This window comes from Dermacentor albipictus, chromosome 2 (genome assembly GCF_038994185.2).
Source record: "Dermacentor albipictus isolate Rhodes 1998 colony chromosome 2, USDA_Dalb.pri_finalv2, whole genome shotgun sequence".
NCBI classification, from domain to species: domain Eukaryota; kingdom Metazoa; phylum Arthropoda; class Arachnida; order Ixodida; family Ixodidae; genus Dermacentor; species Dermacentor albipictus.
This window is the reverse complement of record NC_091822.1, coordinates 167,802,038-168,955,470: the sequence shown is the minus strand read 5'-3', so window position 1 is coordinate 168,955,470 and position 1,153,433 is coordinate 167,802,038. Positions and strand designations below refer to the sequence as shown.

Genomic DNA, 1,153,433 nt, shown 5'->3' with positions numbered 1-1,153,433 from the left:
TGATCATCCATACGGGAGCACACAGGAATCACGGGCACCTCCATACACGTATATTCATTGAATACTTTTGATGGCCTGCCTATACAAGAACCAGGCTGGTCGAAAATCAGCCACTGATAGGAAACGGTATGACCACTGTCGAAGGAACTCCTCTTCCCCAAGAAGGAAGAACTCCTCTGATAGAAACGACAGTAGCTCAAAGTGGAGCCCCTCCAGAACTGGAAATAGAGCGCGGCGACGATGTCCTGCGACAACTGCTTCGCACCGGTTACGCCACAAACAAAATGTCCCTGCAGCAATTAAAGGTCGCGCGAAGCGGCCACGTGAGCAGCGACCATATGTAATAAAGCGGTTAGCTCCAAGGCCACGAAAACCAGCATGCACGGCCCTCCAAAATACCCTAGCAACGACGCATTGCAATAGCACATGCTGGTGTGTTTAGAGGAAGTATATTTCAACAAGAGGCGATACGAACACCGAGTCACAATCACGGCACAATTCCCCCAGGAGGATAACATAGGCAAAAAGCGAAGCATTGTATACACGTCACGTTGTCTAAGTAGTACATTACAGCTCATCTACTGTCCCTGAAGCCAACCGTGGCGGCAAGGCCACGAGATACCACTTTGTATAACCTACATAGTTTCTCAAGGTATCTGCGCAGGTTATTTTACAACGTTCTTTTAAATCTAATCATTTTTCAAAAAAATTACACGGCCCAATGGAATTGTATACGCAGCATAAACCTTTTATCTAAACTACGCTTGACAGAGAATATGAACTGTCTGTTGCTAATACAAAATACAATAAAGGTCAGCCAGCCGCTACCGGCAACCACCGTCGAATCATTACGCTTTCATTTGTGCGTTAGGTCGTATAAAGCGCTTATTTGTTTCTTTACGCGCAAGCGTAAATGACCCGCCTGTGAAATCGACGAGGTTACGTTTGAAGCCGCAAGCGAGCGCCGGAGGAGGGAGGCGCCTGTAGTTGGAGAAGAGAATCGCCGCGTTCGCGCCCTTGCCGTTTGTGCTTCGACGCCGCGGTGCATTCCCTACCCCCTGTGCAGCGCGGTTGAGGTGTCCTCTGCTGAGAGACAGTTACTGCGCTGCACTTTACCCCAACCTTTCCTTCCCATCATCAAGAATCTCCTTCTCTCTCTGCATGTTCGCGGCGTCGCTTCTTTGCATGTGTAGCAATATGCGCTTTCCCTGTAGCACACCAGGCGTTGAACCGTGGAGATCGATGTAGCGACCGCGTTCGCGCCCTTTCCATTTGTGGCTTCGACGCCGAGTTGACAAAGTGGGCAAATCAATCGAAAGCTACAGTGACGTTTCACTTCGTGAACGCGGGTTACGCGAAAGCGTACGGACGCCGCTAACATGCACATCGAGCACCGCGGCGTCGAAGCACCAACGGAAATGGCGCGGACGCGGTTATGACGCGGTCGTGGACGCTACGTTGATGTCGACGGTGCGACGCCTGGTGGGCCACAAGGGAAGCGCAAGTGCAAGCACAACATGCAGAGAAGGAGATTCTTGATGATGGGTTAGAAAGGTTGGGGTAAAGTGCAGCGCAGTAACTGTCTCTCAGCAGAGGACACCACCTCAACCGCGCTGCACAGGGGGTAGGAAATGAAATTAGAGGGAGATAAAGAGCACCAGGAACAGCAGCACGCCGCGGAAATGTGATGGAGCTAAAGGCGGTCGGCGAAGCCGACAGCCTCGGCGAATGTCAGGAGCGCACGTAGTAGTGTCCTGTGTCGTGAAGGGCAGCCCGAGGGGTGCAGGAGTTCAGTCACAGTGTCGCACGGCAGGCCGTGCCCACGGTAAACAGGCAACGCGCACATGCAGAGCGAGAGAAAGAGAGTGTGTGTGATTGTGAAGTGGAATAGCGCAACTTCCTCTCCTGGTCCTCGTTTGTTCGGGAGAGCGCGAGACAAAAGAGTAACGCAAAATGGCGCCGTCAAAGGCGACCAGCAGAAGGCTGTACTTTTCGACGGCCTAGGATTTGGCATTCCTGCGTGAAGTGAACGCTCAGAAGCCGTTCCCGGATCCTGCATGCTGGGAATGCATAGCCAAATATAGAAAGTGTTCCGTGTGCGCTGTTTACGCGAAAGGCTCGACCTCCTGTTAGAGCTGTTTCTCGCTAATGACCGTGCCAGCCTCAGAAAGCGAGTACTCGGTTTTTATTTTTCTCCATATGATTCGTGTATTCCATCCGTATTAAATGTAGTCCTTTAAAGGCCTCAACATAGTTCGACGTAGCGTGAACGCGCGCACACGTTACATCACGTTGGCCATATCAACAGCGTTTTTAGTTCGACCGATGGTTCGACGCACTGGCGGACGCTGCCAACGCGCTCCGATGCGCGTGGCGTCTAACAACGCTCGCCCTCTTACGTACGTAGGCATTTACCAGTGCTAAAATCCCTGACGTGACACGCGCTCCTGCGTTCCGCAAAGCGCTTGCGTGCTGCGTATACGTATCGTTATCGCGCAGTACAAAAACTGTCTAATAAGGCTGACACCGGGCTCCGTTGCGGAGGTCCGGCACTGCGGCACCGAACTGTAGCCTACCATACTGCAAGCCTCCAAAGGCAGCCACTACCTATTATAGTACTTTCAAATGTTGTCAAGCAGACACCTAAGTCGTTAAAGCCTCACCACTTAATCAGAACCGCAGCGCAGGCGGGACATTAAACTTTCGTTTTCAGCTCGCTTCGGCGCTTCCGAAGCAGCCGACGCGGCCGCTGTGTCCACGTGATCCCTCATGCACGTCACGCCGACGGTGGCGCCAGCTTTTCCAGTGGTGGAGCTCGCCCTCAACACTCTTCTCCGCTTTCCTCCTCGCGCTCTCTTCGCTATCGCAAGCTTTCATCCCCGCTGCGCTCCGCGTTCGCTCAATGCGTTGGCGGGCTAGTTGGAGCGAATCCATAAACACTTTGTTTAGCGCAAAACAACGGACACAAAAAAGAAGGCACGACAAGCGAAGGACGCTCTTTCATCCTTCGTTGTGCTCGTTCGCTCGGTTACGCCACGGGACGCCGACGCTTAACGCAGGGACTAGCACGTCATGTCATGCTAAGTGTGTCGGTGCCCGTCAGATCACCGAAACTCTAAGGAGCTCTATATGACCAGTGTTGCGACTGGGTGTCCGAAGACGTGGAATGTACTTTGCTCGTGGAAGAGTAAGGGAACGTGGAGCTGGGCCCGATATCCGGGACGTTTTACACACAAGCTTGTATTACATATCTACAGGAAAATTCAAAGTAGTACTGAAAGAGTTCATGAAGTTGTAGCAGCCGATCACTCCCGCCGTCCATCGCTCTTTTTATCCCCTGCATAATCATTGTTCAGTCGCTTCCCACAATCCGGCGTCAAGAGACCAATGACGTACCTCAGGTCCCACCAATCCGGAGTTCTGTTGCCCTTTACCCCCGAAGGGAGCTTTGTCGGAAACACACGTACAGGCGCCCAAATCTTTAACTGGCGTGCGGGAGCGGCGACTTTTCCGGGCGTCAGCACCATATGACGGGGCGAGGCTGGAAACAGCCTAGCAGACGATGGGCCCAGCTGAGCGCGCTTTGTCCGCATGCGCTTAGCCTCAGACTGTTTCCAGCCTCGCCCCGTCATACGTCGCTGACGCATGGAAAAGTCGCCGCTCCCGCACGCCAGTTAAAGATTTGGGCGCCTGTACATCACTAGGCGCAAACAGGGGATGGGGGGTAGTATACTGACCCCGTCTCCGGCGTGGACGTGCCAATTTGGGCGGCTGACAGGTGAAGGGCCGTAGCCTTGCACTGAACCCTTCTCCGGCGTGGACGTGTCAATTTGGGCGGCTGACAGATGAAAGACCGTATCCTTGTTAAATGCCCAAACCTCTACTGACCGAGGTACTCCAGTGGTGGTCATACAACATCACATTTGAGAACTGCCTTGACGGGGCTGTCAGCCCGTTTCCCATGATCGCGTTATCCGTGACCGGAGGTTGTCTTGGTGTGAACGACAGATCACAACACCGGTCTGCCCGAAGAAGGTACATATCACGTGGGCGCGCCAAGTGCTGACGGCTGTCTCGCTGCCAGAAATAACACTGACCTGCGTTATTTACTTGTTTATTCTAACAACTATAACAAAATACTTCGCGCTTACCCGTTTATTCTCGCTGAAATTTCGCAACAAGATGGCGTATTTTTTCTTTAGAATCGAATAGCTTTCTTTGGCTCTTTCCCTCCTTTTCATGGTCAGCGGCCGTAATTTCTCCGCTGATCAAATGAGAAAGTACCGCCGTGGGAAGGCGGAGAGAGTTGCAGTGGAGGCGGAGCCAGGGGACAGGAAGTAGGTTACCGAGGGAGAAAGAAAGGCGCCGGTGTTTCCAGACCTCGCTGGTTGGTCGGACAGGCGCTGGCGTCACGCCAGAGGTTAATGAACCTTGTGAGTCGGCGAAGCAGCGACCCAGCGTGATGCTGCGATGACTGGGGCAAAGAAGGATCACAAGTTGGAAAAGCCAGCCAGGTTCGGAGACAACGTGGGAGGCCACCATGACCGCCTAGGAACGAGAAGAAAACGCTGCGCAAATGATTTTTACAGATAATTCAGCGGATTCGCAAACGTATATTACTTTGAGAATCGGTCTACGTGGTTCCTGCATAATTTTCTCTTTTTTTTCGTTCGTGACCTTCAGTAACACACCTATCATGACTGTTTGCCTGCAGGTTCTCCATTACATTTAACTGCCCAACGGTGGCAAGACCGGCCCGTGTCTCAGTATACAGCATCTCACTTTTGCAATGGCGAAGTGTATTACATGCAAGAGTGGTTTGTCTTTTCTTTTTTCGGAAGAACGAGGATGTTTAGAATGCAACTGTTGAACGATGAAGACACCCCACACTATAAACAAACTCAGTGTTCTTGTGAAATGTGAGCGACTGCAAAGCAGCGGCGAGCAAGAAAAAAATATTATTTCAGCGTTGTCAAAATAAAAGCGCACGCCACTTTCAGTTCTGGTGCTCTTCTTGCGTGAGAAAGTTACGATGTATCCGCTAGCAGGGTGTTATTCCTTTTCCACGCAAGCGAATATATTAAAGAGAAGCTTTCTTTGGCTAGTCCCCCCCTCCTCCCTCCCCTCCTCCGCTTTATGTCGACGGCTCTTTGGCCAAGAAAGCTGCAGGGCCAATCCCAGAGACTGAGTAATAAAATCTGGGCCAATCCGACAGAGATCGTGTAATCGAAGGTAGCGACTGGTGGGCCAATCCTGATACCAGTGAACTATAAGCATGCTCACGATGGTGTTCAGTGTCGTTCGAAACGGGGGCCGATGCTAGAGGCAGTGCAACATCACAGGCGCCACACGCCTCGTGAGTCAATAACATTCAAGGGACACTAAATAGAAAAAATAATTTGAGCACGTATTGCAAGATTACGCTTATGTAATACCTTTAGAGCTGCTCTTACCATGACAGCAACCATACGCAATTTCTTTTACCGTTATAGATGGGCTACACTGTATTCTAAAGAAGCCGGCAACTGAACTTGTTCAAATTTCAAATAACTTTTGCTGAGCCAGAATTATAGCCCAAATGAAAGAAAGATTCTTTGAAACGAGTGACGTCACACTGACGTACCGGATCGAAGTCCAACTGAACTTTGACCTTCGCTTTCTCTTCTAATAATCAGCCTACTAGCGCGACACTAACGAAATATTTACTATATATTTATCAGTCCAAACTGGGTCGTGACTTTGAAGCGAATTCGTAGCGACGCCTTCTCCGATGTCATTGCTTTTCGGCGTTCGTCAGTCGTCAGAGCGACGCTGCGCCCGCGTTGTCGACAGGATCAACCGGCCCCTGAACAGTGAATGATAGTGGCACAGAATCGAGAGGAAGGCATCGCTACATTATACCGACACTGATATACTGTCTCGTTAGTGTTCCGTTAAAACAACAAAGCTAGCGAATAAGTGTCCCCATCAGCACATATATCTGAGCAGTTCTGCCGCGGAAAACTGTCACTTGACTTTCTCAATCATGTTCCCATGTTCTCTGCCCGATTTTCGGTGAGCTTCGAGTCTTAATTTAGCCGCGCACACATGTCGCTCGCAGGTGACCATCGCCAGCACAGTGGTGCAGGCCCTGGAAGAGTCCTATGGCCGCTTCATCAAACAGAGGTTCCAGGGTCACGGCCTCTTCCTGCTCTTCATCTGCGTCGCCTGCTTCATCACCAGCATCGTCTACATCACGCAGGCAAGAGGCACACGATGTGCTTCCCGTTGCATTTATGTGTCACTAACTTAGCATTAATAACTTAGCGATAACTTAGCCATTATCCCTCAAGAGAAAAGTGTATAACAGCTGTGTCTTACCAGTACTCACGTACGGGGCAGAAACCTGGAGGCTTACAAAAAGCGTTCTACATAAATTGAGGACGACGCAACGAGCTATGGAAAAAAGAATGATGGGTGTAACGTTAAGGGACAAGAAAAGAGCAGATTGGGTGAGGGAACAAACGCGAGTTAATGACATCTTAGTTGAAATCAAGAAAAAGAAATGGGCATGGGCAGGACATGTAATGAGGAGGGATGATAACCGATGGTCATTAAGGGTTACGGACTGGATTCCAAGGGAAGGGAAGCGCAGCAGGGGGCGGCAGAAAGTTAGGTGGGCGGATGAGATTAAGAAGTTTGCAGGGACGACATGGCCACAATTAGTACATGACTGGGGTGGTTGGAGAAGTATGGGAGAGGCCTTTGCCCTGCAGTGGGCGTAACCAGGCTGATGATGATGATGAAGTTAGCGTTAGCCCTCGCGCAACGCGGTTCGTATTCTTGCACACTAATGTATTTATCACCCCCTTTCCCCCACAAAAAAAAATGACATCGATTTCACGGGCGAACAAAACCTCGATGTAGTGGCGTTCCCGGGGGTGGGGGGGAGGGGTTCGGCGGCACGTGCGCCCCCCCCCCCCCCCTGCAATATTTCTCTGCACCAGGACGCTGCCTGCCCAGCACCACCCTCACCCCTGTCCACAGTCAAGGGATTACACCCCCCCCCCTCAAAAAAAAAACCTGGCTACGCCACTGCTAGACCAGGTTTGGAGTGCCCATAACGTATATCAATAAGCAAGTAATTTTTTCCGGTAGACTCTCCATGTCAAGCGGCTTTATGGGACTCCCATTCGAGACGGCAGCCTCATGAGAAAAACATTTTGTCAAAATTGTCAAGTGTCTTCTGTTTAGTTCAGCTCTTCTTCAATTTAATCCCGCAAGGTTCACCTGCTACTGGACTATGGACAAAAATTACTGACTGAATTTTCGTAATATGTACGCCCGTGCCGCTATACAGCTAATCAGTGAACAGGGATGTAACGACATGCATCGAAACTGCGGTATAGACATTATAGTTGATGTCGATTTCTTCGCCATCAACTCTTGCTGCGGGAAGATCCCTTTTTTGTTTTTCTTTTGCTACTTAATCGCAGAAGAGAGAGAGAGAAAGAGGGCCAGAATTAAAGGACAAGGGCGAGAACTCCCCGAATGAGGTCCAGAACGAAAGTGTCGAGAGAAGCTTCGTGATGGTTGCGCGCAAGCGGTAAATTCGTTGGCTGTGACTGTGTGCTCGCAGGGTGGCATCTACTACTTCCAAATGACAGACTACTACGTGGCGGCGCTCTCGCTCATACTCATCGCCTTCCTCGAGCTCTGCGCGCTCGGATGGTTCTACGGTGAGCGACCGTTACTTCAACCATACGGCATTGCGCACGGACCGCCGTGCACTACGACGCGTACGTGCGCAGTTGAAGTGGACATATATGCGATGCTGTTACATTTAAATCAACACAACATACTAATAACGCTGTTGTAATTAGCCTGAAGTGGTGGTGGCGTAGTCTCTAAAGGCCCTATCTCATTTGTCCGGCGGGAAAAAGAAAGCCTTTTGCTTTAGAGAAGGAAACAGAAACCAAAGCTTCCTAAATTTCGCGCCTTTACCGAAGCGTTACTAGATTTTAATGATTAAACGTGATCCCTCTTTGCCGATAAACAACAACTGGCAAACTTTGTTATAACCAGGGTCCTTCAATAACTATTGAAGAACCCTGTTATAACGTAGTCGCATCGGACTTAAATATACCTTGGTTATATCTGATATTCGTTATAAGCATGCACACAGGTGTCGACGAAAAGAAGAAACGGTTGCAATCCAGTCAGTGCGAAAGCACTTCAATCGTGGTGCCTCCCGTGGACCAGCATAAAGACCTACTGCCGATTACTGTCAACATCCTGGCGTGCCGATACGGGGCACGGGATGCAATAAATTAGATGCGTGCGCTCTGCACCGCCTCGAATGCGCAACGGTGCTATCGCGCTAGCTCACCACGTTGACTTGCCGATCGCGGCCAAACCAAGGCGAGCCAGTGGCCAAAACGCGCACGTCGATGAAAAATTTTGTGAGCACGGCACGGAGGAAGGAAACTAAGGAGAGGCCCTGCTCCCTCCGCGCGCTAGAAGAAAAGTGTGGCGGAAATGACGTATAGGCTCTCATTTTGTTTGCTGCTTTTTTATTTTTATTGTTGCATGGCCACGCCTTTTGGGCCACAATGGCGGCGTTGTTCTGATTTTTTGAGCGCTCACACGTGTTGCTCTGGTAGGTTTCGTGCCGTAGCAAAGGCGCTGTGCGGGCGGGTTTGCGTTAGTCACCGTGTCTTGTTGCGCTGTGTTACCTGCACCGTGCTCTGCCGTATGTTGCGCGAGCGCGCGCGCTCCGCGCGCGAAACCACGCGCAGCGCGGCGTGGTTTCGCGAAAGATGTAAACAAGAGAGGAGGGTGGCACAAAAGGCGGAGCATCGCCATGAGCAACGCCAACTTCCGGCTTCACTTTTGCTTCACAAAGAGTGACGTCAGGGCCTTTCCTTCCTGCGTGGAGCGCGGAGAGGTCCGCATGTGGGTCCGTACTTCACTGCTGCGGCCGCCAGTCTCACCTGTGCCGTGCGATATCACACGCTCGATCACATGATGTCTTCGAGTGCGAATATGTTGACGGCGAGATTGCCGCGACTGCTTGTCGCCAGTCACTTCGCCGGCCTCACTGCATGCTTAAGCTGCTAGGCCTAATCGGTGCAGCTTCGTCGGCAATCAAAGTTGCGTTTGCGTGCCAGCCGATATAGCGGCAACTTTGTTCACGGTCGCCATGTCTGCGGCGTCGCACGCGTGGTCCATGCCCGACAGGCCGTGCGGTGTCCCAAATTTCGGTTATTGATGGTATGCATTGGTTACAGGGGCACATGGTGGTGCCGCAGGAATAGTGAAGGTCCGAAATATCAGGCGCCTTGAAAACCGGTCGGCGACTGTGCTTAACATTTTTGCTATCAGATACACTTTTCGGCGCTCGAGCAAATATTTGCTTCGCTAAAACCGATACCGCATTTTTCATTTCATAGCCGAAGAATACTCCATTAAAGTAAAGCCTGACCAACCAAATTTTATGTTTACCTTGCAATATCCGACAATCGTCATATTTGTGTTTGTTATATCTAGGTTTGATTGCAACTAATACCAAACAGCGACTGTCGGTTTCAAGCTTCATAAAACCAGCCCTTGAGGAAATTGCTCGTATCTTCAGAAATTTTGTTTTACAGAGATGCCCCAGTAAACTACACGTCTCTATGTACATATTAGTTCCTAATGCCCAAGTCCAAGAATGACATCTGCTAGATGTCACAGAGAGGTGCGTTTTCACCAGAGAAATTCAGGACAACTAGAATATGTTGCTCTGCCTTAAGAGACTTCCAATAAATTTTAATCATATGAACTCTAGAGTATGCTTTAACAATTTGACATATAAACCTTTTTTTTGGTCCACACATAAATAGCCGTCCTCCCAGAGGCTTTATTTCCTGGTTTCCCAATGACAAAATTATTTTTTCTCATTTGTTTAATTTACAATTTGAAACTATCACGTCTGCTGCTCATATGTGTACACCAACTTTTCGTATTTCCTTTATATAGGAGCGAACTGGTACCGTTCATATTCTAAAACTCCCTGCATTCTTGAGCACAAAGCACTGTAACAGCATTTATCAAGGCGCTATCTGGTGCTTCTCTAAGATAGCCAGCTAATGGTTAATGGGCCCTTTATATACCTTATATCTAAGCTTCATATGTAAGACTGTGCGACAAGCTTCCCTAAGCTCTACACTATCACAGATCTGCAAATAGTCTAGTTAAAACTAACCATTCTAAAGCCGTACGTCGGCTACAGGAACCACAAACTAGCAAGGGGCATCGCACGTTTGATGAACTGAACAAAGGGCTGCCAAGGCCATGTAGCTTCACTGCATGGCAGAACTGTCTACAGGGAAAGTCAGCAGATCGAGGAGCAGCATCACCCTTCCTCACCCATCCACCCCCAATGCCAGTAAAGCATATCCCACTGATTCGCTATCAAAGCCGGCATGCAGTTAGACCAGTTTCGACATTCTTTACAAATAAGGATTGCTCAGCATGACATTAACGATCAAATTCCAAACCTACTCATTTATATGCTGCCAGCTGTGGTAAAAAAAATGTGAACACACAGTTTTCAAACTTCTCTTTCTTTTGTAGGTGGCCACAACCTACTGAGTGGTCAGACTGAAATCATGCATCATGTGCCATACATCTATCTCAGGATCTGCTGGGGACTCATCACGCCTCTGGTCTTTGTGGTGAGTATAACACCAGTTTGGAAATGATAAGTCTGTCTCACATACTGCAAATTTTCTGCAATTCCATCTGCAGTGGTGGAACTTGTATTTAGTGGAGATGTTCATAGCAACACTGCATCTGACCAACGAAAATGTGGCAGCAAGGTGCAATGAATACCCTGACGTGTCATGTCAGCAGTAGCCGATTAACACACTCGCCACTGGAACACCGCCAGAAAAGTTGGAACATGTGAAACATAGCTGGCGACGATTGTTGGAGCGCTTCACATTGCAGAATCGCAGGATGCAAAGCAGACTATGCGGTGAGCTGCATTGGCTGAACCATGGCCTCCGTGATGGGAGGCGTATCTGAGCAGCCCTCTGTCGTACATGCCATGCAATCTCGAAAGTGTGAGCAGTGGATGCCCATTGCAATTTCTGTACACATGAAGCAGCATCCAGTCATGCAACAACACAGTGATTTTGCAGACACACAGAGCATGGCCAGGTACGACCATTGTGTTGAGTCATGATATGCCAACTGCACTAACTAAAAAGCTGCTGTGTTATTATGAAGGTGGGTGTGTCTTCAGGTCCCAGACAGCAACAGCTTACGAATTGGCACGACATGGAGGCTCTCTGCACTGGCCAGAGGATGCTGCGACTGTTTCATTCATCCTACCAGTGTCACCAACTCCAGCCACTAGGGCTGTGAAAAAAACGAAATGAAACAACCTTCCAAATGCCAACAAGTGCTTGTCTTAATGTTGAATGCTGTGCACTGCAAAGCCCAAGCTTGGTAATGCCACATTCGAGTGCAACTTTTGCCTCACAATAAGCGCTCCGAAGTGTCATCACGAATCTGAAACATGGCTTTTCCAATTTTTTTTCTTCTTTAGCTCGCTAGGCTGAGTGTTCCGGAACAAATTTTTACTGCGGAAAACTTCAGTGCAAGGTGCCTTGCACATAGACACCTGCCTGACGATTCACATAGCACTCCCCTAACATTTTTTTGTGTTGCTGCTATGAAAGGACTTTTGTTATTCACACTTTATTATATACAAGAATAAAAATGTATAATGAGCAATGTCTGCAAAAGCACGCATAGGCCTTAGCAAAATAGCTTTCTCGGTGCACCGGTGACAACTTTAGCCATAAATACTGTGGCTAAAGAGGGCAGTGCCCTATATAGTGAATTGGTTGCCCATTTGCACAGTGTGCATCTGCTTTACGTAAGGCTTGGCACAATATAGCCATAACACGCTCTAAGGGATAAGTTACAATCCTTCGTATATGTACAGTAATAATTATTTTTTACTGTGACCAATACGATCTCCAACTACTCTGGTGGGACAACCTTAAAGGAAAGTGGAGCCGATTTCTCGCCCCACTGAAATGTGCTGCACAACTACGCATATGGCAAATCAGTGGCCGCATTATGTAACGATTCTCTACATTTTCCACTCTTTTTGCCCTTTGTCATTGGCTGGCAGGATGCTATGCCCACGTTGTCGCTGGTGCCAGCTACTCGTTGAGATGAACAATAAGAATAGAATTGTTGGAAATTTATGCTTAGACAATACGGCCCAGCTCCTATACTGCCAACATCTGGATAGTGGTGGAAGATTCAGGAAAGGAAGTTAGGTGGTGGATACTTTTTTCCTTTCACCGCTTGGCATAGTAGGTATACTGGGAGGTCCAATTTCAAAACATTGCGTGGAAGGAGTAGTTTTCTTATTAATGCATTTATTTAAGGCCATGCATACAATCACAGATGCCCGTATGCTAAAGAAAAGTTAAGCATAATAGTCTATCCCTATCATCAGTCATTCTAAGTCCACTGCAGGAAAAAGCTATCTTGTGGTTCTCACCTATATCACACATCAGCCGATGCCATCTCTGCTTTCAAATTACGTAATCCTTTTGCTCCATCTAATCTGGTGCCAACTTTGATTGTATTTCTTTTGCCTTGACACCCATTTTAACTGAACAGACACAGCAGTTATCTATTTTATGCATTCTATTACCCTCTCAACCTCAATAGTTGCAACAGCCAAATTCTGGTTGTACTGTAGCCAGGAGTTGTCCAGGTGTCACAGCATCATGGGAAATTATTTAACACTACAACTTGCTTACAAGCAGACTACAAATACCACCAAACTAAAATCCTGGCTCTGGTTTTCAGAGCCAGGCTTTTCGCAATTGCACATGCTGCAGCTAAATGTGCATGTGTGACCAATCGCTTTGGCCTGCAGGCCATCATGGTATGCGGCGGCATGTCCCTGACACGTCTGCGCTACCGCAACAAGCAGCACTTCCCCATGTGGGTGGACATCGTGGGATGGGTGCTGTTCGGCCTCATCGCCAGCATTGTGCCCGTGTTCGCCGTAAAGGCCCTCCACAAGACGCAAGCATCGGGCCTTATTGAGGTCAGTCACTCCTGCCTCTGCTATTCTCACTTGATCGAGCTGTCGGGCAAGAGCCTGCAAATTTTCTACACATTTAATAGCTCAGTGATGTTGAATCATGAATTTGCATTTTCTTTTTTTGTTTGCCACTGCACGCGATTACCGCTTTGGCCAAACTAACATACGAAACATAGTATGGGCTGCAGAACATCGCTGATAGATTTCCGAGCGCAATGGAGAGAGAAAATGGGATGAGTTGAATGTGTATGAAATGCACAAACAAGAAAATTGTATGAACCACGATTGCATCAGAGATATTATTCTGCAGGATGCCTTTAATCACAGTGCATAATTTTGTTCCTGTCACCACAGGTATGTGTGGGTCCTAACTTTGAAGTTAAGATGCAATCTGAAATGCCTCACATTCTGTTGTGCAGAAGGTGCGGGAAGCACTGGAGCCTCAGATGGAGTTGGAGACGCCGAGCGACTACTACTGGGAGCCCAAGCCCCTGGTGGTCATCAACAAGGGCAATAGCAGCAATGGCCAAGTGGGAGGGTCCACCACCACCAAGCCTCGCAAGACGTATGGCAGAAACGGCGAGACTGGCGTGTGATGTGCACTGGAACAGCTATGACGATACCGCTGCAGTTGCGCCCAGTATAAACAGAGGCGAAGACGCACAAGACCAACAGTGACCATGCCTCAAAACTCAAGTTGCCTCGCACTATAGACAGACTTCAGACTCCAAACTGAACTTGAAGATTTGTGTGCAACCAAACTTTGTCTGTGCTTTAGTGAGAGTGCTTGTTGTTCAAGTGCCTCTATCTTTAACTCTACTAGTGCACAGAGATAAAAAGAAGTGCAGCATAGACTTCTATAGATGGTGATCCGCACCACAGACCTCCAAGACAACTTCACTATCTATGCTTCCTGTGCATTTTTTTTTTCCTCGCTGGGACATTCCCCAACACATCTTTTCTTTTTATGTGTGCCTTTCATACAGTGCTCAACTTTCCCTGTGCGTCATGTACGAATCTGCAAAGGTCAACGACCACATTCACCCTTGCTCAGGCCACAGGCAAAGCCAACAGATTACGAGGCATTTTGCCACTGAATGGAACATTGCACAAAGTGGACTAGGTCGCATGCCAGTCCAGGTTGTGACTTTGCCAAATTGCGACTGTTGTCAATGGACTGTTAGTGAAAGATTAAACAGTATTCCAAGGGTTGCTTGTGATTGCTGCGAGTGTATGAATGCATTTGTAGACATTCAGCAAACTAAGGTTTGTTCAGTTACTACAAGACGTGGTTAGTGTAAAGTAAGAAACTGAAGCATATATTCAAAAGCAGAGAAGTACAGACAAGTACACTATGCTACCACACAGAATGCACAAGAATAAAGTAAAATAAAAAAAGAGAATGGAATGTAAACTCTTTCAGGTTCAAAGTTTTGCAGCTGGTTACATAAGCATCAATACAAAATAATATTGTTAAAAATTTGGGTAGAGCCACAACTTCACAAACCCAAAGCCACTGCATGCAACAAAGGATCTGTAAGCTTAAATATAATTTCAATAACTGAACAGACTGGCGTGAACAAAATTGTCAAGTTTGTGCCTATGAGTCATGTCGCAACCATTATGTATACGAAAGGTAATTGAACACGCAATAACATCATGAGTTAGTTGACAGCGAATCCATGTTAACAAATTTGTTAGTGGTTCAGAGCATGGAGCAAGGGAACCATAATGTGTGAAGCAATGAACGTCATATAAAATGTGTAAATTTTATTTCGGCTAGTGTTTCATGTCGTACCTAATCATGTTTCACGCCTAATCGCCAGGATAGCAAGTTCACTTCACGGTCTTTTGCTGCCTCAGAGAATGTGCCTTGCCTGAAAAGGCAGAAAACTCGTCTTTAGTCTTGCCCTAAAGAGGAAGAAACAAACACAAAGAAAGACAACAGGATTAATGCTTTTGTCAAAGATGCACTATACCAACACTGCCCGTTACATAACACCATTGCTACGTAAGTACAAACATTACAAAACTTTTCCATCAATATGTATAAAATAGCAACATACCGTGTGTGCAAGATATTGGAGGACACGGCTTCAAATTACCATAAACATTAACATTCTCCTTCTATATGATTAGGCACTTAACTTCGTCTTACCCGATCCCTGTCACCTACAAAGCATATTTGTTCTAAGTTTGTGTCAGCTCCCAATCTGACACAAGAGATAAAGCCATAGGATGTCCTAGCTGCCTTACATGCCTATCACAGTGATTGGGAGATTGTCACTTTCTCGAATGTCGCCAAATATTTTGGGGTTAGACAACAGTCTATGGCTAATAATCACCTGAAACAAACAAAAATAAGCACTGTAGTTACATGCCATTCAGGCAGTTGAGTTTTTTCAGCAAGTGGAGACCACGATGAGCCCAAGCCCTGAAAGGACGATTGGGGCCAGAGCAGAGCACTTCAAGTGGCAGAGTCAACAGTCAAGGTTTCCATGCAGGATATCATTATGCATCACTTCTAAGTAATGTAGGACGTTCTTGAGAGCTAGTCGGTTCATATGTGAAGGAAGGTTAAAACTGCGTGAAAAAAATGACCACGTGCACAGCACTCTGGTGTGTTGTGTGTTCCTTCTGCTTGTCCTTGTTTTTCCGTTTTTTTTTTTTGCAGTTTTAACTAAGTAATGTATTTGTGTGCTCCCACAAGGGCTGCATAATCCCAGGGTGGCTGGCTATAAACTTGTGTGAATATGTCACCTTCACTGCGACATCCTAGTTGATAATTCAGGCTGAAGATGGTTTTATTCAACAGACTTGGAAAACAGTGGTAAAAGAAACAAAGTGCAATATTTATAACAAATATTTCAGTTCTTGCTTGAAATATTGTTGCTGTTCATAAAGTCGTCATTATGTCCTCAAATATCTTGCTCACCAGGAATGTGGTATATATGTCATTTTAATAGGTGTCTCTAAAAAACAGACACACACATTTTCTGGAGAACCTTACAATTCAACTTAAACAATACAGCCACAAGCAGCCATTGCTAGCAAATATTGACAAAAAGAACCCTAGGAACAAGCAAACAGACAGTTGTGCAATTTGAAACAAAGGAGACAATCTTAGCAACTCCTATACGCACTGTTTGATTAGAAGGTCACGCTTCGACACTGCATGGCCATTGCTTTCAAATTGTTACGATTCACAATTGTGATTACCTCGCTTCACCTCGATGTATACTATTACCCTGTAGTGACAGTGAAAAAATGGACCCGCCAGAAGCACGAGTTGAACATTTACCTCTTTACTGGGTGAACCTGTGCCCAGCAAAACAAGCAGTGCCCCAACACAAGGACAGGAAAGCGCTGTTGTCATTCGTCGAAATCTGATCTCACCGATCAAGTGCGTTCACTATTTACGCATGACTCATCATACATCCTAAAGCAACCGCTGATGTTCGCCTACATTCAAGAAAGTACAAGAGCATTCACATCACCCACAATCTGATTAGACAAAGCTCTTTTGCTATAGGACCTACAACAGCATTCAAAAATTTCAAATACAGTAGGTGCATTTCTCTGCAAGCAATAACTGATAATCTGTTGAAAAATGGTCACCGGCAAAGAGCAATGTAATGTATGCGTGAGAATATTGATACAACTAACTCTCAGGCATTGTCTTCAAAGGACTACAGAACTGACTGATGTGCCTTTCTCTTCGTCAGAAATTTATGTATATTTGACTTCGTCATCATCTAATCACATGATCGTGGTCATTACAGAAGAGATACCATGATCATATTTTGTGGCAGTAATCTATATTACCAAAACTTGCAGTGGCGCCCATGTTGCCAGAAAATGTTACACAACGATTACTGTAAAATGCTGTCGACTCACTTCCGTATCCTCTACAGTCGGCCGAGCTGTCCGGATGAAGCGGAGAGTGCCAATGGTGTAATCGTAGTCTGGAATGCCTCTGAAAAGTTTAGGGATGAGGAGACTACATCAAGAGGTGCATCACTGTTGAGCTTATGTTAACTGAAAGTGTTAAAAATGGTGGCAAATTAGGACAGTTTCATGACTGTTTCAAGTTTTTATTGAGCAAATAATTCCCGCTGAAGTCTGCAAGCAGGAGAAAGTTTCACAAGAGGAAAGAAGCATCATTCACCTAAAGGTAGCACAATGCTACAAGGGAACTAATACAGATTCTTGAGAAGGAAAACTTTCAAGCTGAGATAGATCTGTCCTGGAGCGATATTCTCGCGCAATCACTGCTGGAGACATAATCACTTCCGCAAGATTTCATGCGGCCCGGCATCAAACATGTCGGCATATGTGGCTGATGGCGTTCCTGGCACCGTGTCAAGCTCACAGAGTTCTCAAAGTGCCAGGAACACTGTCGGTCGAATGCTTCAATGGGTTCAGTGCAAAGTTACGCTAAATTTCACTAAAGTGAGTGATGGTATCCCCAAAAGTGATTGTACAAGAATATCGCCCCTGGTCACAGAAACAGAATACTAGTACTGTAAAACCCGATTATGAGAAAATGAAATCAAAGGAGGTAGCACTAGGAGCAAGCAATGATGGTCACATTTGTTACAGTAGCAGACACAAATTAATGGCACAACACTGCAAGAGGCTTCCAAATGAAAATGCTGCAGCCTTGCAATAGTTCAATGTTATGGCAGGCCCACTAATTTTCCGTGCATGTTTTCCTGCAGACATTTTGTGTAGCACACACCTCTCAAAACTGGCCCTAGTCACAGGATTGCTCGCAAGTAGATGTGCTTTGCATGCGTACTGACCGGCTTCAATTTTGCATTTGTGACATGCCCCCAAAGTGCTCACTTTAGCTGACTGACCCACCCACTACTGATTAGCAGATGAGTTAGTAGATCGCAACATCCATTGATGCAAGTGATGTGCTGCCTAGAAATATTGTCTGTTAAGGTCTTGTTCTATGTTTAAAAATCACCAAGTTTCCCCTGCAAAAAAAAAAAAAGCGATTGTGCAAATGATACGTTACATGCAACAAATCTAGTGTGGCAACAGTCACACTGGTGAGCACGAAATCAGGGGTTAAAATCCCAACCTCATTGGTATTGGACTAAATTGCAATAGCACCGACTGGTTTCTTCTCATTTATATTCGTCGTCCACTATGGGAAACTGAAGTCTAGGCGAACAATTACCATACTCTTAACTGAATGAAAACACAGAGTCTTACCAGAAATATGAAAAGCACCCAAAACAAAGGAATTGAAAAGCGACAACAGACAAAGTTCCTCGAACCTTTTGGGAATTGACTTGACAGTACTGTTTGCGGCTCCTTCTTGAGAACGAACCTTGCCATCGAGTCTGTTCCCAGTGCCACTGAATGCCTGTAACAAAGGAGTAACGATGTACTTTTGCAAAAGTGATCGAACAAGCATAATCTCTCGGGTAGAGTGATCAGATATTGAATGCTATGAAGCAGGAAGGCAGTGGGAGTGTTCAGGTAAGGCCAGGGATCAGACAATGTAATGAGCGGTTGGCTAGCTTGTCAACTCGGCATAGAATTTTTGTGTCACTTTCTCTTTCACCATCAAGATAAGACAACTTGCAGCTTGAAACACTGGATTGCAGGGCCTGATAAACACTTCGGAAGAGCTGCGTCAGCGCATTTGTACAGACATGCATTATATTTCCTTCCAGCGTAGAATGAGTCTATAGGCACTCCATTTTTGAAATGATGACACAACTGGCACAAGATAAGACTGCACGTCACATAAACATACTTCGAATGGGTGCTTCGCAGCTTATTGCACACTCTATGCAGGTGCATTTTATCAATCTACTGGTGGCACATTTGGTTGGGGCATTAATTTGCAGAAGTGAAGGTTCTAGGCCTTCATCAAGTGGTTACATGTTTTGTTAGAGGGAAAAGAGAGGTACAGATACAGGTCCGCCTTGAGTAGGTCATAATACTAATTTATAATGATCGGTCAATAGAATGATGATACAGGAAAGAAAAGGCTCCACTTGGTTTAGTATGATCCATCAAAAATTTGATGACCAGAACAAAACTACAAGAGCGTCCCCACTTCAATGTGTTTAATTTTATCATCAGTATAACAACAACTTGATCATGACTGTTACTAGAAGATGCTACAATCTATGACAAAAACCCACAACAAGAATCTACTATAATGACATATTGTGACATTGCAAGTGGACCTGTAAAGTCCCTATATAACAGTTATTGCTGTAAGAATCAACCCTGTTGTGTAGTTTCTGGAGTTGTAAAGGCAGAGCTGTAATTATAGACATTATTCCGGTACTGCATAGGCTGTGATTGTCAGCCACCAAAACAGACACACGAAAATATGGGGAATGGAGCTGTTAGTATGCAACCCTATTATATATATAAAAAAAGAAAACACTACGTGAGAGAAAACTCACCACAAAGCCAGCGGGCTCTGTCTCAAAGGCAGCATAGTCCATCTGAAAGAAGGCAGCAACAGTAGCAACAGGAAACAGCAAACTCAACAAAACAAGAGCAAACTAAAGTTACAATTCGTTTCCACGGCTGTAGCCAATGCGTGAAAAGTAAAAGAAGTTAAACAAACACTACAGAGAAAGACTTACTGTATTTAACCGATTCTAACGCACCCCAGAATCTAATGCGCATCAATTTTTGCAGGTTTAAAGAAAATATAAGTGCACCTGAAGGTAAAATGCCCCCGATTTATAAAAAAATAACATAACACGCACCCAAGGTTTGCAATCAGAAAGAAACAAGATATGCAAAATTTACCTTCCCAGAAGGGAACTTTCTTCAAATTACTTTTCATAATGAAAGCGGCGCATCGTCATCACTGGCACTTCATTGGCCATGGATAACATGCTGGCGCATTCTCAAGTGATCACTTTTAGGGATACTAGTATCACTCGTGATATTTTTGGTGACCCTGCCGCTGACTTGCTGATGTATGTGGCCGACAGTATTCATGTCACTGTACGCATATGGCGAGCTTGGCACAACACCAGAAACACTGGTGGCCATACCAGCTAACACATCCGGGGCGAAGTCACACAAAATCTTGTAAAAGTGATACTATTTCCAAGAGCGATTGATCGAGGGAACCCCTACAACCGTAGTCGAGAACAAAATGAACCCACTGCATGGCCCACAGAAAACTTCACAATAACGTGTTCGGTCGTCATTTGGCCATGATGCTGCATCTGACGGAAGGTTGTTGCTGGTGCCATGAATGTGGTTTTGGCTTGATATCCAGCTGTAACATACAGGCAATTTTCGGACCCATTTTGTTGAGAAAAAGGTGCATGTTAGATTCAGGTAAATACGGTAATCAGTTAAGACTGATGAAGTATCCTTTCAAAACTTTTTGTTAATTTCGTAGTAAGTGGTCGATTATCAAAAGAGAAAATGAAGCCCAAACAGAATGCTTTAATTAGGCGGTGAAACCGCGGCATCATGTCATAGTGACGTCAGGGATTCTAAGTATTTTTTCATACCTAGGCCTTTGTGGAGCAGTAAGAGTGCTCGAAACAAAAGTAACTGAAACAGTCTATGGCTCCTTTGGTGTACAATGTAGTCCATCTTTACCAATGACAAAACAGCTAGGCCCCGGCAGACAGTGTCAAACTCCACAACAACATGGCAAGATTACGTAAACTTTAGATGGCCATTGCCATCTGTCTTTTGTTCGTAAGTCTCTTTTTGGCTTACCAAGCCTCCTCTGATGGTAAGAGCAGCTTTCTTGCTATTGTACAGGGTAATTTACAAATACACACCCACTTATTTTTATCTTCAGAGTCCCTTTAATGCATACTGTTACGCATATTTCACAGACTCCTAAATGCTGAGGTGCTTGATGGTGTCCAGCCTTGCACATGCACTGTACTGCACGCCTTGTAAAAGCGCGTAATGCACTCAACATCTTATAAATGATCCTCATGAAAATTGGGGTCCTTAATCATGTCCAACCTCTCACGTTCACTGTACTGCTCACAGTTTGTAGAAGCACATATTGCACACAACATCTTAAAAATGATCCTCATGCAAGGAGAACCATAGCTATTCTTTCACATATCCGATGACCAGTCCAGAATACATTTGCAAAAGAAAATCATGCAGGATGATCTCTGTCTCTCTCTGGACCCTGATAAATCAGACTGAAACAGAAAACCAGCGAAAATCGCAATATGCAGGGAGATGATGGGATGAAGCTGGGTGAAGCTGCCTTTTTGGTAGGGCATGCTGTATTTTTGTCCACTTTTTCACTTACAACAATGTACCAACTGGCCCAGCTGTTGATTTTGTTGCTAATAAATAAGTACTGCTACAATCAGCAAGGAATGACAGAATTAGTTGCCCATTTCAAAGCATCCTACCTCTGCCTCTTTCTCTTGCTTCTTTGGAGCGTTCCTAGGTTCTGGCTCCTTGTACCCAACCGGGGGAGCAAACTCCACCTGTGATAGGGATTGGTCAAAGCATTAAGGCCAGAAAACATGCGCTATCACAGCAAAAGATCTCCACATCGTATAACATATGTGCATTCACACTCTGATAGGGCATGCATCTTGATACTTGACTTTACAGGTCTCATGTCCAAACAGCCATCGAGCACTACTGATGATCTGGTACTTTATTAAAGGAAACCTGCAACACCTCTTCTTCAAAAGTGAGAATACGTTGCAACAGGAACAGCAACAGGAATATGCAAACGTTTGCATATTCTTGCAAACGTTTTTTTGGAACGTACCTAATAATAATGGAGATATACTAAACAGTGCAATGCTCACTTTGTCCACTCATCCTCGACTTCTCTCAGTTAGGACAGCACTGATAGCAATGCCCTACCTATTGCCCCTTTCTTACTTTTTCTTCTTTTTGGTAATCTTGTGGTAACCTTTCCAGGTTTGCATCTGACAAAGGTGCCAGAGAGTGAGAAAGGAGTGGTAACAGGACAGGTGGAACACTTTTACACCTGTCGTTAGCAACCGCCGCTTTCACGTTTTCTCGTTTGCTAGAAGATTGAAGGGGTGTGAAAGTGTGCACAAGTTTTCATTCAAGAGTAACTCATGGTCATGTACGATCGCCCAATAGTTGGTGCCCACGGGTAGTCCTTCGGGGGTCTGTGACATAGGCGGTACATAGTAGAAGGGGCTTTGAAAGTGCGCAATATATTATGCAAGACTGTGGGCTCCCTACTGCGTACATTTGAATAACATTTAACTTGCACGTTCGTGGCAGCACTGTCTCAGACTGCAAGTGTACCTCCAACACCACACCGTCAACATGAGGCAGTGAGGCGTCTACTTACATTCATGTCACATTCTATGATGGACACTGCCTTGCCTGGCTTCGTCTCGAGGACACACAGTTCGTAAGTCTAGGTGAGAGGACAAAAGAAAGAGAGAAGGGTCAGAGCCAGAATTATGACCCACAGTGTTTTAACTTACCTTGTTGTTGTACTCAATCGCAATGATGTCGCCAGTCGACAGGCAAGCAAAGTTTCTCAATGCATTTTCCAAGCTGAGTGGCATCTGCTCAGGAAAGCAGGTTGTGCCACAAACACCATCTGCCTCCCAGTATACTGAACAGTACGCCCTCCAAAATACAACGCCACAAACAAATAGTGACATTTTCATGGGTTTGATGCGTTTCCAATGCATTTCAAAACCAATTAATCCATAAAGGCAGTCACTGATTTTAGTTCCTTCAAATTTTTTGGCTAGATGCTATGTATGCAAGCATGTAATGTGCATATACATTCGTATGACAAACGAGCCTTGCCATATCCCTGCTCAAACACAACTGTGGCATCATCATCATCGTCGTCGTCATTTATGAAAATTAAATTCTGGGGTTTTACGTGCAAAGGCAATGACATGATTATGAAGCATGCCATAGAGGGAGACTCTGGACTAATTTTAGCCACGTGGGGTTTCTTAACGTGCATCTAAACCTAAGTACCACGAGCATATTTGCATTTTGCCCCTACTGAAATGTGGTCACTGCAATATGCTAAGCAATGTTCTACCACTCACTTGGGCAACTTTTCTCCTCGTCATGATTTCATTCAAATCGGTTCATCAGTTTCGAAACAGAGAGCACTTTCCCATTTCTGATGTATATTAATAAAGGATTCAGGGGTGACCCCAGCCTAAATATTCTTGTTCATTTATCACAAGTTGTTTTTGGGCAAGTCAGTTTATAATTAAAGCAATACCCATAGCATTTATGAAACAGACACAAGAAAGGTGACATGACGAATTCTACACTCACAACTCTTTCTTTTTTTTCAGGAGCAGAGACAACTGAGCAATGTAAGCAGACCTACAATGGCTCAAGCACAAACTGAACAGCAGTCTGTTATGAAGTCCACTGCAATATTATGATTTATCATGAAAAAAAAATTGTCTCTTCAGAAAACGAGATCGGTCTGTCACCAATATAAACAACACTGCATTTTTTAATGAGTCCATGCACAATCGCAGTCTTGCTTCTACCCAATATCTTCAATATTAAGTTGGCGCAAGACCATTTTTATAAGAACTTACATTGCTGTATCCCTTCCCAAAATACACCAATCATGAGTGCCGCCTTCATCCTGTCACCTTTCTTGTATCCGATTTGTAAACGCTATGGTTACTGCTTCTTGTTGAACGAGTACTTGATTCACAAGGATACACGGCTTTGGGATTCGTGATGTCCAGGAAGTCCACTGAAAGGGGCTGGAACTTGGAAAATGTGGCTACAGGAAGAGTAGCACTCTCTACTTGGACCAGATCGCCTTCGTCTAGCAGCAAGTTCCTCTGCATCTGCAAGGAAGAAAAATAAAAGTCCCAATAAGAGCTTTTCAAACTTTTCCCTTCCCCGTGTGCTGATTTCAACTAAGTGAATAAGGTAATGGTAAACATACATGTGTGCTCAAATGTATGCATATGCAAATGTACGTGCTCACATATGTACACAAATGCATAATCGGGGAGTACGTCTGTAGGTAAGTAGTAATGTAGCCAAGAAAAGAAACAGTGCAACCCAAAAGGAGAAAGAATAAATACATATAACCATCTGCTTTTTCTCTCGATCTGTTCAATTGTGGCGTTTCATTTTTTTGTCACACGTGCAATTTACCACCTTTATATAGTTGCAGGAGCCCAAACCCTCTAACAACAAAACCTCATTGTTCCCTCTAAGGCCTCTGAAACACCGAAATTAACTGGTCGATTGGCCACAGACTGGTCAGGAGATCACGTTAACCCTTCTGCACTGGGAAAAAACCAAGACAAAAACACATTGCCAACATCCACTTTTTGCAAGCTTTGCTGTTATCATTGTCAACATGGTCCAGAAAAAAATTCTTGTAAACATACCTTGCGGTAAAGTATAAGTTATGTACTATAGAAACATAGCAAAGTAATTATTTAGCTCGTAATAATTGTTGTGAGAAATGCATTTTGCATAATGAGAAGCAAATCCTGTAACTGGCTGCACTGATTGTTGGACAACAATATGGAAAGTGTTGAAATTTCTCAGTAGGCTAATCAATCGCCCCATTCAATGGCAGCTTCAGCACTACATTTTAAAATACACCAGAGTGACTACTTCTTTTCTTTCTTGTCTGTATGCAAGGGAATCAGTGACACTGAGATGTTTTACGTTATCAAGGTCAAAAACGATCAACTATTGATAGAAGGAGGACATCTTTACCCAGTATGGCAGGTACACCTTGCCTTCATCAGCAACGAATTCAAGAACACCGCAGTGGGTTTCTCGGTTTGACTTCTTGTTAGTGAGCTTGAACAACATTGGGTAGACAATGTTGAGCCGTGCTAGAAGAAAAAGAAATGAAAATATGTCAAAAATTTCTGCTGCAAAACACAGCGCACATAAGTTAAACTGACAGGCTGGTTATAAACATGTTTTTGTACAGACATCCCGTCCCATAGTAGAAGCAAATAAAAAAGAATGGTGCTTGGGGTAGAAGTATTTTAATCATCTGGTGTATACACATGGCATTTATTTAAAACAATGTAATTAGAGCATGCGATATCATTATAATTATCTTAATTACGGCAAGGCATTAAAATCGATAACCACACTTCACCAAAAACGTAAAAAAAGCTATTTAATAAAGTGTAAATGAAGCCAAGCAGGTGTACCAGTGTCTAGTAAGGTGAACTTCAAGAATAGAGAATGGTAATTCAATCGACATACAGCATGCTTTTGGAACATACCACACCATATACTCACTTAAATGATCCAGAGCAGATGGGGGCATTATAACTGGAATGCAATACACAGAACGCTTAGCATTAGGTTACCGAATGCAAAACAGCCATAAAAACACGTTTATGCAGGTTTGCAGTTTTACACAGCTGTGGCACAAAAGCGCTTACGTATAATAAGCCGCGGTGTAACAGACGCACTTTCATTATGCATAAAGCACGAGCTTAGAAATGACATTACTCGGAGGCACAGACTGACACGGTACTTACTCTTGCCTCCTCGTTCCACGTCTTGCCGTTCATTCCCAGGAAGCATTGACACGGAGTACGATCTGTACTGAGTGTTAAACGGCCGGGCGAGGTGATCGTGAAACATGTTGAACGGAAACTGAAAACAAGAAACGACGAACAATGTTTACGAAGGCAGAATGAGATGGTCGTCAAAGGACCGTACGCAGTCTGCTGCCAACTTTCTAGCAGAACAATGTGTGGTTGCTATGTCCATCTATTGAAATGCTGCTGTAGTACGGAGGCTTGGCCTAGTTGGCTTGACGACATTAGGAACGGTAAAGAAGCACGAAAGGGGTGGACAGAGGGCAAATAGCGTGGTTGTGGCATGCGTATTTTTACCTGTCCATATATCTCGCGCAGCCAACGTAGTAGTACTTTGCAAACACGCTATGTCCCCTTACGTGACATTCAACGACTTCTGTCAGTTCGTGGGCTTGTACCACGTATGTATATTTTGAACGAATACTCCAACAACACTGAGGTAGATCATGAAAATTTACTGGTAAGCGCTCCGAGACGCAGAGGTCGAGGACGCAGCAGAACAAGTTTAAATTTCCTTAACCCAAGGCTCTCGTTCCTTCGGCAGTGCACCGACCGATATCCCGACAATGTATTTCTTCCCACCACCTCCCTTTAAACGGACGCGCGCACCTCCTCTTGTTTTACCTTTCAGCAGGCCGATAGCTTGACAGCGAACTCAAATACGTCAAGCTCGCTAGTACACGGCCGCACTTAACAGCGATTTGCCAACGGCACGACCAAAGGAGCACTTCTTCCCCAGCAGAGACGAGAAAATTGTTTCATATGTAGATATAACGGATGTTTAAGTCGAGTGCGAACTCTGTAAGAAGTGATTTTCTCGTTGAGACCGTCGTTGTTTACACACAGTACTTTTCGCAACAAGCGCGCCAAACAAAACATTATAACAATACACGGTGTAACCATGTTCGTGTGACACCTTTCTGTGCATTTTTGGACGAATTATTGGCTAGTAACGCAGTAAATAACGCTGACTCATACCATTTTGAAAGTGATGACAATTCCACGGGAGCGGCCATTCACTAAAACCGAAACAGCTGAGTACAGTGTTGCCTAACGAGATTCAGTTTGAGCCACATTGCCACCGATTGTATCATATGGTCGACTGTGTCGTACGCTTGTTGCGGCAGCTGTAGTGATGAGCTTTCTTTCTACGCTGAGTGTATGGTATTGCCGACTCTACTGCACACTCTAAAGCAAAATTACACTCTTAAAACGGTTGCACCCTTTGGGGTGTATATTTGTCCCACAACAATAATCGTCATCTGCCCTGCTTGCGTTTCCTTTCCTGAAAACTCGGCGCTCGCTACTTTCCTGTCGAGAATGCTGCGTCACACTGATAACGCGCATGCCATTCGTGACTGGAAAGTACCGGGCTCGCAGCGTTAAAGAAAGGAAACGCGGGCAAGACAGATGACGATTATTGTTGTGGGACAAGATAAGCCCCAAAGGGTGTAAATTTTTCTAAGAGTGTAGAGTGTAAAAAAAGTTCACACCCTTTGGGTTGTATTGTGTCCCCAAACGATAATCGTCATCCGTCTTGCCCGCATTACCTTTCTTTAACGCTGCGAGCCCGGTACTTCCTAGTCACGAACCGATTGCGCGTTATCAGCTTGACACAGCATTCTCGACAGGAGTTTTCAAGAGAGGGAATGCTAGCAAGGCAGATGGCGATTATCGTTTGGGGACAAGATAAGGCCTAAAGGGTGTAAAGTTTTTTTTAGAGAGCAGCCCACTGTAGAAAACAGTACGAATGCACAAGGGGTCACCAAGGAGGTCGGCGGGCTGTCTTGCGACCTTCGATACCACTGCGCGGTTACTTCGATACACATGCAAGGCTGCGCAGAAACTGAACAATCGGTGGGACAGTTCTCGCAAAGAGGCCAGAATTATTGAAAATTTGATCCAAGCGCCGAATTAACGATGTTCCACACAACATGCAAAGAGACCCACGGCAACAAATGTGTCGCTCTTAGTAAACCGACGGGTTAAATAAACGAGAAACACCCAAGCAACGGCAGCTTTTACTTCTCGAAGGTCTTCCCAGGTTTTTATTTTACGTGTCGTAGACTGCGACCTGCTTTCTCAATTAGTGCTCCGCGTTTTTTTTTGTTTTTTTCCCTGAAGTCGGGCACATCACTCTTTCTTTCGAGGCCCCAGAGTCGATTGCGGCCAAGCGTCGCCTGTGGGAAGAAGAAACTTCGTCGAAAAGCTTCGAAAGACGAGTCGCCGATTAGACGCCGAGACCGCGTCTACCCGGTGTCGGGTCGAGCCGATGTGTGTGTCGAACCGCGCGGCGGCCAGCGTTTCGGACGGCGTGTCCGCGGCTTGGTGGTCATTCGACGCTGACGCGCTTCTTGCCGAGCGTGTTGATGACAAGGATGATGCTGATGAGGGCCACCAGGGCGACCAGCGCGTACGTCAGCACCTGCTTCTCCTGGGCTGGGATTCGCAGTCGGTACGCCCTGTCGCCATGGGCCACGGAGAGACGTCCAGAACGTTAAACATCATCAGTCATAAAGAGCATAGCATGGGCTTACGTTAAAACGAACTAAGAACCTGTCCCGGCGCACGCGGTATGCAATAGTAAACAATGGAGTACTGGCAACATGCAGTTATGCATCTGAACGATATTTACCTTCCCTAAAGAAGCGTTTGGCGAATTAACACAGTGCCTCCGAAACTGCGCGAAGGAATGGCTGAAAGATAAACCCAGGACTCCACTACAGTACAGAAATGTTACTGCTTGGATGTACAACAACCAACACCTTGGGTGTTGTAAACAAACTACTCGATGGAGCATAGTACATTTTCATTCTACTCTGGAACAAAGAGTGAACTTGGTACACGAACAGCAAAACATTGAGTTTAATACAGTATTGTATGCATCTACACCAACAATGAATTTTTATCAGGATCCCTTTTTGTTGGAGAATTTAAAGTTGGGGCGCCGTCGTCGGGCCGCAAGATGGCACGATGATGATGGATAATTTCTAACGACATCCTACTTGAAACGGGCGGCGAAAATTTTCCCCTAGCGTGCTTGAGTGAACGCAATAGCGCCAAGGGCCCGCCCCGCGTCGAAAAAAAAAGACGAAAAAAAAAGCTGGTGTTGGGGTTGGATGTCGTTTCGCGAAAAATAGTTCCTAACCCCAACCACGCAGGCCGGCCCTCCGCGTGGCGCAGAGGCGTGCCAGTCGAATTCCTCAAAGTAAAATGCATAAGAAAAAATCGCAAAGCACCACCCAAACACAACCTACAGACATGATAGCGTCGGAGTGCAATGTGAATCTACAAGAAATCATATTTCTGTCGCGCGGAAAGCACAAACCCCTTTTCTAGCCTTTCTACCATTCATACAGAGCGACGCGACCCGCTCGGTTCCTTGCAACACCACCGCGGCCAGACGGAGCCCGCCTACGCAGATTCGCAAGAAAGCTACGGTTACCGGAAGGCGTGAAAAGCAGTCGGGCATATTTGAATGCTGTCGGCGTTCCACTCTTAAAGGCGAAGCTTGAGCGTCCTCGAATCTGTTGTAGTCTAATGTTTTACCTATCGCTACTTTTGTGTTTTTGCTCGTCATTACGACTTCTGCTTCCACATTGGAAAAGTTACAACGACGCTGGCTCCATACCTTCCCTGCTTTTCGATTTCCGCCAATAGTTGCGAACGCTTGTTACCGTTTGTAGAAGGCTCTCTTTTTGTCCCCGTGGCAGGAGCTGGTGGGCGTCATGCGGGGCGGACTCGACGAGTCCCGCTCGATGTTGCGCATGACGACGCTCGAGAGCTGCTCTTGGCGCTGTTGCTGTTGCTGTTGCATCATGGTGATCTTGGAGCGGCTTCCGGACAGCCCCGGAGAGAGACGCGAGCCGCCGCACGCGGCAGCAGCAGCAGTCACTCGGCTCGGCTGACCGGTCACCTGCAGCTGGATGGGCAGGATGTACCGAGCCTGCGGGCTCTGCCTGCCACACAGAGGGCTGCCGCGTGACTGCAAGTGCTGCGGCTGCTGCAAGTTGCGGCTCACGGCGGACATCGTGGCGGACCGCCTCGGCGGTCCGTTGATGCTCACGCCGCCTTGGCGGTAGCCGCCTCCCGAGTAGCGTTGCGGGAGACTCTGGCTCAATGAGGACGTGACGCCAGCAGCTGCCGTGCCGTAGCGGGACACCTTGTTCTCTGCCACGAGGCGGCTGCCTTGCGCGTTGCTCAGTCGCTCCAGGGACTGCTGGGACCTGACGGTGTAGCGACCGCTGGTCGAGTACATGTTTCTGTTCTCGTAGCGGGTCGTCTCCTCGTCCCTGCGGAACGGCGACTGTCGGTTCTGAGACCGGCGGGGCTGGAGAATCTGTTGTTGGTACTGCTGCTGTTGCTGCTGTTGCTGCTGCTGCTGCTGTTGTTGCTGCTGCTGAAGCTGCTGAAGCTGGTGGTGGTGCTGTCGAGCGCTCGCGATCATGTTCTGCACCACGGACGCTTGTCCGCTTCGCTGTTTCTCCTGCATGGGTTCCTTCTGGCGGGCGGCGATGATCTGCGGCGCGATCTGCTGCGCAATCTGCTTGGCGATCCGTTCGGCTTCCATGTAGCTGGCGTTGCGGTTGGGACTCTGGTAGCGAGCTTCCCCGGCCGCCTGGAACATGGACGAGACGGACATGGGCGGCTTGCACACCATCCCGCCTTTGTCGCGGCCACCGCGAGCCGATGGAGGTCTCTCTCTGCTCTGGCGCCTCGTCATCTCGAGCGGCGAGGGCGCTCGGTTCTCCGCGCGCGGGCTGAAGCGGGAGCTTTCGGGGCGCTCGTTGTAGATGCGTTCCATCCACACCTTGTTCGACTTGGGCTTGACATCGGCCGGCAGCTCGGGAACGCCGTGCATAGACCGGGCTGTAAGGTTCGTGTCCGACGCCACAACGGTGCAGCGAGTCGATACGTGCATCAAGTCGTCGCCCTGCGGAGCGTACCTACGAGGCGGAAGGCGGGAGTGCGGCCTCGTCGGAGAGGCGTCGGCGTAGGCCCTCGCGGTGCAGCTTATTGCGTCGGGATTCGAAGCCGGGCCGATGATGGACACTTTTGCCTCGCTACTGGCGCTGCACGAGCTGATGCTGTTGGCGGCGGCCCCTTTCCAGCGCCTCGAGCGACGCTGGCCCTGCACGGGAGTTTCGCTCCGTGCTGGCCCTGCACTGCGGCGACTGTGTCCCGGCGAGCGGCTGCGGCTCGTGGTGGAGCTGGTGCGGCCGACCGATATGGTCAGACTACGCGGATAGGCGCCGTCCGAACGGGCGCGCTTCGCCCGCCTCTTGGAGCGCGACCTGTGCTTCGACCTGGATCTGCCGTTTTCCGAGCTGCTCGACGATTCTTGGACTTCCGTGACGTTCTCGTCGTCGGACTGCGTGACGCGGAAAGCTTTGGTCGTTCGCACTCGCTTTCCGTTAATCTGGCGCTCTTGAGTGTTGTACGAGGCCATAATCACGCGCTCTCCTTCGCCGCCGTCGGTGTCGAACGACTTGGCCCCCTTAGCGCCCTTCTTGCCGTCTGTCTGAATACTTCTGTTCGTGGGTTGCTTGCCAGTCTGGATGCTCTTTTCCTCCTTGACGACTTGCGCTCGCTGCGGTATCAGGTAGACAAGCTTGTACGGGGAGTCTGGCCGCGCGACTAGTATCTTGGTGTCTTCGTCACTAATCTTTACCTCCAGGTTCTCGTTCACTATGTTGGCGATATCCTCTTCAATGTTCCTCTTCAGGTCTTCGAAGGGCACGTCCTCGCAGCAAGACTTGAGCTGCGCGCACTCCTCGCACGGCGGCGGTGGCGGCGGGTCGGGGATAGGCGGAGGAGGCGGTGGCTGCTGGGGCATGCACATGGCACCCATCATGAAAGGATTCATCATGCCCGGCGGAAACATGAACGGCATGCCGGCGCCCGGAACGAACGGTGACGTGCCGAATGTCTGCGTGTCCGCCACTCTTTCGGGATTTCGGCTCCTCTGTGTGGTCGCGTCGTCTGTGTCGACCCTTGCTTCGATACTCTTTGAATCCTTCGTTGGCCTTTCCGTCTGCGATGTCGTAGATACCGGGTCATTACGCGCCGTCTGGACAGCGGCTGATTTTTTTCCCGTGTCTTCAGAATCCGTCGTGGTTGACTTTTCAGTCCTGATCTTCACGCGTTGCTCCACGCGGACACTAGAAGCGGTTTGGTTAAGTTCATCTACGTCACAGGGCAGCTCCATTGCGTACTGTTTGGTCCATTTTACGTTGACGTCAGTGTCAGAGGAGCTGACTTCTATATGATCTTTCTGGTTGATGACAATGTTCTGCGGCTGCTGGGCGTAGCCGTACTGCTGAGCTGGCATGGCTTGCATCATGGGCGGCTGCATCATGGGCTGACCCATCTGAGGCATCATAGTGGGTCCCATCTGTTGCATCATGGATTGTCCCATCGGTTGCATCATCGGCTGTCCCATCTGCTGCATCACGGGTGGCGCCATCATTGACTGCATCATCGCTTGTCCCATCATGGGCTGCATCATTGGCTGCATCATTGGTTGACCCATGGGCTGACGATACATCATGGGATTACCTTGGCCACCCTGGTACATCATGTCATCCATGTAAAGAACGTCCTCTGTCTCCTCTTCGTACATGTCCCCTTCGTCGGCGTAGTCGGCGTCGCCTTCATCGACGTACATCATGCGACCTCCGCCGCCGATTACCAGCTCGTCCTGAAACATGACGTCGAAATCTTCCTCTGCCGGGTACACTGGGCGTCGGGGCTTGCGACGCTTCCCACTCGGGTACATAACTCGGCCTTCTTCGGGCTTGTTCACAGCCTCGGTCGCTCTGATTAAGTACGGGTCGTAGTCGTCCTCTTCCACTTCCATGTCTAACATGGGCGGCCTGTACGGACGCCTCGGTCGCGGTCCGTAGATCTTTTCCATGCCGCTGTCGATGACCCGCTGAACACTCTCAGGCATCAGCCAGCAGGTCATGCGAGGCGGCTGCTCCTCCGATGTCGACGACTCTTCGTCCTTAGTGTAGATGGTGGCCGCTATGACCTTCTGGCCGCCTGGCGAAGCTAAGCTGCCGCCTCGAGAACCTGCGATCAGGCCTCCGCCCGGCGCATGCGCTCCCTGTTGCATCGAAGCACGTCCTGGCAACGACTCTCTCGGCCGCGTGGTGGTAGGGGACCCCTGACCCTGTTGCATCGAAGCACGTCCTGGCAACGACTCTCTCGGCCGCGTGGTGGTAGGGGGCCCCTGACCCTGTTGCATCGAAGCACGTCCTGGTAACGATTCTCTCGGCCGCGTGGCGGTAGGGAGCCCCTGACGCTCCCTTAGGAGCTGGTCCCGAGCGTAGCTCTCTTCTTCGCGCATCAATTCTTTCTGCGCGGTCTTACTGAGCTCGTGCAGGCGCGACCGGTGGTCGGTGATGTTGGCCGCCATGTCCGTCTTTGGATAGTTGCCATCCGTGGCGTAAGACGTGCCGGTCGCCTTTCCCGCGGCGATTCTCCCCTGAGAAGGACGCTTCATCGGCGATCCGCCGCCAGCCCCTTGCTCCTTTGGCGGACCAACGTCCATCGCGGGTCCCCTGACGTCGTCGGACATGCGCATGTTCATGTCGGTCTTGATGTTGGTCCCCGACGCGAATTCTGACTCCGCCTTCAGGGTGGTCTGCTCACGCAGCTTTTGGTCCAGTATGTCTGGCTTGTCGAGGTGCTGGCCGATTTTCTGCAGCCGGGCCTCCTCGCGTTGTAGGAGGTTCGTCATCTCGTGCTTGTCGCCGACGGACTCCTCGGCCTTCTTTGGGGGGCCAACATCTTTGCCTAGAATGTCGCGCTGGTAGGCAGCCTCCTCGTCGCGCAAGTTTTCAGATACCTTGGTCGGTCGGTCTGGGACCCCTCCCTTGTTGTCCGTGATGATAGCCGCCATGTCCGTCTTGGGCCCGCCCTCTCGGTTGGCCATGGTGGCTTTGGTCTGAAAAAATGGAGAAGCGTGCACGCAGAGCGGCTCGCAATTAGTATATGTGCGGGAGGAAGGCGTTCACGTCCGTTTAACAAGTCATTCCCCGCAGCAGGCAGCAAACCAAATCATCAGACACGTGCACCTTTCACACATTCAGCACTGTAAGTCAACACATGTGAACACAGATTCAGGCTTATTTTACATTTCCTACGTGCGAAATTTGCGGACTGAGAAGGACTTTATACAGACAGTAGTAAATATGCTAAGGCTTCGGTGCATACAACAGCGAGTATTGAAGAGATGGATATTATTGCTACCTAGCATTTTGTTAAGAAAGAAGACGTTCAGAGGATGATTATACCCCTTATGTACGCATATTTGAAGACGTTTCCACACGATCTGTACAATTTATAGACAACGGTAGGCGGCGCATGCGCGCCTTGGAGTGCTTTATATGCTTCCACGTATAAGCCTAAATTCCCCTGCGAACGTAACGGAACTGCTTTTCCGGAACTGCTGCCAGTGGAGCGCATAAGCGCATATACTATAGTAACTGTACTGACCAAATATGACCACATTATATCGTCACTACGCCATAACTCATCTCTGAGCCTTTCAACCCTCGAGCACCGCAGCAAAACGGCAAGCTTGTACGTACCCCTTTTACAAGTGTTATCACTCGCAGACCGACATCGCGCCTGCGCATCGCACTTCATCCCGCCATGTTCAAAGGCTGTTTATCCTCCACCGGCTCGCGCCGGCGCTCATCTCAACTCCTTCTTCGTTCGTATATACAGCGAAAGACTGGAATCATCTTCCTGCTGCAGCGGTGCGCCCCTCCATTCATTCATCTTTCAAGCCATTCACCGAAAATATAACCTACTAGATATGCACACCCCTCATGTATTTGAGGTATGAATATATGAGTGAATAAGTATGCTGACCGAACATGAGGATTACCCATATGAGACATCGAACAGAGAAAAACCTGGAGTACATATTACAGGAGTACATTCCAGAACGCAAATGGAGCTAAAGATAGAGACATTATGACGTATGTTCCACTTATACCACTAACCAAGCTACTGGCGCAGACGTGTCGGCAGCAGAAGTCACGGATAAGCTTCTAAAGCGTGTACTTTCTTTGGAAACTAACCGCGATTTCTCCATGCCTAAGAGCTTTCGTGGGTCACAGATCCCGAAGATAATGGAGACTAACACAGCGGTAAAAGCCGCACCGTGGTACGGTGTCGCCGTGCGTGGATGCCGTACCACCGTGCGGTACCACCCTGCGCCCCTCTTACCACCAGGAGGGGTAAAGAGGGGCGCGGTAGGAGGGGCGTATGGAATGGCGTTCTCGCATTCTTCCCTCGCGACAGCTAGCCTTTTGAGAAGCTGCCGTTTGAGGCGCAGTGCATATGGTCGAAGCGCCTGCGGCCAGAGGCGGTCGCAAGACAGTGCATGGCGTTCCGAACTGGTCCTGGAGGAACGGGCACTCTATAGGTAACGGTTGGCGCCCGCGTAAGGATAAGGCGCGGTGGCATGGGCAGCGCCACGCAGAACGCACAAATAATGCGACACTGTCGCAAACAACCAGCTCCGTCCAAAGAGCAATTGACGGAACGTGTCGCGATATAGTACGTGCATGATCCGACGTTTATACAGCTGAAAAGCGAGAAGCAGCTGCAGCAGCAGCTGGTCCCTTTCGAGGAGCGCCGCAGTGACCAGCAGGGCCGTTATGGCGACAATGTTGCGACGTCGGCGTGCACCGCCGCGCGATTCGCAGTGGGCGAGGCAAGCGGGCAGAAATAAAGAAGGCGCTCGGCGCGGCCCTCGAGGCGAGACTTACTGTGGTTGCCTACCCCGTCGGAACCATGGCACAAACACAAAAACCCAGAATGGGAGCACTTGCAATCGCGGCCGCCGCTCGAGACGGCACCCTCGAGCGCGAGCTTTCGACGCGCGACAGCCACAGCTTTTTCGTCGTCTGCTCACTGCGAATCACACAGATGGCCACCGTGGTCTCTAATGTCTTTCAAGCCGTACTGTTATTAAAAAAAAGACACCTGCGAGTATACAGTTGCGTCGCGAACTGCCAGTGGCGATAGCCAACCAAATCGAGACGCTGAACGGCTGATCAATTATTTACCGTCCACGCTCGGCCTTTGCAAAAAGAAGTCAGTCATGAGGTTGGAGCAGTGGGTATGAACCAATGTGGTACGAAAGCATGACAGCGACTACAACTGCACGCTTCCCTGTTCGATGATCCGTTGCAGTGGGTGTGTGCCACTGCACCTTCCTGAGCTGATCGCTGCATGGCCGCATGCGAGACCCTGAATGCATTCAGGACATTGACACATACCGCCATATTGTCCTGATCGCAATCTTGTCAGCTCTGATTGGCCCAGAGGGCTGCTACGGCCTCTCTGATTGGCTCAAAAGGCCGCCATTACGGTCGGAGCAGTGGGTATGAACCAACGTGGTACGAAAGCATGACAGCGACTACAACTGCACGCTTCCCTGTTCGATGATCCGTTGCAGTGGGTGTGTGCCACTGCACCTTCCTGAGCTGATCATCGCTGCATGGCCGCATGCGAATCCCTGAATGCTATACATTCAGGACATTGACACATTCTGCCATATCGTCCTGCGCAATCTTGTCAGCTCTGATTGGCCCAGAAGGCTGTTACGGCCTCTCTGATTGGCTCAAAATGCCGCCATTACCAAATTTGACAATATGGTGGTCCACAGTATCGCTCTATGGACGATGTCAAATTCCGCCTTGTCAGCTCAAATTGCCCCGCGGTGATCTCCTAGACGGCTTCTGATTGCCTCAAAATGCCGAATTTGCAGAATCTTGACGATATGGCGAATTTTGACAATGTCCATAACAGTGTATCGCGGAATAGCTCCCAGCGAATAGCGCAAAGCTTGGCTTGTCGAATTGCAAACTAACGACATCGACGCGAACATCGTGCTAGTTTCAGCGAGCTTTTATATACTTCGCCGGTCAGCGGCTACCAGTTCATTTTTGTGAGCACTGATTTCTTTTAGTTTTCCTTTTTCAATATTTATGTTTTTTTAACGCGAACAAACCATTGATTATCCAAGCATTTTGTATCAGCTACGAGGAGAGGAGAGGAGTATCCGTATACTGAGTCCTTCAGGTAAGGAATGTACCTGTATTTATGTTTCACGAATTAATCATATGCTGTTATCTTCGTTTGACTTGTATCGCTGAGATGTGCTTCCTTCTAACATCGCCCCCTGGCTGTATGTCATTAACACTTCTATCGTTTTGTTTGCAGGTGAGACTTGTAGCCCAGGTAACAGCGGAGATAACTGTTGTTTTCCAGCCAGATCTAGTGAGGGCACAGCCACGGCTACGTACGGAAGAGGGCTGGCACTATTTTTCAAGTCGCCTATCCCCCAGTCGCGCTTTCGGCGTTGTCGGCATGCTATTTTATTCTAGATTTAAAAATACAGGAAGGAAGCTTTGCGCTATAAGTTCGCTAGTATAATACGGTGCAAGCTTCACTCACCTTCGTTGACCTGTTGTCCGGCTTCTTTGAAGAGTTGTTTGGAAGGAATTCGCGCTCATGGTACACTGTATTCACCACGCGACGCATATTCTTGCTTGATCACACCTCGGGAATTGATGAGGCAGACAGTCCGAAGTAGGGTTGCTTCCTGTTTCGAAGCCTTTGTGAAAATTACGACATCCGTATAGTTCGCAGTAAAATAAGGGCCAGTATAGCTCCGAGATATTTGAAAGCGTCGTGTCTTCCGACACCCGTCTATTCTGAAAACTGCCGAGTCATTTAGTTAGGATGGGCTCTCCGCAGCAATTAAGCAGCGCGTGTTACGACGGGGTAAGGGAGCCTCAGCTCTAGGCGATTGACCACAACCGCCTGGTGATTGACCACAACCGTCTGGACGCGACGTTGTCCCTATGTCCGTAATTATCCGTCAACTTCGTTCCTGACGCCTTTCAGGCGAGTCCGCCTCCCATATCCTCGTATCCGTCACCCCACTCCCCTTCTTGAAATTATTTTCCGTTACTCATTGTCTCACTCTTTAACGCTCATCGGCTTGTAGAGAGGCGAGGCGGCTCCTAACATTCCTATGCATATTTCTGTTTCTGCACGGACTTCGAGGCCACTCACCTTCCAGCCCTCCCACCTGTTTGTTGTGGAGGCTTCTTAGCTTCCAAGGCCCAGTAGCACCACCCTCGATATATTTTGCCGTGCACAAATCAACGTTCTGTAGGTCTTTCTTTCTTGTCCTGTTTTCATTCTTAACAGCGTGTACAAACTAGCCTAACAGCAAGCTGTTCTCAAGTTTATGAACGTAATGAAAGCCAGATACGAGGAAAAGAAGAAGAAGGAAATAAAAAGAGAGGATGGGGGGGTGTGCTTATGCGTTTCCTAGACAAGCAAGTCGCATTATTTCCGTGCAGCGTGGTCGACGATTCGGTCAAGTATCAGAAATGCGAAGCTCTGTGTGATATCGGGAACGAACAATAGGAAGAACACGGAAGCAATATTCTTTGTAACTTGTTTGAGCAGTAACTAGCGCATATGTAATGCGTTCCTGTACAAAGGGTTGGAGGCCAGAGACCGCTTTCCTTTTTTTAAGTTTTGACTGGTTGCCCGGATGATCTCGTTTTGTTTTCGCAACTTGCCCGGATAACAGCTCTGGCTTTTGGCTGAAGGTCACTTGAAGGTCGCCAACAACGGAAGCCAAAAGCGTTTAATGCTTAAAATACGAAGAACAATTTCTCCACTTATCTACAGCCATGTAAAAGCACCACGAGAGATATAACAAACCAATATATAAATGAAGACGTTGGTCGCACCGTATAGTCATGAATTGCATGTAGAAGGTGTGTTAGGTCTTTACAAAAAGGTGGCTGAAAATGTTTCTTGAGCGAGTAATCAGTGGTGAATAATACGCAGTCGCATCACACGAGAGACCGTTCGTAATGTATACACAACGAAGTGCGATTGGCAAAGCGTCTCGCTGGATGCTTTTCTCGAAGCGTGCCGCATGAGCTCGATGCAGTCAGGCACGTACCCAGGAGGGCGCCCCCCCCAGATATTATTAATTAATAATAATAATTAATTCTTAATTACTTATATAATTAAAAACTTATTAGGAGTGTTTTCCTAATTTTCTGCGCTAGGCGCAGTACGTCTAGAAACGCAGCGCCCTGCGCTACAGGCGGCTGTACGGGACTGGCGGCCACGCATCGTTACGCAACTTTCCATATAACAATACGAGTCAGTTTTGGCACTTAGCTATAGAGCAGTAAACGAGGGATCCAAAAGAACTGTGATTGTTCCGCAAATATATATTTCGCTATAATTCTTCCAGAGCTAAGAAACGCTACTGGAAATCTTTATTACAGCGAAGCTGCATACCTCTACCGTCCCAAGGAAATTTTAATGTCGTTGTTGGCGTGGTAAGCAAAGAACTCCACATACGTGGGCCGATACCGGTGATAGTGTGCCGGGCCGACCCGCGGCGGAGTTGAAGCAGGCGTTAAGCACTCCCCATACCTTGGCCGATCCCGAAGATAGTGCAATGCCGGCCCGACCCGTGGTGGAGGCCCACATTACACAGCTGCGATGGTCATCCTTCTTCGCAGAGTGGAATGGCACTGAGTTTTTTTCTTCAATTTCGCTTGTTTACTTGTTCTTCCAGCGCCTCTTTCCTGCGCAAGTCCATGTGATGTGGTTCCTTGTTTGTCAAGGAGAGGTGTATCACATTGGCGTACCTGTTAGGTACACCTTATTTCATTTCCGTTTTCCAGGTTTACGTTTCTTTATGGCGAATCGTGGGCAATATTTACATTTGTACTAGTAAAGGTACCTTCCCTCATTTACATAAAAAAGTTACCTTGGGTTGCGCCCCCCCCCCCCCCCGCCCGAAAAAAAATCTTGGTACATGCCTGATGCAGATATTCTTTTTCAACAGTAACACGCATTTGTGAACTGATATGCATATTAAAGATGCTTTTTCTCAAGCCTTTTCTTTATTTTTTTTTTCGTGGAACTACAAATGCAACCGAATCCTCCGCCTATTCCGCGGCCGCCTATAGTTGTGACGCCTGGTTCTCGAACCTCGACCGGCGTTACTATTGGGTAGCGTGGCGTCGTCGGCGGGCTGCAGGCGTCCGGTATACCATGGCGACCAGGCAAGGACGAGACGATTTCTAGTGTGAAATTGCACTGTTTATGCAATGGTTGGTAAAGGATAAGAAGAAGAGAATGAATGAATTGAAATCGAAGGCGGGATCTTGCTCACGTCAACGTCACGTGACGTGCACTGAGTCATTTCGGTGCTTGGCGGCTGCTCCCACTTTCCTAAGCGACGTTGCACTTGCTTGCCTCCGCTGGCGGAAACCTGCGGGTAGGGGATCGTAGGCGGCTGACCCTTTCTTCTAGGCGACGTTGGTTCGCGGAAAGGGCCTCTCCTAGAGTCGGTCATTTCGCGGAAAGGGTCTCTCCTAGAGTTGCGCAGTTTGTGAAAAGGGTTCTCCCCTTGGTCACACACACACAAAGGGGCCTGTAAACACTGCGAAGCGCCCGCCAGACCGGCAACCACTAGAGACAACCATAGCAAATTAGGAATCCACCCTCCGTTTCTGTTGAGCAGGGTCTTTGAGCATCCTTTTTGCCCGGGGTGTTACACGTCTACCGTAACACTACGCTGGGGACGCGCCATGGAGAAAGGAATCGAAGTTAGGAGGGAATATCGCGCAACGCAATTGAAGCCAAAGCTGTTGGTTTTAGTGTCCCCCCACCGCAGGCATAGCCATGGCAGGGCAGCTTAACAAGCGCGCACCGGATAAAAAATTATGGCTATGAGCCATTCATTCCAATTTGTGAAGGTGGATAACCAGCGAAGCTGTCTTTTGCCTCTACCAATATGGCCGCTGCGGCTTCACTTGCTCCCTTAGGCGGCTGAAAGCATCGAGTTTCACACAATAATTTATATTGTACGACCAATGAACTGCCACTCCAAAAGGAAATATATATATAACCTCCTTGGCCTACTGCTTGGTCCTGCACGAGTGATTTCGAACTCTTTGATTTGAAGTTGAAAAGTTGCAGAACTGTGAGGCACGTGAAGCTGTAAGTTACGGGTACAAAAAACGAATTTCGCGCCAAGCGTCGCTCGTTGCTCTGCCTAATGTTTTCTCCCATGACAGCGAAAATCGTACTTTTCGTTGGCAACACTGCTCCATATATTCGAAACTACAAAACTACGGTTATTCTAGCACAGTGTATACAAAACTCTACAAATGTAAAATAGGGCAGCGGTAATCCGTTTTCAGCCTGCCTCACTTCTTGAGCCTCCGAAACAAACCGTCGTGCCGTTAATGTGTTATAGGGGGTAGCATCGGAGAACTTCCGTCTGACAGGGGGAAAAGTCTTCATCCGCGCATAGAGAGCGCTGTGGACAGTGGAGGCTCTCGGTGCTGCCATATCGCACATTTCCGGCACTCTGCAGCGACTGGTTGCAGTCGCGCTTCGCACCTTTCTTTTAACCTGCGCGCAACCCTGTGGACGGAGCGTCTCACTATATAGGTGTTCTCTGTTCTGTGGACTGCTGCTGTTGCTGCTTCGTTCTTTCCGTGATGGCATTCGGTAAGGGCGACGAATATTTGCTACTTCAGCGAGAATATGTATGTATACCACACTAGAACAACCTGGCCTTGCGCCACAGGGCACTGTGCTTTGAGAGTTTAATTTTTTAGCTATACACTCGTTCTTTAAATCTACTTTCGCGCTGGCGCGCGGTGAAGCTGGCTTCCCCTGTGCGCTCTAAGTTGTTCCGCGGCGAATCAACCAAACTCTTGTACCTTTGAACTGTTCCTTTGACCGGCGAGCACGCGTTATTTCTTTATTTTTATTTTGAACTGACCTGCTTGGCAACAAATAACCTTGAATGTAAGTCGCGAGTAGCGTAATTGGTTTTAATTCAGTTTTTTTATTTCATTTCTGTTGCTCGCTTTGACTTGGCAGCTGGTACACCCTGAAAATAGCACACATGCACAAAAATATATGTATAATAAAACTGAACTGCGCAGGACTGTTCAGTTTTCGCCAGGTGCAGCATTGTTATTTTACGTGATTTCCGTTCTCATTGCAAGTTGCAGATCATTCCTATATAATGTTGAAAAGGCAACTTTATATTGCCACCCCAAGGAATATATTTTGCACTGACAACTTCAGCTGAATGTGGCATTATTTCAGGCCACTGGGCCCTTTTCATTCATTAGGCCAGGCAAAATTTTGAAGAAACAGCAAATATTTATTTTATGTTGCTCTTTTCATTGCCATAGTTCTGTTGCTGTTATGAGCCAGCCTATTAGCAAGTGCAGAGTTGCAGAACAGACTTCTTGTAATGTTTAATGTGTTTTTGTCTATGTACTGACAACTTGGATTGACTGTTTAGCCGTGCATTCACGTGTGGGCTTATGTTCTTAGTAAGCCTACCACTAGACTTATTATTGTGGCATTAAATTTCATATGGTGATATAGGATCTGAACATTAATCACTCAGTACCCTCGTCAAAGTGTTCCTCCTCTTTGTGGAAAGCTTTCGTTGAGCATCACACATCTTAGTAACCCTACCGTGTTGATGTATCGCAAGTAGCTGGGATGCTAGCTAACCTTGATTCAATCCTTGAAGGGAAGTAAAGTTTAACAAAACTAAATAGCATTGTGTTTAAGAAAGCATACAAGTCACTTGCACTAAAAGTGCTAACTATTATGTTTATCGCAGACATCTTGAGGCTGTTTCATCATATTACGCTGTGTGTCAGTAAAGCATTATATTGAATGTAATTAACCAACCTCTAGACCATGTTATCCTTAAGGAGCACCAAAGGTCAGTGGAGGCTAAATGTTTCAGTGAAGAGCATAGAACATTCAGATAATGCAAAAAGGGTGTACAGAGTACACGTGACGGCAGATAACATTGACAAAGTCTGTTTCCTGCTGATATGTTTACATCTGGTGTAGTATTTGTGGCTGCCAGTCAGCACAGAAAGATTGAGCTGTGATGATAGTGCACTGAAGTGGCTTGCCATAGGCACACTGACTTTGAGGCTGCTAAGTGTTCCTATTAAATAGGAACAAAACAGACTCCAAATGACAGATACCATGAAAAAGCTTTCAGGTGGAGAGAATATATAATGTGAAATATGTGTCGAAATTTCATATTTTGAAAGGAAGAAGCAAGGCCAAACTTAATGCATTGGACAGTCGCATGCAGAAATCAGTGTCAAGCAAAGCTCCAGATAATGAAGCATGACCAGCATGTCATTGTCTACACTATTGCTGTTTTACACCGGCCAATAAACTTATTCTTCCACAAAAGCAAACTATAGGAGGCGGGCAGGAAAAAAAAAATTATAGACTGATCCCAAACACTGCGGGCTGGATTGAAAAAACAGTGAAGTTTCACATCATATACCACATTTTGAGTATGCTTCCTGAAGATGACCTCTATTGAGACAAGTTCTCTGATTACATAAGAGGTTAGGAAGTGTTTAGTTCCTTGTAGATTCAGTGCACTTGTTGCTGAACTTCCCAGGATTGTTAAACTTGCAAAACTGTGCTGTGAACATGACACACGCAACAACATACAAGTAGCATTATGAAACATCATTCCAGCGCACAATTGAACACGGACGAGAAAAGAAAGACAACACGAACGCCGGACTTCAGCTGAATTTTATTCATGGAAAACGGCTTTATGTACTCAGGGGGAGGGAGGGGGGGCTGCTAGTGCGCAGGACCACCCAAATATATTTCCTTGGTCCAGGCAACAGTTATCAGAAGCGTCGAAACCAAAAGAAGGGAATAAAAGCAAAAAGGTGAAAAAACCTTTCTTTCTCTTTTTTCTTCCCCTCTTTTTCACATCCCTCAGTACAATCTTACTTATCTCCCGCCCTACCTAGCTGCTTCGACACACACGTTTGCCCCTGAGATAATCAAGTTCTTTTTTCCCCTGAGTACAACAGAAGGAGCACTGACACAGTAATCGTTTTCATTGGAAATACAAAAGGCATCGAAAATTTCCCAGTTTTTCTGATTGCTAAATTTGCGCAACACACGTGTTCGAAAAACGCCTTGCATGCTGGCTTATGTGAGCGACGGCGAATGTGATCGGCTAAATGACCAGTGCCACTTAGTGAAGTAGCATTCCTGCGATGCTCTAGCAGGCATTCATTCAGACAGCGCCCGGTTTGGCCAATATAGCATTTCCCACAGGCGAGGGGCATACTATACACAACACCAATGTCACATTCAACGAGGGCTTTGGTGTGCTTTATTTTGCAGGCTCTGGATTCATTTAGCCGACCACATTCGCCGTTGCTCGCACAAGCCAGCATGCAAGGCGTTTTTCTAACGAACACGTGTGTTGCGCAAATTTAGCAATCAGAAAAACTGGGAAATTTTTGAAGCCTTTTGTATCTCCAATGAAAACGATTACTGTGTCAGTGCTCCTTCTGTTGTACTCGGGGAAAAAAGAACTTGATTATCTCAGGGCAAACGTGTGTGTCGAAGCAGCTAGGTAGGGCGGGAGATAAGCAACATTGTGCTGAGCGATGTGAAAGAGAAGAGAGAAAGAAAGGTTCTTTCACCTTTTTTCACTTTTTGCTTTTATTCCTTTCTACTTTTGGTTTCAACGCTTCTGATGACTGTTGCCTGCACCAAGGAAATATTTTTGGGTGGTCCTGTGCTCTAGAAGCGCCCCCCCCCCTCTCCCCTGTGTACATAAAGCTCTGTTTTCCATGAATAAAATTCAGCTGAAGTCCGGCATCTGTGTTGTCTTTCTCTTCTCGTCCATGTTCAATTCTGCACTGGAACGATGTTTCATAATGCTAATCACAGCCAACTAGCCCAGCTGTCCATACTTAACGTACAAGTAACATGACGCCGCTTTCATCAGGTGTCTATCCGAAGATTAGCAGGCATGTGTGCAAGTTTGATATGAATTACAAACATGGCACAGTTCGCACTTTGATAAGGTAAGACATATTGAGATCAATTTTTTTTTCATAGTCGTTTTACACCATTGTGGTGGCTTAGTAGCCATGGCATTCTGCTGCTCAGCAAGAGGTCACTGGTTCAGTTCACAGCCACCGCAGCCCATTTCCAATGGAAGAAAGAAATGCAAGAGCACCTGTGTATTTAGAGCTTAGTACTGTAAATGAAACTCGAATGGGAAAATAAATTTGGAGCAAATGCTTCATTAATGCACCTCTCACAGGTTCTGAGCAGCCTTGGCACATAAAATTCCGTCAATTAAGTCTGCTTCAAAGGGAAGTCTTCTGAAGCTTTCTGGGTGGATGAGTATGTTAGCAACCTCCAAGCAGCCTACAATATTTTTGTTGTCTTATTATTTAACATATTATTTAATTATTAACTTCATTGTCACAGTGTGTTGATATGAGGTTTGCAGAGCACATTTGAAAACATCACTTTCAGTTGTTCACAATGAGCAACCTTTTGTCCAACCTTTTGAAAACAAAGTTCAGAGTCATCGTAGCACAATCTGAAAGCTTTAGTGGCGCTCGCAATCCCCCACCACTCGCTGAGCCGTGGTGATTTGCCTGCGATGATGGTACTAAAGAGAAGGTCTTATAGAACTAAGCTTGGTGCATGTGTGAAAGTGCAACTAACATGAGGAGGGGGAGCCTCATGTGCTCGGAAGCTGTATACTCGCGCGACTATGTACTTTAGTATTATAATTTTTATTTAACTGTGCTGTGAGCCTTTCACACGAGCCCGCACAGGAAGTTGGTTAAACGTGAGTACCAAACGACATCACGTAACTCCTAAAATGCTTGAAACAAGAAAGTGTAAAAAAAGAAAAATGTTTTTAATGTGCTACGAAGTATTCCCGCAACTAGCTCGCCTTGAGCACTTTATGCAAAATACAAAACAAAATCAACAGCAGTCTTACTGACGGCATATAACAAAGGCATTTCATTATCAACATTATATAAGATAAACAACAAGATCAAAGGCAAAAATAGATCTCTATCTCATGCTGAACAGAAATATGACTCCTATTTTGCAACAAAGGGTGGTATCCACATAATCTAGCTCCAACAATTTCTGTGCATGGAGGCGTGCCTTATGTTGTCAACTTTCTGGGTAATGTTTCTACACATGTCGATAAGCCAACAGAAGTTGATGTGAAAAAAAAGAAGAAAAAAAGGAATGTCGCATCTCGCCAGTAAAGCATAACTTTTATGTTGTAACTGGCGGCTCTCTATACGAGATGTCTATCAACTGCAAGGGTCCCAGAAAACTGAAAGAATGCAAGCATTATACTAATCTACAGAAAGGGAGACATTAAAGAACTGAAAAATTATAGGCCTATTAGCTTACTCCCAGTATTCTACAAAATATTTACCACGGTAATCTCGAATAGGCTAAGGGCAACACTGGACTTTAGTCAACTAAGGGAACAGGCAGGCCTCAGGAACTGATTCTCTACAGTGGATCACATCCATGTTATTAATCAGGTTATCGAGAAATCCGCAGAGTACAATAAACCTCTCTGTATGGCTTTCATAGATTACGAAAAAGCATTTGATTCAGTAGAGATACCAGCAGTCATAGAGGCATTGCGTAATCAAGGAGCACAGAGCGCTTACATAAATACCTTGGAAAATATCTACAGAGATTCCACAGCCACCTTAATTCTACATAAGTAAAGTAGAAAGGCACCTATAAAGAAAGGAGTCAGACATGAAGGCACAATCTCTCCAATGCTATTCATTCCATGCTTGGAACAAATATTCAAGCTATTAAACTGGTTAGGTTTAGGAGTAAGGATCGACGGCGAATACCTGAGCAACCTTCGGTTTGCTGATGACATTGCTCTATTCAGCAACACTGCAGGCGAGTTACAACAAATGATTCAGGACCTTAACAGAGAGAGCGTAGGAGTGCGACTGAAGAGTAATATGCAGAAGGCAAAGATAATGCGAATAGCTGGGCAAAGGAACAAGAGTTCAGTATAGCCAGTCATCCTCTAGAGTCTGTTAAAGAGTGTGTTTACCTAGGTCAACTAATCACAGGGAACCCTGACCATGAGAAGAAAATTCACAGAATAAAAATGGGCTGGATCGCATACTGCAGATACCGTGAGCTCCTGACTGAAAGCTTACCGTTATGATTGAAAAGGAAGGTATACAATCAGTGCATTTTACCGGTGCTGATATATGGGGCAGAGACTTGGAGACGGACAAAGAAACTTGAGAACAAGTTAAGGACTGCGCAGAGCGATGGAATGAAGAATGCTAGGCATAACTTTAAGAGACAAAAAAAGAGCGGTTTGGATCAGAGAACAAACTAGTATAGGCGACATTCTAATTGACATAAAGAGAAAAAAAAAGACGGCGCTGGGCAAGTCATGTAATACGCAGATTAGATAACCGTTGGACCATTGGGGTGACAGAATGGGTACCAAGAGAAGGGAAGCGCAGTAGAGGACGACAGGAGACTAGGTGGTGCGATAAAATTAGGAAATTTGCTGGTGCTCGTTGGAGTTGGGTTGTGCTAGACAGGGGTAATTGGAGATCATGGGGAGAGGCCTTCATCCTGCAGTGTACATAAAATAGGACGATGATGATGATGATGATGATCATCATCATCATCATCACTCAGACTAGCAATATGACATAATCTACTTTTGTTTTCGCATTAATAAAAGGTCCAAAATGTGGCCCAAAGCCTTGTAGAGTCTAAATCTTAGACAACGTGCTGGCAAGCATAAGAATACCGTAAATGATGTGCTGGAATACTTGATTATATGAACCGGTTGTACACAGAAGGTGGACGTCATAACCTCATGATGCATTCATTTGCTTTGTTCCTGCTATCACTGCGACAGCCACATACAAGCAGAGCCAAAAGTATGCACAGCATTCTTGTTTAATTTTTAACAGTAAAATTTCCTGCCTATTTTTATTGCTGCGTAACATCTACAACTTTTGATCTATGTCATGACATCATGATGATATCAATGGCGCCAGGTGTGGCATTTCGAGGCCAACTTTAACATCAAATTATAATGCCTTTTAAGTAATTCCCAACCATCATACTTGCCATGTGCCATGTTTTTATAAACAAAAAGTGTCTACTTAAGTTTCTACTACTTTAAAAATATGTATCAGTATACTTCTCGAAGTACACTGATGAGGCGTCTTCGCTCCAGTATCGAATGTCACGCTGGAGGAGTGAAGTTGTCCCTAAAAGTCCAAATGCTCATGCAACATACCTACCTAGTGTTCTTGCATGTATGCGTATGCTGTCCTCAAGCGTCATCTGGTCTTGTATGTCCTTCTTATTCAGAGTGCAGGCCAAGTGCGTGTGTGCCTTCACTGGATTCTTTATTAGCCGAAGTTGCATTTGACAGGTGTGTGCACGGATCGATGATTAATTGTGGTTTCCTTTTTTACCCTTGCAGCTTTGCGTCGAGAAACTCTAGAAAAGTTCCAGAAGGAATTTGAAAAGGAACCTAGGAACCGGCTTGCGCAAAATGTCTGCACCAAGGTCGACATCAAAGACCTGTGCCAGAAACGCACAACTCAACTTAATCATGTGGTTTCACACAAGGCAAGTAGATACTGCACATGTCTGAGTGTTCATGGCAAGCTTGCCTTCTTGTCACTCAGCTTACTGGCCACTGCATAATAGTTTGAGAATAACCTTAAGACATCTGTGCAGATGGGAGAGGTGGAATGGTGTGTTAGAGCTTCGAGGAAGCCAGAATTAGCTTTAAAGAGACACTAAGGCCTACAGTGGTAGGTTAATCTTCTGTAATTTTTTATATGCCAACTTTTCCATGAACAGAATTATGGGTTGTTGGGAAGGAAGCACGAAACGAGATAAACAAGATTAGTTGTGAAGCTGCTATGAAATACCTGTACCAGGTCTCTGTAGAAGCTGCACTCTTGCCTCGTGCACAGGGTCCTGTACCATCATGGATAAATAAAGCATGAACAATAAATAACAAAGTAACAAAGTAATAAATAACAATAACAAATAACACCTTTCACAATTGTTAACAGTAGCTCTAGAGCAATTTTGCACCACTACTTATCCATTCGTTGAAGATGTTATAGGCCTCACACTTAGAATACAAGCTGTAGTTATTTTGATATTCCACATACTGATACGAAAGCAGAAACGAAAGGATTCGTTTTTGTTAGCCCTCACTTGTTCGTATTTCACTTGTCCACAATAGTATGTACCATTCCTTTTTCCACTTGTTGTATTGAGATGAGAAAGGGAATCATTGTCCTGGGATCCACCCAAGCCTAAAATGACGACGTGCATGGATTTTGTGCTTTTTTTGGACAGGTGGATGTCGAAGGGCGACCACCCTCGAACCAGAAGGTGACTGGGCGATGCTGGCTCTTTGCCTGCCTGAATGCGATTCGGGTACCACTCATGAGGCACTTCCAGCTGGAGGAGCTTGAACTCAGCTCCGCATACCTGTTCTTTTGGGACAAGGTGAGAGCCATATTTTGCTTTTTATTGTACGTAAAAGAGTAATTGTATGACATTTTTCAGATTTTCTTTTTCCACATTACATGAAGGCTCAAGCCCTCTAAACCTTAGCAAATTAGTGGCAATCATCAGAGCACCCAGAATAGTTGACTATATTAAAACCACTTTGCAGCCTGTACTCGGGAGTGTATGTGTCTTGACATCCTTGCACCTATAAAACTCTATTAGTCATAATCATCGCACACCATAAAAAACTGGCTCGCTGCATTCCTGCAGTTGCTGCGACAGCCACAGAGGAGCTTAGCCAAAAGAAACAAGGACGGAACACTTATCTTTAAGGAGTGGCTTTCTTTGCCAACCCTCCAAATCTTTGCTGACCAAGGCTGCAACAACCGACTGCTGCTGTCACCGCCACCTTATATCTCACGCATAGCTCGCAACACTCGTAGCTCACGGCACTCATAGGAAAGCACTCAATAGGCCAGCACTCGTATAACAAATCGCCCTATATTTAGCCACCTGTACCGCCCCTGCAGATGAAACAACAAACAGTGCCACTTCTGCTTTGTTGGTTTTTTCTTGAGTAATGTGGGCAGATCTTGGATATAGTGCAGTACGATAAATTAGGCTGAATGTAATTCGGGGTCACATGATGAACGGGGATCGCCTGTTACGGGTCTCCACATTTTGCTGGACAGGCATGTCTTTAAGATGCTACAAAACACAGTGCACAATTTTAACAGTTTTATAGCAATTTGAGTAGCCCCTTCACAAAAGCTTTGCTTGATGTAGATTCCAACATTTGCAGTGGGTCTGCATTATTTTTTTAATGAGCAATGTCATCATGCATAATCTTATTGCTCCACAATTTGCGATTTTGTGGATTTTGCTGCTGTTACGTTAATGTCGATAATGCCAGGCCCTGAATTTGGAGACCAACTTTCGTATCAGATTAAGAGATCATGTATCTTACTAGTGTTTCCCAGTATTCTTGCTTGCTGAGTGATATCCTTTTGCACAGAAGCATGTATTAGTGATTCTTTGGTACGGTATTTAAAATGTCTGCAAGTACTCCTTTTACTTGTACCTTATTGCGAAATGTGAAAACACCCGTGTGCTTAGATTTAGGTGCACGTTAAAGAACCCCAGGTGGTCAAAATTTCCGGAGTCCTCCACTACGGTGTGCCTCATAATCAGAAAGTGGTTTTGGCACCTTGTACCTTATTGTACCTTGTACTTGTACCTTATTGAAATAGCAAATATATGCCAAGAAGGCATGCACATGCCATGAGGGGATGAGGGACCACTGCTTCTTCCAGCTGTTTACGTCAGGACAGTGTCATGAAATATGTACATCATGTTCACTACTGTGTATACAGCTGAGCTGATTAGAAGGGAAAAATGAAATCTATAAGAATGACAGTAGCTCAAATAAAGAAAGAAGAAAGGTTATGTTCATGCATATCTCCAGAAGTCGCATATCTGTAATGTAAAGAAATAGAAAGGTCACTGAGAGAGCCCATGCTTTTTCTTTCGTTCTTCCTCTTTGTTTCTTGAAATAGCATCTTGTGTTTGCACTGTTGACAGTTTCAAGCACCGTGTGCTGTTGCGGGTGCATGGCAGCTGAATGGGGAAATTCAAACCAGTATATTTTCACCAAACAGGAGGATTGTTCTTGGGGTTGGGAACATTCTTCATTCTGTATGGAGGGGAAAAAAATTAATTGCATTGTTGCATGAGATCCGTCAACAGAATTCTTGCTGCGCCTTTGTGTAGGTGTGTTTGAACTGTTTTTATTGAACTGTTGCATTTGATTTGCACATGAGCAAGTCACTTGAACGCTTCCTAATTCATGCCAACCGTCGTCGCTACAGATGTGATGCTGCAGTGATTTGTATGCATTTCAAAGGGCCTGCTTCATGTACTAAATGTGAACCCTGTTGGCACTCATCGATGCGCTGTACTTATTACCCCGATGTGGCTTTGAGACGAAAAACTGAATCAGCCAATCAACTAATAGAGTGAGAACAATAAGAGCAAATTAAGGAGCTCAACTTTGCTCAGTCCAATTATGTGAAGCCAACAAACAATGAAACCAAGAAAACCACAGGGAGAAATTGACTGTTCTTCGTTAATTGAGAATGTAGAAGTGCTAATGAGGAAAAGGGATAGAAAAGTGGTAAAAAAAGGCAGCTCGCTGTTAGCGGCTGCCGCGACGTGGCGGCTGCAGTAGCTCAACAGTGGAACATTGCATGCACAATGCGGAAGATGCGACTGTGGCTCCCACTTGTGGCAAGTTGCCTTTCTATCCTCCTTAATTTCCCATTTTCAAGTTATTTATACGTGAGCTATGTATTACTTGTTCAAATATGCTTTCCTTGGCGTTGTATGATTGTAACAGTAAACTAAAATGTTGTGTAAACATTGCCAGTTTTCCGCCAACTTTGCTGTCATATTTGTTTACATCTTCCTTGTGCAACCGCAGGTGGAGCGGAGCAATTACTTCCTCAACAACGTGGTCGAAATGTGGCGACGGGGAGAGACCGTCGAGGGCCGTCTGTTCAGTTTCCTACTCCGCGAACCCCTTGAAGACGGCGGCCAATGGCACATGGTACACAACCTCGTGGCCAAGCATGGACTCGTGCCCAAACAGTGCTATCCGGAGTCAGTCACCTCCGAGTCATCGCGTCGCTTCAACCAGCTCCTCACCAGCAAGGTTGTTCTCTCCTACTTGGTTTGACCATTCTATCTACTCCGGTGCTTGCTGTTCCCAGGCAGCATATGCCCCTGTGGGCTTCCTGTATGGCTGTTTCGAATCGGACGTACAGCACCTTGTGGCGAGTGCCATTGAGGAATCTGTGTTCCCTGCTCGCTGCCGTTCAGGGATGAGGATGGCCTCTAGCAACAGGAACTTTGTAAGCAGCTAAAAAAAAATCAACCTGTGCCTACTGTTTTGTCTAATGTATAGATGTCACAATGGTTATAAAAACACTGCCTGGAAGCTAGGGAAGGTGGAATTTTATTGATTTCCTTGGAAATCGTAAATTGTATGAAGGCTCATTGCAGCGGCATGGCTTTTTTTTTTTCATCGATTTTTGTTGATGTGAATAGCTTTTTCTTGGATTTTTGTTATTAATGCGAATAAGTAAGGAAATGGTGTGGGAATATGGTGCTGGTGACATGTAGCACATATTTTCACACACATTCTTTCTTCGCACACATTCTTACGCTTGCTCTCCAATACATTACTAGTACATAGTCACGCCCCGTGTTTTCATTTATTTTAGGGTCGGCGAATACTTGTAGTTTCAAATACGAACAGAATATTACAAACTAATATTCATATTTGAAGAACAATTACTTATTCGGTATCTCCCGAAATTAACCAATTTTTTTCACGATACCCAATTGACTGCTAAAGCCTTGTTATTGTTCTGTCTGCTAAACAGTGTATCTCAAGTTAATAGAAGTGAAACGATGAATGTTGTCGAAGGAATGCAAAAAAAAAATGTATGATGGAAGTCTTGTTTGAGATTTTGTGGTGGTAGCATACACGACGTGCGAGTATTGCTTGTACTAATCTGTCATTTTCAGCAGTCTAGCCATGTAGCATTTTTATCTTTGACGCTACAGGCTGGGACGTTGTTCTTTCAACTACCTCTTTTACATGTCGTTGCAGCACTCAAGTCTTTCAGCAGCTTTCTTTCTTCTGCAGCTTCTGATTATTCCTTTAAAGGCTGCTCACAATGCGGCTCTAATAGATATGTTGAGGCGCTACTTGCGTAGTTTTTAATAAAAAGTATTAATTGTTCTCAAGACTGAATCTTTGTAATCAATAGACTGCTTTTCTTTCTTGTCAGTACTGGCATACCGAAATATGCATGCAGAAGTAAATATTCCTGCGGTAAATTTCTATTGTATCGGCATTTGACTATTCATATTTGATTCATATACGAAAAATGTGACATTCACCCACCTTTATTTATTATTGTTGGTGAATGTGTAACGTGTTGAAGCTCGAGCCACTTCATGCAGGTGCACCGAGAAAAAAGTGGAAAGCTCAATTTGTTGCATCTGCCTTCGTTGATGGCCTGATCTGAAGGCACGAGCTTGCTTTTAAGCTGGGCCAGAGTACACAAAGTCTTGCGCTACACTTGCTCGTAAGAGAAAATTACAGCCTATCGTGACGCCTGACATATTAATAGCTACGGCAGCCTGCTGATGGCAAAGAGCACTTGCAAACGAAAAGATTTGTGAATTCAGGCCAGGACCAGCTGGCAGCCCCTAGTTTCTGGTTCATTGTCAGGCTGGATTGGCTCTCTTTCGGCAAGTGTCAAGCCCGGGCTGGGCTGCCAAACTGCAGCATGCGCACATCTGTAGTTTGCTCCCAGTGCATGCTAGCCGATGTGTGTCACGCTTGGACCAAGCTGGCATCTGAATGTAGCTTCCTAAAATGCAAGCACTGCAAAGCAGGTGTTACGATAATTATTGGAATGCGCAGCAAGAAAGGTGTGCTCACACATATAAGCGCACATTGTACTCCACGCCTTTTTTATTCATGCCACCTGCTTTCCGAAGATTTCGGACGGCACTGCCGATTTGTTCTCTTGCACGACCTAGGATTAGCGGTGTACAAGACAGCAGCACGAACCAAACAGCTTTGTTTCAAGAACTCGTCAACGTTGCTTATCCTTATTTTTCAATGCCATTATTGCATGCCAGCAGCCCCCTCGTTTGGGCAATGTGCCTGAAACAGAACATAGAGAATGTGCTTGACCTGGCCGTAGTAGCACTGTTGCTGGTGCTGCCATATGACCACACGGGCCCTGTGTCTCCTATTCATTATAAACTGTTGTCTGGGCCCTCTGTGCTTCAGAGCAGCCAGTTGATTTCGTTGGTATAGGTTCGTGGCAATTGAATAATGCATAAGATGCATGAAATTAAAGTTTTAGTGTGCAGACATCAGTCTGCCCATGTATTACATCTTTTTGGAGGTTGTTGTGTGCATTATTGCTTAAGATGCCTCTGTGTGAGAAGAGCAAGGAAATCTGAGGGGCTCGATCCTCAATTGCTCACAAGCATATGAGGAAATGGGCAATGAAGCAAGAGAAAGCACAGGATAAATTACTTGTAAATTACTTGGTATGTTTAATTGAAATATAGAAATAATAAGGTAAGGGGGATTAAAAGTGAACAAAAAGATGTCTTGTTGCAGGTGGGAGCCAAACCCACAGTTGTGTATTATGCTTGTGGTGCTTTGCCAATTAAGCTATTGTGGCAGCCAACGTCTTGTCCAATTTCTTAAATATTTATGCATATGTGTATGTACTAGATTAACACTGCGGGAGTTGGTAAGCACCATCTATGACCATGGCAGCAGATGCAGGACATTGTGTTAATCTGTTTCTGGCTCTTACATTTTCATTAAACATAATTAATTTCCTGTATGCTTTCTATAGCTCCATTTTTCGTTTTTTTTTCTTATGGCTGTTATTAAGGTGGCTATGTAATACATGTGCATGAATACCTTTTTTCTTCCCAGCTTCGAGAATTTGCCCTGCATTTGTACACCCTGTTGGCGAAAGGCTGCTCTGATGCCGACGTCCAGTCCACCATAGAGCAGATGATGGAAACTGTAAGTTATGTGTTTACTACAACATCCCTGATTATAGTGAGTTCCTACCAGAAGTGTGTGCAACAAACGTTTTGTGTGTGTTTGCACAATGAAATAGTAAGACGATGCCAACCTGCTTAAGAATAAGCGCTATGAATAGTGGTATGCGAATGAAGATGCTCCTTCCACGTGAGCACCGTCAAGTCTTCGACAGGCTCATCAACCTTCAGCAATTTTCAATTGCTTATTGCACAAATGTTCACTGCCACAAGTGCAGGTTGAAAGCTATGTGCATGATGAAATTTTGGTCTAGAATGAAGATCCATGCAAGTTGGTGGCAAAAGCATGGTGCCCACTTCTGGCTTGGTTTGCAGAGACGCCTGGCAATACCAGACACCAGTGTGTCCAGTGGGCATCTTTTTTCCATGTCTGAAGGAATTGCGACATGCAGGAGTGTGGTCTCTGCTGCAGGAACATGTCGAGCAGCTATTGTTCCTTCGTGACATCACATAACTGCAGTTATGATGCTGTCAAGGAAAAATGTTGTACTTAGAGAATTCTGTTGATCACAAAGCATAGTTTTTCTGCATGCTATTTGCTGTGCAATAAACTTGATTTTTTATTTTCGATTCGCACTTGGTTTTAGTTATTTGAGTTCACTTCTATATCAAAAATTTGATATTTGGGGACGTATTCTGAAACGTTCGCCGCGGCGAACTTTTCGCACTGGCCACGCCTCCGCCGTAGCGGCGCGCGCTGAATGGCTGCTTTGACAAAACCGGAAATGCACTTGCGCCACCTGAATTTCCGGTTTTGTCAAAGCATCCATTCAGAGCGCGCCGCTACGGCGGAGGCGTGGCCAGTGCGAAAAGTTCGCCGCGGCGAACGTTTCAGAATACGTCCCTTGCTCACCCCTAGTTTTGAGCATTGCTCGGTAGTCAGCCTACCGTACTAATGCTGAGCTGATGCACTACATAGAACATGAACTTCACAATATGATGCAATTACAACTTACACTATGTTAAAGAATTAGCTGTATACAACAGACATCATGAAAAACCACAAATGATGATGCTGAGCAGCTGATACCAATATTGGAAGGGTTATAAAAGCTTAGGTGCTTCCGAAACCTCAAAATGATAGTACTTTCAACAATCAAAAGGGAGACATTCTTAATATACATTGTTTGTTCTCAGAAAGAACTGCCTCCTTAAATTTTTCATTAGAGAGCTTTACCTTCCTTTTAATAAAGATAAAGCTTCTACCAGTAGTAAAGGGGTGTTGTACTCATTCGTGTATAAGATATATTGCTCTGCCATGACAGAGGCACTTATAGCTGATTTCTTTTCTTTCATACTTTCTTCTTGTACAGGTGTACCGCATTGTGTCAATCTGTCTCGGAACGCCCCCGGCCACTTTCACCTGGGAGTACTACGACAAAAACAAGACGTACAAACGGCTGGGCCCCATCACTCCATTAGAGTTTTACGAGAAGCACGTGAAGCCACTTTTCAACTTTGACGACAAGGTGCGGTGACGCCTCTTACAGAGTAGAACACAGTGGCTTAACTACGCACAATTAGGTTAATCTCACCTTACTTTCTTTTGCATGAAAGTTATGTTTTGCTGTTTTAGGTTCTCGTAAATAGATTGTGAGATTGAGGATGGAGGAAGAACAGCGGCATCAGCAGCCAGATTGGCCATTAATGTTAACCATGCTATGCGACGGCAAATGGATGGCCGGTTGCTGAGAGTGAATAAGCTTTCACAGACATTGCATCTGTTCTGAATTCAGCACACACAGACACCTCAAACTACTGCTCCGTGGTGGAAGAGTACTTGCACAGTTGGTATCCCCAAATAATCTCTAATTTCACATGACTGATTGAGCTCAGTGTCTTACGAAATCTGATATTACGAGACCCAGCACACTCTTTGACCACAACATGGCTGACTCTGTAGATTTGATGCCAACAGCCATTGAGCAGCAGTGGCATCACCGTGCAAGCTGTTACAGTGAACAGCTGCCTCTGTTTCACTCAACACAGGTCCAGCCTGCTTTCCATCAGTTTACCAATAACTTTCTCCTTACACTTTTTCTACTACGCTCAGCAAGGTATGAGGCCCTTGCCATCTTTACAGATGAATAATGGTGCATTGAACTGGCTGCCTTCACACTCTCTGGCAGCATGTTTTACTTTCAGCCAGTCACAAATGAGTTCTTTGAATACATTCGCCTGGTCCATCTAGAGTGCTTGAGAGACAAGCACTCCGTGCTTACGTTTTGTCTGTGTCTAGTTATGTTGCCCTTGTTTTGCATTATTTTCACCTTGCAGGTGTGCCTGGTGAATGACACTCGGCCCTCTAATCCCTTTGGTGATGCCTACACAGTGGACTGCCTTGGCAATGTCGTTGGAGGCATCCCGACAGTCTACAACAACCAGCCCATGGAAGTGCTTATGCAGTCCATTGTTGACTCAGTCAAGGCCAATGAGGTGTGTTCTTGATTTTGCTTCAGGAATGCTGTGCTCATTTCCTAAAGGACAAATCTCTAACAGTGCTATCAAAAAACCATCAAGCCAATAGCCAGAGTTGGCTGACATGAGAGTCGATTTTGACTATGTTTGTATCAGCACTCTTTGAAGCCATAAAATGTTTTCCCAGAAGTGTTTTAAAGTGCTTTTCGTAAAGTGGTGCCATTACGGTAGAGGTGGAAGAAAACAGTGTCACACGAATTTCTCGCAGTGGCACAATGTGTGAACAAACCTCTTTCTTAGCATTCGGGATGTCAAGGTTGGAGTGGGTTGGATACCAGAAACAAACAAGACTTTTGCAGCACACTGGTGTTAGTGAGCTGAAGTGTGTACAGAATATTTTAGTAGGTTTGCACTTGACACATAGTCACCGTTGTTCTTCATCTGAAGAAAAAAAAAAATGCAGGCAGTCTTTATACATGTGAAAAAGCTCATATTCGCACATGTGACGGTGTTTTCATGTTGAGTCGCATATAGTATAGTTCGACATATGTAGCCTGATGGCATTCCCACAATATTTGAGCATGCAGTCGAAACCACTTATGACAACATTCAAGTGGCAAGGAAATTTCATTGCCATAACCGATAATTGTTGTAACTTGGACACATGAAAAAAAGCAGAGGGGACTGACATCAAAACAATTTACATTGACAGAAGGAAGTACAGTCAAATCCACTTATAGCTGGTGCTTTCTGCACCAACAACAAGTCTGGCAATCTTTAACCACGAGCAATATACTCTAATTTGAATTAATCTGTTCAGCATTCACCATTGAAAATAAAAAACATTTATTTTTCCCTTTCGTTTTGCCGTATAAAACTACAGGTACGTTTCATGATGTGCACATACAGCACCGCTAACTATTAGTTGCTTGCAACAAATAGTGATGTTGTTACCATGTGGTGCAGTTCACGGCGCCAGAGCTCAATAACCGCAAGATTACAACTAATGTCAATTCGTTCTTAGCAGACATTGCATATCGTTCTAAATCAAGTACAAAGCAACAGTACGAGAAACATATTGGTGACCTACTATTTACTGGGTGACGTGGCTTTGCGTCAGTGTGCCTATTTTATGCTTTGTGACAGTGAACCTCGGATCCCTGCAAACTGTGTTCCGTGAAGCCACTGAAGTGCATTATCATGAGCTAGGAACATGGTTGTCAATGGACTCAGTGATGCTGGTTGATGCTGTGGCAAAAAATGTGACTGGAACAGGTTTTTTGTGGTTGCTGCTTTAGTGTGCCTGTAGAGTGGTGGTCTCAAACACAGGCCTTGTAGAGCTCTCTTACGTAGCCCATACAGGCATTCTCTCATACAGGCATACATACATACAGGCATACATTCATACAGGCATACAAGTAGTGTTGTAGGGCAGAGCCTGCTGGGAGCAGTGCGTCACGTTTGTGACTCCATGCCTGATGCAACACCACTGCTGTAGAGGCATTTCAGCGCTGTATGAGAAGCAATGTGGTCGTTCTTAAAGGTGCTAGCTTTATTCGGTGCTGCATGTAGTAGTCATCTTTGGTAAAGTTCTTTTTCCCCATGCGCATTCGTCTTCTAGCCCGTGTGGTTTGGCTGTGAAGTTCTCAAGAGGTGCGACTTGAAGCGAGGACTCTTCGACACAGACGTGTAAGTGTGTGCAGAGTGCTAACGACATAGAAGCCGTGCCGTTCGCTGACTCTGCTTACACCTCCATGTGGCGACAGGCACCGATGCAAAGTTCGCATCTGTGAAAATAGTCACTAACTCTGGGAGAACGCAGGTTTCTTGCTTTCTTTTCCTTACTCCCTAATCTTAGTTTCACGTAGCACCACGTGTCTTTTTCCTGCAAAAACTTTTTTTTCAGTTTCTATTTAATGAAGTCCATGTGCATGTACTTTAGAGCTTTTGTGAGAAGTGAACAAAAAGAAAAATTTCATTCAACAATTAATTCATCATTTGCATGCATACTTTCCGGGCTCCCAAACGTGCCAGTGACCAGTTAAAACAGGAAAACATCAACAGGAAGATAATTCATTAGCCGCCTCAGCTCAATACACTCCCTTCTTTCGTAAAGCACTTCTATCATAAGGGTTGTAAGTAAACAATAAACAAAACACCTGCTTTCTCCTGCATCATTGTGCCATGTTGTTATTGCAAAAGACATTATTATAATCTCTGTTTCGAACCTCACTACACAGTCGTAAACAGACAAAATGGCAGTCTAGAGTCTATGGGTATACATGATGAAGGTACAGGTGTATGCATGGCCCCATGTGATGGCAGGTGCTAGCTATCTCCCATCAGCAGATTTGTAATGATGGAAGATATAAAGTTGTGTACTTACTCTTGTAAGACCTGAACTTCCGCTTTCAAAGTAAAAAAATCTTGGGGGGGGGGGGGGGATTCATCGTTGTTGCTTGTCTGTGCACACATCTCCATAACGACCTTGGTTGGGAATGTACTGATAAAGTAGTAAACGCAGGTGACAAGGTAAGCAACATGGACTCTGGGTCAAGCAGTGATGAACCAAGCATAACCTGAGCAGTGGTGCAGAAAATTGTGTGCGTAGCCAGAGTCTTGATTATTCTGCATGTCACTCGCAATGTTGTGGTTCTACTAGGCAGTCTTATGCCCGACTCATGTAAGAACTGCACCAGCCCTGCTGATAATCTGAAAAGGACAACAGTGTACGCCTTACACGAGTTGGTACAGTATTATAAGTGTCACCTCTGCACTGATGTTAAAAACTTTTCTGTGTAGGCAGCAACTGCTTGGCATTGTTTCTTGTCAACAAATGCAGTTTTTTTTTTCCCTTCCTTCCAGCTTTGACTATGAAGCACTTTTTGGGACTACCTTCACGTTAGGGATGTCGAGAGCAGATCGCCTCATCTACGGCGAATCCTGCATGGGCCATGCCATGCTCTTCACTGGAGTGTCCCTCGATGTGAGTGAACAATCTGAGCTTTTACAGACGGTGTTTAGCTGCTGACGCCTGGTTGCAGTGTCTGGTTTATCTTCGTTGGTTGCAAATTGTGAATTGCTGTCGTATTGAGTGCACTTTCAGATTCTAGTGCATCATGGTACGGATGTAACACAAAAAAAATATATCGGCCAATCAAATGCCTTACTTTGAAAGCTTGTATTCGAGTCCACACTTGGCACTCGTAGCACAAATATTTGTAGAATTTGTCGCACTGTTGCAAAGGTGAATCACAGGGAACTGGGTTGTTTGAGTATATAATTTAATACTGTGTCGTGCTTCTTTTGTTGCATGTTTATTTCAACAGCTCCTTACTTATACCACCTCTATCCGCATTTCACCAGTCGCCATACATGTCACTTTCTTTACACAGCACTTCTACACTAAGCCTTAGGTGATTTTCACATGTTTGTATAGCCCCATGGTCTCTAAGCACCTAACATCATCCTTCATGTATAGCCATGTCTATTTTCATGCATGATTGACTCCACTTCCAGTGCTGTAATTGGCTATAAATCTATTCGGGTAGTGTTGTAGCTTTGTGATACAGTGAGGCTGTGAAACTTTGCTTGTTGCCCTGAGGAATTCAGACTTGTTTTCACATGTTACATTGAGGCTACAATGACCTTTGACATTATGGATATTTGTTCAAACAGCATGTCTCGCTGAGTTCAATCATCTCAGTACACACTGTTTTGCAAACATTGCTACTCCAGCCATGTGTGAATTAAATAATTAATTATTTGGCCCATACATCTATGTCTGTGCCTGCTAACAGCTCAACTCGTTTAAGGTGTTGATTTATTGGTGTTGGCCTCAGCATACAAATAATAAAAATTAAGACGCAAGTAATACTTGGTAGCGTGGTGCTGTGGTGTTCAGTGACAGCTGGTGGTCCTAACTTTTTTTTTATGCCCGATTCCTCAGTCCGATGGCAATCCAGTGAAGTTCCGTGTGGAAAACTCCTGGGGCGATGACACGGGAGAGAAAGGTATGCTGTTTCATTTTCATGCTCTCTATTCAAACATTGTGTCTTCAGTAGACATTTCTGTAGAGGTTTATTGCACATTTATGGGTATAACTCGCATTAAAAAAGATTTTTACATTTTAAAGAGTATGGACACATATTTCCCCAATTTGTAGAAACTCTACAACATGCTTCTTGCGCATGAAAGGATCACACTTAGCATGTGAAGGTTGGGTTTATAGTAGATTATTTAAAGCACTCCTGTATATTTCAGTACTGTTCCTAATGTATATACCATTTGGATCTTCATCTAATGCAAAAAGAATAACAAGTCAGAAACTAGTAGTGTACAAACATTTCTTGTCAAGCTCGTCTTCACAACAAAATGCTCATGATTGTTGTGAAGCCACGTTATGATTCAGCAGAGCGCAACCGTGAAAGCGGGGATGAGTGTACAATTCAAAGGTGTGTAAATATGGCAAGTTTGGACTATGAATTGAACGTTAGTTTTCTGAATGGAGGTATTTGAGAATAACTCGATATTTGTTGTTTTCAAATACAGTTAAACCATATAACAAACTTCAGTATAAGTAAATTGTCGATATAACGAAGTATTTAACTTTTCATAACGTCTTGTCCGTAGAGCACCATGTATTTAGAGCCTCAATATTAAGAAGTGTGTACGATTTCAATATAACGAAATTTCACTTCTGCAGCAAAGGAATGCCGAGACAATAAGTGGAAACTTCCGCAGACACAGATGGTCAAATGATTGAATTACAAATCGCGGCTTGCAACCGCATCTCTCAAATCATGAGTGTGGTGCGACACGAGCGACTGCCGAAGTGAAGCCGCATCATGTTCCCTATAAAGTCGGAAGTGCGATAGGATCCTATCACACCCCACGCACTTTGTGCTTTAGGTGCGAGTTGTGTGTGCGAGGGTGAGGAAGAAAGATTGTGGCTTCACGATTGCCACGTCCCCGCGCGAGCAAAGGGAAAGTGAGGGAGGGGTGCGAGCTGAAGGTAACGTGATCAAGCGCGTACAAGGGGAGTTGGCATGCGTCGCAATTGATGGCGTGCGTCTCGGCCGTGTCTGCGCATGTCTGTAAAGCACGGCTGAGCACATACACAGGCACACCCTGCTTTAGAGGTAATCTGCCGCGTGTGCAAAGAGGCCGTGCCAAGACGGGGCATCATGTAAGCCGTCTTCTTGTGCGTTTAGCATTGAAGGTTGCGTCATTCGCTCCCCACTGCCGGCGCTTTTAATGATAGCGTCGTCCCAGTCCTGGCGACGCTATCAGCCTCGGGGGCGGAGTGCACACGAAAGCGTGGCTGGCTTCATTTAATTCGTACCGCCGATGTGAAGATGTCAACGTGGCATGAAACCGTATCATTTGTCGCCGACCCGCAGTGTATCAAAATGAATTGTTTTCTCATTCAAATTTACTTTTTTCATTTGCTCGATTATTCGCAAAATTCTGCGGCCCCTTTTCGTACAGGTAAATTTGATCGGCGACTGCTTATTTCCATGAAAGGTCAATACAACACTTCAATACAACAACATTTCGACATAACGAGGCAAATTGCCGATTTTATCTATTTCGTTGTATCGAGATTTAACTGTGAGTATGGGCAAGTACAGGCATATGTGAGGTTAATTCAGTTATTCAAGCCTGCCTTCACATAAAGGAGAGAGAAATTTAAAAGGGACACTAAAAGCAAATATTCAGTGAAGCTAAGTGATTGATTAGTGCTCGAGAATCTCTAATGCATTAATGCTATCCTGAACTGCGCCTTGGTAATTGAGAAATTGAGGTAAATGCAGGACACGATTAGAGACTCCCCCGGGACATTCAAGTACTTATCTGTTGACGAAGGCACTCCTCATTTAAATTGTGTCATTAGTACTCAACCGCTCATTATAAAAACATCATTGCATTGGATTATAGGTTGAAAGAAAGTGTTACTTGCACAGTTCTATTTCATTTCTAGAAAAAAAAAACTGACATTACCCTTGACAACGACGGGAGCGGTCGAAAGGTTTTGTTTTTGCTCGGCTCTGCTCCACCCGTGCTTTCTTGTTTCAGTAGTTTTGTTGTCGCATAATGCTGCGCTGGTTTGCTGGCTCGTGAAACTCGCACTAACTACAAGTGGCAGAGAAATGCACTTCCACGTGATGTCGCAGGATGCCCGACCAATCCATGCCACTTGACCAAAAGCAGCTGCAGCAGCGAACTCACCGCTCTGTCGTGGCTCGGTTTCTCTTTTCACAAAGCGTTTGCGCATTGTGAAAAACACCGTACCGCCGTCTGTCAGGTGCCATTTTGCTCACTGACAGCCACAAAGCACGGTGATGGCATGTGCAATGGTACCACTCCTTGCTTGGGTAGTGGGAGATTTGAATTGCGATAGAGGTACTTGGACCCTTCACACACAATTTCCTCATAAGCTAAGTGTTTTCTTGGCACGAAAAAAAGTGCTTCGAGGTTTCCTGGAATTGTATTTAAACAGTCTATGTTGGGTTAGTATTTGTCTTTAGTGTCCCTTTAAGCTCAGTGGGACATTTTTCGAGGAGTCTGTGTAAGAGAACTGAAAAATGTGGTGGTGCTTCACTTTTTCCTTATTTAGAAGTTGTCCACTTGAACAGACTTGCAAATAGCAATGCTTGTCTTGAATGAAAAAATCAACTTGAATTTTTTTTTGCCACATTTTCTATCCATCTAAACAAACCAGTTTCACAAGAAAATTAGTGATCAGCACTGTTCTACTGTTAAGGGCAGAAAAAACATCAATTTTCAAATGACCTTTGAAGCTCAGATGTCGAATACTTGCGTTCGATTTGAAATCGCGCCATTTAAACACACCTACTGAAGACACAAAGCAAGATTGCTTCTCCAGGAGAGTTGGGTTGAAAATTTATGTTGCATGCAGTGATTTGTGTAGATTTTTCTTTTTGGCTCTTTCTTCAAAGAGCTGCAATTGAAAGCACGCAGTATTAGATACAAGTGTTGTTATTAAGTGCAAAATTACAGTAATATCGTGCTTTGTGCTAACCATAGTGAACTTCTGCCATGAAACCCAATTTAACTAAGTAACCATCGAGAAATGCACCTACGACTTATACTTTCATGTCCTAGCCTTCCTGCATCTGACTTTAGCTAATGAACATCTATTTATGCTGTTTCTTTGTTTGCAACCAGTTCTACACTTATTCACTTAATTTAAGTGTGTTACAGGCCTCCAGGGAGGCAATTGGCGAACAGTATTGAAATGACTAAATCTCAGCATAACTGTTAGAATCAACAGCCGTTGACATAATTTTGTGTTTGTACATTGCTTCAGGTTTTACGATGTTGAATATCCAGTTTATAAATAGCTGCATGTAAGAGTGGCTCGATATAACCTAGCAGCTTGGCAACCTAACCTAACCACACACTACACACTTTCCAACCACTTTAATTTATTACCCCGATCACACAGGGCACTGCCAATTGCAGCTGAGTCTGTTATCAGGATTGAATTTCTGTATTTGCCCCTTTCCATAACTTGTGCAAAGAAAAATCACGAAGGAGAAATTTGGTACCAGTCGTGATCAAAAATGCCCATGTGATACCGATATAAGAAGTTAGCTGCAAACTAGGAAAGGTTTTGTTTGGTGTGAACAGCGATCACTTCCCCTTTGCCCTGACTTCTACAGTGCCCGTTTTATGTTCATTTCCTTTTGCTTAAGTTGAAGGACTTTCTCCTTAACCTTTCTTAACAGGTTTCTTCATGATGACCCGAGACTGGTTCAAGGAATTTGTGTTCGAAGTGGTTGTAGACAAAAAGTACCTGCCTGCAGATGTGATAGCTGCAAACTTGAAGGAGCCCAAGGTGCTGCCTGCTTGGGATCCCATGGGTGCTCTTGCTCACTGACATCTTCACCACTTTGTGTTCAGAAACCTAATAAAAGAAGCTGATGCGTTTCTTTCTAATGCGTTGAACGTGTGCGCTTCTTCCTGAAATTCGTCACCTTTCGCTCTCTCTCTCTCTCTCTCTCTCTATGCTTGCAGCAGTATTTGCATCAGTGGCCTTCACAGGAAATGCAGGTGGAGAACAAATAAGAGAAAGTTACAGCTCTTAAAGCATTTCATACTATCGAGTTGCATTTCGACTCCTGGTAACACCATGAATATATTACAACGCTGAGATCTGCTGAAAACAAAACCTTTAAGCTTGCCAAGGTACTTCCCTATGGCCTGAATCATCCTATGAAACCATCTCATGCACTGGCAGCTCTGTTTTCTCTTGCCTCCAACTTTATTGAGCATTAATTTACGTCTTAGTAAACCAGCAGCCTGCATTGCCAAAAAGTTTTCTTTCCCGACCTTTGCTGCGAAGCTCTTGCCCTCCCTATAGACTTGCACCATGTTCTAATCGCTGATTGCAGGTAACCTGACATGGCACATCTTCATTTCCAGGCGTTGCGCCATCCAATGCCTTCTGCCTCCAGACTCTAGAACCAAGATGGCAGCCAGTGCACCCTATTCTCGGATTTTGATAGACGTGTTTTCTCTCTATTCCTACCACATTGCTCAAGTCTTCCGAACTCGGGACAAACCTTCCATACTCACTCTCTCCTCTTTAAAACTGGGAAAAAACAATTAAATTGCCTGATTGCCTTACAAAAAGATGCACACTGTTCATGGACAATTTCCAATTTGGCTGCATGCCTTCCTGTGCTCTGCTGTGTGCAACTTGTGCATTGCCAGGCACCTATGAACGACTGAATCAGTGACGTAGCCAGGGGAGGGGGACTACTGGGCTTCAGACCAGCCCAAAAACCCGTCCCAGACAAGCACAGCGTGGTACACGCCTTTAGGCCAACCGAGAGCCTGCTGAAGGTAGTAGTTGTAGTATTATGCACCGAGCACGGGAAACTTAGCATGGAATACTGGAACCTTAGCCCCCACCCTCGAAAAAATCCTGGCAACGCGCCTGGATGCTCTGCAAGAGGCCCATTTTACTTGCATATGTTTGACTGTAGTTTGTGCCGCTCATACGTGTAGCTGTAGTGATAACGGGGACAGCACTCGTGCAATCTAGCCAATTAATGAACGAGCCGATGCTTCCCGAAGGACTGCAGTGAAGTTGTAGACACTGATTTATTATCGTTTTCCATGTTGTGCTCTGGCTTAAAGAGTGGTTTCATGACTGCATTGAGAACTGCTCAATCAGTTCATTCTGTTCAGCTTCTTCTCTCTTCATTGCATTCAGCTGTATTCTCAATCTGAAAGCAATCAAGGAAGGACAATAAAAATGTAGCAATGTGTGGCGTGTTACAAAATGAGAAAAATATCTGAGCTATGGTCAGCACCACTTTAAACGCTAAGTGTGCTTCGAAGCTGCGTCACTGTTTGCATCAGGCGACCAAATTAAACTGCGCAGTACTGATACTATAGATAGTCCGCTCACATTTTGACTGATTGGCGATGTAATTTGCCGTAAATGGAAGGGTCTGGGTTTATTTTCTCTTTAGCGGGACACGCCGTCTGGAATCGATCCCCTGACCTCTATCGTGGTCAGCATCGTCCACTAGCGCGCAAATTCAGGTCACGTGATTTCAGCTGGCGCAGTCATACAGATGCAAAATTGGCAACCCGTGTGTAATTTATTTGCTCCATGTTATCCACGACAATCGCCTAAGAGGAATAATACAGTTAATGAGTCCAAGCGGCAGGTGGGCTGAGCGCACGCGACCGACGACCCTAGGCACCCGTTCAACGCAATAAAAGAGGGCTGCCGCGCACGTGTTTACATCATCGTCTGCAGTGTATACATAAGTTTACGCTCAAACCTTTCTAGCTCTATTTTCTTCTCCAGCACGAGCGCTTGAAGCTGCTGCTGTTGCGTTTCGCGGTCTTTCACGACAGACTTCAGCAGGTTTCGGGACCCAATGGCCTGCAACGCGGAAGGCATAACATAATACCTCACTCTTTCCAACAGCGCGAGCTCTCACCTTCAGTTTTTCTTGTTCGACTTCCGCTGCCAGTTTATCCGATATTGTGATGTACTTATCCACGACGGACTGAAATTCGGTCATTCCTGGAGCGAGAGAGATCGATTATGTGTCAACGTACCAGTCGATTTAAATCTACGAGTCGATTAAAAAAATCGATATCAGATAAACGTCTCACTCTCAATGAATTTGTGGCAGTCATCCTTGAGCTCCTGCGTTTCTCTGATAGCATCTGGATCCGCGATGCGAATTTTGTTGAGTTCGTCAACGTAAAGACCTGCTCGCGAGAACACCTCGTTAGCCATTTGTAAACAGTACGGTTACCGTGGTAACAGGTGTATTCGATAATTTTATCGAATTTTGACCGGGGTTTGTCGCAAGCTATCTGTGAAAATTGTAAGTTTGTAGTTTAACTTACGAACAATAAAAACCTGTTTTTTAAATCCTACTGAGTCTTTTACTTTTTCTCAAGAATTTGCGTTAGCGTTAATTATCTGCGGTGACGTCACAGAACTTACTTTCGCACTTTCGGGACATTTCGAATAGGCCATGGACTTGCGATCTTTCTAAACATGGCGGTTGATCGCAACTTCGTAACTTTTGTCTTACGATCATTCGCGATGAAGTCCCTTAGTTCGTCAGGAACTTTGCGAGCTGCTGGCTTGTGGTCATCAACTGTCCGCGCCAGTATGTGCATGTGAATAGGATCAATGAAGAATATTGGCCGACGAAAGAGACTGGATATTCGAAATACACAACCATCGGCGAAGCGAAAATGTCTGCGCTGGGACAGCTGGGTGTTACGCAGTTGTTGGTTGTCACCGATCCCCGAGCGAGGCGAAAGGCGAACTTCAGCCGCGCCGAAATCGACGCGTTGGTATCGGGATACAAGACGTACAGACCTCTGATTGAGCGGCGATGTACAGGCGGCTCCAAAGACAGAAATCAGGCTTGGGACTTGATAACCAAGTCCCTGTTTGCTGTTTCTGGTGTTCGCCGGACAGCGGCAGAAGTCAGAAAGAAATGGGCGGACTTGAAGTCATTAAGCAAGAAAGGTAAGATATTTCTGATTTTTGGCAGAGAAGTGTGCGCGCGGAAAGTACGCTTACCCGATCTCATAGTTTCCTATCTATGAACAAACCGCGCGCGCGTCGTCTGTTGACAGGGCGGCTTTTTTTTTTCTTTCTTCTTTTTTCAGGAGCAATGTCAGTTGTTAAGTCATTTCAAGTTTCAGTTAAGCCAGGTAAACGAGCACGTACCAAAAGGCGCATGCATGTGGTGGTTGTCAGAACACGTATGTTTATTGAGCAAGATTAGTACGCAGTCGAATAAGATTGCCTCAAATCAATTTGTCAAACAGTGTCAGCTAACATTTGCTATTATATATATATATATATATATATATATATATATATATATATATATATATATATATATATATATATATATATTAGTGCTGGTTGAAATGTACTATTTGTTGTCTTGAGCAAGAGCAATAATTTACAGATTAGTTTTTATCGCGTATGCAGTGCACTCAAGGGTAATTGGTGAAAGCGTGTGGACCAAGTGCAGTCACTGTTCTCACGCAGTTGTGATTGCAATTTGATACCTTGTTTTTTTTTTCGTGGAAGGCATAAAAAGTCTAATGCATCAGTTTTTCATACCCAGCTGATCCCTGTGCCTTCTTTCCTTAATAGGAAACTGTCAACCCCGTAAATACCGTGTGAATCCTCATGTGCCCTTGTGCGCAACTGACATATCTTTTAGGCAGGCAGTTTGATTTTCACTCTGTGTGCAGCTTTTAAATGATATGCCTATGCCATTTGGTGATTGTTTTATCACAAATCACTAATGTTAATGCATGTAGATTCAGGTGCACTCGAAAGAAAAACTTAAAGGATGCTTAAGCTTCGCCTTTAAGAGTGGAACATGATAGCATTCAAAGATACCCGACTGCGTCTCACGCTTCCCAGCAACTGCAGCTTATGTAACCGTAATGTTTACCAAGAATGCTGGCGGCAAACACTATGCATGAGGGCGAGCTTTCAGGAAGAAACGCGGCCTCTTGCGTGGGCCGATCCCAGAGGTTGTGCACAGCTGCCCCAAAAAGTTGCATTATTTTCAGTTTTCTGTTATTGTTTCACACTGTTAATATTTAAGTCTTAGAAGATTTAACATAAAAGGCATGTGCTGTCGGTGTTTTGTTTTGTGACATTTGTTTGTGGGCTGTCATTCTCAAAATTCCAAGGAGTAACATTGTCGAGAATGTAAGACAAGGTATGAGCAACTTAAGTGATAGAATGGTGTGTCAATATAACCTGTATATGCTGAATGTCACATGGCAAGGCATGGCATATACATATAGTACTCTGCTGACCCTGACACAGGATTTTCTGCGCCACCGGGCCCCGTAACGGAAGTTGGTCAGTATTTATCCGTAGCCTTCCATTGCAGTGCTCCTCATAGCCAGTGTGCATTGAATGCAGAAAACCGAACTGTGCTCATTATTTTCCTTCTTAGAGGTGTTCTTTCACTGAATTTGCAGGCGCCAACTGTGGTGTTACTGCTGGGAACCTTCTTGCTGAGGCTTCGTTATTCAATAATCTCAACGAATTTGTAATAGGGATGCCCATCGAAGATTGCTTGCTCGGCAGCAGCACAGAAGCCCCAAGTAGCACAGGTGCTCTTTCTTGATCATCTCATTGCCCGCCCAACTCGAGAAAACATGTAGAGCTTTCCTTTGACATTGTGGCCGATATTGCTGCTGATTTTCGCTGATATTATACTTGTGAACAGCCAAGTAGCCCAGAGGAAATACTGTCACAATTTATGACGACGGCTGGACTCATTTGAGAATTTCGAGGTAGATTTGCTACCCATCTTTCATTTCTGTAGTCTTTCTGGTTTCCCACCCGTATCAAGATTGGCCTGTTTACAATTCCATTAATGTAACCTACCAATATGACTTATGCATAATTTCTCTTCGGTGTCTGTTTAACAAACACTTTTTTAAAATATTTCATTCATGGGTTTTAAAATCGGGAGGCGGGTGGGGACAAACACACTCACAGGTTCTATTGATAGGGGCACTGCCCTCTCCTTTGTGCATCTTGGGGAGACAGTAGAATGCTGGAGCCGACCCGTTGCCTTTGAAGAAACCGAAATTCTAACAACCGAGACCAACCAGTAATAACTACTGTTACAGTCATGGTACATACAAAACACCAGAAACAGCTTGAACCGTTTCGAATGAAACCTGCCATCAGTTTATATTCACAATTTAAGCACAGCCAAAGAAATGAAAGTGTCAACCACCTTGGACCGTGCCTCCGCCCCCTCCTACCCACCTCGACCATGAAAGCTTAAAAGAATGATCTCTAGACAGCGAAACCCCCTAGCTGAACTCTCAGAACGGACTGTGAAATTCCTTAGAAGAAACTTAAGTTCTAATGACCGAGACCAATCAACAAAACAGACCGACCGTGCCCAGCCTCCTCCCCACCCCCACCCAGCCCCTCTTCACCACCTCAACCATGAAAGCTTAGAATGTTGCACCTCAACATCACCACCATCACTCCCTCTGAAGAAAAAAACTGAGTTCGTTCTGAAATATTGGGAAAATAAACTTATTTTTTGGTTGTAGCCACTTGAAAGTCATGATATAGTTGTGCTGGTTGAAGTTTTTCCCATGCTTTTCCTCCTTACTTTTGCTGTTTGACAGCCTCTATTTTATTACATTGGTTTCAAGTGTCACAGATGAATGCAGGTGACAAAGTTGCTCAAATTGGGCCTTTTGTCATTGCCAGTGCTGCGCTGACAATGGCAAAAGGGCCAATCTGAGCAACTTTGTCAACTGCATTCACCTGTGACACTTGAAAGCGCTGATAGTTTCTAGGTGTGAATTTTTGCCTAATGTATTCTGTTGCAGTTAGTTCTTTTTGTCTTTCCTGCAGGAACTGAAGAGCCAAGCGATAACTTGAATTCTAATGCAGATGTCAAGGCAGGTAGGCACTTTTGCGTTACCATTACACAAAAGACTTTGATGTCTCTTGTGTTATTACAAGAAACAGATAAATTATGTAGAACAAAACTGCACGTAATATCAGTACAATGCACTTATGACAATTCCAGCAGGAGTTGAAGGCCTTCATCATAAGGTGAAGTTACATCTGAACTGTCATAATGACTGCTCTACATGAATGTGTGTACACTTGAATAAGAGTTGTGTTCTTTTCTTTTTTTCTCTGCTATGCTTACAAGTGACTTTGTGAATAAGAATGTCTTATAATGAGGCTAAGTTTAAGCACTATGTAGGTGAACCTTCACCCTAGCATTGAGTAATCCATGTAAAGTTCACCTGTGAACAGTAAAAGCTTGATTTTAGCTTTTAAGCAAAATATAAGTGAAGTGGTATCTTATGAACTAGCACACTAAATCAGTCTAAAGAATTCACATACTTGCACCTGGTTCTTCTGCAGATAGAACTTGATGATTATGTTGTGAAGCACACCCAGTCACTTCATGAGTGCTAAAAGCAGTACAAATTTCTTCTGTATGTAATCATGTCACAGTTCAATGAGTACTTGAACCAATCTGACTTCAATGAATGTCACATGCAGGCATTGTTTGTCTGACATTGTTTGACAATTCGATAATTAGATGAAAAGTGTCAATGAGAAATTGTAGAGCAACATTAAAAACTCCTGATACAGCTTTCTGTTGCTCGATACGGTAAAAGCATTTTTCAGAGCTTGAAAGAAGCCTGTGATTACACACAAAGTTTTTCGAATGGCCAGTTGTGCGGCAATGTTTTCCAAAGTCGCGCCGAGTTTTCCGAAGGGGGCTCGGGTACCGTAGCCCCCCCCATAGTCGGTGCCTGTGGTTCTACCCACACAGTATAAGCTAAAGTGCCTGATTGTTCTGGTAGCATATCATTACATCTGTTATTATGAGTAGAAAAGAATGATACTGTTCGTAACAGGGCAGGATAGTAGGATGCACGCAGTCTTGACTGGGTAAAATAAATGCAAGCCTGCCATGTTTTACATATCCCCTATTGCATTTCCTTCCCAGTTGCAGTGTTTGTGATTTTACATCAGTGAAAAGTTGCACCTGTTAAAGGGGTCCTGAGACACTTTTTGGACATTAGAAGGAAATGTCGCCGATGTGTAGATGAGGCTTTTGTGAGTACACTCTCATGTCAAAAACAGTGAAAGATCACTTGCCCTCTCCTTCGCAATGTCATCAGCAGCTACGTCGTGAGCAGCCAGGCATGCCCAACAGGTATTGGCATATCTTGTGACTGGGAGAATGTTCTCTGTAATATTATATGTAATTGCTAATCTTGAGTTAAATAAATGAAAAGTATGTGTCTGTGATCTCAAAAAGAAAAAAGAAAAGGTATTTTGTCTTTGCACTTCCAGGCGTCTACACATGCCAGTTGCGTGTAGTTGTGTCTGCTGTGTGTGGTCTTGGAGATCACACTAGCATGCTGGATAGGGTTTAGGGATAGGTTAGGATAGGATAGGGTAGGGATACGAGATCACACTGGCATGCTGGATAGCATAGGTACAGTGGCAGCTATGGGGTGCTGCGATGAGCCCTTTTTTTGGCAAGACGCTCTGACAACCATATGCCCTGATTGGCCTCTGTAAGTGATGTAGCTGCAAGTGCCCAAGCGCCCACCTCATGCCTGAATTGGTAGTAGCATTGTAAAGAAAAAAAAGATGCCTGATTTCAGGCAGGGCGTTGCCCACTTGCCATCCCCCCTGTGCCACTTCCAGCACCCCTTTTAATAGTGAGGCCATTCTATGATTAATTAGAAAAGTGTTTCAGGGCCCCTTTAATGTAAAGGCACCTTATTTTGGTGTGGCGAATCGAATGTGCTGGTTTGTTGTTTCAAGGTCCTCGGTGATGAACATGTTGCCGATAGGCTCAAGAAGCCGATTCACTTGGGGTTCTACAGTGACTACAAAACTTTTTGTGGTGACTGTAGTTCTTCTGTTTGCTTCTTTGTTTTTTATTTCTTTCCTTCTTTCTTTAGAGCCTCCCAGCTCCCCAGGAGAGGTGTCCTGTGATAACAAGTAGGCATGCATTTTGCACATTGCACACTGGGCAAGCAAAGGGCCTTTTGACAATCTTGTGGTCTAACTTAGCGTTGCAACTTTTCAGATCAAATGATCCAGAGCCAGAACATGAAGGTAATGCTTTGCTTAGATTTGTTTTACCATTGTTCACACTTTTACTGGACCGAACGTTTCCCTCTCCGAATCATTTCATGGCTTCTTGTGTACTATGTGCCATGAATTTATAGACTGTTGTAGCAGTGGGGGTGGCCGATTGTCAATCTACTGGAAAAGATTAGGATATTTGACCAGGGTCCACAACTCCATTCCTAAGCAAGTTCCAACTTTCCATTGACGCAGTGCAGCATAACTTTTGCCATGATCGTTGTACACTGTGAAGAATGTTAAAGTGAATACCACATCTGCTAGTATTTCCATTTGCTGCTACTATTTGGTGAAAGTTAGGGAAAACACGGGGAAGGCTGGAGATGGAAATTCAAGACGATGAGCAAAACGAGAACAAAGTGAAAGCGGAAGCCAACGTTTCGACAAGTGGCCTTGAAGAAGACAAGTCCACTTGTCGAAATGTTGGCTCCTGCTTTCACCTTGTTCTTGTTTTGCTGATCTATTTGGTGAAAAGGTACTCAGACACCACACGAGAATTGGCAGCCGGTCAGGTCTGGCTACCAGATTCGTTCCGTTCCATGTCTTGTCTTATAGGGGCCCTGAACCACTATTTATCGAAGTCAAGATATGCACTTGAAGTTAAAATAGACAATTTCAGAAATACTTTGCTGCGAAAAGTACTTCAATGCATTCCGCAGAAGCGGGCCTTGTGGCAGTCAAATATCCCCTACGCAGTGCTTCCTCTCCTTTTTCGATGACTTGCACTGCGGAAGCTGTGATAGAGCGGGGCATGCCGACAAAGCTCCACCTACTGAACGTGACTGTGGCGCTATTGTCAGCTGTTGACCAATAGCAGCCGCGTATTAGAATCTGCAATATTATGAAATTAAGCATCCAGAAAAGAGTGAGGAGCAGGCTTCTGTTGAAAAGAGAGTATTTGAGAGAAAGGTGACTTTGCGCTCCACTTGCGAGCACCATGCACTGTGCGTGGCTGCAAGATTTGGCTGAGATATTCACAGCAGCGTATGCTATCTGTGGACAATGTTTTTTTTCACCAAGCCCGAGGTGTGGCTCGGATGCCTTTAAACCTTTCATGTAGCTGTAGTCAGTGTCTGTTTTCCAGTGAATGAATTCTTTATTTTGCCTATTAAAATGCGTCTATTGCTTGCGGGATATATGAGTAACATTTCTAGTATGAGCTGTATTAAGTTTTTATACTGAGCAATCTTGAAAACTTTATTCTTACAGATGAAGTTCCATGCAATAGCAGGTGAGTTCTCTCACTGTAATTTTTGCTACCCTTTTTCTGATGAAGCAAACAAGCACTCCCAGCTTCTGTTACTTCACTTGAACAGGTTGCTTGCAGTTTCATGCTCTCAGAATAAAATGGCAACACTGCCTGCAACTTGGCCAATTTCATGCAAAAGTTTTGGTTTAGTGCCACAGATATTTTAAGAACTGATTAACAGTTCTGATTTCTTGTTGCTGTACTGGGCAGGGCAACACTCCACATTTGTGAATGGTTTGCACTTTGCTGAAAATATGAAATTAAATGTTCTCACACTGAGTCTCACTGATTGGTGACTATTAGGCATCCTCACAGATTTGCTGCACAGATTCAGTCATAAACACGAGCTGTACATGGTGAACACTGTTATTCTGAAGAGAACAAACACAAGTTTAACCAAGGTATGAAACTGTAATACACTACTGAGGAATGTGAAGCATATTATTATCATTGTGATCACTTCATTTATGTCCACTGCAGGATGAAGGCTGCAGTGGATATAGTATACACAGAACAGTAGAGGATGTGAAAGGCTAGATGTCAAAGGTAATAAGGAACACAACTAATGAAAATCTGGTTGTTGTTTTGCATAACTAGGAGAGTAACAAGTCAATTGTCAAAGCCACTTCCCATATGGAAGAGAAGCATGTATGACAGTGCTGGTATCGCCTTGTGTCAGAACAAGAGCATGACAGTCGGATATCAAGCAGATGTAGTTGATGTTGTAGCTAGCTAGTTGATGTAGTGGTGACAGAAAGGGCTTATTTATTGTAACCTAATTGTTGACCTTTCATGGTCCTTCACTGTTTTAACAAAACATGCCAAGCTGTATGCCACACCTCTCAGACAGGCACTGTTTCGTGTCCACTCTTCCTAGTTTGCACGCCCACCTTCAAACAATCGCTTGCTTTTGCTTGCTTGAGTGACTTGAGTTCATCCAGAGATGGTTTGGAGTGGTGACTTTAGCAGCTGTTGTGACTTGTGCCTACAGAATGGCAGGCGTGTCACACACTGGAGAGAAAAAGCACAAGGAATAAACACAGAAACAGAACTCCTTACTTTTGTACATCTGCTGTGTCCCTCCAGTTTGTGCCAGACGTGCCTGTCATTCAAGGTCAACTTGCCCGACTTGACATCCTGTTGAGCAGTTCACCTGAATGAAGGGAAGGAGGGTGTGCATTATACTGCACTTGCTTGATGAGGGTGGGGTAATATTATTCCCATTCACTGCTGTTCAAGCTGTCACACTGCATTGTTGTTTCAGGTCAACCCAGACAACTGAGCCAAGCTCACCGAGTGAAAGTGAGTCACGAGTGTGTTTATGCCTGCCTTCTTTTATGCATTAGCATTTATCAGATCACCCACTGGGTCCGAAATTCAGGATGTCAATGTGTTTAGAGCAGTGAATGAGGAGTTGGGCTCGCAGCTTTAGGGAGGAGGAAAAAAAATGACTTTAGGGGTCATGTGATGGGGCGGAGTCAATGCTGAAGAGGGTGAGCAGAGCGGATTAATGGGAACAGGAAGAGAAGGTGCTACGGTAGTGCAGTGGAACAACAAACAGCCATCAAATTATGGGTATGCGGTAGTGCTAAATGAAGCATTACAGTTGCTCAGGTGTAGCAAAAAGAGCTTGCAAATTTTTCTGTAGAACTGTTACTCGTGCAACAATGCCTGCGTCCCTGCATTTGGGGCATGTTAAAGGGGCAGACAACCACTCAGAACATGAATCGAGATAACCCTGCTGATGGAATGATTCTTTATCGTAGTCGCTAAAACGAGCCATGTTTCTCATGAAATGTGGATTTATATTTTTGATTCATCACTAAAAGTAGTGAAAAATGACCTTTGGTGCCCCACGTGGCAAAAACATGAAGCTGCATACAAGGTTCACCACATGACCTTTTACAAGTGTACACGGTTCCTGGTCTTTCTATTGCTATTGTAATGTAGTATACTTTTTGTTACTGTAAGTTTTTCCTGACTTACAATGTGCAGATAAGCCTTCGTTTGTAGTGAGCAGGAAAGTGGTGCTGCCTTCACCTTTGTTTTCGATTAGTTGGCTAGACTTGTCTATCAACAGAACAACAACGACGGGGGACAGCCAGCCATGACGTAGGCATTTACTTGGGGAATAAAAATGCAGTACAAATATAAGAATGTCTGTACAACAACGCGAACTTATTGCACCAGCTTTTTATTTTCGAAAGTGGTTGAAAAGGTCAAAATGTAGGTGGTTAACCACAGTTACACTCACTCCTGTGAAAGCAGGACGGGTGACTTTCACAATTTGCGAGGCGGGCTTATCGACATTGCTCTTACTTCTCAGTGTTGCTGAAGGAGGGACTCTTACTTTTTTAAAGGCTGCTCAGATCGAAAAATTCTGCGTACTAAATATCCACACGCTTTTGTGAGTAACTGCTGCAGATGTAAACACTACCGAGGGTGAGCTTTGCATTGTGCCATAAAAAAATAGGTCCTTAAAAATCAGTTGTCAGTCCCTTTAAAGGTCACCTGGTGATCAAAATTAATCTGAAGCCCCCCGCTACGACGTGCCTCATAATCTAATCATGGTTTTGACACATAATACCCCAGAATACAATTAAATTATGTGTGCGTGCAACCATTCAAGGTGCCACACTAGAAAATGCTTTCTCCTAGAAATACAGGTAGGTGACTCACCAAAAAGTGTTTGCACCTGATGATTCATAAAAGTAATTTAGTAAGGGTAAATCAAAAAATAAATCCTATATTATGACCTTCCTTCAGTTTGTGCTTTTTTCCTTTGCTTTGTTGAGAAAGAAGCCACGACAAAACACAGAACGCAGATGTATAAGTCGGCTCCAATATCAACAGAGCTTGTCGTGTACACAGCTCTGCTGTGCACACGACAAGCTCTGTTGATATTGGAGTACACGACAAGCTCTGTTGATATTGGAGCCAACTTATACATCTGTGTTCAAAAATGATAGTAACCCAATAGACCGAATGGTTTTGACCTGGTGAATGAAGTGTAAGGGATGGTTAGCGGAAGTATGTCGCTGCGAATAAGTTTTGTCCAGTGTTGCACAGGCTCTGTCAACTTTAGTAGTCATAAAATAGAGCAATAACAAGCTTAGTATAGTTGTGTTTGTACATCTTTCTGCTAACCACATCTTCCAACGCTTCGGTATTTTGTGCTGCATTCACACCATAAGCTTAGTATACTTGCGTCTTGTATGTATTGTGAGTACTGTCTGACAATGTATAAATGTTTGGACATTTCTTTCTGTTTTATGGCTGGTACTGATGCGGTGGTATGCCTCATTGTGATAGGAGTTTGGACTATTTGAATGTCGCGGCCGAATGCGCGTGATTGCTGTGCGGCGGCGACGGACGAGGAAGAAGAGAAGGACCGGTGTCTGGGCGGAGACGGCAGCCATGCGATCTGCCTGAGCTGCCTGGGCTGGCTTTCCGTACGAGCCGAGCAGTCATCTACCTAAGGCCGGTGTTCCTGGGTGTGCTGGCAGAACAGGCCGGGCTGTCCTTGGTCTTCAACCGGCCTGCTCCACTGCTGGGCGAGCATCCGACAGCGGCATGTTCCGGTGCAGCTAAGCCTCACGAACGATCTACCCTGTGGCGGGCCGACGTCCCGACCCTGCTGTCGCGCGAGTGGCTCGTCGTGTGCCGGGCACCCGCCCCGGCCTCCAACACCTGCGCCACTCGCCGCTCGAGATTCATCTCTGCGCCTCTTCGTGCCGTGAGTGTGTGAGACCGACGCGCTATCGGACGCCTTCCGACATTGACGCTGAGCGCGACGATACTTACGCGACAGACATTTATGTAAAGAACTCTGTGTGTGTTATCGTGTACGTTATCCTAGTCCCGTCCCCGTGTCATTAAAGCCTCTCTGTGTTCATTGTGCCATCCCTGTGTGCTTGAGGCCTGGGCCCACATCCTCCTATCACAAATTTTGGCGAGCCTGCCAGGATATTCAAACGCACAGGAGGAGCGATGGAGATCGAGAGGTTGTACGCCATAGGGAAAGAGCTAGGAATGACAGGAGCGGAGTTAAAGCGTTGGATTGATACAGAAATCGTGAGGGAACGCAACCAGCGCGCCCAACATCGGGAAGACGCGAAAGCGCAGGCGCTAGAGGCCGAAGCGCAGGCAGAACAAGAGCGTCTACGACTAGAAGCGGAAGAACGAGTGCTAAAGCTCAAGATCGAGCTCCAGGAAAAGACTACTGGCGTACAAAGCGCACAGAGAGACAGCACTACGGAACGGTCGGTTACCAGGGCGGCTCCTGAGCTATTCAGTCCTCATAAGTTGATCCCGCCCTTTAACGAAGCTCGGGATGATTTAGACGCTTACTTGCAACGTTTTGAGCGAGTGGCAACAAGTCAGGAATGGCCCCGCGCAAAATGGGCGCTCTCCCTCAGCCTCTGCCTGACAGGAGAAGCGTTGACGGTCATAGGACGGCTTGATTCTAATGCAGCCCTAGACTACGACCAGCTGAAGGCTACTCTCCTTCAGCGCTTTCGGTGCACTGCTGAGGGATACCGAGAAAAGTTTCGAAACGCAAGGCCCGAAGACAATGAGACTGGCCTACAATATGCAGGTAGAATATCGGGCTACTTTGACCACTGGCTTGAAATGTCCCAAATTGAGAGGACCTTCGACTCCCTCAGGGACACCATGATTGCTGAACAGTTCTTGAGAAGATGTTCTGCGTCACTGCGAGTGTTCCTGAAAGAAAGGAACTGTAAGACCCTCGCTATGTTGTCAAAGAATGCCGATTGTTTTATAGAGGCCCAAAACTTAACCAATCTAGGTAGAGAAAAGTTATCCAAGGAGGTCGTGTTAGACTCTGCTCGCAAGAATGAACCTCCAACAGCTATGCCACGTGCAACTAATCGGTGCTTCCTTTGTGATAAAGCGGGACATCGAGCTTCGGAGTGCTGGTCCCCGACTAAAGAGAACTCTACAGGTCGCGGATGGTCCGGCAGAAAGGGACAAGGAGGTGAAACCTCAAGAAGGAAAAATCAAGGACAAGCTTCGTGTATTCTGGCTCCGTCGCAAGCCGGAAAGCCGACAGAAGAGAGTGGCGGATACGTAGTGCTTCAAGGTGGCGAAACCGTCCCAATAGTCAACATGACGCTAATGCGACAAGGTCCCAGATGTGACAGTGGAAATCTGCCAGTGAGAAGAGGCTTTCTCGAATCACAACCGGTGTCTGTCTTACGAGACACTGGCTGCAATACCGTGGTCGTGCGACTCTCTTTGATACCTGAGGACAAAATGACAGGAACAAAAAGTCCAGTGTTCTTGCTAGACCGTACAATCCACTACTTACCGGAAGCCATAGTATACTTAGACAGTCCGTTCTTTACCGGCGTCGCACGAGTTAAATGTATGCAAGATCCCCTGTATGATGTGGTACTGGGAAACATTGAAGGTGCCCGTGCACCTGATGACCCGGCCAATTCATGGTCTCCGCTGAAACATAACAGCGACAAGACAAGTTACCCTGCCAACCGGATGTCATCCACCGCTCAAGCAGAGCTACCAGACGTAGAGGGCCAAACGTTGACCACAGCAGCTAAAAACGCAGCCGGATCCTCGAGACATAAAGAAGACTACGAATCTGGTACCGAGCTCGTTGCTGTGACAAAAGAAACGCAGATACGGTCCCTGCCTACACTGCCTGTCCCGCAACTCGCAGTTACTGGGATAGAACAAGGCAAACTAAAAGCTTTACAGAGAGACGATGGGTCTCTGAGGACATGCTTCGAAAAGGTCGGCAAGATGATGGTCGCGGATGGCCGCGCAAGCGAATATTACTTAAAGGATGAAATTTTATACAGAAAGCACACAGTGTCAGGTGGGAAGATACTAGACCAGCTAGTGGTGCCAAAAGACCTCAGGGAGATGGTGATGAAGTTGGCTCATGAAGGGATCCTCGCCGGTCACCAGGGTATGACGAGAACGGTGGATCGAATTGTTGCTGAATTTTACTGGCCAGGGGTCCAGTCGGAGACGAAACGGTTTGTTAAGTCATGCGATGTCTGTCAACGAACGGTGCCGCGCCATTTAGTCGGACGCGCTCCACTGGGTACGATGCCTGTAATTGAGACTCCCTTTGCTCGCGTAGGCATCGATATTATTGGTCCTTTATCCCCAACTTCAGATAAAGGCAACCGTTACATCCTCACTATGGTTGACTTCGCCACCAGATACCCTGACGCTGTCGCCCTGCCATCAACCGAGTCGAGAACTGTTGCGGAAGGACTCGTCGAAATGTTTTCCCGAGTGGGCTTACCGCGGGAGATTGTCAGCGACCGCGGATCCTATTTCATGTCAGCTGTGATGAAGGAGTTCAGTCGTCTCTTGTCAATTAAGCAATTGCCTACCACGCCGTACCACCCCATGGCAAATGGATTAGTGGAACGATTTAACGGCACGCTAAAGCGCGCGCTCGGACGGATGTGCCAAGAGCGACCTAAATGTTGGGACCGCTATCTCGGCCCGCTACTCTTCGCGTACCGAGAAGTGCCACAGAGCAGCATCGGTTACTCGCCATTTGAACTGTTGTATGGGCGCTATATCCGTGGTCCGATGGCTGTGCTAAAGGAATTGTGGACAAATCCCCGTTTGGATAACGACACGAAATATTCTTACGAATACATCATGGAACTGCGTCACCGGCTAGAGCGCACGTGCGCCATCGCCATGCAAGAGCTCACGAAAGCGAAAGAGCAACAGAAAACGTATTATGACAGGAAAGCCAAGATGCGAGAGCTCAATCCGGGAGACAAAGTACTTGTTCTCCTGCCTGGTGAAAGGAATAAATTGATACTTATGTGGAAGGGACCTTTCAACGTTGTAGAAAGGAAAAGTCCGTTGGACTATGCTGTTGACCTTGGGAGCAGAACAACGGTTTTTCATATAAATATGCTAAAAAAATACGAAGAGCGACCCAACAGCGAATTGCTTCAGGTAACAGCGACAACGGTGGGTACAGATGACGCAACAGGGCTAGAGCTTGAAGAGACGACGCCGCCTTACCCGTCACTTATCCGAACACAGACATCAAAAGACGTCATCATTTCAAACCAACTGACTATGGATCAGCGACGCCAAGTTGAAGCTGTCCTTACAAGCTACGACGATATATTCTCCGATCTACCTGGAAAGACTGATGTCCTGCAATGCCATTTGGAATTGACTACTACCGCACCCGTACAAGTCCGGCAGTACCCCATGCCATTTGCTGTCAGAAATGCCGTGGAAAAAGAAGTCCAGGACATGCTGAAGTTAGGTATAATAGAAAAATCAAAGTCAGCATATCAGGCACCCATTGTGGTGGTCAAAAAGAAAGACGGCACAGTGCGCCTCTGCATAGACTTTCGAAAACTTAATCAAATTCTAGTTCCCGACTGTGAGCCCATTCCTAGAGCAGAGATGATGTTTGCCAGGCTCACTGGAAGTCATTATTTTTCTAAATTTGATTTCACAAAAGGGTACTGGCAAGTACCCATGGCCCCTGAGTCCAAAGAAGCCACTGCATTTTCATGCGACTCTGGACTATACCAATTTAAGTACATGCCTTTTGGCATTAAGACAGCACCTGCTGTCTTCAACCGATTGATGAGGGAGGTTGTCGGAGACATACCTCACGTCTACCATTACTTCGACGACGTTCTTGTGGCAACAAAAACATGGCAAGAGCATTTAGAGACTTTAAATTGCTTGTTCCATAGAGTGCGCACAGCCAAACTAACCATAAAACCCAACAAAAGTGAAATCGGCTGCCCAACAACATGCTTCTTAGGCCATCTGGTAGGGCAAGGCGTTTTACAGCCCTTGAAAGACACCGCCAACAAGATCAGCACTGCCAAACGACCTGGAACGAAGAAGGAGCTCAGGGCCTTTTTAGGACTAACGGGATATTACCGGGACTTTGTTCCGAACTACGCTGAGCTTGCCCATCCACTCACCGACCTTACGAAGAAGGGCTCTCCGAACCGGCTGAATTGGCAGACACCACACGAAGAGGCATTTATGCGATTAAAGGAGCTGTTGTCACAGCAGCCTATATTAAAAGCTCCCGACTTGAGCAGACACTTTGTGCTACGCACAGACGCCTCTTTGAGAAGTCTCGGAGCAGTTCTTTTGCAAGAACACGACGGCCGTTTGCATCCCGTGTCCTACGCTAGCCGGAAGCTTTTGCCACGTGAAGCTGCCTACTCCACAATTGAGAGGGAGTGCCTGGCCATAGTGTGGGCTGTACAGAAATTTCATGTGTACCTTTATGGTAAACCGTTCATCCTGCAGTCCGACCACCAACCACTGCGATACCTCAATTCGGCAAAGCACGTGAACAGTCGCGTGCTACGTTGGAGTTTACTCCTCATGGATTATGACTTTCATGTGGAGTATATTCGTGGATGTGATAACGTTGGTGCAGACTATCTAAGTAGAATAGCTACGGACACGGACTAATCTGTCATGAGGGTAATAATTTGAACTGTGTCACTTGTGATACCCCGTAGTGCTACCCTCCTCGACTTCTTGAACTTGGGGGGAAATGTGATAGGAGTTTGGACTATTTGAATGTCGCGGCCGAATGCGCGTGATTGCTGTGCGGCGGCGACGGACGAGGAAGAAGAGAAGGACCGGTGTCTGGGCGGAGACGGCAGCCATGCGATCTGCCTGAGCTGCCTGGGCTGGCTTTCCGTACGAGCCGAGCAGTCATCTACCTAAGGCCGGTGTTCCTGGGTGTGCTGGCAGAACAGGCCGGGCTGTCCTTGGTCTTCAACCGGCCTGCTCCACTGCTGGGCGAGCATCCGACAGCGGCATGTTCCGGTGCAGCTAAGCCTCACGAACGATCTACCCTGTGGCGGGCCGACGTCCCGACCCTGCTGTCGCGCGAGTGGCTCGTCGTGTGCCGGGCACCCGCCCCGGCCTCCAACACCTGCGCCACTCGCCGCTCGAGATTCATCTCTGCGCCTCTTCGTGCCGTGAGTGTGTGAGACCGACGCGCTATCGGACGCCTTCCGACATTGACGCTGAGCGCGACGATACTTACGCGACAGACATTTATGTAAAGAACTCTGTGTGTGTTATCGTGTACGTTATCCTAGTCCCGTCCCCGTGTCATTAAAGCCTCTCTGTGTTCATTGTGCCATCCCTGTGTGCTTGAGGCCTGGGCCCACATCCTCCTATCACACTCATTATATTGTTTCTTTAAGGACAACTATTTGAAGTATCTGGAAGTCCCGACATGAAGAAGATGCAAGTGGGTCTGTACCTAATTCAGTTACGAATTTAGCTGTGCAAGTGCTTTTTTTTACAAACTATAATTTTTGTTGTTAGCTTCCTTTCTTTCTTTCTTTTGGTAAATGTGCTCCTTATAAAGCAAAAAAGATGTAAGGACGATGTGCATACGATGAAGTACAAATATACCCGGGTCTGAAGTTGTAAAACTTGGTTCGTTCATATCTTGCATGTGAAATTAGTAAATAAAATGAGTTGTGCAGACACACAACCTTTTATTACCTCAAAGTGAACTTGATACGTTATGTCACCAGCCTTATGAATGGAGATGTAAAATGTCAAATTATTCAAGAATGAAATTATCTGTGTGCACAGGAAGTGGTGTTCTGGCATCCTTAACATCTGATAACATTGAAGCTGCAGCTCAAACTGATTACCTGAATTCGCACTCGTCAATAGAAAAATGATGGGCTATGAAACAGAACAGGATCGTGCAGAATGAAGTCGATGTTCTGAGGAACTAGGCAGGTAACCCTGGTCGAAGTTGCATTCACTCATGCATTTTGTTTTCCTTAATGACAATGTCGTAATTTGGTAAGTTTGCATCCCAACGACGATGCTTCTTGGAGTTTGCTAATTTTCAGTCACACCCAATTTTCGCTGACGTAGCTTGGAGAAACCTAGAATGATGTGAACACCAGTTTGCTAGGCACTGTGCACAACTATCGCGATTGATGTACTTAGCAAGGATCTGCTGGCAGTCTAGTTGATTCGACATGATTGCTTATGTGCACATTGGTAGGAGAGGATTTGACCTGTGTTTCTTTTTAACGTTTGTCCATTCGTATATTCTGTACAAGTTACGCAGAAGTATTGTAAAAATATGCCTAGGCAGAGTGGCACTTCGATTTGTGTCCGTGCCTGTCTGCCTTACAGGTGGTGGAGAAGAAGAAACGAGCGAGTTGCTGAAAACACAAAAGGAGATACTTCATGTGCTCAAGCGGCTTGCTAAAGCGCAAGAAAGGCTCGTTCAACTGAAAGCCTGGAAGCACGGTGTGAAACTGACTGAAGATGGTATTTCTTATGAGCACCAGAATGCAGAACACAGCAGGAAAAATGGTCTTCAAGGGGCAACACCAGCTTCAACATCGTGACCTCCTTCTCGGTTTTTTTCTTTAATTCTTTGACTTCTAGCTCCCATGGTACAAAGTTTGACTGTGCTTCATAGCGTAACATGATCTCATCTGTTGTGTGGTGGCATGTATAGTAAATGTGCAAAGGCTGTAGTCGCCCATTTTAGTGATATCGCCTTTAGCAAATGCTGATTGGCTAAACAAGTGGGCGGTGGGCTTGTTAGCTCCAGTTAGGTGTTGCTCTGAATGCTCTCGTCAGGAAAAAAAGTCTTGAAAGTGATCGCTCATGTATACGAGTTCAGTTTCTTACATAAACTGCTGCCTGCATGAAGTGTGACATGTTTGCAGCCTTTACAAACTTCACAATGGAACATATAATTGTGGGTCTGACCAAAAGTAAAGTGAAATCTGTTACGGCACCATCTGTATTATTCAAAAAGAGACACTTTTCTTTCACTTTTTGTGCTAGTAAATGACATTTCCCTGGCTGAAAAATCTATCTGCTGTGAGCATGAGGTTGCGAGCTCGATTCCCAGGTGCATTCTAATGGAGACAAAACGCAGGAATGCTCATGTACCTAGCATTTTGCACTATTCTGTCTATCATACTGTGTGTTGCCTTAGATATTGAATACCATTAGTCAGTCATTGTAGGCAAGAAATGTAGATAGCCAGAGTTTCGAGAAGGTAATCTACCAAACTAGGTTGATTTCGTGCTTCTCATTAGTTTCCCTTTTAAGATTCAACATCTGATTATTGCATTTGATATGTGCCAGATTAATATACCCTCATTATGTGTTGTTTATTTCTGTGTAAAGCAAATATAAAGTTAATTATCCTAAAGAGGCTAAGCTTTATGTGCAGTATTTCATGTTGTGGTATTGCTACCAGTGGGCTGTAGCTAGTATGCAAATCGTACAGCTTCGGTCTGGATCATCACAGAGTACATTAGTCACTGCTAAGACTTGCATTGTTGTATAAGTGCCGGATTTTGTGAGACTTGGTTACAAAGCATGTTGGTTGTTCTTTTGCCTCTGAAAAGTGTTATCTTGTTCTTTAATCTCTTGTGTTTGAGTTGAAAGCAGCATGCCTTATGTATCTGATCGTGTGCCTAAACTCTGCATAAGTAGGCATGCAAATTCATATTCAATGCAATTTTGTCTTCTGTCTAGTTGGGTCTCTCATGCTTTACAACGAAGGAAATTTCGCGCACCGTGGAATGGAAGCCAGCATGATTATTGTATTGTTCTGCAGCACACACAGCATAGGGGACTTGTTGTGATGACTCAGTGCCTATGTAAATCTGCTGCTAAGCATGAAGTCACTCATTCGATCCCCGGCCGCGGTGATTGCATTCCAGTTGAGGCAGAATGCAAAAATACACGTTTCGGTGTGCACTAAGGAATCCCAAGAGGTCAAAATTAATCCAGAGCTCGTCACTACACTGTGACTTCAAGTCATTACATCTAAAAAAGTAATTTTTAATCTTTATTTAACACAAGGTCACAAAGTGCAGCCACAGATCCGCATAGAGAGTGGCAAGTCAGCTGTCCAATTGGCAAAGCAGATTTCACCCGATGTCGAAGTGTATCCAGCAATACTTGAGGATACCTGTATGACGTTTCCACTTGTCTCTTGTATCATTCAGCACTATGCAAGTTGTAGACATTCCAATCCTGATCCCCTGTATGCAGATAAATGACAGTTGTCTCACTGTGTTATGACCCACAATGAACACTGAGTTGCACTTTTTGCACTGTTACCTCTTTCATTTGAGACATCCTCTGTGGACAAGTCATTTGGTGGCCTATACTGCAACACTAATGGCTGCGATGCGGCAGTGGCCACTTGTTTAATGTGACATTTGGATGCAGCTGTCCGAGTGTGACTTGGCTTTCTGTTCAAAGTCTGTCCTTTGAAAGAAACTGTATGATATAAATGTCTAAAATGTACAGGTTTAAAAGGACATAAGGGGCACAAGTGTGTCCGAAACAAAGCCGCAATGAAACAGTATGAAAAAAAAAAAGCCTGCAATAGGTGTAATAGCACATGGCCAATGAGACTTCATTCATCAAGGGCCCAATGGAAGAAAAACCAGTTACAGCACAGTTACAGCACATATATGTTAAGTGATAGTGCAGTATGCATAATTACTTCTTCCACCAGGCTTTCCCATTCTAGTGGTATGAATTCCTTGCTGAAAAGTCTCCGAAACTCAACTGTTACTCATCGCAATATTTGCATATAAGTGTTCTACAAGATGCATTAAGGACTCTAGTAAATGCTATCTGCCAGCATTAACTTATGGGGCTGCAATTTGGAGGATAGCTAAGAAACTTGAATGCAAGGCGTGCATACTGTGTGCATGAGGCACGAGCATGAACAACTGCAAAAAAAAGTGTTGACCCTTAGTAAGCTGCTAAAGCACGATAAGCATTGTCATTGTCATGCTCAAATTTGCACTTTGTCATTGACATGTTAGATGAGATTAGTTGTGACAAATTACAGCACCATTTGCACAAGGGATAAGACTTGTGGGAAGAGGTTTGTGCAAGAACTTGCTGTCTGCTTGTCCCAGATTTTACCTTTGTAATTTACATTTTAGTTCTGCAGCCATGGCATGGACAGTGACTGCGTAACTTTACTAGTCCAGTGTTGGCTTGTGATACTTTTTGATGTTGGTAGAGTTGTGTGTGTGTACCAAACATTTTTTTTTCTCTGTTGCATCCTCATATAAGCTGTGCACATAGTTTACGTGCACACCCTTCACTTTCATCCCATTATAACACCTATTTATGCAGCATATTTTAATGTCCATGCATGTTACGTCTATAGATCATGTATACAAATTTAAATATGGAAATAAAAGAATAGTTCTCCTCATTTCATTTACTTGGCTCTTCCAAGAATACCATGTTGCATGCATGCTTTATGTATATGCCACTGTACAAGTTCAATTTTACAATTACCATGTCTACCTACCAAACATGGCAAAACAGTTCGGTTGTTGTCTATAAATAAATATTGATTTATTTATTGAGATACTACAGCATTAAATAAATTTGTTTGATGCAAAAGCTCAGCTCAGAAAATTATATAGTTCCTTGCTCTATTGGGGAAAGCGAGGACTGGCAGTAGATGAGGTGTGATGACGCTGTGCAGACAGTGTGGTAACGTTCGACTACTGAGAATTGCATCTTCAGTGGGCACATTTACAACAGGTCCAGGTATATCGCACTGCACTCATGTTAATGCATTTACTGAACTGCTGAAGAATAGACAGCTGGGCTAGTTGGTAGATTTTCATACTGCTGAAGTGCAAAAAGAGACACAAACAATGGCCAAGACAGGATGAGTGCTTTTGAAAGCTTAATTTTTCATTCAAAGCATAGAATAGGTATACAGGAGGTATACCAAGTGTTTAGTGAACCATGTGTTGCTCAATGTGCATGTTTCGCATTTTTTTCTTGAACCCTAGTGAAAGTTCCGCAGTATTTTGTAAAAAAAGTTATAAATAGCAATAACCGAATTCTGCGACAGCACATCTCACAAGTGCAATTGCAGAATACATGTGGGTGTGTCTGCGCAACAAAGAATAGCATTTGTGCGTGGGAATGACTCCAATAAGCAGTGTATCGGGCCAAAGGTAGCGAGTGTATTTTGCACCATGCACACATCAGTGTCAGATGAGGTTGAGTTATACCACTACGTGCCTGTTAAGCAACATGTTATCGCATTTAAAACACTAATGCGGAGTATTCAGTAAAATAGAGGTTCATACGAAAGTAGTGGCTTGAAGCGAGTCAGAGATCTAGTATTGCGCACGCAAAGGGCTTCGGGTACACAAATACGTTTTAGTGCGCTGTTTTTCACGAACCACATCGCCGTTTTTCACCGGTCCAGACGCATGTCGTGGCGCGAGGCCACAGGCAGTTTCGGTTTCGGCCTCGGTCGCACTACCTGACGCAGCGGAAGCTACAACAGTGGCCGTGAGCAAGAAGGCAATTTCTGGGTCACGTGAGCTCCGCGCGAGCGATTGTGGCTGCGCGCGTTGTCAGAAATCGGAGATTCGGGGAGTGCGGTCGGGAGCGTTGTGTTTTCCTCGCGCCGCTGGCTCCCATCTTGGCCCGTCGCACTGACGCGTTTTCCTAGGGGCCAACACGCGGCAACCATAGACGCGCTGTGCGCTTCGACGCTGCCGCCGCCGCAAGGGCCGACAGCCGAGGAGGCCAGGACCATGTCCGGCGATCACCGGACTGTCATCAACGGGAGCCCGAGCCAGTACGTGAAGCTAAACGTAGGCGGGTCCCTCCATTACACGACCATCGGCACTCTCACCAAACATGACAGCATGCTCAGGGCCATGTTCAGCGGCCGCATGGAGGTGCTCACCGACTCGGAAGGTGAGTGATCCCCGCGGGCCACTGCCGGTTTCGTTGATCCGTCAGGCCGTGCCGTTTATGCCACTCCCATCACGAGCCATTGCCGACGAGGGCTCGTCATGTTACTGCGCCCGGTTTCGTTTTCATCTCGTAAACTGTGTTGGCTTTGTCGCTGTAAGCGAGATGGGGGAAATGAACGTTGTGATCATTATTTCCGCGTCTGGTGTCGTATTTGCAGAGCGGACGCTCACGCTCCGCGTGGTTAATGTAACCGTGCGATACTGACTACATGCACTCTGTACTTATTATGTACTCATTGTTATGTCTTTATTTCCGTGGTCGTTTTTCTTAGGTTGGATCCTCATAGACAGATGCGGGAAACACTTCGGAACCATCCTGAACTTTCTGCGAGACGGTTCGGTGCCGCTTCCAGAGTCGACGAGGGAGATTGCGGAGCTATTGGCCGAAGCCAAATACTACCTCATCCAGGCGCTCGTCGAAAGTTGCGAAGCCGCCCTGCAGAAGAAAGAGAGCCCACAAGAGCCGATTTGCAGAGTCCCACTTATCACAAACGAAAAAGAAGGAAACCTACTAATAAGCACTTCGACTAAGGTGAGCCTCGAACTTTACATTAGGATGCCATGCGTGTATGATTTACGGCGCATCGCGTATGAATGCATATTGTTTACTGTTAGCGCACCTGCTTGCTTTCATTTTAATAGCATGAGGCTTAGTTTACATTTGAGAACCTTTGGAAAGCTTCACTCGAGTTTTCAAGAATTGATGCATGTGAAATGTGTTTTGAATTACTTATTGTTTATATGCTGTTTCAGCCTTTGGTCAAGCTGCTTATCAACAGACATAACAACAAGTATTCCTATACCAGGTACGGCCTTATCTTTCTGTCAGCAGTTAGATGGCAATGATAAGATAAAATTGTGTCTATACAACACAGCACAAAGGGTTCTTTTGCAACTTCCTGTGTTTAATGAGCCCAGTCACGTATTCCATGTAAACAACTTCTCACGAGTGGGTACCCATTGCAACAAGTGTACGGGTCTTTGCACAAGCTTTGGTGCATTTTGCAACTGCTACAGGTGACTCAATGCTAACTTGGTGTGAGGGTTTAGGTGATCTTATAAAAACTTGCATCCTTAGAATGTAAATTTATCGATGCTGAAAGTGAAATTGTGCCATTTCCGTCTTTTATATAACCTTGTCTAGTTAAGGTTCTATGATCTGTTTTCAATAGACAAGTGACTAAAAACTTTGTTCGCAGAAAGCTATTACATTTGATGTTTTGATTTATAGCATTACACACACTTCAACAGTACCCACTGGTAGCCTTACATCGAGATCAGCGCATAACAAAAGAATAGTGTGCTTTTGCTCTAATCTGGACAAGACCGTTATGCATGTGAATTCATGCAACTACATTGGATCCATTTCTAGCTGTTTGTCAAATTACAATTTCCAAACTTGGCATGCAACTACTTTCTTAGTAAAAAGCAAAGTGGCACTCGGGTGTACATATAGGGTCCTTCGTTTTCGTATTATACGCTTTGAAATTTCCCGTGGAAAAATTGGAGGTTTTGTTGTCTGGCACAAAAACCAGGGCGAAATGGGGGTTTTGTTGCCTAGCAGTCCAATGTTCGGGTATTTTCTGTTTAGGTTTCAAGGAAAACACGAGCAATGGTCTTTCTTTGGACACAAACATTCTATCTGAACAAGCAAAATCACTCACATGAACATGTAATGGCAAAGAGAGCTGCTCACGAATTATGCGATGGAACTCGCCTACAAATCCTTGTCGTCAGGCAATTATTAAAATATTTTAAGGAAGCCAGATTAACAAAAACAACAAATAGACATGGGTTTAGTAATCTGTTTTTCACAGTTTCTCTGCAATTTTTTAATTAACACAGAAAAAAAGTACAAGTACTACACAAGGGCATGCTTCGTAGGAGGTGTGACGTTTTTTCTTATATTGCAAGCACTTGTTGGCTTAGATATATGTCACATGCATTGGGAGCATTTCTGTGTCCATCCTAGACCTGTTGGAGTTGTTGTGCTTGTCTGTTGTCATCCTGTTTTAGTGTGCCTCGATACACTCTCTTGCAACAAATTAATGGATTATGAACTGGACAAATCAGTCGCATCTCTTTGAACATAAAGTAGTTGAGTGAACACAGTCTCAATGTCACAGCTACCATTCGCAACGAAAAGCAATCTCAGTGCTGCATTAATTTGCTTCCTAGCACATTACCACTGTTTACATTATGCGATGTGTGGGAAATGCAATGTAATGTGCCATTGTCGTATTCGTATAGACGTCCTTATTAAAAAGGCAACAAGCTTTCATTCACTAAAGGCCGGCACACGTTGAATATATTATGCCTTTATATGTGCCAGTTTTTGCTTGAGTGATAAGTGAGAACAAGGCATATATGCCATGTTCGTGGAAGACGGTAGCAGTAATTACCGTATAGGTAGACTCATATAAGAGCCGCACCTCCAGCTTGGGAGCCGAAAATTTTGAAAGAAAGAGAAAAAAAATTTCATTGCAGAAGCAATCGCGTTCGGTGTGCCGATGCTGTATGTGAGCATCAGCGAATATTCGCGCCCTGCATGCTTTCGCGTGCCGCTACTAGATGCTGAAAGCTGCACATTGACCTTTGATTGGTGCTATAGAGATCCAGTGCTAGAGTCCCATCAGGCAGGGCACATCTGCCTTTTGCCCATCTATCCGAGACGTTGCTGTCTGAAATAAACAACTGAACTGATGCAATGGTACATGCGGGGTGTGCAGTAGTCGCCGGCTGCATAGGCACTATTTTGAGCTAGAGGTTTGGTCCCGTGTACGTAAGGGCCGCACTTCGTCAAAATTTTTGGAAAAGAAAAATGCGGCCCTTGCATGAGTCTATACAGTAACGATAATAATACGATATACCTTGGCGACCTGTTCACAATAATTGGCCGGTGATTAGTGTTGCAATATCTCCATTTATTATTATCCTTTCTGAAAGGGCCAAATTTGGGGAGAAATCAAGCTCAACCAATATTCATGAATTTTGTCTGGGGTGCAAAAAATTTGAAATTAGCTGGTTTTACGCGAAAACAAAGGACCTTATGTATGTAGCACACCTTTCTTTATGTGGTGACTTTTATGGCTATAGCATGACTGTTAGAGCAGGGCATTACTCATGGGGCTAAATGAATAAATGTAGTAGTTATGTTGCAGTGAGGGCTTCGAATGCCAATGCTATACTCCATTTTAAAAGCCAGCTACAACAAAATTTCATTTTTGATGAATAAGTTAAAAGTGATGCTTAATGCAGGAGCAATCTTGGCAAAGCTTCAGAGCTGGTAATTGTTTAATTTTCTTATTAACAGCTTTTAAATAGCACCTAAACAGATGACATAAGCTCTTTGGTAGCCAGTGAATATGACACAATTCCTAACTCTTGGCCTCTAAAGACTTTTAGCGCATTATGGGCACTGCCTAATCTCAAAGGTGATGCTCAGGTGCTAAGCCTTTTCCCAACTATGCAGGTTCTGCATCATTTCCAGCAGGTGGTAATGGTGCCATGTTTTGAGTTTTTGGTATTTCAAAACAAGCAATTTTACAGGGGCCCCTACCCTGTCTGCGCTATCTTTCTACACTGTCCAATATCTTGTTTCAGTTGACCTTTAAGCAAAAAGTATCAAGAATTAATGCTTCTCAGTACCATCTCAGAGTTGTTTTGTAAATTCATCGGTTATTGCTGTTGTCTCAGTCAGCTGCAAAGCTTTGCTGCTGCAAAGTATGGGTGTCAAACAGTGCACCTTTGATCACAATCGAGCCCAATTGGCATCAAAGTTCTTGGTTGTATTTGGCTACATTGCGCAAGCTGTGGAAGGGAGCCAATCAGAATAGAAAAACTCAATCTGGATTGGCCTCCATCGCGATCAAAAAAGGGCATTTGACACCAGGGTAAAACAGTTTTGCCTGTGTTGTGTTTGCTTAACAAAGTCGGCACAGTGAATAATACTGGCAGTGCCATTTCAGGCACTGTCCAAAACTCGGACTGAAAAATCGTGCAGAAGTTCTTGCTCAGAGAGCGCAGGCGTATTCGACCTAGCTGCTGGGTACAGTGTGTTGGCTATAGAGCTATTCACAAATGTGTCCTTACCCTATGGGTTCACATGACCACTGCCTCAAACCTGATCTGAGCTGTTCTGCTGTTCGCTCCCTCGGTCTTTGCAGCACGTCGGACGACAATCTCCTCAAGAATGTGGAAATGTTTGACCGGCTGTCGCTGCGGTTCTGCAGCCGTGTCCTGTTTATAAAGGATGTGATAGGTAGCAATGAGATCTGCTGCTGGACATTCTATGGCCATGGCAAAAAAGTTGCCGAGGTCTGCTGCACATCCATAGTCTACGCAACAGACAAGAAGCACACCAAAGTAAGCTGCGTTCCAGTGTTTGTTTGTACCTTGTTTTGTTTTGAAATATGGTTGATGTTATGGATGTCCACAGTGGTTGGGGTTATCTGTCCACTTCAGCCACTGATTCGCAAAGAAGTTTCAAATCGTGAATGGTAGGAAGACAAATATGATGAAATGCTGCAATCATGTTGCAAAATGTTATTTAACTCCTAGTAATCGCTACCCATGTTTGGTACGTTAATATCGCCGCCCTCCCCCGGTAAAATGTTCTGTGGATTCCCATTCTGGACTTGCATTAATTCAAACTCTTGAAGACTGCACATGTTCACTTAAGGAATGTGAAGCTGAACAAGATATGGGGCACAATAGGTGATATGCAAACATATCAGAGTACATGATTGATTAAGTGGCCAATTCTCAGTGGAGAGGATAGTCCCTAGGGGCACACACCTGGGACGCCAGAGATGGGAACATACAATATGGTGGGGTTGGGTAAGCATTGCCATCTTTTAGTGGTGCACATCAACTTACAAAGTAGTCGAGAAAATCGAACATCAACATGTTCTGACCGCTCTTACATTACAAATGTCTTTTTGTATAAGCTGCTATTGGCCGTATTGCTCTGCCCTGGGAAGCCAAAAAGATTTGAACAAATAGAAATCCTCTAACTTAAGCAGCTTCTAATACCATAGTTCCACAAGTCTAACCTGCACTTATAAAAAATAAAAAGCGCATTTAAATTCATGTTGTTCATGAAACAGCGCTGAAAAAGTTCAGGTGGTGCTGGTGTTGTGCAAATGCCATTCAGATGGTGCAAGTGCAGCGTGCTTGTAAGTGCTATCCAGCCTTTCTTTTTTTTTCTCAATCGGGCGCATAGGTGCAAGCTTGTTGTCTGCCATATCTCCATTGTGTCTACTCGTACTTTCTGTGCTGTTTGCATGCCTTTGTACATGACCTTCTGTTACCATGCGTGCACTTCTTTACACCGTTATGGAACTCATCAACTCTGACAGCGAAGATGAAGAGAACAACATGCTGTTGTGCCAAGTTGGAGTCCATCTCGTTCGTAGCGACCAAAACAGGATTTCCTAACTATTACGAGAATGTTGTTGGTCACTACTACGAATTTAAAATTGGGAGGCTGTTTCGTATTTCCAGGGACACTTTCAAAAGCTTCGCAAGAAGGTTTGGAAGTTCAAATTTTTCCTGTTGGCTTGCAGATGACACCTGCAAATTCCGGCAGGGAAGGCATGCCTAATAGCACTGAGCTATTAGGGTCCTCAGAATAGCATGTACAAAATTGCCGACACGTTTGACGGGTCTGAATCATTCGTGTCACTGTGTCTGATCAGGTGTTTTAATTGTTCATCGTAAGCGCTGAAGTCATATTGTGGCCAATAGGAGCAGGGCATGAAGCATGCAAAGTAGGCTTCTTGTCAAGGAGTCGGGGCAAGGGTCCTGTTAATACTATGGAATGTCTGGACGACAGTCATATTGAAATATTGAAACCGATGCAGTCAATGTCATCGTACTTCAACAGGAAAAAATTTCCTTAAGTGATACTGCAAAGCATTTCTGACGCAAGGAGCCGCTTCATTGATGTGTTCGTGGGCTTTCGAGGGTTGTCCCATGAAGCCTGTGTCTTGAGACACAGCCCTTCTTTTAAGGATGCTGAAGTAAAGTGCGATGGGGATTACATTCTTGGCGATGCAGCTTACCCGCCGCTGCCTTGGTTGTTGACCCCCTACGAAGAGTGTGGGCCCGCATTTCAACCTTTCAAGTAACGCTTCAACAGAAGGCACAGCCAGCAAAGTGTGGCCATTAAACATGCCTTTGGCATATTAAAACAGCGGTTCCAAAGGTTGTACTTCATTGAGGCTGGCACAGTAAACCCCTCTTGCCTCATCATCCTTGGAGCGTGTGTGCTGCACAACATTTGCTGTGAAAGTATAGATGACCTCAATTAAATTTCGGTCAGTTACAGCAATGGTTCGATAAACAATGAGGACGATTTTTTCCATCGCAAGCAGCACCATCATCTGCGAGGGATGCAGTGCTAAATAGACATTATGGTTGCGTTTCTTCTGTGGAGATTGTTTCTCTTTCACAGTTTGGTGGAGATAGACATCACGGTTGCGTTTCTTCTGTGGAGTTTGTTTCTCCTCCACACTTTGGTGGAGATAGACATCACGGTTGCGTTTCTTCTGTGGAGTTTGTTTCTCCTCCACACTTGGTGAAAACGTTCGGGGACACAATGAAAAATAAATATGCTTGCCCATTTATTGTTTTGTTTCACAAGCGTAAACTAGCCACTCCAGCAGCTGTATTTTTTTTGTCTAGTTGTCTAGTTTATTAAAAGTTTGGCTAATGCCGAGCTGTCTTTCTTCTTGGGGGGCCTTCTGGGCTTCGCTGCAGTGGAAAGACCCTGCTCCATCAATGCCCATGGGCTCGGGCTCCCGTTCCACAGGTTCTGGTTGCCTACAACAAAACATAGCATAGCCTAGTAGTTCACCTATAATTTTACCTGACATGCTCTAAGTGTTGCACTGAAAAGTTCTTCTATCAGCGTTCAAATGCAAGCAAAGGTTTCATTGCACTCGTCTGTATGTGTGTAAATTTTACTCGAGCAAGTAATTTTGAGTGGACTACAATTGTTTGTGAACACCAAATGGGCTACCACTGCATTCACATGGTACTTGCATCTCTTTGCCTTCATGCATGATCCTCTGCCCGGCACTGTAAAGCACAATGGGGTCTATGTGGTGCTCCCACACCAGTACTTCTGCCGGCTCCCTGGGGATCAAACAATAGTGTGAAAAAAATGCAGATCTATCGCCACTGCAAATAGCATCTAGCTTGTAGGATGACAACTAGGAAGCATCACTGCAGCTCTGTGACATGCTTATTTCAAGCTGAAGGAAACTCTTTTATCAAGTGCCAGAAAACTGAAGGGCTCTTCATACAGCATTTCCGAACACTAATCTCCAGCCACTCGGATGGCCCGTAAGCAACTACTCGAGTTTGCACGAGCACAGGGCAAACCCTTGCTAAAGCTATGCTACAACAAGCTAAGCATTGCAATCTCAATGTTCTTGTATGACCACGCTTCTCGGAAAGTTGTTGCTAGTCGCCCACTAAAGGCCATCACTCGTGCAAGAAAACAACCTAACTCTGTGCCTTTCCTTTACACTAATGTTTAGTGTATATTACGGAAGCTTGATCCTTTGCGTAACACAATTGACACTGTAGAAGCAAAATAACTGCATTAACCGAAACATGGTTGCACCCTTCCATTGACGATTCCAAAATCGCTTCTTGTTTGCCAGGCTTTGATATCTTTCAGCACGACTGTATTAACAGGTGAGGTAGGGGCAGCCTAATTTCAACTCACCACAGCTTACGCTGCTATCAACTTGTTAACCATAGTGATCTAGAAACCATTTTCGTACGTTTGCAAGTTTTCCACCCACCTCTGGTTATCGGCATGTGTTGCCGACCTCCGGATGCTGACTGTCCCTTCGTCAACGAATTCCATGATGTGATACATTCTCTGCTTGCATTGCACCCCCACGCAGCGTTACTCTTACTTTGCAATTTCAATTTTCCTTCAATAAGGTGGAACAATCTTGCCCATACGGCTTCGAAACGTTCCATCGAAAGTGATTTTATTAACACATGCCTCACCTTTAACGTATCTCAGCTTGTCATGAAGATTACAAGAGAAATTGCATGTTCACCCAGCATACTAGACCTCGAGCTCGCAACCCATCCCGATCACATTCCACCGCTCACACACTTACCTGGTCTCAGTGATCATGCAGTACTTCACGGTACATATTTTGGGACCAAACATGCATTAAAAGCAAACAAAGACTTTTCTATAGATTTTGTCAATGACTTTTCCCAACATTCAGTCGAGTCGTACTGGTCCCTGTACAAAAATAAAATGAAAAAATTTGTTGACTTATATGTCCCCATCATCACTGTAACAGAACGTCCAGCTTCGCCATGGTTTAACAATGCGTTAAAGCGACTGAAAAACTAGAATAAAAGACAATTTAGTTTGGCAAAACAATCTGACTTTCCAGATGGAGTAGGTATCACATCACTAAGTATCAGTAGGTGTCACAACCAAAACAAAACGTTCCTTCCTATCATCCACATTACTGGCTATGCTACGAAACAATAGTGAACAATTCTGGCAAGTTATCAACCCTAAACCTTGTCCGCCTATATCACTCTGTGATGACCTCAACTTTCCTGTGCAAAACGAGAGGATGTCGCTGACTCCACCTTCTCTTCAGTGCATTTGAAGCTAATGGAATAATAAAAATAATCGAATGCCTGAAACTAACATCGTCAGTTGGAATCGATTGCATCAATGCAAAGATACTAAAATATACAAAATACATTTCCGGTGCTCTTGTATTGCAGGTTTTCCAGCAATTCCTCGTGATTGGCATTGTACCTCATGACTGGATGGTTGGCAAAATAATTCCTCTGCACAAAAATGGCCCCAAATCATTGTGAAAAAACTATTGCCCTATATTGATTACAAGTGTCCGTTCAAAAATAATTAAGCACATAATTTATTCACACATTATGAAATTTCTAATACCTGTCAATTTTTTTCAGCCCTGCCAAGATGGATTTCTAAAAGATCACTCATGCTCTACCCTACTAGCCCTGTTCATTAATGATATCAGCTCCAGCCTAGACGTTTACGTACCCGTCGACGCACACTTTTTAGATTTTAAGAAAGCTTTTGACACTTTTGTTTACCAACGCCTTCTACTTAAACTCCCGCATTTAAACCTTAAGCTCCTTGTCCTAAACTGGGTGCGCGACTTCCTCCTCCTCCTCCTCATCATCATCAACCTGGTTATGTCCACTGCAGGACAAAGGCCTCTCCCATACTTCACCAACTGCCCCAGTCATGTACTAATTGTGGCCATGTTGTCCCTGCAAACTTCGTGACTTCCTCACTAATCGTCAACAGTTTGTGTGGGCTAACAACCGTGCGTCTCGTAACGCACCGGTTGTCATGGGCGTGCCCCAGGGCATGATTCTGGGTCCTTTGCTTCCCCTAATTTATATAAATGATCTGCCCAATAATATCTTTCTTAATGTTCGATTGTTCGCCGACGACTGTTATCTACCGCAGCATCAACAACAAACTTCGACTCCACCAAGCTCCAAAATGATCAGCATGACGTTGAAAAATGGTGTGACATGTGGTTGATGTCCCTCAACACAAATAAAACTACACTCGCTCCCTTCCACCATCGGTCATTGTATTCCAAAACATGGTACACAATTTACAGTTCCCATATATCTTCCCTAGACTCATATAAATATCTTGACATCTGCATATCTGGTGGTCTTACATGGTCGTCTCACATAATTAACATCACAAATGATGCTAACCGCACCCTCGCTTATTTACGTCGGAACTTGCAACACACCCTGTCCTCTGTGAAAATGCTTGCTTACCAAATGCTGGTAGAACCTAAACTCAATTATGCCAGCCCAGTTTGGGCTCCTCATCAGATTAACCTTTCAAACATGTTGGAATTGGCCCAAAGTCTCGCTGCAAGGTTAATTTATTCAGATTACTCTTATCTAACTAGCATCACAGAACTAAAATCCTGGGCCAACCTTCTCAGTCTTGAATGCTGGTGCAAAATTTCGAGGCTTCCCACTTTTCACAAATTTTATCGCTTGTCGATTAACCCTGCCATCATCACTCCCGCTCATCAACTCTCACTTCGCATAAGTCACCAGAAAGCTGTTAATCCCTCACATGCCCATACTTCTGCGCATATGACTTCATTTTTTATCCAAACAGCAAAAGATTAGAACAAGTTACTCATAGATGCTGTAAACATTACCGACCCACATAAATTTAAAGCGGTTCTGGCTGATATTATTAAATAGTGTTATGCATTGCTTGCTCTGTCCAGGTTGTAAGAAGCTGCATTGAATTCTTTATATGTATACATCAAGTGAACAAATATTTATTTAATGTGCAATATATTACACGTCTACATTTATTTATTTTACTACTAGCTGTGTTGTATTTACTACTCGTTTGTATTTATTATTCATAGTTTTGCATTCTTGTATTTAGTGTTTCTTTCCTGTTGTTTTGTTTCTATGTACAGTGAACCATTCCACATGTAAAACCCTGCAACAGGGGTATATTGAGGTACATAAATAAAAAAAAATAGAGATATCTGGAAATACCAACTAAATGGGATGCATGAAGATCTGGTTGGCTTGATTCTGCAGTTGTCACACACCTTTTCACATAATTACAAGTTTATGAACCCATCTTAGTAAAAGCTAATCAGTCATTTTCGCACCATCCCTAGTGTCTGTCAGCACTATTGAATACTGCTGCACTCCTTTTATGAATGATAATAATAGCCCAAACTGTAGCACGCAACATGGTTAGTGAGAACAGCATAAGCACTCACTTGCAACTGACTTTTATTTCGCAAAAATTGTGTTGTCGTTCCCATCTGTGTCCTACAGTTCAAGCTCTTGTTATTACGGTGAACGCAATACAGATAGACCAAGTGGAACTTAATTCCTTGGATCCACTTAATGACAAATGAAGCACCCTGTCCATATTGTGTGATTGTTCGTTGTCTTCTGCACTTCTTACCCGCCTCGGTAGCGATGTCATTGCGTTGCTGACAGGAGGTTGTGATTTCGATACCAACCATGGCAATGGCATTCTGGTCGCAGCGGAATGCAAAAATGCTCGTGTACCATGCCTTGGGTGCATGCTAGAGAACCCCAGGTGGACAAATCATTTCGGAGCCCTCCACTATGGTGCCTGTCCTCTTACCCCCCGAGCAGTTTCGCGATGTAAAACCCCACAAATTTAATTTAATTAACTTCTGCACTTCTCTCACCAGGTTGAGTTCCCCGAAGCTCGCATATATGAGGAGACCCTCAACATCCTTCTCTACGAAAACCGCAATGGCCCAGACCCGGAACTGATGCAGGCAACGAGCACACGAGGCGCCGTCGCCCGCGCCACCACCTGCTACACGAGCGACGACGAGGACGAGCGGCGCGCGCCAGTAGGCTCCTGCAGCGGCTGCGCCAGTGCGCGCGATTCCCGGGAGTCGTGCCACCTGGGCCGTATACGAAGCACCAAGCAGAGTAGCTGAGGTAGCCTCTGTGTCGCTGCCTTACTCCTTCGCGGAATCTCGCCGGCGGGGGCAAGGTACCGGCAGCTGTCATGCGGTCGCTGCAAGCCGAGCTTGGCTTCTTTCTGCTGTCCCTACATGGACCTTGCTTAGCACAGAAAGAGATGATTCACATGGCGTTTGTTTGTGGGTGACCACCCAGTAGGTACAGGGCACAGATGATCCTGTATCCATCTCCATTCGTGCCTGTGCCCTGTTTCGTCTGGCCTTCAATATTGAGCGGTTAATGATGCTGGCTCTGTTTCCACAGAGGCGAGTTCTGCCCCCAAGAGTTGTTTGTGGCCACCTTTTAGTGAAGGATGCGAGTGGCTAGTAATTCTTGTGCCATGTGAGCATGTGATCAGTGGAAGCTGTATTGTGTGCCGGGCGCACTTGTTTGTGGTTTTGCTCTTGTTGGAAGTTTGTGCGAGTTATCAAGTGAGTAGTACATGTAAGAGGACTGCGTAAGTTCCGAAGTTTCTTGAACAACACACCTCCCTCCCCAGCACCTCTATTCAGCTACCACCAAAGCCAAGTTGTTCAGAAACAATATTGTATACATAGAGCTGGGTGCCCACCTGCTCAGTTTTCATCAACATTTGTGCTGGACATCACTACGAAAATTGCTAAACCACTACGTATGTAACCTTGTGGTGTACTAAAGACAGGAGACAAGTTGAATCTCGGTTTTAGGGGGCGGACCTTTGGTGAGCTGGTGCGGTTTGGTATTTGTTGTTCCTTTTGCTACAGTTTTGTCTTCTGGAGCTGGCATGTTTTTTTTTTTTTTTTCCCCTTTGGGTCTTTGGATCTGTCTGCAACATGTGGGCAAGAATCGAGTGGACTTAGGAAGAATTGCGAGGTGGTATGTCTCGACTTCAAACTGGATTTTGTGCTGCGCAAAACTCTGCTTGGGAACCAGAGGGCAGAGGTGTCATCTACAGCAAGAGCCACTGTTGAAGGGAATGTGCATGGCTCACACTTTCAGAAGCACTGTCAAAGCTTTCGCAGTGCTTAGACAGTGCTGCCTACAGTGCCTAGCAGAAGCACTGTCAAAGCGCTGCACAGATCATTGTACAAGAACCAGCGACACTTATTGCGAGTCGTTTGTGCCAAAGCTGGCCACTTCCAGACTTGCCAAAGAGGGAAATTTGCTCATTCCCCATGCTCCCATGTTCCCTTCAGCAATGGACTGCACTGTAAATGTTTTGTGATTCACTAAATGAGCATTCTCAATAGTTTTGTGAAACTGTAATGCGATACAAAGTGTGGTCAGTGTGTGTCTACCTGCAGGTGGTCGGAATGAATATTGTCAACATGTAGCTGTTCAGAAACCGGTATGTGTGACAGCAAAGTTGTTGCTGCAAGAAAGGACTGTGTGTTGGTGGTGGTGCCGTACTGTGTTACTTTACACATTATGTATGATCAGAAGAATAATTGAAGCTGTCTTCCTGGATATCTTAGTCACCTAGTTATGCACGAAAAGGCTGTTTAGACTCCTCTGTTTCTGTTTCAACCACTTTGTCAAATGTGCACAAATTGTTTGTGTTGGCGTAGTTGGCAGATGCAGCTTACACTGTTGTAGTTAGAGTGAATTTTTATTGAACTTTACTATTTATTTCTCCTTGCATTATCTAAATTCATTGCACTCAAGTGACAAATCCTCTTATAATAATGTAAGACCCTGTTGATGCGACTGTCATCAAAAAAAATTGACGCTTTATTCCATGTACATGGCACTGAGTTGCTGAAAGGTTGCTGAAACAGTCGCTGAAAGGTTGCGCTTCTTGCTGGATTGTCATTGTTAAAGCACAAATGCTGAAAATGTTAGTACATGCTGCATCACACTTGTCTGGAGCACATGGACAGTATACTTCTGCATGCATCACTGGTGCTCAGCAGCGACTTTGGGCACCAGACATGATGTCACTAAGCATGCAGTGCCATTGGAAAAATGTTTCACTCCTTACTTTTTTTCATAAAGCTATCACAAGCTCAGAAAGTGCTGGTAAATGTGTCCATCTCACCCCAAAGCGCTCCAGTCACATTGTCTAGGCAGGAGTCCATAGCACTTGAGTTGTGCTTCAATCAGCTACAGGCTTATTCTTTACTTTTTGAGGCAAAAGTGCCCAATATGATATATAACGCCATCATCTAGTACTAACAAAAAAATTTATCTGCAGGCTTTCAAGCACACAGCGAGCTGCTGTGAGCACTGCTTTCCCCCTGTAAGCTGATGACCCTGTAGAATAGTCAACCATTGTAGCCTGCCCGGTTGTGGAACTCCTCTATGACAAGTGATGCTTGTATTGGGCCCACGGTCCGATTAATTTATGCATGCCTTATTGCACTGGTCAAGTGCGGCAGCTGAGTTAATACAGTTTCAATCGAGGAAGCAGGTACATTGAGCCTGCAACATTTGAGCCTAAACAATTTGTTCTTTCAATGACTGGCAGCAGGGAAGGCTTTCAAGGTCATCTGTTAGTTTTACTTTGCCTTTTTTCTGTGTGTGTGGTATGCTGAATGGTAATGCAAGCTCCAATCAAGGCTTTGATTTCACACAACCATACCCTTTCAACTCTTTACATTTCAGTTTGAACACCTGTTTAAGAGTTGCAGCAGAAGCTGGCTCTCTTGTAGAGTTTTTTGAGCAAGTGCTTGCATGCCTGCACCAGCTCAGCAAGCACTATTGAGACATATGTGGAGCTCATGTTCAAAAGATGTATAGAAGTGTCGTGATGTGGCCTGGGGCTTGCATCTCATTGTGGCATTTGTGTTGTGTGTATTGAAGTGTGTGATCAATGATGCTGTTGGCTGCGTGAAATGAAATGTAATGCTCATACTTGCTTCTGGAAGTGCAGTTCTTCCTGTACATTGCTGTACTAGTTAATTCTCTATGTGTCCTCCGCCCCCCCCCCCCCCCCCCCCTGCTGTACTAGTGGTAAGCATGGATTGTGTTTCAGTATAGTGAAATGTTGGCTTTGGCTCCACAGCGGTCGTCCTTTTATGTAGCTTTATATGTCGGGTTGGCGTTTATTTCGGAGATACTTCCGCCACTTGCGCATGCTATATTCCAAGCGAGCAGACTTGGCATCTCCCTGGATTAAAAGAAAAATGGAAGTTGTGGTGGTTGCCTTGTCACACAGTTGTTTGGGGTGGTTGTATGTTGTCGAAGTGTGGTTATCCTTCAAGGTCCCTTTCGGTGCATCGGTTTTTGTTCTTATGCAAGTGCGTAAGCTTGGATGTATGTATGATCTACAGAATGAAGGTTGCCGTGCTGAGCAAGTTTCTGTGAAAGTAGGTCAGCACACCATAGTCATCGAATGGCCATGTGGTTGACCCATACCTGCCAAACTGAGAACTTAAAATTCGTAAAAGCCACATGGACTGGGAAGGGGCATGCATTTTTGTAATCTTCTACCCTTAGAAGACACTTTTCTGGCGTACATACGGACTTTATTAGTAATATTCTAACTTTGAAAGCAGGACACAAGCAGTGACAAACTGGGAACAGCAGACTGTACTATACTAAACTGGCTTGAAGCAAGTACTGTTGCACCGCCCTATCTTTAAACACCTTAAAGAAAGCATTCTTGTGAACAGAATTTACTTTTCACAATATAGGACGCAGCATTTGTGAAATCTTAAAACGAAGCCAAAAACCTGTATGCTTCACAGAAAAATTGGTGCAGTTGGCAGGTATGTTTGGCCTACATGTATGCTGACCTAAGGTACAGCGCAATGTGTTGTAGTTTACAGACAGTATTCTCGTGGTGTATTGTGTGAAGCCAAACTGTAACCTGTTCTGCGCATGTGTTTTAAGCCTAACGATTGTGCTGACGGCTGTAAGGAACATCTAGTCCTATCAACGTATGGCTATTTGTCAACTGTCAATTAAAGAAAAAAAATGTTGAATCTGTAAAGGGCTTGGAGGTGCCACCATAGTATGTCGTTACCGGCAGTAAAGCAGGAAGGTTTCCTGCCAAAGGTAGCTGTGCAGGCTTGCTGCACTATCTGAATGTTGCGTGTTCACATGCATACTCTATATTGTGATGCCACTGACATGCTCAGTATTTACAGCCAGGAGCAGGCAAGGAGCATGCATTCTTTAAGTTGGAAGTTCTCTTGCAACTGCCACTAACTATTCTTAACCTCTGGGACTCGTCTTCAAGTAATTGGTGCTGTTGGAACTGGCCCTGAGGCTGTCTTTTCTTGTGCCATCAGTTTGGACCACTGGTAGATGTTATCTTTGTCTCGAAGCAGAAACTTTTAATCAATTTGACATTTTTTACTATAAGAAAAATCACTCAGTTTCGAAGTTCAAAATGCTTGTTGTACAACAGGCATTCAACTTAATGCCCATCTGTTTGTATTAGCTCTATTGGTGCATTTTCTGTGTTCATATTTTGTTTTAATTTCTCTGAACAGCAGCTTCCACACATCCAAGGCATGGAGACAGTATTAAAGGCCTTCCCAACACACCAGTAAAGTTGCTCACATGTCATTTCTCTTGGTTGCAACTTGAGTGTTCGGTGTTGAGTGCACCTGTACATTACACTTGACATGTATAACACACGTATCTGCCAGAGTTTAGCTGGGTGAAATAAAAGCCCTATGGTATTATCTTGCTGCACTGTCCAATTTTTACTTTCACATTGCAACAGACAGCTTAGCTTGTTTGCAATGGGACCTTGTGCAGTCAGAATCGCCTGTCTAGTGTGGTCGGCTGCTGTGGTAGCAGCAGTAGCATCCACTGCTGCTACCTAATGGTAGCTGTTAGGTTACTCGTATATTTGTCTTATGGCATGGACCAATCATGCAGTAAGGCCATGCATGACCTTTAAACGGTATCGGCCTGTTTTTTGCAAACACTGTGGCCTAATCATCCAGCTGACTTTTCTAGACACGCGTGATTCAGGCTGTACATGGCAAAGAAAATGTTATGGCTGTAGGGTTCAGGCGCTGGACTATGAACCGTTTTATACTTGCCTGCTACATATGAGCAAAGTTATATAGTACATACTCGAATTTTGCCCGTAGTATAGCGTCGGTGCTTATGGGATGCCGCCTTGCAGCATTCGTGTGTACTGCCCGTGAAAGCCATGTGCAGCGTGGCGTAGAAATGGACCCAGCAATTTATCTTCAATAGAAGGCCATCGAAAGGCCCGCTTTATCGAATCTTGAAAAGTAACAAACAGTACACAGCGAAACGCAAACCAGTTTAAATACTCCCCACAAGTACGGTTTACACATCAAACAAACTTGCGGTGCTGTCACCGACCATTCGTTCCACTTTGGGAGGTTCTGCTTCACTCGCGGTGCTGTCAGCGGGTTTTCGGTCAGCTACGGAAGGCTTAGTTGCGCCGCTCACAGCCTGCATCCTGGCAAGTGTTGTGAGAATTCTGCGCTTTGAGCGTTCGGCACCTTCGAGAAGCATGTCGTCATGACGCTGTCGAGCAACAGGAATTTTAGCCTCGTCGTCTTCCACCAACGGCGCTCCCGGTTCACAATGGACGTCCTCCGCCAGCAACTCGTTCCACCGTTTGCACTCTGCGACATTCGATTTCAACTGATTGTGATGATTGGTGGCAATGGCAGCTGGCACAACGTCGGTGGTATCGGTCTTCGAAGTCGCCAGTTTCAACAGCGTGTCTAAACTGTCATCGTCTTCGCTACTGTCGAACAGCGACATACCTTCAACTAACAGCTTCCGATGAAGGTCTTCGAAGCCATCCAAATTCTCGGACATAGTGGACAGCGCACGCTTGAAGCAGAGCCGAAAGAGTATGCGTAGGCGGTCCTCTTCTGGAATGCCCACTGGCAAGTCTTTGACGAAGTGGTCCTGCGATGGGAGCAGGGAAATGCCCCGACTGCTCCGCCGCCGACTCGTAGACATCGACGGTCGCGTCGCCATTGGCGGGAGGTACCCACGTACACGAATGGTAAAAGAAGTGCTTCCCTTTGCGCCACGCGCGTTGTACGTTACGCGATAACGATATGAGTAGTGCGACTACACCGTGTAAAAGGCGCCAATTTCACGTCTTCAAACAGCCGCGCAACGTCGTATTCGACACTTGAAATCGCCGCACCCAGTTCGTTAACTAGACTGGCTAATACAAAAGCTTCGGCACATTTAGCACGGTAGCGCTGCGGGCGCTGCTCGTATAGGTAGCGCTACCTTTTATATAACTGATGATAAGTGGTGTCCAAAACCCGATGTTTGGTGGAAAAAAAGTAGGGAGACAGCAAACAACGAAGGTGACAAAGAACTAAGTTCCCAATAATGCTTCATGAAGTTTGACACTTCAAATGTTCTGTCCGTGAAAAAGAAAAGAACGATAGCTTAAGAAATTAAACAAAATAACGAACCCATTTCCCCGTTTCAGGTTGCTTTAATGCATAGAGTTTCCCATAGAGTTTCCTACAAAATTTTTGTAGGAAACTTTATGCTTTAACGCCATTCTGGGCATGCAGTTTCACTTCTGAGCATGGCTTCCTGGCATAAAGTTTCTCGCTATAACACCTAGAGGGAAACCTGGCGCCACTGTCTATGGGAGTTTCCTAAGCGGCGCTGTGTCGTCATGGCAATGATGGTTAGAATTATAGTGCCTAGAATACTTATTCTAGACACTGTAGCTCATAGCTGTAGTTAGAACACCATGGCCTAGAATATACTGGCTAGTGCGCCGTGCACCTGCTCTTTTCAATGGACGAGCGTGGCGCCGCTTGCAATGAATGCCCACGATAGCCGGCAGTGGTCGCTGTCATACGGATGGGTGCAGACTGCACGTGTCGTCTGTTTCGCATGTCAGTTTCGCAGCGGTTGCGTTGGTTTATATGTTTTCGTTTTTAGTGTTCTAACAGCCTTGCGTGTTTGTTCTTGGTGTTGTCAAAGAGTGAGTGCGTGGCTGCTGTGTTCGTGTGCCTGTCATTACGAGAACTATGCGGCGGCGGTGAAAAAATGCCGAAGACAGTGCAAGGAGAGGACCTGCTTTGTGCCGTTGTGTAGAAGCGATTACCGCTCGAACAAAGGGCGTGTATCCTTGTTCACTCCACCACCTGATACGAAGTGGTATCAGAATGAGCAAGAATGATCAGGAGAACGGACAGAAGGCTGGCACCAACTGCTACGGTTTGTGAAAAACATTAAGAAAACAGTTTAGTCGAGCGCGCGTTCTCTATCACCGTGAACGACGTTGTCCACGTGATTCACTGCGATAAACCACGTCTGAAACCCTACGCTATACCCACGATATTTTCTGAATATCCTAAGCATGCACCTTATTTTTTGTGAGTGCCAGGGCAAAAAATAAGAAAAAAGGAGCAGTAGTGCTTTGATCTACTATACTGCAGGTTATGTTGTACGAACGATCATTGCCGAAAATTCTTGACCACAGCGTGCGGGCTTCCTTTGCATAAGTAAAGCTCAAGCTAGTTCCGACGCTGCTTCATATTACACTACGCATTTTAACAATGGAGGCTTTGTCTATCTCAGTCAGACCTTCTCAACCGCTGTGAAGTCGCTTTTACTGTGTTCTTTAGCAAAAACAAGTTACATTTAGCGGGTCTAGCTGATTTTGCAGGTCAGCTGCAGACACTGGCCTTTCCACAACTAGGGTGCCCAGAGCATGAAAAAATTGGAGGACGCTTAAGCTTCGCCTTCAAGAGTGGGACGCGACAGCGTTCCCGTCGACCCGCCAAGGGGTATAAGACAATGCGCTACGGCACAGCGATCACTTACGATGCGCCCCGCATCGGACTTAGCGCCCACCTATCACGCGGTGAGCGTCGAGCAACGCAGCGTTCGCCGCGGCAACGAAACGTGCGCCTGAGCGAAAGAAACGAACCAAAGAACTCGGTGTCTCGGAGGGGCCAAACGTCGTATCAGCCAAACGTCGTGATCGGCACGGGCAGAGAGATAGATAGTAATCTAAAGCGGGAGCACGGCGAAGCGTCGTCAGGGGAGAGGGAGTCCCGCGACGCGCCTGGCAGCGGTCCCAATGCGCGCGCGGCGCGCCTCCTGTCGGGGCAGCGCCGTACATTGAGAGGAGGGGGTCTTCTGTGTTTGCCGCAAGATGGCTCTGCGTGTGCGGAAAGCGCAGAAGAAATGCAGCGGAAACGCACTTCGCAACTCGTGTAATTGTGACTTCTGTACGTTACATGTTCATAATTACCGATATACACCGCAGTATAACTTTCCACGGCTCGTTTCGAAGGCAACACCGCATTCACTAGAGGCGCGTTTGCACCGCTTGGAAGCATCGAACTCGTGGCTGAGTGGTAGCGTCTCCGTCTCACACTCCGGAGACCTGGGTTCGATTCCCACCGGGCCAATCTTGGAAATTGCTTTTTATTTATGAAGCGCCTGCCGTGATTTATCGCTCACGGTCAACGCCGCCGACGCCGACGCCGACGACACCGGCTTTTCTGCGACACGAGCTCCTTAACGCTATCGCGTTAAAACCAGCTTTGACAGCGCTTGTAAAGTTCTATGTTTTCTTGAGGTTTCGGTTTTTTGTAAAAGCACTAACAAAGAGAGGGACGCGCAAAGGCAACGGCAGAAGCTCCTTAAACTGCGTCACTGCCACTAGATTTATCTTCTTCATGTATGCGTGCCTTAATTTTTTATGTCATCTAGTGCTGTCTTGTGCCTGCGCTTGACTGTTGTATACGCTTAAATGAAAGATCTGTTTCCCATTTTTTTCTCGCATATCAGACATAAAAAGATATAAAAAAATGTATAGTACCCGGAACACCGCAGTCCATTTTACAGGCTAATTCTTTTACTTATTATCGCACCCGCGGGACCCAATGGGCATTATGAGGAGATGGGTGCATGATTTACAAATATAAACCAATCAAAAATATTCAAACCTATGAGGACAACAATAAGATATAATAGGCAGAAACAGCAGCAAATAAAATAAAAAGAAAGAACAGTGAAATTCAAGCCATTTCAAAAGATGACCGGTTACAGCGATCTTGAATGGGTACGCATTAAGATGACATTAATAGGACAGAAACGTAACCTTAGAATTCTTTTACTTTATTAGAATAAAAGATGTAACCTAAAACTTACCCTTAAAAAATTACGCTGCCATCATCGCTAGAATTTAAAAAAAAAAGTGTCCTTGGCTATCGCCTAAGAAACGCAAAGGCGAACGCCTCTAAAGCCTACTGTAATTCACCTTAATCCACCTTAATCCTCCTTAATCCACCTTAATCCTCCTTCATCCACCCTAATCCGCCTTAATCCAATCACTAATGAATAATTAAATGTGTTAATCATTAATAATCTCTTACACACGGCTGGACATGCTTTGGTTCGCTTCTGGCCTTCCTTGGATCGTGCGATACTTTCTGTACTTCACAACACGACCTTCAAACATGGAGATCTAAGGCATTTGCCTGAGATCTCCATGTTTTCTATACACCCAGAGAAAGGGTGTATAGTGATTCGAAAGTGGCGTCAGGGCATTCCAGAAAGGCCAGGTAGCCCGGCAGGTAATTCAAATTCTGAAAGGCGATGAACAACGGCGACACCTCCATATACTCCATCCTTTGGTTCCCTGCCCACGTCGGGGCAATTGGAGGGGGGGGGGGGGGGTAGGGTTCCTCTGAACCTCAACGAGTCTGCCCACGAGGCTGCGCGTGGCTTTACCGACCGCGCTGCCCTCGGATCGGGCGACTCTCTCCCCGAGCACAGAGACGCCCCTATCACGCACAATGAACTTACTAAATTCTTTTACTTAGAGAGAAGTGTTTTCCCGCCGCCTCACTCCAAGCTGAGCAGGCCGCAGGCGGTCACGGTCAGAGTCTTGCAAATGAACTCCTACCCAAATCCGGCGTCCCTTAACAGCATATATCCCGATATTTATCCCAATTGTTCTTGCGTGGCCTGTGGTGCGGTTGCTACTTTGCCTCATGTGCTCCGGGAGTGCGGGTCGCTGGGCCCGAAGTTCACCAAGGAAGAGTGGGACGCGCTCCTGCGACGCCCCGTCTTTGAGAACTAAATCGTGGCCGTCTAGCGCGCCCGCGATCGGGCCGGCAGACAAGATCTGTCAGTCCCGTCGTGGGATTAGCCGGGTGCGCGTTTTATCGCGTTTTGCTGGACCCAAATAAAAGTTTATTCACTCACTCACGCTGTGCTCAGCATCGTGTCGCAGAAGACAAAGAAGCTGTCAATTCTATCGCGCGCGGCCCGTGCCTCCACGCAACGACGGTTTCTCGAGTCAGCTGCGGCTGCCACGTGCTGTGAAGAACATAGCCGGCGAGTGGTCGCGTTGGGGCGGTGTTTTCGGTCGTCTTCAAAGCGTCGCACTTGGTCTCTGGTGAAGCGACCACCATGGCTTGCTACTGCGAGTACGTACTGACGGCCAGCGGGATCCTGAAGCTGTTCCAGATGGTCGTTGGCGCCGGCATCGTGTTCCTGCTGAGCGAAGGCCGCCTGGATGAAAACTGCTACTTGTCCATGCGCCTGGACGCATTAATCCTCTTCATCGCGTCCATCGTCTTCTTCTTCAACGCGCTACTCATACTCGTCTGCGTGCTGGTCGGTAAGTCGCTCGCCCTTTGTAGGCGTCCGCAAAACTCCTAAAACCAACCGTGGCCTCCGCGACCAGGTCCGGCGGCGCGTGAGCTGATCGCGGAGGCCACGGAGCTGATCGCGGAGGCCACGAACCAACGCCTCATTCACCTATCCATCAAACGCGCTCGAAGGTTAAGTGGGAAAGGCACTTGTACTTGGTTGGCGTATAGCCTCCGAGATATGCAGCGTGCGCGCACCCATCCAATCTCGCAGTGATGTATCGCCAACTTCATCGTCATCTTCATCGTGCCTTCATCGGCACTGCCATGGTCATCATCACACGTCAGCATCGGAACACACGGACGCAGGCTGCAATAAAGCTGCGGTGCTTGCGGCGTTATGTCTGACTGATGTCAGTGTTTTAAGCCTATTGCGATATATCAGTGGCGACGAGGCCTAGCGTCGCTAGGTGAGAAGACCCGCGTCAGCATGAGTGCTGGACGGCCACCGGAATTTGCCGATGCAGAAGGTACGTGGCCTACGTATCGCGTTCGCCTGGAGGCGTACTTTGAGGCTCATAGCATCGTGGACCCAACGAAGAAGCGAGCGCTGCTCATCGCTTCGCTCACGGACAGTGCAGTGCGTGTGGTGCAGGGCCGGTGTCAACCAAAAAAGGTGAATGAACTGAGCTATGAGGAAGTCGTCGGCTATCTGGAAGATCACTATGCTCCGGAAGTCAACGAGATCGCTGCAAGTTATGCTTTCTTCATGCGTTCGCAACAAGACGGGGAAGCTGCTCAGGACTTCATTGCGGACATTCGACGCCTAGCTGAGAAGTGTAACTTCGGCACGTCATTGGAGCGCATGTTGAGGGATCGAATCGTTTGCGGAGTGCTGGATGAAGACGTTCGGCGCCATCTACTGACGCGACGGAAGCTCACCTTAGAAGAGGCTGAAGACTTTGCTGTCTCGGCACAGAGAGCTGTTGAAAATGCCAGGAGCATGAACTCGGCGCACTCAGAAGTACATTTTGCCCGACAAAAGAGCCATTCCTCGAAGCGACGTCCCAACCCGGAACAACGCGACGTGTGTGGAAGGTGTGGAGAATCGCATGCTGAGGACGAATGCAAACACCTCCGCGCGGTGTGCCACCGGTGTGGAAAACGAGGACATCTACGTCGGATGTGCCTGTCTAGCACAAATGGTGACCGTCGGCAGGGATCTTATCCAGTAAGACAACGGCGCCAGGGTTCGTACGCCATGGCAGCCGGAGAGGACACAAGTTCGGACGACAACGACGCCTTGCACACGATTACAGCGGTTCTCCATCACGCAGCCAGTATCCGCAAGGTTAGGCCTATTTACAAGGACATCAGTTGGAATAACGTTCCGCTCACTATGTTGGTGGACACGGGGTCACCTGTAAGCGTCATTTCCGTAACGGTGTTCCGCAAGTACAAGCGGCTCTGGCCTCCGTTGGAGAGTTCACAGCTCAAGCTCTCTTGTCTCTTGGGAGAACTTCCAGTTGTCGGCCAGCTTAGCATGACCGCTACGTGCGACGGGAAAGATATTCCTGGTACTGTCATAGTGGTCGACCGCTCCGGACCATCTTTGTGCGGCAGAGACACCATCAAGGCTTTTAATGAAGTTGGAGTGGCAATGTTGTCGAATGTGGTAGCGAATCTGCAACTGGCTGGAATACAGGCTGCCAGCACAGGTCTGCAACAGCTGCTTGACGAATATGCCGACGTGTTTGCTCCGGGACTCGGCCTGTGCAAAGGACCACCGGTCACATTTCAATTGAAAGAAAACGCGTGTCCACGGTTCTTTAAGGCCCGTACTGTGCCCTATGCTCTCAGAGATAAGGTGTCTGAGTCATTGGATCAGCTGGTCGCGGAAGGCGTTTTGACGCCGGTAAAAACCGCTGAATGGGCAACCCCTGTGGTACCCGTTTTGAAGGGCGATGGGTCCCTCCGACTGTGTGGAGACTTCCGTATGACTGTGAATGCGGCCACTGTGGTAGAACAATACCCGTTGCCTCGAGTGGACGACATTTTTGCTAGGTTAAACGGTGGCGAGGTATTCACGACCTTGGATTTGCGTCAAGCCTACAACCAGTTGCCATTGGATGAGGAAGCAAGGAAGATAACAGTCCTCAACACCCAGAAGGGTCTCTTTTGTTTTAACAGATTACCGTTTGGCGTAAGTTCTGCTCCAGCCATATTCCAAAGGCGAATGGACGGACTGCTGGGGGATATTCCTGGAGTGCAGGTGTACCTGGATGACATTATCATCGCCGAGAAAAAACATGATTCCTCTAGGCTCAAAGCCGTGCTGCAGCGGCTGCGGGAGTATGGTCTCCGACTGAACAAGGGAAAGTGCAAGTTTCGGCAAGACGAAGTCACATTTCTCGGTCATCGTATCGACGCGAAGGGTCTGCGACCGAAGGACGACAATATCAAAGCCGTTGTTGAAGTCCCAAAGCCCACCTCGGTGAGTGAGCTGAAAGCTTTTCTCGGTCTCATAAATTACTATGGGAAGTTCCTGCCCAATCTGGCCACCATGCTAGCTCCGCTACATGCTCTCTTATCCAAAGGAGTCAAGTGGCAATGGAGCCAGGAACAGGAGAAAGCATTTCAGCAAGTTAAGCAGGCAATTGTGGCTTCCAAGTTTTTGGCTCACTTCGACCCGGATAAGCCACTGCGGCTGGAGTGTGATGCATCACCAGTAGGCATTGGGGCCGTTTTGTCGCACCGCGTGAATGGTGTTGATTACCCCATCGGATTCCGGTCCAGGACACTTACCAAGAGCGAGCGCAATTACTCGCAGCTAGAAAAGGAAGCTTTGGCACTGGTATTCGGCGTCGCCCGGTTTAAAGACTACCTGTACGGACATCAGTTCGTCTTAGTAACAGACCACAAGCCTCTTACTGGTTTATTCAATCCAGGTAAAGCCATACCACCGATGGCGGCCGCAAGAATACAGCGTTGGGCCTTGTTTCTTGGCAACTACAACTACACATTGCAGTACCGGAAGGGCAGCGACCATTCCAATGCTGATGCCCTCAGTCGGTTGCCCTTGCCAGTAATGGAGGAGCCGCGGGACTGTGCTGCCGACGAGTACGTTTTGTATGCCCACTCTCTTGAGGAAACAGCGCTTTGCGCCCGCGAGGTTGAACATCTGACTAATCGAGACACCAGCCTTCTGCAGGTTAAAAAATGGATTTCCCAGGGATGGCCGGCATATCTTCCGCAGGGCCATGAGCATCTCCGGCCGTACTTCAACAGAAGGACAGAGCTTACAGTCAGCCATAATTTGGTGTACTGGGGACATCGCATTGTTCTACCCCTGGCGGCGGCAAGGCGTGTGTTGCGTCTTTTGCACGAGACACACCCCGGCATGACAGCCATGAAAACCACAGCGAGAACGTTGTTTTGGTATCCGGGACTGGATTCCGACATAGAGCGACTGGTGAACTCATGTTCCACATGTGCGCAGGCTTCAGCGATGCCACCAGCACAGATACCTTTGGCCTGGCCAGCCACCGGGGAAAGGTGGAGCCGGCTGCACGCAGATTTCGCAGGCCCGTTGGACGGACAAATGGTCTTAGTCGTCGTTGACTCGGAAACGAAATGGATGGAAGCCATTCCAATGAAAACTGCGACTTCGCAAACCACAGCTAACGCGCTAAGATCAATATTTGCACGGTTCGGCCTTCCAAAAACCTTTGTTTCTGATAACGGACCACAATTTGTGGGCAAAGTTTTTCGTGAGTTTCTGGCACGGAACAATGTGCAACAACTCACAACAGCCCCTTATCATCCACAGTCGAATGGGTTAGCCGAACGAGCTGTGCGTACGCTCAAGGAAGGACTAAAGAAGAACCCCGGAATAGACCTCAAAATACGCATAGCGCGGGTTTTATGTCGATATCGCCGAACGCCCGTCAAGGATGGAAAGTCGCCGGCGGAACTCTTATTGGGGTACCAAATAAGAACAAAGCTGGACTGTATCGCTCCCGATGAAAGGTCACCAGAAATCCAACCACGAGTTGGAGGGTCTCCAGTTCAGGCAGGTGACCCAGTCTGGATGCGCGATTTCCGAACAAGTCGTCGCAGGTGGATACCAGGAGTAGTGCGAGATCAACTGGGGTCCAGAATGGTCACTGTTGATTCCGGGAAAGGAATTCAGCGGCGACACTTGGACCAGGTGAGACGTCGAACTGTCTCAGACTCTTTCTCGACACAGAGGGTAGCCGTAAACCCTGCAGATAGCACTCCAATCACGTTGCGACATAGTCCGGAAGTGGCCCAGACGGATAGCCCGCCACCATTACGAAGATCGACCCGACAGCGACGGCCTCCTGAACGCTTGGACCTGTAAGAGGGGGAGAAGTGATGTATCGCCAACTTCATCGTCATCTTCATCGTGCCTTCATCGGCACTGCCATGGTCATCATCACACGTCAGCATCGGAACACACGGACGCAGGCTGCAATAAAGCTGCGGTGCTTGCGGCGTTATGTCTGACTGATGTCAGTGTTTTAAGCCTATTGCGATATATCACGCAGGACATCTTTAGCGTTAATGAAAGGTAAAATTGTCATTCACCTGACTGCAGCACGAAGCTACAGAGGAAAACCGTACGGCTTTCTCAGAAATAAGCTTCGTATAGTAGAAGAAAAATTCGTCCTGGTCCAGTGATTGAATCCGGGACCAACGCCTTTCCGGGCGATCGCTCTACCATCCTCGGATAGGTGGTATAGATCAGACGCGACTGCTCCAGAAAGGTGCTGGGTTCAATCCCCGGACCGGAGCAAATGTTTTTCTTCACTTACGAAGCTTTCCGAGAAACCTCTACTGGTTTCCTTGGTAGCTTCACGCTACAGTCAGGTGGATGACACTTTTTTTCTTTCATGAACCGTCCTCCGCCTTACGGGTTTCCGCAGGACTGATTTTCCATGCTTAGCGTTCCTTTATAACGAAGGAAAATAAAATTAACTTGATTAAGTCGAGAGGAACGCTTTCATCGTATAAGCGACTGCTCGTGTGAATTACGATTCCAAGATACGAAGGCTGTGAAGAACTGCGCGCGAGCTGATGGAGCCTGTCGTATTCTTCAACAAGAAAAATTAAAACTGCACCTTTGAAATATCCGTCATGCTGTACCATTCAGAAGAACGCTGCATAGCCATTGATTATAGGGGCTATATTTGTACGTTTTTCTAACGTTGCGCTCGCATATCGCCTCTTAGTTTAGGGCACATAACGCTGGGTTAACTGTGTCCTGAATAAACGTGTTGGAAGTTACCGCCTGTGACACTTTGTGTTTCTTGCTGTGTGTGCATCCCTCTAGCGGTAGATACATGTACTTACGTGGGAAAGTTCGTTTGGACACACGCCACGATCAACTTTATCGGCCGTTCGTACATAATTATGCTGTGCCTCACTCCCGTGTTCATAATTTCATATATACATACACTTCGACGCCAACATGACTTTTCCGCGGAGCTTCAGATACTCTATGGATCGGCGAATGAAATGCCATTTGTTGGGCGTGTTGGTAAATTGAAAGCATATTTAGCGCCAGCAAACAAGGACGGAAGGGAGACGACAACACAATGCAAGTGGAAAACGAGGAGGTCTACAGAAATGGGCCTTGTTGCCTTGAAGAGTATATATGGAGAGGGAAAAATAGTCCTTTCAGTTTTCTGTCTGAAGCCTGCTACATACTGAAAGACTCGTGGCTCATACCATAATCCTATATACGGTCATAAAGGTTGATAGGGAATTATATATATATATATATATATATATATATATATATATATATATATATATATATATATATATATATCCGGAGCCTTCCACTGTGGCCTCAAACGGCAATTCGCGGGATTCTGCTTTCAGCACCTATGCAGAGTGCTGCAACCACAGGCTTGTGTTCACACTCACGACCTTGTGCGAAAGAGGTATAAGCTGGTTTTTTCTCTGCTTCTTCTTTTCCTTCTTCTGAATTTTTTTCCCCACATACCCTGAGCCACGCAGGCATTGAGGCAGTGTGTTGACTGTCTGTTATCCATAATACATCCTTCTAGAACGTCTTGCTTGAGCTTGGGCTCCCTGCGCATCTTTCCCGTGTGTATACGCGGCCATCTCGATCGGTTGCCCGGTCAGCGCCAACAGGCTGTGAACTGCGCCGCGTACGTCTGTCTGCACGCAGGCGCCCTGGAGATTCCCGGCTCGACGGTGTACCGGATGAACTACTTCCTGGCCACCTTCATCCACGTGCCGACCAGCATCGCGTACCTGTGCATCGAGACGCGCACGGGCGTCTACGTCCAGGGCTCCATCGCCGGCGCGCTGGGCATCCTCAACAGCCTCATGTTCCTCGCGAACGCCGTCATGGCCTACCACCCGCGCGTCGTCTGAGAATAATAAAACGCCCGCCGCGGGCGCGTATCGCCGACCGAGCGTAAATGAGCCACGTGACGAATCTGTCATCTCTCTATATAGGCGTAGTAATAGTATACCAATACACAACTTTAATTAAACGTTGCGTTCCGCATCCCTTTAGGTGTCCTTTACTTCACGTGCGGTAAGGCTTCCAGGGTGCACCCAAAAGGTGTTGCGAAAGTGCACGATGCCGTCTTTAGCACGATAGATGATTTTGTCATTGTTTGGGGACAAGATAAGTTCTGGGTTTTTACGTGCTAAAACCCCACTATGATTATGAGGCACGCCGTGTGGGGAACTCCGGAATAATTTGGTCAACTGGGGTCCTTGAACGTGCACCAAATGCACCGTACATGGGCGTTTTTTTTTTGCATTTTGCCCTTATCGAAATGCAGCAGCCGCGGCCGGGATATGTGATCCCGTGACCTCGTGCTTATCAGTGCAGCGCCAAAGTCACGCGACCATGGCGGGTCAAGATAATTTTCAAAAGGGTGCACATTATTTCCTGGAGTGCACGTGTTTGATAGCCACCCCGCTACCGCAAGAATGCAGGCAGTACATTCGGCCATTCAGACGAGGACGAGGTAGGTTTTCTTAATCGTATCTTTGATGCAAAGGCTATGCACAGCTAGGATAAAGCAACCAGTTTAGAGCGTTTCTCCGTTCTGGGGCGATAAATTATACCAAGCACCGATCATCATTCGCGCTAATGGATAACGAGAGCGAGAGAGTTAAAAAATTTGTCCAGAACAGCACGCGATCGAAGTGAGCGTCGGGAAGTTCATCCGCCCTGCAGTGGGCAAGGGGTCCTCTCAGTCCAGCATTCCAGCGACCTTAGCTGTCCTCCTCACTCGGTCGACCCGTTCGAGACGGTCAAACGAGTCGGAGGTGGACACCGCTGCCTTCCATCTTCTGTCTGGCGGGGTGCGTTAATTAATGGCGGCACAACCTCCGATCAGCCGGTCGGAGCACGGCCCTGCGATAGCTCCCCGTGAGCAAAGCGTCTCGCGCAAGTTCGAGGCCGAGCACGCGCGGCTGGTGAGACGAAGAAGATGAAGAAGGGGCACCATGGCGGTGCACAACATCCCGGCGGTGCTGGCCATGCTGTTGTATTTCCTCGTCATCGTGTGCGTGGGCGTGTGGTCGGGCTGCAAGCTGCACGTCTTCAAGGAGGATGGCCAGGTCTCGACGACGGACATGCGCCGCAGGCGGCCGCACCAGAACCGCTTCCTGCACCGGCTGTTCCTGGCCGACAGGAACATGTCGCTGACACTCGGCATCAGCTCCATGACAGGTGAGCCGCGTCCGCCCTTCTACAAAGCAGGGAACAGACTTGAGAGCTTCGATCGATCAACCAATAAATAAATAAATAAATAAATAAATAAATAAATAAATAAATAAATAAATAAATAAATAAATAAATAAATCGAAATTATGTTTATTTAAACAATTCAAGAAATGCGTGCAATGTACTTGGACCAATAGTCTATGTGGCTAGTAGGTGGTCCAATATAGAAAACAGTTATATAGTTCAACAAGGCTGATTATTGGGCTAGTTGGTACGGTTTACTCATAATGGCAACGCCTTTAGCGCAATTCAGAAGGACAGGGACGTGACAGAGGCACAAGACAGCGCTGTCCTGTGTCTCTGTCACTTCCCTGTCTTTTTGAATTGCGCTCAAGACTTTGCCATTATGAGTAGTTATATAGATCGATCGTGCAGTAGCGTAGCCAGTAATATTTCCCCCCGGGGGAGGGGGGCGAGGTGGTTTTGAGCGATGCACCCACTTGATCGGGGCGGGAAGGGGGGGCGGCAGCATACTAACACAAAAATTTCGAGGACGGGCACGGCGTGCCCGGTGTTCCACCCCCTGTCTGTGCCACTGCAACCATGGACACGCTTGCTAAAGAGAACGGGCATTAACCTCACTGAAGAAGAGTTGTGACATTTGATTAGACTAGTAGAAGCGCTTACATGCAAGGTGAAAGTATCTTAGAACGACAGAAAGCTGAGCTAGTTGGTAAGGATTCATTATGCAAAAAAGAGGTGAAGCGTGAAGACAGGACACAAGAGTAGAGAAGTGGACAACACGAACGCCGGCTATCAACTGAAGAGAGCACTGAGGCGAAAAAAGAAAGAAGACACAGAACTCATCTGCGCAAGCTCAGGAATGGTATCACCATGTGTCAGTCGGGTACATGTGTCGGTCTACGTCAGAGATAACTGCTAAGGCACCTAATCTCTTCCTTGTGTAAAGTACTCGAAGGCTGACTCACGCACGCACTTATACCGTTATAGATATGCCATGCCTCTACCATAAGACACATATATTCATTCTTATGCCTGTACAATATCGCGCATTCATCTCATTCAACTAACTCTGGCGTGCAGTTACAATCTTAGCAATGCAGGGAAAGAATAGAAGGTGATCCATCGGTTATTTAAAGGCCTTTTATGTTCCATTAGCCCCTGATAGATACACCACCCCGTTTGCCCCACGTAGAACTGGCCACAGCTAAGGGGAATTTTATAAACCCCAACCATGCGACAGCATTGCTAGCATTAAACAATCAAATTCTCATTTTAAGGCGTCTGACCCTGTCCGACCGTTAGTTAGTTACCTTGTGGAGCATAAACTTAGACCAGTAATATCTGACAAGAAAGGTTATTTCGTAATTATGCCAGATGACATGTTTTCAGAAAAAGCGATTTCAGCCATAGAAAAGAATTTACAGCCAGTAAAACTTAAGCATTAGGCAGTTAAGCAACGTGCGGTTGACCTCCTATCGAGACATAAGCTTGGCATATAGCACCAATTACGGTATTCATCCTTAAGATGCGCTACAATATACAGTACGAGCGAGAAGGAGACAGGCGCCCCGGCCAGTCACCTTTTCGCTCGCACAGCTGCAGCCAATGAGCGGCCGCCGAAATGGACAGTCCACTAGGTGGACACTTACAGAATAGCCCCTCTCCCCCATGCTCTTGCAAACAGTACTAGCGTAAGAACTTTTCTTCTTCCTTACACGAATACGAGTCCTGTTTACGAAAGGGTTAAATGTGTGGTGCCGGTTTCGTCAACAGCCACATGGGTTGGAGGCGGCTACCTGAACGGCACTGCCGAGGCTGTCTACACAGACGGCGTCCTCTACTGCCACGCTCCGATCGGTTACGCTATCAGCCTCATACTAGGTGAGTGAAGATCACGGCATTTTAGGCCTCTGAAACTTGGATTCGATCACGTGGTACGTCTGCGCATGATATGGGGCCCTATAACGTAAAACTATTCCAATGTGTTTTTATTCCAATCTCCTGACGTCAAATTTGCGCAGCCGCCGACGCAAGCATCGGGCGATGACCCGCAGCGTTGCCTCAACACCCCAGTCAAACGCCCTCTGATAGGTCACTTTGGTTTCGAAAAGAATAACATTACCTACGCTGAGCGGCTTGTCTTATCTAACTGGCTGACAAGGGGCGAGGAGCACGCTCAAGTGTAGAGGGTTTCGATGGGGCAGAGCCAGCGCATTGAATATATTTAACCGGCCGAGGAGAGTGGTGGCGGCGCCTGCGATTGGTCCGCTTCCCCTTACTTAACTTGCGGTGGCTGGTCGAAAATTGCGGCGGCGTGCAACGGAAGGTTAAGAATGCCGCTAAAATGGATCCTCAGCAAGGAAGAGTTGGCAGAGCGAGGTCATAAACGAGTCGAAAGTGCTCAAAGATGTTACACGGTCACGCAAAAAAGTTTTTTATAGGCAAATAAACCCACGAATGCTCTCCGGCAGGTACGAGTAGGCAGGTCTGAGCAATATTTTATTCATTTCGGAACGGGGCAGCCTGCTGCGATTCAGAAAAAAATTGTTTTGTTCGGCATATTAATGCATCTTTAACACGTACACGTCACTTTGAGAGGGTGTTTTCGCGGTTTTGTGACGTCGCGTGACAGGCAGGTGAAGTGGGTGCAGCCTGAAAACTTTCGACCAATAGCTGACGGCTAATGGCGAAAAGGCGTCGAATGAGAAATAACTATTTTTCTTTTATTCAGTCCAATCAAGCATAATCGGTCTGTACAGGCCATATCACATGGGGAGCTATCGCGGTTTTCGTGACGTCGCGTGACTGACAGGCGAAGTGGGGGTGATCGAAAAAAGTTTTTGACCAATTGCGGAGGACTGATTGCAGAATTGGAACAGAAAAGTTTGGAACAGCTTTTAGCACACCTGGTCCATTATTGCGCTCAAAAGGCTTCCAGGATGAATCTTCAACTTTCAATGGCGATGTAACCACGAATTACAAACAATAACTGAATACAGCCGAACGCTGGCGAAATTCATGACATCACGAATAAGTGTGCCGGAGTGATGTGATTCCATTCCGATGCCATTCCTTTTCGCGCTTCATCAGTGGTGTAAGTGGCGCTCCGCCCGCATTATCGACGTAATCATCCTCGACCGTTAACGGTAGGCGATTAGAGTGGTGTAGAATCTATAGCGGAAGGGAACGCCACGTCATACTGCGTCACCATGTACCGGCTCTGGCGAAGGAATTCAAAATGGCGTCACTGCCGCCTGTGATTGGTGCCTTCCAATCACGATAAGATCGGCCTGTTGGTAGTTTCAGAAGTGCGAATCATTATTCCGGATTAGTGCAGACATCCCTTAAATCTGACTCTACAAGAAACAATGACAAAAAAGAAAACGAGAGGTCTCACCGAGACTCGAACTCGGATCGCTGGATTCAAAGTCCAGAGTGCTGACCATTACACCATGAGACCGCAACCCCTCTTCCGACAGCGGGAATCGAACCGAGGGCTCGTGGGTGAAAGCCAGGTGTCCTAGCCACTAGACCACGCCGGAATACGCCCGCATTGTGAGAAGCAAACTTGATACATACCTCGCGACTGCCGCTGGGATCACGCGCGCCAGGCTACTTTATACGTCACTTGATTCAGCGGATGCCGTTCATGAATGAGATTCCTGCTGGGCATGCGACAAAATACATACACGCATATCGCTGCCGGGTGGACGAGACAAGACTCCACCGGCGCGACGTTATAATACAGCTCACGCATGACGACCGTGACGTGCTGTCAGCAAGCGCGAGCACTTAGTAGTTAGCAGTGGTTAACTTTGGGGACCATATATCTTGTGACGATCCGTTCCATTTCATATTGTTTTTGCCCTTCGCCATGGGTTCGGGCGTGGAACGAGCGCATGCAGCCGCACCGCCGTTATCATTCGTATCGGCCACTCGGTGCTATGGCATGATAAGAAGGATAACGTGATATGCAGCGTCGCAAAACACGGTGCTCGCGCCATCCTGTCGCACTTTCTATTGTTCTTTTCTTATCGGGACCTGTATTTTCTTGCGTCCCATTTCCCTGCCGATTCCTTGGTTATTAGGGCGTGTATTCCGTATGTATACGACCAATCCTATCAGGAGTGGCGCCGGGCGATCCGATCGGTACCGGTGACGCGGCGACGTTTAAGCAAACGTCCGAGCCAATGAGGGAGAATGAAAAATAAGCGGATCGTACCAAGATACGCCGCCTGCAACCCGAACCTTGCTGTGTCGCGTGTCATTTTTCCATTCTTCTGATTACACGGTGCACCGATCGGCCGATCGCAGCGATAACGCCGGAGTGGCGTCGTTACACGAGTCATGCCAATGGAAAAAAAAACGAAATTGAACGTTAGAAAATACGGCTTGGTTGCAACTCCACTTTTCGTGGCCACGCAGTCAAAAAGTTTTTGGTCAAGGTAAAGCTCACGAGCGCGACACCGGACACAGAAAAAGAAAAACGGCAAGGATACAGCAGATGGAGTAGTACAACCGAATTAACTGTCTCGCTGGCGCCTCGAACGTATGGTATCGAGACGCAGCGCCGTTGCCTGGGTGGTGCGGCAGCCGCCGTCTGCCTTTCATGCTCGTTCCTTCGGCGAATGACGCGGTGAATAAATGCCTTTGTGTAACCGTTCGTACCAAGGTCACGGATTGCTGTTTTTATGCGAAGCGTACTAGCCGCACAACCACGCTTTTCTTTGCTTCGCCGCGCGCCGCCGCGTAGCTACCATATGACGTCATAACAGCTGCAAAAGCGGAGGCTCAACTCGTGCGCTCGCTTGCGGCCGCGTAGCTACATAGCCGGGTCTCAGATCGTGCGCTCGCCTGCATGAGTTGTTTCTTCGTCTAGCCGAACCAAATATAGCCAAGCAACAGCAGTTCACCAGGCTAAACAGTGGTTCAACAACTAAAATAAAGGCTAGTATGCTTCGCATCCTGGGCTTAACCTTAGCTAAGCCACAGCCATTTTTTTTTCTCTCTTTTCTTCCTTCTGGAAGTGCGAGGACGAACACTTTCAGGCCTTTCGACATGAGGCTTCGCACTACAAACAAACTGTGGAAAACCGAACGCTTCCGGAAGCAGCTTAAGACGTGTGGATTCTTTGATTGCGTCATTGAAACACAGCTGAAAGGCCGAAATGCTCTCGTTAGACCACACTAAACGAATTTTGATTGAATTTGTTGTAGCGCAGGCACAACGACGCGGACATGTATAAGACACATGAGACAACACACAGCGCTGTGTCTTGGTTGTCTCGCGTTCCTTCTAACTGTCCGTGTCGTTGTGACTGCGCTACAACAAATTCGAAGGTGGCCTACGAACAAGCCCATACAGCTGCCTTATCGAATTTATCTCTATGGCAATTGTCGCATATGGGAGGGAAAAGTCAATTCAGCCAACTGCAAGAAGCATTTAGAACTCTGATTTATGATCTGAAAGCCTCTTTTTTTTTTCACAATATCACCAAAAGTTGCTTGGCGCCAGAAGCGTATGGACTCTTCCATATTTATCATGTTGTTCTTGTCTAGACATTCATGTAATATCATGCATTAGTTTCAGCCACCAGACCATGAACGGCTCGTGGTCTTACGATTCATGCCATGACATGCATGTCACAAACCATGTCATTCCTGTTATGTCATGCATCATGATGTCGTTTCATGCATGCATGCCATAAAAAGTCATTAATATCATGTCATGCATGCATGTCATGTAATGTAATGTAATTAAGTGTCATGTCATGCATGTCACATCATGACATGCCGTTCATATACCATGTCATGCTTGTTAAGCGGCGAATTCCGATGTTGACGCCACTGATGGAAACGAAAAGTTAGCGTCGGGTCCGCGAAGTTGGCTTCTCCGCAACACAGCGGAACATTTGACGTCATTTTAGACCACGTGTTGAGAGTCGGTGAATAGCGGCACGAGCGGCGCACGGAAAACAGAGGTGTAACTCTGGCTTACTTCGAGGCATGCTGTGTGTCGCAGCTAACGTTAGACAAGTCGCTCAAAAAAATATAAAATAAATAAAAAGGATAAAAGATGAAAAAAATCACGGTGCAACAAACGATTATAAGACTTCGGTGTTCGGTCTTACGAAGTCTCACTACCGAACACCGTAAGACTTAAAATTGCGCTTTGCGCCATGTTTATTGAAGCTTTTCTTTTTCTTTGACCAGCTTCGCTAACGTCAGCTGCGACACCCTATATATGGAGGGACTACGCCCTCCTTCAACGCAGCTCTTCATTCAGCATACTTTATTGACGTAATCTGCATTCTTTCGCAAAATTGTTGCACGACAATGATAAGCGTCATATTGTCCTCTGATTTCTACCGTCATACTATATTCAAGACATTGCAAATGAAAATAATTGTTTACATATAAATAAAAAAAAATATTTACTCGTCGTGCAAGGCGCCAACGCTTCTGTGCGGAATGTGTGCCAAGACTGTCACGTGCGTGGCCATCGGAGAGCAACACTACGACCTTGCACGTTTTTTTAACCACGGACTTAAAAAATAAATACGCAGCGGGGTGCTTTGGACGCCCGAATGTCATCTTGCAGAAAATCAAGCCCCTCATATCATCACATTATTTTCGCTCATCCAGATCTAGCGACCCGCTTATGAATAGTGTCGAGGTTCACTTATACGCTGGTATTTATGAGCTGAAAATGAAGAGGAAGCTTTAGTTCGGAACCTCCTATCTAAATGCATGGGAAAGGAGAAATTGTTTTGTTCGGCGACCACTGCACCAAATTTGATGAGGTTTGTTGCATCTAAAAGAAAAAGTTAAAATCTAGTGACCATTGATAGCGAATTTTCTATTTATGTCGTGTATTTTTTATATATCGAAATATATAACATATCGACAATATCGATGTTATACATGGCTTTCAAATAGACCATTAAACTGTAAGCAGAATTTTTGCTAAACTCTTGTAAATAATGTAACAAACTCGCGTAAGATATGACTTGACATGTAAAATTTGTCCTCTTTGAATGTTCTAATGGATGGATTTGACAGGTTTGCGATTTCTGTTCTAGGTGCAGAGCTACGAATTGGTTAACTTCGCGCTTCTATTTTTTTTTTATCTTACCAATATTTGAAAATTCCATTAAAAAAAGGAACTCAGGCCCTAAATCGAAATTCCGCTTCCGACAGTCACTAGAATTTAGCTTTCTCTCTCAATTGCAACAAATTTAAAATCGCCCTAAAGGTTATCACAGAAAAAGCGTATCTGCGTTTTATACGTACTTGAATAGGAGACATCGGAGTTGTGCCCGAGCTAAAGCTTCCTCTCAAGCGGAGTGTGTTTCTTTTTTAACAAAGCCCAGATAGACGAACCTTATTACCAGGCCATGGGGATGCGATTTTGGACTCGAAATTCCACCACAATGTCAAATTCACCATCTTGCTTAGCTCTGATTGGTTGACAGGACGGCTATGCCCTCTGATCGGCTCAGAACGCCAACATGGTGGAATTCAACAGTATGGCGAAATTCGACCGCGTGCATAATAGCCTCCATGAATACATCGATGCCATCATTAGAAAGAAAGAAAGAAAGAAAGAAAGAAAGAAAGAAAGAAAGAAAGAAAGAAAGAAAGAAAGAAAGAAAGAAAGAAAGAAAGAGGGGGCACAACACAAAACAAACGAATCTGAGGTAGGTCGAGAAAAGGTCAAAGAAAGATAATCATAAGACGTGAATATTGAAAACATACGCTTCGGTCACGCCGCGCGATTAAAGCTCACGTGAACGCAACAACAAAAAAGAGGAACACTCAGGTCTCACCGAGACTCGAACTCGGATCGCTGGATTCAAAGTCCAGAGTGCTGACCATTACACCATGAGACCGCAACCTCTTCCGACGCCGGGAATCGAACCCGGGCCTTCTGGGTGAAAGCCAGATATCCTAGCCACTAGACCACGCCGGAACTGCGAGCGGAGAAGGCATACGGCGCACGCTTTCGGCAGATTTACGGACGCGCATATATATATATATATATATATATATATATATATATATATATATATATATATATATATATATATATATATATATATATATATATATATATATATATACACACACACGACGTACGCCTTACGTCATGCCAGCCGAGGCACGCACTCGACATGTCTTTTCCAGCTGTTGGGAGTGCGTCAGTCGGGAGCGAAGCGAAGACGTCAACGCGGCGTGCTGCTGGCTTTGCGAAGGTTCCGCGTGCAGATCGCGTACCGTCTGGTGACATTTCTCGCCGACACCCAAGAGGCAGAAAGAACATGAAATAACGCAAAAAAAGCGAGTAAGGAATTAGTTCATTGTATATGTTGGAAGGCCTAATACTCAAGCCTAAAAAGAAAGATTGAAAAAGAGAAAAAGGTAGGAGGTAACAGCGAACGGAAGAAAAGGGAGGAAAAAAAAAGAAGAGAAAACTAAATGACTGAAAAATAAATTCTCTTAAAATATAAGGGCGAAAGAGAAATGAGAAAATGGAAAGGAAAGTCAAAGAATAGCGGACAGACAAAGCAGCATGTCTTTCTTTTTTTTTTCTGTGCGTAAAGCTTTAGCCCAGAAATCTTGACATTTCTTGATGCTCTTACTCGCGCCCTGCTCTCGCATTCACCTACCTTGTCGTTGAATTCAATCGGCCAGGGATATATCGTACTTCGTTAACCTCCCTGCCTTCTTCTTATCTCTTTCCCTCCCTGGATATCGGAAGTATGGCGCAGTAGCGTCTGAAGTTGTTATAATCAGCTGAGGAGAAAAAAATAAGGGGGCGAAGTACTGTAACCGAGTGTAAGAGCAATATACGGTGGATAGATAGTGAGAAAGTGTGTATAAGCAACCAAATACGTAATTGATTACTCAGTGCGCGTTCCTGGGCTTCGAGTTTTTTAGTAGTCCGTCCTCGCCCCACCAGATGTGCTGAACACCCAGTTGGTGAAGTCATGCATTGTAGCCCAATTAAACAAAAAGAGCGATACGTTTAGCGGCCGTGGTGTCAGGTCCTCTGTTCTTTTTGTTTGTTCTAACTGCTCTATACAATGGCTTCACCGAGTATAAGCTAACTTGCCTAAGAAGAATTCATGCTAAGCACCTAATTATCTCAGCTGGCCGAGTCACCGTCCCGGAAAAGCGGTAGTGCGGAGTTCAACTGCAATACCAGGACGAAATCTTCAATTTCAAATGTTCTTTGTTACTTTTTTTTTCATCACGAACACGTAGGGGTCGCTACGTAAAAAAAAAAAAGAATTGTGACCTTCGTGTAAATTGCAATATGGATGCCGAGTTTTCGTCTATACCGTCGGCCGCACATGCGCGCCTTGTAATAATCGCAGGCGGCTTCTTCTTCGCGCAAAAGATGAGGACGGCGAACGCGGTGACGATGCTGGACCCCTTCCAGGAGCATTACGGCCGCTGGATGGGGCTGCTGCTGTGCCTGCCGGCCCTGTGCGGCGAGGTACTCTGGACGGCCGCCGTGTTGGCCGCGCTGGGTGAGCGGGGACGTTGATCGGGGGTCTGGACTCCGCACGCACCGGTGTTCAACATCGTTGGGCTCGACAGTTGTAGCTTGTCCGTATGCGTGTTCACGAAACACGCGTGACGATGGCGACGTGTGGTTTTTTGAGCGCAGCTCCTATGCGACCCGTTCTTACGACGAGCGTCGGCGTAACCGAGTGAGCGAGCACAGCAGCGAAAGATGAAAGCGAACGCGGAGCGCAGCAGGGGATGAAAGACGCGAGGAGGAAAGCGGAGGAGGAGGGTATGGCGAAACCGTGAGGAGAAAAGCTTATTGCGCGGTGACGACGGCTACGAGATGGCGCCAGAGTAGCGAGCGTCGTCTGGGACAGGGTGTCAGAACGATACGTTTTTTCGTTACTGTTCAAATTTGTTCCACTGAAAAATGTTCCACTCCGGTCCTGCTCTGGAACGAAAAAAAAAAAAAGGAATGATCCGTAACGGTTCATAACGCTTTTTGTTTGGCTTGCAAAAAAATCTTCGAATCAAAGTACCGATAAAAACGTGGTATTTATTTTTTCGCTATAAGTGAATAATTAATTCTGAGATCATGCACAGTGCCTTGACTCGAGGTGCCGAGCATGATCTCAGAAGCAGCAGGTCATCGAGTGTACTCGCCGAAATGCGAGACCATTGTTCCCATAAAACGAACTTAGACGAACGATAAAGCTTCGGTAAGAAATCGTTGCACCCGCAGAAAACGAAACTATAGGCTCTTCAGCACCCTATCCTTGGGTTTCGCTACGATGCCGATCTGCTATTGCACCGAGTGGCAGGCTAAGTTTAGTGGAGTGCTCGCTCGGCTACCACTTGCACTGTCCCTGCACGAGATACGCGCTTAGGCGGACCCTCGAGATACGCGCCAAATCGGACGTTACCTGACGTCGGTTTTTTTCGGATTGCCGACTTTCCCCTTGAACCGAAAACCGACAAAGAATATTTCGATTTCACTGTGAAACAAAATTATAAATAACGTTTTGGTTACGCTTTCGTTTCGGTCAAAAATGTAATTTTGTTTTTTCGCTTTTCGTTTTTGTTTTCGTTCCGCTCCGACACACTGGTCTGGGAGGTCTGTCGACGGCGGCTGCTGTGAATCGCGCCCACGCGTCGCCCACTCGCTGCCTCTCGCAATTTCCCGACTAGCGAGGCAGTCGCGCCACACTTCACTCCATTTGCAACGTATCGCGCGAGACAGATTATCCGCGCCAGTCAACATATCGCGAAATGAAAACACGTATACAGCTGCGCTCAAATTTCGCCTTAGGGAGTATCGTTATCGTCGGTGGATTTTTTTTTTTGTGTGTGAGTGTGTGTGCAAGGGTCAGGGATGCCCAGAAGTGTTGAATGGGTAAATGGAAATTTACCCTTTGCAAAACATTCCTAATAGTAGGGAAAACACGGGGAATACGGAGATAGATAGATGTAACTTTGTTACGCTGCAATGCAAATACGTTTCTAACGCGTTGCGATTCAGGAAAGTACTATACTACAACATGCGGCGCTACCAGCGCTGCGTCTCCTGATTCCATAACGCTCGAAACTTTTGACCCTCCCTTACGAAGACTATTGTTGTTTCTATCCTGATTTCGCTTTGTCTTCTTAGGTTGTTACTCATAGCAGATTTCTTTTCCATTGCCACCAACCATGAGATCGTCCAGCCTCTCTGACTTTGCGTTCGATGTTCTTTGTTGCCATGCTGCTGCCTATACCGGTCGCATACTTGCTGGTAAGCTTCATTGTTCTTTTCCTCTACTGCGAGTCAATGTTTTTCCTACAAATGTACCTGAGCACTCTCGCAACCCATTTATTTTCTTTCATATTCCTCAGTCGTTCTTCATAATCAATTTTACTCTGAGCTTCCCTCACTTCAAAACTTGTCCAGCCCATGTCCTGCACAGCTTCATATGTAGTGTTCCCGTGAGTGCACTACGCTAGGCGTCCCACTGGCCTTTGGTTGCCATTGAGTCCTTATTGTACCCCTGACTTCAAGCAGAGAAACGCATTTCCAAATGTAAGTCCTGTAATCATTACACATTTCCACATACCCCGGATCACCTCGTACTTACGAATAATGAATTCCCATAGCGCTCTGTGTTTCGTTATGGCCGCATTTCTCTTCCCCTTTGCTATTATTGTTACTTCCTGTGTTTCCATATATTTATAGCCTTTGTTTATCCATATGTCAAGGTATTTGTATTCTTTTACCTGAGATATTTCCTGGCCCTGTGTGGCACTGTCTACTCACACTTTTTATTGAATACCATAAAACCTGATTTTCTAACGCTATATTTCGATGCTAAATTATCACGTTCCTATCCCCGAATCTCATCCAGATGTTGCGCATAACTTTGCCTGTTACCAGGCAACACAGTGTCGTCACCATAAAACAAACCTGGAAGCTGCTGCTGTACTACTGACTATAACTGCCTGTTTGTATGAGATATTAAACCCGATATTCTCTCTAGCACCCTTTTCCTCCTCCCCATGACATCATAAACAGCAGTGGGGATAAAGGGCACCCCTGCCTCAGTCCTTTGTTGATATGAGCTTTATTCTCGCTCCTCATCCCTTCCAATTCAACGCAAACTGTATTTTCTAGTTAAATCTCTCTCAAAGGCTATAACAGTCGTTGCCCACGCCTTCTTCGAGAATATCCCATAATATTGTTACGTAGGATGACGCAGACGAAAAGCTATGTACAAATATATTTACAAGGAAAATACGCTGCGCTAGGCCAAGAGGCAACAACCCGCGCTAGCATCTAATCGTCGTCGTCGTCTTCACACTGCTGGCCTTTCGTGATCGCACATATTGTGCCGTAGCACTACCCCCGGCTGCAAAAGCGCCGTCCCGGAGCGACTAAAGATCGGACTCGGAAGCAGTGTAGTAGGCCTTGAGCCTACTGACGTGTACGACATCACTAGATGCCACAGAAGAGGACGAGGTTGAGCCCACAGGAGCAATTTCGTAAGTCACAGGCGTCACCTGGCGCAGCACGCGGTAGGGCCCTGTGTATCGCGAAAGAAGTTTCTCTGAAAGTCCGACGTGACGAGAGGGCGACCACAGGAGCACGAGCGCACCAGGTGAAAACTGTACGTCACGATGGCGGGCGTTGTACTGACACTGCTGAGTGGTCTGTGAGGCCGTAAATCGAGCACGGGCAAGCTGGCGTGCATGGTCGGCGAGGGCGATGGCGTCGCGCGCATACTCGCTTGTTGAGACCGCAGCAGGAGGAAGTGCCGTGTCTAGGGGCAAGGTAGGTTCGCGACCGTACAGGAGATAAAAGGGAGAAAATCCGGCGGTGTCGTGCCGGGAAGAATTGTACGCAAATGTTACGTAAGGAAGGGCAATGTCCCAGTCGTGGTGGTCCTTGGAAACGTACTTGGCCAGCATATCGGTAAGAGTACGGTTTAACCGCTCTGTCAGGCCATTGGTTTGAGGATGGTATGAAGTAGTCAGTTTGTGTTGAATGGAGCAGGAACGCACAATGTCAGCGATAACTTTCGAGAGGAAGTTTCGACCACGGTCAGTAAGCAGCTGTCGCGGGGCGCCATGAAGCAAGATAATGTCACGCAAGAGAAAGTCCGCGGCGTCAGTGGCGCAGCTGGTAGGGAGAGCCCGAGTGATAGCGTATCGGGTGGCGTAATCAGTCGCGACGGCTACCCATTTGTTCCCAGAGGATGACGTGGGAAAGGGACCGAGCAGGTCTAATCCAACACGAAAGAACGGTTCCACAGGGACGGTGATCGGCTGGAGATGACCGGCAGGTAGCACCTGAGGTGTCTTCCGACGCTGGCAGGGATCACAGGCAGCAACATAGCGTCGAACGGAGCGAGCGAGACCAGGCCAATAGAAGCGGCGGCGGACGCGGTCGTACGTGCGGGTTACCCCAAGATGTCCTGCAGTGGGGGCGTCATGCATCTCAAAGAGCACAGCCTGTCGTAGATGTTTTGGCACGACAAGAAGAAGATCAGGGCCATCAGGGAGAAAGCTCCTTCGGTACAGAATGCCGCCCTGGAGGACATATCGGCGAACGGATGCGTCGGTAGGTGTAGAGCGCAGACGCTCGATGAGTACTCGCAGCGATAGGTCTCGGTACTGCTCATCGGCGATGTTAGCGAAGGCAGACACAGAGAAAATGCCGTCGGCGGTACTACTGTCGGCGTCGTCAGGCTCGTCTACCGGGTAGCGAGACAGGCAGTCAGCGTCCTTGTGTAGTCGGCCAGATTTGTAGGTGACAGAGAACGAATATTCTTGGAGGCGTAAGGCCCAGCGACCAAGTCTTCCGGAAGGGTCTTTCAATGAGCATAACCAACAAAGCGCGTGATGGTCTGTGACAACGGAAAAGGATCGGCCATATAAGTATGGGCGGAATTTCGCAACCGCCCAAACTAGGGCCAGACACTCACGCTCAGTGATGGAATAGTTGCGCTCCGCGGGTGAGAGGAGCCTGCTGGCGTAAGCGATAACACGGTCGTGGCCACGCTGGCGTTGTGCTAGTACTGCTCCAATTCCGTGACCGCTGACATCAGTACGGACTTCGGTAGGCGCAGAAGGATCGAAATGGGCCAGAACGGGAGGCGTTGTGAGAATGTCGATTAGATGAGAGAATGCAGAGGCCTCGTTATCGCCCCACTGGAAAGGAGAGTCTTTTTTCAAAAGGTCGGTTAGTGGTCGTGCTATGGCGGCGAAATTTCTGCTGGCCTTTCGTGATCGCACATATTGTGCCGTAGCACTATGTTGTGGGTTGCTGCCCTGTTTTAAGTTTCCTGGAAGACGTTGGGGTCTACGTTGTCATATGCTCCAATAATGTCTAAAAAACTCGCATTTAAAGGTCTCATTTCTCCTCCGGATATTTCAATACAGGGAGTAAGAACAAATACGTAATCATCCGGACGCCTACCGATTCTGAAGCCATTCTGAAGTTCTCCCAATGTGCCACTTATGTTCAGCCCGCCCTTGCTGCAGCTTTAATGTAATCGCTTGCATTGCTAACCTGTATATTACCCATGAAATGTCATTGGCATGTATGAGTGAATTCTATATTTTCCCCCTTTACCTTTATAAATTAAATTCGTTCTTCTGAATACGGAAAGGTGGCGCCATCTGTAACCGCTATCGTGAAATGCGATGTTAATCGACAATTTATTTACAAAGCGTCTCCGCAGACGACGCACACTTCAGGTCTCGATTTGGCTGCACTTTCTCCACTAGTTCGGGGGTGCAGCACTCTAGCACTCGATTTGCCAGTACAGCTAGCGCCACCTGCACTTCGGCACTCGATTTGACGTCGTGCTGCACGAGTTCATGTACACTTTGGCACTAGACTCTCCGCAAGTTCTTTTCTCGTGCACGTAGTGCAAGGCTCTTGATAGCAGACGACACATGCGGTTCCGTGGCCATGCGGGTGTTGGTAGACGGGTGGCGCCCGTTATTAGTAACGAAGCACGGATGCCAGTTTTCTTCAGGATGTGTACGCAGCATCTTGTTAAGGGCGCTTTCCGGTTTCAGCTGCTGCTAAGTGCACTGAAGGCCGGGATTTCACCCACAGGTTACAGTCGTTCGTATTAATTTTCACGAGCTTACCGCTACCTCGACGTTAAGTTTACGCGAAACCACATCGGTCCATCGTTTGAAACGTTGTGCCATATATGATTCAGAAAGGCGTGGAAACCGTGCTTGGCAATGCTTTCTGAATAATGATGCCGAAGTTCAACTAATTTCCCGGTACTAATATATAAGTTCTTTCCACAGGACCAAAAAGGCCATTGCGCACACGTTCACGCTCGCAGCACACAGCAACAAAAGAAAAGCCACAGCCGCCCAGTCGCAGCAGACGACGGCCTGTACGCTTACAACGAAGGCGCGAAATAAAACAACGGCCGAAGGAAGGAGACACGAGACAACCACGTAGGCGCACTAACAACTGAGCATTTTATTTCTTGACGCAGAAATAAATACCTGCTGCCAAGGTTTCTGCACTTTTGTCCTCGATTTGACCGCTGCACCGAAAGCGCTAGTGTCGCGCTACACTCACACTTCAAGAACTGGCGCTGCACTGGCACGACACTTTTCTGAACTAGTGCAAAAAGTGCAGCCAAATCGAGACCTCAAATTGGTTTCTATTGCGATCAAAAACGCAAGTAATGGTTGCAACCGGTCGTAATAAACTGAACCCTCTGCGAAATACTACATTTTGTAACAAATGTGAGCGGTAATCGGCTATCGGTTTAGCTTGAAGTGTCACGCATACCTGCCGCTCCTATTTTATGCAACACTCAGTAATACCGCAGCGTATGCGTGTTCAGTCCTCGGATAACGCCGACGCTATTCGCCAGACTAAAAACGAAAACAAATATCAAAGGTTAGGGCTTCGAGCAACCATTGCTGACTATTGTGAGGTTTACACGCTAAAGTATCGCCTGTGTGCGTGACACTGCGTAATGGTACGTAACCTCACGTGTTCGGCGCCGCAGGTGACACGGCAGGCGCCGTGATGGAAGTGGACTCGCACATCTTCATCATCATTGCCGCGACGACCATATTATTTTACACCGCGCTGGGAGGCCACTACTCCGTCGTCTACACTGACGTCTTCCAGATATGCACCACGGCTGTATTCCTGGTAAAGAATAATGTCTTTTTCACGGTGCGTTGGTGACAAATGCATAGCAGACCATTTGAGCTCAAGTCGTTCGCGGTAATCAATGAATGCATGGGCTCGCTTTGAAAAAGTACTTCTAAAGTCACGAAAAGCAGAGAACATGCCGTTAGAAGCGTTTGTACACATAGTTAAGGGAGATCTTTAACGCTCACGGTATACTCAAATTAATTAGGTAAACGTGATAAAGAAAAAAAAAATCCGCCGCCGTTTCACCCCGTGATAGCGGATGTACAGCGAGGCTATTGCCGACGTTAGACAAGCACAACCGACGTTAGACAAGTACCACCACCCCAACTGACCTTAGACGAGATTACATGCTCGGCCCCATGCACACGTATAGTTCCTCGGGTCTGGCAGCACGCCGCTGCTTGTAGGGCTCACGCTGCTGTTCGGCAAACCTACGTATACGAGGCCTACCTATCTGCCATTGGGTTGCTCCGAGTGACGTCAATCCACACGCCACCAAGGGCAGGTGCGCTGTGTAGTGGCGTCATCCCCCCTACCCTCTTTTTCTAGCTTCTAGCTGCCTTTCGAGGGCTGTCTGAGTGGGCGCGGTCGCTAGGTGGCGGCACTCTTTCTGGACAGTGTTTGCCACAATGTCGATTACCGTGCAGCACACGCTGTGCGACAGATGCAACGTACAGAGCGGCCACGCTTCAAGGACACGTACACTGTGCGCAATCACACGTCACGCGCGCACGCACGTGTGCGGAAGTGTAGCATATACCCTCATTCTTATAGGCTCTCCGCCAAGCGCAAGTGCCTTACTGAACTTATTGAGATTTTCAACGTACATTGCGTCAGAAAATTTGTGACGTACGACTTAAGCACAAGCTGCAGACGTGATGGCCTCGGTTTGTAATTTGAATATACGAGAAAATATAAATCTCTTACGCGGGAACTCATAGATAAAGCCATTTTCCAGCTGCCGTTTAAGATTTGTCTGAGTGGTCGTAGTCGCTAGGTTTGGCTGAGCACGAGTCGACAAGAAATCCCGACCAACTATAGAAGCTAACAGCTTCGCTGTAAAGGAAATGATATAATGACCACTGACATGATTTTACATGCGTGCCGTTGTGTCTACTGATGCCGCAGTGGGTGTGCGTGCCGTTCGTCCTGAAAAGCCGCGGCGTGGGAACTGTGTCCGGTCCCCAGACCGACTGGCTCGGCCACATTCCGATGGCGAACGTCGGCCAGCTGCTCGACGCCTTTCTTATGACCGCTCTCGGAGGCATCCCGTGGCAGGTGGGTAAGGAGGGAGCTAAAGGCTAAATCGCACTAAAGATTGCGAAGTCAGTGGCAAGTCAGGGATGCAGAATAGGCGTCTCTCAAAAGAAGCGTAATGCGCCTGGCCCGCCATCCCTCCCAACCCGAAGAAGTGTGTTGTTCACTTTACCGATCCAACAGGCATGAATGGGCGATGTCACAGGTGTCGAGAAACAATGAGTACTTCATGTACGCCGCACACGATAAACAAGAACAAAGAAGGGAGGAAGAAGGACACGTGAGCTTCAACAAGAACTTGAAGAATTTGAATTCATGGGCATGGAATGGGAATGCGGTGAGGATGCGCGGCGACCGTATATCCCAGATAAAATATGTAGTGAGGTATACGATAATAAAAGATCACTTGAAAGTCAACGCTACGTCTATACCCCATTTCTCCCTCCCTCTTTTTTTCTTTTGTCCTTGTTTATCGCACGCTAACCATATGAACGCAAGAACTCGCTCAAACAGCTGCACAATTGTGAACAATGAGCAAGCAGCGCTTATGCACCATACCCACCGACTGGAAACATCGCCAGCTTGTATGAACAAAAGGAAAAACAGCTTGCAACATAAGCGGGAAGCTTGAAAAAGAATAGGGAGAGGGATGTGTCTCTCCTAAGGGAACGTTAGGAAACGCACTGCTCTCCTGTCAGCTTCGCAGCATAAGCGCTCCGGGCAAAATATGAGAACTGTATGTCCACACCGTTCGCTAGAATTCTGTTGTGAAGAGACACGCGGATCCTGCGCCCTCGGTCAGTGATGCCGATCTCCGGAGCAGGGCTCACCTGTGCCTCGGAGCTGACTCGATCCTTTGGCTGCCTCCGCTTGGCTCTTTGGCACGAACGGCGAAGGTCATTGCACGTTCAAGCGAGTGGTCCGAAAGACCAACTATATGTTCTGTTTGTAATTCTTAAAGCAGTTTTATCATCTTTCATTGAGATAGCAATTATATGGACACTCAAGGTGCATTCCGCCGTCGGCGTCGGCGTGATGTTCCGTGTAAAGTCCAACTGCGATAGCACTGTTGCCTCGCGCCGTATAGTGTAGTGAAAAAGTGCGAGAGTCCAGAATGGCGACACGATCTCTCGCTCGCAGAGGAGGGATGGTACGTTCACACTGAGGAATCCGGCGTCTACAGCGAATGGAATTCTCCTGCCGCCGAAAATCGCGTAGTTCACACTGCTTGCGGACCGCGCCGCCGGAAAGACATACAGCGCCATCTGTCCCATAAAGTGCTAACCTCCAATCAAGCGTGGGATATCCCGGATGTTAGCGCGGCTCGAAATTGCGCAGTTGTCTCCGCTCGCATCGAGTTCGTATGTTTATGTTGCGCGTCTCCACCATTGCTTGGAAAGACAATGATGAACCCCGAGCAAGAAGAGGCAGTACTGCTCGGCCTGTTGGCAAGCACCTTTCTGGCGATGCATGACGCGCAGAAGCATTCGCCGAAGAGACGGCGGCAGCGGCGTTGGTGGGTTCGCCCACCAATCTCGCGACCGATCTTGTGCCACAAGTCGTCCTTCAGCACGTTGTCTTTGTGCTTCAAGTGGCGCTTATCGTAGAGGACTGGGTGGTTGCGCACCAGTTCGATGAGCATTTCGGATGTGGATGTCGCGGCGGACTTTGATGACTGCGACGACTGCGACATGACGTGAGACTCGGCCGCCATCTTTGGAAGTTGTGTTTCGCGCTCCCCGATTGGTCAGCGCCGCGCGGCGGCGAGGCAATCCGGCGGCAGCTGCCGCAAAAATCGGTACGGGAGCGATCGGCGTGGAAGGGGCTATTCCGACGGATCTCGCCGCCGCCGAACTGGGTTCCGCCGAACTGGGCGCCGCTCCAGACGCCGAATGTCTCAGTGTGAACGGGGCAGGAGGCGGGGAGGAAGCACGCCGTCTTCCACCACGTGCGAAGCATATGGAAGGGGGAAGGGTGTACTCCTGCTGCGGCTACATATAGCGCGGCTCAGCCTGGCCGCACGGGTCCTATCTTGAAACCAATATGCGACGAGGGCTGAGTATAGGTGGGCCGAGGGCTGATACCTTCGTGTGCGCTGTGTACTTACCGCATAATTCGCGTTGAAGCGAGAGGCAGCACGAAGGTCAATTCGCTCGCTGCTGCTGCCGCTCTTCCTCACGCCAGCGTTTTAACACCGAGTGTCCGCGCTCATCGAGGGAGATGTGTTTATGTTTGCCTGTGCGCGCATGACACGATGCTTGTGAATTTAGTTAGTAAGCGAATGTTTACGAATCTATACGGCCGGTAAAACTACTATAATTATTTCGCATAACTGTCCACCAATTTTCTATAGCAATTGATCCTTCGCCTCTCGGGCGAAACTGAGACTTCTTTAAATGAACCGCTTCTAAAGTTTTCTCTGGCCTATTTGCTAACAAATTTACAAAAACTTCATTGCGCAACATTGAAACAGAAACAATAGTTTCTTCCGCTGACAAGGGATTCTTTCTCGTCTAATAAATGTAGAAACAGAATTCTCAAAGTGCACTGGACAGTGTACATACATGGATTTGGCAGCTCTCTTCAGCACACCTTCACGCCTCACAATTTTGACATGACGGTCTCGCCCGGACAGGTCTATTTTCAATGCATACTGGGCTGCAAGAGCGACTTCGCCGCCCAGGTGCTTTCCTATGTGGCCGCCATAGGATGCGTCTTCATGGCCTTGCCACCGATGATCATCGGAGCAGCAGCTAAGACGACAAGTACGCAGTAATTGCTGATAGCAGATGGAGAGGGCTGTTTATACCGCAGTGACTGTTTCGTGTACGCTTCGTCTTCTTTGTCGCGTTTTTTTAGAGCTGTTATTGGCGCGAGTATATGCGGTGAGTCCGTTACTCTAAAATGTGTGCGCATGCGGCAGCGCTAACACTGCGCACGACGCAGAAGCGCGGAAGTGGGGATGACCACAGCGCGCAGGGTGTCTGAATGCGGCGGCGTTGACTTGGGTCGCCTTGAGTTGCTTCGAACAGTGGGAGAAAAGCTCGGACAAGTGTGTTGACGCCGATCGATGTTGTTTTGAAAGGAACTAGCTTTTTTTTGCTAAGTACAAACATTTTCTTTCGGAAACAGTTTCTTTTTTAGGGGGTAGGATTTTCCCCTCGTATTAGCGAAGTTTTGTTGGTATTTTTGTTATGTTGATGTTTTGTTTTATTACGCCGAGTTGAGGGAGCGGGAGGCCGAAGCAATCTGTCACCGTTACCTGTGGGTTACTTACCCGTGATGAAGGTCGGGTGTACTGGTGCCAAGAAAAGGTGCACTCGCCAAGGATAAAAGAAAAATAAAGAACAGACATTTCGGGCCCCGTACGGGTCCCTTAATCATAATGAAGATATAAGCATGGAACTCGTATACGGGGCCCATGCAAGGGACCCGTATACGGGTCCATATAAACAAGAGACCCGTACGGGGCCCGAAACGTCTATTTTTTTATTTTATTCTTGGCGAGTGCACGTTTTCTTGGCACCAATTCGTTTCCTTGCCAGGCGAGTTTTCGTCGAACACTTCACTTGGTCAGGTGTACGCAAGGAAAGCTTCGCTTACCCCCTTTTTTCGGTAGCGGAAGGGTTGGTCTTTCTTTTTTCAGTATATAGCAGATCGAGTAGTAAATTACTAACGCAGCTCAAGTATACTTTCTCCTTTAGTGTCCCATTAGGGAGCTTGCAGGTAGCGAATTCTACGCCTACTCACGATGGTATGCGCGCGCACGCATGCTCTGGCGCAGACTTCACGGCAGCGGGCTACCCGGGCCCGTGGCAGCTGAGCGACAAGTCCAGCGTGTTGCCGCAGTCGATCCGCTACCTGACTACGCCCGTGGTCTCCATCATGGGCATGCTGGGCATCACGGCGGCCGTCATGTCGTCCGCCGACTCGTCCATGTTCAGCGCCTCCGCCATGGTCACCAAGAACGTCTACCACGTGCTCATACGGCCGGACGTGAGTTGTTCAATTCTACAGCTGCGCCACGTCCCGCTCGCATCTTGTGTTCAATCAATCAATCAATCAATCAATCAATCAATCAATCAATCAATCAATCAATCAATCAATCAATCAATCAATCAATCAATCAATCAATCAATCAATCAATCAATCAATCAATCGTTCGGTCGGTTATGCAGCCAATTTTACGTGAGTCTTGCGAATGAGCAGGATTCACCCGACAGACAGAATGCCGCGGACGTAGACCAGCTGCTGACGCCCGTGTCACGCTCGTCTGCAGACTCGAGCACATACGAAGTCAACACGTCAACAGACAATTCCACATTTGTGGAATGTAGAATGTGCACGTAACAGTTCTGCGGAAGCCCGCAAGGTGGAGAGAAGTAATTAATAAAGGGAAAATCAGACATCCACCCAAACGTAGCAGTTGCTACAAAGGAAACCCATACGGGTTCCTCGAAAGAAAAGCCTCATAGTTGAAGAAAAATTCATCCAGGTCTGGGTCTCGAACCCGGGACCACCGCCTTTACGGGGCAGCCGCTCTACCATCTGAGCTAACCAGGCGGCTAGCAGATGGCAGTGCCAAGTCGAATTTGTCAAAACTCGAAGCAAGGGCGAGTGTTTGACCTAACAGTTCTGCGGAAACCCGCAAGGTGGAGAGAAGTAGTCAATGAAGGGAAACTGAGACATCCACCCGAACGTAACTAAGTGCTACAAAAAAAAAAGAAAGAAAAAACCCAGTGGGTTCTGTATGGGTTTCCTTTGTAGCACTTAGCTAAGTTTGGGCGGATGTCTCATTTTCCCTTCATATAATTTCGCCTAGAAGGACTCTGGTACAAACGTTGATGCCATATAAACTCTCTGTCGCATGCTGAATGCTTTCTGACGCTACCGTGGGTCGGGCAACGCTTCGCTTACCAAGTTCAAGCATGCCATGAAACGGGCGCGCGTCAGTTGCCGTTTAGTGTCGTCTCATTTCCATCGAAGTCCAAGCGGCTGGCGTGGACAGCTAGCACTCGTAGGAAGCTGAAACAGCCTCGACGCCACCTGGCCAATGCGCGTTGCTGATGCAGGTCGCCATCTGGAGTATTTTGCCCACGCCCGTCGTGAACTGTGCGGTGTTCCTACTTCGTGCAGGCGTCCGAGACGGAGGTGGCCGTGATTTTGCGAATCGCGATCTGCTTGATCGGCTCCACGGCCACCTTCCTGGCACTGTCGGTGCATTCGGTGTTCGAACTGTGGACACTGTGCTCGGACGTGGTGTACGTGCTCCTCTTCCCGCAGTTCGTGTGCATCTTCTACCTCAAGGACTCCAACACCTATGGCTCTATCATAGGTAAAAGACTATGTGAAAAAAAATGGCTGTGGCTTAGCTAAGGTTAAGCCCAGGATGCGAAGCATACTAGCCTTTATTTTAACGCGACAGCGTTAAGGAGCTCGTGTCGCAGAAAAGCCGGTGTCGTCGGCGTCGGCTCAGGCGTGCGGCGCTTGCTCAGGCGCACATTTCGTTGTCGCGCCGAACGCTGCGTTGCTCGACGCGCACCGCGTCCGATGCGGGGCGCGACGCCGCGAGCGACGGCGGGAGTTGGAGCGCCGGTTCTCCTCTGTCGTGACGTCACGGTGTCACGTGATTTCATGGTCACCGCCGCGCCTGAGGAGCTGGGTTGAGCCCTCGTAATATGCTTCGCATAACGTCGGCTCAGGCGTGCGGCGCTTGCTCAGGCGCACATTTCGTTGTCGCGCCGATCGCTGCGTTGCTCGACGCGCACCGCGTCCGATGCGGGGCGCGACGCCGCGAGCGACGGCGGGAGTTGGAGCGCCGGTTCTCCTCTGTCGTGACGTCACGGTGTCACGTGATTTCATGGTCACCGCCGCGCCTGAGGAGCTGGGTTGAGCCCTCGTAATATGCTTCGCATAAAAAATCCTTTATTGAGGCTGCAGCCTCTGTGACACTGCCTGCATGGCCTCCAAGATTGCGCGCAAATCTCAGAAGCCGTGCTGCATGTTCCACATGTGCCGCCATGGCCGTAAGTGGTGCTAGGTGACACTAACTTCTGAAACAAAACGAAGCATATGCCTGCTGCAACAAAAGTCCCGAGACAACTCAGCAAACTGTAATGGGATGCCAAGATATTCATCGAGTGAGCCCCGTATAGAAGCGCTGCGATTTAAAGCTGATGGTTATCTGGATTGCTGTACAGTTAACGCTCCGTGAACTGGTCAGCGGTCGAGATTAGCAACTTGCAAGAGCCACTTTAAATAATCGTCGGAAAAGAAAACTCGCAGTTTCGCCCGAAAGACGAAGCGTCGATTGCGATAGCAAATTGGTAGGCAGCTACACGAAGTAAGGGTAGTGGATTTATCGGCTGTACAAACTTGTAAACATTCGCTTACTAACTAAATTAACAAGCACGGTGTCACGCGCGCACAGGTTAACACGAACACGCCTCACTCGATGACTGCGGCAACTCGTTGTCCAAACGCTGGAGTGCAACAAGCGCGGTAGCAGTAGCGAGCGGATTGAGCTTCGTGCTCCGTCTCGTTTCAACGCGAACTAAGCGTCGAAAGCACAGCGCATACGAAGCTACCAACGCTCGGCGCACTTTGTCCACATCGCACAACACTTTCAAGATACGGGTGCCCGCGCGCCGCGCCGTACGCAGCGGCCGCCGGAGTAGAACGCCCCTCCCGCTCCCGTCTTGCCCTCTCGCCCGGTGCCTCGCGCGCGACGGAAGCCGGCGCGCTTCCTCCCCGATTCCTCTCTCTTGCGCGCGAGATTGAGCCGCTATCGTCGGCTGACCCTCGCAAGCTTTCACTCGCGCATACAGCATACGGAGCGCGGCGACGGTGTTATCGCCCTTGACCTTTTTACGGAACATTACGGCAACGCCGATGGCAAAATTGCACCTGGAGTGTCCATATAATTGAAAGCTGGGAAGAAATTAAGTCGGGGCCAGGCATAGTTAACTGTACATTAAGAGATAGGTGATTTAATCAAGAGAGAGAATATAAACTAGAGATATGCAAAATGCTGGACTTTAATAGATGCAGTAAAATATGGTGAGCTCAGACGGACTAGTGATAGTGGTCGCGCTAAATCGTTCCGCGCGAACGGATAAGTTACTAGTAATCAAAGAACACGTTCCAGAACAACCAGTGTAAAATTCTACCTTCGTCGGCTGCGCGTTCTTCAATATGCTTCACTACGTCTATACTGATAGCTATAGCTCAGTGGTAGAAATGTGTCATTTGGGTGAATTGGTAGAGATGTACGGCGGAAAAACAACGCAACTTCATACAGACGCTGAAAGACATACATCCGCGTTTAGCTAGCGAGTGTCAGCCACCTTATGATGATGATCTTTTGTTGGAATCACCTGTGTTCAGTCGGCGTCACACTTGTGTAGAGCGCTGGAACGGCGGCTGCCGGAGCGCTCAGGAGCCAGCCAATGACGTCTAACAGCAGTTGCTGGGCCAAAACGTGCCCAGCAGCTAGCGTTGGACGTCGCTGGCTGCCTCAGGAGGGCCCCGGAGGCCGCCGTTCCAGCGCTCTACACAAGTGTGACGCCGACTGAACACAGGTGATTCCAACAAAAGATCATCATCATAAGGTGGCTGACACTCGCTAGCTAAACGCCGGTGTATGTCCTTTCTTTCAGCGTCCGTATGAAGGCGCGTTGTTTTTCGCCGTACATGTGTACCAACTCACCCAAATGGCACCTTTTTATCACTGAGCTAGCTATCTTAGTATATAAACGTAGTGAAGCGTGGTGAATGCGGAACGCGGAGCGGACGAAGATAAAATTTCCCACTGGTTGGTGGTTCTCTGACATATTCTTTGAATACTACTATCTTCTCCGAACGGGGGGCACGAGTTAGCGAGGCCAAATTTCATCAGCGTATGTATGAAAGCGGTGCAGACAAGATGTCATATGTGGCACGAAGACAGGAATGCGACAGAGAGCAGTGATTCGACAAAGAAGCGTTCCCTTGTGTTGAAGCGTTGCAGCAATCATTTGCTCGTTTCACCGATTGGCCGCACTGAGTCATCCACGTCACTGCTTGCGTCAGCGCGGAAATTTCGAAGTTTCAAAAGAGGGCCTCCGAGGTCCGGAGGCGCTCGTTCGCCATCCGATCTCGGAGGCCATGTTTCGACATGAACGGTCGTTCGGGGCGGCCTCCCGCAGCGTTCGTGCTGGGTGCCTACTCGCGCTGGTTGTGCGGCGAGCCGACCGCGGGCTCGACGACGTCGACACGCGTGCAACCGCACGAGCCCGAGCGGGTCCAGCAGTTTCCTTTCCGGCTGGCCTGCATGGTGCTAAGCCTCGCCGCGCTCGTCATCGGCTCGCTGGTGTCCGCCATGGCGTTCGAGAAGCACTGGCTGCCGCCGCACTGCGACGTGTTCGGCTGCTTCCGCGCGCCGCAACACGGAGAGGGTTCAAGCCGACGCGACGGCAAGCTCTGGACCAGACCCGTACGTATAGCGAGTAACAAGAAATCGCGTTTTAACGAGAACGGCTAGCTCTCTATATAGCGCGTTAGCATCATTTTGTTTTTGTTGCGAACGTGGCTGTGCGCATTATGTCAGGCGCGAGTTGCCGAGCATAAGTTACATCCCTATCCAATGTATACTCGAACATGGGTCTGCCTCGGTATTCAGCGAAACTAATAACCCCGTTCCATAAAGCTCCGCACAAATTGATGTAGCTAGCTGCCACATCAACTCCGAAACTTTCGGCGGGGTGCGTTGCTGCACATCGGAGATATCGGAGGCCCGTGCCTGTACTTCTGAGTCAGCCGCATGTCACCGCGATCCACGTGTCACATGCACTTCAGACGGCCGAGCAGAAAAGCGTTTAAGGGGCAGATCGTCGTCGTGGCTGCGAATTTAGTAACAGCTTTAGAAATAAAGGATCGAGGTGAAGTAAAGCCAAGGAAAAAGAAATTCAACGTAGTTACTCGATCTATTTTATGTCCTGCTACACATCACTCTTATCGAGGTAGCGTTTTTTGAAGTCGAAATATATTTATTTTCAAATGGATGAGACTAGAGTTCCTATAAAACGAGATCATTAGGGCAACTTCGTGACGTATTGACGTTCTATTATTATTATTATTATTATTATTATTATTATTATTATTATTATTATTATTATTATTATTATTATTATACAGGCTCAGGAGCAACTCGACATTGCTATTCGTACTCGACTTTGCTATCAATATTTTTCTACTCGAGTACAAGCCGTCAAAATGTGCGCTGAGCATTGGTTCTCAGATGAAGCCTTTCTCCCATATGTCCCTGCGGATTTCTTTGAAACCGCTCGCGGAGTCCACAGGGCCCGCGAACCATGTATACCCTACGAAGAACTATACGTTTGCAGAGGTGGTCTGGTGCGTTATTTACTGGAGGAGACACATATATAAGCAAGCGAACAGATGTATTTGTTTAGATTAAGAGAGAGTAGCACCGCATTGTGGTAGTCGTCTACGTCTGGGTGCAGACAGACGTAGCCTCGTAGCCGGTGCCCTGTACACAGGATTCTCGTAGTTGTTACACGCGGCACATCACGGGATGTCGGTCGAGCTGTCCATGAGAATTGCACGTTGCATGACATGCTATGTATGAGAAAAAGGCCGTAGGCACCGAATACCCGAAACCATGCAGGAAGTCACCGAGTACGAGCAGACCATCAAGACAGGTGCGGAGAGCGTCAGGTCGGAGCTGAGCGAGCACTCGCAGATGCCTGCCGGGAGGTCGCGCGCGACGAGCGAGGCCGTCTTAGAGACGTCCGGCAAGAGCGATCGCAGCCAGAGAACGACGGGCTCGAAGAGGTCGGGCTCGAGGAGACGACGCAAGTCTAGGGCTGCTGCGGCTTCCGCAAGGACGCCCGAGACGAGCAACAGGGGTGGCCACGTCGGCAAGCATCGGCAGCACCACGCCAAGAAGGCAATCAACGAAACGCACATGACCGTCAAGGAGGCGGAGATATCCGGCTCCTCTCGGAGGGGGCGCCATGGCAGCAGGCTCCGGCACAAATAGTGCCTGCGGGGGAGCGAACGAGCGGGCGCGGTTTCTTCCTGGACTATACGGTTCCTCGATGCCAGCGCGGTAGCACATCCCCCGTCCTGGACCGGGACCATGCTGCGCCGCCTGCACCGCAGTACCAAGGACGGTCGCACCCGGTCCTGGGGCGAAATCGTGCTTAACCGCAGCATGGCATCAGGACCAAGGAAGGCCTCGCTCGCCGTTGAGCTTCGCCGTCTTCTTCTTAATATGTGTTTGTGTGTGCGAGAAGCCGGATGTGTGTGTGTGTTGCGCCGGGTAACCGGGGTAGTAAATCGACAGCGAGTTCATAGCGAAGACACTGGCGACGCGCTTGCCACAAGTGCGGAGGACACTGACGATGGTTCGGCGAACCAAAGTACGGTCGCCAGGCACATTCGTCTGGTGGAAACGTTAGTTCAGCGAGAACTCCCGTATGTCTGGGACGACGACGGCCTGGGCAGGACGCTTTCTTCCAGCACGCATTCGGTGGTGCAAACGTGGCTACCAAGATCGCGCATGCGCACCTCTGAGGCCACGGTACAAGCTGCCAGGGAGGCTTGCCCTTTGTGCCGACTTGGCTGGTTAAGGGGAAGAATGGGCCGCGTGACTGGAAGCCAGGACGTCAATCAATTGAGCTAAATTAGCTGTAAACTTGGCATGCTGAACTGTGCAGGTTTCTGCAGGCACGGGACAGCCAAACGCTGTGCCTGTTTTATATATGGTCAACGTTAATAATTGCGTGTTATTTGAAATGAATACCTAAGCGAAAAGTCTAGTCTTCTAGTTACTAAACTTTCGCTTAAAGCATGGTCCCAATTGGGGCGCCTGAAAAACATCGGCTCGGTTATTCACAAGGCTGTTTCAAACATTGGAAAATCACTTTGTACATGCATAGGAGTCGCCTCATCCAGCTGTCTGGCTTGGTATATAGATGAAGTGGTCCAACGCAAAAAAAAAAAGCAATGAGTATCTGGCGACTCTTTTATACATTACTCATATTAGAGTGGAGTGCGGTTACAATCATCTCGCACGTGTAATTGCACAAACGTATTATCGCTAATTCGCTCCCCTATCGTCATTGTACAAATGTTTACCATTGCAAACGTACTACAACGGGATGTGCGAGAATCCTTAAAACTGGAGTTTAGGGGACCGCCAATTATCGCCCGCACAAAGGAGCTGCTGGCACTCTATTGCTTGTAGGCTTAGGCGGACGTGTAATGCGCTGCAATATACGTTTCTGCTCTTTTCTCCCGCAAACCACAAATAGACAACGTAAGACGTCGCTTCATATTTCTACGCGTCTGTCCAAACGGATATACCTGCTGGTGAGTTCTTCAGTATAAGGCCGCTGACCTAGCAGCACATGCTGCTGTGCATGCAGATCAGCAGGTGAGCTGCTCAGGTGCCTTAACATTTTCAACGTGCCCGATGCATCTGCGGTCTCTACTCGTGTGCTCCCTCCGTCTGAAGGTCTAACCGGTGAAGCAATAAAATGTTGCAGCATGCCACGAGGCGATCGACGAACAAACTTATTTGTGCTCGTCGTCGGAGCTATGTGTGTGCGTTTGTGCAGTCCTTGCATTGGCTTGCACGTGCTTCACCGCGAATTACTTTCGCTGGAGGAGTTCATGTTTTCTACAGTGTAGGCACAGTGCGCGGTGCTTTACTTCGCGGTGAATAAAATGCCCCTTTGGTTACGGTATTCGAAAATGCGAAGCGCGTATAAAAACGAAGGCCATAAACTTCGCAACCAATTCGCAGACGAAGGCCGCAGCCGTATGGGAAACTCTGGCGCCAGGGAGCGCGACCGGCACCGAGACGCTACCACGCACTCTCTTGATAGAGCTTTGTTTAGTCGGGTACTTCAGTCTGACCCCTTTATAATAATTTAGTATATCTAAATTATTATAAAGGGGTCAGGCTGAAGTACCCGTACCCACCCCCGGATAAGGATCTAAGCAGAGAGGATGCTGTTGCATGGCGACAACTGCAGACGGGTACTTTCCCGAATCTAAACCTTCTGAATAAAATTTTCCCCACACAATATGAGGCTAAGCGCCCATGGTGCGGAGAGAAACCAGATCTGTACCACATATCATGGGCCTGTCAAAATATTGAGTCCCCAACTATATATAAAATTAAAAACCCGAGTGCGGAACAGTGGGAGAGTATGCTTTCCAGCGTAAGCTTGAACGGCCAAAAGCGCCTATAGTAGAGCGAGCTCGCGGGTTGGCCATACTCAGTGGAGCCTTGGACTAGGGCACCAACCCTGTGATTGCAGACAGAAGAATCCATCAGAAGATGGAAGACGCCGTCTGAAGCCGCGAATATCTCTTTTCTAGAGCCCAATAAATGTTTTCCGATCCGATCCGATGTTTAGTCGGGTCTTTGTGCGCGCGACAAGTGATCAGCTACACTACACTGAAATCCAGTGCACTCTACGCTTACTATATTTATGCGGACTGGGGGCAATGATGATGACAACAACAACGATAAGAGCATTTGCTGTGCGGACGTAGAACGATGCCACAGAGGAAGATGAAAATGACTTGCTGTGCGTTGCTCTGCGATTGCTTGGACCTTCAAGCAATACTGCGCGATTTGTCTACTGCGTTGATTTTCAACTCCTTTATTGGGTCTTATTTATTCGTTTAAGCTTATATTATTTTAAATATGCCGTGCGCGTCTTGGCCAATCCCTCGTGGAGCATCCCTCGTGGCCGTACATAGTATGAAAGTCATCATCAGCTTATATGGATCTGATGACGGCATTCAATACAGTTCACGCGTCCTGCTTTCGCAAACATGTGCAATCTATCTCCACTAAGAAGAAGTCGAAAGAAAGATAATAAAGTATTCTGCTAGAGGCATACGCCGTCTTCATCGTTGACTCCAATTCCAGGCTCACTTGATGCGCTACGGTACGCACCTCGAAGCCCGTATACTGCGGTCTTTCGGCTACTGTATACTGCGTATACAGTAGCCGAAAAGGTTGCACTCGCGCTGCCTGTGCTCGGTGGTCGCAGAGAGGCAGTTTATAGCGATCCCAAGGCAGACATTAAGGCCTATTAGCCCCGAGAACGAACACGAGCGGCGCTGCGAGCGCCGCTCGCGTGACGTCAGGGCACGGACTCGCGCCTGTCGTCTGCTACAGTTCGTGCGTTGTCCGGGCGCTTTCTGCTGTGTTTTCGTTTGTTCGCCCTCGTTCTCTCTGCTTGTATACTTATGGTGGTCGTCTCAAATATATTTTTATGACGTCTTCCTTTGCGAACATTTATTCAAAGAGCTAATTTCTTAGACAACAATGCAGCTCTCGAAGGCAACGCTACAGTACCAGCCGAAGCGACGCAGACCAGCCCATTACGGGTTTTTCATACGCGGATAGACAATCGCAAAAGCATAGCCTATAGGAATCCAGTTATGATACCATACCTGCCGCGGTGCAACAAGTATGTCACAAAGCCGGCTATATATGACTTCTACAGCAGTTACGTTGATTTTATTCCGCTAAAACAGGTTTGCTCACGACGAGTAGTTCATGGTATAATATCGAATTTTTGCATTTCCTCACAGAAACGCTCGGCAGTAGCACGGTGACTTAACTAATACTGGAGCTTAGATTCTACACGCCTCACTTGCTTCTTTAACTGCCTGTCAACATTAGGTGGTTCTTCACGTGTTTATTTTTTTTAAGCGGCGGAAACTTGAAGTAAAGTTAATGAAGGCTTACAGCTATTTACAGAGTACAAATAGGAATGTACCAATATATATTCCCTTTTCCGTGCTACACGTTCAACTCACCTCTTTAGAGCGCGTTTGTTAATGATTAATAATGCATGTTATGGTCCTCTTTTTCTGTCTATGTTACCAAGTGTATATCATTTATTTATTTCAATGCCGCAGTGTGTTTTGCATTGTTATCGTGGAAATATTTCACTGTGCTTTCATATATTGTATAACTGCAATGTTTTATGGCCACTATATAAATGTAATTTATATGGCGCTTGATGTGTTACCCCATGCAGCCATATTGTACCTAAGAGGGTGAGATTACCTCAAGCCGCGTCTGTGCGGCTTTTTTCCCTCATCCACCTCCATTTACAACTCCTCTGTACATGTGTGTGTGTAAATGAAAATTAATAAATCAAATCAAATCAAACTCACTTGAGAAATTTACTGGTGCTTGTTGCTTGAGGAATATACATGACGAATCTGTTTGGCAAACTGACACAGGCTGCTCGGCCCAATTTTTTTAGTGAAGTATGCCTGCTGGACCGCATAGCTGCAGCCAGAAAGCAGTCGAAGCGTCAATGACTAGTAGTATGGGACATATTGAAGATATCGAAATTCCCCCTGTGGAGGGTCAGAAATCAAGTGAAAGTATATGCAAGGCTTGTGGTGCTTTCTTTATGAATGTTTGCGATTGGATTGGAGCAAACTTAAATTAGCCTGCAAGGTTCTCTTTTAAGTAACGACGAAGCGAATAGTTATCCGTTTGTATAATTAAATAACGCTGGATCGAGACATGGTGAGACAAAAGGTGCTTGAATTTTCCTTTTGTAGGCAATCTAAGCTGCGTAGTAGTAGCTCGAGAGTACTTTAGCCATTCCAGTTGGCGCTGTAAAAAAATGCTTTATGGTTTTAATTCGAAGTTGAAGTGAACTGATGGGTTTCGCGAACATAGCGTGCCTCGCCATACGGACAGTCGATTGCTACCGTTACGTGATCAGGGGTGTGCCATATTGTCGATAAAGGCTACTGAGGGCCACTATGATACATTTCATCACTTTCAATTGAGTGGCTGTTGATCTGAACAACGAAACTTTTCTCTCAAGTGATTGCTACTATGGTGTTTGTGAATTAACTATGTAAATACTCTACATGACACGCCGTCGTGTTAGCAGCCATGAGCAATTCGTTTTTTGGAGTCCTGTTTCAGAGGGGGATGAAAGTAGCAGCAAACATTTTCATAAGAAATGCGCGCCTAACTATTTTTTTACGCATTAATGAATGGCCATATTTGAATAGAACAACACACCAGAGTAATAGGAATCATGATGACAGCTTCGCTGGGCAGTGTCTTTCTAACATCGGATAACATGTTGACGCCAAGTACCAAATTTTTCTTCCACGTAAAATGCAATACCTCTCATAGCTAAATACTAAAGGAATGTTAAGTGTTTAGCGAAGCATCATACACAACTTCGCGCGTTGAATTTGCAGATATTCTTTTTTTAGTCAAAATTTACCGATAGACACGGCGCATATATGCATTGCAAAAACTTGTAGACCCCTTTAACGCTACTTAGCTTGCGATATCCAAGTCGCAAAGTTTCTCGACTCACACGCTTTTGAAGAAGAAACTGTGGTTAAGGTATTACAGCTGAAAGAAGCCGACTTATTCATCAATACGTACGGCTCGAGCCACCTATACCACAAGCATACACGAAGGGAACGAGCGCGCGCGGCAGCCGAGCGAGCCGGAGCGAGCGGCGTCCTGGCCGTGACGTCACTCGCGAGAGGGCGCCATTCCTCTTTCTCGGGGCTAATACCAAACCGGGATGGTCTCCCTTCAGGCCCTCCGCATTCTCCAAGGCGCCGAAAGTATCTCTCCCCATTTTAACGCCACAGCGTTAAGGAGCTCGTGTCGCAGAAAAGCCGGTGTCGTCGGCGTCGGTGTTTGCGGCGTTGACCGTGAGCGATAAATCACGGCAGGTGCTTCATAAATAAAAAGCAACATGCAAGATTGGCCCGGTGGGAATCGAACCAGGGTCTCCGGAGTGTGAGACGGAGACGCTACCACTCAGCCACGAGTTCGATGCTTCCAAGCGGTGCAAACGCGCCTCTAGTGAATGCGGTGTTGCCTTCGAAACGAGCCGTGGAAAGTTATACTGAGGTGTATATCGGTAATTATGAACATGTAACGTACAGAAGTCACAATTACACGAGTTGCGAAGTGCGTTTCCGCGGCATTTCTTCTGCGCTTTCCGCACACGCAGAGCCATCTTGCGGCAAACACAGAAGACCCCCTCCTCTCAATGTACGGCGCTGCCCCGACAGGAGGCGCGCCGCGCGCGCATTGGGACCGCTGCCAGGCGCGTCGCGGGACTCCCTCTCCCCTGACGACGCTTCGCCGTGCTCCCGGTCCTTTCTTTAGATTACTATCTATCTCTCTGCCCGTGCCGATCACGACATTTGGCTGGCGTAGATCGTTTCCCCTCCGAGACACCGAGTTCTTTGGTTCGTTCCGTTCGCCCAGGCGCACGTTTCGTTGCCGCGCCGAACGCTGCGTTGCTCGACGCTCACCGCGTGATAGGCGGGCGCTAAGTCCGATGCGGGGCGCATCGTAAGTGATCGCTGTGCCGTAGCGCATTGTCTTATACCCCTTGGCGGGTCGACGGGAACGCTGTCGCGTCCCACTCTTGAAGGCGAAGCTTAAGCGTCCTCCAATTTTTCTCACTTGGTTTCCCGCTCACTTGGGGTCGACTGAGGGCACTCCTTCTAACGCTAGCGACGGCGCGCACGAGGCCGCGCGAGGACTCGCTGACTGCGCCGCCTCCGCAGTCCCCCTGCCCCGCGGGGAACCCTCGCTCACGTTCAATGAGATCATGGTGCGGGAGGGGTATTCCCCTCCCGCACCATGCCTTATGCGGGGCGCGGGTGGTGACCCTTCGACTTTTACAAGCCCGTGCGTATCCTAACCTTGCGGTCCTACATGCAACATATCATGAAAGGTATCACAGTGCGGACTGCCCTGCCTGTGTACTAACGGCAACATCGCATCGTGTGTTGTGAGAGTGTGAAGCCATCGGCTCCTCCTTCAGCGAGGATAGGTGGGCTGCGCTCTTGGGCAGCCCCGAACTCGACGACCAAGCCCTGGCCGTCCAGAGTGCCCGCGATCGGGCTGTCAAGCTCGGCTTGGCGGTCCCTACGTGGGACTAGCTGGCTGGCGCGGGGTCTCCCCTGCGTCTTCTCTGGACCTAATAAAGTTCACTCACTCACTCACTCACTCACTCACTCACTCACTCACTCACTCACTCACTCACTCACTCACTCACTCACTCACTCACTCACTCACTCACTCACTCACTCACTCACTCACTCACTCACTCACTCACTCACTCACTCACTCACTCACTCACTCACTCACTCACTCACTCACTCACTCACTCACTCACTCGCGTGGTTTGCCGGTGAGAGGGCTTCCCTTAGAGTAATCGCACAACGAGACGAACGACTGTGATTGATTTGTGGAGTTTACTAGGGGCCTGCGAATGTTCGAAACTTTGAAATAAAATCTAAACTTTGCAAGAGAAAATGCAATGTGAAAAGTATGCAGGCAGAGAGGTTAACCAGGTTAAATGCCCGTTTGGCTACTCTGCACCGGATGAAAGAGAAAGCGTACAAAAGAAAGATAACTAAAGAAAAGAAGATACTGAAATAGCAACGGTGTACAAAAAAAGCCAGTGATCAAATACCAATAAATTTTCACCTAAACGTTTAGGTGAAATGTCCTGTCTGTTAAGATATTTTTTGATCAATCAACTGACTATAAACCTATTTAGTAATTCTGACATATCTCATAATGTTTGGCGGACATTTCATTCGTTGGTCCCTCTCCACTTACGGCTAGTCCACGTAAGAATGTCGCCGAATCACAGTAGACTATATTTAAATGAATTAGCATATTCGCTCGCCAGAGTGTCCCATGAATGATCCTGTAGTTTCCACTTTACCCGTTACGACAAAGCTGTCCCCGGACAGATAACGAAAATTCTGCCTAAATCAGTGTGTGAGGGGGGGGGGGAGGTGATATTCTGTAAGTGTCCACCTAGTGGACATGATATTTAGTCTGCTGCTAAAATTTTGATTGGCCGGGCTGGTATACGCGTCAGAAGGAGACATGCTCTCCCAACCAATCAGCACTTTAGCAGCAGACAAAATGGACACGTCCACTAAGTGGACACTTACAGAATACTCCCACAGGATTCCGCAAAGCAAGCTGTATTGTCGAATTTTGACTTCCAGCTTCTAATTTGTAGTAACGCAGCCACAACGACACGGACAAGGAAGGCGCGTGAGACTACACACAGCGCTAACTTCCAGCAACAAAACCAACAGATAGCCCACCAACAAGCCTATGTAGCTAACCTTATTCACTTCAGGCATTTTAAGTTTCCTTCATCATGATCATCATCATCAGCCTATTTATGCCCACTGCAGGACGAAGGCCTTTCCCTGCAATCTCGAATTACCCCTGTCCTGCGCCAACCGATACCAACTTGCGCCGGTAAATTTCCTAATTTCGTCACCCCACCTAGTTTTCTGCCGTCCTCGATTGCGTTTCCCTTCTTTTGGCACTCGTTCTATAACTCCAATGGTCCACCCTTATATAGTTTCCTTATAAATAGAATTCCAACTGATGGGCATAAAGTTGTATATAGAAGATTGCTATGCCGTATTCCATGGTTAAATTAATGTCGAACACATCACGCCACATTGTCTCGTTTGGACGACAGATCCCTTTCGGAGCAGAAGACTCTGGGGCTGTGGAACAGCAGGTAAAGTGCACTGCGAGCAATAATAGCAATCTGGACATTTTTAACGAGGAGCTGCCTTACCTCCAGGCTCTATGGCTAGACGTACATGGCAGACGCCTGAGCGTTGTGTCGTGGGTGAGGCGTGCATGTCGGCCCATACATGTCCATCACACGTGCACAGGCAGTTCAGTGCGCACTATCAACATCATCCTCACTCTCTCCTTACCTTCCTCCCTCTCTCCTACGCGCAGCAGCATGCCAGGGAGAAAGCTCCTCCTGCCGACCTATATCTGCTTTTCTCGTCACAAAGCGTTCTCTCTCTCATCCTCCACTTTGTGGGTATGTGCCAATGTCCGCAATCATCATCATTATCAACGTACGAGCATCACGCGCCGTTGCACGAGCTTCAACACGCGCGATCCGTGCAAAGAAGAAGAAGCTGCTGCACGAGCATCGTGGCTGAGCACGCGGCATATACCTCGCGTTCGATCCTACGTCGCAGAGCTCGTCCCGACATTCCCGCGGTGAAGATGGCCCTGAACCCCTTGGCCGTGCTGCTGATGGTCTTCTACTACTGCGCCGTGGTGTCCGTGGGCGTGTGGGCGGGCCGCAAGATGAACGCGGGCAGCAGCCTGCAGGCGTCGCGCCTCAGCTTCGAAACTCGCCGCAAGCAGGACGCGGCGCACGTCCTCATGAAGCTGTTCATAGCCAACCGCAACTTGCCGCTCTGGATGGGCGTCGGCTCCATGACCGGTGAGCGACATTCGCAGCTTCCTATATATACCCGAGGTCCCGCGTCGTGGCCTCCGAGATCGGGTGGCACGGCGGAGAGTCGCCGCCAGCGCCGCACAATCTCGGAGGTCATATTCGTAAGTAAGTAAGTGTTTTATGCGAAGCATATTACTAGAGCTCAACACAGCTGCTCAGGCGCGGCGGTGTCGCCTTCAATACCACGTGACACAGTGACGTCAGGACAGAGGAGAAACGGGGCTCCAACTCGCGCCGTCACTCGCGGCGTCGCCTTCAAGGCTAATCACGTGACTCCGTGACGTCACGACAGAGGAGAAACAGGGCTCCAACTCGCGCCGTCGCTCGCGGCGTCGCGGCGGTATATAAGCAGCTGCGCTTGCCTCTGCTAGACACTCACGAAGTGAGATGCCTCCTGGGGTCAGAGCTGTTCGTTGGAATGAGAAGCGAAGGTTGCGGCGTGCTACAGAGACATTTTCTAGGTGGCTTTGCTACGGCGCAGCGACTACGCGCCCCGCATCGGACGCGGTGAGCGTCGAGCAACGCAGCGTTCGGCGCGACAACGAAATGTGCGCCTGAGCAAGCGCCGCACGCCTGAGCCGACGCCGACAACACCGGCTTTTCTGCGACACGAGCTCCTTAACGTTGTCGCGTTAAAATAAAGGCTAGTATGCTTCGCATCCTGGGCTTAACCTTAGGTAAGCCACAGCCAGTTTTTTTTAATTTACAGTAAGCAATATACAAAGCTCACTGCAGGGGCAGGGGCTAAAAGTAATCAAGCCTGACAAAGGTCACCTGTCCCTCCGCAGTTCGTGGCAGCTGACACGCTTCGAGTTCAACAGAGTAAAAAAAAAAAAACATTGCAGTACATCAGTTTCAGGAAAATGGACCACTAGCAACTTGCAAGAGTACACATAACAAATCACATAAACAAGGGAAAAATTTACATACCATCTTTAAATAATCTTACAGAAGAGGTACAACAGAGCATCCTTGTGCTATAGCACCTGGCTACGTACGCCTTTTCAAACACAACTCTACGAGGACTAGCGAGACTTCACCTTGCTTGTATTCGCGATTAAAGAATAATGTGCAGTATATATAAAAGAAAGTGCGTGGGGGGGGGGGCATGTAGATTTTCGTCATTAAATTTGATGCAACAAGAAGTCTTACACTTCTACGTCATAAGATATGACGTAATGATTAATATAGAAGCTGTCGCGGATCTTAACATATTTGCCACCGAATAAGCGGAGTGGCGTGTTTCTGCGACCAGTGGTCACAGCGTGCCGTCTGCGCTCGCCACCAATTAATTAGTCGCATAACGGCCGGACGCACAAAAGTGTACATGTAACACGTGATTTGACGCAGCCTTACTTTCACAAGCTGTAATCGTAAATCTTCAAATGTCAAATACAATTGCGCTGCGAAACCGCGCGTCTATGACCACTTCAAGGGGAGTATGGTAGCGCGATTCAAAGACGGGACAAGAGAAGACACAAAGGGACACACACAGCGCTGTGTGTGTCCCTTTGTGTCTTCTCTTGTCCCGTCTTTGAATCGCGCTACCATACTCCCCTTGAAGATGCATTACCAACAAGCCCACATTGCAACCCTCTATGACCACGCTATACAGGGTGTCCCACATACCTTGAGCCAATAATTTAAATATGAAAGGCGCGCCGGAAGCGAATTGAACCCAACGCATACTATTCGCAATAGCCTATAGGTAACTCGCACAATTTTTTTTGTTTTCCCATAACTCACTAAATAGTTAAGTTTATATTTACTCAACTTTTTGATTATTGGCTGAGGACCCCAAGTATAATACGCAGATTCGTAGCGCACCTCCAGAAACCACCGATCGAGTTGTTTCCTTTACGATACGTCTCACGTAGTGCTTTTTTCCGGGTTGCAAAGAAAGCCCGAGAAATATGAAAAAAAATTGGCAGTGGCTCAGCTCGGCTGTGCCAGGATATACGTAGCGAAAGCTAAGGTTAGCCTTGGTTAATCATGATTGCAAGTCCAGGTTAGTCTGGTTGTCTAGCTATGTTACGGCGTTTATCCAGTCGTTCGGTGCCCTCTTCGTCTGTTTCATGGGCAATTCGTTTCCTCTTCATCTCGTTCCCATGTCGATTCTAGGCCTAATCTTGCTTATCAGAATTGTCGCCGTTTATACTGCCACCTCAATTGTGGTTGCGGCGCACGCGAGCTCTCGTTTTCAATCCTCCCACATGTTATCAGACATGCGACATGTTGTGTCGGCAGCGGCAGGCAAGCGGGGGCCCGCGCCCAGCGAACGCGCGGCGAGCGCCGACGCAGAGAGGGAGACACGGAGCCAACTGCTCCTGATGAAAACCGGACAAGGACTGAGCCGGCTCGCGGCCGTTTATTACCAAACAGGACTTCACACGCCAAATGACACCTCCTGATTGGTCCAAGCTCGTCACATGACAGAAGGGAGGTGCGCCATCTAGCTAAACTAATACAAAACATCAATGTATGATAACACGGAGATCTGGCAGGGGGCGACACTATACCACTATATCTGGCGAAGCGAGCGGAGGCGAGGCAACGACGAGGAACGCGGTGTGACGTCATGTGCCTCCTCGGAGCACGGCCACAGCGAGATCGCAAGTTCGTGGGCCGTAAAGCTTTCGCTTTAAAACAACCACGTGACGGAGCGCTTGCGCAGTGGTATCGTGCTGCTCTCAAGCGTGCGTTCGGTGAACACGATCGGCTCCCGTCGGATGAAGCCGAAACTGTATTGCTGCTGGCAGAGCGCTGCCGATGAGTTAAAGAATGCCCTGCCGCTCCTTCGTCGCCAGTCACGATGCAGCCGACCTTGTTCACCGAACGCACACTTGAGAGCAGCACAATAGCACTGCGCAAACGCTGTCACGTGGCTTTTTTCATATTTCGCGGGCTTTGCAACCCGGAAAAGACTACGTGAGACGTATCGTAAAGGAAACAACTCGATCGGAGGTTTGTGAAGCTGCTCTACAAATCTGCGTATATCATACTCGGGGTCCTCAGACAATAAGTAAAACGTTGGGTAATTAAACTTAATTATTTAGTCAAGGATGGGCAAAACAAAAAATTGTCTGAGTTACTATAGGCTACACTTTTAAAAAATGTACACCCTTTGGGGTTTATCGTGTCCCACAACAATAATCGTCATCTGTCTTGCCTGCGTTTCCTTTCTTTAACACGGTGATCCCGGTACTTCCCAGTCACGAACGGTTTGCGCGTTATCATGCAGTGTGACCATTCTCGACAGGAAAGTAGAGAGCGCTGAGTCTTCAAGAAAGGAAACGCAAGCAAGGCAGATGACGATTATCGTTGTGGGACAAGTATACACCCCAAGGGTGCAACCGTTTTAACAGTGCACTCTAAAAAATGTTTACACCCTTTGGGGCGTATACCAGCCACACAACTATAATCGTCATCTGCCTTGATGCGTTTCCTTTCTTGAAAACGTACACAGTTTACACTACTTTTCTGTAGGGAATACTATGTCATGCTGATAACGTGCATCCCGTTCGTTACTGGAAAGTATCGGGCTCGCAACGTTAAAGAAAGGAAGCGCATCAAGGTAGATTGCTATGGTGTTGGGCTGCTGAGCACGAGGTCGCGGGATCGAATCCCGGGCACGGCGGCCGCATTTCGTTGGGGGCGAAATGCGAAAACACCCGTGTACTTAGATTTAGGTGCACGTTAAAGAACCCCAGGTGGTCGAAATTTCTGGAGTCCTCCACTACGGCGTGCCTCATAATCAGAAAGTGGTTTTGGCACGTAAAACCCCATAATTTAATTTTTCTAATCAAGGCAGATGACAATTATCGTTGTGTGGCAGATTTTCAAGCAACAGATGGTGGGTTTTTGCACTCTCTTCTACATCAGGATCGGTTCAGTGTGCTTGAGGTCAAGTGATCTGCTGTGCGGGTGAGGAGGAGAGGGAGAGGGCGACCGCGAAGAGTAGGCACGATGCCTTGATGCGCGCTGTGTATGACGTCACGTGATCTGCAGAGTTCGAGGCGCGGCACAGTAAGAGGAGCGGCAGCACGGAACGTTCGCACTGGAACAAACGCGTGCGCTTCCCGTTGCCGACGCTCTTCACGACACCAGTGCCTTGACCGCGAGAGCTGGTGCCGGTGGTGATGTGTACTAAACTTCGTTCGTGTGTGCGTTCAGGGCGCGTGGTGCCAGGCGCGTTTAGTTATTAAGCCTGAAACTTACTCTGCCCATAAGACTGCGACCCTTACGTGGTGTAATGACCTAATACCTCGTTACCGCTGTCAATGCTTCGGCCTTTCACGCCAAACTGCGACTTCCTTAAAGAGGAGGAAGCACATCAACTGCTAGATGAGCAGAAGCGCTGGATATCTGGCTGTATCTCCGACTTCCTTTTCAGCGACCTGGGTGGGCGGCGGCTACCTGAACGGAACAGCGGAGGCTGTCTACAGGCACGGAATCCTGCGCTGCCACGCCCCTCTGGGCTACGCGGTCAGCCTGGTTTTAGGTGAGCCACAGATTAGCGCAAGCCCTGCTCACTAAACCGCACTGCGTGTAGGCGCAGTTTGAGGGCACTGATGTCACTGCGCGCAAGCACTGGTCATATAGTACTTCTCCAGATTTCGCGCTTTTTTTTTTTTGAGACCGGAAAAAGCAAGACCACAGCAGCTAACTTCATCGAAAGAAATCACTTGCACATTTCTCAATGCAATCTACAACGTTGTCACTGAAATTAAGTATTGCGCTTAAGGGAATACTTTTACATCTTTTTTTAAATTTACACTGGAGCTGTATATGGCTTGCGTGCCATAATATTTTCGTGTGCGCACACAAAATTGACATCATCAATGGCTCATATGCCCCCGTAAGCGATGGCCCATATGGCTACGTAAGGTTCATGATCACTCGATTTGCGTTTTTTAGTTGCGATGACACTGCCCCTGTGGTCGTCGGTGATTTCATTGCGGATGTGTCGGGACCGAAAAGGGAGCGCTTTTACGCGTTCCGCGTTGCAGACATATCCCTCGCGATGTCACACCGATCCGGCCCAACCGACCACCCAGCGGCGTACGTGCATCGATCTGACGTTATCAGAGAACGTATTTGCAGTTGTGAGTGTGCCGATCAGTGTATATCGCAGCGACCACAAAGCCATTGTGACCGTCGTTATTGAGAATGATCGAGTGATGCGAGTAAAATCACAAGGTTTCTTACCTCAATGTTTACAGCTCCTCTGGTCATCCGCCACCGCAAGGCGGTATGGCCTTGACTTTTTAATATGTCTTGAGCTCGTGTAAAAGATATTTTGAGTTCCTGAAGAGGAGAGTCACATACCCAGCTGGTCGCATTCGCGTGTACCGCTCATTAGTTTTTCACGGCTTCGCGCTACTTCCTTTATACTTCGGGGAACAATAGAAAATGAAACGAATAAAGTTACCCAAGCATGCCGCAAGAAAACGCGGAGGGAGCACTAGAAGTGAGTCTTACCCCCACATTCAGAAATGCATCTTAATTTGAAGCTCATGCTCGACTTGACATAAATGACGCCTGGTGCGAAAGCGCCAAAGACACCAATTGCGTTTATTTTGGTGCGTTGACGACAGGCGTCGTTTAAATCAAGTCAAGCATGGGCTTCAAATTAAGATGCATTTCTGAATGCGGGGGTAACAAGCCTTCGAACGCCAACTGTCCATCATATCACCGTGAAGATGTCCCCTTCGCCCATTCTCTCTCATAAAGTCGGCACAACGCGCGACCCTGCTCATCGGGCTCGTGCCATGTGTGCTTGGTTCGCGGCGGATTTTGATTGACGCTTGCTCATTCGCATCCTTTGCCAACCGCTCTCTGCATGTTTTCTCCCGATGTGGTTGTGCAACTCCGGTCGATAATTGCAACGAAAACACTTGTCGTCCTCATCGCAATGCGAGTGCGGCAGCCAGCGGCGTAGCCAAAAAATCTTTTCGGGGTGGGGGGTGGGGGGTGGGGGGAAGGCACGTACTTTTCCGGGGACTGTAAAAAATGTGGTGGCCAGATAACGCCCCAAATTTAGCTGACACCCGCTGGCATTCGTGAATATTATTTTTCTGGTCTTCACTAACGTCCAGCCTCGTTCACGGAAACTCGCGAAGACTCACAATCACGTATTAAATATGAGTGCACTCGTTAGCGAATAGGCTGAACAATGAGTGGGGTTTAAGTATGTTACGTAATAATGCTCCATGGGCTAAATGTTTCGTCACGAGCCACAATGCAAGCGAGTGACGAACAATATTACGTCCTTTCTGTGAGCTACTATACAAAACTTCAAAGCACGGATGTTTTAGGCTCAAAGCGCGGTGTAAGCAAATCTGGCGCAACTGACACGTTCGTGAGGGATTACATAGAAAATAAGTACTGATCGCACCGAAAAACGTTAACCGAACAAAAACATTACAACCGGTGGCTTCCAAGCCCATTGACAGTAAATCACACACACAAAAAAAGATGTGTGAATGACAGTAATACTGACGTAATACAGCTGCTAAAAATATGCGTACCACCCTGTCTTGCAAAGCTATTTCTAGCCCTGCATTCCGGTACGCGTACCGCACGGCAAAGCTAGCGCACCATTTTACGAGGCATAACAAGCTCGGAAGGATGGATGTGCGACATTTACATGTATTCTGAAGTTTCGTGTCATTCACGCCATTGCTGTCCGCGACAAACGCCGAAAGAGCGGCTGAGGCAAGCGATGGATGCGTCACCAGGAGCACAAACATGGCGGCGCGCACGGGAGAGCGGTGAAAAGCGTCTGTACAGTTTGTTTGCGGATGTTGGCCATGGCGTCATGATCTCGCGTAGCTCCTCCGTAGCTGTCCGCAGTAGTAATCTCTCGCGCGGTGTCACAGACGCCGTACAATCATGTCCTGTCATTTCGCAACGCTTCAGGAGATAACGCTGTGCAACTATCGTATACTAGCCGTGCAACATGACAGCTTTGACGATGTGGGCGCACGTCACCGATCGCAGGCGGCACTTTCTTCTCGAGCAAGATGCGCGCGACCAAACCGTTGACCATGCTGGACCCGTTCCAGCACCGCTACGGCCGGTGGATGGCGCTACTGCTCTGCTTCCCAGCAGTTATCGGCGAAGTCTTCTGGACTGCCGCCATCTTGGCAGCGCTTGGTGCGTCTGGCTAGTCTGGCCACCTGCGTTAAAAATGTATTGCGTAACGTAAGGGAGACAGATATAAATATCTATTTCGGCTGAAGCGCTCCCCGATTCGGCTATGTTGCCGTGATAACGTGCGAGATGACCCTGCGATCAGCGCTTCTTATGTTACGGCCACAAAACACTCTGGCCACCCGCACGAGCGAGCGGTTATGACTGCACTTTCTCACGATTCATTTAAACACTACCCCACATTACGGTAAAAGCCAGCACTCCCAGAATAGCCTCCGAGATCAGACAGCGAGAGGCGCGCTGTCCGACTGATAGGCACGTCATGCTTTAAGGCTTCGCGAATGTAATTAATGTAGATTCCTTTTTCTGGCGCAAATGCGGACTTAGAAATATCGTACGTCAAGCCGTTACCCTATGAGTGAGAAATGTGATGTTTGTGCCCGGAACGAAAGGTACACACTGACGCAAGGTTACTTATCGACAGTGGCAGTTAAAAGTGAGTTCTAACATCAAAATTCCTTTTCTTCACCACGACTTCGTCTATAGCCCGCTGTGGGGGCCGTATCGTTACGCAAAGCCTCGCCAGACGCATCGAATCGACAGCTCATTCCATACACAATGCTTAACAGTGGCGCTCCCGTAGTCTCGTGAGGGTCTGCAACCTAAATTTTGGTCTATGTATAGCTTCCATGTCTAAGTGCCGGTGGAGACGCAAAATCTTTTTCTTTCAGGTGACACCGCCGGCGCTATCATAGAGGTGGACACACGCTTCTTCATACTGGCCTCCGCTCTGGTGGTGTTCTTCTACACCTCGCTGGGCGGCGTCTACGTGGTCACACACACCGACGTCTTCCAGATTGTCAGCATGGCCGTCTGCCTGGCAAGTGAAGCGGCGTATCTGGCTGCAGCCCTTTAGATTGCAAAGCGAAGCTTTCTTCGTGGGTTTCGTGGACTATCAGATACTTTATAAAAAACTCCGTTACGATTACTCCCCATTATCCTCTGAGAATGTCTAGGTGTACTTCGGGCATGTGCCAGCGCTTTGGTGATTACCGAGTCTCGCCAGCCACCTTTGCATACAGTTAAGGTTTGTTGAAGCATGTTGCCGCTATTTTCGTTCGGCCACTCAACATGCCAATATTCCTCTTTGTCAAGCCACTCATAATCGACACGTGGCCCACTGCCGCGAAGTACATTGCAGAAACTTTCTGCCAGTTTATGAATGATTGGCCTGTAACTGTTTCGCATCCGCGATGCCTACTCCCAATTGCAGATATCGCTATTACCGTTCCCGATCTAACCTGCAATTGCGATCAAACGATTAACGTTGTGGCACCTGTACACCCGAGATCGTATTCAAGTATACACACAGATGGTTCATGCAAGAATGGAAGCTTTAAAGGCCGGTGTATCGGCACATCAAAAGCGAATAACATTTAGGTTGTACCACATAAAGAGACCCTGAAACGATTTTGTAGAAACGTACTCAGTCGTTAGGGTAAGTCCTACTGATAATTAAATGACACATTTAAGCGGTCCGCGTAGAGCGCGTAATTTATTATAAGGTCTTCAAAATGTACATCTCTACCAATCGCCGCGACGCCGCTCCCCAGACTTCATCCGCCCCGTTACCACGTATACGTAGCGGGTGCACGTGACGTCTCTCGGACGAACTATCCGATAGGCTACCCACGTCGCGTTGGTTGGTTATTCATTTCTGTAAAAACTATAATGAAGGAAATACACAGGAACAATATAACGTTGCAGCTCAAGCACTTCCGGCCCACAGCCAGTGGCGTCTGTTTGCATTACAACGTGCTCCGTGTTGATGCGAGCGGTGCTATCAGCATTGGTTTCGAGGTTTCGTTTCGCGGGGATCTTAAGTCGCCCTTGTTGCCTTGTGGGCTGCAAATCTATAGCGATGTCAAGCTGCGGCATCGTGTCCCTCTGGAAGGCAACATGCGAGCGGAGCGGCTGCAGCCCATCGGCTGTCGGTATCGTATCGGCGCCAGCATTTGCGCGTTTGCGGCCGTCACTTCACGCCGGAGTATTACTTACACAATAGAGAGTTCTACTTCGTCCAGAATTCCGGTAAATGCAGGTGGACTAAGCGTTTTGCCGGATGGGTGGAGGCGCGAACGTGAGCGGTTTGTAGGGTGCAGCCGCCCGGTGACGCAGTGGCAGAGCTCAACCAGACAAACGCAAAGTTAATATAGCAATAACTAAGTGTATGCTACTTTGTTGCTGTAAATTTTCGGCAGCAGCATAATCGTGGACTCGTTCTCTTTTTAAATGTTTAAATTTTTTTACATTTGGTTACAGCAATGTTAGCTCTGTGTTTGACTGGTTAAGTTATGCGCCACCAGCTGGCTGCACTGTGCAGGCCGCTCTTAGGCAGCTCACAATTAGGCCTCCACCCATACGTCAGAACACCCAGCTCGCATGCGTTTACCCCGACAGGACACTCGCAACGCGTGGTGCTTGGATAGCTCTCGCTGGGGATCGAAGACCATGTGCCAGCGGAGAGGTTGGAGAGGCTTCGCGCGCTGGCTTGAACACACCGGGAGTAGGCTACACAGCGTCATATCATGACGAAGAGCCAGAGAAGGCGGAGCTTTGCCCTGGTCGGTCGGTGAACGACTTCAGGAGGAAAATCATGGCTATGGAGGAGGATAACTTGTAACAGCGCGTAGCTCTCTTAATGTGAGACGGTTTGCTTAAAATTGTGGCACGTATATTTTACTGTAGCTGTACCTTACGCGCCAAAAGAATGTTCAGACCATTTCATGAACCCTTTAATATCTACGACGGCACAGCTCAACACAGTACGCTTCATATGTTGACAGCCGGGATCATTTTGAGGATTAATTCTGACGATTCGCAAGCTTCATTGTTGTGCATAAAATAAATGAGCTTGGTTATACTAAGCAAAACGTTAATACAGGAAATACAAGAGGCTTAGATTACGGCAAAGGCTCTTCATGACATATTGCGATGGATTCCAAGCCATTGCGACATTACAGGAAATGGCGCCATTGTCACGCGCAGCACGCCAGAGTCGTTTACTATCGCTACTATTGTGTACGTTGTTTTTAAAACGAACTCTATGTCCGAATGACCAAGAAAGCTTCGTTCACATATGGTGCGGAAAGCTCTAAATTATATAGATAGACCTTGACATGCAATTCTCTACACCAACGAAAACCAGACGCTCAATTGAAACAGCAATTTATAGACTTCGGATACAAGCTTATAAAATATAGAGAAAACTGATAGCGTCGTGTACTCTTGTGAAGAGGCTGAAGAAGACAGAACATATACTGCGAAAATTGATACTCACCGTTAGGGGCTTTCCGCGAATATACTGTAACAAGCATGTGACGCCCCCTCGGGCATAATCTCTGCCTGCCAGGCTCTGTGGCCTGCCAGGCTGGGTAGGCAACATTGGTCACCGCACCGCAATAAACACCGACGAGCACAGCTGCTCGCCGGTCAGTCATCGTTCATCACCACCACGTTGCGGAGCGCCCGTCTAAAGGAGGGTGCCTCGAGCCCTCCCTTGTTCAGGAACCCGGGCGGATCGTGACACTGGCGACGAGTACCCACGCATCGTTCCACGCCGCCTTGAGCTGCAAAACACCGCCCCCCGAAGCTGCCGCCATGCCGCTGTACGGAAGGCTCGAGCCATTCGAGGGAGATGGGTCCGCCTGGCCAATTTGCGAGGAACAAGTCCACGTGTTCTTCCGGGCTAACAACACACCCAAGGCCAAACAGCGGGACATTTTCCTGGCCAGCTGCGGGACACACGTCTTCAATCTCCTGCTCGATCTTCCCAAGCCAGCCACGCCGCATGTTAAGACGCTGGGTGAGCTGCTCGCCACACTGCACTCGCATTTCAACCCAGCACCGTCCACACTAATGGAGCGTTTCCGCTTCAACAACCGGAGCCGCCGGGAAGGAGAGACCTTCGGGCAGTTCGTCGCTGCTCTACGAGGGTTAGCGAGTTGCGTTTTCGGGGACCAGCTGGACTCGCTGCTGCGGGACCGTTTCGTCTGCGGCATCAACAACCCCGCCATGCAGACACGACTCCTGGAGTTTCCTGACCCCTCAGTGGACAACGCCGTTAAGGCAGAACTGGCAATGGAAGCTGCTGCGAAGGACGCCGGCGAGATTGCCTGAGCGACTGGCTCACCGTCGGCGGAAGCGGCGGTCAACAAGTTGGCGACAGAGGGCAGTACTTTCGGTCACTGTGGTGGTGCCTACTCCCCCTTACAGTGCCAGTTCTCTCAAGCACAATGATTCAAGTGCGGGAACACTGGGCACCTCACACGGGTATGCCGAAGGGGGAGGACGAACAGCAAACAGCAGCAGCAGCCTGGTTCAAGCCCAGGTACCACACAAGCCCGCCGCCAGGGTAGCCGTCGCAAGGGTACGCGGCGGGGGCGTGCGGCAACAGGCTCAAGTTCTTCCGCGGCCAAGCTCCACGTCGTGGCCGAGGACCCGGCGATTTTCGACATGTGGCACACAGGCTTTGTACCGTCATGCGTGCCGCCGTACATGCTGACCATCGATGTGTGCGGGCACCCCATTTCTGTGGAGCTGGACACGGGGGCAAGCGTGTCGGTCATGGCCGGGTAACTCTTCAGGCGTGTCCGTCGAGGCTTCGGGCGTGATGCTGCGCAGCTACTCCGGGCAGCTCTCCTATGTCCAGGGTCAGGCACAAGTCAGCGTTCGCTCTGGCAACAGGAAGGCAACCCTTCCCTTTTACTTAACCAAGGGGTCGTCGACGACGCTGCTGGGCCGAAACTGGATTCATGCACTGGGCGTTCGTCTGCCAGAGTACCAGGAAGCCAGCCTGCACGTGGTAAAGGACGTCCGCAGCCTCCTGACCGAGTCCCTGTTCCAGCCAGGGGTGGGCACATTCGCCGGCACGATGGCTGGCATCTATGTACCTGAGGGGAGCCCGGCCGCGTTTTTTCAAGCCTCGAGCACTGCCGTTCGCCCTGAAGGACGGGGTCACCCAGGATCTGCAACGGTTACAGCGAGGGGGCATCCTGGTGCCCGTCAAGACGTCTGAATGGGCCGCTCCCATCGTACCAGTGCTCAAGCAAGACTGCAGTGTCAGGATCTGTGGGGATTTCAAGGTTACTATCAACCCCGTCGTTACCGTCGAGAAGTACCCGTTGCCCGGATTGAAGATCTCTGGTCAGCGTTGTCCGGTGGACAGAAGTTTAACAAGCTAGTCCTCAGAGATGCTTACCAGCAGCTGGTGCTCCAGGATGCCTCCCGGAAATATGTTACAATATCGACAACTTTGGGCCTCTTACAGTACACGCCCTTACAGTTTGGCGTGGCCTCAGCTCCAGCCATATTTCACAGGGAGATGGAAAACCCCTTCAGGGGCATGAGACACGTAGCTGTGTACTTTGATGACTTCCTGGTTACTGGCAGCGACGACGGGGACCACCTGCAAAACCTGCACAACGTTCTGGCACGACTGCTGGACGCCGGTCGGAAGCTCAAGCTGGAAAAGTGCATTTTCCTCGCCCCCAGTGTTGAGTACTTGGGACATGTCATTTCCCAGGCTAGCCTAGCCCCGGCTCCACGAAAAGGTGATGCTGTGCTCAAGGCGTCTAAACCCCATAACAAGGAGCTTCAGAGCTACCTCGGCCTCATCCAACTTCTACGGCAGCTTCCTGCCGAACCTGTCGGAGCATCTACAGCCGCTTCATCTTCTGCTTCGGAGGTCTGGAAGACGGAGCAAGACCGGGCCTTGCAGCGCAGCAAGGAGCTAATCACTAAGGCTCCAGTGCTAGTACACTTCGACACTGCCAAGCCTGCCGTCCTGACCGTATATGCGTTGCCGTACGGCGTGGGAGCCGTCCTGGCGCACCGGGACAAGGATGGCCAGGAACGCCATGTCGTTTGCTTATCGTCGGCTTCATGCTGCAGAGCAACATTACAGCCAGCTGGACAATGAAGGCCTGGCCCTCATGTTCGGTGTCGAACGCTTCCACCAGTATCTGTGGGGGCGGAAGTTCGAGGCGGTCACGGACTACAAGCCGCTATTGGGGCTGCTGGGGCCTGACAAGGCAGTTCCTGTGCAGGCATCACCTCGAGTGGTACGCTGGGCCTTAAGGCTGGCAGCGTCTAGTTACTAGCTTGGTTTACCGTCCGGGAAAGAACCCTGGACCTGCTGAGGCCCTGAGCCACCTGCACCTGCCAGAGGTGACTGATGCTGTTCCGGAACCTGCTGAAGTGTTCATGCTGGAGCACGCGTACCCGGAGGTGCTCTCAAGATCTGTAGTATCGCAAGCGATCAGCCGGGACCCAGTCCTGTCTCAGGTGGTCAAGGCGGTGCCCCAAGGGGAGGAATTGTTTCAGCAGGTCTATAGCCACAGGGTCGCTGAGCTGAGCTTGCAGCAGGGCTGCCTACTGTGGAGTTCCAGGGTGGTGATCCCACAAAGCCCCCGGTTCAGGGTCCTGCAGTTACTGCACGCGGGTCATCCTGCCATGGAAAAGACTAAGATGGTGGCCAGGTCCCATGTATGGTGGCTTGGCCTGGACCAGGACATCGCTCACATGGTGCAGAGCTGCCAAATCTGCCAGGAGCATCAGTGGGCCTCACGACACGTGGAAATAACGCCCTGGCCGTTCCCACAGAGACCCTGGTCCCGCCTGCATGTGTATTTTGGGGGGCCCTTCAAAGGCCATTACTTCCTGGTGGTGGTGGATGCCTTTTCGAAGCCACCCCCCCCACCCCCCGTTGGAGGCTCCACCTGTCACCACTCTATCGGCAGGCACGACCATTGCAGCGCTACGACAGGTCTTCGCCGCCCAGGGGTTACCGGACGTCATCGTGTCTTACAATGGTCCTGCTTTGGCTAGCACAACGCCTGGTCTGACTGACGAACGGATACCGCCGGATGATGGTTCCGCCGTACCACCCTGCTTCAAACGGTGCAGCCGAGCGGGTGGTGCAAACCATGGACACGCTCAAGAAGAGCCAGAGTGGGGATTTCCGGACGCATATTGCCCGGATACTGCTTCAGTACCGGACCACGCCTCACGATGTTACTGGCTGTGCCTCCTGTGAGCTCCTGCTGGGTCGGATGGTCAAGACATCCTTGGACGTCTTGCATCTGGACATCCGATCCACAGTACTCCCGAAGCAGCTAAAGCAGAAGCTGGCTGCTGACCGAAGGTGCCGTCCCGGACCTTTGCCGGAATCGGGAGCACCAGTTTTCGCCTAGAACTTCCGTCCTGGCTCACCCTGTTCCGGCGAACAGGTGGTGTCTCCTGCCAGCGCCTCATCGCTGCTCGTTCGCATCCCAGACGGGGCCACGTGGCACAGACACGCGGACCATGTCAGGCCTCGCCTTGGGACCTGGCCAGCACCCTCGACATCCACTTCAGAGTTCCAGCCCACAGGAGGACTAGCCGCAACACCAGTCGCTTCCAGCGGAGCACCGCCCACCTCGGAGGCGGCAAGCGTATCCAGTGGTGCTGCGCCCGTTGGGCCGGTGTCAAGTCCGGCACCATTCACACGGCCGACCACTGCGGACCCTCCGATTGGAGCGAGACTGACTCAGGCAGCGTCCGGCGTTGCCACGCCCGGCCTCTGAACACCGGCGCCCAGGCGGAGTACTCAGCGGTGGAGGCCACCGGATCGTTACTCGCCTGGGTAGCAGGCACCGTCGACCCGGCTAGAACGGGGGCAAAGCCTCGTACATTGAACTTTGAAGTTTTTCTGTTGTCGACAAACAAACTGGGAGTAAGGGGGTGTAACCAGCATGTGACGCCCCCTCAGGCATAATCTTTGTTAGCCTGCCAGGCTCGGTGCCCTGCCAGGCTCGGCAGGCAACATTGGTCACCGCGCATGTGACGCCCCCTCGGGCATAATGTTTGTCAGCCTGCCAGGCTCAGTAGGCAACATTGGTCCCCGCGCCGCCACAAACACCGATGAGCATAGCTGCTCGGCGGTCAGTCATCGTTCGTCACCACCACGCTGCGGAGCGCCCGTATAAAGGAAGGCGCCTCGAGCCCGCCCTTGTTCGCACGAACCCGGGCAGATCGTGACAGATACATGCTCTGCATAGGAGGCCAAAATCACCACTATAGGTGAAATACTGGGTGCATTACCATCATAAAAACATTCAACACAGTGCAGCACGCGCATTAGTGCAGTTTTTTGAAGAATCTACAATGTATCAGTTACTTAATCACATTGTTGTAACTTTCATCACGCGAAAACGTTTTATTTCTAGATGCATTTCTTTTTCTGTATTTGCACATATTGGTGTTTTCATAATCCTTTAATTTTTTCTTACCGCGTTCCCGCGGCTCTTGTGCGCGTGTTAGCGTGTGCTGCGTTTGCCACCAACAAGTGGCGTAATTTGTGTATTTTTATGAACACTTGGATTTTGGGAACTGCTCGGGAACGTTTGTTTCTGCGTATCTGTATATGTTGTGTGTGTTTGTCATCTTTAGAACTGTTGTTATTGTATTCTTTTTCTCTATTTTTCGTTTTAGGCTTCTACCTAGTTGGGAGCGCCTACAGGCCCCATCGTCTCCTCGTCTTGCACACTTTTTCTCACGAGTGAACGCTTTTCGTGCAGTGGATTTGCGTGCCCTTCTGCTTACGCAACCACGCTGTTGGACTGATGGGGCCTCCGCACAGCGACTGGCTCGGCACCATCGCGTCTGGCGACGTGAGCCAGCTTTTCGACGGCTTCCTGATGACCGCACTCGGAGGTATTCCGTGGCAGGTAATTAAAAGCTCCAAAACCACCGGGAAACGTGTTTTGAGGCTATTGCTTTCTGCGGTGCTAGAGCAATCGATGCAAACGAGTGATAAAAACTGGACTCGCTGTGCAGAAAGGTGCACTCGACATTCTCTTAGCAGATCTGCAAGCCCTATTGCTAGCATCACGAACCGATTTTGCATAAACGTATGCATGTACTCCATTTCGCAAGTCGTTTGCCGCATTGTGGAAGCTGCAGGACTTCTTAGCCAATAGGAAGGCCGAATGCCCCTCTCGACATGTGTTCATCCGCGCCACATCGTCTGCTCGGCTGCTGCGGAATTCGTGGTACACAACGCGCACGCGCAATGGTCCTAGCATGTCACGTAACGCCGCAATGCATCGTGTACTAAGCAAAAACTAATTCTTTAATACTGCCATTAATTAGACAGTTACACCCGGAACTACATCCCGCTGCGCAAGCATATTGCCTGGGTGCATCTCGTACCTTCGACAGCCTGCAAATGTCTTGTGAGATGGACGCCAGATTCCTGCAGTGGCTCGAGATCTAATGCCCAGAGCACCGCGCCTGAGAGAAGTACTGACACATTTTTCGAACCTGTAGAAACTGTGCCACCCTCTTTTCGCAAGTCAAATGATCGCAGTCAGCTTGCATGAACGATCGGAGACACTCGCGAGTTATCCTAATTTGATGCTGAAGTCTTCTCGTAGCGTCAGACCTGACGTCATTGACTTTTCATTGTACTTCTCGCCTCTTTGGTGTACGTGCTTTGTTATTCGCGTGCTTTTTTAAAGTGTTTTCTTTTGCAAACCCTCTCCCCGGACTTTAGCTTACCACATAGCTGCTACTTTCTTGCCCGAATAGGTCGCATGCGGAAAAATGAGAATAACTAAGTGTACGATCGTTGGATCGAACCTCAGTTTCTCCCAGGGCAAGATCTTGACGCTATAACCACTAGTCAACCGCACCACCACATTTTTCCGCGTCGCACTTCTCTCTGCATGTATACACCTCTGCTCACCTTTTTTTTCTTCTCGACAAACATCAAACATGATGTTTTCGTGACATCACTGCGTGGGCTTCTCACAGAGCATTCGCACGAACTGCTGTTTCCATTCCGGCTTGGATTGTGAACGGCGTACGTAGCCCATAAACACGAGACGTCACGTGACGTAGATCGGTGACCTGTGCGGTGCATAAACATTGCGTAGGATTACCCGGGTACAGATAACAATAAAGAAACTTGTGCGCGTCGAATTTGGTAAACCGTTTCAAGCAAGCTTCCTTTGCACGAAAAAAAAACAAAATATAAGAAATTAGTCGCTGCCGCTGATAGACTTGTTGGTCACGGCTGAGTTATTCTTTTCTCTATTTGGTTCGTTTTAGATATGGGCGTATTTCATCACTCCCAATCCCCCGTACACCACAGTTATTCTTTGAAAACCCCAATTTTACGACCACAATGCCCTTTAAAATGAGGTCTGTGGTAAAATAATGGTTCTATAGCTTCTCTAACATCTCTAACATCTAGCATCTCCAAGCACTATGTACAATCCTTCAGTGGGTGTCTGAAGAGAAACGCCGAGGAAACATTTCGGCCGCAAAGGCTGTATGCAGCCTTCGAGGCCGGGCTTCGAAACCCGTCCACTGCGACATACTCGAGCAACGTCCCCCCCCATCTCCTCCTTTCCCCCTCCCCATCTCGAGGTGATAAGAACTCCTCCCTCCGTACGTTCGGTCACGTATTTGTTTGTTTGTTAGTTTACTTGTTTGTTTGTGGGGTGCGCAAAGTGAATTTAGCCCTAAGCAGTACTTGGCCTTGTCTCACGGGCTTTGGTACTATATAGTTGAGGGTTTAGCAGATTAACAAACTGACGCTCCACCGAAACTGATGCGCACAAGCACTGCGCAAGGCCTCGGCCGAGCGTCAGTCCGTGTGCACGATGTTACGTTTCGCCTACGACGCGCGGTATAGCCGGCGCGGATGCAACGGACGCCGGGCTTCGTTCAAAGCGGCGGACATTTTTGCCCGTTCAGCGCTGCCGCAACGCCTCCCCGCCAAGCGCGTCCAGGATGTTTCAATGCCACGTGTCTTCGTGTGTGCGTGTGTGTGTGTGTGCATGTTGGCGCGGGTGCCCACGCTTGTCAAAGCGCGGCAGCCGGGGAGAGGAGCTCCCCAAGTGTGAAGCGAGGAGGTCTGACCGGCGCCGGCCCGGCGGATGCGTCACTTCTTGTGTCAACGTGTCCGTGCCCCGCCGTCACGGGTGCCTCTCTCAAGCCGTTCCTTCTTGCCCTCGACTCCGAGAGTATAAAAGCAGCTGCCCCCGGACGCCGAGAGAGGTTCCGATTTCTTCCGTCGAGTAACGTGCTCGCCGATCTCTCCACTTCGGTCGACCTGACCGGCCGCTCTTTTGCGATGCTAGAATAAACAAGTTGTTCTGTTAGCAGTCGACTCATGCGCTGCCAAGACCTTCGGATGCTTCCAGTTGTGCCCCAGGCCGCCAGGCCAACGCTACCCTTGGGGCTTGCGACCCAGATGCAACAACGAGTGCAAATGCAACGGGGATAACTCGCGCAACTATGTTTGACGCAGGTGTACTTCCAGCGCGTGCTAAGCTGCGGGAGCGACTACGATGCCCGGATGCTCTCGTACTTGTCCGCCGTGGGTTGCATCGCGCTGGCCGTCCCACCTGCAGTGATCGGTGCAGTGGCCAAAAGCGCGAGTAAGTGCAGCTTGACTTGCAGCTGGTATTGATGCACATGAAACCAAGCGTGCGCATGCTGTGCAGCTCTCCGGCCTAGCCGTGCAGTAACTTTAGGTATGGTAGTCAAAAGCTGATATATAAGCAACATTTACGACTGACAGTCTGTGACCTAGTTTCCAATACCCCCCCCCCCCCCCCCACACACACACACACCCCATAGTCGCTATAGGTTCAACACGAATCTATTTCGAATAGTTTTCGAATACTTCTTATTGCCAGCTGTGTGTGCGATCGATTACGAAACTAAAGCAAAAATAAAACAAATTTCACCCCTGTCCCACGTGGACGTAAGGAAAGGGAACCTACGTGACCACGCTGCGTCGCGAGCGGCCAAACTTTCCCAGCTAAACTGCAATCATTAGCGCTCACATTTCGCTCGTGCATGACATTCAGCAATGGGTATTGTATGGTACTATCTATACGTGCGACAACCGTGTGTTTTCTTTTTGGATTTTCTCTCTGAATAGTGGCGCCATCCACAGCGACATCTGTAACTATAGAGAACAATTTTTTTCCCTCTCTGCCATCGCTGCAGTCAGCGCGCGTTCTTAAGGTCTAACCTGCTCATGACTGCCTCTTAATCTTATTATTTCATCATAATTCCCCACTCGTGCTTTTGATAAAGCGTATACTCATAATGTGAAATGTAATGACAGGAACTTGCTAACATAACGAATACTGGGACGTTAACATTGTTTTACATTGTTACGCGTATGAAGCACTGATGACACGGAAGGCTGTACACAGTGTATTTACACAGCGGATTGCAACTCTGGCCAGTCTAGCTAACAGCGTGCGCATCTGCTTCGTGGACGTCTTCGTCGAGACGACTGCGTTCCGGCCATTTCAATGAACGTGCGTATCAATATTATTGGAGAAAAGGGCATTAGTCGAAAACTTTTCGAAAAGTATTTGAGATTCGATTTTGTCCAATTCGCTATTGGCAGTGTTTGATTTGGTCGTGTAGCGGCAACGACGTCGAGGGAGGTGAGGAGGAGGGCGGCTAGCTAGGAACAGGAAGCTAAGCGGGCACGTGGCTCGGATTTCTCGCTGCCGGCGCGAGGTGGCCTAGAGATTTGTTAACTATCATAACTGTTCTTGTACAGGGGGTGCCGATACAGTCTTTGACTATGGGACCTCCTTCTGCATACTAAATACTTGTGATGTGACCTAAGTCCCAATAATAAGTTCGATTAATCAATGAATAAAGTAATCAATCAGGTAAGTGTTTGATTGATTGATTGATCGATTGATTGATTGATCCGCCGAGGAATGACCGTCAGCTATAGCGGTCTTCTGCTCACTAAAAACGTACTCCCGTCTATTGTGGCTCATAGTTGGTCGGTGCTCGTACTCAATATTTTTCGAAGCACGGCGAAGGAGAGAGAGAGAGAGAGAAAGAGAGAGAAGGGTATGGAACATGTTCTATCTTCCTGTCTCTGTCGTCGCGCAGAAAAAAAAAAGCATCTTACCAACAGTTTTAGCGTTAATCTTTTACGTGTATGTGGACCCAGGGAACGCGCTTTTTTTTTTTCCCTTCGCCCTTTCAGACTTTACGGCGGCCGGCTATCCGGGTCCGTACTATTTGCGCGACAAGGACGTCGTGAGGGTGCTGCCGTATTCCATGCGCTACCTGACCACCAACTTTGTCTCCATGGTGGGCCTGGTCGGCATCATAGCTGCGATCATGTCGTCGGCGGACTCTTCCATGCTCAGTGCCTCCTCCATGGTCACCAAGAACGTCTACCAATCCCTCATTCGACCCATGGTATCGTATGCGGCTCTAGAAATACTTCGCTTAAAATGGCACTAAATCAGTTTCGCTCGTATCACTAGGCAATTAGCTTAGACCCAAGAAATTGTTTTCTAACCTTCTTGGCGTATATACACTATTCCACCATAACTCCACTTATGTTTTCACGCTAAGAGATTGAGTTGGACGAACAAGTGAAGGCTGCAGTTCCGTTTCTTGCATTTGGGACCAAAACCGAAGGTACGGCAGTGCGACGTTGTGGATTTAATTTAATTGTAGACTGAAAAGGGCCTGAAGGAAGGAAAACAAGAGGTGAAAGGCAGCGAGGTTAACTAGATTAAGGGCCCGGTTGGCTACTCCACACAGGAGGATGGCGTAAGGAGCAGAAAAGATAAAGCAAGAGAAGCTTAAAAAATAAAAAAGGAAAATATTCAGTTTGCACATACTGTAGTTTTTCAATGAGTCATGTTTCCTTTAAAAAAGCACATTATAGCGCTTTTAAAGAAGTTCGTTCCGACGTCATCTGAGACCAGGGTCCAAGAATTTGCCTTACGTAAGGGGACGGTTGTCAATCCTGTCTAGCGTGGTGCTGAGGACTCGTATTTGTGCTCTGAAACGACACCAATCACACATAAGGTGCGCTATCGTCCCTTTGGCAAACTTCACAATCTGGAGATGCGGCCATTCCGATGAGGTAAGAGTACGCATTGGTAAAAGATACCCCAAGCCATAGGCGACAGACGAGAGTTATACCTCCCGTTGGTGGTAAGCCATGTGGAATTCGGAGCTTCAGATCAGGATCTAGGGAAGAAAGGCGCTGGTTTCTAACGCCTGCCGAATTCGATGGGGCCAAGGTAAGCTCGCGAGCAAGAGCACGGAGATTTCCCGCTGCGTTTCTTCTTGACAGCGGGATAGCAACGCAATAGGCACTGGCATGTGAAGATCGAGTGGCCGTGTCTGCCTGCTCGTTTTCACTGACCGAGGGTAAATTTCTCCTGTGTCCGCGACAAGTCGCTCGTTCTTTGTTTCTTTCGTTTCTTCATACATGTTCAGCCATTGCATCTTTGCTTGCTTACGGGGGTATGAAGGATTCCTGATGATGAAAGTTTCGTTTCTCTCGCCCGACTAGTCGCCAATTTTTTCCGGTATGAGCCATTGCAACGACCCACTTAATAAGAGCTCTGCAAGCACGTATAATCGTTACTGATTGCAGCGGCTCCGCTGGCGCGTGGGTCCGGGGCGTAATGGTTTCACTGTCGGGCTTCTGTGCTAGAGGTTCGAATCCAGCCGTCGAATAATTTTATTAGTGTTTATTTATTTATGAAGGTGTACTTCCTTAAGAAAGATCACTTTACAAAGTCACGAAGCCGTTTAACGCTATAAGGTCGAAGTTTAGGCAAATCCACTCACTATCCATCATTGCCAAGCCGGCTGAACTAGCTTGCCCTGCTTGCAGTAGCCGTGGACATTAGCGCCACAGTTTCATCTAGTAATTGTCTGAGACTCTGTGATATGCAAGCTGTAAGAGCACATCAGGTGCCACACGTGTAACTGTGTTGTGGCGTCGCGGCACAGCATGTGGTCACGTGGGAGCAGAGCATTGCGACGTTTTGACACTTTTGACACTGAGAAAGAAAAGCCTGACAGGCTTTTCTTTCGAGGAGCCCTTATGGGTTTCCTTTGTAGCAATTGCTACGATTGGGCGGATGTCTCATTTCCCCTTTATTATTAACACCATTGTTACGAGCTTAAATGAGGCATTGCACCTTAAACCGTCGACGTCTCACACCAAGCTCGCAAGATTTGAGCGCATTCGGAGTAGTATAAAAGTCGTATTCGAACCGTACAGAGTGGTGATGAATTAAACCGAAGCCCCAGAAACGTTTGCCTCGTGTTGTAACGGAAGCCGATCTCAAAGGCCACGCTTTTGTATACTGCAAGCACCAGAAGCGATTGCAGGAACTGGAAATGCGTCGTAGCCTTCATATGCGCCATTTTGTTAAATGGTTCGTGGCGGTCTACTGCTGCTTTTTTACCACGCGAGCGCAGGAATTGCGGGCACACTTCAACGGCGACGCCCTTGCTGCGCCATCGCGTGCCAGAGCATGCGGAACAAAGCGTCTGTCTCGGAACTGTTTCGGAGCACACAACACAAAGCGGCGGCCCCACTTCCTGACGTCACGCAACTGATGCTAAAATGGCGGTCGCTGCCCGTGGGAACTTGGCGCTTGGATGCAACGATTTCAAATTCAGATTTCTCGTTAAAGTGCGCGCTGAGAGCTAAGTTCTTTGAGTACTCACATTGGGCCCTCTACTTTCAGTTACACTGAAAAAAAACTGGCTGTGGCTTAGCTAAGGTTAAGCCCAGGAAGCGAAGCATACTAGCCTTTATTTTAACGCGACAGCGTTAAGGAGCTCGTGTCGCAGAAAAGCCGCTGTCGTCGGCGTCGGCTCAGGCGTGCGGCGCTTGCTCAGGCGCACATTTCGTTGTCGCGCCGAACGCTGCGTTGCTCGACGCTCACCGCGTCCGATGCGGGGCGCGTAGTCGCTGCGCCGTAGCAAAGCCACCTAGAAACAGTCTCTGTAGCACGCCGCAACCTTCGCTTCTCATTCCAACGAGCAGCTCTGTCTCCAGGAGGCATCTCACATCGTGAGTGTCTAGCAGAGGCAAGCGCAGCTGCTTATATACCGCCGCGACGCCGCGAGCGACGGCGCGAGTTGGAGCCCCGTTTCTCCTCTGTCGTGACGTCACGGTGTCACGTGGTATTGAAGGCGACACCGCCGCGCCTGAGGAGCTGGGTTGAGCTCTAGTAAGGCTGGAACCGCATGGCGCGTTTTTCGCGAGCGAAAAACGCGACGGGCGGCAAACGCCCGCGTTGCCGCCGACGCGCGAGCACCCGTACGAAAAAAAGGAGCGGCGCGTTCGCGCCGCGTTTCCCGGGTTGCCAGACAACATAACTCTCAACGACATGTATTTTGTTTGTTACCGCATATATAATATGCCCTTAAACTTACAGAACACTACAATAAAAATAATCTGAGTGTAATTAGACAGCGACGTTTCTTTCCGAAGTGTATTTATCAAGCTTAATTTCAAGCAGCAATATTGTGTTCGAAACTGCGACTATGTACCTTCCGCATGCTGAGAAGCCGCTGCTTGTTTACAACTTCACATATAAAAAGGAGGGTCGGCCGCTTACTACCGATCAGAAGAGGCGATTGCTACTATTAAGGGGGATGCTGATACTGAAGCAAGAAAGAATGCGGGTCAGGAGGTACTACATGTGGGTGCGGCCTGCCTGTTTGAGAAGAGAGCGAGCACCATACACTGGTAATATTATTATCAAATTGTCTTGCCAGTATTATTAGCGATGAGACGCGACGCTTCTCCACTTTAGTTATTAGGGCCTCGTTGAAGGTTGCTTTGTTCATTTTAGGTGAACACGATGCGCGAACCAACACGATGCGCGAACTAAATCACGGTAGCACATGTTTACTTCGACGCGCGCGCCAGTTCTGCCGAGAAAAAAAAATTCCGCCAAGGAGGTTCCGTCGAGATGCGTAAAGCCCCTGGAACTTCGTAAAGTAGTGCCACTCTCCTCCTCCGCCTTCACTCCTCCTCGTTTCTCCTCTCTTTCACGATCCCTCCTCGACCATGGCACCGCCTACTTGCTCGAGCGCAGCAGACGACCTTTCGCATAGTGAATGCACGCATAGCAAGGCAGTGCTCTTTAGGCGTTCACGTTGGCTTTCCAGCTCCGCGTAACTTCATGTACAGCATAGAATCTTTAGTCGGATGCTTATACAAATTCGGTAACGGCAGCTTTTGTTTCATTTTATGATAACTATTTCTTAAAAAAGTATCTGACGGAGTGTTAACGCTGTGCGTTGACGACTGCGAATGTATCGCGTGCCCGACAGTTAGGTACGCAACATTTGTCAAGGGCGTGTCGCAAGATATTGTTGCGAATGGTTGTAAATAACACGTTTACCATCGAATAACAACCTCTTGGCTTCCAGCAAGCCCTCAGCCTAAAGAATCCGCGCTGCCCTTACCATGTGAATTCGCGGCGCGTATCAGCTATGACGTACAAAAGGCTGACGGAGATCACTGCTCTGGAGGCTCGAAAGTGTATTACAAGCTACAGTGCCGCCAACCTGCGTGCTTGCCAATCTAAGCGCGCGCAAAGCCTCAGAGGTGGGCGCTGGTGCTATTATGTTTCTCGTGTCTCAACGCCGACAGAAATACCGCGGCCGATCATCGAGTCGGGACTGTGCGTACACAAGAAAATAAAATGAGTTTTTAGCATTCGTGCGCGAAGCGGGAGCGCGATAACAATGCTTGACCGAATCTCAAACGAGACTACTGTGGCCTTCAGTAATTTTTTGAGGTTAATGACTTATCACGAATAACACTTCATCGTGCGTTGGTTCGTCCGTTTACTAAGTGACGTACTTGTCGCGAACCGAGTTGCACTGAGGTGCATGCATTGAGGACGGTTGCACTCCCTTCGAAGTAACATTTGCGAAATATGACTTTATTAGTGAAGTCATGATCGCGCAAAGAATCCCCCCGCCATGACGCGGCCGAAATTGCGGCAAGTGAAATGGTTTTATCCACAGGTTAAAATGATATGAAACGGCATTCTAGTTGCAAGTTAACAGTTTATTTTCACATAGATGCATTACAGATTTGCCTTTGCAGTCACAAGTCCGTGTGCACCATTTATTGTCTCATTGCGTAAATAAACGCACCAGCCTAAGAGTCCTACAGCAAGCGCGTCTCAATAAGGCATAGTGACTGTAGACACTAATAGTAGCATAGACGAGCAAGCGAACGACTATATGAGCGCGCGAACTAACGAGCGAGCAAACGACTAAACGAGCGTGCGAACGAACGAGCAAACGACTAAGCACGAACGACGACTAAACCAGCCAGGGAACGGGCGGGCGACCGCACGTTTTCTTTGCGAGTGCTCCACCGCCGCATCTTAAGCTTCGCACACTTTAAAGCTCACGCGAATTAGCACATACGTCTCAATTACCTATGACGCGGTCGCTCGACGACGAACGCACCGCGTAACACGGTTTCGGGAGAGCACGCACGCTTTTCATCGGTGCCTCTGTATCGCAAATCCACCGGGCGACCGCCAACGAGGAACACGAACAAATGTGGCAAACAAAGCTAGTCTATCTAAAGAAGGCTAGTAAGTAACGACAAAAAGCAGAGAGTTGCTCTCCTGAGGCGCTTTCATGATCGAGACTGAAATTTTATCAAAAGGACTGCGCTGAATCTTAAAAATTTCGTAATCACGTTATCGCACGCAACCTCGCGAGCCCGCGAACTCAAGCCGGTTGGCGTTCCAAACGATTAAGCGCACCAAATATGACTAACACGACCACATAGTGCGCATATAAGCAAAGCAGACGTTGTGTAAAAATCATATTAAAGCGTGCGTACAAATGACAACATGCACAGTGAACTGTGCAATATCTACTACGTTATTGCCCGCAGCACAATACGCAAGCCTGGCACATACAATACTCTGAGAGAGTCACAACTTACATCACATAGTCGCGCGGAGGAAGTTGGTCGGAAGTTCTCCCTCCCGATTCGGTGAAGCCATGTCTTTCTTCTTAACCCGTTGCGCTTACCGGACGGTATGGCGAACATATTCTTGCCTTTGCTAAAACTATATTGGCATCCAAATGCGCAGCAGGTCATGGTAACAGAAAATGACGTGAAGCGACGTCGCAGTTGCCACAAAACATCCTTCAAGGCGTTCACAAGATCAAAACAACACAGAATAGGAACGGAACGAATGCCGCCAACAAGCGCCGCTTCTCGAGCAAAGATGGCACTGAAGCGCGACTGTAAACAAACGAAGCCGGCGCAAGGGGCCACGTGATGCCATTAGGCCAATAGCGACGCGGTGTCGGCTTCGGCCAGAGCGCTGGAGGAGGAGGCGGCATTCTTCAAAGCGTGGCACTACTTTACGAAGTTTAAGGGGCTTTAGAGATGCGCAGAGAGTAGGGCCATCTGGTGGCAAAAAAAGAACCAAAATGCCACGTGACCAAATGCCACGTGACTTACCTGAACTCTGATTGGTGGACGCGCGCGCGCGACGCGTTTTTTTCTACTCCGAGCAGCAACACGCGGCGGCGCGATTTCGTGATGGATCCTGCTGGGCACGCGTCAAAATGACGCGCGCGTCCCACCATCCGCGCGTCAATCGCGCCTGAAATCGCGCCATGCGGTTCCGCCTTAATATGCTTCGCATAAAAACTGAGAATAGTCAAACGTCCTTAGTCATGGCCCCTTTAAGGTGCGCGCAAGGCACGCCACACGTTTTTTTTTTTCTTTCCGCCTTCACCGGGAGAGTTGGTATAGGTTCATGGCTGCAACAGCGCCAGTAAAGATAAGTCAAGACACAGTCAAGGACAAGGTACGTCGAAGAGCGCACTCTGGTGTCCGTTCCGAGAGTATCCAACTGCTTTCTGCAGGCTGCCGACATCGAGGTGTCCCTGGTGTTGCGAATCATGGTGTTCGCCATCGGGTCCTGGGCCACCTACCTGGCGCTGTCCGTGAATTCCGTGTTCGAGCTGTGGTTCCTCTGCTCGGATATAGTCTACGTGCTGCTGTTCCCGCAGCTGATCTGCGTCCTCTATTTCGAAGATAGCAACACGTACGGCGCCGTCTTGGGTGAGTCGGAAATTGTATGATGGAATGTGGACAAATGTGTTGGCGTAACGTAAATTTTATTATGAGGATCTCTGGAGGAGATTCGATCGAGGAAAAAATTAAAGGTAGCGCATATAGATGATGCTTTGTACATTCTCTAGCGATTATCTCGTGACCGCGAAGTAAGTAAATTTTGACTTATGCACAACTGCGTGCCATTCGTGTCACGACCTAAAGCAATATCGGGAGGTGGCCCTGAGAACCGATAGCGAACGCTATAACCTGCCACACCAAGATGACCGCTACGTCGGAAGCGTGCAGGAAGCTGTTGGGTATACTAGGAACTGAGATGCCAGTGTGCTCTCCAAAATACCGTGTTTACACGAGAAAAAGACACGCCGTCGTGTGGGACCAGTACCCCGCAATGTCACTATTTTTTATAACGGCGGTTTCACCCGAAGGCGAACAATTGAAAGCGATAGCTAGTTTTATCACCGCGCTCGAGTTGCTCACACAGGTAAGCCAAGCCTGTATCTTCTCATTTTTCTTGAATAAGTGTTTTATTTATTCCCCTCAAATATGATGGCTAACTTCGGACGGTCTCTTGACGATACATGTAGGCGACGTGTCTGCGCGACGCCACACTAGAAGCAACCTGTTGCAGTAACATCGCCCCTGGCAGATAACCAGGCGTCTCACAACGCTCACGCGCGATGAGCAACGCCGGCAGCAGGTGGTGGTGGTACAAACTTTATGATGCCGCCGTTCCATGGGTGGCCTTCAGGCTGCCGGTCTTGGCCACCAGATCATGCCTGGCGGCGACTTCCGCTGCCCAGATCGTTAGCCGTAGTTGGACATCCGGCTCCGAGCTGGCCAAAGCAGCCTCCCACAGCAGCGGACTAGATACATGCCAAGAGGCAGGGGTAGAGTGTTTCGGACATGAATAGAGAATATGAGCATAGTCTGCTTGTGGGTGTCTGCAGAGCATGCATTCGGGTGAGAAGGCACCAGGGTGAATAAAAGAAAGTCGGGCAGGAGAAGGGAAAGTGTGAGCCTACAAATGGCTCACAATGGCCGCAATGCTCTGTTGGAGCTTAGACAGGGATTTGTGAGGGGGAGGGAAGGATAGGCGAGAGTTGCCGTAATGAAGGATGATGTCATGGAAGGTGAAGAGGGACTCACGCGTGTCCACCCCGGAGTGGAGTGGGCCAGCTCGGTCTGTCATCTCGCGAGCGATGGAATTTGTCGCCTCGTTGCCAGGGTGCCCCGCGTGAGCCGGAATCCAGAGGAGTTGGATACGACGAGAAGGGGGAGGGGGTGCTCAAGAATACTGAGAGCAGAGGAGGAGATGCGACCCTCCGCAAAGTTGTGGACTGCAGATTTGGAGTCGCTGACTTCTCTAAACTTCCAAGAGGGAAATTTAGAGAAGTCAGAGGCCTGAATGAGATCTCAGCCATGCGACGGGCAAGGAATGCCGTGATATAACCGCGGAAACGAGGACCCACGTTAAGGGTGGAAAGAGCATCTAGGATGGCGGAATGGAGGACGTTGTCATGTCCAGCCATGCTTTCGTCATGTCCAGTGCCAAGACTGCACGAGTGTGCTTGGCGTGAAGAGGGTGAAGAACCTCTTCAGAGAGCTGGAGCATGACGTCATGGGTTGAACGGGAAGGACAAAAGCCGAACATCGAATCGGGGAAAAGGTGGATGTCGTCTAGAAAGTTCTGCAAGCGGTCGAGAACAACGTGCTCCAAGAGCTTACCGAGACAGGAAGTGAGGGAAATGGGGCGGAGGTTTTGGATGTCCATTGGTTTGCCAGGTTTGGGGATGAAAGTTACCTTAGCGTGGGTCCACTCGGAAGGAAGAGTGCTTTCATGCAAATGTTTGTTATAGAGTTCAGTGATGACCTCGAGGGATGGAGTGTCCATATTACGGAGGGCATTGTTAAAGATTTGGTCGGCCCCCGGAGGTGGTGCTGAGCTTATGCAGCGCGGCACGAACCTCGCCCAGGCTGATATCGGCGTCGAGCGCAGAATTAGGGTTGCTGGTTTAGGCTGGGAGAGAGGAAGGGGGGTTAGTGCAGAGATAGCGATCACGAAGAGCAAGAAGAAAGTCGGAATCAGAGTGGAGATGAGTGAAGAAGGTGCGTCACGTCCTTGCGGCGCGTAGCTTTGGAATGCGATGGGTCAAGGAGGGCACGTAGGAGAGCCCACGTATCCCTAGCCCGAGGTTACCAGCCATGCGCTCACAGGTCTGGCCCCAGTGCTGTCTGGTAAGAGAGGAGCAGTGCTCCTCCATGTCCATTGTCAGGCGACCAAGGCGCATGCGCAGCGAGCGGTTGTGTTTCTGGGAAAGTCAGCGGCGGTGCAGGGAGTGATACGCCTCCCAGAGGTGCAGGAGGCGACTATCAGCCGTGTATGAGTGAGGAGGGGTGGGGACGGTGGAGGTGGCAGAGGAAACATACTGAAGCAAGTTGGTGGTCCACTCAGAAAGGTCTGAGATGGAGGTAGAGGCTTGTTGCCGCGACTGGTGGAAGCGATCCCAGTCCACCACCCGAACCAGGCGCTTGCAGGAGGAAGATAGGGTGGGAAAGGAGAAAGAGATGGACAGAATATAGTGGTCGCTACCGAGAGAGACCCAGGTGTTCGACCACACCGCGTCAGGGATATTTTTGCAGATCGAAAGGTCCGGATTAGTGTTCCGTTGTGCGATGGAGCCAATGCGGATGGGTTCCGAGAAATCGTTAAGGACGGTCAGTTGTTCGCTATGCACGAAGGTCCATAGCGCCAGGCCCTTCCTGCAGTTCTTGGGGTAGCCGCAACTTACGTTATGAGCGTTGAAATCCCCAAAAATTAGGAGCGCATTCCGGCTCGCGCGTGAGATGGTGTTGCGGAAAAGGTGGAGGAGGGGAGCTGCAGGTGTGCGGGGAGGGCTGTATACATTAAGGACAAAAAGGCTGGCATCTTGCCGCCGCCAGGGAAGGAGTTCTAAGAAGAGGCGAGTGCACTCCGGAACGTCGAGCAGATGCTCGATTGCCATGTAGATGCGATGATGTAGCGTGGCAACGTTCGGAGGTGAAGAGGAAGCAGGGTGGAAAGCTGTGTACAGTCACGTAGCTTTACTGGGTTTTATGGGGAGAAGGTTCCTTGAAGGGCGATGATAGCGGGGAGGTCGGAGGGAGGGATGTTCTGGAGGTGGAGCTGAAGCGTGTTCTGCTTTGCGCGGAAGCCGCGACAGTTCCACTGCCTGAAATTAAGGCATGAGGGGTGTCTGGCCATCTTGAGGCCGGGGGGCCCCTGCTGGTGCAGGGTGCTTGGGAGATGAGGATGAGGGGAGAAGGGATGAGACATTAATGGTTGTCTGGGCAAGATCGGCCTCGAGGGAACCCTGGCGGGTCTCAATTTTGGCCACGCGGTTGTTAATTTATTTGAGCCATCCAGATCTGCGTGTCCGTACGCAGAGCTGTAATGGCGGCCATGAGGCGTCGATCGTTCATGTGCCTCGAGGAACGAGGCCGTGTGGCGGATGACAGCCTCCATTTCCGGGGTAGGGGCAGGTTCGGTAGAGGAGCGCCTCTTATGTGGAGGGCTGCGGGAGGGGGAGGCGGCCCGAGAAGTCACGGCCAAAAGGAGGCGGACATAGGGGCGGGAGAGTGATGGGTTGTGAGGGTTTGTGAGGGGAAGATGTGGGGTGATGGGGGCGCGCGAGCAGCGCCTGCAGCTGTTCTTTTAGTAGGGCAATCTAGTTGCTCTGGGCTGCAATTTCAGCATTGAGCTTTACTTGTTCGGGTTCGGGTGTGGGAGGCTGCGATCACCAGCTCACCTGGGAAGCAGCTGATGGGGTGTCTACGGGAGTTGGATGAGCGGGAGTCCTTGGCGGATGGTATTCACTGCGCTGAATTGGATGGTGTCGACTTGGGGCTGGATGTGAGTGGGGAGGGACCACCTCGTCCGAATCGGAGCTTACACGGGTGGGATACTGTGTGAGGTGCGCCACTGCACAAGATGCGCTTAGGAGTGCAGGCAGGGGGGTCCCGCGCCGCGTGCACAGCTCCGCAGCGTGGGCGGCGTTCGGACCTGGGCTTGATACATACGTCGGAGCGGTGACGATGGCTCCAACAATTGACACAAGCTTCAGCCTTGGGCCGCAAGAGGTAACAGATGAACAGGCCGCAGTTGAACACCACGGTGCGAGGGAGTTCTTTCGTGCCGACGAAGGTGATCAGGATGGACCGGGTGGGACCCGTCTGCCTTGCGTCAGCGATGGCGTAAGTGCTGCTGGGATTCATAGCATGCAGGTCCTCGATTATCTCCTCTTGATTTTGATTGTCTACGGCGTTGTAGATTATGCCGCGGAGGCCGTTGTCGGGTGCGACCATATAAGGGCGCAGTGGGTACAGCTGGGTGGCGAGACGCAACTCAGAGGTATGGGCATATTGCCGGATGCGTTGCCCCGAGGGCGTACTGGCGGTGAAAGAGTTGTTCTATGGGTTTCTGCGTACGCGGTCCTCGTCACGGGCGGTGGCGTGCTCAACGCTGGCGCTAGAACAGAATGAGGCAAGGCGGGCCCCATTTGTGGTCGTGCGGAGATCGAGGCCACCTCCAGGGCGGAAGGCGATCTTGTCGTCTTCCGCTGGAAGTCGAGGCAGCGGGACGTGGCGGCGTAGGTGGTGAGTCATCAGCGATGGCGGGGGTGCCATGGCGGACTTGAGGTGGGCGTTCGTGGCTGAAACGGCTTCCTTTGGATAGGCCGCTTGGAGCATTCGGGACCAGCGCGTGTCGTCATCAAATTCTTGTTGGGAGATGAGTGTATCGTCGACTATACATTTCATATCGGCGGCTTCGAGGCAACGCGAGCGATTGTCGGCGCAGCGGTCGCCGGTGCAACGCTAGGTGCAGCTGCGCGCTGCGGGCGAGGTGGCGTTGCGCCGAGTGTTAGGCTTAGCTCGGCGGCCTCGTGGCTGGTCAAAGATGAGGCCCTGGTGAAACAGTGGTCGGCAGGTCCGGGCAAATGAGGTGTCAGGAAGGTCCTTACACCTTCGCGTGCTCGGTAGCAGAAACTGGAGGATATCCCGGACGAGATGCCAAAGTCAGGAGAAGAAATCGCGGAGCCCATGCGAGGCACGTCCGAAGAACGCCGGGCGTGGCTTGCGTCTGCGCTGGCAGCAGCGTCGCAAGCGTCGCACCTCGATGGTTGCGCGAGACTGAGAGACCGACTGAAAATCGTTTGGCGTTTGTCCGCATCCATGAAACGGATTGGATACATTTAGCTAGAGCATTATCGTCAGTCACGCTCGGACTACGATGTGGTGTGGAAGCATGTGCTCTGCAGGCACACCAACCCGTTTCGCACAAAGTTTCATCCCAGCAGCGGAAGGCAGAACGGCTCAGCTGACCTGGCTGCAGTTGCAGAGCCCCGATTGAGCGGGTCGTGAGGTTGCGTCCACTTGCTTTCACCGTTTTTTTGCTTGCAAACGCAGTGCGAGTCTCTAAACTGTTGCAGGATAAATGACGTCGATTTAACGACGAAGGCGGTGTGGCATGTATTGCGACGAAGGCACGACGACAATTCGACATGAGTTCTGCGCCACCAGTGGCATTGTGGCCCTGGTTGACATCCCTTTGTTAAAGGGCTCGTAGGTCAGGGCGCAAACTCAGCAGAAAGTGTGTTTCTGAAATGACGACGATGGTACGACGACAGCGTGATGATGAAGCACGACAAGGGACGACGGCGAAGGCGTGACGACAGCCGAGAGTCGGATGACGAATCTTGGATGAGGACGATGTGACGACCACGAGTACATACCTAGTGACCCAAGCTATAGTAGACAACTTGGTGCACCTGTTGGGAAAACGGTTAGGGGCAGGCGCAGACATAACTACCGGAAAGTATGCGAAGTATCTTAAGAATGATAGTAGCAGTAATATGAACATTAACAAAAGCCACGAAGAAAAAAAAGTCTAGGAGAGAGCGTGCATCGTAAGGCATCTAGCCTTTGCAAGGCCACCTCCTCTAACGCCTTTCTCTCTTCCTGTGGAATCGTGGGAAATGTGCAAATCGCGCGTTGAATCCTGGGAAGCACGACGTGCGGCTTGGTTCGTGGTAGGTTTTACTGCCGCTGGCCGCCGTTGTCGCCGCCGCATTCTCCATACCGTGCCGCTCGCTCCCTGCTAGCAGCATTCGGTGAGATTGGTCCTCGGCCCAGATACCAGAAAACGTGGTTGCCGTTGCAATGGCAACACTACCACCGGTGTATCCGCAAGATTATCCGCTTGTTGCAAATTCCGATGGCTGCAGCCGTAATAACAGTTGGGGAATCCAGTGCAGTCCCTCTGAATGACTAGAAAAAACTGCTTGCCTTCATGCGCTTGGTTTCTGTTTTCATGATTCCCTTTTTTCTTCTCACGACTAGCTTTCAATGTGATCACCTGACGCTACCTCCTAGATTTTCTTCTTTCCTCTATGACAAAAGCGGCCCATTTCGTTACAGTGACGCGTCAGAACCTCATTCTGCTAAGTCGAGGCAAGAAAGGGCTTCTCGAAACCGAGCCTACGTGCTATATAACACGCGTTGTGTGCACGTGCGTGTGTATGCATGTATGTACGCGCAAGCGCTTTCCGGTGCTACGACGCGCATATTTATTCAATCCTAGCCAGTAATGAGATCGTGCACTATCGTTAATTGACGAACCTTCCAGGCGTGCAGTACCGTTCAGTTCATGTCGTAATTACCATGCAATTGCATAACGCGCGTGAGTTCTGGACACATCTAGTGGTTGCCAATGGACATATACCGCTAAGCTCAGTACGCGCTCAGGAACAGTGCAGACCCATCCTGAGCCTGACGCGCGCACTCGCAGCTTTCTTCGTCAGCGTCGTCTTCCGCGGGTTGTGCGGCGAGCCGTCGATGAACGTGCCGGTGACCATCAGGCTCCCGATGTACGACGAGGAGCTGGGCCAGCAGTTTCCCTTCCGGCTCACCTGCATGCTGCTCGGCCTTCTCACCCACCTGCTGGGCTCGTACGGCGCCACCTTGGCCTTCCGCAGTGGCTGGCTGCCGCAGAGCTTCGACGTCTTCAAATGCTTCGCCTCGCCTCGCCACTCCGAATCGAGGCAAGCGACCAAGCACAGCGACCATAGCGCCGGTGCGTCAGCCACCGGCACCGTTGCGCCGCAGCTGGGCGGCGAATCGAGCCTCAAGAACGAAGTCGGGGAACCGTCGTTGGCCCAGGACGACGACGTTTACAGGCACTGGAGAGCGTTCATCGTCAACCCTTTAAAGAAGGGGAAGCCCAGCTCCGTCGACGCTTCACCGAAAGCCAAGAAAGCGAGCACCTCCGACGCTTCCCCGAAGGCCACCGACGACGTGCAACCGTCGACGTTGCACGTCGACGTTTTTTCGAGGGACAAAAGGAAATGGAGCGGCAAGGTTGCGAAAAGAACCGATACGGCGACGGACATCGCGATCGAGCCGGAGAACCTCGTAGCGCACGGCGCGTTTGAGAGGAAGGCGCGTTCCAGCACGGACAGCGCCAAGTCCACGAGCTCCGCCAAGTTGGACTCGTCGAGCGACTCGAAGGCGTCGGAGAGCAAGCCGGAGGGCAGTCAGGTCACCGAGCCGACCAAGGCGCCCCCCGTCAAAGTGCGCCGTTCCAGGAGCCGCGCCAAGATCGAGGCGGCTCTGTCGGCGGCGGGCGGCGTCTCCAAGACCGACGGCGAGCCGCCCCAAGACGGGGAATCGCGAGAACAGCAACGTTGAGGAGCGTCCCGATGCTTTTTTTTTCTTGTGCTTTTTTTTCTTTTTTTTTTCTTTGTGCTTACGTATTTTAGTGTAGCTGTAACTCAGAAGGACGAAGTGGCTGCTGCGAGGGCGGCCCGTTACCCGCATTCTGCACGACGGCTTTGAGCGGACGATGCCGGGCTCACGTCTAAGAGGCGGGGTTCGTGTACGCGTGGCCATCGCCGATATTTCGCGTCAAAAAAAGAATGTTGTCTGCTGACCGATTCGGCGAACATATGCATGGTTATTTATCACTCCTGGATGAAATGGCATCCAGTGGTTTTCCCCACTGGATGTCATTCGAACTGGCCAGTACTGCTACTAAGGAATAGGGGAACACTCCAGTGAATTCACTGCTAATTCCAGATTCTTTTTTTTTTGCTTAGTGTAGTTCAATTTCCATGTGATGCAGCGGGTAGGTGAACCTTTTGAGGCGGGATTCAGCATTTTTCCAGCTGGCAATGAGTGCTTTTACCAGCTGGAAACCATTGCAATTGCCAGCTGAAAGATTATTTTAGATGAGAAAAGTTACAGCTGGCAGATATTCCTGCCTAGTAATCCAGCAGTGACTAGAAACATTTCAGCTGGTGCAGCATATACGACGGGCTTCATTGCTGCTGTTAATGTGAGAAAGGTGGGTGAGAGAGCACTGGCACAGTGTTTGGCCTCTCAGTATTTTTTGTTCAGCGTAGACAACTTCGTTAATGTGCCCTGAAGCGAATAATGAAAAAAGTCAATTATTGAATCTGTTCAACTAGCTATCTGAACATCGCTGTTTATTATGCAGGTTATTTCTGCCTCTTTTTGAAACCCATCTGAGAAGGTTGAACACAACTGTCTGTCTCAAAGGTAATCTACAGAAAAAGACTGTTGGAACAGGTAGCATGCAATATCTCCTTCAGCCACCGATTCTATTCAATGGAAAATCGCGAAAAATAGAGGATGTGGACTCCATGCGCAAACTGTCTGCGGGAACGTCAGATACATCAAATATTTAAAGTCTAGCATACCTAGAAAGCAACAGTACAGCTACTCGATACTGATATCGAGAGTACACACCTGGTTGTCTACATTTAAATTCGATTTACCAAAGAGAAACTTTACGCACATTATCCAGACTTGCAGTGTAGGTCCAATGAGAAGTGTTCCCAAGATGTTTGCAGCACAATCATTTTCATCAGGGATTTCGCGTTTCATGCACTATCTTGATGCGCACGGTCGTGCACACAGGACTGGCTTAGGGGATACAAACAGGGCTTTTTTTAATGTTTTATGTTGTAGTAAGTGTGGGGGTTTGCTCGATTTAGAACACATGCTTTGGCGCTGCTTGGCGTTGGTCGGTGATGGTTCTCGAGGTGAACAGTGGTGGCAGCGGATGCTGCACAATGAAGTGCTGGCGGACCAACTCAGGGCTGTCCAGAGGGCCCGTGTGACGGCAGAGGGGCTCGGCCTCTCTGTACCGACGTGGGAGCGGCCCGCATCAGTCCCAGACTGATTCCTCAGAACCTAAATAAAGTTGTTCATACCATACCATATCTGATAATGTTTGGCGGACATTTCATTCGTTGGTCCCTCTCCACTTACGGCTAGTCCACGTAAGAATGTCGCCGAATCACAGTAGACTATATTTGAATGAATTGGCAAATTCGCTCGCCAGAGTGTCCCATGAATGATCCTGTAGTTTCCACTTTACCCGTTACGGCAAAGTTGTCCCCGGACCGATAACGAAAATTCTGCCTAGATCAGTGTGTGAGGGGGGGGGGGTGATATTCTGTAAGTGTCCATCTAGTGGACATGCCATTTCGTCTGCTGCTGAAGTTTTGATTGGCAGGGCTGGGATATGCGTCAGAAGGAGACATGCTCTCCCAACCAATCAGCGCTTCAGCAGCAAACAAAATGGACACGTCTACTAAGTGGACACTTACAGAATACTCCCACAGGATTCCGCAAGTGAGTGAGTTAGAACTTTATTTAGGTCCTGAGGGGAAATCAATCCGGCAGCTCCACCCAGGTAGGGGCCGGTAGACAGAGTCCTTCGGCGACGGCCCGGGCCCTCTGGACAGCCTTGAGCTGAGCGATGAGCTCAGCTCAAGATTCCGCAAAGCAAGCTGTATTGTCGAATTTTGACTTCCAGCTTCTAATTTGTAGTAACGCAGGCACAACGACACGGACAAGGAAGGCGCGTGAGACTACACACAGCGCTAACTTCCAGCAACAAAACCAACAGACAGCCTGCCAACAAGCCTATGTAGCTAACCTTATTGACTTCAGGCATTTTAAGTTTCCTTCATCATGATGATCATCATCATCATCCCATTTACGTCCCCTGCAGGACGAAGGCCTCTCCCTGCAATCTCCAATTACCCCTGTCCTGCGCCAACCGATACCAACTTGCGCCGGTAAATTTCCTAATTTCATCACCCCACTTAGTTTTCTGCAGTCCTCGATTGCGCTTCCCTTCTTTTGGCACGCATTCAGTAACTCCACTGGTGCACCCTTATATAGTTTCCTTACATATAGAATTCCAACTGATGACCATAAAGTTGTATACAGAAGATTGCCATGCCGTATTCCATGGTTAAATTAATGTCGAACACATCATGCCACATTGTCTCGTTTGGACGACAGATCTCTTTCGGAGCAGAACACTCTGGGACTGTGGAACAGCAGGTAAAGTGCACTGCGAGCAATAATATATCACTCTAGACATTTTTAACGAGGAGCTGCCTTATCTTCAGGCTCTATAGCTAGACGTACACGGCAGACGCCTGAGCGTTGTGTCGTGGGTGAGGCGTGCATGTCGGCACATGCATGTCCATCGTACGTGTACGGGTAGTTCAGTGCACACTATAAACATCATCCTCACTCTCTTCTTACCTTCCTCCCTCTCTCCTACGCGGAGTAGCATGCCAGAGATTGGATTGGATTGTAAAACTTTATTTGTCCAACAGATGTAGGGAAGGCTTTAAGTCTTCCCACCTAGACGAAAGCCAGGAGTCCTTGGACCCTAGCGGCGATTTCGGCCAGTTGGACGGTCTTCAGTTGAATCTCCGGATCGGAGCTGAGTAATAAGGTCTCCCACTGTTCTAAAGACATTATTCTTCCCTCAGAGGGAGCCTGTGGGCATTCCCACAGAATGTGATTAAGATTAGCCCTGGCTTTACATAGCTTACACTGGCTAGAGTACTGACCCGGGTAGTAGAGGCTGCACGACACCGGGCTTGGAAACGAGTTGGTTTGCAGGCGACGCCAAGTGGAGGCCTGGCTCTTGTTTAAGCATACCAGAGAGAAAGCTCCTGCTGCCGACCTATGTCTGCTTTTCTCGTCACAAAGTGTTTCACAAAGCGTCACAAAGCGTCTCATCCTCCACTTTGTGGGTATGTGCCAATGTCCGCAATCATCATCATTATCAACGTACGAGCATCACGCGCCGTTGCACAAGCTTCAACACGCGCGATCCGTGCAAAGAAGAAGAAGCTGCTGCACGAGCATCGTGGCTGAGCACGCGGCATATACCTCGCGTTCGATCCTACGTCGCAGAGCCCGTTCCGACGTTCCCGCGGTGAAGATGGCCCTGAACCCCTTGGCCGTGCTGCTGATGGTCTTCTACTACTGCGCCGTGGTGTCCGTGGGCGTGTGGGCGGGCCGCAAGATGAACGCGGACAGCAGCCTGCAGGCGCCGCGCCTCTGCGTCGAGACTCGCCGCAAGCAGGACGCGGCGCACGTCCTCATGAAGCTGTTCATAGCCAACCGCAACTTGCCGCTCTGGATAGGCGTCGGCTCCATGACCGGTGAGCGACGGCTTCGTACCCGCGCTCCCGCGTCGTAGCCTCCGAGATCGGGTGGCACGGCGGAGAGTTGCCGCCAGCATAGAGTTTCTCACTATAACACCTAGAGGGTAATCTGGCGCCACCGTCTATGGGAGTTTCTTAAGGGGCACCGTGCCGTCATGGGAATGACGGGATATGTGTCTGCGAGGCTCGTGTTGGCTGGTGTTGTAAGAGGCTTCGTCTAAAACGTGGATTTGGCTTCACAAATAACGCGTTTTCACAGTAAAATCTTCATAAAATGTTTCTATTCACGCATATTACATCTTTACTCACCCACACTGCATGACCAAGCGAAGAAAAGCAGGAACAGACGACAAACTGTTTCAAAGCGAGCGCGAACCTTGTCGTCTGTCTTCCAACTTTAGCGGCCCGCTGATACTTTTTACGTACCATATAACCGTACACGCAATAACAAGTTCTCATAGTTAAACAAAACATGTTTTTGAGTAGTAATAAAACTAAAACAGCTTTTCACGTGCTGTTCTAGTAGAAAATGAATCATTGCGACAGACGGAATGGTACTTGCCAAGCGTGTCTTTAAGGTGTCCTGTCTCTACGAAAACGATGCCAATCCGAATCCACAATATACCGGCATTCCCATGCATACCACAGCGCAGCAGCGCCAGATTTCCCTCTAGGTAATGTAGTGAGAAACTCTATAGCCGCCAGCGCCGCACAATCTCGGAGGTCATATCCGTAAGTAAGTAAGTGTTTTATTTACAGTAAGCAATATACAAAGCTCACTGCAGGGGCAGGGGCTAAAGGCAATCAAGCCTGACAAAGGTCACCTGTCCCTCCGCAGTTCGTGGCAGCTAGCTCACACGCTTCGAGTTCAACAGAGTAAAAAAAAAAAAAAGATTGCAGTACATCAGTTTCACGAAAATGGACAACTAGCAACTTGCAAGAGTTCACATAACAAATCACATAAACAAGAGAAAAATTTACATACCATCTTTAAATAATCGTACAGAAGAGGTACAACAGACCATCCTTGTGCTAGCACCTGGCTACGTACGCCTGTTCAAACACAACTGTACGAGGACTAGCGAGACTTCACCTTGCTTGTATTCGCGATTAAAGAATAATGTGCAGTATATATGAAAGAAAGTGCGTGGGGGGGGGGGGGCATGTAGATTTTCGTCATTAAATTTGATGCAACAAGAAGTCTTACACTTCTACGTCGCAAGATATGACGTAATTATTAATATGGAAGCTGTCGCGGATCCTAAAATGTTTGCCACCGAATAAGCGGAGTGGCGCGCTTGTGCGACCAGTGGTCACAGCGCGCCGTCTGCGCTCGCCACCAATTAATTAGTCGCATAATGGCCGGACGCACAAAAGTGTACATATAGCACGTGATTTGGCGCAGCCTTACTTTCACAAGCTGCAATCGTAAATCTTCACATGTCAAATACTATTGCGCTGCGAAACCGTGCTTCTATGACCACGCTATACAGGGTGTCCCACATACCTTAGCCAATAATTTAAATATGAAAGGCGCGCCGGAAGCGAATTGAACCGAACGCATACTATTCGCAACAGCCTATAGGTAACTCGGACAATTTTTGTTTGTTTTCCCATAACTCGCTAAATAGTTAAGTTTAATAATAAATAATAATGATAATAATAATAATGTTTATTTCCCATCAAGCAAGATGGAGGAGGCTGCAGGTAAAAGCTGCACTACAGTGCCTATTCTAGCCACTGTAGCTGCACGAACAAACGGCAGCTTGGCAGGAGCCCGCAGCCCCCTCTACCAGGCGGCAGTAAAAGGGTTACAGAAAAGAACATCGGAAACATACATAGGCACAGAAATGGACACTGGGAATGAACACAAAAATTATACAATGAGAAAGATTAGCTACCTTATACATAGTGTTGTCTTTTGAATTGATTATTATTTAACTTTTTAATTATTGGCTGAGGACCCCAAGTATAATACGCAGATTCGTAGCGCACCTCCAGAAACCACCGATCGAGTTGTTTCCTTTACGATACGTCTCACGTAGTCCTTCTTTCCGGGTTGAGAAGAAAGCCCGAGAAATATGAAAAATGCCACATTAGCGACGAAATCGCTAATGTGGCAACGCTAGTTCGGCGAGGTCAACTGCAATGTATCTATGAAGCGCAGAGATGCTCCTCTCCTGAGACAACCGCTGAACCAATTTTAATTAGATTTCATGCATTTAAGAGAGAAAAATTACTCTGCAAACAGCTAAAAGAACAACCGTCATTTGCGGCGGAAAGAAAGTTTTATGAGATAGGCCCAAAATCGATAAATATCAAAAGAGTTGAACAACCACGCCCACAACTCCGCTTACAACTGTTGACAAGGCATTGAAGAGTGGGAATATTCTCGGAATCTCTTCAATCTTCTTACCTAACTGTTTTTTTTTTCGGATACTGTTCACAGAATTGAAGTACTAGAATTCTGTAAACAGTATTCAAGCGCTTAACATTGACAAACCTTGTGTAATAAATTACAGCTGTGTAGAGTTACCTTTCTCGTGGAAGTATGTTGAAAATCCGTATTCGCCAATTATTGTTAAACTTAAGGGCAATTTTAATGCACCGAATTTCACCACATTGGTTGTTCAATATAATCCAGCTTAAAGAAAGTGTTTATGTCTGCTTCTTTGTTTTCAGAGTTCCAAACTACAACATTAATTTTTTTAAATTTCCATTTATGGCTGTTTTGTAGAATAATTGAAGTGAAGTCGCAAGTACTTGGGTGTACAAGAGCTATACAGAATTTTCAAGCAACTGTTGGTGGGTTTTTACACTCTCTTCTACATCGAGATCGGTTCAGTGTGCTTGAGGTCAAGTGATCTGCTGCGCGGGTGAGGACGAGAGGGAGAGGGCGACCGTGAGGAGTAGGCACGATGCCTTCATGCGCGCTGTCTATCGGCACGCCCAGTGTAGGAGGTCACGTGATCTGCAGAGTTCGAGGCGCGGCACAGTAAGGGGAGCGGCAGCACGGAACGTTCGCAATGGAACGAACGCGTCCGCTTACCGTTGCCGGCGCTCTTCACGACACCAGTGCCTTGACCGCGAGAACTAGTGCCGGTGGTGATGTACTAAACTTCGTTCGCGCGTGCGTTCAGGGCGCGTTGTGCCAGGCGCGTTTAGTTATTAAGCCTGAAATTTACTCTGCCCATAAGACTACGAGCCTTGGTGTAATGTCCAAATACCTCGTTATCGCTGTCAATGCTTCGGCCTTTCGGGCCATACTGCGACTTCCTTAAAGAGGAAGAAGCGCATGAACTGCTAGATAAGCAGAAGCGCTGGATATCTGGCTGTATCTCCGACTTCCTTTTCAGCGACCTGGGTGGGCGGCGGCTACCTGAACGGAACAGCGGAGGCTGTCTACAGGCACGGAATCCTGCGCTGCCACGCCCCTCTGGGCTACGCGGTCAGCCTGGTTTTAGGTGAGCCACACATTAGCGCAAGCTCTGTCCACTAAACCGCACTGCGTGTAGGCGCAGTTTGAGGGCACTGATGTCACTGCGCGCAAGCACTGGTCATATAGTACTTCTCCAGATTTCGCGCTTTTTTTTTGAGACCGGAAAAAGCAAGACCACAGCAGCTAACTTCATCGAAAGAAATCACTTGCACATTTCTCAATACAATCTACAACTTCGTCATTGAAATTAAGTATTGCGCTTTAGCAAACACATTTAACATTTCGTTAATTTTACAGTGGAGCTGTATATATGGCTTGCGTGCCATAATATTTTCGTATCCGCACACAACATTGTCATCATCAATGACTCATATGCCCCCGTAAGCGATGACTCATAGCCACGTAAGGTTCATGGCCGCTCGCTTTGCGTTTCTTAGTTGCGATGACATTGCCCCTGTGGTCGTCGGGGATTTCAGTGTGGATGTGTCAGTACTGAAAAGGGAGCGGTTTACGCGTTCCGTGTTGCAGACATAACCCTACGATGCCACATTGATCCGGCCCAACCGGCCACCCAGCGGCGTACGTGCATCGATTTGACGTTATCAGAGAACGTATTTGCAGTTGCGAGTATGCCGATCAGTGTATATCACAGCGACCACAAAACCATTGTGACCGTCGTTATTGAGAATGAGTGATGCCAGTAAAGTCTTAATCACATGGTTTCTTACCTCGATGTTTACAGCTCCTCTGGTCATCCTCCACCGCAGGGTGGAATGGCCTTGACTTTTTGATGTAATTTCTTAAGCTCATGTAATAGATAGTTTGAGTTGCTGAAGAGGAGAGTCAAATACCCATCTGGTCGCATTCGCGTATACCGCTCATTAGTTTTTCACGGCTTGGCGCAACTTCCTTTACGTTTCGGGGAAGAAAAGAAAAAAAAACGAATAAGGTTGCCCAAGCATACCGTAGACCCGCCGTGGTTGCTCAGTGGCTAAGGTGTTAGGCTGCTGAGCACGAGGTCGCGGGATCGAATCCCGGCCACGGCGGCCGCATTTCGTTGGGCGCGAAATGCGAAAACACCCGTGTACTTAGATTTAGGTGCACGTTAAAGAACCCCAGGTGGCCAAACTTCCGGAGTCCCCCACTACAGCGTGCCTCATAATCAAAAAGTGGTTTTGGCACGTAAAACCCCATATATTATTATTATTATTAAGCATACCGTAGGAAAACGCGGAGGGAGCACTAGGAGTGAGCCTTAATCAAGCCTTCGAAAGCCAACTATCCGTCGTATATATCTCCGTGAAGATATCCCCTTCGCCTATTCTCTCTCATAAAGTCGGCGCAACACCCGACCCTGCTCATCGGACTCGGGCCATGTATGCATGGTTCGCGGCAGATTTTAGTCGACGCCTGCTTATTCACGTCCTTTGCCAACCGCTCTCTGCGTGTTTTCTCCCGATGTGGTTGTGCAACTCCGGTCGTTTATTGCAACGAAAACACTTGTCCTCATCGCAATGCGAGTGCGGCAGCCAGCGGCGTAGCCAGAAATTATTTTCGGGGTGGGGAGCGGGGGGGGGGGGGAAGGCAAGTATTTTTCCGGGGACTGTAAAAAATATGGTGGCCAGATAACGCCCCAAATTTAGCTGACACTCGCTCGCACTCGTGAATATTATTTTTCTGGTCTTCACTAACGTCCAGCCTCGTTCACGGAAATTCACCGAGACTCACAATCACGTATTAAATACGAGTGCACTCGTTAGAGAATAGGCCGAACAATGAGTGGGGTTTAAGTATGTTACGTAAGAATGCTCCATGAGTTAAGGGTTTCTTCACGAGCCACAACGCAAGCGAGTGACGAACAATATTGTGTCTTTTCGGAAAGCTACAATACAGAACTTCGAAGCATGGATGTTTTGAGGTCAAAGCGCGGTGTAAGCAAATCTAGCGCAGATGACACGTTCATGAGGGATTGCATAGAAAATAAATGCTGATCGCGCCGAGAAACGTTAACTGAACCAAAAACATTACATCCTGTGGCTTCCAAGCCCATTGACAGTAAATAAATAAAAACGATGTGTGAATGACAGTAATACTGACGTAATACGGCTGCGGAAAGTATGTGTACCACTCTGTCTTAGAAAACTATTTCTAGTCCTGCATTCTGGCACACGTACCGCACTGTAAAGCTAGCGCACCATTTTACGAGGCATATAACGAGCTCAGAAGGATGGATATGCGACATTTACATGTCTTCTGAAGTTTCGTGTCATTCACGCAGTCGTCCGCGACAAACGCTGAAAGAGCGACTTGCTGCGCCGCAACGGCGTCGTGCGCTGCGGTTGCCAACGTATAGGCAGCGGAGGCAGGCTGAGGCAAGCGCTGGATGCGTCACCACGTGCACAAACATGGCGGCGCGCACGGGAGCGTGGCGAAAAGCGTCTGTATAAGTTGGTTTGCATAGGTTGGCCATGACGTCATGATCTCGCGTGGCTCCTCCGTAGTTGTACGCAGTAGTAATCTCTCGTGCGGTGTCACAGACGCCGTACAACCATGCCCTGTCATTTAGTGATGCTTCTGGAGATGACGCTGTGCAACTACCGTATACTAGCCGTGCAACATGACGACAGTTTTGACGATGTGGGCGCACGTCACCGATCGCAGGCGGCACATTCTTCTCGAACAAGATGCGCGCGACCAAGCCGATGACCATGCTGGACCCGTTCCAGCACCGCTACGGCCGGTGGATGGCGCTACTGCTCTGCTTCCCAGCAGTTGTCGGCGAAGTCTTCTGGACTGCCGCCACCTTGGCAGCGCTTGGTGCGTCTGGCTCGTCTGGCCACGTGCGTTAAAAATGTATTGCGCAACGTAAGGGAGCCAGATATAAGTATCTATTTCGGCCAAAGCGCTCCCTGATTCGGCTATGTTGCCGTGATAACGTGCGAGATGACCGTACGATCAGCGCCTCTTATGTTACGGCCCCAAAACACTCTGGCCACCCGCGCGAGCGAGCGGTTATGACTGCACTCTCTCATGATTCATTTAAACACTACCCCAGATCACGATAAAAGGCTTCGCGAATGTAATTAATGTAGATTCCTTTTTTCTGGCGCAAATGCGAACATAGAAATATCGTACGCCAAGCCGTTACCCTATGAGTGAGAAATGTGATGTTTATGCCCGGAACGAAAGGTACACACTGACGCAAGGTTACTTATCGATAGTGGCAGTTAAAAACTGAGTTCTAACATCAAAATTCCTTTTCTTCACCACGACTTCGTCTAGCCCGCTGTGGATGCCGTATCGTTACGCAGAGCCTCGCCAGACGCATCGAATCGACAGCTCATTCCATACACAATGCTTGACAGTGGCGCTCCCGTAGTCTCGTGAGGGTCTGCAACCTAAATTTTGGTCTATGTAGCTTCCATTGTTGCATTTGGAGGCGATCCCACCACTGCCACCAGTTGTAAGAGTTGAGGAGGACGTCGGGATGAAAAACTTGGGAGGTTTATTTACATTATTTACAGTGAGAGTCAATTAAGTCTTAGAGTCATTACGGGCCGGCAGCAACTCGGACGCTGCGGCCCGTGGCAAGAAGCTCGAAAGGGTTGAATCAAGGAATGCTCTCGGAATGCTCAAAAATAAAACAAAACAGCACTTTTTCTTCTACGGAAGCTCTCTTGGCCTCCCGTTCCATACGCTTACGTCTGACTCATACTTTGAGCCGTATCCGAGGTGGTCGCGGTCCGAAAGCTACTCTGGCTACCGAGGAACAACAAAAGGGCCGACTCACTATCAGCTCCCCCAAGACGTTACAGTCCCCTGCCAATTTGCGTCCTGGCGCCTCGCTTTCATCGCGACCTCGATTGACCGCGTCGCTACTCCCCACCTGGTCTCGTCTTGCCACCTTGCGCTCCCTCGCTCTACACGCTGAGCTTCGAAAAGAACGGCGGACCGACATGGAACCTAACTGCCCCGTGCCCTTTGTCCGCGTCCTTGCAGAACATACTTCTCGGTCACTTTTTGACCGGTGGCCCGAACGTGCTTGATGCGCACTTGTCAACGACGATCGCACCCTTCTTTTCGTCGCACCCGTCGCCGTTTTTGGCTTCGCTACATTAGCCACCGCATTCCGACCTTTACGGCGCTTCTTTCTGCGGCGCTTTCTCTTGCAATTCCCTTTTATGCCGTCCTCTGGCGTCTCGTGCTGGCCGGTACACATCTCGTCGGCCCGGATCGGTCTCTTACCCGCACAGTCTGAGTGATTTTCATTTAAATCTACTCTCTCTTGGCTACCTAGACTGGCGGAGAGCTGCACCGATCCCTGAACCATGCAGTTGTCTTCTCTTGAGCTACGGAGCTCGCAATCCTGCGAACTGCCCTCAATTGCATCGTTCAGCTGGCACTTCCCATCGGCACGCAGATCTGGCTCGACATGGGTGCTCGCGTCTGTCGGGTCAACAGTACCCTGTACCTTGCTAACGACCTCGATACCATGAGATGCCACGCACACGCGCGGTAACTGTGCCAATTTGTTCGCAGCTGGCTTAGCTGTCTCTACAGTCCTCTGTTGGCACAGCACCTCGTCGCTCTCACTCTGGCCTTTGACGGCCTCTGTTGCCACTAAAGCATCGTTAGCAGCTAGCCCTTTCCCTTCACCTATGAATGTGCAGCCAATCTCACAGGCACTACTCTTCTCATCGGATTTTGGCGAAAATACGCTTGACACTTCCTCATTGTTGTGCTCTGCACTACCTACAGAATTTTCAGACAGCCTTTGTCTCTGTGCCTTTAACTGCTCAAAATACTGCAGCTCTTTTATCAATGCTGCCTTCTCTCTCGTACTTTTGCTCACGCTCACGCTTACGTTCTTGATACGCAAGTTCACGTTCATTCTCACGTTCTTGACGCTCACACCTAAGAGTAAGTTCTTGAAGCTCACGCTTCCGTTCATGCTCGCGTTCTTGACGCTTACGCTCACTCTTACGTTCACAACGCTCACGCTCCCGTGGTTCTTGTATCACTTCCCAAGCAAGCTCAATGCTTTTATCATCATTACCACTATCTTTAATCGCCTTTATGATAGCCAAGCTTTTCATCTCAAAGTCCTCAACTCTTACACCATGTCTAAGTGCCAGCGGAGACACAAAATGTTTTGTTTCAGGTGACACCGCCGGCGCTATGATAGAGGTGGACACACGCTTCGTCATATTGGCCTCCGCTCTGGTGGTGTTCTTCTACACATCGCTGGGCGGCGTCTACGTGGTTACACACACCGACGTATTCCAGATTGTCAGCATGGCCATCTGCCTGGCAAGTGAAGCGGCGTATCTGGCTGTAGCCCTTTATATTGTAGCCGAAAAAAAAATCATGCGAATATGCTAAGAGCGGGAGTTTAAAGCGAAGCTTTCTTCGTCGGTTTCGTGGACTATCAGATGGCTGCACCGTGCAGGCCGCTCTTAGGCAGCTCACGTTTAGGCCTCCACCCATACGTCAAAACATCCAGCTCGCCCGCATTTACCGCGACAGGACGCTCGCAACGCGTGGTGCTTGGATAGCTCTCGCTGGGGATCGACGGCCATTCGCTAGCGGAGAGGTTGGAGAGGCTTCGTGCGCTGGCTTCAACACACCGGGAGCAGGCGACACAGCGTCATGTCATGACGGAAAACCAGAGAACGCGGAGCTTAGCCCTGATAGATCGATGAACGAGTTCAGGAGGAAAATCATGGCTAGGGAGGAGGATAACTTGTAATAGTCAGTAGCTCTCTTAATGTGATACGGTTCGCCTAAAATTGTGGCACGAATATTTTACTGCAGCTGTAACTTACGTGCCTAAAAAATGTTCAGACCATTTCATGAACCCTTTACTATATGCGACGGCACAGCTCAACACAGTACGCTTCATATGTTGACAGCCTGGATCATTTCGAGGATTATTTCTGACGATTCGCAAGCTTCATTGTTGTGCATAAAATAAATGAGCTTGGTTATACAAACCAACCGTTAATACAGGAAATACAAAAAGCTTAGATTAGGGCAAAGGCTCTTCATGACATATTGCAATGGATTCCAAGGCATTGCGACATTATAGGAAATGTCGCCATTGGCACGCGCAGCTCGCCATAGTCGTTTACTATCGCTACTATTATGTACGCTGTTTTTAAAACCAACTGCATGTCCGAATCTCCAAGAAAGCTTCGTGCACATGTGGTGCGGAAAGCTCCAAATTATATAGATAGACCTTGACATGCAATTCACTACACCAACGAAAACCAGACGCTCAATTGAAACAGCAGTTTATAGACTTCGGATACAAGCTTCTAAAATATAGATAAAACTGATAGCGTCGTGTACTCTTGTGAAGAGGCTGAAAAAGACATAGAACATCTACACCGTTAGGGGCTTTCCGCGAAGATACTGTAACAAGCATGTGACGCCCCCTCGGGCATAATCTTTGCCTGAAAGGCTCGGTGGCCTGCCAGGATCGGAAGGCAGCATTGGTCACCGCACCGCAATCAACACCGACGAGCACAGCTGCTCGGCGGTCAGTCATCGTTCATCACCACCATGCTGTGGAGCGCCCGTCTAAAGGAGGGTGCCTCGAGCCCTCCCGTGTTCACGAACCCAGGCGGATCGTAACACTGGCGACGAGTACCCACGGATCGTCCCACGCCGCCTTGAGCGGCGAAACACCGGCCCCCGTTGCTGCCGCCATGCCGCTGTACGGAAGGCTCGAGCCGTTCGAGGGAGATGGGTCCGCCTGGCCAATTTACGAGGAACAAGTCCATGTGTTCTTCCGGGCTAACGACACACCCGCGGCTAAACGGCGGGACATTTTCCTTGCCAGTTGCGGGACCCACGTCTTCAATCTCCTGCTCGACCTTCTCAAGCCAGCCACGCCGCATGTTAAGACGCTGGGTGAGCTGCTCGTCATACTGCGCTCGCATTTCAACCCAGCACTGTCCACACTAATAGAGCGTTTCCGCTTCAGCAACCGGAATCGCCGGGAAGGAGAGACCCTTGCTCAGTTCGTCACTGCTCTACGAGGGTTAGCGAGTGTCTGCGTTTTTGGGGACCAGCTGGACTCGCTGCTGCGGGACCGTTTCGTCTGCGGCATCAACAACCCCGCCATGCAGACACGATTCCTGGAGTTTCCCGACCACTTGCTGGACGATGCCGTTAAGGCAGCGCTGGCAATGGAAGCTGCTGCCAAGGACGCCGGCGAGATCGCCCGAGCGACTGGCTCACCGTGGGCGGAAGCGGCGGTGGCGACAAAGTTGGCGACAAAGGGCAGTACCTGCGGTCGCTGTGGTGGTGCGCACTCCCCCTCACACTGCCAGTTCTCTCAAGCACAATGCTTCACGTGCGGGAACACTGGGCACCTGACACGGGTATGCCGAAGGGGGAGGACGAACAGCAAACAGCAGCAGCAGCAGCCTTGTTCGACCCCAGATACCAGACAAGCCCCCCGCCAGGTTAGCCGTCGTAAGGGTACGCGGCGGGGGCGTGCGGCAGCAGGCTCAAGTTCTTCCGCGGCCAGGCTCCACGTGGTGGCCGAGAACCCGGCGATTTTCGACATGTGGCACACAGGCCTTGTACCGTCGTCTGTGCCGCCGTACGTTCTGACCGTCGAAACCTGCGGGCACCCCGTTTCCGTGGAGCTGGACACAGGGGTCAGCGTGTCGGTCATGGCCGGGAAACTCTTCAGGCGTACTTTCCCAGGCGTGTCCGTCGAGGCTTCGGGCGTGATGCTGCGCAGCTACTCCGGGCAGCTCTTTCAGGTCCAGGGTCAGGCACACCTCAGCGTTCGTTTTGGCAACAGGGAGGCAACCCTTCCCCTTTACTTAACCAAGGGGTCGTCGCCAACGCGGCTGGGCTGAAACTGGATTCATGCACTGGGTGTTCGTCTGCCAGAGTACCAGGAAGCCAGCCTGTATGTGGTAAAAGACGTCCCCAGCCTCCTGACCGAGTTCAAGTCCCGGTTCCAGCCAGGGGTGGGCACATTCGCCGGCACGACGACTGTCATCTATGTACCTGAGGGGAGCCCGGCCACGTTTTTTCAAGCCTCGCCCACTGCCGTTCGCCCTGAAGGAAGGGTCACCCAGGAGCTGCAACGGTTACAGCGAGAGAGCATCCTGGTGCCCGTCAGGACATCTGAATGAGCCGCTCCCATCGTACCGGTCCTCAAGCAAAACGGCACTGTTACCATCAACCCCGATACCGTCGGGAAGTACCTGTTGCCCTGGATTGATGATCTCTGGTCAACATTGTGCGGTGGACAGAAGTTTACCAAGCTCGACCTCAGAGATGCTTACCAGCAGCTGGTGCTCCAGGATGCCCCCCGAAAGTATGTTGTAATATCGACAACATTGGGTGTCTTACAGTACACGCGCTTGCCGTTTGGCGTGGCCTCTGCCCCAGCCATACTTCTGTGGGAGATGGACAACCTCTTCAGGGGCATGAGGCACGTGGCTGTGTACTTGGATGACATCCTGGTTACTGGCAGAGACCACGGGGACCACCTGCAAAACCTGCAGGATGCCGGTCTGAAGCTCAAGCTGGAAAAGTGCATTTTCCTCGCCCCCAGTGTTGAGTACTTGGGACATGTCATTTTCCAGGCTGGGCTAGCCCCGCTCCATGCTACGTTGATGCTGTGCTCAAGGCGCCTAAGCCCCATAACAAGGAGCTTCAGAGCTACCTCGGCCTCATCAACTTCTACAGGAGTTTCCTTTCGAACCTGTCGGAGCACCTACAGCCGCTCCATCTTCTGCTTCGAGATAGTCAGCAATGGGTCTGGAAGGAGGAGCAGGACTGGGCCTTCCAGCGCAGCAAGGAGCTAATAACTAAGGCTCCAATGCTAGTACACTTCGACCCTGCCAAGCCTGTCGTCCTGACCGTAGATGCATCGCCATTCGGCGTGGGAGCCGTCTTGGCGCACCGGGACAAGGATGGCCAGGAACGCCATGTCGGTTGCTTCTCGCCGGCTTCATGCTGCAGAGCAACGCTACAGCCAGCTGGATAATGAAGGCCTGGCCCTCATGTTCGGTGTCGAACGCTTCCACCAGTATCTGTAGGGCCGGAAGTTCGAGGCGGTCACGGACCACAAGCCGCTATTGGGGCTGCTGGGGCCTGACAAGGCAGTTCCTGTGCAGGCATCACCTCGAGTGTTACGCTGGGTCTTGAGGCTGGCAGCTTGCAGTTACCAGCTTGGTTTACCATCCCGCAAAGAACCTGGCACCTGCTGCGGTCCTTAGCCGCCTGCCCCTGCCAGAGGTGCCTGATCCTGTTCCGGAACCTGCTGAAGTGTTCATGCTGGAGCACGCGTACCCGGAGGTGCTCTCCGGATCTGTAGTATCGCAAGTGATCAGCCGGGACCCAGTCCTGTCTCAGGTCGAGGCCCGACCATGCCAGGCCTCGCCTTGGGACCTGGCCAGCACCCTCGACATCCACTTCAGAGTTCCAGCCCGCAGGAGGACTAGCCGCAACACCAGTCGCTTCCAACGGAGCACCGCCCACCTCGGAGGCGGCAAGCGTGTCCAGTCGTACGGCGCTCGTTGTGCCGGTGTCAAGTCCGGCACCATTTACAAGGTCGACCACTGCGGACCCTCCGGATGGAGCGAGATTGCTCAGGCATCACCCGGCGTTGCCAGGCCCGGCCCCTCAACACAGGCGTCCAGGCGGAGTACTCGACGGCGGAAGGCCACGGGATCGTTACTAGCCTGGGCAGCAGGCACCGTCGACCCGGCTAGAACGGAGGCAGAGCCTCGTACATTGAACTTGGAAGTTTTTCTATTGTCGAAAAACAAACTGGGGGTAAGTGGGTGTGACAAGCATGTGACGCCCCCTCGGGCACAAACTTTGTTTGCCTGCCACGCTCGGTGGCCTGCCAGGCTCGGGAGGCAACATTGGTCACCGCGCCGCAATAAACACCGATGAGCACAGCTCTAGTACACTCCAGTACACTCTAGCACAGCTGCTCGGCGGTCAGTCATCGTTCCACCACGCTGCGGAGCGTCCGTCTAAAGGAGGGTGCCTCGAGCCCGCCCTTGTTCATGAACCCCGGCGGATCGTGACAGATACATGCTCCGGATAGGAGGCCAAAATCACCCATATAGGTGAAATACTTGGTGCAAGACCACCAAAAAAAAGCAACACAGTGCAGCACGCGCATTAATGCAATTTTTTGAAGAATCTACAATGTATCAGTTACTTAATCACATTGTTGTAGCTTTCATCACGCGAAAACGTTTTATTTATAGATGCATTTCTTTTTGTATTTGCACATATTGGTGTTTTCATAATCCTTTAATTTTTTGTTACCGCGTTCCCGCGGCTCTTGTGCGCGTGTTAGCGTGTGCTGCGTTTGCCACCAACTAGTGGCGTAATTTGCGTATTTTAATGAACACTTGGATTTTGGGAACTGCGCGGGAACGTTTGTTTCTGCGTATCTATAAATGTTGTGTGTGTTTGTCATCCTTAGAACTGTTGTTATTGTATTCTTTTTCTCTATTTTTCGTTTTAGGCTTCTACCTAGTTGGGAGCGCCTACAGGCCCCACCATCTCCTCGTCTTGCACACTTTTTCTCACGAGTGAACGCTTTTCGTGCAGTGGATTTGCGTGCCCTTCTGCTTACGCAACCACGCCGTTGGACTGATGGGGCCCCCGCACAGCGACTGGATCGGCACCATCGAGTCTAGCGACATGAGCCAGCTTTTCGACGCCTTCCTGATGACCGCACTCGGAGGTATTCCGTGGCAGGTAAATAAAGCTCCAAGACCACCGGGAAACGTGTTTTGAGGCTATTGCTTTCTGTGGTGCTTGAGCAATCAATGCGAACAAGTGATAAAAACTGGACTCGCTGTGCAGAAAGGTGCACTCGACATTTTCTTACCAGATCTGCAAGCCCGATCGCTAGCATGACGAACCGATTTTGCGTAAACGTATGCATGTACTCCATCTCGCAAGTCGTTTGCGGCATTGTGGAAGCTGCAGGACTTATTAGCCAATAGGAAGGCCGAATGTCCCCCTCGACATGTGTTCATCCGCGCCACGTCGTCTGCTCAGCTGCTGCGGAATTCGCGGCACACAACGTGCGCGCGCAACGTTCCTAACGTGTCACGTAACGCCGCAATGCATCATGTACTAAGCAAAAGCTAATTCTTTAGTACTGCCATTAATTAGACAGTTACAACCGGAACTACATCCCGCTGCGCAAGGATATTGCCTGGGTGCATCTCGTACCTTCGACAGCCTGCAAACGTCTTGTGAGTTGGACGCCAGATTCCTGCAGTGGCTCGAGATCTAATGCCCAGAGCACCGCGCCTGAGAGAAGTACTGACACATTTTTCGGAGCTGTAGAAACTCTGCCACCCTCTTTTCGCAAGTCAGAGGATCGCAGTCAGCTTGCACGAACGTTTGGAGACACTCGTGAGGTATCCTAATTTGATGCTGAAGTCTTCTCGTAGCGTCAGACCTGACGTCATTGACGTTTCGTTGTACTTGTCGCCTCTTTGGTGTACGTGCTTTGTTATTCGCGTGCTTTTTTAAAGTGTTTTCTTTTGCAAACCCTCTCCCCGGACTTTAGCTTACCACATAGCTGCTACTTTCTTGCCCGAATACGTCGCATGCGGAAAATTGAGAATAACTAAGCGTACGATCGTTGGATCGAACTTCGGTTTCTCCCAGGGCAAGATCTTGACGCTATAACCACTAGTCAACCGCACCGCCACATTTTTTCGCGGCGCACTTCTCTCTGCGTGTATACACCTCTGCTCACCTTTTTGTTTTTTCTTCTCGACAAACATCAAACATGATGTTCTCGTGACATCACTGCGTGGACTTCTTACAGAGCATTCGCACGAACTGCTGTTTCCATTCCGGCTTGGATTGTGAACGGCGTACGTAGTCCATAAACACGAGACCTCACGTGACGTAGATCGGTGACCTGTGCGGTGCATAAACATTGCGTAGGATTACCCGGTGTACAGATAACAATAAAGAAACTTGTGCGCATCGAATTTAGTAAACCGTTTCAAGAAAGCTTCCTTTGCACGAAAAAAAAATATAAAAAAATAGTCGCTGCGGCTGATAGACTTGTTGGTCACGGCTGAGTTATTCTTTTCTCTATTTGGTTCGTGTTAGATATGGGTGTATTTCATCACTCCCGATCTCGCGTACGCCACCGTTATTCTTTGAAAACCCCAATTTTACGACCACAATGCCCCTTAAAATGAGGTCAGTGGTAAAATAATGGTTCTAGCTTCTCTAACGTTAATCTCTAACATCGAGCATCTCTAAGCACTATGTACAATCCTTCAGTGGGTGTCTGGAGAGAAACGCGGAGGAAACATTTCGTCCCCAAAGGCTGTATGCAGCCTTCGAGGCCGGGCTTCGAAACCCGTCCACTGCGACATACTCGAGCAACGTCCCCCCCCCATCTCCTCCTTTCCCCCCTCCCCATCTCGAGGTGATTCAATAGAACTCCTCCCTCCGTACGTTCGGTCACGTATTTGTTTGTTTGTTTGTTTGTTTACTTGTTTGTTTGTGGGCTGCGCAAAGTGAACTTAGCCCTAAGCAGTATTTGGCCTTGTCTCACGGGCTTTAGTACTACGTAGTTGAGGGTTTAGCAGATTAACAAATTGACGCTCCTCCAAAGCTGATGCGCAAGCACTTCGCAAGGCCTCGGCCGAGCGTCAGTCCGTGCGCACGAGTGCAAATGCGACAGGGATAACTCGCGCAACTATCTTCGACGCAGGTGTACTTCCAGCGCGTGCTAAGCTGCGAGAGCGACTTCGACGCCCGGATGCTCTCGTACTTGGCCGCCGTGGGTTGCATCGCGCTGGCCGTCCCGCCTGCAGCGATCGGCGCATTGGCCAAAAGCGCGAGTACGTGCAGCTTGACGCCCAGGTGGTGTCGATGCGCATGAAACCAAGCGTGCGCATGCTCTGCAGCTCTCCGGCCTAGCCGTGCAGTAACATTAGGTATGGTAGTCAAAAGCGGATACATAAGCAACATTTCCGAGTGACAGTCTGTGACCTAGTTTCCAATACCTCCCCCCCCCCTCCCCACACACCCCATAGTCGCTATAGGTTAAACACGAATCTATTTCGAATAGTTTTCGAACACTTCTTTTTGCCAGCTGTGTGTGTGATCGATTACGAAACTGAAGCAAAAATAAAACAAGTTTCACCCCTGTCCCACGTGGACGTAAGGAAAGGGAACCTACGTGACCACGCTGCGTCGCGAGCGGCCAAACTTTCCCAGCTAAACCGCAATCATTAGCGCTCACATTTCGCTCATGCATGACATTCGGCAATGGGTATTGTTTGGTACTCTTTATCCGTGCGACAACCGTGTGTTTCCCTTTTGGATTTTCTCTCTCAAAACTGGCACCATCCGCAGCCACAGTAAATATAGAAAAATTTTTGTTTCTCTCTCTGCCATCGGTGCAGTCAGCGCGCATTTCTCTTAAGGTCTAACGCATCAGTATTTATTTATTTATTTATTTATTTATTTATTTATTTATTCATTCATTCATTCATACAAAATACCTTACAGGCCCAAACAATGGGCATTGAGTAAGGGAAGCTTCAAAAATTTTACACAGTATAAAGATCGAACAATTATACAGAACATCAAGTGCTGTGTTAATAGTAATACTACGAAGAGTCAAGTTTACACAAGCTCTAAAATTCTCAGATCGAAAAAAAGAAAAAGTATACAAGCAACGCGGACAAGAAGTTTTCTTCTTTTAAAGTAAGAAATGAACGTTTATGTCGTGAAGGATTTTTTCTTTAGCTTACGCTACCAGCTACCGTTCCACAAGCGGATGATACATGGAAGCGCAGATGTGTTAAAAGCATCTGTTTTAACATATATGCGCGTGAAAGAAAGATGACTATGCAATCTTCGTTAGGTGAATGGAGAAACTTGCAGAGCTATTGGTGATGGCCTTGGTCCATGAACGTACCTGTGAAACAACAATAGAAGTGCTACATCACGACGAGTTTTCAAAGAAGTAATTGATAAATTGTTTTTAATTTGCATTATACTTTCGTTGCAGTTGTAATTTTGTGAGATGAATCGAGCGGCTCTGTTCTGAACTGATTCTAACATAGTGGTTAAATAAATGTAATGATGGGACCATAGAAAAGAAGCAAATTCAAGTTTAGGGCGAACAAATGTATGATAGGCTAATTTGCGGACATTTGTCGGCGTCATACGGAGGTTCCGGCATAAGTATCCCAAGGATCGGGAGGCATTTCTGCAGATGTTGTTGATATGTGTAGTCCAGGAAAGGTTTGATGTCAGGGTTACGCCTAGGTATCTGAAAGAAGCAAAAATGATTGTTATTAATATAGTATAAAAAGTCGGAAAGGAAATTTTTGCGAGTGAGAGACATTACATTTATCTGTATAAGCGACATTAGCCAGGTGCTACACCAACTGCTAATAAGGTCAAGATCATTTTGAATTTTTGCGTGGTCATCAGTACTAGCGATTTCTCGGTAAATTATACAATCGTCAGCAAAAATCCACACATGAGAAGATATGTTGTTCGGTGAGTCGTTAATATATATCAAGAAAAGTAGTGGACCGAGGACACTGCCCTGTGGCACACCCGAGGAAACGCAAGAGAGCGGGAAGGAAAAATTGTTCACCACGGTGAAGTGCTGCCGATTGGTGAGAAAGTTCCGAATCCGAAATAGCGTTAGTGAATCTAAGGATAAAGAAGACAGTTTAGAAATTACTCGGCAGTGAACTACGCCATCAAAGGCTTTTGAAAAATCTAAAAACATGCAGTCAGTTTGTAGCTTTTTGTCCAGATTCAAATGTAATGCAGTCGTGAACTGAAGTAGTTGCGTGACGCACGATAAACCCTTCCTAAATCCATGTTGGCTTGCGAAGAAAAACTTATTATTATTATTCTCTAAATGATTGTAAATATGGGAGGTGATTATATGCTCTAACATCTTACAGCAGATGGAAGTAAGTTAAATGGGTCTGTAGTTTAGTGGTGAATTCATATTGCCACATTTAAAGATGGGAATGACCTTCGCGATTTTCCAGTCTTGGGGAAGCATTCCTGTCGATAGGGATTGCCTGAATATGTGAGATCATGTTTTACTCGAGACTGATATCGTGTTTTTAGTATCTTTGAGTTTATGTCGTTAACGCCTGCTGATGTGGACATTTTCAGATTATTTATAATGAATGCGATGCCGTCTACAGTAATGTCGATGGGCTGTAAAAAAGGGTACTAGTCAAGATCAGCTACTTCAGGCACGTTTGAATGGTCTTCTATGGTATACTGTGTGCGGATGCGTGACTCTCACGCCTCCCCTGAGATCTAGTTTTCCCGCATAGCTCGTCTCCTGCAGGGCGGCTTCGCCCGTCGCGTGGCCTGGCGCCCGCGGCGGTCGGAGTGGTTGAAGCGTGTTGCGAGAGATGGCGCAAGTGTCGTGCCACTGCGGGGGTTACTTGGGAGCCGGGAGACAAGGCGCTTCCTCTTTCCCGGCGGGTCGGCGCACGGCGTGGACGTCCCGCGCGCGCGCGGCGACCCATGCTTCTGCGAGACCGCCTCGTTTGGCCGCCTTCGAACGCACGACCGTTGGCGTGACCAAACACGCGAACGACCAGGCGTTGGGATCCAGCATGGGGCGAACATATTCGCTCGTTTTCCGGTCGCGGTGAGTCGGACTTCTAGATTTGTCGCGCGCCCATCGGCATGTTTTGTGGATAGCAACTCGGCTAGCAGGCATTGATCTATGAAAGGTGCAATAAATGCCCTTGTGACTGTTTGCACTACTGTGTTGTAGTTCCTTTGTCCCAAGAGTACGGTGGAGAACCCCACATCTGGCGCCCAACGTGGGGCTCTTGGGGCATCGGACGATAGATTTAAGTTTTGCTTCGTTCGAGACCTTTGTTTGAACCGAAGCGTAGGGCTAGCGTGGATTTTGATTGCTAGCGTTGGCGGCGTGCTTTCTTCAGCGAGGCGACGGTGGCTGTAGTGTGTTTGAACATGTCAACATGCTAAGCCTTTTCGCAAGTGTTTTCTTTAATGGCATTCTTCGGTACGAGAGCCACGTGGTCTGCGTCCTGGGAGAGCGAGGCTTAGCGCCCGCGGAGCATTGCCAAGCCTGAAGCGAGTGAGTACGGAAGCCTCGTGGGCGGTCCGAATTGGGCGGTCCGAATGTAAATAGCTTCTTCTATCTCTTTGACTCGGATGAAGTCGCGGCTCTGGGAGCCGGGTGGCCGCGGGCCACGGGTGCCGCTACGGGCTGACTGGTATTGCGGCCTGGCACCGGGCGCTCCGACACCGTCTGGGACGGTGGGCGCCGTCAACTCGGATGCTGTGTGCACCGAGCGGAGTAGGACCACCTCACAGAGCTGACGTCTCCTCGCGGCTGCCTGTTTTGCGCTCATTTTGGGTGTCGTTTTTGGATGCCGGTTGTTGTCAGGGTAGCGACGCTTTAGGCCTAAGGCTTTACGAAGCTGCCTGTCGCACGTGGAGGGACACAACCTGGTGGACCGTGGCGTTGAGGTGTTGCAAGTTGCTTCCCTCATTCTATTTAGCCTCGCGCGAATTGAAATTACTCATTCGACTCAAGGAAGCGAGCTTCGTTCACGTGAACTTAGCATCTGAGTAGCTGCCCGATCTTTTGCTAGCCGAGTTGAACATCGTACCACGTGGGCGATGCGCATGCAGACTTCCTCTCCCTTGCACTCTGTAGTGTTCGCCGAGTGTGTTGAGTGTATGCAGCGTGAGCGGAGTCACCCCTAGCTGGTTTGCTGTCACCTGCACATCCTCTGCGCTGCTGCCCCGGACTACGATCGAGCCACCCCGGGCGATGGTGATGCTGTGGCCAGTTCGACGCAGCGACTTCGTCGACCTCCTGTATCCAGCTCGCAACCCTCGGCGGCGGACAAAAGAGCCGGCGGTCACCGACAGCTACGGCGTCTCTTCCCTGTTGCATGTACTATCTTGTTCGCGAAGCACGGTTTGATGTTAGACCGTGTCACATGTGTCGCCGGAATATGTAGTGATTTAAGGTTGGGGGGATGTGGGAATGCGTGACTCTCACGCCTCCCCTGAGATCTAGTTTTCCCGCATAGCTCGTCTCCTGCAGGGCGGCTTCGCCCGTCGCGTGGCCTGGCGCCCGCGGCGGTCGGAGTGGTTGAAGCGTGGTGCGAGAGATGGCGCGAGTGTCGCGCCGCTGCGGGGGGCTACTTGGGCGCCGGGAGACAAGGCGCTTCCTCTTTCCCGGCGGGTCGGCGCACTGCGTGGACGTCCCGCGCGCGCGCGGCGACCCATGCTTCTGCGAGACCGTCTCGCGTGGCTGCCTTCGAACGCACGACCGTTGGCGTGACCGAACATGCGAACGACAAGGCGTTGGGATCCAGCATGGGGCGAACATATTCGCTCGTTTTCCGGTCGCGGTGAGTCGGACTTCTAGCTTTGTCGCGCGCCCATCGGCATCTTTTGTGGATAGCAACTCGGCTAGCAGGCATTGATCTATGAAAGGTGCAATAAATGCCCTTGTGACTGTTTGTACTACTGTGCTGTCGTTCCTTTGTCCCAAGAGTACGGTGGAGAACCCCACAACTGATGAAAGGAATGAATTGAACGCGTTTGGACAGTCGTGGTCTGGAATTGGAATGTGGTCGTTATCATGCGAGATAATGTTGCTGTTCTGTCGCTCTTGACCAGCCCCACCTAGATAGCACAGGGCCTGTTCACTCCTATCCATGACGCCATGCTACCTGGCCCGACTGCCACAGAATCTAATGGGGATGCTCCCGAGTAAGAAACAGTGACTTTGACGTCGCCGCTTTCGTCACGCCAGCCTTGGCAATAGAAATTTCAGGCCAAGTAGCATGACGTCATGGAGCGTAGTGAACAGGCCTTGTGCTATCTAGGTGGTGTTGTCTGGACACACTGATTCCCAATTTTTTTTGTTAGTTGTGAGCAGGGATGGCACATCATGCAAAAAGTACTTATCTCGGGCAGCGCGGATACTCTAGAGCAGTAGCTTTTCAAGAAGTCGCTGTACTTTTTCTGAGGTATTGGAGTGGACGCGCGTTTTGCGGCCGCGTAATATCGCTTCTTTTTATTTCTCAGTTTGTTAACTGAGTTAGTGAACCAAGGGTTGCGTTTATCATTTGTTATCTTGATTAACGGAACATGTTAACTAACCAGCATTATTAACTTGTTTTTGTTATCCTAACTTGTTATCCCAGTTATCTTGAACTGTTCGGTTACTGAAACAAGGAAGTTATGCACTAACAAGAAATGTTTCAAGTTCAGCGTTAATAACACTGTAATTTCCTCTATTAAAGTCACGAATGATCTTAGTTGTGGCACCAGAAAAACGGGATGGGACATTAAGGTTTACTTGCATTAATTTATGGTCACTGAAACCATCTAAATATGTTTTTTTCAACAGTATTGGGGACCGTTGTCAATACTAGATCTAGTATATTAGAATCACGAGTGGGCTGATTTAGGATCTGTGACTGGTTGAAATCCAATGTTAAGGCAATGAATTCTGAAGAGAGGTGGCAGGTCGATGACAACTGCTTCCCGTTTATGGAGGGAAGATTAAAGTCGCCCAAGAGAAAAATACTTTCAGCCGGACAAGCCCTAACGGCGTGAGTTATGATGTTTCGCAGGTCGCTAACAAACAACACACTTCAGTCAGAAGGACAATAACAGCAACCTAACAACAATTTTTCAGAACGAATCATGCACGCAACCCAGACAATCTCTAGGTTAATGTCGGAATCAATTAAATAAGATGTTACCGTCTTCCTAACGCCTATGAGTACGCCTCCACCTCGTTTACTAGTGCGATCACATCGGTAAATTTTATACGTGGTATGTATGGGACTTATTTCATTGTCTGAAATGTCAGGATTGAGACATGTTTCCGTGAAGGTGATAATGTCAGAACCTGTATCGCCTAGGAAAGAAGAGACTTCATCGAGCTTGTGCACAAGGCTTCGAATATTAGTAAATGATATTGATAGTGACGGTATGATCCGAGGTTCTGGTGCCTGCTGGCAGTCATGGGTTCGAGTGCTACGCTTCAGCTATCTGCTCAGCTGCACTACTGTGCTAGTGACGCCGTCGTACACGTATGTTGTGTCACCTATGCGCTTTCTGTCGACGCTGAGCTTGAAATTTTCGCCTTCGCGAATTCGATCAGTTTTTTTCTTGCTTCTCGTGTAGCTGGGGAGAATTCTTCTCGTATCGGAAACCCGGAGCCCTTAAGCTTTCTCACAACTGTCAAGTTGCGTTCTTTATCCTTATAAAAAGTCAAATTCGCTATGATGGGTCTCTTTTTGTTGTCGGCGTGCTTGCCTAATATACGCACCCTTTCGAAGTTTGTGCCTGATAGGCTTAAGTCAAGTTTTTCAGCACAGAAATCAATTTTCTGGTCGGACGCAGCCCAGCCCTCTTTTTCGTCGTCCGCTATGTTAAAGAAGAGCAGGTTTGAGCGTCGCATTCTATTCTCAGTCTCATCGCACCATGAAGAAATTGTGGCCAATCGATCAGATGCACCACGAATGATATCATCACCTGCTTTTGTAACTGCCGAGCTTGAGTTATGCGGGAGTATCGACAAGCGCGGCGACCTTGGCGTTCAGCAGCTTGATTTCACCTTCAGCGGCCTCCTGCTTTTGTTTCGAAATTTTTAGTTGAGCGAGTAGTGTTAGGTGCTCGTTTTCTAGCTTTTGAAACTTGTTACTAGTATTACTAGCCGTATTACTGGCTTTAACACTAGTTAGTCGAGAAAGCAAGTGTGAGTGCGCTGCTTCTAATTTCTTAATAGCCTCTGGTGCAGCAGCAAAAGCTTCTTCTTGAGCCTTAGTCATTGGTCCAGGATTTGTTTCAACGTCTCCCGACAGCGTCAAGGTTATTGCAGACAAGGCATAGCACATTTTCACACGCAAGAGCCAAAAACTGTTTCAACACATCATTCAGGTCACGTGGGCACGACATCACCAACAAGCAATTGGTAAGAATTTTATTTGGAGTCCTGCAGAGCTTTCGCCGACGGGGCCTTAGGTCTCCCACGTGGGTACGTCCAGGTGTTGCCTCACCGCCGCCTCGCGGGCCTGCTAGACGGCCCAGGGTTGCTCGCCGAGTCTGGGGCTGCGCAAGGCAGCGGCCCACCGCGGCGGAAGGGTTCCGGAGTTAGCACCGAGCGGGCTTTTGTTACAGTCCCATAGCATGTAAGTTAAAGTGGCTATATCGGTGTGGCAGACCTTGCATATATTCGTCGGGTATGTGCCGGGGTAGAGCCTATGGTATTGTGCCGGGTTAGGGTACGTGACCGTCTGCAGTTGTCTGAGGGCCACCCCCGGCGCCCTGTCCAGCTTGTCGCTGGGTGTAGGGAAGGTGCGGCGGGCCAGGCAGAGGGCCTTGGTAATTTCATTGTAGCTGGTCAAGCAGTCTTTGGTGCTGTCCCATGGACGACGGTCGCCGGCGCGGTTCGCGAGCTCGCGCCCGTTGGCGTGTGCCGTCTCGTTTCGGTTGCGATGTGTATCCGATACTTCTCCCATGTGCGCCGGGAATCACTGGATTCTGGTTTGAAAATCTACCTCCCGCTGAACTTGCCGATTGCTCAGGACTCGGGCCGCGCTCCGTGAGATCCATCCTTTGGCAAAGTTACTGACCGTTTGTCGCGAGTCGCAGAGAACCGTGGTGCATGTCGGATCTGTAAGGGCGAGTGCAACCGCCGCTTCCTCCGCTTCCTGTGCGCGCTCGTACGCTGCACTTGCCGTTATGCGCGTTTTGCCACTCGAATTGACGACCGCAACCGCGAATCGCGAGCGTTCTGCCTATTTTGCGGCGTCAACGAACCGTGTCCCCGTTTCGTCTCCGTGGCTGTGTAGGAGAGCTCTGGCCCGGGCCACTCTTCTTCCCCGGTTGTGTTCCGGCTGGACGTTCCGTGTAATCGGGTCGACTTTTAGCGTTTGCCTGATCGCGCCCGAAACGGCGACTTTCTGGCCTTGCTGTGCGTGGTAACGGATGCCGAGACTTTCCATGATCTGGCGTCCCGCTCTCGCGCCCGCTAATCTGTCTAGTTGTGAAGCGCGCTGCGCCTCGGCGATTTCGCTAAGCGTGTTGTGAAGCCCGAGCCCAGTGCTATCTTGTACTCGGGTAGGCCCAGTGCTATCTTGTACTCGGGTAGGCCCAGTGCTATCTTGTACACCCTGCGGATGAGGACGTTAATCTCGGCTTCATCTCCCTTGTACCAGTTGTGGAATGCCGCGACGTACGCAATATGGCACATGACGAAAGAGCGTATGAGTCGTGTGAGACTCGCCTCCCTCATTCCGTTTCTTCGGCCGGTGACCCTCTTGAGAATTCTCATGGCGTTAGCCGTCTTGTGCTTTAATTTAGTAATTGTTTCGCCGTTGACACCGTTTGCCTCGATTATCATGCCGAGGACCCTAATTCTCTGCACTATCGGAATGGTTGCTCCAGTTCTCGTGCGTAGTTTGATCTCGTCGTATTCTCGCCTGGTCGTCGCCGCATTCCAACCTCACCCGGGTGGTCTGCCCCTCTGTGTGGGGCAGTAGAGTGGGAGTTCCGACTTTTTTGGTGAACATCGTAACCCCGTACTCACAAGGTATTCCTCTATTGTCTCAATTGCTAGTTGCAGTACAGTTTCGATGTGACCGTCGCTGCCTTCGTGCACCTAGTGGGTTATGTCTTCGCCGTATATGGTGTGCCGGACGTCTTTGAGTTCTTGTAGCTCTTCTGCTAGCCCGATCATGACCAGGTTGAAGAGCGTGGGCGAGATGACGGAGCCCTGCGGGGTGCCGGTGCTTCCCAGCGATTATGAAGGCAGCCGGTCGCGTCCGCCGTAGTCGTGCCACAGAACACCTATACAAACTTAGAGAAGGGAAACTGTACCTTCCACAGTGCTACGGAAATAAGCGTAGCGGTGGCGTCGTGAACTAAACTATGCGACCACAGGTGGCGCTGTACAACCGGAAACGGAAACGGGGTTTCGCACAGTATGGCCGCTTTACCAGGTGTTCTGTGGCTTTACTGGGCTTCTGGCTGCTGCGCCTCGATCGTGCTCCCGCCAGTTTAGTTGCTATGTGGCAAACGTAGCGCCTACATATATATGTAGGCGCTATGTTTGCCACACAGCAACCAAACTGGCGGGAGCACGATCGAGGCACAGCAGAATACATGTAGCGATGAGTCAAATCGAGTTAAGGCACACTCTGAACTGACTTTTAAGGGCATCCCGAGCGGTTTTTCGTGTATTACGCCGCCGTTACCCCGAGTTGTGACGCCGCGCTCCAGCTGTTGCATTTCGTGTAGGGCTACTGACATAATGCGGTTTCCAGGTGGCACGATGGCCTCGACTGGAATAAACGCACACGACACCAAAGATTGAGTAAGCCTGAAAATATTTTACTTTCATTTTACAAGTACAACAAAAAGCACACGTCTACGCATCCACACAAACGCGGTTACATAGTCAAGAACATAGTCAAGAAATGGCTCATTAATAAGGGTACCACAAACGCACAAGAAAGAAGACCAAAGCTACAAAACGTATGGTCGGCTGCTAAGTATAATGATTTCCCTGTCACCGCGTGTCACTTTTATACAGCATCTTTACAGCACTGCCAGGCCGGGTAGTTTGGCGGAAAGAATGCAACAGCTTACGGCCGTCAGCTGCCTCTTCCTTACGGGTGTCATAATTATCCTAATCTCCGCATCAACGTCGTGCAAGTCCGCATACAGGTATCTGTATCTGAACCATATGTGCCAGCTTAATACATGTGTAGTGAAATTATGATAACCACTGCGTCTTATCAAACGTATTGGTTTTGCAAATGCGCATTACAGCTGACGGAACGACACACTGTAAGTGAAGCACAAGAAAACAAGGACAAAAGGAGGATACAACACTTGAAGAAGTAATGAAGAATTAGTAGGCGTACAGCAAACAAGCGATGATGGAGAACACACAATGATGCATCGGATGTTCCGTGACATCGGTTTGCGTAGTTGCGGTGTTATGGAGATCAACGGCATAAAAACGTACCTTCAAGCGTACTCCCTCAACCTCCGCCGCATTCATTATGATAATCAACGCCTAAACAAAATGAGGCACTATTTTTTACCAAGAGTAGACCTCTTTACAGCAAGTCTTTGTAATGACTCGCAGACGAAACCAGCATGCTTTCGAAAATGTTTTACCGCCGTAGTATTCGAACGCCAACGGCCAGGAAACACATCGATACCATAGGCTGTCGGCTGTCGGTGGTTAATCAAGTACAAAAACCTTGACGCTATGACTAAAAGGCAGCTTAAACAATCAACTTAAAAAAAATCAACTGCCTATTTGCCTGAGGTAAAAAAACATCCTTAGACAGCTCGATTGTTTATGTCAATGGTTTGTGTAAATAAAAAATTCAGCATGTTGAGCGCCCCTAGCAGAAAAAGCACAAATTAAAGTATTCGACCAAATTACAGTAGCTCCACTTGCGCGCTTACGCTGAAACACGCCTCGATTGATTTTTCGCCCTCTGTGGCCATTTGTTGAACTTGAGAGTGCGCGGGGCCTGGTCGTGCTGGATCCGTGTTGCCAGAGGAGCTGGCTGGTTGTATCCAAGCTTAGCGTCCTGCGCAACCATGGCGGCCGTGCTGGACGCGAATCCTCTGCAGCAACATGGCACGAACTGAGCACTCCGGAACACACGACCCAGGTGAACGTGACCTGAAAAGGCAACGGACGTAAGCCTGCCATTCTGAAAGTGGTGTCGTGCCCCTTGATTATTTCTTCATAATGCTCCACTCGTGCTTTTGATAGAGCGTATACTCATAACGTGACATGTAATGAGAGGAACTTGCTAATATAACGAATACTGGAACGTTAACATTTTTTTTTACATTGTTACGCGTATGAAGCACTGATGACACGGAAGGCTGTACACAGTGTATTTACACAGCGGACTGCAACTCTGGCCAGTCTAGCCAACAGCGTGCGCGTCTTCTTCGTCGACGTCTTCGTCGAGACGACTGCGTTCCGACCATTTCAATGAACGTGCGTATCAATATTATTGCAGAAAAGGGCATTAGTCGAAAACTTTTCGAAAAGTATTTGAGATTCGATTTGATCCGATTTGCTATTGGCAGTGTTTGATTTGGTCTTGTAGCGGCATCGACGTCGAGCTAGGTGAAAAGGACGGCGGCTAGCTGGGGACAGAAAGCTAAGCGGGCACGTGGCTCGGATTTCTTCCTGCCGGCGCGAGGTGGCCTAGAGATTTGTTAACTATCATAACTGTTCTTGTACAGGAGGTGCCGATACAGTCTTTGACTATGGGGCCTCCTTCTGCATACTAAATACTTGTGATGTGACCCAAGTCCCCAAAATAAGTTCTGATTAATCAATTAATCAATGAATAAAGTAATCAATCAAGTAAGTGATTGATTGATTGATTGATTGATTGATTGATTGATTGATTGATTGATCCGCCGAGGAATGACCGTCAGCGATAGCGGTCTTCTGCTCACTAAAAACGCACTCCCGTCTATTGTGGCTCATCGTCACCACTGATTTTGCGTGCCACGGTATAAAAAAAAAATACCATTCACACACACCCACTATATTTGGTCGGTGCTCGTGCTCAATATTTTTCGAAGCACGGCGAAGGAGAGAGAGAGAGAGAAGGGTATGGAACATAATCTATCTTCCTGTCTCTGTCGTCGCGCATAAAAAAAAAAAAGCATCTTACCAACAGTTTTAGCGTTAATCTTTTACGTGTATGTGGACCCAGGGAACGCGCTTTTTTTTTCCCTTCGCCCTTTCAGACTTTACGGCGGCCGGCTATCAGGGTCCGTACTATTTGCGCGACAAGGACGTCGTGAGAGTGCTGCCGTATTCCATGCGCTACCTGACCACCAACTTTGTCTCCATGGTGGGCCTGGTCGGCATCATAGCTGCGATCATGTCGTCGGCGGACTCTTCCATGCTCAGTGCCTCCTCCATGGTCACCAAGAACGTCTACCAATCCATCATTCGACCCATGGTATCGTATGCGGCTCTACAAATACTTCGCTTAAAATGGCACTAAATCAGTTTCGCTCGTATCACTAGACAATTAGCTTAGACCCAAGAAATTGTTTTCTAACCTTCTTGGCGTATATACACTATTCCACCATTACTCTACTTATATTTTCACGCTAAGAGATTGAGTTGGACGAACAAGTGAAGGCTGCAGTTCCGTTTCTTGCATTTGGTACCAAAACCGAAGGTACGGCAGTGCGACGTTGTGGATTTAGTTTAATTGTAGACTGAAAATGGCCTGAAGGAAGGAAAACAAGAGGCCAAAGGCAGCGAGGTTAACTAGATTAAGGGCCCGGTTGGCTACTCCACGCAGGAGGATGGCGTAAGGAGCAGAAAAGATAAAGCAAGAGAAGCTTAAAAAATAAAAAAAGGAAAGATTCAGTTTGCACATACTGTAGTTTTTCAATGAGTCATGTTTCCTTTAAAAAAGCACATTATAGCGCTTTTAAAGAAGTTCGTTCCGACGTCATCTGGGACCAGGGTCCAAGAATTTGCCTTACGTAAGGGGACGGTTGTCAATCCTGTCGATCGTGGTGCCGAGGACTCGTATTTGTGCTCTGAAACGACACCAATCACACATAAGGTGCGCTATCGTCCCTTTGCTCCCGCAAACTTCACAATCTGGAGATGCGGCCATTCCGATGAGGTAAGAGTACGCATTGGTAAAAGATACCCCAAGCCATTGGCGACAGACGAGAGTTATACCTCCCGTTGGCGGTAAGCCATGTGGAATTCGGAGCTTCCGATCAGGATCTAGGGAAGAAAGGCGCTGGTTTCTAACGCCTGCCGAATTCCATTGGGCCAAGGTAAGCTCGCGATCAAGCGCACGGAGATTTCCCGCTGCGTCTGTTCTTGACAGCGGGATAGCAACGCAATCGGCACTGGCATGTGAAGATCGAGTGGCCGTGTCTGCCTGCTCGTTTTCAAGGATGCCACAATGACTTGACACCTACTGAAATACGATGTCATGTCCTGTCTTGTCTCTACTGACCGAGGGTAAATTTCTCCTGTGTCCGCGACAAGTCGCTCGTTCTTTGTTTCTTTCGTTTCTTCATTCATGTTCAGCCATTGCATCTTTGCTTGCTTACGGGGGTATGAAGGATTCCTGATGATGAAAGTTTCGTTTCTCTCGCCCGACTAGTCGCCAATTTTTTCCGGTATGAGCCATTGCAACGACCCACTTAATAAGAGCTCTGCAAGCACGTATAAGCGTTACTGATTGCAGCGACTCCGCTGGTGCGTGGGTCCATGGCGTAGTGGTTTCACTGTCGGGCTTCTGTGTTAGAGGTCCTGTGTTCGAATCCAGCCGTCGAATATTTTTATTAGTGTTTATTTATTTATTTATGACGCTGTACTTCCTTAAGAAAGATCACTTGCAAAGTCACGAAGCCGTTTAAAGCTAGAAGGTCGAAGTTTAGGCAAATCCACTCACTACCTATCATTGCCAAGGTGGCTGAACTAGCTTGCCCTGCTTGCAGTAGCCGTGGACATTAGCGCCACAGTTTCATCTAGTAATTGTCTGAGACTCTGTGATATGCAAGCTGTAAGAGCACATCAGGTGCCACACGTGTAACTGTGTTGTGGCGTCGCGGCACAGCATGAGGTCCCGTGGGAGCAGAGTATTGCGACGTTTTGACACTTTTGACACTGAAAAAGAAAAGCCTGACAGGCTTTTCTTTCGAGGAGCCCTTATGGGTTTCCTTTGTAGCAATTGCTACGATCGGGCGGATGTCTCATTTCCCCTTTATTATTAACACCATTGTTACGAGCTTAAATTATGCATTGCACCTTAAACAGTAGACGTCTCACACCAAGCTCGCAAGATTTGAGCGCATTCGGAGTAATATAAAAGTCGTATTCGAACCGTACAGAGTGGTGATGAATTAAACCGAAGCCCCAGAAACGTCTGCCTCGTGTTGTAACGGAAGCCGATCTCAAAGGCCACGCTTTTGTATACTGGAAGCACCAGAAGCGATTGAAGGAACTGGAAATGCCTCGTAGCCTTCATATGCGCCATTTTGTTAAATGGTTCGTGGCGGTCCACTGCTGCTTTTTTACCACGCGAGCGCAGGAATTGCGGGCACGGTCTTGCTGCTTGCGCAGGAATTGCGGGCACGGCGACGGCCTTGCTGCGCCATCGCGTGCCAGAGCATGCGGAACAAAGCGTCTCTTTCGGAACTGTTTCGGAGCACACAACACAAAGCGGTGGCCCCACACTTCCTGACGTCACGCAATTGATGCTAAAATGGCGGTCGCTGTCCGTGCGAGCTTGGCGCTCGAAAAAAAAAGAAACTGAAAATAGTCGGACGTCCGTAGTCATGGCCCCTTAAAGGTGAGCGCAAGACACGCCACACGTTTTTTTTTTCCCCGCCTTCACCGGGAGAGTTGGTATAAGTTCATGGCTGCAACAGCGCCACTAAAGATAAGTCAAGAGAAAGTCGAGGGCAAGGTACGTCGAAGAGCGCACTCTGGTGTCCGTTCCGAAAGTATCTAACTGGTTTCTGCAGGCTTCCGACATCGAGGTGTCCCTGGTGTTGCGAATTATGGTGTTCGCCATCGGGTCCTGCGCCACCTACTTGGCGCTGTCCGTGAATTCCGTGTTCCAGCTCTGGCTGCTCTGCTCGGACATAGTCTATGTGGTGCTGTTCCCGCAGCTGATCTGCGTCCTCTTCTTCGAAGATAGCAACACGTACGGCGCCTTCTTGGGTGAGTCAGAAATTGTATCATGGACTACCGACAAATGTGTTGGCGTAACGTAAATTTTATTATGAAGTGCTTTGGAGGAGACTCGATCGGGGAAAAAATTAAAGGTAGTGCATATAGATGATGCTCTTTACATTCTCTAGCGATTATCTTGTGCCCGCGAAGTAAGTAAATTTTGACTTATGCACAACTGCGTGCCACAAGTCGTGTGTGCCATTCGTGTCACGACCTAAATCAAAAGTGCCTGTCGGGATTTATCGCTCACGGCCAACGCCGCGGACGCCGACGACACCGGCTTTTCTGGGACACGAGCTCCTAAACGCTGTCGCGTTAATATCAGGAGGTGGCCCCGAGACCCGATAGCGAACGCTATAACCTGCCACACCAAAATGACCCCTACGTCGGAAGCGCACAGGAAGCTGTTGGGTATACTAGGAACTGAGATGCCAGTGTGCTCTCCAAAATACCGTGTTTATACGAGAAAAAGACCCGCCGTCGTGTGGGACCAGTACCCCGCCATGTCATTATTTTTTATAACGGCGCTTTCACCCGAAGGCGAACAATTGAATGCGATAGCTAGTTTTATCACCGCGCTCGAGTTCCTCACACACGTAAGCCAAGCCTGTATCTTCTCATTTTTCTTGAATAAGTGTTTTATTTATTCTCCCTCGGATATGATGGCTAACCTCGGAGACGGTGTCTTGGCAATACAAGGAGACGACATGTCGGCGCGACGCCGCACTAGAAGCAACCTGTTGCAGTAACATCACCCCTGGAAGGTAACCAGGCGTCTCACAACGCTCACGCGCGATGAGGAACGCCGGCAGCAGGTGGTGGTGGTACAAACTTTATTTAGTGAAGGCCAAAAAACGAAAAGAAAATTAAGATGCCGCCGTTCCGTGGGTTGCCTTCAGGCTGCCGGTCGTGGCCACCAGATCATGCCTGGCGGCGACTTCCGCTGCCCAGATCGTTAGCCGTAGTTGGACATCCGGCTCCGAGCTGGCCAAAGCAGCCTCCCACAGCTGCGGACTAGATACATGCGAAGAGGCGGGCGGAGAGTGTTTCGGGCATGAATAGAGAATATGAGCATAGTCTGCTTGTGGGTGTCTGCAGAGCGTGCATTCGGGTGAGAAGGCACCGGGGTGAATAAGGGCAAGTCGGGCAGGAGAGAGGAAAGTGTGAACCTTCAAATGGCTCACAATGGCTGTATGCACTGTTGGAGCTTAGACAGGGATTTATGAGGGGGAGGGAGGGATAGGTGAGAGTTGCTGTAATGAAGGGCGATGTCAGGGAAGGTGAAGAGGGACTCACGCGTGTCCACCCCGGAGTGGAGGGGGCCAGCTCGGTCTGTCATCTCGCAAGCGATGGAATTTGCCGCCTCGTTGCCAGGGTGCCCCGCGTGAGCCGGAACCCAGAGGAGCTGGATACGACGAGAAGGGGAAGGGGAGTGCTCAAGAATACTGAGAGCAGAGGAGGAGATGCGACCCTTCGCAAAGTTGTGGACGGCAGCTTTGGAGTCGCTGAATATGAAACGGGCCGTGGTAGTGGCAATGGCGAGCGCAATAGCTGCTTCCTCGGCGGCAGTGGAGGTGGTGGCAGGTGTAGTGGCAACGGTCAGGGGGGAAAGTGTATGGGAAGTGGGGGCAAGGGCTTAGGCGGGGAAATGCATGGCGCCGCATCGACATACACAGCATTAGACTGTGTGCCGTACTGGCACCAGAGGGTAAAGCGCGGGCAGAGCGGCGGGAGGTGTGATGCTCAGGGTGCATGTTCCTGGGGAGAGGGTTGACAGTGAGCGTGGAAGATACAGAGGAGGGTAAGGGGTGGGTTACACTGGCAGGGGACACAGGGATCAAGCGGAGGGAAGAGAAAGGGCTCTACCGGAGGGAGTGCCAGAAAGGCGGTCGATTTGTGCTCTGCGGTGGGCCTCCACAAGGTCTGAAAGAGTATTGTGGACGTCCATCACCAGCAGACGAGAAGTTGGGCGTAGGTAGGGAGCGCAAGGGCCGACTTGTAGGCCTGGCGAATGAGACAGTTCACCCCCTCTTCCTCGGCGCGAGAGAAAAAGAGATAGGGGAGGGAGCAGACAAAGCGGCTGAGAACGAAGGCCTGGACAAGACGATGGAGGTCGTGCTCATGCATGCCGTGGTGCCGGTTAACGACACGTCGAATAAGTCGGACGGTCTGGTGGACGGTGGCAATTAGGCGGGAAAGGACGGCAGTGTGTTTGCCATTGGATTGGAGAAGGGAGACCCAGAATGCGGAGGCAGGAGACAGAAGGGACGAGGTGCACGTCAATAATGATGCTAAGGGTGGGGGACGAGGTGGGGGCCGTGCCTCGAGCCGGGAGGAGCAGAAGCTCCGACTTTGACGGTGAGCAGGCCGGCCTGACTGCGCGAGCATGGCCCGCAATCAGGTCCGCGCCCGCCTGGAGGACGGCCTCCATCTCTCCAATATTTCCGGTGGTCACCCAGAGGGTGATATCATCGGCGTAGAAAGCATGGGACAGTTAAGGAATGGTAGAGAGAGTGCGTGCCATGGGAGAAAAGAGTGATGTTGAAGAGAAGGGGGGAGGGGACGGAACCCTGGGGGGTGCCCTGATTTCCAAGAGGGAAATTTAGAGACGACAGGGGGCTGAATGAAATCTCAGCGGTGCGTTGCGCAAGGAAAGCCGTGATGTAACCAAGGATATGAGGACCCACGTTAAGGGTGGTAAGAGCATCTAGGATGGCGAAATGGAGGACGTTGTCATGTCCAGCCATGCTTTCGTCATGTCCAGTGCCAAGACCGAACGACTGTGCTTGCCGTGAAAAGGGTGAAGAACCTCTTCAGAAAGCTGGAGCATGACGTCATGGGTAGAAAGGGAAGGACAAAAGGCGAACATCGAATCGGGGAAAAGGTGGATGTCTTCTAGAAAGTTCTGCAAGCGGTCGAGAAGAACGTGTTCCAAGAGCTTACCGAGACAGGAGGTGAGAGAAATGAGGCGCAGATTTTTTATGTCTATTGGTTTACCAGGTTTGGGGATGAAAGTTACCTTACCGTGGGTCCACTCGGAAGGAAGAGTGCTTTCATGGAAATGTTTGTTATAGAGTTCAGTGAAGACCTCGAGGGATGGAGTGTACATATTACGGAGGGCATTGTTAAAGATTTCGTCGGCCCCCGGAGGTGGTGCGGAGCTTATGCAGCGCGGCACGAACCTCGCCCGTCGAGTGCAGAATCAGGGTTGCCGGTGTAGGCTGGCAGAGAGGAAGGGGGGTTAGTGCAGAGATAGCGATCACGAAGAGCAAGAAGAAAGTCGGAATCAGAGAGTTGAGATGAGTGAAGGAGGTGCGTCACGTCCCTGCCGTGCGTGGCCTTGGAATGCGATGGGTCAAGGAGGACACGCAGGAGAGCCCACATATCCCTCAGCCCGAGGTTACCAGCCATGCGCTCGCAGGTCTGGCCCCACTGCTGTCTGGTGAGACAGCAGCAGTGCTCCTCTATGTTCATTGCCTGGCGACCAAGGCGCAGGCGCAGCGAGCGGTTGTGTTTCTGGGAAAGCCAGCAGCGGTGCAGGGAGTGATACGCCTCCCAGAGGTGCAGGAGGCGACTATCAGCCGTGTATGAGTGAGGAGGGGTGGGGACAGTGGAGGTGGCAGAGGAAACATCCTAATGCAAGTTGGTGGTCCACTCAGTAAGGTCTGATATGGAGGTAGAGGCTTGCTGCCGCGACTGGTGGAAGCGATCCCAGTCCACTTCCCCAACCAGGCGCTTGCGGGAGGAAGATAGGGTGGTAAAGGAGAAAGAGATGGACAGAATATAGTGGTCGCTACCGAGAGAGACCCAGGTGTTCTTCCACACCGCGTCCGGGATATTTTTGCAGATGGAAAGGTCCGGATTAGTGTTCCGCTGTGCGATGGAGCCAATGCGGGTGGATTCCGAGAAATCGTTAAGGACGGTCAATTGTTCGCTCTGCATGAAGGTCCACAGCGCCAGGCCCTTCCTGCAGTTCTTGGGGTAGCCCCAACTTACGTGATGAGCGTTGAAATCCCCAAGAATTAGGAGCGCGTTCCGACTCGCGCGTGAGATGGCGTTGCGGAGAAGGAGGAGGTGGAGAGCTGCAGTTGTGCGGGGAGGGCTGTATACATTAAGGACAAAAAGGCTGGCATCTTGCCGCCGCCAGGAAAGGAGTTTCAAGAAGAGGTCAGTGCACTCCAGAACGTCGAGCGGATGCTCGATTGCCATGTAGGTGCGATGAAGTAGCGTGGCAACGTTCGGAGGTGAAGAGGAAGCAGGGTGGAAAGCTGTGTAGTCACGTAGTTTTACTGGGTTTTATGGGGAGAAGGTTCCTTGAAGGGCGATGATAGCGGGGAGGTCGGAGGGAGGGATGTTCTAGAGGTGGAGCTGCAGCGTGTTCTGCTTTGCGCGGAAGCCGCGACAGTTCCACTGCCTGAAATTAAGGCACGGGGGGTGTCTGGCCATCTTGAGGCTGGGGTGCCCCTGCTGGTGCAGGGTGCTTGGGAGATGAGGATGAGGGGAGAAGGGATGAGACATTAATGGTTGTCTGGGCAAGATCGGCCTCGAGGGAACTCTGGCGGGCCTCCATTTTGGCCACGCGGTTGTTCATTTATTTGAGCCATCCAGATCTGCGTGTCCGTACGCAGAGCTGTAATGGCGGCCCTGAGGCGTCGTTCCTGTGCCTCCAGAAACGAGGCCGTGTGGCGGATGACAGCCTCAATTTCCGGGGTAGGGGCAGGTTCGGTAGAGGAGCGGCTCTTATGTGGAGGGCTGCGGGAGGGGGAGGCGGCACGAGAAGTCGCGGCCAAAAGGAGGTGGACATAGGGGCGGGAGAGTGATGGTTTGTGTGGTTTGGTGAGGGGAAGATGTGGGGTGGTGGGGGCGCGCGAGCAGCACCTGCAGCTGTTCTTTTAGTGGGGCAATCTCTTTGCTCTGGGCTGCGATTTGAGCTTTGAGCTTTTCTTTTTCAGGTTCGGGTGTGGTAGGCTGCGATCGCCAGGTCACCTGGGAAGCAGTTGATGGGGTGTCAACGGGGGCTGGATGAGCGGGAGTCCTTGGCGGATGGTGTTGACTGCGCTGAATTGGATGGCGTCGACTTGGGACTGGATGTGAATGGGGAGGGACCACCTCGTTCAAATCGGAGCTTACACGGGTGGGACCCTGTGAGGTGTGTGCCACTGCACAAGATGCACTTAGGAGTGCAGTCAGGGGGGTCCCGCGCCGCGTGCACAGCTCCGCAGCGTGGGCGGCGTCCGGACCTGGGCTTGGTACATACGTCGGAGCGGTGACCATGGCTCCAACAATTGACACAAGCTTCAGCCTTGGGGCGGAAGAGGTAACAGATGAACAGGCCGCAGTTGAACACCGCGGTGTGAGCGAGTTCTTTCGTGCCGACGAAGGTGATCAGGATGGACCGGGTGGGACCCGTCTGCCTTGCGTCAGCGATGGCGTAAGTGCTGCTGGGATTCATAGCATGCAGGTCCTCGATTATCTCCTCTTGGTTTTGATTGTCCACGGCGTTGTAGATTATGCCGCGGAGGCGGTTGTCGGGTGCGGCCACATAAGCGCGCAGTGGGTACAGCTGGGTGGCGAGACGCAACGTAGAGGTATGGGCATACTGCCGGGTGCGTTGCCCCGAGGGCGTACTGACGGTGAAAGAGTGGTTGTATGGGTTTATGCGTACGTTGTCCTCGGCACGGGCGGTGGCGTGCTCAACGCTGGCGCTAGAACAGAATGAGGCAAGGAGGGCCCCATTGGTGGTCATGCGGAGATCGAGGCCACCTCCAGGGCGGAAGGCGATCTTGTCGTCTTCCGCTGGAAGTCGAGGCAGCGGGACGTGGCGGCGTAGGTGGTGAGTCATCAGCGATGGCGGGGGTGCCATGGCGGACTTGAGGTGGCCGTTCGTGGCTGAAACGGCTTCCTGTGGATAGGCCGCTTGGAGCATTGGGGACCAGCGCGTGTCGTCATCTAATTCTTGTTGGGAGAAGAGTGTACCGTCGGCTATACATTTCATATCGGCGGCTTCGAGGCAACGCGAGCAAGTGTCGGCGCAGCGGACGCCGGTGCAACGCTAGGTGCAGCTGCGCGCTGCGGGCGAGGTGGCGTTGCGCCGAGTGTTAGGCTTAGCTCGGCGGCCTCGTGGCTGGTCAAAGATGAGGCCCTGGTGAAACAGTGGTCGGCGGGTCCGGACAAATGAGGTGTCAGGAAGGTCCTTACATCTTCGCGTGCTCGGTAGCAGAAACTGGAGGACATCCCGGGCGAGATGCCAAAACCAGGAGAAGAAATCGCGGAGCCCATGCGAGGCACGTACGAAGAACGCCGGGCGTGGCTTGCGTCTGCGTCGGCGGCAGCGTCGGCAGCGTCGCACTGCGATGGTGCGCGAGACTGGGAGACCGACGCAAAATCGTTTGGCGTTTGTCCGCACCCATTAAACAGATTGGATACATTTAGCTAGAGCATTACCGTCAGTTACGCTCGAACCACGATGTGGTGTGGAAGCATGTGCTCTCCAGGCACACCAACCCGTTTCGCACAACGTTTTATCCCAGCAGCGGAAGGCAGAACGGCTCAGCTGACCTGGCTGCTGTTGCAGAGCGGCGATTGAGCGGGTCGTGACGTTGCGTGCACATGCTTCCGCCGTTTTTTTTTTTGCTTGCAAACGCAGTGCGAGTCTCTAAACTGTTGCAGCATAAATGACGTCGATTTAACTACGAAGGCGGTGTGGCATGTACGACGACGATGGCATATGACGACAATTTGACATGAGTTCTGCGCCACCAGTGGCACTGTGGCCCTGGTTAACATCCCTTTGTTAAAGTCTTGTAGGTCAGGGCGCAAACGCACCAGAAAGTGTGTTTCTGAAACGATCACGATGGTACGACGACAGCGTGACGATGAAGCACGAGAAGGGACGACGGCGAAGGCGTGACGACAGCCGAGAGTCGGATGACGAAGCTTGGATGAGGACGATGTGACGACCACGAGTACATACCTAGTGACCCAAGCTATTAGACAACTTGGGTCACCGGTTGGGAAAACGGTTAGGGGCAGGCGCAGACATAACTGCCGGAAAGTATATGCGAATTATCTTAAGAATGATAATCGCAGTAATATGAACATTAACAATAACCACGAAGAAAAAACAAGTCTATGAGAGAGCATGCATCGTAAGGCATCTAGCCTTTGCAAGGCAACCTCCTCTGACGCCTTTCTCTCTTCCTGTGGAATCATGGGAAATGTGCACATCGCGCGTTGAATCTTGGGAAGCACGCCGCGCGGCTTGGTTCGAGGTACGTTTGATTGCCGCTGGCCGCCGTTGTACCGTGCCGCTCGCTAGCAGCATTCGGTGCGATTGGTTCTCGGCCCAGATACCAGAAAACGTGATCGCCGTTGCAATGGCAACACTACCTCCGGTGAATCCGCACGATTATCCGCTTGTTACAAATTACGATGGTTGCAGCAGTAATAGCAGTTGAGGAATCCAGCACAGTCCCTCTGAGTGACTAGAAAAAACTGCTTGCCTTCATGCGCTTGGTTTCTGTTTTCATTATTTTCTTTTTCATTTTACTTTTCAGGACTAGCTTTCAAGATTTTCACGTGACGCTACCTCCTAGATTATTTTCTTTCCACTATGACAAAAGCAGCCCATTTCGTTACAGTTGTGCGTGAGAACCTCATTCTGCTAAGTCGAGGCAAGAAAGGGCTTCTCGAAACCGAGCCTACGTGCTAACACGCGTTGTGAGCACGTGCGTGTGTATGCATGTATGTGCTCGCATGTGTTTTCCGATACTACGACGTGCATATTTATTCAATCCTTGCCAGTTATGGGATTATGCACTATCGTTAATTGACGCACCTTCCAGGCATGCAGTACCGTTCACTTCATGTCGTATTTACCATGCAATTGCATAACGCGCGTGAGTTCTGGACACATCTAGTGGATACCAATGGACATATACCGCTAAGCTCTGTACGCGCTCAGGAACAGTGCAGATCCATCCTGAGCCTGACGCGCGCACTCGCAGCTTTCTTCGTCAGCGTCGTCTTCCGCTGGTTGTGCGGCGAGCCGTCGATGAACGTGCCGGTGACCATCAGGCTCCCGATGTACGACGAGGAGCTGGGCCAGCAGTTTCCCTTCCGGCTCACCTGCATGCTGCTCGGCCTGCTCACCCACCTGCTGGGCTCGTACGGCGCCTCCTTGGCCTTCCGCAGTGGCTGGCTGCCGCAGAGCTTCGACGTCTTCAAATGCTTCGCCTCGCTGCGCCACTCCGAATCGAGGCAAGCGACCAAGCACAGCGACCATAGCATCGGTGCGTCAGCCACCGGCACCGTTGCGCCGCAGCTGGGCGGCGAATCGAACGTGAAGAACGAAGTCGGGGAACCGTCGTTGGCCAAGGACGACGACGTTTACAGGCACTGGAGAACGATCATCGTCAACCCTTTAATGAAGGGGAAGCCCGGCTCCGTCGTCGCTTCACCGATCACCAAGAAATCGAGCAGCAAGCTTGCGAGAAGAGCCGATACGGCGACGGGCGTCGCGATCCAGCCGGAGAACCTCGTATCTCCCGTCGCGTTTGAGGCGAAGGCGCCGTCGAGAACGGACAGCGCCAAGTTCCCGAGCTCCGCCAAGTTGGACTCGTCGAGCGACTCGAAGGCGTCGGAGAGCAAGCCAGAAGGCAATCAGGCCACCCAGCCGACCAAGGCGCCCCCCCTCAAAGTGCGCCGTTCCAAGAGCCGGACCAAGATCGAGGCGGCGACGTCGGCGGCGGGCAGCGTCTCCAAGAGCGACAGCGAGCCGCCCCAAGACGGGGGATCGCGAGAACAGCAACGTTGAGGAGCATCCCGCAGCCCTTACCAACGATGCTTGCTCCGAAGCGTCCTTTCTTCTCATCGGTGGTCGCGCTATTTTTTTTTCTTTGTGCTTACGTATTTTAGAGTAGCTGTGACTCAGAAGGACGAAGCGGCCGCTGCGAGGGCGACACGTTACCCGCATTCTGCACGACGGCTTTGAGCGGACGATGCCGGGCTCACGTCTAAGAGGCGGGGTTCGTGTACGCGTGGCCATCGCCAATATTTCGCGTTAAAAAAAGAATGCTGTGTGCTGACCGATTCGGCGAACATATGCATGGTTATCACTCCTGGATGAAATGGCATCCAGTGGTTTTCGCCACTGGATGTCATTCGAACTGGCCAGTACTGCTACTAAGGAATAGGGGAACACTCCAGTGGATTCACTGCTAATTCCAGATTCTTTTTTTGCTTAGTGTAGTTCAATTTCCATGTGATGCAGCGGGTAGGTGAACCTTTTTGAGGCGGGATTCAGCATTTTTCCAGCTGGCAATGAGTGCTTTTAACAGCTGGAAACCATTGCGATTGCCAGCTGAAAGATTATTTTAGATGAGAAAAGTTACAGCTGGCAGATATTCCTACCTAGTAATCCAGCAGTGACTGGAAACATTTCAGCTGGTGCAGCATATATGACGGGCTTCATTGCTGCTGTAAATGTGAGAAAGATGGGTGAGAGAGCACTGGCACAGTGTTTGGCCTCTCAGTATTTTCTGTTCAGCGTAGACAACTTCGTTAATGTGCCCTGAAGCGAATAATGAAAAAAGTCAATTATTTAATCTGTTCAAATAGCTATCTGAACATCACTGTTTATTATGCAGGTTATTTCTGCCTCTTTCTGTAACCCATCTGAGAAGGCTGAACAGAACTGTCTGTCTCAAAGGTAATCTACAGAAAAAGACTGTTGGTACAGGTAGCATGCAATATCCCGTTCAGCCACCGATTCCATTCAATGAAAAATCGCGAGAAATACAGAATGTGGACTCCATGCGCAAACTCTCTGCGGGAACGTCAGATACATCAAATATTTAAAGTCTAGCATACCTAGAAAGCAACAGTACAGCTACTTGATACTGATATCGAGAGTACACACCTGGTTGTCTACATTTAAATTCGATTTACCAAAAAGAAACTTTACGTACATTATCCAGACTTGCGGTGCAGGTCCAATGAGAAGTGTTCCAAGATGTTTGCAGCACAATCATTTTCATCAGGGATTTTGCGTTTCATGCACTCTCTTGATGCGCACGGTCATGCACACAGGACTGCCTTAGGGGATACAAACAGGGCTTTTTTTTTATTATGTCTCGGCAGCGACAGACACGGCGCATGCTACAAAAAATTGAAACCGTATTCACTCGAAAATAGGTCAAACATAAAGATAGGTCGACCTCTGTATATCAACTCGCCGAGAAATAAATACAAAAAATTGAAACCGTATTCACTCGAAAATAGGTCAAACATAAAGATAGGTCGACCTCTGTATATCAACTCGCCGAGAAATAAATATATATTCGAATTATATATATATATATATATATATATATATATATATATATATATATATTCATTTCTAGACCCCTGCATTTTTCGAAAAGCCAAAAAAAAAGACCCTAAGAAAAAAGACCGTAAGCTCCTCTGCCAAAACTCGCTAGTCGATGCCACAAGCTGCATCCTCGTCGGGAATGTCCAGAGAAGTCGTCCTCTCCGGGTGCTCCGTAGAAGGCGCCCTCGACCTCCTACGAGACGTCGTCCTCTGTGTCGTCGAGCGCGTTCGGTATGTATCATTTCTTACGGCCAGAGTCTGGACGATCTGCAGACTGGCTTTGCGACGGGCGCGACGGAGGAACTCCGTTAGTTCGGCACTTTGCTAGCTTTGTTCCATGGTCACAAATATAGGTCGATAGCTCATTATAGGTAAGCTTAAAAGAAGAAAAAAGAAAACTAGACCTATATTTTAATGAATACGCAGATGGAAAGCTAATGCTAATGTTTCTGTAGACATTTTGGCAACTGGGCATGTGTGAGTGGGTACGTGCCGCTCCTCAAGGAACCGATTTTTTTTTTTCAATTAATAAACTTCTTTTTTTCTCTTTCTCTCTAACACTAACTTGGGTCACTGGGTGGGTATGTACCACAAGATATGTGCTGCCCTTGGGTCTCTGGGTATGCGCCCCTGGGTAAGTTGCACTCATCAATGAACGTATTTTACAACTTGGCGCCTCTCGGTATATGTACGTCTCTGGGTGTGTGCCGCTCTTCAATGAATCGCTTTGATTAGAACTTTGGTCACTTGGTGTGTGCCACTAAATATGAACCGCGGCTCAATGATGAAGAAGTTATTTAAATTTCTTTCGCGCTGGGCGGAGTCTAACTCGCGTCATGCATATTCGGACAACCTTGCCTGAATGGGTATATATTCACAAACGCGCCTCTCGGGAACTTCGCTGCGGCGGCGCCAGATGGCGCAGCGTGCGCAAAGGTACGCGCGAAAGAAGGGGGCCCCTCTTCCTGCATACACGCCTCACACGTGACGCGTTTGGGCGGTCGCACTACGGTGTGTCGATGCAGTGCGTCACTGCAAATCTCGTTAACGCCGTCATTCGTCGTGAGATGGGTTCTGCCGGATTTTCCTTCTTCCACAGTGGTCGGGAGAGCATGGAGGGGGAGCTACCAATATCTATACTATGAGCTGAACACCGCCAGGAGAGTCCGGCAACCGTGTGCAGGACACCTTCCAAAGCGACATCGCACTGATGGCGTCCGAATGGACGGGCAGGGGCGGCGTCAAAGCTAGATTGCCTCGCCGAGGCCAGCTGCCCGATACGCCGTGCTCTCTTCTATAGTTTCTCTCTTCACAATTTCGAATAGCCGATTGGATGCCCCTGGCGTGACGTCAGTGCCACGTGCACGGATAACAAGGTGGGTGGATGAAGTTTCACTGAGAAGACACAAAGCCGACCGCGTTCAGTCCCACAGAAGAGGGGGAAGAAGAAAAGCCGCGTGGGCTTACGGTGGCGCCCGCTTCTCGCTTTCGCACCACTGGGTTTTCTGTGCAAGCGAACCGCGTTACAGCCCCGCATCCGAGCCACTCATCGAAACATGTCACCTGTCGAATACTTCGGGCACGTGCAAAGTGGTGTCGAATACTTCGGTCGCGTGCAAAGTGGAAGCGGAGAAGACAACCACGCTGCCCAAAGGTGAGCCCGCTCCAGGCGTCGTTTCGTGGAGATGTAGCCGTTATCAACGAAAAGTGCCAATGTTTTCATCCTTGTGAGACGTCCCTGCTTCAGGTATGCGGGCTTTGTTTTATGCGGGGAGCATCGCGCGGCAGAATAGTGTCACGTGCGTTAGGGAACATTCCCGCGAGGTTATGGACGCCATGGTGGGCTACCACAGTTTCCACAGTGCCGTTGATGACAAGCGGATCGGCATATCGCCCGCAGCTTTTCCAGTATTCTAGCTGAAGAATGTTGCGGAAAGTGCGGTCAGACAATTGAATAGAGCCAAGCGATGGGTGGTGTTCCTTCCGTGTTGTCAAAATAATTGCTGATTGTTTGTAAAGTGCGAGCCAACAAGCTCACCTGACAACCATCGTACACTGAGTTCGGATTCATGTGAATTGGACGCAGAACTTGAAATCGCATTGAATCAATGACGTTCTGATTTCCCGTTGTTTCTGTAGACATTGTTCATTACTTACCATAGCGTAGAGCATAAATTTACGGACAGGAGAGACAAAAAAACGAAGGAACACGACACGTGGCTGTGTTGTGAGACGTCGATCACTTGTGCCATTTGTCGCGTCACATCTTCTTTGCTTTGTCTGTAAGCTTAAGCTCTGTACGCTGCAGTAACCCTGCGCCAACTAGCTCAGACGAAACCGTTTTTGTTCATGCTCAGCTGGCCACGCAGGTTCCAGCCGGACCTGGAGCTTGTTAACGCCACCGTGACGCGCGCCCGGGGCACAGTACCCGGGGACCGCTCCAGGTCTGCACGTCAACACGATGTCATCCTGCACAAACTCGCTCCGCCGTCCCGACGCGACAACTCGTCGCGCGTTGTCTCATCCGAGAAGGCGACGTTTTCGGGCGTTCGTCGCTCGAGCCAGGACGAGGAAGGTCGGTCCTCGCGTGCTACAAGAAAGTACAAGGCTCTTCCACTGCGTCCTGCTGATGATGTCCTGGTGGTAGCCGAATGCCACGTTCGACGCCGTCCTGGCTTTCTCGCTGATCGTGTCTTTCAACGATCACCCGGAATCGCCACTGGGAAAGCACTCGGTGCCTCCGGCTACCTCTGCGCGTTATGTGCGGGTCACGTGTGCGTGCTAAGCACCATTCGAATAGGCTTGCATTGCATGACCTAAGCCGTACGGGCATATTTAATGAAAATATACACTCTCTTATATCAAAAAATATTGCAGTTGCTCCTTCTTGTCTCTAGTGCGGGGCCTATACTGTTCGACAGAACACTTGAGCTTAGGCCGCGCGCGAACTTTTCCTTCTGACAAGTGGAATTGCCCGGCCTTGCATCAAGCGACTGGCGGTTGGTGGCGCTGGCGCCTTTCTAAAAACATTTTCCTATGCATCATAGCATTGGAGGTGGGCGAAAACCGAATGGTTCGAATTCGAATCAAATACGAATAGTACGTATCTAATATCGGATCGGATACCGAATATTCAAACGCAGACGCACAAATTTACCACAGGAACATTTGCCCCCATATAATTAGATATCACGCTTGTACTCACTAGTGAAAAAGAAAAGACCGCTACCTATCAGGTACAATTAGGATCAGTTCTAAACACAAGATTAGTACTTACCAATGAAAATAGCTGCAGGAATAGTCTCCCAACGTCCTTAAAGTGTGGTTGCAAACAAGCTATAAGCTTTAAAAGAATGAATGGCTGTTGTACGTACATACATGCATACATGCATACATACATACATACATACATGGTGTCCCAGCTACCTTTAGCCAGAGTTTCAAAATATACGAGTGCTACGAGTAGTACATCCTCCTTATTCCCCACCCTACAGCGGAGCAGTGGGAGATCCAGCTCACCAGCTTAAAATCCCGACGACCAGCGTCAGCTGGTGAACAGGACAAAAAACGGGGTCAGGTCACATGGCTTCCTGGAGCGAGGAAGCCACCCGCAAGGAAGGCGACCAATCAACTACTACTGCTCTAAATAAAGTTGGACCATCATCATCGTCATCATACCTACTCGTTCCTGGCCTTTCCCGCAAGCACAAAGCATTAATAAAGGGAAAATGAAACATCCACCCAAATGTAGCCAATTGCTACAAAGGAAACCCATACGGGTTCTTCGAAAGAAAAAGCCTCGTAGCTAAGAACAATTCGTCCTGGTCCGGGACTCGAACCCGGGACCACCGCTTTTCCGGGGCAGCAGCTCTATCATCTGAGCTAACCAGGTGGCTAGCAGACGGCAGTCGAATCCATCAACAACTCGAAGCAACTACGAGGCTTTTTGTTTCGAGGAATCCGTATGGGTATCCTTTGTAGCAATTTGCCACATGTGGGTGGATGTCTCATATTCCCTTTATTAATTACTTCTCTCCATCTTGCTGGTTTCCGCGTAACTATTACATCAAGGAAGGAAGGAAGCAAATAAACTTTATTCGATGTGCTGCAGGCCACGAGCTTTGTGCTCTCATGGAGTGGGCGTCTCCCACGACGGAACCAGGAGGTTCCGTCGGGAGGCTGTTCTCTTTGAGGCCCCTGCCTTTGAGTAAAATTTTCCTAAAGATCCCCGTGACCTGCGCCGCGTATTCTTCTAGCTTTTTGATCGCATTTGGCGACGCCTCCAGGGAAACAATTATACATCACCACACTGGATCTACTTACCACAGACGAGGGACTATAACGACGCCCTCTGCAAAATTTGTAAGCAAGAAGGTACGCTAGACCATATAATATGGAAGTGTGCTGGCTCCCCAGGGGCCAAGGAAAACATTGACAGTAGAGAAGCCTGGGAGGCCTTGCTCCAGAGCGAGGCTGAAGACGACCAGCGTCGAGCAATCCGCCTGGCCGTTGAGGCCGTGAAGACTCACCGTCCTCAACGCGCGGGGACTGCTTCGTCCTCCCCCCCTACCTGTATGTAGGTTAAGAGGCGGGCACCCCAGCTCGGTGGAACAATAAAGTTTTCAATCAACCAATCAATCCGTCGGGAGGTTTGCGTCATTGTTGAAGGAATCATCATCGTCGTAAAGCACGCTCTTCGCGCGCCTCGTTCTCACCGCGTGCCGGCCGTCACGGGAGTCGTTCACGCTCGCTCGCTGCCAGCGCAGATCGGCTCATCCGAACATTCTGACTTGATTCCGCTTCGCTGCCAGCGCAACTGCCATGGGAAGGAGGATCAGCAGAGACGCCAGGCGCATCTCTCTCAGCGGTGAGATCACGCCCTGACGCGACTCGGAAACCGCCGTTACGGCCCCTTCGAATGGTCATTGCAGATAGATCTATACGTTCGCGTCGCGGTCGCTCATGTAACGCGGTTTTTCACGTCTTAACTGCGAGCTGTGCGGGAGCTCGTAGGGTTATAGTCTGGCTCTATCATTCCTACTGACGCACAGTTAGCCCCGTGGTAAAATTATGTGACGCATTTCACTGGTCCTTCCCGAGTCGATCCTGCGAAGCCTCACAGGCCATTTCGTGCATCCATACCGCGACAGTATAAGGACGCTCACATAGCGTGAACAATGTCACAATAATGCTACTTAAGTGATCTGAATATGCGAGGCAGTTGCACTGTGGTCTTGCACGACCGCCAGGGTGCTCCGAAATGACCAAACGAAGATGCAACTGAACGTACTACTCGTAGCACGGGACGTGGTGTGCTCTTTATGGAGTCGTCAGCAGAGTTGATACGTATGCTATTTATTTTTAACCGTGAGGTGCCAGCGCCGTTTTGGAAACAAAAGCTGACGGGAGCAGTGGCCTGCCACCTTCGCGGATATGTCCTAGGTCGCGATCGGTTGTCATCTGCTCCTGCGAATAACCTTTAGCGTTATAGCTTTTTTTTCCCCCTGAATATTGGCACTTATCTTTTGAACCACCGTCGTCGGCCGCCATCGGCTGTGCAGAGCTGGCAAAGCGATGGAGCTGGAGCCGGGCAGACACATCGAAGCGTGACACGTCGGGTATGCTCAGCTACCTGATGCCGTTCTACCTGTGCCCCGTGCTCTACCCCGGCACCAAGGTTCGTTACCACGTGATAGTAGAAGCTGGTATTACTCAATTAGGTGCGTTAGTCTGTTGGCTGTTGGCTGTAGGTAAGCGGGGGAATAGGTATTAGTGTATCGCTATTGTAAGAATGGCGTATTGAAATCGTAAAACGGGTGTGTGTGTGTTTCTTTCGTGTCCTTTGGCTCGTTTCGGTGCCGTCTGCTTTGCGTATACTTGTCGCGTGTCTGCAACAAACGTTCAGCTGAAATACAGCGATCCTTACCGTGCGGTCTGTTCCTGTCTGTGTCTGTTCTTGGCGCCGCGCTATACACCACAAATGTGTGGAACTGGGCGATGCAGGAAAGCAAGTGCTTCTACTGCGTCCTGCTGATGATGTCCTGGTGGCAAGTTCGCCCCATTCCCAGGCCAGTCCTGGCCTTGCTGCCGGCTATCGCCTTGCCCCTGCTCGGCATCATGGGACACGAGCAAGTCGCCACCAATTATTTCTCGGTGCGTTGAGAGATCGAAGGACGAACACAACGTAACGCTGCGTCAAGACATCACGTTGACAGGTGTACGGTGATCTATAAATGTGCGTTAAAATGACGAACAGATGATAATCGGAGAAGGGGTGTTGGACGAGGCATAGGTAATGCGTCGAACAGATAACGGGTGATGTATACTAGGGAGAGACAGAACGGATATCTGCGTCCACAACTTGTACTCGTCTAGCAAGTTACCAATGCGTTATTTGTGTACGTTTTTTTTTCACAAAGCGCAAGTGCATCTGTAACTTAAGTATTCTCGTTAAACTTGATTGTGCAAACTCTCAATCGCGTAAGAAGCCATCTTTCCGACGCATCGTCCTTCCGATCACTACAAACGTGACATGAAATCGGATGGCTACAGTGGGCTCACCTAAAACACCTGGCACGATGCTGCATACAACGTGCTAGTCGCACCGACAACCATGTCCAGCACGTTGCGTCGCACGTCATATCGGACTCCACGCTGCAGGATGTGCCTCCTGCAGGCATGTGCGCCAAAGTCGTACGATCCGTCGGACGATGTGTCAGGAATATTGGCTGTGCTTCCACTACTGGGCCCCTTTGATGATTTCTCCCTGGTAGACCCTGACCACGGTGTCCCTGACATCCCGAGGTGGTGCTTTCAGCCAATCAGCGTTGCGTATGCAGCGTCTCGGTCAACCCTGGACAGTCCGGGACGACAAATCAAAGAGGTCCACTGTTGAAGCACGTTAGGAAACGTTTGAACTCCAATGCGTCGTGTTGTGGTCTCCTTGACTGTAAAACTGGTACAGTGCAACATAGAAAGGAAGAAACAAGCCGAGCCGACGAGATGAAAGAATACGGCGCCCTATTCTTTCATCTGGCCGGCTCGGTTTGTTTCTTCATTTCTATGTTAGGCTGTACCAATTTTAGAATACAATGCCAACTCGCCCAATCCTCAACCCTAGTGAACTCCTTCATATTGGGCGGCGCGTCCTTTTGTCTTTTTGCTTCTCGCGGTCAGGTGGACGTTCTGACGGCCCTGCTCCTGCTTTGGCTCGTGCTGGTGAGCGACGAAACGTCGACCGTCGGTCGGCTCAGCTACGCACTCGTGGGCCGCTTCGGAAGCCGCGCCGGGCCGGTGCTCGTGCTGCTGACGGCCTCGACGTTCGTGGCCTCGCTGGTGCTGCCGCAGAGCCTCGTGACCGTGTTGGTCACGTGCCTCGCGGAGCGCCTCTGCAACTTCGTGCGCAAGGAAGGCCTGCAGGACGCGCAGCGCTGCCTCGACCGCGCCGTCGCCGAAGACACCACGGGCCGACCGTGCGATGTGCGTGCGTGGCTCGGAGAGCAGCTATAGTTTGCCGATTTCTTCCAAACGATGCACCGACAAACAAAAATACATGCAAACGAATTAATTAATTAATTAATTAATTAATACATGGATTAATGAATGACTGGATGAATGAATGAATGAATGGGTGAATGAATGAATGAATGAATGAATGAATGAATTTATTTCCATAAATATACAAGTTTATGGAGGATATCAGGAAAGAAGTTGCAAAAGAGCAATTTGACTAGTCCCCAAACCTTCTCGTGACAGCAGCAGCAGAAAACAAACAGATGGCAAAAAGGGGGGGTAAGAGAGAAAGAACAAAACAAAAACAATAAACGTTATCATACAAGTGTTCATACAGCAGATAGCAATAAAAAATACATAACTCAATAAAAAGAAGCCTACTTATACAGAGATTAAAGGCTAATAGGCACCAAAGTAAATTATTAACTCGTTCTTACTGCAAGAAAAAAACATCAATACCATCGTTTATTAACTTATTTAATAAATGCGGTAAAGTGTATGAAAGCTTTTGTTTCGCATCGTTGGTACGTGGGTATGGCACAAACCAATATTCCGGAAATCTTGTAGCATAATAGCTTCTATTTCGTGTCAAGTTGGCTATAGACCTGGTGTGGTTAATGTTTTTCTGGCACTCCTTACAAACACCGGCGCTTCTCCTAAATAGCAATGATTTGGTGAGAGAAACCGCACACGTTGTACTCGTAAAGGTACGAGCGCGCATGCGTTTACAATACAGCACCTAAAAAGAATGTGCAGCCTTCGTCAAAAGTATGCGGCCTACTCAGCGCTTTCACCACACAAATGTCATTGGGATGCGAGGTGCAGTTCCCGTGGCGCTCCTGCCACTGCGGACGTATGGATGGCGAGCGCGCGAGTAAAGCTAGAAATTGGGCTAGTTAGTGTTCGTCAATCTTGTATTGCGCTGAGTACAACTGAGTAAAACTGGTAACCAGGACGGGAGACCACAGAAAAAGGCGACAAAGCGCAATCTACGAACTGGTCTATTGTCAATGAAATCTGGCCTATATACCTGTTCTTTTGACTCCCCTGGGTGTTGGAGCTTGCATGGCGTACCCCCAAAACACCATTCAACAGCCTGTATAGTCAGCCTGCGGTCGCAGGCAACGTATTGAATTTACTTTTGACATGAAGTGTACCTTTTGCGCAGTTGTACCTTTCTCGCTGTATACCCTCGGGCTTTTATTATTTTGTTCTTTTTTTTTAGTGCAATGTGTTGCGAGAAGCGCGAGTTCCAAGGCCCTTCTCTGTTAAATATTGAACACGTATGACTAATATGTAGGCAATTAAAGCTCAAAGTGTGTGGGTTAATTGTGGCCTTCGCAATGAATTGCGAGCGTATGCAAGTGCTCCGGAGTGTTAGGAGTGTTTTACGAGCGGCGCGCAATTTAGGTCACTGCCCTGGCATGGCGTTTTGTTCTGACGATGCACACGCAACTCGGCCCAAACTTCGCTTTTAAAAAAAAATGCGTAAGCATTTCCATGCTTACCCAACAAGAAAAACCACCCGTCCGTCCGTCACCCAAGGCGATAGCTTTCAAGATAAGAGCCCGCAGCAGCGAGAGTCTTTACCTTCGTGCTGCCTGTCGCTTCAACGTGAACGAAGTGGCGGGAACTAACGAGAACTAGGCGCTCACGAAGCTCTCCGCACACGCCGCACCCTGACCCTTTCGCAGATCGCTTTCGAGATAACGGGCCCGCGAACGCAAAGCGGCGAAAGCACAGCGCGCGAAGCTATCAGCAGTCGGTACTCTCTGTCCGCATCGCAGATCACTTTCAAGATTCGGTCAGCGTGGCTGTGCCACACGCAGCCGCAGCCGCCGGAGTACGTTTGCTCACGGTTCATAGTGGTTCGACGCGGACGGACAAAAGGCGCTGAAGAGCGATAACGGCTTATTATGACCGGAACGTCATCAGCGCACCCGGCGCCTCCCCCTGCAGTACTTGCGTTATCAGTGCACCTTGCGGCGCCGCCCGCATCAGTTCGTCGCGCCGCAGCGCTGTCGTTTTTTATCGGCACGATCAAGATCAGATGTGTGTTTCTTCTTTGTCCTCCGTCATTTTAGCACCTTCACTTCAGATCAAGTTTCGTAACATCGATAATGACACTGGATTGCGTGGAGATGAGCAGGCGACACAATGCTTACGCATACTTATACAACTCCCAGAGGAGTTTCTGCGTGAATTTTTTCATCGCTTATTACAGATTTTTGTTGTGCAGAGACGAAGGGCGATACTCGCAACTCACGGTAGCGAAACTACAAGTGCAAACACAGTGTCGAATTGTACGTACCATTTCATTGTTTTTCGTGAGTTGCCTCAGTGCCAGTCTGCAGCGGAACAGCTTGCTTTGCCAGCAAATCGAATTATCAACGTCAAATTATTCTGTGAGCAGACCAACGCGAAATGCTGGCCGAGCGCATAATACAGTATAAGGTGTTGGATGCGCACAAAGACATGTGAAACAAAGGATGTGACGCGAGTCCTTTAGAGATCAAATTTATTCACTATGAGGCAAATCTGAGTGTAGGTCTAGCTGAGATAAAGAATGATGAATTCAGTGGGTTTGGGCAAGTCGCATAGTGTGTAGAAGAGAGAATAAATTTTTATTAAAGTTCAGCGTCTGTAGTCCGGAGTGCTTGCTTCGAAATTGATTTTGCCTATAAGGTGCACAAACTAAAACCAAATTCTGGGCTTCTACGTGCCACAGTCACGACCTGATTATGAAGCATGGCGCAAATATTAATTTTCACCACCAAGTATCACCAGATCTTACAGCGCATTACGGACGTACTCAGCTAGAGCTCGGAGTAAGAGATAAATGTACAGTTAAGAATTAGCTGCGAATGCAGAGGTGAAATGCAGTTCTATGTGGCATAGTATTAATATCATCGTTTTAATTGCCAACAGTTCTCGTAAACCAACCCGTCCATGAAGGAGTTGCAAGAGTACCAGACGCGTAGATGCTACCGGCTGAAGTTTGTCCTGAATTTTGAAGTTTGGCCTAAAATGCAGCACATATGATAATACGTTCTAGGAGGTCTCAATTCACTCTTTGACTATGGGACCTCCTCCTGTATACCTTGACCTGTGAAATATGTTGTGGAACAATACATTGATTGATTGATTGATTGATTGATTGATTGATTGATTGATTGATTGATTGATTGATTGAAGCACATGACAGCATAAAAGCATCAGTGCGCTCGCGTATGTGCAAAAAGGAAGCATCGCAGCTCGCACAGCGGTTTAATCGCATTTGGATATTTTTTTTTACAAATAACTTTTTTTAGACTTCTTAGTTTTTAGTTTTTTAGTTTTTAGTCCTTTATCAAGTTTTTTTTTAGACTTTTAGTCGCGCCCTGTTTGCTCGCGTCTTTTGTAGCTTTCGCCAGCAATCTGTTAATCGATACCGTGCGATGGCCAGCACAGGCACGGGCGTATACGCTGTAAGATAATTTACAAACTTTTAAAGTAACTAAGGTGTAAATAGATTTGTAACTCTCGCTCTTACATTCAAGAAGTTATAGGCTCATTTATACCCTTATTCACTCTGGACGGTGTAAATTATCTAACAGCGTAAGGCCAGTTTTCAGAGGAGTGTCTGGTGCTACTAGTGCCACACGGCACTGCCTCTATGTTTTAATAACTGCGACAGTTGTGCCATCAACTCGTATATATAGCCCCAAATGCCACGATTAAAAGTCATGTCGGCAGGACAGAGCTGGTTCTGTGATAGAGAGCGCAATTCTCGCCGAATTTCATGACAGGTTGCTGTCGTAACGTGGGACACCCTTCGTCTCATCAGCAATGTCTGTTGCGTGGTCTGGGTGTTCCCGTCCGCGGGACACCGTTGGCTCTCTGCCAACGACAGCCATTCATGCCGTTCGGTATACATGGTGGCTTGCCGGATCACCGATGTATGGTGTACTAAATTTCCTCGAAGGCCGGGCTTGGTCATCTAAAGCAAACATGGCGGAATCCGAAAACGTCACTATATATATCACTATATCACTATATATATCATATATCACTATATATAAGTTTGGGAAACACGGGGACTTGTCGAAACGTTGGCTCCCGCTTTTGCCTTGTCCTCGTTTTGCTCATCGTATATATAAGTTAGACATCTAGTTGCAGCCAATCGCAGCCGAAGCTTGTATTCGTATTCTGCAGGCGTACTCCAGCCGTAGCTAATACTCGCACATGCAAGAGTGGCCCATATCGGCATACTCGGAGAGAAGAATCAAATGCTGCCAGAAATGCGAGTTGAGGATCTTAACTCCTTCTTGAGCGAACTTGTGCCGATAAGGACGAGGCGCCCCGGGATTTCGATAACGGCGAACGCAGTCGTCGGTAGTCGAATATTAATCTCGCAGGTCGACATCGTCAGCTGATTATACGTGTTCCTCGGTATAGCCCTTTTTATGCGCTTCGTGGCAGCAGTGTCTTCAGGACCCCAGACAACTTCCTGTCCTGCATTTCTGACAGTAAATGTAGTCAAGAAAAAAAAGATTATTTGCCGCATGATATACTGTAGGCACATATTCTTGATGCGTTTTCCGATATAGGGAACGTGCACTATACGTCGAGCTCATGCATGGTCCTTTTCTGTTTTACTTGGCGATAAATTCACTTGTCGAACGCTCCAACTCCACAGAAAGACTGTCACCAACCGGATGACTCTTTATGAATTCACAGGCTTTTGTAAGTGTTGTTCCAGACGGCTTAACAGGAAGTCTTCTGAGAACTCTGTTTGTAGGCATAAAAATGGCTGTGGCTTAGCTAAGGTTAAGCCCAGGATGCGAAGCATACTAGCCTTTATTTTAACGCGACAGCGTTAAGGAGCTCGTGTCGCAGAAAAGCCGGTGTCGTCGGCTCAGGCGTGCGGCGCTTGCTCAGGCGCACATTTCGTTGTCGCGCCGAACGCTGCGTTGCTCGACGCTCACCGCGTCCGATGCGGGGCGCTAAGTCGGTGCGCCGTAGCAAAGCCACCTAGAAACAGTTTCTGTAGCACGCCGCAACCTTCGCTTCTCATTCCAACGAGCAGCTCTGTCTCCAGGAGGCATCTCACCTCGTGAGTGTCTAGCAGAGGCAAGCGCAGCTGCTTATATACCGCCGCGACGCCGCGAGCGACGGCGCGAGTTGGAGCCCCGTTTCTCCTCTGTCGTGACGTCACGGTGTCACGTGGTCAGCCTTGAAGGCGACGCCGCGAGCGACGGCTCGAGTTGGAGTCCCGTTTCTCCTCTGTCGTGACATCACGGTGTCACGTGGTATTGAAGGCGACACCGCCGCGCCTGAGGAGCTGGGTTGAGCTCTAGTAATATGCTTCGCATAAAAAAGATCGCTATTAGCCCCGAGAACGAACACGAGCGGCGCTGCGAGCGCCGCTCGCGTGACGTCAGGGAGGGGACTCGCGCCTGTCGTCTGCTACAGTTCGTGCGTTGTACGGGCGCTTTCTGCGGTGTTTTCGTTTGTTCGCCCTCGTTCTCTCTGCTTGTATACTTATGGTGGTCGTCTCAAATATATTTTTATGACGTCTTCCTTTGCGAACATTTATTCAAAGAGCTAATTTCTTAGACAACAATGCAGCTCTCGAAGGCAACGCTACAGTGCCAGCCGAAGCGACGCAGACCAGCCCATTGCGGGTTTTTCATACGCGGATAGACAATCGCAAAAGCATAACCTATAGGAATCCAGTTATGATACCATACCTGCCGCGGTGCAACAAGTATGTCACAAAGCTGGCTATATATGACTACTACAGCAGTTACGTTGATTTTATTCCGCTAAAACAGGTTTGCTCACGACGAGTAGTTCATGGTATAATATCGAATTTTTGCATTTCCTCACAGAAACGCTCGGCAGTAGCACGGTGACTTAACTAATACTGGAGCTTAGATTCTACACGCCTCACTTGCTTCTTTAACTGCTTGTCAACATTAGGCGGTTCTTCACGTGTTTATTTTTTTTAAGCAGCGGAAATTTGAAGTACAGTTAATGAAGGCTTACAGCTATTTACAGAGTACAAATAGGAATGTACCAATATATATTCCCTTTTCCGTGCTACACGTTCAACTCACCTCTTTAGAGCGCGTTTGTTAATGATTAATAATGCATGTTATGTTCCTCTTTTTTTGTCTATGTTACCAAGTGAATATCATTTATTTATTTCAATGCCGCAGTGTGTTTTGCATTGTTATCATGGAAATATTTCACTGTGCTTTCATATATTGTATAACTGCAATGTTTTATGGCCACTATATAGATGTAATTTATATGGCGCTTGATGTGTTACCCCATGCAGCCATATTGTACCTAAGAGGGTGAGATTACCTCAAGCCGCGTCTGTGCGGCTTTTTTCCCTCATCCACCTCCATTTACCACTCCTCTGTACATGTGTGTGTGTAAACGGAAATTAATAAATCAAATCACATCAAACTCACTTGAGAAATTTACTGGTGCTTGTTGCTTAAGGAATATACATGACGAATCTGTTTGGCAAACTGACACAGGCTGCTCGGCCCAATTTTTTTAGTGAAGTATGCCTGCTGGACCACATAGCTGTAGCCAGAAAGCAGTCGAAGCGTCAATGACTAGTAGTATGGGACATATTGAAGATATCGAAATTCCCCCTGTGGAGGGTCAGAAATCAAGTGAAAGTATATGCAAGGCTTGTGGTGCTTTCTTTATGAATGTTTGCGATTGGATTGGAGTAAACTTAAATTAGCCTGCAAGGTTCTCTTTTAAGTACCGACGAAGCGAATAGTTATCCGTTTGTATAATTAAATAATGCTGGATCGAGACATGGTGAGACAAAAGGTGCTTGAATTTTCCTTTTGTAGGCAATCTAAGCTGCGTAGTAGTAGCTCGAGAATACTTTAGCCATTCCAGTTGGCACTGTAAAAAAATGCTTTATGGTTTTAATTCGAAGTTGAAGTGAACTGATGGGTTTCGCGAACATAGCGTGCCTCGCCATACGGACAGTCGATTGCTACCGTTACGTGATCAGGGGTGGGCCATATTGTCGATAAAGGCTACTGAGGGCCACTATGATACATTTCATCACTTTCAATTGAGTGGCTGTCGATCTAAACAACGAAACTTTTCTCTCAGGTGATTGCTACTATGGTGTTTGTGAATTAAATATGTAAATACTCTACATGACACGCCGTCGTGTTAGCAGCCATGAGCAATTCGTTTTTTGGAGGCCTGTTTCAGAGGGGGATGAAAGTAGCAGCAAACATTTTCATAAGAAATGCGCGCCTAACTATTTTTTTACGCATTAATGAATGGCCATATTTGAATAGAACAACACAACAGAGTAATAGGAATCATGATGACAGCTTCGCTGGGCAGTGTCTTTCTAATATCGGATAACATGTTGACGCCAATTACCAAATTTTTCTTCCACGTAAAATGCAATACCTCTCATAGCTAAATACTAAAGGAATGTTAAGTGTTTAGCGAAGCATCATACACAACTTCGCGCGTTGAATTTGCAGATATTCTCTTTTTAGTCAAAATTTACCGATAGACACGGCGCATATATGCATTGCAAAACCTTGTAGACCCCTTTAACGCTACTTAGCTTGCGATATCCAAGTCGCAAAGTTTCTCGACTCACACGCTTTTGAAGAAGAAACTGTGGTTAAGGTATTGCAGCTGAAAGAAGCCGACTTATTCTTCAATACGTACGGCTCGAGCCACCTATACCCCAAGCATACACGAAGGGAACGAGCGCGCGCGGCAGCCGAGCGAGCCGGAGCGAGCGGCGTCCTGGCCGTGACGTCACTCGCCAGAGGGCGCCATTCCTCTTTCTCGGGGCTAATAGCGCTCGCGTGCATTCGATAATGTACGTTTTGGCCGCAAGAGACCAGAAGTCGCGGACATGTGTTGGCACGTCTTACGCAGAGCGACAACTTGACGAGAACAAAGCTGGCAAACAGTGAAACGACGCTTGGCAATACTGACACACACTCGACGGCGCAGGTGGACACACTGATGCTGTACGAGGAGCTGGCCGTGGCCCTGTGGAAACGTCACCGGATGGGCCTCGCCGACCAGGACTCGGTCGAGTGTTGGGACGCCGACAAGCGCGGCACGGATAGCCCGGATTCCAGGGTACACATAAGTGGGAAGCGTCCAGGGCCTCGGAGATCACGCACGTGTACCGCTTTTGCGTCTCGGGTCTTGGAGTCCACGGTTACGCGCAGAGACCCTTTGCGGGCGGCGCTGTAGCCGCGGCGGCGGCGCCCGAATACTTCGGGTCACATTGTCGTCGACTCTCGACCGTAACGGAACCTATTCTAAGAATTAAATGCTTAAGGGAATTCAATTTTCAGCACGTGAACTGTCTGGGGTTGAGAGCGTCTTTGGCACAAGAGTGTAATTGAGGACGAGATTTCAAGGAGTACTCCATCGTCTTATACCTGTGTCACACGGGCACATTTGGAAGGCCTTCCAGTCAACGGCCTTTGAAACGCCACAACTCTATCGACTCAAAGGAGTTGTCACGCTGCTACACGGGACTTTTGAAAGGCCGTTGAGTGGTTCAGGCGTTTCTCGCAAAATTGTGTGGTGCTGCGGATCTTTATTTTCGTTTTCATGTCACGAAAAGTTAAACAACGTTAAAACCATTTAGAAGCACTATAATTTCTTTTATATTTGTTTATACATTAAAAAAAATTTGTTTATTCATTGTCGTACATATATGTATAGTTTTTAAGTTGTTGAGTAGCGAAAATGTGGCTCGATGCGGCTGCCGTTCTCGTGTGTGTTCGCACATCTTAAGTGGCAAAAACAGTTTATTGAATAATGAATAACATAGTACATAGTAACAATCATACATAGTATTTTAAGAGCATTTGGTTTGATTTGTTCTTTCTAACCGTGAGTACGAGCACAATGTGAACGAGAAGGCATGTTCGCGCTGTTTCCGCTTCCGTTGCTCAAAGGCCATCGAGATTTCGATAGAGTTGTAAGGTGCTCCGTTGACTCGATAGACCTTTGACTCGGCGGCCTTCGAAACGGCCCGTGTGGCAGCTCGAACTTGACCTTTGAGTCAACTGACTATCGGTTGGAAGGCCTTCCAAACGCCCGTGTGACACGGGTATTACTGTGTGTATCTTGCCCCTATAACTGTACGCCCCTTGCTATCGTCTTCCTTCTCTCTTTCTCTTTTCCTAGATTCGTATACGCTGTAGCAAGCGAGAGATTAACGCCTCGGACTGACCTCTCGGTTTCCTTCTCAGTAAACGCTTGCATATCAGTTCAGTTCACTCGAAGCTCGCGAGCTGATCAAAGCTTTATGAAAAGGAAGCGTCATGAAAGTAAAGTTTTATGTCATCAGTTCAATGTGGAGGATGAGCACTTATACGTCAAGAGCGGCAATCGTTACGGCAGGGCTACGAGATACCATTTCTTTATAACCTACATACTTTCTCAAGGTACTTACATAGATTATTCTACAATATTTTTTAAATCATAATGTCCTGAAAAAAAAGTCTTATGTGGCGCAATGCAATTGTACACCAAGCATAAACCTTTTATCTAACTTGCGCTTGAAAAAAAAAAAAAACGTGCACCGTCTATCGCTAATACAAAAGAAAATAAAGGTCAGCTAGGCGCTAACGGTAACCACCGTTGAACCAATACGTTTTCATTTCTGCATTATGTCGTATAAAGCGTTTGTTTCTTTTATTAAATTTGCTCACTCGTGCGCTCATGACGTGGCATCGCAGCCATTGGGTATTAAGGAGCCGTTTCGCTGCTGCACACGCCTCGCGCCAGCTTTTTTCGCTCAGTGAGCCATTTGACGTTTCACATCGATGCGTACTGGTCCGGGGAATGAAGATGGTATTATAATGCCCTTCCGGGGCGGTCGCTCTACAATTTGAGCTAACTATAGGAGGAGGCTGTAGCACATCTCGTCGCGAGGCCGAACGGTGAACTATCTAAGCAAACTATGTTCCTCTCATCCCGTTCTTACCCCAAAGGACAAGACACTTATCGTCCTCCATTTAAGTAAATTTCGGCTGCCTCGGTAGGCGGGTCCATAGTACTTGCGGCTGATCGAGTGCGACCCGATTTCCTTCGACTGACAAGGCGAGACCAACGACTACACGGCACCACCCCTCGTTCGTCCCACCTTCGCTTCTGCAGCGCCGCAGCCGCCCGATCAAAAGACATGCAGATAACTGAAACTTGGCCGAGTCGCTGTTGGTTCGTCTTGGGAGCGGTCTCTTCTGCATCGCGTTGCTCTCTCTCCGCGCTGTTCCGAGTATGAGCGATATAAGCACTTGCCCCCAGTTCAACAGCTGTGGCACTGTATGCTCTAAGCCACACGGCGAAGTGTCTCGGCATGTACGGGAACAGGGGTGTCTTCTCGACACGCATGCAGAGAGTCGTGGCGCTGAAGCGCAAGGTGTCCATCCTCAAGCCCTCCAAGTTTGCAGCCGCACAGGACGCCGCTGGAGCGTGCGCGCCCAGGTATAATCTACGGCAGTCTTTTGCGTGTAGCTGAACATGATTGAACGTGTAGCTGAACGTGAGCTGACGTCAGGCTGACGTCGGCTCGTCAAGCACGTCATCCTGACGTGCGAGCCGACGTAGCGGACGGCATTCGTTTGAATGTATATATGGTGCTGCGCGGTCGGATTGGATAGGACGGATGAAATCATTGGATGGAATGGACCAGTTGAATTGAACTGGACGAGTTGATTTAATGAGCATCCAGTTTGAAACGCGCTCGTGGCTCATTTCGCCAAGCTTAATTGTTGTCTTTTAACTTTCTGTTGCGTATATTCTCAGCTCGTGATATCCGTTGTTCGTGCCAACAAAACATCTGAAATCCTTATAGTAGCCAATGTTCTTTCAACCAGTCTACTTCTATTCTTTCAATCAGACCAGTACACAAGCACCAGCCCTGTGTACTCATCTTGTCTCTGGTTTTTATTTTTATTTTCACGCTATTGTTTTTTTTTTTCAATCAGTGTTTTCTCTATACCGTTACGCGAGCATTCTTCCAACAGCATTTTGCTGTCTCCACCACAGACTCGTTTATATTTGCCATCCCACCGCATACTGTTTTCAAAACAAGGCCTCGTGCAAGTGACTGCACTAGCGTATAGTTTGATGCTAAGATTATGATACCTCACGAACAGTATATAGTAAGTGTTATAGTAGCGCTCATCAGTGCACTCTATATAGTTTTGTGGGAGGGAAATAACATTTACAGCGTTATTTATGCCAACAGGTTAGAAGCCATTGATTTCGCTCATGAACCGGGGTGCTATTCCGGGCATTGACAAATTCCGCCGTATTGTCGATATCACCTTCCGGTCAGTATTTTTTGACCCACAGGCCTGCAATACAGCCTCTCTGATTAGCTCAAAGCGTCGCCATTGCAGAATTTCGACCGTATATCGTAAAATTAATTTGCAGGATAACATGTCCTGCTACAAGAAGATGTCCTTGTTCGCTGGAGCCCTATTTCCGATCGACCATTTTCGCGAATACCTTTGGTACAACGACACTTGCGAACGCATTTTTTTTTTTCTCCCTTTTCGTCTCGCGAAGCGCTACCCGGTTCGCCGCCGACCTCCCACCGGGCAAGGCGTCGACGCCCCCGAACGAGTCGAAGCCGCCGGAAGGCAAACTGATCCGTGCCAAGCGTCGCCGTCAATCGTTCGCCGACAAGCCTCACGTGTTCGAGTACAACGAGCACCGTCGCGTGACCCACGACATGCCGGCCTCGCAGCAGGAGGAGCCCAACACCAGCCGCACATCTAACCCCAGGTGCGTCGGTGGTGCCATCTATGCTGGCGTTCGCTCTTTCCAGGCATCGTCGGAGAAGGTTCTTACACGCTGGAAGCTGTAGAGCACACTGCAGGGCGCATTCTGCCGTGGTATATATTAAGGCGTGTTAGGAACACCGGAGATGCTAAGCAAATGTTGCGAGCCGAGAGAAAGAGAGTGATTGCACAGAGGTAGAGGCAATCACTCTCTCTATCTCTCTCACCTGGCAGCATTTAGTTTGCTCCTATCTCCGGTATTCATTAAAGTTCTCTGTCTGTCTGTCTGTCTGTCTGTCTGTCTGTCTGTCTTGTCTTGTCTTGTCTGTCTGTCTTGTCTTCTGTCTGTCTGTCTGTCTGTCTGTCTGTCTGTCTGTCTGTCTGTCTGTCTGTCTGTCTGTCTGTCTGTCTGTCTGTCTGTCTGTCTTGTCTTGTCTTGTCTTGTCTTGTCTTGTCTGTCTCCGGTATTACTGACACGCTTTTGAAAAATCCTTTCGGTAGAACGCCGCTGCAGTATGCTGCTCTACAGCTTCCGGAGTAAAACGCAGCGCGAAGGGGCGAGCTACTCGGCCTTCTCTCAGCAGGGGCCGTCCCGCTATCCCTAGGTCAGCGTCCGCGAACGACATTCGTCCCCAGCCTTTCTCCCATGTCGGAGCCGACGAAACACGTGACGCTTACATCACGATTGCTGCCTCGCTTGCGTATTTTCTTTCTCTCTTTCTGTCCTTCCTTTCTTACTGCGGTGCGCATTTCCGGTGGTGGTCTAGCGCGCTTTGCGGTTCGCGACAATTCCTAGCGTTGATCGCGTGCGCCGAACACCAGCGGTTACGACATCGCCTTTGCTCTGGCGAAGCGATTGGTCGCTCTCATAAAACAGTGGGGCACGTACTTTCGATTGAAGTTCAAGCCGTTCTCGCGGAATACATCGGTACAATATTTTGCAGGCACCGTCGTCACCGAATGATTTACGCACCGCGTTTGCTCTATAGCGATGCCCAAACTTGGGTATAGGCCCTTTTCAAGGACGTTTAGTTTATATGCTTGTCAATTCCCTCGAATTCATTCTCTCGTGAAGTTTACGATTTCTGGCTCCGTCTACGATTTTACGAATGCTGCGTCAAAATGCACGAAAAATCTTGTTTGCGGGAAAATTTCGCTCGTTGGTCTTCGAAGGTATTCTTGGAAATCTTCTGAGCGTGAGAGGACACCAGAGGAACGCTTGCTTCGAGGGAGTCTGTTCAGACACGTTCTTCTTATACAGCAGGCAAAACCGACAACAGCAATGTCGCAGCAAAAGCGACGGTTAAGTTTAGCTAAAAAAACAATGTGCTGCTGGGCGTCTTATGTTGTTCAAAATTTGTTGCGATCTGTGTGCGGCCATGTAAAGGTACAAATCGTTATTGGTAAAATGCGTACGCATTTCAGAAAAGGGTCCGAACCAGGGCAAGGTAAAAAAAAGGCAACGATTCGCAACGCATATACATACAAGGGTAGTATACAAGCACTGGAGAAGCTGGTAGCCAGCCCAGATCCAGCAAGGCACGTCGTCATCTTCAGTTCGCGTAGTGCTTCCGCGTAAAGAGTACCTTCCGTACAACCACAAACAACTAGTGTCCAGCGCAGTTTTTCGCATAAGTGCCGGCCGGCGCGTGGTATTTACCATATATGTCGTAAAGAACAACGCGATGTACCGCGTTCCGCTCGCTCGGCGCCGAAGTCTGCCCGCGACAGATACCATCGGCGGCCGCACGATTTGCTATAGCGAGGCAAGAGGCACGCAAACAATACGACAGACCACGACTTCCGATACGAGGCGACGCGCCAGTGAGTAATTAGTCAGGGCGAGTAGGAGGCCATGAGCACACGAAGTTTGACACCTGCACATCCACAACACAACCAAGCCTTCCCATGCCAATGGCTACCATGACAAACGTTCCACGACATCCGCGAAATTATAGCAATCCCTCAAAAGAATAGAAAGCTGAGCTAGTTTATCTGTTTACTGTGTATTAAGTGCACAGAACAGTCAGAAAAAAAATAAAGAAAGGAAAGCCACACACTCTGGGCTTGTGTACGTGCGTGATTTAATAGAACGTTTTGCTGGGCTAGTTTGCTTGTGTATAGCACGCTTGACAAGCGCACGCGTTAGACGGGACAAAAGAAGACAGGCATGACAAGACCAGGCAAGACTATCGCTTGTCTCGTGTCTGCCACCTTTTGTCTGTTTTGTCCTCTTGTCGAGCCTGCTAACTTGTGTGGGGCATCCTGTCTTTCTTTTCTCGCCTGTCTCGCGCGGACAAGTACATTAAGCTCTGCGAACAAGGAGGAGGTTACAATCAAGCGGAAGATGCCATCCGCTCACCCTACGTCATTGCTGCGTTAGTAAATACGCTGACGATGGGTGAAAATGCGCGTATAATGTAACCCGGAATCTGGTTGCCGCCCCGTGCGTCTCCTTCCCTTTTCAGCCCTTGGTTCACGCCGTCGCAACAATCATCCGCCTCCTTGCGTGCCTCGTTTGGGAAGCCGGCATCTTTCACCGCGGCCCGAACTGGCGGAGAAGGCGCACCCGTGGCGGAAGCCACGTCCTCGGACCATGGGTCCTCGTTGTCGCCGACCAGCGCTCCGAAGGTCATCGGCGTCGCGGCGAGTGGTTCCGGTGTCGCCTTCGCCAAATCCGCCGCGCCATCCGACTCGGCGACCCAGGTGCGCGTACATATAAAGCAAATTAAGAAACAAGCGAGAGAGTGGTCAGAAAAGCAAACACAACGAGAGCCTGGTGTGTGGACAAAAGTGCACATAGGCGAACTGCGATAAGTGATGGAGCGATATTCAGAGGGTATATGCAAAAGCAGCGCACGTATGGAACGCTCCGAGGGAAATTAACGAGTAGCGCGCGGAAAGAACACGCAGCTGGAAAGTAGAGAATTGACACAGAGATTGCAGACAGTGAAACGCACAGAAAGAACAGACGTGGAAAATGACACGCGGAGAAGGAGTGTACAGAGAGCACACGTAGAAAATACACGTAGGGAACACACCTGTAGTAACCGCACATAATGAAAGTGCACAAAGGTACTTAGTTTGTATGTTTAAGTCTTCTCTGCTTCCCTACTAAGACCCGATTCACGGCCAATCCCTCACAGTGGGCTTCCGCCATTATTTTTGGGATGGCAGGCGCGTAAGACGCTATAGCACAGCTACATTTACTTCTCGCGCAGAATGAATTCCTCAAGATGCCGTCCCTTCGGCTGTATCTTGCTCGTCACGCTGCTTGCGTTCTGCGCGCAGGGATTCCGGCCGGCCGCGTCGATGCAGCGTCGCGTCTCGATGGCCGCCACGCTGGGCCCGTCCCGTGCGGAGCAAAACTCTGGCGGCTCCGGTGGCTCAGGCCGCTTGCAGGCGCGCCGCATCTCCATCCGCTATCCGAACCAGCCGTTGATGCCGGGTCGCGACGGTCACAGAGCCTTCCAACGGTTCCGCGCGGATGACCGATCCAGCGTCTCCAACGCAAGTGAGAGCCCGTCGGTTCGCACCGTCCCCATATCGTTCCCTGTTTCAGGGGTGTTGTTCTCATGGAGGAAGAAAAAAAATTATGAGAGAGAGAGAGGGTCAAGGGCCAATCTTGACGCCTGTAGCCATTATATATATATATATATATATATATATATATATATATATATATATATATATATATATATATATATATATATATATATATATATATATATATATATATATATATATATATATATATCATAAGAAGCATAATCATAAGCATTATATCATAAGGGTTCGGTTCCCACCTGCGGAAAGTTGTGTTTTCATCCACTTTAATTTCCATTAATTTATCGTTTCTTTATTTCATTTATTAAGCACAAGTAATTTCCCCTGTGTTGTCCTTGGTATCAGTGTTTGTTGGCTTCTTATGATATGACTAATAAAAAAATGGCTGTGGCTTAGGTAAGGTTAAGCCCAGGATGCGAAGCATACTAGCCTTTATTTCAGTTGTTGAACCACTGTTTAGCCTGGTGAACTGCTGTTGCTTGGCTATATTTGGTTCGGCTAGACGAAGAAACAACTCATGCATTACTGCTTCGCCTTCAAGAGTGGAACGCGACAGCGTTCCCGTCGACCCGCCAAGGGGTGTAAGACAATGGGCTACAGGGCAGCGACTACGCGCCCCGCATTGGACGCGGTGAGCGTCGAGCAAAGCAGCGTTCGGCGCGGCAACGAAATGTGCGCCTGAGCAAGAGACGCACGCCTTAGAAACAGCTCGTTTCTAAGGCAACACCGCATTCACTAGAGGCGCTTTTGTACCGCTTTGAAGCATCGTATTCGTGGCTCAGTGGTAGCGTCTCCGTCCCACACTCCGGAGACCCTGGTTCGATTCCCACCCAGCCCGTCTTGCAAGAGTTAAGCCAAAGCCACTTCTCCTCTGTCGTGACGTCACGGTGTCACGTGGTTTCAAGGCGACACCGCCGCGCCTGAGGAGCTGGGTTGAGCTCTCGTAATATGCTTCGCATAAAACGTGCGCAAGCGTCTACATCTGTGCCCATTGTTTTTTTTTTTAAAAAATCGCATAAAATCGGGCCCCTCGGTTAACCCCCTTTCTTCTCGTTCCCATATATATATATATATATATATATATATATATATATATATATATATATATATATATATATATATATATATATATATATATATATATATATATATATTGACCAGTTGCCTTCAACCAGAATGATTACGTACTCGTGACGCCTGCGGCAGAAAGGATGTTTCACATCCACCGCCAAGGTTTGTGAGTGACGGCGCTGGCTAACATTCCCAACCAAGGTTGTTTCTAGTAGTAACACACAAGTACACAAGAAAGTGACCACGACGCGAGCATCACGCGCGTAATTCGAAGACGTGGGACATCGTTCCCCACCTGCGGCAAGTTAATTTTTTCATCAACTTTCCTTGTCATTAATTTATCATTTCTTAAATTCAGTTAGTAAGCACAATTAATTTCCCCTACGTTTTTCGTTGTGCCTTTGATTGTTGGCTTGTCATGATATGATTATATACATATATAGATGTAGGCCTTCGTCACTTAACATGACGAGCTGTAGTAGCTTCTAGTCGCTTCTCTTTGGTCGCGAGCTGCTGCCATGGTCTCATCTCGCCTCTTCCAACGTCCCCCAAAGTCCGAAGCCGGCGAGATGAAATTTAGCAAGACAGCTTTTTTTTCCACATTTCGAGGTGCGACGCGCGGTGGCTATGACGAACCTTAAGGAGTGCGTGGAAAATTTTGACCACGCTGGAGCGGCCCTGCACGAGCTTCGAGGCGAGAGCGCTGGCCGCTCCACTATAAGCATGGCGGTAGAGCACACGTGACCCCTTGGAAATGCTTTGCGTGAGCGTGCGTTCTCCGTGCTTCAAAGCAACACACGTACTTGAAGCGAAGTTCGACGCCCGCGCCTACGGAAAACAGCCTATTCCAGCCTCCAGGCCTGTGAGGGATGGCGCACAGTTTTAGAACGGCACACAGCTAGGGTATATAGTGTGTGCTCTATGATGCAGACTCACAGCGCAGTCACCAGACAGAAACGGAACGGGTCTCCACTTACATTCTTCACGTCCTTGTACAGTTCCTGTGCTGTGAATGCGCGTCCATAGTAACGTCCAGCAGGCTCAATAATTCACGGCAACTCTAACGAGGGTGCGCTGCACCGATTCCGCAAAATCTTATTGTGTGCTCGCCTTGGATTCGACCAGCGCTAGAAATGGCTGCAAATGTGCGTTTGCCAATCTTTCCTTTTCCCTTTTCAGTGTCGTCTGCGAACGTTCCAGACGACGAGGAGGAGGATCCCGAAGGGCTACGGCAAGTATAGTTGGTGCATAAATATAGTTAGTGCTTGAAGGGCACGTGCGCAACAAGTTCACGTGGCCGAAGACGTCACGGAGACTCGGTGTCGGGATGTTACTGTAAACAGTCGCTGCAAACGCCGCTCGAGGCCTTCCGCAATGCTTTACTTAAGGGCGCAAAATGACGTTGCTCTAAGACACAAAAAGATATTAAATGCTTAGCGGAGTACTCGTGTTATTGCCTGAGAGAAATGTAAGGCGATAGCATCCTGGAAATACTATCGACGGACGGGCTGCCACCAAACATTCTCATTGAATGAATGGAATTGTGGAGATTTACGTGCGAGAACGACGATATGAGGGAGGCGCGCCGTGATGGTGATGCGGGGTAAGGGCTTCGGAAATTGTTTTGACCAAGTGTGGTTTTTAATGTTTACCTAACTCTATGTACACAAGCGTTCTTTTTTTTTTCTGCCCACAAAGAAATGCGGCCGCTACGTGCGGTATCGAAACTGCGACCTGGAGGTCGGCAGTGCAACGTCGTAGACATTGGGCTTGCGCGGCGGGTGGTCGCCACTGAACAAAGCTCAAGTTTCTGCGAGAAGCACTTCAATATTTCGTTCGGAATATTTTCCTGCCATTCATATCTTATAGAGTAGCCTTATTGACAACCTCAGCCTGTCGCACACTGCTGGAGTGACTGAAGTCGTTTTCCAGAAACCAATTGACGATGGAATCCACTTGTAGAACACGGAAACTGCGAAAGGTCGTGGGTTCGTCTTTGAATTCGCGGTCGCCTCGCTGCGCTACAATCTAAGCTTCGTTCTGCTGCATGACCGCTCGCTGACGTCACTTCCTCTCAAGTCTCTGCCTTGCGATAAAGAGGTTCACAGTCTTTTAACCAACAACACGCTGTCGCCGCCCAAGCGATTATACCAAGCGAGCGGCGTTTTGCTCGAGCGTTCCAAACACATAATCTGGATTATTTCTGGACATAATCTGGAGATTATTTGGACAAACCAAATAATCTTTATAATGACTACAAATACCAGTTATCGATAATTAATATTCGATATATTTAATGCAACTCAATCTCTCGCGGCATCTTCGGTCGTTGGGTTGCGCCGGTCGCGTCTCCGCGCATAGTGTCGCTGTATATTCTAGGCACTGTCGCCGGCATCGTCGAAACCATCACCTGAACACCTCGCAACAGCGCCGTCATGTACGATTGATACCCGATATAGAAATAGTGAGAGTGCGCTTGCTTTCTTGAAAAGCTCGCCTGTGAGCATTGCAAATATCTGCTAATCCACAAATGTATTTGTATTTGCTGGCCTGTCCCGGTAATCAAATCTCGTCTCGAGGCAGGCTCCGGCGCAACCAGGAGGTCCTGGCAGCCCTATGCGTATGCGGCAGCATGACAAGCGTGGCCGGTAGCATCGCCAGCTACTGGTTCACGCCGGCCGCCGAAGCCATCGCCGCCAACATGGACAGGTACGCAAGAAAGCGTCATAACGTTCACACAATCATGCGACAACTTGCTGCCGTAGATTCTCACAGCGAAGCTCCTAGAGGTAGCTCCGCAGCGTTCCTCGTCAGGCGATGGCGAAAATAGGGCGCTTGCATCGGTAGAATATACGGTCAGCATACAGCAATAACTTGCGCCGAATGTAACAGTGTAGAAGTGCTGAGCTTGGGCATAGTGAATCAGTTGAGAACGCTATAGGGCATAGTGAAGAAATTACACACTATACAGTGAAGTGTTTGCAAAGTCTTGGGTAGATTTCAGGCGGTGGCAAACCGGACTCTCCATTTGATTTCTGGAGTGTTTGAGAACTCCTTGTTTATAGGCTCTTCGCTCTCTTTGATCTTGCTCGGATTGGCATTACACCTGCGTATGGTGCTTTTAACCTGAGCCTCAATCATTCCAACAGTTCTGGTTGCACGTATACGTTCGTTTGTCCCTGACAAACTAAAATGTTGTCTGCCGGGCTTCTCTTATCGCAGCTCTTCGTTGTCCTTCTGGAGTTGGACTCTGATCACGCTGCCGGTGTCGCTGGCAGCATCGGCTTTGTCCTCCGTCTGCGTCTACTACGGCACCCTGCAAGCCCAGTGAGTACGGCCGAGGGATGTAAAGAAATAGAGGCACGGAATACACTGTAAGCGCGTGTACGATTCTGCAGACAATCCGACGTACATGACCCGTATGAAACCTAGAACCGCATCCTACAAGTTCCCAACAGGTCACAGCAAGTTTCCAGAAGTGCCAGAAGTTCCAGCAGTCGGTGAAGCCATCATTCAGACACATCGTGTTGGAGTCCTAAACACGTGTGCGTTGAAACCATCTGGTCCGTTGGACCTCAAACGAAAATGTGGATGTGCTTACTGGTAGAACCTGCTGGAACCTATAGACTGGTAACTCAATGGAAACCTGTTGGAAACATTGGTGCGTTTTTTGGTAAGACTAGTCGCAGAACTGGTCAAATGGTCTTACGCAAGCGTGTAAGCCTCCGAATTTACATCCGGTTTTCAACAGGGTTCCAACAGCTTCTGAAAGTGCACTCAGCCATCTTTTCGACGCATCGTACGACAAACCAAATCGTTTGGACCCAAACCTCTTTAGGATGAAACGCACGGTACAACGCGGCGTCCGATATGACGTGCGACCCGCCTGAAAGATGGCGGCTGTAACCTGTTAAAATCTTTATTGCAAATTTGTTGGGCGGCCTTGTCGGTACGAGCAATCGGGCGGCGGATGGGATGGGTTCTCCTCACGTGTATGTCTCGTTTTTTAAGGCTCTCACGCAATCTTCACCTCTTTTTTTCTTGTGATTTATAAAAACGTACAAATTGCAATTGCAGCCTAATTTCTGGTTGTCTTTCTTTCAGTGAGAGCCAGATCAACGAAAATGCAGAGGAACTGATCCGCTGCTACGCCAAGCTGAAACTGGGCAGACTGGAGAGATGCGAGCAAGTGCACCCGTCACGTTTGTTTCCTTCGCGCGAACCTAGATGGTGTCACATGGCAAACAAGTTTTAACCGTTCTGATTACAGTGTGACTAGCAGCGTCAGAGTTCTAGTCCCGCCGTGTTTTCCTGTCACACGTATGGCAATGCGACAGTAATGTACAGCGTTTTGCGTTGGCCTCATTTTGCCACGCGAAAAGATTTGGCGTGCGATCAGGTAGTTTCCCGTGTGGTAATAACAACGAAGCCCTGGCAAAATTTCAGCATTGTTGCGAATCAAACGATTACAAATTGTAGCACGTAACGATAACCCGCAGTCCTGGTGTGACGACGAATTTAAGATACGTAACTTTGAGAGGAACACGGGCATACGATAGCTAAATTGCTGCAAAACGCATCTTTTGCGTTTACACCGTGCTGCAGCGCAATGCAAAACACAGCACAAACAGGGTGGACTCCTTTGGGCGAAGACGGCGAGTACGATAAAAACTTGCCGAGTAATTAGCTTTTCTCTAACAGACACGGTACAAAAACGGTATTCTCTAAACAAATCGTTGTAAGCTGTTTCTACTTCGTCTACATATCAGTACATCATGTGAAAGACACTGTTATCTTTGTTGGTGGAATTAAAATTTCTTTTCAATTAGTGAAAGTGCAGTGCTTTGGAGATCACATGTACAACAAGCAATCCATTAAAGCTTTAAAATCCTCATTGATAATTTAAATACATGCGGTGCATTGAGCTTGGAGTCGAGAAGATAGCTGAAAGATGGTAGTTTTTGGGTAAAAAATGAAATAAAAATAAACCTATTGCGTCACAGTATATTGTAGACATCTTGGCTATTTAGTTGCTTTAATAGAGTTAGTCAACTTTGCAGTATATTCTACTTATCTGAGACGCGCCAAAGGAGCTGAGGGAAATTAATAATGTGTTTTAGTTTAAACTGAGTTATCGTGAATAATGGCGATGCAAACAGATAAACAAATCAGTTTCACCGGACAGGCGAAGCATTGATTGCGATAACAAATTATTAGACAGCTATACGGATTAAAGTTTGTCTTTTTTTCAGCTGCATAAAGTGCTGTCGAAATTCGACTACTAACTAAATGAACAATGTCACGCACGCACAGGCAAACGCGAAGGCATCTCGTTCAATGACACCGGACATTCACAGTCAGAACGCTGGCGTGATAAAGAGCGGCACCAGCGACGAGAGAATTGCCCTCCGTGCTGCCTATCGCTTCAACGCGAACTAGGCGCACGAGAACTCGTCGCAAACAAAGTCATCGACTGTATCCGACCGGTAGCCTTGATTAGACCGTTTAGCCTTTCCGCCGCTCCTGCGCAAATTCCCGCGCAGGTGTGAAGTTCTGTGGCGAATGCTGCAGACTCGCACCTTTCTCTCCCCTTACCTGCTCCACCGCATTCATCCCTCCATTTACATTTCTCCCTCATGTAAATTCTGTGTCTCTCTCTAAGCACACTTAAACCATGTCATGTGGGGGTGCCCTAAGCACCCCCTCCACTCTTTCCTCGAGCAAATTATTATCTAGTGAGGGGCAGTGGGAGGTTGCCTTGCGCAGCTCGAGGACCGACCATCAAGAGTGGGCTGAGAGGATAAAGGAGGGCTACTTAAAGTAGTTCCTCCTCCCACCCCATTGCCCCCTCCCCTTTAAGGACGGATAAACAAAGTTCTTCGATCATTCATTCGACCCCAGTGCAGATTGCCTCCAAGATGGGACTGGCGCGGCCTCGTTCAACTGCAGCAGTTTGAGGAGATGCGCATTAATTACACCCCCCCTCCCTCCTGTAGCGCGCGCACATCTACCCGCTCCCCTCTTTGAGAGCGCGAGAAGATGGCACGCACCCTCTCCGCCTTCCTTCCTTTCGAGCACGAGAACACACCGCCACATCCAGCCACCATACTCCTCGACTAACCCTCGCATGCGTTCGCTATCACCTACAGCACATGGCGCGTCGCCACTAAGTTATTGCATTTGGACGTTATATTGGACATGACGGCGACGGCGGAAATTCGCCTGGAGTGTCCGTATAATTGCTATCCTAATAAAAATGGTTCAGTAGGAACTTGTTCGAGCTCGCTGGCATCTGTGTGTGCGAGTGAATGATACAGCGAGAGTGTGTAGCAAGCACAACGTGTCCCAATTGTGCGGGCTACCGCTTGCTATACGACGGACGTCTTTATTTTCCTCATCCACAGAATCTTCGAACGACTAATTCTGCTGTTCTGGATCGGCTACTCTGGAAGCACAATCTGGTGTAGATTCATACACAGACAGTAAGTGCAACGTTTTGTATTTTTGGTATATATGACAACTTTGCTTTCTCACACAACAATAGAGCTTGCTGGAAAGCACGCTTTACAGGATAAAAAAAATAACGCGCAATGCGAAAAAGTCAGCATATTATTTACATAGGCGTGCAGAGGCTTGTCCTGCGTGTTTCTTTCTTCCTGTGTTGTCTGTTCCTCAGCGCCAGCGTCTTAACAAAAAACTCTCCTAATCCTGTATTGAACCTTAATGAAACATATGAAGGACATATTCCGTTTACGTCTGCTACATGTTTCAGCAGTGTGAATATGCCGTTACTTCGGTATTTTCCCATACTATGCTCCACGGCGATTCCTGAGCAACATTTTTTTTCCAGCAAAACCTGCATATGGCTAGCCTTCCGTAGTTTTTCTTTTCGGCGCCCGGCAACAGAAACGGACTTAGGGACTTCTAACAAACACATACACAATAAGTTTCATTGTTCGCGTTGTGTGTTGTCTCGTACGGGTGCAGCGCGCCAGCGCAGAAGTCAAAATGTGAAGCAGATTAGAACGCGAGCCGTGAAAAATAACCTGAAGTCAAGGTTATCGCAGTATATAAGCAGGAGAGGTATCGTCGCTAAAAACAGCTGCGTTATCGATGGGACGGACACATATAGTTCGTGCACCCGAAGAACAACATGCGTACGAGGAGCGCCGGAGGGAACAACAACGAGAATGTAAAAGGAGCCGGCGCGAAACGACCACCGACGAAGAACATTCCCGCGATGCCAAAAGAAACCACAATCGCAAGACCGGGCAACCATTCCACTCTGTGAAGATGGAATCGCAGCGAAAGTACTTTGCTGTTCGTTTGAGAGCTTTGACTGTGGCAGCTCTCGCTGCGATTCTATCATCAGAAAGTCGAATGGTTGTCATTTTTCTGTAACAATCTGCCCTTGGCGTCTACTCGAACTTTCTAGAGTGAATTAAGATGATTTGATCAAGCAACTCCTCGTCGTCAGAATCGCCTAGGAGTGTCATTAAAGCGAAGTTCCTCTTCGTCAGTCGTGGTATGGCACTGTGCTCCATTCTGTGGACTCGAAAGGGGGCTTCGAGTCGAGACTCGGGGTGGGTACTCTGGACATGGTGAAATTCCGCCATATTGTCAAATTCACCATCCTGTCACCTCCGATTGGCCTACAGCACTGGTACGGTGCCTCTGATTGGTTCAAAACGCCGCCATTGTAAAATATGAGAACATGGCGGAGTTTTGACAGCGTCCTGCTGAACAGTACTCAAATTTGCGTGGAATATGGGGAGTGGAATATGGGAAATTTTCTTTCTAAAATTACTAGAGGGAACAGTGGAGGTAGTGCGTACGGGAGCTGAAGGTACTGCGGTTTAATTAACCTACGTACGCGCTGATTACGCGTATGCGCAGAGACGTATTGCCTCCATGCGTATAAAAAAATAAGATTCCTAGGTAATTTAGAAAGATAAAGCGTTGTAAGCTGTGCAATCTGTGTGAACCCAAACGTGTTTCTGTGAAACTCGTTTGGGCTTCCTTTGTGGCTTCGTGCTGCATCCGGGAGAATGGTAATTTTTCCTTTCATGAAGATCGGTGACATCCATGCGTACTAACCGCTATTCCCATGGCAGCTGAACAACCGCAGGGCCAGAGCTCCCTATGGCAATTTTAGCAGGAAACTCTATGGCGATTGGTGTCGTTTCTTAAGGCCACGCAAAACGATATTGAGTTAAGCTGCACATCATGCTTCCGCAAGAGCAAAGCGGCCTCTCTTGACATGAACGGAGAATTGGTAAACCAGAAATGGCAAAAAAGAAACACAAAAAATTGCTGGGGGCTACGCCACTCTCAAGTTCCTGCTCCAGCTCGCCGCGGTGTTATGGATTTCGGCAGCGTCTAATTTCTTATCCATAAATAACTACATTAATTTAGTTTGTAAAGAACCTAAGGGTGAAACTAGAAAGGTTTGAGAACTTTTCCTGAGCCAGAACGGCCCAGATGCGAGAAGTGATGAACAATGGTAGAACAAGGAATTTTTATGGCATGGAACAAGGAATGGAGCAGGGGCAAAACAAACCAACGTTTCGACAAAGAAAACAGGGATAACACACCTTGTCGAAGCGTTGGCTCAAGCGACATTCCTGGTTCGTGGAATTGGTTATCACTGCTCAATACTGAATTTCCATAAACCTGTGATGCTACGTGACGCTCACGTAGAGACTCTAGTTCAGGCGCGAAGCTTTTAATACACGGAAGCTTGGCCTCCATTTCCTCCTGCACTAATCATGAACCTTTTTCAGCGACATCAATGAAAATACACCTTTGAAAGACAACTTCATCGGTCTTGACTGATTCAGTGTTGCTTTTCAGTATCGCTTTAAGAAAGAGGGTTTTCTACAAAAACTTAATTCAGGAAACTATGGCGCTGCGATTATTCAGACACCATGGGGACGATGTGTAATGCGTGGATTTTCCTTAACGTTTGGGCGAGTGGCTTCACTCGATCATGTGGCGCTATTCTTTACGCGTTGTCTAAATGTCCGAGCAATCCTAGATTTATAAACACGACGCACTGCCATAAGTCTCTTCGCACAAGGCGTAATCACTTCGAATTGTTGGACTTATAACGCAGTATTTTGTCGAACACGACAGATTTGACAAATTAGCTTGAAGTGTGTGTGAAGTGATTTTGAAGAGAAATGGAAGAGATAAGTGCAGTGCCTTAACTCTCTCTCACAGGAGGACACCTCAACAGCACTGCACGGGGAAGGGGTATGGGGAGAAAAAGATGGAGATAGTGACCGGAAGTAAAAAGGAGAGAGAGACCGGAATAGCAAAAAAAAAAGGACAATGTCGCTAGGAGTTTGCGGGGCCTACAGCCGCGCTCTGAGGTGTGTTGCTTCACAGAATTCCGTCAATGCCGAAAATGCACGCTTGGTGATGGAACTGGGAGCATTGGGGAAGAGTAGGTACTGCAGGGTGGTGGATGGCAAGCCACATCGGCGGTAGGAGGCGCACAGAGCCTCCCTCTCGGTCCCGAAGGCCGGGCAGTGACGTAGAAGATGCTCCAGTGTCTCAAAGCGCGATGTTTAACCAGATACATATGTGCTGCGCCATTATCATGCCGACTGATCCGCCAGGCTCGCACACCTCGCCAGGACTTACTCTAGTAATACTCTGCGGGAACCTCTGCGTCTTAAAGTGCTCGTCTGTAGAAGTTCGCTGTCTTGACTTCGTCCGACTCAGCGGTGCCGATTTTCGTGCTGTCTCCCAGAGACCTGACCACGTGCATCCTGGGTGGCATCGTGCTGCTGGCGTCGACGGCACTCAGCTCACGGCCGGGCGGCCGCGCGCCAGCAAGCAGCACGAGCCCGAGCCAGTTCCGGAGCAACGTGGACGTGGACGGGGACGACACGCCCGACTTCCGGCCCCACGGCTTTGATCGCGGTCTCGCCTCGTTTGCCAGCCGCCTGCCGTGGGGCGTCATCGTGATTTACGGCGCCGCGTCGGTCATCACGCGAGTCGCCCAGGTCCGTCCATCGGCCGCGGCTCAGAGCTCGGGAAAAGCCTCGCGCGCAATGCATTCCAGCGCGTTCGGCAGTCCTTTCAGAACTTCCATTGTGACGAAACAACCCGTGACAACCCACGGCGGGTGTAGCTCGGTGGCACCGGGCGTTCTCTTGATGAGAGCACGAGGTCGCGGGTTCGATTCTTGACCCCAGCGGGGCCACGTGGTGGAATGCGAAATTCCTAGTGTTTCTTAAGTTTAAGTGTCCGTTGAGAAATTGCCATTGGCCAAAGTCAGCCCGCGGAGATGTGCCTTGCGGCAACCCTCACACCGTAAGTGTTGAGTTGAGAAGTCGAACCGCAACAGTTATTCAAAACTGAAGCGGCATCTTCTTTTTCCCCTCCCATCTGAAAACCAGCAGCGAGTGCATTTATATTTTTATTTTGATAATGTTACCCAGGCGCCTGCAGCGAAGCGCTTGCTTCACCGTTTTCACTGAGACTACGTTTGTTTCGAAAGACGGTGCTGGAAGCTTGACTTTGGAAATAGGGCAGTGAATGGACACCCTAAATGAGCTAGAAATCACTGGGCCTAACCCTTGGCGGCATCGAACGCTTCCACACAGCATAGGCGAGCGCAAAAAAGAAGACAGTGACCATACGTACTGCACAAACCGCATCGTTTCTTGCGTCGATGTCGCGCTGAAATTCTTACGCTTTAACGATATCCAATATTTGCCATTTTAAAAGATAATTCTTTGCCGGATTCTTTTTTTTTTCAGCAGCGTGTATCATCATGTTACATTCCAAAGAGAGCAAAGATTCAACGCAATGTTGTGGAGATTTCTTGCACAAAAATAGTCTAAATTTACTCGAGCACTTCGTGATTACCCTGCTATTAGCGCCGCTAGCACCCGATACCAAGCCTAATTATCCGGCGGCCGTACTGACTTCGTTATAGCGAGCCCCATGGTTTTCGGAGAGGCACATTCGCGAAAAAGCACACTGTATAATATATAGCACTGATCCATTATTCTGCACCTTTAAGGCTATATAGTGGCAGTAAAATGTGCGCCTCTTGCGACAACTCCTACTCGAGTGTCACATTTAAAGGACTGCAAAACGGACCACAAAGAACTGTAGTTTGAGCCATGTCTAAAAGCTTGAGACCCCGAAGTGAAATTCCACTACTATCAATCTCTCGGCAAATCGTCACTTGGCCTGTCAAGCTGAACCATATATTCGTTGCCACGCGTTCCCAAAATGCCCGTGCATGAAAAAGGACGGAGTCCGTCCGTTTGAATGACGTAACGCGTCTGACCCGCAGACGACGGGTGTGGCCAAGGTGGCGTTCGACACCAAGTTCTGGAGCCAGCAGTCGGACCTGGTCAAGCAGGTGCTGCTCACCATCGCGTCGTCGCTCATGGCCGAGTTCATGAATGCGGCCACGCTCTGCGACGCCATCTTGCCCATGGTCGTTAGCCTTGTGAGTATAGAGACTATATAGACTATAGAGCAGTGGTCCAATCACGCCTGACCGCACGTATACAGTGTATACACCACAATGTGAACGCTATCGAGCCGCGGTTTGGAAAAGAAATTCAGAGAAGTTTGGCTTTCGCTTTGACAGCTGATGACCAACCTTGTTCCGCAAGAAGTTTTGAAATAACGTTTCACTTCACAGTTTTTCGCATTAAACCAATTGAGGCTCGATAAATTCACTCGTAGTGACCTCGCGTTCAAATCGACAGTTGTTGCGGAGTCAAGGAGCGGACATACAAGGACACACAATCGATACGCAGCAATCTTTTTCGCAGTCCACGGACACGGAGCATGACGCCCTGTACTTCGGCTTGCCAGTGGCAGTGGGCGCCTCGGTGAACACCATCATGCCGGTCTCGCTGCCGCTGGTCATGCTCCACGACATTGCACCGGTCACGCGTAAGCAGCTGGTGAGCTTCGCACATTTGGTGCATTGCGGGGCCCGTCACAGTTCTCGAATATACTTTTTTTCTTGGCACTGCGAATATGGGGAGGATCGCGCGAGCATTGCGTTTATTTCAGAAAAGCGAGACGGAATGGTGCGCGCCTGTTGAGAACGAGAGGCACCACCAACTAACGCACAACGCAACTGTCTCGATCGAGCAAACATGGCCTCTGAGATTCGCGCGCGCCGGTAACGCGCGAATCTCAGAGGCCAAGGATCAAGGCACGCCACCTTAGTGGCGTTCTGCGCAGCTGCGCCCGAAGTCGCGGTTTCGGTTCACGGCACCGGCGACCGTAGTTCGACGGAGGCGAAATGTAAACATGGTCATGGACTCAGATTTATGTAAGAATCCCAATTTCTCTTGTTAAGCAGCGTACCACATTTTGTACAACATTTGCCGTGGTCGTCAACGAAGGCTCGCGCTTTGTCAGTGTGATGTCATCTAAATAGGCCGACGCGCGGCGTCCGGCACTGAAACAGATTGGCTGCTGGGATTGGTCGCGCACCGGTTGATGTAGACTGCGAGTCCATATATACCTACGCCCTTGGGACGAGTAGCCGCGTTCCAGCTTAAGAGGAAGCTTTAGCTCGGGCCCAACTCTGACGCGGCCTATTCAAATACATGTAAAACGCAAAAACGTTTTTGTGAGATAACCGCTGGACCGATTTTAATGAAATTTGTTGCATTTGAAAGAGAAAGTTGAATTCTAGTGATTGTTGGAAGCGGAATTTCTATTTAGGGCTTGAATTTTCATAAAACGATTTTCAATTATTTGACAGTTTGAAAAAAATAGAAGAGCTATTTTTAAAAATTGATAGCTCTGTATCAAAAACATATATCGCGGTTGTGTGAACGGCATCCATTAGATCATTCAAAGCGGACAAATTCGATGTCATTTTACATCTTACGTGAATTTGTTACGTTGTTTACAAGGGTTCTGCAAAAGCTGTATTTCCATGTTAGAAAATTTTTTGAGATTCATGTGTAATATATCAATTTTGTCCGCTTTGGATGTACTATTAGATGCATTTCACAGAATTGTATTATCGTTTTTCCTTTAGGAGTTACGGAGTTGTAAACATGACAGTTTTGTTTTTTGAAAATTTCGGATTTTCGCCAGTTTTTAATAAAATATTGGCGCCCTAACTCGAAAACTCGAAACCAACAGTCACTAGATTTTAAGTTTTTCTTTTAAATGCAACAAACCTTGTCAAAATTGGTGGAGTGGTTGCCGAGAAAAACGAATTCTCTTTTTACATGTATTTAGATAGGAGCACCCGAGCTAAAGCTTCCTCTTAAGTTTGTTCAGTTACTCATTACTAACGGAGAGCGTACAATACTATTAGCACAGTCGGAAGTCACAAAGCTGAAGAGCTGTCGGAGGGACCTCCTCTCTCAACGTGAGTGAGTGGCAGCAAACCTTAAAGCACAGCTAGTGGTGGGATATCTAAGCTCAATATGCTCTACGTATGCGTTATGTAATAACTGCACAAAAGGCACCAAACGCAAATAAAATATTAAAACGCGAGCTAGAATTCGTAAGTTGTTACCGTATAGATATGTAGTTCTCCCGCACGATCGTCCTTGCAGATCCTGACAGGAGCCTTCGTGAAGACCGTGGTGGTGGCCATCATTCTTCTCTCGATGAACACCACGGGAGAATACGTTTTACACAGCAACAAGCAATTCAACAACTCCGCCGAGAGTCTGCAGACATTCCTGCTGCGCTAAACCCACTCTAGAGAGACCGCGGGGACTGCGACATGGTTTTCTTGATTTCTTTCTCATTTTTTTTTCACAGTAAAGCGCAGGCTGACATATAGTGAATAAAACGCCTTATTCGACGGCTAAAGCATGTTGACAGGTAAAACAATACGTTGTGCGCTTGAGCGTTCCTCTCACATGTAGACATTCATTTACGACGGTCAGGCAAACAGAACTCTGAACACGTACCCAAGGGACCATGAAAACTATCTGAAAGGTTTCACATGGCTCACACACCGTAACAGATTGCCGGGACTATGCATGCAAATCATAGTTGCAATCATGCAACTATGATTAGCATGCAATCAAAGGGATATGCCATGCGCCAAGAGAATCATCATCATCAGCAGCAGCAGCAGCAGCAGCAAGCAAGCAAGCAAAAGCAAGCAAGCAAGCAAGCAAAGCAAGCAAAGCAAAGCAAAGCAAGCAAAGCAAAGCAAGCAAAGCAAAGCAAAGCAAAGGAAAGCAAGCAAAGCAAAGCAAAGCAAAGCAAAGCAAAGCAATGCAAGCAAAGCAAAGCAAGCAAAGCAAAGCAAAGGAAAGCAAAGGAAAGCAAGCAAAGCAAGCAAAGCAAAGCAAAGCAAAGCAAGCAAAGCAAAGCAAAGCAAGCAAAGCAAAGCAAGCAAAGCAAAGCAAGCAAAGCAAAGCAAAGCAAGCAAGCAGTGGCGGCGGCACCGCCGCCGCCGCCGCCGCCTATCTTATATTCACTGCAGGACAGAGGCCTCTCCCTCCTGCGATCTCCAGTTATCCTTGTCCTGCTCCAACCAATTCCAGCTAGCGCCTGCGAATTTCCTAATTTCGTCGCTCCACCTAGACTTCCGCTATCCTTGACTGCGCTTCCCTTCTCTTGGCACCCATTGTGTGACATTAATGGCCAAGCGGTTATCTAACCTACGCATTACATGACCTGAGCAGCTCTATTCTTTTAATCTTAATGTCAGTTAGAATACCGGCTCTACCCGTTTGCCCTCTGATACAAACCGCTCTCTATTAGCTATTAGCTATTACAAAATCAGCTATATTTATACATCCTTCGCTGCAACCAAGAATGTTACGAGAAGGCAGTTCCTGCCTTTTACACATATAACCGAAGCCAGATTCAAAACCATGCATGTTTAGAGTGTTGAAAAAACAGCGCTATCTTTTACAAGTCCCGCATCGTTAACCTGCATGACGCCCCGTATTACATTGGAAATAGGAAGGCAAAAATAACAAAAACGTAACTATAAAACATAAAAATGAGTAATTAATTGCACATTGCCTAAGTTTCTAAATACCAGCACATACAGCTTAACGGACGACTGCAAACAGCAGACAGAATGAATTACTGATTGGTAGCGCACACCAAAAGATGCGTAGTATGAGCCATATGAGTACTAACTTGCAGGGATGGTGAGATCACTGTGACCACTGTGACTATGAACAGCAGTTCATGGCAAGAATCACTAATTTGTCAGTCACTGTGCAACGAGTAAAGAACATGTACTTCTGAAGTGCAGCTGCTCCGCGGTACAATGTAATAATGAACCTCACTGACAAAAAACTAGCAAGTTGAAAACATGTCACTCGCACGAAGACACTAAAACCACGAAACTCAAGCTATACAGTTATTGGTTTAATTTTACCGATGGTTTGTCATAGTACCAGTACAGTCAGATATGTATAGAACACGTCCATACATCTTCACTGCAGTAAAACACGTTGTGGGGATAGTTGGTGCATAGCTTTCAAAAAAATGAAGCGCCAGCAGTAACGGCACACAAAGAAGGAACAAAAGACAGGAAGCGCCGTGTCCGGTCTTTTGTTCCTTCTTTGTGTACCGTTACTGTTGGCGCTTCATTTTTTGAAATCGTCACTGCAGTACAAATTTTATGCTATGAATTGTTGAACGTTTATCGCAGCCACCGAAACTGACGAGAACATATCGTAAAAACTTGAATTAAGTATTTGGCAGTGAAGCGTTATCAGAAAACCTTTTAAACTCGAGTAAACACATTGCACTTCCTTATGTTTTAGCGATGTTCGGTGTAATAAATATATGGGTATGCTGCTGTATAATGCTACTGTAAAGCCCATTGGCAGACAACAATTATGCATTGCAGCGAATAGCTGGGTCTGTTAGTCGGTATGATTGTTGCCCACTAGTGGGTGTGTAAAGAGAGCACGAACAGAGATGAATCATGAGGGAAGAACAACGGCTTAAAACACCACACCAGAAACACCTCTGAGTGCCTGTCAGTACACTTATTAGACGGTTCAGTGCTCTTACTCTGATCGGTGACGACGTGTACGCGCGTGTGCATTTAAGGAACTCTTACTGTAATACCCGTGAGAGTTAAAGAGAGCCCCCTTTCAATCTCCATATGCTTCACTGCAAGTTGAAAACGCTTCACGGCAATGCACATTGTATAATTCACCGCATTACAAGTCTGTATTGTGGTGAAGATAAAGGAAATGTGTCGACAACCTCTAAGAAACACATGCAAGACCCTTGCCCACGTATTTATTTATTTATTTATTTATTTATTTATTTATTTATTTATTTATTTATTTATTTATTTATTATTACACTCAGGGCCAAAGGCATTAAAGAGGGGAGTGGATTCATTTGCAGCAAATGAGCAAAAAACACAAATATAAGCAGTTAGAACGTTGGATTACAAAAGCTTGTGATATTACAGTTTTAGCTAAGGTAAACAACAACAAAATGTTTCAATTACACAATGCTAGCTAGAACTGCTCAAAATCTTTGGTTATCGTAAATGGATACGACTTCACCAGGAAGATGGTTCCATTCCGTGGATGACCGCAGAAAAAATGACTGCAAAAAAGTTTTAGCGTGACATGATTCAAGACCAACTTTATAACGGTGGTGGATACGAGGCGATACGTATTGTGGCTGCAAAATGAAATCATTGCGGAGAGTTGAATGATGGTATAATTTATGAAAAAGGATTAAGCATGTAATTTTACGACGAGAATAAAGTATGGTAAGTGCACGGTTGCTTTTCATGACAGACAAAATTGCAGTTCTGTTGTAATTACGCAAGATGAAAGGAACTGAATTATTTTGCCTAAAGAATTGATTAGTTTGTCAATGGCAGGATCCCAAATAGCGCATGCATATTTAAGTTTCGGACGTGTAGTATTTTTAGGGATGAAGGGGCAGTTGAAGAGTTACGGCGTACGTAGCCAAGCATCAGGTTAGGTTATGTTACCCACGTAGTGGGTATGAACATTGCACGATAAATTAGCAGAGATATGCACACCTAGGTATTTATAAGAGTGAACTAATTCCTAGGGAACATCATTTAGATAATATGTACGCATGCTATTAGTTATTCAGGATACACGCATCACATGACATTTGCCAATGTTTAGTTCCACTAGCCAATGTTTCCATGAGTTAGCTACACTGATTTAATGAGATATGTAAGGTGGTTAGCATATTCCGCGTTAGTGATTTCACGAAAGATAACACAATCATCAGCAAATAAGTGAATGTTAGTTGACAGTGAGGGAGGGAGGTCGTAAATATAATCAAGAAACAAAAGAGACCCGAGTACTAAACCTAGAGGTACGCCGGAAGTTACGCTTCGAAGTGGGGAGTTATGGCAGGTGGCAGTTACAAACTGTGAGCGATTGGATGGGAAGAATTCAATTCACTTCAGGATGTTAGCGTCAAGGTTCAACTGACTTTAAAGTTATCCTCATCAAATGCTTTAGTCAAGTCTAAAAAAATGCAATCTGCAAATGACGAACGATCGAGACCAGGATGCAATTTGTGCATAAAGATTGCAAGCTGAGTTTTCATGAAAATGTTTTTCTATATCCATGCTGAACTGGTGTGAAAAATGCAGTGGATAACACGAAGTTAAGAAAATGTTTGAAAATTATGTTTGAGCAATTTACAGCATGTGCTTGAGAGTGAGATGGGGCGATAATTAGCTGTTAAATTCTTGTTACCTGACTTATGCAGTGAAACCACCTTCCCCATATTCCATTGCCTAGGTTAAGTAGATGTATCCAGTGATTGCTGAAAAAGTTTGGTTAGTATAACTGAACTAACGACGTCTGTATTTTAAAGAAATTTTGAGTTAGTAGACTCGTAACCAGGCGATGAGTGTTCGTTCAGGGAATCAATTAGTTTAACAACGCCAGCCATATCCACGATCACTGGAGCGCAAATACATAATCATACTGGCGAGTAGAAGGTAGGCGGTTATTGTAGGGGACAGAAAAAGTTCGCACAAATTCATCATTAAGGGTGGCGGTGCACTGTCCCTTAGGTATGCCTAGTGAGTCTTCGAGAGTTAGGCGCTCATCATGTAAGGGGTTGATTACACCCGAAAACTTTTTAACATTAGTCTTTAACATTGATGGAAGTACGTTAGATAGAAAGTTATATTTAGCATTTTTAGTTCTGTTACGTAGGTGTCGAATGCGGACTTATAAGCAGACCAGCGTGTGGCAGTTGGCGAGTATTCTGCGCAGCGATATAGGCATTTTTTGCGGTTACATAGGCGCTTAAGATGGGATTTGTACCAAGGAGCATCAGAAATGGAAGTAATGATGCAGGATGGAATGCAAGTTTCAGTTACTTCCTGAACTTTAGCGGTGAACATGACGCAATTTTGCTGAAGTGAACAATTTTCGAAATTCGGTAGGAAAGTGTCTATAAATGCAGTTAATTCATTATTATGAGGGTAAGGTTAGTGTTTTCGGAAATATGTATAGTTTTCCTGATTTTAACTGGTTTGGGGGTTGAAGCATTAGTTGAACCTGCAAGCAGGCAGTGATCGCTTATACCAGATGGGTGTGGAATCTCCGAGATTGTACCAGGGAGGGATGTCAAAACCAGGCAAAGGGTGCTTGCGGCATTAGAAGTTACCGGTGTGGATGTGTTACTAGTTGTGACAATGAAAAAAACTGAGCACAAATCTAAACACTCCTTAGCTTGTGCCAAAAACGGAGAGAGTGAAGAAGGTTGATCATTCCAGGTTATGTTCCAAAGATTAAAATCGCCCTGAAGTAGGATGGGAGATGAAAGAAATCGCGTGCAAACAAGGTTTGTACTGTCGTGTCGTGTACCGTCATGGAAAAACGTAGGTTGTGCAGAGGGTGAGTGATAGCACACACCTACGCTGACATTCTTGTGACCAAAAGTTACGAAACCAAGACAGCCTCTAGATCGTCACTCGTACAGACAAGAGAAGATGGAATGTCATTTGAAATCGCCGAAAGGATGCCACCTCCTCTGTGGGCAGTACGATCGCAGCAGTGAACACGAAATTGCACAGCACCGTAAAATGCTTCTGTGTCAGTGACATGCGCAGGCAATCAGGTTTCAGTAAGTGCAATGATTTCTGCAGAACGTGTGTCGATTGCAGAAGTTAATCATATTTGTCGGAGGCGCTTCTGAAGTTAGAATATAAAAGTGAAACTTAAGTAAGCTCGCCGAGCGAGATGTGTTCATATTTACCTGTGCGCGTGGGAAACTACATGCTTGTTAATTTAGTTGAAACACGTTGGCGGGCTAGTTGGTTTGAATCCATGACAGCATATGTAAGCGCTACTGAAAGAGAGGTAGGAAGAAACAGACACACCAGACAGTGCTGACTCTCTGTGTCTGTTTCTTTCTACGTCCTCGTTCATGGGCGTTTACACATCATATGATTGTTAAATGTATTTATTTATTTATTTATTTGTTTGTTTATTTATTTGTTTTTTGTTCATTTATTTATTTATTTATTTATTTATTTATTTATTTTCAACTCACTGTAAGCCCATGGGGGTTATTACAGGAGCGGGTGAACAAACTCTGACACATGTAGGTACATTTGCAATCCTGGCTTTTGTTTGTCTGTTTGTTTGAGCCAGAAAAGAAATACCGAGTAGTTGGGAACAAATACAGAGACACAAACAATATCAATAAGTAAAAGAAAGGGCTGCCTTCTCGGCAAGCTCAAGAAATTCGGGAAACGTTGCCTGCGCAGTGACACACGAGTTTAGTTAATTCCATTCCCGGACGGCTTGCGGGAGGTAGGGGAACAAGAACGCGTTATTATTGCAGGAAAACCCTTCTAGTCTACTTAGGTGCACCTTACGAGTCCGACGAATAGAGTTAAAGTTTATAGCCTGAGTAGTTTAGCTTGAATAAGTTGTGGAGTGGCATGCACAAAAACTTCATACGCTGCAGTTTCGCTCGGCTTCCCAGTGTGAAGGCCTGCGCATTGTGAAAGCTCGGTGGGTGAATCGGTACGCTTGTACCGGTTATAAAAGAAAACGGACAGTTTTCCTTGGAACCATTTCGAGTGTGCGGATGTTATTTTTCGCGTGTGGAAGCCAAAATATATTCCCATATTATAAGACCGGCCGAATAAGCGTGACGTACGCAAGGCATTTAGTTTCAAATGCCGAATGACGCAAGACTCTCTCGAGAAACGAGAAAGAACGGTTTCCGAATTGCGTTCCTGGCAGTCCACGTAAAGTCGCAAGAAATGACGAGTCCTAAACAACGACGCTCGGAAACACTAGGGATGTTGGCATTGTTAATAAAATGAGAATAATCTAATTTTCTTTTTTTCTTTGTAACAGACACTGAAACCGTCTTTTTTTTTTTTCAAATTGATTGGCACCTGCCAATCTTTGCACCACTGCCCAACTTTATTTAATGCGTTATTGAGTTTAATTTGGTCATCAATGTTCTGGATTTCCTGGTAAAGCGCACAGTCATCTGCAAACAGTCGGATTGTAGCGTTAACTTCTTTCGCAATATCATTTATGAAGAGTAAAAGAAGGACGGGAGCCAGAACAGCGCCCTGAGGTACACCGGAGACAAGTGGCACAGGATCAAGAAAATGGTCCCCAAGATGCACAAACTACCTCCTGTTGGACGAATAATCACTTACCCAGCAAGTCACTGGCCCATCTCTGAGTATGTTCGTAAGCTTGAAAATTAGTTTCGCATGAGAGACGAGGTCAAAAGCTTTTGATAAATCCAGAAAGAGCATATCAATTTGAGACTAGTTGTTAAGGTCTTGTGCAAGGTGATGAGTGATTTCTATTGGTTGAGTAACAGTGGATAAATCACTAGGGAAGCCGTGCTGGTTTGGATGAAGGATATGATTAGTTGCTACAGATTCTGTAATGAACTTCAATATAATATGTTTAAGCATTCTACAAGTCAAAAATAGAGGCCAGTAGTTTGCTGGCGATGAAATTGTTCCTTATTTATGAACTGGAACAATTTTAGCAATTTTCCACTGTGCTGGGGGGCTGCTTTCACGTATTTATTTTGAATATATCAGATGCCAATACTTGCTGATAGGTTCTGCATACCGTTTTAAGAATTCGTGTGAAATTCTATCAGGGCCGCTGCATTTTTTGTACGTTGATATTTAATAACGTAGAAAATATACCAGTTTCGGAAATAATTGGAGAACCAGATGGTTTTCTCTGTTGATTACCAAAGGCAAAAATGGGTATGGGTAGTATGGGTAGAGGTATGGGAATGGAACATCTACATAATGAGTAAACACCAACTGCAAGTAGTTACTAGAAGCATCTGCTGTGTCCTTAATTCCCCACGGGGGACGTTACGCGGGTGCTGTTTTGAGAGTGAATGTAACGACAACATTCGTTAGTTAGTAAGTGAACGTTTACAAGTTTATACGGTCAATAAAACAACTATCCTTACTTCGTATAACTTTACTAATGTGTTATTGCAATCGGTGCTCTGCCTTTTGGGCAAAACAGCCACTTTTTTTTTAATTCAATCTTTTGTACTACTATTACTACTACTACTACTACTACTACTACTACTACTACTACAACTGCCACTACTACTACTACTACTACTACTGTCTTAGTCTGGTGATCTAAGCCAGGACCAATACCTTTCCAAGGCTGTCGCTGTGCTATCTAACCAGGATGCCAGCAGATCGCAGGGCGAGGGCGAATTAATCGACAACTTGAACCATAGGGACCGTGAACATGGTATCAGATCCCGAACTCAGAGACAGCGCTACCTGGCAGCTTTGAATTCGAACTTGCTCTTGTTTCTTAGTGGAACGGTCCAACCCACTCTGGATGATATCAGGTGATGATCGAAAAGACTGTTGTGATTTCTTTTATGCGAAGCATATTACTAGAGCTCAACCCAGCTCCTCAGGCGCGGCGGTGTCGCCTTCAATACCACGTGACACCGTGACATCACGACAGAGGAGAAACGGGGCTCCAACTCGCGCCGTCGCACGAGAGCTCAACCCAGCTCCTCAGGCGCGGCGGTGTCGCCTTCAATACCACGTGACACCGTGACGTCACGACAGAGGAGAAACGGGGCTCACACTCGCGGCGTCGCCCCCCGCATCGGACGCGGTGAGCGTCGAGCAACGCAGCGTTCGGCGCGACAACAAAATGTGCGCCTGAGCAAGCGCCGCACGCCTGAGCCGACGCCGACGACACCGGCTTTTCTGCGACACGAGCTCCTTAACGCTGTCGCGTTAAAATAAAGGCTAGTATGCTTCGCATCCTGGGCTTAACCTTAGCTAAGCCACAGCCATTTTTTTACGGTCTTCTTTCATTAAAACTGCACGAGACTTCTCGATACCTCTTCCTCTTCGGTAGGAGGACTGCCTTACTATGGCGAATGAGTTGTGCAGAAATTCGCAAGGTGGAGAGGAATTCATGAATCCGCAAGCCTTCGTAGCTTCGATCGTGCACTATGCCATGGGGTGGACGACAATTTTCTCCTTTCAACTGCTTGGCGTATTCGCAGCTATGGATAAATATGCCGTAAACGTCGACGGGAAAGAGGAAGAAGCCGCGCGTTCCACGTCAGCCCCCGTCCCGCCATTGGATTGGAACGATAAGGATATAACGGCGTGAGCTCCCTTTAACTCTGCAAGCCGAATCCTCTTTTCTGACAAGTATAGTCGAGCATGCAAGCGGGCCACGAAAGCAAGAAGGCGGGCAAGCCCCAGCCGAGGAAAAGTCGCTCGCCCAAGGCCCGAACGCGGGAAGGTTCTCTCGCGGAGCAGCTGCCGGGATACCTTCCCAAGGGCCGCGTATCGCCCACGAGCTATGTTCCTCCGACGCCGCGCTCCGCCGGACAAGCAACGGAGGAAAGCGACTCGCCGCCGCGCAGCGACTTTCGCACGGATTCGCCGAGGAAGCTCAGGGACATATCGAGCTATTGCGGATCGCCCAGTGGCTTGGCTTCACCCAGCGGCGGTAACAAGGGACACGCGTCGCTCCACGGGCGGCTACGGTCACCGAAGCACTCGGCTGAAGAGGCCGCCAGAATGTCGCCCGGCCAGTCGCAGGTGGAGTCGCTGAGAGATTCGCCCGTGTTGTCGTCTCTGGAATGCGCCTCACTGGCCACAGAGGGGTCCCAGTCTCCCAGGTTGGAGCAAACTCTTGCGGCCAGTGGTCGCGGCACGCCAAGCAGTCGCGCTTCTTCCAGAAGGCGCGGCGTATCTGCCGGTCGCGTGAGTTGGCAGCAAGAGCGCCCGGGACACCGCGCGAGGGCGACCGCTTGCGACGAGGGCCGAGCGAGGGCGCCCTCATTCTATCGGTGGCTCGTCAGCCGCCTGCCGTGGAGGTCTCGACGCAGGGGCATGGCCCAGGAGGGCGGTCGGGATGCCGACGCCGAGTCGCCCGCACCCAGGTCACGCACCAGCGAGAGCAGCAATGCGCGAGCGTCCTCGAAGGTCACGAGCAGCGTGTCCGGCCCGGACGCGCCGGTCATGGCCCGGTCTTCGCTGCGGGCCGACTTCTGTACCGCGCTGCTTGCGGTCGCGGTGGTGGTCTTGGCGACCTCCTTAATATGGGTGTTATTCGCGGGTGGTGGCGACCGGCACACTGCTGCAGCGACGGCTCAGCGCTGCGTCACAGAGACCTGCGTCAAGTACGAGAAGCTGCTGTCTCTGACTATGGACGAGGACGCACGACCATGCGACGACTTTTACCAGTACGTGTGCGGGTCGTCGATACGCATGGGTAAAAAGCCGATCTGCGAGCAAAACTGGGCCAGGTTCCTGAACGACGTCGCCAGGCGCGTCACGGCGTTCGGCGCGAGTATCGGGTCACGCGATTCGGCAGGTGTGTTCACGAACAACGCGCCCCGTGTGGAGAACAAGGCTCTGACCAGCATCCAAGCCTGCCTCTCCCCCTTGGAGCGCGACAACGTGCAAGAAGTGAAAGACGTTTTGGCGGCTGCGGGCCTCCCGTGGCCCGATCGCATCGCTCGACCGGACGTCCTAGATTCCATGTTTTTCATGTCGCAGCGCGTGCACCAGGCAGTATTCGTAGACGTCATAGTCAGCGCAGAGGACAACGAGCGGAGCCTGGAGTTGATAAGCGACGACCAGTTCGAAAGCATGTACCAGAGAATAGGCGAGCACATGACCACCGTGCATATAAGAAGCCACTTTCGCGCAACGTACGAAAGCTTCGCCTCCAACCGCGAAAAGGTGGACCACGAGCAGCGCCAGGAGCGGCTCTACAAGACGTTTTTGGCGATGAAGAATTCGCTGGACGATTTGATGCAAGTGCAGGATGCCAACAAGCCGAGCGGGCCAGACCCAGCGGCCTTCCTGTCAATGACGCCGCCAGTGTCGGAATCGCGTTGGGAAGCCACTTTGTGGCGCTACCTGAACGCATCGCTGCGCTCTTTCAGCGTCATCATCGTCGAGAGGGTTGCCCAGTTCAGGGCGCTGTTCGCTCTATGGCGGCAGCATGGAGAGGAGGACATGGCCGACTTCTTGGGCTGGTTTGCTGTTCAAGTCCTGGTGCCGTACACAAACCGACGCCTCCTGGACAGCTACTATCAGTCGGAATCGGTGGCTGGCGAGGAAAAGCGCAAGGACTGCGTCACCTTCGCCTACCTGGCGTACGCTTTCGCCTTGGACAACTTCTTGGTGCACGACGTCGCTTCAGCTGTACAATTCGCGAAAGACCTTGTAGACCCTCTAGCGGGGTCTTTCCGCAGGCTGCTCAGCTGGAACGGCTCTTCTCTGGTGGGCGACGCGTTTCCGCCGCCCAACGGAACCCGCCTTCCAGCGGCGTTCGACATCGTGAACGCGTCTCGGGAGGCCGCCGTGCTTCACCTGTACGACGACTTTCCCGATGTCCATCCGGAGCAGCCACTTCGGAACGCGATAGCGGTTGCGCGCTACATGCAGGGCCGGCAGAATTTCACCACCACCTACAAGGCCGCCGACGGCGACATGTTCGACGGTTTCCATCTCAATCCCCAGCTGCTCAGCTATCCATGGTACGCGAGAGACGCCCGGCCGGGCGTCCTGCTGGGAGGACTGGGCAGCCGACTTGCGGGCGCGTTGTACCTGGACTTCGTCGGACGGCGCCCGAACCCAGACGCCGTGTTACGGGAGAACTGGCGCTGCCTCGGCTCGGAGAACGCCGACGAGTACAGCTACACCGACCTGGTGGCCGCGACCGCTGCCGTCGCCGTCGTCTGGGACGTCTTCCGGGACGTCAACGAGTCGCGGCGCGGCCCGTTGCAGATGGCGTCCTCGCTCGAAGTGCCGGCCCCTCACTCGGACGCCACGCTGCTGTTCGCCTTCTACTGCTGGCTGACGTGCGGCGACCAGTGGGGTCGGGCCATGTGCAACGTGCCGCTAAAGCACAGCCCCCACTTTGCCAGCGCTTTCGGGTGCCCGACAGGGGCGCCCATGAACCCGATTAACAAGTGTCGCATGATTGTCTGACGATTATGTCGCGCTGGCCGCGGGGATATTTCGCAACTGTGCCTGCCACTCTTGCGAAGCACACCGCCATGAAAAAGAAAAAAAGTAATGACAATGGCAGCTGTAGAAAGCTTTACTCAAGATTCCTTTTTATTGCGTTCGCTTTTCCTACCTAATGTCGTTAAAGTGTACACTCATTTCAAGTACCGTTTCATGCCCTTTCATGGGACTGTATGTCGCCACGTTTTCACTGCGTTATGCAATCAATGCAGCAAGCGCTCTTTTTTTCGTGAATTACTGCGCAGTCATTAGCTGCAGTGAGTGCGCTGCATGGACAGAGGTTCCTGTTGAGAAGTGTGGTTATAAGGCATTTTATTTATTTTTTAAAGAAGTCTTGTTCTGATATTGTGCCATAGCAAACTACGCGTATTTTAAACCCGGAAATTCTTTATTTTGGGCAATTTCTTGACGACGCGCAGGATTGAAGCAATTCATGTACGCGCTTATCAGCAAATATACGACATGCACGATGTACTTCAACGCAAAGTGGCACTCATCTTTGGAATGGCGTCGCTCTCGCATAATAAGGTTGCTGCACCGAAAAAAGAAGAAACAAAAACTAGGATCTGCAAAAAATTTCTACTTCATTTCTTTACGCTAACTTAGTTTATCAAAATTCTTGATATTTTCATTACACTTCTAAAATACAGTTCTGTAGTCCCACGCTCCACTATTTAAATCTAGTTTCGCTTTACATCTAAGCATACGGAAAACCGCCTGCTTCTTTGCCTATCCGCCATAGTGGGTATGAGCCACTGTCTGGGATACAAGACAAGACAAGACAAGTCAAGACGAGGCTGCACTACCTGCATATATGAGCTCCGGTTACCGCATGGAAGTAAATCCGTGCACGACGTGTTCATCGTGCACGGATCTTCGATCGCATGCAGGCTTAAGTACTTGCAGCTACCGCAGACACCAGCGCCAGCGTTCTCTCTACGAATTTTTGTGGGAAACTGAGTTGTAGCATCTGCAGAAAAGAGGACGAAGAGAGAGAGAGAGAGGGGGGGGGGGATAAAGAAGCGGTATGTTCGTGCAGGCGCGCGGCCAGCACCACTGAGACAAAGGCGTTCACACTGGCCAGTCGGCCCTCAAGCAACGCACAAGTGCCTTCGCAGCCTTGTAAGCCGCCGGAAGAATGTTATACAGACGGGCAGACAGATACCGGAGAGTGCGTCGAGTATGCTTAGAATTGTAATCGCATTAAAAGCGAGATAAAACTTTTGCGGCAGCGCTCCTCCAAGGAATGCACGCTGTGGACGCTCGCGAGCACGTAATTAGAGCCGTCACGCGACGCGCACAGTGGCGTAGCAACAGGGGGGGCCGGGGGGCCGTGGGCCCAGGGTGCAAGGGGCCAGTGAGGGAGGGGGGGGGGTGTCATATACGTCTGAAGACACCCCTCTTTCCGCCGGCTACACCCAGCAGGGGGGGGGGGGGGGGTGACAGAAGACCTAAGGGCCTCGGGTGCCACGTGACCTATCTACGCACGCCACTGGACGCGCATCTCGGGTGACGTTCCCGTTGGTCGCCAGAAAGGGCGCCCATGCACCGCCCGTTCACGAAGCCCACGACCGTTCAAACTTCACGATTGCGTACGCTTCCGCGCGGATCACTGCCGGTGTGAATTCGGCGCAGTGCACCGATTACGGATGTCTGTCGCCGAACCTGTTACGGTTGACGTGTAACACCCCGAGCAAGAAGGATGCTCGAAAGACCCTGCTCAACCGAAACGGCGGATGGATTCCTAATTTGCTATGGTTGCCTCGAGGGGTACCCGCCAGCGGGGCCAAGCTGGTGCAACGTTGCCTAGGAAAGCGGGAACAGCCGCCAAGCACCGAAGGAAAGCAGTGCATGTCGCGCGACGTTGACCCGAGCAAGATCTCGCCTCCGATTTTAGTGGGCCTATTTAAGGGGCCCCGCATTGTACATTTTTTTCAATTCATTCATTCATTTGTTCTTATCCTTCACCAACCATTGAATATTCGGTGCAAGTTTCGCACTAGAAATCGTCTCGTCCCTGCCTGGTCGCCATGGCCTACAGGACGCCTGCCGACAACGCCACGCTACCCAATAGTAACGCCGGTCGAGGTTCGAGAAGCAGGCGTCGCAACAATAGTAAGGTCAGTTGCGCCGGTCACTCGGTCGAATGGTGAGCTTCCACCTTCTTCTTCTTCTCTCTTTCTCTTCTTTTTGTGGGGGAGGAGGGGGGGGGGGGGCTTTTTCTGGGCAACGCGGGTGTGTGCGCGGCACGTCGGGGGTTTCGAGGGAACGGTGGGAGAGCGAAGGAGGCCGCGCATGCAACAATAATAGTTGACGTCGGTGTTGAACGGGCTCAGTCCGTGCCCAAACGCTTCTCGCGGGATTGACTCAAACAGAGGAAGGGGGGGGGGGGGCGACGGCGCACGCGCGCAAGTGACGTCCGTGCGCAGGACGTGACCTTGAGGTAACAGAATGCACGCGGCCGAGCCGTGATCTTCGCACATTTACGCATATCGGCCGAGCTTACACACATCCAACCCGTTGAACTCGCGTGCGAGGGCGCGTCAGAAGGAGCGATGCTAGTGTGCCTCGATGCGCGCGCCCCCCTCCGCCGCTCCGTGGAGGGTGGGGACAATCGCGTCGTCTGCTACGGAGTCCGCCGTATTTGTGCCCACTTCTTTCATCGCGCTTCGGGAGCGCGCACTGGCGCCGAACGCGTTTCCTTGAAAGTAAGCTGTTTTTCTCGCCGAACGACACGCATCATTATGAATAGAAGGAGAATGACTCAAATGATAAAATGTCACACTTTCGGCGAAGTCAAGAACCTCAGTGGCTGCTATCAGAAGGCAGTCATTCTTCGAAAGCGCACACACACAAACGAGGCTGAAGTGGGGTATTTGGAATGTATTGCGACATCCAATATTTTATGAAACCTCTTATATTCTCTGGCCTTAAAAAGTTCGCGTCGAGTTAACTGAATATTTCTTTTTCATTACAGCAAAACACTTATGTAGAAATCACTGAAAGAATCCACAAAAAATATGGTGTAGTGATCAAAAGCTTTGCGACCCCGCTGCATCAATTTATTACAACAATGTGTGAAAAATATGAAAACACTATAGAAAAAAGTTATAAAAAGTACACACCAGCTATGTGCACACTATCAAAACTGTGGTTTCACTGCAAGTTTACTGCAGCACACGTTTTGCTTCCGCGGCCGTTGACTTCTTTCTTTTCAAGTTGACGCAGGTGAATGCGTAACTCATTTGAGGCAATCCGGAGTGAAGAACTCGCTCTCCAACTCTGGGCCGTCCAGCAGGTCCACGACGCCGCCAGGAAACTCAACCTCCCGGTTCCGTCGTGGGAGACGCCCACTCCATGAGAGCCCAAAGCTCTCGTGGCCTGCAGGACCTGAATAAAGTTGATTTCCTTCCTTCCTTCCTCATTCGGGCATAGGTGGAAATGAGAAGCTTCTGAACAGTTGCACTGTGCACTTAACAAGCATTCACGCTGAACTTAACCATTTTGCTCAAGTACGTCACAACAGCCTGTAAAGGAGATTGTACAGTAAGAAGGCTTTCGGTCCATTCCGTGATTCCCTTGAATAGCTCCTCGCACGACTTCAGAATACTCATTACTTGAGCACTGGGGTTATGCAGGTTGTCGCCCTTCCGGATGTATTCTTTTAGCCTTGTCAGGTAAGAATGCTGACTGTCTGTCGAACCTAGCAGAGCAGTTTTGCACTGCTCGCAAGTGCTTATCTTTTTGATAATGCCTTTCACGAGGAATCCGGCAATATGAAAGAGGGTGCTACATTCTGTAGATGTCAGCTCTTCAATGAAGAGTATCTCAGAATCATCGATTTCAGATGGGTCTGGTTCAGCTAGCTCACGCTTGCCATCTGTCAGTAGATCAACCAGATACTCCGAATCATCGACAGCATAGCTGGTTGTCTTCGGCGTGCGCCAAAATTGGCTAATGCACACAACTTTGAGAGCATATTTCATGTCCAATGCATCTGGAACCGGCTTCTTCAGGCGAACAACAGAGAAAAGGTTTTCCAGGCAATCTTGCAGTATTCTGCCAGTTAGAAAGAAAGTGTAACCTTCAGAGCTCAAAAGAATGTCCTGGAGTTGAAGTACAGCAGTAGTGGTGATTAGAAGGCCTGCCTGTGATGGCTTCCACTGCGAGGTGCTGCCCATATTCATGCCTTGAAAAGTATTGATGGCCAGCTTGAGAGTAGAGACAGCTTCATAATGCTTCTCCATGTCTTGAAGACTAAGAGAAACGGAGGGGTGGCGCGATGACATCAGAGTATACCACCTTGATACAAGTTCTAAAAACCATGCTGTGGTTTCGGCTTCTTGCTCCAGTATTTTTTCTTTCACCAAGTACCGGATTGCAGCGGGGGTCTCTTTGAAAAATTGCACTGCAAGTCCCACTTTCATCTTTGTGAAATGTCCCGAGGAAACATGTGCTTCAGAAAGCTTCGGCGCGAGCTTCAGCTCCCTTTTTTTGTCGAACTCTAGGACAGCACGTACGTGCTCTAGTTTCACATCCTTTGAAGGTAGGTTGTGCTCGCTGACGGTTGCATCACTTAATGTGAACACGATAGGGTTTAGAAGCTGACCCTTGATATTCTTGAGCACATGGGCAGCATCTGCATTGAAAACTAACTCCATTTCACTGAATGACGGATGTGTTATAGAGCACGTAGTCTTGGAGTTCCGATGGCTGGAAAACCCGAGATCGCGCCACATCGCTCGGTTTGATGCGCCCATATCTGACGTTACTGTTTGGACTCTGAGCGAAATATCTGCACACAGGCGGACAATTTCGAGAACGCAGTCCTTGAGAGTACTGCCGTCGACGTGGCTCCCAGTAAAATGGTATGCGATCACCTGTTTCCATCGGTTGTTGAGGCCTCCTACCATGAACACCAGTGCATGACTAGCGGGATTATCTGGCTTAGGTGGAAGCGTCACACCTCCGAACACGGTGTCTTCAGCACGGTCAAGCTGAAACCCTTGCGCTATCTCCATTTCGTCAAGGAACAAAACACAGTCTCTTTCAATGTCTTCCATGCCTTGCGCTTTGATCCTGAGGAGTTCAACAACATCATTCAAGATTCCCGGCGAGAATTTCAACCCCTGGAGGCGCCGATTCAATGTTCTATCTGTCGGCAGTGGATACCCAAGCTGTATCAGTGCTCTGTAGCCAGACTTTCCGCAAGCGAACTTCAGTTGCAGCCCCTGTTTAATTGTCTGCGGCGACCACGTAGAACCTTGATTGCTGCTTCTCGAAAGCGCCTGCACTTGGTCTTCATTAAGAAATTTTATTCCCCTTTCGAAGGTTTCTATTTTACTTTCTAGTTTTCGCACCTTCTTTTTTAGGGACTGAATAGTCATGTTAGCCTTCTTGTGAACTTCTTGAAGCTGCATGTAGCTTTGTCTTGCATCGTCTAGTTGCTTTTTTAGCTCGGCACAAGAGCTGGAGGAAGCATGTACATTGCATACTTGTTCTTGTTGTGTTTGCGACTCATTGCAGACTGCCTCCGGATTGCAGTTCGTGCTGTCTTGTGCACTGCAAGAGTGGACTGGCAGAGAATCTAGATGACACCCTGAAGACAATTCAAAAGCTGCAGAAACTTCTGGTTTTCCTTGTGGCACCACTGTGATGGCTGCAGATGCTAGAACAAGTGTGCTTCTTTCCTTCGGCTCCTTTCGGTGGGGAACCAAAGCTGCACAATAAACAGGAAATTTTAGAGCTTATGGACTCAGTCAAAAGCATCGAAAGGTGAAACAATCACTGGTCTAGTATTAGAACTGCTAATCACCACAAAGGAAGTAAAAATCAACAGCTCCAAATATTTCGATGTCATTATATTGGTACTCAACAAATGAAATCTTAAACTTCATTAATTTGTCGTGCGGCCTTCGCGCCTTTACTTATTTTCTTCAGAACCTCGGATGAAAGCCACGGTGTAACGATCTCTGACGCGTTCACTTTCATCAGTAATCAGTAATACAGACATTTGCAGCGTTAGGCAAACAGATTACGAGCGGCAGAGGCCTAGAGCATAAAGGTCCGGGCGCCACTGCAACACACGCATGTATTGTGTTCTGTTCAGATCAAGGTCCCTTATGCCTTGAAACTTAGTCTCTTTACACTAAAGATGCGATTCATGACCACAACTTCGCGTCCTGAAGTGTACCTTGGCTAAGCATTTTAAACACAATGCTTGGTGCCGCGGTATATGCTGGCATAATCGATCGTACCCAGTATCAAGCGCGAAATAGTAATGAATGCCTACAAAAACTGTAACGCCGTTTTTAGCGCGCACGTTGGGTATTATTTTAAAGGAGTACACTTATCTATGGAGCAAGCAGCACGGAAACGAAACAAGGAATATAGTACTTACACTGCATAGGCGTGAAGTGTTGGCCGGCTGCCACTTGTCCTGTTTCACTTTTACAGTCCACAGGAGCCTTCTTTTCGGATCTCTCGGAAATGAAAACATTCTCCCAGCCATTTCGGGAGTGATTTGTGCACGCAGGCACGCAACACCCCGGCATGTCTTCCTCGTCTTGCGGCCAAGAAAAATTGCAAGCGACGGGAAACAAGCCGCCGCACGTGCAACTGACGCAGGCGGGACGGGGAGGGGGCACAAATATGGCGCGCGTCCTCGCCGAGGCGGCACTGACCCTTTGAAAGGATGTCCCCACCCTCCACGGAGCGGCGGAGGGGGGGCGCGCGCATCGAGGCACCCTAAGCGATGCGCGCGGCAGACATCGGCAGCCATGTAAACAGTGCGTATAGTGCCTGACGCGTGACTTGCAGCTTTCTGGTGGGTGCGCAAGCAATGCCTTCACCAGCAACCGCTGACCAAAAGCCCTGGCGCTAGAGGAGGGGGGGGGGGGGGAGGGGGGTCACGCACGTCCGTAACGTGGCGCGTCGGTCGGCGACGGGTCCCGCTTTGCGGTCCGCGCGAAGGAATCGCGGAAGTTGTATTGACACTTTTCGCGGCGATCCCGTGGGCTCTGCCATGTTTGATCACGTGGTGACGCGTCCAATGCTTGCCTCAGCTGCCCCCATGTTTACAATGAAATTGTATGACGCCGGTGCTGCTAGCAAACCTCTATTTCGTAGACGGTGACTGGATGGACGAAACAAAGCTTTGACCACAACTTCAGAGAACATGTAAAAGCGCTTTCAGAGCCAATTAAGCTATGTCCAAACGGCGCGAGCAGCGTATATCATGCTTGTTCTAAAAGCCGGGCCAAATATGTATTCCAAGTTATCCAAAGTTTCTGCTCATGGATTAAATCACGATTAGTGCGTTTTGCTCTTCGTTCTTTATTTGAACATACGTTGAAGCAGCGGATTGTCACATTCTTTTACTTCCTCACTGCGGTCGCTATCCCATTATTTTCTGCCCAATCGTTCGCGGGTGTGCTCAGTTCCGATAGATTTGTGCTTGCTGCACGCAAGACCTGAAACGTACCTGTTTTGTACCCTGTAATACCCCGTAGGAAAGATGTGTTATCGCTAGTAACTCGCTTACTCTTGTTAGAGTGTACATTCAAGGTCACTCTACTCTTGTGGACCGTTATGAAACAGTCAGCTTCGACCGTTTCTGCGCTATCGATGTAGTCCGTCATTCATTGTGCGTATATTGCGCACTTATCTTCAAGTGTGCACTCTTTTGCTCATTGACACGTTGACGATAGAGTGGGTGTAATTAAGTTTCCGTACCAGCTGGGGTAGATGTGTGTTGATACAGTGCGCGAAACGTATTATGAGAGGAAGTGGCGCTATTCCCTTTGTGATTGTCTAACGAGCGGTACCCACTCTTGCCAACGTACCGGGGCTAAAGCACCTTTTTTTGAAGGTTAGCGATACAACGCTGGCGGGTGAGCAAATTTCTGTATCCTCGAGGAAAGTCTTATATCTCAAAGTGCCGGTAATGACGAGTCCTAAACAACGATGCTCGGAAACACTGGGGATGTTGGCATTGTTAATAAAATGAGAACAATCTAATTTTCTTTTTTTTTTTGTAACAGACACTGAAACCATCTTTTTTTTCCAAATTGATTGGCATCTGCCAATCCTTGCACCACTGCCCAACTTTATTTAATGCGTTATTGAGTTTAATTTGGTCATCAATGTTCTGGATTTCTTGATAAAGCGCACAGTCATCTGCAAACAGTCGGATTTTAGCGCTAACTTCTTTCGCAATATCATTTATGAAGAGCAAAAGAACGACGGGAGCCAGAACAGCGACCTGAGGTACACCGGAGACAACTGGCACAGGATCAAGAAAATGGTCTCCAAGATGCACAAACTACCTTCTGTTGGACGAATAATCACTTACCCAGCAAGTCACCGGCCCATCTCCGAGTATGTTCGTAAGCTTGAAAATTAGTTTCACACGAGAGACGCGGTCAAAGGCTTTTGATAAATCCAGAAAGAGCATATCAATTTGAGACTGGTTGTTAAGGTCTTGTGCAAGGTCATGAGTGATTTCTATTGGTTGAGTAACAGTGGATAAACCAATAGGGAAGCCGTGCTGGTTTGGATGAAGGATATGATTAGTTTCTACAAATTCTGTAATGAACTTCAAGATAATATGTTTAAGCATTCTACAAGTAAAAAATATAGGCCAGTAGTTTGCTGGCGATTAAAATGTTCCTTATTTATGAACTGGAACAATTTTAGCAATTTTCCACTGTGCTGGGGGCTGCTTTCACGTATTTATTTTGAATATATCAGATGCCAATACTTGCTGATAGGTTCTGCATACCGTTTTAAGAATTCGTGTGGAATTCTATCAGGGCCGCTGCATTTTTTGTACGTTGATATTTAATAACATAGAAAATATACCAGTTTCGGAAATATTTGGAGAGCCAGCTGGTTTTCTCTGTTGATTACCAAAGGTAAAAATGGGTATGGGTAGTATGGGTAGGGGTATGGGTATGGAACATCTACAGAATGAGTAAACACCAACTGCAAGTAGTTATTAGAAGCATCTGCTGTGTCTTTATTTCCCACGGGGGACGTTACGCGGGTGCTGTTTTGAGAGTGAATGTAACGACAACGTTCGTTAGTTAGTAAGTGAAATGTTTACAAGTTTATACGCGGTCGATAAAACAACTATCCTTACTTCGTATAACTATCTACTAATTTGTTATCGCAATCAGTGCTCTGCCTTTCGGGCAAAACAGCGACTTTTTTTTAATTCAATGTTTTGTACTACTACTACTACTACTACTACTACTACTACTACTACTACTACTACTACTACTACTACTACTACTACTACTACTACTACTACTACTGCTGTCTTAGTCAGGTGATCTAAGCCAGGACCAACACCTTTACGAGGCTGTCGCTGCGCTATCTAACCAGGACGCCAGCAGATCGCAGGGCGAGGGCGAATTAATCGACAACTTGAACCATAGGGACCGTGAATATGGTATCAGATCCGGAACTCAGAGACAGCACTACCTGGCAGCTTTGAATTCGAACTTGCTCTTGTTTCTTAGTGGAACGGTCCAACCCACTCTGGAGGATCGGCCATGAATCAGGTGATGATCGAAAAGACTGCTGCGATTTCTTTTTATGGTCTTCTTTCATTAAAACTGCACGAGACTTCTCGAGACCTCTTCCTCTTCGGTAGGAGGACTGCCTTACTATGGCGAATGAGCTGTGCAGAAATTCGCAAGTTGGAGAGGAATTCATGAATCCGCAAGCCTTCGTAGCTTCGATCGTGCACTATGCCATTGGGTGGACGACAATTTTCTCCTTTCAGCTGCTTGGCGTATTCGCAGCTATGGATAAATATGCCGTAAACGTCGACGGGAAAGAGGAAGAAGCCGGGCGTTCCACGTCAGCCCCCGTCCCGCCATTGGATTGGAACGATAAGGATATAACGGCGTGAGCTCCCTTTAACTCTGCAAGCCGAATCCGCTTCCCTGACAAGTATAGTCGAGCATGCAAGCGGGCCACGAAAGCAAGAAGGCGGGCAAGTCCCAGCCGAGGAAAAGTCGCTCGCCCAAGGCCCGGACGCGGGAAGGTTCTCTCGCGGAGCAGCTGCCGGGATACCTTCCCAAGGGCCGCGTATCGCCCACGAGCTATGTTCCTCCGACGCCGCGCTCCGCCGGACAAGCAACGGAGGAAAGCGACTCGCCGCCGCGCAGCGACTTTCGCACGGATTCGCCGAGGAAGCTCAGAGACATATCGAGCTATTGCGGATCGCCCAGTGGCTTGGCTTCACCCAGGGGCGGTAACAAGGGACACGCGTCGCTCCACGGGCGGCTACGGTCACCGAAGCACTCGGCTGAAGAGGCCGCCAGAATGTCGCCCGGCCAGTCGCAGGTGGAGTCGCTGAGAGATTCGCCCGTGTTGTCGCCTCTGGAATGCGCCTCACTGGCCACAGAGGGGTCCCAGTCTCCCAGGTTGGAGCAAACTCTTGCGGCCAGTGGTCGCGGCACGCCAAGCAGTCGCGCTTCTTCCAGAAGGCGCGGCGTATCTGCCGGTCGCGTCAGTTGGCAGCAAGAGCTCCCGGGACACCGCGCGAAGGCGACACCTTGCGACGAGGGCCGAGCGAGGGCGCCCTCATTCTATCGGTGGCTCGTCAGCCGCCTGCCGTCGAGGTCTGGATGCAGGGGCATGGCCCAGGAGCGCGGTCCGGATGCCGACGCCGAGTCGCCCTATCCCAGGTCACGCACCAGCGAGAGCAGCAATGCGCGAGCGTACTCGAAGGTCACGAGCAGCGTGTCCGGCCCGGACGCGCCGGTCATGGCCCGGTCTTCGCTGCGGGGCGACTTCTGTACCGCGCTGCTTGCGGTCGCGGTAGTGGTCTTGGCGACCTCCTTAATATGGGTGTTATTCGCGGGCGGTGGCGACCGGCACACTGCTGCAGCGACGGCTCAGCGCTGCGTCACCGAGACCTGCGTCAAGTACGAGAAGCTGCTGTCTCTGACTATGGACGAGGACGCACGACCGTGCGACGACTTTTACCAGTACGTGTGCGGATCGTCGATACGCATGGGTAAGAAGCCGATCTGCGAGCAAAACTGGGCCAGGTTCCTGAACGACGTCGCCAGGCGCGTCACGGCGTTCGGCGCGAGTATCGGGGCACGCGATTCGCCAGGTGCGTTTACGGACAACGCGCCCCGTGTGGAGAACAAGGCTCTGACCAGCATCCAAGCCTGCCTCTCCCCCTTGGAGCGCGACAACGTGCAAGAAGTGAAAGACGTTTTGGCGGCAGCGGGCCTCCCGTGGCCCGATCGCATCGCTCGACCGGACGTCCTAGATTCCATGTTTTTCATGTCGCAGCGCGTGCACCAGGCAGTATTCGTAGACATCATAGTCAGCGCAGAGGACAACGAGCGGACCCTGGAGTTCATAAGCGACGACCAGTTCAAAAGCATGTACCAGAGAATAGGCGAGCACATGACCACCGTGCATATAAGAAGCCACTTTCGCGCTACGTACGAAAGCTTCGCCTCCAACCGCGAAAAGGTGGACCACGAGCAGCGCCAGGAGCGGCTCTACAAGACATTTTTGGCGATGAAGAATTCGCTGGACGATTTAATGCAAGTGCAGGATCCCAACAAGCCGAGCGGGCCAGACCCAGCGGCCTTCCTGTCTATGACGCCGCCAGTGTCGGAATCGCGTTGGGAAGCCGCTTTGGGGCGCTACCTGAACGCATCGCTGCGCTCTTTCAGCGTCATCATCGTCGAGAGGGTTGCCCAGTTCAGGGCGCTGTTCGCTCTATGGCGGCAGCATGGAGAGGAGGACATGGCCGACTTCTTGGGCTGGTTTGCTGTTCAAGTCCTGGTGCCGTACACAAACCGACGCCTCCTGGACAGCTACTACCAGTCGGAATCGGTGGCTGGCGAGGAAAAGCGCAAGGACTGCGTCACCTTCGCCTACCTGGCGTACGCTTTCGCCTTGGACAACTTCCTGGTGCACGACGTCGCTTCAGCTGTACAATTCTCGAAAGACCTTGTAGATCCTCTAGCGGGGTCTTTCCGCAGGCTGCTGAGCTGGAACGGCTCTTCTCTGGTGGGCGACCCGTTTCCGCCGCCGAACGGAACCCGCCTTCCAGCGGCGTTCGACATCGTGAACGCGTCTCGCGAGGCCGCCGTGCTTCACCTGTACGACGACTTTCCCGATGTCCATCCGGAGCAGCCACTTCGGAACGCGATAGCGGTTGCGCGCTACATGCAGGGCCGGCAGAATTTCACCACCACCTACAAGGCCGCCGACGGCGACATGTTCGACGGTTTCCATCTCAATCCCCAGCTGCTCAGCTATCCATGGTACGCGAGAGACGCCCGGCCGGGCGTCCTGCTGGGAGGACTGGGCAGCCGACTTGCGGGCGCGTTGTACCTGGACTACGTCGGACGGCGTCCGAACCCAGACGCCGTGTTGCGGGAGAACTGGCGCTGCCTCGGCTCGGAGAACGCCGACGAGTACGGCTACACCGACCTGGTGGCCGCGACCGCTGCCGTCGCCGTCGTCTGGGAGGTCTTCCGGGACGTCAACGAGTCGCGGCGCGGCCCGTTGCAGATGGCGTCCTCGCTCGAAGTGCCGGCCCCTCACTCGGACGCCACGCTGCTGTTCGCCTTCTACTGCTGGCTGACGTGCGGCGACCAGTGGGGTCGGGCCATGTGCAACGTGCCGCTAAAGCACAGCCCCCACTTTGCCAGCGCTTTCGGGTGCCCGACAGCGGCGCCCATGAACCCGATTAACAAGTGTCGCATGATTGTCTGACGATTATGTCGCGCTGGCCGCGGGGATATTTCGCAACTGTGCCTGCCACGCTTGCGAAGCACACCACCGTGAAAAAGAAGAAAAAGTAATGACAATGGCAGCTGTAGAAAGCTTTACTCAAGATTCTTTTTTATTGCGTTCGCTTTTCCTACCTAATGTCGTTAAAGTGCACACTCATTTCAAGTACCGTTTCATGCCCTTTCATGGGACTGTATGTCGCCACGTTTTTACTGCGTTATGCAATCAATGCAGCAAGCGCTCTTTTTTTCGTGAATTACTGCGCAGTCATTAGCTGGAGTGAGTGCGCTACATGGACAGAGGTTCCTGTTGAGAAGTGTGGTTATAAGGCATTTTATTTATTTTTTAAGGAAGTCTTGTTCTGATATTGTGCTATAGCAAACTACGCGTATTTTAAACCCGGAAATTCTTTATTTTGGACATTTTCTTGACGACGCACAGGATTGAAGCAATTCATGTACGCGCTTATCAGCAAATATGCGACATGCACGATGTACTTCAACGCAAAGTGACACTCATCTTTACAATCGGGTCGCTCTCGCATAATAAGGTTGCTGCACCGAAGAAAGAAGAAACAAAAACTAGGATCTGCAAAAAATTTCTACTTGATTTCTTTACGCTAACTTAGTTTATCAAAATTCTTGATATTTTCATTACACTTCTAAAATACAGTTCTGTAGTCCCACGCTCCACTATTTAAATCTAGTTTCGCTTTACATCTAAGCATACGGAAAACCGCCTGCTTCTTTGCCAATCCGCCATAGTGGGTATGCGCCACTGTCTGGGATACAAGACAAGACAAGGCTGCGCTACCTGCATATATGAGCTCCGGTTACCGCATGGAAGTAAATCCGTGCACGACGTGTTCATCGTGCACGAATCCACGATCGCATACAGGCTTAAGCACTTGCAGCTACCGTAGACACCAGCGTTCTCTCTAGCAATTTTTGCAGGACACTGAGTTTTAGCATCTGCAGAAAAGAGGACAAAGAGAGAGAGAGGGATAAAGGCGCGGTGAGTTCCTACCTTGTTCCGCAATAAGTTTTGAAATAACGTTTCACTTTACAGTTTTTCGCATTAAACCAATTGAGGCTCGATGAATTCGCTCGTACTGACCTCGCGTTCAAATCGACAGTTGTTGCGGAGTCAAGGAGCGGACATACAAAGACACACAATCGATACGCAGCAATCTTTTTCGCAGTCCACGGACACGGAGCATGACGCCCTGTACTTCGGCTTGCCAGTGGCAGTGGGCGCCTCGGTGAACACCATCACGCCGGTCTCGCTGCCGCTGGTCTTGCTCCACGACATTGCGCCGGTCACGCGTAAGCAGCTGGTGAGCTTCGCACATTTGGTGCCATTGCGGGGCCCGTCACAGTTCTCGAATACACTTTTTGTTCTCGGCACTGTGAATATGGGGAGGACCGCGCGAGCATTACGTTTATTTCAGAAAAGCGAGAGACGGAATAGTGCGCGCCTGTTGAGAACGAGAGGCACCGCCAACTAACGAACAACGCAACTGTCTCGATCGAGTAAACATGGCCTCTGAGATTCTTGCGCGCCGGTAACGCGCGAATCTCAGAGGCAAAAGACCAAGGCACGCCAGCTTAGTGGCGTTCTGCGCAGTTGCGCCCGAGGTCGCGGTTTCGATTCACGGCCCCGGCGACCGCAGTTCGAAGGAGGCGAAATGTAAAAATGGTCATGGACTTAGATTTATGTAGGAATCCCAATTTCTTTTGTTAAGCAGCGTACCACATATTGTACCACATTTGCCGTGGTCGTCAACGAAGGCTCGCGCTTTGTCAGTGTGACGTCATCTAAATAGGCCGACGCGCGGCGTCCGGCACTGAAACAGATTGGCTGCTGGGATTGGTCGCGCACCGGTTGATGTAGACTGCGAGTCCACATATACCTACGCCCTTGGGACAAGTAGCCGCGTTCCAGCTTAAGTTTGTTCAGTTACTTATTACTAACGGAGAGCGTACAATACTATCAATACAGTCGGAGGTCACAAAGCTGAAGAGCTGTCGGAGGGACCTCCTCCCTCAACGTGAGTGAGTGGCAGCAAACCTTAAAGCACAGCTAGTGGTCGGATATCTAAGCTTACTATGCTGTACATATGCGTTATGTAATATCTGCACAAAAGGCAGCAAACGCAAATAAAATATTAAAACGCGAGCTAGAATTCGTAAGTTGTTACCGTATAGATATGTAGTTCTCCCGCACGATCGTCCTTGCAGATCCTGACAGGAGCCTTCGTGAAGACCGTGGTGGTGGCCATCATTCTTCTGTCGATGAACACCACGGGAGAATACGTTTTACACAGCAACAAGCAATTCAACAACACCGAGAGTCTGCAGACGTTCCTGCTGCGCTAAACCCACTCTAGAGAGACCACGGGGACTGCGACATTGTTTTCTTGATTTCTTTCTCATTTTTTTTTCCACAGTAAAGCGCAGACTGACATATAGTGAATAAAACGCCTTATTACACGGCTAAAGCATGTTGACAGGTAAAACAATACGTTGTGCGCTTGAGCATTCCTCTCACATGTAGACATTCATTTACGACGGTCAGGCAAACAGAACTCTGGACACGTATCCAAGGGACCATGTAAACTACCTGAAAGGTTTCACATGGCTCACACATTGTAACAGTTTGCCAGGACAATGCATGCAAATCATAGTTGCAATCATGCAACTATGATTAGCATGCAATCAAAGGGAGATGTCATGCGCCAAGAGAATCATCATAATCAGCAGCAGCAGCAGCAAGCAAGCAGCGGCGGTGGCGCCGCCACCGCCTATCTTATGTGCACTGCAGGACAGAGGCCTCTCCCTCCTGCGATCGCCAGTTATCCCTGTCCTGCTCCAACCAATTCCAGCTAGCACCCGCGAATTTCCTAATTTCGTCGCCCCACCTGCGCTTCCCTTCTCTTGGCACCCATTGTGTGACCATAATGACCAAGCGGTTATCTAACCTACGCATTACATGACCTGAGCAGCTCTATTTTTTTAATCTTAATGTCAGTTAGAATATCGGCTATACCCGTTTGCTCTCTGCTACAAACCGCTCTCTTTCTGTCTTTTAATGTTATGCCTAGCATCCTTCATTCCATCGCTCATTGCGTGGTCCTTAACTTGTTCTCAAGCTTCTTTGTCAGTCTGCAAGTTTCTGCCCCTAAGTCAGCACCGGTAAAATGCCCTCTAGACCTCCAGATTCACTAGACTAGACTAGACTAGACTAAACTAGACCACCAGATTCACAACACTAATAATCTGGATCAACAAGAGTGACGTAGAGGCTTGTGAATACATTGAATTGGACATCTGCTGCAGTAAAGTGAAGCTCAAAATCTGATTGACCATATTAGACAAGAAAGCATTGTAGATATCCGGTATGCCAACAGGAATTTTAATAAGTAGCTCGTAGAGCTGGGTTTATTCAGATGACGAGAGGATGCCCATTGAAGAAACTAGCTAACTCGGACTAAAGAATGCTGCAAGAAATTTACACTACTTGAGTAGCGATATTCTCACACCAAATAGATGCGTTGCAGAAGCGAAAATCATAGCTCCAAAAGCATAGAAAATCACAGAGGCAAATTTGAATAATTGTACCACAGAAGCCATTCTGTTCTTTGTCAGTAGGTCTGCTGTGCTGCGTCGGTCAATGGGTGCTGTCTCTGCCCTGAAGACTGCGACAGCTTTCCTTTAACTGGGACTGATAATCCAGCTGACGCCACTGCTAAAGAAATGTTAAACATGTGTCATAAAGCCAAAAACGCAAAACAAAGGGAGGGGGGAAATGAAGCTTGCAGAAGTACGAGACAAGCGTTGTTTGAGATAAAGTGTGGCAGTCGGGATCGGCACCAGAACGATAAGCCAAAGGAGAGTTTGTACTTTCGTGTGGCATCAAATGGACAGGCATAATACTGAAGGCATCAACAAGAACACAAGAACGAAGCGAAGGCACTTGGCAGCATGGAAAGACAGAATCACGCACTCGAATGCAGAAAGATTGCGGGAAACAACTCAAGCACCCGAATGCAAGAAGAGAGTGAAAATTAGACTTCATGGTAAAAAATGATTTCCTTTCAAACACAAGGTTAAAATAACACTGCCCCAGTGCGCAATATAGAAAACATCATAACCAGCTCCAAAATTACATAACTGTGCAAACCTGACTTTAAAGCCTGAAATAGATGGAATAAAATGTGCTCCTTGTGAGCAGATCGGGATCTGTGGCTTGGATGAGCTGAATATGTGCAGTTTTGGCATGACAGAAAGGTTATTAATTAGTTAAACTTCTATAGTGGTGACCGAAATAGAAGTTCGGCAATGGGAAAGAAAAGAACATCTGTGTGCAGTAGTGTGAAGTTAACGTGGGCAGAAGTGCAATGTGTAACTATGGTCTATTTTGGGCAGAAATACCGAGATATAAATTGCACTGGTATTGCACTAAGTCAGGTTATCTTGACAGGAAGCAATAGCGTGCCCGTTGATTTGCATAGATTTGGCCATACAGTTTGCGAACACTAGCATGGCTGTCATACAACTGCATACTTCGACAAAGCCCGATGGCTGCATAGTGTATTTTCAGGTGGTGCATAGAGAAATGCTGCATGTGATAAATGTCATGTATATAAGGCAGCCATTTATGTGTATCCACGAGCAGGCATATCTGTATTTTGACTGTGCGCAAGTTTATTGTTGACAGATGCCGTATGTTGTACATAATGTAAGGTATGTCCCTGCATTCATGCTGGACGGCAACAATGTTTTTCAGTTCTACCTCGCCCCCCACTCTAGGTCTTTGTCCAGAGAAGGAATGCCTACTGCTTGAGTGCCCATACAAAGTCGGTGCTGCTTCAAGCTTCAACAATTCTTGTGCCAGTTAACGCTATGCAATGCAATATTTGCACCAGGAAAATGTTATTTAGCTCCTTCAGATTTTTCAAATAAAGTACTTTACCAACAAATCTATGCCCGGGGGCTATCCCCCTTCGACTTATATTTGGCATTTACAACACTTCATCAGACCATAAATGCTTATTCAAAGCACCCAATACACTTTAGGCCAAACATCTTCTGAAAAGTTCCAATTGAAGAGGTACTGACAAAGTGTCTTCAATTATTCATTCTTCTTTTTTTGTCGTTAAATTGAGGCTTTAGAGCTCTAAAAAATAGTAACAAGCCTTGGAGTGGCGTAATTTGGTATAATAGCTTTCCTAGAGCCGGCGTTGGTTTTGTTTTCTAGGAGGATACTGTGTAGTGACATCACAACACAGTATGTGGTCACGTGGGAGAAGGCCATTGCGACGTTTTGACACTCTCTTGGGGCCTCCGGCTAGCTCGGTCGCCTTTTGTGCTGCTACTCGTGAAGGCCAATCTAGCAGCATAGCGGACGACTGAATGAGCCAGAGCGAGTGTCGTAACATCACAGTGTCCTGCTCCCACATGACCATATACTGTGTCGTGACATCAGGGCATAGTATCCTTCCGGAAAACAAAAGTGGTTGTAAAAAAAGCTACCATAATAAATTATTTACGGCGTTATGAGGCTTCACGCCTCTAACGCTGTCTATCGTCTTCTCTCCATCTATCTTCAGCGCTGTTCAATTCCCTTGTAAACGTGCACTAACCAGCTCAGTTAAGCACACTCGTGCAGCATGTGCTACCAAGCGCCCTTTTTAACGCCTTCCATGCCACACTATTACACTGATGGGTGCTAAACGCATAGACACGCATGTACTGTGCATTTGGCGCACAATAAAGGAACCCGGGTGGTCAAATTAATGCGGAGTCCTCCACTACGGCGTGCCTCGTAATCATATCATGTTTCTGGCACATAAAACCCCAGAACTTGTTTCATTCTGTCCAGAAGTGGCTAAAGTATTTTTAAACCCTCAGTTCCTGCTCAGAAAGAATAAATTTGCTTCTTGCGCTGTCCCATGGATTATGCGTCTCCATCGATCAAAAGCCTGACTAAGCACTGAGGAAAATTTTGGCTGGTCCGTGACATTGCTATAGAATGGAAAGTACTGCTTATGAGCTGAGCTTGCATTTAGCTGCTTTTACCAAAAAGCCACGGATGAACCTAGCTCTTCGAAGGCACGGGAAGTGTTAAGCATCCCACACAAAGTGTACAAGTATTTCGTTTAAGAATCAAGTAGGGGAACACAAGCTGCACACCTGGCAAGTATTGTTAGCATTGTACTGTTAGTCTGTTTTATTGTTGCCCACTAGTGGGTGCGTAAAGAGGGCACAAACAGAGAGGAATCATGAGGGCAATACAGTGGCTTAAAACACCACACCAGAAACACCTCTGAGTGCCTGTCAGTACACTTATTAGACGGTTCAGTGCTCGTACTCTGACCGGAGACGACGTGTACGCGCGTGTGCAATTAAGAAACTCTTACTATAATCCCCGTGAGAGTTGAAGAGAGCCCCCTTTCAATCTCAATATGCTTCACTGCAAGTTGAATATGCTTCACGGTAATGAACATAGTATAATTCACGGCATAACATATCTGTATTGTGGGGAAGATAAAGAAAATGTGTCGACAACCACTAAGAAACACATGCAAGACACTTGCCCACGTGTTTATTTATTTATTTATTTATTTATTTATTTATTTATTTATTTATTTATTTATTATTACACTCAGGGCCAAAGGCATTAAAGAGGGGAGTGGATTCATTTGCAGCAAATGAGCAAAAAACACAAATATAAGCAGTTAGAACGTTGGATTACAAAAGCTTGTGATATTACAGTTTTAGCTAGGGTAAACAACAACAAAATGTTTCAATTACACAATGCTAGCTAGAACTGCTCAAAATCTTTGATTATCGTAAATGGATACGACTTCACCAGGAAGATGGTTCCATTCCGTGGATGACCGCAAAAAAAATGACTGCAAAAAAGTTTTAGCGTGACATGATTCAAGACCAACTTTATAACGGTGGTCGATACGAGGCGATACGTATTGTGGCTGCAAAATTAAATCATTGCGGAGAGTTGAATGATGGTGTAATTTATGAAAAAGGATTAAACATGTAATTTTACGACGAGAATAAAGTATGGTAAGTGCACGGTTGCTTTTCATGACAGACAAAATTGCAGTTCTGTTGTAATTACGCAAGATGAAAGGAACTGAATTATTTTGCCTAAAGAATTGATTAGTTTGTCAATGGCAGGATCCCAAATAGCGCATGCATATTCAAGTTTCGGACGTGTAGTATTTTTAGGGATGAGGGGGCAGTTGAAGAGTTACGGCGTACGTAGCCAAGCATGAGGTTAGGTTATGTTACCCACGTAGTGGGTATGAACATTGCACGATAAATTAGCAGAGATATGCACACCTAGGTATTTATAAGAGTGAACTAATTCCAAGGGAACATCATTTAGATAATATGTACGCATGCTATTAGTTATTCGGGATACACGCATCACATGACATTTGCCAATGTTTAGTTCCACTAGCCAATGTTTCCATGAGTTAGCTACACTAATTTAATGAGATATGTAAGGTGGTTAGCATCTTCCGCATTAGTGATTTCACGAAAGATAACACAATCATCAGCAAATAAGTGAATGTTAGATGATAGTGAGGGAGGGAGGTCGTAAATATAATCAAGAAACAAAAGAGACCCGAGTACTAAACCTAGAGGTACACCGGAAGTTACGCTTCGAAGTGGGGAGTTATGGCAGGTGGCAGTTACAAACTGTGAGCGATTAGATGGGAAGAATTCAATTCACTTCAGGATGTTAGCGTCAAGGTTCAACTGACTTAGTTATCCTTATCAAATGCTTTAGTCAAGTCTAAAAAAAAATGCAATCTGCAAATGACGAACGATCGAGACCAGGATGCGATTTGTGCATAAAGATTGCAAGCTGAGTTTTCATGAAAATGTTTTTCTTTATCCATGCTGAGCTGGTGTGAAAAATGCATTGGACAACACGAAGTTAACAAAATGTTTGAAAATTATGTTAGAGCAATTTACAGCAAGTGCTTGAGAATGAGATGGGGCGATAATTAGCTGTTAAATTCTTGTTACCTGACTTATGCAGTGGAACCACCTTCCCCATATTCCATTGCCTAGGCTAAGTAGATGTATCCAGTGATTGCTGAAAAAATTTTGTTAGTGTAACTGAACTAACGACGTCTGTATTTTAAAGAAATTTTGAGTTAATAGACTCGTAACCAGGCGATGAGTGTTCGTTCAGGGAATCAATTAGTTTAACAACGCCAGCCATATCCACGATCACTGGATGGCAAATACATAATCATACTGGCGAGTAGGAGGTAGGTGGTCATTGTAGGGGACAGAAAAATTTTGCACAAATTCATCATTAAGGGTGGCGGTGCCCTGTCCCTTAGGTATGCCTAGTGAGTCTTCGAGAGTTAGGCGCTCATCATGTAAGGGGTTGATTACACCCGAAAACTTTTTAACAGTAGTCTTTAACATTGATGGAAGTACGTTAGATTGAAAGTTATATTTAGCATTTTTAGTGCTGTTACGTAGGTGTCGAATGCGGACTTATAAGCAGACCAGCGTGTGGCAGTTGGCGAGTAGTATTCTGCGCAGCGATATAGGCATTTTTTGCGGTTACATAGGCGCTTAAGATGGGATTTGTACCAAGGAGCATCAGAAATGGAAGTAATGATGCAGGATGGAATGTGAGTTTCAGTTACTTCCTGAACATTAGCGGTGAACATGACGCAATTTTGCTGAAGTGAACAATTTTCAAAATTCGGTAGGAAAGTGTCTAGAAATGCAGTTAATTCATTATTATGATGGTAAAGTTAGTGTTTTCGGAAATATGTATAGTTTTCCTGATTTTAACTGGTTTGAGGGTTGAAGCATTAATTGAACATGCAAGCAGGCAGTGATCGCCCATATGGGTGTGGAATCTCCGAGATTGTACCAGGGTGGGATGTCAAAACCAGGCAAAGGGTGCTTGCGGCATTAGAAGCTACCCGTCTGGATATGTTACTAGTTGTGGCAATGAAAAAAACTGAGCACAAATCTAAAAACTCCTTAGCTTGCGCCAAAAACGGAGAGAGTGAAGAAGGTTGATCGTTGCAGGTTATGTTTGAAAGATTAAAATCGCCCTGAAGTAGGATGGGAGATGAAAGAAATGGCGTGCAAACAAGGTTTGTACTGTCGTGCCGTGTACTGTCATGGAAAAACGTAGGTTGTGCAGAGGGTGAGCGATAGCACACACCTACGCTGACTTTCTTGTGACCAAAAGTTGCGAAACCCAGACAGCCTCTAGATCGTCACTCGTACAGACAAGAAAAGATGGAATGTCATTTGAAATCGCCGAAAGGATGCCTGTGTGCAGTGCGATCGCAGCAGTGAACACGAAATTGCACAGCACCGTAAAACACTTCTGTGTCAGTGACATGCGCTGGCAACCAGGTTTCAGAAAGTGCAATGATTTCTGCAGAACATGTGTCGATTGCAGAAGATAAAGAATCATATTTGTCGGAGGTCCTTCTGAAGTTAGAATACAAAAGTGAAACTTAAGTAAGCTCGCCGAGCGAGATATGTTCATATTTACCTGTGCGCGTGGGAAAGTACGTGCTTGCATGTTAATTTAGTTGAAACACGTTGGCGGGATAGTTGGTTTGAATCCATGACAGAATATGTAAGCGCTACTGAAAAAGAGGTAGGAAGAAACAGACACACCAGACAGTGCTGCCTCTCTGTGTCTGTTTCATTCTACGTCCTCGTTCATTGGCGTTTACACATCATATGATAGTTAAATTTATTTATTTATTTATTTATTTGTTTGTTTGTTTCTTTGTTTGTTTTTTGTTTGTTCATTTATTTATTTATTTATTTATTTATTCATTTATTTATTTATTTTCAACTCACTGTAAGCCCATGGGGGTTATTACAGGAGTGGGTGCACAAACTCTGACACATGTATGTACATTTGCAATCCTGGCTTTTGTTTGTCTGTTTGTTTGAGCCAGGAAAAGAAATACAGAGTAGTTGGGAACAAATACAGAGACACAAACAATATCAATAAGTAAAAGAAAGGGCTGCCTACTCGGCAAGCTCAACAAATTCGGGAAACGTTGTCTGCGCAGTGACGCACGAGTTCAGTTAATTCCATTCTCAGACGGCTTGCGGGAGGTAGGGGAACAAGAACGCGTTATTATTGCGGGAAAACTCTTCTAGTCTACTTGGGTGCACCTTTCGAGTCTGAAGAATAGAGTTGAAGTTTATAGTCCGAGTAGTTTAGCTTGAATAAGTTGTGGAGTAGCATGTGCAAAAACTCCATAGGCTGCAGTTTCGCTCGGCTTCCCAGAGTGTGAAGGCCTGCACATTGTGAAAGCTCGGTGGGTGAATCGGTACGCTTGTACCGGTTATAAAAGAAAACGGGCAGTTTTCCTTAGAATCATTTCGAGTGTGTGGATGTTATTTTTCGCGCGTGGAAACCAAAAGATATTCGCATATTCTAAGATGGGCCGTATAAGCGTGACATACGCAAGGTATTTAGTTTCAAATGCCGAATGACGCAAGACTCTCTCGAGAAACGAGAAAGAACAGTTTCAGCATTGGTTTCCTGGTTACGTGTTGGATGTACGCAGTCCACGTAAAGTCGTAAGAAATGACGAGTCCTAAACAACGACGCTCGGAAACACTGGGAATGTTGGCATTGTTAATAAAGTGAGAATAATCTAATTTTCTTTTTTTCTTTGTAACAGACACTGAAACCGTCTTTTTTTTTTCCAAATTGATTGGCACCTGCCAATCCTTGCACCACTGCCCAACTTTATTTAATGCGTTATTGAGTTTAATTTGGTCATCAATGTTCTGGATTTCCTGGTAAAGCGCACAGTCATCTGCAAATAGTCGGATTTTAGCGTTAACTTCTTTCGCAATATCATTTATGAAGAGCAAAAAAAGGACGGGAGCCAGAAAAGCGCCCTGAGGTACACCGGAGACAAGTGGCACAGGATCAAGAAAATGGTCCCCAAGATGCACAAACTACCTCCTGTTGGACGAATAATCACTTACCCAGCAAGTCACTGGCCCATCTCCGAGTATGTTCGTAAGCTTGAAAATTAGTTTCGCATGAGAGACGCGGTCAAAAGCTTTTGATAAATCCAGAAAGAGCATATCAATTTGAGACTAGTTGTTGAGGTCTTGCGCAAGGTGATGAGTGATTTCTAATTGGTTGAGTAACAGTGGATAAACCACTAGGGAAGCCATGCTGGTTTGGATGAAGGATATGATTAGTTGCTACAGATTCTGTAATGAACTTCAATATAATATGTTTAAGCATTCTACAAGTCAAAAATATAGGCCAGTAGTTTGCTGGCGATGAAATTGTTCCTTATTTATGAACTGGAACAATTTTAGCAATTTTCCACTGTGCTGGGGGGCTGCTTTCACGTATTTATTTTGAATATATCAGATGCCAATACTTGCTGATAGGTTCTGCATACCGTTTTAAGAATTCGTGTGAAATTCTATCAGGGCCGCTGCATTTTTGTACGTTGATATTGAATAACATAGAAATATAGCAGTTTCGAAAATAATTGGAGAGCCAGCTGGTTTTCTCTGTTGATTACCAAAGGTAAAAATGGGTATGGGTAGTATGGGTAGGGGTATGGGTATGGAACATCTACATAATGAGTAAACACCAACTGCAAGAAGTTATTAGAAGCATCTGCTGTGTGTTTATTTCCCACGGGGGACGTTACGCGGGTGCTGTTTTCAGAGTGAATGTAACGACAACGTTTCTTAGTTAGTAAGTGAATGTTTACAAGTTTATACGGTCGATAAAACAACTATCCTTGCTTCGTATAACTATCTACTAATTTGTTACCGCAATCGGTGCTCTGCCTTCCGGGCAAAACAGCGACTTTTTTTTAATTCAATGTTTTGTACTACTACTACTACTACTACTACTACTACTACTACTACTACTACTACTACTACTACCGCCTTAGTCTGGTGGTCTAAGCCAGGAACAACACCTTTCCCGAGGCTGTCGCTGTGCTATCTAACCAAGACGCCAGCAGATCGCAGGGCGAGGGCGAATTAATTGACAACTTGAACCATAGGGACCGTGAATATGGTATCAGATCCCGAACTCAGAGACAGCGCTACCAGGCAGCTTTTAATTCCAACTTGCTCTTGTTTCTTAGTGGAACGGTCCCACCCACTCTGGAGGATCGGCCATGAATCAGGTGATGATCGAAAAGACTGCTGTGATTTCTTTTTAAGGTCTTCTTTCATTAAAACTGCACGGGACTTCTCGAGACCTCTTCCTCTTCGGTAGGAGGACTGCCTTACTATGGCGAATGAGTTGTGCAGAAATTCGCAAGATGGAGAGGAATTCATGAATCCGCAAGCCTTCGTAGCTTCGATCGTGCACTATGCCATTGGGTGGACGACAATTTTCTCCTTTCAGCTGCTTGGCGTATTCGCAGCTATGGATAAATATGCCATAAACGTCGACGGGAAAGAGGAAGAAGCTGCGCGTTCCACGTCAGCCCCCGTGCCGCCATTGGATTGGAACGATAAGGATATAACGGCGTGAGCTCCCTTTAACTCTGCAAGCCGAATCCGCTTCTCCGACAAGTATAGTCGAGCATGCAAGCGGGCCACGAAGGCAAGAAGACGGGCAAGTCCCAGCCGAGGAAAAGTCGCTCGCCCAAGGCCCGGACGCGGGAAGGTTCTCTCGCGGAGCAGCTGCCGGGATACCTTCCCAAGGGCCGCGTATCGCCCACGAGCTATGTTCCTCCGACGCCGCGCTCCGCCGGACAAGCAACGGAGGAAAGCGACTCGCCGCCGCGCAGCGACTTTCGCACGGATTCGCCGAGGAAGCTCAGGGATGTACCGAGCTATTGCGGATCGCCCAGTGGCTTGGCTTCACCCAGCGGCGGTAACAAGGGACACGCGTCGCTCGACGGGCGGCTACGGTCACCGAAGCACTCGGCTGAAGAGGCCGCCAGAATGTCGCCCGGCCAGTCGCAGGTGGGGTCGCTGAGAGATTCGCCCGTGTTGTCGCCTCTGGAATGCGCCTCACTGGCCACAGAGGGGTCCCAGTCTCCCAGGTTGGAGCAAACTCTTGCGGCCAGTGGTCGCGGCACGCCAAGCAGTCGCGCTTCTTCCAGAAGGCGCGGCGTATCTGCCGGTCGCGTGAGTTGGGAGCAAGAGCGCCCGGGACACCGCGCGGGGGTGACCGCTTGCGACGAGGGCCGAGCGAGGGCGCCCTCATTCTATCGGTGGCTCGTCAGCCGCCTGCCGTGGAGGTCTCGACGCAGGGGCATGGCCCAGGAGCGCGGTCGGGATGCCGACGCCGAGTCGCCCGCACCCAGGTCACGCACCAGCGAGAGCAGCAATGCGCGAGCGTCCTCGAAGGTCACGAGCAGCGTGTCCGGCCCGGACGCGCCGGTCATGACCCGGTCTTCGCTGCGGGCCGACTTCTGTACCGCGCTGCTTGCGGTCGCGGTGGTGGTCTTGGCGACCTCCTTAATATGGGTGTTATTCGCGGGTGGTGGCGACCGGCACACTGCTGCAGCGACGGCTCAGCGCTGCGTCACAGAGACCTGCGTCAAGTACGAGAAGCTGCTGTCTCTGACTATGGACGAGGACGCACGACCGTGCGACGACTTTTACCAGTACGTGTGCGGATCGTCGATACGCATGGGTAAACAGCCGATCTGCGAGCAAAACTGGGCCAGGTTCCTGAACGACGTCGCCAGACGCGTCACGGCGTTCGGCGCGAGTATCGGGGCACACGATTCGGCAGGTGTGTTTGCGAACAACGGGCCCCGTGTGGAGAACAAGGCTCTGACCAGCATCCAAGCCTGCCTATCCCCCTTGGAGCGCGACAACGTGCAAGAAGTGAAAGACGTTTTGGCGGCTGCGGGCCTCCCGTGGCCCGATCGCATCGCTCGACCGGACGTCCTAGATTCCATGTTTTTCATGTCGCAGCGCGTGCACCAGGCAGTATTCGTAGACATTATAGTCAGCGCGGTGGACAACGAGTGGAGCCTGGAGTTCATAAGCGACGACCAGTTCAAAAGCATGTACCAGAGAATAGGCGAGCACATGACCACCGTGCATATAAGAAGCCACTTTCGCGCTACGTACGAAAGCTTCGCCTCCAAGCGCGAAAAGGTGGACCACGAGCAGCGCCAGGAGCGGCTCTACAAGACGTTTTTGGCGATGAAGAATTCGCTGGACGATTTGATGCAAGTGCAGGATGCCAACAAGCCGAGCGGGCCAGACCCAGCGGCCTTCCTGTCAATGACGCCGCCAGTGTCGGAATCGCGTTGGGAAGCCACTTTGTCGCGCTACCTGAACGCATCGCTGCGCTCTTTCAGCGTCATCATCGTCGAGAGCGTTGCCCAGTTCAGGGCGCTGTTCGCTCTATGGCGGCAGCATGGAGAGGAGGACATGGCCGACTTCTTGGGCTGGTTTGCTGTTCAAGTCCTGGTGCCGTACACAAACCGACGCCTCCTGGACAGCTACTATCAGTCGGAATCGGTGGCTGGCGAGGAAAAGCGCAAGGACTGCGTCACCTTCGCCTACCTGGCGTACGCTTTCGCCTTGGACAACTTCCTGGTGCACGACGTCGCTTCAGCTGTACAATTCGCGAAAGACCTTGTGGACCCTCTAGCGGGGTCTTTCCGCAGGCTGCTGAGCTGGAACGGCTCTTCTCTGGTGGGCGACCCGTTTCCGCCGCCCAACGGAACCCGCCTTCCAGCGGCGTTCGACATCATGAACGCGTCTCGCGAGGCCGCCGTGCTTCACCTGTACGACGACTTTCCCGATGTCCATCCGGAGCAGCCACTTCGGAACGCGATAGCGGTTGCGCGCTACATGCAGGGCCGGCAGAATTTCACCACCACCTACAAGGCCGCCGACGGCGACATGTTCGACGGTTTCCATCTCAATCCCCAGCTGCTCAGCTATCCATGGTACGCGAGAGACGCCCGGCCGGGCGTCCTGCTGGGAGGACTGGGCAGCCGACTTGCGGGCGCGTTGTACCTGGACTTCGTCGGACGGCGTCCGAACCCAGACGCCGTGTTACGGGAGAACTGGCGCTGCCTCGGCTCGGAGAACGCCGACGAGTACGGCTACACCGACCTGGTGGCGGCGACCGCTGCCGTCGCCGTCGTCTGGGAGGTCTTCCGGGACGTCAACGAGTCGCGGCGCGGCCCGTTGCAAGTGGCGTCCTCGCTCGAAGTGCCGGCCCCTCACTCGGACGCCACGCTGCTGTTCGCCTTCTACTGCTGGCTGACGTGCGGCGACCAGTGGGGTCGAGCCATGTGCAACGTGCCGCTAAAGCACAGCTCCCACTTTGCCAGCGCTTTCGGGTGCGCGCCAGGGGCGCCCATGAACCCGATTAACAAATGTCGCATGATTGTCTGACGATTATGTCGTGCTGGCCGCGGGGATATTTCGCAACTGCGCCTGCCACTCTTGCGAAGCACACCACCGTGAAAAAGAAGAAAAAGTAATGACAATGGCACCTGTAGAAAGCTTTACTCAAGATTCCTTTTTATTGCGTTCGCTTTTCCTACCTAATGTCGTTAAAGTGTGCACTAATTTCAAGTACCGTTTCATGCCCTTTCATGGGACTGTATGTCGCCACGTTTTTACTGCGTTATGTAATCAATGCAGCAAGCGCTCTTTGTTTCGTGAATTACTGCGCAGTCATTATCTGCAGAAAGTGCACTACATGGACAGAGGTTCCTGTTGAGAAGTGTGGTTATGAGGCATTTTATTTATTTTTTAAGGAAGTCTTGTTCTGATATTGTGCTATAGCAAACTACGCGTATTTTAAACCCGGAAATTCTTTATTTTGGGCAATTTCTTGACGACGCACAGGATTGAAGCAATTCATGTACGCGCTTATCAGCAAATATGCGACATGCACGATGTACTTCAACGCAAAGTGGCACTCATCTTTACAATCGCGTCGCTCTCGCATAATAAGGTTGCTGCACCGAAGAAAGCAGAAACAAAAACTAGGATCTGCAAAAAATTGCTACTTCATTTCTTTACGCTAACTTAGTTTATCAAAATTCTTGATATTTTCATTACACTTCTAAAATACAGTTCTGTAGTCCCACGCTCCACTATTTAAATCTAGTTTCGCTTCACATCTAAGCATACGGAAAACCGCCTGCTTCTTTGCCAATCCGCCATAGTGGGTATGCGCCACTGTCTGGGATACAAGACAAGACAAGGCTGCGCTACCTGCATATATGAGCTCCGGTTACCGCATGGAAGTAAATCCGTGCACGACGTGTTCATCGTGCACGAATCCACGATCGCATACAGGCTTAAGCACTTGCAGCTACCGTAGACACCAGCGTTCTCTCTAGCAATTTTTGCAGGACACTGAGTTTTAGCATCTGCAGAAAAGAGGACGAAGAGAGAGAGAGAGAGAGGGATAAAGGCGCGGTGAGTTCCTACCTTGTTCCGCAATAGGTTTTGAAATAACGTTTCACTTTACAGTTTTTCGCATTAAACCAACTGAGGCTCGATGAATTCGCTCGTACTGACCTCGCGTTCAAGTCGACAGTTGTTGCGGAGTCAAGGAGCGGGCATACAAAGACACACAATCGATACGCAGCAATCTTTCTCGCAGTCCACGGACACGGAGCATGACGCCCTGTACTTCGGCTTGCCAGTGGCAGTGGGCGCCTCGGTGAACACCATCATGCCGGTCTCGCTGCCGCTGGTCATGCTCCACGACATTGCGCCGGTCACGCGTAAGCAGCTGGTGAGCTTCGCACATTTGGTGCCATTGCGGGGCCCGTCACAGTTCTCGAGTACACTTTTTTTTCTCGGCACTGCGAATATGGGGAGGATCGCGCGAGCATTGCGTTTATTTCAGAAAAGCGAGACGGAATGGTGCGCGCCTGTTGAGAACGAGAGGCACCGCCAACTAACGAACAACGCAACTGTCTCGATCGAGTAAACATGGCCTCTGAGATTCGCGCGCGCCGGTAACGCGCGAATCTCAGAGGCAAAAGATCAAGGCACGCCAGCTTAGTGGCGTTCTGCGCAGCTGCGCCCGAGGTCGCGGTTTCGATTCACGGCCCCGGCGACCGCAGTACGACGGAGGCGAAATGTAAAAATGGTCATGGACTTAGATTTATGTAAGAATCCCAATTTCTTTTGTTAAGCAGCGTACCACATTTTGTACCACATTTGCCGTGGTCGTCAACGAAGGCTCGCGCTGTGTCAGTGTGACGTCATCTAAATAGGCCGACGCGCGGCGTCCGGCACTGAAACAGATTGGCTGCTGGGATTGGTCGCGCACCGGTTGATGTAGACTGCGAGTCCACATATACCTACGCCCATGGGACGAGTAGCCGCGTTCCAGCTTAAGTTTGTTCAGTTACTTATTACTAACGGAGAGCGTACAATACTATTAATGCAGTCGGAGGTCACAAAGCTGAAGAGCTGTCAGAGGGACCTCCTCCCTCAACGTGAGTGAGCGGAAGCAAACCTTAAAGCACAGCTAGTGGTCGGATATCTAAGCTTACTATGCTGTACATATGCGTTATGTAATATCTGCACAAAAGGCAGCAAACGCAAATAAAATATTAAAACGCGAGCTAGAATTCGTAAGTTGTTACCGTATAGTTATGTAGTTCTCCCGCACGATCGTCCTTGCAGATCCTGACAGGAGCCTTCGTGAAGACCGTGGTGGTGGCCATCATTCTTCTCTCGATGAACACCACGGGAGAATACGTTTTACACAGCAACAAGCAATTCAACAACACCGAGAGTCTGCAGACATTCCTGCTGCGCTAAACCCACTCTAGAGAGGCCGCGGGGACTGCGACATTCTTTTCTTGATTTCTTTCTCATTTTTTTTTCACAGTAAAGCGCAGGCTGACATATAGTGAATAAAACGCCTTATTCGACGGCTAAAGCATGTTGACAGGTAAAACAATACGTTGTGCGCTTGAGCATTCCTCTCACATGTAGACATTCATTTACGACGGTCAGGCAGACAGAACTCTGAACAAGTTTCCAAGGGACCATGAAAACTATCTGAAAGGTTTCATATGGCTCACACATCGTGACAGATTGCCGGGACTGTGCATGCAAATAATAGTTGCAATCATGCAACTATGATTAGTATGCAATCAAAGAGAGATGTCATGCGCCAAGATAATCATCATCAGCAGCAGCAACAGTAGCAGCAGCAGCAGCAGTAGCAGCGGCAGCAGCAGCAGCAAGCAAGCAAGCAAGCAAGCAAGCAAGCAGCGGCGGCGGCACCACCACCGCCGCCTATCTTGTATTCACTGCAGGACAGAGGCCTCTCCCTCCTGCGATCTCCAGTTATCCCTCTCCTGCTCCAACCAATTCCAGCTAGCGCCCGCGAATTTCCTAATTTCGTCGCCCCACCTAGACTTCGGCTATCCTTGACTGCGCTTCCCTTCTCTTGGCACCCCATTGTGTGACCATGATAATGACCAAGCGGTTATCTAACCTACGCATTACATGATCTGAGCAGCTCTATTTTTTTAATCTTAATGTCGGTTAGAATATCGGCTATACCCGTTTGCTCTTCGATACAAACCGCTCTCTTCCTGTCTCTTAACGTTATGCCTAGCATCCTTCGTTCCATCGCTCTTTGCGTGGTCCTTAGCTTGTACTCAAGCTTCTTTGTCAGTCTGCAAGTTTCTGCTCCATATGTCAGCACCGGCAAAATGCCCTGATTGTATACCTTTCTTTTCAATGATAATGGTAAGCTTCCAGTCAGGAGCTGAGAATGTCTCCTGTGTGCGCTCCAACCCATTTTTATTCTTCTGTAATTTTCCTTCTCATGATCAGGGTTCCCTGTGAGTAACTGACCTAGGTAAACGTACTCCATCACAGACTCTAGAGGCAGACTGGCGATTATGGAAGCTTACATTATGAACCATAATGGTGATAAATGGATAAGCCAAGCTTCGATAACAAAATTACATAGTTATGCAACACTTTCCAAACACAGATGGCAGTTGTGAATGATGACCTGCTGTGAAGTGATGTGGCATATGTGTAAATCGCAGACATGTGCTTGTATAATTGGTGTTTTCTCAATAAAGAATAACTCGTTAGACAGTGTCCGTATTGTCTGCTCTTACCTTCCCTCTGCTTTGGGGCTGTTTGGTTTGCACTTTGATAGGAAAATGTAGACGAATAACCTACATTGGCTCCAGGCTAAGGCTCCCCTTCCTTGTCCACAGTTGACTGCGGTGCTTCAACCAGTTTTAACGCGATAGCGTTGAGGAGCTCGTGTCGCAGAAAAGCCGGTGTCGTCGGCGTCTGGGTCGGCGTCCGCGGCGTTGGCCGTGAGCGATAAATCACGGCAGGCACTTCATAAATAAAAAGCAACTTCCAAGATGGGCTGGGTGGGAATCGAACCAGGGTCTCCGGAGTGTGAGACGGAGACGCTACCACTCAGCCACGAGTTCGATGCTTGAAAGCGGTACAAACGCGCTTCTAGTGAACGCGGTGTTGCCTTAAAAACGTGCCGTAGAAAGTTATACTGCGGTGTATATCGGTAATTATGAGCATGTAACTTACAGAAGTCGCATTTACACGAGTAGCGAAGTACGCTTCCGCTACATTTGTTCTGCGCTTACCGCACACGCAGAGCCATCTTGCGGCAAACACAGAAGACCCCCACCTCTCAATGTACGGCGTTGCCCCGCCAGGTGGCGTGCCATGCGCGCATTGGGGCTGTGCGCGGCCCCGACTTTCTCTCCCCTGACGACGCTTCGCCGTGCTCCCACGCGGGTGCAGAATCAAGCGCCGTTCCTTTCTTTAGATTACTATCTATCTATCTCTCTGCCCGTGCCGATCACGACGTTTGACTGGCGTAGATCGTTTCCCCCTCCGAGACACCGAGTTCTTTGGTTCGTTCCGTTTGCTCAGGTGCACGTTTCGTTGCCGCGCCGAACGCTGCGTTGCTCGACGCTCTCCGTGTGATAGGTGGGCGCAAAGTCGGATGCGGGGCGCCTCGTAAGTGATCCCTGCGCCGTAGCGCATTGTCTTACGCCCCTTAGCGGGTCGATGGGAACGCTGTCGCGTTCCAATCTTGATAGCGAAGCTTAAGCGTTCTCCAATTTTTTTCCATTGGACACCCCCACATCTGTTCCCAAAACATCAAAAGAAAGCAATGCAACTACATGACAGGGAAAGCGTCTTGTGCATAAAATAGCTCAGAAAGGGTTCTTATTGTAAAATTCGTGCTACTTTCAGGCGGACTATAATTCTCCCTTTCGTGAAGCATCTTCAACCTTTCCACACAACTCATTTGCTTATTGAATCTTCTTGCACTTCAGAGTTGTCGGTTAATTAGCTCTCGCTCTACTTGCTGAAGCTTCTTGGTTAGCATTACTGGCACGATGACTGCTATAGTTAAGGCAGCAGCACTCCATTCGGTCTCCACACCAGCATGAATTTATCTTGAACTGGGAAGCCTTCTGAGAGGAGCCCGTTTGGGTTTCCCTTGTAGCATCAAGATAGTACTTTCAAGTGAATGACAATTATTCACTTTCACGAAACTTAGTTTGTTTCGCACATTTCTACAGCACTTATTTGCTCATTCAATGTTACTCAACTTCGACAGGCTTGCACTTTCACCTTTAAAGTAAGATACCCACAAGCACTACCACTTCCTCACATCAATGAACTCAACCTCGCATCAATGGTAGTGAATCTCAGCGAAAGAAACGAAGGGAAAGCATCCTGACTGGCAGCCATCGACTCACCTTGCAGTAAAGACCATCTACAAGCACCATTGTTTAAAGCTCTGTGGACAACTCTAACTGAACTCTAGGTGCCAGCATCACGGGCTGTTACAAGGAGGCTTTAGCTCGGGGCCAACTATCATTACCCAATTCGGATAAATGTGAATCGCAAAAATGTTCTTATTAGACACAGCATCGATTTGAATGGAATTTGTTGCAAATAAGAGAAAAAGCTAAACTTCATCCACTGCAGGAAGCAGAATTTTAATTTTGTACGTCTTAGTTCATACAAGAATTGCCAAAACTAGGTAAAAGGTGGCGCGTGCCTTAACACCCTCTCGGACCTCGACACACGGCGAGGAGAGCGAGAGAGAGGGAGGGACAGTCCGAGCGTGCGCCGACGGATGAGTCACTGTGGCCGCGGCCGAAAACGCGAGAAATGACTAGAAGATTCCCAGGCTCTGTTCATGCTATGGGAGCACGACTCCATCAGAAAGTTCCAGAAACGCCGGCGTAGGTAATAAAAGCGCCGTACTGGAATCCAAGGGAATCGGAGAGATCTGAAGAAGAGGGGATTCCCCGGCAAGCGGGCCGAAGAGTTTCTCGTGCGTCTTCATTTCCGGAAGAAGTTCCTTCTTCAAAATTTGTCTCGAGCTAGTCCGAGGACGTATGGCTCAAGACCATCACCGGTGAATACAATGGGAGTGTATAACTCACTCTCGTTGCAACAAAGAAACAACGAGCAAACAAAAGCACAACGTGTCCCAACTGCGTAAGCTACCACTTGGTCTACGACGGATGCCTTTACTTTCCTCATCCACAGAATCTTCGAACGAATTATTCTGTTCTTCTCAATCGCCTATTCTGGATATACAATCTGGTCTAGATTCACACACATACAGTAAGTGGAACGTATTGTATTTTCTGCGTATGCGACAAGTTTGCTTTCCCGCAAAGTTAAAAAGAATTGTTGTAAAGCACGCTTTAGAGGCTTGAAAAAAAACGTGCAATGCGAGAAAGGCAGCATATTCTTGACCTAGACGTGCAGTGCCTTTGTCTTGCGTGTTTCTCCGTGTTTTGCTGTTTCCTCAGCACCGAAGTCTTAATGGACTTCAACAAGCTCTCCCAATCCAAGCTCTAACCTTAATATAACATATGGAGGACATATTCCGTTCATGTCGGCTACATGTTTCAGCAGTGTGACTGTGCCGTTACCCTGGTATTTTCCTCTACTTTACTTTGCCCAATTCGATTTTTACAGCGAAGCTGTATATGCCAATGCGAAATGCTCGCGGTCTGACTACAGAAACCCCCTTAAGCTCATACACCCCCTAAACGTGGCCTACGACGACAAATGAACTTCTACGCTGAAATGACGAGTGGCAACGAAGCCAGCTCTGCAAGACGACGATGCTCGAGCCATTTCTGATGATGATAGTTTTTGCACAACAGAGCCAGCTGTGGAAAAAGAGGACGAACGCGCAAGCAGTGGCGCTAGCATGTTTGCGCAGTTGGCGCGGAGAATTTTTACAGCGAAGCTGCATTGACCCTTTTCGTGGTGATCCCGTGGGCGCTGCCATGTTTGATCACGTGGTGACGCATCCATTGCTTGCCTCAGCTGCCCCCGTGTTTACAATGAATTTGTATGACGCCGGTGCTGCTAGCAAACCTCTGTTTCGTAGACGGTGATCGGGTGGACGAAACAAAGCTTTGACCACAACTTCAGAGAACATGTAAAAGCACTTTCGAAGCCAATTAAGCTATGTGCAAACGGCGCGAGCAGCGTATATTGTGCTTGTATGTATTCCAAGTTATCCAAAGTTTCCGCTCATGGATTAAATCAGGATTAGTGCGTTTTGCTCTTCGTTCTTTATTTGAACATACGTTAAAGCAGCGGATTGTCACATTCTTTTACTTCCTCACTGCGGTCGCTATCCGATTATTTTCTGCCCAATCGTTCGCGGGTGTGCTCAGTTCCGATAGATTTGTGCTTGCTGCACGCAAGGCCTGAAACGTAGCTGTTTTGTACCCTGTAATACCCCGTAGGAAAGATGTATTATCGCTAGTAACTCGCTTACTCTTGTTAGAGTGTACATTCTAGGTTACTCTACTCTTGTGGACCGTCACGAAACAGTCAGCTTTGACCGTTCCTGCGCTATCGATGTAGTCCGGCATTTATTGTGCGTATACGGCGCGCCTATGTTCGAGTGTGCACCCATTCGCTCATTGACACGTTGGCGATAGAGTGGGTGTAATTAAGTTTCCGTACAAGCTGGGGTAGATGTGTGTTGATACTGTGCGCGAAACGTATTATGAGAGGAAGCAGCGCTATTCCTTTGTGATTGTCTAACGAGCGGTACCCACTCTTGCCAACGTACCGGGTCTAAAGCACCTTTTTGAAGGTTAGCGATACAACGCTGGCGGGTGAGCAAATTTCTGTATGCTCGAGGAAAGTCTTATATCTCGAAGTGCCGGTAATGACGAGTCCTAAACAACGACGCTCGGAAACACTTGGGATGTTGGCATTGTTAATAAAATGAGAATAATCTAATTTTCTTTTTTTCCTTGTAGCAGACACTGAAACCATCTTTTTTTTTTCCAAATTGATTGGCATCTGCCAATCCTAGCACCACTGCCCAACTTTATTTAATGCGTTATTGAGTTTAATTTGGTCATCAATGTTCTGGATTTCTTGATAAAGCGCACAGTCATCCGAAAACAGTCGGATTTTAGCGTTAACTTCTCTCGCAATATCATTTATGAAGAGCAAAAAAAGGACGGGAGCCAGAACAGCGCCATGAGGTACACCGGAGACAACTGGAACAGGATCAAGAAAATGGTCTCCAAGATGCACAAACTACCTCCTGTTGGACAAATAATCACTTACCCAGCAAGTCACCAGCCCATCTCCGAGTATGTTCGTAAGCTTGAAAATTAATTTCGCATGAGAGACGCGGTCAAAGGCTTTTGATAAATCCAGAAAGAGCATATCAATTTGAGACTGGTTGTTAAGGTCTTGTGCAAGGTGATGAGTGATTTCTATTATTTGAGTAACAGTGGATAAACCACTAGGCAAGCCGTGCTGGTTTGGATGAAGGATATGATTAGTTTCTACAAATTCTGTAATGAACTTCAAGATAATATGTTTAAGCATTCTACAAGTCAAAAATATAGGCCAGTATTTGCTGGCGATGAAACTGTTCCTTATTTATGAACTGGAACAACTTTAGCAATTTTCCACTGTGCTGGGGGGCTGCTTTCACGTATTTATTTTGAATATATCAGGTGCCAATACTTGCTGATAGGTTCTGCATACCGTTTTAAGGATTCGTGTGGAATTCTATCAGGGCCGCTGCATTTTTTGTACGTTCATATTTAATAACATAGAAAATATACCAGTTTCGGAAATAATTGGAGAGCCAGCTGGTTTTCTCTGTTGATTACCAAAGGTAAAAATGGGTATGGGTAGTATGGGTAGGGGTATGAGTATGGAACATCTACATAATGAGTAAACACCAACTGCAAGTAGTTATTAGAAGCATCTGCTGTGTCTTTATTTCCCACGGGGGACGTTACGCGGGTGCTGTTTTGAGAGTGGATGTAACGACAACGCTCGTTAGTTAGTAAGTGAATGTTTACAAGTTTATACGGTCGATAAAACAACTATCCTTACTTCGTATAACTATCTACTAATTTGTTATCGCAATCGGTGCTCTGTCTTTCGGGCAAAACAGCGACTTTTTTTTAATTCAATGTTTTGCACTACTACTACTGCTGCTGCCTTAGTCTGGTGATCTGAGCCAGGAACAACACCTTTCCGAGGCTGTCGCTGTACTATCTAACCAGGACGCCAGCAGATTGCGGGGCGAGGGCGAATTAAGCGACAACTTGAACCATAGGGACCGTGAATATCGTATCAGATCCCGAACTCAGAGACAGCGCTACCTGGCAGCTTTGAATTCGAACTTGCTCTTGTTTCTTAGTGGAACGGTCCAACCCACTCTGGAGGATCAGCCATGAATCAGGTGATGATCGAAAAGACTGCTGTGATTTCTTTTTACGGTCTTCTTTCATTAAAACTGCACGAGACTTCTCGAGACCTCTTCCTCTTCGGTAGGAGGACTGCCTTACTATGGCAAATGAGTTGTGCAGAAATTCGCAAGATGGAGAGGAATTCATGAATCCGCAAGCCTTCGTAGCTTCGACCGTGCACTATGCCATTGGGTGGACGACAATTTTCTCCTTTCAACTGCTTGGCGTATTCGCAGCTATGAATAAATATGCCGTAAACGTCGACGGGAAAGAGGAAGAAGCCGCGCGTTCCACGTCAGCCCCCGTCCCGCCATTGGATTGGAACGATAAGGATATAACGGCGTGAGCTCCCTTTAACTCTGCAAGCCGAATCCGCTTCTCTGACAAGTATAGTCGAGCATGCAAGCGGGCCTCGAAGGCAAGAAGGCGGGCAAGTCCCAGCCGAGGAAAAGTCGCTCGCCCAAGGCCCGGACGCGGGAAGGTTCTCTCGCGGAGCAGCTGCCGGGATACCTTCCCAAGGGCCGCGTATCGCCCACGAGCTATGTTCCTCCGACGCCGCGCACCGCCGGACAAGCAACGGAGGAAAGCGACTCGCCGCCGCGCAGCGACTTTCGCACGGATTCGCCGAGGAAGCTCAGAGACATATCGAGCTATTGCGGATCGCCCAGTGGCTTGGCTTCACCCAGCGGCGGTAAGAAGGGACACGCGTCGCTCCACGGGCGGCTACGGTCACCGAAGCACTCGGCTGAAGAGGCCGCCAGAATGTCGCCCGGCCAGTCGCAGGTGGAGTCGCTGAGAGATTCGCTCGTGTTGTCGCCTCTGGAATGCGCCTCACTGGCCACAGAGGGGTCCCAGTCTCCCAGGTTGGAGCAAACTCTTGCGGCCAGTGGTCGCGGCACGCCAAGCAGTCGCGCTTCTTCCAGAAAGCGCGGCGTATCTGCCGGTCGCGTCAGTTGGCAGCAAGAGCGCCCGGGACCCCGCGCGGGGGTGACCGCTTGCGACGAGGGCCGAGCGAGGGCGCCCTCATTCTATCGGTGGCTCGTCAGCCGCCTGCCGTGGAGGTCTCGACGCAGGGGCATGGCCCAGGAGCGCGTTCCGGATGCCGACGCCGAGACGCCCAATCCCAGGTCACGCATCAGCGAGATCAGCAATGCGCGAGCGTACTCGAAGGTCACGAGCAGCGTGTCCGGCCCGGACGCGCTGGTCATGGCCCGGTCTTCGCTGCGGGCCGACTTCTGTACCGCGCTGCTTGCGGTCGTGGTGGTGGTCTTGGCGACCTCCTTAATATGGGTGTTATTCGCGGGTGGTGGCGACCGGCACACTGCTGCAGCGACGGCTCAGCGCTGCGTCACAGAGACCTGCGTCAAGTACGAGAAGCTGCTGTCTCTGACTATGGACGAGGACGCACGACCGTGCGACGACTTTTACCAGTACGTGTGCGGATCGTCGATACGCATGGGTAAAAAGCCGATCTGCGAGCAAAACTGGGCCAGGTTCCTGAACGACGTCGCCAGACGCGTCACGGCGTTCGGCGCGAGTATCGGGGAACGTGATTCGGCAAATGTGTTTACGGACAACGCGCCCCGTGTGGAGAACAAGGCTCTGACCAGCATCCAAGCCTGCCTCTCCCCCTTGGAGCGCGACAACGTGCAAGAAGTGAAAGACGTTTTGGCGGCTGCGGGCCTCCCGTGGCCCGATCGCATCGCTCGACCGGACGTCCTAGATTCCATGTTTTTCATGTCGCAGCGCGTGCACCAGGCAGTATTCGTAGACGTCATAGTCAGCGCAGAGGACAACGAGCGGAGCCTGGAGTTCATAGGCGACGACCAGTTCAAAAGCATGTACCAGAGAATAGGCGAGCACATGACCACCGTGCATATAAGAAGCCACTTTCGCGCTACGTACGAAAGCTTCGCCTCCAACCGCGAAAAGGTGGACCACGAGCAGCGCCAGGAGCGGCTCTACAAGACGTTTTTGGCGATGAAGAATTCGCTGGACGATTTGATACAAGTGCAGGATCCCAACAAGCCGAGCGGGCCAGACCCAGCGGCCTTCCTGTCAATGACACCGCCAGTGTCGGAATTGCGTTGGGAAGCCACTTTGTCGCGCTACCTGAACGCATCGCTGCGCTCTTTCAGCGTCATCATCGTCGAGAGGGTTGCACAGTTCAGGGCGCTGTTCGCTCTATGGCGGCAGCATGGAGAGGAGGACATGGCCGACTTCTTGGGCTGGTTTGCTGTTCAAGTCCTGGTGCCGTACACAAACCGACGCCTCCTGGACAGCTACTATCAGTCGGAATCGGTGGCTGGCGAGGAAAAGCGCAAGGACTGCGTCACCTTCGCCTACCTGGCGTACGCTTTCGCCTTGGACAACTTCCTGGTGCACGACGTCGCTTCAGCTGTACAATTCGCGAAAGACCTTGTAGACCCTCTAGCGGGGTCTTTCCGCAGGCTGCTGAGCTGGAACGGCTCTTCCCTGGTGGGCGACGCGTTCCCGCCGCCCAACGGAACCCGCCTTCCAGCGGCGTTCGACATCGTGAACGCGTCTCGGGAGGCCGCCGTGCTTCACCTGTACGACGACTTTCCCGATGTCCATCCGGAGCAGCCACTTAGGAACGCGATAGCGGTTGCGCGCTACATGCAGGGCCGGCAGAATTTCACCACCACCTACAAGGCCGCCGACGGCGACATGTTCGACGGTTTCCATCTCAATCCCCAGCTGCTCAGCTATCCATGGTACGCGAGAGACGCCCGGCCGGGCGTCCTGCTGGGAGGACTGGGCAGCCGACTTGCGGGCGCGTTGTACCTGGACTTCGTCGGGCGGCGTCCGAACCCGGACGCCGTGTTACGGGAGAACTGGCGCTGCCTCGGCTCGCAGAACGCGGACGAGTACGGCTACACCGACCTGGTGGCGGCGACCGCTGCCGTCGCTGTCGTCTGGGACGTCTTCCGGGACGTCAACGAGTCGCGGCGCGGCCCGTTGCAAGTGGCGTCCTCGCTCGAAGTGACGGCCCCTCACTCGGACGCCACGCTGCTGTTCGCCTTCTACTGCTGGCTGACGTGCGGCGACCAGTGGGGTCGAGCCATGTGCAACGTGCCGCTAAAGCACAGCCCCCACTTTGCCAGCGCTTTCGGGTGCCCGCCAGGGGCGCCCATGAACCCGATTAACAAGTGTCGCATGATTGTCTGACGATTATGTCGCGCTGGCCGCGGGGATATTTCGCAACTGTGCCTGCCACGCTTGCGAAGCACACCACCGTGAAAAAGAAGAAAAAGTAATGACAATGGCAGCTGTAGAAAGCTTTACTCAAGATTATTTTTTATTGCGTTCGCTTTTCCTACCTAATGTCGTTAAAGTGTACACTCATTTCAAGTACCGTTTCATGCCCTTTCATGGGACTGTATGTCGCCACGTTTTTACTGCGTTATGCAATCATTGCAGCGAGCGCTCTGTTTTCGTGAATTACTGCGCAGTCATTAGCTGCAGTGACTGCGCTACATGGACAGAGGTTCCTGTTTAGAAGTGTGGTTATAAGGCATTTTATTTATTTTTTAAGGAAGTCTTGTTCTGATATTGTGCTATAGCAAACTACGCGTATTTTAAACCCGGAAATTCTTTATTTTGGACATTTTCTTGACGACGCACAGGATTGAAGCAATTCATGTACGCGCTTATCAGCAAATATGCGACATGCACGATGTACTTCAACGCAAAGTGGCACTCATCTTTACAATCGCGTCGCTCTCGCATCATATGGTTGCTGCACCGAAGAAAGAAGAAACAAAAACTAGGATCTGCAAAAAATTGCTACTTCATTTCTTTACGCTAACTTAGTTTATCAAAATTCTTGATATTTTCATTACACTTCTAAAATACAGTTCTGTAGTCCCACGCTCCACTATTTAAATCTAGTTTCGCTTCACATCTAAGCATACGGAAAACCGCCTGCTTCTTTGCCAATCCGCCATAGTGGGTATGCGCCACTGTCTGGGATACAAGACAAGACAAGGCTGCGCTACCTGCATATATGAGCTCCGGTTACCGCATGGAAGTAAATCCGTGCACGACGTGTTCATCGTGCACGAATCCACGATCGCATACAGGCTTAAGCACTTGCAGCTACCGTAGACACCAGCGTTCTCTCTAGCAATTTTTGCAGGACACTGAGTTTTAGCATCTGCAGAAAAGAGGACGAAGAGAGAGAGAGAGGGATAAAGGCGCGGTGAGTTCCTACCTTGTTCCGCAATAAGTTTTGAAATAACGTTTCACTTCACAGTTTTTCGCATTAAATCAATTGAGGCTCGATAAATTCACTCGTACTGAGCTCGCGTTCAAATGGACAGTTGTTGCGGAGTCAAGGAGCGGACACACAAGGACACACAATCGATACGCAGCAATCTTTTTCGCAGTCCACGGACACGGAGCATGACGCCCTGTACTTCGGCTTGCCAGTGGCAGTGGGCGCCTCGGTGAACACCATCATGCCGGTCTCGCTGCCGCTGGTCATGCTCCACGACATTGCGCCGGTCACGCGTAAGCAGCTGGTGAGCTTCGCACATTTGGTGCCATTGCGGGGCCCGTCACAGTTCTCGAGTACACTTTTTTTTCTCGGCACTGCGAATATGGGGAGGATCGCGCGAGCATTGCGTTTATTTCAGAAAAGCGAGAGACGGAATGGTGCGCGCCTGTTGAGAACGAGAGGCACCGCCAACTAACGAACAACGCAACTGTCTCGAGCGAGCAAACATGGCCTCCGAGATTCGCGCGAATCTCAGAGGCCAAGGATCAAGGCACGCCAGCTTAGTGGCGTTCTGCGCAGCTGCGCCCGAGGTCGCGGTTTCGATTCACGGCCCCGGCGACCGCAGTACGACGGAGGCGAAATGTAAAAATGGTCATGGACTTAGATTTATGTAAGAATCCCAATTTCTTTTGTTAAGCAGCGTACCACATTTTGTACCACATTTGTCAACGAAGGCTCGCGCTTTGTCAGTGTGACGTCATCTAAATAGGCCAACGCGCGGCGTCCGGCACTGAAACATATTGGCTGCTGGGATTGGTCGCGCACCGGTTGTGTCGACTGCGAGTCCATATATACCTACGCACTTGGGACGCGTAGCCGCGTTCCAGCTTAAGTTTGTTCAGTTACTTATTCCTAACGGAGAGCGTACAATACTATTAATACAGTCAGGTCACAAAGCTGAAGAGCTGTCGAGGAGACATCCTCCCTCAACGTGAGTGAGTGGCAGCAAACCTTAAAGCACAGCTAGTGCTGGGATATCTAAGCTTACTATACGTATGCGTTATGTTATAACTGCACAAAAGGCACCAAACGCAAATAAAATATTAAAACGCGAGCTAGAATTCGTAAGTTGTTACCGTATAGATATGTAGTTCTCCCGCACGATCGTCCTTGCAGATCCTGACAGGAGCCTTCGTGAAGACCGTGGTGGTGGCCATCATTCTTCTCTCGATGAACACCACGGGAGAATACGTTTTACACAGCAACAAGCAATTCAACAACACCGCCGAGAGTCTGCAGACATTCCTGCTGCGCTAAACCCACTCTAGAGAGACCGCGGGGACTGCGACATTCTTTTCTTGATTTCTTTCTCATTTGTTTTTTCACAGTAAAGCGCAGGCTGACATATAGTGAATAAAACGCCTTATTCGACGGCTAAAGCATGTTGACAGGTAAAACAATACGTTGTGCGCTTGTGCGTTCCTCTCACATGTAGACATTCATTTACGACGGTCAGTAAGACAGAACTCTGAACACGTACCCAAGGGACCATGAAAACTATATGAAAGGTTTCACATGGCTCACACATCGTAACAGATTGCCGGGACTATGCATGCAAATCATAGTTGCAATCATGCAACCATGATTAGCATGCAATCAAAGGGAGATGTCATGTGCCAAGAGAATCATCATCATCATCAGCTAGCAAGCAAGCAGCGCCGCCGCCGCCGCCGTTGCCTATCTTATATTCACTGCAGGACAAAGGCATCTCCCTGCTGCGATCTCCAATTATCCCGGACCTGCTCCAACCGATTCCAGCTAGCGCCCACGAATTTCCTAATTTCGTCGCCCCACCTAGACTTCCGCTATCCTTCACTGCGCTTTCCTTGTCTTGGCACCCATTGTGTGACCATAATGGCCAAGCGGTTATCTAACCTACGCATTACATGACCTGAGCAGCTCTATTCTTTTAAATCTTATTGTCAGAATATCGGCTATACCCGTTTGCCCTCTGATACAAACCGCTCTCTATTAGCTATTAGCTATTAGCTATTACAAAATCAGCTATATTTATACATCCTTCGCTGCAACCAAGAATTTTACCAGAAGGCAGTTCCTGCCTTTTACACATATAACCGAAGCCCGATGCAAAACCATGCATGTTTAGAGTGTTGAAAAAACAGCGCTATCTTTTACAAGTCCCGCATCGTTAACATGCATGACGCCTCGTATTACATTGGAAATAGGAAGGCAAAAAATAACAAAAATGTAAATATAAAACATAAAAATGAGTAAATTATTGCACATTGCCTAAGTTTCTAAATACCAGCACATACAGCTTTAACGGACGACTGCAAACAGCAGACAGAATGAATTACTGATTGGTAGCGCACACCAAAAGATGCGTAGTATGAGCCATATGAGTACTAATTTGCAGGGATGGTGAGATCACTGTGACCACTGTGACTATGAACAGCAGTTCATGGCAAGAATCACTAATTTATCAGTCACTGCGCAACGAGTAAAGAATATGTACTTCTGAAGTGCAGCTGCTCCGCGGTACAATGTAACAATGAACCTCACTGACAAAAAACTAGCAAGTTGGAAACATGTCACTCGCACTAAGACACTAAAACCACGAAACTCAAGCTATACAGTTATTGGTTTAATTTTGCCGATGGTTTATCATAGTACTAGTACAGTCAGATATGTATAGAACACGTCCATACATCTTCACTGCAGTAAAACACGTTGTGGGCATAGTTGGTGCATAGCTTTCAAAAAAATGAAGCGCCAACAGTAACGGCACACAAAGAAGGAACAAAAGACAGGAAGCGCCGTGTCCTGTCTTTTGTTCCTTCTTTGTGTACCGTTACTGTTGGCGCTTCATTTTTTGAAATCGTCACTGCAGTACAACTTTTATGCGATGAATTGTTAAACGTTTATCGCAGCCACCGAAACTGATGAGAACATATCGTAAAAACTTGAATTAAGTATTATGCAGTGAAGCGTTATCAGAAAACCTTTTAAACTCGAGTAAACACATTGCACTTCCTTATGTTTTCGCGATGTTCGGTGTAATAAGTATATGGGTATGCTGCTGTATAATGCTGCTGTAAAGCCCATTGGCAGACAGCAATTATGCATTGCAGCGAATAGCTGGGTCTGTTAGTCGGTTTTATTGTTGCCCACAAGTGGGTGTGTAAAGAGAGCACGAACAGAGATAAATCATGAGGGCAAAACAACGGCTTAAAACACCACACCAGAAACACCTCTGAGTGCCTGTCAGTACACTTATTACACGGTTCAGTGCTCTTACTCTGACCGGAGACGACGTGTACGCGCGTGTGCAATTAAGGAACTCTTACTATAATACCCGTGAGAGTTGAAGAGAGCCCCCTTTCAATCTCCATATGCTTCACTGCAAGTTGAATATGCTTCACGGCAATGCACATTGCATAATTCACCGCATAACAAGTCTGTATTGTGGTGAAGATAAAGGAAATGTGTCGACAACCACTAAGAAACACATGCAAGACCCTTGCCCACGTATTTATTTATTTATTTATTATTACACTCAGGGCCAACGGCATTGAAGAGGGGAGTGGATTCATTTGCAGCAAATGAGCAAAAAACACAAATATAAGCAGTTAGAACGTTGGATTACAAAAGCTTGTGATATTACAGTTTTAGCTAGGGTAAACAACAACAAAATGTTTCAATTACACAATGCTAGCTAGAACTGCTCAAAATCTTTGGTTATCGTAAATGGATACGACTTCACCAGGAAGATGGTTCCATTCCGTGGATGACCGCAGAAAAAATGACTGCAAAAAAGTTTTAGCGTGACATGATTCAAGACCAACTTTATAACGGTGGTTTATACGAGGCGATACGTATTGTGGCTGCAAAATGAAATCATTGCGGAGAGTTGAATGATGGTATAATTTATGAAAAAGGATTAAACATGTAATTTTACGACGAGAATAAAGTATGGTAAGTGCACGGTTGCTTTTCATGACAGACAAAATTGCAGTTCTGTTGTAATTACGCACGATGAAAGGAACTGAATTATTTTGCATGATTTCTAAAGAATTGATTAGTTCGTCAATGGCAGGATCCCAAATAGCGCATGCATATTCAAGTTTCGGACGTGTAGTATTTTTAGAGATGGAGGTGCAGTTGAAGAGTTACGGTGTTAGGTTAGGTTATGTTACCCACGTAGTGGGTATGAACATTGCAAGATAAATTAGCAGAGATATGCACACCTAGGTATTTATATGAGTGAACTAATTCCAAGGGAACATCATTTAGATAATATGTACGCATGCAATTAGTTATTCGGGATACACGCATCACATGACATTTGCCAATGTTTCCATGAGTTAGCTACACTAATTTAATGAGATGTAAGGTGACTAGCATCTTCCGCATTAATGATTTCACGAAAGATAACACAATCATCAGCAAATAGGTGATTTTTAGATGATAGTGAGAGAGGGAGGTCGTAAATATAATCAAGAAACAAAAGAGACCCGAGTACTAAACCTAGAGGTACACCGGAAGTTACGCTTCGAAGTGGGGAGTTATGGCAGGTGGCAGTTACAAACTGTGAGCGATTGGATGGGAAGAATTAAATTCACTTCAGGATGTTAGGGTCAAGGTTCAACTGACTTTAAAGTTATCCTTATCAAATGCTTTAGTCAAGTCTAAAAAAATGCAATCTGCAAATGACGAACGATCGAGACCAGGATGCAATTTGTGCATAAAGATTGCAAGCTGAGTTTTCATGAAAATGTTTTTCTATATCCATGCTGAGATGGTGTGAAAAATGCAGTGGATAACACGAAGTTAACAAAATGTTTGAAAATTATGTTTGAGCAATTTACTGCAAGTGCTTGAGAGTGAGATGGGGCGATAATTAGCTGTTAAATTCTTGTTACCTGACTTATGCAGTGGAACCACCTTCCCCATATTCCATTGCCTAGGTTGAGTAGATGTATCCAGTGATTGCTGAAAAAGTTTTGTTAGTATAACTGAACTAACGACGTCTGTATTTTAAAGAAATTTTGAGTTAATAGACTCGTAACCAGGCGATGAGTGTTCGTTCAGGGAATCAATTAGTTTAACAACGCCAGCCATATCCACGATCACTGGAGCGCAAATACATAATCATACTGGCGAGTAGGAGGTAGGCGGTCATTGTAGGGGACAGAAAAATTTTGCACAAATTCATCATTAAGGGTGGCGGTGCACTGTCCCTTAGGTATGCCTAGTGAGTCTTCGAGAGTTAGGCGCTCATCATGTAAGGGGTTGATTACACCCGAAAACTTTTTAACATTAGTCTTTAACATTGATGGAAGTACGTTAGATAGAAAGTTATATTTAGCATTTTTAGTGCTGTTACGTAGGTGTCGAATGCGGACTTATAAGCAGACCAGCGTGTCGCAGTTGGCGAGTATTCTGAGCAGCCATATAGGCATTTTTTTGCGGTTACATAGGCGCTTAAGATGGGATTTGTACCAAGGAGCATCAGAAATGGAAGTAATGATGCAGGATGGAATGTAAGTTTCAGTTACTTCCTGAACTTTTGCTGAAGTGAACAATTTTCGAAATTCGGTAGGAAAGTGTCTAGAAATGCAGTTAATTCATTATTATGATGGTAAAGTTAGTGTTTTCGGAAATATGTATAGTTTTCCTGATTTTAACTGGTCTGGGGGCTGAAGCATTAATTGAACATGCAAGCAGGCGGTGATCGCTTATACCAGATGGGTGTGGAATCTCCGAGATTGTACCAGGGTGGGATGTCAAAACCAGGTAAAGGGTGCTTGCGGCATTAGAAGCTACCCGTGTAGATGTGTTACTAGTTGTGACAATGAAAAAAAGTGAGCACAAATCTAAACACTCCTTAGCTTGTGCCAAAAACGAAGAGAGTGAAGAAGGTTGATCGTTCCAGGTTATGTTTGAAAGATTAAAATCGCCCTGAAGTAGGATGGGAGATGAAAGAAATCGCGTGCAAACAAGGTTTGTACTGTCGCGTCCTGTACTGTCATGGAAAAACGTAGGTTGTGCAGGGGGTGAGCGATAGCACACACCTACGCTGGCTTTCTTGTGACCAAAAGTTACGAAACCAAGACAGCCTCTAGATCGTCACTTGTACAGACAAGAGAAGATGGAATGTCATTTGAAATCGCCGAAAGGATGCCACCTCCTCTGTGTGCAGTACGATCGCAGCAGTGAACACGAAATTGCACAGCACCGTAAAACACTTCTGTGTCAGTGACATGCGCAGGCAACTAGGTTTCAGTAAGTGCAATGATTTCTGCAGAACATGTGTCGATTGCAGAAGATAAAGAATCATATTTGTCGGAGGTGCTTCTGAAGTTGGAATATAAAAGTGAAACTTAAGTAAGCTCGCCGAGCGAGATGTGTTCATATTTACCTGTGCGCGTGGGAAACTACGTGCTTGTTAATTTAGTTGAAACACGTTGGCGGGCTAGTTGGTTTGAATCCATGACAGAATGTGTAAGCGCTACTGAAAGAGATGTAGGAAGAAACAGACACACCAGACAGTGCTGCCTCTCTGTGTCTGTTTCTTTCAACGTCCTCGTTCATTGGCGTTTACACATCATATGATTGTTAAAATTATTTATTTATTTATTTATTTAAATATTTATTTATTTATTTTCAACTCACTGTAAGCCCATGGGGTTATTACAGGAGTGGGTGAACAAACTTTGACACATGTATGTGCATTTGCAATCCAGGGTTTTGTTTGTCTGTTTGTTTGAGCCAGAAAAAGAAATACAGAGTAGTTGGGAACAAATACAGAGACACAAACAATATCAATAAGTAAAAGAAAGGGCTGCCTTCTCGGCAAGCTCAACAAATTCGGGAAACGTTGCCTGCGCAGTGACACGCGAGTTCAGTTCATTCCATTCTCGGACGGCTTGCGGGAGGTAGGGGAACAAGAACGCGTTATTATTGCAGGAAAACCCTTCTAGTCTACTTGGGTGCACCTTTCCAGTCTGACGAATAGAGTTAAAGTTTATAGTCTCAGTAGTTTAGCTTGAATAAGTTGTGGAGTGGCATGCACAAAAACTTCATACGCTGCAGTTTCGCTCGGCTCCCCAGAGTGTGAAGGCCTGCACATTGTGAAAGCTCGGTGGGTGAATCGGTACGTTTGTACCGGTTATAAAAGAAAACGGACAGTTTTCCTTGGAATCATTTCGAGTGTGCGGATGTTATTTTTCGCGTGTGGAAGCCAAAATATATTCGCATATTATAAGACCGGCCGAACAAGCGTGACATACGCAAGGCATTTAGTTTCAAATGCCGAATGACGCAAGACTCTCTCGAGAAACGAGAAAGAACGGTTTCCGAATTGCGTTCCTGGCAGTCCACGTAAAGTCGCAAGAAATGACGAGTCCTAAACAACGACGCTCGGAAACACTAGGGATGTTGGCATTGTTAATAAAGTGAGAATAATCTAATTTTCTTTTTTTCTTTGTAACAGACACTGAAACCGTCTTTTTTTTCCAAATTGATTGGCACCTGCCAATCCTTGCACCACTGCCCAACTTTATTTAATGCGTTATTGAGTTTAATTTGGTCATCAATGTTCTGGATTTCCTGGTAAAGCGCACAGTCATCTGCAAATAGTCGGATTTTAGCGTTAACTTCTTTCGCAATATCATTTATGAAGAGCAAAAAAAGGACGGGAGCCAGAAAAGCGCCCTGAGGTACACCGGAGACAAGTGGCACAGGATCAAGAAAATGGTCCCCAAGATGCACAAACTACCTCCTGTTGGACGAATAATCACTTACCCAGCAAGTCACTGGCCCATCTCCGAGTATGTTCGTAAGCTTGAAAATTAGTTTCGCATGAGAGACGCGGTCAAAAGCTTTTGATAAATCCAGAAAGAGCATATCAATTTGAGACTAGTTGTTGAGGTCTTGCGCAAGGTGATGAGTGATTTCTATTGGTTGAGTAAATGTGGATAAACCACTAGGGAAGCCATGCTGGTTTGGATGAAGGATACGATTAGTTGCTACAGATTCTGTAATGAACTTCAATATAATATGTTTAAGCATTCTACAAGTCAAAAATATAGGCCAGTAGTTTGCTGGCGATGAAATTGTTCCTTATTTATGAACTGGAACAATTTTAGCAATTTTCCACTGTGCTGGGGGGCTGCTTTCACGTATTTATTTTGAATATATCAGATGCCAATACTTGCTGATAGGTTCTGCATACCGTTTTAAGAATTCGTGTGAAATTCTATCAGGGCCGCTGCATTTTTTGTACGTTGATATTTAATAACGTAGAAAATATACCAGTTTCGGAAATAATTGGAGAGCCAGCTGGTTTTCTCTGTTGATTACCAAAGGCAAAAATGGGTATGGGTATGGGTAGTATGGGTAGAGGTATGGGTATGGAACATCTACATTATGAGTAAACACCAACTGCAAGTAGTTACTAGAAGCATCTGCTGTGTCCTTATTTCCCACGGGGGACATTACGCGGGTGCTGTTTTGAGAGTGAATGTAACGACAACGTTTGTTAGTTAGTAAGTGAATGTTTACAAGTTTATACGGTCGATAAAACAACTATCCTTACTTCGTATAACTATCTACTAATTTATTATCGCAATCGGCGCTCTGCCTTTCGGGCAAAACAGCGACTTTTTTTTTAATTCAATGTTTTGTACTACTACTACTGCTGCTTCTACTACTACTACTACTACTACTACTATTACTACTGCTGCTACTGCTACTGTTACTACTACTACTACTACTACTACTACTACTACTACTACTACTACTGCCTTAGTCTGGTGATCTAAGCCAGGAACAACACCTTTCCGAGGCTGTCGCTGTGCTATCTAACCAGGACGCCAGCAGATCGCAGGGCGAGGGCGAATTAATCGACAACTTGAACCATAGGGACCGTGAATATGGTATCAGATCCCGAACTCAGACACAGTGCTACCTGGCAGCTTTGAATTCGAACTTGCTCTTGTTTCTTAGTGGAATGGTCCAACCCACTCTGGAAGATCGGCCATGAATCAGGTGATGATCGAAAAGACTGCTGTGATTTCTTTTTACGGTCTTCTTTCATTAAAACTGCACGAGACTTCTCTCGAGACCTCTTCCTCTTCGGTAGGAGGACTGCCTTACTATGGCGAATGAGTTGTGCAGAAATTCGCAAGATGGAGAGGAATTCATGAATCCGCAAGCCTTCGTAGCTTCGATCGTGCACTATGCCATGGGGTGGACGACAATTTTCTCCTTTCAACTGCTTGGCGTATTCGCAGCTATGGATAAATATGCCGTAAACGTCGACGAGAAAGAGGAAGAAGCCGCGCGTTCCACGTCAGCCCCCGTCCCGCCATTCGATTGGAACGATAAGGATATAACGGCGTGAGCTCCCTTTAACTCTGCAAGCCGAATCCGCTTCTCTGACAAGTATAGTCGAGCATGCAAGCGGGCCACGAAAGCAAGAAGGCGGGCAAGTCCCAGCCGAGGAAAAGTCGCTCGCCCAAGGCCCGGACGCGGGAAGGTTCTCTCGCGGAGCAGCTGCCGGGATACCTTCCCAAGGGCCGCGTATCGCCCACGAGCTATGTTCCTCCGACGCCGCCCTCCGCCGGACAAGCAACGGAGGAAAGCGACTCGCCGCCGCGCAGCGACTTTCGCACGGATTCGCCGAGGAAGCTCAGGGACATATCGAGCTATTGCGGATCGCCCAGTGGCTTGGCTTCACCCAGCGGCGGTAACAAGGGACACGCGTCGCTCCACGGGCGGCTACGGTCACCGAAGCACTCGGCTGAAGAGGCCGCCAGAATGTCGCCCGGCCAGTCGCAGGTGGAGTCGCTGAGAGATTCGCCCGTGTTGTCGTCTCTGGAATGCGCCTCACTGGCCACAGAGGGGTCCCAGTCTCCCAGGTTGGAGCAAACTCTTGCGGCCAGTGGTCGCGGCACGCCAAGCAGTCGCGCTTCTTCCAGAAGGCGCGGCGTATCTGCCGGTCGCGTGAGTTGGCAGCAAGAGCGCCCGGGACCCCGCGCGGGGGCGACCGCTTGCGACGAGGGGCGAGCGAGGGCGCCCTCATTCTATCGGTGGCTCGTCAGCCGCCTGCCGTGGAGGTCTCGACGCAGGGGCATGGCCCAGGAGCGCGGTCGGGATGCCGACGCCGAGTCGCCCGCACCCAGGTCACGCACCAGCGAGAGCAGCAATGCGCGAGCGTCCTCGAAGGTCACGAGCAGCGTGTCCGGCCCGGACGCGCCGGTCATGGCCCGGTCTTCGCTGCGGGCCGACTTCTGTACCGCGCTGCTTGCGGTCGCGGTGGTGGTCTTGGCGACCTCCTTAATATGGGTGTTATTCGCGGGTGGTGGCGACCGGCACACTGCTGCAGCGACGGCTCAGCGCTGCGTCACAGAGACCTGCGTCAAGTACGAGAAGCTGCTGTCTCTGACTATGGACGAGGACGCACGACCGTGCGACGACTTTTACCAGTACGTGTGCGGATCGTCGATACGCATGGGTAAACAGCCGATCTGCGAGCAAAACTGGGCCAGGTTCCTGAACGACGTCGCCAGACGCGTCACGGCGTTCGGCGCGAGTATCGGGGCACACGATTCGGCAGGTGTGTTTGCGGACAACGCGCCCCGTGTGGAGAACAAGGCTCTGACCAGCATCCAAGCCTGCCTATCCCCCTTGGAGCGCGACAACGTGCAAGAAGTGAAAGACGTTTTGGCGGCTGCGGGCCTCCCGTGGCCCGATCGCATCGCTCGACCGGACGTCCTAGATTCCATGTTTTTCATGTCGCAGCGCGTGCACCAGGCAGTATTCGTAGACATTATAGTCAGCGCGGTGGACAACGAGTGGAGCCTGGAGTTCATAAGCGACGACCAGTTCAAAAGCATGTACCAGAGAATAGGCGAGCACATGACCACCGTGCATATAAGAAGCCACTTTCGCGCAACGTACGAAAGCTTCGCCTCCAAGCGCGAAAAGGTGGACCACGAGCAGCGCCAGGAGCGGCTCTACAAGACGTTTTTGGCGATGAAGAATTCGCTGGACGATTTGATGCAAGTGCAGGATGCCAACAAGCCGAGCGGGCCAGACCCAGCGGCCTTCCTGTCAATGACGCCGCCAGTGTCGGAATCGCGTTGGGAAGCCACTTTGTCGCGCTACCTGAACGCATCGCTGCGCTCTTTCAGCGTCATCATCGTCGAGAGCGTTGCCCAGTTCAGGGCGCTGTTCGCTCTATGGCGGCAGCATGGAGAGGAGGACATGGCCGACTTCTTGGGCTGGTTTGCTGTTCAAGTCCTGGTGCCGTACACAAACCGACGCCTCCTGGACAGCTACTATCAGTCGGAATCGGTGGCTGGCGAGGAAAAGCGCAAGGACTGCGTCACCTTCGCCTACCTGGCGTACGCTTTCGCCTTGGACAACTTCCTGGTGCACGACGTCGCTTCAGCTGTACAATTCGCGAAAGACCTTGTGGACCCTCTAGCGGGGTCTTTCCGCAGGCTGCTGAGCTGGAACGGCTCTTCTCTGGTGGGCGACCCGTTTCCGCCGCCCAACGGAACCCGCCTTCCAGCGGCGTTCGACATCGTGAACGCGTCTCGCGAGGCCGCCGTGCTTCACCTGTACGACGACTTTCCCGATGTCCATCCGGAGCAGCCACTTCGGAACGCGATAGCGGTTGCGCGCTACATGCAGGGCCGGCAGAATTTCACCACCACCTACAAGGCCGCCGACGGCGACATGTTCGACGGTTTCCATCTCAATCCCCAGCTGCTCAGCTATCCATGGTACGCGAGAGACGCCCGGCCGGGCGTCCTGTTGGGAGGACTGGGCAGCCGACTTGCGGGCGCGTTGTACCTGGACTTCGTCGGACGGCGTCCGAACCCAGACGCCGTGTTACGGGAGAACTGGCGCTGCCTCGGCTCGGAGAACGCCGACGAGTACGGCTACATCGACCTGGTGGCGGCGACCGCTGCCGTCGCCGTCGTCTGGGAGGTCTTCCGGGACGTCAACGAGTCGCGGCGCGGCCCGTTGCAAGTGGCGTCCTCGCTCGAAGTGCCGGCCCCTCACTCGGACGCCACGCTGCTGTTCGCCTTCTACTGCTGGCTGACGTGCGGCGACCAGTGGGGTCGAGCCATGTGCAACGTGCCGCTAAAGCACAGCTCCCACTTTGCCAGCGCTTTCGGGTGCGCGCCAGGGGCGCCCATGAACCCGATTAACAAATGTCGCATGATTGTCTGACGATTATGTCGCGCTGGCCGCGGGGATATTTCGCAACTGTGCCTGCCACGCTTGCGAAGCACACCACCGTGAAAAAGAAGAAAAAGTAATGACAATGGCCGCTGTAGAAAGCTTTATTCAAGATTCTTTTTTATTGCGTTCGCTTTTCCTACCTAATGTCGTTAAAGTGTGCACTCTTTTCAAGTACCGTTTCATGCCCTTTCATGGGACTGTATGTCGCCACGTTTTTACTGCGTTATGCAATCAATGCAGCAAGCGCTCTTTGTTTCGTGAATTACTGCGCAGTCATTATCTGCAGAAAGTGCACTACATGGACAGAGGTTCCTGTTGAGAAGTGTGGTTATGAGGCATTTTATTTATTTTTTAAGGAAGTCTTGTTCTGATATTGTGCTATAGCAAACTACGCGTATTTTAAACCCGGAAATTCTTTATTTTGGGCAATTTCTTGACGACGCACAGGATTGAAGCAATTCATGTACGCGCTTATCAGCAAATATGCGACATGCACGATGTACTTCAACGCAAAGTGGCACTCATCTTTACAATCGCGTCGCTCTCGCATAATAAGGTTGCTGCACCGAAGAAAGCAGAAACAAAAACTAGGATCTGCAAAAAATTGCTACTTCATTTCTTTACGCTAACGTAGTTTATCAAAATTCTTTATATTTTCATTACACTTCTAAAATACAGTTCTGTAGTCCCACGCTCCACTATTTAAATCTAGTTTCGCTTCACATCTAAGCATACGGAAAACCGCCTGCTTCTTTGCCAATCCGCCATAGTGGGTATGCGCCACTGTCTGGGATACAAGACAAGACAAGGCTGCGCTACCTGCATATATGAGCTCCGGTTACCGCATGGAAGTAAATCCGTGCACGACGTGTTCATCGTGCACGAATCCACGATCGCATACAGGCTTAAGCACTTGCAGCTACCGTAGACACCAGCGTTCTCTCTAGCAATTTTTGCAGGACACTGAGTTTTAGCATCTGCAGAAAAGAGGACGAAGAGAGAGAGAGAGAGAGAGAGGGATAAAGGCGCGGTGAGTTCCTACCTTGTTCCGCAATAAGTTTTGAAATAACGTTTCACTTTACAGTTTTTCGCATTAAACCAACTGAGGCTCGATGAATTCGCTCGTACTGACCTCGCGTTCAAGTCGACAGTTGTTGCGGAGTCAAGGAGCGGGCATACAAAGACACACAATCGATACGCAGCAATCTTTTTTCGCAGTCCACGGACACGGAGCATGACGCCCTGTACTTCGGCTTGCCAGTGGCAGTGGGCGCCTCGGTGAACACCATCATGCCGGTCTCGCTGCCGCTGGTCTTGCTCCACGACATTGCGCCGGTCACGCGTAAGCAGCTGGTGAGCTTCGCACATTTGGTGCATTGCGGGGCCCGTCACAGTTCTCGAATACATTTTTTTTCTCGGCACTGCGAATATGGGGAGGATCGCGCGAGCATTGCGTTTATTTCAGAAAAGCGAGAGACGGAATGGTGCGCGCCTGTTGAGAACGAGAGGCACCGCCAACTAACGAACAACGCAACTGCCTCGATCGAGCAAACATGGCCTCTGAGTTTCGCGCGCGCCGGCAACGCGCGAATCTCAGAGGCAAAGGATCAAGGCACGCCAGCTTAGTGGCGTTCTGCGCAGCTGCGCTCGAGGTCGCAGTTTCGATTCACGGCGCCGGCGACCGCAGTTCGACGGAGGCGAAATGTAAAAATTGTCTTGTACTTAGATTTATGAGGGAATCCCAATTTCTTTTGTTAAGCAGCGTACCACATTTTGTACCACATTTGCCGTGGTCGTCAACGAAGGCTCGCGCTTTGTCAGTGTGACGTCATCTAAATAGGCCGTCGCGCGGCGTCCGGCACTGAAACAGATTGGCTGCTGGGATTGGTCGCGCACTGGTTGTGTCGACTGCGAGTCCATATATACCTACGCCCTTGGGACGAGTAGCCGCGTTCCAGCTTAAGTTTGTTCAGTTACTTATTACTAACGGAGAGCGTACAATACTATTAATACAGTCAGGTCACAAAGCTGAAGAGCTGTCGAGGAGACATCCTCCCTCAACGTGAGTGAGTGGCAGCAAACCTTAAAGCACAGCTAGTGCTGGGATATCTAAGCTTACTATACGTATGCGTTATGTTATAACTGCACAAAAGGCACCAAACGCAAATAAAATATTAAAACGCGAGCTAGAATTCGTAAGTTGTTACCGTATAGATATGTAGTTCTCCCGCACGATCGTCCTTGCAGATCCTGACAGGAGCCTTCGTGAAGACCGTGGTGGTGGCCATCATTCTTCTCTCGATGAACACCACGGGAGAATACGTTTTACACAGCAACAAGCAATTCAACAACACCGCCGAGAGTCTGCAGACATTCCTGCTGCGCTAAACCCACTCTAGAGAGACCGCGGGGACTGCGACATTCTTTTCTTGATTTCTTTCTCATTTGTTTTTTCACAGTAAAGCGCAGGCTGACATATAGTGAATAAAACGCCTTATTCGACGGCTAAAGCATGTTGACAGGTAAAACAATACGTTGTGCGCTTGTGCGTTCCTCTCACATGTAGACATTCATTTACGACGGTCAGTAAGACAGAACTCTGAACAAGTTTCCAAGGGACCATGAAAACTATCTGAAAGGTTTCATATGGCTCACACATCGTGACAGATTGCCGGGACTGTGCATGCAAATAATAGTTGCAATCATGCAACTATGATTAGTATGCAATCAAAGAGAGATGTCATGCGCCAAGATAATCATCATCAGCAGCAGCAACAGTAGCAGCAGCAGCAGCAGTAGCAGCGGCAGCAGCAGCAGCAAGCAAGCAAGCAAGCAAGCAAGCAAGCAGCGGCGGCGGCACCACCACCGCCGCCTATCTTGTATTCACTGCAGGACAGAGGCCTCTCCCTCCTGCGATCTCCAGTTATCCCTCTCCTGCTCCAACCAATTCCAGCTAGCGCCCGCGAATTTCCTAATTTCGTCGCCCCACCTAGACTTCGGCTATCCTTGACTGCGCTTCCCTTCTCTTGGCACCCCATTGTGTGACCATGATAATGACCAAGCGGTTATCTAACCTACGCATTACATGATCTGAGCAGCTCTATTTTTTTAATCTTAATGTCGGTTAGAATATCGGCTATACCCGTTTGCTCTTCGATACAAACCGCTCTCTTCCTGTCTCTTAACGTTATGCCTAGCATCCTTCGTTCCATCGCTCTTTGCGTAGTCCTTAGCTTGTACTCAAGCTTCTTTGTCAGTCTGCAAGTTTCTGCTCCATATGTCAGCACCGGCAAAATGCCCTGATTGTATACCTTTCTTTTCAATGATAATGGTAAGCTTCCAGTCAGGAGCTGAGAATGTCTCCTGTGTGCGCTCCAACCCATTTTTATTCTTCTGTAATTTTCCTTCTCATGATCAGGGTTCCCTGTGAGTAACTGACCTAGGTAAACGTACTCCATCACAGACTCTAGAGGCAGACTGGCGATTATGGAAGCTTACATTATGAACCATAATGGTGATAAATGGATAAGCCAAGCTTCGATAACAAAATTACATAGTTATGCAACACTTTCCAAACACAGATGGCAGTTGTGAATGATGACCTGCTGTGAAGTGATGTGGCATATGTGTAAATCGCAGACATGTGCTTGTATAATTGGTGTTTTCTCAATAAAGAATAACTCGTTAGACAGTGTCCGTATTGTCTGCTTTTACCTTCCTCTGCTTTGGGGCTGTTTGGTTTGCACTTTGATAGGAAAATGTAGACGAATAACCTACATTGGCTCCAGACTAAGGCTCCCCTTCCTCGTCCACAGTTGACTGCGGTGCTTCAACCAGTTTTAACGCGATAGCGTTGAGGAGCTCGTGTCGCAGAAAAGCCGGTGTCGTCGGCGTCTGGGTCGGCGTCCGCGGCGTTGGCCGTGAGCGATAAATCACGGCAGGCACTTCATAAATAAAAAGCAACTTCCAAGATGGGCTGGGTGGGAATCGAACCAGGGTCTCCGGAGTGTGAGACGGAGACGCTACCACTCAGCCACGAGTTCGATGCTTGAAAGCGGTACAAACGCGCTTCTAGTGAACGCGGTGTTGCCTTAAAAACGTGCCGTAGAAAGTTATACTGCGGTGTATATCGGTAATTATGAGCATGTAACTTACAGAAGTCGCATTTACACGAGTAGCGAAGTACGCTTCCGCTACATTTGTTCTGCGCTTACCGCACACGCAGAGCCATCTTGCGGCAAACACAGAAGACCCCCACCTCTCAATGTACGGCGTTGTCCCGCCAGGTGGCGTGCCATGCGCGCATTGGGGCTGTGCGCGGCCCCGACTTTCTCTCCCCTGACGACGCTTCGCCGTGCTCCCACGCGGGTGCAGAATCAAGCGCCGTTCCTTTCTTTAGATTACTATCTATCTATCTCTCTGCCCGTGCCGATCACGACGTTTGGCTGGCGTAGATCGTTTCCCCCTCCGAGACACCGAGTTCTTTGGTTCGTTCCGTTTGCTCAGGTGCACGTTTCGTTGCCGCGCCGAACGCTGCGTTGCTCGACGCTCTCCGTGTGATAGGTGGGCGCAAAGTCGGATGCGGGGCGCCTCGTAAGTGATCCCTGCGCCGTAGCGCATTGTCTTACACCCCTTAGCGGGTCGATGGGAACGCTGTCGCGTTCCAATCTTGATAGCGAAGCTTAAGCGTCCTCCAATTTCTTTCCATTGGACACCCCCACATCTGTTCCCAAAACATCAAAAGAAAGCAATGCAACTACATGACAGGGAAAGCGTCTTGTGCATAAAATAGCTCAGAAAGGGTTCTTATTGTAAAATTCGTGCTACTTTCAGGCGGACTATAATTCTCCCTTTCGTGAAGCATCTTCAACCTTTCCACACAACTCATTTGCTTATTGAATCTTCTTGCACTTCAGAGTTGTCGGTTAATTAGCTCTCGCTCTACTTGCTGAAGCTTCTTGGTTAGCATTACTGGCACGATGACTGCTATAGTTAAGGCAGCAGCACTCCATTCGGTCTCCACACCAGCATGAATTTATCTTGAACTGGGAAGCCTTCTGAGAGGAGCCCGTTTGGGTTTCCCTTGTAGCATCAAGCTAGTACTTTCAAGTGAATGACAATTATTCACTTTCACGAAACTTAGTTTGTTTCGCACATTTCTACAGCACCTATTTGCTCATTCAATGTTACTCAACTTCGACAGGCTTGCACTTTCACCTTTAAAGTAAGATACCCACAAGCACTACCACTTCCTCACATCAATGAACTCAACCTCGCATCAATGGTAGTGAATCTCAGCGAAAGAAACGAAGGGAAAGCATCCTGACTGGCAGCCATCGACTCACCTTGCAGTAAAGACCATCTACAAGCACCATTGTTTAAAGCTCTGTGGACAACTCTAACTGAACTCTAGGTGCCAGCATCACGGGCTGTTACAAGGAGGCTTTAGCTCGGGGCCAACTATCATTACCCAATTCGGATAAATGTGAATCGCAAAAATGTTCTTATTAGACGCAGCATCGATTTGAATGAAATTTGTTGCAAATAAGAGAAAAAGCTAAACTTCATTCACTGCAGGAAGCAGAATTTTAATTTTGTACGTCTTAGTTCATACAAGAATTTCCAAAAGTAGGTAAAAGGTGGCGCGTGCCTAAACACCCTCTCGGACCTCGACACACGGCGAGGAGAGCGAGAGAGAGGGAGGGACAGTCCGAGCGTGCGCCGACGGATGAGTCACTGTGGCCGCGGCCGAAAAAGCGAGAAATGACTAGAAGATTCCCAGGCTCTGTTCATGCTATGGGAGCACGACTCCATCAGAAAGTTCCAGAAACGCCGGCGTAGGTAATAAAAGCGCCGTACTGGAATCCAAGGGAATCGGAGAGATCTGAAGAAGAGGGGATTCCCCGGCAAGCGGGCCGAAGAGTTTCTCGAGCGTCTTCATTTCCGGAAGAAGTTCCTTCTTCAAAATTTGTCTCGAGCTAGTCCGAGGAAGTATGGCTCAAGACCATCACCGGTGAATACAATGGGAGTGTATAACTCACTCTCGTTGCAACAAAGAAACAACGAGCAAACAAAAGCACAACGTGTCCCAACTGCGTAAGCTACCACTTGGTCTACGACGGATGCCTTTACTTTCCTCATCCACAGAATCTTCGAACGAATTATTCTGCTCTTCTCAATCGCCTATTCTGGATATACAATCTGGTCTAGATTCACACACATACAGTAAGTGGAACGTATTGTATTTTCTGCGTATGCGACAAGTTTGCTTTCCCGCAAAGTTAAAAAGAATTGTTGTAAAGCACGCTTTAGAGGCTTGAAAAAAAAAACGTGCAATGCGAGAAAGGCAGCATATTCTTGACCTAGACGTGCAGTGCCTTTGTCTTGCGTGTTTCTCCGTGTTTTGCTGTTTCCTCAGCACCGAAGTCTTAATGGACTTCAACAAGCTCTCCCAATCCAAGCTCTAACCTTAATATAACATATGGAGGACATATTCCGTTCATGTCGGCTACATGTATCAGCAGTGTGACTGTGCCGTTACCCTGGTATTTTCCTCTACTTTACTTTTCCCAATTCGATTTTTACAGCGAAGCTGTATATGCCAATGCGAAATGCTCGCGGTCTGACTACAGAAACCCCCTTAAGCTCATACACCCCCCCCCCCCTCCCTAAACGTGGCCTACGACGACAAATGAACTTCTACGCTGAAATGACGAGTGGCAACGAAGCCAGCTCTGCAAGACGACGATGCTCGAGCCATTTCTGATGATGATAGTTTTTGCACAACAGAGCCAGCTGTGGAAAAAGAGGACGAACGCGCAAGCAGTGGCGCTAGCATGTTTGCGCAGTTGGCGCGGAGAATTTTTACAGCGAAGCTGCATTGACCCTTTTCGTGGTGATCCCGTGGGCGCTGCCATGTTTGATCACGTGGTGACGCATCCATTGCTTGCCTCAGCTGCCCCCGTGTTTACAATGAATTTGTATGACGCCGGTGCTGCTAGCAAACCTCTGTTTCGTAGACGGTGATCGGGTGGACGAAACAAAGCTTTGACCACAACTTCAGAGAACATGTAAAAGCGCTTTCGAAGCCAATTAAGCTATGTGCAAACGGCGCGAGCAGCGTATATTGTGCTTGTATGTATTCCAAGTTATCCAAAGTTTCCGCTCATGGATTAAATCAGGATTAGTGCGTTTTGCTCTTCGTTCTTTATTTGAACATACGTTAAAGCAGCGGATTGTCACATTCTTTTACTTCCTCACTGCGGTCGCTATCCGATTATTTTCTGCCCAATCGTTCGCGGGTGTGCTCAGTTGCGATAGATTTGTGCTTGCTGCACGCAAGGCCTGAAACGTAGCTGTTTTGTACCCTGTAATACCCCGTAGGAAAGATGTATTATCGCTAGTAACTCGCTTACTCTTGTTAGAGTGTACGTTCTAGGTTACTCTACTCTTGTGGACCGTCACGAAACAGTCAGCTTCGACCGTTCCTGCGCTATCGATGTAGTCCGTCATTTATTGTGCGTATATACGGCGCGCTTATGTTCAAGTGTGCACCCATTCGCTCATTGACACGTTGGCGATAGAGTGGGTGTAATTAAGTTCCCGTGTCAGCTGGGGTAGATGTGTGTCGATACTATGCGCGAAACGTATTATGAGAGGAACCGGCGCTATTCCCTTTGTGATTGTCTAACGAGCGGTACTCACTCTTGCCAACGTACCGGGTCTAAAGCACCTTTTTGAAGGTTAGCGATACAACGCTGGCGGGTGAGCAAATTTCTGTATCCTCGAGGAAAGTCTTATATCTCGAAGTGCCGGTAATGACGAGTCCTAAACAACGACGCTCGGAAACACTTGGGATGTTGGCATTGTTAATAAAATGAGAATAATCTAATTTTCTTTTTTTCCTTGTAGCAGACACTGAAACCATCTTTTTTTTTTCCAAATTGATTGGCATCTGCCAATCCTAGCACCACTGCCCAACTTTATTTAATGCGTTATTGAGTTTAATTTGGTCATCAATGTTCTGGATTTCTTGATAAAGCGCACAGTCATCCGAAAACAGTCGGATTTTAGCGTTAACTTCTCTCGCAATATCATTTATGAAGAGCAAAAAAAGGACGGGAGCCAGAACAGCGCCATGAGGTACACCGGAGACAACTGGAACAGGATCAAGAAAATGGTCTCCTAGATGCACAAACTACCTCCTGTTGGACAAATAATCACTTACCCAGCAAGTCACCAGCCCATCTCCGAGTATGTTCGTAAGCTTGAAAATTAATTTCGCATGAGAGACGCGGTCAACGGCTTTTGATAAATCCAGAAAGAGCATATCAATTTGAGACTGGTTGTTAAGGTCTTGTGCAAGGTGATGAGTGATTTCTATTATTTGAGTAACAGTGGATAAACCACTAGGGAAGCCGTGCTGGTTTGGATGAAGGATATGATTAGTTTCTACAAATTCTGTAATGAACTTCAAGATAATATGTTTAAGCATTCTACAAGTCAAAAATATAGGCCAGTAGTTTGCTGGCGATGAAACTGTTCCTTATTTATGAACTGGAACAACTTTAGCAGATTTCCACTGTGCTGGGGGGCTGCTTTCACGTATTTATTTTGAATATATCAGGTGCCAATACTTGCTGATAGGTTCTGCATACCGTTTTAAGGATTCGTGTGGAATTCTATCAGGGCCGCTGCATTTTTTGAACGTTCATATTTAATAACATAGAAAATATACCAGTTTCGGAAATAATTGGAGAGCCAGCTGGTTTTCTCTGTTGATTACCAAAGGTAAAAATGGGTATGGGTAGTATGGGTAGGGGTATGGGTATGGAACATCTACATAATGAGTAAACACCAACTGCAAGTAGTTATTAGAAGCATCTGCTGTGTCTTTATTTCCCACGGGGGACGTTACGCGGGTGCTGTTTTGAGAGTGGATGTAACGACAACGCTCGTTAGTTAGTAAGTGAATGTTTACAAGTTTATACGGTCGATAAAACAACTATCCTTACTTCGTATAACTATCTACTAATTTGTTATCGCAATCGGTGCTCTGTCTTTCGGGCAAAACAGCGACTTTTTTTTAATTCAATGTTTTGCACTACTACTACTGCTGCTGCCTTAGTCTGGTGATCTGAGCCAGGAACAACACCTTTCCGAGGCTGTCGCTGTACTATCTAACCAGGACGCCAGCAGATTGCGGGGCGAGGGCGAATTAAGCGACAACTTGAACCATAGGGACCGTGAATATCGTATCAGATCCCGAACTCAGAGACAGCGCTACCTGGCAGCTTTGAATTCGAACTTGCTCTTGTTTCTTAGTGGAACGGTCCAACCCACTCTGGAGGATCAGCCATGAATCAGGTGATGATCGAAAAGACTGCTGTGATTTCTTTTTACGGTCTTCTTTCATTAAAACTGCACGAGACTTCTCGAGACCTCTTCCTCTTCGGTAGGAGGACTGCCTTACTATGGCAAATGAGTTGTGCAGAAATTCGCAAGATGGAGAGGAATTCATGAATCCGCAAGCCTTCGTAGCTTTGATCGTGCACTATGGCATTGGGTGGACGACAATTTTCTCCTTTCAACTGCTTGGCGTATTCGCAGCTATGGATAAATATGCCGTAAACGTCGACGGGAAAGAGGAAGAAGCCGCGCGTTCCACGTCAGCCCCCGTCCCGCCATTGGATTGGAACGATAAGGATATAACGGCGTGAGCTCCCTTTAACTCTGCAAGCCGAATCCGCTTCTCTGACAAGTATAGTCGAGCATGCAAGCGGGCCACGAAGGCAAGAAGGCGGGCAAGTCCCAGCCGAGGAAAAGTCGCTCGCCCAAGGCCCGGACGCGGGAAGGTTCTCTCGCGGAGCAGCTGCCGGGATACCTTCCCAAGGGCCGCGTATCGCCCACGAGCTATGTTCCTCCGACGCCGCGCACCGCCGGACAAGCAACGGAGGAAAGCGACTCGCCGCCGCGCAGCGACTTTCGCACGGATTCGCCGAGGAAGCTCAGAGACATATCGAGCTATTGCGGATCGCCCAGTGGCTTGGCTTCACCCAGCGGCGGTAAGAAGGGACACGCGTCGCTCCACGGGCGGCTACGGTCACCGAAGCACTCGGCTGAAGAGGCCGCCAGAATGTCGCCCGGCCAGTCGCAGGTGGAGTCGCTGAGAGATTCGCTCGTGTTGTCGCCTCTGGAATGCGCCTCACTGGCCACAGAGGGGTCCCAGTCTCCCAGGTTGGAGCAAACTCTTGCGGCCAGTGGTCGCGGCACGCCAAGCAGTCGCGCTTCTTCCAGAAAGCGCGGCGTATCTGCCGGTCGCGTCAGTTGGCAGCAAGAGCGCCCGGGACACCGCGCGGAGGCGACCGCTTGCGACGAGGGGCGAGCGAGGGCGCCCTCATTCTATCAGTGGCTCGTCAGCCGCCTGCCGTGGAGGTCTCGACGCAGGGGCATGGCCCAGGAGCGCGTTCCGGATGCCGACGCCGAGACGCCCGATCCCAGGTCACGCATCAGCGAGATCAGCAATGCGCGAGCGTACTCGAAGGTCACGAGCAGCGGGTCCAGCCCGGACGCGCTGGTCATGGCCCGGTCTTCGCTGCGGGCCGACTTCTGTACCGCGCTGCTTGCGGTCGTGGTGGTGGTCTTGGCGACCTCCTTAATATGGGTGTTATTCGCGGGTGGTGGCGACCGGCACACTGCTGCAGCGACGGCTCAGCGCTGCGTCACAGAGACCTGCGTCAAGTACGAGAAGCTGCTGTCTCTGACTATGGACGAGGACGCACGACCGTGCGACGACTTTTACCAGTATGTGTGCGGATCGTCGATACGCATGGGTAAAAAGCCGATCTGCGAGCAAAACTGAGCCAGGTTCCTGAACGACGTCGCCAGACGCGTCACGGCGTTCGGCGCGAGTATCGGGGAACGTGATTCGGCAAATGTGTTTACGGACAACGCGCCCCGTGTGGAGAACAAGGCTCTGACCAGCATCCAAGCCTGCCTCTCCCCCTTGGAGCGCGACAACGTGCAAGAAGTGAAAGACGTTTTGGCGGCTGCGGGCCTCCCGTGGCCCGATCGCATCGCTCGACCGGACGTCCTAGATTCCATGTTTTTCATGTCGCAGCGCGTGCACCAGGCAGTATTCGTAGACGTCATAGTCAGCGCAGAGGACAACGAGCGGAGCCTGGAGTTCATAGGCGACGACCAGTTCAAAAGCATGTACCAGAGAATAGGCGAGCACATGACCACCGTGCATATAAGAAGCCACTTTCGCGCTACGTACGAAAGCTTCGCCTCCAACCGCGAAAAGGTGGACCACGAGCAGCGCCAGGAGCGGCTCTACAAGACGTTTTTGGCGATGAAGAATTCGCTGGACGATTTGATACAAGTGCAGGATCCCAACAAGCCGAGCGGGCCAGACCCAGCGGCCTTCCTGTCAATGACACCGCCAGTGTCGGAATTGCGTTGGGAAGCCACTTTGTCGCGCTACCTGAACGCATCGCTGCGCTCTTTCAGCGTCATCATCGTCGAGAGGGTTGCACAGTTCAGGGCGCTGTTCGCTCTATGGCGGCAGCATGGAGAGGAGGACATGGCCGACTTCTTGGGCTGGTTTGCTGTTCAAGTCCTGGTGCCGTACACAAACCGACGCCTCCTGGACAGCTACTATCAGTCGGAATCGGTGGCTGGCGAGGAAAAGCGCAAGGACTGCGTCACCTTCGCCTACCTGGCGTACGCTTTCGCCTTGGACAACTTCCTGGTGCACGACGTCGCTTCAGCTGTACAATTCGCGAAAGACCTTGTAGACCCTCTAGCGGGGTCTTTCCGCAGGCTGCTGAGCTGGAACGGCTCTTCCCTGGTGGGCGACGCGTTCCCGCCGCCCAACGGAACCCGCCTTCCAGCGGCGTTCGACATCGTGAACGCGTCTCGGGAGGCCGCCGTGCTTCACCTGTACGACGACTTTCCCGATGTCCATCCGGAGCAACCACTTAGGAACGCGATAGCGGTTGCGCGCTACATGCAGGGCCGGCAGAATTTCACCACCACCTACAAGGCAGCCGACGGCGACATGTTCGACGGTTTCCATCTCAATCCCCAGCTGCTCAGCTATCCATGGTACGCGAGAGACGCCCGGCCGGGCGTCCTGCTGGGAGGACTGGGCAGCCGACTTGCGGGCGCGTTGTACCTGGACTTCGTCGGGCGGCGTCCGAACCCGGACGCCGTGTTACGGGAGAACTGGCGCTGCCTCGGCTCGCAGAACGCGGACGAGTACGGCTACACCGACCTGGTGGCCGCGACCGCTGCCGTCGCCGTCGTCTGGGACGTCTTCCGGGACGTCAACGAGTCGCGGCGCGGCCCGTTGCAAGTGGCGTCCTCGCTCGAAGTGCCGGCCCCTCACTCGGACGCCACGCTGCTGTTCGCCTTCTACTGCTGGCTGACGTGCGGCGACCAGTGGGGTCGAGCCATGTGCAACGTGCCGCTAAAGCACAGCCCCCACTTTGCCAGCGCTTTCGGGTGCCCGCCAGGGGCGCCCATGAACCCGATTAACAAGTGTCGCATGATTGTCTGACGATTATGTCGCGCTGCCCGCGGGGATATTTCGCAACTGTGCCTGCCACGCTTGCGAAGCACACCACCGTGAAAAAGAAGAAAAAGTAATGACAATGGCAGCTGTAGAAAGCTTTACTCAAGATTCTTTTTTATTGCGTTCGCTTTTCCTTACCTAATGTCGTTAAAGTGTACACTCATTTCAAGTACCCTTTCATGCCCTTTCATGGGACTGTCTGTCGCCACGTTTTTACTGCGTTATGCAATCAATGCAGCAAGCGCTCTTTTTTTTCGTGAATTACTGCGCAGTCATTAGCTGCAGTGAGTGCGCTGCATGGACAGAGGTTCCTGTTAAGAAGTGTGGTTATAAGGCATTTTATTTATTTTTTAAAGAAGTCTTGATCTGATATTGTGCTATAGCAAACTACGCGTATTTTAAACCCGGAAATTCTTTATTTTGGACATTTTCTTGACGACGCACAGGATTGAAGCAATTCATGTACGCGCTTATCAGCAAATATACGACATGCACGATGTACTTCAACGCAAAGTGGCACTCATCTTTGGAATGGCGTCGCTCTCGCATAATAAGGTTGCTGCACCGAAAAAAGAAGGAAAAAAAAACTAGGATCTGCAAAAAATTTCTACTTCATTTCTTTGCTCTTAGTTTATCAAAACTCCTGATATATTCATTACACTTCTAAATTACAGTTCTATAGTCTCACGCTCCACTATTTAAATATAGTTTTGCTTTACATGTAAGCCTACGGAAAACCGCCTGCTTCTTTGCCAATCCGCCATAGTGGGTATGAGCCACTGTCTGGGATACAAGACAAGACAAGACAAGACGAGGCTGCACTACCTGCATATATGAGCTCCGGTTACCGCATGGAAGTAAATCCGTGCACGACGTGTTCATCGTGCACGAATCCACGATCGCATACGGAAAAGAGGACGAAGAGAAAGAGAGAGAGGGATAAAGACGCGATGAGTTAGTGCACGCGCGCGGCCAGCACCACTGAGACAAAGGCGTTCCCACTGGCCAGTCGCCCCTCAAGCAACGCACAAGTGCCTTCGCAGCCTTGCAAGCCGACAGAAGAATGTTATACAGATGGGCAGACAGATACCGGAGAGTGCGTCGAGTATGCTTAGAATTGTGATCGCATTAAAAGCGAGGCAGAACTTTCGCGGCAGAGCTCCTCTAAGGCGTGCACGCTGTGGACGCTCGCGAGCACGTAATTAGAGCCGTCACGTGACGCGCATCTCGGGTGACGTTCCCGTCGGTCGCCAGAAAGGGCGCCCATGCACCGCCCGTTCACGAAGCCCACGACCGTTCAAACTTCGCGATTCTGAACGCTTCCGCGCGGATCACTGCCGGTGTGAATTCGCCGCAGTGCACCGATTACGGATGTCTGTCGCCGAACCTGTTACGGTTGACGTGTTGACACCTCCAATATCCTTATCTATTCCTCGGGGTACCAAACTAGAAATCGCCATTCTCTTTCTATACCACCATTAAATCCGCGAGTTAATTGTTCCTTTCCAAGGAACAAACGGGAAAGAGGAAAAGGTATTCCTTTTTTCCAAGGACCATCACTGATTGGAATAACCTCACGGATGATGTTGTCAGACAGGCATAATTACATTCATTTCAAGAGCATTTGAATTGATTGTTGTTAATTGACCTTGTCGCTGTATTCTCTTGTTGAATTTCTATGTGCAATTTTGTTCTCTTTGTGTCTGTAATTCTGTATCTTAACACAATGTTTCCCACCTGCTATGATCTTGTGTACAAGATCGCAGTATTCATAAATAAAAAAAAGAAGGATGCTCGAAAGACCCTGCTCAACCGAAACGGCGGATGGATTCCTAATTTGCTATGGTTGCCTCGAGGGGTACCCGCCAGCGGGGCCAAGCTGGTGCAACGTCACCTAGGAAAGTGGGAACAGCCGCCAAGCACCGAAGGAAAGCAGTGCACGTCGCGCGACGTTGACCCGAGCAAGATCTCGCCTCCGATTTTAGTGGGCCTATTTAAGGGGCCCCGCATTGTCAGTCAGTCAGTCAACAAACTTTATGAAGGTCCTAAGGAACTACTAAGTCGTAGTTGCGGGCCGCTCCCACGTTGGAGCCGGAAGACCATGGTCCTCCGCCCGTTCGCGGGCCCTTTGGACAGCCCTTAGTTGGTCCTGGGGATCGCCGCTTTTAAGGGCCTCTTCCCAGTCCTCTTGTTGATTAAAAGATGCGTTTTGTAACGCAGGGCATTGCCAGAGCATGTGTGCTAACGAGCAATACTCTTCATTGCACTCGGGGCAGTGTGGGTCGATGTCCGGAGCAAAGCGGCTAAACTTTCCTCTCGAAGGGAAAGATGCCGTTTGTAACATTCTCAATGTGGAAGATTGAGGTCTGGTTAGCTGTGGGTGTGGCAGCGGGAATTGCCTGCGCCCAAGCTGATAGTGTTTAACTATTTCATTAAAAGAGAGTAGAGGATCAGAGTTATGCTCACAATCCCGACTGCTTAGCGTATCAGGACCATTGCGGAATGTTAGACCTCGCGCCTGGTCATGAACTAGCTCATTCGGGTTGGGTTTGCTGGAATGTACATTGGATCCCATGTGCGCCGGGAACCATGCGATAGTGTGAACAGCATCAGGCGGTCTTTGCTTGATTATAGCCGCCGCCTCTTTTGAGATTAGGCCAGATAGAAACGCTCGTATGGCTGATCTCGAGTCAGTGTAGATGTAAGGCCGCGAGGGGTCATTCATAGCTAGCGCGATGGCAGCCTGTTCAGCCGCCGCTACCGTGGTGTGTCTTACCGAAGCTGCATTAAGAATTTTCCCATGAGGATCAGCTACAACAGCTACAAATGAATCCGTGCGCCCATACTGGGCAGCATCTACATAGGTGGTTAATTGCAGGTTTTTGTGCGTAAAGTCAATGAGAGAGCGGGCTCGTGCCTTGCGTCTAGCTGCATTATATTGGGGGTGTACATTCCGAGGGAAAGGGCTAACTTGAAAGGTTGCTCTAACGGTGTGAGAGAGCATGATGGCATTCTCGTCGACTGCCAAGGGGGCTAGACCTGCGGACATTAATATGCTTCTGCCTGCCTTCGAAGACGAGAGGCGGACGGTTTGTGCCGTTCTTTGGGCTTCGACTACCTCCGTCAGGGTATTGTGAACCCCTAATTGTAGGAGCTTCTCCGTGCTGGTGCTAGTGGGAATTCCCAGTATGTGTTTAATGCTTTTTCTCAACAGCGCATCAATTTTGGCCTCCTCCGAGCGGGACCAATTGAGCGCCGATGCTACGTAGTTTATGTGACTCATCAGGAACGCATGATACAGCCTAAGAAGATTGCTCTCACTGAGGCCGCTTCTGCGGTTCGAGACTCTTGTGATTAATCGGAGCATGTTTTCCGTTTTTGCCTTGACGCGGACAACAGTTTGATTGTTGCTTCCCTTTGCATTTAGAATCAGACCTAGAATCCTGACCGATTCGACTCTAGGAATCATCTGACCAGATTCTGCGTATAGGTTAATAGGAATCTGTTCGAGAGGGGTAGAGTGCCTCTTGCCCCTGCGATCCGGTCTATAAAGCAGTAGTTCTGACTTTGAGGGTGATAGACAGAGTCCCGTCCCTTTTAAGTATTCTTCCGTAATATCCAAGGCCTCCTGAAGGGCACGCTCCACGGCCCCCTCGGACCCCCCACCGGTCCAAACGGTGATGTCGTCCGCATAGAGCGCATGATTCGTGCCCTCGACCCTAGCCAGTCTTTCCGAGAGGCCTTTCATCGCTATATTGAAAAGGAGGGGTGATATTACTGCACCCTGCGGAGTGCCCTTAGCCCCTAATTTGAACTCGTCGGATCTTAGTTGACCGATTTTAATAGTGGCTTTACGGTCCCTTAAGAAAGAGCTGACGTAAGCGTGAAAGCGTTTCCCTAAGTTCAGGTGCGAGATGGATTCCAGAATGAATCTGTGTGTGATGGTGTCAAAGGCTTTGGCGAGATCTAACGCTAAAATGCCTCTAACATCCCTGGTGTTCACGTCGATAATCTGCCTTTTGATGAGAAGCATGATGTCTTGCGCGGATAGAGAAGGCCTGAAGCCTACCATGTTACACGGGAACAGTTCTCGTTCCTCGATGTATCTCGTTACTCTCTCATGGAAGACGTGCTCAGCCACCTTGCCCACGCAGGACGTGAGCGAGATTGGCCTAAGGTTCTCGGGTGTCAGTGTTTTACCTGCTTTCGGGATAAGGACAACAGAGGCCGTTTTCCAGTCCTGTGGCACCCAGCCAGTTTCCCACGTGCGGTTTATCTGTTCCGTAAGCTTCTCAATTGATTTCTCATCGAGGTTACGCAGGAGTCTGTTGGAGATGCCATCCGGCCCGGGCGCCGAGCGGCCGTTTAGCTCGTGTAACACCTTTCTGACTTCCGCTTTAGTCACCGGGGCATCAAGCTCCTCCATGGTTTCGCCTGTATACTCTGGGTAGTCCTCGTTCTCCGTGGGGCCTAGGGGGAGATACCTGTCCTTTAGGCTCTGAAGTATGTCTGCATCTGTTAGCCCCTTTCCTTTAAGATTATGAATTATTCTATCAACAGCTAGGGCCTGATTGCTTTTGGATTGGGAGTCATCTAACAGTTGCTTCAGGAGGTTCCATTTGCCTCCCGTACGCATCTGTCCGTCGACTGCCGAGCAAACCTCGTTCCATTGCTGCTTGCTCAATTCTTGGCAATACGCTTCGATTTCACGATTTATCATCGCTACTTTCTTACGCAGCCTCCGATTGAGCCTCTGTGTTTGCCATCTGGCGAGTAATGAGTTTTTGGCCTCTACCAGGTGCGCCAAGTGCGCATCCATCCTGTTTACTTTTAAATCAGTTTCGACTGTTTTAGTAACAGCCTTGACGTCCTCTTTGATTCTCCTTAAGAGGTCTTCGAAGGACTCGTACTCCTCCAAGTCCTCTCCCCGGCGTTTACGGAAGGCGTCCCAGTCTACTACGGTGAACGCCCTAAGGGGGGCTGCGGCAACTTCCAGAGAAATCTCCACAATAAAATGGTCACTTCCCAGGTTTTCTTGCTTATTGTGCCAACTAACAGAGGTGGCATTCTTAACAAAGGCCAGATCCGGCGTGGTGTCCCGCGAGACTGAATTACCGATGCGCGTGGGAAACTGTGGGTCCGTAACCAGCTCTAATGAGCAGTTTGTAACCGCTTGAAGTAGATTTATTCCTTTAGGGGAGTGTCTCACATAACCCCACGCCTGGTGCGCCGCGTTGAAGTCTCCAGCTACAACAAGTGGAGCATCCCTCGCTTTCGCCGCCGCCTTGGCTATAATCGACAAGAATGCCTGGTGACGGTCCCTCGGGGAACTGTAAATGTTTAAAATGAAAACGCTGTTTTTAAGCCAGCTGCTGGGAATGATTTCGATAAGCATTACCTCCGCCCTCGTGTTGCCCAACTGCAATTTGTGCTCTTGAAAGGAACACTTCTTTGCAACTAGGACCGCCAGGCCGAGTTTGCCCTCTCCGGTTGCCGAGATAGCTCGGTAACCTGGAAATGACGAAATTTCAGTTCTAGTTTCCTGTAGTAAGATAACATGTGGTTTGTTCGACTGTGTCGCGATAAGTTGCTGCAGTGGGGCCTTTCGCCTCTGAAAACTGGCGCAGTTCCACTGCCATATGATAAATTCTTTTGTGTGGCCCGCCATTGTTAAGGCTCGAGAGGGCCTCTAGGACGCTACCTGTAGCTTCTCTAGCTGCCGCTGGAGCGACTTCCATACTCACTGGTTCAGCGCACTTAGTTTGCACGTTTTCTAGAACTTGTACTCTGAAGAGCAGCATTTGATTGCCCTTGATCAATTCATTCACTGATTTTTGTAAACGGTCCAGCGAACGTTGCATCGCTGCCTCTGTCGTGGCGGTTTCTTCGGCTGCCTCCTGCGAGGACGTGGCCCTACGTTTAGCAGTACGCGCCTGCGCTTCTCCGTTTGCCGGAGAGGACTCTTGCCTTTGCTGTAGGCTTGCTTGCCGAAAGGCCTCGAAATCGGCCTTCATCTTTTGAATTTCTGCCTTCAGCTTAGCGTTTTCTTGCAAGAGCTGTGTTACTCGGGGGTCTTCCCTATGCTCTGGCAATGTTACCTGCGTTACCTTTATTGGCGCCTTGTCAGTCTTGGGCTTGACTCGGTCCGCCCATGAGGGTCCAGGTCCTTCCTGGATGCGCGCCCGGGATTGGGAACGCCCCTGGGAGTGGGAGCGGTCCCTGAAGCGAGACCGGGAGCGCCCTCTGGAGAGGCTGCGTTGACGATACGCTGGAGTCAGCGTACGCGCACGTCCAGGCGCGCTTGTCAAACTGAAGTCACGTGAACGAACTTCCTGGGCCACCTGTGACATCTTGGCGCGCCTGCGCCGTCGTCGTCTTTGTCGTACTATGTAGGGCAGCTGGAATCGCTGCTTGCATTTGCGGTCCGCAGTGAGGTGAGGACCCCCGCAGATGGAACACTTTGGCGTGCACTGATGATCCTCGGCTGGGGAGGCTACACCGCATCCCCTGCATTTCTTTCTGCTTGGGTTCGGGCACACATCAGCTCTATGTCCCAAATCGCCACAGTTGTAACACACTTCCACTTGTCTTCTGTGTAGCGTGCAGGGGTGCTATGCAGGATGCCCCGAGTTTCTCGTTCACCCGAGTTTTGCCCGAGTTTGCTCGACGGCAGTCAGTGAACGGAGATAGCGCGCAACGGGCCGAAGGTGCAGGCAAAAAATATGTAGACAGAAAGTCGCGTATGACAACATGAGCGCACCCTGCGCGGCACGCTGCTTCCACGTTTCAAGCGCAGAAGGCTGCACAACGAAACGCGCCAGCGCCGCGTATTGTTATCAACGGATTATCGCAACTTAGCGATACCGTGACTGCCCCGCTGTCTGTCAGCACACTTGCCGTGAGCCGTTTGCCACGCCTTTCCCGGGCGCGTCAAGGGCGTGCCTCATCTTTCGGGCGCTATCTATCTATCCTCCATCGAATGCGAACGGTGTACATGCGGCGCATTCTTGCACCTACACTTTCACTCAAACGAATACGTTAAAATGCGACAAATAAAATAACGCACATTTTTATTTCTTTAGGTATCTGTTTTTCGTTTTCAATGCTAGAAATTTGTGATGATAAACGGAGATCGAGCAAATTATTAAATTTTGCACATCTTGCCGTGAGTGGCGACAGGGAGGCGAAAGCTTAGAAGCGGTACATTGAAACGGGTCGCACGCACGAGGGCGTTCATACGGTGATAAGTCGCCTAGGGGCGCTGCAGTGCTATTCTCAATAAAGTCGGTCATGATCCATGGAGGGTCATGGCCACTCTTTCTCTATTAGGGGAATAGAAACGCAGCGCCGCGGTACGGCTGTTCATCGCAGGCGCTTCACTAGGCTATTAAGGCCCCCGCTTTACCAACTAAAAACGACACAACAGCTGTCGCTGTAAAATGGCGGTATGTTATTTTAGAGTGCGTAGTGTCGCAGTTCAGTGAAAATGTACCAGTTTATCTTTGTGCGCGAAGCCTTTGCGATACATTGCGAAACGTGCGTGCTTCCCCAGCGACAGAATTCATCGCTTGTCATCGCTTGCCCAGTGAAGGCGCCTCTGAGGGCACGTACGCAGTATATGAGTGTGTTGTGCAGTCGAAGGTGCTTGCGGATTACCTCTGCTGGAGCCAGCAGCGATCGCAGATGGATATCGTAACGACACCGCAGCACTCGCATTTTGGCAGGTGAGGACTCTTGTGTGCAGTTATGAAATCAGATTTCGAACGGAGAGATGTGTTGGAACTGTTGAGTGCGCAGTGCTTGTGATGAAGAAATGTCATTGCACTGGGCCTAGAAGAGCGAGCGATTCTCGGACGCTGATCGTGTTTACGACGTTGTGGCTCCGTTTCATCACCGATGACAGAGCAGCTATCTGAAACGACTGCTGCAATAAGCCCTCCTCAGCATCGTCGTCCCCCTCGACGCCTTGCAAGCACCTACAGTGACGTGCCGATAATTATTTACTGTGCGCTACGCGCCGCAATGCAGGCAATGAAACCGTGTTGTGCGGCCATCTCAGCCCGAGAAGATGTGTGCCAGCGACAGTCAACGCTTTGTTTTCGATAGTGGTGCTCAGTACATCACCGATGACAGTGCGTTGTGCGTGTTTTATGTCGGCGGTCAAGATTGTTGATGCCTCTCGGCTCGACACCGCGTCGCTGTTGCCGGCAGATAAGTTGGGCGTGGCCCAACTGTAGTGGGTGCGCGCGCAATAGTTACATGCCTCGCGCGGGGCGTGACCTCTGGTTTTGATTGACAGGCGAACTCGTGCTAAACTCGTACATCGCGAAAGCCCCTCCGAGTTCAACTCGGGAACATGGCGGCGGCAGCAGCAGCGGCAGCGGCATTGCATCCAGCGGCAGCAAGCGTCAGTATGACCGTCCGGACCCGTTCACCTGCATGACCGGCGGGGAGTTTCAGCGTCATTTTCGCCTGTCGAAGACATCAGTGTGCTGGCTGTGTGACGAGCGAGGCGAAGACTCTCGTCTGCGGTGACAGCGTGGCGGGCTTCATTCGCTCACCGTCTTAGAGCAAGTCATCTGTGCCCTCCGTTTCTACGGGACTGGGAGTTTTCAGGGAAGCGTCGGCGCCGAGCGTTACATCGGACGCCATCAAACTACTGTTAGCCACTGTGTCAGATATGTGTCTGACGCGCTTATCGATGCGGCAGTGCGTAAGCGGTGGCTAGCTTTCCAGAATACTGCGGCGGAGCGGGCATATATAAAAGAATGCTTCCCACTTCGTGGGAACATTACGAACGTAGTCGGGTGTGTCGAAGGAACGTACGTAGGAATTAAGGCGCCTTCAATGTCAGCGTTACTGTGATTAACAGACTTTTTCGCTGGTTGATCACTTTTTGTCGATTGTTCTATTTATCTGTCAGGGTGCCTTCCAAATGGCTCACTTTCTTGGGAAAGGGGTTAAGTATAAATAGATAAATGGATATCACTAATTGTGTGAAGTAACCTATGAATCCTAATCTCATAAAGAACTTGGGGTTCTTCATTGGTGAAGTTACTAAGTATGCACAATGCTGAATTTTGGTCATGCGTAATCTATCGGCCGCACTATGAAACAGCGAGGCATTGCACAATTTGTTGCAGCGCGAGATGTGGATGTTGCGCCAAGCCGGTTGTGCCTATGCATTTATGGCGAAATGAAAATGCATTGAGAATCTTAGTGTGTTGGCTTGCATGAAGAAAATACTTCAGATTGTTTGCTCTGTTCACTGTCGATGCATGTGCCAGAGGTTCAGTGCATCTTCTTTTTTTTTGGGGGGGGGGCGTTATTTTGGATGGATAAATTGTATATTTTCGTCTCATAATGGGGCTCTAATTCTTAAGCATTAGAACAATGCACATCCGATACTCTGCAGAACTCTCTGTACGTGAAGATGTCATGAACCACCAAGGCATTATTACATATCGGGAGAAATGTGCTGCAGATGCCAATGAAAAGTGGGTCTTTAACCTACCACGATAAAAATAAAACTTGCAGAGCAAATAGACCATTTGTACAGCTTTAGAGCAATAACTACACAAAACGTGATATGCCCAAACGAGTAAACACTTGCCGCATTGCCAAAGTAGGCTGAGCGACATGCAGCATATGTTGGCATTGAACATGTCTCGTAACTGTTATTTTTATTGTAAGCCCTCGCTGTCACACCTTTCCCTCCAGCACTCCCTTTACTGAAACGTGGCACTGTCTTTCCATTGGTGTCATGATGATAATGGTAACGGCGGCAGCAAGGCTCGTTAATGCTTGCCTCTTTGATTCCTGTGAGTTTAGTGGTAAAGAATATGGCACGTTCATACATACAGCTGTGCTGCAAAATTTAACATTTGTGATTTTTTGGAGAACTAATTTGTGTTGGGAAATTTCAAAGATGTGCACCATTGTGGCCTAATAACTAGAGCATTGGTGAGGTTGAAGACGGTGTATTGGTATAGAAGCTTGAAGTTTAATTGCACAACAATTCGACGGGGCACAAAGAGAAATACACACAGCAGAATGCTTTGCTGTGTGTGTTACACTCCTTTGTGTGCCGTTGAATTGTTGTGCGATCCAACTTAAAATAGAGCATTGGGCTTCTTTGGTGCAGGACCGAGGAAGTGTGAGCTATTCGACAACATGCCAGTGCCTTGCCACACACTTATGGAAGTCGGAAGGTTTGCAAACAAAGCTTTGCTTTCAAATCCACCTGCTCATGTAATACAAGCGCTGATTGAAAGAACTATCACACAAAAATAATGGTGAAATCAATGGCCTGTGAAAAGTGTAATTTGTATATAGATACTGTTGACATAATAGGTGCCATACCGGTGCCATAATAGGTGCCATACCGGCCTCAAAATTGTACTGGACAGAGCAGTTTGTTTCCTATGTGAAGCTCGACCTCCCATTACATGCTGTGCAAATAACCAATCTCAGTTTGTTTTGACGTGCTACACAACATTCAGTGTAATCTGTTTTTGATTCTAAAGAAGTGCCAAACACCACCTCTTTTTCAAGGACGTCATGGGAATATTTGGCGAGACCTTTTTCAGCCCCTCATAATGGAAGTGTGGCCAGCCAGCTTTGCTTGGATGCCTTTATAGATTTCTGCTCCTGATCATTGTGTGCTATCAAATTGCAGAAGCCTATGCAACTGGTGCAAGGCATTACGTGTTTCTATAGTCGGATACAACTTTAGGAGGCTGCGGAATCTGCACTTTAAGGCAGGTGAACACAAGCCTGCACCAATGGGCACGCACTCGAGACTGATATCGTGCCGCCAGACAGACTAATATTGCTCGTTGGAGAGGGACTATTTCTTTAGACGTGTAGGCAATCGGCTGCTGCGCTTTGGTCATCTGGGTGGGGCCTCTCCTGTCTTCTGAAGTTTTATCCGACTGTAAAGGATGCTGCTTTTCATACAACACAAAAGGACAAAGTGTACAATTATTTGGCCTATGAAATGGATACATCAGAAGTGTGCTATGCAAGGGCTTAAGATGTGTGAAATATGGTACATGCAATTATAAGACAATGTTAAAGAATATGTGGTATCGAACATGCATGTAATTTGTAAATGCATGGCACATTTGAATTGGGGAGTGTTGCAGTCATATGCACAGTCTATAGGTGATAGCATTATTAAGCTCCTGCTGTTTCCTTTCTTCATTGTGAATTACACACACCGTTCATCTTGTGGCTAATGAACACGCACTGTATTCTTGCACATAGAAAGAACAAACAGCATGATGACGTGTATGCTGCATTAGTGTATTTTTTATTTACATGGTCCAAGAGCGGCACAGGTTGTCTTACGTTTTTGCCTATTTTGAAGGGACACAAAGTGCATGTTATAAGTCTCCTAATATGCACAGCACAATGTTTACTGCAATAATTTTATTCATGTTCCTGAATAATAAACAAAATATTAAACTGAAAGCTCCTTTATAAGGTGCCTTCTGTGGGCTCGACAGGAGAGCAGTGAGGGCACCGATACTACTGTTGCGGAGCAGCCCTCTGGACCTTTGCCACACTCTCAAGAGCACGTGCCTGGCGCTCGCCTACTGCCACCAGGCGGTTGAGTGGCTCCAGCAGCAGAATGTTTTGCTGCAAAAAAGTGTATTGGAATGAATCAGCCACGTACAAACCATTATTTACAAAGAAAAATGCTCGTTGCACTATTAGTACCAAGTGCCCTTAAATGTGGAAGCCTCTAGTGTAGTATGCATAGTAAAACAATGCGTTGGGACAACATTGCTTTATTTTTCAAAACTGGGGTTTTCTTTTTCAGAGCCAATTGTCATGTTGATTAGTGTGCCAGCAGCTGAGGTGGCCCTGCACCTTCACGAGTCTCTACTGTCAGCACCACAAACCTATTTTTGTTCGCTGCAAAACAAATGCCTCACCCTACAATCCCGTCTTATACGAGCTGATTGCATCCTATGCCTACAAACATCATATTCTTGTCCCATTACGCAATTTTCTACCATCCTTGGCTGTAGTTCTCTCTCCTTGACATTCATTCTGTAATGCTTATGTAATCACCTGATATGAATTGGCAACAAGTGATCGAATACGTGCATGGCCTGCCTGCCGATTGCTTTCTTTTTTAATCTCAACTAGCATATCAGTTGCCACGGTTTACTACGCCACTGTCTTCCTGCCTTAATGCTATCTGCAACAATTTTTGTTACTTCGCTTTCTACACAGTCCTTGACATCTCAAGTTTCTTTGTTAACCTCCAGGTTTATGCCCCATATTGCATAACCAGTGGAATGCAATGATTCTAGACTTTTTTCAAGGATATCGGTAACGTGGCGATCACGATTCGGTAATGCCTTCCATGTGCTGTTCAACCCATGAAATTTTTGTATAAGTTTCCTGCTTTATATCAGTACTTGCTATTGATATTTCACTTGGATAAAGATACTCTTCCATAAATTTTCTAGCTTAATGTCACTCATGAATTTCTGTTGCCTTACCAAGTTAGTGGAGGTTACCTTCATCTATTCCATATTTTCGCGGGCCCACTTGCACGTAAAAGCACGAACACTCATTGGTTCTCACTGCCTTCTTTAAACTGCTGGACATTCAGTTCGTTACTACGAAAGTGACTTAATCCGTGCACTCTTATTATGCTAAATATGAAACAGTAGAAATATACTTATCTGCAGTTTGTCGAAGTCTCCTTCACTGTGTTGGTAGCGAGATCCATCGTCGGTACCACCTCGTCGCTTCGTAGCTATATAGGATGTCTACCTTTTGCCCACACAATGTAATGTTCGTGACGCTCGCAGTCACGCAGAGTGGAGGAACTCGGCGCACTCGCAGAAGCAGCACCGGACAAGTTGTTTCTTCAGCGCTTCGCCGTGAACAGTAGGTGCGCGTTGCGATCTGTAAAATCGCCGAAGCTATTGGCAGTCTTACCGGGTGCACGGGAAGATTGCCCACGGAGGAACAGAACTATCCAAGAAATAGTGGCCTTCGTCGAGCCTGATCACTACGTCGCGCACTGCAAGCTCGTTGTACGGGTTTGTTTACACTGGGCCTCCCTGATGCTTAGCCGCCATGCTTGCCCGGTGAATGGATGTGATGACGCCACTACAGCGCTCCCTCGTGGTATAATGCGAAGGGTACTAAATTACAAATTAGTCTAAGACGCATTCAGTGCACATCTCGTAAGCTTCAAAATGCTTCTAAACCACGTTAAAGTAACTAATAATATTGTACTAAATGCATTTGTTTTACAACTTGCTTCTGCATGTAATGCACTCGGTGGAACGACAAACAAGTGAAAGAAGGCACGACCATGCACCGACGGTATAATCACGTGAGCCCCAGTTTGTCGACCGCCCAGAAGGCAACGCCCAAGAAATGATAGCCAGCCAGAGTGAATCTAGATAAACCAATGAAACTGGAGGCTTGTCGAAAGATAAACTGTGTCTCGGTACCATTCGTGCTTTCATTTTGGGGTGTCGCCAGAGCTCGTGAAGATCCCGAGTTTCGCCAAACTCGGCGCATCCTGCATAGCGCCCCAGGGCAGCATGCCCGCGCCACACATGACGTAGTTCGGCACTCTCATACCTTCGAAGAGCACCACCACCGTCGTAGTACTCTTGATGCGTCTCACCTCGAGCGCTTTCGGGTTCCGTTGGTTGACAATCATGGTCCGCAGCTGGGCATCGCTGAAGTCGGCGTCGACCCCGCGAACGACTCCCTTGCATGTGTTGTCCGAGGCGGCTAAATAAGCTGCCACGTCGTACTTGCCTTCCCTGAGGTGTATCTGCTGAACGGACGCGTAGGCACACGCGTTCTTTCTCACCGGCGTAGAAACGACCAGAATGTTCTGAGCAGCGTTGGGGCAAATGATATCTTCACCCACTTCGTCCGGAGCTAAGGCCGCCGCCATGGCCAAAGCTTGGGCTAGTCGAATCGTACTGACTTTCTTAACGTCGAGGCCTCCTCTTGGTCTGACGATGATGCGTATATGGTCCCGAGGCATTTTCGGGAGTCTTGAGGCGTTCACGAGCTGCTTCATCGCGCTCTGTCGGGTGGCCGTGCGGCGGCCACCTTTCCCGCCATTGTGCGTCTCCGTGCTGGCCGTCGACTTCGGCGTCTCCGGTCGAGCCTTCTTGTTTCTGCCCACTGCTGTGGTCCAGCCCGGGCAATTTGCTTCGGCGGGGTCGATCTCGACCCCTTCCACCATCTCAACTTCAGGCATTTCGCCCCACAACGCCGAGTAGGCCGTGGCTTGCCACGGACGCCGCGCCGACGCTGGGCTGCGTTCGGTAGAGTGAGCCGACGAACACCTTGCTCGGTAGTTCAAAGTCTCTCAAATTGTCGAAAAGCTCACCTGTCGACAAGAGTCCGGTATGGGCTGGTTCCTTGCTACATACTGCGTAGAATGATGCACAACTTTCCAGGATTTGTCAAAAACATTCACCAAAATCATTTGAAGAAGCAGGAGCCGATGTTTGCGCGTCCGCACTAGTCGGCGCCCCCTGGCGAGTCTCCGCCCCGCATTGTACTTTTTTTTCAATTCATTCATTCTTTTCTTGTTATCCTTCACCAACCATTGAATAATCGGTGCATGTTTCGCACTAGAAATCGTCTCGTCCCTGCCTGGTCGCCATGGTCTACCGGACGCCTGCCGACAACGCCACGCTACCTAATAGTAACGCCGGTCGAGGTTCGAGAAGCAGGCGTCGCAACTATAGTAAGGTCAGTCGCGCCGGTCACTCGGGCGCTCGGTCGAATGGTAAGCTTCCTCCTTCTTCTTCTCACTTTTCTATTTTTTTTTGGGGGGGGGGGGAGGGGGGCTTGGTAAAAATAAAATAAATAAATAAATGCCGTCCCTTCGGCTGTATCTTGCTCGTCACGCTGCTTGCGTTCTGCGCGCTCGCGCAGGGATTCCGGCCCGCCGCGTCGATGCAGCGTCGCGTCTCAATGGCCGCCACGCTGGGTCCGCCCCGTGCGGAGCCAAGCTCTGGCGGCGCTGGTGGCTCAGGCCGCTTGCAGGCGCGCCGCGTCTCCATCCGCTATCCGAACCAGCCGTTGATGCCGGGTCGCGACGGTCACAGAGCCTTCCAACGGTTCCGCGTGGATGACCGATCCAGCGTCTCCAACGCAAGTGAGAGCCCATCGATTCGCTCGCTGTCTCATGGGTGTTGTTCTCATGGAGGAAGAAAGAAAATTGAGAGAGAGAGAGAGAGAGAGAGAGAGTCAAGTGCCAATCTTGAAGCCTGTAGCCATTACACACACACACACACACACACACACACACACACACACACATATATATATATATATATATATATATATATATATATATATATATATATATATATATATTTATATATATATATATATATATATATATATATATATATATATATATATATATATATATATATATATATATATATATATATATGTTTTATTGACCAGTTGCCTTCAACCAGAAAGATCACGTACTCGTGACGCCTGCGGCAGAAAGGATGTTCCACATCCACCGCCAAGGTTTGTTAGTGGCGGCGCTGGCTAACATTCCCAACCAAGGTTGTTTCTAGTAGTAACACACAAGTACTCAAGAAAGTGACCACGACGCAGTAGCTCAATTGGTTAGAGCATCGCGCGCGTAATGCGAAGACGTAGGACATCGTTCCCCACCTGCGGCAAGTTAGATTCTTCATCCACGTTCCTCGTCATTAATTTATCATTTCTCTAATTCACTTAGTAAGCACAATTAGTTTCCCCCACGTTTTCCGTTGTACCTTTGTTTGTTGGCTTGTCATGATATGATTATATACATATATAGATGTAGGCCCGCGTCACTTAACATGCGAGCTGTAGTAGCTTCTAGTCGATTCGCTTCGGTCGCGAGCTGCTGCCATGGTCTCGTCTCGCCTCTTCCAACGTCCCCCAAGGTCCGAAGCCGCCGAGATGAAATCTAGCAAGACAATATTTTTCCAACAGTTCGAGGTGCGTCGCGCGGTTGCTATGACGAACCTTAAGGAGTGCGTGGTCAATTTTGACCACGCTGGAGCGGCCCTGCACGAGCTTCGAGGCGAGAGCGCTGGCCGCTCCACTATAAGCATGGCGGCAAAGCACAAGTGACCCCTTGGAAATGCTTTGCGTGAGCGTGCGTTCTCCGTGCTTCAAAGCAACACACGTACATTGAAGCGAAGTTCGACGCCCGCGCCTACGGAAAACAGCCTGTTCCAGCCTCCATGCCTGTGAGGGATGGCGCACAGTTTTAGAACGGCACACAGCTAGGATATATAGTGTGTGCTCTATGATGCAGATTCACAGCGCAGTCACTAGACAGAAACGGGACGGGTCTCCACTTACATTCGTCACGTCCTTGTACAGTTCCTGTGCTGTGAATGCGCGTCCATAATAACGCCCAGCTGTCTCTATAATTCACGGCAACTCTAACGAGAGTGCACTGCACCGATTCCGCAAAATCTTACTGTGTGCTCGCCTTGGACTCGACCAGCGCTAGAAATGGCTGCAAATGTACGTTTGCCAATCTTTCCTTTTCCTTTTCAGTGTCGTCTGCGAACGTTCCAGACGACGAGGAGGAGGATCCCGAAGGGCTACGGCAAGTATAGTTAGTGCATAAATATAGTTAGTGCTTGAAGGGCACGTGCGCAACAAGTTCACGTGGCCGATGACGTCACGGAGACTCGGTGTCGGGATGTGACTGTAAACAGCCACTGCAAACGCCGCTCAAGGCCCTCCTTAATGCTTTGCTTAAGTGCGCAAAATGGCGTTGCTCTAAGACACAGAAATATATTAAATGTTTAGCGGAGTACTCGTGTTAGTGCCTGAGAGAAATGTGAAGCGATAGCAACTTGGAGATACTATCAATGGACGGGCTGCCACCAAACATTCGCATTGAATGAAAGGAATTGTGGAGATTTACGTGCCAGAACGATGGTATGAGGGAGGCGCGCCGTGGTAATGATGCGGGGGCAGGGCTTCGGAATTTGTTTTGACCAAGTGTGGTTTTTAATGTTTACCTAACTCTGTGTACACAAGCGTTTTCTTTTTTTTTTTCTGCCCACAAAGAAATGCGGCGGCTACGTCCGGGATCGATACTGCGACCTGGAGGTCAGCGGTGCAACGTCGTAGACATTGGGCTTGCGCGGCGGATGGTCGCCACTGAACAAAGCTCAAGTTTCTGCGAGAAGCACTTCAATGTTTCGTTCGGAATATTTTCCTGCCATTCATATCTTATAGAGTAGCCTTAATTACAACCTCAGCCTGTCGCACACTGCTGGAGTGACTGAAGTCGTTTTCCAGAAACCAATTGACGATGGAATCCATTTGTAGAACACGGAAACTGCGAAAGGTCATGGGTTCGTCTTTGAACTCGCTGTCGCCTCGCTGCGCTACAATCTAAGCTTCGTTCTGCTGCATGACCGCTCGCTGACGTCACTTACCCTCAAGTCTCTGCCTTACGATAAAGAGGTTCACATTCTTTTACCGTCGCCTTTGCGAACAACACGCTGTCGCCGCCCAAGCGACTATACCAAGCGAGCGGCGTTTTGCTCGAGCGTTCCGGCAGCCCGACGTTCCCTCGTTGCTTCGGCCTAACGACGTCTTTCCGTCGCAGCTGCGACCCCGTCCTCTTCGTACATGACAACGCTCGCGCAAGATGGGATGGAGGTGACGAGTTCGGCAACGCTAGCGACGCTATGCCGCGACGCGACCAGCGCAGTCCTGCGAGCGAAGATGGGCCGAGCTCTCGCGTCACTTCAATGCCTTAAAGACCCCGTTTGAGGTCCGCGCCCGCCACTTGCTCATCATTCTTCAACCTATCTTCTTCCTCTTCGCCTCCAAGCGCCTTCCCCCTCCGCTCCTAAACCGATGTCTGCGACAACGTGAATCACTTTGAATAATCTTTATTATGTTCTCGCATTAAAAATCGCTAATGAACATTCGATGTATTTAATATAAATCACACCTCTCGCGGCATCTTCGGTCAATGGCTTTGCCCCGGTCGCGTCTCCGCACATGGTGTCGCTGTATATTCTAGGCATTACAGTGTCGCCAGCGTCGTCGAACCCATCACCTCAACAACTCGCAACAGCGCCGTCATGTACACGATTAGCACCCGAGGTAGGAATAGTGAGAGTGCGCTTGCTTTGTTGAAAAGCTCGCCTGTGAGCTTTGCAAATGTCTGCTAATCCACAAATGTCTTTGCTGGCCTGTCTCGATAATCAACTCTCGTCTCGAGGCAGGCTCCGGCGCAACCAGGAGGTCCTGGCAGCGCTGTGCGTATGCGGCAGCATGACAAGCGTGGCCGGTAGCATCGCCAGCTACTGGTTCACGCCGGCCGCCGAAGCCATCGCCGCCAACATGGACAGGTACGCAAGAAAGCGTCTTCACGTTCACACAGTCGTGCGACAAGGTGCTGCCGTAGATTCTTACAGCGAAGTTGCCAGAGGTAGCTCTGCAGCGTTCCTCGTCAGGCGACGGCGAAAGTCAGGCGCCGGCGTCGGTAGAATATACGGTCAGCATACAGCAATAACTTGCCGGATGTAACAGTGTAGAAATGCTAAGCGTAGGCATAGTGAATCATACGAAAACGCTAGGGTAAACACAGCATACAGTGAAGCGTTTGCAGTCTTGGGTAGATTTCAGGCGTTGGCAAACCAGGCTCACTACCGGATTTCTGAAGTATTTGAGAACTCCTTGTATATAGGCTCTTCGCTGTCTTTGATCTTGCTCGGATTGGTATTACACCTACGTATGGTGTTTTTAACCTAATCCTCAATCATTCCAACAGTTCTGGTGGCACGTATACGTTCGTTTGTCCCTGACAAACTAAAATGTTGTCTGCCGGGCTTCTCTTATCGCAGCTCTTCGTTGTCCTTCTGGAGTTGGACTCTGATCACGCTGCCGGTGTCGCTGGCAGCATCGGCTTTGTCCTCCGTCTGCGTCTACTACGGCACCCTGCAAGCCCAGTGAGTACGGCCGAGGGATGTAAAGAAATAGAGGCACGGAAGACACTGTAAGCGCGTGTACGATTCTTCTGACAATCCGACGTGCATGACCCGTATGAAACCTAGAACCGCATCCTACAAATTCCCAACAGGTATCAGCAAGTTTCCAGAAGTGCTAGAAGTTCCAGCAGTCGGAGAAGCCATCATTCAGACACATCGTCTTGGAGTCGTAAACACGTGTGCGTTGAAAGTATTTGATCCGTTTGACAAACGAAAAGGTGGATGTCCCTGCTGGTAGAACCTGTTGGAACCTGTAGACTGGTAACTTGATGGAGACCTGTTGGAAACATTGGTGAGTTTTTTGGTAAGACTACTCGCAGTACTGATCAAATGGTCTTACGCAAGCGTGTAAGCCTCCGAATTTACATCCGGTTTTCAGCAGGTTTCCAACGGCTTCTAAAAGTGCAGTCAGCCATATTTTCGACGCATCGTACGACAAACCAAATCGTTTGGACCCAAACCTCTTTAGAATCAAACGCATGGTACAACGCGGCGTCCAATATGACGTGCGACCCGCCTGAAAGATGGCGGCTGGATCCTGTTAAAATCTTTATTGCAAATTTGTTGGGCGGCCTTGTTGGTACGAGCAATCAGGCGGCAGATGGGATGGGTTCTCCTCACGTGTATGTTTCGCTTTTTAAGGCTCTCACACAATCTTCACCTCTTTTTTTCTTGTAAAAACGTACAAATTGCAATCGCAGCCTAATTTCTGGTTGTCTTTCTTTCAGTGAGAGCCAGCTCAACGAAAATGCAGAGGAACTGATCCGCTGCTACGCCAAGCTGAAACTGGGCAGACTGGAGAGATGCGAGCAAGTGCACCCGTCAAATTTGTTTCCTTCGCGCGAACCTAGATGGTGTCACATGGCAAACAAGTTTTAACCGTTCTGATTACAGTGTGACTAGCAGCGCCAGAGTTATAGTCCCGCCGGGTTTACCTGTCACACGTGTGGCAACATGACAGTAATGCCCAGCCTTTTGCGTAGGCCTCATTTTGCCACGCGAAAAGATTTGTGGTGCGATCAGGTAGTTTCCCGTGTGGTAATAACAACGAAGCCCTGGCTAAATTTCAGCATTGTTGCAAATCAAACAATTACAAATTGTAGCACATAACGATAACCCGCAGTCCTGGTGTGACGACGAATTTAAGATACGTAACTTCGAGAGGAACGTGGGCATACGATAGCTAAATTGCTGCAAAACGCATCTTTTGCGTTTACACCGTGCTGCAGCGCAATGCAAAACACAGCACAAACAGGGAAAGACTCCTTTGGGCGAAGACGGCGAGTACGATAAAAACTTGCCGCGTAATTAGCCTTTCTCTAACAGACACAGTACAAAAACGGTATACTCAAAACGAATCGTTGTAAGCTGTTTCTATTTCGTCTACATATTAGTACATCATGTGAAACACACCGTTATCTTTGTTGGTGGTATTAAAATTTCTTTTCAATTAGTGAAAGGGCAGTGCTTTGGAGATAACATGTAAAACAAGCAATCCATTAAAGTTTTAAAATCCTCACTGATAATTTAAATACATGCAGTGTGTTGAGCTTGGAGTCGAGAAGATAGCTGAAAGATGGTAGTTTTGCGGTAAAAAATGAAATAAACATAGAGATAAACCTATTGTGTCACAATGTCTTGTATACATCTTGGCTATTTAGTCGCTTTAATAGGGTGAGTCAACCTTGCAGTATATTCTACTTATCTCAGACGCGTCAAAACAGCTGAGTGAAATTAGTAATGTGTTTTAGTTTAAACTGACTTATCGCGAATAATGGTGATGCAAACACATAAATAAATCAGTTTCGCCGGACAGGCGATGCATTGATTGCGATAACAAATTATTAGACAGCTATACGAATTAAAGTTTATCGTTTTTTCAGCTGCACAAAGTACTGTAGAAATTCGACTACTAACTAAATTAACAAGCACATTGTCACGCACGCACAGGCATACGCGAAGGCATCTCGTTCGATGACCCCGGACATTCGCAGTCAGAACGCTGGCGTGATGAAGAGCGGCACCGGCGATGAGAGAATTGCCCTCCGTGCTGCCTATCGCTTCAACGCGAACTAGGCGCACGACAACTCGGCACAAACAAAGTCGTCGACTGTATCTGGCCGCCAGCCTTGATTAGACCGTTTAACCTTTCCGCCGCTCCTGCGCGAATTCCCGCGCAGGTGTGGAGTTCTGTGGCGACAGCTGCATACTCGCACCTTTCCCTCCCCTTACCTGCTCCACCGCATTCATCCCTCCATTTACTTTTATTCCTCATGTAAATTCTGCGTCTCTCCCAGAGATCACTTAAACCACGTCATGTGGGGTTGCCCTAAGCACTCCCTTCCCTCTTTCCACGAGTAAATATCTAGTGAGGGGCAGTGAGAGGTTGCCTTGCGCAGCTCGAGGCCCGACCATCAAGGGTGGGCTGAGAGGATAAGGGAGGCCTACTTAAAGTAGTTTCTCCCCCAACCCCATTGCCTCCTTCCCTTTAAGGAGGGATAAATAAAGTTATCCGATCATTCATTCGACCCCAGTGCAGATTGCCTCCAAGATCAGACGGGCGCGGCCTCGTTCAGCTGCAGCAGTTTGAGGAGATGCGCATTAATTACACTCCCCCCCCCCTCCCTCCTGTAGCGGGCGCACATCTACCCGCTCCCCTCTTTGAGAGCGCGAGAAGGCGGCACGCACCCTCTCCGCCTTCCTCCCTTTCGAGCACGAGAAAAAACCGCCACATCAAGCCACCATACTCCTCGACTAACCCTCGCAAGCGTTCGCTCGCACCTACAGCACACGGCGCGTCGCCACGAAGTTATTGCATTTGGACGTCATATTCGACATCACGGCGACGGCGACGGCGGAAATTCGCCTGGAGTGTCCGTATAATTGCTATCCCCATAAAAATGGTTCAGTAGGAACTTGTTCGAGCTCGCTAACATCTGTGTGTGCGAGTGAATGATACAGCGAGAGTGTGTAGCGAGCACAACGTGTCCGAATTGTGCGGGCTACCGCTTGCTATACGACGGACGTCTTTATTTTCCTCACCCACAGAATCTTCGAACGACTAATTCTGCTGTTCTGGATCGGCTACTCTGGAAGTACAATCTGGTGTAGATTCATACACAGACAGTAAGTGCAACGTTTTGTATTTTTAGTATATATGACAACTTTGCTTTCTCCCAAAACAATAACCCTTGTTGTAAAGCACGCTTTACAGGATAGAAAAAAATAACGCGCAATGCGAAAAAGACAGCATATTATTTACATAGGCGTGCAGAGGCTTGTCCTGCGTGTTTTTCTTCCTGTGTTGCCTGTTCCTCAGCACCACCGTCTTAAAAACAAACTATCCTAATCCTGCACTGAACCTTAATGAAACATATGAAGGACATATTCCGTTTACGTCGGCTACATGTTTCAGCAGCGTGAATATGCCGTTACTTCGGTATTTTCCCATACTATACTCCACGGCGATTCCTGAGGGACATTTCTTTATTTTTTTACAGCAAAACCTGTGTATGGCTAACCTTCCGTAGTTTTTGGCGAAAAAGAAAGACAAAAAATTACTGGTGGCGACGCCGCTGTCAAGTTCCTGCTCCAGCTCGCCGCGGTGTTATGGATTTCGGCAGCGTCTAATTTCTTATCCATAAATAACTACATTAATTTAGTTTGTAAAGAACCTAAGGGTGAAACTAGCAAGGTTTGAGAACTTTTCCTGAGCCAGAACGGCCCAGATGCGAGAAGTGATGAACAATGGTAGAACAAGGAATGTTTATGGCATGGAACAAGGAATGGAGCAATGGCAGAACAAGCCAACGTTTCGACAAAGAAAACAGGGATAACACACCTTGTCGAAACTTTCGCTCGAGCGACATTCCTGGTTCGAGGAATCGGTTATCACTGTTCATCATTGAATTTCCATAAACCTGTGATGCTACGTGACGCTCACGTAGAGACTCTAGTTCAAGCGCGAAACTTTAATACACGGAAGCTTGGCCTCCATTTTCTGCACTAATGATGAACCTTTTTCTGTGACATCAATGAAAACACACTTTTGAAAGACAACTTTATCGGTCTTGACTGATTCAGTGTTGCTTTTCAGTATCGCTTTAGGAAAGAGGGTTTTCTACAAACAATTAATTCAGGAAACTATGGCGCTGCGATTATTCAAATACCATGGGGACGATGTGTAATGCGTAGATTTTCCTTGACGTTTGGGCGAGTGGCTTCACACGATCATGTGGCGCTATTCTTCACGCGTTGTCTAAATGTCCGAGCAATCCTAGATTTATAAACACGACGCCCTGCCATAAGTCTCTTCGCACAAGGCGTAATCACTTCGAATTGTTGCACTTATAACGCAGTATTTTGTCGAACACGATAGATTTGACAAATCAGCTTGAAGTGTGTGTGAAGTGATTTTGAAGAGAAATGGAAGAGATAAGTGCAGTGCCTTAAGTGTCTCTCACAGGAGGACACCTCAACAGCACTGCACGGGGAAGGGGTATGGGGAGAAAAAGTTGGAGATAGTGACCGGAAGTGAAAAGGAGAGAGAGACCGGAATAGCAAAAAAAAAACGACAATGTAGCTAAGCGTTTGCGGGGCCTACAGCCGCGCTCTGAGGTGTGTTGCTTCACAGAATTCCATCAAGGCCGAAAAAGCCCACTTGGTGATGGAACTGGGAGCATTGGGGAAGAGTACGTACTGCAGGGTGGTGGATGGCAAGCCACATCGGCGGTAGGAGGCGTACAGAGCCTACCTCTCGGTACCGAAGGCCGGGCAGTAACGTAGAAGATGCTCCAGTGTCTCAAAGCGCGATGTTTAACCAGATACATGTGCTGCCCCATTATCATGCCGACTGATCCGCCGTGCTCGCACACCTCGCCAGGATTTACTCTAGTAATACACTGCGGGAAACTCTGCGTCTTAAAGTGCTCGTCTGTAGAAGTTCGCTGTCTTGACTTCGTCCGACTCAGCGGTGCCGATTTTGGTGCTGTCTCGCAGAGACCTGACCACGTGCATCCTGGGTGGCATCGTGCTTCTGGCGTCGACGGCACTCGGCTCACGGCCGGGCGGCCGCGCGCCGCCGAGCAGCACGAGCCCGAGCCAGTTCCGGAGCAACGTGGACGTGGACGGGGACGACACGCCCGACTTCCGGCCCCACGGCTTTGATCGCGGCCTCGCCTCGTTTGCCAGCCGCCTGCCGTGGGGCGTCATCGTGATTTACGGCGCCGCGTCGGTCATCACGCGAGTCGCCCAGGTCCGTCCATCGGCCGCTGCTCAGAGCTCGGGAAAAGTCTCACGTGCAATGCATTCCAGCGCGTTCGGCAGTCCTTTCAGAACTTCCATTGTGACGAAACAGCCCGCGACAACCCAAGGCGGCAGTGGCGTAGCTAGGTCGTCTGGCACCCGGGGCCTATAGGTCTTCTGTCACCCTCCCTCTCCTCGGGTATAACCGGCGGAAAAAGGGGTGTCTTCAGGCGTATATGACACCTCCCCACCCCTCCCCCCACTGGCCCCTTGCACCCGGGGCCCACGGCCCCCCCCCCCCCCCTGTTGCTACGCCACTGCACGGTGGTGTAGCTCGGTGGCACTGGCGTTCTGCTGATGAGAGCACGAGTTCGGGGGTTCGATTCTTGACCCCAGCGCGGCCACGTGGCGTAAGGCAAAATCACTAGTGTTTCTTAAACGTAGGTGCCCGTTGAGAAATTGCCACCGGCCAAAGTCAGCCCGCGGAGATGTGCCTTGCGGCAACCCTCACACCGCAAGTGTTCGGTTGAGAAGTTGAACCGCAACAGTTATTCAAAACTGAAGCGGCACCTTCTTTTTCCCCTCCCATCTAAAAACCAGCAGCGAGTGCATTTATATTTTTATTTTGATAATGTTACCCAGGCGCCTACAGCAAAGCGCTTGCTTCACCGTTTTAACTGAGACTACGTTTGTTTCAAAAGACGGTGCTGGAAGCTTGACCTTTGGAGATAGGGCAGCGTCGTCTGCGTCGGTGTCTAGAATGGCCACCCTAAATCAGCTAGAAACCTCTGGGCCTAACCCTTGGCGGCATCGAATGCTTCAACACGGCATAGGCGAGCGCAAAAAACAAGACAATGACCATACGTACTGCACAAAGCGCATCGTTTCTTGCGTCGATGTCGCGCTGAAATTCTTACGCTTTAACGATATCCAATATTTGCCATTTTTAAAGATAATTCTTTGCCGGATGCCTTTTTTTTCAGCAGCGTGTATCATCATGTTACATTCCAAACGGAGCAAAGATTCAACACGTGGCAAATGTTGTGGAGACTTCTTGCACGAAAATAGTCTAAATTTACTCGAGCACTTCGTGATTTCCCTGCTGTTAGCGCCGCTAGCACCCGATACCAAGCCTATTTATCCAGCGGCCGTACTGACTTCATTACAGCGAGCCCCATGCTTTTCGGAGAGGCACATTTGCGAAAAAGCACACTGTATTATTATATAGCACTGATTCATTATTCTGTACTTTTAAGGCTATATAGTGGCAGTAAAATGTGCGCCTCTTGCGACAACTGCTACTCGAGTGTCACATTTAAAGGACTGCATAACCGACCACAAAGAACTGTCGTTTGATCCATGTCTAAAGGCTTGAGACCGCAAAGTGAAATTCCACTACTATCAATCTCTCGGCAAATCGTCACTTGGCCTGTCAAGCTGAACCATACATTCGTTGCCACGCGTTCCCAAATTGCCCGTGCATGAAAAAGGACGGAGTCCGTTCATCTGAATGACGTAACGCGTCTGGCCCGCAGACGACGGGTGTGGCCAAGGTGGCGTTCGACACCAAGTTCTGGAGCCAGCAGTCGGACCTGGTCAAGCAGGTGCTGCTCACCATCGCGTCGTCGCTCATGGCCGAGTTCATGAATGCGGCCACGCTCTGCGACGCCATCTTGCCCATGGTCGTCAGCCTTGTGAGTGCAGAGACTATGAGCAAGTAGCAGTGGTCCAATCACGCCTGTCAGGCGCGCACGTATACAGTGTGTACACCACAATATGAACGCTATCGAGCCGCGGTTTGGACAAGAAATTCAGAGAAGTTTGGCCTTCGCTTTGACAGCTGATAACCAACCTTGTTCCGCAAGAAGTTTTGAAATGACGTTTCACTTTACAGTTTTTCGCATTAAACCAACTGAGGCTCGATAAATTCACTCGTACTGACCTCGCGTTCAAATCGACAGTTGTTGCGGAGTCAAGGAGCGGACGTACAAAGATACACAATCGATACGCAGCCATCTTTTTCGCAGTCCACGGACACGGAGCATGACGCCCTGTACTTCGGCTTGCCAGTGGCAGTGGGCGCCTCGGTGAACACCATCATGCCGGTCTCGCTGCCGCTGGTCATGCTCCACGACATTGCGCCGGTCACGCGTAAGCAGCTGGTGAGCTTCGCACATTTGGTGCATTGCGGGGCCCGTCACAGTTCTCGAATAGACTTTTTTTCTCTGCACTGCGAATTATGGGGAGGATCGCGCGAGCATTGAGTTTATTTCAGAAAAGCGAGAGACGGAATAGTGCGCGCCTGTTGAGAACGAGAGGCACCGCGAACTAACGAACAAGCAACTGTCTCGATCGAGCAAACATGGCCTCTGAGATTCGCGCGCGCCGGTGACGCGCGAATCTCAGAGGCCAAGGATCAAGGCACGCCAGCTTAGTGGCGTTCTGCGCAGGTGCGCCCGAGGTCGCGGTTTCGGTTCACGGCCCCGGCGACCGCAGTTCGACGGAGGCGAAATGTAAAAATGGCCATGGACTTAGATTTATGTAAGAATCCCAATTTCTCTTGTTAAAGGGACACTAAAGGTTACTATTAAGTCAACGTGGACTGTTGAAATACCATCACAGAAACCTCGAAACGCTTGTTTCGTGGCAAGGAGAGACTTATTTTAAGAGAAAATGCGTTCTGAAGCGTCCGCGTACCTCTAGCGCAGTTCAAATCGCCCGCCCTCCGATCGAGGAGAACTGACATCATGGTGTCATAGTGACGTTGCGCCATCGGTGAGTAGAACCAACGTTACTAGACTAGGTTCAGTTGTCAAACTCTCCGTAGGCGCCATACATCGCGGGTGGCCCCTTGTCTTGGTTTGCCGCCAGAGGGCGGGAGCACCGCAAGTAGCTCTACGCGGGCGCAGCTCTGCGTTGGCGAAGGGGCTTGAGTCCAGACTTCGCAACTTACGTACTCAGCAAGTGTTTTCACCGATGTGTCTTTAAATGTTTGTATAGTCTCGCGTTTAGGAGATTGATTAAAAAACTTTACGTAGCTGTGAAAATGCTGCTGCGCTGCCCCAGAGTGCGCTGTGGAGTCCTTAGTCCAGAGCCGCAGCAGCCCCGGCCGTCCAGTGCGCTCTATATTAATCAGCTGTTGCTGATGAGTAGCTGTAAGTAGCTGATTAGTAGTTGTAATCAGCTGTTGCTGCTTAGTACTAATTAAATAATAATGCGAACGCATGAGGCGATGTTAGCGCGACCACACGATGGTCCAAGAAAGTCACGGGAGCCCAAGCGAACCAATCGAGGCAGTTCACGAGGCCAGTCAAGGCTCAGTGAATTAGGCGAAGTTAATTAAGGCACAGTTAATTAAAATAGAGTTAAGGCACTCGAACCCACGGTCGTTGAAACCTGGACATTTGGTGGTGGCAACGAATTAGATAAATAGATGAACTAATTTATTCATTAGTGAATTAACAAGTACACTAACAATTATTGGATAACTTTTAATTAATAATGAATTAACTACGCATTACCTAACTGGGCGGATTTATAATTTGAATATCTCAAAGCTACGGCAAACATTACCTTGGTTGTGCCCAGCTACGCAGCATTCGCATATTCTAAAACTCTGGCTGAAGTTAGCTGGGAAACACGGTATATACACACTCTCAGCGCTTCATTTCGGGATAAAAAAAAAATGAAGCTAGCACTATTTCTTTCATCAGAGCACCGCATTCACAAGTGCAATGTTGCAACCTACGTGAGATTTGCTCCCTTGCGAGCAGACTTGCACATTCAAAGTAAGTTATCGCTGCAGGAACGGTGCATAAATATGCATTCGCGTCAGTAAATAAAATTGGATGATACGGCCCGTAAACTCTTCAAAACCCACAGGGCATTTAAAACGCATAAGAGTGTCGCAAAAATGCACCGAGACTGCAGCAAAACACGCATATATACAACGCGCCAAAACGCATAAACAACGGACAGTGCTTCGTCGCCCTGTCCGCGCCGCGCTGACCGAGCAAAGTGCGACAGCAGCGCCACGAGATGGGTGGTGGGTCCACGCAGTCACGGGAGTTTGAAAACTGAACCTAGTCTAGTAACGTTGAGTAGAACGGCGTCCGCAGACGGCGCTACGGCTTTTCTGCGCAAAACGCAAACGCGCAGCCAGAAACAGAGCCAAGACAGAGCCGACAGCAGAGCGAAAGCGGGAGTATGGTGGCTAGCGGAAGCAGAAACTAATTACGTCCCACATTACGTCCCACGGCACACGGAAAGTCCGTTTTCGTTAAACTATAAGCTGCGGCGAGCTCGCAGCGTGGTCGGCGTGGTCTGTGAGAAGTGACGAGCCTTTCCGCACTCGCAACAGGGTATAAAAAAGTGCGAATCGACGCAAAACTTGGCCTAGAAACGTGCTTCGCCACAGCCGACCCAGATGTCGTTTCCCGCACCGCCACTAGGCGCCGCTACTATACCTCAAGCTCCAGCGCAAGACGCCCATAAGCTGGTACTTCATTCTATGATGCAAACTTCGACGCTCGTCGCACTGGACCCTGACACCGACAGATTGGCTCGCGATGGTGGGCTCAACTTCAGCGATTTGAGCACCGACGAGCGCGACCTGCTGCTGAGGGCTCGCACTGCCGGCGTCGTTGCGTACTACGACGGCGGCCTCGACACCGGCTCTCCGGGGCTGGAAAGCAACGAGGGCTTCCCACGACATCACAAGGACGTGGCATTCTCGCTGCTTGTTCCAAATGAAAGTTTCGCGAGCCAGCAGAACCCTCACAGCACGACGCGATAACGAAAGTACTGAAACTCCAAAGCGTGCGCGGCGCAGAGTCGTGCGCGCAGAGTCGAGCGAAAACGAAACCTTTCGACCACCCATACTACTGAAGGGTAACGTCAAAATCTTAGTTTTTGTTAGAATCGAGTAGACGTAGACAAGTAGCATTTTCTTCCGTCTTATAATCGAATGAAATGATATTTTTAATACGAGTAGTTGAGTATTAGTAACATAAATTACGGGGAGACCTTTCGTCATCGGTTTAGTACCGGAATGTCGCTGGGGGGTCTCAAATCGTGTCATGCATTTACCTCAATTTCTCGGTTACTAAAGCTCTGTTTGCGATTATATTGACGCCTTAGACGTTCTAGAACATTGCTCTACCACTTTAACTTGACTTTCTGGTAACCTTTAGTGTCCCTTTAAGCAGCGTACCACATTTTGTACCACATTTGCCGTGGTCGTCAACGAAGGCTCGCGCTTTGTCAGTGTGACGTCATCTAAATAGGCCGACGCGCGGCGTCCGGCACTGAAACAGATTGGCTGCTGGGACTGGTCGCGCACCGGTTGTGTCGACTGCGAGTCCATATATACCTACGCCCTTGGGACGCGCAGCCGCGTTCCAGCTTAAGTTTGTTCAGTTACTTATTATTAACGGAGGGGGTACACTACTATTAATACAGTCGGAGGTCACAAAGCTGAAGAGCTGTCGGAGGGACCTCCTCCCTCAACGTGAGTGAGTGGCAGCAAACCTTAAAGCACAGCTAGTGGTGGGATATCTAAGCTTACTATGCTGTACGTATGCGTTATGTAATAACTGCACAAAAGGCAGCAAACGCAAATAAAATATTAAAACGCGAGCTAGGATTCCTAAGTTGTTACCGTATAGATAGAGTTCTCCCGCACGATCGTCTTTGCAGATCCTGACGGGAGCCTTCGTGAAGACCGTGGTGGTGGCCATCATTCTTCTCTCGATGAACATCACGGGAGAATACGTTTTACACAGCAACAAGCAATTCAACAACACCGAGAGTCTGTAGACATTCCTGCTGCGCTAAACCCACTCTAGAGAGACAACGGGGACTGCGACATTCTTTGGTTGATTTCTTTCTCATTTTTTTTCCACAGAAAAGCGCAGGCTGACATATAGTGAATAAAACGAGTTATTCGACGGCTAAAGCATGTTGACAGGTAAAACAATACGTTGTGCGCTTGAGCATTCCTCTCACCTCTAGACATTCATTTACGACGGTCAGGCAGACAGAACTCTGAACACGTACCTCAGGGACCGTGAAAACTATCTGAAAGGTTTCACATGGCTCACAAATCGTAACAGATTGCCGGGACTATGCATGCTAATCATAGTTGCATTCATGCAACTATGATTAGCATGCAATCAAAGGGAGATGTCATGCGCCAAGAGAATCATCATCATCATCATCAGCGGCAGCAGCAGCAGCAGCAGCAGCACCAAGCAAGCAAGCAAGCAAGCAAGCAAGCAAAGCAAGCAAAGCAAAGCAAAGCAAAGCAGCGCTCCAACCAATTCCAGCTAGCGCCCGCGAATTTCCTAATTTCGTCGCCCCACCTAGACTTCCGCTATCCTTGACTGCGCTTCCCTTCTCTTGGCACCCATTGTGTGACCATAATGGCCAAGCGGTTATCTAACCTACGCATTACATGATCTGAGCAGCTCTATTTTTAAAATCTTAATGTCAGTTAGAATATCGCCTATCTTATATTTACTGCAGGACAGAGGCCTCTCCCTCCTGCGATCTTCAATTATCCCTGTCGTGCTCCAACGAATTCCAGCTAGCGCCCGCGAATTTCCTAATTTCGTCGCCCCACCTAGACTTCCGCTATCCTTGACTGCGCTTCCCTTCTCTTGGCACCCATTGTGTGACCATAATGGCCAAGCGGTTATCTAACCTACGCATTACATGATCTGAGCAGCTCTATTTTTAAAATCTTAATGTCAGTTAGAATATCGCCTATCTTATATGTACTGCAGGACAGAGGCCTCTCCCTCCTGCGATCTTCAATTATCCCTGTCGTGCTCCAACGAATTCCAGCTAGCGCCCGCGAATTTCCTAATTTCGTCGCCCCACCTAGACTTCCGCTATCCTTGACTGCGCTTCCCTTCTCTTGGCACCCATTGTGTGACCATAATGGCCAAGCGGTTATCTAACCTACGCATTACATGACCTGAGCAGCTCTATTTTTAAAATCTTAATGTCAGTTTGAATATCGCCTATCTTATATTTACTGCAGGACAGAGGCCTCTCCCTCCTGCGATCTTCAATTATCCCTGTCGTGCTCCAACGAATTCCAGCTAGCGCCCGCGAATTTCCTAATTTCGTCGCCCCACCTAGACTTCCGCTATCTTGACTGCGCTTCCCTTCTCTTGGCACCCATTGTGTGACCATAATGGCCAAGCGGTTATCTAACCTACGCATTACATGACCTGAGCAGCTCTATTTTTAAAATCTTAATGTCAGTTAGAATATCGCCTATCTTATATTTACTGCAGGACAGAGGCCTCTCCCTCCTGCGATCTTCAATTATCCCTGTCCTGCTCCAACGAATTCCAGCTAGCGCCCGCGAATTTCCTAATCTCGTCGCCCCACCTAGACTTCCGCTATCTTGACTGCGCTTCCCTTCTCTTGGCACCCATTGTGTGACCATAATGGCCAAGCGGTTATCTAACCTACGCATTACATGACCTGAGCAGCTCTATTTTTTTTAGTCTTAATGTCAGTTAGAATATCGGCTATACCCGTTTGCTCTCTGATACAAACCGCTCTCTTTCTGTCTCTTAACGTTATGCCTGGCATCCTTCGTTCCATCGCTCTTTGCGTGGTCCTTAACTTGTACTCAAGCTTCTTTGTCAGTCTGCAATTTTGTGCCCCGTATGTCAGCACCGGCAAAATTCCCTGATTGTATACCTTTCTTTTCAATGATAATGGTAAGCTTCCAGTCAGGAGCTGACAATGTCTGCTGTGTGCGCTCCAACCCATTTTTATTCTTCTGTAACTTTCCTTCTCATGATCAGGGTTCCCTGTGAGTAACTGACCTAGGTAAACGTACTCCTTCACAGACTCTAGAGGCAGACTGGCGATTATGGAAGCTTATATTGTGAACCCTAATGGTGATAAATGGATAAGCCAAGCTTCAGCAACAAAATTAGATAGTTAAATAACACTTTCCAAACACAGATAGCAGTTGTGAATGATGACCTGCTGTGAAGTGATGTGGCATATGTGTAAATCGCAGGCATGTGCTTGTTTCATTGGTGTTTTCTCAATAAAGAATAACTCGTTAGACAGTGTCCGTATTGTCTTCTTTTACCTTCCTCTGCTTTGGGGCTGTTTGGTTCGCACTTTTATAGGAAAATGTAGACGAATAACCTACATTGGCTCCCGGCTAAGGTTCCTCTTCCTCGCCCACAGTTCACTGCGGTGCTTCAACCATTTTTTCCAGTGGACACCCCCACATCTGTTCCCAAAACCCCATCAAAAGAAAGCAATGCTACTACATGACAGGGAAAGCGTTTTGTGCATAAAATAGCTCAGAAAGGGTTCTCTTTGTAAAATTCGGGCTACTTTCAGGCGGACTATAATTCTCCCTTTCGTGAAGCATGTTCAACCTTTCCACACAACTCATTTGCTTATTGAATCTTCTTGCACTTCAGAGTTGTCGGTTAATTAGCTCTCGCTCTACTTGCTGAAGCTTCTTGGTTAGCATTACTGGCACGATGACTGCTATAGTTAAGGCAGCAGCACTCCATTCGATCTCCACACCAGCATGAATTTTTCTTGAACTGGGAAGCCTTCTGAGAGGAGCCCGTTCGGGTTTCCCTTGTAGCATCAAGCTAGTACTTTCGAGTGAATGACAATTATTCACTTTCACGAAACTTAGTTTGTTTCGCACATTTCTACAGCACTTATTTGCTCATTCAATGTTACTCAACTTCGACAGGCTTGCACTTTCACCTTTAAAGTAAGATACTCACAAGCTCTACTACTTCATCACATCAGTGAACTCAACCTCGCATCAGTGGTAGTGAATCTCAGCGAAAGAAACCAAGGGAAAGCAACCTGGCTGGCAGCCATCGACTCACATTGCAGTAAAGACCATCTACAAGCACCATTGTTTAATGTTCTGTGGACAACTGTAACTGAACTCTAGGTGCCAGCATCACGGGCTGTTACAAGGAGGCCAACTCTGATTACCCAATTCGGATAAATGTGAATCGCAAAAATGTTCTTATTAGACACAGCATCGATTTGAATGAAATTTCTTGCAAATTAGAGAAAAAGCTAAACTTCATTCACTGCAGGAAGCAGAATTTTAATTTAGTACGTCTTAGTTCATACAAGAATTGCCAAAAGTAGGTAAGAGGTGGCACATGCCTAAACACCCTCTCAGACCTCGAAACATGGCGAGGAGAGCGAGAGAGAGGGAGGGACAGTCCGAGCGTGCGCCGACGGATGAGTCGCTGTGGCCGCGGCCGAAAACGCGAGAAATGACTAGAAGATTCCCAGGCTCTGTTCATGCTATGGGAGCACGACTCCATCAGAAAGTTCCAGAAACGCCGGCGTAGGTAATAAAAGCGCCGTACTGGAATCCAAGGGAATCGGAGAGATCTGAAGAAGAGGAGATTCCCCGGCAAGCGGGCCGAAGAGTTTCTCGAGCGTCTGCATTTCCGAAAGAACTTCCTTCTTCAAAATTTGTGTCGAGCTAGGCCGAGGAAGTATGGCTCAAGACCATCACCGGTGAATACAACGGGAGTGTATCACTCACTCTCGTTGCAACAAAGAAGCAACGAGCAAACAAAAGCACAACGTGTCCCAACTGCGTAAGCTACCACTTGGTCTACGACGGATGTCTTTACTTTTCTCATCCACAGAATCTTCGAACGACTTATTCTGCTCTTCTCAATCGCCTATTCTGGATTTACAATCTGGTCTAGATTCATACACATACAGCAAGTGGAACGTATTGTATTTTCTGCGTATGCGACAAGTTTGCTTTCCCGCAAAGTAAAAAAGAATTGTTGTAAACCACGCTTTAGAGGCTTGAAAAAGAAATACGTGCAATGCGAGAAAGGCATTATATTCTTGACATAGAAGTGCAGAGCCTTTGTCTTGCGCGCTTTTCCGTGTTTTGCTGTTTACTCAGCACCAATCCCAATCCCAATCCAAGCTCTAAACTTAATATAACATATGCAGGGCACATTTCGTTCATGTCGGCTACATGTTTCAGCAGTGTGGATGTGCCGTTACCCCGTTTTTTTATCTACTTTACTTTTCCCAATTCGATTTTAACAGCGAAGCTGTATATGCCAATGCGAAACGCTCGCAGTCTGACTACAGAAACCCCCTTATGCTCATAACCCCCGTAAACGTGGCCTCCCTATTGCGACGACAAATGAGAACTTCTGCGCTGAAATGACGAGTGGCAACGAAGCCAGCTCTGCAAGACGACGATGCTCGAGCCATTTCTGATGATGATAGTTTTTGCACAACAGAGCCAGCGGTGGAAAAAGACGAGGAACGCCGAAGCAGTGACACTAGCGCGCTTGCGTGGTTGGCGCGGAGAATTTTTACAGCGAAGCTGTATTGACCCTTTTCGCGGCGATCCCGTGGGCGCTGCCATGTTTGATCACGTGGTGACGCCTCCATTGCTTGCCTCAGCTGCCTCCGTGTTTACAATGAATTTGTATGACGCCGGTGCTGCTAGCAAACCTCTGTTTCGTAGACGGTGAATGGGTGGACGAAACAAAGCTTTGACCACAACTTCAGAGAACATGTAAAAGCGCTTTCGGAGCCAATTAAGCTATGTACAAATGGCGCGAGCAGCGCATATCGTGCTTGTTCTAAAAGCCGGGTCAAATATGTATCCCAAGTTATCGAAAGTTTCTGCTCATAGATTAAATCAGGCTTAGTGCGTTTTGCTCTTCGTTCTTTATTTGAACATACGTTGAAGCAGCGGATTGTCACATTCTTTTACTTCCTCACTGCGGTCGCTATCTGATTATTTTCTGCCCAATCGTTCGCGAGTGTGCTCAGTTCCGATAGATTTGTGCTTGCTGCACGCAAGACCTGAAACGTAGCTGTTTTGTACCCTGTAATAGCCCGTAGGAAAGATGTACTATAGCTAGTAACTCGCTTACTCTTGTTAGATTCTAGGTTACTCTACTCTTATGGACCGTCACGAAACAGTCAGCTTCGACCGTTCCTGCGCTATCGATGTAGTCCGTCATTTATTGTGCGTATATACGGCGCGCCTATGTTCGAGTGTGCACCCATTCTCTCATTGACACGTTGGCGATAGAGAGGGTGTAATTAAGTTCCCGTACCACCTGGGGTAGATGTGTGTTGATACTGTGCGCGAAACGTATTATGAGAGGAAGCGGCGCTATTCCCTTTGTGATTGTCTAACGAGCGGTACCCACTTTTGCCGACGTACCGGGGCTAAAGCACTTTTTTGAAGGTTAGCGATACAACGCTGGCGGGTGAGCAAATTTCTGTATCCTCGAGGAAAGTCTTATATCTCGAAGTGCCGGTAATGACGAGTCCTAAACAACGATGCTCGGAAACACTTGGGATGTTGGCATTGTTAACAAAATGAGAATAATGTAATTTTCTTTTTTTTGTAACAGACACTGAAACCATCTTTCTTTTTTTCCAAATTGATTGGCATCTGCCAATCCTTGCACCACTGCCCAAAATTATTTAATGGGTTATTGAGTTTAATTTGGTCATCAATGTTCTGGATTTCTTGATAAAGCGCACAGTCGCCTGCAAACAGTCGGATTTCAGCGTTAACTTCTCTCGCAATATCATTTATGAAGAGCAAAAAAAGGACGGGAGCCAGAACAGCGCCATGAGGTACACCGGAGACAACTGGAACAGGATCAAGCGAATGGTCTCCAAGATGCACAAACTACCTCCTGTTGGACAAATAATCACTTACCCAGCAAGTCACCGGCCCATCTCCGAGTATGTTCGTAAGCTTGAAAATTAATTTCGCACGAGAGACGCGGTCAAAGGCTTTTGATACTGCCAACAAAAATAATGTATATACTGCCAACAAAAATAATGATTCTGATTTTCAACACACTGTTTCTTTCTAGTCTAAACTACTGTCACTTAGTTTGGGCTACTACCACGCAAGGAAATTTGGAAAAACTTTATGTATTGCAAAAAAAATTCCTACGAGTCGTAGAAAATGTTCCAAAATATGTTCATACACGTGAATTTTTTATAAAATACAATGTAATGCCAATTACCAGTATGTACGATTATCGACTCTGTAGAGCGTACAAACAAGAAATAAAAAATGGAGCCAGCTTTCTAAGAACACTAGCGGATTTAAAAATCAACATTACAGCATATGCGACAAGGTCCAGAGAGTTTTGGAAAGTAGAAACCGTCAGAACAACATACGGTGAAACCACTGGGTGGGAAAATACCTCTCTTAAAGCTGTGTATAGTTATTTCTGCCTCCAATAGATTGTTCCCTGGCGTTCGCAAATTTTTCCTTATTTAAAACAACTAGTCGCATTGTATAGCTTATATTCTTGGTTTTTTCATTTGTTTAGTTTGTATGAGAAATGTTAATGTTACACCTTGTGTTATGATTATGTCTTTCTCACCCTTGTGTTTCTTCTTCTTTTTTGAACAGTTGTGATACTATTGTGCCTATCATTGTTTTTTATCCTTATTGGTTAGAGATGATTTTTACTATGACCTGTTAGAGCACATCTCTCTTTTTCTTCATTTGCTTCGCATGGTTCGCGATGCTCACTATTGTGTAAAGGACATATCTAAACAATGATGTTCTACCTTTGTGCTCGCTAACGCCGCGCAAAACGCCAATGCGGGGGCCTGCGGCTTCGTCAAGCTGTCCATGTGGCAGCTTTTTCTGCATGCTCCTCGCGTCATGTACTGATGCAAATAAACATCATTGTCATTGTCATTGTCATTGTCATAAATCCAGAAAGAGCATATCAATTTGAGACTGGTTGTTAAGGTCTTGTGCTATGTGATGAGTGATTTCTATTGGTTGAGTAACAGTGGATAAACCACTAGGGAAGCCGTCCTGGTTTGGATGAAGGATATGATTAGTTTCTACAAATTCTGTAATGAACTTCAATATAGTATGTTTAAGCATTCAAGTCAAAAATATAGGCCAGTAGTTTGCTGGCGATGAAATTGTTCCTTATTTATGAACTGGAACAATTTTAGCAATTTTCCACTGTGCTGGGGGGCTGCTTTCACGAATTTATTTTGGATATATCAGATGCCAATACTTGCTGATAGGTTCTGCATACCGTTTTAAGAATTCGTGTGGAATTCTGTAAGGGCCGCTGCATTTTTTGTACGTTGATATTTAATAACATAGAAAATATACCAGTTTCGGAAATAATTGGAGAGCCAGCTGGTTTTCTCTGTTGATTACCAAAGGTAAAAATGGGTATGGGTAGTATGCGTAGGGGTATGGGTATGGAAGATCTACATAATGAGTAAACGCCAACTGCAAGTAGTTATTAGAAGCATCTGCTGTGTCTTTATTTCCCACGGGGGACGTTACGCGGGTGGTGTTTTGAGAGTGAATGTAACGACAACGTTCGTTAGTTAGTAAGTGAATGTTTTCAAGTTTATACGGTCGATAAAACAACTATCCTTACTTCGTATAACTATCTACTAATTTGTTATCGCAATCGGTGCTCTGCCTTTCGGGCAAAACAGCGACTTTTTTTTTAATTCAATGTTTTGTACTACTACTACTGCTACTACTACTACTACTACTACTACTACTACTACTACTACTACTACTACTACTACTACTACTACTGCCTTAGTCTGGTGATCTAAGCCAGGAACACCTTTCCGAGGCTGTCGCTGTGCTATCTAATCAGGACGCCAGCAGATCGCAGGGCGAGGGCGAATTATTCGACAACTTGAACCATAGGGACCGTGAATATGGTATCAGATCCCGAACTCAGAGACAGCGCTACCTGGCAGCTTTGAATTCGAACTTGCTCTTATTTCTTAGTGGAACGGTCCAACCCACTCTGGATGATATCAGGTGATGTTCGAAAAAACTGTTGTGATTTCTTTTATGCGAAGCATATTACTAGAGCTCAACCCAGCTCCTCAGGCGCGGCGGTGTCGCCTTCAATACCACGTGGCACCGTGACGTCACGACAGAGGAGAAACGGGGCTCCAACTCGCGGCGTCGCCCCCCGCATCGGACGCGGTGAGCGTCGAGCAACGCAGCGTTCGGCGCGACAACGAAATGTGCGCCTGAGCAAGCGCCGCACGCCTGAGCCGACGCCGACGACACCGGCTTTTCTGCGACACGAGCTCCTTAACTGTCGCGTTAAAATAAAGGCTAGTATGCTTCGCATCCTGGGCTTAACCTTAGCTAAGCCACAGCCATTTTTTACGGTCTTCTTTCATTAAAACTGCACGAGACTTCTCGAGACCTCTTCCTCTTCGGCAGGAGGACTGCTTTACTATGGCGAATGAGTTGTGCAGAAATTCGCAAGATGGAGAGGAATTCATGAATCCGCAAGCCTTCGTAGCTTCGACCGTGCACTATGCCATTGGGTGGACGACAATTTTCTCCTTTCAACTGCTTGGCGTATTCGCAGCTATGGATAAATATGCCGTAAACGTCGACGGGAAAGAGGAAGAAGCCGCGCGTTCCACGTCAGCCCCCGTCCCGCCATTGGATTGGAACGATAAGGATATAACGGCGTGAGCTCCCTTTAACTCTGCAAGCCGAATCCGCTTCCCTGACAAGTATAGTCGAGCATGCAAGCGGGCCACGAAAGCAAGAAGGCGGGCAAGTCCCAGCCGAGGAAAAGTCGCTCGCCCAAGGCCCGGACGCGGGAAGGTTCTCTCGCGGAGCAGCTGCCGGGATACCTTCCCAAGGGCCGCGTATCGCCCACGAGCTATGTTCCTCCGACGCCGCGCTCCGCCGGACAAGCAACGGAGGAAAGCGACTCGCCGCCGCGCAGCGACTTTCGCACGGATTCGCCGAGGAAGCTCAGGGACGTACCGAGCTATTGCGGATCGCCCAGTGGCTTGGCTTCACCCAGCGGCGGTAACAAGGGACACGCGTCGCTCCACGGGCGGCTACGGTCACCGAAGCACTCGGCTGAAGAGGCCGCCAGAATGTCGCCCGGCCAGTCGCAGGTGGAGTCGCTGAGAGATTCGCCCGTGTTGTCGCCTCTGGAATGCGCCTCACTGGCCACAGAGGGGTCCCAGTCTCCCAGGTTGGAGCAAACTCTTGCGGCCAGTGGTCGCGGCACGCCAAGCAGTCGCGCTTCTTCCAGAAGGCGCGGCGTATCTGCCGGTCGCGTGAGTTGGGAGCAAGAGCGCCCGGGACACCGCGCGAAGGCGACCGCTTGCGACGAGGGCCGAGCGAGGGCGCCCTCATTCTATCGGTGGCTCGTCAGCCGCCTGCCGTGGAGGTCTGGATGCAGGGGCATGGCCCAGGAGCGCGGTCGGGATGCCGACGCCGAGTCGCCCGCACCCAGGTCACGCACCAGCGAGAGCAGCAATGCGCGAGCGTCCTCGAAGGTCACGAGCAGCGTGTCCGGCCCGGACGCGCCGGTCATAGCCCGGTCTTCGCTGCGGGGCGACTTCTGTACCGCGCTGCTTGCGGTCGCGGTGGTGGTCTTGGCGACCTCCTTAATATGGGTGTTATTCGCGGGCGGTGGCGACCGGCACACTGCTGCAGCGACGGCTCAGCGCTGCGTCACAGAGACCTGCGTCAAGTACGAGAAGCTGCTGTCTCTGACTATGGACGAGGACGCACGACCGTGCGACGACTTTTACCAGTACGTGTGCGGATCGTCGATACGCATGGGTAAGAAGCCGATCTGCGAGCAAAACTGGGCCAGGTTCCTGAACGACGTCGCCAGACGCGTCACGGCGTTCGGCGCGAGTATCGGGGAACGTGATTCGGCAGGTGTGTTTACGGACAACGCGCCCCGTGTGGAGAACAAGGCTCTGACCAGCATCCAAGCCTGCCTATCCCCCTTGGAGCGCGACAACGTGCAAGAAGTGAAAGACGTTTTGGCGGCTGCGGGCCTCCCGTGGCCCGATCGCATCGCTCGACCGGACGTCCTAGATTCCATGTTTTTCATGTCGCAGCGCGTGCACCAGGCATTATTCGTAGACGTCATAGTCAGCGCAGTGGACAACGAGCGAAGCCTGGAGTTCATAAGCGACGACCAGTTCGAAAGCATGTACCAGAGAATAGGCGAGCACATGACCACCGTGCATATAAGAAGCCACTTTCGCGCTACGTACGAAAGCTTCGCCTCCAACCGCGAAAAGGTGGACCACGAGCAGCGCCAGGAGCGGCTCTACAAGACGTTTTTGGCGATGAAGAATTCGCTGGACGATTTGATGCAAGTGCAGGATGCCAACAAGCCGAGCGGGCCGGACCCAGCGGCCTTCCTGTCAATGACGCCGCCAGTGTCGGAATCGCGTTGGGAAGCCACTTTGTGGCGCTACCTGAACGCATCGCTGCGCTCTTTCAGCGTCATCATCGTCGAGAGGGTTGTCGAGTTCAGGGCGCTGTTCGCTCTATGGCGGCAGCATGGAGAGGAGGACATGGCCGACTTCTTGGGCTGGTTTGCTGTTCAAGTCCTGGTGCCGTACACAAACCGACGCCTCCTGGACAGCTACTATCAGTCGGAATCGGTGGCTGGCGAGGAAAAGCGCAAGGACTGCGTCACCTTCGCCTACCTGGCGTACGCTTTCGCCTTGGACAACTTCCTGGTGCACGACGTCGCTTCAGCTGTACGATTCGCGAAAGACCTTGTGGACCCTCTGGTGGGGTCTTTCCGCAGGCTGCTGAGCTGGAACGGCTCTTCTCTGGTGGGCGACGCGTTTCCGCCGCCCAACGGAACCCGCCTTCCAGCGGCGTTCGACATCGTGAACGCGTCTCGCGAGGCCGCCGTGCTTCACCTGTACGACGACTTTCCCGATGTCCATCCGGAGCAGCCACTTCGGAACGCGATAGCGGTTGCGCGCTACATGCAGGGCCGGCAGAATTCCACCACCACCTACAAGGCCGCCGACGGCGACATGTTCGACGGTTTCCATCTCAATCCCCAGCTGCTCAGCTATCCATGGTACGCGAGAGACGCCCGGCCGGGCGTCCTGCTGGGAGGACTGGGCAGCCGACTTGCGGGCGCGTTGTACCTGGACTTCGTCGGACGGCGCCCGAACCCAGACGCCGTGTTGCGGGAGAACTGGCGCTGCCTCGGCTCGGAGAACGCGGACGAGTACGGCTACACCGACCTGGTGGCGGCGACCGCTGCCGTCGCTGTCGTCTGGGACGTCTTCCGGGACGTCAACGAGTCGCGGCGCGGCCCGTTGCAAATGGCGTCCTCTCTCGAAGTGCCGGCCCCTCACTCGGACGCCACGCTGCTGTTCGCCTTCTACTGCTGGCTGACGTGCGGCGACCAGTGGGGTCGGGCCATGTGCAACGTGCCGCTAAAGCACAGCCCCCACTTTGCCAGCGCTTTCGGGTGCCCGACCGGGGCACCCATGAACCCGATTAACAAGTGTCGCATGATTGTCTGACGATTATGTCGCGCTGGCCGCGGGGATATTTCGCAACTGTGCCTGCCACGCTTGCGAAGCACACCACCGTGAAAAAGAAGAAAAAGTAATGACAATGGCCGCTGTAGAAAGCTTTATTCAAGATTCTTTTTTATTGCGTTCGCTTTTCCTACCTAATGTCGTTAAAGTGTGCACTCATTTCAAGTACCGTTTCATGCCCTTTCATGGGACTGTATGTCGCCACGTTTTTACTGCGTTATGCAATCAATGCAGCAAGCGCTCTTTTTTTCGTGAATTACTGCGCAGTCATTAGCTGCAGTGAGTGCGCTGCATGGACAGAGGTTCCTGTTGAGAAGTGTGGTTATAAGGTATTTTATTTATTTTTTAAAGAACTCTTGTTCTGATATTGTGCTATAGCAAACTACGCGTATTTTAAACCCAGAAATTCTTTATTTTGGGCATTTTCTTGACGACGCGCAGGATTGAAGCAATTCATGTACGCGCTTTACAGCATATATACGACATGCACGATGTACTTCAACGCAAAGTGGCACTCATCTTTACAATCGCGTCGCTCTCGCATAGTAAGGTTGCTGCACCGAAAAAATAAGAAACAAAAACTAGGATCTGCAAAAAATTTCTACTTCATTTCTTTACGCTAACTTAGTTTATCAAAATTCTTGATATTTTCATTACACTTCTAAAGTTCTGTAGCCCCACGCTCCACTATTTAAATCTAGTTTCGCTTTACATCTAAGCATACGAAAAACCGCCTGCTTCTTTGCCAATCCGCCATAGTGGGTATGCGCCACTGTCTGGGATACAAGACGAGACAAGGCTGCGCTACCTGCATATACGAGCTCCGGTTACCGCGTGGAAGTAAATCCGTGCACGACTTGTTCATCGTGCACGAATCCACGATCGCATACAGGCTTAAGCACTTGCAGCTACCGTAGACACCAGCGTTCTCTCTAGCAATTTTTGCAGGACACTGAGTTGTAGCATCTGCAGAAAAGAGGACGAAGAGAGAGAGAGATGGGGGGATAAAGACGCGGTGAGTTAGTGCACGAGCGCGGCCAGCACCACTGAGACAAAGGCGTTCCCACTGGCCAGTCGCCCCTCAAGCAACGCACAAGTGCCTTCGCAGCCTTGTAAGCCGACAGAAGAATGTTATACAGATGGGCAGACAGATACCGGAGAGTGCGTCGAGTATGCTTAGAATTGTGATCGCATTAAAAGCGAGGCAGAACTTTCGCGGCAGAGCTCCTCTAAGGCGTGCACGCTGTGGACGCTCGCGAGCACGTAACGAGAGCCGTCACGTGACGCGCATCTCGGGTGACGTTCCCGTCGGTCGCCAGAAAGGGCGCCCATGCACCGCCCGTTCACGAAGCCCACGACCGTTCAAACTTCGCGATTCTGAACGCTTCCGCGCGGATCACTGCCGGTGTGAATTCGCCGCAGTGCACCGATTACGGATGTCTGTCGCCGAACCTGTTACGGTTGACGTGTTGACACCTCCAATATCCTTATCTATTCCTCGGGGTACCAAACTAGAAATCGCCATTCTCTTTCTATACCACCATTAAATCCGCGAGTTAATTGTTTTAAGTATTCCTTTTTTCCAAGGACCATCACTGATTGGAATAACCTCACGTATGATGTTGTCAGACAGACATCATTACATTCATTTCAAGAGCATTTGAATTGATTGTTGTTAATTGACCTTGTCGCTGTATTCTCTTGTTGAATTTCTATGTGCAATTTTGTTCTCTTTGTGTCTGTAATTCTGTATCTTAACACAATGTTTCCCACCTGCTATGATCTCGTGTACAAGATCGCAGTATTCATAAATAAGAAAAAAAAAGAAGGATGCTCGAAAGACCCTGCTCAACCGAAACGGAGGATTGATTCCTAACTTGCTATGGTTGCCTCGAGGGGTTGTCGCCAGCAGGGGCAAGCTGGTGCAACGTCGCCTAGGAAAGTGGGAACAGCCGCCAAGCACCGAAGGAAAGCAGTGCATGTCGCGCGACGTTGACCCGAGCAAGATCTCGGCTCCGATTTTAGTAGGCCTATTTAAGGGGCCCCGCATTGTACTTTTTTTTTCAATTCATTCATTCTTTTCTTGTTATCCTTCACCAACCATTGAATAATCGGTGCAAGTTTCGCACTAGAAATCGTCTCGTCCCTGCCTGGTCGCCATGGTCTACCGGACGCCTGCCGACAACGCCACGCTACCTAATAGTAACGCCGGTCGAGGTTCGAGAAGCAGGCGTCGCAACTATAGTAAGGTCAGTCGCGCCGGTCACTCGGGCGCTCGGTCGAATGGTAAGCTTCCTCCTTCTTCTTCTCACTTTTCTATTTTTTTTTGGGGGGGGGGGGAGGGGGGCTTGGTAAAAATAAAATAAATAAATAAATGCCGTCCCTTCGGCTGTATCTTGCGACGCTGCTCGTCACGCTGCTTGCGTTCTGCGCGCAGGGATTCCGGCCGGCCGCGTCGATGCAGCGTCGCGTCTCGATGGCCGCCACGCTGGGTCCGCCCCGTGCGGAGCCCAGCTCTGGCGGTGCCGGTGGCGCAGGCCGCTTGCAGGCACGCCGCGTCTCCATCCGCTATCCGAACCAGCCGTTGATGCCGGGTCGCGACGGTCACAGGGCCTTCCAACGGTTCCGCGCGGATGACCGATCCACCGGTTCCAACGCAAGTGAGAGCCCGTCGGTTCGCACCGTCCCCATATCGTTCCCTGTTTCAGGGGTGTTGTTCTCATGGAGAAAGAAAACAATTATGAGAAAGAGAGAGAGAGCCAAGGGCTGTAGCCATTATATATGTTTTATTGACCAGTTGCCTTGAATATATTTTATTCAAAGGCAGAAATAAACGCGAAGATTACACCATTTCTGTTAGATTTAAAAATAATGACATCGAGCGTGTCCCGTTGTTTAAATTCTTAGGTGTACTTTTTCATGAAAACCTCAGTTGGACACCGCAAATCAACAAAGTACATGCCAGTATGTCTAGATCAATTTCTGTCTTATATAAACTTAGGTCTCTAGTACCAAACTGGCTAAAGCTCCAGTTATATTATTCACTAGTTCATTCTCATCTCAATTACTGTCTCTTAATATGGGGTACGACTTCAGGAACGAACTTTGAAAGGTTAAAAATTATACAAAAGAGAGCTGTTCGCTGCATAGAAAATCTGGAACCAACTGAACACACTGCGCCATATTTTATCAAGCTAAAATTGCTTACTGTTAACCAACTTTTTAATCTGAAGCTCGCCTTGTATATTCGCAAAGAAATTGGAAATGAATTGACTAGTTATATGTCTCAGTGCTACCCTACTAATGTTCCCTATGATCTCCGACACGAGCGATTTAGAATACCGTTATTCAGAACCATTTACGGTAATCAAACATTGCTCTACCTTATACCTAACTTTCTCCGCAACAATAGTCATATCCACGAACTTATTGAAAACTGTACTTCTACCCACAGTTTAAAGAAAAATGTCACAATGTACTTACTGTCTGGTGCTCTGTCCTAAATAAGTTCTTGAGTTTAAAAAAAAAACCTTTTTATTGTTCTATAACCTCTGTGTTCTGCTGCGTTTTCAAACATTTATACATTGTTAGGAATTCTGTTACATTTTGTATAACGCTTGCAAAAACTTTGTACTTTTTAATATGTTGCCATTTATGTACGCGTTTGTGCTTCTTATGGGTGTTGCATTATTGTGTGATTCCGTTACTCAATTTAAAATGCCTAATCACGATATGACCTCTGTTCATGAAAATCTTTTTGTGGCGCTTTAATGTACAAAGCCATTGTTTTTCTTTGTTTTTTTATTCTCACTGCTTCTGAGCAAATGTATGGGTGGAGGGACCTTAGTCAGGCAGAGCTCATCTGCCTTTTAGTCCTTTCAACCCAGGCAATGTATGTCTGAATAAACTGAACTGAACTGAACTGAACCAGAAAGATCACGTACTCATGACGCCTGCGGCAGAAAGGATGTTCCACATCCACCGCCAAGGTTTGTGAGTGGCGGCGCTGGCTAACATTCCCAACCAAGGTTGTTTCTAGTTGTAACACACAAGTACTCAAGAAATTGACCACGACGCAGTAGCTCAATTGGTTAGAGCATCGCGCGCGTAATGCGAAGACGTGGGACATCGTTCCCCACCTGCGGCAAGTTAGATTTTTCATCCACTTTCCTCGTCATTAATTTATCATTTCTCTAGTTCAGTTAGTAAGCACAATTAGTTTCCCCCACGTTTTCCGTTGTACCTTTGTTTGTTGGCTTGTCATGATATGATTATATACATATATAGATGTAGGCCCGCGTCACTTAACATGCGAGCTGTAGTAGCTTCTAGTCGATTCGCTTCGGTCGCGAGCTGCTGCCATGGTCTCGTCTCGCCTCTTCCAACGTCCCCCAAGGTCCGAAGCCGGCGAGATGAAATCTAGCAAGACAATATTTTTCCAACAGTTCGAGGTGCGTCGCGCGGTTGCTATGACGAACCTTAAGGAGTGCGTGGTCAATTTTGACCACGCTGGAGCGGCCCTGCACGAGCTTCGAGGCGAGAGCGCTGGCCGCTCCACTATAAGCATGGCGGCAAAGCACAAGTGACCCCTTGGAAATGCTTTGCGTGAGCGTGCGTTCTCCGTGCTTCAAAGCAACACACGTACATTGAAGCGAAGTTCGACGCCCGCGCCTACGGAAAACAGCCTGTTCCAGCCTCCATGCCTGTGAGGGATGGCGCACAGTTTTAGAACGGCACACAGCTAGCGTATATAGTGTGCTCTATGATGCAGATTCACAGCGCAGTCACTAGACAGAAACGGGACGGGTCTCCACTTACATTCGTCACGTCCTTGTACAGTTCCTGTGCTGTGAATGCGCGTCCATAATAACACCCAGCTGTCTCTATAATTCACGGCAACTCTAACGAGAGTGCACTGCACCGATTCCGCAAAATCTTACTGTGTGCTCGCCTTGAGTGCGGGCGCTTTGACATCGGCTCCAGCTTTCATCAATGTTTTCGAGTGGGTCTCCCTGCGAAACCGGGCGAGTTATGCTTTAATCGACGTGGCACGTCAAGAGGACTCTGCCGATACCGGATTTTCGTCGGTAGGAGGACATTTTGCCGTTCTGCGAGTGTTTGAAACACGGCGAGGGTAGGCTTAGGCCTACTCCCGCGCATGTGGGACTTTGAATCCAGGATGGACGTTGTCGAAGGGAAAGAGATTACTCCAGAAGAGGCATGCGACGCGGGTTGGAAGGTGGCGTACGGCCGCCGGCCCGGCAGGCGCAGGGAAGAATATTCTTCGGGTCAAGACGGTGCAAATACAAGTAGCAGACGGAGGGACGGCGGCCGCACCGCCGGACCACGCGACGCGATACGACGCGTCACCGCTGCTTCGAGGCTGCCTCGGCTGCCGAGGGACACTTTTCGCATTATTGTCAGACCACGCGACGGCCTGAATGTCAACAAGGTCAGTAAAATACGCTTTGAGCAAGCCTTGGCCATGGCAGCATCCTTGGCTCCGGCCGCAATCGAAGAGGACACGATGTGCCCCAACGGAGTTCAGAACATTTTTGGCGTGTGTACTCCTCACGAGAAAAACGCGGACGCGTACGCTCGAGTGCAGCAAATCAGGCTCGGTGAAGGCACGTTTAGGGTGGCGGCGTACCTGGCTCCACCCGAGAATACGTGTAGAGGAGTCATAAGAGGAGTTGACGTGGAAGTCAGCGAGGCTCAACTCAGAGCGAGAATTGTAAATAATCGGAATCCGAGTGCTTTGGAGGCCAGGCGGATCAAGAACACTACAGCGGTGGTGGTACTTTTCGAGGGAATGAGGGTGCCCAACTACGTGGCATGCGGCGCGAGCATGTTTCGCTGCACACTCTACCGACGCCACACGGAAGTCTGCTACGGTTGCGGAGGACTGGGACACCGGGCTGACGTGTGTCCCAACCCTGGAAGCAAGTGGTGTCGCACCTGCGGCAAACGATCGCCGGCGGAAGATCACCAGTGTGATCCGCAATGCACGTTGTGCGGTGGCCCGCACCCCACAGCGGCCAAAGAGTGTAGGGACAAATTTCAAGTACCATATATCGTCAGAAGAAGACGGCGGCGGCGTCGACGCGCCGAGCAGCTGAAGCTGGGAACCGACGTCATCACGGCGGGCGGCAGGAGCCGCTCGCGCACGCCAGCTGTGCAGGAGCGCAGCACCGAAAGACGCCGCTCTCGCACGCCAGCTGCGCGGAAGCGCGGTGCAATCAGGCAGCGCTCCAGATCAAGAGGGCGCTCGGTGTCCAGCGTGCGGATCCAGGAGGAGCCTACCTGGGCGGATCGTGTCAAAGGGAAGAAGAAGAAGGAGCTACAGAGACCCACGGAGGTAACGCGGTCGGCTTCGCCAGAGCATGGTAGTAGGTCGCACGTGGACGCATTACTTAAGGAAGTTAAGGAGCTTAGAGAGGAGGTACGCCGACTCAAAGCCGCCAAGGCAAACCCAGAGTCCTTTGAAATAGAGGCGTGCGACCAGACGCCACAGGTAGTCGAACATATACCCCGCGTAGGGCTCACTAAAGCAAAACGTAAGGCCCCCCTTCCTAACGACGAGAGCGACTCGGAAATGTCTGAGGGAGAGGTCCAGCAAAGAAAGATGTTGGAGGAACTACTTAGGATAAGTAGAGAAAATCAGGAAAGCGTAAAGCTTTTGGTCCAAAGAGTGACCGTACTAGAAAAAAAGGCGGCGATTAAGGCTAAAGCCAAGGTCCGAACGCAAAGCAAGGCAGTGAATCACTCCGAGGTTGCTCCGGCTGTGGAGCAAGGTATGTTGTTGTAGCATCATGGCGGCCGATCACAAAGAGCTGGTAATATGGCAGTGGAACTGCGCTAGTTTTCAAAGGCGCAAGGCTCCGCTACGGCAACTATTGGCGAATGAGGTGGAAAAACCGCAGATTTTGTTATTACAGGAAACACTATGTGACGACCCTACCCTTTCTGGCTTCAACACTGTGTCGGTCAGGAACGAGGGAGGCAGAGGACTAGCTACGATGATTAAAAAAAATCTAGCCTTTATTGAACATCCAATCCACTCTGGACGGGGTAAGATGGAGGCCCTTTTCGTGGAGGTTATACCGCACGGGCGTCTCAAGCAGAGCGTCTTTGTGCTTAATGTCTATAGCCCGCCGTCGGACCAGAGACAGACGTTTAACTCCCTGCTTAGGAAGGCGACTTCGATAGCCAAACACTCTCCTCTGATAGTTGCTGGGGACTTTAACGCCCCTCATAATGCATGGGGCTACGTCAGACGGACTGTAAAAGGAGAGAACCTGGCAAGGATAATAACGGACCCAGGGTTCCCCACTAGACTGGGCACGTCAGTCGCGCGAGACACAACGCCTGATTTGGCCTGTGTAAGGAACGTAGGTAACGTGACGTGGGCCAATAAGCAGGAGAACCTGGGCAGTGACCACTTCATAGTAGCGGTAACATTGACGGTGGAAGCCCGACCGGCCAGGGTATTTCGGGTCACGGATTGGGACGAATTCAGGAAACTTAGGAAGGAGCGAACGAGCACATTTTCCTCGTTTGACGAGGCTATCGAATCGCTAACAGAGGACGTCGAGAGGGCTACTAAGGTAGTACAAACAGAAGCGGAGGTCCCAAGAGTGGATCCGCACCTAGCGCATCTGTTGGAGGCGAAATCGTCAATTCTGATGAGGTGGAAAACACAAAGGTTAAATCGTAGGCTGAGGAAAAAGGTTGCGGAGCTTAATAGAGAGATTGAGAGATATTGTGCGGAGCTCAATAGGCTACAATGGGACGAGGTCTGCACGGCAGTAGACGGGTCCATGCGCTCAGGAGGGAAGTGGAACCTCCTCAAGCACCTCCTGGGTGACGCGCAGACAAAGGATAATCAAAGGCAAACACTTAGTAAAGTCATACACCGGCACAAAAAGGAGGGCGGCAGTGAAGAGTCACTTTTGAATGCGATCGCGGATAGATACCTTCCTATAGGGCCGACGCAGGAAGAGGATTATCCGCAGATCGAGTGCGCGACGGTAGAGGAACTGGACGCGCCTTTCACAGAATCAGAGGTCAGGGCGGTGATCTACAATTTAAACAGCAGATCGGCTCCGGGTCCGGATAAAGTTTCTAACAGGCTATTACGAAACCTGGACGATAAAGCAGTGGAACTACTTACTAAGGAGGTCAACAGGGTATGGGAGACAGGACAGGTGCCTGACAGATGGAGGTCGGCTATAGTGACACTCATCCCTAAACCAGGAAAACCTCTTCATTTGGACAACATGAGGCCAATATCACTAACCTCGTGCATAGGCAAGGTAGCGGAGCACGCGATCTTGAACCGGGTTTCCGGGTACATAGAGCGCCAAAACCTCTTCCCACATAATATGGTTGGTTTTCGGCCCGGCCTATCGACGCAGGAGGTTATGCTAATGCTAAGGAAGCAAATCTTTGATAGCGGCACCCGGGACGTGAGAGGGATTCTCGCCCTGGATCTCACTAAGGCGTTCGACACAGTGTTTCATAGATACATTCTGCAAGCCACGGCCGGGATAGGCCTGGGAGTCAAGTTCCAGGCCTTCGTCAGGTCCTTTCTCATGAATAGAACTGCTACTATTCAGGTGGGGCAGATTCGGTCGGGCGTGTACGAATTGGGAGCACGGGGTACCCCTCAGGGATCAGTCATCTCGCCACTGCTCTTCAATATCGTCATGAAGGGTCTATCAGATAGGCTGGGCGGCCTCCAGGGCATAGGTCACGCACTTTACGCAGATGACATCACGATCTGGTGCCCAGGGGGCTCCCTCGCTGAAATGGAGCAAGCTCTACAAGCGGCCTTGGACGAGACGGAGGCTTACCTCGCGGACACGGGTCTCAAGCTGTCTACGAGTAAATCGGAGCTGTTGCTTTACAGACCCGCAAGGCAAGGGGTTCGGGGTCTAACACCCCTCAACCAGCTACCCGTGGCATTATACGCGAATAATGGGCAGAAAATTCCCAGAGTCGACTCAGTTAAGATCCTAGGCCTGCTCATAGACGCGAGGGGCTGTAATGCCAGAACAATTACCCACGTTACAGCTAAAACAGAGAATATGTTGCGGCTAATTTCTAGGGTGTCCAACCGAAAGAAGGGGTTAGGTGAAGACAACCTCCTTCGGATGTACAACGCGTTCCTCATGAGCCATATTAACTATGTGGCGTCAGCTCTAGTGTGGACAAAAACGGAAAAGACCAAATTAAATACACTCATGCGCAAGAGCATCAAGAAAGTGCTAGGCTTGCCTATTGCCACGAGCTCCGACAGGCTAGATCAACTCGGTATGCACAATAGCATAGACGAGATCATAGAGGCACAGGTCACTGCCCAGGCGGTTAGGCTATCGTCGACCCAAGCTGGCAGGCGAATTCTCGACGAGGTTGGCATGGCTCCTAGGATAATGGAGGACCGGCGTATAATATTGACACGAGAAACGCGGGCGACATACCTGGTGAGGCCCTTCCCGCGGAACGTACATCCGCAGCATAACGAGGGTAGACGTAAAGCCCGTGCACGAGCCATATTGAAGAAAGTTAGGGAAGACAGAGATTCCGCGGTCTTTGTCGATGCGGCGCAGTACGGGAACAGGAGAGTGTTCGCGCTGTCGGTTGTAGACGGGCGGGGGGTTCTTCGGTCCTCGGCCTCGGTCAGAGCGGCCACCGCGAGTATAGCGGAGCAAATTGCGGTTGCGCTGGCCTTGTGTGATCCAGAGCGTACCTACATTTACACCGACTCGAGAGACGCAATCAGAGCTTTCGAGTCGGGTAACCTCGCACGAGAAGCGGCGTCCATTTTAGAGAAAAGGGCTTGCTCCGGTTTTCATTATATCACGTGGTTCCCCGCACACATGGGGACGAACGTTCTCGAGGGATTCCCAAACCTCAACGAGCTTGCCCACGACCGTGCGCGAGAACTAACGCGCCGCGACGGTCTGGAGGCTCCGGAGGGGCAGGAAGGGCCTCAGCAGAACGATCCACTCCTCACATTTAATGAAATCACTAAACATTACCAACTTGGTCGGAGAATTTATCCTCTGCCTCACCCGAAGCTCAGTAGAGGTCAGTCAGCTACACTTAGAATGCTGCAGACGGGATCTTTCCCGTCGCGGGGATTCCTCAGTAGGATCTACTCGGATGTGGACCCTAGTTGTCCTGACTGCACTGAAACCTTTTGCTCAATGGCTCACATGCTCTGGCGATGTCCCGCGTTGCCTAACGACTTCCTCTCCAGCGAAGCCGAGTGGGAGGAGGCCATCAGAAGCACGGTACTCCGAAAGCAAGCCCAGGCTATCCAGAGGGCCCAGGAAAGAGCGGAGCGTCACGGCGTTCTGTCCTTTACGTGGGCGCGGCCAGCGGCTACAATGGCCTCCCGTTAGGAGGTCCTGAAAGTAGCTCCTCAGGACTAAATAAAGTTCGTTGTCTGTCTGTCTGTCTGTCTGTGCTCGCCTTGGACTCGACCAGCGCTAGAAATGGCTGCAAATGTACGTTTGCCAATCTTTCCTTTTCCCTTTTCAGTGTCGTCTGCAAACATTCCAGACGACGAGGAGGAGAATCCCGAAGGGCTACGGCAAGTATAGTTGGTGCATAAATATAGTTAGTGCTTGAAGGGCACGTGCGCAACAAGTTCACGTGGCCGATGACGTCACGGAGACTCGGTGTCGGGATGTTACTGTAAACAGTCGCTGCAAACGCCGCTCGAGGCCCTCCGCAATGCTATGCTTAAGTGCGCTAAATGACGTTGCTCTAAGACACAGAAAGACAATAAATGTTTAGCGGAGTACTCGTGTTAGTGCCTGAGAGAAATGTGAAGCGATAGCAACTTGGAGATACTATCAATGGACGGGCTGCCACCAAACATTCTCATTAAATGAATGGAATTGTGGAGATTTACGTGCCAGAACGACGATATAAGAGAGGCGCACCGTGGTGGTGATGTAGGGGGTGGTTCGGAAATTGTTTTGACCAAGTGTGGTTTTTAATGTTTACCTAACTCTACGTACACAAGCATTTTCTTTTTTTTTCTGCCCACAAGAAAATGCGGGCGCTACGTCCGGGATCGAAACTGCGAAGGTCAGCAGTGCAACGTCGTAGACATTGCATGGCTTGCATTGCATTGCGTGGCGGGTGGTCGCCACTGAACGACGCTCAAATTTCTGCGAGAAGCACTTCAATGTTTCGTTCGGAATATTTTCCTGCCATTCATATCTTATGGAGTAGCCTTAATGACAACCTCAGCTTGTCGCACACTGCTGGAGTGACTGAAGCCGTTTTCCAGAAACCAATGGACGGTGGGATCCACTTGTAGAACACGGAAACTGCGAAACGTCATGGGTTCGTCTTTGAATTCGCTGTCGCCTCGCTGCGCTACAATCTAAGCTTCGTTCTGCTGCATGACCGCTCACTGACGTCACTTCCTCTCAAGTCTCTGCCTCACGATAAAGAGGTTCATATTCTTCTACCGTCGCCTTTGCCAACAACACGCTGTCGCCGCCCAAGCGACTATACCAAGCGAGCGGCGTTTTGCTCGAGCGTTCCGGCAGCCCGACGTTCCCTCGTTGCTTCGGCCTAACGACGTCGTCGTCTTTCCGTCGCAGCTGCGACCACGTCCTCTTCGTACATGACAACGTTCGCGCAAGATGTGATGGAGGTGACGAGTTCGGTCACGCTAGTGACGCTATGCCGTGACGCGACCAGCTCAATGCTGCGAGCGAAGATGGCCCGAGCTCTCGCGTCACTTCAGTGCCTTAAAGACCCCGTTTGAGGTCCGCGCCCACCACTTGCTCATCATTCTTCAACCTATGTTCTTCCTCTTCGCCTCCAAGCGCCTCCCGTTCCCCTCCCCAACTGATGCTTACGACAATGTCGATCGCTTTGAATAATCTTTATAATCACTACACATACCAGTTATCGATAATTAACATTCGATATAATTAATACAACTCAATCTCTCGCAGCATCTTCGGTCGTTGGGTTGTGCCGGTCGCGTCTCCGTACGTAGTGTCGCTGTATATTCTAGGCAGTGTCGCCGGCGTCGTCGAACCCATCACCTCAACACCTCGCAACAGCACCGTCATGTACGCTTGACACCCGAGATAGAAATAGTGAGAGTTCGCTTGCTTTCTTGAAAAGCTCGCCTGTGAGCTTTGCAAATATCTGCTAATCCACAAATGTATTTGCTGGCCTGTCCCGATAATCAACTCTCGTCTCGAGGCAGGCTCCGGCGCAACCAGGAGGTCCTGGCAGCCCTGTGCGTATGCGGCAGCATGACAAGCGTGGCCGGTAGCATCGCCAGCTACTGGTTCACGCCGGCCGCCGAAGCCATCGCCGCCAACATGGACAGGTACACAAGAAAACGTCTTCACGTTCACACAGTCGTGCGACAACGTGCTGCCGTATATTCTTACAGCGAAGTTGCCAGAGGTAGCTCTGCAGCGTTCCTCGTCAGGCGACGGCGAAAGTCAGGCGCTGGCGTCGGTAGAATATACGGCCAGCATACAGCAATAACTTGCGCCGGATGGAACAGTGTAGAAATGCTAAGCGTAGGCATAGTGAATCATATGAAAACGCTAGGGTAAACACAGCATACAGTCAAGCATTTGCAAAGTCTTGGGTAGATTTCAGGCTTTGGCAAGCCACACTCCCTACCGGATTTCTGAAGTATTTGAGAACTCCTTGTATATAGGCTCTTCGCTGTTTTTGGTCTTGCTCGGATTGGTATTACACCTACGTATGGTGTTTTTAACCTAATCCTCAATCATTCCAACAGTTCTGGTTGCACGTATACGTTCGTTTCTCCCCGACAAACTAATATTGTTGTCTGCCGGGCTTCTCTTATCGCAGCTCTTCGTTGTCCTTCTGGAGTTGGACTCTGATCACGCTGCCGGTGTCGCTGGCAGCATCGGCTTTGTCCTCCGTCTGCGTCTACTACGGCACCCTGCAAGCCCAGTGAGTACGGCCGAGGGATGCATAGAAATAGAGGCACGGAAGACACTGTAAGCGCGTGTACGATTCTGCAGACAATCCAATGTACATGACCCGTATGAAATCTAGAGCCGCATCCTACAAGTTCCCAACAGGTTTCAGCAAGTTTCCAGAAGTGCCAGAAGTTCCAGCAGTCGGAGAAGCCATCATTCAGACACGTCGTTCCGGAGTCCTAAACACGTGTGCGTTGAAAGCATCTGATCCGTTGGACCTCAAACGAAAATGTGGATGTGCTTACTGGTAGAACCTGCTGGAACCTATAGACTGGTAACTCAATGGAAACCTGTTGGAAACATTGGTGCGTTTTTTGGTAAGACTAGTCGCAGAACTGGTCAAATGGTCTTACGCAAGCGTGTAAGCCTCCGAATTTACATCCGGTTTTCAGCAGGGTTCCAACAGCTTCTGAAAGTGCACTCAGCCATCTTTTCGACGCATCGTACGACAAACCAAATCGTTTGGACCCAAACCTCTTTAGGATGAAACGCACGGTACAACGCGGCGTCCGATATGACGTGCGACCCGCCTGAAAGATGGCGGCTGGAACCTGTTAAAATCTTTATTGCAAATTTGTTGGGCGGCCTTGTCGGTACGAGCAATCGGGCGGCGGATGGGATGGGTTCTCCTCACGTGTATGTCTCGTTTTTTAAGGCTCTCACGCAATCTTCACCTCTTTTTTTCTTGTGATTTATAAAAACGTACAAATTGCAATTACAGCCTAATTTCTGGTTGTCTTTCTTTCAGTGAGAGCCAGATCAACGAAAATGCAGAGGAACTGATCCGCTGCTACGCCAAGCTGAAACTGGGCAGACTGGAGAGATGCGAGCAAGTGCACCCGTCACATTTGTTTCCTTCGCGCGAACCTAGATGGTGCCACATGGCAAACAAACAAGTTTTAACTGTTCTGATCACAGTGCGACTAGCAGCGTCAGAGTTCTAGTCCCGCCGTGTTTTCCTGTCACACGTATGGCAATGCGACAGTAATGTACAGCGTTTTGCGTTCGCCTCATTTTGCCACGCGAAAAGATTTGGCGTGCGATCAGGTAGTTTCCCGTGTGGTAATAACAACGAAGCCCTGGCAAAATTTCAGCATTGTTGCGAATCAAACGATTACAAATTGTAGCACGTAACGATAACCCGCAGTCCTGGTGTGACGACGAATTTAAGATACGTAACTTTGAGAGGAACACGGGCATACGCTAGCTCAATTGCTGCAAAACGCATCTTTTGCGTTTACACCGTGCTGCAGCGCAATGCAAAACACAGCACAAACAGGGTGGACTCCTTTGGGCGAAGACGGCGAGTACGATAAAAACTTGCCGCGTAATTAGCTTTTCTCTAACAGACACGGTACAAAAACGGTATTCTCTAAACAAATCGTTGTAAGCTGTTTCTACTTCGTCTACATATCAGTACATCATGTGAAAGACACTGTTATCTTTGTTGGTGGAATTAAAATTTCTTTTCAATTAGTGAAAGTGCAGTGCTTTGGAGATCACATGTACAACAAGCAATCCATTAAAGCTTTAAAATCCTCATTGATAATTTAAATACATGCGGTGCATTGAGCTTGGAGTCGAGAAGATAGCTGAAAGATGGTAGTTTTTGGGTAAAAAATGAAATAAAAATAAACCTATTGCGTCACAGTATATTGTAGACATCTTGTATATTTAGTTGCTTTAATAGAGTTAGTCAACTTTGCAGTATATTCTACTTATCTGAGACGCGCCAAAGGAGCTGAGGGAAATTAATAATGTGTTTTAGTTTAAACTGAGTTATCGTGAATAATGGCGATGCAAACAGATAAACAAATCAGTTTCACCGGACAGGCGAAGCATTGATTGCGATAACAAATTATTAGACAGCTATACGGATTAAAGTTTCTTTTTTTCAGCTGCATAAAGTGCTGTCGAAATTCGACTACTAACTAAATGAACAATGTCACGCACGCACAGGCAAACGCGAAGGCATCTCGTTCAATGACACCGGACATTCACAGTCAGAACGCTGGCGTGATAAAGAGCGGCACCAGCGACGAGAGAATTGCCCTCCGTGCTGCCTATCGCTTCAACGCGAACTAGGCGCACGAGAACTCGTCGCAAACAAAGTCGTCGACTGTATCCGACCGGTAGCCTTGATTAGACCGTTTAGCCTTTCCGCCGCTCCTGCGCAAATTCCCGCGCAGGTGTGAAGTTCTGTGGCGAATGCTGCAGACTCGCACCTTTCTCTCCCCTTACCTGCTCCACCGCATTCATCCCTCCATTTACATTTCTCCCTCATGTAAATTCTGTGTCTCTCTCTAAGCACACTTAAACCATGTCATGTGGGGGTGCCCTAAGCACCCCCTCCACTCTTTCCTCGAGCAAATTATTATCTAGTGAGGGGCAGTGGGAGGTTGCCTTGCGCAGCTCGAGGACCGACCATCAAGAGTGGGCTGAGAGGATAAAGGAGGGCTACTTAAAGTAGTTCCTCCTCCCACCCCATTGCCCCCTCCCCTTTAAGGACGGATAAACAAAGTTCTTCGATCATTCATTCGACCCCAGTGCATATTGCCTCCAAGATGGGACTGGCGCGGCCTCGTTCAGCTGCAGCAGTTTGAGGAGATGCGCATTAATTACACTCCCCCCTCCCTCCTGTAGCGCGCGCACATCTACCCGCTCCCCTCTTTGAGAGCGCGAGAAGACGGCACGCACCCTCTCCGCCTTCCTCCCTTTCGAGCACGAGAAAAAACCGCCACATCAAGCCACCATACTCCTCGACTAACCCTCGCAAGCGTTCGCTATCACCTACAGCACATGGCGCGTCGCCACTAAGTTATTGCATTTGGACGTTATATTGGACATGACGGCGACGGCGGAAATTCGCCTGGAGTGTCCGTATAATTGCTATCCTAATAAAAATGGTTCAGTAGGAACTTGTTCGAGCTCGCTGGCATCTGTGTGTGCGAGTGAATGATACAGCGAGAGTGTGTAGCAAGCACAACGTGTCCCAATTGTGCGGGCTACCGCTTGCTATACGACGGACGTCTTTATTTTCCTCATCCACAGAATCTTCGAACGACTAATTCTGCTGTTCTGGATCGGCTACTCTGGAAGCACAATCTGGTGTAGATTCATACACAGACAGTAAGTGCAACGTTTTGTATTTTTGGTATATATGACAACTTTGCTTTCTCACACAACAATAGAGCTTGCTGGAAAGCACGCTTTACAGGATAAAAAAAATAACGCGCAATGCGAAAAAGTCAGCATATTATTTACATAGGCGTGCAGAGGCTTGTCCTGCGTGTTTCTTTCTTCCTGTGTTGTCTGTTCCTCAGCGCCAGCGTCTTAACAAAAAACTCTCCTAATCCTGTATTGAACCTTAATGAAACATATGAAGGACATATTCCGTTTACGTCTGCTACATGTTTCAGCAGTGTGAATATGCCGTTACTTCGGTATTTTCCCATACTATACTCCACGGCGATTCCTGAGCAACATTTTTTTTCCAGCAAAACCTGCATATGGCTAGCCTTCCGTAGTTTTTCTTTTCGGCGCCCGGCAACAGAAACGGACTTAGGGACTTCTAACAAACACATACACAATATGTTTCATTGTTCGCGTTGTGTGTTGTCTCGTACGGGTGCAGCGCGCCAGCGCAGAAGTCAAAATGTGAAGCAGATTAGAACGCGAGCCGTGAAAAATAACCTGAAGTCAAGGTTATCGCAGTATATAAGCAGGAGAGGTATCGTCGCTAAAAACAGCTGCGTTATCGATGGGACGGACACATATAGTTCGTGCACCCGAAGAACAACATGCGTACGAGGAGCGCCGGAGGGAACAACAACGAGAATGTAAAAGGAGCCGGCGCGAAACGACCACCGACGAAGAACATTCCCGCGATGCCAAAAGAAACCACAATCGCGAGACGGGCAACCATTCCACTCTGTGAAGATGGAATCGCAGCGAAAGTACTTTGCTGTTCGTTTGAGAGCTTTGACTGTGGCAGCTCTCGCTGCCATTCTATCATCAGAAAGTCGAATGGTTGTCATTATTCGGTAACAATCTGCCCTTGGCGTCTACTCGAACTTTCTAGAGTGAATTAAGATGATTTGATCAAGCAAATCTTCGTCGTCAGAATCGCCTAGGAGTGTCATTAAAGCGAAGTTCCTCTTCGTCAGTCGTGGTATGGCACTGTGCTCCATTCTGTGGACTCGAAAGGGGGCTTCGAGTCGAGACTCGGGGTGGGTACTCTGGACATGGTGAAATTCCGCCATATTGTCAAATTCACCATCCTGTCACCTCCGATTGGCCTACAGCACTGGTACGGTGCCTATGATTGGTTCAAAACGCCGCCATTGTAAAATATGAGAACATGGCGGAGTTTTGACAGCGTCCTGCTGAACAGTACTCAAATTTGCGTGGAATATGGGGAGTGGAATATGGGAAATTTTCTTTCTAAAATTACTAGAGGGAACAGTGGAGGTAGTGCGTACGGGAGCTGAAGGTACTGCGGTTTAATTAACCTACGTACGCGCTGATTACGCGTATGCGCAGAGACGTATTGCCTCCATGCGTATAAAAAAATAAGATTCCTAGGTAATTTAGAAAGATAAAGCGTTGTAAGCTGTGCAATCTGTGTGAACCCAAACGTGTTTCTGTGAAACTCGTTTGGGCTTCCTTTGTGGCTTCGTGCTGCATCCGGGAGAATGGTAATTTTTCCTTTCATGAAGATCGGTGACATCCATGCGTACTAACCGCTATTCCCATGGCAGCTGAACAACCGCAGGGCCAGAGCTCCCTATGGCAATTTTAGCAGGAAACTCTATGGCGATTGGTGTCGTTTCTTAAGGCCACGCAAAACGATATTGAGTTAAGCTGCACATCATGCTTCCGCAAGAGCAAAGCGGCCTCTCTTGACATGAACGGAGAATTGGTAAACCAGAAATGGCAAAAAAGAAACACAAAAAATTGCTGGGGGCTACGCCACTCTCAAGTTCCTGCTCCAGCTCGCCGCGGTGTTATGGATTTCGGCAGCGTCTAATTTCTTATCCATAAATAACTACATTAATTTAGTTTGTAAAGAACCTAAGGGTGAAACTAGAAAGGTTTGAGAACTTTTCCTGAGCCAGAACGGCCCAGATGCGAGAAGTGATGAACAATGGTAGAACAAGGAATTTTTATGGCATGGAACAAGGAATGGAGCAGGGGCAAAACAAACCAACGTTTAGACAAAGAAAACAGGGATAACACACCTTGTCGAAGCGTTGGCTCAAGCGACATTCCTGGTTCGTGGAATTGGTTATCACTGCTCAATACTGAATTTCCATAAACCTGTGATGCTACGTGACGCTCACGTAGAGACTCTAGTTCAGGCGCGAAGCTTTTAATACACGGAAGCTTGGCCTCCATTTCCTCCTGCACTAATCATGAACCTTTTTCAGCGACATCAATGAAAATACACCTTTGAAAGACAACTTCATCGGTCTTGACTGATTCAGTGTTGCTTTTCAGTATCGCTTTAAGAAAGAGGGTTTTCTACAAAAACTTAATTCAGGAAACTATGGCGCTGCGATTATTCAGACACCATGGGGACGATGTGTAATGCGTGGATTTTCCTTAACGTTTGGGCGAGTGGCTTCACTCGATCATGTGGCGCTATTCTTTACGCGTTGTCTAAATGTCCGAGCAATCCTAGATTTATAAACACGACGCACTGCCATAAGTCTCTTCGCATAAGGCGTAATCACTTCGAATTGTTGGACTTATAACGCAGTATTTTGTCGAACACGATAGATTTGACAAATCAGCTTGAAGTGTGTGTGAAGTGATTTTGGAGAGAAATGGAAGAGATAAGTGCAGTGCCTTAACTGTCTCTCACAGGAGGACACCTCAACAGCACTGCACGGGGAAGGGTTATGGGGAGAAAAAGATGGAGATAGTGGCCGCAAGTAAAAAGGAGAAAGAGACCGGAATAGCAAAAAAAAAACGACAATGTAGCTAAGCGTTTGCGGGGCCTACAGCCGCGCTCTGAGGTGTGTTGCTTCACAGAATTCCATCAATCCCGAAAAAGCACACTTGGTGATGGAACTGGGAGCATTGGGGAAGAGTAGGTACTGCAGGGTGGTGGATGCCAAGCCACATCGGCGGTACGAGGCGTACAGAGCCTCCCTCTCGGTCCCGAAGGCCGGGCAGTGACGTAGAAGATGCTCCTGTGTCTCAAAGCGCGATGTTTAACCAGATACATGTGCTGCCCCATTATCATGCCGACTGATCCGCCGTGCTCGCACACCTCGCCAGGATTTACTCTAGTAATACACTGCGGGAAACTCTGCGTCTTAAAGTGCTCGTCTGTAGAAGTTTGCTGTCTTGACTTCGTCCGACTCAGCGGTGCCGATTTGCGTGCTGTCTCCCAGAGACCTGACCACGTGCATCCTGGGTGGCATCGTGCTGCTGGCGTCGACGGCACTCAGCTCACGGCCGGGCGGCCGCGCCCCGCCGAGCAGCACGAGCCCGAGCCAGTTCCGGAGCAACGTGGACGTGGACGGGGACGACACGCCCGACTTCCGGCCCCACGGCTTTGATCGCGGTCTCGCCTCGTTTGCCAGCCGCCTGCCGTGGGGCGTCATCGTGATTTACGGCGCCGCGTCGGTCATCACGCGAGTCGCCCAGGTCCGTCCATCGGCCGCGGCTGAGAGCTCGGGAAAAGCCTCGCGCGCAATGCATTCCAGCGCGTTCGGCAGTCCTTTCAGAACTTCCATTGTGACGAAACAGCCCGCGACAACCCAAGGCGGCAGTGGCGTAGCTAGGTCGTCTGGCACCCGGGGCCTATAGGTCTTCTGTCACCCTCCCTCTCCTCGGGTATAACCGGCGGAAAAAGGGGTGTCTTCAGGCGTATATGACACCCCCCCCCCCCCTGTTGCTACGCCACTGCACGGTGGTGTAGCTCGGTGGCACTGGCGTTCTGCTGATGAGAGCACGAGTTCGGGGGTTCGATTCTTGACCCCAGCGCGGCCACGTGGCTAGAGGCAAAATCACTAGTGTTTCTTAAACGTAGGTGCCCGTTGAGACATTGCCACCGCCCAAAGTCAGCCCGCGGAGATGTGCCTTGCGGCAACCCTCACACCGCAAGTGTTCAGTTGAGAAGTTGAACCGCAACAGTTATTCAAAACTGAAGCGGCACCTTCTTTTTCCCCTCCCATCTCAAAACCAGCAGCGAGTGCATTTATATTTTTATTTTGATAATGTTACCCAGGCGCCTACAGCAAAGCGCTTGCTTCACCGTTTTCACTGAGACTACGTTTGTTTCAAAAGACGGTGCTGGAAGCTTGACCTTTGGAGATAGGGCAGCGTCGTCTGCGTCGGTGTCTAGAATGGACACCCTAAATCAGCTAGAAACCTCTGGGCCTAACCCTTGGCGGCATCGAATGCTTCAACACGGCATAGGCGAGCGCAAAAAACAAGACAATGACCATACGTACTGCACAAAGCGCATCGTTTCTTGCGTCGATGTCGCGCTGAAATTCTTACGCTTTAACGATATCCAATATTTGCCATTTTTAAAGATAATTCTTTGCCGGATGCCTTTTTTTTCAGCAGCGTGTATCATCATGTTACATTCCAAACGGAGCAAAGATTCAACACGTGGCAAATGTTGTGGAGACTTCTTGCACGAAAATAGTCTAAATTTACTCGAGCACTTCGTGATTTCCCTGCTGTTAGCGCCGCTAGCACCCGATACCAAGCCTATTTATCCAGCGACCGTACTGACTTCATTACAGCGAGCCCCATGCTTTTCGGAGAGGCACATTTGCGAAAAAGCACACTGTATTAATATATAGCACTGATTCATTATTCTGTACTTTTAAGGCTATATAGTGGCAGTAAAATGTGCGCCTCTTGCGACAACTGCTACTCGAGTGTCACATTTAAAGGACTGCATAACCGACCACAAAGAACTGTCGTTTGATCCATGTCTAAAGGCTTGAGACCGCAAAGTGAAATTCCACTACTATCAATCTCTCGGCAAATCGTCACTTGGCCTGTCAAGCTGAATTATGCATTCGTTGCCACGCGTTCCCAAATTGCCCGTGCATGAAAAAGGACGGAGTCCGTTCATTTGAATGACGTAACGCGTCTGACCCGCAGACGACGGGTGTGGCCAAGGTGGCGTTCGACACCAAGTTCTGGAGCCAGCAGTCGGACCTAGTCAAGCAGGTGCTGCTCACCATCGCGTCGTCGCTCATGGCCGAGTTCATGAATGCGGCCACGCTCTGCGACGCCATCTTGCCCATGGTCGTCAGCCTTGTGAGTATAGAGACTATGAGCAAGTAGCAGTGGTCCAATCACGCCTGTCAGGCGCGCACGTATACAGTTGTGATGACCCTAATATGGGGGCAAAGGTTTGTGTACTCAAAAGGTTCTGATGGTTCTCTTAGGCGGAGCCTCCGAGAACCCAATTGAAGACAAAGCCGTTCGTTTCGAACACACACACAAACGTTTAATGGAACTAAAGAAGGCTAAAAAATAAATAGAAGAAAATAGCAAACATAAAAGAAACACTCAAATACACATCAAGACACACATTTGGGGCTAGTATGGAGCTGAGTAGTGCGCGAGTCCGGGCTTGCCACGACGGCAGGGATACATAAGTCTCGAAGCTGCGACGCTGCGACAAGCTGGTGAAAGGAGTGTCGCCGGTCTCACCAAAGGTCGTGGTCTAAGTTGGTTGACCGGGCCACCGGAGCTGGCCAGCTCTGTCTCGGAAAAGTAAACCAGGCGGCTTGGTGGCACGAGCAGACGGCGGCGGCGTTCTGGCCGGGCAGCTGGGTGTAGAGCTCGGGACCGTAGCCCGACTGCTCTACACAGAAGCTCACCGGCCTTGAGGAGCTGGCGGCACGCTCAGGTAGACGGGCGACGCACAGGAACAGGTTGGCAGGAAGCCCCGGTCGGGTGAAGTCCTTGTGGCTCGGGTCCGGAACCCGACGGCCCGTCTTCAAGGCCCGCTCCGGTGGTTGACCTCCTCCTGCCGTCGCTTCCTTGGACTCTCCAGGCGTCTCCCCTGCGTCTCCTCCTTCTGCCAGCGCACCACGCTTTTCCTTCTCTCTGGCCGATTAGGCATTCTCCGATTGGCTGCCTGATGCCCCGTGGTCTTTCCTAATTGGTGTGCTTTTCTTCTTTTAGTTGTTTTTCTTGCGCCGCGCGTTCACGTGCCGGACGCTCTTCGGCGTTGTCGTTTTTCACCTTCCAGCGCGGAATTTGCCTCGGCGCGCGCACTCCTTGTCGTCTGCTCCTGACCGTCCCGATCACCGCACCATGTCGCGCACCACACATCACAACAGTGTATACACCACAATGTGAACGCTATCGAGCCGCGGTTTAGACAAGAAATTGAGAGAAGTTTGGCTTTCCCTTTGACAGCTGATAACCAACCTTGTTCCGCAAGACGTTTTGAAATAACGTTTCACTTTACAGTTTTTCGCATCAAACCAATTGAGGCTCGATAAATTCACTCATACTGACCTCGCGTTCAAAATCGACAGTTGTTGCGAAGTCAAGGAGCGGACATACAAAGACACACAATCGATACGCAGCAATCTTTTTCGCAGTCCACGGACACGGAGCATGACGCCCTGTACTTCGGCTTGCCAGTGGCAGTGGGCGCCTCGGTGAACACCATCATGCCGGTCTCGCTGCCGCTGGTCTTGCTCCACGACATTGCGCCGGTCACGCGTAAGCAGCTGGTGAGCTTCGCACATTTGGTGCATTGCGGGGCCCGTCACAGTTCTCGAATACACTTTTTTTTCTCGGCACTGCGAACATGGGGAGGATTGCGCGAGCATTGCGTTTATTTCAGAAAAGCGAGAGACGGAATGGTGCGCGCCTGTTGAGAACGAGAGGCACCGCCAACTAACGAACAACGCAACTGCCTCGATCGAGCAAACATGGCCTCTGAGATTCGCGCGCGCCGGTAACGCGCGAATCTCAGAGGCCAAGGATCAAGGCACGCCGGCTTAGTGGCGTTCTGCGCAGCTGCGCTCGAGGTCGCAGTTTCGATTCACGGCCCCGGCGACCGCAGTTCGACGGAGGCGAAATGTAAAAATGGTCATGGACTTCGATTTATGTAAGAATCCCAATTTCTCTTGTTAAGCAGCGTACCACATTTTGTACCACATTTGTCAACGAAGGCTCGCGCTTTGTCAGTGTGACGTCATCTAAATAGGCCAACGCGCGGCGTCCGGCACTGAAACATATTGGCTGCTGGGATTGGTCGCGCACCGGTTGTGTCGACTGCGAGTCCATATATACCTACGCTCTTGGGACGAGTAGCCGCGTTCCAGCTTAAGTTTGTTCAGTTACTTATTACTAACGGAGAGCGTACAATGCTATTAATACAGTCGGAGGTCACAAAGCTGAAGAGCTGTCGAGGAGACCTCCTCCCTCAACGTGAGTGAGTGGCAGCAAACCTTAAAGCACAGCTAGTGGTCGGATATCTAAGCTTACTATGCTGTACATATGCGTTATGTAATATCTGCACAAAAGGCAGCAAACGCAAATAAAATATTAAAGCGCGAGCTAGGATTCGTAAGTTGTTACCGTATAGAAATGTAGTTCTCCCGCACGATCGTCCTTGCAGATCCTGACAGGAGCCTTCGTGAAGACCGTGGTGGTGGCCATCATTCTTCTCTCGATGAACACCACGGGAGAATACGTTTTACACAGCAACAAGCAATTCAACAACACCGAGAGTCTGCAGACATTCCTGCTGCGCTAAACCCACTCTAGAGAGACCACGGGGACTGCGACATTGTTTTCTTGATTTCTTTCTCATTTTTTTTCACAGTAAAGCGCAGGCTGACATATAGTGAATAAAACGCCTTATTCGACGGCTAAAGCATGTTGACAGGTAAAACAATACGTTGTGCGCTTGAGCGTTCCTCTCACATGTAGACATTCATTTACGACGGTCAGGCAGACAGAACTCTGAACACGTACCCAAGGGACCATGAAAACAATATGAAAGGTTTCACATGGCTCACACATCGTAACAGATTGCCGGGACTATGCATGCAAATCATAGTTGCAATCATGCAACCATGATTAGCATGCAATCAAAGGGAGATGTCATGTGCCAAGAGAATCATCATCATCATCAGCTAGCAAGCAAGCAGCGCCACCACCGCCGCCGCCGCCGCCTATCTTATGTGCACTGCAGGACAAAGGCATCTCCCTACTGCGATCTCCAATTATCCCGGACCTGCTCCAACCGATTCCAGCTAGCGCCCGCGAATTTCCTAATTTCGTCGCCCCACCTAGACTTCCGCTATCCTTGACTGCGCTTCCCTTCTCTTGGCACCCATTGTGTGACCATAATGGCCAAGCGGTTATCTAACCTACGCATTACATTACCTGAGCAGCTCTATTTTTTTAAATCTTATTGTCAGAATATCGGCTATACCCGTTTGCCCTCTGATACAAACCGCTCTCTATTAGCTATTAGCTATTAGCTATTAGCTATTACAAAATCAGCTATATTTATACATCCTTCGCTGCAACCAAGAATGTTACCAGAAGGCAGTTCCTGCCTTTTACACATATAACCGAAGCCCGATGCAAAACCATGCATGTTTAGAGTGTTGAAAAAACAGCGCCATCTTTTACAAGTCCCGCATCGTTAACCTGCATGACGCCTCGTATTACATTGGAAATAGGAAGGCAAAAAATAACAAAAATGTAAATATAAAACATAAAAATGAGTAAATAATTGCACATTGCCTAAGTTTCTAAATACCAGCACATACAGCTTTAACGGACGACTGCAAACAGCAGACAGAATGAATTACTTATTGGTAGCGCACACCAAAAGATGCGTAGTATGAGCCATATGAGTACTGATTTGCAGGGATGGTGAGATCACTGTGACCAATGTGACTATGAACAGCAGTTCATGGCAAGAATCACTAATTTGTCAGTCACTGCGCAACGAGTAAAGAATATGTACTTCTAAACTGCAGCTGTTCCGCGGTACAATGTAATAATGAACCTCACTGACAAAAAACTAGCAAGTTGGAAACATGTCAGTCGCACGAAGACACTAAAACCACGAAACTCAAGCTATACAGTTATTGGTTTAATTTTGCCGATGGTTTATCATAGTTCCAGTACAGTCAGATATGTATAGAACACTTCCATACATCTTCACTGCAGTAAAACACGTTGTGGGGATAGTTGGTGCATAGCTTTCAAAAAAATTAGGCGCCAACAGTAACGGCACACAAAGAAGGACCAAAAGACAGGAAGCGCCATGTCCTGTCTTTTGTTCCTTCTTTGTGTACTGCTACTGTTGGCGCTTCATTTTTTGAAATTGTCACTGCAGTACAAATTTTATGCGATGAATTGTTAAACTTTCATCTCAGCCACCGAAACTGAGGAAAACATATCGTAAAAACTTGAATTAAGTATTATGCAGTGAAGCGTTATCAGAAAACCTTTTAAACTCGAGTAAACACATTGCACTTCCTTATGTTTTCGCGATATTCGGTGTAATAAATATACGGGTATGCTGCTGTATAATGCTGCTGTAAAGCCCATTGGCAGACAACAATTATGCATTGCAGCGAATAGCTGGGTCTGTCAGTCGGTCTTATTGTTGCCCACTAGTGGGTGTGTAAAGAGAGCACGAACAGAGATGAATCATGAGGGCAAAACAACGGCTTAAAACACCACACCAGAAACACCTCTGAGTGCCTGTCAGTACACTTATTAGACGGTTCAGTGCTCTTACTCTGACCGGAGACGACGTGTACGCGCGTGTGCAATTAAGGAACTCTTACTATAATACCCGTGAGAGTTGAAAAATAATATGCTTCGCTGCAAGTTGCATATGCTTCACGGCAATGCACATTGTATATTTCACCGCATAACAAGTCTGTATTGTGGCGAAGATAAAGGAAATGTGTCGACAACCACTAAGAAACACATGCAAGACCCTTGCCCATGTATTTATTTATTTATTTATTTATTTATTTATTTATTTATTTATTTGTTAGTTTGTTATTACACTCAGGGCCAAAAGCATTAAAGAGGGGAGTGGATTCATTTGCAGCAAATGAGCAAAAAACACAAATATAAGCAGTTAGAACGTTGGATTACAAAAGCTTGTGATATTACAGTTTTAGCTAGGGTAAACAACAACAAAATGTTTCAATTACACAATGCTAGCTAGAACTGCTCAAAATCTTTGGTTATCGTAAATGGATACGACTTCACCAGGAAGATGGTTCCATTCCGTGGATGACCGCAGAAAAAATGACTGCAAAGAAGTTTTAGCGTGACATGATTCAAGACCAACTTTATAACGGTGGTGGATACGAGGCGATACGTATTGTGGCTGCAAAATGAAATCATTGCGGAGAGTTGAATGATGGTATAATTTATGAAAAAGGATTAAGCATGTAATTTTACGACGAGAATAAAGTATGGTAAGTGCACGGTTGCTTTTCATGACAGACAAAATTGCAGTTCTGTTGTAATTACGCAAGATGAAAGGAACTGAATTATTTTGCCTAAAGAATTGATCAGTTTGTCAATGGCAGGATCCCAAATAGCGCATGCATATTTAAGTTTCGGACGTGTAGTATTTTTAGGGATGAAGGGGCAGTTGAAGAGTTACGGCGTACGTAGCCAAGCATGAGGTTAGGTTATGTTACCCACGTAGTGGGTATGAACATTGCACGATAAATTAGCAGAGATATGCACACCTAGGTATTTATAAGAGTGAACTAATTCCAAGGGAACATCATTTAGATAATATGTTATAGTTATTCGGGATACACGCATCACATGACATTTGCCAATGTTTAGTTCCACTAGCCAATGTTTCCATGAGTTAGCTACACTAATTTAATGAGATATGTAAGGCGGTTAGCATCTTCCGCATTAGTGATTTCACGAAAGATAACACAATCATCAGCAAATAAGTGAATGTTAGATGATAGTGAGGGAGGGAGGTCGTAAATATAATCAAGAAACAAAAGAGACCCGAGTACTAAACCTAGAGGTACACCGGAAGTTACGCTTCGAAGTGGGGAGTTATGGCAGGTGGCAGTTACAAACTGTGAGCGATTGGATGGGAAGAATTCAATTCACTTCAGGATGTTAGCGTCAAGGTTCAACTGACTTTAAAGTTATCCTTATCAAATGCTTTAGTCAAGTCTAAAAAAATGCAATCTGCAAATGACGAACGATCGAGACCAGGATGCAATTTGTGCATAAAGATTGCAAGCTGAGTTTTCATGAAAATGTTTTTCTATATCCATGCTGAGCTGGTGTGAAAAATGCAGTGGATAACACGAAGTTAACAAAATGTTTGAAAATTATGTTTGAGCAATTTACAGCAAGTGCTTGAGAGTGAGATGGGGCGATAATTAGCTGTTAAATTCTTGTTACCTGACTTATGCAGTGGAACCACCTTCCCCATATTCCATTGCCTAGGCTAAGTAGATGTATCCAGTGATTGCTGAAAAAGTTTTGTTAGTGTAACTGAACTAACGACGTCTGTATTTTAAAGAAATTTTGAGTTAATAGACTCGTAACCTGGCGATGAGTTTTCGTTCAGGGAATCAATTAGTTTAACAACGGCAGCCATATCCACGATCACTGGATGGCAAATACATAATCATACTGGCGAGTAGGAGGTAGGCGGTCATTGTAGGGGACAGAAAAATTTTGCACAAATTCATCATTAAGGGTGGCGGTGCACTGTCCCTTAGGTATGCCTAGTGAGTCTTCGAGAGTTAGGCGCTCATCATGTAAGGGGTTGATTACACCCGAAAACTTTTTAACATTAGTCTTTAACATTGATGGAAGTACGTTAGTTAGATAGAAAGTTATATTTAGCATTTTTAGTGCTGTTACGTAGGTGTCGAATGCGGACTTATAAGCAGACCAGCGTGTGGCAGTTGGCGAGTATTCTGCGCAGCGATATAGGCATTTTTTTTGCGGTTACATAGGCGCTTAAGATGGGATTTGTACCAAGGAGCATCAGAAATGGAAGTAATGATGCAGGATGGAATGTGAGTTTCAGTTACTTCCTGAACTTTAGCGGTGAACAAGACGCAATTTTGCTGAAGTGAACAATTTTCAAAATTCGGTAGGAAAGTGTCTAGAAATGCAGTTAATTCATTATTATGATGGTAAAGTTAGTGTTTTCGGAAATATGTATAGTTTTCCTGATTTTAACTGGTTTGAGGGTTGAAGCATTAATTGAACATGCAAGCAGGCAGTGATCGCCCATATGGGTGTGGAATCTCCGAGATTGTACCAGGGTGGGATGTCAAAACCAGGCAAAGGGTGCTTGCGGCATTAGAAGCTACCCGTGTGGATATGTTACTAGTTGTGGCAATGAAAAAAACTGAGCACAAATCTAAAAACTCCTTAGCTTGCGCCAAAAACGGAGAGAGTGAAGAAGGTTGATCGTTGCAGGTTATGTTTGAAAGATTAAAATCGCCCTGAAGTAGAATGGGAGATGAAATAAATCGCGTGCAAACAAGGTTTGTGCTGCCGTGCCGTGTACTGTCATGGAAAAACGTAGGTTGTGCAGAGGGTGAGCGATAGCACACACCTACGCTGACTTTCTTGTGACCAAAAGTTGCGAAACCCCTAGATCGTCACTCGTACAGACAAGAAAAGATGGAATGTCATTTGACATCGCCGAAAGGATGCCTGTGTGCAGTGCGATCGCAGCAGTGAACACGAAATTGCACAGCACCGTAAAACACTTCTGTGTCAATGACATGCGCAGGCAACCAGGTTTCAGAAAGTGCAATGATTTCTGCAGAACATGTGTCGATTGCAGAAGATAAAGAATCATATTTGTCGGAGGTGCTTCTGAAGTTAGAATACAAAAGTGAAACTTAAGTAAGCTCGCCGAGCGAGATATGTTCATATTTACCTGTGCGCGTGGGAAAGTACGTGCTTGCATGTTAATTTAGTTGAAACACGTTGGCGGGCTAGTTGGTTTGAATCCATGACAGAATATGTAAGCGCTACTGAAAAAGAGGTAGGAAGAAACAGACACACCAGACAGTGCTGCCTCTCTGTGTCTGTTTCATTCTACGTCCTCGTTCATTGGCGTTTACACATCATATGATAGTTAAATTTATTTATTTATTTGTTTGTTTGTTTCTTTGTTTGTTTTTTGTTTGTTTATTTATTTATTTATTTATTTATTTATTTATTTATTTATTTATTTATTTATTTATTTATTTATTTTCAACTCACTGTAAGCCCATGGGGGTTATTACAGGAGTGGGTGAACAAACTCTGACACATGTATGTACATTTGCAATCCTGGCTTTTGTTTGTCTGTTTGTTTGAGCCAGGAAAAGAAATACAGAGTAGTTGGGAACAAATACAGAGACACAAACAATATCAATAAGTAAAAGAAAGGGCTGCCTACTCGGCAAGCTCAACAAATTCGGGAAACGTTGTCTGCGCAGTGACACACGAGTTCAGTTCATTCCATTCTCGGACGGCTTGCGGGAGGTAGGGGAACAAGAACGCGTTATTATTGCAGGAAAACCCTTCTAGTCTACTTGGGTGCACCTTTCCAGTCTGAAGAATAGAGTTGAAGTTTATAGTCCGAGTAGTTTAGCTTGAATAAGTTGTGGAGTAGCATGTGCAAAAACTCCATACGCTACAGTTTCGCTCGGCTTCCCAGAGTGTGAAGGCCTGCACATTGTGAAAGCTCGGTGGGTGAATCGGTACGCTTGTACCGGTTATAAAAGAAAACGGGCAGTTTTCCTTAGAATCATTTCGAGTGTGTGGATGTTATTTTTCGCGCGTGGAAACCAAAAGATATTCGCATATTCTAAGATGGGCCGTATAAGCGTGACATACGCAAGGTATTTAGTTTCAAATGCCGAATGACGCAAGACTCTCTCGAGAAACGAGAAAGAACAGTTTCCGCATTGGTTTCCTGGTTACGTGTTGGATGTACGCAGTCCACGTAAAGTCGTAAGAAATGACGAGTCCTAAACAACGACGCTCGGAAACACTGGGAATGTTGGCATTGTTAATAAAGTGAGAATAATCTAATTTTCTTTTTTTTCTTTGTAACAGACACTGAAACCGTCCTTTTTTTTTCCAAATTGATTGGCACCTGCCAATCCTTGCACCACTGCCCAACTTTATTTAATGCGTTATTGAGTTTAATTTGGTCATCAATGTTCTGGATTTCCTGGTAAAGCGCACAGTCATCTGCAAATAGTCGGATTTTAGCGTTAACTTCTTTCGCAATATCATTTATGAAGAGCGAAAAAAGGACGGGAGCCAGAAAAGCGCCCTGAGGTACACCGGAGACAAGTGGCACAGGATCAAGAAAATGGTCCCCAAGATGCACAAACTACCTCCTGTTGGACGAATAATCACTTACCCAGCAAGTCACTGGCCCATCTCCGAGTATGTTCGTAAGCTTGAAAATTAGTTTCGCATGAGAGACGCGGTCAAAAGCTTTTGATAAATCCAGAAAGAGCATATCAATTTGAGACTAGTTGTTGAGGTCTTGCGCAAGGTGATGAGTGATTTCTATTGGTTGAGTAACAGTGGATAAACCACTAGGGAAGCCATGCTGGTTTGGATGAAGGATATGATTAGTTGCTACAGATTCTGTAATGAACTTCAATATAATATGTTTAAGCATTCTACAAGTCAAAAATATAGGCCAGTAGTTTGCTGGCGATGAAATTGTTCCTTATTTATGAACTGGAACAATTTTAGCAATTTTCCACTGTGCTGGGGGGCGGCTTTCACGTATTTATTTTGAATATATCAGATGCCAATACTTGCTGATAGGTTCTGCATACCGTTTTAAGAATTCGTGTGAAATTCTATCAGGGCCGCTGCATTTTTTGTACGTTGATATTTAATAACGTAGAAAATATACCAGTTTCGGAAATAATTGGAGAGCAAGCTGGTTTTCTCTGTTGATTACCAAAGGCAAAAATGGGTATGGGTATGGGTAGTATGGGTAGAGGTATGGGTATGGAACATCTACATTATGAGTAAACACCAACTGCAAGTAGTTACTAGAAGCATCTGCTGTGTCCTTATTTCTCACGGGGGACATTACGCGGGTGCTGTTTTGAGAGTGAATGTAACGACAACGTTCGTTAGTTAGTAAGTGAATGTTTACAAGTTTATACGGTCGATAAAACAACTATCCTTACTTCGTATAACTATCTACTAATTTATTATCGCAATCGGCGCTCTGCCTTTCGGGCAAAACAGCGACTTTTTTTTTAATTCAATGTTTTGTACTACTACTACTGCTGCTACTACTAATACTACTACTACTACTATTACTACTGCTGCTACTGCTACTGTTACTACTACTACTACTACTACTACTACTACTACTACTACTACTACTACTACTGCCTTAGTCTGGTGATCTAAGCCAGGAACAACACCTTTCCGAGGCTGTCGCTGTGCTATCTAACCAGGACGCCAGCAGATCGCAGGGCGAGGGCGAATTAATCGACAACTTGAACCATAGGGACCGTGAATATGGTATCAGATCCCGAACTCAGACACAGTGCTACCTGGCAGCTTTGAATTCGAACTTGCTCTTGTTTCTTAGTGGAATGGTCCAACCCACTCTGGAGGATCGGCCATGAATCAGGTGATGATCGAAAAGACTGCTGTGATTTCTTTTTACGGTCTTCTTTCATTAAAACTGCACGAGACTTCTCTCGAGACCTCTTCCTCTTCGGTAGGAGGACTGCCTTACTATGGCGAATGAGTTGTGCAGAAATTCGCAAGATGGAGAGGAATTCATGAATCCGCAAGCCTTCGTAGCTTCGACCGTGCACTATGCCATTGGGTGGACGACAATTTTCTCCTTTCAACTGCTTGGCGTATTCGCAGCTATGGATAAATATGCCGTAAACGTCGACGAGAAAGAGGAAGAAGCCGCGCGTTCCACGTCAGCCCCCGTCCCGCCATTGGATTGGAACGATAAGGATATAACGGCGTGAGCTCCCTTTAACTCTGCAAGCCGAATCCGCTTCTCTGACAAGTATAGTCGAGCATGCAAGCGGGCCACGAAAGCAAGAAGGCGGGCAAGTCCCAGCCGAGGAAAAGTCGCTCGCCCAAGGCCCGGACGCGGGAAGGTTCTCTCGCGGAGCAGCTGCCGGGATACCTTCCCAAGGGCCGCGTATCGCCCACGAGCTATGTTCCTCCGACGCCGCGTACCGCCGGACAAGCAACGGAGGAAAGCGACTCGCCGCCGCGCAGCGACTTTCGCACGGATTCGCCGAGGAAGCTCAGGGACGGACCGAGCTATTGCGGATCGCCCAGTGGCTTGGCTTCACCCAGCGGCGGTAACAAGGGACACGCGTCGCTCCACGGGCGGCTACGGTCACCGAAGCACTCGGCTGAAGAGGCCGCCAGAATGTCGCCCGGCCAGTCGCAGGTGGAGTCGCTTAGAGATTCGCCCGTGTTGTCGCCTCTGGAATGCGCCTCACTGGCCACAGAGGGGTCCCAGTCTCCCAGGTTGGAGCAAACTCTTGCGGCCAGTGGTCGCGGCACGCCAAGCAGTCGCGCTTCTTCGAGAAGGCGCGGCGTATCTGCCGGTCGCGTGAGTTGGGAGCAAGAGCGCCCGGGACACCGCGCGGGGGTGACCGCTTGCGACGAGGGCCGAGCGAGGGCGCCCTCATTCTATCGGTGGCTCGTCAGCCGCCTGCCGTGGAGGTCTCGACGCAGGGGCATGGCCCAGGAGCGCGGTCGGGATGCCGACGCCGAGTCGCCCGCACCCAGGTCACGCACCAGCGAGAGCAGCAATGCGCGAGCGTCCTCGAAGGTCACGAGCAGCGTGTCCGGCCCGAACGCGCCGGTCATAGCCCGGTCTTCGCTGCGGGCCGACTTCTGTACCGCGCTGCTTGCGGTCGCGGTGGTGGTCTTGGCGACCTCCTTAATATGGGTGTTATTCGCGGGTGGTGGCGACCGGCACACTGCTGCAGCGACGGCTCAGCGCTGCGTCACAGAGACCTGCGTCAAGTACGAGAAGCTGCTGTCTCTGACTATGGACGAGGACGCACGACCGTGCGACGACTTTTACCAGTACGTGTGCGGATCGTCGATACGCATGGGTAAACAGCCGATCTGCGAGCAAAACTGGGCCAGGTTCCTGAACGACGTCGCCAGGCGCGTCACGGCGTTCGGCGCGAGTATCGGGGAACGTGATTCGGCAGGTCCGTTTACGGACAACGCGCCCCGTGTGGAGAACAAGGCTCTGACCAGCATCCAAGCCTGCCTCTCCCCCTTGGAGCGCGACAACGCGCAAGAAGTGAAAGACGTTTTGGCGGCTGCGGGCCTCCCGTGGCCCGATCGCATCGCTCGACCGGACGTCCTAGGTTCCATGTTTTTCATGTCGCAGCGCGTGCACCAGGCAGTATTCGTAGACGTCATAGTCAGCGCAGAGGACAACGAGCGGAGCCTGGAGTTCATAAGCGACGACCAGTTCAAAAGCATGTACCAGAGAATAGGCGAGCACATGACCACCGTGCATATAAGAAGCCACTTTCGCGCTACGTACGAAAGCTTCGCCTCCAACCGCGAAAAGGTGGACCACGAGCAGCGCCAGGAGCGGCTCTACAAGACGTTTTTGGCGATGAAGAATTCGCTGGACGATTTGATGCAAGTGCAGGATGACAACAAGCCGAGCGGGCCAGACCCAGCGGCCTTCCTGTCCATGACGCCGCCAGTGTCGGAATCGCGTTGGGAAGCCGCTTTGGGGCGCTACCTGAACGCATCGCTGCGCTCTTTCAGCGTCATCATCGTCGAGAGGGTTGCCCAGTTCAGGGCGCTGTTCGCTCTATGGCGGCAGCATGGAGAGGAGGACATGGCCGACTTCTTGGGCTGGTTTGCTGTTCAAGTCCTGGTGCCGTACACAAACCGACGCCTCCTGGACAGCTACTACCAGTCGGAATCGGTGGCTGGCGAGGAAAAGCGCAAGGACTGCGTCACCTCCGCCTACCTGGCGTACGCTTTCGCCTTGGACAACTTCCTAGTGCACGACGTCGCCTCAGCTGTACAATTCGCGAAAGACCTTGTGGACCCTCTGGCGGGGTCTTTCCGCAGGCTGCTGAGCTGGAACGGCTCTTCCCTGGTGGGCGACGCGTTTCCGCCGCCCAACGGAACCCGCCTTCCAGCGGCGTTCGACATCGTGAACGCGTCTCGCGAGGCCGCGGTGCTTCACCTGTACGACGACTTTCCCGATGTCCATCCGGAGCAGCCACTTCGGAACGCGATAGCGGTTGCGCGCTACATGCAGGGCCGGCAGAATTCCACCACCACCTACAAGGCCGCCGACGGCGACATGTTCGACGGTTTCCATCTCAATCCCCAGCTGCTCAGCTATCCATGGTACGCGAGAGACGCCCGGCCGGGCGTCCTGCTGGGAGGACTGGGCAGCCGACTTGCGGGCGCGTTGTACCTGGACTACGTCGGGCGGCGCCCGAACCCAGACGCCGTGTTACGGGAGAACTGGCGCTGCCTCGGCTCGGAGAACGCCGACGAGTACGGCTACGCCGACCTGGTGGCGGCGACCGCTGCCGTCGCTGTCGTCTGGGAGGTCTTCCGGGACGTCAACGAGTCGCGGTGCGGCCCGTTGCAAGTGGCGTCCTCGCTCGAAGTGCCGGCCCCTCACTCGGACGCCACGCTGCTGTTCGCCTTCTACTGCTGGCTGACGTGCGGCGACCAGTGGGGTCGGGCCATGTGCAACGTGCCGCTGAAGCACAGCCCCCACTTTGCCAGCGCTTTCGGGTGCGCGCCAGGGGCGCCCATGAACCCGATTAACAAATGTCGCATGATTGTCTGACGATTATGTCGTGCTGGCCGCGGGGATATTTCGCAACTGCGCCTGCCACTCTTGCGAAGCACACCACCGTGAAAAAGAAGAAAAAGTAATGACAATGGCACCTGTAGAAAGCTTTACTCAAGATTCCTTTTTATTGCGTTCGCTTTTCCTACCTAATGTCGTTAAAGTGTGCACTCATTTCAAGTACCGTTTCATGCCCTTTCATGGGACTGTATGTCGCCACGTTTTTACTGCGTTATGTAATCAATGCAGCAAGCGCTCTTTGTTTCGTGAATTACTGCGCAGTCATTATCTGCAGAAAGTGCACTACATGGACAGAGGTTCCTGTTGAGAAGTGTGGTTATGAGGCATTTTATTTATTTTTTAAGGAAGTCTTGTTCTGATATTGTGCTATAGCAAACTACGCGTATTTTAAACCCGGAAATTCTTTATTTTGGGCAATTTCTTGACGACGCACAGGATTGAAGCAATTCATGTACGCGCTTATCAGCAAATATGCGACATGCACGATGTACTTCAACGCAAAGTGGCACTCATCTTTACAATCGCGTCGCTCTCGCATAATAAGGTTGCTGCACCGAAGAAAGCAGAAACAAAAACTAGGATCTGCAAAAAATTTCTACTTCATTTCTTTACGCTAACTTAGTTTATCAAAATTCTTGATATTTTCATTACACTTCTAAAATACAGTTCTGTAGTCCCACGCTCCACTATTTAAATCTAGTTTCGCTTTACATCTAAGCATACGGAAAACCGTCTGCTTCTTTGCCAATCCGCCATAGTGGGTATGCGCCACTGTCTGGGATACAAGACAAGACAAGGCTGCGCTACCTGCATATACGAGCTCCGGTTACCGCATGGAAGTAAATCCGTGCACGACTTGTTCATCGTGCACGAATCCACGATCGCATACAGGCTTAAGCACTTGCAGCTACCGTAGACACCAGCGTTCTCTCTAGCAATTTTTGCAGGACACTGAGTTTTAGCATCTGCAGAAAAGAGGACGAAGAGAGAGAGAGAGAGGGATAAAGGCGCGGTGAGTTCCTACCTTGTTCCGCAATAGGTTTTGAAATAACGTTTCACTTTACAGTTTTTCGCATTAAACCAACTGAGGCTCGATGAATTCGCTCGTACTGACCTCGCGTTCAAGTCGACAGTTGTTGAGGAGTCAAGGAGCGGGCATACATAGACACACAATCGATACGCAGCAATCTTTTTCGCAGTCCTCGGACACGGAGCATGACGCCCTGTACTTCGGCTTGCCAGTGGCAGTGGGCGCCTCGGTGAACACCATCATGCCGGTCTCGCTGCCGCTGGTCATGCTCCACGACATTGCGCCGGTCACGCGTAAGCAGCTGGTGAGCTTCGCACATTTGGTGCATTGCGGGGCCCGTCACAGTTCTCGAATACACTTTTTTGCTCGGCACTGCGAATATGGGGACGATCGCGCGAGCATTGCGTTTATTTCAGAAAAGCGAGAGACGGAATAGTGCGCGCCTGTTGAGAACGAGAGGCACCGCCAACTAACGAACAACGCAACTGTCTCGATCGAGTAAACATGGCCTCTGAGATTCGCGCGCGCAGGTAACGCGCGAATCTCAGAGGCCAAGGATCAAGGCACGCCAGCTTAGTGGCGTTCTGCGCAGCTGCGCCCGAGGTCGCGGTTTCGATTCACGGCCCCGGCGACCGCAGTTCGACGGAGGCGAAATGTGAAAATGGTCATGGACTTAGATTTATGTAAGAATCCCAATTTCTTTTGTTAAGCAGCGTACCACATTTTGTACCACATTTGCCGTGGTCGTCAACGAAGGCTCGCGCTGTGTCAGTGTGACGTCATCTAAATAGGCCGACGCGCGGCGTCCGGCACTGAAACAGATTGGCTGCTGGGATTGGTCGCGCACCGGTTGATGTAGACTGCGAGTCCATATATACCTACGCCCATGGGACGAGTAGCCGCGTTCCAGCTTAAGTTTGTTCAGTTACTTATTACTAACGGAGAGCGTACAATACTATTAATGCAGTCGGAGGTCACAAAGCTGAAGAGCTGTCGGAGGGACCTCCTCCCTCAACGTGAGTGAGTGGCAGCAAACCTTAAAGCACAGCTAGTGGTCGGATATCTAAGCTTACTATGCTGTACATATGCGTTATGTAATATCTGCACAAAAGGCAGCAAACGCAAATAAAATATTAAAACGCGAGCTAGAATTCGTAAGTTGTTACCGTATAGAAATGTAGTTCTCCCGCACGATCGTCCTTGCAGATCCTGACAGGAGCCTTCGTGAAGACCGTGGTGGTGGCCATCATTCTTCTCTCGATGAACACCACGGGAGAATACGTTTTACACAGCAACAAGCAATTCAACAACACCGAGAGTCTGCAGACATTCCTGCTGCGCTAAACCCACTCTAGAGAGACCGCGGGGACTGCGACATTCTTTTCTTGATTACTTTCTCATTCTTTTTTCACAGTAAAGCGCAGGCTGACATATAGTGAATAAAACGCCTTATTCGACGGCTAAAGCATGTTGACAGGTAAAACAATACGTTGTGCGCTTGAGCATTCCTCTCACATGTAGACATTCATTTACGACGGTCAGGCAGACAGAACTCTGAACAAGTTTCCAAGGGACCATGAAAACTATCTGAAAGGTTTCATATGGCTCACACATCGTGACAGATTGCCGGGACTGTGCATGCAAATAATAGTTGCAATCATGCAACTATGATTAGTATGCAATCAAAGAGAGATGTCATGCGCCAAGATAATCATCATCAGCAGCAGCAACAGTAGCAGCAGCAGCAGCAGTAGCAGCGGCAGCAGCAGCAGCAAGCAAGCAAGCAAGCAAGCAGCGGCGGCGGCACCACCACCGCCGCCTATCTTGTATTCACTGCAGGACAGAGGCCTCTCCCTCCTGCGATCTCCAGTTATCCCTCTCCTGCTCCAACCAATTCCAGCTAGCGCCCGCGAATTTCCTAATTTCGTCGCCCCACCTATACTTCGGCTATCCTTGACTGCGCTTCCCTTCTCTTGGCACCCATTGTGTGACCATAATGACCAAGCGGTTATCTAACCTACGCATTACATGATCTGAGCAGCTCTATTTTTTTAATCTTAATGTCGGTTAGAAAATTGGAGGACGCTTAAGCTTCGCCTTCAAGAGTGGGACGCGACAGCGTTCCCGTCGACCCGCCAAGGGGTATAAGACAATGCGCTACGGCACAGCAATCACTTACGATGCGCCCCGCATCGGACTTAGCGCCCACCTATCACGCGGTGAGCGTCGAGCAACGCAGCGTTCGGCGCGCCAACGAAACGTGCGCCTGAGCGAACGAAACGAACCAAAGAACTCGGTGTCTCGGAGGGGAAACGATCTACGCCAGCCAAACGTCGTGATCGGCACGGGCAGAGAGATAGATAGTAATCTAAACCGGAAGCACGGCGAAGCGTCGTCAGGGGAGAGGGAGTCCCGCGACGCGCCTGGCAGCGGTCCCAATGCGCGCGCGGCGCGCCTCCTGTCGGGGCAGCGCCGTACATTGAGAGGAGGGGGTCTTCTGTGTTTGCCGCAAGATGGCTCTGCGTGTGCGGAAAGCGCAGAAGAAATGCAGCGGAAACGCACTTCGCAACTCGTGTAATTGTGACTTCTGTACGTTACATGTTCATAATTACCGATATACACCGCAGTATAACTTTCCACGGCTCGTTTCGAAGGCAACACCGCATTCACTAGAGGCGCGTTTGCACCGCTTGGAAGCATCGAACTCGTGGCTGAGTGGTAGCGTCTCCGTCTCACACTCCGGAGACCTGGGTTCGATTCCCACCGGGCCAATCTTGGAAGTTGCTTTTTATTTATGAAGCGCCTGCCGTGATTTATCGCTCACGGTCAACGCCGCCGACGCCGACGAACACCGGCTTTTCTGCGACACGAGCTCCTTAACGCTATCGCGTTAATATCGGCTATACCCGTTTGCTCTTCGATACAAACCGCTCTCTTCCTGTCTCTTAACGTTATGCCTAGCATCCTTCGTTCCATCGCTCTTTGCGTGGTCCTTAGCTTGTACTCAAGCTTCTTTGTCAGTCTGCAAGTTTGTGCTCCATATGTCAGCACCGGCAAAATGCCCTGATTGTATACCTTTCTTTTCAATGATAATGGTAAGCTTCCAGTCAGGAGCTGAGAATGTCTCCTGTGTGCGCTCCAACCCATTTTTATTCTTCTGTAATTTTCCTTCTCATGATCAGGGTTCCCTGTGAGTAACTGACCTAGGTAAACGTACTCCTTCACAGACTCTAGAGGCAGACTGGCGATTATGGAAGCTTACATTATGAACCATAATGGTGATAAATGGATAAGCCAAGCTTCGATAACAAAATTACATAGTTATGCAACACTTTCCAAACACAGATGGCAGTTGTGAATGATGACCTGCTGTGAAGTGATGTGGCATATGTGTAAATCGCAGGCATGTGCTTGTATAATTGGTGTTTTCTCAATAAAGAATAACTCGTTAGACAGTGTCCGTATTGTCTGCTTTTACCGTCCTCTGCTTTGGGGCTGTTTGGTTTGCACTTTGATAGGAAAATGTAGACGAATAACCTACATTGGCTCCAGGCTAAGGCTCCCCTTCCTCGTCCACAGTTGACTGCGGTGCTTCAACCAGTTTTAACGCGATAGCGTTGAGGAGCTCGTGTCGCAGAAAAGCCGGTGTCGTCGGCGTCTGTGTCGGCGTCCGCGGCGTTGGCCGTGAGCGATAAATCACGGCAGGCACTTCATAAATAAAAAGCAACTTCCAAGATGGGCTGGGTGGGAATCGAACCAGGGTCTCCGGAGTGTGAGACGGAAACGCTACCACTCAGCCACGAGTTCGATGCTTGAAAGCGGTACAAATGCGCTTCTAGTGAACGCGGTGTTGCCTTAAAAACGTGCCGTAGAAAGTTATACTGCGGTGTATATCGGTAATTATGAGCATGTAACTTACAGAAGTCGCATTTACACGAGTAGCGAAGTACGCTTCCGCTACATTTGTTCTGCGCTTACCGCACACGCAGAGCCATCTTGCGAAAAACACAGAAGACCCCCACCTCTCAATGTACGGCGTTGCCCCGCCAGGTGGCGTGCCATGCGCGCATTGGGGCTGTGCGCGGCCCCGACTTTCTCTCCCCTGACGACGCTTCGCCGTGCTCCCACGCGGGTTGCAGAATCAAGCGCCGTTCCTTTCTTTAGATTACTATCTATCTATCTCTCTGCCCGTGCCGATCACGACGTTTGGCTCGCGTAGATCGTTTCCCCCTCCGAGACACCGAGTTCTTTGGTTCATTCCGTTTGCTCAGGCGCACGTTTCGTTGCCGCGCCGAACGCTGCGTTGCTCGACGCTCTCCGTGTGATAGGTGGGCGCAAAGTCGGATGCGGGGCGCCTCGTAAGTGATCCCCGCGCCGTAGCGCATTGTCTTACACCCCTTAGCGGGTCGATGGGAACGCTGTCGCGTTCCAATCTTGATAGCGAAGCTTAAGCGTCCTCCAATTTTTTTCCATTGGACACCCCCACATCTGTTCCCAAAACATCAAAAGAAAGCAATGCAACTACATGACAGGGAAAGCGTCTTGTGCATAAAATAGCTCAGAAAGGGTTCTTATTGTAAAATTCGTGCTACTTTCAGGCGGACTATAATTCTCCCTTTCGTGAAGCATCTTCAACCTTTCCACACAACTCATTTGCTTATTGAATCTTCTTGCACTTCAGAGTTGTCGGTTAATTAGCTCTCGCTCTACTTGCTGAAGCTTCTTGGTTAGCATTACTGGCACGATGACTGCTATAGTTAAGGCAGCAGCACTCCATTCGGTCTCCACACCAGCATGAATTTATCTTGAACTGGGAAGCCTTCTGAGAGGAGCCCGTTTGGGTTTCCCTTGTAGCATCAAGCTAGTACTTTCAAGTGAATGACAATTATTCACTTTCACGAAACTTAGTTTGTTTCGCACATTTCTACAGCACTTATTTGCTCATTCAATGTTACTCAACTTCGACAGGCTTGCACTTTCACCTTTAAAGTAAGATACCCACAAGCACTACCACTTCCTCACATCAATGAACTCAACCTCGCATCAATGGTAGTGAATCTCAGCGAAAGAAACGAAGGGAAAGCATCCTGACTGGCAGCCATCGACTCACCTTGCAGTAAAGACCATCTACAAGCACCATTGTTTAAAGCTCTGTGGACAACTCTAACTGAACTCTAGGTGCCAGCATCACGGGCTGTTACAAGGAGGCTTTAGCTCGGGGCCAACTATCATTACCCAATTCGGATAAATGTGACTCGCAAAAATGTTCTTATTAGACGCAGCATCGATTTGAATGAAATTTGTTGCAAATAAGAGAAAAAGCTAAACTTCATTCACTGCAGGAAGCAGAATTTTAATTTTGTACGTCTTAGTTCATACAAGAATTTCCAAAAGTAGGTAAAAGGTGGCGCGTGCCTAAACACCCTCTCGGACCTCGACACACGGCGAGGAGAGCGAGAGAGAGGGAGGGACAGTCTGAGCGTGCGCCGACGGATGAGTCACTGTGGCCGCGGCCGAAAACCCGAAAACGCGAGAAATGACTAGAAGATTCCCAGGCTCTGTTCATGCTATGGGAGCACGACTCCATCAGAAAGTTCCAGAAACGCCGGCGTAGGTAATAAAAGCGCCGTACTGGAATCCAAGGGAATCGGAGAGATCTGAAGAAGAGGGGATTCCCCGGCAAGCGGGCCGAAGAGTTTCTCGAGCGTCTTCATTTCCGGAAGAAGTTCCTTCTTCAAAATTTGTCTCGAGCTAGTCCGAGGACGTATGGCTCAAGACCATCACCGGTGAATACAATGGGAGTGTATAACTCACTCTCGTTGCAACAAAGAAACAACGAGCAAACAAAAGCACAACGTGTCCCAACTGCGTAAGCTACCACTTGGTCTACGACGGATGCCTTTACTTTCCTCATCCACAGAATCTTCGAACGAATTATTCTGCTCTTCTCAATCGCCTATTCTGGATATACAATCTGGTCTAGATTCACACACATACAGTAAGTGGAACGTATTGTATTTTCTGCGTATGCGACAAGTTTGCTTTCCCGCAAAGTAAAAAAGAATTGTTGTAAAGCACGCTTTAGAGGCTTGAAAAAAAAAAACGTGCAATGCGAGAAAGGCAGCATATTCTTGACCTAGACGTGCAGTGCCTTTGTCTTGCGTGTTTCTCCGTGTTTTGCTGTTTCCTCAGCACCGAAGTCTTAATGGACTTCAACAAGCTCTCCCAATCCAAGCTCTAACCTTAATATAACATATGGAGGACATATTCCGTTCATGTCGGCTACATGTTTCAGCAGTGTGACTGTGCCGTTACCCTGGTATTTTCCTCTACTTTACTTTTCCCAATTCGATTTTTACAGCGAAGCTGTATATGCCAATGCGAAATGCTCGCGGTCTGACTACAGAAAGCCCCTTAAGCTCATACCCTCCCTAAACGTGGCCTACGACGACAAATGAACTTCTACGCTGAAATGACGAGTGGCAACGAAGCCAGCTCTGCAAGACGACGATGCTCGAGCCATTTCTGATGATGATAGTTTTTGCACAACAGAGCCAGCTGTGGAAAAAGACGACGAACGCGCAAGCAGTGGCGCTAGCATGTTTGCGCAGTTGGCGCGGAGAATTTTTACAGCGAAGCTGTATTGACCCTTTTCGTGGTGATCCCGTGGGCGCTGCCATGTTTGATCACGTGGTGACGCATCCATTGCTTGCCTCAGCTGCCCCCGTGTTTACAATGAATTTGTATGACGCCGGTGCTGCTAGCAAATCTCTGTTTCGTAGACGGCGACTGGGTGGACGAAACAAAGCTTTGACCACAACTTTAGAGAACATGTAAAAGCGCCTTCGGAGCCAATTAAGCTATGTCCAAATGGCGCGAGCAGCGTATATCGTGCTTGTTCTAAAAGCCGGGCCAAATAGGTATTCCAAGTTGTCCAAAGTTTCTGCTCATGGATTAAATCAGGATTAGTGCGTTTTGCTCTTTGTTCTTTATTTGAACATACGTTGAAGCAGCGGATTGTCACATTCTTTTACTTCCTCACTGCGGTCGCTATACGATTATTTTCTGCCCAATCGTTCGCGGGTGTGCTCAGTTCCGATAGATTTGTGCTTGCTGCACGCAAGGCCTGAAACGTAACTGTTTTGTACCCTGTAATACCCCGTAGGAAAGATGCATTATCGCTAGTAACTCGCTTACTCTTGTTAGATTCTAGGTTACTCTACTCTTGTGGACCGTCACGAAACAGTCAGCTTCGACCGTTCCTGCGCTATCGATGTAGTCCGTCATTTATTGTGCGTATACGGCGCGCTTATGTTCAAGTGTGCACCCATTCGCTCATGGACACGTTGGCGATAGAGTGGGTGTAATTAAGTTTCCGTACCAGCTGGGGTAGATGTGTGTTGATACTATGCGCGAAACGTATTATGAGAAGAAGCGGCGCTATTCCCTTTGTGATTGTCTAACGAGCGGTACCCACTCTTGCCGACGTACCTGGCCTAAAGCACCTTTTTTGAAGGTTAGCGATACAACGCTGGCGGGTGAGCAAATTTCTGTATCCTCGAGGAAAGTCTTATATCTCGAAGTGCCGGTAATGACGAGTCCTAAACAACGATGCTCGGAAACACTTGGGATGTAGGCATTGTTAATAAAATCAGAATAATCTAATTTTCTTTTTTTTTTGTAGCAGACACTGAAACCGCCTTTTTTTTATTCCAAATTGATTGGCACCTGCCAATCCTTGCACCACTGCCCAACTTTATTTAATGCGTTATTGAGTTTAATTTGGTCATCAATGTTCTGGATTTCTTGATAAAGCGCACAGTCATCTGCAAACAGTCGGATTTTAGCGTTAACTTCTTTCGCAATATCATTTATGAAGAGCAAAAGAACGACGGGAGCCAGAACAGCACCCTGAGGTACACCGGAGACAACTGGCACAGGATCAAGAAAATGGTCTCCAAGATGCACAAACTACCTTCTGTTGGACGAATAATCACTTACCCAGCAAGTCACCGGCCCATCTCCGAGTATGTTCGTAAGCTTTAAAATTAGTTTCGCATGAGAGACGCGGTCAAAAGCTTTTGATAAATCCAGAAAGAGCATATCAATTTGAGACTAGTTGTTAAGGTCTTGTGCAAGGTGATGAGTGATTTCTATTGGTTGTGTAACTGTGGATAAACCACTAGGGAAGCCGTGCTGGTTTGGATGAAGGATATGATTAGTTTCTACAAATTCTGTAATGAACTTCAAGATAATATGTTTAAGCATTCTACAAGTCAAAAATATAGGCCAGTAGTTTGCTGGCGATGAAATTGTTCCTTATTTATGAACTGGAACAATTTTAGCAATTTTCCACTGTGTTGGGGGGCTGCTTTCATGTATTTATTTTGAATATATCAGATGCCAATACTTGCTGATAGGTTCTGCATACCGTTTTAAGTATTCGTGTGAAATTCTATCAGGGCCGCTGCATTTTTTGTACGTTGATATTTAATAACGTAGAAAATATACCAGTTTCGGAAATAATTGGAGAGCCAGCTGGTTTTCTCTGTTGTTTACCAAAGGCAAAAATGGGTATGGGTAGTATGGGTAGAGGTATGGGTATGGAACATCTACATAATGAGTAAACACCAACTGCAAGTAGTTACTAGAAGCATCTGCTGTGTCCTTATTTCCCACGGGGGACGTTACGCGGGTGCTGTTTTGAGAGTGAATGTAACGACAACGTTCGTTAGTTAGTAAGTGAATGTTTACAAGTTTATACGGTCAATAAAACAACTATCCTTACTTCGTATAACTCTACTAATTTGTTATCGCAATCGGTGCTCTGCCTTTCGGGCAAAACAGCCACTTTTTTTTTAAATTCAATGTTTTGTACTACTACTACTGCTACTACTACTACTACTACTACTACTACTACTACTACTACTACTACCCACCTGCCGTGGTTGCTCAGTGGCTATGGTGTTGGGCTGCTGAGCACGAGGCCGCGGGATCGAATCCCGGCCACGGCGGCCGCATTTCGATGGGGGCGAAATGCGAAAACACCCGTGTGCTTAGATTTAGGTGCACGTTAAAGAACCCCAGGTGGTCAAAATTTCCGTCCGGAGTCCTCCACTACGGCGTGCCTCATAATCAGAAAGTGGTTTTGGCACGTAAAACCCCAAATATTGTTATTATATTGCTACTACTACTACTACTACTACTACTACTACTACTACTACTACTACTACTGTCTTAGTCTGGTGATCTAAGCCAGGACCAATACCTTTCCAAGGCTGTCGCTGTGCTATCTAACCAGGACGCCGGCAGATCGCAGGGCGAGGGCGAATTAATCGACAACTTGAACCATAGGGACCGTGAACATGGTATCAGATCCCGAACTCAGAGACAGCGCTACCTGGCAGCTTTGAATTCGAACTTGCTCTTGTTTCTTAGTGGAACGGTCCAACCCACTCTGGATGATATCAGGTGATGATCGAAAAGACTGTTGTGATTTCTTTTATGCGAAGCATATTACTAGAGCTCAACCCAGCTCCTCAGGCGCGGCGGTGTCGCCTTCAATACCACGTGACACCGTGACGTCACGACAGAGGAGAAACGGGGCTCCAACTCGCGGCGTCGCCCCCCCGCATCGGACGCGGTGAGCGTCGAGCAACGCAGCGTTCGGCGCGACAACGAAATGTGCGCCTGAGCAAGCGCCGCACGCCTGAGCCGACGCCGACGACACCGGCTTTTCTGCGACACGAGCTCCTTAACGCTGTCGCGTTAAAATAAAGGCTATAGCATGCTTCGCATCCTGGGCTTAACGTTAGCTAAGCCACAGCCATTTTTTTACGGTCTTCTTTCATTAAAACTGCACGAGACTTCTCTCGAGACCTCTTCCTCTTCGGTAGGAGGACTGCCTTACTATGGCGAATGAGTTGTGCAGAAATTCGCAAGATGGAGAGGAATTCATGAATCCGCAAGCCTTCGTAGCTTCGACCGTGCACTATGCCATTGGGTGGACGACAATTTTCTCCTTTCAACTGCTTGGCGTATTCGCAGCTATGGATAAATATGCCGTAAACGTCGACGAGAAAGAGGAAGAAGCCGCGCGTTCCACGTCAGCCCCCGTCCCGCCATTGGATTGGAACGATAAGGATATAACGGCGTGAGCTCCCTTTAACTCTGCAAGCCGAATCCGCTTCTCTGACAAGTATAGTCGAGCATGCAAGCGGGCCACGAAGGCAAGAAGACTGGCAAGTCCCGGCCGAGGAAAAGTCGCTCGCCCAAGGCCCGGACGCGGGAAGGTTCTCTCGCGGAGCAGCTGCCGGGATACCTTCCCAAGGGCCGCGTATCGCCCACGAGCTATGTTCCTCCGACGCCGCGTACCGCCGGACAAGCAACGGAGGAAAGCGACTCGCCGCCGCGCAGCGACTTTCGCACGGATTCGCCGAGGAAGCTCAGGGACATATCGAGCTATTGCGGATCGACCAGTGGCTTGGCTTCACCCAGGGCCGGTAACAAGGGGCACGCGTCGCTCCACGGGCGGCTACGGTCACCGAAGCACTCGGCTGAAGAGGCCGCCAGAATGTCGCCCGGCCAGTCGCAGGTGGAGTCGCTTAGAGATTCGCCCGTGTTGTCGCCTCTGGAATGCGCCTCACTGGCCACAGAGGGGTCCCAGTCTCCCAGGTTGGAGCAAACTCTTGCGGCCAGTGGTCGCGGCACGCCAAGCAGTCGCGCTTCTTCCAGAAGGCGCGGCGTATCTGCCGGTCGCGTGAGTTGGGAGCAAGAGCGCCCGGGACACCGCGCGGGGGTGACCGCTTGCGACGAGGGCCGAGCGAGGGCGCCGTCATTCTATCGGTGGCTCGTCAGCCGCCTGCCGTCGAGGTCTCGACGCAGGGGCATGGCCCAGGAGCGCGGTCCGGATGCCGACGCCGAGTCGCCCGCACCCAGGTCACGCACCAGCGAGAGCAGCAATGCGCGAGCGTCCTCGAAGGTCACGAGCAGCGTGTCCGGCCCGGACGCGCCGGTCATGGCCCGGTCTTCGCTGCGGGGCGACTTCTGTACCGCGCTGCTTGCGGTCGCGGTGGTGGTCTTGGCGACCTCCTTAATATGGGTGTTATTCGCGGGCGGTGGCGACCGGCACACTGCTGCAGCGACGGCTCAGCGCTGCGTCACAGAGACCTGCGTCAAGTACGAGAAGCTGCTGTCTCTGACTATGGACGAGGACGCACGACCGTGCGACGACTTTTACCAGTACGTGTGCGGATCGTCGATACGCATGGGTAAACAGCCGATCTGCGAGCAAAACTGGGCCAGGTTCCTGAACGACGTCGCCAGACGCGTCACGGCGTTCGGCGCGAGTATCGGGGAACGTGATTCGGCAGGTGTGTTTACGGACAACGCGCCCCGTGTGGAGAACAAGGCTCTGACCAGCATCCAAGCCTGCCTCTCCCCCTTGGAGCGCGACAACGCGCAAGAAGTGAAAGACGTTTTGGCGGCTGCGGGCCTCCCGTGGCCCGATCGCATCGCTCGACCGGACGTCCTAGATTCCATGTTTTTCATGTCGCAGCGTGTGCACCAGGCAGTATTCGTAGACATCATAGTCAGCGCAGAGGACAACGAGCGGACCCTGGAGTTCATAAGCGACGACCAGTTCAAAAGCATGTACCAGAGAATAGGCGAGCACATGACCACCGTGCATATAAGAAGCCACTTTCGCGCAACGTACGAAAGCTTCGCCTCCAAGCGCGAAAAGGTGGACCACGAGCAGCGCCAGGAGCGGCTCTACAAGACGTTTTTGGCGATGAAGAATTCGCTGGACGATTTGATGCAAGTGCAGGATGCCAACAAGCCGAGCGGGCCAGACCCAGCGGCCTTCCTGTCAATGACGCCGCCAGTGTCGGAATCGCGTTGGGAAGCCACTTTGTCGCGCTACCTGAACGCATCGCTGCGCTCTTTCAGCGTCATCATCGTCGAGAGGGTTGCCCAATTCAGGGCGCTGTTCGCTCTATGGCGGCAGCATGGAGAGGAGGACATGGCCGACTTCTTGGGCTGGTTTGCTGTTCAAGTCCTGGTGCCGTACACAAACCGACGCCTCCTGGACAGCTACTATCAGTCGGAATCGGTGGCTGGCGAGGAAAAGCGCAAGGACTGCGTCACCTTCGCCTACCTGGCGTACGCTTTCGCCTTGGACAACTTCCTGGTGCACGACGTCGCTTCAGCTGTACAATTCGCGAAAGACCTTGTAGACCCTCTAGCGGGGTCTTTCCGCAGGCTGCTGAGCTGGAACGGCTCTTCTGTGGTGGGCGACGCGTTTCCGCCGCCCAACGGAACCCGCCTTCCAGCGGCGTTCGACATCGTGAACGCGTCTCGCGAGGCCGTCGTGCTTCACCTGTACGACGACTTTCCCGATGTCCATCCGGAGCAGCCACTTCGGAACGCGATAGCGGTTGCGCGCTACATGCAGGGCCGGCAGAATTTCACCACCACTTACAAGGCCGCCGACGGCGACATGTTCGACGGCTTCCATCTCAATCCCCAGCTGCTCAGCTATCCATGGTACGCGAGAGACGCCCGGCCGGGCGTCCTGCTGGGAGGACTGGGCAGCCGACTTGCGGGCGCGTTGTACCTGGACTTCGTCGGACGGCGTCCGAACCCAGACGCCGTGTTGCGGGAGAACTGGCGCTGCCTCGGCTCGGAGAACGCCGACGAGTACGGCTACACCGACCTGGTGGCCGCGACCGCTGCCGTCGCCGTCGTCTGGGACGTCTTCCGGGACGTCAACGAGTCGCGGCGCGGCCCGTTGCAAATGGCGTCCTCGCTCGAAGTGCCGGCCCCTCACTCGGACGCCACGCTGCTGTTCGCCTTCTACTGCTGGCTGACGTGCGGCGACCAGTGGGGTCGAGCCATGTGCAACGTGCCGCTAAAGCACAGCCCCCACTTTGCCAGCGCTTTCGGGTGCCCGACAGGGGCGCCCATGAACCCGATTAACAAATGTCGCATGATTGTCTGACGATTATGTCGCGCTGGCAGTGGGGATATTTCGCAACTGCGCCTGCCACTCTTTCGAAGCACACCACCGTGAAAAAGAAGAAAAAGTAATGACAATGGCACCTGTAGAAAGCTTTACTCAAGATTCCTTTTTATTGCGTTCGCTTTTCCTACCTAATGTCGTTAAAGTGTGCACTCATTTCAAGTACCGTTTCATGCCCTTTCATGGGACTGTATGTCGCCACCTTTTTACTGCGTTATGCAATCAATGCAGCAAGCGCTCTTTTTTTCGTGAATTACTGCGCAGTCATTAGCTGCAGTGAGTGCGCTGCATGGACAGAGGTTCCTGTTGAGAAGTGTGGTTATAAGGCATTTTATTTATTTTTTAAGGAAGTCTTGTTCTGATATTGTGCTATAGCAAACTACGCGTATTTTAAACCCGGAAAGTCTTTATTTTGGACATTTTCTTGACGACGCACAGGATTGAAGCAATTCATGTACGCGCTTATCAGCACATATGCGACATGCACGATGTACTTCAACGCAAAGTGGCACTCATCTTTACAATCGCGTCGCTCTCGCATAATAAGGTTGCTGCACCGAAGAAAGAAGAAACAAAAACTAGGATCTGCAAAAAATTTCTACTTCATTTCTTTACGCTAACTTAGTTTATCAAAATTCTTGATATTTTCATTACACTTCTAAAGTACAGTTCTGTAGTCCCACGCTCCACTATTTAAATCTAGTTTCGCTTTACATCTAAGCATACGGAAAACCGCCTGCTTCTTTGCCAATCCGCCATAGTGGGTATGCGCCACTGTCTGGGATACAAGACAAGACAAGGCTGCGCTACCTGCATATATGAGCTCTGTTTGATCCTCAGTGCTGACACCCGTTGGTGCAACCGGACCGTTGGCGCCCGTTGGCGCAAATGGGTCGCAAGCCCCAAGGGTAGCGTTGGCCTGGCGGCCTGGGGCACACTGGAAGCATCCGAAGGTCCCAGCAAAGCATGAGGCGACTGCTAACAGAACAACTTGTTTATTCTAGCATCGCAAAGAGCGGGCGGTCAGGTCGACCGAAGTAGAGAGACGGGAGAGCACGTTACTCAACAGAAGAAATCGGAGCCTCTCTCCTGGCGTCCGGGGGCAGCTGCTCTTATACTCTTGGCGTCGCGGGCAAGAAGGAAGGTCACGAGATGACACCACGTGACAGCGAGGCACGGACGGACTGACAGACATGTAGAGACAAGGAGGTGACGCATCAGCCGGGCCGGCGCCGGTCAGACCTCCTCGCTTCACACTTGGGGAGCTCCTCTCCCCAGCTGCCGCGCTTTGACAAGCGTGGGCACACACACACACGCACACACAAAGACACGTGGCACTGAACATGCCGGGACGCGCTCGGCGGGGATGCGTCGCGGCCGCTCCGAAAGGGCCAAAATGTCCGCCGCTTTGAACGAAGCCCCGGTGTCCGTTGAATTCGCGCCGGCTACACCGCGCGTCATAGGCGAAACGTAACAGACCGCCCCGCCGGGGGAAGGAGATCCCGATGGTCAGGGGACAGCATCCGCTGTCCGGAGGGATGTCGCTCGATGATGCTCATAACCGAAGTCGGTCGTCCCTCGGCGTTTCTTGAGCGCAGCGCACCGAGAAGGCCTCGTTCTCACGTTCAGGTTCACACAGGACACTGCAAAGTCACTTCGGGAGAGTTCTCATTTTTCGCTCGTTCCCAGCAAGCGTTAGAACTACGCCTAAACTCAGCCGCTCAGTCAGCAAGCACGGCACAACCCTCACTAAGCCATGCCAGGCTCTTTCCCCTTTTATACTACTGCCTAGTTCCTTACAGTAGTCTATAGCAGCACTCAGAACGCGTCCACAAATCGGAAAATTGCACTAGAAAGCACATCATCACTTTGAAACACTACACAAAAGCAATATGTTAAAAATCCTGCCTCAGGAAGAAAAACATCAATAACAAACAATTTTGAGGCTGATTCCCACGTTAGGGGCTTCGACTTAAGCCATCGGCGTTACCGTTGAGACTCCCCTTTTTGTAAGGCACCTCAAAGGAATATTGTTGCAAAGCGAGGCTCCAGCGCAGGAGGCGGCCATTTTTGGGAGAGATGGTCTGCAGCCATTGGAGAGGGCAGTGATCCGTCTCAATGATAAACCTCGAGCCGGCTAGGTAGCATGACAATTTCTGAACGGCCCACACGAGACACGCACACTCTTTCTCGGTGGCGCTGTACGCCTGCTCACGACTGGTCAGCTTACGACTAGCATACAGGACGGGGTGTTCTACTTCTCCATTTTCCCGTTGGCACAGTACAACGCCCATGCCTCGCTCACTAGCATCGCACTGAACAACGAACCCTTTGGTGTAGTCGGGCGATCGTAGCACAGGCTGGCTTGTTAGGGCGCTCTTTAGGGCGCTAAAAGCTCTTTCCTTTGTCTCGTCCCAGACGACTGTTTGCGGCTCTGTCTTTCTTAGAGCATCCGTCAGGGGAGCCGCGATATCAGAGTACCTGGGGATGTACCTCTGATAGTAGCCGGCGACACCTAAGAACGACCGAATATCGGTCTTCGTGCGCGGTTGCGGAAAGTCTCGCACAGCGGCCACCTTTATTTCAGACGGGTGGCGACGACCCCGACCAATCACGTGACCAAGGTAGACAACCTCGGCCTGTGCTAACTGGCACTTGGGAGCCTTGACTGTCAAGCCCGCTTCGCGCAGGCGGGTTAGCACTGCCCGCAAGTGTGCCATATGCTCAGACCAGGATGCGGAGAATATCGCTACGTCGTCTAAATACGGTAAAGCGAATTCTTGCTGTCCCCGCAACACTTTATCCATGAGGCTTGAAAAACAGTATGGCGCGTTCTTCAAACCAAAACTCAACACTTTAGGACGGAATGTTCCCATTGGTGAAATGAACGCCGCATACCTACTAGCCTCTTCTGTAAGTGGAACCTGCCAATAACCCCTGACAAGATCTAGGGTAGAAATAAACTGAGCGCTACTAACTTTCTCAAGGCGCTCCTCGATGTTAGGGATCGGATAAATTTGATCTTTAGTTATGGAATTTAGCCTGCGGTAGTCGACACAAGGACGAGGTTCCTTGCCCGGTACCTCAACTAAAATCAAAGGGGAGGTATAATCACTCTCACCCGCCTCAATAACACCGAGCTGTAGCATCTTCTTTACCTCAGCCTCCATAATATCGTGCTGGCGGGGTGACACCCGGTAAGCCTTGGATCGTACTGGTTCTGGGGAGGTAAGTTCTATATCATGGGTAAGGACAGAAGTCCTACCAGGCCTCTCAGAGAACTGACCTTGAAACTCTTGTAAGAGCTGGTATAGTTCGGTTTTCTGCTCAGGCGACAGCGGTGCTTTACTGATTAAGTCACTAATGACTTGATCGGTGTCTTCCCTGTTCGTCACTGAGCCTAGTCCCGGAAGCTCGACCGGAAGCTCTTCGGGAGCGTTTACCATCATACACACTACTGCTTCCCGTTGCTTATAGGGTTTGAGCAGATTACAGTGGTAAACTTGCTGTGCTTTCCGTTTTCCTGGCAGACTCACCACGTAGTTAACGTCCGACAGTTTTTGAACAATTCGTGCTCGGCCCTCCCACTGCACGTCGAGCTTGTTCTTTAGCGATGTGCGCAATATCATGACCTCATCGCCCACCTCAAAACGACGGGCCCTGGCTGTCCGATCATAATAAACCTTGGCCCTCTGCTGGGCCTTTGCCATTGCTTCACCTGACAACTCCTGTGCCCTTCTTAAGCGTTCGAGGAGCTTAAGCACGTACTCCACCACGACTGGGTCGTCGCCCCTGCCTTCCCACGATTCTCGAAGCATGCGAAGCGGAGACCGCAGCGAGCGACCGTACACCAGCTCAGCTGGCGAAAACCCCGTAGCCGCATGCGGCGCGGTCCGTAATGCAAACATCACCCCAGGCAGACACAGCTCCCAGTCAGTTTGATGTTCAAAACATAATGCTCTCAACACGCGCTTCATGACGGAGTGGAGCTTCTCAACGGAATTCGACTGGGGGTGGTGCACTGAGCTGTGTAACAGCTTTACCCCGCACCTTTCGAGAAAGGCTGTCGTCAAAGCGCTAGTAAACACTGTGCCCTGATCTGATTGGATTTCCGCAGGAAAACCAACTCGCGCAAATATGGACAGTAGTGCATTGACTATCTCAACTGAGCTGAGTTTTTTAAGCGGCACTCCTTCAGGGAACTTTGTCGCTGGGCAGATCACAGTCAAAATGTGTCTGTACCCCGTGGCTGTTACCGGCAGAGGTCCCACTGTGTCAATAACGAGCCGTCTAAGGCTCCGTAATGATAGGTACCAACTTCAACGGCGCCCTCGATTTGTCCCCTGGTTTGCCCACCCGCTGACAGGTGTCGCATGTCTTCACAAAGTGGTCTGCGTCCCGAAAACACCCTGGCCAATAGTACTCTTGCAAGAGACGGTCCTTAGTTTTCTTAACTCCTAGGTGTCCGGACCACGAACCCCCATGAGACAAGCGCAACAGATCCTGACGGTAGCACTGAGGCACGATCAGCTGATCGAACTCCACTCCCCTGCGGTCTAGACACTTCCGGTACAGGACCCCACCTCTTTCCACAAAGCGAGCATTTTTCTTGGCGATACCTTCCTTGACAATGCAGCGTATGTTTTCTAGGCTGCCATCCTTCTTTTGCTCGGCTATCAAAGCCGACCGGCTGACTTTTAGCAACCTATTAAGTCCGTCTGACGTAGGCGCGATGAGCAAATCTTCAGATAGCTCTTCTAACTTTCCCGTGTCGGGCATTTCCTCTCCAGTATCTGGTGCCTTTAACGCTACAGGCTCAATTTTATTCAGTTCGGGCGTGCTCTGAATATCAGCTTGCTGCGCCTCTGACCCTTTCTCATCGTTCGACAACGTCGGCCCCGCAACTACCGCCTTTGCAGCGAGCTCCCGAACCTTCGATCTGGTTAAGGCCTGAACGCTAGCCTCACCAAACAAAAGCCCCTTCTCGCGCAGGAGGTGATCGGACCTGTTCGAAAATAGGTACGGGTACTGAGGGGGCAGCATAGATGACACTGCGGCCTCCGTCTCAAGTGCTCCGAAAGGTCCTTCAATAAGCACTTTTGCTACGGGCAGACACACGCTATGAGCTTCCACGGCTTGCTTGATCCATGCACACTCGCCCGTGAACATATCGGGTTCTACGTAAGAGGGGTGAACTACATCCATTGTAGCTGCGGAATCGCGAAGCACTCGGCACTCTTTCCCGTTCACGAGGAGGTCTCGCATGTAAGGCTCGAGAAGCTTCATGTTCTCGTCAGTGCTGCATAACGACAAAAACACTACTTTTGTTTTTGTTTCCGGACACTGCGCCGAAAAATGACCCGGCTTCTGACACGTATAACAAACGCGCGCTTGCCTCGTCTCGAACCGCTTTCTGCGTTCGGCTTCGGTTGCCGCCGTCTCCTTACGTTCGGTCGGACTGCTTTCACTCGCATCCGCACTACGTGTGTCCCCCTTTGCTCTCATGGGCGTGAACTTCGGCCTCTCAAACTTGGAGCCAAATTCACCCTTTTGACCGTCCTTAGCTCCGCGAGCCCGACGCGTCACAAACTCTTCGGCTAGCTCAGCGGCTCTAGCCACCGTACTAACGCCTGGCCTATCCAAGACCCAGTAGCGCACGTTCTCAGGTAACCGACTATAAAACTGTTCTAGCCCGAAACACTGCAGAACATTCTCGTGGTCACCAAACGCTTTCTCTTCTTTGAGCCACTCCTGCATGTTTGACATTAGCCTGTAGGCAAACTCTGTATATGACTCACTTTTGCCTTTCTCATTTTCTCGAAACTTCCGACGGAACGCCTCCGCGGACAGCCTGTACTTTTTTAGCAGACTCGATTTCACTTTGTCGAAATCCTCTGCCTCCTCTCTCTCCAAGCGAGCGACTACGTCGGCCGCCTCGCCGGGTAACAAAGTGAGCAAGCGCTGTGGCCACGTTTCCCGAGAGAACCCCTGCTTATCGCACGTTCGCTCAAAGTTAACCAGGAACAAACCAATGTCCTCTCCAAGCTTAAACGGCCGCATCAGGTCAGTCATTTTAAACAATACTCGTTCTCCTGCACCGTGTGCCTGACTTCCATTACGAGCGCGTTCCATCTCTAACTCGAGACGTTTCATTTCCAAAGCGTGTTGACGGTCGCGCTCTTCTTTTTCTTCCTCTTTTCGTTCTTTTCGTTCAAGCTCATCTTTCTCTTGTTGCTCTCGCTGTTGCTGTTCTTTAAGTTCGCGTTCCTGTCTTTTTGCCGTCTCCCTCTCCTCAATGGTCTCAAGGCATTCCGACAGCTCGTCATCCTCAGCTCCTAACTCAAGAATAGCTTTTAGCAGTTCTGGTTTTCTGAGTTTGTCTGAGACATCCAGACCCAACTCTCTTGCAAGCTCCAACAATTTCGGTTTGCGCAACGACTTCAAATCCATGGCTGCTCTGAATGCTGCTTTCTCTACTGCCTACTATTGTCTTGCCGCAAACTAACCCGGCAGCAACGACAACCAATATTATCAGCTCTGTTTCTGACACTAACAAAAGCCTGGCAAAACTCAGAAGAAGAAAGTCCCGCACTCACCAAACCTCGCAACCAAGAATTCAGCGCAGTCGTTCCGCTGCAGGCAACCAGTCATCACACAGGGCTCGTTGCACTGCTCCCGGATGGTCGTTGTGCTGCTCAGCATACAGTCAACCGCATATCTCCGCTGCTGGCCTCCGTTGTCGCGATCCCACCGCTGCCACCAGATGTTTGAACCGCACCGATGGCACCGGCTGTTGGAATCTCAGCGCTGCCACCAGCTGTTGGAACCTCAGTGCTGACACCCGTTATTGCAATCGGACCGTTGGCGCCCGTTGTCGCAAATGGGTCGCAAGCCCCAAGGGTAGCGTTGGCCTGGCGGCCTGGGGCACACTGGAAGCATCCGAAGGTCCCAGCAAAGCATGAGGCGACTGCTAACAGAACAACTTGTTTATTCTAGCATCGCAAAGAGCGGGCGGTCAGGTCGACCGAAGTAGAGAGACGGGAGAGCACGTTACTCAACAGAAGAAATCGGAGCCTCTCTCCTGGCGTCCGGGGGCAGCTGCTCTTATACTCTTGGCGTCGCGGGCAAGAAGGAAGGTCACGAGATGACACCACGTGACAGCGAGGCACGGACGGACTGACAGACATGTAGAGACAAGGAGGTGACGCATCAGCCGGGCCGGCGCCGGTCAGACCTCCTCGCTTCAAACTTGGGGAGCTCCTCTCCCCAGCTGCCGCGCTTTGACAAGCGTGGGCACACACACACACGCACACACAAAGACACGTGGCACTGAACATGCCGGGACGCGCTCGGCGGGGATGCGTCGCGGCCGCTCCGAACGGGCCAAAATGTCCGCCGCTTTGAACGAAGCCCCGGTGTCCGTTGAATTCGCGCCGGCTACACCGCGCGTCATAGGCGAAACGTAACAGCTCCGGTTACCGCATGGAAGTAAATCCGTGCACGACGTGTTCATCGTGCACGAATCCACGATCGCATACAGGCTTAAGCACTTGCAGCTACCGTAGACACCAGCGTTCTCTCTAGCAATTTTTGCAGGACACTGAGTTTTAGCATCTGCAGAAAAGAGGACCAAGAGAGAGAGAGAGAGAGGGATAACGGCGCGGTGAGTTCCTACCTTGTTCCGCAATAAGTTTTAAAATAACGTTTCACTTTACACTTTTTCGCATTAAACCAATTGAGGCTCGATAAATTCACTCGTACTGACCTCGCGTTCAAATCGACAGTTGTTGCGGAGTCAAGGAGCGGGCATACAAAGACACACAATCGATACGCAGCAATCTTTTTCGCAGTCCACGGACACGGAGCATGACGCCCTGTACTTCGGCTTGCCAGTGGCAGTGGGCGCCTCGGTGAACACCATCATGCCGGCCTCGCTGCCGCTGGTCATGCTCCACGACATTGGGCCGGTCACGCGAAAGCAGCTGGTGAGCTTCGCACATTTGGTGCATTGCGGGGCCCGTCACAGTTCTCGAATACACTTTTTTTCTCGGCACTGCGAATATGGGGAGGACCGCGCGAGCATTACGTTTATTTCATAAAAGCGAGAGACGGAATAGTGCGCGCCTGTTGAGAACGAGAGGCACCGCCAACTAACGAACAACGCAACTGTCTCGATCGAGTAAACATGGCCTCTGAGATTCGCGCGCGCCGGTAACGCGCGAATCTCAGAGGCCAAGGATCAAGGCACGCCAGCTTAGTGGCGTTCTGCGCAGCTGCGCCCGAGGTCGCGGTTTCGATTCACGGCCCCGGCGACCGCAGTTCGACGGAGGCGAAATGTAAAAATGGTCATGGACTTCGATTTATGTAAGAATCCCAATTTCTCTTGTTAAGCAGCGTACCACATTTTGTACCACATTTGCCGTGGTCGTCAACGAAGGCTCGCGCTTTGTCAGTGTGACGTCATCTAAATAGGCCGACGCGCGGCGTCCGGCACTGAAACAGATTGGCTGCTGGGATTGGTCGCACACCGGTTGTGTCGACTGCGAGTCCATATATACCTACGCCCTTGGGACGAGTAGCCGCGTTCCAGCTTAAGTTTGTTCAGTTACTCATTACTAACGGAGAGCGTACAATACTATTAGCACAGTCGGAAGTCACAAAGCTGAAGAGCTGTCGGAGGGACCTCCACTCTCAACGTGAGTGAGTGGCAGCAAACTTTAAAGCACAGCTAGTGGTGGGATATCTAAGCTTAATATGCTCTACGTATGCGTTATGTAATAACTGCAAAAAAAGGCAACAAACGCAAATAAAATATTAAAGCGCGAGCTAGGATTCGTAAGTTGTTACCGTATAGATATGTAGTTCTCCCGCACGATCGTCCTTGCAGATCCTGACAGGAGCCTTCGTGAAGACCGTGGTGGTGGCCATCATTCTTCTCTCGATGAATACCACGGGAGAATACGTTTTACACAGCAACAAGCAATTCAACAACACCGAGAGTCTGCAGACGTTCCTGCTGCGCTAAACCCACTCTAGAGAGACCACGGGGACTGCGACATGGTTTTCTTGATTTCTTTCTCATTTTTTTTCACAGTAAAGCGCAGGCTGACATATAGTGAATAAAACGCCTTATTCGACGGCTAAAGCATGTTGACAGGTAAAACAATACGTTGTGCGCTTGAGCGTTCCTCTCACATGTAGACATTCATTTACGACGGTCAGGCAAACAGAACTCTGAACACGTACCCAAGGGACCATGAAAACTATCTGAAAGGTTTCACATGGCTCACACACCGTAACAGATTACCGGGACTATGCATGCAAATCATAGTTGCAATCATGCAACTATGATTAGCATGCAATCAAAGGGATATGTCATGCGCCAAGAGAATCATCATCAGCAGCAGCAGCAGCAGCAGCAGTAGCAGCGGCAGCAGCAGCAAACAAGCAAGCAAGCAAGCAGCGGCGGCGGCGGCACCACCGCCGCCGCCTATCTTGTATTCACTGCAGGACAGAGGCCTCTCCCTCCTGCGATCTCCAGTTATCCCTGTCCTGCTCCAACCAATTTCAGCTAGCGCCCGCGAATTTCCTAATTTCGTCGCCCCACCTAGACTTCCGCTATCCTTGACTGCGCTTCCCTTCTCTTGGCACCCATTGTGTGACCATAATGGCCAAGCGGGTATCTAACCTACGCATTACATCACCTGAGCAGCTCTATTTTTTTTTAATCTTAATGTTAGTTAGAATATCGGCTATACCCCTTTGCCCTCTGATACAAACCGCTCCCTATTAGCTATTAACTATTAGCTATTACAAAATCAGCTATATTTATACATCCTTCGCTGCAACCAAGAATGTTACCAGAAGGCAGTTCCTGCCTTTTACTCATATAACCGAAGCCAGATTCAAAACCATGCATGTTTAGAGTGTTGAAAAAACAGCGCTATCTTTTACAAGTCCCGCATCATTAACCTGCATGACGCCTCGTATTACATTGGAAATAGGAAGGCAAGAAATAACAAAAATGTAACTATAAAACATAAACATGAGTAAATAATTGCAAGTTTCTAAATACCGGCACATACAGCTTTAACGGACGACTGCAAACCGCAGACAGAATGAATTACTGATTGGTAGCGCACACCAAAAGATGCGTAGTATGAGCCATATGAGTACTAATTTGCAGGGATGGTGAGATCACTGTGACTACTGTGACTATGAATAGCAGTTCATGGCAAGAATCACTAATTTGTCAGTCACTGCGCAACGAGTAAAGAACATGTACTTCTGAAGTGCAGCTGCTCCGCGGTACAATGTAATAATGAACCTCACTGACAAAAAATTAGCAAGTTGGAAACATGTCACTCGCGCGAAGGCACTAAAACCACGAAACTCAAGCTATACAGTTATTGGTTTAATTTTCCCGATGGTTTATCATAGTACTAGTACTGTCAGATATGTATAGAACACGTCCATACATCTTCACTGCTGTAAAACACGTTGTGGGGATAGTTGGTGCATAGCTTTCAAAAAAATGAAGCGCCAACAGTAGCGGCACACAAAGACGGAACAAAAGACAGGAAGCGCCGTGTCCTGTATTTTGTTTCTTCTTTGTGTGCCGTTACTGTTGGCGCTTCATTTTTTGAAATCGTCACTGTAGTACAAATTTTATGCGATGAATTGTTAAACGTTTATCATAGCCACCGAAACTGATGAGAACATATCGTAAAAACTTGAATTAAGTATTATGCAGTGAAGCGTTATCAGAAAACCTTTTAAACGCGAGTAAACACATTGCACTTCCTTATGTTTTCGCGATGTTCGGTGTAATAAATATATGGGTATGCTGCTGTATAATGCTGCTGTGAAGCCCATTGGCAGATAACAATTATGCATCGCAGCGAATAGCTGGGTCTGTTAGTCGGTTTTATTGTTGCCCACTAGTGGGTGTGTAAAGAGAGCACGAACAGAGATGAATCATGAGGGAAAAACAACGGCTTAAAACACCACACCAGAAACACCTCTGAGTGCCTGTCAGTAGACTTATTAGACGGTTCAGTGCTCGTACTCTGACCGGAGACGACGTGTACGCGCGTGTGCAATTAAGGAACTCTTACTATAATACCCGTGAGAGTTGAAAAGAGACCCCTTTCAATCTCCATATGCTTCACTGCAAGTTGAATATGCTTCACGGCAATGCACATTGTATAATTCACCGCATAACAAGTCTGTATTGTGGTGAAGATAAAGAAAATGTGTCGACAACCACTAAGAAACACATGCAAGACCCTTGCCCACGTATTTATTTATTTATTTATTTATTTGTTTATTTATTTATTATTACACTCAGGGCCAAAGACATTAAAGAGGGGAGTGGATTCATTTGCAGCAAATGAGCAAAAAACACAAATATAAGCAGTTAGAACGTTGGATTACAAAAGCGTGTGATATTACAGTTTTAGCTAGGGTAAACAACAACAAAATGTTTCAATTACACAATGCTAGCTAGAACTGTTCAAAATCTTTGGTTATCGTAAATGGATACGACTTCACCAGGAAGATGGTTCCATTCCGTGGATGACCGAAGAAAAAATTACTGCAAAAAAGTTTTAGCGTGACATGATTCAAGACCAACTTTATAACGGTGGTGGATACGAGGCGATACGCATTGTGGCTACAAAATGAAATCCTTGCGGAGAGTTGAATGATGGTATAATTTATGAAAAAGGATTAAACATGTAATTTTACGACGAGAATAAAGTATGGTAAGTGCACGGTTGCTTTTCATGACAGACAAAATTGTAGTTCTGTTGTAATTACGCAAGATGAAAGGAACTGAATTATTTTGCATGATTTCTAAAGAATTGATTAGTTTGTCAATGGCAGGATCCCAAATAGCGCATGCATATTCAAGTTTCGGACGTGTAGCATTTTTAGGGATGAAGGGGCAGTTGAAGAGTTACGGCGTACGTAGCCAAGCATGAGGTTAGGTTATGTTACCCACGTAGTGGGTATGAACATTGCAAGATAAATTAGCAGAGATATGCACACCTAGGTATTCATAAGAGTGAACTAATTCCAAGGGAACATCATTTAGATAATATGTACGCATGCAATTAGTTATTCGGGATACACGCATCACATGACATTTGCCAATGTTTAGTTCCATTAGCCAATGTTTCCATGAGTTAGCTACACTAATTTGATGAGATGTAAGGTGGTTAGCATCTTCCGCATTAGTGATTTCACGAAAGATAACACAATCATCAGCAAATAAGTGAATGTTAGATGATAGTGAGGGAGGGAGGTCGTAAATATAATCAAGAAACAGAAGAGACCCGAGTACTAAACCTAGAGGTACACCGGAAGTTACGCTTCGAAGTGGGGAGTTATGGCAGGTGGTAGTTATAAACTGTGAGCGATTAGATGGGAAGAATTCAGTTCACTTCAGGATGTTAGCGTCAAGGTTCAACTGACTTAGTTATCCTTATCAAATGCTTTAGTCAAATCTAAAAAAAATGCAATCTGCAAATGACGAACGATCGAGACCAGGATGCAATTTGTGCATAAAGATTGCAAGCTGAGTTTTCATGAAAATGTTTTTCTATATCCATGCTGAGCTGGTGTGAAAAATGCAGTGGATAACACGAAGTTAACAAAATGTTTGAAAATTATGCTTGAGCAATTTACAGCAAGTGCTTGAGAGTGAGATGGGGCGATAATTAGCTGTTAAATTCTTGTTACCTGACTTATGCAGTGGAACAACCTTCCCCATATTCCATTGCCTAGGTTGAGTAGATGTATCCAGTGATTGCTGAAAAAGTTTTGTTAGTATAACTGAACTAACGACGTCTGTATTTTAAAGAAATTTTGAGTTAGTAGAGTCGTAACCAGGCGATGAGTGTTCGTTCAGGGAATCAATTAGTTTAACAACGCCAGCCATATCCACGGTCACTGGAGCGCAAATACATCATCATACTGGCGAGTAGGAGGTAGGTGGTCATTGTAGGGGACAGAAAAATTTTGCACAAATTCATCATTAAGGGTGGCGGTGCACTGTCCCTTAGGTATGCCTAGTGAGTCTTCGAGAGTTAGGCGCTCATCATGTAAGGGGTTGATTACACCCGAAAACTTTTTAACATTAGTCTTTAACATTGATGGAAGTACGTTAGTTAGATAGAAAGTTATATTTAGCATTTTTAGTGCTGTTACGCAGGTGTCGAATGCGGACTTATAAGCAGACCAGCGTGTGGCAGTTGGCGAGTATTCTGCGCAGCGATATAGGCATTTTTTGCGGTTACATAGGCGCTTAAGATGGGATTTGTACCAAGGAGCATCAGAAATGGAAGTAATGATGCAGGATGGAATGTTAGTTTCAGTTACTTCCTGAACTTTAGCGGTGAACATGACGCAATTTTGCTGAAGTGAACAATTTTCGAAATTCGGTAGGAAAGTGTCTATAAATGCAGTTAATTCATTATTATGATGGTAAAGTTAGTGTTTTCGGAAATATGTATAGTTTTCCTGATTTTAACTGGTTTGGGGGTTGAAGCATTAGTTGAACCTGCAAGCAGGCAGTGATCGCTTATACCAGATGGGTGTGGAATCTCCGAGATTGTACCAGGGTGGGATGTCAAAACCAGGCAAAAGGTGCTTGCGGCATTAGAAGTTACCGGTGTGGATGTGTTACTAGTTGTGACAATGAAAAAAACTGAGCACAAATCTAAACACTCCTTAGCTTGTGCCAAAAACGAAGAGAGTGAAGAAGGTTGATCATTCCAGGTTATGTTTGAAAGATTAAAATCGCCCTGAAGTAGGATGGGAGATGAAAGAAATCGCGTGCAAACAAGGTTTGTACTGTCGTGTCGTGTACCGTCATGGAAAAACGTAGGTTGTGCAGATGGTGAGTGATAGCACACACCTACGCTGACATTCTTGTGACCAAAAGTTACGAAACCAAGACAGCCTCTAGATCGTCACTCGTACAGACAAGAGCAGATGGAATGTCATTTGAAATCGCCGAAAGGATGCCACCTCCTCTGTGTGCAGTACGATCGCAGCAGTGAACACGAAATTGCACAGCACCGTAAAACGCTTCTGTGTCAGTGACATGCGCAGGCAACCAGGTATCAGTAAGTGCAATGATTTCTGCAGAACGTGTGTCGATTGCAGAAGTTAATCATATTTGTCGGAGGCGCTTCTGAAGTTAGAATATAAAAGTGAAACTTAAGTAAGCTCGCCGAGCGAGATGTGTTCATATTTACCTGTGCACGTGGGAAAGTGCTTGTTAATTTAGTTGAAACACGTTGGCGGGCTAGTTGGTTTGAATCCATGACAGCATAAGTAAGCGCTACTGAAAGAGATGTAGGAAGAAACAGACACACCAGACAGTGCTGCCTCCCTGTGTCTGTTTCTTTCTACGTCCTCGTTCATTGGCGTTTACACATAATATGATTGTTAAATTTATTTATTTATTTATTTATTTATTTATTTATTTATTTATTTATTTATTTTTAACTCACTGTAAGCCCATGGGGGTTCTTACAGGAGTGAGTGAACAAACTCTGACACATATATGTGCATTTGCAATCCTGGCTTTTGTTTCTCTGTTTGTTTGAACCAGAAAAAGAAATACAGAGTAGTTGGGAACAAATACGGAGACACAAACAATATCAATAAGTAAAAGAAACGGCTGGCTTCTCGGCAAGCTCAACAAATTCGGGAAACGTTGTCTGCGCAGTGACACACGAGTTCAGTTCATTCCATTCTCGGACGGCTTGCGGGAGGTAGGGGAACAAGAACGCGTTATTATTGCAGGAAAACCCTTCTAGTCTACTTGGGTGCACCTTTCCAGTCTGACGAATAGAGTTAAAGTTTATAGTCTCAGTAGTTTAGCTTGAATAAGTTGTGGAGTGGCATGCACAAAAACTTCATACGCTGCAGTTTCGCTCGGCTTCCCAGAGTGTGAAGGCCTGCACATTGTGAAAGCTCGGTGGGTGAATCGGTACTCTTGTACCGGTTATAAAAGAAAACGGACAGTTTTCCTTGGAATCATTTCGAGTGTGCGGATGTTATTTTTCGCGTGTGGAAGCCAAAATATATTCGCATATTATAAGACCGGCCGAATAATGTGACATGCGCAAGGCATTTAGTTTCAAATGCCGAATGACGCAAGACTCTCTCGAGAAACGAGAAAGGACGGTTTCCGAATTGCGTTCCTGGCAGTCCACGTAAAGTCGCAAGAAATGACGAGTCCTAAACAACTACGCTCGGAAACACTAGGGATGTTGGCATTGTTAATAAAATGAGAAGTATCTAATTTTCTTTTTTTTCTTTGTAACAGACACTGAAACCGTCTTTTTCTTCCAAATTGATTGGCACCTGCCAACCCTTGCACCACTGCCCAACTTTATTTAATGCGTTATTGAGTTTATTTTGGTCATCAATGTTCTGGATTTCCTGGTAAAGCGCACAGTCATCTGCAAACAGTCGTATTTTAGCGTTAACTTCTTTCGCTATATCATTTATGAAGAGTAAAAGAAGGACGGGAGCCAGAACAGCGCCCTGAGGTACACCGGAGACAACTGGCACAGGATCAAGAAAATGGTCTCCCACATGCACAAACTACCTCCTGTTGGACGAATAATTACTGCAGATGGGCCAGCAAGTCACTGGCCCATCTCCGAGTATGTTCGTAAGCTTGAAAATTAGTTTCGCACGAGAGACGCGGTCGAAGGCTTTTGATAAATCCAGAAAGAGCATATCAATTTGAGACTGGTTGTTAAGGTCTTGTGCAAGGTGATGAGTAATTTCTATTGGTTGAGTAACAGTGGATAAACCACTAGGGAAGCCGTGCTGGTTTGGATGAAGGATATGATTATTTTCTACAAATTCTGTAATGAACTTCAAGATAATATGTTTAAGCATTCTACAAGTCAAAAATATAGGCCAGTAGTTTGCTGGCGATGAAATTGTTCCTTATTTATGAGCTGGAACAATTTTAGCAATTTTCCACTGTGCTGGGGGGCTGCTTTCACATATTTATTTTGAATATATCAGATGCCAATACTTGCTGATAGGTTCTGCATACCGTTTTAAGAATTCGTGTGGAATTCTATCAGGGCCGCTGCATTTTTTGTACGTTGATATTTAATAACGTAGAAAATATACCAGTTTCGGAAATAATTGGAGAGCCAGCTGGTTTTCTCTGTTGATTACCAAAGGCAAAAATGGGTATGGGTAGTATGGGTAGAGGTATGGGTATGGAACATCTACATAATGAGTAAACACCAACTGCAAGTAGTTACTAGAAGCATCTGCTGTGTCCTTATTTCCCACGGGGGACGTTACGCGGGTGCTGTTTTGAGAGTGAATGTAACTACAACATTCGTTAGTTAGTAAGTGAATGTTTACAAGTTTATACGGTCAATAAAACAACTATCCTTACTTCGTATAACTCTACTAATTTGTTATCGCAATCGGTGCTCTGCCTTTCGGGCAAAACAGCCACTTTTTTTTTAATTCAATGTTTTGTACTACTACTACTGCTACTACTACTACTACTACTACTACTACTACTACTGCTACTACTACTACTACTACTACTACTACTACTACTACTACCACTACTACTACTACTACTACTACTGTCTTAGTCTGGTGATCTAAGCCAGGACCAATACCTTTCCAAGGCTGTCGCTGTGCTATCTAACCAGGACGCCAGCAGATCGCAGGGCGAGGGCGAATTAATCGACAACTTGAACCATAGGGACCGTGAACATGGTATCAGATCCCGAACTCAGAGACAGCGCTACCTGGCAGCTTTGAATTCGAACTTGCTCTTGTTTCTTAGTGGAACGGTCCAACCCACTCTGGATGATATGAGGTGATGATCGAAAAGACTGTTGTGATTACTTTTATGCAAAGCATATTACTAGAGCTCAACCCAGCTCCTCAGGCGTGGCGGTGTCGCCTTCAATACCACGTGACACCGTGACGTCACGACAGAGGAGAAACGGGGCTCCAACTCGCGGCGTCGCCCCCCGCATCGGACGCGGTGAGCGTCGAGCAACGCAGCGTTCGGCGCGACAACGAAATGTGCGCCTGAGCAAGCGCCGCACGCCTGAGCCGACGCCGATGACACCGGCTTTTCTGCGACACGAGCTCCTTAACGCTGTCGCGTTAAAATAAAGGCTAGTATGCTTCGCATCCTGGGCTTAACCTTAGCTAAGCCACAGCCATTTTTTTACGGTCTTCTTTCATTAAAACTGCACGAGACTTCTCTCGAGACCTCTTCCTCTTCGGTAGGAGGACTGCCTTACATGGCGAATGAGTTGTGCAGAAATTCGCAAGATGGAGAGGAATTCATGAATCCGCAAGCCTTCGTAGCTTCGACCGTGCACTATGCCATTGGGTGGACGACAATTTTCTCCTTTCGACTGCTTGGCGTATTCGCAGCTATGGATAAATATGCCGTAAACGTCGACGGGAAAGAGGAAGAAGCCGCGCGTTCCACGTCAGCCCCCGTCCCGCCATTGGATTGGAACGATAAGGATATAACGGCGTGAGCTCCCTTTAACTCTGCAAGCCGAATCCGCTTCTCTGACAAGTATAGTCGAGCATGCAAGCGGGCCACGAAAGCAAGAAGGCGGGCAAGTCCCAGCCGAGGAAAAGTCGCTCGCCCAAGGCCCGGACGCGGGAAGGTTCTCTCGCGGAGCAGCTGCCGGGATATCTTCCCAAGGGCCGCGTATCGCCCACGAGCTATGTCCCTCCGACGCCGCGCACCGCCGGACAAGCAACGGAGGAAAGCGACTCGCCGCCGCGCAGCGACTTTCGCACGGATTCGCCGAGGAAGCTCAGGGACATATCGAGCTATTGCGGATCGCACGGCGGCTTGGCTTCACCCAGCGGCGGTAACAAGGGACACGCGTCGCTCCACGGGCGGCTACGGTCACCGAAGAACTCGGCTGAAGAGGCCGCCAGAATGTCGCCCGGCCAGTCGCAGGTGGAGTCGCTGAGAGATTCGCCCGTGTTGTCGCCTCTGGAATGCGCCTCACTGGCCACAGAGGGGTCCCAGTCTCCCAGGTTGGAGCAAACTCTTGCGGCCAGTGGTCGCGGCACGCCAAGCAGTCGCGCTTCTTCCAGAAGGCGCGGCGTATCTGCCGGTCGCGTGAGTTGGGAGCAAGAGCGCCCGGGACACCGCGCGGGGGTGACCGCTTGCGACGAGGGCCGAGCGAGGGCGCCGTCATTCTATCGGTGGCTCGTCAGCCGCCTGCCGTCGAGGTCTGGACGTAGGGGCATGCCCCAGGAGCGCGGTCCGGATGCCGACGCCGAGTCGCCCGATCCCAGGTCACGTACCAGCGAGAGCAGCAATGCGCGAGCGTACTCGAAGGTCACGAGCAGCGGGTCCAGCCCGGACGCGCCGGTCATGGCCCGGTCTTCGCTGCGGGCCGACTTCTGTACCGCGCTGCTTGCGGTCGCGGTGGTGGTCTTGGCGACCTCCTTAATATGGGTGTTATTCGCGGGTGGTGGCGACCGGCACACTGCTGCAGCGACGGCTCAGCGCTGCGTCACAGAGACCTGCGTCAAGTACGAGAAGCTGCTGTCTCTGACTATGGATGAGGACGCACGACCGTGCGACGACTTTTACCAGTACGTGTGCGGATCGTCGATACGCATGGGTAAGAAGCCGATCTGCGAGCAAAACTGGGCCAGGTTCCTGAACGACGTCGCCAGGCGCGTCACGGCGTTCGGCGCGAGTATCGGGGCACGCGATTCGCCAGGTGTGTTTACGGACAACGCGCCCCGTGTGGAGAACAAGGCTCTGGCCAGCATCCAAGCCTGCCTCTCCCCCTTGGAGCGCGACAACGTGCAAGAAGTGAAAGACGTTTTGGCGGCTGCGGGCCTCCCGTGGCCCGATCGCATCGCTCGACCGGACGTCCTAGATTCCATGTTTTTCATGTCGCAGCGCGTGCACCAGGCAGTATTCGTAGACGTCATAGTCAGCGCAGAGGACAACGAGCGGAGCCTGGAGTTCATAAGCGACGACCAGTTCGAAAGCATGTACCAGAGAATAGGCGAGCACATGACCACCGTGCATATAAGAAGCCACTTTCGCGCTACGTACGAAAGCTTCGCCTCCAAGCGCGAAAAGGTGGACCACGAGCAGCGCCAGGAGCGGCTCTACAAGACGTTTTTGGCGATGAAGAATTCGCTGGACGATTTGATGCAAGTGCAGGATCCCAACAAGCCGAGCGGGCCAGACCCAGCGGCCTTCCTGTCAATGACGCCGCCAGTGTCGGAATCGCGTTGGGAAGCCGCTTTGGGGCGCTACCTGAACGCATCGCTGCGCTCTTTCAGCGTCATCATCGTCGAGAGGGTTGCCCACTTCAGGGCGCTGTTCGCTCTATGGCGGCAGCATGGAGAGGAGGACATGGCCGACTGCTTGGGCTAGTTTGCTGTTCAAGTCCTGGTGCCGTACACGAACCGACGCCTCCTGGACAGCTACTATCAGTCGGAATCGGTGGCTGGCGAGGAAAAGCGCAAGGACTGCGTCACCTTCGCCTACCTGGCGTACGCTTTCGCCTTGGACAACTTCCTGGTGCACGACGTCGCTTCAGCTGTACAATTCGCGAAAGACCTTGTAGACCCTCTAGCGGGGTCTTTCCGCAGGCTGCTGAGCTGGAACGGCTCTTCCCTGGTGGGCGACCCGTTTCCGCCGCCCAACGGAACCCGCCTTCCAGCGGCGTTCGACATCGTGAACGCGTCTCGCGAGGCCGTCGTGCTTCACCTGTACGACGACTTTCCCGATGTCAATCCGGAGCAGCCACTTCGGAACGCGATAGCGGTTGCGCGCTACATGCAGGGCCGGCAGAATTTCACCACCACCTACAAGGCCGCCGACGGCGACATGTTCGACGGTTTCCATCTCAATCCCCAGCTGCTCAGCTATCCATGGTACGCGAGAGACGCCCGGCCGGGCGTCCTGCTGGGAGGACTGGGCAGCCGACTTGCGGGCGCGTTGTACCTGGACTACGTCGGACGGCGCCCGAACCCAGACGCCGTGTTACGGAAGAACTGGCGCTGCCTCGGCTCGGAGAACGCGGACGAGTACAGCTACACCGACCTGGTGGCGGCGACCGCTGCCGTCGCCGTCGTCTGGGAGGTCTTCCGGGACGTCAACGAGTCGCGGCGCGGCCCGTTGCAGATGGCGTCCTCGCTCGAAGTGCCGGCCCCTCACTCGGACGCCACGCTGCTGTTCACCTTCTACTGCTGGCTGACGTGCGGCGACCAGTGGGGTCGGGCCATGTGCAACGTGCCGCTAAAGCACAGCTCCCACTTTGCCAGCGCTTTCGGGTGCGCGCCAGGGGCGCCCATGAACCCGATTAACAAATGTCGCATGATTGTCTGACGATTATGTCGCGCTGGCCGCGGGGATATTTCGCAACTGTGCCTGCCACGCTTGCGAAGCACACCACCGTGAAAAAGAAGAAAAAGTAATGACAATGGCAGCTGTAGAAAGCTTTACTCAAGATTCCTTTTTAATGCGTTCGCTTTTCTACCTAATGCCGTTAAAGTGTGCACTCATTTCAAGTACCGTTTCATACCGTTTCATGGGACTGTCTGCCGCCACGTTTTTACTGCGTTATGCAATCAATGCAGCAAGCGCTCTTTTTTTCGTGAATTACTGCGCAGTCATTAGCTGCAGTGAGTGCGCTGCATGGACAGAGGTTCCTGTTGAGAAGTGTGGTTATAAGGCATTTTATTTATTTTTAAAAGAAGTCTTGATCTGATATTGTGCTATAGCAAACTACGCGTATTTTAAACCCGGAAATTCTTTATTTTGGGCATTTTCTTGACGACGCGCAGGATTGAAGCAATTCATGTACGCGCTTATCAGCAAATATACGACATGCACGATGTACTTCAACGCAAAGTGGCACTCTTCTTTACAATCGCGTCGCTCTCGCATAATAAGGTTGCTGCACCGAAAAAAGAAGAAACAAAAACTAGGATGGATGGATGGATGAAAAACTTTATTAGGGTCCTTTAGGGCGCGTCCTAGCGCGCAGCGGGCCGCTCCCACGTCGGGACAGAGAGGCCGAGCCTCTCCGCTGCGTCGCGGGCCCGTTGGACAGCCCATAACTGTTCTTCGAGGTTGGGGCTGTGTAGGACAGCATCCCAGCGTGAAGAAGTGTTACTTTCATCACTGCGTAACGCGGGGCATCGCCAGAGCATGTGAGATAAGTTCGCCAAGTCATTGCATAGTGCACATGCATTTGTCGTCTGAATTTCGGGGTACATCTTGTGAAGAAGTAGGGGGTTTGGGTATGTGCCCCCGTCTGTAGAAGCCTTAGTGTCAAAGCCTGAGGTCTATTGAGTTTGCAATGTGGGAGGGGGTAGATCCTCCGAGCCAAGTAAAAGTGCTTGGTAATTTCGGTGTACGAGGAAGGAGAGTCCCGATTGTCAGTACCCCCGGCGTCACGCTGCCCGGTAGCTACGCGGTTGATGATCCCTCGCGCAGCTCCGTGTGCCGACTCGGTGAGGTTGGGCGGGGCACCCTCGATCTGTCCCATGTGAGCTGGAAACCAGATCAATGTGTGTGGCTTGATTTCTTTGCTTCCTAATATCCCTAGGGCCAGCTCGGATATGGTTCCTTTGGCAAATGCCCTAACAGCTGATATGGAGTCACTGTAGATTGATGTCCTCTTGTTGAGGCCATCGCTATTGCAGCCTGCTCTGCGATTTCAGAGGACGTCGTCCGAATCGAGATTGCGTTCGCTATTTGGCTTTCATTATTTAACCCTTACTACAGCGAAGGCCTGTCCGTCGGCGTAGCCCGCTGCGTCTACGAAACTGTTCTGCGAAGCCCGTTCACTAGCCTTTTCCAGGAGAACCTTCGCGCGCGCCCGACGTCTTCCCACGTTGTGTTCTGGATGGACGTTTCGTGAGATAGGCGCGACAGTGATGCGGTCCCGCTGCTCTCGAGGGATGCTGCAGAACATTGTTTTGATTACTCTGGAAGGAACGCCCAGCTCCTGTAAGATGTGCCTTCCAGCTTGTGTGGTAGATACTGATGAACTGGGCCCTCTCCTGTGCTTCCGCTATTTCCTCTAGCGTGTTATGCATGCCAAGTTGAAGCAAGCGTTCCGTGGGAGTGTATACGGGGAGGCCGAGAGCTCTCTTGATTGCCTTCCTGATTAATGCATTGAACTTATCCCTTTCCGATCTTTGCCAGTTGTGCATGGCCGCGACGTAAGTGAAATGACACATTACGAACGCATGTACCAATCTCACGAGGTTATCTTCTCCGAGGCCTTGCTGCCGGTTGGCCACTCTTCTGATTAGTCTGATGGCATTGTCCGTCTTCTTAGTGAGTCGCAGCACTGTCTGGTTGTTTGAACCACTCGACTCTACCATCATGCCGAGAATCCGGATAGCATCCACCCTCGGAATATAGCCTCCGTCTTTTGTGCGCAGTTTTATGTCGCATTCGGCGAGTGGCTTCCATCCCTTTGGTTTCGGGCCTCTGCGCTTGGGTCGATAAAGTAGCAGTTCCGACTTGTGCGGTGAGCACCGAAGGCCCGTGGACTCAAGGTATCTCTCGGTAGCATCAACCGCCTCTTGCAGGGCCGTCTCTACCTGTCCGTCACTACCTCCCGTACACCAGATGGTAACGTCGCCTGCGTATATGGTATGACTGATACCGTCAATAGCAGAGAGTGTCCGGGATAGACTGATCATAACTAGGTTAAAGAGGGTTGTGGATATGACTGACCCTTGTGGCGTCCCTTTAGACCCCAGCTTAATCATGTCTGAAGTCAGGTCCCCGATCTTAAGGGTGGCTTCTCTGTCTGACAGGAAAGATCTCGTGTAGGAGTGAAAGTGCTTCCCCAGGTTTAGGCTCGAGATTGTGTTTAAAACGCACGAGTGAAGAATGTTATCATATGCCTTCTCGAGATCTAGACCTAGCATGGCTCTCGTGTCCCACGTATTATACATTCAATAATGTGATGCTTGATGAGCTTCATCGCGTCCTGCGTCGAGAGTCCGACCCTGAAGCCGATCATGTTGTGTGGGTAAATGTCGTGGTCCTCCAGGTAGCGTGAAAGCCTGTTTAGGATTGCGTGCTCAGCAACTTTCCCCACGCACGATGTGAGCGAAATCGGGCGGAGGTTATCGAGGCTGGGCGGCTTGCCTGGCTTGGGGATGAGAATGGTGTTGGCAGATTTCCACATTTCCGGGACTTTACCACTGCTCCACGCTTGGTTAATGATGTCTGTTAGGTATTCGATGGACTTCTCGTCCAGATTCCGTAGAGCTTTGTTTGTGATCTTGTCCGGACCCGGAGCCGATCTGCCGTTGAGGGCGTGGAGCGCCTGCCTGATCTCCTCAATCCCCAATTCTGCGTCGAGCTCAGGGTTCTCGGAGCCTTCGTAGTCAGGGGAAGGTGGTGTAGGGCACGATGCGACTGATAGGTACTTCTGTACGAGTTTCGATAAAATTTCCTTGCTCGAATATTCTCGCTTGGCTGTGTGTAGGGTGCGCGCCAGTGTGTTGCGTTGGTTGGTTCTAGTGTTGGTCTCGTCGAGGAGATGCTTTAGGAGGTTCCAGGTGCCACCGTTGCGCATCTGCCCGTCGATCGAGTTGCACACCTCATCCCATTGCTGTTTACAGAGGGCCCTGCAGTGTTCCTCCATAGTTCTGTTGATTTCCGATATCCTTTTTCTGAGCCTGCGGTTGAGCCGTTGTCCTTTCCACCTGGCGAGGAGGGATTGCTTGGCCTCCAATAGGTGAGCGAGACGGCTGTCCATCTTTTCCACCGGGAGGTCGGTACAAACCTCTTTGGTGGTAGCTTTGATGTCGTGTCTAACCTGTGCAACCCATTGTTCGAGGCTAGGCTTGTCCTCACTCTCCATTTGCTCTTCCCTTATTTTGCGAAATTTGTCCCAGTCTGTGTACTGGAACATGCGCTGTCTCTTCTGGTCGACTTGGAGGTGCGTGGCCAAGATATAATGGTCGCTACCAAAGTCTACCCCGAGGTTTGTCCACTTGACCGCTGCAATGCTCCTGACAAAGGTGAGATCCGGTGTCGTGTCACGGCTCGACGATGTTCCCCATCTGGTGGGGAACGCTGGGTCCGTGACTAGCATCAAGTTTAGGTTTACAGCCTCACGCCAGAGGTCCTCCCCCTTTTTAGTGTTATATGGGTAGCCCCAGGTGTGGTACGGCGCGTTGAAGTCACCAGCTATGATCAAAGGGGAGTCGCGCGCTAGTTGCGTGGCCTTGGTGATTAGGGCTTTGAAGCGCTGTCGTTGAGCTTTGGGACTACTGTAGACATTCAGGATGAATATACTTTGGCGGTTCGTTGGGCTAGGGATGATCTCTATCATCATGTATTCAACTTTAGTTGCGGTCATCTTAAGGTCGTGAGTGATGTGGGTCAGCTTGTTGCTAACCGGTACGGCGATCCCCCGTCCTTCTTCGTGCTTTGCTACGGGCCTGTAGCCAGACAGCGTGACGTTAGATGTTAATGTTTCTTGTAAAATGATAACATTTGGCTTCTCTGCATGCGAGCGAATATATTGTTGCAGGGGAGCCCTCTTGGGAAGGTAACCCCTGCAATTCCATTGCCACATCTTGAATGAGCTAGTTTGAATGGCCATCGTGTTGCTCTTGAGTTGCTGTGCTAACCATCGGAGAGCCGATCGCCCCCGAGCTGTTACTACTCGATGCTGTTGTTGGGGGTGTAGGAGCTCTAGGTACCAGCACAGGTGCTACAACGTTTTCTAAGAAGGATTCAATTTTGCTGATCCGCAAAAGTTTAGCCTTCGCTTTGACAGCTGATAACCAACCTTGTTCCGCAAGAAGTTTTGAAATAACGTTTCACTTTACAGTTTTTCGCATTAAACCAATTGAGGCTCGATGAATTCACTCGTACTGACCTCGCGTTCAAATCGACAGTTGTTGCGGAGTCAAGGTGCGGACGTACATAGACACACAATCGATACGCAGCAATCTTTTTCGCAGTCCACGGACACGGAGCATGACGCCCTGTACTTCGGCTTGCCAGTGGCAGTGGGCGCCTCGGTGAACACCATCATGCCGGTCTCGCTGCCGCTGGTCATGCTCCACGACATTGCGCCGGTCACGCGTAAGCAGCTGGTGAGCTTCGCACATTTGGTGCATTGCGGGGCCCGTCACAGTTCTCGAATACACTTTTTTGCTCGGCACTGCGAATATGGGGAGGACCGCGCGAGCATTACGTTTATTTCAGAAAAGCGAGGCGGAATGGTGCGCGCCTGTTGAGAACGAGAGGCACCGCCAACTAACGAACAACGCAACTGTCTCGATCGAGTAAACATGGCCTCTGAGATTCGCGCGCGCCGGTAACGCGCGAATCTCAGAGGCAAAGGATCAAGGCCCGCCAGCTTAGTGGCGTCCTGCGCAGCTGCGCCCGAGGTCGCGGTTTCGATTCACGGCCCCGGCGACAGCAGTTCGACGGAGGCGAAATGTAAAAATGGTCATGGACTTAGGTTTATGTAAGAATCCCAATTTCTTTTGTTAAGCAGCGTACCACATATTGTACCACATTTGCCGTGGTCGTCAACGAAGGCTCGCGCGTTGTCAGTGTGACGTCATCTAAATAGGCCGACGCGCGGCGTCCGGCACTGAAACAGATTGGCTGCTGGGATTGGTCGCGCACCGGTTGATGTAGACTGCGAGTCCACATATACCTACGCCCTTGGGACGAGTAGCCGCGTTCCAGCTTAAGTTTGTTCAGTTACTTATTACTAACGGAGAGCGTACAATACTATCAATACAGTCGGAGGTCACAAAGCTGAAGAGCTGTCGGAGGGACCTCCTCCCTCAACGTGAGTGAGTGGCAGCAAACCTTAAAGCACAGCTAGTGATGGGATATCTAAGCTTAATATGCTCTACGTATGCGTTATGTAATAACTGCAAAAAAGGCAACAAACGCAAATAAAATATTAAAGCGCGAGCTAGGATTCGTAAGTTGTTACCGTATAGATATGTAGTTCTCCCGCACGATCGTCCTTGCAGATCCTGACAGGAGCCTTCGTGAAGACCGTGGTGGTGGCCATCATTCTTCTGTCGATGAACACCACGGGAGAATACGTTTTACACAGCAACAAGCAATTCAACAACACCGAGAGTCTGCAGACGTTCCTGCTGCGCTAAACCCACTCTAGAGAGACCACGGGGACTGCGACATTGTTTTCTTGATTTCTTTCTCATTTTTTTTTTTCACAGTAAAGCGCAGGCTGACATATAGTGAATAAAACACCTTATTCGACGGCTAAAGCATGTTGACAGGTAAAACAATAAGTTGTGCGCTTGAGCGTTCCTCTCACATGTAGACATTCATTTACGGCGGTCAGGCAAACAGAACTCTGAACACGTACCCAAGGGACCATGAAAACTATCTGAAAGGTTTCACATGGCTCACACATCGTAACAGATTGCCGGGACTATGCATGCAAATCATAGTTGCAATCATGCAACTATGATTAGCATGCAATCAAAGGGAGATGTCATGTGCCAAGAGAATCATTATCATCATCAGCTAGCAAGCAAGCAGCGCCGCCGCCGCCTATCTTGTGTGCACTGCAGGACAAAGGCCTCTCGCTCCTGCTACCTCCAGTTATCCCTGTCCTGCTCCAACCAATTCCAGCTAGCGCCCGCGAATTTCCTAATTTCATCGCCCCACCTAAACTTCCGCTATCCTTGACTGCGCTTCCCTTCTCTTGGCACCCATTGTGTGACCATAATGGCCAAGCGGGTATATAACCTACGCATTACATGACCTGAGCAGCTCTATTTTTTTTTAATCTTAATGTCGGTTAGAATATCGGCTATACCCGTTTGCCCTCTGATACAAAACGCTCTCTATTAGCTATTAGCTATTAGCTATTACAAAATCAGCTATATTTATACATCCTTCGCTGCAACCAAGAATGTTACCAGAAGGCAGTTGCTGCCTTTTACACATATAACCGAAGCCAGATTCAAAACCATGCATGTTTAGAGTGTTGAAAAAACAGCGCTATCTTTTACAAGTCTCGCATCGTTAACCTGCATGACGCCTCGTATTACATTGGAAATAGGAAGGCAAAAAATAACAAAAATGTAAATATATAACATAAAAATGAGTAAATAATTGCACATTGGCTAAGTTTCTAAATACCAGAATACAGCTTTAAGGGGCGACTGCAAACACCAGACAGAATGAATTACTGATTGGTTGCGCACACCAAAAGATGCGTAGTATGAGCCATATGAGTACTGATTTGCAGGGATGGTGAGATCACTGTGACCAATGTGACTATGAACAGCAGTTCATGGCAAGAATCACTAATTTGTCAGTCACTGAGCAACGAGTAAAGAATATGTACTTCTAAACTGCAGCTGTTCTGCGGTACAATGTAATAATGAACCTCACTGACAAAAAACTAGCAAGTTGGAAACATGTCACTCGCACGAAGACACTAAAACCACGAAACTCAAGCTATACAGTTATTGGTTTAATTTTACCGATGGTTTATCATAGTACCAGTACAGTCAGATATGTATAGAACACGTCCATACATCTTCACTGTAGTAAAATACGTTGTGGGGATAGTTGGTGCATAGCTTTCAAAAAAATGAAGCGCCAACAGTAACGGCACACAAAGAGGTAACAAAAGACAGGAAGCGCCGTGTCCTATCTTTTGTTCTTTCTTTGTGTACCGTTACTGTTGGCGCTTCATTCTTTGAAATCGTCACTGAAGTACAAATTTTATGCTATGAATTGTTAAACGTTTATCGCAGCCACCGAAACTGATGAGAACATATCGTAAAAACTTGAATTAAGTATTATGCAGTGAAGCGTTATCAGAAAACCTTTTAAACTCGAGTAAACACATTGCACTTCCTTACGTTTTAGCGATGTTCGGTGTAATAAATATATGGGTAGGCTGCTGTATAACGCTGTTGTAAAGCCCATTGGCCGACAACAATTATGCATTGCAGCGAATAGCTGGGTCTGTTAGTCGGTATGATTGTTGCCCACTAGTGGGTGTGTAAAGAGAGCACGAACAGAGATGAATCATGAGGGAAAAACAACGGCTTAAAACACCACACCAGAAACACCTCTGAGTGCCTGTCAGTACACTTATTATACGGTTCAGTGCCCTTACTCTGATCGGTGACGACGTGTACGCGCGTGTGCAATTAAGGAACTCTTACTGTAATACCCGTGAGAGTTGAAGAGAGCCCCCTTTCAACTCCATATGCTTCACTGCAAGTTGAATATGCTTCACGGCAATGCACATTGTATAATTCACCGCATTACAAGTCTGTATTGTGGTGAAGATAAAGAAAATGTGTCGACAACCACTAAGAAACACATGCAAGACCCTTGCCCACGTATTTATTTATTTATTTATTTATTTATTTATTATTACACTCAGGGCCAAAGGCATTAAAGAGGGGAGTGGATTCATTTGCAGCAAATGAGCAAAAAACACAAATATAAGCAGTTAGAACGTTGGATTACAAAAGCTTGTGATATTACAGTTTTAGCCAGGGTAAACAACAACAAAATGTTTCAATTACACAATGCTAGCTAGAACTGCTCAAAATCTTTGGTTATCGTAAATGGATACGACTTCACCAGGAAGATGGTTCCATTCCGTGGATGACCGCAGAAGAAATGACTGCAAAAAAGTTTTAGCGTGACATGATTCAAGACCAACTTTATAACGGTGGTGGATACGAAGCGATACGTATTGTGGCTGCAAAATGAAATCATTGCGGAGGGTTGAATGATGGTATAATTTATGAAAAAGGATTAAGCAAGTAATTTTACGACGAGAATAAAGTATGGTAAGTGCATGGTTGCTTTTCATGACAGACAAAATTGCAGTTCTGTTGTAATTACGCAAGATGAAAGGAACTGAATTATTTTGCCTAAAGAATTGATTAGTTTGTCAATGGCAGGATCCCAAATAGCGCATGCATATTTAAGTTTCGGACGTGTAGTATTTTTAGGGATGAAGGGGCAGTTGAAGAGTTACGGCGTACGTAGCCAAGCATGAGGTTAGGTTATGTTACCCACGTAGTGGGTATGAACATTGCACGATAAATTAGCAGAGATATGCACACCTAGGTATTTATAAGAGTGAACTAATTCCAAGGGAACATCATTTAGATAATATGTACGCATGCTATTAGTTATTCGGGATACACGCATCACATGACATTTGCCAATGTTTAGTTCCACTAGCCAATGTTTCCATGAGTTAGCTACACTAATTTAATGAGATATGTAAGGTGGTTAGCATCTTCCGGATTAGTGATTTCACGAAAGATAACACAATCATCAGCAAATAAGTGAATGTTAGATGATAGTGAGGGAGGGAGGTCGTAAATATAATCAAGAAACAAAAGAGACCCGAGTACTAAACCTAGAGGTACACCGGAAGTTACGCTTCGAAGTGGGGAGTTATGGCAGGTGGCAGTTACAAACTGTGAGCGATTGGATGGGAAGAATTCAATTCACTTCAGGATGTTAGCGTCAAGGTTCAACTAACTTTAAAGTTATCCTTATCAAATGCTTTAGTCAAGTCTAAAAAAAATGCAATCTGCAAATGACGAACGATCGAGACCAGGATGCAATTTGTGCATAAGGATTGCAAGCTGAGTTTTCATGAAAATGTTTTTCTATATCCATGCTGAGCTGGTGTGAAAAATGCAGTGGATAACACGAAGTTAACAAAATGTTTGAAAATTATGTTTGAGCAATTTACAGCAAGTGCTTGAGAGTGAGATGGGGCGATAATTAGCTGTTAAATTCTTGTTACCTGACTTATGCAGTGGAACAACCTTCCCCATATTCCATTGCCTAGGTTGAGTAGATGTATCCAGTGATTGCTGAAAAAGTTTTGTTAGTATAACTGAACTAACGACGTCTGTATTTTAAAGAAATTTTGAGTTAGTAGAGTCGTAACCAGGCGATGAGTGTTCGTTCAGGGAATCAATTAGTTTAACAACGCCAGCCATATCCACGATCACTGGAGCGCAAATACATAATCATACTGGCGAGTAGGAGGTAGGCGGTCATTGTAGGGGACAGAAAAATTTTGCACAAATTCATCATTAAGGGTGGCGGTGCACTGTCCCTTAGGTATGCCTAGTGAGTCTTCGAGAGTTAGGCGCTCATCATGTAAGGGGTTGATTACACCCGAAAACTTTTTAACATTAGTCTTTAACATTGATGGAAGTACGTTAGATAGAAAGTTATATTTAGCATTTTTAGTGCTGTTACGTAGGTGTCGAATGCGGACTTATAAGCAGACCAGCGTGTGGCAGTTGGCGAGTATTCTGCGCAGCGATATAGGCATTTGTTGCGGTTACATAGGCGCTTAAGATGGGATTTGTACCAAGGAGCATCAGAAATGGAAGTAATGATGCAGGATGGAATGTGAGTTTCAGTTACTTCCTGAACTTTAGCGGTGAACATGACGCAATTTTGCTGAAGTGAACAATTTTCAAAATTCGGTAGGAAAGTGTCTAGAAATGCAGTTAATTCATTATTATGATGGTAAAGTTAGTGTTTTCGGAAATATGTATAGTTTTCCTGATTTTAACTGGTTTGGGCGTTGAAGCATTAATTGAACATGCAAGCAGGTAGTGATCGCTTATACCAGATGGGTGTGGAATCTACGAGATTGTACCAGGGTGGGATGTCAACACCAGGTAAAGGGTGCTTGGGAATTAGAAGCTACGCGTGTAGATGTGTTACTAGTTGTGACAATGAAAAAAACTGAGCACAGATCTAAAAACTCCTTAGCTTGTGCCAAAAACGGAGAGAGTGAAGAAGGTTGATCGTTCCAGGTTACGTTTGAAAGATTAAAATCGCCCTGAAGTAGGACGGGAGATGAAAGAAATCGCGTGCAAACAAGGTTTGTACTGTCGTGTCGTGTACCGTCATGGAAAAACGTAGGTTGTGCAGAGGGTGAGCGATAGCACACACCTACGCTGACATTCTTGTGACCAAAAGTTACGAAACCAAGACAGCCTCTAGATCGTCACTCGTACAGACAAGAGAAGATGGAATGTCATTTGAAATCGCCGAAAGGATGCCACCTCCTCTGTGTGCAGTACGATCGCAGCAGTGAACACGAAATTGCACAGCACCGTAAAACACTTCTGTGTCAGTGACATGCGCAGGCAACCAGGTTTCAGTAAGTGCAATGATTTCTGCAGAACATGTGTCGATTGCAGAAGATAAAGAATCATATTTGTCGGAGGTGCTTCTGAAGTTAGAATACAAAAGTGAAACTTAAGTAAGCTCGCCGAGCGAGATGTGTTCATATTTACCTGTGCGCGTGGGAAAGTACGTGCTTGTTAATTTAGTTGAAACACGTTGGCGGGCTAGTTGGTTTGAATCCATGACAGAGTATGTAAGCGCTACTGAAAGAGAGGTAGGAAGAAACAGACACACCAGACAGTGCTGCCTCTCTCTGTCTGTTTCTTTCTACGTCCTCGTTCATTGGCGTTTACACATCATATGATTGTTAAATTTATTTATTTATTTATTTGTTCGTTTGTTTGTTTATTTGTTTTTTGTTTGTTCATTTATTTATTTATTTATTTATTTATTTATTTATTTATTTATTTATTTATTTATTTTCAACTCACTGTAAGTCCATGGGGGTTATTACATCAGTGGGTGAACAAACTTTGACACATGTATGTACATCTGCAATCCTGGCTTTTGTTTGTCTGTTTGTTTGAGCCAGAAAAAGAAATACAGAGTAGTTGGGAACAAATACAGAGACACAAACAATATCAATAAGTAAAAGAAAGGGCTGCCTTCTCGGCAAGCTCAACAAATTCGGGAAACGTTGTCTGCGCAGTGACACACGAGTTCAGTTAATTCCATTCTCAGACGGCTAGCGGGAGGTAGGGGAACAAGAACGCGTTATTATTGCAGGAAAACCCTTCTAGTCTACTTGGGTGCACCTTTCCAGTCTGACGAATAGAGTTAAAGTTTATAGTCTGAGTAGTTTAGCTCGAATAAGTTGTGGAGTAGCATGTGCAAAAACTCCATACGCTGCAGTTTCGCTCGGCTTCCCAGAGTGTGAAGGCCTGCACATTGTGAAAGCTCAGTTGGGTGAATCGGTACGCTTGTACCGGTTGTAAAAGAAAACGGACAGGTTTCCTTAGAATCATTTCGAGTGTGCGGATGTTATTTTTCGCGTGTGGAAGCCAAAATATATTCGCATATTATAAGACCGGCCGAATGAGCGTGACGTACGCAAGGCATTTAGTTTCAAATGCCGAATGACGCAAGACTCTCTCGAGAAACGAGAAAGAACGGTTTCCGCATTGCGTTCCTGGTTACCTGTTGGATGTACGCAGTCCACGTAAAGTCGTAAGAAATGACGAGTCCTAAACAACGACGCTCGGTAACACTAGGGATGTTGGCATTGTTAATAAAATGAGAATAATCTAATTTTCTTTTTTTCTTTGTAACAGACACTGAAACCGTCTTTTTTTTTTCAAATTGATTGGCACCCGCCAATCTTTGCACCACTGCCCAACTTTATTTAATGCGTTATTGAGTTTAATTTGGTCATCAATGTCCTGGATTTCCTGGTAAAGCGCACAGTCATCTGCAAACAGTCGGATTGTAGCGTTAACTTCTTTCGCAATATCATTTATGAAGAGTAAAAGAAGGACGGGAGCCAGAACAGCGCCCTGAGGTACACCGGAGACAAGTGGCACAGGATCAAGAAAATGGTCCCCAAGATGCACAAACTACCTCTTGTTGGACGAATAATCACTTACCCAGCAAGTCACTGGCCCATCTCCGAGTATGTTCGTAAGCTTGAAAATTAGTTTCGCATGAGAGACGCGGTCAAAAGCTTTTGATAAATCCAGAAAGAGCATATCAATTTGAGACTAGTTGTTAAGGTTTTGCGCAAGGTGATGAGTGATTTCTACTGGTTGAGTAACAGTGGATAAACCACTAGGGAAGCCGTGCTGGTTTGGATGAAGGATATGATTAGTTGTTACAGATTCTGTAATGAACTTCAATATAATATGTTTAAGCATTCTACAAGTCAAAAATATAGGCCACTAGTTTGCTGGCGATGAAATTGTTCCTTATTTATGAACTGGAACAATTTTAGCAATTTTCCACTGTGCTGGGGGGCTGCTTTCACGTATTTATTTTGAATATATCAGATGCCAATACTTGCTGATAGGTTCTGCATACCGTTTTAAGAATTCGTGTGAAATTCTATCAGGGCCGCTGCATTTTTTGTACGTTGATATTTAATAACGTAGAAAATATACCAGTTTCGGAAATAATTGGAGAGCCAGCTGGTTTTCTCTGTTGATTACCAAAGGCGAAAATGGGTATGGGTAGTATGGGTAGAGGTATGGGTATGGAACATCTACATAATGAGTAAACACCAACTGCAAGTAGTTACTAGAAGCATCTGCTGTGTCCTTATTTCCCACGGGGGACGTTACGCGTGTGCTGTTTTGAGAGTGAATGTAACGACAACATTCGTTAGTTAGTAAGTGAATGTTTACAAGTTTATACGGTCAATAAAACAACTATCCTTACTTCGTATAACTCTACTAATTTGTTATCGCAATCGGTGCTCTGCCTTTCGGGCAAAACAGCCACTTTTTTTTTAATTCAATGTTTTGTACTACTACTACTGCTACTACTACTACTACTACTACTACTACTACTACTACTACTACTACTACTACTACTACTGCAACTACTACTACTACTACTGCTACTACTACTGCTACTACTACTACTACCACTACTACTACTACTACTACTATCTTAGTCTGGTGATCTAAGCCAGGACCAATACCTTTCCAAGGCTGTCGCTGTGCTATCTAACCAGGACGCCAGCAGATCGCAGGGCGAGGGCGAATTAATCGACAACTTGAACCATAGGGACCGTGAATATGGTATCAGATCCCGAACTCAGAGACAGCGCTACCTGGCAGCTTTGAATTCGAACTTGCTCCTGTTTCTTAGTGGAACGGTCCAACCCACTCTGGATGATATCAGGTGATGATCGAAAAGACTGTTGTGATTGTGATGATATAACTAGAGCTCAGCCCAGCTCCTCAGGCGCGGCGGTGTCGCCTTCAATACCACGTGACACCGTGACGTCACGACAGAGGAGAAACGGGGCTCCAACTCGCGGCGTCGCCCCCCGCATCGGACGCGGTGAGCGTCGAGCAACGCAGCGTTCGGCGCGACAACGAAATGTGCGCCTGAGCAAGCGCCACACGCCTGAGCCGACGCCGACGACACCGGCTTTTCTGCGACACGAGCTCCTTAACGCTGTCGCGTTAAAATAAACGCTAGTATGCTTCGCATCCTGGGCTTAACCTTAGCTAAGCCACAGCCATTTTTTTACGGTCTTCTTTCACTAAAACTGCACGAGACTTCTCGAGACCTCTTCCTCTTCGGTAGGAGGACTGCCTTACTATGGCGAATGAGTTGTGCAGAAATTCGCAAGTTGGAGAGGAATTCATGAATCCGCAAGCCTTCGTAGCTTCGACCGTGCACTATGCCATTGGGTGGAAGACAATTTTCTCCTTTCAACTGCTTGGCGTATTCGCAGCTATGGATAAATATGCCGTAAACGTCGACGGGAAAGAGGAAGAAGCCGCGCGTTCCACGTCAGCCCCCGTCCCGCCATTGGATTGGAACGATAAGGATATAACGGCGTGAGCTCCCTTTAACTCTGCAGGCCGAATCCGCTTCCCTGACAAGTATAGTCGAGCATGCAAGCGGGCCACGAAGGCAAGAAGGCCGGCAAGTCCCGGCCGAGGAAAAGTCGCTCGCCCAAGGCCCGGACGCGGGAAGGTTCTCTCGCGGAGCAGCTGCCGGGATACCTTCCCAAGGGCCGCGTATCGCCCACGAGCTATGTCCCTCCGACGCCGCGCTCCGCCGGACAAGCAATGGAGGAAAGCGACTCGCCGCCGCGCAGCGACTTTCGCACGGATTCGCCGAGGAAGCTCAAGGATGTACCGAGCTATTGCGGATCGCCCAGTGGCTTGGCTTCACCCAGGGGCGGTAACAAGGGACACGCGTCGCTCCACGGGCGGCTACGGTCACCGAAGCACTCGGCTGAAGAGGCCGCCAGAATGTCGCCCGGCCAGTCGCAGGTGGAGTCGCTGAGAGATTCGCCCGTGTTGTCGCCTCTGGAATGCGCCTCACTGGCCACAGAGGGGTCCCTGTCTCCCAGGTTGGAGCAAACTCTTGCGGCCAGTGGTCGCGGCACGCCAAGCAGTCGCGCTTCTTCCAGAAGGCGCGGCGTATCTGCCGGTCGCGTGAGTTGGCAGCAAGAGCGCCCGGGACACCGCGCGAAGGCGACCGCTTGCGACGAGGGCCGAGCGAGGGCGCCCTCATTCTATCGGTGGCTCGTCAGCTGCCTGCCGTGGAGGTCTCGACGCAGGGGCATGGCCCAGGAGCGCGGTCCGGATGCCGACGCCGAGTCGCCCGATCCCAGGTCACGCATCAGCGAGATCAGCAATGCGCGAGCGTACTCGAAGGCCACGAGCAGCGTGTCCGGCCCGGACGCGCCGGTCATGGCCCGGTCTTCGCTGCGGGCCGACTTCTGTACCGCGCTGCTTGCGGTCGCGGTGGTGGTCTTGGCGACGTCCTTAATATGGGTGTTATTCGCGGGTGGTGGCGACCGGCACACTGCTGCAGCGACGGCTCAGCGATGCGTCACAGAGACCTGCGTCAAGTACGAGAAGCTGCTGTCTCTGACTATGGACGACGACGCACGACCGTGCGACGACTTTTACCAGTACGTGTGCGGATCGTCGATACGCATGGGTAAGAAGCCGATCTGCGAGCAAAACTGGGCCAGGTTCCTGAACGACGTCGCCAGGCGCGTCACGGCGTTCGGCGCGAGTATCGGGGCACGCGATTCGGCAGGTGTGTTTACGGACAACGCGCCCCGTGTGGAGAACAAGGCTCTGACCAGCATCCAAGCCTGCCTCTCCCCCTTGGAGCGCGACAACGTGCAAGAAGTGAAAGACGTTTTGGCGGCTGCGGGCCTCCCGTGGCCCGATCGCATCGCTCGACCGGACGTCCTAGATTCCATGTTTTTCATGTCGCAGCGCGTGTACCAGGCATTATTCGTAGACATCATAGTCAGCGCAGTGGACAACGAGCGAAGCCTGGAGTTCATAAGCGACGACCAGTTCGAAAGCATGTACCAGAGAATAGGCGAGCACATGACCACCGTGCATATAAGAAGCCACTTTCGCGCTACTTACGAAAGCTTCGCCTCCAACCGCGAAAAGGTGGACCACGAGCAGCGCCAGGAGCGGCTCTACAAGACGTTTTTGGCGATGAAGAATTCGCTGGACGATTTGATGCAAGTGCAGGATCCCAACAAGCCGAGCGGGCCAGACTCAGCGGCCTTCCTGTCAATGACGCCGCCAGTGTCGGAATCGCGTTGGGAAGCCGTTTTGGGGCGCTACCTGAACGCATCGCTGCGCTCTTTCAGCGTCATCATCGTCGAGAGGGTTGCCCAGTTCAGGGCGCTGTTCGCTCTATGGCGGCAGCATGGAGAGGAGGACATGGCCGACTTCTTGGGCTGGTTTGCTGTTCAAGTCCTGGTGCCGTACACAAACCGACGCCTCCTGGACAGCTACTATCAGTCGGAATCGGTGGCTGGCGAGGAAAAGCGCAAGGACTGCGTCACCTTCGCCTACCTGGCGTACGCTTTCGCCTTGGACAACTTCCTGGTGCACGACGTCGCCTCAGCTGTACAATTCGCGAAAGACCTTGTAGACCCTCTAGCGGGGTCTTTCCGCAGGCTGCTGAGCTGGAACGGCTCTTCCCTGGTGGGCGACGCGTTTCCGCCGCCCAACGGAACCCGCCTTCCAGCGGCGTTCGACATCGTGAACGCGTCTCGGGAGGCCGTCGTGCTTCACCTGTACGACGACTTTCCCGATGTCCATCCGGAGCAGCCACTTCGGAACGCCATAGCGGTTGCGCGCTACATGCAGGGCCGGCAGAATTTCACCACCACCTACAAGGCCGCCGACGGCGACATGTTCGACGGTTTCCATCTCAATCCCCAGCTGCTCAGCTATCCATGGTACGCGAGAGACGCCCGGCCGGGCATCCTGCTGGGAGGACTGGGCAGCCGACTTGCGGGCGCGTTGTACCTGGACTTCGTCGGGCGGCGCCCGAACCCAGACGCCGTGTTACGGGAGAACTGGCGCTGCCTCGGCTCGGAGAACGCGGACGAGTACGGCTACACAGACTTGGTGGCGGCGACCGCTGCCGTCGCTGTCGTCTGGGACGTCTTCCGGGACGTCAACGAGTCGCGGCGCGGCCCGTTGCAAATGGCGTCCTCGCTCGAAGTGCCGGCCCCTTACTCGGACGCCACGCTGCTGTTCGCCTTCTACTGCTGGCTGACGTGCGGCGACCAGTGGGGTCGGGCCATGTGCAACGTGCCGCTAAAGCACAGCTCCCACTTTGCCAGCGCTTTCGGGTGCCCGCCAGGGGCGCCCATGAACCCGATTAACAAGTGTCGCATGATTGTCTGACGATTATGTCGCGCTGGCCGCGGGGATATTTCGCAACTGTGCCTGCCACTCTTGCGAAGCACACCACCGTGAAAAAGAAGAAAAAGTAATGACAATGGCAGCTGTAGAAAGCTTTACTCAAGATTCCTTTTTATTGCGTTCGCTTTTCTACCTAATGCCGTTAAAGTGTGCACTCATTTCAAGAACCGTTTCATGCCGTTTCATGGGACTGTCTGTCGCCATGTTTTTACTGCGTTATGCTATCAATGCAGCAAGCGCTCTTTTTTTCGTGAATTACTGCGCAGTCATTAGCTGTAGTGAGTGCGCTGCATGGGCAGAGGTTCCTGTTGAGAAGTGCGGTTATAAGGCATTTTATTTATTTTTTTAAAGAAGTCTTGTTCTGATATTGTGCTATAGCAAACTACGCGTATTTTAAACCCGGAAATTCTGTATTTTAGGCATTTCCTTGACGACGCGCAGCATTGAAGCAATTCATGTACGCGCTTATCAGCAAATATACGACATGCACGATGTACTTCAACGCAAAGTGGCACTCATCTTTGGAATGGCGTCGCTCTCGCATAATAAGGTTGCTGCACCGAAAAAAGAAAAAAAAACTAGGATCTGCAAAAAATTTCTACTTCATTTCTTTGCTCTAACTTAGTTTATCAAAACTCCTGATATTTTCATTACACTTCTAAATTACAGTTCTATAGTCCCACGCTCCACTATTTAAATATAGTTTCGCTTTACATGTAAGCCTACGGAAAACCGCCTGCTTCTTTGCCTATCCGCCATAGTGTGTATGAGCCACTGTCTGGGATACAAGACAAGACAAGACAAGACAAGACGAGGCTGCACTACCTGCATATGTGAGCTCCGGTTACCGCATGGAAGTAAATCCGTGCACGACGTGTTCATCGTGCACGAATCCTCGATCGCATGCAGGCTTAAGTACTTGCAGCTACCGCAGACACCAGCGCCAACGTTCTCTCTGCCAATTTTTGTGGGAAACTGAGTTGTAGCATCTGCAGAAAACAGGACGAAGAGAGAGAGAGAGAGAGAGGAGGGTGATAAAGACGCGGTGAGTTAGTGCACGCGCGCGGCCAGCACCACTGAGACAAAGGCGTTCACACTGGCCAGTCGCCCCTCAAGCAACGCACAAGTGCCTTCGCAGCCTTGTAAGCCAACGGAAGAATGTTATACAGATGGGCAGACAGATACCGGAGAGTGCGTCGAGTATGCTTAGAATTGTAATCGCATTAAAAACGAGGCAGAACTTTCGCGGCAGAGCTCCTCTAAGGCGTGCACGCTGTGGACGCTTGCGAGCACGCAACGAGAGCCGTCACGCGACGCGCACAGTGGCGTAGCAACAGGGGGGGCCGTGGGCCCCGGGTGCAAGGGGCCAGTGAGGGAGGGGGGGGGGTGTCATATACGTCTGAAGACACCCCTCTTTCCGCCGGCTATACCCAGCAGGGGGGGGGGGGGACAGGTGACAGAAGACGTAAGGTACTCGGGTGCCACGTGACCTAGCTACGCCACGTGACGCGCATCTCGGGTGACGTTCCCGTCGGTCGCCAGAAAGGGCGCCTATGCACCGCCCGTTCACGAAGCCCACGGTCGTTCAAACTTCGCGATTGTGAACGGTTCCGCGCGGATCACTGCCGGTGTGAATTCGGCTAAGCGCACCGATTACGGATGTCTGTCGCCGAACCTGTTACGGTTGACGTGTAAAACCCCGAGCGAAAAATGGCTGTGGCTTAGCTAAGGTTAAGCCCAGGATGCGAAGCATACTAGCCTTTATTTTAGTTGTTGAACCACTGTTTAGCCTGGTGAACTGCTGTTGCTTGGCTATATTTGGTTCGGCTAGACGAAGAAACAACTCATGCAGGCGAGCGCACGAGCTGAGACCCGGCTCTGTAGCTACGCGGCCGCAAGCGAGCACACGAGTTGAGCCTCCGCTATTGCAGCTGTTATGACGTCATATGGTAGCTACGCGGCCGCGCGCGGCGCAGCAAGGAAGAGCGTGGTTGTGCGGCTAGTATGCTTCGCATAAAAGGATGCTCGAAAGAGCCTGCTCAACCGAAACGGAGGATGGATTCCTAATTTGCTATGGTTGCCTCGAGGGGTTGCCGCCAGCGGGCGCGGCAAGCTGGTGCAACGTCGCCTAGGAAAGTGGGAACAGCCGCCAAGCACCGAAGGAAAGCAGTGCACGTCGCGCGACGTTGACCCGAGCAAGATCTCGCCTCCGATTTTAGTGGGCCTATTTAAGGGGCCCCGCATTGTACTTTTTTTTTTCAATTCATTCATTCTTTTCTTCTTATCCTTCACCAACCATTGAATAATCGGTGCAAGTTTCGCACTAGAAATCGTCTCGTCCCTGCCTGGTCGCCATGGTCTACCGGACGCCTGCCGACAACGCCACGCTACCCAATAGTAACGCCGGTCGAGGTTCGAGAAACAGGCGTCACAACTATAGTAAGGTCAGTTGCGCCGGTCACTCGGGCGCTCGGTCGAATGGTAAGCTTCCTCCTTCTTCTTGTCTCTTTCCCTCTTTTTTCGTTTTTTTTTTGGGGGGGGGGGGGGGCGGCTTGGTCTGGGCGGCGCGGGTGTGTGCGCGTCAAGTCGGATGTTTCGAGGGAACAGTGGGAGAGCGAAGGAGGCCGCGCGTGCAATAATAGGTGACGTCGGTGTTGAACGGGCTCAATACGTGCCCAAACGCTTCTCGCGGGATTGACTCAAACAGAGGGGGGGGGCGCACGCGCGCTAGTGACGTCCGTGAGCAGGACGTGACCTTGAGGTGACAGAATGCACGCGGCCGAGCCGTGATCTTCGCACATTTACGCATATCGGCGCAGCTTACACACGTCCAACGCGTTGAACTCGCGTGCGAGGGCGCGTCAGAAGGAGCGATGCGCGCGGCAGACATCGGCAGCCGTGTAAACAGTGCGTATAGTCCCTGACGCGTGACTTGCAGTTCTCTCGTGAGTGTGCATGCAAGCAGTGCCTTCGCCAGCAACCGTTGACCAAAAGCCCTGGCGGTAGAGGGGTCTGGGTGGGGGGCGGGGGGGGGGGGGTGTCACGCACGTCCGTAATGTGGCGCGTCGGTCGGCGACGGGTCCCGCTTTGCGGTCCGCGCGAAGGAATCGCGGAAGGGCGCCTGCAAAGGAATCGGGCGAAGTCGATGCGAGGGCGTAGATCGGGCGCTCGATCGCTTCCGCAAATACGGCTAGCGGATCCAGAGGCCCACGGGGCCGTCACCGTTTGCCCGCGACGCCTCGCGTGCTCCGCGGGTATGTGTGCGCACAATAGTATACGCACTCGTGCGCACTCATGCATGCCTACGATGTTGTGTGTACGAACGTAGATATTCGTGCCGAACTGAGTACGCTGTAGCGATGCCGCTATTCGCCTCCCAGTCTAACGCTTCTTCTCGAGTCTTTCTTTGCGGCCGTTCGCGCGTATAGACGCAGTTGATCCGGCGGGCGAGAAGGGTGCTCTGCGCACGGTCGTCGCGCTTTCCCAAATTGGCGTACGCGCTCGGTGTTGCCGTTGGCGGTGCATCCCGCGGAAGCGTTGCTGCCCCGCCAACTCCGTGCGTACGGCGTCGTGCGAACAGTCAGGGGGCCGGCCAGTCTGACAGCACCTACCTTTCGTTCGGCCGTGAATTCGTGCCCGTGTTTTCGAACGTACAGTCAGCCTGCGAAGTTTGCGCGAGTTATAGGCGCTGGAATTTCGTGCCCCTGCGAACTGCCTGGCAGTCCGCGAATTTTACGCGGGTGTCGTCGAGCTTTGATGTTTCGGGCAGGTGCGTCTGGGGTGCGGGATTCAGTCCTTACGTGCTGCTGCGTGGCACTACTGCGTGTGTACGTACGACTGCAAATCGTGAAGAGTTTTCTTCGTTCGCGTAACCTTTTCATTAGAGTGCTTTCTTCGTTATTGTGTTAGAAATTTGCTCATTTATTTCTTCTTCTTTCCCCTTTTTTTCTTTCATCGTTTACCGTAATTACCCTTTTTGTTAATATTATTTGGTTTAAAAACCTATATACACATGACAAGAAAGGAAAAGCGAGGAGCAGGCTAGCAACTGCCACCGGAAGGTGCACTACGTCTGCCTACTCTTCAGAAAGGAGGAAACAGAAACATAGATATAAAAGATAGGAAGAAGGAGGAAAGAAAGTGGAAGATGACAAATCTAAAAGAATAAACTAGAACACACAGCACAGGTCGCACACCCTAGGGCCGTTAACTGTAGGTCACGCTACTACAGAACGTTAAAATAGAATGGTGTCTGGGATATTGTCATTTGAAGCATAGGCTACAAACGTGAACATATGATAGTTTCGTTTAGGACAGTAAGAAGAGCCAAGACACACAGGCACTGGGGTACAAACATTCGTCGATTGTCACGGGCGTTTTCGCCCCCATCGATATGCGGCCGTTGTGGCCGGGATTCGATCCCGCGACCTCGTGCTTAGAAGCCCAACACCATAGCCACTAAAACACCACGGCGGGTGATATAGCCAACGTCGTTCGGTGCGCTAGCAGTACGCCGTACTTTTGTGCTGTTATGCGTGGACTAAGAAGAAGAGGAAAGTAAGGCTGTACAACAGTATAAGTATATACGACAATAGTAAATAGCTTCTTTTTCCTTTAAAAAAAAAAAGAAATGGAAGAAGGAAAGAGAGAAGAGAGGGGGTGGGCATTACTGTACTAGGAGACTTCGGAGTGTTGCCGATAATTGCAATATAGCTGGCCCTAAGAGAACGACCGTGACGACGAAATTGATGACGACAAACCACGATAACGACTGGATGGGTCAGGGGATACGTGGATCAGGGGTCGTATCATGGATGAAGACAGTCAGTCAGTCAAGAACTTTATTGAGGTCCTGAGGGGGTTTGGGCCATTGGAGATCGCACGCGGGGAATGGAAAGAGAAGTTTTTTTTTTTTTCCTTACCTGGCGGCTTCCTCTGGCCAAGAAAAACTTCATCACGGAAACAGACGACGTTGGTTGCGACAGACGGCACGAACGCTACCTCAGCAGGTAGCGAAAACAAAGTTATCGCTGCGGACCATGCGTAGTATATCGCACACCACAAGTGCGGGTTACCATTTTGTCGTTCTACGTCGAGATTCACCCTCTCGCGGGCTACAGACAGTGAAAACACGGTACACACGTGGTACGGAGCAGGTAGGGTTCGCGCTCTGTCATTACGCGCGTTGCGAGTGATCAGGCGCGAGAAGACCGCGGAAGTCGACTGACCCGCCGCTTCGATGTGGCAAGGCTTCGCGCCTCCCTCACCCGGTCACGTCTACGCACTTCTCTCCCCCATCTCACCTACACTTTTCATTTTCGTCCGCTTCGTATAAGTCTGTGTGCCGATCTGCCGAACCCGTAGTTACTTCGCGATTCCCGGAAACGTTTCTGGCAGCGCATATTCAGCAGAGTTCAATGCTTTTCACCTCTCTCTCTCTCTGTCCTCTCTCTCAATCTTTTTTATAACTCTGCTACGGAGCCAGAATCATGCAACAGAGTTGAAAAGGAGAAATAAGTTGTATATCGCAGGGGAGGTCACTGTTGCTGTTGTGCAGTGTTGGACGGAGGCCAAGGTATGGTCGATTTGTATTACAACAATAAGAATCACTTCCTTCACCATTTCCTGGCGTCATTCGCGGGAATCATCCTCCTCATCCTCATGTTTATCGTGTTTGGTTGCGGAAGAAGGTGGGCCACGAAAGAAACCTCTTTGTTATAAAGACCGGCCAACACTTTTCATTGTGCAGGCCGTAGTAGCGATATCTTTTTTTTTTCCTTCTGTTTTCCTACGTGACCTAACTTCGATATTCCCGGTGAGCAGGGCAGGGTTAATCATAACAGGTTCGCCATCGTTGTGCGCTTCTCTCATTGCGCCTCGGAAGCCTCCTGCATTAGATAGATCAATCAACGACAACACTGATTTTGTTTAGACCGGTAAAGTACTCACTGATCACTAAGCTCGGTGTGTCCGAATACCCTGTTACATCACGGTTCCTTGCAGCACCACGCTCGAAGAATCGGAAACTAAAATAGAATAACAAATAAAGCTCACAAACTCAAGTGTTTTCGAACCAAAAACACCACGCGTTGGAAGCAGGTATGCTCTACCGCTACTGCACAACAGATTTTTCTTTCCTTTTTTTTCGCGACATTTGTTACAGTGAGTAAGACGGTATACGTACATGAACTATATAAAATAGTGGAAGCACAAGATGGTTAGAATCAATCACAGGAAAGTGAGCAGTCTACAAAAAGATGTTAACATATAATCCAAAGCAACACTGAAAACTAAAAATAGGATCTAAATACTTAATCAAAAGTGGATACCGATCTGGCCGACAAACAACTTGGTCATAAAGTGTCCTTCGGGTGTATAATCGTCTGAGTGAAGTGCGCTCTTAAGGAATTTTGTGCAATTCGGTCTTGCGTGCGGGTTTTCAACAAGCTACGTAGCCCTACGAGTCAAATGGTGCGTCGATCATGTATCGGATACTGCGAAAATTTAAATCAACCTTTTTCTGTGAACTTCTATGCAGAACATCTCAGGAATGGCAACTTTACAGCTGGTAAATCAATTTTCAGTAGTCTTCTCAGGCACGTTACAACGACGACAGTCAGTAGATGAAACGAAACTATCCTTCCGAAGCCATGTTCTAAACGGTAAGGTTTCAGTGCATGGTATTTACAGCTGGGATAAGGTTTAGTTATGGGCTGATTCTCCGGGTTGCCAAAGTTTATTTAACATGTCACATTTAAGATGGTGACTGAAAAAAAAATATATTCCATTCGTGCTTGAAACTAAGCACCAAAAGTACCCAAGAGCCAACTGAGCAAGCGACAATCCTACAGAACGCTAAATACAGAGTGCATGTGAAGTACACTCCAGAAACACATTAGATACCCTTTGGGGCATACGTATCTTGTCTCCAAACAATTATCGGCACCTGTCTTGCGTGGCATTCCTTTCCTTTACCGCTGCGCACAAGGTACTTTCAGGTCAGGAGCGACATGTGAGTTATCAGCGTGACATGGCATTCTTCACAGGAAAGTAGCGAGCGCAGAGTTTACAAGAAAGGAAACGCAAGCGAGAGAAATTTCGATTATTCTTGTGTGGCAAAAGATACGCCGTAAAAGTGTAAACTGTTTTTAGAGTGTAATGGCAGAACACCCGCTTCAGAGCAGTAGGGTCCTTGGTTCGAACTCGCATAACTTCGTGACCTTGGTTCGTGTTTTCAACATCTTTGAGGCTTTGAACGCGATGTTACATAAGGAGCCGTGATGTTACAGGGATACCCGGATACTATGCTCTTAACCGCGTAGGGCAATAAAGTGTTTCAGATTGAAGCAATGTTGCAGCGCCTGCGCTGTCGCCAGCTCCGTGTTTTCACACGGACAGGTCCGCCCTGTTCATCTCTGCGCTCTGTTGTATTGTGCAATTATATGTGAAAACAATTGATCGTTTCTCACTCGATTGTCGTCACTTGTCCATCCGAGGAACAGAAATTTGTAACATCGCATTGCGATAGTTTCGCCTGCTGTATTGCTGTCCCTGCGGAAAAGCTTTTCCACTAGGCTTGAGTGCAATGGAGCAAAAACATCGCGCGCACCCAAGTAACGCTGAGTGTAGTTGTCGAGGTGCTCTAACATTGTTTATATAGACGGTGAGACAAGGTAAATGTAAGGCAGGGAAGCTGAACAGAACTGAGTTCGTTTGAACGAAACGTACTATAAAGTTGCAATGCTAGCACGTTTCCTGAGTATGTCATCGGCTGCATTATCCTTGTCCTGGGATCCTAGCTCCAGTGCCAAGGAGCCTTAGTTGCTTCGTGACCAACACAAAGAGCCACCAGGTGGCCCCTATTTTGATAAGATGGTTCCTTATTTGTGGGAAGCCGTAGTGAGGGGCTTGGATGGATGGATGGATGGATGGATGGATGGATGGATGGATGGATGGATGGATGGATGGATGGATGGATGGATGGATGGATGGATGGATGGATGGATGGATGGATGGATGGATGGATGGATGGATGGATGGATGGATGGATGGATGGATGGATGGATGGATGGATGGATGGATGGATGGATGGATGGGGGACGGATGGATGGACGGATGGATGGACGGATGGATGGATGGACGGACGGACGGACGGACGGACGGACGGACGGACGGATGGGCAGGCGGATGGGCGGAGTGGGTGCGTGAACTCACGGATGAGCGGATGGAAGGATGAAAGTTGCAGAAGGAAACGAAGAGGCTGAGACATAGGTCTGGGATGGTCTCGTGTTCACTGCGCTCATTCAGTGGCGAAAATTAAAATTTCTGTTTGTCCTATGGACGTTTATTCGTATTAAGAATTGTATTAACTCCATTTCGCAGACTCTATTTAGATTTAGCTGTCCTTGTAATACTGCGTTTCGGTGGCTCTGTATTACAGGGCTGATGTCATAGAAGTCCGTGTTTGCTCTGCAGTCCGCAGTCTTTCCGCGATCTTTTTAACTTAACAGCTTTGGGTGCCTTTACGCGGACACTGTTTGTTTGGGCATGTCCGAAGCAGACGACGCGCATCGTTGAAGTTGCAAATGGTTCGGTAGCGTGCCGTTCACACAGAGAGTGCAAGTGTCTTCTACTCTTTCCTCTCCCCTTCCATACAGTAAATAAGAAAGAAAGAACGGAGAGCTAAGAAAGCGTCACACAGTTCGGTCGAAGTTTGGAGCGGAGCTCTCGCAAGCTTGCCTGATGAAAGAACTTGCGTAAGAACTGGAAGCTTCCTGGTTCCGCCCGTCTCACGTCCCCCTCCCCCCACCTCTCTCTCTCTCTCTGGTGGCCGTCGCGGCTGATCGAGCAAGGCGGCCTTTCTTCTCCCTGATGCGATGGAAAGGAGCGCTGAAAGCGAGGCGGGAGGTGAGAAGGAGGAGAGAGAGGAGGGTCACGCTCACGCGCAACGCTTCTTCACGCTGCAGGAAGCGACTTCGCCAACGGAGCCCCTTTCGTTTCGAACGCTCGTGCGAGCGCGCTGACCGTGAAATTCTTTGAAGTTTGAGGGCGTTTGCGCGGACTCACTCTATACAGCTCTCCTGGCTTTATATACCTATAACACACACACATATATATTTCTTAGCACCTATGTAAGCTTTCTCCCTTGTTATTTTTTTGTCTTTGTTTCTGTCGGGACGCTGTCTCTATTTTCCGCCCACTCACGTTCCCGTCTTTCGAAGCTTCTTTGTAGGCGTCGATATTGCGGCGTCGGTCATCGAAAGACGTGAATGCTGCAGAACAGACGGAGCGAGCCCGAAGTCTGCGAGCGTTGCTATTTTTATTTTAAAACTTATTCTTCATTCTGACTGAAAATCAGACGATGGAATGCGTTTCAGGAGTGCCGAAGATGTGTATCATATGTATGTACGTACATACAAACGCGTACAGGTACACTCGCGGAAACGTTGCAGTTGTAGACTCTGAAGAAAAGGAGCGCGCGAAACTTTTCGACACACTCCAAGCACACACACACACACACAGGGTGGGCAGCTAAACGCGAAACGGAGTCGTTTTACGATTCTCCGCGAAAGCGGCTTTCTTGTTCGGGGTAACCGCAGTAAGGGCGCTCTAAGCATCCGAATGGGAGGCCTTCTCTCCCGCGATATGAAAACGTTGACGTTCCAACGTAGCGGCCCAGTGGCTTTTGTGGCTATAGTAGCCGGAGAAGCGGCGGAGAGGACACTATATGCGTGAGCGATTGCTACAAAAAATACGCCCTCGAATGCCCCCTCCCCCTCCCACCCTCCCCGACGCACAGTTTTTATCAAAAGTATTGGAGCCGCGTTGCGCTCGTAACCGCGGAACTGTTGTAGGACCGTCTGTATAGTATACTGCAGGGCCCATTCAGGGGTTTTTTCTTGCTCCGGAAATCGCAAACATTGAGACGAACGGACTGAGTGACAATATCCCGAATTTCGACCAATCGCAGCATAGTTCGGGGGCTGTGATCGTAGGCAGCTGATCAGGACGCCGAGGGTTCGGTGCCTGGCCACGGCGGCCGCTTTTTTCTTTTTTTTTTTTTTGTCAAGGAGCCCTAGGTTGTTAAAATTAAACTGGAGCCCGTCCTCTGCGTTGCGTTGGACAGTGACATCAGTTAGTTAATCAAGCAATTAACTAAGCAGTCGGTTCAACGAACAAACAACCAACCAATCATTCAATCGTTCTTTTTATCTTTCGAGTTCCCGGCGTGATGTATATACAGGGAGCCCCGAAATTAAGACTGGCGACGGAGTTTATGGTTGCAGAGTGGCGTCGTAACGTTTGACGAGTGACTGTGATTTACGGCTGTTCGGTCGTGACTGTTCGGTCGTCATACCTCTGACGACCGAACACCATAGCTCTCATAACCTTATCTTGCAGTGCCTTTTTTCATCTATTTTTTTCTTTTAACAGCCTGGCTAACGTTAGCAGAGACAGACGGTACATGAATGGGGCACGCGTTAAGGCAAACGTAGGCGTACGCTTTCTCCCGCTATCTAACGTGTGCCAGTGTATGTCTGTCGTAACTTAAGCGACGAAGTTCTTGTTCTTGTTCCCTAGTGAAATGTTAGCGAAGCACCGTTTTAGGATGCGGTACACCAACAGGAGGTTATACCGGTCTTTTCGTTCGTCATGCCGACGCAAAGCTCCCGGTGCGCCGATCTCGAAGGCAGTGTAATCAATGGAGTTGATTGGCTGGTATTAATGCCAGAGTGCAGGGGACGTCTTTTCGCCAGAGTTGCAATAAGAATAATGGCAGATTTAATAACTGCATTTGTGCATACAGCTGTACGCAGATGGGCGACGGGGAGAGGGATAAATGCTGTATTCACTGCTGCTTCCCTGTGGCACCACAACCCGTTAGAGGCGAAAGAAGCAGCACTAGGTTTAAACGGAACTCGCACGGACAGAAAAATGTGTTCGGTTTATCCGAAGTTCCATTTAATGCGATTATTATTATTATTATTATTATTATTATTATTATTATTATTATTATTATTATTATTATCATCATCATCATTATCATCATCATCATCATCATCTCCACTGATTCTACTGTTCAGCGGCGTAAACATTTGCCGACCGGACCGGACTGGACGAGAAGATGGCCTCCGGGATCCACGGCCCCAGCGGAGACCTCGTTCGTGCAAGGGCCACGTTCCGTATATACTCCCCAGATGGCGGCACTGGCGCACGTTGTTGCGTAGGCCGCCGTTCGTTGAAACCAACTCCCGCGCGCGCACCAACCATGCAGTCACTCCGGCGTTTTCCCCCATCTGCGTGTACGTGGTCTTGGGAGGCGAGACTCTCCGAACAGGACCTGGGAAGCCAACTGGCGACCCTCGACCAGGCCCGGTGAGCCGCGATCGCCAGTGGAGCCCTGTCAGAGGGAACCCACCCGGGAATAAACCGCGTGACGGTTTCTGCAATAATAAAGTTCCATCGTCCTCCTCCTCTGTTTCTTCCACCACTCTTTCCTACCCCTTCCCCCCTGTGCAGCGCGGTTGAGGTGTCCTCATCTGAGAAACAGTTACTGCGCTGCACTTTATCCCATGTTTCTTCCTTCCCAAACAAGAATCTCTCTTCTCCTCCTCCTCCTCCTCCTCCACATCTGCCCCCAGCATCTTTGGCGCCAGGTGCGCTAGTCGTGCGCAGTGGTGGCTTGTCCATCGTCAGTGCCCATTTCCGTAAGCGGATAACCAAGGGACTCGAAAGCGAGGAAAAAAAATAAGTGAAGCTGTTGCGTTAGAAAAATTACTCAAGTACAGTGACGAAAGAAAGAAATGCACCCTTACAGTAAGATACATATTGATAATGCAATGAAGACTCAATATCGAAGTATACCGTTAACGACGCCGCCTTCAAGTTCGTGCATAGCCCGCCGTGACGCTATGGATATTGAAGGCGTCAGCTCGGTCTAGTTATCGGTAAAGATGGACTGCACCGCATTCTAGAGGCGACAAAGGCGGAACTTGGAGAGCTTAGATAACTTTCACTGCGCCACTTGGTCACGTTGTGTGTCTACGCCACAACGGGCCAAAGTATACGAAAAAAAAAATATTGTAAGATCCGTGACGTCGTACTTATGCACCGGCGTCGGGGTTTCAGCCGAAATTCAAGGAACTGAAGCTTGGCCTTTGTTTCTTTTTTTTTCTCTCATCCAGTATCATTTTCAAAGCCGAAGTTTATTTGATGGCAGCACATAAACATACAGTTTTCCGGAGTACAGACAAAAATTACGAAATATACTTAACAGGGGGATCTGTACCCCTCCCACCACCTACCTTAAAGAAAAAAATTCGCATTGGCAAGATGATGATAGCAGCACTTATACAATGACTACGTTAGCACAAAACATGCACATTATACCAGAGGGAAGAAAATCGAGACAAAGAGAACAATACTAGCTAGTTATTTAGATGAAAATGGCGATCAGTAGCGGATCGAGCTCTTACCGCGAAATTGATGGAAGTCGAGTTTTTCAGAGGATGCCTTATCAGTCGAAAGATATGCAGCGTTTATCTTTATACAGCTTCCCTTTATTCGTAAAATACGTCTCTGCAGGGGCGAAATGGTCAATGGTTTACTGCGAGATGCGTCTTGGCTTCTAGAGACCCAGAAACAAGAGACGAGCGGTGAAGCCGCCTTGAAGTTCCCGACCCAGCTTAGCCGTGACGTCACGGACACTGGCAATGTATGATCGGGCCTGGTTGGCTGTTGATCGGCGAATAGGAATTACATCGCATTTTAAGAAAGACACAGTTACTTAACGTTATAGCAAGCTTTGAGAAAACGCCCTCCTTGAAAAATGTGCCAAATACGTGAAAAAGTATTACCTTGAAAATTGCGGCATGTCACTGACGTATACCGGTGCTGGGGCTTAACTCAGAGTGAATTTTAAAGAAAAAAATAGAAAGTTTGTACTTCGGTATATATCCAGCAATAAACAACCTCCTTTCACCAGATGAATGAAAATAGTTTTGAAAGAATAGCTTATCAAATGTCAAGCTAATTTAGTGTGTTTTTCGTGAACATTTATGGGGAAGATTTCATTCGTGAGCTCCTTTTCAAGTACAATCGAAGGAAGAAATCGTATTACTCAGTATCGTCATCATCAAATTTGACGAGGTTTGTTGCGTTTCAAAGAAAAAGTTTGAATCTACCAACTGTAGGAAGCAGATTTTTTTTTCGTTATCAATGATTTTTTTCTTCAAAAATCGTTGAAAATTGCCTAGTATAAACACTTGAGTACCACGCACGATGCGACAAGTGACGCGATGTGGATGGCCGTCGCGTTAGTTCGTCGCCTGCGAGTCGCACTCCACGCGAGCGACAGACTTTGAGCGACGTCTCCCCGGTGTTGACGGTACGAGGGCAGCGAGTGTACGCGCCGAAACTAGCTCGACGCGTGCTGTAATAATTGAAGTTGATTTGTTTTGCTATACAAAGCAGCATGAAAGGTTTCTGAAGGCCTTCCGGCTAGTAGTTTCCCTTTTTTCTTTTTAATTCTTGAACGCATCAAAATACGGTCTTTTGCTCGTATCGTGCGACAACCTGTAGTACTTGACTGCTGACAACAGCTTCGCGCTGTTGGCTAGTTGCTCGTAGCACTTCCGGACGACGAACGACGAATTGTGGATTTTAGAACCTTCGTCCTGCAGTAGACGTAAAATAGGATTATTATTATTATTATTATTATTATTATTATTATTATTATTATTATTATTATTATTATTATTATTATTATTATTATTATCATCATCAATACCGTGACCGTGATACCGTGTCACCGCGAACGTGAAGTCGTAATTATTATTATTATTGTAACCAATGATGATAACTTAGCGAATCATGGCAATGCCACCTGAGGAGAATAAGAAATAAAAATGGAATGTTACCATCGATACCTAGTGTCGTTTCGCGCAAAAACAGGTGGGGTCAGTAGGCACCTAATAACCAGAACTATAGGTGTATGCACTGTATACTCTGTACTGTATAGGGGTATGCACAGTATAGGGCTGCGTGAACATTCGAACATTTCGAATAACGAATAGAATAGTGCCTCATTCGATTCGGTCTTCGAATCAGTTCACTAATCGTAAAGACGATTTTTATTTTTATTTTCATTCCCGCGGGATAATACAGGCATGAATTATGAGAGCTTGCGTAGTGAGCAGGCTAAGTCGCTCAGGGCACCATATATGCCATACTCGCTATATATACAGCGATCATTCGCAGTCTCTGAAGAGCCATGTGCATGTGAATAAACTGCTCGTTTGTGCCTGACGGTCCATTTGTGATTTTAGCGCTGACGTTGTGAATACTAGGATACGGACATCGTCTTATATTGGTTTGGAAAACAACTGTTCAATACTCACACGTTATTACAAGGCAACAGAGAAACGGCGAAAGAAAGACGGCTGGCTGCTACGCAGGTTCCATTGATACGGGCCTCCAATAATCTACCACCCAGTGGACACCACTTATCATTGGCGTCGCGAATAAGCCGAAAAGCTGCGGCCTGACGCCAACAACGTCATCGCCATCGCCATAACGCCATCGCCATCTCGACAATGCCATCGCGATCGCCGCATAAAGGCTGTCGCAGAGCCTCTACGTGCACTGGCATATTGTACGGATTTACAGGCTTGGTTATTGCGCAGTCGCACAGTGCCCACTTCTCGTATGCCAAGCGTCGTGGCAAAGGAAACAGGTTCATAAGATATAGGTGCCGCGGAAGGTGAGGCAGAACGAGCTTTTAAGTCCCTCGACCGGCTTCTCGGTATCATTGGAGAACTTGACCAATGTTACGTGTGGGGAGACACAGACAGAATAGACTATTGACAATATATTTACGAAAAACCAGCACATCCAGAGACCACGACATGGACACCAGCTCGCGCCAAAGGCCCAAGATTTGATTTGATTGGATTGGATTTCCTTCTTCGATGGCGCGTACGCAGTGCGGGGGATTGGCCAAGGGATATGTCCCACTTCGTCGTTCTTCCCACCGGTCTCTTGCTCGGCCGGTCTATCTGAGTCCGTTGAATCACAACCATATTAGGTTAAATTCTTAACGTTTTACGCGCTGAAACTACGATCTGATCATGAGTCAGTGCCGTATTGTGGGGGACTCCGGATTCATTTCGACCGTATGGGGTTCTTGAACGTGCATGATGTACGCCGGCCGTTTTTTTTATTATTATTAAGCTTGCACGCATATAGTCATAGTCATGGCAGCGCACTATCCAGCTTTGCCGGGAAAGACGATTCCACTATGCGATTGCAGGGACGAAGTTGAGATGTATTGCGGCGAACGAAAGGCCAACGAGTGAGCGAGCTTCGGTTTGATCACCAGAGCGAGAGCTGGCACTCATCGCGAGGCCAGAGCATGGCTATTATAGAGCCAGCGTAGGAGCGGTCGCTGTATAGCGCATGGATTTGCCTGTGAACTTCGTTCTTCTGAGTTTCAAACATCGGGCGGGACAGCACGACAAAGGCGGCGCCAACGGCGTTTTCCGAGTCTCGAACTTCGGTATAGTTGTTATCTCAATAATATAACTTTGCCAACGTTGTTCTGTTGATAAGGAGGTGGCGGTTCGATTACCGCGCTCGTTCCGGTGGAGCTGCATTGTCTTTAAGGCGGAACGCAAAAAAAAAAAAAAGAAATGCCATTGTGACCCACCTGTAGGCACACCATGAAGAACACCGTGTCATCAAACGTCATCTGTAGCGCCTCTGCGGGTGTCTCTTACAGTCATCTTGTGTTCGGAGACGCATAACTCCGCAGTCATTTTGGGGAACCTTGGTTTGATTACTCCCCGTTGGTTATACACGCCGAAGCAAAGAACTTCGGCAAAATGATCGCAATAACTTTTTTCTTGTTACTGTTGCTTCGACGTAGCGTGGTTAGCCGAGCAGTTTCTGGTCGCCCTTCAACCACTCCGCAGGCAGACCTTGTATACAGGCCGCAGAGGCTTTGTACCCGCGTGTGTCTCTGGCTTCTCTTACGACGCAAACTATTTGATCTGCGAGCTTCTCTGCGCGAGTATCTTCGCGGCTACGTGTGGCAGAAAAAAATATCGTGCGACAAAAGTAAGTAAACCAACAAAAAGAAGGGGGGGGGGGGGGGGGAACGAGTGCCACACCTGCAGTGTGAATTAATGACTCGTACGCCTCCGGAGAACAAAAAATTGCGGCACCGGCCAACGGGGTTAATCAGACATGGCTCCCTAGCTAACCCGAAAAACAAGCGCGTAGAACGAAGGGAAGGGTGAAGGGGGCGAGATGTATATCTTGGACGCTGGAGAAGGCAAGAGAGGTTTACCACGTGACCACTGCAGTGGCTCCAGCATGCGCGCGAACCGTCAATTTAGTAACGATGCCTCCCTTCCCCGCATCTCTCTCTCTCTCTCTCCATTCGCCTTATACTTGCATTCGTGGTGCCCCGACCGACAGACCGACTGACCGACCCACCGAAGCAGCGGGCGGGCGGGCGGGCGAGACGGGGGGAGGTGGGGCAGCCCCTGCCACTGTACCGTCCAATTTTTTAACCTTGCCACCCACCGACACAGGCCGGCAGGATTCGACTGCATCGCGGTCGAGACTTTAATAAACGCGTTCGGGCAACGTGATATAGCGGCACCGCTCGCGTATTTGGGCGTGCGACCAAATTATCCCTAACCTACCTGGCACTTGCATGCTCCCCTCTTCGACCAGTCTGCTGTCCGCTCGTAAGTCATGGAGGGTTTGCACCGCAGAACGGCGTCATCCTATTAGACGGGACCAAAGGGTGGACGGGCGCCGCTTTCGAAAGAAGCTAAAACGCAGTAAAGCGATTTTGAACGTAGGACGAAAAAGATTTAGCCCGTTAAAATTTTTTGTTGTTGTTGTTCGCTTTGCGACGGTTATGTACGGGCGTTCGAGGGCTCGGTTGTAAGTAAACGCCTCTCCTGCGAGGGAAAGGAGGTACTAAGGAGACTTCGAAGGAAACTCGGGCGCAATCGTCGCAGAGGTACTCGGCTGTTTGCATCTTCGTTCCACTCAACTTTCTCTCTTTCCACTCCGCTTCTTGCACTTTATTTTCCTCTCGAAGTCCCCTCGCGGACCTGCTTCACCCCCAGAAGCGCTCGGAGGGGGCGCACTTATTTTTGTTTCCTTTCGGCGTCCTTTTCTGTCTGGTTTCCCGCCTCCCCGACGTTAATTAGTACTTTCGTCCTTACGCTGATTTAATTTATTGGAGACGGCAGTTTGTCAGCCTGTTAACGCCGTTGTAATGAGCGTGTATATTCCCTTCGCGTGTGCCCATAGAATTATAGCCTTCCGCGTAATGCTGTCGAAGACCCTTAGTGGCGCCCCTCTTGAGGATGACGTCAGGTCCTGGAAATGTGCTTTCCTCTCTGAGCAATGACCGCTTACGCGAGCGTCAAGTTTGTCCTGAAGTGCCCGGGCCGACCCGGTTTTGCGCATTCCATATTACTCATGAATCGTGGCCCACTGAAGAGAGCATTGGATCGACACTAAATCAACTCTGAAAGCTAAGCTAGACTGGTATATAAGTTTTATCACACGTGTATTACACGTTTATCAGAAACGTCTATCATACCTCTATCGCACACGTCTTTTTCACGTCCAGAATTGGGATTAAGTCCCTCTTACTCTCCGTGCATACCATGAAGGGTGTAAGAACAAGATGTGGCGTTTTAGGCGCCATTATGAACATCGCTCACCATCTCGCAGTAACGTCCTCGATTTTTGGAACGTCCGACCGAAGCTGGTTTATAAACGCACTAAATCCAACTAAAAATAAAGATAAAATAACAGCGGGAAAAGGGAATCAAATACATGTTAGATGATCTTATCGGTGCATTAAAACAAAATATTTCGGAAACAAAAGACTGTTTCTTTGACAGTACGTTACCTTCGTTTATGGCGCATGGCCCTCACAAATTCTGGTGATATTTGTCAGATGAATGAGAAAAAATAACGCGAAACAAAATTTCGGATCAAGTTATTCAGGATCCTGAACGAACTGTTAATGAAACGAGCCCCTTTCAGGCCCCTTTTACAACACGTGCTACTAACGCAGTGTTAACCCTTTACGCTGCTAAAATAACCATGGAAAAATTAACTGTAAGTGAAGAGGGCATAATTTCTCTATTGCATAAGCTTGATGTTAAGAGAGAGAGAGAGAGAATGAAGAGGAAAGGCAGGGAGGTTAACCAGACATGAGTCTCCGGTTTGCTACCCTACACTGGGGATGGGGGATAGGGGTTAGAAAGATGACAGAGAGGAAAACGCCAAAAAAGAAAAAGAAACACGCACACATTGAGACAAACACACACAAAAGGCGTTCCAGTTAAAGGCGTTCCAGTTAAAGGCGTTCGCAAAGGCCGGTAGATCGCAAAAAGCGCAATAGCGATTGCACGGCCTTCTTCTGTGACGTTAGCTCCCTTCGATGTTGTAGAATTATTTTTTCGGATAGCGGTTGGTCGTCCAGTTGGTCAAGTTCGTGGCGAAGGCGTTCCCCCTGTGGACCGTACTGCGGGCTGGCGCACAAAATATGGCCCATTGATTCTTCATGGCCACAGTGGTCACAGGTTGGGGTGTCGGTCATCCCCATGCGGAACGCATAGGCGTTGGTAAAGGCAGCGCCCAACCACAGTCGATGCAAAAGCGTGGCGTCTCCACGGCGAAACTGTGATGGCGCTTGAAGACTTAATGCTGGATCAAGTCAGTACAGTCGTGTATTTCTTAAAAGGGGGTCATTCCTTTGTGTCATGGTGTACGGCCAAGCAAGCAGGCGGAGCTTCCGTGCTGCGTCAGTTCTGGAAAGTGGAATTGGTACGCGGTGTTCCTCATTGTGGGCTGAACGGGCAGCTTTATCGGCCCGTTCGTTGCCGATAATCCCGCAGCGACTTGGAAGCCATTGGAAGGTTATTTCATGGCCTGCATCACGTATATGGTGTAACGTCTCTGTAATGTGAAATATTAGCTGTTCGTGCGGCCCGCGTCGTAAAGGTGACAGTAGAGACTGCAGTGCCGCCTTATAATCACAGAATATCGTCCACTTGTGTGGCTGTTCATTACCTATGTAGTGAAGATCACTAAAGATCGTTGCGAGCTCTGCTGCCGTCGACGTTGTCGCATGCGTCGTCTTAAATTCGATTGTTAAAAAATCTACTGGTCCCGATCAGATGACTAACTCGTTCTTAATGTGATACGCAAGCTGGAGCTGGACATCAAAGTATCTATTTAAAATATTCACTCCTTCTCTTCAAGCATTATGGATACCAGACGACTTGCAGAAGGCTACAATAACTCCAATACATAAATCGGGCTCAACATTAAAGTTGGGTAACTACCACCCAGTGTCACTAACAAGCTCATGCTGCAAAATAATGGGACACGTAATATTTAAGGCCATAATAACTCACCTAGAAGCTAACGAACTTCTATATAAACAACACGGTTTCAGACCAGACCTCTCAACTATAATCCAATTGGCTGAGTTACCTCACGACATAACTAACGTACATCACAATAATGATCAATTACATAAAACAAATTAGACTTCTCAAAGGCGTTTGACGTAGTCCCGCACCAGGATTTAGTCACAACACTATCGGTTTTTGGTATTAGTAATAAAATAATATCCTGGATCAACAGTTTTCTAACCAATCGTGAACGGATAGCGTGACAATTGATAATCATCTTTCACAACCACTCGACGTCTGCATGCTTCGGAGTACCTAAAGGATCGGTTCTTGCGCCACTCTTGTGCTCGATGTTTATTAACCACATCCGGTTTTCCGTTATAAACTTCATTCAGATGCGACTGTTTGCCGACGACTGTGTCATGTACACAGTCGTACACAAATCAGACGACCAAGTAGAACTCAACAATTCACTACAAACAAGTGACTCCTGGTGCAACACTTGGGGCATGAAACTGAACACCACAAAAACACATTACATTCCCTTCACGAATAAGAAACTCCCGCTTAACTTTACATTTACGATCGGAAGGTCAATAATCAACAAAATCGAGGAAGTAAGATACCTAGGCATTAAAATCACGCTTAACCTTAACTGGGAGCGACATATATCAACCATGTGTCAAAAAGCCGCAAGCAAACTATCCTTTTTAAAAAGGAAACTGCGTACTGAACCACCGTACCTCAAACTAAACGCGTAAAAAACACTAATAAGGTCATGCCTAGAATACGCTGATATAATCTGGAGTCCTCATCACAGAAAACCTTATCAATAAAACAGAACGCATACAAAAAAACAGCAGGCAGGTTCGTATATTCAGATTGCCAAAGGCAATCTATAGTGTCTATGGTCTGATCGCAAGGGCAAACCTAAAACCCCTCTCGCAGAGACGAATAGTTTCTCGACAAAAATTTATTTATCAGTTATACCATGATCATTTCCAGATAACACGTTCTCATTACCTGCACGATGATCCTAGACGCTCAACCAGACTAAATCATTTTAAGACAATCCATCTACCCCCAAGTCGTGTTTGACGTTCACAAACACTCCCTTTTTCCGTCGGCCATTTCCCAGTGGAACAATTTAACAAATGTTATTGCATGCTGCAATGACATTGACTCTCTTATGAACCTCATTCAGTGTATCGACTTCTCACCATGATTTTTTTATTTATTTTTACTACTTACTCGCACTTACCATTACATTTCTGTACCACTCCTGCACGGGCCGTGAATGGCCTGCATTATGTTCAAACAAACAAAAAAAACAATCAAAAAAACAAATAAATAAAACCAGGTGAAGACGTTCTTGTGCTTTTCTCCTTCTTTTTGTAATGGTATTTATTAAAGTGGTAACTCAATGTATCCTCGCCTTACCGGACCTTTACGCTTTCTTTTTTCTTAGGTGGCTGGTTATGGCACACTCATATAAACGCGTTACACCTTACCGGAAATGCGCATGCCAGATTAAATTGTGTCACAAGCATCACTTGTAGCAAGGTGGCATGCCGCACTTAACGATGGTGACCAATCCTTTCAGCATTTTCGACCGTATACCATACCATCCCGGGCCATGCGCTACGCTTTCATCTTTGGTTAGCAGCGCGACGATCTGCATGGGAAGTAAGAGAAGTGACAGGAACGGCTTCTTATTGCGCACATAAACCAGGCCTAAGCGTGCACCATGCTACGGCACAACGGGAACTAGAGATGGTTGACACGTGTTCGGAAACTAAGCTGCCAACAAACGACATACAGATCATGCGTCTAAATATTGCACTTCTCAAGTAAAAATTGTTGTAAGTCAGCACTCTTTCCTGTCCCTTCTCGCGCTCCTAACCAGAGATGCAACGTTACCAACATGCCCCTTCGGCGACCCTTGCAAATTGCACTTTCATTTACGTAGATCAGTGAACCGAGCTCCATCTTAATAAGGCTGGATGTGTCTCGCGCGTAGGACTCGTATAAGTCCCCCCTAACATTTTCTTTAGGAAAAATATATTTGCGGGCTTTTAGAGATACTTGCCAAAGGTGAAAATTTTGATTAGCCCAACCACGACGCTATCGTAGTCGCGCGAATGCTGTGATCAAGTGTGACTGGTACGTTTAACACATCGTAATTTATTCCAGTGCCTTTAGTTCTTTTCTATATTCGTTATTTCGCTTTTTAATATGGTAACGTGCCTATATATGCTCTCTGCAAAATCAAAAAAAAAGGATCGAGTTGCCAGAGTCAACTAATTAAGGTGCCACCATTTTCTTTAAAAACAATGAAAAAAATTCACTGCTGTTAGGATACTTCCTAATGCGAAATTTGTGCGCAGCTCAAATTTCGCATTACTAAGTACTCACACCGATAGTACCTTCTTCCCTTCCTCTGCTTTCTTTTCTTGTCTCAAACCCCTTCCCCTGTGTAGGGTAACAAACCGGACGTGCGTCTGGTTGATCTCTCTACCTTTCCTTCCTTCCTTTTAATCCTCCTCCTCCTGTGTGCAGCTCTATAGGGGTTTTCATTTCGCGTTTCAATATTTTGTATTATGATTATATAGCTACACCGTTTATATTAGGAAGAGAACGCTGAGAGTAGCGTGGGTGGCGCGGACAACCTGTCTCGTGCAGCACGTTGCAAACGGAGCGAAGTGTGGCGCGACTGCTTCGCTAATCGGGAGATCGCGAGAGGCCGCGCGTGGGTTACGCATGGGCGCGTTTCACACCAACTGCCATAAACAGGCCTCCGCTCACGCAGCGCTTTGTTTCCAGACATGGTTCTCGGTGGACGCGCTCGCCGCATGCCTTCGATGGAGTCATCGGTGAACAGACGACGGTGCGCTACTCTGGCGCCGTCTCGTAGCAGTCGCAGCCGCAGAGCCCGTCTTGCGCGGCACTACTCTTTTCTTCTCCCGCTGGCGACATACCCTTCTCGTCCGCTTTCCACGTCATGGTTCCGCTGCACCCTCCTCCCCCGCTTTCCTCCTCGCGCTCCCTTCGCTATTGCGTTTTTCATCCCCCGTTACGCTCCACGTTCGCTCTTTGATCCTTCGTTGTGCTCGTACGCTCGGTTACGCCGAGGGACGCCGACGCTCAACGCAGGAACGGTCGCCTAGGAGGTGCGCTCTAAAATAAGGGAGTACGCGTGTGAATAGGAAGACACGCATACTCATGCCATACATGCATACTCATACTCAGCCAGGACACTCATGTATAGGCTCCCTACGTGTTACGTTTTCTTTACGTGCGGTTTTAAAAAACGGCTTTTTGTCACAGTCCTTCTTTCTGTATCATTGACAGAATGAAAATAAAGATTGATTGATTGATTGATTGATTGATTGATTGATTGATTGATTGATTGATTGATTGATTGATTGATTGATTGATTGATTGATTGATTGAATCACACCGGTGACTGACAGTGGTTGCGCGACCAAATTGGTCCTAACGGTCGCAAATCGTTGCTTTTCTCGAAAAGTGACTATTCTGGGCCAGTCGCTCGCTGCTCGATCTTTCAGACGTGCGACCATGGTCGAAAAACTGCTACACCAATCAGCGACGCGCAGAAAGTTATGTTAGAGCGTGTTTTTTTTTTTATCCAGCGTCCTCCAACGTCGCACCAAGTACAAAGTCCGCGCCACCATGGCGGACTACAGGAACGTAACTGGCGTCTTGTCTCGCGATGCTGGGGCGCAGCAGTTCCGGCAACGTGTCGAATGTACGCGGCAGCATTGGCAGGAAGCTGAACAGCAGCGAAAGAAAGCACAAAAACGTACTTCGCTACTCGTGAAACTGCGACTTCTGTAAGTTACATGGTCATAATTGCCGATATACACCGCAGTATAACTTTCTACGGCACGTTTTCCTCGTTTCTAAGGCAACAGCGCATTCACTAGAGGCGATTTTGTCCCGTTTTGAAGGAACAAACTCGTGGCTGAGTGGTAGCGTCTCCGTTTCACACTTTGGAGACCCTGGTTAGATTCCCACCAGCCCATCTTACAAGATGTTTTTTTATTTATAAAGTGCCTTCTGGTATTTATCGCTCACGGCCAACGCCGACACCGACGCCGACGACACCGGCTTTTCTGCGACACGAGCTCCTTAACGCTGTCGCGTTAAAATTATGCACCGATTCCCACGCAATGGGAACTAGAAATGACAATTTACTCTGATATTAATCCTCGGCATGCGCGCGGAGTCCGGGAAGAAGGCGGTTTGCGTGGCCAGCCACTCGTATACGAACGCCGGCACGGGTGCGCACCCACTCAAGCGTCGCTTTATCTTCAGAGGCTTTCGCGCTGCCACGGCTGACACTACGCATGGCAGAGCGCATCAGCACAGTGACGACCTCTTCCTCTTCGCTGGAAACAAATTCCATGGCTGTTGCCTGAACGCGAAACCAGCGAGGTCCGCGCGAACTGCGTAGATCCCTAGAGTTCTCGCTGAGAACGATAATCTTCGGAACTGCGACTCGCAGGTCGCGCTCGCGCGCGCTTGCCGGTGTGAAGCATCGCTCGCCTTCAGTCGCTTTTTGGTCGCCATTCGCAAGTCGTCGCAGGACTTCAGGTCACACGTGTGATTGAGCCTTTCGCGAGCTGCCCCGTGTGCTGACCATGCTGATGGACATTTTGTGTCAAAACATATAATTTCAGGCATATTTGGCTTGCTTGTGAAATTGGTAATTTAAAGGATATTAACTAATTTTAAACGTACCATTCTATAATTTTTACATTAGTTTTACTTATAATGCAAATTAGATAGGAAGACTAAATTTGCAGACTAGCCAGGGCAAGTGCGGGGGCTTTTAAAGGTATCTTACGTAAGCGCTCAGTATGGGTCTGGCTCCAGTAGCAGTCCGTGAGAGCCCGCACCAAGATGTGACGTTTCCGCCATCTCTATGTTTCCGCTGACATACCCAATTCTGTAAATGCTTAATGTTTCGGAATCAACATCCCTTTCCTACGTGATTTTAGAGCAAAGCTCTTATAGGCGCCCGCTACTGCGTTGAGAGTCGGTTGTCTTGGCGTAACCGAGTACAGCGAAGGACGAAAGAGTGAACACGGGGTGCAGCGGGGGATGAAGGGCAGCGATGGCGAAGAGAGCTCGAGGAGAAAAGCGGAGGACGCCACCTGAAAGCACCACCAGGTGGCGCTCGCGTCCGCGCATCCGCGGCGGCACCGGCAGTGTGGGGGAAAGAAAAAGCTTCGGAAATTCTGAGAATTGTCCACCAATGCGTAAGAATTGTTTGGCTCAGCTGTGACTTCGCTTTTGCTTACTTTTGCTCACTTGCTTTTCCTAGCTTATGCGCGTCTACCCGTGGCATTTCCGGGAGCAAAGAAAGCTTAGGCTTTAGTAGACAATTGTCCGATCTTTCTCGCTGCATCCAGCCCTTTCGAAGGTATCGCATCAATTAAACCAGGGTGGTTGCTTGGGTTAGTTGGTAATTCATGATCAAAAATAACGTACAGCGCGAAGGACAAGGACAGCGAGAGACGACATACACAGCGCTGTATGTCGTCTATCGCTGTCCTTGTCCTTCGCGCTGTACGTTATTTTTGAGGATCGATTGACTCGGGACGCCAGGCGCGAGCGCGCCTGGACGGAGCAGATCGGGCCATAGGTAACACCAGTTGCCGCAGTATGTAGCACGTGAGGTGCTGCGTGAGGGGAGAGTACATGGCCGCGACGCCACGTAACCCTCGCTGTCGCTCTCGCAAGCGTGTGTTATGCGCGCGTTCCTTGTCCATGCAAGCTCTCACACCCAGGTTCTAACTGCGCTTCGGTAAGGCCAAATGAAAACGCTCCAAGCATCTCAACGCGCTCGCTTGCGGCCGCGATGGGTTCGTAACTCGAAGTACGCTCAGCAGCGTTCGACTGGACATTACTAATAATAATATTTGGGGTTTTACGTGCCAAAACCAATTTCTGATTATGAGTCACGCCGTAGTGGAGGACTCCGGAAATTTTGACCACCTGGGGTTCTTTAACGTGCACCTAAATCTAAGCACACGGGTGTTTTCGCATTTCGCCCCCATCGAAATGCGGCCGCCGTGGCCGGGATACGATCCCGTGACCTCGTGCTCAGCAGCCCAACACCATAGCCACTGAGCAACCACGGCGTTGCGCCACCCCAAGATCTCAAGTTGACCCGCCCCGACGTGCAAGTTGGTCCGACCCTGAATTTCAGTTGGGCCACCCCTATCCCCACACTTCAGGTTGACCCAACCTTAAATTTAAGTTGTCCCACGTGCAAACTTAATGTTGGCCCAACCCAAATTTAACATGAGCCAACCCCAGACTTCAAGTTGGCCCACACTCTACCTCCATTTCTCAAGTTGGCCAGTTCCTAAATTTCAAGTTGAGTCACTCCCACATTTAAGTTGGCCCACTTGCAAATTTCAAGTTCGCCCATCCCCGTTGACGCGGCCGTCTCGATACGCTGGGATGGAAGCGATAATTAACGCAGCATCGGCCAAGGGGGTAACGTCCGAAGTGGCCGAACAGGTGGCAATAGCCATGGCAACGGGGGACCCCGAACGTCCTTACGTCTACACAGATTCGCGATCGGCGGCAAGAGCATTCGCCTCGGGCTCGATATCGCGGGAAGCGGCGGCTGTCCTCGGCAGCGAGGGAGCCGCGGGTCATCACATCGTCAAATGGTTTACAGCCCACATGGGGGCCGACGTGCACCCCGAATTTCCCAACGCCGACGAGCTGGCGCACGGACGCGCGCGAGGAGGACTCACGCACCGCGGCGATCGTGGCGAGCGAAGTGGCGGGGAGGGAGGGGAGCACCGAGACCCGCTGCTCACCTTCAACGAAATAACAACGCACTATCAGCTGTCGAGGAGGACCTTCGCCCTCCCCCACGCTAAACTCACTAGACCACAGTCATCGATATTCAGAATGTTTCAGACAGAGTCGTTCCCCTCGAGAGGCAGACTGGGCCGTTATTCACCAGAAGTAGAGCCGCAATGTCCGGATTGTGGCGAATCGTACTGCTCGCTAGCGCACATTCTCTGGCAATGATCCGCGCTAAGCGGCACCGTGTTCACTAAAGAAGAAGACTGGGTGGATGCCCTGCGAAGCGACGACCACCAGACCCAGCTCCGGGCCGTCCAGAGGGTGCACGAAAGGGCGGAGGCTGACGGGCTTCCCGTCCCAAGGTGGGTGCGGCCCGCGACCCCTGCCGACAACTAAACCAAGAGTGGGTGGGGAGGGGTTCCTCAGGACTCAATAAAGTTATTTCCTCCTCCTTGCCCATCCCCAAATCTCAGTCGGCCCACGCTACATTATAAGTTACCCCATGCATATTCTATGTAGCCCTATGGGTATGCTCTTTTTAATTGTTTCGCTTAAATTGTTCCTTATCGCCTATAAAGTTAACAATCATCTACATTTACACTATTATAATGATTAAATGCCTTAACTTGAAAATTACGCATTTTTTGCAGATACAAAGCATTACACTTTTCGCGTGACGGGGATTGGGTACCGCGCCAATGAATGCTGACGCACTAAAAAAAAGTAAAGGTTAGGAGCTGCTAACAAGGGCGAATGCAGGTTGCAGTCACTGTTGAATTGAGTGAGCGACTGTGCGACGGAATTGGTGCATTCGAGTGAGTGAGTGAGTGAGTGAGTGAGTGAGTGAGTGAGTGAGTGAGTGAGTGAGTGAGTGAGTGAGTGAGTGAGTGAGTGAGTGAGTGAGTGAGTGAGTGAGTGAGTGAGTGAGTGAGTGAGTGAGTGAGTGAGTGAGTGAGTGAGTGAGTGAGAGCGAGCGAGCTTGTCAAAGCATTATCGGCTTATCGGTGTATAGACTAGAACGAAAGACAAGCGATAGTGGCGAGGGAGCTTCAGCAGTTCATCGTGATACACACACCGACGACGGTCTTTCAACGTGTAACGCAGGGCGATGAACCTACGCCATTCTTCATGGCAAAACACCCGTGCCGGAAACCCCGTACGCTGTCAGCACCGTGGCGTCACTTTAATTACGTGCCGAAGAACAATACTCTGTGCTTCCTCCCTGCCCCAGCTGCCAATCACGCCGAGCATTGTAACGGGACTATAGGCCCATCGCATGGATGTATCGGAAGAAGCAGCAAGAAGGGGCAAAACGCAATTCCCGTTATGCCCGGGTGTGCGACCCTGCGGTATATAGACAAGTCGTGGAGCGCCGAATGCAAACAGCGCAGGATACGATCACGCACATCGGGTTCCGATGTCGACCTTCGGGTGCGGAGAGCAATCAACTCGCCCGGTTATTCGTTATCTAGCTTTGCGGGACCGCTTCTGGATCCCGCTACCCTGCTCTCCTTCTCGCTTCCTTTACGTTCAACAAAGAGCTTCGCCGTGACCGAAGAAGAACCGTGAACTCTGGACTCCCTCGTATGCCTCCATATTTCTTTCGACCTCGCGGCTCTCTGATCGTGAGTGGTTGCCAGAGATGGAGAGAGAGAGAGAGAGAAAAAAAACGCTACTAAAGAGCACCGGGGCTCTTCACACTGCAGCATCATGGGATCATGAAAGTCCTATTGCGTGTGGGGGGGGGGGGGCGACGTTTAAACGTGCACGCACATACAGACGCACACGAGACATGCTCACGGAGACACGCGAACACACACACACAAACACACACACACTCATACACACACACACACACACACACACACACACACACACACACACACACACACACACACACACACACATACAAGACGGACGCACACGAACGCATATAGACGTATCCACGCAGATGACACATACACGTGCCCGACGCGTACTGCGAGATATACACACATGTTTGCAAGGGCATGCATGCAGTCGCATGAAAACACGCGAAGGCGCTCAGCTGCCCACCCAACAGAGCTGCACGCACACGCGCGCGTATGTACACATACACACATGCAACGCAACAGCGAGTCCGAACGGTGTTCACACAGGTAGTGCAAACGCGAACTGTCGAACACTTTCTTCTTTTCCGGGCATTCCCACCCACCCTTCTTGCATCCGGAAGTCGGCTGACCGGCAGCACGGCTGCTGCGCGTCTCGGCGATAAACTGGCCCTCTCTCTTTCGGCAACCGCTGCTGCTGCTGCTTCTGCTGCTGCTTCAGCGCGCGGCGTCTCTCTGTCGCATGTGTGTGCGCGTGTGCGTGTGACTCGCTCACGCTGTTTTGTGGCACTGGAAGTCGGTTTGGCTGCCTGTTAGCGGTCTCGTCCGATTCCCTCACCGCCCCTGAGCGGGCCTGTCTCTTCTTCACCCGAAACCTGTCGCGCGGTTTCCCCTCGGCTCGTTTGTCGCCCACCCGACGTCGCCTGCGGCGTTTCTCCCTTTTGTGCAATGTCTCGGAGCTCGCTTAAAGGGACGGCCGCCGGCGTTTTGCGTTAGCGCGAGTTTCCTCGTTGCCTTGCTCTTCTTTTCTTCGGCCGTGCTGCCGCCGTTGCGCACGGGTGCGAAGAAGAAGCGGGGATGGGATGGAGAACGTTACGGCGTCGTTCGGCAAAGAAGCCGCGCGACCGGGCGACCGAGCAGCTGGCAGTGCTTTCCTTCCTTCCATTCTTTCTTTTTTTGAAGGAAAAAGCGGCGGCGGCGTTAGGGTGCTTAGAAGCAGCGCGTCGCCGCCTTGCAGTTGTGCGGAGGAAGTTGTAAGAGAAGCACAAAACTGCGGCCGTTTCCCCGGTGCCGTCGGTTGGCCACGTAACACAGGACGCCAGAAGGCTTCCTAACGCTCTCGCTTATCTTCACGACCGTGTAACATTCCCTCTCTCCCTCACAAATTCTCTCTCTCTCTCTCTCTCGCTTTACGTTCATCTGTTCCTTTTTTTTTTTCTCGGCACGTGCGGGCGTTATATAAGCCAGCTGAGCGGTGTTACCGACAGCATTGAAGGAGACAGACGCCCGTTCGATCAACATCCACGCAGGCAGTGGCTTGGAACCCACCTTGACTGAAAGCTGGCTTAAAGATATCTTCGTTAAAGTAAGCCGCCGGGTTCTCATATTCCGGACACAGGGAAATCCGCCATAATGTCAAGTTCCATAATGGCGGCATTTTGAGCCAAACAGAGAGGCCGTAGCAGCAATCCTTGGGCCAATCAGGAGTGACAAGATGGCCAATTGGACAACATGGTGGAATACGCCGATGTCTAGTATGGTATCCCTGGGGTGTCGTTCCGGACATAAAGTATCCTACAGAAATTACTAAAAGCAACTCTGACGCTGCAATCTATCAGATACCGTGGGGACGATGGGTAGTACGCGGATTTGTCTTTCATCTTCGCTCTTGTATGGTATGAAGAACTTTATTTAGGTCCTGAGGGATCAGTCTGGGACTAAATGCGGGCCGCTCCCACGTCGGTACAGAGAGGCCGAGCCCCTCTGCCGTCACACGGGCCCTCTGGACAGCCCTGAGTTGGTCCGCCAGCACTTCACTGTGCAGCATCCGCTGCCACCACTGTTCTTGTGCCTTCAGGCTTTCTTGCGGCGTGAGTTTTTGCTTACGCTTTACCTTTATATATTTCCAAGCAGGCATATATAGTTTTAACGCGAGAGCGTTAATGGCCCCGTGTCTCAGAAAATCCGGCGTCGCACGTCACCACGGGAAAGAGCATTTCGCAACAAATTCCGAACCACGCATACCCAACCACTCGTCTACCACCAAAGTTGCTCATACCTTGTCTTTTATTTACAAAGTTATTCCTCGGAATTTCGAGAGCGGCAGCCCGCAAACAAATGTAATGAAAAAGGCATGGCATGGTTGGCCTTGGTTAATCTTGATTGCAAGTCCAGGTTAGTCTGGTTGTCTACCTATGTTGCGGCGTATAGCCAGTCGTTCGGCGCGCTGTTCGTCTGTTTCCTGTGCGATTCGTTTCCTCTTCATCTCTATCCAATGTCGATTCCTGGCCTCCTCCTGCTTATCAGAATTGTCGCCGTCCATGCTGCCGCCTCAACTGTGGTCGCGGCGCACGCGAGCTCTCCTTTTCAATCCTGCGACATGTTATCAGGCATGCGACGCAGCTGGCGAAGCGAGCGAAGGCGAGCGCAACGACGAGGAACGCGGTTTGACATCATACCAAATGGTGGCGGCAGAAAGGCGCGGCGCTGCGCAGCGGCGGAACACCTGTGGGTCAGTGCTACTAGTGGCGCATGCGCAGTAGTGACTATAGGGAACGAGAGAGAGAGAGAAGTATCCGCGGCGAGGCGCGCGTTGTGACGTCATGTGCCTCCTCGGAGCACCACCACGACGAAATTGCAAGTTCGCGGCCAGTAAAGCTTTCGCTTTAAAAAAAACGACGACAATGCGTATCTTTTATGTTAGCTTTTCTCAGACCGAAATATTAGAAGTGCGAAACAGTAACAGGAGATCGATCCAGGCCTGAGGCCGCGTTTCTACCAGAAAGCTCGCCTTCGTGCAAAGCATTCGCCGCCAGCGTTTTCCGGTAAATGTTACGGTTACATAAGCCGCAGTTGCCGGGAACCATGAAAAGCAGTCAGGGGTCTTTGAATGCTTTGGCGTTCCACTCTTAAAGGCGAAGCTTAAGTGTCCTCCAAATTTTTCTTAACAGTGAAATGCAATAAGTGTCTGCGCACATGCACGGTCATTGCAAATTGTTGCATTTACATTCGAAATGTTTTGCTTAAAATGCTAAATTTGGGAAGTCACAAATCGGTTTGAAGCCGGAAGAAGGAATTTAGACAAAATTCATGCACTACCCATCATTCGCGCACAGTCTGAACCAGATATAAGACCGTGCCCCCGGGGGCGCGAACTTATAAGGGTTCGAAAAGTTAGCCGTTCGCTTGCCGTCACGTGATTGGTCGTAATCACCCTTTTGCTTAGAAAGCGCGATTCCGACCAATCATGCGAGGGAAAGTGAACAGCATGTTTTTCCGAACCCTTATAAGGTTTCGTCACATCACACTTGCACCTCCCATAGACACTATAGGGTCAGAGTTCCCTGTAGTAATTTTTGTGGAAAAGTGAGATTCTGTGGTTCTATTTTGGTCGTCGTCAAATTCTACCACGTTGTCGAATTCTGCAATGGCGGCGTTTTCGGCCAATCAGAGGAGGCGTGGCAGCCGTCCGGACCGATCAGAGCTGACAATATGGCGGAATTTGACGGTGGCCACAATAACATCCTTGGACACTGTCAAATACAGCCGTATTGTCGAATTAGCCATCTTTTCAGCTCTGATTGGTCCGGATTGCTGCCGCGGCTTCTCTGATTGGCTCGACACGCCAACGATAACCGGAATTTGATACGATTTCTTTCGAAACCAATGAAGTGGTGCTGGAGTGCGAACGGTGTAGAATAACGCTAACTTGCACGAGTTTGTGTGACTGTTTCTTTGCAGACGCACATCATTGCGAGATAGGGGAAAATATAACAGTGCGCGCGAGAAAGATTACGAACGTAGGGAGCTGCCTCTTCGTTTTCGTTGGCGAGTATCCGGAGACGCTGTCGGTCGTGTGCCCGTCGTGTTATCCCATCAGAGAACACAACCGATCTATCCGGCAATCTTAAATATCATAGTCAGTTATCACATACAAACATGCGTCATTATGTGGGATTATTTCGATATGAAATCTATGCGACCTAAGAGTATATAGTATTTATATGTCGTATAGCGCAAGGGGCACACTGCGGATTAAGTTAAGGGTGGTCCTACACACACATCTCGATGCACGAGCGCCTTCGCATTCCGCACTCCTCATCTGACCGCGCTGCCGTATCGGCCGGAAATCGAACACACGACCTTCGTGCGCAGTGGGAGCACGCGACTGCACAGCCATCGCTCTGGGGTCAACCTGTTTTGGCAACTGCATGCACAGTGCGCTATCTCCTGCATACGCGGCACGGTCTCACTTGCCTAAAGCCTGCATATACATGTGGGCGAGCCGGCCATACGCGGCCCTGCAGCGGCGCATTCGGCGTGGACCCCCCCTGGGAGCATCTACTGGAGATGCATACGCCGGCTATATACTCGCGGAGAAAAAGAAAAAAAAGAAGAAGCGGCGAGCAACGTGCAGTGCACAAGATCGCCCAACAGATAAATGTTCGGCGTCCTCCTCCGGTCGACCGCGCGCGATATCATGCCCTGTGCGTTGTGGATGCGCAGTGCGCCTCTGCCCTTATCGCACGGTCTCATCTTTCAGTGGTGGGCGCCCGTTGTTACATTTGTCGGTGCGTGCTCTCGCTGCTTCGTTCTTTTCGCGCCTCTTCCTTTCAAAGCACCGCGCCTGGGATGTGTGCGCGCTTCTCTTTTATAACCGAGGACTTCGCAGGAAGGAACGGCGCGTAACACCGCATGCTTCATGCCGTTCTTATTTTTTTTTTCTTTGTCCAGAAGGGAGGGGAGGAGGGAGAGTTGAGCCTGCGCAAGGCGCCTGCTTTGTTCCGCAGTGTTCTCACTCCCATTTTTATCTTTCTCCGAAACTCCGTATATTGCTCTTCCGTTCACGACACCTCAACTTAAGCTTCCGATGTCAACCACATACTGCGCAGAAGACGGTTGCGCGAGATCTACCTCATCGGCGACACTTCGAAGAGGACGAATAAATGCAAAAGTAAGATATGTGCACGCCGAGGGTAATCCGAACGTGCACAGCGGACATCCTCTTTGGTTTGCGCCAGACGCACATAATTCGAAGGGCCGCCCGAACACCAGCATGCAGTTATGCATTTTGCGCGTGCCTTTGCATGTGTTGTGTGCTTGTGTGAACCATACTACTACTACTACTAATACTACTACTACTACTACTACTACTACTACTACTACTACTACTACTGATCTTAGCCAGTGCTACTAAATGCCTCTACTGTTTGGCCGATTTGTAAGACCACTCTGCGCGTCCTTGATCTCTCTCTATAGGACCCACTACGCCCTTTGCAACTCTCTGGTACACTTGAACTGTTGAGGCATTGCGTATAAAGAGTCACAAGCTTGTCAAGTATGGGCGTCTTGCGCTGGAGTTTGAGGTATAGTTGCGGCGCCTGGTGGCGGCGCGGGAAACGACATCTGGGTCGTACCAGCGTGGGTCGTATTGAGCCCTGGCTGTGGCGAAGCACGTTTCTAGGCCGAGTTTTGCGTCGATTCGCACTTTTTTCTGCCCTGTTGCGAGTGCGAAAAGGCTCGTCACTTCTCGCAGACCATGCCGACCACGCTGCGAGCTCGCCGCAGCCCATAGTTTAACGAAAACGGGCTCTCCGTGTCCCGTGGGACGCAATGCTGGGAGCAGACGGAATCGGTGGCGCCGATCCGGAGAGACCTAGCCCAGCCTCGAGAAGGCGTCACCGTCATTACTTCTGCGTCGTGGGCTGCCATGAACAAGAAGGCCTGAATCCCAACATCATATTCTGCCGTTTTCCTTCAAGGCCTCACGAAGTGGAGCGTCGGCCGCGCTGCATAGCTGCAGTTCGTCGCGCTGTGTAAGCGAAACTTCGCGCCATGCTGACTGCTTCGCCTGTCTTGAAGCTTGCTTGATTATCTGCGTTCTAATGTTCGGTCTTTTGCACCTACAGTCCTGACAGCAGACCGACATCGCAGCAGGCATGGCTGGTAATTCACGATTCGAGACCCGGCTACAGCGACAATTAACAATTCGACCGATGCGAAGTGGTGAAGTGACCAGTGTGCAAATGAGCACAAATGGTCGGGCTCATTCGATAACAATTCACTACTCCACTACGAGCAGCACAGGTTAAGAGAGTTAAATGCGCTCATCCTTGATCTCAAGCCAGCACGTTGAGGCAACGCAGCAAGGCAGTATTGATTGCAGCACATCGATGTTCGAGCGCTGTCATTAAAACCTACATCAAGCGAGCGGAGTACGAGCTCGCGCTGCAGCGCGATTCGCACGTACGTGCGAGCTCATATGCATTGCATCAGTTATTACCAGTTACTAAAAAGGACAGATGGCCGCTACTACAACGCAGGCATAACAACTTGTTTAGCGGCATGCAGTCAACAAAGATTGCAGGAGGCCCTTCCGTTTCGCGGCATGTCGAAAGACCGCTGCCGTCGCGGCGCGGACGATCGTGCGCTCGAGCAGTTCGTACATCGCGGCGCGTACCGTCGTGTGCTCGAGCAGTTCCGTACACATGATGTCTGCTTATCGCCGCTGTGGATTCATTTATAGCAAGCATTTCCTCGCGTTTGTGGCCTGAATCTAGCAGCTAGCGTGCAAACCTTACCTGAAGTTCCACTTCGTATGCGACTCGCTTCACTTGCGATTGACACGGTGCTAAAACTTCGCCGCCCAATTCTTGAACGGCGTACACGTATTCGGCACTGCATAATTTCTTGCCTTTACGCAGCGTGCCACCCCTGCAAAAATCTTCGGCGCCCGATATTCGCTGCAGGCCGTCAAACAACACAACCGAAAGTGGTGGGTCCATAGTGTAAACGTCCTTTCCGAAGCAGACGACCGAGCTTGGTACGACCCATTTTAGCGCAGAGGGCGCTTTTTAGCACCTTTTTCGCAGCGCCCCCTGGGCAATGCAAGAGCCCATATGTGCGGGGTGTTCCACGTAACTTGAGCCAAACATTAGGAATTACATTAACATTAAGAAGACGCGAATACACGCAAAGTGCCTTGAGCGACCAGTCGCGCGGCAATTTTGCGTGTATTTGCGAGCTTCTTTCAAGCTCGAAAAAAAAAAAACACTTTTATGTAGCATGTTTGAGCAACAGAAAACTGCGTCGGGAGCTTTTCATGTTGCTCTACAATTTTTACATTTACACTTTTTATCTAATTACAACACCTGAGAAGGTGGTTAATTAGTTAAGACTGGTTATATAGTTAGGCGGAATGAACAAAAATATTATCTGAGTAAATCTCCAAGCGACGGCAAGAAACATTACCTTAGTTCTGTCCAGCTACGTGGTATTTGCATATTTTTAATGCTTGGCTCAAGTTAGGTAGAACACCTTGTATACGGTTTCCCAGATAAGGTTGGCCAAGCTGTTCAACGAAAACAATTTTTTTTTTTTAATTTTGTAAGGTGTTCAGATCTACGGTATAGTGCTCGTAAGTATCATAACCGAACATTGCAAGTCTTAAGATTGTATCCTGCACCGTATTTTTTCAATTTTTCTTTTCCTTGAACAGCTGGACTAATATTAGCTGGGACACACGTTATATTCCCTTTATGTTTTATGGAATCGACCGTTATTTCATACTCTCCTGCCACTTTTTCCCCGGGACATGTCATGCAACGCTCTTCAAACCTCATCATTAGTTAGACCCGTATGCATGTTCTATACATGCGTTCAACCTGTAAAGCGACTATTAACCCGTACAGCGCCAGCAGGTTCTCTGATTTCAGCGCTTTCCAGACTTCGCCCGTAGAAATTAACGAGTGGTTCTCTTCTGTATGCAACTTCTGTCTTCGTTGATTTCGCGGATTAGCCATTTCCCCGCCTGCCTCCCACACGAATTAATGTAGCCAGTACTAGCTTAACGAAGGATCCGATGCTGATCTGGCTGATTGAAGGAGGGCGATCGCGCAGACTTTCGACACGTGCGCGCGGTTTCGCATTCGCAGTCTATGCGACAGATCTCATCTTCCCTTAAAGGCAAGAGGCGCGCGCTCCATGCATTCGGAATACGGCTGTTACTTACTCCGAGGTCTCCTAAACAACCATCGACCGTTAAGCGATCCTCACTGCCTTTGACACGCTCAAAGAAAAGAAAGAAGGCGCTTCGGTCACAGAGATCAATATCGCCTTAATATACCGTCCGCAAACTCCGGCGCCGAGAAGTTGCTAAGGTGGGGACGCGAAGAGAGAAGTCGCCCCCCTCGTCGCGACGGAAGTGCGAGATCCGGGAATGGCGATAGGGGGGGGGGGGGGGGGGGTCACGCAGCCAGCAAATAAGGACGGAACGGGTTCAACGGCTGCCACCCGCAAAACGGCGGACAGCGTGCGGCCTTTTGCTCGTGACAGGGAAAGCGCGCCTGCGCGACGCGTAGACCAGCCAACGGAAAGGGGGGGGGGGGGGGAAGGGAGACCTCCCCCCCCACAGACGGTATTATACGAGAGTCGCAAACCCCGTTTGTCGCCGCAGTTGCGTATGCAAAAATTCCCCGGCGCGTTATCGCGACGCCTGCTTGACCAGCGTCCCTCTCTGAGGCGCCGGCGAAGAAACGAACGACCTCTGCACTATCTGCGCTTCGTCAGTTCAACGCGGCGCTCGCTATTGGCGGTTCAGCCGGTGGAATTTTAATGCGAGGTCTCCGCATCATATATATATATATATATATATATATATATATATATATATATATATATATATATATATATATATATATATATATATATGTATATGATGGCACAAACGAAACTCGATTCGTGGTAGGCTTGCCTCTCGCCCATGGCCGGCGGTGTCCCTTTGGGTAACTTAGCTGCTTTGGGAAGCGTTAAGTCCCGTCTACGGCAACAAGCGTTGCGCAGCTTTTCCCCTCAGCGGCCGCGCAAGTGAGACAGATGCAGCAGAATGCATACGTATGTGTTTGCACCGCAGTTATAACACCTTTTAGAGAAAGAGCAGAGTTGCGCGAGCAGTGTGACATTATGCCTCCAACTTATGCGTCATCATAGCCGAAGTGCGCGCTAAAAAAGTTTGCGGGCAACGTGTGCCCTTTGTAACGAGCGAGACGAGGCAAAACCGAGTTGCTCGGTCTTCAGAAACGATGTTGCGAAATATACGCACGCTCCAGAAGCATTGGCGCCGTCGCCATGCCCTTGCGAGAATTTCTACCAAATTTTAATTCGAATTCTGTTCATTTCTCTTCAAAGGCGGTATATTGTGCGTAAAGTTTTATTAAGTTTTCTTGCCGAGTTTCATAAACGATTGGCCACCATGTTTGAATTGAAGATCTGTTTATTTACGTCGATTGAATGCTTGTTGAGTCAGTCGAAAGAAGCTTGCAGGCTAGCCTCAATAAAAGAAAAAAAAACGTGGCGCTTGCTCTATCTAGGGAGAAACGGTGATGTCCCGTACGTTCGAGGTTAGTTGGAGTAATTTTCTTAATGTCGCTAAATCCCGCGGAAGAATGGTAGAACTGGGCGTAACCCCAGGTCGCGATAGGGATGTCCCGGTGACAATAGCATTTTCACGTACACACCATGGACAGACAATCCGTAAAGAAAACACATACGCACGGCACATACAAACACTGTTTGCGCTACATATATACCCAGACCTTTCAACCGACTTATATGGCCGTGGTGCTTAGACCTACAATGTAGTGCCAGTGGGGGCACATCTGCTCTACCCAATCAAACAACAAACCTTGACACCATGATTATAGGTTTATAGTAAGCTAATGGGCAACTCAACGGCGCACACTCATGTTAATACAAACCTAACTATAATAAATGCCTACCGACTTTCACATTGAGCGTGTCGGATAACTGGTCATATAAACGTGAGTCGAGTGTGGCTGAACTAACGCTCTCTTCAACATAGTGATTTATATGCGTATCGACTGTGAGTCAATGTACGCTTTCCCAGCTTTAGTCGATTGCATTCTTATCGAGTGTGAATCAACTGATGCTCTCTTAACGTCAGTCAATTGAATCCCCACCGAGCGCATACTCACCAGAAATTGACGTTGAATTTATTTTCCACGCACCCAGAATGAACCTGATACGCCGTCAATCGAAATTCAAATTACATTTTTTTGCAAGAGTCTGGCACCGTCGACGTCGTGGTGTCACGAGATCAAAACGCGGCCCGCACGTGGAAGTTTATCTCCCAAGCAGATTTGAAAATAACCAAGTCCATGTAATCAGTCGCTTGTAATCAATTACATTTCTTGGTAAAGCTGTAATTGATCAATTATATCTTTATTAATCTCTTTTTAACTCGGTAACGCTCAGTGTAATTCAGTAGCACGTGGTTGCTGGGCTAGTCGGTTCGCACTGAAAAATCTCAAACTTTAAAAGTTAAGCTTGCCCCCCTCCTCTCCTGTTTCAATTTGGCACTAGAGAGAGAGAGAGAGAGCCCGGAGAGATAGAGCCAACCGGACTGAGCCCGGTTGGCTGCCCTACACTAGGGAAAGGGAAAAGGGGACGGAAAAATTAGAAGAAGAAGGGAAATTCCACTGGGAATATCATTCGGGTCACTCAGTCCGGATCAGAGACGCTGACTCAATCCGGTAGCTTTGAAATATCGCAGCAACGCTTTTGTAGCTGCGATATGCGAGGCCATGGTCCCAAGATCTCGTTCAAGGTGAACGGTTTTCTCTCTGATTGAGAGCTGGACAGAGGTTATGTCTTTCATTTTCCACAAATAGACAGTGGCACACTAGATGTTCTACAGTTTCCTCGGCAATTTTACACTAAGTGGCCGTAGATCTCACGGTCTGAAATTGTTCGCCGTAATTCAATTGCCTTCTTTATTTTTCAGTAGCCACTTACCACACGTAACCAGAGACTTCATCGGTGGAGCAAGCTGCGCAACAGGCGACGCAGCTTCGATCACTGCGAGAGTTCGGCGACAACTATGCAGCACAACAACGCACGGCTGTCGTGCCAGGCAGCATTTATCGCGGGTGCGCGCAACCGGGGGCGCTCGGGAAAGTGGCCCTAACGGGGCTCTCGCCGCCTTTGAAACCGGCTGCTGCGGGCCGCCCGCCGCGATGCCCCCCCCCCCCCCCCGCCGCATTCCTCCTCCTCTTCGCTCGCCCCGCGTTGCACCCAACTGCCGACAGCGTGCCCGGCGCCAGACGGGCTCCGCGGAGGACCTTGACCTTGCCGGCCGCGCGAAGGACGCGTCCTCGCTCGCTCGAGGAGTGCGCTGCTGCGGCTGCCCGCGCGTGCGTCTAACTTGTCTCGCCGTGCCGGACATTTAAATGCCCGCCTGATGCTGAAAAATGTGGCAGATCGCGACAAGCGGCGGGCACTCCCCCCCCCCCCTCCCCCGCCTCCTACCACCCCACTATCCAGCGCCTCCCCCTCTCACCTGTCTCTTTTATTAATATTATTGTTGCCGCGTTAAGGCGACCTTTTTGTCACTTTTATTCGTGTCCTCCGTGTTGTCTCAGGCGCGTTTGCGTCGCCCCCTTCCGCGTTTCCTTTTATTTATTTATTTTTTTCATTTTCACTTCGCGGTTCCTCTGCAGTGTCTTCATCTCTCTTTTTTTTTTCATTCTCTTCCTTTCGATTCAAACTCTCTCTTCAAATTTTCGAGTTCGTCTTCCTTTTTCGTGTCTGATTCTCCGTTGCGGCTGCTTCCTTGTACGGTCTTCTTGCCCCTTCGCGTGCCTCTCACTTCGCCGGCTGATGCCGTATCAACTTTGCCGGTCTGCTTTGACTCTAGAAGGAATATATATATATATATATATATATATATATATATATATATATATATATATATATATATATATATATATATATATATATATATATATAAAAGGGAAAAAAAGGACAAAACAACCCTTTTATCACTACGTTACGTGGCCCCTGTCCAACCGCAGCGCAGATACTAGTGTCCCCGCTCTTCCTGCATTCTGTCACGACATTCTCCTTCCCGTTTTTTTTTTTTTTTTTTCGTTTCAGACTGCCGACGCGGTGTCATATCTTGCAATTGCCTTCCGATGACCGCATACTCTTTTTCTTCATTTTGTTTTCTTCTTTTTTCTTTCTTTTTATGAATGCACGATCCTCGGGAGATACTGGCGGCGGTCGCTCCTCTTCCAGGTAAATGAATGCACGAGAAAGCAAGATGCACAAATGTGGTTCAGCTGCTCGAGTTCGCTTGTTAAATGTGCGAGCGAATTTTATAGGGCGCACGCACAATTCGCGACCAGGAACGAGCTTTGTTTTCTCGTAAAAGAACAATAATATAATGGGAAGAAGAGAAATAAAGTGACGAAACAGGAAGTACTGTCATTCGTACAAGTAGGTATAGCACATGCACTCGTGCAGATACGTACGGAACTTGCAGTCATCATCATCATTAGCCTATTCATCATCATCAGCCTAGACGAAGGCGACATTCCTGCGATCTCCAATTACCCGTGTCCTGCGGTAGCTTCTAGTAATGTGCTTTATTCTTCGCTGTGTGCAAGGTTTTGCATTGCTTCATTTTTCGCACGTACGCAGTGACATTGCAGAGAGTGAGCGTTTTGGTAACCCGCGCCATGACACGACGTCAGCATGCCGCCGGTACCACACACTCTGAATGTGCACATTGTCTCAAGATCAAGGAGGGGGCTGTCACGTGGGTTAACGCACTGTGGTGCGAAGAAGTTACATAAACGGGTATACCGTGCCTCAGAAAGGCTGGCCTATACGTCTCGATAGGTGGGCCCATCTTTGTCAAAAGGCGATAGACCCGCCTATCCAAACGTGGGCCAGCCTTTCAGAGGTAGAGTGTATAAGCGCGACTGTACGAGGACGTAGGAAGAAACAGATACACATACACAACGCTTCTGAGGCCTTTCATCCCTGTTTATGCAACTTTCTTTATAACACCGGGCACATTGTGTAGCAGGATGTGCCTCAGACACGTGATGTTCTATTTCTCCGCTGTATTTACCTTTGTGACCTTGTTCCCTTTTCTTCTTCCTAGATTGCTTAGTCGCTGGTTTTATCTTTAACGGTTGTGACAGCCGGCACATTGGTGGCCTATTTATCAAGAACTTCATCATTTGCTAAACAACAACAACGTAACTATAGTTGCGAGTGACATTTTCTTTCTTTTTTTTCAACATTGACTTTTTTCTTTTATTCACACTCTTTTGGGCATATTCTTGCAACGTTTTACTGAGACACCTGAAATTAGATGGAGTGAGATACGAGCTTTAATTATATGCTGGATAATAATATTCCTCTTTAGTGTCTTTCCGGACGAACCTTTTCGCACTTCACATAATATCGCAACAATGACAGGGAAACATGGGCTAGTTGGTTAACGTTCATACTTGACAAGATATCGCCAAAATAGAGATAAAGTATGCATAACACCAGTAGTGCAGTTGAGGTTTAAAGGGGCACGATATGCGCATTGGCACGCAAGGGGGCGGCGAAGTTGATCAGAGACATGGGGACATTCGAATCGTTAATCCTGTCCTGCTCAGAACTAAGCATATCAGCTCTGGCAGTAATTTCCAGGGTCACTGGCTTAAGTGGGTAGAGCGCTGAAAAATGGTGGCCTCGTACAGCACGGGACGCAATAATTTTGTACAATATAGTAGGTTCAAGAGGGACCCATCACACACACAATTTCGTGGTGGAATGATCGTAACCAAACGCATAAATAATTCTTGGTACACCTCTATTCAAGCTGGGATAATGTGATATAATATTGGCAGAATATTTATGTCAAAGAAAGTTTGAAAAGTAAGCTTCACGCCCCCCCCCCCCTCTCCCTATATCCATCCCACACTGCATTGTACAGCGCCGCAACAGTTGTTCGCCTTGTCGCGAAGCTCACTTGTAAACATCGTTGGGTGGTTCCACATTTTCTCTATTATAATAAATACTATAAAGTAGTAATAATAATTATAAAGTAGAAGCAATAATAACAACGACTTCCTTCGCCACTGATATGTTTAAAGACGTTTTTTATTGGTTAAAGTAATGCGAGATATCATGCTGTCAGTGAATGGCATCAATAGTTTAGGAACTAGGCTTCTCCGCAGTACTATTCGCCGACTTTCCTCTTGCATTGCGCAAAAGCTAGCTTGTAGAACAAATCAATTTTCATTGCCTATAACCGAACCGGTGCGAAGTACAAACAGCAAAGACTCGCCTTTCAATCTTTTTCTTCTTTCATTGACACGTTTTTGCTATTGTTAACAATGGAACGCGAAGCGAAATTCCTAAATGTGCCTCACATATCAACGCAGCAGCATACTGTGGGACCCCCGCCGTCTTTCTTGTCCGAATTTTGCAACGGCGGAAGTCATGGCGGATCTCGTGCAAAGCCCGGGCTGTTGATTAATTTCGACCGCCTTAATTGCGCCTTAATCTAAGTGCACGAGCGTTTTTTGCATTCTGGCTCCATCTTAATGCGGCCGCGAGAATCGTGCCCACGACTTCCTTCTCAGCAGCAGAATATGTCAGGCGGCTCGTCACAAGGAAATATACACAAGCCCATCGCTCTTGAACTGTTTCTAAAACGCACACACACGCGCGCGCACGGAAGCACGCTCAAAGAGAGAGAGAGAGAGAGCGTTGTTGAAAAAATAACTTCAGGAAATCAAATCGTCACTCTTCTTTCTCTTTTAGTTACCGCCAAATATATAATTGGAATCTCAACGCGCTGATACACGTGCTGACTACGTATACGACTTCTCGTTAGACTCAAAAAAAATTATGAGGTTTTACGTGACAAAACCACTTTCTGATTATGAGGCACACCGTAGTGGAGAACTCCGGAAATTTCGACCACCTGGGGTTCTTTAACATGCACCTAAATCTAAGCACACGGGTGTTTTCGCATTTCGCCCCCACCGAAATGCGGCCGCCGTGGCCGGGATTCGATCCCGCGACCTCGTGCTCAGCAGCCCAACACCATAGCCACGGAGCAACCACGGCGGGTGACTCTTGTTACACTCAACGTCGGGCGAAACTGCCCCCTGCCAGCAAGCAACCAAGGATGCCACTGTCGTCCGCGACGTCTCAATATGCAATTAGAGGCTCGTGCCCTGCAGTGAACTTAATTAAGCCGATGGCGATGATGATGATGACCCGCCGTGGTTGCTCAGTGGCTATGGTGTTGGGCTGCTGAGCACGAGGTCGCGGGATCGAATCCCGGCCACGGCGGCCGCATTTCGATGGGGGCGAAATGCGAAAACACCCGTGTGCTTAGATTTAGGTGCACGTTAAAGAACCCCAGGTGGTCAAAATTTCCGGAGTCCCCCACTACGGCGTGCCTCATAATCAGAAAGTGGTTTTGGCACGTAAAACTCCAAATATTATTATTATGATGATGATGACTAATACGATCCGCGCCGATCGATCCGGCATGTTCCGTCTCCTCCGGGGTTGCGTAGAAAATTCGTGCATGCGGACTACGCTCGAGCGCGTCCTCCCATGCCGTGCCACGTAGATATCAGTCGCCCCCCCCCCTTCCTCGGGATCATCTTACGTGCAGTTATGCTGCCTAATGATCCGTGGCCGGCGTGCCACCCAAGGGACCGTAACTCCGGCGCGTGCGCCGCGCTGCAACGGGAGGTAACGCTTGCGGGCATTGCCTCCTCGCGGCCCCGGCCAGACCTTTAATGCGCGCGCAGTGGTGGCGGCCATCAAAGCGCTTCGGCGTCCGCGGTGCCTCCCGGTTTTACGATCGCCGAAAACCGCCGTTAATCCCGCCGCGCGCGCGCGCTCACGTATAAAGCCGCAGCTTTCTTCTTCTTGCCGGATGTCGTGGAGGAGTGGCTCCCGCATGCTTCATCCTCCTCCTCCTCCTCCTTTCCCTCCTTCGTGAACCTTTTACCGTGGGACCCGCCCAGCGGACGCTTTTGGGGCAGCGAAAGCTGGTGACGTATTTACAGTCGAAGCGAAGCATGAAGCTCGAAAGAGGCACCGAAAATCCTATGCAGAGGTGGCGAACGCAGTTCCAGCCAGATAAGCTTGGACAAAGAGCTCGGGTGCAGAAAAAAAAAGCATGCGCAGTGCAACGCGTCGTTGGCGTGCAGTCCACATTGTGTGACACCGTTCATTTTGAACCTCTTATGCAGCCGAGGTGTTCGGGGTAGTCAATCCATATTTGCGTTGCGTGTATCGCACGTCTCGCGAGCGTGCTTGGGATCGCGAACTTCAGCAAAATGGCGAACTGGGCAAGTTGGTGCGAGTTCGTCGTTAGGAAAAGCGGCGAAAGGAACAAAGCCGACGGGGACAAACGTGATCGTGCCTCCCTGATGATCGCGTTTCATCGGAAAAGAGAAAAAAGTGTCATCATCATCATCATCAGCAGCAGCAGCAGCAGCAGCAGCAGCAGCAGCAGCAGCAGCAGCAGCAGCAGCAGCCTGGTTACGCCCACTGCAGGGCAAAGGCCTCTCCCATACTTCTCCAACAACCCCGGTCATGTACTAATTGTGGCCATGCCGTCCCTGCAAACTTCTTAATCTCATCCGCCCACCTAACTTTCTGCCACCCCCTGCTACGCTTCCCTTCCCTCGGAATCCAGTCCGTAACCCTTAATGACCATCGGTTATCTTCCCTCCTCATTACATGTCCTGCCCACGCCCATTTCTTTTTCTTGATTTCAACTAAGATCTCATTAACTCGCGTTTGTTGCCTCACCCAATCTGCTATTTTCTTATCCCTTAACGTTACACCCATCATTCTTCTTTCCATAGCTCGTTGCGTCGTCCTCAGAAAGTGTACGCGTCTTCAGCCAGGATTTAGATCCTGCTGCCGCAGCGTGTGAGCCATCGTGCCGCCATCGTCGCCAAGTCGTTGCGTTCGTGCCGTCATCGTGCCGTCTTCTTTGTCGTCGTCGTTACCGGTCGGAATTTTCGTTGAGAAAGATGAATCGTGGTCGTGGATAATATCCTTCGTCGAACTGCTTCCTTTGAATGCATTAATGGCCTCGTGAAATCGGAGCTCCCTAGTCGCAGATAAATTATTCCTCCGTGTTACCCGAAGTATTGAAAGACTCTGCGTTACGTAAGACCTGCCACATTAGAGAAAGCTAACCATTAATGGATTCCTTGCCAGAGGCAAGTCACCCTTGTGTTACACAGAAGTAATTCCACCGGATAAGGTTACTTTTCGGCGTCCTGTTCCCACTGAATGTGCATATAAACAAGCTTGACTGTACAAAGTTCGATTTTCTTCATAAACACTTTGATTTGTTCACAAAGTCGCGAGAAATGTGGCGCCCTCTCTTGTATTGTGTCGCCTTTCAGCAATGAGCTCCAGAACACGGTGAAGAATCTGAAGAGGATGGTCGCGTCATTGTACCGCAGCATTGCGATTGCGAAGTCATGGTCCACGAATGAAAAGGTGGGTTGAGACCGCGGTTTTACTCACTTAAGACGAAGTTCTTGTGGGGACATTAAACTTCTTGCTAAGCAGTGTGAGGCACAGGACTACGTCATAATGCTCAGGTGGACACGGGCGCCGGCAACGCTCTTGCAAGACTACGAAACTGCCTCTTTTTTCTACGACAGCAGACTGGCTCCTTCTCGTCCAAGACTTGACAGAACGAAACACTACGTGTCGGACTATTATACATCGTGAAGCGAATAGAAGAGTCCACCGGCGAAGGCTCTGGACTGAAGGTTACATTGAAAAGTGACTCATTGAGAACCAAAAAGAATAGGCAGACTAGAACGATGCCTTCAGCATTTAACTCATCTATAGCGACAGAAGCGGGCTCTCACAGCAAACAGCACCATCTATTTTAAGAACACTTTTTTTTTCGATGCGCACAGTGTCACTACGTGTCGGACTATTATACATCGTGAAGCGAATAGAAGAGTCCACCGGCGAAGGCTCTGGAATAAAGGTTACTTTGAAAAGTGACTCATGGAGAACCAAAAAGAATCGGCAGACTACAACGATGCCTTCAGCCTTTAACTCATCTCTTGTGACAGAAGCGGGCTCTCATAGCAAACACCACCATCTATTTTAACAACATTTTTTTTTTTCGACGCGCACAGTGTTATTCTAGCTCGCTGCAGTATTGCCTGATCTTACCTCCGAAATAAGTACGCAGACGACAACGCTCTCGGAGCATGTGTGCTGCGCTTCACACGTCAAGTAAAATAATTTACCCCTTTAAAAGTAAAGAAGGGTGTAATTCCGTCTAAAATTTACACCCTTCGAAACTTTGGGTGTAGGGGTGTGAGTTTTAGACCTATTTACACCCTTATTCACCCTTAGGGTTGTAAATCATTTTACAGTGCAGCTTTATGGTTAGCGCATGAGGATGATAACTGCACTTCGCGACCAAGGCATAAGTTCGTTCCCTAGTGGCGGTGGTAAGTGAAGTATTGTTTTTCTACGAGCATGAAGCCGAGGATGAGGAGATTGACCTCACAGATGACAACGCGGACACTGACGATGGCTAGTGGCGGTGGTAAGCGAAGTATTGTTTTTCTACGAGCATGAAGCCGAGGATGAGGAGATTGACCTCACAGATGACAACGCGGACACTGACGATGGCTCAATGGATAGGCCCATCGGACACAGCAAACCAAGTTTGGAGCTTTTAACTGATATCACAGTAACAAAGTTTTCATTCATTCATTCATTCATTCATTCATTCATTCATTCATTCATTCATTCGTTCATTCGTTCATTCGTTCTACGGCACACTTACCAACCAGCCAATAGTTTAGTGTTGTAGAATGCACGAATGAAAACCTTGTAGAAGCATTTTCATTCACGGTGTACCGACATGTGTGCGTGACTCGCTTTCGCCTTCTCTGCCCAGTGGCGGCAATGAAATAAGAAACACAGACTTTGAGCTTCGGTTAAATTTAACCTCTGTGCGTATTTAGTGCGGCTGCATATTTCACTCCAGTGCCCTGAGTATACTGTTATGCCCACGACCAGTTTGCTGATGGCGCTGCCATGTTTGGCGGGATTCTTCGACATGCCGCGTTTCGTCAGCAACAGAGAAAGCACAGTTCTTAGAATAAAACACCCGGCACATTAAAGTAAAATGCAGTTCCATTGAGTACGTTATAGAATTCAAGCTTCAGATAGAAACTCAAGGCTTGCGTTTTATTTTTATTTTTTTATGTCCTGCAGCCATTGGACAGAACTGACCAAAACAAGTCGCGCATACACACCAAAGTTGTCATTCGTTCAACAACAGCCCAGTCAACCAGCCGATAGTGCATGCAGTTACTTTCGAGTTCCAGATAAAAGGGGCTCTCTGCTTTGCAAGACCAAGCAGTATATACGGGCTCGTTCCGATGAGCGAGAACATCTCTATTTCCGGCCCCGTTCCTGTACGTATACACTATAGCGTGTCATGGCGATGTTTAGCGCCGTTGCATGCACGTCTGCTCAGATGCGTCACACTCCAGGAGAGCGTGAAGTTTAAGAGGAATCCGGAACTGTGTTCTCGCGAACGACGTTTGTATGCGTACACGCGCGCTGACGCGACCTCTGTTCCGGTAGAGCTGAGAGAGAGAGAGAGAGAGAGAGAGAGAGAGAGTTCCCGCGGGGTAGGCAGCGGCCGGGCGGTGAAAGCCAGTGATCCGAAGGAATCGGCGCCCCGAGAAGAAAGAAAAAAAGGAAAAATGAAATCAGAAAGGAGCCGACTGCGAAGCTTCCTCGGCGAGTTAAACGCTGCCCCGAAGACTCTGTTGCCCGTTTAACTTCGGCTGCCTCCGCATCGAGTGCCAATAAGGCGTTTCGACTGCATTGCTGAGGAGTTCGTGTGTTGTTACCGTCTTTTTTTTTTTTTTGTCTTTCTATCTCTCACCTGCCTTCACCCTCGTCATACCTATAACATCTATGCAGCAGCACGCCAGCCTGTAGCTGTACTCAAAACAACTCTCCGAAGTGAGAACGGTTGCGACTGTTAGCGAGCATTTTCGTGCGAGTGTGTTCACCCTGACTGCCTCTTTATTTTTTGTCTAACTATTTCTTTTTCTGCCTGTCTTTCCCCTCACCCCACTTTAGGGTAGCCAACCGGGCACGTCCGTCGTTAACCTCCCCCTTTCGCCTCCCCCCCTTCTCTCTATCTCGGGTTAGCATTCTCTAACTCCGAAGATTGCACTGACTTGTTTATCATCGTGGTTTACAGTGCGCACAAAGCACCCTGTGTCGGCTTTTGAGAGAGAACTGGTCCGAAATACGATTACTGTGGGGCGTACAATATTGCCCACGCTTAGAAGAACAACTAAGCTCGCAGTGAGTAATAACCTCAACGTTTCTCCAATTGTGTCGGAAGAAAGTGGCATACGCGACACACCGGACGGACGGACGGATGAAAGGGCAGGTGCACGGGCAAGGCAAGCCAAGGCTAGGCAAGCTAAAGCAAGACAAGACAAGACAAGGCAAGGCAAGTGGATGGATGGATGGATGGATGGATGGATGGATGGATGGATGGATGGATGGATGGATGGATGGATGGATGGATGGATGGATGGATGGACGGACGGACGGACGGACGGACGGACGGATGGACGGATGGATGGATGGATGGATGGATGGATGGATGGATGGATGGATGGATGGATGGATGGATGGATGGATGGATGGATGGATGGATGGATGGATGGATGGATGGATGGATGGATGGATAGTGAAATTCTCGTCGTGGAGCCCTTCGTTACAACGTCCCTCATAACCAACTGTTATGTTTCGGGACGTTGAGCTATTAGATTAAACTAAATTGGATCATGCAATGTGAACACATAGAGTCAACACCTACTGGTGCAGCATTTCGGGCTGTCTTTCATATATGTTTCCGGTGTAGACAAGCTGCAGGTTTGCAAACAAACATGCATATCACGTGCAGAAAGAGCACATGGCGGCTTTCACACTTCTGTTCTTTGCTCGTTGTCCCTTCGAACAAAAAAAAATAGGAATGTAACTTTTGATAACTCAAACACTGTTATTAATCTAACCTGCAAAGTAAATTCACGCTAGTAGATTTCGCCAAACAACTTTGCTACCCCATAATTGTGACGTCACGCTCCTCAGCCTTGTCTATTAACGTGAAGCTTGCGTAAAGAGAGTGCAAAAGGAAATGTTTCGAGGTGTGCTGTTCACTGTTTCCTTTCTTTCCATCTCGCATAATTCACTACGCTCAATCATGTTGATGCTACACGTAAGCTCACTACACCGTTCCCATGTACCGTGGCTATAAACGAATTTCTCTTAAGTTGTTTCCTATCTCCAGTTTCGTCGAGGTGAGCTTCCGCCATGATACTTTCTTTTTTCGAGTGTAGAGAGCCTCTCCATCTCTCCCCTCTTCTCTCTCTTCTTCTCAAGCTGCAAAACGTGACGAGGAAAACGGATACGGGATCGTTGAGAGCACAGCGCTGTAGAAGCGTGGCCAGTGTCTCCTACGCTCTGCATTAAGCAGCCCATGCATAAACTTGTATGGGCGGCTCCGCAGTTTGATTGCGGCGCGTGCATGGCTTCATCGGCAATCCTGCATATACGTGGTAAGAGCTACGGTCGTTAAAGGAAAGCAAAAGTAAAATAAGCAGGAAAGAAGGGGGGGGGGGGGGGGGGTGTTGCGACGAAAGCGTGGCCTTTGCGTGCCTTCGCGAAAGCTAGAAGCTGATCAGTAGAAGGGCAGAGTAATGCGAACGATCCTAGCTGGTTGAAAAATTGTAATAAAACAAAAACAAAGAAAAGAAAGATAACTAGATAGGGGTTAAGGCACCCGAATGGCTCGAACTCGTAAACGGAGTAATATGATTGGTGTACGTCCTATTATGTTTTGTACCGTCGTCTGCTTGCCATGTTGCGCAGCAGACAAACCGAGGCGTACGCAAGCCGGATACCGCCGCACGATATATGCACTGACTCATTTTGCTGAAACAACTGGTGGTGGCGTCAACCAGTCAAAATATGCGTAGCACTAGGTGCAGTTTATTGTAGGAAAGTAAAAACCAGTGTGTTGTGACCGGAAATGGCCTGCTCGCCCTTATGTTTGTCCGATAGGTCTTACGTGCACCAATGCGGCTACATTCGTGCGTCTGCAACGTAGTCGGATGTCGAGGGCAAACAGACGACAGTGCAAAACGCTCGGTACGTGCTCTGCACACCAGCCCATTTGCCACGTCGTCAACTCAGGAGAATGGCACGGCAATGACGGCGAAAAAGAACAGCAACAACAACAACAACAACAACAACGTGCAACGCGGCTCTGAAGGGCCTTGGAAATCTTGACCAGTAAGTGCGCCTTTTTAACAGTCGCAGGTATGCATTACAATGATTTCCTCGAAACCTTACACCATGTAATTTCTTCTTCTTGCGCACTCGTGACCGCTTCACGACACTGCACTCACCTACCTGCCTTTATATCCCTCAAACCTAAACACATTGTCGAGTAGCGGAAGGCAAAACACAAAACGCAAGGGCGTTTTGTGTCAAAGCGCTCTGCGTCTTTTGTTACTTCTTGTGTCCATACATATTGTGCGCTACACTACATCCCTATTCAGTTTGACTGACCAACACGTCCACATCGCTGCTCTGAGAGGTATACCGCGTGGTCTTCATCGGCGGCGCGCTGAAGAACGTTGCAAGCGAGGTCCAGGAGTCCGTCCGTCTGTCCGTATATCTGTCTGTCCATCTGTCCATCTGTCTGTCCGTCTGTCTGTCCGTATGTCCATCTGTCTGTCTGTCTGTCTGTCCGTATGTCCGTCTGCTCATATGTCTGTCCGTATGTCCATCTGTCTGTCCGTCTGTCTGTCCTTATATCCATCTGTCTATCCGTATGTCCGTCTGTCTATCCGTATGTCCGTCTGTCCATCTGTCTGTCCGTCTGTCTGTCCGTCTGTCTGTCCTTATATCCATCTGTCTATCCGTATGTCCGTCTGTCCGTCTGTCCGTCCGTCTGTTCGTCTGTCCATCTGTCTGTCTGTCTGTCTGTCTGTCTGTCTGTCTGTCTGTCTGTCTGTCTGTCTGTCTGTCTGTCTGTCTGTCTGTCTGTCCGTCCGTCCGTCCGTCCGTCCGTCCGTCTGTCCGTCCGTCCGTCTGTCTGTCTGTCTGTTTGTCCGTCCGTCCGTCTGTCCGTCTGTCTGTCTCAGCATGCACAGCACGGCTGCTCGAAGATGTGCGACCGCTCCGGCAATGAGCGAAACGGGAAGAAAGCACGCGCCCCCTCTGTTTGGCTCCGCCAACAGCACGGGCACCTTCGTTTTGCGGTGCCCGACGCTGTTCGTTCTCTCTTTTTGTGCTTCCTTCGTTTCGTGTACTCCGATGCTCTGTTACGGCCGGTGTTCTCACTTTACTTTTCCTGTTTCCGCTGCCTTTTATTTTTCCTTTATTTCTTTCTCCCCCGAGTTTGCCACTTATAAAGGGACCATTATGCGCGATATTCGTTCCGGCACGCGACTTCCGCATACTGTGCTGCTGCGGGAGCTCGCCGGCCAAGGGCGTTTCTGTACAACGGGAGCGCGAGAATAAATTGGTTTTCCGCAAGCGGAGAAAGAGAAACATTGTGTCCTTGCCTGCTGGTCTCGGAGATCACAGGGAAAGGCACCGAAGTTGCGGAATGTTGTTTACCAGGAGCGTTTAGATTGCAAGCGATGTATGAGAGGTATAAATCCTTGTAAACGGTAGACTGAGTTTCTGGTGTTCCAACGTGACGCACGTATAGATATAGTCTATCTGAGGATCGTCGTAGTGTAGGACACCGGGTTAATTTAGGCACCCCGGAGATCCATGAGGACCACCCAAAGCTCGGTGCATAGCACTTTTGTATTCCGCCGCCATCATACACTCTAATTAATATTACACCCTCCAGGGTGAATTGGATGTCCAAGCACCAGTTTTGCACGTTTAATTTCTCTGCAATTTCCAAGACGGGTGCATTAGTTAGCAGAACACGCCATCTGTGTGCCCGCACTTTGAATCTATAGGCTACGCATTTTTTTTATTTGCTTTATTTGGAAGTCTCACAAAACACTTCTGGATTACTTCGGCGCATCTCAGAAAGACTAGGCTGACGACAGAATGGAAGATATCGCAGAAAAAATAAGACGAGTGTGCATTTTGGCAATTCCCCCACCCCCAAAACATTACCCTTCAACATGGGTGTATTATCGTAGTTCGCATAAACATCCTTTTCTATTGGTGTAAGGGAGTGAGTTATAAACGCAAGAAAACACTCTTAATGGCGCAATTCTACATAATGCATATAAGGCCGCTGCAGTCGGGAATCCAACCCATGACGTTAGGCTCATACGCAAAAAGCACCGAGGCTACATCGGGCCAGCAAGATTACCACAGAGTGCAATTTACAATGAGAGAAAGCCCTAATTATCATATTATGTACTTCTCAGAGATAGGTGTTTTGTTTTGGATAGACCACAAAATAAGTTTTCTTTTTTCTTTGAACGAGTATCGCGGTACGAATTTCTCAGCTTTTACTCGGGAGTAATGCATATTTGCTATAGGTAGATGGGGTTAAAAAGGCAACGCAAGGTCTCTGAAGGGTGCCTCAGTGACTGACGACTTAGTGCTCCGTAAGCGTCACGTGCTTATTAGTTGACACGGGCAGGCATTGTCTCCCATACCTTAATGTACTGGGCGTAGCGTCGCAAAGTGCACGTAAATATATATATATATATATATATATATATATATATATATATATATATATATATATATATATATATATATATATATATATATATGTGTGTGTGTGTGTGTGTGTGTGTGTGTGTGTGTGTGTGTGTGTGTGTGTGTGTGTGTGTGTGTGTGTGTGTGTGTGTGTGTGTGTGTGTGTGTGTGTGTGTGGAGAGAGAGAGAGAGAGAGAGAGCGAAGAAGGAAAGGCAGGGAGGCAGGGAGGATACTTTCACGTGCACTAAGTTTGGTGCAGGATGTCTATAGTCGGGCACTCTTGTCTGTTGCCTTCAGGTAGGGAAAAGCGCTCGAACTGCTTTCTGGGCTAATGAACTGTGAGGCCAAGCTCCCAATATCTCCGCTTCTGTAAATTGCCTGTCATCCAGTCTGTTCAAGGCACACTGGAGGGCCTGACGTTGATTATCAAAGCGAGAACAGTGGCACAGAAGACGACTGATGGTCTCTTCACACTTGCACTTAGCGCACATTGGTGAGTCCGCCATCCCAATGCGATAGCTGTAGCAGTTGGTGAATGCTACTCCTACCCACAGCCGACCACAGCAGTGTTGCTTCACGTCGTGAAAGGTATGCTACACGTGTATATAGTGTAGCATATAATGTATATAGGGAGGCAGGCCCGATACGCTCACGCCAACACAGTGCGCTTATTGTGCGCTCTCTCTGCATCCTTTACCCCTTTCCCCAGCACAGGGTAGCCAGCCGGTACTTACACTGGCTACTTACACTGGTACTTACACTGGCTAACCTCCCTGTCTTTCCTCCTCTTTGTCTCTCTCTCTCTCTCTCTCTCTCTCTCTCTCTCTCTCTCTCTGCATTCGCGGTGCTTCTGTATTGCCACCGCATCTCCAGAATGTAAGAAAGAAAAAAAAGGAAAAAAAAGAAAAAAAAGAGCTGTTCCAGCGTATTGCTGCTCCGAGGGAAAAAAATCACGGTATTGCAGATGTTGTTTACTGCCGTGCGCGCTGTTCGACAAAGTACTTCCGTCCAGCTTTGGTGGTTGAAACGCATTAACGTTCTGGCTTCTATGCGGTCGGATGCTTTTGAAAAGCCCGAAGGCCGTGGTGAGACTACCTGTCGTTAACCGCGCGTGCAGGGGGGGCCGGGCAACGCTCAAGGCTGTTCACCGCGCACGCGCGCTAAGGTTACGTCTTCGCTATTTGGTCAGAAGAGTCCCAGGGTTAATCAAGTTAATTTATCCTAAAGGGACACTCAAGGACAGCAGTAAACAAGTTTGTACTAATAAACTATACTTTCAAAACGACATTTTCATTCGTTTGGTCGACAAAGGGTAGTTACCTTGTAGTGGAGAAAATGAAACTCAAACTCCTCGTTTTTTTGTTTTTTTTCGCACCGGAAGCCCGAGTGAAACACGTTAGCGTGACGTCGTGGATTTCAAAGTATCTTGAAAGTTTGAAACTTTATTTACACACTTTTGTTGCTAAGTTGTTGAAGTTGCTAAGATATGTTGAAGCTTCTACGACGAAAAGGTGAGCGGTGTGGTTAGCGGATGCTCATCGCCGATGGCGACTAAGCGGAGTCCTTACCTAATAGTGGCGGTATTTTTGCTTCAGAGTAGATCGACAAGCACACTTATTTCTTCGCTCTGAACTAGAAATAACGGGGGCCTATAGCAGCATTGTTCTCAGTGCTGACAAGAGCAGCAGCGGACAACATTTGTGGGCGAAGGAAGCTTTTAGAAACAGTTCCTCAAGCGCGATTTCACCCGTGTTGTGGACTAACAAATGTTTACCACAGATGCAGTAATATGGTGCTTCCGCTCATGTCTATAATATGATGCCCGAGAAAATAAGAGAACATTTTTTTGAGACTGTGGTCACACAACGTGATTATGACCGCAAGCCCTCGGGAAGATCAGAGCAACAAACTACTAATTAACCCTTCGCAAATTACGGAGTCAAGATTTTTGTGTCGGCACTTGCGGAGTTTGTCATCGCGTACGTGTTGCGTCATGCTTGGTCACTGGATCTGGAAGCGGAAGGCTCCACGACTGCTGTATTTTCTCTTTGAGCAAAATTAGTTTTTAACGTCACGCCCAATAACGCTTCCTTGCGTTTGTGTTCCCGTACGTTAAACTAAAAGTCTTCAAAGGCACACACCAACACGTCCTGCAAATGTGCTTGCGTTTAATCTGCGTAAGGGCATACAAACGCTATTCTCAAACTGTCTATCTTCTCCAGATAAGTGTCGGTGCTCTGGCTGCCTCACAACAATACGAAACGATGTCTACCAAAATGAAAATGTGAGCCAAGTACAGAGACATTGATAGAGCGAAGCGCAGGCAGGCGCAGGTGCGGTGGCGGACAGTGGCGGGCGTCTTGTAGGCGTCATGGCGCGCCGGCAAGCGTACGTGTAGTTTGGCCTTAACAGTTGAAACTGCAGACTCGAAAAGACGTTGTCGATATCCATGACGTCATGGCAAGCTGTGGAGAGAACTTGACGCTTGAGTCCCCACGCATCTCTCGTTATTGCGTTTCTTTTTTTTTTTTTGCCTTACCAGGCATTCTTTACTGAAGGAGTGGCCGTGTTGGTATCGCATAAGCGTAATTTATTAACGCATACTATTTCAGTTAAGTGTCCCTTTAAACTCAGAATCGTGAAGTGATCCCCCTGATTTGAGAGCTAACTAAGTGCCGTATTTACGCATATGGCCGTAGGACCTGCGCAATGTTATTGAGCGATGTTCTCCTACAGACAACAATGACAATAATATGCAGCATTTTTTTTATTAGATCTCACCAAGATGTTCATTGCACTGAGAGGCGTTGACTACTGCTTTTCGCGAATGCATTGACTAGCCGACATTTACTTGTGGCGTAGAAAAACCAGGCAAAGCAAGCTTCGCAGAATATGCAGCGGCTTCGTACTTCAGCAGATATGAATGTTTTTTCCTTCTGTGAATACTAAAGTAATTTGTTGTCGCTAAGATGACTTGCCATAAAGATAAATTTAGAGCGCGTACAAAAACGTGCGAGTTATTTATGAGATGATATTTCTGCGTGATACAATCTAATGTTAAACATTTAATACTTAAATACTGTAATTGCACAATGTAATCAGTCTATTTCGTATTGGTACTCAAACGTCATAGAGGTGGTGCTTAAAAAAAACGTGAAGCCAAACCCCTAACATAGCATGTCATTAGCCGTATCAAGGAAATTTTGCAAGTCAGCTTTCTCGCTAAGCAAGGCATCAGTCCGGAAAAGTAAGGTGGCCCAGCGGAGAAGACGGAAATTCGCATATCAGAAAGTGTTGCTTTCAGGCTTAAAGAGAGAGAGAATGAAGGTGAAAGGCAGGGAGGTTTACACAATGCTAAATACAAATGCTTAGGTCACTTTCCTTTACAATACGATACACCCTGCTATCACTAGATTTGCGGGCCTTGATACTGCAATTGTCAGTCCACAGAAATTGCCATTTGTGCGCTGTTTTTTTTTTTTTCAGTGTAAGAGCCTTGGCAAGCAATCGTTTGTTCTCGGAGACAGGCGATCCTTCACATAAATTGCCGTATCACAGCTACCGGAGAAGCCAACATCAGACGTGCTCGGACGGGCCTAGCGCTTTACGGACAAAGTCGTTTTTCTTGTCCCGGCGACAAAACCTCGCGACAATGTTCTTTTCGTCTGATTTAGTTGAGACGACGCGATGGATTGCATCAAAGTCGCTGGGAGTGACAAGACATTGAATAGCTTCACCCATCCGCTTCATAGTCCTCGCCCTGAGTGACTTGTAGGCCCTTAATTTCAACATTATTTAGCCGCGAATACTGCTCGAGTTCCGTAACTCTTCTGGTTAGCGCCTCATTTTGCGCAATCAGTTCCTTGTTGGTTAGTGTGAGTTAATCCTGTTTCACCTTGATAGAGTCAAAACTGTCGCACAGAAATCGCACACTCTCACCTAGGGACGTGCCTTCCCCGTGGCCTACCTGAGCTAACTTTTTAATTTTAGCTGTTAAATCATTAGTGACAGCGTCATGACTAGAGCAAAGCAATGAGTCAAGCAAATTATTATTTTTTTTCGTCAGCTCGGCATTGGACGGCATGGCCAGCAAAGATACCAAATACACACAGTAAAGAAGAAGCACGTATTACGAGGTAGCAGTCGTGGCAAAAAGGAATGCACAATCGCGTGTAGAAACAGATACCAACTCGCAGAGCAAGTAGGAAGCAGTCAGCACAGGCTCCAGTTGCCACAACCCGCCTCAAAAATTACGGGGGTCTCACGGTAGCGTCCTCTTAAATCCTACCTAGTTGGTGACGTCAAGCTAGCAGGTGCCCCCTTCCGGATGCCGACGTCCCAGTCGTAGTCGATGCAATGGCCGCTGGACTTGATAGTTGCTGCGCCGCACACGTGCCTAGAGCACAGCTTCATCCAGATAACTGCAGAGCAAATAGGAAGCGATCAGCACAGGCTCAAGTGGCCGCAACCGCTGCCTCGAAAATTGTAATGTCCTTATTTAGGAAATATTAAGCCACCCACGCAAAAAGAAACGAAAGAAAATCACTGGAGCACGCTACGTAATTCTGGGTGTCCATGCTCTCGAACAACGAGCAATATAACACGTGTGCGTGGCGTTTCTCTTGCGTGGTTATCCCGCCATAACAATCGGTACTTTCTTGGACACACCGTAAGTTTCTAGAGTTCATTTACTATATTCATGCTGTTCGCAACTCCTGCTGACCTTCATCGGTTTACGAATTTAAACAAGGACGAGGAAGCTGGGTGTACGAGTGCTCACTTGCGACTAGCTTTTAGAGCGAATAGCTTTCGTTGGCATTTTCACCCGTCTTCATGGGTGGCACTGCTCGGAGGTTGGACTTTCATCGCCCATGCAAAAGGCGCTGACGCAACTCGCGCGACCGAGCTGAAAGAAAATTTATTGACCTCTTAGGAACACCTACAACTAAATGGTGTGTGTCAATACTGGTGCATAACGTTACCACAAAGAATCGTTCATGCAATGCAACACACTGGATATAAACACAGGAGATTCAGCAGACAAAATAGCAAGTGGGGAATTGTACGGTGAACACTGGCAACCGCCAGGATTGCAGTATACGTGCGAGAACATTATTTGCCAGACTCGGATCCGTAGATGACACGCGAGGCGCACACGGGTACAAAGGCGCTACTGAGGCAGATCGAAGTTTTGGGGCATCACTATGGCCGTCACTCTGGGTACCACTCGAGGCATATCACTCTGCCTCGAAGAACGGTTAGGTTAGGCTTCACTGTAAAATAACTTACGAAAGTGAATAAGGGTGTAAATTGGGCTGTAACTCATACTCGTACACTTTTTGCACGCTTACAAGCGAATAAGGGTGTAAGTCGGTCTGTAGTTCGCAGTAGTACACCCTTCTTAATCTTCGAAAGCGTGTAAGGGTGTAAATAGTTCTGCAACTCATACCCGTACACCCTTTTTCGCTCTTATGAGTGAATAATGGTACAAGTCGGTCTATAACGCCCAGCCGTACGCCCTTATTTGGCATATGGGTGTGAGTTTTAGACTGACTTACATACTTATTCACTTTTAAGGGTGCAAATTATTGTACAGTGTTGAGGGGAGCGTTCGTTGCCGAAGGAGAACTGTTAGAGCTCCTTGGGACTCTCGTGCTGTCTACCTATACTACAGCTACAGATGTACTGATTAACGGCTCTGTTCCTTGTGGAATTACGCAGTGAATCAACAGGTGCTGCCTTAATATCCTCACTGCAACAAATTCGTGCCGTCAAGCGTGCCATTCTTCAAATAAAACGCGCAGCTTTCTTTGAGCGTTCAGTTATCTGCTTATGTCAACAATCCTAGTCGATGGATTTTGCACATTTTTTTGTTGTTTTTCATATTGTGGAATGTAGATCAGTATAAGCATCAAGCAGCCACGTCTGACATGCACACATGCAAATAAAGGGTATCTCGACAACCCTGCATGAACTCAATGATACCGGCTGATCAAATCGAATTCACCTTTGCCTAGGTCAAGTGAGATGCTTGGGCTTATTCGTCGTGTGACATAATTCGATGTACACAGCGTTGGCTCTCGTCCCCTCTGCTTATTTGTGCTGCGTTTTCCACGCTGCACGGTAGGAGAGCAGTGTCATTTGCACACTGGGAATTACTTCGTCGTACACGAAACTCCTTGAGCAGTTCACGTGCTATCGTGTCCCTGTAACCCAGGTCTACGACTTCTACTGATGATCCCGTGCAGTCCAATGCAGTGACCTTGTCGATGTGACACTGCACGGGACAATGGCAGAACGAAAGCTTCTGCATAAATCAGCCTAAGTTACAACTGAAGTTGCGAACTAAGATCCACACGCTACAGTTCCTTCGCGAGCATTCGGTTTACCAAGCGAGTTATATATAACACCCAAAATATTTCAAAAGAAAGAAACAGCGATAGTCTGGACAAAGGGAGTCATTCGTTCCATGAAAGGGCGGCGAACGACGACCACCGCGGCATCGATTCCATAGTTTTGCGGCAGATGGCGCCAAAACGCGGCTAGTCGCTTCAAGTCGGGGATGGTGCGTGCACCGAAAGCTGGTTTCACTGCTTGCCTTAATAATCGTGTGGCGAAGCTTTCCAGCAGATGCGCAGGAGGCGGGTCGGCTTGAAGATTCAAATTTGCCGGTTGACTCAGGTAAGGGTAAGAACACACCTCTCGTCACAGAGGGGGAACAACAGGGCCCATATTCTTGTTCGGTTGCTCTCGAGAATTATTTCACTCTCACGTGATGTAACGGGCAGCGGGGCCTCTTGTTGAATCAACAGCCGTGCCACCTGCTGGCTTATCTAATGAACGCGCAACGAAGGTGATATACCCGAAGGTGATCGACCGAGAATATGGCTACAGGCTATGCACGCTCCCGTACTTCAACCGTTTAGGAACGTCTTTTGAAGCTCATCACTGTAACGTGGTAGTAGTGTATTACCAATGATCTCGCAGTGATTGCCAATTCTGTCGATCGCGATTGCTGGCTTCGTTGGAAACCGCGTAGTACCTTTCCAATTATTATGCCTTTTGCAACGTTCAGGTAAGTTTAGCCTAGCAGACTCGGGCGACTGCACTTGAACTACTTAACCCCGGGAAACGGCAAGCCGCCCATTCGCGGCAGTAATCTTGCTCAGGGTAATTCACCAAGGCCCTAATGCTGGAATAGCACTTATCCGGATAGATTGAAGGAGATAGACCGCATGTAGCCATCAAGCAGGTTCAGCAGAACCTTTCCGTTTCTAGAATCCTTTAGGCGTGTCGCTAGTAACATTCATGCGCCTTCGGACCTTCGGCACTCAAGAATGATATCATTGTGTAATGAGGTATGTACCAATTAAGTTATGAATTACTCATTAAGCGAGCAAGTAAAGGCGTACCGGCTTTCATTGCTTTATTATTTGCTCATGTGCAGCCTCTGTTCGCTCGTTCTGCCATTTCCACCATGAGCTGATCCACTGGGCCAGCTTTTAGATCAGCGCCCACACTGACAAAGGTTTCTGTTATACTTTCACCTTCACTTTATTTTCTTAAAGACCCCTCTTCGGAGTATTACATAAGCGGTGGGTTACAAAAAAATATGAGAAACAAGGAATATGAAAATTTTACAAGGCATAATGCAAGGCAATTTCTTCTATGAAGGCAGATGAGCTGGGTATAGAAACGATGTTGTGCGCAAGGCCATTGCAGGCTTTGGCTGCAAAAGCGATAGTACGCGCATGCGGACGAGCTACGTTTAAATAATGTCCTATGCGATGGCATATGCGTGATGGTGGCAAGATATGTGGTGCGCGATTGAGTATGCTGTGGTAGAATTTGTGAAATAATGATGAGCTGGCAATTAAACGGCGGTGGCAAAAGGGTTTGTATGCCAGATTCCGCTTTTAACGAAGTTACGCTGACATCGTATGAAAAAGCGGAGTGAGTGAACCTGATGGCCCGATTCTGAAATGCCTCAAGGGCGGTAATGAGGAAAGGCTGGCGAGGGCTCCAAATGGCTGATGCGTATTCTAGTGTGCGTCGTACTAGTGTCTTATAAGCTAATAGTTTCGCATGCTGCGGGGCGTTTTTTAAGTGACGTCGTAGGAACAAGTGATTTGTTAGCTGAAGAGATAACGTTAGTCACATGCACTCACCAGTCCAGATCATTTGAAACGGTAACACCCAGGTACTTATAATTGTTTGCACACTGAATTTGTTCGTTAGGGATTTCGTATTGAAATACCAAGGGGTTATAATTGCGAGGGAGCGACGTTGCTTGGTTTAGGACCATTAATCAACGTTAAAACCAATTTTGAATGTTGTTTAAGTCTTCGTGAAGGGCGATTTGATCATTATCGTTAGTAACTAAGCGGTAAATGACACAATCATCAGCGTACATGCAGATTTTTCACGACACGTGTAATGGTAGATCATTAATGTATATTAAAATTAGGAGCGGGCCTAGTACAGAGTCCTGAGGGACGCCTGACGTTACGGGTAGGGGCTCAGAAGTATTGTTATCGACGTACACCGACTGCATGCGATTAGTGAGGAATTGTTCTATCCATGTTAAGACTGCAAGATGTAGGTTTAACCGTGAAAGTTTTAGGAGTAGTCGTTGGTGAGCCACTTTGTCGAATGCTTTTGCGAAGTCAAGGAAAATTGCGTCAGTTTGTATGTTAATATCGAGGTTTGAGTGTAGATCGTGAAGAAAAACAGCCAATTGTGTTTCGCAAGTTCATCCCTTGCGGAATCCGTGCTAGGATTAGTCAAAGAAATTGTTAGTATCAAGGAAGTTAACTATATGGGTGTATATGACATGTTCCATGATCTTACAGGGCACCGACGTGATGGCAATGGGAGGCGGGGGGGGGGGGGGGGGGGGTAGTTCAAAGGCAAGCTTTTACTGCCCGATATGTAAACTGGAACGACCGTACTCATGTTCCACTCTTTCGGGAGGTTTCCAGAAGACAATGACTGTGAAAACAGTAATGTTAGGCATGCCGCAGAGATGACCTTAGTATTCTTTAAAAAACTTGGATGTGATTTCGTCGAGACCTGCGGATGACAAAAGTTTAGTGTTATCTATTATATTTGAAATTCCGTGTTTCGAGAAAGTGACAGCCGGCGTTGTAGGTGGAGACGGCGCAAGGAACGTAGGTAAGGGAGCGTCTGGTTCTTTAGTGAACACTGAAGAAAAGAAAAGGAATTCGGTAAGGAGATAGTGCGTGATGGCAGCGGGTTAATGAGTTGCCAAAATTTCTTTGGATTTTCACTTATCATGTTAGCCAGGTCGAAATAAAAAAAAGTGTATTTGCGTGAGCGAATCGCTGATAGATAAATGCGTTCTGCTTCGTAGTACTTGTTCCACGAATGATCGTTCGGGTTTTGCTTAGCTTGTGGAAATAGGCGCTTTTTCTTATTCTCGAGTGTTTTCAGATTTTTTGTGAACCATGGTTTATGGCGGTTAGAGTGTATCGATAATGTTGGTATGTATTTTTCAGTTAAGAGTGGCACTTTTTCTTGAAAAAGAAACCAATTTTCTTGAACAGATTGGTGTTGAAAGGCCGTTTTGACTTCCTCGTAGAATACTTCTAATTCTTTATTTATTGCCGGGTAATTGCCTTTATCGTAAAGGAGGATTGTTCTTTTATGAGTATGGCGTGGGGTCGGGAATAAGGTGAATGTAGCAAGAATTACTTTGTGGTCCCTTATTTCGTTACAGTAAGTAAGAGACGATAGTGTTTCAGGATTTGAAGACAGTACTAGGTCTGGAATGTTGGCATTATCAATGCGTGACACGCGTTGGTTCAATTACCAATTGTGAAAGGTTATAATTCAGATAGACATTAACGAACTCTTTGGATTCAGTGCTACCGGTGTTTATTTGAGGGCTAGACCAATCAATGTTTGGATAATTGAAGTCCCCGAATAGCAGAATGTGCGCGTTAGGATATTTTTTTACCTAGTTGGCTTTGGATATTATTCAGTTTCCTGGGAAAATCTGCAGAACTCCAGGGGAGGGAGGTGGTCGGTAGCATACACCTACAAGCAGTAGTTCAGGTTTCGCACGACCGAGGATCCATAAAATTTCTAAGTCAGAGCTCATGTGAACTGTGGAAAACGAAAGTTCTTTTTTAATGGCTATAAGGACGCCTCCTCCTCTACGTCCTTGCCGATTTTTGCGGATTAGTTCAAAGTTAGGCAGGTCTTCTAATATTTCAGTATCAGGAACGTCATCGGAGAGCCATGTTTCGGTTAGTATGAGCAGCTTGCCTTCGGATGATGAGACAAGATTTGATATAGTATCACGTTTTGTAAGGGTTCTTCGTATGTTAGTGTAGGTAACTGAAAATGACGGAATTGAACGAGCGGCAGGTGTAGCACAGTGAGGCAGTTTTTGATGGCGTGATAGCTATGTTATTTCTTGGACACTTTGAGATGACTCGTCAAAGACATAACGCTTGGAGTTCATGTGAATTGATTTGTAATGAAGTGAATAAGGCATAGATTTGTTTTTTTCAAAGGCGATAAGATGCCTCCGCGCATTTTGGACCTGGTGGGAGCAGTCTTCGCTAATGCCGTAAGGAGTACCTTTCAATTTACGGCCATTAGTTAAAATCGCTTCTTAAGTTTTGAAGGAATTGAATTTAACAACTGGATGGTTTCGACCTTGGGTGTGTCTGCCCAGTCGATGTGCGCGTTCAATTAATTGGGGACCTAATGTGAAGTTCAGGTACTCAGAGCAATAACGAATGAGTATTTCTTCGGAACTCGCGAAAGATTCTTTTGGGTTAGTATCGGGAATAGAGTAGAACAACAAGTTGTTGCGTCTGGACTGGTTCTCAGCATCATCAAAACGGCTTTCTAGTTTTACCATTCGATTAGCAGCAATTAGTGTGTCTGTCTGTAACGTTTCCAGCTGCCGTCGCATAGGCTAATACGCCGACAGTTGGTCTCGATATTAGTCAGCCGTGTACTGAGTTCAGAGATAGCGTTGCTAGTTACGAGAAGTTGAGCTTTCATGTCTTGTACCTCTGTTAGTAGTTTAGACTGACCAGCGGCCAATTTCTTGAGCTCTGCAAATATAGTTGCCATTTCGGGACCGGGGTTAGTCTCAATATCACCCGCGAGCAATAACAAGTCACGGGCGACCGCGACACATTCGCAACAAATACAAATCAAACAACTCGAGCTCAAGCGGTTACACTCAGAATGCTACAAACATGCACATACCCCACGCAAAACAGATTACACCATTACATGCTTGGGCTCTACGACAAGTCTTATTGCACCAATTGCAATACATCCTTTAACGTATATCATTTACTCTGACCGTGCTCGCAAGCTCACATAAACTCCGAACCGAACAAGCGCAAGTTTGAAAAAGCAATCCGGAGTGAAGAACTCGCTCTCCAACTCTGGGCCGTCCAGCAGGTCCACGACGCCGCCAGGAAACTCAACCTCCCGGTTCCGCCGTTGGTGGCGGGCACTCCATGAGAGCCCCAAAGCTCTCGTGGCCTGCAGGACCTGAATAAAGTTGATTTCCTTCCTTCCTGCGAGCTTGGCAGCTTTACCAACTCGTAATGACTGGTTTCTTTAGCGTATAAACTGTACGATGGACCAACCTGCATGGAGAAACGCAGAGGGTTAGATGACTCGTTTGTGGCACAGTCACCAAGCACACAGGGCGATGCGGATCGGGGCACCAGCTTTATGGCAGGCACCAAGACGATTGTCGTTGACGATGGGGCCAGCCTGGGTGGGATGAGGACCAGTGGTTTTCGGATGTGGCAACGGTAGATATGCAGAAATATTGGTTGTAGGCAGCTTCCACAGGCGTATTGCTGGAACGCCATCAGCGCATAACGACGGCGCCTGAGAAGGCACTACGCATGATGACACCGCAACCAAGCCAGGAAGAAGCGTCAGCAGTAGAGCAGTTCGGAAACTGGCCTGCACGGCGAAGCGCAGAGGGTTAGATGACTCGCTTGTGGCACAGCCACCAAGCCCACCTGCGAAAGTGCTATCCACGATTGGTCATCACTGCCGTGATCATCTCGTTATCATGCCGATCGTTATCATGAATCATGGTATCCAGAGCGCCAGTCGACGAGGAACTGCTCCCATGTAAGAGATATTGATAGGCTTGATAGTTTCGTTCCGCGTTTAAGTATGGGGGCATACGGTGGCCGGTTTTTGTCCGCGTGAGGATAGCTCCCCGAACTTCGGACGTTTTGTGTGCTGTCGCTGTCCTGGCTTTTCAATTTTGTTTTAGCGCGCGTTCAGTCAAGATGCAATTTGCGTTAGCACGTTTCACTGGTACGGAGGCGACTCTCGAGCGTCGAGCCATTGTTCTATACTGCATGCTGCCTGTTATACGGGTGTCACACGGCGCACTTTTGATCGTGATCAAGGCCGATCCGGATCGAATTTCTCGGTCGTGATTGGCTCCTTTGCGCAAGTTGCGCGAGAGAGCCAATAGCAGTTGAGAATTTCGATCCGGATCGGGCTTGATCACCATCAACAGTGGTCGTGTGACACCGGTATTATACATCGCCGAATGTGGCACTATATTTATATGGACAAGTCTGGGCATGCAGTGGCATCCAGGTTACAGCATGGTCATCCTTGTGCGCTAGCAAGCGCACAGGGATGACCACGTATCATGGGATGCATAGGGAAGCGCACATGTAACTATGCTGGAACACTCAGTCGCCAACATGTTGGCGACTGAGTGTCCCAGCTTAGTTACATCGTAATAAAAAATTTACTCCTAGGTAGCTGGCTTTCCACACTTAATGGTTTCATTGTGGCCGTAATGTTGAGTCCGAGATAGCTTGACTGTCGTGAATTGAGCGCATCGCTGGAACAATAATCGCCCGGTAGTCAGTACATAGGAAAATTACAATGTAATCGGCATAGCTATTAACTTTACAGGATTGACTTGGCACGCTTTTGCATCAATTGGAAGTACCCTGTTCTACGTCCTCGTTTCAATTCTTTGTTTACTGGAGAACATCGGTGGCAGCGCAGACACAACGTTAAAGCGAAAACAGAGGAAGGCAGCTCGTGGCTTCGTATCTTGCGCTCACGGTCTGAACTTGGACACGGCCTGCTGAAGTGGTTCTCCATAAATCAGTAAACGAGCGCCCCTGTTTCCAGTTCGTTTCATTAATTTTTTTTTTCTGTTGCCGCATACCTCGGCGAATCCGTGAGCGCCATCGACTGTGTACACTTTCGTCCGTGCGTTTCTCTAGCGAAATATTTTGTTGCGAGTTGAGCGTTGTTATGTGCCTTGCCTTCCGAGCACCCCGTTGCTTCGTGTTGTCTTCCATCACACTCAGGATTGATGTCCTGAGACGCCACGGAAGCCGTTTAGCGAAGCGCCAGCGAAGAAAAACCATCAAGGAAGGAGCGTCGTCGCAGCTTGCTGGAACTGCCGGGGTACGTACAGCCATCGAAATTAATGCGCTTCACGGCATGTTTGCATCTCTCCATCTGGCCACGGTCGCCTGAACCAAACGCCACTACCGTCACCTACCAGCACCTCCAACCACCACCACCCCACCACACCCAAAAACAAACCTGCTCCACGCAAGCTTCCTCCGTCCGCGTCGTAATGAGCTCCCACCGTGCATAAGAAAGAGCGGCCAGAGGGCGCTCGCTCCCTGATGAAGATATGCGTTCCCTGGTGGTGAATGAATGAACCGCGCTCTGCTTCTCTTGCACGTCGGCCGAGGGGGCAAATAGAAATGCTTTCCTTGCTTCCACATGCGGAAGGCAAGTGCAGTTGCCCCCGCGTGTCTTGGAAGCGGTATAATTACTTATCGTCTGCTTCGGTGATAAATCGCTCCTAAACACGAGCAGAAGACAAACTTCTGGTACGTTCCGGATTCTTCTCGTTCCTTTACGCACTGGACTTCCTTGTCTCATCCGCACGACCATTCAGACTTCGAAAAAAAAAAAAAAAGCAGTGCTAATGATCGCACATAACGAAGCTTCCGTGAACTGCTTCCAGCAGTAACGAACATCTTGACATTGTTTTGGGAGGAAAGGCAAGATTTATGGTCGAATTCGCAAAAGTTCTTCCTCCCGAACGGCTCATCTGACATTGGTCGAGAGCTTTCGCTAATGACGCGGCCACTGTTCACAAATGGCCGTCGCCAACCCATTGCGAACCGCGCTCTCTAACCGCTTTGTAGATCCGTGGTCCGCTGGCGCAAATGAGCTGCAGAATCCGTGAAGTGCGAATCTGCACCCTCGGAATAATTAACGCCGCACATCCCCAAAACCAAATCTGCTACCTCATTGCGAAAGTGACGGGTAGTTTGTCGCAGATGCCGCCCACCTTTGCATAGAGAATATTTTTATATCGATGTTATTCGATAAACAACATTTACCGCTTTAGGCAGGTTTATGACGTTGACTTTCCCAGCCGTTCCTTCTCTCTCTCTTGAAAAAAGACAAGTTCACTTGTCGAAACGTTGGCTCCCGCTTTTACTCTGTTCTCGTTTTGCTCATCGTCTCTTTGATAGCGCATTTCATGTCACTTTCTTTTGTTGTACCACTGAGATCAATGTATGCCCGAATGCAGCGATGGAACGTTCACTCGTGCACGTCCTTAGCTGATAAAGAACGCAGCATTCCGTGCCCAAGTGAGAGTCGGAACATCTTCAGTGGTTAGTTCCGATGCTAGTCTCTTGATTGATTTGACCTTCGGTACACTCAGTTTAGTATAGAGAGCTAAGGTGTTTCCGCTCGGTATTAATGACGTCGGCATGGAGATCCTAGTATCAGCCAGAGCTCGCTCCCGCAGAGAATGCGAAACTAGATGAACGTGAACGAAAAGAGGCAGCTCATTCGTTGGAGTGCCCTTAAGCTGAAATCACGGGAGGAAGAAGATTTCGTGGACGACCATGACGTGGGGTTCGGTGCCGCCGAATCGTGCCGCGTACTAGCACGACGCAAACTAAAGGCGCCATTGGTTGTGAATCGGCCGCATCGCGCTCGTCGGGGGAATTCCGTGCATCGCGTGAGAATCCAAGGTTGTTATTACGTGCGATTCCTTTCACTCGATTCCACTCCTTTCTGATCGTCCACCGCACAGCGACCGGTCGATCCCGGGGATGACGCGGGCGTACTCCCACCCAGACAACCGACGAAGCACGACAAGAAAACGGAATTGGGTAATACAATCGTTTATTACGCTACCCCGAGTCCACATGTAGCGGCGTAATCATCCGAGCACCCACTGCTTCTCGCACACGAAAAGAGCCGCGATGCTCTTCAGACTCCAGAGATGCGGAGATGCTATTATGCACGCCGGCTTTCCGAACACGCAACTATGCGACCCGCATAGACTGGAAAGGAAAGGACACGCACACACTCCGGTGTCCCGGACGCAGACGCCGCGCATCCTTTGACGCGACGGCGGTGGGCGTGCGGGCACGGAAGGACGGCGCGGTCCAGGCCCGCGCGGTGATGCCTGCACTGCCTACACTGCCATCTGCATGCGCTATGCGTCTTGCCTTCTGCCGCAGCCACCGACGCCGCCGCCGTTACGTCACGCTCGCACAGGGGAACCGGTTTCACCCCCCTCCGCACACCTTCCCCCCCGCCCCACGCTACGCGTCCCCCCTTCTCGCCCTTCCCGGCAGGGAAAGCGGTCTGCTCGCTCCCAGCCGGCCGAAGAGGCCAAGAAGTCCGTCGAAGGAGTCGCTCCACAAACAGTCGGTGCGCTCTCGCCGCCGCTGCACCAGCCGGAGCCATGGCACGCAGGCCAACCGCGACGCGGCAGCCGTTGCTCAGGCGCTGCTGAACGACACCGCGCCGGCTGCTGAAGCTCTTCCTGGACCGGTGCGTGGCCCGCTGCCGCGTGGTTTGTGCCCGCTGGCGGACCGTTCCGACCGACACTGCCCGCTACTGCCGCCCAAGGCGGATTATCAGGTCCGCCGCTGCGTTTCTCATCCACTGCCAAGGAAGGGTGTTCTCGTTAACCGTTTGCCGATCTTGTGCGCGGGAAACTGGACCGTTCGTCCTCCGAGCCGCCCGTGACCACGACGCCGCTCGAAGTTTTCGAGTCTCTGTGGCGTGCAACCGGTGTTTAGTTTCTTGGGGCTTCGTTTTCGGGTTCGTATAAGCCCGTGCTCTCTTCCTGCCGAGAGTTCGCGCCGGCGCGGACTCGCCGAGGAAGTTTTAGCGGGAGGGGGGGTTGAGATCGAGAGCTTCGTCGTTCGTCGCCTTCCCCGGATTTTTTTCATCGACCGGCGGCGGCCGCCGGAGTTGTGCCCTGCTGTTGGTGCTTCCAGCCTCGTCCTCCTCCTCACCGTCGACTTCGACGTTGGCCCAGGCCGGGGCTCGGCTAGCGTGAGTACTTTACGACTTTCGTTTCTTCTTAGACCAAACTGTGTTCCGTTATTATTATCGTTATTATTTTCTTTCTCGGCCGTGTCTCGCTTGTGGTGGCTGCCTCCCTTCTGTTACACGCCTGAAGGAACACGTCGGCCGTGCGGTGGTCGGCCCGCCCTACACAATACAGACTCGGGTATATATTACACAGGCTCGCGACGAACAGAGAACGCCGCGTCGAACCGGACTGAAATTCTCCCCTCCTTGCGGTTGTACTTTGTCGTTATTTTCTGAATCAGTGTTCGTCGCAGTGACGGTTTGGTTCGGTCTCGACAAGAGTGGGTCGGGCGAGTTGACCACTGTAACGTTTTCGCTGCGATGGAAGTACACTGTACTTCATCGTTCGAGTTCGAGGGCGAATTGACTGACATTCACGATTTGTTCTAAGGAGCTCTCTCTGATTCGTCTAGCAGTTGCTGCTGTAAGGTTAAATGTTTAACCAGAGAGTAACTTCAACCTCGTCGTGCTTTTATAAGATAGGTTTGCGACCCATGCACTACTTTAGCGAACGAAGATTGCAAGCGAGATAGCTTTGCCTGCCGTTCGATTTGCCAAGCAGTTTTACGAGGTACATAAACGGAAGCGCTGACGCGTCCTGCGGCAGCGTGTCGTTTGGCGTGACCATATATAGGTTGAAATCGCCAAAGGTCGCTGCCTCGCCGCTCCCAGACCACGCTAAAGCCGCGCTGTAGGCGCCGGACTCGACAGGCGGTCCGCACTAGACGCGACTTCAATCTGCGTCGATGTGCCTTCAACAACTTTTTTTTTTTCACGATAAAGCCGGTGACAGCACAGCTATGGTCGACGTTCTTCTTGGACGTCGCATACTCTAAGGTCGAGCATGCAAAGAAAAAAAAAAAGAAAAATCCTGACGGGCTGGCTCTTTTGAATAGATTCTGATCTCCGTACTTGGCTTCGCGTAGACCTGTTCGCCTATAACAAACTGGAAGAAGGTGAAGCAATCTTGAAGCTGCTACAGCTTGTAGTTTGCTTGTTGGAGAGAGCTGGGCTTCTGGTCGCTCAGACCGGGATGTGCTGCACGGCGAGACATAGGGATTCAGCACTGCCGGCTTTCTTATTTAATGAAGCGCAGTCTTCGATGACGTGCGGCGGACGAAAAGGCTTTCCAACGCCACCTCGTCCGGCAGCCTACTTTGTATTCGACGTGTAACGGTCGTCCGAAGCGCAACGCAGGCCTGCGTTCGGAGATTGGAGGAGGAGTCGCAGTATACGTGCTTTCTTCGGGTTACGGCCACTTTATAAATGGCGTTCGGCGGCCGGTGTAAAAACGTTCCTTCCGTCGTGCGTGATTACTCGGTTCACTTGCCGTGATAAGAGCCGTTGACGTTATTGGCCGCAGCCTTGATGCGGATATCCGTGAGGGGAAAGAAAAAAGATGAGCCGTCCGTTTCAGAGCTACGCGCAGTGGTTCTAAATCAAAGCGCTGGAATACTTATTAGCAGTTTTACCGGTGCAGTCAGCCGCGGTGCAGTCGCTTCGTAATTATTTCCTATATAAACGAGCCTAACGCACGTTATAATGCGTCCAAGATTTTCCCTTTTTTTTTACTTTAGCACGTGATTTAGGAGAGCGGCAGGGCAACTAAGACATAAACGCCTCTTCGTGTCGAGGATATGTGACGCGCATATCCAACTGATTATGCAGGCAGCTGGCGTCAAATATTCGCCGGTTCTGTGGTGCAGGAACGCGTGCGCGTTAGGCAACGTGCGGAGGTGGCCACGTAAGCCACTTGCATGTGGCTCGGGACGTATGTGGCATAGCTTATGCGGCCCGAACACGTTACAAGCGCTTGGCCCACGCGGTTCGCGTCATAGATTCGCGTCGGCGCATATATATATATACGGCGGTTGCGTTGCAGCTGCGTTACGTTACGTGATGCGTCCGTCCACTTTGGCCTTTATGACCCGCTCCCGCGGCTGTCGTTGACAAATCACGTAGGCAAAAAGGCAAGCCTCCGGCTGCTTGCGTCGTGACTTCGCTTTCGAGTACACTGTAAACGGAAATAACTCCGAGGTGGGAGTATACTGCTTGTCCTCTAGCGACCCCCCGGTTCGGAGTTTATTATGCTCCGTATGATCGGAGTAGAATTTTTACTCCGTACGAGCGGAATTTTTGCGTGGAATTATGGGAGGTTTTTTTCTGTCTTTTTTTTATTTTTTGCTTTGCAATTGACGGAGTTTTTTCGAGGTGCAACGGGAGTATAAAAAGAGGCATCGCGTCAGTTTGCGCGAACATGTTTACATGCAGAGGCTGCTGGTCAAATTTCGAAATATGCACACGAGACCGCGTCAAATTCGATGAAACAAGTCAATGAAAGCACATATATCATGACATACATAAACATTCAAGAAACGCCCAATGCAGAAATTTGAAAGACATCCCACGTACACGCGATACTCAAGAGGCAACGGTGCCAGTATATATAGCCACGATACTGTGTGCCTCGAAACCGCCAAGGGAGCAGCTGTGCTGTTTTCAGAATTATGACTCACATGCTCGTTCATACGAGATCTGCCTCTTTGAAACTAACAGAATTCCTTAATCAACACAAAACTGTTAATTCAAAGTAGGGAGAGAGAAAAAGTTAATGGTGTTATTTTTCAAAACTATGCCATTCTGTGAGTGCTGAAGCGACTTCGCACACTGCCGGCGTTCGCGGCCAAAAAGTAGTGCGTTAGTTACAGTAAGCTAGAAAAATGTAAGTGCATGTGCTGCATAGCAAAATTACATTTTTTCGATATAGTGGTAGCGTAGCAAGAAATTATTGCGTGTGAGCATGACCCGCAGCAGCCGACGTAACACCGAAAAATGCGCAGACATACATTTTATACACCGCACTACTTGCTCTGCGTACAAGCAATCTCTCTCGGTTGCGAAAAGGAGCTACATCGCTGATCTGTCGAGTGAACCTCTAAACTCGTAGCCAGCAGGCATGCGTCTAAATCAGTGTCTCGGATAGAGCGTAATGTTAATGCAATATCGGAAGCAACGACGTGACCAAAACCTATATGCACGATAACAATTCGATTCACATCGCTCAATAAGAAGCTTTATTTTAAGCACACATATATACTTATGTCCTACCGTTTTTCTTCGGGCGAGGATATCCGTTCACAGATAAATAAAAACAGTTGCTTGCACTCCGGTCTTTCTCACTGGCAACACAGCACCGCAACGAACTTGGGTTACGCCATTCATGCGCGACTAGCACGGATGTCGACGCTCGAACAGTGGCTGCTGTTGCCATTGCTACGCGGTCCTTACAAACATTACACCGGACGTTGTCAGCATGTACTCAAAAGGACATAGAAGTGGCATTTCACGTACTGAAGAACGCAAGACAGGGTGACGCAGCGCGGAAACACAGCCAGAACGTGAGCCGACATCACGAGCCAGTGAGCAGCTTCGAGGTATACCTAAGCCTTTTTCCGCACTTGAAAACGTGGTTCTTGCAATCATCGTTGTCAGCAAAGTGATCACAGCTAATGTACTTGAAGCTGAGATACAGTGAGCTTCAGGCATGCCTTTAACACTTTCTGGAAGGAGATACGGGAAACAAATTGACGAAACGCTGTCACGGAACGACACTTCACAGACGTAAACAAACCGTCAGCCATGAGCACTGCCCGCTCCGCCGAACGCGCCCGGTCGCTGGCGAGGCGCACAGCCTCATGGGAAGCGCCACGTGACTAACCTGTATCGGCGGAGGGGAGTTTTTCAAAACTCCCTGTCGGAGTTTCACGGGAGAACCAAATTTTTAAGCGGAGTAAAATCGCGTCATGTCGCCTTAATACTCCGGCAGCTAGCCAGCGGAGTGAAACGAGGGAATGGCGCTGTTTTGCTCCCATACATCGGAGTAAATATTTGAGGAGGGGAGGTTTTAGGGCACATCACCTCTTAAAAACTCTCAGCTGGGTTTATTTTCGTTTACAGTGTAGGAGGCATAGGGGGGCGTGACGGAGGTGCACCGGGAACTAAAATCAGTGGGCATTCGACATATTGCGTCACCTATGCGGTGGCGTTTCTTTTCTTAGATGTATTGCTCAGTGACGACGCGGTGTCAGTTATGGCTATGCGCTAACCCACGTCTGCTCCCCCCCCCCAAAAAAAAAAGAAACAGACCCTTGTATAGAAACACGCGTGTCATTTTTTCTTCACTCTCGGAAATTGCCGTTCGCTCCGGATAGGCTTCCAAGCGCAAAGCAAGTCCTCGGTATGTTCAAAAGAACCCAAGAGATTGTCGTGCAGAGATGTACATGGCTGGTTAATTAGTTTTGGTCGGGTGTTACGCTCTAGCATTGTACGAATGTAGGAGGGAGGATTCTGGCTGCCCCGTAACGCAACTTTAAAAGGTATCGTACGAACCACAGTATAGTAGCACGGTGCATGTATACGTAGCTCGCGTGCACCGAAGCCGCTCGATTACTGCGACCTTTGCCGCGTTTGCTGAAGAGAGGACTGCCCCAGCGGTGATTACTGTCTCGGAGCGTCCACGACGTATGACTATCCTCGACGCCCCGTTCAGCTAGCGCGTATACGGTGGTCTATAGCCGATTCCAAACAGCACTTCCGGGTCCACTTCAATTCCGACTCACTGGAAAGCAGAAATCGTTCTGATTTGGTTTAGAGCACGACCAGGCACACTCGCGCGGCCAATATGACGGTACACTTGCCACATTGCGCGCGCCTTCGCACACCCGCGCGCACACAGCTGGCACGAAGCGAGCACGTTATGCTTCCGACTCTTGTCCCCGTTTCCTTTCCCAGTCAACGACGACGACTACGACGGCGGCGGCGTCGATGAAAGTTCCCCGCGCCGCGACGACCGTTGCCGCCAGGGGGGCGCCAGCCACGCTCAATATGCATCGCCGCTTCTCTCGAGAAGCCGGCTGCTCGCAGCACACGCGTGCAGGGTGGGTACGGAGCGAGGCCGGCCAGGCTAGGCTAGACTAGGCTGTTGGCCACGGCCGCTTTTGCTTCTGCTCTTCGCTTTCTCGGCTCACCCCCACCTCTTCGGGAGCCGAGACAATGGCAGCCGGCAAGCACGGCTCGGCCGCGCGGCCACGGCGGCGTTATAGGTGCCCCGTTCCCGTTAGTTCTCTTCCCCCGACGGGCGAGAGTCCTTGCGCTAAGTTCACGCTTTGCTGCTGCGGAGGTCCACCGAAACGCTTTTCTTTTGCGGCCCGCCGCACAGGTTCGCAGGTCCGTTTGCGGTGACTATTGATGGTACGCGAGTTCCGTCGTCTGCTTCGAACCGCTTTCAGAAACAGACGTACGATCAGACGGAAAGAGTGACGTAGCACATTTACGCCGTGTCACGCTGGAAGCGCGAAGGTTGCGGGAGGTATGAGCCAATTTTAGTTTTTGTAGGCAGGGGTCGGTGTTACGTAAAGATTCTTTTCCATCGATTCTATTCTTATCATCCGTAGCAACGATTGGCCGCTACCGGCCGTGGCATCCCTCGACCCAATTACTAACGGCAAAAAGAATTGAAAAAGAAAACAATCGTTACGCAACACGGCCCCAGTGTGGTACTTAGGGGACTGCAGAGCCCTTGCACGGGCATCAGAAATGTTAACAGTGAAGCCTTTTTTTTTCCTCTTTCTTTTAACAACACCGGACGTACCTTAAAGGATGTTCGTACGCCAGAACTGCTCCTGTGAAAAGGCGCGGGCAGGTCATTCTACCCAATACAGTGGTTTAGCGAGGGCGGCCTACTGGTGTCAGACAGCCCCTTACGAACAAGGAGCTTCGTAAACTCGGTCTGTTACCACATACACGGGCCAACAAAGTGATCGACAAAGTGAACACAGCCGCTGGTTGTCTCAACAGGAGTCGTATAAGGTGGCTTCTTTCTGTTGTGTCTTCCGGGTTTCATTATCTCTTGACAGGGGATTTTCTGTAGATGAATTTTGAAATCTTGAAAACGCTTGACTATTAGTTACGGCTAAGGTTTTCCGCATGGCTTTAAGATAGCTCACTCCTCCGACGGCCGATCGTTAGTACTTAACTGCGTTGCCCTTTTGGTGACCGGCTGTCAAGGCAGCTCTTAACTCAGCTATTGACCCTGCAGTCGCGTTTCTACAAGGGGCCTGTCTTCCTTGTATCCAAAACAAAACGTAACTGCCCTGACGAAGACAACTGTCCTTGTCTAAACATTGGCTCCAGCGACATTCCTCCCTTGTTCGACAACTGTTGATTACTGAGATCTAAGGTACGCACAAAGCTCTTCCAGACCCGTATTCCCACAAACCTCTTACGCGAGAATTCTTCGTAAGAGCGTATACCAGCCATTCCTGATGCTGGACATAGTAATAGCGAATGCTATACCAGCCAACCGCAGAGAGAACTTGCGAACCAAAAGCTTCGTGCACAGTTCGGCCCACGAATTACTAGGCCCGTAGTCGCTAGTTCTTACGCTAAAATTGTTCGCACGGGCTGATGCTAACCTATCGCTATGTGACATATATTATTGGTGAGTGCGTCCAGCCAGTGACAAATACAACTGACGAACGAAACGCTCGGTGAATTAGGTCCCCTGTTCTCGGGCTTGCACTGTGGGACTTCCGCTCGAGACCTCATTTCCGCAGGTCGATCGGTCGATGCTTCGAAATTGTCGTTGCGTCACGTCTCCGGGGCACGCCTAATTAATGAGAGGCCAGCGGCGCAGGCGACTCATGCATCGGGTCGCCGTCAGTCGCCGAAATTCCTGCAGCCCGAAGCGCACCCCTCCCACGTGATCGAGAGTCTTGCGTTACAGCTCGGCCGGCGCACGCGTGAATGAGTCGCCCTGGGCCTCCGTCCCAGATATGATGCCTTCGTGCGTAGACTGGCTGCGCGTGTACACACACACACACACAAGGTTGTTTCGCAACGCGGGCCACATGCATGCCTGCAGCTGCCGACGACGGCGCCGTTTAAGCGGCGTGTTTCGTTGTCGTGTGAGTCGCTGTGACGCGGAATCGTTGTTCTGGATTCCTTGCCGTGTGTTGACACTTTCGTTCGACGCACTCTCATTCGGAGTGCGGGGTTGTGTGAGTAAGTGCATTTGCGAAACCGGCTGCGCCCATTGATGAGGCGGCACACGAGTATTCAAGTGTCGCGCCAGTTACTATGCGTTTGCTGCCTTAATCAGCCGCCGTGCTTAAGGTGGGCGGGGATTTCCTACTGATGAAATAACGGTTTGATATGTGCAGACCTCGAACCGTTGATGTGAGGTATGAGAGTCTTCGCGAGGGAGAAAACTGCTCGCTTGCCTCTGTATATAGAGCGACTTCGACGGTTGGAAGTTGACCAGCTTAACTTCATTGTATGAAAATAGTCCTGCACGGTGCGTTCGTGCTCCTTTCAAGCCCGTATCGCGATCCACTAAAGCGTGTTGTTATCTATTCTTTCTCCCTTTTTTTTTTCTTTACGTGTGTGACAGTCAGGGGTTTTATCCTGCAAGAGGAAAGAAAGAAACGACAGTTTGCCATTATGTGCGTACAGTTGCCCTAATTTGACGCCAAAACGACACTTCTTCTTTCTCACCTTTCATGTGTAAGTTTGAAGTTTGTTCCATGTTTTTTTACAAGACACATTCAGGAGAAATTCTTGAACGCGAGGCGGAATATTCGAAACCCCTTGTTGCACGGGGACTCCTGCAATCGCGCAAGGTCGGCCAAAGATTTCTTGGAGGCAATGCCGACGACAGTTCGCCAAGAAACGTGCATGGAGAGAGAGAGAGTGAGAGAGAGTGGTGCGTTTATACATTCCGACCTCCCCCTGATGGCTGTCATCATTCCGCATTATACACGTCATTCGAGAGACAGCCGTTTGCTCACCCCGCGTTCAACCACTCTCATTTGCTCTCTGGGGAAAAAAAAAGCGCGCTCGCGTGCGTTGTCCCACAGAAGCCTCGGCAGCTGGTTTGAGGAAAACGTTATAGACGCGGACGGCGCGCTTCTCGTTTTGGCTGCACCGTAAGTATATGCACACCAAGCACGCGCTCGCTACCGCTATTTCCAGTCGGATGTTTGTACGCCGATCGAACTTGACCGGCCGTGCGGATTTCTTTGTGCTTTCGATCGCCGTGCCGCGCCACGCTGCTGCACGCACGCTGTTGCTGGATGCGTGCGTGGAGGTCCCGCTGAGCCGGGAGACAATGGGCGAATCGCGAAGGATGCGGAAGAAGGGGAGCTCAGGATAAGGAGCCGAGGTTTCTGAAGGTCGTGGGCCTATACTACTCGACACACGGTGTCCTGCATGCGAGCCGCGGCGGCTCGGCTTGGCTTCGCCGCATGGCCGCTGAGCCGTCGAGGTCACGGGTTGGACTACCGTGGTTGGAGCGGCCGCACGTTATGCGACAGCTGGATGGTATACGGGGTAGACTCGCTGGAGAGCTTTAGGTTAGGCGACGCAAGCGGCTTGCGCACGCAAGAACTGGGGGCCATGGTACTGTGCATGCGCAGATACAGACGTAGGTGTCTGCGCATGCGCAGTACCGTGGCGCCTATAGTTCTTGCGTACGCAAGCCGCTTGCGTCCCTAAACCTAAAACTATCAACGCTTATGCACCGCGTCCTGCGTGCGCATCAGATAACTTTAGCATCATCCTGTCATTCTTCTCCTTCTCCACACCCCGCCTTTTCGCGCTGTTCCAACAGCGACTCGCCCAACTTTCAATAGAACTTCAAGTATTCAGTTCAGTTCAGTTCAGTTCAGTTCAGTTTATTACCTTAAAGGTCCCCCGTAGGGGCATTACATAAGGGGTGGGTTTTTATAAGATAGCAAAACATCGTCATAAATAATTATTTAACAAAATGGTCGGTTACAAGTTGTGTGAACGAAGATGGAGAAGTCGTATTAGCGATGTTGGCGGGAAGGCCATTCCAGTCTGTGGCGGTAAGGAAGAAAAAGGAGGCTGCGTATTCGTAAAGTGAATTCGAAGCCCTCCACTCTGGCGCGTGTATCACAGCCCAGGTGTTGTATCTTTCGGGTGGGTTAAACCCGATCGATAAATGACGAGTGCCTTCGGTGTAATGGATAATTAATAATATCTAATCAGTAATAGCCGTGACAAGCTACGGAAGAAGAATGTACCAGCGGATCCTTACTTTCGGGTAGCACAAATAGGGGACATACGGACAACGGAGCGCGTGTTCGTGAGGAAATTGTTATGCCGGAACTGTTCGCAAGTGCAGGTGAGAGCCAATCATGATTTTAGACGTATCATTAACAAAGGCAGGCTACCAATGGCATTTAGCTCTTGCGAACGAAAATGTACGCTATTTTGGCCTCTGTGGAACAGTACGAACACAAGCGCTGCTCTTCTGTTCTCTGGGTCACTATACACTTGCGCAGTACACCCAAAGATAAGGATTTATACCAACTATAACCGATCAGAGTGCTTGTTAAGTTAGAGGGAATGATACATGCTTGCGCACAAAGAAAAAAAGAAACGTCGTTCGAATTAAACGGAAATCCTCTATTCAACACGAGCATCGGCCCGACGGCGTCCTCTCACCCTAGCTCGTGGCAAGGCCGTTGCACGGTCGTTCGCACCGCTAAATGCGGCGCGGCGTTTCCACCAGCGCTCCCAAAAGCGCATTGTGGTCCGGTCACGTGAGAGCACCGTCTCCTCGGCTGTGCTGGCCGAATTTCCGGGATTCTTGTCTGCCGGGGAGCAGCAGAAAGGTGGTCCTGCAGCAGACTGCGGAGGTGGGAGTTCCGTTTCTTGCTTCTTTTTTTTTTTTTGTCGAAATTTTCCGTTTATCTCTGGGTGCTTCGGTTTGGTCGTGGTACACAGCTGTGCCACGGAAAAGCGCCCAGGAAAACGGACAGGAAGGCAGGCTGGGCGCAAAGCACGTCCGCAAGGACGTACAGACTCATACACGCATGCGCAGGAACCCAGGCACGCACACACACGCACACACACGCAAACACACGCACACATACACAAAGGCGAATACTTACATACACACGTGAATGCACACTCACAGACTCGTACACACACACCCGCACGCACAAACACGCGAGAACAGACATCCACGCGCACAGTAGCTCTCTCTCTAAACACATACACGCACGCTCACACACAGGTGAACACATACATACACAAACGAACGCACATACATACACGTACGCACAAACGCGCGCATACAAACTTTAACTTTAAGCACGCACACGCTCCGGCGCATTCTTTCCCTGCGTGCAGCAGCTATTCCTTCCGTTGCGGGGCCTTCTTCCTCGGCAGCTTCAGAAGGAAGCCACCGCCAAGGAAGAGTAGCCCCCCGGGAGCGTGCTACACACAAGTATCATAATTCACGCGTGCGGGTGGCAAGTCTTCGCTCAGCGCATGGTGCTGGCGGACTGCTCCTTTTTTACCTGCCGGCCGGATCGGCCGAGGGGGCGGGCGGCTTTGGCGCCGTGACTCCTGCCTCTGAGGGGAGGGTGGGAGGGGGGGGGGGGTGTCAGTGGGGTGGTCGAGGCTGGGAGTAGGGGCAAGGTGAGGCGTAGGCCTCCTGCGCCTTCGACTTGGCCAGCACAAAGGTACCGAGGCCGAGTCAAGTTTGCTCCAAAAAGAGGGAACTCCGACCGTAGCGTCGGTTCTTACCGTTTACCCAAAAGAGCCAACGAGATTTCGAAAAAAAAAGAAAGAGAGGTTCCACGGTCAGCAGAAAACGAGAGGGTGGCCCGGTAAAATGCCCCTATACGTACATCGTCCTGCCGTGTTGGCTACATGGCTACATGTTAACGCCGGTGCTTCCATCGTCTTTTCTTACTTTTGTTTCACCTCCCCCCCTCGCCTCGTTTTCCTTCTTCAAGGCCCGCCTTGTTCAATAGCCACGCACATTTGCCTGAGCACCTGCCTCGCATTGTTTCTTCGCGATGAAATTGGCATCCGTCTATTGTTTACCCGCTGCGTAAACGGGCAGTTTCCGTGCGAGCCATCAAGTAAAGCAGTATGTATATATTTTTGTCTTGTTTTGTTAGGTTTGGTTGCGCATTGTACTACTAAATTACCAATGATTTCGTTTGGTTTGGTTTGGTTTCTATATATTTGTTGTAATCTATATATTTTTGTATTCTATATATTTTGTTGTGGCTAGAAACCAACGGAAATATTTCCGCCACAATCAGTGGAATGTAAGGTAACCTAATGTGCCAAAAATTTAGCAATTCTCTTAGAACAAGCACAACTTCCTCAAATTTGTGAACACTTTTTTGTTGTTGTTATTCTTGCTGTCGGCATTCAAATTCGTCTTTACTCCTTCTCGTGTAAGCTGTCATGTTCAGTCATGAGCCGCAAGGTTTAGGAGAGACGACCGTGGGGATGACCGTAGTAAGGCTCATTAGCGGGCAAGGATTACGCATTTCCTCCATTTTTGTTTTTCCACCAAGGGCCACTGCGATATTCAAGATAATCCCGGTGGGATTACACCACTGTGGGTAAAGGGGATGTGCAGGGGATGTGCCTTGATTAACCTCCACGTATAGTACAGTCAAATGGACGTTTGCGCCGCCGTCCAGGAATTTATCTTTCATTCCGAGTGATTGCCCAATTTAGACCTGCATCCTTTCTCATTGTTATTTTTAGCGCCCGTTCAAATTCATGCTGCGTCATTTATTTTCTTGCGTCTGTCACATCGAATTTACCAGCTTTCGCAAATTTTGAAGTGAAATTTAATTTCGATGTTCATATTCACGACCAGACCGGCCCACGGTTTCATGTACCAGGGTTTGTGCCATTAATTGAGGCTTCATCATCATTATCATCATCAACAACAACATCATCAATCATATTTCTCCTCTACTGGATGATGTTGCGTCTTTGCCAAAGACACGCAGAAAAAAAAAATGGAGTTAGCGTAACCTACAAGCCTACGGACCGATTCAACATTTCCTTCTAATGGTCATCGCGAATAATGATGCGGCGTAATCGAATCGGACGCGCGCAAGAATGCCTCTGGCGCGGAGCAGGGGCTTCGCCGAGCCGTCGGCGGCCAGCGCCACGGTATCGGCGAGGAACGAAAGATCAGCGACTCCGTGCTTTGCGTTGAGAAATGTCGGCCGGCGCAATGTTGCGCAGCTGTTTTCATTCGGCGCGGTCGTCGCAGCCACGGGCGTAGCCGAGTTGGGCTACTTCGCCGCCGGCCTAGCCGAGCGCGAAGCCGAAGTCGTTAGCCGTACGGCCCGATCCACGCCGGCACTTTCTCTCTCTCTCTCTCCTATTCATCCTCCCTCTTTTACTCGACCGGCCGATTATGTTTGATCTCGCTTGCAGGCATTCCGGCATTTCCTATCGGGCCGAGTTTTACAACCTGACCGCAAGCTCCCTCTCTCTCTCACTCCGTCTTCGCAAATTCTTTCTTTCTTTCCGTTCCTCTTCCGTTTGCGAACGCGTTTCCCGTCATCTGCCTCTCTCTCTCTCTCTGCCTCAACTTTCTCCGCAGTTTCTTTCTTTGCAAATACTTTCTGCCATTGCGTATGTTGTGGTTACATATTTTCGTGAGCTTCCTTTCGTATTTCTTTTATTCCCCCTTTCCCCTCCCTGTGCGTTTTGCAGTCTGAGTACACGCTCGCTTTCGCTTGGCTCGAGTCCTCAATGCGCTCGCGCGTAAGCCCATGGAATGCGTGCGCTTGAACTTGGGGCGGAGAAAAAAAACTGGCTCGCTTCGCGTTTGGTCCTTCCGCCGTTGTGTGGTGTGTGTGTGTGTGTGTGTGTGTGTGTGTGTGTGTGTGTGTGTGTGTGTGTGTGTGTGTGTGTGTGTGTGTGTGTGTGTGTGTGTGTGTGTGTGTGTGTTTGTTTTCGCGGCGCGAGCTTTCTTGCTGAGGAGGACTACCGGCTTTGCAAGGGGAAGCGGAGAGAATTGAACGCGCAACGCGGAGCGAAGTAATGGAAAGAGTGAAAATGTGGTTCCCGAAAAGGAGGGAGTGGTTCGACGCGCTCTTCGGCGAGGTAGCAAATGAACTAAACAAGGAATAAAGAAAGAGCCTTCGTGGATCGCGAGGATGTTTCTTAAGGAGGTAAACCGGGATATTCCGGAGGTCACAAAGAAGTCGCTTTTGCTGTCCAACTTGTGTCTCTTCCGCCGCTCTGCTTCGTCTTTCGTTTTATTATTTTGTTGCTGTTATTTTTTTTTCCGGAGCTAGTAATTGCTACTCGGATTCAATCCATTTTCCTTCCTATATACACACGTTCCGGCCGTAATGACGATTCAGGCGACCCGGGTGGTGCAATCTGTTTTCTCTGCTATGTTTCATCTCTGATGGGGTTCCAGACGAGTTTCTTCTCTCTTTTCTTTTTTTTTTCGGAAATGAGCGAAGTACGCATGAGTAGAGAATAAAGTCGGTAACACGCGCAGTTTCTCGATCATCATCCTCACATTTTTTCTTGGGCAAATCGGCCATCGTGTTTTCATTTACACGAAGCGCACATTTCCGGAAGCTTATACTTTCGGAATCGTTACCATTAACTTACCTCGCAGAGTTAGGACGTCACCTTTGGATCGTTGCTCTCTTTGCTGGCCGCGTTTACATTTGCGTCGCCAGTGGTGACGGTGCAGATCCGGTTTACTACCCTACGCTGGGGAAAGAGGGGATGGGGAGGTAAAGCGATAACGAAGTAGAGATAAAGAAAGAAATGAGCACAGACATACAATCACAGTCGGTCACTGTCGCCGCATACTGTCACCGCACAGCACAGTAGCACTTGCAGCACTATGAACCATCTGTTCATGCTACACATTCGCGACACATTTGCGACACATTCGCGCACACAGCGCCTGCTTGTTTGGCGGGTGTTACATATGGTGCACGTTTGTTCGCTTATAGCAGTTTTACGTTGCATTGCATTCCATCTGTCCTTGCCGCTTAAACGTTTTTAGTTGCACTACGAAACTTCCGCCCTAAACTTAGCCAGACTATCTCACATTTCGGATTTTCAAATTTCATATTTATTTCAGTAGATTACGTGAAATATTTAGATTAAAAGTCACATACAGTAGGAGGTCCCATGGTTCAAGAAAGGTAGGCAAGACCTCCTGGTAGAACGACCATATGAAAATAAAGACAGTGTACGTTACCTTCGAAATGTTAGTAAGTGGGAAACTACAAAAGAGAATTCCATAAGATCATAAAATAACAGATCAAAAAAGACGAAAGACACAACTATACGTCAAATAAAAACAATTTCTGTTCAATCTTAAACACTGTTATAGACGTTGCGTTTTGGCATTAGAGTCTAAGGACTTTACAAGAGCTTGTTGAGCCTCGATATCTCGTAGAATATGTTCAACCTGAAAACTAAGGCGCTCCCACTAGCGGAAGCCGCTTCGGTGGCCAAGCTAGGCACGTATAGTACATGTACTATGACGATCCTCCGGTGTTCACTGCGAGATCCGAGTTCGTATCCAGGAACAGAAGACAGGCAGCCCCACGAGAGTATGCTTAGTGCATCCGGATCTGCCCTCACTATACACAGTCAGAAAGCACGCGATTTTCTCCCATCTTTCCTTTTCCTTTTTCTTTTTTTTCTCTCTTTTTTTTTTCTTGGCGTGCGTTTCTTCTTCGCTCTTTCGTTCCGTCGCCGCGGCTTCGTCGGTCGCACGTCCGACCCTCGTGATAGTTAATTGCCGTGACCGCATGGCTTGCTCGGAGTGTCGTCTCGTCTCTTACCTCTGCGAGCGAGCCGGCGCGGGAAGACGATGATGCCCCCTTCGCGCAGGACGCGCCGTGATCGTGCAGGCCGTCCCACCGCCGCGCGGATAGTCCCAGGAGTCGGCCGATGCGCAAAGCGCGCGGGTCGGCCACGTTTGCGCGCAACTTCTGCGTGCGTGTGCGCGCACCCTTTCTAGCCGGTGTAGGGTAGGGCGCGTGGGGGGGGCTTACACCTTTCCTTGTTCGCAAGGTCTCTCTCTCTCTCTCTCTCTCACACACACACACACATACACACACACACACACACACACACACGGGCGCGCACGCACACACACACACACACTTTTACCTCTCTTCGGTTTCGGAGCGCCCCGAGACTTTTTTCGTGTGAACGCGGGAACCCAGAGGTTACACCGCTAGCGGCAGCGGAGGCCTTGCCGGTCCGAAAGTCAGCCCTGGCCTACAGGTGCTCATTTGTTATGTGGGATAGTGGTGGTTATCCGGGCGGAATGATTGGCGGACTCGGAAGAGAATCCCTGCCGTCCCCCTAACCCCCCCCCCCCAAAAAAAAAAGCCGTTCGCCTCCCTGCTTCTTCTGCCGCACGCCATCTTCGTGTTCTCGCCCGGTTCCTTCTGTACTGGTCGGTCTCGAAGGGCCACGCGCCACCAACATACCCATGCCTACCTCCCGCGAGCTGATCGAACTCACCCCCCCCCCCCGCCGAACTCCTTGAAAAAGAAAAGAAAGCAAAACGAGAAAGGGAACAGAACGGCAAGGACGTCAAACTGAATACTATGGAGGCCGCAGCAGCACCACCGGTGGGAGAAGGAGGGAGAGGGCGATACATGGCGAAAGGGTGAAGGAGAAGATGGGGGGGGGGGGGGGTGAGATCCCTGCGTGTGTCCATTTGTTTCTCGGAGCACTTCCGGCAGGCAGCTTGCGATTCCAGTTCGTTGCCGCCTTGGCGGCGCGGCGCGCTTTTGGCAGAGCGGCTTCTTTTGCTTTCTCTTGGGGGGGTTTGGCCGTCTTTTAGTGTATTTTATTGCTTCTTTATCCTCCCTGCGTTTCATTACGTCTTTTCTTTAACATTGTTTTCTTTTTAAACTTCGTTCTTGACGTTTATTTTCTTCTTCTCGCTGCGGTCATGTTCGGTGACCACTCCGCGCTCCTAGAGCGCTTTTGTTCTAGCCGGGACCCTCCGTATACGTAGTCCGTAGGGTAAACATGTACACCGTGTAAGCGGCTCGCCGAACGGGGCTCGGTCGTCCGTTATTAATTCTAGCGCGTGCGAGTGGACGTAACAACACGAAAGCCATTGAGAGGCCGAGAGAATGTGTGCGTGACGATGTCGCTTCCGCGTGCGTGTCTCGTCTCCGGGACCCTTGTGTTGTTTGCTCGGAACATTCCGACGTCATCCTGTGTCTTGGCACTGTTTCGCGCCTCACGCTCGGTTGTGCTACGACTAAACAAGACGTACTACCTAAACTCAGAAGTGTTCGACGAAACTCGATAAACTTCGAGTGCAATGTCTTTCGGCTTTCCTTGCGCCGCCCGCTGCTGTGAGACGGGTGACGGGACAGTGCACTGGGTGTCTCAAGGGTCGTCGACCTTCTTCGTCCGTGACGCATGCGCAGCTGAATATAGTAATACCGTAATGCTTTGGGTTTGTTTTGCACGCAAAAGTAGAGCCTATGCCAGCGGTGCATGCTTTCGATAATATATAATGATTTCGAGCTTATGCGACTTCATTCCAGAGATGCCCAATCTTTTTTGATGTTGAAGGCACACGTCAGCTGCTACTGCTCGCTCGTTACGCTACGAAAGGCCGACTTCCGTTTGTCATCACGTGATGGACGCACTCCCGGCCTCGCCGTCTTGAGTGATCGGTTTTGATATGCCAAGGTCAAAGACCTTTGTTTCCTTTAATTGGAGAAAGCTGCAGTCAATATTAATATCCGCCACTTCTTCGTCCTCAGTCCCCACAAAAGTATCCATGCACTGACGCCCTTTGCATGTAATTTTCTCTGTAACATACTGAAGCTGCCGTCACTGCAGGGAATCGAACTAGCGACCGTCTTCTAAGCACCAATACACGGCGTCGCCACGATACTACCACCGTGGGATCAGCTATGCAGTCACCAATCAGATAACAGTGTATATATACTATGACGGTGATTAATTCTGAACGGTATCTCGGTCTATAGGTCAAGTACAGCTACAGGAAACCGAGACCACGTAGTAGGAAATCTGCAGATGGATTAAAAATTGTGTTGGAGCACATTTGCCAAGTACATCTAACTCGTGAAGAAGGCTCACTGATATCCTAATTTACAAAAAAAAATGTGTATAACCGGTGTTTTCTGCAACTCCTTCTCTATGCGGGCCTAAGGACCACGTAAAGAGGGATGGAACAAAAATTATCGGCGTAACGTTTAGAGACAGGAACGACAGCAGCGTAGAATAAAGAACAAATGGCAATAGCCAATATTTCAGTTGAGATTAACAACAACAAAATAATGTAGTTAGGTAAGCCACCTAATGCGTGGAGCAGGTAACCGGTCGCCCATATGAGATCTACAAAATGGGCGCCACGGAAAGCTCGGTTGGATGCGGCAGATAATTAGCCGGAGTGAAGGAGGTGGATGAAAGTTTCAAGTCTACAACAGAGTATGTTGATTGGGGACAGGAGTGACTGGAGATCGCCGGGAACGACGGCAAGTGAACGAAAATATGATAATGATGATGACGAATGCGTGTGACGGCGAAAGTCGGCAGAGTCGGTGTTGCTAAAAAAAAAAATCGCTGAAACAGTTCGGGGTCCGGCGAATTATCGACGCTGGGGCCCACGGCTTGCCGCATTTCGGAACCTCAACGCCAGTTACCTGCCTTCGTGGCCAATGAACCGCCCAGTGGCCGGGAGTACGCGCGCAAACGCAGCGGTTCTTGGCGCTATTCGAGCTTTTTTTTTTTTTTTCTGTGAGGACAACGACACTGCGTCGGGCGCAGCGCATACGCGTGCGTGCACTCGCGAGAGCGCGGTAAGCGACGTCCGTGTTTTTTTTTTCGTTATTTATTTTGCTTCACGCAGAGGTCTACTATATAGAGCTGCCGTACAGCTCGGCGACGTTGTCTTTTCTACCTCCTTCCCAGTTGTTACGCTATTTTCTTTTTGACCGTCGGCGGGGCTCTCGTAGTATCTACTATACGCCACGACGGCGACGTCGCAGCAGCAGCAGCAACAACATCAGCGTCGTCGGAGAAGAGGAGAGGAAATGAAAGATCCGAGGCACCGGCGTCGTGATCGGACCTGACAGCGATCGTGAGCTGAGCACGAACTCTTTCCTCCACGCTTCCCTCGCAGCTTTGTTCTTTTTCTTTTCTTTTCCTTCCTTCTTTACGCAACGGAAGCGATTGTTGGAAGGAAGAGGGAGAGGAGGAGGAGTGCGGGGAAGAGGAGGGGGGTGAATGGGCGGACGAGGGCGACGCGCCGAGGAAGCGTCCTGCGTAAGAAGGGCTCGGCTTTTCCAGAGGCTTCGTTCGCCCCCATCGCCTCCCCTCTCGCAAGGTTTCCGCGCGGCGCGACCGTGACAGCGAACGTAGAAAGCGCAGCACGCAACCGACGGCGGCAGCGTCGTCAAATGGCAGACATCTCCCCTCCCTGTCGAAAACGAGCGAGAGAGAGAGAGAGCGATGGTATCCTCACAAGCCGAGGCAGGGCCCCCGGAAGGCAATCTGAACAGCGCAGAGACAGAGAGAGAGAGAGAGATTGAAAGAAAGCCTAGTCACGAAGACAGTGGAATGGAAACTGCGGAGGAATGGCGAAGGGGGGGGGGGGGGGTGAATGTGGGGTTCGGAGGACTGGGAGGGGGGAGGGGAGGAGGAGGTTTGAAGAGAGATGCGCAGGTTGTGTTACGGCCACTGTTTCTATTTCGCTGCGCGTGTATGCCCAACACCACCTTAGACTGTTGGCCCGTCTCGCTTGCCACCCCTTCTCCCCCTCTCTCTCACTTTTCTCGGCAGGTAGGCAGCGCCGCATCACCCCCACCTCCTCGTCTCACTCACTCACTCACGACCACCTTGGTCTTCGTGTCTTGTCATCTCGACTCTTCTTCGTTCCGAGGGGTTTGTCTTCGGCGCGCGAGGTTTGTTCCGAGACCGGAGGAAGAGTACAACGATGCACATTCGGCGAGGGTGTTGTTATTGGATGCCTGTCCCTCCGCCTGCTTTTGTCTTTGCGGTTGTGCCGCCTGTTTCGTAGTTGCGTATGTATACCTGTGCGCTCGGGAAATCGAATCGTGACGGTACTTCCACTTTCGTCGGCACCGTGTCTGCCACCTTGTTTGAACGTTGTCATGGATCGGCAGGGGGAGGTCGCGGAAATGTGGGGAGGGAGTGATGGGGGAGAGGCGAGGACGCCCGAGGGAACAGAAAGGATTTGGAAGCAAGAATTACGATACTGTTCTTCCTGCCTTCATCGTTCACCGAAACGGCATGTCTGCCCTTCGTTCGTCGTGTTCTCGAGTGCTTGTGCGCACATGTATGCAAATACGCCTGCCATCGCGTCGAATGTTTATACCGACGTGGATCAATGTTGCCTGTCACGCCCCTATCCCGCGACGTATAGCGATCGCTTTCGGCGGTAGGGGGTCCTCTTCATCGATTACGAAGCCCGCTTTGATAAAAAAAAAAGTAATAACCAAGAGAGAGAGAGAAGATCGTGGTCAACACTGCGCGCCTGTCAAGGCCAATTCTGGTTGTGTGTAATGCGGCTGGCGGTTGTTTCTATCCTTGGCGTGCTCCATGACATGTCGTTTTCGTTTTGATGGTCACGTTCAGACGGCGCTAAATGATTGTCGTAGCTGCGTTGCTGTCGTTATTTCTCGTTTTACGTGCGCAGCTTTCTTTCTTCCTTTCTTTCTTTTTCTTTCTTTATTTCATTGATGACATTGCGCGGGTGGCAAGTGAAGGACGGCGACACTTTCTTTAAGCCTCACGTTGCTTCAGTTTGTTTCGCATCCTGCCGTACATGCTTCGCAAGAGAGAACGTGGCGCTTGCGTGTGCTTAGTATATATATATATATATATATATATATATATATATATATATATATATATATATATATATATATATATATATATATATATATATATATATATATATATATATATATGTATATGTATATATATATATATATATACGTGCTCCAATGTTTGAGTGGCTTCACATCATTATTCGCACTTACATATTACACACTGCCTCTCCCATTCTGCGGAGGTATATCCCTTACCCGACAGTCTATGCGTACACGGCGACATAGCGTTGCTGGTCGCTCTGCAGTGACACGCTGCGTTGGAGGCATGCGCGTAGCCCCTCCCCCACCTCCCGCGAACTGAACTGCGCGGCCGTCAGCCTGGTCAAGTCTTCACTTTCCAGTTTCCGGCTTCACGCTGGGCTCGCTTTCGCCGCCCCGTTCAGTTGCAGGACGACAGCGAAAGGCATTCCTTCCCGTTAACGGCGTCCGTCGGGGCACTGCGTTTTCGTTTCGGGAGGTTAACGCCCTCCCCGTGGTGCGCCAATCGCCCGACAGTTGGAAGTTCACTTACCGGGCGTGGTATGTGACCGGTCCGGGCTGGAGGAAAGAAAGGATTTCGCGGACAAAAGCTCGTTTTCAGAGAACGCGAGTCTTCGATATGAGCACGCCCTTCATTCGGTTTGCTCAGTGACGGAGAAATGTTTCGCTCGCACGCCGTATTCATCGGAGGATGTAGCCCGCGTCCGCATGAAGCCAGAAAGCCGAATAAAATTTACTTTTTTCTTTTTCAATTGATTGCGTTTCGTTCACTCATTCAAGGCGTTCGGTTCGGGTTTCACTTAGGTGTTACCCGGCTGCTCGCCTAGTTAGCGCGTTGAGATATTCATTACGCGAGGATACCTGGCCGTGCGAGCTATTCTGACGAAGGCAATCGTTGCTGACGGATGCTTGTGGCGTCTGGATGCGAGTGATCGCTCTGAGATATGCGGTGCGGGAAGATGCAGCGGAAGAGACGGCATGGCGGGAAATGTGGCCGAGAGTTCGTGTACTACAGAACTGGGCGCATCTTTTGCGCACAACTTGCTTCACTGATAATTACTGCAGTCAGCTCCTGTCATTCGTCAGACGATGCGGCAAGCGGTGTCCTTGACCTTCGGCACCCAAAACCAGACTTCCAGCATCTCGCGCGTAAGCTAATAAGCTTGTTCTTCCGAGTGCATCTCAATGACAAATCAATACGGAACGGAAATATCATATTGCGCGTAAGCGTCGAAACGTTCGGCGTTTATTTGTTCATTTGTTTTACTCGTCACTCGTTAATTACTGCGCACCTGTTGTCACTCGTTATGCGACATGGTGTAGGGTTCGTTCGCTTCTCAGCAACCAGAGCCACGGTGCCCATGGCACCGTGGCTATACGCCTGTAGCCGAGCCGCATCTAACCGACAGATATCTCAATGAAAAAATCGATGCGGAAGGCAGGTGTCGTATCGAAAGCGAGGGACGACACATTCGGTGAGGTCTAATCTTCTCCTTCGAGTCGCTGGCGCTAGCTGAAAGCTGTGTATAAGGAGAAAATGGCCATAGGATGCTGTACCGAAACAAGGGTGACAGACTTCGCTTCGTGTATAATACTGGACAAAGAAAAAAACACACACACATTGCGATTCGGCGGGATTCTTCCGTGTAACTCGATCTCTCGCATTCTGCGTACCAAACGCAGACGCTGCACGTTAAAGAGTTCGTAATAACTCGCAGCGTCGCATAATGAAACTGCCGTTGAGAGAAGCGTATATACGATAGGGCTCCGACAACTTGGCGCTTGATGGAGAGCCGTCTCGTATGCTGATGGATTATTTAAGCAGTAATTAACTCCGTCTCAATGTCTCCGCGATCGTTCCGCTCTTTAATTGCGATCGTGGCGTCGCTGTCTCGCGTGAATGCGCGATAGCACGCTCCTTCGATCGACGCATACTACACAGCTCCGGGTATCCCTAGTTCCGTGCAGTGCAGCGTACGCTAAGGGGGCCGGCGTCGCCCACTCAGTATAACGAGATCCCGCTGCATGCTCAGGACGTCTTCCCTGGTGGTTTAGTGGCTGCAGCGCTGCGCCGCTGTGCACGTGGTCGCGGGTTCGATTACCGACAGCCGCATTCCTGATTGCAAACCCGCGTCTCGTGTACCGTTATTTTTTTTCTTTGTGCACTCTGAAGAACCTCAGATTGTGTCCTGCTTTGAGACGTCGAACCTCGCAATTTAATTTAAGTTAGCGCTATAGAAGACGAATGAAGGGCGACTCGCCCATTGTTGCGCTGCTATAATACATTCGTCGAGGTTTGAACAGCGTCGACCAAACGGGACGCGCGGACTGAAGGAGAGGACGCACTGGTCTACAGTTCTGCTTGGCGCTGACTTTATTTTATTTTTTCGAAATTCAACATTGATCGACCAACAAGCCCAAATTCCTTACGTCTTCCAGATGTGTTACTATAATCCTTCCGCGAAGCTTCCGTTTTCATCTTTCCGTCCCCTTTTCCCTTTCCCCAGTGTAGGGTAGCCAACCGGGCTCAGTCCTGGTTAACCTCCCTACCTTTCATTTATCATTTTCTCTCTCTCTCTCCGTGAAGTCGGTGTATGGAGCGCGGCGTGCGATCAGAGGCGGACAACGGAAGATCCCTGTTCTTCTGGTTTTCACAATTTTTTTTTTTTAATTTCAGGTTGCCTAATGCGGCCCCGTTATCTTTCAGGGCGCTGCACGCAGCCGGTGAGATGCGGTACAGATTCGCGCGGACTAGAAAGCACGTCAGAGCTCTGCTATCATACACGCGCCGCATTTCCGGCCAGCCAGCGCGTGGGTCTCGCAGGGCGATTAGCGTCAAGGTTGCTCTGTGCGCCGCGGTGGAGGGGCCCCAATTATCCATGGCCCGTCGAATGGTCCTTGCGGGGCGGGGAAAAAAAAAGGAACAATAAGAAAGCAAATCGAGGCGTCACGTGAGCTCTGTTTTCTTATCTTTATTTTTATTTATAGGTTGTTTTCTCGCTTTCATCTCGAAGAACGAGATACCTCGTCTTTGGCGCTTCCCGAATGTGCGGATTGATTGTGAAAGTTATCTCACTGATCTCAGGCCTCAATCACCCTTCTCACGATATAGACACGCCATCGGCAGAGAAAAAGGTGTGCTGCAAGATAGTTCGCCTCAGTTGAGTACCTGAGAAATTTGGCGATTACTGTATTCAGAGAAATAACGCACCAAATGCTGCTTGTGTTACCAGCAGCTTCAGCACCCCTGCAAAAAAAGAATGCGGGTACGGCTTCGAAGAATTGTCTTTATTACGTTAGAGGAATCGTGGGTCTATCACGACCATCGCAAATCCACCTCACGACTTTAAACGATTATCTGGCCGAGGTTTATTTATTTATTTATTTATTTATTTATTTATTTATTTATTTATTTATTTGCATACTTTGATCGCGCGTCTGCGATAACAGAAACGAGTGTTTGGTGACACTTGTGTGTGTGCATAGCTAAGGATGAGGGCAGAGGGGGAGGCGCAGGGAGTCGCAACGACGCGTTCTGTTTTCGAACCTCCGCATGTATCCAAGCCCCACAGTACGCACTACACAGAACATTCCGTACAGCGCCATGTCACCCATATCGAGTCCCGCACAGCTCACGTGACCGGAGTACTCTATCGCTGTTCCATCCCCCCCCCCCCCGCCCCCCAGAAATCGCCCCGCATCGGTGCTCCGAGGCATGACAGCGAAAGTCTCCGCCTCGAATTAGAAGCCGCCCAGCTGTGGGTGCAGCCTGACTCCCGCGCGACAGCAATCTGTAGCGTACGTGCACGGAGGCTGGATTCCGCGCCGTCGAGCGCGTCGGAAAAAAAAAGTAACAGTAAAAAAAAAAACAGCCTCCGAGACACTCGCCACCGACTCATGGGTGGCTGGCTTGCGCACGCTCCACTTTTCGCATCGCCCCCGGTTTAGCGGCCGAGCCGTTTCTTCGCTTTCGGTTGTCCCTCGCCTTGTTTCTTATTTTTGTTTTTCTTTATCCTCTTTAAGAACAGCTTGTTATAGCTTTAGTGACCACTTCTCCTCCATCTTGTCGGGAGCTTCCTTTCGCTGTCACTTTCCTCTAATGGCTGGCTTTATTTTGTGACACTTTTCGGGAGTTTACATTCATTCCTCGCTGGCTCTCTGTCTGAGTTCAGAGCGACCGAAGCGGCCCATCGTGTTGCGTTCTCCTTTCTATGGCGGTTTCTCGCTCTGGTGGAACGCACACCTGCGTAAGCTGGCTCGGCTCGGCTTGGCTCTCTTATCTGAGGCGGATACTTTCTTTGGTCTTGCCCCGGAGCGGCTTTCGCATGGGCTCTCTCTTGTGGCCTGTGTGTGCGATCGCATCTGTTCGCCATATCACTTTTTATCGTCCGCGTTTTTCTTTTTTTCTCTCGCATGTGTGTGTTCGCGTGCGTCGAGCGAAAGTCAACCTCCTGTGTGCACACTTCGTACGAGGGCCTTCCCTTAGCCGAGCGCGCATTTTGGAAAAAAAAAAAATTTAATGGCGGGGTCGTCGTAGGCCATTTTCAACACAAACGTTCTTTTCGCTCGCTCGGTTCATATGTGAAGTCGCGTGCGCTTCTTTCTTTTCTTTTCTTTCTTTTTTTTTTCTTCGAGAAAGGAGATGTTGCGGCTTGCCAGCGGCGCTCGCATTCCACGATGAAACGCAGGAGCGCCGCGATCGCACAATTTGGCAAGTGTGCGTGTCTTGTGCAGACGCACCTTGGTGAGTCGCCGAAGACATTCAAACTTTGTCTTGAAGCAGTCGCGCCCCGTAACGCTGACCACACCACTGACTAACAGTCAGCCTCCGGCTCCCCCGGAACAGTCAGTCGCGTATATATGCGCGTCTTATACCACTCGGACGTCCGTGCAACGAGCGACCGCGCGCGGACCGCGACGTAAGGACAGTCGAGGCTGCGGGGAGAGCGGCGAAGGATTGGCCGCGTTACAAATGCTCCGGTGCAGTCCCACCCCGGGGGCCGAGCTGCAGAGCGGCTCTTTCACTGCACTCGTCGTGGGAGCGTCCGCAGGCTACGAGCGTGCGCGTCTCGGGGCCGCGCATGCTCTCCAAGGGCGCCCTTCTTTGCGACACAGATTCCTTCGTCTCGGCCCGGAGGCCTTGTCGAGCGTATTATGCGCAGCCGTGGGCCGCACACTGAGATTGGCGGGCGTCTACGTCTCGTAGCCGTCCACCCGAATGGCGTATCGGGTGTTCGCGCACGAGCGAACACCCTTCTCAAGGAGAGCTACTGACTCGATGTTCGGCACTGACTCGATGTTCGGTACCGACTCGATGTTCGGTACCGACTCGATGTTCGGTACCGCCTCGATGTTCGGTACTGACTAGATGTTCGGTACTGACTCGATGTTCGGCACTGACTCGATGTTCGGTACTGACTCGATGTTCGGCACTGACTCGGTGTCCGGCACTGACTCGGTGTTCGGTATTGACTTGATGTTCGGGACTGACTCGATGTTCGGTACTGAATCGGTGTTCGGTACTGACTCGGTGTTCGGCACTGACTCGGTGTTCGGTACTGACTCGGTATTCGGTACTGACTCTATGTTCGGTACTAGAAATGGGCACTGTGCGGCGACCGTATGCGCAATAGCCGTATACAAATGAATCACTGTGAAGATTCACTGCACCGAGAGTAGGCATTGGCGATGACATTGTTTTTAGGCTGCAAGTTTTCAGATTGTTCGTAACATCCAAGGAGAGGAGCTGTCGGCTGATGAAGGGTCGAACATTGGAGGACCGTATCAGTGGAACATACCTCGCTGCTGTCGTCCTTCGCTGTTTCTCGGTTAGCCTTCTTACTGTGACAGTGGCCTCGGTGTCTAGCGTACTTATGAATTTTGTGTTTATAGATGTGCAGTGTTATATCACAGCATCTTTGTGAAACCGTTGCTGGACTGGACTCTCCAATGCTGCGCGGAGAGTACAGTTTTATAGATTTCATAGAGTGAAGTCCTGGCGTGGTGAAACATACATTGTGTTATTTTTTTCTTTTCGACTTTTCGTACGAGTTCCGTGCACAATAAACTTTCCATTTTAGTGTTATCAGGTGTCTACTGACTTCGCCAGTTTCAGTGATAAATGTAAAAGGACATCTTTTGGGTGGTGGCGAACATCTGTTGGAAGACAAGGCAGCGCATCATATATTTGCACAAGAACACGAAAAATATGAGCTAAACAGCCAGTAATTTCTGCATCTATGTAACACAAATACAAAATGCCATCACAAACCACGAAGAATTATTCACACGACAAGCAGGAAAGCAGAGGGTAAATACTTATAACCAAGGTAACTTAACAAAAGACGAGAAATAGTTAGAAGAAATTACCACAACGGAAGGCTGCAACTGATTCCATTCACGGATCTGATTAATAAAATATTTGATTTTTAATATATTTTTTGCAGCTCTTTCAATTATTACGCTTGTAGTAAATTGAAAAATGAGTACACGTGTGCATGATTCTTCTATCTATCAATGGCTGGTAATTATTCCTTCATTCTTTATTTAGTTTTTCTTTATTTCAAGTTGTGTCTGTACGCGTTCTCAGTGTGGCTTTGATGTTAAATTTTACACTTATCCAATGCGTTTATGAAAAAAAGGTTCCACTGTAACCAGCTTTATAGGGGAACCTCTTTCTGTATACCTTTATATGCAACAATACTGATGCGATAGTAACGATGGTACTATAAAAAGGAAGAAAGCGCAATATGATGGGGATGGACGTGAGGACACGAAGCTTGTTAGCGGGCGTTGTTCAGGAGTAGGAAATTCGACAATATGACACAGTTAGAAAAAGAAGAAAAGAAAGAAAACGCGTTAATGAAAAGTTGGCATAATTAGGTATATTGGATGCGAAGCGACGTGTCATTCTCGTTCTCTGCAACCAGCGTCTTCAGGAGGGACATTTCGGTCCAAGAAAAAAAAAGAGAGAGAGAGAGAAGGATGTTTTTGCGCTACGACGCTCAAAAGTACCGGGACTCAAAAATAGCTCACCGAGAGCTTGTATGCTAATAAATAAGGAAGAGCCGAGGATGCGACCACTGTTTCTTTAGCTTCTTTTTGCTTTTCTTGACCAATTTCTTCTTTTTTTTTTTCACCGCCAACGCGCTTGTGTCTGCACAGGCGCGCGCGACAGTTCATATTCAAATCAGCTCGGGACGAGAAGAGGGAAGTGCGGCCGCTAGGAGCAGCAGAATCGTTTGTAGTGTGTAGTCTATGTACTTACATATACTTCTCCACCGTGGTGCGGCTGCGGTGGTCGCAAGGCGCTTGCTGCAGCAGCTCGCGGGCCATGCGCTCACTCTCTTTTGGCGGTAGGCTATGCATGCATCGGCGGGCCGCTCTGGCTCGACGAGAGAGAGCTGCCTCTGACGTGCCTCAAAGGAATCAGTTCACGGACGACTGAGCGGCCGTTCCCATTAGCAAGGCCGCGGGCGCGCCAACAATGAAGCCTCTTTAAGGCGCCGGCCACCAGAAAATTAGGTTGTGTGCCACCCACTGCCCTCACTCGCTCGCTCACTCGGCGTGTATACATATCGGTGTGACTACGTCCGCCGCTCCAAGAAGAAAGTTCGACGACTGCCGCAGGCAGCTGGAGAACCGTATGGGCAGAGGGGAGGGCAGTGGGGGCGAGCGTACAACGTTCTTTGCTGGCACTATATATCTGTCTTAAAGCGACTGTGAATTAGAAGAAATCGAATGGTGGAATACTGGACGGGCGGAAAGCGGTGGAGTGACAAAATGATAATGACTTGTGGGGCCTTCTGGTCTCACAGTAGTACCGACCACCGCGGGTTCTAACAGGTTCGGAGTGAAAAGGGGTGAGGCGTACAGAGACGGCACAACAGGTGATTGCGCCTGCGCAATGGCGCGACGGATTCCCAAATCCCCACAAACAGAATTAAGTTATGGGGTTTCACGTGCCAAAACCACTTTCTGATTATGAGGCACGCCGCAGTGGAGGACACCGGAAATTTCGACCACCTGGGGTTCATTAACGTGCACCTAAATCTAAGTACACGGGTGTTTTCGCACTTCGCCCCCATCGAAATGCGGCCGCCGTGGCCGTGATTCGATCCCGCGACCTCGTGCTCAGCAGCTCAACACCATAGCCACTGAGCAACCACGGCGGGTAAATCTCCACAAACAAAAGCGGCACAAGTGAGCGACAACATTCCAGTTTTTAATGCATTTCGCACTAAAAATCGCGCTGCCGATGGCGTCGGCGTTGACGCATAGCGGATTTCACGGAATGTTGAATGGTTCGTGCCGTCAATTGTTTAACGTCTCAAAGGCAGCGCGCGGCCTTCCGAATCGTTTTGACCGCCACCTCGGTTTCCTTAAGGTGCGCGCAAAGCTCACCGCACGAGAATTTCTAGCTAAACGAGAGTCGATGGGCAAAAAGAAAAAAAAAGACGCTCAACGACCAGCGTTTAACAAGGACGTATGCACATGTGCGCCGTCGCAGACGTTAGACCAGAGGCCGCCAAGAATTCCGTCCCTCGGGGATTTGCAGGATGCAGACGACGACGCAGGGTGGTCAGTGATTCCCTGCAGAAGGTGCAGGAAATGCCGGAGCCGTGTAGGCACGATCGCGTGTTCGCAGCAGACACTGCACTCCTACACACAACACACACACACCGGGAAAAGCAACTCTTGGGAATGGCAATGTTTGAAGCCAGTAATTTGAGTGCACGCGCGCGGCCGTCACTCCGCCTATACAATGCGTGTGCTTCCTTGTCCTCGCGATCGCTGGCCATCGCCTTTATTTTTATTTTTTTCTCGCGTCTTGTTTGCCTTTTCCTTTTTTTTTTATCTTCTCGAGATGCATTCGAGTGCGGACGACGACAAGCGCATTGTTTTCGGCGAACAATACCCGGTAGGGGCCGTATAGCTGCACGAGAAGAGGAGCGAGCTTTCCTCCCTCAAGGGAACAGACCGGCGGCCGCCAAAGGCACGGCGGATTCTTCGACAGTCCAGCCGGTCAGGGTCGCTCGGCCGCCTGGCGTCCTCTTCCACACGACGGCATGCATGCGAGAACGCGCACGCGTGCATGTCAAAATATATGAGCGGCTTCGAAGGAGCTTGGAAAACCGCTCGTTCGAGTCGCTTCATTATGTGCTTTTTAAGTTTTCGCCTTGAACGGTCAGCGGGGAGGTCGGAGGGGGGGGAGGGGAGGTAGATACGTGAGCAGCGGTGAACGAAGGCGACCCCCCCCCCCCCCGCCACATATCGCGCGGCACGGGTTCACGGATGCGCTTTCACGACGGCGATCTTCGACATAAAGGGGGCACGACATCAGATGTTCCTTCGCAGCAGCACTGTCACTCGGGCACATTGTTCCTCGCAGGACGTGCAGACGATAATGGAGCGAGACTCGAAAGTGCCGTTGCGAGTGCTGCTACAGTGGAACCTCGATATAACGAACAAGTTTGGATATAACGAATTATCGGCTTTATCGGGTAAACCTCAGATGCTTCCCGCCGACATCAGTGTGTAACTGATATACGTTTGTAACGATTATCGGATATAATGAACGAATTTCCGTGTCGGTTGCAACTTCGTTATCACGAGGTTCGACAGTTTTAGCTCTATAACTGTGTTTTAGATCGACAGAAACTGCTCGGAAACGGGCTCCATGCGCGGGCTTGGACTTTCTAGTATAGTCAGTTGCCGCCCTATAAATAATCGCATTCAGTAATGTATCTACTGGCTAGTCGTCTTTGTATACGACTTCATTAACTTTTTATCCTTTCTCTGCTTGTGACAGCAGACGGGTAAGCTAATCTTCCAGGACTATACAACACTGGCAGAACGTGACGCTTTTTTCCGAGGAAAGGCCGGGCATTGAATCTACTCGAGCTCCTTACTCAGTCGTCGTCTGACTCACCGCGGCGTCTCTTACACGTTTGCACTTGCAGCCGAGACAGTATACGGATGCTGCGCTGTGCCGTGCAACGCTTCTATACGCGCTGTTTACGCGGCAGGCCTCGTAAAACGATGCGTTTTGGACACGCCACCCCTTTTGATGACGTAGTCCACGCGTTGCATATGCAGCGTAAACCTTTTCTAATGTATGATTCCATACTTTATACAGAGTATGTCCGCCGGCACCACGCCTTCAGCAAGCCTTCTGGCCTTTGGGTCAGACGCGCGGCTTGTCGTCTGCTCCGCAGAACACGCGCACATACCGACGAAAAACAGAAGACACAACAGACGAACGAAGGGGCCCGGGTATCGTCCGTTAATTGGCTTTTTCCTTTAATGAGCCGCTGAAGAGCCCCCCCCCCGCCCCCCTCCTTCCTCGCCTTCTTTCGAGGGGGTGCACTTTAGAACGCCACTTGTCAAACCGCATGAAAGAAAGGTGCTAGTGAAAGACGCGCAGAGAGAACGAGTAAGAGTGACGCGCGCGCCATGTAAAAACTATAGGTTCTTCATGGTTGGGGGGGAGTTCAGCGCACCATGATAGACGCATTGCAGGGGGTGCTGCTGGCCGACCTCCCGCTGTTCCCTTTCCTCCGGCGGGTGACGCGGAGAGTTGCAGTACGCGTCTTTGCCCCCCTTTTTGTTCCCCCCTCTCCTTTCGTTCGCTCCACGGCTGCTTGTTCAGCCTTTCGCGCGCGTTGTTTTTGCGGATTGCGAGTTGCGAACGTTCACTTTCTTCGCCTTGTGTATATGCTGTGCAGGAATACATGCACCGGCGAACAACTCTGAAGCGCGCAGGCCGCCCTTGAGAAACAGTCTGGGCGCCCGGTTGTCAGTTGTCTTTCTCTTTATTTCTCAGGGTTCACGCACTTTTCTTCAGCGGCTGTCAGCACGCCGAACGTCCGTGGGGCACCGACGAGAGGTGTACGCGAGCGCTGCGTAGCGAGTTGTTCGCGTTCGCGCGCGGTTGCAGCTAGCCCGGTGTTTTTCGAGCGGGCGAAACCGTTTGCGGAGACGAAATCGGAGAGAAGACGGCGAACGATGAGAAGGCAAATGTGTTTGAGCACGTTTGGTTATTCATTGTAACACAGAGAACGTAGCGCAGTGCAAGGACAAAGGACGAGTCGAGACAGGACAAGCGCCGACTTTCAACTGAAAGTGGGCGCTCGCCCTTTCTCGACTTGAACTTTGTCCTAATAGCGCTATGTTTTCTGTATTACGATGAGTGCTGAGAGTGGCGCTTCAGATACACGAACTGTGTGAGAGTATAGTGCTGTGAGGTTTGCGAACTATGAGGGAACAACTTAGTGGGGTGAGCTGAGTTCGCAAATACAGTGAGGATAGACTATTGCGGGTCAACTCTGAGAAACTGAGAACTGTGAGGAAATTCTGAGAAACTGTGGAACAAACTGTGAAGTATGATACTTTGAGAGGCTATACTGACTACACTATGACAAATGAAATCTCGGAAGATACGCAACCTGAGAAACGAATAATCCCAAGTCTTTGCTGTGAGATGCGAACAATGGCAGGTGGACTATATGAAGGACGACCTATGAGCGTCGAACACTATATAGGGGCGAACATAAAGGAGGAGTGAACTGCGAGATATGCAGTATGTCAGGAACGACAATATCACATGCGAGAGCCGATACTGAATGAGAAACGAACGTTTGGAGAAGAACTACAGAGACGAAACCCGAAACATTCTTTTGCTGCTATACGCAGCTCTAGGCAGCCGATCGACGTTTTGATTTAGATGATCTACAATATCTACACGGCAGTCTGTGGACGTAGGGCCTTGGACGTTTTGTCTATAATGTCCATAAGCTTTTCTGCAAACAACTAGTTTGGAAGATATGGGCAACACCTGTAGATGAATGGATACAAACTGGCCAGTTCGTTCCTGGACAGAAAGTTTCATCTGGTCAAGAGGATAAGCTTTATAAGGATTCAAAGAAAGCTACTGGGGAATCTGGAGATAAATTATACGGCCTTTCCAAATTCACCTCGTTGTATACAGTACGCCCTCCCCTCCTATAGAAGGTATAAGGCGCCGAAGGTTGCGGGTAAGCGACTTCAGACGCGGTCTCCACAGCACTTCAAGACAGTTTCTCCTTTGTCCGTCTTCAACCGCGGCAGCAAATGCGTTCGCAAGAGCGCGGCTCTTTTGCCGCGTATTAAACGAGGCGGTGGCACACGCGACCGTGGCTTTTCACCCTCGCGGTTGACGCAACGCCTATCGCTCGCCTCACGCGAGGTGCGTTTGCGCAAATGTCAGCGCGTTTCTGCCCCGTCGGAAGGGTCGACCGCGGAGCCGACCCTGCCCCATGGCCTGCCTGCCGCACGGCGCAGAAGAAAGCTGCGCGCCCGAGCAAACAAAGCCGACGCGACGCGGCGCTGTCGTCTTCGTCTCGTCTAGTCTCGTCGTCCGCAAACCGTGACGCGCAACTTTTTGAAGCGCGATGCTTGCGGCAGAGTTGGGAAACGGGCGCGTTTTCACGCCCCGACGCTGACGCGAAGGCTGTGTGTAAGCAGTCGTTTCGCGTCGACTCCGGTTTGTTCTCCTGCTGGAGGATATTGTTCAAGAGAAGGGGCTGTATGTCCAAGCGACAGCGGCTGAAGTAAGGTGTGTGTGTTTACCTTTAACGCGACCGGAACAGTCCGCGCCATTGTGCGCACGCGCAAGCGTTTTCGCCGTTGTGTGGGCACACTCAGTTTCTTGGAATTGGCAAACTGATGACGATAGATACGAGATTACAGGGGCTCTTGTTCTTGCGAGTAGCTTGTAATAGTGATCAGTGGCTTAACTAAGGCGAGTTACTCTATGGTAGAGGAACGATGAAAACTCGAATATAATTGAACCTCGATAAAGGAACGTGGATATAACGAATTTTTTTGCCGCTACGAGCGCGTGTACCGAGTACATGCTTATAACGAATATTGCATATAACGACGACATTTTTGTGTCGGATGACTGTTGCTCCGAAGTTCGATAGCTGTAGTTGATATTGGATCTCACTTATTTATTTATTTATTTATTTATTTATTTATTTATTTATTTATTTATTTATTTATTTATTTATTTATTTCCAATACCTACAGCGTTCGAACGGCCATTACTGTAGGGAGGGAGTACAGAAAAGCGGGAATCAGATTAATCCGTACAGGCATACATAAAAAAAGAAACGTTTCCAGACGCCGCGGACTCTGACAGGTCAACAGCAGTCTTCGTTACACATCTTGGAAAAATACAAGAATAGGATACTACTATACATATTACTATGCAGACTCTGAAGGACATAAGAACATGCTGGATGATGCTGGATTGTCGTGACGTACTAGGATTGTCCTCGTACCCTTACCTAGCTTACACAGTGTGCTTACTCATTCAGACGATTCAGGGACGAATGATTGGGGCGAAGATTGTGCTCGGCGCTGCAACCACATTGCCAGTTTACCGAGGAGGCGCGAGTTCGAGATTGTCTGTGCTGCTCTGGCTGCAACGCTGCCGACGCCGCTTGCTGCTCTTGGATGAGAGGCCAGAAGATGTTTTACAAGTTTCTGAGGTCTTAAAAGAAAAAAAAAGAAAGGATGGTTCTTTTCTTCAGAGACTGTCACGTACGCACTCTCGAGGCTTGTCCAAATACCGGAATCATTAGCAGCAGTGGTAATTATAAACCGCGTCATAATCGGTTACACGTGAGCGGTTGACAAAAAAAAATTCCCGCACATGCGCATTCCCCCTCGGCTTTTAACTTTGTCACGCGCGCAACCGCACAGCCAGCTCACATTGCAAACGCAGACCGAAGGTAACTCGCGAAAACTAACACGAGGAAAAAACAAAAAGAGTAAGGAAAAAGACGGGAAGCGGCAGGTGGGGAATGCTCGCGTTGGGTCAGCTGTTGACTGTTTCGGGGTCGCCGCGGTTAGACGACGTCTCCTTTTCCTTTTGCGACGTTGAAAAGGCGGGAGCCGATCTGGGCGCCGATTAGCTGCGGGCGAAAGCGAAAGAAACAGGGGAACACGAGAAGTGTGCCACCATTGGCAGGCAGGCAGGCAGGCGTCGTAGAGCACACGTGGAGACGTAGTCGTCGTCGTGCTACCGTGCTGCGACATTATTTACGAACTGCTCACGACATCTACGACACGCGACAACTATTTCGAGCGCGACCTATAGCTAGATGGAAGTGCCACGCTCGCAACGTGAGCACAGCTGGGAGAGAGACTTAGACGGAGATAAGCTTCGCGCGATTATTAAAAGGCTCGCGGGAAGGCACGGGGTCAGTGCACGAGATGAGAAAAAAAGAGACGCGCTGTAAGGCAGTGTGGACCGAGAACATCTTTTGACACCCGCTACATTTATTGATGACGATGTTTATTGTGCGCCTCGTTTCGATGCGCTTGTATTCCTGCCCATGTTCCTACGCGTACGCACTCTTCGCGCTGCACCTCGTTTTTTAGACAGTCGGAGTTACTTTACGCGCAAGGAATGTTGGACGTGAAACAGCGCTGTTTCTCGAATTCCGCGCATTCACGTGTTTCAGCTGTCGCGATCGGGGATCACGTGCATGCCTTATATAAACTTTAGGTAATCTATGAAAGCTTAGTGCTTTACTTGACGCTTTGCATGGAAATTAGAAAGGCTCGCAGGTGTTGCCACCATCAGCCTGCACGTGTTTGTCACACGCTGAACTTTCAATAATCGTTTGATAATCATTAGATAATTAGGTTATTATGTAGAACGTAACCTCGATGTCGGCCGATGGGTATACCCCCTCACCGATACGACAGGAAATATTTTGGTATTATAACATGCCAACGCTAACCCGACGCATTCATTATTGCGGAGAAGCTTGGAAAACGTGTCATGGCTATAGTCTTTGGTGGCAGGGAGTGTCAAGTTAATCCAGGTTTGATTAACTTGACAAGTCCGCAATTCCGCCGTCTCGAATAAGTCTGAGTACGTGAGTCCGAGTGGGCCAGAAAGCGTGATTGAATCCAAGTGACCTGAATCGGACCTGCGAATTTCTGGTGAATATGAGTCTGGCTAAGCCCGGCCTAGTCTGAAAGCCTGAAATTTAGTCAGCCCTAAGCTGAAAATATATTTTTGTGAGTGAGTCTGAGCGATTTCCGCTTATTTTGCCGGCCTATATACTGCCCGGGACGCAAGTGAATTTACCGCCTGTAGACCTCTCCGGGTCCCGGTAGACGCTTCGCGGCAGTCAATATACCACTGGCCTAAGGACGTCGGTAGTCTGGATCATCTGCATCGCGGTACATTCCGTGTGTTGAAAAGAACAATCCCCTAGGCTTATGCAAGCAGAACGCCAACTTATACTCCGCTCGGCCGGGGAGGCATGCGCTCAGGGCTGCGCAGACCGCCGCCGGCTTACCTTGGGCTGTATGTAGCAACCTCCGTGCATGCATTCTGGCCGCTTGGCCATGGACAGGAGTTATTCGTCGTTCAATCCACAGGGAGCGGCTGTACGCTATTCCGTGTGGTGTATGTCAGGCTGTACGCGGCAATGGGTCGTGGATATTCGAGGCGAAGTCTGGGCCGGTGACAGATCTGCGTTATAAAGGACGACGAAATGGATAGTTCGGCGACATTTCATCTGGCCGAGAAATAAATTCCTATCGTTGCAGAAGGAATTAGAAGCAAATTGAGCGGACTTCTGTTACTATATTCACACGATTCACAGAGACAAATACGCAGAAGGCCAGTCGCACGTTTAGTAGTATGCACATAAATGTAGATCCTTGGGAAACACTGGCACCTATACCAACTCTACGGGATTGCAGCGCACCGTCGTCGTCTTCATTACCGAGCTCGTGCTCTCTTTCCTCGTTGTTGTGCACAGCGTTGTAGCATTGTTAAGGGAAGGAAAGACAGAATGCCGACCAAAGGGGTGCGGCTAAAGGGGTTGCTTCCGTGCGGAAGCCCAAACGTCATGTGCAACCACTTCGATCATACCACGGCGTTCTGACTTTCTTTAACAGAACTATACATAGATGACTAATTAACGCTGCCTTCATCTTTTCCCGAACTGATCCAACATCGTCATTCTCTGGCGTTATGGTTAGGTAGTTTGCTTCCATTTGTTTTCTTACGAAAAGAAGCGAACGAAACTCTTGCATGAAACAATCAGGCTCGGTATTGTGATATTGTTCGTCGATGCACTATACCGACGAGTGCAACCGCTTACAAGGCGCTGCAGCAGCGCCAATTTCGGTCTCGTTATATGCGCGCCGATAGCGACATCGCAAGGTCGCACTGATCTGCGTACTATGCGCACTCGAGGGTTAACGTGTATACGCGAGCTCGCGTAGACGGAGTCCCCAAGGCAGAACCGTTCGGCCGTATAGCGCCTGCGGGGCAGGGTAGGGTTGGTCCCGTGGGCGCGAGCGGTATGCGCCCCCGCCGCCGCACGACCTTGGCACTGCCGGCACAGATTTCGTGCGCCCGCTCGGCTCGCGCCTCCTCCGTACGCGCCGCGTGTACAGCCGGAACGGTGCGCGTAGCCCACGGACTGATGAACCATCGCGCAGGCGGCGACGGTGTCTCGACCCCAACGCGCGGTGTGGGACGCGGCGATGGCATCCATTCTCCCTATATACGGACGGGGCACGATGCGTTGTGTACTCCTCGCGAAGTCGACCTCGCCTTCCTCCGGCCTTTGGATCTATATGCATGGAACTAAGGTTTCTTTTGTGTGTGTGTGTGCGTGCGCGCGCGCGCGCGCGCGTGTGTGTGTGTGTGTGTGTGTGTGTGTGTGTGTGTGTGTGTGTGTGTGTGTGTGTGTGTGTGTGTGTGTGTGTGTGTGTGTGTGTGTGTGTGTGTGTATGTGTTGCGCATTCGTAGGAGTCTAGTGTCCTAGAGTCCGTTACGTTTCGCGTGCCCGAGCCTCGTCATCGTGTGAACTGGTTTCTCGCGAAGCGCTCCGTAAGTTTGCACCTTGACCTGAATGGAAAACGTAGAGGTGATCGCGGGGTAGTTGAAGCCGCGGAGTGCGTCATCACTTACTGGTTAGACGTGCGAGCAAATAAAATGCGCTTTTAGTTTCGTAACTAAGTGGTAGTAACTCGGTCACTCATTTCAAAGTGCCAGCCTTGTGCCTGGGGCTATCAGAGAGGATGTCATGGAGAGGGGTGGACGAATTAAGGTGTCCTTCGCGACTAGCGGTCGTCGCCTGTCGAAGTTATGTTGGCTTAGCGCATGGCCAAACGCTTAGGGGAGTTCTTGGTTGATTAAAACTTTCTCTTCGTCACTCTGTGTAGTTGCCTTTCTTGGCGGGATATTTTCGGCTGATTAAGCAACTTGCACAGTGTATATGTTCGCGCGGAGTGCTACTTTCCACTTTGTTTCATCTTCCGCAAACAGTGGTCCTAGCCAAAGATCGTCAGTTTTGCTTGCCTCTGAACGTTCGAGCAGGTGGCATAGAACACGTACCGCTGTAGGAGACGCGTATAGCCATCGTTTGCAGAAACATATTTGGAGCTGTTCAGTGAATTTCGAGAGGGCTAAAGAAGCTTAGTCGGAGTTGCACTCGCTACACTTTCATATAAGGTTCTTAACGGCTCTTCCTAGTAAGTTTTCCGTCGCTACACTTTCAGACGATGAGCGAAATCACAACTAGAATCACCGCGCGTTATAGGTAATCACGCTGAACACACGGTCCTTTCATTTACAAGAGTCTGCGACGAAAGCGTTCGTCGCCGCAAACCAGACACATTTAGCCGCGTTCGCGTTTCGAACGCTGAACGCTGTCTACCGGCAATCAAACCAAACTTGAATGTTCCGCATCAAGTAGCGAGCATTCCCGCTGTCGACAACGGCGATGTAATGGAGTGCTCTTCGACTTATTATCGCGCATATAAAGCCAAAGACGGATTAGACTCGCTGCCCCGTTGGCCCGACCGCGGTGACCTTTTAACCGGCAGGGACAAGTTCATTATCTCGCCCCCTCCGTTCCCAAAGATGAAGACCCCGTCCTTCGCATCGCTTCCGGTAGCGCCCTCGAGGAGGTCCTCATCATGGCGGCGCCAACGTCAGTCGTCCGGATTGATAAGACGGATTAAGCGTTCCCCGCTTTCCATCATCAAGCGCCTTACAAGTCGCCGCCGGACGGCCGTTCCCTCCGACGGGCAATTGTTTCCGGGACAGTTTATCCCGTTACGTCAACGCACGACGGCCGCTTGCTTATTTGATAACTGTCCCGCCGAATACGTATACGTCCAACGCTGTCTGTATATTATTGTGCTGCCAGGATGAAAGGTGGAGGGGAGAGGGTGGCATGCGGGCGCGCACACAGGCGAACGCATGCATCACACGTATGGACGCGTGTACAGACATGTACACACACACACACACACACACACACACACACACACACACACACACACACACACACACACACACGCACGCACACGCACACACACGCACGCACACGCACACACACGCACGCACACGCACGCACGCACGCACGCACACACGCACACACGCACACACGTCATCGGCTGGAGGGGAGGGGTAACGTTGGTAGATTCCGGTGGCGGTCCATGACTGCCAAGGACCTGGACGTCAGAAGTCCATCTTCTTTTGAACGTCGCAGGAGCGTCTGAGCTTTCGACAACTTTAGCAGCTGGTTAAGTCTGTAGTGCGTCACTGCTTATTGCAGAGCCGAAGGAAACGTTCGGGAAGAGCGCGCCAGCCGGGCAGCCAGCGCACCGCCGCTCAGCTGGCACGCAACAATCGCACGCGAGATCCGTGTGTGGGGGCAGCGCGCGACGCCCGCTTCCATCCCACGCGCACTTGAAGGTTGACTTCCCCGCACAGCGTGGGCCGCGCGCGCGCAAGGTAACGAGGCCGCGTCGCCCTCCCTCAACCCTCTCGCGCCGCGTTCCGCTGACGTCACATGGGTGCACCGGCAGCGGCGGTGGCGGCCGAAGCATCACGCCCGCTGCAGCCGTGTGCCTGAGAAGGACAACTCCCTGCCCCCCTGCTCGATATAGCCACCCCCTGCACCCTTTTGCCAGCCCCTGCCGGCTGGGCTGAAGGGGGGGAGGGGGCTGTATCGAAGCAGCGGCTTCCAGTACAGCCAAGGACAATATAAAACGGACCAGTCGCTTTACATGCAACGCCTTTGAAATCCAAAAATTAGTACCTATCTGGGTGCCTTATTCGAAAACGCTTCGTGTGTTGGATTGTAGTTAGTAGGAACTAGTGCCAGGCAGTTATGATGGCGCCGGCTAGTGACATACGGGTCTCGCAAACGAAACGCTTTGTGAATTGGGTCTCCAGTTCTCCGTCACCAGCTCCGCTCAGTAGCTATCGGCGAGGTGAGGCACCCAGGAGCTCCCCGATCCTGCGAGCAGCACTGGGTAGCGTTACGCGCAGTCCGAGGCCTGTTCCGGCCTTCGGCCCGTCTGTATACGCGTGGGTAGTCAGTCACTTTCTCACCAGAGGATCTGGATACATCCCAGACCACGTCTTTAATTAAATATAACTGCTGTACCTTTTCTATAGCTGTCTTCGTAGACGGGTCGGCCCGCCGTTGCATTCCTCTCTAACGTTATTCCTTTACCTCGAATAAAGAAAGGCAAGCGGCATCGATCGCCACGGTGTTTCCTTCCTTTACTTTCACTGCAGTGTACGCGAACACGCGCACAGGCGCGGGCAGCCTGTCGGCCTGTCGCCGCGGACACCGTTTCGCCCGGGCGTCTAAGGAGTCAATGCGAAGCGCGCAATCGCAATGTTTCTGCCCTACTGGCACGTTTATCCGTACTCACCCCCCCCCCCCGCTTTTTTTTTTCTCCGCGCTTCGACCCTCCTAACGATTCCGAAGAAAGCGTGCGGTGCCTCGTGGCATCAGCTTCTCGAGCGCGGTCTCCTCGAAGCGGCGCGACTGTCCTCGGCTGGGCACCGGCACTTGTGTCGCTCGGAGCTTCGAGAAAGTGACGCAATCGGCACTCGGCTGCCGTGAGGACCGCGCGCAGCTAACGTCAACGCCGGTGTCACTTTGTGCATGGAGAATCCTCTCAAGCACCTCTTAGCTCACTGCAGCGTAAACGCTTGTGTCTGGTAGGTTTCATCTCGCAGCATATATAGCGGACCTATGTAGCGGCGGTTTCGTGTTCCCGGCACGCATGTACTTATCTGCGAGTCGCTGGTAAATGTGTTACATTACGTGGGAAGAAAAGCAAGAGGCTAAGCTTATAGATGTCGGGTTAACCGGAGCTGCTCGGTTCACAGATGTGTGGTACAGCAGACCGCGGGGAAAAAGCAAATTGAAGCACAGAATTCGTAACATCAACAAAACGTTAAGCTTTCTGACGGCTTCGCCACTAAGCCTTGAAGATTCACAGACGAGTGTGGTCGTTTTGCGGTGAAGTACCGTCGCGTATAGTAACAACGTGGTTTCACTGTATACACATACGCTTGCTGTGGGGCTAATTGGTTAGCAGCTACTTGATAAGGCGTAAAATGGCGCGAAGTAACGGCAGGTCAGTCCTATCGTACTACGCATGGGCTCGCGTCTTTTTACTGCACAGCAATTTCACTGTTCAAGTTCGTGCGGGGAAGCATTCACTGCGCCTTTCGAGAGCGGGTTCGTTGTCTGCAAAGAAATGGCGCAATCTTTTTTAAGCTATATTGTGTGCTTCGAAAAAATTAGCGATTTCTACTATTATTGATGCGCATGAAAGCGCGAAACAACGGGAATCAAACGGCGACAGCACTACGAGTCGAATGCCTTCTCTGTGTGTTCGTTTGTTCTGCGCTGGTAGTAAAGATTGAATCAAATTATAATGTCATGAGTAGCCAACGCGGGGTGCACATGCCACATGTATGCGATGCGGCCTTCAGAGCTCTGTCAAGCGGCTCGCCCGGCGCTTGTTAGTATAGTATACTCACGGTGAGCACACACACACACACACACACACACACACACACACACACACACACACACACACACACACACACACACACACACACACACACACACACACACACACACACACGCACGCGCACACACACACACACACGCACACGCACACGCACACGCGCACATCACCAGATCCTTTCTGTAGGTAGCTTGCCTTGTCTTGCCACAGACGTTGCATGCTGGCACGCCAGTCCACAATTACTGTAGGACGCAATCATTCATATCGTTTGCCCAACCTCCTGATCACACTCTCTCTTTACGTTGACGGAAGCGCTAAAGAACAAAAACCAAAACAACAGCTGCAGCAGCAGCAGTAAGAAGAAATCATGAATCGAATGCATTCAAGCGTGAGTATATATACATACGTACGCCTGCAGAAAGCGTTTGGAGCGAATCCTCACATTGCGTCACATCTTTACCCCACAGAGGCACGCGCGCCTCAGATAGCCGCCAGGCGGGGGGGACATCACGTTTGCACGCTGTGCGCCACAGCGTCGCGCTCAATACGGCGCGCTGCAAGCAGGTCGTCCCAGCCACATGCGCCGCTGCGACCGGCTCGCGCGTCGCCACGCGCCTTGGCGGCGGCGGCGCGCTGCATGGAGTCCGACCGACGGCGCGTGCATGTGTGTGTGTGCGCGCGTGGTTGCTACAGCTTGCGCGGGGCCTCGCGGTCGCGCCTGAGCGGCTATCGGAAACGCATAAGCGAGTGGCCACTTCCTATATCGGCGTCGGTTCGAGCGTGCTGCGAAGGCGGCCGCGACGGCGATTGCGCGAGTCATCATCATCATCATCATGAGCCTGGTTACGCCCACTGCAGGGCAAAGGCCTCTCCCATACTTCTCCAACTACCCCGGTCATGTACTAATTGTGGCTATGTCGTCCCTGCAAACTTCTTAATCTCGTCCGCCCACCTAACTTTCTGCCGCCCTCCGCTACGCTTCCCTTCCCTTGGAATCCATTCCGTAACTCTTAATGACCATCGGTTATCCTCCCTCCTCATTATTGCGCGAGTGACGAAGCACGTATACCGCGTGTGACGTTCTCCGACGTGACGACGGCAGAGACAGCGCGCGGCCGGTTGCGACGACGAACACCTGCGAGCTATGTGTGCCTCCGGATAATGCGTACTGATGCATATTACGTGCACTCGGTCATTCGTTTGTGATTTCGTTAACACGAGCAGCTGCAGTTTGCCGGGAACCCGTCGCGCGTCTCGAGCTGCGTTCATCGAAACGCCAATATATACTTGTCGGAATTGGGGCCGCATGCAAGCGGCGGAGCCAGCCGGTGACTATACATCTATCCATCGGTAGGTTTACGGTACGCACTATAGTTGCCTATGCTGGACTGTATTGAGCAGAACGAGGTGTACGTAAGCGTGCATACACATGATGCGCCAGCCTTTTCACTCCGCAGGTCAAGCGACGGAATTAAATAGAAACGTTACTGCCAGGAAGCATCAAAAGTTCCAGCACGAGTACTAGTTGCAGCAGAAAGTGGTCAGTGTGGCCCAAGCACTCGTGTGGAAACAGCTGAATAGTACGGCTACATTTATTTGTTTATCGATAGTTTTCAGACATCAGGTACGTCCACCTGATCGCTCGGTAAGGTCTGTCATGGTGATAAAACGGGGCGCAAGGTCACTTGAAGCCCCCATGCGCCCCCCACCCTTGCCTCCCACTCGCGTTCCCTTCTGATATTTCCCATACGGACGAATCGCCCATTATATATACGGAGAAACGGATATATTGCTGCTGTCTTCTTCTTTCGCAACATTATAAAAGGACGAAAACACTTTTCTGGGCCCACGAGCGACCACGAGTGTCAGTATATAGCCGTAGAAGTAACCTCGCGCGATTGTGACCGAAGTGAAGCCGTCTAATCCGGTCTGGTGCAATACGAACGCTCGCAAAGCGCGGCCGTGGACGTTCCCATTCTTAATTGCTCGCAAGGGAGGGAGAGGGGGAACGCTGCGCGGCTTCTATACGCCGCCCTTCGCGTTCCACTTCCCTCCTCCGGCCCTTCTCGCGCTCGCTTTCCCGCCTTGCCTCGCTCTCTCAACAGGCGCAAATTTCCGTCATCTACCGCGCTCGCGGAATCCCAGTTTAGCAACTGCATGAAAGCCGCGCGCGCAGCGCTTCGTGCCATAATCCTCTTCTTCTCTCCGCCCCCCCCCCTTCTCTCTTTTTGCGTTTCTAGCCACCCGTTGCTTACCTCTAGATTGACCATAGAAAAAAAATATACTTCCTCTAAAGAGAATGCGCGCAAGCTATCCACGGTGCCAGATACACTGTGGGGGAGGAGATGGATGGCACCGCAACAAAAGCCTTCGCCGGTGAAGCTCATACATAGCCGTTCTTTCTTCGACGCCTCCTCCCTTCAAGCGACGAGACCGCGCAGCGGCGACTCCTTTTGTTTTTTCCCCCGCTGCGGCCCGAACCGCAAGCCGCACCGTTTGAAAGGAAGGGGGGAGGCTCGGCCGTGCAAGGCAGCGACGTAACGTCGCAAAAAAGGAAAGAAAGAAAGAAAGAAAGAAAGAAAGAAAGAAAGAAAGAAAGAAAGAAAGAAAGAAAGAAAGAAAGAAAGAAAGAAAGAAAGAAAGAAAGAAGAAGAAAGAAAGTTGAAGACAAGAGGAAGAACGGAGAGGTTATAGGCGGAGAGAAAGGCGTTGTGGCCTAGTTTTAAAGGCGTCCTTCCCCGACTCTATTTCGGAGGTCCGTTGTAAGCGGGCGTCTCGTAACGCCGCTGCCACAGCCGTCGAGGCGGCGATTATGCACGCTTAGAGTAACCGGAATAACCCTCCGCTCAGGCGCGCGCGTTCGTGCGTGCGTCAGCGTAGTAGTACGTGCCGTCGTTCCGGCAGCAGGTCCCGGCGTGCGCGGACCGTCACGTGTGTGAGTGCGCGAGCGTGAGCTTGGAACGGTGAAGGATAACGGGATTGCGGGAAAGGAAGCGGGTGATGATGACGTGCACAATCGCGCATGCGCGGTTTTCCTTCCTTTTCTCTTCTTTAACGGAAATTATCTACGGCGCGGAATTTTTACCTCTGCGGCCTGGAAGCTGTCGCCGTTTCTTCCTCTAGCCATGCTACTGCAGCTGTGTGGGATGGGGGAGAGGGAAAGAAGGATGTGCCCCGACGGGGACAGATCGCAGGAATGGCCTACTGTAAGCGTGTAGTCCAGACTGGCACTGCCTAAGGAATTAAGAAATGCCCGGATGCACTGAAAACCAGATTTAATCTCGTCGAGGGCCTATACATACAGATAGCCTCCTCTGAAGATTTTTGAAAACGCAACACCAAAAGCCAACTTCTGACGGATCTCAATCGTACAGATGGGATCGGTGACTGCTTAAAGGAAAATGATCCGAGATTAAAAGAACGCTCAATTACTTCCCGCGTTCCCTGCGGTGAGGTTGCAGTATACTGCTGACTGCGAAGTCGTGCGTTCGACTTCCGAGATTCGCCGCTGTGTATGGCCGTCGGACTTACAAAAAGAGGCCGTCGGACTGAGACTTGGAAACACGCTGAAAAAGCTCCGCGCAATCAAATTTAATCCTGTGCTTTTTTTGGATACGGTACTAGGCATAGCTACGGCTATAGCTATCATTTCACTCCGGTACAGTTATACCTCGAAGTCTTCAAACTCGATCAGTTAATGTCATAACGAAATCGCTGCGTGAGCGCCTCCGTCTCGCGTTCGCACCCTACCGGAAAACCGTGCGACTGTCTTGTCCGCAATAACCGGGGCAACGAGAAAGGGCAGCTAGCTGGCCCGTAGAGCAGCGCCACAGAGACGACGCCCAACGGTCCCCCTAATCTAGACAAAGTGAAATTCCTTCACGACGCTATAAGGCATGCGGGCTCAATGAGCGGAGGACAGCGGCCACTCGTGAGAGAGTGGCGGGGGGGGGGGGGGGGGGGGGATGTAGAAGCGCGCCATTCCCTGCAAAGCAAGGGCGAGAAATGGGGGAAGGCCAGGCGCGGACCGAGCAATGCTCGCGGCGGGACGCTCCGGTACACTTCGCGTGGCGCCTGCCTTGCAAGCACCGGCGCGTGAGCAAAGGCGAGGAGACGACGACTACGAAGGGGGCTCCCCGGTAATGTTGCGCGAACGGCGGCGGTCGGTCGGTCGGTGCGCTGTGCGCCGTTCGGAAAGCGAGAGCGGGTGAACGTCCGGCCTTCCCTTTGCGCTTCCAAACCCGAGGAGAGCCGGCGAGCACAGCACGGCGTCGGCGCTCTACACAGCGCGACCCCCTTGTCCATCGGCCGGGGCGAGAGGACGTCGTAATTGCATGCACGGACGGCTGAGGAACGCCGGGAGAGCCCGTTTCCTGTTTTAAAAGAAAAAGAAAGCGCAGAGAAAGGGTAGTGCGTGAGAGAGAGAGGAGACCCCCGAAGGCAGCCGAGCAGAGTCTTCTTCTTCCTCCTTCTTCGCGTGCCGCCAGGGAAGTGAGTGACCCTGCCAGCGAGCAGTCGGTCCGCGCCAAGTTCATCGACTCCGCAGCGGCGGCGGGCGGCCCGCAGGCCGACCGCTCTCCTTGTCAGGCTGCGGCCGCGGTTGCGCACTCGAACACACGTACACACACACACGGCCAGGGGCAGAGCACGGCAGTCCCCGCCCGCCCGACGTTGTGTTCGTACCTCCCTTCCGACAGCGGTACGGGGAATGCCTGCCTGCGTTGCCGGCAGCAATCAGCTATAGCTCCCTGTGAGAGAGAAAAAAAAGAAAGACGCTGACGCTGACGACGCCGCAGCATATTCGCGGCTTCTTGCCCGCTCGGCGGCGGCTGGCACCCTTTCCTCGGAGGCTTCTGTGGGCCGGGCAACAACCGTGCTTCTCCTTCACTCCAAAGCGCGTGGCCCTTTGCCCCGATCGCTTCTTTCATTTCTTTCTATTCGCGCGTCATCCCCCTCCACCCGGTGACGCTGTCACTAGCCTCCCTCCGAAACGTGTTGTCACCGAAGAAGGAAGCACCCATCGCGCACTGGACGAGCGTGCGAGCGCTCGGACATTGCGGGTGACGCAGCAGCTCCGCGTAGCATCTCCATCCCCTCGCCTCCCGGCACACCCTTTCACTCCTCCCTGCCGGAGACAATATGACGCCTAGTTCTTGCCGCGCGCCGAGCCTTCTTGTTTCTATTTTGCTTCGGGGGCGATCGCCGTGCTGTCCAGGTGTCCGTAACGGAAGCACGCGCGCAAGCCTTGTGTGTGCGTTCACGCGCGCGTTGACCGTTGTGGACGCGCGGTTGGCAACCTGCGCGCGAACCGGAAGCGGCGTGCCTGCGCGTCCTCCTTGGCACCCGTGGAGCCTTTCCGAGCCTGAGATGCTCGGACGAAGAAAGGAAAGAAGGAAGACTACCTTCCCCTCCCCCACGCTCAGCGTTCTCATCCCGTTTTGCGGATCCTGCCATGTTATCTTTATGGGATAGCACGCGACAGAGAGAGAGATGAGAGAGAGTACTTCGTTTTCTTTTTGACGATGCTGAGAAGGCGGACGCTCTGTAGCGGTTCTCAGCCGGCAGAAGCGACGGCTTTGCAAAGGGGCCCCCACGGGCGGCCCGGACTGCGGCGGATGCTTCATCTAGTGGTATCGTGGTGAACGATAGCGTAACCTCGACGGGGGCTACTTCGTGAAGCGGTAATGGAAAAGGGTTGCCTCCCACCGGGACGCGTGAGATGATAAAGAGGAAAACAACCGCGGAAGGCTCCCCAGACAGGCGCAGGACAAATGAAGTCGTTCGCCTGCGGTTGAAGGGCTTCATTTGTCCTCCTCAAAGAGATTCGGACGGCACCACCGTTCTTTTCTTTTTCTACAGCTATGCCGGCCGAGTGCGCACACATATCCGCAACGAAGACAGCCGCTGTTAGCGCTGCGCAGAAACAAATGCTGTGCCTTTTAACGCGGCACTGCAGTGAAGAGGACCTGCGTTGACCTCGCCTGTGCAGTCGTCGAGCTTGCGGAGTGCGAGCGCCTTCGTCTACGTAGTCCCAGACTGCGGCAGCGACCGCGTGCGGTGCGGAACACGAGGGGTCGCGTCATATCGCGCCGTCCTGGCGACGCCTTTGCGCCTGCGCAGCACATTTTGAGCCCGGGGAGCGTTTTCTGTACGTTGCGGAAACACGTGATCTTTCTGTCGGTCGGTCGGTCGGTTCCGTTCGCAGCTTGTCACTTGATCAAAGTCGAACGCTCGGGAAGAAGAAGAACACAGCGCTGCCGGCCGCGATAATCGCTGATCTGGCCTGTCTTAATAAAGCAGGAGTATATAGTATATAGTGTACATAGTATATAGTGCCTGTAGGAAGACGACGTACCTTCCTGTTCAGCCTCGCATGAAGCACCGTCGGAGGGCGCGTGTGTGTTTACCTGTTTGTTCTTTACTCCAGGGCCCTAGACGCCCCACGGTGCTTTGTGTAGACGTAACTGACCCTTCGCTACGCGCCCCTGCTATACCGCAAATGCTGCCGCCGAGTATCGGCGAATATTTTCCGGAATGAAAGTGGAAGGGATGCTGAAAGAGACTCTGGAATGTATCGATACGGTTACAGTCTGAGCTCGCTTTGCTTGCACATCTTAGTGGAGGCGTGTGAAAGACGCATGGTGGAAGCGTGACTGCTTCATCACCATTATTAGCTTGTTAAAGATGGGAACTTCAGCCGCTGGGAGAGCCGGCCGTCCCTATAATCTTAGCCAAGAAAGGCAACGTGAAGAAGGAAAAAGAAAGAAAGAATGAATGAGGTAACCTTAAGAAATGGCAGTCGTGTCCAAGGTTGCCGTCATTTACACACCTACCTGTCTGAGTCAGGAGGCAACGTAGCCGTGAGGCTCTTCAGTCACGCCACTCAATCCACTCTGCGTCGATCGCCTTCGATTTCGTTTGGCGCTGTTGGTTCGGTGATTGCTTCGGTTTTATTTTTTGGTGCACACGGCACAACTCTCGCATGTGCCACCAGCTCTGCCCCGACGACGACAATACCGCACGTGCAAGTTCAGAGTCGTGTATCATCGCACGAGCAAAAAAAAAAAAAATCCAGAAAGCTCGCAGGCGAGTGTTAATTCAGCGTGTATTATAGAACAGCAAAGAAGCAGATACGCCTAAAACATTCCTAGCGGTAATTTTTTCACCCTTTTCCCCTCAGTTCTCTTGCACCTCTTATACGATATTACGTTATCGCTGGCACATTCCTGCTCCGAACGATTCGTTTCCCGCTCTTCGGCCATCCTGCTGTTTATATCTTTCTTCCTTCTCTCCGAAACTATAGTCTATACACAGCATGAAACCGACGTGACTTGGCATCCCGCCTCGCTCCACCTCTTCCTATACTGATATCTTAATGCCCGGACGCTTCGTGTGGGGCTAAGTGATCCGTGACCGTTGGCTTTCAGAACGAAAGAAAACAAAAAATTCAGCGGACGCAAACCGGCACCTCGGGAGGAGCATTAGGCGCTATCAAAAAGACCGAACAGGACAGTCCGAATGCCGTCGCTGATAAGAAGCGCATATGACTAGGGCGAGGGCGAACCGAATGAAGCGTCACACACGCGGAGGGGTATAAACGAGGGGTTCCGTCCTGCAGGATGCCTATCTCCCTCGGCCCGTCCGGTCCTCTTCGCGCACCCGATATATGCAGGCGTGCACGCTCGGAGTCCTTTTCTCGAGCGACGTGCTCGGAGCGGGCACCGCTATGTATCACCAGCTTTGCATGAGGAACGACGGCGCCCGGATTATACGAAACCGGTGGACGGCTTGCGCGGCCTTCGCCTTGTAGATACGGTAGAAGCCCCCTCTCTACTCCGCACCTGTTTCTTTATATACCTCTCTCACTCGTCTATAGGCGACACCGCTATGTGCTGCACCTCTTCCGTTGCCCGAGCCTGCGACAAGTATTCCCGGTACGGGCCACTCCTGCACGGCCACGTCGCGACAATTTCTTTTTTTCGCCCGCACTCTTCCGGCATGCGTGTGCTTTCTTCTGCTTCGACCACGTCTTCATCTTCTTCCGCGCTGGTGCAGGTCCTTGTCGCTCCTTATAACCGCTCGGCGCCCTTTACAGACCGGTATTCCGTCCACGTGGCTCCTATTCACCGCCAGGACCCATTGGGAGACGAGAAAATCCGGACACCCGAGCCACACCACGCGCGACGCGTGTTCGGTTTAAGCGAACGAGCGGTGCACGCAACTTCCGGAGGGAGAGGCCTGAAGCGTGGTGCCCGTGCTGTGCGAAAATGCTTGTAACGCGGGTAGCAGATCTTTTCAGCCCATGCATGCAGCTCTCGCGGAATCTCGCCGATGTTGAACGACGCTCGATCCGACGTAGTGTATCCGCCTTGCAGAGTTGGCTGTTGTGTGCGGGCTCTCGGAGAGAGATGCAGGTCCGGCGCCATGCGGCTTCTATGGGACTGCCCTGATGCGGAATACGGCAGGGTTTCCTGGGAGATTTCAGAGAGGGCATAACGGGGTTGGGGTTTTCTCAGTGGTGTGTTCTTGCCCGGCGTTGGTCCACGAAGAAAGTTCCGTAGCATAGCAAAACAAGAACAAAATTATCGCTTTTTCCTTACCGTCGGCTCACTGGGAATAAAAGCTACACCTAATGACATGGAGCTGGCGGTATGCTGGCTGCTGTCAAAGAAGTTTACCGTAAAATTTCAAAAGATGCGAGGTGCTGGCAAACACCGGCTCTTCGAATATGCGATACGTTTTGCTTTCGTATGCTTAGTATAGTACGTGTAGGATCCAGGCAGTGAAGAACAAGATGGCGGAAAACGGTGAAGGTGGTCACTTTTTCACGCCCTCTATACATATACTCCGCCTTTTCTTGTTTCTGCCATATACTGGCGTAACTGCAGAAAAGCTTCCCGTGTCGGGACACCGTGTCGCGCATCCCGGAGGCCACACCGCGAATCGTTTCCTCCTCCCTTGCGCACGCGGTCTTCTGCACACTGAGGAAATAAATCGCAGCGGACATCCGAGGCACTCTCGTCTGCGCACATATCCAATGTGCACGCAGTTGACCTGCCACTTCCCATTATACCCTTTCCCGCATAACTCGCGAGGCTCGGACGCACTTCGCTGTAGCTTAGACCACCCCGCGGTATACACGTGTGCTGCCGAGGTCATCATCAAGATGGCCGATCGGACATCGAGCACAATAACGACCATTGTGCGCGGGCCCGGGGACACAAAAAAGCGGCCTCAATGTCGCTTACGGAAAGTGTGTGCGGGCGGTGCACGTCCGCTAATGCGGAGATGTACACAGTAAGTGTGCTGCAGTTATAGGCGGCTCATGCGGCTGCGTGCATGTCACGTGCGCAATTTTTCTTGCAAGCCTTTCCGCCACCTCATGTGGAGGGTAGCAAACCGGTAATCTGGTTAACATTCCCGAATTTCCTCTTTTTTCTGGCTACCTCTCCCACCCTCCTCGTAAGCTTTGTACGCGTATCCTTATATAGGCTGCAGCCTCGCAGCATTTTTTTTTAATCTCCTCTCCGACGCTGGCAGGTATACGTATCCTTGATCAACTGGGTCTCGAAGCTGGTGACGACGGGGAAGGACAAAGGAGAAGAATTATACAGCAGTCCTGTCGCGTCCCTTTTGTGTTTTCTCGACTTCGCAGTTCGCTGACAGTTTTTCCGTAAATACACATTCCTGCGTGTTGCACGAATCTGCGAGGCCGTGTGAAGCGTGCGAATTTGAGAGCGTGATTGGCGGTAACTCGGCGTTTCCACCAGATGGCAGCTCGCGATCGGCGACACATTTTGGACCCTGCATGGCCTCCCTGTTAGCTGTAAGGTCACCTTATTATGGAGCGGCATGCGTCATAGGCAGGTGGAGCCCGCTAAATGGCCGCCGTAATCGGTCGGTGTAATCTAGAGCACATACTTCAGAAAACAAGGGCGATGCGTGGGCGAATCTTTTTCCTTGGCCCGCCAAGTACACTGCTTTGTTCCGGAAGGCATGCAGCCCAACTGCAGCACTATCGCCTCAGGTTGTATGCGAACGAACCCGCTTACGGTGACGGCGTTTTCCTATGCTCGACAAATAAAAAAAAAAAGAGAGAGAGAGAGAGAGAGAGAGAGAGAGAGAGAGAGAGAGAGAGAGAGAGAGAGAGAGAGAGAGAGAGAGAGAGAGAGAAGAAGTATAAGGTAGCAAGCAACAAACCACAGATCGCGCGGTTTCGGAGGTGTTCTTTTTTTTTTTTTGAGTCCGGGAAATAAGGGAGGCGTGGGAAGTTGTCGTCGCAAGATCTTTGCCGTCAGCGGACACGCGTCCTTCGCGTAACGCGAGTGCGAGCAGCACCGCGCATACTTTTGGGTGCATGCGTCGGTGGTGTCTCGCGTGCGTGCGTGCCAGCGAATGCAGAGAGGAATTATAACGAAAAAAAAAGAGAGAAAAGTGTAACGATAACGATGCCAGTCAAGTTCTGCACCTCTGACCTTGACGGATGCAACGTAACGAGGTCTCCCCGGCGAGATTCATTTTGCCCCGAAAGACTTGTCAGCTCGCAAGCGCAATTAATTACCGGCGCTCATTTTTCACTGGCAGCGCGGCCGCTGCTTGAAGCTTCTTTTAAACTCCGGCATTGCAGACACTCCACGCGTGGCGGATGCTGCTTGGAACAAGTTTCGCGTTTTCCTTTCTTCAGATTCGTGCAGTGAAGCCTTTCTTTCTTTCTTTCTTTCTTTCTTTCTTTCTTTCTTTCTTTCTTTCTTTCTTTCTTTCTTTCTTTCTTTCTTTCTTTCCTTTTCGATTACGCGCACGCGCTGACTCCTGTTGTGGTTCATATGCATATGCATGAACGCGCGCTGCTGCGCAGAGTCACCCATATGCACGTCACGTCGGCTGCACCTATCCCACCTAGTTTAATTCTTGCTTATACGGATCGTTGAGAGTGAGCTTTCTGCGCGTCGTATAACACTGTGACAGCCGAATGCTGACTCGGGAAGAGAGTCACTTATTAACTAGTTAACTAGTCACGAGACGAAGGCGTCTGCATTGAACAAATACGTGCACAAACTAACTTTCAAGGCGATACCCTTCTCGGCGTGATGGTCGAGAAGGAAATGGAAAACGAAAGACCGACGAGCCTAAACCGAACTGATACCGGTTGGCCACCTTACAATGGGCGAGCTAGGATGAAAGGGAAAGAGAGAGGGATGAAGGTGATGAGATAGAACAGGATTTCGGTGTGCTGCAGACGCAGGCGAATTGGAATGTTAGTCACGTGATCGATGGTCGAAGCTCTCGGAAGAGTGCCCACGCTGGAGGTGCGTTAGCAACGAGACTAACTTTGCACCATCTTTCACGATTTTCCTGGACCTTTGCGTTTCCCCGCCTTCATTGCGCACTGAGATATGTAGACGGGGTGTTAACATTGCAGAGATTTCAAACCACGCACTGCAACGCACTGCTGACGACCAGTGCCTCCTTGGTCATCACAGGGAACTCCAACGTGCATCACCAGCTATGTGGAAGCGCCAAGGTTGGCTTCACACAGCAGAATGACGGCAGCCCAGTTTACCGGCGGGGCAGTTGCTTGGACTTGACTGATTTTAAGGCGCTTTGCTGCGTGCACACACAGTGTTTTCTTTATCCCGCTTTCCTTTTTCTGTTCCCCCTTTCCCTTAGTGTAGGGTAGCAAACCGGACGCTCGTCTGGTTGACCTCCTCGCCTTTCCTCACTTAGCTCTCTCTCTCAAAGCACGCGTAGCCGTCGCGTAAGTATGATGTATGACGTAAGTATGATGTGTTCCGCTCCACTTGTCCTCTGTATGCCAAACGGGACTGAAGACAAAACGAGACAGAACACCATGTGCTTCGCATGACAGACGAAACGAAATGCCGAGTGAGACGGAATACAAATGTCCAATGATATCGTGAGTTCACCTCGTCTTCAAGACAAGCCGAAGTGCCCAGGAAGACGGATAACTGCAGCTGGACCTAAATGTCCGAGAAGTCTAAACACTAAATATCGCACTGTAACTGGCATGTCCAAACGAGTCGAAAATGCCGTACCGTCTTTCTCGGCACCTAATTCTTCGGCTCTATGGGACACATTTGGACATGAGGAGTTGCGCTGCTCTGTATAGCGCCTCTCACTTCCCCCGCTAAAGTGTACTTAGTTACCGAAAACATCCTTCTCGGTGCCTACGGAGAGTTGTGCGAGTCTCTGACGCCTAATTAGACGCACAGCGCGGGGAACACGAGACGGACCGGAGGGCCACTCTCCCGCACGCCTCGTGTTCGCGAGCTGCGCATCCAATTATGCATCGAGAGACTCGCACAACTTCCCGCTCTCCGAAGGCACCGAGAACGATGCGCTCGGTGACTCGGGGACGGAAGGAAGCGCGGAGGCGTGAAGGTCGCGAAGCCACGACAACTCGGCAACGCACGAACGCGAAGGTGTCAACGCTGCCTCATGGCAGTGTGTGCCGTCCTCGAAAGACCGCGCGCGGTTGCGGCAACGCCGTGCGAAGAGGACACAGCGTGCGGCGGCGGCGGCTGCAGAGAGGCGGTGTCGACGAGATCGCGGGGGGGCCCCCTTTGGGTCAGCAGGCCAGCCGACCGGACACCAACCGCGCCGCGCGCGTACCACCGCCACCTCCACCACCACCACCTCGAGGGTACCCCCGTGGCACAACAGCGCACCACACTGCCGCACCCTCCACACCACTTCCATCCCCCCCCCCCCGCAACACCTTTTGTCGGTTCCCACCTCCCCGTCTTTTAAAAGGGAGCGGTGATAGTGGCCGCGGCGGCCCGTACGCTACGCTCACGCACGCACGCACACACACACCATCGCGCGCGTCGTGTCCTGGTAATCGCGGCTCTAATTGCTGCTCGCTCTGCCCCTGTTGCTGCCGCCTCGCAAGCCAACGGCAGCCACGACCACTGCCGCAGCAGCGTACGCCGGAGTTCTGTTTCCCGCCGCCGCTCCTCCACGAGCCCCACACGCAAGGCGCCGGCGGAGCTTCCTTCCTTTGCCCTGTTCTCTTATTAATCTTTCCTTTTTCCTTCTTCTGTTTCCGTAGCGCGGGGCCTCATGCTTGCGACGCGCTACTCGCACCTTCCCCTCCTCAAAGTCGCCTCGGTTCCTCGGCTCACAAGTTACCGGACAGCGCCGCTCCCAGCGTTCTCTGTCTCCATCTCTCTCTCTCCCCCTCCCTATCCACCCTGTGCGCCGCCACCATGCGGTGAACAGGAATGCGCGGTACGCGGAGCTGGTACACACACAGAGCAGTGGTGTTTGCAGGGTTCCAGAGTTCGTTGCTTCCGGTTTCGCCCTCGTCCTTTCAAACGTTCACTCTTCCTTTCGTGCCCGGCGACGCCTGTGGAACTTTACTCTCCGCCCCCTCCCGCTCGGCAACCTTCCTAAGTTCTTCATTTAATTGATAGCTCCGCTAAGGTATACTTAGTCCAAAGTTCTTAGCTTCTGTCGCACTTATCATCATTACGTTCATCATTATTATGTTTGCTCGGCTGAACGTAAGTCGCCGAAATAAAGACTTATATTTGTCCTCGCGTTCGCTTTTTTGATGCGAAGCAACCCTCCGTGCCGTCGTCGCCGTCGTTGTCTTAGTCGTTGTTGCCATCCTTGTCGTTGTGGTCGTTGTGGTCGTCGGGCCAGATAGCTGTCTTGGGGGTCGCTTCATTGGCGTTGCTTCGAATGACAGACTCCGATTATTTTTTATATTTTTTTACACAGTATAACCATATCACAGCATAACAGCATACGACAGTGTCAGGACATCGAGAGCGGGAACAGTACAAGAGCTAGATTGAGCAGCTAGAGAGAGAGAGATGGTGTTTTCAGGAAAGGCAGAGAGGTCGACTTGAGCTGGTGTGCGCTAGTCTGTTACTCTGCACTGGGGCAGAGGAACGGGAAGTCAAAGCACACAGGGATGAATGATGAACTGATGCAGCTAAGTTACGAAGTCAGACTACAAGCAGCCGAGCAGCAGCAAGTATATAAAAAAATCGGCAACCGCGCGCGTATTCGTCAGCGAAGCACTTGTTAACCGGTGTCGCCGCAGGCATGCTTACGGATCCGGCTTCACACCGAAACGCCGGTCAACCTGATCACGCGATCGCGAAGCACGTTTAATCGTTCGAGCCCGAGTCGAGCCTGTTGCATTTCTATGACCCACCAATAAATCCCTAATCTTCGGTTTTTCTGTCTATGTTTATAAAGACGGGGAAAAAGTTGCTGCTATCCATTGAAGTTTCCGTTATTAACCGAGAAGGCGCATTATACCTTGCGACGGACATGAACAAGCTCTGTGGCTGTGCCGAGACTACGCGGTTTCCGGCTTTGATGGCCGCACGATCACCTCGCGGTTAGTGTGCAAGTCGAAGCTATGTAAGTCTCCGACGCATGCTGAGGTCCCGAAGCAGACTGCGGACCATTTCCACGCCCTCGATGCCAGCTGAGGGAGCGCGCGATGTCTCCACTTCGTTCGCACGCTTGTATCGCTGGACAGCGTAGCCGTCGACCGAGCCGCGAAATGTTGGGCACCGTCGCCTGGCGACGTTCCATCGCGGTGGGGAGTCGTTGCGCTGGAAGAGCTTTCCGGCGCGTAAATAGTGGACGCCCTTCGCTGGCCCCGAATCGTAAGCTGGGCGGTTATTCACGTAGCAGGTGGCGAGGTTTCTACCCCCTTGCATGTGGTTTGGGTGTACAAGATACAGACCGAGGAAGGACAGGCGAGTGAGAGCATGTATCGCACGAGGTGGCTGAATGATACATTGTTTTGTTTTTTTTCTCTCTCTCAGTTCTTCGATCATCGCCGTTTCGTTTCGGTCTGGGTGTAGAGTGAGCCCACGTGGCAGCCGTGGAACGGGAAACGAGGAGTAAAATGTTGCTTTAGTGCTGCGGGAAGGTGTGTTGCAATGGGGCTTCATTTTCATTTCGGAAAAAAAAACAAAAACTAGAAGCTCCTATTGTCACCAACGGTGACAATAGGAGCTTCCAATTCGTCGCTTGCACTCTCGCTTTGTGCGATAAAGTGATCTCGTCTTCGTTGAGGTTCGCGTGATTTCTAGAGCCATTCCATGTATAGGGTGGAGTGTGGAGCGCAGCAAAGGCAAGCGAAGAACGTACTGAGATAGCTAATTTACTCGCGCACATCTTGTTGTAAAGGTGGAAATCAGTGGCATATGAAACAAAGTGGCAGTTTTGCTCCGGTAGTTCACCGTAGACGGCTGCCGAAGAAAGTGTCCGAAGGGTCGTGGACCTTCTGCAAGGGCAGGTGCTCGACGTCGCAGCTGTTGTTGCTGTGGCTTTTAGAACGCTTTCAATCACGCCGGAGATGCCGAGGAAGGCCAGATTGAAGCCGGACGGGCCGGACAAATTCCACAACCGTTAGGTGACGGACAAGTCGCTACGCGATAAAGATCGAGTTTTTTTTTTTTTTTTACCTCTTTGCATTTCTTTCCTCATTACCTATTGCAACTAATCACGAGAGTTGCAATGTAGGCTTGTTGGTAATGCAACTTCAAGGGGTGTACGGTAGCGCGATTACCGCGCTACCGTACACCCGTACAATCGCGCTACCGTACAATCGTACACCGTACACCGCGATTGCCCACCGTGCAATGGCGCTACCGTACACCCCTTGAAGATGCAGCTAATCACCCGAACAAAAAGAATAAGGGGGTGAGGAGAGGAGGAGTAGATTTCGCAGTTCGCCTAGCTGTCAGCTCGACGAAGAATGACGCGATTCAGGGGCACGCAAGGTAGCGAACACTTTGTAAGCGCTACAGATTACCGAGAAGCAATCAAGCCTTGTCTCGAAAAAATATAAATAATAAAAAATGAGAGAACATAAATAAATAAATTCATAAATAAATACATAAATAAAAGGCAAGAGGATAAGTAATGGAGAAATGCCCCGAGGTTGACGCGGTCAGTAATATAGTTCGCATCCTTTCTCCGCTTTCCGGTTTCCCCCCCCCGCTCCCCGGATGGACGACGACGACGAGAAGCGGGTGGCGGGGGGGTGGGTTAGAGGCCTTTGCACCGCCGCGGCAGGAGCGAGCCAAGGCACCGGCGTCGGCCTGAATGAAAGCAGCGAGCTCCTCGGCGGCGCGTTAGCATGGCGAAAGAGGGACGAAGATGAAAGCGACGGCCTCGAGTGATGGTCGGCCGAGAGACTGCTTGACCGCTGCGTGTGTGTGTATGTATGTACACGCGAGCGTGATGATCGAAGGGGCACCGGAGTACCAGTGCACACGGGCATGCTCGCGCATAATGGGCGCCGCTGCCCTTCTTAACATCCCGCCACTGTCCTCTTCACCAACAGACCCCGCTGGCCAGTCGGCGCTGCGGCGGCGACGCCAACATCCATCCGTTCGCCCGCTGGCTGGCTTGCTGGCTCGAGTAATAGGAAACGATCCGTCTCCTGACAGCCGCCGCCTCGGTTGGTGCTGGAAGAGCGCGCTTTCTTGTTCTGCGCGGAAGCAAACGGCCGGCACACGCAAGGTCTCGCCGGCCCGGAACGCGAGGATTGCCCCCGCTGCTGCTATTTTTCCACTCTGTAGCTTCTTCTGCACGTCCTTGCTGCTGCATTGCTCGGCGTTTGGCTGAAGTTACGGGTCGTTTTTCTCTCCAACCGCCGGCGCGTATGGTAAGTTTCGAATGGTGGCGAGCGCGCAGGACGCAGTGCCCGAGAGCGAACCTGAACGCCGATTCTTCTTCGTTTTCTTCGTCTAGTTGTTGTCTTCTTCGTCGTGTTCCTCCACTTATGCCTTCTTTCTCTTGTTTTCTTTCTTTCTTGATGTCTACTTCAGGCACGTTACGCAACTTGTTCCGTTCAGGTCCTTGTCTTCTTCTTCGTTCTGTGGCTGTCTTCTACTACATGTTAGTCAAGTTGTTCTCGTCTTGATGTCCTCCTGTGCCGCAAATGGCTTCTTTTCGGCATCGTCATCATCGTCTTTTTCATCGCCTTGCCTTCTCCGTCACGTTCCTCAACCTGTCCTTCTTTTTGTTTCTCGTACTGTTGTCCTTTTCACGTTACGCAAATTGTCTCGTTTATCGTCATCGCCTTCATCGTGATCGTCACCCTCCTGCTGCTGTCCCTCGATTTCTCTTCTCTGTTATGTTCTTCAACATCTTCTTGTCTTTTTTTTTGTCTTTTTTCACCCCTCGCCTGCTGTCTTCTTCACGGTACGCAAATTGTTTCGATCATCATGACGGTGACTGTCATTATTTCCTTCGTCTTCGTCTGGAAGGCACTGCCTTTTGAGGCAACACCTTCCAACAACAACAACAACAACAAGATACCGACTGAACGATAGACAGACAGCGCCAGCAACCCAGCGCTGCGGCGTCATGAAGGTCGCCTGTCGGCCGACGACCGCCAACCGCCTCGCGGCACCCACTGTTGCACGCGCCGACAGGCATTTTAATTCACGCCGCGGAACCGTAGTTCGGGTGCGTTCCATTCGGTTATTGGGCGTTTCATGGCCTCGACGCAGTATAGTCGTACAGTCATTTATATGCGCAAGGAACATAATACAGAGACGGACGGGCATGCAGAGGGGAGCGACGTAGAGCACAGCGTAACAGAGCGTTGTCAGGATTGGGGGCTCAATCCCTTCGTCCGTGGTCCTTTGCCAAGATTGGAGTACGGCATGAATTCGAAGGTAGCTGGCCCATGCCGTCGTCCAACTTAATTACGCTGAGATCGTTGAAGAAGTGAAGAACTGCTTCTCATCGAGAACGAAGGAAAAGGGTTTATTTACAGAAATTAACTCAGTCTAACATGACTGTTTGAGAAAAAGAGTAACAGTCCAACATGACTGCATGAGAGAAGTGACTCAGTCTAACATGACTGCTCAAGAGAAGTGCGTCCAACAATCGCACAACCACAGTTTTTATACACTCGCTGCGCCAGTCCTACGACGCGGCGACTGTTCGTTTACACATCACCAACTCGCAGCTGCTCTGAAGACCAGTTTACAGACACAAAGGCACACACATTCCGAAGCCCAAGCGACGGCGTTGAAGGGGGTGTCGTTCCGGAAAACTATCGTTGTCGATCGCGCGTCGCTCATTGTTCCGAGCCACTCTGAACCGTGAGAGCGCAAACATAAGACGTTCCCGCGGTAGCTTCTTCAGGCGTGTCAGATCAGCGCCGCGTTGAGGAACTCTGGAATCATTGTCCACACACCAAACTCGTCTTGTCACAATGTCGAAGCGGGCTGGAGGAAGGCGGCGGATTCCAGCGCAAAGGTCGCTTCTTTGAACGCCTCGCAGCTGCAGCGGCGGAGAGCGGGAGGTGCGCGTCTTGCACCCCTTGTCGTAATCGGGTGGCAAGGTGACAATCTTGTTGTGCAACCCGCCGTTCTTTACAGCGCCTCCATGGCCCCAAAAGTCTCGACTGTCTAGCGCTGACAACCGCTAGGCAGGAAGAGAACGGCTGCTGGTCAGGGGGGGATTGATGTCTTGGCTCGCAGCGACCACTTGTGCATTGATGTCACCGCCCCAAAACATCCAACAAGGACAGGCAACTGCAAAATGAACCCCACAACACGGCTCTGCGCCGAGATGACGTGCATTGGCTCTCACTTTAGACTCGCTAGGCTTCAAAAAAAAAACAACAACAACATAAGTGCAGAAACAAAAAAAATGCTGCATTTCACTATGCCAATTTCTGAAGCAAATTCCTGCTGACAAATTCAGCAATCATGGAGGGAATCCTGCTAAATGAGAGGGGATCTTCTTCGCTTAATAAAATTAACACTAGTAACCCTAAAATTTAGGCGGGACCCTCAAACGCAGAATTCAAATTAGCCTGCTCAAACCATCCGCATTGCTATGCAACTTTCCCTTCTTATATCTAACGGAGAAGTTGTACTCTTGGAGAGTGAGGCTCCATCGGAGCAAGCGGCCGTTTTTGTGTGACATTTGATTGAGCCACGTCAGAGGACAGTGGTCGGTCTCGAAGATGAACTTCGCTCCGTACAAATAACACGACAACTTCTGGGCGGCCCAAACCAAACAAGCGCATTCCTTCTCTGAAGCGCTGTAGGCTTCCTCTCTTACATTTAGTTTACGGCTGGCGTAGAGGATAGGATGCTCCTCGTTATCGTCGCCGACTTGACTAAGTACCACGCCCATACCTCTGTCGCTTGCGTCGCATTGAACTATGAATTCCTTTGTGTAGTCTGGCGCGCGAAGCACAGGGCGAGAAACCAATAGCGTCTTCAAACTTTGGAAAGCGTTCTCTTTGTCCTTATCCCAGTGTACGTTACTCGGTGCTCCCTTTCGGAGGGCGTCTGTTAATGGACTTGCCAATTGCGAGTAATTCGGAATGTACCGTTGATAGTACCCCACAAGTCCCAAAAATGAACGAACGTCCGTTTTCGTGCGCGGCTGAGAAAAATCTCCAATCGTAGCTATTTTCAGCTCAGCCGGCTGTCTCATGCCCTGACCAACAACATGGCCCAGATAAGTAACCTGCGAACAACCAAACCTACACTTTTCCGCTTTCATCGTTAAGCCGGCTTCCCTCAACCGTGAGAACACCTGTTTGAGGTGCGATACGTGTTGTTCCCAGCTGTCCGAAAAAATGGCTACATCATCAAGATAAGGTAAGGCGAACTCCTGCAAGTCTTTTAGGACAATATCCATTAACTTAGAGAAGCTAAACGGCGCGTTCTTCAGCCCGAAGCTGAGTGCGAGAGGGCGAAAAGTGCCTACAGGCGAGATGAATGCGGCATAGCGGCTGGCACTTTCTGAAAGGGGAACTTGCCAGTACCCCCGCACGAGATCTATAGTTGAAATGTATTTAGCAGCGCTAACTCTTTCAATTCGTTCCTCAATGTTGGGTATCGGGTACAGCTGATCCCTAGTGATCGCATTTAACTTCCTGTAGTCAACACACGGACGAGGGTCCTTGTTAGGGGTTTCTACGAGTATTAGCGGTGACGTGTAGTCACTCTCAGCGGGCTCAATAACTCCCAACTCTAGCATGCGCTGTATCTCTGCCTCCATAATCTCTCTCTGTCTTGGAGACACCCTGTAAGGTTTTGATCTTACTGGTTCGGTAGAGGTCAGCTCAATTTCATGCGTTATCAGTTCGGTTCTACCCGGCCGATCGCTGAATCTGTCGAGATATTCCCCCAACACCCCTTTTAGCTCATCTAGCTGCTCGGGTCTTAGAGCATGCGAGCTTACCGAGTGTTCTACTACTTCTTCTAGGCCGATTTCAGAGTTGGAGGTTGCCCTATCCTCCTTAAACTTGGTACCGATGCCATCCGGCTCTTTGACAGTATAGTTAACGACTCCGCTCCGCTCTACATACGGCTTCATCAAATTACAGTGATATATCCTCACTTCCTTCCTGCGACCGGGCATTCTCAAAGCATAGTTAGTTTCTGAAAGTTTGTGCAACACTTTAACGGGCCCGTCCCAGTGAACTTCAAGCTTGTTCTTTCTTGAAGGTTTGAGGATCATTACCTGGTCTCCGGCGTTAAACGTACGAAGTCTCGCATTCCTGTCGTAATAGAATTTGGCGTTCTTTTGAGCTAGTGCCATGTTCTTTCCGACTAGTTCTTGGGTTGCGCTTAGCCGTTCCAATAAATTCAGCACGTATTCAACCACGGTTGGACTCTCCCCTCTTTCCTCCCACATCTCTCTTAACATTCTCAGTGGAGAACGGAGTGTCCTCCCATACACTAGTTCAGCTGGAGAGAACCCTGTCGCTTCATGTGGAACCGTTCGCAAAGCAAACAAAGTTGCCGGCAGACAGTTCTCCCAGTCCTCCTTGTGCTCGTAACAGAGCGCACGCAAAGCTCGCTTAAGCACCGAATGCCACCTCTCTACACTGTTTGACTGAGGGTGATAGACAGAACTGTGTATTAACTTTACCCCGCACTTTTGCAAGAATGTGGAAGTCAGTGCGCTCGTGAATACTGACCCTTGATCTGCCTGAATTTCGGCTGGAAACCCAACTCGTGCAAACACTGTCAAAAGCGCGTCTACTACTTCGGTGGAGCTGAGCTCTTTCAAAGGGATTGCTTCTGGAAACTTGGTAGCCGGACACAGCATGGTAAACAAGTACCTGTAGCCTGATTTTGTTTTTGGAAGAGGCCCTACCGTGTCTATTACAAGCCGTCTGAAAGGCTCTGTTATTAAGGGCACTACCTTCAGTGGAGCTTTCCAAGTCTCTCCTGGTTTACCAGAACGCTGGCAGGCGTCGCATGATCTTACAAAGTTTTCTACATCTTTGAAACAGCCAGGCCAGTAGTATTCCATAAGCAATCTTTCCTTTGATTTGTTTATGCCTAGGTGGCCGGACCACCCATTTCCATGACAAAGACTCAAAAGGTCCTCCCTATACTTAGTAGGTATGACTAACTGATCTAAAATCTTACCCTTTCGATCTCTGTAATGCCGATACAACAATCCTCCTCTCTCATGTATCGTTACGTTGCGCCTAGCAATGCCTTCTTTAGCTGTGTCACGTAATTTAGCTAAGCTCTCATCATTCTTTTGCTCAGCTGCCAGTGACTCTCTATCCACGCGTAAGAGTTGATCAAAGTTCTTTGAGGCCGGTGATAACAACGACCCTGTCTCGCTTGGGAGCGCGTCTGCATGCTCTTCCTGCAGGCTAGAACTCTGACACTCTAGTGCTACGCTCTCATTGAGCTGGTCAACTGGCAGGCTCTCCTCAACTGTTCTTTTGTCCCTCGGGCCTAGCTCGGATTCGGGGATTGAAGCTATCCCCTTTTCTGCTTCAGCTGGAGGAGCTTGAGCATTTTCAGCCGACAGCGCCGCGATCTTACGAGCTTGGCCTCTGGTCAATGCCTGTACTATGCCCTCTCCTAGTTTGAGCCCTCTGTCACGCAGTAACTGATTCGAACGATTCGAAAAGATGTAGGGATACTGCAGTGACAAAAATTTGGAAACTGCAGCCTCAGTCTCTAGCTCCCCGAATGGTCCACTGATTTTGACTTTGGCCATGGGCAGACATACGCTGTGTTCTTCTACAACCTGTTTTATCCATGCTACTTCTCCGGTGAAGTCCTCTACCATCACGTAAGATGGATGGACAATGTCCAGCGTGGCGGCACTGTCTCTTAGCACTCGGCATGGTTTTCCATTAACTTGCAGGTCGTGGAGATATGGACTTAAAAGTTCCATATTCTCATCCTTTTCCTCCACGTAGGAAAAAACTACGCTAGACTTCTCGCAGTTTACAGCTATATGTCCCAGTTTGTGGCATTTGTAACAGCGAATTGGTCTAAAAGATCCGAACTTTCTTTTTTGTTCTTGTGCGGTTTCTCCGTTAAGTTTCTCCTCGCTCTTTTCTGCGGGCTTTTCCGCCATGTCTACAGGCTTCGATCGTCTAGTTTGCGCACCCTTCTTGAACGGAAATGGTTTCCGCGGTCCATTTCGACCGTCCCAGTTTCCCTCCTCGGCGTTCAATTTTCTACGGGTTGCGTACTCTTCGGCTAATTCAGCCGCCCTTTCCACAGTGTTTACATTACCTCTGTCTTGCACCCACAGTTTCACAGCTTGGGGGATGGTTTTGTAAAACTGCTCTAGACACATGCATTCAATGATCATGTCTCTGCTGTCGTACGCTTCCGCGCTTTTAAGCCACTCGACTAGGTTGGCCTTTAAGCTATACGCAAACTCCGGATAGCCCTCGCTATCTTTCTTGCCTGTGCTCCTAAACCTTTGCCGAAAAGCTTCGGCTGAAAGGCGGTATTTCTTCAGGAGACTAGCCTTAACTTTTGCATAATCATATGCATCCTGCACACTCAGTCTGGCGATTACTTCCGCCGCCTCACACGGCAACATAGACAGCAACCGCTGTGGCCATGTACTCGGGCCGAAGTTCATCTTCTCGCAAGTCCTTTCAAAATTGCTTAGGAACAAGCCTATGTCGGTCCCGACCTCAAATGGCTTTAATAGCCTGTCCATGCGGTATGATTCTGCCTCACTTGATCGTCCTAGAGCGCCTTCACTTCCTTGAGACAACTCCAAACGTTTGCTTTCAAGTTCAAGTTGCATTTTTCTTAACTCGCGATCTTTATCGCGTTCCTCCCTTTCTTTTCTCTCTCGTTCTTCTCTCTTTTTCAGAAGTTCAAACCCCAGTTCAATTTCTTCCTCACTGGCCTGTTCGGAAATGATATGCAATAATTCTGATTTTAGCATTTCCTTACGTACATCTAGGCCCAGTTCCTCACCAACAATCAACAACTCGTCTCTCAGCAGTGTCCTTAATTCCATGACTGCTGCTTTACTGCCTTGATTCTGCTCTCTAAATCTAGCTAGTAAAACACAACCTAGCTAACACACAACAATCTAGCTTCCCTACTGTTCTAAACAGAACAACCACAAAATGAAGCCTAGAAAGTCAAAGCAAAAACCAAGCACTCACCGCAGATACAGCACCATGTCGCAAAGTCCATCTCACCGCTGTCAGCCAGTTGTCAGGATTGGGGGCTCAATCCCTTCGTCCGTGGTCCTTTGCCAAGATTGGAGTACGGCATGAATTCGAAGGTAGCTGGCCCATGCCGTCGTCCAACTTAATTACGCTGAGATCGTTGAAGAAGTGAAGAACTGCTTCTCATCGAGAACGAAGGAAAAGGGTTTATTTACAGAAATTAACTCAGTCTAACATGACTGTTTGAGAAAAAGAGTAACAGTCCAACATGACTGCATGAGAGAAGTGACTCAGTCTAACATGACTGCTCAAGAGAAGTGCGTCCAACAATCGCACAACCACAGTTTTTATACACTCGCTGCGCCAGTCCTACGACGCGGCGACTGTTCGTTTACACATCACCAACTCGCAGCTGCTCTGAAGACCAGTTTACAGACACAAAGGCACACACATTCCGAAGCCCAAGCGACGGCGTTGAAGGGGGTGTCGTTCCGGAAAACTATCGTTGTCGATCGCGCGTCGCTCATTGTTCCGAGCCACTCTGAACCGTGAGAGCGCAAACATAAGACGTTCCCGCGGTAGCTTCTTCAGGCGTGTCAGATCAGCGCCGCGTTGAGGAACTCTGGAATCATTGTCCACACACCAAACTCGTCTTGTCACAATGTCGAAGCGGGCTGGAGGAAGGCGGCGGATTCCAGCGCAAAGGTCGCTTCTTTGAACGCCTCGCAGCTGCAGCGGCGGAGAGCGGGAGGTGCGCGTCTTGCACCCCTTGTCGTAATCGGGTGGCAAGGTGACAATCTTGTTGTGCAACCCGCCGTTCTTTACAGCGTGCTGTCGTCGGCTTGCCCGCTCGTTTAATCGTACACTTGAATATGCCCTGTACCGCTTCCTCCGCATCAGCCAATCAGACCGCGTTCGCCGGGGATTGAAATCGGAATACGGCCCCCTATACCGTTCCCTCTTTTTAAATGTTGCTTTCGTACTGGTATACAGCTTCTTCGCCAGTCCACTGCCACAAGTAATACCGCAATCGGAATACGGCCTCCTATACCGTCCCTCTGTTTAATGTGTCACTCCCACTGGTGTACAGCTTCTTCGTCAGTCCGCTGACACAAGCTAAGGACCGCGTACTCGTCGTGCATGACAGACAGACGCCCTTCACTCCGATCGGCGTCGCCAATGTAACAGCATTAATCGCCGTGCGCTCCCAGAAGAGAAAAAAAAAAAAAGACCGACGCGCACTGAGAAGGGGCTCGATCGCCCGCCCGCGCGGACAGCTGTGTGCCCAACCGCCCGCAGACGTGGCATAGATTCCTCGCCGGAGGCAGGCAAGGTCGTCGCGCCGCCTTTCCGAATGCTCGCAGCCGTCAGGGTCGGCGCCCGTCAAGTCTTCACGTCGAGGGGGCCCCCGTCGCAGCAGGAGCGTCAAATCGACGTCCCGCGAACTGGACGACTGCGAAGGGCGCGGCGATCGAAAATGAATATGGGAAATCGGGCCTCGGTCAGAGCGGCTTCGACGTGCCACGTCTTGCAGCGAGAGAGGGTCACTGCGGAATGAGATGAGCGCGAGCGCGCGGGAGGTCAACTCCTCGCTCGTCTCTCTGTCAACGTCAACCGGAGGAGACTAGTTTGTGGCGCGATTTTCTTAGCACTCGCGAAAATGCTCGTGGCTTTTCTCTTTTGAGTGCTGCGTCCTTGGAACTTGGGCCAGTCGTCAGAAAAGTTATACTTACGCTAGAACTGTTCGAGCAGATGCCGCCGACAAACCGTGATGTTGGACACGATATTATCGAAGTCAGCCCGGTCAATTGTGGGCAGCACTTACGAAGAGCTCTGTGAATTCCGCCCCTGAAATCCTCGCAAGAGTTTGTGTTTACGTCCAACGCGCTGTGCGCGCGAAATGCTCATCGAGGTCTAGCGAAAAGAGACAAGTATACAATAGAGGAAGAAACAATGAGTGCACTTTTTATACGAACATGCCGTTCGCGGCGCACGTGTATAGCTTTCATATACGTGTGTAGGCTTTCTAGACTTGGTGTTTAATATATATTTTTTGTCTTTATATGCTTCGTTGATAGTGCGATTTCGGTATAACGGGCTCTCTAAACAGCCGAATTTCTCATTTTTCCACGGTTATTAAGAACAAATGATGCGACAGTAGATACGGGTCGTGTCGCCAAAAGAAAAAAAAACGAGAAAGAAACCCGTCGCGATCGTGCAAACGTCTCGAAGAGATCTGCTCTCAAACCTTCCAGTGACGTCAAAAGGTGGCGTGACAGTATACATATACAAACCGCATCGCCAAGAGAAGCGAATGTCGCCCGCACATATAAACGTTACAAATACTTCCGCTCCCAGACCTCTTAGCGACGTCAGGAGGTGGGGGCCAAGTGCCCGTGCATTCCGCCCCTATACGCCGCCGACGTTCTCCTCCGGTCGACGCGTATCCCAATGGAGCGAGAGACCGACCCCTCGTCGTCGAAGGGGGTCAGGGTGACAGCGACGCGGCGGCGGTTCTCCCCCTCAGGCAACCCCGTTCTCCCCGAGCAATCACGCAATTGACGTCGCTGCGAACGAGGGTGGCAGCTGTTGCTGCACTTGTTGCTGCTGCTGCTGCTGCTGCTGCTGTTGTTGCTGCTGCTGCTGCTGCTGCTGCTGCTGCTGCTGCTGCTGTTGTTATTGCGATGGCATCGCTATATGGGTTCGCAACTTCGACGCGTCAATCGCGCACGCGCATCGCGTGGACAGCAGCGCGGCGTCGCTTTGTGAGGTTCCTCGCGAAGGGGAGGACCCGCGTTTCGCTCTCCGCGGCGACCCCGTTGACCCCCGGCTGTCAAAGGGAAGGAACGTTCTCCCGACTCCTCAATGTCGTGCACACACCGCGCCGAGGAGTGGGCGAAGGAACACGCGCACGGCGGCACGGACGGAGCCGAATATTCGAGCACCTGCCGATTCTTGACACCTCTTCCTGCTGCTGCTGCTGCTGCTGCTGCAGCGGCCGGCATCCTTTCTGACACGTCGCTTTCTCTGTTCGATGCGCCCCCCCCCCCCCACTCCTCACCCCCGCACCTCTTCCCTTTGCCGCTTCCAAAAGCTGTTAATGGAAGGTTCATAGAAGAAGAAGGCGCTTAGACGTTAACCCTCCTCAGTACAGCGCGGCTTTTCGTGCCATGTGTTGAGAGTTGAAGCAAAAACGTAGCAATTCTGGGCGCGTGCGTTGACGCCGGGCGCTGCATCGTCCCGCGTGCAAGCTCTTCCGAGCGCCAGCAAATGCGGGGCGTGGCCGGATTTAATTCTAAACCGGGCCCGAGTTCCGGCACGAAGTATAGGAGGAGGCCTTCGAGGCACGTCGGGGTTATATAGGCGTCAAGCTTAGCTTGGCCGTGAGGTGCGCGCTGCTTGAGGGATCATTCAGCTTATGGGAAGCTTAGAATTAAGGTCCGGCTGGGCCTCGAACCGCGGCGTGAACGAAAATAGGAGCGTCCGCGTTCCGTCCATTGCTTCCTTTCAAAAGCTTCATATGCGGCGTGCAGCCATCAAGTTGCCCGTTGACAGGAGATGACTGGCCGCAGGAATCTGAATGAAGCTTGCCTCTCTGCACATATCTGAACACCTCGATGGCGTGGCAGTTATTACACGACGCGCAAATACGCGTTTCCGTCGAGGTCGACGAATAGCAAAAGTTGCACGTGAGAGTTTTGCGTAGACGACTGCGACGAAGCTCTAGAGCCGGGCGGAAAGGGACTAGCTTGGCTAGCCTTCAAAGTGAAGGCGACATCGCAGTTAGTCGGTGTTCGTGACTAAGCGTCGGCATCGTTTGAGATTAGTTATACGATACTATCTTAACCGCACTCCCTTGCGTGTTGCCAAGAAAGTGTGCGCTGACGTCGTGGCGAAATTGTCGGCAGACTTCTCGCAAATCTTCCGTAGCTCGCGAAGCAAACATTCATCGTTCCCACGCACTGCGTCCAGGATGTGAATTAAGGTGAAGGGCTTGAACAAGCTGTCGAAGCGAATTCGCTTTCCATCGAAGTACATCGTATTCGTGACTATAGAGGCGTACGGTGGCTCTTGGGATTAGCTAAGATACGGATCTTAACCGCGCTGTGTCTGCTGCTGTATAATATATACGAGCGTAGACGTTCACGTTTTTATCAAAGCGCGCAAACTGTCACTGCTATTCGGGTAACAATGTCGCGCACGCAAGTGTTTTAAGTTAAGTTTAAAGGGTTGCGACAAGAAGTCTGAGAGCGATTTACGCTCTCTGCTCCAAGCTGGGGCACGTACGTTCAGAATTGAATGGCCTTTGAAAGCTTATGACAAACAGACGAAGCGGATTTTCCTCCCGCCTAAAGGCGCATATAGTATTCGCTACATGTATAGTAAGCGTCGGTGACTGCTTTTGTGTTTCCTTCTTTTAGACAGGATGCGGATCCTACGGATGTAGCAACCGCGTGTGTTGTAAATAGCGAATATAGTATAGACGTCGACGCTGTGTGATGAAAAGCGTCTAGACTACACTGTCGGAATCCGCGTTGCAAACACATTCGCACGCGAGCGTTCAGTCGAGCCGAAAAATTTTGACAGTATACTTGTGGGTTCTGTCGACAGCCCTACGGGGATTTCCCGTCCCCTGTCTCAAGGTGACACCGCTGGCCCACGGCACTCCCACGGAGTAAGCCGAGTTTGTTAAGCCGAGAAGTATCGATCGCCACGTACTGCTTTGCGTGTGTTCACGTCTTCGGGATTATGCCACCCATGGAAACGATTCCACTGTATACGGTTATGCTTGCGCAGTGGTTTCCCAGAATGGTTAAACGCGTGTATCCGGCTACGCGTATACTTTCACCGTGACTGAATGTCCTGGTAAATTGCGTCACATACCTTTCTTTCGTTTGCGTATTCGTTCGCTAAGCTCGCTTCACTGGCTCTTGCTGACTTATTACACAGGTGTGCGGTCGTCTCCCGTTGTCTGGGAGCAAGCTTATCGTCTGGGTAATGATTTGTAGTTTTCCTCGTATACGGTTTCTTTCGTCTCGGAATGTATCGCGTTGCAGACAGCTTGCATGATTCAACGTCGCGTGTGTACATATATAGAAGGCCGCGTAGGGGCGATGATGTACAACTCAATCTTTCCTCCGACAGCGCGTGTAATCGTGAAAGCGAACGGACGTCTGCCGTATAGCAGAGATGGAGCTGCGGAGTTTCAGCGATTGTCGTTACCCGTTGTTATTAATCGAGAAGTGCGGGACTGTAGCGCAAATCCTGGGGGCAGGAAAAGGTGCTGCGAGTAAAAAAGCAATGAAACTTTCTTTTTCTGAAGGCGCTTACGGAAAACAACCTATGCCACTTTCGACTTTTGCTTAAGCAGTCACGAAAGTGCCCTTTCTTCGATGAATGCTGCAATTTCAAATAAAGCTTTTTCTGTAACTAAGATCTTTAAGAATAGGCACGCAGAGTTCATTATGCGACACTTTCTGGAGTACACGACATACATGCATGCCCTGTCTTCCCTGTTCTATCGGTTTTCTTATACGGTGTGAATGTCTCCATCGTAAATTCAGCGCCTGGTAGCTGATCATTCGCTATAAAAAGCTGCAAAGTAGGCTGTAACGTCGTCATCCCTTTGGACCCGAAGAGGGTCTTTAGTTACGCCTTCATTTGACTACTAGTAGTGAGTCAGATGGGGCGGCGTTTGGCAGAGACCGAACGAACCGTCGTCGAGTGAGACAGCTCTTCGAACATGTCCCCGCGGGGCATATAGTGGCGTTTCCGCGTTACACTAGTAATTGACTCCTTGTATTCGCTCGCGGGCCTTTCCGCGCTCCAGGCTGTGAAGAAAGCAAAGGGCTCCTGGAAGGGTCGTTAATCGCCTCGTCACGGCCTTGAGGCGGGAAAAGCGAACAGCTTACACACGACGCGTCGCAGGGCAAAGCACAATCGCGCCCTTGTTCGCCTTCCCATTACACGGACGATCAGGGAGCTATTTGTGTTCCAGCGGAAGGCGAGACGAAGCCCGTAAAGGGAGTTCCGTACGACGCGTGTAACGTACTGATTCATACAGGGGGATGGGGGTGGGGGACTGTCTGTGTTGACCTCAGCCTGTCAACCCTGCCTGCCTGAGCGTAGCGAGGTAACAAGGCGATGACGCATTGGACGCGAAGAAGGAAAGTCGGGAAAATGGGGCAGCGGGACGGGGGAGGGAGGGGGAAATAGTTTGGGTGGCCAAGTCAGGCAGCCCAAATCAGGCAGCCATTTCTGAGACCATGAGGTTTGAGATTTGGGTTTGAGATTTCGTTGCTTGGGTTGCCCTTTCGGATTCACGCCGATAATGGTGGTGCCACTGGACTCAGCCGACTCACGCCCTACGAGCGCAGTTGAAAGTCCGTTAAAAAGCGCTCATCATTCAATTGTCACATCGGCGAAGCGTACGCCTCGTTTTATTTTTTTCTCATTCAGACGAGCATTTCGCGCCTAATGTGACGTCCTGTTACCTATAGTACTACGTATGTTGGGAAGGATGTAGTTTCACAGTATGCATATTGTCGCAATACGCCTGTCGTCAGCGTGAAACAGCGTTTTCTTTATTTTTTTTTCTTCACTTCCTCGCGCCCTGTTTCTTTTCCTGCATGTTGTTCGTGCTCTTCCCGCCCACGCAGTGCAGCTCTCGTAAGCGTCACACATGTATACGTTCTGGGCTTTCCCAGAGCAGCACACTTTCCCAAGCGCAGCTTCTGCACATGTCGCACGCGTATAATGCAGGCGGCCCCCCTCTCCCCCCATCCGGAGACGGGCTTCTTTCTCCGGGAGGAAAAAAAAAAAAAGAATTGCGCCGACTCGCAAGAAAACCGAGTTGACGCGCGTGCTCAACATCGTTTGCGCGGGAGAGAAAGTGGTGGAAGTTGCGTTTTCTTTCTTTTTCTTTCTTTTTCGTCCCTCCGGCATGCAGGCGGGCACCAGAAAGCAAGAGGTTTGGCGCGCGAATGAGCGACGTCTTTTTTTTTCCCACCAGAAACACAGCACCTCCGACCGTCGCGCACTTTCCTTCCTATGCAGTGCGCATGCGTCGAGCTTGGTCGGAGAAGAGCGTCGTCGGCGCAAAATTGCGGCTGATGGACGACGCGTCGTAATTCCGCGCGCGCGCGATGAACGCGGCGAGTGCACGAAGGAACTCGACAGTGTCTAATGTTCCAGATGGCGCTAAGATTGTCCACGTGGTCCTCCTCCGTTCTTTTTTTTTTAATTTTTGCTTTTCGTGGAGGAGGGTATACGTATTCGGCCTCCAGCGTTCTTTAGCCAGCGCCACGGCGTCCTAATGATGCATCTTCGGGCCGGTCGTTTTCGAGCGCTCTACCCAGCACTGATCCGCGATGGGTCTCTTTTTTGAAACGAAGCGTTCGAAATGCGTTCGCCTCGTGCACTCGACGTAATCGACTCCGAGAGAGAGAGAGAGAGAGAGAGCGCTCCGACAGATAATGGCGTCTTCGACTGGTCGCTTCAGAGAGCTCCGCGGTGATGTTACAAAATAAAGACAGCATCGTCATTTCGACATGAAGGACCTGAAAGTGACACTCAGCCTTCGTCATTTGAAGAGAAGGCCCCCACCCTCCCTCCACCCTTCTTTTGTTTTTGTTTCCCGGCGAACGAGGCCAGACAAGTAGTGACGTCGCTTTGAATATCCGGACGCGTACGACAATCTGAGCGTGTTAAATAAAGACTATGCAAAGGCGTTGTTCAACCTCCTGTATATTATACTTTACGCGTAGGTATCATTTTGACAGTCGAGAAACAAGTATGGCGTCTCAAACTCGCACTTGATTTCGCTTCATTTTCCGTCGTGCATATCTCTGCACCCAGAACCGCTGCCTGCAAAGTCCTGTATACTTGCCTTTCCCAGTATCTCCGCCGCGAGCATGCACGACTTCCTTTTTCATTCCTGTCGTGGCTGCACATCCGAGCTCTTGCTTTCGGTCAAGCTTCCCAGGTTTCGGTCCGCAAGCTTTCCACCATTACGTGGCTTTGACGTTCTAAGGACCAATTTCGGCGTACGCACTCGCTTCCTCGAGCAAACGGACACATCGCACGCCGTATAGCTTCGTTTACAGCGTCCCTTTGTCAAGGATCGCACAACTTCCAGCCGAGCAGGCGAACCCCTCCCCCTTCCTCTTCCCCGCCATCAGCTATACACGCGAGCAACGCGAAGAGACAAACCCCGAGGCGACAGGAGCACAGGAGTCCGAAAGCAAAGAATGGGAGGGGGGAGGGGGGGAGTGACCGTTTGGCAACGCTTGGGCAGCCCCGGTGCGCGGTAGCGTGAACGGCGACGCTGCCAGCGAAGGTGATTAGAGCGGCCGCGACGAGCTCGCGACTTCACCGGCCTGACTGGCTACGCATGCTCCTGTTGCAGCAGAAGCGGTAGGAACAGCAAGAACGCTCGAGGATTCGGTCATTCGCGGTTCTTTGTTTCAAGAAAGGGAGAGAGCGGAATTGCGGCGATACTCGTAAATATCGATCTGCGGTGAGGGCACTACTCTATAAAAGCGATGCGAATGGGGGACTATATATACGAGTAAAAGCCGGCAGCAGTTGAGAGTACATACCCGGAGCACACGAGGCAGCGAGCACTCCTCTGCCGTTAGCACGAGTATCCCGAAGAGGCGTCACGCAATCGTTTACTGAGTTGGGAAGACCTGCAACATGCTCGCAGAGGTACAGAGATGACATACGAATTCTGCCAATTCGCTTTCATTTTTTTTTTTCCGTAATAAAGGATTTTGACATTGGAAACAAAACGATTTTCATTGCTGTGTGCAACAAATGCTCCCTTTCCCACATTCCATGTACTCGCGATTTCGGTGCTCACTTTGACGAAGTGTGCGGGTTTAAGAGGACATGAGCGACACGCGCGAGCTGACAGACACTTATATCCTCTGCGCGTTTCTGAGCAACCGCAACCTACGAGTCTCTCTTGCAACACCCTTTATTATATCTACACGGTTCAGATTCTCGAAGTTCGAAGATCCGCAGACGTTATTGTGGACACCTGCAAATCCGCAAATTCAGTGAATGAATTGCCAGTGCTTACAAAATAATTCGTAGAAACCCGCCTGAAGAAGCACCGCGCGAATTCGAAGCCGCATGCAAATCCAAAATGTTCAACATCGCGTTTTAGCGTATATGGCGGAAGAAGAAGGGATATAATGGGGAGTGCGTCACGGCACGGGAGTTCAGTGTCTTCGCATGGTCACGTGTCATTGTACAGCAGCGGTGACCAATGGAAGACAAGGAGACCGACAACGGCACTTTTTCAGCGACATTGGCGCTCCACGTGACGGTGATAAATAATTACCATGCAGTATGTCTTTAGTCCCCCGCTGAGCGGATCATCTGTGAAATGTACTTTTTCCTTTTTTCTTTTTGCCACGTTTCTTTAGCCGTTACATTTGTACTTGCACGGGCGAAACGTATAAGACGTGAGAGTTTGTTTAGGAGGCTTCGATGGCCGGGGGCGGGAACCTTGGTGTCTATAGTATACAGCTGCTGCGCGATATAGACCTATAACACAGCGATTCAAAATGCAGATTGCACGGTGCATGCGGGCGTTAAGGAGGCATTGCACCTTGAGAAAGTGACCAGTATTGGCATAAAACCAAAAGAAAAGAAAGAAAAAAGTAAGAAAGCTGAGCAGAGGGGCAGGGGGAGGGACGAGCGAGGGAAGACATAAGGAAGAAGCACAGCGGGTTGTTCGATGAGCCACATAAAACCTCGCTCGGGTATCTATAAAACAGCCTGCCATCCGTGAAACAGCCCTTACACATATATAGCGGTGCTGGTCAAACGGGCTAGGAATATTCTAACGACTCATCAAGTGTCGAGGGTCAGAAACCGCTAAGCTCGTTAAACGGGACAAGTTAAAAAAAAAAAAGGACGCTCGTCGCGAACCGTGGTGGACTTTGCCCACTCTTGTTGCGCAGTTTGGATCCGCGAGACGTTTGAACCGACCTGCGCTGCAAACTTTCTCACCTCCCTTCTCCTCCTCCTCTTAGGGGTGAAAGGGGGAGGAGAGCTCACCTCCCTTCTCATCCTCATCCTCCTCCTCTTAGGGGGGAAAGGGGGGGTAGAGTTAGGGGTGTCTGAACTTGGGCCCAGTGTGCGCTTTCCCAGCTACGCACGTCTCTTCCTTGCTCACGCCGTTCGGTCGTAAAAGCCGTCACTGGCCGCGGCGGCGGTGGTCGGGTCGGCCCCCCGTTACGCCGCAAACCAGCTCAAGCTCGCCTCTTCCTTCCTTCCTGCTTTCGAATAACTCGCCCACCGGCTGCACGGCACACGTCGTGCACGGGTGACGCGGAGGCAGCGAGTGCTGCGCGTGCTCTTTTGCTCTTTAAAGAAAAGACGGGTGGACCACCGTTCGCTGGTTCAAACTGGTCGGAGGGAAAGTTTCGCAGCACGCGACGTCCCTGCGGTCCCGGAAGAAGAGAGCCGGAAGGCGAGACGGGAGCGTCGCCGCCAGCTGAACGGTAAGGGTTATAACACGGCGCAGAGAAACGGAGCCCAAAGGCTGCAGTTCTCGTTGTCGTCCGGCCTCTCGACCACACACTGCTCGCCTTGTCCGAAGTGCGACGCGAGAGAAAGGGCCGCGGACAAACGGGCGGCGACCGTGCGGGCGGATCTTCTTCGGCCCGGGCGTTGATAAAGAAGGTCTTTAGCGGATTCCTCGGCCTGGCGGCGGCGTGCAACGGCGCCGTCGGTCGACATTCCGGTTGCTTCGCCGAATATCCTGAGCGAGGCTCTTTTTGCGTTTCCTTCTTTTTGCGAGTATACGGCGGTGCGCGTCCAACGTCGTTTCGGGCCTCGAATGAAGCGAAAGGGGAGGGACGGGTAGACTTGATATGTCTTCCCCTCTCCCCTTCTCTCTCTCTTTTTATTGCTCGAAGGCTCTCATCAAAAAGAGAAAGTGTTCGGTTTCTTTCCTCTCTCGCCCACCACGCTGCCCGTGCACTGATAGGGGAGACGGAACGGGCGCGACGGGTCCCGTAAAACGGCCGTGACGTCGGCGTGGCGGCGTCGACGGTGCTGGAAAGACCTGCCCCGGGCGGCGTCAAGAAATTCCCGTTTGGCGAGAAGAGGGCCGTATGACGGCGATAGCCTCCGATCGCAGGCTGCTTGCTGCCGAACCGGCTCCCATACCAGGACGAAGACGCGCGTGTGTCACGTCACCCTGGAGAAAAAAAAAAAAAAAAGCCTTTTCTTTTTGTTTTTTTGTCTTTGTTTTTTCTTCTTCTATCTCGTGGGACTTGATTCGCGAAGGCGATGACTGAGAGCTGAGGAGGAAGGGGATCGACAGGACGGTCGGTCGCGGCAACATAGCTTATAGCACGCTTACCCTCACTCCCCTATTCTGTCTCGCGTTACAAAACGTGCCGACAAGAAGACTCGGCGATGGATGGACAACGACGTGAACGGTTTGACCCCCCTCCTCCACCCTTTCCCCCTTTCTGAAGTCGCCTCGTTCGAGCGGTTCGGCCCGCCCGCCACCACCTAGACGACGAAGACGGCGACGCGCCGTTCACGACCTCGCCCATTTCGATCTCCTAGCGGAGCGTTCTTTTTTTTTTTTTTTTTTCTTCTTTCGAGCGCCTTATCGGTCGAATAGCCGGGGCCGACTTGCGCGACGGAGACAGCTGCGCCTGCCTGTGCGAGGTATCTGCACATCCGTGTACAACGGCTTTCGGCCATTAAGCGAGAGAGAGAGAGGGAGAGGGCTGGAGATATAAAAGTTTCGGGAACGGGAACTTTCGCCTCCAAGTCGTCCGGCAAGCGGAAGAGGTGCAGGAGCCGAGGGGGGAAAACGGGTCCCATCCTTATCTGGCGACCTGGACAGAAAACCGCTCGCTGGCCGTCACGATGGGAGAGCACGGAGAAACGGACACGACGCCTCGGGGTGGAAGAGCCAGGCACGTCCGCCTGGTTCCCCCCACAATCGCGGTCCGCGCCTCGTATCGAACCGCGCTGCGCGAAGCAAGAAACCAAAAGAAGCACGCGTCTCTCTGGGGGTGACGCTCTGCGTCCTCGTCTTCCGCGGCACGTACTGAACGGCGACCTTCTTGTCAGTGCGAAAGGCATTGACCTCGTTGGCGCGTCACCTGTACGCGGCGATGCGACGACTCCTTTCAGCACACGCTCTCTCGCTTTCTCCCGTTAGTTTACGGTCTGAACGGTACGTAACGAGACTCGGATATCCACTGGCCGATGCAGGCAGGCGGCACTGTAGGAATCCCGGATCTTCGAGCCACGACCTGACTTCTCGTGGTGGCCTCCCTCCTCTCTCTTTCGCTCTCCGTATCATCGATATCGGCTCTTCCGGTGTCTGCAAAGAACGATGTAGCCAGCCCGATCCGTCCTTAATGCACTTGCAGTTTTGCGCCGCAGAAAGGGGCAGTGCGACCTCTCTGAGTGCACGGCAACGTCCGATTGCAACGGGATTCTCTGTAACGTGGTTTGAAGGAGGGTTGGTGTTAGAAAGTAACAGCGGGATGTGGCACGTGCCTACGAAGATTTGCCACCAAAGCAGATAGGGAACAAAAATTTGTTCGGGCAAGTCTCACGGCTTTCTGCTTCAACTTCCTTGTTTTACCTTTCTGAGAGATTTCAAGGTCACTAACAGTGCCCACTTTTGGAGGCAGTTATCTGTGAGGTCCGCATAGACTGTGCAGCTATCTCGGTTCCGGTTGTCCTTAACCACAGCAGGACGATGCCTTTATATATAACTGCTGCAAGAAGTACTTCCGGTTTTAGTTTACTGGAAGGTTCACACGCTGTTTGACTACTTTTGTTTCTCGCTCTCGGGTAATCTGTACACATGGATGTAACTTGGGAGCGCGTGAGATAATTAGGATATGAGAAATGCTGGCGAAGTTTGCGGGAATTCCGTTTCCAACCAAACAGAAGAGACAGAAGGAATCCAACTTGTGACAGCGCGTCCGACAACGTAATGCCGTTTGCTGTCGAATAACGGTATAAGTCTATCTGCATGAGAATGGCAAATCGCTGCCGTTATACTCTCTCTGATGCCCAAAATTTCAGTCTCGGCTAGTGTTGACGCCGGGCACATCGTCTGGAACAGTACTGAGATCTTGCTTATATTATTTAGTCAACCACCACCGAGAAAGCGTCAAGAAAGTCAGTTAAGTTAAGAAATCATCAAGAAATTGGTTAAGAAAGTCAGTCAGAAAGAAAGTTACGAAAGTTATCCACCGCCCCCAACCCCCATTCTTCCTCAGCACGATAACATCCACGCTGTGTATCAGTAAGAACTGATTGGTGTAGAGAGATGCGAACTCTTCGGGCGGATATTAACAAGTGCTGTGCCGTATTGGTACAGCGCCATGGGTAGATTATGTCACTTTTGCAGATTTATAGTTAGCGGACATGTATACTTACCGCGATAACATGGTTACGCTTCCAGAATCACTTACAGTTACGGCGTGCTACAGGCACAGTTTGAGCACAGAAACGCAGGTTGAAGCGATGCCATGGAGAAGACGCGTATAGCCGGTACTGAGGCGGTGCGCGCGGGGTCATGAACCGCGAATCATGAACAAATACTTCAGGATTGAACTGACATTACTGCACCTCGTTACTAAGCTTCGTACCCTCTTTCACCCGCGCAAGGTGTGGTAAACTCTATGCTTCATTTACGACTGGGACGCGAGGCTACGACGAACACGGGGACAGAGTCGCACTCGCGCAGCCTGTAGAGCCCACCGCTCGGACGCCGACCGACGGGTTAGGAGTGGCTGCGCTCGCCGCGACTCTCGCGTTGCCAACGCAAGCACGCACGAAGCGGAGGAGGTTTCGTGCACTTCGGCGCGGAGAGGTGTCGACCGAGATTGCCTTTCCGGCGCCTTTCCGTTTCGTCAGGCCGGCATCGCCGTTTCGGCGAAGCGATTACGGATGCTTTCTTCACCCCCCCAACTCAACAAGGATCCATTCTCCTCCCTCGGATGCAATGGCACCGCGCGGTCAATGTGGCAGGGTGTCAGGCTCGCCGGCGGGCGCCCGCTTCACGACCCGAACTCACGAGCTCTCCTCTCCCACCGCGGCATTCAGCTACGTACAAACGCACCCGCACGAGCACTCCATTTCCACCCCTCCGACGCCGGCATCAAGACCCTCCTGTCGCCCGGCCGTAGTATATATATATGCGGATCCCATATTGCACGCCTGCAATAAACGAGCAGCGCCGGAGAAGACCGGCTCGGCTCTCGAGCCTTATCGTCCCTCCCCGATGGGAAGCGTAGTGACCGACTGCTCGCCGCTTCGCATGGCGCATGTCTGTGTTCTTCTGCAGCACTAGTTCTGTGCACTGGCTCTTTAAGGCTGACGCTTGATAGCGTTCACTCGCTCTTAGGGTATGATTTTGTTAGAGAGATAGTTGGATAGACTTCGCAAGAAAATACATAGTCTGAGGTAAAGTTCCCTTAGCCTGCTTCTATGGGCAGCAAGAAGGAACACGAAATATGACGTAGCGATTAGGACAAGCTGTATTGGGCATGCATATATACAAAGTTGGGCCCGAAAGACCCGTTCGCAAGATCTGAATACAAGTAATCTATACTTGGAAGTTCCTAAATGAAAATAAAGTAGACCAAGGGATGGCTCGTCGAGTTGCCATAAGGCACGGGATGAGGTCCCATGGCTATTTGAGTCGACCTACGGTAAATTGCGAAATAGCGAAAGCGGAACTGCGAATGCCTGCCTTCCAACAAACTCGCGTGCTCCGCTGCCTCAGTGCAATACAGCTTAGGGACGGCGGCGGAATGAGCAGAAAGTGAGGAAGAGGCCCGAGCCCTCTAGCAGCCCCTGCTGTGGAAGCGGCATTGTACGTACTTTGTTTAGAAAGACTGCGAGATCGCATGGCGACCTGACTTCTCTCTCCTTGCAAAGAAGCGTGTCTTTCGCGTGACACAGCAAGGGCCTACACGGGTAGATTAAAGCATGACGCGTTTCGCACGCGGGGCATTTGAAACTGTTGTTTCACGCTTCATGCACGAGAAACAGGCGGAAAACCAGCACACACGCCATGATGGCGCTACTGAGCATATATTTAGCGTGCAGTGTGTGCTCGTCCTCCTGTTCCACCGGAAGGTCTGCCGGCTACGTCGGCTTTCTCTTTCCACACTGCACGGAACTTCCTTACCAGGAGCGTGTGCATGTCAATGCCCGGCGACTCATCATAGTGGCAAGCGCTGTTGATGGGCACGTGTATGTATGCGCGTACGTACGTTATCAGTTACATGCGCGCCTCCTGGTGCTGGAAAGTGCATGCCCCTATGCGCGTGTACTAGACGCCACATAGCTGGGTTAGCGTTGGATCTACGTGTGTGTGTGTGTCGCTAGTTTTGTTTCGCTTGCTTCCGAGACAAGCTACATGCGATGGTCGTGGTGTTGGCGGTGGGGGTCACGCCGAGATTGGGAGGCGTTATTTATCGGCTCGCGCTCCCGGATCTCTTCTGGCGCCGCCGCTGCGAGAGCCTGGCGCTGCGAGAGAGGCTTGAGAGCGCACCCGAGGCTTGTGACGCAATCGACTTGTGCCGCGCGCCGCACCGCGGCGCAGGCCATTTCTCGTGTACGAAACAGTGTACACACCTGTATAGGGCTGGGAACGCTCACGCCTGTAAATCTGCGCACCGAAAGTGGGCAGACACGCCGGTAATGAAGTTTACTTTGCTCGCTACGTTTTCCAACTCGCCAGACTCATACTGCAACTCTGCTCGCAGTCTTAGTGGTCTAAACGTCTATAAGTAGGCGTAAGGGCTATCTAACTAACTGCCTCAGGGTTCCTGAAATAAATGTTTGTCTCGGGATCGCAGGAGATGTTTCGAGAACCCTCGGAGCACCATTAGGTAACGTCGCTATCGCGGTGTTCACGAAGGAAATTCTGCGCCATCAAGGAATGCATGCCTGCATTTGAGCGTTCACTCAACCGGAACGCTCGGTTCAAGCATTCCTGAGCGTTCGGGCAATGCTGAACGCTCAGCAACGCAGGAACGTTCGTGTCATGCAGCACGAAAGGGGTCACTAAAGATGCTTAGACCTGCGCTATTTCAACCGCAAGATGCAGCATAACCAGCTATATAGTCACTTTAATGAAGCCTGGATGCTCCTTCCGCCACCCTGTGCTTTGGTCGCTGTTACTGGCGGGGACTGACGATCACGTGGAATGGAGGGCGCCTTTCACTCAATGGGCAGGCCGAGAATCCGGTTCGAGTGCTGCGCGCAATAAGTGGCTCATGTGCACTTGCCCCGGACTATAGCACCGAAACCGAGTTCCCGGTTCGCTGTAAAACTGTCCCAATGCTCACCGCTATGGCGACGACCAAGTGTCATCGCACCTTCCTCCAAAACAACGACGGTAGGTGCCTGGATCCGTATACAAGCCGACTGCGTTTGGAAACCTACCGTGAGCTTTAAGCATAACGAAACTGTCTTTGTGTGATATACCCCCCTCTACAACGAATGCGATGCAGCTGTTGAGACACACGCAGTTTATGCTGCTGTACTGCTTGGAACGATGATCCATGTCCTCGTTGAAGGGTGCGTTCTGCATCGGGGCATCGTACTTCGTATACAGGTGTGGTGAATCCTCACACTGTGCTGCTTCCACTGCTCCCAAGGTTGCCCCTGCTGTCGGTGGGCGTACACGAAGCGAAGAAAAAAAGCTCGCGCACGGCTAATTCATGTCATCGCAAGTGCTCGAATTTGATTTGTCATATATATTATACGTATCGCGCTCGCGCCCGCATATCGCTATACATGCATTGCACACTGCTCGCGGGCGAGGACTATACGCCTCTCAACAACACAACCGTATACGTATACCTTCGCCTACGTTCCGAAACTCTCTCTCTCTCTCTCGCCTCGTCACGCATTCAATTTCGCGTGTCGTTCCTTTCTCGGAACGCGCGAGTTGTTGCACTGCTATGTAGCATCCAACAGCCTCGAGATTCCACGTGTTTCTGGCGGGGAGGCTGCGGCGGTCATGCCCGATCTCGTGGATTACAGCTATTGCCGTGTGTTACTGCACGCGCGTCGGGGGTGCCAGTGCATATACGCGGCGGGCGGACGCGCGAAGCGCGCATCCTGCTTAGCCTGGCGGTGGTCTTGCCCGACGAAGCCCGTGCCCGCCCTTAAAGAACGTCCAGTGCGCACTGGCGATACACACCGCGCACCAGCTCCGATGAAAGGGTGTTACAAAAAAAAGTGCAATAGCCCGCACCGTCGTGACGAGTGATGGAGAACGTCCGCACCGCGGCGCATTGCTGGGAGGATTGGGTTTGAAGTTTCTTGGCGTTGGTGGAGGAGGGGTGGATGCGGAACGCTGAGGGTTCGGCCGTCCTAAGTGTGATTGAGCTTCCTATACGCGAACACGGGTCCGATGTTCTCGGGGTATGCGAGGGGCGGTCTCGGAAGTCGTGCGGCCGAGAAAGGCTGTTTTGGTCGCGCTCTCGTCTGTACCGGGCGTCTTGACGCAGGGGTTGTTGATGCCACCGCGAGCAGGGACTGCACTGACCCGTGGCCGAGACGGTGTGTACCCGAGGCGCGCTTCGTTCCTCGATTTGTGGTTTGTGTATGCCGCGCAGTGCTACAAATACCTTACAATGTTCCCTTTAACTTATTACTTCTCTAGCATACTACTAGCGCCGACCACAGCTGAGTTTGGGCCGGAACAATCCGTGAACCAACTGCTGTTCACGTAAAGCAGTATACGAAGGACTTTGAAATTGAAAAAGCGCTGAAGCTGTACGCTGTGCCTTGAAAATTGATTAGATGAACCCCCTTAGCAGTTGTCCATAAATTGCAGTATACGCAGTGAACACATTATGCAGTATATGTAGCGTAGAGCTACAGCTAGGCATCGTGCGCATGCCACACGACGGGCCAAACAAAGTCACCGCAATTCCAGCGAGTCGCGAACTAATCAAATCAGTTACGAAGTGTTTCGAGCTTTTACCCATTCTCGATGCGTCCAAATTGATATGTAAACGCAGCATTCATAGCCACAGCATACATTGTTGCACGCGCGACAGCGTCACCTCGCTTTGTGCACCGGCTGCTGCAGTGTAGGGCGAGACAACTTTCTCCGTTCTTGTCACAACAGCTTGAGGAGAGCAGGCCGTGCAGTGAAACTTCTTACCGCGTCTCCAAACTTCCGTTTTATTTTCCTCCTTGCCAAGTATAGCGCTTTGCTGGGTCCATTACGGTTTACGTGGTAAGTTGGAGTTAAGAATCTTCCAGTTTCAGTACTATTAGAAAGCTGCCCACGAAGACGTGAAGAAAAAAAGAACAACCAAAAAAACAAGAATCACATTTCGTTCTCTCTCTATTTTCTTTTTCCTCTCACGCTCACCTGCTCTCGACGCCGCAGTCACATGTGTGCCGGAACAAGGTAATGGAGGAACCGTGCACGCAAGGAAAAGAGAGAAACAAGTAAAAAAAGGAGGGGGAGAGAAAGAAACGATATGTAACAAAAGGGCAAGTGAAAACTACGAGTAGATACAGAATGCAGACAGGAAGGGGGGAGCAGGAGGAATAGCCGAGAAGGTAATAACGAGCGAGATGGTTTGAGCGCCAAGTTCAGAACATTGCTTGCTTTTTTTCTTGTAATTATTCTTATTGTTTGCGATTGTGTTGGAAAAAGGGGGGAAAGGGGTGAAGCGGTGAAGGGGGAGGAGCGTCAGCTGGCTGTAGCCAGATAGTGTTTGCTCTACTAGTCCAGTCTTCTTCGTTCTTCTTTTTCGATGGCACGACTAGGCTCGGCTCGGCACAGCTAGGTTTCTGGACTCATGCTCACGCCGCACTCATCGCTCAAGAGCAAAATCCCTTTTCCTCTCCGTTTCGGCTCGTTTGGGGGGCACGCACCCACCAATCTGACCAATTACGTCGCCCCTTCCGCCCCCGCCTACCGTCCATCAACCCGTTGCGTCGCCCCTCCCCCCATGCATAACCCCCCTTTCCACGACGAATGCGACGTGACAGCCAGTGCCGCTAACTGCTCCGAGAAAATCAACGTGCTCGCAGGGAACGGCAAACACGAAGTGTTCTTCACGAAGGCAATAAACGCGCATGAACAACAACAACAACAAAAAAAAACGCAAATTGCGTTAGACATAGAGAAATTCAACAACATAGACAATGCCGTCGAAAGGACGGCGCGGAACAAAGAGCGACTGCGCATGCTCTGTAATCTGCTCTCTTAACCGCGCTGTATTCTTGCACGTATATATGCGGTCGAAACCCCTCAATTAGCGTCTCCCCTTCCTATCCAGATGGAGCCCTCCCTCCATACACGCTCGTCCCCCCCCCCCCTTTATCGTCTTCCATTCTGTCCTATATATAGATATATATATCCTCTTTCCTGCCCACTGTTTCGTTTTGAGGTATTCCTGCTGCAGATGCTCAGGAAACGTCCCGACGTTTCGGCCGGAGAGCGGAAACTACGCCCTCGAGTTGCGCCTGCGAGGAACGTAAAGCGCTTTCGCATTCGCCGAGAAGCGAGTCGGAATCCCCGTGATCAGTCTTAATTTCTCGGTCACGCCTCGCCGGTACACGTGCCGGCAGGGTGCGCTGGGGCGAATTTCGGTCCTAAACGAGGTTATGTATCCAGTTACTTTCGCATAGTAAGAGGGGGGGGAGGTCGTTTGCGAAATGGCGCCGCGTGTGAATAGCTGTCGCCTCTCTGTGTGTGATGTGGGTTTTCGCCTCGTCTACGTAACGTCAACGTCTTTTGTGCGTATTGTACGAGACGACCATTCATTGCCGTGGGTGTTGTGAGAAAGCGCTGTGTACGTTTAAAAATGTGCGCAGCAGTTAGGCGAACAAAGTTCTCAGAAAATTCCCAGGGTGACGTATACGCTTCACGCAAAGATACATTGTCGTCCACTTATCTCGAGCTCATGCATTGCTACCGAGGGAGGCCATTCTCGCAGATGACGGGCTTCTTTGTTCAAGTACCAAGCCTCAGAGAGGGCTAGAACCCTGGCTTTGGTAAAAGGCCGATCGTCCCGTGTCTATTCAAGGCAAAGCTTGCGTACTCGGAAGCCTTTTCGGCTACACTCCTTGGTCGCTCGTCGCCACGCTACAAGGAGCAGTTCTTGTCCATTACACGCAATGCAAGTCACTTTTCCTTCCTATGAAAGTTTGTATTAACGCTTTCACAAAATGAGATCTATGGAAATCTTCAAGGTATATAGACAAAGTTATATATAGAAAGTATATAAGCAAGTTGAGAAAATGTGTAAAGTTCTGGGAAGTACCAGAAGAATTGAAGTTCGCCGGTGGAAATATAGCGCCGACAATGGTTCCGAAAGTTCTCAACCTCCATCACGATACGCCGGAATCAGGACCACGTAACGGCTTTTGGCCTACTTACAACGAGCTCTGAAGGTGACATACGTGGTCAGGCATACTCGAAGAACCACAACTGTAACACAACCGCACGAAGTAGTCATCTGGTTTCATCGAGAAACAAACTTCGTAGTGCGAAGTTTGTTTCGTACTACGTACTACGAAGTTTGTTACGGGCGATTACGGCCCGTAATCGAGCCAAAGATAGTTCTCCTACCAAATGAACGACCGTGGGCGTTTGCAAGTCGGGTTGTCGGTTTCGTAATTCTTCGGGATAGATTCGTGGACACGCCAGCAGGTCGGCCCAGCGGAGGTTCGGGTCGGGTTGAGTCAGCCCGCCTGCTAAGGGCGGGTTGGTTCGTTCGGCCCGCTCATCGAAATTCATCTAAACGCGGTCAGATGAGCCCGAATACAAACTCGACCCGTTCGTGCCGAGTGCATGTAAACGAAGTTTATGTAAACTTCTTTTAGCTCATTCGGGTGGAGCGACTATTCTGGTCAGGCGGTGATGTTATATGTGCAAGCGTGCATCACTTCCGTCCGTATCACCTTGATTTTCGCTTTATTCCTCCTCCCCCAGAGAGAGAGAGAGAGAAAACATATTTAATGAACCTAAGAACAGGTCCAACCTAGTAAACCTCCCTGCCTTTCCTTATCTCTTTCTCTGGTCAGGCGGTGATGCCTCCTCGTATTGGTCGCAGCATTCTTATTTTCAAGCGGTTGATTCTTTCTTTCTTCCTTTCTTTCTTTCTTTCTTTCTTCCTTCCTTGCTTTCTTGTCTGTGTGCTTGGATAGAACGTCGTGCGCATGTAAGTGTTGCTGAATGGAGGTCAGCATATGTAAATAGCGTTGAAGAAAAAGAGAAACAGAACTTTCAATAACCGCAGGCCCTCTCAAAATTTTCTTGTTTGCCCCTGCAGCGTTTGTTCACCGTGTGTGCCGGTTACATCTAGGAACAGTAACTATCCGGGCCCTTCCGTGGGCAATATCTGTTCATAAACGAAGAAGTAAAGGGCTGTAAACATTGTCCAACACTGCGTGATAGCAAACGCATTATGCAGCTTCATTATGAATGATCAACCTACAAACTACTTACGTTGGCTTAGAGGCACATACATTTTACAAAGCACGCCTGCACTGAGTTTACCTGGGCGAAGCTAATCCGCTCGCGCGCACATCACCCCCCTCACCCCGCCCCCCTTCGACTTTCTATTCTCTTCCAGCATTAAGTACGGAAAACTTTGAACAGTAAAAGAAAAATGAAGTGCACCTGAAACAGATAGCGTTGTCGTAACGCGATGGAAGCGGAGCTGAAAAAGAAAGTGTAGCCTTTTCCGAGAGTGTGAGCCAAGATGATTATGATGATGAACTCCTGTCCTTCACGCTCTGTCTGGCGAATGTTTATTCCGCTCCGCTATTTCCCGCCCCGACGAGGATGATAGCGAAAAAAAAGAAAAAAAAAAGACGCCAGAGGCAGAAAGTCGAAAGGGGCGTCCCCGAAGCGAGCAAGAAGAGCTGACAGATGCGGCCAAACGAAAACCCCCTCCTGCTCGTTACGCTCCCTGGTCGTGCCCTGAGCCAACACGGAAGTGAGCCGAGTACTACTGATACGTACCGCCAGGGCTCTCTCGCCGCTCTGGTATCGGTACACACAACGCTCGTGAGATCGGTACAAAACGAGGCGGGCGCGAAGTGGGCGGCAAGTTGCGCCGCCGTAGCTCCGCACTGTACGCCAGCGCGAGCCATCTTCGATGACCGGCTTCACCAAAGCCAAGCTAGGTGTCAATACTCTCATCAGCCCGACCTGGCCCGCGCGCGCGCAGGCACGCAGGTACGCGGCGCGACGGTCGTACGGGCCACGGCGCCTCCTCCTTCTCCTCCCTCTTCGTCAGTCGTGTCGAGGCCGAGAGGAAGCGACGCGTTGCCGCCGGGTCTTCTTACCCCCGTATGCAGAGATGCAACTTAAGTCGAAGCACATGCTTGACTTGATCCGAGTGACGCCTATCGGGAACGCGCCGAAGGAAACGCAGTGAGCGTCTTTGGGCACGTTAACGCCAGGCGTCATCTAAATCAAGTCAAGCATGTGCTTCGACTTAAGTTGCATCTCTGCATACGGGGGTTAGAGGCGTGGAGCAAGGAAGCGAGCGAGGAAGCTGAGAAGCACGTGACGCAAGAAGGAGAAGTAAAAAAGAAACGCGGAGAGAGCGTCTGAAAAGCCTCGCGTCGGAGACGACGCGAAGACAATGACGGCAAGAATACGATGACGGCGCGAAGCAGACGCTGACACGTGCGAGCCGTGGTCGGGCTGTCTCCAGCGTCATTGGTGTTGCCATCGCCATGTAAGCTTCGTCATGCTGTCGGCGTCTTCTGCGTGCCTTCGTCATCTTCTCTATACGTACTTGCTGGATCAAACACGGCACGAATGGCTTGTGTCCGGACGCCCGCCACTGGTGATAGCATAGAGTTTCTCACTATAACACCTAGAGGGTAATCTGGCGCCACCGTCTATGGGAGTTTCTTAAGGGGGCACCGTGCCGTCATGGGAATGACGGTATATGTGTCTGCGAGGCTCGCGTTGGCTGGTGTTGAAAGAGGCTTCGTCTAAAACGTGGATATGGCTGAGCAAATAACGCGTTCTCAAAGTAAAATCTTCATAGAATGTTTCCGTTCACGCATATTACATCTTTACTCACCCACGATGCATGACCAAGCGAAGAAAAGCAAGAACAGACGACCAACTGTTTCAAAGCGAGTGCGAATCTTGTCGTCTGTCCTCCAACTTTAGCGGCCCGCTGATACTTTTTACGTAACATGTAGTCGTACACACAATAACAAGTTCTCATAGTCAAACAAAACATGTTTTCGCGTAATCATAAAGCTAAAACAGCTTTTCCCGTGCTGTTCTAGTAGAAAACGAACCATTGTGACAGACGGAATGGTACTTGCCAAGCGCGTCTTCAAGGTGTCCTGTCTCTACGAGAACGATGCCAATCCGAATCCACAATATACCGGCATTCCCATGCATACCACAGCGCAGCAGCGCCAGATTTCCCTCTAGGTAATGTAGTGAGAAACTCTATGGGTGATAGCCATCGGCGTGATGACTGCGCGATCACCGTGGCGATGGGACCAAATGGCACTTACGTAAGATACGTTCGGCGACTTCTATGTCGACTCCATCGGCCGAGAAAGCGTGACGCTGTGCATCGGTGACAGACGTCGCGAAGGATTGTTGACCGTAAATACAACTACACCACTGCGAAAAGAGGCGTACTCGAGGAGGCTGGCTAGGTCGTCCGATACACATTGTCGAAGAGACGAAAGCGAGAGAAACGTGAGTACAACCCCTTTCTTTTTGAATCCAGCTTGCCCCCGTCAGTTTCTTCTTTCTTCTACACTCTCTTCTTCATCTTGTTCGTCACATATACGGAGGCTTCGGGCTTCGCAACAAGCTCTATAAGAGCAACGAGGGTCGCCTACTTCCTCTTCTTTCCTTGCTTTCTTTTTGCGTTTCCTTATTTCTTTTTCTCTTTTTTTTTCCTGCAAGGGTCGTTGGTTTCGCGAGCACTTTGCGGATCAGCGAGTATCGGCTCTCGTTTGCAATTTTCCTCTCCGCGGCCAGCCGACAGACGGTAAGGGGGTGGATGTTGGCCTCGAAAGAAACCACACAAAAATTCCTCGTTTCTTCTCTGTTCTCCCCTTGAAACAACAAAGTTTGGGAAAGCAAGCAATAAAGAAAAAAAGAAAAAGAGAAAGATGAGGCCAACAGCAACAAAAAGAAATATTCTCGGGAGAGGCGGACGGAGAGGAAGAGCGAAAGGCCGCGCCGCTCTGAAGAAAATTCCAGAAGACGAAGAAGAAGAAGATGATGATGATGAAGTTCAGGAGTGTTTTGCAAGGTTGACTCGACGTCCAGCGCTTACGGCGTCACGCCGCGCAGTTCTTCACTGGCTCGCGTCGTTCTCTCCCTCCGTCTCCGCGCGCTTCTTTTTCGCGCCGTTTCCCCCTCCACCATTCTGCGCCCCGACTATCCCAGCGTTGAGCCGGCATTGTTTCCCTCGTCAGCGGAGAGAGACGTCGTCGGCCAGCGTCGAAAGAGAGGAATGCCTCCAAAACGGCGCCGCCGTCCGTCCGTGCGCTTCGGTGGCTGGCTAATCGAGCCTGCCCGGTAGTAATCGAGTTGGCCGAGCCGAGGGCCCGAGCGGCAAGAGCATTGACACCATCAGCGCTGTTGGTGTCTTCCTGACGCCGAGAGGGGGGGGAGGGGGGGAGGGGGGGGAGCGGAACGCGATGAAAAAGAAAAACAGAGCCCCCGACGGCTTCGTGAAGCGAGGCAGTGACGATGGGAATGAAAGAGAGGGGGGAGGGTGGATTGGAGAAGGAGTGGGGGTGTGACGACTGTTCACCAGGGCTTGGAGCATGAATGTGTGTGTGTGTGTGTTTGTTTGTTTGTTTTTTTTTTTTGTGTGTGTGTGTGTGTGTGTGTGTGTGTGTGTGTGTGTGTGTGTGTGTGTGTGTGTGTGTGTGTGTGTGTGTGTGTGTGTGTGTGTGTGTGTGTGTGTGTGTGCGCGCGCGTGGAGGTCCGCACAGATGTGCGGATATGTGCCGGTTGGGGGTTCTTGCTCATAGAGGTATAATTCTATGTTTGTGTCCGCGCGCGCATTCACTAAGCGCGAAACTATGAAGGCAGTAAAGTGTGTTTACTCTTCTCGCGTAGAGAATGTGTGAAACGAGGAGACGTAAGGAGGTAATGCGTGGCAAGCATCGCGCGACTGTGAACTTTCAACCCTGGAAAGAGCGGGGTCGTGGCAGGGGCGGCTCGTATTTGCGCAAAGAAAGCGGCTTTTAAGCGACGCATAGCCGCCCACGGAGACCCCGCGTCGCCGCTACGAATGGCCTGCGTGACCATGGATATTGCAACGTGCGTTTATTTCTGTATTGGTGGCGCGCTAGAGCGATAAATTTATATCGTCGTGCACATTCGACCGCTCGTATACTAAAGAAACTTACGAGGGTCTTCAACGCGGTTAACCAGCGCCATGGACAAATCGTCTGCAGAACTGCTTTCCGAGCGAGGTCGCACTTAATTGTGAGACACGGCTTACTTTGCCTTCAAACGAATCTCGTAAATCGCAGCTAGTTTTGGGATGCACGCTGTAAACGTCGGTAACGAAAATGAAGGACACTTCTTTTTTATCAAGCTGAGAGTGATGAACTGTATAGATTCGCTACGTGGTTGTCTTAGAGGAAGCGTGAATCCCCACACCAGCTTGTATACATAGCGGCATTGCATGGACCAGCGCGACGAATTATTAGTTTAATTTGTTGGGCATCAGAACGTTTACGAAACACGCGAGATGATTAAAAATGGCTGCCGTGCACGGCTGCTTGGGGGCCCTAATAACAGACCCGAGAGACATCAATTTGCACGCATTCAGTTTTTCGTAGCCATGTCGCAAACGTAGAGGGAGCACTGACTTCTGCGATTTCGCCATCACAGCCTCCAGCACCGAGTATCGCTGTGCGGCAGCAACTTCTTTCGCCGCTCGATTCACTAGTGGATCGAGAGCAAAACAGCGAAAGCGAACCACCTCCACCACTTTCGACGTCGGTGGGCATGCGCTGTCGTCGCGGTCTGTCATTTTCCGCTGCTTCAGATTGTATGGTCGTCTGCTGCTGGTGTCGTCGCGCGCAGACGACGAGTCTCGGTGATGAATGTCGTCTGCTGCGCCGCGCGCTTGCCTCCGCACCTGTAGACTTATTACGGTCGCTGCTACAGTTAGGCCTAGCGGGAGGGTGTAGCGTGTGCCATCAATTATCGCCATTAGGGATCGGGCCGAGCTCACCCCCCTCTGCACGGCCAGTCATCAAACGCAGAGCCGCGCAATTAAGCTGTCGCCATACGCGTTCGCGCTTCGCGGCATTCCTACGCGCAAGGGCAAGCGCGCTCGTGCGATCACATCGGGACGAACACGGGGCTTGATTTGCTTTCCTCACGCTTTCGTTTCGCCGCACAGCTAGCCAGCCTGGAGCTCGGTCGTTTGTTACGCGCAATCAGCATCGACGACGAGTACTTCTTGGCGCACCTGCGGTGTGTGCGAGCTGTAAGGAGAGTTCGGGGTTCCTCGCCGCCCTCTGGCGAGGGCTTTCGAAAGCGATAGGTCTGTGATGTTAAGTGCAGATTTGTCCATGGCTTCGAACGGGCATCGCTGCCCCTGGCGTGGCTTCCCCGGCGAAGATGAACGCTCCTGAGAGGGAACTTGAATGACGTGCTTTTCCCGCATGGATCGCAGAGTCGCTCTGTAATGGCAGCATACCTTCAGTTATCCGCACTCTTGCACCGCATTTGATTGGCGCGGTGCTTCAACATGTTATCGCCTGAGCTATAACTCATCCCTGGAACGACTCAATAGGGATCTCGAAGTCTTACGTTTCGTGCCTTTATATGTATACACCTTGATTAGCAGATGATTCGGTGCTTTGCTCGCAATGATGCAGCGCCCTCTGCGGCGGCGTTCGCGTGTGAAGCGCAACCTCCGGTTGCCTTTAGCCGCTCTGAGTGTCATGGATGGATGAATACGCAAAGAATAACTTGCGCCCGCTGACGATCTCCCGTTACTCGCCTCAGTTGCGAATCGCGGCCTTCCGTAAGTACAGGTCTTATACAACGCACTCGCATTGTGGTTTAAGCCTGATGAATGGCCCGCGCCGAAGGCGTCGTCACGTTTCTCATGGGTGAACGTCCTTGTTATAGACGAAGCATCGCGGCGTCTATGCATCGTGGCGTGTACGCACCACACTATACTTGCTGTTTCCGGCTCGGATGTGTACTTGTGAAACCGTGCCGTGTCTTCTCCTGTCTCGTAGACAAACTGTTTACTTGCGCTGGTCTCACGCAAATGACGAGGTAGAAGCAGTTAGAAGCAGGGAGGTTAAGCAGTGGATATCTCCGCTTGGGTACCCTGTGCTGGGGATGGGGGGGGGGGGGGCAAAGGGCAAGGGGTAGAAATATGAGAAAAAAGAAAAGAAGTGAAGTAGATCCGGATGAGCAATAACAAGATTGCGTGGGCGCATGTCGATCACAACACTCTGTCGACACTCTGTCATCGTCACACACAGTGTCAGTGTCAGATAGACACTGGTGCAACTATGACGATGTAACACGTGCCGAGTTCGTGCCTACGTTTCCCGTTGAGAATGCATTCGACCCTCAAAGTTCAAGCGGATTTGCCACACGAGTATTCTCTCCCAACGACACGGCCTGCTTTCTGGCTGGAACGGTACCGTTAGAGACATAGTACAAAGGCTCGCGCAGTTAGGGATGCTGGAAGAGGCAGATTTAGCCCGGATCATCCGAGGCCGGCAATACTATGTGTTGCTTTTTCATTGCTGCATATCCTGAACAGGTGTTTCTTCTGCGTTGTCAGGAATGTACTACATGAAGAAATGATGCGTAATCCTTAACCTTTTTTTAATTGTTTCGTCGTTGGTAGCGTAATTTTTTCTTGCGCTCGATTTCTTCGTTTCACCTGCTTAGATTTTCGTGCGCTGTGCACCAGTTGTGAATGTCTGGAAAGGGAACACCAGTCCAACCAAGCTGGCGTATGGCGAACCTTCTGTACCCGTTCGGTGCATGTTTTGCCGTTTTTGTAAAAACTTGTATAAAAAATTATATTAGGAAAGCGTATCAGTGGCTCCGTCTCTAGCGCCTCTTTCAGTACGTACGAATAGTTTCTCGCCACATGTCTGAAACTCCGCTGTCGAAGTTCGAACACCCGTGCTTAGTTTCGTGCGGCGGCCACATTGGACACCGTTTGAAATTCCTCGGCATGTATGCGTGCTGACAGGGCGTTCTGCGTTGTGGTGCAGGGCGCACGGACGCGCGCGCACGAAAGTGTCGGAGCCAGGCGAACGCGCCGCGTGCCAAAGGCGAGGGCTGCGGGCTTGACAGGAGGGGGGTTCGGCGTTTGAAGGAGGCGTGGCGCCAGGGGGCGCCCGTAATATCTAAACCGGAAGGGCAGGGTGCGCGTTTGGGGCCGCCAACCGCGCCTTTGCAAGCAGCAGCAGCCGCAGCACCCCCCCCCCTCCCCCTCCCCAGGCCCCCCCTCGATCCTCCTGGTTGACTACGGATCGGCGACCTGTAGCTTCGGCTACTCGCGCGCGAACTCTCGGTTCTACACACGCACACACATACACTCTCTCTCCCTCCCCCCCCTCTCTCTCTCTCCGAAGCCAGCGACTATTCCCGCGCATTTCCTGCCGGGCCCGCCTGAAGACTAGGCCCTGCTGAATTCCGACCCGGCGGCATTCCGATACGCATTTTTTTCCCTTTTTTTTCTTGCGACGATTGCGTGCTCGAGTCGCATGCAAATTTCGTTTCGACGGAGTTGAACTCTCTCGCTACGCTTTCCGTTGAGTCACCCAGGATGACTTGTAGAATCTTTCGTTCCTTCCATAACCCTCCCTCCCTTCCTACTCCGTCCTTTTGTTCACCAAAAGATGATCGATTGTTCCGATTCCACGTCCGCGAAGGTTTCTTCTCCAACTTTCCCAACGCTCTGAAAACAATCCATCGAACGAACGTCGAACTCTGTAATACGCTCCACACGCTGTGTGTATGACGCAAGCCAAAGTTCTGTGTTTCGGCATCGGCTTCAGGTGTCCTTCGCTGCGCCGCTGCACAATGGCGTGCTTATGTCCAGCTTAGCACGACAGCGGCGCGATGAGGCGATGCCCACACGTGTGTGTGTGTGTGTGTGTGTGTGTGTGTGTGTGTGTGTGTGTGTGTGTGTGTGTGTGTGTGTGTGTGTGTGTGACACGACATCATTGCCGACGTGTAACTAACCTAGGCATGCCTTCTTGGTACGGTGCGTGGTACTTTCGTATCACAGTCTGCTTACAAATATAGTATGCGTCTTATGGTAATATAAAGTAAGCTTTCTTTTCGCAATGATAAATTTTTCCCGAGCGGCAGATTACTGCTTCCAGCAAGTTAAGTGGCTTCAGCAGACACAGCTGCCAGTACAATTTCTTTTTACTTTCCCTCCGCGCGTCCGCGCTTTAGTGACGTCGCAGTGCTCTTGTTTTCACACACCAACGTGGTGAATAGCCGACGTGCGTGCTTTCGCATTCTCTCTACCTGTAGACTACTCTATTAAGCGACAATATTCCCCGTAACGCCTGTTTGATGTCAACCGCTAGTTAAATAAATTTAGGACATCTATAGATTGTCTATCGACTTTTCTTCGTTCTCTTCGATATCTTATGCCTATACACTGTCTATACACTGCTTAGTTGTCTAGTAATTTTTTTTGGCCCTTGACCCATGTAGTGCCGAACAAGCCGTTTGCAAAAAGAAAAAAAAAAAAGAAAGGCTTAGACATTATCCGACGATAGTTGCCGCCACGTCATGAGATTCGCATGCTTTGGAGACTGTCTAGGGAGAGGCAGGTCTCTTTCGTTCTAGGGACCGTCCACGTGTGTTCTTTCGGGAATTACTTCTGCGCGGGCTCCTCCTTCTCACTGAATGTGCAAGAACAACAACACAAACAAGAACAAGAAACGACAGGACCGGCGCCGGTCCTGTCGTTTGTGTTCTTGTTCTTGTTTGTGTGCGCCGGTCCTGTCGTTCGTGTTCTTCTTTTGCCCTGGTCTATTGCGCCTTGCTCTTTCCCCATTCAAGCATGAACCAACTAACCCAAGAAAGAGTTTTACTCCTCCACTGACGAGCCGCTGGAGTTTCTGGTTCGCAGAGAGCCCCGCGGCGTTGAGGTCCACGCCGAGCACCGCCCTGAACTGGCACCACCGAGGCACTTGACTGCTGCAGACGCGGTTATGGCAGGCGAAGCAGCAAGGAAAGCGAAGCCGCGAACCCGAAACGCCAATACGTTATGTAGTGTAACGTGCTCGCGTCCCTCCAATTTCCCTCTCCGCGCCGCCTTTGCGGAGTTCGAATTGCATTTGCATGCGTGCTCGCGGCGTGACGCCTCGTCGCCACTCGCGAGGGGACGGATGTACTTACACGCGGGCGCGTGGAAAGAAGCCTTCGTTTATGCAAAGTAGCCGGCGGCTTCGCTCGAGGAAGAGAGGCGATGGACGCGGGCGTGAAGAAGACGGCGAGACGTTAAGCGTGGAAGAAGGAAGACAAGGGCAAGATGAGGATGAAGAAAAAGAAAGAGAAAAAGAAAAAGAAAGGAAAGACAAGAACAAAGTTAGTGAAAGCAGCCAGAAGGATTGAAACAGGACAGGGAAAGGGAAGAGAAAGAACAAATTGAAGGAGAAGCGTAGGAAGACGAGGAAAGAAACAGGCACGAGATCGTAACGCGAAAGAAGAGAAGTTCGACGCCGAGCAGAACGGAGACCACGACAAGAACAAGTTGCGGAACGCGGCGAAGGAGACGAGAACAAGACGGCAAATGCAACTTGCGCAACCTGACGAGGAACAAGACAATAACGTGACGATGAAGGCAACGAGGCGACTATTCCGAAGAAAGAGAAGACGTAAAACGTGAACGGAAGACGCTGATGAACGTGGGATGAGAAGGTCATAAGACGCAAGATTTAAGAAAAAAAAATAAGAACAAGTTGACGAACATAGCAACAAAGAGAGCAATACGAGAAACGTGAAAAAGAAAAAGTAGATTGGAACATGAACAGAAAAAAGAAGAGGAGCAAGACTAGAAATAAGAAAAGCGGTAGAGAGAAAGAGCGAAACTTTTTATCAAAGCCTTCGGTCCTGGGCCAACAGACAGAAAGGTTAGAAAAAAAAGGTGGACGGACGCGAGGAAGATCACAGATTTGGCCCCTCGATACAAATGACCAAGCGAGGAGCAGACAGAGGCCAAATGCTCGCGCTGCCTTGGATTCGTCACACTGCGAGCCGCCAACGCAACAGGTGGCTGCAGTTGCAGCCAGCGTCAGCGGTGGAGGCTCGCACGCATGCGTGTGCGCCGCAAGTGCACGGCCACCTGCGTGCTCAGTCTAATGTTGGAAGCGATGCGATGGCCGTTGATGGTTATGCCTGATTAAGACGCTCGGCTCACGGTTTGCGGCCGACCGCGGAAGGGGGGACCGAGAGCTGGCTGAAGTCGGCGCGGCCAAAGTGCCGAGTCTAATGGAGGGAATCCCTTCCCTTCGTGTGAGACGGTCACGGCGTTTTCTTTTTGTTTCTATACGCAGAAATTCGAGGTTGAAAGGAACGCACAGAGTAACTCCACGTCGTAAATGGATACGCATTTTTTTTTCTTTTTCTGGTTATTTATAGAAGTTATCCCTGAGTGTCTATAAAGGCGAGAGGTAAAGCGCAGAATATGGCGAAGCCATCGTATTGATATGCGAGTCCTTGGAAAAACACCTGCCACTTGAAAGCAGCATTAGCGCTATTGCGGGGCTCAGCGGGCTCGCCATTTTGCTTTTTTAGGGTTTTATTGTAACTATAGCTTTCGGGTATACGGGTTATCTAGACAAATACGTATGACCGTGTAGGATGAGGCTAGGAGAACTTCCTTTATTGGCGTCTATAAAACAATGGTGCGAAAGTGAAAGTTAATCTAGCAAAATGCAATGAGCGGAATGATAATTGTAAGGGAAAAGCTGAGTGGTTCACTGAAACCTGCCTGCCCTGGTCACCTTATGCTTCGCGCTTAATTGGTTAAGGGGAGAGGATAACGTAAGGAAATGTAGATAATGAATTAAGGAGATGTTGGCTACGATCATTACGAGAGAGATGTTTAGGCTGGCGAATGTAACGAGCAGCTAAAAGAAAAGACACTTCTTATAGTTGCGCATCACGTTCATTCTCTCAGAAAAACTGCGGCAGCCTTCATCGACTGACAAGCGAAGTCAGGGACCCAGGATAAACGCCTGTAGAGAAATGAATGTTCGTGAACACGCGCCAGGTATGCACTCGTTGGCTGTCTCTCTTATGGGTAACGCGTAACGCACAAAAGTAACGCAAGCATTACAGCTACAAATAGAATTACAGCTTACAAACAAGTGAACGTGCATTACCTGTTCCGAATTCGCGCAGTCATCCCTAACCCTGTGTAGCAGGCTTTTTCCGCTTACCCTCTTAGCTTTATTATATCCGACTCGCTTCCGAAAGCTGTCCGAGGGGTTGCTTTTGTGTCCCACCTTGTCTCCACATGTGCTCAGCTGCGATCGCGTCTTTAGCCAGAGGCGATTCATCAACGCGAATGAGCTCTCGCCATCTGCTTTTAGTGTTTCATTCGACATACGTAAGCTTTAACATTTACATCGCTCGTTCGCTCGAAGAGAGCCAGTGTCCAACAACAGCAACAACAACAACAAAGGTCGAGGACGTTGATTGAGAGGAGAACGCTTTTCACTGGCCTCGCGGGCTGATGTTGATTCGACCCACAGCAGCCTCGTATCCGCGTTATAGGCCGTCACGCGATTCAGAATGCAAAACGGGATTCCAGCCCTGCCGGCGATGATGTATCTGCTCGAATTCGATTGTACGGGAGTCCCGGCGATGACCGACACCCCGTCCCACGAGATTGAGTCCGCCTCTCAACGGACCCGCTCGGCAATGACGCCTATATAGGGGAATCAATCGATCACTCGCGTGTACGAATCGATTCTTCGGCGGCGCCGTCTGACGGCGTGTTGAAGTGCGTGTTCTTATCAAACGACAAGTTCCCCTACTACCTATAACTCCTTATTTATAAGCTTTCGTTTTTGAAGCAGACAACCGTGGTTCTATAATAGCAGTTACACATTGTCTTGGCTTTTAAAGAGCAGTGGTCGCGAACCGAGTTCACACGGGATTTCTTTCTTTCGTGAGTGCTGTTTGTCCTTGGCCGCAGGTTTACGAGAAAAGTTGGTGGAAGAACTTTTCCTTTTTTTTCTGAATGCGGTCCTTTAAGCCGCGCAACCCTGATATTGAATGGCGAATTATCTGTTAACTCGCGAAAAAGTGCAACTGTCTTGGTTGAAGAAGTGCCCTTGAATTGATAACATAAAAGTGAAAGCAGTGGAAGCGACGCCAACAAAGACGAAGAAAAGGCCGAATATACCAGGCTCTTTCGCGTTGCCCATGTCAACTATAGGCTCTGAAAGTTTTTATTAATCTTCAGTACTTTTCATTTTAAAAAAGATTACTGTGTTTACTGTAAGTTCATAGAGCCCAACACTGTGCACTAATGGATTGCAAACGAAGATAAAATTGTTTCACATTCAACTGAAGTAACCTTATGTTTTCAAACGGGGGAAAAAAAAATACAAGCATTCCTGTTAGCTGCGCATTTGTTTCGTAAAGAATTTTTTTACTAACTCGTCTGCTATAGCATAGAAAAAAAAAGAGCAGTAAACAAGTAAAAAAAAGAAAAGAAAAAGAATGGCCACACATGCGCGCGCGCGCGCACGCACACGCACACACATGCGCACACAAACGCACACACACAAACGCAAATAATAACTTAAAGAAACAGGTAGAACCACTTTTCGATTCATCATCCCAACTGCTCAATTCCTTCATTCATAAGCAACAAATTACAATGCCGGAATAAAAGGAGTATACACATAAATAATGCCCGAGAATAAAATTCCAACGTGCCTAGTACACCTGTATAGGAGCCAGGCGCGATCATTTAATCTTCAAAAAGGCTTCGATCAAAACGTCAGATTACGGCATTCAAAGCTTACACGCTTCCCGCTTTTCGATTCTTCTTCTTTTAGCCTTTTTTTTTCTTCGTCCTTAAAAAGAAAAGAGCCAGCAAGGCAGGCACTTCATTAATCATCTATGAAACCTGCATATGTGCATACGTTGAAGCCTATACACGCGCCGAGCTGATCCCGCTTTTAAAGGCAGCCACCGCACTCGTACATTGGAGGCAGGGTTATGCAGTGGATACTGTGTCTGCACATAAGGGTGGCCACCACCGGTTGCGGCTGCAGCATGCGCCAGCCATTATGTATACTAAGAAGACGGCGAAACCGATCGAAATCTCTCTCCCATTCTTCTTCCGTTTTCTTGTTGTTGTTGTTTATCGGCCGTAATGACCGCAACGCCTGCATACAGTGCGCCGAAAATGATGGGCCGACCGAGACACCCGTTCGGGATCCGAGCTGCTCCGAACACATGATCAATCGCACGGGCTGGACGCTGCTTCCCAACGCATTGCTATGTGTAGGAAAGGGCCGCGCGGTATGCAGCGACGTGCTCCTATACCGCGGTACTCCGGTGTGCATGCGGAAACGCATTATGCGGTTACGCGTATTAGGGAGGAAGGGTTGGCTTTTGCGAGAGGCCAGATCTCTTTGAAGATGGCTGACTCGGCCGCGTGGTTTTTCTCATCGAGCAAAGTGGGCAAAAAAGCGATTCGTGGGAGGTTATTTATCATCAGTGATGTTTATAATTTTTTTAATGCGCTTTAAATTGTTGCCGAGCGGCACAAACGACCGCGAGAGCCCGAGTATATTTATGCTGGCGGTGAGCGAATGCACAGTGATCGGCGATCGAAACGCGATACTATAGGGCGGCATGGCGGCCAGTACCTTTTTTTCTTGCACCACCGGAGGAGGGCGTTGGCGACACTGAGATGATGTACTGTTGTATCGCATGGAAGCGAGAGTATTTTTGATGCATCGTGAATGCACTCGGCTTCCTGAGCGTTCGCCCATCGCTCACCGGGGGCGCAAGATTAAACGCCGGCCGCCATGTTGTCCGATTGTCCCGTTTCGATCGCGAAGCACTGCACACGCGTGCCACCGCGCACAGTGCTGGACAGTGAACCGGATCCTGCATTCAAATGAAGTTCTTACGCTAGAACTATTCTTAAAGAAGAGACGCCGGCCAGTTGTGATGTCAGGCACATCGTTATCTATGGCGGCCAGGCAAGAAGCACTTATACGTACGAAAACCTTTGGGAGTTACAGGCACCGAGTTCGTACGTCTGGTAGAATGTGTGGCTGCGTACGTCTGTTCGGGGCCTCCCATGTTGGAAGCGGTCTGCATGCCTGCCTTCCTCATACGTCTGGTAGAATGTGCGGCTGTGTACGTCTGTTCGGGGCCTCCGATGTTGGAAGCGGTCTGCATGCCTGCCTTCCTCATACGTCTGGTAGAATGTGCGGCTGTGTACGTCTGTTCGGGGCCTCCGATGTTGGAAGCGGTCTACATGCTTGCCTTCCTCACCGAAGCGACGGACGCCCTGTCGGGGAATTGGAAACTATGCGGCACCGAAGCAACACTGACAGCTTGCCTGTGCTTTTCTTTCGTCTCGTGCACTTACTCCGCGGGTTTCAGCCAATCAGGGTGCGCCGAAGGCACCATTTCTCGCTCTCGTCGTTCGAACTCGGGCGTCGCGTTCCGGCCTCCGTCGTGGCAATCAGGAGCAAATCCTGACCTCGGACCCCTTGACATTGCTTGGTGCCCTCGGAAACTTGTATTTTCGGTCGCCCACTCTCAGTGATTTCTCTTTCGGCGAGCAAAAATATATTGCGCAAGCCGGCGCGGACTCGTTGCTTGTCGCTCCCATGAGACACGGCGCTGGGCATTTAAGACCATTCAAAACTGAAAGTGTCGCCGAAAGCGATCGACCTACAGAACATGGTCCCAGGCAGCGGTCGATAAATAAAGAGCGCCCTATTCAGGTTCGTATTCCGTTGCGACACAACCACCGTATCGCATAAGCATAACATAGACGTGATCATACGCGTCGCCCATGTAGGATGACATTTATATCTCGAGTACCCACCCATCTATAGATACCATACCGCGAGGCCCAAGCGTATGGTACGGTTGCGCCTCACAGGCGTTACAGATGACGCTTAAAATGACGCTCACGCCCGCGCGCCCTCTGTTATACGGCGCGGCGCGGTTCTGGAATTTCGGCCACCCCTCGCGTGGCTGGCTGACACGATTTGAAATATCAGACCCGGTGCCCCTCTCTATTCCCCGCCCCGGTCGGCGAATAAATAACGCCCCATGCGAGCCGGAACGACAGTTTATATCCGCTCGGCCGGTTGGAGGCGCCACTGTCGCTTGCGCTCAGTTTGACAGAAGATGAACGCCGCGAAGGCCCCGTTATTACGCAACGAGAGGAGACACGCTCGGCCACGTCGCACCGTTAATCTTTGCCGGGGAGCATCCGGAATGCCGCCGAAGGACCCCGAGCGGTGTATTACGCGCCTTATAAAAGCTCGGCGGCGCGCGCCGCATGACCGACAGCGCGATGCATGCCGGGCCATAAACCACGTGCGCAACGTGCCGGTGGAACGGGGCTGGTTTTCGCTTTTCTCTTAGTGGTGTTCGATTGTGTTCCTTAACAGCTTTGAAACGTTTTGGCGTGGTAGTGTAGAGAGGTTAACTCGAGAGCGTCTATGCGTATTATGCGTATTACGCGTATTATGCGTTCAACAAAAGGGGCAAGGTGGGGTGGGGCAGTGCAAAGAGGACGATTGTAGTCCTTAACAGCTTCGAAGCGTGTTGGGGTGATAGTACCGAGTGGTGAACTCGAGGGCTTCTTGCTAATCACTCGTATTATGCTCAACAAAAGGAAGGAGGTTCGGGGAGGGGGAGGGCAACGGGGAGCGAAAGCGTCAGTGAATACTTTATCGTGTTTTCCTCTCGCAAAACGTGAGTGAGAGTGCGATTCACCGGCGATAATTTCTTCTGCGATTAGTCTTTGACAGCGCTGTATAGGCAGATAGTCACAAAACAATCCGTGCCATATATGGTGACATACTTCTCGCTTCATATACTTCTTTCCGGTTTAGACCAGAAATTAAGTAATGGCGCTTGTATATGCACCTTTTTACGTACAGTCGGCCTCGGAAATTCGCGGGGCGCGGGATTCGCGCGAAAGTTAGGTTTGTGCTGGGTTCTGGCGCGGCAGTATCCAAATGAATGAAACACTGTGTGAGCTTCGCTGCATACCAACCACGAAATGTCAAGCTGAAATTCGAAGCTGCATGCACTCGGGCGTCGCTGAAATTCGGCTTTCTTTTTTTTTTTCCGTAGATCCCGGCGTCCTGCTAAGCTTTTGGCTCTTTAACTGGGATATGTCTGCGTGTACTGTGAGGAGCCCGAATCTCGTGGTTGTCCAATGGCGGCCCTGGCACCTCAAGTGCCACTAAAGAAAATGAATTAATTGCTAGATAAATGGGGAGAGCGATGAACTGTCACTTCTTATCACTCGGGCAAGAAGGCAATAGGCCTCCTTGTCGAAACGTCGGCTCTAGGATGATGCTTCCCAAGTTCGGCCATGGCTGTCCACTTGAAAGTCTTCCGCGCGAACCCTTTGCAATCTTTGGATCACTACCCCATGGTTGTTTGCGGGGAAATGGGAGAAAAAGAAAACGAATATGGATCTTGCCGCTAAACTAGGCGCCACCGGTTTGCCTTATCCAGGTGGCGTCAGCTTGTCATTCCCCAAAGTGGGATTACCGTAAAGTGCTATTTAAATAGAGGGCGGTGGAGGGGGCAGTTGCAAGCTGCAACCGTGGCCTTCTCTGGTACCCTTCTCTCGGCTAGACGTCTCCATTTGTGATAAAACAAAAAAGCCATACGGATGTGCAGAGTTCATCCAGAGGCAATACTCTTTTGCTTGAGAGAGAGAGAGAGAGAGAGAGAGAGAGAGAGAGAGAGAGAGAGAGAGAGAGATGTCTGGCGTTTCACGAAGCAACGCGGTCTACACGCACATGCCGCCGGCTGGCCGGTTGGCGTCAGTCTTCATTCGCATTCACTTCTTCCGAGCGGCGTGGCTTATGAATAAGCCGCATTCTCGACGGCGCCGCAAGAGAGTCGCGGTCATTTTTTACGCGCGCCGAGTTCCACGACACGCGCAAGGAGCGTCGCCCGCCCCCGGTTCCTGCAACCTTTCTCCGCAGGGGACCCCCATAGCTGGGAGCCCTCGCCGCCGCCGCCGCATAAGCGTTGTACCTGCAGAAAAGAAGTACGATGCCCCGCATGCATAACCAGAAGCCATACTGCGCGTCTGGGAGTCACTGACCAACCGTCCCCTTCTGGGCTGTGCCGGAGACGCTTCCGTGTTTATGGTTTAGGCCCGCGATGTCGCTGTCTGCACAGGATGGATGGATGGATGTTATGAGTGTCCCCCTTGGAATGGGGCGGTGGGTTGCGCCACAAAGCTCTTGCTATTATGCTGCCTAATGTGCCTAATACTGCCTACCTAGGTTAAACAATAATAAACACACACACACACACACACACACACACGATGAAGTCCCACAACCAAATTTTCTGATCCCCTATTGCGAACTGTGCTTTTGTACGTCTCCGTTTTTTGTCGTTTCCCTACTTTTCTTCCACCAATCCTCCAACCGCTTCTGACTACAGTCCTGCACAGCCGTGGACGCGGGGGTGCCTCCTAGCGGACTCACTAGGCACTCGGTGGTGAACCGCCAGTGTTTGCGGTCGCCGAGTGAACTCTGTTCGCGCCTATATTTGGGCCACGTGACACCACGGGCTGTTTAGTAAGTAAATAAATGCTTGCTGCCATTTATACTGCCCTTAAAAAACAACGAGCTTTACCTCGTGTAACGGTCTAATACTTTGCTGCCGACGTCAAAGCTTCACCTTTCAGGCGAAACGGTGACTTTCCGATACCGAACCCGTCTTCCTCCCTCATCGCTGCGCCACTGACGTTACTTGCACGTCGCAGTACTTTTCGAACTAGAAATGCAGTTGTTTCAATCTCGGTTCTCATTATCTCTTCTGAATGTAGAATATCACAAAACTTTTCGACACCTGGAAGTCACTGAACTGATATCGCTCAGCGTGTTTGCGTTTAGTAAACCTTGAACGATACAGGGGCATGTGAGAATCACCAAGAACACTCGCGCTTTAATTTCAGTAAATGTCCGGTGTGCTCTATATCGCGTACACTCATGGCCAGGGAAGTTGTGCATCGGTGCATCGGCACTTCTCTCATTTGTAGTGATTCTTAATTGCCCTATAGATCATCATGCGGGGTCAACTCTAGTTGACACCTACGTAAGGTGAAACATTCTTGGTGTCGACATGCCGGTTGATGGTTCCTGTATACATCGTTACTGGACGAACGTAAGCGAGAGAAACGCCGATTGCGTCGTCATCAGCAACTACGTTCTGTACAATCGTACGCGCCTGCATCTATGTCTCTGTGTCAAAATAAGGGCCGCATTTGTACTCCGGCGATGAAACGCCGAAACCTGTTCGACCTGAACAGATCATGATGGCGGTGAAACGTCGCACAGCTTGAACGTATAGCGTTAGCTGCAACAAGGGAAAGTATTGAAGGATGTGTGGGCCGATCGCGAAGACGGCGCAGTATGACACAGCGTCTGAAAGCGTTGCCTGTCACGACCAAAGAACACTATAGAAACTGGCACGTGACGCATTCGTCAAGCGTCTCAAAGAGCGAGTCGGCTTTGGCACGAGCGAAGTTAACGTATCCGTGCGATCGTGACCTAGTGGTTAGAGCATTGGGCAGCTGTGCTTGAAGGCACATGGTCGATTCCACTGTCGGTTCCGAATTTCTTCTTATTGTAGAGGTCCGAAACGAGGCGAGTCAGCAAATGCCTACCGACCCGGCCAACCGTAATGTTCCTTAAGTGACGCTTAAACAGTGTTTCGCATTAAAAGAAAGGCTTGATATCTTTCCGTGAAAAATTTTGTACTGACCCACTTTATCCTGATTTGTGAGTGGCATAGTGCGTAGAGAGTGTGGCATGCAAGTTTTTTCGACATCATTGAAGAGTTGCGTGGAAGAATTGAAGTAATCGATCGAAGCAGTCAGCGCGGAGAGCTCTTTAAACCAGAGCCATTCACCCAGATTAATGCGGTGTACTCACGAGACGTGCTGAACCACGCTCGAGCCCTTTGAAATAAAATGGCCAGGACAAGCCACAAAGCAAGCTAAGCGAGTCACTAAGCTTCAGCAATATGAGGACGATGACCTTTAGCGCATCATATATGCTAGCGACGATAAAGCAACAAGCGAAACCATTACGTAACGTCAACAGCCGGTTACAATGACAGTATACTATATCACCTTGCTCTGTTCGTAAGACTTAAAGGGAGATTATTCGCTACGGCAAGGTCGTAAAGAAAAGTCTTGGCACATAATACACACCTATTGACAGGGCCGGCGCGGTTCGCAGCCTGTCCACATTATGCATATACAACACCGCGAATGACGTCCCCAAAAAAGCGAGCGCAGATGAAGAGTGCCGGCTTCAGCCGAAGAAGCCTTTTGTGGCCGCGCTGTTCACTTTGAGTCGTCGAAGACCTTTGCATTGAAAGGTCTAACTGTGGCGCGTCGTAAATAAAAGTCATTCGGCGTCCTCTTAGTCGGCGTTGCCGCCCCAGCCAACGCCATGCTGCGTTCACCATGCAGCACAGAATGCAGGCATACGAGGCGCGAGTGTGTTAGTACAAGCGCGTGCGCTGAATGCAACGTGTTCTGTGGGACTAGTGCTGGCGTTGTGCAAGCGAAGAATGATGGGGTCGTGGTACGGAGCGCCATCGTATACGTCTACGCGCCATATACCTCCGTGGACGCTTGCTCCTGTCACGTGTAGTTGCGCCATGCTTGTTTAGTGAAGGAACGAATGAGGTGTTTCACCGTGGGATGACGACATTTACGGGCTTGCCGGCCTCCCTGTTTCATCCATGAGCTCAACTCGGCTTTCTGTGAAACTTTCGGCGCGAATCATGGTATGTGCGGTTAGCCTCGTTCGGAACGGAAAGCTCACCCGAGCACTGCTGCAGTCAATCAAGTGATACATGCGCGAAGTGGTAATTGTATCTCTCTCTCTCACTGCGTCACGTTATATCTGTTTCTACTCATTTATTACCATTAATCAATGTAGGGTGGCAAACCGGAAGCGCCACAATTGGCCTTCCTTTCATCTCTCCCTATCGCTGTCGTTCTGGATTTTTGTCGTAAACGCTCCGCTGGTTGGTTTTCCAACGCTTTACGCGTAGCATTCGACGCGACATGAAGGTAAAAGCAACGCCCGTTACGAACTGAGTGGCGTAGGCCTAGCACAGGCGCCCACTACACACGCATAATAACCGAAAAAACATGGGCCGTTATACACAACTCTTGGCAGTGTTGATGCCGACTTCCCCAGCGGGGGCCTTCTATTTGCGAGGCTTGTAGCCGCAGACAGGATGCACTCGGCGTGTCTGCGTCACTATACGCCAGGGCGTCGGCTCGTTTCCGACGGTGCCGGGGCAGACACACAAATCATGAACCTTCCTTCCTCTCCCAACTTTCACGAACGGTGGGTTGGGGGGACGGGTGGGGTTAGCAGAAGGGGGTCTCATATATCCCCCCCCCCTTCCTCCTGGCTGTCGCTGCTGGAATGTCACCGTAGCCGCAGCACAGAGTTGGCAAGCAACAACCGCCACCACCCTAAGTGCTGCAACTGGTAGCTTGTGCACACGAACAGACGACAGGGGAAAGTTGCAGAAGGCAGCAAACGGAAGCAGAAGGCAGCAGAAGGATGTCGGCGGGTCGCCTTGCTTCTGCAGCTCTATATTGTACACTCAGTCACCCCTGCTTTAGACACTCGAACTGGATAGTATTGTATAGCAACTGCCTCCCGCGCTATACCAACACCAACCTCAGCACCCTTCCACTCCCCTTCTCCCCTCCTCCCTCCCCCTCCGATGCCTTAGCGAAGGCAAAAAAAAATAATAATTGGGATGTGTAAAAAAAAAGAGAGAGACGGAACAAATGAAACGTGGCTCTTTCACTCGCGAAACAAGATGGCGTCAGGCGTCGGCTGCCGGCGAGGGCGGAGATACGGTTCGTATGTAGGGCAAAACGGAAATAAATGCGACTTGGTTTGGGGTTTGAATGAAACAGAAGGAATGAAAGTGTAGGGGATATAGGAGACGGACACTCGCGGAACAGCTTCTTGTGCGGTAATTCGCCTCCGTGGTGCATACGTTCAGGCTTGTCGTATAGGCGTGGGTACACCGCAAATTCGGCGTTCTTGAAGAGGGCGACCACACCTGCCGTTGATAGGCGACGACGACGGGTGTGGGCTTGCTGCTGGCTGCGACGTGCGTTTCGGCTTCTTGAGAAAAGTTGCAGCCAGAAATATGCGTCATGCAGTCTCTCGATAAAAAGGTTACACGTTACAAAAAAAAAAAAACAAGAACTTCTTACTGGATCCCTACCCTTTTTTCTTCCGCCCCTTTTTTTTTTGATGGAAGAAAGTATATGTAGACGGAGAAAGGGTATCACGTGATGAGCTCAACCGACGCTTGACTGAATGCAGCGGGCTTGCATCTCTTTAAACGACTCTACTAGACCATTGATTGTGCAAATAGAACGTAACGTTTACGGAGTCGGCGGTAATAGTTTACGGAGAAGTTTACGGAGTCTGTCGGTAGTAGTTTACGGCGTACTACTACCGACCTCAAGATGAAGTTACTGTTGATATCACGACGCCTTGATACTAGTCATGGCACCGCGCACTTCATCGCGTCGCCTGGCAGTCGACGGAAGCCCAGATCTCTCGGATTTGCACGCATACCCACTGCTTCAATCGATTCTGATCTGTATTTCCTCTTATAAAGGCAGCCATTGCCCTGTGCACGGGCGAGTTCACAAACAAGCACCTCTTACCAGGGCACTTGTTCGAATAGAGACGTGACGTCTCGTTTCTAGGCAACGCACCTGAAAGCGTAAGGTTGCTGCTGCAGAACGTTTCTTCAGGATGTTAAAGAGGACAGGTCCGCGGGCTACGCTGTTGTTGTATTAGGCCCCCTGCAGTATATAAAATACCCCGTAGTATAAAAAATACGGCACGAAAGCCGAGCACTTGTTTTTTTCTTTGTCTTTGTATTGCGTATATCGTGTTTGGGCTATGTTGTACATTTGTAGGTCTTTCGAGACACCAAAGGAACGTGGAGTGTATATATATATATATATATATATATATATATATATATATATATATATATATATATATATATATATATATATAGAGAGAGAGAGAGAGAGAGAGAGCCGCATATATTATATATAGAAGATCACACGGAATGTGCGGAAGCGTCTTTCGTGAGAACAAGAAAAAAAAAAGAAAAGGGTGGGGAGAGGGGCGGGGGGGTAATTGCAGGAATGCCGCGCGAGGTGGCGGTGCGATTCGCGTATAATCAACGCTATACGTTATACACACCTGCGTGGGAGCGATCACGCAGTGTAAAGAGCTGCAGCTGTCTTAGTTGTTTAGCGGGAGACTGCACAGCGTGCGAACGGCGTCATTAGGAAGCAATTTGAATGTAAACGCTTCCGGGAAAAAATAAAAAAAAAAAACGCCGCGCAATCCTGCGAGACACAAGCGAGGTTGCTGTGTCAGCGGCGAAGACGTATACGGTATACGGCTCGTTTAAAGTTTGATTTAACGCACGCGGCTAAGTTTTTAGTGCTCGCGGGGTCTCACCGCCAGTCTGGATAAATGAACACGTGCTCGAGGGCACAGTGAAACGTACACACGTCCGCAGGTGACTCGCGCTTTGTTGTATGCATAGGCGAGGTCAGAGTTTCCTTCAAGAATTGTTAAACAGACAACTCGGTGTCTGCGATCTTTCATCTCTGTACAATAAGGGTGATTTTGTATCACATTGATTTGTGTAACCTCCGTGCACTGTAAAATAATTTGCAGCCTCGAAAGTGAAGGAGTGGTATAAACGCGTCTATAACTCACACGCTTAGAATGTCGGTTATGGACACCTTTACACCCCCCCCCCCCCCCTTTCTTTTTTTACTTTAAAGGGTGCAAATTATTTTACAGTGCGTGTCAGTGGCTTCACACCTTCTTGCGGCGTTGTTTAGTACGCTTCGCCCTATCTAAGTTTTCCAAGAACTCGCACTTCTCGAAGCCGAGCAAGGTACGAAGTCTCTGCTCGCGTGCATATACGTGTAACCATGGCGAACTGTCGTGTTTTCAAACCCAATGCGTGTATTGCTGAATGTGATCGATTTGCAAAGTCACAAGGCCATTTGAAGCCAGAAGGGCGAAGTTTAGCCAGATCCACGGGCTACTCATGATTTACGTTGTTCGCTGAACCGTCATGCCCCCCCCCCCCTCCTTTCGTAAACTTAATAGTGCTAGAGTTCGCTCTTGCAATTTTTGTGGCTAACTCTGGTGCCGAGAACAGAAAAAAAAAAGAAAATGAAACGCGCAGTAGCACACAGGGGACACCACGCACTGCCTGTCTTCTGCTGGCAGGGATTGGTTCTGATGACGTCATCCAAAGTGGCATCGCGTAGCATTATCTAATTACAATTTAAAGTAAAGGGAGCGGTTTTGCTATCAAGTATATACGTATAAGAACCGGCTTAAGAAAGAAGGTGCGCTCCCTAGCCGCAATTATCCGCATAAAAGAAAGAAAGAAAGAAAGAAAGAAAGAAAGAAAGAAAGAAAGAAAGAAAGAAAGAAAGAAAGAAAGAAAGAAAGAAAGAAAGAAACCGTTTGTAGCTGTGGGAGGGGTCCGGTTAAAGGACTACCCTATTATAGTGCACTCTAGCCACGTTAATAGGTGCGCGGGAACGGAGACCTTATACACAGACACGAACATGTACAGATACAAACAGAAAAAAAAACGCTCCCTGTACAACAAAAGAAGAAATACAAGGAAACGCGCAAAAGCACCGCACGCACACACACAAAAGAACACAACAGTCACCTGAACACGCCACTCATACCAACGCATACAAAAACGCAATCGCACACGCATACACATGCACACACATACAGGAGCACACACAGACAGACATGTAACGCACACATGCAAGTGCACGCACGCACTTAAGTACAAACACCCAGGCTTGCACACCTCCGTATGCATATGCATTAATTTATACATACACGCACATTCGCACGCATAGTAGAGAGGAGAAGGGTGCCGTGGTCTCCGACGCTGCCCGTTCCGTGGGTCTCTGCGGACGCTGCGGTGAAGCGGGCCGCAAACGAAGGGGCGCCCGCGAATGCAATTACGCGGCCAGCCACGGCATCCACGCCAGCAACGACGGTCGGTACGCACAGCAGGGAGACCCCTTGGGCGACGCATTTAATGTCCGACACTCGGGGTCGTCATTATTATTATACGCAGCGGCGGCCAAAGGGTTGCGACCAGCTCGGGGTGGTGGTGGGGGCACACGCAGATTGCGGATGGCACCGTGATAACAGGACGCGCTCGTAATTGAGCTATACGTGCCCGGGACCCTTCCGAATGCGTGCCTCCGATGATGCCGGCATTAACGGCTGTCTCGTAATAGATAAGTCGGGGTTACTCCAGGGCAGTTCCTTTCCCTTTCGAATCGGACGCCTGTTATACGGGGTGCGGGAGGGGTAGGGGCACGCCGATGCGTACTCCGATATTGATTTACGAATCAAGACATTCGCAGTTTCTCCGGGGCCGTTCAACTCGCGACCGCGCTGGTCGGAATGTTTATCAATCTGACGTCTTGCCGCGAGCGCTACACTTTGGCTCCTTGTATATAAGACGCGGCTCTGTTTTGTATTTTTTTTCCTGGGTGCCATTCTCTCTTGCCTGCATTCTTTTTTTTTTATGCATCGCATCGACGGAGCGCTGCAGCGGCTCTTTGGATTCGTGGCGCACGAGGCGGACGACAGGGGCACCGTTAATTCGCTCAGATTCATTAGCAATCGCTATAGGACAATTGTTTTTCTTTTTTTTTCATTTTAGTGCCTCGCTATTGCTCGTTGCTATCGTCATCAATATGAGGTAGGCGTGTGCGCTGTGGCGCGGGAATTCCGAAGCATAAGAATGTCGATTTGCGAGTGAAAGTGACTGAAAGTGACAGTCAAGATTATGGTGATCGTTAGAGCACACACACACACACAAAAACGATCTTATGCATGCGTGCCCTACGCACGTGTGTGTGCGGCTATTATTATTATTATTATTATTATTATTATTATTATTATTATTATTATTATTATTATTATTATTATTATTATTATTATTATGTGGCTTTCTCCTTTGCATCGGGTGGGCCCAAGTTTTGCACCCTAGTTAGTGGATGGATAAATGAATGCTATGAGCGTCCCCTTTGTAACGGGGTGGTGCGTTGCCCCACCAAGCTCTTGCTATTATACTGCCTAATGTACTACCTATGTTAAAAAGAAAAGAAGAAAAGCAAAGAAACCGACGATAGATTCCCATAACCAAATTTTGTGAAGGCCTATTGTGAACCTTCTTCTTACATGCTTCCGTTGTTTGTCGTTTTCCTTCTTTTCTTCCAGCAATCTTCGTATCGCCGCTTACTAATCTCTACTGCGGACATGTTTACTTTCCCCCTGCCCTGCTCTCGCTGAACCCAAGGGCTTCAAGGAGGCCAGAGATGCCTGAATCGACCGCTGGGAAGCTACCTTGAGTGCGGCCACGGCATAACGACCTTTGTAAGGGCAAGAACGTCAAGAAGCCCCTGTCATTAAATTGTGGGGTTTATTGTCTTGAAACCGGGGGGTGGGTTTGGAGGGGGGGGGGCACTGTGGATTATGAGGTACGCTGTATATGAGGATTATGAGGTACGCTGTATACGCTGTGGATTATGAGGTACGCTGTATAGACTTCGAGTTAATTTCGACCGCCTGGCGCTGTGTCGCGTGCACAGAAATATGAACGCACAAGTTTTTTTTTTTTTTGACATTTCGCCCCAATTGAATCGTGGCCGCCGCGGCTATTGGAACAGAACCCGCGATCTCGTGCTGGACAGAAGATTAACGCCGTAGTCACTAAGCCACGGCGGGGGGGTTAGCGCTGTCATTGTCACTCCAGGCTCCAATAATATTTTGCTGCGAGCGCATATACGAACAAATATCTCGCTGTGTCCCCGAATAACTGGTTCGGGCACACTGTCCCGCAAAATTCGTAACACGAAACAGTTGGGAGCATGTCCAACGCCATCTCGGGTCTTTCTTGCGTGTAGATGTCGGCGTATATATGCCACACTATTCGAGCAGACGGCGGTTTCGCACTACCACCTCGGTCGTCGGCACTTGCAGACGTTCATCTTCGCGACCGGTAATCGGGCGCAGTTGCCGCAACCTTTCCGAGCCTCTCTCGCATCTCTATACGCATGCAAATCTACCCGTCGAGCGCCGGAAACCGAGCTAGGCCAGATTCGTTTCGATGGCTACAGCGCGGCTCGCCTTACTCTTTGAAAGACCGCACGCATGGAGGATCGCGTTCCTTCTCTTTCGTCTCCAGACGGCGCGGTCGGCTCGGCGCGAGCTCTACGAAGCGCGTAATCTCATTGTATTCTTGACCAGCAGCGGGAATGAAAGGCGCAGGAAACCGGAGAAACCTGCACGCGTCTCGAGCAATGGTTTGCAGCCGAGAATAAGTTACTGAAATTAATAAATAAGAAAGAAAGAACCAGCCAGTCGCGGTACTTCGGGGAGGACAAGAACAACGCCGCACGTAGCAGACGAAAGATGCCCCACGCCGTCTGTCACGCAAAAGCGTGCATCACTGCGGAAGCATATGCAGGTGACAGCACTTCTATACCCGTGGACTGTAGACTGTCGTAGCTTTCCGTGTAAGCGCACACGTGCTAACTTTTGATTGGTTATCGGGAATGTCCCGACAACCGATAGTGGTAGCCATTCGTAGACGGTCAATCACGAATTGTTCTCGCGTTCTCTAGCGCAGCTGCGGCTTAGGCTCGCGATTGGGTAACACCATAGTGCTAGCCTCCACGACGCTGCACGGATCTCAGCGCAACGATCAAGAGCCCAGCTCTTGAACTTGGCGCCGCGCTGCCAGGGAAAGGGCAAACGGTGATGGTCACTGCGCTCTGGAGCGTCAGCTCCGCCACCACAGTTCTCCACAAAACGCGATATTAACCGAGAAAAGATGCACGTAGTAGGAGGGGGAAGGAAGAAGTGGAAGAGGTGGAACGAGAAAGTTGATCAAGTCTGCAGTTCTGTTCCACCGCGCCGTGCATCGTCGAAAGCAGCGTCGGCGTGTTCGGCCGCCTCGATCATCCTGCGCGCCGCTTAAATCGCGTCCGAGACGCGGTGACCTCTGGCCTGCCTCCTCATCTTTTCTTCGGTCGCTGGATTCCTTCCCTCAGCGCCTCCCTCGCCTGCTGACTTCGTTGCCGACCGCCTCTTCTCTGTTACGTAGCTCTTCCGGCTCCCCGGCTCGCCTTATTATTATCCTTTTTTTTCCCCTTCTCTCGTTCCCTTTCGTAATATGAAAGAGTGGCGTTGTCATTTGGCTCTACCTCGACCGGCTTAGTGAATGCCGCCGCTTCTTGCCTGCTCGTTTCCTTCCATTTTGCTTCCTATGTACGCTCGGCGACTTGCGCCATAGGGTTATGCGCCCGGCCACTGTTTGTTTGTGTACGTGGGACGGGCCCTGCGAGTTAGAGTATGCGCGTGCAGACGCACAGCGCCGCGTTGCGAATCAGACGCCGGGATAAGTAGCAGTCGTGTGCGGCGGATGACCCCTCCCCGCCAACCCCTGGACGTGGTGGCACATGCAGATGTCCGTTCGCAGTCCGAACTGCAGGGAAACCGAGCAGACAGAGGCCTAACGTTTCGTTCTGGACTCCTCCTCACGCAGCCACATCATCGCAGCAGCGGCAACGCGCTTCCGATTCGCGTCAAAGCAACATCCTCCTGCGGTGTCCTTTAGGAGCGAGACAGCCGTGACCATATGCGTATATATACGACTACGTCTAGGCACAATAGGCGTAGTACACATTTGCATGCCCGCCGCACACCCAGAGTGCCGCATTTCTCTCTCTCTCTCTCTTTTTCTTTATACTTGTGAAGGGTTTGGAAAACCCCGCCATTGCTTCCTTTCTGCTGCTCCGAGACTTCGTGGTGGCGGAACCACGGTGAGCGTGTGGTCTTTCTAGGAACAATGCGAGACCACACGTGTACCGACGCAGGGACGTCCTGGCTTCTTTCGACCACCAGGGCGGCATCACAAAGACAGGTTCAACTCCTTTCGGAAATACAGCCGCGCTACATATATGTGCGTGCGGCGTCGCGAATTTCGGCGCATTGCGAGACCGCGTCGGCCCAATACTGTGACGACGAGAGAAGCACTCATCTATGCGACCGCGTAGACCAAGAAGGCCAGCAGGAGTGCCCGAGCAAGAGGTCGTCAGACGTGTCCATCAAGCGCAGATGTCTACGACGCTGCAGGTGGCTTTGCGAGAAGACCTGCCCTGATGGCGTGGCCGCTATACAGAAGGAAACCTCCCGGAGTCCGATCCACAACGTGTGTGTTTCCGAAGGAAGGAGTGGGGACAATAGAACCATCGGGATGTCACGCGATCTCGAGTGTGGCCGGCCGACAGACGCCCTGGCACGTTGTATATAGAAAGATGAACGAGTGAAAGCGCACCGGCTCTCACCGGTCGTCTGGACGAATGAGCGGCTGGTCAACGTCACGCGTCTGCCTCGACGTATGTTTCTTCGTTTCTGTTTTCTTTTTCTCCCCAGCACTCGAATGCAAGCTTGCTTCGCAATTAGCCGAAACGTTTGCCGTTGTAGTGGCATCTGGCGTCTGCTCTTTAACCAGCGGGTTCGGCGACACTGTCCGGCTGTCTCTGTCCCTTTGCTGGATGATGTGATAACTGGGAGGGGGGGGGGGGGGGGACTCGTAGGGCGACACTAATCGAGGGCCGCATTGTGTCTCCTTTTGAGGGAGCACGCAACGCAAGGGCCCCGGACTGCCTAAGATGAAAACAAACAAACAAACAAGCAAACCTAAAGAAATAAACTATAGAGAGAAAGCAGGGCGTTGTCCTTTCTCTGTTCGCCTGCCGGAGAAAGCTCGGTGTGTCGGGCTAATCGCCGCTCTCTTCCTTTCTTTCCCCTTGCTGCCGTGATTACACCGCGCGCAGTTCTTCAAAGTCAACTTCACTGAAGAGAAAATGCTCGGGCTCCTTTTGTTGCGACGATCTCTGGGGCGTCGTCACGCGGGCGCGGGCGGTATGTAGTAGACTGGAAGGCATATACTATACAGTTCAAAGTAGCGGGGTCGAGATGATCCTTCCTTGGAACTCGCGGTCTCTGATCAGCGTCAGAAGGCTACATGTACGCGAATGGATGGACGCACTCGGATGACCGCAGGCCCAACAGTGCGGGTTATCTCTTCGAGAGAGCCGCCGCGCCTTGTATTCTATATACGCCGTGACAGAGTGGGCTAAACAGCCCACTCAGAGAACGCGTAGACTGCGACGTCGTATACGTATGCTACAACGAAAGCATGCCGAAGGAAAATTCGAGGAGTGTACAAAGCAGAGCTGTTCCCCTTTTGTCACGCTAAACGACTATAAAGTGATTAGAACACGAAAACAGAAAAGAGAGCGGGCAATTTCCTATAACATGAGTTTGAGGGGGGGGGGGGGGGGGGGTCGTCTGACCACTTGCTTACACGTGTTGCTTGTTGCTTGCTCTCTTGCTGGCGGAGTCAGAAATAGACGGCACAAATTCAAGCTCTGCGTTCACGTTTATTTAGATCGTTCTACATTGGCGCATGAAAACGAACGCACAGTACAGAAGGAGGTCCGATAAAGAAAGGAATTGGGGCGGGGTCTCACAGATTAACGATAACGAGAATGGGAATCGTCGTCATTTATGCGTAAGTGAATGCTTTCTTGGTTCGACGGTTGTCGCTCTTTGCTACGAAACTCAGTAGCGCCAACTGCGACACCAGCTGCCATGCATTCCAGAAAGTACGCAGTGGAGGGACGACTTGTACATAACGACTTGCCAGTGCATAACGTTGCGACGACGTCGAAGGCGCACTAAACAACCCGAAGTTGTCTCCAATCGCGCTTAATTTTCTCCGAAATATAGCAGAACCGGTTAAGGAGTGAATGACTCGTGAATCATATTTGTCCCAACACTGAGTGGCATTGCCATTCGCTCCCTTTCTAGAAGAAACTACGGGGAACTTTTTTGCTTAGCAGGGAATCATGGACGTCCTGCAGAAGAGCTTTTTATTTTTCCCTATCTCCCGTGCATCATTCTCTTCTATCCTCCTCCCTTCCCGTATTTTACTTCCCTTCCCTATTCCTTTCTGTCTGACCACCAGTTACAGACTTCAGAAATTTAGTGAGACCTGTAGTTACACCGCGCGGTTCGTGCAAATTTTGTTTACTTCCCTCTTTCCCATATTTAATGAGGATAATCAATTACTGTTGCGAGTGTACACGTTAACCCGCACTACCGTCAAGTTCCTCTCTCTCTCTCTCTCTCCTCTTTCCTCGAGAAGCCGCGACAAAAGTCGTCGGCTATATGGTATATCTACTGCTGGTCAGTCGGCTCGATCTGACATCACGGCCGGCCGCATTAGCTGTATACTACGGCCGCCATATTCCCACGTCTTGCAGAGCGATCGTGAGCGTCCTTCGAGCGGGGACGTCCAGCTCGTATACCGGCGGCTGTGGGCTGCTGTGCGGCGCGGATGAAAGCACGTGCTCTTCTTGTGCAATGCAGATGGAAGCAGACTGGAAACTGCGGCGGAGCGAAAGGGGAAGAAGGGGGTAGCGATCGCCCCAGGAGAGAACGGTGGAGTTCGGCGGCAATGAGTGTGTCCGGCGTTCACTTTTTTTTTTTTTCCGCCGCCGCCAAGGCGGGCGAACGTGACGGGCAAACCAGTCGGACTGCCCGGCTCGTCCCGAACGGGGCCATGGAGCGCAAGGCCGAATATGCTCGCACGCTGCTCTGATCTCGCCCGCTCTCGCTAATGTGAGCTGGGCGGTACGGCTCTCCTGCTTCTCTTCTCATTCCTGTTTTTCTTTTTTTCTTTTTTTATCCGCTCGGTTGTGCTCGTACGCGAAGCCGCCTGTAGCACTGTAGTGTAATACTGCACCGACGTTAAGCATTGTTTCGGATGAAATTTATTTACTCATCTATTTATTTCAGGAGTACTGCCGACCTCTCATATGGGGCCTTAGGCAGGAGTGGGTTATACAAAAATAAAATAAAAGATTTGGAAACAAGGACGGTGCACGGATATGGAAGAGTTGAATTAAAGCATACCATTGATCGGTACACATGCAATGTTGTGTCCTTTCTATTTTTCATGATTTTTTTTTAATTGTTGTTGATTGTTACCTATGTTTAAGAAGACGCTGGCACGTCGGCTATACCTCTGTTCCCTGGTTTGAATGATGTGCACGTAACGATTCAGGCGTCTCAAGAAAATAGAAACAACAGTACTGCGAGATCAGTTCCAGAGTTCACATACACGTACACGCACATAAATACTCAAATGCGCAAGAACAAGTGTTCCAGTGCAATTAACAAAAATACAGATGTTCCCGCAGATGTGTGTACAAACGAAGTCTTTCGTGAGTGCCACATTTTCAAGCAAGGTGCTCGTGCGGGCACTCGCGTAGCCAGGAAAGCAAGAAAAATAAAGTGAAACACGGAAGGCGTGCGTACGTGCCGATTCCAGAAGAAACAGAAATACATCCACGAATACCACGCTTCGACTCGTTAATGAAAGGCACAGTAATCCGATCCGGTAACCTCCAGATATTCCAGGTTACTCAAGAAAACTGTACATATACTATTCGCCTTACGTTTGCCTTTTCTGTCGTAAGCCCCCTTTGCCATTGGCCGGCGGCCTTCCCTAATAACACGTCCGGCATCAGAATCGCCTGGCATTAGCTCGTACGAGCAATTATAGCGTAAGTGCCTTTTTTTTTTTTGTGCGTGTGCGTGTGAATACGGGTCCAGAAGTCTCGCATTAGGTATGGGAAGAGGAGGAGAGCAGCCCCCTGCGTACCGTATGCAGGCGCCAGTTCAAAAGCAAACGAGAGAGAAAGAGAAAGAAAAAAAAGAAAGAAACAAAGAAATAAAGGCACAGAAGGTACGCCAATCTGATATGCACTCTCGTCTTTACGGCTCTTCCCTGTGCACCGTGGAACTCGTTCGCCTCAGGGTCAGGAGTGGTTTGCTGGGTCTGTAGCAGACGGCGGTCGCCGGGACAGGGTTTTCCGAAGGCCGCTCATTATCTTCTCGTACGATAAGAGGGTGCTTGCAGTGCAGTTAACTAAACGTTTATATCTCAGTCACGGTATTGTTCAATTACGATAGTGTTCGATATTGTTCGGCGTGTACGTACGCGGCCGGCTCTCACGCGGTGGTGGAATGCAAAAGCACTCGTGCGCCGCACTTCGAGCGCACGTTATATGAATCACCGATAATTTGCAAACTAACCCGGAGCCTTCCTCCACTCTACACGGTGTCTCTCGCAGCCCACAGGATGATTTGTTGTGATGCTAACCTAGATTAAAAAAAAAAAAGTGACAAGAGTTTCTGCAAATTTACTAGGGTGAATTCCGGCTCTATAGCGCATATGGTGAGCTGCAATTGCGGGGTTTAGCTATAACATGGGAATTATGGATAGTATGCGTGAATACGCCTCCACTCCGGCCTTTCGCTTTCGTAAAGCTTTCCGGCCTCGCAAATTAATCATTCTTCAACGATCCTTATATTGCTCTACATACGCGAAAAAGTCGTGAATACGCATCTGCGCCTGAAATTGTTGCCTTCGTGCGTTCATAAATATATGATTGCGTGGAAACTCTGGAAGGGGGCAAAGCGTATGGCATGGTGTCCGTATCGAGCCTTCGCTAAAGCTTCCCCGATCTCGAAGGATATATGATTTTGCGAGCTGCGTGCGCCAGAAGCAATTGCATAGCCGGGAACACGTCATGACCGCCTTGTTTTCGGCGTCACTTATAAATACCACGGCAAGAACTTCTGAAGACACGGGTACGGCGATCGGACAAACCCGTATACGATGCGGTTACCTCTGGTAATTTTAATACGCAACTCTGTGGGCGAAAGCACTGATCCCCATCATGTACACATCAGATCAGCAGGTGTTGAAACCTGATAACGCAGTTACTGTTACTTGCAGGAGGGTAAAATAATGCTCTTAACACTGGTTCACCTGGCGTCTGTCTGCCTGAGCGTATACATCTATAGGATACATGTATACAATGCATGTATACGAAAGTTATCCTGCAGAATCACTTTCCTTACGATCGCGCGATACACTTTCTGCAACGTAGTTAGGGGTGCACAACGCCGACATCGTTCTAGACGCGTCACGAGCAGTAATGCCCGGGACGCGTGGGCGTATACCCGACGAGTGACTCAATCTTCTATCGGCGACCGGGTTGTGACATCGGGAGCCCCCGCTGCCGGGGTGGCCCACCTGCGACGGCCCTAAAATTTCGCTGGGGGGAAGGGGGGTTCGACGGCATGCATGCGTATACCGCCGTCCTTATTTGCGAGAGTCCGTATACGTGCTTACAAGCCCGAGGCGCGCAGGTACGCAACGGCCGATTGTCTCACTCGTGCGACCCGTGCGAGTAGAAGGAGGGGGGGGGGGGGGCGCAGAACGAATGGCTTCATTGTTCCGGCGTCTATAGGGGTACGCTTGCCGCGTAACGCGATTTTTCCTTCCGCCGCCAGTGCAGTTGTTGAGCCAGCGTGGGCCGCTTCGTTCTCACGTGCACTGCTCGACCGGCCGGCGTGTATAGCGTACAGCATTTCGCGCGCTTGTAGCTGACGGCGGGGTGGGGGAGGAAGGGGTGTCTTTTTATTTTATACGAAGCATATTACGAGGGCTCAACCCAGCTCCTCAGGCGCGGCGGTGTCGCCTTGAAACCACGTGACACCGTGACGTCACGACAGAGGAGAAGTGGCTTTGGCTCAACTCTTGCAAGATGGGCTGGGTGGGAATCGAACCAGGGTCTCCGGAGTGTGAGACGGAGACGCTACCACTGAGCCACGAGTACGATGCTTCAAAGCGGTACAAAAGCGCCTCTAGTGAATGCGGTGTTGCCTTAGAAACGAGCTGTTTCTAAGGCTCAGGCGTGCGTCGCTGGCTCAGGCGCACATTTCGTTGCCGCGCCGAACGCTGCGTTGCTCGACGCTCACCGCGTCCAATGCGGGGCGCGTAGTCGCTGCGCCGTAGCCCATTGTCTCACACCCCTTGGCGTGTCGACGGGAACGTTGTCGCGTTCCACTCTTGAAGGCGAAGCAGAGTAACGCATGAGTTGTTTCTTCGTCTAGCCGAACCAAATATAGCCAAGCAACAGCAGTTCACCAGGCTAAACAGTGGTTCAACAACTAAAATAAAGGCTAGTATGCTTCGCATCCTGGGCTTAACCTTACCTAAGCCACAGCCATTTTTTTTTTTCGGGGTGATTATAGAGAGTGTGGCTCGAACAAGACGTACCCCTTCAGTGCGTATACGCACCAGTGAGGCAGCTTCTCGTTCGGTGCGTATTCTGGATGTATGCGCCCAGTTGAAGGGCCGTCCCGACTTGAGCGTTGCTGGTTCGTGCTAACGCGAATAGTATGCATTTTTTTTCCCCCCGACAACAACCACCCCTGTTTGTTCTGGTTACCTTCATGCCACCCATCGTGCGATCGCTGGCTGCAACGAGTGTTGACTAGGATTACTTTTCTCACCGTCTCAATAGAGGTATTCTTTAACGGGAATGCACGCAGTACGTGGGTCAATTTGTATACAGTACAGACCGTTAAAAAAAAACGTAATTAGCATCTGAGTGCTGAATAGAGCTCAGATAAGGCATGAAAGTTTGCTGATTCGACATTTTCTTTGTCGAATCACAATCAAACGCCCATGACTAGCCAATTACTGTCTAATAAAACAGGTGATAGACTGTATAGTAAACTTAGCTGGAAAACTAAATTCGTCGTTTCTTGAGGCTTGTACTTACGCAGTGTTTAGGCAGGAAACAGAAGGGAAGAATACAAAGATAAATAAGGGAAGAAAGGTATACAGAAAGTAACCTAGAAGTGCGTTCAGCTAGCTACCCTATACATAGAGGAAAAAAAATAAGAGTGTAGAAATATGAAAGAGAGAAAAGGGACTACGAGAAAGGAGACGGTCAGGAAGAAAGTCAAGGCGGTCAAGAATAAACACAAGGTATACGCCCCCGAAGACAAACATATACATTCCTTTTCCGGCGTTGCTAATAGTTAGTGAAGGCACACACGGAGTTTTCTTTTTCTTTCCTTTTTTTTCTCTTTCTTTTCACTTTTCGTCATCTTCTTCGGACGGGAACGCCCGTTTGCGGCTTCAGGAGCACCTCCCGGGCTTGTTAATGAAGCCTGAGTTGCTGCATTTCTTTCCCCTTGCATCGAAAAAAGAAAAAAGGAAGGAAAACAAGTACGAAAGATCGTAGCAACGATAAAAAAGAAAGAAAGAAAAGAAAACAGGCGCAGGAAGCAGGCAATAGGCAATTTGTCCTGCGCCGTGCCGTGCGCCTGCCCAAGGGGCATCAATCAGTGCCCACACGGGTCGCGCTCTCCACAAGTCACGTCACCCGAGCTACCTGGCGCGTAAGCAGTATATAGGTAACACTACTATATAGGAAGCGGCCGTACCACTCTTCGCTCTTGGGGCAAGCTGGCTGCGAGCTCGCTTGGCAAGTGCGCAGGAGCGTCCACGAGCAAGGATTTCAGGAACAGCAACGTATACGGGCACCTTCGTGCCTTTGCCGCAGTGTCTGTCCCTTTGGTTATGACTGGCTATACTGGAGCGTGATTTTTCTTTTTTTTTTGCTTTTTTACGAAGCAGTCGTCGACGTGGGCACGGGCAACGAACGACTTGGCATGCTCAGCACGATTTATTGATCCTTACGAGACCTAAGTAAGGCATTACGCAAGGGGTTCCACGACTATACTTTTAACGGAAGATCTCGGTACTTTCCATTGTCGCTTCGCAAATGTTAAGTCAAGCGCAATGTCCTATTGATGCAGTGTCTGCTCTTTATTGATTAGTGCCTCTTGGAGCTTGATATCATCGCTTGAAAAAAAAAAAAAGATGGCGTCAATGTACGCAAGGGCAACGGACTCCTCCACCTCTTCTCACTGAAGTTTGTGGTCGGTTCTACAACCTGTACGTTTAATTTTTTTTTAATATGCATTTGCTTATTAAGCGAGGAGGCGCGTCCGTTGCCGATCTGGGATGACAAACACTGGTATACTTATTTTAGAAAGAAGGCACAGCAGTGGAGGCAACTAACACACTCACAAAAAAAAATTAATTACTAATTGGCAAAGTTTGGAAATTAAGTCACGACGTCAATGTAAGTAAAAGCTGCGCGCATCACTTTTGCCTTGCCATCCACCGCGGTTAACTTGTCGACGCCATATATGGAGCCGCACGGCCGGCACGGTACTTCGTGACCTCAAAAGGCCAGATGGGCACTCTCTTCGGCGAGTGGAAAACAACGCACCGCTTCTCCGGTTGGCTCATCGCTCCTTTGGCACGCTATCGGGCCCGAGGCGAAACCGACGTTGTTTCAAAGCGGAGCCGCGGCGTACACGTCGTCACCATGCGCCGGCGCCAGCGCGCTACACACAGTTTGGGCCGCGTGCCAGCCGAGATTTATTAAACGCGGCTATAGTGGGAGGGGCGGCAGCTACGGGGACGCTGCGTGGGGGGGGCTGCGTGGCCTTTTTTTTTTTTTGGCTCCGGGATCTCCACCACGCCATTGTGTGCTTAAGCGTGCGCGTGCGACTATAAGGCTACCGCGCGAAACGTTGTCCCGCCGCACGCTTGTCGAAGCCGGAGCGTGCGCGACAACCGCGGACCGACGTGTACGCAATTATACGCCGGTTCGACGCATGCGATTACGCGCACGCGATTGCACGAACGCACACGAACGCATGTGAACGCCCACGAACGCACACAGACGCACGCGAACGCTCACGAACGCTCACAGACGCACACGAACGCTCACGAACGCACACGAACGCTCACGAACGCACACGAACGCACAGATGTGCAAGAAAGCGTGCGTGTTATAAAGTACGTGTGAACGCCTTTGAAAGGAAGCTGCCAGCCAAGTTTGCGGTACAGGCGAAGAAGCAGTTCTTTATACCCTCGCGCTCTTTTCTGTGTGTATACTGTGCGCTTTGCTTCGCGATGCGGCTGGCGTGCGTTTCATTTTTGTCGCGTCCGTGTGCACGCGAAGCGCTGGCGCGCTAATTAACGTGCAGAGACGGTGATGAATTACTCTGGGAACTGGCGACGATGCTGATGGACTCTCCCCCCGAGGTTAATTCGCGGCTGCGACGCGACGGCGACGCCTCCGCAAAATGAAACTGCATAACATTAAGCTGCTAAATTATTAGTTCTTTTTTTTTCTTTTTTCGTGCGGCAAGCTGCACGCAGAAGCGAACAGTGCGGTCGCGCTGAGTACTCGGCAGTAAGGGCACAGGCCACAGACATGAAATATGCGCTGGGAAACACAATTCCGTCGGAAACGACGTTGGTTTAATTACGCGTTGTGAACGGGACGCCCTCCTTGACATGTGTACTCAGAAGTGCCTCACGCTTTAAGTGCATTCGCGGAGCTCACCGTGCCTGATTACTTCTATAGGTTCGCTGCGTTAAACAGCAGTGAATTAAGCCAATATTGCCAACGCTATAGGGCAGAGCGTACGTTAGGGAGTTCCAGTAACGTTACCACAGTGCAGGACGAAGCCCAAGCATCGGGAAGCCCCTATACTTAAACAATGCATCCCTTGTGTACTTGTGTGACAGTGATATCACGTACCACGCCAGAGTGATGGACTCTAACGGACGATGTGTGTGTGCTATGCTATGTGCTCTCTCTCTCCCTCCCTTCCCCATCTTTCACCCCCCCCCCATCCCGCTCCCATGTGTAGGGTAGCCAACCGGTTAAGCTAAACTGGTTCACCTCCCTGTCTTTCCTTCTCCAGTTTTTCCTTTTCCTTCCTTCCTTCCTTGTGTACTTTTCTCAATGTACCTAAACGTGCGCAAGCAACATCCTTTGCCTACGCTTCCGGAGCACAGCGAAGAGTTTTTCGGCCTATGCGAATGTCCGCTACGGCACAGATTCTCTCACAGTTCACGTCAGAGCAGCCTATGCAGAATCCGCGGTGTGGGGGATCAATAGCACCTCCACCGCGTCCATCGGGAGCGAAAGCGCTGTGTTGGTTCCGCACAGAAAAGAAGACAAGAGAGAGAGCGGAAGCTGGCTGGGACTTCCGCGCGAGGGAGGTTGACAAGACGAGAAGAGCGCGCGCGACAGAGACACGCGGCACCGAGGGAGGAGGACGCCGCCAAAGAAGAAAAAATAATAATAATAAATGAAGGGCGCGCTAGTTCATCGGAAGGCGTTCTTCGGGCACCGAACAAAAGGAGGAGGACGATTGCGACGTCGGCGTCGCTGCTGTTGACCCAGATGCGGGCGCCAGGAGCGCGACCCTCTGAAGGGACCGCGGAGCGACGCCGGACTTCACGCACCTCTCGCGTAATGCGTGGCGCTGGTCGGGACCGTGTCTCGCTGCCCTTAACAAGAGACGGACCTGTGAGAAGAGAGGAGGAGGAGGGTGCGCGGGTAACCGATTGACGCCTCGCTTAACCGGTCCGCCACCGGAAACGGTGCGCGGGCGACCGACTGGCGGTGCACTGAATCAGACGTCCGCAGTGCTGCGTAATGTACGATGCGGGGTGCCACCTGTTAGAGACAATCAACTTCATTAACCGATGTGTTCTTTCTTTTTTTTTCTGTCTCTCGCTCTATCTGTCTTTTGCGTGGGAGGATCTGACCTGTCATGCTGGTGTTGTGCTGACATTTCCGAGCGTTTGACGCCACCTTTAAGCTATATCGCTTGCTGGCGAACAGAATGGATGAGTTAAAGAGAACGGTGCGCTGTTGTTTTCACTTCCCACCCGAAGTAGGTGGTGCATGTGTTAGTCGGGCGACATCCAAGGCGTCGTCCGCGGCCCCTTCCCCAGTGTCTAAGGACGCTTTTGGAGTTGATCACCCACCCTTCGCTTACAATTATTTTTTTTTCTCTCTTTACTGCATGGCAGCTCTATAGCTTTCTTATATACTGTGTGATAGGTGACCTTGCAGTCGGATAAACTTAGCGACCTCCCACACAGTTGTGATTGGAACTAGATCACGTCAAATGTATGCTCGATTTGATCTGCTTTGTCACCGCTGAACGCATTGAATTGCGCAAACGTTACGAACTTCTGCCAAGATTCCTTACGACGAGGCCCCCGCAGCTATACTGTGGTATTCGCGGGACGCCCTGCATGCATGCGTGACGAATTCGGCGAACCCGTGGCCGATAAAACGGAAATACGTTGCAAGCCTGGCACGTCGAGTCTGGAAATGGAAAAGAACCAGCATAGCGATACCTGCATGCGTTGACTGCTGCGGCTGCGAAAATAAAACAGAGTCGTTTGTGAGACTTTTGAGGGCCGCTGTCGACGCTCGGGATGCGAAACTTGCTTTCCCCCTAGGCACGAATTTTCAGTTTACCAGCATCGGAGAGAGAGAGAGAGTATGCAGAAATGAAGGGAGATTAACCCGAGGTAGTTCTAGTTGGCTACCCTGGCCGGGCGGATGCGGCTGCGGAGGATAAACAGCGAAAGTGGCCGAAATAAAGTGAACTGCATAGCGAATCTCTTTAGACTCAAATTTTATTATGCATAGGCACGTCGACACTGGGAATTTGACGACCGGAGACGTCACCTTCTGTGCGCTGCGCAGTCGGCTAAAACTTTCTGTTCTGATAATGGACGCTTGTCCAGTCTGTCTGCCACAAGGCACGCCACTGTCAGATGGCTATGCGACGCTACCTAAATGACGTCTCAGCACAAGATGTGTCGTTGCAATATTTAATTATTATCTTATAGAGACACGTTATCATATGGTAACGACATGACGATGCATCAAACGACTGAATCTCGATTGAGAAATCCTGGAGAGTACGACTTGGGATATACTACAGAAGGCTCCAGTTCAACAACTTGAACCTGCTGAAGAATAGCAAGATTAATGGCTCGCCGATGCGTAATCTGGATGCCCTTTGTTTACCACCCCCATCGCAAGAGCGTCCTTCGAGCTTCTTCGAGATAAGCGCGTTGAATATGCGCCATAGAAATCGCCGCTACGAGAGGCATAGAGTGACTCTTTCAGGCAGCCACGCCGCATGCATTTAGGCAACGATCGTTTTTCACTCGATGGCGCCATCTCTTCATCTCGAATGTGTCCTACGCGCGCGAGCCGCGCGTCGTCTCATCCGGATATTGCGCGGTGCCAAGGTCACGTGACCTCCGCAACGAGAAAGGATATCGATCAAGAAGAAAAGGAAGCAGGTGAAATTTCGTCGATGTAATCAAAATTATTCGACTGCTATATGCTTCTCTAAAGGAGAATTTAACTGCGCATTGTTTATTCTTTCGTACTATCTATGCTGTATCGAATAGCGAATGGCGCTGCAATGCAACGGGGGACCCGAGAGCGATGTGGCCCGAATTTTATTGCATTCTGTGCGGTATCGAGAAGCAGCAGTGAGCCTCTTAAGTGCAGCTATAGTCGTGTGGATTACGCGCTACCGTCTTCTGCGGGGAATAACGTACGACCAGACAGACGGTCGGCGCACAAATTCGCTACGGCAGTCTCAAATTAATGAAAACGGCGTCGACGCGTGAGCGAAAGAGAGAGAGAGAGAGAGAGAGAGAGAGAGAGAGAGAGAGAGAGGGGAAAGAGAAAGTATAGACACCATCCGTGCCCGCTATGTGAGAGGAGGAGGAAGAAGTTTTAGTGAAGGTCGTGCGATCTCTTCATGCGGGTCGTGTGACCTACGACACGCCGTACACGAAACGGTTCGACCTATCGATGAACGCGATTTGAGGCGCAATCGTATACGCTCGGAGATGGCAAGCGATCCTGTCGCCGACTGTTTCCGCGAACGTGGCGCGTGTCGAAGTCGCTGTGTTTACTGCTATGACGAATCTGCAGCAGTGGATGCGCAGTATCGATCATGTGCGAAACAAAGCAGGAGGAATAGACTGAACAACGCAAACGAGCAATTAACGCGGCAATTCTGCGGAAACCGCTATGTGGAGGAAGCTTCCCGAAAGAAAAAAAGAAAAGAAAAATGCCATCCACTTGAGAGTAGCACGAAGCTGTTCCATGTCATTTATTCCGTATTAGTCCCGAGAGAAAGTTTGCTTCCGCGATCTACAATTTGGAAGAGTACCGTAGGAAACCCACATGGAATTCTCAGAAAGAATCCTTCGCACTTGAGAAGAAAGATTGGTTCCAGTACGGAAGGCAGAAGCCGAGACCAACTTAGCAACGACGAAGTTTGGACTTAACGATAAAGAAAGCGTAACAGCTAGACTCTGGACAATGACAAAACCAGAAGAACGCTTTGTCTGCTCTTCGCTATTTGTACTTGTCCAAAATGGCACTGCAGTACTACATTTTGGACCGCGACCAACGCCTTTGAGAGGCAGTCGCTTTACCACGTCAACTAAACGGAAGGCCAAATCAAATGGGCAACTCGAAGCGCGGGAACAGCTATAGTGAATGCAGCAAATCACTTCTCCGGAAAGGCGCGCGGTGGATGAAGTTTCGTGAAACACGGCGCACCGCGAAGAGGTCTACAAGAGTGCGTCTCGAGCACAGCCTTAATGCACATAAACATGTGAGGGCGGAGCGGAAGTGTGGATGAGCGAGAAGTGTAGGCGAGTGCGGGGAGCGAAATCACCATCCGCGCAACATTTGACAACGTACAGCCAAGGAGGGCTCTGTAGGATGCGTGTGCGAACCCCATAGCGTGCACGCATCCCATTGTGGCGGATTGTCGTGTCTATTACGTCCTACCCCGCGCATGCGGAGATACGTCGTTGTGGGCTTATGGTGCGAAGCCCATCCGAGGTGCCTCATAAGCGCCTTCGAAAATGACTCAATTCAGCACGCAATTCACTATATACCTTGACGCTATAGCGGAAAACAGAAAATGAAAAAAAAAAGAAACAAGACGGGGGAAAGGGGAAGGGGGGGAGGTATTTTTAATGGATTTTCTGGAGGCGCTGAACACATTAAGGCTTGGACATCATACTTCGTGGGGCACGCGAGCTTTGTGATGGAGTAGTGCGGCGAAGACGACTTGCGCGTGCTGTTGGGAGAGCTACCAGTATATATTAAAATCGCGGTCTTCCACTGTATAGTGTATGCCGAGGATGATATAACCGAGAGCCTTCTATTCTCGGCTTTTGGGCGTCTGCACTTAAGTGCTAGCATCTCTAGCATCTCTAGCGCGTGCTAGCATCTCTGACGACGACGCACTCTCACGCTTCTCACTCATTCGTTTGTTTTGTTCGTTTTGCGTTTGTTTGTTTGCTTCCCTTCAACATACTTCCCTGTGTTTCATTAAGTTTAGCTTTGTTTTATAGGCTTGGATTTAAAAATAAATCCCATAATCGAGTAGCAACAATCAAGGAAGAAAGTAAGGGCTTTCAACCTATCTACGTGGTCACCCAGTTAACCATACTGATATAAATTATCATCCTTTTTTTTTCTTTTTGAGGTTCGGTGTTCACAGACAGTATTCAGGAGACCCAGTATTCGCGCCCGCTCCGCATTCGCATTGAAGACAACGAGAGAGAGAGAGAAAGAGATTACCCGTCCTCTCCTACTTGTATCGCACGTCGCGAACCTGAACCGCGTGTCCCCTGCCGCACCCACGGCGACCACCCACCGGCACCGAAACATTCGTCTTCATGCCCTGCCAACCGTTTTCGCGACAAAGCAGCAGGTCGACCTGGATACAGGGCGCCATGGGGTGCCTTGTCCACTTCGCCTTCTCGATGTCATTCGAACGAGGCTAATCGCTTCGTCAAAAGGTACCCCGCGCAACAGCAGCAGCCAGGGTCGCCACTGTAACCCACGCCTCCTTGCATGCGCGCGCATAACTTTACGTCGAAATCCTTTCGCTGCCACTGCTCCCACGTATTCCAGCTCATTTTGCCGTGCCTCCCCTCTCAGTGTAATTCGGTGCAGCAACGCAGAAGGGGAGCTGGCTCTCTTGACCGCTGTTTCCTGAAGAAGGCACCTAGAGCACTTGCGTCTTCTGTCTGCTTCGGGCGGCGTCCTCTTTGAGGAACGTGCCGTTTTTTCTTAATTATTAGTAGTATTAGATATTGTACTGCCATGTCTGAAATCATATTGACAGAAAGGGCCAGGTATTCGCTGATTAGGCATCTAAAACCAATGGCCATTTTTTGCCGGTGTGGAGACCCGAGCTGCCCGCACGTACGTAAGTGCGTCTTCGAGTGTGGGTGGTAGAGCACGGATTTGTACAGCCCAACAACATTCGGCATCGTTCTGTCTCGATGTCGTGTCTAGCGGCGAGACAGGGTGTGTTGGGCATGTGCTTTGCAGACGCTGCAACGGAAGCGGTGAGCCAGCGAATAATGACGCAAAGAGGTCTTGGGAAAGGTCGGGCAGCTGTAAGAATAGCCGAACGCGTTCTCTCTGTAGTCCATGGTAATCTTACCCCGCAGTGATGTCAATCCCCCCCCCCCCCCCTTCCAAAAAAAAAATATTATTTAGGACCAGTTTTGTGCAGCTATCGCACGGACATCGGAGACGTCATACTAGGCACTGGCGTGTCTTGCATTCTGTCTGCGATTTCCTTCGCTCTTTGATAATTGACGCATGGAAACTGAATAACTAGTTTAGGTTTACGCTTTCGCTTTCTTTACTGCTGCATTGAACCATACAGTCATCGGCGAGGCACCACCGAAAAGCTTAATCGTGTCCTTCCAGTAAAAACAAAAAAAAAGAAAAGAAAAGAATGCGTGCCAGTTATGAGTTCACTGTTAACTGCCACATTTAAGTATGCCGCTCACACATCCCGCGTCACTCACAAGGGGAGAGACAACCGTTCAGCCTACAAAACCAATAACAGTCTTTGATTACACGAACTCATCCACATCATGGCGCGATTAATTCTGTCCTGTCCACTTCATCTTTCATCAGTACACGTACACATATAAGCTCGGCGTACACCACCTCAAGGCACCAACTTCTGTTTACTCTTATTACAGTTCTCTCCTTTTCAAGATGGCTCGTCAATAAGCTGAAACTAAGGCGGTCTCTCGCATGTTGCGGCCTTCCCTTTGCGTCCGGGTCGCAAGAGAACTACGCTCCAACGGCGCGCAGTGCGGCGCGCAGCCACTGCGGTGGGCAAAGCAGCCATGCGGCCGAGCCCACTTCCACGCCAGCCCTCTGTACAGGGTTGTGTATACGCCGTCGTCTTGCACGGTGCGTATAACCCGTGCAAGACAACGCCGGCGTGCTCGGGCTGCACCCACGAGCGCCGTACAGTGCAAGAGAACGTGTTTGCGAGGCGGCAGCACGTCATACGCAATCAGCCTAGCTTGACGTTCGGGAGAAATGGATTGGCCCCCGCCAGTCTGTACAGGCCTATACCTTTCGCCCGTTTCGCAGCCAGCTCGGTTCTCCCTCGCTATCGCTTTTTTTGTTCCTTTCTCGCCGCTGTTGTTGGGTCCGGGGCCACTGGTGTTTCGCCCGCCGCGGCGAAAGGAAACGATTTTCGGGTCAGCCCGTGCCGTACAACGCGCACACGTGACCTCTCCTCGTCACCGGCCATTGTTCTCTTCGCGCGTGCGCGGAGCGTCGTGGCGAAGCTAAAGCTAATGTAACACAGGGAAAGAGAGAGAGAGAGAGAGAGAGTGTGTGTGTGTGTGTGTGGGCCATGGCGGGGGGGGGGGAAGGGGCATATCTAACGAGCGTGCCCATCATTACGAAACTATACCACGGCACGAAATCGACAAAAAAAAAGCGATGAAAGAGAGAAAGAAAACGAGCTCATGAAAAGAAAAAGAAAACAAATAAGCAAACTGAGAAAGGCGCTCAAGCGCTAATGAAGTGCCACCATCGCATTCGCCGTCTCTATAGGATAAGGAAGACGTGACGACGATGACGTCACAATGGCTCGTCGCACGGCAATCGAACCCATAGTGGGCACCCGACGGAGAGAGAGCGTAAACTTTAATTTCAAATCAGCAAGATTTGAGTCCGGCGTCTTTTAGTGGGTCTGGGCACCCGCCGCGGACGCGGTTCCGAGACCTTGTCTCGAAGCGGCTTCCTCGGCTCGCTGGACGGCCCAGAGTTGTTCTGTCAGGTCAGAGCTGAGCAGTGCGGTCATCCAGCGTGACTGGAGGCTGGCGGTGGAAGAGACGGAGGGGTCGGCACTGCCCGACTTGTTTGTTAGGTCCCGACACTCCCATAGCATGTGATTTAGTGTGGCAACCTCGCCACACGATGTGCATCTGTTTGTAGTGTACATGTCTGGATACATGGCGTGCATGAGTCTGGGGTTTCTGTAAGAGTCTGTTTGTAATTGTCTGAAGTGTACTGCTTGCGTCCTGTCTAACATAGCGTGAGGGAATGGGTATATGCGTCTTTGTAATTGGTAGTGTGCCGTGATGTCGTGAAAAGTGGTCATACGATCCTCCCATGCCCAGACGTTTGCAGTACCCCGCGGGGGCTCTTCCTCCGATGCTGCTCGGTGAGTCAGGCCTCGAGCAACGCCGTGAGCCGCTTCGTTGGGGGTGCTCATTCCAGTGTGTGCCGGGATCCACAGCAAATGCCTTCGGGTATCAATGTCGGCCTCTCCCTGGTGTATGGGATATCGCTGGAGTATCTGATAAGCCTCTTGCGAGATGCGCCCATTTGCAAAATTGCGAATTGCCGTTTGCGAGTCACAGATCACGTATGTAGCTTTGGTTTGTGTGAGGGCCAGTGCTATGGCCGCTTCCTCTGCCGCTTCGGCATGTGCCGTGTTCACGGTGACGCTCGTGAGGTGGTTGCCTCGGTGGCTAGTAACTGCTGCCACGAAACTCTTCCTGTTTCGATAGCGGGCTGCGTCGGTGAAGACCGCATCCTTGTCGTTAGAGAAACTTTTGTTCATTTGTTGTGCCCTGGCTTTACGCCTCCCCGTGTGGTGTTGGGGGTGCATGTTGCGAGGCAATGGGGGTACGTATAGTTGCTCGCGTATGGGTCTTGGTATGTCTACTTTGACGCCGTGTTGCGAGTGGTATGTGATGCCGAGATTTTCAAGCACGTGTCTGCCCGGGCGGGTCTTGGATAGGCGTTCAAGTTGGGACACTTGTTGCGCCTCCACGAGTTCTTCGAGCGTATTGTGTAGGCCTAGTTCTAAGAGCTTGGTGGTGCTGACTCCAGGCGCAAGTCCCAACGCACATTTGTACGCCTTGCGTATGAGCGCGTTGAGCTTGTTTTTTTCCGCAACCGTCCAGTTGTGAAACGCTGCCGTGTACCTTATCTGGGAAATGACGAAGGCTTGGATGAGTCGGATGACGCTGCCTTCGCGCATGCCCGCGTGTTTGTTGGTGATGCGTCGAATGAGCTGCATCGTGCTGGTGGCCTTTGCCGTTATCTTGCGAAGTGCTTCGCCATTGCCACCCTTATGCTCTATCATCATTCCTAGTACCCGGATTTTCTCTACTATCGTGATGGGTAGGCCATTTGATGCCGTTAATTGGATCTTTTGCTTTTCCTGGGGGGTGTAGCATTTAGGTGGGCGCCCCTTTCTGACTGGTCTATACAGCAGCAGTTCGGATTTTTCGGCCGAGCAGGCGAGTCCCGTGCCCACGAGGTAGTTTTCTACGCATTGGATGGCCTGTTGTAAACGTTGCTCGATCGCTCCGTCGCTGCCCGTTGTCGTCCAGATCGTAATATCATCCGCGTATAGCGTGTGATGCAGTCCTTCGATTTGAAACAGTTGGTCGGGCAACCCCAGCAGGACGAGGTTGAAGAGCATTGGCGAGATCACCGAGCCTTGCGGGGTGCCCGAGCTGCCGATGTTGATTTGCTCTGACTGTAGTTGCCCCACTCGCATGCGAGCGGTTCTTCCCGTGAGGAAGTCTCGGACGTAGTTGTACGTGCGCAGGCCGAGATTTAGATTGTCTATTTGTCGCAATATGGCATCGTGGCGAACGTTATCGAAGGCCCTCTTCAGGTCCAGCCCGAGGATGGCTTTCGTCGAACGCCCCGGATTGTCTATGATTTGGTGTTTTAGTTGCAGAAGGGCGTCTTGCGTGGAGAGATGTCTTCTGAACCCAATCATGGTGTGTGGAAATAAGTCGTTGTCCTCGAGGTAATCCGTGAGTCTATTGAGAAACGCGTGCTCCATTAACTTGCCCACGCAGGACGTGAGGGAGATGGGGCGCAGGTTTTCCAGCTGTAATTTCTTTCCGGGTTTCGGTATCAGTGTGATATTTGCTTCTTTCCATTGTCGGGGTAGCTTGCCGTGCGCCCAGCACTCGTTAATGTATTTTGTTAGTTTCTCGATCGATCCGTAATCGAGATTGCGTAGTGCCCGATTGGGTATTCGATCGGGGCCAGGGGCCGACTTGGTGTTCAGCTTTACGAGGGCCGCCCGGATTTCGGCTACGGAGAATTCCTCGTCTAGGGTGGCGTTGCTTTCTCCTGAGTAGTCTGGATATATTTCCGGTGGCGTTTGGGATATGTAAAGGCGTTCCGTATCCCGTAGGAATTGTTCTTCCGTTCCCCCGTAAGCGTGTATGATTTTGTATATGCCTTGCATGTGTGTGGTCTTGGTGTTGGCGGGATCGATCAGGTACCGCAGTATCTGCCACGTGCGACGCGTGGTGAGTTGACCATCCATCTCCGCGCATTTCTCTTCCCATTGTTGATGTTGCAGGTTAAGCGCGTGCTGTTCTATTTCTTTGTTGAGCTGTGCTATCCGTTTACGCAGTCTCCTATTGTGTCTCTGTTGTTTCCATCGGTGCTGCAGGTTAGTTTTGGCTTCCCACATGTGCAGCAACCGGGAGTCTATTGTCTCGAGCCCAGCTGTCGACGGGATCGTTTGCGTCATGCGCTCGATATCCCACCGCAGTTGGTCGGTCCACTGTTCTATATCTGTGATGTCTTCCATCTGTTGCTCATCACGATGTTTGCGTAGCCGATTCCAGTTGGTGATCTTCATTTGACGACCGGCATTGTGTTCCTGCGGACCGCCTTCTGCTTCTATGGAAATAATGTAGTGATCGCTCCCCAAGTCTTGCATGGTGTTTGTCCAAGTGACTTTGCGTGTGTTGCGCGTGAAAGTAAGGTCCGGCGTCGTGTCAGTGCTTACGCTGTTGCCCTGCCTTGTTGGTGCCGCGGGGTCGGTGACCAGCTCGAGTCCGGCGTATTGCGCTGTTGCCCATAGATGGGTGCCTTTGGGGTGATCGTGCTTGTAACCCCACGCCGTGTGCGCTGCGTTAAAGTCCCCCCCAATGAACAGCTGTTGCCCCTTGGCGATGTCGATTGCCCGTTTGAAGAGGACATGGAAGCGGTGCTGGCGGCATCTGGGACTGCTGTAGACGTTGAGTACGAAGATGCTATTGCGGGTCTTGCGTGGTGGAATTAATTCTACGAGAACGTTTTCGATGTCTCTGATTTTGGTATCGTGTTCGATAACTGTGTGCGCTCGCTTGACCAGTGTGGTGACGTTTGGTTTCTCCGCCTTGCCTGTTATAGACTGGTACCCCGCGAGTTTGGCGGGACCATTCGTTTCCTGCAGTATGATGACGTCTGGGCGTTCGGGGATCGTTTTCAGGTATTGTTGTAAGTGCGCTCGTTTGTTTTGGTAACTTCTGCAGTTCCACTGCCATATCGTGTGTTTTTGTTTCGATGAGTGTCGGGCCATGCTTATATCTTGTTACATGTGTTGCGCCGCTTCCCTATGCGACGGTACGATCGTGCTGTTTGCGGCTTCTAATCTCGACAGTCTGAGGTGAACACTCTCCAGGCTCCGCTGGATGGTACGCGTGATGGACGCGATGATAGTTTCCTCGAGATTGCTGAAGCGAGCCTCGAGTGCATCTATTCGCGCGTCGCGTATCGCTGCGCGCGTGCGTTTGGGTCGTGTTGCCTCTGTAAGGGTGGGAGTGGGTCTTCGTTTGGTATCGGGGAACTCGACCTCGTCGTCCTCTATGGGTTCCTCTTCTGTTCCCTGCGTGGCCTGAGTGGTCTGTGAGGGAGCTGGCCTGCGTTTAGTGTCGGGGTATACGACTTCGTCGTCGTCTATTGGTTGTTCTTGAGTCTCATGCATGGCCTCTGTATCGGTACCGCTCTTCACGGCATGCTGGAGTTGTTGTATGAGGTCGTCTTTTTCGCGAATCTGTGTCTGCATGTGTTCTATTTGCTTCTGAAGCGCTTGTATCGCCTGTGTTAATTTAGTTACCTCCGTCTCTGTTTTAGCGGGTGCTTTGTCGCCAGCCTTCGTGGTTGGTGCTCGTTTTCCCGTGACCGCATCTGCCCAGCTCACCTTCTCGGTGGTTTCGGTGTCTCTTGTTGAGGTCCTTCTGGGGGTGCGGCTGCGAGACCGGCGTTGCTGCTGCTGCTGCCGTGGGTTTGGGGTGCGGCTCCGGGACCGGGAGCGGCCTCGGCTGCGGGTCCTGGATCTCGAGCGTGGCTTGCCGGCGGGGCTGGTGGCTTTGGCGGCCGCCTCCGCTTCCTCGTTGGCCCTGTGTCGTTCCCATTGCCTCTTTGTCACGACGTAGGGGGTCTTGTACCTTGCGCGGCAGTTGCGATCCGCTGTCATGTGTGTTCCCCCGCACAGCTTGCAACGTGGGGAGCACTGGTGGTCGGGGCCTGGGTTGAGGGCGTCACAACCACGGCACACTTTGTCCTGAGGATTGGGGCACACGTCCATGCGGTGACCGAGTCTCCCGCAGCAGTGACACATGACACGGAGTGTGTTCGTTTTTCCTGCAGCTTATTCTGCAGAGGAAAAAAGAAGGTTAAAAACAATATAGGGTTTTCTGTGCGAAAACCGCTTTCTGAGTATGAGGCTCGCCGTAGTGGTGGACTCCGGAAATTTCGACCACCTGGGGTTCCTAAACGAAACAACAACGTTATGATCACAAATGCTATGCCGGTGTGCTTCCACCGGCAGACGTCACATATTTGCAGGAGCATACTGTATATGGACCATCAACAGGTGTCAGCGTGATAATTTCTTCGCGGCTATTCCTGACGCGGTCTTCTTTTCGGGTCGCCATGAGAGCGATCGAGACCCACCCCGGTGGCTCCCGGTCGGCGCGGGGGGGAGCTGCCGCCCTTGGCCGGCGCCCCGGTGTCGTCCTTGCGGCGTAGGGCGCGATCGGCGCGTGTCCGGCGCGGCGGAAGCCGGCCTTGGCCGTCCCCCCCTACGCGCGGCCGACGCGCCGCCCGTCCTTGCGCCCACGTCACACGCGCACGCACGTTTTAACCGCACAGCTGCGCGCGCGTCGCCTCTGCAGGCTTGCTCGCTTCCTCACTTTTTTGATCGTAGCGGCTTTCCATTTTATTTTTATGCGAAGCATATTACGAGAGCTCAACCCAGCTCCTCAGGCGCGGCGGTGTCGCCATGAAATCACGTGACACCGTGACGTCACGACAGAGGAGAAGTGGCTTTGGCTCAACTCTTGCAAGACGGGCTGGGTGGGAATCGAACCAGGGTCTCCGGAGTGTGGGACGGAGACGCTACCACTGAGCCACGAGTACGATGCTTCAAAGCGGTAGAAAAGCGCCTCTAGTGAATGCGGTGTTGCCTTAGAAACGAGCTGTTTCTAAGGCGTGCGTCTCTTGCTCAGGCGCACATTTCGTTGCCGCGCCGAACGCTGCTTTGCTCGACGCTCACCGCGTCCAATGCGGGGCGCGTAGTCGCTGCCCTGTAGCCCATTGTCTTACACCCCTTGGCGGGTCGACGGGAACGCTGTCGCGTTCCACTCTTGAAGGCGAAGAAGTAATGCATGAGTTGTTTCTTCGTCTAGCCGAAACAAATATATCCAAGCAACAGCAGTTCACCAGGCTAAACAGTGGTTCAACAACTAAAATAAAGGCTAGTATGCTTCGCATCCTGGGCTTAACCTTACCTAAGCCACAGCCATTTTTTTTTCTTTCTTTTCCTTTCATGCATGTCTCGTTTTACTCAACTATGTTTCTCTCCTTTCTTTCTTTCTTTCTTTCTTTCTTTCTTTCTTTCTTTCTTTCTTTCTTTCTTTCTTTCTTTCTTTCTTTCTTTCTTTCTTTCGTTCTTTCTTTCCTTCTTTCGTTCTTTCTTTTTGTTTTTCCCGCTGTGCCTCCCACCTCGCCATCCGCTGGCTCCGAGGTGCGGCCGATTAGTGTGGGACGGCTTTAATCAGATCGCCGATGACGACGTTCTATACGAAGAAGTGGAGGAAAAGCTTTCCGGAAAACAACAAGAGGGGGCGATCGTCGACAATTAAGACGCTGCCGAGGCGTTGCGCGACAAAGGCAGCAAGCATTTCTCAACGCGTAGCCGCGGCAATCGAGGGAAGCTCTGTACGGACGAGTCGGTGGCTGGCGTTACGAAGATCTCACAGCCGTTGCTGCATTTCCAAAGTCCCCTCGCTGGGAGTTACGCACCATGCCGGTTAACGTACAGAAGCGCACCGGCTATCATAGCGGAGGTTGGCCGTTTATTGGCTGCGTTCCTCTCTTCTCCCTTTGTTTTCTCACTTCTTCAGCTTGACCGTTTGTCTGTCCCGATTTGAGGCAATTTACTCTTCTAATCAACCGAAGTAGCTTTGAAAAACCAGCGGCTTCGTTTAGTATGAGGATTGCGGTAAAGAGGAAGGGGTGGGGAGGGCGCCTAATAGCCGCATTTCGCTCCCTCTGATCGCAACACCGATCCAACCGCGGCGAGACAAGTATACTCACATAAGAACCGACAAATGCAAAACATCAAATGCTGCGTAAGTCAACTGAAACCAACGAGAAGATGTCAGTAACCACTAAAGAAGGCAAGAAAGTTAGTTCCCGAACTATTTCCAGCCTCTGAAGTCAATTTCGGGACCTTCACTGCAGCTGCACGGAACAGCAGATCGAGCACTGCGTCGCAGCGGAGCAGCTGCAATGCAGGGGAGGCGCCGCTGAGTAACGCGTCTGGGTCTTCGTAGCCGACCCATTGCACTCGATTAAAGATTGGGGCGGAGGAAAAAAATAGAAAGAAAGAACACCACCACCGAGTCTCGCAGCGTGCGATGCGAAAAGGGCGCGAATCCTTTAATGGATGCGCTTTGGCACGCACTCGTATTCGCTTCTCATCGGACGGGCATCCCCTTGGCGAGCAGCCACCGACTCCGCTGTCTTCGCTGTTCGATTGAGAACCAGACGCGGGCTCCCCCCCTTCAACCAATGAACCGGTTCTCTGCGGCCGAGTCTCCTTGTCGGGATAGGAGGCAAGCGATGCTAAACTTGCGGCCTGCAAAGTGGACATCTGGTCGACTTTCTATCGCGTAACGTCACGCGAGACATGCCGCGCCGTTTCTTTAGCGATGTCGAAGGGGGCGCCGGCTGAGAAGATGCGAGGTGTGTGCTCTCTTCGACGAGTACTCATCTGATAAGAACGTGGGATGTATTTGCGAATCCCGCCGTAACCGTTTGTGCTATGACACTATTTCGTGTAATGCCCTATCGCAGTTTATGCGGAGTGTGCTGTTTTCTTTTTTCTATCTTTCTGTGTGCTGGGTGTATTCTGTGTCGCTCGTCATAGGGTTCACGTCGCAACGTCCATCGGGATTTCATTCGTACAACAATTTACACTCGAAGAGAGGGTAGCCGACATATCTGTTGCCAACGTTTCCGATATCGTAATAAACAAATAAAATAGAATATGCGTCTGCACAATGAGAAGTTCATTATTAAAGGTCGTAAAAAGAGCTCTCGGGGTGCAGACACGACGGGCATTCCGAGACAGGATGGGTGTACGGAGAATCACGGTTACTGATTAATGGTTGTAAACCAAACACAGCGGTCTCGCACGAGGAGCGCACTCTGCTGCCAACACTGTTGAACAGGCACTCAAAGCACGGGGACACATTTGAAGGCAAACGTCGCGCGACTACCCGCAGTGTCTTGAGATCATTGGCAAAGGGTCCGCACTACAGGCGCGTCCACCCAGCTTTCAACCTGCGAACCAAAACGCGCGCAATTATTCGTGGCGTACGACGATCGTCATTCCGCGGTATAGTCACCGTAATACGACTGCGCTCGCGCCTGCAGATTCAGCAGGCAGGTAGCGAAGAAAGCTTGTTTGGCCAGCGAAAGCTTTGTGCTGCCCTGTCTTCATCTTGAAGGCATACGAGCGTGAGGTTTGCGGTACCGTCGCGGTCGTGGAGGAATGCCGTCACGCGCGTTGAGCCGGGAAGGACGGCGCGGACACGAGCGGCACGCGCTGCCTGCACCTTCACGACTCACCCCGTCTGCGCGCTCTCCCAGTGGGGGCGGGGGTGGCAGGTCCCTCCCTCCCTACGTGGGGAAGCCGCTTGGCCCAGCAGCTGCCGCTTCCGCATAGTATAGCATATGGCGCGCACGACCGGAGGCTCAATTATGACGAGTCTCAACGAAACGCACGACGACGCTGCTGGTAAGCAGTGTTGCGCAGTCAGTGGCTGTTGTGACCACTCGTACGAGTGGTTTGAACATGATTCGCCTTACGCACGCGGCACACTTCTCATCAGAGCATCTGTGCTACGCAGTGAAACGCGCACGCCCTCCCGGTGCTGCTTTAGTTTCGCGGTTCAATTCTAAGACAACTCCCTCGGTTCTCTTCATAGTCGCGGCGAGGTTTCCTTTTTTTTTGTGTGTGTGTGGAAGAAGCTTCATGTGTATATGGGTGATTTCTGGAATCGGGCCCAGCAGAAGCCATCAACAGGGATGGTAATGAGTTAGCACGTGTCCGGCCAGTAGACCCAAGCTTCGCTTTCTTTCTTTTTCTTATGAATGAGTGTACGAATCTGTGTCACGATGACCAAGAACAGAAGTCAAGGGCGCGCGTACGACAGCAAAAAACAGGTTTTATACCACAGCAGCGAATCGTCGCGGCCGTTGTCTTCACCATCCACCGTCCCGGTGTAGCCTCCTAACACTTCTCATCCTCAGACTTGAGCTGGCACTTAGGAACTAGCGAGAAACAGTCGAGACCAGGCACCGCCAGCAAACAAATTACTCTCGCACGCTTCTCGAAGGCGGCGCTCTTAACAAAACAGCCTTTAGTTCCAAAGACGCTAATTGAATAAAGGTTCCACCACCAAGCTTGTTTGAGCCGGGGTCAGCTGGCAGGAACACAAAGCTAGCTCACCTGCCTGTGCACACGGCGCCAGTTAGCTTCAGCCAGCTGTATCAATTAACGACGTAGACCGACACGCACCTCGTGCATCAAAGCGCAACAATCGGTCGCCTCGATAGGCCGCGCGCTCATTAGCATATAAGCGCAGTCGGAAACAACGAACAACGCCGAAGGGCGTGCCAACGTCAGACACCTCACGAAACCTTGCCGATTCGCTCCCCAATCACTCGGCCCTCGGAAAAGGCTAATACCGGCCGCCTTTCTCAAAGGAGGTCTCGGTCAGCAAACGCACGAGCCCGGTGTGAATGCGTATGTACACACGGGGTGTGCGCGTCTCTCGTGCGCTTTGTGACCGAGACCCCCTTCGCGAAAGGAGGAGGTGCCATGTACGTATAGACGCATGCAAAAACGCACGCGATACGCCTTGTATACGCTACGCGGACACCCCGCACGAATGTGCATAACCTAACCTAAACATCGTGTCCACGTCAGCGAACTCACGAGTCGCATGCCACGTGTGCGTCGTATGTATCTACGGGGTGTGCGCGCCAGCATGTCGTGCACTTTGTGGCCGAGACCCCTTTGGAGAACGAAAAGCTGTGTAATGCACAGACATATATACATGTGACACGAGCTGCACGCAGACAACCCCGGAGGATGCGCATTATAACCTAACCTAAACAACGTGTCCGCTTACTACACAGAATTAACCCGTGACGACGCTTGTAAACCCGCCAGATGGTCGCGCCATTTTCGTGTTTTGACCGGTATAAACCTCTTTCCGCTTGTGCTATTGTTGCAGTCACGCCGCTTCCCCTACACCAATGAGCACTTCGTAGCAACAGTCACTGCGTTGTTCCATGGTGAGAACGAAAATCACACGAGACTCCCTCCCCTTAACGCCGTCGCGTGAGGACACTGGACATTTTGGAGAGATGTGGTGTTTCGGCTTTTTCTCAGCCAAATGCAACACATATCCCTAGTGTTAATGGTGTGAGCCGTGTGTGGATGGAATAGGAGGCCGACGTGGAGAGGATGGCGCGCAGCCTCTTTCGCCCTGGTTTGAATACGTCCTCGTCACTGTAGTGTTTCCTTGTGTATACCAAGTCTAATCACACCATCACACCCTGTACTGCTTTTGATTAGTGACGTCCGGGTGACGTCATTATTTATATGTAATGTTTTTTGCGTGCGGATGATTGCGCTACTCACTGCCACCATGTAACACGGGGGCTAAGGGCACCTCAAGCTGCCTCATTGCAGCTTTTATCTTAGCCCTCGTCACTGTATTTTAGCAATGGAAACAAATAAAGAAAAGAAAAGAAAGAAAACCGATTGCCGGCAGGTTTTGCATGACTATAGGGCCGTCTGCAGCGGGCAATTCTCCTCCTCCTCCTCCTCCTCCTCCTCCTCCTCCTCCTCCTCCTCCAACGTGAGCAAAGCAATAATTCGGGCTATAGTTAGTCTCTTGTAGCGCTGAAATTACAAGGGCAGACGTCATGTATTCTCGCATGTTATGTCTGCCCTCGCCGCTTTACTATATAGCGCTATACTAAGAGGTCGAATTCACGAAGCGTTTCGTTCATGAGCGTCGTTTGCCGCTGGCCGGCCGCCTTCGTTGACGATATCTCCAACATCACGATCGGCCGATATCTGCTGTTGCGAACAATCTTAGCGTAAGAGCATTCTCGTCAGTACGGGTCCAGGGGCCGTATTCACAAACCAGTTGGTTCGTAACTCTTCTTTGTCATTGGCTGGCTGCCTTCGCTAATAATACGTCCAGCCTCTGGATTGGCTGGAATTTGTTCTTACGAAAAAATTACAGCGTAAGAAGTTGTTGAATACGGGCCCACATTGCTCGAACGTGTGGCGCTTCCGCCGTTAGCTCCTAGGAACATTGGCTCCGGCGCTGCAGGCGTTTCGCAAACACGCGGCGTGTCCTGCGGCAAGACTTTCTCTGCCCTCTTCCAGCTGGTATATACCGCGTGTGTGTTTTATGGTATACATGCGCATGCGCCCGCCTGTGTATACATACGTACGCGTGTACGCGCACACACACACACACACGACGCGTCTTCGTGAAGGTCGCGGCCGGCTTCTGCATGGGGGTGAGTGGGCGTCCCAGAAGGCGGCAAATCGCGCGCACTCCGCACAACATGCGTGCGGGCGCAGCCGCACCGTGACTTCCGAGTTGTACACGCTTCGAGTTAGGAGCGAAGGGAGGGCTGGTTGTAGCAGACGTCGTACGTCTGTTCCCAAACAGACGCACGCCTGCAGACGGCGTTCGTCTGTTACGCGCGGCGTACGTGAAGGTACTACGTGCGTGTGTCTTGTATGTCTACACTGTATGCGCAAGTGCGGCCTTGGCATACGGGAAGGACGCGAGCGCGCCCGCCGGGAGAAAGCCTGTCTTCTTTTATTTATTTATCTTCGTCATTGCGCTAATTAGGGGGTAATTATGCATACGGCGAGCGCCGTTGTGCTTCAGGGAAAAGCAGATGCAATTTTTTTTTGTGTGTGTGCCTGGTCTCTTCCTACATGTAGCAATGTTTGCGCATTTCACCGTGCTTCGTGCACCGTGGGCGCACCGTAGCTAAGTGGGTGAGATTGAGTGTTAGTTGGTCAGTGTCGATTGTCAGTCAGTGGAACCAATGCGCCCACAAGGCCCGGCTAGAGCCTTCTTCGAATGGGGCCGCAAAGTGGGAGTTGCGTCTGGGCGACTAACTTAAGCTGACTGTGCGGCAAGTTGGGAGGCCTATGGCGCTGCTTGAGTTTGCGAACGTGTAATTTTGAGACGCTATGTCTTCTTTATTCTCCGACTGTTCTTTTCTTGTCGTCTGTGAGAATAGCATTTTTTTTTTCGTGCTGAAATAACGTACATGCAGTGGTGGGGTCTTATGTGTCTGAATTACTTTCCTCGCTACAAGTTTCTCGCTTAAAATGCTGGTTTAAACAGAGCGTATTGGTCGGTCATTTGAGCCTTTGGGGTATTAGTAGCTCTCTGAAGATCAACGGGCCAGTGTGATCGCCTTTGACCATGAGTGCGACATTTTCCTTGTGCGCGCATACGACATGTGTTCTGGGGACCTTTTGTATCTGTGCTACAGTTCTGTGCACTCCTCCTCCTCCTCCTCCTAGGTAGGGTAGTAAGCCGGGTGCTGATTTGGCCGACCTGCGTATGGTTGACCTGCGTGCAGTCCTTGCTTCGCATTGTCTCAGTGTCTCAGTGTCACTGTTTTTAACGCGGGGCAACCTTGTATGCCCCTATAGGCCTGCCGAAAACTGGCAGTCGTTCTTGCTGCGTGATCACGCTCTCTTGCGGAAGCATGCGATGAATCCAGAGCCTGCGTATAAGGCCGCTGTTCATGAACGTGCTCTTCTTTTGCTCTCTTGCAGCGCCCCGAGCAGCATGACGGGCCTTGTCCTGGTGTTGGCACTCGCCACATTGGTAAGTCGTCTGTCCATTAATGCCTCGATAACGCGTTCTCTATAAACGTGATAACGTGTTCTCTATAAAATGATATATAGCTTTAAGTAGGCGCAGTTGTGTGTAACGGCTGCCGTATATTGGGAGACAGAAACAGAATTCGAAGAGTAATTTCTAACGTATTATGTATCGCGTTGAGTCACTGCAGCCTTGCCAAAGCTGCAGGTGCCGGTGTTTGCAGCTAATTAGGAGTTAAATGTACGATGTTACGAGGCACTGCTTATCACTGGCTGGCCCTTTGACACTGTATCGCTGGCTACTGTTCTTGGATGACACTATATGCTAGCAGGTCAGTGAGGAACTGCAGTTGACCCGAGTTCTGCCCCCCCTCCCCCCCCCCCCTCTTTAAGCAGGGCCCCTTCGAAGGATCCTTCCCTGAGGGGATCAGCAACCAACGATCCCAGCTCAGAACTCTGCTCATGAGAAAGTTCGTGTGACAGAACTATAAAAAAAAGAAGAAAAAGGAAAGCAGATGCTAGCTAATCGCCATATTGGGCATACTATTAGCAAGAGCGACCAGCCAGCGACAAACAGCTGCTATATACGAACGCGCCCGCTATGCCAGTTATAGCCTCATTAAAAGGCGCAAGTTCCATTTATGTACGCTCAAGTCTACTGAACTCCTTAGTATCAGTCAAGTTAAACGATACTTGAAGTTCTTGCTGTATAATATACACGTATGCTGCACAAGAGGTTCCTTAATAAAGATGAAAAAAAAAAAATGTCCGCTTCGTCTGCGGTACCTCTTTAGAGCTGGAGCAATGTATTTCCAAGTTGGTTCGAGAGGAACACTCCACCGGTACTGACACGGAAGCCAAGTTATCGACTTCTTGTACCTCTGTTCAGATTTTGCGTGCTCTTTATTGTGTGATGACGGAGGTCCCGACATATGAAAGAGAGAAGGTGTCATCCACTCGAGGGTAGCACGAATCTATACAAAGGAGGCTCATACGAGTTTCTCAGAAAGAAAGCTTCACAGTTGAAGAAAGATTGGTCCTGGTATTGGGGATCGAACCGGGGACCAAAGTTTTTACGGGGCGGTCGCTTTAAAGTTTGAGCTAACCAGGAGGCTAGCATATCGCCAGAGCGAGGCCGGATTAGTCGACAACTCGATGCGCAAGGGCACAATATACGACAAATCGTCTCAGCGAATCCGTGTCATAAGGGCGCCGTAGTCGGCAGGGCGATGGCGCCGTATAGCACTCTCAGGGCTACGTAGCTGCATACAATATACGTAGATAGGTCCTGATGAGCAGAAGAGGGGGCTGTCACGTGGCTGCTGCCCCCTCTGTACAGCAGCTCAGTTGGCGAGGCACCGCATATAAAAGGGGCGGATGTTGTCGGTTCGGACCACACCGGTAGCCTGTTGTCAGTTGTTTCTACTTTCATTGCCATTCTTTCTTTTCTATTTGATTACGAATGTGAACTACAAACGATCTAAAACAAGAAAGCAAATGCCCGTGGTCCATCCTACGCAATTAAACGCTCTTCGGTTTCCTCCGTGCGCTTTCTTTCCTTTGGTTTTAGTGAACGCTGGTCCCTCCCCCCCCCCCCCTCCTTCTTCGGCAGTTCTGAGAAACCGTGACTTGCATGCCACTCAATCATAGAACGACACGTCTGGGCGTGTTCTTCACGCTCGCGAACTCGAACACAGAGATACGATTATCTCCTCGGGCCTCTTCGATCGCTTCTGTGTCTGGAGGAAAGAAACAAGCTATATAGCCGCCACTAAGCGGAGCCGACTGACCGGCCGACCGACCGACCGAAGGGGCCGCACCCGTTTCTGCATGTGTCAAAAATAAAGGAGAGCGCCCTTCCGGAGACAGTCTCGTCCCCTCTTAATTCGCACACACAGTCGCCCATCTCGCAGAAATACCAGCCACCCAACGCGCTTACCCTCTCTTTCTCAACTACCTCTCTCTCGCCTCTCCTTTCTGCCTTTCTATCAAAACACAGACTCACCCTCTTCATTCCTATCCGTGGAAGCTTCCTTGTTGTACCGTTCTCTCCTTACAGCGATTTAATTCCTGCTTTCTTCCTTTCTTGTTTGTGTGCGTGCTTTTCGCTATCTCAACTCTCAGGTCATCGCTAATCGAAAACTCGTTTTCTGCTATGGGCGCTGCGCTTGCCTGTATATATGTTTACGTGTACTGCAGCAGCAGCAGCTGGTAACAGCGTTTTGGAATCGTGTTTCCTTTCGCGGGCCTGCCGGCCGTTCTTTCGAAACGGGGTGCGCATACACCGAGCTCACCCAACCCTCGGACGGGGCAGAGAGAGGACGCTGCTGGTTCGGCAGAAGGAATGCAATTAGAAACCCAAGTCAGGCCCCTCTCCTCGGAACGTCGGCGAACGTACTACACACGAACGCGCCGTTTCGTAAGCGAGCAATGGCGTTTTGAGCGCCTCGCGCTTTTGAGTTCCACGTCTTCCATGCCGCCGTTTGGCCTCGCATATAGTTGACCGGACTGTCTCGCTCAGGAGCAGGCGATTCCGGACGTTTAATGACCGGCGTCTTTTTTTTTTTTTTTTTGGTTGCGCTTTGGGCTCCAGCGTGCAGTCGCGTGGCTGTGGCTAGCGTGCCCACTGTCATTGCGAAAAACAACTATAGTGTGTGACAGCGCACTTCGATCGTCCTTACTTCTCTACGGTCTCCAACCGGTCTCTATACGTTGCCTAGCAACCACGAACACGCGGGGCGGGTAGGTCTCGTGTTGCTAAGTGTTTAAACACGTTTCTCAGCGAGCCGAACGAAAGAAGCAACGAAGACATTGCAACAAAGACAATGAAGACACAAAGCAACGAAGAGGCACAATAATTGGTTGAGTCCATAATGAGGTTAAGTATGGTCTCATACCTCTAAGTATTAGGCGAGATTGGACGTGGTTCTAGTTATGTGTTAGGCGACGTTAGGCATGCTCTGTGGTTAGTTTTGACTGGAGGCTAAGGCGAGTGGGTAATTCGTGGTCTGCTGCACACAGCGCACGCAAAATACGGGATACAGAAGATAGAATGGCGCGCACACGTATGCAGACGATCTTGAAATACCAACTCATCCAAAGACCCCGCGCTAACCTAACCGCAAGCAATGCCTATCTAGCTACGTATAAAATTAGTTGATGTCGTCTTTGTGCCGTTTCTCAGAACACAATTGTTGTTTAATCCCCGTTAGGTATGCTTTGAACCAACCGAGTAGAGGCTCAAGAACTGTTTAGCGATGTCCGCCATCTTGGTTGGGTCAAACGCAGACGCGCGGAGTATCTTGCCTTCGTCGCTCTGTAAAGCAGGGTGTTTCGAGTAGTAACAAACACACACACACACACACACACACACACACACACACACACACACACACACACACACACACACACACACACACACACACACACACAGGCACACACGCTCTCTCTCTCTCTCTCTCTCTCTCTCTCTCTCTCTCTCTCTATATATATATATATATATATATATATATATATATATATATATATATATATATATATATATATATATATATATATATACACACACCGCACGCCGTCGCCGTCGAGAATACTTCACGCACAGGCCAGGACAAAAGCCTCCTCTGCAAGGTTGTGCGGACACCCCACCGCGCGTTCTCGCGAACAATACATAAAATAAAAAAAAGTCAGCACCACCGATCTCGGGCGACCTTGGAATAATCGATAACGTGCTGAACGACGACGCTCTGGCCGGTTGTTCAAATCGCCCGTGGCCCAACAGTCGCGTCGGCCAGTCCGTTATTATTTTGCATGCTCCGCGACTCACGACTGCACGAGAACGAACGCGCCGTCGGCCGGGCTCCGTCCGACACCGGGCGTTCTTATCTATGCGCGCGCTTTGTGAATTACGCGATTATGCCAGTTCGCTGCTCACTCGTTCAAACACACACATTCGCGCTGCGTGCAAAAAACGCGCGCTCAGATCGGGGTTACGTTCGCGCGCGTTCATTTTTAATGGCTGGGCATCGTGAACGAAACTGTATGGGACCACCGCGGTCTCGCGAGGGAGAGCCTAATTACGGGGTTTCTATCGAACATGCGGGTCGACGATAAAATATGCGCTTATATATATTTTTTTCAGACAGCGGGTAATTGGGGCTGTATATCATAGAGAATGCTAGCTGCAAAAGTATGTCCATAAGCGAGGAATCGCTCTCGAGCCTTCTCTCTCTTTTTTTTTTTTAAACCTCTTTGGGTAGTGAGCGATGCGATGTGGTCGACAACCACGGAACATTAAAGGCATAGTATATGGTGCATCTTAAATCAAATCCACGCTAATCTCGCCGATCTTTATAGCGTCCGGTGTAGGTGATGGAGGCGTGACTTCGAGGCAAGCTCGTATTATGGACAGAATTTAACGCGTGATTTGGAGGAAACTCATCGGCATCTTTAAACGTTCTCCTTTTTTTCCCCCTTTTTCGATAGCACGCTGATGACGCGAGCAGTGTGACACATAAATAATTATTGCGGCATTGACGCACATTTACCGCATTTCTTAATCAGAAGCCCTCCTTGTGATTTAGGGCTGAACTACGTGTCCGAGTCTACCGTACGCGACTGATGTGATGTACGTGGTGTTGAGCATTGCGACAAGTGTGTGAGCCGCCGCCATAATATATATATATATATATATATATATATATATATATATATATATATATATATATATATAATACAGTCGAGCGGATGGCTGATTCACCGATTATCCTTTCGGCCTACCCGCCAATGAACGTAATACCGCGATAAATTTTCTTTCTTTCATACCACTAAATGCGTTTAGGCCAAGTGAGTCATAGTCAGTGCCGTAGCCTGCGGGACGGGAGGGGGGGTGGGGGGGTATTTTCGTGTAGCAGGGTGTCGCCTGCCCTGCCGATTATTCGATTACGCATTTCGATTTATCGAGCGATTAATGTCCGCATTTTCGGGTGGACCAGCTCAACGAACGGAACTGTGGTACCGGCCAAGGCGATTAAAAAAAAAAACTTAAGGCAAAGCGCAAAAAAGAGAAAGAAAAAACACGAGGTCAACATAAGGAAATGAATTAGACAGCGCTGTGTCTTCGTTCCCTTCTGTTGTCCTCGTGTTCTTTTACGCTTTGCCTCAAGTTATGCAGTACCAACTAGTCGACCACTCTGTCCCCTTAAAAAAATTGCTAGCAGAATTCGCAGGAACAGCTGGTATTAAAACAAAATTGTATTATGGTGTTCTAGGTGCCAAACCACGGCCTGATTATGAGGCACTCCGTAGTGGGGGACTCCGCAAATATGGGCCACATGGGTTTCTCCAACGTGCACCTAAACCGAAGTACACGGGCGTTTTTGCGCCTATCGCAATGCGGCCGCCGGGGCCGGGATTCGATCCCGCGACGTCGTGCTTAGCAGCCCAGCACCATAGCCCCTAAGCAGCCACAGCGGGTGCAGCTGGTACATAACGACAGTAGCTGTTTTTTTTTTTTTCCTTCTTATCGATTAAAACGTGGGATTTATAAGGAGTGCTGCATGAGCGGCACGATAAATAAATGCGCACCGACGCACGTTGAAGGTCGCCTCCCACTCGAGGCGCTGTTAGCGTGCGCCGAAAATGCATGCACCTTGGTGGGCGCGCACTTGTCGTAAGAAAAATGCACGACGCAGTAGCAGTTCACCTTCAAGCGCGCCAACAGCTGAGGCTTCGAACAGGTTGTTGCTTCCCTAGCGAACGCTGCAAGAAACACAAGTGGTGTCAGAGTCCATCAGCGTACGCTCTGTAGCAGACTTGAGCGAGTCTTTCCCTCTTTCTATTCCCCTTCCCCCACCCCTGTTGTAGGGTAGCAAACCGGGTGCTCGTCTGGCTGATCTCCTTGCCTTTCCTGTCCTCTCTCTCTCTCTCTCTCTCTCTCTCTCTCTCTCTCTCTCTCTCTCTCTATCTCTCTCTCTCTTGAGTGGCAATTTATTTCCCTCTTTCGTTACCACGGCAAATTAAATGATCATTTTTCAGGCGTAGTAAGAAAAACATATTCGATGCCACAGACAATGTGTTGTCACATAATTCAGGAATATAAATTGTAGAAAACGAATGCTATTTCAAAATACATACTAGGTTGCAAGAAAAAGAAAACTTTATTGAATCATCTTTTCTTTTTCAATTTGCGACGCCGAATTCTGTTTGTGTGTTTTTGTATAAACAATAAGAAATTGAATTCTGTAACACTAGCATGGCACTCTTTGGCCATTCCTTGCACTTGCGCCATTAAACATCAAACGTCAATCAATCAAGAAATTGACACATCTGCGAATAAAACAAGGTTGAAATAAAATCAGAATTTGCGCTGCGCAAATAAATGCACCAAAAATGCTATTTTGAAAAAAAAAATTTAAAATAAATATTCGGCGCACAACTGTTGTTCGGGTAAAAAACGCAATAAGTTTAATCTTTCCTATGCCTATGCCATGCAGCGAAGCAGGTCCTCTAGTTCGCGAGGCGGAGGGAGACTGTCGATTTCTGGCAGTAAATGTTCGTTTTCTATTGGACTTTGCGCTATAGATAGCAGATCTTCCAGTGCCTCGCATCTTCTGCATCTTCTTTGGTCGATGCTGAAGTTCTCGTACTTCTACCTGAGTAAACAGTTCGGAATCTTCTTCGTGGAGCTCCATGCAGCTGCACAGTTGGCTGAAGTTCAGCGCCTCTTTGAAGCTGCAATTATTCATCGTGAAAATACGTGCCGAGTTTTGCCAGAATCGGCCAACGCCTGCAGCACAGAGAACGTGGTGCACTGTTGCATGCATCGAGTTTCCTACGAAAATCGCCAGAGGGCGCTCTGGTGCTGCCAGGTGGCGCAACATACCGCCCCGTTCCAAAGGGGACGCTCATAACATCCATCCATCCATCCATCCATCCATCCATCCATCCATCCATCCATCCATCCATCCATCCATCCATCCATCCATCCATCCATCCATCCATCTATCCATCCATCCATCATGGGTCTAATCTGTACTCGATGGCAACCAAAGGTCAGTTAGACGCCTCGCCTTGGGCGCTCACGGGAAGACTACAAATGAAGCTGCGCAGGGTGATATAGGCTGGACAAGTTTTGAAGCGAGGGCAGCTCAGAGTAAAATTGATTATGGAGAACGACTGAGGAATAGCGAAGAAAGTAAATGGTCGGGGACAGTGTTCAGATATTTGTACAAAAGTAATTGATTCACAGTGAAGGAAAATAACTAGGAAGCTTGCCAGCAAGTATGCGACAGGTATAATGAGCAACACGGCAACAAAGAACGTCAAGCGGAAAGTCAGAGAGGCTGAGATGATCTCATGGGTGGCAGCAATGAAGAATGGAACCTGCTATGAGTAACTACTTAAGAGGAAAAACGAAATCAGGAAAGAAACAATTTACGATACCTCAAAAGGAAGCTCATTGCTTTTCGAAGCGCGATCAGGAAGCATACTTTAGAACAAGCACTTATAAAGCGAGATACAACGAGGAAGAAGAAGCATGTGCTTTCTGCGGTAAAGTTAGGGAAACGATGGAGCATGTTTTGCTAGAATGTTAAAATACCTGCCAAACGGTCGATTTATGCTTATCTGGCCTCCTTGAAGCCCTTGTGTGCAGCGTGAGCAGGGGGAAAGTAAGCACATCCGCAATAGAGATTAGTAAAAGGCGATTGGAAGATCGGTGGAAGAAAAATAGGGAAACGACAAACAACGGAGGCGAACGAAAACAAACTTCCCAATAGAGGTTCAGGAAGTTTGGTGATGGGAATTCTTCGTGAGGTTCTTCTTCTTTCTTTTTTTGCTTTTCTTTATTTTTCTTTTCTTTAAGGGTAGGTAGGACATTAGACAATAACAAGAGCTTGGTGGCGCAACGCACCACGCTGCTCCAAAGGGCGCACTCATAGCATCCATCCATCCATCCATTCAGCCACCATGGAAACAACGGGCAGTGTATGAATTCGTCTAATATTCGCACTTGTGAGCTCGTATGTCCTTGTGACGTTATTTCTTACGCCATATCTCTCAAATTTTCCAATCAATCGTATTTTTCCGAACGTGGCAAGGCAATAAACGTTTGCGCATGCGCACGATAATTGCGAACTGCCGCACTTATAGCAAAACGTTTTCTCGAAAATTCCCACTTTCGTAAATCGAAATGAGAAACTGTTTGACATCAAAGTGACAAAACTTCGGCAATTTCCTGTACGGATCAGGATTCCAATGCTGGCTTAACCTTCATGCTTGCAGCCGCCTTAAGCTCCAGTGCCAGACTTCCCTCTAGTGACCTTTGTAGGAAACTTTACAGTTAAAGGCCTGTCACAGCTATCAAGGACAGGAAGAGCAGCCACGGTGAAGCAGATATGCGTATACACTCTTAAAACATTTGCACCCTTTGGGGTGTAAATTTGTCCCACAACAATAATCGTCATCTGCCTTGCTTGCGCTTCCTTTCCTGAAAACTCGGTGCTCGCTACTTTCCAGTCGAGAATGCTGCGTCACACTGATAACGCGCATGCCGTTCGTGACTGGGAAGTACCGGGCTCGTCGCGTTAAAGAAAGGAAACGCGGGCAAGACGGATGGCGATTATTGTTGTGGGACAAGATAAGCCCCAAAGGGTGTAAATTTTTCTAAGTGTGTACACTCTTAAGCGAAATTACACCCTTTGGGGTGTACATCTGCCACACAACGATAATCGCCATCTGTCTTGCTTGCGCTTCCTTTCTTGAAAACGCTGCGCTCGTTACTTTCCTGTCGAGAATGCTCTGTCACGCTGATAACTCGCATGCCGTTTGTTACTGATAAGTACTGGTCGCAGCGTTAAAGAAGGGAAATGCGGACAAGACAGATGACGATTATCGTTGCGTGGCAAGATACGACCCAAACGGTGTACATTTGTTTAAGAGTGTATAGTTTGGCAAGGGCCGCACCTATAGTCTTGGTCTGTGAACAATGCGCGCACGATTTGACCTCTCTTTACAATGGGACTATAGCAATAAACATTCATTGCTCTCGCTAATTAGTTTCCGCGTGTACACGATGTGAGGCGCTGCTGTTCCCGCTGCAGGAACGCCGCAGAGATAGGCGAGCCACATGTGTCAAACGGACTGTCCAGAGGGCGCCAACATGCGCTGCAGCGTGCAGAGGGCGTGACGCGTGGCGAGATTTCAAATGAACTTCCGTGCCGATTCCACGTAGCCCGCCGTACACGTTCGCGCCTTCATCTCGAGTACAATTGCACGGAGTCGTCGAGACGTCGTTACAGACTGGCGCGATAAAAATCGCGCCTCTGGACGTATCGCTCGTAAACGCGCGGCCTTATCAGACAGTCGTACCCTGCACTTATACTACGCGATGCATCACTATCCCGAGCCTCAGTGTTCGGCGATCCCGCTTGTATAAATTATTCAGCGACCAAGGTCACGAAAGCACATCATGATAAGGCAGCCTTAAAGAGGCTTTTCTAATCTCGCGCTTACTTCTCCGTAGATTGTGCACAGCCTTTCTCGCTAGAACGCGTGCAGGATATATGTTCACTCTGTCTTACGCGCGCAAATGTTGGTGAGTTCTAGCTCCTTGTTGGCGGTTGCCAACTATGCTTGAGCTTGAAGAGGACTCGCTCCTAGGATAAATTGTAAAGGTGCGTCCGAGAACCTATCGTGTAATTCGGACTTACTGTACGCACACGACCGCAAGTGAACACGTGTTTTCGGTTCGCTTCGTGCATTAAGGCTAAACCCCATTGACGCGATTTTGTGCGCGACAGCGACGAGCGACGGGTTCGCGCGACGGATCGGGCCGTCGCTTGAACAGATCGCTCGGTCTTGTCGCGCGATCGCTCGGTTTTGCAAATCTAGAATTCGTCGCTCGTCGCCCGGAAGTGCTATGAGCGACTAGCCAATAGCGCAAAGCCGGAACTGGATGTACATAATTTCAGTACTTCTGATTGTCGCACGGAACAAGCAAACGATTGAATTTTTTATATGTGCAAGGATAAGAACCTACTGCAAGACTTTCAGAAATATTTTATGCTGCTTTTTACAGTAAAATACATCAACTTAAGTTAATAAAGCACGCGTCACGCTAGTTTCGGCGCCTATATTGCTGCCCTCATACCGGCAACGCTGGGGAGACGTCGCTCGAAGTCGTCGCTCGCATGGGGTGCAACTTGTAGGCGACGAGCGAACGCGACAGCCATCTCCATCGCGTCGCTTGTCGCTGTCGCGTGCAAGATCGCTTGCATGGGGTTTATACTTTAATCGCCATTCGTTAACATTTTCCGCAACTCCCCTAAACCTCGTTCGTCCTGTCTTCTACCTCAGTGTCTCGTCCCTAGCGCAGTTTAAGTTAACAAAAGATCATGCCTTACCAACTAGCTTTCCCAAACGCTCTTCTTGAATCCCCTAAACCTGCCTGCTCGTCTACAGCGGAGTGTAACAGTACAGTGTGCAATGCACCATTTCGGGCCAACCACACCGCCGTTCCCTGTAAACAGATTCTCTATTCGAGTACGTCTCTTATCAGGCACTTACTAGACGCCTGCATGGTCAGGCACGTTTTCTGACCTCCCTGACGTTACTGAGCTCAGGTCTGGAAGGAATGCTGACACATCCTCGCCTTTGTGTTTTGCGCATCAGATGCGATGATTCCGGGACCGTGCATGTCCGCATTCGTCGCTGGCATGCTCTCTCTCTCTCTCTCACACACACACACACACACACACACACAAACACGCACGCGCACACACACACACACACACACACACACACACACACACACACACACACACACACACACACACACACGCGCGCGCGCGCGCGCGCTCTCTTTTTTTTAAATTGTACATACCGGCCTGTGCTTCCACGGGTGGGTTGTTTTGACTATACCTTCACTTCATTCTGCCAAACCGTACATTTGGGGTAGCAAACCGAACGCTCCTCTTGTTGACTTCGTTACTTCACTTCTGCTGTCTTGGTCTTTTTCACTAGCCCATTCATTGGCCGACTAATGAACTAGCGGCGAGTGCAACCTATCCTACCCGTTTCCTGTCGGGTGGTGAATATCTAAAGCTTCAGTTCCTATAGGGCTTCGTTGCGCAGATATGTCCTATCTTAATACCTCCGCCGCGCAGCGGCCACCTTTATTGCCTCGGAAGCCAATCGCGCTATCCACCCCACGCGATCTTCAATCGGCTTCTCGGCAGCTTCCACAGCGAATCACGCTTTATATAAGCAGGAAAGAGCTTCGCACAGCCACTTTCGGAGATGTTCTCTCTCTGGGTTGCGGCAGCCAGCGCCGCGGTGCGGCGCGAAGCCGCGATCGACGAGCCTCCTTAATCGACTCGTGGCCGAGCGAGATGGCAATCGCGCGTTTCAGCCTCGAGAGATTAAGCCACGGACGAAGCGGCGAAAAACAGCAGCGAGAAGGAAGTGCGCGTGTACATCTCGCGCTGCGCGCACGCGGTCATCCGAGGAAAGCGCGCAAATGCACATATATATCGCGCTTAAAGAGACGGCGCGTGCGCTGGCGCAGCCGTAACGACCTATTCGGCTACCTTTATGTGACGTAACGAACGACTGCACTGCAGTCTCGCCGACGACGCAGAAGACACAGCGAAGCGCGACGCCTAATGGCGGTCGCGTTGTTTTCCACGCGGCCAAGGCGAAGAGGGATGAAACAGTGCGCTCGTTGGATCGTCGCGCTCGTGACGTGTGCATTCGCGGACGCCCTCTATTAGCGCTTTCGCAAGCGCTCTCGCGAGAATGGTCAGTCGTCCGGAGGTGGGTACACTTTGGTTGAGTTAGTCAGCGTATTAAGGTTATAACGCAAACGCGCGGGTGCCGCGTGTGGTTAGGGACTAGATTCGAACGTCTGCGTAAGGCCGTTGACAGGTCGTTGGTTTGACTCGAAAAGAGTCCGCGAAGCGCAGTTAGTTGTAACTGTGAGGTCCTTCTCGATTGTCTCCGAGACTTTCCTCCTCCCTTCGTCGTTCCAACCAAGCTGGATCGTATAGAAGAAAGAGGAGATATTTGTGCGAGGTGTTGCTGCGCGCTCAGCGCCTGCTATGCTTGATAGGTCACGCGTAACCGAACCGAGTTTTTCTGTTCAAAGCGAATAGCACTTCTCTTCTCCCGCCGCCCTCTCCCAAGCTTCTCCCCGTATGGCGGCTGCGAGAGAGGGCTCTGACGGCGGGAGAGGAGGATAACTGTCGTCTATACTAAGACATGCAACGCACACATGACGAGCTGGTTAACGGTTTCATTCTCTACAGAAGTAAACAACGAAACGACAGACGGTGCCTAAGTATCACCGCTACTAATATGCGCCTCCGAGCTCATCATTACTTTATTGAAGCTAACAGCTTTCCAGAAGTGTTCGGCTGTTAGCTTACAGTGACAATAATCGCCAATTGTTTCTCCACAATATTTTGTCTTATAAACACCAGTGATTACGCGAAAGCGTTCCGTTGTGCAGCATTATCAGCAAGGGATACATCTTCAGATGGCGCTTTTTAATCTTCGCTTAACACAAGGCATGACATCGCAGCACAAGCGAAGAAACGCTGCAGAAGAGGGAAAAGAGCGTCTGATGGGATCATTTGTCCGTTTTATGAGCGATCTCGCACGGCCACTCGAAATACTCTTCAATGCTCCATGCGACGTCTTTATCAACGTCGAGCCTCGGGCGCACGTGACAATGCGCGGATAACGGTGCGCTAGAGCTCGCAAGGAGAAAGTTCGAGCCCACCGATACCTCAGTGGGGGATCTCACGTGAACTGAGGTTGAATGTCATGTACCATTCCAGCAATACGAAAACTTTCGTGGAGACCGAGACGCATCCTTCACAGAATACCACACTATCCATTTAACCTACATACCTGAGTGGCCTGCTAAAGGCTATATAGCAGAAATAAAACACTTCGTTATGGTGAAGCGAGGCCGAGCTTTAGTATCATCGAGGGGAGCAAGGTTGAAGACGTGCAGAAACGAAGACGAAACTAAGCGATGCTGAAGAACTGTGTTGACTTTCCTAGCTATGCCCGTTAGATGCGATTGGCTGAATCATCTCGTTACGTTGCTGGCATAAAAGATCTCCAGTTCGTTAACTCCATCAGACCGAAGCAATGTATTTGACTGAAGTGCTCGCACGTTGTCCTTCAAGCCTGGCTCTGCCTCCGGCCTCCTTCGTTGTAATGCCCCAATAGAGAGGATCCAGCGAACGATAGCGTCGGTGGGCGGCAGGTAAATTACACGAATACATGGTGGCGCGGCATTGGCCCATTTGGGAAAACGAGCGATCGCGACGATCTCTGAGGAGTGATATACACGGCTTGTCGTCTTCATTATTGCCGCCGAGACGGAGTATGGGATTACGATCCCGTCGGCGATGTATACCCTGCCATTGGTCCACCACGAGAACACACGTGTGCACCGTATATACGCAAATCTGGGTCGCCTGCGCAACGTCACGCGTCACACATATGCATAGAGTGTGCGTAAGTACGCCGCAGAGACAGAGCGAGTTAGTAACGAGCTGTACCTTCCAGAGGCATGTATAGTACACGCTTCGCTTTGGCGTGCAGTTCTGTGCAGCAGTGTTTTTGGATGGCGTGATTTCTCGACTGGTTCTGCGGCCTCGGCTAGCTTTTCTTATAGTTCTCCTTTCCTAAAGGCAGTAAATGTTCAACGCCGTTCGATCGAAGACAGGAGTCGTGTGTACGCTGTTGTTAAAACATAACATGTTGTTAAACGTAAGTTTGACGTGACGTCAACACCGCTGTGCGCAAGTTCAACTCCAATACTCCCTAAATAATAGACCGTCACTCGCGAAACTGCCATGGACATCGCAGTTTGGCAACATGGCTCCCGTAACTCCGCATTAATGGTCCAACCTCACGATGTCTCTTCGCTTCATGAAAAGTCGAATACGCTTACGTCTGCGGCCTCCTCATCATCACCAGCCTATCTTATGTCCACTGCGAGGACGAAGGCCTCTCCCTGCGATCTCCAATTACCGATCTCAATTACTTCTTTCAATTGAAAAAAAATAAAGATATCAAAACACCGATGCACCCCTGTCAATATAGTGATCGCATTTCCGCCGCGATAACGAACCATGCGATCACAGCGTCACCCGAACGTTCAACGTGCGTGTTACGTACGCATGCCGCTCGTCGCACGTTGCGGTCTAGCGCCAAACGCGTGTGTACGTTCTTCTTTGTTTACGTGGAATCCAGCTTCGACAGCACTGCGCGTTACTTCGTCGCGTATAGTCGAGCCTTCGCAAAGGTTTCTCGATGGATGGACGTCCTTGGACGCGCCCACATACGCACGCGCGCACTCACGTGTTATGGGCAGTGGTAAGTAGCACATGCACGCATGCCTCTCGATGCCGATTCGCTTTGTTTGTTCAACCTTTCCACATCACGAGTGCGCCTGGCCGTCACGTCCATAGGAGGCGATCTGGCGCTCGAAGCCGAGCGCCCTGTGATTAACCGCTTCGTTGTGTATCTAAGCGCGACGATCACCGCTCGTCTGTCTCCCTCTCTCTTTCTCTCTTTGCTATAGAGACAGCTAGAGGGGGAAAAATGATGAGAAAGAAGTCCGTGCCACGTGATGTATTTATCCAATTATCCATCCCAGGCCGTCGTGGCAGATCCTTTCGTTGATTATGACCGTGCTTTGACAATCGGATGGGGCCCTTGTTATTAATTTGACATCCTTTAGGCTCTCTTGCATAGATTCGTACGCCCTTACCTTGTTTGCTTAAGAAGAAGAGGTGACTCCTCCTTGACTTATACGCCTACCTGCCTAAAAATAGCTCTTAACAAAAGTTCCACTGACGCTTTGAAGTAGCTGCTGTCCGTTCAACGTCTTGCGCGGAATGGCTTCCTATAAGCTCTCCGTCAGCCCGTATCGAGAGAGTACATGGGCTTTAGCTTCCTTCAGCAGTCGGCTATACGCATGCTTTCCGGCTTAACGAGAGTCATGGCGGAACACGATCGCCTGGCAACCTGCTCCGGCATCTTTCTTGCTCGGGAGTGTGGCGATGTGTGTAATACTTTACTATACATAACCCGCGCGATATGTAGACAAAGTTTATTGAAAGAGGATGCAAAGGAACGTATCTCTAGCTATATATAGGCAGGAAGAAGGGCACGTATAATGCGGCAAGAAGCGGCATTGGTCCACCGCGCATCGACCAGGTTCCTTGTATCTTTGGTCAGAAGTCACGCATCTTGAGCACACATATACTCGAAACGGTGTTATTGTAGCTTCGAGCGTAAGAGGCAAATTCGCTGCGAGCGAGGTAAGAGGACGTCGGAGAACACCCGTGAAGTGTCGACAAGGAATGTTTTAGTAACTGAAGACTCGTCGGAGCGTACGTCAGTGATGAGCTTTTTCGTCTGTGCAGCGCGTAATGATAGGCATTGAAGGCTGTATACAGCGGGCGAGGAAACACGGCCTGACAGGCACATTAGACAGACAGACAGCGTCGTGCGCTATAGGTGACTGAATAGGTGGCACTATACAGTTATTGAATAAGGTGGCAGGAAAAGAATACACTCGTGATGGCTATAGATGATTTTGATGGAATGATGAGACGAGGAAATTTGCCGGCATAGGGTGTTTCTACAGCTGACACATAACGGGGATAACTGGAGGTGTTTTTGGGGAGCGACATGCGCCTGCACGCGTGGGACGTGACTGGTTGTGACGAAAAATGCCGACTACCGAGTAAATTGCGACGCGACATCATTCCTCGTACGCGGAAGCTATATATAGTGGCCGATGAGAACAGCCTTTTTTTGTGAAACGGAATCGACGACGGACGTGGTAGACCGGAATGCGGAATGTAAACAAAGCAACTCTTCCCGACTCGCTGTGTTTGCGTACTCGAAGCTCACAAGCGTGCGTCCGGGGTACACATGTATATATATATATATATATATATATATATATATATATATATATATATATATATATATATATATATATATATATATATATATATATATATATAGGTGGGTTGCATGCGAGAGAGCGCTGCAGAGACCAGGATGTAAGTTGAGGTGTGCAGGCGGATGTTTGCTTGCGCAAACGGCGTTTATTACACCTCGGCTTTCTTAAGCGCCAAGTTAGGGGCGTCACCAAAACTGACCAGCCGTGGCACTTCCCTCTTGTAGCTGCCGTCTTCGCTTCTCGAGAGGATTGTTTTTTTCTTTCCTTCTCCGCGTTTTCCTATTCGCCTGTACGTCACGCGTTTGGGTTAATGTTGCGAGAGATGGGATCGAGCTTGGATCCGAAAGCAGGAAACAAAGCTTGGATCAAGGCTGGAAGGATGCCCGAGAAGATGACGGAGGCGTCATCTCGCCGCCCTGCACGACTTGATTGCATTCGCGTAACCATAATTGCGGCGTCGACTTGACTTAATAGCACCCTCGATTTGGCAGGCGGCTGACGCTCTCTGAAATTCGGGGCGGTGGCCAAAATTGTCGCCTTTGTAAACACTACTATATTAATCATAGCTATCAACACTGTAGAAAGGCGTTGTAAAGCTACGACCAACAGGTCCTTTCTGCACTACCCCGTTTTCTTGTGTTTCTTTCGTTTTTTGTGTTTTTTGTTTTATTCGTCGAGAATAACCAGTCTGCCTAGTGCTGTGTAGCTGCACTGATGCTTCTTTTTTCTTGTTCTAGTTTCAAGATTGACGTTGTGTGGCATCCATGCCGGACCGCCGTATATATGAGACTGTTTTGTAGGTCGCGGTTGCGTTAATTTTCTACGTGCCTATACTGATACGTCCTATCAGAATATGCATTTTGTTCACCTGTTTCTGTTGTAGCGGGAACGTCTTAAACGTTTCACTGCAGTTTCATGACTGTTGTGTCGCGTACTTAGATTTCTATCTAGTTCCCTTTAATGTGTGTGGTTGCGCTTGCGGCAAGTGTTTAGATGCTTTCCCAGCTCGTTCAGTGAAGTCTTAGTTACACTTTTCTTGTTATGATATTCCCATGCCTTGTCACCTTAACAAAGCTCTCGTAGCACTTATGGGAGTTTTTACGCGTTCACGTTGCTAAACCTTCCTTTTCGTCGAAGGGGATGTTTTGACCTTCTTGTTTCGTACTCGCTCAAGGCACTTCACTTTCAACATTTCTTGCAGAAATCTCGCGGTCAACAGGCAGGTCGTGATAAAGCAGGTCCATTCAAGATATCGCAGTCCGCTCAGTGCGTTAACGCAATAACTGCAGCCCATTCGGCGCGTGATGTATGTGCATGCGACAAGCGTTCAGCCAGACGCGGATCCCTTTTCTCTGTATCGAAAGTAAGCTGTATATACACTGCTAAATGACCAGACGAAGGTCGCCACGCCATATACGCGCGTGGAAGACACCCTTAGGGAAAGCAGCGCTCAGAAATGTGATGGAGACGTGTGCCGAGGCCATTAATTTCGAAGCGGAATTCGCCTTTCTTTTATGTCTTTCTCCGGGCATTCGTTTGCCCAGCGGACACCACTTGGTGTTTGTGTTGCCGAAGCTCCTCGACGGTCGCGGACCAAGAGGCGTACGCGCATAGTGCTTTGCGGTGAATGATCGCGCTTTAGCGAGATCTCGCCACATCAGTTTTGCTGGATACGGCAGACACCTGTACGTGGAATTGGATAGGTCCGGGGGGGGGGGGCGAAGAAGGGGAACGTCTTATGCCGTCTGCGCTCTCGACTGGATCGCCAACCCGCGTTACGCAGAAAGGGACGCGTCGCTTCGCGGTTTTGCATAGACGACCTTGTCTAATAAAGTAATGCATATAGCCAGGCGCAACGATAAGGGCGAGAAACAAAACGACAAAAATTACGAAAAAAACATTATAAACAAGCTTTTTTTTTTCATTTACGCATCGCATGTCTGTCGTGCATGAACCCTGTGCGCCTTGCATTTAAGGCAAACGTTTAAGGACGAGGAACCAGCACAAATAAAGAAACTCGGCTCGGTGCAAGCAAACACATATAGAAGGACAAAAACAAAACAGAACGGAACGAAGAGAGAGAGAGAGAGAGAGAGAGAGAGAGAGAGACCGAATAGTCTCCGAGCGCCGCCGGCGCCACGTTAAAGATGCACGCGCTGCAAGAAATCCGGACCGCATGCATGCGTGCCCGCGGTGGGACGTCCCGTATAGGAACAACAACCCCTGAGAAATGCGAGGCCCCTGTGCTTGATTGTGCTCGCAGAGCCGTCAAGAGTTATGTAGCGCGGCATCAGGACGGAGCCCCGGAAAGGAATCCGCATTACGCAAAAGCCTTCCTGCGCGCTCGCCCCCCAACTCTTCTTCCCATTTCCTTCTGCCCAGCATTGGCGTCTTTTGCGTTGCCTCTTCGCCTTCACATTCTTTCCCCCCCTCTCTCTCTAGGGCGTATTCAATAAATGACTCTAGCATCATCTCTCCAGGATGCTTGCTTCTCGTACGTGAGGTCCAGCCATGCATCAAACCGCGGCGCCATGCGTGGACCTCGGGAGGCAGAGCAAGAGGCAGGCTCAAGCGGCGCGCGTGAGGCTGACTTCTCCTCTGGCTAAAGTATATAGCCGAGCCGAGCCGAGCCCCGGGAACAGGCTGAATTGCTTAGGGCAGCGAGATATAGGTATAGTCTTTGCAGAAGCGTTGCGCGTGCACGCATTGGAGACGTGCTTTATATGCTGCGTGAGTATGCCCGGCCGAAACTCGGGGAGTATGCTGGCGTCGAGCCGACCGACCGACCCACACGTTACTCGCTGCTTTGCAAGCCTTTACGTGCGTGCTCGTCCAGGCGTCTCTGTCTGAACGTCGTCTGCTAGCCTGTCGTCTGTGAGGCCACCTCCGTGACCCCCAGCATCACCACCCACATTTTCATGCGCGTCCGGGTACATTTATCTGCACCGACACACTTTCTCCTTTCAGTCCATTATATTTCTTTTAAGCGTACCGTATTTCCTCGCGTAGGATACGCACTTCTTTTTTTCTTTTGGGCACTTTTGACGGGACATAGATCTTAGGCGAGTCATGACTCCCTGCCGAGCCTTGTTAAGCTGCGTCTGCTGCGCAGATTGTGCAACCCGTGATGATTCCAATAGGATAATTTTTATTAATTGTCCTTCGTCAATTTCGTTGTCGCTTTCGCTCAACTGAGCGTGCAATGGTGCTGGCGTTGATGCGATGTGTCTTTTGACACGAACTTAGTTGCTTCTCTTTCTTCTTTATTTTCTTTATTCGCAAGCTCTTCGGCTGCAAACTCGGCAGGGGCTGGGGGCCTCACGCGAGTGTTGGGCTTTACGCGAGGAAACGCGGTAATGCGGCTCGAAGTCTCCGCCTGCCGTCGTTGGCGGGAGCCCCGGTGAATGCGCTAGTAGGAAATCCGGGCTGTGTTTGCGCCTGGTCAATAAATCTGTCCACCGGTCGCACGCGCCTCCGTGTGCCTAGCAGGCTATACGCCGTGGAAGCAGCAGCTATAGACTTCACGAAGGAGGGCGAGGGGGCCGGCGAGCTGCCTAGTATAAAGGTACAAGTGAAAGAAAAGAGAGAGATAAAAAAAAAGAAAGGGTCGCCGTAAGCGATTCGATGCATTAGCTTCGGCTGCTGAGGCTGCAGCGTCTTGGCCCACTCGCCTATTTACTCGGAATCGAGTCTGTCTTTGCTGACAGTGTGTTTGCACGAGCTCGCGAGTGTACGTCCTGTCCTAATGGCCGAGTGTCGTTGTAGCTGTAAATCACGCTTACTCGGAGACTGCGTGGGAGCCTTAAATCGTGAAGAAAAAGAAGAAGACGAAGACGCAAAAGAAACAAAGTGGGGAGAGCGGCCTGGTCCCGACGCGTGAGACCCCATCCCGAAATTACACACGTATAAGAACTATATATATTACGTGCCTATAACTCGAACGGAAGTGAAAGAAAGCGATTATCACGCCAGTTCGAAAGTGACTCGTTTCCCATTTTTATAGCTTGTTTCACCCTGTGTCGGCGAGTTCATCTTCAACAGCATCCCACGGTGTCGTAACGTGTACGGGTTACACGTGAGGCGTGGCTCGTATGTCAATTCGCGCGTCTGCAGCGAGTGAAGAGACCGATCCTCAAAGCGATATTTGAAGAAATACAGAAGAGTTAAATTTGCATGAAATATGCTTCCGGGCTTCTTCATATCTCCTGACAGCAAACATATACTGGAGCAGACGACAAAGAAAAATTAAATAAAAATATTTAAAAAGAAAGCATGGAAGAGAGAGACAGGACAAGCGCCTTGTCCTGTCTGCTTGATCGTCGTCTGCTCCGTTTTGTACGTTCCGTCCCTAACAACAACCAACCTTATTCTTTGTTTTTTCTTTTATATGTGCCGGCTTTTGATGCTGCGAGTGCGGATGGCTTCGTGTCCCGAAATAGTGTTAATACAGCATATCTTGCGAAAAGTAACGTGTTGCACTTGCTATTGCAAGATATTTCCAGATGTATCCCCGATGCGCAAAACAAAAGCCGTGTTAGGCCACCCCTTCTCGCTTCCGATTTCCCTAGCTGTTGCGCTTGCGTGATGAATGCTGCAAGCGGACGCGGACCACCGACGACGGAAGTCGATTTCCACAACAAAGCGCGCCCTCGAGAGACAACTTCCTCGAGAAATGTCACGGCTGCTGATCCCTTCTGAATGAGCGGCTGTCAGTCGACGACAATGCTCTTCGCGCGGCGCCTGTCACTGGTGGCACGTACGACATCCCCGACTCGTCACTGAAACGTTACCAATCGCGGTTCGCTGTGTTCTCGTATACGACTGAAGACGTTCTTCTCTGCGCTGTAACCGCGTCGCATAACCTCGCGACCTTATGGAACCAGTTATGATTCCCGACGAGGACCAACTGTATGAGACAAAGATGAAGAAATCGTCGAAAATCTTATCCTTCTGAGCTGATAACGTGCAGTGCGCAGGAGAAGGTGAGAGATGGGAACGCATGCAATCTCAGTTGTCTCAATCCGCGCTGTTCCTGTCGTGTCGATTTCACGAGGAAGCTATAGCAACAAACTTCATCCAAAGCGATTGAAGTGCTCGCCTTGTGTCTCAGCGGGAGAAGCCCCTATAGTCATTTCCGAACATGAAGAAGAACACACCTTTGCAATTTCGCATTATACTTCATCGGCTTCGCTACATCCTAGTCCAGCCCACGGTTTCGTCTCATCCCACTCCCCCTCCCCCTTTCTTAATATATATATGTATATAAACCGCAAGAGGCACTGCTAATCGGTCGACAGGTGAACGGGGCAATCTTCGCAATTTTCCTAATGTCCCAAAGCCTTCTCTCGCCGTCCGTACAAACAACGCTGGCTTCCCTCTTCGCCGCCAAGACACACACGCGCCCAGACGCTGGCACACCGGGCCTGCGACCGTGCCGAGGGCATCAACGACCAACAGGCAGGCGGGCGACCGTGTCTTTTGGTCGCACACCGCCGTGCGCTCCGATATATACGAGGCATAATGAGCTTCCTATCTTCCGCTGGGCGGGACCGAAGAGACACGACGCAGCTCACAGCGCGCATTTGGGCGCCTTCGTGGTTCCTCTCCCTGCTCCCGAGAGAGGCGCGCACAGAAGCATGTGTTCCGCGCAGCGGCAGCAGCGTGTGTTTTGTAACCGGCCGGGCGGGCGTCGCCATTAACCCAGATACTGGCGCCGGCTTGCGGTGCAGGCAGGCAGCCCGCGAACCCACCCCTTGTACCCGCTGTGCTGGCTCCCATGCACTGCCGTCGGCGAGAGCTGCGGCCAATTAGGAGCGGAGAGAGTGGTCGAGCTGCTGCTGCGGCTGCTACACATTTCGTTCCCGCGCTTGCCACCAGAAGGCGCGCCTTCTGCCCCTGCTTCAGGGTCGTCTGCACCGCGCTCTTCTGCTGGTCTAGCGGTTTCGTGCGGAGGGGATCAGGCAGCAACGAATTCCATTCCAGTTCCCTCGGAATAGCGAGTGTAGATATAGTGTTGCGTTTAATTCTGTGGACGTTTTGTTGGGTTCACAAATGTTTTCTGTTTAAATGGGATCGAATATCGTCTGCAAGGTAAACGTTAATCTTCCGTCGACTCCGCGAAGGGACACTAATAGAAACGCTGACACAATTTACACACGTGTATGGCTGTTTAAAAACAGCACTGGTATTTTATTTATTAGAACATGAAGCTTAATTATCAATGGAGAAAAGTGTGGCGAAACTTCCGCTCTTGAATTTCGCGGCTGAGATGGAGCACCGGCGACGTCGCTTTGCCTTCTCGGATTTCATTATTTCTTTAGCATACGTCGGCACTTTTAGTTCAGAAAAAGCCTAAAGAAATGTTCAGGATGAGCATTGACTCCCTCCCGAATGCACTTCACTCCTTGCATATTGTATTTGTAGTTAACGAAAAAAGAACGGAAATACTTGTGTGGCAACGCAGCTGCAAGGGACACACACACAAGACGGAATGTACGAAATGAAAGAAGGGCTTCATTTTACTGCACCAAGGAACAAAATAGAAAAGAAATACTTACTGCGCTAGAAACGAGCCAGTAAACGAGCTATTTCCCTCGCAGCTGACGTCATTACGGTTTCGTCCTTGGCCGGCGTCCCAGCGCTTTGATCGCAAAGAATGTGCGCGTTTACTTCAGGAATATGCTGCTTCTGCGCATCTTTATGTAATGTACAGCTGCTTTCTTGGTTCGTACAGTCACAAAATATAGCAAAACGCACCCATAGCCTGGCGTATAGTGCGTATACCGCGGTAACATTAAAAGCCACGCAAGGTCAATGCGAAGGTACACGGCGAAAGGAGGCATTTTAACGACCGATGAATTTCGTTGAATCACGAGATAGCTTAAGTGCTATAAGTGAACGACGAATGCAATCTGGTGGACGTCGTGCTGTAAGGCGTATAGAGCGCAAGCGGTTGAAGTGACGAAGCATTAAGTGGCCTGTGTACGCTTTACCATCAGATACGAAGGGGGAAAAAAAAGTCCGAAGCGAGGTTTTGCTATACACATGTTGTGTAGGCGCCGTAACTATACCTCTAAGTCAACTTCATGGTCGATAGTTCTTCATCAGAGACACGTCGAAAAAGAAAGAGAAAGAAAGAACAGAGAGAGTGCGTGTGTGAGGAAAGAAACAAGAAAAACAAAAGAGATAACGAGAAATTTTTTTACCGAAGCTCAAAACCTAATTATAGTGGGCAGAATGTGTTCGTAAACAGATCGCTGATTAAACGAGAATTACGATCGCCTTTTAGGGCAAATGTAATGGTGCGCCTTCCGTTTGTAGACCTTGCTAGAACTGCTCTTGAGGAAAAAGAAAGCGAAAAAAAGAAAAACAAAGAAAGAAAAAGAACGAGCACACGCTATAAAGCGAGAATTTCGGATCAAAGTTCAGGTATGTTTACGATCGCTAAATCACTCCGCCCGCCTATAGGTTTGCCTCCAAACCAAATGTCCCATACGTTTTTATCCTCGGCTCGCCCCATCTCTCTCTCTCACGGTCGGACTTGTTTTCATCACGAAAAGCGAGCTCACGCGGCGCCTGATGAACCGGACGCTAATTTGCGCCGACCCGCGGCCTCACTTTCTCTTCCTTCATCCTCGTCGTGATTGTTTTTTTTCTTTGCTCGTCGCATTTCAGCGCGGCAGATGCGCCGGGCTTGCGTGCAAGGTCGCGCGAGAGCGTTATGTAACCTAGAAGCAGCAGCAGCAGCGAAAGCGGAAGCCGAAAGCGCAAATTAAAAGAAGGGCACCACCACCACACGCACACACACACCGGCAGCGGGGCTGGCATTACGCTGTAGTTGGGCGAGCATCGCCTTCGCGGTCGCCGCGACCTTGACACCGCGTGCGCGGACACCTTTCGCTTTCTATGCACTTACACAAAAAGGCTCGCGCGCGTTGCGCCACCGCGAAGGGAGCCGAGCGCGTTGAAAACACACACGCACACGCGCACACGCCCCGGCGATGCATGCCTGCCCGCTCGTCGCCTCCTGCCGGACGCGAGCACACCCACACCCACGCGGTGCATGTTTGCGCTGCGCCGCTGTCCCCCCTACGCGGCCGTTGTTGCAGAACTTCCGACGTCCTTCTTTTTAAATTGTTATTGAGTTTCTGACGTCATCGTAAGGCATTGTTGCGTTGGTGCGGAGTTTCTGCCCACGTCAATTAACTATACCCGATGTTACTCTGTTTTTCGTTCCCTTTGATTACCCCTACCTCCTCCCCTTTTTTTGCTCTTCCTGAGCTGCGCTACAAGCCTAAAGCAGTCATGACATACCAACTCGCCCAAACTGCCACGCTTTTATACCCGATGTGTTTTTTTTTAATGCGCAAGCATTTCGATGCTTACAGAACGAGAAAAACTGTCCGTCCGTCCGTGCCGTAAGACGATCGCTTTCGAGATAAGGGCCCGTAGTCAACGAGATAATTGACCTTCGTGCTGCCTCTCGCTTCAGCGCGAACTGGGCGGCGAGAACGCAGCGCGCACGAAGCTATCAGCGCTCGCCGCACTGTGTCCCCATCGCAGATAGCTTTCAAGATAGGAGCCTCGCATATCTCGCTTCAACGCATACTAAGCGGCGATAACGCTGGCCCGCGTGACCGCGCCATACGCAGGCGCCGCCGGAGTACGGTTGGCCGCAGTTGATAATGGATGGGTAAGGCGATAAAGAGCGATAACGGCTTATGATGATCGGAAAGTCATCAGCGCACCTGGTGCTGCCGTCTGCAGCAGTTCGTATCGCTGCAACGCTGTCGTTTATGCTAGTTTATACTGGTCGAATCAAGTTTCGTACCATTGATAATGACACCGGGCTACGTGGAGGTGAGCAAGCGGCACAGTGCTTACGCATGCCTCGACAACTACTAGAGGGGTTTCTGCGTGAATTTATTTATTAAGTAGGGACCGTATTAGACTTCCTGTTGGTATTCAATTGCGTTTCTTATTGCATGTTCGGTATTTTTCAGGCGAAATCATCTTGTATACCATGGCACGATCATTTTGCGAGGGCAGCTTCCCCTGAGAAGTTGAGCAGCGTTTTGAGTTAGGCTTGTTGTTTCCTCACCACTACCGGGGAAGGACACAGGAATACGACGTTTAAGTGAGGCATGCATTGCCACATGTGTCTCCTTCCAGTCTCGCGTCTCCTTCGTCGTATTCCCCGCTGTTTAGAATTTGTCAGACCATAAGTAGAAAGTTTACGGACGCATCCGATCGCGATGTGTATTATTTCGATAGGCGGGCTCTTAACCTACGCCATGTGTACTTTCTGCAAGCGGGGACCCACTCGGAAGTCTATGCAAGGCAGTGGATCAATTGAAGTAGCCTCGCTGACAACATTGATTTAGTAAAGGTACCTTCTTGTAGGCGGGAGGAAGGGGCTTTTGCATAGATAGAGAGAAAAAAAAGGAGGTGGGAGTGGATGCAGCTTTGTCAAACTGTACTTGATTTGGTTACGTTTCACGTGGCAGAAGATGCATTGTCACACCTTGACCTCATTACGCACTGCAGCCACTTCACTCCTCCAGAAAAGAAAAAAAAAACACATTAAGTTTATCGATAAAAGCGTGCTTAGCATAAGTGCCTTCCCAATAGCCTTCAATAGCCTTCAAGAATCTTCATTCTTGAAAGAAAGACAATGTTTGTATATATACAGACGGCTGCGAAAGTTTGGAGGACACGAGATCTGCGAAAAAAAAAAAAGCCTATTCTACTGAAGTGTGAGAACATAGCTTCAAATTAAGAGTTTCAGTAGCCTTTACGATATACGCAGTGATTAGTAGCGCCATGTCTTCTCAGTGCAGAAATTCACACTCGCCGTGGAACCCGTGTCCCGTAAACCTTTGTGGCCAGCAGCACGTGTGCTTGAAAAGGAACACAACAAAAGAGGGGCTTACATTCGAATTAATGTGGCATATATCAATACAGTCACCGCGCCACCTACACGAGAACGGCGGCAACCCTTTTTTTTTTTTCGGGTGTCCGCAATGATGGTGTTTTTGCGACCTTCGTTCATACCGCGCGACCTTGATTAGCCGCGTGAATTCGCCCTTTCATTCATCTTTCACTCAGCTGCGCCCTCTCGTCGCGCTCGTGAGGCATGCGCGTTCGAGCAAAGCAAAAGCGTCGTCGCTGCTTGCGCAGCCGTTCGATCTTGATGCGCGTGACCTCTAATAGGCATGCCCTGGCGATGCCCTTACATGCATAGCCGTCCCCCGGCTTTAATTGACCGCGCGTGCTTAAGCACACATGCGCGCGAGTGGCAACAACATCGCCCGCCGCGCCCCCTTGCGGAATATGCGCGCAACCCTTTCCCCATGGAGGTGCTCGCGAATTCTATAGGGATGGGGGCGGCGTGTTGCCCGTGTTTGTTGCTCGCTGAGCGGCCTTCAGAGGTGACCTTCATTATCTGTCCAATTCATCATCTTGCGCGAGCTCTGCAGAGCGCTGCTTCCTTGATACACAAGGCATCCGGCGACTTTGCTTCCGAGGTGCGCCGTCGCGCATGCGCTTTCGTGGGTTGGAGACGATCCCAGCGTGAACGAAGTGGAGATTGCGTCGGCCGCGAATTATAATACAGCACGCGCCATCGCTGTTCTCATTAGCCTAAGGAACAGTTTATTTAGCGGAACTCGCAAGGAAATTATACGGGAGGGAGCTTCTCTGGCAGCGCAGTTTTCAATTTTTGATCTTATTTGGGTTCGCCTCGAGGCACTGCTTGAAAACTAGCGGGCGTGTCCGTATATCGCTGCGAAGCTAGTTATAGGCTGGAAGCCGGCGGCGACGTACCCTGGCGGCGATTTTAGCTTGTGACGAGGAGCACATCTCGTTTGCATTGAGAAAGCTGTATGAAGTGACTCAGCGTCTACATGCCGATCATAATCGTCTTCTATCGGACAACAGTGTTCAACGGGAGAGCTGTACTTTGTAGCTTATTCATACGTGACGTTCAAATCGACTTATTACAAGTAATATCGGTTTGGAAACAGACTGTACGATTATTTACGGCACAGCTCAAGTTGTACACGTGTGCCCTCTCCAGGCCGCTCATAAATTTCCATTAGCCATAGTAGTAAGTTCTTTATCGCCAACCAAATCGACTGAGTGTAACACCATTATTGCTTTTTTTAGCTTTCACTTCGATGGCATCCTTCAGAATGACGGCTTGTGAAAGCGAAGTTATAGAGTTCTCTCTTCGACGAATGCAGCGTTAGTTTTTCAGCGACGTGTTATATATTAGGCCAATGTGCATGGCCTCGCTTGTCATTCAGCCGAAACATCCACAGTTCAGCGAATTCACGAGTGTTTTCGTTCTGAAATGATTTCGTTAAAGTGCAACCGTGCAGTTGGGAATTACATGCCCAACTTGACAGTTGGCTGTCATCTGTTCTTACGAACAACTCTATAGCGTTAAGAAGTTCATTGGGAACACGGGCACACGTGACCGTGTTGGCAAACCAGTTCGTACGTTCGAACTGTTCGTGATTCGATGCACAATGGTCAGTCATCGTATAAAACGTATTAGCGAACGCGTTCATCCAGTGACAGACACTATTCATGAACGAGAAATCGCTCGATTTGGCATCCATTTAGCGAAGTAGTGCAAAGGCAAGAATGCACGTGTCTCTTGATTGGCTGACCACTACGCAAGCGCAATGTTGGAAAGCCCGTGCGAACCAAGTGTGTACCTCTTGAATCTCGAACTGTGTCGCACGTGCGAACGACCACCTGCGCAAATCCGGCCGGCCGCATGCGTCACCATGAGCTTGCCTTTCCGAGTGTCTTTCAGGTCGCCGTTACCGTCTTGCTTCTCGGGAGCATTTTCTAACAGCGCTGCTAATTATGTACATGTACTGGCGGAATCGTGTCGGGTGCAGTTAACTCACGTATGGGAAGAAACCCTTTCTGTTTCTCTAACTCTAGATGTCTATCAATAGATTGCATCCATTATTCGGTTATTGGTGAGTTCCTCTTTGCTTGCTTGTTTTCTCTCTCTCTCTTCTTACCAACCCTCGATTTGAGCATCCAGGGAGGAAACAGGAGACGTTTTCACGACATGTGCAAAGGTAGAAACAAAGCCCTCATATACAAATACAGAAACACGCATACACATACTACATACATATACACGAATGCAAATACTATACAAACACACATACACTACGCACTCACTCACTCACTCACTCACTCACTCACTCACTCACTCACTCACTCACTCACTCACTCACTCACTCACTCACTCACTCACTCACTCACTCACTCACTCACTCACTCACTCACTCACTCACTCACTCACTCTGTTCGCACAAGCACATACACTACGCACACGCCGAGGAAGCGTGCATGCAATGAACGGAAGCGCCCCGTCGTGAGAACAAGGCCGCGGCAATAAACAGTACGCGCCATCTCCCGTATGCTGCCTTTGACCCGAAGAGGTTTTTAAGCCGCGAGATGCCAAACAGACGCCTCTCTCGGTGGTGCTGCCGTCGATGGCTTCGACGACGACAACAATGAGAAGGCGACAGCGCGGAGCCGAAGGAAGAATAAAGTACACGCTGCGTGCATCGAAGAAATAACAAGCCGAAAAAAAAAGAAAAAAAAAGAGAGAGATCCACTGATCTTTATTTTATTCTTGCCTTTCCTATCTTTCGCGATATCTGCTAGGCGCACTCTTCCCGCATGTGCGCGCGCACACACACACACACATATTCACTCCGCGTGACACGCATGCTGATGTGCGTAACGGGACTCAAGTTCTTAAGTTTCCCCGCAATTCGTCCTTTCTTTCTCTCTCTCGACGCACACTCTCTCCTCGCGCGTCCGTTCCGCAGCGCCGCGTTTCGCGCGGAACGCGAGGCGAAATCGCCCCAACGTGCCTTTTCAAACTTCCAGCAGTCGAGGACACGGCAGCGCACACACACACACACACACACACACACACACACACACACACACACACACACACACACACACACACACACACACACACACACACACACACACACACACACACACACACACACACACACACACACACACATGCAAGCGGAGCGTGCCCGGAATCGCAACGCTCGGGTCACTACTCACACGGTCGCTTCCAGCAATCCGGCGCAAGTGCGTGTGATTAGGCTGTATACTATAGCCAGCTCGCCACTTCTCGCAATCTTGTTTCTTTTGTATGCAGTCTACGTCCGAACGAGAGTCCCTCGCATTTTGGAAGAGAGGCGCGATTGCCTGTGTCGCCGCCGGCTGTCTTCAGGACGATCTCCGCGTATTCCGACGGGCCCCTATGCAGGAACTGCGCATATAATTGAGTGTGAGCCGAGCGCGAATAGCGTATATGAAGAAGAGCCCGAGTGCTGCCGCTGTGGACTGCATGGTATAGCTATTTCCCGATGGTCGCCTCCGATAAGGACTTATACGCTGGTGTCCTTTATAGAGACGCGGCGGATGTATTCCTTCTGGCGTCTATATTCCTTTCTTGTTCTTTCGTTTTAAAGACAGTCGCAGTTCATTTGAACACTTGCCCGTGAGTCTTGCGTCGGGAGATGTTGGCGTGGCCGATTTGGCATGCTCCTTTATTCAGGCATCCGCGGCGCACTGAAGTGAAAAATCCTGGCACTGCACGATAAACTTTCACGGCGACGGCTGTGGATGCTGGATAGAAAACCTGCCGAGCTGGTGGGAGCGCTCGCGCGACATCCGGCATTGCTATTTCCGTGTATAACTGTGTATTATATATGGTAAGGCGACGGGGGTAGGTAATCTCTCGTGGTTTGAGCGTATTGGATGACATAACCAACGCCTCCTTCGCGCATTCTTAAAAGTCGAACTTTCGAGAACTTGCTGAACACTTTCTGTTGATGAGCACAAGCTACCGCGATGCAAGGGACGCTCTTCATGAGAACGCGTAGAAAAAAGACCTGCATGCATGCGTCCCTGCAACACCCCGTATTTCCAGAGTTGTCCGTTATAACCCGCAAGGCAAACTTCATGTCCTCTTGTTGTCTCGCTGGACGTAGGGTGACATATACCCCAGTGACACTGCGAGAGACGCTCAGGTGTAGAAATTGTCGGCCTTGATCGCGTGGCTAAAACCTCCTGCTGCTACAATCCACCACCACCATCCACATCTTCAAACTTCATCGAAGTGTACATACGCTCGAGAAGCATAGCAAAAAACTGGATTTCGTGATGGCTCGCTTTCGAAAACGCCAAAGCAACCGAGCTTGCCCCCTCTTTTAGCTTCTTCGATCCCCCTTAAAAGTGATCGTTAGTGCGGCAGTTTCTCACTGCTGATAAGGAAAGCATGTTCGCTAAGAAAAGTGCGTGACTTCCGCCCCCGCTTGGTGTATGTGATGACCATATCGTTCACTTTCGACGATACTTCAAACTTTCCAGATTGTACACATTTACCGTCCGCATGCAGAATTATTTGGCCTCCTGCACAACTTCCACAGGCGCGCTATACACTGAACCACTAAGACAGCGCAAGGCGATCATAGTACTGCATTTAATTACGCATTTGCTTGAATGTAGCATACCGGGCAGGGCTCAAGAGTCTCCTCGAGGGTGCGATTTGGCTGTATCTAAATTTGTATCGCTATCCCAAATGACCATTTCCTCTGGAACCAGTTATCCTGCAGGTGCAGATAGATCAAGCTTTTGAAGAACAGCGGACGCTCTTGTTTTCTTTTCGTACGCGTTCACGGAGTAACTTCCCCTTTCATCTTCGCGGAGTAAGCACTGTGTCGACGCTCGTTAGCAACCGTATACTAGAGACAGTAATGTTTTTTTTTCTTTTTCAATTGCTGTCTGATTCTGTTCTATAGGTGGTCACTGTGGAGCACCAAGAAAGACAACCGTTGTTCTTCCGCATTTTGCTGTTGCGGAGCCCCCGCTTGAAGCTCAAGACTACTGCGTTCGTTTAGCTCATTTAGCTGTACCTATATGCCCTGTATACGCTTCTGTCTGCAGTCATCCCGTTTCTTTTTTCTATTCTTTCCGTGGCCTTATTGATGTTTACTCTAAGTGATGCCAGAACGAAAACAAGTCTCTCTCCACTTCCCTGCACGAAGTGTTCATCTTCGTCCACAACTTCGCGCTTTTCTTTCTTTTTTTTTTACACGTCTCTCCAGAAGGCGTGAACTTTCGTCGCATCGCGTCTGTGTACAGCAGCGCGGCCGCTTATATATATACCCTCGCGATCTGCGCGCCAGGCACCGCGGCGCTCGGTCTTCATCGCCCTCCTTGACTTACGGAGCTGCCAGAAAAGACAAAGCCTCTTTTTTTTTTTTTTTTCCTCCAGCTTGAAGGGCCGAACGCCCGCTCGCCGCCTATCTTCACGTCCGTCCCATCGTTCCTCGGAACAATGAAAGAGGCGCTCGCGCCAGAGGCTGACCTGTGCGGAAGCACCGCTATGTGATGATGAAGAACTAGGTGGGCTCTCTTCGAAGCTCCGGTTGCTTGAACCGCTTAATTGCCAGACCACGGCCGCCTCGCAGGCCACCGCCGTACCGGTGCGCGGAGTTGTTAGGCGTATACCTGTAGCTGCTGCTTGCGTTGGCGTTGTACGTGTTTGTATAGCTCTATAAGCTCTCTCCAAGATGTGCTGCGCTTATGCGGAAGCGCTTCGCCGACTTTAATAACGCGCAGCCGAGGTGCGCGAGTTCGCGCACTTTCGGTTCGGAAGGCACCGTAGTAGCCCCGACCGCGTTCTCTCGGCCGAGAGAGCGTCGTTGAAGGGCTGTGGGCCGCTCGTTCCCAAGGTCACGGGTTGGCGTGCCGGCCGCGCGGCCTAACAAAGCCAGATGAGGTGCAGTTCGCCCCGGCTCTGTAGGGCAGTATACGCGCGGCTCTGGAGGTGAGCAGGCCGAGTTCGCATGGAGGCGGTTATTACAAGCGTTAGTCGACTGTCAGTTCGCCGCGGACGTTTAGGGAAAGAAGGCTCGCGGTAATCGGCGCGCGGTGTTCCGGGGGGGAGGGGGCGAGAAGCTGGCTCGAGCAACGGGCGGCCAAAGTAAATGAGTGCGTGCGCTTTGTGCCGTACGAGCACGGCTTTCTTGGGCGGCTTCCTAGTTAGTATAGTTGCGTTGGAGTGTTTGTTTTTTTGCTGGTGTTGACGAAACCTGAGACGTGACCCTCTTGCTGCTGAAACTATGTAGCGCTTATACGCTTCACGAAAGTATCTGTGTACTATACACTGGGTATCCTGAGGATTTAACCTACGCCGAAGAATAGCGCTAAAGCAAAGATCGACTGGTAAAGCATTCTGTCAGAACTCGATTCTCATGCATCCGGCGAAGAAAGGTTGATCACTAGCGGCAGAAATCGAGTCACGACTCCTCCGGCCACGTTTCTTTTCTTAAATTTCGCGTCAAATGAAACCGACACTGAGTTAGTATGACGTTGCGGATACTAAAGTAGTATTCTTCGTTCTTTTTTTTTGGTATTTGGGCCGTTTTAGCCAGATGAGAAGTTCCGAGAATTTGCTCTTTGGTTCCATCACAATTCAGTGTAACGTTTCTTTATCGGCATACAATTAATCATATCCGAGCAGACCATGTCAAAACCGTGACGTCACGAGGCGCTAGTGCGCGAACTTCGGGATGGCGTCGCCACCTGTAAACTTATTGCTGCGTTTTTTTCTGCCTTACCAAGCCTACTATCAAGGCATAAAAAGGACATTTATGGTATCGCTCAAACATAATTTAAGTACTGTAGCCTGCCTTACGTTCCTCTTAACGTCTCCATTGCAAGTTCAACCACGAATACCTTTCGCATTTCGGATGTTCAGGACTATACACGGTGACCGCCGCGTAAGCAAGGTGAAGCAGCATTATTTATTGCGTTGTTATACACCGTATATTCAACCGCTAGCCGCCGACGAAGGTTACCTGTTCGGTATATTCGGAAGCCTAAAACACTAACATATCTCGACCCCCAGTGTTCGAGTAAAAGGTGTCGCTGGAGCCACGTGTGGAGCCAGCTGGAGCCAGTCAGGAGCCAAATCCCCTTCTCTAAGCGTTGGCGACGTCCCTCGTCCGACCACTGCTCGTCACTTCAAGTCTCCGTCTTCCCGAGAACCGCCGTCTCTCTTGCATGACGCATCCTACCACGTGACGACGTGACGTGGCGCGGATTATCGAACGCCACTACCGCTGCTCGCGGGACCTTACGGGAACGGGCTGCCACGCGGATCCCGTTCGACGGCGACTGCCCGGTTCCTAGTTGTTTTGGGTGTACACTCGCGCAGCACGCAGCCCCGCAAGCGTTTATAGCGTTCGCCCTTGGAGCTTTCTTTATTTCTGCAGCGTTTCGTGTATGGCTCTCGCCGGGCCCCTCGCAAGCGAGGGTCTCGCACAGTGGCTGCGCGCATAGCGGCGACGGGCCGGACCGCGCTCTCGGTGATCTCGAAACGAGATACCGAAGGCCCAGACGCACGCACGCACGCGCGCACCCTCCTTCTTGCATAGCCCGTGCCGTGCAGCCACGTATACATACATGTATACAGCGCATACACGCGCTCCTATGTGGCTACCATTTTGCGTGTTGTGCGCTTATGCGGCAGGAAGGAAGCGAAGGCCTTCTCGGCGCCCCGCATGCGCCGCCCCGTTGTTACGCGCGCTCCCGTTATCTGTCGAGCGGCATTTTAAAGCGCGCCGTATTATGCTTCCTCTTTCTTTCTTATCTATTCTTCTTTTGTTTTTGCTATCTTCCATGTTTTCGGTCTCGTGACGTTCGATAATATCGCCTTCCCCTCGCCCATGCCGGAAGAGAAAGTTAAGCTGGCAGGCTATGATTTGCCGTCGCAGTCTTTTATTACAACGTGTAATACAGTGTATGCGTGCATAAGCCGGTAGCGCAATTATTCGCCGTTGCTTAATAACTTTTTAACCGTCGTTTTCGCCTTCGTCGAGGACGTCTGGTTCTCCGTGTACGCCCTTTTAATCCGCAGGTCCGTGTCTTTTTTTGCGTTTTCTTTTCCTACGGCAAACATCGGTTAGGCCCAATATTTACGTCACGGAAGTTGTCCTTCCGTTGTCGCCACATATGCAAGCGACATTATATATATATATATATATATATATATATATATATATATATATATATATATATATATATATATATATATATATATATATATATATACTATCGTGAGCGTTTCGTGATAACCACAGACCTTGATGGTCAAGTGTAAGTTTACGTACCCATTACGCGCTAAAACCAATGACTCTCGGGAGTTATTAGACTCCATTGAAAGGTGCCGATATCTCGCCGTCGTCGCACCGATTTCAGCCGCGTATTTTTGAAATTAAGAAATCGGGAACGAGTTAAGGCAGCAGAATGACATTAAACAAGAGGCAATTAAAGGTGTGTCAGCTTGTGTGTGCGTGTGAAAACATTTATTGTAATGAGGTCCGGAGGCTCGACTTCTCAAGCTAAGGCGGGGCGCTCCCACGTTGGCACTGTCAGGCCAAGCCTTTCAGCGACGCAACGCCTATACAGATCAGGGCCCGAATTCACAAAGCGTTTCGTTCCTAAGTGCCCTTTGCCATTGGCTGGCGGCCACCGCTAATGATATGTCCAGCATCAGTATTGGCTGAAATTTTCTCTTACGAACAATTAAAAGCGTAAGAGTGTTTTTTGCATGCGGACTCGGAGGGAACATGCTTACGCTAGAATCGTTCGTAAAATCAAACGCGAATAAATTATTCCCGAACACGCCCGCGGTTAATAGCAAAACTGTACCAACGAAAAAAAGACTGTAAATTCGGGCCCTAATCTGAGAGGGGGTGGGTGGGGGAGGAGGTGCACCTTATCGCTCCAGGACAGCTCTGGCGGCGAGGATGTAAAGCGCACAGATTCGTCTAAGCTTTGTCCTCCTATCCTCTGTCATAGCAGGGGTTCTTTCACTCTTCCAGGAAACCCTGGTAGCCAGAGTCGGTAAGAGGACAAAGTTTAGGCGGCTAATATATGCACCACGTCCCCGTCAGTGCCGCGTCGCTTCTATAGACGCGTACCGGCGGCCCGACGCAGACGCCCTTTGGCTCGAGACCCTTTTTTCCTTCCAGTAATCCGCGTGTTGTCTTGCAGCGGTCTATACATGGAGCTATAGACGTCGTCGCCGCACGACGCAACGCAGCCAGCGTGGGCAAAGCGCCGGCGAGCGCATGTGTGATCTCGAGGCCTTCTCTCCCTGTGGCGTCGGCGGCAATGCAAGAGGAGGGTAGGGGGGGTAGTCCGAGGTGTTCCCTGGCCGCATTTTCACTCCTACGCCGCCGTACAGCGTAGTATATAAGATAGGGGAGAAAAAAAAAAAAACGGAGCAAGACGGCACACAGCTCGACCCCCCCTGCCACGGCTACGGCTGCCCTTGGCGCCAGTTGCGAACGAGTTCAGTTCTGCTGCTGCTGCCGCTGCGCGAGCGCCAGGAGGCCTCTCTCTCTCTCTCGGGCGCCCGCGTGGGACGTCCGAGGCCGGAAAGCAGTCTGACTGCCTCCTTTCGTTGGCCGCGGTGGGCCGGCGAGCGCGCCAAATGTCGCAGGGGGGGGAGGCAATGGAAGTGTGGTGCACTGCGGTAACTGGGACCCCCGGGTGACGTGACGTATGGTACACTGTGAATATCCTAACCCTTTAAATACTTTAAACCTTCAAACCCCTTCAATAATTTAAACCTTAAACCGACTTGACTGGAGACCGTTACGGCGAAGTCAATATACGGCGAAGTCAACCGGCTAATAGAAAAGAGCATCTAGGAACGGAAACCTTCGTGAATGCGCGGCCCCAGATGAGTGAAAGGGTGTGCTCTCTGAACTGCGATATACGGATTGACGAGCAAGTATAACGTCGCCGGCTTTCGCAAGTCGTCGATTTCGAACGATTCGCTAATCCCGCGACTTATCGATTGCCACACATCTTCACGACGAACATTTCACGCGTGGTTTCTTTCAAGACGGCTCAAGTTTGTCTTCTTTATAGGCTCAACCTAGAAACCGGTTGCAGGAGAGACCACCGCTTTGTGCAGGACACTATATATATATATAGGAAACAAATCTCTCAGACTGCACATATATGCCAAGCACATCCTTATACTGTCGCAACGCTTTGCAAAGCTGCTTGCCCACGAAGCCAACGGCAGTCAGTCACGCACTATTTTCAGCGGCGTATCGCAATCCAGCCGTGCGATGTCTCGGGCAAACTCAGCATGTAGCATGCGTCGCGGAAAGCGTGGACGTTTTGTATCCGCTCCTTATATATAGCACGCGTGGTCGCACAAACGAAAGGAAGCGCTATGTGCTTCGTCACTAAGAAACGAAAATAAAATACTCTCTCAAAAGCTTATGTCAACCACGAAAGCAAACGGTTATTTAGAAATCGTCGGTAAGCGCTGAGTCGACGATGAAAGGATCCGCGTTCCGTTCTCACAGCGTCTTCGTATGCACAGATCCCCCCTCCCCAGCGTTTAGGAAAAAACCGAGTATCGAAATAAGAAAGAAATGCAGAAGCGCTAACTGCAGCCATAGGTATACACGTATAAACGATCCAATCTGCGTGGGGTACGTGAGTGCACGCCTCTCGCGTAACATTCGGCGCCAGCGTCGCAGCCTTTCTGCCCACGAAGGCATCTTGATGCACACACGGCTGCCACGGTTTCCCAACGACCGTTGCGTCAGCGCGCGCCGCACACTTAGCGCGGCCGCGTCAACATTGCTTCGCCGGTTTCCATCCCCGGCTTCCCGCATCCGCCTGTCTCTTTCATTAGCGCGCCTCCGCAATGCCCGAGAGGGTTTCTTCGCGATGAGGAGAGACCGTTTACGTAAGACGAGTAATAGACAGTTTTAGTATAGCGTACGCTATTCCATTGCGTACGCTAAAGAATAGCGGGTCATCACTGCGCATGCGCTGAACGCTAAACGAAATAGCGGTTATAGCGGGCGTACGCAACGCAAACGAGTTAGCGTTAGCGTTTTTGCGGGGTTTGCGGAGTTTGCGGGAAATATGGCGGCGATCCCGGCTGCCCGCTTCGAAATGAATTTGGCGTTGATTTTGTAAAATGCACTTCGTTCGTAGCAAATGACTGTGTAAACGGCTTTCGCTTAGTCTCAGGCCGCTTCGACGACAGAGTATTATGGATAACTTCGTGGTGTTTTCGAGATCGCTTCTCGTTTCGAACGAGTCGAAGCCTAACGAAAGAAACGTTCGAGATGTCAGCGCCACCTATCGCTACAGGCGCGAAATAGCCGCAAGAACGGGATATGGCCTCAGAGATCCGAAGATATCGTCGGCCAACTAAAATTGTAGACAGCGTGCGCTGCTTAGCGTACGCTATATTATAGCGTATAGCGTACGCTATAGTTGCGCACGCTAAACTAAAACTGTCTGTCTGTGTATAGAGGCGGCTATACGAGAATCTTTCGCGTCGTTTGTTGGCCGTCCAAACGACGGGAGTTGCTCGAGCTCGTACGTATCGCCGCCTCGCGAGTGGTTTGCGGTTTAATCGAGGTATCGCGCCGCGGGTCCGCCCCTCCCGAAACGTCCATGCGGTCGCGATACGTGGTTGACGCACGAGTGGCCTAAGCGTGTCGCGCAACCCGCGCGGGGTCACCTCCTCGTGGCAGCGGGCCAACAGCTGTTCGTCGCGAGCACCACAACACGGCGGCGGGGCGTCACAGCTAAACTTAGAAACGCGACTTTCGTGTGCTGCCGCGTGCTCGTGTTTCATCATAGAGGCCTTCTATACACCTCTCGCTGCACGTCTGTAGTTTTCACTTTTCGGACACTCGCGTATTATATACTTCCGTGTGAGAAGCGGAAAAACGAGAATGCCAGTTATAATGGACTTTATTTTCCCCCACACTCTCTGCGTGTTTGAGTGTGACGCTGGGGCTTATTCTGCACTAAATGAGCGCTTAGTTTTGGTGCCGTAGAGAGCAATTGGTGCCCGGTTGCGTCATGGTATAACGCATCGCGATTCCTTATATACCATTAAACATAAGAGTGTTGTATACTTCGTTTCTTCCATTTTGCTGTGTTTTTTATCCCGGCGTGACGTTAATGCGCGCACAAACACATGCGTGTTTGCATGCATGTGCGTGTTTATTCACGAGCATAAACACGCGCACACACACACGTGCACGCACGGACACTCACGCACGCACAGTCATCACCTGTATCATCATCATAAAAACTTTATCGTACAGACTGAGGAGCTTGGGGCACGCGCAAGGCACCCTTATTGCGCCGTCGTTAAAACGCGCTGCGCCGATTGCGAACAAAACGAATTGCGCCCGAGCCAGCTGGATGAGCGAAAAGCGGCGGCGAACGTTGAAAGTGAAAAAGCGCGGCAAGGACGACGGACGTCCCTCGGACAGGAAACGCGCGTTCTTTTTGACAGCCGTTGGCGTCTCCGCGCTGTGCGCGGAGGATACGCCCCGGGCCCGGCACCTCCACGCTCGGACGTTGTGTCCTCTCGAAGAACTCGGCGTTGAACCGCGAATGCTCGAGCGAGGCGTGGCTGGTCGCGCGTCTGTATATACGTACGCGCCGTAGAGACGCTCACGTTTTTTGGCATGTCGTGGCGCACGCGGCAATAGCTCGACCCCCTTCGCGTCGCCGACACGGCCCGTTGACGTTTCTATTGCACGACAAACGCGTCGGACGCCGATTGCGAGTGTCAGTTTTGGCAGCGAGCCGCTTCCTTAATTCCCCGGCCTGTATAGAGCTACGCGACAACGTGACCGTCGGCAGGCGTTAGAATCGATGTTTCTCTTCGCCACGTGGTGGCCTGCCGAGGTGTTGCTCGCCTCGCGAGACTTTTTTATGCGAAGCATATTACGAGAGCTCAACCCAGCTCCTCAGGCGCGGCGGTGTCGCCTTGAAACCACGTGACACCGTGACGTCATGACAGAGGAGAAGTGGCTTTGGCTCAACTCTTGCAAGACGGGCTGGGTGGGAATCGAACCAGGGTCTCCGGAGTGTGGGACGGAGACGCTACCACTGAGCCACGAGTACGCTGCTTCAAAGCGGTACAAAAGCGCCTCTAGTGAATGCGGTGTTGCTTTAGAAACGAGCTGTTTCTAAGGCGTGCGTCTCTTGCTCAGGCGCACATTTCGTTGCCGCGCCGAACGCTGCTTTGCTCGACGCTCACCGCGTCCAATGCGGGGCGCGTAGTCGCTGCCCTGTAGCCCATTGTCTTACACCCCTTGGCGGGTCGACGGGAACGCTGTCGCGTTCCACTCTTGAAGGCGAAGCAGTAATGCATGAGTTGTTTCTTCGTCTAGCCGAACCAAATATAGCCAAGCAACAGCAGTTCACCAGGCTAAACAGTGGTTCAACAACTAAAATAAAGGCTAGTATGCTTCGCATCCTGGGCTTAACCTTACCTAAGCCACAGCCATTTTTTTTCCTAGACAGATCTTCCCGGTGCCTTGCGAGGTGCCGGTGTTTCCCGTATACGTGACGGTAATGCGTCGCCTGTACGTAATGTGCCGGAAACTATGCGCGTCTGATGGTATCTTTTGTAGGCGCTGTACATGTAGTCTTCGATGTGGTCAGTGCGCGCATGTTCGCAAGCACACCTTACGCTGCAATAGCGAATCGCTCGGATCGGGACATAACTGACCTATAAGTTGCGTATATCTAAATTACAGTATAAAAAAGGTCTGCTGTATACAGTCTCTTCCCTTGTTCGTTTTTTTTTCGTGGCTTTCTTCAATAAGGCGAGAATGCCCGTCACGTGAGAGCAAAGGTTGAAAGTGGGCAAAACGAAAGCAACCTAGAGGAAGCTTCACATAATTGGAAAAAAAAAAATAAAGCGGTTTGACAAGAATACGAGAACACACAACTATTCGCTCAACTTCGTTAATTCCCCATATATACGTATACCCCCTCGATTTGCGGCTGTCATCGAAATGACGTCAAATTAGTCTCATTTCCTTCTCCCAACGACTGTCTCGATACGAAACTTCCACCGCCTTGCGTGGAGACCGTGCCGCCACTCGTGCCTGAACTCACTCGCCTGTCCACCGTGAATCAACGGCATCAGCTGCAGCACCCACGATGGGCCTTTCATCACACACACATATATGTATGTGTATACATACCTCGTCCGAAACTCGTCGGCTCATCAACGCGGTGCTCGTCTTCGATGTGGCGCCGATCGCTATTGCGCCATCGGGCTGTATACGCACACGCGCACACACGTACGTGAACCGATTGCCAGCCCCCACGACTGCAGGCTCACCTCAAGCGCCCGACGTCTACGTAAAGCAGCGGCCACTTTCGCCCTCCCCGAAAAAAATAAAGCGAGACTTTATACGTGAAGGCGCGGAGGGGAGCAATCACACAGAGACTGCATGGGTGGTCTCGCCGGAAGGCACTTCCGCGGGCTGCGAGGAATCCACGCCGCGCTGCGTATACATACCGAGAACTGCGGCTGCTGGAGGGATCCGCGCGCGAACGTGTGCTCGCGAGAGCGCATCACGAAGCTGCCATCCGCGACACTCCATCCGGCTTGCGATTGCCGCTGCTGCAGGTGCGCCATTTAAGCGTGTATATTGCGCCACGTGTGTGTGTATATGCACTGTACGTTAAATACGCGCAGTGCCGTTGGAGCTGAGCGTGTCTACAGCCGGTCGGTTGACTGACGTATAGAGAGGATCTTCGCACTTGGGAAGTTCTTGAGAGCGGATTATACGATTGGTCGAAGCGTTTGACGTTGAGGTGCTTCTGGTGACCCGCGAGTCTGCAAGTCGCGAACAGATATATATATATATATATATATATATAGGTATATATATATATATATATATATATATATATATATATATATATATATATATATAGAGAGAGAGAGAGAGAGAGAGAGAGAGAGAGCGTATGCAACTTTATTTACGACCTCGTTACGAGGAACGAAAATACAGCGCAGAAATGACGAATGGCCGAATTCATAGACATTTTTCGTTCTTAAGAGCTTTTTTCTTCTGATTTGCCTCCTTGTCTAATAATAGGCAGTTTTAGTACTGCGTACGTAGCGTACGCAACGGCGTTGCGTACGTAAGATCGCTGCGTTCTGCAAACTGCGCATGTGCAGAACGCAACACGAACGCTACGAGATGCGTACGCGGCCGCTGCGTACGCACGCATCCGATTCTTGCGTGCGTACGTAGGGAGCCTTGCGTGCTGGTCTCGTGGTTCTCGTTTGTTCGGGAGAGCGCGAGACAAAAGAGTTTCCCAAGATGGCAGCGTCAAAGGCGACTCGCGGAAGGCGGTACTTTCAATGGCCTACGATTTGGCTTTGCTGCGTGAAGTGAACGCGCAGAAGGCATTCCCAGACCCTGCACGTTGGGAATGCATAGCAAAAATAAGAACTTTGTTTTTGAGGAAGTGTTCAGTGTGTGCTGTTTGCGCGAAAGGCTCGACCTGCTTTTGGCGCAGTTTGTAGCAAATGACCGTGCCAGCCTGAGAAAGCAAGTACTAGTTTTTTTTATTTTTCTCGATATGATTCGTGCATTACATCTGCATTAAAAGTAGAGTCTCTTAAAGGCCTAAATATAGTCCGACGAAGCGGTAACGCGCCCACACGTTACATCACGTTAGCGAGATCAACAGCGTCTAGTTTGGCCGGCGGTTCGACGTACTGGCGGACACGGCCATACGCTCCGACGCGCCCGGCGTCTAACGCTCGCCCTCTTACGTACGTAGGCATTTCGCAGTACTAAAAGCCCCAACGCGACACGCGCTCCTACGTTCCGCAAAGCCCTTGCGTGCTGCGTACGTATCGTCATGACGCAGTACTAAAACTGTCTAATAAGTTCGTGGTCACTATTGGCTGGTTCTTGTTCTCGCGAACTGAACTATAGCGTGATAACACCTTCGTGAATATGGGCCGAGCAAAAGCAACGCAATACAAAGCACGAGCGCTGGGCATGCCCTCGTAGGAGAAGCTCAGCGTTCTTACGCTTGTCTCTCCCGCGCTACAATAGACAGTTTTAGTACTGCGTACGTAGCGTACGCAACGGCGTTGCGTACGTAAGATCGCTGCGTTCTGCAAACTGCGCATGTGCAGAATGCAACACAAACGCTACGAGATGCGTACGCGGCCGCAGCGTACGCACGCATCCGATTCTTGCGTGCGTACGTAGGGAGCCTTGCGTGCTGCTCTCGTGGTTCTCGTTCGTTCGGGAGAGCGCGAGACAAGAGTTTCGAAAAATGGCGGTGTCGAAGGCGACCAGCGGAAGGCTGTTCTTTTCCGGGGCGTACGACTTGGCTTTGCTGCGCGAAGTAAACGCGCAGAACCCTTTCCAGGATCCTGCAAAGTGGGAATGTATAACCAAAAATATGAATTTTGCTTTTACGAAAGTCTTCAGCGTGCGCTGTTTGAGCGAAAGGCTCGACCTACTCTTGGCGCAGTTCATCGGAAATGACCGTGCCAGCCCCAGAAAGCAAGTGTTTGGTCTTTATTTTTCTCTGTGTGATTCGTGCATTTCATCCGCATTAAACGTAGTGTATCTTAAAAGGCCTGAATATAGTTCGACGAAGCGGGAACGCGTCCACACGTTACATCACGTTAGTCAGATCAACAGCGTCTAGTTTGGCCGACGGTTCGACGTACTGGTGGACACGGCCAATGCGCTCCGACGCGCCCGGCGTCTAACGCTCGCCCTCTTACGTACGTAGGCATTTCGCAGTACTAAAAGCCCCAACGCGACACGCGCTCCTACGTTCCGCAAAGCCCTTGCGTGCTGCGTACGTATCGTCATGACGCAGTACTAAAACTGTCTAATGTTTCGTTCTTCGCGATGAACTAACTGGGGCTAGAAACAAGAACCAAGTTCAACAAAGCTTTTCGTTCGTAAGTGCTCTTTTTGCCATTGGCCTGGTCACCTCCACTGTAACGTCAATCCGACATCACGACTGGTCGTGCGATCTGCTCTTACAAATAAGAACTTAACTTGTGATTACGGGGCCAAATTTTTCAAATTCAATGACTCCGTCAAAAAGAAGAACAGAAACCGTCCTCGGCAGCTCTCTCTCTATATATAGTTGTGTATTTCACAGCACTGCACGCTATTGATCGAACATAGAACGCGAGCACGTAGATATACTATAATACGCAACTTGCGGGGGCAACGGACGGCAGGAAGATGCGATTCTTCATACCTTCGGATTGATCTAGAAGGAGAAGAAGAACGAAAAGCTCTGATGTGAAGAGAGAGTTCGGACGAGGTGAATCCTAGATCGAAGGGAACGCGAGCGGAGTTCATTAGCAGCGACCGTTCACCCCCGGGCATGGGGCGACCATGAAGCGGCAACCGTGGTTTCGGGAACGGTGGCGGCAACCGCGCAAATAATAATAATAAAAAAAAGACGGGGAATCGGTGTAAGCGCGCGCGCGCGCGCACAATCCACGGCCGCGTCGAATTACGATCCATCAAGAAGAAGACGCCACCATCAGACCGCTGGGCCACGCAGGGAGAAACTCCCGCTGGACACGAGTGCCGGCCCATCGCCAACGTTGGCCAGCTGTGGAAAAAAAAAGTGAATTTCTCTCTCTCTCTTCGTCCGTGAGAGAGGAGCGATCGCTCACTCCCGGTGGAAAGGGAATATATACATGCATGCGTCGTGTGTATGTTTGTTTCTACGGGGTATGTGTTGCCGCCAACACAGCTTCTCTCTTTTTTTTTTTAATCTTCCTGAAGAGTGATCGCAGTTTCGCGTATTTGAAAGAAAGAGACAAAGACCAAAAGCTTCCGTTTCGACGATCCAGAGGAATACTGCATGCGGCTCGCTATATCAACTGATGGTCGAACGAGGGACGACTCAGCTTATCCCTCGATCGCCAACTGTTGATCGGTTCGTCTACGCGACTTCTCGTGAATTCTTCGTTTTGTTTGGATTGCGGCGACACGTGATAATGACGAGTGTAGAGTGACGATTGTACATCCGTGTCGCTGCGTTCTTGTTAAGCCAAAGCTTGACGAAAACGCAGCGTTCCTCGTTGCAGTCGTTGTCGACCTTTGTGCTGCATTCCTGAGCAAAGTGATGCCTTGAGCTATTCGTTAGTTATATAGGTTCGCTATCGGAACCAACGCCAACAACACGGGCGAGTCACAAGTGAGACAATGACGTAACGCTCGTGTTGTCTTCTCACTCGGTGCGTCTTTTGGGCTTTTATTCGACGTGGAACTGCATGCTCGTGCTTTAATGATTGAAACAGTCGATCAGGCCTGGCCGCATGCGGTCGAATTGACCGGATACAACCAGGTAGGTCTCATCAACTGTTGGAGTTCGGCGATCAACTGCTACGTTTTCTTCAGCAGCAGCAGATTTCGAACGTGGCATCTTCAGTCATGTATATTGTTTCTCTCCTTACTATTCCAAATTCTGTATGGCATCCACTTTATTGATGTCTTCCGCGCCCTGGTTTACCCAAGACGTCGGCAAGCCGCGTGGTTACACAGGGCAAGTGCATACCACGAACTGCTGGACTGATTTATGCAATGGCTGGGCCGGAACTCAACAAAAGCCGAAAAATGGCCGACACCCAAGAAAAACATCAATGTACATATATGCATTTCCATCAATGTAGGGCGTTCGGGACAGTTCCAGCAATTCAATGTGCGTGACCACGTCCAACTTTCTTACAAAACCGTTTGTCTGTCGGTTTGTGCAGGGTTTTTCTCTCTCATTTGTGCGTGGACAGTGAAAGTTCGTTCGAGCGAGCAGTCGGTCTTCCCACGGTCGTTTAACGGCGGCTATTTACCAGGCACACGCAAGGGGGGGGGGGGGAAAGCGCGAACCGCGTCTGGCATACTTCCAGGCCGTGACCTTGCCTTAGAAAAGAAGGGCGGCAGCCAAGGCCGAAAGGGCCACGGTTCAAGTCGTGCATGCTTTCCTTTCTCACAGGGCTCGAACACACAACAAAGGCTTTCGGAGACTCTTTCCGAGCCAAGCGAGTCTGCCCTCGCTTTTCGTGATTCTTTCTCAACTTAAAGAGAAAAAGAAAAGGAGCCTCAATTCTCTTTAGGGAAGGCCGGAGGAGTACCCTGGTCGTCGAGTCCACCTGGCCAATATGTTTCGTTCGCTAATGCCGGCGAATGCATCCACTGAGGCATCTGGTGCTGCGGAGACTCTTCCTCTGGCCACGGCCAGTATAAGAAAGAGCCTTCGCCGTCTATACAGAAGCCAGAAAGGGTATACGAGAAGCGCGTACATACGCGACCTGTTCTATAGTGCGTAGGCGTTGGCCGTGCGACCTCGGGCGCACCGCCCGAATCCTGCAATGGCTCGTCATCAAGGGCACCATTCTCTTGCTGGGTGGAGTCTCGTGCCCGCGCACAAAAGCACGAGAGAGCGTGCGGGATCATTTCGCGAGCCTTTCTTCGCGCTCACAACTGTTTCGCACGGACGCATCTATAGCACACGCCATGGGACAGCTAGCGGGCTCGACTCGCTCGGAGCGACTGTGTGCCAGTTCCTCCGACGTCTTCCGGTCAACATCCGTGGGGCTGGGGTCCTTTCGCGCTCCTTTTGTTCGCCGAAGAAAGAAGCTGGACTGTGTAGTTGTGCGGGCGCGCTGAAGAGAGAAAAGAGGAGCGGGCGAGAAAAAAAAAAGCGAGAAAAAGACACCCGCAGTGCAGTTTCGGTCTGCGGAGAACAATCGGACGAGAGGGACATCTCGTCGCCGTCGGCAGTCACGAAGTCGCGCTTGTTCTACAAAAAAAAAAAAAGAAAAACGCGAAGAAGATCGAGGCGACGGCATCGAACGGATTGGTCTTTCGTCATTCTTTCGTTACTTTCTGTTTGTTTCTTCCTTTTTTTTTCGCAATTCGAGGGTGCCACCGCAAGGCAGTGTGCTAGTGGACAAGGGGGGCGAGCTAGAACGACCCATCGGGACGAGCTCCGGTGACCGGCTTCGGGATGGGGGGGGGGGGGGGGGGGAGGCCTTTTGTCCTAATGAGACAGCGCAGTTGAGCAAAAGCTTCTCGAGCCGAGGCGTGGTTCCAAAGACAGCCAAGCGAATCCGGGAGTGGCCGGGCAGAAGCGCACGCACACAGCGCGCTATTTGAATAACTCTCCCTTTCGCGACGTCACTCGCAGTGGACAGCCTTCCGCCGGCTGAGGGGCCCGCTGCACGTCCCCTTTAGCTTCGAGAAAACAATAGGTCGTGTCTGCCTTTCTCTACATCCTCGCGACGAACATGCGCATACGTGCAGCGCAGTAGACGTCGCTCGCAACGTCCGAGAGACGCGAAGACCTCGTTGCCCCAACGCACTGACGTCGCTAATCCATCAACTTCTATTCCCGAGCGAGATACAATCCGGTCGAAGAAGGTCTTGCTCGGTCATTTCCAAGGACGCATTAGCAAACGCGTAAGCGCACGTCGCATCCAAGGCCCCGGCCCAGGGCAGTTCATAAGGTCGCCAAATCTTTCTTCTTCTCGGTCACGTGGTCATCGCCTGTCGCTACTGCGAGCGCGAGGTGCCGGGGTCCACCTCGCCCTGCATACGGCGAATGCGAAACTGGCCGAAGCAGTCCGACCGCGCTGCGGCGGCGAATCCTATTGGCAGACTAATTCCACGTGTAGCGGAAACGGCAGCGCCGACCTTTCACGCGGGACCAACCGACGCGTGTCGGCTACTGAACGGCTCGCCTCGTTCTTTGCCGAGGAGGACGCGCGCTGTGCGACCGAGTTGACCGACCCGCTCAGGGCAGATCTCCGGATACGAAGATGAACGAGCTCCGTTTGCCCTGCTTGGGCTCCCTCTGCTCCTGGCCCGAAGTTTTCTCCGTGCCCTTTCAGCGTTAGGCCCCGTCTTATAAATGCGCGACGGTTGCAGGGCTTCCACGAAGACGGGGACAGACCGCCGAGAGCGGAACGGAGCGGATTGGATTGTCGGGAGGCCTCGTCTCCTGTATGCACGAGCGGGGCCTCGCATGCGGGGCGCGTCACAGCCGAACGGCATGTTCGGCAACTCCTCGTTATTCGATGCGCTTCTTATCCTGTTTTCTCTCCCGTCGTTGTTCTCTGCGTTCACTTGTCTCGCCCGGAGGATTAGGGCGACGCGCCGACCGCCGACGTGCGTGGATACGAACATTTATTATCGTTAGCGCGAAGGACTGGCCAACCGGCCGACCGACCGACTGACTTACCTCACGAGTACTTTGCGTTTTGATCAGTCGACCGAGGCCACCGCTGCCAAATGCTTATCGAAGACGCGCCTGTGCCTGAGAGCTCAACGAGGGATCGTTATCAAGTCTATAGTGACCCGTGGGTGGCGGTGTTGGCGTCCCGCTGCGGACGCTATTTGCAAGGAACTCGATCGACCGACTGCATCTGCGGCCGCCCAAACGGGCGCCTAATTTGCCTCGAGTTGGCGTCAGTGATTATGGATGACTTCTTCACGCACGTCAGTCGATGTTTGCAACGTCGCCGGCCCCGAACGCAGGAAGAAGGGCATGTCATAACATAAATGCATAAGCTTCTCAGAATCTTTTTTTTTTTTTTTTAGTCTCGTGCGCACGAAGTGAGAGATAAATCACACGCAGCAAAGAACGTAGTTCGAAAGCAGTTCAAGGTCGCACTTGATTCCTCGGAATTCGGTCGAGATGGCACGGGCTATAGAAGTTTGGGTCGAATTCCAGGACGGCTGAATCTGCTCGTGATTGAAAACACTTGTCACCTTTCCTCTTCTCGGCGCTTTTGGGCACGTACTGCGCACCGCAAATTTCGGAACGTCCCATAACACACCCTGAAACGTAGCGGCAATCACGCTGTCTCCATCTCAACCTTCACAATGTGATCGCGTTAAAATGCCATGGACCGAATTCACAAAGCTTTTCGTTCGTATATACGCGCTCTTTTGCCATTGACCAGCTGCCTTCACCTATAATATATTGAGCATCAGAATTGGCTGGGATTTTCTCTTACGAACAATTGTAGCGTAATAGTTTAATGTGAATACGGGTCTAATTAAACTTAGTACGCTTTCCCACAAATTTTCTTTTTCCTAAAGCACTGGCTGCTAGCAAGCCCAAGTTAAGCCTCGTGCCTTTAGCATAACTGACGCGGATGAGCTCCAACTCCTGTGCGCAGAACACCCCATGACTTCGCCCATGCCACCGGCTTACACGCCTGCGAGCCCTTCATTTTATAGACATCAGTAACAAGCCCTTAAACATGCGCGTGGCCCCAATACTCCTGTGCTGAATATATATATGCACCCCGCTTTCAGGCTCACCGACAAGTATTTGGGTTTTTCTTCCCTGGTTCCCGTATTTCGATAACACGGTCGTTCTCTCCTAAGCGAGACGCCTGTTTAATGCTCATTGTGGTACCACAACGTTATCATTTCTGCCGCTTCATGAGGAAAAAGTGGCCGATATGACGCTATAAGCAGCTATATACGTATCTGCTAATGAAATATATATGTTTGTTCCCCCTTTCCCTCTTCATTTCTCTCTCTCTCTTATCTTTGTTCTTCTTTTCCTTTAGAGTTCAGACATGCCAGTGGCACTTGAATGCTAATGAAGTGTCCCTTCTTCTGTGAGTTCAATGTCCTGAACGGCGGTTGTTCACTGGGGCTTCTTTTTTCTTTTTTTGCCTCACTTTTCTTTCATCTTATTTATCTGCAGGAAAGAGGGAAGGATGGTTTTGGATTGGCACGTTGAGCGAGCGCGAGAGATCCCGCACACATAGCTTTCTCCGTGCTCGAAGCCGCCACTCTGTAAAAAACGCGGTAAAGGATCTGCGTATTACACTCGTCCTTCGGCGACGGGGTATCGCGAGAAGGAAACCCAACCGTTATACAATCTCGAACGCTGGAAGCGACGACACAATCGAAAAGTTATCTATCCCGCGCGCATAATCGACCCCGGCGATCGGGCGGACGGACCACCTTTGCGTCCAACATCACCGAGCGCCTTTCGGCACCCCCGAGGAGCCTTTCTTCTCGGACCTCCCTTCCTCCCCTCTCGCCCTCTATCGCGACCGCACGGGGGGGGGGGGGGAGGTCGCGTTCGCCCCGGAGTCCTCTAATTACGTGCCACCAAGTACATGCGCGCCTCGTGCCCGCTCGGCATCACCGTTGTTCTAGGGCACCCGAGCCAGGGCGCATTCTTCGACGCGCAGTGTAATCAGAAAGTTAGGAAGAAAGGAATGGACGGCTGCGAGAGATAAAAGAAAGGCTGTCCACTCGATCTCTCCCCCCCCCCCTCCCCTTCTCCGTAATAACGGGTTCCCGTGTGGGGTCCGCATGGCCTCCTCCTCCCAGTCGAGCGGCGCCAGCATGGAGTGCACGCCGCCTTCTTGTGCGCACTGTTTCGTTAAAGCTATGTAACGCGGGATTGCGGAATGCACGCAATGGGCGTCCGCAAGGACATTAGCTGTGGGCTCTCTCAAAACCGCTCTCGTATTTTTATGACCGATTTCGTTATTCGCTGGCTGCCCGCGCATTGGCAGGCACAATAGCAAGTTTGAGGCGCCGGGAAGTCGCTGACCGTTCTTATTATGCGTTGGAATACCTCGGTGAATTTCGACCTTTGACAGCGCCACCTATATAGACACGTGAGCGCCTTATCTAGGAAAAGAGAAATTGCTTTTCTTTTTCTCGCAGCCTGTTTTGTCTTACTGTATTCGCCCTCTTTTCATAGAAAAACAATGTATCGTAAACCTACAAGTCACGAAGAGGTAAATTTCGGCCTGTTTGTCGTACACAAAATTCTGACGGGGTCGTTCGTAGACTATGAAACAGGCAACGGTCGGCGAAAGCTTAGGTACCGCGTGTCCTTAAGATTTCCGTAGGTGATCTGTGGACTCGGCGGAAAACTGCCCGTAAGATCTTTAAAACAGGCTTTCAAGGCGACGTTTTCGGTACAAAGAAACTAGCGACAGAAAAATCAATCCGCTGCCTCGGTGTTTGCATGGCGCAGTTCGCTTTTGATTGGCACGACCTCTAGGCTGCTGAAAGTGGCGCCGTATTTGCGAGCGTTATGGACTTGCCTCACTTTTACGCACTGTTTCCCCTGGACTATACCTCACATCAGCCGTCTGTGCGCCAATCATCTTAACTGTATTTACTGTAGTGATTAGGTGGCTATAGTGCGATACTGCTGAGCGTAAAATCGACGGTTACCATAGCCCGTCTCTGAGGCTCCACTATACTATTGGGGTGGGGTGAAAAATGCGCCTTTGTAGGGATTTCTCGGTGTGTCCAGGAATCATGGAATCAGATAAAACCGGAAGACCCGCAACATTGCGCGCACATAGCTTAGCTTTGAAATGTAAATCGTCGTCGCAATCGACAATATCAGTGACGACAGCGAGAAACGTTCAGGATGGTGACATGTTTTATACATGGTGCGCAGTGGCGCGGCAGCGACGTCGCTGCTTTTACTCCCCCCTCCCTGCGCAGTGCTCTTGAGGTGACCTCGCCCGATAGTCAGTTACGGCGCTGCACTCATCTCTTCATAGTTCCACTTAAAAATCACTCACACGCACAGCCAGAGCTCCAGCCAGTGTTCCAACGCGCACCATACGCTCACGTACGCACACACACAGAGACACGCGATCCATGGAACACGTTGCTGCGCGACCTCTCGAGAAAGAGACAGGGGGCGCGACGCGACGTTGACACCGGTGGCACCCTGGTGTCAGCGTCGACGTCTATAAGCTCTGCGGGACGGCGAACGAGCGAAAGCTGGGTAACAGTTGCCCCCTGGCGGTAGACGTCCTGTCTGCCGTGCAGTCCTGGCCGTGCGCGCGTTTCCTTCCGGGTTTTCTTTCTTTTTCGCCGCGTCTCTCCAAGACGGACCGACCGACGACTTCCTGGAAATTAGCCGCTGCCACGTCCCTTTTGTCTTTCCTCAGCGGCTGCTAGCTTCAGAGTGCGTGTGTGTGTGTGCGCGAGAGAGCAGCAGCGGGATAGACAATGGCCCGAAGGAACGGCGGTGTGCGGGAACCGCTCCCACGAGGGCTTTCCGAGCTCCTCCGCGGCCCGCAGTGCATGTGCGGGATTGTATAGTTCGTGTGTGCGTGCTTACGCGAAGCAAAGGAGTAAGCAAGAAAGGAATTGGATGGAGTGCGCTGCAAGCTGTACTGGCCATGGTTTGCGTTTGCATTGCTCTATTGCGAGAACGGCAGCCTCCTCGCTCTAGTACCGTGCAATGGATTTGGCAGTTGGAGATTTCTGAGCGAATCGGGGGGACCGGATTCGAAAGATCTCTGGTTGTGCGTTGGAGAGGATTCACCCTTTGCTGCATATGTCTCCCCAGATAATATTACAATGTAACAATCTGCAGGATGTCTAGCAGACGTCTTGTAAACAAATTTGTCTTCCTAAGGATCTTTTTTTGTGTGTTTATGATCAACTTATTGGTCTTCTACAGGTAACTGATTACCAGCGGGAGAGAAGGATCCATACTTCTCTCCGCATGTCTTTCCAAATAAAGATATACTGATACGCCTTGTAAGTCGTCTAGCAGACGTCTCGTAGACTACCGTGCCTCACAGGGGACGTTTTTTCTCCTCTAAACGTAAGCTGTAAATACTCTGTAGACGAAATTAGATTACCAGTGTGAGGGCATTGTACCTAGACCACACGAAGACCTTTCTTTTGTGCCACTCGAGGACATACAGTGACGATAGTCTAGACACTTGTTATAGACTTTTCTTTTTCTCTTATGTGAGCATAACGTATACGTAGGCATTCTGTTACGAACATTACAAAAAGAGCGTAAGCCCAATGTTCCAGGACTAGGCAGTATGCACACGCATAAGCAAAATAAACAACCACAAATGTGAGCAGTTTCCACGCCGGTTATCGTGACAGGGCACCGCAATGCACAGTGAACACGGCGGCTTGCGAGGAACTTGCGAGGGGATTTGTGAATTGGGATCGTCAACTGGTTAGGCCGGAGATTTGGGAGGATGAGGGGGGAGGGGGAGGGGGGGAAGCCGGCCCTATGGCTTCCGCAGTAGTGCACGCTTTTAGTGATACTGGCAACAACGCGGGCGAGCGCGTCAGGGTTCCGTAGCGGAAGGTCAGCAGCCGGCCGTGGCTGGCAGGGGGGCGCCGTCGGTGGGGACACGCGCCCCCCTCGGAAGACGTCGTTTGTCTCGAGCACTTCCCGGCGAGGACCCGGCGGGTCGCGCGTGCTTTTGGCGAGGGCCGCTTTTGCTCCGGGTCTCGACTTCGTGCCCCAGAGGCAGTCGTTTAGTGCAGGGCGCGAGAATGTTATTGTTCGCCGGGCCAGCACCCCCATTTGGTCGCGCGCCCTTGGTAAGGACGGGTTGCGAACCTTTCTTTGAACTCTCTGTAGCGGATAACTGCCTCACCTCCTTGGCCAGCAGAAAAAGATGAAATAATAAACTAATTTTCGGTAAGAATAATATGTCTCATTATTTATTCATCATTGTGTGTGTGTGTGTGTGTGTGTGTGTGTGTGTGTGTGTGTGTGTGTGTGTGTGTGTGTGTGTGTGTGTGTGTGTGTGTGTGTGTGTGTGTGTGTGTGTGTGTGTGTGTGTGTGTGTGTGTGTGTGTGTGTGTGTGTGTGTGTGTGTGTGTGTGTGTGTGTGTGTGTGTGTTGACCCTATATTGGGCCGCATTAACCCCGCAGGGCTTATATTGGACTCGCTTCTGGTTCTATATACCGATTGCAATCATACGCCTGCTAACACGTTCTACTATAAGATTGTGTTACGAGGAGCATTTAATGCACATTGATGCCAACCTAATTCATGTGTGCGTTTTATGTGTGATCGTCAGTATACCTACAAAACTCGCTACATGCTGTACACGAAGAGCCGCGTACAGTGAGTTCTCTGCGTTGTTTTCATAGCTGCCCTCGCGATGAACGTAAACGTTCGTCGCATAGCTCATACCGCACTGTCCGTAGACTCCTTCCCGCGCGCTCGTATACCTGCACCCAAGCACAAAACACACGCACGCACACACGCCTACCGACCGCTTGCGTGCGGTATTAGGCCAGTCTATCGGCGGCGGCGTAATTAACTTCCGGAACAGGGGAAGGCTAGCATGCGGTAGCAGCCGCTATATCGGCAGCTTACCCGCAATAAGAAAGGAAAGAAAGATAAGGAAGAGAAGAAATCGAAATCCCTCCGATATTGCGGGGCACTCCATTCAGCTGGAGGCGCAACCTCTTTAGCGGAAGAGCGCGCGCGCCAGCCTGGGGCAAAGGGTTGGGATCAAGGGCACGGCGGCTGCGCGCGAGCAGCTTCGGCCGCAGTGTGCTCTATAGCGGTTTATCGGGACTGGCGCAAGAGGTGTGCGAGGGGAGCCAGGAAAGCGGTTCGGCGACGACCGGTATGCGAGGCGTCCACCTTGAAGCTTGCATGTGGGGTGCTCTCGACTGCGGTGCTTTCACACAACGACTGGCAAAAGAAAAGAGGCAGGAAAGAAAGGAAGAAATACGAAAGGGGGATTCGGAAGCCGTGTACGGTGTGTATTCTGTGCGTCTCAAATAAACTGAAAGAGAGAGAGAGAGAGAGCAGCAGTGGCGTGATGAGAAAAAATCTACTCAGGCTTGGTCGTCTTCATGTTCCGTTCTATAACCGAGCAGCGTGAAATAAAGCAACGCAGGAACAGCGATAAAGAGACGCGGATGAAGCGCCGATAATTTCCAAAGAAACGGTAAACTCGGGGTAATGTATACGTGCCAAGAAGGCGCGCCGTATAGTGGGGGAACTGCTGGTTAATTTTGACCACGGATTCCTTAACGTGAACCCGGATGCACGGTGAAGGCGTCTTTTGCATTGCACCCGCATCCGAATGCTACCGAACCCACGACCTCGTCTCAGCAGCGCAACACCATAGCCACTATACGCTACCGCGGCGGGTGAATTTCTTCCAACAAACGCTCGTTTAAGTCGCGATTCGTGTACACGAAAGAAAGAAGTCGCAAGTTCCGCCACGTACCCTTATTTATTTATTCATTCATTTCAGTATTTGCTGCTTGTATTCATTTCTTTCTCTCTTTCTTTCTGTCTTTTGTTAAATCTGACATCTCCTTAAAGGCCACGCTGGAAACAGCGCAAAAGACACGAACAAACAAGACGACTCCTCACAGGTACATTGCGTCATTTTCAATGTGGAACCTGACCAACTAGACCAAGTGAACATCTTACTGAATTCTCTTATGGCGATCTAGCGAAAAAAGAAGAGTAAAGGAGCAAAGAAAGTACTGAATTCTCTTATGGGTATTAGCGAAATAAAAGAGTAAAGGAGCAAAGAAAGAAAGAAAGAAAGAAAGAAAGAAAGCAGAAGGAAGCGAAGCGCACTGGGCATGGAGAAACGTGTGCGACGGTATATGTCGAAGAAGCCAAGGCGAGAAAGAAAACTCGGTCTCACTTCGACGCCTTCGTCCGCATTGTGCCCGGCATGCCATATATATATAACCGCTCTGCCGTGGCGCTTATGGGCTCCCGTCGAACTGCACATGCGTGCGTGCCAGACGTCCGCCGAGATCGTTACGAGCCGCTCGCCGTGCGAGCTTTCTCGGCGGCACCCGCACCGCCCCCGGCAACGACTGATCTGCATTCCGGTGCATAAAGGAAAAAGAGACCGGATTGCGCCTCCCTCCCCCTCTCTCACGCCCTTGGACACAGACGGTGACCGCATACGCCAGGAACATGGCGCGTGTGTTACTGTGTTTCCTTCGCATGATACAGACCGCGCTCGGGCAGATGCTAATGTGCGCTACCTTTTAGTCCCATGCCGATGCCAAAACGTCAGCAGCAGCTTATTTCTTTCTTTCTCTATCTCACTCTCTCTCTCTTTTCGTATTGAATGGAATAATGAATGGAGCAATGGGTGATTATCAGAACTAGAACTTCAGATACCTGTTCATTTTCACAATGCTTGGTTACTGCAAGGGCTGCTCATGGCGGCGGTGCATGTGAGTTCGGCTTCAACTTGCATACAGTGAGAGCTGTTTTGGGTATAGTTCATTCAGTTGTCGTGACGGATGACGCAGGTATCGACGCCGTGTTCACCTTCGCTTCTTCTTAGGAGGAACAACAGGTCTATATAAAAGGGAGTTCTTTGTAGTGACAACAACAGCAGCAACAGCAACCACAGCAAGCGCTTCGTGTGTCGTGTTACGACACCCAACCGGTGCCACCAGTGTTACGAACTTCAACCGCTGCACCACGATAACGGCTTTGTGGTCCCGTAGCGCTCGTCACCCGTTTCGTGACAGAGCGTTGGTAGCGAAGACTCCGAGCCTGGCGTCGATGAGAATAACAAAAGGGACTTTATACATTATATACAGGTTATCATACAGGACATGAACGGATCGGCACTGGGGCCGAGAGCTCACACAAACGCGACTGTTCTCGCACGACGGCGTCCGGCGAAAACGCGTGACACATCTCACCCCAGTCGGGAGCGACCCTCTCTCCAGGTGGGGTCGGCGGATCCTGTTTTCGAGCGGCGTGTCTCTGCTTTTATAATCCCCGAGGCCCATTGTCACTCAACCGGCCCAATACAAAGTCAGCACACGACGGTCGTCCGAGGGGTCCAACCAGCGACCGCGCTGGCCACCCGGTTCAAAGTTCGCGCGCGCGGTGACCTCCAGGCAAGGGAGGTGCGGCGCCGGGCTGTCGGGCACACGCGGACACGTTTAAACACGCTGCTTCGCCGAGGCTTCTCCCGCACGAAGGCGCAGCATCTTGACTTGTGAAGGGAGAATTATGGCGCTCGCAGGATAGATTCTGCATCTTGCAGATTCGGAATCCGGGCTTGTGGTAATGGCACAACAGCATCCCCGCCCTCAGATAAGGCGCCGGGAAGACGAGCTGCCTCCACGTGGCTCGGATGCCAGGCGCGCACGTTCGTCAGGCTCGTCCAAGTTCACGTCCAGTGTCGGGACGCCAGGTAACCTCACGTGCCCAGGTCCGACTCGCCAGGACAGGAGCTCTGCTCACCACGTCGTCGCCAAGGCACCTTGACCAGCTCCGCTCGGGTCGTTCCTAAGACCTTGCTTCTCGCCACTGGTCCCGCTTGGTCGTTCTGCAGCTTGCAAAACCGACCGGCAAAAGGCAACACCCAACACGAACAAGTGCCCTCTGTCTCCCGTCAAACACCAGACAAGGCCATAATTCAAATCAACCTAACTAAATTGTTTTCCCCTTTTTTCTCCCGCTGCAACAAGAGGCAGGTGTACGATCTAGCTCACAAGGCTCAAACAATCAGTTTTCAAATCATCAACACAACGAAATAGAAACAATTATTAATCAGCAATAATAATTACAAATAGAATGGTCCCCTTGAAATCGCTTTGGACCGAAAACATACTTCTGAGGAAGCAAATGAGGTCATTCATTTTTCCCGGCGATATTTTCGCGGAATCTGAAGCTGCTTATATTTGCGACCCTGCTTATCCGTGTAGCGGCGGTACAATAAGCCAGGTTCCTTGCCAAATGAAACCCCCTTTTTTTCCACTCCCCGTTTGACGCTCTTCCTCAGATCGGCTAATGAACAATCTTCCTGTTGCTCGCGAATCAGACTTTTTCTTTCAACTGCAGCCTGCTCCTGCCAGCTGGCGGAAACCGGAGCGAGTGCGGAGCCCGCGTCGCCTAATTGCGGCGTCGAGTCTATATCGCGGCTAGCACTGCACGCGTCACTCCCACTCACTTCCAGGACCCGCTCGTCTAGGCCAGCCTCCGAGCTCTGCCTCTCCCGTGACTGCTCGCCACTCAAGTTACCGTGATCGGTCCGTGTGCCGCACCGCCTTTCGCTTCCCGACGCTAAGTCAAGTTCCCTCGACAGCGGGCGCGCTTTGGATCGCGTGGGGGCCATGTACGCCACGTCGGCAAAGAATGATTTGCCCTGATCCCTCAGCAGCTGCTCCGAGCTATTTGAGAAGAGGTAGGAAAATTGCTCCGGGAGGGCGGCTGACACAGCGGCTTCGGTGTTAAGTTTCCCAAATTCTCCTTCAATGCTAACCGTTGCGATCGGTAAACAGACACTCTCCTTCTCGGCCACTTGCCGTATCCTAACGCACTCTCCCGTAAAATCACCCGAGGAGACGAAAGACGGGTGAACAACGTCCATAGTTGCTGCAGAGTCCCGCAGTGCTCGGCACTTCTTGCCGTTTACCTTAATTTCCTGCACATAGGGCTCCAATAGACGTATGTTCTTGTGAGTTTCCCGTATCGTTGCAAAAGCAATTCTCTCTGGGCAGCTTGCAGCGATGTGCCCTTGCTTTTTGCAATTGTAGCAGGTTAACGGTCTCCGTTTTTTCAAAAGAACGCGTCATTTCGTTTCGCTGTTTCGGACCATCGTCATCATTCTGAGATGCATTCTGTCCATCCCTTACAGTTTCTTTGGGAAGGGACTCGTCGTCCTGAAACTCGCGACGCGTGATTTCCTTCCGTTCGTCGGGCTTCTCGTAAAACACATCTCTTCTATCTGCTTTTTCTACACGCACTGCCTTGCTGTGCAAGCTGCGGCGGGTGTAATACTCTTCCGCTAACTCTGCTGCCTTGTTTAGCTTAACCTCCTTTAGCCTATCTTGCAGCCAGAGCCGGACATCCTCATCAATGCAACGGTAGAACTGCTCCAACGCGATGCATTCGACAATTTTGTCGCGGTCGTCGTAAACCTCTTCGCCCTTCAGCCATTCCACCAGGTCGGCTTTTAGACGAAACGCGAAGTCAACATTCGACTCCTTACCCTTTTTTGCATACCGGAACCTCTGCCGGAAAGCTTCGGGCGACAATTTGTACTTCCGCAGTAGCGCTTCCTTCACATCACTGTAGCTCTCAAACGCCTCTTTCGATAAGCAAGTTATTACGTCTGATGCCTCCCCAGGGAGCAACGCTAACAGATTCTGTGCCCAAAGGGATCGCTCAATGCTATTCCGTTCACACACGTGCTCAAATTTCACGAGGTATTTGGCCATATCCTCTCCGACGACAAAGGGTGGAAGTTGATCGCGTATTCTTGGAACATTAGAAGTGAGACTAGGCGCCGGCGAGTTATTTCGGATCTCCAACTCTTTCATTTTAAGCTCGTGCTCACGAATCTCTCTCCTTTCCTCCTTTTCCTCCTCGCGACGTTGCTGTTCTCTCCTTTCCTCCTTTTCCTCTTCGCGACGTTCCTGTTCTCTCCTTTCCTCCTCGCGACGTTGCTGTTCTCTCCTTTCCTCCTTTTCCTCTTCGCGACGTTCCTGTTCTCTCCTTTCCTGCTCGCAACGTTCCTTCTCCCTTTCCTCCCTTTCCCGACGTTCATTGATACCCGCCAAGGCCTCTGCGGCTTCCTCAGCCGTTACGTCCCCAGTCCTCATGACCTCAAGGATCGCATTCTTTCTTTTAGTTGAGCCCAACTCAATGCCCAACTCCTCACAAATTTCGAGAAGTTCCTTCACCTTGTACTTCTCCATCGTTCACACTGTCCTCCTGCTGTTTACCCTTTTTGAATATACCTGCCGTACGCTACTATAACACTACTAGTAACACATATGCAAGTATATCACACACTGCCCTGTTTACCCCCTCAGCATCCCCTGGTTTCCAAAACACTCTTACTAGGCTTGAAACACACAAGGTTATCACAATGCAACACCAAATCCTTCCCTAAGCTACTATAACCTGTGTCAGAGAAAGTCTGGTGTTTGAGGTAAACTTCAGGCACTCACCGCGCCGAGGTAGCTGATGCCGGTCAATCCCGTAGCTGCCATCCAGTGTTACGACACCCAACCGGTGCCACCAGTGTTACGAACTTCAACCGCTGCACCACGATAACGGCTTTGTGGTCCCGTAGCGCTCGTCACCCGTTTCGTGACAGAGCGTTGGTAGCGAAGACTCCGAGCCTGGCGTCGATGAGAATAACAAAAGGGACTTTATACATTATATACAGGTTATCATACAGGACATGAACGGATCGGCACTGGGGCCGAGAGCTCACACAAACGCGACTGTTCTCGCACGACGGCGTCCGGCGAAAACGCGTGACACATCTCACCCCAGTCGGGAGCGACCCTCTCTCCAGGTGGGGTCGGCGGATCCTGTTTTCGAGCGGCGGGTCTCTGCTTTTATAATCCCCGAGGCCCATTGTCACTCAACCGGCCCAATACAAAGTCAGCACACGACGGTCGTCCGAGGGGTCCAACCAGCGACCGCGCTGGCCACCCGGTTCAAAGTTCGCGCGCGCGGTGACCTCCAGGCAAGGGAGGTGCGGCGCCGGGCTGTCGGGCACACGCGGACACGTTTAAACACGCTGCTTCGCCGAGGCTTCTCCCGCACGAAGGCGCAGCATCTTGACTTGTGAAGGGAGAATTATGGCGCTCGCAGGATAGATTCTGCATCTTGCAGATTCGGAATCCGGGCTTGTGGTAATGGCACAACAGTCGTTTAGCGTCTTTATATGTCCCCATTGCCCTGTGCGGCTATACCTATAGCGACCGTCGTGTAAGTGTACAGATGAATCAAATGAGTGCACCAAGTGTAAAAAGGACAAGGCACAGTTAGAATACACGCACTCGCGTTGTGTGCAGTATACCTTTGTCCTACACCGACCGAAGTATCTATAGGCGAACCTGTGAAGGTCGATAATTATCGCGAAAAGTATACCATCTGACGATTTGCCTTTCTGTGCGCGTCGCATATAGGCATGCGAAGAGGCACGTTCCGTTTGCCTTCAAGGAGAAGCGGTTTCGGCACCGCTCGAAGGTCGCGGTTTGCCACGTGCCCCAATGCGGCCATGCACTGCTCGGCGGGTGCTTCGTGGCAGAGCGAGAGGGAGAATGAATTTTGTTATTATTTTGCAGCACGCAAGTCCAGAGCTTTCGTTTCACATCAGGAGTGAATATGTTAATTTTGTATTTAAATAAACAAATCACACGATTATAGTAATACACCCTGCTCGCGCGCGCGAGAGAGAGGGAAATGTGGTGCAGAATACAGGGAAGTTTACCAGCAGACATGCACCAGGTTTGCTACCCTACACTGAGAAACGGGTAAGAGGAGACAGAAAGATGAAAAAAAAAAAGCATCACAATGGCGCATGCGCATCCTGCTGAAATAAGGCATGTAGTATGTGGGCACGGCTGGGAAGCCGAATGATCAGTGAAGCATCAGTATACCGGCACACTTCTAGCGTATAAAAAAATGATAGGGCCCATCTTAAATTGAAAAACTCTCCTTCAGAATGAATTTTCGTTGTACCCGGTATAGAGCGGGATTTCTTTTTCGAAATATTTTCGGAAAAGCCGTGTTGGTTAAAGAACGAAAACCACATTTCTTTTTTCATAAGCTGTTGGATAATGTTTGCCAGAAGAACCCCAGGCTTCACACACACAGAAAAAAAGAAAGCGGGCACTCCAACACAATAAAAAAAGAGCGCCCCCTGTGACAGCAGCCTTCGTTCCCGGCACGAGTCAGCCAAGCCGACAGAGAGAGAGAGAAAAAAAAAAAAGACCACTAAAGGAATTGGTAAACAAAACAACAATAACATCAACACTGTTGACAACGAGTATTATTACACCAGTGCGTTGACTTTCCCGGCGGCGGCGCCGTCTAGATCGTATAATACACGTGGCGCCCCGCGTGAGTGACCACATTTTCCGGTCGTTCACTGCAAAACAAAAGTCGGTCCAGCGGCAGCAATGCGGTCGCGGGGAACTAACCCGCGCCCGTTGTCAACACGGCAGTGAGATACCCTTAACGACAGCGCGCTCCGACGCCGACCACGTAGCAACGAGATCTCGGTCGCTCGCCGCAAGGCTTTAAAAAACAACAAACACGCGTGAACGCAGCGGCGGGATACGTTTACTGACTTTCTCTTGACTTTGCCGGGACATTTTGACGACTTTACGTACGCCTTGTTTGTTGTCTCTACTTTTTGTTCACTTATCTCAGGCGGGTGGCTCGTTAGACGTGTTTCCGCCCGAACGACTTTCTGTTGATACTTGGTTGAGTGTTTGTTAACCTTATGCATGCGTTTTGTTGCCTTTTGGCATACTTTACGTTGGCCGAGAACGCTATCGCCGGACGGCGGAACATCCGATGTCCCCCCGACCTCCCGGGTAATCGACATAAGAAACACGGTCGCATCAAGATGTCGTCGCGCCGGAGGGAGGGCACCCCACATTTGCATGGCTGGCACTGCCGGACCTACTGGCCTCCGGCAACAGTGCATTCAAACCCGGTCGCGGCACTCGGTCCGACACGAGGTCGTTTCATGGTCTGCTTGCTTTGCATCGATGCCGCAAGTCCAAGGATGCATGCGTCGCTGGCCGTCCGCAGCTGTAAAGATAAAAGCCGGACTCTTCCTGCCAGGTTGTGTACATTTTGTTGCTACGGCGCGCGCGGCGTTTATCTACAGTGGGGGAAGCGAGAAGGGTGCATAAGAAGAGGCAGCAAGGTCACTCAGTGGCCGGCTTCGCGATAGGGAGGGGGTCAGTAAGACGAGCCGTCGTGAAAGAAAAAAGAAATACATTTTTTTGCCTGCTTCAACCGTATGCAAAAGAAGCAGGACGCGGTAGACGCCGAACTTGGCGAACGCGCAAGATTTGTTTGGTCACGCTCGGAAGAAGAGGAACGCGCTGCCGTCGTTAAAACTTTTTTTTTTTTTGGCTCGTTTTGAATGAAAGCGCTGCAGTCTCTCACGGCCCTGGACTGTATGCAGCGAGGTCCGCCAACTGCCTACACTTTCAAAACGAATTGCGTTGCTACTGCAGTTTCCGCGCGCGTGCATACACGAACTCGACGAACGCGCGGTTACACACTCATATTTCGCCCTCCCGCTGGAAGGGGCACAAAATGTGAAGCCGGTTAAGGAAGAGCACGTGTGAGTTTGGCGGCGTATGCCGCTGCCAACTGTGCACAACCGTTACCATGAGTGGTCGACGGAATAGCAATCGCTCTTTTTTCTCTTTGCCTCGCCACGAGCTTTAGGTAAACGAGTCTCGCACGCAAGCTTGACTTATGGGTGGTGTTGATGTTGCTAAGGGCGGTGTTAGCCTTGCGAGCCGGGCCGGCGATTCCCGAAGCAATCTTGGCTTGTCGCGAGGGGGGTTCACTTATAGGTACCTTACTGACGTGGAGGCTTCTAGTGGTGAATTTGATATATTTGTGTCCGAAATGCAGAACGTGAGTGTTGTTGACTGGCTACAAAGCGCATTGGAATCGTGACGCAGGTTACTGAAACTTGTGGCCTGTTGCGCCTCTTTCTAGGTGCAACCAAGTCGAATAACGCGCATCGGCTGCAGACGTGCGTATATGTATACTCTACTGTATCAACTGTTCGTGCTGACGTCTGTCCGATATCAGTAGCGTATCTGGTTGGTAGATTCGTACTTTACAGCGTTGACGTCTTTCCCGTACGCGGCTTCCTTTCCGAGCCTTGCACGTACATCATCAACGAAACGTAACTAGAGAAAAGTGAAAAGTGAAAAAAGAAAAGAAAAATGAAAATTTCAGCTCACTGAAAGCGCGCTTGTAATTCACCCAACGCCACTTCCGCGCAGACATCCGCGCTTCTGGCCCCTTCGGGGTCGCTCGAGCACATTCGAAGTCTCACGATGCTAGTCAAACACGTGCACATACGCACGAACGCATTCTCACTCATTCACACGTGCAGAGAGAGAGACGCCCACGCAAGGGAGACGCACATGCACACAACGAGAGCCGGCTGATCTCCTAAAAAAAAAAAAACAATAGGCACAGGTGTAGACGCTTGCGCACGTTTTTCTTCCTCTTTTCCTTTCGTTTATTATTTTGTTTGTTTTTAGCGGACGAGAGAAAGCGGACTTTAACTATGCGTGGAGTACCCTGCGTGCGCACGGAAGCCGCAGACCTCAATATTTTTTTTCCTTTCTCGTGACGTCACAAGCGACGTCACAAGCGCCCAACTCACGGCGTGTCCTCGTATGTAGGCGACACCTCAGCCAACGCGGTCTCGGCACCCACGGACCTTGCGGTGCGTCCCGTGCGCTATGTGTATTCAACGCGTGGGCAGAAGCGGGAAGATTTGCGGCAGTCGCGGTGCGCCACTGCCCGCGTGCACGCAGGTCACCCTCCTGTCCACGGTTGTGCTATATACTCGCATTGATTTGTGGTGCGCGGCTCCACACTCGCTTACGTCGGCTGTATATACGCGAAGCACCTCGGTGGCCTTAGCAGCCACGCCGTATGCGTAAAGAAAGGCGTGACCCGAACAGAGCACCGTCGTCAACGCGGACCACGATTCCTCTAAACGTGATTCGCCTCTCCACATGCAGTGCGGGAGGAGGGCGGTATCCCCGAGTGGGCATCACCTCCTTTCGGAATGCGAAGCGAGCTGTGCGTGGGGAAACGTCCCATAGGTGAGGAAATGCAGGGATATCTCGGGCGATGTCAGTATAACGCAGAACAGTATAGCATCGCCGCGCCGGTTCGTACACGTCTCTAAGCTCAACAGTCAAATCGAAAGCCAAATGATGTCGAGCATTGCAGTGTGGTTCGAGGAAAAAAGAAAAAAGACAAGACGAAGGGAACAAAGAGGTCGGAGACGCGAGATTGCACGCGGCCGGCTCTGATCTGCCGAGCGATGTAGACGTCTGCGAAGCAGAGGCTAAACAAACACAGCACTCCGTATATGTATACGATGCGTCGCGCACGCCCCGACGATTGGAACGGCAATAAAGCCACGGCCAGCCGTAGCGATCTACGTTTCTTTTTTTCTTCTTTTGTTGCTTTACGCCGGCCATATCGGCTACGCTCACTGGCAGACAAAAAAGTCGTTCCGTCCCACGAAGCTTCGGGAGAACGCAGTGCCTCGCCCTCCGAATCATCAACGCGCGCGCGTTCGGGTGATCGTGACTGCACGGCTATCGCGAATTGTATGGATCACCACTTCTCGTCGTCGAATCGAGATCGTGTGCGCCGCTCCCGAGCCGTATACGTGCGTGCATCGTTCTGTGTGCGCCGCATGTGTAGTGCACCGCCGTAGGAGGTGTTAGTACACCATACGCGTGCGAGGGCGGAGATTCCAGCCGCGCAAGGGGTGAGCGGGGAGTGAAGTACACCGAGTCACCGTCGTGGGTGCGCGATCACCCCTCCCCTTACGCCTACCTTCCGTTCTTTTCTTTAATGGACGTTTTCGTCCGCAAACACACGTAGTCGAAGCATGCTCGTCGTACTCTCATTGAGGCGTGAAGTTCGTGTCCCCTGTGCAACCCTGACGAGAACTGCAACGTCCATCTGCGGCGCCGACGTAAAGTCAGGTGAAGAACGGGTGAATGGAAAGGCCTCTCGCTTTGGGAGCTCTTTTCGTGTCAGTTCTTCAGCCGTTCTGCCCTGGTTTCGTCCCTGCTTTTCGCGTCAAGGTTCAGGTCAGCGTCCTAGGTCTCGATTAGGTCGCGTCCACGGGGAAGTTTGTCGACAGTTTTGTTCCAAGCTCCTAACTGGTCGATTGGTCGGTTACGTCGGTTCACAGCCACTATAGGGCAACACTGCACGTACACTATGCATTAAGCGGCAGTCACGATACATGCCTTTCAGACCGCATCCTCGACGTGGCATCGACGCGTCCGTTTAACGCTGTGCGCTGGTCACGCATCAGTCCTCGCCTACTACTGCTTGAATGTACGGCTTACCTGCAGCATTTTGTATCCGTGACAGCAGCGCGCTGCTGCCACCTGGTGGATGCGCCGACGTCTAGTCAAGTGGAGTAGTGTGACGCGCTCGCTTTCCGCCTTCGACGTTTCAGTTGCGTCACATGAGCGTGTGTCCTTCCTCCTGTGACGTCACAGAAACGGACTGCACTGCACTCGCCGGAACTTCCAATGGAGAGTCGCGGCCAAAATAGGTCCAGCATACAAGAAATGGCAGTCTACAGCCACGATAACGACGGCCTATGTTCTTTTGCAGCAGACTGCACAGCTTACTCGCTCGTTGGCTTACCCGTTGCGTCATCATTTCTTGCTTTCGTCTATTCTTTTCAACCTGTTTGTCGGCATCCCGGGGGGTGCTTGCAAGCGGACCTGCAGGCGAATGTCCTCGCGTAAACGCTATGCGGTAACACCTTCTGAGGCAGTATAGACACGCGCATGCGCGGTCTCGAACTCGGCGAACTAATGGCCGCCATTCGTCTCTCCGCGAACCGGACGCACTGCGGCGAAGCTCGCGTGCGAAGTCGCGGTTATCATAATCGGAGAGAAACGGAACGGCGCTCGCGCTTCGTGCGGTGCCTTCTTCGCACGTACGCGAGCGAAACAAAAGTGTGATAAATAAATAAAAATGAGACGAGAATATTACAGGTGGAGCCGGTCCGCATGGGTGCGCTGAATGACCTCGTACTGCATGGGCAACACGTATGCAGGTGAAGATAAGGAAGGGAGGGGGAAAAAAATGGCCAGGTTTAGCTTGGTTAAGCCAAGAATGCGTTGCATATTGCGCGAGTTGGGGCCCAGCTTTTCCTCCGGCTGTCGTGACGTCACGTCACGTGGTTGCGCTAAAGGTCAATGGTGGCTGCCCGGCCGCGCCCAAGGGCTGAACTGAGTGATTGCAATATGCAACGCATAAAACGAGGCCTCTGCGAAACAGAAACATAATAGTCGATTAATCCCTGCCGCCCGGGTTCGCACTCTCCCGCCGGACACAATTTTTTTTTTGTCAAAACTCCGAAGGCGGGAAATTCCAGCTCCGTATAGAAAGGTCAGCAAACGCGTTCGAGTTTACAAATAACTCGCATTGCAGGTATCTTCAAAGCCCGGGCAGTTCGCTGCGACCTCAGAAATAAGACTCGCACCTGTGCACGTGCTCATGTGGGGCGCTGCGATCGCATTACATTCGTATCCGCTCCCGAATGTGGGCGCCTGCATACACACGCGCACACTCTCGAGGAACCAAGTATACACAAACAGGTGCGCACGTTGAACTAGAGGGGAGACCGCGGTTTTCACGCGTCGCTGGACCTGCAGCGCAACTTGTGTCCTTAACGCTACGCGGTGAATGGCACTCGAGTCCTGAGAAGAAGCCGACTTTTCTTTTTTCCTTTTCCCCTGTTTTGCTCGTTCTCGCTCCTTGATGATCTCTGGGAGTTCCTGTGCGCTCTCCCCTATTGTCTGTCGACGTCCAGCGTCCGCGGATGTTCCACCGTGCCTCGTGCGTGCCTTCTTGCGCGTCCCGCGAAGGGCTCGCTGAAGTGGCACGAAAGCTTGACTTGTGGCGCGGCGCGAGTTACGCCCGAAGGCGTCTACGTGCGCTCTATAAACAAAGGAAGTGCAAGTAACTTGCCCTTGTTACTTTTTTTTATTGTTTTCCTCTTCTTTCTTTTTTTTTCAGGTATAAATGCTTATCTCGTTTTTATCGCGTTTACTTCAGAGCTCCGCACTATACCCTGATAGAGTACGTTTGCTTTCGGGCACACGCCGAGTTAAGGGTATCGCACAGGGAAGTGCAGTTAGAGAGCTAGATGCATCGAACTAAAGGAGAGCCTGGATAACGGTCAGGCTCACACAAACGCACAAATAACACATATGTATGTGCACGCGAGTACCCAGTGAAGCTATTCATACAGCTACTCTAACCAGTCTTTGTGAGTGCAGTACAGAAGGTATTTCTTTTATAATGCTGTTAACCCGTTTCTCGTTTGTTCTTGTGGCTTTCTGGCCAACGCTAGAAGCCAAACGATGCCGTTTGACTTTAAGCGTATCGCCTGCAGTAAGAAGGCGCGTATAGCTCTCAGTCACCCGCGCAAGCGTTACGACCGCAATGCAAAACTCGGCACTCGCGCATTAAAGAATTGGTATGCCCCAAAAATGTAGCGCGTTCGGCGCATTTCAGTCGCGAAGCTGATCACGAATCTCCACGAACCTCTTAGCTACTGACACACGCGCATTCTCACGCTCGGAAACTCGAAAGCTCCTATAGTCATGTTGCTCTATTTGCTATCACTTTACCTCCCCCTCCTCTCTCTCCCCAGCGTAGGGTAGCAAACCGAATCTACCCATCTGGTTAAGCTCCCCGCCTTCCCCTTTTCTTCTCTCTCTCTCTTGCTGGGAGGTAATGGTCGGAAAAACAAAGCTCCGTTCTGCAGGCACCAGGCGACTGAGACTGTAGTGTACGCTCTCTCCGATTCGTCCGCGAAAGAGACGAAACTTCATTCGACGGCGACACACAACACACTCGCGCGCACGAATACGCTGGGCTATAGTCAATGGGCCAGGTGCAAGCGGTAGCGCAGACAAGTCAAAGAACACGGAGAAAATAAAAAGGAAAAAGATGGGATGGATGGATGGATGACTAGGAGGTGTAAGGACACGCGGTCGGTGACGTCAACACAAATACACACAAATACACACAGACACGTTCGCAGAGCGCACACCACGCCCTTCTGTTTCCAGAATACTTTTCGTTTTTTTTATTGTTTTCCTCTCTCCATACACTCTGGCGCTTGCTATACGAGCGAAGACGCGAGGAAAGCGACCCAACGGACGCGCCCATGGATGAAGAACAGCCGAAGAAGAAGCGACACAGGAGGGGGTGTTCCGCAACGTTTTGGGCTGAAATGGGAGGGGGGGGGGGCGCGAAGCCATCCGCCGGATATGGCTCAGTGGCGTCCGTCGCAGCGCGCGCCTCGTTTAACCTCGGTCGACGACGTTTCGCAAAGCCTGCTTTTTTACTCCGCCGTCGATGGCGGCATGCACAGTCGCAAACGTCGAAGAAACCGGCGGCAGCGAGAAACGACAGCGCTTTGTAACACTGAGGTTGCTCTCTGTGTTTGTATTTACACGCACACTCGCCCTACTGCTGCTGCTGTGTTTGTATTTACACGCACACTCGCCTTACTGCTGCTGCTGTCACGCGTCTGTTTCGTTGAAACGTTGCAGCTATACGCGAAACCTCGAGCAATTTGTCTTCTATACTCAGTTCTGGAATTGTGCGTAAGCTGGGTGGCGCTCGAAAATTCTTAATTCGCCTCAGGCCCATTGCATTGGCGTTTACTACATTCACCGGGCCGTGAAACACCACTTGATCGGAGAGAGAGAGAGAGAGAGAGAGAGAGAGATCGCAACACGTTACTCAGTGGCCTTTACATTGCTTCACATTGGTTGGCACGCAACGTCACTTTGAACTAACTACTTATATTCACGTTCGTAAACCAGCTCAATATCCCCGCGCCGAAAGCATGCTCTAACTTGAATGAAACTTCGCGTGAACAGAGTGCTTTGGCGTGAGAAACGAGTTTCTTGCGGCCCCTTGCAGTGCATTTGCATCAAAATTTTACTGTATCCTTGACTGACCAACCCACGCACGTGGGAAGTGTTTTATATTATCGCTGTCTGCGGAAACCTGCGTTATTTCTTCCACGCATTTCCAGCTCGGCATTCACTGCTGTACGCGTGACTCTGAGCACAATGTTCGCACAACAACGTCTGCGGAAATTGGCGTTTGCTGCTGTGACATCCTAGCTGCCTGCAATTTGCAGCCCCTATATAGTGAAGCTCGCCACTCGTAAAATAAGTTGTAAAATACTTTTCTCGCGGTTTCAGTTTGTTGCACGTGATCACCTTCGCAGATGCGGCGAACGCATATTGTACCGGGTGTTTCAGTTAACGCTTTCAGAAATTTTTAAACATTGCCTGTGGCAGATGCCATAGTTCTAGTGCATTTGCTTGTCTACTTGGAGAGGCGGCCATTACTTGCACAAATAATTGGAATGCATAATCAACTAATTAACAAGAATTTACTAATTTACTTTCTAACTCATTACCTTGTGGCACGTATTGCAATTTACAAATTGTAGCCGTGGAGTTTGCAAGGCGGATAAACTTGGAACGTATTCTCAGGATGACACCCCTTGCGAGATAATAATTCCCGAGCTTTGCGAAGAAATGCATTGTCCTTCCAGCTACTTTTGTGCTTCAGTGCATAAAACTACGTTTTGCTAAGAAAGTAAGTGGAACGACAGTGCATTTTTACCGCAAGTTTAATGGCGCATCCTTCATAAACGGTACCATGCACACAATTATATTCAAGTGGACGCGACTAGCAGTTTCACCCACTGGAATGTGTAAATTGCACTATGTGCCATAAGGTAATTAGATAAAAGCCTAATCAATGTGAATCCTGCTAATTAATTAACTTTTTTGTGCAAGTAATGTCCACATCTTCGAGTAGACCAGCTCATGGACTAGAATTGCGCTAGCTGTCGCAGGCGTTTCTTTCTTTCTCTCTCATTTTCCTTTTCTTTTTTGAAAGCGTTCGCTGAAACACTCTGCATGCGCTTATGGTATACGTGCTCTTCGGTTGCGTTCTACAGCCCCCCCTGCGACAAGTCGCCTGAAAGCTCAAACAACGCTTTATGTCGCGTTAGCAGCGATTAGTACGTGCTTACGTGCAGCGACGCACGTCTTCCTTGTGGGGACGCAAACAACAAAGTACAGAAGGAAAATAATAAGAATACATAAACAAAGACGAAAACTAACAAAAACTGTCGGTCGCAGGCCTGTGGAGAAAGCACAAAGGAGAAGAAGAAGAAAAAACAAAGAGAGAGAGCATTGAGCAATGATAAGAGCTGTCGTCGGCCGTTAGAGGACGTTCAAAAGATAAGAACGGTGGGGTAGCGGTAAACTACAGGCAATCCAGGCGGTTGAGCCGGGTCGCGCGAGCGACACGCGAGCGAATCGCGGGTGACACGGAATGCGAACGGGACGTGTCAAAAAGAAACTACTACACGCGGGGAGGGAAGCCGAGAGAGTCAGTTAGATAGTAAACCGGACAGGGGGGGAAGCGTGCGGAGGTTTAGGAATTGTTAGGGGGAGGGGGGGGGGGCGGGGGAGACGACGGAGGAGGCGATCGGGAAGACCGTGCGCGACACTTGTAAAAAAATAAAAAAATGACTCGAAGCAAACAGCTGCAAAGAAGGAGAGGCGCGGAAAGCACGGGCGTCGAGGCAGGAGGGACTTATCGGGTGGGCTCGCTGTCTCCCTCGTCGGGCGACCGACGCCTCGAAGCCGCGGAGTCACCGCAGATAAGCGAACACGTCCCCTCCCCCCGCGCACCTCAAAACCGCGACATACACGTGTAAACTGTTGGTGTGGGGCCGAGGCGAGATAAGCGGCGGTCGCACCGCGGCGATCCCCCGGTGAGGGGCTGGCGAAGTGGTGCGCGCCAATGGAGAGGTGCGCTTTGGTGTGCGTGTGTGTGTGTGTCTGTTCGTGGCGTGCCACCACCTACGCACGGGAGGTTTGTGCGTTCCTCGCCCATCCTTGGGGATGATTGCCGAAACGCCAGGTCCCGTTTATCCGCTTGTTGCTGGAAGCGCTAGAAACGCTTATTATGGGGACAGTGGAGCGCCTGCTTGCCCTGTCGAGACGTGCATTGTTCGTTAGCGAGCGAGAAAGAATACGTGTGTGTGTGTGTGTGTGTGTGTGTGTGTGTGTGTGTGTGTGTGTGTGTGTGTGTGTTGTGTGTGTGTGTGCGTGTGTGCGTGTGCGTGCGTGCGTGCGCGTGTGTGCGCGCGCGTGCGTGTGTGTTGCGTGTGTGTGTGTGTGTATGTGTGTGTGTGTGTGTGTGTGCGTGTGTGCGTGTGCGTGCGTGCGTGCGCGTGTGTGTGCGCGCGTGCGTGTGTGTTGCGTGTGTGTGTGTGTGTGTGCGTGTGCGTGCGTGCGTGCGCGTGTGTGTGCGCGCGTGCGTGTGTGAACTCCTCTCGGCGTATATGACGTACGTTTACAGAGATTCCCTGCCATATATCTTCAGCGCGCGCACGCGCGTTTCGTATACAAAAAAAGAATGAAAGAAAGAAAGTCGAGTGCACTCAACAAGTCCGTTCGCATTTCGTTTGCATGCCGTCAAAGCGATATTTATCTCAGAATAACGGCGCACGCGGTCCGAACCTAGTCTTCTTGCGGACGCACGCAAAACAACTCCCCTTCAGTGCGCACGATTACCAGCTGGTTTACGGAACGCAAAAAAAAAAAAAGATTTATCTTCCTAAAGGGACAGTAAGAAGAGAGTCGCTCGCCGGGCATAGGCGAAACGCCGTGTCATCCGCTTCAGACACAACGTGGGCCCAACGGACATAAATTAAGAGGAGCGCGGCAAGGAGAGAGTTTGCATGAAGAGAATGTTATTGCCGTGCGCGTATTCGAAGACTCCCCCCCTGGTGTGTTGTAGGTCAGGGCTCGCGGTGTATACGGCGTAGGCAGGCAGCATATACGTGGGCGACGCACCGAGCGGTGATGAACGGCGCCATCAATACAACGCAACCGCGATCTCGAGGGCAAGGCCGACGCGGTTCGGCGTTTTTATCGAAGCCGCTCTCACTTTTAACCGTGCCGCCGCCTGTATACCTGCGCATACTATACGCGTGCACGCCCCAGCATTTGCGGGCCCCTCGCTTTTTGTGTCACGGTAATGGATGTAATCCCTCCGATGCGACCGGCAAGCCAAACTATTACAGCGCGGTTACGCATCGCGGCGAAACGTGCACCGTCACTGCGCCTAGGAAAAAAAAAAAAGAAGAAGAGGAGGAGTGTCTCTCTTTTATTCCGCGAGCACTCGCTTTCGTGCAAGCTATTAAAGAGAGGCGAGTCGGAAAGGCTTTCCGAGGCCGTGACCTCACTTCTCGGTTTGTCTTTGTATTCGTTTACAGTTCGCGTGCTCCACTTCGAAAGAAATGTGCACGTGGTTCGTGGAAGCAGGGAGAACAAGTATATGGAGGCCTTCTTCTGGCCATCTAGCACAGCGCACTGAATTGGGTATAACCGCGGCCTTTTCACCGGCCGTGTTTTTATTCTGTGTTAAAAGACCACCAGTTTAGCAGACTGAGCGACGTTAACGCGACCACTGTGAGAGGCGTACGTCTATAGCATGCTGATCGAAAGTATGTTGTTTTTGTCCTCCACCTTCGCCAGCGGCAAACTTGAAAGCTGTGAAAAGAACATCGACATTACGTCAATGATATTTCGTCCGTGACGTCACGTGGTTAAGCCGTATGCGCACCCTGACTTGCTATAGACAGTGTACGCCGTAATAGAAAGCCCCGACTTAAATTTTGAATACACTCGCGATCATTTAACGCGCTCCTGCGTGCACGTGAACAATTTTGACGTACCGCTTTCGTAGTGTAATGGGGCGGCCGGGATTCGATCCCGCAACCTCGTGCTCAGCTGCAGAACGCCGTATACCTACTGAACCTCTGTGGTGAACGGAGCGAGTATTCGCCGAGCTGTTGGTAGGAAAGTGCAGCATACACTCGCAACTGCGTGTACCATCGTACGAACGATTACTTAAACGGTGCGTTAGCAGCAAAGCTGTTAACGCCTCGTAACGGCGTCGACACCGAAAGGAGTCGCTCGTGGCGCCAGTTAGAAAGCGATTGTTCTCAAAGATACTCTATACCAGTCTGTCTCGAAGCGTAGAAGGACCTCGACAAGAACGCGCGCGTACCAGATCTGCATCTCTCTTGTGTACAACCCACGGCACTCGGCTGACAATGGTCGCCACGCGAAGCACACACCGTGCACGCACGTATCGACGCACGCACGCTGTGTATGCAGGCCGCATCGGATACATGGGTGCATGGGAAGAAAGCATCGGTTGACGGCGGCGGCGGAACGAGCTATGTCGCGCGTTGTTATCCGTGGAAGCGGCGCCCGCATTCTGCAGTATATACAGGCCTTGGGTCAGTGCCTTCGGAGGGTGGCACCGCTCGTGGCGTGCCTGATGTATGGTGAGAGGTGCGGCCACCAGAGATTACAAGGCGGCGCCCCGCGGGACCACCGAAGGCTTCCGTCGTGACGCCGAGTTGAGATCTGATTGAAGCTAATCCCGGCCCCCCTGATATCCGCTCATATCCCGCCACTCTCTCTCTCTCTCCTCAACTTTGCACCGGCTTTCTTTTTTTGTGTTGTTGTTGTTGTTGTTGTTGTTCGCATCCCGTCTCAGACGTATGATCATCGTTATTATTTCACCGTATGACGTGCACGTGTCCCCGGCGCATGTCAAAAGACTCGCGCTGGTGTCCCGGCACGTCTTGAGTGCTACCGGAAAAGCGGGTACCTCGCCGGCCTTTTTGTTCGATGCTCCTATACCTGCGCCGACGGCTGCAGGTAACGGCTGTATAGGAAACAGCAGGAAATGACGAGTGGGACGGCGAACGGCGCGCGTCTTGCTTCGGTAAACGTCGTCATTTCCTCTCCCGTGTCGAGTTCTCGTCGCGTAAAACTTGACCATATGTGCTGTCCGTTTTTTGGACGGCTTCGGTGGCCGGGACCAGCAGTGGTCTCCACCGATGTCTATGGTATTCCAGCGCTGACCGTAACTCATATGCCAAGCTGCATCGAAATTGCGAGCTTTCGCGATAGCAAGACCAGCGCGTTCGAGGGCAAAAGAACGCTGACTTTCTTTTGTCCCCCGATACCGGTTGTTGTTGTTGTTGTTGTTGTTGTTGTAAGTGTATGGTCACGTTGCTTCTGCTTTCATGATGACACATTCGTGTATGCTTGCAAACATCGCGAAGATAAATATATTCACCATACGAAATATCGTGAGCCTTTTCTTTATCAACGGAAACGGACGAATGTGGAAGTTCAAAGCTTGACTTGAATACTGATCATGTGTCTTCTCTAATTTGTGGCTACGCTGCATACGTAAACGTCGCATGTATCTTATTGTCGCTGCCGTACTTCTTGGGGTACTCGTCTCAAGTTTCTCTCTCCTTCTCCCTCTCCTTTTCTCGCAGGCGAGTGGCCAGTACCGGCCCAAGTTCCCGAGCCCGTACCTACAAAAGGAGATATTCGTGTTGAACCTGGAAGACGGCTTCTTCGGCTGCCAAGTGAACGAGTCCACGGAAGTGCTACAGCTTTTCGAGCTGTCGCAGCTGTGCGATGGCGTGCCCCAGTGTTTCCAGGGCTCGGACGAACTGGCCAGGGACCTCAAGTGCACAGACAGGAGTGAGTGTCACAGAAAAAAAACTCCGCTGTGTATTCTCCCTTATTGAATGAGCCCCTTTTCGTAACTGTAAAGCAAGCTTTTGCGCACAACAAGCTTGCAATGCTAATGGCAGCACAGTCACTTTACCAAAAAACTCGACTGTATTCTCCCTTATTGAGTGAGCCCCTTTTTCGTAACTTCGTAACTGTAAAGCAAGCTTTTCCGCAAGACAAGCTTGCAATGCTAATGACAGCACAGTCACTTTGCCAATCAGGGTTACGTATGAGGGAAATTTGTACATTTTATGACGCGGGAATAGGTACACGCGACTCGGATTACTATAAACAATGTTCTGTACACAAGCGTGCGCAAGCTTCATTTTAACCGCGACCGATGACTTTTTTTCCCTAATCGTAAACCTAATTTTGTAGTTTGCCAAGATAATTGTGGCGCAGTCACCGCTTCGGCGATCAATGTGGTGCACGAGCTCAGTTCGGGCCATTTTTATGACACGGGAAATGTAGGTGTGTCTATCCTGATGAAAACTACGTGTGATAAACATACAAGCACCAGCATGCACTTTGCCTTCGTTTGAACCAAAATATGAACCATTTGCCGCCATTCTTTGGGGAGAAAATTCACGATGCAGAGAAGCGCAGTTGAGAAATTCGAAAACAGGTCTAAATGACAACGTCTCGTGTACGCCTTCCTAGCTTTTAGGACACGTTGGATCACTGCATGCCCGAACGTGGCGAATTTTTGCCGGGTAATCGTCACTACTCATAACGCCTTTCAAAAATCAAAAGACACTGCACAGGAAGGGAGGAGTACAGGGGGTACACGTGCACAAAATTGTACCAGACATGGTGCTTGGAACACGAGAAAGCTCGAAATGCTGTATCAATTTGCCAAAGCTGTCACGACAGCCGGTATATTCGTTTCAAGGCATATGCGTTCTGTAAACGTGGCAGAACATTCAGCAGTTGCACTTGTAAGTATCAATCCCGTAAGGACGACGTGGCGTAAAGTCAGGTGCGCGTGTCTTATACAACACCTTGAGGTGGTACCTATATACTTGCAGGCAGAAGACAGCGTCAAACTTTTGCGGAGAAATCCTGTAATACAGCTTGTTTGAAGAAAACTACAACCAAGGATGCACACAGCGTCTATCAGCCAGACTTGTATACGCCTGACTCAGGTTGTTGAAACCCGCAATTTCCGCGTAATCTCACGTGCGGTCTCGCCGAGATTAAGCTTAAGTTTAAACGCTAGGCGTGTCGCGTTGTGCGTCTCATGCCTGTTGCTTTCGAATTCACCGTGAGCACACTCGAAAGCTTGAAGCGTTATTCAACGGCTGCGTACAGTTCCAACTACTCCATGCTTACGGCGTTGGCGTATACAGACACCGAGCTGCTGTGGGAGCAACGCATCGTTAAACCCGTATCGGGAAATGCTTCCTATCATACATCGTAATGGCATCACACACGCACGCATAGCAGCACTCCTTTCCATACGACTATCGCGCAGCAGCCTGCGATGAGATGCCAGGATGGTATTCGGGAATCAAGCAGTAATAGTGCGCTTTCGAAATCAACCGGCACGTGGATGTTTCGAGGACGATTTCAAGAGTCGACGCCCATCCGAAAGTCCGGCACTCAACTCGTGCTCTCCGTGCTTCTTCTTCTTCTTCTTCTTCTTCTTCTTCTTCTTTTTTTTTTTTTTTTTGAGCGGCTGGCGCCGTTTAAGCAATAAAAGCCTACCGGCGCTGGCTTTACGACCTCAAATCAAGCGCCAACTCGTTCTGGCACGACGATATAATGCTACTTTAATATTAAACTCGTGGGCCGGCCAGAGATAGAAATAAGTCGTTTCCCGAAATAGATTGTCTCCTGCAGCCGCAGGCTGCTCTCTGCCTGGAGTTCCGAGTGTACCGCAGGATAAGCACTCTCTGAGAAAGCCTCCCCCACCCACCGCGCGCGCCGTAAATACAATAACGAATAAATAAATAATAACGCTTCGCGTAGCTTTGTAGCACACACGACACATCTGCCGGCCGTCAAGCGCAGAGTGTATAATGTGTGAAGTTTCGCATGCGGGTTATGGAGTTCCTTCGATGGCCGCGAATGCTATCTTTCAGCTTTTGAGATGTCCACATTGGCGGTGTGTTGCCCCCGAAGCTGCGCGACGTCATTTTCCGTTCAGAGTGGGGAAAAAAAGAAGCCACAAACACCATCTAGTAGTTTTTGCTTCTTTGCATAAAAGTATGCAGTATATAAAAGGCATATACGGCAGAGATAATATTCTTTACGTAATGCTGGAAATTATTCCCGCATTTCACATTTTTTTTAAATGAAATTTCGCGAATACCGAAGAGGAAGCTTTAGCTCCGGTGGTGATCTTATTTATTTTACTTTTTGTTATAGGTACCTGCCTGAACATGGAGTTTCTAACTGTACAATTTTGCCCATGTTCGGCATTTATCAGCCTGTCACAGTAATTGGTCCAGGAAACGAGCTCGATATAGTTAAGTGCGTACGTAACCAGTTTTTGTAAAAGTATTTTAAGCCATTTCTTGCTCATTTATCTACTCTCGATTACGGGAGAGCCAGGATTTTTTGTACAAATTAACTTCCCTTCTAGCAGATAGTCTCTTGCGCATAACCTTCACCTGCTTACATACATTCAAGAACATGTATGTGTATGTTGCAATTAGATGATGTGTAAAAATATACCGATTTAAGCGGAGCATGCCGTAAACGCTCAGCTATGCAACTCTCCACTGTGCTTGTGAGCTCTCTTGGCCTCAGCAGCAGTGTGATAAGATCGCGTGTACTCGGACGCGTACCGTGTATATAGCTGTCACGTGCTCGTATAATATCGTCCTTGTGTTTTTGTGCCGTCATCGTGACCCACAAAGTGCGTATCGTCGTTAGTCTTAAGGGGCGGGGGGGAGGGGAGGTCATTTTCTAATCAGCAGAGACCCTCGTTTACTTTTTTTCAAATCCAACTCATTGACAGCGAAACTAACGCTTACGTGGTTCGCCTAGCGGTCGCCACTTTCCCTGTGGTTGGTCCCAGATTATGGGGCATGGTTAAGGTTAAAGCCCCTCAATTTTCCAAAAGTAGCGCCATTCTTAGATCTTTCCGCCACCCCGCTCACCCAGGCGCTTCCTCCTCCACTCCTCCTGTCGCCCCAGCCTCCTCCGCTCCCCCATTGGCCAATCTGTGTCACGTGAAAGCGGGCCCCGCGCTTTTGTATATTTTTTTTCATTCCGGCGCAGAGCAGGTGCCGCGCTTTTGTATATCTTTTCTTTCCAGCGCGCTGCGACCCCCAATCTTGGGCCTGCGACCCCCATTCTTGGGCCTGCGCGACGAAGTACGGCAGGCGGTTTGAAGGAGCGCGGTAGTTTTATACAATGTGTTAGGGCCGAGTGCTTAATTGCGATGCCGTGCTGCGCTGCGCCTACGGTTGCCACAACAGACCCAGTGACAGCAAAAAGCTTTTTGTTTTACCATCCGCCGGGCGCAACGCAAAACGAAGAAAAGTGTGGATTCACAAGATCGGGCGGGCTGACTTCGAGCAAGTGGCAAAGAACGCGCGGCTTTGTGAAGTGACACGGCTCCTCCAACCTCTTCTTTTGACGCCCGTGTCAAAACGGGCCCGTGTCCAGTGCATTGGGGGTGCGTTAAAGAACCCCAGCTGCAAAAAAAAGTAATCCAGAGCCCCCATTATGGCGTGCCTTATGAGATCGTGGTGTTGGGATGTAAAACCCAAGAATCAACTTTTCTTCTGTCTTGTGTGCCTTGACTGTTCCAGTTAACGCAACACTGCTTCCTTGTGAAAACTTACAACGCAAAAGAATACAGACGAACGTAGTATACAGAGATAAAATTAGCACTTCAACAAAAGTGTTGCTGGTGCCAATGAGGGAGGGGGATAATTATTTTCTGAACCTCTTTCCAGTTGTCCCATCAAGTTCCTTCTTTCTTTTCTATCAAATTCTAACCATTTGCACTGTAATAAATAAATAACGATTTCATATGCTGGTACGTTGTTAAAATTATCTATACCGCCTATGTGTGAAAACGTTGCTCATGGCCACCTTCACCTGTGCATGAGCTACGTACATCTGTAAAAGGCGCGGAACAGAAACGGCCCTGCTGCCAGGCATTGCTGACCGCAGACAGTCGGAATCTCTCACGCGCCGGCCGAACAAAAGCATCCTGCAGGTATGTAAATTAACCTACGAAACCACGTGCACATACTTTCGCGCTGTCAAAACCTGAAACTCTGGTAATTACTCGCGTGTCTGAGCACACCGCGTGCTTGTGTCGTGTTTCAGCAACACGAACGTTCAACGTGCGCGCGCTTTACGCCTTAAATACGCCTTGAATAATGGTGCTTTTCTGTATTTCTTCCGCAAATCCGACACGACATTCTTAAGGCCAGTTACCGACTGACAAAGCAAGATCTAGATTGAAAAAACTGCTCCGCAGGACTCGAACGAACTTTTCCGTGGATTTCCTCCCGTAGCGTGTTAGCCGTCGTCTGCTACGGCAGGCCCACCACCAGCGGCGCCACCGTCGAGGCCGCGCCGAGCGGAGGAGGAGGGAAGTGAATGGCGCTACTTTGGGAGATTGAGGGACTTTAGTTAAGGTCGCGTCGACGTCATGGTGTGATGCGAAGTATCGAGCTCGGAGCCCCATCAGCTGCCGCATAAAGTTGGCCGCACTCTAGCAACGATGGTTGAAAAACTGGGATCGTTGTGCCGTCGCTGTGGACCGCTGGCCCTATACACTGTGGAGCGACTATGCAGGCATAAAAATAAATACAGCACGATATAACTTCGCCAAGCCGCAAACAGGCGTGGTATATACCTGGGGGCCTCTGTACATATTGTACACACAAAATGAACAGACTTGCTAATGTTCTTCCGGGCTGTCCACGCTTTGAACAATAACCTCTGCCAAGAAACTATTAACAACTCGATCAAGTTCATTAAAGCATTGCCTTAGAAGAAAGTTCACGCGATTTCGAATCCCCAGACAGAGTGCAGCAAAAAAAGCCACAAGAACGTCTGACGTCACACGCACGAAGATTAGACAAGTCCAAGCGCTACTCATTGTTCCCAAGATCGTTACCACGGCAGCTGAATGATCGTAGCTCCAGAGTTCCCTTTAGCGAATTCTTTCGGGAAAATTAATGTCCCTTTAGCCTTGAAATGCGCGGTAAAACCCGCCCTTCACACCAGGCGTCCCCGTAGCGTCGTGCTCGCGTCTTTGTAGTCACGTGACCTAATCCGCCTAGACTACGAGATGCGCGGCTTGGCTGTGACCACTTCTGTTTACTTATATTTCTTATTCTTCTTACGAACGTGTCTCTCTCAAAGATGCCAACTTTATAGAGAAAGCGGCATTTTGGGATTTCCGAGGACACCCTCGATGCGCCATTAGAAACTTCAAGACGACAACGACTGCACAGAGAGGGCAGACGATCTCTGGCATTCGTCGCGGCAAGCAGGAACCGATAGCGATCTCCAAGCAAACTCCGCGGGGCGCAGAGCAAATAGTTCGTCCATCTTCATATGTACGAAGAGCCGTCGTTTAACAAAGCGGCTCTCTGGAAGGAGACGCGGGGCTTCGCGGAAGACACCGAGGAGGGAACCGCCTGCGATTTATGGTCGCCAGCCCGGGCTACGCACGCTCGCCGCTCCATTTATCACAAGCCTCGCGAACCCCTTTCCGATCGACGTTAAAGAACGGAAAAGAAAAGAAAAGAATCTGGAGGGGCGGAAGATGGAGCGTGATGGCGATAGCTGTTGTTGTTTGGTCGGATGTCGACCCTTTGATGCACGACTTGTTTAGGAGCGAAATAATCGGAACCAAAACATTAAGCAACAGACACGACAGAGACTCAGCACGGCGTATACCGGCTATGCTTTCTACTGAGCTTTCTTTCTACCTGTGTCCGAGTGGCGGCGGGGTAGCAAATGGATGCTCCCAGCAGTGCATTGAATGGGGAAAAGAGGAACAAAACATCTTGCGTTGTTGTTGCGTGCGTGCGTGCGTGCGTGCGTGTGTGTGTGCGTGCGTGCGTGTGTGTGTGCGTGCGTGCGTGTGTGTGTGTGTGTGTGTGTGTGTGTGTGCGTGCGTGCGTGCGTGCGCGCGCGCGCGTGAGCTTCGTATACGCATGTGTACGTACGTATACGCGATCCGGTATGCCAGGTATGCTCGCTCTCCCCTCGATTGCCATAGTGAACCGGGGGGGGGGGGGGGGGAGGGAATGTTCGCTACAGCGCTTAGCTGCGATTGCTCGCTAGTTTCTTTATCTTCGTTCGCTTAAAACACGCCACCTATTTGTAACCGTACCCGAAGGCATGCCATCCCAATTGCCTCATCTCCGCCGCCTGTCGTGAGGGCAACGATATATATATCCTAATTAATAGCATTCCCATGCGTTGCGCAGTGACCGGTGGTTCTGTAATGCGCTTGCTTTCTGACGGTAGAAGAAAAAAAAAATAGCCTGTAACGCTTTAATGATGACGTGCGCCGTGGCCGGAATCAAGCTGTCACCGGGACACACTACAATATTCTTCACCCGGAGTTTTCTCCCAGATTCCCGACCCCTGGCGGAGCTTCGCTCAGTCGCAGGGTCAGTGTGCATGAACTGTATATATATGCAAGCACAAAAGAGGATGTCTACATTTTCCAGCTAGCATTTTTCCAAGAAGACCCCCGCGGTCTCTTGCAATCTCGGCTTTTCCTTTTCTTTTTCTTTGTTTCTTTTTCTTTCTATATTTAGAAACGTGGGCTAGAGCTGACTGGCTGTCTTTCTGCATTAACGTATACTACACGCCTCAAGTGCGCGGAGGCAGGCAGAACGTGTGGTTTTCATTCCCATCGAAGTCATTTTTCTTCGCTCACCTTAGCTTAGGCCTCTCTATATGAGAAAGCGATCTCTCCAGAGGTGGCGGCCTTATTGCGGAGATCGTTTTTCACATCGCGGAGTCAACCGTTCCTTTCGCCGACTCTCTCGGGAAGACGGAGTTGGACTGACCCAAGAATGACGTACCGACCCCGCTGCGGGTTTAGAAGCGTGCGTGGTATCTGTACCATCATATAGGCAAGTAAAAGAAGACAGTCCAATTTGGCAATGCCTGCAAATGGAAAGGGTGTGCGATGACGCACGACACACGTCACTCGCTCACGTGTCTCTCACTTGACGGCCCACTACATTTTCTTTCGGTAATGTTGCTTAAGGCCCCGAAACTTGTTGAAGTTAACGACTAAGTTGAAGTGAATCTAACTCGGCCTAGTCAAACATATCTCTCCATGTTGTGTCGCCTTAAAACGTAGATCAAGTTGTTCGTCGACAGAGGACTCGGCCACAAGGCACCACTTTGTAGCAACATGCATGTGGCGTCAGTGTCAGGCGATCATGGGAGAGATCCCTTTGGCGACGCGGCTAACCAGCGATTGTAAATTTTCTTACCTTCGAGCGTATTCCTGTTTCTACGCGACCTCTCTAAAAAGGCCACTGGTATCAACAGACCCCCCGCACTCTAGTTGGCGTGTGGAATTCGCTAACGCACCTGCCCTGCAATTACGCTGTTGAGCGCTGTAATTTTCCTAACGATGCTCTGAGAGCCGGTCTGTACACGTATGGTATAGTCGAATGCCCGCTGGTATAGTAGTGCATACGATGTACATCGCGACTCGGAAAATCAACGTGAGCAGCGACGAGAGCGAATACATCGACGGTCGGGAACATTAGCCCTAGTAAACTGATTACACCGGTATTTAGGTAATTGGGTGATAACGTATACTATACGATACCTCCTACCTGAAAAGAACGCTAGTGCTATAAGTGGTAACCGAACCAAAAAAAGAAAAGATGTCGTCACCGCGGTACAACAAGCACTTCGCGATATACTATAGGTTCTGGCTCGAAACAGGTTTTAAATTGCCCAATTATGCGCCCCCGCCATCGGTTTATTTACCGCAAGATTAATCACCAATTAGCGTTCTACAAACTGACGAGAAGGAAACAAACCAACAGAAAAAAAAAGAAAGAAAAAGATGTGCGCGCTATGTAAACGCGGTAACCGTGGTGTAAGAAATTACCGGCGGCTTGCGCTCGCCGAGGTCTGGCGTCAGACCAAGCTCGGAGGTCCCGGCCGGTTAGGCTGGTCGGCTAACCCTTCGACGCCGCCGCCGAGGCTCTCCGTGGCAAGTTTGCGAGTTACCGGCTGAAAAACACACGCGCCCACAACGTGAAACGAATGTAAAGTTACTTCTGCTGTCAGTGGCTGGTATTATTTGGCGTCTATACTGTTGGGCAAAGCGTGAAGAATTGGTCGAAGAGGAATATAATAAAACTTTTACGTTCATTTGCATGCGAACGTTTGTACGTGACTCCGCTAGCTTGCAACGCATTTATTCAACGTATAATCGACTGAAAGCGACGTGAAACGTGACTCAATGCTTGTCTCAAAACCCGCGTTCCTCTTTCTCAAACCTTACTTTCTTAGCCTAAGGAGCAAAAACTTGTTGACCTGACTTATAGCACGTTCTTGACTAATGTGTTTGCCAATGCTCACTGATGCACGTAGTGTTTATCTATCTATCTATCTATCTATCTATCTATCTATCTATCTATCTATCTATCTATCTATCTATCTATCTATCTATCTATCTATCTATCTATCTATCTATCTATCTATCTATCTATCTATCTATCTATCTATACGTCCGTCCGTCCGTCCGTCCGTATGTATGTATGTATGTATGTATGTATGTATGTATGTATGTATGTATGTATGTATGTATGTATGTATGTATGTATGTATGTATGTATGTATGTATGTATGTATGTATGTATGTATGTATGTATGTATGTATGTATGTATGTGTGTATGTATGTATGTATGTATGTATGTATGTATGTATGTATGTATGTATGTATGTATGTATGTATGTATGTGTCGTTCAGTACATTTGCTACCTTCTTTTACTCTTACTCCCTTCCTTACTCCCTTCGAATATCTGGCTAATTTCCAAGCGTGTCAGGCTCTCACTCTCCGTTCCGCTCGACAGTGCTTCTCGATTTGCCAGGAATTTCCATCGAATCGTTCCCGGAAAATTGCTCGCGCGGGCCCTTGCCTTAATGGGTTGCGGTGATCCATTATTGGCGCGTGCATGTATACGTTCGCTCGGGCTATAAAGCGACTGGGTGCCGTGACGTCGACATCGCTCTCTCTTCGGCCTAAATAAACTCGATTACTTGTTGATACACGAAAGTGCGCGTTCCAGGATACGGCGGAATGGCAACGCCGCGTGGCCAGCTATAGGCGTATCCGTCGCAGCTCGTATACGCGTAATGGGAGTGCGGTTTTTTGGAAGCTTATCATTACGTCGTCATCGCATGTCACGTTAATTCTCTGCCCCCCCCCCTCACGTGACGCTTTTCTTTTCCTGCTTAGTTTATACCCACATTATCTGCGCTGCTCGCCTCGTGCAGTTTATTGCTCTTTCTCCGGCTTACGAACTACTATTGTAGTTTATTTGACGTTTCGATCCGTTTGTTTTGTTTCATAAGCAGGATACGAACGCGAGCTCGTGCGGTCCGTGATCGGCGGGCGTTGCCGAATTTTCTCGCGCCTTTGCAGAAATTTAGGCGGAGTATTTGGAGAATCCTATTATGGCCAGCGCGTGTTGCAGGAAGCGAGAAATAAACGAAGGGAGAACAGTGCGGTTTACTCTGATTGGCCAAAAAAAAACGTCCGTTGACTCCGCTCTTCGCGTCTGAGCACATTGACACCTTGCCCACGTCGCAACGCCTTTGCGAGAGAGCCGTCCGGAGCCCTCGGAACCGCAGAAGCGCCTCAAGTACGGGGCCGCCGTTGCGACTGTTTTTGTCGCTGGACGCTCGCACTTAGCGTCGCGCGCACCGTGAGGTCGTCGCAAAGCAGCGTCCTTCCGGGGGCAGAGGGAACAGAAAAGTTCTGTGCTCGAAAGCACATGAGTCGCCTCTGCAAAGGCCGTTGTTTAAGTTCGGATCTTTCTCGACAGCTTTCTTTCTTTCTTTCTTTCTTTCTTTCTTTCTTTCTTTCTTTCTTTCTTTCTTTCTTTCTTTCTTTCTTTCTTTCTTTCTTTGTAGTAGATGATAGCTGCCGGAAGAGAAGAAAGAACCACTCCCGTGCTATTTACACGCCTACACGAGCAGGGCCTCTGCTGCAGAAGCAGTCGCGTTCAGACGTCGACAGCTGTCAGCGCGTGTGCGACAAATGGCCCGCGGCTATGTGCTGCGGGCCAGATCAAGAGAAACAAAGGCCACACGAAGAAACCTAAAGGAAGAAGTCGAACATCGAAGGTGCACGGGTTGCTGAGGCAAGCGAATGAGCAGATGCCGAGAACAGCAACACGGCACTGAGGTCCTGGCGAGCAATTAATGTATGTCGCGCAATCCAGTCATCTGGACATCTATCCTTGACCTGTAGGTTCGCAGGAAACTGCCTTACAAGGCAAACTTAGTTCAGCGTATCAACCTAAGCGCTAGGCGTTGAATTCAAGCACTCGAAGCTGCGGTATTCGGCGTGTGTGCTTCATCGACCGCTCTCGCGCAGCTCAACAAGTTGGTTGCGTCGCGTGAACTCGGAAAGGTCGAGGTCCGCCGGTGTAACGCTATACCGAACGCGGTTCCCCGAGGCAGGCGAATTTTTCCGAGTTCGATTCGTGGATATCTGCGCTGCCGCTGTACGCGCACGTGGGCGTGATCCGAAGCTGATCAAGACGGGGTGCTAAGCAGCATAGTGAAATGCTTCGTGTGAGGTCTTAAACAGGTCCCAGACCTAGAAGAGGGGCCCTTCCGTCTTTCCGCACACACACATGCACACACCGGGTAATTTCGTTCCCCGAAGAGTTCTGCCATAAATGCACCTAAAGAGGTCTACTCACTGCCCCCGTCCCCCCCTCAATGCTGCCCCCCCCCCACTATACCCGCTTCTATGCGCACTATACACACATACGGCGTGCGGCGCGAAAGAGTTAGTCGAGCGCAGGCGTGGTGTATATACATCGATGGGGCAGCGATTGCGACAAGCCCGCCCCTGGCCTCCGTGTCAAGATGGAGGTGCTTATTACGGGAAGAGTGTTTACATTTGTCTCGCGGCTTCTGCGCGCGTCTTGCACGTACGCGCTGGCCGCAGAGGTGGCGAAGTGGGGAGGACGGCGCATAGGTTGGCGAGGCTGAGAACTGAGGCGAGGAAGGAGGCGCCGCTAATGGATCTGCGTCTCGACTTTTTGCGCCGCTTTCCTTAATAACAGCGTGCTGCGCCCGCCGCGAACGGGGTAACCTCATCGAAGCCAACCAGTGCGCGTGGGCATGCAACGCGGCTGCGCGCATTTATGTATACCCGCGCACCTGTTGCGATTCTTTGGCCGCGGTGTTTCTTTCTTGTGTTGCTCGGGCGGCTCCCCAATATTGATTCCTGCCGCCTGTAGGTCGGTCGGTCAAACCACTGCCCAGAGTGTTAATGGTTTGCGGCATGCGGGCGTTCGAACTGATTTCCTCGGAGGGCGCGCGCTTCGTTTGCCTATTGAAGAGGCGGCACCCTTTGGAAACGCACCACGTTCCTACACGGCACATTGATCGACGAGGTCGCATATACGTAGCTGTGCCAGTCTCGGTTGTCGTCGCCCCTGTTTTTCACTTTGTTTGCCGTAATGCGGCATCCCTCCATGTATAATAGCAAGGACCTATTGTTCATTTTTATGAAGAGCTTTATTATTCTCTCCCGCCCCACCACTCCCGTCATATAAGGAAAGAAAAATCTCTGAACCACCTAACTATGCAAGGAAGACAAATGAACTGAGCGACCACTTCTGAATACGCGGTCCATGCTCTCGCGCCTCCATGGGAGCATGCATTCACGTGCTGGCAATTCCGTCTCTTTTTTTTTTACTTGCGATAGCAAGTTATACTTAGTGTTTGCATTAGCCTTAAAAGCCTCTTGTTTGAAGCTTTTTGTGTGTCATATGGGCCTCCGAGATGTGTAACCACGCAAAATTTTTCTTGCAATGTCAAGGAACGCTTACTGTTTGCACTGTGTTGTTCGTGTCAGCTTGTCTGACGCATGTAGTGCATACTATGTGTAATTAATTCAAAAACTAATCACGAAAGCTGTAGAAAGAGGGCAAAGGCGCACAGTTGCGCATGGAAGTCTCGGAGGCAACAACTGTCACTCGTTGAGTGCATACTAGATGGTGCCACAGCACTGCGCCGCAACAAACATAGTGTCACTAGGGCGCGTAGCATCTCAGCCTTGCGAGTGCAAGTCCTTTCACACGCAATTTTATACGAAGATTCTTTAGTTTCGTTTACTTTTCTCTGGTCCCCTTTCTCCCTTTCTCCACTCTGGGGTAGTAAACCAGCTGCAACTCGAATAACACTCTCGCCATTTCTCGTTTTTCTCGCTTGTCGCTGACCCAGGCGCCGTCTTCTTTCGCTTCTTCGCAGATCACTGCCATCCCAAGATGCCCCGGTGTACGAATGGCGCCTGCTTGGACAACCTGTGCTACTGTAACGATGGCTACGGAGGCAAGGGCTGCGAAATGCCAGGTGAGAAGAGCGACCGCTCTATAGGGAAGTGCAAGCATATATTGTACTGCCACCTAGCGTTGACGAGCCGGTACGTTTTTCTGCGTTTCACACGTATTTGAAGAAGGAATGTAAGAGGCAGGCCTTTTCGTATAGCCGCTATGCTACGTAGCCACACTATTTGGCATCGGCCAATGAGGCCTATGTGGCACCGGCCATGGTCCACCACCTTGGTAGGCCAGCCGCCTTGATCAAGGGGAACAGTTTTTTATGATTAATTTTCTTGATGTATTTTAAATAATCTTTATATAGTTCGAAATTTACGCCCTTTCATAGCAACGGTAAAGCTTGAGGTCAACACATACTTTTTTATCCGTTGGGAAAGAAATAAATGGTTCAAATAGAGCAATGCAATTCTCCGTGCATGTGAGTTAACTGACATACTTTGACTTGATTCCCAAGTATGTTTCTTACTTTTTTTAAATTTTTAGTCTGTGAACAAATGCAACCATATTTATTTCTGTTTGAGTAATTTACTTGAGACTCCATATTTTGATGCCATTTCTTCTTTTTTTTTACCTTTAGAGTAGTGCGTGAATATGAGATACCCCAACCTGCTTTTCCCTAGAATTACTGCTGTAGCCGGAATCCAAAGAGGAAGCTAAATAGTTTATTATCAAGAAGGCTGTAACCTTTATAAAGACTATGCTAGTAAGTAATGTAGCGTTTAATATTATTATTTTATGTCTACCTCCCTGCGCCTTTTCATCGCGGTGTTACAAGTAAGAATGCGTTCTTCTAACCCGAACCCATTATCCCACGCTCGTCACCCTTGTTGAGATCAGCAGGCTGTTTTTTCTGATCGACTTTTCTTCGCACGCTCTTGCACGCACGGATCGCGCCCGCAGACGAGAACGAGTGCAAGTACAGGCCGTGCGACGTGTTCTCCCACTGCACCAACACCATGGGCAGCTTCTACTGTTCCTGTTTTCCCGGCTACGAGGGAGACGGCTTCGACTGCCACGGTGAGTCGACGTGCACACGCCTCCTTCTCCTCGCTTTATTTCAGCTGCACCGTCGAGCTATATATATATATATATATATATATATATATATATATATATATATATATATATATATATATATATATATATATATATATACACACACTACGTGCGGTGGTGACCGAACTGCCACCGCTGATCGTCTTCAGGCCGAGCAGTATCGCGGGAAGCTGCGACTGTCACGCACGTACTGCGCTTAGTATATAAAAAAAAAAGCCAAAGCGCTGTTGTCATTGGTCGAAATGTGGATCCATGGCCTCGGCTCTTAGAAGAATGCCGTTTTTTTTTTTTTTTTTTGACGAGTTGCGGGTTGTTTTGTCGTGCGCGCACTATCGTTGGGGCCTTCGTCGTTGGAATAAGCATAGTGACGAAAAAACTGCCGATTGGTGGTATACACACGGCTGAAACTGGAAGAAAACGCGCGGGGGGTGTAGACAACCATGTATATATAGGTATGCGAAAGACGAGAAATATATCGTTGGTCTCCGTATATCGTCGCGCGTATCCTTGTCTTGTTAAAGTAGGGCGTAAACTTCTATTTTCAAATCCACGAGATTCGAGTCCGGCGTCTCTTTAGCGGGTCTGGGCACCCGCCGCGGACGCGGTTCCGAGACCTTGTCTCGAAGCGGCTTCCTCGGCGCGCTGGAGGGCCCAGAGTTGTGCTGTCAAGTTCGAGCTGAGCAGTGCGGTCTTCCAGCGGAGAACGAACGTTTTGAACGTCACTAGTACGCAACGAAGTCGGCTAGATTGCACCTGTAGTCGGAGCGTGTAGGCTACTACCGGGAGTCGATTTGTCGCTCTTATAGGTGGTAAGTTGTATACATCTCTGTCGCGCAAGAAAGGCAGGACCGGTATAATTTCGCGATATCTTTTTCTTCAGATAACATTTTCTTTCATATTTCCACCGCTCCTGTACCAGTCAGTATTGGTGATAACATATAGGCGGTGTGCGCCACTCAGGTACAGCGCGAACAGGTACACGATAGCAGAAAATTCGTTGCATTAACTGCGGTCAGACTATCCTCTACGCGGCCGCTTCTGGAACAATCGCGCGCCAGCCGGAAAGAGAAGCACGGAAATCGACATTTTACGCCCTTAACGAAGATGAAGGCGCTCGAACGCTGTGAGAGTTTAATGCGTACTCAGCAACCAGTATCGCGCGCGGAGGTCGAATTACGCGATAGAGCGTTAACTCGCGGCACGAAATATATAGTACACTCTTCGCGGACGGTGACGCAGTAACTCGAGCGTGGTTCTCACGTCGTTCTTGTCCGTTTGAACGCTATACTATAGTGGATAAGCACGCTGTTTGATTTGTCGAGGTCAGATTCGCGCTGTTCGCAGCACTGCACGCAATTAAACGAGTCCTGGCGGCGCGTATGGATAGGTGTGCAGCAGGCAGGTGACGAGAGCGGGGGTGCGTGGAATGCCTAGATTGCAAGCCGCACCTCACAGCGCGCCAACGGCGGTGTCATCGCTAGGGCCTCGCCCGCGTCGTGAGGATCGAGGGGGCAGGGCCTTGAACTTGTTCCTGTCCAAAACGTCTCCCTCTCGCAAGCTCCATGCGTATACTGTCATCGCGAACTCAAGTTGACGCGCCCCCTGTAGAAGGCGCGGTGTTTCTTTTTCTTTTTTTTAATAGCAACGCTATAGTTTGTGAAAAGTCTTCACTATTTTTTTTCCCTCTCTAGCTCTCCAATCCCTGCGTGAACTGTATATGACCGCATTAATTATGAGCCTGCAATTAACACTGCCTGCCGGGAACGGGCGCGCGGACGGGAATATGTCAGTAAAGATTCTGTAGGGGCGAGTCGCTACGTGTCCAGGTAAAAGAGCGCAAACCGGGACGACCACAAAAAAGCCCTTCTGTACGTTTCCCCTCTCGCTTTTTGTGGTTAAAGCTATTCTCTTTTACTGGGAATATGCCAAATCGATGAAATCGAAGGTCTGACGGAATCTCGTCTTGCCGGGAAGGATTACACACAAACGAAAAGTATTGTTGAAGTTTCTGCAGGAGGACACCAAGCTCGACGAGCGGCTCTAGCAAGACAACTGTCTTATGTACATAAGCACTCACCACTTCTCTTATCATCATCATCCATCCCAGTACTTTCACTCCCCTTCCCTCTTCCCCAGTGCAGGGTAGCAGACTAGAGCGCACTAGCTCAGGTCGACCTCACTATCTTTCCTATCAATAAATCCAATTCAATTCACTATACCAAGGCCAGATTTGTTAAGAAATGTTTCGACTCCGATACGAGAGCCGAAACGGGAAGCTTTCCTGCCCCCCCCCCTCCAAGAAAAAAAAAACGTCTTTTGACAGTATTTGCCTTAATTGGTTGTCTATACATGCACCACCAGCGTATTAGGTTACTTATTATACTGGCACGTTGGTTTACGGACACTTCAGCACGTGCGTACGCCTCAGCGCCGTTATATCTGTGGACACGTGCACAGCCTTAATAATGATTTGATAGCTACGCAATAACCACGGGAACGACAATGGCCGCAATGAGAATAGTCACAGTAACTACGGCAACAGCGACGAGATCTGCGCTGCATCTGCTACAGCTGTTTTTGGACTGCGACGTTTACGGCTGGCGCTTATAGCGCTAAGCCTCGTAAACCCGCTTCGGCTTGTTTTACGACGTTCGCAGGTAACGGCAATGTTTTTAAAGCACCGGCCATCACTGCAACCGAAACAAGGAGAAACTGAACAGCTGGGTGGGAGGAAGGACAAGTTAGCGTTCTTAAACGAGTGCATTACCGTCTATCCTTCGCAAGCGCAAGAATTTGGGAACGCACAGTGGCGACGTATCCTTGCGGCCGATCGTGTCAGGGTCGCGGTCGACGAGTCGCTTATTGCCTCGCGTCTCGTCACGATGGGGGAGACCGACGCTGACCGCGTCGACCGGCAGCTCATTTGCATTCTTCTTTTTGCGCGGAAGGACGGGGGGCGCTGTTACTCGACTGCACGCGCTCGTGCTTTCGGCTCGCCCAGCTTCAGTAAAGCGTTCGTTACAGGCACGCAAAATGAAGGACTCCGCGGAGGCTGCGTCTTGCCTCGACGCGCTGGTTAATACGCGCCCGGTGTTAACCGCCGTGTCAAGGTCGCCAGTCGCGAACCGTTTGTCGGAACGCTTAGCCTCGCCTTTTAGGCTCGGCACTGACGAACGTTGAAATGGCTTCGAGTAGCCGAGCGAACGGGTGACGAGTGGGCGGGTTGGCCGAGCGGTGGTTATTTCTTGACGACTTGGCTAATTACTATTTAGCTATATTAGAGCTAATAAGTAGTAGTTGGAGTTAGACTCAAAGACTTGACTATAGCTACTGTTACTACTTTAATCTAACTATCCTATATTAGTGTGCCACTTAGCTTGCCAATTAGTCGTAAATAGTTTTCGTGCTAGTCTATTATCTAGTTATGAAACGTCTGATTGGTCGTTTCAGAGCGCTCCGGCAGCGTTTATAAGGCCGGGTAAGGCAGCAAGTAAGCTTTACTGCTAACATGACTGTCTCGCGTAGAGGTAATTAAGCGCAATTAACTATATATTGTAATGAGCGCGATTCTCTTATTACATATTTGTTAGACAGTTGGTTAGTTAGCCAGGTGGTTACTTAATTAATCTGCCAATCAGTCAGTCACGTAGTCGGTAGTTATAGTTAGGTAGTTATATAGCTAGTTAATCCGTTAGTTAGTTAGTTACAGCTAGTTAGTTAATTTATTAGTTAGTTGGTTGATTAGTTAGTTAGTTAGTTAGTTAGTTAGTTAGTTTGTTTGTTAGTTAGTTAGTTAGTTAGTTAGTTAGTTAGTTAGTTAGTTAGTTAGTTAGTTAGTTAGTTAGTTAGTTAGTTAGTTAGTTAGTTAGTTAGTTAGTAAACGCGCACGTTGCAAGGAAGGCGTTCACGCCCTAGTGGGTTGGCAGTCAGCTGTCGCAACGTAGAAGTCACCCCCCCACCCTCCCACTCGCGTAGCAGCTTAGCTATACGCTCCCTTCCGCTTGGCTTGGCGCCTTCGTCGAACGTGTAGCGATCGCCGCACTCCATCACGCGGATCGGCTAGCGCCAGCTCGAGCACGCTTCGTACATTACGTTCCTCACGCCTCCGTCAGCATTTTTTTTTTTGCCTTCCTTCCCTTCGTTCGCGGACCGTGCGGTAAGCGGCATGCCGGAGCGCGTGCGCTAATACAAAGTTTCGAAACAGCACAGACCGCCATCACGCCGGAGCACGACTTCCCGCACCTCCGGTCGGCGCAGCGGACCTGCCATCTATCCACATTCGTACAGCCTCGCAAACGAGAGACAGCCAGGCATACACCGGCGGTTATATACGCGCGTACAGTCGTGCCGCCTTGCGTATACGCACGCACAGATTCGGCGTGAAAAAGTGTCCCGCCGAAAAACGGATGCAAAGTGTGTAACCTTATGTATAGGAGGCCTCTTATTCTTCTCTCCCTCAACTGTCTCGCGCCAGCGCGCGCGTGGCCGTGTTCGCATAGCTCATCTCTTGTTTCTCCCGAGTGTTGCCCAAGCGGGAAGAGGCGTTCCTTCGCGCCGTCTTCGGCCCTCCCGCCCAAGGTCGCGGATGGTTCGCGTCCGCGTGCTCGCCCGCGTGAAGCGAGAGCGCGGCAGGAAGTAGCATCGTGCAACAGGCTGCCGACCGGTGATGGTGGTGAAAAACTTTCATTTTTTTGCGAAAAACGAAAACGATAGCCACAAGTATCTCCGAGATCGACGCTGCACTAATAACGATCAATCCGGGGCAAGTGCTTCCTCGTCTCGCGTGTATAGGTGCGAGCGAGGAGCTTTATAGTAGAGCAGCCGGGTCTGCGGCCGACGTGGCGTATCCGGTCGCTGACGGGAATGGCACCGCAGAACGTCTGCGCTGCATTCAAAGCGCCCCGAGTGACAATCAACGCAGGTGCCCCTACCGTCGGCGACGGATCACCTCTCTCGCGGGGCTGTCCACGCCTCCCACTACGCGGAGTCCGGTGTTGTAACCGACCGCAGCTTGCGACAGGTCGTCAACAAAGAGGCGCATCTCTTTATCCCGACCTCGGCGCCCTGCGAGGCGCTTCCGCGTGCCGTGGGCAGCGCCTGCGTGCACTCGTGTAATGCGGCGAAGAGACAGGCGGCGGCGACTGGGAGAAGAGCCGGTTGTCGTGGCTGTGGGCCACATATCTCCGGCCGGCTAAAATAACAGGCTCGCCAGTGGCGGCAGGAGTGCCAAGTTTTTTTTTTTCTTTTTTCAATTTCTAGCCGGTTGCTCTGCCTCCGCACAGTTTGCCGTGAGCCTATTAGTTTCTTCTTTTTTTCCCCACTCTCTCTTTGCCTTTCTGACAGCCCTAAGTCGTTTCTCGCGTCTCGAAAATAATGTACTGCACTCCTACGCAACCAAAATTGAATCGTACTGACTTCTTCAGGAAAGCTTAACATTCTCTGGATTTAAAGAAAGAAATATATGAATAGACAGTTCGTACACCTGCAATTTTGGTCTCTCGGGAGGTCCGGTTGCGACACGTTGCGAAAAGCATCTTCGCTGGCTCGTGAGAGAGGCCATCAGTGGTTCCCAAAGAGCGCTTGTTTAGGCTTTACGGATGCGAACACGTTGTGAAACAACCCGTGCGGTAGTCCTCTGGGATGGGCGTGGGTACGTGCACATTTCTTGATCGGGTCGTTGATTGATTGGCTTATTTGGATGAAATTGAAAATGCTGGCAACTATTATGCCACCGGCTTCTCCACAAGCAATGAATTATTCAATTATCAAAGAGTGATAGCACCGAGGTGATATTAAACAAATCCGGCTATAAAACGCGTTTCGCAATCTTGCTAAACAATCAATATAGAAGAAGAAAAAGATGCAACGATATGCCGGTAGCTTCTGCAATTAGACATAAGTCTATCGATCATGTGAACCGAATAATACAACATAAGCAAGAACATTCAGATATTCCCTATGTGTTAACACACAACTACGGTATTACTTTCATTGAAGACGTTTTTTTAAGGCTCTTACAGTAGCTCACTGTAACGACGCCGGGTCGTTTAGCTATGTTATGTTTATGTTGGTTGTGTTTAGTTTAGTTACGCGTCAGACAGAGCAAGAATGATCGGCTCTAATTAAAGAAGTGGTCTTTAACACGTCACGGTGAGTTCTTGTTTCACGCAATAGAACCGATAACTGAGCGAAGTGGCTTTCAGCCGTGGCGAAAATTCTGTGCTCCCAAAGGACGATGAACACACGGTGCTGTGATGGATACACGTATACTGACTTGTTTGCGCGACTCTGCTTGTGTCTGTCGTCTTTTCTGCCAGCTGCAGCTTAGTCGCGAGTCTTTCGTGCCGTAACCTTGACGAGTCTCGACTGCTTAGGCAACAGCCCAAGTTTTATCCTCGTATACGGTACAGACGATACGGTGAAAAGAGTGTGATAGAATCGGAGAGTTCTTCGCTAAACGACCGCCGCATTTTGCGACTCGGGAGATTCATCGGAGACAGGAAAAGCCCACCCACTCCTCTTTCTCTCTCTCCCCTCCCCTCCTTTATTGAGGATGGGGAGAACGCCTTTTCCTGTCACGTGTAGGCTGCAGCACCGCGGTTTGGCAGCGGCTTTGACCGACGCGTTTGCAAAGGAAATGAAATGGCAGACGACACCCCACGGAGAGGTAGAGGCGCGGTCATGTGTGTGACAGCTCTTTTTACTAATGAACAGGATACGGTGGCATATAAAGGCTCAACGGAGCCCCTAGCACCAGCAGGTTTGTCCAAGACACGTGTATTGTTGAAAATTACTGGCGCCGTGGTGGGCGTCGTGGAAGCAAGACGAAACGCTCGAACTGACGCGGGTACATCAAGAATCCGCTTCCGTAATCGTCTTTCTTTTCGTTATTTTGGACCTCACTGCATTGGGATGACGGTAGCACGCCTGGGTGAATCGATTACGACCGTGACACGACGCCCACGCGTGTAGTTAATGCGGGTATATAGTCGTCGCCAGTACAGCGCAAATCGTTACGCGAGAGGAAAGCAAGAGAAGCCGCTCAAGACGAGCGCTGCGTTGCTAATCTATGCTGTAACTACGGAAACGCTTGTGTGCCAAGCTTCCTGGTAGTGTATTGGATTGAATGCGTAAGCACTTCTATGCCTACCCAATGAGGAAACCCGTCCGTCCGCCCGTCACGCAAGGCGATCGCTTTGAAGATAGGGCGTGCGGCAGCTAGAGAATCGACCCTCGTGCTGCCTATCGCTTCGACGCGAACTAAGCGGTGAGAACAACACAGCGCACACGAAGCTATCAGCAGTAGGCGCACCCTGTCCCCATCGCAGATCGCTTTCAAGCCGCGCCATACGCAGCCGCCGCAGGAGTACGGTTGATCGCGGTTGATAATGGTTCCCATCGAGAGGAAGCACTGTCATTGAACACGTCTGTGTACCCGGCATACCGAACGTGACACTGTTCAATTACGTCACGTACTACAGCAGGCATCGGCCAGTGCTCGTATTCCGCGAAGCAGCGGCATCGTCCAAACGCACCATTATCCAATTTGAAGATAAAGAAGAAACGCAACAGGGAGAACCAAGCGAGAGACAGTGTATGCTTAATAAATGCGCATATTTGCTGCATTTACAAAATCTTCTTCGTCAGTTCATCCCACGTCCACATCCTCTGGGAGTTAGCCATAACTTGAGTGAACGTTGCTATACTACTCGCCTCTTCTTCGTCGTCTCATGCTGGTCCCGGCGAACATTTCGTGTCAGTCCAACCAGTGTGGCCAATACCCCTCGTGGGTACGAGTCATGTTTTGAGGCAACAACAACAACACTTCGGTGTTGCAACCGCGCTTCTCCGTTTCACGAGTCTTTGTCGGTGTTTCTCGCAATTATACCAAACACGGCAGCATAGGACAACGAAACAGCATGGTGAATAGTGGCAAATGCTTGCGCATCACTTAGATAACTGCCACAGAAGATTCTGCGTGCAATCTCTTATGAAATTTTGGCTCGCCGCTTCTTTTAGTCGCAGTATGCGGGACTTGAATGGCACCGGTACGCGGGCGCGCTGCTGCAGTCCCGTCTATCTATCCGTGGCTTCCACTATACGCCATTCGGTGATTGCTGAGTAATTAGTGCAAAATACCTGGAATCGAGCGCGTGCTGTGTCACTGTCGTTGCCTGTCGTTGACCGCCACGCGGTCAGCGGCAAGGACTTCACTTGGTGTGCAAGGGCAAATATGGGTTAGTGATTTCATAGGGACTTGGGACAGAAACAGAAACGCGATACGAGTTACGAATGCCCTGCCGTTGTATACTTACACCTTTCAGCTATTGTATACATACTTTAACCTTTTTATTAGTAATCTCATCTGGTCTTGATTTGCTTATGCATCTCTACCTTTTTTTATTCTTTTTTGCGTTCGTCTCTTCCTTTCTGCTCTTCGTGTCATCTCAAACACATCACCTGAAGTATAGCAAAGCCCGCGTATGGAAGCTGACAGATGAAGTAGCAAGCCCTGCTTAATGGAAGCTGACCACGTCAGCCTGCGGACTGACGTCATCAGCTTCCATTGAACTCTCTCTCTCTCTCTCTCTCTGTTACCGGGCGCCAGCCTCAACTCGATGAGCTGTGCAAGCCTCGAAGGAACAGTATGGTGCGAACGTTACCGTTTGCAGCTGTCCGGTGACGAGACCGTGCGCTGTTGGAAAGGTCGGGTACACAAATGTGATGGGCCGGTGCATTATGGCAATATATCGAAAGCAGGATCGTATAACGCGGCAATACGTATATCGCGTTGCGGTAGAACGCAGCAATTCCCTTGAGCATCATTTGTCTGCCGTGACTGACTGCGACGTCGGTGGTTGACTGAGAATCGATCCCGTCGTTTCCACTGGTCCTTCCTCCTGCGGGCCGCTACGCATGCCTGTTGTCTGTGCCTCACACATGTCTGTCCCTGGCTTATGGAGAAAATGTCGGCTCTTCTGCGTTAAATGGCAAGCTGGTATCTTTATTGACCGGGACTTGATACCCCGGGTGAAGAATGAGTACAAGTCGACTATAGTGTCAGCGTCCTCGCCTTGCATGTACGTAATACAGCCGGAAACGTACTTAAAAGGTTAAGGCGGGAGGGTCACGAACGCGCGGCCTATTTAATCCCACCTACCGTTTCCTTTATTCTGTTTCTCCAAGTAACCTTATTGGCATAATGCAATTGAGGCAAGTTTATATCATCCTCTTTTGTATTTGGAATAACATCGAGCTTTCTCATCCGGCGCCCACCTGTAGTCCTCGGCTGTTCGCGAATCTTCGGAACAACAACAACAACAACAACAACAACAACACTTTATTGATTTCGACGCCCTTGCATCGAAGCCAGAGAGAATATAGCCGCCGATTCGCGTCGACAGGGAGGCGGGGTGAACTGAAATACGCAGCCACAAGATTTGTTATGTTGACGCCCCTAAATCTTCGACAGCTTTGGCCCAACTATGCGGTAATACACGGCTGTAATTGGAAAGAGAGGGAGAGAGAGAATGAGAGAAAAGGAGTGGCTAAACCCTTCACCAGCGTTGCCCGTATGCAGAACCCACAAAGGCACCGCCTTTTATGCAGCAGTGGCTTCCGCGGCGGCCCTCTTTCGTGTACGGGCACCATACCACAGCAGCGCGCTGGCACGCGGGCTACAGTCGTAAATGGGATGGGACTTTCTTTCCTTCTCTTTTCTTTACTCGCCGCCCCCTTTAACTGCGCTGCGCCCCTGGTCGAGAGGGAACAAACGGCGGAACCGCGTCGACCGGCGGTCGTGTAGGAAGAGGCGAGCAAATAAAGAGCCGAGCTGCCGGCAGTGTCCGGAGGTGGCGGCGGCGGTGACGTTCGCCGCGCCTTTTCATTATTTTTTTTATTCCTCCTTTCTTCGTGCTGCACCGCGAGGCTTTCGAGCCTTCCGCACTTCCGGGGCCCGCCGGCGCCGTTGGATTTGTCCCGAGGTGGGAGTGGGGGGGGGGGGGGGGGGCGGCAGCGGCGGCGAAAAAGGCCGTAGACGCGGCAGCGAGCGGAGAGACCGGTTGAGGGCTCCCGGCGGCGGATTCTTGACCGCCGTGTCGCAGCCATTGCGTGCCCGAACCCGTGCACTGTGCTCGTGCCGTGCGGGGAACGTTCGTCGTCCGTCCCCCTCTCGCTAGTTTTTTATGTTTCGGTCGGAGCTGCTCGCGGAAGGGGTTTACCGGCGGCAGCGGGGGTATGTGTGTGCCAAAACGCGGCGTCGACAACGCGACGCACGGTGGATAGCCGTGCGCGAGATCGTCGGCAGTGATGATTGATCGAAGGAACGCCTTCATTAACGTTGTCCTCGAGCGAAGCCGCCGGAGACTGGCCGATGTATCTGCGATCTCTCAGTCTAACGATGGACAGAAACGAAGACGGTCGAACGGTATATCGCGTTGCTCTTCGTCGGTCGCCAAACGAGCGATCCCACAGTGGCATTCGAAGGACGCGAAGTTCATTCATTAGGGCGCTGTTGCTTTGGGCCATCCCTAAACGACGTAAATCATCCCCTTCGAAGCAGCGTCGCATTTGTAATAGAGAGTACGCGTATTATAGGATAAAGCGCCAGGTGCGTGCGAATTAACGCTGCTTCGCCTGGAACCACGGAGTGACATTGGCAGTTCTTGCCCTTACATGTCTATAAGGCTTTATTGTGCTGACGCCGCGTGAGATGAAGCTGGTATTTTTATTACTCTTAGGGAATGGGCCTTGTACTCAGTCAACGTAATATTCACTTGGCGCAGAAAGAAAGAGGGGCAGTCGTAATGCTTGAAACAATCGCGTGTTAATTATTTTGCGGGCGCTATTCACTTCCAAGTTTAAGCGCCGCCACCGCTTGTATAGGACAGAAGTCATCATCATCATCATCATCATCATCATCATCATCATCAGCCTGGTTACGCCCACTGCAGGGCAAAGGCCTCTCCCATACTTCTCCAACAACCCCGGTCATGTACTAATTGTGGTCATGCCGTCCCTGCAAACTTCTTAATCTCATCCGCCCACCTAACTCTCTGCTGCCCCCTGCTACGCTTCCCTTCCCTTGGGAGGACAGAAGTGCGCTATACTTATTACCGGGTAACCGGTCGTCCACAATAAGGAAAAACGACTCGCGTTATCGTTCTATCGAATATATAACTCGGAATTTATCAAAATTTATGAGGAGAAAGGGGGCCCCGCATACGCGCAACGTAAACGTGAGGAAAAGGGGGGTTAATTCTACCAGGCAGTAAGTAATATTACAAATGAAAGCTGACGGGGGCGCCCGACCGTGAACGAATAATTACAAACTGAGGCTGGTATCTATAGCGGCGCTAAATTGTTAACGAGGTGTTTCGCTTATAGCATCGGGCGGCCCTACTATGCATACGGAACCCGCCGTGGTTGCTCAGTGGCTATGGTGTTGGGCTGCTGAGCACGAGGTCGCGGGATCGAATCCCGGCCACGGCGGCCGCATTTCGATGGGGGCGAAATGCGAAAACACCCGTGTGCTTAGGTTTAGGTGCACGTTAAAGAACCCCAGGTGGTCAAAATTTCCGGAGTCCTCCACTACGGCGTGCCTCATAATCAGAAAGTGGTTTTGGCACGTAGAACCCCAAATATTATTATTATTATGCATACGGAGCACTGGTTGTTCATCCGCTTTTTCTCGAGTGGACTGCGCCTAAGGGATCGAACCTCGTCGGAACCGCTACGTACGAGAGTAGTCTAAGTGATCGGATCACGGTCATCGCGACGGTTAGAACGATATGCGAGTTCGGGAATCGGTAACGCCTGCAGAGGAGGCTATACCGCCGGGCCCATTCACGCACGCACGCACGCACGCACGCACACACACACACACGCACGCACACACGCACACACGCGCGCACACACACACACGCACACACACACGCGCACACACACACACACACACACACACACACACACACACACACACACACACACACACACACACACACACACACACACACACACACACAATTCACTCGCGCCGGCCGCCGCGGTGCCGACCTGCAGCGCTTATCCACCCGAGGCGTATACGTGAGTGCGACTTGAACGATATTTTCGCATAACTCATCCACAGACGCCTGTCTATCGTTCGTTGGCCACGTACGAACGCGTTCTCTAATCTCGTCCCTTCTTGCGGTTCACTAAAGGCGGTGATTGCATCCCGAACGTCGTGACCACTTTTTTGCGTTTGGCTTCGTGCGCCGGCCGAGGAGCGCACAACCGGACCCGTTTGATGCGCGACTAGTGTTTTGATCCGTGAGATGCATCAATCACGCGATAAGAAATCGCAAGTGAAGCTACTTCTCCCGCACATATATATACCTATATAAGTTTGCGGGAGCAACATCTGTTATGATCAATCGCGAAGCGCTTTCGTAACGCGATACATAATGACCTGACGTGAATACGTTCTTCTTCCTCGCCGCCCCCCCTCCCCCCCCTGCCCTGGCGTTTCTCTCTGGTTGATCGAAGAAGCTGCGCCGTCGAGTTGCTCGTATACACCAGCGCCGACCCGTTCTATTAAAGGGATCGTTTCAAGCTCGATGGCTCAGCCTCGCCCGCCGGAGCGTGCTTCAGCCTCGGTCTATCGCCCTCTGCCTGTAGCCCGCCGTGTGTGTGTCTACCGTTCGGGAACCACCGTGCCCGCGTGCCTATGGGCACGTAAAAAAATTCCCGAATGCGCGCTTCCGGAAAGACGAACCTGCATCCAGTCGCGCAGGACCGCTATACGCACATCATCCTGCCACGGGGATATCCCCGAGTCACGCGACGCAAGGTAAAAAAAAAAAAAGAAACCAGCAACAAAGAGAAGAATACAGGTAGGAGGGAACAGCCGAGCGCGTCGAGATCACGCTCGCGGAGCCGTTACGCACTGGCGATCTTTTACGGTCCCGTCTCCTCCGACGGGCGTCTCCTCCTCCTATTAGCGAAAACAAGAGCTGTCTAGTAGCGCTCACGCGCGCACGAAAGTTGCAGTTATGAGGCATAACCGTGGTGGGGGTTGCGCACTGCCGTATTATGTATGCTCGCTCGTGCGGTGCACCTAATTGTTGCGGTGAGTGCGACGAGCCCCCTTCCTAATACACTGAGTGCACCGTCGCTTATAGCGTGCAACCTGTGCTGTATACCGTGCAGTGTATTCTCACATGGCACCTTGCATACTATACGATGCGGTGCAGTGCGCCGTATTATAATGCGTTCAGCTTGCAGATATGCTATACGATGCACCTTGCAGCTATGTTGAACTGTTGCACGGTGTACCTGCGTGCATCTTTGACACAAGAGGTGCGGTGTACTGCACCGCTCGCCATCATATACCTATATACTATAGTTGCAGGTGCGCTAAACGGTCCACTGCACCGTAAAGGTGCACACAGTTTGCAGGCATTCGTACCTTGAATATGCACCGTAATGCCCACTGCACACACTGCTCCCTCATCTCGCTCGCTCACCAACTTTGCAGGCGTACGCTTTGCAGACAGGCAATGCGGTGCAGTGCACCGCATGCTTGAAATGCGCACCTCGCGGTGTAGTGCAGTGCACTGCAGAGCGGAGGTTGGTATAGAGGAGAGGCAGCGGAGTAGGAAGCACGACTGGGGCTTCGGAGAACAAGCAAGCAGAAACCCCGACGACGGCAGGCAGGATAGAGTCCGAGACGGAATCGACTTAATCTCTCTCTCTCTCTCTCTCGGACGTGGTGCACGTATAGATTCGGGAAGGAGAGAATACTACTATACGCCCCCGGCCCTGCCCGGCACGCCGGCACGCAGCGGCAATTTGGGCGCGAGCTGTGCGATAGAACGCGTTGGCATAAACTCTGACCCACACCGCACCGCGATCGGCGGCGGAACAGCGAAGGCCCACGAGCGCGAGTTTGCGTGTCATCAGCGCCGAGGCTTTCGCCTGTGTGTCTACGCGCGAGACCATGGAGCACGTTCGGGGATTATAGGTGCGCCAAGTCTGGCCCGTCTGTGTAATGCGTAATGCACTTCTCCTGTGCTTCTCTTTGCTGTACGCCTTTCTTTCTTTCTTTCTTTCTTTCTTTCTTTCTTTCTTTCTTTCTTTCTTTCTTTCTTTCTTTCTTTCTTTCTTTCTTTCTTTCTTTCTTTCTTTCTTTCTTTCTTTCTTTCTCTGAGTTCGTGCGTCTTCCAGTAGCACATTGCTCATTTCGCTCGCCCCGGCAATGTGTAGCATGCTGCGCGAATTTGCCGCGGAAACGTTGTCTTTACGGACGAGTACGTGCACGAGGCGGCCTGCGTGCTCGTCTCCCGGACATATGCGTCTACTGGCGTGCGTGCTCGCGGTCATCACTACAGTGAAGACGAGCATATCCTCCAGGTTTCTGAGCGGCCGTCGAAGCGTGTACGCTCGGGGGCTCTCGCCTCTGTCACGCCTTCCGCTCCGGCCACGTGGTTTGCATCGGCGCCTGTATGCAGGGACCAGTTATGGTATAGTTTAGCGCGCTGGTCACGCAACGTCGAGGCGCCCGTCGTAATAGTATAAGCGCGATAACTCGCCATAAGTGCATAGTTGCCAGGCTGCGGTTGCCTGCGCACTGAATCTGACTCTCCAGTATACTATAACGTTTTCGTGCAACGCATCCCGTTCGTCCCCCGTGCGTGACGAAGAACTGGTGCATCGTCAGTAACTTTTCAAAAACGTGCGTTTCTTGTTTTTTTTTTTCTTTTTCAGGCTCGACCGTATCTGCTACGTTCACCAGGATACCATCTAAACATTTCTTTCTCTTTCTGTTTATTTTTCTTCGAGAGAGAGAGCTCGAGAAAAGCTGCCTTGAGAGTTAATAGGAAAACAAGTAATGTTCTCCCGAGCATGGCTACATTGTCATGAATTGTAAACCATGATTCATGCAGTCGCGCCATTCGCTACGACGTATCGGTACTTATACTTACATTTCTAATAACTTACTAATTAAAAGTCTATTTTGGCAGATCTATACTGCGTAGGGGGCAAGAACAAAAAACCAAAACGTTTCACTCCTTCTAGTTACGCACAGATTCCATTGTTGTTCGGACATTTGCACCAACGTATAGGTATTATAAAATGTGTGGAATTCCATAACAGCTATTGTAGAAGAAAACGTTCGTGAAGGACGTCTCCCGTTCGGGATCGAGTTGACTGAATAATTATGTTCGTCGGCGACGCCTTGTTTTGTCAAACCGATTCTGTGCCTCTTGTGTCACAGCGTGCACTCCGGCGCATTGGCCGAGAATGGACTCACGCCCAGTGACAAATACCGAATGGTTAAAGCAAAGAAAGTAAGGTAAATCGCCCTACTAAATCAAATAATCCGGCGAGTATAATGCATCATTTCACCTAAGATATCGCTATGCTTTACAGATACGTAGATGAGCCGGCAGTGTATGTTCAGGTTTTATGTTGGAATCCGTTTTCTTTTCCTTCTTTATTACGTGATGCAGCTGGCACTACTTTCTCGGTCAACACACAGGGGTTACGTAAGACCCTCTGCTGGTAATTGCATTAGGCGCACATATAACCTCCGTATACATATACGTGGCACATGCACAAGTAAACCCGCCTAAGTGTCGACAGACCCAGCTGAGCAGGCGTGCCTACTAGATCTGTCAGTCCCGTCGTGGGATTAGCCAGGTGCGCGTTTTATCGCGCTTTGCTGGACCAAATAAAAGTTTATTCACTCACTCACTCACTCATACCTGCGAAGGTATGTAGGCAGAGAAAGCTTCGCTCTTAAAAAAAAGAAAAAAAAACAACGCTGAGAACGCTGACTTGCACACGTGCACGGGTGTATATCCGCGCACTGCGAGATCACCGAGTGACGTGTGCTCCGGTCACGTGATCGCGGCGGAGCCCAGCCTTCCACGTGCTGCAGTTCTTCTTCCGCCGTCTAATGGCCGCCGATGTGTGCACACGCCCCGCTGAGAAGCTACACAACACTTCGTCTGCCGGGGCCGTTCGTCTGCTAGTGCACCGATCGGGGGACTTTCCCCGAAGTGGTAAGCGAGTCATTCGCATACCTATACAAACTAAAAAAACAACAACCAGAAACAAAACCCAAAGGGAATAAGATACGTTGTCTTCGTTCTAGACTCATTGTCCCGACTTCGGGGAAATAAGAAAAAAAAACTGAAATACTTTAAAAAAACAGACACGACGTTAACATTGCACGTTTGACGATGTGGACAGGCTTTCGTGGAATGTTCTCCTGTTCGAGTTACTCGGAAAGCATGGAAAGCGCACGTGAGAGTCAGGCCTAGGCGGCATAAAGTTTAGGTAATGTCCAGGTGCCCGAGAAAAAAATAGCGAAACTCCGCGTTTCCATGTGTTCTCGTGACCCTCTCTGCTTTTTGTCTTGTCAGAGCACCGTTTTCTCTGGGAAACGCTGCACTTTCAGGGAAAGCGTAGTCTGCGTTGAGAAACAAACGAGTTTAGGGTGTTTTCGGCGACGGATGTTTACGACGAAGCGTGACGCTCCGCGGGCTATTCTGTAGCCAAGAGCAGAAGAAAACGTGTTCGCATTACAGCGTGTTGACCAAATAGACGCGAGTTACCTGCGTGCATAGTGACGTCTTCGTGCCACCAAGATACGAGCAGTGCATAGTTTTCTTTTTTTCTTTTCTTCTTTTCACAGCACGTTCTTTCGCGTGTACGTGTTAGTCCGCCGTGGTTTCGCGTTCCTTGTTTTCGTGACTTCTATCAAAGCCTGCGAAACAGGCACGGCTATCTTGCACACGTGCACTTGAAATACCTGAAAAACAAACCGGTTAGTACAGAGGGAATAAAGGCGTTTAAAATTCAACTGCTTGTACTTTTCTTTTTGTTTTTCAAAACTTCTCAGTGTATAGAAACTGCGCTTGCCGACAGCGAAATTGGAGGTCCGTGCCATCTAGTCCTGCCGATGTATGCAAAATAACGAACAGCGTGGGCGACAGAACTATATATATATATATATATATATATATATATATATATATATATATATATATATATATATATATATATATGAACAGGACATCTGTCGTGTTCATACACATCTATCCTCCGGTATTCCGTGTTGTTCGCCATATCTAACCAAAACTGAAAAACCAACTAACCGTGTTTAGAACATTTATGACATGCGAAACCATCTTGCGTCTGGAAATTCTCGTCTGGATAAGCTCCAAGCGCGGCTGACTTTAAATTCACTCGCAGTTGGAATCAAAAACATGGAATCAAGTTTTAACAGTGTTCGTGCTATATACTACTGATGTACAGTCGCGGACTGAATAAAATGGACCACGGGATCTCCGAAAACGTTCAATTCCCGAGCAGCCTGTCGCAGTAACCAGTATAACTGCCCACGACAACATTGTTAGCATATTCTAGTCGAGGTCCAAAATGCAAATACCAGATTGCGTTGTGAGGTTGCGGAGATGTTCTTAGATTTCATGGTCCGTAATATTCTGTCCGCGACTGTACATGTATCGCACCTTGCGTTTGTCCGTAGCAATTACAAAAAAAAAAGAAAATGAAATGAATGCAGCGTTAACAGATAAAGATGGCGTCGCTCGAACGCTTCCCTAAAATACCCTATAAAGCGGCGTCGCGCTCTTGGACAGTTCGACGCGCGCAGAGATCGCGTCTCCGCAGCGATATTTCCACGTGCGCAGAGATATGTATATACAGACATCACACGCGGGTGCAGCCGCGCCAAGGGTGGTGGTGGTAAACATTTGACGACGGCGACTGAAGCAGCATCGGCAGCGGACAGGTCCGACGCTCATTTCGTGCAACCATCTGGCGGTTCGCTTTGACGAAGGGAGGAAGGAAGGCCGGACGCTTGCCGCCGCCTCCCCGCGGTCATTGTGACGGCTGAAGCCCATTGCACAGCGAGCGCCAGCAACGCGTTAAGAAAAAAGAAAAGAAAAATGCAAAGAGAGGCACGGCGAGTTGACCGCGACCTCTAACGCAAACGTCCAAGGTCGACCGACATAGAAAACTCGGCTCCCCCGCCTCGACCACATAGAGACGGATACGAGCTGGCTCCCCAGTACGAAAAAGCAATAATAATAAGAAAATATGGAGTGAGAGTGAGACAATCATCCACACGAGCTGCTGCTGCGTCGTGATGACTCGCTTGTTTCTTCTTTTTTTTCACTTCTCTGAAATGAAAGTGAAAGGAAGCTCCCTCGCTGTCAAAGTGAGAGGAAAACGTACGCCGCGCGCTGAGCGTATCGTCTAAATGTGCGTTATATCCTGGCTCGCTTAACGTCCCGCGGCCGCCGAAGAGAATGGCGCATGCTGCGGCGATGCGGACGCTAACGCGCATCTGCTTCGTTTTTGCTGCGTAGCTCGGCAACTGACGCGCGGTCCAGGTTGGGACGCCCGGTAACGCGGGCGGAATTGCGGCAAAGTTTCGAAATCGTCTCGAGACGATTCGATAGCGCTTGGTTTTAGTCGAGAAACGTCGCGTTTTTGTGCCGGCTGGCACTACGCAGAAAGCTGCAAAGAGAGGGCATCGGAGCGCGATCGAGCGTATGCGGACGAGCGTCAGAGCGTGACGTCAGGAAGATGCGGCGGCGCTACTATCACATTCGCCGCTGGTCATATACACTCTGTTGGCGTCGCATACACTCTACTGGTGTGAACTGTGTAGGAAGTCACGCTTAACAGATGGCGCCAAGTCTCCAAAAGTTATTTTTCAAATATTGTCGTTCAAAGCAGCGAACAGCGAAAAGCATAAGCGTCAACATAGTCGTCTGCTCTTTTTGCTTGAATATTATGCACGTTTGCTCAGACACATGCAACTGTACTTTCTGTCTTGGTCACCTGCAGCTCTAGTCAACCGTGTAATTAAGTAACCTCAAGTGACTATTGCTATCTATCTATCTATCTATCTATCTATCTATCTATCTATCTATCTATCTATCTATCTATCTATCTATCTATCTATCTATCTATCTATCTATCTATCTATCTATCTATCTATCTATCTATCTATCTATCTATCTATCTATCTATCTATCTATCTATCTATCTATCTATCTATCTATCTATCTATCTATCTATCTATCTATCTATCTATCTATCTATCTATCTATCACGTTTAGGTCTGCATGGGATATCACGGAGCTATAGAAAGTACTCGCGTATCATGTTTCGACAGCTGATTTTAGCGATAAGTTAATCTGCTCCTCCAACGTATTGGACCCTGACACGTGTGGCGTATACCTCTTCGGGAGCGGACAGAGAAACGCGCGTCTGGTGCTGGGATTGAACTCACCGCGGCGCCACTGTCATTCGTTTGGAATGACGCTGCGGGTGCTTAACAATCGTGCTGTGTGAAGGCAACGCACGCCCATGCAGCGCATTTGCCATCTGTGCAATATACCTTTCCTCGATAGCTGCTGGCTCCTTTTTCTTCTTTTTGTCGTCGTCTGTGTTGACTCAGTCGTCGCCTCACTCCACCTACGCCCCATCTTCGTGTCAGTATAAATCCGCGGCTTGATGTCGTTTTCCGTGCGTTAGCGGCGTTTACGATGTCACGCTCGGTTTAAACACATTGCCAAGTTGCCATCAAGAGGTGGATCTAGCTCGACGCGTCTGCCACGAATCTCGGATCGTCTGCAAATTGCAGTGTCGCGCCACATGCCTGTCGTCTGTTCCTTAAAAAGAAGAGCGACTTCTTTGCCTTTTCTCTCTCTCGCCGTCATTTGCGTGTCTGTTTTTTTCCTCAAGCCGGTGGTGTAAGAGTTACATCAAGTTACTCGTCCATCCAGCTGAATATGCCTCCCTCGCATTCGCCGCACAACCGTGGTTGTGCAATAACTCTTTTCATTTCTGTTATCCTCTTCTTCTTTTGTCCGCTTTGCCAGTCTTCGTCTGCAACTTTTCTTTATTTTCGTCTGCTGCTTCCTTTCGTCTGCTTTCCCGCTGTGTAGCTTCGTCTGCATTCCCAGCATTACCGCGTGCACTTTCCCACACGGCGCACACATGTCAGTGTTCTTCGGTCCATCGAGGAAGCACAGCGTCGCCGGTTTCCTTGTTTGCGCTGCGAAAGTACTTCTTTCGTCTCTTTGTGACGGCACTATCTGCCCTTTTATACCGCCTATGTCTGTCCATCCTTCTTTCTTTTGTAACTTACCGGTGAGCCTTTCGTTATCCTGGCATTCGCCTGCCGACTCGACGGACCGAAACCTCCACGGGTGGGCCTGGTCGCCGAAGAAACCCTCGCCACCGATCACCATTCCTCTATAGCACAGGAAGAAGATGCGACCATTGCCGAGCTCATGACACTGGCACGCCTGCGTCCACATATTGCGCACGTGCATTCCTGCGTGTTATTTTATAGCACGGAAATGTTCTTTGCCGAGGCCATCTCACCAATCTCCTGTAAGCCGCTGTAACGGAACTTACGTCGTCGTTGGCACACAGCTGAATTAAACAGGCATTCCCATAGGAACAGGCTTCCACTTAAGGGCGGTTCCCAGTCGCATATACCGTGCAGTTTTAACTGCTTTTCTGGTGACGGAACTAAGCAATATTTCACCCAGAGTTCGCAGCTTCATCTTTCTTTCCTGCATTGCACCTACGCTTGGCCGTTGTATTATCTCCGCGTATTCAAATTAGCGCCATGAGTGATGAAAGCGATGGTCATAGTTCTCGATCAGACTGGCAGGAAGGAATTGCCGCCAGGTGTCCTAAAGATTCTCAAGTTCCACAGCTTGCGCATTTCAATTCTCAAACCAAACATCCCTCGCCGTATTTTCATCAGTGGTACGTGCGTTTTGTGGAGGAGGGGGAGTAGGAGAGAGGGCAGGAGGTACGAAGACGGGTGAATACACTTGAGAGAACGACGGTTTGGTACACACATTTTTGACTTCATACATTGGTTTGAAACGTATGTTGCATGACAGCCATAAACCGAGGCCTGTCGAGTAGCCTTTCGTGACAAATCGACACGAGTCGATTTGACATCAAATCGAACTTTCCTTATATAAGAGAAGTGGCTCGGAGGTAAACACGAGGGTTGCCGCTGCGCTATAGGAGTTGTATTAGAGAGCATTTTCGCGCGGTCATTGGAAAGAATACCTCGATTATTATTCGCCAACAAACCGCAGCCTGGGCTGATAATTCCGGCGGCCTGTGCCACACAGCATGCCTGTAATTAATCAACGGAGGTAGCAATATCTTACCAATCCGGCAGTGCCATTTACAATGTGCATAATTTATTATAGTAGATAGCACGGTTGGTATAGGCTGTATAGGTGCCCGAAGCAACGACTTATACGCTCTGCTCAGATTGCGAAAGGACGAATACAACGCTGTTAAGAAACGCGCGGCCTTCGCCTTTTTATCGCCGCGCCGGTAGCAAGGCTTACAGCAGCGTCCCTAGTTTCGCATGCACCTATTAGCACCACCGATCGTATCTTATACTTTACCGGGCAAAGCGTTGTACGTACGCGCATGCAACACCTTGCGCAACCCTTTAAAGGAAGGCTCACGCCTGGTCGCCACCGGCGACCACCTTCCTCGTTGCGTTGGCGGGATGCGACCCTGCCCGATTTAGGAGCTGACATCACTTTCTCCTTGGCAAGGTCAGTCGTTAAGAAAGCAAACTCTATAGAGATGGCCGTTCTGGTCGCAGCTTGTCCTCCATCATCATCACCACATAGCGCGCGCTGTCCTTTCCGTTGCTCAACGATGCGTCCCACCTCGCAAAGCCTCTGCCGCGAAAATAGTCCGTGCCGTGCCCCTCTATGTCGTGAGAGAACGTACGTACGCTTTCATTTCGCTCGGCCGATCCGTGGTTGGAAAAAAAAAAAAAAAAACACCTTGACGCAGCGCGAACGCTTCCTCCACCGATCCGTGCAAGAAGTTCGTGAGCGTGTGCGTATGTGTGTGTGTGCGTTTCTCGCAGCCTTGAACGCCTCCGTATGCATACCGGCGCACACATGGCGCCGCGATTGCGCATGCGCGGATCGGGGAACGTGTGCCTACACGCGCCACCTACGTGAGCAGCGAGCGTGTCTCGGTTTCGCACACTTCGCCTCCTGGTTCCTCGGCATTGCACAGCGTGTCGCAGGAGCTGCAGAAGGTGCGGTCAAAGCAAACAGTGCGCACACCGTGTACTATAAATCCTCCGCAAGGAGTCCCTCCAGTCACAAGTTGTCTAAGGTCCCTCTAAAGTTGTCGTCTTCTGCCGACTGAAAAGCTTCGGAGGCTGTTACTTGCTCAGCAAACTCAAAGCGTGTTGAGCTCGGAGGAGAAGTTGCGCTGTCAGGGCATATTGCGGATGTGTAAGGGACAGTCTGCGCTCGTGTGGGAAAAAAGTATACAAGTGCCGTGCGATGGCACATTTGCACATTGGAAGAAGAATAAGAAGCTTATTGATTCGGTAATGAAGGATATATACACGTATGTATGTAGTTGGGACCCCGGAGCTAAAGTATGAGTCGTGAGAGGGTTAGCAGTAATTATTAGCCAAACCATTGACAAATACGATATGAAATCACAATTACAGTGTAGGCACATGCAAGGTATACGAAATATTTACAGCATATGGCCATTTAACATAAGTTCAACACCTTTGGGTACAAGGTAGGAAAAAAACAGGGGAACAAATGACGTTTTTTTTCCCTATACATCTCAAACAAACTTGTAAAGCCAAAACGCAGGCTTTTTTTATGAGTGCAATGTTCATGAGTAGGAATGTACATGTTAACGATGAATGTTTATTCAATGCTACTGGTATGCACGCGAAGCTTCTGATTTAGCATACAGGGCGACGTTGCTGAAGTTATCTGATTAGGAAGTTAATTGAACGACTTAGAAGCTGTGTCAGTAAATGAAAACAGGCCGTAAATTGTTCTTATACTTGTGGTAAGTTCAACAGCTAAGAAGATGTTCATCTTAGCGAATGTGTTTTATTATGTTTTATTAATTTTATTTCCGGCCAGTAAACAACTTCGTGCTGTATATTATGAACCATAATTAACAATATGATATTTTATACATGGCGTTAGAGACTGAATGTTTAGAAGGTGAGTAGGCAAACTAGGCAGGTCGTGTAATGCGCATGTTAGATAACCGTTGTACCATTAGGGTTACAAAATGGGTACCAAGAGAAAGGAAGCGCAGTCGAGGACGGCAGTAGACTAGGTGGGGCGATGAAATTAGGAAATTCGCGGGCGTTAGTTGGAATCGGTTGGCGCAGGACAGCAGTAATTGGAGATCGCAGGGAGAGGCCTTCGTCCTGCAGTGGACGTAAAATATGATGATAATGATGATGATGATGATGATGATGATGATGATGATGATGCAAACTTCACAAAATCATGTCTGTGAAGAAAATAACTGCGCGTAGCGTCGTGTTTATTGCAGCTTTTATCGGGGTTGCATTACGCCCTTTAAAAACAATAACATGATGGCGCGCCAGTGTACTTGGCTCTGCTTCTAGCTGATAACAGAACTACGCCCCGCTTATTTTAGTGCTCTTATAGACGTAAGGTGAGAACCTTCATCGTGTGCACACGCCTTAAATTCCTCCGTGACTTTTTAAAGAAGCAAAGCGACATTGACCAACGCAACCGTGCTGAAAGAAGAGGCCGCGCTTTATCCAACCTTCGTCGCAAACACAAACGTTCTCTGCATGAGCCTACACACGTGAATGCCCTGCGAAACACGGATGCAGGAGAGACGCGGAGGGGGACGGTGCTAAAGCCTTCTATTGCCACGTTTTACACATGCCTAAGTTTATCTTAAGTTAATCTGGTAGTTTCGTTCTGTGACACCAAATTCTGCGTCCTGACGTTGCTTCCGAACGTGGCCGCATACACTTTAACGAAAGCAGCAGTGTAAAGTCAAAACCTTATCCAAAGTCCAGCCGAAGTCAACCATTCGTCGCTTAACTTAGAATGTAAAAAAAAAAAAACAAGCACGTAGAGATAGCTGAGATCGGGGCGCTGGGTTGTGTCAGGGAGCGAAGTGTGAGCCGCGAAGTATCACAGCTCGTTCGAGTGACTCGATCGACAAGCGGCCTGTGCCTCGATTTTTCTTCACGCCTGGCATTTATACACGATACCATCGCGTATACACACGCTACAGGTGTACAGCATCACACGAAGCGCTGTACGTATAGCGGGGCCGTATTACGCCGGCGTGTTGTATAGGCGCGGCGATCTCTTACGTAACTTCGTCCCACGGACTCGAATTGTGCGCTCAAGCTTCTTATCGAGACGCGAGAGTGTATATACGCGCGGTGGGCACCACGGCAGAAGGGAGCTACTGCGTTAGGTTTTCTCTTGTTGTTGTCTCTTTCTTTTTCTTTTTTGGTTCTTTTTTTTCACTTCGCGCGCACGTTTTACTTGGCTTATAGCGCCGTGTAGCTGTCGCCGAGAGGTTCCAAGAAGAAATTGCAAAGGGCGAGTTGAAAAACAAACAGCTGCGAGAGGGATATGTCGAAAGACGAAGACAGTTTCCCCCGGAGTTGCGCCACTCATTCTGGTTTGATAGTCCCTTAATGGTGGCTTTGACGATAAAGACACGCGGGGTGTGTTTGGCTTTGAATTACCATAGGTATGTCTTGCGCGGGCTGCAGCTGGGCGAACGCGATGAAGAGGTGGTGGTGTGCCGCTGTTTTTTTTTTTCCCCTTCTTTTTTTTTAATGATTCTTTATTACTTACACACTCGACGGAGCTTGTTTTGAGAAAATAATTCGTGCGGAGTATCACTGTTACGTCTAGATAAATAGGCGGAAGGTGGCAAAGGAAAGTTGAGGCGCGCAAGGGCAAGCTTCGAGCAATCTCGCCCGATGTTGCTCTATACTTAACATAGTGAGAGGTTGAGAGAGAGACTTCGCGAGAAGTGTATAGATGAGCCTTATGAGACGCCGGCGCTCTCACTTAATGACTCGTTCCGGAATCATTTCACTCGTTCTATAGTATGGGGTGTCGCTTTGCTTCGTAAGTGTCGGCGTTCGCGTCGCAAGAGCGTGAATAAGGGACGACGTGATTATAAGTGGTGATGGATGAAAGTGGATTACTCCTTCGCACTCTATCACAAGCGGCGTTTTATTTTTTTATTTTTTGAAGGCCGTGAACACGCGTGTCTTTTCAGAACGTCCGAGAGCGAAAATGTTCCGTCGATTCGAAGCGCTTACGGCACGTGGCTGTCTTGTACAAAGTTACCTGTCACGATGCGAAAACATGTCATTAGTATTCAAGAGATCATAGAACCCTGAATTTGTGTTCGAGGGCTGCCGGACTAAGGTTTCATAAATAGGTGCCCGCTTGATGCATCATCATCATTGTTGTCGTCGACCTATTTGAGTTCACTGTATAGGAAGTAAGCATCTACCAGAGATCTACAATATAGTATCCCCTCCCTATCCCCCCTATCCCCCGCTTCCCGTGTTAGCCAAGCCCTTCGTAAGCGGGCGACTTTCCTAATTTTGTTCCTTCATACAGTGATTTGCTACCCTGTAGACTACGTTTAACTCTCCCCCTCCCCCCCCCCCCCACCAGACGGAAGTCAAGAGTTCCTTCCCTCCAGGGTACCCTTTGGACGGAACTCTAGTACTGCGCTCTAGTAGATACTAGATTATTACTACTAACTACTAGATAATAATTCATGTAGGAAACTTTGTGGTCACCATTTATCTCCTCTATGCATTCGTCACATCTGATCTCTCTCTCTCTCTCTCTCTCTCTCTCCATACAGCCGCCTTCGCATTTCAACGTCAGGATATCAGTTAGCCGGTACAGGTCGGTGATATTTTAGCCATGAAGTGTAACAAATGCTAAGGTTATGTCGGACAGGATACCAATAGGGTATAGCATTCACAAGAGTGCGCCAGCATTTATACTGAAGTCCGTTGTGGTTTAGGCGAGTGAAATGTTGTTATCCTGCATAATTCTGGCACATACCCACGGTGTGCAAGTGGTCACGAATCAGCTGGTTAAGAGGGACGTACAAAAAGAGGAGAACGCAAAAAAAAAATGAACTTGTCAATCATAACCAACGAAAGAAAAAAGGAAGGCCTAAGGGGACCTTTTCCTTCATGCCTTCAGCTATATCCCTGGCGTGTCTTCCTCGCAGTTCTTAAAAAACACCACTAGACGGCGGCACCGTATTAATCCCAGCCGCCAGGTCGAAGCGGCATACTCTCATCGCTGCATGCCAGGCAACAACCCTGAACGGGCCCCATTATAAACTTTTATTTTTCCTTATTCGTTTAGGTTTAACTGTGCAAACATTCATGCATTCAGAGCGAGAGGGTAACACGAAGCGTTCTGCGCGCCGCATCGTCTGTACGCACATTCGCGACCGTTATTATTAATTAAAAAAAATGAAATAAGAAAAAGCGCAGCCCGGAGCAGGAAGTGGAGACAAATCAACCGGAAGTGCAGTCATGCGCGCCAACGCATAACGGTTCGTCCAGATTACGCAGCAGACGACCTCCAAGGCCAAACTCGCGCCGGTCGAAGCGACTCATCCGTGGGCCGTGCACTTTACAGCGCAGCTCAAGCATGGCGACAGAGCGAAGGATATATATAGAGCACACGCGCAGCGATATATATATACTCTGCTCGTTGTCTATACCGTTGTGTGCATGCGTTGATACACACAACTCGCGTCATTTCATGTTGTACGTCTGTCCTTGAGTACGCACGAATGGGACAAGCATACTACAAGTGAAGGACGAACGCACTGCACCTTCATCTATAAACCAAATGCACACAATAGAAAGCCGACCTTGCGCCGTCTGTTCACATACGTCTGTTGCCCTTTGCTCTGCGTCGTAATTTCTGTGCGTTCATACGGATAAGGACGTTACGTTGTCGTCTGTTCGGACTCGCGTACCTAAACTGCGTTCGTGACTGTATACTCAATGGTGACAGCACCGGCATCGTGTGTGTGTGTGTGTGTGTGTGTGTGTGTGTGTGTGTGTGTGTGTGTGTGTGTGTGTGTGTGTGCGCGCGCGCGCGCGCATTTGCGCACGCTTTTCCCCGTACATGCCTTGGTCTAAGTCGCCTGTCTGTAAGTTCCCAGAGCCCCGTCGAAACCTGTTGCCATCGTCTCTACACGACTGAACCACCTTAACGCCGCAACGGCGGCAGCGGCACCCTCGCTACTTTACTTCCCGTCCGACTGCGACAACTTTGGTCCGAGAACGTTTTCCCAAAAGCAGATCAATAACGCACACTTCTCGCTCCGCAGGGCACGATTTCATCGGAAGCGCATTCGCCGCTTAAGCTTACGAATTCTTCCGCGCTCATCAGAGATGCACGGCGTTTCTGGAGCAAGTTCGGCTTCTGCCCGGTGACCTTTATGAAAACGAGAGAGGGGAAAGAAAGAAAAAGAAATAAAGTAAAAACCCGGCCTCCGAACAGGGCGCGAGTAGCGTCGCGTGCGTGCAGAGGGATATACGCTTCTTCCGAGACGGCGGGAAAGCCTAGGAAAGCGAGCCGCGTGGTCGCTCCTCCTCGTCGGGTGCAAGGACCCTCGGGGTCAAGCGAACGCGAGAGCAATCTGGCGGCGGCGGCGAGCCGTCGTTGTTATACCGGCGAGCATTATTTCCGAGCGGTCCGCTACTATGCCGGCCGACGCGGATGGCTGCGTTGCGCGGCCGAGAGAAGAAGACCAGGCAGAAGAGGAGAGCGAAAAAGAAAAGAACAAGATGGCGGCAGCCACGGTCTGCCGGGCACAGCGCGAGCTCGCCGTTCCCTTTTTCCCTTCCGCCGCGAGAGTGACCGGCCCGCTGCTGCTGCTGCTGGCTGACCGGCCATCGGTGTGTGTGTGTGTGATGCGCGCCCAGTGGGACCCCCCCCCCCCCCTCAGGAAGTGAAAGACGCGGGCGTGCGTGCATGCGTCACTTCCGGGAAAGGGGGTACGGGTGGGAGACTGGCATTGGGAAACTGCGTGGGGAGGGAGCCCGCTTGTTGGGGTGGAGGGTTATGTATAATCCTTTACGAAGCGGTTTTGTAGTAAACTTGACCCGCGCGCTTCCAGCGCTCGCGCACGCGTTTGTCTATGTATAGACTGTGTGATTGGGAAAGAAACATTAAACAAAAAGCACGCAGCGTGCCTTCGTTCGCTTTCTCACCGAAGCGTACCACTAGTACGGGAATTTCTACAGCGTTGCTGCCTATTAGTGTGTGTACTTGCATCCCTTCCTTTAAGCTTGGCGGAGGTGGCGCCGTGAATTGTAGCCATATACACGCGAATTTAGCCTGGCGATCGAGGGACACCGTCAATTGCTCCACCTGAGCGCCTCATTTCGCTGCCACTGGGCTGACCTACCGCCTGTCGATTAGTTCAGTGTCTCGAGAAGAAAATGCGAAGCTTCCTTTGCGGCGATAGATAATTATTTCGGAAGCACAAGGTATTGCAGACATGCACGTGAGAGGCCTTTCTTTTGTAAGTCCTCAAGAAGACCTCTATACGACAGTTTCCGTATCTTCTATATATAGCTTCTTCATTTAACTGTAGAGAGAGAGAGAGAGAGAGAGTAATATATGAAGGCAGGGATGTTAACCAGTCAATAGTCTGGTTGGCTACCCTACGCTGGGGGAAGGGGGAAGGGGAAGCGAGAGAAGGGAGAGAGAAGGTGGAGATAAGTTTGGACAGCACTCGAGTTAAAGGCGCTCGCGCAAACCAGAAGTTCTGAGAAAGCATATAAGTGCCTTCACTGCCTTCTGAGCCGATGATCGGTCGGGACGGTGCTCTAGTAACGTCTGTTCACTCAGAGGACGATCATCTAATTTCTTCAATGTGTTGGACAAAGATTGTCTTTGTGCTTGAAATTGAGGACAATGTCACGATAAGTGTTCAATGTTCTCCGTTAACCGTAGAAAGTATAATGAAACAACAGAGCTAAAGCAGCATGTGTAGAAAATAGCACAAGTAACATTGCAGCGAAAGCTATAGAAATTATGAAGCAAAACAAAAAAGTTATTGTTGTAAGCTCTTGCTCTGTCGCTTCTGCATAGCTTCTATAAAGTTATGCCTTACCTTCTATAGCGTTTTCTAACTTTAGCTTCCGTAGCGTAGCTTTTGAACTTTGACTACGTAGCTAAACGCAAGAACTGCAGGAAAGTAGCGAGCGCCGAGTATTCAAGAAAGGAAACGCAAGCGAGGCAGCTAGTGACGATTATTGTTTGGGGAAAAGACAAGCTCCAAAGGCTGTAAACTTTTTTTTAAGAGCGTACAGTCGAACGCCTTTGTATAGCAAAGTGCTTGGGGCGTCTGAAATCATTCGCTGTACATGCAGGTCAACTTTTTTTTTCCTTTTTTTTTGACGCAGGGACAACATTATCGATCCCTCTTGGACTTCATTAGATCAGCAGATCTTTTTTCATTCATGGAACCATTCTTATTCATCCCCATCCCATAGCCCTGTATGCCCTGAGGCATTTACCCTCGCATTAAAAAAAAAATGCAGGTCACTTCGTCGCAAAGGTCGCGCACCGCACACCTCACAATAGAACCGGCAGAGAATGATTCCTCCGTCATACAGGTGATTTCGTTCTACAGAGGCGCTCGAGTGTGATTTGCTCTTTGATCTAACGGCTTCTCTCAGCTTCTATAGCTGCGTACGTAGCACTGCCTGCTACGGCACGACAGCCCGCCCCGTGTGACGGCCGTGTCCCCTCGCGAGGGCGTCACTTCTCACCGACAACCCCTCGCCCCCCCTGCCCCCTTCTCCTATTTGTTTTCTATTCTTTTCGGATTCGCACCAAACATGGGATACGCTGAATGAAGAGGAGGGACAAATACAAATTTTATATACATCCTACATTTTTTCGTTTGCTGCACGTTCAGTCTACGTGCAACACAACATGTCTATAATAATAATAATAATAATAATAATAATAATAATAATAATAATAATAATAATAATAATAATAATAATAATAATGAGGAGGAGGAGGAGGAGGAGCAGGAGGAGGAGGAGGATTCCATACGAAAGTCGATTAGAGGTTGAAAACCATCATATTGCACTCCTCTTTTATTATTGTTGCTGCTATACTAACAGCGCGCGCCGCGAATGGAAAGTGCGTCAGGAGTGGGCAAAGCTAAATCAGGTCACGTTCAACCCCACGCACACCCACGCTATACGCAGAACCGTCTTACACAGTCTCCTAACGCACGAGCCAACGCAGCTTCCACTTCCACCCGAGAAAAAGAAAAACAAAGAACAGCGACGAAAGTGTTCGAGTAGGCGCTGACGCGGCAGAGTCTCTGCAGGGTGGAGCAGGAAGAAGGGACGAGGAAGGAAGGAAGCCTTCCGGGGCCGTGTTAACACCGCGGGAGCGAGTCGCGCTTGCCCAGTTCGCGCGAGCGTTCGTTGACCCCGAGCCCCGTTCGCGTCGTCCCAGCGACCGTGGCCCCGTATACGTATGTATGTCTGTCTGGTGAACCGGGCATCACGTACACACACCTGTCTGTTCGCGCGCGCGCGCCTCTATCTCCTCCCGCATTGATGCCGCGCGCGTCGTACACACACAGCGCCGAAGATCGCGGCGTCCATATTCAGCGGTGGCCTCGCCCTTCAATGCGCCGCGCACGCCACCCGTATACTCTCTCTCTCTCTCTCTCTCTCGTGCACGCGCAGTCGGAAGAAGAAGCTGGTCGGAAGACGTGCCGCGTCCCTCTCCTCCGTCTCGCCGTTTCCGTGCATTGCACACCGAAGGCTGCCGAGCTATAGAACTAGTTCTACAGAACTAATCAACGGCGAAAATCAACTGCTGCGTTCCAGATAACGGAAGGGCGACGACGGCTCGCCCATTGTGCACCAGCGATTCCTTCCGCAAAACTATTCAGTGGGGGCCACGCGCAGGGCGATCAGCTGCTCCTTCCGGTTCTCTCTTTGCGACTGGCTGACGCGAGTCCCACGGCTTCCGCCGCACTGCGCGGGATTCGTGAGGCGAAGCATCACAGACCTGCCCCCCCTCCCGCGCGCCGGTGTGTTTCGAGAGCATTATATACACCGTCGCCCGCACGCGCATTTTCGAGCGTATACACCGCGTGTGTATACGTTCGCAGCGCCATCCACCGTTATATACCTGCGTCTAATCACGGCGCTGGCATCTCGGCCTCCTTATCTTCCCTTCCCGATGCCAGCCGCCGCCGCCGCCTCACGCAGCCCGGAACGCGAGACTCCTTTGCGTGCCTCTAATGGACGGGGTCCCCTTAGCGAAACCGGGCCCCTCGGCGAGCTGCAGGTGCATACGCCACGCACAGGGTATAGACGCGTGCACGAGTCACAGTGTATAGCCGCACATCGAGCGGCTGCCCCGTTGCTACGGTCCGTTAGCAAATGGAGAGGGAGGCGGAAGAGGAGGGGGAGGATAGTGTCCAGGACAATGTCCACCGCAAACGACGTACGCCGCGCCGCGTATGGCCCCACTCGGTCGCACCGCGTCAAGGGCGGCCACGCCAGAGATGACCTTCCGTCCTTCGTTCGTTCCCGAGGACCTCGTTTTCTTTCTCTTTTTTTGTCTTTCTTTCTTTCTTCCCCCGTTGCGTGTGTTGTGGAACGGCACATGCATAACAGTGCCCCTCGGTATCTACGCGCATGCGTTTGTATATCGACGAGACGAACCGAGAGCGCGAAACTGCGCATGCGCCCGTCCGTCGCTCGGCCCTCTGTGATGACGTAACTGATGACGCTCCCACCCCTTCCTGTCCTCGTCTCTCTCATCGCTATTTTGACGTCTTGTACCCCCCCCCCCCTCTTGTTATCCCACCTTTCTTTTCTAACCAGCCCTGCGGGACGTCTTACTCTCTTCGGTGTAACACGCCATGTATCAGCGAGTGAAATGAGTCAGCGAACTCACGCGAGCAGACGTGACGAGGCAATTATATTCTTTTTTTTTTGCGTGCGTGCGTCTTACATGCATGCACGCTGGAGTCGTGGCTCTCTCGTCGCTTTCCCTAATTAAGTAACGAGGAATAAGACGGGTCGGCGAAAATTAGCTCAACATTGTGTGCACACTGAGGGAATTAAGGTTATTTGCGTGCAGTGCATAATGCCGTTGTGAGCGTGCGCACTGGACGGGAACGCCCCTGGCCGACTAATTCGCCGTCCTCAAGCGCACTTTTTTGAACCGTGGCAAAGGTTGCCAGCCTCGCATTGCATACTATGTGCACTAAGACAGGAGCCAGTAGTTGCGAATGTGTTGAAGACCTGAAACTACGGACTTTTGCGTTGACATCACATTTGCGTTGATATCGCTCAACTTAAACGGAGAAACGGTCCCGTTAAACGTCCCAAAGCTACAACTGAACTACGAGAGATAGGCAGGTCTGTGAGAACTCCAGGTTAATTACTACTACCTAGGATCCTTTAAGGTATCCGCACAAATCTAAGAGCGATTTCGTTACATGATCCATGGCCCCACCCTCGTGTCACGTAACGGTAAGTCGTGTCCTGTGCAAGCACTACTTCGTCTGACGACTTCAAAAGCGACTGTACGCATTGGCTATAGTCAGAAGTCAGGCGCCATGACGTTTGAAGACCGAATGTCGCGAACTGGACGCTATTTGAGCAGGCACAACCGAGTCGATTTAAAAACGCGCTGCAACGTCACAAAGGCACATGCCCCGGTATTCGCTGAATGTATAATAAGATGCCTAATAATGTATAATGAATGTATAATAAGAGGGCGAGGGGTACCATATAGAGGTCGGGCCCTGTGCTGATTTCTGGCTAAGAACATCGCTTGTGTAGTCGTCACCGTAAGCTGTGCTCGTGCTGGGAATAATAATAAAGGGAAAATGAAACATCCACACCCAATCGTAGCAACTGCTACAAAGGAAACCCATGCGGGTTCCTCGAAAGAAGAAAGTTTCGTAGTTGAAGAAAAAATTGGAGGACGCTTAAGCTTCGCCTTCAAGAGTGGGACGCGACAGCGTTCCCGTCGACCCGCCAAGGGGTATAAGACAATGCGCTACGGCACAGCAATCACTTACGATGCGCCCCGCATCGGACTTAGCGCCCACCTATCACGCGGTGAGCGTCGAGCAACGCAGCGTTGGGCGCGGCAACGAAACGTGCGCCTGAGCGAACGAAACGAACCAAAGAACTCGGTGTCTCGGAGGGGAAACGATCTACGCCAGCCAAACGTCGTGATCGGCACGGGCAGAGAGATAGATAGTAATCTAAACCGGAAGCACGGCGAAGCGTCGTCAGGGGAGAGGGAGTCCCGCGACGCGCCTGGCAGCGGTCCCAATGCGCGCGCGGCGCGCCTCCTGCCGGGGCAGCGCCGTACATTGAGAGGAGGGGGTCTTCTGTGTTTGCCGCAAGATGGCTCTGCGTGTGCGGAAAGCGCAGAAGAAATGCAGCGGAAACGCACTTCGCAACTCGTGTAATTGTGACTTCTGTACGTTACATGTTCATAATTACCGATATACACCGCAGTATAACTTTCCACGGCTCGTTTCGAAGGCAACACCGCATTCACTAGAGGCGCGTTTGCACCGCTTGGAAGCATCGAACTCGTGGCTGAGTGGTAGCGTCTCCGTCTCACACTCCGGAGACCTGGGTTCGATTCCCACCGGGCCAATCTTGGAAGTTGCTTTTTATTTATGAAGCGCCTGCCGTGATTTATCGCTCACGGTCAACGCCGCCGACGCCGACACCCGACGCCGACGACACCGGCTTTTCTGCGACACGAGCTCCTTAACGCTATCGCGTTAAAATTCGTCCTGGACCGGGACTCGAACGCGGGACCACCGCGTTTCCCGGGCAGCCGCTCTACCATCTGAACTAACCAGGCGGCCGGCAGGTGGTAGGGCGAAGTCGAACTCATCAACAACTCCGAAGCAACGGCTAGAGTTTGATGTAATAGTTCTGCGGAAACCCCGCAAGGTGGAGGGAAGTGATTAATAAAGGGAATATGAGACATCCGCCCAATCGCAGCAACTGCTACAAAGGAAACTATTACGTTGTGCGGCATATGGTTTGTAAATATGCGTCCGTGGGGTCGAACTTGTGACAACGCGGTTTGGTATGTTTAGGATTTTAAAGAAAGTATCAAAATATAACTAACGCATGAGCGCATGTTTGTTTGTTTGTTATTGTTATTCGTGTGCGTCCTTGCATGTGTGTGCTTGAGTGCGCGCGCGCGCGTGTGTGGTGCGACTGGAAACATCCTTATTGCATGTAGATTTTCTTGTTCCTTTCTTCTCTTCTTCGTCTCCCATTGATGGCGCTTTCCCCAGGAGGAAAGTATCCGCCCGTCGACCGCAAAGACCGCACATCTGTCCACGAGCTATTTCTACACTCGGTGACCATTAGCTGCTTGGACGCTTAACGAGGCACGACCCATTATTGGCCTGTTTATTTTTCAAGGACTGGCTCCGTACACTGACGCGCGTGGGCCGGGAAGGTATACCTTCCTCGCCGCACAGAACAATGGGAACATTTTTCAGTCCGGTCTAAAGAAATACTGCCGTTTTCCTTATTACTCATTTTTAACTCACTCCCTCTCTCTCTCTCTCGGGCTAATCGCGTCTGCATGCACAGTTGGCAGTAACTGCCGCTCAGCGTTTTCCGTGCCTTCCGCGTGCACGATCGTCAAGATGGCGAGTTGTTACCTGAGCGTATGACTATGCACATCCTGTTACGCAGGTGCTGCTCGTGCGCGTGGGTAGTTAGCGCAATTAGTCCTCTTAGCGCTGTTTACTTACAAGCCCGTCACACATTGCGGTGGCATCACTGCCTCGGAAACCCACTTTGGCAACCTGGGTTGCAATTAAGTTGTTTTTTTTTCCCCTAAACATCGTGTTCGCGGTCAAGAACGTGTACTTGAGTTGGTTTCTTCATGTGTTCGTTTTCCTCACTCTTTTGTGCGTGTACTTTGGCCCCCGTGGTCAGGTGACTCGCAAAGAGAGAGAGAGAGAGAGGGAGAGAAATTGAGAGACGGAAGCCGGAGAGGTTACTCAGAGTAACCGTCCGGCGGGCTACTGTGTGCACCTGGGGAAGGGGAGAAAGTCAGTAGGACAATAAAATGATGTTGTTACGCTATATAATGAAATGGTTTGTTACGCTGTATTGTTAAGTCACACTTCGGGCAGGCTACGTTGGCCGGCCTTAACTCAAGTGGTAGCTTGGTATGGAACACACGTAGCGCGAGTAACTTGTTTGCAAGAAATCGCTATGCCGGTTGTTGGTATGTAGCCAAGGCTGGTTACCGCGTATAGTGCCCTCAGTCACTATATATATATATATATATATATATATATATATATATATATATATATAGTAATCCAGCAGCAATCCGTCTGTGCGTTCTGTTACTGCGTCCGTTCCCTCTGTTGCGTCCCCAAAACCTCCATTTCTCCATGTGCGCGTGGTTTTGCGACTCACACGCATGCACGCGCACGCGCGCACATCTATACACACCGGTGCGATTATTTGCGAGCTCTACGGTCACTGGCGAGTATACGTAAACTTCGTATACAACGGTCCAAAACCAATTTCTGATTATGATGCACGCCGTAGTGAGGGACTACAGAAATTTGGACCACCTGGGGTTCTTTAACGTGCACCTAAATCTAAAAATGTAATTAGTAAGCCGAAGTCAATTAGACAAAACAGTCACATCAAGTCGGCAAAAGCATCGCCAGGACAAGACAAGCCGGTTCTTAACACGAACACAGTGCCCACAAGGGATAACTAAATTAAAAGAACAGTCACAATTTCGTCCGAAAGGCGAAGCATCGATTGCGATGGCTGATTAGTACACAGCTACACGACGTAAGCGCAGTATAGTGTTATTTGAAGGAAGCATCATATGCCACTAGAACAACAGAAATATGGAATGTTCCATATTGTCACACTGGCTATGGTCGGCAAATGCTCCAAAATAAACTTCCACGTCTACTAAATGAGTTTAATAAAAAACAAATCGATATTCGCGAAGCAACATTATCTGACTTGTACACATTCTTTCTAGCCTAACATTGACCACTAGAGCTGTTTTACGATTGCTATTTAATTATATTGTTTCAATGTCACTATTACTAAGCGTACATTGTTATGAAATGTGCTGTCATTCGATGCTGAGGTAAAGTAAAGTATGTTAACGCATGATGCCCTACGTAGGACAGTAACTAATGTGTTTAATTTTATGGTTTTGTCAAGGTTTATGGCAATGTTGTGCTTAATATGATGGTTCTGTAAAAGTGTACGACCATGTGAACAGGACGTGTGTGCCTCTGCTGTTGTCTTTGCCAGTGTGGGGGCGAAGGACTCCCTCAAGCCATCCTTGAATGGCTTTTCCCTTCGCCTCCCATCACATGTATATGTGATAAACCAATAAAGAATCAATCAATCAATCAATCAATCAATCAATCAATATAAACTTGAAAACATTCGCTTACTAACTGAATTAACGAGCATGGCGTCAGCGCGCACAATCAAACACGAACACATCGTACTCGATGAGCGCAGACACTCGCCTCAAAACGCTGGTGTGAGCAAGCGCGGCAGCTGCAGCGACGAAATGACATTCGTGCGGTCTCCATCGCTTCAACGCAAGTGCGGCGATGACACAGCGCACACAGAGGTAGGAAGCCGTCTGCGCGCGCGACCGTGCTAAGTACACACTTGCTGGCGGAGTCGCAGCCGACCCCCTCCCCCCCCCCACCTCTTTCCCTCCCTGCCTCTCCGTTTCCTCCATATAAGCCCGAGCGAGATTGAGCCTCCATCAAAGCACACATCTCCCGATCAAAACTCGACAGCTCATGCAAGAATGTCAAACAGGCATGCTGATAAAAAATATTCTTTTGCCGAAAAATAAAAAATAAAACCAGGAAAGCATCACCGACAGTTACCGTTCAGGAGGTGCGAAATTCCGGACAAATTTCGAGCAGTCGATCTTTAGCGTACACCAAAATCACGGTACACGAGCTTTTCCGCGTTCCGCCTCAATCGGAATGCGGTGGCAGGGTATCGAACCAGCGATTTGAGCAGCAGAAGGCCATCGTTACTTAGCCCACGCGACAAATGCCTCGCAGGACGACAACCCAAAATCCATCAAAGCTGTTAGTGCGACAATGCATTTAAATTAAAGCACCTAGTTAGGTACCCATTCGCCAAAGACATACTAATAACAACTTAATCAAACGTTTGATCACAAATGAATAAGATAACAGCGTCTCCACTTGCACACAAATGCTGCGCGGATTCACTTTTTTCTTTTTCATGTCAGTAAACAGGTCAAAATAGACGCTCACAATCGCAGCCTTTCTCCCGAGCCTGTAATGAAGGAGTTCAAAATTAAATAAGTTCGTATGGCTTACTCAACTTCTACGTAGGGTGAAGAAAGTACAACTTGTAGAACGGCCACGTACTACCACATATGCCAGAACATTTCGCTAACGTACAACGAGATGCAAACCCAGAATCTGACCAATATCACAGTATTGCTCAAGTAGTCAATCTCAATGCACCAGAGGCGTCAGCAAATTTCAGCAAAATATAGCGAGTGACAGGCCAAGTATCGGAATTATCGCTGACCAGAGCATAAACGCAAAACGCAGCGGCCAGTTGTAAAGCGCAAAAGAGCTCACCCTTCCGGTAGTGCCTGCACTTCTGGATGCATAACACATAAATAAAATAAAAATAAATAAATAAATAAATAAATAAATAAATAAATAAATAAATAAATAAATAAATAAATAAATAAATAAGCATTTTCTGTTATCTATAGCGTTCACATAGCAAAGCGAAAATCAATAGAAAAAGGCGGGAAGGGTGCATAAGCAGACACGGTGACATCCCCCCCCCTTTCCACCGCTAACTTCGAAACGTCCTGTGGCAGCAGACAACAATATGGCGACCTCCTTCCCCAAGAAACCAGCGAAAAATGGCGGCGAGGCAGACGACACCGCAGCTACTGCCTCATCCCTTCCCGTTTCCCGCTCGAGCTTGTGAACGTAATGGGTTCAGCGTCATCTTATCAAATCAATATGCTCTTACTCGTTATGTTCACCGAGGTCGTGTATAATTATGAAATCTGCTAGAGCACCCACTTCTTTTAAAAATGCAGTACGAACTGGGTGCGAACACGGAAAGATCACAAAACCACGATACCTTTCTTTCATTAAGGGCCCACACTTATGCGCATTATAACTAGAAGCAGCAATTAATAGAGTAATGCGCGTATTAGTTTTGCAAGTACTCACATTTAAAAGCTCTGCAGCGCGCTCCCAAGACCCGGAGAGGCGGGTGGTGCTCCTCCTTTCCTCGGGCCGCTGTCTCAACTGTCCGCGCAACGTATACCCTCAAAGTTCCGCGACGAAAAGCCCGAGGAACAGTTTTGTGGCACGTCGAGATGTAAGCTGCCAGACAACAGGAAGCAGCTTTTTGTGTTGTCGAAATGTCCCACCGGTCCACGACCACAAACCATGACGCAACGATCGCGCAAGAGGTCCGTTACGCTTCCCGCCAGACGACAGACGCCATCGCCGTCTCCGCGCCGCAACTGCGAGCACCGGGTCATCGGCCTGGCTGTTGGTGCCGTGTGCAGGTGCATTCTTATTGGTTAAATTGGGCCACGGGATCTGCCGGTTCGCTAATAGTAAGAAGACGTGATAGAGGAAGACGCTGCCTTCGGCAGTGTAACGCGTGTCCTTGAACTTGTTGACCGCGCCAGCTGCGTCGGTTTTGGAGGGAGGAGGGAGACTCCGTGCGTTTTCGTTTTGGCGGGAAAAGGCGATTTTGAGGAGAAGACGCAGAAAAAGTAGATGTTTGATGGCGACATTGAGAGCTGTTTGATTGGTGAATATTTCCACTACATCGCTGTTTTTTTTTTCTAGAGAAAATAAAAGAAAGAGATGCCGTCACCCTACAATGATGATGCCTACTCGTTTTCAACGGCCCCGTTCAACTGCCTGCACTTGATGCGTAACTAGACGGTGCATTCCGTCTAGAAGGTGTGATTCCAAGGAGAGCTCCTGTGTTTGTACTGGAGAAAGCATAATTGGCAGCGCGCACTAGAAAACAACTCTTTAACTGCTCTGTAGTGTATTGTCACATCTTCGAACTGGCAACGTTCATAGCGTGCGCTACGGTGTGGCCGCTTCTTTTTAGTTTTATCCCATCGTATTACTTCATTTTTGTTCGTTGTGTGTATTTGCGTGTGTGCACGCGCACATATGAGACAAACAGTACAGTCGCCTGAAGTTTTCTACGAACTGCCCAACAACTTTTGGCCTGCTGGTGACTGACCAGCGCCGAGGACAACCTCTGTTATTATTCCTTTGTAGTTGAAGCAGCAGTGTTAGTTACTCTAGATTTTGTAGGTGACTTGAAATAGTGACGAACGCGCGCTTGAGATTTTAACTAGCGCGCTTTGCGTCATCTTGATAAGATGTTTAGCGACAGTTGTGAACTTGCTTCCGAATCCCTTCATTTCTACTGTGCCAGTTTGTCTATGCAATATTGTATCTTTACATGTATGTTTGCACGCGATATTAGGTGCTCTGCAGTCTATTAAACTGCTCACATGTTTTTATTACCCATGTTATTTTGCATATATCTGAGTGCTGTACGAAATGTTGACAACGGTGTTAAGACCGCTGTCAGGCATTTTCGCTTTACTCCCCAGTTTTCTCTCGATTTGGCAAAGAAATAACAAAATGAAATGTAATCTGCACCGAGACTTGACATAATCTATTGTCCATAAAGGTGTACTGTGTGTCCGTTTCCCGTGACAATTACGTTTTAGCATTTAGTTGCCTTTCATGGTACAAGGGAGGCATGCGGCTGTTTTAAGGCGTCAGTGGAGAAAGACTGCGATTCTCAGCAACTCCTTTAGTGTGCTTCCTGGCTTGAATTAAGAATACAGCCTATAACGTAGTGATTACACGTACAACACGCACTTGGTTCTGGGACATTAATGCGTCTCAGTTGTCGTCCATGTCAGTGAAGTTCGGCTTCAAAACATATTGTCACGTGGAGGCATATACACCGAACGAAAACGTATTTGCAGAAATATTTACATGGCGACCACACGCCCTACCCCATCCCATTTCACTGTTGGTGCAAAACTTAAATCTTCAAACACATTGTAGCTGGACAAAACGCCTCAACATGTCGTTACTAGCATTGTTATACACACCGGTGCGATTATTTGCGAGCTCTACGGTCACTGGCGAGTATACGTAAACTTCGTATACAACGGTCCAATCGGGCATCGGGAAACGGTTGCGTCACGTGCGGTGTCGTTAAGTCAGCGGTGTCGCCGAGTTTGCAGGGCGGCCCAGGAAGAGGGACCAAAACTTACGGGCCAACCGGTTCCGTCCAGGACTTCCGGGCCGGGCACACGCGTTGTATGGCAGCGCGCCTCTTATCCTAATCTCACCTCTCCATGGTGCGCGCGAAAAGGGGGGGGGGGGGGGTGCGAACGTGCGAATCTAAGCGGGGCGCATTTTCGGGCAGGAAAAAAAGATCGCGCGAGCGGCTGTTCGCGATGAAGCTTCCTCATAAAAGAGCGCGAGCTCTCCCCGTGAGAGTTGCACTTCACTTCGGAAGACCGTCGCTAAATGAAGAAAAATAAAACTAAAGATAAAGCGAAGAGCGAGATAGCGGAAGAAAGAGAGGTACACGGAGAGTCGACGAAAAAAACAAAAAAAAAGGAAGCTCGACGAAGAAACGTATAGGATTTGCGAAAACGGCGATTTGGGAGCGCTCGCGCGCTTCACGTGTGCGCCGACGAAGGCTATACGCGTAATAGGCTATATAGTGTATATACGTGGCCGCTGTCTTTGCAGCACGCGCTGCACGCATGCGGACTCTGGGCGGCGTGTGTGCTATAACGGGGCTTATCTCGCATGTGCCTTCCGAAAATCGTTTCACGGTCGGCCATCCTCACGCACGCACCCGGAAGAAGAAGAAGAAGAAGAAGAAGAAGAAGAAGAACCGCGCATCGCACTGTGTACGTACGGCCACGCGCGGATCTCTTATATCGCCCGCTAACCCAAAGTTCAGAGTGAGGCCGGCGAGAAGAATCACCGGCGCGCACAACAACGGTTACCGAAAAGGATGCTCCCTCTCTCGCCGTTCATCGGAGAGGTCGCGTCATCCTCGCGTTGCCGAACCGCGCGCTGTGTTACTACGCAGCAGCGGGTCGCCTGGTCAACGAGTTCTTAGCGCAGGCAGGCGTTGCCGTTATCTGCCGATGCGCCTCGCGCTGTTGTTCTCTCTCTCGTGGGGTGCCACGAGCGCGTTGTGTGTCAGCCGCGTGCCGATAGGGCAATACGCAGTGCAGAGAGAGAGAGAGAGAGAGAGAGGTCGGGTCTGCGTGGGACTGCCGGCCGGCGTTTTCCTTCCGTCGCTACGATGATGATGATGATGATGAAGCCTGCTGCGCGTGTGAGGCTGAAGAGGCCACGTTACCTTTACTTTTTTCTTTCTTTCTTTCTCGGCCGCACTGCGGGCGCCGCTCCACCGGCGGTGAGAGTCTGACCTTGCGCCGGATGGGAGGAACCGTGCGGAAAACGAGCGCGCCTGTTTTTTGCCAACGGAACGTGTCGCGACTGTCTTTTTTCTCCTTGTCCGGTTCTTTTTTTTTTTTTTGCGCTTGTCTGAGAAAAGGTTCGTGCTTTCGAGTTCACGGCCGTGTGCGGCGGAGACGAGGGTATAGTTAGAAACAATGCGCTTCCTTGACTTTTTTGCCCGGCAGTATGCTTGACCCGACGTTACCATGCGTGACCTTAACGTGGGAGCATTCTCTGCACGCGTGTTAATGCGTTTAAACATCCCTCTCTTTCTATTCATTTTTTATTTGATTTTTCTTTACCGACGAATGCTTGACCTTTGGTATATATCGTTACCTGCTACTACCCGTTCCTTTCATTTCAAAGCTTTCTTTTCGAGTCCAACAAAACAGACTGGTGGGCTAGTTGGCATTGCACGTTAATAGTGTTTAGCGCAAAGAAACGCACGACACAGGAGAAGGCACACAGGACACAGCGCTGTGTCCTTTGTGCGTTCTCCTGCCAGCGTCGTGCGTTTCTTGGCGCTAAAACTATCGACATTCATCTCCAAGATAGGCTGACTACTTAGCTGCCCTATGTCTGTTCTTAGTTTCCTTTTTCAGTTTATTATTTTCTGATTCTTCGTAACATACGTTCCTGTTGAAGTCTGAAAACCTCTGTTCGTGCACATGCACGTAGTAAAACCGTATTTCCTCTAGTTATATACGTGTACTGATTGCTTTGATGCTGATCGGTATTCGCTTCCATATTGAACATTGCACGGTTGCAGTGTCGAAGGAACTGTCTGGCACGAGATGTAAACGCACGTGTGCGCCCGAGAATTGACTGATTGTCTATTGACGCGTTGATTGACTGCGAAAACTTTTAGCGTTGTAAGTTCATGTGTACAAGATTGTTTGACTTAGTTGACTACAGCAGTTCAAAGAAGGCCAGTCTGCAGTCTCTACGATGTTATCGACACCTCGCGCCGGCCAAAAGATGACACAAGAAACACATACGCACACACACGCACGCAACATTGAGACATTCATAGCAGCACGTGCATACAGGTTACATTGATACGGCGTACTGCGTAATCGGAACTTCGTGTGCCAATATAGGTGCAAGAGTTCCGTAACGCTTCTTGGGAACTTAATGAGTGAAGAAGGCACGACTGTAAGGTGTATTATTGATCTGCAAAGGGGGAGCACAAACCGACCGACACGCGCGGTCCGTGTGTGTGTGCCACCTTGGCAGCTCAACGATACACCATACATACAGTCGTGTCGTGCCAAATAGCCCCAGTCATGAAGCGCCTCTGAAGAAGGAAGACACACTTTTACAGCGTCTAGCATAAACGAACGACGTAATCATATATTACAGGCAAGCTATCACACGCAAGCTATTTGACGTTTCTTTGACGTTTTCTTCCTTTGTATATCTTGCTACGAACGGGTGGATGTCTGATCTTCCCTTTATTAATTACACACGCAAGCTAGTTACAGGCAGTAAGCGACTGGAACACGTATACACACAAGCGCTCTACATATAAGTAACGGCGGCCTCCTCCTTGTCTCTCTCCGCAGACATCAACGAGTGCGAGATCCCTGCGCTGGCCGCCCTGTGTGTGGAGAACGCCGAGTGCTGCAACCTGCCGGGACACTACGTCTGCAAGTGCCAGCGAGGTTTCACCGGCAACGCCACCGTGGCCTGCAACGGTAAGAAGCGTGTTCACACCATGCGCGCGCGTTGCGCGCATGTAGAGGGCTCACGGAATCAAATGCGACAGGCAGCCTTTAGTAGAACCCGGCATTTGTGTAAAGTACTCGAGAGTACCATGTCATGTCGCCGGGAATCTGGTCACCGAAGGTGACGCGCACTTCGATCTGAGTGCACGCGCCGAAATTACGTCGATGCGACGCGAACTGCAGCCGATGGAAACGAAAGTGTGCGCATTAGCTAGCCCTAAATTGACGCGTTTCATTCCGTGAGCACTGTACGTGCATGCATGTTCGTGCGTATACGCGTGTGCATTGTGTGGTCCGACGGCTACACTTGGTGTCTCGGCCCCGTGTTGGCCAGTGTTACAACGCCTGCGGGTCACGTGGCCTTACACGTTTGCGGGATGAAGAGACCACGCATAACTATCGCGGAAACCCGGCCACCGCGTAGCTCGCGATCCAACGCAAACGGACTCGCAGTGGCGTCGACGGGACTGAAGGCGGCCCTCGGCTCGACGTAAAGCGATGTGTGACGAAACCTCTTCCTCTGGTCAAGTGCGACCCCCCCCCCCTGCACTTTTTCCTTCGCCCGAAAAAAAAAAATTCCTGGCTACGCTCCTGGTCAGCGAGCGAGCCCATTATGGGCCGATCTCTTCCAGCAACACCGCAACGGAGCAGGTTGAGCCGTGTCTTTCCAGCAGCGCACTCTGCGCACCTCCGCAGAGTTCCTGTTTCTATCGACGCGTGTGTTCAAGCTCCGGGTTGGTAACGTATCTTTTAGGGAGTTCACATGACGTCACGAACACCGTATTGTCATCATATTCACAGGTATCTACGACGTTGCAGGGATAAGCGGATGGAGGCAAAGCCTAGTTTCTCTCTGTGCCATATGTGTGCAACAATTTACGGCTAGGATAACGTCACTGCGTGAGTCCTTTGATCGATATATGAGCTGCATGCACTACATATAGGGTTCTCCATAGAAAAATGTATGCGAGATCTGCCCTGTCGCTAGCGTCGTCGGCTCAAAAACGTGCAAATCTTCTGTTGTTTAGGACGCGTCGCTTCGTCCGGAATCTGAAACCCACCAGAAAGCGGACGTGCGAGAAAAAGTATAGATGCGCAATAGGACTCCGAAAACAACGGGGGTTGTCGTGCTTGTTTGGGGCGTATATGAGATTGTGCGGTTGTCAGACTTGTCCAGTTTTGTGTAAACAACTGACAGCTGTCGCGTATATCATTTTGCGTAAGTCTTCGTTTCGTTATAGTCTCTCACGCGTTGCTTGATCAACTATACATCGTCGCCTTCTGAGGTGCTTTGCAAGGTCAACTCGGGAGAACCGCCCGACAACTCCCCAGCAGCTTTCCCATAAAGAAAGGAAACAGTGCAGTGCAAGGTGCAGGCTAGACAAAACACAGATATAGCTTGTCCACCTCGTCTCAACTTTCTTTCTTTCTTTCCCCCGCACGCCATACGGCCAGGAGTCATCTTCTTGTCTCCTCGCCTCGAAGCTTATCGCAGCACGTTCGCGAATGTCGACGTGCTCCTCCCCCACGAAGGACGAAGGGCCTAAACAGCACGGCCCTAATAACGTCGTCAGGCCACCAGGGGGTGGGGTGTCTCGCACGCCGCTCCCAGTCCACTGGCTTCTTCGTTCAAGGGCACGTCGGTTGTGTCGAAGACGTGCAGGGACGCACGGACAGAGGAGGGCGTGGAGGTGCATACGCTGCCGCATGCCCTGCGCGAAGCTGGGCTCCCCGGCGCCACGCGGCAGACAGTGATCGATACGCGCGCCAGGCGCGTACCACAAACACGCGCATAGCACACGGGATCAACGCTTGGAGTGTGACTATCTCGTACGTGAGGAGAGCCCGCCGTGTTGTATGTGTATATATATATATCCACCCACCTGCCTATCTATCAGGCGCGGGAGGAGTTGGCAGGAGGCGCACGACACGTGCTTATATACGTAGCATAGCTGATGCGACGCACACACGCACACATCCTGTCAAATAATCTGGCACCTGCGTATGAGCATGCGCCGGCGTAGAGCGTTGGAGGGTCGAGGATTACGACGCGCCTCCCGGCCCGTCGAAGCCGCTACCCGAGGAGGTGCCGGCGAGCGAAGATATATATGCGGCGAAATCCCTCCTCGTGGTTTTTGGTTTTTCTTTTCTTTTTGTCTTTTTTTACTTCGTATTGCAAATCGCTGCATGTTGCAGTGTATGCGAGTATTCGGTGTATTTTCCTTTTGTTTTTAGCAGCCTAATAGCTGTCAAGGATATACTTCATCCAGCATTCGTGGCGTCTCGTAGCACGTGTCATCGTCGTCGTCACCATCACGTTTGCCGCGTAGACGCAGTCGCCAGAGGACAGTACTTACCGTATACTGCAGAATTCCAGTCCCGGCTCCCCAGCGTGTGAAACACGCGGTTTCCCACAAAAACATTTACAAGATGGAACTCTGGCTCCGAGATCGCCGAGCTATACCGCGGGAATTATCGGTGCATAGACCGTCCAATCTTCGTGCCTGTGTCTTCGCACGTTCTTGTAGCGTTACTTGTTGCGCTTTACCTTTCCCACATGCTGAAGCAATCATACCTTTCTAAACGCATGAAGGCGATTAATTTTTGGGTACATGAATAATCATTGCTAATCGTTGCATTCGTAAAGCAATACTTTTATGGCGATAGTAATTTATAGGCACTCCAGGCGAATTTTCGCCGTCGCTGTATACCTGGGTATATGTGTGCTTTATCTTTATGCATGCCGTATATGCAAGGCAGACGATGTACTATTCAACTGCCAAATTTTCTCAAACTAGATGTTACGTTCTTAGCTGAATTATTCTTCACATTTTCTTTTTAGTATGGCAGCCCGCATACAAATGTCGTGAACATAACATTTACAGAAAATCGCTTTTATATTAATTCTTCTCAGACTACTAAATATTAAAGGCGCAGAACGATATCAATGCTCAAACCTGAAACTGATGTAATTGTAACTGGCGCTGCTCCTTACAGGCAGTGTTGTGGCAGCTGCGCGATGCCATTACAGGCCATACACGGCTTGTTAAGGCTTTTAACGCGTAAGCGTGAAGGCCGTCGTGTCGCAGATAATCCGGCGACGGCGTCCGGCGTGCTGCGTCCAGCGTCGACCGTCTTTGAGGGAAAGAGAAGCATCCCCGAACCACGCATACCCAACCACGCAGGCCCTCCGTGCAGCGCGAGGACATTACTGAACTAATTGGATTTATTAAAGTAAAATGCGTAAAAATTATCGTTAAGTACAGCTTGCACACAACCTGCAGACATGATAGCGTCGGATTGTGATTTGAATATACAAGAAACTCAAACATAAACGCCTTTTTCAGCGTTTCTACCATTCATAGGGTGGCGCGCCGAGCACGGTTCCTCGCAACGTACGACGCCATCCAGATGGCGCTCGCCTCCGCGCATCCGCGGCCCACGCAAGAGGCGGCGTTTCTACCAGAAAGCTCGCCTTCGTGCATAGCGCTCGTCGCCAGCGTTTCTCGGTAAACGTTACGGTTACATGAGCTACAGTTTCCTGGAAGCGTAAGAAGCAGTCAGGGATTTTTGAATGCTATCGCGTTCGAAGCCTAAGCGTCCTCCAAATTTTTGACACAACAGCGTGTGTCGGACTCGTGTCTATAGTTCGAACTCCGTTCGAGGAGCTCAACGATCTGTCAGCCGCCTCGCTCTTCCAATTCCAAACTTCCCATTCCTTTTTTTTTTATACGGTCAATTTGCAAAGTCACAAAGCAGCTCGAAGTCAGAAGGGCGACATTTAGGTAGATTCGTGTATAATGCTTGTCATTCCCATGCTGGCTAAAAACCTCAATAGTTGCGGCCCTACCGTAGACACAATAGCGCGAAAGTTCCCTCTAATAATTATTTTGTGTGTGTGTGCGGGGGGGGGGGGGGGTGAGTCTGTGGTGTGAGGCAACATGTCGTCGTGGCGCAGTTGTCATCCTGGTCCTGTCCCGATCGTCCGACTTACGGGCCAGTGGTTCAGGCGTAAAGTGCGAAATGTATGGCTACCAACGGACACACGTCGTCTGCTCGACGAACAAGTGAAAGCCAGACGGCGAGACGCGCATCCTTGAGCCTCTCCGACTTCCTTTCTGCCGTCCCTTTGCTTTTCCTTTGTCTGTTTTTCTTTTTTTTTCTTGCTTTCTCGGGGACCCGTAGCCTGCCGCCACCGAACGCTTGTTTCTTTTCCTTCGAGGAATAACGCAATAAATAAGCCTGAGGAAAGTGAGAGGCAGCCGGGGAACCCGCACATTCTTTGTCGGCTGTTACGTGAAGCGCACCTGTGCACCGGCAGCAGTCTCGTCTATATCATTCTGTCGTCTCCGTCGGCCGGCACCACGACCGCCTTACCCGGTTCCTCTTCGCTTGAGGTGCTTCTTTTCGGAAATGTCTTCTCGGAATTCTCGCCACGTGTACCGCGAAAAAAGAATGGTGCTTTCGTCCCTGCCTGTTGTTCTATTCTATTTCTTTTATTTTCCCCCTTTTTTTCTTTTACCTGAAAGCTCGCAGAAACTACGTAACAGCATAGCTTCCGATAATTGAAGCGTACGTTTCCGTCCGTGGGTCATTACTTTGTTTCTTCCTTTGTTCGACTGCGTCGGCGCCAGCCATTACCGAAAGTATACACACAGCTGAAGCATATGTGCGGCTATAAGAAAACCGTTGCATCGGCGACCTTGTACTTTCAGCAGGAGACGGAGTCCACGTAACATATACGTCTCTCTTCTGTTTCTGCGTCTTTGATCGTCTGCATTCTCTCGCGGTTGTATCTGCTTGCCCGTCCACATCGAGCGTTTCTTTATCGTCTGCTCGCCGTTGCCACCATCGCTTAGGACGCGCGTGGAGCATGCGGTTTCCCTTCCTTTCTTGCTCAAGGTCACGGCGAAGCACTCTCACTTTAAGCCGCGAGCAGCGAGACAAGAGAAAGATGAGGCGGGCGTTGCTACAGTCGAAAAAGAACAGGAAACAAACTAAGCTAACAGTTTAAAAAAAAAAGAAAAAAAACTGCGGCCGATTTTATCCGCACGCGGGCAGACACGTACTGTACCCGCGCACCCCCTGCTGGCGTTCGCACTCACCTCACACAGCTCCCAAAGCGAGACGTCGCCGTTCCATATTTCGGCCGCTCCGATCTGGTTCATAACCGGCGAAATTGATTTTCCGCGAAGCATCCAGCGCGAAGAAGATGGCTGAGAACGCGAAAGGTGCGACCCCCTGACGCCGCCAGGACGATGCTCGTATTATTGCATTCGTGGGACAGCCCTGCTGCCATTCCATACGCTCGCACACACACACATACACACGCGCGCACACTTTCTCCCTATGTTTCTTTCACACACATACGCAACCCTGCCTTGCTCACAAACACACGCACGCGCTAGTATAGAGAAAAACAGAAGAAGAAAAACGAAGGAGCGCGGGAAAGCATCTCGCAGTTTCACCGATGCGGAGTCGGATCACTCACCTCCAAATGCGTAGCGAATGTAGACCGCGACGCGGCGTTGTGCTTTGCGAAGGCAGCAGATGGAGAGAGAGAGAGATGACGACGACCCGGACGATTCTTCTGCAAGCGCTCGGACGGAAACGATTAAAAGAAAAAGGGAGAAGACGGAGGGGTTACAAAACAATGCTAGGTGCGGTATAAGCGAGCAAATCGTACGCTCGTTCTCAATGTGGGAGCGCGCGTTACACAAGAACTGCCCCGCCGCCGCACGTAAACACACAAACGTGCTTACGGAGACAAATTGCGCTCTTGCGCAACGTAACCGAGACCCACCGGCAAAGCGAAGACTCCTTTGTGAACTCCCACACAGACGCGCCACCTTTTTTTTTTTTCAATTGTTCGCCGGCCTACAACCGCCACAGCGCTAGCCGAAGGTTGCACTGAGAGAAACGAAATAATAATAAAGAAAATACACGGGAGAGGCACACGCGCTCTTTCAAGGCACGTCTTCTATTCTTCAGTAAAGTGGAAGTGGTAAAGAAAGTAATTCTTCTTTGAAATCGAATTTCACGGCGCGACGCGGTGAGCAGAGAATTTTATACGCTCTCACTTTGAGCGTTTTTCCTTCTCCTCAAATTATGCACGCGTTTGAGGTCCGAGCTTTCTTGCGTCCTTCCTGGAGGACGACCTTTCGTAGGCCCTTTTGTTCCGTTTTGCGACAAAGCGGACGAGAGTGAGTGCGTCGATGTTTTGACACGAACTTGGCGCCCGCTCTATGAGGTCAATGAACCTGTTATGCCTGTCCTGGCTCCGTCTTCGAATGCGTCGAAATGCGCTCGAATGCGTTCTCGGACACATTTAACGGTACACCAAAGGGAAAAAAAAATAATTTGAGCCCTGTTTGTAAATTACTGTTCCACAATACAAAAAAAAGAAAAATCAGTGCCCTTCCGCTCTGTGAAGTAGCATGGCCAGCGAAGCTGTGAATGTGGACCCTTAATGGCGAACTGCACCTCCGCCGCGGGTCGGCTCGGTATTGCACTATCTTCGGGATCGGCCCGCGTAAGAAAAATTGTTGGTCTATGCCCACGGAGACGAGATCCGCCAGAACCAAGCCATAAGCAGCTTCGCTGTAAAGAAAAAAGAAAAAGAAAAAGGGGGTGGAGGGATCTGTTGCCTGTTACCTGTAGGCTTCGGCGCCACTCAATGTGTTTACACAACAAGAGTACGTAATCCGTCACTGACACGACGTATACGCGAATGTTGATTGTCGTTCGTTTCCTTTTCTTTTTTGTTCACCTCCCGTGCCCCCTGCAGACATCGACGAATGCCAAGACCCCAACGCGTGCGGCCTGCACGCCCAATGCATCAACGTGCCCGGCAGCTACAAGTGCGTCTGCCCCGACGGATTCACCGGGGACCCCACGATCGAGTGTCACGGTGGGTACTCACACATTGCCGCATACGACGCGTGTACCCCGGTGCAGCACCGTATACTCTACGGGCGAGCGTGTGACGCGTATGACGCAAACATACGCGTCACATACGCGTCCCTTTGTGTGACGCGTGTGTTTCGCACATGTGAGGCCGTCCATTGGTGCCGGAAGGAAAGTTTTTTTTTTCGTTCTGGTTTTAGTTACTTCCCGCTGAAAAAATGTTGCGTTCCGTAGCTGCTCCGGAACGAAGAAAAAAAAAATCTCAACGATCCGTAAAGGTTCATAAAGGTTTTGGGTCGCACGAAAAAAATATTCGAAGCAAGGTAAAGATAAAAACGTAGTATTTATTTTTGTCAATAAATGAGTTATCAATTCTGAGATCATGCCCAGTGCCTTGAATTGTGCAATGGCGGCGCTCCGGGTCAATCAGGGAGGGCGTAGCAGCCCTCCGGGCCAATCAGCGCTCACAATATGGCGGGATTTGACATTGGGCATTGTCAAATTCCGCCATATTGTGATAGGGTGGCTAGAATTAGGGATATAGGGACAGGGTGGCTAGAATTCTTGCCACCCTATCCCCGCAGTCGACATACAATGATGATGATGATGATGATCCATGGCCACAGACGTCGACGAGTGCCGAAACGACCCGTGCGGGGCCAACTCGGTGTGCCACAACCTGCCGGGCGGCTTCGAGTGCGAGTGCCGGCCGGGATACAAGCCGCTGCCCGGCCGCGCCCACCACGGCTGCGTGGACGTGGACGAGTGCCTGGACCCGCACTTCCCGTGCGGCGCGCGGGCCACCTGCGTCAACGCGCCCGGCAGCTACTACTGCCAGTGCCCGCCCGGCTTCACCGGAAACCCCAAGATCGCCTGCCAGGGTGAGTTAAGCCTGCTCCATTTACAGTGAGTTGACTTGGAAGGAAAAGTATACACCGGCACATCTTTTTTCGAAGCTGTAGAAAATCTTTATACCACTGGCTTCCGGCACGTATAAGCAGAAGGCACTTAGCAAGTGTCATTATCATCATAAAGCTTTTACAAGTAGAAAATGTCGTGTCAGTGCTTCTTTAAAGATCACAAACATTTATGAGATCGTAAACGCACTCCTCGCTGAGGTTGCAGCGTTCGTCGGTTTGCCAGCAGAAGTGATACTGAACAGACGAAAATACTTCTCTCGCGAGCGCGGTTTGAACTCACGCCCTTCCGTCTCACGAGTCGAATCTCCGGTGATGTTTTCGAATAAATGCGATGCACAAACTCCATTTTCCAGCTGGTTCGTTTCGTTACGTTCAAGCAGGCACGCAGCGGCAACCGCATACAACGCGGAGCGAGCCCTGTCGTAGCAGACGGAAGCGCACGACGCGTTCACGCTTGGTAGCAGACGACGCGGTTGCGTGTGTACATCGTAGCAGACGTACACGCGGCGTCCCGCCGCGTTGCCTCCCAGCTCGAGCGGCTCAAGGCCTGTTGTACTGCGTGCCGTGAAGATGGCGTTCCGCTAACAATGGGAACGAAGCGCGTAACGAACCTCGCCAATCGGGAAAGCGAAGAAAGGACAAAGAAAGCGCACGCGCGAAGGAATTCCCTGCCGCGTTAATTGGAGCCGGCGACCGCGAGACGAGGCCGACACCCGAGAAGCTGAAAGCGAAAGCGCGTGTGAAGTTGCCGCCATTGTTCCGTAGCGCCTCCATCTGCCAAGCAATGGCCAAGCACGCGTCACGTGAGCCGAGCCGCGTCGGTCTCTCTAGCGGCGAATGCGCGCGTGATGCAAACTGTTTTTCTCTCGGTCAACTTCTAATCATTTTCTCATTGTTGTTGTTGTTGTTGTTGTTGTTGTTGTTGTTGTTGTTGTTGTTGTTGTTGTTCTTCGAGGACACCGTATGTAAAAGAGAACGAGAAGCGATGTACGAAGAGATGCGAAACACGTCAAAATGAGAAGAAACGTCGAACCACTATCCGACGGTGGTCCATAACGCGCTGTTATTACAGAGTTCGCTTGTGCTGAAAGTATGGTGCGGTGTGTCTTAACGAAGGCGATGGGTTGTTGAACAAAGCACGTGTAACTTGATTTGCTCCGCGAGCTATATCACCGAGTTTAGTCACCTGCATGTTGTGTAGCAGCGTTATTTACGTAAGGAAAATCGTTTCTCCGATGCACAATTTCATCTGTAGTTTAGTATCTCAGTAGCAGCTCGCGATTTTTTCCTTGGCTAACCTTATTTACCACACTTAGACCTAAATTTCTTCGCTTTAAGGGTCCCACGCGCACCTTAGCGAAGAAAAAAAAAAGAAAACATGGCGTCTAAACTGACGACTCACTTCTTTCATCCCCCCCCCCTTTTTTTTTTCTCATACCATGTCTGTTAAGCTTTGAAAGAGCAAAAAAAAAAATTATGCAACTTTCGGTTCTGAAACCACAAATTATATTACCTTACGTTATGTCCGCCTTACTTAGGCTGCTAGTCAAGTATCATTACTGCTCACCAATCTTGTCATACTTCGCACACATTTTTTGACGCTCCTTGGGTTGTATACCCTACCTTAACGTAACCCTCGCCTTAGCTGCGTATCGAATTTACTTAGATTAACTGTTTCTTAACTGAAGTGACAAATTGCTGGGAAGAAAAAGGAAAAGAAAGAAAGAAACTCTCGAATCCATAAGCAGGCTTCCAGTGTGTACTCTTTAACCAGGGGCGTCGTGTATACACACGATTCGGGAGCCACTGTATGTGCTGAAACCCTGGCTTCGTTTCCTGACATGCAGACATCAACGAGTGCCCGCACGCGTGCGGTGCCAACACCGACTGCACCAACACGGAGGGCAGCTACTTCTGTCGCTGCAAGCTGGGATACATCGGCGAGGCACAACTGTCGGCTGGATGCCACGGTGAGGAAGACGCGCCGCCGCACACGTTACTCTACAAATAAAGACAGGCAACCGCGTTCGCACGTGCACGTTGATAAGGAATGCAGATATCTTGAAGCCCTTTATCTCAGGAGGCCGGCTGCAAGAGAGTCGTGCGACGTGCGTGGTGGACAAACTTCGTTGCAACCCCGTGTAGCGGAATTTTTACTTGTCTACATAGACACAATCGTAGCACGAAGTTTCACAGTGTTAGCGCTTTAACCACCGTGGCCGGATCCCGCGACACTCGGGAACTCAAATCAGTACAGTTATTCGCATGGGAGACTTCCCTCTATCGATCCGTACCTATAGGCCCCACTTCTGATATTCTTAAAGCACACATTTAGAAGTTTATCCTTCCGGTATACAAAGCTTACCATATGTGATGGCCTTCTACGATTGGCAATTCCTGCGGCGGTCTTCTCCTTATCACGCTTGTCGCTATAGCGTGAATGGCGCACGTCCATACGCCGCCCAATCAGGAAATGCTCGCGCGTAAAAGAAATTTTGTGGACACTTACCTCGGTCTATCGAGTATATGACACCGGCAGTATCGATGCCTTTCTTTGGCAAACGGTTTGGCCAGATCTACGGTGTGCGTGTTCGCCATATGCGCACCGGGAACCGAATCCACCATGATTTTTGTTCGTAAGTGCTGTCGGCAGCATTCGATAATTACATATCCATCATTGTGATTGGCTAGCATCTGATCTTACAAACAATTCTACTGTAAGAACATTTTTCTTTTATATACAGGCCCAGGCTACCTAAAATCGAAACTTTACACACTGCCATTTTGTGTTGTCATGGGAATTAATTGACGCGCACATTACTCGCGCCTACGCTAACAAGAGCCATCTTAAATAATATTCGGGCTTAGAAGACGCCAAAGTAGATAACTCTATAAACACCGCCAGCTCAACCTTTTTCTTGCCTACCCTGCGATGCAGACCTGGACGAGTGCTCCAGGCCAACCGCTTGCGGCCTGAACGCGGTATGCCTGAACGACGTGGGCTCGTACCACTGCGCCTGCAAGGAGGGCTACTCTGGGGACCCAAGGATTCAGTGCCTCGGTACGTGAGCGTCACGTTCCCCTCTTTCGGGCTCGCCGGAACCAACCGCGTGCTCAAATGTGCCTCGCCCTTTCTTTTTTTTTCTGTACTCCCTCACCCTAATTCAGACGTGGACGAGTGTGCCCAGAATCCCTGCGCCATCGGAAGCCTGTGCTACAACAGTCCCGGGAGCTACCGATGCGAGTGCCCCAAGGGTTACACCGGCAACGCCTACCAGTCGTGCGAGAGGGGTGAGAGACGCTGTACATTCTCCCGTGCTCTGTGTTACGCTATTCTCGTAGTACTAGCACTTTATGCTAATGGGAAGTGTACGCAGAATAGTATGTGCAGTGCATCTGGGTCCCTAGCTCAAGGCTAGTTGAGAGCCGCACTAATACAGTCACACCTTGTTATAACGAAACGAGATATAACTGAATGATATATATGTAACGCGGCAAATGGAATCCCCTTGAATTCCCAAAGAGATTTATATTGCTATACATGCTACAAATAATACAACGAAGTAATGGATATAACGAAGTAATATTGGCTCCCTCTTTCAACTTTGTTTTAGCGAGGTTTTGTTGTAATAACATTTACAACGGCAAAAAAAAAAGTGTGGGGGGGGGGGAAATAGTTCATAAATTTCTTTTCCTTGTCTGTGTCTCGTAAGGTATGGATCGACTATATTGAGACTGAGTGACAGTTTAACGTCACTTATACTGTATTAGCCTAGTGAGCGGCGAAGTCACGTTATTTACGTTGTCGATATGTCATAACGCTTCTGGTGACGTGAAGTTTACGTCTGGCGGCTCAGTGAGCTGTGCATTCAGCTGAAGAGCCTGTACTACTGGCAATATAGAAAGAAACGCAAAGCCTATCTTTTTTTATATATATTTCTTTGTATCTTTTTTATATATCTTTTTTTTCTTTCTTGCTCCTATTTTGAATAACGCGTTATCATACTCTTGCCTTTAAGTACATCTTCACAGCTCTTCACTGGAATACCAGCTCCGCGGGAATAGTTCAGAAACGATACCGTTTTTATTGCCGCAGTTCTTCAAAGCGGGAACAGGCGTAGCACCGGTACACGACGCTGTTGCGTTTGTTGCTATAGCCACTTCAAACTATACGACGCAAGCTTAACTTAATTGTGTCCATGTTTCTCACTCTTTTTTCGCGTCTGACACTTGCGTGACCTTCCGCAGATATCGTTGGCGTGGAGTGCACGACGCACCACGACTGCACGGACAACGCCGAGTGCGTCAACAACTTCTGCCAGTGCAAAAAGGGATACCAGGTGTCGCCCAACCAGAAGGAGTGCATCGGTGAGCAGACGTCCGCTACGCGAGCTTTGTTGGCATTACGTGGCACAACGTGCCGCTTGGTACTACGTGGTATTGTCGTCTGGTACCGTACCGTACGGAGTACTAGACGCCGAGTGTGCGCGGGCAGTCGCCCCGGCCCGCAGGCATGGCCCAACGGCGCAGCTCAAAACGCGTCGCGCTGTGTTCAAGCGTTGGTGTGACGGGTATTTCTGTGTCGTTGTTGTTCGCCAAATGTTTCTTCGCCGTCGGACGCAGTTGAAACAGGCGAAGCCTACCTACAGAAGACGTGATTCCGCTTTTGGGGTTTAGCGCTAACAAGTAGCAAGAAAATATTTGAATTTCGTTCCTAAAGTTTTCACAGCCACACATATGTTTCGTGTGGTTCCCTCGCATTCTAGTTCCACCGCGTACTGTTTATGTGAACTTAAGGCATGTTTTAACGATCAAGTGCTGGCTAGGACTTTCGGAGTGCGCAAAAGAAATTCGGCACTTAATCTCAATAACGACAAGTAAAAAAGAAAAAAATACATGCGCGACACTATTATAAAAATATACGTTTTTGTGCTCTGCCGTCGATTTTCACGTTTATGTTTAGCAGCTTACAACTTATTTTTACTGTCTCAGCTAGAGGTTACCGGCAAGCTGGTTTCACTGCAACATGACTAACGCTGCAGTGAAGCTCGCAATCAATGAGGCGGGTCGTTGGAGGAGAGAGCTTTTCGAAACGGGGGCCTCGAAGATGAGGAGCACGGAACAAACAGCGATGCGTCACCCGTTCACGGGGCTTGATTTAGCTTCTTTGAAATCCGAGATACGTACTTTGCGGGTGCGCTCGACGGAGTCACCTGACAACGTGTCACGCGTTCGCGTAATTGTGTCACCTCGAGACTGACCTCATTACTATCACGTCAATTCTTTGTCTCTCGATTATTATTTCAGATCGAAACGAGTGCCTGTCCCGTGGTACTTGCGGTCGCAACGCGGCCTGCGTGAACACCGAGGGTGGATTCCTGTGTCAGTGCAAGCCCGGATACGAGAAGATACACGCATCGCCGCAGAGCCGCTGCCGAGGTACGTGTGGCGGAGGCTGGCGTTTGCGATCGACCGCAAACGTTTACGGACCGCGGAATCTCGGGAAGACGTTGAATTTTCCGAGCAGCACGTGGAAGTAGTCAGTAAAACACAGCGTTGTTCGCGTATTACGTAGGGGAGGCTGGAAATGCGAATATACCGGGCTGCGTTGTGAGCCTGCGGTGACGTTCGGCTTTCTGTCCGATCCCATGGTCCGTAAACATTTAGTGGTCGACTTCACATACCGCCAAACACGCGCCTTTGCAAAGCAGGAACCTCTTTGACGGTGCTTTGTAAAAACGCTCAGCTCCGCTTTATTTTTGCCGCGAACTGCACGTGGAATATTTCGGTGAGCAGTGGCCAAATGATGCAGTTTTGCTTATTAATTTGCTCATCTGAAGTTTTGTTGCGCTTGTCTTTTCCTGTTATTTTTCTTTTTTCAGGTTTGACAATAACTATTAAAAGTATCATTTACTAATATGTATGAGGCAATGTTAACGATGCTATCGGGGATTTTTCGGTGCGAGAGGTTCTTGCTTTCCTTTTGAAGCGACAACGCAGAATTGGAGAAAGCGAGAGCTCAAGTTTTGGCTGACCCTCGAAGAAGTGGGATGCGTTAGGACAATACTATGTTTCTGTCACGCCGAAAGCGACGTTTACTTTCAAACTGTTTTCCTCCGGCGTCACAATTAATCCGTTTACCTGCTGTAGGCTAGAACACGGCCACTGTAAACTACAGCGACGCGCTGTTCTTATGGGATAGCTAGAAAGAAAAAAAACGATCACTCGATCGAACAGCCAATAAAAGAACGAAAAATCGGTCGGCAACTTCAGCTGAGATATTCACCTTATTGACTGACCAATTAAGTCTTTCCGCTGACGCAGATCAGCTGACAAGCAGACCCTATAGGTAGTGCCAGAGTCATTTAGTACTTGTTATAATATCCGTACGGTAAGTCTACGTGCCCCCTTTTTTTTCTCTAAAGACGTGGAAAGGTCTGCCCTGACGCGGTGTGGTGTTTAACTAGCCAACCGGAGGCGTCGCAGCGGCAACGCACTTCTAAATGCTCATTCCATTTGCGCGCATGCGCGCAGATGTCAACGAGTGTGTGACCAACCCGTGCGGCAAGAACGCCAAGTGTGCTAACACGGACGGCAGCTACCGCTGCTACTGCCCCGAACACCTCATCGGCAACCCCAAGGAGGCGTGCGTCTGTGAGTGTGCATCTTTTGCTAGTTGCGTGCAGTATACCGCGAGGGTAAGCTAATGAAAAGGGGGAAAAAAAGAAAGAAAGGAACGCGCTGCTTTCTAACTTGTTTGGCAGATTCTCAAGCGGGAAGTAAACAGAATGTGTTCTCACGGTGTCCTCAGGCACGATCGTAGCGCTGGTGGGCTCAAGCGAGAGCCGCAGAATGCGTTCTATCAGTGAAATCGCTGCGTCAACGCCATTAGAATCTCAAAGGTGCATGTAATATACGTTAACTCTTCAGGCTTTTTGCGTATACCCGTTCAAAGGCACAAGTGATCAGAAAGTCGCGAATAGCATGCGAAGTGTCATATATTATCCATTTCCGTGCTCAGCCATGTATACGAGGCGTTCAATCAACAAACTATACATTTGCACTGTAGTTTCTTTTAAGGCTGCGATTTGTTCGAAACGAACTGCAGTTATTAGGTGACACCTCGCTCTGTAAGAACTGAAGACGGTGTGGGTGCGTCGTGGTGGATAATGCGATTCGGACTGGAGTCGGCCGCCTCATTGCGAGGGAGTGGCATGCTATCGCATACTTATATCTCATTTTGTGAGAGCACTTGTTTACAAGTGCGTTCTTTAGATTCAGTTGTTGTCCAATCGCGTGGCCTCCGCTCTGTAGAACATGCCAGAGTTTATCTTTTTAGAAGCAGCTGCTCAAACTTGCTCGGATTAGTAATGTGCTAGATTCACTAAACGTTTATCTTGAGGTCAATTGCTTTTTTTTTTATCAGTTATATTTCACGAGCACGCGACTCTTACAGAGGACGCGTAAAGAAAAAAAAAAAGTTATGAACGGAAGCAAATACCCCTCGGCATAGCGTTCCTGGCTGTGCGCGTGTGTTCAAACACGAGGGAGTAGTCGGGATAGACCTTTCTTGACGCCTACCTCCTTCTTTGCAGCGCCCTGCGACATGGTTGAGTGCGGTCGCCACGCCACCTGCCAGGCCAACGGCAAGGAGGCTGCCTGCGTCTGCGAAGTCGGCTTCACCTTCAACCCATCCAACATCCGCGCCGGATGCATAGGTGAGCCCACGGAGGAACCGCTTGCAGTTGCAATATAAGCCCGCCCGAGATGTACCTTAATTCTATGGAAGGCGAATTGTATGGAAGACAGCACGAAGCGTAACGGGAGACCTGTCCAGTAATAAGCAGGGTGTTTGTGGGATGTAGAGGTTTGGGATTGCGGTTGGTTAGCAGCCGCTGCACAGTCTGGCTAAAGCGTCTGCTCTAGCCAGACTAGGAGGGTGCGATGGCGGGTGAATATGTCTAGGTAACCATTGCTCCACTTGTTCACCTCCTTACAAATTTCAGCAGGTGGATGAGCCAGTGTATCTAGCAGGCGCCTTCTTCCGGATGCCAATGCATTTAGCAGACGACCTTTCCATCAAGATCTCCCTGGTGGTTGCCATGACGTCTTCTGGATTGTTTCGAAGCACACGCCATACTCTACATACAATGTCTTCCTCTACTGGTCTATACAGCTTGTTGTCTATATCGTTTGCCTAGGGGTGGGCGTAGGAGGGGAGTGAATGCGAACTTACGGAAACACCGCAGCGAGGCATACGCGCACGCTCGGCGTACACCCGACTGAGTCCGGCGTCGTCCCTTTCCGTGCACGCAGACGTGGACGAGTGCAGCGTCCACCAGGGCCCTTCGGGTCTGTGCGGCCAAGGCGCGCTGTGCAGCAACACCCCGGGCAGCTACCGGTGCTCGTGCCCGCCGGGATTCACGGGCGACCCGTTCCGCTTCTGCGAGGACGTCAACGAGTGCGACAGACTGCTCGGGCCCAGCGGGCTCTGCGGGCAGGGCGCGCTGTGCGCGAACACCCTGGGAAGCTTCACCTGCTCCTGCCCTCCGGGTTACTCCGGCAACGGACGCGTGCGCTGTCACGGTCAGTGCGCATGCGCGGATGTACGCGTCGCGGCGTTCTAGATGCTAAAGCATTTACTTCTCTTGTTGTGCCCCCAGTCTTGGCGTACGTGCGCAACATTTCCTTGAGGTTTCTTTTGGAAGCCACGTGGTGAGAAAGCCTTCCGAAAAAGTCGTGAGAGGGCGTGCACAGAACCCCTCTTAACGCATCAACCTGGCACCTAGTGTCTGGAAGGCTATAGTGTTTGAAAGTAAGAGCGCCATATGACTGAAATTAAATCTTGCGGAATTCCTTGGTTGCTTCTAAGGGGCGTTTTCGCTGCGACGACATCGAATACCGAACAGGGCCCTTAAATGCGTATGTTTCTCGTGGTTGATGGTCAGTTTTATTGCAGTGTACGACGGCTAGCTGGAAATATTTTAAATTATTATTCTTATTTCTTTTTTTTTCTTTTTTTAACGGAAATTCCTCGTACACTTGGCAAGCGAGGTTTGCAAGCGAGCTTCTCCACAAAGCGATGCGCGATTGCGCTCTGCGGTGAAGCTTACTCGCAAAATCTCTCATTGTTTTGTTGTTTCGTAAGACAACATTATCGCGATTGTTTCAGCTGCAGAGCGTACCAGCAAATAATTTTGAGCATTGTTTTATATTGTTTTCTGCGAAAAGTTAATTCGTTTATTCGCCCCATTTTGAGGTCACAAGCAAATGTACTGATTCGTGTCCACCAACAGAATCTAACGGGATCGGCTTTGCTGCGACACTTTGATGCGACACACAGACGGTTGCTTTAAATAAAGAAAAATAGGTTTTGGGCCATAATAATAAAGCACTTTAACTCGGCGCATTACCTATTATTCTGTAGTCCTAACGAAGGAAGTCTACTATTTCTACTGATGGCGGAATACGTAAAATCGTCAAGGAACAATGTGCCTGCGACGAATGGCGGCGTGAAGTTTCGCTTATTTGCAACAATCTTTGCAAGCTTGGCTTTTGTGTTCGTTTGGGCCCTGTAAAACAAGCAGTCGCCGTTTCTCTGTGCGCCTGTGTGCGGTACTGTGATGCTCGAATCAATGGCTGTCCTTGTAAGTAGTTGGCACTTGTTGTGGATCGCAGTACTCGAGCCCTGATCGTGCAGTTTCGTTTTTCCCCACTTCGGGCGGGCTAATTCGAAGTGCCGTTGGTACCTGTGCATAAGGTTACCCGTGTAGTCTAGTGTTCATGTTCCGGGTGAGTTGTCATGCCAGCGTTCAGTTGTCGATTCCACTTCGCCTACAACGAAAAAATTCTTACTACCGGTTTGCTTCGCATCTGGTAAAGTGCCATGTATATCGCGAACCCTAGCTGTTTTGTTTCCTGTCATGGCTAAATAAAATGCGCCTTTCTTGCCCACGATGAGTTGGCGCCGGTATGCCGTACAGCGTGGAGTGCGCTGTAATAATCCTTTGAACGCGTGATGTGCAGATATCAACGAGTGCGCCCAGACGTTTGGACCGAACGGCAAGTGCGGAATATCGGCTGTCTGCACGAACACGCCCGGGAGCTACCACTGCAGGTGCCCACCAGGAACGTCGGGAGACCCGACTGTCCGTTGTAAGCTATCATGCACCGCTCATGTTTTTGCAGAGCTTTGTGTTTGGTGTACTTTTTGCTACAGCGTAAACTGACGTTTATCACACCCGTGGCAAGATCCTGTATATTGTGAATAGAGCAATGAATATTTCAGAACAAAACTGTTTGCTTGGCCCTCCAGCAGGTCAACTTACTGTAGTCTATCCGTTGCTTCCATTTCCATGTGGGATCACAGTTGTTATTACGTTTTTCTTTAGTTTATTCACCATGTGACCAATCAATTGGCCACTTTGGCCTCAGTTTCTTGTCTTCATTGTTTTTGTCTTCTAAGGACTACTCTCTCGATCGTGGCCTGCTTTGGACATATGCGATCAGGAAGTATTGTTATTGGATTCGGAATAAATAAATGTAGTGCATTCCAGTTAACAGCTCAGACTTTCGCACGGAACCAGCTCAAACATTATCTTTTTTTTTTTTCTGTCTTTCTTCAGGTATTCAAGTTGTCCAGTGCGATCGAGACGATGCCTGCCCCAACCACGCCGTCTGCAGGGACCACCAGTGCTACTGTCCGTCACCCAACTTCGGAAATGAGTGCCGACGTAAGTTGACGTAAAGTTTTCTTTTCTTTTTCCTTCTCAGTATTTCAAAACACTTTATAGAAGCTGTTTCCATGCACACATCCTCTTCTTTGTTCTCCTTTCGACAGATCCCTGCGAAGACATCTTCTGCGGCGCACACGCGAAATGCCAGCTCAACCATGCAGGCGAGCCGATTTGCGTCTGTGCTCACGGTTTCACCGGTCAAAGCAACAGCCTTCCCGGTTGTGTTGGTGAGTGGCTTTTCCTTTCTTGCTGTGGCTGCTGCTAACTTAACTCCGCTAGCTTAATTCGGTGTCTGTGGAGGGCTGCTGCTGAGCAGCATGTGGTCACAAGCTCGATCCTTGGCAGTGGCCGTCACATGCTGATAAAGATGGAGCATAGTAACACCTACATCCATTATGGTTTGGGTTCACATTAAAGAATTTTGGGCAGCGGAAGATAATTCAGAGCATCTTCCTCTGTGTGTCTAATACCCTGGATGTTGCTTCTGGATGTTAAAACCCATCTGTTAGTGACAGTACAGAAATGAGCTGACTATGTCTTAGGTTCCTTTTATCCCTTTGACAACTTCCCAGCTTATGGGCGTTTGTATCGAAGCGATGTTCCTTCTGATATCTTGAACCAGGGCTTTTAAGGAACTTGGCTGGCTGTAAAGACTTTTCTTTTAATGAGTTGTCAACAACCTGGTCAAAAATTCTCTTCGTGCAGATGTCGATGAATGTGCTGGAACCCAACCTTGTGGCCAGGGCGCCCTCTGTCGCAATCTGCCTGGAAGTTTCGAGTGTGTGTGCCCGCATGGATTCGAAGGTGACCCCTTCAGAGGGTGTTTGGCGAAAGGTGAGGCGATTTGGCTCCTTTAGTTTCCGTCGTTATGCTATTCCAACTGCGATCACATGTAACTTGTTTGTAACTTATTGTGACTACCTGTCATAACTCTATCAAGAGATGTGACTTGGCAGAACATGCTTTTATGTTGGCACATATTTCAAACATTTAACTGGAATTTGCTGATGGTGCTTGTGTTTCTGCAGAACAACAAGTCATCCACGGTTGCTCGACTGCCCGTCCATGCCCTCCACACGAGGAGTGTATATCGGTGGATGGACGTAGCCAGTGTGTGTGTCGGCGAGGCTTCACGTATGACACGTCGATTGCTAGATGCAGGGGTAAGTGAAAGTAGTTTTGAGTACAGATGTCACAGTCCTTGAAGCACGTGGTGATCACCTAGCAGAGGGATACTGATGAAACACAATATATGTGCATAATTATAGGATTTATAGCAATATCTGAAATTTCTAACTGTGTAGGAATGAATTTAAGCAACCTTTTCAGTCCCATGCTGTTAACCTCAAAAAGATAATGCTCTTTTCCTCGCTTGTCAGTGAACACAACACACAATCAACAAGCATCATGTGCCTTGTTGACAGTGTGCTGAACACAGAAGCACCAAAGCTTGAGTCAACATAAACATTCTGACTGTCCTGACAGTTAATTGTAGCAAGTTTGCCACTTTATCTCAGGAAGGAAAAAAGTGAATAAATCTCACAGTCATATTTATGCATACCATTTCTTCTCTTAAAAGCAACATGTAAAGACTGACACATAAGAATATTGGTTAGGTTCAGCTTCCGTTCTGAACTCTACTTCAGCATTGTCTCACATTTGCGTGGTTGCTTGCTTTCTCTCACTCCCCCTCCCCTCCCCCAATCCCCCCACTCGAAATCTTACCATTACCATTACCTTACATTTTATCTTTAATTGTTTTTCAATGTTTGTTCTTCCAGATATCAACGAATGCTCGGAGTTCAGAGCCAGCTCCCCTTGTGGCCTGAGCGCCTTCTGCATGAACCTGGAGGGCAGCTACCTGTGCCAGTGCCCACGCGGTAACGTCGGCGACCCATACACCTCCTGCTACCCAGAGCAGATCGATTGTCAGAAAGACAGTCAGTGTCCTGGAAACACCATCTGCATCAAGGACCGTTACCAGAAGGGAGTCTGCGGCTGCAAGCATCCCTTTGTTCAGGAGGGAGAGTACTGCATCAGTAAGCGTGCGCTTGTCATTTTAACCTCGGTGCTCTGTGTTAATGACAGCTTGTAGATGTTGCAAATAATGCTTACATAATTAATTTGTCTCTGAAACGCAAACTCTGACCCAATTTGTCTGCACTTAAGTTATACTGAAGTAAGGGAAATGCAGACGATGTTGATATTTGCCAGCTATTGACACTTGATATTTGAAATTCATCTTTCACATACTGCTGTCAGAATTATATTCTGTGCGCTTTTTAATTTGTATTTTTGTTTATGTTCAGGTGTTACTATACCTAGTCTTTTCATTTCTTCCTTATTTGACCAAGGCTCAAAGTGCTCAAGTAAAAGCCTCATCTCTGCTCTGCAGGGTTTCCCTACATTTACATTTTTCATTAATAGTATGCTTTAATGAATTTAAAATACAATCAAATCGGAAGGTCGACTAAAATAATGAGCGCATCAATATGCACGAAGGTGTTGCCTATGGTTAATATCTTCTTATTTTTTATTTTTGCAAGTGTGTGTAGAGCTCCTCTTTTTCTAAGACTACAGCTACACCAAACGATTGTGACGTTCATCTTAAAACAAACCCCAACCTAAAGTAAGCATAGGTGTGCCATTTGCTCCCTTAACAAGAACCTTGCTTGGTTGGTAACATTTGCTATACGTAGTATTCTCAAGTGAAAAAAAAAAAAAATTTCCCCCATTTCTCATGCACAGTGGTCAGTCGAAACTGCTCGACCACAAACCCTTGCCCCGAGAACCAGGAGTGCATTTTCACTGGCCCGAGCTACGGCTTCTGTATCTGCCCGAAGGGATTCACTTTAGAAGCCACTGGGTTCTGCCGAAGTGAGTCACAGTGATACCAAAACTTTTTCTCATCCCACCTACACGAGAAAGTACTGCAGAGCTGACAGTTTCTCATTGTGCTTCCAGATATCAACGAATGCGAAGAGATCAGCGAGTACTCGCCATGTGGTGCCAACGCCCAGTGCCGCGATGCGGTGGGAACGTACCAGTGTCTTTGTGCACCAGGATATACTGGAAATCCTCGACAAGGCTGTTCACCCATTCGTAAGCTTCTCTCATGTTTTCTTAAAATGTTTACAAGGAGTGAAAGCCAGCACATATGCTATCATTGCTAGTTATTAGACATATGCAACTATTCTTGAGGTTTTTGCTGGCCCAATATGTTTTCAGTGCATTGTAAAGCCACGCCAAAACCACTGAGGGCACAGTCATGAGTCATCAATAGTCAAAATGTACCCATGTTTTACCTTCAGGCTGTTCCGTTACGTTGATGGGCAACACTACTAAACTGACATTACTGTCCTAGCCATGCAATAGTGGATGCAGTGACTCTGTCATTTCTGTACTATGTGGAGCCCAGTCATAAATTGTTTCGAATTGCGTAACATTGTTTTATTTACGTATCTGTTCCTACAATGTCCCATAGTTCTCTTTGGACATTAAACAATGAAGCTTCGGTTAATTGAAGCTACTGATCATTCAAAAATTGGTTGTCCCCGGGGTTTTGCATTGACTCGATTCAAGTGTATTGATTCAGGTGGCACACAATTTCACCTGCCTCACTGCATAATTCAGTGTACAGTCTTCGTTGTCTTCGACTGTGAAAAATGTCTCTTCTCTTTCGCTATAAAAGATATCCACATGCCCCATTCTTCAACAACGTCATCAACGAGCCGTTTTTCACTTTAGGAATTCGCTGTCGGAACGACCCAGACTGCCCGTCAAACGAAAACTGTGTTCGTGGACAGTGTCAGTGTCTTCCCCCGTACATACTGGAAGGCGACTCTTGCAAAGGCGAGCATTCTTTACTGTCTTCATCTTTCTTTGTATATTCTGGCACTTTGCCCATGTGCTTTGTGTTATTGACAGTGTCACCTACGAAGCAATTTGTAGGAATGACAGAACAACCAAGATGCATTCACTGAAAATAGTGGTAATGTGTAAGCTACGGAGTTATGAAGACGAAAACCATACGAGAAATAAAGTGTTTCTATTCAGCGCCATATCGCTTGCTTCCATTCTGGTGCACACGTGTGAGCTGCTGAGATTTGAGGAGAGCTCCTTCAATAGAAATCTTTCTCGCCATACAGATCCTTGTGCTTGGATCCAGTGTGGCCAGTATGCGACATGTGCCATCACGCCGGCAGGACCTCAGTGCCAGTGTAACCCTGGTTGCACTGGTAACCCGCAAACTGGCTGCTGGGGTAAGCTTGACACTGATTACACTAGTTGCCTTTAGTGGAGTTGATTTAACGAGAATCTGTACTGCTCGCCAAAATATACCACATGATAGACAATACCCTTATATGGCACTCTGGTACTGCAAACTGAAAGCAGAGGGGAAAAAGAAGAATGAAGAAAAGACATGTTCATCGTTTTTCATGTAGCAGTAAAATAATTTGTCAGGGTCTCATGATATTTGGTAGTTCAACATAGACAAAGACTTGCAAAAAGCATTTGCAGAAATATGCTGGCAGTCTCCGTTATTTTCCCTGATCTTATTTTGCTATTTGAATGAGCTAATAAGTGCTAACTAACCTCGCTATCACTCAATTTACCGTTTCAAGTCTGTCACTGGTTGTCTCTTCAAGATTTACCATAAGTTTCACTTTGCAGCTAAAAAGTGGCTGCTTAAGCAAAATTGCTTTTATTTTCCTTTTTTTTTTCATGCACCCACAAATATCTGTCTTGCTTAGGTTGTCTTCAGAAAAGACTCAAGTTCATTATTCCGGTCTTTATGTTTTTTGCAGATGTGAACGAATGTACGTCAAACCTTCCAATTGACCCGAACGGCCCATGCGGAGTTGGAGCCATCTGCATCAACTTCATCGGTGGATTCCAGTGCGAGTGTCCACCGGGAACCACAGGCGACCCGTTTGGAGTTGGATGTACGTCAAATCACTTTGTCGCTGCTCTCCACATCGCTCATTCCGTGTCCTCTCCTGAGCTTGAGTTGCTAAAACGGTGGCATCTTTTGTTGCAGGCCAAGGATCCGCTGCGTGCAGGTCGGACGACCAGTGTCCTCGCAACGCTGTCTGCGAAGCAAAAGGCGCCACTTGCTATGGTGAGCTGCTTCCCTTTTTTTTTATATTGGTGCATATGAATCCATTTTACTATCTGATTTTCATATGTGCAATACAGTAGTACCCTGATGTTTGCATGATTTAGGTATTTGCAACATTGAGAGCTTTCTTCGAAGCAGTCACTTCGGTAGCCTAGTACTTCAGCAACCAGATTGCTTCAATACGAAACTTCAGGTTGTTGTTTCTTTGTGTTCATCAAATGGCATGGATGCAGATGCATCTAGAGACTAATTGGAACAAGTTAACAGTTTGTTTAAGATCCGAGGAAGCTCTTCCTGTTGATAGCAGGTGGCCCAGAAGTTTCCCACAAGAACACTGTTGTGTGTAGCTGTAAGCTATCTCCATGATGACAGAGAACCCGCAGTCACTCATGAGGCACTTTTCTCACACATAACAGCACTGCAAATGTTTCATACTAATCTTAGCTTAATAGGATCATTGAATTGAGACATTCACTACATCAAGGTCATTTGCCTTAAAAAACATACCAGATCAATCAGAAGTGATACCTCCATTTAATTTAAGTCTAATAATTGTGCCAGTTATACTGTATGAGTAAGTTATGCCATGGGGGTTCCACTTTCGTGTAGCAACAGGTTAACAAGAGAGTTCAGTTGAGTTTTTCTTGCTTTCAAAGTATGCGAAATCTCACTTTGCACTTATCTTTTATATATAGAAATACACCACCTCGTCTAATAAAGTTCTAATTTTAATCAATTTTCACATTTTTATTGGCGGAAGTACGTTGTGCATCATCTCGTCATTGTGTTGCCTTCCATTGCTCTTCAGATCCTTGTGTGACATCCGAGTGCGGTCCAAACGCTTACTGCGAACCGAAGGACCACAAACCAACATGTTGGTGCCGGCCCGGCTACGAAGGTGATCCCTACGACCTTGAGAAGGGTTGCCAATCACGTAAGTCGCAATCTAACCGGTTATTCTTGGGTTACGGACTTCTATCCATATTACTGTGTACTGTATTGAGGACTGAGAAGTAATGACTTAGTATGCATAATATTCAATAAAGAGCAGGCACATAGTGTTCTGCGCACATGTGAGCATGTGGCAACATTGTGCTGCATGTAAAGCAAGCAACAATAAACTTGCCGTGGCCCAAGCTTGGATATTTGGAAATTCCGTTTAACTTAAGCTAGTCTCAAAATTCTGATTGGCCTTCTATGTTTCCAGTGCATCCTAAAGCAGTGCAATCTAAATAAATGAAATGTAGATTTCTTTTAATTAGAACATTTTGACTTCTCAAGTCAGAGGAGCATGGCCAAAAACTTCAAATTGGGACACTCATGAGAAATTAAGGGTTCAAACATGCCCACATTTGATGTACACGGTGTTGCATATGTTGGCGGACGCCACTACATAATAGTGTCACCAGCCCACCGCAACTGGAGTGGTGCATCTATAACAGAGTAGCTGCTTGGGCTGGTTGGTGAAAAGTTCTTTCGTCAAGGAAACACTCTGTCTTGTTGCCATCTTTCCTTCCACATGAATTGTGCGCTAAATAAGGTGTTTCTTCGACAAAAGGGTGGTGTGCCTACATCGGTTTGTAGAACTGTTTCTGGTGATGTATATAATCTGTTCTAGCATTGCTGGGTGCGCATACCTGCTTATGTTACAACCCGTTATTCTGTTCTGAGTCATGCCTTTTGCAACTTTAAATGAATCGAACACGATTCAGCAGTCTCTAGAACGTTTAATTTAATTAGCTAGAGTTGACTTAAATTGGGAAGTTTCTGCTGCATTTTCATAATAGAGCAGTGTCGACCCTACCTTTGGGTCTCTGCAGAAAGATATGTGTGTGCCTTTGCAATTAGGAAACTCAACTCATCTTGCGCATGTGATTAGCCATACATCGTGAATGTATCATACAGTATAGGTGACTAAATTGGAATTGATATATTTTGTGTCTTTCGCCTCGATCACTCACCATGCTCTCTTTTTCTTTAAAACTTTCCCAGCATGCTCCAAGGTCTGGTGCGGCACGAACGCACACTGCATCGTCAACTCGAGAAACGAAGGCGTCTGCAAATGTTTCGAAGGCTTCCGCGGAAACCCCTGGGAGGGAGGAGAATGCTCACCCGGTATGCAAGTCATCATTTTAAATAAATCAGCCCATCAATCAATCAATTAGCTAGTTTTATGAAGCCCTCAAATGTTCAGTTGGCATCAAAAGTTCACGGCCCGTGGGTTTTGCAGAGAGTAGAATTTCCAAGGAGCTTGGGACCGCAGGCAGTAAAACCATACAATATTATGTTCTTTGCATATACTTGCACACACTGGAAATCGAGATTCCAGGCTGCATAGCCGGGCTGCAGAAATACTACGTTTTCCATACAGTTCCATGGCCCATAAACTTTTAACGGCAACCCTATGCACTGTGTGGTATGTAGATATAAGAACTAGCTTCTCAGAACCATTACTTGCTTAATGAAACTATGGAAAGTACTGTTTGCTGTTTCATTCTAGCAGGTTTCAGTATTTTGCAAAACCTTAATGCTTAGAACCATACTGAAGAATATTTTCTTTCTAATTGTGGCAATTATTATTTTCAGCTGTTCTTACTTGGGCACAAACCAATTTCTAGGGTATTTTAATGCGCGTGTCTGTTTCAATTACACTGTTAGCATTTTCACTCACATTGTCAGATGATGCTCTTGAGTAGTGAGCGGGGTGTCAGCTGGCATCTGATTCAATGAGGTTGCCAGAATTATATCTTTAACCATTCTATTGTGTGTCTGAAGCAATGTCAATCATTGTAAGCTCTTCAGTATGCGTGCAACCTAGATTTACTTCTTAATTTTCTTTTATACCCAGAGTCGCACTGTTCAGAATCCAGGCCTTGCGCCAAAGGACAGGAATGTGCTGCTGGCTACTGCATAGGTTTGTTGACACTCAAATGACAGATTTTCAGCTATTCTTTCAATTCACTATTACTTGAAAATGAGTTGTTTATCCTTGTTTCTTCTTCATTAGATCGATGCAAGAACATTCAGTGCGGCATTGGAGCACGCTGTGACGAACAGACTGGTACCTGCGTCTGCCTGCCGTACTTCCTGGGCAACTCGGAGGTCATGTGCGTTCCACGTAAGCAAGTTTATCACCTTCCTGTTGATGACTGTGAGTTCAATGAGGAATTGTGCAACATGGAAAACTAATTAGATTAAAGCAGCTTAATAATATATTTACCACATTGTCTGTTTCCCTGCAGCTGTACTGCCACCTACGTGCAATCCGGGATGCGGAGCTGGGGCACACTGTATGTACGCTGTGCACAACAAGTGCGTCTGCAACCCTGGACTCTACGGAAATCCATACACGGGCTGCAGTGAGTGCTTACCACAGTTTACCTTGGACCAGATCATTGTGTTTCACTGTCTAGTACAGTACCTCCGAAAGAAATTGCAGCACACAGGGTTGCAACATTTTAGCTTAGATAAGTGAAAGCACTTCACTGCTTGGGAGTGTGTAGCTGTGTGATGTTTGTATGGTTCCGCCTGCCAAGAACTGGCCTGTGTGACCAGTACAAGTCGCAGTATGAATCTTAGGGCTGGACTGCTGTAGAACCTTCTTTATACATATTCACAAATAGATGTGAGGAGAAGCCTGCCACGGAGTCTCAGTGGCCATGGCATTTCTCTGCTGAGCATGAGGTCACAGGTTCAATCCCCGGTCACGGTGACCACATATTGACGGAGGTGAAATGCAAGTACGCTTGTCTACTTTAGATTTAGACGCACATTAAAGAACCCCAGGCGGTTGATAATAATGTGTGGCCCCCCGCTACAGTGCATCTCACCGCCATTTTTGTTTCTGTGGGTATCGATAAACCAAATAGCGAGAAGAAGACACTATTCAGAAAAATGTATTGCGTTATCTAATCGAATGAGATAGTTTGGATATTGTCCACCACCATGAATGTGTCCGTGAGGTTCTACTGCATTCGTAGAACCTGTTCTTGTTTTGATATTGAGTACAGAAAATAGTTCTGCACTATAGCTTAACTGCGGGCCTTAAAATCAAAGTTCTTCATCTGTATTTTGGGTTTGGCATTGTATCATCATACTTTTGGTAAGAGCACAACATTAGCATGGACAAAATGAAGAAAAACACGACAACAAAGTACTGTGTTATGTTTTCCTTCCTTTTATCCGTGTTGCTTTTGCACTCTTACCAAAAGTACGATGATTCCTAGCCAACTCACCCACCTTGCTATCTTGCTCTGGCATTGTATAACCTGGAAGGATGCTTTTGTGTTTCTGTGTAGTGCATTTATGTTGAAGGCTTTGAGCCAAGCATCTCGGGAAGTTACTGAAGCAGCGTTAGTTCACCTACGAGATGCAGTGTGTGTCAGTCTTGTGCATTAAGCTCATCGTAGTCACACACAGCCAATTGTGTTTTCAGCTCACGACAAGCCGCGCTGCACTGCCACCACTTGCGGAAGCAATGCCCACTGCATTGAAACGGGTGACAAAGTGGAATGCCGCTGTCCAGCGGGATTACAGGGAAATCCATTCACTCGGTGTGATGGTGAGTGTTGTGGATGCTACAGTGATCTGCAAATACCTGGTACTCGTCAGATAAAATGCATTCTTAAGTGCTCTGGACTTGCATTACTCATTAGGAAGGAGTTAGTAGTCTGGGTTTGACCATCAACATGCATGGTATTGGTATTAGGCTTAGTATTAGTGTTCTATATATATATATATATATATATATATATATATATATATATATATATATATATATATATATATATATATATATATATATATATATATATATATATATATATATATATATATATATATATACCTACTATCAGCATTTTCTTAGTATAAGCTTTATTAGGCTTGGTATGAAGCATAGCATAGGTATATCTACCAGAGTTAGCAGCATTCTGGTTTCAACCAGCCATGAACAGGTTTTGACTTGGGAGGTGGCATCAAAAAGTTGCACGCGCAAGTAATACTGCATATGTTTTGAATCAACCATGCTAAGGTCATTCTAAGCTGCACAGTTATATCCACTGTTCAAATTTTTAAGTGAAGCTGTGCATAGCATGGATTCTTTCTATTCATATTTCTTATTATGTTGCCTCAGTGTAGAGAGCACCTTGTAAAATTCTGTGGGCTAACACGCTTGCATGCAAAGCACGTCTCTACATGCATGTGCAAGGGGCTCAAGCTCAGTACAGCTGCGTACAATTTCTCACTAAGAATTTCTTTATGTTTGCTCATTGGTTAAAGTCAGTGGCCTAAAATTTCTCATTGTTATGCTGTCTAGGGGCCATTGATCAGTAGCTATAACAACCACAGCACCATATGTATAGCATAATTACTCCATGTCTTTCTAGCTGCAGGTGCTTGTCAATTAAGCATTGTAGGGCATGACAACGCGAATTCAATAGCATTGCTTCATAACTACAATGCTTTACCCTCACCTCTTTCAGACATTGATGAATGCCTTGGTACTGGCAGCGTCTGTGGCACCGACGCTAGTTGCCTCAACACCTTTGGCAGTTTCAAGTGCATCTGTCCAGACGGAATGATCGGAAATCCACTGTTCGCCTGCAGTAAGTTTTGTTTTTCTCCTTGTTTTAATATTTTTTGCCAGAGCTCCGTGAGCAACAACACTTTGAGGTATAATAATTTATGGTATGCTTGAAACTGAGGATCTCACAAAAGTCCGATCTAGTCAGAGAAAAAGCGCAGTATATATTTTCAGTTAGGCAATGAGCATTTCGTCCCACTCACCTAGAGCCTGAACTTTCCCAGAAAAGACACTAGCTCTAAGCATTTTCTTAAAAACATTCAGCTTTGAGCTTCGTTTGTCACTTGCCATCAGGCATATGTAAATCTATATAATACAGCACAATGAATTTTTTGAAGAAATTAATTATGCATTGATGTAAAAGGACTATTAACAGGCTGCCTATTGCTCTCCTTTGCTCTTACTTCAACATATGAATTCGCACTTGACACTTGGTGTTTGTTTATTTCAAAAGTGCACTCTGTGGAATAAAAGAGCAGGCAAAGGTAGTACAACATATCCAGTATGAATTGCTCACATATCATTACAATTGCTTGTTCAACCTCTGTTAATAGCTATAGTTATCATGTATCGGAAATGGTCGGCTTTGAGGACATCCTTTTTTCAACTACTGTGGGTCACCTTAAGCCTTCATCTTCCTGTGAACTTCCATCTCGTTTTAATTGTGTGAAATTACTAGTACATATTATAATGCGCATAATATCTGCTTCACGCTGTGTGCACCACACTAGTGGTGTGTCTGTCTAGACTTGTATTCCACAAGGTGAACATTTTAAAACGAGGTCATACCAACTGGCTTCATTCACAGCAATAACATTGTACTTTCATGCTGCCTTCGCGCATACTTCAAGATGTACGCAGGGTACGTAGGCACACTAGAACTGTTTCAGTAGCACGGGCAAGACCACAGGGAACTGATCCCGTGCCTCGCTGTTTATCGATTCAGCTCCTCGGGGACCGGATACGGTGATACCAGGAGGAGGTGGCGGTGACGTACCTCCACCACCAGTGCTGCCGCCCGTCCCGGTCACGACCTTCACTCCTCCCATTCCACCCGTTGTCTGCAACACGGATCACGACTGTGGGCCTCTCAGTGTTTGTGTGCCTGGAATCGACAACCGCCGACATTGCATCCGTGAGTTGGCTGCTTGTGTGCCTTGGGGAGGTAAAGATTTGCCTCTACTGCAGTAGTACCTCACTGCCTGTAGCTTGAATTTTGAACTTGGATTTCTGCATGAAAATATCTGAATAATGGAACTTTGAAAATAAACTGTCTTCATAGGTGGACCTTATTCCCTTTTAGTAAGTAAAGAACCTTTTTTTTTGTTGCATTTGTCAACATCTGGCACTTATGTCAAGGTTTTATGTGAATCCCACCACTATCACCTTCGAGATTACTTGACGCTAACTACTATTCACTTCCACTTTGCTTTGAACCAAGAAATTGGTATTTGCACAAGCCTAATAAGCAGCTATGAAAGCACAGTTGCTCTAATTCAGAATTGCCCTTATAATTTTGGTCTGGCACTATACTGAAAGTGCCATGTTGCATTCGGCAAACATGTCTTTTTCACACAAGATTTTTCTTTTAATTTGCAGAATGCCGCCAATCTCTTAGAACCTTTCTATCATAAATTGTCCGTTATGACATGCACTCATCTTCAGATTTTCATACAGCATTCTGTGTCAACAAAGGGTACAACAAAGTTTCGTTTCTTAAAAAAAACACACCTGGAGAATGTGAACTCTGTTACTTTGGGATCCATGAAAGGGCTTGTTACCCTCATTTGAGCCATCGGTAAATTTTCACTCGTAGGTCCCTGCGAAGACAGAGTTTGCGGGCCAAACGCAGCTTGTACAGTGGAGAATAGGGTTGGCGTCTGCCAGTGCATACAAGGATTCCAAGGCGACCCTGGTGACTTGGAGACTGGCTGCACACCACCAAGAGGCAAGTTGATGCCTCTCACAAATGCTGGCACGAGATGGCAAACCGCAAATTTAATCTTCTCTCAATTAGTCATTCAGCCTGCTCTGCAGAGTAGGGTAATCATCTCTGACACAACTTTAACTCAGCATATTCAACAAGTGTGTTGTTCAATTTCTAATGCTTGTTGAAGTCGTTTGCACCAAAGCAGTTGGACACGCGCTTGAGTTTCTCTGGTGTATTTGCTCTGCACCGTCATGGCTGCATAAATCCTACACTGAATGAATGAATGCGTGTTGTTTAGTGGCACAGGGACCAGGTATGGCCAAAGAGTGCCATGCCAGTGTTAGTGACTTCGCAACAGAGTGCTGAGTTCTATGAAGTTGATGTGACGTGGCTGTAAAGGGGCCTTAAAAATAGTCAATGTTAAGCACTTAAAATCTACGTGTAATAAGATTATGGCAATGACCAATGATGTGTACTATGAGCATTAAAATGCACTGCAAAAAAATGATACAATATAGAAAATATGTCAGATGCCAAGATTGGCTAGAACACTACTACCTCACTAGAGCTCTTGAAACACAAGAAATTCTATACTGTGTTTCATATTTAGCAGGCAATGCTATGGAAGCTGTACAAGTAGAATGATCATGGCATGTGCATTTCGCGCAGTGCAGTTGTTTCTAATCCACGACACCTCTAACGGAATAACTACTTCCTACATTACAACCACAACTTGCGGACATAAGGGTGCATCAAATTGCATATTGTTTGACCACCGTTGTGCTTCCGCTATGTGACATACTATACTACGACAAGCATTGCGCTGTGACCGTTAGTCACAGAAACATGTCAATTTGCTTGTTCACAGGCAAATAGGTTCAGATCTGCAACACTTTTCATCTAATAAATACATGCGTCATATTTTACGACATAAAATTGAGACTTATCCTTACATCAAGTTACATGATGTGTACCTATATCTTTCTTTCTTATATGACATGTTGTTTTTTGCTCACAAATGTGAGCAATGAGAGGAGTCTCTCTAGCCATCGTAGCATTGCCTGCAATCTATGTATGCATTGTGCAAGTGCTTGTAGTTAAAACTTGCGTGTATGAAAAAAGCAGCACAGTTATTTATCAACAGAGTAAATTTAACAGGATTAGATTTATCCAGTCCTGCCCAACTTACTGATGCTACGAGCAAACCTCCGGCAATTTTGCTTACTTACACCTTTTCTTTTTCTCTGTCTTTTATTCAAACAGCTGGAACCGTCTGTGAAACGGACGATGCTTGCAATCCTAATGCTGCTTGCGTGGTCAGCCAAGACAACACCCGCAAATGCCAAGGTACCATTTTCTCTGCATTTGTGTTATTATTTGTCTCTAGGTATATAAGTTTAGGTTGCAAAGTAGCAGAGACAGTGAAGTACTAACAACGACATGTCATTTTTCTAAGTAGTCTACGCAGTGTTGCCTGTAGAACACCGATACACAAGATCGTAAGTGCCATTGCGCATTGAATAATCAAATGCAATGTGATTTTTACAACACTCTTGAACTATTAGCCTACTTAGTAATGAATACAGTATGACTTTACTTCATGGTTCAAAAACAGCATGACTTCACTTTGCTTTGACAAGATGGAAGGCACACCATTTGCCAGCGCCTTCACCACAAAGTTCAAAGAACGAGAGAGCAGTTAACAGGAAATGGTTCACCAGAAGCTGTTTGCAGTTATTAAACACTGGTGATTCAGGCCAGATTGGCAATTGTTGCTTACCAAAATTGATAGCAGTGGCAGACATCAGAAATTACACTGTGATCTATAGTAAGCTCTTCAATTAACTAATTCTAGCTAATTAACATTTTAAATGACATTACTGCACACACTGCATATATTTAATCAAAGCCAGTAAGTGTCCAAAGCATATCCGTTTGGCAGGAATACGGAGACTAGTGCTTGTTCCGAGAAAGCCACACTGAACCAATAGCTAAATGCATTAGCATTCCATGCAGTTTCTGACGAATCCTGCCTTATATAAGCACTGCAAGGCAGAACAAAGCACCAGCACATTTTTTCGTTTATTCTCAGGACGGATATCTTGAAACTGATGCTAGTCTCGTGAATTTCACTTACTGGACGTGCCTAGAGTAATAACCAGCCTCAATTCACTTTCAGTCTTATTTTTCTCCAGATTAATTATGGTGTATTTAAAACCAAGAAAAGAAATTCTTTCCTGCCACCTAGCATATTTATTTGCCAGAGAAGACACAGGTACAGACAAGGAGTGTGTACTATGCTTAACTTAATTCACTAAGTTCGGAGTCTCTATATCTTTAGGGTCTTGTTACATTTATTTTGTGCCACTGTGTTTTATAACATCATCTTCGATCCACTTTACAGATGTCTGCGTCAACACTCAGTGTGGTCCAAACGCTGTTTGCCACGCCATTAGCCACAGAGCAAACTGCATTTGCAAGGATTCCTACTACGGTGACCCCAACGATCTTATTCGTGGCTGCACAAGTAAGTTGATTTGGAATGCACGCATTTTGCATTTCTTGACACTTGTTATGTATTTGCAATATCTGTGTAGTAACCAACGTGAATATCTTGGAGATAGTTATGACATCTTATTCAAATACTTCATCTATTTATGAGTTAGAATAGTTATCAACTGTGTTAGTCGATCAGCCATTCACTAGCCTGGGCCTCTAGTCTGGTCCATCAGTACTTTTGGAGGATAGCATCACTTTCAGTGAACCCTGGTTGGCTAGTAGAATGCCTGTTTCTGAAGTAAGGTGTTGCACGACTCCAAAGTAAAGTTATCTTAAATGTGATCATTTGAGAATACGACCCCTGCAGTGTAATTTACATCAGTAAGTAAAAAGGGTGGCATGCTAAATCATGCCACATAGTGATAGACCCTTTGCTTGTATTTGTCTAACACTATCTTGTAATAGGCCCCATACTTGCTTTAATTTCTTAATATTGTGCCGTTTGCTGTTATGTAAACTTGGAGGTAACGTGAAAATCTGGCATAAAACTGAGTACCAAGCAATCAGTGTCACAAATATTGGTTGGAAAATATTTCATTTAATTGCATTTAACTTTACTTGCCTTTTGAGCAATTATCTGGGAAGCACTGTTTGCAGTTTTTCAATGAGTGAGCTCCTACAGTGTATTCTTTGAAAGCAGTGAAATTACAGACAAAATAAATAGAACCCTGATCCTAATCAATTATTCTTCCTTTTTGCAGCCAAACCACAACACGAGTGCTTGGAAAACAAAGACTGTGGCGAACGTTTTGAGTGCAAACTTGGCACCAAGGGAGTTAAGCAGTGCCGAGATGTCTGCGAAGACAAGACCTGTGGCAAGAATGCTGTCTGCTTGGGAGAACATCACAAAGCCATCTGTGAATGTCTGCCAGGCTTCATTTACGACGGCACAGGCTGCCAGGTGCCCGACGATTGCGCGGTTGACCAAGACTGCCTTGAGCATGAGGCCTGTCGCCACCAGGCTGGAGGAAACAAGTGTGTCGACGTCTGCCTGCGACACGCTTGCGGTCCGAATGCAAGGTGTGTGGGACAGAAGCATGTCCCAACGTGCTTCTGCCGCGAGTCCTTCTTGGGCAACCCGAACGACCGCATCAGGGGTTGTCAGCCGCTACTCGACGTCTGCATCCAGGATGCTGACTGTGCGGAGAGCGACCGCTGCCTACCCGACTCGAGAGGCATCAAGAACTGCACCAGAACCTGCATCAAGACTCGCTGTGGCCCCAATGCACATTGCATTGGCAGGCTTCACAGGCCTGTCTGCGAATGTCGGGAAGGTTACAATGGTAATCCCGGCGATGTTGCGCAAGGCTGCACACCCATAGCTCGTGACCGTTGCCACAGCAACCATGACTGCAAGGGATATGAGGTTTGCAAGATTACTCCAGTGGGAATCAAGGACTGCATTGAACTTTGCCTCGACTATGAATGTGGACCGAATGCAAACTGTATTGCCATGGACCACCTGGCAGCTTGCGAATGCCTCCCGGGATTCGCAGGAAATCCCCATGACCTGCGAAGAGGATGCATGCGACACTTGTGTGAGCAGGACCACGACTGTTCCGACTCTGCCGTATGTTTGTTGACTCGAGTTGGCATCAGGAACTGCACCGATCCGTGCTGGGACAGACGCTGTGGTCCCAATGCTGACTGCATCACAGTGCACCACAAGGCCACTTGTGAATGCAGGCCTGGGTACGAAGGACTCGCTGATGACATTCGAGAGGGCTGCACTCCTACTCCGAAGTGCCGAACGAGCAGTGACTGCAGGGATGACGAGATTTGTGCCGTTGACCGCAACGGCATCAAGAGTTGTCTTCCAGGTTGCACTACCACCTTGTGTGGACAAAACAGTGTCTGCCGGACAGAGAATCACATAACTATCTGCCAGTGCCGCGAGAACTTTGTTGGAGACCCGTACAATCGTGAGACTGGGTGCTACGTTCAACCTGAACGATGTTACAGGGACAACGATTGCCCTTCTATTGCTGTCTGCAAGAGGGTATTTGATGGCAAGAATGATTGTTACGATGCCTGTGAAGGCCATAGTTGTGCTCAGGGAGCTGTTTGCCAGGCGGTTAATCACAGGCCAACTTGCGTTTGCAAGCCTGGCCTCGTTGGAGACCCCCTGGCGGATGGTTGCCACATTCCGGACGAATGCCAGATTGATGAGGACTGCAGAGAGGATCTCATTTGCCGACCTGACACAACAGGCCTGAGAAAATGTGTTTCTGTGTGTGTCTACGAAAAGTGTGCACCAAATGCTTACTGTACAGGTGTGCGTCACAAGGCTCAGTGCATCTGCCCCCCTGGTACACAGGGGGATCCTTACAATCCTCACATAGCTTGCTTGCCAACTCAGCCTGTTGCCGAAGGTTGTACCTCTGACGATGAATGCGCCTCTCACGAGGTGTGCATTCATGGTGACAAGTGCACCGATGCTTGTGAAAGAAAACAGTGCGGCCCCAATGCAGTTTGCCGTGTGCACAACCACCGGCCATCTTGCCACTGTCTGCAAGACTATAAGGGTGACCCTGACAACCCAATAAACGGATGCCGGCCAAAGGACGAGTGCCAGATTGACGAAGACTGCAAAAGGCTGACTGATGTCTGTCGAACTGACAACACAGGCAGCAAGAGGTGCTTTGACGCTTGCCAATTCAACAAGTGCGGGCCTAACAGCGTCTGCGTTCCAAGGCAGCACTCATACGAATGCCAATGTCGGCACGGCTTTGTTAGGGATCAAGAGAATGTGCTTGGCTGTATTGAGCGAGAGCACGACGAATGTCGCAACCACACTGGCTGCCCCACTACTTCCGCCTGCATTCCTAACACCATTGGTGTGATGAAGTGCGCTGAAGTTTGCATCAGTTTCAGCTGCACACCCGATGCAGACTGCATTGCATTCAACCACAGGGGCCGTTGCACGTGCCGAGAAGGCTATACCGGAGATCCCAACAGCAGGGGAGGGTGCCAGAAGATTCCAGAACCAGAGTGCATTAACCACGCTGACTGCCCCCACCCCAATGAGGTTTGCCAGTTTGATGAAGCCTATGGCGAGCGCAGATGTCAAGATGGCTGCAAGTTCCTAAAGTGTGCCCCTCGTGCGGTGTGCGTCGTCGACAACCACCTACCCAAATGCACATGTCCAAACGGACTCTACATTGGCGACCCTTACGACCAGCGTGAAGGGTGCAAACAGGTGGAGTGCCTCAAAGACGAAGATTGCCACATCACCAAAGCCTGTTTTCCAAACTTTTACTGCGAAGACCCTTGCGTAGATGGCTGTGGAGTCAACGCCGGCTGTGTGGCTCAGAACCACCAGCGTATTTGTCACTGTCGTCCTGGCTACACTGGCGATGCCTTGGTTCGATGTGAGGAGATTCACTATTGTGATTCCAACCCGTGCCACTCTTCGGCAAAGTGCATCGATGTGCCTAGCGGCTATGAGTGCGTCTGTACAAACGGCTTCATAGGGGATCCATACCGCCAGGGCTGTCGCCATCCCAACTCTTGTCCGCACGGGAACGGGGATTGCCCTAGTCACCTTGCCTGTTACCCCGACCGTCTTGGTCAACCAATGTGCCAAAACCCCTGCGACCATTTCAAGTGCGGCTTGAACACCGCATGCCGGGCCGAAGGCCACGCTGCCACTTGTGAATGCCAGGTGCACTTCAGGGGAGATCCAGCTGTGGGATGCAGCCGTGAGTCTGTTGTCTGCCTGAGTGACCACGACTGTGCGTCTGGCTATGCTTGTGTCGACGAGCAGTGCCGCCTTGTCTGCACCCGAGAAAGCGACTGTGCTGCCGGCGAGAAGTGCATCAACAGCCGGTGCGTCCAGCCTTGCTTCTCCCACACGGATTGTCCTCCAAAAGAAGCATGCCTCAGCGCTGGTTACTGCCAAGTTGGTTGCAGAAAGAACAGCGACTGCCAGCACGATGAAACCTGTTCACAGAACCGCTGCCAGAATCCGTGCGAGATCAAGGGCTTGTGTGGCCCCAATGCAATTTGCAAGGTCATCAACCACGAAGCCAACTGCAATTGTCCTGATGGCCTTACAGGAAATCCAACCCCTATCATAGGCTGCAAAAGGCCGGTGGTTACATGCACAGGATCTTGTCCCAAGGGCTTGTCATGCATAGAGAACAGGTGCCGAGCCGTCTGTAGTGGTTGCATCATTGGAGAAGCCTGCGTCAACGACTTCTGCATGTGTGAGTTTGTGGATTTCTTGAATTAATAAGTTGTGAGTGTCCTTACCACAAAGTCAACAATTGCTAAGTAATATAGAACTTAGGTGGTGAACGCATTAAAAAATTATTTGTTTCTTTCTTGCGTTGGGTGCGTGTAGCATCACTACTCTAGTGTTCCCTGAGCTTCTAGCTCATTTCCTCAAGAATAAAAAGGAAAATGACTGACGTATGATTCATCCTGATAACACTGTTTTTAATGTATGAAATAACGATTTCCTCCCAGTTGGAAGTTTTGGACAGTGACGCTATTCCTGTGAATTTGGTTTTCATTTGAGACATATCTTCACTGGCAGCAGCTGGTGATAATTGAAAAGGCATTGGAAAATTATGCCACTACTGTCTAAGACAGGGTTGTTTCAAATATAGTGTTCGTGAGTGCGAATTGCAACCATGAATTCATAAAGGAACAATACAGAACTGGGGGTTACTGTATATGGGGACCATGTCATTCAACCGCTCTCAGAGCAGGCTGCCTGCAAAAACATCTCTTCCTTTGTTGTTGTTGTTGTTTGTTTTTGTTTTTTGCTTAGTGTGAATGCAGTTTGTAAGCATTTGACATGGATCTACCTGGGCAATAAATAATTTCCTTCCCTCTCTTTGTTCGTAGCGGCATGCTCTGGTGACAGTGACTGCCCGGCTGGAGAGCTCTGCATCCACGGCTACTGCCAAGTAGGCTGCCGATCAGACAGTGACTGCCAGGTGTACCAGCTCTGCTCGCTTAACCACTGCTCCTGCAAACCGGGTTTCCACACAGTGGAACATGGCTGCGAAGGTGACTCACTCATTCTTTCCCATCCTAGCAACATGAGATGTGCCAACGTAGGGCCCGATGTTGTGCCACAGTAGCCTTACAGTAGACACTGTTGGTGCAACTTTGGCTCTGCTTACAGTGCTACTTGAGATCTGTGCCTGTAACACATACGTATGTCTAGTAGGAGAAACATGCCACTTTGTTATATCCGAACCTCATTATAAGCATTTATTGATTACATGCTGATATCGATAAGACCCTTTACGTTTACTTCATTTTCCAATAATTGCTATATATGTGTTTGTTACATCAAGGTTCAACTGTGTTTCACAAGCTTACATTAGCTGGGTCAAGTTCAACTGCTTTCCAGACAATCGGTTCATGCCAAGAAAGAAAGCAGCTAACACACTTTGATAGAAGCATTGATATGACTCTACTGCCGATGATTTTATTTCTAGGATATGTCGATGAGTTTGTCTCTTCTTTTTACCCCTCTTTTCTGTTCAGATATTGACGAATGCCTGAACAACCCGTGCCATTCCACCGGCATCTGTGAGAACACCATAGGCAGTTTCGTGTGCCGTTGCCCCGAAGGATTCATCGGAGATGGCTTCTCCGGGTGCACGAATCCTGGCGAATGCCCTAGAGGCGATTCGGATTGCCCGCTGAATGCTGCCTGCGACCAGAATGGCGTGACCAAGTGCATAAGTATGTTGCTCATTCATTATGTCAACTGTAAAGTGGAGCATGCTGTGCTAACTCACATTTAGTCTCATTCGAAGGTCATCACGAGCAATGGAAATTGTGTGCACATAGCTATTGAATTACCTAGAAGTTATGATTAAAAATAAGCTTTGTGTACCGTTTCACCTCTACTGTCCTCTCTTATGCATGTCCACTTTTTAAAACACTAAAAGCTAAAAAAATTTTGAAAAGCTTGATGGGTAACCATTATGATGGAAATTCTGTTTACCAGTTTCCAACTAAAAGTATGTCTTTTCTAAGCAGTTATTACGTAACTCACCTTCGGAGTTGTCATCAACGTGTCACTGTCTTTTCCAATGAGGAGCAACATTCTCAGGAACACCTTCAATAACTTGGGAAAGAGCCATGGTAACATTTTACAGGAAACAGTGTTAGTCTCAAATGCCAACATTTTAGCTTATGACTGGATAAATTACTAACTTTTGTCAGTTTGATTACCAATTGGCAGTCTCCGTTTGCTTGCTCTCGCAAGACTAACTTGACGAAATGTTCGCCATATCTCCAGATCCTTGTGAAGAAGAGCCTTGTGGACCAAATGCAGCCTGCACTGTGGTGAATCACAAGAGACAGTGTGCTTGTCCTCGAAGTGCCCTGTACACCGGTGATCCTTATGACAAGAACAGAGGCTGTGTTCAAGGTACATTGTGTTCACCTCAGAGGTTTTATGCATCCAGCAATGACCTTCTGCAGTCGACTTCTGTTGAATTGACACAATCAATTCAACATTCTTCTTAATTCTGATGTGTCTTGAAGTTCCAAAAGGCACCCATACCTTTTAAAGCCCTTCCATTATTCTGATGTTAAGAAACTACTTTGAACCAGTTTTGCATGTCTTACTGGGGTCCAGTTGATGGAAGTTGACTTAGCTGATACAGTACCATCTGTTTGCCTTCTAAAAGCACATAGTCACCCTCCTGCAAATTTTATTGCGATGACATTAACCAAACATTCTGTTTCCTGCTCCTTTTATGTATACTTGTTTTTCCAAACAAGAGGAATCTGTTATATCTTCTAGTTGTTTATATTTATGTGACAGTTATTCGCTGAGCTGTGCAGGAATATTGATGCCAGTATATACTGGTATCGTCCGAGTTCTATCATTTTATTACTAAGTGTAGTTTAACCGCTGATAAGATTAGGATTACATCATTGATGAGCTGCAGCATGAGGCTTAGCAAATAAATGCTGTTTTTCTTGCAGTGGACTGCCTTCATGACACGGACTGCCCAGTCAACCAAGAATGTGTTCATTTTGTTTGTGAAAGTAAGTCTCCCAAGCACTGAGCCGTGCATTAACGTATCGTGTCTTGATGTCCCTTTCAATCTCAATACTGCTGTTGCGTTGCTCAAGGCATCCGTTGCTCAAGGCATCCTTCGTGTGTTCCTTTGCAGGCCCTTGTGACAGGGTACAGTGTGGACCTCACGGTACCTGTACTGTTAAGGACCGCCAGGCCTTCTGTGAATGCAAGTTGGGCTACGAGAACAACGGAAGACTCAACTGTGTTGGTAAGGCTGCAGGTTGCTTTTTTGCTGCGCCGCAGTGTGCTTCAGATCAGGGAACTCTAGTTGTTATTGTTGTATCTGCGCATACTGTTATGATACAGCTTTCTTCCTCCGGTGCCACATTTTTGCGAATATTATGCAATACCTTCTTGTAAAATTACTCGTCTAAGCACGAGCGTTGTCATCAAAACTGCGCTTTAGGTATATGGCGCAAGATATTTGCCCCCCTTTACCCTTCAGTGCATGCTGAGATTAGCCACTAGGCAACTGAGCTGTGCAGAAAAGCCAGCGTCTCAGTGTCAGTGTTAGTATGGGTGGGTACCCACGTATTGAAGAGGGCGTCCCTTCTAGGAATCTAAAGTGGAAAATGGGGAAAGGGTATGATGGAGCTTAACAGTCTGAATACTTGGTTCACATCTATGATACGGATGGATATCCTGCCACACCATGCTGAAACGTTTTATTTAAAACCTAAGGTTATGACTTGTGTCAGGATTGCAACACTTTTATTTCTGGTTAATTAGAGTGCCCTCTGGGATTATGTTGAGGTCATGAATGTAACGCTGTAACGGTACTCAGAATATGATGGCACTCAGTATGTGTGCATCCATTTCTACATTCACATTGTTTTTCTTTTTCTCTTGTTTCTTTCAGATACGGATGAATGCAAACAGCACCCGTGCCACTACACCGCCATATGTGAGAACAATCCGGGAAGCTACATCTGTCGATGCCCTAGCAATTTGATTGGCGATGCCTACGGAAAGCAGGGAAGCGTTGGATGTAAGTGTGGCATTGTTTGTTGGAATTTGTACTTAAGCATTTTTGTGCCCAATAAAGAGCTGCTGATCAATTTCTGTTAAATTTTTTTCACTTGTTGATGACAACACATATTAACCTGAACTTTTCCTGCCCCCCTCCTTTTTTTTTCTTTCTTTTTCAGGTCATGATCCAAACATCTGTTATAATGGAAATGCTGATTGCCCTCCAACATCAGCTTGTATTGACATCAATGGAACACCATACTGCAGAGGTTTGTAATGGCCTTTCAAAGAGATGGCAAAGACTTCAGTATTTTTTATCTTGCTCTACATATGCTAGTGACAGTCAAAAAAGGATAACAAATATGTTGTCTTTGTTTATCTGCACTGCCTTCTCTTTCTAAATGCTTCTTTACCTCAACAATTGCAGACCTGTGTGAAGACCCAACGACATGCGGCATCAATGCCAACTGTAGCACTGTTAACCACAGAGCTGTTTGCTCTTGTCGTCCTGGATATACAGGCAACGCAAAGCACCGCTGTGAGCTGGGTGAGTATTAGTTGCTCTAACTATTAAACAAATACGAGTAAAGTGAATCGGTAATTGTGGTCTCCTCCCAAACTATGGTCAAAGCCAGTGCTTCACGTTTCTCTTTCTATAATTCTTAGCATGAAATATTGCATGCTTATTACACACAGAAATAACAAACCTGTGGCGTGCGAATTGCTCACTGTCGCATGCTTCATTTCTAACACTGCTTTATTTTTTTCTTTATGGTAATTTTCCAGTTGAATGCACGAGGGACGAAGAGTGCCGCAGCACCGACATCTGCATCCGGAACAAATGCGTTGGTAAGTTTTGTGTAGAATGTAGTATATGTATTTACAACATGATAGCAGGGCTCGCAGTTCCACCTGAATGCTCTTAATTCAGATGTCACTCTCCTTACCAAATGCCAGATGTTCATGCGAAGACTTGAGCTCCCTCTCACGTGCCTTCTGCTCCTACATTGTAGATTCGTGCCAGAGCAACGCCAAGTGTGGCGTGAACACCATCTGTGTCTCTCAGGACCACCAGGCAATCTGTCGATGCCGGGACGGTTTCCGCGGCAACCCCAGCACGGGATGCATAAGTGAGTATGGCTGTCCGTTACTCAAAACTGGAACACCGACTGTTGAAACGGGTGCTTGCAGTGTGACACGCTGTCACTCTCTACAATTTAGTTTGTCTGTTCATTGAGCATCATTATTGCTGAAACTGCTAGCTTGCTTGGAAAAACACAAAGTACAGTAGGCTCTCTCGAGATAAAAGATCAACATGAAAGAACTTTGGTAATCCGTTCATCCTACAAGAAGCTTAGCTCAGCAGAATCGCACTACTTATGGGCAACTAAACTAAGGTGCCTTAACTATTGAGCTTACCAGACACTTTATTGTAACAAAGCTCGTCTTGGAGTGACTGTACTGTATCACTAAAGTCATGAAAATGCTGCATCTGCCATATCTTGTGTTACAAATCTTGTTACTCTAGGCTTCATCTAGGTAAGGCAGGGACAATAAATTTCAGAAAATGTAAACAGATGCTGATAAATGCGAGGCTTAAAGGGAATTCGAGCAGATCTTGGTATTAACTGCCACAGTGCATCAGTAAAGCGAGTATCTGTGGATCCATTGACAGCTAAGGCCTCTGGAGACCTGTGCACATGTGCGGTTGAACCTGTGTGAAGTAACCCGTGTGCAATCTGATGGGAATATACTTTTTCTCTGCATTCTTGTGTAGTACGTGTATGCAATAAACTAGGTAGTCTTACCCTGTGCTGTTATTTCTTTGTGTTATCTGCTGTTCACATTATTACAACTTCTCAGTGTTTTCTTTATTTGCCTCTTTTATCGTAGAAAACATTCCCTGCTCAAACGACAATGGATGCCCGATTGGAGAATTTTGTTACAAGGGGCTCTGCAGAGGTGAGTCTGTACAGCTCATTTACTAGCTATAAGTTATTATATTAACTATTATTAACTATTAACTATTATTATGTTATTATATTAACTTATATATAAGTTGTTATTAAATAAGCTTTCAAGTTATTTAAGTGGTGTACATCTTTGGTTTTCTGGTTCATTCAGCAGTGTTGTTCTGTTCATCTTTTCTGTCACTGAGAGGAAAGAAAAATATATCTTATTTTTCGAACCTAAAGAATTCAAACCACAATAACCTAATGTCTACAAATACTTGTTTCATTAGTCTTGACCCCATTTAATGAAGTGAATCACAATTAACGTGGGCTCGTTTTCTCGCAAGTACTCGCGGCCTAGTTTTTACTCACTCAAACCTTGGTCTCTTTTTCAGTCTATTGCCAGTCGGACAGAGAGTGCGGCAGCAACGAAATCTGCGAAGATGGTAGATGCAGAGGTAAGCACAACGCACCTTAAATTCTCAGATAACACTGCGTTTGGTTCCTGAAGAACTAGTGGCCATCAGCAAAGGCCATCGGGAAAAAGTTTAATTACAACTGCCTTCTCATTCGTTGCAGAAATTTGCCGGTCCAACAGCGACTGTCCTGACCAGTTCCGATGTGTCACTGGCAACTGCGAGCCAGGTTGGTTCAAAGATAATTTCATAAATGATTTGGTTGGTTTTGAATGGCTTAGGATTGATCACTGAGTTAATGTGTGTGTGTGTTTTCTTTTTTCTTTTTTTTTTTTTCAGTTGACAGATGCTTTACCAACACCGAATGCACTGAAAACCAAGTTTGTAGGTCAAGTGAAAGAGGCTATGACACTTGTGGAGGTGAGTGAAAAATGTAGCAGCCGGTGTTCACAACCAAAGTTCATTGCATAATAGAGCCAAAAAACTGCTTCTCCAAAGCCAGGAAAGTTTTGACCACTACCTTTTTTTTTTTATCTTAGGCCATTTAAGCCTCATTTTCATGTTTGTTTTACTTCAGCACACCCAAACTTAAAGAAAGTTGTTTTACTTGAAGATACAGACTTTCATGTTCATTGCTGATTATTTGCATTTGAGCTCACAGGTGCCAATGTTACCTTTTGGGGGTGGAGCTTGGAATGATGGGTGCCTATTGCATACCACAATGTGCATAAATTGTAAACTGGCATGTTAACCTGCAAACACTTATTCAAGCACGTTTGGGCGCCATTACAGATCCTTGTGAGAACATTCTTTGTGGCCGAAATGCCATCTGCATCTCCAACAAGCACAGTGCCGTCTGCCAGTGTCTAGATGGATACGTTGGCGATCCTCTCGATCAAAGACAGGGCTGCATCAAAGGTGTGAAGTATTTCCTTACTCTTGTCTGTTCCTAACTGGTGTTCAATCGCTCTGACATTCACACCGATGGTACTTTTACTGAGTCATTTTCTGAAAGTTATACATGAATAGTTGTACTAGTAGCAACAGTGATGGGCTAGTTCCCAGTCCAATATAGCTCAGGCTTATTGGACTGGGAATAAAGGATAGCAGACCAATCTTGAAGGAGGCTGTGATTCACAGTGCATCATGAAACATGCACAGTAGTTATATGCCGGGATGATAATGAGTATAGTTAAAGGAATGTTAACCCCTGCATGAAACAGTACTAGCAAAGAAGTGTTAAAGTTACTCTAATTAAAACAGCCTAGCATGGACTGTGAAAGATTTTACACGGCAATTTCAGGATTGCTAGCTCTTCTTATTCTAAGTGATAAACTGTTCTTGATTTTTTTCACCGCAAAATTCAACAACCTTCTCACATTGTACGCAAGAGATGTTTCTAAAACAACCAGGTGAGCTTTTCTGAGTGACAAAGATTTCTTTCTTGACCATTGCAGTAAAGGAGCAGTGATAAAAATTAAGTGCAGCACTGATATACACTGTTCTACCATGACGGAAGTGTCTGCATGCTTGGTGCTTAAAGGATGCTGCACTGCACCGAATTTGTGCCTTGAGGATGAACCACACTGTCATGATGTATTCTATTCTGTTCATGGAAGCTGTCCATAGAGGGGCTTTGCGAAGGGTTCATTGCTACGGTTAAAAGGGTTGAAATTTCTAAACGTTGCTTGCCATGGAATTCTAGGCCAGTAAAGAAAACAAATTTAATGAAGATGACAAGTTAGCATTGATGAGATTATTTACCGGCGAAAAAGAATGAATCATATAAATGGAATCAATTTTATAACATGTGCGACTTGCTATGTTTTTGTTTACTCGCAGCCGACTGCTTCAAACATGAGGACTGTCCGACGAGCAGGATCTGTACTGAGCACAAGTGTGTCGGTAAGTATGTGCTCTCCAGAGATTTACTAACATTGACATGTCATAATGTGAATTTTATAAAGAGCTAACCAATCAGGTTACAGGGCAAATAATGCTTTGTGTTAAACCCCTTAAGCTAGAGTAAATTGATAGTGAGCTGTTGTTGGGGCTTGTACAAAAATCAAATTCTATCACACTTGATTCCTCCTGAGTCATTGCCACACCTATAAGATGCAATAGGCAAAACATAGCATACCAGTACAGCAGTTAATTATAGTACTTGGATGTATGTAAATGCCCGCAGAGATTCTGGAGGTGACCACATGATGGTTTATTCTGCGGTAATCAGGATATTTTGTTGCAGGGGTACGTTAGTTGACACAATAAATTCAGACATATGTGATAACTCAAACACACTTCAGCACTTGCAAGGAAGAACCACGTAGAGGCTACCACTAGCAAGGAATGGGCAAATTATGGTTGAGAATGATTCCTGTCTCAGCATAAATAGTACACTAAAAAGTAGAGCTTTAAGATGATCTTTAACAACAGTATTCGTTCATCCCATTCTTGAAGTTTTGCTGTCATAAAACAAGAGGTTAAGCATTTTTCCACTCATGAATTTTCAAATTTTTCTTTCCCAAGATCCCTGCATAATGAGGCGTGGCTGTGGAGCCAATGCGGTCTGCGAAGCGAGAAACCATGCTGCCATCTGCCGCTGCCGAGAGGGCTACGAAGGCGACCCCGTGACCGGCTGCCAGCTGATTGACTACTGTCTGAAGCAAAATCCTTGCCACCCTACGGCAATTTGTAAGAACAAGTTTGGTGGAGCCACGTGTGAGTGTCCACCGGAAAGGCACATCGGAAACCCCAACAAAGCCCCAGGATGTGAGTTTTCTCTTACAACACGTTCTTTGTGTGTAAACGTTTTAGCTTAAGCACCATTCTCGTCTTTGGTGGCAGCATTTTAGTTGGTAGACAGGAATGGAATGTGTATGCAGTAATAGCAGTGGGAGTGTTGATTGACTTCCTCGTTTTTTCCCACTGAAAGGCCGGCATCCGAATGAGTGTCCCAATGGAGACTCAGACTGCCCGCCAACTGCGGCTTGTCTCTCGGATGGTGGCGGACCGCCAATGTGCAAAAGTGAGTGGCTACCACCGGCAACGTTTTGCATATGTCAGTGACCCTTGAATCTTTTAAACAAGTGGTGCAAAGGTTCTTTTCTTTACCAGTTTGTGAGATGTTGCAGGAATAAGACATCTCTGCAGCTATTTTATTTAGAGTGGACTCAGTTGTACTTCAGACACACATAGGTGCTCTGTATTGCACATTTTCTGCCCGCTGGATTTGTTTGTCGCGCGTTTTTTATTTTTGTGTTCTGGCATGAGCACATTAGAATACTGGAAAAGTAGACATGCAGAGCACTGGTTACCCTAGCTTTGAGTCGAGAGGCCAGTGCTTTGTGTATCTGCTGCACTTCCACATTCTCTTCAGCTTAGGTATTTGGTCAGCATTTCTTTTTTTAATATTGAGGCAGGATTACACGCTACTAATCCAAGCACTTCACAGCCAATTCATACTCGACTACTCATCTGTACGGATGTCCAAGTACCTTGAAACCTCGGCCTCGCGATGCAGCTTTTACATTTCGATTTGATGCCTCCCGTAGACCACGTTTAACTCTGGTGAAATGAGGATAATTATTCATGTGGTCACTATGCGCATCACAATGGACGCTCGGCATCACTGTGCACAGGTCCCTGCGGCCTCCCCAACACCTGTGGTCCCGACGCCATCTGTCGGGTGGAGAACCACAGGCCCAACTGCTTCTGTCCACACGGTTTCACTGGGCAGCCCTACAACAATCTACAGGGATGTGTTCGAAGTGAGTGTTACCGTTTGGCATTAAATTTAGAATCTTTTGTCTTCTTTGCTTTTGTATCACTCACATGATGTTTGGTACGTTTCAGTTCCTCCATTCTGTGATGATGACAGAGCTTGCCCAGCACCCATGGTCTGCGAGAAACGCCGATGTAGACGTGAGTTGATGTTTTTATTGTCAGAAATGTTGCTCAACAATTCAAAAATTAAATTCCGGGGTAGTCTTTAAATGCAGCATGAGAGGAAACTTATGCACTTAATTGCTGTACATAGGGGTCAAAATCTGAGGGCACAAAGCGATCAGGTGGTTCACTTAAACACGACACAGTTCCTGTGTCCGAAGCCTCTTCTTCCCATTTCCTCAACAATATATACTATACTATATAACTACTTGCATGACAGTGGCATCATGTTATCTTTCCCATATTTCCCCATTCTTTGTGTTAAGGGCTTTTAATACCTTCGTGGTAAGCAAAAAATAAAATAAAACACCATTTCTGGTTAAAGCTTTACGTAGAGAAGTCTTGTTTAGTTATATTTAATTATACCTGTGGGGTGTTCAGCTACATGTAGTACATGTAGGGTCTAGATAAATCAGAGTGAGATTAAAACAACGTAATTACATTTTATGTACATAAACGAAGAAACAAGATTATATTGTGGTATTGGATATCGTCAGGTTGATGCTGTGGTATTGCTGTATTGCTCTAACATTGACCTAGTTGCGGTAGTACTGACAGATGACTATGAGAGTGTACTAGTCATTTTCCTTTCTTGGTTCCCAGGAAAATTTCAGCAAACTCTTTAAAAACAATGTGGTTTGCCATAATGATGACACCTTTATCTGTGTCATTTTTTTTTTTCTTCATGTCTCTACAGCTCCCTGCTCAAAGAGGGACGAATGTGCAGCCCGTGAGCTTTGCGTGGATGGCCACTGCATCCAAGGCTGTTTGCAAGACAAGGACTGCCTTGACAAAGAAATCTGTTTGGACCGAAATTGCATTGGTAAGTGTTTTGTGCAGATTGCTTTACAAATGAATTATTAAAAAAAATTATGGAAGTGTTGACATTACAAGGAATAAAAAAAAAAACTATATTTTTTTTCTTCTTTCAGTTGGTTGCCGGAAAGATGAAGACTGCCGCTACAATGAAGCCTGCGTTCTGAACAGCTGCAAGAGTAAGAATAATTGTGCTGTCTATTCTTTACCTATCACTTGAATCTCTGTTCTCTTGACATAGCTTGTTGTCAAGATCTATCATTCAGGTAAAAAATTAAACAAATTATTTCAGTTATTGTTTATTCAGACAATGCTAACACAAAAGGCAATTTGTTTAGGAGGCTGATAAAAAGACACGAAATGTCTGACATTGTATAAGATCCCTTTCCCATCTCAGGTTCAATTCAATTCATCTTTATTTCACCATGCACATGGTCGGAGCTATGCCCTTCAATCTTTGATCTGGTTATGTTTCTGCTATGCCTTTTCGTACTTCCAGCACTATTTGGCAAAGTCAGTAAATTATATGAGCAGGACTCGTTCGTAGTTCAAACAATGCATAAGACACTTCTGGAAAGGAGGTCCTCTCAATTGCATGTTTGAGAAAGGAGAGTGAGCGTCCACAAGCTTGCTTAAGCCACCCGAGTTGGAGGACTTGTTTGCTGTTTCTGTCACAATGTTTTTGTGCTCGTGACCAGTGAAAAATTAATTGCATTCTGGCCTGCAGACCCTTGTGACAGTCCAACAGCCTGCGGTACCAATGCTGAGTGCCAAGTGATCAACCACAGGACAGAATGCCACTGCCCAAACAGATTCACTGGAAACCCGCACATCTCATGCCAGCGAGGTGAGTTGTCAATTGTAGAAGCAACTGGGCACCTGTCCCGCTTTCCAGGCTACATGGTTACAACTTGAAAATGTATCTGCTGTCACTTATGCTGTCAGATTTCTTAGTGGGAGTATGCAATGTCAGAACACTGAGGATGGCAATGGTAATAAACAGGGCAAAAGAGACGTGAGGCTACGCACACCTGTTTGACATTTGAAATCTTGTTTGCAAATGCGATATTATTGCAGCAGGCATGTGTGGGAGTATGGTAGGACTTTATTGATATTTTGCCTGTTTGTACGATTTCCAGATTGGAAGCTAAACATTTTTGGAGTATCTGTGTGTGGTTTGGTCAGTACATTGTAGTATACGGGGTGTTTCAGCTAACTTTAGCCAGAGTTCAAAAACGTGCCGATTCACTCCAAGACCACACGACCAAATGCATATTGCTCACTTTTGTATGTAGTGTGTCACACTATGTTTTGCATTTTACTGACTTAGATTATTAGTCAAGATTAGTTAACCAACTTCTGAAGCAATGAAGCTAGGAAAAAAATTCCAATTGGAAAGTTGTAGAGCAGTTTGCAAAACGTGCGAATAAATAGTTTCTGTCTTTCCATCTGTGAAGTATTTGTGTTTTTCAGCTTACCGTGGATGCCCACGAAATACAAAAAAAAAAACACCATGGTGGCATGCCACAAGCATTCTGCTGCTCCCAAGCATTCCGCACACACTGCTCCCAAACACTGCTCCCAAGCATTCAGCGCACAAACGAACACAGCATTTAGCTGGGTGTGCTGTCGCTGCATCTGCTTATCACTATCATGAACCACCGCGAGGGAAGCACATCGCTGGCATAAATCGCATATCCAACGCCTTCGTCACTGCCCTGTCGCCTTTTAAGCGGTAGCACGCCCTGCTAGATGCTATGTTCGTTTGTACGCGGACAGTTTACGAGCGCTGCAATCATGGCGTGCAAGTGGGTATGTCACGTGGTATTTTTTTGTATTTCGCGGACACTTGCAGTAAGCTGAAAAACACTAATACTTAGATAGAAAGTTAGAAACTGTCTAATCGGATGTTTTGCAATGCGCTCTACAACTTTCTAATTAGAATTTCTTGCCTAAATTCGTTGCTTCAGATGTTGGTTAATTAATCTTGAGTTATCATATAATTAAGCAAAATACAAGAAATAACGTGACATACTACATACAAAAGTGAGAAACACGCATTTAGTTGTGTCATCTTAGAGTCACATTTTTAAACTCTGGCTAAAGTTAGCTGAAACACCCTGTAGATGTTGTCTCCAGACAGTACTTCTTTATTGTACCTGACTTTTTGTAGCCAACTGGGTTCTTTCTTCAAGGGTGGACAGGAACTTGTTCATTGTCAATCCCAAAGAAGGAACCAAGCTAGCTCCGAAATGCCGGGTATAGCAAACAAGTTTTTGTTGGAGACATTTATCCTCCAAGGACTTACTGATGTATTTGCTTGCAGGCAAAGGACATAAAAAATGCACCTTTTGGATGATACCAGTCAGATCACACGTTTTATTCTTTATATGCATAATTTTTTTTAAATAGTTCCCATGAAAATGAGGTTGTACTGCAGTCATAGACTGTGCCTGGCAGTGTTGCATGAATTCTAACTTGTTTGTCTGGTCCCTCAGTGTCATCGTCATGTCGAACTACGAGCGACTGTGGTGGATACAACTACGCCTGCGTTGAAACAAGGTGTAGAGGTGAGTTCTGCTGCTAGTGTAGTGCACGGCTGCTTGATACAGTTTGTCTTTTTGTCCCATTAAGTTCAACTTTGACGACATTTTTCAATGTAACATTTCAGTGGAGTGCTCTTCCGATGGTGACTGTGCGTATGGAGAGCGCTGCTTCAACGAGAACTGCTATGGTAAGAACTACGTGCAAATGTCACTTCAGTACCAACTAAGCAACTATGAAGTGGAAAAGTGTGTTTTGCGTATTCATGTATTGGTTGTAGCATTTAACGACTTCAGGCACTATGTGTGGGTGATTATACCTGCCAAGATACTGCCTCAGAAACAAGAGTTCCAATGGAAACGGTGATGCCTAAAAGGTGTCGCCTGTTTCTTAAGACATATTTTATTGGACTTTTGCAGCAAAAATTGCCTAATATCTGTGTTTTGTTTTAGAAAAAGAACTTGAAAGGTAGATGTCTAGTTGCTTGATCTAAGCACTATACTGGTATATAGTATGTGTTAATGGGTTTGCTTCTTTGTTGTTTCTGACAATGTTTCGCAAAAGGCAAATTTCAGAGCAGGTGGTATAGGTGTTTTCTGCTAATACTGCACATATAGTGGTGCACTGACAAGGGCGCTCGGGTGAGGGTTACAAAATGTCCTACTGGTCAACAGACCCAGCCTGTCCCCTCCTCGCCCCTTTTTCACAAAAGTTGTCTTCAGGTTGGGCTTGAAGAGAGGTTGAGCTTAAAGAAATTTTACCCCCCTCCCCAAGGCAGAAATCCTTAGTGCTTTAATGACTCCACTTGTAATAGTTCATGTGTGTTTTATTTTCCTTATCTGACGCTCTTTTAGATACACCCTGCATGAAATTCACACTCGTGGACTCCACAAAACTCGCTGAAGAATTAAAACTGTTAATATGCTCTGCTCTAGCATACTCAGTCTTGGAAGGAAATGTGGGGAATCTAAATTTTCACTGGTCCGAATTGCTTGGTGTCAGAAGGAGTTAAAAGTATCAATGCATGACCTGTAATGTAGGCTCAGGAGTAAGATGGAGGAGATAAGATGCTGACCTCAGGTTCTAATTTCGAGCGGTCCTTGAATGGTTGTGCTTATGTTAAGTGGCGTCTTATTGCTTTGTCACTCTTCTAGCCCTCTGCCGATCAGACAGTGAGTGCCAGGAGGGAGAGGTGTGCATTTCCAACAGATGTCAAAGTAAGCATTTCTTGACGTCCTCTTCATTTTGGTGTTACTTTTACGTGTATCATCTTTATCTGCAGGTTTGGCTTAAATTTTTCTTCATTGCCCAATATTATATTTTTGTTTGTTTGTTTCTCTATTTAGTCAGATATGTGCTACTCATCTAAATTACTTCCTCTTTCTTTTAGTTGGATGTCGCACTAATGAACAGTGCTTGGACCATCTCGCCTGCGTCAGCAACCAGTGCAGAGGTAAGCTTTGTGATAAATTAACTTCGATCTAAATTGGGGCTGTTCAAATAGCAAAATTTTTTAATTGAATCTGAATATTTTAAAAAAATGTGTGCTTCAAATACCAAATAAAACACCTGAACTTTTTCTGCTTTAAAAAGCATTCTGGTTTTGGTCAACAAATTTATTTCTGTATGGAAGTTCATTGAGCTGAACAGCTCCTAGACTAGAATAACATGGAATGTCATCACAGTTGCTCGTTAGCTTGAAGTGGGCAGCAAACCATGCGCATGGGCCCTCTTCTATGGCATGCAGGATTTGATAGTCATGGTTCCCTGTAAATTCGACCATAATTGATTATTGAATAAAATCAAACAGAAAATTTGATTCATATCCAAACATTGCAATATTTGCGCACTACAATTCTATCTAGGTATAAATCCTGCTATACGTGCTAGATAAAAAAAGTTCAGCACACGGACAATAAATTCTGCCACTTTTTCGTGGTGCATAAGCACAAACAACCAAAAGGAAAATTGGAAAGCACCAACCCAAAGTACTCGGTCACTCTGTAGTAGCAGCAATTTCATCTGGCCAAGTTGATTCACTTTGATGGTAAAACTGAAGCGGCACAAATGTAACATGGTATAGATTCTCGCTGGCATTCAGCGCTTGTTTTGTGGTGTGTGTTGCCGTTTCATCATTTAAAAATTTGCATAGCCTTTTTACATGCCATCTACTTAAACTGTTGCACCTTTCCTCTGTTGCTACTTGTTTCCTCATCTTTTCCTTCTTTCTTTCTGAACTCCCATCTCGCAGACCCGTGTGAAGGAAGCGCGACCTGTGGCCCCAATGCAGAATGCAAAGTGGTCAACCATCGTGTCGTGTGCAGCTGCCCGGCCGAATTCATTGGCCGTCCTCATGCCAATGTAGCTTGCGTGCGGAAGCCGGTTCATTGCACACAGAACCAGGAATGCACTCCCGGACACATCTGCTACTTGGGCTACTGCAGAGGTGGGCATCGCGATATAAACATCAGGAATATTAACTTGAAAAAATGAACACTGCACAACTTGGAAGTGGACAGTCAGAGCAGTAATGAAGGGATCACAGTTTAGGCGATGACAGTGTAATAATAGTATATGGTGGTTACGCTGATTTATTTTGACACAAATTGATGTAAAGAGTGCACGAAGATCACATTCCTCCCAGGCTTAGCATGAACGTCTCTGTTATGAAAAGGAAGTTAAAGGCAACTTCATGTCGCATTACAAGATTTCATTCCTCACTAGCCACTGCAGGGCATAACAGGCAACACCTTCTTTTGTATTTCAGAAACACACACAAAACAATTGGGATGTCGTGCTGCTTTTGATGTTAAAGTTAATATTAATTTCCTTATACTGTATCGGAACACAAGGGGCCATTTAGACTTGAGCAAAAATAAATATTGGTGAAAATTTTTGCATTTAGGGAATGAAAACAGCGGCAGAAGTGATACACTAATATTCACACCTACCGATTCTTTATGCATGCCGTGTTCTGTGGGGTTGAGAGTAAGTCTTTGTCTCATCAATCAATTACAGTGTCGTGCAGCAGCAACCAGGACTGTGCCTTGAACGAAAGGTGTGTGGAAAACCGGTGCCACGTTCAGTGCCATCGCGACCGTGAGTGCTTTGACTGGGAGATCTGCGAGAACAACTTCTGCAAAGGTAAGTAATGTGGCTGAACCCAGTGGTCATTGTCCTCTTTGGACAGCACTTCTTTCTATAGAGTACTTAGTACTGCAGTATGCTTAGATTGGTTGTGAGAGACATCTCTGATTTGCTCTTTTTTTTTTTCCCGCTGTCATCTCTATCTCGCAAACTTTCAGTTGGTTGCCGTGCTGATACCGATTGTCCTACCGACCAGTCTTGCATCAAGAACCATTGCATCAGTAAGTGCCTGTCTAGAAATTACTGTAATAAACGAATGGCATTTATTGCAACATAAGACGACACTGTTCAAATAGCAGGTACCTTCTGTAATATCTATTACGCTCCACTACCATACAAAGAGAAATTACTACTGTAAACAATTGAAATTTGTGTGTTGCATATATTATTTATTGTAACACAACTGCTCTCATTCATGGTTTTGTTGTTTTATTTCCTTTATCTTTGTTTTAGTGCGTGCGTTCAGCCTTCGGAGGGTCTTACAGGGGTGAACATAATCCACAAAGCCGCTTCAATGTGTAGCAATTTCATCATTGAAGTTCTTTGTTCAGTGAATTTATTTAACCCACAACTCCTTCTTGGCAGTATTACACTGCTAGTATAAACAAAGCTACCTTATGCATTGTGTAACTAACTTAAAGTGCTTATAGAGTCACACATATTATTCCAGATCCCTGTGAGGCGCCCACAGCCTGCGGAACGAATGCCTTGTGTTCTGTTCGAACCCACCAGGAGATATGTAGCTGCCCGCCTGGCCTTGTGGGAGATGCACACCTTGAATGTGTCAGAGGTTCGCACTCTTGGATTCCTTTATTGTTTACATAGATTTCTCACTGAAGCAGGAACTCAGCTCTTTTCTCTTTCTTTGTAAATGTTACTGTAACAGCCCACAATTTCACGGTCTCGACATTTCACAGAACAGTGAAATCATGCATATTTGCAGACCTGCCACGGTGGCTATGGCGTTCTGCTGCTGGACGTGAGGTTGAGGGTCTGATTCCCGCCCCCAGCACCCACATTTCTGTAGAATTGGAATGCAGAAAACTCTTGTGTGCTTAAATTTACGTGCACACTAAATAACAGTAGGTGTCCGAAATTATAATTTGGAGCCCCACCTACGATGTTCTTCATAGCTTGTGTACTTTTGGGGAACAGTAAGCCCTGCAATTTGACTTTCGATTTGGTGCATACTTGCAGTGACAAAATGTTTCTGTTTTTCTGATAAAGCCTGAGGTGGCGACTTTGGCTGATGCATATTAATAGATAGGAAGATGGGAGCATGGAACAGAGATCAAACATGGGTAGAAGATATTTCAGCTGAGGTTAAAAGGAAGGAAGGAGCGGGGTCCGGTGGATGATGTAATGCGTAGAAAAGACAACTGGTGGTCCCTTAGAATGCTGAATAAGTGCCAAAGAAAGAGAAACACAGTTGAGGGCAAGAAAGAATTGCATGGAGGAATGAAGATTGCAGGCACTGGTTCAGTTTAGTTGATACAATGCCGTGATTACTTGAGATCTTTCAGAGAGGCCTTCATTCTGCAATGGTCTCAACTGGGCCATGTTCATGATGAAGTTTCGTCAAGTTTTTTTTAATGCACAAAATTTGTGAAGCTATCATAAATGGAAAGACATTTGCTGCATGCAGGTTTCAATGCAGGCACTTGCTTTATCTTTCAGAATCAAAGGAATGCCATGCAAATGATGAGTGTGGTCTTGGAGGTTACTGTGAAGCCACTATTTGCAGAGGTAAGGCATCTGCAACATGAAAGCATTTATGAGGAATGTGCAAAAGTTGCAGCTTTGGAAAAATCAGTGGTTACTCACCCATTCTTTTTCTCTCTCTCTCTCTTTTTTATCCAGTTGCATGCAGCAGTGACAATGAGTGTTTCAACAATGAACGCTGTGTGGAGGAGAGGTGCAGCTGTGAGTACCAAGCTGCCATGTTGTTAAATGCTCTCAGTGATTGCAGCGTCATTGAACATTTGGTGTAATATTTTTACCAATGTTCACATCATTCTTTATTTCTCCCCTTGTTTAGTGATTTGTACAACTGACACACTGTGTCCACGAAACCACATTTGCGAAAGAGGATTGTGCCTTCGTGAGTATAACATCTCGGATTAATTTCTGATTTAATGCTGTGGTATGAGCGTGGGCTTAACAGTTGGTGCTTGATTCTCTATTTTCTTGTGAACAGCCGGGTGCCGATCTGATCTCGATTGTCCAGCTACGGAGACCTGCATTAATCGTCAGTGCTTGAGTGAGTACTCATCAATTGTACTGTTACTCGCAAGACATAGTCGCGGGTTTAAATTGCTTGTACATACCATATTCCCTCCCGCATTAGTCACACCAAAAGTTCAAGATGTCTAAGTACAAAGCAAGGATGTTGGTCAAACGCAAATTTTACTCTGCTCTGCTGCTTCACGGCAGTGTGGGCAACTCTGCCGTGAAGCCGCACCGCACTTGAACAGTGAGCATCAGTGAGAAAGTTGTGATCATGGAACATATAAACAGGGTTGTTTCCACAGCTTTACTTTATGCCAGTAATTGTGCAGGTTTGTTTTGATAAGCATGCAAAGCACTTTTGTATGTGGTAGTTCATGTGATTTATACGTGAGCACCTTTTATTTGGCATCTGTTTCAAACAAGCAGCAGCGAATGGAAAGGGCAGGTTGTATTCCCGCAAATGCAGTAATTTTGCTTTTACAGGTTTGTAACAAATAAAGCAATTTCTGCTACTGGCATCAACTAAGCTAGGTTACGACGACTTAACACATGATCAGCACAGCTGTCTTCACGGCTTCCATTAACAGGCCAAAACAGCATAACTATGCAAATAAGACTGAATGGAAATGCCGTTTAGTCCAGATCTCAAATAGCACACTGTTTTCAACGTTCAAATCCACAGGTGAAGTCTGTGGCCAGGTTTGGCTTGTTTGAGGCACACGTGCAGGTGTGATACCTTCAGCTCAGCATGGCTTTGCATTCTCATATTCACAACCGTGGTGCCCCCCCCTCCCCCATTGTGCTGCTACATGCTTTGTTTTGCCTACTGTTGCTCCACCTGCTCACAACCAGTTTCATGCTCTAATAGGAGAGCTTAGTCAAACCTTGCCGACTCTTGCCCTCCACCTAAGCACGTAATTCAACATTCAACTAAAATTTATTTTCAGGTAATTATCTCCGATAGCGCTAGGCTACATTGAAACCTTGCAATTGACATTGTGCGTGTGTGTGTGTGTGCTACCCAAATGCAGACCCGTGTGCAAGCCCCACGGCGTGTGGACCCAACGCCCAGTGCCAGCCGGTCAACCACCGTGCTTACTGCACCTGCCGCTCGGGCTACACTGGCGACCCCCACGTAGAGTGTTCCAAGGTGGAGTGTGTGATCGACTCTGACTGTGGTGTTGGAAAGATCTGCCAGAACTACAGGTGCATTGGTGAGTGTGTTCGTTATGTACAAGCACACATTATCTCATGCCTCACGTGGTGACATAAGCTTAGGCTAATTGGACACCCTGGCCATATAAAGCATGCTCAGCTGGTAACGCCCTTGCTGGCAAAACTTCTGTCACCATGCTTCTTTACCTTGTATGAGGCACTTTGGAACTTGAGAATTTTGGAAATTAGAGCTTAGTGCTTTCCTCTCTGAGCAAGAGAGTAGGCCCCCATCATTAATGTGACTGGTTTATAGATAATCAAGAAGTTCATAGTGTATTCTGGTTTTGACCTTCTCAGTAACAGCTTCGCAATGGCATGATCCTAAGCTGTTAGCACAAAAGCTTTCTGTTTGTTTTGCCGAACACCGTGACACGCCTACAATACTAAATACAGTCAGCAGCCGATTTCGCATCTACAAGATGCCGCTGGTATGGTGAACGTGCACTGTTCGCAATCACCCAACCTCGATAAAAGTCGCACCAAGATAAATCGGCTTTCACATCAGCCTATTACATCTCGTCACGTTTCTTCACGTACAGAGGGCTGCCGGTCAGACGTCAGCTGCCCAGATGACATGACGTGCATCAGCCGCCAGTGTCAGAACCCCTGCCAGTTTGTCGGAGCCTGCGGCTTGAACGCTCAGTGCAAGACGGTCAACCACCGCCTCACGTGCACGTGCCCAACGCAGACTCTGGGTGACCCGTACACCGAGTGCTTGACAGGTTAGTGCACAAACAGGCACTCACTTGCACTTCTTGTGGAGCAGTTATGCGAGACTTCTATTCCTGTTGCAGTCCTCTTATGAAAATGTTTGCAAAAAAAATAATAATCTCAACATTAAATTGCAATTATGGTCGTATCAGGACTGATAAACGTAGCAAGGCATAGCTGATTACTGTAACATCTCCTAATAAATTAATTGAATTGTACTAGTACTAAAATCTTTATCTTTGTTCCAGATCCCGACATTTGCAGCCGGGAACATGACTGTGGTCCAGAAAGGGCTTGTGATAATGGAAGATGCATAAGTGAGTGTAAAGCAGTACTTGGTCCTGTTGAACTTCATAATTCTTAAGTGAAGCTTTCTTTCTCTTTTTTTGTTTTTAACAGAATGTTTGTTGCATGTTGCACGCCAAAATGTGATTTAACAAAAGAAATTTCAAATTTCATTGTCTGCAGGTGTTGTTGATACACTTAATAAACACACTCTTAAAATAATTGCTCTGAAGTAATAAATGATCTGAGGGTCGGTTTCATAGCATAATTGGTTTGCCAGGTGTGCAGCCTTGAACACTCTTTATTGAGTACTTGTTTGCATGCGTTGTTCATACAGTTGTATAGATGAATATTGACTCTAAAGCAATAAGTGATCTAAGGGTGGGTTTCATGGCACAGTTGTTATTCCCTGTATATTCCTGAGAACACTTTCTAGAGTACTAATAGACATCTGCAACTTTCAGTGTTAAGTACAGTGCTAATGTATAGTTTGTACTGTCACAATAAAAAAGTCTTTGCAGGAAGGCTGTTTTGCATTGGATGTGGTAAATATAAGTACATACAGGCAAGTGAAAGCTGTCTTAACTTCACAGGCCCCACTTTTGCACCTCAATACATTCCAGTAAATACAAAACTGTAAAATTGATCAAATCTATTAATAGCATCTTGTTTTTGTGTGTGTGTGTGCATATGTGCGCCGTCCTGACATTTTTCTTTTCTCCCACCTAGCCAAAGTCGAGTGTACCACTGATGAAGAATGCGCCCTTGGAAAAGTTTGTGAATCGCCTCGGTGCTTCGGTGAGAGACAAGTTGCTCTTATAAACACGTCCACTTTTAGGCCCAGCAAAGCTAACAAATCTAGCTGCTGAATTACCCTAAGTCGAATCATGTTTTAGGAGACGTAGTAAAAAAAAAGTAATTTGACATGTTGAAATAGAAGTCTTCCAAAAGTTCTGATTAATTAAAGATGTGTTTATTCTTATAACAATGATTGCGCATGAGAACACTTTAAAAGACTGCTTAAACAGATCGTGTCTTTATTTTTATCTGAATTTCTGGTCTAGTTATCTTGCAGTTTATAGTGAAATTATAATTTTAATGGCATTTGATGTAGTTAATTTTTTGGTTAGCAATAGTTCCTTATGTGTATTACATTTTTGTTGCAGTATGTCATTGTGAGTACCAAGTTTTCATTTTTCTTTTTCTTGGCAGAGGTGCAGAGAGATGTGATAGATTAAAAAAAAATTAATGTATGGGGTTTTACATGCCGAAACCACGATTTGATTATGAGGCACGCTGTAGTGGGGGACTCCGGAAATTTGTACCACCTGGGGTTCTTTAACATGCACCTAAATCTAAGTATGCGGGTGTTTTCACATTTCGTCCCCATCGAAATGCGGCTGCCGTGGCTGAGATCCGATCTCGCGACCCCTTGCTTAGCAGCCCAACACCATAGCCACTAAGCAACCGCGGCGTGTAATGTGATACATGTAGATGCTGCATCTTTGTCTTATAAAGGCGGCTGGATAAAAATGGCATCACATTTACCATTTCCAGATGGTTGCCGTGGCGACCACAACTGCCCTGTCAACCAGGGATGCTATCAAGGCCAGTGCCAGAATCCATGCAGCGTTCGTGGAGCCTGTGGCATCCATGCTGACTGTGTTCCTGAGCATCACCGTCCGCACTGTTTTTGCCCAGCCGGTTTCAACGGAAATCCGCAGTTTGAATGCAAGAAGAGTAAGCAAGAATGCCAGTCTTGTATATTGCATGGCAGCAGTGCGAGCTTCTCTTTTTTAGTGTGTTTAAAATAGCAAGTTTTGCTGCCAGCTCCCTAGTAGGTAACTTATGATGCTCCTTTCTGTTTGTCTCAATGTGCTCATGCTCATACAGATACGTACTCACTATCTAGGCTATTCTTGTGTTCGATAATGGATGTAAAGTTAGTTCACAATCTTTTTAATGCTTGGAATGCTACGTAGCATAATGTAGATAAATAAACACGTACAGGCCTGCTTTATGCAGAAACTACACAACTGCCTTGTGAAATTAGTCATCCACGATTCGTAAAGTTACAAAGTGACGTGTGAAGAGTGAGTCATGTTCTTGCATAATATGTAGGCTGACATGCTGAGCTTAATAGCAGAACTTCGAGATAAGTAGATGTCGCAAAGCAGATGCGTACGAAGAACCATGTACAATAGGACGGCTGCCATCTATGAACTGAAGTTTATTACGGAAAAAGACAGCGCACATACTGCATTTTCACAAACACATGCACAAAAGGAAAAGAGCGCACATACATACAATCAGCTGGTCATAAGTATGCGAGTGCACCATCACATGCGACCTCCCGAAAAATCAAAGAAGTAAATCATGTTCCTACAGAATCGATAGTGACACTTGGCATTGCATGCATGCACGCTTTTTTCCTTTTGTGACCGCGTATGTGAAAGTTCTGTATTGGCGCTGTTTTTTTGTGTAATGGACTTCAGTTGGCTGTCCGCACCTGTACCGTTGATCATGTTTCTCCATCCGTGTCTGTTTTGCACCGTTCATTTATCTTGAAGTTCTATTTCCATTTATTTTTCCTGAAGCATGGCACACCAAATAGCTCTAACAAATTTTCTACTCTAAAAAGAAAATAACAGCTGGTGTTCGGTGCACACAGATTACAGCTTAGTAGACAGTGATGACAGGGAGCTGCACATTAAAGACAGTGGGTTCAGACCACAAAGTCAAGCTACTCCTGTCAGTAGTGTGTGCTGGTTGCTGGTTCTCGCTTCTTCATTTTTACCTTTCTTCAGGTCAAGGCTGCCGGGTGAATGAAGACTGCTTGCCTGGTCTGATCTGCCTTCGCGGCCAGTGCTCTCGTAAGTTCGAAGTTTAGCCTACATTAGACCGAATATACAATACCCTATTTTCTAATTGCGGGATTTTATTCTGAAGCACTAAGTAAATTTTTTGTGTGTATGACAACCTTTTCTAACATTACATTTGTCTCTTAACAGCCTCTGATTTCTGCGCTTCCGACAATGACTGCAACAGAGGGGAGATCTGCGACAATACGAGATGCGTTGGTGAGACTCACTTTACTCCAATAATTGAAAAAAACACAGTGTTTCTTTCATTAATTTAGTGCATCTAGTGCAACACATATTTTGGTGGAAGATGCCTGCAGCCATTGTGCTGGCATAGTGTAGGGAGACCATATACCTAGGTAATCAGCTACATATAGTGCATTAGCATAGCGAAGTGCAGATGCATTTTCATTTTCTTTTGATATTCACAGCTAATTCAGTATGAGAATAACAGGGTCATTTACTGGGAGAGGTAACATATGCAGTGTGATATTGAGTGCACTCTCACAAATACAGTTTTATCAATGGACTGAGTGTCACACTTTTGTTCGTCTTATTAGCCATAGTAACTTCAACAAATTTCCCAACAAGACGGTTAATAAACTTTCTTAACGAGAAAAATGCGGACAGGGCAGCGAAAGAAAGCCAGAATACACAAAGGCGCAAGACCAGTTCTTTTATTTAAGATGAGAAAGTTACTGACTGAGGTCATGCTCGCTATGCGTTGCCTAGTTCTCACATAGACATTGTCTTGCGTTTCCGTTCTCAGCTGGTTGCCGAACGCACAGCGACTGCGACTTCTTCTTGGAATGCCGAGACAAGTTCTGCCAGGATCCTTGCAGACCGGGTGTCTGTGGCGTAAACGCGCACTGCCAGCCAATCAGCCACTCGGCCGAGTGCCGGTGCCCGGCAAACTTTGAAGGAGACGCCAAGGTTCATTGCAGGGAAGGTCAGTGATCTCGCCCGTGTGATTTTTGCACTTTCATCGTAGCTACGTTTGCTGACTGTTCCCATTATATGGTTCAGCAACAGTTCGACAATGTCCATGCCGTAATAGTGAATGAGAGAACATGTGACTGAGAAACTTGATGCCTTTTCTGTCCGGACTTTCCTCTATGCAGTGTCTGTTGAATGCCACACGGACAAGGACTGTGGACTTGAGAAGATTTGCATCAGCAACCGCTGCATTGGTAAGTTGTACTTCTTGCAGTATGCAATTGTAAGGATTACCTTTGCAATGGTCTCGTACAGTTAAACGTCATATAAGGGGTACTTCTTTTCCTTCCTAAAGCCTTACCTCTATAGGGACTGGGACTCTGGTATATCCACAAAACAATTCTTACACAGGAGCTCTTCTTTATTCACTGGCATACAGTTGATTGGCACTCACATACGCTGCCACTGCCATTCACATAAATTATCACATCCCAAATTACGCTTATGTACAACACAAGCTTTGTGAGTGCAGGCCTAAATGTGCATTTTAAAACAAACGCAGATTTCATGTGGTAGTATAATTGTTTTTAAACTACATAAACACTTGACAAAAACCATAAAAAAAGCTAGTCATTCACATGTCACAGCTCAGAAACTTGCCGTTTTGTTTTTCTTTACCTTAGTTGGCTGTCGCATAGACGAACACTGTCCATACGACAAAGCCTGTGTAGAAGGTGCCTGCCGCAACCCGTGCTACCAGCGGGGAACCTGCGGGATCAACGCCCTCTGCCGACCGCAAAACCACCGGGCAACGTGCACATGCCCCAGGGACAAAGTGGGTGACCCCAGAGTCCACTGCACCGTCCAGCCACCAACAACGTCCGTGGTGCGCGTCGAGTGCAGCGTCGACGAGCCCTGTGCAGACGGATACATCTGCCGCAACAGCGTCTGCGTCCGTGAGTAGTGGGCTGCTTACAATTAACTGTGGTTTTTCTATGTTTCTATGGGAGTGTTCACACATCACTAAAAGCCGAATGTTGTGTACGAAATGGGGTACAGTAACTGACTTTAGCTGCTGTTCTATATTATCTAATCTCTTCTCTTGGTGGGCTTCACTTTCCAGTTTATGGCTGCTCCACTGATTCTGCCTGCAACCCTGGAGAAATTTGTGAACAGAGGAAATGCGTTGGTAAGCCCTGCTCAACCTTTTAAACTCATCAGACATGCATGTTTTTATGAACGAGCGCGGTGAAAAACTGAAATCAACGTGATGCATATGTATCCAAAATCTTTAACGCAAGTTTTTGTTCCATTTTTTGTTTAGTTGGATGCCGCAGTGACTCTGACTGCACCTTTGACAAGGCATGTGTTAATACTCAGTGTGTCAACCCTTGTGACATTCAAAACTCTTGTGGCCGACAAACCGACTGTCGTCCAGTTGTTCATCGACCACACTGTACCTGCAAGCCTGGATACGAGGGCAACCCATACGACTTCTGCAACAAGAGTAAGCACTAAAAAGCCTGCATCTTAGACCTGTTGCTGGCCAAGTACATGCCTCATTTTGACCTCTGCTGTCAATCAATCTCATTTGCCTTGAATCCCATCTCTCTTGCAGTCGAAATCAGGCCTCCACCGGAATGCATACACGACCATGACTGCTATGCCGGCAAGATTTGCGAGGCACACAGCTGCATTGGTAAGTGCAGGCTTTCAAATTTTTTTGCAAACTGGGAAGAAGCTGTACCAACTATGTACTGTTTTCTGCATTGATGAAATTAGGAAAAAAAGAAACAAATGCAAGCTCGGAGTGTTCTTTTTGTTAGCAGTCTAGGGTATCATAGTGCTGCTGTGTTAGTTTTCTCATTAGCTTGATTCATTGCATTCACTGTGTGGCTATGGTATTCTGCCACTGAACGTTAGGTCACAGGTTTGATTCCTAGCTGCAGCAGTCACATTCTGATGGGGAGGGATTTCAAAACGCTCGTCCACCTACATTTTACCATGGGTGCATGTTAAAGAACTTCGGGTTGTCTAAATTCATCCGAAAGCGTCCACCAGAAGGTCTCTCATAATCCATAACTTGGTTCAGTATGCTAAACTTCATGATTTAATTTGATTTGGTTCTCTTCGGTTGAGGGGAAGTAACTGTACTTAACACGTCTGTGTGCGTCAGTTGGCGTGCTGCTTCTTGCAGTGTGGACAGCACATGAAATCTACGAACCGCTATACTAGTTTGATCGCTTTTCAAGGGCGATGATTTGGGAATCTCACGGATGCTAATGTCAAGAGCCATGCGGTAGGCTAATCTCAGTCTTGCATTACATTTTCCCTCTTTGTACATGAACAGAGGGATGCCGCGGCGATGCCAACTGTCCCTTCGACCGAGCCTGCATTGGGCGGCAGTGCCACAACCCATGCACTCCGGGAATCTGTGGCAAGAACGCCAGGTGCCTCCCGATCAGCCACAAGCCAATCTGCGCATGTCCGTCAGGACTCAGTGGTGACCCCAATATCGAGTGCACTGTGTGTAAGTATGGTTCTTTTTTTTTTTTTAAGATAATCCATCTCTCTGCCATATCACAGCAAGGGCTATTTGGTTACTTACATCAGGGCAATAAGCTTGTATAACATGCTATTATAATATGATATAACCTCTCATTCGTTATGCTTTGGCGCATTTTGCTTGAGTATTGTCACGGTGTCATTTATGTGTTATTATATTTTATTGTATATGTAAGTTTATATTGTTGTGTTTCTTGCAATCATGCCTTTTTATGTACTTTTAGCGTGCTATTGGTGCTGGTGTACCTCCTGTGTGTAAAAAAATGTTTAGAAGCACACCAACTGTTCCGCCAAATTTGTAAAGGAAGGCAGGCTTGAAGCTGCATCTCAACACAGCGTTTCTCATGCTTTCCTTTTCACGTCATCTACGTGGGTGTGTTTCTTTGTGAGAAAATAAGTCATATTGAATCAAGATCACTCAGTTTGCTACACTGGTTTCCACCCAGTAGACAACACAGTTGTTCGTCCTTGTCTTTCTTGGTGCTGCCTTTTGTGTGGAAACTAGTGCAATAAACCAAGTGAATAACCAAATAAATGAATAGCATATAGATAAGCACAGTTTGCTCATAATTCAGTTCATTAAGCAGTTCATCTATGAAATAATCATGATAATTCACTGAGGCAGCTACCATCTGAAAAGCTTAAACGTGGACTTTACACATTGTTAGCTTTATATTACTATTGTTATCTTTACATATTGCTAGCTTTGTAGCTATTGTTAGATAATGTGTTGGAAACATATGGTTTAATGAGTTTGTAATACTACTATGTTTGTGTTAATGTATGCGTTTTGTATGTGTTTCATGTGCTATACATTTATGTGCTTTGTTCCCACTCCTGCTATGATTTGCAATGAGACAGCAGCCTCTATACATTATTGAGAAAACGTAAATGAGAAAGTTGGACCTGATGAACTCTGTTCATTGTATGTTCATTGCAACTCTTCCTAGTTTCTTATTTTCTCTTTGCACATTTTAGAGATGAGTTAGACTTTGCCGTACATTGCTGGATATGTCGCGATTACTTTCTTTCTTATATTTTTTTTCGTTAGTGCACATCTTGTAATTCTCTGTATTATTATTATTATTATTATTATTATTATTATTATTATTATTGTTGTTGTTGTTGTTGTTGTTGTTGTTGTTGTTGTTGTTGTTGTTGTTGTTGTTGTTGTTGTTGTTGTTGTTGTTGTTGTTGTTGTTGTGAAAGAAGGGTAAAAGAGTTAAATAAAGTCACATAATATTATGGCAGTAAGTTACCTCAACTGGTGCTGGAATGGCAAATTTTATGATATTCTTTGCATTTCTGCTAAGGGTGTTTGTTCAAATCGCTTATCAAACCACAGAAAATCACTCCTTATTTTGCGTGCTTCCAGCTCGCCAAGAATTCTGCTTCCACGACAGGGACTGTCCCGTGGGCCGCATCTGTGAGAAGGGAGCCTGTGTCGACGCCTGTCGCACCGACGATGCCTGTGCCTATGACAAAGCATGCATTCGCAACCGCTGTCAGAACCCTTGCAGTTTCACGGGTGTCTGTGGTGCTAACGCCGACTGTCGTGCAGCAAATCATCGCCCTATTTGCTTCTGCCTGCCGGGCCTGACTGGAGATCCTAAGATCCACTGTGCTGAAGGCAAGTTTTGAACTCAATTGCATCATCACAAAGCCTTGCATGTCATATGATGTTCTGCCACCTCAGAATTGCTTGTCGATTACTATATTTGGGTGCCAAATATTTTAGTAGTTTGGGCAGTATGAGTGAAAGAGCAAGTATCTTTACATTGTGTTATTTTATAGATAAATTTTTCTTCTTATTCGTGCCACTGTTGTGTCTCATTATATTGCGAGTTGTGTATATTCTATTTAGTAAAACTAAAAACATTGTTCGGGCTCTTCATTTTTTTTACATGAGTTTCAGTTATAAGACTGCAGTGTTTATTGTTTGTTGAGGATTATGTTCATGCAATGAGTTGGTGTGAAAGTTAGTCACTACTCTCAAATGTTCAGGAAACGCAGCGCATCAAGCATTATGTCAGGGTTCTCGTAAAAGTTAAGTATTTATGCTTAGTTGTAGTGCAGCTAAAAAAAATTGTGGCCTAGCACCGTTGTCTTTTCAGTGTTTTCTAACATCGCACAAACAGTAACCAACAAGCTCCAAACGGCAATAATAAACGTACTGGGTTCTGTCAGAAAGGAATGAAAGTAACAGCAGATGTGCCTGGCACTGACCGCAGAACCTAACTCGGCAGGTCGCAGCAACAAGAGCTCAAAAGCAAGACACTTCCAAGGAGTCTTGCCTGCAGTAGAACCTGATTGGCATTCACAGTTTATGTAATATCCTGGTATAGATGGCCTCTGCGGAGAACATTGAAAGTGCTTTGTTCAGACCGCACAGCCTGCACCATACATTTTTTCTTTAGAAATGCAACCAAAGTAGCCCTGCTGCCAGCAGGACCAATAATGGGCCAATGTCGCCCGACGCCGTGCCAATGCCAACCAATGTAGGGTTAGAGTGGCCTGACCCTGCATTTTGGGCTGCTATAAATGTTTTTCCCTTTACTTCCTTTTTTTAATGCATCAGGAGCACTTTGCTACAGTGTTAAATGCATTTTTCTTAAGTCAGTTTGCCTTTCTTCTTTTCAGTGAGGGAAGAAGGTTGCAAACGAGACAGTGACTGCACCTTTGGCCAGATCTGCGAGGATGCCTGCTGCATTGGTGAGTCTTGTCTGTTGTTTAGTGTGATTATATTGTTGAATGCTGCCGTAAACACGTCCGACCATCTTCACTAGCACTTGGTTCCAATGGGTAGCGTTTATAGTGGCATGCTGAATTATCCTATAGTAAAATTTTATGACACTTGACCATGCAGTGCGCAAGGTTAAGCTGTCATGAACTGTCCCAGTGATGGTGACCCCACATGTCAAAACCTCCAGTCATCGTCTTTATTCTTTCTGTACTGTACATTACATTACACTGCATCTTAACTAAGTACATTATTGGTTGTAATATGGGCTTGGCACCTTGTTGATATTATACTTGTCTGCCTAGCCTGCCCAGAGCCTTGTCCAGAGCTAATAAGTCTACAATGTCAAATCTCCACTTGTCTAGATGGCTGCCGCACGGACGACCAGTGCTTGCCCAGCCAGTCTTGCCACCACAGCAAGTGTGAGAACCTCTGCCATATTCCTGGAACCTGCGGCATTAATGCGCTTTGCATCATTGCCGCTCATCGACCAGTCTGTTCCTGTGAGAGGGGCTTCATGGGTGATCCCAAAATTGAGTGCAGGCAAGGTGCGTGCATCTCGTGCTTTATACGTATTCGGTTGTATAAGACACTGTTGCCGAATGACCTATTGGCCGTTTTTTTATTGAACAAGCACAGCATCTGGAGCACCTAGCCATGATAATCTTAGCTAAATGGCTGCTGTACAATCTTGAACAGAGAGCCACTATTTGACACAGTTATTGCCACCTATGCCTACAGAATGGTACGCTACTGAACCAGTTGGCTCCTAGCTTAGAGCAAGTTTAATGGCTCAATTGGCATACAAAAAACAGGACGGCATTCTTGTCTTGTTTCCCTTCTGTCCACAACTGTAACAATGCCAATAATTTACCATTTGTAGCTAGAACATCGATGATAGCTGATGAAGGTGTGCCTTCATATAATGAACATGGATATAACAAATTATCTGATATAACAAGGTAAACCTCATATGCTTTTTACTGCTAACAAAGATATGCTTACAACAAATATTGGATATAAACAATTTATTTTTGTGTGTGATGCAATTTTGTTATAACGAGGTTTGACTGTACTAGTGAAGTCAAAGTATTTTGTGACGATGAGCCAAGAGTGTAGAGCACAGACAAAAATTGAGAGAAGCTCTGTTCTGATGTAGATAGGTCTTCAGCGCAAGCTCCCACACACCCTGAAGTCTTTGGAGGCTAGGTGCACATTTCAGTGGGTGTATGGAGCGAGGGTAGGGTGCAGCACAAATTTGGATCAGAGTTTTGCTTCTTCATATTTCATTGGCTGAGATATTATTAAACAATTTCAAACTGCCTTAAAATGGATTTTTCCTTAGAGAGTACTTTAAAAATGGGAGTTAGAAGCAAAACATCACCTTTGAGAGAGCATAATTCAGAAGGCCATTAACAGTATCTGTGGACCTGCTCATTCCTTTAATGGTGCTTGTCTTCAGAAACTTTGTGAGTAGTGTGCATTACCTGCATAGTTCTTAAAGTATGACTCACTGACTGTTGCTTTCAGAATGGGAGGTAATTGTTTATATCCATGTTTAATTGGTCTGTTTTGCAACAGCATTTTACAGTCTGTGTAATCAGAGAAGCACTTTAATTCTCCCTACTGGTGACAGGTAGACACATAGCAACAATACATGCTGGAAAATCGTAGAACCATATTCCTAGATTAGATAAAAAGCATTTCTTCTCTATTTCTCTTTGCAGTTCCAGCGGAGCCTGCAAAGGAATGCCATGTGGACACCGACTGTGCCCTGCGCCATGTGTGTGAGAACCACAAGTGCATATGTAAGTACATATGCCTTGCCAGATTTTATGTAGGCAAACTGCTAGATTATATGCTCAACAAGCAGTTCAGATTCACAAAGCAAAAAAGAAAAAGTGTTTGTATTTAATGGAGGATCATGGTCATATGTTCCTCCATATTGCAGCAAGTTAGAAAGTGGGTGGTGTTTCATGTCATAGATATTCCTCCGTATTGAGGTGAGCTAGAGAGCAGGTGTTCTCTTATCACACCTTGTTAGTAATGGCATTTCTTTTTTGCTGGCACCTGCGTAATTTAATTGTAATGACCAGGAGATTAATCCAGTGCACTTTGCTGTGGCAACTCTTCTAGAGCACATGTTGCTTTAGCACGTCAAACACCACAATTCGATTCATTTTTCGACAGATAAATCTCTTTGTCGACGTAATGTGTTAACATTATGCATGTTGTGTGGCTCACAGATGGTTGCAGGTCTGACGAGAGGTGTACAACCGACGAAGCATGCATTAATGGCATCTGTCAGAACCCATGCGGCGTTTACGGAGCATGTGGCCGTAATGCCCTCTGCCGCCCCATCAACCATCACGCCGATTGTTCTTGCCTGCCTGGTCACCGTGGCAACCCCAATGTGGTCTGCTTCAGAGGTAAGCGTTCTGATTGGTCGGTGTGGGTTAATTACCCTTGCACATACCTTAGACATCTTTTAATCATATCACATATATTTAGCGCATTTGTAATGTTCATGCTGAATGTTACTTTTGCAGCTGATGGTGTGCTGTTCTCTATTGTAAATCTAGTAGTTCGCATAGATTTCATGACTTTAGTACCAGTATAGAAATAAGAATACAAGTAAAAAGAGCAATCAGTCTTGGCAGAAATTTAGTTGCAATATTGAAAATTTGTGTTGGCTCTTGTGACGTAATGCTGCCATTATGGTGGGCACCAATGCAGTTGTCATGCATGTGCTGCAGAATAATAAAACAGGTTAACATTCGTGCTGAAGATTCCAATTATGAGGAGTGTTTTCTTTCTGAGTTGTCTGTCTACATCATTCATTGCTTTTATTTTTTAAATCTTCAGACGAGCCAAAGCCTGAATGTACAAGAGACAATGAATGCTTGCACGGATTCATCTGTGACAACAACCGCTGCATAGGCAAGTATATTCTTTTCAGTTATGCTTTGTGTGCACAAAGCTTTTTTGCTGCCGACTTTTTAGCAATGGGAAATACGGCAAAGTGGTTAGTCATTAATTGTGGTAAAGTAAAATGAGTCAGCACAAAGTGCCCTTATGACATTTTCATTATTGCTACACAAGAAAAAAGAAAAGTGTTTTTACTGATGTTAATCTATGAAAAGTGTGTTTTTGACATGCTTGTAGAGAACAATACAAAAACGAATAAAAAAAAATGTGGAAGTCATTCTAGGCACGTGCTTCAAACTGACACTAGGCGCCATACAGTCAACAGTATCTGTTGTAAAAAGGAAATTTGTCATCCCCTCGAGAGTAGTATCAAGCTACACAGGAAGCCCATATGGTTTTCTCAGAAAGAAAGCTTTACAGTTGAATAAATATTCATCCTTCTCCGGTGATCAATCCTAAGACTAGGGCCTTTTTGGGGTGGTCACTACCTACTACCATCTGAGCTAACCAAGAGGCTAGCAGATTGTAGAGCAAGGCTGAATTGATCTACAAGCCAAACCGCAGGGATGCAGAATGTTTGTTGAACGACTGAAGAGTGTCTGTTGTATTGCTTTTCAGCAACTCATCTGATCTCGAATAAGTTGCCTATTAGCATGTTGCACGTGTGCAAGCACTTTGCATATCTGAGCAGCCTGTTCTAACATGTGATGCTAACGTCTCGCACTGTTTGCAGAGGGCTGCCGTCATGACAATAACTGTCCGAATGAGAAAGCCTGCGTCAATGGACAGTGCCACTATGTGTGTAGCCTGCCAAATATTTGCGGTGTCAACGCGGACTGTCAACCACGCAATCACCGTGCGCTCTGCTCGTGTCCATCGGGCTTCCAGGGCGATCCGCAGATTGAATGCAAAGAGAGTGAGTGGGCTTTTATTTCATCATCTTCTTCCTACTCCTTCTTTGCTTTGTTTAAGCACCACCACTTAACTGGGAAGTCTGATGAAAGCTTCACTGTAAAATGTAGTGACCTGAGCTTTGCTGGGATAGTAAAGTCTGGTGCTTGTTAAACACGGTGGCTGTCGAAAATTATCTTTTAGCACTCATACTAAAGATTTATATGTTACTACCTATGTCCAAATTAAGCATGCACCTCTGTCAAAGTATTTCTGAGTAGCATAAACTGCACTACATTTAACAAATCGCTTCGCTCATTTGATCTAAGATAAAGCTTTGCAATCACATATGTTGTTTCCACTTTTACTTTCTTCTAACTCAAAATTCACCAACAAAATACTGGAACCATTCTTCAGTACCTGCATCATATGTGTTTTGCTATTTATCGTGTTTTATCACCTTGGAGCCTTTGAAAATTCGTTTCCTTTGCTTTCCAGTTCGGGAGCCAGGCCCCTGCTTCCAAGACAATGACTGTGCTGTCGGGAGCATTTGCAGCACTGGCAACTGCATTCGTAAGCTCTATGTTTTATTTTATTAATCTTGCCAGATGCTAGGTAGCATTTCTCTTTGTTCTTGAAGCTGTAATTAATTTGTACGCTTTTTATTCATTGCAAGTTTATCACATAAAATTTGAAAGCATATTGTGTAGGTGACAACATTGTAACTGGATTTGTTCTAGTTCCGGTTCAACTGGTTTATTGTTAGTCAATTCTTGGGCAATGCTGAAATGAGGTCACGCTTATTCCAGTTAGTCTTGAGACCAACTCGGGCATATTCTGGAACATTCACATATTTCAGGCAATACTTCAGATATTGCATCACATGGCATTGGGGGCAGCAATTTGAATGTTTAGAAGACATCAACCCCGTGCAATGTGTTTCGATCACTAAAAGACTGAAAAGCTAATGGGAAGCATGTCTGTTAATATGTTATTCTTTGTCTCTTGCAATAGTACACTGAAATTCAAAAGGTTCTCTGCAGAAACTTATTCGAAGTTGTTTTGAAACGAAACCTAACCTCAATATAATGTCAACGGGGTCTCTAGAAGGCTTCACAACCACTTCTGTTGCTTTAAAAACTAATAATTGCACAGTCAAAGCGATGTCCTCGACACATCATTCCTGCATACAGCCTGACAGCCTGTATAGGAGTCCAATAGGAATGACTTTAAACCCAATACAAACCATTTGGCTCCCTGTTGGCACCATTCAGGAACTTATTAATACCTAGTGACTAAATTATACTATAGAATTAACATATGCAGGATTTTCACCTTGGCAAGCATGGTACAGAATTTGTCATCTACGTACTCCTCAGCCTCGTTGTTTCTCCTTCGTTTTCCAGCTGGCTGCCGCAACAACGAGAACTGCCCATTCCTAGAAGTGTGCATCCGAAATGTCTGCCAGGACCCTTGCCGGGTTTACGGGGCTTGTGGCATCAACGCCGTATGCAAAGCTATCAACCACGACAGAGTCTGCGCTTGTCTTCCTGATCACACGGGAGATCCAAAACACCACTGTGTGAAAGGCGAGTGTCCCACATGGTCCCTGCCTGTCCTTGCAGAAATGTGTTGTGCGTAATGATGCATACTAACTTTACACAAACATTCTAAAACAAAGACTGTTGCTGCATGCTCTTGAGTCAGAAATAAGTGTAAACACATAATGTAGATTGTGGATTACATCTACATGTGGACTGTACATGCACATGTACAAACATGTGATGGAATGTTTGATATGACTGATATTTTGACTAGAAAGATCTTGCCGAATGCAGATTCAGCAATTAGTGACACGTTGCTGTTGCATTTTGATTTGTTGTGGCCAAACAGTACGTAAAACTTGTTTCTTAACGTGTTCCAGTGTAATTCGAATCATTGCAATCGTCACCTGATGTGCATATGGCATGTGTGCTGAGTTAACGTTAGCAAAGCTGTTACATTTTTGCGCATCGAGAAATTTACACCCAGGTGCATAGCACGTGAATTTTTTCCGCGAGCTTCGGAGCCCATGTGCAGAATATCTTGCCATAGCACCATAGTTAGGCAGCTTGTTGAGTGGCAAAGGGGAAATCCGTGCCCTCATTTTTCGAAATTTCTTTCTTGACATTTCGAATAAATCATATTGTTGGTGCTGTAGCATTGAAAGCCCCTGATATGAAACCTATGTAGCACTTGTTTTAGTGTAATACCCACAAGATATTTTCTTGGGCTACAAACCAGATGTAGTATAGAAATAGTTTATTTACGACCACTTGCAGCGGCATTTGATGCGTGCCTTTGTAGCTCTCACTGACGCTTCCATTCTTCACTACTACTGCAAAATTCAAACAGCGCTCAACAAACAGATCACTTTCATTTTTCGTTTCTCCACTCTTTGCTTGAGATGCTACGAAGTAGTATTTAATTCCTCTTGTTCAAGCACTGTTCCTTCAAGGTCATCCTGTGTTAACTTAAACTATTTGTTCTTCATCAACAGTGCTACCTCCACCTGAATGCACAAGAGATGATGACTGCTACTCCGGACGTATTTGTGAGCTTTCCCATTGCAGAGGTAAGTGTGGACGTTTCTTTAATGTGCAACTAGACAAAATAAGCGAATAGCAGCACAAGCCAACTTGACCAACTAGCCCAAGTATCAGTCTTATGAAAAAATAAGGCCTTGATTCAGTTGTTTGCGGATTGTTTTAGTGATGTAACAACTGCATAAGCGTATGGAAATAGTACTGGCTATCGTCAAAATCCTTATGTCCTGAAAATAAATTGAAATAAAAGTAAGAAAAGAATCAAGTGCACAACTGCGAAAACACTAGATCGTACTTGTTCTTTATGCAGTACAGTCAATATAGGCACTATCCAATTAAGCTATTACTATAAAGTATCACTACTTGTTGCTGTGCTAGTTGGTTCACACTTATTACGGTTAATGGTGTGATAGTGTAATGAGATGTACAGCAATGTGAAGTAAGATCATGAAGGACAGGAAATAATGCGTTTCCTGTCCTGATTGCTCTTTCCTTTCCTGGTCTTCATATTGTTTCACATATCCATTAAAACCAATACTATAAAGTATCACTTCTCGTTGCTGTGCTAGTTGGTTCACACTTATTACGGTATAATGGTGTGATAGTGTAATGGCATGTAAAGCGATGTAAAGTAAGACCATGGAGGACAGGAAAGAGCCCCTTTCCTGTCCTGGTCTTCACATTGTTTCATATCCTATTGCACCATAATAAGCCAACATAGCTAGGCTGGACCAAGCTGAATAATATAAATTGAAAGGTAGTTTGTCTAAAGCATTATTGCCTTAATGTTAGCGTATTCAAAGAAGCCCTCTGGCACTTTGTCATAACTGCAGCAGCATCTCTGCCTCTAAAAATTTCCCCTTTCTTTCATTCTTGCAAGCAAAAATATATGACAAGGGTGGGGACAATATGCAACACATTGTATGCCTGTACTGGTCAAGCATAACCACGCTGTGTTGGGCACTCTTAGTCTTATATTTTGCTGACAAGTAGGTGAACATATGCCGTTCTCAGATGCAAATATGCTGGTCAGTCATGGCTATCATCTTTTGTGATCCCTTGTAAATGTTTAGTAAGTTGGAAAATTGCATGAAGAGAGGAACAAGCACGCTTTGAAGCTTCCTTTAATGTGGGATCTAAAACTCCCACGCTCTCATGCTCTGCATGTGAGCGTCTGAAGGTGAGCATTTGGCTTTCAACATGCACATTGCCTCAAAGTCCTGTACTGAAGCTTTGGTGGACATTTTATTCCTTAGTGGGCTGCCGAGCAGACAACAACTGCCCGCCAGACCTTTCCTGCATTGACGGACAGTGTCAGAACCCGTGCCAGCGCAGCGCTGTCTGTGGCCGAGACGCTCACTGCTCTGCCGTCAACCACAGAGAGCTTTGCTCCTGCGAGCACGGCTTCACCGGAAACCCTGTTGTGGCTTGTGAAAAAGGTAACAATGGGTGCCAGCGTATCTACTGTGCTGCCAGACTGCAGTCACTAAATGTTCTGATTTCATAAGCTAAAGGTCTGTATTTGTGAGCCACGACGAAGCAACGTAAAATGCAAATTCCTCGACTGTCGCTCTGTTAATGAGAGAGGCTTCCTTGCGTGATAAGCCACCTGGAAAAGGCAAACAGTACTTATTGTTCACCACTTTCCCTCCAGTGAGCTCTTAGTTCAACTGGGGTCGGTGGCTTTGGTTTATTGTTCTTGATCCGCATCTTGAGCTGTTACCTAAATTCATGGCTTCATGCAGTTCAGAGAGCAATAGACGTACATGCAACAGACAATCACAAATGCTTTTGACTATCTATTTTCATCTGTGTACGTTGTACTTTTTGCACTGCTTGAACCTATTTGTCAGTTGTTGCTCACCCCCACATACCCTCTTCATTGTGTTCTGGCTTTGCCAACGTCTCTAAAAACCACGTGCCACCGCTCCAAGACCTAAACCTTCATGCCATGAGTAGTTATTCCCTGTGGACTTGCCAAAACTGAAATGTTGTGAACCTGTACTGTTCAGTGCTGCATTATTTATTGTCTGCTGAAAACAGTGTGGATTACATTCACAAGCATGTACATGCCAGGCTTAAACTGATCACGACCTCAGATATGTTTAAGCTTGCCACTATTACATGGGTGCACTTTGTTCTTCCTCCAGTTTTCTGGTTCAACAATAATGGGAGGCCCTCTGTCTGATGTGTTTCCTACTTTTTACTTTGTTTTCTCTGAGAGAAGCAAATTGGCAGAGCCAAGTGAGCATAATTTTTTGCTTGAAAATAGTGCAGTCGTTTTGATCTTTGAGCACAGAAAAGAACATTACAAAGCGAGCAGAAGGTACAGCTGAAGAGACAGTACACTATTTCCAGTTATGAGCAATAATATAGCATGGTGAACTTGGGTTTTTGTTATTTGTTTCAGTTGTACTGCTAGAAAAATTGCCATTTGTTGTTTGTCACAGAATACTCACTAAGAGAAGACTATAGCACAGCTACTGAGAACAATATTGATGTGTGCTGGGCTACTCAGTTGCATGCTTATGTTCGATGTTGTTTTAGTGTTGAAAAAGATGATAAGATATTCTTATTACATTCACTGTTGTTTTATTCTTTCATGCAAGAAATTTGTATCCTATTGTGGATAAGCTTTTCAAGTCACACTGTAGAGCTTGCCATCCACTATAATTATGCATTATTCATGCCTAACATTCTTTTCAGTTTCTGACGGCTCATGCAGAAAGGATGAAGAGTGCGGATACGGAGAAATCTGTGTATCATACAGATGCATAGGTAAGTGAAAGACAGTTATTTACAGTAAAAGCAATTAGGCAAGCCAAAATTTATTTTTTAAGTAAACGCACGAAAAAAGACAATGGCCTCTGCATCAGTGAGAGAACATTTTGAAGCTTTGATGTGGTTCAGTCAATAGACCAATCAATCAAAATCAATCGATGTGTTTACATAATGCATGAAACTCCATTCTTTATTTTTCCACTCAAAGTTTATGTCTTGTCTTTTTGCAAATTCCAGATGGCTGCCGTAACCACGACAACTGCCCGTTCGACAAGGCCTGCATCAACGGACATTGCCAAGACCCGTGCAGCCTCGGAGGCATCTGCGGCATCAACACCCAGTGCCGAGCTCTCTACCACGAAGCTTCGTGTGAATGCTTGCCAGGTTACACTGGGAACTCTAAGGAACGCTGCAGTTTGAGTGAGTATGCGCAGTGATTGTACAGTAATGCAAGGCTGTGTTCTGTAAGACTTGCTGCTGTGATCTCTGTTGGGTCTCTGTTGAGTTCTTTTGTGGGCTTAGTGTCATCTCTGAGTAAGACATGATTGAAAATGATTAGTCGAATCCCGGCAACTTTTGCAGAGTAACCCTTGTACCAAATCAGTATTACATTAAATACTGTTAATGCAGTTAATGGTTAGCTAACTAAGTAGAGGACTGTCTGTTATATGAATATCTTCATTCTACAAGTTTTGATACAGAGCCAGCTTTAATCTTGTGAAATTTGTTGTACTGTGTGAGCAACACTGCTTTGATAGCTTTTCTCTCCACTAGATTTGACTAATACTGTTTTGAATCATGAGCAACTAAAGCAGTTTATAATTTGCACAGCACAACTTAACTGTGACACTAAGTCAGTGATGTGAACCTCACTGTAGAGTTTGCATTGTTTCAGTGCACTTGTTTGAGGTTCATATCAGTGTCTGTTGTGCATTTGTTTCCTCAACAAAACATCTTTTTGTGTGTGCATTGTCTTGGCAGTTCCCCTTCCTGAATGCATCGATGACCATCACTGTGGAACTGGATATGTGTGTGTCAACTCAAAGTGCAAAGGTGAGTTCATTCAATGACACGCTTATATTTGAAGACTGCACTAAATAATTGACAATGTTTTACGAAGGCACATCATTATAGTACTTCGAACATTCCTCCGGGGACCTCCAGTAATACATAGGAGATCTCAAGTTTGTTTACATCTTGAGTGCAATGTGCTCCAGTCATTTGAAGGTCTTTAGAGTCTGTTGACTTAGAGAGACTGACATATCTTATAAAGCACTGTTGCTGCATGTATATTGTTATTTTATATTACATGACATATTTTCATTATTTCCTGATAAATGACATGGTAGGAAGCACTTGTGGACCTTGGCAACGTAGATATACAAGATACACCGCAGTCACTTTTTGCTCTTTATCCAAGTTGTCTATTGGTACAAGATAAACATTTCAATGTTTCTAGAAGTGACAAGGTGCTTGAATTAGGCAGTCACGCTAAGAATAAAGGCAGCATTTCAACAAGGAGACTTCTTCATCAGAGCAACAACATGGACAATTTTAGCCTATTCGCACACATAAAACACATGGAAAGTATAAAGATATAGACAAAGTGCTTTATCTTAGTTTCTTTAGTGTTTTCTATATTTTTTGTATCTGAATAGATAAAGGTTTAACACCAAACTTACATTTCTTCAAAAAAGTAAAGTCCCATTGTCGAAACATAGGCTCCAGCCTGAGACATGCCTTATTCGGCCGCTGTTGACCACTTCATGTCTCTATCTTCCTGCGAATGTCTGTCTTGTTTGAATAGTTCCAAAGAGGTAACCTAACAACCTTCAGATTGACTCAGTGTTTGCCTCTCGAGTTTGTTTAATGTGTACACTTTGTTGCCTGCTCTGAAATCTCTCTCGACCTTTTCTAGACATCAACGAGTGTCTGCATGGCCGTGGCCCATGCGCACACGGTGCAACGTGCACAAACCTGCCTGGCAGCTACAAGTGCAGCTGTCCTAGCAACCTGGTGGGCGACCCCTATCACGGACGTTGCCGTCAGCGCATCCAAGGCTGTACACGCGACACTGACTGCAAGGACAACGAAGCATGCAACACTCTTACAGAGCAGTGTTACGGTGAGTATCACACTCCCACTCCACCATGGTGTGCGTGATTTGTGCTCAAAGGCAGGCTACTGCATTGTGAAAAGTATTTGCATGCGTTTGATCTGCGGGCGGAGGGTTTTTGTCTAAGTAGTACAGTCAAATCTCATTTTAATGGAAGTCACATCCAATATGAAATTAGCTTCGTTGTATCCAATGTTTGTTACGAGAATATGTTTGCTACATGCTGGTATCGGTGAGAAACATTTTAGATTTAACTTCGGTGTAGCTGGTAGTTTGCGATATCCATGTTCACTATATCGAGGTTCAACTTTAGTAATCGGTGCATTTGAGGCATGGCAGCCATTCTGAGGCAAGCCATTGGTGGCAAGAAGCCTTTCCTGGTCAATTAAGGTTTTGAAATATTCCGAGTTCACTGAGGAAAAATTTAGAGATAAGGAGAGGGACATACATGGCGCCTGCGGTTCTGTGCCATTGAAGAATTTCGACTTAGCAATTGTAATTGTTTTAACATATGTGAGCTCCAGTTAACATAGCTTTACTGAACATCAGGCACATGGCCTCCTCTGACACTGACATCCAATCACAATGAACAAAGCTGACTGGTAGTGGTGGCCTTGGAATGTTTTGGTTGATCTAAAGACCTAAATTCTAGAAAAGACTTCATAGATGCACAGCAGTGACTCAGTCAATATAAATTTCTGCTGTGGAGCGTGAGGCCAAGGCTGCAGGTTCAATTCTCGGCCACAGTGGCTGAATTCCAACAAGGTCAGAATGTTGAAACAGCCATGATCAATTTATCATTCAATAAATCAGAGAGTCTTCATGAATCCAATAATCCGGACTTCAATTTGGGAACTAGTGCAGTGAAGAATATGTGCTCTGGCAGACAGAATATTTTGCTTTCGAAGCTGCTTTTTTTTTAAATATTATGTAGCATGGGTGCTAACATACCATTTGACTTTTTCCCATTGCTCTCTTTGGGGATGCAGATGCTTGTCTCAAGCCTGGCGTCTGCGGTCGGGCAGCCGAATGTCGGGGTGTCAACCACCGACCTGAGTGCTTCTGCCCAAGTGGACTTCGAGGGAACCCCTACGTTGAGTGCACTATCGGTGAGTAGCACAAAGACAGCAATGCTCATTGTTGAATTTATTCCTGGAGTTCTAGTGTTCTTTTCACCATGTAAAAACCTAGGAAACAATTCATTCCTTGTCTTTCTGACTATCTCAGTCTGCCCTCTTTACGTATGCCCATTGTTTGTAAACTAGTAACTTAAGTATTGTGTTTACGTTCTTCTGCCATTTAGTACGCTCACAATCTACCATGTCTGTCACGTGACATTGGCATTGCTTGTGCCTTAATGCACCCAAGTCCTCAGTCATGATTCCTCGCTTATTGTTCCTGTACAGCTCGGCCTTGTGCCCACTACCAAGAGTGTCCTGGAAACCTGCAGTGCCTTGGTGATCGATGTGGCTGTCCACGACCCTTCTGGCAGAAGAACTACTTCTGCATCTGTAAGTTGCTGGTTCAATACTAGTACCTGCTGCTTTTTGTAGCCAAACATCAAAGAGCTGTGAATGCTGGTTTTGTTCCTTTGTTTGTCTGTTTGTTCGTGCTGTAGGCAGAATCATGGCCAGGCTTTTCTTTTGTTTACTGGCTCATTAGTTTTGTGCATTTAGATCGGTGCATTACAAATGAGCAAAAGTAAAGTGAAACATAGTGTATACAAAACTCAAGATAATGTGAATTCATAATATAAAAGGGAGGTTTTCTGAACATGCTTGTGTCAATGAAGGAAAAAATAGCATACATGCATTAAGCAATAAGGTGACGACACTAGCACAATGAGAAAACAAGATGCTACTACACCTGTGAGAAACATAAGAGCTCATTGAAATATTGTTTAGACATAAATTATTTGTAAGTTAGGCAGGCCAAGAAAGTTATACAAGGCTTGGTTAAAATGATAAGAACATTTGCAGGCATTTTGTGGTAAATTAATCAATCAGGTTGCTCTACAGCTGGCAGGATACCACAATCTAAGGCACAAAGTAGCCCTCCAGAGTGTGCACGCGAGTATTTGTGTGGGCCATGGAGGTAACAATTCGTTCATACCTGGGGCAAACTCATTTGTAAAGGTAGTAATTGTAATAGATGCTATATTAATGTGCTTAATTTTATTGTATTCAAATGATGAGTGCAAGTATTTTAGCAGGCACTTCTATATCACAGAATAGTGCGACTGCATGTCAATGCCAGAACAAAGAAAAAGTGCCAATCAACCATCTCGACTATGTTTGTATTGTGTGGCTGGTTCAGAAACTGTGTATTCACTTTATTCTGGTGCCTGACTGTGTTGCTGTCACTTATATGTCACTCTTTGCCATAATGTAAGATTAAAATTTGCCCCGAGTCATTGCATAGGTCCTTGCTGCCAGTCTGTCAGAGATCTAGGAGAAGCTGACATCGCAGATCCTTATAGCCCACTGCCCTCATAGTTTCAGGGGAAGCAATGTCACAGGAGACATTGTAGCATTAATTGCTTGTTTTCTTTTCTCTGTCCTTACAGTGACGAGTGTCAACTGCTCCACAACCAATCCATGCCCTGAACACCAAGAGTGTGTGTATGAAGGCAGCTACACAGGCTTCTGTGTCTGTCCCAAGGGATTTGCTCTCCTGCCTAATGGAGTTTGCAGAGGTAAGGCAAAAGTGCTAGCAGATCCTACGCTGGGAACCACACAAACACGTCAATGTTGTTTCTAGTACAACGCTTTTACCTCTTCAAACATCGCACGTGTATTGTTCATCTTTTGGAAAGTTCGCAAGCATCTGTGAAATGTGCTCTTGCTTAACGTCTGGTTTAGACACGGAAAGCTGGCGCGACCACGAGTTATGCTTTAATTTCCTCCTTTTGTTTTTGTTATTTCCTCCTCTTTGCGGCTAAGTGGCTATAGAATTATGGCAGCTCAGCACAAGGTCACAGTTTTGGTCTTCAGCAAAAGCAGCGGCGTTTCACTGGTAGCAGTATTCGAGAATGCTTATTTAGTACTTAGATGAAGTGCACATTAAAGAGTGCCAAATGATCAAAATTAATCTTGAGCATTCTGCTTCAACATCGCTCCTAGCATCTATGCTACTTTGGAATGTTGAACTTGATCGATTGATCAACCAATCAATCAATCAATCAATTTTTCTGTTTTCGCAGACATTAACGAGTGTGAGCAACATCCTTTCCCCTGTGCCCACGGCGCCCAGTGCTACAACAATGTGGGCAGCTACCACTGTACGTGCCCTCCAGGAACTACGGGAGAACCCTTCAATGCTGGATGTAAGTGCAAGCCTGTGTCGGCATAGTTTACAAGCTTGTCGTAATGAGCAGCAGCTGATGTCTAGAAACATTAATGCAACATTGTCTATTGCAGTGGTGGTTTAGTCCAAACGCGGATATATGATTCCTTTTTTCATTCTAATCAAACTAGTGCTAACCCATATACACCACGGAGGCTTAGTTTCAATGGCTTTCTGCTGTTGAGCGCAAAAATATAATACATTCAACTCCCAGCCACAGTGACTGCATTTCATTGGGGCGACAATGCAAAACGTCTTGTGTACTTACATTATTGCATACATGTTGAACGTCTCCTAATAGTCAAGCTTATTCTGAAGCCCTCCACTGCCATGTCCCTCATCGGCTCACTACACAGCTTCAAGGCATACAAGAGAACCCGTCAATGAATAAGCTTCAATGCACAAAATTATCTCTGCAACCTTCATTCTTGGTAAATTTTAATGTTGATACCCTACAATAGAGGGTGTTGGTACCACTTGCATGTGCATATTTGATCATCAAATATTTGTTTGATTTATTGTTTATTCATGCCCCTCTCAGGTGAGCCACCCAAGGGAGAATGCACTCATGACAATGACTGCCCCAACAATAAGGCTTGTGACATTCACATGCTGAAATGTTATGGTGAGTACACCAATTTAAGAAGAGCGCACAGTTTAGGCTTAGCAGTTAGAGTATATAACTTTTCATGTCCTTTAAAAGGAGGGGGGCTCCAACATTGTGTTACGTACCATTCCAGGTACATTTTTCTGTAATGGACTTCAGTAATGCCACATGAGTTCTAGTAATGCTTGCAAGCTTATTTGATGCTACGCACTGAATGTCTCATCGTGGTTTCTTAGAGGCTCAGAACAAGGTCGCATGTTCAATGCACAATTGCCACAGCTGCATGCTGATTGGAATGGGGCATAATAGTACTGGTATACAGAGCCTTGTCTATGCAGTAACGAACCCCAGGCAGCCAGTTTGCTACAGTCTCGAGATCATAGCTTCTGTTTTGCTTTGGGATGCTAAACCTGATCAATCCGTCAACACTGAATGCCGTCATCCCCAGATCCCTGCCTGGCACCTGGAGCCTGCGGAGAACACGCACGTTGCCGAGTGGTCAACCACAAACCTACCTGTGAATGCCCTGCAGGATACAGTGGAAACCCACGCAACTACTGCTTTAAATGTAAGGTTCTGTCTATGGCGTTACTTTTTTTTGGTCATCTAATTAGGTAATTTATGCACAGTTTATTCCTTTGTTTCAGTAACTATCCTTATAATTTTCATGTGTGTTATAACTTTCTTGAATCTGCTTCAAATTGTGACTCTTCAATGCAACAAGGACAAAACATAGTATATAAGGAGACGGGGCAAGATAGTGCTCAACATGACTACATGTGGTACCTTGCGTCACAAAAGATATCACAACCTCATGCATAGAAATGGCCCATCTGGGCTAAAGCCTGTTGCTTGAATGATGAATTATTGACGTAGCTATCAGCATACCGCTGCAGTAGCATAGCACCCGTACTGTGGTCTCCAATGTGCACATGACTGGAATCCTCGTTCTTCTGAAACATATGTAAAGCAATGAAGGGGGCTAGTTGGTGAACACACGCTCAGTTTGCAAAACTGAGCGCAATATAACCATGAAACATAGGATTTTACAGGAGCATCTGTATGTTTAATGCTGGGCTAGCAACTTCCTCAATGGGACAGAGTAGTTGTTTTTAAAATCTTTTCTTAGTTCCTCTGGTGTATTCCTCATACGAACTTTGTCTGAGTTTTGTCTTCATGTAACTGGCTGTATTAATAGCTTTAATGCCGTGAAACCCCCTCGTGCCCTCACATTCATCGTGACCGCTGTTGCATGTGGCAATATATTTTTTTCTTCTAAATTTTGGCATCACCAAGGAGGTGGGCTTGTCACCGAAAATAGTTTACCTGCCGTGGTTGCTTAGTGGCCATGGTGTTGAGCTGGTGAGCACGAGATTGCGGGATCGAATCCTGGCCATGGCGGCTGCTTTTCAATGGGGGAGAAATGCGAGAACACCCGTGTACTTAGATTTAGGTGCACGTTAAAGAACCCCGGGTGGTCCAAATTTCCTGAGTCCCTCACAACGGCGAGCCTCATAATCAGATCGTGGTTTTGGCATGTAAAACCCCATAATTTAATTTAATTTTGAAAATGGTTTTGGGAAGAGCCATTTCTGCTTAGCATACATAAATGAGAACAGTGAACAGAGGTGTGATGAACCATTTAACAATTGTCTGCCCTTTTATTTTACACAGTGGTTGGATGCCCCCATGAGTTCCACTGCCCTGGAAACCTGCTTTGCATGGATAGTGGCTACTGTGGCTGCCCACCAACTTTCCAAAGGAAATACGACTTTTGCATAGGTAAGCTGGCCAACAAAACAGTTACATTACAACAGCAACTGTTTTGACCGCATCCCTTCAAAGCTGCCAAACTGTAAAAGGCCACCAAATTTGGCCTTAGATGTGTAGGCAATTTCATGGTTAGTCTAAGGTTGCCGATTCTAAATTGCAGTAAATTTCAAATGTGGCACATAAAAGGTTCTTTTATTTCAGTGAAGGCTCGTCGTGTATTGCATGAATGGCACAGCACTCATCCACATATGGGGTTGCTTCTTGTTGTGGCACTTTGTTTCCTAAATGCTGATTGTGTCAATGCACTTAAAGGTCAGAGCGGTGAATGGTGCTTGAATGAGCCTTCCAGTTCAACAACGAATTCCTTTATTTTCATTCAGTCACTGTAAATGGATAATATCCAAATCTTGTAAGAGAGAGAAAGGAGAAAGGAAAGGCGGGGAGGTTAACCAGACTGAATCCATTTTGCTACCCTACACGTGGCGAGTGGGATCGGGAGTGAAAGAGAGAGAGAGAGAAGACATGAGTCTATATCGCACTTTCACATGCACTAAGTTAGGTGCAGGGAATCTACAGTCGGGCACTCAAGTCTGTTGCCTTCAGGTACTGAAGAAGTGCTCAAATGGCTTTGTGGGCAAATGAACTGTGAGGCCAGGTTCCCAAGACCTTTGCTTTTTTGAGTGGCCTATCGTCCAGGCCATCATGCCAATGCACATGAACCTAAGGAGTGACAGGTGCTTGAATGAGCCTTCCACGATAGCAAGGAATGCCTTTATCTCTCATTCATTGTAATTTCTGTCTCAAGATTAGACTATTACAAAATTTCATGTAACCGTTGTCATTTTTGTGCTGGTGATATTCAGTGCTAATATGGTGAAACTAGTACATACAAGGTGGAATCAGCACTTGTTCTTTCCCACATTGATGTACAAACCAGTCAAAGCCAACTGAAGGTACTTACTACTTAAATGTTGTGACCTTTCCAGCTACCAGCCGGAACTGCTCAACAACAAACCCTTGCCCGAAAAATGAAGAGTGCGTCTACACTGGCAGGCAGACAGGATTCTGCGTGTGTCCTCGTGGCTACAGGCTGTTGCCCAACGGTGTGTGCAGAGGTGAGTAAAACTACATGATCACATCGTCGTTCAAGGATAACGACTCATTGCACACCTCACAACAGCTTCAGCCACTTATATTTGGTGTGCTTTACTGTTAATGATGGTGGTAGTGGCAACCTCACTTCACCTGCCTGCTGTGAAGAACACTATGTCTCAACGCTACATTTGCAGTTATGTAAAATTTCTTGACCTGTGCTACTAACAGGCTTCTTGGTTATCCATAGAGCATCACTCTCTAAGAAACAATGACACACACAAACTAAGGACAGGCACAAAGCTAGTTGCACGAAGGATTGTTGCGGTTCAGTGCTTCTTGCCTGTATTACTATGGGTGTTTTGGTGGTTGTTATGAATGGAATGTTTGTCACACCTCTTACAAATGAAAAGCTTCGTGAATGTGGCCCCTGGTTCTTAAGTACTAGCATCTTCCTGTATGTCTAACCGAGAGGAGTGGCCTATGTCTTGGTGCCTACCTGTTCTTTTCACCAATAGTGAGCAGGTTTCCTTGATTTGTTGAGAGCTTTCCTTCTTTTAACATTTTGTTTATTTTCTCCATCTTTTTCAACCAGACATTGATGAGTGCACAGAACTGACACCACCACCCTGCTCCAAGACTGCAAGCTGCATAAACTTGCCGGGAACCTTCGAGTGCCAATGTCCAGAGCTGACCCACGGAGACCCGTACAGGGGAGACTGCTTGCCCAGGGAGCCACCCAAGCCTATTTGCACAACGGACGAAGACTGCCCCTTACACGAGGCCTGCGACCTCGGAAAGCAAGACTGCTATGGTGAGGCGTTTTGATTGTACTGAGGACAAGCACTGCTAACAGTTGCCAGCTTGAAACATAAAGAGGAGTGACCGTGACTTCTCTGTAAAACTGGAATGATGCTTAGTTCTAATGAACATGTGCAAGCACAGGAGCTACAATCTGGAATGCCCTCTTTCCTTCTTTCTTTTCTTCTTCTTTACTTCTTTTTTTTGTGTTATAATGCCTGTATTGAACCTGCAGTAGCTGGCTATAGTAATGGAACATCCTCATCATTGGTCTTTAAGTGAAAATGGTTCTTTATCAAAGTGGCACAATGTGCCGGTCAGATGCTGTCCACATGGACAGCATGAAAAAAAAAATTCACGGCAAATGCACAGATGCGATATCCTTTAACGTCCTCATTCTGACGCATTAATTAGTTCCCATTTCACAACGATGCAAAGCTATGTTGAATGGATCTGTATCTGACTATGAGAGTATAGAAGCTCAAGGTTGATATGCAGTAGTAGTACTTGAAGGTGCTTATTTGTTTTTCTCTTTCTCTTACCATAGATCCATGTGTCCACGATCCCTGCGGGTTCGAAGCTGTCTGCCGGGTTGAGAACCACAAGACCGTGTGTGTTTGCCCTCCAGGCTACAGTGGCAACCCACTTGCACGCTGTGTGCGAGGTAACCATTACTAATTGCCATTAATTACAATAATTCAAAAAATCCAGCAAAGTCAAACAAGTCTCAAAGTTTTGGTTGGTGTGCTATTTGTTCAATATACTTTGAAGATTTCCACATATTAACAAACATTAAACATTGCCAGAATGCAGCAAGAGGAGGCTGGAGGCTGGCAAAAGAAAGGGGAAGGGTGCATTACTAAGACATGAATACTCAAAACTTAACCCATATTTGATGTTGAACTAGGTGTGTATTGCAAACGATGTCATCATATAATGGGAACAGCAACTCATCACTTTTGCAATGAGCAAGTCCTATGTGTGTCTGTTCACATACCAATTCCGATCTTATTTCTATTCAAATGTGACCCTGTCTGTATATCTGTACGTGTTAATTATCCATGATTCTGTCTAGGGGTGCTATTTATTCAACTTCGTATGCCTTGAACTTCGAATAATTCAAGCAAAGTTCCGTTGTCCCTAGAAGTTTGAAGTGAAGCAAGTAACGACAATAATAAGACTGTGATTAATGACAACGACGAACTGACAATGACAACAGCAACTAATGACGAACTAACTAAATGCAAGAATGTTCGTTCTTTCTCCTACAGTGGAAGTTTGTGGAGTCGACTACAACTGCCCTGGGAACCTCGTCTGTCTCTCAAGCAGCACGTGTGGGTGTCCACCAAACTATGACCGTGTTGGAGAGTACTGCATCGGTGGGTATTTCAGCTTATCGTCACGTTTCCCTGCCGCTCCTCTTCTGACTTCTCACTAAAGCAATCGCTGCATCATTCTATGAGCATAATTAGTACTTGGTTTATTCCATCTTCCCTGCGCTTTACGTGGCATTTCAGCATGTAATGCACTATGGTAAGTCATATTTAGTCAGGCAGAGGTAAATGTGACCGTACTTAAAGTGTATCACTTCTTCGTGGGTGCGTGGCATTGGTCAGAATTAGGTGACTGTTAGCATTGTGATTCTGTTAGCAACGTAATCATGTATAGCTAAACTAACCTAATAGGTCCTACAGGAGATTGAAGTACATTGAAACTTGTTAATCAACATTAGCATGCTGTGATACATGCAACCATGATTTTATTTAGCAAGGTGTTATCTGTGTGTTCTGAAAAGTAAAGAAACCAGCATCATGGATATGTTGATCCACGATTAAAAGTTCAACAAGTATAAAAAATTTTGTATAAAAGCTCTTGTTATTCTTCTGTCACTCACTGTTTTACTGCTGTGATATTTTCTCATCATGGAAACGGCCCCAAGCAGGATGTCCTGTTTTTCTAAGTGCTGTTCGTCTGACACTTTGTTGGCTACATGCAGTTTTTTTTTTATACTGTTAGGTAAAAAATAAATAGTTTTAATTGTAATCTCTGTCCTTATTTTGTTTTCCCTTTTTTTTTTACACCCCTCAGTGACAAGCAGGAACTGCACGACCACTAACCCGTGCTCTCAGAACGAAGACTGCATCTATGTCGGCCCACAAGAGGGCTTCTGTGTGTGCCCACGAGGTTACGAGCTCCAACCCAATGGAGTTTGTAGAGGTGAGCGAGCAACAACATTCTTTTGCAAAATACCGAATCATTGTGCATTTTCTAATGTGAATGATTCATAAGAAAGAGCTAGATAGGCAATGTTTTGGTGTTTAGATGCAAAAAATGCAAATCATCCAGGCATAAAGACACACGCATGGCCACTACAGATGTCCCTCTGTGTCATTATATCGTGCCCAGCATGACGTGATATCGGACCTCGTTGCAATGGAACCGCATTCAACGCGGAAATACCTTCATTATATCTGATATTATTACACACATATGTTCGTTACACGCTGATATCAGTGAGACACTTGTTTTACTTCCTATCTGATAATTTGTTATATGTTATGGTATATGTTTATTGTACTGAGTTTCAACTGTACGTAGGTACACTTTTTATCAATAAGCATGGATGAAATACAACTTTGTTAGCTGCCGTAAGGAGGCCATAATATACATGGTTAACCTCCAGTAATGCATCGGACAATCATGAAGTGCCAAGCCTTTAGGACAAGTGAGCGATCCCACAGTGCTATTCAATAAGTTAATATTTTGCAAAAACAAGGATGCGGTGGTGGCTTAGGCTATTACAGCATGCTTATATTAATGGTAGTAAAATCTTGCTAAATGAAATGCCTACAATGAACAGAGCTTCTTGCTTTCTTCCACTTCAGTGCACAGTGAGGCATGTGAGGAGGTTGAAAAATAACAAGGACCTAACATGCCAGCATTGTCTGCTATACACACATTAAATCTTAATGTTTTCTTTACCTGCTTTTCTTATTTTCTCATTTTTCAGACATCAACGAATGTGTCACAATTCACAATCCATGTGCAACTGGAGCGAAATGCGTCAACCTGCCAGGAAGTTACGACTGTGTCTGTCCCCCTGGCACTGTTGGAGACCCATTCATTGGCGGATGTAAGTAATTGCAACAATGGCATTTGATTGATGGCAGGGGTGTTACGAAGTTAATGCTTTTAATGAAGTCGTTGCTCTTAAATTGCAAACGCCAAAGCATGCAATGCGAGCATTGTGTGAAGGACAGTGTAGTGAAGTAGTTGACCGTGTTCAATGAAAAACGCTGTTCTTTTCTTTTTGCAGGCAAACGCATTGAAGAGGAATGCCGTACTAATGACGACTGTCCTTTGGACAAGGAGTGTGACGTCAACACCCATCAATGCATACGTAATTATCTCTTTGTTCTCACTAGAGAGTAACAAGACAAAGCTTTGATTTCCTTATCCCGCCTTCAGATGTTGTTTGAATCAGTTTTACACTGGTGTGGCACACATTTTGTCAAGAGATCTGAAAGTACTGAACATTACTAGTGCATATTGCAGGTCTGCATCATATGCTGCAGAGCTTATGATTTATTGCATGAACTGCCAAATTAGCACATTTTGCAGTAGTGCATGGTCCATTTCACATGACTGTGATAATCAATGTGTAAAGAACTAGGCCAAACTAACTGTTTAAGTATGCGATAGCCTACTTAGATTGCGATGATTGTAGCATCGCAACAGCTGTGCGCGTGCATCGCGGGTGACTTTAATAATTGCTTAAGTGCTGTTGCCCAGCTTAAGTCATCAATTCGTCTTTGTTTGCTTCTCACTTACAGCGCCTTGCCACGTTTGTGGCCCAAGTGCATTGTGCACAGTCACAAACCATGTCGCCATATGTGTCTGCCCTCCTGACCTTGTTGGCGATCCATTTGACAAGATCCATGGCTGCTACAGAGGTACGTCCAGAAGTACAGCTAACAGCATATCGGACAGTGACTTCTCTAGGTCCTTTTAAATCTGCAGATTCTCTACTGTACCCTTGTCTTTGAAACTGCAGACCATGTGCTCTCTGCTAGCTCTCGGTTTGTGCTTGATTGGCAGGTGTTGGCCGCTCACCTGTCGTTCATTGCCATCAATTTATTGCCAGAGCACTTCTGTTTCGACCCTCAATGGGGCCATAAATATTACCAGTTAGCAATGTTCAAATAGTGAGAAATTTCTAATCAACTTTAATATGAATGATGATTTTCTTTTTCTAAATGTAGAAAAAGAAATGCGGTGAAATGTGTAAAAATATTCATCTCTTTTGTAATGCGTGCATTGATTCTTGGAAGCATATTCAATTGAACAACTTGTAAATTGAGTTTTAAAAAGAATGACAGTTCACCACATTTTCTGTCTTGATTGTAGTGAGCGCTTGAAGCAGTTGATGGACCGTATGCATACGCCCATCTCGACAGCATGCAGGCCCAGGAACCAGAATAACACTTCATGTTTAGCCATAACTGAATGTTGGAAGAAATTGAATGTGAAATTCTCGAATCAAATGCATGCTTTAATTGGAGACAGAACTGTGTTTGTATTAAAAAATTTCAGTATTTGCACGTCTCTAGTAAATGCTGTTTGCTGACCAGGCACGCCTAGATTCATGTAACACCCATGCCTAAACACCAAAGTGTGCAGCTTATGGACAAAAATGCTGTAGCCCCATAACTGTACATCAAAACCTTGCTCTTGCGAGCTTCAAGAACACTGCTAAATATGAAAGCACGAAGGCATGTGCTAGTTTCTCTTCACATCTTTGTGTCTCAAATTATGCCAGCAGTGAAACTGCCAATTTAACTTTGCACATTCAGTAGATCAAATGCATTTACCATGTTGTGATTTCCCTATTATGTAACGTAAACAGTTTGACTGTGAAGAGTAAAACACGTTTCTTTTGGTCCGCAGGAGTTCCTCCTCCACCTAGGACAGAGCCTCCCGGTCCAGATATTCCTCCTGGTGGCCTCGATGGTATGCCATTAATCTATACTTTTGTATGTTTCAATAAGGTCTTACGATGTCGTTGGCCAGAAGCAGCCAAACTGCGGCTTTTCTCAGATCTACTTGTGGCTCATGGCCGGCTACACAGGCGCGTAGTCTCTCTACTTTGATCTAAATGTGTTCAATATGCTAGCTTTCATTTGAAAAAGGCTTTTTTAACAAATTTGTGCATCTGCCATACTTGGAAACAAAGGCATCTCAGTTTAGAAGTGTCCAGCACCAAAATGTGCAAGAAAATACCTTGCTGTTTGGTCTAACAGCACACAAGAGAGGAGTTTTGGTAAATTATTCCTCAGTGACACTGTGATGTTGTCATGCTGATGTCACCGTGATGATTTGGTCTGCTAATTAAGCCAGCTATCACCAGCAGGCAAATTTATAGAGGCCTAGTAAACTGCACTATATCAGTCTAGCACATTTTGATGTAGGAGCAGATGTCATTCCAGAGAAGGTGGCTGTTTCAGAAGTGTTAAGTTCATTCATGTCCCGGTCTACTATTGACATTTTCAGCAGGTCATATTACAACACTCTATCAGCACTATAACGTTGCATGAGACAAGATTAAAGCCACGTTTCAAGGGTAAGCAGATTCTAAATGCTATAATCAGGCTTCGTTGTTCATATTAGAGCTGGGTTACCCTTATAATAAAGATTGCGTTTCCTCCTCTACGCACTCTCCATAGCAGTGCTGTAGAACTCCGGAACAACCAGCCTGAGATGTCATGTGCTGCGTCAATCAGTTGGCTGGTTCCATTCCTGCATTCTTCTCACAATGTCGACTGCGTGCGTCTTTGCGTGCAGTGATGTGCTTAGCCGATGGGGTTCAAGTGCTGGTTCAGCTGGACAGCTTCAACGGAGTCATCTACGTGAAGGGTCACAGCCAGGATGCCCAGTGCCGTCGCCTCGTGACCAGCAGCGAGCGCGAGACTGTCGACTTCAAGGTGCTCTTCAACACCTGTGGCCTGGTGCACATCAACGGAGAAGCCTCCTTCGTGCTGGTCATCCAGAAACACCCCAAGCTTGTAACATACCGCGCCCGGGCGTACCACATCAAGTGCGTCTACAACACTGGCGAAAAGACTGTGACCCTGGGATTCAATGTCAGGTACGTCTACGACATCACATTGAACTCTCTTGTTACGTTGTTCTCCTTCTCACCTCAATAAGCATGAAGGCTGCTTGTGCAGTTATCAAAGAATTTTTTTCTTAATGTGCGTGTGTGCCATTAAAAGTAAGAAATTAGTTTAGTTAGCTGCAGCAAAATTAAATGAAAATTATGAGAAAAAAAATGTTATCAACTGACATCATGGTTCTGCATTGCTGGAGGTTTCTTGTAAAAAAATGTTGCTGGAAGACTATTATCCTTCATGCGTATTACCTACATATATACAATTGCTTGTGATTCAGCTGCTAGACAGTTCAGCACCGTTTATTAGCATGAAAAAAGCGGCTTATGCTTGCTGGAATGCACATACTGGTGCTATATTTTGCTTACACAGCTATTGTGCCATATTAGGATCCCTATTGATCTTCAAGCCATGAAAACTTAGCATATTCTTTCTTTTGCATCTCGTTTTTGCAGCATGATTACTACATCTGGCACAATCGCCAACACGGGTCCGCCACCAACTTGTCAAATGCAGATCTGTACTGTGGACGGCAAAGAAGTCAGCAGTGCCGAAATTGGAGATGACCTGCTGCTCAAGGTCACAGTGCAGCCACACGGTATGCCTAGCAGAAATGTATATTCACTTAAGCTTGCCATTCATGTGCAGACATGCTGAACCAGAACACAGAGACAACCGATAACCGAACATACAGGCGTAAAGTGCAGTTTAGATCTGGTGTAGCTGCACTTTTTATACAGCCAACCCTCAATGTTGCAATCATGAGCATTATGAACATCGGATACAACAAAGGAAACACACAATTTGGTTGCCCAAGCTTTACTTCAATGAGTATTCTTCAGCTATAACAAAATCAATGTTGTAAGGTCTAAAACAGTAACTGCTAGAAAGGCTAAGGTTGGGGCTGGATGGTTGTCCATGTTTTGTCCAGGTGTCAGGGTTGTCCTTTTCATAGTTCATTCTTGTGCCTCAGTAGTGCAGTTCACTTCAACTGGACAGTAACGTTTACAGTGAAGAAAATACTTGTTTGCTTAAAGTAGGTATTCCGGTACAAAAATATTAAAATAGCTCAGCAAGAGCAAATTGAAAGAGCCCATGCCGGACACACGTGTGTTTTAGCCAACGACTTGACTGGCTTGCAGCTGGCAAGCCAGCGTGCTGATTCCGTGTCATCACACCAATCCCAAGGGCATTAGTAGTTAAATGTTGTTCACATGCCATGGCGAACCACCAACAGGCCATCAAATTCAGCAGAAGACCCCCTTGCCAGCCTAATGTTTTTTTGTTTTTTGTTTTTTTTTTCTGATGCAGGCGGGTACATTTGCAATGAATATTGTATATGGTGAAGGTACTTTTGTGTCTGATGAGACTTTACTGCAACATAGTTAATATAGTATGTCTTTTTTTTCCTTCTGAATTACGAGTCTGAGAAAGCATGCCACGTTACATTTGAAAACATGGTTTATCGCTTGACATGCCGCCTCTTACAGAGATCTATGGTGGCTTTGCACGTGGGTGCATTGCTAAGACCATGGACAACGAAGAAGAGACCCAGTATGAGGTGACTGATGCCAATGGCTGCGCCACCGATCGGTCGATCTTCGACAACTGGGAGTATGATCCAGAGAACAAGGTGCTGATGGCACGCTTCAATGCCTTCAAGTTTCCCAGCAGCAACAATCTGCGGTTCCAGTGTAACATTCGAGTCTGCTTTGGATCGTGTCCACCCGTAAGTACCGACACCAGATGCACCCGCAACGCCACTTGTTTATTCCACGTCCACCAAAGCTAGGATCGTTTAAAGCCAGCGAAATGCCTTAAATGTTTTGTAGACGTTCCTGTAGTGATATTTTAGTCTTCAACTTTAATGTTTAGCAGTTAGGTGAAAACAAAGCTGGCAGAGAGACTTAAGGCTGCTTACATGCTTACATGCAAGAGCAATATACTGTTTGTAGGCCTTGGAACATCATGAGTGCACTCATTGCACGCTTCAATGTGCTCATGAACACATGCACTAGGCACACCTTTTGTCAGCCAGAACTGTGGAGCTGCCGTGGCATCAGGGAATTGTGTTCATCTCGTGTCCCAGATGCCCGAGTTCAATTCCCGGCAAGGCCAAGATGTACCAAATTTTCTTTTCAAAGCAATTAATTTACTTTTCTTACAGCAATCTCGCCGAGAAATTTGATGTCAATCCGAGCATTTTTTTTACGAGTTTTTAGTCTTTGTGCAGTCGGCCATTTTCGGTACCATCTTGCAGTCATGCCGACACCGATTTTTGCGTGACGGGGCATGGGATGCTTTCGCTTTAAAGAAACACTGTTAATGGTGCAACTTCAGCAGCAAGACCGTGATAATGCTATAGACACCTCTTCAACTTAGCTCAAGCATTACTTCAAGCCATAATTTGGCCACTGGTTCTACCAATTAAGGTCGATCAGCTTACTGTGATTCATTGCAGCCTGTCCTGGTGGCTCAACAGCTATGGTGTTCTGCTGCTTGGCACTAAGTCACGAGTTCATTGCCCAGCCACAATGGCTGCATTCCAATAGAGGCAGAATGCAAAAAACACTCGTCCACTCCACTTTGTGTGTTCGTTAAAGGTCATCAGGTGGTAAAAATTAATCTAGAGCATTCCACTACAGCCTCTTTCATAGTCCCTATGTTGCTTTGGTATAACTCAATCAATCAATCAATCAATTTGATTCATTACAAGAGCTAGCAGCCAAGCCTTTTGCTTGCCAAGCCACTCGCTAGTGCATATGATGCGATGTCATTTTATTCAGCACTTTGGGATGAATGATACTTAAGTGAACATGTAACATCTGCAGCGTTATTCAGTACACTGTGCATTATCTTGCCATGTCAGTCAATGCAGCGTCATTCACTTCAAAGAAATAATTAGCTGGAAACGTTTTCTAGTTCAGAAAGAAAACGCATTGCTATCTCATTGATGTGGACTGGTAGAGACGGTTTGATACCTGAAGGCAGTGTAATAAATTGTGGTAGCAAAAAACCTAGCGCCAATATTTCAGTGCTTTTCTCTGTGCGGTAAACAATCTTTTGATGGATTATTCTCAATGATGAATGTTTTGGAGACCGATTGCACACCAACAATCAAAGTAACGTTGGAGCCCCTGAGGAAATTGGTCAGAAGTTATTACAAGGACAAAGAGCAGGTTTGTTGGACAAAAAGCAAACATGTGTTGACCAATTGAGTGGAACGGTCAGAGGTGCATTGCCTTCCTTTTTTTTTTTACTATTTCATCTCCCGATTTGTGAATGCAAGGCACACTGCAACACTGGATTATAAAGAAACTTCTCTTAAAGCATCTATAAGTGTGGGAAATGTACTGTATTGAACCACTTGTCAAAGTTCATTGGGCATAGGCGATATTGGGTGTGCTCAGCCATCCATTCAAAGCGTAGGATAGTTTGCTGAAATGTGAACGCTTGGACAGCCTTTGTGATGTAACATTGTAAACAAGACTGATCTCTGCTCGACATTGTCCAAAGTAGGGCCAATGTTGCCAAGATTGGGCCTATGTTGACCATGCTTTCTTTGCTGCTAGGGTCCAGGCACATTTGTGAACCCCAAAGGCTCCACTGGCCACCGTACGAAAAAACGACTAAAACGAACACTCCTTTTTTATGATTAACGGCACTACATTGCTGCAACTTTCGTTTATTTTTATCAGGTACACTGTGACGGTGTCGATGCCTTTGGCCGAAGAAGGCGTCGTCAGGCACCTGGCACAGACCTGCAACTGGGCACTTCTTTCCAAGAAGGGCAGCTTCGAGAGGAAATCATGGTACAGTCGAACGCCATCCTGACCTTTGAGAAGAAAGAGAGCCAGGTGGCACCCACTGCTGAAGGTGAGGAACTTGCAGTCTTCGTCAACACAAGCAGAACAGCATTTTACTGCTGGACCGACACAGAAGGCTAATGTGAATACATGGGTCAGTGGTGTGGCATATTGAATTGGTGGTGCGAAAGCCAGCACATGAGATGAAGTTGATGTTTCATAGACTTTGAAAACAGCGTTAGGACAGCACCACTATGTTCAATTATTGGTCTGCACTATGCACGTGAAAATCAAGTAAGGCCACGAGGTAGTGCCACATCATCACTGGATTCCAAGTTTAAAAGACACTTCACTGTTCGAACTTTTTTTTTCTGTTAATTTTATTCCTTTGTACTTTCTGCTGACAAGGTTTACATTTCAGGCAGTTACTAGAAGAAAGAGTGTCACTTACCTGCACCTAGTCTAAGGACATCTTGATGCCTTCTTAAAGCAGAGGAACAGCCATAAGTGCCACCAAGATAGGAATGACATAGTGCACAACATCTTGGCACATTTGTCATAGCTGTGTTTCTTCCTACTCTTCCCTTGTTTCCAGCCGGTCCAGAAATCGAGGAGATTGACAGTGTCTGCCTGCCCAAGCTGGGTCTCATCATCTCCCTGGTGATCACCACGCTGCTCGCACTGGTCGCCGTGGCGGTGGCCATTTCCTGCTGGCTCATGGCATACCGGCGGCGAGCCAAGGCAGAGGGTCCGCTGCCGCACCCACCAGACTTTCCTAACCCGCTGTACACAACGCCAGAGCCCGTGGCGGAGCCCTCGCCTGACTACTATCAGTCGTCAGTGCCCCCCAGCTTAAGGTAGGCCCGTCCCGGGGGCTCCCATCTCTCCTCGAGAAGACCTGCCTGCGAAAGAGAAGCAAGCGATTCGAGGCCCCCACACCACCCCCTTCCAACCAGGCCAAGTCATTTTTTCATAAACCCCATCCAACAAACACCAGCCCACCCCCATCTTTATGTCATGACTGACCGCAGCGCCAACCTGCTACCCGCAGTACCTCCAGCTACAAGAGCAGCACGTACACGTTTGGCACCGTCGGGCATTGCTGCTGCTGTGCGTTCACTGCCTGTCACCGCCCTTTCTTCACGGCCCCTCGTCAGCATCGTCGAGAGCACAAGAGCATTCCTGCAGCGTAGTAACTCAGTGGCAGCCGGACTGCAGTTTGACGGGGTGTCATGTGGCATCTCTTTAAGGCGGGACTTATCACAGCAGGGCAGAAACCCTTCTCCTCCTCCTATGAAAAGTGCGTGCCAGGTGTTCACGGAGAAGGCAGGTTTGGCAGCGGAATCAGTCGTGGTGCATTACCCTACGGCACAGTGAGGTCGGGAACCGCGCTTCCCTGCACTTTTGTTGATTCATGGCAGCTACCCAGAGCAACAGCAACAACCTTGTGTGTGTGCAGGGATGGACTCTAGATTTTGTATGTTGTGTGCTGATGTTGATTGTCAGTGGCAGCGGCGACGACACTGGTGTCTTGCCTGCCTATAAATGAAACCATGTGCGGCACCTGCCGGTGTAACTTCCCAAGTAACTCAGTTTCACAGGGTGCGTGTGTGTGCATGGAATTTGTGTGTGTGCATCTTATGTCTTGCAGATGCGGTGCATGCCTGTGGCGGTACAGCGTCGTCTGCATCGGGTTCACTGATGTGCCAAACATCCTTGCTACTACAGTTATATTTTTGTCCTTGCGGTCAGAGGGCATGCAGGCAGCTTTAACGGGCCCTTTGCATTTACAGATAGCCATTATAAGGTGCTGGACATCTTGTAGAAACATTAATATGTGTTTTTGGAACTTTGCGTCCACAACTGGTTCAGAAGTCTTTTTGTCTTCTTGACAGCGATTTGAAGCTTGCTAAGTTGGCCTCAGACTAGCTGAACCGTTTAGTCTCCTGTAGTTTTTTTCTTCTGAAGGTATGCCTTTCGACTGAACCGATGCGGCAACAGTCACTCGGAGCTACCACAAGTGACAGACGTTCTGGTCTCTCCTTTCCGTGTCGTCCGATAGGATGCGAGCATGAGTTTGTGAAGCTGAGTTACTCAGGAACCCTGTGTCATTCTGGTTGGAAGAAAAATAACGGAGATGGTGCTTCCTTGTTTCGAGTGTATTCTGGGGACAGGGTGACACTTTCACGTGTTGCGTGCTTCTCTTGTGGTGCTGGCTTTTCGAATGTGGCTTGTCTCCCCGCCATCACTTCAAAAACCATGCCAACGTAACACCACTTCCTCGTAAGCAGTCACAAGCCCGACAAGCTCCAGGCTTTTAAATGACCTTTTAATGCATTGCACTGTATGGTCAGTGACTGTGATTTGCAGCTGATCTTGGGGCGTTCCATTTTTAAGTTTCAGCAAGCAGCTATGTGGCATGCCTATGAAGTGTATAGGTTTTAGGCTTGTCACTCAAGTTTTCAAAGTTGCGCTTCGCAGATACTGAAATCTTTGATAAACCCACAGAATCAGTGTCTTGTGACTTTCATTGCAACATCGACTGCCACGCCATAGTCGTGCGCTTTGTGATGTTCTTGACGCACAAGCTCAGAGGGTACTGTTAATGTGCACTCTGTTGTAATCTTTTTCCAACGCTTGCTATTGTATCAACTGAAACCGAGGAATCTTGCTTCTTACCACTTCGTCATTGTGTCACGTCGGCAGGTTATTCTGCCAGGGGGACCCAAGCCACATTTGACGCAGCCCGTCGTCTGTTTGTTATAATTGCCATTATGTGTTTACTCTTTTTTTTTTACCATGTGTGTGTAGATCGTACTTGCGTGTTTTATTTAAATACTATTTGAGGATATTAACAACAGACAACAACTAGTACTGTTCCTTTGAAAGACCTTGGTCGTGCTTTCTCTATGTGCATTTTTTTTTTCTTCCACTTCCGTCTTGAATCAAACGCGCGCACACAGACACACAAAAACGGTGAATAAAGCGAAGAAGCATCATAGAGTAAATGCTATTTTGCTGTGATAAAGGATCCTGTGTCTTCTGCCTTTTTTTATCTCTCTCTTTGTAATGTTTTGCCTCGTTTCCCAACTTTTCATTTAATAATTCTCGTTCTACACAGACTCCACAACTGCCAGCTTTCACTCACAATATTTTTTTTTTCTGTTCTGTTGAAAGCTATTGTGGTGACTCGGCCACATTATATATGAACAAAGACACAAAAAAGGACTAGGGACTGGTCCCATCCTTTGGCAGCTATTTTTTGTTTGTATATTGTGGCAAAGTTACCGGTGACGTTTCACGACTTGTAAGTCATAGGCACTGAGAGACTATGAGCACATCTTTGCACTACTCTTTTTCTATTAACTGTGGTGCCAAATTTGATTTTTTTTTTCTCCCCAAATTTGATAGATTAACTTTCTTTTCTTCTTGATGTGTATAAATAGGTTGCATGAAGTGCCCAATTTATGACAATTATAGATCCTGTTAACAGAATGTGAACTATTTAAAAGGGCTGTGTAAATATGTGTTCTGTCTCTCAGCAGTAATCTCATGTTTTTTTTTTTCCTCTTTTCTGGTGTGTACGATCACGATAGCGATGTCACGTCTAGTTCTTTTTTTTTCTTTTCTTTGAACTCTAACACACTGCCTGAATGCTTGTGCATATCATCTGCTTACAAATGGCACAGCAGCCTTGTGTTTTTTTTAAATAAAGCAGCCTTACAGCAATGAAACGCCATTTTTACATGCCTTAAAACATTTGCTGTTTTACTTTTTATCTTCTGTGTATTTTCACTTCTGCAATAAAGCACATAATTTTTATTATGACTCTGTGCTTTTTATTTTACTATATTTCCCAAGATAGGCCAAGCCAAGGAAGATGGTATGTCTGACTGTTACAAGAAGTTAAAACGATTGAATTAAAATTTTTTAATGTCACCAAATCCACAGTTTCTGCTCACAAGTATCAAGTGACGTGTGATGACTCTGTTATGGTCTGTACAAGAAGCCACCTCTGTGTCACTGTTAGTGGTTAATACATTGATCAAGTGCTTGTAAAAGTTCGGTTGATGCTAATTTACTAAATTATGTATAATGTTAAGTGCTGCATTATTGACTATGCAGTAACATCTATTAATAAGTATAGCATGAGCAGATGCCCACAATACATAAGTACAAATATAAGAATAAAAGGTGGGTGCTTAAATGAGTACTTGCTGTAGGCTTCTGGGGGGCAAATTGATATGAAAGTTGGTGCTGCACATCTGTTTTATCAGAATTTGGTATGTCAATTGTTCACTATACTCTCATATACGTGCATCAGTGAAAGTTTCTCATAGAGAACTAGATCCTTCCTTTCCTCTGAGAAGTTTTTCTACTTTATAGCAACATGACTCCTCTGTGATATCATAGTCCAATCAGTGTGCCCAGTCATAAACGTCATCTAAATGTAAAAACATATGCATGTGCACTCAAGGCTGAGCACTAGTACATTCACAATCAATGACTCAAGTAACATTAATAAATGGCAACATCAGCCTTTTGTTGCACCATCACTGCGTATGTGCCCTGAAGTATGATTTACATTATGTCTCCACAGCTTTCAACTTTGCGGCACAAAGCGTTGGAAACATTGTCAGAGCATTGCTCAGTCAATTTGCAAAGATCAGGCAACATGTTGACATACACAGTCTCATATATATAGCTACCCACCTTTAAGTGACTCGTCACAACGGAGATAAACTGTTTTCCCAAACAATCAGTGTGGCACAAATTTATTCCACCATTTACTCAAGGCTTTGGAAGAATGCATGAAGTCCTATAAGTATGTACTGCTATGGTATACTGTTCATTAGGCTAATCAAAATATAAAATTTCCAGTGGGGAAAGCCACTGAACCTGATCGGTTAATTTTCTTTTCTCCCTGCAGTTTGAGAAGCATAGTCACTTCAGGACAGTGAAAACTTGAAATCATCAGGAAAAAAGAACAAGTAAAATGAACAACTAAATAATGTGTGTTTGTGTCGGCTTCTCTGCAATCAGTTTCATTCCAGACTTTTAAAGCGCTGATTACACTTCTGCCACAAGTGTGGAGAGAGAGGAGAGGTGGAAAAAAGGAGAGAGGCAGGGAGGTAATTCGAAGCTTTAGCTTGGGGCCAATTTCCGATTTCTCAGTTCAGATGCACGTAAAATGCAGAAATGCTTTAATGAGACAACTGCTGGATTGATTTCAATGAAATTTGCTGCATTTGAAAGAGGAAATTGAATTGCAGCTACTACATATAGAAGAAAAAAAGTTTTAGGACCTCATTCTTTTTAACAAAAATTGTTGCATTGTTGAAGGCTTAAACAAATATCGAAGCACAAAGTTTACACATCTATAAGTAGATATGCACAAAAAACGTCAGTGTTCTGCATTCCACACCTGTTAGAGCATCTCAAGCAGACAAATGTGATATATGAATTTACAACATACAAGAAGCTAATAAAAAATGTTAACGAGGCTTTTGCAAAAGTCTATACTCGCGAATTACAATGACATATTTGAGAGCAGCATATAATGCAGCAATATTGTCTGCTTTAAATTTATTATTAGATGCTGTTTACATAACTGTGATAACGTCTTTTACATATGAGTTACAGATTTGTAAACTTGATTGATACATTACTTGCTTGAAATTTTGCCATTTGCAAGAATTTTTCTTTAAAAGTTATGGCATTAATTTACTGAAGCAAAAGACTCCTCACTCAATTCACTGGAGCAACAGACTCCTAGGGAACCCACCTGGCATGGCCACATTCAGCACAACAGGCTTCTCGGCCAACGTACCGGTACAGTTTTCCAAGCGCATAGTGATCAATCACTGCGAGTAGTAGCAAGTGATTGGCATGCATGCATCAGACAGCTGTACATATACACTCTAAAGAGTAAGCACCCTCTATCGTCTATCTTGCGCTCATTTCCTTTCTTTAATGCTGTGCGCTTGGTTCCAGACCATGATACGACACGCGTGCATGGAGGAAGGAAAAAGTTGGGATGCAGCATCATGCAACGCGATTGAAGCCCAACCTGTCGACCCAACACGTGATCGCATGTTAAAGCGCGCAGTTGGTTTTAGTGTTCCCTCTCTGCAGGCAGAGCCACAGTAGAGCAGCTGAACAAGCGCACACTGAATAAAAACTCCTGGCATAGCTACTGGGAATCGAATGTCTCCGCAAATCTCAATTCTTGCGCCGTGATCTCAACGCAAGAGTCATGTGTTACGCCGCCACTGAACAAATGTATGGGCTTCACGAAGCGTTAACTTCACGTCACGCAGCCGGCCAAGGCCGGCTGCGTGACGTAATGCTTTCTCCAAACTTTTTCTTTAGTCCATGCATGCGCCTTATTAGCGTGACATATACTATTCCCGACAGGAAAGCAGTGAGCAAGGTAGTGAGCACAGATTTTTCAAGAAATGAAACACAAGCATGGCAGATGACGATTATTGTTTGGGGGCACATTACACTACAAAGGTGGTAACTTCTTTAGTGTGCGCTTTATTATATAAAGGAGAGTGTATTTTGGCTCCTCTGTATTGCACTTGCACAAGAGTATTCTGATGCCGGATGGAGAGGTGTTGGGCTGTTTCATTCCATTGACCAAGGCCTACAGACACTCTTAAAAAAGTTTGCACCCTTTGGAGCTTATCTTGTCTCACAACGATAACCGTCATCTGCCTTGCTTGCATTTCCCGTCTTGAAAAAGCGTCCTTTAGAGAATGCTGTGTCTTGCTGATAACGCACCAGATGTTTGTGACTCGGAGGTACCAGGCTCGCAGCATAAAAGAAAGGAAATGCGGGCAAGACAGATGGCTATTGTTGGGGGACAAGATACGACCTAAAGAGTGTAAACTATTTAAAGAGTGTACACTCTTTTCGCAGAGCAGTTTGCTCTACACTCGTAAAAAAATTGACATCCTTTGGGGCGCTTCGTGTCTCACAACAATAATAGTAATGTCGGGCCCGCATTTCCTTTTTTTAACGCTGCGAGCCTGGTACTTCCAGGTCACGAACTGCATGTGTGTTATGAGCGTGTCATAGCATTCTCGACAGGAAAGTAGCTAGCACAGTGTCTTTAAGAAACGAAACGTAAGCAAAGCAGATGACGATTATTGTTGTAGGACAAATATACACCCCAAAGGGTGCAACTGTTTTAAGAGTGTAGAGAAACGAGATGGCGATTTCAGCAGCAAGTTGCCTCAGAGAAAGCGCACGAATACGATACCATTAGTACCGCTTCTGCCCTGCTTCTGTGCGATAAGCTGTCGGAAGTGCAACTGGGTTTTCCCTTACGCACTGTATTCCATGCTTTCTGCAAAATGTGCGTGGAGTGAAGACGTACGCAATAGCTCACTGCAAAAATAGTGACTGGCATATTAAAGGGCCCCTCACCAGGCCCCATAGCAAATTTCAATCATATGCTGCAAATTGTTACTTGTCCTCTAGGGAGCGTTCTGCTGAAAAAATTTTGCAAATCGTTTCATTAATAGCTGAGAGGCGCTTAGCAATGTAATTCTTTGCAAACACAATCGTTGGAGCGCATTGTATGCTCTGCGCTTGTCAGCTCAAAATGGCCAGACCTGGTGAGGGGCCCTTTAAGGAATGGAATGAATGTGTGTGTCCAAGTTCTGTTTTACCAGCCCTTCATGATTCACAGCTTTCCTCAAGGATTAAAAAAAATTGACTCATCCGGCAGCATTGTATCGCTAAACTCTATGGAAAGGAATTCAACCCTGTGGAAAGTTGGCAAAAGTGAGTACCGCTCACTACACTGAAGTGACAAAGGTTGTAGCACCGCTTCCTGGCATAGTAAGTTTCTCGCATCATTACCTACACATACATCCGCCCCAATTCACACACTAGCTTACGCCCACTCTATCGCCAAAGTACCAGAAATAAGTGAATGGGCGCACACTTGAATCAATGTGCCTAAGCATGGTGGCAGCGACCTCACTGACAGCACACGAATGTTTGAAGCTGAACGTTTCCTGACGGTCCACAGGAGTAAGCAAGTGATTAGCGATAATACGTCGTTGCTACAATTAAGCTATACATATTACAAAGTACAGATCATATACGTCCCAAGCCTTGTGCCCTGCAAGAAAAAGTAGTTCGCAGCTGAGCACATCCGCAAGCGATCAGGCAGAAAATCAACAATGAGATAGTGACCGCACCTGAGAATTTAGCTGAGCAAAAACGTGACAAGCCGCTGCTTCAAAATATTTGCCAAATAAAGAATGAAGAGCAAAACACACTGATCTTGATTCGATTTATAAGAGGAAAAGTTTGAACAGCGAATACATTTTTAGCCCTCTTTTAGTACAAGCACCATATACGCTGCTTGCGCCATTTAGCCAAAGCGTACGTTATGAGCTTCGTAAGCACTTACATTTCTTCTGAAGCTGAGGCCGAAGCTTCATGTCATCCACCCAGTAAGCCTCTACGATATCCACCGAAGGGGATGTTTACAGAGCTATACTAGGGGTCTGAGACAAGCAATGGATGCGTCACCATGTGATCATACATGGCAGCGCCCACAGGATCCCCGTGAAATGGGCCTCTAAGTTTTGAGAGCATCAAGCAAAACGTGGGCGGTGCTTCCAGCCCTGCTTGCACGCAAGGTTTCAGTATCAGAGAGAATATAGGCGAATTTGTGCTGATAAATATATCAAGAACGGATGGCATTCTTAAAAGTGCGTATATTGTAACTTTGGCGTTAAAGCCACTAATTAATATCATTTTACAAGTAGCTCGTTATGATGTCAACCCTGCACTGGTGCGCATTGACCAGCTCTTTGACTCTCTCAATGAGTCAGAGTAGTCGCCCACGATCGTCGTGGAGCTCAGACATGCTGAGAGTGGGGAAGAGCATGGATTTGTCTAGCTGCTCAATCATTGCGAAGATGTTCCTCTTCCTTTGCGCCCAGTAGCCCCTCAATAGTATATGCCATCCTCAAGCTGCTCAAGTAAACCCTTGAGGAACTCAAAGTCCAAGTTGGCGCACTTTTCGAGGAAGTGTTCAGTCTTCCCATGTCTTTCATTAATACGCAAGTGTCAAAGCACTTACAAGAGACAGACGGGAATCATGAATATTTCGACAGCTTGGACGGTAGCTAATAACGTGCAGCAAGGCACACCTTCAGCATGCATAACTATTGCTCCTATACTGCTGCGCAGGTTCGATCCTGGTGTCCCAAGCTCTTGGGAACTAGTAGTCTCAAATTGGTGCAAGCTGGCTCGAGGCTATACCACTGTGGTTCGTATTTTTTGCTGAAACGCTTGCCTCGCACCACCGGGAAACATCACTCCGGAGGAGGAGGAGGATGAAAAGGAAGGAAGGAAAGGTAAGAAGGAAAGGAGTGCTTCTATTGGGCAGGGTGTCAAACTTTAGCTGTTCCAAGGCCATGCATGCTAAAAAGAAAATGCACCGAAGTGTATTTATACAATGGGCGGCAACAACGTTCACATGAAGACTCACTTTGTTCTCCTTTTTCGCTTCCGAATATCTATAGTTTTGTTTTCCTTTTGTCAATGTTGCTGAACTATGTAGGTACGTTGAACAATTGGTCCCGTTACTAGCCAGCAAGGCTAAGGGACTAAAAAAGTTCTGCAAAGTTTTCTGTAATGTGAAAATCAAAGTGAAAAAAAAATGAATGTAGTGGACACCGTGAATGTATGCGCTTACGTGTTGGTGCAATTAGTCTAAGGGACGCAGATATATTATTCCCATCGTGATGCAGTTTTCAGATTGTCAACAAAGTAATGCATGTCAATAAACGGTATAGCTCGCGTTTATATAATTACAGCGCTAGCTTACAAAGTAGCCGATTTTAGGCCATTAAGAAACTACGCGAGAACTCAGCGAGAATCGGTTCCCGATATAACAATTTTAACATGGAGAATCGATACTGACGACATTGAGTGAACCTATGTATACATCAATCAAAATGCAATATCAACTAGATGAGTTATATTAAAGCGACACTAAAGGCAACTACTAAGTCGACGTGGACGGTTTAAATACCATCCCAGAAACCTCGCAACGCTTGTTTTATGCCTTGAGATTACTTAGTTTACGAGAAAATTGCATCTGAAAGGTCTGAATGCTTTTTTTGAAATTTATATCTCCCGCCACCAAACGGGAGAGTGGTGACGTTGCATACGCCATCACCACCCTTTGCAGTATGCCGTCGGTAAGTAAAACGGCGCCCGATAGACGGCGGTACCGAGTTAAGACAGAGCCAACAGAGCGGTGGATTCGCCGCTGCAGCTGATGTTTGCTCAAGTGGCGTGGACCGTTCGGGAATCCCGCGACATGAAATGGAAGTTGAATTCTCTGCTACTTGCAGTTCGTGCGACTTTCGCGAGCCAGAAAAACCAGCGCAGCAGTACGCGATAACGAAACTACTGAAACGCGAAAGCGTGGGCGGCGCTAAGTCGAGCGCAAACTAAACCTTCCGACCACCCGCGTCGTTGTCAACGGCAATTCCAATGCGTATTTTAAAAATAAGATAGAACGGGACAAGCAGCATGTTATTTCATCTTGTAATACAACACAAGGATGTTTTTAGCAACGAGTATATAGTTGAGCAATAGTGACAGAATTTAAGTGAGGAGTGCTTTTGTCGTCGGGCAAGTGCTTGAATGTCCCCGGAAGAGTCTCCAATCATGTCCTGCATTTACCTCAATTTCTCGATTATTAAAGCTCCGCTCGCGATAATATTGACGCCTTAAAGATTCTCGAGCACTGATCTATCACTTCAGCTTGACTTAGTATTTGCGTTTAGTGTCCGTTTAAGTTGTATCCGCGACATTGGACATGCCGCAAGGAAATTCGAAACAATAAACGACATGCATTAATTGATGTGAACAAAGAAAAAAGTTGGTCATGGTGCTAAAATCGGGCAACAGAGTTTTCAAAAGAGGTAAAAAGTTCGATCACTTCACCAAATGAAGCTGCGCCTTCAACGCAGAGACACCATGCATAGAGACACAGAGCAGGCATGGCGATGCGCGCACGGACCAAACCCGCTGACCCCGCTGACCATAGAACCATAATAGAAGGGCAAAAAATAAAAAAAAACCATAAAAACCATAAACATAAAAACCATAAAAAACCATAAACAAGGGCAAAAACACAATAGAAATCTAAGGCGCAAAATCGCGGAACTAAATAAGACCATCGAAGCACACTGCGCCCAGTTATGCAATCAGGATTGGGACGAGGTATGCGACGCCATGGACGGCAACATCAACACGGGCAAGACGTGGAAGATCCTCAAGCACCTGCTCGACCCGTCGGGAACGAAGACAGCGGCGAAAGCGGAAATGACCAAGCTCAGACACAAGTACAAAGGAAACATCCGTGAAATGGGTGATGAAATCGTCAAGCTCTATCTTGAGAGACCTCCAGCCGTTGAACACCGGAACTACTCGGGCTCTCCCAACGAAGACCTCGACAGAGATTTCTCCCAGCAAGAAATCAAGGCGGTCCTGCAGACCATCAAGACCAAGTCGGCTCCGGGCCCCGACAAAGTGACCAACAAGATGCTCCGGAACCTGGACGACCAGGCAACGAGCCGCTTGACAGACTACATCAACGAGTGTTGGCGGAACGGCGGGATACCCGACGAATGGAAGAGGTCCGACGTGATCCTCATCCCGAAGCCGGGTAAACCCTTAGAAATACAGAACATGCGGCCGATCTCTCTCACTTCCTGCGTTGGTAAAGTGATGGAGCACGCTTGCCTGAGTAGAGTTAACGGCTACCTGGAGTCAAACGACCTGTACCACAGCAACACGATTGGCTTCAGAAGAGGGCTATCTACACAAGACGATCTATCTACACAAGACGCAATGATACAACTAAAGGAGCAAGTCATAGATACCACGGGGCGGGGCTTGAGAGCAATACTTGGACTTGATCTAAAGAAGGCCTTCGACAGGGTCAAGCACACGGCCATACTCGACAGAATCGTGCAACTCGGCCTGGGCGAACGAACGTATAATTTTATCCGAAATTTCTTTACGGGAAGAACAGCCAGAATCAGAGTGGACGAGGAGGAGAGTATCCAGGTGGACATGGGCAGCGCTGGCACGCCGCAAGGGTCCGTCGTGTCACCGATGCTCTTCAACCTCGTCATGATCGGACTATCGGAAAAACTGGACCGAATAGAAGGCATTAATCACACCGTTTATGCAGACGACATTACGATTTGGACCACGAAAGACGCAAGCGAGGGTGATATGGAGAACAGACTTCAAGGGGCGGTGGAGGCAATCGAAAATCATCTAGAGGGCACCGGACTTGAATGCTCACCGGAAAAATCGGAACTGCTGCTCTACCGCCCCAGGAGGTCCGGCAAACCGTCCAGAGACGTAGCGGAACTACACAAAAGGGGAATCAGATTAACCACGAGGAAAGGCACGGAGATACCCATGGTCCAAAAGATTAGAGTCCTGGGTCTCTGGATCGAAGCCAGGGGAACAAACACGGAAACTATAACACGCCTGGAAAAGAAAGTCATGGCAGCCATTCGGCTAATACAGAGAGTCTCCAACAACAGGAGGGGCATTAAGGAAAGAAACGTCGTACGGCTCGTTCAGGCCTTCGCGATCAGCCACGTCGCGTACGTGGCGGCATTCGTCCACTGGAACAAGGCCGAGAAAGACAGGATCGACGCGCTCATTAGAAAAGCGTACAGAACAGCACTGGGTCTCCCCCAATACACAAGAAACGAAAGGTTACTACAACTCGGGGTGCATAACACGCTGGAGGAGATCGCAGAAGCACAGAGAATAGCGCAACTTGAAAGACTCTCCGGAACCAAGGCGGGCAGAGAAATCATGGAAAAGATCGGCATAAACTACCACGGAATGAACGGCCCCAAGATGCAGATTCACCCAGACGTCCGAGCCGCAATTAACACGGAAAATATCCCGAAGAACATGCACCCCGTGCACAATGTCGAGAGAAGAAAATGCCGCACGAAAACGATTCTCAAAAATCACGGCGCGCGGGAGGGGGTGCTCTTCGTAGACGCCGCGCGGTACCCCCGAAACAGGGACGACAATGGTGGTGTCGGCGCTGACAAAGGTAACTCCCTCTTCGCAATGGCGGTCGTATGCACGAAAGGAAAGACCGTGACTGCGGGCTCCGTAAGGACTAGATCGTCGGAGGCAGCGGAAGAAACGGCAATCGCATTGGCTATAATCAGCGGTCGGCAACAATACAGAACAATAATCAGCGACTCGAAGACGGCTATTAGGAATTTCACAAAGGGCTGGGTCTCCACCGAGGCGGCCAAAATCCTGAACCACAGAGCAGAAGACTTTAAGAACGGCACAATTACACCCAAATACCTCAAATGGATCCCGGCACATATGGGAGAAGTTACCATGAATGCCCCTCCCAACCTCAACGAGAAGGCCCACCGAGTCGCGCGAACACTAACCCACCGCGGCACGGACAGTGACGGCCCAACACCCCGCAACCCTTGGGGAAGAGGAAAGGACTGCGGCGGAGGCGATGGAGAAGACGGAGGAGGCGAGGACGACGAAGAAGCGATAAAAGACGACAGGGACAGACTGGTCACGTACCACGACATACTGACACACTACACGAAACAAAGAGAAGCATACCCACAACCCCACAAACAACTCGACAGGTCTCAAGAAACAGATTGGAGAAGATTGCAAACCAGAACGTTCCGAAACCCAGTACACTTAAACAGAATAAATTCAACACAATATCCAGACGCAAGCTGCAAGCTCTGCAAACACGAACACGCAGACATGGCACACATCTTGTGGAAGTGCACACAGATCGGTTCAGTATACGTAGAGGACAAGATAGAACCGGACCTTCTCGAGGAGCGATGGCTAAGCGCTCTGACTAGCTCAGAACTACACGACCAATTATGGGCTATCCAGCGGGCCCGGGCAGCTGTGGAAAGGCTATGCCTCACCGCACACAATGCCCGGGTGGCCTGAGCCCGGGCTGGCAACCTCGCAGGTCTTTTTTTCCATTAAAGTTTTTTCCGTCCGTCCATAATAGAACGCTGAACACGTTAAAAATCGCGGTCAAGCGAAAGCCACAGTAGCGCACCTGTTGTTGCGCCACGCCATGTTATATCAGCTTGTAAATCTTTATTCAAATATTTTATAAAAGTTTTTTTTTTTAATTAAGGAATAACTTTACAAAGCTTCATTGAAATTTAGTTTTTGTTGTATTGTGATCAATGACACACGAAACTTTGTGCTGACTTCAGTTTAAGATGACGCGGTAAATTTAAATTGAGAGATATTGATACGTGCGCTGTCGCCGACAGCGGTCTTTGCGAAATCGCCTTGTGCATATAAGCCTTGCAGTACACTGCTTGATTATTGTAGTTTGCGGAGCGCTGTTATATGACAATAACATGCCAATGTAATCATTCCACGGATGGTGTTGTCGAACGACGAATGTCGAACGAATTGTTGCAAGCCGGAGGTAACAAAAAAATGCGTGCAAATTCTGTTTGTAAGACTTGGAGATCGACTTTAAAAATATTTACTAGAGCCTTTATGTCTTCATTAGATCTTACAGTAGAAGTCTTGAAGACGTCTAATTTGGAGCTTAACTAAGCGCTAGCCGGGCCAAGCTGTGTCAAGCCGAGTCTGGAACGCCGGTAGCCGACGTTTGCCATAGAATAAAGAAACGTTTGCTTCCTGGGTCGGTATTCCGCCCCATCTTCCTGCGCGGAATACCGGACTCGCTATAAAACCACCTAGCTACTAATTCTACATGCATATTGGTGCATGCACGCAATATCAGACTAGTGCATGCGTCATGCACCTTCGTTTCCTACCTGCTCTTAAGGTGGCTAACGTCAACGCTTGACCGCTGGTGAAGAGATAGCTTTTATTTGAGACGAGGCCATCAGCGCTGGACTGGGGGGGGGGGGGGAGGCTAAGGGGGCTGCAGTTCAGGGCCTCACCTCGGACAGTAGGAGAATGGTGCCCATTTATTCTAACCTGCTTAGTATATATATGGAACCATAGGCAATGGAACTTCGAGCGACATGCATGAAGCGAGAAAGCCAGAACGAGCACACGGGGCCCCCCGCCTAATGTAACAGCGTGCGTTTAGCCTGATATCATTTGGGGAGAGCTTGTCGAGCTGCGAAAACAGGAATCCCTCGCCACCCCGGCGGGGCCCTTCTTCTTACGAAGCGAGGTGCGTTTGCTTGGAAGAGTTTTCGCGGTTTCCTGTCAGTCCGTCTGTCCAGTGCTGTCTGGAGTGAAGAGGCAAGGGGGAAACACTTAAAACATGTAATGTGGGATGAGGACCTAAATCTCCCTTGCCCCTCGTCACCACCACGCCACCCTCCACCTCTCAAATAGTTCCGCCGCTGTCCTTCTCATAGAAAGGATATGTGCTGCAGTACCCAACAGTGCGTTCGACTTTTCTTTACCGTGATGGTAATTTGGGCGGGGGAGGATGAATCCGATAGCAGCTGATGGCAGAGTCTAGGCAGGAAAGGAAAGAAGACGTCACACGTGCTTTTGTCCGAGTGCCGTACGTGGGGCTTATTGGAATGTTCATTGTTCGGGCTAGGGTTAATGGTAGAGTGAAGAAGGAAGTTGGAGAGCTGGACACAGAGGTCCATCTCAAGGGCTCATTCCTGTCTAGTGGCGGAAAACCCTCGCACGCGCTCGACGGAAAAAGTAGGTCAGACTGGCCGCCGAACTTTCCAGAAAGAAGTAGACAAAGATGACTCAGAGGCGACGGATAGCGTGTAACTTCGCCCGCGCTAGGAGTCGCCCTCTCCCCTTGGTTCTCGCGCTCGGCGTCGACGGGGTGAAAGAAAAATCGAGAACCTCCCAGAACAGACGATTGCTCCTAGCCAACAGGAAGACGAGACCGGAACGGGAGAAGGAGTGAGTTTGTACGGAGGAGGAGGGAATTTGTACAAGGAACTCTATGCCTATGTGAACGCCTGCTTTTGCGCTAGTAACAGACAGACGCGGCGTGCGTCTATAAAAGGAATTTGATCGCAGGCTGCGATTCAGCCCCGAGCCGCCGGTTAAGCTTGCATAAGCCCGCCTGCTGAGGAGCTCCCGGGGGACGCACCACTCTCGGCCAGCCACGGACCATCCAGGCAGTGTGCGATCGGGACGGCCACTGTTGGACACCTGCGGTCGCGTCGAACTGACGAAATGCCCGGTGAACAATTAGCATCCATTCATGCGAAAATGCTCGGTTGGAAGCTTCAAAGTGGTGCGTCTAAACGAAACGCGAAGTTAGAAAGAGAAGAGCGCGAAAACAAGCTACCAAAGATGACAAAGTACCTATCTGAATGCAGCTTCCACGGAGCAGTATGATCGCTCTACCCAGAGTCCGTGTCAAACTCACAATAGTACCGACTGTGCTTCTGTGGATGACTTGCCAACTGCATCACCACGGTTTCCTGGCAAGAAGCAAGGTTTGACTAATCTTGGTTGTCTAGATCCCGTGAAAACGGTGCCAACCTCGGTCGGCCATATTTCTGAGCAACCGACGCTAACCAAGCCCTGTCCTGTTCCTGAGTCAGCAACGTCTATGCTACTCGGCCAGGCCCCTGCCACAGAGCTCCAGGTGTTCGGTCCGCCACGCCCGATTTCTACTACCGCTGATCAACAGGTGCCAAACCTCCCCTATGAGCCTCCTTCTACTGACGAGCGCCAGGAAACAGCACTCCAAGAACCGACTTTCCTGTTAGTTTGGCTTCAAATAATCATGTTCCCACCCACAAAGTGTGCCTCGAGAGAACAAATGAGACGGCTTCTCGTTGCGGCAACAGAGAAGTACAGACACCCTCGCAGCAAGAGGTACGTTGCGAGATTCTCCGAAGTGACCCTGCTAAGTGGACGGACGTTACTACTGACAGCTTTCAGAGTGTATGCCTTGAGAAAGGGCCATTGTATTTTCAACATCAGGCAGAAAATTTTCCGTCTTCCAAAAGGCAATACAAAATTCAGAAACGCTATATGTCACTTCATCTTTTCGTGCGAAAGGCTGTAGATGGGGAGGCATACGAGCGACACTGGTTAATCTACTCGGAGTCCAAAGGTTCCGTTTACTGTTTCATGTGCAAACTATTTTCGATTTCAAGCAACCCCAGTGCTTTCACCACGCATGGCTTTTCTGATTGGAAAAGACCAGAAGAAAATGTTTGCGCACATGAAAATAGCGTCGGGCACCGGAACTACATGGCAGCATGGCTCGCCCGCTGTAACTCGAGCAGCACAATTGACAAGGAGCTGGTTAAGCATCTTGTCACTGAGACCGCTTACTGGACAGAGGTGTTGAAGCACACAGTCATTGTAGTTAAGCTTCTACCCGAGCACAACCTAGCGTTTAGGGGCAGTGAGGAGATTTTTGGTTCACCGAGAAATGGCAATTATATGGGAGTGCTTGAGGCCATTGCCAAGTTTGATCCCTTTCTAGAGGAGCACATCAAACGCTACAGGAACAAAGGAAAAGGTCACCCATCGTATCTGTCAAAAACCATTTGTGATGAATTTATCGAGCTTATGGCAAAAGGCTGTTAAAGAATGTCTCGTTGATGAATGGAAACGCTCAAAATACTTCTCTTTAATTGTTGATTTGACTCCAGACATTACTCACATTGATCAGCTGTCAGTTGTTTTACGATACTATTTAAATGGGAAAGTGTACGAATGCTTTCTTGTATTGGTTCTGATTGAATCGCATACTGGCTTGTATCTTTTCAATACCATGATGTCCCTCTTGACGACCAATGGCATCTCAATTGGTGATTGTAGGGGCCAAGCTTATGATAATGTGAGTAATAAGTCAGGAAAATACAAAGGACTGCAAGCTCAAATCAAACACCTGAACGAATTGGCAGTCTAAGTCCCATGTGCTGGTCATTCACTGAACTTAGTTGGCGCGCGTAGCGTTGACAGTTGCCTTGAGGCAGTCAAATTTTTCACTGTAATTCAGAGACTGTATGTGTTATTTGCTGCCTCACCTAAGCGATGGAGGTATTTTTTGGACAGCATGGGTGGAATTGGGGAGTCTCTCTGAGACGAGGTGGTCAAGACACGCTGAATCATGTAAGGCCATTCTGAAAAATTTCAATGCAGTCTTGTGTTGCCTTGAAGCTATAGCAATGAACGACGAAGAAAACAGTAACACTAGGAATGAAGCAAACTATCTATTTAAGAAAATGACAAGCCTATAGACTGCATTCATGGCGATTTCCTGGAGTGAAATCTTGGAGCACTTTGACAAAACGAGCGTAGCACTTCAGAAACCAGGCCTATAATGACATTTCAACTGCTGTAAACCTGCTGAGCTCTCTAGAAGGCTTTGTTAATTCTTTGTGACCTCTCTTTGATACTTTCGAAGAGAGAGCACACAAGCTAAGTACCAATCGATGTTATCAGGATGAGGGCAAATGCATCGTTTTGAGTAAGCACCCAGACAGAAATAGCGATAGTGCACTACAAGGTAGAAAAAAGTTTATCGTAGAGACCTACAATGTTGTACTTGACAGTCTAGGCTCTGCTTTGCGAGTGCGAAAGGCTGCCTAAGCTGAACTCTGCGAAAGGTTCGGATTCTTAAATATGCTGACAGAAGTTGGGCGCAAGGCCTCTCTGGCACAGCAGGCTGAGAAGTTGGTGCAAACTTACAAAAATGATTTGGAGCCAGCATTTTCCAATGAAATCGTTCAGTTTGCGAACTTTCTGCACAACTCTGTGTGCCAGGACACGAGTCCCCTGGGAATAATGAAGTTGCTGCACGAAAGAAAGCTTATTGATGTGTTTCCGACCCTTTCTATTGCTTTGCAAGTGTACTTGAGCATACCCGTAGCAAACTGTGAAACTGAACGATCGTTTTCCATGTTGTCGCTGATAAAAAATCGTCTTCGTTCGAGCCTCCTTGACGACAAGGTGAACTCACTTGCTATCATGTCCATCGAAAGTGACCTCCTCCACAATCTATCCTTCGAACAGACTATATCTGACTTCGCCAAAGCGAAGGCGTGAAAGATGACATTTTAAGAGAGGACTGTTTGTGCTATACATGAACAGTTCCAATAAGTTTGTTGTGTTGCCTCCACGTTGCCAATGAAACGCTGAGCAGTGCAATTCAAGATATGCAAATCTTCGTTGTTCATCTCTTGTTTGTTCTTCTTGTGATATTTAGCGTGCTTATAAAGAACTGTATTTTCGTTGTTTTTGATAATGCCACGTTTATTTGGTGTCGTCCTTGCTTGTCGTACCTTTAACGAAAATATTTTCAAATAATGTTTTGTAATTACAGTTGGTAATTTTCATCTGTATTCTAGTGCATTTTTATGGTGTTTGTATTGCCTTAAGTATTTCATATATCTATTGCATATTTATAGAGTAACGTGTATAACGATTACTGCGGTCTGATGCTTCAATTTTAATAAAGAATGTTTTGGATACAATCATGCATGCGTCTCCTCATGAGACTAAACTTAGTGATGCAAAAAAAGCCTAGCTTCAGAAGGATCGACATCTGAGCTGTGTTGTCTTTTCTACGTTCTTGTTCGTCTTGAGTGAACTAAACTTTTCCTTAAAGCCTAGCTTTTGCTGAAAACAGACTGCAGATTAATCACAAGGTGAACATATGTGTTGGTGTTTACAACAGCACGCGTTTCAAGCAAGTTTTGTTGTTTTCCTTATAATAATAATAACAATGATAATAATCCCGTTGATCGCACTTCGTACTATATTTAATTTGCTGGAATTAAAATGAAACGGCATATTTCCAGTAGCGTAGCAGGCGATGGGGGGCTCTGTATAGGGAAAGGGGGCCTGCATGCGCATTAGCCCAGGGCCCTTATTTTTCTTAAGCCTGCCCTGGAGGCATTACAACAATCAGACAGGCAACGACGACGAGTATGTTTTCTGCTCACATCTGGCTATCGCACCTGTAAAAAATATAACCGTTTGTTTCCTGCAGTTTCTCTGATTAGGCACTTAACCTGATTCGCGCAATAAATGCTGACGTCGCGACTGCCACGCGGTTTTTCTATAGCCACACTTGAACGCGGCGGCGAGGTCATCGCGGCCGTGATCCCAAAACAGACTGCGACGCTGGTTATCGTCTGCTGCGCTTACAGCGATGACTATAAACAGCTGTTGCACCAGAGAGAGGCACCGGAAATGGGACAGCCTTTATACTACTTTTCCCAGTGCTTATAAAGTCCCCTTTTTCTTGAGGGGGAGCTGCCGCGAATGCATGGGCTGCTTTGTAAGCTGTGTGCGTGGCGGGGGATGGGGGCTATGTATCTGTACATGTAAAGCTGATTCTCAGGAGAGAAAAAAATATCAGGAACCGAAAATACTCTCTCAGAGGAAACTGTATAGGTATTCTGGACTGTATCACAGCTAGTTTATGGTATCACATGTTCAAACGCAGACGCGCAGACCGCTTCGGCACGTGACCCAACTTTTTGCCAGTGGCAACCGCAATATGGCGCCACAAAACGTAAGCAAAAAGAAAGAAAGGTGCGCTTGTTTTTTAAGTCATTGCACATCGTTAGCGAATATATATATTTGTATGTGCGGCGACAACGCGTCATTGGTAGCTTTTGGCGCCCGCAGTAATGCAAAAGTATATCCTTAGAGATTTTGCTTTTGCAATAGCAGAACTCTGAAATCTCGGAGGCCACGCAAAACCTGATGCACATTCTGAATGTTGCCACAGCATTATTAAACTGGACAGTGCAATGCTTGCTGATGCTTACACATATAACTTTCTTGCTTGTTTTAATACAGCAAGCAAGTTATCTCGGCAATGCAGAGCCGTTCACCCATTCAGTATTGCTCATTTTGATGCGCCGTAATAAAATGAAATGTTGTGCGTCATAAAAGCGTAAATTTTGCTCATAGTTTAAAGAGAGTTTTATTACACCGCGAAGTTTTTGAATTCCTAAATATTTATCTAATTCTACTCATACACTATCCTAACTGTCTCCCTCGAATTTGTACAACAGCTAGCGTCATCTACTGTCAAAATAATCGACGCACGAAAAATTATAAGTTTAAAATACGAACACATGTTCTTACTTGCAACTATTCGCGTATATTCAGCATATTTATAAGAATTTGGTAGTTTAGGACAAGTGAACGCTTTTACAACAAAGTAGCTGTAAAGAAGGTAAAAGCACATGGTGGCGCTCACGTCGGCTCCACAAATTTTGCTTTTACTTCAATATCTGTGATGTTGCAGCCGTACAGCTGACGGAGCCGTGGCGGTGCGGAAAGGGCCTTCATTAATGAAAGTTAAACGCAGGGCTTTCTACAGGACTAATCAACTTTGCCACGACGTCAGGTACGTCTCATAGAGCCCTAGTAGGCCGAGATCGCTCATTTATTTGGTGTTTCATAGGCCTAACCCGCATATTTTTACCTCGGTGGTGGTCGGAGGGTGAGGGGGGGAAAGGTGCTCTAGTGGGGGACTTCGGTATTTGACGGTGCGTCCCGAAGCGACGTCGTCGACTCGGCTTCAAATATTATAAGGCTCGTCTATTCGTTCCGTGGGAACACAAGCGCGTAGATCGATTCCATCGTTGTCGAAATCCCACCGAGCCCCCATATGATGGCGAATCGAGGGTGCGTGGAATATATTTCAAGGTCAATATGTTGCAATTCCACCGTTTTTTACCTCTAGGGAAGGCCGACCGTTTTTTGCTGTTTGTCCCCGATTTCTGCTTTCGCTGAAGATCACCACCAGACCAGATGCGCGGCAGTTTTACGAGGACGTTGCTTTGTGCCGTCGACGGAAACTGCATGTTGCCCAACACTTGCAATCTCTTGGCCCATTTTTATTTTGATCTCCCCTCCTTTTTTTTTTTTTTCACCAGCGGTAAGCGTGACGTGCAAACACCACTACGGATTGCGTGCGTATATGCGTACGCACCGTACGCCGTGCGAAAGCGAAAATAACTATGCACAAGTGGAAGTTCTGTCTGCTCGAAACTGGCGACATTCCTGCACCTGCTGCTATTTGTGCTTTAATGTGTGGTTTCGCGTCGCGTCGAAACATGCCCGTCGTCGGGAGCTCCGCGGCGACGGGTGTAGTCTTCGGTTTGGGCTATCAGAAACAACTCCGCCACATTTCGGCAACTTCTAGGGAGGAAATATACTGATTGCTCAAGCGCTCAGAAGTTGTCGATCGGCGGTGTCGTTCACAGGTGACGTACAAGTCGAACCGCAGCGCGAGGTCATTTAAACGAATAAAAGTAAGTACCGAATAACTTCATAAGTCGTACGCCTGACAGGCGCTTTTCTTTTTCCTTCCTTGTAGACGTATTACTTATTCGTACAACACAGCGAGCTTTTTATTTTTCCCCGTAAATTCCTGTCGCTTCTTTTCTTTTTCTCTCTCTCTTCTTTCGTGTAGTGTCAACTGTTTGAACGCGGTCATCCTAATAACCTGGTTAGTCTGTGTGCCGCTCATTTGACTGAGCGGCAGATAAGTGTGCTGCAGCTTCTCGTACTGATCGCGCAGCGGAAATTCGCGCATCGGTATCATTCGTTTGTAGGAAGTTTATCAAGAGGCTGGCTATCTTAGCGGTACCAGTCCTCGAGTTTAGAAGTATCGGGAGAGGAGGAAAGAAACGTGTACTATGTTGCCATGACGCCTGCGCGTGACGCCGGCTTATGTACGCATGTCTCCGGAGAGTTTTTCCTTTACATTTTTGGGCACGTGCAACCCTGACGTCACACTGAAAAGGAAGAACAAAAGGTAATTTGCCCCTGGACGTCGCAAGGTAGCTCGGGCAGTTGTATCTCAAGGCAATCAGCAAGGACCGCAAACACGAGCTGGCGCGCTCTTTTTGCTTGTCTTATGTGTTCGTGCTTTTTTTTTTTTATACCGCAAAGGTCGTGCCGTGTCTGATAGTTCCCTTTGTTTCCTGCTTACTTTATCTCACCTACGTCACAGCATGCGGCCGGATTGAGGCTAGTGGGTGTCTGCTACAATTTGAAAATACTTCTTGTAAGGACATTGGTACCCCGTCATTTCTGTCTTTACGGTTGTGTACTCGGGGTTTTTCACAAGCTCGCAAAGTTGCTTGTTGCCACATATCTTGAAAATCTTTTCGTTTAGCTCTTAATTTACGACTGCTGCTTATGAAACCTAGAGAAAAATTTGTGTCCCCCCTGTTTCATTGTTTCTCGTGCATCTTGAGGAAAACAAAGAATGCGTGCACGTTCGTTGTCTCACGTACAAACACATACTTTCTTTTTTTTTTCTTTTGGAACTGAGAGTGTCTGAGTGGCTTGGCTGCTTCTTTCGTGCTGCAGAGGGAAAGGTTGGATCCAAGTGACAGGCGAGAGGAGAGCAAAAATGCTTAATGTCTCTACGCCAGCCACGTCACAGACCCTTTGTTGCAGCCACAGTGCTGTGTGGTGCAATGTTAATCAGAGTGTTGGGGTGCCGCATGGTCCGGTGGCTGCCACATGCCTTATGTCACTGCGTTTTTTCGGGGGATTCCAGACGGTGTTAGGCCACCATCTGGAAAGCCCGCTTGGTTTACAGCTCCACTATATAGGTCTTCGTGCTCCAAGACACTTCTGCAGTTTTGTGCAGGTCGTCCCGACGGGCGTAAGTGATCTTGTTGCACTCGGTTCTGTGTTCCTCGTGGTTTGAAATGGCTTTCCTGCAGTGTCACGCAAACAGTTCTAGTAGCACTGTGTTAAATGAAGTTACATATGTGCCTGCGTCATCAGCTGCACGGTTGTTCGAGTTTGGACAGTCGGCCATTTACAATTGCGTATTGCCCATGACAGGTATGTTCCATGAGAGCCCCCATTCGCTTAGACAAGCTGGTTTTGTTTATTTAATTGCATGCCCTGCAGAATTACATTATGGTTAGTACTTCTGGCTCGTTCTGCAAATGGCTTAGTTCAGTTTGTGGGGTCATTGAATGCTCTTACTGGGAAGACGGTGCATCGTTGGGTATTAAAATTATCTATGGTATTCACTAGTACCTGGCGTTTTGCTTTTGATCTGAGTGTAATTGGATATAACATATAAATAATGGCCCCATTTGCTTTATTGAGCTTTGTCCTAATGGTGCTTTCTTTAGGTGTTTGCTTAAAGAATGTTAGGAACTGTAACAAAAGTTCTAGTGTGAGTGAAAATGTTTGTGGGCAGTAGTGAGTAAATATGCCTAAGAGGAAGCTTTAGCTCATGTGCTCCCATCTAAATACATGTAAAATGAGAATTCGTTTTCCTTGGCAACCACTGCACCAAATTTGACTAGGTTTGTTGCATTTTAAACGAAAAACTTCAAATCTAGTGACTGTAGGTTTCGAATTTTTTATTTAGGTCATAAATTTATTAAAAATTGGCAAAAATCGAACATTTTCAGAACACGAAGCTATCAGGTTTGCAAACTCTGTAACTCAACAATGAAAAATGATATCATAATTATGTGAATTGCATCTAATAGCACATCTAAAGCAGTCAAAATTGATGTATTACACATGAATCTCAAAAAATTTAGTAACATAGAAATACAGCTTTTGCAGAACCCTTGTACACAACACAACGAATTCATAAGACAAAAGGGGGTTAACCGAAGGGTCCGATTTTTACTAATCATAAGAATCGAACAAACAAAAACACTAAGGACAACGTAGGGGAAATTGCTTGTACTTAAACAAATAAATTAATGGAAATGAAAGTGGATGAAACAAGTGGGTGCTTGTTTTTTCATTGCCATTAATTATTAATTTCTTTCAGTTAGTTAAGTACAAGTAATTTCCCCTATGTTGTCATTGTTTGTTGGCTTCTTACAACGAATTCACGTAAGATATAAATTGACATATTGAATTGGTCCTCTTTGGTTGACCTAATGGATGCCGTTTACAGAACTGCGATATCTGTTGTTGATGCAGAGCTATTAATTGGTAAACTTTGTGCTTCTATTCTTTTCAAACGTTCGAATTTTTGAAAATTCTTTTAACAAGACTAAATAGAAATTTCGCTTCCAACAGTCACTAGAATTTACCTTTCTCTCTCAAATGCAACAAATTTCGTAAAAATTGGTCCAGAAGTTATCTCAGAAAAGCGTTTTTGCATTTTACATGTGTTTGAATAGGCTGCATCGCAGTTGAGCCCGAGCTAAAGTTTCCTCTTAAGTAGAGACTGCTTTTCTAGGCAAACCTCTAGAACTCTCTGGAAACTGGCAGGAAAATGAGCAAGGACAGACAATCTGCTTGCACCTGCTGGAAATACCATTTCCAGGGGATGTGACACACCTGCATCTGTGCTGTGTTCGTTTCCGCCACATGTGTCAAAAAGGCAAAGGGGTGACAAAAACAAAAGAAGAAAGAAAGAAAGAAGGAAAAAGGTTCATCGGCATTTTACAACTAGTTGTACTGTGAGCAGAACAAGGTGCAGTTCTCTTTGTTGAGAGCGGTGTATATATTTAGCTCACTTTGATTCGGTGAAGGGAACATTTCCTGAGCTGACTGTTTGCTGTTCCTCATTTGAGTCGTTAGGGTCAATCATCTTATACCTTTTCTATTTTTTTTTCTTGAACAGTACTCATCTGAGATGACTACCTATTACTCCAGAGACTTCCTGGGCACATTGCTCCCATTGCCTGATAACTTTCAAGTGGGACATTGTAGGCTATCAGTGCTACTATCAGTACTTATCCGAAATTATTTATTACTTCCTGGACACAATGCCCTCAATTTGCTGGTAACTTTCAACTCAAGTACCATCGGTACCACTGCCAGTAACATGTGGTCACATTTAATTTAACAGTGTTCAGTATCTATATGTGCAGAGGTTTCTTATATTCATTGCTTTCCTTTCCTTTTTTTTGCCATTTGTTGTAATTGTAGAGGTACTGTGTACACTATATTGAGTTTCCTACTATTTCAGAAAACTCTGGCATTAGTGTCTACAAGTGGCATTGGTACAGTGCTTAATCCAGCATTGGATTGATGGCTAATACATTGACTTGTCTAAACTTCGTCCCTCTGGCTTTGAACATCCGTGTTACTCACTGTAACATAATACTGTTCTCATACTTGCTGTATGACTATGATAAGGCTCAAGTGCCATTTAATTTCTGCTTTAGTACTGTTGCCAAATCATTACAAATAAAGACTCTTTGAAATATCTACAATAACTGCTAATTGTGAGCTGCTGCCTTTTACCATCCACGTTCAGTGACATGCATAAGACTTACTCATGCAGTTGAAATTACATAGAATGAAAGCCATCGCAATGCATTCCACTGCTCTAAATAAATGTCCAACTAGTACGCAACACAGCTGAACCAAGGAGAACAGTCTATAGAGCTGCAGCCTGCTTTTTGAATGAAGCCATGCCAAGAATGACTGAAGTCCCTGATTTTCCTGTATTGTCTTTCTTTTTTCCCAGGAACTCCATGCTATATTCTATGCAACACTAGTTAAGGTCCACTGTACCTGGATAATGCGTACTTCATACTCCGCTTGCGACACACTGCTGTGTCGCTTATCATGTTTTCATCGTCACATGTGAACACCCGGATTGTGGACATTAGTCTTGACGGACCGATAAGGAACCACCTTGCTCAGATAGCAGGAATGCAAGTAGTCTTCGAAACTACAAGGCTGTGACTTATCACTGTGTGGGCAGGTGACCTCTTTTTTTTGTTGTGCAAGCAGAAGCTGCATTCAGTACTCAAGTTTGTCTTGCGTAGATTCTGACTTTTAGCTGTTTGAGGCAGCTGGACACTGCTTCTTAAGGTAAAGTCAACACGCTGGACCAAATCAGTTCACTCCCTAGAAGGCTGGTTCAGAGCCCAGCCGCTTTGAATTGCATCATGCATTACGTTGCTCAGGTGAAGTGTTAGTGGAGTGCATTTGGTCCACTGAGTGAATTGTTAGTTTGGTTCATTGCTTGATCTACCCTCATTGGTTGCAGGGCTGCAACAACCATGTTATACAACATTTTTTATTTCACTTGAAGTTTCTTGGCTTCGCCAATTTGAGCGCAGCAGTAGGATGTATGTTTGACCCACGTTTTCTTTCGGGTATTGTCAATGTTGTGCAGCAGCTGCAGACAAACTGCACACAGTGACGCCATGAAGATGTGACAGTACTGTCAGGTTACATATGGGCAAAAGGCACTGCTGTACTCTTGAGTAATATCTGCCCGTGAGCTTACTATGACTTAGTTTGAGGCGAGTAGTCTTAAGAGACAAAGTTAACACTTATTCATTCATTTATTTACTCGTGGGTAAGCTTTTGGTTGAGAAGTGTCCTGCCAAAGATTTATTTTTTAAAGTGGCCGTTAGGATACAGTGGAAAGTCTGCCACTTTTGCACTTCTTTACCCTAAGCTTTGCAGCACTCTCCTTGATTGCTTGCACATGCCCTATATATATTTTCAGAGAGAGAGATAAATTGTATGGCTGGTAAAGCTGTTCTGTGAAACATTTATTGTGAGGTCTTAGATGGCTTCTGCTTTTATTTGTGTGTGTGTCTGGGACATAAAAAAATTCTAAGCAGCTGTCATTAACATGTTGCAGAAAAAAATAATCTTGAAAAATTTTAGTTCACAGACTAGGAGCATTTTAAAATTGGACTCCCCTAAAGACAAACATGAAGGGACTTTGGAAACTTGTTTGTCTTGTCAGGCAGCCAGCTTAAGAATAGTGCACCGAGTTGATTGGAAACTAAACATATGTCTCTGAAGTGAACAGCGCATCCGGAAATTAGTCTTGGCAGAGTTAGTCTGAAACTGAGTGTGCTGCGTAGAAATGTACTCAAAATATTTTTTATGTAGGTGTTAGTTGTGATGAGCTTAGCTTTCTGGTGTGGCTGAGACAGAAGCGAATGTTGATCTAGGAAAGCGGCTATGTCATAGGTCAGTTAATCAAAAGTTGTGGTTGCATACACTTATATTTTTTTTATCTTGTAAATGCGCAGTTTAGTAATCACTTGTTATAAAGCTAAATTAGCGTATCAGAATAAACTACAAATAACACCAGTATGATATGTAAGTCTGCCATGCCTGGAATAGCTAGTTATGCCCACGTTCCTGCCATTTTGTTGTGCAAAGATTTTATCACCATGTTCTTCCAAGGGGCAACTTTCTTAAGAGCTTGCTAATTAAATGTGTAGGAATATACACAGTTCAAACATTATTGGTGGAAGTTTTATAAAAAGTCTTTCTGAAGCCTTGCCTGAGTGCCTAATATGTATAGCTTGCATTGTAGCATTTTGCCGCTATCGTCGTCTTCCTATTCTATATGCTTGTGAAGGCCAGGTCTTGGTTTGGTTCTGGCCACTCGGCCTGTTCTCAACCATCAACCCGTGCGGCACTTGTGTACCGTATGTGTCGGCGCAGCGCAACTGTTGTAGGAGTCTGTAATGGTGGCTGAGCTGTACCACTCTAAGGTGTCCTCGCTCAACAAATGGAGTGACAGGGTTGCATTGCTCAAGTTCCAAATGCCTCAAGCTTACATCCAGAAGGAAAGGCTGTGGTACAGCAGAGTGCGTATTCTTAGAGTCGACCCTTGTTCTGTCTGTTTCACTTCCTTTTGCTGACCTGTCTGCAACTGTGAGGAAAACTTGTGACAGGCAGGGTTTTGAATTTTCTTTTTCTTGCCTTGTTCTCAGCTTTTTCATGTTTCTTGGCTACTGTAAATAAATTGCGGTATTTCAGACTTCTAACACGAGGTTGTAAACGTTTAAAAAGCAGCTTGCCGACGTGCGTACAGTTGTGTGTGGTTTTCCTTATTTCTGGCACTGTTCCTTGTATTGTCTGAATCGGACGCTTTGTGGACGTCACAGCTTGTTTGCATTATGATGAAACTCTCAGAGCTATTTTTTTTTTAGTTGTTCCAGCGGGTCCGGGTAAACTCCAAGTAGCACTCAAGGTCAGTGTTAGTCATAATTGTGTCCTAAAAACGTGCTCAAGGACACTTGATCATGTTTTCACTGTTTTCATGTGGTGGGGGCAAGTTGTTTTCTTCTTAAAAGAGTAAATTGCAGCTAAAGTTTGGGTTGCAGATAGCGTCTTGCTTGTTCGTTCGTTGTCTAGTTATGGCAGCTAGACTTGAATAATACCATATCTGAAGGAAGTAACTAGCCTAGAGTGAAGCGTTATGCAAGCATGTTGGCAAATGTTTTTTTGGGGGTCTCTTGTTAGAAAGTTACACTAAATGCAAAGTTTCCCATCTGCTTGCCATGTTTTTTGTTTGTTGGTCAGTGTTATTTGGCTTTGTTTTTGATTGTCTGCATCCATCAACTTCCTTTGTATCATGGGCAGTGAGACTAGAGTGACAGGCATGCGAAGGTGTTCAATGTAGCTTACAAGGTCTTGCTTGGATAGAAAGTTTTCAATAGTGATCAGCTTCATACTTCCTTGTGGTGTGATGGCAATTGGCAAATTTGTCCAGGTAGATCCTGTGTGGAGGTGCGTGCCTATATTGGGCACAGACACTTGGCCATTATGGTGAAGTGTCACATGAAGAATTGACTTTGGCATTGTCAATGCCACGCTGGGTGCATCTGTCATTAGTTGGGCATGTTTCATTTTTGTTCGCTGCAGAAAGGTTGGTTGTGTGCAAACAAGCTCCTGCCTGATTGGCATTGTTGTTTTGCCCATTCTGAGGCCTGCCTCGTATGAATTTCTTCTGTGCATAGGCCCTAGAATCTCGACACATTGGTCCTTTATCAAATTTTAGTTTTTGTTACCTCTCTGCTGTTCAGTTTTGTTGTCATGCGTGTGCGTCAGTGACCCGTAGCTGCAGTGCTATGTAGCTATTAGACGGAAGGAAGAACTGAACGATTTGCTAGCAGGGGATCGCCAGCAAACAACAGAAATGGAGGTGAGGAAGAACCTAGAGGGGAAGACCAAGTGGAAGTTGAGGCACTTGTGTGCATCTTCCTTTTTGTTTGCTGGCTCAAAGCCATATGCCAATTTGCCCAACATGCTACCCTCATGCACAATATCGCAAATCTATTTCTGCATTTTGCAAAGGAATAGTGCCAAGAATACCTCAAGAAGAGCTATGAAGTAACATTGAGAATACACATATTCTTAAAACTATTAATAGCAGACTAATTGCTCCTTAAAAATTATAAGTTGAGAAATATAGATATTTCTACCTACATCACATTGTTGCGTGATCATAACCATTATTTACCAGAGCACCAAAGATCATTGATATGTGTATGTATTTTTTGTATAGCCTTCTTTCTTAAGCAAAACTTCTATAAAGTTTTAGGTAAAACCGTTCTCTCATCGCCAGCAGCACAACTTTTGCAAGTACCGTAGAAGAATGCGACTTTGTGTGCAGCTGTATCTTTGCAGCGCCACATTTTGTGTTTTGTTGTTGTGCATGCAGCCATGGAAGGGACAAGCCAAGATGTGCCGCTGAGTGTCGACAGCAGCCCACTGGGAAGTCAGGAGGAGGAGGAGGCACCCCTGTTTGGCCTATTGGACGTGCTGATCCTTCTGGCGTTGCTGGGCTTCGCCATCTACTGGCTCTTCCTGAGGCGCAAGAAGGCCCCCACCTTCGATCCAGCCGCCATCAAAACATTTTCTATTGAGTGAGTGCCTTGTCGCAATTGCTTAACTCTTTTGTTGCTACGCCTGTAGAAATAGAATCAATTTGATCGACAAATTTTCTACATGTTGTTATGCATTTCTGTTAGAATTCTTTTACCAGCAACACCATGCACTGTCTGAAATAACAACTTAACCTTAACTATTTGTCAGATTTGTAAATTGAAATTGAATGAAAGAAACGGAATAATGTTTGACCACCACAACTGATGTATTTTTCACAGAATGTATTCTTGCATTGGGAGGAGTGATAATATTCAGCAAGAAGAACGAGGTCGGCTGTAAAGATGCCAGAGTCGCTTTTCGACTTCATATACCCTTCAGCTGCTAATATTTGGAGCCCTTGTCGGTGGCTGTAGCTGCAGCTAAACCTTTGGAGCAATGCTGAGTGGAAGTTCTTGTGAGATCTATCCGCACGTTGAGGAAACCAAAAGTGACTTTACTCATGTCTCGGGACACACAGCCTACTTGTAGCATCCTGAATTACTTTTCACAGCCACCTTTAAGCTTGAGTGCTTCTTGTGTTCTTTAGAATTTCCATTTCATGGCTGGTGACATTTTTTTACCTTGTTTGCCTTCCCCTTTCACTTTGTGGTAATTCTGTCACTCTTGGCAGGTTGACTCGGAAGTCCCGGTTGCACTTGCTTAATGGAAACTTATTAGTATTTGCGAGCTACACAAGCTAAATTGCAGGCAGCGCTGCTGTCCTGAAAGTATTTAGCGTGGGTAGAAAGCGTGCTTTAGTGTAATTATTTTCTTTCTTTTGCAAGGTCGTTGAATGATGAATTCTTATGACTTGCATGAGGAAATGCTGTGCGAGATAGAGAAGCCCCCTTCTGCGTGTCAAAAAGACAATGTTCTTGCAGGGAGGTGCTTTCTTAAACTTTTGCCCATTTCCAAGAAAAATGTGAATGTTCCAAAGTATGGTCACACCAGGTACTTCTCATTCCACTTGCGTCTCTCTCTTAATTGTTAGGTGATTAATATTAAAAGCACGAAGTGTGTAGCTTGCATTACGACGACAGGAAGACACAATTTCCTCATCACGTGATTAATTTTAGAAGCACCAAGTGTGCACATTGCGTTATGAGGGCAGGAAAACACAAGAACTGGCTTGTTGTGGGCAAATTTGAAGAGTCGTTTACTCAGTATTGAAACTTGATTGGTAATTTCAGTTCACCCCGTTGATGTCCCCTTGTGTGGTTTGCACCCGATGTGGTTGCTCAATGGCTATGGTGTTGGACTGCTGAGCACGAGGTCGCGGGATCGAATCCCTGCCACGGCGGCCGCATTTTGATGGGGGCGAAATGCCAAAACACCCATGTACTTAGATTTAGGTGCACGTTAAAGAACCTCAGGTGGTCGAAATTTACGGAGTCCTCCACTACGGCGCGCCTCCTAATCAGAAAGTGGTTTTGGCACGTAAAAGCCCATAATTTAATTTAATTTAATTGTGTGGTTTGTGCTTGTGTAGTCACCATCATTAACAAAAAGGTGCCAATGTTCCTACCGAGATGTCGGAAGTACTAGAGTAGTATAGTGAAGTTTAATACAGAAAAACAAAAGCCATAATATTGTATTTTTTTTTTACGATTTTGCATAGAAGCTTGTCTATTAGACGAATTAGTTTCACATTGTAGCAATGAGCGTTCTTGGCAGAGGTACCGATTGCTGCTCACACCATTTGTCCTTGCGTTAGAGGTATAATGTTGTCGCTTTCACCATGTGTCCTTGTGTTAGCTTACTGCGCCATAGTTTTCGTTTGGATATGAAGCACTGTGTTGTAACACCACTCCTTTATCTGTACTCATTGAACCTTTCGGGGCTTACACATATTCAGACGCAAGTGCTTGCAGTTAAATTCCCTTTATGTGTCTCATAGCAGTGCTGGAGGCTGAATGTTTTATTCTTGATTTCAAGTGCATAAGTTTGGGAATCAGCTGTAGTTACCGTGGCTTCATTTTTTTTGTTTGCTATTCTGGTTCACACTTCCATTAATCTTCTCAATTGTTGCATTGCAATGTTCAAAAAATGCATGCAAGTAACTTTTGATACTGTCTCCCTTATCTCTAATCTGTAGCAGAAGTGCACCAATCTGAAACAGCATCCTTGTGAGAATTAATATCACAGTTTCATGTGCAAGAGGCACAGCGGAACTTAAAGTTTGGAAATTAATTGCTCTAGAATGCAGTTTGTTTAAAAGCAAGACCTCTATGCTTTATGTTCCTTTACATTGAACATGTCTCTCTTCCAGAACAAATATACAGAAGGCTGACAACACAAGCTTTATCGGAAAAATGAAATCAACGGTATGTTGCATTTGCTCAAAACCTTTCATGGCATACAGCTTCTATTTCATTACTGTAATTTTGAAAGCCTTGTTTTAGCAGAACCCTTCAGTACAGTTTACCTATAAGTTTGGAAAAAAGCATAGTGAAATTAAATAATAATTTTGTTCTTGATTATATACCAACTTTTTCCATTGGTGTATGCAGTCTGTGAATGTTGTTGCAGTCCACTGAAAATTGTTGTGTTACGATGTGGCTTAGCCTTGGGGCTAACTTTGATTTGAATTAACTTTGCTGAATTCTACCGACTGTAGGAAGCATAATGACAATTTAGGGCCTCGTAGCTTTTACAGATATTGTAAAAAATTGTTCAGGTTCAAGAAAAGTTGAGGCACAAAAATGAAAAATTTATTATTCTAAACCAAAAATGGACACCGCGCTTCTGTAAACTGCATCTGTTAAGAGCATCTGAAGTGGACACAATAGATATACAAGTTTACAGCTTACTTTGGTCCCGAGGGTTTTGCAAAAGTCTTGCTTACAAAATAGGCCTATCTTTCTGAGCTGTGTATAGCACATCAATTTTGCCCGCTATAGATGTCTCAATAAGTCGAAACATTATGGTTTTATTTTGTTTTTATTTTTGTGTGCCTATAATGATTATAAAAAGAAAATCTGCTTGCTACAGTTGGTCATTATTACCATTTTCTTTTAAATGCAACAAACTTAATCAAATTTAGTGCAGTTGACCACAAGAAGAAAATTTCTTTGTGTATTTAGGTAGGAGCTCGTAAGGTAAAACTTCTTCTTAAGTGGCATGTTAGCTGCTGATTTGCTGAAAGCGTTGAGCCGTGCAGAAAGGTGTGCTCTGCTTGGTTTTTCCAAATATTGTGACTGAGCTCATGATTTTCCTTCCCCCTGTGCAGGGTAGGAACATAGTCATATTCTACGGATCACAGACAGGCACAGCAGAAGAGTTTGCTGCTCGTCTGGCCAAGGAAGCCAACAGATTTGGTCTCAAAGCTATGGTAGCGGACCCTGAGGAGTGTGAAATGGTGAGTCTAAAGTACAGCTGCGTTTATACCTGTCTAAGTTTCGTAATTAATTACGTGCACTTATTGTATTCTGGCCAGATTGCTTACAAAGTTCGGCCAAGGGTTATGTGGCCTTGTGCCTTGCCGCAAAGCCAGAACCATAGGCAATATTAATGTACTGGGCTTTGGAAGTTTTAATGCTCTTGAACTGAGAGTTGTAGTGACCATCCTACATACAAAAGGGGGGATTTCTTCCCTGAAGTCTTGCTTTGGGTTGCCAGTAGTGTTGGTTTGTTTTTCTATAAGTGTTTTAAGAATGTTGAGTGTTCGATTGTTTATGCAGGTTTTAAACATAAATAATTTATATAGCGATAGTAACTTCAAATTGCGGCCGAAACACTAAATTTTGACTGAGAGTCCTAAATTATAATGGATTGGTCAGCATTTTGTTTTTTTATGTTTTAAATGTTCCCAGACGTTTTCCTTGTTGTTTTTTAAACTATAGCTTTAAGTTATCTTCTGTGGTGGCAAGTTAGTGGTCGGAATGGGAAACTGTTTGTAGTTTTTTCAAACTATATCCTATCTCAAAATTGTGTTTTGCCTCAAAAAGCATCCTTGATGTATGTAGATAGCTCACTAATGAGCGCTTAGGCAAATCTTTAGAAGCAGCAATAAATGGAAGTACACGCATTCCCCTTAGGATAAGGCGGTATGAGGCATTGAACCCAGCCTGATGTCCCTTGAGGAATTTCATGGGGGAAATTAACTAGCTAATGATGTAAAAAAGAAAAAGAAGGAGTCACTAAGCTTCTGAAAAAGCCACGTATTCATTAAGCTGACTAAAAATTTGCTAGATTTAGTGACTTTCTCACTATGTTACCAGCACTGTTAAAGAGGGTTGCAATTAGGTGTATGCATTATATGCATGAAACTGTGGCAACCTTGTCGGCACTTGTCCTATTTAGGAGTGGCAACGGCTGTCCGTGCCTCTTTCTTGTGACGTTGGAAAGTGACGTTGGGCAAGCACTCTGACGCACATTCCTTTCAAGAACGCGTGCTGCTGACACCACCTCCGGCTCCATAGCACTTGGCAGCAGCTGCTTATGTTTGCTGTCGCAGTACTTGTGTGTGCGTGCGTGTGTGTGTGTGTGTGTTATTCCCCCCTGATTGACATTGATTAATCCCTAACTGGCTCAAGTGGGCCTGCCGTCTGCACGTGGCTCCTTGTGTCACTGGGTCAGGATGATTGCCAAGGATTTCACGTGGTGTTGAGGTCATTACCCAACTCTGGCGGCAATGTTGCCATGTGTCGCTAGAGTGTGCTATAGGCTAGTCATAAGGTCACGTTTCCCTAGAAGCTGCATGAGGTTTTATCATGTGAGGCGTCAGATTTCGTAGTTGCAGGGAGTTTTAACTGTAGATCAATAGGCTCGCGTGCTTTGAAGCGGATGTATCTCCGTGATTCAGCTATGTAGTAGCACAAAAAAAAAGGCATTGCTTACAATTGCAACTCTGTTCAAGTTGCTTCTTGTCGTTCTAATGCATCAGTGTATCTTTGAGAAAGATGAAATGTTGCTGCAGTTATTGGTGATGTGAACACACACTTTTGCACAAGGAAAACTGCAAAGGTCTCCGATATGTCTCCTTTCTTCTGTTTTTCTTATTTGCCGCAGCTAGATAATTCTCAGTGGCTTTAACAGCACATGCAGTTGTTAGCCGACTTTTAGGTTTTGCTTTCTCGTTCGTGCTTGGCAATTTGATGCTGTTGACCTTAAAAGGAACACTGAAGAGAAAAATAACTTGAGCTGCATTAGTAAATTAGTAAATACCACAAAATTCACATTAATGTGAGAAAAGGCTTTGTAATTCATAAAAGACATAAATATGAAAGATGGGTGGTGATGATGGCTTGAGGTGGCTGGATTTTGACAGCGCATGCTCAAAGAGTAGTCAATTTTTTATCGATAAAGATGGACTGCTGTGTTCCAAAAGAGCCAAAGACGGTAAAAGTTATTGCAGCTGAAGTTGCAATAACTTTTGCTGAGCTACAATGGCCCAAATACGAAAATTTATTTTGAAGTTCATTATGTCACACTAACATGCTGACGCTGGGGCTCTGCTGCAAAATTATAAAAACAAAAATGAAACTTTGGCATTAAATTTCTAATTTAATAATCAACCTACTGCCATGAAATTAACACAAACAGAATTTTGAAGGATCACTTTATTAGTCTAAACTGATCCATGTTTCTCTTTAGTGTCCTTTTAATATGAAACTGAGGCTGTAGGAATGCTGGTATGGATATGCTATACTTTCAGCATGCATGTGGGAGTGCTGATTGGATTAGGAATAAGTATGCATGTACCTCATATGTGGGCAACACTAAGAATTGTAAGGAACAGCTTCTAAAATTTTTTTACCTTGTTGTCTTGGCTGTCCCACTATTAAAAGGAGGAATGGGCTTAAGCCTATGCTTTTATTTGGGGCGTGCGAATAGTGATTTTTGAGCCCGAATCGAATATGAATCGAATAGTGCCAGAATCGAATATCAGATAGCTTTCTAGCAGTTTTCAAATAATGAACAGCTGTTATCACAACTAATATAAAACAATGTTCACATCCTAGTATCCTTAAAGTTAGCAAGCTTCTGTCATTATTCTTCAAGCTTCTGTTAGTATAAATGAAGCATTGTTTATGAAAAGCACAAATAGAGCATTGGGAGCAGAGAAGTTGTTTCTTCGCATGCACAGGACTCTTCAGAGAGGGCGCTGTGTAGCCCATAAAGTAACAATTACATAGCCTGCTCCAATACACAAGCTCTCATGTTTTATGCCTACACTATGCCCATGGGGGTGAACATTTACGATACTTTTGCACAAACTTTATGTTTAATTTGGCACAGTTGGCGTTTTGAAACATTCGAGAGGTATTAGAAAAATATTTTCATTTACAATTAGTGGCTATTCGATTTGTTATTCGAACATTTCGAATATTTGCACACTCCCTCATTTTTTTTGTTTTTTTTTTTTGTTCATGCTTTTCCTACAACATGATAATGTTCATGGGAATGTTGGGTTTTTCCATGTAACTGTGAAGTACTTAAGCGACGTGGCGTGTGTAATGAGAAGCGCACTGTGTTGATTGATGGATGCTTCTTCGCAATGTGCAGGAAGACCTGACCAAGCTGCCAGAGATCACAAACTCAATGGCCATCTTTTGTATGGCAACGTACGGTGAAGGAGACCCCACAGACAATGCGCAGGACTTTTACCAGTGGCTTCAGGACGGCAGCGTAGACCTGCCTGGAGTCAATTATGCTGTGAGTAGCGCACTCCAGAAGCTTCCATGTGCTACCATGTCATAAATTGCTGTCAGCCAGGTGTTGCAGTAGCTCTGTGTCCCCAGGGGCCTTCTGAATAAGCATGGTGATGTCAATCGCACTCGTGAAGTTAAAGTTTTCTCTGGTTGGGAACAATAATGTGGAATAAGACCCATGCCAGCCAAGGCTGAAAAATTATTTCAAACTTGGGATATTTCGGCCCCCGCGCAGTCTAACTGCTGTAGGGTCTCAAACGTGCTTTTGGTACCAAGGAACAATGATACAGTAGTGCAGACAATCACAATGGCATTTATTGCGCCTTTCATACACCAGTCTAGCCAGCCAAATTATTAACAATAGAACATGCCGATGGGTGCACGACAAACAGAGGAAGTTCGACTCACTGTGACCAGATAGTGAGTGAATATGTTTGCTCCCATGCTGGACACCAATGCCTAATTGTCTGCATGTACGATCATGCGAATGGCAGCGCGAATGATCATGTTCGTCCATTCCGGTGTTCTGCTCCCATCTCTCATACTAGTCTACAACCGCACTGATTGCCACCAGCATAAAGCCACACGGCGAAGCCAGATTACATTAAACCCAAGCCATGTGAGGAAAACAACATCAGGAGAGGCTTGAAACTTGAATGTCCCCTAACTGTGATCATGCCTCCCCACGTAAGGACTGAAACATGGTTTTTGCAGCTTGTTAACTTAGGTGGACACCTCACGTTCTTGTGGGCATTAAAGACGTCATCTGGTTGTGCCATAACCAATTCACTCCTGGAGAGAAAATGGCGAATGCTGTGTACAGTTGTGTAAATAGACACACTTTCTTTTGCGATTTTGACGAGGTGTGGCTCTTATGTAAAGGTGGCCCACTTAAGTAAAATATTTCCGTGTAAGCGTAATCCCTGCAATCTATTGTACCAAAATGGCAAACGCAACAGTTCTCGTATTGCATATATTTGCTCACACATGCATGTCACGCACCCGGTGCCCGTCTAGTCCATGCCGCTGTTTAACTAGAGGTTTGACAGCATACTCGCGGATACAGATTCTCTCTGCGCCTTCCATGGCGTTAGATATGACTGCGACATTAATGCTTTTCACGAGAATGTGTGAAGAGACCGCATGCCACATGTTTAGGATCCAAGAGCAGACAACGTGCAGCAACACTGCTTTCAGTGGTCCAGTCAACGATCGTGATGTTTCTTTTTTTTTCAGCTCAAAAATAATTTTTGGCACCAAGTTGAGGTTTCGGCTCTTACATGAGCGTAGCCCTTACTCGAGTGTATACAGTAAGCATCATGAGGAGAAAATGGCAAAATATTGAGACGTTAAATTATGGCTCAATCGTTTTCACTTCCAAAAACTGCTTATCTCATAGAAGGTAAAGTAAACAGTGTTACTGTTTCACTAAATTCATCCATGTTCACCATATCATACCACAACGCCATGACGGCATTCTTGGTGCAATGCCAAGAACACCGGGCCTCTTCAATTTTCGGAGTTCTGGCAGCCTGCTGGCAGCCAGACAGCAGCCAGCTGGTTCTGGTCCTGATAGGAAGTCATGTGGGCTGGCATCCCAAGACAACCCAAAGCTGCCCGAAGTTTGAAAAATGGATTGCTGGGACAGCTGGCTGCGAGATAAACGTAAACATGCTACTAGCATGGCAGCGGCTGGCGAGGCTGGCGTGTAGTCTGCATAGTCGGCCCATTTAGGCGTTGCCAGCTTGAAAATATATAGTTGCACTCGGGGATACGATCACCTTCACAAGATTTTGCGACACTTGACACAGGATGCGCACAGGCCACCTCACTGTGCAGACTGTGCAAAAAAACGGACCCTGATGCATCCAGTGCAAGAAGTGATTGCATCCTTGAAAGCGATCGCTCGAGCATGTTTGCTGGCAGTGATCACATTGCCCATGGGCGGCATTGATGAGTTTGTGTTTTGTCACCATTTGACAAGACACGAAAAAGCAGGATATTGGGTACATCTTACACTCATTAAATTTTGTGCCGACCTGCTTGGGCTTCGATATCAGAAAGCTTGTTTCGGCTGATGGTGCTTCTCTTCTGCCCCTGTGCTGAAGGAGCTGGGGATGCAGCTAGTGTACGAAAATGCACGCCGCCTGTGACCAGCGAAAAGTTTCCCTTGAAAAACAGTATTGGTTGAGATCATGAGAACAATAAGCTAACGTACGTGTAGCCGTTACTCAACCAGTGCATTAATATCAATGGCCTAGTTAGAACACATCGGTTTTGAGCTGCCACCCAAACATATGGCGGAGTGAACGTTGGCTATAACTGTGATGTCTTTGCTAACTGCAAGAAAAGGAGATATCACCGCATATACCTGAATGGTGTGAAAAGGGATACCACCAGAGAAGGATGAACCAAAAAGGCACCATAATGAGCGGGAATGAGTGTCCACAACTTGCACGTAACACGTTGCATATAGCATGCACGCATGAGAGCGCGGCGTGCTGTTCACAACCGGGAAGAAGCCTTCACAACACACACAAACACACACAAACCTTTAAATGGTTCGCCGCCGCTCATTTCACACAGTTTCGCAAGGCGAAATAGTGCATTAGAACCTTAGAAAGATAACGCTGGAAGTAAGGAAATTCAAAGGTGACCGTAGCCATGCAGTTGGCTAAACGAGGTAAAGGTCTTCAAGTGCGCACGTTGCAATCCGTCAAGCCGCCACAAAGATGGCATCGAGCACTCGTTGCCTCTGTTTGTAGTCTGCTAGCCAGAGAACTTCCAGAGAGCAGCCCGACCAAACTTGTCCTGGCTGCTTCTGGCAGCCCACAGCTACCCAGAACCATCCAGCCCGAGTAAAACAAACTTGCGGTGGGTGGAGCAAACCGAGAAAAATGAAGGCACTCTGGCTGGCTATGGCAGCTCGTGGGTAGCCAGAAGTGGAAAATCGAAGAGGCCCACTGTCTTTAATATTACAGTGCCAGGAATACTGTTGCCCATCGACGCGTCTGGTGCTAGTCACAGGAAATGTGAAAGTGAAAGCATCTTCGAAAGTGATCGTCCAAGAATATATGACCCAAGTTTTTCTACGTGTTGGTGCACGTAAATATGCTTACCTGCGATCTGGTCAGTTCATATCTCAACCATTATCGTACTGTTGCCACATATAGGTGAAATTACAGTCAATGCATACGCCTAATCTTCATCCCCTGGCAACATAAACAAAAGTTGACTGCTCTGCAATAGCCGAATGACCATGGTATTTTTCGCAAGTCATTGTTCAGTGCTTTCCCCACTTAATCACCGCCTTCATCGGTGCAGACATAGAGGGTGGAATTTGCGCTGCTTGAATCAGCTTGAAGAAGTCACTTTGACTGTGTCGCTATTTAACACATGAATGAATAAACGCTGGATGCACAGAACCAACACTGACGGAACTGCAGCTTTACACTGGCTTGGCAGGCTTGGCTTGCTTTGCAGTTTGGGCGCAGTCAGTGCTTTGCTAGTTTCAGTTTTGAGGAGGCGCTGGCAACATAGCGGACGACCATGCCGGTGCGTATCAAAGGTAAAATATTGCTGTTTATGCTAGACTCGGAGGTGAAGTTAGCACGTGGCCCTGCTGGCACAGTGCATATTTTTGGACGGCTCATTGCTCTAAAGGTCTTAAATTTTTGGTCGACCTTATGCATTTTTTCACTGAGGCCAGTGGCATTGCTGTGAAGCAGTCAGAATTATTGGTCAGCGAGTTTACTACGTTATTTATGCTCGGGATCTGTACATGTAGCGTACCGGACATTCACTCGCTTCCTATAAGGGTGATGTGCTTTCCTGCTTCCTCAATTTTTGTTTTATGCGATGTTTAAGAGAACATCTGCCAGCTGTACAGGAACTGGGTGTTTAATTGCGACGCAGAAAGCGCACATGTGTGCCATCGACACAGGAACACGACAGATGTTTGTAGAATGGATGGTGCAGATGTGTCTAGTTTATTGTTCTTGTTAGGATAGATTTTATGCTTTCGCTCTTCTTCACATGTTTGACTTTGGTATTTGTCATTCGATTGTTTTTTTTTATTCATTTTTTGACTCTGAATGGAATTTACCATTTTCACTTTGCCTTCAACAGTGTGTGCTAAGAAGGCGCCGGAAATATGCGCTTAGTACGCGAAGCTACACAGGAAACCTCTTGTACATACTGATAGTCACCAGTGTTGCTTATTTTTATTACATCTGGAGAGGTTCCGAGGGCTCTTATTGAGAGACCTGCTACAGTTTATAAATTGTGAGAAATTTGTAGAATGACCATAGAAGCCACATTTCACCACCCTCTGCCTATTTATGTCCACTGCAGGACCAAGGCCTCCTCCAGCAACCTCCAATCGCCCCTGTCTCGTGCCAGCTGGCCTGCAAATTTCCTAATTTCATCAGCCCACCTAATTCTCGGCCGTCCTTGACTGCACTTTCCTTCCCTTGTCACTCCTCCTGTAATATCATATCATGTAATGTCAGAGAAGCTGCATTTGTGTGTGGCTAAAGTTCACAAGCATAAATTTTCAGGCATAAGGTGGGGTCAGCTATCGTAAGACAGGGATAATTGTTGATCAAAACCTTTGTCCTGCAGTGGACATTAAATAGGCTGATGATGAAAGTTTGCCGGCGTACAATTCAATATTTTGTTAACTGGTAATCCACGTGTTTTCATTGTGACTTAATTGAGTTAGTGGTCGAGCCTTGATGCACACGGGTAGCTTAGAGGTTGATGAGGGTAGCTACATGGGGTTGTTGTTATGGCCTCTGCTACTTTGTTTTAGTGCAGGCAAAATGATAGGAACACAGAAAGGCACATTACACAAACAGACAGCATGGTTTGTTTGTCTAATGCGCCTTTCATGTTTCTGTTGTTTTGCCTGCTCTACAACAAAGTAGAAGATGAGTGTTACAAGGCTTACCTATAAAGCTGCTTCGGCCATATATGAGGTTTAAGGACTTTCATGCATCATAAATTTTCTCCAATCTTTCAAGCTTTTTGTCGTGTTCTCCAAATGAATGGGTGTTTTTATACATCAGCAAATCACAGAATCGTTTGTACAGTCGCTGACCGATAAATCGCGGACCGACAATCTGGACATGTTCGGTAATTCAAACAGCTCTGCGGCATTGCCAATGGCCCCATAGGCTTCATGTGTAAAGACGACCGATATTTCGGAGAGCCGCCAGCTCTACATTCGATTATCCGGACTCCGTCCGTGGCTGCAGTGTACGCCAACTCTGCCACCGTTATCTCCTCTGGCAACCTCAACGAGACATTAAGTATGGCCTCAAAGATTACATGCTAGATCGTAATCTCTAAGGCCTTGCCTTTATCGCTGCTCTACGCCTCTGAGATTTAACTACAACTGCCCATCTCGGAGGCTTTGCCTGAATTGTGAGATCACGTCAACATAGCAGTCATCACATCCTTTTCTGCCACCCCCACACCTGGCCCACTATCGCGTTTCTATTTGTTGAGTTTGCCTTGTGCACAGCGTTCTGCCATGCTGTGCTTGTTTGTTTAGTTTGCATTCCACACAGCACTCTGCTGGCTCAAACAAGTGTTTCTTGTGAAGTTATAGATAAGAAAGGCCACGTCAAATGGCACTAACGGTGCCCTCGCAGTCCGAATTAGCCTGACTCCACAACTGAAGAGGCTAAGCTGCTGCGTTGTGGTATGCTGCCGCCTACCACAACGAAGTCAGATGTGGACATCATTGATGACCTGCTGGGCTGCGGTGTGCCGATTCCTGTCTCCGTTAGATTTCAGTTGAAGACTTTGCAGACGTCGACAGCGCGATTTCGTTGTGGGCTGAACTGAACGATGACGAAATAATTGAGCAAGTTCTCCCACCGTCAAACAGCGACTCTGACTGGGATGATGATGTGGCGTGTGCTCCAGGGCCTTCCACATGCGGATCTGACTCAGGCCTTTGCAGTCCTTGCATCGGCGTACAGAGAAATTTAAAACTGGCAGAAATACAGGCGGACTTGGTTGCACGTAAGCTGAAGTGCATACATACTTTTTAACCACTATATATTGCCTAAAATATAGAGAAAGTTGAAAACATTTCAGCATCTTGGTTACAAGTTCTCAACTCCTCAGTAAAATTTGATATTGTGGTTCTTAAAGGGTCCTGAACTACTTTTTGTTGAAGTGGAGAAAGGCGTTTGAAGTGTAAATAGGCTATTTGGAAACACTTTGCCGTAAAAGTATTTCAATGCGTTCAGCAAAAGTGGAGTTAAGGGTACTCAAACACGGCCTCCGCTGTGCTCCAGTTCCTTCTTCAATGTCTTGCACTGCGAAGGCTATGGCGAAGCAAGGAATGCCCACAACGCTCTGCATTCTAAATGTCACCGTGACGCGCAGTTCAAATTCATTTCGAATGTTAACATAGACGCCGTGACTTCCACCTTTGTTCCCTACGACGCATTAAACATAAGCCAAACACGGTTGCCCTCAGCAAGTCACAGTGCGCTTAGTAAGTGAATTCGTGGCGGCACCCCGCAGCGGCTGTAGTATCTATACCATGTAGCCGACTGCAGCTTGATGTCAGCTATCTGCCAATAGCAGCCATCTAAGGGAATGACAAAAAAGAGTGACAAAAGAGAAAGGAGCGAGGACAGGGCCTTCTGTTGAAAAGAGAGCCTTTGAGAGAAAGGTGACTTCACGATCCGCTTGCGAGCTCCACGCACTGCGTACAGCAGCAAAACTTGGCTGAGATATTCACAACAGGTTATGCTAACTGCGGACCATGTTATTTCACCAAGCACTAAACATAAGCCAAACATGGTTGTCCTCAGCGAGCCATAGTGCGCTTAGCTAGTGGACTCGTGGCGGCACCCAATGGTGGCCACAGTATCTATGCTACATAGAAGACTGCAGCTACCAATAGCAGCCGTGCATGTTGATCCGCATTATTACGAAATAAAGCGTCCAAAGAGAATGAGGAGCAGGCTTCTATTGAAAAGAGAGTGTTTGAGAGAAAAGTGACCTCGCGCTCTAATTGCAAGCTCTGCGAATTGCGTACGACAGCAAAACTTGGCTGTGATGTTCACAGCAGTGTATGCTTCCCGTGAACTATGTTATTTCACCAAGCCCGAGGATTGGTTCAGGGCCCCTTTAAAGCAGCCAGTAGTTCTTCTAATAGATGCCAGTGTTGTATTAGATGCCTGTACTTTATTAAATGCCAGTGTTTTACTCATCTGGCAAAAATAGTGCCACTTCTTTGGCCTTAAGTTTTTGAATGTGGGGATAAGTTTTCAAACATGTGAAAAAAAAGAGCATTTAGTGACACTAGTGAATTGCATTCCTTTCATTGGGCAGCTCCCTTGCATACTCGAAATACCAGCAACGACTCAAGCGCTCTTCATTTGTTTTAAACGCTCGGCGTAATGTGATGTGTTATCACAAGATACTCGAGAAACTGAGCAAAATTTTTTTTGCATCTTTTTTCATTGTTTGCAGGTGTTTGCTCTGGGAAACAAGACCTACGAGCACTTTAATGCGATGGGGAAGTATGTTGACAAGCGCATGGAGGAACTGGGGGCCACTCGTGTCTTTGAGATGGGCCTTGGAGATGACGACGCAAAGTGAGTTTCCTCGTGGTATTGTTGTTATCATTTGTTCTGGATTCTGGATCTGGATCCTGAGAAAAAAATTGATAGAAGAATAAGAATGGGTAGGAGCATGTATGGCAGGCATTACAGTCAGTATTGATAGCTTACTGCGACCCTTGAAATGGAAATTGTGCAGTCATTGCATTCTCGTGGTGCTAACGTGGGGGCGTAAACTTCGAGGTTAGCAAAGAAGCCTGAGAGGAAGCTAATGACTTTCATTGAGAGATATAACAAATAATGATAGGTGTAACAATAATAGACGGGAAGGTAGTGGTGTGGATCAGAGCAAACAGGTGTAGCAAACATGCTAGTTGAGATCAAGGAAAAGGAATAGGGCTGGTGAAGCCACATTTTATGTAGAACAGATGGCTGCTGGTCTATTAGAGTTATAGAATGGACGCTAAGAGGAGGGGGAGGGAGTAGAGGACACTAGCAGAGAACTAGGTGGCATGATGAAGTTAGGAAATTCTGGCATAGGATGGGGGGAGGGTAAGCTGGCAGAAAACAAGTAATTAGAGATCGCTGGGGGAGGCCTTCGTCCTTCAGTAGACGTAGAAAGTAGGCTGATGATGGTGATTATGAACTGTTGGTTAATCACTTGTGAAGTACTAATCACTGAATAATCACTCATCATTGCAGCATTGAGGAAGACTTTGTCACCTGGAAAGAGCGCTTCTGGAATGCCGTTTGTGAGAACTTCCACCTGGAGATCTCTGGCGAGGACATCAACCTGCGCCAGTACCAGCTCATCGTGCACACCGACCTTCCTGACGAGAAGGTCTTCCATGGAGAGATCTCGCGCCTCAACTCGTACACAACCCAGAAAATGCAAGTAACACCCTTTACGGATCTGATGCTCGGCAAACCGCGGAAGGTTGGCTGTGCTTTTCCCACGTTAATTTGGTGCACTTGTCAGGGTTTTGAATGAAGCAGGCTCACTTGCAGTTAAACTGTGTTGAAGGGTCTTCAATAGTAAATAACATACCCAAATGGCAGCTTTACAAAAATGGAATCTTTGTAAGGTAGCTATTAACATCAAATGCAGAAAAGGATTAGTGCTGCCGCTGAAAAGTACATCGCTGTCTCCAGCAACGTAATTGCTGTATCCATTTGTCACACGTAAGTTGTCTTCAACCAGTGGCAATAAATTAATTGCATTACATTTCAACATGAAAGAAAATGCAGTTTGTACATAATTTTCTAGCAGATTCTGCTGATGCTAGCCCTGGTGCTGCCGCACCTTGGCATAGCTGGTTACAGAAAACAGGGCAATAAAAACTCCTTTATGTGAACTGATGCCATAGTATGTAATGCATAGCACTTGATAAAATACATTTCGGCTTGCATTGTAATGTGATATGTGGTGTACATTCATGGGAACAAGTTGTTGGCATGACTAAGTGATCATGGGAATTTGCCTTAGACACCCCAGTCTCTTAAATAGTGTAGACTTAACTGTGTCATACTATAAGCATGTTGTGAAGTAAAACAGATCTTTGTATCATGTTTGGCTTGTCCCCGAGATAGTCAAACTCGTGATAACGAAAGCCAGAGACGACGAAACGCTCGCCACAACGAAATGTTTTCTTATCCCCGGCGAGCGCCCATAGGATTCAATGCATTTCATATCTCTCGACAACAAAATGTCACTGCAGTCCCATATTAACAAAATTTGATGGAACATTACTCCTCTTGTTATCTGCCCCTGTGACTCTAACATAGCACAAAAAGTGCTCAAATTCATTTTTCTTTCCACCTAAATTGCATAAATTATCGTTGCAGCACGCTTGCAAGGCTATTGCCAATTTTGTTTACTAAAAGGGCAAAGTGCTGGAAGTGACTGCTAGCACTGCAAACACGTTCTAGCCGCCATTTTGTTTTTGATTGTCCACTTCACATGCATGGCCACTTCACAATTCTAGCCTCTTTAGCTTCACCATTGGCCTCTACCAATTTGTGACCACAATCTTTTTTTTCTATGCGCAGCTTAGTGTGCGGTACATAATCTGAGATTCGGTGGGAAGACAGAGTGCAGCAAAAACAAAGAAATTCACGTCCTACCAATGTGGAGTTGCTTATGGCACTAGAAATGGTGGTTACAGCGTGGGCTGCCAAACATCTGGCCGGGATTGAGAACTGGGGCTGTACAGTGACCCCAGAAGTAATTGTCTGAGAATATGCATCCCCAGTTTCAAGATCGCTGGTTGGTACCACCCAACAGGCACTGTACGTAGATTTGGTGTCACATAGATTTGCCCGATGGGTCCATAGTCTTGGTCAGTCGCTTTCGGGGATACAATCACTTGCCTGCGATATTATGTAACTTGGCACCGTATGCGTTGGCGTCTAAGGAGTTGCTCGTAGATGCTAACATGTTCGGCATCTGTTGAATCGAAAATTTCACAAGAGTTGTCATATAATTGCTGTTGCCCCTCTACCTGTCTGGTGCAGAGTTACTCAAAATCTCGCGAAAGTGATCATATCAATGCTGTCGCTCGCTGTCGTTGATGTCTGGTGCCAGGTTATGCGAAATGTCGTGAAAGCGACCGTGTCCCCAAAAGTTATCAGTTGCGCATGGGGCATACTTTGTGATGTTGGCAGTGCGGTTCTGTAGCCTCAAGCAAGGCCCACCAGTGTAGGCTAACAGAATTTTGACGGTAAAGTTTTATTTTGTAGGGTATTCCCCTCCCTGTCTGTGCTGTCTAATTTTGCAGCAATAATGAAGTTCTCACGAAAGTGAAATGTCTCACTTCCTCCACTAATTTTGTCATGGTGGGATTCATCTGTATTGCTATTTTGCTGAAAATATCAGTATCTGCTGGAACCACTGGAACAGGTAGTCTAATAAAACAAAGCGTCCTGACATATTATGTCATCTTGTTTCACCTTTCCTGTGCATATCTTATGCCTGCTTAAGCTCGTGATGGCTTTTGTTTCCACACAAGTTCATGAAAAGCGTTTTTACATACTATGTCAGTCGTTAGTATCACTGAACGTCATACTGTGTTTATTGACTTAAGTAGGTTTTTTTTTTGTTAGCATCGTCAAACAGGGCTATAGTGTGATTAGTAACTCAAGGAAATTTTTTGTTTCTTCTCGCTACTCTGCAGGCCTTTTGATGCAAAGAACCCATTCCTGGCACCTGTCCGAGTCCACAAGGAACTGTACAAGGGTTCACGTTCATGCATGCACATTGAGATTAGCATTGCTGGTTCCAAAATGAGGTGAGGCCTCTCCCACTGTCTCAGATGCTATGTGTTGGGGCTCACGTTTCTGTCAGCACATTCATAGCGTGCTGTTATCATAAGCAGCTCTGGAGTCACTTTAATAATGCTTCTGTTCTCTGTGTTTGTTAAATGAGTGGTGTTTTGCAAATGCTTAGGCAGTTACTTGTGCTATGTTGAAGTTTATTGTCACAGCATAAAGACACATACGAGTGCCTTAGTATATATAAGTGCTACAGGAGGAGATCCCATAGTAAAACTGTATTACTATTGGTAAAACATTAGCAAAACTTCCTATTGGTATGGCATTGGTTTAGGGCAAGTGAGATAAAAAGCAGCAGGCATACAAATGATATTAAAAATGCATGATGGAAACAAGCAGTGTGAACAAAAATGGTACGGTAAACATAGGTTGAAAGGTTTAGTAATAAATGTTCATGCATCAAAAAAAATAAAAAAGAAGAAGCAAAGAAAAAGAAAGCAAACTATACATATGCACTGGTGCTTTAATATCGTATGCCAGTAACATTTAATTTCTATATGGCATCGCCATTTTTGAAGAGTTCCTTTCACTTCTGCATTATCAATCTCGTTAATTTAAAATGCACTTAATGCCCTTACTGAAAAGTATGTAATTTACTTAACCACTGCAAGACCTTCATATGGCGGCACAGGCAGAATCGGTAGGCTTACCAGGCACCCCTGTTTCTTGGGGTGGCAATATCTAACTGGTCTGATGTCAAGCTTAGTGGATGTGAAAAGATCATCCTGAAGCTTAAGCTGAAGGGTACAGTCAAGCTGAAGGGTACAGTCAAGCTGAAGTGATGCAGAAGTTGGCCTTATTTCTAAGCTTGTGATGTGCATGTGCTCCCAAAGGTACGATGCCGGGGACCATGTGGCCGTCTACCCAATGAATGACATTGCCATAGTAGAGAACCTGGGACAAATGCTCAAGGTGGATTTGGACACCGTCATCACACTGAAAAACCTTGATGGTGCGTAATCTGAGATTGTTGTTGTCTAAACAGCTTGCTTAGAGTGCAGTCTTGTTTTGTGCGCTTACCTACTCATCATGAAAGCTGCTTTGAGAAATAAACTTGGCAAGTTCTTTGCACTGATAGTTTGTCATAGTTTCTTATATGAAAAGGTGGCAAGCAAAAATCCTGGGCACTTTTGGGCGGACAACTCCTGTGTAGTTGACAGCTTGGTTTAGCTTGAAAAGTTCTTACATTTGGGCATTTGCTTTGTGCTTGTCCAGTATTCATTGGAGAACTTTTTTTTCCAAGTGGCATTTGTTGTATCAAAGGGATTTGCCCGACAGAAGGGAAATGGGCGTACTGCTTCCTGCGTCTCTCTGGTGCTGTTTCCTGTTGCGTATGGACATTGGTGCAGGGATGCCTGTTCGTAGTAAAGCCAAACACATCTATAACAATAATCAAGTGCTAAAAAAATCCTATTGTTATAACCGTTAACCAGGTTGCACGAAAAAAGGCAGAGAGGACAAACATTTAAAGTAGACAGAAAGGTACATTCAGACTGGTGGGTGTGAGAAAACGGCTCGCATTTAGGAAATTTTATTTTCCAGCAATTTTGCTTTCTTTTCCCTTTCTATGCACCCATCCAGTGGCCAGATTTACTTGCTGTAACTGGTAATGGGGCATGGGAGCATTGAAGTGAGCTGTTGATTTTACCATAGAGCACCACATACAAAGGTTGATGGTACGTCAGCCGCTCATTGTTTTATCTGATATATTGTTATAAGTGTGTTCGACTGTATGTCTCTTGTGTGTGGTGAGAAAAATGCACAGAAGCACAGGGTGGTGCATGAAGTGTGCCAGCATGTGTTGCTCACCCGCTGCATCCCCTCTGGAATTGTGGTGTGGCTCGTTGGCTGTGATGCAGCGCCACCTTCGTGACAAAGCTCAATGTGTGAAAATTTGGTAAATGCATTTTGCTGCAAGAAATTATGGAAAGTTTGATGATCTCGGCATTGTGAACTTGGTGTTTTAATTAAACTAAGGCTGATCGAATATCTGCTATATCATTATAGGGGTTGTTTCTCTGAGCTGACCAGGTGTTTCAGTTGTCATTACTGAGAGATGCTGTTGCCGCGTGTCTCTCCAGTGACCCTACTTTTTCCATTTGTGAATAAGGGCAAGGTGAATTTGCGTGGATAGTGAGACGTTTATTTATTTATTTATTTCATATACCCTCAAGCGCCAAGGCATTGCAGAGGGGAGTGGGCTACAAGCGCAAAGCAATAACAACCATTACAACAAATTTACATAATGCAAGCAGCATGTGCAGTGGGAATAATCATTAAGAGATCAATGAACAAAGATACTATGAAGTTCAATATAAATAAACCTAGCGACATCTGAACTGGACAAAAGGAAAATACATCGCTACAGTGCATGGACAAATACAGTGCATGTGGTCACGTGGTCACAGTTGAAAAAAAAGCAAACAAGGTTCAGCGGAAAAGTGCACTGTCTTCGATTGACACGGTATCATCGGGAAGGTGGTTCCAGTCGTTCGTTGTATGTGGAATAAATGAATATAAAAACCTGTTTTTGTCACAGAAAGGGCGTTTTACATTATGATGGTGATCAACTCGAGATGACAGGTAAAATGAATGAATAAAACTTTATTTGAAACGGCTCTTTGACCGTGCCATCCGCCGCTGCTAAGGATATGATGATGAAATACTTTATGAAAAGTCGCAAGCAAAAAGCCTTTCTGCATAGTGATGAAGATTGTAGGCACAAGTTGCTTTTCATAGAAGATACGCTAGAAGTACGATTGTAGTTTGAGTGAATGAAACAAGTCGAATTATTCTGAACCATTTCAAGAGAATTAACCAGAGTAGCATTGTAAGGGTCCCAAATAGCAGCGGCGTATTCCAACTTAGGTCAAACTGGTGTTTTATACAATAATAGTTTCAGTGATGCAGGAAATTTGCTAAAGTTTCGCCGCAAGTAGCCTAACATACAATTTTCGTTGTTGATTATGGAGTCAGTTTGACATCTACAGGATATGTCCTCCAGTGACCCTACTTTTTCTATTTGTGGATAAGGGCAGGGTGAATGTGGGTGGATTAGTGAGATTAGAAGTCTGTTCAATGTCGTTGGCAACACACTGTACAGCAGAGCGATGTTGGCATGGTATAAATGCGTATGCTTCCTTTAAGCAGTGTGATGGTTTAGTGGCTGTAGTGTCTTGTTGCTACGTGTGAGGCTGCACGCTCAACTCCCAGAGATGGCAGTCACATTCTGGTGAGGGTATAATGCAAATGCACTCATTTACTGAAATTTAAGTGTATGTTAACGAACCCTAGATGGTAGTACATATTGGATCTCCAACTATGCAGCACGGTGTCTCGTAAAAGTCGTACGTGGCTCTGTGTTGTGAACTCAGTGCCTATCTTCTGTGCTCTTTCGCCTTGCTCAAACTTGGGACTTGAGGTCCATCTTTGACAGTTGATCAATGACTGCCGTGCTCTGCTTTTCAGAGGACAGCTCCAAGAAACACCCCTTTCCATGCCCATGCAGCTACAGAACTGCACTGCTGTACTATGTGGACATCACCACTCCCCCTAGGACGCATGTGCTGAAAGAAATTTCTGAATATGCCAGCAATGAGGAGGAGAAGAAACAGCTGAAGCTCATGAGCTCTTCTTCTGACGAAGGGAAGGTAAGCCTGGAGCAGTGTTCTTGTTACCTTCTCCTTAATAATGGATTTGTGGCATTGAAAGCCACGCATAGCGGAATCTCGTTAATTTGAACCCACTTAATGTGAACTTACAGTTTGTTCAAACACATAAGCGTTTGAGACAGTTAATTTGAGCATACCGTGCTGCCGACCACGCTCTGAGCACCGTGCCAACTCAAATGACAGTGCTTTTGACCCGGCAGTGTGGCTGCGTGTCGGCTGCTGCTCCCGTTTCCCGTTGCAAGTACCTTACTTTGGCGCATATACAGTGAAATCTCGTTCATATGTTCTGGAAAAAAAACATACTAGCCAGGAAAATGTATCATCCGAAGTTGTTAAAATATTCGGCAGACTCGGTTGTAGTTGACATCTCTGTAATGTGAAGCGTTGCGATAACCGATAAGCTGTTGCGAACACACCATGAATGCTGTTTTTATATCTTATTTGATTGCACTGCACGTGCAAATTTTAGACCAATTTTCTTGGGGAAAAAAAGGCACACATTAGATTCAAGTAATAAATGTAACTGTGAGCTACCATTTTCGCTTGAAGATTTTCCTAGGGAAGACTGAACATAGACGTTTTCGGTGCGGGATGATGTATCTTCAAGCATACATGGTCCCCCAAGCTGTGTCAAGACAGAGGTTGCTGCTAAAGGGGCTGCTATTAAAATCACCATTGGAGTCAAGTGCATACGTGCCGACCAGTCAAGTTCAAATTGTCCATCGAAGGCCAATTTTAGGATCGGAATAATAAAACTTGAGACCCATAGAAATGTATGGGCGCCGGCCAGGGCCTCCTGTCAGGATCGAACCTAATTAACCGAAGTCGAATTACTCTAAAGTCTACCGCATAAGAAACGGCTACCATCACTTGCAGATGTAAATGTAAACAGCAGAAATAAAACGCAATACAAATCAAAACTCATAGCCTACATTGAAGCTAGTCAGGCTGAATGCAGTCTGGTCAGTTCATGCAGTGTGTTGGCGTGCACTTTCATTCAAGAAGCTGTTGGCTACTACTTTTGTTACCGCTTGTCGTTGCCTAGTGGAGGTGCTGTACGGGGTGCGCCTTGGCTACTTGTTTGACAGGACCTCTCCCCCTGGGTGAATGTTCCTTTGCAGAGCATGTACAAGCAGTGGGTACTCAATGACTGCCGCAGTGTTGTACACATTCTGGAGGACTTGCCATCGGCACGTCCACCACTGGATCATCTTCTGGAGCTCATGCCCAGGCTGCAAGCTCGATACTACTCCATCTCATCGTCGCCAAAGGTAGGTTGCGGCATACTGCTGCATGCAAGGTCATGAGTTTTATTGCCAGCCATGAAGATGTGTTTTGATGGGAGCATGGAATCCAAAAATGTTTGCGTAATTAGGCGTCTGTTCATTCTGCCTTCTTCTTGTGTTGTCTGCGATTTCATAAGCATTCTATTAAACTATGCACAATGCTTGGGAACAGTTTGAAAGGGAGTTGAGGGACAAGAATCAAGCATCTGACAGAAAAGAAAAAAGCATTTCCAAGTTTTTACAATCATCATGTTTCGGGAATTTGACTCTTACACATAAAGAAGGGCAGGCACATTGTTGCCATTTGCAGAGCTCACATGTGTGATGAACAGAGGTCATTTCACAAGTTGGTGCAGTCACATTTTACAGCATTAAAAATGTACAAAAACACAGTACTGTGTGTTTTTGCTGATAGTATGTCAACACAGTAGTGCAAACAATCAGAGGGGCATTTATTGTACCTTTCATACACTAATGCCTGCTAGCCGAATTACTGTCCACCGAACATGCCACTGGGCGTGCGACAAAGCTGCTCATCGACCCCAAGCCCCAGAGGAAGTGCCCACTGCATGTCACATCCAAGTAACCCCGCCGTTAGGTGGTATTAGCACCGCAACACTTGAGCCATCTCTCGTAGTATGCTGCAACAACACCGACTGCTGCCGGCACTTAGCTACAGGGAGAAGTGGGATTACAGGAGACACCAGTGCCATGCGGGGAAAACAACACCATTGGATGCGTGAAAGTCAAGTATCCCCACAGGTAGCAGCTTTCAAGCAGGACCAGGACACACATTCTTTGCATGGTGCTACATATCTGTTTATGCAATTTTCAATAACCCAATTATTATGTATTTAGTCACTAAACTGTGCTAATATGTTTTGATAGGCTTGTCTGAAATTTAATCTTAGTTTGCATTTTTCTCATACACTAACAGTTTATATACAAATTATTACAGGATGACAATTTGGCCAAGTAAGCACTTTTCACAGGCTTTCCTTGCAACATTCTCGGCTAGAATTGTGCTCATAAACCCCTCCCTGTTGCACAGGCGCACCCAGACAGCATCCACATGACAGCGGTGAAGGTGGAATACGAGACGCCGACCAAGCGCATCAACCACGGTGTTGCCACAGGCTGGCTGGCACTCAAGAGACCCGACAACGGCACGCAGCCCACGCTGCCCGTGTACGTGCGGCGGTCGCAGTTCAAGCTGCCCTCGCGGCCACAAGTTCCCATTGTGATGGTGGGGCCTGGCACGGGCTTGGCCCCGTTCCGCGGCTTCATCCAAGAGAGGGATTTCCTTCGCCGAGAAGGTGGGTTGTGTCCTCGCTGCTCCTGTATTCCTTGACCCCAAGTGCAGATTTGTTTAGCTGATATAGGAGCCCTTACACCCTTTTTTACACCCGCGCGACACAGGCGAGAGACATGCAATGGATGACACAAGCGCCAACTGAAAGATTATGACAGTCAAATCTCGTTAATTTGAACACGCCTAATTCAAACTTTTGATTTATTTGAACTGACGCTGTTGTGCCGTTAAAGCTATGTGTATTCCAATGGGCGAAAATGCCTGGTAATTTGAATACGCAAGCATTTGTGGTGGTTAATTCTAATGTACTCCGCTTCGACAATGCTCTCAGTAGTATGTCAAATCACGTGGCAGCGCCTCTGACTAGCATTCCTCTGATCCCATAGCCATAGAGGAAAAGCTTAGGAGAGACTTTTCTACGCCGCACGCAAAGAAAAAAAAAGAAAAAATGCCGTGGCTGAAACTTGTGCGCAGGCGTGTGCAGGCGCGCATCACCGATTGCTTCTGTTTGTGATGGGTTAGCGACTTCCGTTAGTGACGCGCCACTGCTCCATAGAGTCAATGTATAAGAACGTCTGAAATTTCGGGCGCCGGAAGCCTTCGCCGTCCGACTTTCCGGACTTTTTGTCTTGCCCACAGGTCTGAAACGGTAATAATCGAAGCCACCACTACCGCCATTTCAATTATCGCGCCGTCTCGAGCTGGCGCTCTAGCATGCAGATCCACTGGCAGCCGTAGCCACACCACAGCAGTGCTAGGCTAGCTGCTTCAACGTTCGCTACCAAACTTCTTGCTGTTCAGTGCCATGTTTTTTATTGAAACAATTCGCCGCCGTTAGCAATGGCGCCGACTCCGCCTTTGTAATCCTTGTCAATGCTTTCGAAAGCACATCGCGTTGCATAATGCGGGTTCTTGAAAGTCAACTTCTCCCCAATACAGCACTGTTTCGCGGTGAAGCATACCAAAAGTTTGATGGGGCAATTGTCATGGGACATGTGCTTCCTTTTACTGTACACGCCTGCACCTGCCGCCTCATATCACAGTATGAGCACCGATATGCCTAATAATTTTATAGTAATTTGTAAATACGTGTGAATAAATCTTGTGGAGCTTCCCATTCGTGTTAGCTCAGTGCACAGGCCAGTGCAGGTAAGTCCTCCATTCAATTAACTTCCATTATTTCGAACAAATTTTGAAGCGCCTTCGAGTCAGAATTATCGAGATCCAACTGTACTTGGCAAACCATTATAGGCACTTTGGCCACATGGTGCGTACCAGATATGCAAGGGTACCTTTTTGAACGGTGTTCATAAATGGAAATCAAACAAGCCAAGGGATAGTCTAGTCATATCACATGCACATAGATTCTGCCTCGTGTGTTAGCCAAACATCTATCTCATTGCATCAACAATAAACAGAATTCTGGAATGGCCTGATTTCTTGGCACACTTGTATATCTAGTACACACCATGTGACCTAAGTTTTTATATAATGACTTGTCAAGCAACGAACTTTAAATAGTCAGTCAACGCTTATGTCATCCATTCCTTGTCCCTCGTCTGTGTCACACTGCACATATATGTAAAAATGTTGACCTACCGATTCACCCAGCTTGCTGTGTATGATAAACAAAACCCCTCTAGTCACTATAGAGCTGTCATGAACAGCTAAGCCAAGTACCATATTTACGGGCCTAATGCACGCACCCGCCACATTGGCCATCAAAAATTCAAATATTTATTTTAACTAGAGTAATCATCACACCTTGTAAAATTGCTGCAGCAACTGTCGCCTGCTTCTTCTGGCCAGATGGGATGATCTGTTCATGGTTTGGCACGGACATCAAGGTCGGGCACCACGTGTGCATGAAGTAAAGCCCTGTCTTGTATTCGGTTTCTGGGCCTCTGTCAAGCTGCTGACTGCAGCTTTTAGCCCTGGAAACCATTCCAAACATGTTTGGAAAAATAATGAGTATGAATTTGAAATTGTGCATGGCATCCGAGCCGAGGTTCCCGCCATTTCGTTTTCCAAACCTTTCCCGCCATAGCAGCACACAGCGATGGTTCTCATTCTGGAATGAGAACCTCCGATACACGACGACTCCATTCTTCTATTTAGCATTTAGGACATTCTCTTGGATAATTTCCCCCTGTAATATTGTGCCCCCCCCCCAATTTCGCGTCAATTTTCTGCTAAAGGAAGTATGAGCATTATGCAAGTAAATACAGTAGTATTCATGTACATGATGTAAGAGAGCTGACAATTTTGCTTAAAGGACTGGTTCTTTTTCCTGAAAGTTCCAGCCTCTCTGCATGTTTATTGTAAGGCATTGACAAATGGGATGTGTATTGGCCAGCTTTCACTCATGGTGGAGTAAGTACCACTGTGCCAATGCTTTGGTCTCCAGAATTGGGTGGCGTATGTGGTAGGCTGATCCTGGAGGCTTTGCCGTTAACGTAGTTCAGCACCATAATGATGGAGCAATGCAGGCGTTGGTGGACTTTTACACTGTTGCATTTGACATCTGGCTCCGTACCTTCTAAACCTTTCACTTTTTTTAAATATATGTAGCAAGACATGCGTCCATGTTAAAAAATGCCTAATTTCTTTTAATGTGCATGGACAACGCAGGCAAGCCAGTGGGTGAAGCGGTACTCTACTTTGGCTGCCGAAAGAAGGAGGAAGACTACCTTTACCAGGAGGAGCTGGAAGAGTACTTGGCTAATGGTACACTGACCAAGCTGTACCTGGCCTTCTCGCGAGACCAGCCGCACAAGGTCTATGTGACGCATCTTTTGCGCCAGAACAAAGACGAGGTCTGGGACCTCATTGGCAAAAAGAATGGCCACTTTTACATTTGTGGGTGAGCAGACAGCTTTTTTTTTTCCTCTTCTGCACAGCATTTTATGACTGCTCAGGGAGCTTGAGCTGTTTCACGCCTGGAAACCTCAGCTTTATCACATTGCATGCATGGACTCTGAATGAAGCAGTGATGAATTCTTAAGGTTATAACACTATCTTTGCCCTGTTGTTGAATTGAGTACAACCTGTTCTTTGTGCCTTGGTAATATGCCTTTCCAGCATGCTCATACAAAATGTATTGTGGAAGTCTGTTGCATCGTTCGGTGGCGTGTTCAGAATCGTGAACAAGCACTGTTTGCAAACAGAGCACTTCATCCGGTTTGCTTTCACAATTGGCAGTGTGTGATTTTACATGCACCATAGAGTGTACCTGAGAAAATGGGCTGCACAGGGTGGGAAAATGCTGTAAGTGACTGCTTGCTATCCGCTCAGAAAAACTGAGCAGTCATTAACTTTTGAGTGCATTGTTTCCAGAGCCCTGCCCCCAGTCACCATTTTCTGTATTTATCTCTTATGTGTCAGTAGCTGGCCTTGTTATTCATATACGCTAATATGCTTTAAGTGTGCAGGTGAAGTTAAAATTGTGACTGCATATGACAGAAAAGTAGAGCGTTTTCACTGCATCAAATCAGTCTACGTTCTCCACAAAGTGAAGTGTCCAGTAGCTGGATAGCGCTTCACGATGTGTGCATGCTTCTGACGGTCTGCCTCCTTCATCTCTCCTCTTGCAGTGATGCACGTAACATGGCGAGGGACGTGCATGAGATCCTACTAGAGATCTTCCGCGAGAATGGCAACATGACAGAAGAAGAGGCAGTGTCCTACCTCAAGCGCATGGAGTCGCAGCGGCGCTATTCGGCCGACGTCTGGAGTTGATGCTGCCCAGTGGCCACCCTAGCAAGTCATTACCGGGCAGAGCAGGGCGTGCCGCTGCCCGCCATCGCCGTGCCCTGCTCGTTGTCGCGACAAGGCCTCTTGCTGGCCTCCGGGAGACTGTTGCCCTGGGACTCTGTGGTGGCGGGGATGATGACGCGGGCCCCTCTCTGTTCCTCCGGTGACGGGGCCCGCAGTCTCTCCCTGACCCCACTTCCCTGCGTTCAGTGGCTTAGTGGCATTGGTAGTCAGTTCGCAGGCGAAGCCAGTGTGAGTGGTGCACCGCACTGTCCGACAAGCCACAGCTCTGGCAGCAGCAGCAGCAGCAGCAGCAGCAGCGCCCACACACATGAGCCCACCCCAGTTTCACGCACACATTCCCGGTCCCACGCTGGTCGTGTCCCATTGTCTTGTCGCAGTGTGGTGTTTGTGCTTTTTCCATCCTTGCTTCTTGTCCTGACCTAGCTGCTGTCTCTGCGTCGCTTCTGTTTGCTTTTGTGCAGTGTCAAGTGCTCTCTCCTCTTGTTCTTGTTGGAGAGCACCTGTTGTTATGCCTTGCTTACGAACTGCTTCGCCGCGTTGTCATTTGGTCACTCTCTTGTTGACCGCATTTTGCATCCACCGCATTGGTTGCTCAGAGCAGCAGAAAGTAACTTGTGGGTGTGCGCACTTGCTGTCAGTGTTGTTTTCACATTGTGACACTATCGAGTAGTACAGGGTCTTGAATATTTCGCTGCGCGTGTTTAAAAAAAGGTTTTGTGCTCACCGCTGCACTGTTTTTGCTCAAAATTTGCTGAAAGATCACATTTCGGAGTCTGCGTCGTTTAGTATAGCACTTACCACAGTTGATTGCCTGGTTTTCAAGAAAAAAGTGCAAATTTGCCTGTGCTTATGGGGATGCGAGCTGCTACCACGACAACGCAAGCATAAACTTATGTCGCCAGCTGTAGTCACCTGCAGAAAGCAGCCTTTCAGGGAGGGCTGCCGTGCGTTGCCTGTTCCTAGAACAGGCGACTTCCCTCCCTGAAACGTCGGTTTCTGTAGGTGACGACAGGTAGTGACATAAGTTTATATTTGCGCCGTCACGGTAGCAGCTCGCATCCCCATAAGCACAAGCAAATTTGCACTTTTTTCTTAAAAACCAGGCAGTTAACTGTGGTAAGTGTTATACTAAACGACGTAGACTCCGAAATGTGATCTTTCAGCAAAGTTTGAGCAAGAACAGTGCAATGGTGAGCGCAAAACCTTTTTCGAACACTTGCAGCGAAATATTCAGGACCCTGTACATTGACGTGATTGGACAAGTAAAAGTTGTGATGTCACGGAATGCCTCTTAGCTACAGTGAATCGCTGCACCTGCCAAGGGCAAGTGTCGTTAAAAGTGATTGATCGGGAATGCAGCTCCTGAACATACTTTGTGGTAGTTAGGTAACATAGTGGCCTGTTGGAGGGAAACATGCTAATTTTGTCATAGAATTGATTGTCGCTTGCTTGTAATATATGCTTGCTGAATGCCATGACCTTCAAAGAATATTGTATTTACATAGCCTGGTGCTTTTTTGCCACGTTAATAACATTTGTTTGAGAGCGGTGAGCATAACTCTTCAAGTCGTTACTGTGAGCAGTGGAACAATGCTGCAAGACTGTTTCAGCTTTTCTGTAAACATTCGATTACGTTTAGTTATGTTAAGCCATGTAGGTATGCTAACCGATGATGTATAATTTACTGCTCTACATTTAAATGCAGGAAATAATTATATAGGTCTGTTCATTATTGTAAACACAGATGGCAGAAACATTTATTTTGTTTACTCTCACGAATGCGTGCCATTTTCACGCATGTTTTTGAAGAAATGCTCTGCATGCCTTTTGTGCTAGAGCACTGCAGCTTGAATAATAGGTGAAATTTTATGCTTTTTAATTTGTTTTAACCATCCTGTGTGCTCTTTTCTTTTTTTACAAATGAAATGTTTACCCTTTCACACATTGTCAAAGTAGCATCAGTCAATCCCTACTACTAGCTTTGAGTGCAAGCCAGTGTGTTCACACAGAATGGGTTGCACATGTTTATGTTGCGACATGTAGGCCTATGTTGCAGTGTAAGAAATTCTGGTGTATGTTGGTACATCTGCAGCTTTGCAGTAGATAAGTTTGGCTTACTTCAAATGCCTGTGTCATGTTTCTCACTAAACTGCAGTTCACATTCAATAACGCTTTGTTACATTATGTGCATGCACTTCGAATGCTTGCTGCATTGTCGCACAGGAGTGCGACAACTTTTTAGTTTCCTTCGGTACATTAATTTCTTTTTAAATGTGTGTTAGTGAACTGCTGAGTATGTAGTGCGAGGAAGCTCCTTGGTGCGATTTAGGGAAATGTATCACCTTAAAAATGTTGGATGTTCCTCTGGTTGTTTCTGCAGAGTGCCTTAGTACTTGGTGCATATCACAAAAGGAGTAAGACAAGTTGCATTTGTCATTCTGTGACGACGATGTTAATGGACGAAGTGTTAAACACTAGTAGAAGTCTATCTTAATATGCTAGTACAGTGTACACAATAAAGAAGTAATGGGACCAGAGTATGCAGACTTGCAATGCTGTAGTGAGCTTTGCAAATCATGTACGCTCATCAGTTTTTTTGTTTTTTTTAAGTGTGCACCTGTGTTGGTAGTGGAAAATGCTGTGGTATGCGGGGCGCCATCTTCAGGCTATGTTTTTCGTAGCTACACAAGTTTCATTGCAGTCACAAAGTGTAACTGTAAAATACTGTTTGACTCGGTCTTATGTAACATTGAAACTAAGCCATTAGCATGACTTTGTTTTTAGAACACGCCCCCATTTACGGGGTCCTTAACATTTCGCTGCGCGTGTTCGAATTCGCTCACTGCTGCACTGTTCTTGCACAAATTTTGCAGAACGATTGCATTTTGGCATCTACTTCGACTAGTATAACACTTACCACAATTAATTGCCTGGTTTTTAAGAAAAAAAATGCAAATTCACCTGCGCTTATAGGGGTGCAAGCTGCTGCCATGACAGCGCAAGCGTAAACTTGTGTCGCCACTTGCCGTCATCTGCAGAAAGCAGCGTTTCAAGGAGGGCAAATTAGCACTTCTTTCTTAAAAACCAGGCAATTAACTGTGCCAAGTGTTATACTAAGTGAAGTCTATGCCAAACGCAATTGCTATGCAAAATTTGAGCAAGAGCAGCGCAAAACCTTTTTCTCGAGCATGCACAGCAAAATTTTCAGCACCCTGTACACACTGTTAAGCTTAGCTAGGCCTAGTAAGGGATCATACCAGATGGCACCACACTTCTAGTGTTGGCCATGCAAAGCACACTGCTAAAAGCCTCTACAAAAAGCATGTAAGAGGCCATAGCATTTGTGTTTGGCCACGCAGATAGCCCAAATGCTTTTCTAAAGCTTACGTGTCAGAACATGTAAACTGCTAACATTATGTTGAAGTGCAAGTGTTGAAGCTCTTGAAGCTGTATGCCTGAGCTTTGAACTGCACTTTTACAAATAATAAATGTTGCTAGCTTTGCAGGCAGTGAAGCGCACAATTTCAGCAAATAATTCAAGGTTGTGGGTATCATGCCTCCTATAACATTTGGTATCACAGTCTGTCATTTATTGTTTCGTCTGTAATGAGATTGCGACCTTGAAGGTTGGGTGCGATGTGAAACTGTGGTGCTCTCTAAAATGTGCACCTGTTGTTGTCTTCGTGTGTTTTATTTGTTAACGAACTGTTATTAACAAAGTGCCCCTCCTGATTGTTCTTTTTTACTGTTCATCTTGGATGTACGTCTTACTGATTGGCTATGTGCAACCTCTTAGAGTGTACTGCGCAATGAGAGAAATGGTGATTGCGGCAGCGTATGCCTGGCTTCTTTTGGCCAGGGTGCACATTCCTCCGTTACACTCCATATTTATTCCACTGCAGCTCAAGTCTCGAAGAAAGTAATGCGGTAAGGAAGCGCAGCGTCGCCAGTGGGCTCTTTCTAAGGCAAATTGGGCATTTCTATGGTGCAGCTGCAGTGTACTGAACACATTGCCACTTTGCTGGGAAAATGTGCTTCACCCTTTTTTCTAAAACACTCGCTCACTGTGGCTTGCACTGTTCGAAGCCAGAAGCATCTATCTCCCTTCATCATTACGTTTTTTTTTTTATCCAGTATTAAAAAAAGGGAACGGCTGCCTCATGTGCTGACACTGGGTTTAGCAATTTGGGGGAGTACAAAGAAAAAAAAATTGGCATTTCAATGCCATACAGAATTATGTAATAGTCACGCCCTCAATCTTGAAAGAAAGACTCGAAGGAATGTTTTTAGATTTTACCCACGTACAAGTAGCAGTGATTTCATTAGTCTTAACTCTAGGTAGTCATGAGTGCCACCTTCCAACAAATCCAGTTGTAGCTCCAAGTTGTTTCTTGCAGGACACTTTTTCATGTGCTAGTTTGTTCAAAATTGACAGTAAAGGTACTGTACGAATATGCAAAGACAAAAATGTATAAACACATGATGAGAACTTATGTGGACACACCAAGAATACATATTTACTTTGTCATTGCATATTCAAGTAGTAGCTCTACCTCAAAATTTCATGCAGTTAAGCTACTGCATGAATAAAAGGACTGAGAAACAGAGCAGGTACACAAAGAAAAATGTGTGCCTCGTTTTTGTCCATGTATTTGAAGAGCAGCTTGGCCACCAAGTTCTATGTCTTAAAGCTGCTGCGCGAATGCATGAAGTCGATGGACTGCATGCGTTGGGTGCGCATTAAAAACCTCGGGTGGTCAAAATCTGGAACCCTTCACTACAGGGTTTCTCGTAACCCTTGAATTGCTTTATGATGGTAAATCCTGTTGTTAAGATGTGTAAATATGTTTAAGACAGTGGACTGTAAAAATTTGCAGAGAATGTGTACTCTGTCTTTATGCGTTCACACGGTGGCTTTACAGCTTTACCGACTGCACCAGGACAATCAACGCTGGCTTGTGGTATGTGGCACTCGGTCCTTCCAGTTTGTGTTTCATGTCAAGACAGGCTTCCCATTGCACGTAATAACCATTAGGGCTGTGTGCTGCCCATCCAAGGACTTCCACTTCGAGTGCCTTCGCAACTCTGCGCACGTGCAGTTCACTTGCTGTTTCCGCAGCCATGTCCTGAAATGTGCCTCGGGTTCAACTGCCCCATGCATGTACCGAGATACTGCATGCGTCTGCTGATGCATGTAATTGTTGTTGCCAAATGTTTTTTTGGCTCCTAGAAGTGAGGCATTTTTAGAGATGTATTTTTGTACCTTTTTTTTCTTTGAAGACCTGAATGGCTTTAAGAAAAACCTACCTGTTGTGTTTTTTGGTCTTTCATGCTGACATTGCAATATTAAATTTTTTGAATTTTATATTTGCTATCATGTACAAAATGTTTTTAGGGAGAAATATATTTTAAATTTGGTCTGGTACATTGTTTAAATAAAGCCCATGCTTCTATTGCGGTGAGTTTTCTTTCAATCCTTTTTAGCACACATGCCTGTGTTTTAAAACGATTTCATATCTAACCGACTTTTATTTGACAAAGATTCACAGATGTCTAGGGTACTGGCTAGAAGCTCAAAGATGAGCTTGACGGTGAATGTGCAAATACTCATCATCATCAGCCTATATTATGTCCACTACAGGACAAAGGCCTCTCCCGGCAATCTCCAATTACCCCAATCCTGCGCTAGCTGATTCAAACTTTCACCTGCAAACTTCCCAATTTCATCATCCCACCTAGTTTCCTGCCGTCCTTGACTGCACTTCCCTTCCCTTGGCACCCATTCTGTAACTCTAATGATCCACCAGTTATCCATCCTACGCATTACATGGCCTGCCCAGCTCCATTTTTTTCTCTTAATGTCAATTAGAATATTGGCCATCCCCGTTTGCTCTCTGATCCACAGTGCTTTCTTCCTGTATCCTAACATTGCGCCTGACATTCTTGTTCCATAACTATTTGCGCGGTCCTTAACTTGTTCTTGATCTTCCTTGTCAACCTCAAAGTTTGTGCCCCATATTTTAGCACCGGTAGAATGCATTGATTGTACACCTTTCTCTTAAATGATAGTGGTAAGGTACCTGTCAGGATCTGGCAATGTCATATAGTTTAGCAGAATGCGTCGTTGGGCAAGTTGGTTCACTTTGCGCCTGTCCTGTCTTCTTCCTTGTGATCGTCTACAAAGCGCATCCAATCTTTCCAAATGGCAATGTCAGCTGTACGCACTCCAACCAATTTTTATCCTCTAAATTTCCCTCTTCTGTGAGTAATTGACCTAGGTAAACATACTCCTTCACATACTCTAGTGGCTGACTAGCGATCTTGAACTCTCGTTCCCTTGCCAGGCCATTGGGCATTATCTTTGTGTTCTGCATATTAATATTCTACCCTGCACTCACACTTTTTCTGTTAAGGTCCTCAATCATTTGTTGCAATTAGTACTCAGTGTTGCTGAACAGGACAAAGGTTGCCGAGATATTTGCCGTTGATCCTCACTCCTACGCCTTCCCAGTTTAATAGCTTGAATACTTCTTCCAAGCATCCAGTGAACAGCATTAGAGAGATTGTCTCCTTGCCTGACCCCTTTCTTTATAGGGATCTTTCTACTCTTCCTGTGGCGACCCAAGGTAGCTGTGGAATCTTTGTCGATATTTTCCAAGATATTCATGTATGCCTCCTATACTCCTTGATTTCGTAGGGCCTCTGTGGCTGCCGGTATCTCTACTGAATCAAATGCCTTTTCATAATTTATGAAGTTTATACTCTGCAGATTTCTCAATTACATAATTGATGACATGGATGTGATTCATTGTAGAGTATCCCTTCCTGAAGCCAGCCTGTTCTCTTGGTTGATCAAAGTCAAGTGTTGCCCTTATTCTATCGCAAATTACCTTGGTGAATATTTTGTGTAATACTGGGAGTAAGCTAGTGGGCCTATAATTTTTCAATTAGTTACTGTCTCCCCTTTTGTGGATTAGTATTATGTTTGCATTCTTCCAGTTTTCTGGCACCCTTGAAGTCAATAGACACTTCATATAGAGAGCCGCCAGATTTCCAGGCATGATATCTCCTCCATCTTTCATAAAATCCACAGTTATTCCACCTTCTCCTGCCGCTTTTCTCTAGTTCATTTCTTGCAAGGCCCTTCTAACTTCATCGTTGGTTATAGAAGAAGCCTCTGTATCCTGTTCATTACTACTTCGAATAGAGGTATTTTGGCTGCCCTGGGTACTGTACAGGTCAGTATAAAATTATTCCGCTGTTTTACTGTTTTATTTCATCATTGGGACTGGAGGTTGGAGCATAGGCTTGTATTACCTTTATTATATACCTCCCATTTAGCTTTATTACGACTACTGCTACCCTCTCATTAATGCTGTAGAATTCGTCAATGTCGCCTGCTATGTCCTTATGGATTGGGAATCCTACCTCGTATTGCTTCTTATCTGGGAGTCCTCTGTAGCAGAGGACGTGGCAGTTAGTCGACACTAGTTGCATACAAATACTAATAGGGTATATGGACAGACCAGCGCACAGACTACGAACACTTAATTATGAATGACAAGTTCTGCAGGCCACTTGTGCAGCTTCTTCATGAAGGAGTACTGCACACATTTATTGAAACACACAGCATGCTGTATGACAAACCATACGATTAAACAAAAAGTATGTATCACATACAGTTAATTTAGCAAAAAATAAACAGAACATGTCTATGTGATTAAGGATTAATTGGTAGTGTAAAAGTCAGCCAAAGGAACGCTCGGTGGTGCCATTAAAAAAATGTATTGATTGTAGAAAGCAACCTTATGGTAGAAGAGAAAAAGAATTTTTAAAATGCAGTTAAGACGGGGCATAAAAATGTGCCCTAAAGCTAAAAACATGGAAATTGAGAAGCTTTGGGTTCATGTGCTTCTTCATTCTTGCAGGCAGCATGGCGCACTCTTATTGGTTGGCATCGATTGAATACTGTTTGCTGAGTGTAGCTCTACATTTGATGCCCACACACGGAATATAACATTTGGCAATGCTTCTTGCATCATACACTGAAACATTTTTTGTTAGGTTTTACTCTGGTAAACTGAATTTTCAAGGCAAGCAGCATTTTGTCGTTGGCAGTTTCAATGAAATGAACAAATTTTAAAATGTAATAGTGGGGAGATACAAATACAGTGTAATGCCCCATTGTACCGAAGGATGCCATACAGTTTATTGTACCAGGTTGACAATCCGTTCCAATGAATGGTTGTGTGCCAATTAGCGGACAGGAGATGCTAATCTGTACATAAAGTTAGTGGCTTATTTTGCCATGCTGCTTACTTGAATGAAAACTTCTTTCAGAGTGTATCAAAAGAGGCAAAATGATGGTATTAGTTGATAATTACGTGTTTAGTGTGCCCAGCACCACGTATGGGAGCTACACTCTGCTGCCACTTTGCATCTGTGGTGAACAGTGAAATGCCAAAAGGGAATTTTTAGAGCTGTGTTTCACTTTTATTTGAAGGCATGCATGAGATGTGGGCTGGGATAATGTAACAATTCCATTTCGATTGATTTCCATGCCTTAATTGTCAGTGATGTGAGTGGAACTCTGCCTGTGGTATCACTGGTTGACTGGAATTGGCTACTGAATTTGAAAAGCAGGTGATATGGAATAGAACTGAGCGAAAGGATTCCATACATTATATAGGCTATGCTTAACTTTACAATGGACACTATTATTAGGACAAGATCCACAACACAGAAGGATAACCATTTCGGGAACACTAATGGGTAGGTTCACATTTGCTGTGGTCACAAGGAAGTTGGTAGATTCATGTACCAAAGCTTTTTCCTCCCTGTTCTGGAAGCATTGCATCTTATTTCTGTGGGAGTTCCATGTCAGTGGATAATATTTCACATTTCAAAGTTATTACTGCAAACACTAGAAACCTGAAGAGTGAAGTACACAATTAAATAACTTGATTGCATCTTTCGCATGCAGAAGCACATAAAGAGGCCCTGACACTTTGTTCCAGTAGACTCCCAACTAGCCACGGTGGTATTTCAAACAATAGGCCTCTGCTGAGGTAAAATGTGCACATTTCGATTTTGATTTGACATGAATCGCTTGCTGGAGACATAGTGTCATGGAGTTGTTTTCTCCTGCATTTAAAGCACCTCCAGGTACCATTGGGCAATACTAGAGTGTACATAGTGACCATTGTCGTTTTATGCTAGATCTACACCGTTAAGGGTCCATATTTCAGTTAAACTGAGATGAAGGCATAGAAGTGTGCTGGCTGAGATGCACTGTTCACTCACAGGTATCTATGTAAGGTAGGCTGTGAAAACCCCATACTGACGTATGTTAGCTTTCGGCACGTATATTTCTCTGCATTTGATCTAAATATGATAGAAAGCCAGTGACGTGACGCTATGTTCCTTTTCTTGCTTGCAAATTTTTTTTTTTCTTTCAAAGTGGAAGATTCTCAGAGCCCAGACTAACACCAAAAGTGTTCAACATGTAACGAAGACCATTGGCACTGACCACAAGCTCATGTGCCGATAAAATGTTGACCTCTTGCAAGGCCTCTGTGTCTATTGGATGTTGTGCGTGTCCATTCCGGTACCTTGCAAAGCCATATTGAAATGTGCAATGGACTTTAAAGGTCTACATGACATGTCATTCGTTTTTCTGGTCATCATCATTGTTACCTTCTGGATATATTTGCGCATCAGCAGTAATGGGAGGTGCAGAGTAGCAGGGAAGAGAATGTAGAGCAAGTTTTCCTTCCTGCACGAGATAATGAGTTTCCTACAGTATGAATGAAACTCTATGTCTCCTGTTGTCCTTCCACCTTTTCTCTCCCCACGTTTCACCCGACTAGATTAATCATTGTTGGCATTGAGTGTGTGCGAGACCGCCGCCGAAAAAGTGGTGGTCATAAAAAAAAAGTAACAGAACAGAAAAAAAGGAGCTGGATTTGGTGAAAGCATGAGGTACTTGACTTACGTGGAAAGTAGGGAAAGCTGGTTGCTGGTAGGGTCAGATAAGAAGCGGTAAGATTGCAACAACTATTTGAAATGCTGTCGAAAACCAGCAAAGACTCGTGCACAGTGGCGTAGTAAAGGAGGGGGGCATGGGTCCCAGGTGCCAGGCACCAGCTGGGAGTGGGGGGGAGGTGTCAAATATGTCTGAAGACTACCACCTTTCCACTGGCTTGACTGGGCGTAAATGATAAAGAATGCACCGGTAACCAGCAGCCCGAGCTGTACATGTACCCAATGTACCAGATGTGTAGTGCCGCAGGATTGTCGGCTGCAGCTTTATTAACTGCCTACGTAACAAGTGTACGAATGTGCGGTGTTACGATTGGCCAGCAGGGGTAGTGACCTTGTAGCCTCTCCTGCCCGATTGCGGCAAATCGCTTTGTGAAGCTAGCAATGCGTCCCCCATGGAAAACTTCTGGAAAAGGGTGTTCTAAGGTGTTCCCTCACGGACTCCGGTGGCCACCACGGTCGTTTGACAGATGCTACAGTTAACTGCGCAGTCAACCCAGGAACCAAGGCGCGCAAGCTTGAGTCAAGCGTGGCAATCTCCGTCTAGGAAGCACTCCTCCTTTCTGTGTGTTCCGGGAAAAAAGGCACGGGAATGATGGTGCGAACCCTCACCCTCAACACGGGTCCTTTGATGACTTTGGACGGTTCGATTGGACAAAGGGTGGCAGCAATTTTCCCTGGCCTAGGGATCTAGGGAGGAGAGGGGGTTTAAGCAAACCTTTTTGGCTCCTCGGTGTGCTTCACTTCAGTGATGCTAGACTGATGAGATGTAAGGTTCTCGACTCTTCATGTAGATATCGTAAATAAACCCAGCACTCGAGCTCGTTCTGTACGAGAACAAGTTCCTCCCTTCAACAACGTCCTTGGTGTGGATTAGTCGGATGACGGCATGGGCCAGCTACCCCTTTTTACATGCCCAACCCCAACCCTTATGGCCGGCTAAAATATTTAATTCGCCAAGTGATTGCTAAACTACGCGCTTTAGTGGAATGTTTCATGTGTGGTGCGCTCATGCTCTGAGGGGGCGTTGCTTAACGTACCATCTGGTGATGTGGCTCTTGGGTCCCGCTTCCATTCAGTCAACGCTATATTAAAATAGGATATCTTAACTAACTGCTTAAATAGCAATTATGGAGGAAACATTGCAATTCAGGAATTGAGGACCCAAAGTCATATTATTAACTCAATAAAATCTTCTTTTTTAAACAAAATCGTCTTGGGTGCTAAAGCCTGCAGTACTTTGGCACTGCGAGCGGCCCGGTATGGCAGTGTACCGGAAAAAATGTGAAGTAGTGCATGAGTGACGTCGATCTCTCTATCCATCTCCATTGCGAGTGCAGACCAACACTAGCGCAAGCTTTCGTCAGCACGGGCTTCATCACGGCCTTTTCATTGATTTTTTTTTGCACGGTGACGCCAGGAATCGACGCAAAACGTGCTCTGTTTCATTCTCGACCTTGTGGCTGTACCGCAGCTTATATAATCAAGAAAGGCTTTATTGATCAGAATGAAGAGAACTCACAATTGTCATAGCATTGACGCCTGCACAGCAGGAAAGCAGGTGGTGTTTTCTAATAGGGTGGGGATGTCGGCATCTCTGACACGCTATTTAATTTTCGTTTGGGTTCAGGGCAGCCCACAGCCAAAATTACATGCCATAGGACGATTTTTGTGAAGTTGTTGGACAACATATGACTGTGGGGCTTCAATTTCGCAAATGAAATATTGTGTCTAAAATCGCTAAATAAAACTCCATTAAGATAATTTTGTTTCTTGTGAGCCATATATTTTCCACGATGCCGCATCCGCATTAGCCGCCAAACTTTAGAGTCTGGCAGCAGATGTGCAAATGGGCTTATCACTACTTATCAGTGCAGCACCCTGTATATTGGTGCAGAAAATAAAACAGCGTGTATACCTGCTACATTCGCGATCTCTGGGAACGAAAGCGAAGGCAGTGGGGAAGGGGAGGGGCATGCGGGGTATCCACGGTGGCTGTGCTGGCACTGAAATATCCCCTCTCCCCTACCCGAAAATTTTCGATATCCTCGTTTTCCTGGCTACACCCGTGTCGGGAGCGCCAGGGGGGGGAGGGGGGGAGCGACAGCTAGAAGACCTAAGGGCCCCGGGCGCCAGACGGCCTCGCTACGCCACGTTTCCTTTCTTGTAGGCCGGCTAAGGCAGGCGCTTACTAGTTTCAGTGTTGCTGAAAGAAACTTTAGTTTTCTTTTCAACACAGATTTTTGGAAATATGTGAAATTATGATATGTTAGTGGTGCCGGCTACAAACAGAAATGCTACTCGCTTCTAGCCACCTAGCTGTTTCTTTTCTCTCTATGTGGGCTTTCAGCATTTAGCCTCATGTCATTGTCTATCCATGCCTATTATACAGTACTTCCCTCCCCAATGCTCCCCATCGTTCTTCACCCCTCCATCCGTGAGGCGAAATCTCTGCAGCTTTCGCGATGGCGCACAATCGGATAATTAAAATTCGTAGCTTCTAAGCCACAAGATGAGCACGTCATGCATAGAAGACCTCCCGGACGTTGTGTTAGAGTATATATTCTGCTACCTTTCGCCGTACAGAGACTTCAAGTCGTGCAGACTAGTCAACAAAGCTTGGTACGCTCACGCTAAAGGTAGGTCCGCTATGTTTTTGGTTTCCATTTCATCGAGCGATTATCAGTGTTTTTACTGTCACGGAAGTACTTTTCTCGCCGGCCGCTTGAATTTATATTCGCTAACTCAGTGTTACGACTATTTGTTAACTCTTTTTAGTCTTGACTGCGGCGCTCTTGAGACTCTTTACGGTTCGCCACTTTGCTTGACAGGAAAACGTCGCTTCTTTTACTCGCCACAGTTTTCTCATGAGACAATATCAGTGAAAACATATAAATAACTTTCAATGAACTGAGGCAAATGCATTTGAATGTATAACCCGGACGGGTCGTGTGTGCGAATTCGTTTTGTTTCGCGGTAACGTACTTGATTGCCGCTGTGATGCTGCATCCAAGAAACTAGCAAGAACGTTTGTTTTCTTGCAATCGCTGTTGTCAGGAATGGTGCGCCTTTTCGATTTGTTGAGCGCGAAATATCACTACGTGGTCTCACTGTGGGATAACCAAGAAATGTGACTTATACTATAATTATAAAAAGAACGTTGTTGTTTACGGAGCTATTAGAAATGAGGTCTTCGTGGTGCGAGTTCTAGTTTGCAATCTGTACTGGCACGCTCTTACACCTTCCCGTTCGTCACCTTCCTGCACCAATTTGTCTTTTCAGCTGCAGAACGTAAGCTACGCAGGGACTTCCTAAATTCTGTGTCGCTTCAAAATGTTGTCTGGTGCCAAAAGCCAACAGAGTCGGGGCCCACCATTTCAAAGCGCTACTCCCACAGTGCCTGTGTGCTTGGGGACTCGATGTACGTTTTCGGTGGTTGCACGACAGCGAATACGACGTTCAACGACCTTTGGCGCCTTGACCTTGCTACCCGAAGGTGGATTCGGCCACTCACAATGGGTGAGAAATTGCTTGTGCTTTAAGATGTGGCATAAGGATGAAATTGTGTCTCATCGTCTTTTCTTCATTATGTCTTCACTTTGCTCTATGGGGCTCTCCATTGAAAAAAAAAAAGAAAAGAGAGGTTATGGATCACAGAAGCTATGAAAAAACTTACATGCACATCCTTCAATAGCTTTTTATTTCTTTTTCATTACACTTCAACTGAAGCTTGTTCACTCTGTCATTCATTATCCACGATGACGCCATAGCTTCTGTCTGCAAACCACTTACCATGCCAGGTGGAGACTAATTAAACATCACATTATCTGCATAAGCTTTTGTCAGGTTTTGTATTTGAGGAACCACGTTTATCAACTGTAAGCAAACCTCTGCTAACATCACCTGCTCTCTTTGGTTTATATAGAGCACAATATATAATAAAGCTTCAGTTGGCTGCATGGAGATGTATACACAGTGTGACTGATCCTTTAAGCAGATGAAGTTTCGAAACTCACTTAGCAGTGTTTATAGCACTGTACTAGCGCAGCACGGAGTAACCAAAGGCCAAGCTTGGAAATATTTGAGAACTATTCCTACACTGAATTGTAGGAAGGAAATGCCGTAAGTGAAATCTGGTGTGTTGCATTTACATTATTGGGTGTCATAACTTCGGTGTAAAGCTGAAAGAAAGGCATTTGGCTTTTATGTTGTCCGCTAATGACCACCCCTTTTTCTTTTCAAAGAACTCCAAACTTAGCTTTGAAAGAATTCCAGCTATTCCATATTGATGTAATGTTTGTTTTTGGTTTACCTTCGATACAACAACTGCTGTTCATTGCTGTTCCAGTTGCTGCAGTCCTCTCAAGGTATTGATAAAATTCAGTAGCATAATAGTGTTGCAGCAATAGTGTATCAATGTGTATTCAGATTATCAATTGTATGTAATCATTGCATAGTGACTGTTCTGGCTTTGAAGTCCCATTCACGTCATGAATGCTGTTATTCATTCCTCTTCAGGTACCTACCCTCCACCCAAAGCATGTGCGTCACTTGTGCCGTACAAGGAAAACCTTCTGCTTTTTGGGGGGTGGACGCACACGTCTCCATACCCGTTGCATCAGGTACGTCCATCAAACTCGGGCATTCATGTATTTGGCCTTAAGCATGAAACGAGTTTTGTGGCTTTAGCAGAAGACAATAGAATGCTTCTTTTTTTTAAACAAAATTAACTTGCACCCAGTGGCGTCACTAGGTATGGCCCTTCCCTTCCCTCTCCATATACAGAGTAGCATGTCAGCAGTTGTATACATGCTGGCAAAAATCTGTTTGCTAATTAAATACTTCTCTCTCTCTCTAAAGGTATACATTTCTTGTGTTATATGTGCACATTTATTTTTATAATGTTAATGTGGAGATTCACCTGATGAAAACTATTTGCTCTATTTTGTGACAAGTTCGAATTAAAAGTTTAGATTACAACTTTGAAATTAAAAAAAGAAAGAATAAATTACACGCTCCTGTTTTTCTGCCCAGTAATACAAAATAAATGTGCAAATATGCGCTTTCAATGTGATGTCGTGCTGAACTGGGAGTTGTGTGGTGCACTCGTTACTGTGGACATTTCAAAAAGAAATCAAAATAACGAGTCGTTAGCTACAGAACAGACTGGACACCGAAGCAAGGCACGAGGATAAGGTTGGGCTTCGTTGCTTGAAACAAGAATGTGCAGGGGGGCACGGTGGCCCAACGCCCCTGGTGTCACCGACCCTACTGACGCTGCTGCTTGTGCTGTAATTCTCGTCAAACACGAAGCATCTTATTTATTGTCTTCAGCAGTTTGCACTTTGTTCTTCTTTACAGGCACTGTGAAGTGTGTGCCCTGTGCGATTAGTGCTTTCTGATGCTGCCTATTTTTTATTGTACAACGAGAATGCGCATTCTTGGCGGGATTTCTATTTTTAATATTTGGGTTTCCTTGAACATGCTTGCCCATCTTGTGAGCATTGTGACTACTACACTTCAGTGAACTGTACAGGCACACCAACTATAACACAACCTGTCGTGGTAGCTCAGTGGCCATGGCATTGCGCTATTGAGCTCAAAGTTGTGGGTTCAATCCCAGCCATGGCGGTCGCACTCCCACGGAGGTGTAATTGAGAAACGATCGTGCACCGTGCATTAGGTGCAGGTTAAAAAGCCCCAGATGGTCAAAATTCATCTGGAGCCCTTGTTTACAATGGTCCTCATAATCTGCTGTGCAGTTTTGAGACGTTAAACACTAAAATTTACAATGTAAGTTTTAACTATACATTGTACGTATATATATATATATATATATATATATATATATATATATATATATATATATATATATATATATATATATATATATATATATCGTTTAAAGGTAGTTTGAAAAAACAAATTGCAAAGTGTCAACGAAGGAGAAGTTCGCTGCCACTGTCAAAACTGGAAGTTATCTCTCAGCCTGGCTTTGAGCTACACGTAAGGTTACCATAGCAACTAAGCATTTATAGTGACTAAAATAAAGATACTAGTTGGGGGATTAGTCACTGCTGTTCATAGTGGCACTGAGTTTTGGCTTCAGTGACCCTTTGTAGTTTCTGGGCTGTAACTTTGTGCACTTGTACATGCCTCTGCGGCATATGAAAACAACGAGCATTGGCATTGTCATGCAGGCATGGCGCATCTTCCGCCACCTGCACGTGTACAACTGTAGCGCCAACCGGTGGACCCAGGTGAGCACGGTCGGTGGCTGTCCCTCCATGGCGGGCCACTCAGCCACCATGCAGGGCCACCTCATGGTGGTCTTTGGCGGGCTGCACTGCGCCAACCCGGTCGGGCCATTCTCCAGGCAAGTGCAGGAACAGTGTGCAGCTCACGCGAGCTACAGTGGTACTGCATATAGACTAAATGACTGATTATGCATACACCAAGACCGGCGCATTTGTGCACCGATTCTTGATTTGTCCAAAGCAAGGTCACCTTAGTTTTGAGTTCTCGTTAAATCTCATGAACAGTGATTTCTCCAACTACTGAGTAAACCTCAACTTTGAAAATAAAATGCCATTAAAAAGTGGCATGAAATTAACCAAGTTGGTGGATTTTTTTTTTTTAAACCTCCATGTGAATTTATTTGACTGAGAAAGGATGAATATTAGTGGAGGGAGTACGAAACTTGTCCCTTTCAATTTTTCTATCAAACCTCAAATCAAGCTGTGGCAGTCTGATTGTGGATTTCTGTGTATTATTCAATTATGAGTCCATTTAGTGAATGCTAAGTTGACTGCTTGCTTCCTTTTGAAGGCAACGTACCTTTTATTTTATTGCTAAATGAACAATTTTCGAGGAGGTGCTCTTAAAATCGCCGATATCTCAGGAAGCTACTGCACGAGTGTCGGAGTAGTGGTGTCACGTGCCCTTTGTTTTCCGCATCATTTCTGACTTGACAAACCTCTCCTCGCACGAAGAATGAACCATTCACAATTGCAGGAATGTGGTCTGCCTACCTAGCATAAAAAAAAAATTTCTCTTTATTTTCCCTTTAAGAACTTCAGATGTGTTTCTTTAGTCACGTAAATTGTGTGGGCTCAGCACATTCTCGTGGTGACAGCTGGTGACTACGAGCACCCTATGACTTGCGGTTTGGAAATTGTTGGTTTTAAATTGGGGTGTCGTTCTGTTGCCATGCCAACTGATATGTATAGTGTCTGCCACTGGCTCTGAGGATCACTTGGCACAAAGAGCCTTCTCTCTATTTTCCCTTTAGCCGCTTTGAATGAATTGTTTTATTGAAAAATTACGTAGTTAGAGCACATTCTCATACTGACTGCTCGTGACCACGAGCATCCAGAGATTTGCAAGGCTAGCGCATGACTGGTTCTAGGTTGGGGTGTGGCTTCAACGCCATGCCAAGGGAAGAGCTTAGTGTCAGTCAGTCGGCCTGAGGAGCAAATGTCACAGAAAGCCTTCTCTCCTGGCAGGAACTGGCACTGTCATGGTGGCAAAACAGGATGGAAAATGGCTGTTCTAATGAGGCCTTCAACCTCAACTACAGTAAAACCTTGCTAATTTGGATTTCACAGGTCCAAAAAAAAATTGCTGAATTAACCGAATTTTAAAGTATGGACGGCATCAAGAAAATGATAAGTAAATGCTTGCTACGTCAATCTACCTTTATTTACTGAATAAATTCATGACCCTTGTTTCTACTTCATGCAAAATCAGTGAAGTGGCAATCCTCGTCATCTCGTCACTTGTTAGTCCCCACAGTGATGAGGGCCTCGCAATTTCCTTCACAGTTGCAGCCTGTTTGGCCATGGCACAAAATTCAGCTGTTCATCCGAGTAGACATGCTTTTCAGTACCGTGTGCACATCCTAATTATTTTTTCACTCTTGAGCTGGTCGGCAACAGATTACCGTGCATTGCGATGTAGCTGCGGGTTTGGTGCCAGTGTGCAAGTCGCAGTAGAACCCAGCTTCCGCAGTCTTTCTGACGTTGTGCGCATGTTGCACTGAGTCAAAACAGAGCTACTGCTCACCCCAACCGCTGCTAAAGAAATGCGGTCGCCATTGACGTGATCATGTATGGTGACAGCACAGTTCTGAAGGCATCGGCCTACTCGTGCACCGAGTCAAAACGAAACTACGCTTTGCCGCTACCGCTGCAGACGAATCTGTGGTCATTATTGCAGCGATCAGCGATGACGGCTACACATTTTTGAAGTCACATGCGACCATCGCAGTTTCATGTGAGGTGGTATGCACAAATAGACACAAAGTGTTCAGCGTTTCTATCCTTCTTGTATGGTTTCCGCTGATGACTGTGGTGATGCGGACTCAGCCACTTTGTTTCAATCGGTCGCATTTGCTTTTTTGAGCTCTGCACTCGCCGGGCTCCGAGGGTTGTCTGAATGAACCTGTGTGCGACTAAATACGTCCGAATGAATGAGAATTTGATGCCATTGAATAATGCATACACATGTCGTGTCCAAAGGATAAGGCCTAATTATCTGGTTTTCCGAATTATAGGGTTGAATTAACAAGGTTTTGCGTACGCCCAGTTTTTTTCAGCTTTGTACAGTTTTGTTATACTATACATATATATATATATTAAAGTTGGGGTGAAAATTTTTCTGATATCAATGTTGCACTCTTTGCCTGAGGTGGATAGCTAAATGTCATTGCTTACTGGTAGAGTCTTCAACTGTAGAATCTGAGGGCGCTGGCTCAAACAACCTTGTTCAGAAAGGCACTGTTGCGTTCTTCCAGTCGTGGCTTATACAGATGCCATTCTTTTCTCCTACTGTCTTCAGCCTACACAGGAGATTTTTAGTGTAGGCTGTAAAGATAACTGGCTTGAATTAGTAGCTTGCTTCAATGTCAGTCTTACAGTAATGGCTGTTAAGGGCACTTCATCCAACTTTTGTGGCGTCTGTTGCAGTTATCGTGTTTATCGTCTTCACTCTTTCTTGGCAGAAGTAGTTGCCAGTAAAGTCAACTCTATTTGTCTCTACTGCCAAACTTAAATCTGGTTCTGCAATATGAAAGTCATCGTGCTTCCATTGCCAGCATTTGTTGTACCATTATTGTCCTGCCACCATTGTCATCCCAGTTGTTGCTGTTGTTGAGCCAGCAACTGCTTTTTTTTTTTTAGTACTTAAGGATGTTTTTTTGTGAGTGACACTGTACTTTTTGCCAGTCGGCATATGTTGATTCGGCTTCTGCTTGCATTTGTGAATTGCAGCGCCCATTATTTCAAGTGGCTAAGATTAAATAGGTGTGTTGTGCAGTCAGGCTGCTCTGTATTTTATTTAAGGACGAAGGTGATGCAGATTAAAAACTCTGTGCTTTGTTAGCTTGTCAGACACTTGCCTTGTCATGGGGAAAATCGTAGCATTGACAATGTCTGGGCAAGCGCTGTGACCTGTCCTGTGGATGTGCTTGCAGTTCCAACGACATCTGGGTCCTTGATCTACAGAGTTATGTGTGGAGCAAGCAGAGGACAACTACACCAAAGCCCTGGCCACGTTATGGCCATTCACAAGTTAGTGTTGTTCCTTTTTTTTTTAATTGAAAAAATTTTTTTTCCTTTTTTTTTTAAATGAATCCCACATTTGTTAGAAGCATGTACTCTAAAGTGTTTAAGGTTTCATGTCCACTCACAGCTGTTGATATGAAATTATGGCTTCTGTGTTGGCTGTTGAAGTTTATTGAGTTGCATTGTTGGTGATAAGAAGGAGTGAGTGTGAGGCCTTCAAATAAACATAGTGACTACGGACTTAGCAGAAGTGATTGTCGCAGTGTTGCAAGCTTGTGACCGCATGTTTGGTTCAGATGCCCTTAGCTGTTGACAACAGAAAGGAGCCACACGGCATGTTTTTGTGGCAAGCTGTATAAATGTGTTTCAGATTTCCAGAGCTCTCATTCTAGTTTTCTTGGAATGCCTTGTGTTTCTGCTTTGTTTTAATGGGTGCCATGTTCTGTTCTTGGCACCAGTAATACATGTTCTGTATGTGTTACTAAACTTCCACTTATATTTCACCACCTGAAGCGTGATAGTCCAGAAATGTGCAGGCATAAGATGAAGTAGACTGACACAAGTCAAGGGTAAATGAAGATTGTTAGGAAAGGCCTTTGTCTCGGAAACTTTCAGCCTTTCTTTGTGTATAATTAATGGCTTGTAAAAGAATTGCTCTTTTATTTAAAGCTTGGTTGTTCTGTACCATAGTAGAGGCTACGGAAGCAAAGAGCTTTGCACCTGTAAATGTAATTGGTGTTTGGAATTTGTTGTTCCAGATTCCCTTGGATGAAAAACACATTCTTGTTGTTGGAGGCTGTGGTGGCCCTAACATGGTATGTATGCGATGCTGTGCTTGTGATGGGCTCATTGTTTTGAAAAAAATAATGTGTTGCTATTCATTGCATATGAGCACATTGTTTTCCTGAAGTAGTCCACTCGTGGTACTTGCTTTTGATGGTTTGGGATACGATACTTTCGATGGTGATGAGTGATGGTTACTTGTGGGCATTATTACCTGAAACAATAACTTGGGGCGTTTGTTTTGCATGAAAATCTATTGCGGAACCAGGTTTTCGAATTGAACTGCCAGAATGTTGCTCAGTAAGTACATAATAAATAAATCAAAATAAACAAAATAAGTGTAGATACTGTCTTATGTTGCGCATGGTGCCTTTCTTCTCATGGTTGCTCTAGAAAAAAAAAATACTGCTATGTTTACCAGCCTGTATTTTTGATGTGCTAGTGTATACGTATGTGTTATAGCCCAAAGTAACTTTCATTTCCACGCATCGTTTGTTGCTGCATTGGGATTTATTTGGATTGCACACATAACTTTTCTTGCTTCGCATCTTTCCCACTCGCAGCTTTTGAATGATGTCTGGCTGTTGGAAATTTTTGACAACCCTGAAACGCCATGGAGCTGGAAGGAAGTGACGGTGACAAACAAGGAGCACGCGGCGCCGCAGCTCTCATTCCATCCTGCGTGCAAGGTCAGGAACGTGCAGCAATCCTAGATGCCTAGTGACTGTTTCTCTACGTCGCTTGAATGGTAACATCAAATGAAATCGAGCCAATGACCATCGTGTTTAAAAGAGTGCAGGAATGTACACGAAAAGTGGCAGGGACTTCGGGAAGCTAAACGGAAGGGCAAGTAGTCTTTTGGTTGAAATTGTAGGCTTTCCTGCTGCGAGTGCAGGGATAATGTTAGGTTGACCTATTTGCGACAGTGCTGTAAGTAACGCTGTTACACAGGTTTACTGCCTCCTTCACTCATGTTCTCACCAGAAAATAAATTGGATACAAAAAGAAGATGCACACACCACAAGTGCAAGATCAGGAAGAAGCGCACAGCACAAAATTAAACAGGACAGGAAGTTAACATAAGATTGCCTCTTGCTGGGCTTGTTGGTTTATGTTTATAGAAAATGTTAACGAGAGTTCATATTCATAGAAAAGATTAATGAGCACAAAATCAAGATGATGGCATGGTTAGAAACAAATTCGTAAGCAAATGGAAGTGAGCATTTGTCTTGTCTATGGGTTTCTAACCTTGCCGTTGCCTTCATTTCATGCTCATTAAAAATCTTTTCTGTAAACATAAAGAAAAAATGCGCCTCTTTGTCCTGTTATATTTTTGAGCATGTAACATGAATGAATGAATGGAACATGAATGGTAGCAAGTTCAGTAAACCACTACAGTCAGGGACAACTCAAGCATAAGAACACGTTCTGCCAGTAAAGACACAGTGCACATTCCATTCACTTCTGAAAGAGAACCGAGCCAGCTGGAGTGCACTCACGGCTTAATGACTTTGCTCTGTTAATGTAAGTGGTAGGCTAATAAGAGAATTTGCTCGTTCCGTCAAGATAAAATATTACCTTTGGCCGACAGCTGAGATAAGGATCAGCCATAAGTTTGCCAAGGCGTCGAGGTTCCATCCTAAAACCAATGACACAAAGACTGATCTGTTCATTGAAAAAAATGCGCTTTAAGCATTGAAAACCACTTCATGTTGCAGTAATAAGCGAACCTAATTGGATGGTGCATCTATGCAAATTGAGTTTGAGTTGTACAGGGTACCCATAGCCCTTTATATTTAGGTTGTCACCTACTATATCCTGTTTAACATCATTATTTACAGTTCTTTCCAGTGTTTGCGGTGTCTGCGTCTTCACTTTGTGTCACATTTAATTTTGTGCTGGCAGCACTTGTCGAGAATGGGACAGTATTGTCTGTCATCTAAGCCAGCTTATTTGTAATGCTCAAAAAAAAAAGAAGGGTTGCAGGGTTCATTGATGCATTGTTCTTGCCATTTTGACTGCCTCTTTCGTTGCAGGTCGGTGATAGGGTGGTGGTGCTGAGCAAATCACAGCGAGCGTATGCCACGCCCTCTGGGTTGCATCCAGCCGGAATGATGCGAGTGCGGCCGACACATCGCGTGTGGGTGCCTCCAAGCCCTGAACAGCCAGCCAGGTAGGAGAACCTTGAATTGGACTTTATTAATGCGATTAGCATTCTTTGGAAACATATTTTTAGGGTGTTATCTACCTGCTTGTGTCTCTGACCGTTTTGTTGCAAACTTGAGTCAGTGGTCATGGTGCAGCATTGGGATGCTGTGCTGAGGGAACATGGTTCGAAAACCAACCTTTGGACGAACTTGGGCCATTGGGTATGTGTAGCTGTATATGCGCCATGCTTTATTTAAAAAAAAAAGGGGGGGGGGGGGAGAGAGTTGTGCGGAATGAAACAGGCAACATATATATTAAAACAGCCTTGTCTGAAAATATAGGCTTTGTGCATGGACTTCGCAGCAGCACCACTAGATGACATAGTGTGTTCATTGGAAAACATGAGAGGAACCCGGCAGCATACATGCCTTAAACATGACGCTTTTCAGTTGTGGCAATAAGCTGTATTTGCTACATTGCTTCAATGCTAATCACGTTAACGTTGACATTCATCGTGAGGTGTGCTCTGCCGGAATTTATTTCTTTTTGCTTATTTATAGCTGTAAAGAGGTTCATTCTGTCAGTGTAACTAAAATTTGAGCTAAAATGCTTATTGTATAAGATGTTTGGACCACTTCAGTTCAACGCGGGAAGCCGAGGGGCTCGATTTCTTGTGGTACAACCATGTGAAGTCAAGAAAAGCATTGGGGAAATTAAGTTTTCTTAAATTGAAATGTAGAACTAATAAGGAGAGTGGGATCGAAAGTGGATAAATAGCTTGCCATTGGTGGGAGGTGAGCCCAAATCTTCCGATTTACGCATACAATGCTCTACCACTTAGCTACCATGGCTGGACAGGCTGGTAAAGTTTCTCAAGGTGGGAATTGGCATGTGCTCTGCAAAATCACAAGCAAAAATATTCTGTAAGATCTGCTGAACTTTCAGCAGATTCTCATTCTAGACCATGGACGACTGTGAACGTCACTTCTTTAGTGCCAGTACTGCTTTATGACTGCCTTGGGCACCGTGGTTTTGTGAGGTTTGATGACTATGCTGCTCTTTTATAGAAGGCAACAAGTACTCTGGGAAGGACAAAAACTGAACATGATCAATGCTAAGTACATTAAAGGTGACTCTTCACTGTTAAGCATTGAACAAAGCATTGGATGACATTTGAAATTCCAGTTATGTCTTAGATTGCTTCTGCAGGTTATGTGCTACCACTTCAGAAAATTCACGATGATCAAGTGGGTCTGAAAAATTGTTTGGCAACTGGGTGTCAGACTGAAGGTGTTTGAGCACAGGCAAACATGAGGACAAAAGAAAGCGCATTAGACGCACAAGCGCCTATGTGTCCATGTGCCTTCATTTGCTCTCATGTCTCCCTCTGCTCGACCAGCTTTAACCAAGATATGCTACCAAGCCCACATCACCACCCTTATGTATCAGAGTTTCTGTTGCTGTACGCGACAGTTCCTAAAGATTTCCAGTCATTTTCCATCACCTTCCTATGAAATTTTGCTATAATGTATAAGTAATTTTACTGGCTGCATAGCTAAGTCAGCTTTCTCATTGTTCATCATGAATGTAATGGCAGAGCAAAAAAGACTGACACTGTCTGCAGTAATAGCCAAACAAGTCGTGCATGACTGTCAAAGTTGTGGCGAGTGATTTCTACTGTCTTCTTGACTAAAGGCATGGGGTGTCAATGCTGCCCTTCTAAGGTGTTGTGCTCTTGCAAATTTAACCGTTTAGGGAGCATTGTGAAAGAGCTACAGCTACAAGGGATTGTCTGGACTCTTGTGCATGTACCTATGTCTAGATATGCTGAAATTTCTGGATAATCATAAACACATATAGTTTATAAAGCTTTACCAATGTTTTTCAGATTTCATTTGATTTTTACAAAGACATAGAGCCCAATACAATACCATCCAAGTTTTATTGCATCTTTATTACTTGTTCTTGCAACGTTTGGGCCTTTTGCTTGAGGAAATTGCCTATCTCATTTGTCTTTCTGTGTTTTCAGGCCTCAGCCGAGTGATAGTCAGCGGGATGCATGCGTCAATGGAACCCGGGGCGTTCTGAAGAGGCCTCTTGAGTCACTGCCTTCATCGTCTTCCTCACCATCTACCTCATCTTCACCTAGCCAGCCCTCCACGTCAAACCAGGGCCCATCAGATTTTGCGCTTCCTGGTCAGTGCCCTTTCGTTGTTTCTCATTAATGCCATTCACCCACTGAAACGTTCACACTGCAGTGGAACTTTGTTAATACGTACCCACTTAATTTGTAATTGTGGTTTAAACGTAGTCGCGGAGATTCCCCTACCCAAACCCCATTGAACACCAAGTATTGGCTGACAGCTTTAAGCTGTAGTCGCTCAGTGCCCACCAAAAAGTTAGTGCATACTATTTTCTTTCTTGTTCTACACGTACAGACACAAAATTGGCAAAATCTCATGTGCACAGACGTTTGATTCTTGAGTTGCAACACCCAGATGGCAGCCGCCAGCAATAGTGACGTTAAAACATGGCCACTATGACTTCTTTCCTGTTCATTTCCGCAGTGCACAAGAGATTGGCTTCCTATAATGCGAAGAAGCTGCCAGTAGGGGCGGAAATTCACTGTTGTCGTCAAACCCAATCCAATCCAATTAAAATAGTAACCGCGCAAAAGCACACTTAAAAAAAAAAAGATGCGTAGGCCAACGAGAAAAATGTGTATCCGTCTGTCCGTCCCGTAAGATGACCGCTTTCAAGATAAAGGCCGCAGCAGCGAGCGACTGTACCTTTAGGCTGCCTGTCACTTCAATGCTAACGAGGCAGTGAGAACAGAGCACTCACGAAGCTCTCGGCACAAGCCGCACCCTGCCCCTTTCGCAGATCACTTTCGAGATGCGGGCCCGCAAACGCAAAGTGGCGAAAACACAGCGTGCAGAGCTATCAGCAATCGGCACTCCGTGTCCACATCGCAAATCGCTTTCAAGATTCAGTCCGCTTGGCCATGCCATATACGCAGGCACCGCCGGTGCGCATTTGATCATGGTTCATAATGGTTTGATGCGGATGGATAAGGCGCTAATGAGCGATAATGGCTTATAATGATCGGAACATCATCAGCGCACCGGGCATTGCCACCTGCAGTACTTTGCCTGTGTTATCAGTGCACCTTGCGCCGCCATCCGCACCAGTTCGGGTTGGCACAGCGCCGTCATTTGTTTGTACTGGCCGGATCAAGTTTCATAACATTGATAATGACGCTGGGTTGCGTGGAGATGAGTAAGTGGCACAATGCTCATGCATACTTAAAAACTCCCTGAGAAGTTCCTGCATGAATTGTTTTTTCTTCATTCCGCCAATCTGTTTGCAGTCGTGGTGTTGTGGGGTTCAAAGGTCTTTACTGTGGCGTGTCGTGTTTACGTTATCGAGACGATGACGTTGTTACATCTGTGGAATTCTCAGATAGCGACAGTGTTGCCGCCGTCGCACCTCGCCCATCTTCAAGCGAAAGTGATGATGACGACGACGATGTGGAAGTGGACGACGGCCCTTCATTATCTGACGTGTCATGCAAGCTTTCTCAGCGAAGCGCGGCGTCGTGGAAAAACACGCTCGCGGCCTTACCGAGTTCGAAGGTTAATTCACACATTGTTTAGTGCATACCTAAATGTTGTTCCCGGCCGACTACGTATTAACAAGGTTTGACTGTACTAAAATTGGAAACTGACGTGCTGAATGTACTGGAGAAGTCATCAGAACAACGGCGAAAGCTGTTTATGGTAGGATGAAAATGAAGCTGCAATTGGAACATGTGTCCACACTAATGGACATGTGACTTTGTGAGTTGGCTTTTCTTGTGGGCAGAAACGTGTGTGCTCTGACCTCTTTCATCCTGAAACATGGTTACAACTATTGATGTCCATTGCTTGTCCTGTGCCATTGCATGTTTGTGTTTCGACTTTTTTAGCATTGTAACAATGTTTCATACTGTCTTGAACCAACTTGCCCAACTTTAAGCAACAGTAACATGTTCATTCTGTTGACAGTGTCTGTCAGATAGTGGACTGAGCTATTGATCTGGGGAAAAAATCTTTGCATGTAACAATGCCAACCCTGTGAATCTGGTGCTTCAAAACTGTCTATGAAGTACCATATTTACTCGCATAATGATTGCATCCCTGAATTTTGTTGTCAAAATTCGATTTTATTTCTTTCCCATCTAATGGTCGCACCCCGAACTTGTCGCAGCGATAGTATGTCGTGTGCCAAGTCTAGCTAACGATGATCACGCTTACCATTTGTCGAATGCTGTCAAATGCTACGTGAATGACTCTTGAAGACATACCAAGCGGTCTGCACGCACCAAACATTCTTAAGCAGATGTCCCATTTCATTCCTTTCATCACTGTCCGCACTTCCATGAAAAAAAAGAAGCTACAACCAAACTTGCCTTGGCTTTATTACTCGTAGGCCTCATAATGGTTTTGGCCAACAACGACACCCTTATCGGAAGCATGCCATATTAGGATAGTAGTGAAGACAAATGCCGCAGTTTCCGCAGCATCTCTGTTTCTGTCCCCTCAAAGTGGACGTAGATGTGTTATTGTCGCACACTTGCCAATATTAATGATATTACTCATTACTGATATGGAAGAAACTGTTTCAATGCGTGTAATGTACTCACGACAAGAAAAAAAAGTCGCATTCGGCGCATTCAGCTTGCTCCGTCAGCAGCCATTTTAGTTTTGGTGTCTACTGTCGCGGTCACCGAACGCCAGCTTCTACAGCCCGTTTCCCTTTTGCGTCGATGGCTTTGGAAAGCACAGCCAGCGAAGCAAGCGGAGCCTGTCGAGCTGGCATCGGCAGGCTTGTGTATGCGTACAGGTCTTGGAGGCCATGCTTTGGTTCGGATAGTTTTGCTCATTCCCGTGAAGTGGCGCTGCAAAAATGATTGTTCGATGTTAAAAAATTTAATTTTGTTGTTATTCCTCCATGTTGTGGTTCACTGTTTCTTGCATTACATAGCAACGGAAGCAAGTATTGAGCAGCAGTAAAAATAATGTAAACATCAATGCGCGAAGTATTAAATAAAAGATAAATGCACTACCCCTTGCTGATATTTGAACCCCGGTCTTTTGCGTGGGAAGCAGACATTCTACCTCTGCACCACACCGCGTGAGTGCTACCGATCGCAGCGCCCCCTATGGCGTTACGGTCGTTTTGGCTTCACTTTTGGAAGCTCGTTCCGGGCACTATCATTATGTGAGTAAATACGATAAGGGCTTTCAAGTGAAACTAATGACCACCATTACAAGACTTTTCAAGTGAATGAAAATTTATTTAGTTGCAAATTCTGAGCTTGTCACATCTATCTAACCTTGGATAACTGATTTTATGCATCATGATGAGGTTTAATTAGTGGAAACATACTATAGTAGGTTGGAGTGACGCTCTTAAAGCAGCCTCTATGTTCAAGTTTTTTCTGCCTCCGTGTCTTTTTCCTAACTGGTTTGCAATGTAACCATATCCTGCATTTGTCAATGTAAAAGCATTTGTAAATGATTCTTGCACACAGGCTCATCTACAGCCAGCAGTTCCAGTTGCGATGAAGAGGATGAAACGAGTGATGATATGGCAAGGAGGTTGTCCTCAAAGAAGACGGCTATATCCACAGTTGGCAGTGCCCGCCCATCGGTACGCCCCAATGCCCGGCACAATCGGCAGAGGCAGCTGGAGTTACTCGACCGTATGGAGCAGAGGCTCAAGGCCCTTAGAGCAGGAGGGTGAGTACATCTAGTTCTCATTGCCTGCTGATTGGCCACTCTATAGAAATTAAGAAATGTTAAACTAATTTAAAATCATAATGCGTGTGCACATTTGAATATTGCTCAGAAAGCTATGCATCATTTGTTGCAGCTTACATAACTTTTATCACTTGTGCACATGCATCACCAAAATACCTTTACTTATATATGTGCTCATTTGTGAAACAATTCAGTCATGTTTGCTGCTACTGCTGGTGCATTCTACAGACTAACTGTGCAATCATAAACCAAAAGGGATGCTTAAATGCCAGTTGTATACCACATTGAACGCTATGGTGTAAATTTTGCCTGCAGCTCATATGGTGTAACTTAGTGTGTAAGCAAAATTTACACCTTAAGGTTAAATTTTGGTACAGGTAAATCTCGATATAATGAAGTTGGTAAAATGAGAAATTTGCTTCTTTATACAGTACCAGTACCAGCTTATTGCGTATGTATCGGTTAGCAGGTAGTGTTTCCACCTTTCGTCACGCAAACACGGCGGTGCGTTGTCTCCATCGGGAGGCCCGGCAGAACAACTAGCCTCAGAGATCGGAACAATGGCTTCCAAGCGCCCTGTGCGCTTGCGCGTGAAGCCACATCAATGTCAACATCATTTCAGTGGCGTGCCAGAGAGCATTGTGGTGTCGCACGAGCGAGGACTCGCGTCATGCCAAAGCTCGGATAAAAAAGACGCCAGATGCTCAGCATAGAAGAAAAATTGGACGTTGTTCGTGCTATCGAACGTGACAGGAAGAAGTTGCGCTGGCACGCAACAGGGATCTGCTGTTGACTACAGTGTGTGGCAATTGGAATGCGAAGAAGTTGCTTGGCAGCACTGCTGCAACAGTGAAGAGATGTCGGCTGCGAGGTTTGACTTTTCGCCATCGTTGCCTCTGTTGTTGCCGAAGTGTCGGCTAGCAACAGTGATGAGGATGACACGGAAAGCGCCAGCACGGGCGATTCAGGCCCGACAGTGGCAGAAGCTGCGCGTTACATCAGCCTCATGAATGCAATCGTCGCGACGAGAACAGCACCCCGCAATGAAAAAGGCGCCCCGCAACTTCTGCAGCGCTACCACACGCGTGCATGGAAAATACGTAACGCCAACGAGGAAACTGCCATGAACAAGATATACCCAGAAAGATACAAGAACACATGTCCTCACTGCAATGCACTAGGCACCCTTCGGCGCGTCATAGGAGAGTGCAATTTTTCCATAGGCCACCCCCCACCTATACCCATAACTAAGCCCCCTGCTATCCCCACCCTCTACGAGCGATGGGAGATCATGCTGTCCAGCCCCGCCCTGCAAGACCAGCTCCCTGCAAGAACAGCAGCTAGGTGGCCCTGGAAGCATATGGAGCCCGTGAAGAGGGAGCCATCCCATCAGACGCTTAACGTGTTCCATTTCATAATGGACCAGTAAAGTTGTTTCTTTCTCTCTCTCTGTCATGCGTGTGTTTGCCGAGAAGAGGGGGCTGGCTGAAAAGCTGCCTCGCAGCGTCACTAAGTTTGAGGCCGCTGTCGCTGCTAGGCCGCCGCGCCATCAAAAAAAAATAACCCTTGTGGCGTGAAGTGGATATATGCTGCCTGTTTTTTTCCCCTTTCATCGCACCCTCTCCGAGTTCCGTTTTTGACAGATAAGTGGTCGATCTAATGCTATTTCGGTTAAACAGTACTACCGTTTCGCACATACTTTTTCCAAGCTTCAGCCAACTACAGTTTAACGAGGTTTCACTGTATTGAAATTATGTTGTATTGAAATTCGACATTTTATGCAAATAAGATTTTTCTTACATGAAAAGGGGCTGCAGAATTTTCCGAATTATTGGGCAATTGAGAAAAGCAAATTTGAATGAGAAAGCAATTCATTTTGATAAATTTGGGAGTTGGTGACGAATGATACAGTTTCACGCTACGTACGTTGACAATATCTTCGCATCGGCGGTATGAGTTAAATGAAGCCAGCCACGCCTTTGTGTGCACTCCGCCCTTATGGCTGATAGTGTCGCCAGCAGTAGGGAGCAAATTCTTTGTCTGCGTCTCGCTCCAACGAGTCACCGTACTTGAGATTACGCAACCTCCAATACTAAATGGCATGCCCACAATACGGCATACCCACTCTTACCTCACGCGGCATATTACCTCTAAAGCAGCATGCGTGGCTGCGTATGTGCTCAGCTGCAATTACAGCCGTGCGCAGCCACGGTCGAGACGCTCGCCAGAAATCATGAGCATGCCAATTTACCCTTTCCCTGCCCCTTGCACGCACTTGGTTGCGTTACCGTGAACTCACTCTCTTCCCCTTCTTTCCCTCTGCTCGCACGAGAAGGCAGCACTCGTGAAGCCACCACCTTTCTTGACTCACCCTCGCACACTTTCACTCATACCTAAAGCACAAAGTGTGTGGGATGCTATAGGATCTTATTGCACTTGGAATTTATATGGAACATGATGCGGCTCCACTTCGCCGGTCACTCTTGTTGAGTTGCGCGCGATTTATAAAGTGTGTTTGCAGGCAGGTGCTAGTAATTCAATCATTTGATCATCTGTGTCCGTGAAGTTTCCATTTATTGTCTTGGGATTCCTTTGTGGCGCAAGCGAAATTTAATTATTCTGAAATCTCATACACACACTCTTTGTTATAGAGTTGAACCTGATTACATCAAACTCGCTAAAAAACGCCTATCAATTTGATATAGGGCATAATTCGATATAAGCATGCTGAAGAATTGGACGTCATAAAAGCACATACTATGTATAAAAGCACTTTGTTGATGAAACTAGCTTAGTTTGGCATTAAATAGTCTTGTATCTTCTTCCGCTTCGGTAACTTCGCTGCCTGTGACAGCACACACTTTGTCTCCACATTGTCTAAGGAGTTGGAGCGGCTGAAGCTGCAACCTTCCACGTTCGCACAGAGCACTGGACTAGTGCGAGTGCACCAATTACCACGGAAGATGTGGGCAAAGGATCGTCGTTACATTCCTCATTGTGCGTGCTTTCACTTGTGTTTGGTACGATGTTGGCAATGTAGTCTTTGTTTTCAAAGCTCTCCCGTGGTCACGACACCACCAACCGCACCCACGAACTCGTCGACTGTTGATCCGTTAATGGCTTCCGGAAATTGTGACAGCTCGCTCCAAACTTCGGTGGCACCGGCAGTGGCTTTGTCACACTCGCAAGCATTTTCAGAGTCATCACCGGGCACGCAGAAACTGGCACGTCTGAAGCAGTTTCAGATGAACTACTTGTACACGGCTGCCTCGACATCATGGCTGTGCGTGTGCGTCGAGCGCCACGGGCACCATGTCGTTTGTCCGCTTTGTCCCTAATCTCCCCCTTATTTTTCAAGATAGTGCTGAGAGTGCACCTCAGAATCTTGTACGCTATGGCAACATCCGATTTCTTACTGCGTTCGACTTGATTTATGATTTCAAACTTCATGGCGAAAGGCAAATTCATTGTGCTTCGCGCTAGCCATCATGGCAACACTGTGGGAGAAGGCCCACAAGGTGCAAAATAACAAATGAGAAAAGCAGCGAGGCAACTCAGACTTGCTTGCACTACCTCGCATGACGAGGGCACAAGAGCCTCTGATTGCTTGTCTGAGCAAGTGCTGTGGGCGGGCCAGGATCATTTTTGCAGGGGGGGTGTCACCGACTTGACCGATGAGATGCGGTCACGGTAGGGAGAGCGGGTGGATGTAGCTGCGCTGGCGGGGCTAAACCATTTTTGCGATGTGCTGGCGGGTTTCCCCACCGCTGCGAGGTAGAGTAAACTTCTGGGGGCACTTTTGCGCCACTTGATGTTCGATATATCGGGCGTCGCTGCTATTTTTGTTCGGTGTAAGCGTAATTTTTGTTATATATACTCATAGTAACTATACCGTGTTCGAAAATCGTTCGATATGCAGGATAATTCGATGTAAATGGGTTTGATATAGCCGGGTTTGACTGTATTGAGGGTTCTAAATGCATGAAATGGGTTCTGTATTGAGGGTTCTAAATGTTCTATGGACAAGAGGTTATGAAAAGGTAATTGCTTTGTTATATCAATAATTTTCTTATATTGAAGTTCGTTATATTGAGATTTAACTGTATACATTTGTCTCAAAGCACCCCTTTGGTTTACAAATGTGTTGCTAGTTTGTAAAGTGCATAACAGTTGCACCTGACGGCTGCATTGTTTGGTACATGGGCACTTTTAGCTACACTGTTTTGAATAACACTGCACATACAGCCTTGCCCAAAGTGGTGTAATTTGTGTAGACAAAAGAAGTGAATTCAGAGCATGATGCTCTGCCTCTTTTTGATATCCATTGGCTAGTTAAGTGCTTAGACCAGTTGTTCTCAAACATCTCGCCGCGTAGATCCTCGCTTTTTTGCTTTTTGATTGTAGTCTTAACACACTGATGTGGACTGATCGTGCACAAGTTTTTATGAACCGTCACCTGTGCATTGAGTGGCATGCTCTTGTGTGTGAGGCAGGCGCATGTCTTCTTCAGTGTGTCCACTTCCATTTTCTTTACTTTATAGCCACCCTTTTTCTTTTATTCTCTCACTTCAATCATTCTCCTCTTCCCCTTTATATATTTTATATATCCTGTTCTTCAGTTATCCTTTTTTCTATGTATTTTTCTTTCTAGAACTGGCAGCTGTGCCTCCCAGCTTGCTCTTCTCTCTGTGATTGTTTTAATGTACACAGACCCAATGATTGCTTTTTTACAGGGCATCGTCTGTCCCAGCACGGAGGCGGCCAACCGTGCCTGTGTGCCCCATGCGGCTGTACGTGCTGGATGTCGGTCAGGTGGCTCAGGAAGGCAAGGCATCGTGGCTGCCACTGCAGCCGCAAGCAGCTGCAACCAGCACTGCTTCCATGGTTGAAGAAGTGATCCTGTACTCGCTGGTGCTTGGGCGTGGGGAGCTGATCCTTTTCGGTGGCATTCAGGTGAGCACGAACCTTCGTAGTAATGAACCGGGCTCTGTTATTGCGGCGGGTAAGGCCTTGGGAAGAGCAGGGAGAAGATTGTCAGCTTATTGCAGGTTTAGCCCTTTCAGCATGCATCACCTACACGCTGCATGATATGCAACACTTCTCTTGACCCCTTGTGATACAGTAGACTTCTGTTAATTTGACGCGGGTTAATTCGATCCCGACCGAAGGTCCCTGTTGGCACCCGTGCATCTCTATGGGCTGAAACTTTAGTTATTTCCATCCAGAAATTGTCCTTCGCTGTATAATTTAACTTGACCACCCAGCATACACTTGCATGACCCCTATAATGCCCCCGATAGTGACCTCTATAGTGCCCCCAATAGTGACCCCTACAGTGCCCCCGGTAGTAACCCCAATAGCGGCCGCTCTTAGTGGCTCCCTTTAGTGGCAGCACGTCTCGTTGAAGTGTAGGTAACAGTGAATTCATTAAACACACACGTGATCTCTCGTCGAAAATGCCTGTGTTTAGCCTTCCCCAGGAAGATTTTGAAGAAATAAGGGAAGCTCACAATGTCTGACTACCTTAACCCTTTCGCTGTCGGACCTTTCTGACCGTGACGCACCCCCAGTGTCGGCTTGGTTTCAGGGAACGAGCATAACAGGGAATGAACATAGCAATTTATTTTTGATTATGATTGGTATACAAATAACATAGTCAATGTAATATACACATTTCAGTGTTCTGCAGCTGTTGTTAGTAAACATCATCATCATCATCAGCCTGACTATAAAATCCCTTCAACATCCGAATCTGACGATGCGGAACCCTCTTCCTCGCATGCGACTCTGTCCGAGTCCGAATCCGAGCTCGGCTCGTATTCTGAATCGGAATTGAGCGACCGCTCCAATGAGCAGACGAAGGTCCCGCGCGCTGAGCCATCCGAAAGTAACCGCGCGCAGGGAGGATGCGCTTTTAGTCGCCCGCACAACGGAGATAAATGGGACGTTGCGTGATCAAGATGACAGAGAGAGATGGAAAAAGGCTAAACAAAGTTCGAAGGGCTTTACGTTTACTGCTGCAAGTCGAAAGCGAGGGTGCGGCGAGAGAGCGAAAGCAGCAACGAGTAACCCTTTTCGGAGAGGCAACGGCACGTGCGCCTGAACTTGACGCGCCGTAGCAGGCACACCAACAGAAGAAAAATAAAAACCTTCAAACCAGCGGAGATGGCAGAGCAACCCTTGAACCCATAACCGCACGCGCGCGACGCATGATACAGCGAACACGGAGCCACCGTGCCACTCAGCAAAGAGAAAGTGGGGAGTGGCCGTCGCGCCGTACTCTTCAATACATGGAGTAACACAGGTCGGGGCGAATATACGAACTTGTAGAAAGAGTCAACAGGTTGCGTGGCCAATCCAGGAGCGCCAGCTTTGCGCTCTGGCGCGAAATTTTGAACGCACGATAGAGAACGTACCGGTACGTCAGTGACACTTTTGGGGGGGAAGCGCGATGACGTACCGGTACGTCCGTGACAGCGAAAGGGTTAATTATCCAATTATAGTGTGCACCTTCTTTGCCAGTTTTTTTTTTGTTTTCAAGAAAATTGGTCTGGAAATTGCCTGCGCAGTGCAGTCGAATTCGAAACCAAAACCTTGTTCGTGGCATTTGTGTGCTTTACCGCATAACACAGCTGTATTGCAGCGAAGCTGACTTAAGAAAACTAGCTGTCGTTGCGCAACATATCTTGTATTTGGACCATTCTACCGTGCCACCAATTGTAACATGCAGTTATTCTACCGCCCAAATATCAAAAAAAGTAACTTGGTGCCAATTCTAATGTGGGCATCAAGTAACGAAACCTGAGTCGACGTGTACCGTGTTGTAACGATTTTGTGGAATACACAAAGGCAACCAGACTTGCGCACAGCTGAACCTTAGCGGCTAGTCGCTATTGGAGTCCGATGACGCCTCCTTTTCACTGTCTACTGACCACAGAAAGTCGTCTTCTGTACCGTTTAATGCATTACAAATGCCACACTTGTTGAAGGCTTGCGAAACCATAGTCTGCGGGACGGCCTTGCACGCACCCTAAGCCCACCTTATGATGTGTCTGAGCGTCGCTTTCTTCAGACGAGCCATTCGATGGCATTGTTGCTCGCCAGCTTGCATTAAGGTTTCTTTTAGTAAGAATTGGTTTCGTTTTTGATTTTGAGTAGAATTGGTTACGATTGTAATGCTTGTGCAAATTTGAACGCACCTTCTATTAAAAAAAGGTGCACGTTATAATCGCACAAATGTAGTATTAGACCCTTGCCTATTTTTTTCCCTAAAAGATCTGGTGCGCATTAGATCTCAACTTTTTTTAGGGGCCTTAATGTCATTTATATGTTAGTTTTATACTTCGAACAGATAGAAAGTAGGCCCGCATTTGATTTGGGGGTGTGTTAGAACTGAACAAATGCTGCCAAATGAATCAATGGTGCGTTTCGGTGTTTCATCTGGATGTTGTTTAATTTGACCCACTGCATAACTTGATCAATTTTGTTGGTCCCTGTCGGGGTTGAAATAACGCAAGATGACTGTGCCACTTCCAGGGCTAGATATAGAACACATACACAAATAGATGGTGCCCATACTGCACCTAAAGTCTGGAAGGCCATGCTCTTCTGTGCTAGCAACACCAAAGGTATTGCATGCGTAATGACGAACGTGTGAATTCGACTGCAGCAAGTTGTCTTTTACTTTTTTTTTATTTCTACATTTCAGTTAAAAATAACACCTAATTTCCCCTATCCTTTCCCTGGCTTAATTGCCTCTTGGCTTCGTGGGGTTGTAACAAACAAAAAAATCGAACCCTCTTGGTTCCCATTATTCTTCTTCCTCTTGATGTCATTGTCATCTTTGAGGTTTGTTTTCAACACTGGTTTAACAAGGTGTGTCTCAGGTCAGTGCTTCGATAAGGAGGCTCATTTTCATCATCAGAAAAACAAGGTATCTGTGGCTGGAGCCATTGCTTTGACAAGCGGACTCCTCATCATCAAGGCAACAGTGTTCTTGTCCTGACATGGACAAGTCCCATTGTTGAAATATTGGATACATTGGACATTCTTTGCTAGACCACTGTTCGTCGCATCAAGTGATTTTCACCCGCCAGCCACATGTTCTGTATTAAACTACTCGCTTAATAACTCTTGCATATCCTGTGAAACATGCTACAAATACTGTACATCAGTGTATATCTTCAACGCCAACTCTGTCCTGAAAGCTTCATATAGACAAAATTGGTCCACAGGTATCCTGCATACTTGGATACTTAAACTGTACTTAAAGGATACTTAAAGGATACTTAACCTTTTCAGGGTCAATTTTTTTTATTGCAGATTTAAATTCTTCAGAGGGACTTATTTCAAAAAAATTTACTGTAATTTTTCTGGGGTGACTGTAAAGTGAGGAAAAAATATTTCGCGTTGGTGTATATGTACTGTTTATTCATGAATAATAACAATGAAAAAAAAGGAAACAAACCTATAAGAATGAGAAATTTGATGCATTGTTATTACATGGTAGTTCAAGGCTTAGAAAATCCACACACGAAAATATTTCGCAAGTCTCAAATGTTTCTGCTCTTTCACTGATATTTGTGTCCATAGCGTAATTCAACTGCGTAGGTGAACGCACTCAAGAAAACTGTGTGGTTGCGTGCCCGTGAAAAAAGCAAAACGTACGACAAACTTAGACAAATCTTCATCTTATTGCCAACCAGAGGCGATTAGTTTTCGCGAGTCTCATAAAAAAAGAAAGGAAACGCATGCCCGGCAGCATCCTTCGTATGTGCACCCCTGTCAGCAAAAAACGAGCGGGTAACAGGCGATCATTCTTTGAGTGATTAGTAACGAGGAAGCCATCAGTTTTACCAGCGCAAGAAGCTGAAACCACCCGCGGAGCAAAACCCAAACTTGCCGCTGCCTGCCTGCCCACTCGCGTGCCAATGTGCCGGTGGTAGTATAGACACGCCAGAGCAAACAAAACCATGCAACGAAAACCGAGAGAGGTAGGCGAGAGAGAAAAATTCCTTGTATATTCTTGCATAGTGGCAGCACATGCCAGGAAAGAAAAAGTTAGGAAATTAGCGCGCTTTTTTAATGTTCAGAAATGTTCAGATATACGGCATCGACCATTTTGGACTCATTTGCGGCGCCAGATATTTACTTCATTGACCCTGAAAGGGTTAAAGGATACTTCACGGAGTCCCATCTTCTACCTGTAAACTCGCCTATCAAACATTTATTTGTTCTCGCTTGGAACATGCTTTGCCAATCTGGATGGTCACTCCACCAACACTATCTAATCCACTCACTTGAATCGTTCAAAACCATGCTGTGTATTCCAATGCCAAAAACTACAGTATTTAGTATTTTCTTTCATTTCCTTCTTTGGATTCGCACAGAAATATTACCTTTCTTTGCTACTTCGTAAGATAACCTTACTCTTTCCCAGCCACTTCATACTTCGTGTTGTTTGCATAATTGCCAATCGCCAACGTTTCAGATGCACTTTTAGACGCACAAAAGTGTTTAATTCATCAGCACTCCCGCATGTCATACAACTGTGTAGTGGTCTTCCTGCTGACAGTGTCAACATCTGCGAACCGGTAAAATTTCGATCAGAGGTGACTGCTATATTTCCATGATTTTTTTCTCAACTTGTTTACTTTATGCTAGTCCTTGTTAACTATTCTATAACTGTTGTTTCCTGCATTTTCTCAATGATACAATGTTAGCCCTGTCTAGTTCGTTTTGTATAATGGCTATTGCTTCTCCTTTGATCATACCTTGTTTTCCCCCGCATCTAATGCTCCAATTAAAGCCGGTGAGGCCCATGAATAAATAAATAAGTCTTTACCTCCCTGTCGTTCCCTTTCTTGTATGAGAAATATGTGTGGCACACAACGCTTAAAGGAGTACTGACATGAAAATTTGGTGTCCCGCTTTTTTTGCTTCCTTAGGTAGCTATTGTCGACTCCAAAGTTACAGTAGAAAGCGTCTATTTTCTCAAGCGTTCCAAATATGAATCATTGCAACACCTTTTGTACGACCCGTACAAAACTTGTGTCAAGCCCAGCGTGGCTTCGAATGGGAAAAAGACTTCTTATGTCAGCAAAATCAGAGATGGCAGTGTGCGGTAGTTGAAGGGTACACAATGACTGTGTCGGCGAAAGCTGCCAAACAGCCCTTCCAATTGCTCACTTCTCTTGGAAACAGAGGACGACTCTCTGTCCCTTCTTGTCCAGCTGAATGCTGAATGGACTCGCCTTTAGGCAACACGACCACAGTTTATATGTACGCATCAGTGATATCTGTTACCACGAGACCACCACAACAGCTTTCGGTGATGTTTTAAGTAATTTTTTTCACATCTGAAGCTGCGTTGCTTCTTGAAGAAGTGAGCCTCCATAATGTAATTACTGTGTCGAGGACTATCCAATAAAGTAATAAAGACAACACAAAAAGGTTCTGTCAGTACTCCTTTGAGCATTTCACTGTTTGTTCCCATTCATTGTTCAGCTGGGCTGGCAAAGCTGGGTACTGTAGCAAAAGCTAAAGAATTGCCTAAAGTTCAAAAGTACTTCTCAAAATGGTGTGCTGTACAGAAAGGTTATTGACGAGAGTAGCTGTTACTGCATAACTAAATTATGAAAGCAAATCGCAGAGTTTTTGATATTGATATGTGTAAGTTGTGTGCATCATTGAATGTCTTGCCAGATTCGCTTAAATGTTCGATTCTACGGAATGGTCTCATTCATACTGCGTTGAAAAAAATAATAATGCAGTGAACATAGTTAAATTGAATATACATTACACATACTTTGCTTGCTTGAACATCCACAGAAGGACCTCGTCAACAGGCAGGAGGACACCGATGGCACTTCTGAGATCGTCTCAAGCTCTCTGCACTTCATCACATCCAAGAGGGATGTCATATGAGCACTTCACGTGCGCCGCCTGCCGAAGTGGCTCAAATGTTGCTGGTTTCTCGGATGGCTTGCACGTGCACTTTTGTTGTTGGAGTTGCTGGAATGTTCCTCTTGTCCTGGTCATCATCCCACCATGCACCATGCTGTGCAAGTTCACAGTTTTCTGTTTCCAGTGAACGCCCGCAGCGCTCTGCGTTTCAGAGAGCGAGCCGAAAAGCAGATGTGATGTTTTTGTTGTTCCACATGCACTGTCGATATGTATTGCAGTTTCTAGCCTTTATTTGGCTGGTTGCAGAACTCTGCTTGTTGTGTCAAGCAAAAACGAGAGCAACTATCTGAGTTGCGAAGACACTGCCGCATGTGTGCTAAGGAAGCTCTTGTGCAGACATGTCAGGCTTGGAAATATTTTTAAGGAAGTGTTCATAGCAGGAAGAAATTTTTCCAGATAGCGTGAGAGCGAGGTGCATGAAAGAAAGACAGAAGTTGATTTGTAATCTTGCTTGAAATTTCATTTTTTAAAATTTTTTCTTCAGCTTTTCAATGCAGATTTAAAAAAAAATACTAGCTAACCAATGCAGCTAACAGAAAGTAGAATGTTTCTGTACATGTGATTGTGTGTAAAATTTGGAGAGGAGTCAAAATAACCAATGCCATAATTTGGGCTATTTAGTTGGCCTTAATATGTAACTGAGCAGCTCGAAGAAAACACCAGAGATATGTAGGACAGCACAAAGCGCACATAACGTTGTGTGCTGTTGTGCAATGTAAATGTATCTTTTTCATGCGCCTATGGTTCGCATTGTGCATAATGTTGATGACTCTTACATGTTCGACGTTCAACCACAGTTGAGTAATGCGATACGCACAATGTTGTAATGTATGTTGCCCTAAATAGCTTGTGCAGGCGGAAGCCTGCAATCAAGGCAGCTGCAGATGAGTGAAATGCCATTGTAAAGCTTTTGAGTGGATTTCTAGCTTGAACGCTAAAGCCTTCAGTTGAGTTCTTTGCTCATTGAACACACATTTCAGGGTGTCTATAACATGGGCTACTGTGTGTTGCCACATTATTCTTCCACGTAAACACACTTACTAGGTGTTCTAATTGCAGTTTTTTTACGCACCCTTCACATTATGATGGTTGTACAGTGCGTGCTTGAGCATCTGATTTCTATTTATGTGAAATTACCTACTGCACTGCATCTTTGTTCTCATTCTTGTTCAAAACTGGCTAATATCATTCGTTAGCCTGTTATTCAGAATTCTGGTTAACTCTCTGTCACTTGCCGTTTTGGGTGATGAAAAAAAGAAATGCTGCGTTTAATGCTACAGTTATACAGATACAGTCAAACCTTGATGTAACAAAGTTCAGTGTAACGAAATTGTTGACGTAACAAATAAGCTTGATTTTCTTAATTTGATGTCCATAGAACACCATGTATATTTAGCTTCAGTGTAACAAAGTAAGTTTATCCACAATTTCACTGTAACAAAGATTTCCTGTCGTTGTGAAGGGATACTGAGACGCTAAATGGAGACTGCCGCAGAAATGATTGGAGTTGGGTTTACCGAAAGTCTGCTGTTACAAAATGAAGTCCTCAGACATCGTACACACTTTAAGCTGTGTAGTGAGAAAAAAAAAAGCCCTACTGGGGTTCTTGCATGAAAAATGGATGGAGTGTTTCAGTCTGTAGACCCTGGTTATAGTTTAGGTGGCATGGGAGCAATAAAAGCTCGCTACACAAATGTGTACAATATACAGATGAAGTGCCGAATCCATTTGTGATGCATGCACATTCAGGGTGGCGTGCACAGGTAGGCGTTGCCTACAGAAAGCAATGTACTTACATTGTACATATATTCGCTTTCAATGTGTGTACACAGAGGAAATGCTACAGGGCAAGCTGTGGGGCATCTGAACAAGAACTTTGTATTGATGCTGAGCTTCCCTCAAACATTCAGCTGCAGAAACAGCAGAGACTGATATGCCTCTGTGCACTGCAACATGAAGCAATTCTTGTACGTAGGCTTGGCACAAAAACTACCAAGGTTTTCACGAAACATAAACAGAATTTTGCAGCCAGATACACCCACATACATTTCAGGTGGCATGGGATTCATAAAAGCTTTCAGCACAATGAAGCACAGAAGGCGTTAGTGTGTGGCGTGTAGCAGCAACTACCGTCTACAAAAAGCGATGCAGTTGGAAAATGCAACTGGACAAGGCGCAAGGTGTTAGGAAATGAATTTCACTATGGTGCCAAAGCTTAAGTCAAGGAGCTTCTTCTCAACAGAATGTCAAGTGCAAAAACGATTGTAGAAGGCACCGTGTTGATACTTTGCGGAGGTAACCCAGTGTGTGCCGCATGGCATTGGCTGACAATGTGCGCGTCTTGCAAAGGGGTGTGCAGCCCATTCACGAATAATTTACGGAATTTTTTTTTCTCGAATACTATCAATGCGAAACATGTGCCCCATTATGTGAAAATCCGTCGTAGTCAGTGGCATGACCGAATAATCGAACTAAAAATGTCCGACAGCACAGAGCAAGAGCACGTCAAAAAATGCTTGAATTGATGTCACATTTCTCAGGGAGGTTCCTGTCAACAAAGTAAATTAATGGCCCTGAAAAAAAAATTTGGCGCATTTCGGTCTCGGTGGGGATCAAACACGGGCCTGCGGGGTGCGAGGTGAGCACGCTTCCCTGACGCCATGGCGGCTCCACGGTTCTGCTCATCTAAAGGTGTGCCTAGTGCATGCGTCTTTGCACATGCCATGTCGCAGCCACGAGTGTATAGATTGAAAAGCATTAATCTCCATTTGAAAGCTGCTGAACAGTCCTTCGAGTTATAAAGTCCTTGTGGGCAAGCAAGCATGTTGAGACGCACTTTGATTTGGCCTTACCGAGGTGAAGTTACAATACAGACGAGAGCTTGCATGGACAAGGAGTGCTCAGGGAAAAGCATTTCACCAAAGCGACAATCACCCCTTCAGTCATGAATTGTGATATTCTATAGCGAAACTTTTAAAACTTGCAGGCGTGTATTGACGTTTTAAGTGTCCAGAGTGTGAAGAAAAAAAATTCACCTCTCTAGGACAGTTATGCAAATTCTTTTCACGTCCTCATATGGAGACATCGTGACACAATACTAGCTCTTTTTTTTTGCAAGTACGCTTTGACAGTTTACAGGAAGAAGGGAAATTATTTATTTAAAGTTGTGCAAGTGTTGCAGTAACGAGTTCACAGGTTGTGATATTGGAGGAAGCAGTCCTAATAAGCTGCACTGCGCAAGAAAACATTGTATTTTCAGCAGCAGACCACGGTTTTTGCCGCACACTTTTTGTACTTGCCCCACTGCTGAAATGGCGACTGGACTTGCTGAAGCCAGTGGTCCTTTGCAACGTACCTTACGCTTAGAGCAAGAACGGTGACTTGAAATGAGTTTTTGAGGAATTATACAAAAAAAAGAATGTTAAATTGTAGCACAGACAAAATTCTCAAATACAAAAACGAACAGCCCGGGCTGGTTCTGCAGGTTTGCTTTGCCCAAATAAAATCCTATTGGTCTGGCATCAAACTAGGAGTCACTGATGTCCAGACAACCACTCGAGGTGCGCGAAATAATTGCCAGACCAACGTAATTTGCTCGATAGTCCAAAAACTAGAGTGTCTAGCACCTTCACAATTAAACTGTGTTTATGCCAATCTTCATTCTACATTTAAATATTTCTGCCACTCGAAAATGAAAAGAATGCTCAAAAGACAATTTAATTCTTTGGCAGTGAACTAGATAGCTAGATAGAAAACTAAAACTAAAGTAATGTTTAACAGTCTCGGAAGAGAACAGCAGTTTACAATAGGCAGCGAGGCACTGGAAGTCGTAAGGGAATACATCTACTTAGGGCAGGTAGTGACTGCGGATCCGGATCATGAGACAGAAATAATCAGAAGAATAAGAATGGGCTGGGGTGCGTTTGGCAGGCATTCTCAGATCATGAACAGCAGGTTGCCATTATCCCTCAAGAGAAAAGTGTATAATAGCTGTGTCTTACCAGTACTCACCTACGGGGCAGAAACCTGGAGGCTTACGAGAAGGGTTCTACTCAAATTGAGGACGACGCAACGAGCTATGGAAAGAAGAATGATGGGTGTAACGTTAAGGGATAAGAAAAGAGCAGATTGGGTGAGGGAACAAACGCGAGTTAATGACATCTTAGTTGAAATCAAGAAAAAGAAATGGGCATGGGCAGGACATGTAATGAGGAGGGAAGATAACCGATGGTCATTAAGGGTTACGGACTGGATTCCAAGGGAAGGGAAGCGTAGCAGGGGACGGCAGAAAGTTAGGTGGGCGGATGAGATTAAGAAATTTGCAGGGACGGCATGGCCACAATTAGTACATGACCGGGGTTGTTAAAGAAATATGGGAGAGGCCTTTGCCCTGCGGTGGGCGTAACCAGGCTGATGATGATGATGATGAGATAGCGCAACAAGTTCATGAAAGCATCGGTAGTTCATATTTTTCGTGATGTGTATGGGTCGCCAGCATGGTAAAGAAAGAATGAGTAAGTCATGGTGTCTCCATATGGAAACACAGATCAAAACGGGGTCAAACCTATTCAGTAACAAAACCCTAAGTATTGAGCAACTGTTATTCATAAATTGCAGCTTTCTTTACATAAAACGGGTCTTTAACAGTTCTGAATGAATGGGGCTGCAGTAAAAGAGAAATCCTTTAGAGGAGCTCCCGTAAAACTAGGGGAGCTCCCGTAAAACGTGGAGGCATCCACTTTGACACATTTTTATCTTCAGTAGGGTTTCACTGCTTCATATCAGATGGTGCTCAATAGATTTATTTGTGAGCAGTAAAACAGTGCTAAACAACAGGACGAGGACAGGGACACAGGCACTAGCGCTGACTAACAACCAAGTGTCTGTTTACTGTTTTTACTGTTTTGACCTAGTGTCTGTTAACTGTTTCACTGCTTGTAAACATGAACCAACCAGCCCAAATGCATACTCTTCTACATTTACTTGTGTCTTGAATATTAGTCGCACCAGTGTGCAGCGTGACTTCCTCGCATTTTGATGAAAGAGGCAATGAAGAAAGTTGCGTCTCCATGTGGAGACATCGTGACTGAAAGGGACAATGCTTTTGCACTTGCACACATATTTGCCAAATATTTACGTTCGAATTTAGGGGTGAAACCCTTACACGAAAATATACTCTATTTTCGTGTAAATAAATTTCAATGTTACAAAATACTGTGCCATTTTTAAAGAGAAGCTTTCTTTGCCTCTTCTCCATGCTTTGTGACTACTGGCTGCTAAGCTCATTGCCAACTGCCACACTACCCACTAGGTCACTACCCACTAGGCTTGCCTCTATGTGATGCTAATACCCCATAGATGGCACTACTGTGTTGCCGTGGCTTCCCACTTTCCTCCTTTTGCCTCCCCTCCCGCTATGCTTTGCTGTCTTGCCAAGTATACTCAGGTCTACCACCCACTCTGTGTGATGTTATGGTCCCATAGATGGCACCAGAATGCTTTCAAGACTTCCCTCTCTTCTTTCTTTCCTTTACCCCCAACTTTGCAGGGGATGGCTGTCTTGTTAAGCAGGTGCAAGCACACTACCGTACTACCCATTAGTCTTGCCTCTTTAATGCACTAGGACTTCACAGACGGTGCTACAATGCTGTCGTGGCTAGAGTCCCTGTATAGGCTCCCTTTAGTGAGCCAGAGTTATGGCGCTGTTATTAGCGTGCCGCTATTGGCCGAGCGCCATTGCATGGTTAAAATGGGCTCCACTGCATTGCGGAGAAGCCAACACTTTGCAGGTCACACCAACACTCCACAGGAACCGGTCAAATCGGAATAATCACAGCAGCACTTCTATTATTCTTGTTGCATGTTCCTCGATGGTGTGGCTGAAAGACGTGTTTGCAGGTGTTTTCTTGGCTAAATTGAGGAATCAATCAATGTCACATTACACACAGACAGCTCTTGCAGTAGCAAACGGTTATAAAAAAAATCCTTTCCTTTTTTTCTGTCTAAGCATGGCGCCGCAGAAGTTGCACAATTCAACACACACACGAAAACTTTATTTGTACAATAAGCTTAACACATGCAGCGTTAGTCAGTGCATGTGTCTGCTACATATGAGACCCTAAGGTTCAATATGAGGGTCAATGCAAACAATGTACGAGTGCATGCAATTTCTTGCATCATTCACCTGGGTCATATTTAGCATCCTTACCTTGCATGTAAGGAATGTTGGACGCAACAGCGCTGTTGCTTAAGTATGCGCATTTGCGTCTTTGTACTGTTGTGAGCCGTGATCACATGCATGCCTAATAAAAATTGCAGCTAATCTATGAAAGCTTACCATTATATTTGACGCTTTGCACAGGAATGGGTAAGGCTCATGACGTTGCCACCAGCATTGGTGTATGTGTTCGTCACACGCTACATTTTCAGTAATTATTAGATGAAAAGGTACGCCAGCGTAAAATCTAGGCTCATAATGATGAAGTAAGCGATGAACTTGTACTTACAAAAAATAGAAATAAACAAACAAAGCATTGCTGGCATGTATGTGCGCATGCGGCTCGTACACGTATGGGGAGTTGCTTTTCCACATAACTTTGGAGCCCAAGTTGGCGCACCATGGTGCAACTCTGGCTCCATAAAGGGAGCCTATGCAGTAACTCTAGTTAAACGGCTGGGGTGCTTCAATAGTCATGGCTTTCAATTTCATACGGCATGGTGCATCGCGCTCTGCCTTCACGTCAAGGGTGATAAACACCGAGGAATGCAGTGAACATTTAATCCAAAAATGCGAAATGGAGCAGAGTTGTTATGCAGGAAAATATGGCTTTGAACATGAGCGTTCGTTTTTGCATAAATGAGAAGCGGTTCAGCATCGATACACAGTGTTGAGACGGCAGTATAAGTGGACTGTGTTGTTTACATATGCAAGCGAGTACTTTGAGAAACACTTCGCACAGGATATGTTAATTTTAGTGCGAATTGGACGCGGTACATTCTAATTTCAAGCAGCCATATCTGCAGTGTTGGAGTACCTTTCATTCATGCTGAGTGAGATGTTTTCCAATGAAAACATATCCAACTTTGCTGCGTGCTCTGTACTTGCAAATTGTCCCTAAACAAGAACAGTGTTCCTTGTAAACGACAATGAAAGCTTTGATCAATTGAATTCCCACGTGTGGGATCCACATCACTATCATCATGACTTATTACTTTGTTATATTGAGGTTTAACTGTATAACAAGCGACAGTAAAGGCATACCTAAGTAGGTAACAAAAGAATGTGTAACAGTGTATTGACAACAATTATGTCTGACATTCAGCCACATGTCACATTAAAGGAGCCCTGAAACACTTTTCGAACATAGTAAGAAAGCATTGCCAATGTGTTAATGAGGCTCCTGTGAACATGCGAGTCAAATATTATTACACTGCATGCAGCAGGGAATTTACAATCTCGTCAGAAGCAGTGAAAAATCACTTGCTCTTCCTTCCACAATGTCGTCGTGCAGAGTCATTGCAAGCAGCTGGGCCCACAACAGCTAGACTGGTTTTGTGACCGCGAGAACATTCTCTGTAATACACCTATTGCTCAGTTGAGTTAAATGAAAAATATATGTGTGATTTCAAAAAGAAAGAAAAACCATTTCATATTTGCACTGTTGGTCTAAACACGACACTTGCGTGTTGCTGCATCTGCTGCGAGTGTAGCGTAGATGCAGCGGCCACCACAGGGTGCCACCGCAAGCTGTCTCGCGTTCAACCTTTGGGAGGGGCTAGTGGGGCATTACTCCTGCTTCCAGCGTGCCAGTGCAAATGAAATGAGACAGTAAGCCGCTGATCAGTCAGAAAGCTATGTCTAACTTCATTTGTGCTTCAAGGATTCGCAAAATTTTTGCAGCAGGAGATTTGTGGGCCAACCTAATTTAATAGTGATGTCATTCTATGATTAGAAAAGTGTTTCAGGGCCCCTTCATATGTGCGTACATGTATATGTTGAGAGTGAACATGAAAATTTGCATTATCATTGGGTTTTGAAATAGCAGCTAGCAGCTTATTTTACACCTTTGTTGTTTTGATCCGATGTTCCCTTGATTTAATGGAAAGATTAACGGAAGGAGTCTGTTTGGGGCATAGCTATGCTGGATTACTGTGTTGTACTAATTTGTTTGCGTGTTATGCTTTCCTAGAACTTATTGTGTTGGTGTTGAATATTTATGTTTTGTTGCAGTCATTGAAGAATAGTAGGTTTTAGTGATTTTGATTATGTTTTTGAATATAATTTCGGGCTTATTTTAAGTGAAATCCAGCTATTTGCATTCTTGTACAAATTAGTGTGATAGTGAAATGGCTGCAGCTCTAAGCTTGGCCTCATCATAAACAAAAGTGACAGGCTTGTGAAAGGAATGTCGTCCACGTTTATTACCAGGCCATGGTTTAAAATATTGCCAAGAACAGCATTGGTCACTTGGGTGCTGTTAGTTACTTGCTTATGTTCTAAGGCTATCTTAAACATTGCTGGAGTTCTTTCTCTGAATATGTTTCATTTCAGCTGGCCATGGGCTATGCTCTCTTAATGTATTAGCATTTGTGACGGCTAGGTCTCTTGATGAGTGGTTCCTGTCAGACATCTGTAACTGAACTGAGGTCACCACCGTTACACAACTGAATCATTGTGCGAAAATAGTTGGCACAGGCTCTAATTACCTCCAGGCATACTGATAACGCTCGTTAGGTGCAGCTGCTGTGTTCACCCATTTATTTTGATTCTTTAAGCAAATGTGGTTTTTTTTTTGTTACATTCCACGTGTGCTGTCTTCGGTATTGCATGCCGGGTTTGCATTTAAGTAATAAATTTAAAAAAATTTTTGAATATCGTTAAATTAAATTAAAAAAAAACAATATTGCAAATCTGTAGACTGCACACTGCACCTGTGGAGACATCTAATGCAAAAAAAGATTGATGTATTATACAATGCGCTGAAATATACCATTCTTTCTGTAGAACTTTTGTAAAACACTCATAAACATTGTAACAATTTCATATGATCTGTTAATTCGTACATCAAATTTGTCCACTTCAGGTGCTCTTCTAAGTTCAGGTTACGGAACTGCGATATCTGTTTTTAGTGTACAGTTAACAATTTGTAAACTCGGTGGTTCAGCTTTTTTTAACTCACCGAGTTTTGGCGATTCTTGTATGAACTAAGATGTACTAAATTAAAATTCTGCTTCATGCAGTCAATAAAATGTAGCTTTTTCTCTTATTTGCAGCAAATTTAATTCAGATGGGTGCAGTGTCTAATAAGAGCATTTTGGGGATTCACATGTACCTGAATAGGGTAATCAGAGTTGGCCCCGAGCTAAAGCCTCCTTGTAACAGCCCATGATGCTAGCACCTCGAGTTCAGTTACAGTTTTTCACAGAACTTTATAAATAGTGGTGCTTGTTGTTGGTTTTTGCTACAACATGAGTTGGTGGCTGCAAGCCAGGATGTCTTTCCTTCATTGCTTTCACTGAGATTCACTACCACTGATGCGAGGTTGAGTTGATTGAAGTGATGAAATAATAGTGCTTGTCAGTATTTTACTTGAGAGGTGATGTTGCAAGCCTGTGGAAGTTTAGCAACATAGAATGAGCAAATAAGTGCTGTGGAAATGTGCGAAACGAAGTAAGTTTTGTGAAAGTGAATAATTGTCATTCACTCAAAAGTACTAGCTTGATGCTACAAAGCAAACCCAAATGGGCTCCTCTCAGAAGGCCTCCCAGTTCAAGAAAAATTCATGCTGGTGTGGAGATTGAATGGAGTGCTGCTGTTTTAACTTTAGCAGTCATGCTAAAATGCTAGTAATGCTAACCAAAAAGCTTCAGCCAATAGAGCGAGAGCTAATTAATTGACAACTCGGAAGTGCAAGAACATTCAATAAGCAAATGAGCAGTGTGGGAACGTTCAGGATGCTTCGAGAAAGGGAGAATTATAGTCCGCCTGAAAGTAGCATGAATTTACAAAGAGAGCCCTTTGTGAGCTATTTTCTGCACAACACGCTTTCTCTGTCATGTGGTAACATTGCTTTCTTTTGACGTTTTGGGAACAGACGGGTAACCAAGCACCGCAGTCAACTGTGGGCAAGTAAGGGAAGCCTTAGCCTGGAGCCAATGTAGGGTATTCGTCTACATTTTCTTATCAACGTGCAAACCAAACAGCCACGGAGCAAAGGAAGGTAAAACAAGACAATACGGGCACTGTCTAAGGAGTTATTCTTCATTGAGAAAACACCAATTATTCAAGCATATGCCTGTGCTTTACACATATGCCACATGGCTTCACAGTAGCGCATCAATCACAACTGCTATCTGTGTTCGGAAAGCTCTAACTGTCTAATTGTGTTTTGAAGCTAAGCTTATTCATTTCTCACCGTTTTGGTCCATAAAATAAGCTTCCATAATCTCTTGGCACATGACATCTCTGTGCCAAAGCAAATTGCGGTTTGGTAAAAAAATGATTTGCATGCATAGTCCCGGCAGTGTGTTACTATGTGTGAGCCTGTGAAACCTTTCAGATAGTTTTCATGGTCCCGTAGGCACGTGTTTAGACTTCTGTCTGCCTGACCTACGTAAATACATGTCCACATGTGAGACGAAGGCTAGAAACGACTCCACATGCACAACACAAACATGACCTCATGCCTGATCGAACGTACACCTTAGCCTTTGTGCTTGTTTCTAAATGGATGCTCACAAACTAGCTCAGTACCAGCTAGCTCTATTCAACATATTTCTAAGTGCTTGTAATTTGTCCCCATATTTGAAATGTTGGCTTCAGGCTGAGGCTTCTCTTCTTTGGCCTGTGTTGGTCTCCGCCTTCCTTTGAACTTTATTAGTGGCACGAGCATCGAGTGACACTCTTGTTTCTTGCGCAGCACTTCAGTTTCACCTCCTGAGACGACCATGGAGGAAATTCAAAATAAATTGGAAAAGAAAGAAAAAAAGTGTACAGTACTAAATTCATCAGTTTCGTTATACATATGATATCAGAGCATATGTTCAGTTACAAGTCGAGTTACTGAAGTGTCTGGAACAATTATAATTAATTAAAAATCAATGAGACCACCAGGGACGAAATTTAAAATAAGAAAAAAAATAGTGAAGCACAAAAATAATGGGTTTCATTGTAGATATATCAGAACATAACTTTAGTTACAACTTGAGTTACTGAAGTGTCTGGAATAATTACAAATAATTAGAAATCACTGAGGTGACCAGGGATGAAATTAAAAATAAAATGGAATAAAAAAACAATGATCCAGTGCAAAATTCATGGGTTTCATTATATATATGTCAGACCATAAATTTAGTACTAGTTGAGTTACTGAAACGTCTGGAATAATTAGAATTAATCAAAAATCCTTGATTACTGCACACCAAAGCACAGAATTATAGACTTTAAGAGACTCGCTACATGAGCACGACTCAGGCGCAATTCCTGGAAACCTGGAAGTAGAAAGCGAAGTAATAACGTCAGACTGAAGAAGGAGGCATGATATTTAACCGGCTAATTAATGGAAAACAGTTGCTTCGGAGCTCGCTTCGTGCGTTGCGTTCGCCTAAAGTTAAACTAAAGAACACTAATCCCGAAGTGCGAGTGCCACTAAGAGACACCCAAGTCAGAGATTAGGTTTGCCTACCTTTATTTTTTCTCCACAGCGACTGGGCCGTTGTTGGTACTTTGGGAATGCAAAGTATGGTAGAGTAAGTGAAAAGCAGAGGGGTAATCTCCGAGCCACAATTCTGGTAAGCACTGATGGTGACTTAGTGAGATATTTACTAAATTTAGCAAGTTGCCTTTTCGGGCGAAGAGCAATTTAGCCTTTTTGTAGTCTCTTCGTAATGTTTCTAGTGATATTTTTTAATGAAGTAAATAGCCATTAAATTGCCTCGGTAAAGTTTCTCAAGACGCTTTGGCTAAGTTCAATGCATCGCCCCAACATATCGTGTGTTTCAGCGAACATTTTCAAAAGTCTTTAAAAGTGTCCTGTGACAGGTAACACAATTCTAGTTCATGAGCTGGTCTACTCAAAGCAGCAGACATTACTTGCACAAAAAATTGAAATGCATAATCGAATAAATAACAAAAATTCACTAATGAACTTTTTATCAATTACCTTATTGCCCATATTCCAATTTACAAATTCTAGCCGTGAGGTTCGCAAAGCCTAACTACTTGGAACACATTATCTACACGACACCAGTTTCAATATATTAATTCCCAACTTTGCGGGGAAATGCGTTGGCCTTCCAGTTACTTTTGTGCTTGAATGCATAAAACGACGTTTTGTTAAGAAATTAACTGGAACATGCATCCGTCTGCAAAATTCGGGAATTAATATCTCAAAACTGGTGTCATCATGAGAATTCGTCCCAAGTGGATCCGCGTTGTGAACTCCATGGCACACTTTGTAAATTGCAGTATGGGTCACAAGGTAATTAATATGTTAATTAGTGTTTTCTGTTAATTATGTGATTATGCATTTCAATTTTTTTTTGCAAGTGGTGACCATCTCATGAACTAGAATTGTGTTATCTGCCACAGGCAACTTTTAAGAATTTTTTTAGAGTGTTCGCTGAAACGCCCCATATTCCAAGGGGGATAAAATAATAAGAAAGTCATCTAGGAAAAATTTAGATATAGAAGAGACAAAATTTAGAGCAAGTCATCATCATCACTTCGCAACTTTTCGCTGAAGGTGGAATGGCCTGGGCTATGCCCTGGTAAAAAACGTTTTACACCACTGCCTGGCCACAGAATGTCTGCAGAGGTGATTGCCTTTGCAGACAAGGAGTAATGACATACCGAGCCATTTGCCCCGCTTCCTCCTTCCTCACGTCCATCTTGAAATCGTCATCTCTGGACAAAAGTTCCTCAGGAAGCTTACAAGCTACAGTTAGGAGGCTCCTTTTGTTTTGCCTCGTTAGGCCACTTGCCTACTGCCTCTGCAAGATGTATCTGGCTGTTGGTTGCAGCAAGGTTTCAAATTGCTGGAGTGGCAGCCTCCGCAGCTTCTTAGCAGCAGAGGTGGAGCCAGTGCTTGCCCGTACACCGCTTCTGTAAGAGAGCTCCACGAACTGCAACTCCGCTCACAGATCAAGTGTTCTTATTCGTTGAGTGTAAACTGTACGACAACTTAAAAATAAAAGCTTATTGTTTCTGCCTGAAATAGTGCCTTTGGCAGAATATTGATATGGTTCCCTAGAAAATTTGCCAAGGCGTTCAGGTTCCAACCTAAAGGCAGTTAAACAAGGGGGCACATCGAAAAACATCCACAAGGTGAAATTAGCCAACTCCAACCCACACAAAGTGCATAGAAACTGCTTCCTGCATTTACATTATAAGCTAATGTTTTTTCGTGCCTATCGTAGGATGGCAACAGTGCAGCTTCACTTTTGGGGTGTCGTCTTCAATTTAGCAAATTTATTCTAAAATGCACTTCGTAGCCAGTAATCGTGCGACTTTGTTGCAGGGCGGTATGCTAAATCAGCCAATGAAGAATGCTGTGTAGAAGAAAAAGGCAGTTTTCCCAAAGACGTATATAGTACATGCACAAGTGATTGTTTTCGTAGCTCGACATACTGTGTGTGTGTGCTTGTGTGCGTGTGTGTGTGCGTGTTAGCTCTTTGAGCACCACTTCTAGATCTACCTATGCTTTTGTTCTCTTCTAGGTATTGTGCAAACTCCCGTAATGCTTGTTCATGTAGTGATTTAACAAAATGTTTGTTAGAAACTAAGTTGCTCTGAATGCAATTTGTCATTTTTTCTATGGCTGTCCCTGTACAACCTACCACGGTTTTCAAGGTTAAAATGGTTTTGCAGCCTTTGAGGTGTACTTTTGCACCAAAACGGTAAATTTTTTTCTAGAGGTGCTAGGACAGATGACTGCAGACTTATGAGCAGTAAATAATGGACAATAGGTTCCAGAATTTTCTTTACAAAGACTGCTTGCATGCTCTTAATTATGTTGTGCTATGTGGCAACCACTGCAGTGAAAGAAGTCGTGGTTCTCGCGAGCATTTTATTTCTTCAGCTGTACGTGCTTAGTACTTTCCTATCAGAAAGCCCCAAACATACTCAGCATAATGGCGCGTGGCCAAAGTACAGCCCAAAAGTTGCAAACATTTTAAAGAGTGCATAACCAGGCTGATGTATGTGCTCCTTGGAGTGTTGATGTAAAGAAAAGGAACAAAAATTTAGGAGTGAGCGTGACGTCTGGCAGTCGGCCTTCGCAAGGCAACCTTCTTTGTCGCCGTTGTTTTCCTGCTTTCACTTATTGTCAAAGCACACTGTGCACATCGAATCTTGGGAACAGCATACCATTTGCCACTTGGTTTGTGGTTGGCTGGAAATTTGCCACTGGCCACTCGCTTTCTGTTAGCTAGATTAAAGGCGTTGGTGCCTGGGAACATCGTCGCCATTGCAGCGTCCGCACAATTAGCCCCGCGTTACAACTCCCGAATGTCACAGCAGATAAGCACTCGACGAACCCGACACGATGCCACGTGGTTGGGTGCTTTTCCCGTTATTCCTTTGCTTTATTTTTAATGACTAGCTGTAAAAAGTGTCACGTGATGCTCCCTCCTAATTTTTTGCCTATTTCCTTCTTGATTATTACAAACATCGGGGATTGCGCTGGCCTCTAACGATTTACTGGGATGAAACTTTATAAATGACTGCATTCTGACACAAGTCATTGTATAAAATGTTCCAAAAAGTGCACACAAACTGTATAAAATTTCGTGCATTGAAGTGTATAAGAGATCCTAACGAAGTATAAATAAAATGACTAAATTTGCAACTATGTAGTAGTAGTGTCTCCCTTTGTCTGTAGCATCGGAGTACGTAGCAATAGGGGAATTCTCCTTACTTCCCATCGTTTGTGAATGGCGGTTTCTTTTATTATTCATTGCATTTTTGAAAACCATGCCTCCATAAGTGCAGAACGAGTGAAAGAATATTGACAAGAAAGAGTGTTGGGTTTATCATCCAGAAACAAATAAACCTTTGACGAGTTATCACTGTAACGTTATCTTCGTGCTTTTGGCTTCAAACAGCTTTGTCAAACTTATCATGTTCGACAAAATCATCATCATTAGCCTATTTTATGTCCACTGCAGGACGAAGGTCTCTCTCTCCCTGTGATCTCCAATTACCCCTGTCCTGCGCAGACTGATTCCAACTAGTGCCTGCGAATTTCTTCATTTCATCACCTCACTTAGTCTTCTGCCGTCCTCGACTGCACTTCCCTTCTCTAGGCAGCCATTCTGTAACCCTAATTGTCTACCGGTTATCTAACCTGCGCATTACATGACCTGCCCAGCTCCATTTCTTTCTTTCATATTGTGTTATAAATCCAACAATTCACAGTTATTGTGCCTTGTGCAGATAGGCTTACTGCACGTCTTAGTGTTCGCATTGACGCACTGCATCAACACACCGTAGTGCGACAGCCCAAACGCGTCACGTACGAGGCGTGTATGCACAAAGAGGGACCCCCCTCTCTTTCGCGCTTCCCTTTGCGCACGCTGCGCCATCTGGCGTCGCCGCAGCGAAGTTCCCGAGAGGCGCGTGTGTGAATATACAGGGCACGTGTTTCAGCGAACGCTTTCAAAAATGTTGAAAGGTTGGCAGGTGTCGCAATTCTAGTTCAGAGCTGGTCTACTCGAAGTGGCGGACAGTACTTTTGCAAAAAATTGAGATCTAAAATCGACCTATTAATAAAAATTATTAAGTTTTTAACCAATTACATTATGGCCATACTGCAATTTACAAATTGTAGCCGTGGAGTTCGCAAGGCGGGGCCCACTCGGAACGAATTTTCAAGGTGACACCAGTTTCGAGATATAAATTCCCGAACTTTGCGGAGAAATGCATTGGCGTTCCAGTTAATTTGTTAACAAAACCTAGTTTCATGCACTGACACACACAAGTAACTGGAACGCCAATGCATTCCTCCGCAAAGTTCACTGCTACAATTTGTAAATTGCAATATGGGTCATAAGATAATTAGCTAGAATTTAATGAATTCTTGTTAATTAGGTGATTTTGCATTTCAATTTTTTGTGTAAGTAGTGCAAGTTTTTTGTGCATAAACTAGAATTGAGCTATTTGCCACAGGCAACCTTTAAAAAAATTTGAAAGTGTTCGCTGAAACACCCTGCATACGCATTAAGGTAATTTCAATAACTTCTCAATCATTGAAGCGCGGTTCATATTCAGTGGCACACACCAAGTGATCAAAGTTGTAGCCATAGCGATTCATTGAAGAGCGGCATGCACCCAGAGAGACATGCCGAGAGACGCCAAGTTGACGTAAAATACGTTCATTTACGAGTGCAACTTACCCAGGGGCGCATACCCAGAGACCCAAGGGCAGCACTTATCTTGTGGTACATACCCACCCAGTCACCCAAGTTAGTGTTGGAGAGAGAGAGACAGACAGACAGACAAAGAACTTTATTAATGGTCCTGAGGAACCGGCCTTAGGGTACCCCCCTTTTCAGGGAGTCCCCGTAGCTGTCGCGGGCCGCACCCACGTCGGGGTCGGAAGATCGTGGTCCTCCGCCCTGTCGCAGGCCCTCTGGACAGCCCGTAGTTGCTCTGAGAGGTCGCCGCTCTTAAGGGCTGCCTCCCAGTCGGTTAGAGTGGTTAGCGATGAGCTGCGTAACGCAGGGCATTGCCAGAGCATATGGGACAAGGAGCAGTACGCCTCCCCACAGTCTGGACAGTGGGGTTCTACGTTAGGCGCGAAGTGACTGAATCTGCCCCTGGAGGGAAATGACCCCGTCTGAAGCATGCGAAACGCCGACGATTGTGGTCTATTAAGTTTAGGGTGTGGTAGCGGAAAGGCCCGCCGAGCAAGTTGATAATGTGTCAAGACTTCGTGGAAGGTGAGAAGCGAATCCCTATACAGCCCTAAGTCGCCGCCCGTGAGTCCACCTGAACCGCCGCGGTGTGTAAGACCTCGCGCACAGTCATGGGCCAACTCATTGGCGTTAACAAGCTCAGAGTGTACATTGATTCCCATATGGGCCGGGAACCATTTGATGCTATGAAAACCAGCAGCCCCCTCGCTGCCGAGGATGGCCGCCGCCTCCTTTGAGATCGAGCCGGAGGCGAAAGCTCGGGCTGCCGATCTGGAGTCTGTAAAGATATTGGAACGTAGAGGGTCCTTCAGTGCTATAGCTATAGCAACCTGCTCGGCTACTGTTGAAGAAACCTTCCGCACGGATGCTGAATTAATGAGAGTGCCATTACAGTCAACCGAAACTACGGCATAGTGATCAGAGCACTCGTACTGAGCGGCATCAACGAAACATGCCAGATTCGGAGTGGCAGCAGCCGCTTTTAACAGGGAACGAGCCCTGGCTACCCGGCGCCCTACATTGTATTGAGGGTGGACGTTACGTGGCATGGGATCTACCTTGAACGTATCTCGGACCATGGGTGATAGGGTCACGTTGCGCTCCGTGATTTCCTGGTGACCGCATCCAACGGATTCGAGGATGCGTCTTCCCGCTCGCGATGATGATAGTCGAATTATTTGAGCCACTCGTTGGGCCTCGATCACCTCTGATAGGGTGTTGTGCATACCTAGTTGCATGAGACGCGCGGTGCTGGTAGTGAGTGGTAAACCCAGCACGCGCTTGATGCTTTTGCGCATAAGGGCGTCGATTTTGGCCTCATCCCCTTTAGACCAGCGCAACGCGGAGGCTACATAGTTAACGTGGCTCATCAGAAACGCGTGGTAGAGTCTGAGTAGATTGCTCTCGCGATTGCTCTCTGCGGTTCGAGACCCTGAGGATAAGCCGAAGCATATTCTCCGTCTTCGAAGTAATGCGGGCTATAGTCTGTGAGTTGCCCCCGCGAGATTCCAGCAAGAGTCCGAGGACCCTGATGGTATCCACTCTGTGAATTTGTTGTCCGTCCTTCGTATAGAGGGCTATGGGAATTTGATCTAAGGGTGTGGAGCACCTAACCCCCCGTCGGGTGGGCCTATACAATAGAAGTTCGGACTTGGTTGGTGACAGACTCAGGCCCGTGTCTAGTAGGAAGTGTTCTGTGATGTCGAGCGCCTCTTGGAGCGCACTCTCAACTGCAGCGTCAGACCCTCCCAAGCACCACACGGTAATATCATCCGCGTAGAGGGCGTGACCCGTTCCTCTTACTGTGGCCAGTCTGTCCGAGAGGCCCTTCATGGCGATGTTAAAAAGTAGGGGAGAGATGACCGCCCCTTGCGGGGTGCCTCTCGCTCCCAATGTAAATTCCTTCGATTTGATTTGCCCTATTTTGACAGTGGCCTTGCGATCCCTGAGGAAGGAGCTAACGTACGCATGGAATCGTGGCCCCAGGCCCAGATCTGAGATGGCGTCTAGTACGAACCGGTGCGAGATGTTATCAAAAGCCTTGGACAAGTCTAGAGCAAGGATGCCCCGAGTGTCTCTAGTGTCGACATCAATGATTTGCCTCTTTATAAGTAACATGACGTCCTGTGTGGAGAGTGCCGGCCGAAAGCCGACCATGTTGTGAGGGAATAACTCATTATTTTCTATATGCCTAGATATACGGTTGTGAATGACATGTTCGGCCACCTTACCCACGCAGGACGTGAGCGAGATGGGCCGCATGTTCTCCGGCCCAAGAGGTTTGCCTGGTTTCGGGATGAGCACCACTGAGGCTGTCTTCCAGGAGTCGGGGACTAGGCCCGTTTCCCAAATTTTATTGACCTCCCCGGTGAGCAGCGCAACTGATTGTTCGTCCAAGTTTCGGAGGAGCTTATTGGAGATGCCATCCGGGCCCGGCGCAGAGCGACCGTTGAGCGTTTGCAGCACCTCCCAGATTTCGGATTCCGTGAAGGGGGCGTCGAGCTCCCCCACCGCTCCCCCCCGATAACAAGGATAATCCCCGTCACCGGAGTGGCCCAGCGGAAGATACTTTTCGGCCAACTCTTGCAAGAGGACGTGTTCAAATACGCCCGCCGCCTTTTGATTATGAACTATGCGGTCGATGGCTAGTCTCTGATTGCTTTTGGTTTGCGAGTCGTCGAGTAAGTGTTTGAGCAGGTTCCATTTGCCCCCCGTTCTCATCTGCCCATCAACCGAGGAGCACACTTCATTCCATTGTTGTTTGGACAGTTCGATGGAATGAGTTTCAATTGTACGATTGAGCTCCGCAATTTTCTTACGAAGCCGGCGGTGGAGTCTGTGCGTTCTCCAGCGGTGCAGGATGGAGTTTTTGGCTTCCAGGAGGTGCGCAAGGCGCGCGTCCATACGATCTACCTTTAGGTCGGTCTTAACCACCTTGGTCGCAGCTTGTACGTCCTTCTGTAGTCTTGTGAACAGACTATCGAGATTATCGTAGTCGGTCTGGTCCGCCTTCCGTAATTTCCGGAAGGCATCCCAATCCGTCACTTTAAATTCCCTGGTAGGGGCTGTGCTAATCGTTAGGGTAATCTCCACAATGAAGTGGTCGCTGCCCAGGTTCTCTTGCAAATTTTGCCATCCTGCTCCGGGGGCGTTCTTGACGAACGCCAGGTCCGGAGTGCTGTCTCGGACTACCGACGTGCCGGTTCGCGTCGGGTATTGAGCATCCGTAATCAATTCCAGTGAGCAGTCAGCAACTGCCTGGACAAGGAGATTGCCCTTGGTGGATTGGCGGGGGTATCCCCAGGCATTGTGGGGGGCATTGAAGTCACCCGCTATCACTATGGGGGCTCCCTTGCTCAGGGCCACCGCCTTTGTCATGACCGTGGCGAATGACTGCCGTTGATCCGACGGCGAGCTGTATATGTTTAAAAGAAAGACACTGCTCTTAAGCCAATTGTTAGGGATAATTTCGACCATAATGATTTCCGCCCTAGTTCTGCCAATTTGTAATTTGTGTACTTGAAAGGAGCACTTCCGTGCGACCAAGGTTGCTAAACCCCGCTTTCCTTCCTCCCGTATCGATACAACCCGGTATCCCGGGAAGGTGGGCGCGTCATCGAGAGTTTCTTGTAAAAGAATTACGTGCGGTTTGACCGCCTGTGCCGAAACGAATTGCTGCAGCGGAGCTTTGCGCCGTTGGAAACTGGCACAGTTCCACTGCCACACAACCAACTTATTGGGATTGACCGCCATGGTGATTGCCTTGGATTGGCCATTCCGCAGTCTTGTTGACGGGGACGGCGCTTGCGGGTAAAGGTGCCCGACGGGGCTCCCTCGAAGGCTGTCTAGCCGTAGCTAACGCGGCCTGTGCACTTTCCAGGGACGCCATCCTTTTAAGGAGGACAGTCACGCTTTCAGCGAGCTGCTGAATAGCCCGCTGCATGCTTTCTAAGTCCTTGTTATTGGACTCGGTCTCCATAGAGTCAGCGTCCCCCTCTGGGGGCGCGGCCCTACGTTTACCCGAGCGCGCCTGTGGCTCCCCTGAGGGGGGCACCGGTTGCTTCTCGACTTGCGAGGGGTACGACTTACGGAAAGACTCAAAGTCGGCCCTCATCTGCTGCATTTCTGCTTTGAGTCGAGCGTTCTCTTGCATGAGTTGAGCGACTCTGGGATCAACCTTATGCTCCGGCAATGCTACCTGCGTTACCTTTGAAGCCGGCGTCGTCTGCTTCGACTTGACACGATCGGCCCAGGTTGGCGTTTCCTGGATCCGAACCCGGGAGTTAGAGCGCCCTCGGGAGCGAGAGCGCCCTCTGGAGAGGCTGCGTTGTCGACCAGAGGGCGTGACGGAGCGCTCCCTCCTGGGGGCTCCCGCCGCGCTGGAGCCACGTGGCCTGTTCTCCTTGGCCAGCTGTTGCTGCTGGTGCTTGTTGTTGGCGCGCTTACGGCGCCGTCGGCGTCTTCGTACGACGTATGGGACTTGAAAGCGCTGCTTACACGTTTTGTCCGCCGTAAGATGCGGGCCTCCGCAAAGGGCGCACTTCGGCGAACACTGGTGGTCATCGGGTGGTGAGCTTAGTCCGCAGCCCCGGCAATCCTCATTGGTGGGGTTGGGGCAGACGTCCGCGCGATGTCCCAAGCCGCCACACGCGTAGCACACCTCGGTTTGGCGTTTGTAGAGCGTGCAGCGCAGAAGGCTGACGCCGCACATGACATAGTTAGGCACTTTCATGCCGTCGAAGAGGACAACCACTGTGGTGGTGTTCTTAATTCGTTTGACTTCCAGAGCCTTCGGGTTACGATGGTTGACAATCATGCGCTGGAGTTGGGCCTCGCTGATGTCTGCGTCGACCCCTCGTATGACCCCTTTGCAGGTGTTGTCTGGGGCCGCTATGTATGCGGCTACTTTGTAGAGTCCTTCGCTTATGCGGATTTGCTGGATTCCTGCATAAGCGGCGGCGTTCTTCTTCTCCGGGGTGGATACGACGAGAACGTTTTGAGTGAAATTAGGGCAGATTACGTCGCCCTCAGTTTCTGTGGGGGCTAGTGCAGCCGCCATGGCCAAGGCTTGAGCCAGCTTGATTTGGCTTATCTTCTTGACGTCAAGCCCGCCCCTTGGGCGGACAATAATTCGTATGTGCTCCCTAGGTAGTCTGGGGAGCCTCGACGAGGCTGCGAGACGTTGCGACACGCCTTGCGGGGCAGCCGTGCGGCAGCCACCCTTCGAGCCCATGTGAGCTCTCTTGCTCGTTGAAACTGGTGTTTCTTGCAGGGCTTTCTTGTGCTTGCCCAACGCTGTCGTCCAGCCTGGGCTGTTGGCTTCTTCGGGGGAGATTGCCTCTCCTAACACCATTTCTACTTCGGGCATAATGCCCCTCTTCGTCGCGTTAGGCCTAAGCCTACCCGCGCCTAGCGTCGCCGCGGCGTGGTCTACACAAAAAGTTCCACGGCTTCCGCGCAAAGGCCACTCACCAAAGGAAGTCCTCAGAAGAAACCGTGTCGAATGGCGTGCATTTCCGTGGTAGGTGACACAAAAAGCAGACCGAAAATATTTACGAAAGCGGGAGCCGATCTTTCCACGTCCGCACTAGTCGGCGCCTTCTTCTTCTTCAGAGAGAGAGACGTTAAATAATTTTTTAAAAATTGGTTCCTTCCTGAGACTGCCCGGGGAAGCCGGTCGCGGACGTGCCAGATCCAGGTCCAGGACCAGGTCGTGGACGAAATCAAGGTCGAGGTCCGGTTCGAGAACTAATCGAGGGGGAGACGGGAGCAAAGAACAGGTGAGCTGAGCAAGCGCGGTCTCCGGCACTGCTACTCAATCGCCTAAAGTTAAGGGGTCCGCCCTAGAACAGGAAATGACACAGATTAGAAATATGTTAGAACAGATTACCCGAGAGAATGCTACGCTTAAAGATGAGATCAAGCAGCTTAGGGCAGAAAACGCGAAGCTTCAGCAACAAAAAAAGAATGGCAACACACCCTCCTCCAGTACGACGTCGACGCCTAGTCGAGCTCCAACACCTGTTCCCAATCAAGTGAACGGGGAAGCACCACCAAACAAAAGGAGGGAGCAAGAAACGGTTGAAGAAAAGAGCGTCTTTGCAATCAGCGAGGTTATGGGAACGTTTAGTGGAATTTTCGGTGGGTTACAGCAACAAATCACAAACATGTATGTAGAGATTAAACAATGATTCGATGGATTAGAGAATAGAGTAGCGGCACTAGAAAACACACCAAAGGATATTCGGCCGGCAGGCGCAGGATCGGTTAAAAGCAAACCGTATAGCAGACCCAATGCGGTAGAAAATAGCAAGGCCACCGGGGAAGAACAGATAAATCAACATGGCGCCGCGTAACCAATACGCGATTTGGCAACGGAACTGCCGCAGGTATCGTCGCAAGCGAGGAAACCTGCAGCAGTTCGTAACAAGTAAGGAGACGCCAGATGTCATCGCTCAGCAGGAGACCGGGGGGATGGCAAAATTATAGGGGTATAAATCTTACAGTGCTTCTGGCGAGAAGGCAACCGTCACGACGCTGATACACAGAAACCTCTCCGCTGTCGAGCGCGATACCAGTATGCGCGGCACAGACCACGTAGTGATTGAAATAATCCCCTCCCGTAAAGAAGAGGGAAGTCTATTTATTTTTAACATATACAGCCCACCCAAACACAAGCCCGAATTCGACCCATTCTTCCGCAAAGTGTTGAGCGTAGCGCCCAAGCAGGCGCTAGTCGTGGTCGGCGATTTTAACACGCCACACGCGGCTTGGGGATACGGATTAGATAATATTCAAGGTCGAAGCCTATGGGAAGACGCTCAGCATGAAGGACTAACCCTCATAACTGACTCTCAGATACCAACCAGAATAGGAAACAACGTAACCAACGACACGACACACCGGATCTCACATTTACGAAGAATGTAGCAGATTCTCAATGGACAAACATGCAGGAAAGCTTAGGTAGTGACCACTGCATCGTCGTCACAACGGCACAAGCAGGCCCAAGGAAAAAGAGGGGTAAAGAACTGAAACTTGTAGAATGGGACTCATTCCGCAAAATCCGACAAGAAGATGCGGAAGACACTATGACGAACATAAAGAAGTGGGCAGAGAAACTACAAGCATTAAACGAACTACCAAAACTGTTCCAGCGGAGGCATGGATAGAGGAGATGGATTTGCACATGTGGGAAGCGAAAGGTAGTGTATGCTGAAAAGATGGAAAACGCAAAAACATAATTGGAAATTAAGGAAGAGAATATTGGAATTAAACATTAAGGACATCGAGATATATGCAAATAGGTTAAGCCAACAAAAGTGGGAAGCCACGTGCGACTTGATGGAAAGGTAGATAGAAATGTGCAAGACCTGGAACAATGTCCGATGCCTCTTGGACCCCGGCCGTACAAAGACACAATCTACAGAAGGTTATACACAGGTACGACGGTACAGAAGAAGAGCTTTTTCGAGAGCTCCAAAAAATGTACGTTGGAGATGCGGATAGAGAACGACTCCCGGATTACCTAGGTAACGAGAGTCCTGATCTTGATACCTCTATTACGGAAACAGAAGTCAGATATTAACTTACCAGGCTCAACCCGAAATCTGCACCAGGATCTGATTGGATAAGCAACACTCGGGAACCTCGACGATGTATCCATCCGAGCTCTCACGGACTACATGAATAACTGCTGGGAGCAAGGTGGCATTTCAAGTCAATGGAAATCAGCCCAAATCATTTTTATACCGAAGCCTGGAAAGAAACCACAACTGACGAACTTAAGGCCCATATCGCTAACATCCTGCGTCGGTAAACTCATGGAACATGTGGTTCTCACACGCCTCAAGAGATTCATGGATGATGGAGGACTTTGCCCACATACCATGGTTGGATTTCGACCCAAGTTATCGACGCAGGACATTATGCTCAAACTAAAACATCAGATCATAGATGCGGGTGAGAAAAATATAGACACTAAGGCAATACTAGGTCTCGATCTAACTAAGGCCTTTGACACTGTCACGCACAAGGCAATACTACAAAATCTCCAAAAGCTGGATGTAGGACGTAAAACATACGCGTACATCAAAGACTTCTTGATGGATCGTACCGCAAAAATTTTAATTGGAGAATCCAAATCGGAGGCGCTCAAACTAGGTAATAGGGGTACCCCGTAGGATTCAGTCCTATCTCCCTTACTATTCAACGTGGCAACGGTCTTCCTGCGAGACTCGAAAAGACAGAACAACTCGAACACAGCCTATACGCGTACATTACCCTTTGGGTGGCGTGTGGAAGCGATGGGCATGTGGAAGAAATCCTTCAAACAGCAGTAAACACGGTCGAAGACTACATCAGAGACAAGGGACTGAGATGCTCCTCGCAAAAGTCAGAACTTCTGCTCTATAGACCCACATGCCGGGGTCGACAAAGCATTAGGGAAAGGCCAGGCATTGAGGTCACAGTAGAAGGCACCACTATACCGATAGTGGAGAGCCTAATACTGGGACTCGGCATATCCGAAAACGGCCCATAACGGAGAAACCATTAGACTACTTGACAATAGTGTTTAACAAACAACCAGGCTAATAAAGCGGATATCCAACAGACACTATGGCATGAAAGAGCACAATCTCATCTGATTAATAGAAACATTCGTAATCAGTCGTATTGTATATGTGGTCCCTCACCTTAAGCTCTACACTGCGGAGAAAGCTAAGATAGAATGCATTATTAGACCGGCGTATAAGCAAGCCTTCGGACTTCCGGCAAATACGTCAAATGAGAAATCCTTGGCGTTCGGCGTGCACAACACACTAGACGAACTTATTGGGGCCCAGAGAGTAGCACAGTATGAAAGGCTTACACAGAGTTTGACGGGGAGACACATTATTAGATGTCACCGGAATAACCTACGAAGCACAGCATGGGGTGCGGATAGACATCTCAAGGAAAATAAGAGAACATCTATCAATACCCCCAATCCCCAGAAACACGCACCCAGAGTTTCACCAAGATCGAAGAAACGCAAGAGCAAGAGCTCTCCACAAAAGATTCTGTAGTGCCAGGGATGTGGTCTTTGTGGACGCGGCGGAGTACGCAAGTAGACAGAGTATGTCGATAGTTGGTACGAGTCTAGAGGGTCACTGCAGAGTTAGTGGCACGGTAAAAACAGGGAAGGCGGAGGTGGCGGAGAAGGCTGCCTTAGCACTGGCAATAGCCTCCATGGAGGCTAATATCGTAGTAAGAGCCTCCAAGACAGCCGTCAAGAACTATGCAAAAGGAACAATCTCGCCGGAAGCGCTGAGAATATTAAACAACTTTCGTGAAGATCGCTACATTCACATCATATGGGTACCCGCACACTCCTCCCTTCACGGGAACGAAATAGCGCACAACCTGGCTCGAGAACTGACGGGCCGAGCAGGTGACACGCAACAAATACTGGGAACGGAGAGAGACCGGATGAGCAGCTTTAACGAGATCACCAAACACTATAAATTGGGAAGGGCCCATTTCCCCCCGGTACGCTCCTCGCTGAGTAGACGGCTAGCAACGGCATGGCGCGTCTTACAAACAGATACATATCCGAACCCGGTGGCCTGCCACCGCTAATACCCGAACCTTTACACGGATAGATGTAGATTCTGTCAAGAAAGGGCGGACCTGTAGATTCTGTCAAGAAAGGGCGGAACTACAACATGTGGTTTGGCCTTGTCCTCGGACACCCACACAGAATCAAATAAACAAGACCAGATAGCAGTGGGAGACCGCGTTGCTCAGCTGTGCACGGGAAGACCAACTCACGGCAATCCAGCACGCCGAAGATGCCGCCAGGGCCCAAGGGCTCGAGGGCTCGAGGCCGTCGTCTAGGTAGAGGGGCCTAGGTCTCAAATCTGCTGTGCACAAATAAAGTTTATTCCTCCTCCTCCTTGAAGAGCGGCACGTGCCCAGTCACACATGCTCAGTTACCAAAATGTCTGCATAAACATTAGCGTTAGCTTTCCATTCATTCAAATGTAGGTCTACTTTTCTTTTTTCTTCTTTTAATGTTACCCAAAATGAGTCATCGACCTATATTTGTGATCGAGGAATTTCGACCTACGTTCGTGAACAAAGCTAGCAAAAGTACCGAACTAACTGAGTTCCTCCGTCACGGCCGTCGTAAAGCCAGTCCGGAGATCGTCCAGACTCTGGCCGCAAGGAATGATACATACCGAACGCGCTCGACGACAGCGAGGACGACGTCCCGTGGGAGGTCGAGTGGAACTCCTACGGAGCACCCGGAGAGGACGACTTCTCTGGACATTCCCGACGAGGACGCAGCTTGTGGCATCGACTAGCGAGCTTTGGCAGCCGAGCTTACGGTAAGTTAAGATGAGTCATGTTCAAGTTTTTTTTTTTTTCGTTTTTCGAAGAATGCAGGGGTCTATAGAAACGAATATATATATACATATATAATTAGAATATAGATTTATTTCTCGGCTAGTTGATATACAGAGGTCGACCTATAATTATGTTTAATCTATTTTCGAGTAAATACGGTTTAAATTTTTTGTAGGATATGCCGTGTCTGTCGCTGCAGAGATATAAAAAAAAAGCCCTGTTTGTATCCCCTACGCCAGTCCTGTGTGCACGATCGTGTGAATCAAGATGGTGCATGAAACGCAAGATCCCTGATGAAAATAATTGTGCTACAAACATCTTGGAACACTTCATTGGACCTACACTGCAAGTCCGAATAATGTGCGTAAAGTCTCTTTTTGGTAAATCGAATTTAAATGTAGACGACCAGGTGTGTACTCTCGATATCAGTATCAAGTAGCTGTACTGTTGCTTTCTAGGTATGCTAGACTTTAAATATTTGATGTATCTGATGTTCCCGCAGAGAGTTTGCGCATGGAGTCCACATTCTCTATTTTTCGAGATTTTTCATTGAATAGAATCGGTGGCTGAAGGGGATATTGCATGCTACCTGTTCCAACAGTCTTTTTCTGTAGATTACCTTTGAGGCAGACAGTTCTGTTCAACCTCCTCAGATGGTTTTCAGAAAGAGGCAGAAATAACCTGCATAATAAACAGTGATGTTCAGATAGCTATTTGAACAGATTCAATAATTGACTTTTTTCATTATTCGCTTCAGGGCACATTAACGAAGTTGTCTCCGCTGAACAAAAAATACTGAGAGGCCAAACATTGTGTTGTCAGTGCTCTCTCACCCACCTTTCTCACCTTGACAGCAGCAATAAAGACAGTCGTATATGCTGCCCCAGCTGAAATGTTTCCAATGCCTGCTGGATTACTAGGCAGGAAATATCCGCCAGCTGAAACTTTTTGCCATCTGAAATAATCTTTCAGCTGGCAATCGTAATTGTTTCCAGCTGGTAAAAGCACTCATTGCCAGCTGGAAAAATGCTGAATCCCGCCTCAAAAGGTCCACCTACCGACCTGTAAATTGAGCTACACAAAGCAAGAAATGGCGTCTGGAAACAGCAGTGAATCCGCTGGAGTGTTTCCCCATTCTTAAGTAGCAGCACTGGCCAGTTCGAATGACATCCAGTGGCGAGAACAAGTTCCGCTTCAGAATTTACTTTCGGCGCCTACCAATACGTGCTCTATTCTGTTTCCAGCTCGCCCTAGAAATTTTCAACTGCAAGTGCTAAATACACTGAAAATGTGGCTAGAAACCCTGTTGGAAATTGATATGCCATTTTTTTCATGCGGAGCTGTTAGCAGCAACTTAAGGCGCGAGTAAAGGTTGGTAACACTTGAAGTCGTTTAGGGCAAGGTACAGGGACCTGGTGAAAGCGAACAAACCAGAAACGCTATTTGACATCCAGGAGCGATAACCATGCTTATGTTCGCCGAATCGGTCAGCAGAAAGCATTCTTTTTTTTAACGAGAAATGTTGGCGATGGCCACGCGTACACGTACCTCGCCTCTTAGACGTGAGCTCGGCATCGTCCGCTCAAAGCCGTCGTGCAGAATGCGGGTAATGTGCCGTCCTCGCAGCAGCCACTACGTCCTTGTGCGCTACAGCTACACTAAAATACGTAAAGCCGAAGAAAAAAAAAAAATAGCGCGACCACCCATAAGAAGAAGGGACGCTTTGGAGCAAGCATCGTTGGTGAGGGCTGCGGGATGCTCCTCAAAGTTGCTTTTCTCGCGATCCCCCTTCTTGGGGCGGCTCGCCGTCGCTCTTGGAGACGCTGCCCGCCGCCGACAGAGCCGCCTCGATCTTGGCGCGGCTCCTGGACCGGCGCACTTTGAGGGAGGGCGCCTTGGTCGGCTCGGTGGTCTGATCGCCGTCCGGCTTGCTCTCCGACGCCTTGGAGTCGCTCGACGTGTCCGACTTGGCGGAGCTCGGGAAGTTGGCGCTGTCCGTGCTCGAGCGCGCCTTCGCCTCAAACGCGACGGGAGTCACGAGGTTGTCCGGCTGGATCGCGACGTCCGTCGCCGAAGCGGCTCTTCTCGCAGGCTTGCTACTCGATTTCTTCTTGGCCCCCGAAAAACCGTCGACGTTGGACGTCAGCGGTTGCACGTCGACGGTGGCCTTCGGGGAAGCGTCGGCGGTGCTCGCTTTCTTGGTGTTCGGTGAACCGTCGACGGAGCTGGGCTTCTGGCTCCTAATTGAGCCGACGCCGCTATCCCTCAGCTTCTGGAAAGGGTTGAAGCTGGCTATCTTGAAAACGTCGTCCCGCTTGGCCAACGGCGGTTCCTCGGCTTCGTTCTTCGTGTTCGATTCGCCGCCGAGCTGCTGCGCACCAGTGGCGTTGCCTGACGCACCGGCGCTGTGGTCGCTCGGCTTGGCCGCTTGCTTCGATTCGGAGTGGCGCAGCGAGAAGCATTTGAAGACGTCGAAGCTCTGCGGCAGCCAGCCACTGCGAAAGGCCAAGGAGGCGCCGTACGAGCCAAGCAGGTGTGTGAGCAGGCCGAGCAGCATGCAGGTGAGCCGGAAGGGAAACTGCTGGCCCAGCTCCTCGTCGTACATAGGGAGCCTGATGGTCACCGGCACGTTCATCGACGGCTCGCCGCACAACCCGCGGAAGACGACGCTGACGAAGAAAGCTGCGAGTGCGCGCGTCAGGCTCAGGATGGGTCTGCACTGTTCCTGAGCGCGTACTGAGCTTAGCGGTTCATGTCTATTGGCAACCACTAGATGTGTCCAGAACTCGCGCGCGTTATGCAATTGCATGGTAAATACGTCATGATCTGAACGGTACTGCACGCCTGGAAGGTGCGTCAATTAACGATAGTGCATAGTCTCATAACTGGCAAGGATTGAATAAATATGCACGTCGTAGCATCGGAAAACACATGCGAGCACATACATGCATACACACGCACGTGCACACAACGCGTGTTATATAGCACGTAGGCTCGGTTTCGAGAACCCCTTTCTCGCCTCGATTTAGCAGAATGAGGTTCTCACGCACAACTGTAACGAAATGGGCTGATTTTGTCATAGAGGAAAGAAAGTAATCTAGGAGGTAGCGTCACGTGAAAATCTTGAAACCTAGTCTTGAAAAGTAAAAAAAAAAGGGAATAACAGAAACCAAGCGCATGAAGGCAAGCAGTGTTTTCTAGTCACTCAGAGGGACTGCGCTGGATTCCCCAACTGCTATTACTGCTGCAGCCATCGGAATTTGTAACAAGCGGATAATCGTGCGGATTCACCGGAGGTAGCGTTGCCATTGCAACGGCAATCACGTTCTCTGGTATCTGGGCCGAGAATCAATCGCACAGAATGTTGCTAGGGAGCGGCACGGGACAACGTCGGCCAGCGGCAATCAAACGTACCTCGAACCAAGCCGCGCGGCGTGCTTCCCAAGATTCAACGCGCGATGTGCACGTTTCCCATGATTCCACAGGGAGAGGGAAAGGCGTCAGAGCAGGTTGCCTCGCAAAGGCTAGATGCCTTACGTCGTGCTCCCTCCAAGACTTCTCTTTTTTTTCTTCGTGGCTTTTGTTAATATTCATATTACTGCGATTAGCATCCTTAAGATACTTCACGTACTTTCCGGTAGTTATGTCTGCGCCTGCCCCTAATCGTTTTCCCAACCAGTGACCCAAGTTGTCTACTAGATTGGGTCACTATAGGTATGCACTCGTGTTCGTCACATGGTCCTCATCCAAGCTTCGTCATCCGACTCTCGGCTGTCGTAAGGCCTTCGCCGTCGTCCCTTCGTCGTGCTTCATCGTCACGCTGTCGTACCGTCGTGATCGTTTCAGAAACACACTTTCTGCTGCGTTTGCGCCCTGACCTACGAGCCCTTTAACAAAGGGATGTCAATCAGGGCCACACTGACGCTGGTGACGCATTACTCATGTCGAATTGTCGTCATATGCCGTCGTCGTCACACATGCCACACCGCCTTCGTCGTTCAGTCAACGTCATTCATCGCACAGTTTCGTGTAACAGATTTAGAGACCCGCGCTGCGTTTGGAAGCAAAAAAAAAAAAAAAAACGGCGAAGCCAAGTGGACACAACGTCACGACCCACTCAATCGCCGCTCTGCAACTGCAGCCAGGTCAGCTGAGCCGTTCTGCCTTCCGCTGCTGGCGTGAAACGTTGTCCGAAACGAATTGGCATGCCTGCAGCGCAGATGTTTGCACACCACATCGTGGTCCGAGTGGTACGGACGGTAATCGTCCGGCTAAATGTAACCGATGCTTCTACTGGGATGATGATGATGATGATGACGGTGGGGATGGTGGTGGTGGTGGTGATGATGATGATATTGATCTAAGGAAAGGAAGGACGCTTGATTCTACTGGGCGCGGACAAACGCCAAATGGTTTTCCGTCGGTTTCTCAGTCTCGCGCACCGTCGAGGTGCGACGCTTGCGACGCTGCTGCCGGCGTTCCTCGTAGCGCGTGAGCGTTGTGAGACGCCTGGTTATACCTTCCAGGGGCGATGTTACTGCAACAGGTTGCCACGAGTGCGGCGTCGCGCCGACACGTCGTCTCCTTGTATCGTCAAGACACCGTGTCCGAGGTTAGCCATCATATCCGAGGGAGAATAAATAAAACATTTATTCAAGGAAAATGAGAAGATACAGGCTTGGCTTACGTGTGTGAGGAACTCGAGCGCGGTGATAAAACTAGCTATCGCATTCAATTGTTCGCCTTCGGGTGAAACCGCCGTTGTAAAAAATAGTGACATGGCGGGGTACTGGTCTCACACGACGGCGGGTCTTTTTCTCGTGTAAACACGGTATTCTGGAGAGCACACTGACATCTCATTTCCCAGTATATACCCAGCAGCTTCCTGCGCACTTCCGACGTAGCGGTCATCTTGGTGTGGCAGGTTATAGCGTTCGCTATCGGGTCTCGGGGCCACCTCGCGATATTGATTTAGGTCGTGACACGAATGGCACACACGACTTGTGGCACGCAGTTGTGCATAAGTCAAAATTTACTTACTTCGCGGTCATGAAATAATCCCTAGAGAATGTAAAAAGCGTCATCTATATGCGCTACCTTTAATTTTTTCCCCGATCGAGTCTCCTCCAAAGCACTTCATAATAAAATTTACGCAACGCCAACACATTTGTCCACAGTCCATAGTACAATTTCTGACTCACCCAAGACGGCGCCGTACGTGTTGCTATCTTCGAAGTAGAGGACGCAGATCAGCTGCGGGAACAGCAGCACGTAGACTATGTCCGAACAGAGCAGCCACAGCTCGAACACGGAATTCACGGACAGCGCCAGGTAGGTGGCCCAGGCCCCGATGGCGAACACCATGACTCGCAACACCAGGGACACCTCGACGTCGGAAGCCTGCAGAAACCAGTTGGATACTCTCGGAACGGACACCAGAGTGCGCTCTTCGACGTACCTTGTCCTTGACTTTCTTTTGACTTATCTTTACTGGCGCTGTTGCAGCCATGAACTTATACCAACTCTCCCGGTGAAGGCGGGTGGCGTGCCTTGCCATGACTACGGACGTCTGACTATTCTCAGTTTTTTTTTTTTTTCAAGCGCCAAGCTCGCACGGACAGCGACCGCCATTTTAGCATCAATTGCGTGACGTCAGGAAGTGTGGGGCCACCGCTTTGTGTTGTGCGCTCCGAAACAGTTCCGAGAGAGACGCTTTTTCCGCACGCCCTGACACCCGATGGCGCAGCAAGGGCGTCGCCGTTGAATTGTGCCCGCAATTCCTTCGCTCGCGTGGCGAAAAAGCAGCGGTGGACCGCCAAGAAACATTTACCAAAATGACGCATGAAGGCTACGACGCATTTCCAGCACCTGCAATCGCTTTTGGTGCTTGCAGTACACAAAAGCGTGGCCTTTAAGATCGGCTTCCGTTACACCACGAGGCAGACGTTTCCGGGGCTTCGTTTTAATTCGTCACCACTCTGTACGGTTCGAATACGACTTTTCTACTGCACTGAATGCGCTCAAATCTTGCGAGCTGGGTGTGAGACGTCTACGGCTTAAAGTGCGATGCATAATTTAAGCTCGAAACAATGGTGGTATTAATAAAGGGGAAATCGGACATCCGCCCGATCGTAGCAATTGCTACAAAGGAAACGCATAAGGGCTCCTCGAAAGAAAAGCCTCACAGTTGAAGAAAAATTCGTCCTGGTCCGTGACTCGAATCCGGGACCACCGCCTTTTCGGGGCAGCCGCTCTACCATCTGAACTAACCAGGCGGCCAGCAGATGGCAGGGCGAAGTCGAATTTATCGACAACTCGAAGCAAAGGCAAGTGTTTTTAAGGTGTTATGCATGCCGCTACCGTAGTTGAACCACAGGTGGACAACATTAATTCTGAGAACTACGGCGTCACTCATATCGCACTGTGCCTTTTCGCGGCGCTACACTCCACAATATTATGCGAAGCATATTAACGGAGGTTTCGGGCCTTCGCGCGACGCCCGGCGGTGGCCACCATTGACCCTGAAGTGGGGTCACGTGACATGACGTCACGTGATGACGTCACACAGGCTGCAGATGGGGTCTCATATCGCGCCGTCGGTCGCGTCCCGGCGGTGGCCACCATTAACCTTCAAGTGACCTTCAAGTAGGTCACGTGACATGACGTCACGTGATGATGTCACGCCGGCTGCAGATGGGGCCTCATATCGCGCCGTCGGTCGCTTCCCGGCGGTGGCCACCATTGACCCTGAAGTGAAATCACATGATGTGACGTCACGTGATGACGTCACACCTGCTGCAGATGGGGCCTCATATCGCGCCGTCGGACGTCGCCCGGCGGAGGCCTCCACGCTTCGGTTCGCGCCGTCGCGCGCGACGCGGCGGCGGCGCCACCATCGCTGCATCACGTGATATGTGACGTCACGCCAGGATGAAGCGGCGCGCGCCCGCCGTCGCGTCAGTCTCTGTGCCCGCAACCGCGCCAGCGTCTTTGCGCCGGGCGTGTATGCGGTCAAGATGCCTCCAAACGCTAAGGATAGGCCCAGTGGATGCTTCGCATCCACTGGGCTTAACCTTGATAAGCCTCCAATTTTTTTAGTCATAGTTAAGGAGTACTGACATATTTTCGACTATTCATTTCTTGCGTTAAATGAAGGTTCTGGACCCCTAAGTCCTAGGAAAAACATCGACAAGCCTGAGAGGCACGGCAAACAATTTGATACAATAGCTTTTCTATAGCCTGTTGCGGTTTTATTTCACGGGATCATACTGTGTCGTGACGTCACGACACAGTTATGTGGTCACGTGGGAGCAGGACATTGCGACGTTCTGGCCTTCGCTTCGTCATCCTAGCTCGGTCGTCCGCTATGCTGCCACATTGGGCCTGACACGAAATAGCAGCGCACGAAGCCACCTAGCGAGTGTCAAAACGTCGCAATGCCCTGCTCCCACGTGACCACATGCTGTGCCGTGACGCCACAACACAGTTACACGTGTGGCACCTGATGTGCTCTTACAGCTTGCATCACAGAGTCTCATACAATTACTAGATGAAACTGTGGCGCTAGTGTCCACGGCGACTGCAAGCAGGGCAAGATAGTTCAGCCAGCTTGGAAATGATGGGTAGTGAGTGGATTTGCCCAAACTTCGACCTTCTATCGTTAAATGGCTTCGTGACTTTGCAAAGTGATCTTTCTAAAGGGAGTATACTGTGTCATAAATATATAAATAAACACTAATGAAATTATTCGACGGCTGGATTCGAACCTCTAGCACAGAAGCCCGATAGTGAAACCATTACGCCACGGACCCACGCGCCAGCGGAGCCGCTGCAATCAGTAACGCTTATACGTGCTTGCAGAGCTCTTATTAAGTGGGTCGTTGCAATGGCTCATACCGGAAAAAATTGGCGACTAGTCGGGCGAGAGAAAAGACAATTTCATCATCAGGAATATTTCATACCCCCGTAAGCAAGCAAAGATGCAATGGCTGAACATGAATGAAGAAACGAAAGAAACAAAGAACGAGCGACTTGTCGCGGACACACGAGAAATGTACCATCGGGCAGTTGAGACAAAGCATGACATCGTATTTTAATGGTTGTCAAGTCATTGTGGCCTCCTTGGAAACCAGCAGGCAGACACGGCCACTCGATGTTCACATGCCAGTGCCGATATCGTTGCTATCCCGCTGTCAAGAACAGACGCAGCAGGAAAGCTCCATGCGCTTGATCGCGAGCTTACCTTGGCCCCATCGAATTCGGTAGTCGTTACAAACTAGCGCCTTTCTTCTCTAGATCATGATCTGAAGCTCCGAATTCCACATGGCTTACCACAACGAAGGTATAACTCTAATAATAATAATAATATTTGGGGTTTTACGTGCCAAAACCACTTTCTGATTATGAGGCACGCCGTAGTGGAGAACTCCGGAAATTTTGACCACCTGGGGTTCTTTAACGTGCACCTAAATCTAAGCACACGGGTGTTTTCGCATTTCGCCCCCATCGAAATGCGGCCGCCGTGGCCAGGATTCGATCCCGCGACCTCGTGCTCAGCAGCCCAACACCATAGCCACTGAGCAACCACGGCGGGTGAAGTATAACTCTCATCTGTCGCCTATGTGGCTTGGGGTATCTTTTACCAATGCGTACTCTTACCTCATCGGAATGGCCGCAAGTCCAGATTGTGAAGTTTGCAGGAGCAAAGAGACGATAGCGCACCTTATGTGTGATTGGTGTCGTTTCAGTGCACAAATACAAATCCTCAGCGCCACGCTCGACAGGATTTCATTTCATTTCATTTATTTGTTGTTTGAGACATACAGCTGTCTCAGGTGCCGCAGCAAAAGGCAGTATTCAGGACAACCGTCCCCTTACGGAAGGCAAATTCTTGGACCCTGATCCCAGACGACGTCGGCACGAACTTCATTAAAAGCGCTATAATGTGCTTTTTTAAAGGAAACACGCCTCATTGAAAAACTACAGAATCTTTCCCTTTTTTATTTTTTAAGCTTCTCTTGCTTGATCTTTTCTGCTCCTTACCCCATTCTACTGTGTGGAATAGCCAACCGGACCCTTATTCTAGTTAACCTCTCTTCCTTTCACGTCTTGTTTTCCTTCCTTTAGGCCTTTTCAGTCTATACAATAAATTAAATTAAATTCACTACGTCGCGCTGCCGTACCGGAGCTTCGGTTTCGGCACCAAATGCAAGAAACGGAACTGCAGCCTTCATTTGTTCGTCCAAGTCAATCTCTTAGCGTGAAAAGACAAGTAGAGTTACGGTGTAATACTGTATATAAGCCAAGGAGGTTAGAACACGATTTCTTGGGTCTAGGCTAATTAAGTGTCTAGTGATACGAGCGAAACTGGTTTAGTGCCATCCTAAGCGAAGTATTTCTAGAGCCGCATACGATACCAGGGGTCGAACGATGGACTGGTAGACGTTCTTGGTGACCATGGAGGATGCACTGAGCATGGAAGAGTCCGCCGACGACATGATCGCAGCCGTGATGCCTATCAGGCCCATCAGGGAGACCAAGCCGGTGGTCAGGTAGCGTATGGAATACGGCAGTACCCTCACGATGTCCTTGTCGCGCAAATAGTGCGGACCCGGATAGCCGGCCGCCGTAAAGTCTGAAAGGGTGAAGAAAAAAAAAATGCGCGTTCCCTGGGCCCATATACATGTAAAAGATTAACGCTAAAACTGTTCGTAAGATTTTTTTTTTTGATGCGCGACGACAGAGACAGGAAGATAGAACACGTTCTATACCCTTCTCTCTCTCTCTCTCTCTCTGTCGCCGTGTTTCGAAAAATATTCAGTACGAGAACCGACCAACGTGTACGCGTGTGTGAATTTTTTTTAGACTGTGGCGCGCAAAATCAGTGATGCAGATGAGCCATAATAAACGGGAGTACGTTTTCAGTGAGCAGAGGACCCTAGCTGACGGTCATTCCTCGGCGGATCGCTCGATCAATCAATCAATCAATCAATCAATCAATCAATCAATCAATCAATCAATCAATCAATCAATCAATCAATCACTTACTTACTTGATTGATTACTTTATTCACGTGCCCGCTTAGCTTCCTGTCCCTTATAGCCAGCCGCCGTCCTCCTCACCTTCCTAGGTGAGGAGGAAACTAGGTCACAGGTTGTCACTCGTAAATGTTGCATATATAACCGCTTTTGACTACCATGCCTAAAGTTACTGCACGCTTGGTTTCATGTGCATCGACACCAGCTGCAAGTCAAGCTGAACTTACTCGCGCTTTTGGCCACTGCGCTGATCGCTGCAGGCGGGACGGCCAGCGCGATGCAACCCACGGCGGCCAAGTACGAGAGCATCCGGGCATGGAAGTCGGTCTCGCAGCTTAGCACGCGCTGGAAGTACACCTGCGTCGAACAAAGTTGCGCGAGTTATACCCGTCGCATTTGCACTCGTGCGCACGGACTGACGCTCGGCCGAGGCCTTGCGCAGTGCTTGCGCATCAGTTTCGGCGGAGCGTCAATTTGTTAATCTGCTAAACCCTCAACTATAATAGTACTATATAAAGCTCGTGAGACAAGCCCAAGTACTGCTTAGGGCTAAATTCACTTTTCGCACCCCACAAACAACAAACAAATACGAGCATGAAAGTATGGAGGAAAGAGTTTTGTTGTATCACCTCGTGGTGATACAACACGGGGAGGGGGGAAAGGAGGTGGGGGGGTGCGTTGCTCGAGTATGTCGCAGTGAACGGGTTTGGAAGCCCGGCCTCGAAGGCTGTGTACAGCCTTCGGGGACGAAATGTTTCCTCCGCGTTTCTCTGCGGACACCCACTGCAGGATTGTACATAATGCTAATAGATAGGCTAGAATCAGGTAAAAAAAAATATGCACATCTGACGTACGCGTCGTTATCTATGTAAAAGGAAACTTTCGGGAAACGGTTGACTAAATGTGATGCGCACAAGTTTCTTTATTGTCATCTGTACAACGTGTAATCCTACGCAATGTTTATGCACCGCACAGGTCACCGATTTACGTCACATAACGTCTTATGTTTAATGGCTACGTACGCCGTTCGCGATGTAAGCAGGAATGGAAACAGCCGTTCATGCGAATGAACTGTGATAAATCCAAGCAGTGATGTCACGAGGACATCATGTTTGATGTTTGTCGAAAAAAAAAAGGTGAGCAGAGGTGTATACATGCAAAGAGAAGTGCGACGCGAAAAGATGTGGTGGTACGGTTGACTGGTGGTTATAGCGTCATGATCTTGTGCTGGGAAAACCCGAGGTTCGATCCCACGATCGTACACTTAGTTATTCTCATTTTTCCGTATGCGAGCTATTCGGGCAAGAAAGTAGCAGCCATGTGGTAAACTAAAGTCCGGGAGAGGGTCTGCAAAAGAAAACTCCGCTTTAAGAAAGCACGCGAACAACAAAGCACGTACACCAAAGAGGCGAGAAGTACAACGTAACGTCAATGACGTCAGGTCTGACGCTACGAGAAGACTTCAGCATCGAATTAGGATACCTCACGAGTGTCTCCAAACGTTTGCGCAAGCTGATTGTGACCCTCTGACTTGCGAAAAGAGGGTGGCAGAGTTTCTACAACTTCGAAAAATATGTGTCAGTGCTCCTTTCAGGCGCGGTGCTCTGGGCATTAGATCGCGAGCCACTGCAGGAAGCTGGCGTCCATCTGACAAGACATTTGTAGCGCTGTCGAAGGTACGAGATGCACACAGCCAATATCCTTGCGCAGCGGGATGTAGTTCCAGGCGCAACTGTCTAATTAATGGCAGTATTAGATAATTAGTTTTTGCTTAGTACATGATGCATTGCAGCGTTACGTGACATGTTAGGACTGTTGCGCATGCACATCGTATACCGCTAATTCTGCAGCAGCCGAGCAAACGACGTGGCGCGGATGAACACATGTCGATGGGGGCATTCGGCCTTGCTATTGGCTAAGAAGTCCTGCAGCTTCCACAATGCGGCAAACGACTTGCGATATGGAGTACATGCATACGTTTACGCAAAATCGGTTCGTGATGCTAGCAATCGGGCTTGCAGATCTGCTAAGAAAATGTCGAGTGCACCTTTCTTGACAGCGAGTCCAGTTTGTATCACTCGTTTGCATTGATTGCTCAAGCACCGCAGAAAGAAATAGCCTCAAAACACGTTTCCCGGTGGTTTTGGGTGCTTTTAATTACCTGCCACGGAATACCTCCGAGCGCGGTCATCAGGAAGGCGTCGAAATGCTGGCTCACGCCGCTAGAGTCGATGGTGCCGACCCAGTCGCTGTGCGGAGGCCCCATCACTCCGACGGCGTGGTTGCTTAAGCAGAAGGGCACGCAAATCCACTGCGCGAAAAGCGTTCACTCGTGAGAAAAAGTGTGCAAGACGAGGAGATGGTGGGGCCTGTAGGCGCTCCCCACTATGTAGAAGCCTAAAACAAAAAACAGAAAAGAAGAATGCAATAACAGCAGTTCTAAAGATACACACACACACAACGCATAGAGCAAACGTTCCCGAGCAGTTCCCAAAATCCAAGTGTTAATAAAAATATGCAAATTGCGCCACACGTTGGTGGCAAACGCAGCACTCGCTAACACGCGCACAAGAGCCGCGGGAACGCGGTAACAAAAATTAAAGAGTTATGAAAGCACCAATACGTGCAAATACAGAAAAAGAAATGCACCCAGAAATACAACGTTTTCGCGTGATGAAAGTTACAACAATGTGATTAAGTAACTGAAACATTGTAGATTCTTCAAAAAACTGCATTAATGCTCGTGTTGCACGGTGTTGCATATCTTCTTATGGTCATGTACGCAATATTTCACCTATAGTGGTGATTTCGGCGTCCTATCCAGAGCATGTATCTTCGCGGAAAGGCCTAACGATGAGCATCAATCTTTGCAGTATAGATGTTCTATGTCTTCTTCAGCCTCTTCACAAGAGTACACGACGCTATCAGTTTTCTCTATATTTTAGAAGCTTCTATCCGAAGCCTATCGATTGCTGTTTCAATTGAGCGTCTGGTTTTCGTTGGTGTAGTGAATTGCATGTGAAGGTCTACGACATAATTTGGAGCTTTCCGCACCATATGTGAACGACATTCGGACATACAGCTGGTTTTAAAAACAACGCACATAATTGTAGCGATAGTAGACGACTCTGGCGAGCTGCACGTGACAATGGCGACATTCCCTGTAATGTCGCAATTGCTTGTCATTCATTGCAATATGTCATGAAGAATAGTCTTTGCCGCAATGTTACCTCTCTGTACTTAATGTATTAACGTTTTGATTAGTATAACCAAGCTCATTTATTTTATGCACAACAATGAAGCTTGCGAATCGTCAGAATTAATCCTCGAAATGATCCCGGCTCTCAACATATGAAGCGTACCGTGTTGAGCTGTGCCGTCGTAGATATTAAAGGGTTCATGAAATGGTCTGAGCATTTTTTTGGCGCGTAAGGTACAGCTACAGTAAAATATACGTGCCACAATTTTAAGCAAACCGTCTCACATTAAGAGAGCTACGGACTATTACAAGTTATCCTCCTCCATAGCCATGATGTTCCTCCTGAAGTCGTTCACCGACCGATCAGGGCTAAGCTCCACCTTCTCTGGATCTTCGTCATGATATGACGCTGTGTAGCGCACTCCCGATGTCTTGAAGCCAGCGCACGAAGCCTCTCCAACCTTTCAGCTAGCGCATGGTCTTCGATTCTCGGCAAGAGCTATCCAAGCACCACGCGTTGCGAGCGTTCTGTCGCGGTAAACGCAGGCGAGCTGGGTGTTCTGACGTATGGGTGGAGGCCTAAACGTGAGCGGCCTAAGAACGGCCTGCACGGTGCAGCCATCTGGTGGCGCAGAGCTTAACCAGCCAACCACAGAGCTAATATTGCTGTGACCAACTGAATATAATTTTGAACATTTAAAAAGATAACGAGTCCACGATTACGCTGCCGCCAAAAATTTACAGCAGTAAAATAGCATTATTGCTATATTAACTTTGCGTTTGTCTGGTTGAGCTCTGCCTCTGCGTCACCAGGCGGTTGCACCCTACAAACCGCTCACGTTCGCGCCTCCACCCATCCGGCAAAACGCCCAGTCCACCTGCATTTACCGGAATTCTGGACGAACTAATAATATATGGGGTTTTACGTGCCAAAACCACTTTCTGATTATGAGGCACGCCGTAGTGGGGGACTCCGGAAATTTTGACCACCTGGGGTTCTTTAACGTGCACCTAAATATAAGTACACGGGTGTTTTCGCATTTCGCCCCCATCGAAATGCGGCCGCCGTGGCCGGGATTCGATCCCGCGACCTCGTGCTCAGCAGCCTAACACCATAGCCACTGAGCAACCACGGCGGGTCCGGACGAACTAGAAATCTGTGTTGTGGTAGTAATACTCCGGCGTGAAGTGACGGCCGCAAACGCGTAAATGCTGGCGCCGATCCGATACCGAAAGCCCATGGGCTGCAGCCGCTCCGCTCTCCTGTTGCCTTCCAGAGGCACACGATGCCGCAACTTGACATCGCTATGGGTTTGCAGCCCACAAGGCAACAAGGGCGAGTCAGGGTTCTCGCGGAAAGAAACCTCGAGACCAACGCTAACAGCGCAGCTCGGATCAACACGGAGCACGTTGTAATACGAAGAGACGGCTATGGTTGTGGGCCGGAAGTGCTTGAGCTGCAGCGTTACATTGTTCTTGCGTATTTCCTTCATTATAGTTTTTATAGAAATGAATAACCAACCAACGCGACGTAGGTAGCCAACCAGATAGTTCGTCCGAGATACGTCACGTGCACCCGCTGTACGTAGGTGGTAACGGGGCGGATGAAGTCTGGGGAGCGGCGTCGCGGCGATCGGTAGAGATGTACATTTCGAAGACTTTGTAATAAATTACACGCTCTACGCGGCGGACCACTTAAATGTGTCACTTTTTTATCTGAAGGGCGTATACCCTAACGACCGAATACGTTCCTACAAAATCGTCAAAATCGCTTCGGGCATCTTTATGTGGCACAACCTAAATGTTATTCTCTTTTGATATGCCGATACGCCGACCTTTAAAGCTTCCATTTTTGCATAAACCATCTGTGTGTATACTTGAATACGATCTCGGTTGTATAGCTGCCACAACGTTAATCGTTTGATCGCAATTGCAGGTTAGATCGGGAATGGTAGTAGCGATATCTGTAATTGGGGGTAGGCATCGCGGATACGAAACGGTTACAGGCCAATCATTCATAAACAGGCAGAAAGTTTCTGCAATGTACTTCATGGCAGTGGGCCACGTTTCGATCCTGAGTGGCTTGACAAAGAGGGTTATTGGCATGTTGAGTGGCCGAACGAAAATAGCGGCAACATGCTTCAACAAACCTTAACTGTATGCAAAGGTGGCTGGCGAGACTCGGTAATCACCAAAGCGCTGGCACATGCCCGAAATACACCTAGACATTCTCAGAGGATTCTGGCGAGTAGTCGGAACGGAGTTTCTTATAAAGTATGTGATAGCCCACGACACCCATGAAAAAAGCTTCGTTTTAAGTCCCCGCTCTTGGGATATCCGCATGATTTTTTTTTCTTGGCTACAATCTAAAGGGTTGCCACCCGATACGCCGCTCCACTTGCCAGGCAGGCGGTCGTGCTGACAAGCTGGAGGACGTCGGTGTGTGTGACCACGTAGACGCCGCCCAGCGAGGTGTAGAAGAACACCACCAGAGCGGAGGCCAGTATGAAGAAGCGTGTGTCCACCTCTATGATAGCGCCGGCGGTGTCACCTGAAAGAAAAAGATTTTGCGTCTCCGCTGGCACTTAGACATGGAAGCTACATAGACCAAAATTTAAGCTGCAGACCCTCACGAGACTACGGCAGCGCCACTGTCAAGCATTGTGTATGGAATGAGCTATCGATTCGATGCGTCTGGCGAGGCTTTGCGTAACGATACGGCATCCACAGCGGGTTAGACGAAGTCGTGGTGAACAAAAGGAATTTTGATGTTAGAACTCACTTTTAACCGCCACTATCGATAAGTAACCTTGCGTCAGTGTGTACCTTTCGTTCCGGGCACAAACATCACATTTCTCACTCATAGGGTAACGGCTTGACGTACGATATTTCTATGTTCGCATTTGCGCCAGAAAAAGGAATCTACATTAATTACATTCGCGAAGCCCTAAAGCATGACGTGCCTATCAATCGGACAACGCGCCTCTCGCTGTTTCATCTCAGAGGCTATTCTGGGAGTGCTGGCTTTTACCGTAATGTGGGGTAGCGTTTAAATGAATCATGACAGAGTGCAGTCATAACCGCTCGCTCGCGCGGGTGGCCAGAGTGTACAGTGGCCGTAACATAAGAAGCGCTGATCGTACGGTCATCTCGCACGTTATCACGGCAACATAGCCGAATCGGGGAGCGCTTTAGCCGAAATAGATATTTGTATCTGGCTCCCTTACGTTACGCAATACATTATTAACGCAGGTGGCCAGACTAGCCAGACGCACCAAGCGCTGCCAAGATGGCGGCAGTCCAGAAGACTTCGCCGATAACGGCTGGGAAGCACAGCAGTAGCGCCATCCACCGGCCGTAGCGGTGCTGGAACGGGTCCAGCATGGTCAACGGCTTGGTCGCGCGCATCTTGCTCGAGAAGAAAGTGCCGCCTGCGATCGGTGACGTGCGCCCACATCGTCAAAGCTGTCGTCATGTTGCACGGCTAGTATACGGTAGTTTCACAGCGTTATCTCCTGAAGCGTTGCGAAATGACAGGACATGATTGTACGGCGTCTGTGACACCGCGCGAGAGATTACTACTGCGGACAGCTACGGAGGAGCTACGCGAGATCATGACGCCATGGCCAACATCCGCAAACAAACTGTACAGACGCTTTTCACCGCTCTCCCGTGCGCGCCGCCATGTTTGTGCACGTGGTGACGCGTCCATCGCTTGCCTCTGCCTGGTTCCGCTGCCTATACGTTGGCAACGGCAGCGCACGACGCCGATGCGGCGCAGCAAGTCGCTCTTTCGGCGTTTCTCGCGGACAGCACGCAACGGCGTGAATGTCAGGAAACTTCAGAAGACACGTAAATGTCGCATATCCATTCCTCCAAGCTCATTACGACTCATAAAATGATGCGCCATAACTTAACCGCGTGGTACGTGTACCAGAATGCAGGACTAGAAATAGTTTTCTAAGACAGAGTGGTACGCATACTTTCAGGAGCTGTATTACCTCAGTATTACTGTCATTCACACATCGTTTGCACACCAGTGCTTGCGCGCAGTGACATCAGTGCCCTCAAACTGCGCCTATACGCAGTACGGTTTAGTGGGCAGAGCTTGCGCTAATCCGTGGCTCACCTAAAACCAGGCTGACCGCGTAGCCCAGAGGGGCGTGGCAGCGCAGGATTCCGTGCCTGTAGACAGCCTCCGCTGTTCCGTTCAGGTAGCCGCCGCCCACCCAGGTCGCTGAAAAGGAAGTCGGAGATACAGCCAGATATCCAGCGCTTCTGCTTATCTAGTAGTTCGTGTGCTTCCTCCTCTTTAAGGAAGTCGCAGTATGGCCCGAAAGGCCGAAGCATTGACAGCGATAACGAGGTATTTGGACATTACACCAATGCTCGTAGTCTTATGGGCAGAGTAAATTTCAGGCTTAGTAACTAAACGCGCCTGGCACAACGCGCCCTGAACGCACACGCGAACGAAGTTTAGTACATCACCACCGGCACCAGCTCTCGCGGTCAAGGCACTGGTGTCGTGAAGAGCGTCGGCAACGGGAAGCGCACGCGTTTGTTCCAGTGCGAACGTTCCGTGCTGCCGCTCCTCTTACTGTGCCGCGCTTCGAACTCTGCAGATCACGTGACCGCCTACACTGAACGTGCCGATAGGCAGCGCGCATCAAGGCATCGTGCCTACTCCTCGCGGTCGCCCTCTCTCTCTCCTCCTCACCCGCACAGCAGATCACTTGACCTCAAGCCCACTGAACCGATCCTGATGTAGAAGAGAGTGTAAAAACCCACCAACTGTTGCTTGAAAATTCTGTATAGCTCTTGTATACCCAAGTACTTGCGACTTCACTTAAGTTATTCTACAAAGCTGCCGTAAATGGAAACCAAAAAAAACAAAAGTGTTAGAGTTTGGAATGCTAACTCTGAAAACAAAGAAGCATATATAAACACTTACTTTAAACTTGATTATTTTGGACGGCCAGATTGGTAAAATTTGGTACATTATAAATTACCCTTGAGTTTGACAATAATTTTCGAATGCGGCTTTTCAAAAAACTCCCATGAGAAACGTTACTACACTGCTGTGATTGATTACACAAGGTTTGTCAATGTTAAGAGCTTGAATACTATTTACAGAATTGTAGTATACTTCAATTCTGTGAACAGTACTCGAAAAAAAAGGTTAAGTGAGAACATTGAAGATTTTCCGAGAAGATCCCCACTCCTCCATGCGTTTTCAATAGTTATAAACGTGGTTGTTGAACTCTTTCGATATTCATGGGCATTGGGCATATCTTGGGAAAAGTTAAAGTTTGTGCTTTTAGCTGCTTGCAGAATAACTTTCTCTCTTAAATGCACGAAATCTAATTGAAATTGGTTCAGCGGTTGTCTCAGGTGAGGGGCATCTCTATGTTTCATAGATACATTGCAGTTGGCCTCGCCGAACCAGTGTTGCCATTTTAGAGATTTCGTCATTAGCGACTTTTTGTTCCTTTAGTGACACATTTTTCCAATTAGCCGCCGGCGACTTCTTTAGCGACGTCACAGAACAATCACCCATATATGCACTACGGCTGATTCGTGGGCTCCATGACCATGATGAAAGAACGGTTGCCTTCACATCGGTGGTCTTCATACTGCTCCACAACACAGTGGCCTTCACAGGATTCACAGTTAGCTCGCAAAAAATTATGTGTTTTGTTTGTTTGTTTATTTGTTTGTTTGGTTTAGTTCTTTATATATAGCGTGTTCATATATGGTTACATATAGCCTGGTCATACAAGCGCGGTTTCGCAGCGCAATTGTATTTCACATTTGAAGATTTACGATTAAAGCTTGTGAAAGTAAGGCTGCGTCAAAACAGAAACCCGCCGCCACTACGCTTATTCGGTGGCAAATATGTCAAGATCCGCGACAGCTTCCATTGCGACCTAGAAGTGTGAGACTTCTTGTTGCATGAAATTGAATTGAATCTACATTTCCCCCTTATATATATATATATATATATATATATATATATATATATATCAAGTGCACTGATTGTACACGTTCCTTTTCAATGACAATGGTAAGCTTCCACTCAGGAGCTCACAATGTCTGCCGTATGCCATCCAGCCAATTTTTATTCTATGAATTTTCTTCTCATGCTCTGGGTTCACTTTGATTAATTGACCTGAGTAAGTGTACTCCTTCACAGACTCTAGAGGCTGACTGGCGATCCTGAACTCTTGTTCCCTTGCCCGGCTATTCATCATTGTCTTGTGCATACTAATCTTCAACCCCCGTCTTACACTCTCTGTTGTGCAAGAAAGGGGGTTAACAGAGGGGCCCGATTTTTTTAAATCGTATCATGAGAAGCCAACAGAAAAAGACACCAAGAAAAACATAGGGGAAATTACTTGTGCTTACTAATTGAATTAAACAAATGATAAATTAATGGTAATGAATATGGATGAAAAAAAAACTTGCCGCAGGTGGGGAACGATCCCACGTCTTCGCATTACGCATGCGATATATATATATATATATATATATATATATATATATATATATATATATATATATATATATATATATATGTGTGTGTGTGTGTGTGTGTGTGTGTGTGTGTGTGTGTGTGTGTGTGTGTGTGTGTGTGTGTGTGTGTGTGTGTGTGTGTATATATATGGCAGCGCCGCACAATCTCCGAGGTCATATCCGTACAGCAGAGCATCCTTGTGCTATAGCACCCTGGCTATGTACGCCTTTTCAAACACACTTTAGCACCTGGCTACGTACTCCTTTTCAAACACAACTGAAGTGTGTTTGAAAAGGCGTACGTAGCCAGGGTGCTATAGCACAAGGATGCTCTGCTGTGCGGATATGACCTCGGAGATTGCGCGGCGCTGGCGGCAACCCTTCTCCGCGCCGCCCGATCTCGGAGGCCACGACGCGGGAGATCGGGTAGGGAGCTGCGAATGTCGCTCACCGGTCATGGAGCCGACGCCCATCCAGAGCGGCAGGTGGCGGTTGGCTATGAACAGCTTCATGAGGACGTGCGCCGCGTCCTGCTTGCGGCGAGTGTCGACGCTGAGGCGCGACACCTGCTGGCTGCTGTCCGCGTTCATCTTGCGGGCCGCCCACACGCCCACGGACACCACGGCGCCGTAGTAGACGCAGATCAGCATCACGGCCAAGAAGTTCACGGCCATCTTCACCGCGGGAACGTCGGGACGAGCTCTGCGACGTAGCGTGGAACGCGAGGTATGCCGCGTGCTCAGCCACGATCCTCGTGCAGCTTCTGGTGGTGATGATGATGACGACGACGACGACGACGGCGATGATGATGATGATGATGATGATGATGATGATGATGATGGCCTCATGTTATGGCTCATACCCACACTGGGGGATTGGCCGAGGATTGCGTGCCGAAACGACTACCGAATCTTTTGAAGTGTTACAAATTCGATGAAAAAGAAAAAGAAGCATACAAAAGCAAACAAATTACAAGAGAACAATCAAAAAGTTATTCGTTTTGTTGATTGTACGTAACCGCAAACGGCATCAAACACGTCCCTGTGGCTGACCTCTATAATTGACGCACCGAAAGATAGTATGATTTCCGATAACATTAACCCTAATTTAGCAAGCGGAAGTTCTAGATGTCTTTTTCTTAACAATTTGTATCGCCGACATACTAAAAAATAGTGATCTACTGATTCTGTTTCTTGGCAGTATGGACACAGAGGCGATAGCGTCAGACCAGTCCCGTGTAAATATAAGGTTTAATGGAGGGGCACGGCTGCGTAATCTCGTGATGGCTCCTTCTGATTGTGTTGATGGGCACCACTGGATTTTCCACGGAAATTTTAGGTGCTGATATTCTGTCCATGTTGTTATTGATTCATTGACTCTGTGAATTGAATATTTTCTATATCTAATTGCTGTTACGTGCGCCACTAATGGAAGACCCGGCATTATAGGTCCACTCGGGGATGCTCGCACTAATGAGTCTGCCATTTCATTTTAATGTAAGCCACAGTGGCCAGGTACCCATAATGGTTTTAGAGAATTCAACTGTGAAGGAACTAATGTTAGAAACGCCTTTAGAGTTGGCGAATTGGATGAAGCTGTAAGCGAAGTACAGACCTAAAGCACTTAATGAGTTCGAAGTGAGTTTCTGAAGCGCTAAAATAATTGCTAGAAGCTTGGCTCAAGAACGGGTGTGAAATCTGGTAGTCTCAAGGAGAATGACCAGCCACGCGGAAGCGAGAAAATGACCACGCCCACTTTTTCGTTGTTCACAGAAGCATCTGTAACTATTACGTTATTTGTTTGTACGTGTACAAGGTAACCTTGCAACAGGTTATTTAAAAAGTGGCTGATTGAAACTTGCAGTTTGGGGGGAAAATGTCATCAAAATCTAGCTTAATATTCTGACTTGATTCGGTTGGTGGAATTACCTCTCGAATGCTCACGTTGAGGCTATCGAATTGTTTTTGTACATATACAATCTGTGGAGTGTGAAAGCGAGGCCAATGAGCAAGAAAGAAGGAATTCAGATCACTAATTAAGGCTATATTCAGATCGTCTAAGCGGCAAGCTGTAAAATTTCAGAAATGCTTTAATTGTTAAGATGCGAAATCTGCAGGGCAATGCTGGAAGACGCGCTTTTTGATAGATAACATTAATAGCCACAAACCTAGGGAGTCCCAGACACATAGTCCCAACATAGGGAGTCTGTCACTTCTCTCCTGATGCCGAGAATTTGATGACAGTCTGCAAGGCCACATAGCGAGAGGGGAAAAATACTATAAACAAACGAGAAACTTGGGAAGACAAAAAAAAAAAATTGAGCCAATTCCGCAAACCTTCGAAGTACTTGAAGAACGATCGAGGTTCTCTTCGTTGTTGACAAGCGTACACCTTTATTTTATTTTCATCAATAGATAAGTCCTACTTATGAAGTTGCCGTGTTTTAGACGACTACTTTCTTTTCTTTTTATTGATAATGGGCAGAGGAATAACCTACATCACAACTGTCAACTCAGGCGAATCAGCCAGGAAGAATTGTAGAAACGGATTATCGCGGGTTCCTTAACAAGCTGACCGCGAATTATTTACCTGGTCTTGCTGCTGTGTGTGTGCACCAACTCGCGCAGCTGTCAGCACTTATGTTTTGCCGCTTACGCTGCGCGCAGGTAAAGCAAAATTTTGAAAACGACGCAGTTTTTCTGGCATCAGTCGTTGTTCGGTGGCTGCGGAGTTCTACTGCTAACCACGATGTCGTGGTTTCAATCCCAGGCCCACTGCGACAAATGAAAAAGAAGAAAAAAACGCGCCTGTGGGCTTAGACGGTGGTGCATGTTACGGAACCATATAAAGGCGGCCAAAATTAAACCCGAACTCTTCACGACCGTGTAACACACTGTACAGACGCAAACTCTAGGGGTGTGCGAATAGCGATTTTTTTAGACCTAATCTAATACGAATGTTGTTCATTAAAAACACAAATGGAGCCTTAGGAGAAAACAAGTGGTTTATTCGCACGCATGGCCTCTTCAGAGAGGGCAAATGAACGCTGTATAGCCTGTAAAGTATGGCTACCTAAGCGAAGTAGCCTGCTCCACTACGCAGGGTCTCATGTTTTGTATCTATATCGTGCCTGCGGGGGCGAAAATTTACCGCAGTTTTTGCTCCAGATTGATGTTTAATTGCGTGCAGTGGGTGTTTTGAAATAATCGAAAAATATTTGAAAAATAGTCGCATTTACAAATAGCGACTGTGCGATTCTTTGTTCCAAGGTTTCTAATATTCGCAGACTTCCACAAGTTCCACAAATAAATCAAAGTCGATCGTCTCGTTGTGCGATTACTCCAAGGGAAGCCCCTCACGGGCAGACCACTGTCTCCGTGAGCAAGCTGCGCTGCATGGAATTTCGTTGCGAGTAGCAGAATATTTTATTAGCTTTCCTTTCACTTCTTCTTCGCGGATGCAGATTGAACACGTTTGCAAAAGCAGGAAGGAAGGAAGGAAGGAAACCTTTATTTGGTCCTGCAAGTAGTGATAATTAATCACTAAGCGGGCCGCTCCCACGTCGGGACCGGAAGGCCAAGCCTCACGGCCACGTCGTGAGCCTGCTGGACAGCCCAGAATTGTTCATCCAAGTCCGGGCTGCGAAGTGCAGCCTCCCACCTGGACGCATCCTTGATCGCCGAGTCTTCAATTCTTTCGCAAGACCAGAGCATGTGTTCGAGCGTGGCTAAAGCACCACAATCTTGGCAAAAGCGGGACGTACGAACTATATTAAATGACGTCATCAGATCCATATAATCTGATGATTTACACACTATGCACGGCAACGAGGGACTGGCCAAGACATGGACGGCATATTTAATACGAAATAAGCTTAAATGTATAAATAACGGCGAATAAAAGAGTTGAAAAAAAAACACAGAAGAGAAATCGCGCAGTATTTCTTGAAGGTCCAAGCAATCGCAGAGTGACGCACAGTTGAGTCACTTTCATCTTCCTCTGTAGCATCATTCCATGTCCGCACAGCAAATGCTCTTATCGTCGTTATTGTCATCATCATTGACCCCAATCCGCATAAATATAGTAAGCGTGAAGTGTACTAGATTTCAGTGTACACCCTAAGTGGCTGATCACTTGTCGCGCGCACAAAGACCCGACTGTACAAAGCTCTATCAAGAGAGTGCGTGGTCGCGTCTAAGTGCCGGTCGCGCGCCTGGTGCCACGAGTTTCCGATACGGCCGCGGTCTTCGGCTGCGAATAGGTTGCGACGTTCATGGCGTTCTTTTACACGCGCTTCATATTTTCGAATACCGTAACCAAAGGGGCATTTTATTCGCCATAGATTGTAGAACGTCGCGCACCGTGCCTACACTGTAGAAACGATCAACTCCTCCAGCGAAAGTAATTCGCGGTGAAGCACGTGCAAGCGAATGCAAGGACTGCACAAACGCACACACACATATAGCTCCGACGACGAGCACAAATAAGTTTGTTCGTCGACTCGTGGCATGCTACAACATTCTATTGCTTCGCCGGTTAGACCTTCAGGCGGAGGGAGCACACCAGTAGAGACCGCAGATGCATCGGGGACGTTGAAAATGTTAAGGCATGTGTTAAGGTGAGCAGCTCACCTGTTGATCGGCATGCACAGCAGCATGTGCAGCTAGGTTAGCGGCCTTATACTGAAGAACTCACCAGCAGGCATATCCGTTTGGACATATGCGTAAAAATGTGTAGCCGCGTCTTACGTTGTCCATTTGTGGTTTGCGGGAGAAAAGAGCAGAAACGTATATTGCAGCGCATTACACGTCCGCCTATAAGCCTACAAGCAATAGAGTGCCAGCAGCTCCTTTGTGCGGGCGATAATTGGCGGTCCCCTAAACTCCAGTTTTAAGGATTCTCGCACATCCCGTTGTAGCACGTTTGCAATGGTAAACATTTGTGCAATGACGATAGGGGAGCGAATTAGCGATAATACGTTTGTGCAATTACACGTGCCCGATGATTGTAACCGCACTCCACTCTGAGTAATGTATAAAAGAGTCGCCAGATACTCATTGCTTTTTTTTGCGTTGGACCACTTCATCTATATACCAAGCCAGACAGCCGGATGACGTGTCTCCTGTGCATGGCAAAGTGATTTTCCAATGTCTGAAAAACTTGTGCATAACCGAGCTGGTGTATCTCAGGCGCCCCAATTGGGGCCATGCTTTAAGCGGAGGTTAAGTAGTAACTATAAGACTGAACGTTTCGTTTACGTATTCATTTCAAATAACGCACAATTATTAACGTTGACCATGTATAGAGCAGGCAAAGCGTTTGGCTATCCCGTGTCTGTAGACACCTGCACAGTTCAGCATGCTAATTTGACAGCTAATTTAGCTCTATGGAAGGACGTCCTGGCTTCCAGTCACGCGGCCCATTCTTTCCTTTAACCAAGCAAGTCAGCACAAAGGGCAAGCCTCCCTGGTAGCTTGTACCGTGGCTTCGGAGATGCGCATGTGCGATCTTGGAGGCCAAGCTTGCGCCACCGGATGCGCGCTGGAAGAAAGCGTCCCACCCAGGCCGTCGTCGTCCCAGACGTATGGGAGTTCTCGCTGAACTAACGTTTCCGCCAGACGAATGTGCCTGGCGACCGCACTTTGGTTCGCCGAACCACTGTCATTGTCATCCGCACTTGTGGCAAGCGCATCGCCAGTGTCTTCGCTATGAACGCGCTGTCCATTTACTATCCCGGTTACCCGGCACAACACACACGCATCCGGCTTCTCACACACACAAACACATATTAAGAAGAAGATGGCGAAGCTCAACGGCGAGCGAGGCCTTCCTTAGTCCTGATGCCATGCTGCGGTTTAGCACGATTTCGCCCCAGGACCGGGTGCGACCGTCCTTGGTACTGCGGTGCAGGCGGCGCAGCATGGTCCCGGTCCAGGACAGGGGGTGTGCTACCGCGCTGGCATCGAGGAACCGTATAGTCCAGGAAGAAACCGCGCCCGCTCGTTCGCTCCCCCACAGGCACTATTTGTGCGGGAGCCTGCTGCCACGCCGTCCCCTCCGAGAGGAGCCGGATATCTCAGGCGTCCTTGACGGTCATCTGCGTTTCGTTGCTTCCCTTCCTGGCGTGGAGTTGCCGCTGCTTGCCGACGTGGCCACCCCTGTTGGTCGTCTCGGGCGACCTTATGGAAACCGCAGCAGCCTTAGACTTGCGCCGTCCGTTCAAGCCCGTCGTTCTCTGGCTCTTGCCGGTCATTTCGGACACGGCCACGTTCGTCGCGCGCGACCCCTCAGCAGGCATCTGCGAGCGCTCGTTCCTATTGGTCAGCTCCGACCTGGCGCACTCCGCACCTGTCTTGATGGTCTGCTCGTACTCGGCGACTTCCTGCACGGTTTCGGGTATTCGGTGCCTACGGCCTTTTCTCATACATAGTATGTCATGCAACGTGCAATTCTCATGGACAGCTCGACCGACATCCCGTGATGTGCCGCGTGTAACAACTACGAGAATCCTGTGTGCAGGACACTGGGGACGAGGCTACGTCTGCCCGCACCCAGACGTAGACTACTGCCCCAATGCGGTGCTAATCTCTCTTAATCTAAACAAATACATCTGTTCGCTTGCCTATATGTGTGTCTACTCCAGTAAAGAACGCACCAGACCACCTCTGCAAACATATAGTTTTTCGTAAGCTATATATGGTTCGCGGGCCCTGTGGACTCCGCGAGCGGTTTCAAAGAAATCCGCAGGGACATATGGGAGAAACGCTTCATCTGAGAACCAATGCTCAGCGCACATTTTGACGGCTTGTACCAGAGTGGCAAATATTGATAGCTAAGTCGAGTATGAATAGCAATGTCGAGTTGCTCCTGAACCTGCATAATAATAATAATAATAATAATAATAATAATAATAATAATAATAATAATAATAATAATAATAATAATAATAATAATAATAATAATAATAATAACTATTATTATTATTATTATTATTATTATTATTATTATTATTATTATTATTATTATTATTATTATTATTATTATTATTATTATTATTATAAAACATCAATACCTTACGAAGTTGCCCTAATGATCTCGTTTTTTAGGAACTCAAGACTTCAGAAAAGAGTACCTCGGCATGAGTGATCTGTAGCAGGACATAAAATACATCGAGTAACTACGTCGCATTTCTTTCACCTTGACTTTACTTCACCTCGATCCTTTATTTCTAAAGCTATTTTTATTTTATTTTATTTTATTATTATTTTTTTATTTCTTCGACCTTATGCTTCAAACTGCGTACATCTAGGTGATACAAGGAGAGGACCACTTGAGGAGGATGAGCGATGGCATTGAACAATATGATTGAAAAGGTCAGGGTTATAGTAAGCCATCATTCCGAAGAGAGGTTTAGCAAGGTTGCGAATTTCCGATGCCTATACTATCTTGCTTAGGTCCTCCTCTGAAGATATCCTTATTGCTGGAGTGCCGCTCTCCTTCCTCACAAAAATCTTTCCCTCTGTTGACCACACAAAAGAGTAGTTCTGCTCGCGAACTTTCGTTTTAGCTAGCCATCGAAGTTTCTTGTCAGTGGCAGTCAAATTATCAAAAAACTGTATCCTGTCATCCTGTTCTTTGAGGGCTGTGCGTTTTGCAAGCCATGCATCTTCAAGAGCCCGCCTAGAACACCTTATCAATGCCACAGGTACCCTCTTTTAGCGTGATGGGAGACGATGCAGGCCTTCAATATCGGAGTCTGATAGGCAGATCATTTATTTATTTAGCAAGATTTCTTTTTCCTCAAAGGGCAAGCCATGGATTTCCATGTTCTGTCTCCTGCTATATTGTTGTAGATCGTTTAGCTCTTTCTTTAGCTCGTATTGATCTTTTTCAGTGCTTTCGAGTTTAGTGCGTAGCCTTTCAATATCGCCATCATGTCTCTCAGAAGTCGTTAGTAGTGTGTCGCATGTCTCAGAAATATACGTAACAGATTTTTCAATGCTTGTTACGGACTCGCTTAATGATGTCAGACCATCCAGCTTGACAGTAAGTGCAGCCAAATTCTTCTTGATTTCAGAAGGTTTTTTTACCCAAAGCAGGTGGGAGCACGAACGTTTGCCCACTACGAGACGAAAGTGAAGGGCATGTTGGGCCATTTTAATCTTTTCTTATCTGCTTCATTTTTTTGCTTTGTATACTCGCTCGCTAATGGCTGCGCCTTTACCAAGGTGGTAGGGCTGACGACATTCTCCATATGTCACGAAATCTTGACCATCAGAAAAATCCTCAAAACATGTAAGACAAGTATCCGTCGGCACAGTACTCATATTGAACCCAAGCTATGGCAGCAGCGGCAGCGGGACAGTTGGTTACTTGTAAAGCAAAGACGATGGTCAGGCGCTTCACGATTGTTGCTGCCGCTGCCTCTGCTGCCCCAAGTGTGAAGCATCCGTCGGCAGGCTGGGCTTTTATAACAGGCTTGAAGGGGGCGTTGTCTTCTCTCCGTCCAGAATACCAGCAGGGCGAGAGATGCAGCAGTGTAGATAGTCGACGTTAGTCGGTAGATAGTCGAGTACACGGAGTAAGACATTTAGGAGGTGAAACTCCCGTCAGCGCGAGCGAGCGCGGGCGACCAGATAAGGTCACAATTGTTGTATGCGCCGACGGGGCCGTATCCAGTGGCGGCGCCATGCGGCGCGTCGTAGAAGCCGCAGCGAAAAAAAAAAGGCGGTAACTGGTGACACGCGCGTGGAAGAAGCGAAATGCCATACCAAAACGCTGCTGCCACGCACGGAAGTGACGTCACAGTTATGATGACGTTGTTTAAACAAGTATGGCGTGTTCCGGTTTATAGTTTTGCGCGCGCTGCTGGAGCTGCTTCAGTGTTTCAGCTTGGCTAAAACACAATTTTACGGTTTCTTACTGTGTTGTGTGATAGAATGTTGTTCTAGTTAGTTGCGCTGGAAGAACCGGATGGTGTTCGAGCTTGCGATCTCGAGCCACACTTGGGCGCAACGCTGGAGCAGCTCGTTTCTTTATGCCTTGGAGAGCGTTTATGGTTGGTGGTGTGGTCTTGTGCAGCCCCTGTTACGTTTTTCAGTGCTGTTGCTCTTGTTTGTTGAATTTACTGATGTGAATGGAGCATATGTGGGCTCTCAGTTTGGCAGAACTTTTTGCTGTTATGGTAAAAACGTTTAAACTCGTTCCAAATGCTTGTTGCTGCATTTGCCGCTTATTTAGTGTTGTGCATCGATCGCGGAAAAAAAAAACAAATGTTTCATCCTTCGTAGGATTGCTGTTGCAGATATTGCCTAAGTAAGTGAGCTGTTGGAATTTTTATATGGCACTCGATGTCGCATTTACCTGTACTGTTTCTTGTCTTGCATGTTCATACTGTTCCCTTGTTTATCGGATTTTGGCGGCTAGCGAATCGCGACTTGCTTGAGCACCTGCTCGCCACAGTTCTAAAGGAACATGTTGAGCAACCCCAATGTTAACTATGAAGACAAAAATTGCAGAACGTGGCCCAGCCGCTCATAGTTCTACTTTGGCTCAATACATCGACGTCAATGCCGACGCGCACTACTTCTGCGTATTCGAGCTCGAGAGCAGTGTGTCGACGTGGTATCCAAGGCCAAACAGGCATCCGACTTTGCCAGAAGGCGTACACACAACTTAAAGAATCGCTACATGCGACACACCCTGCAATATGCATGATCCGTGTCGACACCATATGCAATCGGCGCTGTGCTACCACGACTCTTCGAAACCGACAGTCCAAATGAGGCGACATGTCGGGCTATTTCGTGGATGCAGCACAGTGCGTTCGAAGCTTCTGTAGCTTCGTAACGGCAACGTTATTCGTACTCGCCGATATTACACAGTGACCCAATATGCAGTCGGCGCTGTGCTACCACGAATCTTCGAAACCGACAGTCCAAATGATGCGACATGTCGTGCTGTTTCGTGGATGCAGCACAGTTCGTTCGAAGCTTCTGTAGCTTCGTAACGGCAACGTTATTCGTACTCGCCGATATTACACAGTCACCCAATATGCAGTCGGCGCCGTGCTACCACGACTCTTCGAAACCGACAGTCCAAATGATGCGACATGTCGTGCTGTTTCGTGGATGCAGCACAGTTCGTTCGAAGCTTCTGTAGCTTCGTAACGGCAACGTTATTCGTACTCGCCGATATTACACAGTGACCCAATATGCAGTCGGCGCTGTGCTACCACGAATCTTCGAAACCGACAGTCCAAATGATGCGACATGTCGTGCTGTTTCGTGGATGCAGCACAGTTCGTTCGAAGCTTCTGTAGCTTCGTAACGGCAACGTTATTCGTACTCGCCGATATTACACAGTGACCCAATATGCAGTCGGCGCCGTGCTACCACGACTCTTCGAAACCGACAGTCCAAATGATGCGACATGTCGTGCTGTTTCGTGGATGCAGCACAGTTCGTTCGAAGCTTCTGTAGCTTCGTAACGGCAACGTTATTCGTACTCGCCGATATTACACAGTCACCCAATATGCAGTCGGCGCCGTGCTACCACGACTCTTCGAAACCGACAGTCCAAATGATGCGACATGTCGTGCTGTTTCGTGGATGCAGCACAGTTCGTTCGAAGCTTCTGTAGCTTCGTAACGGCAACGTTATTCGTACTCGCCGATATTACACAGTCACCCAATATGCAGTCGGCGCTGTGCTACCACGAATCTTCGAAACCGACAGTCCAAATGATGCGACATGTCGTGCTGTTTCGTGGATGCAGCACAGTGCGTTCGAAGCTTCTGTAGCTTCGTAACGGCAACGTTATTCGTACTCGCCGATATTACACAGTCACCCAATATGCAGTCGGCGCCGTGCTACCACGACTCTTCGAAACCGACAGTCCAAATGATGCGACATGTCGTGCTGTTTCGTGGATGCAGCACAGTGCGTTCGAAGCTTCTGTAGCTTCGTAACGGCAACGTTATTCGTACTCGCCGATATTACACAGTCACCCAATATGCAGTCGGCGCCGTGCTACCACGACTCTTCGAAACCGACAGTCCAAATGATGCGACATGTCGTGCTGTTTCGTGGATGCAGCACAGTGCGTTCGAAGCTTCTGTAGCTTCGTAACGGCAACGTTATTCGTACTCGCCGATATTACACAGTCACCCAATATGCAGTCGGCGCCGTGCTACCACGACTCTTCGAAACCGACAGTCCAAATGATGCGACATGTCGTGCTGTTTCGTGGATGCAGCACAGTTCGTTCGAAGCTTCTGTAGCTTCGTAACGGCAACGTTATTCGTACTCGCCGATATTACACAGTGACCCAATATGCAGTCGGCGCTGTGCTACCACGAATCTTCGAAACCGACAGTCCAAATGATGCGACATGTCGTGCTGTTTCGTGGATGCAGCACAGTGCGTTCGAAGCTTCTGTAGCTTCGTAACGGCAACGTTATTCGTACTCGCCGATATTACACAGTGACCCAATATGCAGTCGGCGCCGTGCTACCACGACTCTTCGAAACCGACAGTCCAAATGATGCGACATGTCGTGCTGTTTCGTGGATGCAGCACAGTGCGTTCGAAGCTTCTGTAGCTTCGTAACGGCAACGTTATTCGTACTCGCCGATATTACACAGTCACCCAATATGCAGTCGGCGCCGTGCTACCACGACTCTTCGAAACCGACAGTCCAAATGATGCGACATGTCGTGCTGTTTCGTGGATGCAGCACAGTGCGTTCGAAGCTTCTGTAGCTTCGTAACGGCAACGTTATTCGTACTCGCCGATATTACACAGTCACCCAATATGCAGTCGGCGCCGTGCTACCACGACTCTTCGAAACCGACAGTCCAAATGATGCGACATGTCGTGCTGTTTCGTGGATGCAGCACAGTTCGTTCGAAGCTTCTGTAGCTTCGTAACGGCAACGTTATTCGTACTCGCCGATATTACACAGTGACCCAATATGCAGTCGGCGCCGTGCTACCACGACTCTTCGAAACCGACAGTCCAAATGATGCGACATGTCGTGCTGTTTCGTGGATGCAGCACAGTTCGTTCGAAGCTTCTGTAGCTTCGTAACGGCAACGTTATTCGTACTCGCCGATATTACACAGTGACCCAATATGCAGTCGGCGCTGTGCTACCACGAATCTTCGAAACCGACAGTCCAAATGATGCGACATGTCGTGCTGTTTCGTGGATGCAGCACAGTGCGTTCGAAGCTTCTGTAGCTTCGTAACGGCAACGTTATTCGTACTCGCCGATATTACACAGTCACCCAATATGCAGTCGGCGCCGTGCTACCACGACTCTTCGAAACCGACAGTCCAAATGATGCGACATGTCGTGCTGTTTCGTGGATGCAGCACAGTTCGTTCGAAGCTTCTGTAGCTTCGTAACGGCAACGTTATTCGTACTCGCCGATATTACACAGTGACCCAATATGCAGTCGGCGCTGTGCTACCACGACTCTTCGAAACCGACAGTCCAAATGATGCGACATGTCGTGCTGTTTCGTGGATGCAGCACAGTTCGTTCGAAGCTTCTGTAGCTTCGTAACGGCAACGTTATTCGTACTCGCCGATATTACACAGTCACCCAATATGCAGTCGGCGCCGTGCTACCACGACTCTTCGAAACCGACAGTCCAAATGATGCGACATGTCGTGCTGTTTCGTGGATGCAGCACAGTTCGTTCGAAGCTTCTGTAGCTTCGTAACGGCAACGTTATTCGTACTCGCCGATATTACACAGTGACCCAATATGCAGTCGGCGCTGTGCTACCACGAATCTTCGAAACCGACAGTCCAAATGATGCGACATGTCGTGCTGTTTCGTGGATGCAGCACAGTGCGTTCGAAGCTTCTGTAGCTTCGTAACGGCAACGTTATTCGTACTCGCCGATATTACACAGTCACCCAATATGCAGTCGGCGCCGTGCTACCACGACTCTTCGAAACCGACAGTCCAAATGATGCGACATGTCGTGCTGTTTCGTGGATGCAGCACAGTGCGTTCGAAGCTTCTGTAGCTTCGTAACGGCAACGTTATTCGTACTCGCCGATATTACACAGTCACCCAATATGCAGTCGGCGCCGTGCTACCACGACTCTTCGAAACCGACAGTCCAAATGATGCGACATGTCGTGCTGTTTCGTGGATGCAGCACAGTTCGTTCGAAGCTTCTGTAGCTTCGTAACGGCAACGTTATTCGTACTCGCCGATATTACACAGTGACCCAATATGCAGTCGGCGCTGTGCTACCACGAATCTTCGAAACCGACAGTCCAAATGATGCGACATGTCGTGCTGTTTCGTGGATGCAGCACAGTGCGTTCGAAGCTTCTGTAGCTTCGTAACGGCAACGTTATTCGTACTCGCCGATATTACACAGTGACCCAATATGCAGTCGGCGCCGTGCTACCACGACTCTTCGAAACCGACAGTCCAAATGATGCGACATGTCGTGCTGTTTCGTGGATGCAGCACAGTGCGTTCGAAGCTTCTGTAGCTTCGTAACGGCAACGTTATTCGTACTCGCCGATATTACACAGTCACCCAATATGCAGTCGGCGCCGTGCTACCACGACTCTTCGAAACCGACAGTCCAAATGATGCGACATGTCGTGCTGTTTCGTGGATGCAGCACAGTGCGTTCGAAGCTTCTGTAGCTTCGTAACGGCAACGTTATTCGTACTCGCCGATATTACACAGTCACCCAATATGCAGTCGGCGCCGTGCTACCACGACTCTTCGAAACCGACAGTCCAAATGATGCGACATGTCGTGCTGTTTCGTGGATGCAGCACAGTTCGTTCGAAGCTTCTGTAGCTTCGTAACGGCAACGTTATTCGTACTCGCCGATATTACACAGTGACCCAATATGCAGTCGGCGCTGTGCTACCACGAATCTTCGAAACCGACAGTCCAAATGATGCGACATGTCGTGCTGTTTCGTGGATGCAGCACAGTGCGTTCGAAGCTTCTGTAGCTTCGTAACGGCAACGTTATTCGTACTCGCCGATATTACACAGTGACCCAATATGCAGTCGGCGCCGTGCTACCACGACTCTTCGAAACCGACAGTCCAAATGATGCGACATGTCGTGCTGTTTCGTGGATGCAGCACAGTGCGTTCGAAGCTTCTGTAGCTTCGTAACGGCAACGTTATTCGTACTCGCCGATATTACACAGTCACCCAATATGCAGTCGGCGCCGTGCTACCACGACTCTTCGAAACCGACAGTCCAAATGATGCGACATGTCGTGCTGTTTCGTGGATGCAGCACAGTTCGTTCGAAGCTTCTGTAGCTTCGTAACGGCAACGTTATTCGTACTCGCCGATATTACACAGTGACCCAATATGCAGTCGGCGCCGTGCTACCACGACTCTTCGAAACCGACAGTCTAAATGATGCGACATGTCGTGCTGTTTCGTGGATGCAGCACAGTGCGTTCGAAGCTTCTGTAGCTTCGTAACGGCAACGTTATTCGTACTCGCCGATATTACACAGTGACCCAATATGCAGTCGGCGCTGTGCTACCACGAATCTTCGAAACCGACAGTCCAAATGATGCGACATGTCGTGCTGTTTCGTGGATGCAGCACAGTGCGTTCGAAGCTTCTGTAGCTTCGTAACGGCAACGTTATTCGTACTCGCCGATATTACACAGTGACCCAATATGCAGTCGGCGCTGTGCTACCACGACTCTTCGAAACCGACAGTCCAAATGATGCGACATGTCGTGCTGTTTCGTGGATGCAGCACAGTGCGTTCGAAGCTTCTGTAGCTTCGTAACGGCAACGTTATTCGTACTCGCCGATATTACACAGTGACCCAATATGCAGTCGGCGCCGTGCTACCACGACTCTTCGAAACCGACAGTCCAAATGATGCGACATGTCGTGCTGTTTCGTGGATGCAGCACAGTGCGTTCGAAGCTTCTGTAGCTTCGTAACGGCAACGTTATTCGTACTCGCCGATATTACACAGTCACCCAATATGCAGTCGGCGCCGTGCTACCACGACTCTTCGAAACCGACAGTCCAAATGATGCGACATGTCGTGCTGTTTCGTGGATGCAGCACAGTGCGTTCGAAGCTTCTGTAGCTTCGTAACGGCAACGTTATTCGTACTCGCCGATATTACACAGTGACCCAATATGCAGTCGGCGCTGTGCTACCACGACTCTTCGAAACCGACAGTCCAAATGATGCGACATGTCGTGCTGTTTCGTGGATGCAGCACAGTTCGTTCGAAGCTTCTGTAGCTTCGTAACGGCAACGTTATTCGTACTCACCGATATTACACAGTCACCCAATATACAGTCGGCGCCGTGCTACCACGAATCTTCGAAACCGACAGTCCAAATGATGCGACATGTCGTGCTGTTTCGTGGATGCAGCACAGTGCGTTCGAAGCTTCTGTAGCTTCGTAACGGCAACGTTATTCGTACTCGCCGATATTACACAGTCACCCAATATGCAGTCGGCGCCGTGCTACCACGACTCTTCGAAACCGACAGTCCAAATGATGCGACATGTCGTGCTGTTTCGTGGATGCAGCACAGTTCGTTCGAAGCTTCTGTAGCTTCGTAACGGCAACGTTATTCGTACTCGCCGATATTACACAGTCACCCAATATGCAGTCGGCGCCGTGCTACCACGAATCTTCGAAACCGACAGTCCAAATGATGCGACATGTCGTGCTGTTTCGTGGATGCAGCACAGTGCGTTCGAAGCTTCTGTAGCTTCGTAACGGCAACGTTATTCGTACTCGCCGATATTACACAGTCACCCAATATGCAGTCGGCGCCGTGCTACCACGACTCTTCGAAACCGACAGTCCAAATGATGCGACATGTCGTGCTGTTTCGTGGATGCAGCACAGTTCGTTCGAAGCTTCTGTAGCTTCGTAACGGCAACGTTATTCGTACTCGCCGATATTACACAGTCACCCAATATGCAGTCGGCGCCGTGCTACCACGACTCTTCGAAACCGACAGTCCAAATGATGCGACATGTCGTGCTGTTTCGTGGATGCAGCACAGTTCGTTCGAAGCTTCTGTAGCTTCGTAACGGCAACGTTATTCGTACTCGCCGATATTACACAGTGACCCAATATGCAGTCGGCGCTGTGCTACCACGACTCTTCGAAACCGACAGTCCAAATGATGCGACATGTCGTGCTGTTTCGTGGATGCAGCACAGTTCGTTCGAAGCTTCTGTAGCTTCGTAACGGCAACGTTATTCGTACTCGCCGATATTACACAGTGACCCAATATGCAGTCGGCGCCGTGCTACCACGACTCTTCGAAACCGACAGTCCAAATGATGCGACATGTCGTGCTGTTTCGTGGATGCAGCACAGTGCGTTCGAAGCTTCTGTAGCTTCGTAACGGCAACGTTATTCGTACTCGCCGATATTACACAGTCACCCAATATGCAGTCGGCGCCGTGCTACCACGACTCTTCGAAACCGACAGTCCAAATGATGCGACATGTCGTGCTGTTTCGTGGATGCAGCACAGTTCGTTCGAAGCTTCTGTAGCTTCGTAACGGCAACGTTATTCGTACTCGCCGATATTACACAGTGATTCAATACTACAGTACACACCACACAGCCACAAGGAATCGCAACGGTCCTCCCATTGCGTGCACGCGTGTGTAGGCGCCGACAGTCATTTTCGATTTTGAAACGCAGCATAAAATAAATGCTTTATTTATTTAGGCGCAGTGTATTTAACAACAAAACGATAACGTTAGCATTTCATGTATTTTTTACAAAGTTTTCTTTTTGTGACGTCATCATGCGTGGCAGCAGCGGACTCCACTTGGGGTCGTCTGCTGCCACGCGCGTGCACCCAGCGCCGGCCTTTTTTTTTTTGTGCGGCGCTGGGTGCACGCGCGTGGCAGCAGACGACCCCAAGTGGAGTCCGCTGCTGCCACGCATGATGACGTCACAAAAAGAAAACTTTGTAAAAAATACATGAAATGCTAACGTTATCGTTTTGTTGTTAAATACACTGCGCCTAAATAAATAAAGCATTTATTTTATGCTGCGTTTCAAAATCGAAAATGACTGTCGGCGCCTACACACGCGTGCACGCAATGGGAGGACCGTTGCGATTCCTTGTGGCTGTGTGGTGTGTACTGTAGTATTGAATCACTGTGTAATATCGGCGAGTACGAATAACGTTGCCGTTACGAAGCTACAGAAGCTTCGAACGCACTGTGCTGCATCCACGAAACAGCACGACATGTCGCATCATTTGGACTGTCGGTTTCGAAGAGTCGTGGTAGCACGGCGCCGACTGCATATTGGGTGACTGTGTAATATCGGCGAGTACGAATAACGTTGCCGTTACGAAGCTACAGAAGCTTCGAACGCACTGTGCTGCATCCACGAAACAGCACGACATGTCGCATCATTTGGACTGTCGGTTTCGAAGAGTCGTGGTAGCACGGCGCCGACTGCATATTGGGTGACTGTGTAATATCGGCGAGTACGAATAACGTTGCCGTTACGAAGCTACAGAAGCTTCGAACGCACTGTGCTGCATCCACGAAACAGCACGACATGTCGCCTCATTTGGACTGTCGGTTTCGAAGAGTCGTGGTAGCACAGCGCCGACTGCATATGGTGCCGACACGGATCATGCATCTTGCAGGGTGTGTCGTATGTAGCGATTCTTTAAGTTGTGTGTACGCCTTCTGGCAAAGTCGGATGCCTGTTTGGCCTTAGACACCACGTCGACACACTGCTCTCGAGCTCGAAAACGCAGAAGTGGTGCGCGTCGGCATTGACGTCGATGTAGGGTGCATACACATTTCCAAATCGCTGTGCAAAGTAAGGGCGCCTTTTGTCGATGAGCAAAGTGCATTCAAACATTTCGCGTCGCCTTAAGCACGCAGAAGCCTAGTAACGAAAGCCTGGACGTGAAACGTGAATCTAACAGAAAGGCCTGTTCCCGCCTGAAGGCAATGTCAGCAAGTGTCTGTGACGAGTGTCAAGTGACTCACACGAGGCTGGGCGTTGAAAAGTGTGTCTCGAGTGCCGCTGCTTCAGTCTGGCCAGGGCCCAACCCGCTTTCATGAACCATTTGAAATGCCCAGTGTATTAGTTGCTATAGATTGTGGTGCAGTGAGACAGCCATTCCATAGCAGCCATGAAAATTACCTGTGGAAGTAATAGCAATGCGATAGGCTTTCGTGGTGATTGTCATTATGTATCATATGCATCGGAGTGCGATCATTTACACCCTGTGCTCGTGTTTAGATAAATGCTTTATCTTCTGAAGCAATATCTGCAACAGCAATCCTACGAAGGATGAAACATTTGTTTTTTTTTCCCCGATCGATGCACAACACTAAGCGGCAACTGCAGCAACAAGCATTTGGAACGAGTTTAAACGTTTTTACCATAACAGCAAGAAGTTCTGCCAAACTGAGAGCCCACATATGCTCCATTCACATCAGTAAATTCAACAAACAAGAGCAACAGCACTGAAAAACGTAACAGGGGCTGCACAAGACCACACCACCAACCATAAACGCGCTCCAAGGCATAAAGAAACGAGCTGCTCCAGCGTTGCGCCCAAGTGTGGCTCGAGATCGCAAGCTCGAACACCATCCGGTTCTTCCAGCGCAACTAACTAGAACAACATTCTATCACACAACACAGTAAGAAACCGTAAAATTGTGTTTTAGCCAAGCTGAAACACTGAAGCAGCTCCAGCAGCGCGCGCAAAACTATAAACCGGAACACGCCATACTTGTTTAAACAACGTCATCATAACTGTGACGTCACTTCCGTGCGTGGCAGCAGCGTTTTGGTATGGCATTTCGCTTCTACCACGCGCGTGTCACCAGTTACCGCCAAAAAAAAAAAAAATGCAGCGCCCGGGCTGGCGGCTCCGGCCGCTCCGGCGCGCTCTCAACGGCGGTAATTTCTTTCCAGCTCGCCAGGGGCCGCCAGCACGATAACGGCTCCGCGGGCTTGTGACCTTTTCTGGTCGCCGCAAACAGCGGAGTTTCCACTCCTAAATGTTTCTTGCTCCGTGGTCGAGTATACATTCGATAGGGATGCAACTTGTGCTCGACAACTTGCGACTGACATAATGGGCACAGCCATGTTCGCAAGAAAAATAAGATGTTCCATATGCTAACGCGGTATATAGAGAGCTAGCCGTTCTCGCTAAAACGTGATTTCCTGTTACTCGCTACGCACAGGTCTGATCCAGAGCTTGCTCTCGCGTCGGCCTCCAGCCCCTCTGTGCGGCGCGCTGAAGCAGCCGAACACGTCGCAGTGCGGCGGCAGCCAGTGCCTCTTGAACGCCATGGTGGACACCAGCGAGCCGATGACGAGCGCGGAGAGGCCTAGCATCATGCAGGCCAGCCGGTAAGGAAACAGCTGGCCCCACACGGTACCGTGCGGTGGCGCGTGCACCGGCGTCGTCGGGCTCACCGACGGCTCGCCGCACAACCAGCGCGAGAAGGCACCCAGCACGAACGCTGCGAGAGGCCGTCCCAAACGACCATTCAGGTGGAACCATGGCCTCCGAGATCGGATGGCGAGCGAGCGCCTCCAAATCTCGGAGGTCCTTCTTTTTTTTTTTTGAAACTTCGCAATTTCTGCGCTGACGCAAGCAATGGCGTGGATGACTGAGTGCGGCCAATCGGTGAAATGAGCAGCGATGTGGTGAGGCGGTAACCGAATGATTGCTGCAACACTTCAACCAGGGAACGCTGCTTTGTCGCATCACTGCTCCGGTACTCTACCGTTTCTGGGCTTCTTCGATTTTCGGAGTTCTGGCAGCCCGCTGGCAGCCAGATGGCAGCCAGCTAGTTCCGGTCCTGATAGGAAGTCACGTGGGCTGAGATCCCAAGACAACCCGAACCTGCCCGAAGTTTGCAAAACAGAACGCCGGTACAGCTGGCCAAATGTAAACATGCCACCAGCATGGCAGCGTCCGGCGAGGCTGGCGCGCTCTTGGCGTAGTCGGCCCATTTATGCGTTGCCTGCAGCTTGAAAATATATAATTGCGTTCAGGGTACGATCACTCTCGCCCGACTCGGCGCAGGACGCGCACTGGGCCAGCCTCCCCTTTCGCTGCGCAGCAGATGGCCTCCGACGGGCCCGATGTGAAGACGCGAAATCGCGCGTGATTGTATACTCGAAAGCAATAGCTCGAGGATCCCTGCTCACAGCGATCACGTCGCCCAAAAGCGACATTGATGAGTTGGCGTTGTGTCATCGCTTCACAAGGCATGAAAAAGCAGGATATCGGGTACGTCCCATACGCATAAAGTTTCGTGCCGACCTGCTTGGGCTTCGATTTCAGAAAGTTTGTTCTGGCTTATGGTGCTTCTCGTTTCGACCCTAAAGAGCTGCGGACCCGTCTGGCGCATGAAAATGCACGCCGCCTGTGACTAGCGAAGCGTTTCACACGAAAAACAACATTGGTCGCGATCATGAGAGCAATAAGCCAATGTACGTGTGCCTAATGTACGTGTCCCTATTACTCAATCACTGCATTCTTAGATCAACGGCCTGCAGTTAAAACACGAAGAATCCTTCAGGGGACACACACATACACATACAAAAGCTTCAAATGGTTCACCACTGCTCGTATCACACCACTTCGCAATGCGGAACGGAGCGTTAGCACATAAAAAGATAACGCTAGAAGTAAGGAAATCTGAAGATGGACCGTAGACAGCTGGCTGAGCGATAAGTCCTCAAGCGCCCGCGTTTCAATCCGTGAAGTCCCCGCAAAGATGGCGGCGAGCGCCCATCGCCTCTTTTCGTCGTCTGCCAGCCAGAGGACTTCCAGAGAGCAGCCAGACCAAAATCGTCCTGGCCGGTTCTGGCAGCCCGCGGGTTGCCAGAACCGCCCAGCCCGAGCAACACGAACGCCCGGCAGAAGTGCGTGGGGCGGTGGGCGGAGCAACCCGAGAAAAACGAAGACGCTCTGGCTGGCTCTGGTAGCCCGCGGGTAGCCAGAAGCGGAAAATCGAAGAAGCCCTCTGTCACACTCCTGTCTTTGTGCCCCGTATATGGCATGTCGTCCGCACCGCTTTCATGCATATGCTGAAAAAATTTTGGCCTCGCTAAATCGTGCCCCCCGTTCGGAGAAGATACTAGTGATCAAAGAACACGTTCGAGAGCCACCAACCAGTGTAAAATTTTACTTTCGTCGGCTCAGAGTCTTCACTACGCTTCACTAGGTTTGTACTAAGCTATAGCTCAGTGGTAAAAAGGTGTCATTTGGGTGAGTTGGTGCACATGTGCGGTGGAAAGCTACGCAACTTCATACGGACGCTTGAGCACCCCGGTTGCCGCCGTTCCCCCGCTCTACACAAGGGTGACGCCGACTGTACACAAGGGATTCCAACAGAAGATCATTATCATATGGTGGCTGACACTTGCCGGCTAAACGCCGGTGTATGTATTTTCTTTCAGCGTCCGTATGAAGTTGTGTTGCTTTCCACCGCACATGTGCACCACATGTGCACCAACTCACCCAAATGACACATTTTTACCACTGAGCTAGCTATCTTAGCATAAACCTAGTGAAGCGTCGTGAAGAGCACGGAGCCGACAAAGGTAAAATTTTACACTGGTTGGCAGTTTTCGAACGTCTTCTTTGACTACTAGCATCTCCTCCGCACAAGCGGCACGATCTAACGAGATCAATTTAGCTAGCCTGTCAGCTCAGCATATTTTAGTGCATCTATTAAAGTCTAGTATTTTGCCCCATATCTCTAGTCCATATTCTCTCTCTTGATTAAAACATCTATCTCTTAATGTACAGTTGCCTATGCCTGGCCCCGGTTTAATCTCTTCCCAGCTTTCAATTATATGGACACTCCAGGCGCAATTTTGCCGTCGACGTCGTCGTGAGGTCCCGTAAAAAATCCAAGGGTGATAACACCGTTGCCGCGCTCCGTATGCTGTATGCGCGAGCGAAAGCTTGCGAGGCTCAGCCGACGATCGCGGCCCAATCTCGCGCGCGCAAGAAAGGATTTTGGGGAGGACGCGCGCCGTCTTCCGTCGCGCGTAAGGCACCGGGGGGGGGGGGGAGGGAGAGGGCAAGACGGGAGCGGGAGGGGCGTTCTACTCCGGCGGCCGCTGCGTACGGCGCGGCACGCGGCCGCCCGTATCTTAAAAGCTATCTGCGATGTGGACAAAGTGCGCCGAGCGTTGGTAGCTTCGTATGCGCTGTGCTTTCGACGCTTAGTTCGCGTTGAAACGAGACGGAGCGCGAAGGTCAATTCGCTCGCTGCTGCTACCGCGCTTGTTGCACTCTAACGTTTTGACAGCGAGTTGCCGCGGTCATCGAGTGAGGCCTGTTCATGTTAACCTGTGCACGCGTGACACCGTACTTGTTAATTTAGTTAGTAAGCGAATGTTTAAATGTTTGTACAGCCGATAAATCCACTATCCTTACTTCGTGTAGCTGCCTACTAATGTGCTATCGCAATCGACGCTTCGTCTTTCGGGTGAAACTGCGACTTTTCTTTTCCGCCGATTATTTAAAGTGGCTCTTGCAAGTTGCTAATCTTGACCGCTGACCAGTTCACGGAGCGTTAACTGTACAGCAATCCAGATAACCATCAGCTTTAAATCGCAGCGCTTCTATACGGGGCTGGCTCGATGAATATATGGGCACTCCATTACAGTTTGCTGAGTTGTCTCGGGACTTTTGTTGCAGCAGGCATATGCTTCATCCTGTTGCAGAAGTTAGTGTCACCCAGCACCACTCACGGCCATGGCGGCACATGTGGAACATGCAGCACGGCTTCTGAGATTTGCGTGCAATCTTGGAGGCCATGCAGGCAGTGTCACAGAGGCTGCAGCCTTAATAAAGTTTTTTTTTCTAGTTTTTTACCTATGATAGAGCCATAGGTGTTGGTGTCCTTGAGGTAGAAGATGCACACGAACTGCGGGAAGAGGAGCACGTACACCACGTCCGAGCACAGTGTCCACAGTTCGAACACCGAATGCACCGACAGCGCCAGGTAGGTGGCCGAGGCGCCGATCAAGCAGACCGCGATTCGCAGAATAAAGGCCACCTCCGACTCGGACGCCTGCACGAAGAAGGAACACCGCACAGTTCACGCAGTGGCGTAGCAAGGTCGTCTGGCACACGGGGCCCATAGGTCTTCTGTCACCCCCCTCCCCAGGTGTAGCCGGCGGAAAGAGGGGTGTCTTCTGGCGTATATGACACCCCCCCCTCTCACTGGCCCCTTGCACCCGGGGCCCACGGCCCCCCGGCCCCCCCCTGTTGCTACGCCACTGAGTTCACGACAGGCGTGGGCAAAATACTTCAGATGGCGATCTGCATCAGCTACGCGCACTGGCCAGGTGGCGTCGAGGCTGTTTCAGCTTCCTACGAGTGCTAGCTGTCCACGCCAGCCGCTTGGACTTCGATAGAAATGAGACGACACTAAACGGCAACTGACGCGCGCCCGTTTCATGGCATGCTTGAACTTGGTTAGCGAAGCGTTGCCCGACCCACGGTAGCGTCAGAAAGCATTGTGGGGATTTGGGGAATTCGACGCGCCATTGCGCGGGCGCATGTCACCCATGTTTTGCAATCCTTAAGCCACGCCTTCCTCGCTCCGAACCAGTTGTCAGCGGTGGCGCTCCACTCGCGATGGTTCGCGATGAGGGCGGAGCTAGTGGCGTCACGAAGGGGCCCCTGGTGGCTGCGGCCGTGACCAACGGCCGTGACGGTAGCGACTCTCTTTCTCCTTGGGACGGCGCCCGGTACGTACATGCTTCCTCTCGTCCGCCGACACCTCTGTGACTAGGACTGAGCTCACGCACGGTGCCTTTGCCCGTGCGGGGAGCGCGTACCTCGTGTTGATCCTATCCCGACGCTAAGCCGAAGAACGGGTGCCTAGCGCTCGCGCGAGGTCGTACCACGCCGAGCCGCACTTATCGGAGGCCCAAGCCGCAGGAGATTGCCCGAGCTCTCGCGAGTTGGCCCATCGGTTATCGCGAGAGCAAGTAGCATAGCCGCCGGCACTTTTCCTAGCGGCGTGTCCCCGCTTGAGCCATGTGCTCTCGCAGCGACGTGCTACAGACGCTCCTGACTGTGTTTTCGCCCTTGGTGCGGGACCCCTTTGGTTCCCCGCCATCCCGGGACCGGGCGTTCGTGCAGTGTGGGATGCCGTTGGAGACAATAAACGGTTTCCGTCTACTTAGGGCAATACTGTGTTCTTGCGTGCGCCGCTCGGTATCCCCTTGTGGCCTGTGCTTACGCAGCGGCGCTAGAGAGAGAGAGAGAGAGAGAGAAACTTTTAATGACAAACGATTTACGTGCAGTGGTCGGAGACCCTTTAGTCCAAGGCCCCGCTGGCCTCGGCCGCCCGCTTGACCTGTCGGATGAAGGGCTGTTGTCCCGCCAGGTCTGAACTGGTTAGATGTGCCTCCCATTGCTCCATTATGTGGTGTGTTTTATCAAACGGGTGCGATTCACAATCCCAAGTAATGTGTTGTAGTGTTGGTATGCCTCCGCACCACGGGCAGTCGGGCCTGTAGCGAGTGGGGAACATGACATTCTGTAATTGAGGCTGACGAGGCCCTGTGGGTCGCTAACCTCGAACCCGTGGTGGTCGGTACTCCTGTGAGACCCTAAGACCCCACAGCATTCAGCATGTGACAGAGAGTTGATATGACATCAATGTTTGTACCAGAGTCCTTCTAGGCGAAATTTTATTAAGGGAAAATGAGACATCCACCGAAGCGGAGCTAAGTGCTAAAAAAAAAAGCCCGACGGGTTCTGTATGGGTTTCCTTTGTCTCAGTTTCCCTTTATTAATTACTTCTCTCCACCTTGCGGGTTTCCGCAGAACTGTTAGGTCAAACTCTTGCCTTTGCTGCGAGTTGTTGACAAATTCGACTTGGCCCTGCCATCTTCTAGCCGCCTGGTTAGCTCAGATAGTAGAGCGACCGCCCCGGAAAGGCGGTGGTCCCAGGTACGAGTCCCGGACCAGGACGAATTTTTCTTCAACTGCGAGGCTTTTCTTTCGAGGAACCCACATGGGTTTCCTTTGTAAACCAATTGCTATGTCTGGGTGGATGTCTCATTTTCCCTCAATTAATTACTTCTCTCCACCTTGCGGGTTTCCGCAGAACTGTTACGTGCGCAGTCTACATTCCACTAATGTGGAATTGTCTGTTGACTTCTTATGTGCTTGAGTCTGCAGACGAGCGTGACACGGGCGTCAGCAGCTGGTCTACGTCTGCGGTGTGAGCTAATTCATGCTTGTCCGCGGCATTCTGTCTGTCGGGTGAATCCAGCTCATTCGCAAGACTCACGTAAAATTGGCTGCGTATTAGTTGTCGCCACGTTGATTTCCTTGCGTTATCATGCAGATTGAGTGGTGACTGTAAGAACCCATCATCAGCAGCAGCCATTTTTTTAAGCTCACTGCAGGACGAAGGCCTCTGCCTGCGATCTTCAATTACACCTCTCTTGTGCTAGCTCATTCCAAGTTGTGCCTGTATATTCCGTAACTTGATCCCCTCGCCTAGTTTTCTGCCGTCCTCGACTGCGCTTCCCTTTACTTGGTACCCATTCTGTAACTGTAATGGTCAACCGGTCATCTACCCTACGCACCTACCGTCTACCTACCCTACCCTACCCCTGCCTAGCAGAATGTTTTTTTTTTCTCCTAATGACAGCTACACTATCGGCTACCCCGTTTGTTCCCTGACCCACACCGCTCTTTTTCCGTCTCTTAATGTTACCCCTAACATTTTTCGCTCCCTCGCTTTCTGCGCGGTCGTTAACATGTTCTCGGGCTTCTTTGTTAACTTCCAAGTTTCTGGCCCATAAGTGAGCACTGGTAGAATGCATTCGTAGTACACCTTTCTTCTCAATTATAGTGGTAAGCTTCTAGTCAGGATCTGACAATGTCTGCCGTATGCGCTCAAACCCAATTTACTTCCCCTGTAAATTTCCTTCTCGTGATCAGGATCCCTTGCGAGTAATTGACCTAGATAAACGTGCTTCTGTACAGGCTCTATATATAGGCTGACTGGCGATTCTGAATTCTTGTTCCCTTGCCAGGCTACATTATCCTTGTCTTCTGCATATTAACCTTCAATTAACCTTCATATTAATTCGTCCCCGGTGTTCCTGAACAGGACAATGTCATCTGCAAACCGAAGGTTGCTGTGACATTCACCGTTGATCCTCACTCCTAAGCCTTTCCAGACTAATAACTTGAATACTTCTTCTAAGCACGCAGAACGTGAATGGCATTCGGGAGATTGCGCCTCCTTGCTTGATCCCTTTCATGACAGGCAGATTTCTACTTTCCTTGTGAAACCTAGTTCAGTGACGCCCAGGCTCGTGTCCAATCCCCACATATGAGACACGCGAGGAAATAATAAATCTTCTCATTACAAAGCATGCTAACCTGTATGACTACATATCAAAGTCGGTATAGTAAAATAAAAAAATACGGATTTCGGTAGCTCTTAAGAGTATATAGATCAAAATAATGTAACGGCTGTATTTTTTGCGCTTCATTAGATTACGTACTACAGCCCACCGCCTACGCTATCACTAGAACTGACCGGTTGTGAGCAGCAGATGATAAGAAATGAAGCAATAGAATCGAGCGAAAGATGCGGTAGATTCACATTCTTTAACGTACATGCACCAAATCCACGGTACATAAACGTGTTGGCGTTTATTCTCCTAAACAGACTGGTGGGCTATAGTTGGTATTGCACGTTAATGTGTATTGCACGTATTGCAGACAACTGCGCAATCACGTTTCGTTGTATAGCATTTAATTGACCGCTTCACGTACATTCTAACATGTGCGCTGGATCTACATCTTTTTTTGTTGCAATTGTACACGTAATAAGACAGTTATGCCTTGAACTGGCGTCTTGCTTTCGGTTGGACAATATATTTTCCGATAACGCGATTGATTGATTGATTGATTGATTGATTGATTGATTGATTGATTGATTGATTGATTGATTGATTGATTGATCAAAAGATGCGAGCGGGACGTGGCGCAACTGTAGAATTGAACAACGCACGTCCGGCCTTATGAGCACGTTGTAGACGTTCTTGGTGACCATGGCGGAGGCGCTGAACATGGACGAGTCGGCGGACGACATGACGGCCGCCGTGATGCCCAGCATGCCCAAGATGGAGACCACGGGCGTAGTCAGGTAGCGGATCGACTGCGGCAACACGCTGGACTTGTCGCTCAGCTGCCACGGGCCCGGGTAGCCCGCTGCCGTGAAGTCTGCGCCAGAGAATGCGTGCGCGCGCATACCGTCGTGAGTAGGCCTAGAATTTGCTACCTGCAAGCTCCCTAATGGGACACTAAAGGAGAAAGTATACTTGAGCTGCGTTAGTAATTTACTACTCGATTTGCTATACTGAAGAAAGAAAGACCAACCCTTCCCCTACCGGAAAATGGGGGTAAGCGAATCTTGCCCTGCGCACACGTGACCTAGTCAAGTGTTCGACGAAAACTCCCCTGACGAGGAAACATAATGGTGCCAAGAAAACGTGCACTCGCTAAGAATGAAAGGAAGATAAAGAACAGACGTTTGGGGCCCCGTACGGTTCCCTTGCTTATATGGACCAGCACGGGTCCCATGCTTATATCTTCGTTCTGTTCAAGGGACCCGTACGGGGCCCGAAATGTCTGTTCTTTATTTTTCTTTTATCCTTGGCGCGTGCACATTTTCATGGCACCAGTACACCTGACCTTCATCAAGGGTAAGTAACCCACAGGTAACGGTGACAGATTGCTTCGGCCTCCCGCTCCCTCAACTCGGCGTCGTCTTCACGTTGCTGTCGGATTGCCTCGGCTCGGGCGACTCTAACGGCTGGATCGGCGCGCCGATGGCGAGCTCTCTCACAGGCGAGTTTTAACCGCCGCTCGTCGAAGACTGCCTGTTCCTCTGGAAACGCACAAGCCGTGGCCGTCCCATCCGTTTCCGGAAACTGAACGAAAACGAAGCCGGCGCAGAGCGCGATACCCTTTCTGCCCTTTCCCTCCCCGGCGGAAGCAAAACGGCTGTGATTGCGCGCGTGGCATGGCATTGTGATTGGATGGTCGCGCGCGTGGCATGAGCGCGCGCCTATGCAGCTAGAATCCTCGCTGACTCAGGCTCCGGCGACGGCGCAACTGTCAACTCAACTCATCAAACCATCCTTTCTCGCAGCTGCTCTGCTCTGGGAGCAACTGGGTTTTGTTTGCGTGACCACAACAACGCCAGCGAAACTTGTGAGCCAATACAACCTGCGCTTGGAAAGCCCCTCTTAGCCCGAAGTGGGAAAAGACGCAAAAGCGAAGGACAGGTGACGACGCCGCCTTGAAGTTGCCGCACCAACAAATCGTGACGTCACGGATATTGAATGCGTCTGCTGGAGCCTATAGTTAATCCTTCATCGGTAAAAAGGGACATCCATCTTTTTTTTTTCTAGGAGAGGCAAGGACTGCAGTTTCAGAAAATTTTAAAGAGCCACAGTGGCCCAAATGCGGCAGAATACTTGTGAAATCCGTGCTGTCACACCGACATACCGGCATCGAGGTTTCGGCGCGAAATTAACAAAAAGAAACGAAAAACGTAACATTGCCCATCATTTTTTCTTCTGATGATGATCGCAAATTGTCGCAAAATTAATGAGAGCATAGTTTTCAAAGAATACTTTATCACAGTCGATAAATGATTTATTCTTTCTTGTTAGTGGCTCCTTCAGAGGCGGACTACAACGAAATAGTAGACCGTGTAAAGAATGGTAGTATCGGACAGTTTAGATATGGAACAGCCACCGTTTGAAATTTCACGCATGCACTACAAGTGGGCGGGCTGCGAAAATTTCCCAAAAATAATCGCCAACGCATGGCCGAATGCTAAATCTTGTTGCCTCCTCGTAGATAGAAATCAACATATACTTTAGCGGTATGGTAATAAAGCAAAACATCAACATAACAAAAATAGTAACAAAGCATCGCTAATACGAGGGGAGAATCCTACCCCCTAAAAAGAAACTGTTTCCGAAAGAAATGTTTGTATTAAGAAAAAAGAAAACTCGTTCCTTTCAAAACAATATCGATCGGCGTCAATACACTTGTCCGACCTTTTCTCCCACTGTTCGAAGCAACTCATGGCGACCCAAGTCAACGCCGCCGCATTCAGACACCCTGCACGCTGTGGTTATCCCTGTTTCCGCGCTTCTGCGTCGTCCGCAGTGTTAGCGCTGCCGCATGCGCACACATTTCAGAGTAACGGACTCACCGCATATACTTGCGCTACTAACAGCGCTAAAAACGCGACAAAGAAGACGAAGCATACACGAAACAGTCACTGCGGTATAAACAGCCCTCTCCATCTGCTATCAGCAATGACTGCGTACTTGTCGTCTTAGCTGCTGCTCCGATGATCATCGGTGGCAAGGCCATGAAGACGCATCCTATGGCGGCCACATAGGAAAGCACCTGGGCGGCGAAGTCGCTCTTGCAGCCCAGTATGCATTGAAAATAGACCTGTCCGGGCGAGACCGTCATGTCAAAATTGTGAGGCTTGAAGGTGTGCTGAAGAGAGCTGCCAAATCCATATATGTACAATGTCCAGTGCACTTCGAGAATTCTGTTTCTACATTTATTAGACGAGAAAGAATCCCTTGTCAGCGGAAGAAACTATTGTTTCTGTTTCAATGTTGCGCAATGAATTTTTTGTAAATTCGTTAGCAAATAGGCCAGAGAAAACTTTAGAAGCGGTTCATTTAAAGAAGTCTCAGTTTCGCCCGAAAGGCGAAGCATCGATTGCTATAGAAAATTGGTGGACCGTTATGCGAAATAATTATAGTAGTTTTACCGGCCGTATAGATTCGTAAACATTCGCTTACTAACTAAATTCACAAGCATCATGTCACGCGCGCACAGGCAAACATAAACACATCTCCCTCAATGAGCGCGGGCATTCGATGTTGAAACGCTGGCGTGAGGAAGAGCGGCAGCAGCAGCGAGCGAATTGACCTTCGTGCTGCCTCTCGCTTCAACGCGAATTATGCGGTGAGAACACAGCACACACGAAGGTATCAGCCTTCGGCCCACTTATAGAGTCTGCCCTCATCGCACATTGCTTTCAAGATAGGGCCCGTGTGGCCGGGCTCAGCCGCGCCATATGTAGCCGCCGCCATGGCAGAGTACACCTCCCCGCTCTCCCTGTGCTTCCCACGCGGTGGAAGACGGCGCGCTTCCTCCCCGCCTTGCTCCTTTGCGAGCGAGAGATCAAGTCGCCATTCTGGACTCACTCTCGCACGCTTTTGCTGCAATATATGGCGCGCGGCAACGGTGTTATCGCAGTTGGCCTTTACACGGAACATCACGCCGACGCCGACGGCGGGAATGCGCCTTGAGTGTCCACATGATTGATATATCAATGAAAGATGATAAAACTGCTTTACTGATTACAAGCAGAGCATATAGTTGGTCTTTCGGACCACTCGCTTGAACGTGCACGACCTTCGCCGTTCGTGCCAAAGAGCCAAGCGGAGGCAGCCAAAGGACAGTAGGCTCCGAGGCACTGCAGCCGAGCGCGCCGGATCTACGTGTCTCCTCACAACAGAATTCTAGCGAACGGTGTGGCCATACAGTTCTCACATTTTGCCCGGAGCGCCTATGCTGCAATGCTCACAGGAGAGCAGTGCCATTCTTAACGTTCTCTTAGGGGGAGACAGATCCCTCTCCCTATTCTTTTTCAAGCTTCCCGTTTATATTGCAAGCTGTTTTTCTTTTTGTTCATACAAACTGGCGATGTTTGCAGTCGGTGGGTATGGTGCGTAAGCGCTGCGTGCTCATTGTTCACAATTTTGTAGCTGTTTGAGCGAGTTCTTTCCTTCATATGGTTAGCATGCGATAAACAAGGACAAATAAAAAAAAGGAGAGAGAAACGGGGCATAGACGTAGCGTTGAGTTTCAACTGATATTTTATTAACGTATACCTCGCTAGATATTGTATCTAGGATGTACGGTCGCCCCGCATGCTCCCCGCATTCCCATTCCTAACCAAAAATTCAAAATTTTCAAGTTCTTGTTCAAGCTCATGTGTCCTTGTTCCTCTCTTCTTTGTTGTTGTTTATCGTGTGCGACGCATATGAAGTATCCATTATTCCTCGACACCTGGTACATCACCCATTCGTACCTGTTGGATCGGTAAAGTGAACAACACATTTCTTCGGGTTGGGAGGGATGGCTTCTTTTGAGAGACGCCTATTCTGCATTCCTGACTTGCCACTGGCTCTGCAGTCATATTTAGTGCGATTTACCCTTTAGCCTCCTCCTTACCCACCTGCCACGGGATGCCTCCAAGAGCGGTCATAAGAAAGGCGTCGAACAGCTGGCCGGCGTTCGCCATCGGAATGTGGCCGAGCAAGTCGGTCTGGGGACCGGACACAGTTCCCACGCCGCGGCCTTTCAGGACGTACGGCACGCACATCCACTGCGGCATCAGTAGACACAGCGGCACGCATGTAAAATCATGTCAGTGTTCATTAGATCATTTCTTTTACAGCGAAGCTGTTAGCTTCTATAGTTGATCGGGATTTCTTGTCGACTCGTGCTCAGCCAAACCTAGCGGCTACGGTCACTCAGACAAACCTTAAACGGCAGCTGGAAAAAGAGCTTTACCTATGAGTTTCCGCGTAAAAGATTTATGTTTTCTAACATATTCGAATTACAATCCGAAGCCATCACGTCTGCAGCTTGTGCGTAAGTCGTACCTCACAAATTTTCTGACGCAATGTACGTTGAAAATTTCAGTAAGTTCAGTCAGGCACTTGCGATTGGCGGAGAGCTATAAGAATGAGGGTATATGCTACACTTCCGCACACGTGCGTGCACGCGTGACGTACGTGGCGCACAGTGTACATGTCCTTGAAGCGTGGGCGCTCCGTACGTTGCAACTGTCGCACAGCGTGCGCTGCCACGGTAATCGACATTATGGCAAACACTGTCCAGAAAGAGTGTCGCCACCTAGTGGCCGCGACCACTCAGACAGCCTTCGAAAGGCAGCTAGAAGCTAGAAAAAAAAAAAGTGGGGGGGGGGGATGACGCCACTAGACAGCGCACCTGCCGTTGGTGGCGTGTGGAATGACGTCAATCGGAGCAACCCAATGGCAGATAGGTAGGCCTCGTATACGTAGGTTTGCCGAACAGCAGCGTGAGCCGTACAAGCAGCGGCGCGCTGCCTAAAGTGCTGCCAGACCCGAGGAACTACGTGCGCAAGGGCCCGAGCATGTAATCTCGTCTAAGGTCAGTTGGGGTGGCGGTACTTGTCTAACGTCGCTTGTGCTTGTCTAACGTAGGCAACAGCTTCGCTGTACATCCGCCTTCACCGAGTGAAACGGAGGCGGATTTTTTTTTCATATTTACCTAAGTAGTTTGAGTATACCGTGCATGAGCATTAAAAATCTCCCTTAACAATGAGTAAAAACGCTTCAAATGGCGTATTCTGTGCTTTGCGTGACTTTCGAAGTACTCTTTCAAAGCGAGCCCATTGATCGATTACCGCGAACAACTTGAGCTCAAGTGGTCTGCTATGCATTTGTCACGAACGCACCGTGAAAAAGACATCATTCTTTACCAGGAATACTGCCGTGGTGCACAGCTGGAGGACGTCGGTGTAGGTGATGGAGTAGTGGCCTCCCAGCGCGGTGTAACAGAATATGGTCGTCGCGGCAAGGATGATGAAGAGTTGCGAGTCCACTTCCATCATGGCGCCCGCCGTGTCACCTGCGGCGCCGAACACGTGAGGTTACGTACCATTACGCAGTGTCACGCACACAGGCGATACTTTAGCGCGTAAGCCTCACAATAGTCAGCAATGATTGCTCGAAGACCTAACCTTTGATATTTGTTTTCGTTTTCAGGCTCTGGCGAATAGCGTCGGCGTTATCCGAGGACTGCGCGCACATACGCTGCGGTATTACTGAGTGTTGCATAAAATAGGAGTGGCAGGTATGCGCGACACTTCAAGCTAAACCGATAGCCGATTACCGCTCACATTTGTTACAAAAGGTAGTATTTCGTAGAGGGTTCAGTTTAATACGACCGGTTGCGACCATTACTTGCGTTTTTGATCGCAATAGAAACGAAGTGTGCCTCGTCTGCGGAAGCGCTTTGTAAATAAAGTGTCGATTAACGCCGCATTTCACGATAGCGGTTACAGATGGCGCCACCTTTCCGTATTCAGAAGAACGAATTTAATTTATAAATGTAAGGGGGGGGGGGATATAGAATTCACTCATACATACCGTTGACATTTCGTCGGTAATATACAGGTTATCAATGCAGGCGATTAAATTAAAGCTGCAGCAAAGGTGGGCTGAACATAAGTGGCATATTGGGAGAACTTCAGGATGGCTTCAGAATCGGTAGGCGTCCGGATGATTACGTATTTGTTCTTACTCCCTGTATTGAAATATCCGGAGGAGAAATGAGACCTTTAAATGCGAGTTTTTTAGACATTAATGGAGCATATGACAACGTATACATACCGCAACATCTTGTGGGAAATTTGAAACAGGGAAGCAACCCACAACATAATAATGGGATATTCTCGAAGAAGGCGTGGGCAACGACTGTTACAGCCTTTGGGAGAGATTTAACTAGAAAATACAGTTTGCGTTGAATTGGAAGGGATGAGGAGCGAGAAGAAAGCGCTCATATCAACAAAGGACTGAGGCAGGGGTGCCCTTTATCCCCACTGCTGTTAATGATGTCATGGGGAGGAGGAAAAGGGCGCTAGAGAGAGTATCGGGTTTATTCTCTCATACAAACAGGCAGGTATAGTAGTATACAGCAGCAGCTTCCAGGTTTGTTTTATGCTGACGACACTGTGTTGCTTGGTAACAGGCAAATTTGTACGCAACATCTGGTTAAGATTCGGGGATAGGAACGTGAGAATTTGGCATCGAAATATAGCGTTTAGAAAATCACGTTTTATGATATTCAATAACAAGTGCGAGTAGACAGTGTCAACACAGGTCCAGGAAATACCTCAGGTAAAAGAATACAAATACCTTGACATATGGTTAAACAAAGGATATAGATATATGGAAACACAGGAAGAAACAATAATAGCAAAGGGGAAGAGAAATGCGGCAATAACGAAACACAGAGCGCTATGGAGCTTCAATACTTGTAAGTATGAGGCGATCCGAGGTACGTGAAAATGTATAATGGTTCCAGGAATTATATTTGAAAATGCGTTTCTTTGCTTGAAGTCAGGGGTACAATCAGGACTCAATGGCAACCAAAGGTCAGTGGGACGCCTAGCATAGTGCACTCACGGGAACACTACAAATGAAGCTGTGCAGGGTGATATAGGCTGGACAAGTTTTGAATTGAGGGAAGCTCCGAGTAAAATTGATTGTGAAGAACGACTGAGGAGTATGGAAGAAGGTAAATGGGCTGGGAGAGTGTTCAGGTATATTTATGGGGAAAACATTGACTCACATTACAGGAAAAGAACAGTGAAGCTTACCAGCAAGTATGCGACCGGTATAGTAAGCAGCATGGCAACAAAGAACGTCAAACACAAAGTCAGAGAGGCTGGACGATGTCATGGTTTGTGGCAATTGAAAAGAAACCTGCTATGAGTAACAACCTAAGAGTAATAAAAACTCAGAGAAGCTCGTTACTTTTTGAAGCGAGATAAGGATGCCCTAAAACACGTAGTTATAAAGCGAGGTACACCAAGGAAGAAGAAGCATGTGCTTGCTGTGGTAAAGCTAGGGAAAAGACGGAGCATATGTTATGATTGGAATGTAAAGATATCAGCGTAGCGATAGATTTAGGCTCCTCCGGCCTCCTTGAATCCCTTCGGTTCAGGGATAGCAGGGGGAAAGTAAATCTCTGCAATAAAGAGTAATAAGAGGGGATTGGAGGTTTGATGGCAGAAAAGGAGGGAGACCACAAACAACGGAGGCGTGCAAAAACAAATTTCCCAATAGTGGTCCCAAATGTCAATGCATTTCTCCGCAAAGTTCGGGAATCGCTATCTCGAAACTGGTGTCATACTGACAATTCGTTCCAAGTGGATGCGCCTTGCGAACTCCACGGCTACAATTTGTAAATTGCAACATGTACCCTATGGTAATTAGTTTAAAATCGAATTAGTGGAAGTTTGTTAATTAGTGGATTACGTATTTCAATTTTTTGTGCAAGTAATGTCGACCTCTTCGAGTAGACCAGCTAATGAACTAGAACTGTGCTGTCAGCAAGCTTCAAATTTTGTTGAAAGTGTTCGCTGAAACACCCCGTATATACCAAGTGAACGTTTCGCAGATCCAGTGATTTACAAGCATTCGAAACGAACGGGCTACGTGCGAAACCTCTACATACTTCGAAAGTTCCGGCAACTGTTCGGCGGAAGGCAGGACCCCGGGCCGGTTAAAACATCGTCAGAGTGGGTCAAGAAAGAAAAAACCTAACTTATCGTCAGGGAGGGTTAAAAGTTTACAGTTTTATGGAACCGGATTGAGCGCAAACGAACGAAATGTAAACACGCGGAATCGAGGCGATCAAGCCCTCATTACACTCTCCTGAGCTATTTTCTTGGAGTACTCATTTGAAATTAAAGGACTAAATTTAGCAGTTCGGGTCCTTCTTTCGTTTTTCGCCACAGTCAGGCACCAGTAGGTTTTATTTCCGCGCGTATGCAGATATTTTTTCACCTCCCGAATGCCGCGGCGCCGCGGTTTAGCGTGGGCGCCGTCTGCTACAGGAACTTCCTAGGTGGCGCGCGCGGCAGATGTCGCTACCTTGGAAATTATAGAGGGACCTTACATACACGGCAGCAGCAGCGCCACATGGTGTAACACGGTACGCTGCTAAATCACAACGCATTAGAAAAGTTTTTGCATTGCGGCATAAATAAAATTGTATCTATTATGGGCTAGTAATGTTATTATCAACGCCTTCGTGACAGAAGTTAGGTAGAACATAACATTTCTGTGCTTGGCCTCCGAGATTGCAAAGCCACGATTCGGGATGTCGCGGTTTTGTGCATGGCCTCTGAGACTGGGCAGCACGCGTTGTCTAGTCTATGCGTCTACGGTGTCCCGATGCTTCGCAACACATGTTTCTATACTTACAGCACACATCACTAATAATTGCCACACTTCTATTAGATATATGTTTCACGCATTTTACAGTGACTAAGGTTTTAGTTTTCTTTACAGCCACAATACATCTACTATTAGGAATGTATTACAACGGGTACATTTTCATTTACCCATTCAAAACTCATATGTCTACTTGCACGGCGCTTTTGGGCCGTGGGACATCGCTGACCTTTGCGCAAATAAAAAAAAAACCCAGCGATTATTACGATACTCCCTAACGCGAAATATGAGCGCAGCTGTATACGTGTTTTCATTTCGCGATATGTTGACTGGCGCGGACAATCTGTCTCGTGCAGTATACGTTGCAAATGGAGTGAAGTGTGGCACGACTGCCTCGCTAGTCGGGAAATTGCGAGAGGCAGCGAGTGGGTGACGCGTGGGTGCGATTCACAGCAGCCGCCGTCGACAGACCTCCCGGACCAGTGTGTCGGATTGGAACGAAAACAAAAACGAAAAAAACAAAAACCTACATTTCTGACCGGAAACAAATCGTAACCAGAACGTTATCTATTATTTTGTTTCACAGCGAAATAGGAATATTTTTGATCGGTTTTCGGTTCAAGGGGAAAATCGGCAATCCGAAACAACCGACGTCAGGAAACGTCCGATTTGGCGCGTATCTCAGGGGTCCGCATAAGCGCGTATCTCGGGCAGGGACATTGCGAGTGGTAGCCGGGCGAGCACTCCACTAATCTTAGCCTGCCACTCGGTGCATTAGGAGATCGGCATCGTAGCAAAACCCAAGGGTTGTGCGCCGAAGAGCCTATAGTTTCGTTTTCTACGGGTGCAACGATTTATTACCGAAGCTTTATCGTTCGCCTAGGTTCGTTTTATCGGAACAATGGTCTCGCATTTCGGCAAGTACACTCGTTGACCTGCTGGTTCTGCGATCATGCTCGGTACCTTGAGTCAAGGCACTGTGCATGATCTCAGAAGTAATTATTCACTTACAGCGAAAAATAAATACTGAGTGTTTATCGGTATTTTGCTTCGAAGATTTTTCGCAAGCGAACTAAAACCGTTATGAACCATTACAGATCATTCTTTTTTTTTTCGTTCCAGAGCAGGACCGGAGTGGAACATTTTTCAGTGGAACGAATTTAAACAATAACGAAAAACATTTCGTTCCGTTATGCAAAATAGAAGTGAGGCATGCAGAGAGGACACAAAAGTAGAGAAGTGGACAAGTGGACAGTGTTGTCCACTTCTCTACTCTTGTGTCCTGTCTGCACGCCTCACTCCTATTTTGCATAATGAATCCTTACCAACTAGCTCAGCTTTCTGTCGTTCTAAATTTCGTTCCGACACCCTGTCCCAGACGACGCTCGCTACTCTGGCGCCATCTCGTAGCCGTCGTCGCCACGCACTACGCTTTTCTTCTCACGGTCTCGCCATACCCTCCTCCTCCACTTTCCTTCTCACGTCTTTCATCCACCGCTGCGCTGCGCGTTCGCTTTCGTCTTTCGCTGTGCTCGCTCGCTCGGTTACGCCACCGCCTCCGACGCCGACGCTCGCCGTAAGAACGGGTCGCATAGGAGCTACGCTCTAAAACCGCACGTCGCCATCGTCACGCGTGTTTCGTGAACGCGCATACGGAGAAGCTACAACTGTCGAGCTAGCCCAACAATGTTCAACATCAGTGCGTGCAGAGTCCACACCCTCGATCAACGTCCCCGCTCACCCAGCGCGGACAACATGGCGGCCGTCCACAATACCTCGCCGCACACGGCCGGCAGGCACAGCAGCAGCCCCATCCAGCGGCCGTACAGCTCCTGGAACGGGTCTAGCATCGTCACCGCGTTCGTCGTCCTCATCTTTTGCGCGAAGAAGAAGCCGCCTGCGATCACAAGGCGCGCATGCGCGGCCGGTGGCATAAACGAAAACTCGGCATCCATCTTGCAATTTACACGAAGGTCACAATTCTTTTTTTTTACGTATACCCGTACGTGTTCGTGATGAAAAAAAAAGAAACAAAGAACATTCGAAATTGAAGATTTCGTCCTGGTATTGCAGTAGAACTCCGCACTACCGCTTTTCCGGGACGGTGACTCGGCCAACTGAGATAATTAGGTGTTTAGCATGAATTCTTCTTAGGCAAGTTAGCTTATACTCGGTGAAGCCATTGTATAGAGCAGTTAGAACAAACAAAAAGAACAGAGGACCTGACACCACGGCCGCTAAACGTATCGCTCTTTTTGTTTGCTTTAATTGCGCTATAATGCATGACTTCACCACTTGGGTGTTTAGCAGAGGTGGTGGGGCGAGGACGGACTACTAAAAAACTCGAGGCCCTGGAACGCGCACTGATTAACCAATTACGTATTTGGTTGCTTATACACACTTTCTCACTATATCTATCCACCGTATATTGCTCTTACACTCGCTTACAGTACTTCGCCCCCTCATTTTTTCCTCAACCGATTATAACAACTTCATACACTATAGTGCGCCATACTTCTGATATTCGGGAAGTACGATATATCCCTGGCCGATTGAATTCAACGACAAGGTAGGTGAATGAGAGAGCAGGGCGCGAGTAAGAGCATCAAGAAATGTCAAGGTTTCTGGGCTAATGCTTCACGCACAGAAAAAAAAAGAAAAAGAAAACATGCTGCTTTGTCTGTCCGCTATTCTTTGACTTTCCTTTCCATTGTCTCATTTCTCTTTCGCTCTTATATGTTAAGAGAATTTCTTTTTCAGACATTTAGTTTTCTCTTCTTTTTTTTTCCCTCCCCTTTCTTTTCTTTTTTTTTTAGGCTTGAGTACTAGGCCTTCCAACACATACAATGAACGAATTCCCTACTTTTCTTGCGTTATTTCGTGTTCTTTTTCTCTTTGGGTGTCGACGAGAAATGTCACCAGACGGCACGCGATCTAGACGCGAAACCTTCGCAAAGCCAGCAGCACGCCGCGATGACGTCTACGCTTCGCTCCCGACTGACGCAGTCCCAGCAGCTGGAAAAGACATGTCGAGTGCGTGCCTCGGCTGGCATGACGTACATACGTCGTGTGTGTGTGTGCGTGTATATGTATATATATGCGTCCGTAAATCTGCCGAAAGCGTGCGCCGTATGCCTTCTCCGCTCGTAGTTCCGGCGTGGTCTAGTGGCTAGGATATCTGGCTTTCACCCAGAAGGCCCGGGTTCGATTCCCGGCGTCGGAAGAGGTTGCGGTCTCATGGTGTAATGGTCAGCACTCTGGACTTTGAATCCAGCGATCCGAGTTCGAGTCTCGGTGAGACCTGCGCGTTCCCTTTTTTTTTTTTTTTTTTGCTGTTGCGTTTACGCGAGCTGTAACTGCGCGGCGTGACCGAAGCATGTGTTTTCAATATTCACGTCTCATTGTGATCCTTTTTTTTCTATGACCTCCTCTCGATCCACCTCAGATTCGTTCGTTGTGTTGTGACCCCCCCTCTCTCTCTCTCTCTCTCTCTCTCTCTCTCTCTCTCTCTCTCTCTCTCTCTCTCTCTCTCTCTCTCTCTCTCTCTCTCTCTTTTTTTTTTAATTAATGATGGCATTGATGCAATTGTGGATGCTATTCTGCACACGGTCGAATTTCGCCACACTGTTGAATTCCGCCATGTTTGCGTTCTGAGCCGATCAGAGGGCGTAGCCGTCCTGTCAACCAATCGGAGCTAAGCGAGATGGTGAATTTGACAATGTGGTGGAATTTCGAGTCCAAAATCGCATCCCCGTGGCCTGGTAATAAGATTCGTCTATCTGGGCTTTGGTAAAAAAGAAATGCACTGCACTTACGAGGAAGCTTTAGCTCGGGCACAACTCCGATGTCTCCTATTCAAATACGTATAAAACGCAGAAACGCTCTTTCTGAGATAGCATTTAGGGCGATATTGAATTTGTTGCAATTGAGAGAGAAAGCTAAATTCTAGTGACTGTCGGAAGCGGAATTTCGATTTAGGGCCTGAGTTCTTCTTCTTTTTTTACGGAATTTTCAAATATTGGTAAGATAAAAAAACATAGAAGCGCTAAGTTAACCAATTCGTACCTCTGCACCTAGAACAGAAATCGCAGACCTGTCAAATCCATCCATTAGAACATTCAAAGAGGACAAATCTTACATGTCAAGTCATATCTTACGCGAGTTTGTTACATTATTTACAAGAGTATTGCAAAAATCCTGCTCACAATTTAGTGATCTATTTGAAAGCCATGTATAACATACCGATTTTGTCCGCCTTGGATGTACTATTAGGTGCAATTTACAGAATTGTGATATCATTTTTCACTGCTGAATTAGAGTTGCAAACTTGATAGTTTCGTTTTCTGAAGACTCACGATTCTATTCAACTTTTATTTTAAGAAATTCACTACATAAATAAAAAATTCGCTACTAACATTCACTACATTTTGACTTGTTCCTTTATATGCAACAAATCTCATCACATTTGGTGCAGTGGTCGCCGAGAAAAACGATTTCTCCTTTCCCATGCATTTAGATAAGAGGCTCCGAGATAAAGCTTCCTCTTAATTTTCAGCTCATAAATACCAGCGTATAAGTAAGTGTCGGCGCTATTCATAAGCGGGTCGCTAGATCTGGATGAGCGAAAAATAATACGTTGATCTGAGGGGCTTGATTTTCTGCAAGATGACATTCGGGCGTGCAAGGCACCCCGCTGCGTATTTTTTTTTTTTTTAAGTCCGAGGTAAAAAAAAAAAAAACGTGCAAAGCCGTAGTGTTGCTCTTTGATGGCCGCACACGTGACAGTCTTGCGTGATCAGGCGTATCGAATACAAGTTTCAGAAGCCTAAAATGCCGTGGTCTTCACTCACCGAGTATGAGGCTGATAGCGTAACCGATCGGAGCGTGGCAGTAGAGGATGCCGTGTGAGTAGACAGCCTCGGCAGTGCCGTTCAGGTAGCCGCCTCCGACCCATATGGCTGTTGGCGAAACCGGCGCCACACATTTAACCCTTTCGTAAACAGGACTCGTATTCATAAACGTAAGAAGAAAAGTTCTTACGCTAGCACTCTTCGCAAGAGTATGGGCGAGGGGGGCTATTCTGTAAGTGTCCACCTAGTGGACTGTCCATTTCGGTGACCGCTGATTGGCTGCAGCTGTGCGAGCGAGAAGGTAACTGGCTGGAGACGCCTGTCTCCTCTCTCGTACCTCCAGCCAGTCAGCGGCCGTTGAAATGGACAGTCCACTGTACACTGTAGCGCATCTTAAGGATGGATACCGTAATTGGTGCTATGGTGTTAGGATTTATGATAAGTACTCGTGACCTCACTAAAGCTTGGCTTCGATTTCGCATTTTCAACACGCGCCCTAAAAGGGAATAATCAGTTTAAAGTTAGAATATATAGTATTAGTTAGCTACCTGGACATTGTTAGTCGCCGTGCAAGTATATTGCCCACTTCTTCAGGTAATCCACCTGAACGGGCCGAATTGCACCGTATGCTCCACGGTTATTTTTATTCATTTACCTGTACGAATAAAAAAAATATATGCAGATTCGACGCACGAGTTGGAATCTACGCCAAGCGAAGTTTTAGTGAAGCGGCAAATTAAACGCTATAAAACCAATCGCGATGCGCACGATAGTCCGTATTGTCATCCTACATACAACGCGTAATCTCACGCAATGTCTATGTTGGTGCCCCGCACAGGTGACTATACTTCAATGCGGCGCGTCATTTGTGCTTGTACAATTCAGCGTTCACAAACTGTGCCGAAATGCAAAGAGCCGTTCGTGCAAATGTATACATTGTATAAGACGTCGACGCAGTAATATGTCGCGGGGACGGGAGCGATGATTGATGCTTGTCGAGGGATAATGACGAAGAGGGGCTGTTAAGAATGGCCAGCTGCAGTGCGAGATTGCCACCCACTTACGACTATGACGGCAACATCCCGGCGCTGTTAAGAATGGCCAGCTGCAGTGCAAGATTGCCACCCACTTACGACTATGACGGTAACATCCCGGCACTGTTAAGAATGGCCAGCTGCAGTGCAAGATTGCCATCCACTTACGACTATGATGGCAACATTCCGGGAGCGTCGCCGCCAACTTCTAGCCACAGCGTGACTAAATCGACTTTGTGGCGGAATGAGTTCGGCGGGCCAACTATTGTTCCCAAACTCCACAACGCGCTACCCGGAACGGCTCCGAGTTCTACGGGGCCCCTCTGACGTCGGCTCCGGACATTCGAACGTGTGTGCATTTGTGTGCGTAGACGGTCCTGCGGGGAGGCGGCTAGTTTGCGATGACTAAACGAACGTTCGCATCACCTTGTTCGCGGGAGGACCGAGTGTTTAAAAACCGCTGTTGGGCGGCTGCTCAGGACACTCTCTCAAGCAGTCATGTTAGACTGATGTACTTTCTCAGTCATGTTAGACTGATATAAATATTGTAAATAAACCCATATTCCTCGTTCTCGATGAGAAGCAGTCCTTCCCTTCATCAACCTCCTCAGCGTGGATAAGTTGGACGACGGCATGGGCCAGCTACTTCTAATTCATGCCCAACTCCAATCTTGACAACGGATCACGAGCGATGGGATTGCGCCCCCAATCCTGACAGGGCGTACGCAGAGAGAAGTACGATGCGAAAGACAGGGGGTAAGCTTGACTATTATTCACGCGTTTTATTCCTGCGCCTTGAGCCTCATGTAAACTGGAGCGTGCGTGACGTGTTCTCGTGCGCGCACGTGACGGGTGTAGTATAGTGTCGCCCCCTGTCAGATCTATGTGTCATCGCACATGTATGTTTTGTAGCTGTTTAGCTAGATGGCGCACCCCCCTTCTGTCATGTGACGAACATTGGACCAATCGGGAGGTGTCATCTGGCGTGTGAAGCCTTTTTAAGAATAAACGGCCGTGGCTCGGCCGAGTCTTCGTTCCGGTTTTCAACGGGAGCAGTTCGCTCCGCGTCTCCTTCACTGCGCCGGCGTTAGCCGCGCGTTCGCTGGTCGGGGGCCCCCCGCTTGCCTGCCGCTGCCGACACAACATCTTTTGGCGACGAGGATGGGATTCCCGCAGTGGTTCCGACCGAAGCCCCGGGAAACCAACGAGCTTCGTAAGTGAAGTGTCCCTTCCGTGTCTGCACGGCCGGCAAACGCCGCCGACGCACTTGGCGTCGCGAGGCTTCCGAGCCTAGGCCTACTCGCCCCCTTGTTCTTCCGTGCCCCATTTCTGCTGCGAGCTCCGGCTTGTTTTCTGCGCTGTCTCCTACACGCTACCGGGCATGGCGTCTTTTACGGCGAACCTTCCCGTTTTTCTGGAATTGCCCGGGCCACCGTTAATCCCTTCGTATCGCTGGAAAAAAATTTTTCAGGCCCACCTCGAAGCGGCCGGCGGTGGCGACTGGACGGACGCGCGACGAGCGTCCGCGCTCGTCAGCGCTCTCGGGCGTGAGGGACAACGGAAGTACTTTGCAGCCGAGGAGCAGGAAGCAGCAAGGAAGTTAACCAGCGCAGCGTCAGCTTCAAGCGAAGCAGCAAGGCAGTCGACCGGCGCAGCGTCAACGTCAAGTGATGCGGTCCCGCCAGCGTCAGAGTTTCCGAGACTCTTGCAGCGGCTTGACCGGCTGTTCGCCGCGTCAACAAATGTCCTGACGGAACGGCACGAATTCACCAGCCGAAAGCAGTTCGAGGGAGAAGGATTCCTGGAATTCGTGACCGCATTGAAGGAGAAGGCGGTGCAGTGCAACTTCGGCACAAGCTATGACGAGCGCGTCCGAGACCAAATCATACATTGGGTAGCGAACGTCAGCCTTCGCGAAAAGTTGCTGGCTCATGGCGAAGCCCTGTCTCTGGACAAGGCAGAAGAAATTGGACGCTCGTTAGAAGCCTTGCATCGAGCGAACCGCGCGTTCGGCTCCGAAAATGTGCGAAGAACCGAGGCATCGCAACTTGGCGTTCCGTCGACGAGCCAAGATGGCCGACTTCTTCCGGGGAGCCGCCAAGATGGCCGACGTAGTCCGGGAGGCCATGAAGATGTCCGACTTCTTCCGAGAAGCCGCCAAGATGTCCGACTTCTTCCGAGAAGCCGCCAACATGTCCGACTTCTTCCGAGAAGCCGCCAGGAGGGCCGACATTTCGCACATGGCTCCTCCGGGAACCGTGGTGCATGCGATCGGTGTGGCAGCACGAAACATATTGCAACGGACAGGAATTGTCCAGCAAGGAACCGGCGGTGCAACGCCTGCCACACGTTGGGCCATTTTGCATCCGTATGCCGAAAAACCCGTATTGTTCAACACGTCTCTTCCGCAGAGACGCTGTCTTCAACTTCCGCAGGGCAGCCGTCCGCGTCTGTCTTGACGGTGAGCACTTTGGAAGCTAAAAGGGATTTACAAGTTCCGGTCGTAGTTAACGGCGTCTCCATGCGACTGCCGGTGGATACGGGAGCGTCTGTCTCATTGATGACGGCCGAAGATTTTGGAAAGCACTTTGGTCGACAGCCCAGACTGTCACAAACAACAGTGGACTTGAAAAATTTTTCCAAGCAACGCATCGACATTCAAGGCCTGTTTCAAGCCACTGTCCAGTTTTTCCAAAGGTCATGCTCCGTCACGTTCCACGTAACGACTACAGGAACATCACTGCTGGGTTTAGACGCCATCCAACGCTTGGGCATACAGATCGACGGTACGTCGCTGACATGTCGTCTACCATCACTTCCTTCAGTACAGAGCCCCACAGGTGTGCCTCCGGGTTTTGATCACCTTTCCAGCGACGAGTTGGGTCTCGTCAACAACTTTGTGCACCGCATTCATCGGCAGCAAGATGCGAAACCAGTATCTTCAAAGTTGCGCCGACTACCCCTGGCTCTCCGTGACCAGGTCACAAATGAATTGCGACGTCTCGAGGACTGCGACGTGATCGAGCGCGTCGACGCTTCTGAGTGGGTGTCTCCACTCGTGGTGGTGCGCAAGAAGGATGGAACCATGCGGCTCTGTGTAGATTCACGGAAACAGGACAGTCTTGTGTCTCACGTTAAAGAAAGGGTCTTGCAGAAACAGTGGCAGACTAAACAGTACCTTGACAAACGTAGAGGTGCTCAGGCAACTCGTGTCAAGGTGGGAGACACCGTCAGAATTAGATTTAACAGGAAATGAATTTTTAAGTACAGTAAACCTCGTAAAGTCAAGGCCCAGATAGGACCATCTACTTTCCTACTCAGTGATGGGAAGACGTGGCATGTGTCTAAGTTAACCCTAGTGATGAAGGATCCAACAGGTAGTACATTGTGTACAAGTGATAGAGACTTTTTGTACTCGTATTCAAACCTCGATAGTCATTCCGATGACTCGTCTGTAGTGACATCGTCTTCTCATAAGCATCAGTTAAGTAGCTTGTCTGACTGTATCACTTCCAAGTCTACGCAGTCAGCAGTCGTCTCTGATTCCGTAGGAGAATCGGTAGCCTCCCAGGACTTGTTGGGACGTCGAGAGGAGCTTCCTGGGCAACCCTCTCCAGCTTTGAGTGACAACCACATTCAGTTTTCCAACCAGGGGGAGGGAAATTGTGGGACGACTGGGTCTTTAAAGTCGACCGAAACGCGTCGCAACCCCCAAAGTTCTGAGGTACGCACGCGTCCTCATCGTGTCAAAAAACGGCCTCCGTGGCTTGACGATTATGTTTCTTGAAAGTAGAGCGTTTTGCCGTCTTCGAAATGCCACGGCTAGGGGCCTTGTTGTGACATTTAGGAGGCAGTTCATATTTTTCGTTCACACAGGTAAAATGTGTTCCTTGTTGCGGTGCAGTGAGTTTTGTGCCGTGTTCCTTGTTGAACTTTGTTTGAGTGACTGCCTGTATTTTGGTGCCCAAGACTGGTGCGCGTGTACGTGAACTTGGGCGGGGACGGATTGAATTTGTTGTGGACTTAAGTGCGCGTCTTATGTGCGCGTTTCACTATGTTTACTTTGTTTCCAGGGGGGGATGATGTAGTATAGTGTCGCCCCCTGTCAGATCTATGTGTCATCGCACATGTATGTTTTGTAGTTGTTTAGCTAGATGGCGCACCCCCCTTCTGTTATGTGACGAACATTGGACCAATCGGGAGGTGTCATCTGGCGTGTGAAGCCTTTTTAAGAATAAACGGCCGTGGCTCGGCCGAGTCAGGCCCCGTACACTCTCAAGTTCAACTAATGGCCACAGAGGGCGAAAAAATCGACCGCGCGCCGCTGCTAACAAAGCCGACCTAGTAGCATCACCTCGGGATTCGTTCGTTAGTTCCAACATTTCCCGGTAGAGGCGTCGTAATAAGCGCAATTTTATCTTACAAACTTTCTCTTACAATTACCGAAGCATTTTCTTTTACATAAAAACAGGGCAAAATTATCATTGCTAATTAGATATTGTACTCTTTGTTAGTAAGTTTATTGTTTCTTCGCCATTATGAACGCAAATAGCGTTCAGCATCATCGATCTTTCACGTGACCTCTGGCCTGGATATAAAATTTTTACCGGTATTTCCGAGTGCACGGCGGCACGGATTCATTCGTTCGTACACTCAAGACTGGTTGCTTCTTTGTTTCTAAAACTAGTTTCTTGCGCTTCTATGTAACTTGGGGTGAAGTTACGTGTTTGCAAGCGGACATGTAAGCCCGGCAGTTGGGTTTCGGTCGTGAGCCATTCGGAACAGGTCTGCATCGAAACGGGAGCTGGATTTTGCTGCGGCTGACAACGGCAATAACGGTGAGTCGTTTAACACCGCTGCTTCAATCGTTATATAATATCTGTCTCATTACCTTCTAGGCGGGCACAAGTTAACGAACTAGATCCTGCATTACATATGGGCAGTGAGGATCTCAGTTGCTGTTTCCTAAATAAACCTTTACTTGCGAGGCTGTCGTTTGGTTTACACACACAACCAGGAAAGAAAGAGCGATATCGGAACGCGCGTCTCATTTTTCATGTTATTGTAGCCGTGGTTGTAGGTGACTGAGTAGCCTTATCAATATACAGATTAAACTTTTTTTCGAGTCGGCCGGCAACGTCTTTCGTCCACAAAACCGAATAATCCTTTGGTAAAATGAAGTGAAAGTACAGAATTTAATGTATTAAACATTTGCAAGCATGATACCCATATTTCGTACTTGTTGGTTCCAAATGTTCTTGCTGTTCAGATTGGTTTACCGTAGGGCATTTATTTTTGCAGTAGTGAAGCGGTGCATCACGTTCGTGGAGAAAAATAATGCATCAGTTCTAATAGCTTCATGACTTTCATGCATTTGCTTGAGTAACTAGCAGTGTGATCACTTCTAGAGCATAAATGAACCCACAAATGTTCTCATTTGTGATCTTAATAGTACTTGCGCTGTTGACATGCATTGTAGTTAGGCAGACATCAATTTTATGGGCAATAGCAATATTTATTTAACATGCTGCTTAAGCACCCTAGAATAGACAGTGTACATTTGCATGTGTTCTGTAGTCGCAAATCATTACAACATATATGTCACACCTTTTTGCATTTCATATTGCAAAACTTTGCTTTTTCAATTTCTGATTCAGTCAAAATTTCTGTTCCAGACATGCAGTAATGAGGACGGCACCAGTATAAAGCAACACACTCCACGCACTAAACAGAAGCTGCTGCCTGCTACGACAAGGTCATTGTGTGGACATTGGCTACTACTGCAAGGTAAACAACATATGGTTCAGAAATAAATATGTTTGATCTATGCTGTATTGGCTTGCCGTTTGCAGCAGATATGAATGTTTGTTCATATATATGGTTCAGTATAATTGGTTCGAACATATAAAACCCACATAAATTTGGCTAATCTGTGCTATATCTCACGTGTCACCGTTTTGCCCCAACAGAGTCTATGCCAAGCACATCTTGGTCATCACAGGAGCTCCTATCTGCACCAACAGGAAGGGGCTGGAGCCGAATTTGCAAGGCTTTTACACCAAGAACAAAGAAGCACATGCACAAGAATATGGATGAGATATCAAGTCTGCAAAGGACTGTGTTAAGACTGCAAAGAGCTTCAGCCACCATTCCACCAGCACGGACATTTGGCTGAGTCATCCAAGTAACTCAAAAAGGACTTTCTAGAAATTCTTCGTCTTCAGATGCACCTGCAACATCTGACCAAGCACGGACGACGCTGGCCAAAAGATTGAGTTTCATCAGTTTGTCCTTAATCAGCTTCCAAGCCATGTTAATTCCGTTTGTGCGAAGTGTAATTTTTCTTCTATAAATGCAAGCTTTCTCATTGCCCATTTTTGTTAGAGGTTATTCATCCTCATCCAAATATAAAGGTCAACCTTTATATTTGGATATTTCGCTGATACTTAATACCAGTCACTGTCTAGCAGCCTAACATATCTGTAGCAGTATCTTCTAGTGTATGTTGTCATGCGCAATTACTCTCCTGAAATAGCTGATGCAGCATCGGCATGCGTCTTGCATTAACCTATGCACATGTGCTATGCACCATTTTACTTTTCTTGGTGTTTTTAGCCTTCAATGCTTGCAGAGCAGAGTGGCTTCTCTCTTGAATGCAAGCTTTCTCATTTTCCATATTCCTAGTCTCGTTGATGATTGCTCCTCTTCCTTGATAGCCTGGGTCTTTGTGCAAGCTACAGTGAAGTGATTGATTGCAGAATCTGGTTTTGCTGCCACACTTGGTTGTGGTAACTGTGTTACAGATGTGGGGGCCTGGTCAGTTGCATTGGTAAGCAGTCCCTCGAGGTAAGCATTTGCTCCTGCAGTCCGCAAAGCGACATTGACTCCCAGTATACACACACCGTAACTGGTGCGCCCCGTTCGTTCTGGCCTGCTGCAGCCATGGGCAAATTGTGCTTGTGGCCTACCTCGGCCATGATTTGCTCAAAACGGAGACCAGCATATGTGCTTACATGGTTCGAAGTGTATGAAGTTGATAGCCGTATGGGTGGAAAGGCCCGCAAGAATGGCTGCCGAAGGTGATGCCCACAAAAGCGACTTGTCCACATTGCGACAAAGTGGGACACAAAGTGTGAGCCACACATAGCGGCCCCCGAAAGAAAATAAATGTGCAGGTTGGAAAGGAGTTAACGCTAAAATGCCGGGTAGTCCATGTCGCTGTGTTGGTTGCGGCAGCAGATGCCTGCGTCACCTGATTGCTTCGCAATGGAAGTTGCTCATCTTCAACGGCAACTGTTGGTTCAAACAGGTGCAAGGCTCTGTCCAATCTGTTTGTACCGCAGGTTGTCGCTCGTTACCAGACCACCACATGTGACAAAGGCAAGCATTATGCCTGTAAGATGGTTCGTAGCCAATGTATAATGTATTGTCAACCTCAAGCGGTGACTGATTGCCGTTTAATTTTGCTGTTATGTCACTTGGTTACGGTCGCAGTTTTATGTTTTTCAAATATTGCTGCCTGGTCGGTTGCACTGGGAAGCAGCCTCTCGAAGTAAGAATTTGATCCTGCAGTCTGCACAGCGACATAGACTCCCAATTTACGCACACCGTGATTCGTGCTCCCCGTTCACCCTTTCCTGCTGCAGCCATGGGCAAATTGTGCCTCTGGCCTTTCTCGGCCGCGATTAGGCATGAACGGAGACCAGCATAAGTGCTTACATGGTCGGACGTGTATGAAGTTGGGTGGAAAGGCCCGCAAAAGTGGCCGATGAAGGTGATGCCCACGAAAGCGACTTGTCCATATTGAGACAATGTGGGACACCAAGTGTGAGCCACACATTAGCGGCCTCCAAAAGAAAAGAAACATGCAGGCTGGAAAGGAGTCAATGCTAAAATGATGGGTAGTCCATGTCGCTGTGTAGGCTGCGGCAGCAGATGCCTGCGTCACCCGACTGCTTTGCACTGCAAGTTGCTCATCTTTAACAGCGACTGTCGCCGCAAACAGGTGGGACACTCTGTCCAATCTGTTTCTGCTGCTGGTTGTTGCTCGTTAGTAGACCACCACGTGCGACGAAGTCGGGCACTACGCCTGTAGGTAGGCAGCTCAATGTACCCTAAGAGACCCGTGTATGTGAATGCTCACTGTTGCCATATGGTTCGTCGCCAATGTATGATGTATTGTCTGAACCTCATGCGGTGACTGATTGCTGTTTAATTTTGCTGTTATGTCACTTGATTATGGTCGCAGTGTTATGTTTTTCGAATATTGCAGCCTGGTCGGTTGAACTGGGAAGCAGCCTCTCGAAGTAAGAATTTGATCCTGCAGTCTGCACAGCGACATAGACTCCCAATTTACGCACACCGTGATTCGTGCTCCCCATTCACCCTTTCCTGCTGCAGCCATGGGCAAATTGTGCCTCTGGCCTTTCTCGGCCGCGATTAGGCATGAACGGAGACCAGCATAAGTGCTTACATGGTCAGACCTGTATGAAGTTGGGTGGAAAGGCCCGCAAAAGTGGCTGATGAAGGTGATGCCCACGAAAGCGACTTGTCCATATTGAGACAATGTGGGACACCAAGTGTGAGCCACACATTAGCGGCCTCCAAAAGAAAGAAACATGCAGGCTGGAAAGGTGTCAATGCTAAAATGATGGGTAGTCCATGTCACTGTGTAGGCTGCGGCAGCAGATGCCTGCGTCACCCGACTGCTTTGCACTGCAAATTGCTCATCTTTAACAGCGACTGTCGCCGCAAACAGGTGGGACACTCTGTCCAATCTGTTTCTGCTGCTGGTTGTTGCTCGTTAGTAGACCACCACGTGCGACGAAGTCGGGCACTACGCCTGTAGGTAGGCAGCTCAATGTACCCTAAGAGACCCGTGTATGTGAATGCTCACTGTTGCCATATAGTTCGTCGCCAATGTATAACGTATTGTCTGAACCTCATGCGGTGACTGATTGCTGTTTAATTTTGCTGTTATGTCACTTGGTTATGGTCGCAGTGTTATGTTTTTAGAATATTGCGGCCTGGTCGGTTGCACTGGGAAGCAGTCTCTCGAAGTAAGCATTCGCTCCTGCAGCCTGCACAGCGACATAGACTCCAAATTTTCATGCACCGTGATTCGTGCTCCCCGTTCGCGCTTTCCTGCTGCAGCAATGGGCATATTGTGCCTCTGGCCTTTCTCGGCCGCGATTAGGCATGAACGGAGACCAGCATACGTGCTTACATAGTCCGATGCGTATGAAGTTGATAGCTACATGGGTGGAAAGGCCCGCAAAAGTAGCTGATGGAGGCGATGCCCACGAAAGCGACTTGTCCATAGCGAGACAATGTGAGACACCAAGTGTGAGCCACACATTAGCGGCCCCCGAAAGAAAAGAAACGTGCAGGTTGGAAAGGAGTGAACGGCTAAAATCTGGGGTAGCCCATGTCGCTGTGTAGGCTGCGGCAGCAGATGCCTGCGTCTCCCGATTGCTTCGCAATGCAATTTGGGCATTTTTAACGGCGACTGTCGCTGCAAATAAGTGGCACACTCTGTCCAATATGTTTCCGCTGCTGGTTCTTGCTCATTAACCTGACCACCACGTGCGACGACGACGGTGAGCCGTTTACGAGCTCGCGTCAATGATTCCAGCGTATCTCGACATGCAAATTTTATTTCTGCTATTGCACGAGGATGTACACTGCTTGTCTTCTGCCAATAAAGTCGCGCGTTCTGTTCACTCACTTGTGGCTTGTTTGTATGGGCGTCAGTAGAGGCTCTTGGCAATTAGAACGCACCAGCTAAGCGGCAGCGAAGGCATTGAGGCATGCCGTATAGCCTGCAGGGCAAGCACGGCACCTACCAGCGTACGCGACCGGCAAAAAACGGCCATATTGAATTTTGCGCTAAAAAAAAAAAGTTTGCACTTCCGCTTCCGGATTGAGCAACGTCATCTGGCGTCCCCGAAAGTTAGTTCCATGCGCTGCCGCTGCTTATTTTCGAACCACTGCCAAAGGTACAGTTTCCCTTCTCTAAAGTTGTTCTTTATTCTATGGCCGAGTCTTCGTTCCGGTTTTTAACGGGAGCAGTTCGCTCCGCGTCTCCTTCACTGCGCCGGCGTTAGCCGCGCGTTCGCTGGTCGGGGGCCCCCCGCTTGCCTGCCGCTGCCGACACAACAACGGGCTCGGATATTCGGCAGGGTATCATCAGCGGCCACGGTCATTTAAAATCCGGGAGGGTTCGGTAAGAAAGCGATTCACTTTAAAAAGCACAAGGTATCTACGTGCAAAAAAAAAGCTAATTTAGTAATGTGAAGGTGTAAAAGTTGCCAGATACATTCACCTTGCATGTAAGCGCTTCTACTTGTCTAATCAAATGTCACAACTCTTCTTCAGTCAAGTTAATGCTCGTTCTTTTAACGTTCTCACTCGTTGAGCAAGCTTGTCCATGGTTGCAGTGGCACAGCCAGGGGTTAGAACACCGGGCACGCCGCCCCCGCCCTCAAAATTTCTGCGTTAGCATGCTGCCTAGCACCCCCTTCCCGTCCCCGGTAAAGTGGGTGCAACCCCCTCAAACACCTCACCCATTTCTGGCTACGCTACTGCTCGCTCGATCTATATAACTATTTTCTATAGTTGACTAGCTACTAGGCACATAGACTATTGGTCCAAGTACATTGCACGCATTTCTTGAATTGCTTCAATAAACCTAATTTTGATTGATTGATTGATTGATTGGTTGATTGATTGAAGCTCTCAAGTCTGTCCCTGCTTTGTAGAAGGGCAGACGCGGCTCACCTGTCATGGAGGTGATGCCGAGTGTCAGCGACATGTTCCTGTCGGCCAGGAACAGCCGGTGCAGGAAGCGGGTCTGCTGCGGCCGCCTGCGGCGCAGGTCTGACGTTGAGGCCTGGCCATCCTCCTTGAAGATGTGCAGCTTGCGGCCCGACCACACGCCGACGCACATGATGGCGATTAAATAGAACAGCATGGCCAGCACCGCAGGGATTTGCACCGCCATGGTGCCCCCTTCTTCTTCATCTCACCAGCCGCGCGTGCTCGGCCTCGAACTTGCGCGAGACGCTTTGTTCACGTAGAGCTATCGCAGCGCCGCGCTCGCCGGCTGATCGGAGGTTCTGCCGCCATTAATTAACGCACCCCGCCAGACAGAAGATGGAAGGCAGCGGTGTCCATCTCCGACTCGTTTGGCCGTCTCGAGCTGGTCGACCGAGTGAGGAGGACAGCTAAGGTCGCTGGAATGCTGGACTGAGAGGACCCCCTGCCCACTGCAGGGCGGATGAACTTCCCGACGCTCACTTCGACCTCGTGCTGTTCTGGATAAATTTTCTCTCTCTCTCTCTCTCTCGTTATCCATCAGCGCCAACGATGATCGGTGCTTGGTATAATTTGTTGCTCCAAAAGAGAGACGCACGCTAAACTGGTTGCTTTATCCTAGCTGTGCATAGCCTTTGCATCAAGGATACGATTAGGAAAACCTACCTCATCCTCGTCTGAATGGCCGAATGTACTACCTGCGTTCTTGCGGTTGCGGGGCGGCTTATCAAACACGTGCACTCCAGGAAATAATGTGCACCCTTTTGAAACTTATCTTAACCCGCCATGGTTGCGTAGTGACTTTGGCGCTGTGCTGATAAGCACGAGGTCGGGGGATCATATATCCCGGCCGCGGCGGCTGCATTTCGACGAGGACGAAATGCAAAAAAAAAAAAAGACCGTCCATGTACGGTTCATTTGGTGCACGTTAAAGAACCCCAGGTGATCAAAATTATTCCGGAGTTCCCCACACGGCGTGCCTCATAGTCATATACTGGGGTTTTAGCACGTAAAAACCCAGAACTTAATTTAACTTATCTTGTCCCCAAACAATGACACAATCATCTATCATGCTAAGGACGGCATCGTGCACCGTCGCAACACCTTTTGGGTGCACCCTGGAAGCCTTACCGCACGTGAAATAAAGGACACTTAAATGGAAGCGGAACGCAACGTTTAATTAAAGTTATGTATCGGTATACTATTACTACGCCTGTATAGAGAGATGACAAATTAGTCACGTGGCTCATTTACGCTCGGTCGGCGATACGCGCCCGCGGCGGGCGTTTTATTATTCTCAGACGACGCGCGGGTGGTACGCCATGACGGCGTTCGCGAGGAACATGAGGCTGTTGAGGATGCCCAGCGCGCCGGCGATGGAGCCCTGGACGTAGACGCCCGTGCGCGTCTCGATGCACAGGTACGCGATGCTGGTCGGCACGTGGATGAAGGTGGCCAGGAAGTAGTTCATCCGGTACACCGTCGAGCCGGGAATCTCCAGGGCGCCTGCGCGCAGACAGACGTGTACGCGGCGCAGTTCACAGCCTGTTGGCGCTGACCGGGCAGCCGATCGAGATGGCCGCGTATATACTCGGGAAAGATGCCCAGGGAGCCCAAGCTCAAGCATGACATTGTATAAGGATATATGCCCGCTAATGGATAACGGACAACAAACGTGTAAGCACACGGTAGCCCCTTTTCGTGTGTGCGTGTTCCTAAACAGTGGATACAAATGGTGTGCAGAGAGAGGTTTCCTTAGATGCAATGGTGTTGCCGGTGCAAAGCCTGCTGATGCTACCGAGTCTAGTGAACATTTCTTTAGGACATCATTCGCGCCGCCAGTCGTGTTAACGACAGTGCCTGCGTGGCTCACGGTTTGCGGGGGGAAAGTTCACAAGAAAGAGAAGAAGCGGGAAAAATAAAAAGCTTATAACAATTTCGCACAAGGTCGTGAGTGCGAACACAAGCCTGTGGCTGCAGCATTCTGGATAGGAGCTGAAAGCAGAAGCCCGCGAATTGCCATTTCAGGCCACATACTGTAGAAGCCCAGGAAACCAAAATTGATCCGGAGCCTTGCACTGTGTGGCGTGCTTTATATAGCCTAATATGAAGAGCCCCAGGAGGTTTCCGACAGTATAGTATACTTGTACACACCCCGTTGAAATATATATATATAGTCGCGTCTGATCTATACCACCTATCCGAGGATGGTAGAGCGATCGCCCGCAAAGGCGTTGGTTCCGGATTCAATCACTGGACCAGGACGAATTTTTCTTCTACTATACGAAGCTTATTTCTGAGAAAGCCGTACGGTTCTCCTCTGTAGCTTCGTGCTACAGTCAGGAGAATGATAATTTTACCTTTCATTAACGCTAAACATGTCCTGCGAGATTGGACAGGTCCGCGCACGCTGTACATCTCGGAGGCTGTACACCAACCAAGTACAAGTGCCTTTCCCACTTAACCTTCGAGCGCGTTTCATGGACAGGTGAATAAGGTCTTGGTTTTAGGAGTTTTGCGGACGCCTACGAAGGGGGACCGACATACCGACCAGCACGCAGATGAGTATGAGTAGCGCGTTGAAGAAGAAGACGATGGACGCGATGAAGAGGATGAATGCGTCCAGGCGCATGCTCAGGTAGCAGTTGGCGTCCAGGCGGCCTTCGCTCAGCAAGAACACGATGCCGGCGCCAACGACCATCTGGAACAGCTTCAGGATCCCGCTGGCCGTCAGTACGTACTCGCAGTAGCAAGCCATGGTGGTCGCTTCACCAGAGACCAAGTGCGACGCTTTGAAGACGACCGAAAACACCGCCCCAACGCGACCACTCGCCGGCTAGGTTCTTCACAGCACGTGACAGCTGACTCGAGAAACCGTCGTTGCGTGGAGGCGCGGGCCGCGCGCGATCAAATTGACAGCTTCTTCTTTGTCTTCTGCGACACGACGCTCGGCACAGTGATGTCGAGGGAGCCAGGTGCAGCTCGTTACTTCAACTTATTTGAACATCCATCTATCTATCTATCCATCTATCTATCTATCTATCTATCTATCTATCTATCTATCTATCTATCTATCTATCTATCTATCTATCTATCTATCTATCTATCTATCTATCTATCGATCTGTCTGTCTGTCTGTCTGTCTGTCTGTCTGTCTGTCTGTCTGGCCGTGATGCCGTCGTCGTCACGCGCTGCCAGTCGTACCATCGTCATGATTTCAGAAACATCATCCCGTCGTCGTCACGCAACATTCGACGTCAACAGTTGTCGTTCCTTCTTCGTCAGTTTATCGTAATCAAGCTGTGCTCATTGTACAGTCGTCGTCATGCCGTCATGGTCATGGCTGACCCTGGCAATCGATGTCACAGCCCTGCACTGACACGGACAATGAAGACGACAGGACGTGCGCTCACGCCCTGTCGCTTTTCTCGTGTCAATTCAGCGCTATGACCTCAATTACTGCAACGAACCAACCAGCCCAAAAATATGTACTCGTAGCAAAGTGAGCTGACCGAGAGAGAGAGCTAAAGGATGTCGGCAGTTGGCATCGTTCAACTTCGTTGTTCCTCGTTTTGAGATTAATCGGCTGTGTGTATAGTATCGGACTTTTTCGTCGCTACGGTAGCCCCCTTTCGTGTGTGCGTGTGCCTAAACAGTGGGTACGAATGTCCGTAGTGCGCAGAGAGACGTTTCCTTAGGTGCAGTGGTGTTGCATGGTGCAAAGCCTGCTCATGCTACCGAGTCCAGTGAACATGGCCCTCGGCTATGCCGATACGAGTGGCGTCGCCTTAAATGTAACTGAGTTTTCTTTTTCTATTTATAGACATCCCATGTCTTTTGCGCGGAGTTTCAGACACTCTATGAATCGGCGGATGAAATGCAAGTGGCTAACGAGGAGAGGAGGTGTACAAAAATGGGCCTTGTCGCCTTGAAGAGTACACATATGGAGAGTGAAAAATAAGTCCTTTCAGTTTTATGGCATTATTCGCGGGGTCAGTCGTGTTAATGAAGCGATAAAGTTTATCTGGGGTTCCTTATTTTCAACCACTGTGTCTGAACCAAGCGTAACGTTTCTGCAATCCTTGGCATTTTCGTTTATTGTGCGTAAATGTTTTCACTAATATATATGATGGTGCAAATTAATAATTAATTTACAGGCCACATTACAAAGCTGTTGCTTCTAATTGTTCTATCACGTTAATATACTTGTGCTAGGATGGGCTAGTTATGCAGAACAACAATGAAACAAGTTCAGCTCACATGTCTAGATTAATGGAATTTTTCTTGTTAGCATCCAAGAACTACAGACCGCACAATTTTATTAGTACTCACTGCAGAAGCCAAATGCTTTTGCTCTGCTTGTGTTATTTAAAACTTGATAAGCTCCGCACTTACCTTGACGTCCAGCCGGGAGCATTTCTGCGATTTTGATGTGTAGTCTGTTCGCGCGACTTTTTTTCTTTCCTTTTTTCCCCTTAGGTGGGGTTTTACTTTCTTTTTGACGAAGATATATTTGCATCCTACTCAACGTCAGTGCTTGTCTGCACATTGGCCAGACACGAGAACAGCCTGCTTCTGCGACAATTTAAATATAACGTTGTTTGACATATTTATCATTTAAACGTCAGCCGTTGCCCGAACACAAACCGGCAAGGGTAAAGAGCGTTGCATAACTCGGTTGTAAACACCGGAGACACAATATCGCTTCTTTAACTTTACCGCGCGAATAAGAATGTCCTCGTGAGATATTCACTAGACTCGGTAGCGTGAGCAGGCTTTACACCAACAGCTCACTGCATAAAGTTAGCTTAGCCGCAGTACAGTCAGTTATGCGGTAAAGCATAACAAAAGTGGAAAGGGGCCACTACGAACAACACCACCAACAACATGCGACAGACTCAACCAAACCAGCCAAACTAGCAAATGCGATAGCGACCAGAACCGCTCACACTCAACGCGCTTGGCGCTCCAGCCAACCATGCGCGACATTAAACAAGGATCGAGTAAGAGTGCCTGAACTTTGTGGTAAAGCGGCTTCTCAAGAGGCGGATTGATGTCATGGTTGATAATGCAGGTATACGGAAGCGAATTTGCGAATGAATACTCCGAGTTCTGCGGTCTTCGTGTGAGATACAAAATGACGTCGACTGATGTATATGGGTACCGGCACCCAACATATGATAGCACTATATAGCTACGTGTAAAAGCGTCTTCTCGCTTTCGCGAAATTAACTCATAACTGACCTGACTCGATCGCGATCGAAAGTGCGAGCCGCATTGGATTCTCACCCTTAATTGTACTCAATTCTTTTCAGCCTCGATAAGCGTGACGCATTGGGCACCTTGATTATCGCAAGTTTTCGCTCACATCAATTGAGATTAACGTCCTCACTCTCCAGGTATCCTAGTCACTGCTTGCTTTCTTTCTTTGCTTTTTTTTAAATATTACGTCGCAATTTCACCTTCCACAGAATGTTCGTCCGCTGAGACGAACGATGCTCCGTGTGCACGACTATATGTTGTTGACGCGGTTTCAACATGACCGCTGTAATTCATCTGCATAGAATTTGCGTACCTAGTGTGTGGAGGAGCGCGCATAGAAAAGATGGAAGTTGAACGCCCGAAACCTGTACCGCCCCAAAGAGGACTCGACCTTTGCCGAGAGCGAGCATGCATGCGTAGAATATGTGCTAAAGTTGGGCGGAAACTCTTCTGGCCTGTCTCTTATCCGGTTACAATGCTTCTCAAACGCTTCCTTCCGAGCGTCCGACGCGATCGCTTTGCCGGCAGGTAAACCGTGCCTCCTCGCAATTTAGATGCCAGTTAGCCTCGCATTCACAAAGTCCTTGACACAAATTTGCTACGGGGCCTGCTGAGGGACCCTTTAAGATTACATAGTATTTGATTGAGTAAATTCATTCAGCATCTCTAATGTTCCTATAACTTGACAGCTACCTACCCAGTCCAAATGCCCCACTTGAATAGCTGGCTTCATACGTCCTGCAGAGCCTCTTGGGAAAATAATCATACCTACTGCCACATTACTAAAATGTCGCAGTACTTACAGGTACAGGTATACTTGCAGGCATACAACATTCAAATACAGAAGGCACTTGCCACGCAATAAGGATGTTACAGGGATGAAGTCTGCTATCTGCTCTTCCCGACTGCATCACTGAAATTGAGTAGATGCAAGTCAAATTTTTCCAGAACAAGCTCCTACCCACACTTGTTACCAAATTATGGAAGCGATTGCAGCAAAACATCACCTCTTATTGAAATGTGCTAGTACCACTGCTACTTTAGTTTGCGCAAGCACACTGCTTTCTCGATGCAATCTTTTGTGCCTCATGAAACTCGTGCAGCTGTACCAAGACTGCTAGACATTCGAACTGCTCTTCTTTAGATAGTTCATGAATATTCCTACCATGCTACTCTATGCCGACCGATGATCTGGTGTTGGGACCTAGATCTGCAGCATCCTGCAGGAAAGCTATTAGCATTTGACTAGATTTGTGCAACTACCTTCTGAATGCTGTATTTGCCTATCATTCTACAGTAATTTAGCAAGCAAATGTGACAATTGCATGACAGGCAGTTATTAAAGCCTCCCAGTGTGCCAAGTAAATCGAGATGACTTGAAAGGTCACAAGCACAACGGCTTCAATTATACAAATTCCTTACTTTTTAGAAATTCCGAATATGCCCACTGTTTCACGTTCTGGTCACTTAAAATTCTTTGATTAGAAGCGATTATTCTATATACCGCACAACTAATGGATAAAAGAAGCACGCACCATTACTATAAAGCAGACAGCAGATTGTTGTAGTCTGCACTCCTTTTTAGAAAGCATCACACATTCCCCATTACACTAGATTCAATGCATGTAGCTGGCACAATTTGAATGGAGCAATTCAGTTCAACCTTGCTTATGAAATACAGGTTTGCAAGTGCTGCCTTTATTTCTCTATGGCACCTGCTAACTTAAAGCTACTTCTATACGAAACACTAATACGTCCTAAGCTTGAATATGCCTCTTCTGTATGGGACCCTGGCTTGGATTACTTAATTGCAATAGAATCTATACAAAATCGTAGCACGCGTTTCAGTCTTACTATTCTCAGACATCAAGCGCAACATCTATGAAGGCTACTTTAAACCTCCCTCTCCTCTCATCCCGTAAGTTGGCACGCTTATCACTGCTGCACAGAACTTGCTATAATCAGGAATTAAAAAGAGAACGTTTGTCCAAACCTACATACGTATCTCGTACCGACCATCAGCATAAATTGAGCATTCTACACTGCCGCACGAACCTATTTTGTATTCATTTATTCCTAAAATTAATGGAATCTTCTGCCGGCCTCAATTGTTAACATAACCAATACATCTGCTTTTAGAACTACTACTGAAGAATACATTTGTTAATCTGCACTTTCTAATTTTCTTTTTATTATTATACCCTATCTGCACATGCTCTGTATTTCGTTTCACTCCCTTCTGTAACGCCTTTGGGCCTTGAAGGTACAATAAATAAACAAACAAGTCAATGCATTTTGTACTCCTGCCTCAATTACAACCTGCACGAGAGCAGCGCACTGTTGCGTGTGCCCCACTCATTTGCAGTGCTGAGCACATTGCAAGGCTTTGACAGCAGTGATCCTATCACATTCGCAAGCAGCACCTTTAAATTGCCTACCTTGGTTGTGTTAGGGATTGCTTTGCAAACCCAACTCATTCCCTCGATTCACAGGCGTAGAGCGAGGTAGTTCGAAGCAACACGTGTACACACAGGCTGAAAACTGCAGGAACCCAATACGTTGGGAAATGGCAGGAAAGGAAGCGTGCCACCGCCTGTCAAACAGTGGAATGTTTACAACAGACGGCAACACTCGACTATATCAAGCTGATCCAAATTGTAACAGATGGTCAAAATGCAAACTAGAAAATGTGCGATGTGCTGTCACGTTGAGCACAACTTCCAGAATATAAAACCAGCCTTTGCCTCACTTTACACATGTACAGCAGAAGCAGGGTGTCTAACAAGTTGACATTTCCAAATTCCCAGCTTTTCCTTGAATGCCTTTGCAAAATTTACTGAGACACTTTGTTTCACGTCAAGTCAGACTGACGCCACCTCACCCAATGCCGTCACTCCCTAGTAAGCATGTAAAAAAAAAAAAAAAAAGACAAGTTTGAATAGCAAAGCGTAGTGTTTATTCAAAAACAAACGAGGGGTCAGTAAAATCCACAGGAAATATCTTCAATAAAAAAAATGTAAAACACATTGCAATTCGAGTTAATCTTTCTCAAATACAAAGGAGATGCATACAGAAGCAACTGACAGCAACGTCATATGTACGAGGCCCGAAATATGTCAAGCGAGATTCTCAACAGCTGGCAAGTCAACCTGTGTCCGAACATACTCCAAGCCCCCACACAAGGCCTTAGTGCTGCGTTTCACTGCTTCAGTTTATTTTGGTTTGGATGAGGGACACCTGCAGCTCGGCGTCTGCCAACACTTTTTTGAGCTCAAGCTCCTTCAATGTGGCGACGCGCTTCCTTTCCTGCTCATTCTTTAATGCGTAGGTTCTTTCTGTTCTCGTCGTCCTTCCACCGTGCGTTCGCCCAAGGATCATTTGAAGACTCCTTTTAGTTGCACAGTCAACATCCCATTTTTTTTGCTCTAGGGGCAGTGAAAATGGCCAAAAAATGAATGCATGTGTGCACTTATTAGGCATATCAGTGCTTGTACTGCGACAAGAGATGGCGAGTGCACGCACATATAGTCAAGAAATACTGTGTCTTATGAAAATTGCACCTTCCCATGCTTGTTATGCTTCACGGTTCAAGTGATGTATTGCGGCGAAGCTGACTTTCCCGAACAGGCATTACGCAATGCGCCGTGCTTTCAGAGCTCCGAAGTCAATCGTGAGGACAGCAAAAGCGGAGTCGATGCTATTGCTCACAGTGGCGAATTCTTTCAAGGAAGAACACTGCACAGAATGGCAAGAAGCTTAATAGCAAACGTCGAAACAGCTAGGCCGTGTTATCGCGGTGTTGGCTGCGACTGCCAGCGAAACTGCCTGCGAGAGCGCCTGTTCGAGGCGACACGATAATCAAAATGGCGGCAGTGGCGACTTCGACTAATGCCATTTCAGAACCGCGGTCACGGCAAAAAGTCCGGAAAATCTGACTGCAAAGGGTTCTTGCACCCTAAATTTCATACGTTCTTATACATCGACTCTATGGGGCACATGGTGGTGCCGCGAAGCCATCCGAATTATCGGGCGTCCGGAAAGTGTCGTTGACTGTACACTAAACTGTAGCCGACAACGCAGCATTAAAGACGATCCGTTACTAACTCCTCTTCCGCCACCATTATCTAATTTTATTGAATGGGAACGAAAGTCATCGGAACTTTTGTTCCCGTTCAATAAAATTAGATAATTTTCCTTGATAGAAGCAAGATTCCGTATTTCCAGACTTAAATATCCCTGAGAATTACCAGTTTTCCGGGTTGGTACACACCCCAAGAAGACTGTCAGTAGCAACAAAGCTGGTTCCAAAGATATTGGTGGGAAACTTTGTTGCGTCTTATTCAGTGAAGCACAACCTCTTGCTTCGCTGTTTAATCGTGTGAACAATGGTACACATGCATGCAAAGAACAAACCAGGAGTCAAACCAGAGGTCAATTTTAATGCCAACTCAAAATCATGATCTTAACACTGATTACAAGATCTACAAGCTAGCTTGCTCTTCTCTAAGTTGCCACTGTTTTGCCACTTTCAGATGCCGTACTGCCCCCACGTTCATACTCACCTCATCAGACAAGTCCTGAAAAACCATCACCTAAAGCAAGATCTTTGATTGTATAGAAGTTTAATACTACACCTACAATTGATTGCACAATTCTAAGTGAGAGTATACGATCAAAGCTACGTTTGAGCAGTACATTACAGCTACAGATTGACATTTAAAAAAAAAAGTACTGCATTGCAAACAGCTGCAGAGAGCCCATCACCCCTCCCAAAGCATCTACTAGCCACAATCGCCCGCCCCGCCATCCAGCCCCAGTTGCGCAACTCTTACGGCACCTGTTTGCATCCTGCCATGTGTGGATCCAATCCTGAATTCCATCCAATCCTATTGATCCAGATTCCACACACGAGTGTAAACAGGTCCTGAACCCCTGCGTGTCAGTCCTCCTCCTCGTCAGGAGTGAGACCTTTGGCAAGAAAACAGGACAGGACGGTTAGCAAAGCAGAGTCGCATGTACGGCTTCCCCCAACCCTTATGATACATTCACAAAAAGTTACACATAAGACGCAAATATGAAGGAAGGCCAAGATACATTTTGTCCCCTTACTCCTTGGGCAGGGGCAATAGGTTTACTACAGCAAGGCATCGCTCACAATTATGACATAGCAAATCGCCACAAGACATTTCCCCATGACAGTCACTCAATCCATGTGGGAGACAACCTAACCTAGATAGACCACTCTATGGACCATTAAACACAGCACTTTTTAAATGCAGTGTTACAAAGTGTCTGCAAAAATTTTGAAAACAAGATGCAAATCAAGCGACTCCCCTCAAGATAACAAAACACGCATTTGTCTCCGATGGTGACGTGGTACGAGACTTATTCCACGTCTTGGTAGTAAGACGGCCACAGATAACTCATCTTGAACGGAGTCACCTGTTGTTTGCAAGTCGAGGTGCTTTGCCGGGCTTAAGGCCACCTTTCCCTTTAAGCCATTGGAGTAGGAAAGTGAAGCTGCGTTGACTACCAAAAACAAGGCTGGAACCACCTAGCACCTTTATTAATGAACAGCTGCACCTCGATGTTCATTTCATTTGAAAGGGCATAGAAGAGCCTGTGTTAGACCAGTGTGGAAATGGCGAAAATGTGAGTGAACACGCAAGGTTAGTAGCGAGTACCCACACCAAGGTCATGTGCACTGACATGGTATTGAACCTGCATCCCCGCACAACAGCGGCAAAACAGAAGCGGGAAGGAGAGTAGGGTCCGACGAATTAAAGCCACTAATGCTAACTTAAGCAGCCCTGACCCGGCAAAGCCCCGAGACAAAAAGGGAGCAATCGAGACAGTGGGCGGGCCAGCCCAACGGTGAGCGAGCGACAATGCGGGGTGGTTTGAGGGAGGGGCCTACCCTGAGACGAGGCTCCGAAATCCTGATGACCAATTCCGTCTCCTGTGTGCAGGACGTGTGCCGCTCCTTCCTATGCGCTACGCGGCGTGTTCTCCTCCTCCCTGTGTGTGCAAGCCACTTCTCCCAGCGCTGTCCTCTTGCGCTCCCCGAACCAGCGCTTGCTCTACAGAAAGCATTTTCTTTTTCCTTTTCTCCCCTTCCTGTCGTGTGCGCCTTGCCCAATCCTCGGCGGGGCGACATCACACCTTTCCACATTCCTCCCGCTAAGCTCCTCCGATCCGAATGTGCGTGTCCGCAAACATATCCACTTTAGTGATCCTCAGCGACGTGTGCCATCCTCCCGTTTTGTGGCATCTAGACAGACAAACAGATTGAGAGACAAGAGATGGGCATCGCCGTTCACAAGACAATCTTTTTTTTTGCTCTGACAAAAAACACACAACATCACACACACATACTGAAATGTGCATTTGCTGCAGCTAGTGACAACTCAAGAGTTGAATGCGTGATGTGCCCACATACAAATGTGGCAGGCTGAGAAGTGCAGATGTATACATGTGCTGTATGTGCGCTACTTTGGTGATCAAGAAAAACATGAACTGCCAACACAATCTGTACACATCTTGTTACGAAACGGTGGGCCAACAAAAGGTGATGACGGTAATGCAAAGAAAAAATGATGAGCCCACGTTACAAAAGCGACACGATTTTAAGCAGACCTATTTGCATCAAGCACTAAATGGTTTACAAAAAGGAAGCTATGCATGTGCAATGTAGGGGAAAAAAAAAATATTCTGAATGATCGAGAATCGGCATGACAGGTTCTGCACTTGCTTTTGCATACCTTACTAGAGTTAGAAGCCAGCCGTTAAAATTAAACCTTTGAAGAATGCCTCTGAGCTGTATTCTGGGGTTGGCAAAAAATCTAACAAGGGCCAGCTGATTTTGTTTTTGCCAAGTTTTGACCAACACAATAAGTTCGTAGCTTAAAGTCGTGGCCCAAATTGAAACAAAGCAGCATCACTTCACAGGGAATTCTAAACATCCACCAGAATGCAAGGAACAAAAAAAGTGAAGCTACAATGAAGGTTCACACCAAAGGAGAAAATGGGATTCGAAAGGTTGCCTGTCGAGCGCATAGTGCTGTCCACCGTATTTCACACCATCAAAGTTCCCAGCTCAGTTGGAGTGTGAACAGGACCGAGAACGTGAGGGTGTTCGTGACCCAGAGCGCCGGGCTGGTGAGTACGTGGGAGAACCACGAGAGCGACGTGGGGAGTAGCTGCGGCTTCGGCTGCGCGAACGGCTGCTGTAGTCTTCACGCACTCTGATGTACGACACTTCACCCTGAAAAGAATTGAAGGGCTCTTTAGAAAGGCTCTTTAGAAAGGCGCACCAACAGGCTCATATAGCAGCAGAGTACAATCAACTTTGCGTTCCACTCCTATAAAATGCCATCTTGGGACAGTTCATTTTTTTCTGGCTTACCTAGTTTTAAGCAGCAAGAGTGGCTTTTTTTGCGGGTATTGTAGAAGGGTAATTTACTGAACAGCTCAAATGAAATTTCTGTATTTGTTTACCATCCCTTTAGCAACACTTCTGCTTGTGACACTTAACTACAACATACTTCACTGTAAAAAGTGGAGGCCCACTGGCTGCTTCTGCCCTTTACTTTTTTCATATACCTGGGTCAGGATTTCATGTGTGTGGCAACTCACACATGAGTAAATTGCACCTGCTTCAAAAAACTAGCGTAAAAACAGGACTATAGGTTGGACCGGAATATAGGGCGATCCCCCAACTAACGAATTCTAAATATGAAAAAAAAAAAATCTTTTTCCATGGCAAAAGTACCGAAAGACACCCTTACCTTTAAACAAATGCGACTCAGGCACAATAGTGACGGTATTTATTTAAATGCTGATCGCATCTGCACCCAGCCAATTTTTAACAATATCGCACGACCATCGACCCGCATGCTTGTCAGCACCTTATTAACGGCGCTGAGCGGTGAAACAAGCGAGATACGCGCATGTGTATACGTGCGCTTACTTTCGCTATTTCGCCGCTCCGCGCAGTGATGATAAGGTGCTCACAAACATGCGGGTCGATGGTTGCGCGATACTGTTAAAAATTGGCCGGGTGTACAGTACGCAGAAGGGCACGAAGTGCACAAGAGCTACTCCGAATCAGAGCAGCGCGTTTGATTAGAGTGGTCCGAACTAGTCGTATGACGAGTGCTTCTCGCTGCCCAGTCCAGAGGCGCGTGCGATCTCTACCGCTTTCAGACGGATGCATTCGGCTGTCACAGGCAGCGATCTTACACGCAGCTCCCAGACGAACTCCGCAACCTTGTCTTCCAGTTTTGCGGTCCGCCCATGAAATGACGGTTTCTGTTGGTTCGCTGCTTCTGTCTCCGCCAGTACCGAATGCTCTTTTCAGATGCTCCAAATTCGCACTGTGCCGCGAGGTTGCCGTGGGCTTCCGCGCACTAAATCGCCTTTTTCTTGAACGCAACGGTGACTTGTCGGCTTCCACTCATTTTGAAACAAAACGTGAAAAAGCAGCCTTTAACCGATATAACTTTGTGACAATGTAAACGCAAATTGGCGGTGACGACGCGCTGCTGCTGATGGCGCTTCTTTACTTTATCCGCCCATTGTTGCAGGACCTGCGTAGCTTTTTTGCCAATGTCCAGTATATAAGACGAGGGTCGACTTTCCACAAGTTTTTAAAAAAGAAGTTCTACCTATATTCCGGTTTTTACAGTAACTTGCTCACTGCCATGTGCTAGCCACCAACTCTCCAGGCTCCTCTACTTATAATAGCACATGCAACAATTGCATATGAGTGTGCTCCACTCTTCCAAGTCCTTCTTCCCAAGCATAACGCAATTTTCTTTTTTTTTTAATCTTACATAATTTTTTATGCCTTTTATGCTTCAGGTTTCAACTCTGTTGCACATCCTCACTTTTTGCTTTTTGTTGTGCATCAGTTTTTGTTACTCATATACAGCATATATTGCTGTTTTCAAGAAGTCAGCATTAATGTATGTTTTATTGAATAAAGCAGTACATATACTGCATTTTTGCATGTTTAACCCATACTAAAATTTTCAAAACTTCAGAGTAAAGTCAGAGCGCAGGTTACACACGAATTTCGCCTTGAGGTGCGACTTCACAGCAGCAAAGCAAGCGCTGCTATGAAGCCGCATCTCAAGGCAGCTTGGTGCATGCCATTCAGAGTTCCGTTACCTTCTATGGAACGCTACCTTCTCCCCATCCCTGCGTGCTTCATGGCTGCCCACTCTCCTCTTTATGGGTTGCCACTTTGCACTTAGTAGTTAGCGAAGTGCATGCGGCAATGGGGATAGTGCACATGGCACTCACAAACTGCGCTCAACGGCCGTTCTTTACAGCACAGCCGATTATCAGCGTCGCAGAAGAGGATACAATACGACGTAGTCGTGCATCCGCAAATGGAGACTGTATTTGCAAAGATGCAAGCGTTGTATGCAGTTACTTTCAAAGGTTATACAGGCCCATTTCTTGCTTGCCAGGTTGTTGTAGTTGGGGGTGTTGAACGGTAGTTGGTATTTTATATGGTGCTGCTTTTGGCATTGACACCATTGTTCAGGACATGCACATTGTAATATATTAATTACCAAGAACAATGGCATCCACATTTTTTAAAACTGCCTCCCCCCAATATACCCTATCGTAGAAATAGATGCTGTTGCGACATCAGTCATCAGAACAGATGTACTACAAATGGTGCAACCTAATCCCCCCCAAACAAACTTGCTTTTATAACATTGGTTTGTCTCACCTCATGGGATCGAAAGCGAGAGTCATCCAGCTTCTTGACAGCATACTTCATATCCTCGTAGCGGAGGAACTCCACTACACCAGTGCCATCCTTGAACACATCAGCATAGCACACATCACCTGCCTCTCTCATGTGATCTTTCAGGTCCTGCCAACTGCCACTAGGGGGCAAACCTGTAGCAGAAACACAAACATTAGCATCCTCGCAGGTAGGTCAATGGCTAGAACAGCATTTTATCCAACAGACTGTCTAAGCCTGCCCCCCAAAGTAGTGGCACCTTAAATGCCATACACAACCACAATCAAACATCAGTAGTTAAATAAAAAATATATTACTTGCAAGATTTTCTCTTATGTTCTACTTCATACCATGCATCTTTCCAAGCAACTTAGTCTTTCAGTCTTTGTTTAACAAAGTACACATGCAGAACCTGGAGAATTTCTGACAGAAAATAGAGTTGAGCATTTCATGACAGCAAGTGGCTAAATGCACCCACCATTAAGCAGAATCAACAAGATAAAGCATGGGTATACAAACCAAAGTAAAAAAAATTATGGCCGAGTTTTTTGACGTACGTGTATGCTGATCCACCGTGCATGGTTCTTTTGGCGTACGGCGTACATGTACGGTGCTGATCTTATGTTTTGCATGTGCTTGACACCACTGGTAGTTCAGAGGTGCTGCGATTTTTAATGAGTTGCTGCCCACAGCAATTTGACATTGGGTTTCCACTCACCCAACTCAACTTGTTTAACTTGGGTGAGGCTAAATCATGTGGTTGCCCGCTCACTGTTTGCTACCTTCAAGGATACGGATGAGGTGCTACCATTTCTTATGGCTGCTGCTACCACTCTTCAATTTCTTCATCTTCGGTTGTGGGTCATGCACTCCCATACACTGGGGTAGGGCCAGTACAGTGGCTCTTGTCGTGTAAAATCCATTCTTCCATGAAACATGTTTGTAGAACAACAAATTGACAACCATAATTTTTTTTACACATTATCTCTTATTGTATAGTGCATTTGTGTGTATACTGTTGGTGGGAGTAAAGCGTTTGCCAGATCAAATATTGCTTGCAATAAGTTTTTGCTTTACTCACGAGTTTTCAATCTACTACTAGAAACGGCAACAAAAGAACTGACCACAGGGGCACGGTTCCTGTGCAAAAATTCGACCCTCACAGTGTCAAACGTAAGGGCCAGTTTAGCATTACTAGTACAAAGAGCACAACCCAACAACACATTGGGTTGTGCCTTCCCATAAATATGCTACACACCCCTCACTCCAGTAAGGATCTTGACACACTTTACAAGGAATATTCTGCACGGAAAACAACTTCACTTAAACCTACCCTGATAAATGAGAGTACCAGCAATGGACTCCACAACTTACCGTATTTACTCGCATAATGATCGCACCCCTGAATTTTGTCGTCAAAATTAGAATTTTTCCTTTCCTGTGTAATGAGCGCACCCCGAGCCTGCTGCAGCGATATGTCTGCCAAGTGTAGCTAACAATGATCGCGCTTGCCATCTGTCGAATGCTACACAAACAACTCTTCAAGACAAACCAAGCGGTCTACACGCACCAAACACTCTGAAGTAGATGCCCCATTTCATTACTTTCGTCACTTTCCGCACTTAAATGACAAAAAGAGGTACAACCAAACTTGCCTTTATTATGTATGGCTTTATAATGGTTGTGGTCAACAAAAAAAAGGTGCCTTTCGATTCTTATCTGCACTCGTGGGCACGCAACAAATCGTGAGCGGCAACGCTAGTAGCCACGTTAACACTGATACGTTAGAAGTGTACCCTATTCATACGCTGACGCTTGTAACACACCCAAGATATTCGCCCACTATTAGCGGAAACGTGCAGTATTAGGAGAGTAGTGAAGACAGATGCCGCAGTTTCCGCAGCCCCCGGCCATGTGTTTCTATGTCACTGAAAGCTAAGCGCAGCCATCTGTTTCTGTCCCCTCAAAGTAGACATGGCTACGTTATTGCCGCAAACTTGCCGATATTAACATATTAATTACCGATACAGAAGAAACTGTTTCAATGCATGTAATGTACTCGCAAGAAAATAATCACATTCGGCTTGCTCCGCCAGCCGCCATTTTTGTTTGGTGTCCCACAGCACACATATTGGCAGCAGCCTATTTGTTGACCTGTTGCCAACCCGCAGCAAATGCGGGATGAAAAAAATTTGTTCTCACGGGAAATTTAACCAGCGTAAAGATCGCACCCTTGAAATTGCATAAATTTTTTGCCAAAAAAGTGTGATCATTTTGCGAATAAATATGGTGAATAGACAGTGCAGCAGTCAATTTGTGCTCTTTGTGGTGGCGCATGCAAAGATTAAGCGCCCGTGCTGCATCTTTGGGGCCTGCCACCTAAGGCGAGTAAAGTGTCTTAGGCAAAGCATGAAAGCCATCTAGTGCAGAGCAGCCGACTGAATTTGCGACCGACGGTCTGTCCTCCCATAATATAAAAACTTCGGTAGGGAATTTTCATGTCAAAAAAATTTTCATGTCTAATGTGGTAGCACCAAGTATTTGTTGCAATCGTAATGTACAGTCAATAGACCTCTGAAGTGCTTTGAGCTGGACAGGCACTAGCCCACCAATAACTCCAGATGCAAGCTAGCTAACATCTGAGCACACGCAGCTACACTGAAGGAACTACCTCTTTCTTTGCCTGGCATGCCCAGAAGCAGGTTATTTCAAACCAAGCATTATTGGTAGATGGCACCAACGCTGAGCATGTATGGTGCTCTAAACAACCCTGCTGACATTGCAATTAGTGCACACTGAAACAAACTAGCATAGCCCACCTGAAACAAGAACCCTGTACTGAGACCTCCGGGCAGGGGGTCCCCTACCGCGGCCAGGTCCCATGCTACCCCGTCCGGGGGCCGAGCCCCGGGGGAATTCGACACGCAAGCGGTAGCCATCATAGTCATAGCCATCCCGGGCTTGCACTGCATCCTCTGCATCTCTGTAGAAAGAAGCGAGGCAATGAGCACGAGGCACTCATAAGCTGAAAGTTTGCGACATTGCTTTGAAAGGCCAACCGCAACAACATTTTGGATGAGTAAAAAGCCTTGATTTAGATACCGTAGACAGCAGCCACCATGCTAAATTTTGACCAATAGTCTTCAAAAATAATCATTTTTGATACCAAAAGTGAAAACTTAATATCGGGCCTCTGTACCAGACGTCCTGTGTTTGAATCCCGCCGTCTGACAATTTTAATGCTGCTTACTTATAAATTAAACACAAGACTGATCGAAATTATGGGTGCATAGTCACGAAGCTGTTTGAAGCAAGGATGGCATTTTGGCAAATCCATGTATGTACTAACCATCATGTCCATGATGATTGCACTTGCACACGCTGTTTGCGAAAATGACTACACCCCCATTAGTTGGGCGAATTGCCTTGCAGGAAAGCTAGCTTTACAATAATCAAACGGGTCTAATATAGGTGCACGTAAGGTCACTACTCTGGAGCTACAACGCTTTGCTGGAAACATTTCACTGCCACGCATGTTAACAGTTTGGACCATACAGCTGCTTGGCTTTGCGACTTTACAAATGCATAATTTTAAACATATAATGGAAACACAACTTCAGACAAATCAATTATTTAGGCAAATCAACTATGCATTATCATATTCACATGGTAGTTGATTGTTTGCAGCACTTGAGTTCTCTCTGGTAATTTTTGTACAGAACTATAATCCAAGCCAATCGATTGGATCTCATACACTGAAGGCCTTAGTCATAGTGCACCCAACACTGGAACAAGAGCGACAACGCACACATACATAGTGTTCTGTGCCAGACATTACAGTGACACCCGAAAGCCCATTTGGATGTGTAAAACAATGCGCAAAAATTAAGTGGCTGAACTTTCAGAACTGTATTGATTTTTGCGTTGCCAGATTCAGTGTACATTAAAAAAAAAAAATTCTGGGGTTTTACGTACCAAAACCAATATCCGATTACGAGGCTCTGCAAGCTAGCTCAGAAAATATGCGTGCACAAAATTTGATCCATCCATAATTCTTTGTCTTCACGTGTTGCTCCTTTTCTCAGCGTAAGCGGCGTAACTTTTGTCACACACCAACCAGAGTCGTGGGGTCATCGTATTACTCCACACGGCATTACGCTATTTTGTTTCGTCTGCCACGTCGCGCCACACCACAAATGAAAACGAAACGCAGCTGCTCAGTGCGACAGCTGCAACGCAGCCAGGTCGCGCCGCTACATGCTAAATGGCGCTCCAGTTCGCGTCCTTTGCAATGCTAGATGATTGCCCGGATGTTACTTTTCGCTTAAATGCAACAAGCACACCGACCAGCTCTGCCGGAACCTGCAGAGAAGACGCGGTTTTCTTGCCATTAAGCTTGGTGGTAGACTTACGCACTCTTACCCCCGTATTCAGAATTGCATCTTAAATTGATGCTCACGTTGACTTGATTTAAATGACGCCTGTCGTGAACGCACCACAAGAAACGCAATGAGCGTCTTGGGCGCGTTCACACCAGGAGTCATTTATATCAAATCAAGCATGGGCTTTAAGTTAAGCTTTCTGAATACGGGGGTTAGTCATCTATTTCATGTTAACTGGTTTAAATCTCTTAACGCTCACTGAAGCCTGCCTCATTAGGCGCGTTGCGCAACGCTCAAGGAAACGCGTGCGTTATAGCCTCGAAATACTTGGAACGCTCTGCAGTCAACGATGCTAATAATTAAAAAATATACATGCGTCATAATGCTTTTCATTAAAGGGTTCTCTCTCTTATGCGTCATAAAACGGATAACCATAGTCGCCTTTGCACGCCAAACTTTTTTTTGCCAGGCTCGACTATTTCAAACTAATTACGCCCACGCCTCTACGTGAGAAGCAGATTGTGAGGAACACACGCGCCACAGCACGCAATGCACCACGGTAAAATAAGATATCTAGGACAGCTGCACAGCCGCTGAACAAAACAAAAGGGCAAGGGTGGTGCCCGGGCAGGAACAACCTTGAAACAAGCACAATGCGCACAAGCGTTGCACGTATCACTAACAGCTTGAAATTAGTACTACAAACGTCTCAAAGCACAAATACTAGTTGAGAATTACACGAATGCGCCCATACGCTAACGTGGACACTTACCTTGGGTCGTCGAATTCAACAAAAGCGAATGGCGGACCCCTGCGATTCTTCAAGTCGATGAACGTTATCTTGCCGAATTTGTAAAACAAATCCTCAATATCCTTGCTCCTGATGTCAGGGGGCAAATTCCCAACGTAGATCCTGCATTCGTTTCCTCGGAAAGACATGATGACGACGGATTACGAGCGATTGCACAAAACACACACTAAACGCTGTTTGCGAATCCAAGCGATCGAATATTGTCGCCTCCCTCTCGCTTTATCTCGCGGTAAACGAGAACGCGCGAATTTTGTCAAACGCAAACCAAAGGCATTGCGCAAACAAACAAGGAAGTGCGTTGGGAACAAATAAACGAAGTAGTCACCTACAGCTTGCACTTTGCCGAAATAAAATATTACATTAACTAATGTATGAAGAAGTTAGGTTTTTGGTGGAAATAATTTTACAATACATGCAAAACGCGAAGCGGACGTTAATTACGTCACGATACATTTTGTGTGCCGCAGTTTTGTCTCAGCCAATGGGAACATTTGTTGTCGTTCAGTGGTCGAGCTCGGATCTTCGGGAACGGACAGCGCCTCGGGCGAGTTAGCTTGCTTTCTTTTCGTCTTCACCTGCATTTTCGTTCTCTTGTGCGACGGGTTGTTTCTGCCCGCGCAAAAACTACAAACCCGGAGGGATCTCGTTGTAATGTACCTGCAGGACTTGGCAAACTTCGCATCCATGCATAAAGAAAGTGGCAACGACGTCGATTGCAACGATGACAACAGCGTCGACTGCGACGACTTTCTGGATCACGACGATAGGGATTCGGATGAAGGTGGGAAAACAGTGACCGTCATGTGCATCTATTTTTCTTCTCATTTCAGAACTGTCCGCCCCGAGACTTCAGGGCCGAGCGTACAAGACCAACACGAAAGTGCTAGCTTGACCAAGCGACGCGTATAACTTCAAAACGCATTCCGAACGTGGCCGCATTCCAAGCTGGCAGAAGGCCCGGCTGCAAGCAGCTAGATGTGCAGCGCTGTCCCATCTATCGTCAGCCCGTCCGTCTGTCGAGCGATTTGATGTAAACATTGATCTAATTTCCACATACAAATTTCCCCAGACTCTGAGCTGAGAACGCAATGCGCTCATCGGCGTGCAGTTTAAAACTGTAATGTTCTGGCGCACACATATGCGCGTGTGCCTGTTGCAGGCAGCGCTGCCGCACGCAGTTATTCCGTCTGAATTGTTTTTTTTTCTTCTCTTTCATCTATCACAGACACTGAAGATGCAAGCGAGACGGACATGGTCAAGCAGCGCGAAGAGGAATGTACCGAGATCAAAGAACAGTGAGTCCGTGTGCACGCCATTTAGCCACAGCGTAACGTGTATTAAGGTTGTGCCGTTTCCCATGTACGCTGCTAATGTTTATTCTGAAGCTCGTTCCTACGATTGCGGGAACGCGTTTCATAGCGTCGTATCGTTGCCGGCTCACGCCGCGCGTGGCGCAGCAGCAGCTGCTGGTCGTAAATTCGGAAATCTTGCGACGTCAGCCAATGTTTCACCATGGTTTCACGCAGTGAAGAGCCGTTTCCGTAGGCGAAAATGAATTTTGAAAGGGAAAATTTGCAACTACCCGACTTGTAGCACTTAGCGACAAAGGAAACCCTTCCCGATGTCTCAGAAAGAAACCCTCGTCGCTGTTGAAGAAAAATTCGTCCTGGTCTAGTTTTTTAAATGATTTTCTTCCACCCCTTTTAAGTTCTGTACTCTGCAGGCGTACCGCAAATCATTTCACAGTTTCTTCTGTTTCTTTTTGTTTTTTGGAATTGAAGCTGGCAAGTGTTGCAGTTAATGTAAATTACCGTTTGTATGCCCAAGATAATTTTCTTCATGTTCGTGGGAGGGCCATAAATGTTATATTTTAGATTACCCGCACAGTAGGTATCCCTTGGTTGGTGTGCTTTATCAACAGTTCTTCCTTCAACTTGATTTCTAGGTATATGTATTTATGGAGTGCACAGTTTCTTTGTTTTTCTTCGTGTTTATTTTTGCGATTGAGTCGTGAAAGGCCATGTTGATGTATCGGATATTGGGGCACTATTTAATTTTCATCACGAAAACCTGCTTTGTGTTTATTGTGCGCTAAGCATTCTGTGTGTGTACTCTTCTCTTTATTGCTGTGCTGTTCTCATGTCAGGTTGCCAGGTAATATTCCTGCAAACAGTCAGGAAAACTAACTATCAGGGAAATTAAAATGTCAGTGTAATAACAGACACCCTGTTTGGAAGCTGTTGAAAACTCTACCACATGCGTCTCACCTTGCATATGACATAATTTGATGGCAAAGTTTGTCACCAAACACCAGACCTGCCATTGACGACACTAATGTGATGTCGTAACACAGCAGAGTATGTGTGGCGATAAGGCTAGGTATGATGACATTAATCACAAAAAAATACTTGCACAGTGGTTACAGGTGTGTTAACATAAATGTTTTAAATGTCAGCTGTGGTGTGGGCTAGGCATTTTCACTCCTGATCTTGAGCTCACAGTATCTCTTGGGAGTCTAAAAGTTCTGCTTCTTCCATAGAAAATGCCCACACTGCCACCGACTTGCAAAGAGAAAGGTGAGGCATGATCATGCTGTGACAAAGCTTCCATGATACTGCATGCATGATTGGTGGGTTCCACCAACTGTGCTGATGATGCTGTGGTTATTCCCTTTGAATCCGGCAGCTATAAAGTCTGTAGCCAAGCCAAGTGATTGAAGAAAAAATAAAAATGAAATCATTGCACATAAGAGAGAAAAAGTTAGCAGAAGACACTGCATGAAAGGGAAGACCAGTGCTTGGAGTCACTGCGTCATTCACTCACTCTTGCGGTCCACGTCTTTACCGCTGTATCGCCTGCCACCAGAACTGGAGCCAGGCAATACAACAGCAGTGTTCAACGCACCTGATGTACCCACAAAGCCCAGTATCCAAGCAAATGTAGTGCCATCTGTGACGCTGGGAAAAGGCCTGTCAGCACTCAAGTATTAGATGTTCCGCAGGTCCTGCACTCCGCAGCTTCTGCTGTGGGTGTAGGGTCAAAGCAGTGGCGGTAGACCAGCATGCGTAAGGCTCGCACCCGTTCCTTAAAGAGCAGCGCGCTGCCTTTGATGTTGTCACACAGCCGCTGTTCTTTGTCTGTATCGCTTCTTTGGGCACCGTAGAGCTGGAGGGTGGATTTCTTCTCGACAGCTGCCCTGCACTGCGTTGCTGCCGCCTCCAGCACATGTTCCTGTAAGGGCCATGGTTTGCTGCCTTCAAGGACTTCCTGCTACAGGTTCACAAGGAGGTCGAATTTGTGGCGCAGCCAATGCACATGTGCACACCAACGTGTTTGGATGCCTTTAAACTATAGGTAGCGAAACAGTCAGCATACCCGCGTGGAGTTATCCACGCGGAAGGCAACACTATCTGGTGGTGTTGCAGGGAACTGAGCTCTGACGGTGCAAGTCCATTAAGCCCCGACCTTTGCTTCCTTCTGAGTGATCAGATCGATATGGGTAACAATGCCACGGTAACATCTGCTACATACCGATCTGGTAATAGTGCTAATGGTTAAAGGGGCCATGACAGGATGCTGCGAAGGGCATGAAACTGGGGAACGAGCTAAGAAAAGCTACTGCTTTAAAGTAAACAGAAGAGCTGTGCTCACTTGTGGCAGCTGAAGCTGTTCCAGAAACGGAGTGAGCCAATTTATTATGACATCATGCCGCATCGACAACACAGATATCGTAACTGAAGCTAGTTCATATAAAGAAGTATATAATGGTAATTTATTTAGGGTGCTCTGACATTTAACAGTATAATTTCTTGGGTTTAGAGGGATTAGACCTTGTTTAAAGAGAGGGAACAAATGACACAAATGATGAGTCACAAATGTCATGTCAGTATACTTCCTTTAATACGATGTCCAGTTCCTGCAGTTTGAAAACTGAACAGTCATTTGACATGGTATGGCTTGATTTTCTTTTAGAATGTACAGGGACAAGCTCGCCACTCTGAAAAAGCAGTTGGCACAGCTCAAGGACGACACCCACCCCGAGTACGTCAAGCGGTTGCGCAAGATTGAGCAACTCTACCAAGAGCGGCTTTTCATGAACGAGGTCTTCCAATGTCACGAGGTGTGTTACTGTCTCCTAAGGTTGCCAGATAAATTTAAAGGTAGCCTTATTTCCCCTTTCTCACTTCCCTCCTCCTCCATTTCTTCTACTACGTGGAGTGCTGCTGGTGCCCCTGAGGTTCCAAACCTCTTAACAAAACTTGTTGTAGAGCTAGTTGGTTCATGACTTAAAAACCAAAGTTACAGTGCTAAGCAGACAAGTTGAGACACAAACAACATATACAGGTGACATATATGGTGCCCGTATGTGTTGTTTGTGTCTCGTCTCTTCCTTGTCTACTTAGCGCCATAACTTTTGCTCTTAACATGTGCAAAGACAACTAGCTTTTCATTTGAGTTGTACTAAATTTATTATTAATAATCACTTAGAAACTGCATTCTGTGCCGTAAACCATTATTCATGCATATGTTGGCGTAAACCATGCTACGTGAAAAAAACTTGGCAACCTTTTGGGGGCGCTGGTGATCAGTGTGGGCACGTGTAAATGCTTCATTATCGCACTAGACCAATCACGCATGGGCAGTGGTGAAAGCACAGCAGGATGAGGAGGACGGCAGCTAGATGAAGGAATGGCACTACCTTGAAACTTGTTTATCTAGGGACCTTAGATCTACTACTACTGCACCTTGTTTCAAGCACCAGCATTTCAGAGCACTTATGCATGTTCGTCCTCTAATGCGCTGAGTACCGGCGACAGCGCACTGTAAATTGTGAGGACGCACCAGACAAGAACGATGGCCAAGTGGCTCATGAGTACCACAACGTCCCATCGCAACTTTTCTCAACTTTGGGACTTCTTTCAGAAGCAACCAATGTTAATTTTTACCAGTGCAAACCAGTGATTGGTGTGCACACATTCTCAAACCAGCTGGAGAGTTTACACAAAGCCCTGCACAGCCAAAACGCACGGTGTTGAAGGATACCACCCTGCACACTTTGTATCTTGTTATTGTCAGATTCGCTGTTTCCATCTCTTCATAGCTCTTCTTTTTTTTCTCCCATCCTCTAACCCCTTCGTCTTAGATTGAGCGTGTGGAGCGAGAATACATCCATGAGAAAAAAGCAGCTGTCCGGGAGTTTGAAGAGAAGAAGATAGACCTGCGTGAATCGCTCATAATGGAACTGGAAGAGAAACGACGTATGGTGGAATCGGAGAGGAGCACCATTGAGCTCACCGGAGGTAGGCTTGCACCTTGCGGTCAGTGTCCTTGTCACGTAGACAATCTCAATGTCATGTAGACTGTGCCATTGTCATGCAGCCAGAGAGTAATGCAGCCACTTTGGCATGACTTGAAAGACTGTTGCGGAGCATGTTGCACTAAAAAGCCGCACCATTGCTGTTAGCATGTAGGCTAATGCCATTTTCATGTGATTGGCTTCTCAGTCTGTGTGCATGCCATAGTTGTTCATTGCCACAGCATGGCGTTCTCATGCACATTTGAGTGATACATGATTTTTAACAGAGATCCTCATTATCGCATGCAGAAATAACAGATACTAAAGCATTAGCATGCATATAACACAGTCAGAGTTGGGTAAAGCATCCCCAAGAGCTATAGAAAAATAAGGTTTGTTATTGCTGTGTAGTTTCCTACTCACATTAATTCAAACTTGTAAGGGCCACAGGTTTAGTTTGGCCTATCTGAAATTAAGTAAGGCACAGTCTGAAACAAATGTGTGTTATTGCACACACAGATCAATACTCAGGATCATGTTCGAGCAGATATAAGGCCACAGCTGGTGCAGAAACATGTATACAAATGAATTAGTCGCTTTGCAGTGTTCGGGTCATCAGAACTACCGTATTTTCTCGCATAATGATCGCACTTTTTTTGTCAAAAAAATTGACGCAGATTCAGGGGTGCGGTCATTAGACAGGTTAAGTATCCTACAAAAAGAAATATTTTCTTTTTTTCATCCCACATTTACTGCGGGATGACAATGGGTCAACTAGCAGGAGGCTGCCGCTGTCAGCATCTGTCGGTGCGGGACATGAAAACAAAAATGCCAGCCTGTGGAGTACGCCGAACGTGATTATTTTTCTTCTCGTGAGTACATTAAGCGCATTGAAACAGTTTCTTCCATGTCAGTAACGAATAATATCATTAATATCGGCAAGTTTGCAGCAATAATTATAATGTAGCCATGTCCACTCTGAGGGGACAGAAACAGAGATGGGTGTGCTTAGCTGCCAGTAACATAGAAACACATGGTGGGCATGCTGCAGAAACTGCGGCATTTGTCTTCACTGTTATCCTGATATGGCACGTTTCCCCTAAGGGTGGGCGAATGTCTTAGCTGCGTTACAAGCATAACGTATCAGTAGAAACATGGCCACTATCGTTGCTGCTCACGATTTGTTGCGTGTCCATGAGTGTAGACGAGAAGGATGGAAAGCGCCTTTTATGTTGTCCTTGTTGACAAAAACCATTATTTGACGCCTACAAATAATAAAGCCGAGGCAAGTTTGATTGTAGTTCTTTTTTTTTCATGTAAGTGCGAAAAGGGATGAAAGGAATGAAATGGGGCATCTGCTTAGTATGTTGGGTGTGTGCAGACCGCTTGGTATGTCTTCAAAAGTCGTTCGCGTAGCATTTGACAGATGGTAAGCATGATCATCATTAGCTAGGCTTGGCACACGACATATCACTGCAACAAGTTCAGGGTGCGATCATTACATGGGAAAGGAAAATAATCAAACTTTGACGACATAATTCAGGGGTGCGATCACTATGCAAGTGCGATCATTATGCAAGTAAATACGGTAATTTGCAGTGTCAGCTAGCAACACACACAGCAGCATCAGTGTGAAACATGGGCAGTTTCTGACTGTGAATGGCCCATGAATTTTGTTTTGTCAGACATTTCTGACCATTTAATTTTAAATTTAATGAGATGGCTTCAGAATACTACATTGGAAACACTGAAAACTATTTTTTTTATTATCCGAATAATTTCGCTTTCAGGGTAATCATTATTGTAATCTATTCATACAAATTTGTCTGGCTACGAATGCAGGTGAATCTTCCGCTGTTCAAAAATATATATATATATTCTAGCATTGGTTTACCTTTAATAGGAATAGAAAAGAAATCTGATGACCACAAACTTTTAGCTTGTCAGGCACTTGTTGGCACAGCCCGTCACTTCATTAAGATGAGTGACAATCTTGTGCTTATTTCACTGCAGTGAAATGACATTGCATGCTTCATTACTTTGCTGAGGAGAAGGAGAATAGGTAAAGGCCATCAGCATGAGACCTGCAATGACTGTTATCAGAATCTAAACGATGAGAGATGTTGGTCTGTTGAGCCATGTTTTGTCATAACAAGTTAGCCTTCGTCGAGGCCATTACAAGCTGGCATCATTTGATCATGACCATACGTTGTTGCCCTTTCTAGCTTTTTGCGGGGAAATTTCTGGAATAAAAAATGCCAATTTATTTGACTGATTAACAGTGTTACTTGAGTTGATGTATGAAGCAACAGCAGCTGAATGCGTAATACCTGCCAAAAAGACGTATGAGTGGGGTTACTGTACGTGCCTACAAACAATAATCTCTGTGCTTTCAGCTCTAAACAACTCTATTTATGCATGCCCTTTTAATTGGCGGAAGCTGTGTTTCTAGTTAAAAGAGTTGTTAGTTCAGTGCTGAGGTGGGGGGGGGAGGCTGTCTGGCATGTTGACCTTATTGGCTTGTGCTTGTTCAAGAAATATGCTGTTCATGTTACCATTTCTTCAAGTGCATGTTCTCAATTTTGTAGTGCATGTGTGTTGGTTTGGTTTCTTTTGAATTTCGCGTTTTTTTTTCTGTTTGCTTGCTCGCTTGCCTTTTCTTTGCCAGCTGCACTGAAGTTGTCTCGTTTAAGGTTCCAGCTTGCCGTGGTGTGCAGATTCCATGGAGGTGAAGTCTGTGACAACGAGAAAACTACGCAGAAGACCAAATGATCCTCTTCCCATGCCCGAAAAGAGGCGAAAGACTTCACCTAATATCTTTTCAATGCTTGTGTTCTGTTCACATTATCCATGCAACTGTGCCAGACATATTGTACAGCATTTCTGAAGCAGCATGAAGGAGCCATTCTGGGATTTACAGTGGTGATGATGACAATGACTGGTATAATGTAAGTTGCCATGTGATCTACTTTTATGACAACCATGGCATTTGAGCTACAGGTTTCTGCAGGTTGTCATAGCAGCACACTTACCACTACAATATTGTATTGCAGTAGCCTACATCGTAAACACTAGGTCTTTGCATGTTAAATAATAAAGTTAGTAGCTGTTCTAGCTACCAGCTGTAATATTTGTTACAAAAAAAGAAAGCTTAATTGTAAAATAAAATGAAGAGGAAAGAGAGGATAAAGCATAGGAATGGTGCAGCATTTGAACAGCACCTGTCATGGCACTAAGTGAAGCAAAGGAAAGAACAACAATCAGAAGTGGTGGTTATGTAGAGTTGCACCAGCTATTGCTATCACCATTTCACACTGTAGATGGAATACACTTGCAGCGTTTACAGCATACCTGTTTAGGGGAGTTTTGCAGTCATGATGCTCTGGTGAACGCCAACGTGCTTAGTGTCAAACAGCCAGCAATGCACCCGGTGTCAGAATCCAGAAATTGTGCCTTAAAACGTAGTTATGAATGACTACAAAATAAATATTGCTTTTCGTATAGTACCTCAGTCGAATAGACAATTTCTCCATGCATTTGTTTTTAGGCAGTGCTAATCTCGTTTTTGTTTCTTACACCGTGGAGGTCAGCTAGGAGATTGTGTGGCTACGGCAGTGAAAGTTGATGGTGCCATCCTGCAACGCAGCCTGCGTAGAAGCCCTGAAGTGACTGTATGACCAGGGTATCGGCGAGAACACGCAGGCGACGTTGGTAATGAACCATCACTAAGAACATCCAGCAAGCAAACCCTTAGTACTTCCAACCAATGGTTTGAGAACTCGCTTGTACAGTTTCAGCGTCTTTGATGTATCAGTTGCTCAGGTTTAACTTGAAGGAAGCAGTGCTAAAAGAACAGGGCTGTGACAAGAAAAGACAAACACGTTGCCTTATAGGCCAGATTGACGTATATCTCCGTGGGTTTTTTTTTTTTGTGCAGGAACATTGAGTGAGTAAACAAATTCTTCAGAAATCTACGCTGGACTAGGACTTCCTTTTTTTTTCAACTGCGAGGGGCTTTGTTTCTAAGAAAAAAGTTTCCTTTGTAATTTCGTGGAAGCTTAGGTGGACAGCAACTTTCATAAGTGTTTGCCGTAAAGAGATTCAGTTTTATCAATGTGTTATGGCCAGACACATCCTTGTAGATCATTGTGTGCTAGCTTGAGTGCATTTGCAATGCGCTATTGTACCTTGACGCCAGCACCCCAGCTAAACTTCCTCTTGGACGATGGTGAAATACTTGACGACCTGAAGATGCTGAACAAGGTATGTGAAATGCCTTTCCGCACTGCCCCCTGTGCTTTTCTTGGCTAGCAAAAACATGTTTTTATAAAGTGGGGAGGGGCATTTCAATATTGTCAAAGCTACGGTGCATTCAGTTCCCTGCTGCCACTGAGATGGCACCATTGTTGCCTCCAGATTCATATGTAGCCCATTACACACGCACACCCATGCATGCATGTCTGATAGTTTCCCGACAAGTTTCTGTCATAAAAAGAACCTTTAACTTCTGAAAATGTCTCAGAGACTTTCTTATTGTGATGTGTCTTTCCGTGCATTCATCGTTGCCGCTCTTAGACTGAGCGTACAAAGTTTCGATGTAGTACCATTTGTAACTCCTAAGGCACTATCCTTGGGCGATCACATTGAGAGAGTACTGTCACTTTCTCGAGGTGTCGGGTGATTCAGCACCGCACTCGTGAGCATATGATTGATAGCATTCCTGGCACTGTGTCTGGCTTGCTATCGTTACGCAGCGCCAGGAGTGCTGTTGACCGTATAAATTGACGTATCCACTACCGAGTTGTGTGAAATCTCGCAAAAGTGATTGTAGCACTAAAGCTTGATTGCATGATTGCCTGTACGCTTCCTTTTTATTCATAAGCTAGGTTGCTGGAATGTAACGTTTTGTAAGTGTCTACCTTTCTTGCAAAATGGTTTGGCAAATAAAAAAATTCCTGGGATCAACTTGTTCACAGATTGCTCCTTTTGGTGCTTTTTTTTCAGGGGAAGACTCCGTCCCTTAACAAGAGATTAGACTGTGAGTTGTGGAATCGAGCAGTTTTTCAGCTGTGCAGTCTTTCAGGACTGTTGTGTCTGAACTTGCTTTGCTGCCTGTTTGTGCAGTTGAAGAATACGGAAATGTGGATCATGGCTCGCATGCAATTGAGGCCCGGATAGAGGATGGCAAGCTGTTCTATGAGCGAAAATGGTAATCATTCAAAGCACAATCTGCAACTTAAAGCTACAGTGCTGTCTATTGTTTTAGTTATCAAAGAGGCCAGTCCGTCTGCGTGGATTCAAAAGACATGGGCCGTTTCTTCGGCGTCATCTCAGCGGTGGGCACATCAGAAGTAAGATGTTGTGCATACTCACTTTTCAGCCTGTCTTATTTGCTTGTCCTGTTTTGTACAGTGTGCTACAGCTGAGAATCACTTTGATTTGCTATTCAGGGCTGCTGGGTACTGTCCTAGATGTTCCATATGTTAACACTCATTCGCTGAAAGTAGGGCGTCCAGCAGTCCTGGGGAGCACAGCATGACAAATTGAAAAGACTTTAGGTTGTACCATCGTTTCTTTTAAAGCGATACCTCTAAAAGCTATCACTTTTAAGGAATGGCCTGTATCCACTATGGGTACCGGCCATTCTTAGATGGCAACAAGAAATTTGCTATGCGTCTCTCACCATACTGCTGTAACGTGGCACTTTTCGTGTCGTGTTTTGCGATTGAACATGTTTTAATGCTGACTGAGGGTACTGCTTCTCAGCAAGGTTGACCTTGGTGTCTGAGGGGCACGTTCATCACCAAGATCTGCAGCGGGTCTATTGTCAAAATGTGCAACGCATTGCTTACACAGACATCAAACCAAGATTTGTTCTACCAGGACTTTTTCTTAATCAGAAGCTTTATTAACTCAAAGTGGAAAAACTTCTAAATGTTGTCTGGGACAGCGTTATTTTATGCATCTTATGTCTTTTGCTAATGTATAACTGTAAATTTCTGCTTACTGCTAATGTTTGTTTTGTACTAGTTACCGATGGGCAGGCCCTAGTCGTGTGAATAACACCTTTTGCTTGCCTTCCTGTGTTTTATTTTTGTAAACCAATCGAAACTGTAAGTTAATATTGTTATATTTTGTAAGTTGAGCGAATAATGACATAAATGTCTAAACTTACTTGCCTAACTTTGCAAACACCTGCATTCATAACACTGATGCATAACCAGTAGTAACAATGAACAAACTAGTAGTACCCATCATTCATATGCGGTGAAGTGCTGTATAGCAATTGAAGCCCGTTGGAAAACAAATTGTCCTTTGATTTACTAAGCTTTGTAGTGCTAGTTTCTTGAGCTCTGCTTTCTTCCCTGCGCACCGCACTTTTGCTGGTGTTGCTATATGTATTGCGTCACTATACTGTCTGTGTACGCATCTGTCCCTGCTGTGAGCTTATTTGTAGGAGAGTGCATATACTAATGTCACTATTTCTAGTGGCTGGTTAAGCACCACAGTGCAGTAAAACATTAATATAGTTGTTGAATTAATCTAAAATGTTTCTGGCCAATATCAACGTATAAAGAATGTATGCTTATAATGGAAATTGGATATAACGAAGGTATTATCCTGGTGGATGCAGCTTCACTATAAAGAGGTTCGACCAAATTATCATAAGTTGGTAAATACAGCATGCAAGTCAAGGCAGCTGCACCATACAGCATTCAAGGAGTGCACTTCTTCCTTGTATAAACCTGTGTTCTAGACACACAAGACAAAGGGTGTATTCCATTGCTTATTAACAGTTTATATAAGCTGTGTTTTTCTGCACTGTATTGGCTGCGTGGCTTAGCTTGCTCCAAGCCAAACTGTTTTTATAGTGATACATTTACGTTACTCCAAGTATTTTGCTAGCACTAACACTTGCTGTGACACATAACTGAACGCGCACTGCTTCATTTCTCCTGTGCAGTTGTGGGTTAAGAAAACCAGCGACAGCGGCAAAGTCAAGATCCATCTGTCTCAGCTTCTGAAAGGGAAGGTCATCTTGCGGAGGAAGTCTGCGTGCTGACATCACATTTAGGCTCAGGCAGAACTTCATGTACATAGCACATACCTTTACCAAGTCCAGTAATATTAAAACTCCAGTGTACATTACCATTTTATGTAAACACTGTGTGGCTGTCATTACTTCTTTTCAAAGAGCAATCTTGATGTCAGCTTCTGCACATTTCCTTGCAACACAGGCTTCTGACACATATGTACAGTATATTTGCTGACGTCGAAAACAAATTTAACGCTCACTAATGCAGTCAGCTGCTGCACCATTAAAAACTTGAGCAACTTCAATGCCTGCATTATATTACCATACAGGACCTGGCTGCCAAGGGTTGCATGGCCACTGGCAACATGACATTAACGACTTGTCTTGTTAGGTGCAGGTCTGAACTGTAGAAAACAAACGGAATCGGAGCATGCTAAATATTTTACTACAGTATCGACTCCTACAAATTAGTTACACTTTTGGGGCTCTGGAGGTGTAGGCATCATGATACTTTGGCTAGTTTCATTAGTGTGGTCGCTTAGCTGTCATACACAAGCGCAGTCAGAATAAATACGCACAGCTCTTAATACAATAGCTTTCTTCAGCACTTCTCCATACTTTGCAAATTGTATGTTTCTGGCGATATGTACAACCTTGAGGGTGACATCGACAATTCCCTAGGAATTAAATATATAAACAATTAAAATTGTCAGTGGTTGGTTTCGAACCAGGTCCCTGCAGAACAGAAAGAAGCCCAGTGCTTTAACCATTTAACCAGTAGGAAACAATTTTAGCTTCCATTGTCGGCGACCTTCAAATGACCTTGAGCCAAAAGCCAGAGCCGTTATCTGGGCACTCAAACGAGAACATCCGGGCAACCAGTCAAAACTTAAGAAAATGTGGTCCCTGGCCCCCAGCCACTTGTACAGGACCGCGTTACATATCCTAGTTACTGCTAAAACAAGTTAAAAAATTATTGCTCCAGAGTTCTTCCTAATGTTTCTTCACAATTAATATCACTCAAGCTGTAACTTTTAGTACTCTGAAGTTTTATTTGTCATTTATAATAGGGTGGGTGTTCAAAAGGCAGATACAGGGTACCATGTCTTGTACACGTGCCTGCGCGTAAAGGTTGGGCGGTTCCTGAAATGACTGTCTCGTGCCACATGAGGTAAGAGTACGAGGTAATACAAGAAAGAGTGCGCACGAGCTAAATACGAGACGCTCGCAGCAATGGAAACAGAAAATAATTTATATTTACTATCAGTGAAATATGAATGGTATACAGATCAATAATTCAACAGAAAGCAAGAAGTTCATATGTTTCCACTCGGGACCATGATCAATCCTCCCCCCCTCGTGGGTACTTGCCGAAATTTGAAGGAACATTATGAAGACGACGCTGATGAAGACTACGCCCAGCGTAGGACGAGAGCCTAAGATCCGGTCGACAATGGCGCGCATGACGGCACGCATCCACGCTAGTGACGTTGTCTTCAGTAGTGTTAACATACGTTCCATTCTTCCAGCCCAGCTAAACAGTACGACGCCAGAGCAAGAAAGATGGGCGACAGAACAGAGCTCTCCCAGTCCGGCAAAGAGGTCCAAGAGGTCTCTTGACATCGTCGTGGAGTTTACTCAAGCAAGTCAACAGATAGAGTTCACCGCCAACCCAAGCCACAGCTTCCTCTACGTAAACACCATTAAGGACAGCTCCACACAGCCTGAGCTCACGTTCGGAGAGCCTCCCACAACCACGGTGGGTGCACAAAACATCAAGTACGCCCTCAAGATTGGAGGTATGCTTTTCCGTGAGAGGCTTGGAGATCTCATTGGCACAATGGCGTGATAGCACTGCTGAATTATGCAGACCAAATAACTGCCTCTCTTGCCAATGCAGCCATGTCTGAAAGGACCGAAACTGCTCTGAACAACGTCACTCGTGACTTTTTCTGCTCGCTACATGACGCGGCCATTGGTTACCTTTCTAAGTGCTGGGCGCTGATCATCCTAGACGGCACTTCACGGGACCTTGTCGTCGAAGCGGTCAAAAATGCAGTGCAATTTGCCGCGACCATGACCGCGCGCCTCTTTTGATTGATTGAAGGTACCGAGAGGCAACAAATTCGACTATCGCAGGCTCAACAGCCGACTCCAGCGGTTCCCAAAATTGCATAGGCTACGAGTGCCTGCGTTCTGTTCTCGGGAAGCTCATCTGGCCATCTACGAGAGCATGTGCTCTGCAGCGGACTTCACGTGTTTCTGACTTCACAACTGCAAACCAGTGGTGCTTCATTCCGAGGCGAGATGACACTGTGCGCGTGGACAGTGAGCGGCCGCACAACAAACCTCTGACTGTGGTGCCAGCGCCATTTTAATTTGCCCAAAACAAGGGTGTCTTTCTGAGAGTTGGCCGTAGATAAAGGCAGCAGCTTCTGAACTGCTGAGCTATCGTCGGGCCTCAGAATGATCACAACAAAAAAATTGCCTTTTTATTTTGTACTGGTATGTGCCTTCATGAATAAATGCGTGCGTCCGCCTTCGTTACATATTTTACAGCAAAGCTGTGTATGGCTAGGTCTCCATTTTCTCTGCATGCGTAGAAGAGGTTCGCGTAGACCAAGAAATCGATATTGCAATGCTGCTGGCTCGGGAGTCGACGCGCCGATTGCACACCACCCGCGGTGTAGCCGCCTGGACGTCGAGCGTTTTCCTCCTTGCGGTATTCGGTGTACCGAGGGGCATCGTGCATTGGTAGCCCGCTCGTCGTCGCTGGTCTCCTCCTGCCGCTGCCGTGCCCATTCCCATTTCTGTTCGCGAAGGTGATCTTCACGGGCACACGTACTGCTGCTGTGCCCATGAAGCTAAGTCCCAAGTGTGTGCCTCTTTACTGTGACGTCAACATCGCCTAGCAACCTTATCAGCAGTTGCATTCTGGCTGTGCTATGGGTAGGACGCGTATGCGCACGTATATTAAATCAACATCGTCATCACTATACACAGCTTCG

The 1,153,433-nt window shown here is 48.3% G+C and overlaps 21 protein-coding genes, 5 long non-coding RNA genes and 5 other non-coding genes across 65 annotated transcripts in view; 19 read left to right on the top strand and 12 right to left on the bottom strand.

The window, feature by feature from the left end:
• Positions 1-14,315, top strand: part of LOC135910641 (sodium- and chloride-dependent GABA transporter 1-like) — a 104,660-nt gene extending 90,345 nt beyond the window's left edge. The window contains exons 9-13 of the mRNA XM_065442656.2: positions 6,101-6,241; positions 7,619-7,718; positions 10,597-10,697; positions 12,932-13,105; positions 13,522-14,315. Of these exons, the coding sequence (XP_065298728.1) occupies positions 6,101-6,241; positions 7,619-7,718; positions 10,597-10,697; positions 12,932-13,105; positions 13,522-13,698 (693 nt within the window). The 3' untranslated portion in view covers positions 13,699-14,315. The remainder of the gene's footprint in view (positions 1-6,100; positions 6,242-7,618; positions 7,719-10,596; positions 10,698-12,931; positions 13,106-13,521) is intronic.
• Positions 14,316-14,852: 537 nt separating this feature from the next.
• Positions 14,853-26,810, bottom strand: Ufd1 (ubiquitin fusion-degradation 1-like). Of its 2 annotated transcripts, none has more exons than XM_065442657.1 (12): positions 26,653-26,810; positions 25,612-25,729; positions 25,367-25,399; positions 24,824-24,945; positions 23,801-23,931; positions 22,570-22,642; positions 22,431-22,499; positions 21,499-21,576; positions 19,543-19,584; positions 18,394-18,482; positions 17,000-17,078; positions 14,853-15,013 (listed from the first exon to the last, which is right to left on the bottom strand). In XM_065442657.1, the coding sequence occupies exons 1-12, from the start codon at positions 26,653-26,655 to the stop codon at positions 14,939-14,941; spliced, it is 912 nt and encodes a 303-aa protein (XP_065298729.1). In that variant the 5' UTR covers positions 26,656-26,810; the 3' UTR covers positions 14,853-14,938. The 2 variants fall into 2 exon arrangements, with proteins under 2 accessions (XP_065298729.1, XP_065298730.1); XM_065442658.2 differs by lacking the exon at positions 26,653-26,810 and adding an exon at positions 26,299-26,496.
• Positions 26,811-27,693: 883 nt separating this feature from the next.
• On the bottom strand, positions 27,694-35,621 carry LOC135910643 (uncharacterized). The gene is made up of 3 exons (XM_065442659.2): positions 35,463-35,621; positions 29,352-33,625; positions 27,694-28,136 (listed from the first exon to the last, which is right to left on the bottom strand). Exons 2-3 carry the CDS (start codon positions 33,611-33,613, stop codon positions 28,007-28,009), a joined length of 4,392 nt encoding a protein of 1,463 aa, XP_065298731.1. The 5' UTR covers positions 33,614-33,625; positions 35,463-35,621; the 3' UTR covers positions 27,694-28,006.
• A 5,269-nt stretch (positions 35,622-40,890) lies between these two features.
• Positions 40,891-65,220, top strand: LOC135910644 (bleomycin hydrolase). The gene is made up of 11 exons (XM_065442660.2): positions 40,891-41,268; positions 48,119-48,267; positions 49,015-49,167; positions 51,650-51,880; positions 54,707-54,799; positions 56,151-56,306; positions 57,115-57,273; positions 58,877-58,944; positions 60,121-60,241; positions 61,205-61,268; positions 65,010-65,220. The coding sequence occupies exons 1-11, from the start codon at positions 41,259-41,261 to the stop codon at positions 65,159-65,161; spliced, it is 1,356 nt and encodes a 451-aa protein (XP_065298732.1). The 5' UTR covers positions 40,891-41,258; the 3' UTR covers positions 65,162-65,220.
• Positions 65,221-66,371: 1,151 nt separating this feature from the next.
• Positions 66,372-67,564, bottom strand: IFT20 (intraflagellar transport 20). The gene is made up of 4 exons (XM_065430510.2): positions 67,423-67,564; positions 67,245-67,330; positions 67,083-67,186; positions 66,372-66,515 (listed from the first exon to the last, which is right to left on the bottom strand). The coding sequence occupies exons 1-4, from the start codon at positions 67,547-67,549 to the stop codon at positions 66,434-66,436; spliced, it is 399 nt and encodes a 132-aa protein (XP_065286582.2). The 5' UTR covers positions 67,550-67,564; the 3' UTR covers positions 66,372-66,433.
• Positions 67,565-67,785: 221 nt separating this feature from the next.
• LOC135910645 (BTB/POZ domain-containing adapter for CUL3-mediated RhoA degradation protein 3) lies at positions 67,786-105,741 on the top strand. Of its 3 annotated transcripts, XM_065442661.2 has the most exons (11): positions 67,786-68,299; positions 69,790-69,924; positions 71,198-71,248; positions 73,288-73,327; positions 73,416-73,444; positions 74,684-74,705; positions 75,988-76,025; positions 89,845-90,104; positions 90,326-90,378; positions 93,739-93,937; positions 100,846-105,741. In XM_065442661.2, the coding sequence occupies exons 1-11, from the start codon at positions 68,020-68,022 to the stop codon at positions 101,101-101,103; spliced, it is 1,365 nt and encodes a 454-aa protein (XP_065298733.1). In that variant the 5' UTR covers positions 67,786-68,019; the 3' UTR covers positions 101,104-105,741. The 3 variants fall into 3 exon arrangements, with proteins under 3 accessions (XP_065298733.1, XP_065298734.1, XP_065298735.1); XM_065442662.2 differs by lacking the exons at positions 73,288-73,327; positions 73,416-73,444; XM_065442663.2 differs by lacking the exons at positions 67,786-68,299; positions 69,790-69,924; positions 71,198-71,248; ... (2 more) ...; positions 74,684-74,705; positions 75,988-76,025 and adding an exon at positions 89,122-89,513.
• A 5,578-nt stretch (positions 105,742-111,319) lies between these two features.
• Positions 111,320-118,147, top strand: LOC135910648 (uncharacterized). Its single transcript, XM_065442668.2, has 2 exons — positions 111,320-111,674; positions 117,869-118,147. The coding sequence occupies exons 1-2, from the start codon at positions 111,464-111,466 to the stop codon at positions 118,075-118,077; spliced, it is 420 nt and encodes a 139-aa protein (XP_065298740.1). The 5' UTR covers positions 111,320-111,463; the 3' UTR covers positions 118,078-118,147.
• A 560-nt stretch (positions 118,148-118,707) lies between these two features.
• On the top strand, positions 118,708-148,639 carry LOC135910647 (high-affinity choline transporter 1-like). 5 transcript variants are annotated; one of them, XM_065442665.2, is made up of 10 exons: positions 118,708-119,395; positions 121,187-121,294; positions 128,793-128,948; positions 135,450-135,598; positions 136,733-136,882; positions 139,497-139,626; positions 140,646-140,857; positions 141,934-142,196; positions 145,048-145,334; positions 146,529-146,874. In XM_065442665.2, exons 1-10 carry the CDS (start codon positions 119,170-119,172, stop codon positions 146,723-146,725), a joined length of 1,878 nt encoding a protein of 625 aa, XP_065298737.1. In that variant the 5' UTR covers positions 118,708-119,169; the 3' UTR covers positions 146,726-146,874. The 5 variants fall into 5 exon arrangements, with proteins under 5 accessions (XP_065298737.1, XP_070390515.1, XP_065298738.1 ...); XM_065442664.2 differs by having other exon boundaries at positions 118,710-119,395; positions 141,998-142,196; positions 146,529-148,638; XM_070534414.1 differs by lacking the exon at positions 128,793-128,948 and having other exon boundaries at positions 141,998-142,196; positions 146,529-148,639.
• TRNAQ-UUG (transfer RNA glutamine (anticodon UUG)) lies at positions 122,802-122,873 on the bottom strand. The gene has a single exon. It is a non-coding gene; the product is annotated as a tRNA-Gln (tRNA).
• On the bottom strand, positions 127,233-127,304 carry TRNAQ-UUG (transfer RNA glutamine (anticodon UUG)). Its single transcript has one exon. It is a non-coding gene; the product is annotated as a tRNA-Gln (tRNA).
• Positions 127,313-127,384, bottom strand: TRNAE-UUC (transfer RNA glutamic acid (anticodon UUC)). Its single transcript has one exon. It is a non-coding gene; the product is annotated as a tRNA-Glu (tRNA).
• Positions 148,640-155,882: 7,243 nt separating the features above from the next.
• LOC135910650 (high-affinity choline transporter 1-like) lies at positions 155,883-191,354 on the top strand. 2 transcript variants are annotated; one of them, XM_065442670.1, is made up of 9 exons: positions 155,883-156,204; positions 160,613-160,720; positions 163,222-163,377; positions 164,106-164,254; positions 171,993-172,142; positions 174,734-174,863; positions 176,456-176,673; positions 183,163-183,361; positions 190,200-191,354. In XM_065442670.1, exons 1-9 carry the CDS (start codon positions 155,982-155,984, stop codon positions 191,096-191,098), a joined length of 2,232 nt encoding a protein of 743 aa, XP_065298742.1. In that variant the 5' UTR covers positions 155,883-155,981; the 3' UTR covers positions 191,099-191,354. The 2 variants fall into 2 exon arrangements, with proteins under 2 accessions (XP_065298742.1, XP_065298743.1); XM_065442671.1 differs by lacking the exon at positions 163,222-163,377.
• Positions 191,355-193,565: 2,211 nt separating this feature from the next.
• Positions 193,566-236,430, top strand: LOC135910649 (high-affinity choline transporter 1-like). The gene is made up of 9 exons (XM_065442669.2): positions 193,566-194,910; positions 198,270-198,377; positions 201,014-201,169; positions 203,514-203,662; positions 208,958-209,107; positions 211,104-211,233; positions 223,199-223,416; positions 225,962-226,160; positions 234,179-236,430. The coding sequence occupies exons 1-9, from the start codon at positions 194,499-194,501 to the stop codon at positions 234,985-234,987; spliced, it is 2,331 nt and encodes a 776-aa protein (XP_065298741.1). The 5' UTR covers positions 193,566-194,498; the 3' UTR covers positions 234,988-236,430.
• On the bottom strand, positions 221,952-657,326 carry LOC135900901 (uncharacterized). 10 transcript variants are annotated; one of them, XM_070534411.1, is made up of 5 exons: positions 585,227-585,396; positions 563,614-563,713; positions 537,995-538,127; positions 501,692-501,732; positions 499,750-499,821 (listed from the first exon to the last, which is right to left on the bottom strand). In XM_070534411.1, exons 1-5 carry the CDS (start codon positions 585,275-585,277, stop codon positions 499,772-499,774), a joined length of 375 nt encoding a protein of 124 aa, XP_070390512.1. In that variant the 5' UTR covers positions 585,278-585,396; the 3' UTR covers positions 499,750-499,771. The 10 variants fall into 10 exon arrangements, 2 of the variants coding, with proteins under 2 accessions (XP_070390511.1, XP_070390512.1); XR_011512254.1 differs by lacking the exons at positions 499,750-499,821; positions 501,692-501,732; positions 585,227-585,396 and adding exons at positions 539,714-539,983; positions 545,349-545,676; positions 657,237-657,326 and having other exon boundaries at positions 536,001-538,127; positions 563,614-563,718; XR_010563969.2 differs by lacking the exons at positions 499,750-499,821; positions 501,692-501,732 and adding exons at positions 539,714-539,983; positions 545,349-545,676 and having other exon boundaries at positions 536,001-538,127; positions 563,614-563,718.
• LOC135910651 (uncharacterized) lies at positions 241,262-274,360 on the top strand. Of its 3 annotated transcripts, none has more exons than XM_065442672.2 (18): positions 241,262-241,411; positions 242,106-242,221; positions 242,548-242,697; positions 243,721-244,023; positions 252,067-252,198; positions 254,477-254,565; positions 255,655-255,873; positions 258,338-258,575; positions 259,161-259,383; positions 261,687-261,738; positions 263,091-263,216; positions 263,730-263,834; positions 264,612-264,692; positions 266,912-266,989; positions 270,265-270,520; positions 271,825-271,983; positions 272,315-272,449; positions 274,076-274,360. In XM_065442672.2, exons 1-18 carry the CDS (start codon positions 241,366-241,368, stop codon positions 274,214-274,216), a joined length of 2,649 nt encoding a protein of 882 aa, XP_065298744.1. In that variant the 5' UTR covers positions 241,262-241,365; the 3' UTR covers positions 274,217-274,360. The 3 variants fall into 3 exon arrangements, with proteins under 3 accessions (XP_065298744.1, XP_070390509.1, XP_070390508.1); XM_070534408.1 differs by having other exon boundaries at positions 272,300-272,438; XM_070534407.1 differs by having other exon boundaries at positions 272,300-272,449.
• LOC135910617 (uncharacterized) lies at positions 315,439-316,755 on the top strand. Its single transcript, XR_010567101.2, has 2 exons — positions 315,439-315,573; positions 316,476-316,755. It is a non-coding gene; the product is annotated as an uncharacterized lncRNA (long non-coding RNA).
• LOC135910618 (uncharacterized) lies at positions 327,997-329,283 on the top strand. Its single transcript, XR_010567102.1, has 2 exons — positions 327,997-328,125; positions 328,998-329,283. It is a non-coding gene; the product is annotated as an uncharacterized lncRNA (long non-coding RNA).
• LOC139055613 (uncharacterized) lies at positions 341,397-342,636 on the top strand. Its single transcript, XR_011511881.1, has 2 exons — positions 341,397-341,456; positions 342,351-342,636. It is a non-coding gene; the product is annotated as an uncharacterized lncRNA (long non-coding RNA).
• LOC135900829 (sodium-dependent dicarboxylate transporter SdcS-like) lies at positions 367,462-418,190 on the top strand. Its single transcript, XM_070533147.1, has 11 exons — positions 367,462-367,474; positions 367,624-367,846; positions 369,268-369,319; positions 370,965-371,090; positions 371,586-371,690; positions 372,458-372,538; positions 374,778-374,855; positions 376,728-376,983; positions 378,509-378,667; positions 379,001-379,135; positions 418,011-418,190. Exons 1-11 carry the CDS (start codon positions 367,472-367,474, stop codon positions 418,146-418,148), a joined length of 1,356 nt encoding a protein of 451 aa, XP_070389248.1. The 5' UTR covers positions 367,462-367,471; the 3' UTR covers positions 418,149-418,190.
• LOC135910619 (uncharacterized) lies at positions 430,482-431,776 on the top strand. The gene is made up of 2 exons (XR_010567103.2): positions 430,482-430,612; positions 431,515-431,776. It is a non-coding gene; the product is annotated as an uncharacterized lncRNA (long non-coding RNA).
• LOC135910607 (uncharacterized) lies at positions 549,451-924,750 on the top strand. The gene is made up of 125 exons (XM_070534413.1): positions 549,451-550,089; positions 692,983-693,034; positions 766,759-766,969; positions 779,467-779,568; positions 780,456-780,572; positions 823,718-823,849; positions 830,667-830,789; positions 831,412-831,666; positions 833,553-833,675; positions 834,644-834,766; positions 834,874-834,996; positions 835,954-836,073; positions 837,013-837,144; positions 838,240-838,359; positions 839,301-839,423; positions 840,022-840,291; positions 841,732-841,860; positions 842,331-842,438; positions 842,546-842,668; positions 843,147-843,275; positions 843,470-843,604; positions 844,223-844,480; positions 845,190-845,318; positions 845,406-845,543; positions 846,189-846,293; positions 846,590-846,703; positions 847,250-847,387; positions 847,483-847,563; positions 848,372-848,497; positions 849,556-849,678; positions 850,412-850,477; positions 850,571-850,681; positions 850,806-850,922; positions 851,999-852,124; positions 853,047-853,169; positions 854,094-854,282; positions 854,964-855,095; positions 856,341-856,424; positions 857,482-857,604; positions 858,338-861,844; positions 862,491-862,655; positions 863,142-863,342; positions 863,905-864,036; positions 864,600-864,662; positions 864,791-864,904; positions 865,556-865,684; positions 865,845-865,934; positions 866,093-866,212; positions 866,452-866,514; positions 866,679-866,795; positions 867,559-867,627; positions 868,013-868,075; positions 868,197-868,262; positions 868,373-868,453; positions 868,826-868,951; positions 869,876-869,938; positions 870,563-870,805; positions 870,969-871,061; positions 871,675-871,803; positions 871,889-871,957; positions 872,679-872,804; positions 872,914-872,976; positions 873,525-873,644; positions 875,296-875,367; positions 875,469-875,531; positions 876,496-876,558; positions 876,732-876,794; positions 877,593-877,787; positions 878,360-878,485; positions 878,647-878,709; positions 879,159-879,278; positions 880,166-880,234; positions 880,349-880,411; positions 880,527-880,589; positions 880,686-880,748; positions 881,749-881,931; positions 882,472-882,654; positions 882,892-882,960; positions 883,658-883,726; positions 884,486-884,668; positions 885,736-885,801; positions 885,940-886,008; positions 886,559-886,738; positions 886,911-886,979; positions 887,409-887,681; positions 887,849-887,914; positions 888,050-888,232; positions 888,344-888,424; positions 889,076-889,255; positions 890,666-890,920; positions 891,931-892,002; positions 892,396-892,578; positions 893,758-893,838; positions 894,277-894,459; positions 894,896-894,970; positions 895,692-895,874; positions 896,348-896,422; positions 897,256-897,438; positions 898,389-898,463; positions 899,691-899,873; positions 901,141-901,212; positions 901,453-901,635; positions 902,197-902,268; positions 903,134-903,340; positions 904,321-904,440; positions 904,738-904,842; positions 905,898-906,026; positions 906,534-906,656; positions 907,218-907,301; positions 907,732-907,851; positions 908,958-909,065; positions 910,043-910,171; positions 910,744-910,962; positions 911,497-911,613; positions 912,221-912,328; positions 913,038-913,166; positions 913,960-914,082; positions 914,266-914,349; positions 914,783-914,902; positions 915,897-915,959; positions 916,791-917,094; positions 917,572-917,714; positions 918,607-918,845; positions 920,815-920,992; positions 921,518-924,750. The coding sequence occupies exons 2-125, from the start codon at positions 692,996-692,998 to the stop codon at positions 921,781-921,783; spliced, it is 19,002 nt and encodes a 6,333-aa protein (XP_070390514.1). The 5' UTR covers positions 549,451-550,089; positions 692,983-692,995; the 3' UTR covers positions 921,784-924,750.
• Positions 921,694-934,964, bottom strand: LOC139056296 (uncharacterized). The gene is made up of 4 exons (XR_011512259.1): positions 934,828-934,964; positions 929,354-930,583; positions 926,708-926,786; positions 921,694-921,824 (listed from the first exon to the last, which is right to left on the bottom strand). It is a non-coding gene; the product is annotated as an uncharacterized lncRNA (long non-coding RNA).
• Positions 934,965-942,173: 7,209 nt separating this feature from the next.
• On the top strand, positions 942,174-984,636 carry LOC139046707 (NADPH--cytochrome P450 reductase-like). Of its 6 annotated transcripts, none has more exons than XM_070534403.1 (15): positions 942,182-942,322; positions 944,492-944,599; positions 951,359-951,563; positions 953,834-953,888; positions 954,794-954,922; positions 958,072-958,221; positions 965,718-965,842; positions 966,509-966,697; positions 968,980-969,093; positions 969,970-970,088; positions 972,605-972,786; positions 973,929-974,078; positions 975,145-975,409; positions 978,037-978,268; positions 978,999-984,636. In XM_070534403.1, exons 3-15 carry the CDS (start codon positions 951,361-951,363, stop codon positions 979,141-979,143), a joined length of 2,058 nt encoding a protein of 685 aa, XP_070390504.1. In that variant the 5' UTR covers positions 942,182-942,322; positions 944,492-944,599; positions 951,359-951,360; the 3' UTR covers positions 979,144-984,636. The 6 variants fall into 6 exon arrangements, with proteins under 6 accessions (XP_070390503.1, XP_070390504.1, XP_070390506.1 ...); XM_070534405.1 differs by lacking the exon at positions 944,492-944,599 and adding an exon at positions 943,185-943,232 and having other exon boundaries at positions 942,199-942,322; XM_070534401.1 differs by lacking the exon at positions 942,182-942,322 and adding an exon at positions 943,826-943,844.
• A 6,975-nt stretch (positions 984,637-991,611) lies between these two features.
• Positions 991,612-1,027,752, top strand: LOC139056295 (F-box only protein 42-like). The gene is made up of 12 exons (XM_070534400.1): positions 991,612-991,862; positions 992,506-992,742; positions 993,742-993,845; positions 995,424-995,599; positions 998,696-998,792; positions 999,545-999,601; positions 1,000,133-1,000,258; positions 1,001,606-1,001,742; positions 1,003,747-1,003,913; positions 1,007,293-1,007,500; positions 1,012,255-1,012,474; positions 1,018,352-1,027,752. The coding sequence occupies exons 1-12, from the start codon at positions 991,736-991,738 to the stop codon at positions 1,018,445-1,018,447; spliced, it is 1,752 nt and encodes a 583-aa protein (XP_070390501.1). The 5' UTR covers positions 991,612-991,735; the 3' UTR covers positions 1,018,448-1,027,752.
• Positions 1,027,753-1,046,478: 18,726 nt separating this feature from the next.
• LOC135910654 (high-affinity choline transporter 1-like) lies at positions 1,046,479-1,065,800 on the bottom strand. 2 transcript variants are annotated; one of them, XM_065442677.2, is made up of 9 exons: positions 1,065,492-1,065,800; positions 1,062,657-1,062,764; positions 1,061,803-1,061,958; positions 1,060,930-1,061,078; positions 1,057,490-1,057,639; positions 1,055,556-1,055,685; positions 1,054,708-1,054,925; positions 1,050,493-1,050,691; positions 1,046,479-1,047,973 (listed from the first exon to the last, which is right to left on the bottom strand). In XM_065442677.2, exons 1-9 carry the CDS (start codon positions 1,065,712-1,065,714, stop codon positions 1,047,054-1,047,056), a joined length of 2,253 nt encoding a protein of 750 aa, XP_065298749.1. In that variant the 5' UTR covers positions 1,065,715-1,065,800; the 3' UTR covers positions 1,046,479-1,047,053. The 2 variants fall into 2 exon arrangements, with proteins under 2 accessions (XP_065298749.1, XP_065298750.1); XM_065442678.2 differs by lacking the exon at positions 1,061,803-1,061,958.
• A 4,488-nt stretch (positions 1,065,801-1,070,288) lies between these two features.
• On the bottom strand, positions 1,070,289-1,118,332 carry LOC135910656 (high-affinity choline transporter 1-like). Of its 4 annotated transcripts, none has more exons than XM_065442681.2 (10): positions 1,117,840-1,118,330; positions 1,106,027-1,106,134; positions 1,102,918-1,103,073; positions 1,097,693-1,097,841; positions 1,096,400-1,096,549; positions 1,094,463-1,094,592; positions 1,092,125-1,092,336; positions 1,087,945-1,088,143; positions 1,084,281-1,084,564; positions 1,070,289-1,071,422 (listed from the first exon to the last, which is right to left on the bottom strand). In XM_065442681.2, exons 1-10 carry the CDS (start codon positions 1,118,060-1,118,062, stop codon positions 1,071,117-1,071,119), a joined length of 1,917 nt encoding a protein of 638 aa, XP_065298753.1. In that variant the 5' UTR covers positions 1,118,063-1,118,330; the 3' UTR covers positions 1,070,289-1,071,116. The 4 variants fall into 4 exon arrangements, with proteins under 4 accessions (XP_065298753.1, XP_070390500.1, XP_065298754.1 ...); XM_070534399.1 differs by lacking the exon at positions 1,117,840-1,118,330 and adding an exon at positions 1,116,788-1,117,069 and having other exon boundaries at positions 1,102,952-1,103,073; XM_065442682.2 differs by lacking the exon at positions 1,102,918-1,103,073 and having other exon boundaries at positions 1,117,840-1,118,332.
• TRNAE-UUC (transfer RNA glutamic acid (anticodon UUC)) lies at positions 1,104,328-1,104,399 on the top strand. Its single transcript has one exon. It is a non-coding gene; the product is annotated as a tRNA-Glu (tRNA).
• Positions 1,104,408-1,104,479, top strand: TRNAQ-UUG (transfer RNA glutamine (anticodon UUG)). Its single transcript has one exon. It is a non-coding gene; the product is annotated as a tRNA-Gln (tRNA).
• A 700-nt stretch (positions 1,118,333-1,119,032) lies between the features above and the next one.
• On the bottom strand, positions 1,119,033-1,120,759 carry LOC135910620 (uncharacterized). Its single transcript, XM_065442626.2, has 2 exons — positions 1,120,423-1,120,759; positions 1,119,033-1,119,381 (listed from the first exon to the last, which is right to left on the bottom strand). The coding sequence occupies exons 1-2, from the start codon at positions 1,120,631-1,120,633 to the stop codon at positions 1,119,173-1,119,175; spliced, it is 420 nt and encodes a 139-aa protein (XP_065298698.1). The 5' UTR covers positions 1,120,634-1,120,759; the 3' UTR covers positions 1,119,033-1,119,172.
• A 6,797-nt stretch (positions 1,120,760-1,127,556) lies between these two features.
• Positions 1,127,557-1,138,341, bottom strand: LOC139056294 (serine/arginine-rich splicing factor 1B-like). Of its 2 annotated transcripts, XR_011512253.1 has the most exons (5): positions 1,138,055-1,138,341; positions 1,135,720-1,135,883; positions 1,132,883-1,133,055; positions 1,129,055-1,130,401; positions 1,127,557-1,128,105 (listed from the first exon to the last, which is right to left on the bottom strand). XR_011512253.1 is itself a non-coding variant. In XM_070534398.1 (4 exons), the coding sequence occupies exons 1-4, from the start codon at positions 1,138,219-1,138,221 to the stop codon at positions 1,130,234-1,130,236; spliced, it is 672 nt and encodes a 223-aa protein (XP_070390499.1). In that variant the 5' UTR covers positions 1,138,222-1,138,341; the 3' UTR covers positions 1,127,557-1,130,233. The 2 variants fall into 2 exon arrangements, 1 of the variants encoding a protein (XP_070390499.1); XM_070534398.1 differs by having other exon boundaries at positions 1,127,557-1,130,401.
• Positions 1,138,342-1,138,565: 224 nt separating this feature from the next.
• Positions 1,138,566-1,150,552, top strand: LOC135910657 (sin3 histone deacetylase corepressor complex component SDS3-like). 6 transcript variants are annotated; one of them, XM_065442686.2, is made up of 10 exons: positions 1,138,566-1,138,874; positions 1,139,319-1,139,388; positions 1,142,066-1,142,213; positions 1,143,237-1,143,411; positions 1,146,107-1,146,202; positions 1,147,591-1,147,652; positions 1,148,394-1,148,427; positions 1,148,514-1,148,598; positions 1,148,656-1,148,740; positions 1,150,354-1,150,552. In XM_065442686.2, exons 1-10 carry the CDS (start codon positions 1,138,745-1,138,747, stop codon positions 1,150,450-1,150,452), a joined length of 984 nt encoding a protein of 327 aa, XP_065298758.1. In that variant the 5' UTR covers positions 1,138,566-1,138,744; the 3' UTR covers positions 1,150,453-1,150,552. The 6 variants fall into 6 exon arrangements, with proteins under 6 accessions (XP_065298758.1, XP_065298756.1, XP_065298757.1 ...); XM_065442684.2 differs by having other exon boundaries at positions 1,146,083-1,146,202; XM_065442685.2 differs by having other exon boundaries at positions 1,138,567-1,138,874; positions 1,143,237-1,143,393; positions 1,146,083-1,146,202.
• Positions 1,150,553-1,153,433: the final 2,881 nt, after the last annotated feature.

Bases quoted from the DNA above. Each gene is read 5' to 3' on its own strand.
- Ufd1 (XM_065442657.1), bottom strand. The intron at 19,585-21,498 runs GTAGGATGCTTT...GCCTTCTTTCAG, and splicing joins AGCAAGAGAAAGAGGCAGAG to ATGGACTATGCTGCCTTTGA. The intron at 17,079-18,393 runs GTTCGAGGAACT...TAAACTTTTCAG, and splicing joins GTCAAGTCAATTCCCAAAAG to AGGCATTCCAGACTACGATT.
- LOC135910643 (XM_065442659.2), bottom strand. From the start codon at position 33,613: ATGGCCAACCGAGAGGGCGGGCCCAAGACGGACATGGCGGCTATCATC. The intron at 28,137-29,351 runs GTAACAAGCGTT...CCATGGCGACAG, and splicing joins AAGAGAGCCTTCTACAAACG to GGCGTACCGACTGCGAATCC.
- LOC135910644 (XM_065442660.2), top strand. The intron at 48,268-49,014 runs GCAAGTAGATAC...TTTTTTGGACAG, and splicing joins ATCATGTGGTTTCACACAAG to GTGGATGTCGAAGGGCGACC. The intron at 51,881-54,706 runs GTTGTTCTCTCC...TTTTCTTCCCAG, and splicing joins ACCAGCTCCTCACCAGCAAG to CTTCGAGAATTTGCCCTGCA.
- IFT20 (XM_065430510.2), bottom strand. From the start codon at position 67,549: ATGGCTAACGAGGTGTTCTCGCGAGCAGGTCTTTACGTTGACGAACTC. The intron at 67,187-67,244 runs GTGAGAGCTCGC...TCCGCGTTGCAG, and splicing joins TCGAACAAGAAAAACTGAAG to GCCATTGGGTCCCGAAACCT. The intron at 66,516-67,082 runs GTTTGAGCGTAA...GATTGCTTTCAG, and splicing joins AAGAAAATAGAGCTAGAAAG to ATTGAGAATACAGCTGAATG.
- LOC135910645 (XM_065442661.2), top strand. From the start codon at position 68,020: ATGTCTGCGCTGGGACAGCTGGGTGTTACGCAGTTGTTGGTTGTCACC. The intron at 76,026-89,844 runs GTGAGTCACGAG...CGTTTTTCTTAG, and splicing joins GCCAAGCTCACCGAGTGAAA to GTTGGATCCTCATAGACAGA. The intron at 90,379-93,738 runs GTACGGCCTTAT...CGGTCTTTGCAG, and splicing joins AACAAGTATTCCTATACCAG to CACGTCGGACGACAATCTCC.
- LOC135910648 (XM_065442668.2), top strand. From the start codon at position 111,464: ATGGCTTGCTACTGCGAGTACGTACTGACGGCCAGCGGGATCCTGAAG. The intron at 111,675-117,868 runs GTAAGTCGCTCG...GTCTGCACGCAG, and splicing joins ACTCGTCTGCGTGCTGGTCG to GCGCCCTGGAGATTCCCGGC.
- LOC135910647 (XM_065442664.2), top strand. From the start codon at position 119,170: ATGGCGGTGCACAACATCCCGGCGGTGCTGGCCATGCTGTTGTATTTC. The intron at 128,949-135,449 runs GTGAGCGGGGAC...TCGGCGCCGCAG, and splicing joins CGCCGTGTTGGCCGCGCTGG to GTGACACGGCAGGCGCCGTG. The intron at 135,599-136,732 runs GTAAAGAATAAT...CTGATGCCGCAG, and splicing joins GCACCACGGCTGTATTCCTG to TGGGTGTGCGTGCCGTTCGT.
- LOC135910650 (XM_065442670.1), top strand. From the start codon at position 155,982: ATGGCCCTGAACCCCTTGGCCGTGCTGCTGATGGTCTTCTACTACTGC. The intron at 174,864-176,455 runs GTAAGTGCAGCT...TCGCCCTTTCAG, and splicing joins TGCAGTGGCCAAAAGCGCGA to ACTTTACGGCGGCCGGCTAT. The intron at 176,674-183,162 runs GTATCGTATGCG...TGCTTTCTGCAG, and splicing joins AATCCCTCATTCGACCCATG to GCTGCCGACATCGAGGTGTC.
- LOC135910649 (XM_065442669.2), top strand. From the start codon at position 194,499: ATGTGCCAATGTCCGCAATCATCATCATTATCAACGTACGAGCATCAC. The intron at 209,108-211,103 runs GTAAATAAAGCT...TCTTCGACGCAG, and splicing joins TCGGAGGTATTCCGTGGCAG to GTGTACTTCCAGCGCGTGCT. The intron at 226,161-234,178 runs GTGAGTCAGAAA...GCGCACTCGCAG, and splicing joins CACGTACGGCGCCTTCTTGG to CTTTCTTCGTCAGCGTCGTC.
- LOC135910651 (XM_070534408.1), top strand. From the start codon at position 241,366: ATGGGAAGGAGGATCAGCAGAGACGCCAGGCGCATCTCTCTCAGCG. The intron at 244,024-252,066 runs GTGCGTGCGTGG...TCGACGGCGCAG, and splicing joins CCACGGGCCGACCGTGCGAT to GTGGACACACTGATGCTGTA. The intron at 263,217-263,729 runs GTACGCAAGAAA...CTCTTATCGCAG, and splicing joins ATCGCCGCCAACATGGACAG to CTCTTCGTTGTCCTTCTGGA.
- LOC135900829 (XM_070533147.1), top strand. The intron at 369,320-370,964 runs GCAAGTATAGTT...GTCTCGAGGCAG, and splicing joins GAGGATCCCGAAGGGCTACG to GCTCCGGCGCAACCAGGAGG. The intron at 376,984-378,508 runs GTCCGTCCATCG...TCTGGCCCGCAG, and splicing joins TCATCACGCGAGTCGCCCAG to ACGACGGGTGTGGCCAAGGT.
- LOC135900901 (XM_070534410.1), bottom strand. From the start codon at position 585,277: ATGGCCAAGCGGCCAGAATGCATGCACGGAGGTTGCTACATACAGCCC. The intron at 563,714-585,226 runs GTAAGCCGGCGG...TCCCCAGCGTAG, and splicing joins GTTGCTACATACAGCCCAAG to GGTAGTAAACCGGATCTGCA. The intron at 222,105-537,994 runs GTAGGATTTAAG...TTGCCTTTTCAG, and splicing joins AGCTTGACGTCACCAACTAG to GTCACGTTCACCTGGGTCGT.
- LOC135910607 (XM_070534413.1), top strand. From the start codon at position 692,996: ATGACGGGCCTTGTCCTGGTGTTGGCACTCGCCACATTG. The intron at 857,605-858,337 runs GTAAGTTGATTT...TCCTTTTTGCAG, and splicing joins TCTTATTCGTGGCTGCACAA to CCAAACCACAACACGAGTGC. The intron at 869,939-870,562 runs GTAAGTATGTGC...TTCTTTCCCAAG, and splicing joins TACTGAGCACAAGTGTGTCG to ATCCCTGCATAATGAGGCGT.
- LOC139046707 (XM_070534401.1), top strand. The intron at 966,698-968,979 runs GCAAGTAACACC...GCTACTCTGCAG, and splicing joins TCGTACACAACCCAGAAAAT to GCCTTTTGATGCAAAGAACC. The intron at 969,094-969,969 runs GTGAGGCCTCTC...GTGCTCCCAAAG, and splicing joins ATTGCTGGTTCCAAAATGAG to GTACGATGCCGGGGACCATG.
- LOC139056295 (XM_070534400.1), top strand. From the start codon at position 991,736: ATGAGCACGTCATGCATAGAAGACCTCCCGGACGTTGTGTTAGAGTAT. The intron at 998,793-999,544 runs GTTAGTGTTGTT...TTGTTGTTCCAG, and splicing joins CACGTTATGGCCATTCACAA to ATTCCCTTGGATGAAAAACA. The intron at 1,003,914-1,007,292 runs GTCAGTGCCCTT...TCTTGCACACAG, and splicing joins ATCAGATTTTGCGCTTCCTG to GCTCATCTACAGCCAGCAGT.
- LOC135910654 (XM_065442677.2), bottom strand. From the start codon at position 1,065,714: ATGGCCGTGAACTTCTTGGCCGTGATGCTGATCTGCGTCTACTACGGC. The intron at 1,062,765-1,065,491 runs GTGAGCGACATT...CTTCCTTTTCAG, and splicing joins GGGCGTCGGCTCCATGACCG to CGACCTGGGTGGGCGGCGGC. The intron at 1,050,692-1,054,707 runs GTATCGTATGCG...TGGTTTCTGCAG, and splicing joins AGTCCATCGTTCGACCCCTG to GCTTCCGACGTCGAGGTGTC.
- LOC135910656 (XM_065442681.2), bottom strand. From the start codon at position 1,118,062: ATGGCGGTGCAAATCCCTGCGGTGCTGGCCATGCTGTTCTATTTAATC. The intron at 1,092,337-1,094,462 runs GTACGCAGTCAT...TCTCTGGCGCAG, and splicing joins AGCAGCAGCTAAGACGACAA to ACTTCACGGCAGCGGGCTAC. The intron at 1,071,423-1,084,280 runs GTGCGTAGCGAG...GAAACCGTGCAG, and splicing joins GCAAGCTCTGGATCAGACCT to GAAGTCGCCGAGTACGAGCA.
- LOC135910620 (XM_065442626.2), bottom strand. From the start codon at position 1,120,633: ATGGCTTGCTACTGCGAGTACGTACTGACGGCCAGCGGGATCCTGAAG. The intron at 1,119,382-1,120,422 runs GTATGTCGGTCC...GTCTGCGCGCAG, and splicing joins ACTCATCTGCGTGCTGGTCG to GCGCCCTGGAGATTCCCGGC.
- LOC139056294 (XM_070534398.1), bottom strand. From the start codon at position 1,138,221: ATGTCTTTCCGAGGAAACGAATGCAGGATCTACGTTGGGAATTTGCCC. The intron at 1,135,884-1,138,054 runs GTAAGTGTCCAC...TTCTTTCTACAG, and splicing joins GTTGAATTCGACGACCCAAG to AGATGCAGAGGATGCAGTGC. The intron at 1,130,402-1,132,882 runs GTGAGACAAACC...AATTCTTTTCAG, and splicing joins CTCGCTTTCGATCCCATGAG to GGTGAAGTGTCGTACATCAG.
- LOC135910657 (XM_065442684.2), top strand. From the start codon at position 1,138,745: ATGTACCTGCAGGACTTGGCAAACTTCGCATCCATGCATAAAGAAAGT. The intron at 1,139,389-1,142,065 runs GTGAGTCCGTGT...ATTTTCTTTTAG, and splicing joins TGTACCGAGATCAAAGAACA to AATGTACAGGGACAAGCTCG. The intron at 1,142,214-1,143,236 runs GTGTGTTACTGT...CCTTCGTCTTAG, and splicing joins AGGTCTTCCAATGTCACGAG to ATTGAGCGTGTGGAGCGAGA.